Below are 1,153,433 nucleotides of genomic sequence, written 5' to 3' on the forward strand. Positions count from 1 at the left end.
AATAAACAAAAACGAGACCGATAACAATCAAAATGCAAGGGACGGTGGGAGGGATAGCCATGAAAATCTGGAAAGAGATAGCAGAGGGGCAGGCAGGCAAAACCCCCCGAACTGCATGCAGCCCTGTCCAATGAGGGCTATACACATGGATGACCATCCTCCTGCTACAACAGGACTCCTGTCCTACACTCTGAACCACGCAGTCAGCAGAAAACCACATGGGTGCTGCTTGTTACTCCCCTGGAGTGGTGTTGGGTAAGTCCTGGTCACAGCTTCTCTGGAACACCTGAATGCAACTTAAAAGTTTTAGAAGCAGCAAAATAATTTGAAGCACTTCTATTTTCCCACTGAGTAAGGATATCAGCTAGGAGAAAGGGAAGGGCTTCCATAATCAAAAAGAATCAAAGCCAGACCTGTGCCAGAGAACAACAGAACAGTCTTCTGAGTTTTTTTGAAATAAAAGCAAGGCTTCAATGTATGTGTATTCACTTCAACAATACCTTTACTGCAGAATAAAGGGAAAGCAGGCTTCTCTAGCAGGGCTCTGACTTCAGGGAGACATCAGAGAGCGCTGGCAACTCTCCTTGTAAAATTTTTGCATTGCGGAGGTCAGCAGGCTGTAGCAGCCATGGATTCAGCTTCTAACAGAGAAGGGGCCATTACTTACCCTTCTAACAGTAGAACCGATCCACATCCAGGGAACACAGGCAACAATACTAACACTAACTACTGTTAAAAACTAATCGTGGGAAGTTAAATAAAGGCTTGGACTGCCTCCCAAAAGCGATGCAATCATTATTGTCAACTCTGGCATGGAAAATTCCTGGAGTTTGGGGACTGGTGCCATGGGAGGGTGGGGATTGGAGAGAGGAGAGAGATTGGCAGGGACATCATGCCACGGAATCCATGTTTCAAAGCTGTCATTTCCTCCAGGGGAACGGATGCCTTTTGTCTGGAGATCAGCTGTCATTCCAAAAGAACCCCAGACCCCACCTGAAGGATAGCATATGCAGACAGAGAGGACAGAGTTCCAAAGGGCCAGAGCACCTACCCAGAAGGCTTTTGCATGGGTTTCCTTAGACAAACGTCATCTATCATGGATTCTACTCCTTAGCTGACTTCTGTGACTGACTGAGTGAGTAAATATGGGCAGAGGCATTTCTTCACATCCGTTTAGACTAAGAACTTGGAAGAAAAGATGAAGTTATTTTGCCAAGCAGATGTTCTGTCTAATGATCAAGAATGAGACAGAGATCACAGAATGAGGAAGATGGAACATTTCTTGGCATTTTGTGGTTTTGGTGGGTGAAGAGAACAGTTGTATCCGTTAGCATACTGGCAAGTGGGAAGGAAATTAAGAAACATTTTGGATTTTTCCATGGAAAAGTTTCTGTTTCTGTGTGTGTGTGGGGGGGACTTCCTTAATCTTTGAGGTTTTCTCTGCAGCTAGGGGAAAAGGTTGATTTTTAAAAAAATCCTATACAGGGATAGGGCACACTCTGGCCTCCCTAAGGAGTGTGGACGTTTCTACTTTCTGTGCATATTACATCAGATGATGCACAGCTAAGTCCTCCTTATCTGGCTTCTCTTTTGTCTTGAGAGTGCCATTCTTATTAGTCATCCTTGCAGTGGCAGTTCCTATCATTAGTAATAGGACTGTAACCCATCAGGATTTCTGATTTTAAGAGGTAGGACAAAATGTACTGAGTAAAGTACTACATTCATTTAAAAAGAATTAGTTAGACACAACAGTAAACTAGCAGATAGTAAAAACGAAAATCTGAAAGCTTTTCTGTAACTGCCAGTTTCCCTAGGATTATCAGAAAGTAAATGTTTTTCCTGTTTAATTTGTGACAGCTAGAGAGTAAAGAGCACCTTCAAGAAATGAACTATTTTGAGGTGGATGGGGAGTAAGGAACAGCTAGCACTTAACAGAATATTTGAGAAATTTAAACTCTGTTTCTTTCATCAGCCACGAAAACAAGTCTCAGGAGTAGAATGAACTAAAACATAAACTTATAGAGTATGGAATGTTGTCTCAAATTTCAAAAGACTCATGATTCTTAATATACATGATTATTATTAGACAGTAGCCCCGTAGAGAAGTTACAGGGAACACACATATAATCCAGGTACACTTAATTTTCCTCATGCCATATTCAACACATGTATAGTTCCACATGTTACTTAAACCCCATGTTTATCCTGGCCCTCGGTTTCTTTTGTGAAGTGAACGTGTGTTGGCTTCAAACAGGTGTATGCGTGTACATGCAAGTTGGACATGTGTTCACTGTAACGTGTAAACCGGGTAGAATACCCAAATGTTTGGAAAATTCTGACTGCTGTAGTGGGTAGACGATGGCTGGTGCCAGATGGGTGGTTTAAGCTGCCTCAGGGGCGGCAGTTGAATAGACAAAAAGGTGTGTCCACTTTTTTGGACATCTGCCTGCCGTCCCACCCCTGCCCTCAACCCATCCCTACCTGAAATGCAGCCGACTCAAAAAGGTATCACTTCCAAAGTGGTACGTAATTGCTGAGGCGCCTCTGAGGTGCCTCTCCAGCCATCTGGGCAGTCGGGATGCATCTGGGGCGCAGCAGATGGGTGCATGAGTGCTTGAAAGCTCCTCCAGGGTCCAGGCAAGTAGGCGTGAAAAACCTCAGTTTGAGACCTTGGAGAGCCGCTGCCAAACTAAGTAAACAATACTGACTTTGAGGACCCAGGGTCTGATTCAGTATAAGGCAGCTTCATATGTTTATATATGTTCATGAGGGACGGTGGCTCAGTGGTAGAGCATCTGCTTGGTAAGCAGAAGGTCCCAGGTTTAATCTCCAGCATCTCCAACTAAAAAGGGGTCCAGGCAAGTAGGCATGAAAAACCTCAGTTTGCGACCCTGGAGAGCCGCTGCCAGTCTGAGTAGATGATACTGACTTTGATGGACCGAGGGTCTGATTCAGTATAAGGCAGCTTCATATGTTCATATGTTCAATAGTATTGAGATGGTGAGAGAACATTCTTGTTCCAAGGAAGATGTTATCTGCCTCTGAGAATTTTGAACTATTGCAAGATCTCCTTTCCTGCCCCTCCTCTCATCAAATGTCTCTTTGATCAAAACAGAATTGATGGCAGATAGACTCCACCATTCCAAAAAAAGAGAGAACAACTGGACTGGTGGATTTCAAGGAGAAACTGGATTTCAAAAGGAACTAATTCAGTTTTGTCTTAATGCTAGATTATAATCCCATTTTCTGCTGTACCGAGGGGAAGCTACATTGACTCAGTGCTTCTAATTTGGGGAAGGAAGAGTAGTTTAGTGGTGAGGCATATTTGCAGTCAAAATTCCAGCATCTGCTGTCTAAAAGAAGAAGCGGAAGAAGCAATCAGCGGGGTTGGGATTGGGAATCCTTCCGCCCGAGACTCTGGGGAGCCAGTGCTAGCCAGAATAGACTTCTACAGAGTACTTGGGCCCTCAGTCTGACTCATACTCATATTTATGTATGCTTTCTTATTTCACTAATACTATCACTTCAGGTTTTGGGTTTTTGTTTTGCTCTGTGATGCAACTAGAGGTGGAAACTATTATTAGCCAGTCAAACTTTTCAATTGATCCTAAAAAGCAAATGCCAGCAGTAGGGGAGGGATGGTGGCTCAGTGGTAGAGCATCTGCTTGGGAAGCAGAAGGTCCCAGGTTCAATCCCCGGCATCTCCAAAAAAGGGTCCAGGCAAATAGGTGTGAAAAACCTCAGCTTGAGACCCTGGAGAGCAGGGGAGGGACGGTGGCTCAGTGGTAGAGCATCTGCTTGGGAAGCAGAAGGTCCCAGGTTCAATCCCTGGCATCTCCAAAAAAGGATCCAGGCAAAGAGGTGTGAATAACCTCAGCTGGAGACCCTGGAGAGCCGCTGCCAGTCTGAGAAGACAATACTGACTTTGATGGACCCAGGGTCTGATTCAGTATAAGGCAGCTTCATATGTTCATATGTTCAGACTTAAAAGTGTTGTAAATGTTTCCTCTTAGAAACCCTGCTCAAGAATTTGAGTAAAATTGTAAAATAAAACGACAAAATATTTAGCACCCATCACTTTACTCATAAGTAAACTTTACATATACTTTTAAATGTATCTATCTTAATTACTTTTAGCACTCCACAATTAACAGAGATACATTTACACATCTGTCTCTAATTCTGACATATTTTTTGGGGGGGTTGTAGCAGGAACTCCTTTGCATATTAGGCCACACACCCCTGATGTAGCCAGTCCTCCAAGAGCTTGCAGGGCTCTATGTACAGGACCTACTGTAAGCTCCAGGAGGATTGGCTACATCAGGGGTGTGTGGCCTAATATACAAAGGAGTTCTTGCTACAATAACAGCCCTGGACATATTTATTTTCTTCACTGTTTCCCCCTCAGAATTAAAATGGTGATCATATAAATTAGCTTGTTATTCCTGTTTGCATTTGTGAAAACAACTTCATTATGTTGCATGCTAATTTGCTGTTTAACCTCTACCTATATGCATGGACTGGTAACTTCCATTTCAATGTATCATGCATGCACATGAAAGCTCATACTTTGAATAAAACCTTGGTGGTCTTAAAGGTGCCACTTGACTCCGGCCTTGTTCTACTGTTTCAGACCAAGAAGAAGAAGAAGAATTGCAGATTTATACCCCGCCCTTCTCTCTGAATCAGAGACTCAGAGCGGCTTACAATCTCCTATATCTTCTCCCCCCACAACAGACGCCCTGTGAGGTGGGTGGGGCTGAGAGGGCTCTCACAGTAGCTGCCCTTTCAAGGACAACCTCTGCCAGAGCTATGGCTGACCCAAGGCCATGCTAGCAGGTGCAAGTGGAGGAGCGGGGAATCTAACCCGGTTCTCCCAGATAAGAGTCCACACAAGAAGATATTGGATTTATATCCTGCCCTCTACTCCGAAGAGTCTCAGAGCGGCTCACAATCTCCTTTACCTTCCTCCCCCACAACAGACCCCCTGTGAGGGGGTGGGGCTCAGAGGGCTCTCACAGCAGCTGCTCTTTCAAGGACAACCTCTGCCAGAGCTATGGCTGACCCAAGGCCATGCTAGCAGGTGCAAGTGGAGGAGTGGGGAATCAAACCCGGTTCTCCCAGATAAGAGTCCGCACACTTAACCACTACACCAAACTGGCTCTCATGGCGGCCCTCCTGGATAGACCTCACAGGACTGTATGTAAATAAAGTGAAGGAGAAGAGAGTGTTGTAAGTCACTCTGGGTCTCCATTCAGGCGAAAGATAGGGTAGAATGAAAGTAAATAAATTGATAACCATCAGGCTGAGCGCGGAGAAAAATAAGTGCTGAAAACACCAAATTATCTAAACCCTAAACTCTGTAGTTATCCTAAATACGTTGTTGCTAGGATAGATTAGTAATTTCTAAAGCTGCGACAATTAAAAGTCCATGATTATCTTAGTTCTCAGAGTAGAGAATTCTCCCATTGCCCCCTGACTCATGGTCAAGTCCCTAGGAGAAATCATTGTCCTTCATGAATTGTGTGCAGAAGAACACAAGAGATAAGAGCAATAAAGTTCTCCCTCATGCCCTGAGATTTTATAACCCCCCCTCCTTTAGGAATCTGTTTCCATCTGGGCTCAGTTACGAGCTTCCTGCCCCAACACGGAGATAAAACATTCTAGCCTTTTTGCTTTCCCGGTGTCAGTTCTTTAGATGTAACATTCTAGCTAAGGCAGAAGTGTCAAACCTCATTTGTTATGAGGGCCGAATCTGACATAAGTGTCACTTTGATAGGCTGGTCCATGCATGCCATAAAATGTAACACGAAGAAGAAGAAGATATTGGATTTATATCCCGCCCTCCACTCCGAAGAGTTTCAGAGCGGCTCACAATCTCCTTTCCCTTCCTCCCCCACAACAGACACCCTGTGAGGTGGGTGGGGCTGGAGAGGGCTCTCACAGCAGCTGCCCTTTCAAGGACAACCTCTGCCAGAGCTATGGCTGATCCAAGGCCATTCCAGCAGGTGCAAGTGGAGGAGTGGAGAATCAAACCCGGTTCTCCCAGATAAGAGTCCGCACACTTAACCACTACACCAAACTGGCTCTCCAGTTTGGTGTACCGGAGGTACCAGAGATATAATTAAGGTGATTTTAGATGCTGAATAGCAGGCTTGATTGGATGAAGTGTGATATGCAGTGGAGTAGTAGGTTTGGGGATACGCCAGCTGGATAACTAGGAAGGGAACTGAAACAAATCAGCCAGTATCATAATGTCCCTGTATAAACCAATGGTGCAGCCTCATTTGGAGTACGGTGTACAATTCTGGTCACCACACCTCAAAAAAGATATAGCATTGGAAATAGTGCAGAAAGGGCAACTAGATTGATTAAAGGGCTGGAGCACTTTCCCTATGAAGAAAGGTTAAAGTGCTTGGGGCTCTTTAGCTTGGAAAAACAGTGACTGAGGGGGTGACATGATAGAGGTTTACAAGATTATGCATGGGATAGAGAAGGTAGAGAAAGAAGTACTTTTCTTCCTTTCTCACAATACAAGAACTCATGGGCACTCCATGAAATTGCTGAGCAGTCAGATTGGAGAATGGATAAAAAGAAGTAGTTTTTTACCCAAAGAGTGATTCACTCACGGAATTCCCTGCAACAGAAGGTGGTGGCAGGTACAAGCATAGACACCTTCAAGAGGGGATTGGATAAACAGATGGAGCAGAGGTCCATCAGTGGCTATTAGCCACAAGGCATAGATGGAACCCTCTGTCTGAGGCAACTGATGCTCTGTATTCTTGGTGCTTGGGGGGCAGCAGTGGGAGAGCTTCTAGTGTTGTATGTATTATATTTATTTTTACGGTTGCCAACAGGCCTCGAGAAAAATGCCCTCTCCCTTTCATAGAGGCTTATTATATAGAAATGGTCAGCTGATGGAAATAACATCACCTGGTGAATAACACCCTGAAGTCTCTATAAAAGGGACAGGACAGTTTTTCTCCAGGCCTGTTGGCAACCCCAGGGCAGACACTTTCTCCAAGATGGTCTGATTTGTTTTTCTAATTTATCTATAGTGGAATTTGTTTTGTTATATACACTGAACAGTTTGACTTTTTTTTGTTGTGATTTGAATAAAGTTATTGTGAAAACTATTTTTTTTTTTAAAGTCACTGTGTGTAATGGTCGAAGAAACTAGATTAAAAGCTACCAGAGAACAGGCGTTCTCTACAAAGGCCCCCCAATGGTGGAATCAATTGCCGGAAGAGGTGCAGGCCCTACAGGATCTTAACGAGTTCTGTAGGGCCTGCAAAACTGCCCTCTTCCAGCTAGCTTTTTAAGACAGAACTCCTGATAAGATCAGTAATACCGAGCCATCTTATACGCCATTCAATTGTATTTTAATGCCATACTGTTTTATTGGTTTTATTGTCTAAATTATTAATTATATTATCTGTTATTTATCTGTATCATGGTTTACCATGTCCTGTTAGCCGCCCTGAGCCTGCCTAGGCGGGGAGGGCGGGGTATAAATAAAAGTTTATTATTATTATTAAGTGTTAGACTAAGATCAGTTAGACCTAGGTTCAAATCCTCTTCTGCAATGGAACTCATAAGGTGACCTTGGGTCAGTCATTCTCTTTCAGCCTAACGTACCTCACAGGTTTACTGTGAAGACAGAATGCAGCAGGAGGAATAAAGTATGCTGTTATCTACTAAATAGATTTCCTATTCAATTAAATACTATTTTCTGAAGTCTGTCAGCTAGTGGTCAGTTTTTATAAACTCATTGATGCATCATCCATTAATTGCAACTGTTTAATTGAATAAAATATATATATGATTTGTATTGATTTAGCTACTAAGAAAACTGATTCCACCTCCAAAGAGGGGGGGGGAGGATATAATGTGGCAAATAAAGAACCCCTGACTAATTACTTTCTTTAACAGCATTTCGGGGGGGGGGGGGGGACGTAAAACCATATGGCTCTTACTCTAGTTCAAGGGTGGCCAAACTTGTTTAATGTAAGACGTACATAGAATAAACGTCAGATGTTTGAGAGCCACAAGACAAGAATTACACAGATGTATGCACTTTACAACACGGCCATGCTAGAAAGAGACTTAAAAAAAGCTGGGAATAACATCCCCATAAGGCCAGCACAGGGAAGGGTTAGGGAATTATTTTTTGGCACCAATGGGAGAAGGAAACACACATGCACCATATAAATAATTGGCCACCGTTTGCATCATTATGCATCTCTCTTTGCCTTGAAACCAAGGTTAGTAAATACAGCTCCTACAAGAGCTATGAATCTAAGGGGGAACCCTGTGCTATCCTCTTTAATTCCATTCCTCCTTCCAGTGGCTCCCTCAGCTCTTCCCAGTTCTTGCACTCTTTCCCTGCTCTAGGTCTCCAGGAGACCTCTGTAGTGGTGGAGAAGAGCTTGCAAGCCTGCCTATTTCCCCCTCCTCTCCCACTTCACTCATGGTAGAAATAGTTCCTACTTATGGGTCAGTGCTCAGAGGCTGACTGAGGTCCTGATGCTAATCATGCTTACTTGAGAGTAAGCCTGTATTAAGCTCCTCTTCAACCTCTGGGAGCCACCCAATATGTGTGAAAGAGCCACATGTGGCTCCCGAGCTGCAGTTCGGCCACTCCTGCTCTAGTCTGTCCAGCTATTTCTATTAATTGAAAGTGCAATAGCTGGTATCTGTCAACACAGACAAGTTCAGGTAATGCCAAGAATGTAGATGTACCATTGATTTCAGTGGAAGATGAAGCTGGTGCTGAAATCTGCTATTGAAAGCAATGTAACTTCCAAGTGAATCCTGGATTGTGCCATATGTTAGAATGAAAGATGCCTTTCTTGTGGAAGAAGAAGAAGATATTGGATTTATATCCCGCCCTCCACTCCAAAGAGTCTCAGAGTGGCTCACAATCTCCTTTCCCTTCCTCCCCCACAACAGACACCCTGTGAGGTAGATGAAGATATTGGATTTATATCCCACCCTCCACTCCGAAGAGTCTCAGAGTGGCTCACAATCTCCTTTCCCTTCCTCCCCCACGACAGACACCCTGTGAGGTAGATGAAGATACTGGATTTATATCCTGCCCTCCACTCCGAAGAGTCTCAGAGTGGCTCACAATCTCCTTTCCCTTCCTCCCCCACGACAGACACCCTGTGAGGTAGATGAAGATACTGGATTTATATCCCACCCTCCACTCCAAAGAGTCTCAAAGTGGCTCACAATCTCCTTTCCCTTCCTCCCCCACGACAGACACCCTGTGAGGTAGATGAAGATACTGGATTTATATCCCGCCCTCCACTCCGAAGAGTCTCAGAGCGGCTCACAATCTCCTTTACCTTCCTCCCCCACAACAGACACCCTGTGAGATGGGTGGGGCTGGAGAGGGCTCTCCCAGCAGCTGCCCTTTCAAGGACAACCTCTGCCAGAGCTATGGCTGACCCAAGGCCATGCTAGCAGGTGCAAGTGGAGGAGTGGGGAATCAAACCCGGTTCTCCCAGATAAGAGTCTGCACAGTTAACCACCACACTAAACCGGCTCTTGTTGTTGCAGTTTTGGAACTTCACCTTTCCGGCTTCAGAAATCTGTTTGACATAGGAAGTTGCCATCCTTTCCCCACGGTATTGGACTAATTCGTGTGGATCAATTCAAGACATATGAGCAACCTCCTTCCTGAGCTGGGGAAGAATCACATGCTTAGGTCTCAGTGTGGTGCGTTTGTACAGAGAACTTATTACCAGCTGCTGCCAAGTTAGAGGAAGTGCAATTCGTTGTGACTGTCGATCTAAGGCTCTAATTTTGCTAATGTCAAGGAAACTACAAAACAGAAAAACTCCATAATGATCTCATCAGGTGAATTACCTGTTGTAACTACATCTAGCTGAATTAAAGATGTCAAGGGACTTTGTCAGGGATTTTAGCAGTTAAATAGGAAGTTGGTTTTCAAAAAAATCCCCAGACCAGGAAACCACATACTTTCAAATTCTATTTCCAGTCTTTGGCGAATGAGTATGAAGATTGGTCTACTGAGCTAGTGTTTTCACTGTGGCTAGTGTGTGTGTGTGTGATAATTTATACACACACACACTGACCTGGGGGTTCTGTAGGTCAAAAAGGAGGATATAATGATTTTAAATAAACAGTAATTATGTTTAATGGCTCTCCTGTAATGTAAGATTCGAGGGCTTGGGGTTACAAACCATTTCATCACTTCTGTGCTTAATAACAATTTGATATGCAAAGGTCATAATGTTTAGCTCCATGCCAATAAAAGTTGCACCTGAGTTGATACCAAGCTCCATAGGCACAGAACTGTGCCAGAACATCCCCCCCACCCACCCAGTTGACAACCATAATTCCCTAGGAATCCTTTTTTAAAAAATGGAAACGTTTGAATCAGTTTCCTGAGGCATCGAGTTATTAAGGATATGTTAATTGAATGAAATTCAGGAACGACATTCAGGCAAAGTGTTACAGATCTAGGAAAATTATGCAGTCGTCCTGCTAACGACACCTTAGCACTACTGATGAAATCTTCATGAAAGCCAGAGTGGTGTAGTGGCGAAAACAGCAGACTCCAATCTGGTAAACAGGTTTGATTACCTACTCCTTCATGGGAAGGACATTCATGGGACATTGGGCCAGTCAGTTATCTCAGAACTCAGCTCCACCTACCTCACAAGTTGCCTGCTGTGGGAAGAGGAAGGGAAAGGTGATTGTAAGCCACTTGGAGACTGAGAGAAAAGTGGATTATAAAAACCAACTTTTCTTAACTCTACATGGGGCGTTTTCGCACTCACCTTCAAGTGGCGCAACCACCCTCTTCACAGCAGAGGATCTGTGCGGATTTCGCACAAGAAGCGCCGGAGCAGCCAAAAGAGCCGGAAAGTTCCGTCGCAAAAGCCGCTCAACCGTTTTCCTGCTTCTTGGCGGTTTCCGTTTGAGCGGCTTTCGCGACGGAACTTTCCGGCTCTTTTGGCTGCTCCGGCGCTTCTTGTGCGAAATCTGCGCAGATCCTCCGCTGTGAAGAGGGTGGTCGCGCCACTTGAAGGTGAGTGCGAAAACGCCCATGGTGATATGAAACAAAGAAAAGAAAAGGAGAACCAGTTTGGTGTAGTGGTTAAGTGTGCGGTCTCTTATCTGAGAGAACCGGGTTTGATTCCCCACTCCTCCACTTGCACCTGCTGGAATGGCCTTGGGTCAGCCATAGCTCTGGCAGAGGTCGTCCTTGAAAGGGCAGCTTCTGTGAGAGCCCTCTCCAGCCCCACCCACCTCACAGGGTGTCTGTTGTGGGGGAGGAAGGTAAAGGAGATTGTGAGCCACTCTAAGACTCTTCGGAGTGGAGAGTGGGATATAAATCCAATATCTTCTTCTACCTCACAGGGTGTCTGCTGTGGGGGAGGAAGGTAAAGGAGATTGTAAGCCGCTCTGAGACTCTTCGGAGTGGAGGGCGGGGTATAAATCCAATATCTTCTTGTGCGGACTCTTATCTGGGAGAACCGGGTTTGATTGCCCACTCCTCCACTTGCACCTGCTACCATGGCCTTGGGTCAGCCATAGCTCTGGCAGAGGTTGTCCTTGAAAGGGCAGCTGCTGGGAGAGCCCTGTCCAGCCCCACCCACCTCACAGGGTGTCTGTTGTGGGAGAGGAAGGTAAAGGAGATTTTGAGCCGCTCTGAGACTCTTCGGAGTGGAGGGCGGGATATAAATCCAATATCTTCTATCTTCTTCTTCTTCTATATTGATGTATTAAAATACTTTCAGGCCAAAACTAAATACTGGATTGGTGGCATTACTTTCAGTGGGGCAAAGAATTCCGTTTTAGCAGTATTTACTCAGAAATCAGTACTACTGATTTCAATGGGATTCAAAGGAAATACAATAGGAATCAGTCTATGTGGGTTGATTTACATGTTCCTCCCTCAAGGGTGGCTTTAAGATACATAGATAGTAGGAACATTACACACATTTTATGCATACCTTTTAAACAAAATAGGTCAGTGGCAGTGCATAGGAATGCTTCTCTAAGATACATGACGCCATTGTTGTTGTAAATATACATAATCCATGTGTTGGGACTTGCACTCAGATCTGTTTGGCCAAAACTGTGCAGGCAGATTAACAGAACAATTTACCCAGCTGAACTTTCTGTGGCCTCATCCCTTAGCAACCCTATACCAGGAAATAAAGAGAAGTTGTTGACAGACTGGTCGATATCTGTGGTTTTGTTTAGTTTGTGATGCTCTCTGTGGACAATTTTACTCAGATCCTTTGAATGGCTTGCTTTGACCATTAGTTGGACTAGATGGCAGCTCTAAAGGGATTCAGTCCAGGAAGAAGTGGTCTTAGTTTCCAATACTGTCATGTGGTTGGAATATGAAAAGTGCAAATCTGTGCATGTGAAGATAGCTGATTTCTAAATCTGTTGCATGACCTATTTCAGTCATCCCAAACATCCTCTCAAGAAATTTTATTAACATGGGAACATCCAAGGTGGTGAGACTTGTTTCCCCATTTTACTAATTTCTTTAACGAAGCACAGAGATAATCCTCCAGAAAAATGTGCAAAAAGTGTAGTTCAACCACAACAGTCAGAATTGGGATTTCCTATTTCAGAAAAAGTCCGATAGCCTCATCCTGGAGGGACAGCACTGCTGCACAGAAAAACTAGTTAATATTTCCAGAGTTCTGTAGTAAATTTCAGTGTAATGTCTATTTTACTACACAGTAATTAATAGTGTAGTGAAATGTATCAGCAACAGTATAAATTTTGGTATGTGAATGTGTTTCAGGGTGGGATGAATTCACAACCAAGTTCTCACAAGGTTGTTGTGCAGATAAATAAGGAGGAGAGGAGAATAATGTACACTGCTTTGGTCCCCACAGTGGAGAAAGGTTGGGTATAAATGAAGCAAACAAATAATTTAGCCCTTGTGTTAGGTACCATCGGGGGGGGGGGGGAGGCAAATTCTTTGGTAGGAATTGTTTTAAAAGTTATGAAGAATAAAAAAAGTAAGTATTGCAATGGCTTTGTATAAATATTTCAAATATTGCATATTGAACACATATAGAGTTCCGGAGACTTCATCTCAAGTAAGCTACCATAGATCTGGAAATGGTTCAAGAAACAAAAAAAAAAAAATCAAAGAACTGAAACACTTTTCTTACGAAAGATTAGAAGATAGTGTTTTGGGCTTAGAAAAAAAGACCCCCCCTCCCTCAAAAAAAGACACAAGATATAGTTTTCTAAATTTATAAATGGAGTTCAGAAAGACCTTTCTGGAAGTTCAGGACAGAGAAAACTTTTTTTGCAAGTGGGGAAGTTGCAGGGAGGGCAAATCCAATTTCCCCACCAGCCCCTGCTTCCATTGAGTCATAATTCTGCATGATCAGCCCACTTCTTTCCCGTTCCATCACTTATGCAAATATGGCAGTCAGAAATGCCACCTGAATTCCAAGGGTTTTGTCCAATGTCTTTGCAAGCACATATATTACTCTTAACATCTTTTTAAACTCCAATCATTTCTTTAAATCATATTTTCCTCTAGGCTTGTAGATTCTTATCTTGTAGCCTTGGCTGGCCTCATCGTGCAGATGTTTTTGTCCTCATGGAGATCTAACCTTTGCCTATTAGATATAAGCATGCGGTGCATAAACTTGGGGCTTTACCAGAGTATTATGAGACCCACGCATCTGAAAGGTCGTAATGTGCAGGATTTTGGCAATCGAGAAATAGTAGGTAGTGATACTAGAACTTCGGCATTGTCAGCTGATTAGGTTGGCAATGACCAACTGTCCCTAAAGGTTCCTATTAAGGAAGTCCTCCTCAGACAATTGTAGAGCCTATTGGATTCTGGAACACACTGGTGGGCTATAAAAGAGATGTTAGATATAAAGCTGCAGCTGACCTTGAGGACACATAGAAGGTGTCATGGGTGCTGGAGACCCTGCAGAGGAAGACGAGTCTGCCGAGGAAACTGTACCCCTGCCACCTGCACCAGTACCCCTGCCTCCTGCTGAAGAAGATCCCAGCCCCCCTGCCTCGCCCTCTCGGGTGGCTCGTGTGCATGACCGCCTCCGTCAGGACCTCAGGGATCGGAGGAGGGCGGCACGCTCACAAGCAAGACGCTCCCTGAGTCCTGAGTTTTGAGAGGATTCTGGCCCTCCTAAGAGCAAGGATGCTTGAGTTGTAACAGGATCCTGGCCGCCTCCCAGAGCCAGCAATTAGCCCAAATGGGCAACAGCCAGCAGAGGGCTATATAGCTGTGGGCTTTGGGAGGAGGCTTTGTGGAAGCAACCAGTCATCTCCCTGATGTTCTAGCATCCACTCTGGCTTGACTTTGGTTCCTGACTCCCTGACTTTGGCTTTTGACTTCTGGACTCCCTGACCTCGGCTTCTGGACCTTGGACCTGCGATACTTGCACAGCGATTTGGATTTGGCACCTTGGACACTCCTGCTTGCTGGCTACAGACCTTGGACTGCCTCTGGACTTTGCCTGACCCGGCCCCAGCCATGACAGAAGGGTAGTTGACTAGGAGAGCCATTCACTAAGCCACTTTCCCCCTTATCCCAAATCTCTTCCCATATGTTCACCAGAGAGTACTGCGATCTGGCTCCCAAAATCTGCTCTTAATTCCCGGGCCAAAGGAGGCACGGTTGAAGTCAACCAGGGACAGGGCCTTCTCAATAACAGCCCCTTGCTGGTGGAACCAGTTACCGGAAGAGGTCAGGGCCCTTTGGGATATTGGACAATTCCGCAGGGCCTGCAAGACAGTCCTCTTCCGGTTGGCCTATAACTGACCGGCATCAAACCACCAAACTACCAAAATATTGAAGGAAGTGTATAGATTGTACGTTGTTGACTGATGCACTGTTTTTAATGTTTTAATTTCTTAACTATGTAAATTGCTATTATATTTAAAATTTGAATTCTATGTTAGAATCCTTGTATTGTAAGCTGCCCTGAGCCCGCTTCGGTGGGGTAGGGCGAGATATAAATCAAATAAATAAATAAATAAACAAATAAATAAATAATAGCCCAAGCTCTTATGCATACAAACTGAGATCTGTATAAAACAGATAAAGATACAACCATGGAACTAGTGGCTTAGTTAAAAATATGAAATTTCCATTCACGAGTGAAACTACAATTCCCATGACAGCATGCTAGCTAGAACACATCTGCAAGAATTCATACACACAGCTTGCTGGACACTGATCTTGCTGGACCCTGGGACTGATTCTTCACTAGCAGTTGCTCAGGAGGAAAGTTATCTGCTTTCTGCAGCTTGAGCCATCGATTCCCCACCAGCTGCTGTGTGGGTGCATTTTGATCCGCAGCTCCCTCCAATTTTCTCTGAAGCTTCCTGATCTCCAAAAAATAAGATCAAAAAGCCTCAGGGAAAATTGGAGGGAGCTGTGGATCAAAATGCACCCATGCAGCAACTGGTAGGGAATCGATGGCTCAAGCTGCAGAAAGCAGATAACTTTCAATCAGAAAGCAGATAAATCAATCACACGAGCCATAGAAAGCAGAAGCCCAGGGGTGGAACAACTGCTACTGAGGAAACAATCTGAGTGATGCTGTCTTAAGTCACACAGAGTCATCTAAGTAGTAAGACTCATCTTGAAATATTAAACCTTTGAACCAATGTGCCTTTTAACAATTGGTAGTGGCAGATGTGTATTTGTGCAAGTACAGTGAAGCCCCCACCCCCCTGGACTTGGACAGGTCTTAACTGTTTGCATGCAACTGGACAGTGTATACAATTTTTGTCTGTGATTATTGCTATCTGTAAGCAGGAAATAAGCCAAACTGGCAGGTGATCAAGTATACTAGATCAACAGTAGCATTACCAGAAACAGACTGAACACACATGAAACGTCCTTATATTAAATCAGATCATCAGTCCATCAAATTCAGTATTGTCTACTCAGATGGGAGACGGTTCTCCAAGGTCTCCGGCAGAGGTCTTTCACAATACCTCCTGCTTGGTCCTTTTAACTGGAGTTGCTGGGACCTTCTGCATTCAAGACAAATGGGGAGGGATGGTGGCTCAGGGGAGGGACGGTGGCTCAGTGGTAGAGCATCTGCTTGGGAAGCAGAAGGTCCCAGGTTCAGTCCCCGGCATCTCCACTAAAAAAGGGTCCAGGCAAATAGGTGTGAAAAACCTCAGCTTGAGACCCTGGAGAGCCGCTGCCAGTCTTAGAAGACAATACTGACTTTGATGGACCAAAGGTCTGATTCAGTATAAGGCAGCTTCATATGTTCATATGTTCAAATGCTCTGCCACTGAGCCATGGCCCCTTGGAGTAGAGTAACTGCATAAGGATTAAACTGTTAGTTTAGTTTCAAATCTTTTTTTTACAAGGAAGGCAACTGAATATGTAGAGGTAGAACAACTGTAACAACATCTGGCTGACACATTTTTTATTGAATCATTGCAGTTAAATCTCAAGATGAGTTTTGAGACAGAGACAGCTTTCGTTTCTTGCTTCCGATGCTAGGGAGAAACAATAGGTGGAAACATTGCCTTTGTGCCCTGGTTGTAAATACTTAGACATATTTGACTAGCTGTTCCACGATACTAGACCTGATGGACCTATTGGCAGAGTTCAGAAGCTAATCCAAGCCACAATTTGGAGATGCTTTCAATGAATCTATTGTAGCAGGATTTTTCCAAAAAGATAATAACTGACTGAAGCCCACTAATACAACAGAGGGGTCTTCGAAGCACAACCACTAACACATACTAACCCACAGCATAGAGAAAAACAGCAGGCCGTCTGAACTGCAAGAAAAACTTCTGTGTTTTCGCCATCTGATATTTGCTTTCAGCTGTGAGATTTTAAGTTATGTTTATATTTCATCTCTAAAATTGAACGGTGTAACCTGCCCTGAGCCTGCTTACAGGGAGGACAGGATAAATCTAATAAATCAAATCAAATAAAACAAATTTTAAAAAATCAAATAAGCCCTAAACATTAGAGAATGTACCTATCACAGCGCCCGCCTCATGGTCCCACTGGATCGCTTCTATGTGCTGTTTATGGCTACCCCAGTCCCTCTTTCTCCTCAGTTCTTCCTTTTTAAAACTTTTCCCTCAAGTTTTTCACTCAAGGGGTGGGTATGATGGATTTCTCTGTTCTAGTCTCTTTGGGGTTTTTGCTTTCAGATGGATATATATATATTCACTTCGTAGGGGACCACAGCAGTTTTAACAGTTTTCCCAAATTATAGGCACCAGAGAACTTTAACGTAAACCACAGATATTTATTTCAACACAAAGACTTAAACTGGGGATGTGGGTGATATATACACGGGCTATAAAGTATCTCTCACGGTTAACAAGTTGCTCAGTTGTTTCAGGCTTTATAATATCTTTCTTTTTCTTAGGTCTCTCAGGTTCACAGTTCCTCTATATAATACACCCTCCACCACTAGTATAGGCTGGCCTCTTGGGTGTAATGTGCCAAGTCTCTCAAGTCGACTGGAGCCTCTACTCCCAGCCCTTCAAACTTTCAGACCCACATCTGTTCCCTCAACCACCTCTCTAGCTCTTAAGAGATGTATATGAGAGTCTAGCTCTTAAGAGATGTATATGAGTGTCTGTGACGGTTCAGGTCTTCACAGTGACTCTCCTTCTTAGTCACACACAGCCCCTTGCTGTTTTTATAGAGCTAGCAGTCAGCTAGGCTTCTCATGAAAACTCTCCACAGCTACTGTCTCAGCTCCCTCAAAGACCAACTCCCTCAGACTCTGCCAGGCACCAACTGACTCTGTTAGACATTAAGGGCGTTTTCGCACTGACCTTACGCCGGAGCAATGTCCCTCTTCACCGTGCAGCGTCTGTGCGGATTTCGCACTAATTGCTCCGCAGAACCCGGAAGAGCCGCAAAGTCTCGCGGCTTTTGCGTAGCAAATGTAAACCGCAAAAAAACAGTTTACATTTGCGACACAAAAGCCGCGGGACTTTGCGGCTCTTCCGGGTTCTGCGGAGCAATTAGTGCGAAATCCGCGCAGACGCTGCGCGGTGAAGAGGGACGTCGCTCCGGCGTAAGGTCAGTGCGAAAACGCCCTAACTCTCTCCAGCTCTGTCAGGCACTAACTCTCTCCGGCTCTGTCAGGCACCAACTGACTGCCTCAGCCGTTAGCTGTCAATCTCACTGAGAGTTCTGAGCACTCTGGCCCCCACCCTCAGGTCACCTGACGCAGGCTCTATGCGTTCTTGGTTTTTATGTTTAACCCATACCTTACCGTCACAGTACCACAGCTCCCCCTAGGGTACAAGCAGACCACACCACTCTTTCAGCAGTGTTTACAGTAACTAGACTCTTAGCAGGCTGTCACTTCTCCAACAGAACCACAGCTATTGTGCTTTTTGGTAAATAAAGATTGGTGCCTCTTTTTCAGGGTTTGGGATTTAAGTGGCATTGATATCCTGATTTTGATTATCATCCTTTTCTCTAGCTGTGGCATGAGGGGACAATGTTTAGTTAATGGTTGTAAATTAGGAAATGGATTAAATGTTCCAGCCTAGAATCAACAGTTTGGAAATGGTGAGTTCATCATCATCATAGTTTATTGCAGTCTCACGAGTGGTGAGTTCAAAAGAAGACAGTTTGCAATTTTGTCCTCCCCCCACCCCCCCAGATTAAATAATTGATTATGTAACACTGGATATTTTCTCTTTCTTGAGCCAGAAATGAAATGAAACTAGTGATAATTTCTGAACTCTTACATCAAGCTCAATTTGGAGATTAGTATTACATGTAAGCCCAAGGCAGTTCCATTGAGGAAGGCACAATACACTACCAATTAAATATCCTCAGGTGAGAGTCTATGAATTTCCTATAGTATTGGTGTGGCTCTACAGGAGGAGAGATACATATTTCCATTTCCTGTGGCAGGAAAGCAGAGGACAATTATAGTTGTGCCTGTTAGCTAGGGACTGGACCAAAAAATTCCCTCATTGATGATTATAACATCCTGCATAATGCAACAGGTGAAATCATAACATCCATTCAAACCTATTAGGTCATCAAGGCCCTGAAGGGTGTAAGTAAACTCCTTTCTAGAGGATCTATTTTTAATTCTGCAGATAACAATTCAGCAGTTGTTGAACTGGTGAATGGAAGCCAGTAAGAAACACTTCTGTTGGGGGAATGTCACGACAGCACAGTGTATGATTTTACTTCTGCTTTTCTACAAGGTTTGGGAAATTCTGCTTGTTGTTAAAGGGATAGTTTGCTCTAGAAGAGAGAAAGCCTTTGAGGCTTTTGTGTCTTCATAGTAATCTGTGAATTAAAAAGGATTAGGTGGAACAGGTATTACGGGGGCACAAAAGTATGCACATACAGTCAAGCAAGATTAATACAATATCTATTCCACTTCTAACTCCACTCTCATTCTTTAGGCATTTTGTCAGAGATATTGCAGTGTGTTCCAGGTACAGTGTCTTCATCCCCACTCTTAATAACAATGCAGGCAAACCAGTTCTACAAAAAAAGCAACTTGATTTCCCATCAGTGCTCATTATCAACGACTGAAACACACTCTGGCATGATGAAGAAAATGCAGTTTCCCCTCCAGGTGGCTGAGATATTGCAATGGTGAGTTCTGTCTAGAATGTGACCACAGAGGCCTACTAGAAAACTCACATTACCAATCTTGAGGTGGAACTGGAGTTCTCACTGAATTACATATTTTTCTTTTACAAAATTTGTATCCCGTCTTTCATTCCTGAAATGGGTCACCAAAGCAGCTAACAAATGTAACAGGCATAATAAAATATATTTTAAAAACATTAAAACCAACCAAAGCTAATTAATGCAATTAAGACCAGAGTTAAAATACATCTGAAGACATAAAAATAACAATTAAAATATTGGGTGGGAAGGAGGGATCGCTGAGAGAATCCAAAATGACCCCCCACCACCACCACCAATCTTCACCTGCTGGCAAAGGATGGCAACAGAAGGGACAGATGAACCTCCCTGGGGAAGAGGTTCAAGAGTTTTGGTGCTATAACCAAGAAGGCCCTCTCACAAGTTGCTATCCCCCCCCCCCGCCCATTTCTCCAAGACTGGATATTGGCTCTGAGGTTTTTGCAACATATTTCGCAGATAAAATCCTGACTCTCCTCCACGACCTACCCGCCATGATTGATACAGTACAGCGCCTTATGCGTTCTGTCAAGAAAACCTTCACCTTCCTTATGCACTGCACTGATTTGCACTGCATACTTTTTAGATGCTTCCCGAATCTGAAGAGGACATACTGAGCAGAGCTGTGCTTAAACTTCACCAACGGACATTTTGGGGACAAACATTATTTTTGTGACTCCCCACATTCCCTCAAAAACTGGTGGGACAAAAATCCCATGGTTTGAATACTTGCAAACTAACAACTTGGTGACTTCACTCTCAAAGAAATACAGTTTCAATCGACCTCTTACTTTCTTTGAATCCTTGCTACATTCTCCTTTTTTAAAGCGGAAGGGACTGATTTCATTTATCTATAAGGGTTTGCTAGACATTGATGCTATTGATTTGTTATCCTATCAAGAAATTTGGCAAAGGAATAGTTCAATTAATTTTCAGGAGGATGTTTGGCAACAAATCTGGTCATCTCCTTCGTTTGTTTCAAAATCATTGAATATACAATTACAAACTCAATTTTTTTTTGTTTTGGTGGTATTTAACACCTCAGAGATTAAGCCATATGGCGATAAATCAATCCTCCAAATGTTGGAAAAATTGTGGAGAGGTGGGCACATTTATACACTGCTGGTGGTCTTGCCCGAGGGTGCAGTCGTTTTGGGCAGTAATTGTGGCAAAAATCAAGGATATCACGGGCTATAGTTTACCCTTAAGATTGGAACTCATTTTGCTTGATTGTTGGAAAGGTATTTCTATTACTTCTCTCAATAAATTCCTTATATCCCTTTTACTAGCTGCTGCTAAAATGGTGTTAGCCCAATTTTGGAAATCTCCCAATATTCCTCCAGTTAAAGCCTGGTATGCTAAAATCTGGGAGGTCTATGCTATGGAGAAGATAGCAGATAGTTTATGCAATATAAACAATTCAGAAGGTAACGATTCTCTGATGTACAAGTGGCTTCCATTTCTTAAATTTTCTTTTGGTCCTGTAGATCAGATGCGTACATGTATACCTGGTAGATATTATGACATTATTAATTTGATGTAATTAATATATGGACAGAGTACTTATTTTTTTAATTCAGCTGCCAAGTATGTATGTGTGTGTGAATGTATGTATGTGTTGTTTTGTTTGTATTTTGTGTGTATATATATATATATATATATTGTTTTCTGCTGGTATGCTATGCTTATACACAAAGAATGATTGCAGATACAGTCATTGACTGCTTTATTTGTATGTTTATTAAATTCAATAAAAAAGTTTTTGGACCAAAAAAAAAAAAAAGCCCTTACCTTTTTATTGTATGCTCTGTTTCACAGCGGTTCATGCCCTAATCGGAAGTTGCTTTGCTCTAGTGCCAGCCTTTTCAGACTTTGGTCTTCTTCCAGGAAGCTGTTGGCATATGTTGGCATGATGAAATCACATTGCCACGTAGCCAATCTAGATTAGTACTTTTTTTTCCCCCTTGCAGGGAGGTGGTAGAAACTGGTTTTACCACATACCTTAGTATCATCAAAATTGGAACATGATGGGTCATAATACAGTCTATTGAGGCTGCCTTTGAAGCTTGTCTGGAACACTCATCAGTCCAAGTTATGCCTGCAGTGGTTTTAACTGCAACCTACCATCGTATTAGCACTCTTTATTTATTTCAGATATTTATATCTGATCTCTCCATAAATGTTTAAGGCAGCTTAAACAATCACACAAAACAATAAGACTGTAATAATAAAACAATACCGATATAAAAGCTATGAAAAACAGCTCGTGGTAGCAATATGATAAAACCAGCACCATGGATCAGAATAGAACTATTGAAAAGTTAATTATTAAAGAGGGTACCTCAAATGTCCGCTGGTAGAGAGTCACCTTTGTTTGCCCCCTACAGTCCAGGAGAGAAGGAGCAAGTGGAAACTTGGTGGAGATGATGTTCTATAACAGGGATGTCCAGCTTCAAACAGGTCGTAATCTATTTTTTTCCAGACAAAAGTGCTGGTGATCTACCACCATGAAAATTAAGTTTCAAATTAGTTTCGAATTAGATTTTAACCCACCAAAGTTGGGTTCCATTGCCCCCCCCACCCCACAATTACAATGCACCTTCTGTCATTTACTGGTAAGCAAAACAAGCAAAAACCAAACACAGAAAGTGCCTGGAGAGTGCCTGGAGAGCCATGGACAGGACATGTGAGCATTCCAGATGCTCCCTGGATGCCCCTGGCCCATCCCTTTCCCAAGTGCCTTCTGGGGACTTTGGGGTGCTCTCTTTCCGGTCGGCTCTTTTCAGGGCGGCTTCAATCCTCCCTGAACCTTCCGTTTGTGGTCAGCCTTATGAGTCCCTATTGGGGAGTAAGATGGGGTACAGATAAATTCCATACATCTTATGCCCCTTCTACTCAAAACAGCTGCCCCATGGGACAAAAGCTTTGATGTGTTATCTCTAATTATTAGCTGAAGGTTGCTGCCTCTATCACAATCCTGTAGCAAATATATGCTTAATAGCACTGCTCATCCCTATTATTGTCGATGGCCTACAGGTTCAATAACACTTAATTTCTGCTACTTTCCACATTGTTTGTTTTCTCCTTGCCTGAACATCTGTCTCTCCATGGCTTTCCCTCATTTCCACAATCAATTTCCACTTTCAAGGAGCAAAAAACATACTTTCTTCTCTGTTGCTGTGAGGCTTCCTACTCCCCAGTTTCCAGGGAGGTTTTTTTCACTCTGCAGAGATCCCATGTCAAGCTAGCGGGGAATTCTTTGCTCATCTGCTGTCTTTCAGCACTAGGTCTGCCAACAAGATATGCTTGGATGCCATAGAATTTTCTTGGGTGTGCAAGGCAGAGCCGGCATTAACTTGGGACAATGCAATGCAAACTGCAAGGGGATCAGCTCCCCAGTGTCATCCACTGTCAGAACAGGAAGCATGAGCCACGCCTCACAGGATAGGCATTTAAAATATAATTGGACAAACATGCAGTTGAAATCCATTTGACCAATCAGAACGGAAATCAAAAGGTGTATGTGGTGAGAAAGATCACTATGTGCCAGGAGAAAGAAGGAAGGTCAAGCATGAGGGTTCAATGACGAGTCGAAGTTGATACAAAGACTACATTTATTGATAGACAGATACTTTAGACGAAGCCATTTCTTGAAAGTTATGAAACTGATACATTGATACAATACTTTTAAGGCTTCCTTCAAAAGGATTCCAAGGGAGGGGGTTGCAGGGTAGCGTTCACACATAAACTATCAAACTGTCTACATTCCCAGAGCGTTATCAGAACTTCGTCCTTGCCTTGCCCAGATGTCTCATCCTCCCTTAGGAGAATATATGGGAAGGTGCTGATTACTTAGTTCCCTTCTCACTACTCTTAATTAACAGCCATAAAGCGGGATGGGAAAGAGGAAAGAATAACAAACTAACAGGAATGGATCCTCCATGACAATTCACAGACCAGGCTTATGCAGGACCCTAACACAATTAATTATCAATAGTATTCAACCATGCTTGACAGTTTTGACTGCAGAAATGATGCTGTGGATCAAAGGCTGAGAGTAAACAAGGGAAACGGCACATAGAAGGTACCTACTGCAGAAATAGTCTGTGGAGGAAAAAAAAGAAAAAAAGGGAGGGAAAAAAGAATTCCCTGCAGAGATTCAGAGGGGTGAGGACATAATGCGGAAAATGTCAGTGTGCTGTTAGCCTAGCTGGGAAGCAACATATCTCTGCAGCATTTTCTAAGTTGTGAATTAACAAGTCAATATGGTCCTTTTACTATCTTGTTTGAAGGGAACTTGACACAACGTGTCTCACAGCTTATGCTGGTGATGTAAATGACAAATCAGTTAATCTGGGTCAGTCTTTTTACACTGCCCTAGTTCATGATAGAAATTAGTGTTGAGGGGGAAAAGGCTCCACAGACAGGCTATGAATTCTTCAGTCCCGTTGGACAACACTTAGCGGGGAATAATGGGCTTGCTGTCAGATCCTTAAGAGTCACCTAGTGTTCCTCTTCTTCAAATAATGTGGTATCTTAAGTTTGTGCACACATTTTTTCCATGTGAAAGATGCCAGGTTCCATCCTTGGCATCTTCTACTGAAAAGGACTATTGTAAATGGACTTGTAAAAAAAAAATTAAATTCATTCATCTATCCTCTATGGTGATTACAGGATAAAGTAAAAATTCTCTGGAACACTGTCTTGTCCACCGTTTACAGGTTTCCTACAATTCTTTTCACTTTGCAGGCTTAAGATGTTCCCCACTTCTCCCTGAGGGGAGGTTGCCTGTCTTCACTAACTAGATTATTCAGTAAAGTACCACTCCTGGAACAGAATAATTCTTAAACATTAAGGAGGGCACCTGTAATGATCTATGTTCAGGTCTAGGTCATTTAATTATATGTATGTAGTATTGTCTTTAAACTTTTGCTTTGCTGTCTCTATTCTTCCTGCAGACAGACCCTCTGTCATTTTGGGTGGCAGCTGCCAGTGGCAGAATTCCAATATGCTCCTTCACTTGGGATTATGTCCTGACTGTTTTACAAAATGCACAGCAATTAGGGTGACGCATATGAGGTGCTATATTCCACCCCCACCCCCACTCCACCACCATCTTTCTGTCGATGTTTTGTTGTTAATGATAAGTCGTTGATTCTTTCCGAGACAACCTTTTAAATGGAATTCTCCTTGCCTTTTTCAGTCTTTAGCCGGTCCTTATTTTACTAAGATAGTTAGCTTTTTTGAGTTGCCACATTCCCTTCAGGGGATGCCCATATTTGTTTTTCTTTCTCTCCGAGACAAAGCTAACATGCCTCAATCTGGCAATCTCAGCATGGCATTTTTTTCCTCAGAGCACTTCTTTTGACTCTGAACCTTGGGAAGTTAGCATCCTGTCAGATATCTCCTCCCTACATTGTGGGGACTCAGCTGTGGGCATGTGTCTCCCAGTGACTCTTGGCCTTCTACAACGCTGGTTTGTATTACCATTACTTTCACCTAGAGAACTGGACGTTGGTCTTTTATTTTAGTGCAAACACTCCACATAGTCATGAAATGCATTGTAATTACGTTTCCTTGACTAACAGGGCCCAACTCCTAGATTCTTTAATCAAAGGTCTGAACTATTTGGCCTTGCCCACAATGGGGCATTCCAGGCCTTGTCCTTTTTTGCTCTTTTCCTTCAGGGAGCCGTCATTGGGGAATGTCCTTCTAATCCTTCAGCAAGGCAATCTGTTTTTATGCTTTTTTCTCTGACTATTTTGCTGTGCAGATTGCATTGTAAGTTGTACAAGGTTCATTTATGGTGCGTGCTGTCCATCTGTTCTTTGGCCACATCATGTCTGCTTCACTGCTTTCATTATTACAGGGTGGATCTGCTTATTCTCACTCCTGCTGATGTCTTTGGCAATTTCGATCTGCTCATTTTGTGCACTGTGGAAGTAGACTCAGGTTTTTTCTGAGCGACAAGCACCATTCCTTCACTACCAGTTCTTATACCTCTCAGTGAAAAAGCATTTCTACTGAGGCTTCGATAGGATTTGGACCTTGCTTCTTGTGATGTTGATTATGTTTTGGCCACTGGTTGGGAATCAGACTCTCTAAACTTCCCTCCCTTTATTGGATTTCTAAAGATACTACAAACAGACATGTAATGGTCTGCCAGGGATCCAGCACTACTTCATATTGGTCTTTCAGGCTTCAAGAAGGACTGGTCAGTTTCCTTGTGCAACCCAGCCTTGTGGGTTGGAAGAGGCTACCACACTCTGTCTTGAGTGCATGACTGGTCAATGCCACTTTACAGCTCTCTCCTGTAGAAGAAGAAGAAGAAGATATTGGATTTATATCCCGCCCTCCACTCCGAAGAGTCTCAGAGCAGCTCACAATCTCCTTTACCTTCCTCCCCCACAAAAGACACCCTGTGAGGTAGATGAAGATATTGGATTTATATCCCGCCTTCCACTCCAAAGAGTCTCAGAGTGGCTCACAATCTCCTTTACCTTCCTCCCCCACAACAGATACCCTGTGAGGTAGATGAAGATATTGGATTTATATCCCGCCCTCCACTCCGAAGAGTCTCAGAGCGGCTCACAATCTCCTTTACCTTCCTCCCCCACAACAGACACCCTGTGAGGTGGGTGGGGCTGGAGAGGGCTCTCACAGCAGCTGCCCTTTCAAGGACAACCTCTGCCAGAGCTATGGCTGACCCAAGGCCATTCCAGCAGGTGCAAGTGGAGGAGGGGGGAATCAAACCCGGCTCTCCCAGATAAGAGTCCGCACACTTAACCACTACACCAGATTGGCTCTCCAAACACCAAACTCTGTAGAGTTCTATCTTTCTTTGCTACATTCCTGCATGTACCTCATGCAGTTGTAGAGAGCTCTCTGCAGTTCTGGGAAAATGTCAATAAAGGATGGCTAAGCAACTGTTGGGAAGACCATCTTCCATGGTCTCTTCTTTGAGAATTTCTTCCACCTTCACTCAGTGAGTTTGCCAATTTCCCCATGTGGGACTGCGTCGAAACCCGAATTATGAAAACAGGGTTGCACTTACCTATGTTCATCACATGGTCTTCTGAGCAGGCACACATCTCCGCCTCCTGCCCCACTGTGTACTCTCTGGAACTGTAGTTTCTTGGGATCTCCGGCAGCAGCACAGACAGAACAGAGGGAGTAGTGCCCCTCCTCATGGCCATGTGATTGTTTTAATGGGAAAGTGCCAAAGGGAGGGGGAGTGCTTCTAGTCTACTAGAAAGCTTTAGAAATCTTTTCTGTGGCTGGCCTATGCATGTGCAATCACCATGTGTGCCTGCACAAAAGACCACTCAATGAACTGCAGTTACAGGTAAGTGCAACCCTGTTATGTTGTTTTAAACAGACTTGCCTCTGCTGTGTGAAGCTAAGAGCAGAAACCTGAGAGAGCACCCTATTCTTGGTTTTCAAGAAAAAGGAAACATCTCAACAGCCTCCTTCGAAACTGCAGGGACTGATCCCTCTTTAAAAAGGCAAAAAATGTCCCTTCTGGCAGATCAGATAATGCAGGATGTGTAGAAATCGAGAACACAAGTAGGAGAATGCCCCTCTGTAAGAATCTCATCATGTCTTCAAGTTTTACGAGCAAAACCCGGAAAAAAATGCAATGAGTGTGTACTCCAAAAACTTCATGATCACTCTTTGTACTTAATGCGGTATTCAAGCTGAGATGGATGCAAGCAGTTTTATCTACAAATTAGTTCACAGCAGGCTTTTGAGAGATCTTCTGGACTGGGATGTAAAAGTCCTTTATCACTTAGAACAGCTTTGCTGGATGGCGCTAAAGAAAAGCATATTCTTCCTTTGCTGTCTTTACTGCTTCAGAATGGGGTCTAAAATGTCGGATTTATTGGGCAGTTTTTTGTTAGGTGCCCAAGTTGTCTTTTGTAATGTTTCATTCTCCCTAATCCTTCATAAAACCAATGAACCAATGAGGTTCTAACTAGTGAGAAAAGGTGCCTAGGAGACGTTATTTCAACAGCCTTGGTGATTTTAGCTTTTCAGAGGCCATCCATGACTTTTTCAGTCATCTCAGCGAGGAAATTCCTCACAGTAGTCAGAAGCTCACCAGGATCCAGTTGCAAACTATCTTAAAGAATCCCTCATTTCTGTGCAGCTTTAGAATACATGTCCATTTAAACATTAAGCAGGCACCAGGGAGACAGCAGAACAGGCTGTATATCGACAGCGTAGTCAAAATTGGGATTTCAGCGTACTCAAAATTAAGAGACAGGATAAGCGGTAAATTAAACAAAAATTCTGTAAAATGATGCTGACTCCCCATTCCCCACTGAATTTAGGCTGATAGGGCACTGAGAATCAAGGGCTACATCTGAAACAGATTAACAATCCCTCTGTGCCCACCCCAGCAAGATCTTAGTAGTTTATGCCATGAGATATCAACTCAGCCAGAATTAAATCCAGGGCACACTTGGGTGTGTGATGATATCTCAAAGATTCCAGATAAGCCTATTCAGAGTGAGATGAATTTCCTGTACGGCATTGCCTTCGCTCTGAATTGTGCTTTTCTGTGCCACATGAAAATAATCACCCAAAGGAGAAGCCCTTTTCACAATGAATGAAAACAGCTCCATGTACGGAGTCTTTGAGTTGGGTTTTGTCAAACCTAAAAACACTTTGGATGTTATGAAAAGTTCCCCAAAGGACAACTCAGGGGCGTAGTTAGGGCTTTGGGGGCCCGGGGCCCAAGATTTATGTGGGCCCCCCTACGTGTGTGCACGCCACCGGAAACAGGAAGTGACGTCACTTCCAGCGATGTCACTTCCGGTGACATCATGCCACCGCTGGAAACAGGAAGTGACATCACTTCCTGTGACATCATTTCCTCCGTGCCACCTGCCGGAAACGGGAAGTGATTCCTGAAAACTTATACTCTGGAACTTTTGTTGATCTCTGAGGAGCCGGTGGACTTTGACCTAGGAGTAATCCAAGTAAAGTTAAGCCATTTTTCAAAAAAAACGGGGCCCAGAAGTATTTAACAGCACTGTGCCAACAGCAGCCATGCCAGCACATTACCTATCATTTCCCCAGGTGATCCAGGTTACTTTTTAAAATCTTCTTGGGGACTTCTCTGTGGCTGCAGAAGTTCTGTACCGATGTTACCTGGAACGCTTTGAAAGGAAGGCCAGGATCACGCACAATCGCTATTGCGGGGGTGGCCGAACTTGCTTAATGTAAGAGCCACACAGAATAAATGTCAGATGTTTGAAAGCCACAAGGAAGGAAGGAAGACAGACAGACAGATGATTTATATTCTGCCCTCCACTCTGAGTCTCAGAGTGGCTCACAATCTCCTTTATCTTCCTCCCCCACAACAAACACCCTGTGAGATAGGTGGCACTGAGAGAGCTCTCCCAGAAGCTGCCCTTTCAAGGACAATTGCTACGAGAGCTGTGGCTGACCCAAGGCCATTCCAGCAGATGCAAGTGGAGGCGTGAGGAATCAAACCTGGTTCTCCCAGATAAGAGTCTGCACACTTAACCACTACAATGGGAGGGAGGAAGGAAATGGATGGGGAGGGAGGGAGAAGTGGAAAGAAATATACTTTAACTTTAAATGCACTCTCCAAGTCACCAGCTAGCTTGGCAAAGTGATTTAAAGAGACAAATGCCTTCTCCAAGCCAGCTACAGGGCAGTGGGGATTTCAAGAAACCTGGACTGGCCACAAAAACAAAAGCTCTGTGTTAGAAACTGCGTTCTCATGGGGAATTTGCAACCTCGAGTGACAGACATGTCCATTCACAACCAATTTTAGATCCAAAACCTTCAGGAGTAACTCAAGAGAGTTTTGAGAGCCACACGATATGTGTGAAAGAGGCACATGTGGCTCCCGAGCAGCAGTTTGGCCACCCCTGTGCTACTGGTAACCCCCAGGTCCTTGAACTCAAACTGCACTCCCCAACAGGCTGTGGCACAGTGGAGCAGTCCCCTCTACTCCAAAGCAATTTGGGGCCAGTCTCCATCAGCCTGACCTACCTCAAAGGGTTGCTGTGAGGACACAACACAGCTCCTTAGCTGAGATCAAAGTGCACTGGACAGAGGAGCAGATCAACACAGCAGGCAGGGGACCCCTCCACCCCCAGCCCCCGGGGCTGTGGCGGCACGGAGGCCATTGGGCGTGGGGAGAGCCAAACTCACTTAATGAAAGAGCCACATAAAGTAAACATCCGATGTTTGAGAGTTGCAAGACATGCGCATCAGGGGAAGGAAGGAAGGAATCACAGAATCCTAGAGTTGGAAGGGACCTCTAGGGTCATCTAGTCCAACCCCCTGCACAATGCAGGAAACTCACAAACACCTCCCCCTAAATTCACAGGATCTTCATTGCTGTCAGATGGCCATCTAGACTCTGTTTAAAAACCTCCAAGGAAGGAGAGCCCACCACCTCCCGAGGAAGATGGGGAAGGAGAGGTGGGAAGAAAGCAACTTTAACTTTAAATGCATTCTCCAATCTGCCAGCTGACTTGGCTTGGAGAAGCGATTTAAAGAGAGAAATGCCTTCTCCAAACCACCCAGTGGGGACTTTGCGAGCCTCACCAGATGTGTAAAAAAGCCACATGTGGCCCCCGGGTCGCGGTTCGGCCCCCCAGCTCCCCGCCAAGTCCTCCCCTCGGCTGCGCCCTCCTCAGCTGACCTGCGGTGTCCCAGAGGGAGATGTGGTGCGACCCCCACTGCTTGAGGAAGAAGGCACCGCCGACCGTGCTGACCGTGCCCTGGAAGCGGCGCTCCATGTAGCGGTGCAGCAGCGACGTCTTGCCCACGTTCATGTCGCCCAGCAGCACCACCTTGCCGTCGGGCTTCATGCTGCCCCGAGAGGGACTCAGGCAGGCAGCCCGGGACGCTCGAGGGCCCCTTTCGCCCTCCTCCTCCTCCTTCCTGGCGGCCGGAAAGGGAAAGAGCCGGGCGGGCCCTCCGGAGACCTCCTCGCTGCCCCAGGACTCCAGCTGGGAAGTTGGGCGAGTGGAGACATCCGGAGGGCGCCTGGCGGACGAGGTGGGGCGGTGGGAGGGGAGAGGCGGCGGAGGTGCGCTGCCCTGGCCGCTCTGAAGTTGCGAAGCTGCCCCCATCGACGCCGCCCACCAGTCCCCAGGAGCCCGGACGGAACGAGCGGCCTCCAGCGACCAGCGCGTGGGCGGGGAAGGCGGCGAGTGCAGCCGGCTTCTGAGGGGCCCCCAAGGGGCCCCCCAGACCCCCCCAGACCTGGGGCGATCCGCTCCCCCCGCCCCTCCCTCCCTACGCCACTGGGACAACTCCCTTTTGTGAACTTCTAGAAAGAAATTGAGTGCATTATTTTAACCTATGTAAGGGCTACTGAAAATGATTATAAAGGCATATCTTTAAAACTACTTTTCACTTTTGCTTTGCAACTCATGGTCCACTAGAGGGCGATACAGACCAAGGAAGAATGATGCAGGGAAGGACGCTAGAAGTTCCTAAGGAAAGTAACAGCCTTACTTGCTTGTCTCCCCTTCCCATTTTATTTTGGCTCTTCAGCTAGCATTAATGAGCAGCTATGTTAAAAGCAACTGAATTCCTTACTTTATTTATATCCCACTTTTCACCCTAACGGAGATCCAAAGTGGCTTCCATCATTCTCTTCTCTTCACAACTCCCTGAAGTAGGTTAAGCTGAGAGTGTGGTCCAAGATCACCCAGCAAGCTTCCATGGAACAAGTTGTGGATTTGAACAGGGGTTTCCCAGATCTCTCTCTCTCTCTCTCTCTCTCTCTCTCTGTCTCTCTCTGTCTCTGTCTCTCTCTCTATCATCTCTCTCTCTCTCTCTCTTACTTCAGTCTTATATCCTGCCCTTTCTGCAAGCGGACTCAGGGCGGCTGACAGTCAATTAAAAAAAATTACAATCGTAATTTAAAATGATAAAATAACAATTTAAAATACATTTTTAGGTGCTGTTCAACCTCAGTATAGGCGGGGTATTCTCTCTTCTGGCAGTGATCCTATAATGATTGTAGTTCCTCAGCAGTGTAGGGTGGCAGTCTTCTCCTGGTTAGGTGTTAAGGGCCTGCTGAAATAATTCAGTTTTGCAGGCCCTGCGGAACTGAGAAAGATTCCACAGGGCCCTTATGGCCTCCAGGAGGGCATTCCACATTTCTGGTGCTGCCACTGAGAAGGCCCTAGCCCATGTGAAACACAGTCTGGCCTCCCTTGGTCCGGGGATTAACCACTACACCGTGCTTATATCTGTGTATAATCACCCACTGCAATGAGGACCTTTGAATGATCAATATATGCCAGACCCCTGATCCTTAATAGCTGCATAAACAGCAAAAAAGTCAAACTGTATGGAAATGTTTCGAATATGTGCTTTTCTATGCACTTGTATACGATTTGTTAATTTCACACCTGCTGATGGGGAAATAACATTTTGACAAAAAGTGCATAATCTGGGAAAGGACTTTTCAAAAGTTAATGACAATCTAATAACAATAATCTTTCCCTTCCCAAAATAACCTCAGAAATGTTGCAAGGGATTCTAAACCAAACCAAAAGTATCAACTCAACACAGCACAAAACATACATGCCCGGTAACTTACGTGTGAATAAAAAATCCTCACAAGATGTCAGTGGAGAAGACATAATAGATGTTCACAAGGTGTTAACAACCATTTTTCTTCTTGGATTATTTCATGGATTATCAATACTGATATTGCTGGCTTGCTTCACAGGTCTTATCAAGCAACAGGGCTTGGTCCATTTTGTCTAGCAGTTCAGGGATGAATTGTGCGATTAATTATTTCTGTGAGGTCTATCAGTGGTGACTAGAAAAACCAGCTCAGCAACCCTGAATTATTAGCAATAACATCTCCATCCTGCAGAATGGCAGGATGGCTCAAGGCAGAAATGTGGTTTGAAATCCTTGGCACGTAGCTTAATTTTGTAGCAACTGCACCCTCATCACACAATTATGACTGATCAAAAACAGCTTTCCCTCACCTTTGAAAATCATTTTGGCCATTGTACAAAGGAGGACTCAATTTCGGCAAGCTAGCAAATGAAATTGCTATTTTGTCTGGTGGAAGGATAACTCTGGCCGTTTTCCCACTGAGCTTACCTCGGAGCGACGTCCCTCTTCGCCGCGCAGCGTCTGCGCGGATTTCCCACCAACTGCTCCGAGTAACCAAGTAGAGTCGCGGCTTTTGCGTCGCTAACGTAAACTGGTTTTTAGCGGTTTCCATTTGCGACGCAAAAGGTCGGGAACTTCCTGGTTCCTCGGAGCAGCCTTGGAGCAGTTGGTGGGAAATCCGCGCAGACGCTGTGCGGTGAAGAAGGACGTCGCTCCGAGGTAAGCTCAATGGGAAAACGGCTACCGTGTGTGCTATTTTTCCTGAACCTGACAGTTCCACCCTCTTCTTCCCATCTTGTCCATTGAATAGTAGGTGCAGCTGCATAACAATCCCTGGATGAGCTTCACCACCTATTTTTCTACAAAATGACCCCTGTGTATGATCATACTTGATCATTGGCTTGCTGGATTGTCTCCCTGCCCCATATAGTCAAAAGGTCTAGTGTTGCTTTCTCACTCCAAGCTAGTGGGCTATCTGTTGGACGCCATATTAACAAAAAGATAGGTTTAGCCCTCCTGAGGGAACTGTGATGTGCAAAGAGAAAGCTGTATGTGATACCCCACTGTGACTGGAGGGAAACTACTTCATTTATCAGTGGTGACTCTCTGATTGGATACTGCCGTCCTCAGTATAGTGACATATCAGTAAACTGCAAAGGTTAAAAACTGTGGAAACTGGATGAAGAAAATAGGTAGGCAAAAGAAAAAGAGGCCTTTTTGGAAGTGCAGCAGACCTTTCAATTGGTACTCTGATACAATTCAGAAGCACAGCAGACATAAAATCCAGAAGAAATCAGGTTTTTAAAAACATAAAAACTGGGACAACATTGCTTTTCCTTTGCTTTTAAGGTGCCTGAAATAGGACAAGAACAATTCTGCCTCAGAAGCCAAATGGGTTAAAAGCCTGTAGGAAAATGCTGACTGATGCTAGCAATTTAATGGCTTGCATGTATCCCCCAGTCATCTATGAGGCAATGGCAAACCACCCTGTAAAAAGCCTGCCAAGAAAATGTTGTGATGTGATGTCCCCCCATGGGTCAGTAATGACTCAGTGCTTTCACAGGGGACTACCTTTACCTTTTTACGTTGTATTCCCCAGGGCTTCATGGACGTATTGTGTACCATTTAAAATCAACAACATTCATGTTATATGTGAACTTTTTGCCCCTATGCAGTGTTGGTGGCATTCGTATACTTAGAACGGATTGGACTAAGCTACAGCTTCAAAACAGCAGGGCGAAAATTTGCAATATATTTCAGTCCAATTTAGAACACTGGATTAACATGCTTGTCAAGCAGGCAACGCTAGAGAGACAAGCCATGGAGTTCCCTCTTGCTCCTAACATGAGGCTACCAAAGAAAGTACAGCCGTTTTCCCACTGCCCTTACTCCGGAGCCACGTCCCTCTTCACCGCGCGGCGTCTGCGCGGATTTCCCACCAACTGCTGCGCACAACCAGGAAGAGCTGCGGCTTTTGCGTCGCAGATGTAAACTGGTTTTTAGTGGTTTACATCTGCGACGCAAAAGCCGCGGCACTTTCTGGTTGTGCACAGCAGTTGGTGGGAAATCCGCGCAGACGCTGCGCGGTGAAGAGGGACGTCGCTCCGGAGTAAGGTCAGTGGGAAAACGGCCTACATCTTTGGTGATCTGCCCCCTCCCCCCCCACCACCTCCCATTCAGTTCATTAGGCAGACTGATGGGAATGCAGTGCAAGAACATGTTTGTGCAAGGTATTTGTGATGTGACCTGAATGCTCTCATGAGTGAGTAGCAAGTCTGCCAGTAAAAATGATCCAGGCTAGAACAGAGGGGAAAAAAATCACACAGTGTCTGCTCACATCACTGCAGGATCAAAACTTTTTATTAGTGTGTGTGTGTGTGTATAACAGGAATGTTAGAAGAAAGACAGGGATGGGGAAAGTGGTGTGAGAATAAAGCATTGGCAATCTGACTATGAGCAATCATTACAACACTATACAGCATTATGTCAATATTTCAGGGCTCTTAGAACATTGAAATCACTGGGGGGTGATTTAGTCAATCAGTAATTGGAAAGTGTGCTGGAGGTGAGTCAGAGCAGGTGGAAGAAAGAAAGCCGATATAAATATTATGCTCTAGGGAAAAAAGCTGACTCAGAATTGGCTTCCAGGGAAAAAAAAAAAACATTAGGGTGAAAGGGGTCTCTAAAGAGCCAGAAGAAAACACGGAAAAACAAACACACACCTACTGACAACTAAAAGTGCAAGGAATTGGGGGTTAAACCAAAGCAGAATGAGGCCAAAAGTCACAAAAGAAAAACAAAATGTGGAAAAGCCCTGTTTGAGCATTTGGTTAGAGATGTTCAACTAAAGGGAATGATCTCCTCCAAGCAATCAGGCACCCTATACCAGATCCTTAGGGAACTGTGATCAGACTGGGGGTTACCAATCCCCAGGTGGGGGCAGGGGATCCCCTGGTTTGGAGGCCCTCCCCCTGTTTCAGGGTCATCAGAAAATGGGGGGGGAGGGGAAATGTCTGCTAGGCACTCCATTATTCCCTATGGAGACTGATTCCCATAGGGTATTATGGAGAATTGATCTGCAGGTATCTGAGGCTCGAGGGGGGGGGGCTTTTCTTTTTAAGTACAGGCACTAAATTTTCAGCATAGCATCCAATGCCTCTCCCCAAAATACCCTCCAAATTTCAAAAAGATTGGACTGGGGGGTCCAATTTTATGAGCCCCCCCCCAAAAAGGTGCCCCTATCCATTATTTCCAATGAAAGGGAGGCATTTAAAAGGTGTATGGTCCCTTTGAATGTGATGGCCAGAACTCCTTTTGGAGTTCAATTATGCTTATCACACCCTTGCTCCTGGCTCCACCCCCAATGGCTCCTGGCTCCACCCCCAAAGTCCCCAGATATTTCCTAGATTGACTCCAGTTCCACCCTCCAGGTGTCCCAGCAAATCCCTGACTATGAGAAGAGTATACAGATACTAAACAGCATCAACCATTGAGAGGCTGTGGAGGGGAGAAGAGTTAAATGGAGGGAAAGTCTGTTATTGCCTCAGACAGGGCTTGGGGAAGTAACAGAGAAACAAGGGGAGAAACTAGGAGTTTAGTTAGGAAGTTAAGCTTTGCCCAGAGAAGGAAAAGAACTCAAACATTTATAGCATAGGTACGTATGGGGGGCGCAATATGGGGGAGGGAGCCAGTTTGGTGTAGTGGTTAAGTGTGCGGACTCTTATCTGGGAGAACTGGGTTTGATTCCCCACTCCTCCACTTGCACCTGCTGGCATGGCCTTGGGTCAGCCATAGCTCTGGCAGAGGTTGTCCTTGAAAGGGCAGCTGCTGTGAGAGCCCTCTCCAGCCCCACCCACCTCACAGGGTGTCTGTTGTGGGGGAGGAAGGTAAAGGTGATTGTGAGCCGCTCTGAGACTCTTCGGAGTGGAGAGCGGGATATAAATCCAATATTATTTTCTTCTTCTAAAGAAGCAGCAATAGAGTAGATATCCTGTGTTATCATAGGGAAATAGTAGGCTTGGGACTTGTGAGGGAGTGAGGAAGCTATCGTAAGAGAAGAGCTAATCCTATTCTAATAGTTTGAGATTTGCAGGTTTAAGGAGGAGTTCCAAATGAAATAATTATTTCTTGCTGTTTGACTGAAACACTCTGTCAGTTCAGTAAAGCTGTGGATGTGTGAAACTGTAACAGTTTTAAAGCAGAGTTCTGCTGTCCTTTGCTGTAAATAACCAGTAACGTTATATCCCTAAGCACTTATATCCCTAAGCAAGTTATATCCACTGGGCACTGAAAGTAGCTAAAGAAGATACAATAAACCTTTTTTGTGGAAAGAAGGTGGTGTGAATCACTCCAAAGGAAGGGGAGGAGGGAGTAGTACAAAATCGCCTCAGATTTCTATTCTGCCTCCACAGACTTTCTATTTATGCAATGCCAGGTCCATCAATAATAAGACTTCTACCCTTCGGGAGTTCCTGTCCGAACAGGATATGGATCTGGCATGCGTGACCGAGACCTGGGTGCACGAAGGGGAGACTGCAGCTCTCTCCCAGTTGGTTCCCCCAGGATTCTCGGTCTTTCACCAGTCCCGGACTAGCGGGCGGGGGGGGAGGGGTGGCTATACTCATACGAGAGGTTTACTCCTTTCGGGCTCTCCCGCCCCCGGAGATCAGGGGCATTGAATGTGCCAGTTTGGCGTGGGACGTTGGGGAGGGGTTGGTGGTTTGGCTGGTGCACCGACCGCCTAACACACCAGCCGACGCCTTACCATCCCTGATGGAGGCCGTGGCAGGCTGGGCATTGAAGTACCCAAGGCTCTTGATCCTGGGCGACTTCAATGTCCATGCCGATGACAGGCGATGGACCTAGTGTCATCCATGGCGACACTAGGACTCTCCCAGTTTGTTACAACGCCTACTCACCAGGCGGGGCACATGTTAGACCTGATCTTCGCGGCGGGAATTTTAGTGGACGATATTACTGCTCAGACAGTGCCATGGTCGGACCACTATGCCCTTAAGGCTCATATGAATATCCCATTCCAAGCCCGTTTAGGCGGCAAGCCTATTTTAGCTCGCCCGCGGAGCCCGATGGACCCTGAACGGCTCTACGGGATCCCTGGCCCTCTGGCAATTCCCTCGATGACCTGGTGGAGTCCTGGAATGATAGGCTCTCCAGGGCCATCGACGAGATTGCTCCTAGACATCCTCTGCGCCCCCGCCTAAAGCTGGCACCCTGGTATAACCAGGAGTTGCGGCAATTAAAGCGAGGACTCAGACAACTAGAGAGACAATGGCGGTGTACTCGAGACGAAGCGACTAGAGCATCTTATAGAGAGTGTATGAAGTCCTATGAGATGGCAGTCAAAGCCGCAAAGAAAACATACTTTGCGGCTAAGATTGCATCTGCAACTTCGCGCCAGGCACAATTGTTTAATACAATTCAGACTCTTACAATGCTGCCACAGGGCAGCCCAAACGTTAGTCAATTGGAAATCGGCTGTGAGGCTTTTGTAAAATTTTTTGCAGATAAAGTCACATCGCTCCGCCGTGACGCCCCCGCCATATTGGAGACAGGCTCCTTGCCTGTCTTCAGATTGTATTCTGGATGGTTTCGGCGCTCTCAGCCTGGAGGAAGTTGACAGGATCCTCTTATCTGCACGCCCCACAACTTGCAATTCGGACCCTTGCCCCTCCTGGCTTATTAAATCTTGCCAGAGGGAGCTTAGGTATCCTGTACGGGATATCATAAATAGATCCCTGATGGAAGGGCAATTTCCAACACCTCTTAAGGAGGCAGTGGTCCGCCCCCTCTTAAGAAAACCAACATTGGATCCGGCCGAATTGGCACACTATCAGCTGGTCTCGAATTTACCCTTTTTGGGTAAACTCATTGAGAGGGCAGTGGCATTGCAATTACAGAGTTTCCTGGAGGATGCTTCTGTCCTTGACTCCCATCAGTCGGGCTTCCGCCCGGGTCATGGGACGGAGACAGTGCTGGTTGCCCTGGTGGATGATCTCCAGCGGCATCTGGATCAAGGCGGCTCAGCAGTACTGATGTTGTTAGACCTGTCGGCAGCGTTCGATACGGTCGACCATTGGTTGCTGACTTGCCGTCTTGCCGACGTGGGGATTCAGGGGTTGGCTTTACAATGGCTTACCTCTTTCCTCAAGGGTCGGGGACAAAGAGTGGCGATTGGGGGTGAATTGTCCCGGAGGTACCCGCTGGATTGCGGGGTTCCTCAGGGAGCAGTTCTATCCCCGATGTTGTTTAACATCTATATGCGCCCTCTTACCCAGATTGCCTGGAGATATGGGCTGGGTTGCCACCAGTACGCTGATGACACCCAGCTCTATCTACTTATGGATGGCCGGCCTGCCTGTGTCCCAGAAAACCTGGACCTGGCATTGCAGGCCGTGTCTAGATGGCTCAGGCTGAGTGGGCTGAAGCTAAATCCAACGAAGACAGAGGTCCTTTGCCTGGGTTGCCGTGGTCCGGGGAGGGAGATTCCCTTACCGGCCCTCGACGGTGTGCCTCTGTCAGCGGCGCACAGGGTTAGGAGCCTGGGGGTGCTACTGGAGCCTACTCTAACTATGGAGGCCCAGATAGCAGCCACTGCCAAGTCTGCATTTTTTTCATCTCAGGCGGGCAAGGCAGTTGGCCCCTTTCCTGGAGGACGGCGACCTGGCAACAGTGATCCATGCAACGGTCACCTCGAGGCTGGACTACTGCAATGCCCTCTACATGGGGCTGCCCCTGTGCCGAACCCGGAAGTTGCAGCTAGTGCAGAATGCCGCTGCCCGGCTGTTGTTAGGGCTCCCTAGATGGGAGCACATTCAGCCGGGGCTTTGGGGACTGCACTGGCTGCTGATAACATACCGGGTTCGGTACAAGGTGCTGGTTATGACCTTTAAAGCCCTTTATGGTCTGGGACCTGCCTACCTTAGGGACCGTCTCTCCCCACATGTTCCCCAGAGAGTGCTGAGGTCGGGGTCTCAGAACCTCCTTACAATCCCTGGGCCAAAGGAGGCCCGTCTGAAAGCGACCAGGGACAGGGCCTTCTCAATTGCAGCTCCCTGTTGGTGGAATCAGCTCCCGGAGGAGGTGAGGGCCCTGCGGAACCTTGAACAGTTCCACAGGGCCTGTAAAACAACCCTCTTCCGGTTGGCATATAATTAATTGTGATCGGAATGCCTGAATATTAAATCTCGAACATCAGATTATTGAATACTGGAAAATTTGAAAGACTGATTTAAGGAAACGTAGCATAGTGTATATCGATGTGAGTTTTATGTATTTTTAAGGTTTTTATGTATTTTATTGTATAATTATTAATGTATTTAAATTGATCTTTGTTAGCTTTTTTTGTTGTTGTAAGCTGCCCTGAGCCCGCCTCGGTGGGGAGGGCGGGATATAAATCGAATAAAATAAAATAAATAAATAAAAAATAAAAAATATTTAATAGCAGCATGCAATCCAGCACAGTTTTTTGTTAACATTACTTTACTGGCAGGGTTTTCTGTAGACTGTACCAGCCTGCGTTGGCGCACAGATTTCTAGGTAGAAGCTGCAGAGAGGGGCGAGTAGATGGAAAGCAATCTACCCAATCTCTTTTGCCCCAAACCCTTCTTTCTCAATCTACCCCCTTCTCTGATAACCTACCCTACATTTCCTGATTTGCTCCATTTCCCTTCCCAACAGCTGCCCTCTCGACATACCTTGCCTTCCTCTAGCTTTCCCTTCCCTCCTCAGTCCCACCCCCAGGCAACAATACTCACGCATGTCAAGTCTCTGTAAAACCTTGGTCTAGTCTGTACTGTACTTTGGTTCAAGCAAAGAGCCTTCTGGGTAAAGCCTTTCTATATTCCAATGCTGCTAGCTAAACCTCTCCCTACCCCCTCCTTTTCCTTTGTTATGTAGCCTTGCTTTGAAATGGGAATATGGGAAGCTATAATCTGTGCCTTCTCAGGCTGGGCATCGGGGGAGGTTGGAGCCAAAGGACGCTCAAGGCCAAAGCCGGCCTGAGAAAGAAATTACAACATCAATGTGTGAATGTGCCCTGCATAGTGCCCCTCCCTTCAGAATCCCTTTGAAGTGTACCTTATATGATGGCATTGTACTGTATGATCTTTAGTCTTTCAATTTGAACCCAGCCAAGTATATCCTTATCAATAAACTAGCCACTTTGTTTCAACAACGACTCGTTATTGAATTTGGAGACTTGACAACGCACAGTAAATTTCTAACGCCCATTGTATTTCTCCCCACAACTATTACTAGTTCAGAGTATTAAGTTCATAAAGAGTATGAAGAATACTTATAAATAAAGTTCCTAAAGAGTATTCAGACTTCAAAGTAATCATTGCAGATAAGATAAAAGCTGGAGCTATGAAAACCTTCCAGGACATACTAACGTTTATTTACATGACAACAAGATCAATTCAGTGAACTAAATCTTCTGGATGTTTGTGGAACTTTTCAGTTTGCGAGAGACGTTTTAGCTTGATAAATGCCATCAAAACTAAGATAAGAAATCAGCTAGATACAGATGACTTGGAGAACTTAATGAGAATTAAACTGCATATGTCAACTGCAAATACTATTACTATTGACAGTGTTTTCAATTTCTGGAAAAGAGACAAAGGAAAAAGAGATAAATTAAAATTAAATTTAACAAAATTTGACTTGATACTGATTACAGTTAAACTGATCCCCCCCCAAAAAAAAAATGTCAGCCCCCTCACAGTGTTAAAGCTTGCACTATTTTTGGCTCACAGGGTAAAATTTTTGCTCACGAGACTGCACACCTTAGAGGGAACACTGCTTATTGGCCACTTGCAACTTATTTCATAACTACAATCAGCTCAGTAGCTGCTACTGGAAAGTGTGACAGGGTGGGTGGGGAGCTGAGAAAGCACCTGGCCATCACAGAAAAAATAAATATAGTAGGGTTGGCTAGAGAAAGCAAACATAAAATGGTACTAGCCAGTATTATCTTACATTGTGTTGAACAATCCCTCCCCATCCTCTTCATTTGCGGAATGAGTCAGTCTCTTCTCACTTCTGAACTGACATATTGATGCTATTTCCCTAAGGCTCCAGACAGGCCCATAGACATGGGAGGGGGGGCTGACAAAAGACAATGCCCCACCCTGAATTTGCCCTGCCCTCTCATCTAACAACCATGCTTTTTTGTTTTGTTTCCCTTCCCCTTCTTTGCTTATCAGTGAGTTGCAAGCCAAGCTAGAGTCTCATGAATGCAGGGGAGAAGCAGAGGAGGCAGACCTCTCTGGGCTGGAGCTGGGTGTTCCCAGGAACAAAGCTGAGCAGAGGGATAGAGGCATTTCCCAATGGCAGGGTCGCAACCCGGCACTGTGCCACGCAGCCCTCAATTCCAGATCATGGGGACTCCCATTGATGTTCCCCCTGGCTTGCGGAAGCCAGGGGACCCAGCCGCCCACCCCAGGTCAATTTCAGTGTCCCCCACCTCCCCTCTGTGGCATTGTGCCCCCCCTGCACCTCCTTCTTCCTTCCTTCCCCACCCCCAGTCAATTTCAATTTCAATTCAGTCAATTTGGAAAAAGTGCAGAAAAGGGCAACTAGAATGATTAAAAGTTTGGAACACTTTCCCTATGAAGAAAAGTTGAAACGCTTGGGGCTCTTTAGCTTGGAGAAACGTCGACTGCGGGGTGACATGATAGAGGTTTACAAGATAATGCATGGGATGGAGAAAGTAGAGAAAGAAGTACTTTTCTCCCTTTCTCACAATACAAGAACTCGTGGGCATTCAATGAAATTGCTGAGCAGTCAGGTTAAAACAGATAAAAGGAAGCACTTCTTCACCCAAAGGGTGATTAACATGTGGAATTCACTGCCACAGGAGGTGGTGGCAGCTACAAGTATAGCCAGCTTTAAGAGGGGATTTGATAAAAATATGGAGCAGAGGTCCATCAGTGGCTATTAGCCACAGTGTGTGTGTATATATATATGTGTGTGTATGTATGCATGTGTGTGTGTGTGTGTGTGTATATATATATATATATATATATATATATATATATATATATATACACACACACACACACACACACACAAACACATATATTGGCCACTGTGTGATACAGAGTGTTGGACTAGATGGGCCATTGGCCTGATCCAACATGGCTTCTCTTATGTTCTTATGTTCAAAGTCCCCTGTACCTCCTTCTGTGTTGAACTCCCCTACACCTCCTCCTTCTCGCTCCCTTCCCCACCCCAGGTCAATTTCAGTGTCCCCCATGCATCCCCCACACGGCTTCACACCCCGCACCTCCTCCTCCCTCCCTTCCCCACCTCAGGTCAATTTCAGTGTTCCCTGCACCTCCCCCCCCCCGGTGGCATTATGCGCCCCACGCCTCATCCTCCCTCCCTTCCCCACCCCAGGTCAATTTCAATGTCTCCCACTGGCCTGCTTGAGCGCTGAGTGAGTGAGCACTCAATGCAGTTTTCCCCGCCAGTCAGCTGATCGGCTGAGGGAGCGCCTTTACACAACCTGGAGCAGCCCTGATTGAACATTGAAATTGACCTGGGGTGGGGAAGGGAGGGAGGAGGAGGGGGCAAACTAGGAATTTGCCTAGGGGGGAGGGTGAGGCAATTCCCCATTTGCTTTATTTCCCACTCCCCCCTCTCTTTCTGTCAGTCAGTCTTTTCTCCTGTCTTCTTTCTGTCTTCCTTCCTTCCTTTCCATTGCTAATCTGAGTAGACGGGGGGTGAGGATGAGGAAGAAGCTTGAAATGCCCTGCCATTTCATGTTTTCCCAGGTTGAGAGCATTTTATATTTTTAGTTTTCTGCTGTGTGATCCTTGTGCTTTTTTCCCCAATGTTTTATTTTTAAAATTGCATTGCAAAATCCCACTATTCTCCTACCTTTCCTAAACCAAATATTGCAAGAGTTTTAAGCATATTTGGACATCATTTCCTATCTCCTGGTTCCACCCCCAAAGTCTCCTGGTTCTACCCCCAAATTTTAGTGGGCCACAAAGGAGAAGTGTAAAAATAACTGGGCCATGGGGTGGGAAGTTTGGGAAACCCTGGGTTGGAGCATCTGCCTGCTTGTACCCCAAGGCTATACTTTAGCACACTGGAAGTTTGAGTGGATGTGTCTGGCTTCCTCCCCTTCCCTCGCTCCTTTCTGGATGTGCAAAAGTGGGTGGGGAAGGCTTTTTTCCCATTGATTTGCAACGGAATTTGATTTGCAAACTGTGTGCTTTGTTCTTTAACCGTTTAACTTCTTAAGCAGGTTTCAGGTAGTAGCCATGTTAGTCCGAAGCAACATAACAAAGTCTGAGCTCAGTGGCAAGTTTTAAAACCGCCGCACTCAAATTTTGTTCTGCTTAAGCAGGATTTCACGTTTCCTGGGTAGTTGGGATCAATTTACTTGTTGGAATTTAGTTTAGTTAAATTAGTAGATTAGTTGTTCACATGGGTTAGTTATTCACATTAAATTATGATATCGGAATTCTTTAGTTGACTTTATAATATAATTAATCAGGTTTGTGGGAGGATCTTAACTGTGGATGTGTGAAGCTGTAACAGTTTTAAAGCAGAGTTCTGCTGCCCCTTGCTGTAAATAACCAGTAACGTTATATCCCTAATCATGTCATACTTTTACAGGTTTTGGCTCTTCATTTGTATACTGAGAAGGACTGGAGTGAATGGCGGGAATGTAGACACAGCTCTGAATAGCCAATCCTTTCCACAACTGCACAACCTTCTTGTTAACTTTTGTGCCAATTGTGCCTAATGAGCAGATTTCTGAAAACAGCTATCCGTGGTCTTCTCTAATTGTCCCATGGGACTTTTCCCAAGTGGAAATAGTTCTGGACTTCCATAAAAAAAAAAATACTCAAGGACATCACTTTATGTACATATTATATTTTTATTATTAAAACCAAAATCTTTGAAAATGTTCAACAAAATATTATACAAATTGCTGTTTGATCATAATATTTGTGAAAGTGAAGCTATGCATTGCTGCTCCAATAGAATGGCTTTACTTATCATGAGCATTTTTTTTCTGATGTCCTTAAAAGCTATGGTGATTGTTGCATGAGGAAGGAAAAAGCTGTAACACTATTGCAACCTTATGAATTGCATTTAAATTTGTATGTTAACACAGTGGGGTTGTTCTGTGGTAGCATGATACAATTTCAGAGATGCCAAAAATCTGTCATTCCAACTCAGCGTTGCAGTAGTATATCTCCAATGGAACCATCACAATTGGCATAATTCATGGTTACTCACGGCATTGCAAAGAGTAACAGGAAAACTAACATCAACAGTAGCAAACACATTAAGTTATTTTTTTTTTTTGCATCATCATTATTGGCAATTCTATTTTTTAACCAGATCTTGCCTTAAATGCATATAAACATTTGGAAAAAGATAACCGACATTTGAAAAAAGGTACTTCTGACGCACTTGTAATAACTTATAACTAATGAAGTCAGACAGTTCAGACACATATAAAACAATTACATCTATGAACAGATTTGTACAATGGAAAAAAAAAACAGACATTTTAGAACTGTAACTTAGAAACTCAGACCAACAACAACCTTCCACAAAATGCTGCTAAAATTTAGAACGATATAAACCCAGTTGATCACAGTATTTCTTTTATTATTATGAAATTCTTGTTATAAATATTGCAATAATGAACAATCGTCAGGTTTCTGAGCTCCAAAGGTTGGCAGAGAACGGATACCGGGCATGATCCAGCCAAAATTAAGCACTTATTGAACCCACTGATTTCCATTAAGAGATTTTAAACCTAAATTTAATTTTTCTCCTAGCTAAATTAATGGAAATTGATTGGAAGTGCGTCGCCTTGGCTGTATTGTGCTCATTGTCACAGTTGAGCTAGAGTCCTGATATTAAATGACACTACCACAAATGATGCATTTCTCTTTCTATGTCATTGTTACCTATTGGACAGGCTGCATGCAGTATTCATGGGTTCAGATTTGGGCGAGACCTTATTTAACAAAACATACCAAAAAAAGCTAGGCTATTAAGGTCCCTGACATCGGACATCATCACAGTTTGAGTTTTCTATTACAGACTGTAATAAAGAGGCAATGGCTTTAGTCTCTTTACAACATACGTTTTTTAAAAATCTAAAGGAAAAGGTAACATCAGGTATGATAGATCCTGCTACTATGGCTACTAGTAAACTTCGTTATAGGCAAGAGACTCTGAGAGCAATCACTGGCGGGTCTATTCAACGGGCTTACACCCAAGAAAGAGTTCTTATGACTGCACTGTCTGGCTCAGTTCAGACACTGTGGCCGTTTTCCCACTGACCTTACTCCGGAGCGACGTCCCTCTTCACCGCGCAGCGTCTGCGCGGATTTCCCACCAACTGCTGCGCACAACCAGGAAGTGCCGCGGCTTTTGCGTCGCAGATGTAAACCGCTAAAAACCAGTTTACGTTAGCGACGCAAAAGCCGCGGCTCTTCCTGGTTGTGCGCAGCAGTTGGTGGGAAATCCGCGCAGATGCTCGGCGGTGAAGAGGGACGTCGCTCCGGAGTAAGGTCAGTGGGAAAACGGCCTGTATGAAACAATGATTTAATTAAACAAACAAGGGTTACTTGCTTGAATGCAGACCACTCACCCACTACCTATCATTATGGTTCATGAAACCAGGATCTGAAGGATCTGTCAACGTAAGAGCTAAAGCCAGGATCCACAGTTTATTAATAATAGTTTTTATGGTTAGATGTTTGGCTTAATCCTGTACTGAAAGTAGCATGTATCAAGGCAAACCAGGATTTTAGTTGTCATCTGTGAGCCGATTCCTGGTTTCACAAACAAATCATATTTATAGTAAACCGTGGTTTTGTATGACATCTGAACTCTAAACTGAGCCATTTACTTTAACTGCATCACTGGTCTTGTCCTACAAGGACCTACTGAGGGTCTCTGAGTTTTAACATTAATTTCTACAGGAACAAGGGGGAGAAGTATTGTGCTATTTGGTGGCCGGGCGACATGTAGACCTTTGTCACTGACAAGAATATTTGAGTCTTGTATTATGAATCTGTTCCTGCTGTAAGCTAAACAATTTGAACTTTCTGTTGAGCACTCATGAACGAGTTAAGGAACTTAAGCACATGATCTTAATTGCCAATGTACTGGAAGTTTTAGGGCGTTTTTCCACAGAGCTTACCGCGAAGCGACATCCCTCCTCACCGCGCAGCGTCTGCTCGGATTTCCCACCAACTGCTCCGCGGAATCAGGAAGTGCCGGACCTTTTGCGTCTCAAATGGAAATCGCTAAAACCCTAGTTTACATTAGGGACGCACAAGGTCCAGCACTTCCTGATTCTGCAGTGCAGTTGGTGGGAAATCCGAGCAGACGCTACGCGGTGAGGAGGGACTTCGCTCCTCGGTAAACTGTGTGGGAAATCGCCCTTTGTTTTAGCATGGTGATGATGACAGAAGAATCCCAGGCTAGTGAATGCGTTCTTCTGCCATACAAGAAGTTATAAACAGAAAGGCTGCTCATTGTAAGGCAGGAAGAGGATGTAATTTACAGATTTGCTCTTCATGCCTGCTTCGTACATCTGCATATTCTTGCCTGATACACTCTGCTAGTTCAACACACATTTATCACATCAGTTCTAATGCCTGTAAAGTTAACACACACATAAAAATGCAGTACTGGAAAACTATACTATGAAAATACCAGTAGAAAAAATACCCTGCTGCATAAATTTAAACTACTAACCATGGAGACAGATTCCAAAAGAGAATCAATAACTTCTGTGGGTAAATATTAAACATTAGATACTAACAAATAATATGGCAGGAGCTTCCATAGGCATCGACATAACTCATCAGAATCATAAAGTAAATTTAGAAGGTAGGGTTGCCAACTACAAGTTGGAAAATTCCTGGGAGATTTGGAGGTGGAAGGTGGGGAAGGTGAAGTTAGGGGAAGGGAGGAAGCTCCCTAGGGATGTGATACCATACAGTCCACCCTCTGAAATAGCCATTTTCTAAAGTGAACCATTTTCTAATTTTTTAAAAAGGCATTTTCTAAAGTGAACTGAGAAGACAGGATTCCCTAGAGATTTGGAGGCAGAGCCTGGGAAGGAAAGGAACTCACTAGGGATGTTATGTCACACAGTCCACCCTCCAAAGCAGCCATTTTCTCTAGAGAAACTGGTCTCTGTCATCTGTGACTGGTACAATGACACCAGAAGCTACACTGCAGGTGGTTTACTGGTCATTTCATTTCTTCCACAATGTACTTCACAAGACACCTAATGGGTTGCATGAAGATGCAGTGTGAAAGAGGATCCTATGGTTGAGGGGATCATAGACACTTTCCTTCTAACAGCAGAGGTTTCAATTGCAGCTACCAGATCTGGTATCTTAATCGTTTGTTTGATATGGAAGTTATAATAGAGAGGCAGAAAACACATTGGAGCATTTGGACCTCATGTAAAGTTCTCCTGAAGTTGCTTGGTGTTAGGAGGCAATGAGATACCCTCTTCTAGTTTTCATCTAATGCCATTGTTGGATTAGTATCTCACTCTAGTTTCAAGTGTAGATGACTGGGGAAGGCAATGACAAACCACCCCGTAAAAAAGTCTGCTGTGAAAACGTCACAATGCAACGTCACCCCAGAGTCGAAAACGACTGGTCCTTGCACAGGGGACTACCTTTACCTTTTTTTACTAGTTTCTTATGCACACAATAGTGAGGATGCTGTGTGTTTTGCTGCTCAATAGATGACGTTGGAAAGGGGCACTTTGAGAAATAAAACTGTAAAGTGTCACAGGATCATTTTTGGTCTATTTGTTCTTTCACAACAGAGTGCTTGTCTTGAGAATATGCTGAAGTACTTCTGAATAAGTGATTGGTTCTCTAGGATGAACCACCCCAGAATCTGACTAGTAAGAATATCCAATATATTTTTAAAGAACTGATTATAACACTGCTGTCCATGCACTGACGTTTTACACATGGAATCCACTTGTGTATAAAATACCCCTCATCTCTTCACAGAAAGATGACCTGATAGTAAATATACAAAGGGAAGGGAGAATTAAACGACAGAAATATTTCATGTCATGTGAAAGTGTGTATCAAGGCTCTGCATGTTTGAAGCAGGCTCTCGGTGTTATGAAGAATATTAATTTCTGCCCTCAAAAAACATACTTTTGTTTTTTGAGGGAGGTGAATTTGACTACCCCAAGATTGAAATATGGCTTGGGACAGTAAATATACCCCAAATATAATTGTAGAAGTTACCCCCACAGAGTTGAAATAGTACAATATCCTGCCAATCAATTATTTGGCAATGAAGGGTAAGGGAAATTGAATCTAGGCCTCATCCTATCTCCTGAAGAAGTTATTTTGACAGAACTTTTATTCATTAACAAGGACTGAAGGCATAAAGCCCTAGTTGCTGTTTGCAAGAGGAGAACCATATGCACAATGCCCATGGTGTAAGGGCCTGGAACAACTCAGTGATTTTGGGGAGAAACTTAGCAGCGGGTAAAGATTAAGCTGGGAAACAGGAGGGACAAATAGGAACTGGAGGCAGGAACAATGTTCCCAAAGGATCTTAAGGGCAGTATCCTATGAGGAGAAACCCATCGTATCACATATCCAGGTATATTAGCATCTGCTACATAGATCTATTTATAAGGTTAGGCATAACAATTAATGTACTCTATAAAATATAGAACTATTACTGCCATATTTAAAATATATTTTCATTGCCAATAACAACATGTCACCTGTTTGTAAAAAATATATGTAGAACTTCCATGACAGCCATTAAGGTTGCCGCGTAATTCAAGTCACTCATTGCTGCCCTTCCATTTTTCTTCTGTTAGTTGCCTGTTTAGGAAATGATCTTCACTAGCATTCTCTGCAAACATGTGGCACTTCTAGGTGCAATCCAGATCTTTAAAATTCATTTTTATTTTATTTATTTTAAAAAAAACCCCTTACATTCTGCTTTTCTTCTAAAATAAGGACTTTCAATAAAGAGCCAGTTCTATGTTGATATTGGATTTATATTGGATTTATATTCCGCCCTCCACTCCGCAGAGTCTCAGAGCGGCTCACAATCTCCTTTCCCTTCCTCCCCCACAACAGACACCCTGTGAGGTGGGTGGGGCTGGAGAGGGCTCTCACAGCAGCTGCCCTTTCAAGGACAACCTCTGCCAGAGCTATGGCTGACCCAAGCCCATTCCAGCAGGTGCAAGTGGAGGAGTGGGGAATCAAACCCGGTTCTCCCAGATAAGAGTCTGCACACTTCACCACTACACCAAACTGGTTACTTTAGAAGTAACATCCGGTTACTAAGAATTCCATATCAGCAACTTAGCCAGGAACACACATAATAGCAGGTGGTCTTTATACCCTGCTAAAAATTCTCATGTTCTAGAGTACAGATCTCTTATACTGGATGTACTGATGTGAACTCATTTGGGCTAGTAAAAGGCACCGGTAGTAATTCATAATGGGCATGCAAGCTGTTAGGCTATGTGAACTCACCAAGCTGGTCTGGGTTCTGTAAGGGATAGACATTACTATATTTCATTGCAAAAAAGGGGATGCAACTTAGTTACAGTGGGGCATTTATAGCTTATCTTGAGGAAATAAACTTCCACAAGTTTTTTAGAATTGTGCCCTTAATATTGGCCAGCTTCAGCTGGATCAAGGCCATATGACAGGAAAGATTTGTGCTGTGTACTAATGGGATATTTACAAGAGGTGGATCTGACAATATAATCCCTTCCTTTGAAATATTAAGCATCCATCTTTATTTTGAAAGGACCACTGTTTGCTTTCAACAGAGATTTCAGAATGGGACAAGACTGCTGCCGCAATCAGCTGAAAATAACGCACAGGAGGTTTACATTTCTGTCTCGAAAATGTTGACTCTCAAAATGATCAAGGTGTCAACAACATTTCCTCCAAAATGTTAAAAATAAAACTGTTTAGGATCCGTTAAAAGGTCTGATTAAATAATTCAAATTGATTGAAGTCTGAAGATTAAAGCATTTCTTATATCTGGAACCCTTAACGCAGTACTTTCACACGTGCACTTTGCAATTGGATCTATCCTACTTGCAAATGATGGCTAAAGTACAATGAAAGTGGACTGAAAGTGCATTTTTCAGTGTGTGAGGGGTTTTCCACATGCTTGACTTACTCCTGATTTCTTGTCAGTCAATCCATAAGCACTGGAATTGGATTGGGCATGGTTTGTCCACACATTTGCCCTCCCTGCACATTTTTACAGTTGTAGAGTCATTTTATTTTCTTCTGCATGTGCCTTAGGATTTTCAAGAGAGGGCGCTTATATCATATATATCCCTTCTTTAAAAAACACTAAAAATTGATATATCAATGATAGGTTCTTTGAACTCTCAAAGTTAGCTGAAAAATAAGTGTCTAGCCCCTTCCCTGGATGAGGTATGCCTTTTTCCTTCTATCTCTTCAAGGGTGGTAGCTAGAGACATTTTTTTTTAAAGAAAGCTGGGAATCCAGAGAACCTGCTTGACCTATCTCTACAACATTATATCATTATATCAATACATTGATATTTTAGTGCCCTTTTAAAAAAAGAATGACTCATCTGGTTGAGGGAGGAGAGGGAATGATTTGACAATGATGACAGTCCAATCATTAAAAAGTGGTCTGGAAGTGGGCGGGACAAAGAAAACCAAAAGAAACATTATACACAAGGAAAATAGTATCTCAAGATCAGCTTCCAGAAATAGATAGGGGTAAAAGTGGTTCAAAAAGAACTGGGAGAAAAAGTGTCTGCCCATCATCACCCCTGCTTTTTGTTCTGTCACTAGAAATGTTGAATAAATCGATTAGAGACAAGAAAATAAAAGGAACAACAGTAAAAGGAGAGGAATATAAGCTGCAAGCATTTGCAGACGACCTCATATTCATTTTGGAAGACCCACTAGAATCAATTGAGAAGTTGAAGGAGAGACTGAAGAATTATGGAGAGGTTGCAGAAATGAAAGTAAATTATCAAGAAACAAAAATGTTGGTTACAAATATGATGAAAACTCAAAGAATAGAATTAGAACGGAATTCAGGCCTTCAAATTGCAAATAAAGTAAAATATTTGGAAATACAGTTGTCAAATAAAGCTCAGTCCCTGTGGGAAGGCAATTACATGAAATTATTTAAAGAAATAGAAAGGAACTTGAATAATTGGAGTAATATGCAACTCTCCCTAATGGGATGGATTGCAGCCATCAAAGTGAATGTCCTACCCAAAATTTTATTTTTATTCCAAATTATCCCGATTCGTATAAAACAGTCCACTGTTCAAGATCTCAACAGGAAACTTTCTAAGTGTATTTGGCTAAAGAAAAAAACCAAGGATCAAATTAAAAACCTTGCAAGATTCGAAACTAAGAGGTGGATTTGCACTACCTGCTTGGGACCTGTACTATAAAGCTTCGGTTATGGTATGGGTCAAGGATTGGATTGAACTACAGAATAAAAGGGTGTTGAAGATTGAAGGACACGGCTTAAAGTTGGGATGGCATGCCTTTGTATGGTACCAGAAAGTGGAGAATCATAAATATTTTAAAAATCATATAATCTGGAGATTGCTTCTGGAGACCTGGGAGAAAATTAAGTTACAATTTTATAAGAAAATTACGAGATGGGTGTCACCTATTGAATCCTTTACGCAACCAAACTTATTGAACTGGGAGAACACTGTAACTGTGAGATATAAAGACTTATTGAATGGGTATGTAACCCTTAAAACAAATGAGGAATTGAAAAGTCAAAACAAAAAACACTAAAAATTGATATATCAATGATAGGTTCTTTGAACTCTCAGAGTTAGCTTAAAAATAAGTGTCTAGACCCTTCCCTGGATGAGGTATGCCTTTTTCCTTCTATCTCTTCAAGGGTGGTAGCTAGAGACAATTTTTTTTTAAAAAGAAAGCTGGGAATCCAGAGAACCTGCTTGACCTATCTCTACAACATTATATCATTATATCAATACATTGATATTTTAGTGTCCTTTTAAAAAAGAATGACTCATCTGGTTGAGGGAGGAGAGGGAATGATATGACAATGATGACAGTCCAAGTGGTGGACTGGAGGACGAGGGCACAAGTACAAACAAGATTGGGGAAAGACAAAACTTGGGAATTTGAGAAAGATTTGTTGCCTTTTGATAAAATTATCTGTGGCCCTGATGAAAAGTCGATTAAGAAGATCTACGCCTTTCTATTGCAGCAAAAGATGGAGGAGGAGGTGGTTAAGGAAAGTATGATTAATTGGGCAAGAAACTTTGAGTACAATATTCAATTAGATCAGTGGGAGCAAATGTGGAGAACTAATTTGAAAATAACAAAATCCATCTCATTTAAGGAAAATATTTATAAGATGTTCCATAGATGGCACTTAACACCTGCCAAATTGGCTAAGATGTATCCAAATATGTCAAATAATTTTGGAAATTCCAGGATAAGGAGGGCTCCTTTTATCACATGTGGTGGTCCTATGTAAAGGCAAAAAAATATTGGGCAATGGTATTTAAGATAATTCAAAAGGTATGTGGTAGAATAATTCCATTTAAACCAGAGTGCTTTTTATTGAACATAATTCCAGAGGGTAAGGAAAGGAAAGTTAAGCATTTATGTATACACATCTTAACTGCAGCTAGAAATCAATATGCAAAACATTGGAAGAAGGCAGAACCAGAAAGAAGTTATTATGAAAATATTTCAAACGGCAGAAATGGACATCTTGTCAGACTTGTTGAGGGAAGAGAGTAAACAAGACTTACAAGAAATATGGCAACCGTTTTATAAATGGGTTGCAAATTATAAAATGAAAGTGTGATAGATGGAGAAAGCTGGATAGAGAAATTGTACCTCAAACCAGTGTATGAAAACTATGTTTATCTTAATGTATGACAGAGATTGTGAAAGGAATAATACTTTGATATTTGTGAAAGTCAATCTGTTAATGGAGAAACAAAGATTGGAATGTAATTTTTAACCTCATTATCCCCCCCCAACCACTTTCCCTTACCCAAACTTTCCTTTGATCAAAACATAATTGTTAAACCACAAGAACTGGGAAAAAAAGCAGAAAAACAGAACAACAAGAAGGAACAAAAACTAAAGCCACAAAAATGCATATGAAAATGAGAGAATAAACCGAAGCAGTATGGGACCAGAACTGAACAGGGTCGGGAGGGGGGGGGTTTGGGGGATTTAAAAAAGCCTTTAAAGTGCCCATAGTCATGGTTTTAAAACCTGGCATTTTAATTGAAATTAATGTATTTTTGAGGCAGGATTCTGATTACACTTACATACCTTGGAATTTTGTACACTGAGAAACATCTTACTTGGAAAGGTTAAAATGGTAACTTTTCCAATAACTTTTTTCCTTTTTAATGCAAAGAGATAAATGCTTGATTTTGTGTTGGAAGGCTAAACTCAAAAGAAGTAGAACAATATTAAATCTCAGTAGAGGGGTGTATATGGACAGCCTTGTTGTAGAGATAATATTCTTGGTGTTGTCCTTTGGTTGCTATCACCAGTATTTTGCTAGTTAAATTGTTGTTTGTTTAAATTAGTAACGTTTGTAAACTGCTTTGAGTCTTTATCAGGGGGAAAAAGTGGGATACTAAATGTCTGAAATAAATAAATGCATATTCCCTCACAGTTTCAGATAACAATGTTCCATTGTATGGGAAGTGGCGCATATGGCCTACAGAAGGAATACAAGTTGAGCTGCAACTGTTTAGTCTTGCAGCAAAATGTGGATCGTCCCACCTTTTCAATCTCATCCTCTCTCTCTTTTCACCTCAGGGGAGTCTAACCTCTATGCAAAATGTGAAGATTTAACGTAGGGGTGAGACTGGTGGTAGCAGTGACTGTGAAATTGACTGGAGGCATCTGAGTATTTTGTGAAAAGTCCATTTCAGCTCCATAATGAGACCCCTCTTTGAAGGCCAAGTGTTGGTATAAGAGCCACCACACAGAATGGGTAAGGGGGGAGGGGGAAGGAGAATGGCAATAAATGGCTTATCACTCGTGATTTCACACTAAACAGTGAGCTACCATGACAATCGTGCAACCAAATTCTGACAGTCCTCCAAAGCAAAGAGCTTTTCTGCATTCTCCTTTTCCTCTCTTGGAAGCTCCTATGTCTCTGGATTTTTCCTTGTTATGTACAAGTTTTGCTGCCCCTAGTGGTCGATTTGATATCAAATCGTTTATGTCCACCATATCTCCCTGCAGATTTAAAACACAGGCCATTTTAGGTCAGACATAAATCAATGAAATGTTGAATTTACCACTGGAGGGAGCAAAACACATACAGAATGCCCCCCCCCCCAAAAAAACCCAGGAACTTACAAGCAAGAAAAATGAGAATGTGGAAAAACCCAGAGTAGCTTTGCTAGTAGGGCAAATAAATGCATTACTTTTTTTGTGGGTTGAGAGCTAGGAAAATGCAGCATCATTGTCCACGAAGTTCTGCCTGGAAGGAGGAAATCTGATTCCAGTGCTACAAGCAGGGACGGCCCTAGACTGTCTAGCACCCTCGGCAAGGCTAATGTCTGGCATTCCCTCCACACTGATAACCTCGCTGAGGCACGGGTGTGTGTGTGTGTGTGTGTGTGCCCAATTCGGCACCCTTAGAAGGCCAGCACCCTAGGCAATTGCCTAGTTTGCCTAGCGTTAGGGACAGCCCTGGCTACAAGAGAGTTTCTACCAGGCACTTGTTGCATCGTAAGCTGATCATCCGAACAGGCCCTACATTAATCCAGCCCTCGATTTACCTAATTATAATGTCCTCAGTTTGCCAAAGTAGCAAGAGCTTTGCCAGTGTGCTGCTTGCTGTCAAAGAAAAATATTATCGTCACATTCCCCCCCCCCCCCTGTGATGATACAAACCGAGGGTTTTTTTTTTTTCCAGATCAAAAAGAGATGGGAAACCAAGCTACTGATGCTGTAGGGGTCTGTATGCAATCTAGCTTGCTATAGCAAAAGCAGTTGAAAGTTTTGTGATTAGCAAACAGAACACTGAATATTGTTTTAATCATTTAAACTTCAGTAACTGATTAAACTTTAAGCAGCAGGTCTCTCTGGCCAGCTTTTTATTAGCATGCTTCCGAATGAAATAAATTCTAGTCAGTGTCTCTTGAGGGAGGCGAGATGGAGTTTGTTGCATTCAGAGACACAGCTCAGTTTGCGATGGCATACAAAATCCTTGCACACTGAGCGTGTCCAAGTAGTAAAAAGCTTTCATCAAGAAAGGTAGCAGGGAGAAAAAAAAAATCTTGACTCATTTTCTTCAGGGTCTCATTACATACAAAGTCTCAGATTCCTATGTTGTTCTTCAGCTGCTGTTACATGACATTTTCAAAAAGCTGTAAGGATCTCATGATATTGTCGTCCTAGGAGAAAATAAACCATGCGTATTTATATTGCATACACAAACAGTTCTGTAAAGCCACACACACAAAGCCTGTTGTAGTAATGACGGACTTTTTTTGCAAGTTCTGTAAATAATGGTGAAGGCCTGCTCACAAGGTGCCCAATATGCAAACTGTAATATAGGAATGAATCAGAACTGCTGTGTATCTTTTCCCAATTTGCATAGAACCACCAGTCTCAGGAGCCTATACATGTGAGTTCCTGAGTAGGTTCCATTTGCATGACCAGTCGACTGCCTTTTAGACTGATAGGTCACATGAAATGTACATAGTAATATAGGCATTTACATACACAGGGTTTGTTATTCAAGTTCTTGCTCTCATGTCCCATTATGGGTATAATTTTATAAGTTTGCAAGGAATACTGTTAACCACACTGCTATTTTCATATCACGTAGAATGATTTATACGTGTTTATTCAGTTCAGTTTTATTACATAGGGCCAATGGCTATTACAAGCAATGCAAAATAATACACAGTAAAATGCAGTATGGTAAAACTAGATTTGATCTTCTAGCTAAGACCAAGCGTGTTTATTGTTCTTGCCAGCATGAATTCCTTCCGTTTCCTCCACTCAACAAATCCCGCTCTCATTTCACTGACCTTTCACAACATTTCACTGACCTTGTATGTCCAAATTTGAATGTCCTGCACTTCTTCTCAGTGTTGTCTTTAATTTTTGGTTGTGCTTGCAAAGGGGACTACCTTTACCCCCTCCACACATACTTTTCTCCCCTATTTTGATGCATTTGGCTCCTTTCACTACAGTGCGTGTAAAGTAAGGTGACTTGTGACACTGATCTAGAAAACACTGAATATTTTATAATCTTTGCCAGGAGTACTTACAATGTACTGAGATGTAATTTACAACACACAAGGAATAAAATAGTTGATTAGCTTAAGAACGGTTGTATTCATATTTAGTGTTTCAGATTTGAATCCTCAGGTGCGACTATGCAACAGAACATACGTATATGTGTGTTTGTTCTGGAATATTCATGTTGCATTGTGATTTGTGTGTTTTGTCCTCCCACGTAACTGAGATTGCGGTCTTGGTGGGTGGGCAAAAGCAGATTCACGTAAAAAATGACAACCAGTAAGATCAGAGCCAATTAAGCAGTGAAGCTTTTATCCCCCTGATGGGTTCTCTCATATATCATTAGGCAAACTGAATTATCTTCTGTCATATAATTCTAGAGATATCATAGGGAAGTAGGGTTGCCAATCCCCAGGTGGGGGCACAGGATCCCCCGGTTTGGAGGCCCTCCCCCCGCTTCAGGATCATCAGAAAGCGGGGGGGGGGAGGGGAGGGAAATGTCTGCTGGGTACTCATGATTCCCTATGGAGACTTATTCCCATAGAAAATAATGGAGAATTTATCCACGGGTATCTGGGGCTCTGGGGGGCCTGTTTTTTGAGGTAGATGCACCAGATTTTCAGTATAGTATCCAGTGGCTCTCCCCAAAATACTCCCCAAGTTTCAAAAAGATTGGACCAGGGGATCCAATTCTATGAGCCTCCAAAGAAGGTGCTCCTATCCTTCATTATTTCCTATAGAAGGAAGGCATTTAAAAGGTGTGCGGTCCCTTGAAATGTGATGGCCAGAACTTCCTTGGAGTTCAATTATGCTTGTCACACCCTTGCTCCTGGCTCCACCCCAATGTCTCCTGGCTCCACCCCCAAAGTCCCCAGATATTTCTTGAATTGGACTTGGTAACCCTATGGGGAAGGAATCTAAAACAAAATTAGGTTCTCATTCCAATTATATGTATTCATTACACATAATGATACACGATAGGATTGCCAGGCTCAGCCTGTTGGGAGGGTCGATGCCGATGGCATGTGACATCAGCAATGTATCTGTGTCGCTTCTGGGGCAACCCTGGAAGTGATGCCTAGTAGCTCTAGGAAATTGCTGGAAATTCTATGATAAATCAGGTGATTCCTAGAGCTACTCTACATCACTTCCAGGTTCCCTATGTCAGGTTGAATTGTTTTTTTTTTATTTTTCGCCTGCTGCCCCTCAGAGCAGTGGACGGCAAAGAGGGCTGCTGGTGGAAGACCTCCCATCATAATGGCAGCCCTGAATTAAAACGGTAAGTACAGAAATAGGAGCAGCTGCAAATACAGGTTTGTTTGTTTTTTTTGAGCAGGAACACAGTTCCAGCTGGCTTGGTATCAGGAGGTGTGGCCGAATATGCAAATGAGTTCCTGCTGGGCTTTTTCTACAAAAAGAAAGCCCTTGTGCCTAACTAAAAGTTACAAGCAGAAGCTCATAATAAAAGCCTGCAGGTTTGCTTCTGCTCTGTGGTGCAGCAAAGGAAGAGGGAATTAGTATGAAGAAGACGCCGTCTGAGAGATAGTTTTAAAAATCCCTTCAACGGCAGATCTTTAGTTCAAGTGAAACCTTCTGCGGGCTGCTTTGCAGCAGAAAAAAATAGATCACTGGGCATTTATTACATGTGATTTTGTGAATGTTTAAGAAAACAGAAATCCAGATCACATTAAAGTGAATTAACTTCAATAGATCTGGAATCTTTTATGCTTAATTTTCGCTCTCCCTTTAAAAGTCGTATCTTGATACTTTGAGAGCTCTCATTAGTACATAAATATGTGAAGAGAGAGCATACTTATATTTCAAAACTTTCAGAAGTGTAAGGATAAAAAGCCACTTTCCCTTCATTTCCACATATGAGGCTGGCTTTCATCATAGCTACATCTGAAGAATATTTTTGAGATATACAATAGTGTTTTGTTTGATTTGCTGCATTTTCAGGCTTAGACTTGTGTAGCTGTCTCCAGAGGATTGCGCTGTTAGTTTGTTGTTCAGTCACATAGTCGAATCCGACTCTTTGCGACCCCATGGACAAAGTCACGCCAGGTCCTCCTATCTTCCACCATTCTCCGAAGTCTGCTCAAATTCATGTTTGCTACATCAGTAATGCTGTCCAGCCATCTCATCTTTTGCCGTCCCTTTCTTCTTTTGCCTTCTGTCTTTCCCAGCATCAGGATCTTCTCCAGTGAGTCCTCCCTTCTCATTTGGTGGCATACCTGAGGTTGTTGATGTTTTTCCCGGCAATCTTAATTCCGGTTTTTGCTGCATCCAGCCCAGCATTCTGCATGATGTACTCTGCATATAAATTAAATAAGCAGGATGACAATATACATCCTTGTTGAACTCATTTTCCTATTCTAAACCAATCAGTTGTTCCATATCCCATTCTGACAGTTGCTTCTTGACCCTTATACAGGTTTCTCAGGAGACATGTAAGGTGGTCTGGTACTCCCATCTCTTTAAGGACTTGCCACAGTTTGTTGTGATCCACACAATCAAAGGCTTTAGCATAGTCAATGAAACAGAAATAGACGTTTTTCTGATACTCCTGTGCTTTCTCTATAATCCAGCAAATGTTGGCAGTTTGATGTCTAGTTCCTCTACCTCTCTGAAACCCAGCTTGAATTTCTGGTAGTTCTCGATCTACATACTGCTGAAGCCTAGCTTGTAGGATCTTTAACATGACCTTGCTGGCATGTGAAATGAGTGCAATAGTGTGATAGTTTGAACATTCCTTGGCATTACCCTTCTTGGGGATTGGAAAATAAACTGACCTTTTCCAATCCTGTAGCCACTGTTGCGTTTTCCAAATTTGTTGACATAATTTGTGCATCACTTTAACAGCATCATCTTTTAGGACTTTGAATAGCTCAACTGGAATACGGTAATCTCTGCTCTCTTTCTTGTTAGTAATGCTTTCTAAGGCCCATTTGACTTCACACTCCAGGATGTCTGGCTCAGGGTCAGCGATTGCACTGTCATGGTTGTCAAGGACATTGAGATCCTTCTTGTATAATTCTTCTGTGTATTCTTTAAATGATAAACAATTTTTTTATTAGTAACATATGGTAGCAAAACTATATCTACATCTTATAAAGACTTAAAAAAGAGAAATTCTTCTACCCCATATCTTACTTTTCCCCCACTCCTTCCCCTGTTACTTGACCCTCGCCAGTGTTATTTACTTAAAAAAAACAAATATTAAAGGTACCTTTAACTCTTAAAAAACCAAAAATTATACTTTTGTTTTAAAGAAAAAATGAAAAGCTTAATCATTATCAAAAATTGTCCAATGTCCTTTTATTTTCCAATCTTTTTCTACGTATCTTCTGAACTTCTTCCACTCCAACTTAAAAAGCTCCAAATCATAGTCTCTTAATTTTCTTGTTAATTTGTCCATTTCACTCCATGACATAACTTTTATAATCCAGTCCCATTTCTCTGGTATTTTTTTTTTTTTGCTTCCACAGCTGCACATACAATGTCCTAGCAGCTGAGAGCAAGTACCATATTAAAGTTCTATCTTGGAAATTTTTCCATTTGTAATCCCAGCAGAAAAGTCTCTGCAACTTTGTTAAATTCATATCCCAAAATCTTAGAAATCTCTTGCTGAATCATTTGCCAAAACATTTTAGCTCTTTTACAAGTCCACCACATATGGTAGAAAGAACCTTCATGCTTTTTACATTTCCGACACCTGTCTGGCATCTTGTTGTTCATCTTTGCTATTTTTTTTGGAGTCAAGTACCATCTATACATCATCTTAAAACAATTTTCTTTAATACTTTGACATGTTGCGGGTTTCATAGAGTTCTTCCACAAATATTCCCAAGATTCCATCTTTATTTCTTTATTTACACTAATTGCCCATTTTATCATTTGAGATTTCACTACTTCATCTTCTGTAGACCATTGTAAAAGTAATTTGTATACTTTTGAAATTAATTTCTCATTATCTCCTTCCGGGGAAGGAAAATGCTGAGCTGAGCTGTCTCTCATAACGGGAGCAGGCTGGAACTTCTGTTCGGGGTAGTAGAAGGCAAATTAATGCCTACTGCCTACTTTTCTCAGTGAGAGAAGAGTCCAAGACATGCACGGAAACTTTGAAAAGAGATTTACCTTGGCTTAAAGGGAGCCCTGGAGAGGGTCTTCTTTGAGGGGTCTCGGGAAGTTGCATAGTCATCGTCTGCAGAAGTGCCCAGAGTCATTTATTTGACATAAGCTCGTCAGGATCCTATCCTTCTTGGACATTTCTAAACACTTAAAGCTTTGAAAGACCAGTGGAAACTTGGATAATTGGAAGAAAAGGTACAGAAGTTTTTTTTTTTTTCATTCCGGAGCTATTTATAGCTTAAAGGGACAAAATTAAAAGGTGGGAAAAGGAAATATAGAAAGCTTGGAAGAAGAAGAAGGAAGGGGTGAAGTTTGGATTTTATAAATATAAAGGACAGTGCTAAAAACTGCTAAAAAGTGAGAAGGAATTTATTGTTTTGTCTACCTGCGGTTTGGAAATAAAAGCAACATTGTCACACTGGAACAGACCTGCAGCACATCTGAGCAAGACAGGAAGTACGTCAAGTATTGTGAGATCTTCACGTGAGTTGATGGTGACAAAGACAGGAAGCAGTAAGAAAAAAACCTACTCTAGCAAAATATAGAGAAACATTGGCGGCCATTGCTGGGAGGCTAAATTTAAAACACTGTTTTTAAAAGAATCTGGGACACTAAAAATTGTCAGAATCAACTGGAAAAAGGGTAAGAAGACAAATACTATTGGTCACATTATTTGTGGGCTCCTAGGGAAGCTTTAAAAGGAATTCTTCTGTGTATTCTTGCTACCTCTTCCTGATCTCATCTGCTTTTGTTAGGTCCCTACCGTTTTTGTCCTTTATCATAGCCACCTTTGCATGACACATACCTTTGATTTCTCCAATTTTCTTGAAAAGAATTCTTGTCCTTCCCATTCTATTATTTTCTTCTATTGCTTTGCATTGTTCCTTATCTCTCCTTGTTGTTCTCTGAAAATCTGCATTCAGTTGGGTGAATCTTTCCTTTTCACCTTTGCCTTTCGCTTTCCTTCTTTCCTCAGCTATTTGTAAAGCCTCATCAGACAGCCACTTTGCTTTCTTGCATTTCTTTTTCTTTGGGATGGTGCTGATTGCTGCCTTCTGTACAATGTCATGAATCTCCATCCATAGTACTTCTGGCACTCTATCAACTCTAGTTCCTTAAACCTATTCTTCACCTCCACTGTATATTCATAAGGGATGTGATCAAGGTCAAAGCTGAATGGCCTAATGACTTCCCCAGTTTTCTTCAGTTTAAGCCTGAATTTTGCAATGAGTAGCTCATGATCTGAGCCGCAGTCAGCTCCAGGTCTTGTTTTTGCTGACTGTAAGGAGCTTCTCCATCTTTGACTGCAGGGTATATAATCAATCTGATTTCTGTGTTGCCCATTAGGTGATATCCATGTGTAGAGTCACCTTTTAGGTTGTTGGAAGAGGGTGTTTGCAGTGACCAGTTTGTTCTCTTGAGAAAATTCTATTAGCCTTTGCCCAGCTTCATTTTGTTCTCCAAGGCCAAACTTGTCAGTTGTTCCGGTTATCTTTTGACTTCCTACTTTGGCATTCCAGTCCCCTATGATGAGGAGGACATCTTTTTTTGGTGTTAATTCTAGAAGGTGTTGTAGATCTTCATAGAAATGGTCGACTTCAGCCTCTTCTGCATCAGTGGTTGGGGCATAGACTTGGATTACTGTGATATTGAATGGTTTGCCTTGGATATGAACCGAGATCATTCTATCATTTTTGAGATTGTATCCCATTACTGCCGTCCTCACTCTCTTGTTAACTATAAAGGCCACACTATTTATTCTATGGGACTCTTGCCCACAATAATAGATGTAGTGATCCTCTGAGTTAAATGCACCCATTCCCGTCCATTTTAGTTCACTGATTCCCAAGATGTCAATGTTCAGTCTTGCCATCTCTTGCTTGACTACATCCAGCTTACCTTGATTCATAGATCTTACATTCCACGTCCAATGCAATATTGTTCATTGCAGTATAAGACTGTTCTTTCACCATCAGACACATCCACAGCTGAGCGTCCTTTCGGTTTCGGCCCAGCCACTTCACTCTTTCTGTGGTTACTTGGACTTGCCCTCCGCTCTTCCCATTGGGCACCTTCTGACCTGAGGGGCTCATCTACCAGCACCATATCTTTTAGCCTTTTGCTACTGCCCATGGAGTTTTCTTGGCAAGGATACTGGAGTGGTTTGCCATTTCCTTCTCCAGTGGATCACATTTTGTCTGGGTTCTCAGCTGTGGCCTGTCCATCTTGGGTGGCCCTGCATGGCATAGCCCACTGCCTCACCGAACCACCCAAGCCCTCTTGCCATGTCAAGGCAGCAATCCATGAGAAGGGCTGTTAGTAATTCAAACCAATTATGAACAAAACAAAATGATGCATATATATATATATGTGTGTGTGTATATATATATATATACACACACACACACACACACACATATATATATATATATGTGTGTGTGTGTGTGTGTGTGTATATGTGTGTGTGTGTGTATATATATATGTGTGTGTGTGTGTGTGTGTATATATGTGTGTATATATATATATATATATGTGTGTGTGTGTGTGTGTGTGTGTATATGTGTGTGTGTATATATATATATATATATTTCAGCTGAATGAAGAGATAGTGATTGCAACTGAAGCCATGAAGACTGCAAGATAATCTGCTAAGTGGTATAATATAGCGGGTTCTATGCATGGCAGAGTCTCAGAGTGAGTGATAAAAAGCTCTTTAATAGGAATCACATAGTAAAGGGTTACAATACAAGACTGAGGATGAGGCCTACCGGCCCAACTTATATGCATCTCTGGATTCCCGCGCTAGCACATCATTGGGTCATTCAAACCGGTGGAGACTTGTGATTGGTCTAGGGCCACAGGGATTTGAATCCTGCAGCCCTTGTTCCAAGTCCCCAAGCTCAGTCTGCCTGGCTCCAATGAGCCCGGCGGGAATATCCAGTCTTCTCTTGAGTCCACATACATAACAGTAGGGATTGGCATGAACTGAAAAACAGTTCAAGCATGAACCAGGCAGTTTGTGGTTCACTTTGAACCAGTTCGATTGATTGTGCCATGCCCAAACTGGAAAACAAACCATTTTTTTCCCCTTGGTGGTTCATTTGGTTCATTTTTTCCAGACAGCCTGGTGCTGATTCAACCAATTCCTAAGCAATGCTGGCTATGGACTTCTGGGAGCCCTAGGAACACTTGCAGCAGTTGTCCATAGTTTGATTGGCAGCTCTAGGAGTTAGTCATGGAGCTCCTCTTCTGCTCTATGGGAGCAGACACCCTGACTCTGCTGCTTTTACTTTGCAGCATGACAAAAGAAGAGTTCGTTGTCAGGAGAGCTGAAGCTGAGCTTTCCTAGGGGGTTCCAGCTTTGGGGGGCTGCAACTCAGACATTCCAAATCCAGTCTTCACCAAACTTAGAGGGTTGGTGGAGTAGAGACTCCGGTGAGTTTGAAATCTCTAACTCACAAGGGGGCTGTTGTACACCTCGTGAATCAAATGAACCATGAACCAGTTCAGGAAATCAAACAAACCACAAACCAACATGAACTTGTGGTTTGGGCAATCAAATGAAGCATGTTTGTAAATCTGGAGTGGTTTGCCCAACGCGTAGAAGACAGGAATTGCTGGGTTCTAATATTATAGCCGTTTGATCTGATCAAGGACATTGAAATGCAGGAAAGATAACCAGAAACGTGTCTCATTCATCTTTGGCTTAAAGGAATTTATCACATCCAGACCCACAAGTAATGAACTTAATATGAACTGATTTTGAAATGTGTGGGACCTAAGACTTAATAGAAATGCCGGAACTTTAATTGTGTATTGCTTTGATTTGTTGTATATGGCTTGGTATGTCTATATAAAAGTGATTATTTATTTATTTATTTATTTTATTTGATTTATATCCCGCCCTACCCCACCGAGGTGGGCTCAGGGCGGCTTACAACATAAAAGCCAACAGAATCCATTTAAATACATTCATGATAGATTAATAATTATAATTATACAATAAAATATATAAAATACATAAAAACACATAAAACTTACTACAATATGTACTATGCTAACCTTCCTTAAATCAATTCTTCAATATTCCAGTATTAAATAATCTGGTGTTATAGATTGGAGTGTTCAAGCGTTCTGATAGCTATTAATTATATGCCAGCCGGAAGAGGACTGTTTTGCAGGCCCTGCGGAACTGTTCAAAGGCTCCGCAGGGCCCTCATCTCTTCCGGGAGCTGATTCCACCAACAGGGAGCTGCAATCGAGAAGGCCCTGTTGTCCAAGGGCATATCCCAGTTGTTGGAGCTGTTACTGCTGGCTCCATGTAATGCTACTTTGTAAGAGATTTCTTTTACAGATAACATCATTTGTATAAATATAATTGTTTTAATGAGGAAAACGTTTGATGGTGTTCCTCAGTGATAACATTGTTTTGGCTACTTTACGTTGAGAGTTCCTTTAGTAATTGGCCATTTCTGCTGCTAAATAATCATCAGCTGCTTTGGAGGATAGGCAAATGACCTAGTGTACAGGCAGAACTGGCAAGAAGTGCATGGAACACATTTTGTACTATGTTTAAAAAGAGGGTTCAATTTATTCCCTCCTCAGAAAAGTATGGTTGCGTTATTGTTGCATTCAACCTCTCCCAACTTTAGTATGGTCATAGCCATAGTTTCTAGAAGCAGAACAACAGAGACATTTGCTTTCCAGGATTAACACCTGCAAGCTTTATCTTTGAAGAAATCCTATACTGGTAGATTTCTATATGCATTAAATTCTCTCACCATAGAGCATAGTTTGTTGAAAGTTCTCTCACCATAGAGCATAATTTGCTACTGTTAACTATACAGGACGATCGGAATATGCCTTGGAAAGTCCAGATGGTTTTGCTCAGGGGTGGAATCCTAGCAGGAGCTCCTTTGCATAGTAGGCCACATCCCCCTGATGTAGCCAATCCTTCAAGAGCTTACAAGGCTCTTTTTTTGTAAGCTCTTGGAGGATTGGCTACATCAGGGGTGTGTGGCCTAATATGCAAAGGAGGGTCCTGCTAGGATTCCACCCCTGAGCAAAACCATCTGGACTTTTCCAAGGCATATTCCGATCTTCCTGTATAGTTAACAGTAGCAAACTATGCTCTATGGTGAGAGAACTTTCATTTAACGCACACATTTCCTCAACGATATGCTCTTCTCTATGTACACGTGTATATCTCCATCTTCTCAACCTTCAGCTCTATCTACAGTGCCACTGAATCCTGTCAGCTGCTCTTGCATCCCATCATCTATATCCTTCACTACCACTGCTGAAGTGAAACAAAGAGTTTTGAACTTCAGGAGGAAGGTGGACGCAGGGACCTAATCGGAAAGCACTCGCAGCATTTGGATGAACTGAAATCTAAGCTGTATCACATGAGAAAGCCCTTTTTACTTTATTGCACGAATAAGTCAATCCTTACCTCTTGACATGACTCAATAAACTCATCAAAGTTACAACTCCATCTTTGTTTTTATCCATTTTCTGTAAAATACAAAAAAAAATTCATAACACGTATACCTTTGTAAAATGCAGTGCTATACAAAACTAACAATGTTTTAAAATAATTGTGCAGTTTTGCAGATTTGACAGAATTTACTACCCAAATAAAATACAAAATGAAAATATAGTCTCCATGAGTTTAAACAGCAAGGAGAAAAGTCCATTGGGGAACGTGAAATTACCTGAAGAATACTTCTACATGCTGCCTTGGGGCATCTTCTTTCAGCACTGGGTAAGTGTATTTGCCCATCATGTCATAAATTGCCTTTACTATATCCATCATTTCCTGGAATCATGACAATGAAAACACAAGATGGATGTTAGCAGCATCAAATAGTGCTGTAGAAATGACACAAGTGAGCCTTGGTTTTCTTCCCAGATATCAGTTGTTAACAAATAAAATGCATCTCCTTGTGTTGGATGCCATTGCCTCTCTGCCTAACATCACTTCTGGATATACAGGATTACTGTGCTTTATAAACAAACGTAACACAAAAAATAATCTAACACATACTGGTACTATTTTGTATTTACTTCTTAATCACTCTATGTGGATTTTCCAGTTGAGAGGCTTTGGATTCCACACATCTTTCTTCCCTGGAGCTAATTTTGTTCGGCAATTGACATCTTGCTTCTGAAAAGAATTGTCTAGGTAAGGCTGGTAAATATGCCAGACATTTTGGTTTGTCAGAATACAGGGAGAATATAAAAGGGATGCACCAGTCAGCAAGAGATAAAAGCAAGGACAAGGCTAAGACAGAAATGGATGCAAGCCCATTTCAGCAATCCCTCTTTCTCCCCCCCCCCCACTTCCATGGAGGGCCATGGAGGAGCAGATTTTTCTTCCTGAGTACTTTTAACATTTGAAACCACATTTGACTTTTCTCCCTCCCCTCCCCTCCCCTCCCCTCCCCTCTCCCTCTCCTCTCCTTTCCTTTCCTTTCCTTTCCTTTCCTTTCCTTTCCTTTCCTTTCCTTTCCTTTCCTTTCCTTTCCTTTCCTTTCCTTTCCTTTCCTTTCCTTTCCTTTCCTTTCCTTTCCTTTCCTTTCCTTTCCTTTCCTTTCCTTTCCTTTCCTTTCCTTTTTTTTTTGCTTTGAAGGCTAACAAAGTCTTTGGGATGTGTGTCCTTTTTTATCCACAAAACCCTTTCTGGAAAACAGGGGCAAAAGATTTCCACCCCTACCCAACAAGTCTGCGCTGCTCAAATCTCACAGAGTCTACTCAAGTGTCTTCTAGTGTCTTGTCCAGTTTGATCTAGGTTTATTAATACTCGTTAACTTTTTTGCCCCATCACAGAATTGAAAAGCAGAGCAGGGATGCCTTTAACTGTTAATGAATTGTTCTTGATTAGAAAAACTGGCCAGTTACCTGGGTAGTATACAATGTATAGTAATAATATACAAATAAGAAATGCAACATTTGCAATACCCTACCATCCATGTGTAAAAGGCACAGAGAGTTTTCCCATGTTTCCCACGGTTTCCTTTGCTGCACCTCCTTCCAACCTCTGGCAATACCACTTCCAGAATCACTGCATTTTTGCACAGAAACAGCTGTGAGGACTGACAGGCTGCAGTGAGGGAGGACAAGGGGATGGAATCCCCCCCCCCCCACACACACAATTTGAGCTGTGTGTGCCAAACAGGGAAGTTTCAACTCTTTGCTCTTCCTCACTCCAGCCGCTCCCCACAACCCGTGCAGGGTCTTCCCGTGCAGGGTCTTCCAGTATTGGAACTGATCCCTTCAGAGGATCAGTAAGATCTTTAGTAATGGAGAGAAAAGCAGAACTACATTTTGGGACAGGGAGTGGCAGGATAGGATACTGCCACCGTGTTTTCTACAACCTAACATGTTCAACTAAATCTGACCGTCACAATAAGATGGTTCACTCTTTTCATGTGAATTTTTGAACATTTTAAGAAGGATATTTAGTACATATGAACATGAACATATGAAGCTGCTTTATACTGAATCAGACCCTTGGTCCATCAAAGTCAGTATTGTCTCTTCACACTGGCAGCGGCTCTCCGGGGTCTCCAGCTGAGGTTTTTCACACCTACTTGCCTGGACCCTTTTTTGGAGATGCCAGGGATTGAACCTGGGACCTTCTGCTTGCCAAGCAGATGCTCTACCACTGAGCCACCGTCCCTCCTACATATGAAGCTGCCATATACTGACTCAGACCCTTGGTCCATCAAAGTCAGTATTGTCTACTCAGACTGGCAGCGGCTCTCCAGGGTCTCCAGCTGAGGTTTTTCACACCTATTTGCCTGGACCCTTTTTTGGAGATGCCGGGGATTGAACCTGGGACCTTCTGCTTGCCAAGCAGATGCTCTACCACTGAGCCACCGTCCCTCCTACATATGAAGCTGCCATATACTGACTCAGACCCTTGGTCCATCAAAGTCAGTATTGTCTACTCAGACTGGCAGCGGCTCTCCAGGGTCTCAAGCTGAGGTTTTTCACACCTATTTGCCTGGACCCTTTTTTGGAGATGCCAGGGATTGAACCTGGGACCTTCTGCTTCCCAAGCAGATGCTCTACCACTGAGCCACCGTCCCTCCCTTAATAACAGAACATATGAAGCTGCCTTATACTGAATCAGACCCTCGGTCCATCAAAGTCAGTATTGTCTCCTCAGACTGGCAGCGGCTCTCCGGGGTCTCCAGCTGAGGTTTTTCACACCTATTTGCCTGTAGTAGACACCAATGTCAGCCAGTTTGAACCAGCGAAGTGAATTACAATGCCTATCATTTATTTGTATGCTTCTGAATAAATGCTCCGTTTATTGTGCAAGAATCTGTCCCAAACAGACATATCAGTTTGGAATGGTCAAGCTCTGGATGATTCTATGTGGCCAAGATGGACATTTTTTTTCCACCACCAGATCAAAGGCTGTCCTGGCTTCTTTCAAGTATCCAGCAGGACTCATAAACTCCAGACTGTTCCATTTGTATGAAAAGCCCCCAAGTTCTTTGCAAACATTTTCTGGCACAGCTCGTGGCTCAAAAGAAATAATTAGTTCACATAATTTATTGAACATATTGAGGGAGGTTACTGCATGAAAATCAGCAACGTCGTCACAGACTCAAATGGCCAAGTTGGCATATGGTGTTCCATGCATTGTACATTTATCTGTGAGAGTCATTATTACTGCGGCCATAAATATGCTGTGAACTTTTCCCTTGTATTCAACTTCTTCCAAGGAAATTGGGTTGATGAGATCTGACACAGACATTTTGTTCTTTCAAAGGATTGTTTCAGGCAAAATATATCCCGTGACTGCATTGGTTCCTGTTTCCACAACATACCCGTTAGTCCATGCAACATATTTGTCTACAGCTCCTTTTTCGTGTTAGGGTGCGTAGATAGGTTTCTTACAGAGGGCATGGCTCATCAGGTATGGGGAGACTTAAGCAGTGAGGCACCTATTGCTTAATGCTAACTGAACTAGATGTGGAGTGGAGGGCGGGATATAAATCCAATATCTTCTTCTAGATGTGACAAAAGGGCATCCATGAAACAGATCTCAAGATTTTTAAATGGAAAGAGTGCCCACATGTGGGCTCCCATTTGGATCATAACTATAGTGTATGTGTGTGTGGGGAAAGGGACCTTAATTCTTCCCACACCACATGCTTTTAAAAATAAAAGCCTTATCCCTCACCAACAAATTTGAAGAAGAAGAAGAAGATGATATTGGATTTGTATCCCCCCCTCCACTCCGAAGAGTCTCACAAGCGGCTCACAATCTCCTTTACCTTCCTCCCCCACAACAGACACCCTGTGAGGTAGATGAAGATATTGGATTTATATCCCGCCCTCCACTCCGAAGAGTCTCAGAGCGGCTCACAATCTCCTTTCCCTTCCTCCCCCACAACAGACACCCTGTGAGGTAGAAGAAGATATTGGATTTATATCCCGCCCTCCACTCTGAAGAGTCTCAGAGCGGCTCACAATCTCCTTTTCTTTCCTCTCCCACAACAGACACCCTGTGAGGTAGAAGAAGATATTGGATTTATATCCCGCCCTCCACTCTGAAGAGTCTCAGAACGGCTCACAATCTCCTTTACCTTCCTCCCCCACAACAGACACCCTGTGAGGTAGAAGAAGATATTGGATTTATATCCCACCCTCCACTCTGAAGAGTCTCAGAGCGGCTCACAATCTCCTTTACCTTCCTCCCCCACAACAGACACCCTGTGAGGTAGATGAAGATATTGGATTTATATCCCACCCTCCACTCCAAAGAGTCTCAGAGTGGCTCACAATCTCCTTTACCTTCCTCCTCCACAACAGACACCCTGTGAGGTAGATGAAGATATTGGAGCGGCTCACAATCTCCTTTCCCTTCCTCCCCCACAACAGACACCCTGTGAGGTGGGTGGGGCTGGAGAGGGCTCTCACAGCAGCTTCCCTTTCAAGGACAACTCCTACCAGAGCTATGGCTGACCCAAGGCCATGCTAGCAGGTGCAAGTGGAGCAGTGGGGAATCAAACCCGGTTCTACCAGATAAGAGTCCGCATACTTAACCACTACACCAAACTGGCTCTCCTTTGGGGCCTGTGTTGCTCCTATTTCCATTTAAAATGGTTGGTAAGATTTGATAATGGAAGTTGTAGCATCTTGTCTGGTTGGACCCCAAGTGTCCATTACATTACAGATAATTGGTGGCACAGTTCATCACCTCTGCTTCATTACTATGACATTCAAAATGCTTTAAAATTGTTCTTTGGTGCTACAGGCTCCACTATGGAAGAGAAGAGTCTCTACTGTACTTGCTGAACACATGAAGCTGCCTTATATTCTATCAGATACTTAGTCTATCCAAGTCAATATTGTCTACTCAGATTGGCAATGGCTCTCTGGGGTATCAGACTGAGGTCTTACTGGAGAAACTAGGGATTAATCCTGGGATCTTCTGCATGTCAAGCAGATGATCTGCCACTGAGCCGTGGCCCCTCCTTGTTGCAGTTCCAGAGTGAACACTCTTCTAGCCGATTAAAAGAAACAAACAAAAAACCCCAACTCTTCATAAATACCAGAAAGGCTACTAGTTCTTTGCAGCAGCATTCTACCATTCTTCAGTTGTTTGATTACCCTTTCCTGTCCCGGCCTAAGCCGGGACAAAGCAAAAAACAAAAAATTAGGCAATCTCTAAACAAAACAGCCATTTCTCCCCTGCTCTCTCTTCTGCCCCACCTCTCAGCAAAGGTTACTGCACCCACATCCAGCAATAGGGATAGAGCAAACTGTGCCTCTAGAATGCTTAAGACCTGCACTTCTCTAGCACCACATCAGGCTGTTTTTAACACTAATGGATAACTGCTGTTTTCCTTCCTATGCCTTTCTAGAAAAGACCGTGGTAATATATATTCCTACTACTTAAAGTGTACCAAAATCTTTCTTGAGGCATGATTTATGGGTGGGAGTGTCATGCCTGCCCCTGCTGACTCGGAGCAGGTGCCTGCTTCAGACCCAGCCCCTGCTGTGCAGATGCCTTTACCAACATCGGACGTAAGTCCCGAAGGAGCAAGCCAGCAGCAGGGGCCACCTGGAACCCATCAGGCTACGCCAAGCACTAGCTCATCCCCTCCTGAATCACCACCACCTGGAGACCGGCTACGCGAGAGGAGACGGCTGGAGTTCAGGAACAGGCGTAGAGAGGCACGCAGGCGTGCTAGGAGGGATCTGAGCCCAGAATACTAACAAGCTAATTAGCCAGCACAGTATATCTGGAATCCTGGCCTCAGTACAAACTGTGCTGGCAACAAATGATCACCCTCGGACGTGACCGCGCCCTGCACCCTCTTGCCTGCTGAGCAAACCTGTCTGTTCCCGACCCGGCTTGACTTTTGGGACTGGACACTGGACCCTGCTTTGACTCTGCGACTTGGCTAAGTACTTTGGATATATTCGGCTTGCTTTCCCCGGTTGTTGACCCTTTGCATTCCTGACACCGTGCTTTGCTACTCCCTTCGGCTGGACTGATTTATGGTGAAGACCAATTAGGACTGTTAAGATAACGCTTGAACTCCCTTTGCTAGCACTACAGACGGCAGCCCGCGTCCTGGCCGATTGCCAGGACAACAGAAGCTGCCCGTCGCTGCCTGCAGGTCTGGGTCGTGACAGGGAGTTGGCTTTGGCTCAGACCCAGTAAGAGCTGAATAGAGATAACCTACTCATCTGTGATGTGCTTTCAGTCAGCTGCGCGAGGCATGGATTTCCTTTTGCAAGATATGCTAGATAGCCTTCTCTTTTCACTTTCCCTTAAACAACAGGATACATGTAAATGTCGTAAACAAACTCACCTCCTTGTTTATATAGCCATCTTTATTTATGTCATACAGATTAAAGGTCCATCGCAGTTTTTCATGAACTGTTCCTCTCAGCAGAGTGGAGAGTGCCGTCACAAAATCCTATTGGCAGGATAATACAAAACGTATTTTTGCTGAGAAAGAAAGCTTTCCTCTCCGAAGCAGAATGTTTTGACATTTGTGTGCAAAGATGACCCATTTAAATATTCACTTCTCTACTTGTACACATACAATAAGGCTCATTTGATATCATTAGCAAAGCCTCTTCATGGATACCAAGGCCTCCTCAATGCGGTTAGATGATTGTGTCTACCAGGAAGGCTTTACAACTTCCTTTCTATTAAGTAAATGTGGGAGGCAAGAGGCTAGGCCACTAACATACTTTCTCAGAAATCAAGGCCCTTTGGCTTTGTGCAAGATGGCTTCAGGTTACCACATTCTGACCCAGTCATTTTTGTTAATTTTGTTAATGATTTGGGGATGGTGATAAAGGTCAGTTGTAATAAATTGTAATAACAATGTGAGGTTTCCCTATTGTGTGATTTATGCTTCACTGGATATGGGTAAAAATATCAGATACCCCCAGAAGGTATGGCCATCCTAACTGTGAACTAAAGGTAGGCCTGGAAGGTAAGAAGTATGAACGACTCAAATTCCAATGTACAACATATATGTATTTTTATTTCCAGAATGTACGTGGAAAGTCAAGTTCAGAGGGGTAATCTAGAATATGAAAAACTTTACCATAAGAACATAAGAGAAGCCATGTTGGATCAGGCCAATGGCCCATCCAGTCCAACACTCTGTGTCACACAGTGGCCAAAAAAATTATACACACACACACACACACACTGTGGCTAATAGCCACTGATGGACCTCTGCTCCATATTTTTATCCAATCCCCTCTTGAAGCTGGCTATGCTTGTAGCCGCCACCACCTCCTGTGGCAGTGAATTCCACATGTTAATCACCCTTTGAGTGAAGAAGCACTTCCTTTTATCCATTTTAACCCGACTGCTCAGCAATTTCATCGAATGCCCACGAGTTCTTGTATTGTGAGAAAGGGAGAAAAGCACTTCTTTCTCTACTTTCTCCATCCTATACTGGATCAATTTTTGTGAGTTTAATTATGTGCACATTGCCAGTCCTATAACACTGTTTTTTTTCAAAGACAAATAAAAAGCACAAAATTCAGTATCTGAAATGTTCACCTCAGAAAGATGACTGAGGAAAGATCAGAACAAACTTACGAATCCTTTACCTCAAATTTCACAGATCCATTCTGCGCTGTGTCAAAAGCATTAAAGAGATAATGAGCATACATACTAGCATCTGAAAAAAACAAAAAGTAAGTGAAAGGATAAATTAACATATTTTAAAGAAGTACATATGTGGCTGAACAAAACATTCTTTAGGTTTACTTTCCGATTTCAGTGGACTGGTCCACCTCTCCCACTGAATCCCTCGCTCCTAGTTTTCCCATGACTGTTTGTTACTGATCCCAGCATGTGCACACACGCTACTTTCATGACAATGTTTTCCTCAAGTGATCACTGTCAAATAAAAATGATGCACTGGACAACAACAACAACAACAAATTTTATTTGTATCCTGCCCTCCCCGCCGGAGCAGGCTCAGGGCGGCTAACAACATAGTTCAGGGTTAAATTATACAAATGAATAAAATTACATTAAACATTATAAAGATTTAATTAAAATCTGGTTAAGTTTTAAAATTAAATTGATTAATTTTTAAAAGTGCTAATGCTATGTTTACTTTTTCTGATGGCGGTTTCCTTCGCAATTTCCATTTTCATCCGCGAAAGCCAGTCTGAAGAGGAAGGTCTTGGAGGCCCTGCGGAACTGTTCGAGGTCCCGCAGGGCCCGCATTTCCTCTGGAAGTTGGTTCCATAGGCTCGGGGCTATAGAGGAGAAGGCCCGGTTACGGGTGCTTTGCAACTTCACCTCTCTCGGTCCGGGGATAGTCAGCAAGTTTTTCCCGGCTGACCTCAGTGCTCTCTGGGGTTCATATGGGGAGAGACGGTCCCTAAGGTAGACAGGTCCTCGACCATATAGGGCTTTAAAGGTAATGACCAGCACTTTGTAACGAACCCGGTATGTAACTGGCAGCCAGTGCAGTTCGCGCAGCCCAGGCTGTATGTGCTCCCATTTAGGGAGTCCCAGCAAAAGTCTAGCCGCTGCGTTCTGCACCAGCTGCAGCTTCCGGGTTCGGTACAGAGGCAGCCCCATGTAGAGGGCATTACAGTAATCCAGTCTCGAGGTGACCGTTGCATGAAGCACCATTGCCAGATCTTGGCGCTCTAGGAAGGGAGCCAACTGCTTTGCCCGCCTTAGATGGAAAAAGGCTGACTTGGCAGTGGCTGCAATCTGGGCCTCCATTGATAATGCAGGCTCCAGTAAAACTCCCAGGCTCTTAACCCGGTGCGCTGCTTTCAACGGCGCCCCGTCGAAGACCGGGAGAGGTATTTCCCCTCTCTGAGCACCCCGACCCAGACAAAGGACTTCTGTCTTCGCTGGATTCAGTTACAATTCTGTGGCACAGCTGGCTGCTTCCTGAAGTCAATAATGGTGTTATCCTAAGCAGTTACACTCTCTATTGTACTGTGGAATTTAGAATGAGGGCAGTGCTTAGATGGACTATCCAATCAATTGACATGAGCACATTTTGTAGCCTTGTCATAGTGATACCCCCCCACCCCAGTCACCAGAACATATGAACATATGAAGCTGCCTTATACTGAATCAGACCCTTGGTCAGTATTGTCTCTTCAGACTGGCAGCGGCTCTCCAGGGTCTCAAGCTGAGGTTTTTCACACCTATTTGCCTGGACCCTTTTTAGTTTGATATGCCGGGGATTGAACCTGGGACCTTCTGCTTCCCTAGCAGATGCTCTACTACTGAGCCACCGTCCCTCCTGCATATGAAGCTGCCTTATACTGAATCAGACCCTCAGTCCATCAAAGTCAGTATTGTCTACTCAGACTGGCAGCGGTTCTCCAGGGTCTCAAGCTGAGGTTTTTCACACCTATTTGCCTCGACCCTTTTAGTTGGAGGTGCCGGGGATTGAACCTGGGACCTTCTACTTGCCAAGCAGATGCTCTATCACTGAGCCACCATCCCTCCCCCCCAAAAAATTAGTGGTCCAGAATGTTAGAGAATAGCCTGCAGTGCATCATGTTTAAGCTTCACAGCATACACATTCAGTCAAGATTGCAAAATGGTCAAGAATATGAAATACAAAAACAGAGGAACCTCTTTCCATTATGACCAAACTTGTCTCAAAACAGGTCTTCCTCTCAGTTCAAACATACACACAGCACAGTCAAATCTCCAGTGCTTGCAACCATTCTGATATTGCCTGCTGAAATGAATTATTGAAGATATACATAACTGCTAGCTGTATCATGGGGAGAATTTTGAAATTCACTTGAACTAAATGTCTATAGAAGTGATTTGGAATTAATGGATCATATAGTAATGTTGGAGATGATGCCTGTTAGCCCCACAATTCCAAACTCTATAGGGCGATCCGACTCCTTGAGCAGTTACACTCCATTCCGCAGTGGAAGCTTTCAGAGGCATATCACAGAACAATAACTGCCTGTGGTGTTTTAAGCCCCCTCCCTTTTAGTAAGTGTGCACTATATAAAAATCACCTAAAATTATTTCTGATTCTTGACCTCTGAAGTCTGAGCTATGCTTCATGGATGAAAAGTTAACAATGGAGGCTCAGATAGCAGCCACTGCCAAGTCCGCTTTTTTTCATCTTAGGCAGTTGGCCCCCTTCCTGGAGCGCGACGATCTAGCAACAGTGATCCATGCCACGGTCACCTCGAGGTTGGACTACTGCAATGCTCTCTACATGGGGCTGCCTCTGTGCCGAACCCGAAAGCTACAGCTAGTGCAGAATGCCGCGGCCTGGCTGTTGTTAGGACTCCCAAGAAGGGAGCACATCCGGCCAGGGATCCGGGATCTGCACTGGCTGCCAATAGCTTACTGAGTCCGGTACAAGGTGCTGGTTATTACCTTTAAAGCCCTATATGGCCTAGGACCTGCCTACCTGAAGGACCATCTCTCCCCACATGTGCCCCAGAGAGAACTGAGATCGGGAACTCGAAATCTCCTAGTTATCCCCGGGCCAAAAGAAGCCCACTTAAAATCCACCAGGGACCGGGCCTTTTCTGTGGCGGCCCCCTCCTGGTGGAACCAGTTGCTGGAGGAGGTGAGGGCCCTGCGGGACCTTGCCCAGTTCCGCAGAGCCTGTAAGACAACCCTCTTTCAGCTGGCCTATGACTAGCTGGTACAAGAAATCCAGGAGTAATTATATTAGAGGTTGCTGTCCCTAATGTTTTAAATGGTTTAAATGTCTTATAATTTTAAATATTTTATAATTTTAAATGTATTAATTAATTTTAACTGTTTTATGTTTAAATGTTACTATGTGGAATCTTATGCTGTGAGCCGCCCTGAGCCACTTGTTGGGAAGGGCGGGATATAAACAAACAAACAAACAAACAAACAAACAAATAAATAAAGTTCTCCACTTACCCCCATGTGGAAAAAATTGTGCATAGATCTGTTTGAATGTCTCTTCATTAACAGCTCCACTGGGACATTCCTATTGGAAAAGCACAAATACAAGCAGTCAACATTTCATTTGCAATACAGCTTGTTTCCAAAGACAAGCGCTTTGGCACACTAAATTCACTTTGTACATACTACATACTAGCAAATCTGCTCCAACAAACATGGGCTATGGATTGAACCATGCACTGAAAACTTCCACCTGATTTGCATCACATGGTAATTGCAAAAGTAATTACGTACTGATGGGGAAAGAACAGACTGAAACCTCTATATGATCTCAAGTAGTGGCTTCAATCTGTTCCATCCCCATCAATACGTAATTACTTTTGCAATTACCTGTGTGATGCAAATCAAGTGGAAATTCGGTTTAATCCATACCCCATGTTTTTGGACCAGTTGCCCCCCACCAAACCTTGGCCTACAGAGACCATTCTCAGTTGAAGTCCTACTGACAACCTGGCTTTATTTGATTATTCCACCACTGCAATAGTTAAGGCACACTGGTAAATAATTGACTGTTTGAATATACAGTATACTGTCCCAATTTTCCTGTGATCAAAACCTCCGATTTATGAAGCAGCATGCCTCAGTTAACAAGATATTTGGTGCAAGTGAAAGTGGACAGGTATCACCTTTAAGCCTTGACTGTAAGCTTCCAGAAGTATTCACTGATAGCTGTTGGAAACAGAATACTGGAAAGTAGATGAATTCTAGTCTAATTCAGCAAAGCAACTCCTGCATTGTACCCATAGCATTGTTATTCACATGGAGCTTGCAGGAGGGTGCCATGTGGCTTTGTCTTCAAGGTTACACTACAGTCACAGTCAGGCTGATTCTCCACTGTCTGCAAGCTGTCAAAGGAAATATAACAGAACTGGCAGGGGAACCTATTTACTTGCTTTTCTTTCTACTATTCCTATCCCATTAAAATTGCCTGGGAAAACAACAACAACCTCAGATATGCAGATGACACCACTCTAATGGCAGAAAGTGAAGAGGACCTAAAGGAGGGTGAAAGAGGAGAGCGCAAAAGTAGGCTTGAAACTCAACATAAAAAAAAAACTAAGATCATGGCATCCAGTCCCATCACTCCGTGGCAAATAGAAGGGGAAGACATGGAAGTAGTGACAGACTTCACATTCCTAGGATCCAAGATCACTGCAGATGGTGACTGCAGCCATGAAATTAAAAGACATTTGCTCCTTGGGAGGACAGCTATGGCAAACCTAGGCAGTATAATAAAAAGTAGAGACATCATCCTGCCAACAAAAGTCCATATAATCAAAGCAATGGTATTCCCAGTAGTAATGCATGGCTGTGAGAGTTGGACCATAAGGAAGGTCAAGCGCAGAAGAACAGATGGGTGGGTGACCTTTGCTCTGGAACTCTCTCCCTAGGGAGATTTGTCTGTCCCTTTCTGTTGCCATCTTCTACCAGCAGATGAAGATTTTAGTTTCATTTTGCATTCCTTCAGTGACCCCAGCTTCCTGACTACTGGTCTTTGAACTATTTCTCCTTCTCCTCCTCTGTGTGTGTGTGTGTGTGCATGTGCCTGGATGTCATGGCGACTTCTGGCAACCCCTACTGGGGCATGGAGGACGTTCAGAGAAGCGGCTTAATAGCCTGTCTCCACCTCCTGACTCCTGGTATTCTCAGGAGGTCTCCCTTCCAAATAATTGCCAGGGTTGGCCCTGTTTAGCTTCTGAGATCGCATGAGATCAGGCTTGCCAGGGCTATCCAGGTCTTTGTATTGTTTCATCTCTGTTGTTGTTGTTTTAATGATGTGTGTTGAGGAGGGGGGGTTGATTTTAATGGTTTTAAAATGTGATTTTACCACATGTTTTCATTTGTCAGCTACTTTGGCATGTACTTGCGAAGGCAGAAAGGTGAGATATATAGTCTGTAAAATAAATCTTTTAAACGTAGCAACTGGAATGGTGGCTGGAGAGAGGCCAGCAGGATTTGGACCACTTTAAAAGACCCCTTCATCTGAAGAAGCTGCTGAAGAGGTGTGGGGCCGCACAGTAGCTGTGCCTGCTACAATTCCTTCTTCATGATCTGTCACCTTGTTTGGCTCCTGGGCAATAGCGTGGCTACTTGCTGACCTTTGCTTCTTCATGATGCCCTGGCCCTTCAAAGTAACTTCTGGCAGTTCTTTGTTTTTCCAACCAGATCATAAGCAGCCAGTCACAGAGGCCCTTGCTCCTGAAGCTGTTGGTTGCCAAGAAAGTGTAAGGAAAGATTTTTTCAGGGCAGTCAGTCCTCAATGAACGTTGGGTCACGTGGCAGAACTTTCAACACAACTGGGGGACTTAAGTTCCTTGTCAGAAATGTTCTTTCTCCTTGTTTGGTTCCTCTCCTTGTGCAATGCTAAATTTTTAATAACAGCAAGCAACTTGAAAAAAAGAAAAGGGTGTGTGTGTAGGGGTGGTGGTGGTAAGCTACAGCTTCCATCAGGTATTGCAAAACCATGCATGCATGAAATGGTGTTGATTCAGAAAGTTTAACAGTAATTGGACAAACTCAGAACAGTTGTTTTTAAGACAGTGTTGTGCCATTGTGAGGGACGGTGGCTCAGTGGTAGAGCATCTGCTTGGGAAGCAGAAGGTCCCAGGTTCAATCCCTGGCATCTCCAAAAAAAGGGTCCAGGCAAATAGGTGTGAAAAAACTCAGCTTGAGACCCTGGAGAGCTGCTGCCAGTCTGAGAAGACAATACTGACTTTGATGGACCAAAGGTCTGATTCAGTATAAGGCAGCTTCATATGTTCATAGATGCTTTTGAGCTGTGGTGCTGGAGAAGACTCTTGAGAGTCCCTTGGACTGCAAGAAGGTCAAATCAGTCAGTCCTAAGGGAAATCAACCCTGCCTGTTCCCTGGAATGTCAGATGCTGAAGCTGAAGCTCAAATACTTTGGTCACCATAAGAGAAAGGAGCACTCACTGGAGAAGACCCTGATGCTGGGAAAGACAGAAGGCAAAAGAAGAAGGGGACGGCAAAAGATGAGATGGCTGGACAGTGTTACTGATGTAACTAACACAAATTTGAGCAGACTTCAGAGGATGGTGGAAGACATGAGGCCTGGTGTGACCTTGTCCACGAAGTCATAAAGAGTCGGATTCAACTGTGCGACTGAACTACAACAAATCCCAGTGCTGCTATCTCTAGGTAGGTGAGCTCTCAGCACAAGAAACTCTAATTGTTCAATGCAAAAATGTTGCCGCTTAGCAGTTGCAAAAATCCAGGGAACATATTCAATAGCAGCATTTTCACCTCCAAGTATTTAAGCATATTTAGGGCAAAAGCTACTTAGACAAATAAGAGAATGAGAAGAAGGAACGGGAATTAAAACAATCCCTCACTTGCGGATACCACCTCCTGAGAATAGCAATAGCAAAAAATGAAGGAAGAAGCTTGTGAAGCAGTCAATGAGTGCAATTCAGCCAAAGTTAAACACTGTTAAGTCCTATTGATTTACCAGGAACGGTGAGGCCTGCTTAAATCAGAGAACAAATCAACAAACATGCTTCAGAAAGGATTTTGACAAGAAAGTTTTTAATTGGAAAAAATATTGTGAACTGAATCAGTATTTTTGTCCAATTAACAAGAGTTTTTCTTAGCTGTAGGGAAAAGGAATCTGGCCATTAAATGAACCACCCATCTTTACATCTGCAGACCAAAACCACTGTACAAGAATAGGGGTGCATGCACGGGCACATGCACACACTCACAGATCACAGGGGAGGGACGGTGGCTCAGTGGTAGAGCATCTGCTTGGTAACCAGAAGGTCCCAGGTTCAATCCCTTGCATCTCCAACTAAAAAGGGTTCAGGCAAGTAGGTGTGAAAACTTCAGCTTGAGGCCCTGGAGTGCTACTGCCAGTCTGAGTAGACAATACTGACTTCGATGGACCGAGGTTCTGATTCAGTATAAGGCAGCTTCATATGTAGGAGGGATGGTGGCTCAGTGGTAGAACATCTGCTTGGTAAGCAGAAGGTTCCAGGTTCAATCCCCGGCATCTCCAACTAAAAAGGGTCCAGGTAATAGGTGTGAAAAACCTCAGCTTGAGACCCTGGAGTGCCGCTGCCAGTCTGAGTAGACAATACTTACTTCGATGGACCGAAGGTCTAATTCAGTATAAGGCAGCTTCATATATATATATATATATATATATATATATATATATATATATATATATACACGTTCTCAGTCCGGGATTTTTAAAATTCAGATAGATTGAATTTTTAAAAATGCAATATTCCCCCCAAAACTCAAATTTCAATACCAATATAGTATTTGGATTTGGGTCTATTAGGATATCCCAATATTTTCAGCTGCATTATACCCGGACCATTATATCCAATGGGGAATATATCTGAGGGTATCCAGGAATTCGGGGACCTGGTTTTTGAGGAAGAGGCACCCAATTTTCAGTAGAGAAAAACAGCTGCAACAACGACAATTACGTGTCAAGCCAGAGTCTCTGCAGTATAAACTGAAGGTGGGCGAGATTTTTCCAAGCCCCACACAACCACTGTATGTACAGAGTGCCCACCAGAATCAGTGCCACTGTAGCAATGCCAGTTCAACAGATCCAAGCCAGAGGAGTGCAAGTACAGTACAGTGTATGTACAGAGTGCCCATCAGAACCAGTGCATGCACACAGGGTCAAAAGAAGGTGCCCCCATTCTCCATTGTTTTCAGTGGGGAAAAAGAAGAAAACATTTAAGGGAAGGCACTGGGTTTTGCTGGGCACTAGTACATTGCACTGGTGCTGCTTGGCACACTGTACCTGCACTGATTATATATGGTCTTGGAAGCCCCCCCCCCTCAATGTTGAGCTGGTATTGCCACAGTGGCACTGGTTCTGCTGGGCACTCTGTACATGCACTGGCTGTGCTAGGCTTGCAAACCCACCCCCTTCCTTGGGTTTGTTAGACTGCTTTTTTTGCTGTTTTTCTGCTGTGTTGGAAATGGCGATACCTTCTTTGGGGGCCCATAGAATTGGACCCACAGGTCCAATCTTTTTGAAACTTGGGTAGTCTTTTGAGTAGAGGGACCAGAAGCTATGCTGAAAATTTGGTGTACCTACCTCAAAAAACAGCCTTCACAGACCTCCACATACCCCTGCATAAATTCCCCATTGTAACTAATGGTACCCATAGCCAGTTTGGTGTAGTGGTTAAGTGTGCGGACTCTTATCTGGGAGAACCGGGTTTGATTCCCCACTCCTCCACTTGCACCTGCTAGCATGGCCTTGGGTCAGCCATAGCTCTGGCAGAGGTTGTCCTTGAAAGGGCAGCTGCTGTGAGAGCCCTCTCCAGCCCCACCCACCTCACAGGGTGTCTGTTGTGGGGGAGGAAGGGAAAGGAGATTGTGAGCCGCTCTGAGACTCTTCAGAGTGGAGGGCGGGATATAAATCCAATATCTTCTTCTTCATAGGCTATAATGGAACTGAAAGCATTGAAAGTTGTTGCAGTCCTTTTAAATGAAGAAGAAGAATTGCAGATTTATACCCCGTCCTTCTCTCTGAATCAGAGACTCAGAGTGGCTTAACAATCTCCTATATCTTCTCCCCCCACAGCAGATACCCTGTGAGGTGGGTGGGGCTGAGAGGGCTCACAGCAGCTGCCCTTTTGTGGAATGCTTTTGTGAAGCTGCAGCTTTACCCGGAGTGGTGTTTAAAAGGAGTGCCTTCTCTTTAAATGCCATTTAACTGTGGCTATCCTGTTTTCCTGGATTATTCCAATTTTTTTTGGGGGGGGGCGGGGAAGGATTATCTGAAATTGAATATACGTTATTGGTGGAAATACACCTCCTCTATATCCGGTTGAAAGATTAGCAGGTAAATACTGATAAGGTATTTCCCCGCTATCTTTTTCTTTTCTCTTTTTGCTGGAATAGAGTTGTGGGTTCCCTCCCCGCACCCCTACCCTAACATTTTACTACAATCTCTGACAAGGGTTTGCATCAAACCTCCTAGAATACCACAGAAATGCAATAAGGCTATTGATCATCCAGTTTCATCTTTCAGTGCCTGGTCTGCTTTCAAAAGCATCAGCTAGTTCCAATTCATTTGCACCAAAACGATCACAGTTTTGTATCATAAGAGCCAAGGGTGCTCAAGAGACCTCATTAGTTGCAGGGATTAGCTTAATACAGCTAGCTTACAAGACGTTCTCATAAAGGCAAGTGGGTATGCCCCTTAGTTTAATTTTGAGCAGAGCTATGACAACTTAAAACTAGTTCATTAAGAACACAGATGAATATTCTGCTTGGTTAATTACATACAATACATCTATATAGATTGCCAGAAATATGTGTACACAGAAGATAATTAGGGTTCTCCACGACTCTTCTATCATTCCATAATTTAAGTGTTCACAGAGCTAGGATATGAAAGCTTACACAAGGAAGATGGCACCTTTATTTTGTTTCCTTCTACTCCTTTACAACCTGAAGCAATTCTCTCTTGCTGATCCCCTGCATCTAACAAGTGGGCAGTGGGACTGTAGTTTATAAGAACATAAGAGAAGCCATGGTATAGAGAAATGCAATACAAATGCTCTCTTAAAATCTCTCCATAGTATTTCCAAAATGTATACAGTGCCAGGAAATTTTTTAAAAAAAAGTAGCTGGGAATGAATTTACGTTTAAACAGCCCCATGATGTAAAAGATTTGCATTTTATTATGTTGCATATGAAATTATCTATACGGCATTTTTTTGTACAACAGCCAATAGCACATTATGTATGAAGGGACTTATTTTTTTCTTCTTCACGTAAGAGCTATCTTAATACAGTGTTTCAGGACAGCGGGGTAATATAAAGAAGGGGTAGCCAACATTTTTGTTGGCACAAGCTATTTCCTGAGGGGAGAACAAGCCCCAAAACTAATTGGGAGGGCCAACTGGAAATTTTTTTTTTACTCATTGCCGTATCATTTTTGGCCCTCAGTGTTGCTCTACATAAAAACAAACAAACAAAAAAAAACAAATTCCCTGCATCTAGCAAGTGGGTGGGGGGACTGTAGTTTATAAGAACATAAGAGAAGCCATGTTGGATCAGGCCATTGGCCCATCTAGTCTAACACTCTGTGTCACACAGTGGCCAAAAAACCCCAGGTGCCATCAGGAGGTCCATCAGTGAGGCCAGGACACTAGAATACATCCTACTGTTTCCCTGTTTCTGTCTCTTATATAAGCTCTCTCTGTGACAGAATTTTTTGATGTGCAGGAGTACTGAAATGTGCAATTCCCATCAAAGTAGTATCGCTCTCTGTATAGAAGAAGATATTGGATTTATATCCCACCCTCCACTCCGAGGAGTCTCAGAGCGGCTCACAATCTCCTTTCCCTTCCTCCCCCACAACAGACACCCTGTGAGGTAGATGAAGATATGGGGTTTATATCCCACCCTCCACTCCGAAGAGTCTCAGAGCGGCTCACAATCTCCTTTCCCTTCCTCCCCCACAACAGACACCCTGTAAGGTAGATGAAGATATTGTATTTATATCCCGCCCTCCACTCCGAAAGAGCGGCTCACAATCTCCTTTCCCTTCCTCCCCCACAACAGACACCCTGTGAGGTGGTTTCAAGGACAACCTCTGCCAGAGCTATGGCTGACGCAAGGCCATGCTAGCAGGCGCAAGTGGAGGAGTGGGGAATCCAACCCGGTTCTCCCAGATAAGAGTCCGCACACTTAACCACTACACCAAACTGGCTCTCCAATTTGTATACAATTTTATATAGTATAAAAAGATATATCCCGTATACCTTTTATGAATTATTTATATTGGCTTTAAATGAACAGAAGCCTGTAGTTTTTAATTGCACTTAGGTCCGGGTTGCATGACCTGTGAGGGACTGGGTATTTACTGTGGGGGTGGAGGTGACCTTTATTGCCATATGAGGATGTCATGACCTATCTGTGTTGGCATTGTACAAGTGAAATACTCCAAACCTCTGTGATGTCCAAATTTCCGTGGGGTTTCTGAGCAGGTGCTAGAGTGTTGCCATGGTGTGATGCCAGTGCTTTCATGTTGTGCTGGAAGTAACATCATCACTTAGCAACGAAGAATGCTACCCCACTTCCCACGGTGCCGGCCTGCTTCTGCCCACTGACCAGATTAATGTCGGTGTGCATCCCCAACAGTGATAGGGAATTTGCCCGCCGTTAAGTAAATTTTGGTGGCTTTTTCAAACATAATAAATATTTATATACGTATTCCCGACCTGCATAAACATACTTTCTATATAGAAAGTATTCAAAGGATGACCCTTGTTGAAAAATTATTTCACACAGCACCTTCGCATATGGTGAGCCTTACCAGATGATGGTAGCCTTAATAGACAGCAATAGAATTATGCAGAGGCAAAGGTCAAAAACATGAGATATTTTACTATTAGGTCAAATTTTAATTCCAGTTAAGGCTTCATTAGAGAACAATCAACATGAAAAATCATTTATTTATTTCTCGCATTTATATCCCGCCCTCCCCGCCGAAGCAGGCTCATGCAATCATGTAATCTCTCACGGTTTGAGCAGTAGCCCATGACATATTTATCTCCCTCCTCCCTAATTTAGATTCTTGGACTAATGGCTGGTCAATGGCCTCCTCAATCAGAGATTCCCTTGAATACTGTATAGCTATAGGGCCCTTGGATACTCCCACACAGACCACAAATTTGAAAAAAAGAACACTAGTGTGATAAATTTCCTGTACTTTCCTCCCCTGTCCTGGCTGCAGCTCTTCGTCACAGAACGCACTTTTAAAATATACAATTTTGTAACACAATAAAAGGCTAGAAACTCATGTACAGATACTTCTTACCCCAGATCCTTTGCTATATTATCCTCCCTCCTGCTAAGCTAGATTGTTATGAATTATCCCTACAAAAGTTGTTTAGTGTGCTGGCAATTGAGTCCCCAGCAGAATTACACCCTTCTAAATCAATGGAAGTCAATTGATTTAGAAAGACATAATTCTGCATAGGATTACACTGTGGCTTATTTTTCAGAAATCACTTGGAATAAGAATTGCACCTGAGTTTTTATATAGCACTATATACACCACCAGTAATACCTACCTACACAGCCAAGATTACACTAAATGTTTCCTCAGAAGAAAGTCACATTCGGCAAGATCACACTCCCTTATTTTTCATTCTGTGTGTTACAGCCTAATTATTCCCTGTTCTCTGTACAGCTGGCCTCAGTATCAAGGAATTAACAGTTCTCAAAGATTTCAGGTTTTCACGGCTGGTAACATCATTAGGGTTTGTAGAATCTTTCGGGCTCAAGTGCCGTGTTCTACTGGAGAAAGTTTTTCTTCCAGACGTTTCGTTCTTGGCTACGGAGAACATCCTCAGTGGCGTTGCAGTCGGAGCAGGCGCTCTTACCTTCTTGGCTGCTGTGCATTGAGTGAGGAATGCACTCAATGCACAGCAGCCAAGAAGGTCAGAGTGCCTGCTCCAACTGCAACGCCACTGAGGATGTTCTCCGCAGCTGAGAATGAAACATCTGGAAGGAAAACTTTCTTCAGTAGAACACGGCACTTGAGCCCGAAAGATTCTACAAACCCTAATTAACAGTTCTCTTTTTGGGGGGCAGGGGTGGCCAATGGTAGCTCTCCAGATGTTTTTTGCCTACAACTCCCATCAGCCCCAGACAGCATGGCCAATGGCTGGGGCTGATGGGAGTTGTAGGCAAAAAAAAAAACATTTGGAGAGCTACCGTTGGCCACCCCTGAAGTACTGCTTTCCACTTTGCAGACAAAGCCCTTGCCTATTAATATTTTTGCTTTATTTATTTCTTTTGATTTAAATTTTCACCCTTCCTACAAGCAAGCTCGGGGGGGGGGGGTCACAACAGTAAATTACAAAAGCTAAAATAGTTAGAAATAAATATCACCATTATTAAAACAGTTAAAAAGGTAGGCATTGCATAGATTACAGTTCGGCAATCTTAAAACTGGGAGATGTTGGACTGTCACTGAGCTATGAAGGTCTCTTCGGTGCCAGCATAGAGTTTAGAGCTGCAGCAGGGAGGCCAACTGGTAGACGCCTGTTACCGCAACAGCTCCATTTTGCAAGCCTGCAAAACTGTAATAGGTCTTGCAGGGCCCTGATCTCAGTTTGCAGCATGTTCTGCTGGGGCAGAAAAGGCCCTGATGGAGACTAAGCAAACATCCTTCAGGCTGGCCATGGAGACAACCAGCAAACGGTGGTCTGTGGAGTGCAAGACTCTTCAGGGAACATAAAGGGGGAGGTGATCCTTTAGATATGTTGGCCCCAAGTCATATATGGCTTTAAAGCTCATCTCCAGCACCTTGAAATGAATCCAATGATCAATTGATAGCCAGTGTAATTGGCAAAGCACTGGCTGGATGTGCACCCATGCAGATGTCACAGTCAACAGGTACACGACTGCATTTTGCACCAGCTGGAGTTTCTAGCCTCAAGGGTAAGCCCGTGTGAGGCAAGTTACAATAATTAAGCCTGAAAGTGATGGTTCCATGGGTCACTGTAGCCAAGTCCTGGGGGGAAAGATAGGGAACCATGATGATAAAAGACTGACCTGGCAGCTATGATGACCTGGGTTTCCATAGAAAGCTTCCTCATCTTCTGGGCTGGCACCAACAATGCCCTGTCCAGAGTAGGGAATCTGATTTCCGAATCTACCCCTCCATGGCTCAGGTAAAACTGGGTGTCATTGGCACATTGATGGGTGAGGGGGCACATATTAAACGACATTGGTGAAAAGATCACCCCCTGTGGCTCTCCACATTCTAGTGGGTATCATGGGGAGACCCTCTTGCATAGCACAACCCTCTGTTCCCAAACATGGAAATAGGAGGAAAGTCATTGTAGGACAATCCCCCAAACTCCTATGATGGCAAGGCGGTGGATCATAAGGTCATAAGTAACTGTGTCAAATGCTGCTGTTTGGCCTCAGAAGAACAGCAGCACTGACCCGCCTCAATTCAGATGCCTCCAGAGGTCATCCATTAGGGTGACCAGCACTGTCTCCACCCTGTGGCCAGGGTGGACACCAGACTGGAATAGTTCAAGGATGGAAGCATCATCCAAGAAGACCTGAAGCTGCTCAGCCACTCTCCTCTCAACTTCCTCAGAAACGGTAAATTTTAGACTGGGTGGTAGTTGGCTAAGACTGCAAGGTCCAATGAAGGTTTTTTAAAGAGCAGACTTATCACTGCCTCCTTCAGTTCCTCTGAAAATGTCCTAGAAGAAAGGGACAGGTTAATAATTTCTCCCAGGGGAACCTGAATATCATCCCCACAGGTTTAACCAGACAGGATGGGCATGGGTTGAGAAGGCAAGTGGTAGGCCTCACAGCTGCCAGAATCTTATCAACTTTCTCCTGGGAGATTCAGATGAAGTGGTCCAGCACTGGACCCAAAGACAGACAAAGACAATATTTATATTATTGTTATTTTGTAATAGCACTAAAATAGTCATACTTCTTTTTTGAAAAAATAATAATCTCAGAGTGGTTTTCACTGCAAAGTAAAATGCAGCACTTAATTCTCATCCCTCAAAAACCACACAGGAATAGATGATTGATACCCAATTCATTCAGACCCGGTCTAGCTACAGGAGAGAAAAAGAAGAAAAATAGCTGCAAGCAGAAGGAAAGGATGAAAAGCAATGGCCTTGAGAAACCACACTAGACCATGTACAGCCTATTCTTGACAACCTAACTGCTGCAACTATATTTTATGTTTTAAAATAATCACCTCAGATCAGGTCTAATAAAAGATGGGAGAATAGCAGCAAAACATGTGTGTAACATCTGGATTCTCTGTTAAAACAGTGCGAACCAATCATAGACATTTCAGATGAAATGGCTACTGTGGAAGCATCTTTTGCTCTTTGACCTAGCAAGGTTCAATTTTACTGCTTGGGATAAATTAATATTTAATACAGAGGTTCTGAGTAAATGTGCAGAATTTGGCTGCACATTGGTAGTCTGTCTGAAAGCATCCCAAACTGGGTAAAAAAAAACCAGTATAGAGGAATGTTGGGTGTTGAAAATCTGCATCTCAAAGATTATGTATCAGGCAAGACAAGGTGTTTCTGAATATAGTTGACAGTAAATCTTCCTAAATAATAAACAATCCCAGGGCAGACTGGGAAACAAAAGTGGAAAAAACTTCACTCGTCCCTTTGCATGCCTCTAGTGAGGTTCAAAGGCAACACCTAGCAGGTCAATGGGCACAGAACTACAGTGCCCAGTGGGAAGGGTGATGGGGAGGGGAAGAGGTGATGGAGACCAGGTTGCATCTTCCCCTATGCAGAATCCCAAAATAGGGTGTTTTTTTTTTAAAAAAAATCTCACATTGTCTCCAAGGAACTCAGGGCAGCATACATAGATTTCATCTCCATGATTTCATAGTCTTCAAATTCTCCACTTTTCATTGTTTCAACATAATTGTGTGCATGCGTGCTTTCCCTGTCTGGCTATGACTTAGTTTAGTTTAGTTTATTCGATTTGTATCCCACCCTCCCCGCCAAAGCAGGCTCAGGGCAGCTCACAACACGCAGTGAAGTCGCAATAAACGAAGAAGAAGAAGATATTGGATTTATATCCCGCCCTCCACTCCGAAGAGTCTCAGAGCGGCTCACAATCTCCTTTACCTTCCTCCCCCACAACAGACACCCTGTGAGGTAGATGAAGATATTGGATTTATATCCCGCCCTCCACTCCGAAGAGTCTCAGAGCGGCTCACAATCTCCTTTACCTTCCTCCCCCACAACAGACACCCTGTGAGGTAGATGAAAATATTGGATTTATATCCCGCCCTCCACTCCGAAGAGTCTCAGAGCGGCTCACAATCTCCTTTAACTTCCTCCCCCACAACAGACACCCTGTGAAGTGGGTGGGGCTGGAGAGGGCTCTCCCAGCAGCTGCCCTTTCAAGGACAACCTCTGCCAGAGCTATGGCTGACCCAAGGCCATGCTAGCAGGTGCAAGTGGAGGAGTGGGGAATCAAACCCAGTTCTCCCAGATAAGAGTCTGCACAAGAAGATATTGGATTTATATCCTGCCCTCCACTCCGAAGAGTCTCAGAGTGGCTCACAATCTCCTTTACCTTCCTCCCCCACAACAGACACCCTGTGAGGTGGGTGGGGCTGGAGAGGGCTCTCACAGCAGCTGCCCTTTCAAGGACAACCTCTGCCAGAGCTATGGCTGACTCAAGGCCATTCCAACAGGTGCAAGTGGAGGAGTGGGGAATCAAACCCGGTTCTCCCATATAAGAGTCCGCACTACGCCAAACTGGCTCTCCAGTTAAATAAAATATCAATTAAACAGTTTAAACAATATAAACAATTTAAAGAATTTGGTGTTAATTACCATTTAGTTACAGATGGCGTTCAGTATTCTTAGGCATCCTTTAGAGCTAGTATTTTGGCAATTTCACTTAGTAAGCAAGTAAGTAAGTAAGTAAATTTATTTTTGTATCCCGCCCTCCCCCGCCAAAGGCAGGCTCAGGGCGGCTCACAGACATGGAACAACCATGATTTCAATAAAATACAATCAATACAATAAGAAAAATTAAAATACAATTAAGTTGTAAATTAGGTTAAAATTAGATAAAACAGCTGTTATATGTTAATAATTAAGGTGCTACAATTCACAGTCAATATAAGATGGCTAGAGGTCAATTTAGCTGGGTTCTATCTTGAAAGCGAGCTGAAAGAGGGTGGTTTTGCAAGCCCTGCGGAACTGATTCAGGTTCCGCAGGGCTCGCACCACCTCTGGAAGTTGATTCCACCATCGGGGGGCCATTGCTGAGAAGGCTTGCTCCCTCATTGTTTTCAATATAGCCTCTCTTGGTCCAGGGATTTTTAAAAGGTTTTGAGAACTAGATCTCAGTGCTCTCTGGGGAACATATGGGGAGAGGCGGTCCCTAAGGTAGGCAAGTCCTTGGCCATATAGGGCTTTAAAGGTAATGACCAGCACCTTATAGCGAACGCGATACACAACCGGCAGCCAGTGCAGCTCCTGCAGCCCAGGCTGCACGTGTTCCAACCGAGGTAGTCCCACTAACAGCCTGGCCGCCGCGTTCTGCACTAACTGCAGTTTCCGTGTTCGGTATAAGGGCAGCCCCATGTAGAGGGCATTACAGTAGTCTAGCCTCGAGGTGACCATTGCGTGGATCACAGTTGCCAGGTCGCTACGCTCCAAGAAAGCTTGAAAGCTAACTGAAATAATATTGTCTTGCAGGCCTTGCAGAACTGGGCAAGATCCCACAAGGCTCTGACTTCCTCAGGCAGTTCTCAGACCTGCACCAATGGGGGGGGGGGCAGTGATTGACTTTTGACTTTTTTTTAACTTTTAATTTATATCCCACCCTCAGATTGAGAAGGTGGTTTCCCTAGTTGTTTTGCCTCCCTCGGTCCAGGGATCGATAGTAAATTTAGCGTTCCAGATCTAAGTACCCTCTGGGGAACATGTGGGGAGAGACGGTCCCTAAAGTAGGCAGGTCCTCAACCATACAAAGGTAATACCCTTGTAGCATATCTGGTATTCCACTGGCAGTCAGTGCAGCTCCCGCAGCCCCAGCTGTATGTGCTCTCACATGGAAAGCCCCAATAACAGCCTGGCTGCCGCATTCTGCACCAGCTGTAGTTTCCAGATACAGGACAAGGGCAGCCCCATGTAGATGGCATTACAGTAGTCCAATCTCGAGGTGACCGCAGCGTGGATCGCAGTTGCCAGGTTGCAGCGCTCAAGGAAAGGAACCATCTGTCTTACCTGCCTGAGATGGTAATAGGAAGATTTGGCAGTGGCTGCTATCTGGGCCTCCATTGTCAAAGAAGGCTCCAGTAGCACCCCCAAGCTTCTGACCCTGGGCACCGTTGTAAGTTGTGCACCATCAAAAACCGGTAGGAGGATTCCCCTGCCAGGACCACTGCGACTTAGGCAGATGACCTCTGTCTTCATCAGATTCAGATAACTCAGCCTGAGCCTTCCTGCCACGCCTTGCAGCGCCAGGTCCAGATTTTCTGGGACGCAGTCAGACTGGCTGTCCATCAGTAGATGGAGCTTGACAGCACCTTCCACCACCACATCACACCTTGAGTTCTAGTCATAGGACATAGCCATTGGAAAACATACAGTTTTGAGTGCTTTTTACAATAATCAGTTTGCTTTACAATAATCAGAACTGAGTTTATTTGTGGCTTAGGACCCCCCACCTCCCAACTTCTTAAGCCTTTTGGTACTTTCAGCAGGCTCAGGCAATTGATCCAACATATGAGACATGATATTCTCTAACTACTGCACAACTCTCTGTCAGACTCAAAAACCACTGACTTCAAGCTTAGAAGGAAAGCATGCTGCAAAAGGTCTAGTTAGGTTGTTAGTAGTTGGGGTATATATTTTAAAAAAAAACCAGTATTATTTGGGTTCAGGTATAATGAACCCCCCAAACATTGGTATTTCCCAATATCCCCAAATCCCAATATCAGTATGGTATTGGGATTTGGTAAATATCTGGGATTGCCAATTTTTTTTGCTCCATTGTACCCTTTGGCTCCATTATACCCTATTATAGAGTCTATAATGGGGAATTGATCTGAGGGTATTTGTGGCTTGGGGGGGCTGTTATTTCAGGTAGCAGCCCCAGATTTGTAGCAATGTTGCTGGTGCCTCTTCCAAAACACGCCCCCCTCCAAGTTTCCAAAAGATTGGACCAGAGGTCCAATTCTATGGGCCCCAGAAGAAGGTGCCCCCATCCTCCATTGTTTTCATTGAAGGGGGGAAAGATACTTTAAAGGACGGGGTCCCTTGAAATACCACAGCATGATTCTGTACCATGGTGGGTGAACTCCAAAGTTGAGAGTTCACTCCAAAGGCATTTGAAGGGACTGAGAACCCTGTACATACTCTGTTCCATCTAAGCTGAGTTAGTGTGAGTTAGCTCACAGCTTTTTTTTTAGCCTCCAGCTCACACATTTTTTTACTTAGCTCAGAAAAAATGGCCCCAGAGCAAACCAATTTATCCAGAAGCTCACAAAGTAGAATTTTTGCTCACAAGGCTTCACAGCTTAGAGGAAGTATTGCCTGTAACCGCAGCTATCTGGCAGGACTGAAAATGGGGTGGCCCTTTTCAGATAGCCACCTCAGTGATCAGCTGAGAAAATACCTGATAATTACTGATAAAGTATCAATCGGGTATTTTTTCAGCTCGGTTTATACTGAGTGCACACCCCTAGTTAGTAGAGTTGCCAGGAATAGCCAACAGGAGACGGGGGTGGGGTTGGGGGGGTTGGGGAGAGACATGGGGAGGCAGCAGTTAGCAGTGTCATGACATATCTTTCGGAAAACACTGACAATGTAGTCACACCTCTCTAGGAATCAGTTTCTAAAAAGGACTGATATCATGTTTTGGGCCCAAAATATATCCCACCACTGCTCCAAGCAAAAGCAGGAAAAGAAACAAGTGTAAAAGAATTTCCTACCCCTGATGGAGGCTGTTACCCCTGGCTGTTAGTAAGAAGAGAGGAGCAATGTGCCTGCTTACTTGCATTTCTGAATTTAGCCCCAGCATGAGAAATAACAAATATTCCTTCTCTCCCTCATCTTAGTTCTGGCAATTTATGTAAAATCCAATGACCTTTATGGACATTTCTTCCAAGCAGATGTATCAAATTCTGGCTGTAATTCTAAGTATAGCTTACTCACTAGAGAGGTAGCAGCTTTAAAACAATGGGGTTCTGTCCAAGAAACCTGGGCTGGGCTGTAGCTGCCAGCAGGATTTCTAGCCAGCTGTTGGCACCCAGCCGGAGTTGGGGAATTACACACACACCTGAACAACACCTGAACACCTTGTTGGGGGCAGTTGCAGATTTCCCTTTGTATTGCAGGCTTGGGTTCAGAGGTCTCTCACAGTCCTTGTTCCTCCACTTGCACCTGCTGGCATGGCCTTGGGTCAGCCATAGCTCTGGCAGAGGTTGTCCTTGAAAGGGCAGCTGCTGTGAGAGCCCTCTCCAGCCCCACCCACCTCACAGGGTGTCTGTTGTGGGGGAGGAAGGGAAAGGAGATTGTGAGCCGCTCTGAGACTCTTTGGAGTGGAGGGCGGGATATAAATCCGATATCTCCATCTACCTCACAGGGTGTCTGTTGTGGGAGAGGAAGGTAAAGGAGATTGTGAGCCGCTCTGAGACTCTTGAGTGGAGGGTGGAATATAAATCCAATGTCGTCGTCGTCGTCGTCGTCGTCTTCTTCTTCTTCTTCTTCTTCTTCTTCTTCTTCTTCTTCTTCTTCTTCTTCTTCTTCTTCTTCTTCTTCTTCTTCTTCTTCTTCTTCTTCTTCTTCTTCTTCTTCTTCTTCTTCTTCTTCTTCTTCTTCATGTTCTCAGCAGACTTTTTATCAATTGGTCTTTTTCCCATTCCTTGAGATATGAGTTGTAAATATATCCAGATTTTTATGGATTTCCTTCAGTGTTCTAGCAGATTGAGTCCTTCAAGAGGGTGGATTGGTACTTGTGACATCATTTTGTCATAAGTGGATTTGAAAATGACTGGTAACTGGAGATCCACAGTCAAGCACAGTCTTACATTCTTGGGCCTCAAACTTCATTTCTGCACAAGGTCCCACTCGTCCAGAAGGGAACTCTAGATAAATAATTGTACTGCCACCTTTCTTGCCTTGTTACAGGATGCAACCCAATAAACCCCACACATTTCAGAATAGCTGTATCATGTTTCCTTTCCTTTCCTTTCCTTTGTACCTTTAGAAGCACAAATCTTGAGCAGCAAAGGACACTCATTTCTTAATATCTTTGGTTCCTTGTCACTTAGCAAAAGAACCAGGGGTTTCAAAGTATAGGAGAACAAGTGGTTGAATAGAAATGCCACCACATTTTCTTATATTCTGGTTGGTATAGATAGACCATATGAGAAATTTCCACATTGAACTAAAATTCTTCTTCACAAAAGTCTGGCATATTGCTTTGTTGTTGCTCAGTCGCACAGTCGACTCCAACTCTTTGTGACCCCATGGACAAAGTCTCGCCAGGCCCTCCTGTCTTCCATCATCCTCCAAAGTCTGCTCAAATTCGTGTAATGCTGTCCAGTCATCTCAGTAATGCTGTCCAGCCATCTCATCTTTTGCCATCCCCTTCTTCTTTTGCCTTCTGTCTTTCCCAGCATCAGGGTCTTCTCCAGTGAGTGCTCCCTTCTCATTTGATGGCCAAAGTATCTGAGCGTCAGCTTCAGCATCTGACCTTCCAGGGAACAGTCAGGGTTGATTTCCTTTAGGACTGACTGATTGGGTGTTAAAGCTGCAGTACTGCAGTCCTAAGCTCTGCTCACGATCTGAGTTCGATCCCCGGCGGTAGCTGGGTTTTCATGTAGCTGGCTTGAGGTTGACTCAGCCTTCCATCCTTCTGAGATTGGTAAAATGAGTACTCTGCTTGCTTGGGGGAAAGTGTAGATGACTGGGAAAGGCAATGGCAAACCACCCCGTAAAAAGTCTGCTGTGAAAACGTTGTGAAAGCAATGTCACCCCAGAGTTGGAAATGACTGGTGCTTGCACAGGGGAACCTTTCTATCCATACTACTGCCAGAATATAAAAAAAATGAGGTTGTCCTCAATGAAGCAGCAAATCCAAGCAGCATTCTACAATACAACAACTTTTGACAGCCACTAGTTTTCAAGCCTTTTCCCTACTGAGGTGTATGTAAGGAAAGACACAGAAATGTAGGAAGAGAAGGTTTTCTTTCCTTTTATCTCCATGAAAAAGAAGTATTACCACACTAATTTCTATTTATTAGCCTACTACTAATGATACAGGAGCAGAGTTGATTTAAAAGGGCGGCTACTGAAAGAATCAATATCGGTACCTTCTGATCTGTGGCTGTTTATATCATTCAAGAACCAAAAGGCAGACAAAGTTTCAGATGAGGCAGAATGAACTCTGTTGTTGGATGTGTGGTGCATTTCTTCTACTCTTTATGAGGAACATTTTGCCACATATTCTACCTCATATTTTACTATATATCTTCACCGAATGCATAGTTAAACAATCCTCACTACTTCCCAGGATCATACAGATGGCCAGGCTGCCAAGATAAAAATGCTCTGTGGGGTTCTATTTCTAATAACAAATATTTATATTAATGCAGCCCTTAACAGCAACTGCCATTTTGAAATGTTGTGCCTATTCTGAGGATTCTAAACAGTTGATCTGTCTACCCAGTTTTGTCGTTCTCAGTATATAGCATTTAGTCTTCTGTTCTTACAGCTGTCCCAGTTAAATTTTACTATGTGCTCCTTTTATCCATTTATATCCTGTGTTTATTATTTCAGCTTTGCCATTCTCAGTTTTGATAGAGCTGAATGCAAGTTGCTTCCATCTTGATCTATCACCCATTCCAGCAGGGGATCAGGGTACCTAGTATGTCATTAATTGCTGAATTGTTGGCTAGGGAACCAGATTATTGTGTGGTTTTGCTTCATGTTTTTACTTATTTAATCTAATAGTCGTAATGACTTTTTAATGCTTTAAACTGCTGCTGTATTATGACACGATGTGAGCCACCCTGAGCCTGCTTGTGAGGTAGGATGGGATATAAGCCACAATATATAAATATACAAAAGAGTCAAGCATTGCCTCTGTAGAAACCTGTTGAGGCCCCCTTCGTGTTTTATATGTATATATATATACACACACATATATTGGCCACTGTGTGACACAGAGTGTTGGACTGGATGGGCCATTGGCTTGATCCAACATGGCTTCTCTTATGTCCTTAAGTCCAATAAATTCTCACTTAATGCAGCTTTCCAGTAAAGTGTGTGTTCCTATTGCTATCTATTCACATTGTTCTATTGTTCACATAGAACTCTTCTAGAGCAGTATAGCTTTGTTATCTATTGGTGCATTCACCCTACATTAAATAATGCATTTTACATCCGGATTTTTGCTACTCTTACACAGTAAAATCCGGATGTAAAATGCATTATATAGTGTAGTGTGAACATGCCATGTGTGTCACAGAAAGGGACCCAATTTATCAACAATTAATTTTAAAAGTTGGGAAGATATCTCAAAAATCTGGATATAATACACATTTTCTACTCCACAAGTCAGGAAATAGAAAACGCTCCCAAGTCACCAAGCCCCAAATATTCAAGACCAACAGAGTTTCTGATTACTCACAATGAAATAAGACAAAATCAAGGAATAAAAATAATGATATCAAAGATTTCAGGTTTTTACGGCTGGTAACATTATTAGGGTTTGTAGAATCTTTCGGGCTCAAGTGCTGTGTTCTACTGGAGAAAGTTTTTCTTCCAGACGTTTCGTTCTCGGCTGCGGAGAACATCCTCAGTGGCGTTGCAGCCGGAGCAGGCACTCTGACCTTCTTGGCTGCTGTGCATTGTGCATCTCAATGCACAGCAGCCAAAAAAGGTCAGAGCACCTGCTCCGGCTGCAACGCCACTGAGGATGTTCTCCGCAGCCAAGAACGAAACGTCTGGAAGAAAAACTTTCTCCAGTAGAACACGGCACCTGAGCCCGAAAGATTCTACAAACCCTAATAAAAATAATGATAGCTTGGCAATTTCAAACTGCGAATAGTTCTGAACGATTCATTCTGAACATGAGGTGAATGGAACAACATGCCATATTTGCTGAGTAATTTGTGAGCTGCGTATTTTATCAGGCAGCCAAAGTTTTAAACGTTATGATGATGCCACGAAAAACATTTATATATTTTCAGGCCAGCCTTATACCTTCTTGACACTGGAACAAGGATTAGAAAAATTATTCTTATGAACATATGAAGCTGCCTTATACTGAATCAGACCCTCGGTCCATCAAAGTCAGTATTGTCTACTCAGACTGGCAGCGGCTCTCCAGGGTCTCAAGCTGAGGTTTTGCACACCTATTTACCTGAACCCTTTTTGGTTGGAGATGCCAGGGATTGAACCTGGGACCTTCTGCTTGCCAAGTAGATGCTCTGCCACTGAGACGCCATCCCTCCCTGCTTTTAAAGCTTCTTAATGTATATTCATCATTCACATTAATGAAAAAATATTTCATTCTCAAATGCTAGCTGATTCACAATAACCACCATTGTTTTACTCTTACATTTTTGAATCCTCTGTAAAGCACTTGGAGTTCTCTCTTGGTGAAATTGGTTTGTGCCTCAAGCTGTTCGAGTCCTTCAGGCCGATGGCATACTGTGGTCATTTCTAACTCATCTTCAATTTTATCTAGAACAAAAGACACAAAGATTATTAGGGCTGCATTCTTTGTTAAAATGATGGAAGGAGTCAAATGTATATTGGTTAATCTTAAAAACAATTTAAGTACAAGTAACAGACTTGGGAATCTGAACCTGATCGGAAATACAATCAAATCCAAGAAAAAGAAGCACTCTTCACATTTCCTTTTCATGGTTCACATTTCTCTTCAGCATCACAGTTCTTTTTATGGATGCCAACTCACTACTGCCGTCAGGAGACCAACTCACTATTGCTCTCAAAAGAATGTTTCCATCCAGCCAACTGCAGTTGTTTCTAATGAATTTAAGATGCTCCCATCCATCGAATAAGTCTGAATTCATGCTCACTTACTTGAAAATATCCCAGCCCAGCAATATGTCACAGCAATTCTGATTTCACAGCGTGTGCTTCATGGGATTCAGTGTAACACGGACCAGACATGCTTAAACATAATAGACAAAAGCTAGGATCCCAAGCATATCCACATGGTAGTATGTACCACTGAAATCAATGGAACTTACTTCCAAGAAATATATTTAGGATCGGGGGGGGGGGGGGAACAATGCTGACACTGAGCAGGCATGGGAGTTACTTGTTTTCTTTTGTTGTGAAACAAAAGAGTTTGAAGGGTTAAAGACATTCCAGTGAAAATGTTATAGCAGAAGACCTAATGTGGGTAAAGTTCATACAGGTTCCAAAGAAGAGAAGCAATAGAAGGTTAACAGTGGGGTGGACAAGGATACAAAGTACAAAACGGTTTCATCTAAATGGAGAGGTACACAGAAACAAGCAGAACATCATTGGGTCAGGATGTCTGCTTTTCTTTATATTTTTGAGTGCTGCTGGTTATTAGTTTTAGCCACTTTTGAAGTCACAGTCACCAAAGAATAGGAAGGCACCCCATATCAATGCATTCCATATCATTCTCAGGACACAGGCAACTCATGGTATGGGTTTTTATGGATATTTGTGCTCGGGCCATCCTGCCCATTTGTGCGACTACTCCTTTAGAGGAACGGATAATCTTTACATTAGAATTGTGCAGATCAGCTTCCCAGTGGAAACTATTCACAACGTATGATTAAATAAACAAGAAACAGCATGATGTCCTCCTCCTGCCCTTTGCAGTTACTTCCTTGCTGCCTGTGGCCATTGGTGCCGAGGCAAATGGCTTCCATAATGCAAGTGCTATCAGGGAAGAATTTTAAGTGTACTCAAGTGGAAATACTGTTAAGGTAAAACTGAAGGAAAGATTAAAGGAAAGGTTGCCGCTTTACTGAGGTTTTCAATATAGCTTAATATGTGAGAAAGTGGCTGAACCACTTTTAGGCTAGGTCCAGACCAGCATTTTGAGCCAGCACATGGAAGGGACATGGGTAGACCCCAAAAGTTCCTCATCAAAGGCTCCGTAGAAAGCGCGAGAGTCATGGAGTAAAAGGACTGGTCCTCTTGTGGATCAAAAACTGGCTAATTAATAGGAAGCAGAGAGTGAGTATAAATGGGCAGTCTTTGCAGTGGAGGACGGTAAGCAGTGGGGTGCCGCAGGGCTCAGTACTAGATCCCATGCTCTTTAACTTGTTCATAAATGATTTGGAGTTGGGAGTAAGCAGTGAAGTGGCCAAGTTTGCAGATGACACTAAATTGTTCAGGGTGGTGAGAACCAGAGAGGATTGTGAGGCACTCCAAAGGGATCTTTTGAGGCTGGGTGAGTGGGCGTCAATGTGGCAGATGAGGTTCAATGTGGCCAAGTGCAAAGTAATGCACATTGGGGCCAAGAATCCCAGCTACAAATACAAGTTGATGGGGTGTGAACTGGCAGAGACTGACCAAGAGAGAGATCTTGGGGTCATGGTAGATAACTCACTGAAAATGTCAAAACAGTGTGCGATTGCAATAAAAAAGGCCAACGCCATGCTGGAAATTATTAGGAAAGGAATTGAAAACAAATCAGCCAGTATCATAATGCCCCTGTATAAATTGATGGTGTGGTCTCATTTGGAATACTGTGTGCAATTCTGGTCACCGCACCTCAAAAAGGATATTATAGCATTGGAAAAAGTTCAGAAAAGGACAACTAGAATGATTAAAGGGTTGGAACACTTTCCTTATGAAGAAAGGTTAAAACGCTTGGGACTCTTTAGCTTGGAGAAACGTCGACTGCAGGGTGACGTGATAGAGGTTTACAAGATAATGCATGGGATGGAGAAAGTAGAGAAATAAGTACTTTTCTCCCTTTCTCACAATACAAGAACTCGTGGGCATTCGATGAAATTGCTGAGCAGTCGGGTTAAAACGGATAAAAGGAGGTACTTCTTCACCCAAAGGGTGATTAACATGTGGAATTCACTGCCACAGGAGGTGATGGCGGCTACAAGCATAGCCAGCTTTAGGAGGAGGTTAGATAAAAATATGGAGCAGAGGTCCATCAGTGGCTATTAGCCACAGTGTGTATATATATATGTGTGTATGTGTGTGTATATATATATATATATATATAATTTATTTTTGGCCACTGTGTGACACAGAGTGTTGGACTGGATGGGCCATTGACCTGATCCAACATGGCTTCTCTTATGTTCTTATGTTCTTAAAGTGCGACCAGACATGCACATCTGTCGCTTGTCCTGCTCCCGTCCCCAACCCATTCAAGGGCTGTCCCACTTGCGCAGCAAAAAGCTACCACTACCAAAGTGGTATCTTTTTGCGATGTGAGTGGGACAGCCCAGGGGCAGGATCAGAATGAGAGGCAGATGTGCATGTTTGGTTGTGCTTTTTTGGCCCGCCCGTGTCCCGTCCACGTGCTGACTCAAAATGCCAGTCTGTACTCAGCAGAGTCTCTTTCCTGTAGGTACTAAAGATGGAGGGAGATAAGTGCAACAGGCAAGAGGTTAATTATTATTCAGAACTGACAAGCCATCACTCAAGCATGAGCAGTTATTACAACTACCAATGGCTTCAGATATGGTGATCATCAGGATTATTTTGGCCCAAGCCCCCAGTAATCGATGATGAACCCTAATTAGTACACTGCAAATAAAAATACTGACTGTTTTGACAGCAATTGCAAAGTTTCAGTATTTTAAATGCATTTTATTTACTGGGTTAACCTAATTCCCCTTTCCAATACATGCCTGTTTTTCAATAATTTGAGATGCTCAGGTGAAAGGTGGCCATATAAGTCTTTTAAATAAGTAGATAAACATTAAGATCCCATTGTAGGGTAGCTTTCAGACATGCTATGCACCATCTCTCCATCTTGTACAGTAGTAGCAGTTCATGGTATTTCTTATAGTTTTCCTACACAGACACCGAGTAACTATTTTGTAATGGCATGCCGTGCCACTAGAAACCCAGAGTTTTCAGCAAAAGCAATTTTTTGAATACCAGAGCATATCATTTTTACATTGTGTCCCATGTCATTATATTTGCTTTGCCTTGTGTGGCTTGATCACTCCTGCTTCTCTTGCCTCTCCTTTCCAATGTTACCCCTACACGCGTGTCATGTGCATAGGACCTGTGAGGGTGCTCTGAAATTTTATTTATTTGCTATTTCTTTGAATTATATCCTGCCCTTCCCACAAGCGGGCTTAGAGCAGGTCACAACAATAAATTACAAAACTAAAACGAGGATACTTTTGAACCTGTTGACAGCCCCTCAGATCAAATGCTGATAGGAAAAGGGTAACTTCCATAGATATGGAGAGTGGCTAAGCAGGCAGGTAAACCAAATACATTTAGTTTCATTCCTTGTCTCCAGCTGGTTTGTCCTACTGCTCTTTCCTTTGGTTCTTCCTCCTTCTTCTCTTAGGTTTCCTCCTTTTCATGTTCTGTTGAGTTTGCTGTCTAGCAAAATAGATGTTTTCTCAAATATGTTGTAGCACTGCTTTTACATCCCCATCGTAATGTTGGATATGCTGGAGAAGTGCTTTGGAACTGAGACTGTTTTCGCACACAGCTTACCACGCGGTCACGTTCCTGTTCTCTCCGCAGCGTCTGTTGGATTTCCCATTATCTGCGCCAGAGTTACAGGAAGTGCTGCGGCTTTTGCGTAGCAAACGTAAACTGGGTTTTGGCGGTTTACGTTTGTGATGCAAAAGCCGCGGCACTTCCTGTAACTTTGGCGCAGATAATGGGAAATCCGACAGACGCTGTGGAGAGAACAGGAACATGACCCCATGGTAAGCTGTGTGCGAAAACGGTCTGACTTTAGACCCCAGCAGATATAAGGTGGTCAACTAAAATTCAAGCCATTTGGTTGCTGGTGACCTGTTGATTCATCTCTCTTGTCAGTTAGAGCTGCATGTAATAGATTTATTGCCTGGTGAAGGGAAGCCAGAAGGTCATATATTCCACACAATGTTCCCTCTAAGTTGTAGAGTCTTGTGAGCCAAAATTCTCCTTTGTGAGCTACTGGCATTAAAGTTGTGAGCTACTGAATAAATTAGTTTGCTCTGGGGCCATTTTTCCTGAGCTAAGACAAAACTGTGTGAACAGGAGACTAAAAAACTGTGAGCTAGCTCACGCTAACTCAGCTTAGAGAGAACACTGATTCCACTATAAACCTTCTTCAGATTCACTGAGTACATGTCAAGGGGAGCAGGATTTAATGCTGACCCCACTTATGAGGCCCCTGCATTCCACTGCATGTCAGCAGTAACCTGCCCTAAAGAAGCACATATATTTCTATAGGTTCCTTCATGCAACTGGAAACATTGCAAAAAGCAAGGTCTTAACAGAGTGGATGTGGATACACATGTAAGGAGTCACTGCAGATTTTCAGCTAAATACAGAGACCGAATTGTGAAAGCTATCCCCCCCAAATATCCTGATTTTGATTTTGTTTTCTTCCTGGTGAAAATCAAAATCTTTTGACTCTTTCTTTTCATAACAGCGTTTTCCCTCCTCACATTAATTTCCCCCCCATTAAATATTAATATATTTCCAGTCAGCATATAAATGGTGTAGACCTTATAAATGGTGTCAAAATAGAAGAAGAAGAAGAAGATACTGGATTTATATCCCGCCCTCCACTCCGAAGAGTCTCAGAGCGGCTCACAATCTCCTTTACCTTCCTCCCCCACAACAGACACCCTGTGAGGTGGGTGGGGCTGAGAGGGCTCTCACAGCAGCTGCCCTTTCAAGGACAACCTCTACCAGAGCTATGGCTGACCCAAGGCCATGCTAGCAGGTGCAAATGGAGGAGTGGGGAATCAAACCCGGTTCTCCCAGATAAGAGTCCGCACACTTAACCACTACACCAAACTGGCTCTAGCATAAAAAAAATAAAAAAATCAAGAACTGCCGTAAAGATTAGGCAAACTAAATACAGTAATGATGGCAATATACAAAAAAGTCTGCATCCTACTTCCCTGCACACAATAAATACATGGATGAATATGTGAAGAAGGTTTATGATTTTCTCCTTTGTGTTCCCTTGATGTCACAAACATCTAGGGAACTTCTATGAGGTAGAAGATTACAGAAGGATTTGTCCTGACTTTCTCTTTACCTCTCCTGCTTGGGCTGGAATTGCAGTTCAGAAAATAATGCCCTTGCTGTCTTGCATATGGGACTCTATTAATTTTAATTAATAAAATTAATATTAATGAGACTCTATTTTAATTAATAGAGTCCTATATTAATATTAAGTAATTCATTTGGTGGTAATAGTGGGAGGTACAACAATGCCATTTCATAGTTTTTACCCTTCCGTAACGTTTATTTGGAAATGTCCACGCTGCTTTTCAGTTTAGAAAAATGTTCAAGGTGACATAACTTCATAAAATCCTTGGGAGGTAGGACAGGCTGAAAGTAACTGGCACCTGAACACACAGTGAGCTTCATGACTGGGGGAGGAACCAGTCCTGGATCTTTCAGTTCCTAGTGAGTCCTTTTAACTACAACATTACACTAGCTCTCAAAATGCATTGACTGAACGAACTCAGAACATCAGCTGCACTTAGGGATGTCTTGATTTGTCGAGCATTTTTGTTCATTCAGTATGCCAACGGATAAATCATAAAAGGTTTTGTCTCTACCTAATTTGACTTATACGTTTTACAGGTATGTGGTTTAGATTTTTCACAGACCTAGTGTCTCTCATTTAATACTGGCTTTGCAGTCCTCTCCTGTGTTAAAGCCTTTCTTGTTCCCTTTTGTGCCTTTCGTTAGTACCAATTTGGTCTGCTTTTCTCCCCATTAATCCCTATTTTTTTTTCCCTCTGGCAAGTCTTAATTGACTCTACATAATTTTATCCAGTTCCTTCCTTCTTTGCTAATTTGCAATATGGTATCTTAGCTAGACGTGTGCAGGTTTTCCCCTCAAGTAATTTGTTCTGAAACCAAAGCTGTCACTCAGGCAAAAAACACCACATTTCACACACACAAGCATCGTGGACATAAAGAGCAGTCAATGTCAGCTTGTGTAATATGTTTTCAAGACCATTAACCAAATGTTTTGTTGACAGAGCCCAAGCTTTTGGGGGGGGGGGCAATGGACCCCACGGCCCAGGGAGCAGCCACTTCAGGCATTATTCTGATTTGGTCATTTACGCCATTTTAAAAATTCAACAGACAGTTATCTTTCATTACTCATGAGACTACATTGCGGGGAAAGGGCTGGTATTAAACATTTGTAATGGGCAGAGTATAATGCTTGTTGTTAAATGTTCAAAAGCTTGTATAAGCAGCCTTCTGGTCTCATACTTCCAAGGTTTCACAAACAGAAGCGAATTTAACAACCAGTTTTATTGCTATTCAGGAATGATTCCCCCATATGAATTGGAGGGCTCATATTATATTGTTTATCCCACTTCTAGCCAGTTTATTTCTATGCTGCTCGTTCAATGTTTCTATAGATCCTCTCATGTTTGGGTAGTTGGAAATAATGTGCAGCATTGACTTCCCAACCTCCAGTTTCAAGCTTCTAGGCTTGTCAGAAACCTCCAGCTCCTCTTTCACTACAGATAAGATTTTAATAATTCCCTGTTTCTCTCTTGTGTTTTTGAAGGGGTTTTTTTTTTAATACTCCATATAAAATGCACTAGTATATGTGCCTTATCCATTATTATATCCTCCGAAGGATGTTCTGGCCGCTAGTTTTCTTCTATTTAAAAAGATCAGCTCAGTGAGGTCTTTTGTCAATAACCTTCTTGCATGATGCCTCCAAGTACAGGAAGGAGAATGAGCTGTCAACTTTTAGGCCTAGCCAGAGGCAAAGAAGCAAATCTTTTATTATTAATTTTTTTTTTTAAAAAAACCCCACACATCGTGGCACAAGGTCATAGGGTAAAAAAGACAATGATGATTGCATGATCATTACTGGCAATGGCGACTGGCTGTAGGCAGATGTAGGTAAGCTAAATCCCACTAAGTCTGAAGTAATGGTTATTGTGAAGCTCTTGATATGGAACATCTTTCATTGACAAGTTTCAGCATGCCCTGGTGAATCAGGCCTGGCTGTGGACTTGGACCTAGCATCGTATTAAGCATTATGATCTCGGGCAGCTGTTAGGGAAGGCTAACGCAATAGAAGTCCTGCTTGCAACTTGAAGCAGCGGTATGATGGCAGAGCAAGAGACATGGACCTCTTCATCAGTTCAGGTAGTATGCACTAGTTTTGATAAAGGCAATGGCTTGGATGGTGTCATGATAATGGAGAACAGTTCTCCAGGATTCTTTTTAATGAAGTCCTAACTGACTCTTAGTGTTTGAATTAGTTTTATCAAGGCAATGCTAGGTGAGAGCCGGTGATTGGAGGGTAAGAGTTGGTACATCACAAGAATGCTTATCTTATCAATAAATCCATCTCATTATGGTCTAGTGACTTGTTTATTCTTCAGATTGGTCTTTCTTCTAACCTTTGTTTTACATTTGGCAGTAGATGAACCTGGACAAAGGTGGAAATATCAAGAAGAGTGGTGATTGCCTGGACAACACAGAGGGCTCCCAAATGTGTGGAGAGAAAGGGGAAATTGGGCATCTGGAGAAGACTACGTCAGGTTAACAATCATTAGGCAATTAATGACAGTTCCCTGTTGCAGCCAACCAACAAGTAATCTTGTTCCAACCAACAGTATTTGTCTCTGGCCATACATGAAACTCTCGTGGGACAGACTTTATTAGAATGGATCAGTCAATCAAAGGAGAGGCCAAAGGAAGCATGTAACAGGGTCAGACACTTGTGAAGTTGACAATTTACCCCATAAGTTTTAGAACCTGACTGAAACCTTATACCCTTCATATGCACCATTTCTCAGGAGCTGAAATTTTTAAAGGATCAGTCTACTCTCCTGGAGTCCATTACTGTTCCATTGATTCCAAATAGGTTTGTGGTCATTGTTGGTAATACAGAGCAAGAAACAGAGAGGCTTGAGTGTAGAGTGGCCATTTTCTCAGAAGGTTCTGGCTTCTGGGAATTCATTCAAGTCTGCATGTGGGGTCCTGACTATTGGGTCCCAGATCAGTACCTTTACAGAGGTATTTACCTGCCTTATTTGCTACCTGTACCTGCCTTTTGATTCCACAATCACCTGAGCTGCTACACTACAGGTACCCCACTCTCTCTAGTACTTCTTCTAAGTCAGAGACCTAATCAATGTTGAAGCATCTATACCAAGATAAAGATCATCCAGAACTTAATATAAAATTTATAGCACTGTTTACAGTTATGCAATATTTAATCTTGGATGGGGGAAAACAGTACGGCATGTATCAAGGAAACAGATGAGGAAGTGTCTCAATTATGTCCATCCAATTTCTGGTTCAGCACATGATGGGGAATTTATAGGAACTTGGTGGAATCACTTGATTATACAGGAATTTTGCTTCTGTTCCCTATCCATTACCTTTATTTGTAGCGTGTATACCTTATGTTGGATTCTAGGGATACTTTGGGGATTTGACTTCTATACCCTCCTCTTTGCTGTTTGGTTGATTCTTAAATGAGTTTTTGGTGGTTCCAGATCTAGGAATGTCCCCCTGGCTAATACCCTTGTGGGGATTTAAACAAGGGTAAGGCCAGTCCTTTTGGTGAAACACATGATTGCATAGCTGCTACAAACCCTGCAATTAGACTCATAAGACCAGAATGTAGGACATGCTCCCAAATAGATGTTTTTTGGATAGAACTAGTAAAATAGCAGATTACTTGTTATGGCTAATGTTCATGCTGACCATTTCTTATCCATCACAAAATTAGTTTAATCCCATGCATCTTGAAAATCCGGAATAAACTATATAGCTACGACAATTTACATGATAATTAACTGAAGCCTTACTGTGTGGACATGAAGGGAATGACTTCAGCCATAGAGGTCCTCTGTATGAGGGATGTATGTTAAGTTCATCCATGCTATTAATAGTTTTTTTTAAGATACATTTTAATGTCAACTTGGCCACAGGGAAGTGGGTGAGTGACTTTCATATCAACTTATCATGTACCACGCAACAATTCAGTGTGGTTTTACAACACCACATCAGATGATTATGGCTCTTGCCAGAGACCAGCATGAACATACCTTGTTTCTCTATCACTGAGAGCACTGTTCTGTGTAATGCTACCATAAATCTTCCTTGCACACCAGTGACTACCAACTATATATCCTCCAGAGAACATTGCATCCTCTAGAGTTCATTACTCAGTTTTTGGCAGCCGTTTCATTCAAACAAGTTAGCAAGAATACCAGTCAGACAAAATCAAACATCTTTTTTTCAAGGGGGGCATTTAAATTCCCTTCTAATAGATTTTATAGTAATAATTTATGCTTACTGATTACAGGATTCGATAACTGCATTTTACATAGTCTGTGATTAATTTCTTCTCCTCATGTAAAAGTAATTATGTAAAAATGTACTTGAAATGTCCACCATTACTTATAAAACTGCCATGAACTATACAGATATGGCAGATTTATCACTGTAGGAGAAAGGTTTAATATAATAGGTGAAATTCACTGGAAAACATTTCACTTTTATTATCTGCAATTTAGGAAGAAACCTTGGGAATAATTATTTCCCATTTGTGTATGACTTAATTAAGAGGGTTTTTTTTTTTAAGTCACAGAGTTCAAGGCCATGATCCAACATAACCATATGAGCTTTTTTGTAGATATGTGAGTGACTAGAGCAGAAAATTCAAAGGAAGGTCTGACTGTATGTTTGGTTCTTTGTGGTATATAGAGTTGCTAAACTGCAGCCTTTCTTTTTATTACATCTAATGCTCTTAACTATTGGATCATGGCCAATATCTGCTTTTAAATTCTTCCAAGCTAACACAGCTTTATTAATTTCAGTCATGGAAATTACTCTTGGCTTAGCACATGTGCAATCTGATCTCATCAACCTTCCTCCATACAATCATATATTCCTATATTCATGATAGCATGGAGGAATTTAGCAGCATGAACCAATCTCAAACACAATCACAACTGGATCTGTTTGACCTAGACAGAAATAATGTAGTTTGGTAACAACCTGAGAGGTAACAACTTCTTACCACATAAACTACTTCAGTTTGTAATATATAGCCACAATTAATACATTTGAGAAACTGTAAGTTGGGTCCCATAACTCTGCTCAGTTAAGAGCATAACCTTCATCCAATACAAGAAGCCTTGTACCAGCACAAAAAGTTCTTCCTCTAGGGGAAGATTCTTTGTACCAGAGAAGGGCTTTGCAAGTAGCTGATTGCACAAGTGGATCCAACGTATTATTTCGTTTGTGGACTGTGACTATAACTTCAAGACTGGCTCAACATCTTATTTAATGTGTGCATTTCTGTGAATGTTTCTGAGGCCATGTTCCATAACAATGAGTTACAGAATATCCCAGCTATAAATCAGATTTGATGATAAGCTAGAGGAAGATGAAAGGGGAAAACTGGTTTACTTTGGCTGGATTCCTTGGTCCAGATTTAGAAGCAGTTTACCACACATTTAATTACACAGACTATTGTGTGGCAACTAATACAGCAAAATAATTGTTCCATATTAAATCATGGGCAGAGGACAGTGCTAGAGGAAAGTGTCACATCAAAGAATGGCCTATTTTTCCAGGGCTAGACAAAACCTTGGAGGTAGGAAAGCTGTAATCATCATGTATGTCGTTGTTGGAATAGTAAAGGGGGAAACTTCTTCTTTTGAAAGTCAGTCAAATTGATTTAAATTTTACCTCTCTGTGACAGGTAATACCACCGGGCGAAGTCTAGGAAAAAGTAAGAAAACAATTTAACAAAAAAAGAAAATTGAAACTACATACACTTTTATATTATTTCTGGATGGGATCTAATCTTCATGTGAAAAGGGCCCTGTTTTCTATATGAAAAGATGTTTTCCCCGCTGGTACATTGGATGTGACATTTCGCATTGCATGGCCCTGCCTTCTCCCCCAGATGGTGAGAACAGATGTTAGGCCTCCCTCTCCCCTGCATGAAGCCGTATGACAGTGAGTAACAAGACGGAGGGCGGGGGGGGGAGCATGCCACCAGTCATGCAGCCATGCGATCAGCAGGACAAGTTGACAAACGGAGATCAGAACGGGTTTGAAGAGCAGCGGTCCCAGAAATGGTGGTCACATGGAGCTTTCAAAGACAAATGTTTAACTGCTTGTTAAGGAAATTGGAAAAGTTCCTCTTTCCACCAACAGGAAGATCTAGTCTTCTTTCCTGCTCAGCATACTCGAGCAGCTGTAGGAAGGAAGATCAGTTATTTTTTAAAAAAAAACAAAGCCACCTTGGGTAAATACGGCGTTTCCTTACCAACGCAATCAGAATGGTTATATTTCTAACGGTAACTGAAAAGCAATTCATTGGCCCCTGTGGAGAAATAGAATTATTAGCAATCCAGAGGGGGAAAAAACACAAATAAGCAAGAACTGATGCATTATTTTCATTGGGGCTAATTCACATTCATGCTCCATGTCTCATTTCAAAATCTTGTAAATTTCATTACAGCTAACTCCCACAAGAAAAGTAGATTTAGTCACCACGTTTCAGTGTACTAATTATTAAACTTTTCCCAGACTTATGCATATGATTCAAGGGTTCTGAATAAATCCAGTATATAGCTCTGCTGTTATTTACTCCATGCCAAGCTAGCCATTTAATACATTAGTTGTGCCATCTTAAACTGATTTATACCCTTCTAAATCCATTCAAGTTTGAGTCCAGAGGCACCTTTAAATAATAGCAAAGTTTTATTCTGGGTATAAATTTTTGCATGACATCCACACTTCTTCAGATAGTTCTTCCTGTTTGGTGTAGTTGTCAAGTGCGCGGACTCTTATCTGAGAGAACCGGGTTTGATTCTCCACTCCTCCACTTGCACCTGCTAGCATGGCCTTGGGTCAGCCATAGCTCTGACAGAGGTTGTCCTTGAAAGGGCAGCTGCTGTGAGAGCCCTCTCCAGCCCCACCCACCCCACAGGGTGTCTGTTGTGGGGGAGGAAGGTAAAGGAGATTGTGAGCCGCTCTGAGACTCTTCGGAGTGGAGGGCGGGATATAAATCCAATATCTTCATCTACCTCACAGGGTGTCTGTTGTGGGGGAGGAAGGGAAAGGAGATTGTGAGCCGCTCTGAGACTCTTCGGAGTGGAGGGTGGGATATAAATCCAATATCTTCATCTACCTCACAGGGTGTCTGTTGTGGGGGAGGAAGGGAAAGGAGATTGTGAGCTGCTCTGAGACTCTTCGGAGTGGAGGGCGGGATATAAATCCAGTATCTTCTTCTTCTATCTTGAAGAAGTGTGCATGCACTCAAAAACAAATACCCAGGGGTTGTTTTGTAGAAAAATAGGAGGTGGAACTCATTAACATAACTCATTAGCATATCCCCCCCCCAGCCAAAAGCAACCCAACGCAAGAAAGGAGAGCCCTGGGCAAGCAAGGCCTGCTTTGGCTGGCTAGAAATCCAGCCAGCCCAAGCAGGCCTCGCTTGCCTGGGGCTCTCCTGGGCCACCCCCCCATCCATAGTCAAAAGGCCAGCAAGCCACCTGCTGCCCAAAATCACATAAGAAGTGGAGGAAGGGTGGTGCAGGCTTCTCCAGGGGTTAATGAGGGCTGCTGGGAGCATGGTAAAGTCTCTGGTGGCTGGCTGGCTGCTCTCCTGATCCAGGGATTGTTATGCAGCTGCGCCTACTATTCCATGGACAAGGTAGGTGGGGAGAAGAGGGGGAACCATCAGAAAGATTCAGGAGCTGCATTCTTGTGAGCTCCTGCTGAATTCGAGGCCTGCGTATACCAAGAATAAAACTTTGTTGGTCTTAAAGGTGCCACTGGACTCAAACTGCTTCAGACCAGCACAGCCACCCATGTGAATCCATTTAACGTGCTGAGATCTGAAGGATGTAACTCTGCTTAGGTTGCTATTGTACCTTCCCAATCTCTTCTCTCATCCCATTCTCCAGCCAGTAACAACCCATTTTCCTATGCGGTCTGAAAGTCCACAAATAGGTCTCCTGTGAATTTCTGAAATGCATTACTGATTCAAGGGCAACCTGTGGTGTTACATGAATGTGTTGCAACTTGCAACCGCGTTGGAACTGGACAAAAATCCGATTCACCCTTTCAGCAGGAACATAAACAATTTAATTAAACAAAGTTCAAACTTGGGTCTTACCTACACGCAAAGAAATTTCAGGTTCAGTTAAAGGATAGAAAATGTGTGTTATAAACTGTTCGTCCGGTGTCTGCTTTTTGTGTTATTCACAAGAGTTTGAATGGGTCACTTAGAACTGGTGCAACTAGCAGTAGATTGCAAAAATAAGTACAGACAATGTGAATTCCACGGAGTGCACAGCTTGCTTGTTTCGGATATTATGTGAATCTTCAACTTTGTTCAGGAATTAACCAGCTTACTTACTGAATGTGCAATCAAAGACAGAGTTACACCCTTCCGAGCCCACAAAAATCAACGTTATTAACTTCTAAGGATACATGCTAAGGATTGCATTGGATATAAATGAGTCCAAGTTCGCATGTGTTTGTGCAGCATTTGTTCTCTAGCATTTGCCATGGTTTTCCACTTCTCATTAGAGCAACGGCACAGGGATCACTTCACACTTGCTTTCTAGGAACTACCAATTGCCTGAAAGGAGACTTGAAATAAATGCAGCAAAAAACAAACAAGAAAAAGGCTATATGTGTAAATAGTCCCCATAGTCTTGCTTAAAGATGGATTTAGAAGCCAGGGAGGTTAGGTTAAGTGGTTACCGCTCCCCTCACATGCACCATTTTTCCTTTTGCTCTGTGCTGTATTTTGTGGCTTGATTTCCTGCGTATTTGGTGCTTGACTTTCTAAAGGTATTTCATACTGCAACCAGTTCTAGCATGATACATCTAGTGCATAAGAGACCATAGAATTGTGATGTGTACTCTTTTATTATATAAGATCATCTCTTTGGGTTGTTTTGGGCGCTGATGATTTTACAGCACAGGATTTTGGACTGAAGTGGTTTACTGCCCAGTCTTTTAAATGGTTTGCTCAGAAGTAAGCATCCCTGTGTTCAATGGGATTTAGCATGCATCAGATTACAGCACCAGAACAGCACCGCTGGATGCGCCTAAAGGATGTATGAAACAAAAGCAAAACATGTTTTGACCAAGAAGTTGTACTTTAACATATAATTTAAAAAAAAAAAATGCTCAGTGAGATCTTTCTACTGTGAGCAGGCAATGTGCAATATTAATAAATTGCTTCTTTTACTTGCAGGTAGCACATTTAGCTACTCATTCAAATAGTATGTGTTCGATCCAACCATTGGCAGTAGAGCGCTTGCTCGTCTGAAATATCTTTTTGTCCTCTCTCATGGAAGCGCATTGTGCTGCTTGTTTCCAGACTGTATTTTCCACTTGCATAAGATTTCAAAAGACGCCTACTACAATATATATAGAAATATACAATGGCAAAGCATTTTTCATCCACTTTGGAGAATCATTGTGTTGCACAGGATTTTTAAATGAAACTTGCACTCATAGAACCACGTTAAGCCACAATTTTGTTCCATCGGTGGATCATGAGACCCGGCTCTGTATATGGAAGGTAAAGTGTGCTTAGTATACGCAATAAAAACAGAAAGGGAATATGCCTCGAAAATAAAGCTATTAAGGTTTTAGTTGAGCTATAAGCACATTCATTCTGCAGCTCATTTCTTGTGTTCCTTGACAAACTGATAAATATTATTGTGCCCTCTTGTATTAAAATACTGCATAAAAAGGAGATTACTTTCTGAACCCCTGTGGATAATACACACTACGGCTGACTTTCTAAAATGCACATTCTTAGCACCATCCCAGCTGCTAGATTATAACAAACAGAGACAACTGTGAGATACTCCTACAGTAATTTCAAGCTACCAAACCCACATGGCATTTAGGGGATTTGGGATGCAGAATGGATGCAAACAAAAACCTGATGTTGTCATTGTAAAAGGAAAAGCTAGCTAAAAGCATGATTTTTTAAATAAAAAAAAATCTAACAAATGAAGGTTCCAGAGGGAAAACGCACAAACTTTATTAGTGTTGCAGAAATAGGTTTGCGACTATTAAAAATTCTTAGCAGATCTCTGCCTCCCTCATCTCATTTCTATTACAAGTAGGGTTTTTTTCTTTCCCTCCATTCCCCATAGGCTATAAAAGTTCAGGAAATATTTTGAAAAAGAAATGATAACGAGAGTCAGAGTTGACTGGCAGTGTTTGTAGGGACACACACTTTAATTTTATTCTTCTTTATTCACAATTTGTTGGTAGAAGAAGAAGATGAAGAAGATATTGGATTTATATCCCGCCCTCCACTCCGAAGAGTCTCAGAGCGGCTCACAATCTCCTTTACCTTCCTCCCCCACAACAGAAACCCTGTAAGGTAGATGAAGATATTGGATTTATATCCCGCCCTCCACTCCGAAGAGTCTCAGAGCGGCTCACAATCTCCTTTACCTTCCTCCCCCACAACAGACACCCTGTGAGGGAGATGAAGATATTGGATTTATATCCCGCTCTCCATTCCGAAGAGTCTCAGAGTGGCTCACAATCTCCTTTCCCTTCCTCCCCCACAACAGACACCCTGTGAGGGAGATGAAGATATTGGATTTATATCCCACCCTCCACTCCGAAGAGTCTCAGAGAGGCTCACAATCTCCTTCACCTCCCTCCCCCACAACAGACACCCTGTGAGGTGGGTGGGGCTGGAGAGGGCTCTCACAGCAGCTGCCCTTTCAAGGACAACCTCTGCCAGGGCTATGGCTGACCCAAGGCCATTCCAGCAGGTGCAAGTGGAGGAGTGGGGAATCAAACCCGGTTCTCCCAGATAAGAGTTCGCACACTTAACCACTACACCAAACTGGCTCTCCCTACCAAACTGGCTTTGGTAGAGAATGCACTGGCCATACAAGTGACTCAAGTGGTCCTACACCGAGGTGAGCAGTGTGGGTTAATCTTCAGAGTTTAATTTGCCTTGCAGCTGCTTCCGAGAAGTCATGGAAGTAGATCCCATGACTGTTATGTATTGAACATAAGCAGTTATGCAGCATGGCGATCGCTACTGAAGGCGACCCCTGGGTCCCCGGATGTAGCTCGCCAGATGCCCCGCCCATCAAGATCTGTGGCGGGAAGTTTGACTGACCAGGATTGGCCTGGTTAGTTGAAGATGCAGTTCTGGGCAATGTATATAAGTGGGGCCCAACCCGCATGCTCCCTCTCTTGTAATGTGCTACTGAATAAACCATGTTGCCTTCAAACCGTCTCGGTTCTCAGTACATTACAATGACAAAAGATCTGCTAAAGGGTTTCAGCTCAAAACAAACTTAACATGAGGGAGATGGCAGGCTCTGTCAATTAATTTTTTTATGTTTGTATCTTCTAGCATTTCACTGATGAAAATAGAAACATTCTTGTAACCTCCTCTGACATAGCTTTTTCAAGCTCCATTTTGGCTCATGTAAGAGTGAGCCCCCATGTATTCTCCAGTCAGCTTGGTTCCCCTTCTTTCTCTTCTCCCATTTTTCATTCTTTCTTGGGGGTTGCTGCCACCTCCTAGCCATGAAAGATCTAAAGCAGGGGTGTCAAGCACGCAGCCCGGGGGCTGAATTAGGCCCCTGTAGGCTCCTGTCAGGCCGCCGAGTAACTGACTGTCATCTGCTTCCTTCTCCCTCTCTCTTGTTTCCTTCTGTGTAACAGCATGCTTTGCCAGGCTAGCTCAATTGTACAGCAGAGCTACTGAGCCAAACCTCTCTTCCTTCTATTGGCTGAGGCTCCTCCCCCTCCTGGTCCCCTGGGGAAGGAAGGAAGGAGCCAGAGCTTCCTTTGCCCAGTTCTCGGGATTTAGGGTTGCCAAGTCCAATTCAAGAAATATCTGGGGACTTTGGGGGTGAAGCCATGAGACGTTGGGGTGAAGCCAGGAGCAAGGGTGTGACAAGCATAATTGAACTCCCAAGGGAGTTCTGGCCATCATATTTAAAGGGCTGTGACCTTTTAAATGCCTTCCCTCCATTGGAAATAATGAAGGTTGGGACAACTTCTTTGGGAGCTCATAGAATTGGACCCCCTGCTCCAATCCTTTTGAAACTTGGAGAGTATTTAGGGGAGAGGTACTGGATGCTATGTGGAAAATTTGGCGCTTCTATCTCAGAAAAAGCACCCCCCAGAGCCCCAGATACCCATGGATCAAATCTCCATTCTACCATATGGGAATCAGTTTCCATAGGGGATAACCGAGTGCCCACCAGACATTTCCCTCCCCCCCCACTTTCTGATGACCCTTAAGCGGGGGGAGGGCCTCCATACTGGGAGATCTCCTGTCCCCGCCTGAGGATTGGCAACCCTATCTGGATTCCATGGGAGAGATACAAAGAAAGCACCTTTAAGACCAATGAGTGCTAAAGTTTTAAGCATGTTTTAATTTAATATATATATATATATATATATATATATATATATATATATATATATATATATATATATATATATATATATATATATTTAATTGTGTTTGTCTGTGTCCTTTATAAAGTTTATATCTCTGCTACCTCATCTTAAAATAAGTACACACAAGGCCCGACCCGACCTGGCCCGGCCTGACAAGGTCTCATTTATGTCAGATCCAACCCTCATAACAAATGAGTTTGACATGCCTGATCTAAAGGGATAATTCCTTAACACTGCTTTACTGTGCTGCCATTCAAAAGCTCCACCTTATGATTGCATCCCCCATTTGTTTCTTCTGCTCCAGCCATCTCGGGGATTAACTGATGAAATATGCACACACGGAATGGTGGAATTCACCTCATCCCCCTTCCCCTGGTATCTTTGGTTAGAATGATCACAGAAGTCAGGCTAGCTGTGTACAGATTAATTAAGAGTTTAATAAAGTCACAGAAATGCACGCATGCCTATTTACATTCAAATAGAAAATATATAAATGTGAATCCTCAGACTCTGATGTCACTTATCCTTAAGCTATTAAAATAAGGATTGGTTCTTATTTCTTGGAGTTGCATGCATTCAGATATGGCACATCCCTCTGTTCATAGATGATCTCTCCCCCCCACTGTGTTCAACAGCCTATTAAAAAAAGCAGAAGAAAAAGGTCTGAGATACTCCCTGTCTGAAGGTGTTCATTGTGAAAGAAATGAAGAAAAAGCATTTGCTCTAGTATTTATATTCCTTTCTTCCTTCCTGCTCCCTAACAGTAAACCTCCTGCCTTTTCTGCTCTCCAGGGACAGCGTCCAGTAACATTTGGCATTTCGAACACTGGTACTGGAAGTATGACTTCTTTGTTCTCTCTGTCTGGGATATCTGTATATCTAAAGCAGCTGGAGAGCTCCTCTGCTGGAAGATGAGTCATTCTTCCTAGCTTTTCTTTTCAAGCCCTGTTAGCCAACAAAAAGGTACTTAGTAACCTCTGAGCATGTGTAGAGGACCCATATATATTAACATTGATGAAAATTCTAGACTGCAGGGTATTTTTTTCACACACACCAATTACACTAAGAACTACTGCTCATTCGCACCACAAATTTCATATTGCTGAAGGCTCTGATTAGTCTGTTTATGCTATATTTACTTCTTTGTTTTCATTGCAGTTATATCTCACATGGAACTCAAAAGGATTTTCAGGAACTCTCACCCTCAGACAGCAACTAAGCATCATTTGCTCTAGTATTTATATTCCTTTCTTTCTTCCTGCTCCCTAACAGTACATCTCCCGCCTTTCCTGTTCTCCAGAGACAGTGTTTAGTTTTTCAGCAAGGCAGACACAGTGGGCGTTTTCGCACTGACCTTACTCCAGAGCGACGTCCCTCTTCACCGCGCAGCGTCTGTGCGGATTTCGCACACATTGCTTCGCAGAACCCGGAAGAGCTGCAAAGTCCCGCGGCTTTTGCGTCGCAAATGTAAACTGCCAAAAACCAGTTTACATATGCGACGCAAAAGCCACGGGACTTTGCGGCTCTTTCGGGTTCTGCGAACTCGTGCGGACTCTTATCTGGGAGAACCGGGTTTGATTCCCCGCTCCTCCACTTGCACCTGCTGGCATGGCCTTGGGTCAGCCATAGCTCTGGCAGAGGTTGTCGTTGAAAGGGCAGCTGCTGTGAGAGCCCTCTCCAGCCCCACCCACCTCACAGGGTGTCTGTTGTGGGGGAGGAAGGGAAAGGAGATTGTGAGCCGCTCTGAGACTCTTCGGAGTGGAGGGTGGGATATGAATCCAATATCTTCTTCTTCTGTGACAGCTTTCATAGAAGCTGCCCTTTCAAGGACAACTCCTGCAAGAGCTATGGCTGACCCAAGGCCATTCCAGCAGCTGCAAGTGGAGGAGTGGGGAATCAAACCTGGTTCTCCCAGATAAGAGTTTGCACACTATGCCAACCCAGAAGGGCAATAAGACTCAGAGCAGCTGCCGGCCTTCCAGGAGAATTAAAGGCCCCACTGCTCAGGTGATCAGTGGGCCCTTTAAATCACAGGGAGTTTGAAGTTATGAAAATAACACCTGGATGAATGCTTAGATTAGCACTGAGTTTGCATAAAGTGTCGCAAAAACAAGGAGGACAGTCTAGTTACTATGGCAAAGCCTCTTATATATGGTTATCCATCTTATGGATAGATAACCATAATGACTTTCTTACTTCGCCTTGGCAAGTTGTGATGAAACTAGGCACACAATTGGCAAGAACTATATGGGCATACTCAATGAAACAGATGATGAGACATAAGAATGAAGCACTTTGAATTCGCTGCAGGCTTCCTTTGTTAAACTGTTGGCCCTTATACAAAAGAGACTTGAAAGCTCAAACTGCATTGCCAACAGATCACATCAGGCACATTATCAAGAGACATATCTGATATGGAGGCGGGTATTTACCAGCCGAACACATGCTAGAAATCACATTTTGCGTGAGAAGCCTTAAAACAGTACATTGCCCTTTTCTCAGCTTTGGTGAATAGTTTTGAAACCCTTTGTCCCAAGAACATGCAAGTTGGTGTTTGCCCAGCTACTAGAATTATCCATGTTCACTGGATAATTAGGAGAAGGACGGTGGTTCAGTGGTAGAGCATCTGCTTGGGAAGCAGAAGGTCCCAGGTACAATCCCCGGCATCTCCAACTAAAAGGGTCCAGGCAAATAGGTGAGAAAAACCTCAGCTTGAGACCCTGGAGAGCTGCTGCCAGTCTGAGTAGACAATACTGACTTTGATGGACCAAGGGTCTGATTCAGTATAAGGCAGCTTCATATGTTCATATGTTCACTGCTGAATCAGATGGTTAGAGAGCAATGAGCAAAAAGTTAAATCTGGATGCTGTGGGAAGCATGGTGTTCCCTGGCTACCAGAAATGAGGGTGCAAGGGACCTCAAGAAGAACAATTATGCTTGCTGTTTTGATCACATGACTGTGCTATGCTACTATATAGAGAACTCTTTGAAGCTCATGTAAAATATGATGAACGATGTAAAAGAATTCCTCATATTGTTAGTTTGAGTCAAACTCTGAAGTGGATTCTTTTGTGAGAAATAAAACTATGGTTGTCTATTGCATTCAGTTGACAGGCGAACTTCAGAAGAAAAAACAAACATCAATATTGATAATGGGGATTAAGGCGCTTTCTTTGTATCTGCATCTTGTTTGGCTGCTGGCCATTCTTCTGACATGCTATAGACCAGGGGTAGCCAAAATTGCTCAACGTAGGAAACAGATAGAATAAATGTCAGATGTCTGAGAGCTGCAAGACATGAACATCAGATGTTTGAGAGGAAGAGGAAGGAAGGAAGGAAGGAAGGAAGGAAGGAAGGAAGGAAGGAAGGAAGGGAGGGAGGGAGGGAGGGAGGAAGGGAGGAAGGAAGGAAGGAAGGAAGGAAGGAAGGAAGGAAGGAAGGAAGGAAGGAAGGAAGGAAGGAAGGAAGGAAGGAAGGAAGGAAGGAAGGAAGGAAGGAAGGAAGGAAGGAAAAAAAGCAAATAGATGGGGAGGGGGGAGGAAGGGAGAGTTTGAAAGAAAGGAACTCTAAGTTTGAATACATTCTCCAGGCTGCTGGCTGGCTTGGCTTGGAGAAGTGATTTAAAGAGACAATGCTTCCTCTATGCCGGCCAACAGGGCAGGGGGGGCTTCAAGAGCCACACAATATGTGTGAAAGATCCACATGTGTCTCCTGAGCCACAGGCTGGCCACCTCTGCTACAGATTCAGAATGCTTAGAACATGTTTTTAAGGAGGGGCTTATGGCTCAGTGCCAGAGCATCTGCTTGGTATGTAGAAGGGTTCCACCTTCAATCTTCAGCGCCTCCAGTTAAAAGGATTAGGTAATAGGTAATATGAAAGACCTCTTACCTAAGACCCTGTAGAGCTGCTGCCAATCTGAATAGTGATCTTGATGGAACAAATAGGGTTGTCAGTTCTCCCCTGGCCACTGGTGGGGTGGGGAGGGAAGGAGGGTGCCAGATTCAGGCTGGGAAACTCCTGGAGATCTAGAAGTGGAGCTTTTGGAGGTCAGGGACCTCAGTGGGGTCCAATGCCACAGAATCCATCCTCTAAAGCATCAATTTTCTCCAGGGTAACTGATCTCTGTAGTCTGGAGAGGTGCTGTAATTCCAGGGGATCCCCAGGTCCCACCTGGAGGGAGGCATCCCTAGGGGAACAAACATCTGATTCAGTATGAGACAACTTTAAGTGCTCATGTGTTCACAAGTCGGTTTGGACATGGCTGTCAAGGTCAAGAGGGTATTAATAACAAATTTCTCATAAGATATTATTTACTTAAATATATCAGGAGCCAGTGTATAGGCTCCTTCAATTTAATTTCCTACTTGACTATAAATCTGCAGGTGAAATTGGTTAACATTTGAAATAAATGGATGGTTGGTTATTCTTCTGACATGCTATAGAATGGCGGGGGCAGGGTGCAAAATTGCTTAACTTAAGAGCCAGGTAGAATAAATGTCAGATGTTTGAGAGCTGCAGGATATGAACATCAGATGTTTGGGAGGAGGGAAGGAAGGAAGGAAGGAAGGAAGGAAGGAAGGAAGGAAGGAAGGAAGGAAGGAGGGAAGGAAGGAAGGAAGGAGGGAAGGAGGGAAGGAAGGAAGGAAGGAAGGAAGGAAGGAGGGAAGGAAGGAAGGAAGGAAGGAAGGAGGGAAGGAGGGAAGGAGGGAAGGAAGGAAGGAAGGAAGGAGGGAAGGAGGGAAGGAGGGAAGGAAGGTAGGAAGGAAGGAAGGAAGGAAGGAAGGAGGGAAGGAGGGAGGGAAGGAAGGAAGGAAGGAAGGAAGGAGGGAAGGAGGGAAGGAAGGAAGGAAGGAAGGAAGGAAGGAAGGAAGGAAGGAAGGAAGGAAGGAAGGAAGGAAGGAAGGAAGGAGACAAGTAGAAGGTAACTGGTCTTTCCAGAGAAGGTCTTCTGCATTAGACAAAAACTCCTCAAAGATCTACAACAAATGCTATCCCAGAAAAAGTTCATGGTTATTCTGAACTCACACTCTCTAGGAACTTTTTTTTTGACTGAGCAAGTTTACAGAAGAATGACTTTGATTTACCTGGAGCCTTGCCCTGCTTTGAGACTGAGGCTCACTTTCAATTAATCTAGGATATCAATTTATACCTGAGAACAAAGTTAAGAGTCCAGTGGCACCTTTAAGACCGACAAAGTTTTATTCAAGGTACGAGCTTTCACGTGCAAGCACTCTTCCTCAGATATATCTTTTTTTGTGTATTGTGTACATGAAAGTTCATACTTTGAACAAAACTTTGTTGGTCTTAAAGGTGTCACTGGACTCTAACTTTGTTCTGTTGCTTCAGACCTCAACGACTGCCCACCTGAATCTACCTAAGGAAAGGTTTTTCACCGCAATCATGTCTTAGGTGCACAAGAATGAGTCAATGGGGGAAACCTGCTAGATAGCAATACGGATGACAAAGCCAAGACAAGGCTACCTTTCTTGGGGATACTGGTGATGCTTTATTATTTGTTGAATTTTAAAAATCATTTATTTAATTCCTAAACCCCCCTTCCCCAAATGGTTCAGAGCAGTATACAGCCTATTTAAGAACATCACAATACATAAATTACATTAAAACTAGACTATCAAATATAATTACAATAAACCTCATGGAAGAATAACCCGTTTTTAGATGGCATTCTGCATGAGGTCACTTCCTCTAGAGGCGGAGTCATGGGGTGGATGAGATCGAAAAATGTTACTGTACTCAATCATACATCTGGTGGAACATCGCTATATACCAAACCTTTAATGGCATAATAGATTCAGATAAAAATACACAGAATATAAAAATTTAAACATTGGAGATAAAATCAAAATAAAACCGAGCTTACGGATGCATTCAGACATGGTCAGAATTAAATTTAAGGATGTCAGCCAGAAATTTTGCCACAGCCTCACTAACCACCCCCTCAGTATCACTCAATAAATAATAACAGGGTGGCAGAATAGACAAATCTGGAGAAAAAGAAAGCTTGCCAAATAAATCTTTATGGAGGTTATGGTAAAAAGAACAATCAAGCAATATATGCTGGATTGAGTCAGGAGTATTCGCACCACAGGAGCAAAGTCTGTCAGCTAAAGGGACTCGCTGATATCTCCCTTGTAAAACTTTGGAGGGAAACGCGTTTAGTCTAGCCAACATAAATGCCCTGCGATGACTTGGAGTGGTTAGGTCTGATAGATAATTGGGCATTTTGCCACAAAAAGCATAAAGACCTAAGGAAGCTGGAGAGAAAATATAAGGGTCAGTTGGCCGTAATTTCGTTTCCTCCGATTCCCACAGTCTCAGTTTAATACATCTGAAGATATATGACTCATCAGCGGTAGAAAAATCATCTACCTCTAACCCCAATTGATTGAGTTTAGACAGAAGCACTGCTGTCCAGGATGAAATATATGGGTCTCTTTTCATACCATCAAGAAGGCTGTTGGGATCTGTTCTAAAATGAATTTTGAGCCAGAATTTAAACACTGCAATCCAGGCTTTTGTCTCCACCAAAGACTGACCCACTTCAGAGCAGAGGGAACATCACTATTTTACATGCCCTGTGGAACTGTCTAAGGTCCTGCAGGGTGTGGGTGTCTCCAGGTAGAGAGTTCCATCAGGTAGGAGCCAGGCTGAAAAGGCCCTAGCTCTGACCGAGGACAGCCAGACATTTATTTTATTTGGACAATTTATATTCTGCCCTTTCCCATGCGGGCTGAGGGCAGATCACGGTCATAGTAAAACAGTTAAAATACAACAATGACTTAGTAACAATGTTCCTTCTAAGCGCCAGGGTCTTGTGAGCAAAAATTCTACTTCGTGAGCTACTGGCATTAACGTTGTGAGCGATTGGCATTAACGTTGTGAGCTACAGCATAAAATATTGTGCTCTGGGGTCATCCTTCCTGAGCTCAGACAAAAATGTGTGACCTGGAGGCTAAAAATCTGCAAGTTAGCTCACGCTAACTCAGCTTAGAGGGAACACTGCTTAGTAATATACGAATAAAAACATAACTCAAAAAATATACACAGGCAGGCAGGCACATATTTCAGGGGAAAATGTAGTTTGGGCCCAGATCACCAGTAGATTTTGATCTTGTGAGAATTCTGCTTGTTGGAGGACATACCAGGTGAGGCGGTCTTGCAGGTACACTGGCCCCAGACCATTTAGGGCCTTAAAGGTTAGAACCAGAACCTTGAAGAGGATCCAGTGCTCAACTGCCAATGCAGCTGGCAAAGCTCAGGTTGAATGTGTGCTGTCATAGGGGTGCCTGTCTGCATCCACCCCGCTGCATTCTGGATCAGCTGTAGCTTTTGGGTCAGCCTCAAGGGTACCCCTATGTAGAGCAAGTTACAATAATCCAACTTTGAGGTGATTGTTGCATGGATCACCTTGGCTAGGGTGGAGCAGGAGAGGCAAGGGACCAGTTGTCTGACTTGGTGAAGTTAAAGAAACACCAGGCTGGCTACTTTTATTTTTTTTGTTTTGTTTTTATGTTATTGGATTTATATTCAACCCTCCCCGCAAGTGGGCTTTTGCAATCTGGGACTCCATAGATAGGGAGGTATCCAGAAGCATGCTTAGACTCTTGACCACTGATGCCAGTGTTGATTGTACCCCATCAAGAGCTGGGAGTTGAGATTCCAACTTCAGATAACTCCCAACCAGCCACAGGACGTGTTTCAGTCAGCTCTTCCAGAACCATCCAACCACAGCCTCCAGTCCCTTAGCCAGATTTGGTGGGACAGCAGCTGATTGGCCACCCACAAACAGATACAACTGGGTGTCATTAGCATACTGATGGCAACCTAGCCCCAAACTCCACACCGTGCATATAGATGTTTGACACCCTCTGTTCCCCTCTGTCTGGAGGAACGAGGTGAACTATTCCAAGGTAACCCTACGGACTCCTATACTGGTGAGGCAGTGGGCTAACAGGTCATAGTCGGCCATGTCAAAAGCTGCTGTTAGGTCAAGTAATACCAGCAGTGCTGACCTGCCTTGGTCCAGCTATCCGTAAAGATCATCTGTGAAAATGACCAACGCTGTTTCCATCCCATTGCCAGGTCGTAAACTGGATTGGAATGGATCTAATACCGATGCCTCTTCCAGGAAACCCTGGAGCTGCTCCACCACTGCTATCCCAATTACCTTATACAGGAATTACAAATTCGAAACTGGGTGATAATTGGCAGGATCTAATGGCTTTTTAAAGGGCACTGTTATCATCGCCTCTTTCAATCTGCCTGAATTTTAAAAATCTTTAGTCAATGGGTGCAAACGTTAACAATGATAAGTGTTTTTTTCTGGCTTGAAGATCTTACCATTTTTTTAAATTATAGTTTAAAAAAATATATATAGCTTTTGTGCCAATAAAGGCTAACTTGACTTGACTTCAAATGATAGTTGCCTCTTCCAAGCGGAAAAACAGCCACCGATTAGAATTCATTGTTCCAAGATGCATGACATTCCAATTTGTCATAGAGATGTTCATCTAGCTTTTCGTGCCATAGATACCCTTTTCTGTCACCTGTCTGACTCCCTAGCAAGCACTTCACCCGTCTAAAGGATGCTGCATTGTAAGTGTGGCTTGACCAAATCCTAACTGTAATCACCAAGATGCTATCAGTTTTTCAAGCCTCCAGTTATTTTTTAAGCATTGCATTAACTATGTAGAATTTACAGTGCAGTCCTAAGCAGAATTATACACTCCTAAATCCATTGAAGTCAATGAGTTTAGAATTGGGTAACTTTACTTAGGATAGAATGAGACATCACTTTACCAGTATTTTAAAAACAAAATAAAAGATCTATTTTATAAGACAAGGATTATGTTTAGTGGTCTATTGTTTATGGCTCTTTTTTTTTTCCTAGTGTATACATTTCCATTCAGTAGATTTTCAGTAGCTTTCATTCATTTCAGATTTTCTAAAGAGCTGCTCTAATCTAACGTAGCGCAGGTGAAAAATCTGACTTCTGCTACGTGCCAAATATGACTGGAAACGGTCTTCTCCAGATCTATTTATTTACTTTCAATTTGTCTTGGATGAATGAGAAATGCTTCATTTCTTCATACGTGTCATTTAATGCAACTGCGGATTCCTTGTGGAGTCACAGCAATGTAATTCATGGTACAAATAAATCCTCGTTTTTGTGTAGCCAGTGGTAATGTGAACAATATGTTCATTTGACTGTGCCTCTGCGTCTTAACTAGCAGCTTTGCACTTTTTTTATATACTGCAAAAGATGATAAAAGCGCCAGGTTTGCAATGCATCATTAACAACAAAAATAACATAAAAGAGCATTTAGGTAGAAAATGTCTATGCATTTTAATGCATTTTTGTATGCCTTATTAAATCAGCATGTTTGGTAATCTGATATTTCACAGCCTCTGGAACGACAGGTTCCATTTGCTTCAGTTTATTAGAATGCATCGCTAAATACATTTCATCTCTGAAAATAATTCTAAATGAATAATAGCTCAGAATAAGAAATAGTAACCTAAATGATAATACGGCCCTACCAGGCAGCAACACTTGCAATTGCTTCAGGATTGAGGGCCTTCTTTGCCTCCATAGAAGGAACAAGAGACTTGTCAGGCAACTCCTGCCCAGATGGGTACTTTTGAGGATGGAGCCCTGACTTAACTGCTGTGCCTGCCTCTCCAACAGGCAGTCTTTAAATTTCAACTGGACAGTGCAGAGGTGCCTTCCAGCTCTCTCATGTCTGGTCAAGGTCTGCAAAGCTAAACTCCAGGACCAAGGATCCTCTTCTTAAGAACGTAAGAGAAGCCATGTTGGATCAGGCCAGTGGCCCATCCAGTCCAACACTCTGTGTCACACAGTGGCCAAAAAACCCAGGTGCCATCAGGAGGTCCATCAGTGGGGCCAAGACACTAGAAACCCTTCTACTGCTGCCCCCCACCCCAAACAACAAGAATACAGAGCATCACTGCCCCAGACAGAGAGTTCCATCAATATCCTATGGCTAATAGCCACTGATGGATCTCTGATTCATATCTTTATCCAATCTCCTCTTGAAGCTCCCTATGCTTGTAGCCACTGCCACCTCCCATGGCAGTGAATTCCATGTGTTTATTACTCTTTGGGTGAAGAAGTACTTCCTTTTATCCATTCTAACCCATTCTAATTTCATGGAATGCCCACGAGTTCTTGTATTGTGAGAAAAGCACTTCTTTCTCTTCCTTCTCTATCCCATGCATAAACTTGTAAACCTCTATCAAGTCACCCCTCAGTTGATGTTTCTCCAAGCTAAAGAGCCCCAAGTGTTTTAACCTTTCTTCACAGGGGAAGTGTTCCAACCCTTTAATCATTCTAGTTGCCCTTTTCTGCCCTTTTTCCAATGCCATAGCATCTTTTTTGAGGTGCGGTGACCAGAATTGTACACAGTACTCTAAATGAGGCTGCACCATCGATTTATACAGGGGCATTATGATACTGGCTGATTTGTTTTCAATTCCTTTCCTAATAATTCCCAGCATAGCGTTGACCTTTTGTTATTGCAGTTGCACACTGTCTTGACATTTTCAGTGAGTTATTTACCACAACCCCAAGATCTCTCTCTTGGTCAGTCTCCGCCAGTTCACACCCCCATCAACTTGTATTTATAGTTTGGATTTTTGGCCCCGATGTGCATTATTTTGCACTTGGCCACATTGAGCCTCATTTGCCATGTTGAAGCCGACTCACCCAGCCTTGACAGATTCCTTTGGAGTGCCTCACAGTCCTCTCTGGTTCTTACCACTCTGAGCAATTTAGTGTCGTCCACAAACTTAGCCACTTCATTGCTTAATCCCAACTCCAAATCATTAATCTTCCGCAATATAAGAACATGGCTTGATACATTGGGTGGAGGGAGAGGGTCTTGAAGGTAGTTAAGGAGGGTGTGGCCACCCTTGGGCAAGTGCCTAGTGTCTCATGGGGATATTTGTTCAGCCTCCCTCCCCTACTCCACTTAGGTCAATAGCTACTCACTGAGCATTGCATGTGTTTTGGGCACTGGTGGCCATTTTGGCAGGTGGCCATCAAGGGAGCCATTAGTCATGACGTCAAGGAAGGGGAAGGGCCCTGCAAAAGAGAAGCAGACTGCCTCCAAGCTGCCCCCTAAGAGGGTCTTAGTTGCCCACTCTTCTTTTGATGAGGATGATGAGGTGCAGGAGAGGTGTTTAATACTTGAGAGGATTGCGGCCCTTGAAAACTCCTGGGGAGTAACAGTAGCTTGGGGCAGTTCCAAGATCAACCCAAAAGGCCCTCTCTTTGCAGTTTAAACAAGCTATGGCACATCTTCCCACCTTAGAGGGCAGTTCCAGTTTACCTCCTTGTGTGGGGAAAGTCAACACGATGCTAGAGCAAGCTGAGGCAATCAAGGCTGGGGCAAGAGGTCAAAGTTCTGAGGCAGATGTGAGCCAGGTGGGGGCAAACAGTCGAAGTTCTGCAGAGGTGTGTTAGCATCACTGTTGTGTATGAACTGGGACCGATTTCCCACATGCCTTACACCGCTCTCACATTCCTCTTCTCTGTGGGGCTTCCATCAGATTTCATACTGTCTCGTTTGCTGTGCGAAAAAGGCAGAGTGAGTTGCTGCCCCAGGGCAGATAGTGTGAAATCTGATGAAAGCCCCACAGAGAAGAGGAGCGTGAGAGGTGCGTAAGGATAGTGGGAAATGGTCTGGATCTTCCAGTCTATGCTAACATGGGACATTGTCAGCTTACTCCTACATGTACATCAGCAGCGTCGACGGGGTCCCTTGTGCTGTTCCTATGTTTCAGTTCCATGTAATAAGACCTTTTTTGTTTCTCTGCTGGATGAACATATCAGTATCCCAAAGTGGGGCACTGTTATAACAAAAAACGTAAGAACTGGGCCGAATAGCTACCAACTAAGCAAAGCATTTTGATCTGCTTGATCATCTGCTTTTCTAACAGTTATTTGATCACACTTAAATGAATTTGCGTGTGAACTCAAATAGCAAAAGAAAATGTGTCCTGGCTTGGAATTTAATTAATGAAAGCTACTATGTTTTTGCCTAACTGGTATTTACTGACTATTAAAGGGAAAGGTCATCGTTAATAGTTTCTTTTTTTTTTCTTTTTCTTTAACGTGGAAGAATGAAAACAGTCCAAATAAGTGTACCCTTAATTCTCAATACCTGTGATTAAAATTAATCAACTTAATCTAATGCTTTACATTTCCAGCCCGGCTGATTATGAAGCTTTCTTCTCTAAACTGAGCACTTACAGCACTGATGACAGTATCTGTACAATCTGGGCGTGATATGAGATTGCACTATTTACAGCACCAAATGATTGGCTGCATTGGATTGCCAATAAAGGTTTAAAAGAGATGCTTTCTATAAAACACTTTTAATAACATCATTCACAAGTTCTGAGGTTCGATTAAGCTTCGAAGAACCAAAGGTGCTGAGCAGGTGCAGAAGGGGTTTGGAACACTTTCCCTATGAAGAAAGGTTAAAACGCTTGGGGCTCTTTAGCTTGGAGAAACATCGACTGAGGGGTGACATGATAGAGGTTTACAAGATTATGCATGGGATGGAGAAGGCAGAGAAAGAAGTCCTTTTCTCCCTTTCTCACAATACAAGAACTCATGGGCATTCGATGAAATTGCTGAGCAGTCAGGTTAGAACGGATAAAAGGAGGTACTTCTTCACCCAAAGGGTGATTAACATGTGGAATTCACTGCCACAGGAGGTGGTAGCAGCTACAAGCATAGCCAGCTTCAAGAGGGGGTTAGATAAAAATATGGAGCAGAGGTCCATCAGTGGCTATTAGCCACAGTGTGTATGTGTGTGCGTGTATATATATATATATATATATATATATATATATATATATACACACACACACAAATTTTTTGGCCACTGTGTGACACAGAGTGTTGGACTGGATTGGCCATTGGCCTGATCCAACATGGCTTCTCTCATGTTCTTAAGAACTCTATTTTTATCCATGTTTCCATATATTCATCCCTCTGTACTCTTACCCCTTCATTTACCACTCTCAAAAAGTGCAGTTTCTCTCAACTATTGTTCTGCCTTACCCCAGTGTTTAGCCTCTCTGTGTGTGCTCCAACGTGACTCAAAAGCATACAATATCTTTTAATGAGAAGTCAACCTCAGTTTGGAATAATATAAATCTGCCTCCCCTTTTACATACGTTTATATTTTTATATGTTTAAAAGGTTTTCAAGTGTGTGCTCTTTGACTTAGGACTATAGGTCACCGAAGAAGGCACATCAAGCCGAAACACGTTTGACCTGTTTTTTTCATGTACAAAATCCTTTTGGTCGGCAGCTAAGTTTTGATGAGCTAATATTACCGTTGAACAATTCCATTTTAATTTGTATGTATTTTCTATATTTTCAATTGTCCTAGAGTGTAAAAAAAAAAAAATACCTGTAATACTTTTAAATCGCTAAACTCAACCTTTGAGTACCCACGTAATGACGGGAAGTAGTCAGCCAAAAAATGTGTGGCTGCAATCTTTGCAATAGCTGCTGATGAACATAATTCCAGCTCAAGACTCATCACTGTCATTGTTACACATTTAGAGAAACCCAGATTACCTCAGAGTAACTGAGCCTGTATCCTCTCTATGTTTGGATTACATCCATTGCCCCCCCCCCCAGCTGGAATAAAGAGGCAGACAACAAAAAGTTGGGTAAACTAAGGGACACTTTATTTAAAATTCTAATGGCAAAGGGCACCATCAAGGCCAGGGGTCATTCCTGAACCCCTCCCTTGTCATACAGTGGGACCCCGGAATACCTCAGAGTAACTGAGCCTCTATCCCAGGGGTCCTCAACCTTTTTAAATAGGGGGCCAGTTCACTGTCCCTCAGACTGTTGGAGGGCCGGACTGCCGTTACTGTACAAGGCCGCGGGCCGTCAGTTCTCCGTCTTCTGCATCTCTCTCCCTTCCCCACACCACACACCCTGGCCTGGGAACTCACCTCACCTCGGTATCACCTCACACTCTGTCTCCACCGCCTCAGCCCAGTGCCGGAAGTGTGCGTTGCTAACGCAAGTTTAGGTCGAACGTCACTTCCGGTCTGATTTTGCCATAACCTGGCGGGCCGCATTAACGTCCTCAGCGGGCCACATCTGGCCCGCGGGCCGCAGGTTGAGGACCCCTGCTCTATCCTCTCTATATTTGGATTGCATCCATTAGGCCAAGTATTGTAGTTAAGTAGCTGAGACTCCATCTTGGCCTTGTGTTTCTGAACCACAGCAGGGACAAAACATCTACTTTAACATAATAGAAGTGATCAATTGCTCAAGCAGATTTAGGGTTGCCAAGTCCAATTCAAGAACTGTCTGAGACTTTGGGGGTGGAGCCAGGAAACTTTGGGGGTGGAGCCAGGAGACATTGGGGCGGAGCCAGGAACAAGGGTGTGACAAGCATAATTGAACTCCAAGGGAGTTCTGGCCATCGCATTTAAAGGGACAGCACACCTTTTAAAATGTCTTCCTTCCATAGGAAATAATGAAGGATAGGGGCACCTTCTTTTGGGGCTCATAGAATTGGACCCCCTGGTCCAATCTTTTTGAAACTTGGGGGGTATTTTGGGGAGAGGCGCTAGATGCTATATTGAAAATTTGGTGCCTTTACCTCACAAAACAGCTCCCCCAGAGCCCCCGAAACCTCCAGATCAATTCCCCATTATACCCTATGAGAATCGATTTCCACAAAGGGAATAATGTAGTGCTCAGCACATGTTTCCCTCCCCCCCTCCCCTCCCCCCGGTTTCTGGCAACTCTGAAGGGGGATTGGCCTCTCTACTCACGAGTTGCTGCCAACTTCTTCAAAGTAACACAGACACCCCATCCCAAGAGGAAGCCTTTCAATTGGAGACTGAAGCCTCCAAAGCCACGTGGTCGTCTGGGGGCAGGGCTTCCCCCCGCCGGCCAGCTGACTGGGGGTGGGAAGGAGCCTGGGAAAGTGGAAGAACTCCCGCTGGGACCTGGGGATTGGGAAGTCTAAGCAGATTTTCCACCACTTGCTTGTATGTACTGCAGATGCACAGTCCATTTACTGGAATAGTGAAATACAGTGTGCAGCTACTTAAGGAACTGTATTTGCTCTAGAAGATGGCCATTCACCCATCCACCCGTATTTATAGGCTCTCCAACTGTCAGAACTTGTAACTTTCATATATGCTGTGAGCCACACTGACTCCATATTGCAAGCCCGCACTAACACATAAAGCCTTGCCTCTGTAACTAACACCAAATGCTTTGCATTTCAAACACCCTGTGATCCTTGGAGGGTGACAGATAACCTCTGGTCAACATCTGCAGATGGCCGTTTGAAGCCAGGCCGAACAGGCCTTCTCAGCGGGAATGCATCCTCCCTTCTGATAACGATCCCTGAGAATGAGACACTTGTCTGTACCCCGTGTGAAAGATGGTTTTATTGTTGCTGTCCTGACCACATAAAATGTAACTAGATGCCAGGCCTCAGCATCAGTGTTATCTTGTAGCTTCAGTACTGTAGTTCTCGAATAAACGCCTATACTTTGTAACAAGTTTGGACTCTGTTTGATGTTCTGCCAGTTCTGACACCAACCCCTGAAGATTCAAAGCGGTTATAACATTAGAAGCCCTTATCCATTGTTAACTTTTTTTTTCTTAATCTTAATTTAGTTTCTATTCACTCCTTGGCTGCTAAATGTGTTCTGGATTGGGAAATTCCTAGAGATTTAAGAAGGGAACCTGATGAAAGCAGGGTTCGGGGAGGGAGGACCTCAGTGGGATATAATGTCATTAAGTCCACCCTCCAAAGCAGCCATTTTCCCCAGAAGTTTGGAGATCACTTGTAATTCCAGGAGATCTTCAGACCCACCTGGAGTTTAATAACCCTACTGTGTTTGTTTCTGTCTGCTCTCTAACATCCTTAGGCTTACAAAACATCTAAACAATATGATATGCACAAGAAATAGGACCAGACTCTCTGGGTTTACTTTTTAACTGAAAAACAGCTTTTAATAGAGAACAGTAAGAGGTAGGGTTGCCAAGTCCAATTAAAGAAAAATCTGGGGACTTTGGGGGCAGAGCCAGGAGACTTTGGGGGTGGAGCCAGGAGACATTGGGGGTGGAGCCAGGAACAAGGATGTGACAAGCATAATTGAACTCCAAGGGAGTTCTGGCCATCACATTTAAAGGGACAGCACGCCTTTTTAAATGCCTTTCTTCCATAGGAAATAATTAAGGATAGGGGCACCATCTTTTGGGGCTCATAGAATTGGACCCTCTGGTCCAATCATTTTGAAACTTGGGGGGTGTTTTGGGGAGAGGCACTAGATGCTATACTAAAAATCTGGTGCCTCTACCTAAAAAAATAGCCCCCCAGAGCCCCCAATACCCATGGATCAATTCCCTATTATTCCCTATGGGAATCGTTCTCCATAGGGAATAATATAGTGCCTAGTAGACATTTCCCTCCTCCCCACACTTTCTAAAGGGGGGGAGGGCCTCCATACCAGGGAATCCCCCCTCCCTGTCCCCTCCCTCTCACACACACACAAATACTTACTTGGTCTTCTTCCAGCAGAACTTTGCTTGCTGTGAAAACGAAAGCAAGGCTGCACAGGAAAAGAAACGGAGGGGCCGTTCTCCATGGAAACTGTTACTGACCCTTTCCCATGAAGCCCTTCCTTTTTCCTGTGCAGCCTTAAAGGGGCACACATTTTAAAAACGGATCAGAAGCTCTACAACAACATGATGCCTACAGGTATGTTCTCTCTCCCCCCCGTCCCCCCTCCCGCTTCCAGATTTTTTGAGAGTGGGGGAGGAGGCTGCAAATTCAGGGGTCCCCCGCCAGGGCGGGGGGTTGGGAAGCCTAGTAAGAGGAGAAGAGAGGACACAACCTTTTCCCCTACTGAAGTTTCAACTCTTCTAAATTGTATTCCCATGCACAGTATATGGATCCACCGACTAAATGCTCCAGCGCACACACACACACACACACACACACAAACACACAAAGCAGCTGGGGAAGGGCAATTTTGGCCAGACAAACTGCATTTTGGAAAAGGATTAAATACTCCTGTCTTTTGCCACTTCCTCAATATTTTCCATTCTTTGAAAAAGCTCATCAAGATTCTGCACACACTGTTTCAGCATGTCTTCTGTTTTGGTGTACTGATAGCAAGCTAACTGCTAGGCACCTTGAAGAAACGACTTTGTCTATTCCGCATCTTTCATATCGAATGTGACAGATGTACATTCTCTGTTTAGGTGCCTGCAAATGAGATCAGCTTCAAACAGTGGCTCTTAAGGCCTCGCACTCAGAAGGGTAACAAAGCTGTTTTATTTTCTCTTATTCCTGAGACAGCCAAACAAAGACTGTATAAATCCAGTAATTCAGAGGCCATCCCAGCTAATATTTTTCTATTATAACCTACTTGTCTGATAAGACCTATTTTGAAAGGCAGGATTGCATTGCAGTGCCATACACAATGGCTAAAGCAAATGCAAGCAAACAGGTATTAATGGTGCAGGAGGGATTTGCTGATTTATTGAAAGTGCTTCTCTCACTTAACCTTGGAAGCAGAAGTCTCAGGCCTCTCTTGTCTCCCCACCATATCTACTACCCACCATATCTACTGCCCGCCTTCTTCCTTAATACAACTTTGTTTCCTTTGTGTGGGTAGCAGCAGATCACCCTCCTACCTTGACTAGTTTGTTAGTTCAGAATATTTGCTGCTATCTCATATCAACCCCATAATTCAACCCTACGGGAAAAGCCAGTAGTTATATTAGCATGCATTTATTCCCAGTGTGGATATGAACAGAACCTGTTCAATCTAATTAAAATGTATTCATCCTGCAAAAACCCAACCCTTTACAAATCCATTTCCCCAACCCCTAAATGTTTCAGATAGGCTTGCCAATCCCCAGGTCCCAGTGAGGGATCTTCTGGTTTGACAGGCTCTTTTCTGCTCTCAGTCAGTTGGCTGGTGGGGGAAGCCTTCCCCCAGCAGCCTCCAAGTGCCTTCAAACCTCAGAAGGCTTAAAGACGCTGGGAACAGCTTGATTCTAGAAAGGTGTGTGCGCCTTTAAATCTTTCAGCCAGGCTGAATGGGGGCAGGGCAAGACTGTAGGTCAATGGGCCTGTTGTAAGGGAAGGGAAGGTGTGCAAAACCTTCCTTTGTTTTACAGTCCCTTAAGAAGCTGTTTGCACGTTAAAAATAATAACCTCTGGTTTCCCTGTGTTAGTCTGACAAACTGTGTTGAGTATAGAGCAGTCAACAATTCCCATAGTGAGTAAATTGCCCCAGTGAGACCATAAAGTGTGTACTTACAAATTGTGCTTATTTTGGCTGGTGTGTGTGTGTGTGTGAGAGAGAGAGAGAGAGAGAGAGAGAGACAGAGAGAGAGAGAGAGAGAGAGAGAGAGTAGCTAGCTGCTGGGGGGAATGAGGAAATAACTGTATTCAGGGGAACTGCACTGCTGTATTTTTATTTATTTATTTTAGGGAATGGGAAAGTCTCCTGGCTCCACCCCCAAAGTCTTCCAGTCCCAGCCCCAAAGTCCCCAGGTATTTTCTGAGTTAGACTTGGCAACCCCAGTTTCAGACTAAATATGAAAGTCTTCAGTCTACCTCCTGTGAGTTATGATGTGCAAATCTGAGGCACCTTCAATAACTGAGGCTTGTTGCTCTCCCAGTGACCGGGATTCTTCATGAGGATTAAACCATGCATAAGAATCCCAGCCACTGGAAAATAAAAAGTTAGCAAAAGAACACCATTACAAAAGTACAAATTACTGAAGTTAGATTGAAGACTGTTTTTTTTTTTTTTTAAATTTTGCCATCCTGCAGGGGGAGGAGGGAGGAACTGTTAGAGCCTGGCATTTAGAGATACAGATTACATTTAATAAAGCAATGATTTAAATGGTCTTATTTAAATTCTTAGATATTAACAAGCTCACTATCTATCTAGCCCCCATATATGCTACTGATTTTTTTTTTAAAAAAAGGAAAATTAACATGTTAATGTGCTCTGGTGTCATTCTTGTGGGCCAATGATTAACAATAAGGCAAACACTGGAAAACGCATATGCCAAGAACCAAGATGACTCTAGAAGCCGTAGACAATCCTTTGTCAGTTTCCCTGTGTGTGGGGAGGACCTCAGTGGGATATAATGCCATTAAGTCCACCCTCCAAAGCAGCCATTTCTCCCAGTAGTTTCGAGATCACTTGTAATTCCAGGAGATCTTCAGACCCACCTGGAGTTTGATAACCCTACTGTGTTTGTTTGGTAAAAGCACTGGAAAACTTTTAAATAGTTATAGAAATATATAAATGGTAAACAAATCCTTCCATTCCTTACTGTGGTGCATACTTTAGGGCTCCACCCCCAGCACCATACAACCATCACCAGAGGATGCCAGTTTGGTGTAGTGGTTAAGCGTGCAGACTCTTAGCTGGGAGAACCGGGTTTGATTCCCCACTCCTCCACTTGCACCTGCTGGAATGGCCGTGGGATAGCCAGAGCCATCGCGGGAGTTGTCCTTGAAAGGGCAGCTGTTGTGAGAGTCCTCTCAGCCTCACCCACCTCATAGGGTGTCTGTTGTAGGGGGAGAAGATATAGGAGGTTGTAAGCCACTCTGCGGGTGCGTTCAGACGCTCCTTTAGTTCCGACATAGGCACGTTTCCCATTCGAATTTCCTGAGCACGTTCAGACTTCCACATCTGTTACTCGGCAGCAACTCGTAGTCATCCCAACTTCCCCCGGATTGATCACGCTGCAATTTGACCCCAGAGAAAGTCTGGTCCTTCCTGCTTGGTGCAGCATACAATCAGGTTATTTTTGTCTGAACAGCTCATCCCTGATGCAGCCGGTTTGCACTTCCCTCAAACTGCAACCATTTCTGGTGCCATTATTAACAGATGAATTCATGCGTGCGCATGACCACATAACCGTTTAGCAGAGTTTTGCGTTTTTCCTATCAATAAAGGCTACACGGGAGCAGACTCTTTCTTTTTTAGAGGAACTGGAATATAATATCCCCATTATATGGGATCTCCACGTGTCAATGTCAAGTCCACTTCTCCCTGAAAGTAGTTCTCTGCTGAGTGGCAGTTTGAATGCATCTGCCTAGGCTTCTCTCCCCACTCCCCTCGCAAGGATCCCTTCCCACAACAGCTGTTTTTCAACTGCACGAAATGCATTGCAACTACCTCGGGCTTTTTTTTCCAAACACACGCACTGAAATTGTCATTCTCCAGGACACGTTCCGGCTTCCCCACGCACTCTCTTCCAAAAGTTTAACTGCATCCTTCAGCTTGCCCTGTAATAAAAGAGCATCATTCAGATTCGACTCTCTCTCTCTTTTAAAAAAAGTTTTGGAAAGGGCTGCTTTTCTTTCTTGGAAAGTGATCCATCATCAATAATAGCACTAATAATGGGAGGGGTGAAAGGGTTGCAGGAGGCGTGGAAAGCAAGAAAGCCCTTCCCGCCGCCCGGGGTCCTAGCCCAAGTCCTTTTCCCTCGCCATTCATCTACAAATGTCTTCTGTTCTAGAGTAGGGGTGTGCATTTGGTTCGACCGAACCGAATAGACCTCCAAATACCCGATTCGGAAGTATATGGTGTTGTATACTTCCGAATCCAATTTACAGGCTTTATCAGAAGCCATAAATATTCGGAAGTATTCAGAAGTCCATAGAAAAGGCGGGAAAGGAGCTTTTGAAGCCTCAGGGGAGCTGCTTGCCTTCTTTCCTGCCTTTGGAAGCCTTTTCCCACCTCTCCCATAGCCTCCCTGGGATCAGGGAGGGAGGGAGAGGGGGAGAGGAGCTCCAGCAGCCAATCCAAAGCATGCATTTGCAAAATGCATTGCAAATACATGTTTTGCAGGGCTGTTGTGTAGCTGATGGCTGGGCTAATCCCCCAGTCATCAGCAACATTGCTGCTCTTTTGTTTACTTGGGTATCTCTGGCCAATCAAAGAGCAGTGGTATTTTTTGAAACTGCTCTGTGTAGGGCCAGAGAACCTTTTTAAGGAGTCTGCCTGGCTGGACTCCATTCCATTGCTGCTGTGTTGGTGTGTGAGAGAGATTGTGTTGTGCTGGCCCTTGGCCTCAGCTGCTGCTGCTCTCTCTCAGCCTTGCCTAACCTGCCTGGAGAAGAGAAGACATCTAAGGTAAGACAGTCTTGGGGTTCTTGTTTTTATTTTAGTTAGGATAAAAGTAAAAGGACTTTTTAAGGCTCAGAGTCCCTTTACTTATCCAGATTTGGGTGGGTGGGTACTGGGTAGCTTATTTGGGGTTAGGGTTAGGTGGTTCTGCTAGGGGTGGGAGCCTGTGGTGGGGTGGTTGCCAATTTCACTATATCTGACTTTAGTGAGAGGACTTTTAAAAGTGCAGTGTCCTTTTACTTTTCGTGATTTGGATGGCTTGGATTTCTTGGGGTTAGGGTGAAGGTTTTTTGGGGGGGGAGGGGTTGGTAACGTTCCTGTATTGTTAAAAGTCAAGTTTTTTACTGTTTTAAAAGGATTCTGTGTTTGATTTGTTGTTGCTGTGTTGTGCTGCTGTTGTTCCTTCTCTCTTCTGATTCTGGCTCTTTGGGGGGGGGCTGTTTGGCCTAATTTTCATTGTTAAAACATCAGTTTTTTTTTAACAGTTGAGTTTCTTGGCCTTTTCTCAGTGATTTGTTTGGATCTGTTGTTGTTGGTTTTGCATGATGAAGAAGTTCTGCCTTGGGCCCTTCATCGAGGCTGATGCTGGGGCGCCCCCAGCAGAGGTGCCATTAGGTGCTGGCACTGAGCAGGGGTCTGCTGCTTGGGCAGTCTCTCCTCCATCTGATGTCGCTCAGCCTCAGCAGCTGGAGGAGGGGCAACAAGACCAGCCCTCCTTGGAGATGAGCTTTGGGGACAGTTTTCTGTCCAAAATGATCACCCCAAGGAGGGTGCAGAGTGTCGTGCAGGAGCTGGAGGAGAAGCTGGTTGAGGAGGACCAGCCCTTCTTTAGTTCTTTCAGGCACCAGCAGTCCTTCAGAGGATGGCCAGGAAAGGAGGCCGCATGGGGTGGAGGGGGAAGAAATGGAGACACATGGGGTGCCTCCATCTCCGCCCACTTCCCCCCCGGCAGCCAGCCCCTCCAGCCACCCCAAGACATGATGTGTCTGCCCAGAGCACCTCACAGGAGGTGGCTCTGGATACCCAAGCTGCCAGTCAGCTTGGGCATCCATACACCTCCAAAGTCTGGAATCATCTCCGACTTATGGAGGATCCATGCTATGCGCAGTGCCAGCTGTGCAGGGCCTGGATCAGTCATGGACGGGATCCTGCACACCTGACTCCAGGGGGTGGGATGTGGAACCACCTGCAGAAGCACCACCAGGTGGTGCTTCTTAAGGGGGAGAAGCAGGCTGATGCTGGGGTGCCCAAGTGGCCAACACCACCCAGCCAGGAGGTCCGCCCCACCGCGACTACCTCCAGAGCTCTCCAGGAGAGTTCTGCGACAGGGCAGGGATGCCAGGCATCTCTGCCTGAGATGTTTGGTGGAGGGGGAATAAGGTATGGCAGGAGGGTGATATCCTGGAACCTTGCCAGGTCGGTCACCCATGGGCATCCATTTTCAGTGGTCGAGAATTCTGGGGTGCTAGGGTTGCTTGAGTACCTGGTGTCCTGGTACACAGTTCCTACTAGAACCACCATTAGTAGGACCATTGTGCCATCTGTTTTCAGGGTGACCAGATCTGTGGTGAAGGAGCATTTATCCCGTGCTGCCGGGGGGACTGTTTATTTCACCTCAGATATCTGGAGCTCCCAACATGCGTTCGAGGGGTATCTCTCCCTGACTCCCATTGGTGGCAACCCAGTGAGCTGCAGGGTGGGAGTAACAGTAGCGATAGGCATGGTCAGGGCTGCCAGGCTGGCTATCGCTGGGCCTTGCTGCACGCCAAAGCAATCGACATGCCACACATGGCGGACACTCTCGGAGCCATCTCTCATGGCAGTTAGAGGGTTGGATAGGCAGCAGGGACTTCACCATGGGCTTCGTGGTGACTGACGGTGGCTCCAACATCAAGATGGCTGTCCAGCATCAGGGCCTAAAACGCCTTCCTTGCATGGCCCACCTTCTCCACCTCGTGATTAAGGATGCATTGGGCCAGACAAAAAGTCAGGATCGTCGCAATCTAACTGCAACCCATGAGTACCGACTTCTGCTCCAGAAGTGTTGGCACATCATGGGTCACTTCTCATGCAGCAATACAGACTCGTATCTGCTGCTTGAGAAACAGACACTGACAGGTGTGCCAAGGCACTGCCTGATCAGTGATGTCAGCACACGCTGGAATTCCACCTGTTCCATGCTGGAGCGCATGGTGGAGCAGAGAGCAGCCCTGGATGCCTTTGTCTCTGAGACGAGGGTCCTTTGAGATGAGAACTGTCTCACCCAAGAGGGTTGGGTGGTCATTTCTCAGACTATGGAGGTTCTTGGGCCCTTCAAGACCCACACAGAAATGCTCTCGTCTGACACGGCGAGCATCGCACTGGTTGTCCCCATGGTCCATATGGCCAGAAGGTCAAACGCTGCAGAGTCAGGGCGGGCCCAGTGCCGGTAGCTGAGGAGGAGGGGGGGTGGAAGCAGCTCATCTGCCACTTCCACTGCTGTTCATCCCCAACCTCCCCGGCTAGGCAGTGTTTCCCACCAGACTCACGCCAAGAAGAGTGCCAAGATGACACTCATTGGGCAGCTCATTGGTCCCTCTGGGGGCAGTAGGCCCCTGAGAGCGGAGATGGGTGCTGCGATGGTGAGGGACTATCTTTCGGAGCCCAATGAGTCACAGGAAACATCTCCTTTGGACTACTGGGTTGCAAAAGAGGGGGTCTGGCCGGCCCTCTCTTCCATGGCCAAGGCATTCCCCTCATGCCCACTGACAAGCATGTAGAGCGAGCGCGTCTTTTCTCATATGGATGACATTGTCTGCCCACATTGCAATCGCCTGCAATCCTGGACAGTTGAGCAGTTGGTCTTCTTGAAGGTCAACTTGCCTCTGTTTGGCTGCCCAAACGTAGATTTTGAGAGTGAATGAAGTGAGCACCTACTTGTGCTTGCATCATCTCTTGGTCCGTGCTTGGAAGGTGGTTGTAAAACGCTCTTCCACTATACAAAGACTAGAGTCCAAAGACAGCCCAAAAACTCACTCACAAATTGATTGGCAGTGCACCCCCACCCCTCATCCATCCCCAAACCAAAGGTGAATGCTGATTTAAAATCTGCAAAGCAATCCAAATTTCCCCAGTCCCCATCCACACATGCCTAATAATACTGAAAGGGCCATTGCAACTGTAACCGACAGCACCCACAGGCCCAGCCAGGATAACCCAGGTTTTTTTTCAGGGGCAGGAGGAAGAAAGAGGGAGGTGCCAGTGATGATGACAGGCAGCCAGCAGCCATACCAATGCTGAGGTCCCTCTAATGGGACAGTGATAGCTGGTGTGTTGCTGCTGAGCTGAGAGAGAAGGAATGGTTCCTTTCCTCTCACACAATCTGTGGCCCTCCCAGTGATCTTCCTCATTTGGGGTGCAATTGTGGCTCACCTCCTCGTGGTGCGCACTGGGTAACGCAAAAAAGCCTGGACCAGCCAACCATCCATCACTCAAGGTAAGTCTAAATGCTTCTTGCTTTGTGTCAGATACAGAATGATGTGGAGCTAGGTATGGTCCACCACTTCTCTTGTTTGGGGCAGGGCTGGAGAGCTGGCATCTGTAGATCGCGTGTTCTGTGGCAGGGAAGCTGGCATCTGGTGTGCTTGGCTAGCTCTCCCCTCTATGTTTGGGGCAGGGCTGGAGAGCTGGCATCTAGAGATTGCACGTTCTGTGGCAGGAAAGCTGGCATCTGGGTGAGAGACCCAGAACCAGCATGCCTGTTGTGCTTGGCCAGCTCTCCTCGCGTTGTTTGGGGCAGGGCTGGAGAGCTGGCATCTGAGTTTGCTGCAGCCTTGAGCAGATTGTGTTTTGTGTGGCAGTGATGTTGGCAACTGGGTTTATATTGGTTCCAGGCCAGCAGGGTACATAGAGTAGATAGAGGGATGTAGTGCATTTGGGTCCTATAGAGATTCTCTGGTGTGAAGTTAGGTTAGGCTTTGGGTGCCCCAGGAATTGGACCCCCTGGTCCAATTTTTTGGGGGGGCCTTGCGGGTTTTGTGTGGGACAGTGCCCTGAAGCTGCACAGCAGTTTGGGGGGCTCTCCTCAAAACCCCTTGCTCCCCAGAGCCACTTTTCCCACGATAATCACAGTGGAGGAAGTGGCTCTAATTGTTTTTTTCTCACCATAGGGAACAGTGTTCTTTTTGAGGTGCCCGCAGATGGGTGCAGTCCTTTTGGGCCGGGGGGTTGCATGTGGGGGAGTCCCCTGAAGCTGCCCTGCAGTTTTGGGGTCTCTCCCTCAAACCCCCCTCTGTCCAGAGCCATTTTCCCCAGAGCAACTATAGTGGAGGAAGTGGCTAATTGGGTTTTCCCCAGCATTGATGGCAATGGCCTTTTGGGGGCCAGGGACCCCCTGGCCTAATCTTTTTGGGACTTAGAGGTTTTGTAGGGGAGAGTCCCCTGCGAGTTCACTGCAGTTTTGGGGGCTCTCCCTCAACCCCCCTGCCCCCCCAGTAGCCTCTGATTATGCCCTATGTTGCCATTGATTTCAATGGCCCATAGGGTATAATGGTGGGATAGGGGCACCCTCTTTGGGTGCCCCTGGAATGGGAACCCCTGGCCCAATCTTTTTGGGACTTCGGGGGTTCGTAGGGGAGAGTCCCCTGCAGGTCCCCTGAAAACGTGGGGGCTCTCCCTCAAACCCCCTCCCCTCCAGGTGGCTTCCAATATACCCTATTTTTCCATTGATTTCAATGGCCCATAGGGTATAATGATGCCGTATATTTGGAAATAGCCATATATTGTGATTACCAGTATTCGGAAATATATGGTATTCCGAATATTTTGGCCCCATATATTTTCAACTCTGTATATATCCAATTCTGAATTGTTTTATTCTAGAGTAACCGTATCAACAAAGAGATTTCAACACCCACCCACCCCGGTGGGAGGTGTGTGGTGTGTGTGTGTGTGTGCACGTGTTGGAAGGGGGGGAAGAAAAAGGGAATTTGGGGATGCTGCTTTTAGCTGAGGGTGCAATGTGCAATCCAACTAATGGTCCCTAGGGAAGGAGGCAATTGGGGGTCTCTTCATCCCCCTTCCCCTCCAAGTGCGTGCGTGTGTTTGCTTCTCTCTCCACTCCAGGTTTTGTCAGAACTTGTTATTTCAAGCACATGCCCACAGAAAGAAGCAACACAGGTCTGTGATGTCTGATCATTCAAATATGGGACCAGTGTCGGACTGCTCTCTTTCGGGAGTGGCCGTCTGATCAGAAATGTGCCAATACAAAATTGGGTGGTTCAAATTGGAGTGTGATGCATCCACTTTTAGTGTAACGTCTGACCCCACCCTAAGTCTTTGATTCAGAGAGAAGGGTGGGGTATAATTCTGAAGTCTTCTTCTTTTTAGGGTTTGTAGAATCTTTTGGGATCAAGTGCCATGTTCTACTGGAGAAAGTTTTCCTTCCAGACGTTTCATTCTCAGCTGCGGAGAACATCCTCAGTGGCATTGCAGCCGGAGCAGGCGCTCAGACCTTCTTGGCTGCTGTGCATTGAGCCAAGAAGGTCTGAGCGCCTGCTCCGGCTGCAATGCCACTGAGGATGTTCTCCGCAGCTGAGAACGAAACGTCTGGAAGGAAAACTTTCTCCAGTAGAACACGGCACTTGATCCCGAAAGATTCTACAAACCCTAATGATGTTACCAGCCGTGAAAACCTGAAATCTCCTTCTTTTTCTTCTTCTTTCCACTGAGCTCCATGCCCCTATCTGTTTAATCCTTCATTCTCAAGCTTCTCAGACTCTGCCTCCCAAGTCTCTGGGAATCCTAGAACTGGCCCTATAGGGATGCTTAACTTATCGGTTTACCAGTTGCCATTTTCATTTCATTGTATGAACATTTCATACAATACTCCAGCTTTTGATAAACCTACCCTAACCTTTAATCTGGTCACATTATCTCCCTTTGATGTCTCAAGAACTCACTTTCTGTAAGAATAACTGCTGTGCTCAGGTATACATTTATGAGATTAAGAGCGAGAAACACATAAAAAGCATGCTATATATTACATTTTTAAAAGTTCGTGGGAAAGTATCACTTAAAATGATCCTTTGCACCAGGGAGGCTATATAGGAGATGCAAAAGGGAAGATACTGGATGGTTCAAAAACAGACCACCTTGGCTCAGTGGTGACAGTAATAATGGTTGAATCCTGAGATTAATGGTCTGGTTATATATTTACAGTAATGAGTAAATTGTTTTGCACAACTGCAAAGCAGTAACTTGAACAGTACCAAACACAAGTTTTTACCATATCTACAGGGCGTGCATGCTATAGGTGATATCAAACCTATATCAACACAGCACTGGCCTGAAGTAGCTTTTCTGGGAAGACAAGATATACCTATATATTAAAACAAGATCTTTTTGTTGTTGTTCAGTCACATAGTCGAGTCCGACTCTTTGCGATGCCATAGACAAAGTCACGCCAGGCCCTCCTATCTTCCACCATCCTCCGAAGTCTGCTCAAATACGTATTAGTTACATCAGTGACACTGTCCAGTCATCTCATCTTTTGCCATCCCCTTCTTCTTTTGCCTTCTGTCTTTCCCAGCATCAGGGTCTTCTACAGTGAGTGCTCCCTTCTCATTTGGTGGCCAAAGTATTTGAGTTTCAGCTTCAGCATCTGACCTTCCAGGGAACAATCAGCATTGATTTCCCTTAGGACTGACTGATTTGATCTTCTTGCAGTCCAAGGGACTCTCAAGATTCTTCTTCAGCACCACAGCTCAAAAGCATCTATTCTTCTGCACTCGGCCTTCCTTATGGTCCAGCTCTCACAGCCATACAATACTACTGAGAATACCATCGCTTTGACTATACGGACTTTTGTTGGCAGGGTGATGTCTCTACTTTTGACATCATTTCGTGGCCAGGTGGGGCCTTTTCCTAGCAAGGCTTCAGATTGGCCACTGAAAATTTGATTGGCTGTGCAGATTTTTAAAAAGTGTTGTATGGCAGCAGCTGCCACCGCAGCACAAGGATCTTTGTGTTTTGATGCAAACAAAAAAGGGTGAATAAACATGTGGACAAAGGAGACCCAATAGATATAGTTTACCTTGACTTCCAGAAAGCTTTTGATAAAGTTCCTCATCAAAGGCTCCTTAGTAGCGTGAGAGTCATGGAGTAAAAGGACAGGTCTTCTTGTGGATCAAAAACTGGCTAATTAATAGGCAGCAGAGAGTGAGTATAAATGGGCAGTCTTCTCAGTGGAGGACAGTAAGCAGTGGGGTGCCGCAGGGCTCAGTACTGGGTCCCATGTTCTTTAACTTGTTCATAAATGATTTGGAGTTGGGAGTAAGCAGTGAAGTGGCCAAGTTTGCAGATGACACTAAATTGTGGTGAGAACCAGAGAGGATTGTGAGGCACTCCAAAGGGATCTGTTGAGGCTGGGTGAGTGGGCGTCAACGTGTCAGATGAGGTTCAATGTGGCCAAGTGCAAAGTAATGCACATTGGGGCCAAAAATCCCAGCTACAAATACAAGTTGATGGTGTGTGAACTGGCAGAGACTGACTAAGAGAGAAATCTTGGGGTCGTGGTAGATAACTCACTGAAAATGTCAAGACAGTGTGTGATTGCAATAAAAAAGGCCAACGCCATGCTGGGAATTATTAGGAAGGGAATTGAGAACAAATCAGCCAGTATCATAATGCCCCTGTATAAATCGATGCTGCGGTCTCATTTGGAATACTGTGTGCAATTCTGGTCACTGCACCTCAAAAAGGATATTATAGCATTGGAAAAAGTCCAGAAAAGGGCAACTAGAATGATTAAAGGGTTGGAACACTTTCCCTATGAAGAAAAGTTGAAACGCTTGGGGCTCTTTAGCTTGGAGAAACGTCAACTGCGGGGTGACATGATAGAGGTTTACAAGATTATGCATGGGATGGAGAAAGTAGAGAAAGAAGTCCTTTTCTCCCTTTCTCACAATACAAGAACTTGTGGGCATTCGATGAAATTGCTGAGCAGTCGGGTTAGAATGGATAAAAGGAAGTACTTCTTCACCCAAAGGGTGATTAACATGTGTAATTCACTGCCACAGAAGGTGGTGGCGGCTACAAGCATAGCCAGCTTTAAGAGGGGATTGGATAAAAATATGGAGCAGAGGTCCATCAGTGGGTATTAGCCACAGTGTGTGTGTGTGTGTGTATATATATACACACACACACGCACACACACACACACACACACACTGTGGCTAATACCCACTGATGGACCTCTGCTCCATATATATAATTTTTTTTTGGCCACTGTGTGACACAGAGTGTTGGACTGGATGGGCCATTGGCCTGATCCAACATGGCTTCTCTTATGTTCTTATGTCCTTTTTATTATACTGCCCAGGTTCACCATAGCTGTCCTCCCAAGGAGCAAACGTCTTTTAATTTCATGGCTACAGTCACCATCTGTAGTAATCTTGGATCCCAAAACAAGATCTACCCACATGTTAAAACTAATGACATTATAAATATTTCTGTCTTCACCAAGACATTTTAGCCTTATTCTAGATGAAATGGGTTTTGTTTCCAGTACTTGAAATTTTAGTTCCATCATTTTGTTGTAGAAAATAACCTGATTGCGAATGAGTGGCATGAGTGCTTGCTTGTCTGTCCAAGGCTGACTTCTCAGCTCAAGGAAACAATTATGCTAATTAGGCAAATAATAAATGATCACCAATGCAAGAAGTGGATGGAAGAGCCTGCTGCTCTCGCTTGTATTTGCCCAGCAGGACACAGTGGTCTCATCAGTAAAGGCAACGGGAGATTTTGATCACTAACATTTCAGAAATTTCATCATGAAAGGACAAGCAAGTAAATAAAAAGGTAGTCTGTGCTTGACAGCGTCAGAGTTACTTGTTTTCTTAGTAGCAGCAGCAGCCTTGCCTCGGCAGAAGCCCAAGAAATTTTCACGTTTTTCTTTTGCTAAAATTTATGAGGGGACTTAATGGAGATTTATTCATATCTTGCCAGATTTTGATTTATTCCTTGATGCCAGGTGGATGATCTCTCCTAATGTTCTTCTAAATAACACAAGTCCTTGAGTCCCTCTCTTCCTTTCCCTCCTCCCACTTTTTCACACAGGTCCACATTTAATTATTTAGGATTTATATAGTACTTCCAAAATTATGGCGGGCACAATTAAGGCAGGTCAGCACTGTTGCCTGCATATTGTGAAGGGGAATAGGGATACCAGCCTACAGGTTGGACCTGGGGATCTTCCAGAATTACAGCTCATCTCCAGGCTACAGAGATCAGTTCCCCTGGTGGGTGGATTCTGTGGCATTGTACCCCACGGAGTCCCTAGGCTCTATCCCCAAATCTCCAGGAGTTTCCGGACCCGGATCTCACAACCGTACCCCCCTTCCCCCACCAGCGGCGAAGAGGGACTTGCCAACCCTAAGTGGTAGGCTGAATATAGAGGATTGCTTAACAACACCCAGTGGACTTCTGACTGAAGTGAGATGGGGGTGGGTAGGAAGTTCCAGGCTCAGACCTCAAGATCTTAGGCAGGACATGGAATCAGTGAGAAGCTAACTTTCTTTTAAAGCAATGTTTGTACATTGATGATATAATTAACTTATTATTAAACACAAACCCCAGGCCTTTTCTTCACTGATGCTTACTAGAATACATTCCTCAAGTAGCAGTTGCTCTTTCCAAAGTGCAAAACTTTGCATTTGGACATATTACAAAATGCTAATTGTTTCTACCCAGTCAAACTGAGAAAATTTTGAAGTATGCCACATTTTCTAGTAAAGACATTGAGAGATGGAGAGGGCCGGGAAAAACAAACCCTAATAAAATTCCACTAGATTTATATGATGGGTTCTCTAGAATGAATAACATTCAGACAATATCTGTGGAGCCCTTTAATGGCCTAAAGAGCAACATTTATCCTGTGCATATGGCCCCTGATGTAATTATCCCCTAAATATCCCAATAAATATCCCAATGTATATTTAGAACTACTCTACCAGAATGCCTAATGGCAGAAAGTGAGGAGGACCTAAAGAACCTCTTGTTGAGGGTAAAAGAGGAGAGCACAAAAATAGGCTTGAAACTCAACATAAAAAAAAAAAACTAAGATCATAACATCTGGCCCCATCACACCTTGGAAAATAGAAGGGGAACATATGAAGCTGCCTTATACTGAATCAGACCTTTGGTCCATCAAAGTCAGTATTGTCTACTCAGACTGGCAGTGGCTCTCCAGGGTCTCAAGCGGAGGTTTTTCACGCCTATTTGCCTGGACCCTTTTTAGTTGGAGATGCCGGGGATTGAACCTGGGACCTTCCGTTTACCAAGCAGATGCTCTACCACTGAGCCACCATCCCTCCCCTAAAGACATGGAATTAGTGACAGACTTCACATTTCTAGGATCCAAGATCACTGCAGATGGTGACTGTAGCCATGAAATTAAAAGATGTTTGCTCCTTGGGAGGACAGCTATGGCGAACCTAGGCAGCATAATAAAAAGTAGAGACATCACCCTGCCAACAAAAGTCCGTATAGTCAAAGCAATGGTATTCTCTGAAGCAATGTATGGCTGAGAGAGTTCGACCATAAGGAAGGTTGAGCGCAGAAGAATAGATGGTTTTGAGCTGTGGTGCTGAAGAAGAATCTTGAGAGTCCCTTGGACTGCAAGAAGATCAAATCAGTCAGTCCTAAGGGAAATTAACACTGACTGTTCTCTGGAAGGTCAGATGCTGAAGCTCAAATACTTTGGCCACCAAATGAGAAGGGAGCACTCACTGGTGCTGGGAAAGACAGGAGGCAAAAGAAGAAGGGGACGGCAAAAGGTGAGATGGCTGGACAGCGTTACTGATGTAACAAACACAAATTTGAGCAGACTTCAGAGGATGGTGGAGGACAGGAGGGCCTGGCGTGACTTTGTCCATGGGGTTGCAAAGAGTCGGAGTTGACTGTGCGACTGAACAACAACAACAACCAGAATGCCTGAAGTAAACTACGAATGATTAATCTTTAAGTTTCTATTTATAGAAGCATGATAAAATGCATCTATGTTTTCAGTCAAATTCTGTTCACTGACATGTTTGTCTCATCACTTGGAACAGGCACCAGAAGGAGGTGGGGGAAAGGAACTGTTGATGTAAAAGATACAAAATTTGCCTCTCATCAGAGAAACGAACAGATATGACAACTGAAGCTAAAGAATCTTCAGAAACAAGGGACAGTGAATGAAAATGGTCACTTCTACTCAATCCTAGAGATGACAACTATTGAGGAAAAGAGTGATCAAGGCCTTACATTCCATATAGGAGGGACAGACTCTTAATAAGGCATCCATTCCAGAACTGCGACAAAGAAACCGAGTCTGCTAAATTCCTCCCTGTTCTTCTGCTTTTAGGGCACAGTATGCTGGCATTCTGGTATCAGAGTTTTAGTGTGGCAAGCACATTTACTATTAAAACATCTTAACTAATAATTGAAGCAATTAGCCACAAAATCATAGCATCAAAAATGGCTTGTCTCTGAAAGAAAGTTATCTAAATGGGCAGGCTAGGAGAAAAAGCAACAATTATTCTGTAAGACTGTGGTCACACTTTAATATAAGAATTGTTTTAATCAAACCAGATTCATCCAGTCTGTATCTAGTTGTGGCCAGATAGATCCTAGTGGAAAGCTCTTACTTCAGGGGTAATACCGGCAGCCATACCTCTTATCTGTCCCCAGCATCAAGCAATCAGAATAATATTATCTCTAAATATGGAGGTTCCATGGAGGTTCATACCATTTATTTTTAAGAGCCATGTATACAACTAATGTTCACATTCTTCTGATGTTTTTTATGAACATAACCCCTGGACACTGAAAGCAGAACTCCATGCCTCTAGAAGAGTTCTAGGTTAACATGAATCCTAAAGGTAGATCTAGGCTTGCCAGTCCCCAGGTTCCAGTGGGGGGATCTTCCACTTTTGCAGGCTCCTTCCCACCCCCAGTCAGCTGGCGGGTGGAGGGAAGCCCTGCCCCCACAGTCACCATGTGCCTTTCCACTAGAGTTGCCAATCCCCAGTTGGGGTCAGGAGTTCCCTATGGAAACTGATTCCCATAGGACAGTGGTGGCTAACCTATGGCACGCATGCCAGAGGGGGCACTCTGTGAGCACGCATGCTGCCTTGCCCTTCCCCCACACACAAGGCTCGGCTCCCCCCTGTGGCCCCCCTGCCTTCCCTCCCTCCCCAGAGCTGCAATGCAGCCTTGCTCCCTGACCCCCCCTCCTCCTCAGAGGCACACCGAGCCATGCTGTGCTGAAGCTGGACCTTACCGCCTTCGATGTGGCCAGCATGCCTTCTAACTAGGGTTGCCAAGTCCGATTCAAGAAATATCTGGGGACTTTGGGGGGTGGAGCCAGGAGACATTAGGGGTGGAGCCAAGATCAAGGCTGTGACAAGCATAACTGAACTCTGAAGGGAGTTTTGGCCATCACATTTAAAGGGACGGCATGCCTTTTCAATGCCTTCCATAGGAAATAATGGAGGATAGGGGCACCTTCTTTTGGGGCTCAGAGAATTGGACACCCTGGTCCAATCTTTTTGAAACTTGAAAGATATTTTGGGGAGAGGCACTAGATGCTATACTGAGAATCTGGTGCCTCTACCCCAAAAAACAGCCCCCCCCCAGAGCCCCGGATACCCACAGATAAATTCTCCATGATTTTCTATGGGAATAAATCTCCATAAAGAATAATAGAGTTCCCAGCAGACATTTCCCTCCCCTCCTGCCGCTTTCTGACGACCCTGAACCAGGGGGAGGGTCTCCAAACCAGGGGATCTCCTGCCCCCACCTGGGGATTGGCAACCCTACTTCTAACTCTTTGAAGCCCGCACAAGAGAAGGCTTTGCTCCTTCTCACTTCTTTTATCCTCACAATGAATCTATGAGGTGGGTTAACTCAGAGTATATTACTGGTCTAAGGTTTCCCAGCAAGCTGCCAGGGCAGAGTGGGCATATGAATCACGACCTCCCAGATCTGATTTGGACACCCTAACCACCAGCTCCTACTAAACACTATATTTTAATGTATTCTTTTATCCCTAATGGCAAACTAGAATGATGTTTATAATGTATAAGATTTATAATTTATAATGTATGTTACATGTTCAAAAGTAAATTAGGTGGACAGAAACACCTCTGGGAAAGGCATGTTCTCAGTTTAACCTAGACTTGCAAGCAACAGAGCAATGAACAGCCTCCATTTATTGCCTTATGACACACTCACCATCATTCTCCCATTCTGACAAGTTACTATTTTCTTGGTTTCCTAAGCAAATGCTATCCAGACCAAATGTTCTTTCAGTTTGTTCATTTCACTGTGAGTTGTTTTTTTTCTAAACTAAAACCTCAGTATTCAGGTTAAGTAGCCGTGTTGGCACTTTGAAACAAATAAGTGGGGTTTGGGTTGCAGTTTGGGCACTTGGTCTCTAAAAGGTTTGCCATCACTGCCATAGGGCATAATAGAGAATTGATCCACAGGTATCTGGGGCTCTGGGGGTACTGTCTTTTTAATGTAGAGGCACCAATTTTTCAGCATAGTATCTGGTACCTCTCCTTAAAAGTCCCTCCAAGTTTCAAAAAGATTGGGCCAGAAGGTCCAATTCTATGACCCCCAAAAGAAGGTGCCCCTATCCATTACTTCCAATAGAGGGGAAGCATTTAAAAGGTGTGAAATGTGATTGCCAGAACTCCCTTGGAGTTCAATTATGCTTGTCACACCCTTGTTTTGGATCCATCCCCAAAGTCCCCAAGATATTTCTTGAATTGGACCTGGCTACCCTACTTTCCACCTTGGAAGGCTTAGAAGACTTGGGAAGGGCTTGGTTTTCTGAAAAGTGTGTGTGCCTTTAAAACTTTGGAGCTAGGCTGAATGGGGGTGGCTGTTGTGAAGAAGGTAAATGAAAGAGCCCCCTCCCTCTATTTGTGTTAAAGCCCTCCAGAACCCATTTGCACAGTAAAATAGAGAGAACCTCTGTGTTAGTCTGAAGAACTTGGTTGAGTGTACAACATTCAACAACTCCCATGGTGAGTATATTGCCCCAGTGAGACCACAAAGTGTGTGCTTCCAAACTGTGTTTATTTTGGCTGCTGTGTGTGTGAGAGAGAGAGAAAGAGAGAGAAAGAGAGAGAAGAAGAAGAAGAAGAAGAAGAAGAAGAAGAAGAAGAAGAAGAAGAAGAAGTGCAGCTGCTGGGAGATGAGGGAATGAAGTCTGTATCCATGGGAACAGCATGTATTTTTATTTATTTTAGGGAATGGGAAAGTCTCCTGATTCCACCCCCAAAGTCTCCCAGCTCTATCCCCAAAGTCCCCAGATATTTTTTGAGTTAGACTTGGCAACCCTGGGTAAACCCTGGGTCTTGCTGGAATGGAGTATTTTGCTGTGTCTTATGTTCCTTATAAGTCACATAGGGGCCAGATTAAATTTACAATGGCAGAATGAAACTTTCCCACCCCCCTCTCCCACAGCAGATCACTGTTCTTCACAAATGTTTCTTCTTGGGAAATAGGGGACCCAGAGGAATGACACAAGGAGAGTCTGCAGTGGGTGATCATTGTAATTTCCCATTTGGTCTGGATTTAATTCACAGAAGTCTTCATGATAGCGTGACTTATTCTAAGATGTTTTAAAGCAGTTCTTCTGCAATGTGATTCAGCAACACACACACCGCTTGCAGACAGAATAAGTGGTTTTAATCTACACAACATCAAAGGAGCTAGGACCGAAAGAGAGAGTAGATTAAGAAAATTGTTTGTTTGCATCATGTATAACAGATAGCTTTTGCTATTCCCCACACCTTTACTGGCACCTTCCCTGAACCTTTACTGGACTTTTAGCTGGTTCGTTCAGCTGTTCAGGGCCAACCATTTAAACCTAACAGCTGAGCAGTGGAAGTGTCTGCTGCTCAAGTATGAATGGCTGGCTGGCCATAGCTGGGAGAAAGAGGAACTCAACTTGCTGGACTGGTTTGGCTTGGGCGGGGCCCACTTGGGTCCCTTCTCCATGCTTATATTAGACTTGGGGAAACAGTAAACAAGAAGCAAATTCTAGATTATTTCGCCTTCTGAGGCTAATAGCGTCATGCAGAGGGCAGTTTCAAGAACCCAACCATGTAGATGTGGAAGGACGAAACATCATCCCTGCAGGCACCTAATCAAAACTGAAGTAGCATACATCTGAAAGTTGCCTTTCAGGATGGTCGGAGACTGATGATCTTCATCTCTAGTCTGACTCTTAACAGCCCTTCCTCCTGCTTCTGGCTATGCTAGAACTTGGACAGGAAGAAGATGAAGATGCCGCATGAAAAGACCACCAAAAATCTCTAGACAAGAAGAAGAAGAAGATATTGGATTTATATCCTGCCCTCCACTCCGAAGAGTCTCAGAGTGGCTCACAATCTCCTTTCCCTTCCTCCCCCACAACAGACACCTTGTGAGGTAGATGAAGATATTAGATTTATATCCCGCCCTCCACTCCGAAGAGTCTCAGAGTGGCTCACAGTCTCCTTTACCTTCCCCCCCCCCACAACAGAAACCCTGTGAGGTGGGTGGGGCTGGAGAGGGCTCTCACAGCAGCTGCCCTTTCAAGGACAACCTCTGCCAGAGCTATGGCTAACCCAAGGCCATGCTAGCAGGTGCAAGTGGAGGAGTGGGGAATCAAACCGGTTCTCCTAGATAAGAGTCCGCACACTTAACCACTACACCAAACTGGCTCTCCTACACCAAACAAGGACAAGTCAAGGAATCCAACTGTGATCTCTTTTCATAAGTGGATCTGGTAGACTCTCAACCATGTCCTTAGTAAATACAGCCCACACCAAGTACTGTAAATACAGCCCATACCAAGTACTCTGAATTATATATGAAGTAATTCAGCTTTAATTGTTTTTTATCTTTCTTGGAAAGGTTATGGAAGAAACTACCGATGACAAACGCTGGTGATGCATTGCAATGAACTATTCCCTGCAGAACATTTGCGGTTAATAAGGGTGTGACCTCACTGAAAAGCCCACTGGATATAGAGAGTTGCTTGATTTATTAATGCTCCGATACCTATGTGCCAGCACATTCTTTGTGTCAGCATATGGCAGGAAAAAAAATGAATGAAGCATCCAGATGATGGTAAATGGTAAATATACCAGCAATTGAATCAAAGTATCAGAAGACATGATGGCCTAACTGATGGACAAGCAGGCCTCAGATTTATTAATACCTGAAGAACAAATCAATTGTTCTATTTAAAAAAGTGATGAGTATCTTTTCAGTTTTCAAAACTGAAGTCAGTTTCGTATTCTGTATCAGGCATTTGTATGTTATTTCACTATGTTGCAGACTGAAGAAAGATGGATAGAAAGACTACTCGCTAGTAGGGCCGGAGTGGCCAGCTGCCAGTTTCAATGCAGCTCATGAGGAATGATTCCCATTTCTGCCACAAAGTTATCAGGCAGGAGTTCTGCATTTTCTTTACACAGATGTAAATTGTCTCTACAAATTTAAAAGCAACGCAGCATCAAGCATTAAAATTCTAAAAGGAAAAAAAAAAGCTGTGAACTGGAACACTTTGTTCTATCTATTTCCAGCCAACACATAAAGAGTGCAGCACAAGAACAGCATTCTTGTACTGGGCTGCCATATCACTAGGGAGTATGCATGATTAATATTACCATGCTGACACAGTTGGCGTATTCGCTGGTATGCTCTGGGTTCAAGAGTCTTAAGAATATACAGCACACTGACTTGTGCTTAACTATATACATTTATTTACAGATCTACAAGTTACAGTTGTCCTGGTATACACTGGACCAAAGTGCTTCGCCAGACAATACGTACGATAGCAGAGGATATACTGTACAAGCTCTCCTCAGTTATATACACAAAGCTATATACAAGCACCAATCAGCACACAGTGCTGAGTCATTCTGCCTAAGCATGAGTCCTCTGGACAGAACCGGTTTGCACCTGCTAAGTGAAGCTGTCAGGAACTGTCATAGATCCAGGACCAGATCTACATGTTTTTTGAGGGGGGACAAAATTAAAAAATGATGCCCCCTTTTGGGCCATTTTGTCTTATGGTTCCATAGACTACAATGCACTCCATGTCCAATTTGTCGCTCCCCCCCCCTTCTGTCGGCACCTGGGACAAGCATCCCCCAGCCAGAAGTCTTATTAGCAAGCATATACTGACACTCCCCCTAAGACTCAGGCGGTGAGTCCCAGCCTTTGTTTCAGAAATGCAAAGTTGCCCACATTTATACACTTAGTGAACAGTACCTTTGAGATACCTAAATACACATTTTGCAGCCATTGATTCCATGCTCTGGCACTCTGCTTTAAGCCATACAAGGCTTTGTTTAGTTTCAACACAAGGTTCTTATTAGTACTTTCAAACCCTAGGATTTGCTCCATGTAGAGCTGTTCGTCAATTCGGGCATTTAGATACGCAGTTGTGAAGTCAAAATGATGAACCTGCATCTTATCAATCCCAGCCTTGCACAGTGCTGTTTTCAGCGTGTCAGAGTTGATCGTAGGGGCAAATGCTTCATCATAATCTGAGAAAAACCCCTTGCTACTAGCCTGGCTTTCCTTTGTAGCCCACTGTCCGGTAAGGCCTTCAGTTTGTATACCCAGCGGCAACTGATTACATTTTTGTTAGCAGGCAAATTAGTTAGCGTAAATACTTCATTTTCAGTAAGAGAATCACGTTCTGCCTGCATGGCAATCTGCCAAGCTTGCCTTTCTGACTCAGGCAAAGTTAACACTTCCTAGTAACTCTTTGGTTCTCTTACAAATACATGATTTACAGTAGTGGTATCATACCCAAATCTGACTGGAGGTATACCTTTAGTACTTCTGGTAGACACTCTAGGTACCTTTTGCACACTGTTCACTCTCAGAGGCCTGTTGCCTAGGAAACACTATCTCTTGTTTTACCCTTGGTGAAGTTTCCTCTGATAAGGGGAGTGCAACCTGTGAAGTCAATTAGTTAGTGCACTTTGTGCCGATTTTGGTCTTCACAAAAATTGGCAGACCTGCTAATAATAATAATAATAATATAATAATAAAATTGTATTTATATCCCGCCCTCCTCGCCTAGGCAGGCTCAGGGCGGCTAACAACATTTATAAGCATACAGAACAATAAATATAGGGCTTAAAAATTAACATTATTAAAAACCAGTCAATATACAATTAAAATTTAACTTAATCTGGCAGTGATGATGGTATTTCCGGCGCTAATTTCTGTCAGTTTACATAGTGTACATAATAACATAGGTCCTTAAACAGAACCATATTGGCGGCTCCCTTTATAAACAACCATAATTCAGCAGTCCGTATACGCTAACTTGAAGAGGGTGGTCTTGCAGGCCCTGCGGAACTGATCGAGGCTCCGCAGGGCCCGCACCTCCTCCGGGAGCTGATTCCATAGGGAAGGGGCCGCGATTGAAAAGGCCCGTGCACGGGTGTTCTGAAGTTTAACTTCTTTCAGCCCAGGGGTAGTCAGTTTATTTTTCCCAGCTGACCTCAGTGCTCTCTGGGGCCCATGTGGGGAAAGACGGTCCCTCAGGTAGGCCGGTCCTCGGCCATATAGGGCTTTAAAGGTAATGGCCAGCACTTTGTACTGGACCCGGTATGTAATCGGCAGCCAGTGCAGTTCATGCAGCCCCGGCTGTATATGCTCCCACCTCGGGAGTCCTAGCAACAGCCTGGCCACCGCGTTCTGCACTAGCTGTAGCCTCCGGGTCCGGCACAAAGGCAGCCCCAAGTAGAGGGCATTACAGTAGTCCAATCTTGAGGTGACCGTAGCATGGATCACTGTTGCAAGGTCCCGACGCTCTAGGAAAGGGGCCAACTGCCTCACCCGCCTCAGATGGAAGAATGCTGACTTGGCAGTGGCTGCTATCTGGGCCTCCATTGATAATGAAGGCTCCAGTAAAACACCCAAGCTCTTTACCTGGCACGCTGCTTTCAATGGCACGCCATCAAAGGCCGGGAGAGATATTTCCTTCCCCAGGGAGCCGCGACCCACACAAAGGACCTCTGTCTTCGTCGGGTTCAGCTTCAGCCCACTCAGTCTAAGCCACGTTGCAACAGCCTGCAAAGCCTGATCCAGATTCCCTGGGGCGAAGTCGGGCTGGCCATCCATTAGTAGATAGAGCTGGGTGTCATCTGCATATTGATGGCAACCCAGCCCAAACCTCCGGGCAATCTGGGCAAGGGGGTGCATATAGATGTTAAACAACATTGGGGAGAGAACTGCTCCCTGAGGCACCCCACAATCTAGTGTGCACCTCTGGGACCGCTCGCCCCCAATCGCCACCCTTTGTCCCCGACCCAAGAGGAAGGAGGAAAGCCATTGTAAGGCCAACCCCCGAACCCCTATGTCGGCGAGGCGGCGGGTCAGTAGCTGATGGTCAACTGTATCAAATGCCGCCGACAGGTCTAACAGCATCAGTACCGCGGCGCCGCCTCGATCCAGTTGCCGTTGGAGGTCATCCACCAAGGTGACCAGCACCGTCTCTGTCCCATGGCCCGGCCGGAAACCAGACTGGCACGCGTCCAGGATGGAAGCGTCATCCAGAAACCTCTGTAGCTGCAACGCCACTGCCCTCTCAATAATTTTACCTAAAAATGGTAAATTAGACACCGGGCGGTAATTTGCCAATTCTGCTGGGTCTGCTGTACATTTTTTCAAGAGGGGGTGGACCAAGGCCTCTTTCAGAGGTGTTGGAAAACGCCCCTCTACGAGGGATCTATTTATGATGTCCCGTAAAGGACATCTAAGCTCCCTCTGGCAGGATTTAATCAGCCAAGAGGGGCAAGGGGCGAGCAGCAGAGAGGATTCCGTCGACTTCCTCCAGGCTGAGTGGGTCGAAGTGATCCATTGTTTGAAGCTTAGTGTTTGATGCTCATTAGCAAACCTGTAAGCCTTCATTCCAGTCTGATATCCTAGAAATATCAGTTTCTTAGAGCGAGCTCCCCCTTTCCTTCTCTGGTTTAAAGGAACATTCACCCAGACTTTTGTGCCAAAAATTCTTAAATGTCCCAAACTGGGGGTTTTGTTGTATAACACCTTATAAGGAATGTTATCTATGGACTTGCCCAAAGTCTGTTGCATATATAGCATGCAGCTTCAATGCTTCAGCCCAGTAAGTGATTGATAAACCAGCATCAGCAAGCATAGACTGCATCATATCTTGCAAAACTCCCCCCCCCCTTTCTTTCAGCCACACCATTCTCCTGTGGTGTTGACACATTTGCCGCTCTATGAGTTATACCTTGAGTTTGCAACCATTTGTGAAATTCAAAAGACTTGAATTCACCTCCCATGTCAGTCTGCAAAGCACATAATTCACCCAATTGTTTCTGTACCTTGTGTGCCCAATATTTTATAGTTGTGAACACCTCAGACTTCTATTTGAGCACATACACCCATGAGAACCTGGAACAATCATCAACTAAAATTAGGGAAAACCTCTTATTAGAGTGGCTTTTGGGGAAAGGTCCTATCACATCTGCATGTACTAAAGCTAATGGTTTTGCAGACACTATCACTTTTCCTGGCAATCGGGGATGCTTTTGATTTTGTGCATTTGCACACATCACAGTCAAGGAATTCTTTACATTCTTTCACTCCCTTATGCCCCACAATAGCAAGTGTTTTGCTTATAGTGTTAAAACTGGCATGCCCCAGCCTTCAGTGGAGCAAGTGCACATAATTGTCATGAGGTTTGTTATTTGTTACCATCTGTGCCGCCACAGATGAATTTTCTACAACATAAACATTGTTTTGCAACCTTCCCACAGCAAACACCCAGCTACCTTTCATTATTTTGCATGAGTTGCTCGAAAAAGTCACAGTAAAACCAGCTTTGTCCAAAGCCAGCACACTCAGTAAGTTGTTTTCAAGAGCAGGAACACACAGCACTTCTTTAAAAGTGTGTTGCAGTGCTGGGAATGTAACACTTCCCTGACACTGTACAGCAGAGTTCCTGCCATCAGCCAGACTCACATGTTGTAATGGTGAAGAACGAATGTCCTGAAGCAAAAGTTCATCTCTGCAAAAGTTCTGAGATGCTCCTGAGTCCAAAATCCATGTTCCTTGTGCAGCAGCCACATCTGTGACCACCAATGTGGCCTTCTGGCTGTTTGAAGAGTTGTGAGTCATGCCTCTCTTTTTCCATTCCGGGCACGATTGTTTCAGATGCTTTGTAGATCCACAACAAAAGCATTTACATACTCTCAGAGCAACTTGAGATGCCTCTCCATGCTTGTTGCTCTCTGCTTTGCCGGTCTCACAGCTGGCCCCTTTCACCTCCTCCACGTTGGAACACTGCCACGTCTCTGAAGAACGCAACTCCCTCTGCCTGTCTTCCTCTTCTTGCAGTCATCCAGTAACGTAAGCAAAGATTAGTTTGTTAGCTTCTGTAGATTCCAGGGATGTTATAAACATATTATAATCCACAGACAGGGAACTTAGAATGATAAATACTTTATCCTCCTCTGGAACAGTTTTTTCCATGCTGCTCCCAGCTGTGCTTTGCACGTACACAGCCTTTAAACTGTCCCACGCCTGTTTAGCCTTCGGCTTACCAGATACATGCACAAGCTGGTTGTCTGCCACACTCAAAACGATGGTTGCAAGAGCTTTCTTGTCCTTGACGTCATCTCCATCAGCCGAAGGGTCTGTGGGAGCATCAACATAAATCCACAAACCAGATAATGCTCCATCCGAAGAACCCACATATTATAATTGGTAGAAGTGAGCTTCTCCACCAGTAGAGCAGTCGGTGCCTGAGCCATGCTGTCATTTCCGTCCGGCAGCTGGTCCTCAGAATCACTCCTGTCCTCCATGCTGTTATCAGGAGCCTGGCTGAACTCGTCTTCTTCCTTGGCTCCAGAAGTGGCAGCTGCAGACTTCCACTCAATCCCAGGTCACCTCAGCAGTTCAGCCTCCTTCAGAACCTCCAGAGCACGGCGCAGCAGAAGCGTGTTGGGTCCATAAACCTGTTGGCGTATTTGCTGGTACGCTCTGGGTTCAAGAGGCTTAAGAATATACAGCACACTGACTTGTGCTTAACTATATACATTTATTTACAGATTTACAAGTTATAGTTGTCCTGGTATACACTGGACCAAAGTGCTTCGCCAGACAATACATACGATAGCAGAAGATATACTGTACAAGCTCTCCTCAGTTATATACACATGGCTATATACAAGCACCAATCAGCACACAGTGCTGAGTCATTCTGCCTAAGCACAAGTCCTCTGGACAGAACCAGTTTGCACCTGCTAAGTGAAGCTGTCATAGATCAGGAACTGTCAGTTGCATTAGACTCCAGCCTGAAGTCTTACTAGCAAGCATATGCTGACAGGCACAGCCCATCAAATGGGTCTTTCTACCCAATTGGTACTTGTGCCTCTATCATTAAGGAATTAACAACAACAGCAGCAGCAATCCTATGCATAGTGACAATGGAATTTCTGGTTGGTTTCCTATCCAAATACTAACCAGTGCTGACCCTGCTTAGCTTCTGAGATCTGATGAGATCGGGCTAGCCTGGGCCATCAAGGTCAGGGGAGACAAAATCTTTATTTGGCAGTGCAGCCAGAAAATGGTGGGCACTTAGGAGTAGGGGAAAATAATGTAGAAGACATTAAAAACAGATCATAATTTCAGAAATTTGCTGACTCTGATATTGGCGATGTTGGTCATGATCTTCTGGACTTGTTCCTGAAAGCTGATATAGCATAATGACTAAAAGTAAGAGATATGGGCTGGGAAGCCCTTGGTTCATCTCAGACATACACACACTAGGCTTCACTAGGTTCTTTCAGCTTCAGTCCCATGCCCCAAATAGGGGATAGGTGGATGGGGATAATAGTGTCTGTGCAAAGCTGATGTAAGGATTATTGAGCATTTTGAAAAGTACATATAAATACTAAGGATCATCATTTAAACCTAAGAAGATTCTAGATAGCTCACACTAATGGATAATACATTGTAGCATCCTTTTTCTCACATTGGTCAACACAATGTGCAAAAAAAAAACATGCAAGGAGACCAAAGCCTCTTCTTGCGATTGCTCCTGGCATCTGGTATATACAGACTAATAACTGATGGACCTATTCTTCATGATTTTATCTAATTTTTTTATTTAATTTATAGCCCACCCTTCCCATCCTTGTGTGGCAGTGAATTCCATAAGGTGCAGTGCAATCCTAAGAACACTTGTGTAGGTATATGGCTTAATGGCAGAGCATCTGTTTGGCATGCATAAAGTTCCAGGTTAAATCCCCAGCACCTCCAGTTAAGAAGATAATGTAGCAGAGGATGTGGAAGACCTCTGTCTAAGACCCTGGAGAGCTGCTGTCAGCCTGAACAGATAGTGATCTTGATGGACCAATGATCTGATTCATTATAAGGCAGCTCCATGTTTTCAAAGGTTTCTTGGGAGTAAGCCCCAATGAATAGACCTGAGTAGGATTCAAGCAGACACACTTAGGACTGCTGTTTGAATTATGTGCTTTGTGAAAAACTACTTTCTCATCCAGAATCTATTGTCCATCTCTTCATTGATTGTACCCAAGTTCCAGTATTATGGGTAAGGGAGGGAAAAAGCAATTTCCTGCTTTCCAAAATGTCTGATTTTTGGTACACTATGCATAATTAATATAATCCTTGGAATATGTTGGAAAGACCTACTCATCCCCAGCTCATGCCAAACTGGGCCCAGGAGAGCTGTGGATAGCAACCAATGACACCCACCCTATCCAAGAGTGCTGGGATAGAGAGATGGCTGGATCTCCATTGGTAGGTCTTTTGCCTGCTGCTGTCAATCTAGAGATGAGTCCAGAAGGGGTGAGGAGGACAAACATCAGCTGTGAGGAACCTTGCAGATGAGATGAAACCTCAAAAAGGCCAGATGAGCCCAACAGGAGTGGCAATAGCTGCTCAGAAAGAGGACCTCATCTGCCTGCCATGAACTGCAGCCCAGGACATGAGGGGACCAGCCTGGTTAGCAACAACAGGAGGGGGGAGGGCTGGCAGCCAGAGTGAGCCAATATGGTGGGGGAAGTCAAGATGGAAAAGGGAAGGGGGTGATCTGGGGGAAGGTCTTGGACAGACTCTGGGGCCAGGAAAAAAGTTGGGAACCTTTACCTCTTATGATTACTGTGAAGAAACAGGAAATGCTGGGATTGGTGCCAGACTGGGGAGTTGGTGGGACTCAGAAGTCCTATATAATGATGTCTTCTCCAGAAGGCCTATATAAAGATGCCTTCCACCCAGGTGAACTGAAACCTGGGGTTGGGGAGAGAGTGTGGAGAACCAGTGTGGGGAAGGAACAGTACCTCAGTGCTGGAACACCCTCTCCTTCCCAATTTGGAGACCAGTAAGCCAGACACCCTCTTTGGTGCCTGGACGGCAGAAGACAGGGAGACCATTTAAGGGCTCGGGGAGCTTCATGGCATAGTGTGATCATAAGAAAAGGGTAGGAGAAAAGGTTTTTGCTAATGAAAGACAAATAAGTTTAAAGAACAGGTTAGCAGCTGTTCTTCAGGAACATCCAGGAATTTAAGCCGGAATCAGTGGAAGAAAAGGAAATAAGCAAATGCCAATAAAATACAGGAAGAATTAACAGAAGGAATCAGGAACCAAAGTATGTGGGAGAGACACTGGATGACAAAAGGATCTGCTTGTAGTCTAAAGAGCAGATGGGATGGAACCCAACATAAGCATCAAAAACAGGAAAACTGGCATTCATTAGAAATATTATGAGATATAGCTGATCTGTTTTCCGATCTGACTGTACCTTTAGATGCCCCTGTCTAGGCCAGTTCTCTATTATATTTGGAAATAATTTTGTACTTCTACTCAGGTAAAAGATGGGTGACTGGATAATACATAATACAGGAAGAGAATAAAGATAGTCCAAGCAAGAGTCAAGGAATCTTAGCAAGGGTCAAGGAATCTTAGGAGAAAAGCAGGGGTTCCTTGGTTCTGGAGACATTTTAACCCTAGCTGAGAAGGGTTAGTTGATTCAATAAAGTGTTCCAGAATGTAAAACTGAGCTGCAGTTTCTTGAAATGGATTGCGCAGAGAATCCACATAGCAAGCAAGCAAAATAATGTAATAGGACATTATGTATTTGATAATAATGTGAATACTGGAAAAGCAGCACGTTTTAAATAAACAACTGTTTTAAAAGATCGCAGGCACCTGGGTTAGTTTATGGTGTCTCAAGTCAACTGTATTATATCAGTCCATCCTTGGGCAATTACAGCAATTACACGCATTTCACGTTAGAAATGATCAGCACCAGCTGACATTGTCACAATACACGATGCTTGACTTCCAACACATTTGTTATTCTCCCCCTCTGTCTACACCTGCTGAGTTCCACAACAACACATTCTTAATACAAATGACCCAGGACTGTTGCTTTACTATTCACGCCAAAAAGTGAGCATGCCTAAATGCAGGCATCCTAGCAATTTCTTCCTGATGATCTTCATGATGATCATGAACCCGGTTTATGTTTCAGGCTCAGTCACACCCTGCCCTCGTGTATGGCACAGACGTCAAAAATTTCCTGATTCAAACTAATTCCAGTTTGCTCTGCCAGCTGGATGTAGCTGCTGCAGCGCTGGAGTTCATTTCTTGCCCAAACCAAGATGCTAAACCACAATTTAAACCTTGGTTGAGAAACCATGAAGCCATCAATCATGCTCAAGAAGGGAGTCCAATAATAAGCCAGGTTTATGCTCGGCATGAACCAACTCCAGTTTGTTTGTGACTCAGGAACACTCTGCAGATGTTATAGTAGGGTTCCATGCTAGTGTTGTTCCTGGGGTCCCGCTTTTGGGGCTGGTTTCCTCTGACTGCTCTGCATGCCAGTTTCCCAGAACTCCCACCACTTCTATGAAAAGGAGATCACCCCTCCCTTTCCTTCTGACCCTGAGATCATTGACATTCAGGCCTCCTGGGGTCCCCCTTTTCGCCCCAGTCTCTTCTTCCAGCCTCCCTCTTCCAGTCCCTTTGGGTGGCTGCTTTCCCAAAGTGCCTGTTGCATCTGTGTAAAGATCACCTTCTCCTTTCTCACATAAGCCTGAGATTCCCACCTCCTCTCTCTCTAGTGCTGCCACTGGTACACATCCCTCCTCTGCCTTTTCCTCATCTCCTTCCACCTATGACCCAGGCTCTTTTTGTCAAAGGCCTTTCCATGAATATTGTTGGTCACTGTACTTGCTGTAACTGTACTGGAATGTTTGGGGAGTTATGCTCTGCTCTGCTGTGCTTTGCTTGCTTTGCTTTTGCCTGTAACATACGAAGTAATCATTCTACCCTGGCGGAGATGCTCATGTCCGAACTTCCTAGACATGCTGTCTTCACCTCAGAGACTGTCTCGGCACCTGCTAACATGCAGTGAGAAACTGTTACGTTTGCTTTGTGAGGGCTTTTTGCTCTGAATTCTGGTGGACTCATAATAGCACAAGAGAGGGTATATCGATCTGGCCCCGATGGTAAAAGCCAGATCTGACACAGAGAGTCATACTGCTGTGATGTGTCTATCAATAAAAGTGAACCTTTTTCTGGACAAGAGAAAGAGGCCTGCTTATTGAGGACTGCTCAGGACAGAGCTGACACTTCCATGCTTTCCTCAATGCCCCACAAGGGCTACTTTTGTTTGGTGGTTGGAGAGCCACAATTGGTGTTCCCAGGGCTGCAGAAGTCCACCCCTATTGCTTTGCTGATTAATTGATCAGCACCATCATGTCTGCCGCATGAACTGCTGACCACGGAAGTTTGAAAAAGGTTCGCTGTAGGCACAGTCACACAACTCTTGGCTCGCACAAATCACAAATCGGGTGATTTTCATGATGAATTCAGGTTTGTGATGAAGTTCATGCCCTAGTCTGAAGATAAGTGCAATTCCAAGAGAAGAAGGAAAAGAAGAAGAAGAAGATATTGGATTTATATCCCACCCTATACTCTGAATCTCAGAGTCTCAGAGCAGTCACAATCTCCTTTACCTCCCCCCGCCCACAACAGACACACTGTGAGGTAGGTGAAGCTGAGAAAGCTCTTACAAGCAGCTGCCCTTTCAAGGACAACGAGAACTACGAGAACTATGGCTAACCCAAGGCAAACCCAGCAGGTGCAAGTGGAGGAGTGGGGAATCAAACCCGGTTCTCCCAGATAAGAGTGCGCACACTTTAACCACTACACCAAACTGGTCCCACCTGGAGAATTGACAACTCTATCAGATTGTGAGAAGAAATTACTCACATAAGAATGTAAAGGCAAAAAAGTGATGCAAAGTTGAACTACAGGTCTCTATCCAACTATATTAAGACAAATTAAATATCCTTTTAAAAAAGTTGGTGCAGTGATTTCTGCCAGTTCCCCCTCCCACTGCAGACCCCCCACTATGCTCTTTCTGAGAATCAGCTGAACATCAAGAACAAAAAAAGGGGGGGAGGGGGCTTGTGTAGAGCTGCAGTGAAATTTTTCTTAAATAACAACATTGGTTAAATGTCAGGATTCCAATTCAGCTTCTTCAATTGTGAACTTGACTGAATTTCACTTTGGAAACGTTAATGACATGAACAATGTGGGTCATATCACAACTCAAAATCATTCATACAATTGCAGAAAACAGGTTCTAATTATTTTATTTAGGTCTAATTGCCTGACTAAAATAATGGAGCTTACATGTGTATGTTCTATACCAGGCATAAACACATATAAGAGGGGAAAGGCCACAGCACTTGCTCCTAGGTAGTCTCTACATGCATTTGTCCCAGTATATGGTATGTGCAGGACTTGTATTGGGATATGGTGGCGTTCATGGCCACTTCACTATCCTTTTGATTGAGATAATTGTTTATTACACTGGAAAACTGAAACCAGCATTTTTTTTCTTGCACCCACTTCTGACAGTCTCCCTGTGCATTTTTTTCAGTTCTGATTAATCTCTGTCTGCATTATTTTATCATTTTCCCTCTCATTGATCAGAAGAAGAAGAAGATATTGGATTTATATCCCGCCCTCCACTCCGAAGAGTCTCAGAGCGGCTCACAATCTCCTTTACCTTCCTCCCCCACAACAGACACCCTGTGAGGTAGATGAAGATATTGGATTTATATCCCGCCCTCCACTCTGAAGAGTCTCAGAGCGGCTCACAATCTCCTTTCCCTTCCTCCCCCACAACAGACACCCTGTGAGGTAGATGAAGATATTGGATTTATATCCCACCCTCCACTCCGAAGAGTCTCAGAGCGGCTCACAATCTCCTTTCCCTTCCTCCCCCACAACAGACACCCTGTGAGGTAGATGAAGATATTGGATTTATATCCCGCTCTCCACTCCGAAGAGTCTCAGAGCGGCTCACAATCTCCTTTCCCTTCCTCCCCCACAACAAACACCCTGTGAGGTGGGTGGGGCTGGAGAGGGCTCTCACAGCAGCTGCCCTTTCAAGGACAACCTCTGCCGGAGCTATGGCTGACCCAAGGCCATGCCAGCAGGTGCAAGTGGAGGAGTGGGGAATCAAACCCGGTTCTCCCAGATAAGAGTCCGCACACTTAACCACTACACCAAACTGGCACTCAGGTATGCTTGTCCTTATTCCAAAGGTTGGTGGGTTTATTCATGTATTTTGTTCCCCTGGAGGATCAACAGCCTCTTCAGCTCACTGGCATTTTACAGAAGGAAGCAGACTTTTTTTATTTTTAGATGACTGTGTTAAATGAAGCAGACGTTATAGCTATCACATTATAGGAAACATAACATATGACAGCAGAGAAATTCCTGCTGTCCACCACAGCTGTGTGCTCTGTAACTCTCCTACTAGTAGATAAACCTATGTAGCAAGGATTGATTCTGAGCAACATGCTGAGGTGGCTTACTGTATCTCTTTTGACAGGTTCTAAATCCAGTAGGTATACCTTTATCTAAAGATACTTTTACTTTTTTTAAGTTTATTGAAAATTAATAAAGCTATACATAGCATAGCATAGATTGTATAGATTGCCAGAAGTGAGTAGAATTAAAAATGCAATAATAAGCAAATCCGTTACATAGTCTAAGAACCCAAAAAAATGAAAGTTATGCAAATTAAGGTATAAAACAAATAATTTAAAATAGATTTCTTCTCACTGAAATAACATGAATCAAACGGGCCATTTATAAGAAAAGGAGAGGTGAGAGGAGTGGAGTGGAGAAGAGAGAGAGCCTTTATGTATAAATATAGATAACTGTATATGATGGGATCCATTCCTGTGTCGTAAAACCAACATTCCAAAAAATTATTCAAATAAATAAACAGGAAACAAACAATAAAGTAGAGGAATCTGAGAAACATTAAAAATAAAGCATAGACAGTTGCAAGGAGCTGTAAGGAAGATTTCTTGACATTCCTGATCCACCGCTCTGAATTTTTTTCAAGAACTGCATCTTAAATTATCAAATTTGGAATATGCAGAATATTCTTTAATAGGAGACTTTAATGCAGTTTCAGATAGACAACTGGATAAAAAAAATGCACAAACAAATGAAAAATAAAGGTCTTCAGTTTCCAGCAAGTTTTTGGAAATTAGCAGAAGAAATGGATCTGGTAGATGTATGGAGAACAAGATATCCCAATTCTAAAGATTTTACTTATTATTCTTCCAGCCATCAAACCTGGTCAAGAATTGATATGTGTTGGCTTTCGGCAAGTTTGATTAAAGACCTAACTGATGTAGAAATTCAAACAAGGGTTATCTCAGATCACAGTCCTGTAATGATAAAGCTAAAAGATTTACAAAAGAGAAAATTTTGGAATTTAAATACTTCAATTTTGAAAGATAAAGACTTTCTTAAAGAATCCAAGGCGGAGATGGAATACTTTTTCAAACAGAAAATAACACAAGAAGTAAAAATGCAAGTAGTTTGGGACACGGCTAAAGCGTATTATAGGGGTCTCGCACTTAGATATAGTAGCAAGGAAAAGAAAGAGAACTGAAAATTTCCAAAATTTAATATCACAAGCCAGGGAAGCTGAAAAGAATCTTAAAAAACAACCAACAAATGTGAATTCCAAAAAAAGGTGAAAGAAATGCAACATAAACTGAATTTAAGTCTTATGGAAGAGATGGAAATTAAACTAAGGTATGCTAGACAAAACTTTTTTGAACATGCTAACAAACCTGGAAAGTAGTTGGCGTATAGGATGAGAAAAGAGAAGGCTAAAAGAACAATTACAATACTGAAAGATGAGAACAATAAAGAAAAAAGTCAAAAACAAGAAATACGGCAAATTGTGGAGCAGTTCTATAAAAAATTGTATGAAGAGAAGCAAGTCCAGAAAACAGAGTTAGAAGAATATATTAATCAAAATAATCTTAGCAAACTCACAGAGGAACAACAAAAAAATTTAAATGAGCCAATAACAATAATGGAATTTGGAGAGGCAATGACATCTCAAAAGAATGGCAAAACTCCTGGACCAGATAGTTTACCTGCAGAATTGTGTAAAGCTTATGAAGACTCTCTGCTTCTACCATTCAAACGTCTCTTTGAAAAGTTCCAAGATGAAGGTCAAATACCAGCCTCATGGCAAGAAGCAGCAATATCTTTGGTCCCAAAAGAAAATAACGATTTGAAAGATATTAAAAACTATCGACCAATTTCCCTTTTAAGTATGGATTATAAATTTTTTGCTGCAATATTGGCATAACACCTGAAGAAAGTTTTACAATTTATAATACACTATGATCAAGTGGGATTTCTTCCTAAAAGATATTTGAAAGATAATGTCAGAACAGTGTGTAATATTCTGGAATATTATGAGGGACATCCAGAGAAGCAATTGGCCTTAATTTGTCTAGATGCTGAGAAAGCATTTGATAACGTTCATTGGCACTTTATGTTACTACAAGAAGAAATTATATGTAATGTCTTATGTATATTGTCCGTTATCTCTCTGCAGGCATAACTCTGGCCTGGTCTGGGTGAATGTAATCTGTTTTCAATGAGTTAAGGCGTTTAGTGATTGATGTTGTAAAGATTTTGTAATCCATGTTTAGTAGGGAAATAGAACAGAATGATGTTGGATTGGTGAGATCTTTGCCACTTTTTGGTAGAACTATAATAGAAGCGATATCCCATGTGGGCGGTAAGGTCCCTGTCAGAAGGATTTCATTACAGGTGTCAGCAAGCAGTTGAACAAGAAGATCAGCAACTTTCTTGTACAATTCTGAAGTATAGCCATTGGTTCCCGGAAATTTATTGGGTTTAAGATGCTTTATAGAGTCCAGAATCTTTGAAGGGTTAAAGGGCTTCTCCAGGAATATTTGATGATCATCAGAAAGTTTATGAATCCCAGAATGTCATGAAAGGAATTCAGAGATAGAAGAAGATGAAGGCTTTCGAGAGGAATAAGCGTTTGTAGTATTCAGAGAATATATGAGCAATATCTGAGGACTTACTTGGAGATGACCAGTGGCATCTCTAGCAGCATGAATAAATCTTGAAGCAAATTTATCTTTAACTCTCCAGGAGAGCAGCTTTAGAGAACGAGGTGAGTTGGTCCAGTGTTTTTGTTTAATGAAGAGTAATTTTCTTTGAATTTGGGAACTCTCAAAGGATTCCAATATCTTTCTTACCCTGAGGAGTTTTTTGTAAGTCTTTTTGAAGTGTCTCCAAATGTTGAATATGATCTAAGACTTCCAGTCTAAGAGCATCTTTACTTTTTTTTCAGTGACAAAGACAGAGAAATCAAATTGCCTCTTAGAACAGCTTTCAAGGCTTCCCATTTCATAGAGGCCAAAGGATCTGTCACAGTATTTTCTTGCCAGAATTGGCAAATATGTGATTCAATTTGTTGAGAGCAGTCAGTATTGAATAGTAGAGAATGGTTCAGGATCCATCTCTTGGGAGATATAAGAGCAAATTCAAGATTCAATGAGCAGCAAACCCAGGTATGATCCAGCCATAAAATAAGACCGATTTCAGAGTGGACAACCTTGTTGATAAGAGAACTAGATAACAATATGTAGTCTGGTATATAAAATCTGAAGATACTTGATGTCTTGGACACTGAATATTTTGTGGGGAGTGCCAATGCCAAGTACCCTCACTTGTTTGAATGTGTAAGGATCCTACTTAAATATAAGTATATGTGAACAGGGGTCTCACTGCACAATGCAGGTGCCTCCTCACATCTACTCAGTGAAGAAAATGATGAAACCATGACTGAGCAGATATCCTGGGATTAACAGAAGAAATTTGGAAGGACCTATATGTGAAAGGCTCAGTTAGATTCTAGTATACGAGACAGGTTGTGTGAAGAGCAGGAAGGAAAGTAAGGATATTCTATGCTATCCATGTTCAGGCCCATATGTTGATTCTGAGATGGTAAAGTTCTCACATTATAACACAAAGTTCTTACATTTTCAGATCAAGAAACAGTTGTGGAAAACACTCTGTGTAATGGAAACATAGAAGATACTATATTATAGAAAATACTAGTTCTCTAATGTTTTCTTTAACATGCTAACTCTGCACTTTTTCATTTATGGGATTATTTAGACAAATCAATGTGATCAAGTTACTAAATACACACCAGACCCATAGTCAGAAAATTCTGGTTGGGGAGGCCCACGTAAAAAAAAATGTTGAATGGATGCCCCCCCCCTTGCAGCCCCCCACTTTCCACCACCATTTTTCTTCCCACAGCTCTGGTGGCCCCACCCCCCACCATGTGGCATCTCCCCCTCCCTCCCATCCAGCCACCCATTCACCCACTGGGCAAAACTGTAAAGGGCTCTTGCAAGGTGCCTATCCCTGCTCATCACATGATTGGCTGGAAAAGCCGCTCTGGGGCAGCCAGCGCTGAACTTGCTGATCGCATCTGAAAATGGGTGTAGGAACCACCAGCTTTGGAGCAGCTTTTCCAACTGATCACATGATTGGAGGAGGTGGGGTGGCACCTTGCAAGAGCTCCAGGAGTCTACTCTTTACAGTTTTTCCCGATGAGTGAGTGGGTGGAAGGGAGGGAGGAGGAGATGCCACACAGAGGGGGGGTCGCCAGAGCCGCGGGGAGAAAAGTGGCAGCAGAGAGAGCAGGGGCCGGGGAAAGGAAGGGCCATAAAGGTTTAAGGGGGGGTTGGGTGGAAGGGCTGGGTCTCCCTGGGCCCCACCGTGGCTATGGGCCTGATGGAAACCCAGCCATAGTCAGAGAAGGTTAACATGTTTAATGTCCGACATATATATTATGGTTTTGCTGGTTTGGACAATGATCCTGAACCCATCTTCTGTACTATTCTATCTGATTTTGGATATGTGTTTACATATCCAACTCACATTCACTGTTATTAAAAAAAGGCAAGAGATATTCCAGAGAGATTCCATGCATAGCTAAGACCATGAGTAGAAATCAAATGGAAAACTTCATAAAAGGGAGAAGTTTCAAACATCTGAAGTTGTTTACATGAAATAAATTACATCTTATGGATAAATCCAGAGTCCGCTCAGACCACAGTTTTATCTCTTGCTTTTGCATCACACACTTTAGTAAAATGTTCATTTTTGCTGAAATACATAAAAGGATAACTTAGCATCATGCAGTTACTATGTCAAAGAAAATTTGGTCTCAAAATGTCTTACAGATTACAACCAGGTCTTTAATGGTATCTTAGAAAAGCTTGTTAGCCTTTAGTTTGCATTTAGCATTTACTCTCATTTCTCATCTGTATACATTTTGAGCAAATTTATCAGTCCAGCAGGGCTGCAGCAAATACTAATATATATCCAAAGAGAACAAGAAGGTTAAAAAAAAAGAGAAGGAAAGTGCAGTCCTTTGCTTAGTATTAATGCCAGGAAATTGCACATGCTACAAACTATTTGAAGAACATCTTGATCCATTACAGGGTATTTATTTTTTTAATCATCTCAGGTTGTACATACACTTGCTTTTAGCCATGGGGAGCACTGTCTTTGCTTCCTTCTCTTTTTTTCCCTCAGACTGCTTCAACAAACTCTAGTCAAAGGAAATGTAATCAATAGGCAAAACAGCAGGATTTACTTAGGGTTCCATAGTATGCTTCCCCCAATATGGAGACAGATATAGCTGAAATAAAGAGTTGTTTGAATCAGGGTGGGAGTTTTAAGCACTAATTTGTCTCATGAATTATGTTGCTAGTACGCTTGAACAGGTATATTTTGACTAGTACTTTAAAATAGTGTTCTTCAACCTTTTCAGCCCTAAATGCCCTGTGGCTAGTATGGGATCTACTGAGCATGATAAAAATTCATGTGACCAGAGTCATATGACAATAAGAGGAGGACTCAAAGTTATGAACTCACTAGTGTCAAGGTCAGGCCATGGGCAGCAAACCAAGAGGGCTGGAGATAGAAAACACAAGCCAAACACTTGGCACTGTACCATAGTAAGGGATGGCAAAACTTGGAATCATCTCCATCACTCAGTAACTGAGCTGTCCTGCTGTTCCTTTCAACATGTGCACAAAGGCAGTAGACGTTGTGCCCTTGGTCTCTATCCATGTACAATAACAGCGGGTCATAAGACCATAAGAGAAGCCATGTTAGATCAGGCTAATGACCCATTCAGTCCAACACTGTCACACAGTGGCTAAAACTCAGGTGCCATCAGGAGGTCCACCAGTGAGGCTGGAACTCCAGAAGCCCTCCCATTTGTTGCCCCCCAAGCACCAAGAATACATAGCATCACTGCTCCAGTCAGTTATCCCCTCTTGTGTGGGGTTCCACAAGGGGCACTCCTCTCCTCAATATTCTATGCCCAGCTGGTACAGAGCTTTGGGCTGGGTTGTCATCAATATGCAGATGACATCCAGCTATATTTGCTGTTGGATGACCGGTTGGCTACAGTTCCATTATCTTTGGCTGAGAGTTTGGAGGCCATTGTGGGCTGACTAAGGAAGAGCAAGTTGAAGCTGAACCCATCAAAGAGGGAGGTTCTGTGGTTGGGGTTGGAGTTGGAGCGCAGACTGCCAACTCTTGACGGGGCACTACTAACACCAGCGCCTACCATCAAGAGCTTAGGAGTGACCCTGGATAACTTGCTCTATGCTGGCCTACCCTTGAGTCTGATCCGGAAGCTCATATTCTACCTGTGCTGGTTGAGTACTGGGTCAGATTCAATGTTTTGGTAATGACCTTTAAGGCTGCCAGTTGAGTACTGGGTCAGATTCAATGTTTTGGTAATGACCTTTAAGGCCTTAAGTGGTCTGGGACTGACTATCTAAAGGACTGCCTCCTCCATTATGTCCCTGGAAGGGTGTTATGCTCCACTAGTCAAAATCTGCTGGTGATCCCTGGCCTGAAAGAGGCCAGGCCATCCTCAAGAAATGCCAGGACTTTTTCAGTCCTGGCCCCAACTTGGTGGAACACTCTGCCAGAAGACATAAGGCCCCTGTGGGATCTTCTACAGTTTCGCAGGGCCTGTAAGGCAAAGATGTTCCACCAAGCCATTGCATAAGGACAGCAATGGTTGCCATGCTGGCACCTTCTTCTTCCCAACCCCCTCTTGGGGGGATCCCCCCACCCCAGATGTAATGACTGAATGATAGCACTTTAAAGATGCCATCGGGGTTTGTAATCTCTTTTAATGTAATTGATTTTATTGATATTAATATATGTATTTTATTTTAATGTTGTACATTGCCCAGAGGATGGGGCAATTTATCAACAATAATAATAATAGTTTTCCATCTATATCTTGTGTCTAATAGCCACTGATGGATCTCTGCTCCATTTGTTTATTTCATCTCCTCTTGAAACTGTCTGTGCCTGTAGCCACCATTACTTCTTGCAGCAGTGAATTCCACATTTTAATTACTCTTTGGGTGAAGAAGTTCTTCCTTTCATATGCCTAAGCTTACAGCTAATTAATTTCATTGCATGCCCACAAGTTCTTGTATTGTGAAAAGGGAGGAAAGTACTTTTTCCACTACCTTCTCTATTCCATACATAATTTTGTAAACTTCTATTATGTCACCCTTCAATCGTCGTTTCTCAAAACTAAAAAGCCCTAACTTTTTCGATCTTTCCTCAGAGGAAAGGTGTTCCATCCCCTCAATCATTTAAGTTGACCTTTTCTGCACTTTTCCCAATGTTATAATATCTTTTTTTAAGGTGCAGTGATCAGAACTGTATAAAATATTCCAAATGAGGCTGCACCATAGATTTATACAGGGGTGTTATGAAACTGACTGATTTGTTTTCAGTTCCATTCCTAATGATCCCCAGGACAGCATTTGCCTTTTTTTTACTGCAGTCACACACTGACTTGACATTTTCAGTGAGTTATCTACCACAACTCCAAGATCTCTCTCCTGGTCAGTTACCACAAGTTCAGACCCTTTCAACATATATTTATACTTGCACATGCTCTTATTGAATTTCATTTGCCACACTGACACCCACTCACCCAGCCTCAACAGATCCTTCTGAAGCCTCACAGTCCTCCCTGGTTCTCACCATCCTGAAAAACTTAGGGTCAACCACAAACTTAGTCACTTCACTGTTTATTCTCAACTCCAAACTATTAAGCACCAGACCAAGAACTGCTTACCGCCTTCTGCTGTGAAAGCTGCCCATTTATACTCTAGGGTTGCCAAGTCCAATTCAAGAAATATCTGGGGACTTTGGGGGTGGAGCCAGGAGACTTTGGGGGTGGAGCTGGGAGACATTAGGGGTGGAGCCAAGATCAAGGCTGTGACTAGGGTTGCCAAGTCCAATTCAAGAAATATCTGGGGACTTTGGGGGTGGAGCCAGGAGACTTTGGGGGTGGAGCTGGGAGATATTAGGGGTGGAGCCAAGATCAAGGCTGTGACTAGGGTTGCCAAGTCCAATTCAAGAAATATCTGGGGACTTTGGGGGTGGAGCCAGGAGACTTTGGGGGTGGAGCCGGGAGACATTAGGGGTGGAGCCAAGATCAAGGCTGTGACTAGGGTTGCCAAGTCCAATTCAAGAAATATTTGGGGACTTTGGGGCTGGAGCCAGGAGACATTAGGGGTGGAGCCAAGATCAAGGCTGTGACAAGCCTTCTTGAACTCCAAAGGGAGTTCTGGCCCTCACATTTAAAGGGACGGCACACATTTTAAATTCCTTCCTTCCATAGGAAATAATGAAGGATAGGGGCACCTTCTTTTTGGGGCTCATAGAATTGGACCCCCTGGTCCAATCTTTTTGAAACTTGGGGGGTATTTTGGGGAGAGGCACTAGATTCTATACTGAAAATTTGGTGCCTCTACCCCAAAAAACAGCCCCCCCAGAGCCCCAGATACCCATGGATCAATTCTCCATGATTTTCTATGGGAATAAATCTCCATAGGGAATAACAGAGTTCCCAGCAGACATTTCCCTCCCCTCCCCCCGCTTTCAGACGACCCTGAAGCGGGGGGAGGGCCTCCAAACCGGGGGATCCCCTGCCCCCACCTGGGGATTGGCAACCCTATTATACTCACTCTCTGTTTCCTGTTAATTATCTAATTTTTAATTCACCAAAAGACTTGTCTTCTTAATCTTTGATCTGGTGGGCAATGACAAACTCCCAAAGCTAAAGTTCCTTTTGGGCACACTATTTCCACCCATAGAGTTTCTGTAAGTGAATCTATTTATTGTACATTCTCAATTTTACTGGACTATACACCCTCGCTGACATACAGAGCCACTCCACCTTGAACTCTTCCCTCCCTATCCTTCTGATATAATTTATATCCAGGAATCACAGTATCCCTATGATTATCCTCATCCTATGATGTTTCTGAATGCCCACAATATCTATGTTCTCCTCTGACACTATTCCAGCTCCCCCATTTTATCTCAATTTTAGCACTTGTATATGAATATCTATAATTTCCCAGAAGGCCTGCAACCTCCTGAGGTCTCCAGACCTTGTCAGGCAGTCAATATTGTTTGTCAACCTCTCAATGGCTTATCCTAATCCATTTTCATCTAGAATACTAACAGCTACTCCCTCTTAGATATGAGCCATTCTGAACCAGAGACGGTAACTTTGGTAGTAATATATGCACAGGCCCAGACCAGATCCAGGGGGTAAACAAGGTCTCTCATTGCGCTGTGTGAGAATACACATCCATGAAATGAAGCTGATGGCACTGTGCTGTTCTGTGTCTATGTGAGGAAAGTAACCTACTGAATGGGTGACATCACTTCTGGTGTTGTCAGGGGGTGTGGCCTGATATGCAAATGAATTCCTGCTGGGCTTTTCCTACAACAAAAGCCCTGACAATAACTATCTACTCATACATTCCAGAGATCAGCAAAGGGGACTCCTGCTTTATCACAAAGGAGTTTCAGAACCAACCTTGAATCTGGTCTGGGAGGTGATGCCAGATGAAAGCCACATGCCTCATCACCTCCCACATGACACCTTCTTCCAGATTGGCACCGCAAGCGGTTGGCTGAGTGGTGAACTGGGCCTGTGCATATATTACTACCAAAGGGAGTATATTACTCCTGTCAACTTTCCCCCAAGATTTAGTTTAAAAATTGTTCTACCGCTTTTTTGAATTTAAGCACTAGCAGTCCGGTTCCTTCTCAGGACACATGGGGTTGTTGTACAGGTCCTCCTTGCTCCAAAAAGCATTCCAGTGCCAAACAAACCCTTTCTCCGTACACCATCATCTGATCCATGAAGAAGAGGAAGAGGAGGAGATTAGATTTACATCCACCCTTCACTACCCTGAAGGAGTCTCAGAGTGGCTCACAATCTCCTTTCTCTTCCCCTTCCCGCAACAGACACCCTGTGAGGTAGATGGAGCTGAGATAGCTCTGCATTACAGTAAAAATTTATTGCGTAAAACCATGGGCCATTGCAATTACAGCAATTTACAAGATTAACATATTAGATCATTCAAAATTTTAGTTACATACAGCAACCCCATGATTCCATAATCAGGCTCTAATAGTCCAGTTAACAGCATCATTTTACTGTCTACTGGATACTGCCTTTGCCCTGATTTTACTAGCAGCCAAAGCAAAAAGTGCTACCTTATAAGAAACCATAGAGTCAATATCTGATAATAGAAATATTAACTTATCCATATCAGAGGCCAAATACAATTGATTTGCTATTTCAGTCAGAAACTTGAGTCTAGGTTCTGAGTACAATGGACAAACCATAACATAATGGAAGAGGTCTTCCATAGAATTTTTGCATATACAATTACGCTGTTCCTGCGGTGTCTTAGAGTATCACCCCAAGAGGTATTCTGTTGATAGAGGGCGTTTTCGCACTGACCTTAATCGGCAGCGACGCCCCTCTTCACCGCGCAGGATCTGCGCGGATTTCGCACCAATTGCCGCGGAGCACCCGGAAGAGCCGCAAAGTCCCGCGGCTTTTGCGGCGCAAATGGAAACCGCCAAAAACCAGTTTCCATTTGTGCTGCAAAAGCCGTGGGACTTTGCGGCTCTTCCGGGTGCTCCGCGGCAATTGGTGCGAAATCCGCGCAGATCCTGCGCGGTGAAGAGGGGCGTCGCTGCCGATTAAGGTCAGTGCGAAAACGCCCTCTATCAACAGAATACCTCTTGGGGTGATACTCTAAGACACCGCAGGAACAGCGTAATTGTATATGCAAAAATTCTATGGAAGACCTCTTCCATTATGTTATGGTTTGTCCATTGTACTCAGAACCTAGACTCAAGTTTCTGACTGAAATAGCAAATCAATTGTATTTGGCCTCTGATATGGATAAGTTAATATTTCTATTATCAGATATTGACTCTATGGTTTCTTATAAGGTAGCACTTTTTGCTTTGGCTGCTAGTAAAATCAGGGCAAAGGCAGTATCCAGTAGACAGTAAAATGATGCTGTTAACTGGACTATTAGAGCCTGATTATGGAATCATGGGGTTGCTGTATGTAACTAAAATTTTGAATGATCTAATATGTTAATCTTGTAAATTGCTGTAATTGCAATGGCCCATGGTTTTACGCAATAAATTTTTACTGTAATGCAGAGCTATCTCAGCTCCATCTACCTCACAGGGTGTCTGTTGCGGGAAGGGGAAGAGAAAGGAGATTGTGAGCCACTCTGAGACTCCTTCAGGGTAGTGAAGGGTGGATGTAAATCTAATCTCCTCCTCTTCCTCTTCTTCATGGATCAGATGATGGTGTACGGAGAAAGGGTTTGTTTGGCACTGGAATGCTTTTTGGAGCAAGGAGGACCTGTACAACAACCCCATGTGTCCTGAGAAGGAACCGGACTGCTAGTGCTTAAATTCAAAAAAGCGGTAGAACAATTTTTAAACTAAACATAGTCTGAAACCGCAGAGCTATAAATGCTGCTCTAAGTTTATGCATAGTAATATTTGCCAGATATGCGGATCTTAGGTGGTCCTTCTTTATATTTTTATACCATGGGGCAGATCTTGTCTAACAATTAGTGAATAGTCTATTATAGCATCCCCATTAAACACCCACTGATGTAAATCCTTATTATTTCTTGAAGCTTGCAACGGATCGTCTGGAATTGTATAGCGAGAAATAATGTAGTTAACGAAATCAGAGCAGATTTTATCCTTTATTAATACTAGGTAACTAAGTCTGCCAAGTGATTTCATTCGTGTCAATTGATATTTCTTTTGAGATTTTAAAACAGCTAAACGTACGTGTGCCCTGATTGATGGAAGATGAGTTCTGCCCTTAATAGGGCAGATGGCACTCCTTTTGGAAGTGCCAAAATACACCTTAAAAAGGAGTTCTGTATCACCTTCAGACTAGATAATGTTTGATCTTTCCACCACCAAAGTTCAGCACCACATAATATACGTGAAATCACTTCTTTAACAAACAGTTTGAGGGCCAGATCTATAAGAAAACCTCCTTTGTTGTAATAGAAGCTCATAACAACTCCAACAAATTTGTTTGCTGAAGCTTTCAAAGAGTCTAAGTGGGCATTCCAGCTCAGGGTTTCACTGAATATTAAACAAAGGTATTTATAATTTTTGTACTGTTCTATAGGAGTGCCTTGTATGCTCCAAGAACACCTTTTGGGCTTTTTCCAAAATACCACTACTTTGGTTTTGGTGTAGTTAATGACAAGTTTTTCTTTAGAGCAATAATCCTCCAAATTGTCCAAGAGTTTCTCCATGTCATCTGCGTATAATAAGATGGATATTGACAGCCTATTGTTGGCGGGACAAATTCAGGGCCAGTTAGTCTCTCCACGATAGTATTTATATATAAATTGAAGAGTACAGGTGCTAATACACAGCCCTGTTTAACACCTTTACATATCGGTATTTCTCTAGTCATTGAACCTGTAGTGCCCACTGATCTTAGCATATGTGTCTGTGTGCAGCTCACGGATAAGAAGCAACAATCTATTATCAATATTTAATTTTTTCAGTTCATCCCAAAGTCCGTTCCTGTCTATGGAATCAAAGGCAGTGGCCAAGTCAACAAACACTGTATATAGGGCTTTGGTTGGACCTTTTATGGCTGAATATGCCAGCTGATAAAGGGTGTGGCAGTGATCCATTGTCCCTTGGCCTTTTCTAAATCCTGCTTGTTGGGGATAAATGATGTTATTTTCTATGATCCAGTTCTCTAACCTTTGCAGAGAGATAGCTCTAACAGAAACTGCTCTTGAGAGGAACAGTTCTGTGAGAACTTGTGACCAATTCAAGGTCACATCAGCAAGGGAATGTGGAGAAGTGGAGAATCAAATCTGTTCTCTCAGATAAGAGTCCGCACACTTAACCACTATACCTAACTAGTAATTAAGACTTTTAATTTGTGTCTGTCTCGTTGACCCTGTGTGTGGAACAGGCAGCACTTCTGAAAAGGAAACTTTGGAGGTCCTGGCCTTGAATTTCCTGCCTAGCAGTCTAAATTTTTCCTCCAGGACCACAAAAGTACATTTCCCTTTATCACTATGCCAGTTTGGTGTAGTGGTTAAGTGTGTGGACTCCTGTCTGGGAGAACTGGGTTTGATTCATTACTCCTCCACTTGCAGCTGCTGGAATGGCCTTGGGTCAGCCATAGCTCTCACAAGAGTTCTTGAAAGGACAGCTGCTTTAAGAGCTCTCTCAGTCCCACCCACCTCACAGGGTGTCTGTTGTGCGGGGGGGGGGGGTGAGGTAAAGGAGATTGTGACTACTCTGAGACTCAGAGGGTCAAAATATAGGCAGGATATGAATCCAATGTCTTCTTCATTGGTGCCTATATGTACCATGACCACTGGCTCTTCCCCAGCACTGTCTACCAACCTATCTAGACCATGTGTAATGTCTTCTACCTTCACACCAGGCAGGCAAGTCACTATGCGGTCAGTACACAGGTTCACAACCCATCTAACTACATGCCTACGACTCAAATCATCAACTACCTTCCATTCCCTCTCTGCCCAGGAATGGTTTCTTGATATGAAAGGATATCTGATCACCAACTGTTTCTCCTTCTACAGGTCAGCCACCATTGCCTTGAGGGTGCAAACGTTCATTAAGAGCCAGGAGCTCCTTGCGCCAAGCACATACTGGTAGATAGTCATACATGTTGCACTTACTGCAATGACCTGGATAGCCCCCATCCCACTGCTGGCATTCTACCTTAATAATTGGGTTTTTTTAATATTCCCTTTTAAATAAATTTCCTATTTATGTAGATTTGTTTGTGGAAAGTATGCTTACCCATTTTAGGGACACAAAGCGACTAGTGCCCTGGCTCTCTCACCCTGGTGCTGCACATAGCGACTAGCGAGCCAGTGCAGCTGGTGGAACACCAGGTCCAATCCCAGGTCTCCCTTTCCCAGACACAGGACCTCCACTTTCAATGGATTTAGCTTCAGCCTGCTCTGTTGCAGCCATCCAGACATGGGCTTCAGTCCCTTTGCCAGATTTTTTGGAGTAACACAGGGCTGACTATCCATCAACCAATATAGCTGGATGTCATCAGCATACCGGTAACAACTCAGCCTGAAGCTTCTCACCAGCTTGGTGAGGGCTGGGGGCATATATAGATGTTGAATAACATTGTGGAGAGAATAGCCCCTTCAGGGACACCACACTAGTGGGTGTCATGGTGAAACTCTCTTCCCTCACCCTCTCTCTGTCTCCAAACTCAGAAAAAAGAAACAAACCATTTCAAGGCAGTCCCCTTGTCAGCAAGGTGGTGAGTCAACAGGTCATAGTTGACCATGTCAAATGCTGCTGACAGATTGAGAAGAAGCAGCAGCACTAACCTGCCTTGATCTAGAGTAAATACATCTGAGTAGTTTCATCAGCTGCACCAAACTAAAATTAGAACTAAATCAGTAAACTGGAACAGAATTAAAATTAGAATTAAAATTATCTACAACTGGGTAGTTTGATCAGCTACAACACTGAGAAGTTTTAAAAATTGGTACCTAAACTATTCAACTATTTGCCCTCCTTACTATCTTAACCTCTTTCACTTAGCCTATCATGATATAATTTTATATTAAGAATTATATAGATAGATATACTTTAAAAATGCCACTTACCCTCTCCTTGCATGACTGCTAAACTCACCTGTTTATTCCCTTGTTCCAGACTCTTTGTCAATGGAGCAGGGCTGCTACTTTACAGAGCACCATCTCTTGTTGGTCTCACATGCCAGTATGAGGCTTTGGAACCCACCACAGGGTTCTGACTCACAGGTTAAAGATCACTGTTTTCAATAATTTCCCCAAAACGTTAACTGTAGCATTTGGGAAACTGGTGTAATTTGCAGCTTTTGATGGTTTTCTTCGCCCAGGGCCAAGGACTGCAAAAGTATGGGGAAATAATCCCCCACTCTTTCAGATTTGTGGGACAATGTCATGGGATGGGGGAGGCTTGACACTATGTTACACAGGATACCTGTGTATTCATTCTGTCACCCCACCCCCATTTTTCATACAGATCTGGGCAATTGTGTCAGAATGCAGTAATTCATGCACTTAATCCTTCCTGCATAGCTGGTCTTGAGGACAAAAGGAGATTGAGGAAGAATCGCACTGCTACAGGACCAACCCTAAATCAGACTTTTCCCTGCAGCCGCTGTGGCCGGACCTGCCTGTCCCACATTGGTCTTGTCAGCCACCAGCGAGCCTGCAGCAAACGTGGACTATTGCACCCTTCTTAAATCTTCGTTCGCGAAGCCAAGCCGAGAGAGAGAGAAAAGCTGCTTATGATGTAGGTGGCTTCTATTCAGATGGGAATCCTTCAGGTTTATGTTTCAAACTGGACAATCCTAGACACTGGCTGTCTAATAATAATAGTACTTATGCATCAGATTCAGGCCTCGGATTCAGCGGGAGCTCACAGTAGTGCAGCTCCTGAACCTTTCTGACAGTTCCACCTCCTCCTTCCCATCTTGTCCACTGAATAGTAGGTGCAGCTGCATAACAGCTCCACCACCATTTTTTCTACAAAACGACCCCGATCAGTTTTTATAAATATTGCTTACATACATGAAACCTGGAGGGTGGAAATAAACAAAACATTTCCTAAAAAGTCATTGGAAGAGAATAATTTCCAGCTTATTCAATGGACTCTTTCCCAGGAAGACAGTGCAGCATGTCAGTGGCACACATTGTATAACAGCAACTTTTCTTCGGTGTCGCTGCCAATGTTTCTCAGTAAACCTAACTAAAATTACTTCTGATATTTCCCAGTGTGTTGCTTGCCACACTCTGTACAGTGTGTTGCAGTTATTCATTAGGCTGGAATATGCAGCTGCAGGATTCTTTTGGTTGCCATGCTCTGTCCTTCTGAATCTATTACAAGCTCAGCTGCAAATGCCTCTGCCGACAGTATATGATAAAGTATTTCCTAGTATTATGAGCTGATCACCAACTTGAGGTTGCATGTTTTCCACAAAACATTTGGGGGTCGAATGCTTATGCAGTTCCAAATGTATTTCCTTCTATTAAATCATAAGTTTAAAAATTGGCTGTTCCATCTAGTAGAAGAGAGTAACACAGCTGTATTGCAGCAGTTGCACAGAATCCGTTTGAAATGGGTGGGATATAAATGGAAAGTAAGTAAGTAAGTAAGTAAGTAAATAAATAAATAAATAAATAACAGTTCATTAATGTTAGGGTTCAAAAACAGATGTAATAAGGATTTTCAAACTAATACCTGGAATGAATTTTTGGAATGTGGATCCACTGAAATTATTCATGTCAGCAGCTTGTAATTGAACAAGCATATACATACAGGTAGGCAATGGAGAAACAATTTTAGGTATTCCCAAACTGCACTGGAAATCAATGAGATTAGTGCACAGTTAGAGCATATATAACACTAATTTCTGAGGGACAGAATAAAATAAAAATAAATGCAAATCCCACCCCCCCCGCAACCATTTAATACATGGGGCTGCCCCTGTGCCGGACCCGGAAATTGCAGCTGGTGCAGAATGCCGCGGCCCGGCTGTTATTGGGCCTCCCAAGGTGGGGGCACATTCGGCCGGGTCTTCGGGCTCTGCACTGGCTTCCAATAATATACCGGGTCCGGTACAAGGTGCTGGTCATTACCTTTAAAGCCCTATATGGCCTGGGACCTGCCTACCTGAAGGACCGTCTCTCCCCACACGTTCCCCAGAGAGTACTGAGGTCTGGGACGCAAAACCTTCTCACCATCCCCGGGCCCAAAGAAGTCCGTCTCAAGACAACCAGAGACAGGGCCTTTTCTACAATGGCCCCCACATGGTGGAACCAGCTGCCGGAAGAGGTGAGGGCCCTGCGGGACCTTGCTCAGTTCCGCAGGGCCTGTAAGACAAGCCTCTTCCGGCTAGCCTACGCCTGACTAGATTAATGTAGCTTATCAGACTTTAGTGAAATATACGGTATAGTTTTAATGTTAAGATTTTAAGGTTTTTAAATGCTTTGACTTTTTAATTGTAATAATTTTGCACTTTGTTTATTGTTTTATCGTTTGTTGTGAGCCGCCCTGAGCCATTTTATGGGAAGGGCGGGATATAAGTCATAGAATAAAATAAATAAATAAATAAATAAATAAATAAATAATATAATTTAATTTGCTGACAAAACATAACCATACAGAGGAACCTGGGACATCCAAAAGGAGTCAGCACTTGGTTTCACCACCCCAATTCGAATGCACCCTCATTTTCCAGGGCTGCCAAGAGTTTGGGGACCTGGGGCTGGATCACTAAAGAGGTTCACGGAGCTGCACAAGTCATGTGATTTTCTCTCACATTATGTTTGCATTAGGCCTAGTGGCATCAAGTATTGTAAAACGGATTTTGAAGTGGATCCATTTTTTCCTTTATATGCCTACTCAGATTTTTTTTTTTTTTACAAAGCATATCCATTGAAGCTTTGCAAAACTACCTTCAATTGAAATGCAGCGCTACAGCCTGTTGAATTGGATGACCCACTGCCATTTCTTTGGCAGCTGGGAGATAAGGAGCTAGAGGAAATGTATGTTATTGATCACGACCCTGAGTCCAAAAGAAAATTCTTCAGTAGCAAAAGAGATTGCAATGCAGTTTCCCCCAGAAAGAAATTATTGGAAAACAGCTGTGAGGGGACTCAAGATTTCCACCCCATAAACATCCCTAAGGATGATGAACAGTTGGGCTTATTGTGGAAGTTTCCTCAAAGCCTTTCAGTAACATGAAGTCAGAGATTTATTCAAGGAATATATGTACTCATTTAGCTCTCACAAACATTGACATTTTGTTGCCTGAGGTGCTGTCCTCTGAACAATATGACTAGCAAGGATGCAATCTACTCTAAGTACAAAGCCATTGCCAGGCTCCATATTGGCCCACTGTACCTACTTTTTCTTAAGTGAACATTTTCTAGACTTTAATTTTGACCTCAAGCACCTAGCTGGGAACAAAAGAAGTTACTGTGCTGATCACAGTGTCCTTGGAGATATTTACTCTCATATTAGGACTGAAAATTGTATAGCCTCTGTTACCACATCATGGCATTCTGTTAGTTCTTGACCCCTTGGTGGCTTGGGAGGATGGCTGGCAGGCCACTTCCAAGAGAATGTTTTCATTCACATTCTCCAGAGTTCTTATCTAGAAAGCTGACTTGTTTTCCTCTGCCACTGAGAACCAAGTGTAAGGTCTTTCAGTGTCTAGGATCAGCACTCTTTTTCCTGAGGGGATGTGGTGGAACAGAGTTCTGGAATCTCTTTGTGGAAACAGAATTCTCAAAAAATGTTTAAAAGTTCATGAGGGGCACCCGTGTATTGAGAGTTCTGGCAACTTTTTTCCCTGGAAAAAAAAAAAGAAGCCCTGTCTAGGATGTAGCTTTGATGATACGGTAGCCATCAATTAGAGTATAAGATGTTTAGTTTTAGCTACATATCTTCTCTCAGGTTCTGGCTGGCTTTGCTGTGTGTATGCAACTGAATTTAACTTGCTATTTCTGTAAATTCGATGATTTATTAAAATCTCCTCATAAGTAAACTTGGATCTTGCATATCGTGGGGTTTTAGTGAACTTCGGAGCTTCTGGCCAGGAATCCAAACAACAGTTCAAGTTCTGAAATGGGTGGGCTTTGTCCTTTCAATAGTTTAATGATAAGTGTCTTTCTATTACAGCTTTTTTATGTCAGTGCCAAAGCAGTGGGAAATGCTCGAGCTCCTTCTCCCACACAAATAGCTATTGAGAGTACAAAATGGCCAGACAAGGAACTGGCAGTCATTCATTTTTCTTTTAATACAATCAACTGCCTTCATACTATCATGTATTAAAGTAATGGTTCCTTAGCAAATATAGAACAACTGTGGGTTGAATCACAACACATAAATATCACTAGAATTCTCACCACTTCATTACTGAACTCGGTGTGTGTATACACACACAAAAAAACAACACACGGACACACATTCTTTTTCACTGTCTATTTTTATAAGTATAATAAAGAAAACACAGAATGTTACTGAGCTGAATAAGAAAATATTGTAATTGTTCATTCGTACATGGAAGTTACCATGCTGCCATGTTACCATGCTGCCCTGAGCCTGTTGGGGGAGGGCGGGATATAAATCTGATAAATAAAAAATAAATATAAATTTGATAAATAAATTCATTTAATAAACTTGCATCATGAATTACCAAAAAGCAGATTTTAATTTGGACTTTGCAAATTGAGCTATCCCACCCCTCCAAAAAATGAAAACAGTTTATTCCAACCCAACATGAGCCAATCATCCATCTAGTTAAGAGTGCAACCAGGATTCAAAAACCTCCCCTGACCTACTTATGAGGCCCTAATCCTTGCCCACAACCCAGTCTGATATTCTTTCCTACTTCTTAGGGATGATTAAATATTCTCTATTTCATTTCTTTTTACATCTTCTATCTAGTTCTGAATATGGCCTGAAATGTGGATAAAGAAATAAGCAGAACAAGGCTGTGTAATGCAGAAATGGGATTTTTCTATAAACCTGTATGAAATCTCAAATTTGCAGAACAATCTGAAAAGTGAAAAGAAAGGTGACAGGGATTTCCAGATCTCCAATTTAAATTTTAAAAAAATGAAATATAACCACTGCCATCTTGGGAATTGCCTAGCAACTTCCAAGACACGTTGGTGGAGGGTAGGGCTTATGAGAGACAAAAAAGAAGTCAGCAGCCAGAGGAAACAGGCACTGATTGAGGTTGACGTCTGGGGTGTAAAGGGACCCCTGGCCAGTCTGGTAGTTGGCAGCTTCCAAAATCAATGGGCACCAATTGTGAGGGAGAAGCAGTAAGAAGTGGATGCTGAATACCAATTCTAACACAGTTGAGGTCATGACCTGCATCCTCTGGCCACCAACTGCTTTTCTTCTTGGTTGTAATGAGGAGGAAGTGGTGAGGGTGGGGGAAAGTGGACTGAGGAAATAGTGGGAGGGCAAGGGGAAGTACAGACGACAGTTGGAAATAAGAGGGGAAGAAGGAGAGTGTGGAAGGTAAGCAATGGGAGGAGGCAGTAGGGGCAGAGATAGGTGGTGGAGTGTGAACCCAAAAAGAGAAAGCAGGGACCATTGTGCGTATTTTCTCATGAGTTTCTTGTCAGGCAACAGGTTTTGCTTTCTACTTTTTGCTCAAGATTTAACACATTCATTAACATTGTGTAAGCATGTTATGTGGTTTTCATAATGCAATACAAATGGCTTTTTTTTGCGCACAACATATGTCATTTATGTTTATAGTATACACATACTGTTGTATAATGTTGACTTATTGAAGCACACGGGCAGAAAACGGTGCAAAAATAAAGACTTGTGGGTTCCATTCACGCAAGACAAACACAAATTGAAATGGCTACTTGAAGGGTTGAAACAACAGGGCTATTAAACTCAAAATCACTCCAACTACCATTATATATAGCTAGCAGCTGCAATAGTCAGGAGGCCTCCTTCATTCTCTAGCATCTACTGGAATACTATTACAGTATAGGGTTACATTGTATTCAAGGTAACTACTACACATAAAACAGTGTCAAGGAAAATGAGAAAATCACATTTCCCAGGTTCCTTGGATCCTGGGGTACTGATGTAGTGCCAGGCAGGGCTGATGGGCACTTGCCCATGGGGCCCACGAGCATAGGGGCCCCATACTAATCTGTGTATGATGCGGTACTAATAACCATTTACATTTTTATTCCTGTGAGTAGTTGTCGTAGGGGCTCAGTACACTGCTTTGCCCAGGGCCCATAATAGGGTTGTCAATCCCCAGGTGGGGGCAGGGGATCCCCCGGTTTGGAGGCCTTCCCCCCGCTTCAGGGTCTTCAGAAAGCGGGGGGAGGGGAGGGAAATGTCTGCTGGGAACTCTGTTATTCCCTATGGAGATTTATTCCCATAGAAAATCATGGAGAATTGATCTGCGGGTATCTGGGGCTCTGGGGGGGTGGGCTGTTTGTTGAGATAGAGGCACCAAATTTTCCGTACAGCATCTAGTGCCTCTCCCCAAAATACCCACCAAGTTTCAAAATGATTGGACCAGGGGGTCCAATTCTATGAGCCCCCAAAGAAGGTGCCCCTACCCTTCATTATTTCCTATAGAAGGAAGGCATTGAAAAGGTGTGCCGTCCCTTTAAATGTGATGGCCAGAACTCCCTTTGGAGTTCAATTATGCTTGTCACAGCCTTGATCTTGGCTCCACCCCTAATGTCTCCTGGCTCCACCCCCAAAGTCCCCAGCTATTTCTTGAATTGGACTTGGCAACCCTAGCCCATAATGCTGTTAGGATGGCCCTGGCGCCAGGAACAGAAAGAAGGACAGCAAGAGACCATTTCGCCTGCCGTTATCTTCTTTCCTGCTCAATCAATTGGTGGGCGATTACCTAAGAGGAAGAAGGCGTTGTTCCTTCTTCATGGTTTCCGAGTGAACAGATTTCATAATTTATCAAGAGAACTGAAAACACCTTATGATACAGGAAAGTGCTTTGATTGCTTCCCCACAGACGTTTAAATGTTGTTACTAAGAGGCCCTCAACAAACCACTAAGCCGTGGTAGCAACCACCAAGCTTCAGCCCGGCAACACAGGCTTTTCCAGCACTTTAAACTGGGCTTTGTGTACACTTGAGACATGTTTGTAGTCATCAGGACTGGAAATTTCCAGAAGATTGATTCAGGTTAACTGCATGGTAGGCTGAGCACACCAACACTGTGCACTTTGCCTGAATCTACATATTGTCAGATGTACCATTGTGCTATAATAATTATTCACAACAGGGTTTTCTGTATGAACAAAACAAACAAGTTATAAATGATAAGAACCCTGTTGGATCAGATGGGTGATCCATCTAGTCCAGCATACTGTTTTACACAGCGGCCAACTGCTTCCTCTGGAGGGCCAATTATGGGGTATAGAATCCAAAGCCTTCTTCTGATGTGGCCTCTTGGCACTGGCATTCAGAGGCTGACTGCATCTGAGTGTGAAGGTTCCCTTTAGTCACCATGGCTAGTCGCTATTGATAGCCACTGATGATGCCCATGACAGTGCAAAGAATGGTCCATAATTAGTTGTTGCAAGGCTGCTTTTAACATGTATGCAACCTGAATGCACAACTTCTTCTTACAACATAGTGGATACAGGAGGGGAATAACAGTAGATGGGAAAAGACCGCAAAATGCAATATATATATATATATATATATATATATATATATATATATATATAATTATAATTCTATATGAAAAGTTGTCAACGTTGACGTGATTTTGCTTAGGTAAGGACACCATTATGGGAAGAGACTTGCATTTCTCTCACGTTCGTGCTGAAGAACTGGGTTTAGGATTTGCAAAAGTGAGTAGATTAAAGCAGGAAACCACATGATCTAACCTCTTCGGCAGACTCTGATCACCATGACTTTTGCTCAGCTAATGCAGTGCTGTTCTTGGCACTTAGCTGGGCTGCAGCATTTAGAAAACAGTAGTACACACCTGATAGAGAACTAGGGATTCATTTCCCATTGTTCAAGGGATCCTGAAAATACTGACATGCAGGGAGCTGTAATTGGCGCATACTGTGGGCATAGATTTGTAAAATGTCTTTGCTTGCAGGTGGTAACACTAATTGTCCAAAACTGCATGTGAAAGGGAGCAGCTTTTAGGCTTCACAAACTACATTTCAATCTCAGGTGAACAAATAAAATCTACTTGCATTCACTACCCTCATTCAAATGGAGAAAAGGAGTTTGATGCACATTCTATATGAATAGGAAAATCCTAGTTCACACATTCATTAATGCCCATCACTGAAAACACAGTGGTAGAATGAGGTATTCCTTTCCACCCCGGCTTTTTTTGTAGCAGGAACGCCTTTGCATATTAGGCTACATCCCCCCCCAATGTAGCAAATCCTTCAAGAGCTTACAGGGCTCTTCTTACAGGGCCTTCCAAAGGAGTTCCTGCTACAAACTAAGCCCTGCTATCCACCATGCAGAGTATCTTCTGCATGAGATGAGATGACATGTGAAAGACAAATTACATGGAGACCCGAAAGAAGGGATTTGAACAGGCATGGTAGGTGCTCAGTGTGTTGAAAAGGGGGTGTTTGCATTTATTCATCAAGTTTCATGGAATGGACCTCTGATTCTGCCCACACTGGACGAAATTCAGAGAATCAGAGTGAGAGGAGTTGGGCTTAGAAACCAACTAAGAGGAAGCACCCTTCCATCCAAAGGATCCCAGAAGAGACTAGAAAGAGACCCCAGAGGTAGGAATATCATCACCATCCAATCCATCTGCTGCTGCCCTGTCCTTTCCCTCAGATTCCAAGACTGACACCCCATCTGTCAACACCATAAAGGCCCATAGCGATATGGGTAGGGTTTCCAGCTCTGGAGTTTTGAGGGGTGGAGCCTGATGAGGGCAGAATTTGGAAACATCTTGGAGGGGAGGATATCCCAGCCCACTTGCTTCCACCATCAATATGGCGATCTTGCCATCTTCCCACCCTCACATGCAAGATTTTCCCTCTGTCTTCTTTCTTGCTGAGCAATCCCTTTATTTATTTTCTTATTATTTGTTTGTCTACAGGTGTCCCACACAGTCACTTTAAAAGATAGATAGATAGATAGATAGATAGATAGATAGATAGATAGATAGATAGATAGATAGATAGATAGATAGATAGATGATGGATGGATGGATGGATGGATGGATGGATAGATGGATGGATAGATAGATAGATAGATAGATAGATAGATAGATAGATAGATAGATAGATAGATAGATAGATAGATGGATGATGGATGGATGGATGGATGGATGGATGGATGGATGGATGGATGGATAGATAGATAGATAGATAGATAGATAGATAGATAGATAGATAGATGATGGATGGATGGATGGATAGATAGATAGATAGATAGATAGATAGATAGATAGATAGATAGATGATGGATGGATGGATGGATGGATGGATGGATGGATGGATAGATAGATGATGGATGGATGGATGGATGGATGGATGGATGGATGGATAGATAGATAGATAGATAGATAGATGATGGATGGATGGATGGATGGATAGATAGATAGATAGATAGATAGATAGATAGATAGATAGATGATGGATGGATGGATGGATGGATAGATAGATAGATAGATAGATAGATAGATAGATAGATAGATAGATAGATAGATCTCTCTGCTCATGACCGGAGTTTGATCCTGGCAGAAACTGGGTTCAGGTAGCCGGCTCTAGGTTGACTCAGCCTTCCATCCTTCCGAGGTCGGTAAAATGAGTACCCAGCTTGCGGGGGGGGGGGGGGGGGAAGTGTAGATGACTGGGGAAGGCAATGGCAAACCACCTGATAAAAATTTTGCTGTGAAAACATCGTGATGCGACGTCACCCCAGAGTCAGAAACAACTGGTGCTTGCACAGGGGACTACCGATGATAGATAGATAGATAGATAGATAGATAGATAGATAGATAGATAGATAGATAGATAGATAGATAGATAGATAGGCCTAATATGCAAAGGAGTTCCTGTTACAAGAAAAGCCCTGTCTTCGGGTATTTCCTAACGCAGAGATGACAGCCCTACATAAAGTCCCTTTGAATGTGCTGAATTTCACAGCATCACGTATCACTGCAAGTAATTCCCATCTAATACACAGTAAGGAAATGGTTTACATCAGGACTTTTTTTCTGGAAAAAGAGATGCCAGAATTCTCAAGAGGGAAATGAAGGAGAAACACACAGGTGACCCTCATGAATTTTCAATTTTATTTTTTAGAATTCTGTTTCCACAAAGAGGTTTTGGAACCTCGTTCTTCCATGTTCCCCCAGAAAAAAAGCCCTGGTTTACATACATATCCACTTGGCACATTTAAATGGAAGAGACATGACATTATGAGAATAGTGGGACTGTTCTGGAAACATCTTCATTATAGCCAGCTTAAACATACCTATTCTTCCTTAATTTAAAACAATTCTGAAAATGTTTGGAAGGAGAAGACACTGTGCATGATACTGATTGGCTGGCCACATAAAGTTGACAAAAAATCTTCTTCCAAGTCTTGAAGCGGTTATATACTTTTAAAAAGTTTCTTTTGAAATAAATTAATAAGGCAATGAATGAATGGGTACACGCATAACATTGATATAGTTTTTTTCTTTTTAAAAAGAGGAAGCATGGTAATGGGGAAAGACTGATGGCCAAACCAGTATTCAATTTGCTATATATACAGCTGTTCACTTCAGTTGTGAATGCCATGCTTGCATCAAAGCTTGAGAATTTTTCATGAGCTCCATTTTTTATTGCCATCTTTGCCTTTAATGCCATTCTCAGAAACAAACATATGCATAAACTGAGAGCCAGTTTGGTGTAGTGGTTAAGTGTGCGGACCCTTATCTGGGAGAGCCGGGTTTGATTCCCCACTCCTCCACTTGCACCTGCTGGAATGGCCTTGAGTCAGCCAGAGCTCTGGCAGAGGTTGTCCTTGAAAGGGCAGCTGCTGAGAGAGCCCTCTCAGCCCCATCCACCTCACAGGGTGTCTGTTGTGGGAGAGAAGATATAGGAGATTGTAAGCTGCTCTGAGTCTCTGATTCAGATAGAAGTGTGGGGTATAAATCTGCAGTCTTCTTCTTTGTCATGTGGCATATTTAAACACAGTGGCAACACATGGGAACAACAATATTTGACAACAACTTTCCTACCAAATTAGGGTTGCCAATCCCCAGGTAGGGACACAGGATCCCCCGGTTTGGAGGCCCTCCCCCAGCTTCAGGATCATCAGAAAGCGGGGGGGGGGGAGGGAAATGTCTGCTGGGTACTCATGATTCCCTATGGAGACTTATTCCCATAGACAATAATGGAGAATTTATCCACGGGTATCTAGGGCTCTGGGGGGGCTGTTTTTTGAGGTAGATGCACCAGATTTTCAGTATAGTATCCAGTGGCTCTCCCCAAAATACTCCCTAAGTTTAAAAAAGATTGGACCAGGGGATCCAATTCTAAGAGCCCTCAAAGAAGGTGCCCCTATCCTTCATTATTTCCTATAGAAGGAAGGCATTTAAAAGGTGTGCGGTCCCTTGAAATGTGATGGCCAAAACTCCCTTTGGAGTTCAATTATGCTTGTCACACCCTTGCTCCTGGCTCCACCCCAATGTCTCCTGGCTCCACCCCCAAAGTCTCCTGGCTCCAGCCCCAAAGTCCCCAGATATTTCTTGAATTGGACTTGGTAACCCTAATAGAAGGCCAGGCCTCATGGCTTCTCCTTCGCACACTCCTGGAGGGGGAGGAGGAATTCACCTTTGCAGTGGTGAGTGTGTAGGGATGCCGGCCTCCAGGTGGGGCCTGGGGATCCTGTGGGATCACAGCTCATCTCCAGACTATCGTAGAAAGATGCCACACCCACATCGAAGAAGAACGTTGCAATCATATGAACTTTTCCGCCTGGTCACATTTGCAGCACCAGCACTTTGGTTTGGCCCATTGGAGCGAGTGAATTGTAAGTTTTAAAAGTCAGAATCAGAGGTCTGTACATGGACTGAAATTAATAAATCTGGAGTGCTATTTTGGACATTTATAAATTGTATGATTATAATATAGAGTTTATATGAATATTGTAATGCTTTAAGTGTTCATTAATTGATAATAAGCTTTTAAAATATTTTTTTCGTTATTTTTCACAGTTGTCTGTTTTGTTTATTTATCTCCAGACTATGGCAATGAATTCATCTGGAGTAAATGGCTGCTTTGGAGGGTGGACTCTGTTGGATTGCACCCACTGAGGTCTCTGGCCACCAAAGACCTCTCCAAAGGTTCCATCTCCAAATCTCCAGGAGTTTCCCAACCTAGATCTGACAACCTTATCCCCCACTCTGGTGTTCATGGCCAGGGGGACCTGGGAACCTTAGCTGTGTTTGTGTGTGTAGGGGTGGGGGGTGGAATAGCAATACTGCAATATGGCTTTATTTTTGCATCAAGTGTATTCTTATTCTGCCCTTCCATTGAGTGGTGAAGACAGTTCTCCCTTAATCCTGAGTATCCACCTCACAACCTTGCAGGGTAGGATAGGCTGATTAATTTAATTAAATTATAAATGTAAAAAGTTTCCAGTTTTGTGAATTTCATTTTTCCTACATTTCTTCTGTTTTTAAAAATTGGTTGGGAGGGGCACAAGTAGGTAGCCTCGTCTAGGGTGCCAAAAAAGCCTGACATTGAACCTGCCCCCCCCAAAGAAAATCCAGCATTACTTTGCTTGCTAATCAAAGACATTGATTCTTGATGAAGATTCTTGATGAATCTTTGGGCTCTTGCATGTCTTTTATAGTTTTATCTTCAGTCCAGTGAGCACCCTGGAAAACTACTACTATGTTCAGGAATGTGAACATTCTTTCTCTTCAGCCATTGTTTTAAGAGAAAGCATTTGAAGACATTCTTAGAGGAAAGATCTTTCATCTGCCTTTCACAACAACCTAGGATGAGAGATTGGCTCCTCCTTGATGTTTTGCATCTTTTGTTCACCTTGGACTCAGGACAGACATTGCTCCTCATATCAGTCTTCCCAGTGTTTGTCTCCCAGTTGGCTCACAAACTTGGGGTGCATGCCAGAAACCGTTCCCACATGTGGATGAAACCTGGAAGCCATCTTAGCTTGCTGCAGTGAGCAGTTGGATACACGTCTAGCCTTCTGTTGGCTTCTTTGCTGAAGGCTAGGTTTCTGTCAGCAACCCTGCTAATTGTGTCTGGGAACAGCAATGAGAAGGTGGTAAATTGTATGCCTGCCTCGGGCATAAGCAATGTGTTTGGTTTACAGTTATAAACCACTACAGATGTACCGCTCTCTCTCTTTCTCTCTCTCTCTGTCTCTCACAGAGAGAGAGAAAGACCTGAGAGAGAATAAACTCTATTCTAGGGGCACTCAGAGAGGGTGCTGCCATTCCCCATGCTTTCCTATGGTGGTGGTGGGGGGGAAGGTATCAATTTCCCCATGGTGGGAAAGTTGACACTGAAGAGGAGGAGGTTTGAGGGAGAGGTACCAAAGTCAAGGATTATCTAATGACACAAAATCAACCAACCAGGGAAAGGCACTTGGTCTAGAATGTGAGTGCAGGCAGAAAATGATGCTAGTTATATGATATACCATGTAGCAATGAAGCAAGTAATGTAAACTACCGATACCTTGAGTGTAATAGTAAGAATGTGCTAATCCCTCAGATATTAAAAGATCAAGAGTATGTCCTTCAGATATGTGCAGAGGAAATCAATAGACTATTTAAGCCTGTAGCTGTTGAAATGTGAAGTAGTAGAAGAAGAAAAGATTGGATTTATACCCTGCCCTTCACTACCCAAAGAAGTCTCAGAGAGGCTTATAATTTCCTTTCTCTTCCCCTCCCCACAACAGACACCTTGCAAGGTAAGTGGGGCTGTGAGAGCTCTCTTGGAACTGCTCTTGAGCAGAACAGCTTTGAGAGAACTTGTGGCAGACCCAAGGTCACATCAGTCACAAGTGGGGAATCAAACCAGGTTTTTCCAGATAAGAGTCCACACGCTTAACCACTACACCAAACTGGCCAGAGAAGCTTAAACAGTATGAGATATAATATTACTATTTCATAGCAGGGCTTTTTTTGTAGCAGGAATTCCTTTGCATATTAGGCCACACACCCCTGCTGTAGCCAAGCCTCCAAGAGCTTACACTAGGCCCTGTAATAAGAGCCCTGTAAGCTTTTGGAGGATTGGCTACAACAGGGGTATGTGGCCTAATATGAAAAGGAATTCCTGCTACAAAAAAAAGCCCTGCTTTATAGGATTTCATTTGCACCATTTTGACCAAGGGGAAGAAACCGGTATACTGAAGCCACAATCTTCCAACTATTTATTCCAAAGTAGTCGCATTGATTCCTGCTGGTGGTCTTCAAAGTGACTGGCTTGCAGACCACAGTGCTAGCAGGAAAGTCAGAACTGTGGTGGGAGAGGTACTTAAAAAAGAGAAAGGACTAGAAATTAGGGTTGCCGATCCCCAGGTAGGGGCAGGGGATCCCCCGGTTTGGAGACCCTCCCCCCGCAGTAGGGTCGTCAGAAAGCGGGGGGAGGGGAGGGAAATGTCTGCTGGGAACTCTGTTATTCCCTATGGAGATTTGTTCCCATAGAAAATCATGGAGAATTGCTCCGCAGATATCTGGGGCTCTGGGGGGAGGGCTATTTTTTGGGATAGAGGCACCAAATTTTCAGTATAGCATCTAGTGCCTCACCCCAAAATACCCCCCAAATTTCAAAAAGATTGGACGAGGGGGTCCAATTCTATGAGCCCCAAAGGAAGGTGCCCCGATCCTTCATTATTTCCTATGGAAGGAAGGAATTGAAAAGGTGTGCTGTCCCTTTAAATGTGATGGCCAGGACTCCCTTTGGAGTTCAATCATGCTTGTCACAGCCTTGATCTTGGCTCCACCCCTAATGTCTCCTGGCTCCACCCCCAAAGTCTCCTGGCTCCACCCCCAAAGTCCCATAGATATTTCTTGAATTGGACTTGGCAAGCCTACTGGAAATTTAGGAGATCTTTTCAGAATAGGGTTGACAGGTTTGCATTGGAAAGCACTTGGAGACTTTGGGGTGGATCTGGGGGAGGGCAGGGTTTGGGGAGACCTCAGCAGGGTAGAATGCCCTAGAGCCCACCCTTCAAAGCAGCCATCATCTCCAGGGGAGCTGATCTCTGCCAGCTGGAGAGCAGTTATAAAAGCAGGAGATCTCCAGGCCCAACCTGGAGGCTGGCAACTAGGGTTGCCAATCCCCAGGTGGGGGCAGGGGATCCCCTGGTTTTTAGACCCCCCCCCCCCTGCTTCAGGGTCATCAGAAAGTGGGTGGAGGGGAGAGCAATGTCTGCTGGCAACTCCATTATTCCCTATGGAGATTTATTCCCATAGAAAATAATGGAGAATTGATCCGCGGGTATCTGGGGCTCTGGGGGGGGGGGCTGTTTTTTGAGGTAGAGGCATCAAATTTTCAGTATAGCATCTAGTGCATCTCCCCAAAATACCCCCAAGTTTCAAAAAGATTGGACCATGGGGTCCAATTCTATGAGCCCCGAAAGAAGGTGCCCCTATCCTTCATTATTTCCTATGGAAGGAAGGCATTGAAAAGGTGTGCCATCCCTTTAAATGTGATGGCCAGAACTCCCTTTGGAGTTCAATTATGCTTGTCACACCCTTGATCTTGGCTCCACCCCCAATGTCTCCTGGCTCCACCCCAAAGTCCCCAGATATTTCTTAAATTGGACTTGGCAACCCTACGTAGTGAAATCTCACCTGATATGAATGCTCATTTGCACTCTCTTGAAAAAGAGAAGAAAAGAGCGGAGGACAGAGGATAGGAATTTCACATAAACATTGTCCATCACATTTCAACATGACCAAAGTAATCAATAACAACTGTAGCCCAGAAGCTTCCTGCTGTTTTTAAGCTATGGGATCTTGATATTATTGGAGGAAAGGAGGGAAGCATAAAAGCAGTTATGGATTTACAAGGCAGAATAAATTATCATTAGAAGTGGCTCTTTTCTACTTAGTGAGGAAGAAAACTACTTCAACTAATTGGCTGCAGAAAATATATTAAAGAATTACTAATGAAACACCGCATCAATAACCGAGTTTGACATATCATCACCTCCCCCCCAAAAAACCTACTACAAATATAAAAAAAAAAAATAAACAAAACATATCAGCTTAAGGCAGAGAGAATTCCCTAGTGCCTTCACAACATGCAGCCAATCAGACACACATTGTAGCCTGCTGGGTGCTTGCAAAGTCCCCTATTTTTGTACTCCCATGCTAGCTGCAAAAGCAGGATTATCAAATTCTCACTGGGCTGCAAAATACGCACTGGTGGGCCACAAAGTATGTAGTCTCAGCCTAGTCCTATGAACGTTTTACTGCATAGGGTCCAAAGTTCACAACTGGTGCCTTTACCTTGGTGTGAGAAAGACCGTGGCAAAAGTATTTTACTTAATTCCCTGCAGACTAGGGGTGTGCAAAAGAAAAAAAAATAGGAAAAAAATCAGATTCGGAGGTATTTGGAACTTGGGGAGCCATATATCACCGAATAGCAGATTCGGTAGCTGAATCTGATTCAGGATATATTCAGCTATTTCTGAATATACAGCCCCATTATACCTTATGGGCCTTTGAAGTCAATAGCAAAATGCGTTAAAATGAATTGTGGCTGGGGGGAAGGGGATTTGAGGTAAAGGCTCCAAATTTGCAGGGAAGTTACAGGAGGCTCTCCCCCATAGAACCCCCAAGTGTCAAAAAGATTGTACCAGAGGGTCCAATTCTAGGGGCACTCAAAGAGGGTGCCTCCATTCCCCAAGCTTTCCTATGGTGTGTGTGGGGAAAAGGTATCAATTTCCCCGTGGTGGGAAAATTGACACCGAGGAGAAGGAAGTTTGGGGGAGAGGTACCAAATTTGCAGTGTAGCTGCAGGACCCTCTCCCCCAAGGAACTGCCAAGTTCCAAAAAGATTGGACTACGGGTTCTCATTCTATGGGACCCCAAAGAGGTTGCCCCCCACTTTCCCATTGTCTCCTGTCATGGGAAAAACTTGCAGCAAGCAAATTCTCCTAGATAATGGCGCTATGTTTTATGCTTCCACACCATATGGCTAGAATATCACTCTGCCTGCAAAAGTGGCAGCCTTAATCTCGTGTTTCTTTTTATAATACAATAAAAGGTCCTAGATATCATGCTTTCAGATAAAATGTGTGATCCAAACCAATACTGAATGCCCTCTGGGCAAGGAAAACACTATCCCTATGATCTGTACTGTACCTCACATAGAACTAAATAAATATGAAGATGAATGGTGTGATACTAGAGTTGCCAGGTCCAACGCAGGGGATATCTGTGGACTTTGGGAGTGGAGCCAGGAGACTATGGGTTTGGATCCAGGAGCAAGGCTGTGACAAGCACAGTCGAACTTCAAAGGGAGTTCTGGCCATCACATTTAAAGGGACCACTCTCCTTTAAAATGCCTTCCCTTCATTGGAAATAATATAGGATGGTGGCACGTTCTTTTGAGGCTCATAGAATTGAACCTCTGGTCCAATCTTTTTGAAATTGGGGGGAAGGTTGAGGAGAGACACCAAATGCTATGCTGAAAAATTTGGTTATTCTATCTCAAAAAACAACTGACCTAGAGCCCCAGATACTCATGGATCAATTCCTCACTATACACTATGATGACCAGTCTCCTTAGGGTATAATGGAGTTCAACCCCCCCCCCCCCCAATTTCTGATACCCCTGAAGTGTGGGGAGGGCCTCCAAACCAGGGGATACTCTGCCTCCAACTGGGGACTGGAAATCCTATGTGACATCCTTCTCACTCTGTTAAAGGCATGGTAGCTAAAGGCATGGTAGTCACTAAATCAGACAGTGGAAGTTATACCTGGAAACTAACAACAGAGGAAACAAGTCACTAAAAAAGACACTACTTGAGGAGTAAATTTATTACATTTTAGCTGCAGTTAACATAGCTTACATTTCTGTTTTAATAGCCACATTAAAAGCACTGAGGTTCTGAACCACATTAAAGCATATCACAAGGCCAGCGTTTCGTATTTATCATTGTATTTATCATTTTGTATACCATATGAACATATGAAGCTGCCTTATACTGAATCAGACCCTGGGTCCATCAAAGTCAGTATTGTCTTCTCAGACTGGCAGCAGCTCTCCAGGGTCTCAAGCTGAGTTTTTTCACGCCTACTTGCCTGGACCCTTTTTGGAGATGCCAGGGATTGAACCTGGGACCTTCTGCTTCCCAAGCAGATGCTCTACCACTGAGCCACCGTTTGTTGGTAACCACATCTGAAATACTATCCTTTAGGTAAGGTAAGGTAAGGTAAAATTTTATTTATATCCCACCCTCCCTGCCTGGGCAGGCTCAGGGCAGCTAACAACATATTATATATATACAATAATAAATACAAAAACTTTAAATTTAACAATAAAACTTAAATTTAACATCATAAAAACCCGTTAATGCATTAAAATTCATAAATTAGTTTAATCTGGCAGCAATGGTGGCATTCTGACGCTAATTTCTGCCAGTGTAATTAATTCCATAATGACCTAGGTCCTTGGACAGGACCATATTGGCGGATCCTTAAATTAACAGCAACTCCGCAGTCGGTGTATGCTTGTTTAAAGAGGGCAGTCTTGCAGGCCCTGTGGAACTGATCAAGGTTCCGCAGGGCCTGCACCTCCTCAGGAAGCTGATTCCATAGAGTGGGGGCCGCTATTGAAAAGGCCCGTGCTCGGGTATTCTGTAACTTGATCTCTTTCGGCCCAGAGATAGTCATTTAGTATCCAACATTTATTTATGTTGCATATAAATCACATTTGTAAGCATCTGTTCTTCCCTCCAGATCCATACAGTGTCAGTCATCTGGACACTAAAGGATTGTATTTCAGATGTGGTTACCAACAAACTTCTTATATAGCGTAACAAGACTTTAAAATATCCTATTCAAAGAGTTCAAACAAGTTCTCCTAAGTTAGCTGAAAAATAAATTTGAGGAATAATTGAATTGCTTCTGAACATGACTTAAGCTTCTGCAATTAATTCACAACGTCACCCCCTATATCTCTTTATTATGGCTGATGCTGCAAGGAAAGTCTGCACATGCCTTCTGGAACTGCCAAAAGCTAATATGAATTGATCGTTTGAGCACCAGGAAAAGTGAACAGCCCGGGAAAATCAAGATGAGCATGTAAAATGTACAGTTTCACTGACTGACATGCACGGAGTGGCTATTTGGGTAGAACCAACCACTTACTACACCGGCACATTTCAGATATGTTATCATTCGTTAAGAGATCAGCCGGATCCATAAGCTAATGTGCTCCCTCCTCATTCACTTGCACAGGACATGAAGATTTTTGCCTTTGTGGCGAACCATGGTGCTTTGTGGTTTGGACCTAATGACAAACTATGGTTTGACGCATAAGTGGAAATCTTCAATTACTGAGCTATGTAAAAGAGGAGAAGGTATGGTGTACATAAGAACGTAAGACGAGCCCTGCTGGATCAGACCAGTTGTCTATTTAGTCCAGCATCTTGTTTCACATCGTAGTTAACCAGTTCCCCCGGAGGGACAACATTAGCATAGAGGCTGACATCTTCCCCCAGATGCTGCCTCGTGGCACTGGGATTCAGGGGTGAAGAAGAATGCAAGAATCCAGGATTCCCCAGGATTGTTTGCATGCTAGTTACTGTGTTTGAATAAGAACATAAGAGAAGCCATGTTGAATCAGGCCAATGGCCCATCCAGTCCAACACTCTGTGTCACATAAGAACATAAGAGAAGCCATGTTGGATCCGGCCAACGGCCCATCCAGTCCAACACTCTGTGTCACATAAGAACATAAGAGAAGCCATGTTGAATCAGGCCAATGGCCCATCCAGTCCAACACTCTGTGTCACATAAGAACATAAGAGAAGCCATGTTGGATCCGGCCAACGGCCCATCCAGTCCAACACTCTGTGTCACACAGTGGCAAAAAATTTCATATACACACACACACTGTATGGGAGACCACTAAAGAAGTCTAAGGTTGCTACACAGAGACAAGCAATGGCAAACCACCTCTGTTCATCTCTTGCCTTGAAAATCATGCTACTGTTTCTTAAAACTATTCTTCCTTATTTACTACATTGATATAATACTCTTCCTATGCATAATTGAGAAATACTTAATATATGGCTCACCAATCCCTGACCTCGATGGCCCAGACTATTCTGATCTTGGCAGATTTCAGAAGCTAAGGAGGGTCAGTTAGTATTGGTATGGGAGACCGCTAAAGAAGTCTAAGGTTGCTACACAGAGGCAAGCAATGGCAAACCACCTCTGTTCATCTCTTGCCTTGAAAATCCTACCAAGATGGCATATCAGCTGCGACTTGATGGCACATTCCAACCACCACTATGATTGGCATCTAGACAGTTTACAGAATTAAACCTGCTTAGCTTTAGCAACAGAACTGCGTGTTCCAGCTATTCTGTTAGCCAGACTATGGTAATTTGTTGAGTGCAGTAAGATGCTAGCATTTCAGTAAGAAAAGCCTTCTATCTAATTAGAAATAGAAAAGACATGTGGAAACAGAGAGAGCTGGAACAAGAACGAATGTAGGGATGAAATAAGACAGGGTGTTCTGACTGTTGATCAATACTTCCCCTACAAGTGGATAGGCAAACGTGCCTATTTTCAAAAGTTCAGCAATGCAATATTCAACACGCCCAAGGTTAATATAGTTAAAAATTATGTGCATTATAGTAGATGTTTAATTGTTTGAGGTACTTTGTCATGGATGCTGAAGAACTTTGCATTAGTTAAGGGGTATATAACTAAAACTTTTGCTGTCTATGATTCTGGCTACATCTGATTTGCCAAACCCTGAAGAGTGTTAACCAGACATTCCCATGAAACTGAAATCGTGCCAAAAATGACAAACTGCTAAACAAAATGAATTATTTTAGATGGAATTCAATAGGCTAAAACTGTGACAGGTGCGACAAATAGTCTGTCCATTTATAAAATTAATGCATTGCAAATACAATTGAATGGCTTATTTCATGCTTTGTTTTGACATAGCAAGGGGTTGGACAGAGACCTAATCTGAAATCACATTGAGAAACCCTTCGTCCATATATATTTAGGTAAGTTACCCACACACTCCATTTTGCATATTACTATATTCAGGCCATTTTTTGAGCAGGAATGCACAGGAACACAGTTCCGGCTGGCTTGGTGTCAGGGGGTGTGGCTTAATATGCAAATGATCCCCTGCTGGGCTTGTTCTACAAACAAAGCCCTGACTATATTCTACCAATAGACATGCATAGAAAAAAAAATATGGATTCAACAATGTGAAGTAAATCCAAAGACTGCTTTGAAAAATGGGAAAGGGTTGGAGCATCTTTCAAAGCCGCATTTTCCCACTGCATTGTGCATTCAGCAGGAGGTTCCCCATGTTTTTGGCAGTTGGAGTGTGCAAAGGGTAAGATCATGAAAGAGGTCCCAATAATACACAAAGTGTTTAACCCCGTCTCTGTCAGTACCTTATACCCTAATTCAAATCCCTGCCCCAATGCTTTTTAATGTTAAAAGAAATGTAAGTTTGGGTTATGTAATATTCAATCTTGTCCTGTATGGCAGGGGTCCTCGATATTTTTTTTAGCCTGCTGGCACCTTTAGAATTCTGACAGAACTTGGTGGTCACAGCTACAAAATGGTGGCTACAAAATAGCTGCCACAAGAGGTCACACTATGGCTTCCACAGTTTACCTTTATTCACACAGGGCGTTTTCGCACTTACCTTTTACTGGCGCGAACACCCTCCTCACGCCGGCGGATCTGCAGGGATTTCCCACCAGAAGCGCCGGCGCAGCCAAAAGAGCCGGCAACTTCCGTCGCGGAGCCAGCTCAAACGTTTTCCTGCTTCTTGGCGGTTTCCGTTTGAGCTGGCTCCGCGACAGAAGTTGCCGGCTCTTTTGGCTGCGCCGGCGCTTCTGGTGGGAAATCCCTGCAGATCCGCCGGCGTGAGGAGGGTGTTCGCGCCAGTAAAAGGTAAGTGCAAAAACGCCCACAGTGAAGGTCCTTGTACTGTGGTGGAAGCTGATACCAAAGCTATGTTTAAAAAAAAAAAAAAAAATCTGCAGAACCAATTATTTCTCCAGTGGCCAATCAGAATATTTGCTGGCTATGCCTATTTTCTTAACCCCCCCCCCCCAAAAAAAAACCAGTCCTCGGAAATGTGTCTGTGGCTGCCATGCTCTATGTGGAAAGGATTTTGTACCTGCTTAAAGGCACTCTCGTGCCTCATTTGCATTCATTTATGAACAATGCACTGAGAATTGTTCACAGAGAATGCCATGCTGAAAAGAGAAAATTTGAACATAAACAGGCTGCCTGTTCCCTAGGAAGGCATGGGAATTCTTCTTCCTCCACCACTTCAATGATACCAGAATTCTGTCCTTCAAGTGAGCCCTGACTTCATTTATTACATTAAGCTTATATCCCGCTGTGACTGTAATGAAAGGGTTAACAGCAAAACTAAGGAAGCATAGAGCCTGAGTCAGATAATCTGAGGGTGGGGGCCAGAGTGCTCGGAACTCTCAGAAGAGGTGATTGACAGTTAATGGCTGAGAGCAGTCAGTGACAAACAGTCTGAGGGAGACTGCTGAGGAGAGCAGTTGGTTTTTCAGAAGGAGCTGAGACAGGAGCTGAGGAGCGACTTCGAGTGAAGTAAAGCTCACTGCTAGTTCTGTAGAGACAGCCAAGGGGCTGTGTGTGACAGAAGGAGAGTCACAGTGAAAGACCTGAGAGGTCACAGAACCATATACACTTCTCTTAAGAACTAAAGATGTGGTTGAGGGAAAGATGTGGGTCTAGAAGAGTCTGAAGGGCTGGGAGTAGAGGCACCAGTCGGCTCAAGGGAGACCAGGCACATTACACCCAAGAGGCCAACCTAAAATAGTGTTGGAGAGCGAAGAATATATGAACTGTGTATCCTGTGAGAGACATAACAAAAATCTGTACTATAAGCCTGAACTATTTAGCAACTGTTATCTATCTGAGTTACAATATGGCCCATGTAAATATCTGCCATTCCCCAGTTGGAGACTGTGTGTGTAAATAAAGTTCTGTGGTTTACTTTTAAGTTCTCTGGTGCCTGTATATTGGAAATACCCATCAAAGCTGCCGTGGTCCCCTACAAATTGAGTTATCTATCCATCTGAAAACAAAACGAAACCCCCAAAGAGACTAGTGTTGAGAAATCCATATTATACCCACCCCTTGTGTTCAGTAGTCGTGAGATAAAATTTAAAAGGAAGAACTGAGGCTGAAGAGGGGTTGGGGTAGCCATAAGCCACTTATAGCAGCGAACAAGACAGACAGCGAGGTGAGCTGTCATACCCGCCATCTCTGCAAGCGGACTCAGGGCGGCTCACAACATTACATTACTACCATTAAAACCAATAAAACATAATTGCATATTAAATTGTTTAAATTATTTAAAACCATTTCATGGTGCTGTATTAATACAATACAATATAGGTGGTTCTGAAAATTCGGTGGTGGCCACCAGTACTCTACATGGTGCTCTATATGATGTCCAGTGGCAGCTCTCTCTCAGTTAGATATTGAAGGCCTGTCGGAACAATTTGGTCTTACAGGCCCTGCAAAACATAGGCAGATCCCACAGGGCCCTTATGGCCTCTGGGAGAGCATTCTAGAGTTCTGGCACTGCCACCGAGAAAGCCCTAGGTTCGTGTCCTACGCAACCTGGCTTTTTTTGGTCCAGGGATGGACAGTAGATTTTTTGTCCCTGATTCAATTAAACTTCAAAGCATTGTAAAGAAGCTAATTGTACACGTCATCTATACCAAATGCAAATAAAATCTCTGATGAGCAGGGGATTTAGAATCTCTTTTCCAGGAGGACAGACCCTCCGCAGAAGCAACACATTGGGAGAGGACAGAAGGGATGTGTTGCAATTCATTGCCTACGTCCTGTACTTTTGAAAAGTTCCTATCTTTGAGAATGTGAACCCCTATTTGAAATTGCATTATTTCATCAGTATTGACAACTACCTGAGAGTCGACATCATATTTGAGTTAGATCCCTCTATATTTAGGAGGAGTGAAATTTATCAGAACTGCAAGGTTATCCCAATGATTGATGGAGGCTCTGGAAAGGAAAGCAGAGCAACAGCCAAGCTCATAAAACAGAGCTGGCAAGGTAGAATATTTCCTCCATATATGCGGTAGGTTCCTGCTCTTCCCCAGGCTACAAATTACAGAAAGAATCCTTAAATATTTTCCTAAGCACCAGCTAAATTAGAAGTTGATAAGCACATGCCTGATCTCAATGAGAGAACTGTTAACTTCTCTTATTTGTTTTGGGATTAAGTGAGGAATCTCATGCAAAATTTTGAGGGCTAGACAAATGGCGAAAGCACCTGTAAGGAAGACAAAAATGAAAACCAACAAGGTCTAATTTGGGAAAACAATCCTCATTTATGGTAGAAGACTTACAACACCAAGTGTGAACCATTTTACCCTGTCTTAATCAAGTGAAAACAGACTAAAATGTATTCTGCTCAAGTGAAGGGAGAAGAATGATACTTGAGACATTCAGAGGTTCTTGGAAGTTGAAAGTGGGGATCATGCATGAGTCACACTGCATGCAGGATGATTCCCCAGTTCTACTTAGACTATCAGTTTTTGGGACATGACATTTTTAAGGGCAAAGAAAGTCATTTTTTTTAAGTGGCACACACTTTTGAGTGCTTTTTTAGCAATTACTGCTTAAAGGTGAGGGGGTGGATGCACTTTCTGACACTACTAAAACATTTCACAGACAAGTATCCTTGCATTGCAGCACTCATGGCCCTTCACAAAATTTTTCTAACAATTCAAAATATCTGCTAATTAGGGGAGAGTACTTATGAATAGGGTTGCCAAGTCCAATTCAAGAAATATCTGGGGACTTTGGGGGTGGAGCCAGGAGTCATTGGGACAGAGCCAGGAACAGGGGTGTGACAAGCATAATTGAACTCTAAGGGAGTTCTGGTCATCACATTTAAAGGAACAGCACACCTTTTTAAATGTCTTCCTTCCATAGGAAATAATGAAGGATAGGGGCACCTTCTTTTGGGGCTCATAAAATTGGACCCCCTGGTCAAATCATTTTAAAACTTGGGGGGGGGGGTACTTTGGGAAGAGGCACTAGATACTATACTGAAAATTTGGTGCCTCTATCTCAAAAAACAGCTCCCCCAGAGCCCCCGAAACCTCCAGATCAATTCCCCATTATACCCTATGAAAATGCTCAGCAGATGTTTCCCTCTCTCTCTCCCCCCCCCCCCACTCCCTGTTTCTGGTGACTCTGAAGTGAGGTACTGGCCTCTCTACTCACGAGTTGCTGCCAACTTCTTCAAAGTAACACAGACACACCATCCCAAGAGGAAGCCTTTCCAATCGGAGACTGAAGCCTCCGGAGGTAGAAAGGCACATGGTCCTCTGGGGGCGGGGCTTCCCCCCCTGCCAGCCAGCTGACTGGGGGTGGAAAGGAGCCAGGGAAAATGGAAGAACCCCCGCTGGGACCTGGGGATTGGCAAGCCTACATATGAATAGCAATCTTTTACATACTGCTTTCAAATCCATGGGCAGAAACAAGAGTATAGAAATCCTGAGAGTCTTATGTAGGGATGGGCACAAACTGGGAAAATGTGATTCATTTTGTTTGCACCTGGTTCATGAGCCACAAACCATTATGCACTTTTAGGCATGAAATGAACTGATTCAGTTTGTGAGGTTCATGATACAGTAGAATGACTCCCTAGTGTTAGAGACACCAAGCTCACAGAGGATCTTTGGATGACTCTCCTCTACCTGCTGTCCAAATTTGGTGAGTACTGGATTTACAGGGTCTGAGTTATGCCCCCCCAAAGAAGGTGTCCCTAGGAAAGTGCTTTCTGGGGAAATGACAGCACAGATTCAGGGGGTTCAGGAGTGCATGGAATGGACCCTGTGCAAGCTAGAGACATCAAAATCACAGGGGACCTCCCGCTGATGCTTCTCTACATACCCTCCAAGTTATGTGAAGATTGAACTTTGGGGCTTTGAGTTATGCCCCCTCCCCCTGAAGTAGATGCACACAAGAAAGTGCTTTTGAGGGAAATATCAGGCACAGGTTCACAGGCGGTATAGAATGGACTCCCTGCAAGCTACACACACCAGAGGCTGGATAATTCCACCCCCCCCCATTGCTTTGAAGTTTGGTAAACATTTTGATTGAGTGGAGAAGCTCTGTCTGGAGATGTATCCATTCAGGAACTGTCAGAAACCACTTGAAAGTTTATGGAAAGTTTATGCTGGTTGACCTGCCAAGAATGTCAGTTTATGAACCATGAACTGGCCAACATTTGTCAGGTTCAGTTTGTGAGCTGGCTTGTGCCCATCCCTACTCTTATGATTATGACATTATTCTATTTATTTTGGCTTTTTTCAAGTCCACCCTCCCTTTATTGCTGCATGGGCATAGGAAGAAATGCACAGATTCAAAACAGTCTCAGTCCTGCTGTTTGAACCTGGAACCATTGTTACTTACTAGAATCTCCCAGGTACCATAATTATTTAATGTTTTTTTCTTCCTATCGCTTTTGGGCATCTTCACATGGTTCTTATTTAGGATACCATTTCAACACATATAATCCCTAAAGTACAACTGTCACAGAAGTTTCAGTCAAATCTGATCCCCTGTGTTATGCCTTCACTTCAGTGGGTGGATAGGAAGACAGCAAGAGGGGCACTTGCCCAGAGCCTCTTTCTTAGAGCCCCTTGTATTTTCCCCCATAATGGGCCTTATTCCTAGTAAAATATAAACTAGTAGCATTAGGAAATTGAGTCAAGAAGTAGTGTAATAGAAATCAGATCCCCTGGCACATTCCAAATGGATATGCTCTTCATGAGGCAATACTTAATAATTTATATTAGACATGAATAGTTAAATGTCATATAGTGAAGTCTTAGGGTTGTTGTTTTCTTTTTCTTTTCTTTTTTAGTTATTTCATCAGTTATGTAGCTTAGCTCAGTCTATAAACCAATAACATGTATAATTCAATCTATTATTCCAATATTGCACCAAGTCAACCTATTGATTTAACCCAGTGCTTACTAATATGTTTGCTGACATCTTTTTCTTCCAAAGCACAGAGCTTAATTTCTGACCTTCTTCCACCTCATTGGAGTGGAAGGTGGCTCAGAAGAGCCCTGGAGACATTATCTTTATTTCTGCAAGGAGCACTTATTCAGAAACATCTGCTTTCATTGTAGAACACTTGGCTTGAAACATCATTTTGTGAATGGTCATTTTCTGGATGGCTGCTGCTTCCTGATGGCATTTTTGTGGTGACTCCCATTATTTCTTTCTCAAATGCTCAAGAAAGTTGGGGAATCCCTGGTTAAACCTAATGATATTTCCTTTTCAAAAAGAATGCTAATACTTATGTGTGAGATTGCTCCCCCTCAATGGTGAAACTGTGAGAAAAGGGACTATGGTCTCTGAAGGGAAGGCTGGAGGAAAATGCTGAGGAGAAAAAAGAGAGAGAGAGACAAGGAGAGAATTCTGAGGAGAACGGTAGAAACATATCAGAAGAGAAGGATGTATTTTTTTTTTTGAGCAGAGAACAACATAGCCGTATGAGTGGAATGGAAGCAATCTCTAGCCTTTGGAGATCTACAGACAGCACCACTACATAAAGCCAGCCTACCTGCAGGAAAGACAAAAAAAACTTTTGGCAAGAGTTTTAGCTTTAATTGTGTTGCATAAGTTTGAGCTTTGAGCTTTGATATTTTTCTATCCTGATTTATTGCCCCTCTTAACTGTATTTTAAGTATTATTTCTTAAATGTGAAAGATTATTAGAAGGTCTGGGAGGTGTTTTACAATTTTATTTTTCTACTTTTGCATAGCAAAGCCCCATAGAGTTTTGCCCAAAAAAGTAGAGCATCACCCCAGACATCACCAATGCAATGATATCACTTCTGACATCACGCAGGGACGTCTGTTTTGGGATGAGGTTTCCCCAGCTGGTGATGGGCAGTAGCTCACAAAATTGGGCTACTGCCCATCACCAGCCGAGGAAACCTCATCCCAAATGGTATATACCACCTATACCAGGCAAATGGTAATCGTATTATAGGAGGGTTATTGATAGGACTGCTAACTTCCAGGTGGGGCCTGGAGATTTCCCACTTCTACAACTGGTTAACAGACTACAGAGATCAGTTCCCTTGGGAAAACGGCTGCTTTGGAGGGTGGACTCCATGGCATTGTACCACACTGAGGTCCCTCCCCTTCCCAAATGTATCCAGGCTCCACCCCCCAAATCTCCGGGTATTTCCCAATCTAGAGATGGCTACCCTAGCTCTGAGCCTTTATAGAATACAATCCTGATATAGACTGTATTCATAATGAACATGTTATACACACGCAACCATATCTACAGCAACGAACTTTTCTATATTTAAAACCTCTCCAGGGGATCTACATACATACTGTTTTATAGTTCCAGCACAGAACCATTCACCTAGAGTAGCAACTGCAGGTGGGAAAAGTCACCTTATAAAAGCACAAGGTTTGCTTTTCAAGATCAGACCTTGATTACATCACCAGTTGATCACCATTGGATCACCAATCACCACTGGATCGCCAATCAGTGTAATTGGTGATATGAATGTCACTGGATGAGTGTAAGCTAAGCGAATAGCATTGATCTCCTGTTTATTCTTAACATCATATACACTGCCATGCATGTACCCATCATCATACATATTCTGCTTCTGAAAACAAAGATTCCATTCATAGTGAAAAGTCATAGATAGATGTACCCTCTACCCTCTGTCTTGTTAGCCACCCTGAGCCTGCCTCGGCGGGGAGGGCGGGATATAAATAAAATTTATTATTATTATTATTACAAATTTGTCTAATTAATTTCAAACCAGTGTTCCCTCTAAGCTGAGTTAGCATGAGTTAGCTCACAGGTTTTCAGCCTGTGGCTCACACATTTTTGTCTTAGCTCAGGAAGGATGACCCCAGAGCACACTAATTTATGCAGTAGCTCATAACTTTAATGCCAGTAGCTCAGAAAGTAGAATTTTTGCTCACAAGACTCTGCAGCTTAGAGGGAACGCTGTTTCAAACCCAGCTAAACTGACAGTGGCAAAAACTTCTGTGAGGCTAGTGAGATACAATTTCCCTTACATATATGAAGCTGCCTTATACTGAATCAATGTCAGTATTGTCTTCTCAGACTGGCAGCGGCTCTCCAGGGTCTCCAGCTGAGGTTTTTCACGCCTATTTGCCTGGACCCTTTTTTGGAGATGCCAGGGGTTGAACCTGGGACCTTCTGCTTCCCAAGCAGATGCTCTACCACTGAGCCAACATCCCTCCCTGAGCCAACGTCCCTCCCTTTTATTGAAACCCTCTGAGGGTAGTTGTTCTATGTATTTAACAGTTTACCAAGTTAGGTTAATTGCTTTGTAATTTTCTAAACAGATATTTTAAAAGAAAAAGAAAAGAAAGAAAAGCATGTCACACACACTGATTACCTTCCAGTTCTGCAGTCACAGAGACACAACTAATGTTACGCATTTCGGTTAAAAGGTTAAAAAAAAAATTAACCTTTCACATTCCTGCACGTTCTTGAACTCTCATTGCCTTGACCTGGATAGCCTAGGCAAACCCAATCTTGTCAGATCTCAGAAGCTAAGTAGGGTTGACCCTGGCAAGTACTTGGATGGGAGTAGGGATTTGCACCAATCAAAGTATGACTCATGACTCATGCCTAAAATAGCCAATTCATGGTTTGTTTCAAATGGGTCCGGGTACTCATGCTATGCATGACTCACAAAATGAAGCAGTTTGTTTTTGGGGTGGTTCGTCTGTGTCATTATCAGTGGGGGATCCTCCTCACTTGAAAGCGACGCTATCACACCAGGCACAGCACCCCATCAAACATGCCCAACGTTATAGCATCGCTTCTGGATGATGTCGTCATGCTGGGCACATCACAGCGCACCGGCACTTCCTAGCCCTCCTGAACCAAACGAATCAACGAACCACAATTCATTAGAAAATTGTCACCTTTCAACTTTATTGGATACCATAATTCCTGAAGACCCCACTGTGATACTTCTTAATCATTGGCCCGGTTCTAAATTGTCACCTTCGAAAAGATCTCTAATTGCCAAACTTTTAACAGCTGCAAAAACAACGGTAGCCCAATCTTGGAAAAACGCTAACAACTTGTCCCTTGATACCTGGCTCCTGAAAATTTGGGACCATATAGCAATGGACAAAATCCAGGCGACATTAGACACTATCGACCCCTACCAGGCTTATTCCAAGTACATAGCGACCTGGTTCCCTATCTTAGAAAAAACTGATAGTGATCCATTTTATATTAATTCTTACAACAAATCTAAATTATATAAAGATTTTTTGTGGCTATAATTTACTTTAATATATTTAACTATGTAAGCCTACTATTGGTTTTTCTCCTTTATTTTCTATGTTTAATGTGTGTTATTGTATTGGTTATTTTTATTAATGTATGTAACTTTTATACTTATCTATGATATGTTCATTTTCAGAATTTTCATTAATAAAATCATTTGAAATTTAAAAAAATAAAAATAAAAGAACTGAACCACCGAATCGGACAAACCAGAGAACCACAAAATGAAATGGACCACCACTGTCATGTTCCGTGCCCATCCCTAGATGGAAGACCTCCTTAGAATTCCAAGAGGGGGGGGGCAGAGGCAGGTTGTATCAAGCCACTTCTCTGAACATCCTCCATGCCTCAGTAGGTATAACCAGAAGTCACACAAAAAACAAGCAAACAAAAGAACTCCCATGTAGCTCATTTAACTTGTTGCTTCTTAATTCCGCAATCGGCAGTGATTCCAGTGGAGATCCAGAGATTGCAAAACATCTCGAATGGTTTCTGCTCAAGATCAATTAACATCTCGAAGCAAAATGGTTAGAGTAGCTTGGCTGATACGAATAAAACCAGCAAGAATTAAACACAACAGGACGGGTCAAATGTATTTTCTTTGTATACTGTATCCAGTCTGTCTCACCAGCATCCGCCTATGAGACAAAGAAACAGACAAAGCTAATAACCTGAGAACCCAAATGCCTCTAAGATGCGATCTCTTGCTCATGTGACATCAATGTAATCACCATTTGGGGGGTTCTTTTTTGTTTCATGAGATGCTTTTTTGTGTGTAGGTGCTATTTGGCATGACCGTGAGCTCCAGCTGGAAGTTTAGGAGGCCTGAGAGAAAATAAACTCGAAACTTATGCGAAGCTATTTAACTGCATGTTGTACAACACAGTGCCAAACCCTAAGAGGATGGTTTTACAGCCTAAAAGGCAGCAGCAATTAACAACCAAAGCTGAAGAAGAGATGCAACCCATTAGCCCAGAGAGGTGTTGGAGGAATGCTCTCTGCTTACTGCAAAGATTTATAATACACATAACGCTGCAGGGCTTAGACAGAGCTGCCTGATGCTGTTGCACGACTACCTAGAGTCAAACAAACAAAAAAAAAATAGTCCAAATTTTCTTTACCATCCTGGATTTTCACAAAGGCAGCAAGCCAGTAAATAGCTTTTAAGCACAACGATGTTCTGAATATACTTCATAAAAGGCCAATGTATTACTCTTTGTTAAGAGCTCTCTGTACCAATTGATCACAGCAATTCGCTCCCCCTCCCCACCGTATTGTTGATTCTAAACAGGTGATTTATCTTCTAGAAAAGAGCAGGAATTTCACTGTCGAAGTTATAGCAACGAACCAAATAGAAAAGAATTCTTGCATTGACACGGATGGCACTGCAAACGCAAGCTGCTGCAGAATTTGATGCTGCTTTTCTTCCTTTCCTTTCGTAATGCGTGGAGGTGAGTCCCTTTCTTGGTACCATCAAGACTGATGGTTTATTAATGGCATTTTTTTTTCGCAGACTTCTCATTGGATAATTGGATTTCATTTCCCATCGGGGTTGTATTGTGCTTTATGTGGGGGGAAGCTCATGTGATCAGAAATCAACATATGTCTAAGCAATAACTGTAAATTTTATATATGAACTAGCATGCATGCACATTGGGAAATGTTTGTACTATTGCCGTCCGTAACAACTTTTAACCCATAGAGAGTTGAACAAAACAGAGTGTGGAGAAGATGGAGCTTAGTCAGGGTTCCAATAACAAGAAAAATAAAATAATGAAACTTGAAGCCAATGTGTTTTCATCATTCATTTCTTACGCAGTTTTTTTCCCCTTAATATATATATTTTTTGTAACCTTTCTGCGTGGAGACTGTGTCTAGTTCAGTTCTAACAGGTTCTCAGTAAGGAAAACTTCCCACATTTCTGAAAAGGACTGTTTGAACTCAGGAAGGGATTGTCAGTGCGTCTTCATTTTAATACTAATGGATTATTTTGTTAAAGCATGCCTGTTTTGATAAATTTCCTGACAATTTACCAAGAAAAAACCTTTGGATGCTAAAAGGAATACTTTCCTTCAATATCATTTCCAGATAATTTTAAAGAAACGTTTAGCGGTTCCTACAAAACCTTTCCTGCAAAATTTTATCTTATTTCATGGGGTATAGCTACTAGCATTGCTTTAGTTTGCTCTTCAGTTTGAAAAATAAAAGTTTCCTTTGTGTCAAATGCACTTTTCAGGAGAACTTACCAGCAAACAAAACCCACTGAAATGTTTGGTATTTACTCATGAGTAAACATGCTTAGACTCCGGCTAAGTATCAACTATTTCTATCAAGAAAACATTTTTGCAGGCACCCACTCTCCTAAGTATTAGCTCATTTCTAGCTATCCCAAGAGAGGCATATCCCCCTCCCCCACAAAAGTAACTGAGCTATAGGGAAGCAGCAATCACAAAAGGAAATAAGCTTTATAAGTAAAGCATCAAATATATATATATATATATATATATATATATATATATATATATATATATATATATATAGCTCTGAAAAGCACAAAGCAACATCCGATACTACAGAATTAAAGAGATGTGAAACAGAAACAGGTATAGGAGAAAATGGAGACTTTTTATTTCCTTCTATTTGCTGCCAGTGATTAAAAAAAAAAAACCCTACATAAACCTGCATATAGGAGCTGGTAAAACTTGGAGATTCTCTTACCATCTGACAAGTCAATTAGCCCAAGGTAGTGCAAAAGTTTCAGAGAGGAGCACACCACCACCACAATTCCTAAAGTCTGCAGCCCTTCTGACTCTCCTTTGCTCCACATCCTTAAAGATAATGCACAGATAGTAGCCTCTGGCGCGCTAGCAAAACGACAGGCAGGGATTGAAAGCAATGAAAAAAATCAGCTGTTTGAAGCTTTTCTTCCTGCTGCTTGATAAGTGCATGGCTCATTTTCTCTCTTTCGCCTCTCTCTCTCTGGGTGTCTCCTTGTGCGTGAGTGTGATTCTCACTCTTTGCCTTTTTCTGTTTTTCCTGTTCTCCGCCTCCTTCCAGTCCTTCTCTCTTCCACATTTTAACAGTATCCTATGATTTATCTTCTCATTTCTCTCTCTAGGGTAATTGTCTCTGTGGTTTATGCCTCTCATTTACAACTTAACATTGTGTTGCTAACCTCAGCAACGTTGCCAGAGGCTCTAAGGGATAACTCGTACATGGGTTTGTTTGCTCAGCTTCACCAATTGACGCTTCTTCCCCCCCCCACCCCCCATCAATATTGATAATAAAAGAAAGATCCTAGTGGGAATGTTGAAGGAACTTAATCTCTCCCCCCACCACTACCAAACTCCCCATTGTGATAATGCCTTTCTCATTTTCAAGTCTTCCTTCAGGAAATGGATTCTTTATGTCCAAATATATGGATAAGTGGATCTGGATGTCTCCATTTCTCCATACCCTAAACAGTTACAAGCTATTGTTGTCTAGATAAAGCAGATGAAATGGTCAGAACTAGCTGGCATCCCACCTGATTTAAAAGTACATTAATCCCACATAGCAATAGGGCAAAAGCCGTAGTTTAGTTCTGTAGCTAAATCCCTTTCACCAAAATACACTTTAGCCCTATTCACAAGTTACAGTGAAAGCATGTACAATCCTTGCATAGTGTACATCATGTGGTTTTTCTTTGGATGCATGCTGAGTAATTCTCATGGTACATTGAATGCATGTATTGGTGAGCCTGCGACTGAAACCCCACCTGTCCCCAGGTACTGGTCTCTGGTTTCATTTGTAAATTTAGCTTTCTTACTAACAGGTGCATGCACATACGTGCAGATCATACGTGCCTTCACTGTAACATACAAACAGGGCTTTTGTGTCAGGGTTAGACTATCAGCCATTAACATATTATCTTAAGACAGATATATGAAGAGCTAGTTTCAAATTCCTTCTTAATACTAAACTGTGGCCCAAACAGGATGGGATCCACATTCGTGCATAGCTTTCAAACCCTGCTTTGAGGGACTGCGTCTAAGGAGAGAAATTTTACCTATCAGCCATTTCTCCATTTAAACTTGCATTTAAAGTTTTTTTTTGTGTGTGTGTTGCCTTTGTGAGATAAAAGATCCAGGTTCCTATATCTTTCCCTACAGGTAGAAAAGTAACAGAAGACGATTTTCAGCAGAAAAACAGGACGGGGGTTAAGCAGTCCCTCAATTCTCCTCCAATGCTCCTGCAAAGATTGCTTTTATTTAAAAAAAATAGTTTGGAGGAAGAAAAACAAAAAATTGCTCATTCAAGAGAAATCTTGGAGTAGTTTAACGGATTTTAATGAGATTCTGAGGTAAACTGTTTGTGGATTATGAGTTCAGTCACTCAAGTTCAAATAAGAAATAAAGTAGTATTGTCAACTTCAGCTCATGTGAATAAAAATATATCTGGCACTCTGCAGCATACAGATTTTTAGAAGCTTGGTTTCTTCCAGATAGAGGAAGGGAGTAAGAAATGAATCAGACTTGTCATCTGTGTAGTGGATTTTGCATTCTGTTTTTCACTGTTACTACTCCCACCCAGTAACTTGTGTGTAGTTGTACAGACAGACCCTCTCAATCTATATGGCTGGAGGTAATTATAGGTCCCCACCTGCAAAAAAAAAGCTGAAAGTGGCATGCTAGACTCATGGTGTCTTATGGTATTGCATAACCACTTCTAATGTCCCATTTGCCTGTGGTCAAACAGGTCTTTTTAGTATGAACACACATTACAGGAGATGATAGAGTGACAAAAGAAATGAGACTGTTCATTGAGGTCTTCTTACAGGATGTTTTGGATAAGAGGGGATACTTTTCCAGCCCCAGGGCTCTTTTTTGTAGCAGGAACTCTTTTGCATATTAGGCTGCACCCCCTGATGTAGCTAATCCTCCTGGAGCTTACAGTAGGCCCTATAAGAAGAGCCTTGTAAACTCTTGGAGTATTGGCTACATCAGGGGTGTGTGGCCTAATATACAAAGGAGTCCCTGCTACAACCCCCCCCCCCCGCCCCCAATGTTTTTAATGCCACTTGGCTGAGTTATGTTTGATGAAGAACTTTTCCCAGTTTCAAGGACAATTCTTTTGGCAAATCTCAGATACAGCCATGCGGTGTAAATTTGCCCCCAAATTAGCAAACTTGTTCATGGACGGGTTAGAAAACACCTTCATCCTCCAGAGGGATATCCCTAGGAACAGCATCACACCAAAGGTCTTTGGATGATATTTTCATCATCTGGAAAAAGTTCAGAGGAGCTTCTTATCTAGTTTGGACAGTATATTAACACTATACATCACAATATTAAATGTAAAATGGTACAAGGCAGGTCTAGGATAAACTTTTTAGATGTTTTGATTAAAAAGGAAAGTATTGAATTACATACTGATGTTTTAAGAAAACCATAGATGATAACTCATTTTTAGCAAGTGATAGTGTCCAACTTTATCACCTGAAGAGAAATTTACTTTTTAAGCAGGTGAAAGTTTCTATCCTTGTCACCTGAAGAGAAATTCACCTTCTTCTCAGATGTTAAAGATTAGAAGAAATTGCAGCCTATATATATATATATATATATATATATATATATATATATATATATATATATATATATATATATATATATATTCTTCCAGAATTGTCTAACAAGCCTTTTATAAAGCTAAGAACACACCAAGGGAATCCTTATTGACACATAAGATTCACTATAATAATACAGACAGGTAATCATTCCGTTAAGTTATGATGACACTTATACTGGTGTGTGGAATATAATGGAAAAAAAAAAACATTAGCTTTTGTCTGACATCTCTAGTGGCAGCTCAAAACCTTTATTTACTTACAAGAGGGCTAAAAAGCTTACAAATACGTTGGTCAGTAGTACACTTAAAGAACATACTTCAGACGATACCTTAGCAGGGGTTGAGCACAGTCCAAAAAGATTCCATATGTCAACTCTTCTGTTTGTAACCTTTACCTTAAAACCAATGTACTTCAACGTTCTTCAATGACCAAAAGTTACTGTATTAGATCTTTTGTTAATTATAACTCTAGAGGGGGTCATTTATTATATACAGTCCCTGTACAATTTGTTGTCTGTAGGAATGACGGGCAGTCAGTTGAAGTGCAAATATCTGAACACAGAAGCTGCCATCAAACAGCAATGATAGCTGGCTCCCTTTGTGAAGCGCTTCATGCACTTGCAACGTACAGAAAAGGACCTTGGGTTCTGTGTCACAGAAAAGCTGCACGTGTACTCTTCACAACAAATCTGACTTTTGAAGAAAAGGGAGTCTCTTTGGATCTTCATGTTGGATACTTTGGTGCAAAGAAGTTTGAATGAAGACATTGATAGGCTATGTGTCTGATGGACTTGGTTGCTTTTTGGATTGAGAAGTACAAGCAGGCTGATGCAATTTCCCTCTTCCAGGTGTTGCTGGTGACCTCTGGGTCACCATTCCCCCCCCCCCCCCCGCTTCTCTCTACCGTTGCATCACATTTTCCCTATATATTCAGGCGGGTGGATTCTTTTGTCTTTGTCCCTGAACATTCCATTGGAGCTTCAAGCACTGCAGATTAAGGGTGCTGCATTAAGCATAAACAACCTTACTGGTATGTTTTGGGTATTATTTAAGTCAAATACAGTTCAGAGAATCTGATCAGCTACCTACCGGTATAGCTGAGCCCAAATAAAGTTGATTTTTTTTTTTCTGGTTTAAACCGAGCTGCAAAAGGAGCCAGATCAGGATTGGCTAGGATGGTGAGAGCTGAGAGCTCCATGTCACCTCAGCAAAGGCTGGCTCCACTTGCAGCTGACTCCTCTCAGCTTCTACCACCCCAGCTGATACTCTCTTGCTCCTCCCACTGCATGCAGATCCTGAAGCCAGCTTACCAGAATTCATAAACATTTTAAACGACAGGAGGATGGAAGAGCAGATCCCCCCCCCCCCGCCATAATGTTAAGATAATGCTAAGTGGTATATGATCCCCATTTAAGCCCCTTCTCTTCCCCTCTCCTCCCCCATGGTTTACTTTAAACTGTGTTGCAGGAGAAGCCAAGCCAGCCAAAGGCATTGGGATCCGGGAATTTTTGGAAATACTGAAGGGGTGTGTGTCCAAAAATACTGGGTGGGGGGTGGTGTGGTTTGAGCACACATATTTCAGATTGGGCCTAAGTAGGCAAATATTGCATCATTTAGGGTTTCCCCCACAGTTAGCTACATTCCTCACCCCACCCTAAAATTTAGGAGACTTTTTAATTTGCCGTTGTTTAGTCATATGCTTTATGTGTATTTTAGATCCCTGGGCATATGAAATATTGTACATCTTGATGAGTTGCCCATGTTGCATCTCAAGAATATTTAGCAGCACTTACTCCATGGATGAACATTTCAGTGTAAGGTTGTTATCCCAATTCCATATATTTCCAAATATTTAAATGTTTAAACATGTCACAACAGACATATAGGTAATTATTTTTCTCCTCTCCCTTTTCATTTTAACTCCATTCTGTGTATGATGAATTTTATGTATACTTTTGTTAAATTTATGGAGTGCTCAGTTTGAATTTCACCACCAAGGAAGTCTTTTAGCTAAAACATATTCCTGTATATGGATATAATTTGTACATCTTAACCTGTATGTATATGACTGGACATTTGTCTCTGTATTAGGATTAGGTACTCATATGCAGAACAATAGGATTGTGGGTTTAAAATGATATGTTAACACTTTTAAATGTATAATTATATATGATATTTTGTACATTAGCACCATGTGCGTAGCTATATTTTAGTTTGCACATTGAAAATACCAGGAATTTTTGTGCAGCATTTGATTCTGCACAGAATCGTTTCCTTCAGTTAATTAAAATATTCAAACTTGCTCAAGATCATTCTTTTCAGTTAATGGAAAGGTTTGATGTCATGAATTCACAAGTTAGTGAGGCTCCTAGTGTCTACATAGTTTGCTATAGAGTTAGTGTTGTGTAGTGGTTAGAGTATTGAACGAGGATCTGGGTTCAGGTTCAGATTCCCATTCTACAATGGGAGCTTGCTGATGTACTATGAGCCAGTCACAGGGTGCTTTCACACATGCACACATACTAAATAATGTGTTTTGCAGCTGGACTTCTCCTATTCTTACACAATAAAAATCCAGTTGCAAAACAAATTGCACCTCAATGCCAAACACATTGCAACACATTACACCACACTGTAGTGCGGAAGCACCCACAGACTTTCAGTCACAGACTCTCAGCCTAACCTACTTCAAAGCATTATTGTTGTGAGGGTAAAATAGAGCAGAGAAGAGTGATGTAAGCTACTTTGGGTTCACATTGGGGGAAAAGGCAGGGTAGAAATGAAGAAAGTAAATAAACTTACAGAGGTCTTTAAAAAAAAAAAAAAATTAGGGGCACACATAATAAAAGACCCTTTTACTTTAAGTCAATAAACACTATGTGGAGAGTGGGGGAGGAAAGGGGAAGAGAAGGGGCTTAAATGGGGATCATATGCCACTTAGTATTATCTTAACATTATGGCCGGGGTGGGGCAGATCTGCTTTTCCATCCTCCTGTCATTTAAAATGTTTAAGAATTCTGGTAAGCTCAAAAACTTGCACAATGTCCTGAGTCAGTCTGGTTGGTGCTAATAAAAAGGTATTGCGTGGATTTCATTCTTGTGTTTGGATTTTGGGTGGGTTTACCTAACCCACGTTTAAAGCCCTCGCCCATGATTTAGTTTTATTGAACAGGGATGCCATGTTCAGAAACGATGCAGTTCTGCATTACACTGCTTTGTGTGGCATGCTTAACGTTTTCATATCTAGAGAGTTCTAGGGCTCAGCAACAGAACTTTTTGGGTTTTTTTTAATACGTAATTTTTAAATTGATTTTTCAAAAGTATACAACACAATTACAACAACTATCTTCTTCACAATTATTTGTCACAGTGGTAATGGGCATTTTATAATAAAATAAACAAAAGAAATATAAACTAACTCACAAAGCACTACCATCATATCTTAACGTTATCATTGTTTACCATACAGAGAAATAAAACAGATATCAATAACATTGAAGGCAATGTCAGTAGAATGAAAAATTGAGATATTTTTTAGGGATAGAAGATTTACATTCCGTACTGGTGTTAATATATTCAAAAAAGGGGAACCATTTTTCTACAAAATTATTCTCTTTAGTAGGGGTTCCTGTTACATAGATCTGTGTTGCTATTTTGTCCATGGCTGCAATTTCCCAAACGTTTGCCTGAGATTGCTATATTGTGGGATATGACATTGTCTTCCATTGTTTGGTTATTATAATTTTGGCTGCCATTAATAATAGGACTCCTAATTCCTTTTTTTTTGTGGTGTAAGCTTCAGCTTTGGCTAAAAATTCAAGAGAATTGCCTCTAGGGTACAAGGTATTTCACAATTTAACATATTATTTATTATTTTTACTATTATGTTCCAGAAGGCATTGATTCTGGAATCAATAATCAATGCCTTCTGAAATCAACAGAACTTTTTGTAATGTCAGGACTTAGCCTTGGGGACATATGGAATAAAATTAGGGAAGCATATATGCACAGATCCTTCCACCCATATAAAAGAACTCTCTGCTTTTTAAAAATGAAGCAATCCTAATGCTCAATTTCAGCCAAAATCTTCACAATTATGTGAAATTCATACTGCACATTTTCCATTATTAACTCAGAAGCCTGTAAATAACTTTAGCTGGTTCAGAAAATGGCAGACAGACTCCTGACTGACACTTTGGTCACATTATCTTGATCCTGGTGCAGCTACCTTGGCCCCCAAATTGTTTCTGAGCATAAATGTCAAGCACCAACTCTGATAATTAAAACTCTCATGAGTCGGGGACCAGAGCATCCAAAGGGCCACTTACCCCCATCTAAATTTGCCTGGCACTTAAGATCTACTGCCGTATTCCTCCTTATACCCAAGCTTTAAATGTAAGGTGCAAAGTTACTGAGAAAAAGTAATTTTTTCTGATGACACCCTCATAACAAAACAACCTTTTCCAATTTGTCTTGCGCCTTCATTATCTCAATTTTTAGGCATCAGGTAAAGTCTATTGTGTTCATCTTGTCTGATTCATCCTGCTTGTATGTTGTCTTGGATGCTGTTTTAATTGAAAGATAGACTAGAAATTTGCGGATAATTTTAATTAGGCTTATATAGCGAGTTCAGCCAGCTTGAGGTAAGCAAGAACATTTATTGAACAAGAGCAGAACTGAACTGAACACAAACAGGCAACTCCTTATATACATTTGGCCTGAGTTAATCACGCCCCCTTATGTGGGCAGCAATCCACCATATTGGTCTTTCCAGGATCTTTCATTTGCATTTCCTGAGAGAAATGCCTCATGTCTTGATTGGCTGGTTCTAAACATCAGCCAATCGGAACATCGGCATCAGGGTCCTTAAGGGCATGAACTACGCTTCAAGGTCAACTAATAGACATAACAAACCTGCAGCCAAAATAACTAATACACAACAGTTAGTTATTTAGAAATATCTAGGTTGCCTCCTGTTCAGGATCTCTTACAACATAAACAAGATACAATTTTTTTTAAAAATGCCTCACAAATCTTTTAAAACCATTCTTCCATGTTGTTGGTTGCTTAATTATTTCCCATTCAGACATAATACTCAGCTTGATTTAAAACATATTTTACATTATATCTGTATAGAGGCTATAATTCCTAATAATGCAAGCCTCAACAGAGCTATATCCTTCTAAGTCTATTGAAGTCAATGGGCTTAGAAGGGTGTAACTCTGTTTAGGATTGTGTTGATTCTGTTCCAAATTAAGAAGAAGAAGAAGATGAAGATGAAGAAGAAGATATTGGATTTATATCCCGCCCTCCACTCCGAAGAGTCTCAGAGCGGCTCACAATCTCCTTTACCTTCCTCCCCCACAACAGACACCCTGTGAGGTGGGTGGGGCTGGAGAGGGCTCTCACAGCAGCTGCCCTTTCAAGGACAACCTCTGCCAGAGCTATGGCTGACCCAAGGCCATTCCAGCAAGTGCAAGTGGAGGAGTGGGGAATCAAACCCGGTTCTCCCAGATAAGAGTCCACACACTTAACCACTACACCAAACTGGCTCTCCAGTTGGTGGAGAACTGCTAAATTTCACCGGTATCAGTGGAGAAGAGATCAAGTTTATAACTTACATTTCTCTTTGAACTCAGTGAGTTATCACAGTGAAATACAAAGAAATGAGATACTAAACAAGTATTATTTACAAATACCATAATGCTACGATTCATGGTATAATTTATCCTCTGTGGAAAACATTGTTTTAACATATTTTCTTGTGGTTTTTGAATTTCATTCCTTCATTTCCTTCTTGTTGTCCTGAACATTTCAAATCACAGTTGTATGTCTTATTCATGAACATACAGATTCAGGATACTGGAAAAAAGAAAAACAGACTAGGAAGTCCGCTAACAGTTGTCTCTAGAGACAAAGATACTACCAGTTTCTGGAATAATAAAATTGTAAAATGGGTTTATAAACAGAAAGACAAACATAAACAAAAATAAAAAGGATTCACATCTTCCCCTAAGCTAGAATAAAATCAATATATAAAAAGCTATGTTTTACTACCTTGCTTCTAAAGTTTGAGTTAGACTCACTCAGTTCTACTGGCTGCAGTCGATGGCACATGCACATACACAAATGCTACACCCTCCCATTTTTTGAATCAGGTATAAAATTCACGAAGGTTCACAAATCTTCAAAATTTGCAACAAAAACATCATACAGGAAATAGGGTTGCACTGTAACAATGTGATTCAGAAAGAAGATCGGGGTAAATGGCGATACAGGCTGTAGACTATGCTACTACGGATAATTTGCACTATATGTTGCTGTAAATGGATTCCACTATGTAATTTTTTTTACATTTGTTAATGTGTCATGTTAATACTTATGCTTTGCCTCATCTCTGGTTGCATCCAGATTTCCACAAGTCAAATCCTATTGTGTTGACTATTGGATGTTCCATCATGTTGATTGTACCGACTTTGTATAATCTGCCTTGAATCCCAGCAAGAAGGCTGTTAATGTGTCATGTTAATACTTATGCTTTGCTTCATCTCTGGTTGCATCCAGATTTCCACAAGTCAAATCCTATTGTGTTGACTATTGGATGTTCCATCATGTTGATTGTACTGACTTTGTATAATCTGCCTTGAATCCCAGCAAGAAGGCAAACTTTACAATGTAAATAAAGGAGACAGAATTCTTACTTCCCAAGGATCAGCAACAGATGATGGTCTGAGAATAAAAGCCATTATTTTTTTTTCTTAGCACTTAGTAAAGTTTTCAAAAGAACAATTTTCTGAGTTACTAGGGATGTGCCTTTGGAAGATCAGAATCAGTACATGGCATGAACATTACTGTGTTTTAACCTCAAAAGGAAAACTAATATAAATGAAATTATCTCCAACTTTAAATACAAATCGAGTACGTTATACTGAATTTTTTTTTAAAGTGGAACAATTATTGAATTGCTTACAAGTTGCTTTGTTGTTGACTGCCACAAAAAATTGGGGATGGACCCTTACCTAATTGTTTGCTCATCCAAAGGCCCTCTTCTGAGAAGACACCAGAGCTAGTTGAGAAATGGGCATGCCACAACATCCGAATGTTTTGATATACAATGTGTACTCTAGACAGGAGGCTACTGTTAGGACAGAATATGGAGAAAGAAAATCATGTCCAGTTGCAAAGATGCCAGGTAGGGTGTATTTTATTTCCCTGTCTCTTCAATCTATATGCAGAACATATCATAATGAAAGATGGATTAGATTTAGATGAAGGTGGAGTGAAAACCGGCAGAAGAAACATTAACAATATGAGATATTCAGATGATACCACATTACTGGAAGAAAAGTGAAGATTTAAAATAGCTACTGATGAAGGTTAATGCAGAAAGTGCCATAGCAGGATTAGAACTGAACATCAAGAAGGCAAAAGTAATGACCACTGGGGTTTTAAATTTGATGATGAAGAAACTGAAATTGTTCAAGATTTCCTATTCCTTAGCTCCATCATAAACCGAAAGGAAGACTGCAACCAAGAAATCAGAAGGAGATCGAGGCTGGGAAAGACAGCCATGAAAGGACTAGAAATGATTCTTAAGTGTAAGGTCATATTGCTGGCTACCAAGATAAAGATAATCAGTGCCGTGGTATTCCCCATGTATAGGTGTGGAAGTTGGGTAATGAAGAAAGCTGAAAGAAAGACAGTTGATTCGTTTGAAATGTGTTGGAGGAGATGCTTTACAAATATCGTGGACTACCAAAAAAGACGAATATGTGGGTTCTAGACGAGGTCAAGCCTGAACTCTCTCTAGAAGCTAAAACGACCAGACTGAGGCTATCGTACTTTGGTCATATTATGAGGACAAGATTCACTGGAAAAGACAATAACGTTAGGAAAAAGCAAGACTCAACATAAAATGGATTAACTCAGTCGAGGAAGCGATGGCCCTCAGATTCCAAGGCTTCAGGCAAAGCTGTTTACAATAGGACATTTGGGAGGTCATTAAATCATAGGGTTGCCACAAATTGGAAATGTCTTGACAGCACTTAAGAAACGCAGAGTCTGGAGGAGAGACAGATGGAGAAAGGCACTATGCCCTCCAGTCTCTCTTTCTGTTGCTCCAGCAGCATGTGGCTGCGCATCTGTTCAATTCTTGTGCAAGTAGAAGTTCTCCTGTAAGAAGTTTTTGTTTGGTTTCCCCCCAGATCTTGAATCCTTGACAGCTGAACTGCTAAACACACACAAACTCAGTTTGGCGTTTAGCATTTAGCCTTGTAGAAATGGGAATTCATAGTCAGTCGAAGTATGATTTAAGCTGCTATTCTGTATGCACGTACCTCCTGTCAGTGAAGCCCCATATATGGCACAGCATTAAATTCTCAACTTACTCAGAAGTAAATCCTATCCATTTAACTGTGGCAAAACTCCAATCCAAGTGCATAGTATTGCAGCATTAAATACCTTGAATATCTCTCAGCAATAATATTGAATGTAAGAGGGGTTTTTTTTTCCTTTGTAAAAAGAATTAAGAAGTGGTATAGCTGAACCAGGATCCTAGAGACCCAGGTTCCAATCCCCACTCTGCCATTGAAGCTTGCCAGCCAGGTGACCTTGGCCCAGTCTTTCTCTGAGCCTCACAGGGAGGCTGTTGTTAAGGTAACACAAAGAAGAGGAGAGTATAAATAAGTAGATGAATTCAAGATTAATACATGTCTATAAATTCAGCCAGTTAACAGAACCCTAAGTAATGCTGTTGGATTCCTTGCCAGAGTCATGATAAATTTGCTATTCCATTCCCACCACAAATCTTCACTCTGAATATGCCTTTAGGCTGCAAACACAACGAAAGCATATACCAAAGATACAAAACTTCAACAAGTAACAGGAACAATACTCTGTCTTCAGAATATTTTAACATGCAAATAGAAGGACAATTTTCAGAAAACCTTTGTAGATTAGCCCAGAGATGTTTTAGATAAATCAAATTATTTGCAATATTCACCAGTTTCAATGGCAAATATTGGACTTAGTCCAATGCTTGAATTAGTAATAGTCAGGGCTTTTTTGGTGGAAAAAGTCCAGCAGGAACTCATTTGCATATCAGGCCACATCCTTGGCAGCACCATTGTTTCACAAGGGCTTTTTGTAGAAAAAGCCCAGCGGGAGCTCATTTGTATATTAGGCCACACCCCTGATGCCAAGCCCGCCAGAACTGCGTTACTCTGCATTCCTGCTCAATAAAAGCCCTGGTAATAATGAAAATGGATTTTCAAGGATGTGTGTCCCTACAAATCTAGGATAAGGGATCAGGGCTTCCATTCCGCTCCAGCCCTGGCACCTTCTACAAAGAAAGTTCTGCTCTGGAAATACCAAACAACTATTAATTTTGATTTTAAAAAATAATGAATAGAATCAATCAACAATACAAAGGTGAAAATATCCACACAGGCACCCGGAAGACCTGAATAATTACATGCCCTGCTTCCAATGCCACCCTATTTCTTTTTAAATGCTAAAATCATTTTCCATTTGTGAAAACATAAATATTACTTAGCTGGTTCTACTGTTCTCAGTCATAGACATGCACAGGGCAGAAGGCCAAAACCATGTTGGAAAAGGGTCACACTCCCTCCAGCATACTGCCATAGTGCAAAGCCAGGAATCTGTTCCCGTACTGCTTTTTGTTGGTCTGGGTGCAGTGGAGCCAATAAAAAGGAAAATGAATACTACTTGCTTAGGGTGAATCCAGATGCCTTTGTGCCCGCTTTGTTGGCCTGGGCAGGGAGAAGCAGAGGCACAGTAGCTTCCTGCTTCATCCTATGCCAGTCGCACCCATACTGGCATTACCAGGTCCTTGGTCATTGGCATATGTGCAGCTCTCCAGTCTCCTGTTGGTTGTCAAGCCAGGCCAGAGCCTGGCAATCTTACATACCACCCCCCTCCCAGGCCTCACTGTGGGATAAGAGGGACTTAGAACTATGGCCCACCAGGATTTCCCTGGTAAAATAAATGGCCAATCCATCACTGCAGACAAAGCTGAAGAAGGGCAGGATTTGGGGCATCAGGTTGTCATCTCTCACCAGCAAGGGGTGAGAAAGAGCTTCCTAATAGTGGGATGTGGGGCAACATCACTGTGTGAGATGTCCCCAATGTGATGACATCACACAGAAGTGACATCATTATGTTGGGAACATGTGGTGACACTCTGGTATTTTGGGCAAAACTCATACAGTTTTGCCCAAAATACCAGAGCATTGTTGCATTACATCCCCAGTCTCATGCCTAGCCTGAAAGTCAGAAGGAAGGATTCTCAGGGTCAAAACAATTTCATCCAAGTTGTTTGGGAATTTTTTTTTTAAAAAATAACATGGACAGAAATGAGTTTACCATTGAAATCAATGGCAGTGTCGTGCAAATATAATTCCCAATTCATAGCATAACTACAAGAAATAACAATATGGGCCAAAAAAATAAGCAAACCTAAATAGATTTCTGTGTACATCTCCAATAGTTATGCATACTAATTGGTCAGGCAAGTATGACTTTCAGCTACAGGAATGGATGCTCTTCTGTCTGTCTGTGATAGAAAGAGGAAACCTTCCTTACTTTGTGGAAGGGATGAATAGGATCCATTGAATTATTTTCATAAAGGCTTTAATGTTTGTAGTGATAGCTATACCTGTTTTCCTCCTGCGGATCTGGAGAAATTGCACAAAAACAAACCCTTGTTATGGCATCTTGTAGAGGTGGGTTTTAATGACTAAACTTGGTTTCCCGATAAAGAAACAAACTACATTAATAGAGAATGTATGACTAATTCTTGTGTTTCCATATTCCTCTTGAAGCTTGGAGTTTTGAGTATTCCCAAAACAAAAATCTTCCAAGAAGCACTACAATGCATATGCTTTCAGCTATATACTAAAGCGTTAAGATCAATAGCACCAATGTACTTCTGTGCCAGAACTGGGAAGAAACATAACGCAGTTTTTTTTAAAAAATGTTTCAAATACTAACTCTTCATTTTTTTATAGTGGACAGGTACACCATGTACAATAACTTTAGTGGGCAGCAGGGTTTTTTTGGTAGAAACAGCCCAGCAGGAGCTCATTTGCATATTAGGCCACATCCCCTGATGTCACCATTGTTTCATATAGGGCTTTTTATAGAAAAAGCCCAGCAGAAGCTCATTTACATATTAGGCCACACCCCCTAACACCAAGCCAGCCGGAACTGCGTTCCTGTGCATTCCTGCTAAAAAAAAAGCCCTAGTGGGCAGTAATAATTTAGAGTAGCATGTATATGAGATTTTTTTCTTGGTATTATTTAAAGCAGTGGTCCCCAACCTTTGTGGTGCCAGGGACTGGCACCAGGGCAAACCCACCCACCACGGCCCCAGGGCTGGCAGGGTGTGGGGGCACCAAATTCAGCCCCGCCCCCCCTGTGGCACTGCACAGCTTCCCCCCCCCCGCAGCCGTGCAGCCTCCCTGCCACCCCACAGCCATGCAGCCTCCCCCCCACAGCCGTGCAATCTCCCCGCCACCCTTTCATGGCCATGCAGCCTCCCTGCCCCATCTCTCCTCATGGCGCCTCCTCCACCACCCTCCGTTTCTACCATTTTAAAGCAGAAGAAGGGACAGTGAAGTGCCACCTTCCCTGGTTCCTTAAGGGCTGACCCTTCCCCGTGCCGATCTTGGCGGGAAAAACCTCCGTAGCAGCGGCTGGCAACCCGCTGAAGAAGCGGTGGTGCCCTTGTCTCCACCCCACTTCCTTTCCATGCCCAGGAAGGAAGTGGAGAGGAGGTAAGGGCAGGCCTGCTTCTTTAGCGGGTTGCCGGCTGCTGCTACGGAGGTTTTTCCCACCAAGATCGGTGTGGGGGAGGTCAGCCCTTAAGGAGCTGAGGAAGGCGGTGCTTCACCACCCCTTCTTCTGCCTTAAAATGGTAGAAACAGAGGGTGCTGGAGGAGGCGCTGCAAGGAAGAGATGGAGCAGCGAGGCTGCACAGCATTGCGGGGTGGTGGGGTGGCCAGGCTTCACAGGCCACTTCCTGACAGGCCGCGGACCAGTATTGAAGGAAGGGAGGAAGGAAGGGAGGGAGGGGAAGGAAGGAAGGAAGGAAGGAAGGAAGGAAGGAAGGAAGGAAGGAAGGAAGGAAGGAAGGAAGGAAGGAAGGAAGGAAGGAAGGAAGGAAGGAAGGAAAATAGATGGGGAGGGAGAGGTGGAAAAAAGCAACTTTAACTTTAAATGCATTCGCTAAGCTGCCAGCTGACCTGGCTTGGAGAAATTATTTAAAGAGGCAAATTTAAATGATTTAAAGAGACAAATGCCTTCTCCAAGCCTTCTCTAAGCCAGTGGACAGGACAGTGGGGGCTTCAAGAGCCACACAATATCTGTGAAAGAGTCACATGTGGCTTCCAAGCCACAGTTTGGCCACTCCTGCGCTATACTTACAACTGATTTGCACCTAAAACTATGGTTGTGAGGAATCAGGGTTGCCAACCTCTAGCTAGTGGCTGGAGATCTCCTGGGATTACAACTGATCTTCAGGCAACAGAGATTAGTTCACCTGGTGAAAGTGTCCATGTGAAAGGAGGACTCTACAGTATTATACCCCACTGAAGTCCCTCACCTCCCCAACCCCAGCTGTCTTCAGGTTCTATCCCAAAACCCAAGAGGTGGCAACCCTAATAAGGAATAGAACAGTTTTCTTAGGGACTGGCCTCTCACTAGTGGAGTGACTGCCAGAGGCCTTTGCTGTTGGTCACTGGCTGCTTCTGTGCTGAGATTTTCCCCAAACGGGTAGCAGGAAGCTACCACAATTAAGGGAAGCATTCCGACATATCCAGTTTGAACCCAACGTATTTTACAATTTTTTCCCCTTTACTCCAGAGGAAATGTAAGTCTAATTTTCCTTGAAGTAAAGGGGAAACTGTGGGGTGGGCACAGGTAGAGCACTTCTTTCGAAGTTCCCCACCAGTAATTACAGAGAGAGGAGCAGAGTTAAGTTGTACCTAAAAAATGACACCCTACAGCCCTTTAAAGAGCCTTATTACCATATCTCTGTCAAGTTAGACATGATGGCTCAGTAAAGGTAAAGCATACTACCAAGCTAAGAAGAAGGAGGAGGAGGAAGTGGAGGAGGAGACTGGATTTATACCTCACCATTCACTCTGAGTCTCAGAGTGGCTTACAATCCCCTTCCCTTCCTCTCCCCACAACAGACACCCAGCTGTTCTTTAAAGAACTGTGACTGACTCAAGGTCACTCAGCAGCTACATGTGGAGGAGTTGGGAATCAAACCTGGATCTCCCAGATTAGAATCTGCGCACTTAACCACTACACCAAACTGGCTCTCATGGCACCCCAGGAAGATCTATGCCGTGGGGTTTTAAAGGCAAGAGATGAGCAGAAGCGATTTGTCACTATCTTCCTTTGCGTAGCAGGCCCAGTCTTCCTGGGAGATCTGCCATCCAAACACCAGTCCTGCTCAGCTTCTGAGCTCTGCCAAGATCCATCCAGCCTGGGCTATGAGAGTTGCTTTAAAGAGCTTTTTCATCCCGCCCCTGTCAAGTTGGACTCGTTGGCTCAAGAGGAAAGGACAAATTGACACTTGATATTTAAGCAGCACCATGAGTCAAGAACTGTTCAGACAGTAACCATTGAGAGTGATGTCCTGGACAGATCGAAAGAACAAGGAGCCACATGCGTATTTTTTGTAAGCAAAGAGAAAAACGGGCATATTTTCAAAATTCTGTATTGTTATGGAACTCATGTGAGGGCAGGGGACCGGAATGAAGGGAAGTGCGTGTATGTAATATACAGACTCAGTTTTGAAAGAATGCACCTGCATTGCATGGCGATAACATTTCTTATTAAAGGCCTCAAAACCCAAGTTGTGCCATTGCCCTGAAAGACGCACTATTTCCCCCACCTCGTTTTAATTCAAATGGGTAAAGAGTGTTGAGGGTGTCATTTGCTTGGTTTTCCACAGCAGTTGCCATACAAAACTGCCCAGCTGGATAATCCTGAGGTGTTAAATGGTTTTGTATAAATGAGACCCAGTTCGTTCTCAGATTTCCAAAACTGCTACTGTAATGAAGGAACAAAAGCTGAAAAATGGAAAGTCATTTTGCAACGTTAACAGTGGGCTCCACAGATTGTTTAATGCACGCTAATGCGCTTGATTTCAAAGACGTTGCTTTTATGTCTATTTGTCTTGCATAATAGCAAAGTGTTGGAATACAAGCTATGTGCATTCCAGCCATTATATAGTTAACTGTTTGTTTACCTGATAGAGGAAGTGATGTATTGTGGCCTAAACTCAATCGTGGGATGGTTCTTACTTTGCCCCAAAAGTTGTAAACACAACATTGGTCAGAGAGGATGTTAGGTGTGAAATGCTTTGATCTTGTATGCAAGTTTTATTGCTCTTCTTCCTGGCGAAATGCCTTTTGGGGAGAAGAATGTCGAGACAAAGAACGCAGCCATGTAGTAAGACATAGATAGACTGGTAAGCAAGATTGTTTTTTCTGTTTTATCCCAAGTACCCTATCCTGATGTTTTCTAGTAAACTTTATTTCTTTTGCTAAGCTTAAGCCTCGACTCCAATTACTGCCACTCCAAACCTCTGAATTTAACATGTATTTCCTAACATTTCCTAACATTTTGGTAGCAGATGGTAAATGGTTCCAACACAAAGAATTAACACTAGGGTATGTCCCTGGGGACTGTTGTGAAAAGAAATCCGCTGGAGGTCCCTGGCCCAAAGACTGCCAGCTATCCTCAACCAGGGCTTTCTCTGTCCTGGATCGAACCTGGTGGAACTCTCTGTCAACTGACATCTTGGCTCTTTGGGATCTACTACAGTTCTGCAGCACCTGCAAGGCAGAGATGTTCCACCAGGCATAACATTGAGGAAAGCAGTGGTCTAGTTAGTCCTCCTCCCTCCCCTGCTGATAGGGTTACAAGACTTGTGATTATGGTGTCTTAGGATTCAGGACCTTGTTGTTGTATAGCTCTCAGTTTTAACAGTTTAAATTATTACATATGTGCTTTTAACTTGTCGTATACCACACCAAGTGTGCCTTGCAGGGAGGGCAATAGAAATACATAAATAACAACAACAATCAGGGCCTTTTCTGGGGGAATGGAGGTCTGGAACCTCTTCATGGAAACAAAAATTAAAAAAAAATGTTTAAAAGTTCACGACAGGCACCCCTGTGTTTATTAGGGTTTGTAGAATCTTTCGGTCTCAAGTGCCGTGTTCTACCGGAGAAAGTTTTCCTTCCAGACGTTTTGTTCTCAGCTGCGGAGAACATCCTCAGTGGCGTTGCAGCTGAGAACGAAACGTCTGGAAGGAAAACGTTCTCCGCAGCTGAGAACGAAACGTCTGGAAGGAAAACTTTCTCCAGTAGAACACGGCACTTGAGCCCGAAAGATTCTACAAACCCTAATGATGATGCCACCGGTGAAAACCTGAAATCTTTGATACCCCTGTGTTTCTCCTTCATTTCCCCTGAGAGTTCTGGCACCTCTTTTTCCAGAAAAATCTTCATCCAATGCAAGAAGCATGATATATTCTCACTACTGCACAAGGGCCTGCCAGATTCAAAATCATCCACCTGGAACTAGCAGGTGAGCCAGCTGGGGGTCTGTTGCTGAGGCTGCTGGAAAATGTAGTTTTCTTTGAAGCAGAAGGCAGAGATCTGTTGAATCTATGCTATGTAGACTCTTCCCTATGATACAGAAATCCGGTGGCACCTTTCCCAGCCCCCTTCAGCAAACGCTTTCGTGAATCAGAACTCACTTCCTCAGATAAATTAGAGAGAAAAACATGAATTTTCCTCATTCTTACGCAAAGCATTATAGAAGGGGAGGGGGAAGGGGGGAACTGAGCTAAGAGAGGCTTGGTATCATAAGTCAGGCATCATGACTTTGGAAACTTGGACGGTTCTATGTGAAGGGATGACCGTGGTCAAGACTCTGTCTCATTCTGCCCTGGAGATAGACATAAGTGCAATAAAGTAAGGTAAACAAACTAATAAGAGTATAAGGATTATGGTAAAACATAGTCTAGGAGCCCCATGGCACAGTGTGGTAAGCTGCAGTACTGCAGTCCAAGCTCTGCCTATCACCTGAATTCAAAGTTGACTCTGGTAGCCAGCTCAAGGTTGACTTAGCCTTCCATCCTTCCAAGGACGGTAAAATGAGTACCCAGCTTGCTGGGGGTAAAGTGTAGATGACTGGGGAAGGTAATGGCAAACCACCCCGTAACAAAAAGTCTGCCAAGAAAACATTGTGATGCGATGTCACTAGATGGATCAGCAATGACTTGGTGCTTACACAGAGGACTACCTTTACTTTTAAGACACAGTTTGCTAAAGTTTCAAAATCATAAGTCCAGTTGGGTTGTTAGAAAGTGCAGTAGAGAAAGGTACCACCTTACTTGCACTTCTGAATTCAGCTCCAGCACCAGGAATAAAGAAGAAGAAGAAGATACTGGATTTATATCCCGCCCTCCACTCCGAAGAGTCTCAGAGCGGCTCACAATCTCCTTTACCTTCTTCCCCCACATCAGACATCCTGTGAGGTAGGTGGGGCTGGAGAGGGCTCTCCCAGCAGCTGCCCTTTCAAGGACAACCTCTGCCAGAGCTATGGCTGACCCAAGGCCATGCTAGCAGGTGCAAGTGGAGGAGTGGGGAATCAAACCCGGTTCTCCCAGATAAGAGTCCGCACACTTAACCACTACACCAAACTGGCTCTTCTCCCCCTACTGAGGCAGTTCTGGCAATTTTATGTGCTCTTACTTCAATGAGAATTACTTCCAAGTGAACATGTATCAGGTGCTGGCTGCAATCCTAAAGGCAGCATATTCACAATGGAAGTAGCAGATCTGAGATTGCCTTTTAAAAACTTGGGCTAGGCTGGAGCTGCAGAGAAGCCCAGAGAAACAGTGGAGGAATCTGACAAGGGAGGGTATCCTGAGCAGCCCTTCTCTTCCAGGGCTGTACTACTGTCCCCAGCCCATCTGACTGGCTGGCCTCTTTTTTTTTCTTTCTTGCACTCTGTTTCTTTGTAGCCGTCTCTGCAGACTGCTGTGACTGATGGCCCCTTTAGCCTTGCCACTGGCTGTCCAGAGCAGAGAGGCCCTCTGGGAATAGTCCCAATGAGATTAATGAACAGTCCCTTCCTGGATACAAACAACAATTGTAGTATTCCTTTGGGATTAGTCACACTTCTTCTCCATAATACATCAACAAATCAATTTGGGGTTTACAGCTCTACTTTTATAGATAGGGATTTGCCATATGGCAAGGAAAAGCACTGTTCAACACATCATTTTAATTTTTAAAATATTTTTTCCCCCTTTCCCCTTGATGTTATTGTTTCCTAATACTTTGGTATATGAAAAGTTCAATAAGGAAAGGTTTTCAGTATGCTACCTATGACAATATACAGAGCCTTAGCTGAGTTTATTTGTAACAGAGCACTGTGCAGGAATCTTTTGAATTATTCTATCCAAAGTACTTCATTTTATATTTGTCATCACTTGAATCTCATTAGCCACCAGGCTGCCAATTTATCAAGCATCGTTAGCTCTCTTTGGAACTTCTCCATTCTCTATATCCTTGGCAATTTTTAATAAATTTGTCTCATATGCACAATTAATGGATAAAAAACACCGCATGGGCAACGACTGACTCGTAAAAAATATAATATAAATAAGCTAGAAGAAACAGCATATGAACCTTTTAGAATATGATGTTCGAGCAGTTGTAATAAAATTTCACCTCTGGTAAAAAAAAAAAATGGTAGATCCATAGTCTTTCTAATATATTGTAGGCTTACTGTTGTTTCAGGATTTCGTCTTAGAGCCTGGGGGTGCTATTAGAGCCATCCCTAAAGATGGAGGCTCAGATAGCAACCACTGCCAAGTCCGCGTTTTTTCATCTCAGACGAGCAAGGCAGTTGGCTCCCTTCCTGGACCGCGACGACCTAGCAACAGTGATCCATGCTACGGTCACCTCGAGGTTGGATTACTGCAATGCCCTCTACATGGGGCTGCCCTTGTGCCAAACTCGGAAATTGCAGCTGGTGCAGAATGCCGCGGCCCGGTTGCTATTGGGCCTCCCAAGGTGGGGGCACATCCGGCCGGGTCTTCGGGCTCTGCACTGGCTCCCAATAACATACCGAGTCCGGTACAAGGTGCTGGTTATCACCTTTAAAGCCCTATATGTCCTGGGACCTGCCTACCTGAGGGACTGTCTCTCCCCACACGTTCCCCAGAGAGTACTGAGGTCTGGGACTCAAAATCTCCTCACCATCCCTGGGCCTAAGGAAGTCCGTCTCAAGGCGACTAGAGACAGGGCTTTCTCTACAATGGCTCCAACATGGTGGAACCAGCTACCGGAAGAGGTGAGGGCCCTGCGGGATCTTACTCAGTTCCGCAGGGCCTGTAAGACAACCCTCTTCCGGTTAGCCTACGCCTGACTGGATAAATGTAGCCTGCTAAACTGCTGTGTTTTATATTGTGTAGTTTTAATGTTATAATGTTATAGTTTTTAGGTTTTTGAATGCTTAACTTTTAAATGTAATAACTTTGCTTCTGTTTTATTGTTTTATCGTTTTGTCGTTGTTGTGAGCCGCCCTGAGCCATTCTGTGGGAAGGGCGGGATATAAATTACGGAATAAATAAATAAATAAATAAATAAATAAATAAATAAATAAATAAATAAATAAATAAATAAATAAATAAATCTCTGTGTATGCTACGTACTCTTTGAAATTTTTTATCAAATTTACAAAAATTTGCTTTGTTTGAGGACAAACTGCTTCAGTTGTGTGGGGACCAAAAGTTGTATTGCACAGAAACTGTGGTTTGGATCTAAACCTTCCTCCTAATTGTTATTCCTTTTGTCCGTTGTGGAAGCGCCCTCCACTGCAGAATGCAAGCCTCTTGTACTGCACACATTCTTCATCTCCTTGAATGTCACTGGTCTTGTGTAAGTGGATGTACCTAGCACCAGAAGATTTGTTGCCAACAGGAGTATACATCACCAGAATGATGCCAGAATGTTGCCTGAAGTGGGTCACAGGGACTATATCACTCCAATTTTGTTTAATCTACACTGGTTTCTAATTTGCTTGCAGGCTCAATTCAAAGTATTGACCTTTAAAGCTCTATATGGTTCAAGGCCAGCACATGTTAAGGAACATCTATAAAAAAAACACATTAAGGAATATCTACTAGAGCCAGTTTGGTGTAGTGGTGAAGTGTGCGGACACTTATCTGAGAGAACTGGGTTTGATTCCCCACTCCTCCACTTGCACCTGCTAGCATGGACTTGGGTCAGCCAGAGCTCTGGCAGAGGTTGTCCTTGAAAGGGCAGCTGCTGTGAGAGTCCTCTCCATCCCCACCCACCTCACAAGGTGTCTGTTGTGGGGGAGGAAGGGAAAGGAGATTGTGAGCCGCTCTGAGACTCTTTGGAGTGGCGGGTGGGATATAAATCCAATATCTTCTTCTTCTGCTGCTGATGGGCACGAACTGGGAAAATGGTGGTTCATTTGGTTAGTGCTTTGTTTGATTGCAGGAACTGAATGAATCAAAAACTAACCAAACCACCATGTCCCCTGAACTGGTTCATGGTTTGTTGTTTCATGGTTCACCATGACTGGGGGAGGAAGGGGGAGGCATTTAAATATCATCCCTCCCTCCCCTAGCCCACCTTCTGTAGCCCATGATTTCTCCATTGTACCCCATGAGTTCATAGAGAACAATGAAGAGATTGTGCCACTGCTGTGGCGTGACTCTAGAGAGAAGGGGGTTGAACTTTAAACCCCTTCTCTGGAGTCATGCTGCAGTCCTGGCACAATCTCTCCATTATACCCTAAGGGCCCATAGGGTAATACGGAGACATCTTTCCCTAGGGTTGCCAAGTCCAATTCAAGAAATATCTGGGGACTTCGGGGGTGGAGCCAGGAGACATTGCGGTGGAGCCAGGAGCATGGATGTGGCAAGCATATTTGAACTCCAAAGGGAGTTCTGGCCATAATATTTGAAGGTACTGCACATCTTTTAAATACCTTCCTTTCATTGCAAGTAACGGAGAATGGGGGCACCTTCTTTTGGGGCTCATAGAATTGGACCCCCTGGTCCAATCTTTTTGAAACTTGGAGGGTATTTTGGGGAGAGGCACCTAGACGGGAGCACATTCAGCCAGGCCTCCGGGGACTGCACTGGCTGCCAATAATATACCGAGTCCGGTACAAGGTGCTGGTTATTACCTTTAAAGCCCTATATGGCCTAGGACCTGCCTACCTTAGGGACCGTCTCTTCCCATATGTCCCCCAGAGAGTACTGCGATCTGGCTCTCAAAATCTGCTCGTAATCCCCGGGCCAAAGGAGGCCCGCTTGAAGTCAACCATGGACAGGGCCTTCTCAATCACAGCCCCTTGCTGGTGGAACCAGTTACCGGAAGAGGTCAGGGCCCTGCGGGATATTGGACAGTTCCACAGGGCCTGTAAGACAGTCCTCTTCCGGTTGGCTTATAACTGACCGGCACCAAAATACTGAAGGAAGTCTATAGATAGCACACTGTTGGATTGATGTATTGATATTAATGTTTTAATTATGTAAATTGCTATTGTATTTTTTGTATTTTAATGTTATTGTATGATAAATTTGAATTTTATTGTTAGAACTTTTATGCTGTGAGCCGCCCTGAGCCCGCTTCGGTGGGGTAGGGGGGGGATATAAATCAAATCAAATCAAATCAAATAAATAAATAAAAATAAATGCTATGCTGAAAATATGGTGCCTCTACCTAAAAAAAGAGCCCCTCCAAGCCCCAGATACCCATGGATCAATTCTTCCATAGACCCTTCCATAGACACAATCTCCATAGGAAATAATGTATCACCGTATGATACATATATACGTCCTTATGGAGTCAGGGAGCATGAAAGTGGCAGGTTGAATTTGCCAAGAGAAATAAGTCATTTCACTGACTGTATGATGAAAACAGTAAATATAATTTGTTTACACAATCTCATTAACTGCGTAATAAATAGTGCAGTGGTTACCTCTTCCCCATTAGTCACCCAATGATAAAAAATTATGGGCAGGTAAGAAGTAATGATTTAAACTGGCAGGGCAACTCCGAGCCTTGTTCAGAATATATCACATAGCTCAGCAGGCAGCTGAGTTCCAACAATGGAAAGTAGTTTACAGTAGACATGCCATAAACTTTGCAGCAAATGAGTTTGCCAGTTGACTTTACCATATTAGATGAGGAGCCAATCCTGGGATTAGTTCATCGGTATGGCAAAGAACTATGTTGGCAGTTGTGCAGTAGCCTTTTTTTTTTGTGACTCCTAGTTGATCTCTGCACGTAACTAAAAATATGGACCCTGCACCCTAGTGAACTAGGTCATCTGGGAAAGTGAGTGTGCAGAGTGGAGACCTGGAGGAGGGCAAGATGATGAGAGGCGTGTGTTCACTTCCTGACACAACATCACAACTTTTTAAGAAACTATCTGCATATACATATAGTGCAGTGGGAGGGGCAGGGCTTTTTCTGAGCAAGACTGCACAGGAACACAGTTCTGGCTGGCTTGGCATCAGGGGTTGTGGCCTAAGATGCAAACGAGTTCCTGCTGGGCTTTTCCTTCAAAAAAGCCCCGCGTGAAACAATAGAATGTCAGGGGTGTGGCCTAAGATGCAAACGAGTTCCTGCTGGGCTTTTCCTACAAAAAAGCCCTGCATGAAACAATAGAGTGTCAGGGGTGTGGCCTAATATGCAAATGAGTTCCTGCTGGGCTTTTTCCTTTAAAAAAAAAGCCTTGGCAAGGGGTAGTCAACACTTGTTTTCGTGGAAGAGGGAGATACTGAGGATTTGACCAATGTTGAAAATGTTTCTGATTAGTGTAAACAAAGAAAACTGTCCACACTTTAAAAGTGCCTATGTGGGAGGGGAGGAGTTTGGTTTTCCAGCATAGGAAAAGAGATCCAAAGTAAAAGACACCTGGGTGGAAGAAATTCCAATGCTGCAATAGAGCTAAAATGGAAATAAATTAATTATGGTGAGAGGCTTTTCATGAAGAAAAGGAGCCCAAAGCAGAAGTATTTCAGTATCCAGTCAGTGGAAAGGGGGAGGCTTTCCGCCATAGAAACAGAGCCCCAAGAGTGGGGGAGGGGGTGGAGAAACTATAGTATCGAGAGGAGTGCTATCATATGCTAAAAAGGAAACCAAAATCAGGAAGAAATTCATAAACCAGGCACAGGGTGTGCATGTCTTTTCTATGCAGAAATTGAGTGCCCAGATGGGAAGTCAAATGATGGGCAGTTTCCCAGAAACAGCAGAGCCTCCATATGTGAAGAAGATCCCCAGTAGTAAAATAGACAAGGAGAAACGATAACTCCCATGTTCCTTTGCTTTGTGACATGTGTGTGTAAGCCCATCATTCATATGTGTGTGCTGTGCAGCCACCCAGTGCACTGACATATGCATGCTGCCTTAATACAGCATAAAACAAATGATGCAATACGACTGAACAAAATAAGCATGTATGGAAACTGTACTGTTGCTCTAGTAACTCTTGGCCTTAGACAAGCAATCTACTTGCTGCAGATTGAACTGAAGACAATTATATCCAAGATTTCATTTTGTGGGTTTAATAAAGCAGTGAGGAAAGAAAAGGGAAAGAGGCAGGATATGTTGTTTCAGTAATCGAAGTTTCTCCCTTATACTTTCTATGTTTGAATATTTGTAAATGCTTAGATTGCTATTACTTGTCCTCACCACCAACCAATTTTAAGACATCGGCCGCCATACTTCCCATTCGATCTGTGCGTCTCTCTTGTGCACAGAACACATTTTTCCAATAACAGGTTGTCATTGCAAAAATAGCTTAAATACTGGATTATTTTGAAAATCATACCCAAAGTCATTAATCTGCTTTATTCTACATCAGAAATTAAAACTTCAAAATATTATACAACTCCTGTAAATAACTGATGTTTAATCTGATATTTGGTTTTCAAAAAAATACTTTCCCAGCTTTTCCAGACATAGCACAGATATGGCCAGGAGGGAGCATGTTCCGATGAATAAAAGAACAGTTGAGTTGGCAGTGTGTATGAAGTAGTAAAGGAAGAAGGAAACTAAATAATCCCATTTTGATGCTTGCCAAATTTTGCTTAAAGCTAGTGCAATTTCTCAGATCTAAACATCTTTATAAGAGCTTCCTTTATCCATTAAGCATCTCCCATTTACATTGAACAGCTAAGTAAGATTAAGGACAGTCACTTGTAAACCCATATCATAGCAGCACAATAATTTACTATATGGCCAAGTCTTCAAAATTTTCCCCAGGCCGGTCATCCCACCCCACTGGTCTCCACAGTCCCCTCATTTGTCTGCTTGTCTCTCTTGTGACTAGGGCTGCCAGTGTAGCAGAAAAATAACGAGGTCTGCACAGAATTTCTGGTATGAAGCGAGGTTTTACTCTGGTACCACAGTAGAGTTCAGTTGGATAACACAGCCCATTGGAGCTGAACTGAACCCCCCCTCCCCCGAATACACACAGGCTGTTTTCCCACAGAGCTTACCTTGGAGTGACGTCCCTCTTCACTGTGCAGCGTCTGTGCGGATTTCCCACCAACTGCTCCGCATAACCAGGAAGAGCCGTGGCTTTTGCATCGCTAACGTAAACTGGTTTTTAGCGGTTTACATCTGCGACCCAAAAGGTCCGGCACTTCCTGGTTATGCGGAGCAGTTGGTGGGAAATCCGCGCAGACGCTGCGCGGTGAAGAGGGACGTCGCTCCGAGGTAAGCTCTGTGGGAAAACGCCCACAGTTTTCTTAGCAGGCAAGCAAGCAGGCACACAGGCTTATCTGATTTCAACGTTCCTGCCTCCATATGGAGTTCTTTCTGGTAAAAATCCAATACATCGTCCTTTCACTTATTTATTACAGCAAGATGCCTCCAAGAGGCCACTTCCCTTATCTAGTCAGCCAGATTTAGGTACACACCCACTGTGCTGTGGCCAGCGCTTTTACGGAAAATTTTATCAGACGTTCTAATTTGGAGGAAAAGCATGCTCTTATTCAATGTTGTAATTATTTTAGTGGTATTAATTAATTATTCAGGGGCTCTCCTTCACCAGCTCTGAGGCCCCAGAAAGGTTTCCCCCACTTTGGGGGGCTTTGATCCACCACTGGCTATTTGGCCAGTGGGGGAAGCCCCACCCCCAAACAAGGATGTTGTGAAGTGACACTCTGGTTTTGAGGCAAACTATGGTTTTGTAGGCAAAAACCCAGGCCTCAGATTCAGTGGGAGCTCACAGGAGCACAGCTCCTGAATGTTTGCGAGAGTTCCACCTCCTTGTCCATATGTGCAGCTGCATAACAATCCCTGGATGAGCTCCACCACCTATTTTTCTACAAAATGACCCCTACAAAAAACCCATAGAATTTTGCCCCAAAACTAGAGTGTTGCTCATGATGTTGCCAACATGATATCACCAACACAATATCCCACCCACCCCCAGAACACTCTCCAAATCTCCCTGCCACAATGGTGAGGGGATCTGGCAGCTCTACTTGTGGCATGATATTGGGGTGGATCCCATTACTGTCCCACCATGTCACTGAGGAAAGTCTGAAGTCTTTCTTCAACTTGAGGGAACCCTCCGCCGAAAGAAGACCTACTTACAGTGCAAATTTAAGCCAGGTTATACCCTTCTAAACCTATTGGCTCAGTGGATTTAGAAGGGTGTAACTCAGTTTAGGATTGCACTGTTAAATAGGATCCACTCCAACATGTTTTGTACTAGGATCTAGGAAATGCAGGTTCATAACGCTTATGCTAGCGTGAAGAGCCAGCACGGTGCAGTGGTTCTGGAGACCTTTATCTGGAGAACTAGGTTTGATTTCCTTGCCTGCTGAATGACTTTGACCCAGTCACAGTTCTCCCAGAATTCTCTCAGCCCACCTTCCTCACAAGGTATCTGTTGTGGGAAGAGGAAGGAAATGTGATTGTAAGTTGTTTTGAGACTCCTTAAAATAGAGAAAAGTGGCATATAAAACTACTCTTCATATTCTGAGAAAACTTGCTGGGTGACCTTGGGTCAGTTACACATTCCCAGACTATCTCAATCTATCTCACAGGGTTGTTGGAGGATACAATGGAAAAGGGGAGAGTGATGTAAGCCTCTTTGGGGAGAAAGGCAAGGATAAACAATGTAAATAAATGAATAAATACGCATTCAATTTAAATTCAATTTATTTATTCAGCCAATGACGAGCAAAAGTCAGAAGCAAAAGCTATACAGTAAAATCAATTGGAAATAAAATTGGTAAGACCGATCGCTAACAGTTAGGAATCTCTAAAATTTGAATCAGTGCATAACATTTTGTGATGAATTCTACAAGCTGCTGAGAAATACTTAGAGCAGCTAATAGTGACCTGTTGGTTAGCACCCATTAAAAGCTTTTTTTTTTAAAAAAGATCAACATCAGAACGATCTGGATAATTATTAAACAAGGGGAAATTATACAAGCAACACTACAACAGTACCTGTTCAACTGATTCCACCTCTTAGGTGCCACATGGATAGGTTCTCTCTTTCATGACAGTCTTTTTATATCTCCCATTTAAAACTGTGGAAGGGAGGACTCGCCGTCTCACCCAAGTGGAAGCTCTCCTTTGACTGGGACAGAGAGATAGGAGGCTACAACATATTTAAACTTCTCTGAAGTCAAGAAGTTTGGGATGTTGTTAGTATTTCTTTGACACTCTATGGCTGCATTCAGACTGGCAGCTTGGGGTAGCAGTCTCCCAGCTCAGAAAAAAGGCTGACACAGTTTGAGGCATCCTGGGGCACTCAGATGGTACACACCCAGATGCCAGGAGAGGGATGGGCTGTGTGCACCCCAGAGGAGTGTTCACACCGCTTGTGTGCTTGGGAGGCCCTTCCCGGGTGCACCCCAGCTGTTCAGATGGCCAGGAAAGGAGACAGGGAAGAGTTTCAAAGATTTACCACCAGTTAGTACCTAGTGGCTTTTTAAAGCGGCAGAATGGTGGTGGATAAATAGGTAAGGGCAAGAGTGAGGTAGGGCCCAGTTGAGCATGCAGGAATGCACCACTGTGATCCAGTTGTGGGGATGCCTATGTTGCCCCAAATCATCCATCTGAATCCAGCCTACATTGAGCGACCTTCGCTTGAGCATTGATTTTGCTCAATCACAACCGATTTGCGGAACAAATTCAAAAGAATAAGGACGTGTGCTTACGTGGCAGTGAATTATAGAGTGCAATGTATCATACAGAAATAAGTTTGTTTAAGATCAACATCACAGTCAATAGAGCTGCATATTTTCTTGAATGTGTAGACTTTGTGCTATGGAACTGGCAACTATTTTTATCCTCTAACATTATGGACAAAATCACCTTTCCTGTTTACACTTGAAACTGCGAAACAAGGATCATAAAGGGCACCAAACTCACCTAAGGTATCTGTGTATCAAGTAATAAATATGTCTCACTCGAGTTTCTGAGGATTCATCATTATCTTATTCGCTATTTGTTCTAGTAACAAGGGTAGTTTTTAGATAGTTTTCAGTACTTGTACTCATTGAGATGCTTTAGAGAAGGATTCCAGGTTTCATTTACTTTACAAAAACAATTCCTGAATCTCAACCAGCTCTTTAACTGCAAAATAATTTGGAAAACATATTCTATGAAGTGCAAGCTACATCTCTACTTAGTTGCCAGTACTTATTTTAAATGACAAAAATCTGTGAAAAAAAAGCTATCTTTGTACATAAGCTCATCAATAAATTGGCACAGATACTACCAAGTAATTGTTCTAGACAGAAACCAAATTACTGTCTCCACACAATGCATAATTAATTTATGGAATACACTACTGCAAGACATAGTGGTCCCTAGTTTAGATTCAGATAGCTTTTTAAAAGGATTCAACACTTATCGAAGATGAGTCTACTGGCAGCTATTAGCCATAATAGCTAAATGGAACTTCCATGACAAGAGTCAACAGTGAACATCAGAAGCTATATGTGGCTCTGCTTACTGTACCGCATTCCTCGTCTGAAGAAGGGCGCATGCACACTTAAGCTTACGTTCTGAATAAAACTAAGTTGGTCTTAAAGGTGCAATCGACTCCTATTTTGTTCTACTACTTCAGACCAACACGGCCGCCTATTGGGATCTATTAGAAGCTTGCAGTTGAGCGAGTGTGGAATCTGACTGGAAACAAAATGCTGGTCAAGTGGACTGTTTGTAAGATCAAGTTGCGGTCTTATATTCTTAATGTGCTAGTAGATATGGCTGTTGGATATAAATGTATCATATCTGATAACACATGTTTGTAAACTTGATGGTGAGAAGCATCCCAAAAAAGGTCATGTCTAAAAGGAATGCTTTTGCTGTTATTGCAGATAAAGTGCTACTGATGTGTCATGAAGGTGTGTCTCCTGATGCATATGAACAAAGTGGCTCCAGTATGATGTGCAAATCCAAAGCTACTGTAATTCACAGGCCCCAGTGAAAAGCCAAGTTTGCAAAGATACACAGAAAAACAACTTTCCCTCTATATCTTGCATGAATAAAAACAGGAGATCTTCTAAAAGAAAATGAAAAAGCACATATCCAGCTCAGGCAACCATTAATATTTAAGTAGTTTCACACCTGGGTATAAACGACGTGAAATAAAATAGAGAGAAATCCCATTGCAGAATAATATGACCCTCCTGGGAGCAGTATTTATGAGTGAAACAGAATCGATTTATTCTACTGTCTTTGTTGGAGCTACGAAATATACCATCAAGTACTTCCAGATATGAATCTGAAGATTCTGTACAAAGCATATCATTTGTATACATTTTTTGATATTCCTTAACTCTTAGACTTACAAGTACAGCAGGAAGCTTACAGTTTGGATTCTTCTTTATTTAAGGAACCTGCAAATGGGTATATTTTTCACTTTTAGAAAATAAGAGATACTGACAAATCACAAAATGTTTTGAAGCTAACATTATAAAATCTCTCCTTATAATGTTTAATTTTATTTAACACTGCTGTCTGTCCAATCCAAACAATCAGGATAGGAAACGATATAAATTAAGAAAAAAATCCAAAAATATGATAATGCCTTAAGTCAGACTATTGGGCCATTTAGTAGGATACTCTTTCAGTGGCAACTCTCTAAAGACTTAGGGCGTTTTCCCACAGAGCTTACCTCGGAGCGGCGTCCCTCTTCACCGCACAGCGTCTGCGCGGATTTCCCACCAACTGCTCCGCATAACCAGGAAGTGCCGGACCTTTTGCGTCGCAGATGTAAACCGCTAAAAACCAGTTTACGTTAGCGATGCAAAAGCTATGGCTTTTCCTGGTTATGCGGAGCAGTTGGTGGGAAATCCGCGCAGACGCTGTGCGGTGAAGAGGGACGTCGCTCCGAGGTAAGCTCTGTGGGAAAACGCCCTTAGAAATCTTTCCTCACTTTTTCATCTGAGAACTTTTAATTGAAAATGCTAGAAACTGAACATCAAGCTTTATGAGCTAGACTACCGAGCTCTGTCTTCCTCCACTGTAGTCTACTAAAATTCAGTGCAAAAAGAACGTATTCCTCCTCAAAATGCTTAGTCTTGGGTTCTGGGATCTGTTAGCAGAAAGCCCATGGATATGAGGACAACAAAAGGTAGTTGGCTGTTCAAATAAGGATGGGAGGTACCTTTTGCATTGGAGGTAACTTTGGGGTTTGTTAACTCCAAGCTCCATGGAGGAGTCAATTTATAAATTAAATTCATAAATTAAATTCTCATCAAAGGAGACTCATAACTAGAGAAAGACAATGACTATTGTTTCCTACATTAATTAATTCTATAGAGCGACCAAATTGCGCTGCAACTGGGACTATATTTTTTTCTGATTTGAGAGAACGTGGATCAGATTTGATCTCCATATTTCAGAATACGACTGAAAAACACAGTACCCCTTCTTAGTTCAAACCACGGCAGTGTGCATTGATGATATAGTGCAGCTACTTCTGGGTATATTATGACCTCAGCATGAACTGGTTCTTACCATAAAGACCAACAACGTTTTATTCAGAACGTAAGCTTTCATGTGCTCCAAGCACACTTCATCAGACCAGGAGGTACAGTGAGCAGGGTTACATATAGCTGGTAGGCAGTGGTTTAGAATGCAAAATGGTACATTCTAAATCACTGCTTACCAGCTATATATAGTCCTGTTCACTGTACCCGATTCCTCATCTGATGAAGTGTGCTTGAAGCACAAGAAAGCTTACATTCTGAATAAAACTTTGTTGGTCTTAAAAGTAAACTTGAATCCTACTTTGTTCTACTGCTTCAGACCAACACGGCTGCCCACTTGGTTCTTACCAGAGCCAGTTTGGTGTAGTGGTTAAGTGTGCAGACTCTTATCTGGGAGAACCGGGTTTGATTCCCCACTCCTCCACTTGCATGGAGGATTATCTTCATAATCCAGCCTAAATTTTATGCTTAAATGTGAGATCCAACATCACACATTCCTTCTGCAGAGCTTCTGGAATAAATAAAAATAAAATCTATATTTTGCCAGCAGCTACTGCATTAGTGAAGCCCCCTCAGTCCTTTCCCAGGCAGTTCTCCCATCCTCTTAACTTCAGCTGAAAAGAAAGAAGGACCTTCAATGATTTAAATTTCATCCTTGATCTGGAATTCAGATGAGCCTGCCTTTGTGTCTGATGTCTGTATGCATTAAGAATAATCATTTAATTCCCCATGTATTATTGGTCCTGTACTTCAGGATCTGGTATAGAGCAGATAAATCATTTGCTGCCATTGCCAATTTTCTCTGCATATTTGCAAACTAAACCTTTGCCTGTTATAAATTGCTAACTATGTGGGAAATATGTTAATTCAGTAACATCTCTTTTCCAGTTCCCACACTGACTAAGAAGCATGCCCTTCTAGATACTGTAAATTGTGGAAATCAGCATACAACTACACCACAACACTAGACAACATTTTGATGAGAGCAATCTTAAACGGAATTAGACCTTTCTAAATCCATTAAAATGAATAGGTTTAGAAGGGTGTACCTTCGTTTAGGATTACACAGTCAATTACGTGGTCTCAGATTACGGACTGAAGGCACACGATATCAGAACTATACTGAAGTTAAGCATGAGTTACTTGGAAGAAATATGGGATATAAATTAGATGAATGGATGAAATAATGTCTGGAGCCATTGGGGGTACAGTGGTTAGGCTGTTGAACTAAGACTTGGAAGGCTGAAATCTCAATCCAGCCACAAAATTCATTCAGTGGCTTTGGAGCCAGTCATTCTCTTTAGACCTAAACTAGTTGACAGGATTGCTCTGAGAGTAAAATGGAAGTCAGGAGAACTATGTACTCCACACTGAATTCATTGGAGGAAGGGCAGAATAAAAATATGAAAGCTCAATTGATACAGGTACATTTAGAAAAAAACAGATATATACCTACAACTGAAGTGATCTAGGCAAGAACTCCCAGAGGCAGACTGACCAGTCAGGTAACCAGGATTGCCTTGGAGCCAAACTGTCACCAAGGCCATCCTGGTTCCAGGCAAGTCTTGCCTTATGCAGTGTGACCCCCTGTAAAGGAGCAACTCCACACAAAATGAGCCTCACTTCGATGGGTGGGTGGGGGGATGGGTCTATATGAGCTTTGCTGAGAGGGGGCAGTTTAACCCAAAACAAGATGCATTGCTCCATACAGGGCAGTCTTGCACATCCTTGTGTGGGCAGCCCAACATGAAATGAGCCTTTCCTTGCGGAGGGCAACAGAGAGTTTCATCTCATACACAGTTTCATCTTATACATATTTCATACTCAGCGGTTGCCTGCAGCCACCACCAACAGTCTGGTCCTTTTCTGGGCCATTTTAGCCTTCCTTTTCGCCTCTGAGCATGCCCTTAATCTAAGATTAGCTGCCAGCAAACCACCCTGTAAAAAGTCTGCCGTGAAAACGTGAAAGCAACCTCACCCCAGAGTCGAAAACAACTGGTGCTTGCACAGGGGACTACCTTTACCTTTTTTTTTTTTTTTTTTTGCTTTTCCTTGCTTCTCCTCATTAACGGAAGATAAGACGACACTGGGATTTTCTGAATTAGATTTGTTTTGCATTCTGTAGATCTATAGAAACTATTCAATTACGGACAACATGGGATTATTTCATTCCCTAAAACTATGCTGATCTGTTTTTTTTTTTTTTTACTCTTGCTATTTTAAAATTGAGAGTTTACTTCTTTTGAGTTGGGGGGGGCATATTTTCTTTTAATTGTTTATATAGGAGAATGCCTTAATAATATCATATTTATGGACATATATATATATATATGGACATATGAAGCTGCCTTATACTGAATCAGACCCTGGGTCCATCCAAGTCAGTCTTGTCTACTCAGACTGGCAGCAGCTCTCCAGGGTCTCAAGCTGAGGTTTTTCACACCTATTTTGCCTGGACCCTTTTTTGGAGATGCCGGGGATTGAACCTAGGACCTTCTGCTTCCCAAGCAGATGCTCTACCACTGAGCCACTGTCCCTCCTACATATGAAGCTGCCTTATACTGAATCAGACCCTTGGTCCATCAAAGTCAGTATTGTCTTCTCAGACTGGCAGCGGCTCTCCAGGGTCTCAAGCTGAGGTTTTTCACACCTATTTTGCCTGGACTCTTTTTTGGTGATGCCGGGGATTGAACCTGGGACCTTCTGCTTACCAAGCAGATGCCCTACCACTGAGCCACCGTCCCTCCTAAATTTTTCATTTTCATTTTAATGTACTTTATTCCACTTCTCATACACTTTGAAGTCAAAGTGGCATATAAAATGAAATACAAATAAAAATGCCAATCTCAACAAAAACTATATAACCCCAGACTCCCAGGATAGACTTCAAACAGATGATGGGACACATGAATGCCCCAAGCTGTTGCTGGTTCCAGAGGTAGGGCTCATGCAGGACCACAAACTGCAAGTCAAAGGCCAACAGCCATTCTGCTATTTATTTATTATCAAAGATTTCAGGTTTTCATGGCTGGTAACATCATTAGGGTTTGTAGAGACTTTCGGGATCAAGTGCCGTGTTCTACTGGAGAAAGTTTTCCTTCCAGGCGTTTCGTTCTCAGCTGCGGAGAACATCCTCAGTGGCGTTGCAGCCGGAGCAGGCGCTCAGACCTTCTTGGCTGCTGTGCATTGAGTGGGGCCAGGGCTGCTGGAGAGCTGCTATTTCTAGGCTGGAGGGGGTGTGGTGAAAGGGCAATTGGTTTGTGGATGTGCCCATTGTTTGGTGGGGCTTCCTGGAAGGGTAGTGATAAGGAAACTGGCTGTTGAATGCGACCATTGTTCTGTGTTAATTGCTGTGTTAATTTATTTATTTATTTATTTATTTATTTATTTATTTATTTATTTATTTATTATTTAATTTATTTATATCTCCCTTTTCTCCCCAGTGGGAACCCAGTGGAGCTTGCATCATTCTCCTCGCCTCCGTTTTATCCTCAAAACAACCCTGTGAAGTAGTTTAGGCTCAGAGTGTGTGACTGGCCCAAGGTCACTCAGCAAACTTCCAAGACAGAGTGGGGATGTCAACCTGAGTCTCAGAGATCCTAGTCCAACACTAGCAATAACACCAAACTGGTGTTCGCTATTGTGAATGGTTTGTGCCTTGGACTAAATCTAGCTTTCAGTTTACTGGCAAAACAAAGCAAAAGTTACCTGCAGATGTTCAGGGCTCATTCAGCTGGCTCAGATGCTCCAAGTTTGCTTCTGTGCTTGTCTTTCTCATTCCCTGCCAAACTCAAATTCCATATAACTGCAAAACCACTGGCTCAACGGATTGCCAGTGGTTTCCAGGCCCAGGCTGATCTGCCAAAGTTGGCAAGGGAAGCTTTTCTAACATAGAATCATAGAGTTGGAAATGACCTCTAGGGTCATCTAGTCCAACCCCCTGCACAATGCAGGAAACCCACAAATACCTACCCCAAATTCACAGGATCTTCATCGCTGTCAGATGGCCATCTAGCCTCTGTTTAAAAACCTCCAAGGAAGGAGAGCCCACCACCTCCCGAAGAAGCCTGTTCCACTGAGGAATCGCTCTAACAGTCAGGAAGTTCTTAATATTGAGCTGGAAACTCTTCTGATTTAATTCCAACCCATTGGTTCTGGTCCTACCTTCCAGAGCCACAGAAAATAATTCCACCCCATTCTCTATATGACAGCCCTTTAAGTACTTGAAGATGGTGATCCTATCACTTCTCAGCCGCCTCCTCTCCAGACTAAACATCCCTAGCTCCTTCAACCTTTCCTCATAGGACTTGGTCTCCAGACCCCTCACAATTTTCGTCGCCCGTTCCAGCTTGTCTATATCCTTTTTAAAATGCGGTGCTCAAAACTGAACACAATACTCCAAGGGAGGTCTTACCAGAGCAGAGTAAAGCGATACTATCACATCACGTGATCTGGACAAAATACTTCTGTTGATACAGCCCAAAACTGCATTTGCCTTTTTCGTCACTGCATCACACTATTGGCCATGCAGATCATCATCAGGGCTTTTTCTTTTTCTTTTTTTTTATAACAGGAACACACCAGAACACAGTTTTTGCTGGTGTGATGGTAAGGTATGGGTTAAACAGAAAATCAAGGACGCACAGAGCCTGCGTCAGGTGACCTGAGGGTGGGGGCCAGAGTGCTCGGAACTCTCAGTGTGAGTTTGTCAGCTAATGGCTGAGGGAGTCAGTTAGTGCCTGACAGAGCCGGAGAGAGTTGGTCTTTGAGAAGGAGCTGGGGCAGTAGCTGTGGAGAGTCTTCGTGAGAAGAAAAACTCACTGCTAGCTCTATAAAAGCAGCCAAGGGGCTGTGTGTGTGACAACGGAATAGTCATTGTGAAGACCTGAACGGTCACAGACACTTATATACATCTCTTAAGAGCTAGAGAGGTGATTGAGGGAACATATGTGGGTCGAAGTCTGAAGGGCTGGGAGTAGAGGCTCCAGTCGACTTGTGAGAGACTTGGTACATTACACCCAAGAGGCCAGCCTTTGCTAGTGTTGGAGAGTGTTTATATAGGAACTGTGAACCTGAGAGACCTAAGAGAAAGAAAACATATTCTAAAGCCTGAAACAACTGAGCAACTTGTTAACTGTATGAGATACTTTATAGCCCGTGTATATATCACCCATATCCCCAGTTTAAGACTTTGTGTTGAAATAAATATCTGTGGTTTAAGTTAAAGTTCTCTGGTGCCTTTAATTTGGGAAAACTATTCAAACTGCTGTGGTCCCCTACGAATTGAACTATACAACCATCTGAAAGCAAAACCCCCGAAGAAACTAAGATAGAGAAATCCATATCATACCCACCCCTTGAGTTTTATATAGTCCTGAGGAAAAAGTTTTAAAGGAAGGACTGAGAAAGAGGGGCTGGGGTAGCCATAAACAGAACATAGAAGCTACCCAGTGGGACCGTGAGGCGGGTGCTGTTATAGCTGGCTTGGTGTCAGAGGGTGTTGCCTAATATGCAAATAAGTTCCTGCTGGGCTTTTTTCTGCAAAAAAAGCCCTGATCATCATCATCTGATAAGTTAAGACACAAGTGCATGGGTCAATATTTACCACCTTTCATTAAAGGCTCTGAACGAAGCACATAGATCCAAGCTAGTATAAAGAAAACATATTTGCTAACCGATATAAAAAGCCTTGAATTTGGGTCCTTCGCATTTTATGGGAAATTTATGGGGGCTTGGTGATGCCCCTTTTGATGTCATGCTTTTGAGAACATTTCTTCCCATTCCAAATCTTTCTTTCTGCTACATTTGGCTCTACGTGCTCACTTGTAAATCAATCAAAGTGATATATCCATATTAGCCTCCATGTATTAATTAAGGAAAACTGTCAGTACAAGCATTCAAAATAACAACGAATTATGATTCTTTCCTCCAAGTTAAAATATTATTTTTCACCAGTAAAGCTGACGCTCGCCGCTGCTCTGCTATACCGAGTTGAAAAAGTCTACAAATCATATTGGCTGCTGTTGTGCGAAATCAGGAACACACTTTCTCTTGGATAGTACAATATGCTTTCAGCAAAACAGTAACAAAGAAAACAGAGGGAAGAAGAGGGCGCTCCAAATAATGAAGCTAAATTTTAAAAATGAGAAGGACCTTCACAATAAATTTCTGAGCAATTGCCATAATGCAAAAATAACAGTAAGCATATAGAACATAATATTGCACAAAGACCCCTGAGTAAATTTAGGATAAGAGAGCAGGTTCTCTTATGGATTAAAAACTGTTAAAAACCAAGCCTGACTGTGAAGAGCTCACAGAGGACCTTCACAAACTGGGTTAGTGGGCAGCAATGTGGCAAATGAAGTTCAATGTTGGTAAGTGTATAGTAATACATACTGGGGCAAAAAAACCCTTCAAGTATAGGGTTTGTTGATTCAGCTGTAAATACGGTTCGGCCGTATTTATTTGGCATTTTGGTAATTTCCTAGCCTTGCCTCAATTCTCACACACAGGTGTTGTTGATTGGGGTAATACTTCTTTAGGAACAGCTGTGGCTTGTGGATCCTCTTGCGGTGATACGCCTTGTAAAGACTGTTTGGCTTTGTTCGGTATGAGTTGTAGTTTACTTTGATTATAGTGAGTTCTTCTCTGTATTTTTGTATATTTATGTAATTATTCTTAATGTTTGGTAACAATGTGTTCTAATGACAGTTACTTGTCATGGAAAATCGTCAAATACCTCCTCTTTGATAAAGAGACATTGAAACAGTGCGGCAACCTTTCGGCTAGCACCAGACTCCTTCAGAGGCGGTGTTGTTTGAGTCTCCTTTTATAGAAACTTTTAAAGCACTTTTGCACTTTGCATTTTCGGAAGTAATATCCAGTTGTCACTATTCCATGTGCTCTGTTGTATGTGAAGTTTCTTGTACTAGTATTTTTACCTCATTATATTAGCAGGTGTTGATTTCACTTTCAATAAGAATTGTTTCCAATTTATTCATTATTTGTCACAGTATTTGTTTGTTTTCAACCTCTCTCTGTGACTCTACCTTATTTTGATTTCTGGAGCTACAGGGACAGCAATGGCAGCAGTGGCAGGGAGAGCGGGGCACTAAAAGGAGGGACCATATAGTTGGAAGGGGGGTTTGGATGGAGGGGCCTAGCCCTCCCCCTCCGTGGCTATGGGCCTGGCTTCAGATAAACCCCAAGCAAAAGATCTATTAGAAGCCTTCTTCTTCCTTGCACAGGGCTTTGCATATCTTAAGTACACTCTACAATTGTTTTAATAATTATTATTCTACAATTGTTTTAATAAACAGAAAATTACGTCTTTCAGTGAGTCAAATACATACAATTACACATCTGGTACTGTCATTTAAATAACTAAGTGTAAATGTCAGTAGAAAGGGTTCAGTAGTAGGGGAAATTGGCTACTTATACCTTTTTCAGAGAACAGCTCCAATATTAAAATATTATCTAAAGCTGGTTTAAACCCCCTATTTATGCAGAACCAAATTTTGATCTCATTTACCTTGGTTTAAATCCAGAGTAAGATGGAAATGCTAATTCAGCTCAGATAATGCACAGTTATACTGACACTGAAGTCTGATTCTGACTTCACAGGTATAAAATTAACAACCCTTTCACCTCTGTCAATCTCAGCTGCAATTCCCTTGAGCAGAGATTCCCTGGTGTGACCATAGTAAGAGCTGATTGAAGCTTCTAGACTGATCCAGGCATACAGTCTTCGTTTTCAGTCCAGCAGACTTTCAACAAAATGGTTAAGCAAAGCTAACAAAAGTAATGTTAAAAAAAAAAAAATCTCAAGCTAAGTATTGCAAAAGACTTTGATGGAAGAGACTGTTGTAAAATGGCATGCTAACTTTGTTTAGCTAACAAAAACAGTGAGAATATTTCTGAATATAATTAAAGTGAGTCTAATGGTGTTTGCAAACAGCCTGTTGGATATTAGCAAATTCTGTATTGTCCCAAAAGACCCTTTGGTTATTTCTGTTCAATAGAAGATAGCTCGTAGGTAATACACAGTTGTAAATACAATTCAGTCCCACATGGATACTGAAGGAATGCACCATCTCAAGAAGCAATGTATTTTGCATTAGGATTAAAATCGATATAATTTTCTCCCCCATCCCATAGGAATGATAAGGCAAAGGTCAGCCAGAGGCTTACTAGATAAATCCTGCATTGTACAGTTTAATTTTTGCTACTGTATATCATCACAGCAAAAATAAGGAACTAATCAGTGTGGCATTTTGTTAGGCTGATAAACATTTACTATCTCTGATCACCACCACAAGCTATCTTAGTATTGAAAATTTACTGGTACGTGTATGTGTTTTTTTCCCCTCACGCAGGGAAAAGTGACTTTTTGTGGTACACTGACTTATGCAAGATACGCGCGTGTGCATGCGGTCTACTCAGTTCTTTTACATGTAGACAAGAGCACTTCTGGGGTTCAGTGCAGGTACTAGATTAACAAATTACCAACCTACCAACCACACATTTAGAAGAAGAAGAAGATATTGGATTTATATCCCGCCCTCCACTCCGAAGAGTCTCAGAGCGGCTCACAATCTCCTTTACCTTCCTCCCCCACAACAGACACCCTGTGAGGTAGATGAAGATATTGGATTTATATCCCACCCTCCACTCCGAAGAGTCTCAGAGTGGCTCACAGTCTCCTTTACCTTCCTCCCCTCCACAACAGACACCCTGTGAGGTAGATGAAGATATTGGATTTATATCCCACCCTCCACTCCGAAGAGTCTCAGAGCGGCTCACAAACTCCTTTACCTTCCTCCCCCACAACAGACACCCTGTGAGGTGGGTGGGGCTGGAGAGGGCTCTCACAGCAGCTGCCCTTTCAAGGACAACCTCTGCCAGGGCTATGGCTGACCCAAGGCCATGCTAGCAGGTGCAAGTGGAGGAGTGGGGAATCAAACCTGGTTCTCCCAGATAAGAGTCCTCACACTTAACCACTACACCAAACTGGCTCTCCTGCACGTTTAGGGAATGTGCAGTCCCAACGGTGTGGCTGGATACACTCGATTACTTTATTGAGTGAACTGGGCAACATATGGATTTCCCAGGAGGCAATACTCACATGGAAAATCTATGCATTGCCCGGTTCATACAATATCAAAATTTTGCATACGAGCTGGATCGAGGGGACCACACGCTTCTGATATCTGTGGTCGGTGAGCCCATATATCATGTGAATGCAGGGGTCATTTTGTAGAAAAATAGGTGGTGGAGCTCATCCAGGGATTGTTATGCAGCTGCACCTACTATTCAATGGACAAGGTAGGTAGATGAGGAGGGGGAATCCTCAGAAAGGTTCAGGAGCTGTGATCCTGTGAGCACCTGCTGAATTCCAGGCCTGTGTGAATGTAACATTTACAGAGGATGGAAGCTGAAGGAACATGCAAGAGTAGGAAAGGGAAGTTGGATCCAGATGACAGGCATTGTCTTCCGACTAACAGGCAAATTTGCTGTTATGGTACTCCTGTCCACTCCCATCATATACATTCATTCTACTAAGAATGACCAAAAGGGGTTTGATAGAGTCTTAGCCCTGCATTCTCTGGCTGTGCAATGCCGTCATATTTCTAACTTACTCAAAAGAGGGATAGGTTTAAATCTGATGTCCCATGAAAAGGCAAAGATGGAAATGTATACTCAGTCTAAGATATTAATATTGTTCCAACTTAAAGTCCAAAATGTGGTTCAGGTGCCACTTTAAACAACACATCTGCAGAGGAAGAAACTATGTACGCAGCCACATGTTACATTCCTTATTCCATCCATGATTCTGTGAACACATACAAAGCTTCCTTATGCTGAAAAATAACAATGGTGTATCACAATCAGTATATTGTCTACTCAGACTTGCAGTAGCTCTCGAGGATCCCAGAGGTCTTTCACGTCACTTATTGCCAGATTCTTTAACTGGTGATGCTGGGAATTGAACCTAAGAAGAAGAAGAATTGCAGATTTATAACCCGCCTGCCTCTCTGAATTAGAGACTCAGAGCAGCTTACAATCGCCTATATCTTCTCCCCTCACAACAGACACCCTGTGAGGTGGGTGGGGCTGGAGAGGGTTCTCACAGCAGCTGCCCTTTCAAGGACAACCTCTGATAGAGCTATGGCTGCCCCAAGGCCGTTCCAGCAGCTGAGAGTGGAGGTGTGGGGAATCAAACCTGGTTCTTCCAGATAAGAGTCCACACACTTAACCACTACACCAGACTGGCTCTTGGAATACCTAGGATATTCTGCATGCCAAGCAGAGAAGGCTGTGAAGCAGAGAAGGCTGGTATGAGGGAATAATAAGCAAACACAAAGTAGCAGGAACTGCCTTTCGCTGTTCATCTCTGCTTATCTTAGCCCTTCTTTCTTGGCTAATTGTGTCTCAGAGTAAAATTAAGAGGAGCAGGGACAGTGAGCTGCTACAGGAGAGATATGCTTCTGCTGTTGTTGTTTTTAATTGCCTGCAGGTTTTATGAAATAATTCATTCAGGGATTTCTCAGGATCCCAAGGGAATGGTTTGCCTTATCTTGCAAAGTGTTAGTATGAAAATTCATTACTAGAGTGATTTTTAGCTTTCTATCAATTGCTCAAGGACCAGTTTTTTTTTTAAAGAGTATGAGCCATAAACACTTGTACTGCAAAGGGATATTATAATCACATTACAGACAGAAGGGACATGATTATTTTGTAGTATTGTGCAAGCGCAAAAGCACAGCCAGTTCAGGGATGCAAACGTGACAGAATGTCCTTAATTTTCTGAAGGAATGAGCATTTTAAATGTGAGAGCAGAGCTAGACACAACAGAAGGTTGCGGCCCCAAACCCAAACCTTTGCCAGGTTCTTGTTCCATCTTACCATAATGAGTAACTGTAGAAATGCAAGATATCACAATATGGTGTGCCTCTTCTCCTGACAGCGATTAATGTGGCCAGGCTAAAGTGTTATATTAGAGAACGATTAGTGTGGGAGGAAATAGGACTAATGTATCCAGAAAGTAACTCCCTTTAAGGTAATTTTTGGCAGGGTGGGACAGCCAACAGGCAAGACATGTTGTTTAAATGAAAAATTCAAGACTGGAAAAGAGTAGAAAAATATACGACATGGAATCCATATCTTTGAAAAGTAAAAATTGCCATCCCACCTGAAGATTATGTGTGAAGCTTAGAAAAAAATCATTACCTGCATCATCAGTTTTTGTATCACGGAGGAGGACTCAGCAAATGAACAGGAAGAAGCACGGCCTGACAGATAAAAAAGACTGACTCAGAGAACTAACATCTGTTGCGTCTGTCTCTCAGTAAGCAGAATGCCACCATCTCAAAGCACATCTGAGAATCCCTTTTAATAAACAAGCCCTGCACAATTGGGTTTAAAAATAATAAAGTCAATGGGAAAAAAAAATAGATCGTTTCAATCAGCGCATCTTCTTTATGACAGACAAAATGACATGTTCCATTTTTCTCAATTGTCATCATGTATTTGTGACAATCACTTTCAGATACAGTATTATATGTGAAGTTGCCCTATACCATCAAAATAATGGCCCTAGCTCAGCATTGACTAATGTGAGACACAGTGGCTCTCCAAGCCTTACATACAGATCTTTCTCAGTGTTACTACCTGATAGCCTTTAAAGGAAGATGCCAGGGATTAAACCAGAGACCTCCCGCTTGCAGAGCGTGTGTTCTACCACTGAGCAGCCTTTTAGAGTGTTCAAAGCTCCTCACAGAAGAATCTTTGCGACAAGACTGTAAGGTATGTCAATATTATTATCCTCCTATTGCAGAGGGGCGGTAATGGTGAGGTGAGATTAGAGGATTCAGTGCTGAGGTAAAATTTGAACTGGCAATCGGAATACATTTTCCCATTCTTCTCAGTTGATAGTTTAATCTTTCATTTTTGGTTGCTTTTTGTTCTTGTTTCTAAGCAGCATGGAAGGAAGAAGGATAAACATGGACATGTGGTTCTCCAAATGATCAAAAGCAATAATTAATGTGTGGAAAATCTTATGTTCCATTTACTAGTACGATGCAACATAGGTTCCAATCAGTCCTATAGGGAATCCTTGTCGGCTTAAACTAGAACCACAGAACTGTCTATCCTGCCTTTCTCTTTCTGGAATGGAGTGTCCTCTCAAAAAACACTGTTTTGCTTTGACTCGAAAAAAAATTAATAATTCTGCTTTTCATAAATTCCTCAATTTCCTTTCAGTTGCTTAACAAAATTGTAGCGTAAATAATATGAATGTTTATGTTGACATTGTGCATACTTTGCTGCAGTAACAGAATAATCAAAAGGAATAGGCAGACAAGCATAATTTGGAGCCAGAAAAATTACCAGGATTTTCTACCTTGTAAAATAATGGTGATATTTCCTCCCCTTTTCTTCACAGGGCAAAAAAAAAATTAGTTCTTCTGAGAATCCTGCCAGACAGCAGAATAATAAGTGACAAAAAATGTACTATGAGAATTGTGCAACATGTCTATTTTCTGTTAATTAGAACCAAAAGATCTTGTACTACTAATAAAGTTTGAGATTTTTCTTCTATGAAGAGGCAATTTTGCAATCAGCAGTAATCACTGAGGAAAATTGTTCTTTCCATTAAGAATCTTCAGATTTCCCCCTTTCCTCATATCTTAACTCTGACGGAGTATAAAAGAGTGGCAAAATGCCAGTGATTACCACCTGGATGAGGCATTTAAATAGTCTTATAATGTGTTTAAGGAGAAGTTACTAAATTTGCTTTATTGGTCTTTCACAGTCATTGTTCTCTCAGAAAAAGTAGGTTTTAAAAAACCTTGTGTGTCTGGAAAATAACTCGCTTACAAATGTATTGTTGATCAATTAATTGCCGGTTTATATTAATGCTGGATACCATTTATGAAACAATGTGACAAAGCTGTTAATCTTGAATACTTTAGATTTAATTCATGAATGGCTCATTTAGGGCAGGGGTAGCCAAACTTGCTTAAGAGCCACATAGAATAAATGTCAGATGTTCGAGAGCCGCGAGACATGAATAACTATTACACATTGGGAATAACAGTCCCCATAAAACCAGCATAGGGAAAGATTAGAGAATTATTTTTTGGCACCAGTGGGAGAAGGAAACACACATGTACCATATAAATCGCTGACCACCATTTCTATCATTATGCATTTCTCTTAACCTTGACACCAAGGTTAGTAAATATATCTCCTACAAGAGCTATAAAACTAAAGGAGAACCCTGTGCTGCCCTATTTAATTCTGTCCCTCCTTCCAGTGGCTCCCTCAGCTCTTGCACTCTCTTTCCCCACTCTAGGTCTTTGAGCAACCTCTGTGGTAGAGGAGAAGCGCTTGCAAACATGCCTATTTCCCCCTCCTTTCCTGCTTCACACATGGTGTGAAGATATAGATAGTTGCCTACCTACAGGTCAGCATTCAGAGGCCGAGGTTCCAATGCTAAGAATGCTTGAAAGCAAATGTCGCTTTTATTTATTTATTTATGATTTGTATCCCGCCCTTCCCACAAGTGGCTTTGTAGAATAATAGGTGGTGGAGCTAATTAGCATAACTCATTAGCATAAGGTGCCCCACCCCAGCCAAAATCAACCTGATGCAAGGAAGGAGAGCCCTGGGCGAGGGCCTTGCTCACCTGGGGCTCTCTTGGGCTGCCCCCCCCCATCAAAAGGCCAGCAAGCCACCCACCACCCAAAATCACATAAGAAGTGGAGAAAGGGTGGTGTGGGCTTCCCCGGGGGTTGATGAGGGCTGCTGAGGGTGTGGCAAAGTTCCTGGTGGCTGACTGGCTGCCTGGTCTCCTAATCCAGAGATTGTTATGCAGTTGCACCTATTACTCAATGGACAAGGTAGGTAGGTGGAGAGGAGGAGGGCGAACCCTCAGAAAGGTTCAGGAGCTGTGCTCCTGTGAGCTCCTGCTGAGTCTGAGGCCTGCTTGAAAGTAAGCCTGCATTAAGCTCCTCCTCAACCTCTGGGAGCTGCAGAATATGCATTAAGGTGCCATATGTGGCTCCTGAGCCACAGTTGGGTCATCCCTGATTTAGGACACTGTCATACAGCAGCTCACAGTGCGCTAGCCTAAAGAATTTTTTTTTTCCTAATGTAGAAGAGGAAAAGTGACAAAAGCTTCTGCCAGCATTATTTAACAACAGAAAAGGTGCCATTTTTGAAGTGTGAAAGAATGTATGCATGAGAACTAAATAATCCCTACTAGCCTAATCCAACAATCTTGAATTGTAAGCAATGAAGAGACCAGCATGAGATAAAGTTAGATCTGTGTATAATGTGGTTGTTTGATTGTTACTACATTTGACTCATCTTCCAATAGAACATCAAAACTTTATTCCACCAGGTTGGAGCCAGGACTGAAAAAGTCCTGGCTCTTGATGAAGACAACCAGACTTCTTTGGGGCTGGGGATCACTATCAAATTATAACCAGTAGAGAGGGTAAGGTTCTTCCAGGGACATAGCAGAGGAGGTAGCTCTGTAGATACATCAATCTCAGTCAGGGCCAGCCCCCATACTCCCACGTTGGCGAGGCAGTGGGTCAGCAGATTGTAGTCAAATGCTGCTGTAAGATCAACAGTAACAGCAGTGCTGGTCTCCCTTGATCCAGCTGCATTCGGAGATCGTCCATTAGGGTGACCAGGATGGTCTCAGTCCTGTGGCTAGGGCAGAAGCCAAACTGGAATGGATCTAGTGCTGATGTGTCCTCCAGGAAGCCCTGGATGAAGATGAGCAAGTTAATGAGCCTGAGATTGTGTAGTAACTACACTGTAGTTGATGTTGTTAGGTCTAGTGATTATGTTGTCTAAGTGTATATGGCAGCAAAGTTGGCATCTGGGTTTATTGCAAGCTCTGATACCAGTGCCCATGTTCAAATTAGATGTTGCATTATTGTGGGTGAGGAGTTCTTTGAGATTGGGAGGTTGTCTGTGTGCAAGAAAATGTTTGATTCCCAGTACTTGCGAAAGAGAACTGTTATTGTCCAGTAGAGGTTGTAAGTCACTGACGATGCGTTGAACTGTCTAGAGTTGCAAGTTGTTTGTGACCACTATTTGTTTGCTATTACTGTCTTTTTAAGGCCTGTCTTGTAACAGGTTTTCTCTGGGTACCATTCCAACTTTGTTAAACTGTTTTCTGACTTCATCAGGTGGATATTTCAGTTCCAGAAAGGTTATTTTAGATACCTCAGGTGGGAATATCTCTCTGTAGGATTGGGTCGGATGCAGCTGTAGCGTAGAGCCTGGCTGTATACAATGGATCATCTGGTGTGTTTAGGATGGTAGCTGGTTGCATGTAGGTATGTTTGTTGGTCAGTAAGTTTCCAGTATAAGGTAGTATTTATGCATTCATTGTGTATTCTTTCAGTAGTTTCCAGAAAATGTATTTCTTGCATAGATTGGTTCATTGTCAGGTTGATGGTGTGGTAAAAGCCTGGTGGAATATGTCCAGAGCTTCTTTACCATGTGTCCAGACAATAAAATTGTCATCAATGTATAGGGTTGCCAAGTCCAATTCAAGAAATATCTGGGGACTTTGGGAGTGGAACCAGGAGACTTTGGGGGTGGAGCTAGGAGATATTGAGGGCGGAGCCAGGAGCAAGGGTGTGACAAGCATAACTGAACTTCAAGGGAGTTCTGGCCATCACATTTAAAGGGACAACACATCTTTTAAATCCCTTCCCTCCATAGGAAATAATGAAGGATCGGGGCACCTTCTTTTGGGGTTCATAGAATTGGACACCCTTTTTGAAACTTGGGGGGTATTTTGGGGAGAGGCACGGGATGCTATGCTGAAAATTTGGTGCATCTACCTCCAAAAACAGGCCCCGCCAGAGCCCCAGATACCTACAGATCAATTCTCCATTATTTCCTATGGGAATTGGTCTCCATAGGGAATAACAGAGTTCCCTCCCCTCCCCCCACTTTCTCTCTCACACTCACACACACACTTAACTGTCTCTGGTGCCTCCACAATGAGGTCTGGAAAGTACAGGGGCTACACTGCTCTCTTCTACACACACACTCACTTGCTCTGAAACGAAAGTGAAACAAACGGAGGGGCTGCACTCTGATGAGGTCTGCTGTTGCTAACCCTTCCCCATGAAGTACTTCCTGCTCCAATTTAAAGGCACACACACATTTTAAAACCGGACCTGTTTGCAGGTCCTGCCCGAGATCTAGAGGTACATGGTGGCTGTGGGGGAGGGGCTTCCCCCACCAGCCAGCTGGCTGGGGGCGGGGGGAAGCCTGTACAACTGGGGGGTCCCCCGCTGGGACCTGGGGATTGGGAAGCCTATCAATGTAACACAGGTATAAGAGTGGTATGAGTGGGTTGGAATTTAGAAAGTGCTGCTCCAAGTCAACCATAAAGTTGTTAGCATACTGTGGGGCCTCTGTCTATAAGTTTGAATGGTTTTCTTTCATTTCATTATATCTGAAGAAGTGTGTGCACACATAAAAGCTCAAACCTTGAATAAAACAAGATATAAGTACAAATTAAAGGGAAGCAATTCCCTAGAGGAAAACTGCATTAACAATCTTCAGTTTAATCATTTATTTTATTACAGTGAAAACATTACCACAGGAGATCATTATTAAGCTTGTCTTTATCACCTAGCTTGCTATTTCAGTGCCTTTTTCTCCCATTATTATCTGTGAACTACTAAATGTACCTAGAGTGTAACCCATTTTCTTTTAATGATGTTTCCTAGCATGTTCTATTTAATTTCTTCATGGTCAATCAGAGTCCTGAAGAAAAAAAAATGCTTGTAGACAAGTATAATTAAAATTTAATGTAATAACAATATTCTGGCTATTGTATTCTTTAAGACTGAACTTTATTAAAATTAGATGATGAAAAAGCTACAACCTTTGCACCACAGAGTTTAGCTCTGCTGTACTAATTAATGTCAACACAGAGCATGTCCAGTCAATAATAATAATAATAATAATAATAATAATAATAATAATAATAATAATATATTGGATTTCTATCCCGCCCTCCACTCCAAAGAGTCTCAGAGCAGCTCACAATCTCCTTTACCTTCCTCCCCCACAACAGACACCCTGTGAGGTAGATGAAGATATTGGATTTATATCCCGCCCTCCACTCCGAAGAGTCTCAGAGCGGCTCACAATCTCCTTTCCCTTCCTCCCCCCCCCCACAACAGACACCCTGTGAGGGAGATGAAGATATTGGATTTATATCCCGCCCTCCACTCCGAAGAGTCTCAGAGCGGCTCACAATCTCCTTTACCTTCCTCCCCCACAACAGACACCCTGTGAGGTAGATGAAGATATTGGATTTATATCCCGCCCTCCACTCCGAAGAGTCTCAGAGCGGCTCACAATCTCCTTTCCCTTCCTCCCCCCCCCCCCACAACAGACACCCTGTGAGGGAGATGAAGATATTGGATTTATATCCTGCCCTCCACTCCGAAGAGTCTCAGAGCGGCTCACAATCTCCTTTACCTTCCTCCCCCACAACAGACACCCTGTGAGGTAGATGAAGATATTGGATTTATATCCCGCCCTCCACTCCGAAGAGTCTCAGAGCGGCTCACAATCTCCTTTCCCTTCCTCCCCCCCCCCACAACAGACACCCTGTGAGGGAGATGAAGATATTGGATTTATATCCCGCCCTCCACTCCGAAGAGTCTCAGAGCGGCTCACAATCTCCTTTACCTTCCTCCCCCACAACAGACACCCTGTGAGGTAGATGAAGATATTGGATTTATATCCCGCCCTCCACTCCGAAGAGTCTCAGAGCGGCTCACAATCTCCTTTCCCTTCCTCCCCCCCCCCACAACAGACACCCTGTGAGGGAGATGAAGATATTGGATTTATATCCCGCCCTCCACTCCGAAGAGTCTCAGAGCGGCTCACAATCTCCTTTCCCTTCCTCCCCCCCCCCACAACAGACACCCTGTGAGGGAGATGAAGATATTGGATTTATATCCCGCCCTCCACTCCGAAGAGTCTCAGAGCGGCTCACAATCTCCTTTCCCTTCCTCCCCCCCCCCCACAACAGACACCCTGTGAGGGAGATGAAGATATTGGATTTATATCCCGCCCTCCACTCCGAAGAGTCTCAGAGCGGCTCACAATCTCCTTTCCCTTCCTCCCCCACAACAGGCACCCTGTGAGGTGGGTGGGGCTGGAGAGGGCTCTCCCAGCAGCTGCCCTTTCAAGGACAACCTGTGCCAGAGCTACGGCTGACCCAAGGCCATGCTAGCAGGTGCAAGTGGAGGAGTGGGGAATCAAACCCGGTTCTCCCAGATAAGAGTCCGCACACTTAACCACTACACCAAACTGAATAAGAAGCCACAATGGATAATTTACAAGTAAATGGGATTCCCTGTAGCTTGTGCAGAAAAGCCATAATGTGCATTTCTGCAGGTAACTCTGGGATCTACATTTACTTGTGGCTTTCTGGATCAGACCTATTGTGTTGAACATGGGACACATGGGTTCCATCTTGATTATGCTTATCCATGGGACTCATTTTACACCTTGCCTGCCTAATAATAATAATAATAATTTTATTCTTATATCCCGCCCTCCCCCGCCAAAGAGGGCTCAGAGCGGCTTACATGACATGGTTTACACCATGGTTACGCTAAAATCCAGTCATTACAATAAAAGGCAATTAAAATAGTTAAATACATTCAATTAAATTAAATAACAATTAAGATTATTAACAGCTACAAAATAAAGTGCCACAGTTCAATATATGTATAAGATGGCTAGGTGTCATTTCCGGGTTCCATCTTAAACGCAAGTTGATAGAGGATGGTTTTGCCTAGCTCTTACACTTAACTCTTGACCCCGCCCCCCCCATAGGTGTTATAGAAATGATAAGTAATATTTTAGGGATAAAAATATGCACTCGTTTGAGTATATGACCTGGATAGCGCAGGTTAGCCTGATCTCATTAAACAGGGTGATCCCTGACTAGTATTTGGATGGGAGACCTCTAAGAAATACCAGTGTTGTGACATGAAGACAGTCAATGGCAAATTACTTCTGAATGTCTCTTGCCTTGAAAACCTTATGGGGTCACCATAAGTCGGTTGTGGTTTGACGGCAACAAAACAAAACAAAATCCTGCCTTTATCTTATTTCAAATATAGATGAAACAGGATTTTTTTTGCCAGTTGATTTCTAAGTGATTTCAGAACATCAGGTACTGATATGACCATAAGTACAGGAGTGTATCCAGTTCTCCATGGTCTTAACTTTCCCACAAAATCCTCCTGTTGTAGCCTACTGAGCCCTCTGAAACTTTATAATAATAATAATAAACTTTTATTTGTATCCCGCCCTCCCCGCCGAAGCAGGCTCAGGGCGGCTAACAAGACATGGTATACCATGATTTACATAAAACAATTTTAAAATACAGTTAGTACATACATTTAAAAAACAGTTACATAAAAGTTAAAAACTACAATAAATTAAGGTGCTATGTTCAATAGATGTATTTCGATGGCTAGATATCGCTTTCAGGGCTCCTTATATGCTTGCAGAAAGAGGGTGGTTTTGCAAGCCCTGTCGAACTGATTAAAGTCTCGCAGGGCTCGCACTTCCTCTGGTAATTGATTCCACCACTGGGGGGCCATTACGGAGAAGGCCTGCTCTCTTGTTACTCTCAGTTTGGCCTCCTTTGCTCCTGATTGGGTGTGTGTGTGCATGTGTGTGTGTCATTGGATGCTTAAGATCAGCATAGGAGGCAAAGTGGGGATCTGGAATTAGCAGAAATTACTGCCTCCACTTTAGCAGATGGAGATATCATTCTATCTGATGGAACTGCATGGTTGGAAGCATGCCCCATAAATAAATGTATTGATTATGCATACTATTAAATGCCCTGTACCAGGGGCTCACTGTCAATTAACACACTTTCCCCTTTGTCCTTCTCAGACCCTTCCACTCTTACTGCATTTTTTTCACTCCTTATAGCACGAGTACACACAGACAAACTAACTGTTATGCATCAAACTCTCTAGCACATCCTGTCTTGTTTGTACATTTGTCTAAAGAACATTGCACAGACAATATATTCAGAATTTAATATGAAGTCCCTCTCTGACCTTAACTGTTTTTTTTTTTTGGATGCTACTATAAATGATAAGAAGTCAGCTAGCAAGTTGAAGTTATTTTCACATTTCAACGGCAATAAATGAATGAAGTCCCTTTTCTGCAGTACACCTGCAAAACTGTTACTGTAAATGAATTCTTTCCTGACGGGGCAAATGTAGAAAAAAAAGCAAGTTACTCTTGTTGAAACGTCAACATTTTAAAGTCGTCTCAAACGCAGAAGCAGCATAGAAAACAATGAAGCTACCAGAATATTTTACTTAGATCTGTAGTTTTCGTTGGAGGCAGAAGAGCCATGGATTTATGCACCCAGGTGTTTCCTGAATATGCTACCTTCGTGAGAGAAAAAGCAATCTGCTTGATAAACTTCCCTTGCTTGATACCTCATCTATCTGTTTCGAAAGGGCTTCTCCTTAGGGTGCACTTTTTCATTAAACGTGGCAAAGGTTGGCGCTAAGGATGCAAAGGCTACCCACGGTTTCCTATTCTTGAAGCAAAAAAAGGAATATATGCAGATTTGCAGCTCCAAGTAAGGCTAATGCTGCAAATTGTGGAACAGTAATGTATATCTGCAGGGGTAGGATGCATGGTGGCCTGATCCACTGGATGTTGCAGTACTTAGCCAACTAATGGCACAGAATGGAGCCGATTCTTCTGTAGCAGTTGGATCCTTTTAGCAACAGCACAATGATGATCAACAGTAAGCTGGTCAGCACATTTCTGAGGGACAATGACGAACATATGAACATATGAAGCTGCCTTACACTGAATCAGACCCTTGGTCCATCAAAGTCAGTATTGTCTTCTCAGACTGGCAACGGCTCTCCAGGGTCTCAAGCTGAGGTTTTGCACACCTCTTTGCCTGGACCCTTTTAGTTGGAGATGCCAGGGATTGAACCTGGGACCTTCTGCTTCCCAAGCAGATCCTCTACCACTAAGCCACCGTCCCTCCTGCATATGAAGCTGCCTTATACTGAACCAGACTTTGGGTCCATCAAAGTCAGTATTGTCTCCTCAGACTGGCAGCGGCTCTCCAGGGTCTCAAGCTGAGGCTTTTCACACCTATTTGCCTGGGCCCTTTTTTGGAGATGCCGGGGATTGAACCTGGGACCTTCTGCTTCCCAAGCAGATGCTCTACCACTGAGCCACCATCCCTCCCCTCAGCAGTAGTAGCAAGCCAGTCAGCACCTTGAATGGGGCATGACACAATAGTTATGCTGTGGTGTGAATTTGACATGCAACTTAAATATTTAAACTATCTTTCAGTGCAATCTAGGGGTGCGCACCAACAAAGATCAATATAATTTCAGATCCAGGCTTGGGAGGAGGGGAATTACCCTTACTGCTTATTTTGGGTAAGGCATTAGTGGTTTGGAATTAAATGCATGCGATTCCAGAGTTTGAGGCCATTATTTTCAATGAAGAATGCATATGAGGGTTTGTGGCAGCAATTTATAAAGACAACCAGATTTGCACAGAACACAGTTCTCCCTGTGTTCTAAAGAGCCAGTTTGGTATACTGGTTAAGTGTGCGGACTCTTATCTGGGAGAACCAGGTTTGATTCCCTACTCCTCCACTTGCACCTGCTGGAATGGCCTTGGATTAGCCATAGCTCTAGCAGGAGTTGTCCTTGAAAGGGCAGTTTCTAGGAGAGCTCTCTCAGCCCCACCCACTTCACAAGGTGCCTGTTGTGGGGGAAGGAGATAAAGGAGATTGTAAGCCGCTCTTCGGAGACTCTTCGGAGTGGAGGGCGGGATATAAATCCAGTATCTTCATCTACCTCACAGGGTGTCTGTTGTGGGGGAGGAAGGGAAAGGAGATTGTGAGCCGCTCTGAGACTCTTCGGAGTGGAGGGCGGGATATAAATCCAATATCTCCATCTACCTCACAGGGTGTCTGTTGTGGGGGAGGAAGGGAAAGGAGATTGTGAGCTGCTCTGAGACTCTTCAGAGTGGAGGGCGGGATATAAATCCAATATCTTCTTCTTCTTCTTATTTTGGCAGATTCTTTCCATAACTGGCTAGATGAGATTTTAATTTGGCAGGGAAGCTTCCTCCGTTATTGCTGAGGAAGCGGGCAACTTTTCTCTCCTCAAAAAGTGTCCTGAAATGGACTATGAAAATTAATTGTTCTTGCTGAGCTGTCTAAAAATAATAACAAAAAAAAAATCCTTAACACTTTGTACAGATGAGAATGTCACAGTTGGTGCAGTGATATCATTAAACTGCCCAGAAAAAAAATACCCCCCTGTATTCTGTAATGTATCCTGTATTAAAACATTCACCTGCCTTTATATTCTGCACACACACACACACACACACGTTAGCTATCCAGTGCTGCTGTTTCTAGAACAACTGATTTCCTCACTTTGATCATTGTTTCTGAAGTCTTGGGAAGAATAGGGTAGCATGGCGTACACAGAAAAGAGTTTCCCGAAGTGGACATATGGCACAAGATAAATTACATAAGGTGACCTAGTGATAAATTAAAGAGAATAACCATTTTCATTGTGCGGAGAGGTATCTCTGTCTGACTCTGGACCTCAGTATAAATAAATCCATGAGGAATAGCCTTGAACGGTTAAATGGAAAACAACATTTCCCATAAAGGATAGTTAATGCAACCACTTTTGAAGATGGTCTGCTTCATTAAAATGCTGATAATGAATAAAATTTAGGAACTGTGCTTTGCGCTGAGATCTGGCTCGCAAAATTTGCTGACAATCCCTGGGCCGAAGGAGGCCAAGTTGAAAGTTACGAGAAAGAGGGCCTTCTCGATTACAGCTCCCCACTGGTGGAATCAATTACCAGAAGAGGTACGGGCCTTACGGAGCCTTAACCAGATCTGCCGGGCCTGCAAGACCATCCTCTTCCAGCTGGCTTTTTAATGTGGAATGTTACCGTCGTCATATAAAAACTGTGTTATACCAAGATAGTAGCACCAAACTAATCTGTGGTTTAAATTGTTAGTTTCAACTGTTGGTTTTAAATGTAATAGTATATTTAATTTAAGAAATATAATTATGATGTAATTGGAATATTTTATTATTATGTTATTGTAATATCTGTATTTTATGTTATGTAAGCCGCCCTGAGCCTGCTTCGGCGGGGAGGGCGGGATATAAATTAAAATTATTATTATTATCATTATAAAAAAAAGGCTTTTACAGAAAACACTTGTGGATATCTTTGAGTGAAATGCAGGGCGTTTGATGTAAATTGCCATTTTAAAACCTGCATTTTAAATCCATTTCATGGTTTGTTCTTGCTGAGAAACATGTCTTATCTTTTTAAAACCTCCAGATGGCCAACCGGTACAGAATGTGCATAGTTTACTTTTAACCTTTTCAGAGCATCATGAAAGAGTGCGCAACCAGCCGGGAAGGAAAAGAAGCACTAGCTTGGGGGAAGAAAGCCAAGGGTGGGGAGTGGGATACGAGCAAGAAAACTCATCCTTTGCTCATTACTGTAACTGTAACAATTGCTTTCAGATTTTGTTCACCACCAAGAGAGCTTGCTGCTTTCTCTAGAAGCACTATCTTACTGAGCAGTACATGCTGAAGTGTCACTGCCCAAATGGAGGTGCTGCTTGGAATGTGCAGATTGTAATGCACATCCACATTCTGAACTGAGTGCTTTCTTTTCCATTATTCAAGCCCGAGAAGGTGTCAAGCATGCATATTTCTGTAACATAAGGGTTCCTTCGATAGGGAAGAAGAAGATATTGGATTTATATCCCGCCCTCTACTCCAAAGAGTCTCAGAGCGGCTCACAATCTCCTTTACCTTCCTCCCCCACAACAGACACCCTGTGAGGTAGATGAAGATATTGGATTTATATCCTGCCCGCCACTCTGAAGAGTCTCAGAGTGGCTCACAATCTCCTTTCCCTTCCTCCCCCACAACAGACACCCTGTGAGGTGGGTGGGGCTGGAGAGGGCTCTCCCAGCAGCTGCCCTTTCAAGGACAACCTCTGCTAGAGCTATGGCTGACCCAAGGCCATGCTAGCAGGTGCAAGTGGAGGAGTGGGGAATCAAACCCGGTTCTCCCAGATAAGAGTCCGCACACTTAACCACTACACCAAACAGGTCAACCCTTGTTTACTGCTCCCCCTTCCTTTACAACCTTTGGGAAAGTAATACATTCATCTGGCCCAAGGATGTTTATGCTACAGCCTGGCTGTTACTACTCTCATGCTGCCTCTCCCCCAGGTTCACACAGACATTCTTATCTGAGCTGAAAGAAATGTGAGAAAGGGAGATGTTTTTAATAACCTAAATTCCTTAGTAATAAAAGAGATAGACCGGTTTCGCACACAGCTTACCACGGGGTCACGTTCCTGTCCTCTCTGCAGCGTCCGTCGGATTTCCCATGATCTGCGCCGAAGTTACAGGAAGTGCCGCGGCTTTTGTGTAGCAAACGTAAACCGCTAAAACCCAGTTTACGTTTGCTACGCAAAAGCCGCAGCACTTCCTGTAACTCCGGCGCAGATAATGGGAAATCCGACAGATGCTGAGGAGAGAACAGGAACGTGACCGCGTGGTAAGCTGTGTGCGAAAACGGTCTTAGTATGTAGTAACCTTTAAACCCGTGACTCAAGGTGCATCTGTATGGTACCCTTTGAAGTTATCCTATGTAGCAACTGCGTAACTCTATGTATGTCATTACTTCCAAGGCTTGTGTCCTTGGCAAAGCTTCTGAGTTTCTTAAATAAAGCAACTTTTGATTCAACAACAAAAGACTGATTATTGGGAAATATCGATGCTTGACAGACGGTATACCTGAACCCTCTCCTTCCACTCCCTCCACTATTCCACTTACACAGCCTATTCATAGCTGATGCAACAGTGGTAGTGGCAGATAGAAATATGGAAGCCTGAATGGTTTCGCTAATCCCTTCCTTCTCTCTGGTGTCTGGAAGTTAGTCACTCAGTCACCAGACCCTTTTAGTGCAATCTAAAGAACACTTCCTGGGAAGTAAGCCTCCTTCAGTAGAGTGCAGGATTCTGAATATATCTATTTAGGATTACACCAATAGTTTCCCAGATGACTTGCGTTTTAGACTGCAAGTATCCCCGCCCATAGTTCCAGGCACCAGGGAAGAGCATTCCTTTGTAATTGCATAAAACAGTATTCAGTTGATTTTACTATTCTGAGGTCTGATAGGACAAAAAAAAAGTACATAAAGAACTTCTAAATCATTGAATGATAAATACAATTACTTGCACTTATTTTTCAGAACCTCTAAACCCCGCTGATATTTTAGTTGTGTTTCCTGTTTATGAAATTTGGTCAAATGAATGGTAATGCAAGAAGGCATCTTTCAAAGCAATTCCAAGTTCCAAGTTACTAAAGCATTCCCAGCAGAAGCAGCACTCACTATTTACCCCGCAAGCAAGTTGCTGACCTGCATGATGAGTAGATTGATAATTAAATGCCAGCTCGTTCTTAAAATTGAATTGGTGAATTGAGGCTAAGTTTTCTCTGAGGTAACAGCTAGACTAGAATACCCTACAACATTATTAGAATGTCTAAACAGATGGTACTGGCAGTCTCTTGAAATGATTGTACCGCATATTTTTTAAAAATTTTGGATAACATACATGGATATAAACACAGTGGCTAATGCAAGGATCACAAACCTCCAGAACAGGAAACGAGATCTGAGTCATGGACAGAAAAAGCCTCACAGGGCCAGTCCAATAGATTAAAATGCAGCATAACTGAGACATATGAAGTAAGCATGAGAAACAATAGCACCTTGTTTGTAAGTGAAAGAACTGTGAAGTAGTGTGGTGCAATATGGGGGCGGGATGGCATTCTGGGAACTATTTTGGACTTCTTGCATTACTGGGCTGCCTAAGACCATCAAGTGTTGCCAGGACACAGAGGCTTTGGCCTTGTGGATTCCATATGCATCTGGTCCCCATGTAGGCTTCCCAATCCCCAAGTCCCAGAGGGGGATCCCCCGGTTTTACAGGCTTCCCCCCTCCCCCAGCCAGCTGGCCGGCGGGAGAAGCCCCGCCCCCACAGCCATCATGCACCTCCATGAACGATTCCCATAGGGAATGATGGGGAATTGATGTGCAGGTATCGGGGGCTCTGGGGGGGCTGTTTTTTGAGATAGAGGCACCAAATTTTCAGTATAGCATCTAGTACCTCTCCCTAAAATACCCCCCACGTTTCAAAAAGATTGGAACAAGGGGTCCAATTCTATGAGCCCCAAAACAAGGTGCCCCTATCCTTCATTATTTCCTATGGAAGGAAGGCATTTAAAAAGGTGTGCCGTCCCTTGAAATGTGATGGCCAGAACTCCCTTTGGAGTTCAATAATGCTTGTCACACCCTTGTTCCTGGCTCCACCCCCAAAGTCTCCTGGTTCCACCCCCAAAGTCCCCAGATATTTCTTGAATTGGACTTGGCAACCCTATCCCCATGAGTCCAGACTGGAGGAAGATTGCATATACTCTCCATCCTGAGTTGCCATAGGGTCCTCATTAAAATTTAAGGTGTTACCATGCCATGAAAAGAAGCAAGTTTTGGCAGTGCTTTTGGCAATTGTTGGATCAAAGGAACAAAATACAGTGACTGAAGAGAGAGTGGAGTAATGTGTGGTAGGCATCAAAACTCACCATGTGTTTCTTGAAATGCCAATCAGGGCTTTTTATGAACACAGTTCTGGCTGGCTTAGCATCAGGGGGTGTGGCCTGATATGCAAATATATTCCTTCTAGACCTTTTCTACAAAAAAGCCCTGCGTGAAACAATGATGACACCAGGGGGTGTGGTCTAATATGCAAATGAGTCCCAATGATAACCCACTAGACTACATCCCCTTCAATTTTTCTTTAATGTCTTTGAGCCAGTACTGAATTCTGCTTTCCTCGTTCTGCTTTTTCCAATCCATCGGGCAAGCACTTCCCCCCAAGCTATTCCCCCCTCTTTAAGAAAAACTGAACATTTCACAGGGGATAATTTAATGAGGCTCTAAACCCTGCCTAAATATTTTCAAAATATTATTTGCATAATTGGGTATGTTAATTGCATTGCAACTATTGCTGTCATTTGTAGTGACCTCTTTAGCATTTGAGTTAATTGTGCAATTAAGGCCTCTTCTATAATTATTAAATCCAATGAAACACTCATAAGCAATTTTGTGCTTAGAGGATAAAAACAATTATTTGTTTCAGATGAGTGATTGCTCTTTGTTGAGCTATGATTCAAAATTCTACAATGGCATTCAGTCCATTCCATTAATAGATCCTGATTCAGTGTACATTACATAGAGAACCCAGCTGCATTCATGCCACCGCACTGGATGGTCTCCTTTGGAAAATGTAGGATCAACACCACGGTGCTGGTAGGAAGAAAATGACAACACGAATTAATACAAAAGGACCAGCTGCAATGATTACTCTTAAATGGTTATATTGCTTTACTCTACTCTGGTTAGATCGCACCTCGAGTATTATGTTCAGTTTTGGGCACCACAATTTAAGAAAGAATATAGACAAGGTGCAAAGTGTCTGCAGGAGAGCGACGAAGATGGTGAGGAGTCTGGGGACCAAGTCCTATGAAGAAAGGTTGAAGGAGCTCAATATGTTTAGCCTGGAAAGGAGACAACTGAGAGGTGATATGACCACCATCTTCAAGTACTTGAAGGGCTGTCATATAGAGGATGGCGTGGAGTTGGTTTCTGTTGCATCAGATGGTCGAACCAGAACCAACAGGTTGAAATTAAATCAAAAGAGTTTTGGGCTAAACTTTAGGAAGAACTTCCTGACAGAACAGTTCCTCAGTGGAACAGGTTTCCTCGGGAGGTAGTGGGCTCTCCTTTTGAGATTTTCAAGCAGAGGCTAGATGGCCGTTTGACAGCAATGCTGATTTTGTGAGCTTAGGCAGATCTTGAGAGGGAAGCCAGGAAGGATTGCATCAGTACTTAGTTCTTGTGGCCCTTTCTTACATGCCCAGGGATTACTTTGAGGTTAATAAGCAATTTTCTCCAGGCCAGTTTGGCCAGGGATCCTATTGGTTTTTTGTTGTTGTCACCATTTTATGGGTTGCCAGATCCAACTCAGAAAATATCTGGGGGCTTTTGGGGTGGAATCTGGAGACTTTGGGGGTGGAGCCAAGAGACTTTCCCATTCCCTAAAATAAATAAAAATACCACTGTGCAGTTCCCCTGAATACAGTCTTCATTTCATCATCTCCCAGAAGCTGCACTTCCACCAAATGAAAGTGAACACACACACACACACACACATAGAGCAGCCAAAATAAACAGTTTGAAAGTACACACTTTTGTGATGTCACTGGGGCAATTTACTCATGGGAGTTGCTGACTGTAAGCATCTGCTGTATTTCAACCAACATCTTCAGACTAACAGAAAAACAAAAGGAGAGCAGCCTAAGGGATGGAGTTTTCCTCCATTCCATAATCAGGTTCTAGTTAACTCCATTTTACCACACACACCATTCTGAAACCAATGCAAAACAAATAGGGGGACTGTACTTGCTTCTCTTCCTTTCTCACATGGTTCACACACTCACCAGGAAGAGCCACATAACTCTGCTTGCTCGTCCCACCCATGCAGCTTTCCTCCAGCTGAGATTTAAAGGCACACACATAGTCCAAAACACAAGCAGTTTGCAAGGTTCTTTTAAGCCTGCTGAGGTTTAAAGGCACATGGTGCCTGTTGGGGTGAGACTTCCCCCACTAGCCAGATGGCTGCTGGTGGTGAGGAGCCTGCAAAACCAGGGGATCCCCTGTTGGGACCTGGGGGCTGGCAAGCCTATCTTCTGAGCATGAAGCAGGAGAACTCTCAGGATTCTAAATGGTTGGATTCCAGCAAACCTGAGCACCTTGCAGAGTCTCTTCGAAAATCAGCCCCTTGTCACCCTGAAAAAAACTGATGTTAGGAATTGGAAGACCTTCATTGTGGACAAAATGTCATTTAACACAGGGGGAGGGGGGGTTATATTGGGGCAACCCATCCCCTTCCCTCTTCTGCTTGGGGTAGAACCTGGGCAGGACAAGCTCATGCAATGGCAGGGTGATTTCACTCGATTCCCTCTCCTCCCTGCATGCTGCATGACATTTTGTCAAAGTGGCTCTCCTGATAGCACTGACTTTTGGGAGGAACTGCAGACGACTACTTTAGGAAGGAGAACACAGAAAAGACCCACCTCCAAGAGTCCCTTCTGTTTGAAATATGCAGATTACAACCCTAAAAGAACAACATGATGCATATGGTTAGTGAGAAATGCAGAGTTTCTTCTGCGATTAGAATTTTCCCATTACTATTAAAATCCTTAAGGGAAGAAATAATGTTGTTGTTTTTTTCCCACTCCCACACAGCACAATTTTGCACCCAAAGGATTGAGCCCTGAAAGATGGCCTTGTTTGTGTCTACCCCATATGCTTAGCTCATAAGCTCTTACTACTTAACAAAAAAAGATTTTTTAAAAACAAAACAGAATTAAAAGTAATTCTAAACAACGTGTGTGGCATGTATAATTCATTGCTTGTTTGTGTAATATTCAGAATCTAAACACCAAAAGTTTATTTTAAAGCTACTGTCAGACGACGGGATCTCAAATCAACCAGACCTTGAATTGTTGCAAAGTTAGGCTTTATTCGATAATCCATAAGTATCTGAACGAAGGAAGATTGAGACTGATACATTGTAGCATTAGGAGGCTGGCTATATTGGGATACATCAATGGGAACTATGCAAAGCCACAATTCTAAACATTGCCAGGTGAGGTGCAAAGATTCACACGGTCTCTCCCTCTTATCTTATTGTTACTGCTAGTCTTCCGGGGATAGCCAAGCGGGAGATAAGAGGGAGAGACCGTGTGAATCTTTGCACCTCACCTCCGCAATGTTTAGAATTGTGGCTTTGCATAGTTCCCTTTGATGTATCCCAATATAGCCAGCCTCCTAATGCTACAATGTATCAGTCTCAATCTTCCTTCGTTCAGATACTTATGGATCATCGAATAAAGCCTAACTTTGCAACAATTCAAGGTCTGGTTGATTTGAGATCCCATCGTTTGACAGCTACTTTAATATAATAATAATATAATAAATTTTATTTCTACCCCGCCCTCCCCGCAAAGCGGCTCAGGGCGGCTAACAGTGAATAGTATATTAACATAAATAGTAAAACATTAGATTAACATTTAAAATTAAAAATATAAAAACCCGTTAATTCAGTTAAAACACTTAATTTACATTACATTATATATATATATCTGGCAGTAATGGCTGTTCTGGCGCTGATGCTGCCAGTTTAAATGGTGTTAAAGATGGCGGTTCTTCATTCATTGCAACTCAGCAGTCCGTATCACTATAGGCGCATCTAAAAAGGGCAGTCTTGCAGGCCCTGCGGAACTGGTCGAGGTTCCGCAGGGCCCGCACCTCCTCCGGGAGCTGGTTCCACAGTGCAGGTGCCGCAACTGAAAAGGCTCGCACCCTGGTGCTTTGGAGCCTGGCCTCTCTCGGCCCAGGGATGGTCATTTTGTTTTTACTTGCTGACCTCAGTGCCCTCTGGGGTTCATACGGGGAGAGTAACAGATGCTCCATGTAGTTTTATTTGATTCCCCATAAACAGATACACAGAATATATACGTCCATAGCAGGGTCCTGGTCTGTGTTGCTTTGGTATCACAGGGTTGCACTACTCCAATGGAGACTCCAAATGGCAGACTACCAATTTCCCCTGCTCCTCACAGCCATGCAATGTCATGCAACTCAGGGTTTTCCTTTTCATCATTCAACCAATTTAATCGGATTGTTTGGCATAGCAATCAGAATACCAGAAACAATCCTGATGCTCCTCTCACTTCCTTTGTATCTCCCCTGTTGCCTCCATTCCAAAATCCAAAATGGGGAGGGACGGTGGCTCAGTGGTAGAGCATCTGCTTAGGAAGCAGAAGGTCCCAGGTTCAATCCCTGGCATCTCCAAAAAAGGGTGCAGGCAAATAGGTGCGAAAAACCTCCGCTTGAGACCCTGAAGCGCCGCTGCCAGTCTGAGTAGACAATACTGACTTTGATGGGCCAAGGGTCTGATTCAGTATAAGGCAGCTTCATATGTCCATATGCCCATCCATGGCCTAAAAAGCAAGCAAAGAAAAAGCTCCTCAAAATCCATGGTCCCCTGGAGCTGTGCATACTCCCCTCTTGCATTTACCATGCCTAGCATTTACAAAAACCAACAGGAAACAATTCCAAACCAACATAAACCACACTGCACTACCTCAGTAGACCAATGACATTTCTTTAAAAAGGAAAGTCACAGCTCAAACAGGTTGCAAGGGGTTGGAACAGATTCACTTCTCTGAGGAGAAAGAAATGAATCAATTCACATGCAGGCACAATAGGAAGCTGCTGTATGCTCAGAAGCGGCCCTGTCACTAGGCAAATTAGGCATTCGCCTGGGGCACCAGGACCAGGGGGGTGCCAAATTGGGCCCTCCCCCCTTCCTGGCCCTGCACCATAGGCAAATGCCACCCCACTCACTGCCTTCCTCTGTGGCGCCTGCACCGCTGCCCACACCCTTCCGCCTGCCCCCCCACAGCCCATAGGCAAAGCGGGAAAAGGGTGCAAAGGGTGTGTGGCTGGCATGCAGCCTCTGTGGTGCTCTCTGAGTGCCACAGAGAGGTTGTGCGCCGGCCAGCATAGCTCTGCCTCCTTCTGGAGCTTCTGGAGGAGACGCAGAGTGATGCCAACCAGTTGGCGCACGCCCTCCCTGCTCTCCTCTGGCTTTGCCCGTGGCCGGCAGGGGACATGGAAGGGTCTGGGCGGTGGGTGCCATGGAGGAGGACAGGTGGTGGGGAGTGGGGTGGGGCCTTGCCCAGGACCACCCCTGTGTATAGTGAATCATATCGTTGGTCTATCTGGCTTGGTATTGTCTGCTCTGATTGGCAGTGACTCTACAGGGCCTGAGAAACAGAAAGTTTTCTCAGTATCTACTTATGTAGATTTTTTTTTAAATGCCAAGGGATGCACTTGGGTTCTGGGCTGGCTGAATGATCTTGCTGCAAACTGCTGGAGGTGGGGGGATGCGGAATCAAACCAAGCAACCCTATGCATCTTATTTGGGACTAAACCTCATGGAGCTCAGCAAAACGTATGACTAATTTGCGCAGGATTCGTCTACATGTCTTCCAAGGGGTTCAACACATGTCCATCTTCTTGTCTGCTCATTCACTCAGTGTGTTTATAAGCCACTTATCTGCCTGAAAGAGCCCAAATAAATATGCAAGAGTTTTTTAAAACAAACAAACAAACAGTTAAACAACAAAATCATTGGAATTCAAATAAACCTAATATCCTAATGGGTTCAGAAAACTACTAACGGGTTTGTAAATGTCATGAATTAATTTTACTGAAATAATTGTTCTTATATAGCCAAATGCAAGATGCGCCCTTTTGACACAGAAAGAATGACATCCATTTCAGCATATAGCGAAAACAATTGTGAGGTTTGCATGCTAATTCAGTGAACCCTAGTCATTCGTGGATTCATGAGTTGCAGTGTCACTTATTTGCATTCTGCAGTTGGATCATACAACAGTTTCTGGCTTTTTTTTTTACTTCAATTGTGTCATCGTCATCATTGCATCATTACATTTTGCAGGACCCCCCCCCCCCCACACACACACACACACTATTGAACAGTTGCAGAATCTTGCCTTCTGCTCTCTGTGGATTTTGTCATTTCTGGTGATCTCCAGAATATCTTGTGGATGAGCAGGACTTATTGTTGACTGAAATAGTGATTTCACAGTGAACATACATGCTCCAGGCAGCTGACTCCAGACAGAAGACTTGCTGCTACCTTCTGCACCAACTGGAGCTTCCAAGATGTCTTCAAAGGCAGCTCTGCATAATACTGTGGAGTCCGTGAGCCTTTATACTGTGGGTTTTATTCCGTTGTGTATAAAGATATTCTAGATATGATAGATGTTGAGAGTGGGTTTTCTCTCTGAGACTTCAATAATGTAAATTCTCCAGCCTCTTCCTCCTCTCTTTCCTTGTGGCTCTTCTCATATTTATTTTCGCTTCTTGTCATAAAGGCCTCTCACCGTGCTTTCTGCTGGCGGTGGAACTGCTGTTACGGCAAAGAGGTTTCAAGCATACACAAGTCCCTAATGAAAACTAGCTCTGAGCTCAGGGGACTATTAATCTTTACACCGTGGCATCTGCCCAGACTTCTCAGGAGGTGGCTGGCACTTGGTTCACTCCTCCACCCATCAATCCTGTCACCATTATCAATACAATCTTCCTGGCTTCCCATTGCCTTTAGCATGACTCATAGTTGTCTGGCAAAGCAATGCAGGGTTGCAGACAGAGTCAAGAAAGAGGGTTCTATCATTTGCCTGACGGAGTGCCTGGTGCCAGAGAGAGTGCCTGGTGCTCTGTCTATTATGGTTCACTAAGCCCCCGCCCCCGACCATTCTTCCTTTGTTGACTTTGGACTTAGTAACTAACTAAAGGAACTGTGCCAGCATGGGGTCTGCTATCCAGTCCAGTCCATAAGTGCCAGATCTCAAAGTATGTTTTAATTAGACATAACTGGATATTAAAAATGTCTATATAGAAGCCATCCGTATATCAATTGTAATTACTTTAAAAAAAAAACAAACCTCTGTTTTTATGTAAAAAAACCATAGGGATGGTTTTCAAACTACTGTTTGGAAAAACTCATAAATAAAATAACAAAAAGTAAAGTAGCAGCTAGCATATGGTAATGCTAGGGTTGCCAAGTCCAATTCAAGAAATATCTGGGGACTTTGGGGGTGGAGCCAGGAGACTTTGAGGGTGGAGCCAGGAGACATTAGAGGTGGAGCCAAGATCAAGGCTGTGACAAGCATAATTGAACTCCAAAGGGAGTTGTGGCCATCACATTTCAAGGGACGGCACACCTTTTCAATTCCTTCCTTCCATAGGAAATAATGAAGGATAGGGGCACCTTCTTTTGGGGCTCATAGAATTGGACGTCCTGGTCCAAACTTTTTGAAACTTGGGGGGTATTTTGGGGAGAGGCACTGGATGCTATACTAAAAATGTGGTGCCTCTACCCAAAAAAACAGCCCACCCCACAGCCCCAGATACCCGCGGATCAATTCTCCATGATTTTCTATGGGAATAAATTTCCATAGGGAATAACAGAGTTCCCAGCAGACATTTCCCTCCCCTCCCCCCGCTTTCTGGTGACCCTGAAGCGGGGGGAGGGTCTTCAAACCAGGGGATCACCTGCCCCCACCTGGGGATTGGCAACCCTAGGTAATGCTCAATTTAATGTGCAATACTTGGGAAAAGGTTAGAAAAAAAGTCAAGGTTGTATTGTGTGATATCTTTCTTACAGGTCTTGGTTTGGAGTTCTTTATTCCTTGTGAGTGGCTAAATAGTAGCAAAATATGAATGGCTAATATTGCAAAATTCAAAATAGCATGTTCTGAACTGTTTTATAGCCCAGCATAGTTGTTTCAGCACAGTTGTTTCATCAGTAATGGAGCATCTATTACTGCTCCATTACTGTGGAACCAACTCCCTGAGGAGGTGAGGGCCCTACGATGTTTAGAGGGATTCCGTAGGGCCTGTAAGACCCACCTTTTCAAGATGGCCTTCAACTAGCGGAAAACTGTGACAAATCTAGATATGCTGCTAGAAATGCTTTTATTCTTGAAATGTTTTTACTTCTGAAATTTATTGAAACCTGTTTATAACGCCATACTGTTATGTTAATTTTAATACTCTGTAATTGTTTTAACCATTTTTATAAGTATAATTGATGTAATGTATGTTTTGTGTTGTGAGCCGCCCTGAGCCTGCCCCGGCGGGGAGGGCGGGATAGAAATAAAAAATTATTATTATTATTATTATTATATAAAGTGTTTCTTCCACATTGGAATGAAATTTTCCACTTAAAACATCCCATAAAGTTGTTGCTACTCTGCCACAAACAAGAAATAATACTGCCTCTTGATCATGGGTACTTCCTGCAAAAAAGAAAGGGATTTTGATTCTGATGAGTTAAAACAACTGTGAGAAACAAAAGGGAAACTAAAACAAAGGCTTTGACCATAAGCAAGGTTCGTAACAACAGATTGGGAATTCCTGGAGATTTGGGGGTGGATCCTGAAGAGAGTGGGGTTTGGGAAGGATCTCAGTAAGGTATAATGTCTCACAGTCCACCCTACAAAACATTTTCTCCAGGGGGAATGATCTGTGTTGCCTAGAGATCAGTTATCGTTTCAGTAGGGAAGTTGAACACCTGCTCAGGTTTAGCTCACATCCTGTTTGATGCTTGCAAACAAAGACCTCAGTTTTTGATGATCAGTCTGATAGCTCATCCATCTGTTCACCAGTGTTAGCAGGTTGTTTCATTGTATTCCTTACTAACCATGCAATACAGAGCAATTGGCCTTTTGTCAGGGCTGGCTCACCCACTAGGCAAACTAGGCGCCAGGGGGACACCAAATTGTGCTCTTCCCCCTCCCCATACCCAAGACAAATGCCTAGTTAACCTTCCCCCCACACCAACGACGTCATTGTGGTCGTCGCCTTGCTGACCTGCCTCCTCCCCCTTCCCTTCTGTGGCGCTGTGCACTGCTGCCCGCTCCCCTTTGTACTCAGAGGAGCACCACTAGAATAGGCCCTATCCGCTTAGACACGGCCTGGGCATCTCAGTGTTCTCTTTTAAGAGAGCACGGAACAAGGCTTCACTCCCCCCTCATTTCCGGTGCTGGAAAAGAGGGGGAGTGAAGCCTCCTCCAGTGCTTTCTTAAGAGAGAATGCTGGGATGCCTGGGCCATGTTTAAGTGGGTAGAGTCAATTCTAGCAGACAACTCAGGAGATTTATAAAGGAGGAAATGCGAAAGTAAGAGTAAATAATGAACGTTCACAAGCATTTCCCATACAAGGAGGAGTAAGACAAGGCTGCCCACTATCTCCACTCTTATTTATAATAGCAATAGAACAATTAGCGGATCGGATTAGAAATTCAGGAAGAATGGAGGGCTACAGGATAGGTAACGAAGAAATGAAGCTCAACCTATTTGCAGATGACATTATAGTAATCATGACAAACCCTAAAGAGGGAGTTAAAGAGGTTAAGATTATCCTAGGAGACTTTGAAAAGTGCTCAGGGCTAGGGGTCAACATGGCAAAATCAGAAATTATATATCTTAATGTAAATAGAGAAGAAAGGCAAGAGATAAATAAGAGTACCAACATAGGATTGGGGGTTAAGAAATTTAAATATTTAGGTATAGTTTTGCAAAAAAATATTGATAGAATGATAAAGGATAACTATGATGAAATATGGGAAAAAATAGAGAGTGACATGAAAAGATGGAAAAATAAAATGTTGGGGATATCATCTAGAATAAGGAGTGCTAAAATTATTTGGGTACCAAAGTTAACGTACCGATTTCAAACGTTGCCTTTGGGAACAATGAAAAATAAAATTGAACAATGGAACAGAGCATTAAAAGAGTGGCTATTTGACAGTAACAAATGCAGGTTCCATAAGAGAATAATATATAGTCATATATCAGAATTTGGAAGGGGAATCCCAGACCTAAACAATTATTATGAAGCTTTTCAACTAAAACCATTATTAGAAATAGGCGAGGAAAAGACACAGAAGTGGGTTAACTTTGAGAATGAAACTAATAATAATAAAGGTAGATTAGGCATTTTTTCTAAAGTTATGAATAAAGACTTAAAACTAACAGCAGGCCCTAGAAAAGCATCATTAGAAGTTTGGAAGAAATGGCAACCCTATTGGTTAGGAAAAGTTTCTAGATGGGCACCCCTCGAAACTGTTAACGAGGAAGTGCAAGAAATAAATTGGTGGGAAATGTTAAATCTTAAAGGTTATCACAGAATGGGGGATATGTTTAGAAGTGGAAATCTTAAACCCTTACAGGAAGTAACAGAAGAGATAGGTAAACAATATTGGTTAAAAATAGCTGGGCTATATAAGGCAGTAAAAACAATTAGTGAAAACGAAGAACTCTGGATAGATGCACCAATGGAAGCAATATACAAAGAAATGGCAAAGCAGAAAAAGGGTTTGGTAGGGAAAATATATAGAAAGATGACAATAAATAAGGATAAAATAGCAGAAAAAGGAGATGGAGCCATGAAGGTCAGATAGCAGAGAGGATGGCGGATAAAATTATGAAAGGAATAGAAGAAATCAAAGTAACCAAATTTAAAGAACTTGAATATAAATTCCTTACAAAATGGTATAAGACACCAGCACAGCTAGCTAACATGATTCCAGGATTAAGCCCATTATGCTAGCACTGTAAACACTCTAAAGGCTGGTATGCAAACATGTGGTGGGAATGTTCAGAAGTAAAGACCTTTTGGAAGGAAATTATCAAAATTATTAGAAAAGTATGCAATATAACACTAACTATAGATTTTAATCTAATGTTGTTAAGTACAATAGGAGGCCTGATAATGGACAGGAGTATTCAAAATTTAGTTAAGGCTATGATACTGGCGGGAAAGGCAGTTATAGTTTTGGGTTCTAAAGATAAAAGTAAATGGACAGTAGAAATCTGGCACAACTATTTTGAATTTATACAGTCAGACATCGTGTGACATCAATCAACAAAGAGACAACATGGGAAGGGCAGATGGAAGACCTACCTAGATTGGTTATTGAAAGAAAGAAGAAAAGACATTGGCTGATTTCGCACTGACCTTTTACTGGCGCGACCACCCTCCTCACGCCGGCGGATCTGCAGGGATTTCGCACCAGAAGCGCCGGCGCAGCCAAAAGAGCCGGCAACTTCCGTCCCGAAGCCAGCTCAAACGGAAACCGCCAAGAAGCAGGAAAACGTTTGAGCTGGCTTCGGGACGGAAGTAGCCGGCTCTTTTGGCTGCGCCGGCGCTTCTGGTGCGAAATCCCTGCAGATCCGCCGGCGTGAGGAGGGTGGTTGCGCCAGTAAAAGGTCAGTGCGAAAACGCCCATTCAGTGGAAGATTAAGACTTTGTGCCCATGGCTGGGGTGAAAAGACTAAGAGTAGAGGGAGGGAGAAATTGAAATGTATATAGCTACAAATATTTGTTGTAACAGACTAAATAGAACAATAACAAAAATAAAATAAAATAAAATAAAAAGAGAGAGAAAATGCTGGGATGCCTGGGCCATGTCTAAGTGGGTAGAGCCAATTCTAGTAGTGCTCCTTTGAGGGGGGCAGGCGGTGGAGCATGGCACCGCAGAAGGGAAGGGAGGGAGGGGGCAGCATTTTACTCACTGATCAGCTGATCATCGGGGGAGGGGCTTTAAATAGCCCAGGATGTGTGTCACTCTACCGTCCTTTCCTGGGCATTGAAATGGTGGGGAAGGAAGGGAAGAGAAGGTGCGGAGGGGGGGTGGTGGCAGGGTGCGGTGCAGCACTGGGGAGGGGGGGCTGGCCAGTCTGCCTGGAGTGCCATGTGCCCAAGGACCAGCCCTGCCTTTTGTACCTGCATGTTCTCACACAGCTCAATTGAATTCTACTACCCCCCCCCATCCTTGCTATGTAAGTGCTCTGCTGAGCAAGCAATTGTTTAAACAGACCATTAATTGACTTATTAAAAAAAAATCTGTCGTCAGTGACAGTGTTTCAATCAACTCCTGCCCTTTGGTCTTTATCTATATAGTCCTTAATGGAACGAATGGCCACTCATCAGTTTGAACTGGTAGCGTGTTTGTGCTTGCACTGTTTGGGGAAAACCCAGAGCAGGCATTCATGGATGCTCAGCACAAACCAAACAGACAGTGCTTGGAACGCATCAGATGATGACTTTTGAATGTAGTACATTTGGCACTTGAGCATCTTTGTGGCAAAATTCATATCATCCCTAAATTCCAGGAGGTCTCCAGGCCCCACCTGGAAGCTGGCAACCCTAGTGTCAGACATACATCAGAAGCTACTGTGAAATGGAGCCAGAATAGGCAGGCCTTTCACCAGTTCTCCTAGCAATTAATTATAAAAGGTAATTAGAGATATTGGGTTCAAATAAATTCCTAAACAATCAATTCATGAGCTTCTGAGTTTTAATGAAGTGACGGCACACACACACACACACACAAACAATCACCACAGATTTGGTTTTCTGACTGGCAGTTCATTTCTAAACATATTGCGTGGAAACTTCTCCTATCGATTTCAGTGGGACTTCTGCCTCAGTAATGTGTTTGCGTGAGCATCAGGGCGGAAAACAAGCGAAGAATAATCAAATAGATCCACAGCATTCTGGACTTAATAAAATTAAGGTTTCCCCCCCATACCCAACAGATATTAGTAAACGAGGACCTTTCCGAACAATCCGTTTTAGAGCAATAAAAATACAATTATTACTAATTTCTTGCAGAAGACCCAGATGTCTTTGCTCCAGGCAATGCTTTTTTTGTGGGCACATTACATTTCCCCTTGCTAGGAAGAGGCAATTTTCCTGTTGGCCAGTATTTCTGTTGTAATTGTGAGTACAGTGTGAAAGGTGGCTGCACAAGGGTCATGGTCACTCCTTGGCTAGTCTTTGACTAACAAGCAATACAGCTACTGCACCATGCCATTGAACATATGAACATATGAAGCTGCCTTATACTGAATCAGACCCTTGGTCCATCAAAGTCAGTATTGTCTTCTCAGACTGGCAGCGGCTCTCCAGGGTCTCAAGCTGAGGTTTTTCACACCTATTTGCCTGGACTCTTTTTTGGAGATGCCAGGGATTGAACCTGGGACCTTCTGCTTCCCAAGCAGATGCTCTACCACTGAGCCACCGTCCCTCCCTGCCATGGCCATTTTGCAATTTGTTAAATATATACTGAAGCATACAAGCATTTATGGAATGAGAGTACCTCTTCCAACACCAAAACCATCTCATTGAGCCTTTGGCTTTTATTTTCAGTTTCGTGAACAAAGGTCAACTGTGTCTATTTTACAGTGGCCGTTTTCGCACTAGCGTTTACTCCGGCGTAGCACCCCATTTACCTCCGGATCTTTTCCTGGTTTTCCCACCTGTTGCTCCGGCGCTGCGGTTTGCTCCGGCGCTGCAGGGGTTTCACGCCGGAGTATCTAGATCCACCTCCTTCTGGAGTTTTTGAAAACCTCCGGATCCACTCCGGATCCACTCCGCGGAGTTTTCTGTGGGAAATCCATCCACGCCGGATCGACTGCTGTGTGGGCGGCACCCTCTCCCTTTCCGTCCTCCCACCCCATCCACCCCCTTGGCCAATCATCAGCCTTTCGCGGCGCTTCCCCAAAGTGCCGGCACGGCCATTTTTTTAAAAACTTCACAGTTTTGCGTAATAGCGATATTTCGAAATTAACAAATAGAAAAAAAAAACCCTCCTGGAATAGCCTCAATTGCCACTTCAATTGGTTTCGTTAGAATTTTTTTTTATTATTATTGACTTTAGTTGCGTTATTTCGCTGTTGCGTTATCTCGATAATGCGAAAACGACCATTGTTGGGGGGGGGGGAATCTAGTGCCGGTGCGGGCCAAAGCGTTCATGTGTGTGTGTTTTAAAAAGGGAATGCCTCCCTCAGCTGTGCCACCAGGATTTCTGGACCTACACAAAATCGCCATGTATAAAAGGGGAAGTTGGAGTCCTGCATTCTTCTCCCTGGCTACATTCCGCTCGGTTAGAAAATAGACGCGAGCTCACTCTTCACACGCGCCACAGAAGGGGAAGGAGAGAATGGAGCGGGGGGGGGAGCTCTGGCAGCAGGAATCAGTCAGGTCCCCGTTGCAAGCGCCAGCCGGGGAGGGGAAAGAGAGCGGAGGAAATTTGGGGGGGGAATCTAGTGCTTCAGAATTTGGGGGGGGGGAATCTAGTGCTAGGATTCTCCACTGTGAATGCTTCCGTTAATACATAAAGGGCTGTGGAGGATTCTACAGCTGCAGCCAATCCATAAGCAGCAGCAGCACACGTGATGCGGTTTGTCCAAGAAAAGAAGGGGAGGGAACAGCTCGATGTTACGTTAGTACGTTAGTACGTCATTACGCAACCAGACTTGCGCTTAAAAAAAAAAAGATTGACAGGGCATCGAACTCAAGTCGATGCCAGTGGGAAAACGATTTGAGCCGGGGCTTCAGGGAAGGCGACTCCCCAAAGAGTCACTAGTGGGAAAACAAGAAAAATGATCCGGACATAATTGCGCCGCGGAATAAGGGGAGCAAACGCTAAGTGCGAAAACGACCAGTGTGTACCACCAACTTTGATAGTGCAAGGGCACTGCCAGACACAGTTGACCTTTGTTCTATTTTACAGTGTGTACCACCAACTTTGATTGACCCCACCAACCATGATGTGCCCCCCCCAGCCCTGGCTAGTTAAATTAATTACCCATATCAGACCAGAATCCAAGAGGTATATGTTACTATCAAATTCCTTTCTTTGTGCTTGGTCTCACAATCTGGTCTCAAATCCCACCTGAAATGCCAAAGTCTTTTCTCATTGGATGCAGCCAGGACAGTAGGTCAGGACACTGTGGCTGGATTCAGATGGCCAGTTTGAGCTGACATAGGCATGTCCCCCAGTGAATTAAAAAGTCAAGGTCAGACAGGCACACCTGCCACCAGTCACCCCGTCCTCCAATGCCTCTGAGACGGATCAAATAGCTACCAGTAGGGAAGTCTTCTGCAGCACGCCTCCCACATTTTCTGCTATCTGATCATGGGAGTGAGCAAGCAAGGCAGATTGGCAGTGTGAATCCACCAATCCACTCTAGGTGCTCACCAGTATTCTTTTTTTAAAAAGTCACTGGCTCCAGCACATGGTCACTAAAAAGGGAAAAAAGAAACCCAAACTGCACAAAGGATGATAGCATGCAACAGTAGGGTTGCCAATCCCCAGGTGGGGGCAGGGGATCCCCTGGTTTGGAGGCCCTCCCCCCGCTTCAGGGTCGTCAGAAAGCAGGGGGAGGGAAGGGAAATGTCTTCTGGGAAATCTGTTATTCCCTATGGAGATTTATTCCCATAGAAAATAATGGAGAATTGATCCGCGGGTATCTGGGGCTCTGGGGGGGCTGTTTTTTAAGGTAGAGACACCACATTTTCAGTATAGCACCTAATGCCTCTCCCCAAAATACCCCCCCAAGTTTCAAAAAGATTGGACCAGGGGGTCCAATTCTATGAGCCCCAAAAGAAGGTGCCCCTATCCTTCATTATTTCCTATGGAAGGAAGGCATTGAAAAGGTGTGCCATCCCTTTAAATGTGATGGCCAGAACCCTTTGGAGTTCAATGATGCTTGTCACAGCCTTGATCTTGGCTCCACCCCTAATGTCTCCTGGCTCCATCCCCAAAGTCTCCTGGCTCCACCCCCAAAGTCCCCAGTTATTTCTTAAATTGGACTTGGCAACCCTATGCAACAGCCATATGAATGCACCAAAGCGCTCCCCTGAATGATATACGGATGCCTTAGACAGGAGTATGTGAATGAGATTTGTCTGCTCCATTTTGGGGTGGCACGATATGAGACACCTCCCTCGAGCGCGGAGCTGTACCCAGCCTGTTACTTCATCCGAAGGAACTACATATCCCATTTTCTTGCTTGTCTTTGGTTTTGAGCCCACAATGCAGCAGACTGCTTTCTGATGCATCACCACTAAAAGCCTTCACCCTATACCTATGAACTGCAAAGGCTAGTTAGATGAATTACCCATATCAGACCCTGGTCTTCAGGACTGACATAATCTGAATGGAGCGCCAGAAACAAATTAAAATCCCTGCAAGCCTCACTGAACAGGACTGAAATTATTACTGAGTAGATACGTTTAGGATTACTTCCTTAATAGTTACTATGTCTCAGGTTTTGATTCTGAGGCTCAGAACTTGGGGATCAATTCTCTGGACAGCAGGTTGAAATTTCAGGGCCTTCAGCTTTCCCCATAAAACATCGTAAAATAATATGTCTGTTTATGGCAATTACTTAGGGCTGCATTTGCCTGGCAGCATGAAACCCCTACCAGAACTCCCCCATCCACAGCTGGCATTCAATGGGACACCAGGGAGCAAATAGAGGTGCATAATAGCTTAAGAACATAAGAGAAGCCATGTTGGATCAGGCCAATGGCCCATCCAGTCCAACACTCTGTGTCACACAGTGGCCAAAAAAAATTATATACACACACACACACACTTGGCTGATAGCCACTGATGGACCTCTGCTCCATATTTTTATCTAACACCCTCTTGAAGATGGCTATGCTTGTAGTCGCCACCACCTCCTGTGGCAGTGAATTCCACATGTTAATCACCCTTTGGGTGAAGAAGTACTTCCTTCTATCCGTTTTAACCCGACTGCTCAGCAATTTCATTGAATGCCCACAAGTTCTCGTGTTGTGAGAAAGGGAGAAAAGGACTTATTTTTCTGCCTTCTCTATCTCATGCATAATCTTGTAAACCTCTATCATGTCACCCTGCAGTCAATGTTTCTCCAAGCTAAAGAGTCCCAAGCGTTTTAACCTTTCTTCATAGGGAAAGTGTTCCAACTACTGTGCATATAAATTAGTGAAGGAAGAAAATAATCCAGTACTAATTAACAACCCTTACATTGGACACACAGTTAAATTCTATGTTGTTTTTCATTTTTTTTTTATTTTTGTGCACAAATAGTCCCTCATTTCAAAGTCAGATGACTTTGAATACACAATTTGTAGTGTCGTATTGGAAATATTATTGTTAGTACTACTATACACTATTATATCTCCAATCCTCACCATACAATTCTGGGATGCTATGGTCTTGGAAAAATAGGCCTCTCTCTCTCTCTCAGCCTAATTTAACCTCACAGGTTTGTCCAGAGTAACTGCAGTAGTTTAATGCATGCTGTAGTTTAATGCATGCTGCCTTGATCTCCATGGAGGAAAGCTGGGATGCAAAGATAATAAATAATTATTGCCTTAAAAACAGGCAAATAATAGGAATGAGAGGGTAAGTGCATCTTTTCTCTCTCTCAATAGATGCCTAAGTCATGCCAACTCACTTTGTACAATGAACAACACATTAAAAACATTGTGTAGGGATAGATAATGGTTTTGGAAATGGACCAGTATACTAGAAGTACACCAGAATGAGTAAAGCCTTATTGCTGAAAACCCCTAAAACCAAGCAGTGATTTTGGGCTCTTAGGGATGCCAGCCTCCAGGTGGGACCTGGGGATCCTCCAGAATTACACCTTATCTCTACAGAGATCAGTTGTCATGGAGAAATGAATGCTTCGGAGGGTGATCTCTATGACGTTGTATCCCACTGAGGTCCCAGTCCTTCCCTGGCTCCACTCCCAAATCTCCAAAAGTTTCCCAACCTGGATCTGGCAATCTTACCCCCCCCCCCCTTTGTTCCCCACCAGTGGTCAGGTGGGACCTGGTAACTCTATAACCTTAGATTAACATGGTGGAATTAGATTAACATGTGGAATTAGCTGCCACAGGAGGTGGTGGCGGCCACAAGCATGGCCACCTTCAAGAGGGGTTTAGATAAAAATATGGAGCAGAGGTCCATCAGTGGCTATTAGCCACAGTATGTGTGTGTGTGTGTGTGTGTGTGTGTATCTATATCTATATCTATCTATCTATCTATCTATCTATCTATCTATCTATCTATCTATCTATCTATCTATCTATCTATCTATAAATTTTTTGGCCACTGTGTGACACAGAGTGTTGGACTGGATGGGCCATTGGCCTGATCCAACATGGCTTCTCTTATGTTCTTAAGTATTTCTTTACAGAAAGATATGCCAAGTGTGGACCATTCTGTTCAAATAAAAGATTAAAAATACATCATCAAGAAGGTTTCCAGCTTTCATTTCTAACCCATTTTGGCCTCTGCTAAAGTTCTTAAACATTTTCAAGAAGGGGAATGAGAAGCACCATTATTAACATGAACGTCTTGGTTTCTGTCAGTGTCAAAACAGGAGTGTTTTTTAATCATCAAAGCCTTTCAGAAAGAGCAGCTGGAATGGCAAAACAAACCGTATGAAAATGCATTTGAAAAATGTCAGCCAGTCATCATTTTGCAAAGGATGTGATTTAGCTACAGTCAACGTAACGCAAGCACAGTGTATAAATTTTGACACACCTAAATGAGAGCCCAATTTATTGACTCAGCTCCTCTATTCAACATTAACTTGATTCTGCATGACGAAGATTTAGATTCCCCCCCATAATCCAAAAAGAATTTTGAAAGGCCATATGAAATGCAGGTAGGGGGAAGATCTGAGGGGAGGAAAAGGCATAGATTCAGAGGCAGCTGATGAGAATGTTAAGCAGGGCCAGTAAAGAAGAGACTGGCATACAGCTGTATTTCACAAAGAAAGCTGCAGTTTGTCTGGCTCATACTGCACTTCTATCTATGTTTCTCGACACAACAATGAAATAACAGAGGTCTGAGATGGAGGAATTGTCTTGAGAAGCACTCCTGTACAATCACCAAAAATATTACTAATGTCCCTTAATTCCTCCTCTGCTGTCGCTCACAGAGCTTTGGTGCACTCCCTGGCGAAGCATGAAACATTAAAGTGCCAGAAACAGCACACAGCATGACAACCACATTTCCTTAGGTGTCCAATCCAAATAATTCGTCGTTGTTATGAATCCTCAGAAAACTCATTTACAAATTAGGTTATTATTCAGGCTGTATCCAATAAGCAGCATCTGTGCTCTCAGAATTACAAATACTCATACTGTATTGCCTAAAACTATTTTCCTCTTTGGATGCCTCACTCATGTTAATGTATAATGAGGGTTTCAGTTTCTCAGAAGCAAAAAAGAAAGGAGAAGTAAAAGCCGTTTATACCGAGTGGCTCATTCTGCTTTAGTGGTTTCTAGCTCTAATACCTGGATTAGTGGACTAAACTGTGAAAACTTTCTTTTGCCTTTGCTTTGGCTTCTTCTCAGAAAGAAAAAAAAATGTTACGTGAGTCAAATACTCTTTAAAAAAAGACTTTCTGTATTGCCTCATTTTATTCAACTTTGGCAAAAGTGTCACACTGCAGTCAACAAGAATGTACCGTTTTTGTATTGCTTTCATTCTCAAAAAAATAATAATTAACATTTGTGTATTGGCTATTACGCTCATTAACTCATTTTTATAGTTATTTTGCATTCTCAATGAGACGGGTGCCTCATCGCCTGCTGCTTCCTAGACCTCTGCACTTATTGTGCTGTGGGCTGGGATTGTGGCTACTACCCATTCACACTTTCTGTGCTTCCATTTCGCAGGTCTAAGCCAAGCCTCAACAGCAGCATATGTTCTGAAGATGATGCCATTATCTCCCACATCTATGATGGTTAGAAATGGGCCAAGCCCTTAAGTAGGTGGGTCCTGGAGATTTCCCAGAATTACAGCTGATCTCCAGCATACAGAAATCAGTTTCTCTGGAGAAAATAGCTGCTTTGGAGGATGGAGGCCTAGGACCTGCCTACCTTAGGGACCGTCTCTTCCCATATGCTCCCCAGAGAGTGCTGCGATCCGGCTCTAGAAATCTGCTTGTAATCCCTGGGCCAAAGGAGGCCCGGTTGAAGTCAACTAGGGACAGGGCCTTCTCGATCACAGCCCCTTGCTGGTGGAACCAGTTACCGGAAGAGGCCAGGGTCCTGCGGGACATTGGACAGTTCCGCAGGGCCTGTAAGACAGCCCTCTTCCGGTTGGCTCATGACTGACCGGCATTGAAACGTTGAAATATTGAAATATTCTGACGGGAGACTATAAGATAGCACACTGAGACTGATTGATGTATTGATATATTAGTTGTTTTAATTATGTAAATTATTATTGTATTTTAATTCTTGGATTTTATTGTTAGAATCTTTATGTTGTGAGCCACCCCGAGCCTGCTTTGGTGGGGTAGGGCGGGATATAAATCAAATAAAATGAAAATGAAAAAAATGAAAGGAGTGTACAGTATTAGAAGAAGAAGAAGAAGAAGAAGATGATGATGAAGAAGAAGATATTGGATTTATATCCCGCCCTCCACTCCGAAGAGTCTCAGAGCGGCACACAATCTCCTTTACCTTCCTCCCCCACAACAGACACCCTGTGAGGTAGATGAAGATATTGGATTTATATCCCGCCCTCCACTCCAAAGAGTCTCAGAGCGGCTCACAATCTCCTTTACCTTCCTCCCCCACAACAGACACCCTGTGAGGTAGATGAAGATATTGGATTTATATCCCGCCCTCCACTCCGAAGAGTCTCAGAGCGGCTCACAATCTCCTTTACCTTCCTCCCCCACAACAGACACCCTGTGAGATGGGTGGGGCTGGAGAGAGCTCTCACAGCAGCTGCCCTTTCAAGGACAACCTCTGCCAGAGCTATGGCTGACCCAAGGCCATGCTAGCAGGTGCAAGTGGAGGAGCAGGGAATCAAACCCGGTTCTCCCAGATAAGAGTCCGCACACTTAACCACTACACCAAACTGGCTCTCCATATATTATATCATACTCCATATATTATGTCATACTGAGGTCCCTTTCCTCCCCAAACTCCACCATTCCTGGGATCCACCCCCAATTCACCTGGAATTTCTCAACCCCAAGCTTGCTTAAGGTGCATTGGCACCCTCCTCTTTGTGCCACCAACATCAAACAATTGCTTTGGCAACATGGCTGGAGAACTGATCTGTTTGGCTTGCATCCAAGCTACATTAATTACTAACAGGAAGTTCAGTGTGAAGGACTAAGCTCAGGCAGAGTCAGGCAGACAGAGGGCTACCTCACTGACCAGCCTGCTGATGTGCAGGTGTAAGAATCTCTCCCTCTCCCCACGGGTGCATCTGATACTGTGTACATCATATCCAAGGCGCCACACTTTGGCATTTACTGGAGAACTTAGTCCTGATGGTGTCTGGGACTCCGTCCAGGAGCTCCAAGGTTTGCAGAAATCCCAAGAAAATGATATGCAAGATCCAAGTTTGCTTATGAGGAGATTTTAATGAAGCATCAAACTTAGAGAAATAGCAAGCTTCAATCTGCTGGGCCTCAAGCATACAAAGAGAAGCCAGCCAGAACTCAAGACCAGATACATAGCTAAAACAAAACCTCTTATACCCTGATTGCTGACTGCAAGTCAAGACATCAGAGCTAAACACTGAAAAAGCCAAGCCATATCTTATACCTGATTTCTCAGTAGCAAAGGAAAACAAGTCACGCTTCTAGATAAGAACTTGGGAGCGTGTGAATGAAAATATTCTTTAGGGAGCAGCCAGCCAGACATCATCCCAAGCAACTTAGAAACTTAGCAAAAGTCAAATGGAGTTACAAAGGCCATGCAGATGGTGACTTCATTATTCTCACAGCCCAGCCTGCAGAATAGTAAGTGCAAGTGTGAGTTGGTAGGCCCGAGGAAAGAGAGAAGAACGAATAGAAATGAGGAGGCAGAAGAGAGATGCTAAGGCAAAGAGATCACAATGGTATTTGTACATTCATTTAGACAACAAAAATGCATGCACATCCCTAGTAGTTTGCCATTCACTGACTTCAAACATCTTCCCAACTTGATACGTATTTCGTCATCAACTTTGTCTGGAACATGGCATACCCGAAAGAGGACAGAATGAAATAAATTGATGTGATCAAACAGTCATGCTGCTTAGGCTTCTGTCCTGCACATGTCTGTCTGTCTGTCTTAGGCTTCTCAATCCCCCACTGGGGGTGGGAGATCCCTTGGTTTTCAAGCCCCTCCCCCTATGGTCAAAAATCTGGAAGCAAGGGACAAAATGGTGGCCATTTTTGTGCCACTCTAGGATTAGTCTCTATGGTGCCAGGGAGACCTCCAGGGAGTCACACGTTTACAGAGTTGGTTGGTTCCCTATAGGATGCACTGGCACGCAACTTTGATTTTCCCCAAAGGGTGCTGCCCCCAGTCAGTGCACTTCCTGACTCTGAGAAATGGGCTCCACCATGTGAGGGGGGGGGAGAAGCTCTTAAGCCCCTTGCCCTTTTTCAGTTGGAGATGCCGGGGATCAAACCTGGGACCTTCTGCTTACCAAGCAGATGCTCTGCCACTGAGCCACCATCCCTCCCCTGCTCTCCAGGGTCTCAAGCAGAGGTTTTACACGCCTATTTGCCTGGACCCTTTTTAGTTGGAGATGCCGGGGATCGAACCTGGGACCTTCTGCTTACCAAGCAGATACTCTACCACTGAGCCACCATCCCTCCCATGTTCATTTCCCAGCCCACCCTTCTCCAGTTGGGCCATTTGGAGCAGGCGGGGGGTGGGGGGAGAGAGAAACAGTAAATCAGTTTTGCTAACTATTTGGAAACCAAAGAAGGGAACTACCTGGGGATCCTATGCTTAAAAAGGTAATATCTAACCTAGAGTGCTGGACTAGAGTCTGGGAGATCTGGGTTTGAATGCCCACGCTGCCAAAGACACTTGCTGGGTAACGTTGGAATACTCTCAACCTCTGATGGAAGCAGCTTTGGGTTCCCATGAAAGGTAGGATATAAGATTGCCAACCTCAAGGTGGTGGCTGGAGATCTGCTACTCAACAAAGGTTTGAGTAGCAGAAAGCAATGTAAGGAGATAAATTTCAATTTGGAAGGAGGAAGTGACATCACAGGAAGGGAAGGCGTTTGGGTGCAGTGTGCTGAAAGTGACACCATCGGAAGAAGTGGAGCTCGGAAGTGACATCACTTGACCTTTGACCTGGAAGTGGCATCACAGGATATGACATCACAAAAGTGATGTCATATCTTGCTCCTGGCTCCACCCCCAAAGTCTCCTGGCTCCACCCCCAGTCCCCAGATATTTCCTCAGTTGGACTTGGCAACCCTAGTCTATCTGTCTCCTGCCTGCCTGTCTCTATCATCCATCCATCCATCCTGTTATTTATCATGTACCTTTCTCCCCAATGGGGACACAAAATGATTTACATTGTTCTGTTCTCTATTCCATTTTATTATCACAACAACTCTGTAAGGTGAGACTGAAAGCTCAAGGTCACCCAAGTGGGCCAAGAGTCACATCATCTGCTTGCTGGCTTGGCTCAGTGAGAGCCTGCTTGCTGGCTTGGCTCAGTGAGAGAGAACTCCAGGGGGGCCCTTTAAAGTTGGAGGAGTGTTCAGGGAAAGAGGGGCTGCTGCAGGGACCTCACAAAATGCCTCCATCATCCCCCTACTCAAGGGGCACTTCCCTCCTGTCTGGGCAGTCAGTGGCAGAGAAGCCCATTATGGCCCTGGAGAACAGCAGGTGGGCAGGGAGGACAGCAGGTTGGCAGGCATGCCTCCCCCTTGGCACAGTGCTGAAGGGTTTTTTGCTTCAGGGAGAGGGTTATTGGTGGTCCCCTAGCCTCCCAAACAAAAATCACATCTATGTGCTCCACCAAACTTGAAGTCCTGGCTATGGCCCTGTTGGAGCTGGTTCACTTCTCCTCTATCAATCATGTTGCACAGAAAAGGAAAATTAGGGACTGGGTAATAATTGGCCACATTTTTTCAGAAGGGATGGTCTTTAAAGTATTGGCCTCTTTGAGTGGTTGAGGGAAGATGCCCTAAGTTAATGACTGATTATAATAGCTGTTAAGGGTCTGATGATGTGATTCTTACATGATTTTATCAGTCAGGATGTGCAAGAAGTCAGAGTAAAAGTAGAGCCCTTCACAGATCCTAAGATCTTGTTCACACCCAGGCCCCAGATTCAGTGGGAGCTCACAGGAGCAGAGCTCCTGAACTTTTCAAAGAGTTCCACCTCCTTGTCAATTGAATAGTATGTGCAGCTGCATAACAATCCCTGGATGAGCTCCACCACCTATTTTTTTTCCTGCAAAACGACCCCTGTTCACATCCATCATGGAAACTGGGTCAAAATGATCCATAAGTACACCAAGTGGTGTATTAGGCCTTTTTCCTGGAGTACCTGAAGGCCCAAATCACACAGGGATGCAGCAGTGCAGCAGCCACATCGAATCCATCCACATAACCATCTCAGAACTGCTTTTCCAAAAAACCCCCAAAAAGCAACAAACCTGCGTTTCCTGCTTTGTTTTCTCCAAGCCGCCTCAAATAAATGGAGTTTGAGATGGACACAACCTCCCTTATTTGAATGGCTTATAGGAAGAGAGCTCTCCAAACAGTCATATTATAACAATACACTTTGCATGAGCAAACTGAGGAAAAATAAAGAATGAAGGAACAAGAGACTGACTCGCAAGCAATCACTCTATTGATAAAAGTCATACGGTTTTCACACACAGCTTACCTCGCAGTCACAATCCTGTTCCCTCCGCAGCGTCTGGTCGGATTTCCCACCATCTGCGCCGGAGTTACAGGAAGTGCCACGGCTTTTGCGTAGCAAACGTAAACTGGGTTTTAGCGGTTTACGTTTGCTACGCAAAAGCCGCGGCACTTCCTGTAACTTCGGCACAGATGGTGGGAAATCCGACCAGACGCTGCGGAGGGAACAGGATTGTGACTGCGAGGTGAGCTGTGTGTGAAAACGGTCTCAGTTGAAAGAAAACTATAACTTCCCTATTCATCTGTTTTCTTTTACAGTGCAAACCACATTCTCTTTGAAGTCACTTAAAAGTTCCAGCTGTTTTTAATGTGTCCATAGAGCAACTTCAGTGTACTTTCACAAGTCACAAAAAAAATAAAAAATGATCAGAGCAATCTCAACATAGAGGTTTTTTAGGGCCAGCTTTGTGACATATAAGAAACGTACCAGTTTGAGAGCACAGGACCGTGGCTGTAACGTGTTCCTGATGCTTCTGTTTCCATAGCTGCTGGATATTTAGCAGAGTAAATGAAGCACAGCAGAATAACGCAGCACAGACACACATTTGGTTAACTTCTAAGAAAAAAGTTTACTTCAGAATGAGGGACAGAGGCGTCACTAGGGTGGGTTGCACCCTGGGGTGTAACTGATTCAAGTCACCCCCCCCCCCCATTGGTCATCACCCCTTTTGGAGGGCTCCTCCCCTTGTCAGTCCAAGCCACCGATCTGCCTCTTTTCCCATGCCCCGGTCTCTCCGTGGCTTCTGCCCCGCCCACTCCCCCTTCCCCTCTTTCAGTAGTTTTCCTTCTGTCTCCTCGAGCCCCGCGCCTTCTGAGCGACCCGCAGTAGAGGACGGACGAGAAGGCTGGGCGAGAATTAGCCCTGTGATGCTTCTGGAGGTATTTCTCCCTGGCTTTTCCCTCGCGTGGTGGGATCCAGAGCGGCTTACAGCAGCCACTTTCTCCTTCTCCCTGAGACTGAGAACGAGAGAGCGGCTTTAGCTCTCCACCGCCTCGAGTTGTAGGGAGTCTCAAACGTTGAGCTTCCCGGAGGGAGGGCTGGGTGGGACTCCACCTGGGGCAGTTTCCAGCTTCGCTCCTGAGCCTGCTGCAACCCAGGTGGGAACGGACTTCTGCTTAAGCCTGCCTAGGACTAAGCATGCCCAGGGGAGGTCCTTCCCCCTCCGATCTCAGACTTGGACCGCCTCGATGATTCACTACTAACAGGGCTCAGCGGAGATCTCTAGGAACCACCGCCAGAGTTTTCTGCGCACCAAGTTCTCTTAGCCATCCTTCTCTCGCTGCAACTGACAATTTCCGAGATCGACCGAAATCCCACTCGGGGGAGAGCAGCTCTCTGGCTTCCCTGCTGCGGAATAGTTGCAAAGGGTTCCTCACCGGAGCATCCCCTCACCCCCGCACCTTCCAAGTCCGTCCAAGCCAAAGGGGTCAAGAAAGACCTAACCCTGTTTAGGATTTGCGCTGTTGTCAACGGGCCAGCCCCTTCCTGTTGGGGGGGGGGGCATGAGTCAGTGCCTGGGGCCAATGAGAATGCTCTGGGGGAGGGCCGATGGCTCCATTGGCCCCGCCCTAGTGACGCCGCTGATGAGGGAAATGATTACATGGAAAGAAAACAACAACAATCTAATTCATTTGTCTAGTTCTGATCTACTCCATCTAATTTCTTTGCTCCCCCTGACCCTAAGGAGGAAGGAATGGAGGTTTCCCTTCAAAGGTCCACTTCTTGCGTATGTGCAGAATAGCATGAACTATCTCCAATGTATTGATCAGCCAACAGTCAAACAGATGAAGCTGCCTTATACTGAATCAGACCCTCGGTCTATCAAAGTCAGTATTGTCTACTTAGACTGGCAGCGGCTCTCCAGGGTCTCAAGCTGAGGTTTTTCACACCTATTTGCCTGGACCCTTTTAGTTGGAGATGCCAGGGATTGAACCTGGGACCTGCTGCTTACCAAGCAGATGCTCTACCACTGAGCCACCATCCCTCCTACATACGAAGCTGCCTTTTACTGAATCAGACCCTGGGTCCATCAAAGTCAGTATTGTCTATTCAGACTGGCAGCGGCTCTCCAGGGTCTCAAGCTGAGGATTTTCACGCCTACTTGCCTGGACACTTTTTGGAGATGCCAGGGATTGAACCTGGGACCTGCTGCTTACCAAGCAGATGCTCTACCACTGAGCTGCCATCCCTCCCAATCAATCTTAAGATCACCTATGCTAAACTTGCTGCTTTTAGCGTACAGGTACTTTAGCTTAACCCCTTCATGACTGAAGAAATGATACTTGCAAAACCCAACAATAGCAAATGCAACCACCTGAACAACATCATTGATACCTCTCCATGTTTATTGTTAATACATAAAGCTGTCTGCTGAGCCTTGCATGTCTGGTCAATTTTCTGTTGATTTTGTAATGCGCGAAAGTCACCTTGTAAACTTCCATGAACTCAAATACAAATTGTAGCATCTGTAACATCATAAAGTGGTCGGGGGTTGTGGTGGTGGTACATGAAACCTCTACTGGAGGATCACAAGTCTGAGGGAGTGATAGGACCCTGAGGCCACTGGGGTTCTTCTACAAGCCAGGTGATGAATGTTCCTTGAAAGGGCCATTTGAATTTGTGGGGTTGGTTTATTTACTTATTTTATTCGATTTTTTAGCCCACCCTTCCTGTAGAACAGGCTCAGGGCGGGTTACATCATAAAAACAGTCAACAGTCAAAACAGTAAAAGACCAGTTTAAAATATAGATTAATAGGATAAACATCTCTCACGTGATCCCAAACTCTGAAGAAAAGAGCTTGCACTTTCATCTAGTGATATTTTTCCTATAGGTTAATTCAATAGAATTAGAAATGGTCAAGACTTCTAATATTGGTTCAGGTGCGTAACTGGTATTGGTTTGAAGCAACAGAATAAAGTCTGAATCCACTTGGCCAAGGTGCCACTGTACTCAGACTTCCAATATCAGTGGAGTATTGGATCTATACATCCTAACAAAAAATAGCAGGACGCATGTGCACTGGTATATAGAAAAATATGTGCACAGTCACTTCCATGGAACAGATGTTTGGTGATGACCTAGGGATCTGACTGAAAGAACTAATTTAGAATGGGGGAGGGGGACTAACTCACTCTCTTTGAGAATGCCGTCACATAATAACATTATCTGCTTTCATCATAACCTGCCATTTTCTCTCGGGAGCTGATCTCTGCCATCTGGAGAGCAGTTGTAATTCTGAGTGATCTCCAGCCCAAACAATGGCAACAATGGTCCCCCAGGAGGAAGTGGCTGATTTGAAGGGTGGAGTCAATGGCATTGAACCTGTCTGAGGTCCCACCCCGACTTAAAGCCCACCCTCTCCATATTCCACCCCTCATATCTCCAGGAATTTCCCAACCTGGAGCTTGCACAGTCCTTCCCAGCAGCAGTACCAGCAGAAACAATGTTATTACACAGATCCAGGGGTTTGGGCTGGGTGTTGATGAGCCAGTCAGGACACCTGTTCAACTGTCTGCAGTCAGTTTGGTGTAGTGGTTAAGTGTGCGGACTCTTATCTGGGAGAACCGGGTTTGATTCCCCACTCCTCCACTTGCACCTGCTGAGATGGCCTTGGGTCAACCATAGCTCTGGCAGAGGTTGTCCTTGAAAGGGCAGCTGCTGTGAGAGCCCTCTCCAGCCCCACCCACCTCACAGGGTGTCTGTTGTGGGGGAGGAAGGGAAAGGAGATTGTGAGCCACTCTGAGACTCTCCGGAGTGGAGGGCGGGATATAAATCCAATATCTTCATCTACCTCACAGGGTGTCTGTTGTGGGGGAGGAAGGTAAAGGAGATTGTGAGCCGCTCTGAGACTCTTCGGAGTGGGGGGCGGGATATAAATCCAATATCTTCATCTACCTCACAAGGTTTCTGTTGTGGGGGAGGAAGGTAAAGGAGATTGTGAGCCGCTCTGAGACTCTTCGGAGTGGGGGGCGGGATATAAATCCAACATCTTCTACTTCTTCTTCTTCAGTCTCTGTTAACTGATTTTTACCTAAGAACACAGAGCTGCACAGCTGGCCAATCAGAGAGAGGTGAGTGTAAGCAGGCATCAGCCCACCAGCCACACAGCACCGTTTTACCCCTATGCAAAAACACATTTTACTCCTTTTCACTCCCTTAGGGGTAGAATTTCTTTTTAAAAATCCCTTTTTATTGGGTATTTACATCATGAGAGGCATGCACTCCCCAAATGTTAGGTTTCCATGTCCACAAGTTTGGGCTAGGTATTGATAAATCAGTGGACACTTGCTTTTATATATATAGATGGAACAGGGAAGGAGGAAAATTTATGCTACCATGAACTTCTAAAAGGAAAGACAGGATACAAATGAATTAGTGGAGATTTTTGAGGAAATCAAGACTACTATTTTGATGGCATCAGATACAGCCGCCCCGCATTTTACAGGACAATTATGTGACATCACGAATTCCTATAAAGGTACACAAAGTTTGCAAGACAGACGTGATTTCTGAACACTTGAGGAAATGTGAAGAAGAGCCCTGATTGGCTGTGGCTTTGTATTTAAGAGTGTACATCTGTATTTCACAATTTGTAACCGTTTTCCCACACAGCTTACCTCGGAGTGACGTCCCTCTTCACCGCACAGCGTCTGCTCGGATTTCCCACCATCTGCTCTGCAGAAGCAGGAAGAGCTGCGGCTTTTGTGTCGCTAACGTAAACTGGGTTTTAGCGATTTACATTTCTGATGCAGTAGCCCCGGCACTTCCTGCTTCTGCGGAGCAGATGGTGGGAAATCCGAGCAGACGCTGCGCGGTGAAGAGGGACGTCACTCCAAGGTAAGCTGTGTGGGAAAACGGTTTGTGTCTTTAGTGCAGGCAGGTTTGGCCATGTTCTAAGGAACTGTTTCATGCTCACTGCGCTATTCCCCTGAGCTGAGAACTTTTAAAGGTCAACTTTTCACTGTGCCAGGCTTCTTGCTAGGCATACTACAATTTTATTCTGTTTTTTTTCCCCCTAATAATTACAAATATACAGACTGAGGGGCGGGTGGAAGGAGACCCCCTGACAGGATTATCTTTTCAAAATGATATCAATCGGTTCCCCTTAAACAATATCACATCTCTTACCCATACATTTCTTACTATCCGGTTCCCATTTTCAATCCATTTTCTTTACTGCCCAAAGTCAAGGGGTCTCTTTTCTGCTTTCCCTGCCATACTTTCACATGCGCAGACAGAACACTTGCCATTCTGCCATGAAGCTGGATGGATGATCTCCAATCCATTATTTCCTCTCAACCTAACCTTCCTCACAGGGCTATTGTGAGAATAAAATAGAAGAAAATTAACTAGGGTTGCCACTTGTCAGGTCCCTCTTGGCAACTGGCAGGGGAATGGGTGGATTTACCAGTAAAAGAGAAAAGCCCAGGCCATATTGCTGGCATTGTAGAGGAAGTGACATCATCATATCAGTGACTTCCAGGCAACACTCTGCTATTTGGGCAAAAAAAATTATTGTAAAACTGGCTGTCCAGCTTCTACCATAGAATTTTTGCCAAAATACCAGAGCATCAAAAGAAGCTATATGTGTTTTATATAAGCCTGTGGCCTTTCAAGATATGCAGTCAAATCCCAAGCAATGAAAAGCCTGAACCCAAATTAGCAATAGCTTGAGGCAGTACATTAACCTTTGGAAAAGCTGGCTTTTAAGGAGGTGGCTGTATGCACACACTTTTATAATTGGGGGGGGGGGGCGGGTGCAGGATGGGAGAATATGCCTGCCAACCAAATTAAACATTGTTTAAATAGTCAAAGTAGTTCACTGCTGCTTCCATGACCTGTGTGAAGGCTCCTCACCTTTTTGACGAAATAAGCAGAGGGAACTGAAAATGGGGCCTACTAGAACAATTGTGTTAATGCATAACTAAGAAGCCAAAATAGTATGGGTTCTGAAGACCAATTCTGGTCTGCAATTGGCAGATTTTTGACTCCTTCCCCCTCCCTTCAGCCTGCAAGTGGATTTAGGTATAACTATTCCGGGCTTTTTTTTTAAGAAAAAGCCCAGCATGAACTCATTTGCATATTAGGCCACACCCCTGACATCACCATTGTTTCACATAGGACTTTTTTGTAGAAAATGCCCAGCAGGAACTCATTTACATATTAGGCCACACCCCCTGATGTCAAGCTAGCTGGAACTGCATTCCTGTGTGTTCTACTCAAAAAAGCCCTGTAGCTATTCAGATGGATACCCAAATAGCTGTATAGCTGCTCAGCCATAAATCAACCAAAAGTTAAAGATGAGATTGGAGGTTCCTTTAGTACCTTCACTGCAGCTGTCTCATATACCTCTGGACTTTCTCACACAATCACAAATGGTTTCATTACTTGATATGATAGCAAGTTTTGCTACGTCTATCAGTGGTATTTTTATTGAGTGAATATTGCACCAAAGAAGAGGTACAAGGACTCCTTGAAGAAATCCCTTGGTACCTGTTGCATTAACCATCACCAGTGGTCTGACCTAGCCTCAGATCGCAAAGCATGGAGGCACACCATCCACCAGGCTGTCTCTTCCTTTGAGAACGCACGCATAGCTGGTCTTGAGGACAAAAGGAGATCGAGGAAGAATCGTAGTGCTACAGCACCAACCCCAAATCAAACTTTTCCCTGCAGCCACTGTGGCCGGACCTGCCTGTCCCGCATTGGTCTTGTCAGCCACCAGCGAGCCTGCAGCAGACGTGGACTACTGCACCTTTCTTAAATCTTCGTTCGCGAAGTCAAGCTGAGAGAGAGAGTGAGATTGCATGGTAGGAATGTGTATTTTGGAGCACGGTTTATCAAAATCTGAGCTGGACTCTCCCTGTTCATTAATCTCAGAAGGGTAACTAATAGAAACAAAAATTCCTCTGACTGCTGGATCTGGACCATCTATGTTGTTGTTTTCCCCTCCCTTATAATTATCACATTGTATACTGTAGAACAAGATGGGTGTTTTCTGCAGCAGTAGAAAAGGGTATGAAGAAATGACATGTGACTCACAAAAGTTCATACTGTGTCACACATTTGGTTAGTCTTTAAGGTGTAAGGTTATATTATTAATAGAAATTCCAGTTCAGATTCAGTTTGGTTCAGATTCAGTTTGGTTCAGAAGTAGTTTAGACCAAATTCATCAAATACATAGTATTCCCTAACAAGAATAAGCTAATCAGATGATTTGATCACATGGAGAGCACAGAAGTAGCCTGAAATGTTTTCCTGCTTTATTATTATGGATAGTGGTATAATGTGGATCTTTATCTCCCTCTGCTGATTAGTCTACATGTTCTGTTTGAATATGCTACTAATTGTACAATATAGCTGTTCAATGTGAATGTCAGCCTGTCTCTTGTTTGCGTGTGTTTCAACCTTCAGTACCGTTTAATCAAAACCAGGCAACTGTGGCTGCTCAGAGGAACAAAGAGTAGAATAACACAAAATGAAGATTACTACACAAGTATGGAAGGGAAGACAAATTACAGAGACAAACTCAAGACTCTGGGAATAATCTCCTTTTGTTGTGAAAAAGAAACATGCAATGAATCCGAACTGTGAGGCTTATATCCTAGGATCTGGTTAGCTTGGACAATCTTGAGGTAAACACCCTATCACTAAACACTGCTAAAGTGTCAGCATTGTGCAGAGTTGGACAACTCAACTACAAATTATTTTGGAGTGGATGGGATTTATATACGTGGGACAGCAGTAAGCACACGTGGTTCTCTCACATTGCCTTGTAAGGATGAAACTGTATTGGACTGCCACCCCCAGGTTAGGAGATTTGGGGCTGAGGTCCAGGAAAGTATATTTAAAAAAAAGAAGAAGGAAAAAGACAAATACATAAAAGAAGAAACAGACACAGAAAAAGAAGGTAGGAGATTGAAATGTAGGATGGTGGGAGTCAAAGTGAATGAAATTCAAGATGGGAGTCCATAGCTGTGTCCACACTGTTGGCTCAGGGTGGCAGCATGCTGACCCAGAAGTGAGCTGGCATAAACAGGAGCACCCTGGAGCATCTAGATGGTGGGTGGCCCACCGCTGGAACTCATGCGCCTGTCCACCACTCTCTGGCTGCTTCCTGGCCATCCAGACAGCCAGTGAGACACCTTGGAAGGGTCTCAGCATTTTGGTACCGCTTCGGTAGTGGTACCTTTTTGAGGCAGCCGGAATGCAGTTGGGATGGGGTGAGGGTGGGGGCGGGATGGGAGGCAGGTGTGTGCATTTGGATGTACTTTTTAAATCTGCTTGCCAGCTGTCTCTGGGGCAGCTTTTATTTTACATCTGGAATCAGCCAAAGGAAATCAAATTCACAAGTATTAAGCAACAGAAGTTAATTACTGTACAAAAGATGCTACTAGACTTGTGTTCTACTTTAGTATAACAAAAGGCATGGCTGAGAACTAGGACTTCCAGCCTTCAGCTGGGCCCTGCAGCTTTTCTGGAATCACATCTGATCTTCAGGCTACAGAGATCAATCTCCTTTCTAAATTCCTTCCTCCCCAAGCTTCACCCCTAAATCTGCAGGAACTTCCCAGCCCAGAATTGGCAGATGTACTGAGAAACCTACCTTTGAGTTGTTTTCTTTATAAACTCAAGTTTCCCTTTGCAAGGATGTTCGCTGTAGATGGTTCTTATGCCATGCAAAGGAACTGCTCTTCAATAAATATTCAGGACAAGCAAGCATCCATAAGCTTTCTTAGTGCCTCTGGGCATCCCAGTATTCAAAGAGTGAAATGACTGATTGGTTGTGGTGAGAACTCTGGCTAGAAAATAGTGTGTTCTTTTGTGATTAGAAAAAGAACAAGGTAATTACACTTTGATATAGCTAGGAAAACAAATTATCCCTAAGGCAGAATGCCTATTTTCGGGATGCAACGTAAACAGAATAACAACAGCTGAAGAGTGATGGCAACAAGCACAAAGATCTAAATCATATAAGGTGCGGTTTTTGCTTATATTAGTTTTTGCAGTCGCAAGATGAAAAAAAAAAAGATGTCTGTCTGTCCAATTGATACACAACTCTCGCACACCTCTCTCCCATGTTGTCGAATGCTTTAACATACTCTGCTAAAATAACACAGCTTGTCTCCTGACATTGCTATTGATACAGACTATCTTGGGGAGCTTAGCAATAAAAACTGAAATGCTAAGTTTTCACTTGCTCGACGACATGTCAGGCAGGGCATTTGTTAGGAGGGCCGGATCTGACATAAATGAGACCTGGTTGGGCCAGGCCATGTCGGGTCGGGCTATGTACCTATTTAAGATGAGGTAGCAGAGATATAAACGTTATAAAAGACGCAAACACAATTCAAGATTTTTTTTAAAACAACAAAACTTAAAACGTGCTTAAAACATTAGCACTCAGACTTTAAGGTGCTTTCTTTGTATTTCTCCCGTGGAATCCAGGGAACTGGGCAAAGGAGGCTCTGGCTCTTTCCTTCCTTCCCCAGGGGACCAAGGAGGGGGAAGAGAGGTTTGGCTCAGTAGCTCTTCTGTGCAATTAAGAGAGCCTGGCAAAGCATGCTCCCCCCCCCCACACACACACCTTCTCCCCAAGGGAGAAATCTCAGCCAATGGAGAAAATAGAGGCTTTGCTCTGTAGTTCCTATGCGATTGAGCAAGCCTGGCAAAGCAAGCTGTGATGCAGAAGGTAATAAGAGAGAGGAAGAAAGAAGTGGATGACAGTTCAGGGGCCTGATAGGAGTCCTCCAGGGGCCTGATTCAGCCCCTGGGCCGCATGTTTGACACCCCTGATTTACATGTTTATCCTTTTGCATGTTATTTTAAAAAAGAAATGCTCCGTAAAGTGAGGAAATTATGTTCTTGTTTTTTCAAGGAGCTGTGCATTCACTATCCCATCTCACCACCACTTAAGCAGAAGCCCTGCCTTCTGGTTAAGTTTGCCAACCTCCAGGTGCCGTCTGGAGGACCCCTGGAATTACAGATGATCTTCAGAATACTGAGATTAATTGCTCTGGAGAAAATGAAGGTTTTAGAGGGTGGGTTCTGTCATTACACCCTGCTGAAGTCCTTCTCCTTCCCAATCCCCACTCTCCCCAGGCTTCACTTCCAAATCTCCAGGAATTCCCCAACCTGGACCCTACTTCAGGTCAATTAGCAATGGGTTCTGAAGTAGGGATGTAACTGTGTTTATTCCTTTTTGATTTTGTGTCTTGCTATTATCTCATGTTTTCCGCTGTCATTGGTGACTCATTTTTATGCCATTTTTACCATGAAAGCCAGCATAGCGTAATGGTTAGTCACAATTCTCTCAGAGCTGTTCTCTCAAGAGCAGTTCTCTCAAAAGCTCTCTCAGTCACTTCCCCCACAGCCTGGGTGTCTGTTGTGGGGAGACTGTAAGCTGCTCTGAGACTTCAAGTGAAGGACAAGGTATAAATCCAATCCCTTCTTCTTAAAAATGTGCTGACTGTTTTCAAGGTTTATATAGCATTGAACATAGTGACTTGGATCCTGTGAAAAATCTCTGCTGAATGAAGGGATTTTTGTCAGTGGAGCTAGACATCTTCACCTCACCCCACAATCCAAATTATACCCAGAATATTGCTGCTGGGAAAGGGGCACCCCAAAACAGCATGAAGATGGAGTCAAAAGTCTGCAATGGGAGGGGAGAATCAGCAAATGCTCCCCATTTCTGCAAGTAGAAATTTACTGTAGAATTCAGCCCAATTAAAAAAAAAAACATTGCAAAAATTCAATAACGTTGAAAAATTTATTTCAGAAAAAGACAAACATGCACAAAGTCACAAATTTAGAGGTTTGTTTCTCCCAAGAGAGAACATAAGAACATAAGAGAAGCCATGTTGGATCAGGCCTATGGCCCATCCAGTCCAACACTCTGTCACACAGTGGCCAAAAATTTATACACACACACACACTGTGTCTAATAGCCACTGATGGACCTCTGCTCCATATTTTTATCCAACCCCCTCTTGAAGCTGGCTATGCTTGTAGCCGCCACTGCCTCCTGTGGCAGTGAATTCCACATGTTAATCACCCTTTGGGTGAAGAAGTACCTCCTTTTATCCGTTCTAACCCAACTGTTCAGCAATTTCATCGAATGCCCATGAGTTCTTGTATTGTGAGAAAGGGAGAAAAGTACTTCTTTCTCTACCTTCTCCATCCCATGCATAATCTTGAAAACCTCTATCATAACCCCGCAGTCGACGTTTCTCCAAGCTAAAGAGCCCCAAGCGTTTTAACCTTTCTTCATAGGGAAAGGAAATCAATGTGAAAATATTTGCGGGGGGAGGGGGGGACAGACAGAAAGCTGGGCCTTGACTGGTGGTTCTGGGGGACTTCAACATCCACGCCGATGCTGCCACTTCCCTGCAGGCATCGGACCTAGTGTCTTCCATGGCAGAATTGGGACTCTCCCAGACTGTATCAGGTCCCACACATTGCATTTGATCTTTGGGCATGGGGATGGATATGGATCTGACTGCTATAGAGGAAGTGCTATGGTCAGATCACTTTGCCCCAAAAGCCTGGTTGGGTGTCCCAGCCTCCTCCTGTCTAGGCAACAAGCTGATTTATGTACTCCTGAAGAGACCAATGGCCCCAATTGAGTTCCAGAATGCTGTGTGGGATCCGATGCCCTCCGGCATTCATTAGATGCACTGATAGGGGACTGGAATTCCCATCTCTCCCAAGCCGTTGATGAAATTGCTTCCCAGCATCCTCTATGGTCCTGATCTAAATTACCCTCCTGGTATACTACAGAACGCTGGAAGGATGAAGTGGCAACTTAGACAAATAGATCATCTTATAGGATGTTTATGAAATCCTATGATGTGGCAGTGAAGGCTGCAAAAAAAAAAAAGAGAGAGGAATTTTATTCAACCTCCATCACATCCACTAGCTGTTGCCTAGCACAGTTGTTTAGGGTAATCAGACCTTTAACCTCTCTCACAGAGAGAACTCAAAATGTTAGGCATTCAGCTATTAGCAGTAAGGGTTTTGCAAGCTTTTTTGTGGATAAAGTCTTGTCACTCTGCCACAACCTCCCATCCAATGTTGATATAGTGTCTGAAGGCCCTTTGGTTGTCTTTGGAGTCAGCATTTGTCAGCTTCTGCCAACTCTCCCAGGCCGATGTCAACAGGATTCTGAATACTGTTAGGCTGATCACTTGCCTCTTAGATCTGTGTCCCACATGGCTGGTGGAAGTCAGTGGTGAGGGAATACAGGGGCTCCTGGTAGATATTATTAATCTGTCACTGGATCTAGGGGTCTATCCAGAGGGATTAAAAGAGACTGTGGTAACACTACCCTTAAAGAAGCTATCTCTGGATTGTATGGATCCTTCGAATTACTGCCCATTCTTGAATCTTTCATATCTGGGTAAGGTAGAATCATAGAGTTGGAAGGGACCTCCAAGGTCATCTCGCGCAACCATTAAAATATCAATAGTTATAGACAAAAGTACATGTGTTTATTACAGAAACATATAAAAAACCTTGTAGGGGCCCAAATGAAACCTCATGATATCATCAAAGTGACAAATCCGACATGACACATTTTGGCCTGTAGAGGCCTTCTTCAGATGTCAAATCGTACAAATTACAACAAAGTCCCTGTTACACTTGTAAGGTAATAAACAATTAATATAGGACCCACAATGAGATGTCCCAATCTGGAAATGAATGACACAAATTTTTTTTTGCTGGGAAGCCGCAAATGTATCTGGCCTTATGTCAGCAGCAATTACATAAACTGGAAATAAGAATATTGCCAATGTATACCTTCCGCTTTAGGTCCTGAAAGTACAAGTAACATTCACTTATCAGAGCCAGTGTAACCAGTATGTTAACTTTTGGTCCCTTAATAGAACTCTAAACTTCTTTTGGAGGTTTTTGCTTGCTTCGTTTCGTTTCTTTCCCCCTCTCTTTTAGGTTGTCACCTAGTCCAACCTCCTGTACAATACAGGAAATTCATAAGTACCTCCCCACCCATACACACACACATACCCAGTGACCCTACTCCAAGCCCAGAAGATGGCAAAACAACAACTCCTCTCTGGGATCCCTGGCAAAACTGGCCTGGAGAAAAATTGCTGCCTAACCCAAAAGTGGCAAACAGAATTTCCCTGGGCATGTAAGAAGGGGCCACAAGAACTAAGCATCGATGCAGCCCTTCCTGCCCTCCTTCTCATGATCTGTCCAAGTTCAAAGAAACAGCTTTGCTGTCAGATGGTCACCAAGGCTCTGTTTAAAAACCTCTAAAGAAGGAGAGCCCACGGAATCCTGGGGAAGCCTGTTCCACTGAGGAACCACTATAACTGTCAGGAAGTTCTTCCTAATGTTTAGTCAAAAATTCTTTTGATTTAATTTCAACCCATTGGTTCTGGTCCAACTTTCTGGTGCAACAGAAAACAACTCTGCACCATCCTTTATATGATGGCCATTCAAGTTTTTGGAATGGTTATCATGTCACCTCTCAGTGGTTTCCTCTCCAGGCTAGATATACCCAGTGTCTTCAACATATCCTTGTAGGACTTGGTCTCCTGACCCCTCACTTTCTTTGCTGTCCTCCTTTGGACATATTCCAGCTTGTCTATATCCTTCTTAAATTGTGGTGCCCAAAACTGAACACAATATTCTAGGTGAGGACTAACCAGAGCAGAGTAAAGCAATACCATCACTTCACTTGATTTGGACACTATACTTCAGTTGATACAGCCTAGAATTGCATTTGCCTTTCAGCTACCAGAGGCAATTGAGACAGCAATGGCAGAACAATTCCAGAATTTCCTGGAAGACACATTGGTACTGGACCCATTCCAGAGTTCCACCAGGCTTTTAGTTGAGGATAGTGATGAGTTCCACTTCATCTGCCCCCCCCCCCCCCCCATGAGATAGTGGCACAATTTGAATTTCTTAGCACCACATGGAAGTGTCTTAACTGTGTATTATTTTCCTATTCTCAATTGTTCTATTAAGCTATGAATGTGTTTTATGGTTGTTCACCTTGTGTATACAGGGGAGAGCGGACAAATTGATCAATTTATAAATAAAAGATAGATAAATAAAGAAAAAACTCGGTCTGATACATACTGAACGGCAGTGTCTATAGCAATAGAATCTAGGGTTTGGAAACAGTGTGTTAAACTGGAAGCATCACCATGCCCATAGCAACTGGCTGCATAGTAGTGTTACATTTCCTAGACCTGCACAGACATTGTATGGGTATATGCTAGGTTAGGGATCTATTTTGGGGGGGGGGGGTTGTCAAGACACTCCTTCAAGGAGCTCATGGCAGTGTATTTGTTTCTCACACCTTCCTCCTACTTTTTGATGCCAGGAATCATCCCTGAGCTGAACATCCAGTGCTCGCCTGTCCCTTGTCCACTTTCAGCAGCTCTTAACACTTTGGTAGAAGCATAATGTGGTGGCTGAGGCACAGCAGTTGTGCTGGCTTGTACTACAGGTGTAATTGCATTTCCTTGCCTTACAGGAGTTTTGCATTTGCATACTAGGTGGGATGATTCTCCCCAGTGTCACGGATGGTTAGGTGAGGTAATTACATGATGTGGGGTGGAAAACAATGCCTTCCATAGGGCTGTGTGAAAAAAAAAAATGTAGATGTACAAAATAATCTTGGTGATATGGAATTAAAATAACACAAAGCAGTAAGATGTTTCTAAAAATACACTGTTTGCTTATAGTTCTATGCAGCCTCCATTGTATCTGAGAAGTTGCATCTGGCCCAGTTGTTCAGAATACTGCACTGGTACCAGCCCAGAAGGTGAAGAGCCTGGAGATGATCCTGGATGTCTCAGTTTCTATGTAGGCCCAAGTCACCACAGGTCTGCCTTTTATCATCTTCGGCAGATTAGGCAGCTAGCACACTATATCTTCCCCCAGGACTTGGCTATAGTGATCCATGCAATGGTCATGAACATATGAAGCTGCCTTATACTGAATCAGACCCTTGGTCCATCAAAGTCAGTATTGTCTTCTCAGACTGGCAGCAGCTCTCCAGGGTCTCAAGCTGAGGTTTTTCACACCTATTTGCCCGGACCCTTTTTTGGAGATGCCGGGGATTGAACCTGGGACCTTCTGCTTCCCAAGCAGATGCTCTACCACTGAGCCACCGTCCCTCCCCTTCCATGCTTGAATACTGTAACTTGCTCTACATGCTTGAATACTGTAACTTGCTCTACATGGGCTTGCCCTTGATCCAGAAACTCCAGCTATTGCAAAATGTGGTGGTGAGTCTGCTGCTCACGCTGCCTGTGTGGGCACACATTTGGCAGGCACTATGCCAATTGCACTGGCTACCTATAGAGTACCGGATCCACTTCAAGGTGTTGGTGCTGACCTTCACAGCCCTTCATGGCCTGGGACCGACATACCTGAGGACCACCTCTCCCTATATATGCCCCACAGAGCTTTATGCTCTGTGGACCAAGAATTGCTGGTTGTCCTTAGCCCAAAAGAACATCTCTCAGTGCCACTTAAGTGTTTTAAATTTATATGGAGCAAGCCAATCCTGAACTTAACCAGATGCAAAAGCCTTAAGTGGCACTGAGGTAAATTCTTAATCAATTGTTTTTAAAATTAAAAATATATATCTTTACTCCCATTCAGCTTTGTGTTGTATCTTGTTATAATTATCACGGTTTATTCCAGGATGCTAATTTTGAAGGAAATAAAGAGGTTGCAGAGAGCATTTTGCCAGCCAAATCCAGAAGGCCTTTGCATCTGTTTAGAGAAGAAGTTAAGGTCTGGCTTCCTCCCAATACACACACTGAATTGTACAAGAGACTGATAACTTTGAAGTATATAGGAATACTCCTGGGGAAGACTTTGACAAAATGAGTCTCTATCTGGGTGCTCACTGGGATGGACTTTTCTTTGTAATGTTGTAAGGCTGTACTTCTTTATAATGTGACAAAAGATTTTTAAAAGGCTTGATAAAAGTCTTACTAAATGTGTTAGCCAGCATATCACAATGTTTGTTTGCTTGCCAGGACATGCCCGGCAACCCCAACATGTAACTATCTTCAGTTCAATATGTGGAGGAACAGGTGCAGAGATATCACAGGTGCTGAAACCATGGTCTACATAAGGTTAGGGCGTTTTCCCACATAGCTTACCTCGGAGCGACGTCCCTCTTCACCGCGCAGCGTCTGCGTGGATTTCGCACCAACTGCTCCGCAGAACCAGGAAGAGCCGCGGCTTTTGCGTCGCAGATGTAAACTGGTTTTTAGCGGTTTACATCTGCGATGCAAAAGCCGTGGCTCTTCCTGGTTCTGCGGAGCAGTTGGTGCGAAATCCGCGCAGACGCTGCACGGTGAAGAGGGACGTCGTTCCGAGGTAAGCTATGTGGGAAAACGCTCTTAGTCTCCAATAATATTTGTAACTAAAGTGTAGACAGGAGCATTTTGCTTTCACCATGACTTTAGGCTCTGGGCCTAAGATAAAATATGAACTGGAGCTCCTTTGCTGACCCCCATTTGTAGGATCAATTTCTAGTATAAAGCATTTAAACTAGTGAATACGTTAATATTGAAAACGCCAAATACAGTTCAAATACGACATGTTGTCTTTTCCCCCTCCATGCATTTTCCCTGTCCCAGTTCAAAGGAATCAAAACATGGTCATATTTATTCATTTTTTCTCTGAGATCACAATGTGTGTGTATGAGCCGGTGTGCATTTGGGTAATGGCATACTGTGATGTTCAAAGAAAATGTACTTTCAAAAGAAGATAGTGTTGGCATGTAAATTGTCCTGCAGTAGATATGCACTAGGACTATGTGTTTGTTTTGTTTTTGACTTAGAAGTATGGTATTCCTTTTAGAACTTCAGCTATTTTTGGAGAACTGTATAATTTAATACTATCCATGGATTTCCTGTCAGGCATTCTTGTACTGTTTCCTTTATCTTTCACTAAGATGTTTGGTTTTCCTCAGTAATTGGCTTTGCTGTATTTGTGTTTATGTGTATGATCTCTACTAAATATAAAATTGTGCACAATGGACTTCAGACTTTGTGAACAAGAACAGGGGTCGTCAACATTACTTCTGCAAAACACTGAGATGAGACCAGAGATGCAAATTGACAAATTTGTATTTTGATGAGCCTGGACTTTAAAGCCTTCCAGGTCTACCATAGCTTCATGTTCCAGCAAGTAGCAGCTCAATAATGTACAATGCAACAATATGCTTCTTTGATAGAGTTGCCAAGTCTAATTCAGAAAATATTTGGGGACTTTGGGGGTGAAGCCAGGAGACTTGGGGGTGGAGCCAGGAGACTTGGGGGGCGGAGCCAGACTTTCCCATTTCCAAAATAAATACATAAAAATACAGCAGTGCAGTTCACCTGAATAGTCATCATTTCCTCATCCCCCAATAGCTGCAATTCTAGTAAAGGAAAGTGTAAACACACAAAAAGAAGCCAAAATGCAGTTTGTGATCTCACATCTTTGTGATCTCACTGGGGCTTTCCTCACAGGAACTGCTGTTCTTCAGGCTAACACCAGCAAATAAAAAGAGAGAGATGGAGTTTCCTGTACAAAGACTCTGAAAACAATGCAAAACAAGCACCAAGACAGACACACAATATTACTGCCTCCCCTACAAAGACTTCTGAAAAGTACACACACACACTCACTGTCTCTCACTGGGTCTGGTTCCTCCACAACGACATCTGAAAAGTACAGGGGCTATGCTGTTTGCTCTCTCTCTCTCACACACACACACAATCACACACACTCTTACTTGCTCTGAAATGAAAGCAAAACAAACAAAGGGACTATGTTCCCAGAGGCTGTGCTGCTGACCCTTCCCCATGAAGTACTTCCTGCTCAACTTTAAAGGCACACAGACACACATTTTAAAATGGGACTTGCTGGAGATCTAGAGGTACATGGTGGCTTTAGAGGCGGGGCTTCCTGCTGCTGGCCAGCTGGCTGGGGGCAGGGGGAAGCCTGTAAAACCGGGGGATTTCCCACTGGGACCTGGGGATTGGGAAGCCTATTCTTTGAACTGAGAATGACAAAATAATCTTATCATGATGTGTTTATCATGTGCCTTGGTGGCTAGACAGTGATTGTATTTTCCATACTTTTCAGTTTTGCATGTAGATTGAATAAAAAAGGGTCAGTCAGGGGCACTAATATCTGTTACATTATATTTGCAAGTCAGCCACTGGTGAGAATCTGGGGGTGGGGAGAGACATGGGGGCACCAGTGGTGTAATGGGATGTGGGGGTGGGAGAGCCACACTCCCAGTGAGCACCAAGCAACTCTATACAATACACATTCCTTGAACATGTCAAAGAGTAGACATATTGAAAATCAAATGTGGGCTTTCATAGCTGCCAAGGTCTATCTGCTTAGTTGATACAATCACTGCTGAGAGAAGTACAAGATACCTCAGAGTGGCTTTTCTTTTTTCCACCCACACCAAATGTGAAGGAAATGGGATAGATTTAAGCTCACACATTTTGAACAAGAATGGAGCACACTAGGGTTGCCAAGTCCAATTCAAGAAATATCTGGGGACTTTGGAGGTGGAGCCAGGAGAGTTTGGGGGTGGAGCCAAGATCAAGGCTGTGACAAGCATAATTGAACTCCAAAGGGAGTTCTGGCCATCACATTTAAAGGGACGGCACACCTTTTAAATTTCTTCCTTCCATAGGGAATAATGAAGGATAGAGGTACCTTCTTTTGGGGCTCATAGAATTGGACCCCCTGGTCCAATCTTTCTGAAACTTGGGAGGTATTTTGGGGAGAGGCACTAGATGCTATACTGAAATCTTGGTGCCTCTACCCCAAAAAACAGCATCCCCAGAGTCCCAGATACCCGCGGATCAATTCTCCATGATTTTCTATGGGAATAAATATCCATAGGGAATAACAGAGTTCCCAGCAGACATTTCCCACCCCCACCCCCCGCTTTCTGATGACCCTGAAGCAGGGGGAGAGTCTCCAAACCGGGGGATCCCCTGCCCCCACCTGGGGATTGGCAACCCTAGAGCACACAGATAATACAATAATAATACATTTACCTAATTCAGCTGCAGTACTACCAAAATCTGTTTTGTGTTAGGAAAGGGGGAATTAAAATCTAACCTGTATTTACCTAGCAGCAGTACTTCTGTAACTCAGCCAGCATTTTAACAGGCTGGCACTGTTTGTTTCTAGGAATTCTAGGGTTTCCCTGGAATACCCTTCTAGCCCAGTTACAACACAAATCAACACAAATCTGCAAGTTTTTTTAAAGAGAGAAATGCCTTCTCCAAGCAGGTCAACAGGGCAGTGGGGGTTTCATGAGCCACGACATATATGTCAAAGAGCCACCGTTTGGCCACCCCTGCCCTAGAGCCTCTCCTCCTTTCCTAGTTCTTCTCTTTTTACAACCTAACAGCTAATCTATTTTCATGTGACTCCTGTCTTCAGCTTTCCCTCCTTGCCTCTTCCTGGAAACCTGCAGGGACTTGTAGGAGTACCTCTTTTTCCCCTGTACCCTCTCCCTACATTATGTCCTTGTTTCCTTTTGACAGCTGTCAAGACCCCCGGAAGTTTAAGGATCAGAGACAGTCCGTTACAAGAATAGCTGTTTATTGATACATGACGGGTCAGAGTAAGACAGCCTTTGTGAAAACTGGCTTTGGCAGGCTTTTGCCTTTCTCTTATAGCCCTGGTCCAAGCCATTACACATTCAAAGGACAGTGGGAAGCAAGCAGTCCCTTCCCCCAAAACTCTTCCCAGGCCCCTCACAGGTGTGCACATAATCAGGCAAGGTAACTCTTGAGACTAGGCAGAAAGGAATGTTTCAACTGTTACACAGAGATAGTAGCAAAGCAAAGTGGAGACACTGGAAAGTGAAAGTGCCTCAAGACAATGGCAAGAGTTTCCTTGACAGCAGCCCCCATAAACTCATCCTTCCCTGCTTTCTTTTTTCCTTCTAACTGACCCACCAACTTTTTCTCTCTCCCCATCTTCAATTATATTATATTATTTATTTACTTCATATATACCCAATCTTTCTCCCCTATGGGGACCCAAACCAGTCCATATCATTCTCCTCATCTCCATTTTATCCTCACAACAGTATTGTGAGATAGGTTAGGCTGGTGTATGACTGGCCTAAGATCATCCAGTAAGCACAGTGGGTGAGTTGGGGTTTGAACATGGGACTCCTAGAAGTTACTCTGACTCTGTAACCACTACACCAGATTGGCTTTCAAATCCTGCAAATCTTGTGATAGCAAGTAGCCCAGTGCTAGATCTGCCTTCAATTAGTCCACCCTCAAAGGCCAAACTAGCCTTTGAAATTCCCCTGCCTCTTCCCTTACATTTTACTGATAAAAAACAGGGCTTGAAAGCTGGCAATACTGCTGGCTATGCAGAGAATATTCATATATATTTATGCAAATCTGGGTCTTTTCTTCGGTTTGTGAAAAGAGTTGTCTTTTCTGCTCAGAGCTCCATTCTCCAGATTTAAATATACACTGACTGGGTCGTGTTGAGAATTAGATGTATTGATTTGTTGCCTTGAAATGTCTCCACTTATTAAATATTTCCTATAGATGCAATAACTGGTACATATACCCAAACAAAATACTGTTTCCATTTTCTGATCTCCATAATACAGAGATTAGTTTGCCTGCAGGAAATGGCAGCTTTGGAGAGTAGACTATGGAATTACATCCATGCCGTGTTTCCTCTTCTTCCCAAGCTCTGCTTCTTTCCAAATTCTCAGGAATTTCTCAAGCCTAACTCCTTCTCTGTGAGGAGGGAGTTAGAAAAATGGTTCACAATTTTTTATTTCAGACATTCCACTGTGCATTATGGCCCTTCCTTCCTTCCTTCCTTCCTTCCTTCCTTCCTTCCTTCCTTCCTTCCTTCCTTCCTTCCTTCCTTCCTTCCTTCCTTCCTTCCTTCCTTCCTTCCTTCCTTCCTTCCTTCCTTCCTTCCTCCCTCCCTCCCTCCTTCCTTCCTTCCTTCCTTCCTTCCTTCCTTCCTTCCTTCCTTCCTTCCTTCCTTCCTTCCTTTCCACCCATTGTCCAAATATCTCACAGTAGTGTAGCTCTGGGGGAGGGATTGCACAAGAAAATCCACATAGTCACATTGCAGCCCTGAATAGATGCTTCCATGCTGCATGGAGGGGATGCAACCCCCTTCCCTAGCCCACTCCTGCTGCCAATGCCATGACTTTGGGCTGCAACGTAAAAGCATGAATCCGCTGTGTGTTGCAAGCTCTCCCCTGGCCTTGAGCCACTATAAAAGGGGCTGGGAAACCAAGTTAAACTAACTCCCCTCATCTGTGAAAGTGGGCGGGGGGGGGAGCAGCCACCAGGTCCAAGGCCATGTGCACCGTTGGACCCAGGCCAAGGAAAGTCTGATAAACTGAAGATGCCCATGCATGAGAACATGTAGGCTGGGAGAAGTTGTTCCCACTCTCATTCTGAATGCATATTCACATTCCCTTAGGATGTTTGGAAAAGTGTGACATCTAAGGTTATGGTTTTTGCACTAACAACAAAAAGGACTTGGATTGGATTCCGCCCCCCCTCCATCTGAACCCTCAAATACTGGCAGTTAGCCAAGAAGATAAAAGCCTTGTCAGGTCGGTATGGTTCCACCCCTGGTGGCAACCACAGGGTTCTAACAGCATTTGAAACTACACTGAGATCCTTTCAGCAAGTGACACACAGATAAGAAATGTCAGACAGGGCACAGGAGGGAGCTAAATCACCAGCTCTTGACTTCCCTCCAACTCTCTCATTATACAATCAAACACATTCACTCTCCAAGGCCATCTTGCCCAATGGCCTTCTCCACAGGAGTCTGCATCTGTGATTAAATATAGGCCTTCGCTGAGTTAGTGAATACAGAAGCTTCAGTTGATTGAATCTATAAAGGCAGCAGACTTTCCGCAGAAAGAAACTATTGAAATAATCGGGGTTATAACTCCACAAAATAATAGAAGCAATGCCTGTAGTTTTAAGAAAACAATGCTCTGTGCTCTCTCAGTTGCTATTTTGGAGGTGGTTAGGCAACCATAATGTTATATATCTGTCTTCTAAGCCCTGTATTTTATAAAACAAAGTGATGGGCATAGCAGGAGTGACCTTGGAGATCATATAGTCCTCTTCCCCTCTCCTATATGCTGATAGAGGAGGACTGACTGGTGACAGGTCTGCTTGCAGCCACTAGAGACTCACTACCCATACCACTCAGCCCAGCCCAGCCTCAGCATCAGCCACTGCACAAAGGGACCTGGTCCAGCTTCATAGACAGCCATCATTCAACTGGGCTGAGCCTAGCACCAGTGGTGACCAATATGTAACTGGGTTAAACCTGGTGCCAGTAGACATCACACAACTTGGCTGGTCCTGGCACTGGTAGCTAATGTGCAACTCAGCTTGAGGAGAGTCTGCTAGAGGAAGGACGGTGGAGGGACAGTGGCTCAGTGGTAGAGCATCTGCTTGGGAAGCAGAAGGTCCCAAGTTCAATCCCTGGCATCTCCAAAAAAGGGTCCAGGCAAATAGGTGTGAAAAACCTCAGCTTGAGACCCTGGAGAGCCGCTGCCAGTCTGAGAAGACAATACTGACTTTGATGGACCAAGGGTCTGATTCAGTATAAGGCAGCTTCATATGTTCAAGGGAAGGGAAGGAAAGAAAGAATGCTGAAGACAGGGGAGCAAATAAAGTTTGATTGGCTTGTAAGCTGGAAGGAGAGAAGGAAGCAGAAAAAGGGGAAAGGCTATGGGGTTTACTGAGAAGGGTGGAGGAAATAGTAAGGGAGGGGGATGCAGGGGAAAATGAGATGTACCCTGCAAGCCCCTCACTCGTACAAACTAGTTTGAATTGTGATACTTTCTAAAGCGCTTAGATGTCTTTTAATCTGTAAATTATAAATACTGTGGTTTTAAATGCTGTTGACCTGTGATGGAACCCGACCTGAGCCTGCTTGTGGGAAAGGTGAGATACAAATTCAGTAAAATAAAATAAGAACTGTACAGTGAATTTCACTGTTTTATTTGTTTAGAACAAGACCTAAAGCAGTATAGGCTGAGAGATAATTACTTTGTTGAGGCTCATCTGAGATCTTCCATGTCTATAGTTAACTGGATTGCCACTACACTGACTGAAAGTTTCATCCCCTGTTATGACTCCATACCTGTGTTTTAATCTGTGTGTCAGAAAGACACTGGAAAACTGTAGTCAAGAACACATATTGTAGCGATTTGGAGAGAGGACAAGTACAAGTGCAACCTGAATAATACACTATTACATTTGTATCAGCCATTCCATCAAGAAGCTCAAAACAATATCCTGTATGTTCTCACTTTACTCTCCCAACCATTCTGAAGTCTCTGCCACTGTCTCAAGCTTCCCACACACTTTCTGAATGTAGGGGAATATCAGTCTTGGTCTGCCATATATAAAGCCAGCACAGACCATGACTCTTCTTCTTATTCTGAAGGGACAGAGGAATATTTATTCTGAATAAGGACAGGGGAATATTTATTCTGAATATATGTACCTATCCATTATAACTGCTGAGGAGTGAGCATTTATTCTAGCCTGAATGAATGACAGACTTTGGAAAAACAATAGACAGGGATAGGAGGGAAGAAATTTTGGAGTGGGAATTCAAAATATTGTGATGAACAGGTACAGGGCAGAGCTTTGGTGATCAATTAATTTTTCTTCTTCAAAGATTTTTATTTTATAGGATACAGAAATTAAAAGGGAAAAGGGAGGAAACTAAAAGAAAGAACCACATAAGACATATATACATTAAAAAATCCACCTAATCCTGCATAACACTAACAATGCACTCAGTTAAGGTTTTTATATCAACACAATTCTTGCAGTTTTCATTCCATCATGTCTGGTGGAATTCCCAGTAACATTGTCTCTGGCTTCATTTCAAAATCTATTTTCTAACACATCAATTTCTTTTAAACACAGTTATTCTCTTAATTTTCTTCTACCTTTGCAATTTATCTGTTTAAAATTGAATAAAATTTAAAAAGAAACCACCAATAAACATACATACCAAAATTTCATCTCTTGAGTATGAATAATGTTATCTCAGAGATTAATCATGGAATAATTAAAATTCTGTTATTACTGTCCTTTTCTCATCTATTGGGTTAAGCCAATCAAAGGATATATCATTACATTCATATATCATTACATTCCTAAGTAGCTCTCATCCATCTTCTAAATGTCTTTAGGAGCTATACAGCAATGAAAAAACATATTGTACCAATTTTCTCTTAATGCCTGGCATGCATCCACAAATTTTCCCATTGTTGAAATGTTATTTCTAATCCTAAATTCTGGGATCAATTCACCATATATGTTTTAACTTGTTTCTGTATCATATTGGAGTAAAAGTTTGTAAATTCATCCCAGCAAATGATCCTTCCACTGAGTTTTTTTTTCTTTTTAAAGTCAGTTAAGTCTCTCATTCAACCTCTAGCTTCTTTGAGTCTTGAAGTTAGTTGACGAAGTATCAGCCGTTTAATTCTTCTTCTTCATCGGCATGATTTGTGATGGATTAATTTGTCATGATTTCTCATCAAAGCAAATACTGCTTGAAGCCCAGGTCCTGGATAGTGTCCAGGTTAACACCAAGAGACAATGGTTCCTCAAAAAACAGTCTTAAACCATACTAACCTATAGGAGTCTTCTGTCAGGAGTGCCAAATAGCCCTTGCTGTTCTTTGCAGTTTAATGACTTATCCTTACACTCCAACTTGTCTTAAACTACTAGATTATAAACTTACTCTCTTTTTCTCATCTATAAGGTTAAGCCAAATTGAAGGAAGCTATGAGGGGCTTAGCCATACTTGACAATATTGACCAACAGGCAAGCGATGGTAGATGGGGTGAAGGTGGTGGAGACCTTAGGGGCAAATGACCATGTCCTGCTAGAGTTCTTTTTGCTGTGAGGGACCAAGAAAGTTCCTAGCCAAACACATATGTTAGATTTCATTAGAGCAGACTTTAATAAATTCAGAGGCATTATGTGAATCATTCCATGGGCAAGACTGCTGAGAGAGGAAGGAACAAAGAGAGGTGGACTCTCCTAAAACATGAGCTCTTGCAAGCTCAAGCCATTACTATTCCAAGAAGGAAACATGGTAGAGCAGGGTTGTCAAACTCATTTGTTATGAGGGCCAGATCTGACATAAATGAGACCTTGTCAGGCCAGGCCATGTGTGTCATAAAATGTAATGCCAGGTAGCGGAGATATAAACTTTATAAAGGACGTAGACAAACACAACTGAAGATTAAAAAAAAAAAACTTCAACCAAAACATGCTTAAAACATTAGCACTCATTGATCTTAAAGGTGCTTTCTTTGTATCTCTTCTGTGCAATCCAGGGAACTGTGCAAAGGAAGCTCTGGCTCTTTCCTTCCATCCTCAAGGGACCAGGAGGGGGAGGAGCCTCAGCCAATAGAAGGAAAAGAGGTTTGGCTCAGTAGCTCTGCGGTGTGATTGAGCAAGTGTGGCAAAGCAAGCTGTGATGTAGAAGGAAGCAAGAGAGAGGGAGAAGGAAGCAACTAATTGCTCAGTGGCCTAGTAGGAGCCCTCTGGGAGCCTGATTCGACCCCTGGGCTGCGTGTTTGACACCTCCGTAGGAGGGGATCCAAAAAGCCAATGTGAGCGAATAGAAAACTACGTGATGTGCTAAGGGGGAAAAAGGAAATGTTCAAGAAATAGGGGCAAGGACATACCTCTGAAGAAGAATATCTGTGAGTTGCTAGGCACTGTAGGTCAGCCATCAAAGAGTCCAAAGCTCACAAAGAGCTAAAGCTGGCCTAGGAGGCTTGCTACAACAAGAAAATCTTCTTCAGGTATGTGAGGAGCAACCATAAGATAAAAGAGGCATTGGGCTCACTGTTGGGTGAAAATGTAGAAATTCTGCCAGAGGACAGAATGAAAGCATAAAGGCTTAATGCCTATTTTGTCTCAGTTTTTTTTTGCCTGAAGAAAAGTACAGGATTATCTAGAGATGGTAGTAGGCAAGTTGTTACATACGGGCTGCTGGTTGACATGGACAGAGAGGTAGTTTAGAGGCACTTGGCAGCATTGAATGAGCACAAATCCCCTGGGCCAGATGGTATGTATCCAAGAGTGCTCAAAGAACTTTCTAGAGAGCTTGTGAAGCTTTTGTCCATCATCTTTGAGACCTCTTGGAGGATGGGAGACATGCCTCAAGACTGGAGGAGGGCAGATGTTACCCCAGTTTTCAAAAGAGGGAGGAGGGATGACCCAGGAAACTGCAGGCCAGTCAGTCTGACCTCTATCCCAGGAGAAGATACTGGAGCAGATTTTAAAGGGATCAATCTGTAAGTATCAGAGGGTAAATCAGGGAAGTCAGCATGGATTTATTCCCAACAGGTCCTGCCAAGCCAACCACATTTCCAACTTTGACTGAGTGATGACCTTGTTGGATCAATGAAATTCTGTTGATGTTGTTTACCTGGATTTCAGTAAAGCTTTTTTTTTTTTTAAATTAAGAAACAAGTTTTTTGAAAATTTGGTACATACAACATCAAATGTTTGTAAAATGCTTCAAAGTTATACACTGTAATATTAATTAATTTGATTGACATTAGATTATATAGCTGTCATTTCCTTAAATAATCGTCATATTAGCAAACATTTAATTGAGATGAGTGTCCAAATATTGAATTAATTAATTCCAAAGTGATCAAACCATGGACACCCACATTAGCATTGGAGCATAAAAAATGCTGGGAAAGGAAGTGAGCATTGAAGTGATAAATAAAGGAAAAGACAATCAATATCTTGTTGAAGAAGATGAATGCAGCATGAATTATGAATGCTACTTACTGCATAAGTATCTATTTGAGGGAGGTAGAGTAAGATAAATGAAAAAATAAAATTGTTATATAGTGATGATGGTAATAACAGTAACAATATTGATAATAAAATCCAACAACTGATTTTACCAGTGGACCTGTGCCGTAGCGCAACTGCAGTTACGCTGCACTAATTATGAAATGTGATGTGATGAGTAATGAAAGACAGTTATTATGAGTAAAGTAGTTTTAGATGAAGAGGATTGTGTAAGGAGCTGTCTTTTGTTGAACTGAAGCTAATGAAAGGGAGCCATTTAGCAGTGAAATTAGCTTCTTTTGGAAAAATATCAGCTTGTAGTAATTTGTCATTTATTTTTTTCCATAAGGCAATGGCCCCATACATGTTTTAGCCAATTCGTTCTCGGAGGAACTTGTGACGATTTCCTGTAGAATACAATAGAAGACTTTGCTGCTGTTAATAAGCTAATGATTAGTTCTTGTCTGATTTTGGGTATGTCCATGCCTTCCCAAGAGTTTAGAAAAATTAAAGCAGGTGAAAGAGGTATAGTGTAGGAGGTTATGGTTCTAATTTGATTCAGAGTACCGGTCTTCAGTAATGCTTTTGACAGGGAGCTCCATGATGTTCTGATGGATAAACTAGAAGACTGTGGACTGAACTCTAAGGTAGTTAGGTGGATAGAGAACCGGTTGGAGAACTGTGCTCAAAGAGTGGTTGGCATTTCATCTGAATGGAGGGAAGTGTCCAGTGGGGTGCCACAGGGTTCAGTTCTGGGCCTGGTACTTTTCAATATGTTTATCAATGATTTGGATGACGGTGTGGAGGGGCTACTCAATGAATTTGTGGAGGACACCAAACTGGGGAGAACAGCAAACACAACAGAAGTTAAAGACAGAATTCAATGAGATCTGAACAGGCTGGAAACGTAGGCAGAAGTGGACAAGATGCAATTTAACAAGGATAAGTGTCGAGTTCTGCATCTGGGTAACAAAAATGAGGAACACGCATACTGGATACACTTATGGGTTCCAGTGTGTGTGGACAAGATCTTGGGGTACAGGTGGTCTATAAGTTAAATATTAGCAGCCAGTGTGATGCAGCCACAAAAAACGCTAATGCAATCTTGGGGTATATCAACAGAGGCGTAACATCCAAATAAGATTGCATAGTCCTCCTCCAGACCACACCTGGAGTATTGTGTGCAGTTTTGCAGGCCTTATTTCAAAAAGGATGTGGACAGAATGCAGCTAGTTTGGTGTAGTGGTTAAGTGTGCGGACTCTTATCTGGGAGAACCGGGTTTGATTCCCCACTCCTCCACTTGCACCTGCTAGCATGGCCTTGGGTCAGCCATTGCTCTGGCAGAGGTTGTCCTTGAAAGGGCAGCTGCTGTGAGAGCCCTCTCCAGCCCCACCCACCTCACAGGGTGACTGTTGTGGGGGAGGAAGGTAAAGGAGATTGTGAGCCGCTCTGAGACTCTTCGGAGTGGAGGGCGGGATATAAATCCAATATCTTCATCTACCTCACAGGGTGTCTGTTGTGGGGGAGGAAGGGAAAGGAGATTGTGAGCCGCTCTGAGACTCTTCGGAGTGGAGGGCGGGATATAAATCCAATATCTTCATCTACCTCACAGGGTGACTGTTGTGGGGGAGGAAGGTAAAGGAGATTGTGAGCCGCTCTGAGACTCTTCGGAGTGGAGGGCGGGATATAAATCCAATATCTTCATCTACCTCACAGGGTGTCTGTTGTGGGGGAGGAAGGGAAAGGAGATTGTGAGCCGCTCTGAGACTCTTCGGAGTGGAGGGCGGGATATAAATCCAATATCATCATCATCATCATCATCATCATCATCATCATCTTCTTCTTCTTCTTCTTCTTCTTCTTCTTCTTCTTCTTCTTCTTCTTCTTCTTCTTCTTCTTCTTCTTCTTCTTCTTCTTCTTCTTCTTCTTCTTCTTCTTCTTCTTCTTCTTCTTCTTCTTCTTCTTCTTCTTCTTGTGATGAGGATGACCAGGGGCTTGGAGACCAAGCCTTATGAGGAAAGGCTGGGAGACTTCAGAATGTTCAGTCTGGAGATGCGGAGTTTGAAGGGGGACACGATTGCTCCCTTAAAGTATTTGAAGGTTTGTCACAGAGGATGGCAGGGAGCTCTTCCTGTTGGCAGCAGAAGAGAGAACTCACAATAATGGGTTTAAATTAAGGGCGGGAAGGTACTGGATGGATATGAGGAAAAGAACTTTTTTTACAGCAAAGAGTCGTTCAAGAGTGGAATCAGCTACCAAGGGAGGTGGTGAATTCCCCCTCAATGGCAGTATTTAAGCAGCGGCTGGACAAACGCTTGTTGGGGATGCTCTAGGTTGATCCTGCATTGAGCAGGGGGTTGGACTAGATGGACTCTATGACCTCCTCTAACTCTGATTCTAAAATTGTTCTGATTGCCAATTAATAGAAGTTGGATTCTGGAGGTATAGGATTCTGACCAGGTAAAGGATTCTGATCATCAGGAATGCACAGGAATGCAGTTCCAGCTGGCGTGGCATCAGGGGGTGTGGCCTAATATGCATATGAGTTGCTGCTGGGCTTTTTCTACAAAAAAAAGGCCCTGCCAGGCCAAATTTATAAGTGATCTAAAACCGGTTTCTAATCCAAGAGCCATAGAAAGCATGCACCTAAGCACTTTAGGGATTGATATCAAAAATTTTAAATTGTATTAATTCAGTAGGAGTAACTGCTTATGCCCAAGCCAATGCTGTGTATAGAAGCTGATTTGTAATCTTAGTGGTAAATAATAGGAATGCTAAAGGGACATACTGTGCTTCTATTATGAAAAAAAGAATGTTACAATTATTCCATTGACCAGTCTCCCTTTTGGCCTTAACTAAAACAGATTCAATATGCAATTATCAACATATATGGACACTGGACATATGAAGCTGCCTTATACTGAATCAGACCCTTGGTCCATCAAAGTCAGTATTGACTACTCAGACTGGCAGCAGCTCTCCAGGGTCTCAAGCTGAGGTTTTGCACACCTATTTGCCTGGACCCTTTTTTGGAGATGCCAGGGATTGAACCTGGGACCTTCTGCTTCCCAAGCAGATGCTCTACCACTGAGCCTCCCGTCCCTCAACATAATTTGTTGTCCAAAATTACCTTTATATATTTATGTCTGAACTTTTTCCATTTTATATTCTCATATCACCAGTCTATTTATTGGGTGAAAAGTGGTTTCAAAGGAAATTATTTTGGTTTTATCAATATTTATAGACATTCTTTTGTTTGCCTCCTGCTCTCCAAATCCAAGTAAATCTACCTCAAGGTTCTTCTGTTGCCTGACCACCCAGTTGCCATCCCCTCCAACAATTATGAAACAAATCCTATGAAATAGGCCAAGTCCCTTTTGGAATTAATAACACAAAAGAAACAAAACAACCCCCTTGCAAAGTCTAGAGAGCATTCACCTTTGTCTGAAAGTAGAGAAAGTAGAGAAAGAAGTACTTTTCTCCCTTTCTCACAATACAAGAACTCGATGAAATTGATGAAATTTCATCGATGAAATTGCTGAGCAGACAGGTTAAAACGGATAAAAGGAAGTACTTCTTCACCCAAAGGGTGATTAACATGTGGAATTCACTGCCACAGGAGGTGGTGGCGGCCACAAGTATAGCCACCTTCAAGAGGGGTTTAGATAAAAATATGGAGCACAGGTCCATCAGTGGCTATTAGCCACAGTGTGTGTGTATATATAAAATTTTTTGCCACTGTGTGACACAGATTGTTGGACTGGATGGGCCGTTGGCCTGATCCAACATGGCTTCTCTTATGTTCTCTTATGTCTGCTATATGAAGAGAAAGTACAGTCAAGTTCTTGCTGAACTTCTACAGTACTTGGTTACTTGACAGAATATCAAACTGCCTTTGTAAATATATTTGCAGACTAAAACGCCCAACCCCCCACAGTGAAAACCATAAGGAAACAGGCTTTTAAAAAAGCAAAATGGTTTATCTTTCTAGGATTAGCAGATAGACTTTGCTATCTTCACAATACCATTCTAACCTCCTGTGACTTCGTGTGTGTGGAAGCCTTCTTTCTGAGCCAAATGAAAAATTAATAGCATTTCTTTCCAAGTGGAAGAGCTTGTTTTTAGACTTCTGTCATTTGAACATAAATTGTAACACCCAAGTAGATAGCAGAACAGTTTAGTAATTTGTGTTGCTATACTGCTTCAACACCTCATTTTGTTTTCCCTTTTAAACTTGCATAGCATCTGTCAGTAGGATTTCATCATGACAATGATCAGTCTTTATGGGTATCATGTAATTAAAACATACAACAACACTGTCAAACTTTGGAAAAGTTTCAAAATTTTGGAATTAAATTTATGCTGGTATAAAAGCACCTGGTAATTAAAATATTATCTACCACATTTTGTAATACCATAAAGCTAAACATCAAATAGCATTAATATATGCACTTCCTAGTTGATCAAGGAACAGGGAACCTATATTCCCGTAAGAAATATCTACTTGAAACAAACATGTTTTATTTCTTGTAATGTATTTTGTAGTATTTTGCATAGCCTTGCTTTTTAATTTAAATCAATTTTCTATCGTATTCCGTTTTATGCCCTACAATTCCGTTTTCCTGACTGTGAAAATCGTTTCCCCTGCAAAGGTAGCAAAGGCAACAACAAGCAGTGAATTGTTCTTAGTAAAACCTCAAGCAATCTTTCCGAAGGCTAAGGAAAGATTGCTGCTGATAAATAAATTTCAAAAGTGCAAAGATATAGAAACACCATGATTATGAGAGGAGGGGAGGTCATGCAAATAATCTTCAGTATAAAGCTATACACACACACGGAGAAAGAGAGAACTTCTGTAAACATTGTTTCTAGTAATTCTATTTGAATCAGGTTGTGATAATAAAGTTGCTAGAATGAATGCTATGTTTGAAAATGAAGTATATGCAAAAATGTACTTCTGCATAGAAGTTATGCAAAACATGTAACTAATTAAAGGCCCCTTGTAAAGCCCCCCAATTAAAAAAAAAAAAAGACTGATTCCAGTCTCTAGAAAGAGCAAAATTAAATACATATTTCAAGATTTAGACATCTCTGAAGAAAATGAAATTATGACACATGCAGTTCAGTTCTTATGCTCTATCCATACTGCATATACAAATATTAAAATAAAACTTGGGGTAACACAAAAGCTTTCCTAAAATATAAACTTCTGTTTTAAAATCCTACCTTCAAAACTGTCTTCGAGGAGCCCCATGTTTTCAAGGGCTTTCACAAATGCCACAATTATCACCAGAACAACAATCATTTCAAGTCCCTCCAAGTTCATCGTGAAAAATTATTTGTGTGATAGCATCTTTTCAGAGGGGAACATCCTGACTTTGAAGTTAGACCTGAATTAAAAAGCTCACCCAGACCATGATATGCCACACAACCAAATAGAGTACAATGCCAGAGAAGTCCAGCATAATACCATCATAAAACATTACTATTGACAGCAAGATGAAGAGAAGAATGTAAGGAAGTCATATCCTACCATGTCTGCATCACTTGCCTGCACCGATACAGATGTTTCAGTCGCTTAGGCAACAGAATATACAGGAGCGACTTTGTGTAGCATTCTCTCTCCCCCACCTCAGTTTCAGACAAAGTTTAGAAAACAATTGCTTAGCTGAATCTGATGGCAATTTCCAAAACACAGATTCAGTCTCCATAGTTGCATATAAAAATGCAGAAATCCTACTTTGATCTCAACATAAGCTAAGTCAATTTAAAGCAGTGGCTTGGATATACATTATAGAGATACAAACAGACAAGCATATTGCAATCGCTTTGCAACATAAAATGGACACCACATTTTAAAATATAGGAGGTTACAGAGCAGAATAATTGTACGACTAAGTTCCCAACTGGTGGAATATTTTGGGGAATCATTTTTAAAACAATGGTACTAATCAGATTTCCCTCTTCTTTGCAACTACGGGGACTTTTTTGTGTATGGAGATCCCCCCCCCCCCCAAGCAATGCTTTTTCAGGGCTCACATGAGGTTGTGGAGGGTATGAGAAGCCACAAAAAATGCCCTTCTGCCCACAGAACTGAGGCAGGATACAACCTAGCATTTTAAGTGAACAAATCAGACAACAGCACCAAAAATGGCTGCATGTTGGAGCCTGGATAGAGGCAGGGTAGAATAAAAAACGTTTTGTTTAGGTTTTATTTGGTGGTACTTTCATAATGCATTTTCAGGGGTTTGATCAAGCTGCCTAATGAACTGAGATCTGTTGTTTAAATTTGCAGGGATGGGTAATAGCTGGGGCAGTAAGAACAAAACATTCACCACAGTGATTTTCAATTACTAGTGAGCCAAACATTCACCTTCCGTATGACATTTGACAAATAGTTCACATCTTTAAAAGTCAAATGCAAACCTCTCGTACCGCGAAAGGATCTGATGTTCACAAAAGGGCTAGCAAATGGAACAAACACACACACACACACATGAAATGGAGCAAAATGCTGCAAGAAATCCAACAGTGGGAAAGGGTGTGCTGATTCAAACACTGAAAGAATATTTGCATAAAGTAAAATAGAGGAAGACCTAAAATAATTGAAGAGAGCAACAACAACAACAAAAAGCTACAAAAAAGGATGCACTGACACTAATTGGTTTAAGATTAGAACGCAGAGAGATAAATGATTTGTTGCTGCTAGCAATTGCCCTTGTTGGACTTCAGATTCCGGATGCTTGTATGGCTATTTTTAATGTACCTTTCAAAACAATATGCAGCTCCTCTCAATTTAGTGTCGTATGTGAATCCGATGTGTACTACATTTTTCCTCTTCAATTATAATTGACAAAAATATTTACTCGTTGGTGTTGCCAGGTCCAACTCAAGAAATATCTTTGGGAGTGAAGCCAGTGTCGGTGCGGGCTCTAGCAGAGAGAGCGGTGTGATGAGACCGACACTGGGCTCCAGGAAAGAAATCAGCCAGACACCTGCAGCTAGTGCCAAAGTAGTGTATTTACAGTATATACAACTTGTGCTCACTAGTGCAGTCCAATATATTACTCACAGGAACAAAATGCTTCGCCAGCATGTCCACTCTCAAAGAGACCTGTGCATTACAGACACAGTCCACTTATAGTTCAGTCAGCCAATCCTGGCAGTCCACTCTCATGCTGACTCAGCAGGTTCCTTCACTTGTCTTCAGCCGGCTCAAACCAGCCTGTTGATAAGGTCACTGTGACCTAGCATGCCGGCTAGATCACCAACTGTCATTACAGAGCTGTCAACCTGGGTTAAGATAGATTCCTTAACCAACACACCTCCTAATCTATCGAACCCAGAACACCCAACCACAGTGAATTTTAACATTGGATACAGTTTACATTCATACTTGAGAACTGTACATCACTCACAATGTTCTGCATTGTTATGCACACATGCCTTCACATTGGTTCACAGACAGCAGGGTTACATACATATCATATTTACAGGTTTACAGTTTCCAATCCAGGAACTCATCATCACTGTCCTGGTCAGCCAGTTCCCTCTGGCATTTGGCTTCAGCCTCCCTGTTCCGTGCCTCACACTCTGCCACCCAGACCTTCCACGCCTCAGCCTTTTTTCTGAGCGTTTCTTGGAACCCTGGTGGGTCTGGTTTAACTGCCAGTGTAACATACGGCACCTTGTATCTGGCAGGAGGGATGCCCTTTGTGGCTCTAGTAGATACTCGTGGCCCTGTGCTCGGACCGGGCTCGTCTCCTCCGAGCTCATCGGTTGCCACCTCCTGGGCTGGTTCTGTCTCTTGATTCAGAGGTTGCACCTCCTGACTTTGTGCCTGAGGCTCTGTGCCAACATTGGGCTCACCTTCTCCTGGCCTACTGCTTGCCAGCTCCTGTGCTGGAGATCTGGGCTGTGTTCCAGCACTGTTATCAGTACTTGGCAGCAGTACAAGTTCTTTCTTAGTAGAATGTAATTGAGGCCACCTGGCGCTCTCATTAAACTGGGCAGTTTTACTGAGAGTTATCTTAGTCCTCTTATCGCAAAAGCGATAACACCTAGCTTCTGGCTTGTAGCCCAGAAAAGTTAGGCTCACTGCCCGGCCCCCTCCTTCCCTCCTGTTCTCGGAGGGGATGCCAACCCAGGCTTTTGTCCCAAAGACTCTCAGAAACCTTAAGTCTGGAACCTTATTGTATAGCCTTCTGTAAGGCAAGTCATTCACAGCTTTGCACCAAATTCGATTATGCAGGTACATTGCTGAATGCATGGCCTCGGCCCAATAAGATATTGGCAACTTGGCATCTTCTAGCATACAGTACATCAAAGTTTGCACTGTAGCTCCGTGCTGTTCCGCTAACCCATTTTCTTGGGGCGTGGCTGGGTTCGTTAATCGGTGGGCAATGCCCTTATCTTCCAGCCAACGTTTTAACTCATTTGAAAGAAATTCACCCCTGCGGTGGGTCTGAATAGCTTTGACATGCGTATCCAACTCCCTTTCCACCGCTTTAGCCCATTTAGTAAACACCTTGTATACCTCGGATTTGTGCACCATGGCAAACACCCAAGAATACCCTGTATAGTCGTCGGTAGCCACTAGGCACTACTGCCTCCCCGACAGACTCTTTGGCAATGGGCCAATAACATCAAGATGAATGAGTTCTAAGGCACGTTTACTCTCTCTGTTGCTCTGCTTAGCAACTGCACAAGCCCTGCTCTTAGTCTTTTTACAGACTTGGCAGTCCAAGTAACACCTGCAGGGCTTTACCTTCAGACTTGGCACCAACTGTAGGGTCTTTTTTAACGCACTAAACCCACAGTGCCCGAGTCTCCTGTGGAGCAGATGTATACATTGATTGTGCACTGGCACATTTGACACCTGTGCCACCTGGGCACAATGACTCTGAACCACATATATATTTCCCTCTCTTTTCCCAGTTGCAAGCAGCTTCCCCCCACCTCCTAAGATTTTACAACAGGCTTTTTCAAACTTCACCTGATATCCTTGTTCAATTAGCATGCTCACACTTAGCAAGTTCGACCTTAGGGAGGGTACACACAAAACATGCTGCAAAGTGCAATCTAACACAGGAAATTCAATACAGCCAGAACAAGTAACAGCTGAGGAGGTACCGTCAGCTAATCTGACATGACTTTGCTCAGGAATGTCAACATTTCTCAGCAGCTCCTTGTTGCAGCAGAGATGGCTCGTTGCACCAGAGTCTAATATCCAGGCAGACCCTGTGCTCTCTCCTGCAGAAGTGACCAGCCGGGCCCCTTCCTCACATTGGCTGGTGGTCCTCTGCCCTCGCTGCCTCCGTCCACGCCGCTTCCCTTTCTCTGGGCAAACGCGTAGCAGGTGCAAGGATGATCCACAGCCATAGCAACGTCGGACAGACAGTGCAGTCGGCTCCACTTCAGCTTTTGGTGGCCTGCCAGCAGCAGAAGCCGGCTCGCTCTTGGACGCCTTCCTAGACGAGCCGATAGCCACACGCTCCTCAGCCGACACCCCCGGACAGCTCACTGCTGCAATCCTCTCTTGGAAATCAAGCAGGTGGGCACACACGTACTCCATTGTCAGGGTCGCCACATCAACCGTCTCCAGGGATGTAATTAAGGGAGTAAACTCAGGCGGCAACGAGGACAGTAAAACATAAACTCTGTCATCAGGAGCTACAGTTTTGCCCCTGGCTTCAAGCTCAACGAAGCAGTCCGTTAGCTTCTTAATGTGCTGCCTTACACACCCTCCAGCTGGCATTAAAGTGCGGAACATCTTCCTGGTCAAGGTCATAAGGGAGCCAGCAGTGGTACTAACATAAACCCCACTGAGCGGGTCCCAGGCAGCCTTGGGAGTGTCCTTCCCTCGCACATATACTAGTTGGTCATCTCCTACTGCTAGCACGATGTTTGCCAGCGCCTTATCGGCTAACACAGTCTCGGCAGGAGTTAACACAGCAAGGGGATTACTTACAAACAGCCATTGCCCCTCACGCTTAAGGTAGTGTTCCATTCTCAGGCTCCACACCGTGTAGTTGGCTGAGTTAAGCTTCTCGACGGCCACTGCAAGCTGCTGCTGAGCCATGACGCCGACTCCTCCACACAGCTGGCTGCCGTCCTCCCTCTGGCTCTCGAAATGAGATAGCTGGTGCTTCTTTGTCCTTCAACTGGCGTTCCTCGCCTCCGGCTCCTTCACAACTCCCGGTCAGCTCAACTCTCACGGTGCTCCTCCGCGCAGCGGAACCGCTCTGGGCCCATAACCTTGTCGGTGCGGACGCTAGCAGAGAGAGCGGTGTGATGAGACCAACACTGGGCTCCAAAAAAGAAATCAGCCAGACACCTGCAGCTAGTGCCAAAGTAGTGTATTTACAGTATATACAACTTGTGCTCACTAGTGCAGTCCAATATATTACTCACAGGAACAAAATGCTTCGCCAGCACGTCCACTCTCAAAGAGACCTGTGCATTACAGACACAGTCCACTTATAGTTCAGTCAGCCAATCCTGGCAGTCCACTCTCATGCTGACTCAGCAGGTTCCTTCACTTGTCTTCAGCCGGCTCAAACCAGCCTGTTGATAAGGTCACTGTGACCTAGCATGCCGGCTAGATCACCAGCTGTCATTACAGAGCTGTCAACCTGGGTTAAGATAGATTCCTTAACCAACAGAGACTTTGGGAGTGGAGCCAGGAGCAAGGCTGTGAAAAGCATGATTGAACTCTGAAGGGAGTTCTGGCCATCACTTTTAAAGGGACCACGCTCCTTTTAAATGCCTTTCCTCCATTGGAAATAATGGGGCTCTTTTGAGGCTCATAGAACTGGACCCCCTGGTCCAATCTTTTTGAAACGTGGGGGGTCTTTTGAGGAGAGGCATCAGATGCTATACTGAAAATTTGGTGCATCTACCTCAAAACACAGCTGCCCCAGAACCCCAGATACCCATGGATCAATTCTCCATTATACCTATGGGAATCGGTCCACATAGGTTTTCACGGCTGGTAACATCATTAGGGTTTGTAGAATCTTTCGGGCTCAATTGCCGTGTTCTACTGGAGAAAGTTTTCCTTCCAGACGTTTCGTTCTCAGCTGCAGCGAACATCCTCAGTGGCGTTGCAGCCGGAGCAGGTGCTCTGACCTTCAATGCACAGCAGCCAAGAAGGTCAGAGCACCTGCTCCGGCTGCAACACCACTGAGGATGTTCTCCGCTGCTGAGAACGAAACAACTGGAAGGAAACTTTCTCCAGTAGAACACGGCACTTGAGCCCAAAAGATTCTACAAACCCTAATGGTCCACATAGGGTTTAATGGAGTGCCCAGTAGACATTTTCCTCCCCTCCCCCCACTATCTGATAACCCTGAAGTGGAGGAGGGCCTCCAAACTGGGGGATCCTCTGCCCCCACCTGGGGATGACAACACACAGGAAACCACAGTGTAGAGATTTAAGAAAAACAAACACTGTGTGACAATAATCCACTTCTGCAATATTCTATTCACTCACTAACATCTGTTCATAGCGACACAGTCACATTAATATAGCTATACATAAGTTCAAACACCTACACAAAGAAGTATAGTAATAAAGCACAATATTAATGTAAGCCACCCATGACCAAATTAACAATTAAACAGACCCTTGTATGCCACTTTTAGAATGAATGACGCCGTTCTCCAACACGTGATTCTTAATGGCTCATGTCAGGAGATGATGGTTGAGTCCCGGAGTCAGGCTTACTCAAAAGAAGTAGACATTCAAATCAAGCAGTAATTACATCAATAAATAGGTGGCAACACACCCCTAGTTGTACTGTGTTTCTTATGCCATCTTCTTCTACCCGCTATTCAAACTGGAACCCATGCTCAATACAATGGTCGTTTTCGCACTTACCTTATTCCGGAGCGACATCCCTCTTCACCGCGCAGTGTCTGCGCGGATTTCGCACTACTTGCTCCGCAGAACCCGGAAGTCCCGCGGCTTTTGCGTCGCAAATGTAAACTGGGTTTTGGCAGTTTACATTTGTGACGCAAAAGCCGCGGGACTTCCGGGTTCTGCGGAGCAAGTAGTGCGAAATCTGCGCAGACGCTGCACGGTGAAGAGGGACGTCGCTCTGGAATAAAGTAAGTGCGAAAATGACCAATGAATTCATCTAGTGTTAATTTAATTGCTTCCATTGGCATGTTGGGTACACACTTGGAGTTTTAAAGGTATTTATAGGTATTAGAAGCTGTTGCATGTGCATTAAATTCCAATGTTACATTTCATTTTATTGCAATTCACTGAAGACAGCATGACTATGGAAAAATCTATGCATGAAAAAGCACATCTGCATTTATTGCATTGCATTTTTTTCTGGTGATTACTTCAACAGTGTTCATTCTACTGAGGCTTCTACAAGCCAACAATGTTTGAAGCTGTCATTGATAAGAACATAAGAGAAGCCATGTTAGATCAGGCCAATGGCCCATCCAGTCCAACACTCTGTGTCACACAGTGGCAAAAATTTTATAGATTTATACACACATACACACACACACACTGTGGCTGATAGCCACTAATGGACCTCTGTTCCATTTTTTTATCTAAACCCCTCTTGAAGGTGGCCATGCTTGTGGCCGCCACCACCTCCTGTGGCAGTGAATTCCACATGTTAATCACCCTTTGGGTGAAGAAGTACTTCCTTTTATCCGTTTTAACCTGTCTGCTCAGCAATTTCATCGAATGCCCACGAGTTCTTGTATTGTGAGAAAGGGAGAAAAGTACTTCTTTCTCTACTTTCTCCATCCCATGCATTATCTTGTAAACCTCTATCATGTCACCCCACAGTCAACGTTTCTCAAAGCTAAAGAGTCCCAAGCGTTTCAACCTTTCTTCATAGGGAAAGTGTTCCAGCCCTTTAATCATTTTAGTTGCCCTTTTCTGGACTTTCTCCAATGCTATCATATCCTGTTTGAGGTGCGGTGACCAGAACTGCACACAGTACTCCAAATGAGACCACACCATCGATTTATACAGGGGCATTATGATACTGGCTGATTTGTTTTCAATTCCCTTAGTGACAGGGACAGCACTTTGCAAGATAAACATTCTACCTCCTGACAAGGTTTTCCTAGTGTCTCAGTGTTTAGGAAAGGCCTTCTTCATGCTAATTATGGTAAGGATGCCCAAGGTTTCATACCCTTTCTGAGAGCAATCAGTATATCATCACTGACAGAAGGGAACACTGCAATGAAAGGCAAAAACATTCAACAGCTGCTCTTGATATGATTTTGCTCACAGTGTGACGGAGAAGAAATGAAAATTGGGTCTTTCATTATTCAGTTTTAATGGAATTTGCGTTCTCTTATGGTTACCACAATGTTCTAACAGCAAATTATGACATGAAAGCATTGGTTTGTGCCATCTATCTACTCTAGGCTTTGTAGAAGAGCAGCTTTCCATATGACGTATTACAGTACTCTCCTCTTCATTTAAGCATCAAACTCCAGCTGAGTTGCTAAGTGTTTGTAGCAAGGGTTTATCATTACACCTGGCAACACTCTGATGGAGCGGGAGATAGATATACATCAGAAGGACCATGTATCAGAGGTGGAGAACAGCTCTGCAGAAATCTCAAACACCATCAGTTATAGGCGCTTAGATAATACGATCTGACATTAGATAGCAGTTGCCAGTTGGATAGACAGAACGAGCAAGGGCAGATGGAGAGTCTAATTCGTTACAGGGCAGCTTTGTTTCATTTATTTACATTCATTCTTTAGGGATGCCAGGCTCCAGGTAGTATCTAGGGATCTCCTGGAATTACAAGTAGTCTCCAGACTACAGAGATCAGTTGCCATGGAGCAAATGGATGCTTTGGAGAGTGGACTCTAGAGCACTGTACCCCACTGAGGTCCATGTCTTCCCCATTCCCCATCCCTAAATCTCCAGGAGTTTCCCAACCTGTAGATGGTAACCCTACCCCTCACCCCCCCACACACACCAGTGGCCAGGGGGAAACCTGGCAACCCAATCATACTGTCAACTCTGAAGACCTGATTTCAGAGGAATTTCCAGACCCCCATCCAAATTCTGCTCCAGTTTCCTAGTATGTGCATCTTCACAAGGCTCAGCCTTTGCAGAGATCTCTAAATACTGCACTCACCTGTGATTAAATGGCTCCGCAACAGCTTCCGCCTGTATGGTGTAGAATAAGTTATTTGTTGTCTTTACACCATTGTCCATTGTCCCATTTTGATTTGGCCCTAATTGTAACACATTTGCCTTTCTTGGTTTCTAACAACAGCAGCAATAATACTGTATCTTCCCAACATGTCAGCTAAGGAAGAAAATGAACAGAGAGTGATGCTGTGCTTATAATCTACATCTAATCTTGACATATTCACAAAACATCTATAGAAAACGGCTGGTAGTTCTCAGCCTTCCAAACAATATTCTTCTCAGCTAAGTGGTTTCCTTTTGTAAGCTATGTAACATCCCAAGAAATTCCTCCATATAATCCTTCACAAATGTCTCTACTGTACTTCTAATTTTTCTTCTCTGTGTCTGTTCTTTCCTCTCTTCTCTGGGGCACAGGAGTGGTTGTATGTTTGCATTTAACTGTCATGATAGTTATGTATTTTCTTTATATACTTTTGAGGATATATTCTATAAATGTTCATTTGTAATTCAGCTTTGTCTCTATATTTATTTTATTATTTACTTTTAAAAATTATTTTTATTTATTGATTGATTTTTATGTCTGTCTGCTTCATTCGGTTTCTGGAATCCCAGTTTTAAATAGTATCCCTAGTGCTACGGTATTTGCTTTAGGTCCAATACACATTATGCAGTAATGATGGAGTACTCTCAGACTCTTAAGCCATTTTATGCTTATATTGAAACTGTATTTTATCTAGCATTTCGTCGCTGTATCAGTTTATTTGGTGACTCTTTTTTTTTATTCTGTATCTTTTGAAATTTCTTAATAAAATTACTTATTGGGAACCCACCCCCCCCCCCCCCCAATATTCTATTTCCAATTCTATGTAGGAGATCCTTTGCTCTCGCTACTTGCAATAAAAAGCTTAAGCATTGACATTACATCATCGATATTTCATTCTGCATTTGTGACAAATGACTAGGTATATTTTTAAGGGGGAGGGAACAGCCTTGTTGAAGTTAGTTGAAGCAGAATGTGTCAGTTTCAGCATTCCAAAATTTTCGCTAACACTATTCATATTTACTGAAATGCTAATAAGTGTTACATTCAAGGGCAATTTATTTTGTGTACCGAATCTACACCCAATGATTATCTTCTTTTTATGCCTTACAGTAGCACAATCTGATGCACTGAGAATTTAATGCAAATGCAAATGGAGCCATGGAAAACATGAATTGCTGCCTTTCCCAATTGTTATGCAGTGCCAAATGAAAGTTCAGAAGACTAATGCCTAACAGTCCAGGGCCATTATCGCTTTGCTGTGCTTTATAATAAATAGGAGGAATCAACATTCCATTCCTCTGTGGGCTTCAAATTCCTATTTCCTCATCACTATTCATCAGTAGAGATCAGAACAGCCATGCTTGATGTCATTTTCAAAATTTCTAACTCAAGAACAAAGGGCTATATGAACAGGTGGTACACAACTATGTGGTGTAACTGAGCACCTGTCACATTAAAGAAAACTTTTTTTTTTTAATCTCCACTGCTGTTTATGTAAATGAAGATTACTCCTAGGAAATGAAGAATACTCCTAGGAAGAAAAATACTGGCAACTTCATATTAGGAACCTGAAGAACTCGTCGGGTTACAAGATTAGGTATTAGCATGTGTTACATCTACAAATCTAAAAGAGTCATGGTGGTTTTATTTATTGTTCTTATATGAGACTATTCAGACCTGTTCTTATCACTGAGTCACGGACTATATCAAATCACATGATTAAAAAAAACAGAAAGGCAATTCCACCAGAAGAGGCTGTGGCCATTTCCCCTCTCTGATTGTCTACCCTCATCTTGCTCTCCTGTGCTATTCTTGAGGATCTGCTGGGCCACAGGAACAGATGTTTACGGAACTAAAGTGGAAAAGGGTGGAAAAGAAAAGTTCAGCTCTGAGGGTCTGCTCCACAAGGGAATCTAATTGGATATAAGCTCCCGGAACTAGAACCTTGAAAATTGATTCAGAGAACTGAAATAGATTATATAAAATATGATCAGACGTCCAAGCTTTAGTTAGCAAATGACCATCTGCATTCTAAATCAACTGAAGCTTCTGAATTATTTTCAAAGGCATCCCTATATAGATGGACAATACAGTAGTCCATTCATAAAGTTATGGAGGCATGGATCACAGTGGCCAACTTAGCAGAATCTAGCTAAGGAGCCAATTTCTGCACTGGGTACACCTGAAAATCTGTACTCCTTGCAACTACATCAAACTGATCTTCCTGCAACACCACATAAATCTCACAAACTCTTTAAAATTCAGCAACTTGAGCTCCATCCCACCTGGTGGGGAAGCAAGTCAATACTCTTCAGCTCCTATGCTTTACCAACAAGCATCTCTCCCATCTTCTGTATGTTGTTTTAGCCTGTTAACCCTCAGCCACTTGACCAGCTCATCCAGACACTAGCCCAGAACAGAGGCAACAGAGCTGGGTGTAATTGATGTACTGATGACATCCAATCTGAGAGCTCTGGATAATCTCATTCAACATAAAGAATAGATCCAATGCCACTGACTCAGAGTTATCCACAAGACCTCTCTAGATTTGCCCAGAAAAGAAGGCTGAAACTACTTTAGTGTGGTACCTTCAAGACCCACTCTTGTTTCAAGGAACTCAACAAAATTAAGTTGTCTACCACATCATGCCTACCGTTTCAAGCAAAGATGGCCTTGATAAAGGACAAAAATGGTAGGTAACAGAAGCCGAAGAGATTAGGAAGAGGTGGCAAGAATACACAGAAGAATTGTACAAGAAGGATCTCAAATGTCCTTGACAACCATGACGGTGAAATCACTGACCTCGAGCCAGACATTCTGGAGTGTGAAGTCAAATGGGCCTTAGAAAGCATTACTAACAACAAAGCGAGCTGAGATGATGGTCTCCCAGTTGAGCTATTCAAAGTCCTAAAAGATGATGCTGTTAAAGTGATGCACACATGATGTCAGCAAATTTGGAAAACGCAACAGTGGCCACAGGAATGGAAAAGGTCAGTTTATATTCCACTCCCAAAGAAGGGTAATGCCAAGGAATGTTCAAACTTTCGAACCATTGCACTCATTTCACATGCCAGCAAGGTCATGTTGAAGCTCCTACAAGCTAGGCTTCAGCAGTATGTCAATCGGGAACTACCAGAAGTTCAAGCTGGGTTTCGGAAAGGTAGAGGAACTAGAGATCAAATTGCCAACATTCTCTGGATTATGGAGAAAACAGAGGGGTATCAGAAAAACATCTATTTCTGCTTCATTGACTATGCTAAAGCCTTTGATTGTGTGGATCACAACAAACTGTAGCAAAGAGATGGGAGTAATAGTCTGCCTCACATGTCTCCTGAGAAACCCGTATAAGGGTCAAGAAGCAAGTGTCAGAACAGGATATGGAACAACTGATTGGTTTAGAATAGGAAAAGAAGTTCGACAAGAATGTATATTGTCACCCTGCTTATTTAATTTATATGGCCAAGGACCTGCCTACCTCAGGGACCGCCTCTCTCCATATGTTCCCCAGAGGGCACTGCGTTCCAGTTCACAAAATCTTTTGGAAATCCCTGGGCCTAAGGAGGCCAAACTTAAAACAATTAGGGAGCTGGCCTTCTCCATAAAAGCGCCCCAATGGTGGAATCAGCTACCAGAGGAGGTGTGGGCCCTGCGGGACCCCAACCAGTTCCACAGGGCCTGCAAAACCGTCCTCTTCCAAGAAGCCTTCAAGATGTGACCAGACTGAATATTACGCTGCCTGTATAAATAGAGACTGCAGCACCACCATATAGTTTTTAGCTTTTTAACATTAATTTATATTTGTATCTGTATTTGTATTTATATTGTGAATTGATTTTACCTGTATTGTCATATCATGATACTATATCATGACAGATTGTAAGCCGCCCTGAGCCTGCCCCGGTGGGGAGGGTGGGGTATAAATAAAACTTATTATTATTATTATTATTATTTGCGGAGTACATCATGCGGAATGCTGGCCTGAATGAAGAACAAGCCGGAATTAAGATTGCCGGGAAAAATATCAACAACCTCAGATATGCAGATGACACCACTCTAATAGCAGAAAGTGAGGAGGACCTAAAGAACCTCTTGTTGAGGGTGAAAGAGGAGAGCACAAAAGTAGGCTTGAAACTCAACATCAAAAAAACTAAGAACAGGGCATCTGGTTCCATCACACCTTGGCAAATAGAAGGGGAAGACATGGAAGTAGTGACAGACTTCACATTTCTGAGATCCAAGATCACTGCAGGTGGTGACTGTAGGCATGAAATTAAAAGACATTTGCTCCTTGGGAGGACAGCTATGGTGAACCTGGGCAGTATAATAAACAATAGACACATCACCCTGCCAATAAAAGTCTGTATAGTCAAAGCTATGGTATTCCCAGTAGTAATGTATGGCTGTGAGAGTTGGACCACAAGGAAGGCCGTGCGCAGAGGAACAGATGCTTTTGAGATGTGGTGCTGGAGAAGAGAGTTCCTTGGATTGCAAAAAGATCAAATCAGTCAGTCCTAAGGGAAATCAACCCTGACTGTTCCCTGGAATGTCAGATGCTGAAGCTGAAGCTCAAATACTTTGGCCACCAAATGGGAAGGGAGGACTCACTGGAGAAGACCCTGATGCTGGGAAAGACAGAAGGCAAAAGAAGAAGGGAATGGCAACAAATGAGATGGCTGGATGTAACTAACACGATTTTGAGCGGAGTTCAGAGGATGGTAGAAGACAGGAGGGCCTGGCGTGATTTTGTCTATGGGGGTCACAAAGAGTCAGACTCAACTGTGCGACTGAACAACAAAACCATGTCAAAGGCAACAGAAACATCAATATCAAGATGAGCAGAGATGCATCACTCTGATCTTTCTGTAAATACCAGGATTACTAAAGCAGTCTGCTTATCAAAACCAGGCCTAAATGGATCCAAGGGGAATGTGTTATCCAGCTAACCTGAAGTTGTACTGCCACTATCCTTCAATTACTTTACCTATAAAGGGAAAATTTGACATGGAGTTTGAATTGGACATTTTACTATCAAAGAGGGTTTTATTCAGTACAGGTTGAAAAATAGCCTGTTTCAGAGGCATGGGCTGGGGGGAGAATCCCTCACAAAATTATTAATGATTATAGCAGCGCCCGCCTCACGGCCTCACTGGATCTCTATATTTTAGTCTCTTCGGGGTATTTTTACTTGTTTCTTTGATGGGACCACAGCAGCTTTGTTTGCTCTTCCCACAAAATATAGGCTCACAAGAACTTTAACTTAAACCACAGATTTATTGTAACAAAAAGTCTTAAACTGGGGATATGGGAGATATTTACATAGGCTAGTACGTTTGTTCTGTTGTTTCAGGCTTTACAATCACTTTTACTTTCTTGAGTCTTTCACAGTTACACGGTTCACAGTTTCCCTTCAACTCACTCTCCACCTCTAGCCAAGGTCTGGCCTCTTGGGATTGATGTGTCTAGTCTCACCCCTCGACTGAAGTCTCTCCTCTCAGCCCTTCTTGGTGTCTCAGACCCACATCCACTCCCTCAACCTCCTCACTAGATCTTCAGAGTCGTCTCTAGGTGTCTGTGACCATTCCGGTCTTAACTGACTCACACACACAGCCCTCTTGGCCGGTTTTGTCGAGCTTGTAGTCTCTGGAAGACTTCCCCGTCTCCGCCTCAAGCTCCTTCACAGGATCAGCTGCCCTCTCAGCCCTTCTGGCAGGCTCGAACTGACCCTCTCAGTCTCTGTCAGGTCCCCACTGACAGACCCCTCTGACAGGCCACAACTCTGTCAAAGATCGACTGACTGTCTCAAAGCCTCAGCAGCTTCTCTCCTTCAACTAACTTTTCCCTCCCTGAGAGCTCTCAGCACTTTGCCCCCACCCTCACCTGACGCAGCCCTGTGCGTCTTCAGATTATGGTTAACCCATTGCTTTCCGTCACAATGATATTAGCTAGTTAACTCCTAAGGTTCCCCTTCAAGGAATTTCACCTGGTGGTTCTTATCTTTTGCAAATTAAGCACAACTTTGGGGAAAAGCTTACACGTGTGCAACTTCTGCACATACAAGGCTTTATATGTGTAGTAAGGGACCATTCATCCCAATTCTTCATACAGATCCTACACATATGCAAACTGTTGTGCTTTGCTATACTCACATAGTGAGGAAATAGGCACCAGTGGGCATTATCCCACTCCTCCATAGGCATGTTTACTGTATACATGTGTAAACTTCCAAGCTACCTTGCTGGACCTCTGGTTGATTCCTGTGGAGATGTATGCTCTTCAAGCACCTCTGCTTTGTACTGAGGTATGGAACTGTGGTTTGGAATGTATCAAATAGATTTGTCCTGCACGAAGTAAAAAGTATGAAAGGAAAAGGCTGGTGGTCCTTTGTGGTAACACACTGAAGAACCTAGTACATCACACAAGGCCCGTATTGGAGTTCCACTCAGCTATCATCTCAAAATTGCCAGTGCAAATGTTTCACACTGAAAGGGAATTATGTTTGTAGATGCCTAGCTATAACTCTGCAATAACAGCCAGAGATAAACTGAACGTTTTGAAAAGCGGGGGCGGGAATGGCTATATAGTCATGATTTCACATTCCGTATTTAACAATGCAATTCTGTGAAGCATTGTTCCAGCCTAAGCATATTGGAATCAATGGGCTTAGACTGAAGAAACTCTGCATAGGACTGCAGCATAAGCACCCAGACAGAGACAAAAAAGATAGACAATTCTCTAGTCCTAGGATTTTCGAGATTCATCAAGAAATCACTAGGTTTATTTATAACAGTAAGCGCAGCAATGTGTTGACTAGAAAAGAGTTATTAACTCTTTTTCTGCCTTCATGAGCTCTGCATAGGGTTACCATACCAACCTTTAGGTGGGCCCTGTTGTTCTCCTGGAATTATATTTAATCTCCAGACTACAGAGTTCAGCTTCCCCGAAGGAAATGCAAGTGATGGAGGGAAGGCTCCAGGCAGGCTTGCCAATCCCCAGGTCCCAGCGGGGGTTCTTCCACTTTCCCAGTCTCCTTCCAACTCCCAGTCAGCTGGCTGGCAGGGGGAAGCCCCGCCCCCACAGCCACCATGTGCTTTTCCACTTCCAGAGGCTTCAGACTCCACTTGGAAAGGCTTCCTCTTGGGATGGTGTGTCTGTGTCTTTAAGGCTGAATGGGGGCGGGGGGAGCAGGCAGAACAACATGGCTGCTCCCAGTGGCTGTGAAAACATTGGTTGCACAATCCATTGGTTGCACAATCTTTTCAGAGGTTGTTTGCATAGGAAAGGTAAACGTGAACCTTTGGTTGCTCTGTGTTACTTTGAAGAAGTTGGAAGTTCAGCAACTCGTGAGTAGGGATGCCAATCCCCCGCTTCAGAGTCATCAGAAACGCGGGGGGGGGGGAGGGAAATGTCTGCCGGGCACTTCATTATTCCCTAAGGAGATCGATTCCCACAGGGTATAATGGAAAATTGATCTGGGGGTATCTGGGGCTCTAGAGGGGCCGTTTGACAGGAGTTCGAGGTCGAGGCACCATATTTTCAGCATAGCATCTGATGACTCCCAGGGCTAATTCTGTCAATCTTACTGTGATTAAAGTCATAGGGCGTTTTCGCACAGAGCTTACCCCGGAGCGACGTGCCTCTTCACCGCGCAGCGTCTGCGCGGATTTCGCACCAACTGCTCCGCAGAACCAGGAAGAGCCGCGAAGAGCCGCGGTTTTTGCATCGCTAACGTAAACTGGGTTTTAGCGGTTTACATTTGCGACGCAAAAGGCTCGGCACTTCGCGGCTCTTCCTGGTTCTGCGGCGCAGTTGGTGCGAAATCCGCGCAGACGCTGCATGGTGAAGAGGGACGTCGCTCCGGGGGGTAAGCTCTGTGCAAAAACACCCATAATTTGCAACTGAAGCAACCTTTTTAACTTAAGAAGGAAATATTCTTTCATGCTTACATAAGTCTTAGATCTCTGGTAAGATCTGAGCCAACATGATTTAAGATTAAAGTCCAGTAGCAACTAGCCTAGTTGCTCTTCTACCGCACACCTCTGTGGCTATCCACCTGACATAATCTGAATTTCGTTTCTTCAGGACATTTCTCTAAAAACTTTGAAGTGGCTCAGAATCAAGACATAGTTGCATAACATGGTCAGCCAGAGTAAGTTCCCTAGCACAGAGAAAGATTTTTTAACCTACTTTTTTATTTGACATTGAAAGTAGAGATGAGTAATGCTGCACACTATGAGACTCCTGGTTTTCTAACCAAAACCAACAAGTTAACCTGATTTCTATGTATTCTTGTGATGCTCATTTTTAATCCTGTATTTTCTGAGTGATGAAAATGGCCTGCATGCTTTCACAGAACTCCTTTTTAATTAAGGTGGTACCTGGAGCTCTTCATATATTACAACTGATCTCCAGATTATCAAGATCAGTTCCCCTGTAGAAAATGGCTGCCTTGGAGGGTGGACTCTATGGCTTTATACTCTGTTGAGGTCCCTCCCCTCCCCAAACCTCACTCTCTGCAGGCACCTGGGGAACATATTCCATTTGTCTTGTCAGAACCCTACTCCCCTACGCTCTCTTTTTTGGTTTGTTGCTGGACAGATGCCAGCAATAGTTAAACCCTTCCACTGCAAAATCTTCTTTTAAGAAGCAGCCAGCTGGTGATCCATAGTCTCTTAGCAGCTCAGTTGGCATGCATAAATGTATATATCTTCTCCTCAATCTAACACAAACAGAATTATGACTGAAGTGTAAAGCAGATGGGGGATATCACAAACCATTTCCCAGCACCATTGATAGTATCTACTGTTTGTGAGGTCTTTGCTATTATGTTGTCACCGAAGCGATATGTGCACGAAACAACTTGTCACTCAGCACTGTAAATATTTCCCCCCATTTTCAATGTCACTGATAATTTCATCCAGTCTTCAGAATGAAATTTAACAGTCACTGTTTGGAAAGAAATTTCAGAAGTCTGCATTAAGAAAACCGGGACTGGTTTCATTTTAAAGGCTTAAAATGCTTCTCTGGCAACTGAATTAGATTTAGGTGAATGTAATGCTTATCAGTAGGACATTTTCTAATGTCAGCATTACTTTCTGATACAAATTGTTTGTGTTCTTGTACAACATTTTTGTAGTGAATATTGTTCCAGCAATAGATTATTATCAGGGGCGAGGTGATATAACTCCCCCCCCCCCCATAGGATTTTAAGATTCTCTTTTCTGGCTGAGCACAGCAACTGGTTGTCAAATGCCTCTTTAGGAGAGAAAAGAACCGGATCTCACAATAAACTAAACCAACCTACCGTACTGCCTCACAGCTCTGCTCTCTGGGCCCCCACCTTCAGAGGTGGGACACATGGCAACCAGAGAGACGGGCTTTTCACTATTGGCACCTCACTTGTGGACTGTCCTTCCCCTTATGGACATATGAAGCTGCCTTATACTGAATCAGACCCTTGGTCCATTAAAGTCAGTATTGTCTTCTCAGACTGGCAGCGGCTCTCCAGGGTCTCAAGCTGAGGTTTTTCACACCTATTTGCCTGGACCCTTTTTTGGAGATCCCAGGGATTGAACCTGGGACCTTCTGCTTCCCAAGCAGATGCTCTACCACTGAGCCACCATCCCTCCCCTGCTCTCCAGGGTCTCAAGCTGAGGTTTTTCACACCTATTTGCCTGGACCCTTTTTTGGAGATCCCAGGGATTGAACCTGGGACCTTCTGCTTCCCAAGCAGATGCTCTACCACTGAGCCACCATCCCTCCCCTGCTCTCCAGGGTCTCAAGCTGAGGTTTTTCACACCTATTTGCCTGGACCCTTTTTTGGAGATCCCAGGGATTGAACCTGGGACCTTCTGCTTCCCAAGCAGATGCTCTACCACTGAGCCACCATCCCTCCCCTGCTCTCCAGGGTCTCAAGCTGAGGTTTTTCACACCTATTTGCCTGGACCCTTTTTTGGAGATCCCAGGGATTGAACCTGGGACCTTCTGCTTCCCAAGCAGATGCTCTACCACTGAGCCACCATCCCTCTCCCCTTGAGGCTTGCCTGGTGCCTGCATTGCTCTCTTTAGGCGCCGGAACAAAATGTTTCTGTTCACCAAGGCTTTTAATTAAGGGGATTTTTAAAAAGACGTTATTTTAGCTTGGAAGCTGTAGCTCTTATCTGGGAGAAACGGGTCCGATTCCTCACTCCTCCACTTGCCGCTGCTGGCATGGCCTTGGGTCAGCCATAGCTCTCATAGGAGTTGTCCTGGAAAGGGCACCTGCTGTAAGAGCTCTCTCAGCCCCACCTACTTCACAGGGTGTCTATTGTGGGGGTGGGGGGAGAGTAAAAGAGATTGTTACCACTCTGAAATTCAGAGTATATGGCAGAATATAAATCCAATATCTTCTTCACTTGTGCTCTTTCTCTTCCTCTATGAGAGAAGATCCAAAGATGCTCCCTCCGTGGCATTTCTCTAAAGATGTAAATCAATTTCATGCTTGTTGGTTTGACTCAAATCACAGTGTTTTGAATGGGTTTTGTGCCACTGAATGGAACAGAACCATAAAATACAATTGACCTCCAGTCAATGTTCGGGGGGGGGGATATTTCTACTCGTATTGTCTGCTTTTTGATCATCTGCTTTCCTCTTTTTTGTCAATTATTATTAATTATTATTATTCCTTTATTTCATTTGTTTCTTTCTTTTGAGGCTTGGGATGTCACTATCCCGCCCCCCCCCCCCAAAAAAAAGAATCAGACCCTTTTTTGGAGATGCCAGGGATTGAACCTGGGACCTTCTGCTTACCAAGCAGATGCTCTACCACTGAGCCACCGTCCCTCCTACATATGAAGCTGCCTTCTACTGAATCAGACCCTCGGTCCATCAAAGTCAGTATTGTCTACTCAGACTGGCAGCGGCTCTCCAGGGTCTCAAGCGGAGGTTTTTCACATGTTTTTGCCTGGACCCTTTTTAGTTGGAGATGCCAGGGATTGAACCTGGGACCTTCTGCTTACCAAGCAGATGCTCTACTACTGAGCCACTGTCCCTGTTGTATAATTGATGCAGTGTTTTATTATTTTAACCAGTTTTAACTGTGTTTTAATGATTGTGAGCTGAGCCCTGGGGAGGCCAGAATAAAAAATATAAACAAACAAACATTGATCTTGTAAACTGTGACCTGTTTAAAAAGATATTTCAGTTGAACTAAAACGCAACCAACCTAAAGCACAAAGGAAGCCCTCAGTTCTGCAATACACCTTCAGTCCAAAGACTGACCACAACAATTCAGATAAAAGGGGTAAAAATACCAACTTGTCCTTGTAGCCAATCATAGGCCCATACTGCAGTGCCTGGGAAGGAAGTGTGAATGCAGAGTTAACTAAAAATTGTACAGGGAGGCAGGTTTTCCAGTTTTAAATACCCAGCCAATAACCATCCACCTCTCATTGTTTGCCTGCACAAAGTGGCAAAGCCACAACCTGTGCCCTTTCAACTTCCATCTCACAGGCCACACAGAAAGGTCATCTTTCCATCCACCCACGATGACAGATGAGGAAGAGGAAGGGAGCTTTATGCTTAGAGTTGTCATGATACTTTAAGTTTGCTGTTTTTATTGATTGCTTTAATCGTTGCTAATTTTATTGAGTTCATGTTTTTTATGAAACAATTTATGCTGGGTTATGATTTTTATCATGTTTTGTTTCGTAAGCCACCTTGTGCAGGTTCTCCGGAGAGGCAGCATAAGAATTTTCCAAACATATAACTAGTACGAAAGTATCTATAGGTCCTGCGGAAAACAGGGGCTTTTTCACTTACCTCAATGAACTGGACACTAACAAAGTTCCATTAATTGTATATTGATAACTTGAGCATATAGAACATTAGAATTCTCCTACAACCACCCCCTCCAACTGAAATGCGAACAGGGGAGGTTTGTGTGCTGTCTCCAGAATGAGGGCCATGTGTGCAGTGTCCCAGAATGAGGGCCGTGTAATGGTCCACTAGGCTGTCCTGGCAAAGAGAAATCTAGGTAATATACAAATTTATAGCTCAGGGCTTGGAGCCAGGGTGCCCTTGCCTGGGATGCAAGATAGAGGAGGCCAAACCATTCGCCGTCCCATCCAATGCCAGCATTGCAAAAGAGATATGGAACTTGTTCAATGCCCTTGGCAGCTGCAGATTCTTCTCAGATGTAATAAAGTTGGTCCTTTAATTGTCCCAACTAATGGTGCCGGCTTCCTTTATTTCTGATCTGCCTGCAAATATGATCCATATATCTGCTGCTGTATTCCCAGGTTTAGCCATTTTCAGTCTTCCTGGATCAGGAGCACCTATAAAGAAGTCTGAGAGCATCTTTAGCTTGGAGAAACGTCGACTGCGGGGTGACATGATAGAGGTTTACAAGATAATGCATGGGATGGAGAAAGTAGAGAAAGAAGTCCTTTTCTCCCTTTCTCACAATACAAGAACTCGTGGGCATTCAATGAAATTGCTGAGCAGTCGGGTTAGAATTGATAAAAAGAGGTACTTCTTCACCCAAAGGGTGATTAACATGTGGAATTCACTGCCACAGGAGGTGGTGGCGGCCACAAGCATGGCCACCTTCAAGAGGGGTTTAGATAAAAATATGGAGCAGAGGTCCATCAGTGGCTATTGGCCACAGTGTGTGTGTGTGTGTGTGTATATATATATATATATATAAATTTTTTGGCCACTGTGTGACACAGAGTGTTGGACTGGATGGGCCATTGGCCTGATCCAACATGGCTTCTCTTATGTTCTTATGTTCTACCAACAATACTGCAGTCTAACTTGGACCTTCAGTTTTGCGATACAGCTCTTTTTGAATTCTACAGCATTAAGACAACCTTCAGCAGTTATTGCGCTCATTGTGAATCATTTCTCTTTAACTGCAACATCTTGTGGGGCTCATAAATTGATATTTAAGACTTAGGGAAAAAATCACTATTTGCTGAGACACTAGAGTATCATTTTTTTATTACCAATATATGGTTATAGAGATTATTTTATATATATTTTATTTCATTTTGCAGCCCAAGCTTTTTGTACAACACCAGAAAATAAGAGCCTTGCTGAGGGAACAGTAATCCTGAAGTGGATTAGAACAATACAAGCTGGCCTCTTTATAGGATGCTTGCATATGAATGAACAAAGAAACGAAATCAAGCAGTTATTCTCTTAGAATCCCAACTGAAACGTTGCAGTCGCTACGATAAGCCCAAAAGCAGAAGGACCAGGTCTGTAATTTTATAGGGCCAAAATGCAGAAGATGCTGAAAGATCTGCAACAGGAAGTTCCCAGCATTCTTTAAAGATAACATTAAAGAATGTTATCTTTAAAGAAGTAGGCCTGCAGGATAAGGCTATGGGTGTCCTACCCTCATGAGTTTTGCTAATCAAAATAGGGTTGCCAAGTTCAATTCAAGAAATATCTGGGGACATTGGGGTGGAACCAGGAGCAAGGGTGCGACAAGCATAATTGAACTCCAAAGGGAATTCTGGCCATCACATTTAAAGGGACCGCACACATTTTAAATGCCTTCCCTCCATTGGAAATAATGAAGGATACATTCTAAACACTCCTGAACCGGAGCTTGTCATTTCCTCAGAAAGCACTTTCCCAGGGGCACTTTTTTTGGACCCCATAAATCCAATCCTCACCAAACTTGGAGGGCAGCTACAGCACATGGAGGGTCATTTTACAACACCACAAACCTCATGAATCAAACAAGATTGTTCAGCTTCAAAAAGCTTGTGGCGGTTCATTGTTTGTGAACCAGGGATGCCATAAACGCAAACTGAACTGCGTTTTCCTGGTTTGTACCCATCTCAAATGAGGACAGCATCAAGATTTCTGACTGATTCTGCATTAGCCTTTGTCCCAGTCTTGTTCTCGGCTCTTGAGTTTGTGTAGGGCAGGGAGCAAGCAAAAAACACACAGTCCCGCTTCAGAGATGCCAGTGTAGAATCCAAGAAAAAGAGAAGATATTGGATTTATATCCCGCCCTCCACTCCGAAGAGAACGGCTCATAATCTCCTTTCCCTTCCTCCCCCACAACAGACACACTGTGAGGTAGATGAAGATATTGGATTTATATCCCGCCCTCCACTCCGAAGAGTCTCAGACCGACTCACAATCTCCTTTACCTTCCTTCGCCACAACAGACACCCTGTGAGGTAGATGAAAATATTGGATTTATATCCCGCCCTCCACTCCGAAGAGTCTCAGAGCGACTCACAATCTCCTTTATCTTCCTCCGCCACAAGAGACACCCTGTGAGGAAGATGAAGATATTGGATTTATATCCCGCCCTCCACTCCGAAGAGTCTCAGAGCGACTCAAAATCTCCTTTACCTTCCTCCACCATAACAGACACCCTGTGAGGTAGATGAAGATATTGGATTTATATCCTGCCCTCCACTCCGAAGAGTCTCAGAGCAGCTCACAATCTCCTTTCCCTTCCTCCCCCACAACAGACGCCCTGTGAGGTGGGTGGGGCTGGAGAGGGCTCTCACAGCAGCTGCCCTTTCAAGGACAACCTCTGCCAGAGCTATGGCTGACCCAAGGCCATGCTAGCAGGTGCAAGTGGGGGAGTGGAGAATCAAACCCGGTTCTCCCAGATAAGAGTCCGCGCACTTAACCACTACACCAAAGAGCCCAGCACAGAAAGGAGGCAAGTGCTAAATGTGGAATCAGATTATATATTATTTATTTAAAACATTTGTGTTTTGACCTTTGTGCCCAATTACTATCCTTAAGGCAGAGAATAGTTAAAATGACATTCAAATCCACTTTAAAACAATATGTGTGTTGAGAATCAACAAGGGAACATCAAATGAAACAGTAAAGTCCTCATCAGCTGGCAGACAACCGTGATAAAGGGTGAAATTTTGGTTTGTTTAGCATCCCCCTATTGACCCTCCTTCCTGCTTGCCTTAATTGACGTTGTGCATATGTGTTGTTTGTAAGTGGATATTCCCCCTCCCAATGATGTTGTCATGTAGCTGGATCTGACTGGCTACATGGTGCTGTGATATCACCATACTCACCATGGGCTCATACTCTAAAGAAGAAACACCCATTTTTGAAATATAAAATAGACACAGAAGGGGCCAAAGACAGAACACAAGTTGTAAACAGGCACAAAATCCACACAAACAGTGCTCAAGAGGCAATACATAACCATCTCAAAGTGCTCTTTTTGCAGAGAAAACTTTCACAGGTTGAAATCCAGTAAAGCCATATTTCTTTGTACACCAAAGAGAACAGGGATAATTAAAAATGCCATGCCATAGGTCAATTATGTCTTTTAATGACCCATTCTTGTGTTTTTAGCATATGATCTACCATAGAACACACCATAAACCAATAAACAATTTAATTTAAAAGTACTTACCAGCCCTGCTTTATCCTGTAACAGTGCATTCCAGGACATAATGGAGCTATCTTCTTGGAAGCGGATGGACAGCAACAATGGAAACTGTTTCTTTCTATGTCTGGAACTAAGATATATTCCCATACTGGAAAGGGTTCTTCTTTGAAACCTCAATTCGTTTTGTTCAAAAAGAAGGATTTTACTGACACCCTAGGAGGCTATTACCTTATACTGCTGATTCATGGGAAAGAAAAAAGGAAAGGTCCCCTGTGCAAACACCAGTCGTTTCCGACTGCAGATCTTTTTACGGGGTGGTTTGCCATGGCCTTCTCCGGTCATTACACTTTCCCCCCAGCAAGCTGGGTCCTCATTTTACCGACCTCAGAAGGATGGAAGGCTGAGTCAACCTCGAGCCGCCTACCTGAACCAACTTCCACTGGGATCAAACTCAGGTCGTGAGCAGAGGGCTCCGACTGCAATACTGCAGCTTTACCACTCTGCACCACAGGGCAGATTGTGCAGGAAGAGCATTTACACTGCTCAAAATATTGGGGTAAAAACCCAGTTTCGATTATTCAGAAGGCTGTGTTCAAAAACCAAGTGTTTTGTTGACTTTGCCAATGATGGGTATTGTGGAACTCAAACTGGCTGCCCTGTGGGTCAGGCAATGGTTCCCTTCCCTACATTCTATGCCACCAGGATTGCTAATTAAAACACTAATGTATCAACCCTGGTTTGGAGAATCAGGTAATCAGAAAGCCAATTCTCTGTTCACATCTGATGTAAACTTCCCAAGCTCCTTCTGTAAGGGTCAAAGTAGATGTGAGCTTGGGTCCAACTGGTGGATATTGCTGCCATTTTAAAGGGATTTAAAGAAGAAGAAGAAGATATTGGATTTATATCCCACCCTCCACTCCGAAGAGTCTCAGAGCAGCTCACAATCTCCTTCACCTTCCTCCCCCACAACAGACACCCTGTGAGGTAGATGAAGATATTGGATTTATATCCCACCCTCCACTCCGAAGAGTCTCAGAGCGGCTCACAATCTCATTTACCTTCCTCTCCCACAACAGACACCCTGTGAGGTAGATGAAGATATTGGATTTATATCCCGCCCTCCACTCCGAAGAGTCTCAGAGCGGCTCACAATCTCCTTTACCTTCCTCCCCCACAACAGACACCCTGTGAGGTGGGTGGGGCTGGAGAGGGCTCTCACAGCAGCTGCCCTTTCAAGGACAACCTCTGCCAGAGCTATGGCTGACCCAAGGCCATTCCAGCAGCTGCAAGTGGAGGAGTGGGGAATCAAACCCGGTTCTCCCAGATAAGAGTCCGCCCACTTAACCACTACACCAAACTGGCTCTCCATAAAAATGCTATGGGTGCCTGATCCCAATTGGGCCTGCAGCACACTATTTTTGGCCCCCCATACCCTTTCAAGTGCTGAAATGGCTCTGAGGAGGGGGTTTGCAGCCATTTTGGCATTTGAAATGGCATGAGGGACCAAGAGCAATGTGCTGCAGGCCCAATCAGAGAAGAAGAGCACCTCAGCCTGCCACACTGTGGGCCTCATGGTGTTTAAAAACCCCTTTAAAATGGCAGCAGCATCTAGAGGTCAGATATGCAGACACTATCATGACTAGCTTGGACCAAAGTCTAGGTATCTTATTGGTGATCACCCATTCTTCTATGCTACCTATCTTCTGTTTTCTTGTGCTCAATGACTTCTGATTGCCCAAGTACTGTCTTTCTGATGTAAATCATGTCTATCCTGCTGCCAATTATGCCCCAGCCAGCACTGACTTCAGTAAGGTTTGGATTAAACTCATAAGTCTCTTAGAGGCCAAAGAACTATAAGGATGTTTGAGCTATACCTCTTCCTTGTTTTGTATGCCTTTTCTCCTTTGTGAAGAATTGGTCAGTCTATGTGGAGTCAAAAGTACTTTATCTCTCTATATAATAAAAGCCTCAATGTACTAGGGATGACTGACCTCCTCACCCATTGGCCTGTCAACTGCCATTCAACTTTACTGATGTGCCACAGACTAAGTCTGCTCCTCTTCCTTGCCCACTGGCAGAATTTTGATGAAGAGCCGCCACCACAACTGGGTCCTTCCCGTGGCTTCCCCAGACCTCCTTGATGCCCCAGGAGCTGCCACCACCACTGGGGCCCTCCCGTGGCCTCCCCCACCTCTGCAAGGATCTGGGAGCCACTGCCACCACTGAACTCCTCCATGGCTAGGGTTGCCAATCCCCAGGTGGGGGCAGGGGATCCCCCGGTTTGGAGGCCCTTCCCCCGCTTCAGGGTCATCAGAAAGTGGGGGGGAGGGAAATGTCTGCTGGGAACTCTATTATTCCCTATGGAGATTTATCCCCATAGAAAATCATGGAGAATTGATCCGCGGGTCTCTGCGGCTCTGGGGGGGTTATTTTTTGAGGCAGAGGCACCAAATTTTCAGTGCAGCATCTAGTGCCCCTCCCCAAAATATCCCCCAAGTTTCAAAACGATTGGACCAGGGGGTCAAATTCTATGAGCCCCAAAAGAAGGTGCCCCATCCTTCATTATTTCCTATGGAAGGAAGGCATTGAAAATGTGTGCCGTCCCTTTAAATGTGATGGCCAGAACTCCCTTGGAGTTCAATTATGCTTGTCATAGCCTTGATCTTGGCTCCACCCCTAAAGTCTCCTGGCTCCACCCCCAAAGTCCCCAGATATTTCTTAAATTGGACTTGGCAACCCTATCCATGGCCTCCACAATGCCCTGGGAGCCACCACCACTGGGGCCCTCCCACAGCCTCCCAGGGCATTGTAGAGGCTGCAGGAGGGTCCCAGTGGCAGCGGTTTCCAGGGCATTGTGGAGGCCTCAGGATGCCATGTCAGGGGCCTGGTGGCAGCTCTAGGGTAAGCAAGGGTGGAGGAGGTGTGGGTGGGAGGAGAGCAAAGGGGGTTAATGTCAAGTGGGGGGGTGGGAGAACAGCAAGGTTGGGGGAGTGTGTGCCAAGGGGTGAGTGGGAAGCCAGCAAGGTGGGTGGTAGGGGGGCTGAATGCTAAGGGTAGGGGGATAGGAAGCCAGCAAGACTGAGAGGGTGACAGAATGCCAAGGCCTTGGAGGGGATGAATGCCAAAGGTTGGGGGTGGGAAGACAGCAAGGATGGGAGGTGGGACTGAATGCCAAGGTTTGGGAAGTGGGAAGACAGAAAGTGTGGGGTGGGTGGGAATGAAGATGAATTCTCCCCTTTCCTTTCCCTTTAACTTGATGGGGGAATTTTGTTGGGGAGATGGGGGCATCTGGAACTTTCCCAGAGCCTCTTTCTAGAGGCCATTGCATTTATTTGCACAACCTTTGCTTATTACTAGCAATGTTATAATTCATTACACTCTGGGCTTTTTTTTTGTAGCAGGAGCTCCTTTGCATATTAGGCCACACCCCTTGATGTAGCCAATCCTCCAAGAGCTTACTGGGCTGTTAGTACAGGGCCTACCATAAGCTCCTGGAGGACTGGCGACATCAGTGGTGCGTGGCCTAATATGCAAAGGAGTTCCTGCTACAAAAAAAAACCCTGGTTACACTACATGGCCCTGGGAATGTTGGAGATTTCGAAGAGTGGCTGTTTTCATCACTTCATTATGAGTGCAAGAAATCTAGAGCAGCTTGACGCATGAGTTTCTCTAAAGAAATCCTGCTAAGGAGACGAAACCTAACTTTTTGGCTAGAGATGATTAACAGTTAGCCTGCAACCAAACCAAATGACAAAAAGTTTACATACAGTAAGTGCTGTTAGCAGCCTGGGTGGAAAAAAAAATCTGATGATTGAAAATATCCACGTTTCACAATATTTCAAGTTCCTAATTTTTTTAGAACTGTTATTCTCATATCAGTGCTAATTTTCTATGTAAGGAAAGCATTGTATAGTCTTCTTTTCTATCCTGCAGCAAGCCCCTCTTTCTGACAATGAAGTATAAAAACAATCCCGTTTCAATCTCGAGCAAACGTAGTTAAAGGTTTTCTCAATATACAAAAAAGGCTTTTTTAAAAAACACGGAAAAAGATAAACAGTAAAATTTCCACGACACTTCCTGTAGAATCTATTGCCAGACACCATTGGCCCCACCTCCCCGCTTGCAGGTTTCCAACTACTGTTAAAAGTTAGTTATTCTGCTATTCTTAAGGAGGCAAATCCTGAAAGAAAGGAAGTTTTAGACCCACGGCGGCGAAAAAAAGTATGGCGCTTGGTTCAGTGAATCAAAGGAGCTGATATTAATGCCAAGATGCATGAGGAATTGCTTGTTGCTAGGAAGAGCTGTTCAGAGCACGAGGGCCATGTAGAAAGCAAGGCATGCCTGTCCCACAGCAGTTGTATAATGGTTGACAAGAGCAATGTTCTCGGCCTGATGATCAGTGGAAGGTAATTGCTTCAACTGGTTCGCAAAGTAAGCTTTTCAGTGTATGACCTGTTAACTTGTCACTGCCTAGGCAAAGGGCTGGAAAGCGCGGGAGCCCTTCAAAAGAGCTGGCATTAGAGAGAAGATTCTTACATAAAGGAGAAAGCGAAGCCACTCCCTTAATATAGCCGCATGGCATATATGTATTTATATCCACACTGGAGCCAAGTAACTTGACTCAGTGCCATGGATCTTCTTGATCTTCCAGATAAATTCCTACCAATGTGGGAAAAATTAAATCCATTAAGACAAATAGGACAGCCGCCGGTAAGTTTAGCGGGGCTAAGATTACATTGCTACAGCTATTGCACATTTGCTGGTAGCGTCATCTCCGTTTCGGATATTACATTTTAAATGGCCCGCGGCAGTGCAAACTTTAACTCAACAGTCTAACCTTGTTAACAGGCTGTGACAGCTTGAAGAAGGCTTACTTTGGCTCCTTATATCCCCCAAACTGCATATTTCACCAAATAGCCCAATTCTGACTTACCTGCAGAAAAAAACAGAAAAGAGATATACAGTTCATTTATTGGATTAGTGTTCAAGTTGCAACACAAAGAGGTCAGCAAAAGACTGGAAAATAAATAATGAACCCTTTTAAAAAGAAAAATTAAAACAACAGTGGAAATCAAAGCAACTTCCAATCATCTGATGATATATATTTCTTTTCTATACAAATAACTGAAATAGCCTTTTCATCCTGATAGTTTCATCTTTAAAAAGATGTGCTTCTAAAAGGAAATGTATAATACAAGCCAACTTTGCCCCCTCCAGATTTCTCCTGTGCCAATTTGTACTGTTGGCCTGATTGCAACAGTTTTTCTTTTCGATAATTTGTCTTTTCTCAGCCAAATGAGTGTGGTTCATATAATATTCACGGGGGGGGGGGGGTGACTCCATAGAGATAAACATCTTAAACAGCATATGACTGTTCTTTCCGTTCTTTTTTGAGGGACAAACAAGGAAATCTATCTACTACCCTGAAGCTGATATCCTTAAACAGGAAATGAATTCTTGATCCCGCTCTACAAACTTAACAAGAGTAGTCAGTTGGTCTTTAATATTATATTTCTATACAATCAATCTCATAGCAATTGATGTCAGACTTGGAGCAGGAGTGAGTGGGGAAATATCAATGAGAGCAATCCAATAAGATCAGGATGAAAAGGCTACTGTTACCACAGAATATATGCATTTTTGAAAAGCCTATGTTACTTCATTGTATATACTTGAAAAATTTTTCATGTTGCCACTTGTAACTGACAGCATTGGTGGGGGCAATAGTTTGCATGTTCAAAGCATTCTTGGGGAGCTGCCTAGTAGCATGCATGTTCAAATGGGGGAGTGAGGACAGCCTATTTGAGAAAGTTCTTGAGAGGAGCTGTTGAATTATTCACCTTTTGAAGAGGGGCTGCACTAGTCTTCTAATTGCCTCTGTATTGTTTTAGTGTTTGCCCCCCAAGTCGGAATAAAGAGGCGGACACAAATGAGTTGGTAAAACTATGGGCCACTTTATTAAATGAACACATAAACGGCAAGGGCAACCAGAACGGCGGCCAGGTCAGGGCCAGGGGTCTCAACAGACTGCTCCCCTGCCTATTAGTGGACGAGAGACCCGGCCTCCCAGCCGGAGCTGTGTGTCACAGCTCCCGTCAGGCAGGCACAGCAGGGAGGCCCGCACCGGAGGGCCCAGTCACCAGACCCGCGTCTCAGTAAATGGCACCCATCCAATCGAGTCTCCAGGACAGTCTGCATTCACACACCTCGGGTCACAAATACCCAAAGGTTGATCCTGCCAGACCCCTAACTCCCCAAAAGGGGGAGGCTTATCGGTCCTTCCCAGGCCGCATGGAACCATAAACCCAGTAAAACCTACCCTCAAAAATGACCAACCTAAAAAGGCACCTTTCCGTAGCCAATTCCACAATCCACTGAACTGCTATGCAGGGTAGGCAAAAAAAAACACCCCAGTCATAAGCCAAACAGCTGGGGAGTAAAAAATTCCTACCCGGCCCCTCACTAAATGAGGCGACCAGCACTTGCCTACATAACAAACAGGGTGGCCAGGAGGGCCGAGCGTCGTCGAGGGACTGAAGCGAGGGGGCGGAGGCTTGCCGAAGCACGTTCAAGCCCCGCTCCGACAAAGACACGCCCAAACAGGTGCACAACGTCCGCTCTCCCTCCAGGACGGCAAAAGTCCCCCAGCAGCCGAGCCGCGATGAGGCCGGCTGCCGGAGATTCCAATGTGCTGCCAAAGCGAGTATTGGGCTGCACTACTTTTCTACTGGCTCAACCCTCATTTGCAAATACGACTACTGTATTTAAATCCAATATTCAAAATCAGCTAATACTGAGGTCAATCCAAGTGAGAATCAATCCACAAGAATTGTCAGACGGCAACCTTCTTCTATTTGGAAAGCAGCATTCTAGGAGATGTAGGAGTGGGGGGAAACAGCAGAACTCACCCGCTATGTTTGAAGGAGGCTTCTGTTTATCCTGCGACTAACAAATGGAGCACAGGATGATGGATATGATCGCTTTCTTTGATGGTTTCTAATGAATTCTACTCAATTTAACTGACCTGTAAACTCCCTTTGATTACCTCTGAGCCAGCCTAGGTGTTAATCATAGCCATTCCAAGACACACACTATTTGCACTCAGAACATTGGTTGGTTCTCCTACAAACCTTTGTTCCTTTGGTGGGTTTGGAACTAGAAGATGCCACTCATAGGAAATTTTTGACCATTTGAATAGGTAGTGTTCAGAGAACTGTCCTTCAGACAAGCATTCATCTTTGGTGAGTGTTGTTAACAGAAGGTAGAACAAGAAGAAGAAAACTGCTTTAAAGCAAAATGGAAACTTTAAAACCAGAAAGAACCAACACCCATTTGTGCATCACTTTTGAAAGCTGCCTTGAAAAGTCTACACCTGCATTAGTTTTAAATGAAATTATGTCAGGAATTAAGACCTGGTTTCTGGTATGTTTTTTTTTTTAAAAAAAAATTATTTTAAAGGACATGCTTCATATTTAAGGTACTTTAGTGATTTTGCAGGTCCACAGAAAGGCAAGCCGCTGAAGCAACCTCTAAAGAGCTCATTGATTTTAAAATATTATGAAAGGAAAGGGTTTCTTTACACCCATTCTCTTTCTGACTCCATATTTAAGTACAATCACTTCCCTCTCACCATACTATGGAAGAAATCTGCTATGTAAGTTGTATACATCAGGAAACCAAGGCATCCTACTTCTGAAGGCACAAATGTATAGATGAACAGAACCAAGCTTTCTGGTCCAATGAAGTCTGCTTCTCATGACAGATATGTACCCATGATAAACTAACGCCAATATTCAGAGCGTAAGAAAAAACTGCTGCTAGTCAGGTTGGCCACATTTTAACAAATATGAGAAATGTAAAAAACTTAGCTCAGAAATATCAATAACTTAGTATTCTTAGCTTCTGTTTCTCCTCAAGTTACTTCAGTCTTCTACTCATCGTAGGACACTAAGCCCAAAGAGGAGCGATGTGTGTGAATAGTTTTTTCAGCATCAAAGACACCTCCTACAGGTAATTTTGGGAATTACTGTGAAGGAATAGAAGTTTCTACCGATTCAGAAAATAGTACCATGAATGGGTTTAGTTTGCCATTTGGATCCAAGGAAACCAGGTCATGGGAAGCATCACTGCATTTTAAATGAGTTCCGTTTGTATTCACAGAAAGCATGTAAACAAACCTGATTGATTCTATACTTCGTGACATCATCACATTCATCGTGGTGTCTCTGACTGGATGGCAGCATGAAACAAAGAATAACCCCTCACCAAGGAAAAAAAATGGCACCAAGACAGTTGCAGAAACAATGGGTGTGTTTAAAAAAAAAACAATGGGTGTGTTCACACACACTAAATAACATACGTTGCAACTCAGATTTTTACTATGTAAGAATGGCAAAATCCACTTGCAAACAGCTACTATGTGAAAGCAACCAATGGTTCATATAACCTGACATATGTTAAGAGAAGAACATCATTATTATTGGATTCTTCTTCATCTTCCAGTTATTCATAGAGCAGTTATTTTCTGTTTCTCATTAGAATAATAATAATAATAAAATTTTATTTATACCCCGCCCTTCCCACCGAGGTAGGCTCAGGGCGGCTTACAGAGTGTGGCAAAAGCCATGTTAAACAATAAAACAATTATACATTTCTGTACCATTTAAAATTTACCATTAAATTTACACAATATAAAAATCTAAAATCAATCTAAAATAATCTTATCTTATTAGAAGAAATTATTAAAAATTATGGTCGCACTAAATATTTGCCAATTTTAGTTTTTGTGGTGAAAGAAGTGCTTTTGGGGATCCTGATGTATTATAATCATTTCTTTGAATAAGAAGCAGAAATTAAGTGCTCTATGAATAACTGCATGATGGAGAAAAGTCAAATAATAATGATGCTCTTCTCTTAATATATGTCAGGTTATACGTTTTATGGTCATCATATGTTACAGCGGAGCAGATCTCACATATTAGATCAGTAAAGGTCCATTCACACTTAACAAGTGTGAAGGTCAACTATCTGCCCAGCATATGTCCACCAAATATCCCTAAGCATTTTTAGATTCAGTCTTATCACACTATGGGTGATTTCCCACACAGCTTACCGAGGAGCAAAGTCTCTCCTCACCGCGCAGCGTCTGCTCGGATTTCCCACCAACTGCTCCGCGGATTCCGGAAGTGCCGGACCTTTTGCGTCGCTAACGTAAACTAGGGTTTTAGCGATTTCCATTTGAGACGCAAAAGGTCCGGCACTTCCTGATTCCGCGGAGTAGTTGGTGGGAAATCTGAGCAGACGCTGCGCGGTGAGGAGGGACTTCGCTCCTCGGTAAGCTGTGTGGGAAATCGCCCTATGTGTGTTCTCTATGGCAATAATAAGTCACTTCAGACATTAGGGGAACTCATGATGAGGACTTACCCCCATGCTGCTTTTCTCAGGGCCAGATCAACATATATTTTGAGTGGAGACAAAACCAAAAAATGGCACCCTCACTCAAAAAATGGAAGAGACATTTGGTCTGAATAGCATTTGTGTGGGAAACCGATAAAACAGTAACGTCAGAATGGGAGAATGATGGTGACAGTGTCATAAGGCAATAAATGTAGTCTGTTAATTGCGCTATTGCTTGCAAGTCTGGGCTAAACTGAGATCGTCTCTTTCCCAAAGGCGTTCCTATCCACCCGATTTACTTTTTAACATGCACAAGCTGTTACGTGCCTCCTGCATCTCTGCACAACTGAGAAAGGGGATAGAAGCTGCTGCAGTAGTTTGAAGAGAAGGATAAGAAAGCAGCACAGTAGGAGACATGGAGAGCCATTTTTAATCACTTTGAGAGAGACCGGCCAGTCCTGAGTGAACTTTTGCCAGCCCTTCCTTCAGATAACTGTGGTCTGAGCAAGTGATTCCTCTGAAGGTAGCATTCTTTATCCACAAGCAACATTGTCACATTTACTACTTCATCCCAGAACAGACAATAGCTGCATACTTACGACACAGTTTATGAAGAGCACTTCTACAGATTTTTCTTAACTACATTTCTATAATCAAAGGATGGTCTAATTACGCCTCAGCTGGCAAATCTGAAGCATATAATGTTATTGGCAGAAAATAACTTAATAAAAAATAAATTAATGCATTTGATCTTTAGCCCTTGAAGCAATCTAAGCATCTCCTTCCCACCAATTTATTCTCATAATTGCACTGTGAGGAAGGATGGGTTGATAGATCTTTAAAATATATTCAAAAATGGAGTACATGAGTTTACAGATCTAAGACCAGGCTAAGGTCACTGCATATATCTCTCATTTAAGGGAAAGCCTCTGGTGCTGCTAGGTTAGTAATTTCCCAAACTTAGATTCTAAAAATTGTTTCCCTCACAATATATATTTCATTTTTTCATATATTTACAATATATATTTCATTTTTTCCTTTTATCCTCACTATCCTCTCCCTTACCTGTTATCCATTGGGTGGCTCATTCAGTTGAGCCATTTGGATACTTCTACATTTTAAAAAAAGGCAAAGGTAGTCTCCTGTGCAAGCACCAGTCATTTCCGACTCTGAGGTGACATCGCGTCACAATGTTTTCATGGCTGACCTTTTATGGGGTGGTTTGCCATTGCCTTCCCCAGTCATCTACACTTTCCCCCCAGCAAGCTGGGTACTCATTTTACAAACCCCAGAAGGATGGAAAGCTGGGTCAACCTTGAGCTGGCTACCTGAACCCAGCTTCCGCCAGGATCAAACTCAGGTCATGAGCAGAGTTTGGACTGCATTACTGCAACTTACCACTCTGCACCACAGGGCTCCTCCATTTCTAAAGTAGGTTTCTAGAAACACTTAATACAGCTTGATACTTTACAGTGGATTCATTTGCCCTAGGTTTGCCTGATGTTTGGGGTGGGGAGGTCCTTTTACTAAACTTAGTAGGATACAATCAAGCCATCTTATGCCTAGCCATCTTATGCCATGAAAAACGTCACCTGCTTAACACTCATTAAACCTGTTTTACAGGGACAGGATATATATATTTTTTTTCTCTCCAGGTTGCTGGCAACCCCAGTTATGACTGTATCTTTAATCTGCTGCATAACAAGTAGAATTCAGACAGGTAAAACATTCCACTTGTCCATGCTGGAAAATCCTGTTGAGCTTTGGTCATGCATGTATTAAAAGCAAATATTTCCACTAACTTAAGAAAACCGACTTCTGCAAGATACATCAACTTGATTTCTGTTTAACATGAAAATGTGGGTGGTTTTATTGCTGGTGCATTGATTCTATTGGGTTTATTAGTTTTCTTAATTATTTGAGCAACACAGCTTACCACTCTGTGCCACAGGACTTCTAGATTCATACTAGAGGGATGGATATCGCAATAAATGTATAGAAGGTACTCAGAAATAAAAAGATTTATATTTGTACCAGCATCTAGAAAGCAGACTTAAAGTTATTTCAATGAAAAAAAATAGAATATAAGGGATGCTGAAACCCTAACAGACTTACTAGGGCATACAACTTATTGAAATCAGAGTTATCTACCTCTGGGCAAATATGTTTAGGACCGGAGCTATAATATGAAATGATTTCATTTGTAAGACAAAGGATACACTATTCGTTAGGACCCATTGGTGAGTGAAAGCCAAGTGATGCTGACAAAAGCAGCCCTTCTGACCTTCCTCCTCTAACTGCAGCCAACTGCGCCCCAAATTTACTTGCCTGGGAATGAATGAATCCCCATGAACAACATGCAAGACAAAGATTAACAAAAATACCCCTCTGCTTTTCTACAGATGAAAGGACCTTCTGCCAGTAGAAAACAGGATCCAGAACAGGAACCATAGGTTGCGAATTAATTTCTCCCTTCTTTGTTACCTGATAATACTGCTTTTTCTTTATCCTTTGCTTTTACTATCTCATGGTGCCTATCATCTTGTAACCACTTCTAAAAGAAGAAGAAGATATTGGATTTATATCCCGCCCTCCACTCCGAAGAGTGTCAGAGTGGCTGACAATCTCCTTTACCTTCCTCCCCCACAACAGACACTTTGTGAGGTAGATGAAGATATAGGATTTATATCCCGCCCTCCACTCCGAAGAGTCTCAAAGCAGCTGACAATCTCCTTTACCTTCCTCCCCCACAACAGACACCCTGTGAGGTAGATGAAGATATTGGATTTATATCCCGCCCTCCACTCCGAAGCAGCTGACAATCTCCTTTCCCTTCCTCCCCCACAACAGACACCCTGTGAGGTGGGTGGGGCTGGAGAGAACTCTCACAGGAGCTGCCCTTTCAAGGACAACCTCTGCCAGAGCTATGGCTGACCCAAAGCCATTCCAGCAGCTGCAAGTGGAGGAGTGGGGAATCAAATCTGGTTCTCCCAGATAAGAGTCCGCGCACAACCACTACACCAAACTGGCTCTTGAGTATGTCAGTCATCTCCACACAAAGGATGTCTTTGTGTTGGGGGGGGGGGATTAAGGTGGGGTAGGTGAGATTCTGATCACATCTGTTTCTTATTTACAACATAAAGGGTACAAAATTCCAGGCGGACCTGGCCCAGTTCTTGCATCTGTAATGCGATAGCCATTTGAAAATTCAGCCATCTCAGGTAGTGTTTGTATGAATGGGTAACCTGCATGGTTTTGGCTTAGCTCACCCAGCAATGCAACCCATGAAAAAGTTGTTGTATTGAAAGTGCCTGGATCTGCTGGGGGAGATCCTATACAGATGGAATTTCTTCTTTGCATTTTCAAGTGCCTCTAGCAGGTCATAGCATGCATGTGTGAATTGGCTGATTCCTCTCTGAAGCGTTCAACACATAGTAACATAACAGTAACACTCCAGTTTAATAATATAAATATTTGATTCACAGCCAAATTTCACAAGGTGTGCTAACTTAACACGTACAGTGGATTTTTACCAGGCTTGCAGCCTACGTCATTGGCTATGAAAAGATAAGCATAATGCTGCCCTCTGCTGTCTATTCCAGCTCAATATATATAAAGAAATCATTTTCTCTGACTTCCCACCTTATAACTATAAATCTGGGGGAGGGGGGAGGACCTCATACATTCATCTCAGTACTATACCTGGGCTAGTACAAATCCAGTGTCACTATCCTGCGTCCACCTAATGGAAAAGTATTAGATTGCTGCAAGTGAAATCACTTTACTGAGTATCTGGAGCTGGATAACTGACTGTTAGACCCTTTTCAAACTGCCTTTGTATTCCATTTTAGTAAGCATTGGTAATGGAGCTTTCTGTCAGTAGTAGGAGCAGTGGAGAGATTAGGGTTGCCAAACCCCAGGTGTGGGCAGGGGATCACCCGGTTTGGAGGCCCTCCCCCCGCTTCAGGGTCATCAGAAAGTGAGGGGGAGGAGAGGCAAATGTCTGCTGGGAACTCTATTATTCCCTATGGAGATTTATTCCCATAGAAAATCATGGAGAATTGATCCGTGGGTATCTGGGGCTATGGTGGGGGCTGTTTTTTGGAGTAGAGGAACAAAATTTTCAGTATAGCATCTAGTGCCTCTCCCCCAAATACCTCCCAAGTTTCAAAAAGATTGGACCAGGGGGTCCAATTCTATGAGCCCCCAAAGAAAGTGCCCCTATCCTTCATTATTTCCTATGGAAGGAAGGCATTGAAAAGGTGTGCCGTCCCTTTAAATGTGATGGCCAGAACTCCCTTGGAGTTCAATGATGCTTGTCACAGCCTTGATCTTGGCTCCAGCCCTAATGTCTCCTGGCTCCACCCCCAAAGTCCCCAGATATTTCTTGAATTGGACTTGGCAGCCCTAGGAGAGATCCTCCTACCTACTAGCAATTTACTGCCGCCCAGCAAGGCACTGAGCCACAAACAGGCCGAGCAGCAGTGGGGAGTTTAGGAGCCGTGAAGCTCACCTTTTGCTGGCCACTGGGAGCCTCTTGAAGCTGCCACCGTCAAATGCCTGATGATTCTTTGCCAGATGGATGCTGCTCCCGCAGACGCAATAGTGGAAGCCACATCTTCCTTCACCTTTGCCATCATCCATGTTCCCTGACCCGCTGAAGCTCCCAGCCGCCCTTACACAAACTAAAAGCAATGCAGCTGGGCATTGTGACTCCAAGCTTCCCCCCACTGAGACTGACACAGATGGGCTGCTGCAGCTCCCAGCTACCCCTCCCCCCATACATGAAGAGTGACAGAGCTGGGCACCACGGCTCCTGACCCCCCCCCTTCCCAACTGACACCAATGCAGTTGGGCCACTGTGGGCCCTAGCCACATCCCACACTGGCTACCTGTTGTGTTCCGAGTTCGCTTCAAGGTGTTGGTATTGACCTTTAAAGCCCTTTATGGTCAGGGACCTGCTTATCTACAGGACCGCCTTTCTCCATATATCCCCCAGAGAGCACTGCGTTCAGGGGCAAAAAACTTACTGTCCGCCCCCGGAACAAAAGAAGCCAGGTTATGTGTGACAAGATCTAGGGCTTTTTCGGTGGCAGCACCAGAGCTTTGGAATACACTTCCGGAAGCCATAAGGGCCCTGCGGGATCTGTCTGCGTTCCGCAGGGCCTGTAAGACCGAATTGTTCAAGCAGGCCTTCGATGCTTGACGGAAAGACGGCTGCCACCGGACATCGCATAGAACGTTGGCGATCACTGTTCGGAAAGTCAATGCCGCCTATATTGTATGGATGCAGCACTATAGAATGGTCTTAAGAAATTGTAATATGTTTTTTTTAAAAAAAAAAAAACTGAAATATGTAAATTATGGTTTTATACATTTTATTGGTTTAACTGTATTGACAGGATGTTGTGAGCCGCCCTGAGTCCGCTTGCGGAGAGGGCGGGATATAAGTTGAACGTAATAAATAAATAAATAACAAATCAAGACAGAAGCAGCCAGGTTCCGTGGCTTCTGGTCAAACCCCCCACACACACACACACATTGAAAGTGATGCTGCCAGGCACTGCAGCTCCCAGTCTCCCTTCACTGCAACTGATACAGCTGGGCCACCACAACTCCTGGCCACCGCAGCACACACACAAGGAAAGAGGTGCATTGTCTGCCCATGCTTTTGTTTTTAGGGGGATTTACATGCCTCTCCCCCCCCCCCCGTAATTCTTTTTAGCAATTTCAAATCTGGAGGAAAAAACCCTTTTTTTAAATCTCTACGTGGACCCAATCTGCAGATTTAGATATCTGCAGTTGAATATATATATATATATATATATATATATATATATATATATGTAAATAAATTCAAGATGGCAGAAATGACTAACCCTAACGACCTCACAGGCATCATCCATTCATGCAGCCTGCACAGAACTCACAACTGCATTTGCTTTGCAAACTGAATGGGGATTATATGGCTGCAGTCAGATGAGCAGTTCACAGTGATATAGTAGCATTACCTTAGTGGATTTTAATGAGATGGATCAGATGACAACATCTGCATTCCATATCCTAGTTGTCAGCTCCCCACCTTGCTATGGAAGCAGAGTAATTAAGCACTAGGGAAAGTCCAGTATTTATGGATGCCAGCGCTTCCACTCCACATTTACAGACATCTGGACTCCTCTGTTGTGAGCTGAAGACACATGGGAAGTCTGAACCAGCAGATCTGTTTCTGCCGTGTTTTTTACTTTGAATTGCTGCTGATATGTGCATAGGCTCATGAGTACATATGTGCATTAAAAAAAAAAAAACTAACCAAGCAGCACGCTCCGTGGTTGAGGCGCTGCAGTAATATGGATGCTTCACCACTCAGCGAACATATGAACATATATGAACATATGAAGCTGCCTTATACGGAATCAGACCTTTGGTCCATCAAAGTCAGTATTGTCTACTCAGACTGGCAGTGGCTCTCCAGGGTCTCAAGCTGAGGTTTTTCACACCTATTTGCCTGGACCATTTTTGGAGATGCCAGGGATTGAACCTGGGACCTTCTGCTTCCCAAGCAGATGCTCTACCACTGAGCCACCGTCCCGCCCCCCGAGCATGCAGGGAAACTGCCATAAGGTCTGCTGTCTGGTTGGTCCTTCCTGCAACATTTTAAACCAGCACGATTAGAGGCACACTCAAACTGCACGAAGCTTCTAGCGTGACCACAGCCTATTTGTCCAGGAATAAAATATAGCTATTGAGTCCTCCTATGACCCTGACATGATGTCAACACTGTCCAGACTTGCCTGGAGACTTGCTTTTTTAAAACACACACGGAAACGTAAACTGGGAATCCAGGCAAGCTAAATGGCATGCCTAGATTCCAGATAAAACCTGGGCAATGGCATAAGATAACTAGTTTCTTCTCCATGACAAATTTTCAGTACTTGCTGAACCTTCCTAGCAATGGTTGTTCTTAAACCTATCCTGAATACCCAAGTGGCTTTAAGATTATATCTAATCTCATGTTAGGCAGTATTGGCAACAGTCACGTTTACCAGCTGAATGTGCAAAGGAGAAAACAGTCTCAAGAAGTCTAGTCCTGAACCGTATACTCTGGTTTCAGTTATAACCGAACCAAGCCTGAAATAAATCACTTTTTCACTCAGTGTTTCAGTTTAATGACATCATGTGTTCAGATATATAACCAGATCTACACATGCAATTGTTCAACGATTCAGTAGGCAAAATACATTGTATTTTTCAAATTCTTGAAAGCCTCCAACTCGTGTAGCTCTTTGCAAGTTTCAGTTGTTCAGGAAGGAACTAACAATAGAATGTTCATCAAGTTACTATCACCCCAGCCATCACACCATGCTGGCTGCTTTCCATATTTCTCCTGTTCTGTGTGTCAATTTATAGCTCAGCTTACTCATGTTGCACATTTTTCATTTGGGAAGTTCTATCTTGCCCAATCTACTGTATGAAGAACGCAGGCTTTCCTTCATTTATTTTGATGTTTAATATGCTTTTACTCCGCATTTCTCTTGCAGGAAAGACTCAAATAATACTGAACAAACATTACGATAAATAACACTAAAAACTTCACATGGGCTGCAAGCACACACACTAAATAATGCACTTTTAATTCCCTTTCCAACTGGATTTTACTGTGTGAACTGCTAAAATCCAGTTGGAAAGTGGACTGAAAGTGCATTATTTAGTGTGTGTGTGTGTGTGTGTGTGTGTGTGTGTGTGCGCTTGCAATCACGGTATGGATCAACAGGAACCTGAGAGGGTACAAGTCGTGCAACTTCAGCAAGAAACAAGAACACCAAGCTTTCCTCAATTTCATATGTTAACTATCAGATCTGGATGTCAGAAAAGCAAGCTGGGACATTCTCGTTTCAAATTCTGCTTGATAGTCTATGTTATTAAGCATTGATTATTATGCGTGCCATCAAACAAAGTCCACGGGTCTCTACAGAAGATTTAAAAGTGCAGATATCTGAAATTGTGAAGGTGATTTGTGAAATGTGAGAATCAAATTCTATGCCTTATTGCAAATTCTCTGTAAACACTGATCACCAGTGTGGGAGAGGGGATGAGATTGAGGTAGAGCAACTAGGCTATAGCCACCTAGGGAATTCATGGATGGAATGAGATTTGAACTGAGAATGTCCCAGCTTGCTTTCCTGACATCCAGATCTTATGTGTCTTTGCCTGGAAGGAAGGCATTTTATGTTTCATGCATAGTCTCATATAAATATGCATAACATTGCAGCCTTACTTACTAAAGTAAGGTTTAAATGCTTTTCTGAACGCTTGCAGCTGCTGAGTATACTGCTGAGTAGGGTTGCCAATCCCCAGGTGGGGGCAGGGGATCCCCCGCTTTGGAGGCCCTCCCCCCGCTTCAGGGTCATCAGAAAGCAGGGGGAGGGGAGGGAAATGTCTGCTGGGAACTCTATTATTCCCTATGGAGATTTATTCCCGTAGAAAATCATGGAGAATTGATCCCTGGGTATCTGGGGCTCTGTGGGGGCTGTTTTTTGGGGGTAGAGGCACCAAATTTTCAGTATAGCATCTAGTGCCTCTCCCCAAAATACCCCCCAAGTTTCAAAAAGATTGGACCAGGGGGTCCAATTCTATGAGCCCCAAAAGAAGGTGCCCCTATCCATTATTTCCTATGGAAGGAAGGAATTGAAAAGGTGTGCCGTCCCTTAAACTGAGATGGCCAGAACTCCCTTTGGAGTTCAATTATGCTTGTCACAGCCTTGATCTTGGCTCCACCCCTACTGTCTCCTGGCTCCACCCCCAAAGTCCCCAGATATTTCTTGAATTGGACTTGGCAACCCTACTTCTGAGTTGGCATTTCCCATTACCCCTTCATGAGTGTTCCTAATGTTAGTAAGCAGAATACTGTTTTCTTTCTCATTTTCATACTCTTTAAAATGCACATAAGAGTGAAATGTTGACGGCTTTTGAGATTGTACAGTCCTAAAATGTAATTACTTCATTTGAAAAAAAATTGCAAATTAGGAGTCTCCTTACCCTCAAAAGAAATTTCTTGGCCCTTATGCCAAGTATTATAATAATAATAATAATAATAATAATAAATTTTATTTCTATCCCGCCCTCCCCACCTTAGCGGGCTCAGGGCGGCTAACAGCATATTACAAAACATACAGTGATATTATAAAAACATTTAAATCCAACAATATAAAACATCAACAATGAAACTACTAACATTAAAAACCAGTTCAATGATATAATTATTCTGCGGTGTGAATCTTCAGACCGCATTGGCGGCTCCTTAATTCTTGATCTTCCTAACAGTCCGGGTGTGCCAGTTTAAAAAGGACGGTCTTGCAGGCCCTGCGGAACTGCTCAAGGTTCCGCAGGGCCCGCACCTCCTCGGGGAGTCGGTTCCACAGAGTAGGAGCCGCACTCGAGAATGCCCGTACTCTGGTGCTCTGATGTTTAATCTCCTTCGGCCCGGGGATGGTCATCAGATTTTTCCCGACTGACCTCAGTGCTCTCTGGGGTTCGTATGGGGAAAGACGGTCCCTCAGGTAGGTGGGTCCTCAGCCATATAAGGCTTTAAAGGTAACGACCAACACTTTGTACTGGACTCGGTATATAATCGGCAGCCAGTGCAGTTCACGTAGCCCCGGCTGTATATGCTCCCGTTTTGGAAGTCCCAACAACAGCCTGGCCGCCGCGTTCTGCACTAGCTGCAGCTTCCGAGTCCGGCACAGAGGTAGCCCCAAGTAGAGGGCATTACAGTAGTCTAGTCTTGAGGTGACCGTTGCGTGGATCACCGTTGCGAGGTCCCGGCGCTCGAGGAAAGGGGCCAACTGCCTTGCCCGCTTCAGATGGAAGAATGCTGACTTGGCAGTGGCTGCTATCTGGGCCTCCATTGATAGTGAAGGCTCCAGTAAAACACCTAGGCTCTTTACCTGGCGCGCTGCTTTCAATAGCGCACCGTCGAAGGCCGGGAGAGCTATTTCCCTTCCCAGGGCGCCGCGGCCCACGCACAGGACCTCTGTCTTCGCTGGGTTCAGTTTCAGCCCGCTCAGCCTGAGCCATGTCGCGACAGCCTGTAAAGCCCGGTCGAGATTCCCTGGTGCGGAGTTGGGCCAGCCGTCCATTAGCAGATAGAGCTGGGTGTCGTCTGCATATTGATGGCAACCCAGCCCAAACCGCCGGGCAATCTGGGCGAGGGGGCGCATATAGATGTTGAACAACATCGGGGAGAGAACTGCTCCCTGAGGCACCCCACAATCCAGTGTGCGCCTCCGGGATCGTTCTCCCCCAATAGCCACCCTCTGTCCCCGACCTAGGAGAAAGGAGGAAAGCCATTGCAGGGCCGACCCCTCAACCCCAATGTCGGCGAGGTAACGACCAACACTTTGTACTGGTATTCATAGTTAACATATGAAACTGGGGAAAGCCTGGTGTTCTTGTCCTGCCATGTCCTATTGAAACCCTCAGAAATAGCGACAAATTGAAATACAAGTGAAACTGTGTTCTGTTTTTAATCGTGATTTTAAAAATCTGACTAGTTTTAACAGTATTTTGTTCCTGCATAAAGAGTATACTAATCTGTAAAGTGTGTAGTGATGACTGAATATAAAACAAGAAAGAGGTTTTCTTCCAAACTGTAATGGAAAGGAGTTACTCGATCTTACTGGCTGGCTTCTTTCTTAATAGAAGGCTGGATTTCCCCTATCACTGTATTTCTCCCACCTCCAAAGATGCATGGCTTGTACCCTCTCAGGTTCCTGTCGATCCATATCGTGATCGCAAGCGCACACACTAGTGTCATCTAATAAAACAGACGTCTGTATTATGGTACCCCTAAAATCAACAAATACAGACATTTTCATTTACAGAGATATACACATTAAAAAGACACAGGGGTGGAATTCTAGCAGGAGCTCCTTTGCGTATTGGGCCACACACCCCTGATGCAGCCAATCCTCCAAGAGCTCACAAGACTCTTTTTTGTAAGCTCTTGGAAGATTGGCTACATCAGGGATGTGTGGCCCAATATGCAAAGGAGCTCCTGCTAGAATTCCACCCCTGGATACATTGAACCTTTTTTTTTGTGTGTGTATAGAAATTTTATTAGTTTTATACAGGGAAAATTGGGGGATTAGGGGAAAGAGCAAGGGATAGGGTACAGAAAATAAAAGAAGTATATTACAATTGTTTGTACTTTAAAAGAAAAAGAAAAATATATATATAGTTCGTTATACCTGCAAGTATTCAGAATTATTACATAAATGTTACCTTTAGATTCTACAAACATTTTATGACCTATTAATATTATTATAAAATCCTACTGTTTTACAAAGTATTTAATAGCCTCTATTGGCATAAAAATAACAGTACAAAATTAATATAGTGTAAAACAGGATAGAAACACAACTTTCATGTACACTTGTATGAACAGAAATTATTTCTGTGATATCCTTTGGTGCAACTTTAGAGCAGAGTATAGAAATTCGACTGACCTCTCAGTAACATTGACAGAAAAATCATTCAAGAGTCTATGGACCTTAAGTGCATCAGAGCAGTCGATCATACTGGAGAGCCAGTATGGTGTAGTGGTTAAGTGTGCGGACTCTTATCTGGGAGAACCGGGTTTGATTCCCCACTCCTCCACTTGCACCTGCTAGCATGGCCTTGGGTCAGCCATAGCTCTGGCAGAGGTTGTCCTTGAAAGGGCAGCTGCTGGGAAAGCCCTCTCCAGCCCCACCCACCTCACAGGGTGTCTGTTGTGGGGGAGGAAGGGAAAGGAGATTGTGAGCCGCTCTGAGACTCTTTGGAGTGGAGGGCGGGATATAAATCCAATATCTTCTTCTAAAACAGGGTATAAATACATATAACATAGATCCGTATACAGATGGCAGTGCAGGAGAACATGAGTAATTGACTCAATACATTTTTTGTTTACAAGGGCAGTACCTAGCTGAATGGACTATTTTATTGAATTTGCCATCAAGAATGGCAGAGGGTATAGCATTGCACGTAGCTAGAGAAAATACTCTGCATTGTTGTGGCACCTGCAAAGATGATTTCTGTTCATACAAGTGTATATGAAAGTTGTGTTTCTATCCTGCTTTACACTCTATTAATTTTGTACTGTTATTTCTATGCCAATAAAGGCTGACTTGACTTGTATTTAATAACGAATTTCAAATTCTTATCTATCATATCTATCATTTTATAAAGCCAAATCCATATATCCTTAATCTATTAGAGAAGGACAAAAAAACAAACAAAAAAGGAAGGGGAAAAAGCAAATTCTGGTCTTCAAAACGAGCTTATTAACTACCAAAAAAAGTTTCAATATAGATATATTGAAACTTTTTAAACTGGAGATGCCCGGGATTGAACCTGGGGTCAAGCAGATGCCCTACCACTGAGCTACACATTAAGCACCTCAACTTTCTTGCACCTTGAAAACATTCTGTAGGCAACAGAATTTTATCTTACCCTAAAATAAATTTGGTATGGTCACCAGTAAGGCAGATAGAACTCCTCTAGACCCTTGTGGACGGCCAGATAACCATATGTGATATAGTGGGTTCCTTCCTAGCTCAGTGTTTATGAAATAGTGGTTATGAAATTAAAAGAAAGTAAATAACTACTAGGTGTCCTTCAATGTGCATCCATGATCACATCCAATGTTATCAACAGATACACAGAATTTGAGCCATCAGTTTAATTCCTTCATCTCCCCATCTGAATATTAAACAATGTTCAGTGTTAAATTTTGCAATTAAGGTTTCTGATTTTTGTGACATGTCAAACAATCACAGAAGATGAACACAGCAAGCTGTGCCTTTCTTCCACTTCTAACCTCATGGGTTTGCATGCATTCTCTCTGAACACTAGATGGCAACCCAAGCTTACAAACTATCCTTTGCAAACACCCTTGCAAAATGGTCTCTTACATTTACCCATTAAGAGGGAAAGGCTGTTTATCCCCACCACCACCACCCATGGACAAGCAAAGAAAGCTGAATTTTAGACAAAAGCAGGTCAGAGCTGAAATGGCTCCTGAAGACAAGGTAAAAAGTATGGATTCACACTGCATGACATTATGATCTTGCTTGGCATATAAAAGAGTGTCCCAGTGATAAGTAAGGACCTCACTCAATGAGGACAGGATCTCACTTGGTGACCTCGCAGCAGATAAATGAGATGGCCTACAGAAATCAAGGAATAATCTTGCAATGAATGAAGTACCTATTAAGGGCAGAGATACTTAGAAACAACCCTAAAAATCTACATGCAAATCTTGTAGATGGTTGTGAAACATGTAGGTGGGTTATAATTAGCTAGTCTGATCTCAAGACACATTATTTCAAATACAGTCAAGAGCAAAATCAATGTTACCTTGGGGGGAAAAAAAAACTTTTGAAAAGCCAAAGGACAACTGTATTTCTGCCGAAAGGACAATTTGCTCAGATGAGGAACCAGGCACAAAACTTTTTTGCCCCCTTGGGCTAAGGGCACATGATCCTCCTTGAATACAAACAGCTGTAATACTTAGCAGTACCAGTTCTGTAGTGTTGCAGAGAGCAGGCTAGCAAACTTGTCATAATGGCAGGGCTTGGGTCTGCTGCTAGATTTCCCAGTCTAAAACCCTTGATGCCTTATAAGAGCGTTATCACACAAGGTTAGGCAAAAACCTATCGCGTAACTTCTTAAACAAAGTTATTTTGCAGAAACTGATGATTGCATTGTCTACTAAACCTGTGCAAGTCTACTCTAGCGAAAAGAACCGATCAAAACTGAATTCCTACTTGCACTTGCACAACCAAAGCTGAAGTTGATGAATAGGTCTCTGTACTTGGCGGTATGCTGAATTGGAGCCTAATTCAAAATTACAAACTGTGCGCATTCTCCGTGGGGTCTTGCAGGTACAACAATGAGGATTTTCAGCAGCTGCCAGTGCCACCAGAAAGCAGCAGCTGCTGAAAAAAAATGTGCAACAGGACCTGATTTGGATATGGACTGCTGTGCAAGAGAAGGAGGAATTCCTGCCTTCTCCCCCACGCTGATTTCAGTGACTGAAACGACTCAGGAGCTGCGGTTGGAGCTAATCACTCACCCTGGCAGCCCCTAGGGCTATTTCAGCTCCTGTAAACAACACAGGAGAGAACAGAGGAATTCATCCTTCTCCTGTGCAGAAGTAGGATTCACATCAGCACATTTACTCACGTCACCACCAGGAACTAGCAGCTATGGTATAGCTGCAAATCCCTACAGTGTACATGTGCAGTTTGTAATGTCCCGTTAGACTCTCTGTGCCTAGACCCCTTGTTTTCTGGCACTTTCCTCACAGTGCAATTCTAAGAATAATTTCACATTCCTTGATGTGTCTCATGATACCTATGGCTTAGCTGCTCCTGGCGTGTTGTTAGTATGAGCATTTCTTGAAATTCTTGATCAAACAGTCAGGATTGACTTTTGGGTTTGTTCACATGTGGTCGCACAGACATATCTTTGCTCAGACTTTCTCCACAACTTAGCAGGAGCTATACGAATGGAACTTCATTGCTGACTTTTGCATCTTGTTAGGTTACCATCTCCCATCTCTTTTCCCTTCTCCTATTAATCCATGAGGCTGTTGGTTTGGAGGAAATAGCTCTTCTCCAGCTCTTCCTTTTGCTCACTTCTAAGCTTCAGGACTGAGCGTGGGGACATCTCAATGGTCCCTCTTAGCCTGAAAGATGTACAAACTGAGAATGTTATCACTCCGACTCTTGTTGCCCACATGTGTGCTAGGCAATACAACCGTCACAGAAGCAAACTTTTGGGCAAAATACTGGTCAGTAGCAACAAAGCAAAAGGAGCTACCAGATATACAGACAGGCACATTCACTACTGCATTTATCAAGCGCCAAGTATAACTGCACAATTTGTTCAGCTAATAGGTGGGAAATTTTGAGTCAGTGCATGAATTTCTCTCTTCAGCAGACAGATGGACAGACAAACAGATGGATTCTACATGCTAAGAGGGATGTTATAGGTAGAGGAATGATACTGAAAGACTAATAGGGTGAGTATTTCCATCTCTCCACGTCATTATTCATGCAACTCCTATTGAATTCTAATATGTAGTTGTACGCGTTTGGGAACAACTGAACATTTGGAACTTCGGTGTTGCAATCTAACAAGCAACACACACGTGTACAGTCTGTATTCCTAAGGCAAATATAGGGAATCTTGAATAGGACCCAGATCTTGATAGCGACCCAGGACCAACAGATACTGAAAGCTGAGAACCACAGAGATATTGGGAGCTCTCCTGCCTCTAAGACAGATTTGTCCTCCAATATCTTTAAGCCTCTTCCATCACCACAGACTATACCACTCACAAAGCCCATACTTATTGAAGCAGGGGATGGGGTGGGCAATGATATCTTATGTTCTGAAGCCGAATTTTAATTGCTATTTTATATAACTTCTCACTGTTATCTTATGCGACGTTCGAATATTTTGTAAGTATTTTAGCTTTGTTTTTTTTAGCTTTTGTAAATTTTTTTCTGATTTGTGCTGGTGGTTGACTGTATTAAAATGGAACGAACGACTCTCGTTGCCCTGGTTGGTAAAGTTGTAGTGATGAGAATGATATGGGGGAAGGTTGGGATGTGGAGAATGTAGCAAATGAAAGACAGCAGAAATGGAATAAGGGCTGAATCCAGGGAGGTGGGATGGGGTAACAGGGGAAGAGCAGTAGTCCTGGGAAGCAAAGGTATATGGTTCAAAAATCCAGTACATTTTTTTCTTGCAGTATACCTATATCTGAGAAAGCGATGTTCTTCTTTCTGTGCAATTGACGGATTTTACCAAAATCTTACAGATCTCACAAATCTACTTCCCCTTCCCTAAAAAGAAAAGCAGCATAACTTTATTAGAGAGAGGGGATGGAGGTTCCAAATCAGCAGATTGAAAAATGTTATGGAATTTTGACCTATTATAATAGTAATGATCAGTAGGTAGGCCTGAAAATTGTATAACTGCCCATCCTGCCCATGTCCTACACAGAACAAGTAGTAAACATAGCATGCCTTATTTGCTCCAGTGTCATTTGAATCACTATAATTCAATATAATAATTTTCGCACTTACCTTTTACTGGCGCGACCATCCTCCTGACGCCGGCGAATCTGCAGGGATTTCGCACCAGAAGCGCCGGCGCACCCAGAAGCGCCGGCAACTTCCGTCGCTAAGCCAGCGCAAACGGAAATCGCAAAGATGCAGGAAAACGTTTGCGCTGGCTTAGCGACGGAAGTTGCCGGCGCTTCTGGGTGCGCCGGCGCTTCTGGTGCGAAATCCTTGCAGATTCGCCGGCGTCAGGAGGGTACTCGCGCCAGTAAAAGGTAAGTGCGAAAACACCCATAGCATGCCTTATTTGCTCCAGTGTCATTTGAATCACTATAATTCAATTCAAGCACATAGAGCTTTTCAAACTGCCCCACCTACAGTCTGCAGTGGTACTGGTGGGACACAGGTTGTGTCTGCTACTTAGAAAAAAGACGGGTCAACCCTACTGTGCACACAGATCTTCGTACATATGGTGTCTCTAGGTCACAGCCATGATGAATAGAGATGGAAGCTAACCCATGAGTTCTCCTATAATAGTTCTGGAAAATGCAAAATTCTTTTCAAATACATTTCTTTTCTCTTTCTTACTGCAAGATTTATGCTGAATACAAAGGAGACTCTCCAGCCTCCTAATGTGTATGTAATTTATGCTCATAACTACTGTAAAAGAGGAAAGAAATGCATCTGTTAAATTCCAGAAAGCACACAGTAACGATGTTAGAAAGAAAAGATAAATGTCTCCTGTGAAACTTAACAATAGTGAATATAATATCCCTCTTTCTATCACTGTGGGCTGAACCTGCCCTCTATTTAATGGCAATTTAAACTGAATACTGTGAAGCATGTTCTACCTGTGCAGCAGGCCTGAATAGGGACTGTATTTTTTTAATTTCAGTTTTTTAAGTACCAAGATAACTCAATTAATACAACCTTCCATGTTTAAAGCTTGTAGCTAACAGCAAGGCTTTCTCATAATCTCTCACAAGTATTTGTTAATGTGGATTTTATCACTTTGAAAGGAACATATATGTCCAACAGTAAATACACATGTAAGTTTTCTGCCTTCCCCAGTGTGCCCTTTGAATGTCTGCCTATGGGGATCAAGGGACCCTCACTAACAGCTAGGGATGGGTGCAAACCAAACCACAAAACAAAATTCATTACAAATTTTGCCCTATTCATGGTTCGCAAACCAAACTTCGCGATGGGTTTTCCATCACAAACTTTCATGAACTTTTAGTTTCAACAGATTTGGTTTCAATAGATTTACTGCATTTTCACTGTTACTCCACCTCCGATGGATTATTTTTGCCAAGTTAAAGAAGGGAAAAATCTCGGTTAATGATAGCAAGCTTTCATGAACTTTTAAAAGTCGTTTGTAAATAGAGCAGAAAACAGGTGTTTAAAGGAATCCTGAGTCTCTTTAACCCCCCTGCTTCCTGTTTCCTGTGAAAGACACAAAAACAGCTGAGTGGCCAGTTTGGTGTAGTGGTTAAGTGTGCGGACTCTTATCTGGGAGAACCGGGTTTGATTCCCCACTCCTCCACTTGCACCTGCTAGCATGGCCTTGGGTCAGCCATAGCCCTGGCAGAGGTTGTCCTTGAAAGGGCAGCTGCTGTGAGAGCCCTCTCCAGCCCCACCCAGGGTGTCTGTTGTGGGGGAGGAAGGTAAAGGAGATTGTGAGCCGCTCTGGGACTCTTCAGAGTGGAGGGCGGGATATAAATCCAGTATCTTCTTCTACCTCACAGGGTGTCTGTTGTGGGGGAGGAAGGTGAAGGAGATTGTGAGCTGCTCTGAGACTCTTCGGAGTGGAGGGCGGGATATAAATCCAATATCTTCTTCTTTTTCTTCTGGGAGCAGCCTGCTCCCTGCCACTCAGCTATTTCTGACTGTCTTGTGGGCCAGTGCCAGATGGGCAGTTCAAGCCATCCCAGAGATAGCAAGTGAGCAGACTAAAAAAGTGTCCAAACATGCACATCTGCCTGCTGTCCCACTCCTGCCTGCAACCCGTTCCCATCTTACCTGGAGTCAGCTCAAAAAAGTACCATATTGAAAGTGGTACCTAATCACTGGGGTGCCTCCAAGTCTCCTCCCCAGCCCTCTGGATGGCCGGGAAGCGCCCAGGGAACGGTAGATGGGGTGCATGAGTGCTCTGGATGCTCCCCTGGGGTGCCCATGGCCTGTCCCTGTTCCACAGACTGTTTGGATGCTCTGGGGTGCTCCAGTTTCTGCTGGTTCACTTCCGGGTTGGCATGCTGCCACCCTGAGCCAGAGATCTTGAAGCAGCTGTGCAGTCCCTTTAAAGTTTTGTAGGGTATGTAGGGCCACAAAACAGTTTGGTCCATGAATGAACCCCCTGATTTGGTTCCTGCTTCACCTTGGGCACAAACTATATACTGACATGAACTGCATTTTTCTGGTTCGTGCTCATCCCTACTGACAGCATGGGCACTACTGTGGTAATCTTCAGTTGAGGAGGGAAACTGGCAAACAAGGCCCCCAACCTGTTAGGCTGATGGAAATGTTATTTTAATGGCAGAAAACAACAATTGGATACAGTCCCATCATTAGAGGAAAGGCAATTCTTAAAATGTTTCTAGTGTTGAGCCTTACTGACCTTTACTTAAATGTTCCTACAAGAGGAACTTTAAGTTGAAACATACGTGGAAAATAGGATTGCCAGCAGAAGCTTGGGAAATTTCTGGATATTTGGGGATGGAGCCTGAGAAGGTGGCATTTGGGGAGGGGAGGGATAGAAGTCAACATGGATGTAATGCCATAGTGTCCACCCGCCAATGCCACCCTTTTCTCCAGTGGAAATTATCTCTGTAGTTTACAGATGTTAAGCTGGGAATTATTAGGAAAGGGATTGTAAACAAATCAGGCAGTATCATAGTGCCCCTGTACAAATCTATAGTGCTGCCTCATTTGGAATATTTTGAACAGTTGTGGTCACTGCACACCAAAAAAGACATTATAACATTGGAAAAAAGTGCACAGAAGGGCAACTAAAATGATTAAAGTGATGGAATACCTTCCCTACTGATGAAGAAGTTAGGGCTTTTTAGCTTGGAGAAATGACGACTGAAGGGTGACATGATAGAGGATTACAAAAACATGCATGGGATAGAGAATGTAGAGAAATAAATATTTTTCTCCCTTTCTCACAATATAAGAACTCGAGTATTCAGTGAAATTAATGAGCAGTAGATTAGAACAGATAAAATGAAGTACTTCTTCACCCATAGAGTAATTAACATGCAGAATTCACTGCCACAGGAAATGGTGGTGGCTACATGCATAGACAGCTTCAAGACAGGATTAGATAAACATATGGAGCAGGGCTCCATCTGTGGCTATTAACTACAAGGTATAGAGGGAACACTAATTTCTGGGACAGTGATGGCCTGTATTCTTGGTGCTTGGTTTTCAAGAAGTGAACAAGTGCCAAACTGATTCAAGTTCTGATATTAAACTAATTCAGGTTCATGATCTATTTAAAAGAAATCAGTTTAAAAAGTAATTGCAGGGCATGGAAGAGTGACCAAAAGTAATTGTGATGCCCAGATGTTTTAAAATACCCTTGAAATGTCAGTGAAGGATTGTAAACCATGTTGTTTCTCTTTCAGCTTGGTGCTAAATATTATGAATTGTGGCATTAAGTTTATGAGGATTAGAGGACTTCTACAATTTTAAAATTCCCTCTCAAGGACAAACCACAGCATTAACGGAAAGAACAAACTGACTGAGAGAAGCTTGCTATTTCTGTGCCCCATCACATTTTAAAAATGCAAACCTCTTTTGAATACAGGACACTTGCATTTTGAAAATGTGTGTCGCTGCTGAGAAATTATAGTTTATTTTCCACTTTGTAAACACATACCCCCAAGGAGCAAAGCTCATGTGGTGCTGTCATTAATCTTCCCTCACCAACTTTACAAGAAGCCTGCGCTGTTCTAGCTAAGAAAGCAATTCCTTGATTGGGTGTAATGTTGAATTTCACACTCTATAATGGATGAAATCGATAAGCTCTTTCACACAATGCTATGTCAAGATATTAAAATATTTAGTGATATCATTTCCATCTAGCAGTTCATTAACACATACAGACATTACGTTTGAGGCAGTGATAAGACACTGAGAATGAGCTCCTTTGCCTCAACGCTCGAGTAGATTTAGGGTTTTGGTTTATCGTTTGATGATCCGTGTTGAAAGCATGAACTGCTTCCACTGAATTGGTGACAGGTTATAGGAATGTCCTGTGATGCTTCATTTGTGATGACTTTCACTCATGCAAATCGCCACTGAAATAGATAATTAAAGTTTCCATTCCTTTTAAAACCAACAGTTTTATTCAAGGTATTTTTTTCCCATGCACGTGAAAGCTAATACCTTGAATAAACTTTGTTGGTCCTAAAGACGCCACTGGTCTCAAACTTCTTCCTGCCATGTCAGACCAAGGCAGCTATGCACCTGAATCTAAAATTTCCATTGTCACTGAAACCTACCATGTCTATCAGCTTTTGTCTTTTTTATATTTATGAACATATGAAGCTGCCTTATACTGAATCAGACTCTGGGTCCATCAAAGTCAGTATTGTCTACTCAGACTGGCAGCGGCTCTCCAGGGTCTCAAGCTGAGGTTTTTCACGCCTATTTGCCTGGACCCTTTTAGTTGGAGATGCCGGGGATTGAACCTGGGACCTGCTGCTTCCCAAGCAGATGCTCTACCACTGAGCCACCGTCCCTCCCCTTTCCCAGCCATTAAACATAAGAAACACTGATAATAAGCCAAGAGAAAGCAGTTTAAATGCCATTTATTTCAACAGGAACATTAGGAAGAAGAACATGCCATCAAGTCACAATTGTTTCATTACAAGACCATTCACAGGGCATTCCAGGCAAGGGATGTAGTATTTATTGAATTATGTAGTATTTATTGAATTATATGATTTTAGTATTATGTAGTATTTATTGAATTATATGATTTTATTGCATTATGTTGAATTAATATGTTGTGAGCTGCCCTGAGCCTGCTTCAGCGGGGAGGGCGGGATATAAATAAAAATTATTATTATTATTATTATTATTATTATTATTATTATTATTATTATTATTATTATTATTATTATTATTATTATTATTATTATGTTCAGAAGTGGTTTGCCATTGCTTCCTCTGCATAGTGACCCCAGGCTTTCTTGTATTTAAACAATTTTTATTGATTACATATGGTAACAATTTCCATTAATAACTTCTTGTCATCTATCCCATATGCTTCTTTCTAATCACCCCTCCCCCCGTTACTTGACCCCCGCCAGTGTTATTTACTCAAAATACTAACATTAAGAGGTACCCTTAATTCCTAAGAACTAAAATTAATATTCTTCTTTCTTCTAAAATTTAATCATTATTAAAAATTGTCCAATATCCTTTTACTTTCCACTCGTCTTCTACATAACTTCTAAATTTTTTCCACTCCCTTTTAAAAATCTTCTAAATCATAGTCTCTTAAAGTTCTTGTTAATTTGTCCATCTCACTCTGTGTCATAACTTTTACAATCCAATCCCATTTTTCTGGTATTTTTTCTTGCTTCCATAACTGCGCATATAGTGTGCTAGCAGCTGAAAGCAAGTACCAAATTATAGTTCTTTTTGGAAATTTTTCCATTTGTAATCCCAACAGAAAAGTCTGTGGGGGGGGGGGACCCCAGGCTTTCTTGATGGTCTTCCATCCATCTACTAACCAGGGCTGATCCTGCTAAGCATTCAAGTTCTGACTGCTATTCATGCTGCTGGGTGAAATTAAGCACACTGTGATACTCAATATACTAGAACAGAATGCCATGAGGTTATAAATACTGCTTTGCTTTTGCTTTTAAGGATCAGGATTATGAAGGTAACATCACATATCCTGCATCTTGCTTTTTTGTGTACCCCTGCACCCCCCAAAAAAACATATTCTAATCAACTATCAGCTGCCTCCCTTTTTTCCATAGTAGGAACATTTTAATAACTTAATTTGATAGTCTACTTGCTGAGACAAAATGTACTATCCTCCACATTTTGCTGAAACTCTATAATATTTTCTTACCTTTTATGCAATAATTTAATAGTTTTAAGAGCGTTATTCTTGTAAGTGATTTTTCTCTCTCTGTCTTACTTCCTGCTGCCAGAGCCTTATGGCTTAGCAGGAAAATTTTACTAGTAGAATTAATATGCTTTTCCTCAGCAATGACTGAGTCTTTATTAAAGCAAACACAGAATATATTCTCTGATTTCAGATTTTGTCCATATTCTCAGGTATTGGGTACCGTTACTTCTGTGTGGTGGTTGGCACAGTTTAACAATATATTTAACTGTAATATATTTAAGCACTAAGCATCTTTAACTCTTTAAAGAGCCAGTTTGGTGTAGTGGTTAAGTGTGCGGACTCTTATCTGGGAGAACCGGGTTTGATTCCCCACTCCTCCACTTGCACCTGCTGGAATGGCCTTGGGTCAGCCATAGCTCTGGCAGAAGTTGTCTTTGAAAGGGCAGCTGCTGTGAGAGCCCTCTCCAGCCCCACCCACCTCACAGGGTGTCTGTTGTGGGGGGGGGAAGGTAAAGGAGATTGTGAGCCGCTCTGAGACTCTTCGGAGTTGAGGGTGGGATATAAATCCAATATCTTCTTCTTCTTCTTTATAACAGCTGAGGACATCACAGATGTCAAATAACAGAAAGGGGCACGAAGTTCATTCGGACTTCGCCATTAGGATATAGCTTGTATTTCTGGAGTATAAACAGATCTCTACCAAATTCAAGAAATAGCTAAGTGACACCAACAGTAACTGCCAACAAGAATTCAAGCTTAAATTTCAAAGGATGGAAGCCACACGTGATCATAAGAGTCTGAAGTCCTGATGGCAAAACCTGAGCAGAATCAATGAAACAGTTAAAATTGCGGTAGGGTGGGGAAATATCCAGAATAGAATCAGTGAGCATTTTAGGCAAATCTATGGCAAAGATGCATAAGTAAAAAGGAGAACCAATATCAGTATATCAATGTGCCAGACACGACATTACTAACCATCCAACCATCATAGATTACCTGATGTGAACTTAGTCCTTTTTTTTAAAAAAAATATCTTATTAATATTCTCAGATTACAAATTCAGTGGCAAGATAACTTTCCGCTGTTATGGAAATCGGAGCAAATGGCAAGTTCTCCCATTTGATGTCTATTGACAGATCTTATACCTGTATTTCTCTTCTGAAAATATGTTCAGTTTTCTACCTTTTTTATGCCAATAAAGAAGAAGAAGAAGATATTGGATTTATATCCCGCCCTCCACTCCGAAGAGTCTCAGAGCGGCTCACAATCTCCTTTACCTTCCTCCCCCACAACAGACACCCTGTGAGGTGGGTGGGGCTGGAGAGGGCTCTCACAGCAGCTGCCCTTTCAAGGACAACCTCTGCCAGAGCTATGGCTGACCCAAGGCCATGCCAGCAGGTGCAAGTGGAGGAGTGGGGAATCAAACCCGGTTCTCCCAGATAAGAGTCCGCACACTTAACCACTACACCAAACTGGCTCTCCAGTAAAGGTATTTGGATTGGATTGGACAAAATGTCCAATACCACATTTCAGCCTTGTACAATCTCACAGCAATATATACAACCCTGACTGTAATATATTTAAGCACTAAGCATCTTTAACTCTTTATAACAGCTGAGGACATCAAGATTATTGCTCATAAAGCTCAATGTGATCTCTAATTCTTTAAATGCTGTAGTGTGAGTTCACATGATGATTACTGGTCTCTTCTTCTGCGACACCAACTACCAGTAGATATTTGAATGCATGAAGAAATATGTGGTGAACTTAAAGTACGGGAAACACCATCTTTGCAAGGATGATGGATTTGAAAGGGATGGTTGAGATCGTGTAGTATAACCATTCATCACCAGTTCACAGCAAATTCTCAATTAAAATTTCATTTAAAACTACAGGGCTAGAGACACCTCACACTGTGGTTTTCCATGGGAAAGAAAAAACAGTATTTCCAAGATGATGCTATCGTAGGGCGTTTTCGCACTGACCTTACTCGGGAGCGATGTCCCTCTTCACCACGCAGCGTCTGCGTGGATTTCACACTAATTGCTCCGCAGACCCCGGAAGAGCTGCAAAGTCCCGCGGCTTTTGCATCGCAAATGTAAACTGACCAAAAAACAGTTTACATTTGTGACGCAAAAGCCGCAGGACTTTGCAGCTCTTCCGGGTTCTGCGGAGCAATTAGTGCGAAATCCGCGCAGGCGCTGCGCAGTGAAGAGGGACGTCGATCCCGAGTAAGGTCAGTGTGAAAATGCCCATAGTTTATTAGACTTTACAACAGTTGTGCCCTTGTGTTACAGCACTGAGGAGCATTTCCACAGCCCAGCTCTGCCTTGTCTCATCTTCTGCCTTTCACAGCTAAGAGGCCCTTCATAGTTCTGCTCTGGCATCTGGGGTGGTGGTTCCCAAAGCTCCTTCTTTGAAGTCTTTCTTCTCCATCACCCCCTTGCTGGTGAACTCCTTAAGACTTTCTACTGTTTGTTGCCCCTATGACCAACTTCATGGTTGCACCTATGTGCTCATAGCTGAGCCCATGCCCTTAAAGGGACAACCAGCGGTGGTGAGAGATTTCCCTGTGAGAATTATTATAATTAACCATTGCCACACCAGTACACAGGATCTTGACAGCGCACTGTCTCCACATCCTCTACAACAGGGCTAGCACCAAGTTGGCTGGGGGTTTCCCAAGTGGTCTTCTTATCCAATGGGCCAGTAATCACACTCCCTCCCTGGGACCATTATGGAGGACTGTGATATTTAATAATATTTGGATCTGTTGGGGATAGTTGCAGTGTTCCCATAATAGCCCCAATAACTGTTCAATTTTACCCGCACCAGCATAAACTATCAATTATAGCAACCCATGCGTTATTCAGACCATGAGTTTTGCTTTCCCAGTGGACTCTTTCTATAATGTGAAATTATTGACATTTTTTTCTAGTGGACAGGAAATCATAAGTCCTTTAATAGCTAAGTGGCCTGCAGTTTCTGAATTATAGTCCCTGCTCTTTCTTTAATAAGAGAACTATTGATTCCCTCTCTTGGTGTGGGAAAGCGTGCCATCGAACACAGCCCAAATCTCTGCCTGATATGCAGCACCAATTACATGCATATGAAAGGCAAAGCAGTGTTTGAATTCGTGTTACTTTCTAAGAGCCTCTGGATATAATTTATTAGATGTGGCCAAATTAGACCATGTGCATTTCTCCATATTTCCTCTGGTTGTTGAAAAGTAGCAATAGTTAAAAGAAACCCTGGCATACTCTCAGGTAGTCCAGAATTTCAAGGCCTCTGTCAAGAAGAAAGTTATGCCTGTGGATACCTCTTACCCAAGAAAGTGTGTGTGGGGGGTGTATGTATGTGTGCTAAACTGTTTTCATGTGGATTTTGTTTGATTTTTGGAGGTATGGTTCCCTGACCGGAAAAGGGGGGATGTAGGTGAGCTGGTTTTTCTTTGTCTGGGACTCTCTGGGACCTGGGAGAAAGAAAGTACATCTTCTTTCTGTGTTCTGAGAGATTGTCTTGTTATTCAACAGTTTGCAGTAGGGACCGGGTGCAGAGGGAGAGACGGATAGACAGAGAGAACAGTAAAACTGTGGGAAATGAAGGCTTAAGGCCAGGCTTGGGGTCCGGCAGCAGGAGAAGGTAAGCCCAGGAGATTCCCTGGCACTAGAGCTGTTCAAGCATATTGGTGGAGTAAATCCAGAAGTTCTCCAATATTAGGGATCCCGTGGACTCTGAGGGTACTGGTTGCTCTCAGTCACCGCGGAAGAAGCTGTGGGCAGATGGCTTGAGACTGGTGTTAAGTTGGCATAAGCCCACCTGGCAGCTGTAGTGTAAACCCCCGTTTGGGGTTGTGTTGTGCACAGTGATTATGTGTACTTGGGATCCCAGGTGGTTCTGTAGTATCTGCAGATAATCACTGGAAGATGGAAGTTTTTGGTAGAAATTGCATTCTATGGTGAGGTGTGTTTGGATGCTGAATGTATACATCTATTTTGTTCACATTTGTTCACTGTTAGAAACTTTGGTTCTCTCTCATGACTCTGCGCAGCACAGACGTGGTACATTGTCTCTAAGCAAGTGACCAGTGTCCTAGAAAATAGTTTATATTTTCTGTGTCAATGGTACTAGCTCCAAAGTCTAAAGATTAGGTTGCCAGGGTTTACAGAAACTTATGAAGTGGTACTTGTCTAAGACCTTCCTGTTTTGATGCGCCAGTGCTTAGTGAGGGTGGTCTTTAGTGACGCAAAGAATGAAGGCTTGCACACAGCAGTGGTAAAACTACTATATACAATTTATTTACACCTCCACTCTCCAAACTGACAGAATGCTCCGCTGCAACACCACCATACATAACCCACACACAGTAAAGTGCCTCTGTACATTTATACAATTCATCTCCCCAGGTGACCAATCAGCTTGCTGCTGAGTCATGCTGACATTGTTCAGGCTGATGCAATCTGGCAAGCAGCCACCTCCTGTCACTTAGATGATCTACCTGGCAGATCAGTTACTTTCACTTTCCCAGCTTGTGCTTATAAACTGTCATTGTCTTCCACAATATTAACATCCTGACCCACTGGTACAGATAATATGCACTTGAAAAAATGCCAGAATAGTTGAAGGGCTGCCAAACCCCCAGTCCGGGTGGGGAATCCCCCACCTGGGAGGTTCCCAACTCAGGGGGGAACCTTCCCCTACATCACTGGTGCGATGATGTCACCCGGAAGTGATGTCATCAAAATGGCAGCACCCATACGGGGCTGCTCTAGGCATTTCTAGGAAAACTCTATGGTTTTCCCAGATGCTGTAGCCATTTGGGAGGGAAAACTCTAGGGTACAATAGGTACCATAGAGTTTTTACCTCCCAAAGGGAAAACCATAGAGTTTTTGCAGAAACGCCTAGAGCAGCCCCACACGGGCACCGCCATTTTGATGACATCACTTATGGGTGATGTCATCACATTGTGCGCTATGGGAAGCTGGGGACTTGACAACCCTAATAGTCTGGCCCTCATAGTATTGTTTTAACTAAGACATAGTTCATGTCTTACTGTATGATAGGGGTTGGGTTTTGTCAGATACATCAGATGCTCATCACAGACCTGACTGACAGTTACCGTACATTAGCTCCTATGGATGGAAACAGGTACTTGATGTGTGATTTTGTTCTTGTTCCTTGTCATTTTCAACCAACTCCCTTGCTGTGGGTGTTGAGTCAGAGCCACCAAGGATATCAGTTATAAATAAAAGCCCAACTATGGTGGCAATTCTGAGGATTTTCATTCGTTGGATGTAGCCTGCACAGGATTGGCTCACACTGTCTCTGCCATGCAATTAGCTAATTCTGCTCTCCCCTGCCCACCGCTGGCCTCATCAGACAAGATTTACAACTGCTCTCTAGATAGTAGAAATAAGCTCCCCTTGAAGTAAGGGGGAGGAGTCAATGCCTGCACTTGGGTGGGTGGGAAGACAGCAAGGGTGCTAGGCACTTGGCCAGAGCCTCCTTCTAGAGCCTATTGTATTTTTTCTTCACAGTGGGCCTTACTCCTAGTCTTTTATAAAATACTGTGCATGAGGTTTTAAGTATTGAATTTTGAATTAATGTTGTATGCTGCATACTAGATTCTTATACGTTTGGAAGGGTTTTGTGTTATGGTTCTAATTGTAATAAATTGTTTAAACTTTGAAACAGCTTTCTCTCTCTCTCTCAAATTATGGGGTTCTAGCCAGTCATTCCCCACTCCCCTTACTGAACCCTGCGGGAATGAGAGTCCTAAGAAAGGTTTCTATAGTGCCAAGTGCAGGAGTTCCCTGTCCTAGACAGCGACTGAAATGTGTGTCTGGGAGTGGGCAGACCAAGTCCAAAAGACACCACCACCCCCACCCAGAGCTTCCCCCCGGTGTTGCCCTGCTGCCGCCCTCTGCTATGTGCAAGGAACACCTCCCCTGGGGGGGCGCAGAATTGGCGTGCGAGCTGCTAGGCATGCATCCACTTCAGCAACCCCCCCCCCCAACTGCCCAGCACACAGCAGCCCTGTGCGGTCAGGTAGGCCTTCAGCCTAGGCAGGCTGAGGGGTAGCACCCTCCGTCCCCTGTCCAGTCATGCGGGGGGCAGTGTGGTGGCTCATAGCCCATTCCCCACCCTCAAGAACCAAGTCTACCCACCCTCCCAGGCACTCCCTTGGAGAGGCCACTGACGGGGGGGGGGTTGCCCTGGGCACACACGGAAGCCTCATTGTTGGAGTCCCACCTGCAAAACGGAGACAGAGTTCAAGAGCACCTGCAGGGGCCATGGCTGGAAGAGCAGGCTGCGTTTCAGCCAGGCACTCTCTTAAAGGGACAGTCTCTGACCCACCTTCCCGCAATGAGGCAGTTGCCACACACACATGCCCTATGCCCCGCTAGGGGTTGGGAACATGGCAGAGGGCAGACCAAAGGAAGGGAGCAGGCAGCAGCACAGGGGAGTGAGGTCAGCAGATGCCCCCTGCCGGAGCCCACTGCCTGGTTCAAGTGCCAGAGACGCTTGCACACCAAGCGGTTGAGAGCGAGGGGAGCGAGAGGCGGGGGAGGCACAGTGGAACTTACCCAGCCATGGGCTACAGTCCTCACATGCAGAGCCTCCGGGAGCCCAGAACCTGTGGAGACCTGGAAACGAGCAGTTAGCCCTAGGGGAGAGACCTCGCTTTCCCCCTCACAAGTCACAGATACTGTCAAAGCAACCGTGAGGTGCAAAACCCATCACCAATGTGCCTGCCTGTCCCTCACTCTAAGTCCGTATGGCCGGGAGCTCACCGGCAGAACTTTCCACCACATGCTCCTCTCCCTAACAACTGAGTTGTGTGAGGCCAGAGCGGAAGTATTTCTAGGAGGGGGCTCGTCAGCCTGAGGCGCAAGGGGATTGGCGAGGCAATCACACTGCTCCCTAAGGGGTTTCCGAGCTTCCACAGCTCACATAGCGGCTCGTCTGCTCCCAAAAGACTTTCTGCCCCCCCCCCCCCCCTATGAATTGTGCTGCTAATCTATCTTGGAGAAAAGGGTATCACTTAGAGCTGTAAGAGAGGGGCCTTTAAAAAAAAACCTAGGCAGTTCACCATCTGCAGTTCACCACCTGCATATTCAAGTGTTATATTTATAAAACTTCTCTCCTTGACAGGAAGAAACTGTTCACCACAGGCCAACACATTTTGTATTAACAGTTTCTGCAGCATTCAGAACGCTAATCAAGTCAGCTCTCAAATCGCCAATCATTTTTGAGAATATGCAACAACATTCACAAAGGCTTTCACAATCCACTCCATGACCTTTATACGTAAAATTTATAGAACTATTGAAATGCCACCTTGGAGACACAATTGTCCTTCCAAGCAGCAGCCACATCAATACATGATTTTAACAGCAAAAGGGGGAGATCTGCTCTCCAGTCGATAACAGGGCTGCCTCAGCTCAGTGCTAAAACTTTTGACTAGCTCTGGCAATGCCTGATAAATGATGAGCGCCTAGGGATGAGGTGGTTCTGACTACTAATGTTGTAATCTAACAAAGGTATCAAAGAGCTGGCTCAAGGTTTTAAGACTTGCACATAAATTGGAGAGCCATCCTTGCCAGTAATTGGATAATCAAAAGAAGGCAGAAACAGACCCCCTTTCCCTCAAAATCCAGAACACTTCAGGCTTGGGTTCATGGCCCAAAACCATTAGTAAACTGGACCAGATGCTTTTATCCATTCCAATAATATTTTAAAATGAATATTACAATAAAAAAAGCTGCCTCAAGCAAGATTCTGGAGAGATAGTATTAACTATTCCTAAATTTAAAAGATGATAAATTTAAGATTAGGAACATAATTTTTGAAAAGTAGGTTGGATGTACTAGAAGGATTTATGGAAGTTATTGGCACATAACTTCCTCTTTCCTTCCTCTTCCGCAAGCAGCCTGCCAATTGTCCTAATACCCACCTGTAATAGTGAAAGAGTGCTTATTTACCTTAGGAGAGCCAGTTTGGTGTAGTGGTTAAGTGTACGGACTCTTATCTGGGAGAGCCGGGTTTGATTCCCCACTCCTCCACTTGCACCTGCTGGAATGGCCTTGGGTCAGCCAGAGCTCTGGCAGAGGTTGTCCTTGAAAGGGCAGCTGCTGTGAGAGCCCTCTCTAGCCCCACCCACCTCACAGAGTGTCTGTTGTGGGGGAGGAAGGGAAAGGAGATTGTGAGCCGCTCTGAGACTCTTCAGAGTGGAGGGCGGGATATAAATCCAATATCTTCATCTACCTCACAGGGTGTCTGTTGTGGGGGAGGAAGGTAAAGGAGATTGTGAGCCGCTCTGAGACTCTTCGGAGTGGAGGGCGGGATATAAATCCAATATCTTCTTCTTCTTCTCCCCTCTGATAAAATATAGCCACAGGGCGGGGCCAATCAAGGGATGCGGCATCTTTCTCTATTGTCATTTCCAGCTTGCATCAACACATGAGGGTGGGAAAGCAGCAATTTCACTTGACTTGCCCTAATCATTGAAGGTGAAACATTCATATGTATGGATGTATTTATTTATTTATTTTATTTATATCTCCACCTCCTCAAGCAGGCTCAGGGCGAGTCACAACATTTTGTTAAACACAGTAACATTAAAACATTAAAGTTGAACAGAACAAACCATTTAAGCAAAGCTAACGTGGTACATTTTCCTAACAGGGTAAACGGACGTTCCAGAGCCCACCTCCGAACAGGAATTGGTTGGGGAGTCTCAACACTGTGTGCTATGGTTGTTATTTGATTTAGCTTCTCGATGTGTCTGAGAACTGAGTTCTCAGCACTGAACTCCAGGCATGTGAACTGGCCCTTATTTGACTAAGAAAGGGATTGTCTTGGGGTTGTGCAGGTTGGAAAATCTGCTTCTTACAGGAAAGGCAGGCACACTGCTTCACTGGGAATAATTTGCACTTTGCTTATATTATCGAGGTATGACTTGTGGCATATGGGGTTGGCCCTTAAAATGTGGTACTATGCAGACACAAACTTGCTCAAATTGTAGAATAGCTTTTGAGTCCAGTGGTGCCTTTAAGACCAATGCAAGTTTATTCAAGGCATGAGCTTTCGTGTGCATGCACAAAAGTGTGTGTGCACATGAAAGCTCATACCTTGTTGGTCTTAAAGGTGTCACTGGACTCAAAATCTGTTCTACTGCTTCAGACCGACAAAGCTGCCCACCTGGATCTGCTCAAATTGTGTTTGATTCAAATTTCAAATGAAAACCTTTGGGGAGGGACTGTGGCTCAGTGGTAGAGCATCTGCTTGGTAAGCAGAAGGTCCCAGGTTCAATCCCTGGCATCTCCAACTAAAAAAGGGTCCAGCCAAATAGGTTTCCAGCCAATAGGGTCCAGCCAAAAAGGGTCCAGCCAATAGGCCGGATTGAAGACTACTCGGGACCGGGCCTTCTCTATTGCAGCTCCACTACTGTGGAACCAACTCCCGGAGGAGGTGCGGGCCCTGCGGTGTTTAGACCAATTCCACAGGGCCTGCAAGACCTTCCTCTTTAAAATAGCCTTCACTTAATGCTGAGCCAAGATAGATTCGCTGGAAATGTTTTAGCCACTGATTTTTATAGAAGATCTGAGTCATAGCACCATAATGTTAATTTTAATATAAGTTGATTTAATGATGGTTTTATCTAATTGTAATTATGGCGTATTATGGTTTTACTGTACATTGTATTTCTATTGTGTGAGCCGCCCTGAGCCTGGCGGGGAGGGCGGGATATAAATAAAAAGTATTATTATTATTATTATTATTAAAAACCTCAGCTGGAGACCCTGGAGAGCCACTGCCAGTCTGAGTAGACAATACTGACTTTGATGGACCCAGGGTCTGATTCAGTATAAGGCAGCTTCATATGTAGGAGAGATGGTGGCTCAGTGGTAGAGCATCTGCTTGGGAAGCAGAAGGTCCCAGGTTCAATCCCCGACATCTCCAAAAAAGGGTCCAGGCAAAGAGGTATGAAAAACCTCAGCTTGAGACCCTGGAGAGCCACTGCCAGTCTGAGTAGACAATACTGACTTTGATGGACCCAGGGTCTGATTCAGTATAAGGCAGCTTCATATGGTCAAGATCTGAAGAGCTAAATTTGTGTGTAAAAAAGCAAACATTGATATTCCAGTTGGCCTTTTCTTTTCATTTGTAAATGTTCACATGGTTGGTGGCACCTGCAGCAGTTTGTGAACCCAACTCCAAATCTGGTTTATGAAAAGCAGACCAGGGCTAGTGTGGGCAGCTGCTTAGAGCTGTTAAAAACTGATAAGAACCCTGTCCTGTTGCCAGCAAATCTAACCTAATGCAAATCCTTAAGGAGAATATGGAGGCTTTTACTCTGCTCAAACATCACACATATTTTGAGAGGGGAATAGAAAGTTTCTAAGAGGTTGGTAACATTTATCAGAGGAGCGGCACAACTGTAGTTTACATTCATTTGGATTACAGTCACAACCTTTTCATCATTCTGGAATAGAGGTAGACTTGCCAAGTCCAATTCAAGAAATATCGGGGGACTTTGGGGGTGGAGCCAGGAGACATTGGGGGTGGAGCCAGGAACAAGGGTGTGACAAGCATCATTGAACTCCAAGAGAGTTCTGGCCATCACATTTTTAAATGTCTTCCTTCCATAGGAAATAATGTTTTTGCCAGTTCAGGTGTTACATCGAATTATGGCTTGCTAACAGTCAAGAAGTAGACTGTTGCTGTTCTACAGGAAGGGCGGGCTATAAATTGAGTTAAATAAACAAATAGAAAATAGAAGGAATTATAGTACATGAGGTAAGGAGGCAGACAAAGGAGTATGTGAGCCTAAGACTTGTTCTTGTGAACATCAGATCATGGTTTGGCATCGTCTCCGAACCAACTCATAACAGATACAACTTTAAAAACTGTAAGGAAGTAGATCAATGCTCGTTCCACAGAGTTGTTGATCAAAACCCTCGGGGTGGCACATCTGCTTTATTCAAATCTTTGCTGACCTCCAAGAAAATACACGGCTGGGTAAAAATGATCATCTAAACACTCACTTGCCTACGGCATGAAATAAATATACATAAAAACCATGTCAGTTTAATCACAGTCTGACTGTGGAACTTATTTACCTCTATCAAAGTGTTTCATTTCCTTGTCTCCTCAAGTGGGAAGAAAGATTTGAGGTTGTTAACAAAATATGCTTGAGAAGGAACTCCCTGGTGTACAAAGCTCCAGGGTTCTCTGATAGACACATCCAAGGCCCAAATAATTTGATTCCTCCCCCCATTGATAGTTTCTGAATGATTATAGGTATAGACAGCTACAGAAACATTTTTTAAAAAAATAAGGGAGTATTATGATTCATTATAACCATGGACTGCTGCATGCATTCATAATTCTTTGATGCGTTATGAAAAAATGTTTACTACTGAATTTATATGACATCTGGATACCGGCACCTGGAGAAAATGTCAGTCGAAAAGTAACTGAACAGCTGCCTTGAAATAAAATCCCATTATACTGTACTTCATCCCGCCAGATTTAACTCACAGTGCACCAGACCCCAAGAAATTATTTTTGTTCAAACAATAAACAGATTGGCACTGTGTTGGGTTACTGCAGAGCTGCCGTTTGCTCCAAAATCTCTTTTTCTTACTTCAATCAAAACAGCAGGCGTTTGGAACAGAACGCTGCAATGATTTGAAAGGCCACACAGCATGCGGATGTTTGAAGATCCATTTTGTATGGCTTATCTGTTGTGATACTGGTGAGTGAAGTGTTGCAACTATGTTCATGGCGGGTGGCATGCGACGGTATATCGATCGTATGTGCTGTTCAAGGCGACACAAGATATTCACCTCCACTGTCTTTTTTTGCTGGGCAATGTACAAAGCGTACAATATGTGAGGGAGAACTCAACATAAATAAGGAAGCCAAGTGTGCAGCACAAAAAGCCAATATTTGCCTAGGGAATCTGAATTCTGCAATCATAAATAGACAGATTGCATATCTCTTACAGAACTGTTGTACTTCAAGAGTTCAGTGGAATTTTTAGTTTATCCCAGCCTTTTTAGTGTATCACAAACACCACAGTGTGGTGAAAGAATCCAATGTTTCCAATGCAATATTTGAACAGACTGCTGTGGGAGAGAAAAGCTTGAAGCTATGTGTGCAGCTTTACGCCTACCAAAGATTTCCAAGGCAAAGGTGTGAGGTTCAATGTACCTTGCATAATTTTCTTCCTCCCTGATGCCTACTATTTCTTTTTCCTTGCCCCACCAGTTTACATTTTTCCCCTCTCTTCATGCAAGTATTCTGCACATATAGTAGATTTTTGAGGAATTAGAAACTGGCTCAGAATTCAGCAGCAACAACAAAATTACCGTGCCCTGTGGTTTTAAAAATCATGGTACGAGCAGAAACTGATTTGGCAATAGTACTGCCAAACAAAAATTCCAAAATAAAACTGAAACAACAGAGTTGAGTTGTTCTGATAAGGGGTCCCCATTGTGTTCTGTGTTGGGGATTAATATTCTGTTCTTTGCTCCTCAATTAGCAGCCCCTGGAGGAAGTTAGCAAGCCTTATGTCTACTTGTTAGTTCCTGTAAATTATAAGCTAAATGCTTCTATGAATTGATAGTTGTAGAATTTTTTATTGGCTTACCTTAATAGTCTTCCTGTGTCCCTTCCAAAATCTGCTACTGAATTTCAAAGGATCCTTCAGTATTCACAAGATTTACTCTTGCATGAATGGAGTTTGAACAGCCAGCCTCTACCTAATTTTTTAAACAGATTCTGCCTAATTTTTCCTCACTGTACCACCCCACTCTTTTCACAGAAGAATTGGATTGAGCCCAGAGATAATAAGAAGAAGATATTGGATTTATATCCTGCCCTCCACTCCGAAGAGTCTCAGAGCGGCTCACAATCTCCTTTACCTTCCTCCCCCACAACAGACACCCTGTGAGGTGGGTGGGGCTGGAGAGGGCTCTCACAGCAGCTGCCCTTTCAAGGACAACCTCTGCCAGAGCTATGGCTGATCCAAGGCCATGCTAGCAGGTGAAAGTGGAGGAGTGGGGAATCAAACCCGGTTCTCCCAGATAAGAGTCCGCACACTTAACCACTACACCAAACTGGCTCTCCAGGGAATGCGGTTTGTGCTAAACTTCCTACTAGCCCTAACCAGGATGTGAATACAATGAGATGTGCAGATGACATAGGAAACAGTAATGCACAATAGCTATTTAGTTATTTATTTAATTCAATTTGTATCCTGCCCTCTATGTTTTAAAAGCAATTTAAAACATAGAAAAATAACATTGCAGGTACTATGATCTTAAGTTATGTTGCCTTGCTATTCCAACTGGAAAAGAGGGGAGGCTCCCGAAGGCTTTGTGCTTTATGCCACAGAAGGATTATGGAGAGATGTAAAATCAACTGATCATCCAAAACCGTAATGAACTACTTAAATACAAACACAATATACTTAAATATAAAACAGATTGCAAGGAGTATGCTCTCAGAAGTATCTGGGCAGATGAAATTCCCTGTGAACAAAGTCACCACAGCCTTTAAATGCAATAAGTGTCTAGTCTACCAATCCAACACCAGGCTACATCCATAGGGTTGCCAAGTCCAATTCAAGAAATATCTGGGGATTTTGGGGGTGGAGCCAGGAGACTTTGGGGGTGCAGCCAGGAGACATTAGGGGTGGAGCCAAGAGCAAGGCTGTGACAAGCATAATTGAACTCCAAAGGGAGTTCTGGCCCTCACATTTGAAGGGACGGCACACCTTTTCAATTCCTTCAGTAGGAAATAATGAAGGATAGGAGCACCTTCTTTTGGGGCTCATAGAATTGGACCCCCTGGCCCAATCTTCTTGAAACTTGGGGGGTATTTTGGGGAGAGGCACTAGATGCTAAACTGAAATTTTGGTGCCTCTATCCCAAAAAAACGCCCTCCCAGAGCCCCAGATATCCGCAGATCAATTCTCCATGATTTTCTATGGGGATAAATCTCCATAGGGAATAATAGAGTTCCCAGCAGACATTTCCCTCCCCTCCCCCCACTTTCTGACAACCCTGAAGCAGGGGGAGGGCTTCCAAACCCCTGCCCCCACCTGGGGATTGGCAACCCTATCCATGACTGACTTATTTAAAACATTTATTAGCTGCCTTTCTCCCTTACAAAGCTTAAGGTGGCTTATAAATGCAGGGAGAAAAATAGAGACGATAAAATTCAGTAAAAACATAAAACCAAAATTTAAAAATCACTACTCAGGACTGCTACTAACTTAACCAAACCCAGTCCTAAATAAAACTGTCTTCAACTGCCTCCAAAAGATCGAAAGTGAGGGGGGCAGGCACACCCCTAGAGATGTTTCACAACCGTCGGTTTGCTGAGTTTGTCTCCAAGGGAAGTTTTCTGAGGAAAAGCTTCTAGTACAGCTGGCACACATTAAATTTGATCTCATTGCCTGTGATAAACATTATATCTCTGGCGGATGCAGTTTCTGGGGATTTTTTTTTTTCCTTATAGAAGAAAACAGAAGCAATACAGTTTGATGATGCAGAAGATGGTACGGAGGACCAGGTTTATCTGTCTGTCCTTGAAATTCTCCAAAGATTCTTAAGTACTTTTAAGTAGAGACAAAGGAAAAGCTGGCCAAAATCTAGGATGGGAGATAGTGAAACTTATTACACCGCTGCATTAATCACCTACAGTTTTTAATTTTCCAAACAGGACCCAAAGGCATCTCTGTTCTTTCCCTCTGGAGACAATTAACTGCTGTAAATTTGCATATTTAACGATTGCGAGTATGAATAATCTATAAAACAGGGGGTTGCTATAAAACGCAGAAGGACTGCTAAAGAGGGAAATGGTTTCCTATTAGCATTCATTACAGACTCTATAATCACTGCTTGGAGATGAATTAATGGGTAATAGTTCCAGAGGCTGTTGTCAAATAATAATGGCTAATAGTATTGGAGGCTGTTGATAGCCAAACGTTTAGCAAGATGAGCCACACTCCAGGACTAATGTCTAGAAAGATACACTGCATTTTATAGAAACCTCCTTTATCCAGTCAACATGCTGTCTCCAAAGAGTCTTCTGGAAAATGAGTAAGTCCCCTGCCCCACCAGAAATCAGTGAGCTAATTAGTAGGCATGATGGAATGATCTTCGTAGACGAATGGTCTCTGTGTGTGGGGTGGGTGGGTTTCCAGCACTTTTTGTTAGGTGAGCAGAACAGAGCAAAAATAAACTGGTGTTCATGGGGATAATGTTGCAGTGAGGGAAAGGTCACATATTCTCCCTGATGCTTGATAGTGGAATCTCTACTGATAGCACCTGTGACCCATGAATGTGTCCCCATTCAAAGGTCTATGCATATACACATCTATCTCCACATATTTCCCATAGACCACAACGACTGCCATATTATTAGCAATAAAAAAGGTAAAAGTAGTCCCCTGTGCAAGCATCAGTCGTTTCCGACTCTGGGGTGACGTTGCTTTCACAACGTTTTCATGGCAGACTTTTTACGGGGTGGTTTGCCATTGCCTTCCCCAGTCATCTACACTTTCCCCCCAGCAAGCTGGGTACTCACTTTACCGACCTCAGAAGGATGAAAGGCTGAGTCAACCTGAGCCGGCTACCTGAACCCAGCTTCCGCTGGGATCGAACTCAGGTCGTGGGCAGAGTGTAGGACTGCAGTACTGCAGCTTTACCAGTCTGCGCCACAGGTCTCTTATTACTAGTAATAGTTCCTTCTTTTTATCACACACACCAAATCATATAGCTAACAAACAGAACCCAGAGTAAGGCTATGAAGATATTATGAAATCAGTTCTCTATGGCTTCTATTAACTTACATGGAATAAAGTTAAAGGGCCTCAGCATGCACAAATATGTACCGACAAGCTCTCCTTCTCTTAGCCAGCATCAGGTGAGCATGTCAGGTAACCGTTGGAGACCCAAGAGGCCCACTGCCATCTCCATACAGACATAGCCCTGAACCCCCTCTCCCATCGCTATGCACTGGGTATACTCCGGCCCAGTGCCAGATCTATGGGACTCTTAGTTATACTAACTTGTAGTATGGACTTTTATTCGTGGAAGCCCCAGCAACACTGCCTCAAACACCGTCTAGTATCAAGAACAAAGTATTAGGACTTATGAACTGACCCCAGAATGGACATTTTACTTGGTGTGACCTAGAGCAAGCTCTTTAGCTAGACTAGGGTTGCCAAGTCCAATTCAAGAAATATCTGGGGACTTTGGGGGTGGAGCCAGGAGACTTTGGGGGTGGAGCCAGGAGACTTTGGGGGTGGAGCCAAGATCAAGGCTGTGACAAGCATAATTGAACTCCAAAGGGCGTTCTGGCCCTCACATTTAAAGGGACGGCACACCTTTTCAATGCCTTCCTTCCATAGGAAATAATGGATAGGAGCACCTTCTTTTGGGGCTCATAGAATTGGACCCCCTGGTCCAATCTTTTTGAAACTTGGGGGGTATTTTGGGGAGAGGCACTAGATGCTATACTGAAAATTTGGTCCCTCTACCCCAAAAAACAGCCCCCCCCCAGAGCCCCAGATACCTGCAGATCAATTCTCCATGATTTTCTATGGGAATAAATCCCCATAGGGAATAACAGAGTTCCCAGCAGACATTTCCCTCTCCTCCCCCCGCTTTCTGACGACCCTGAAGCGGGGGGAGGGCCTTCAAACCAGGGGATCCCCTGCCCCCACCTGGGGATTGGCAACCCTAAGCTAGACTATTATTATTATTATTATTATTATTATTATTATTATTATTATTATTATTATTATTATTATTATTATTATTATTATTATTATTATTTAATGAATCGCCCTATCCTGGCCAGTGCCAAGCTCAGGGCAATGTACAACAGTAAAAAAAAATTACAAACCCTGATGGTGTCTTTAAAGTGCTCTTAGTCAGTACATCACGTCAGGGGTGGGAGGATCCCCCCAAGAGGGGGTGGAGAGGAAAAGCTGCCAGCACGGCAACTGTCACTGTCTTTATGCAAAGGCCTAGTGGAACATCTTTGCCTTACAGGCCCTGCAAAACTGTAGAAGATCCTACAGGGGCCTGGTGTCTTCTGGCAGAGCACTCTAACAAGTTGGGGCCAGGATTGAAAAACCCTTGTTGAGGACAGCTGGGCCAGGGCTTTTTTGGGCCAGGGATCACTAATAGATTTTGACTCCTGGAGTGCAACACTCTTCCAGGGACAGAGTGGAGGAGGAGGTCCCATAGATACATTGGTCCCAGACCGCTCCAGGCCTTAAAGGTCATAACCAAAACCGTGAATCTAACCCAGCTAAACTGCCAAGGCAGTTGCTTACACAATACCCCACCGATCAGAAGAACTGTTGTGCAGAGATCAGTTCCAGACATGGACATTGTCCCCATATTATCCCATCGTGTTGCTTTGTTTAAGGAAGGTTTACAATAGGTAAACCCATCAGTGCCCACTAATACCTTTTTTCAAATATCCTGGAAGCCACCCCCTCGGTGATGTCAAGGGTCACATGCACCTATGTCACCAGTCACATGTAGTAGTGTCATGGGTCACCTGGCATCATATCCTGGGGACATGAAGTTGGTTATATTAAGGTGGATTTTTGGCCAGCCAGGTGTGTCTCTTGTGGTACCCCCTACTTAGCTGCTTGAGCCACCCCCAAGTACCTGATCAGTATTGGGCCCTTATATTGGTAAGATAAGCTGGTAGTTTCTTGCTTCCCCTTTCCCTTCATCATCATCACTTTTGGATTGCTACTCCTGGGTTCTTTGAGACCAGTAATGTATCTACCCTGTCCGTGTTTTTATCCTGTGTTATTCCCTATCCAATTTCCGTGCTATTTTTCATAGGACTGTTTTGCTAGTGTGATTGTGATTTATTTTCTTGTATGTCTGAACTATTTTCTAATAAAAATAATTTTAGTTTATAAATCTCCTCAATCCTTGTGTGTGTGTGTGTGTGGGGGGGGGTATTCCTGAGTGATCTATCTTTTGTATACACAGGTTATTGACCCCTCTCATTTTTGCCATCTTTGCCCACCTAAAATTAATTCCCCATACCTCATCTGAGAGCAATTTGGCTAACACAGGTTAAAGGAGCATAAAAGATCCATTCTTTGTTTCTTCTACGTACACTACTGGTGGTGGTGGAAATGTGTGGTCAAGTTGCAGCTGAGTTATGGTGACCCCAGAGGAATTTCAAGACTCCTGGTAATGTTTTATCTGCCAGAAACCTGGTGGGGGAAAAGTATTTCAAGGTTCATGGAGTGTCACTTTAACTGTTTCTTTACTATTTTTAATAAATACTCCCTCAATTTCCTGTTACAGACTAGTTGCTTTACCAAGGCCAAACAACAACCTTTTTGAGTCAACAGTTAACATGCCTTTGTATAAAATATTCCATGCTACGGATGTATTTTAATTAATTTATAATCTACCCATGAATCCACTGGTAGTTTTCATTTGGGAGCTGGGCAAGTAACAGACTTTTGCATAAAACAACTCTATGATCTAACAAAGAATGACAGTAATGAGGTTCTTCATAAATGAATTTATAGAAACTGCCCAAACATCTACAGGATTAAATGGAAAAATCATCCCCTAATTCAGACTCTTAAACTTGTCTATGCAATTGAAAACAGAATTATATCCAACTGTCAAACACAGAAGATTGCTTAAAAATCTCATAGAAAGGTTATTGCTTCCTGTTAAGTTCTATAGGCTTTTAAAGGTTAAGATTTGAATATCTAAGGTCAGCATTTTCAATCTTCAGCGTGCAGTTTGAAGCAGCATTAATCAGACTAAAATAACGAGACTTTTGCAGGGACAATGATTTCTTTATTTCACTTTAATTATAACTTTAAGTTTAATACTGTGAATTTGATAAATGGGCAAGCAAGAAGAATCACTGCCTTAAGTGCAATTATGGTCATATCTGGCAATATATTATGCATCAATACAATACAGTTCCTTCTCTATCAGCATAAAGGTGCTACATGTAATATCATTAAGCCATCCTTCATGTTGATAAAGATCAAACCTCTGTCACTGAAAAAGACAGCAAAGGTATAGAAGTGACACTTTCCCATGTGCTAGAAACTCAGTTTGCTTTGTGAACCTTAGAAGAAGAAGAGATTGGATTTATACCCCATCTTTCACTCAGAATCTCAGAGTGGCTTACAATCTGCTTTCCTTTCCCTTCCTCTTCCCACAACAGACACCCTGTGAGGTGTCTGGGAGCTGCCTTCCGACCCCTCCTCTCTGTTTTATTGCAAAGGAACTTCAAGAACAGGTTGGAAAGATATATTGAATCACAAATTATTACAACACTTGGAACAAACACCTCCCCAGGACTCAACAGGGATATCGGGTTTTTGTTTTTTTTTCAAAATCTCATTATATATGCTAAGCCCATTCTCACCAAATAGAGCTATACATTCACCCGTATTGTCATGTATTTCTTTTTTTTTTATATTAGTGTTTTGGAATCATTGTAATACGATGCAACACATTAGAGTATATTTCTCTGAGAGAACAGAACACCTCTAGGGAAAAGATGCTATTTGTTTAACCCATGCTTGAGAGGAGACCCATGGAGCATGACAACAGGCTCCAAATTTATTCCTCGTTACAATTAAGAAACCTAATGACAGGGCGTTTTCACACTTACCTTACGCCGGAGCGGCGTCCCTCTTCACCACGCAGCGTCTGCACAGATTTTGCACTAATTGCTCCGCAGAACCCGGAAGAGCCGCAAAGTCCCACGGCTTTTGCGTCGCAAATGTAAACTGGTTTTTGGCGGTTTACATTTGCAACACAAAAGCCGCGGGACTTTGTGGCTCTTCCGGGTTCTGCGGAGCAATTAGTGCGAAATCCGCGCAGACGTTGCGCGGTGAAGAGGGACGTCGCTCCGGCGTAAGGTAAGTGCGAAAACGCCCACAGTCTCTCACCATCAACAACACGTTAGTCTTCCATTCTGACATATTTAGGTCCTTGTGATGTTGTTCCCCTCCAGTTGAACCCTAACAGGTGATAGCCATATAACTAAGCTTATTGTTCTTTTAACCTGTTAAACATATCTTCATTATTCTGTGTACTAATTTACTACTCACCTTCTATATGTAAGATGATTATTTTTGTTTCCATTCCATTCTGTCTGAGGAAGTGTGCATGCATATGAAAGATCACACCCTGAATAAAACTTTATTGGTCTTAAAGGTGCCCCTGGACCATAACTTTGTTCCCTCCTTTCTTTGTGCGTCCTTTATTATTCCCATTATTCACATAGCTTTACAGGAGAGACCTCTACATGAGATACCTGTAGAACCAATGCTTTAAATCTTCCATGCACATTATGCTGGATCAGCTGGCCACTTCTGACACGGAATGCAGTCTTTAAAGCAGGCTTCTCTCTCTCCTTTTGACTGCAACCTGAATGTGAACTAAATCTACTTGAATAAATGTATGTTTTACTTTTTGCAATATACTTCTCGGGAGATTTACAGTACAATCCTAAAGAGACTTACTCCATTCTAAGCCCATTCAAATGAATAGGCTTTAGGCTTCCCAACCCTCCCGCCCTGGCGGGGGACCCCAGGATTTCCAGCCTCTTCCCCCGCTCCCCAAAAAAACGGAAGCGGGGGAGGGGAGGAAACGCTGCTGCCGCCTCTTCTCCATAGCTGCTCCTCCAAGATAGGCTCAGCCTGAGCCCATCTCAGAGGAGCAGCTACGGAGAAGTGTGGCGAGCCCCGAATCTGGGTCCTTCTAGGACCTCGAGCAGCAACGCTGGAGGAGCGAGAGCAGGCCAGACTTGCGCCCTGCTCCTCCACTCCCTGCAGGGGCAAAGGCAGCCTGCGTGGGCAAGGGGGGCGCGCTTCACTTCTCTGCCTGGCCCCTCTGCTGGGCCTATGGCTGCGAGGGCAGCAAGGGGCATGCTGGACCGGCCTCGGAGGAGAAGGAGGCGGCGGCGGCGCTGAGCTGAGCGTGGCAGAAGGAGGAGGAGGAGGTGGCATGGCTGCGGCAGAGGCGCGCTGGCCTTCTGAGCCAAGGACTGGGTAAGGCCGGGGGCAATGCGGAAGGCTGGCAGAAGGTGGGAGGGGAGTTGTGCTGGTAGCCGGAGGGAGAGGCCCTCCTCGCTTTCCCTGCTGGCCGGTAGGGTTGCCAATCCCCAGGTGGGGGCAGGGGATCCCCCGGAAAGGCCCTCCCCCCCTTCAGGGTCATCACAGCCTTGATCTTGGCTCCACCCCTAATGTTTCCTGGCTCCACCCACAAAGTCTCCTGGCTCCACCCCCAAAGTCCCCAGATATTTCTTGAATTGGACTTGGCAACCCTAATAGGCTTAGACTGCTGTAACTCTCTTTAGGATTACAGTGTTATTTACTACACCCAACATCATGCTTCTGTGACTTGGCAAACTGCTATATTAACCAGACATCCCAAAATTTAGAAAGTTTTTTTTTTTGGGGGGGGGGGGTTGTATCCTTGAACCCTTCACTGGAACTATATTGTTTTAAAAATCTTTTTCTTTTCTTTCTTTCTTATAAAACTTATTTTGCTTTGCATGTGTTGTGAGCCTTCTGAATGTGTCTGCCTGTGTTCTCTATCAATTATTAGCTGAAAGATGAAACATTCTTTCAAGAGATTTTCTCAGATGTGCTTGGTGGCTGGTTGTAAAACATAAGGGAACACCTACAGATAAATGGGTTAGACAATATGATTGATTATAATGACCCCAGTTGCCATTCTCTGAAAATGCAGAGAAGGCGAGCACTGACGAGGGATGAATTCTCTGCCAGTCAGATCTCCTGGTACAAATCAGGATCATTTTAATTTCTGAATTCATTTCAGAAAATGGATGAGCCTGTTTCCAGTTTGTATTCTTTTGCTACCTGAGGCTCCAATAAAGTGTGGGCAAAAAGGAAAAAAAAAAGTTTGAAGCAGGTGAAATGCTCAAGAGCTAGGAAAGCACAGCCATTCCAGACCATACTACTTCTGGGAAGTTCTCTAGTGGCACAGATCCTAACCCAAGGATTTATGCACCTAAAATTAATTTGAGAATGGAATTACTGCGATACTGAACCCTGTTTTATATTATGCACTCTGCTTTCCTTCCTTCCTTTAGACTATGAAGAAACTCCAGCAAGACCATTAAACACAAAAATACCTTATCAAATGATCTGCAAGTATCCCTGAAGGTTTTTGAATAAAATATACTAAAAGGGTTCTTTTGTGACCTTGCATGGTGCCTGCTACACATACAGCTTTAGTATAATAATAGTGTAATTGTAAGTATACCAATGGAAAAAGCATTAACGTGACCTCTCCTAAATGTAGCACCTACTTAAATCTTCATTCCTTAGACCTCTGTGACTGCTACTGTGAATTTTCCAAATGCCCCACAGAAATCTGTCATGGTTTTTTTTTTTTTAATTGAGATAGAGTGAAACATGACACACACCAGTTTGCCTATAAGTTTGTGTTATCATAAATGCAACTGCAGTGGTGGACTTCAAAACGATGGTAGATATAACTCACCTTGGAACCTGCCAGCCAGTGATTGAAAAAAATACATTTCCAGGAAAACTGCAAACATTGCATGTATGTTAGATGTAGCTAAGCTGTACCATCCTTAGTGCAGATCCACATATGACATCTGTATTTTGTGTTTCAGAAACAGAGACGGGGAACATTCTAAACTTAAAGAAATAACGTACATCAGAAATAAATCCCATGATGTTTCTCATAAATATTGCTCATAAAGAAGATTTTATCGGTGGTTGGTTAAGGGGCCGTGAAGATAGCCCCTGTAGTGTATGGAGTCAGCATAATAGATTAGGATTCTTTCATGAAACTTATCTGGTGACCTTGGACCAGTTATTCCCTCTTAGCCTAACCAACCATTCAGCATTACTGCATAGATAACATAGTGCAGCCATGTATACCATTCAGAGTTTCTTGGCGGGGAAGTTGGATGAAAATGTACTAGAAAGGCTGCAGTCATATGAGCTGTCTGAACCGATGTCATTGTTTCTCCCCTCCAGATTAAAAATGCTTGTTTAGACAGTGACATTTGTATCCCATTCCTCCTCCTCTTCTGCTGAGCATAATGATCTTTGGGGGGTATACCAGAATAGGCAGTCCCAAAAATACATCCTAAAAATACATTAGGGAAGAAGAAGAAGAAGACTGTAGATTTATACCCCGCCCTTGTCTTTGAATCAGAGACTCAGAGTGGCTTCCAATCTCCTATAACTTCTCCCCCACAACAGACACCCTGTGAGGTGGGTGGGGCTGAGAGGGATGAAAATGTACTAGAAAGGCTGCAGTCATATGAGCTGTTTGAACCGATGTCATTGTTTCTCCCCTCCAGATTAAAAATGCTTGTTTAGACAGTGACATCTGCATCCCATTCCTCCTCCTCTTCTGCTGAGCATAATGATCTTTGGGGGGTATACCAGAATAGGCAGTCCCAAAAATATGCCCTAAATGTATGTATAAGAATAAGGGGGCATTTTTTTTTCAGTATTATTTTTTAAAAATGCTTTCCCCACTCCTCCACTTACAGCTGTTGGAATGGCCTTGGGTTAGCCATAGCTTTCACAGGAGTTGTCCTTGAAAGGGCAGCTGCTGTGAGAGCCCTCTCAGCCCCACCCACCTCACAGGGTGTCTGTTGTGGGGGAGAAGTTATAGGAGATTGGAAGCTGTTCTGAGTCTCTGATTCAAAGACAAGGGCGGGGTATAAATCTACAGTCTTCTTCTTCTTCTTCTTCTTCTTCTTCTTCTTCTTCTTCTTCTTCTTCTTCTTCCCTAATGTATTTTTAAATATTCCTTTTGTCCCCTGCACTTGGACTTTCTATGTATATGTGTATCTGTCTCTACCTCCCATGGTGGCAATTTATGGTTGCACCCAACACCCTTTGACAGAATTCCAAAGGTGCCCACAAACAAAGGTTCCCTGCATCAGAGAACTGTTTAGGGTCTCAGTGGATGACGTGAGAACAATGTTAGCCACCCTAAGCTCCTTGTAGGAAGGACAGGCTAAAAATGTTATCAATCTGCACTTGTTTCATCCAGTGTTCAGCTACAGCTGTGGTACACCAGTACCACTGATAAGCCAAGTTTCCTCCATCTTATACTTATGCATTTAATTGTTTCAGCTTAAATGCATAAGATTTTTTTGGGATAACATGACTCTGTAGTCACCATTAACAACTTAATACAACCCTCTAGGAGCCTTCCAGGAGACATCTGGCGTGAGAGGTGATCCCCTGACCTCATTAGCTGCTGAAATGAAATATCAAAGTGCCTTCACCTGGATAGCCCAGGCAAGACTGATCCCATCAGATCTTGGAAGCTAAACAGGATTGACTTTGGCAAGTACCTAGATGGGAGATCTCCTTGAAATACCAGAGGTGGGAGGCAGGAGCAGACTTTATTCTACCACCTCTCTAAATATCCTCTAGGTCCCCAGTAGGGGTCAGTTAGCAGAGGTCACCATGACTTCCAGGTGCAGACAGAGACAGAGACACACAGAGACAGACACAAAAAATATATAAAAACAGAGACACAGAGACAGAGAGAAAAATATAAAAAATATAAAAGTATGGTCCTGTTTCATGTAAAGAGTTCACAGAAACATGAGGTGGAGAAGTTTCAGTTGGCAAGATGGTGAATTGAAGGATTAAGCCCTCTCCCCACTCCCAATGGATCCCCAATCCTAACTGATGATAGATGCTGCAGTTTTAAAAATAAGAATGAGTCCAGGCCGAAGATTCTTTCAAGAAGTAAAACCAGGGGTGGAATTCTAGCAGGAGCTCCTTTGCATATTGGAACACCCACCCCTGATGTAGCTAGGGTTGCCAATCCCCAGGTGGGGGCAGGGGATCCCCCGGTTTGGAGGCCCTCCCCCCACTTCAGGGTCATCAGAAAGCAGGGGGGGGAGGGGAGGGAAATGTCTGCTGGGAACTCTGTTATTCCCTATGGAGACTTATTGCCATAGAAAATAATAAGAGAATTGATCTGCTGGATTCTGGGGGGGCTGTTTTTTAAGGTAGAGGCACCAAATTTTCAGCACGGCATCTAGTGCCTCTCCCCAAAATATCCCCCAAGTTTCAAAACGATTGGACCAGGGGGTCCAATTCTATGAGCCCCAAAAGAAGGTGCCCCTATCCTTCATCATTTTCTATGGAAGGAAGGCATTGAAAAGGTGTGCCGTCCCTTTAAATGTGATGGCCAGAACTCCCTTTGCAGCTCAATGATGCTTGTCACAGCCTTGATCTTGGCTCCACCCCTAATGTCTCCTGGCTCCACCCCCAAAGTCTCCTGGCTCCGCCCCCAAAGTCCCCAGATATTTCTTAAATTGGACTTGGCAACCCTAAATGTAGCCAATCCTCCAGGAGTTTGCAAGGCTCTTTTTGTAAGCTCCTGGAGGATTGGCTACATCAGGGGTATGTGGCCTAATATGCAAAGGAGTTTCTGCTAGAATTCCACCCCTGAGTAAAACCTTAACATTCAAACATAGAGAACAGATAACTATATAGGTACCATGCAGATCTTTCTCTTGTCTGCAGCAGATCCAGAAAGCAATATGAGAAGGAACAAGCAAAACAGAAACTAGAAAAAGAAACTTCTAGGCCCCAATTAGTTATTAGGTGTGACAGGCCCACCTAGGGCTGCCACTCTGAGCAGTCGGGTTAGAATGGATAAAAGGAGGTACTCCTTCACCCAAAGGGTGATTAACATGTGGAATTCACTGCCACAGGAGGTGGTGGCGGCTACAAGCATAGCCAGCTTCAAGAGGGGGTTAGATAAAAATATGGAGCAGAGGTCCATCAGTGGCTATTAGCCAGTTTGGTGTGGAGAGCCAGTTTTGTGTAGTGGTTAAGTGTGTCGACTCTTATCTGGGAGAACCAGGTTTGATTCCCCACTCCTCCACTTGCACCTGCTGAGATGGCCTTGGGTCAGCCATAGCTCTGGCAGAGGTTGTCCTTGAAAGGGCAGCTGCTGTGAGAGCCCTCTCCAGCCCCACCCACCTTATGGGGTGTCTGTTGTGGGGGAGGAAGGTAAAGGAGATTGTGAGCCACTCTGAGACTCTTCCGAGTGGAGGGCGGGATATAAATCCAATATCTTTATCTACCTCACAGGGTGTCTGTTGTGGGGGAGGAAGGGAAAGAAGATTGTGAGCCGCTCTGAGACTCTTCGGAGTGGAGGGCGGGATATAAATCCAATATCTTCTTTTACCTCACAGGGTGTCTGTTGTGGGGGAGGAAGGTAAAGGAGATTGTGAGCCGCTCTGATATAAATCCAATATCTTCTTCTTCTTCAGTGTGTGTGTATGTATATATATATATCTGTATATACATACAGAGAGCCAGTGCAGCTTCAGAGCTAACAGGAGCACCACCGACATGGTATTTGTTCTCAGGCAGCTCCAAGAGAAATGCAGGGAACAGAACAAGGGTCTATATGTGACTTTTGTCGACCTTACCAAAGCTTTCGATACCGTTAGCAGGAAAGGCCTGTGGCAAATCTTGGAACGTTTAGGATGTCCCCCAAGGTTCCTCAGCATGATCATCCAGCTACATGAAGACCAGCGAGGCCAAGTCAGACACTGCAACGACCTCTCGGAGCCTTCCCAATAGGCACAGGTGTAAAGCAAGGCTGCGTTCTCGCGCCAACTCTCTTTACGATCTTCTTTAGCATGATGCTTCAAAGAGCCACAGTAGATCTAGATGATGACGATGGTGTCTACATCCGCTATCGCACCGATGGCAGCCTGTTCAATCTGAGGCAACTAAAGGCTCACTCCAAGACAATGGAAAAACTCATCCGAGAGCTACTATTTGCTGATGATGCTGCACTCGTCTCCCACTCGGTATCAGCTCTGCAGCATATGACGTCCTGCTTTGCAGAGGCTGCCAAGCTATTTGGCCTAGAAGTTAGTCTGAAGAAGACAGAAGTTCTCCACCAGCCTGCACCCCAGGAAGATTATCACCCTCCCTGCATCACTGTGGTGAATCAGTTCTGAAGACAGTCCAGCAGTTCAGCTACCTGGGGTGCATCATCTCCTCAGATGCCAAGATTGACAAGGAGATTGACAACAGGCTGGCAAAGGCAAACTGTGCATTTGGCCGACTGCACAAAAGAGTGTGGAGCAACAAGCATCTGAAAAAAGGCACAAAGATCAATGTTTACAAAGCGGTTTGTGATGACAACCCTCATCTACGGCTCCGAATCGTGGGTTTTATACCGTCATCACCTGCGACTCCTTGAGCGCTTTCATCAGTGCTGCCTTCGCACCATCCTCAACATCCACTGGAGTGACTTTGTGACCAACACTGAAGTCCTCAAGAGGGTGGAGGTTACAAGCATCGAAGCACTGCTGTTGAAGACGCAGCTGCGCTGGGCAGGGCATATTTCTAGGATGGAAAACCACCGCCTTCCCAAGATTGCTCTGTATGGCGAACTTTCCACCGGCCATCGAAATAGAGGGGCACCAAAGAAGAGGTACAAGGACTCCTGAAGAAATCCCTTGGCACCTGTCGCATCAACCATCACCAGTGTTCTGACCTAGCCTCAGATCGCAAAGCATGGAGGCACACCATCCACCAGGCTGTCTCTTCTTTGAGAACGCACGCATAGCTGGTCTTGAGGACAAAGGAGATTGAGGAAGAATCGCACTGCTACAGCACCAACCCCAAATCAGACTTTTCCCTGAAGCCACTGTGGCCGGATCTGCCTGTCCCGCATTGGTCTTGTCAGCCACCAGCGAGCCTGCAGCAGACGTGGACTACTGCACCCTTCTTAAATCTTCATTCGCGACGTCAAGCCGAGATATATATATATATATATATATATATATAATATATATATATATATATATATATAAATTTTTGGCTGATCCAACAGGGCTTCTCTTATGTTCTTATGTGACTCAGAGTGTTGGACTGGATGGGCCATTGGCCTGATCCAACATGGCTTCTCTTATGTTCTTATGTGACTCAGAGTGTTGGACTGGATGGGCCATTGGCCTGATCTAACATGGCTTCTCTTATGTTCTTATGTGACTCAGAGTGTTGGACTGGATGGGCCATTGGCCTGATCTAACATGGCTTCTCTTATGTTCTTATGTTATTAAATACAAGCAGGGCTTTTTTTTTTAACTGGAACGCACTGGAACAGCGTTCCAGCTACCTTCCAGAGCATTTTGGCTGGCTACCCGAGCGTTCTGGCTGCAATTATTCCCATAGAATAAGTGTAAAGTTTTGTATGTTCCTTATTCCCTCCCACTTCCTCTTGTGTTAGGTACTCCCAATGGAGAACAAGCCGGGTGTTTTACACAGGTGGGGCTTCAGGATGATCATGTAACTGTTGTGCGGGAAGTTCAGGGAAGAGCCGCCTTTGTTGTTTCAGCTGCCTATAGCTGTGCACATGGTGGGGATTGCTGTGGTTCCTCTCTCAGTAGAGTGCGGTGTTTACTTCCTTGAGGGGTCTTTGGCTGCAGTTGCTGCAAAGGTAAGAGTTGAGGAAACTTTTTATGCTTTGGGGTGGTGTGGCTGTGGGGCTTGGCTTGCTTGCCTGTGGAGGGAGGGTGACTGGTGCCACGAGCTGAGTTCCATGGAGAAACAAGGCCCCTGGGGTTGTTTGCGCTGCGGGTGCCTTCCCTGCTCCCCCGCCACATTCTGTCGGGGTGTCGTGGCTGTGGGGCCGAGATCCGCGGAGGATCAGGCCCCTGGGGTGGTTGTGTTGCTGGGCGCCTTTCCTGCACCCCCCCCCCATCGCTTACTGTTTGGGTGTTGTGGCTGTGGGGCCAAGATCCGTAGAGGATTAGGCCCTTGGGGTGTTGTGGCTGTGGTTGCACTGCTGGGTGCCTTTCCTGCACCCCCCACGCTGCTTTCCATTGGGGTGTTTTGGCTGTGGGGCTGAGATCCACCTGCGGAGGATTAAGGCCTCTGGGTTCACCATAAAGATGCAAAATTATGCATGGTTACCTGGAAGTAAGTCTCTCTGAACATAGCAGGGCTTACTTCTGAGTAGATGAGTTAGGCATGCGTTTTAAATTTATCTCAGCAGGAGAACTTGTAAGGTTTACTGGCGAGCAAGCCTCCCTGAATGACTAATCCTCCGAGTAACATCAATTGGGAGGGGGAGCTGTTAATTGCTGGCTTAGCCCTAAGTGCCAAGATCTTCCCCAAGCTTACTGCACTCAGTTCAATCAAAACCCTCTTTAGCTCCTTTGAAGTTCCTTCTGAATCAGTAATACCAGAGATCGGGCTGGAGTTTGCACATGGGAAGGGAGGGGGCGCTCCTGTTTGCAGATTTACTCAGAAGTAAAGCCCCCAGAATTGCAAGAACATGTTTCCATATCATTCCAGAGTCCTCCCCTGTTGGAGTGAACCACACAACACGCATTATGTGTGGTTCCTTCCAACAAGTGGCGCCTGAGACAGGGACAACAGGGACTTCAGCTCCGGCAGCAACTCAGCTTCGGCAGCAGCTCAGCTCCGGCTCATCAAATCGCCTGGCGTAGGCCCCTTTTGAGTGCACTCCGTAATTTACGACCCCTTCATTGGTGAGTTATGGGTGGACATTTATCACAGGCTGAGCAGAAACATTTAGAGGAACTAATATTCCTGATACATAAAGCCGGCGGGTCTGTGACTTCTGGCCAACTTAAGACTCTGTTACAAGAGATCAGTAAGCAATGCCGCTGGTATCCGAAGGGAGGTGCCTTTAAACTTCAGGACTAAGAGAAGATAGGGAAGACCTTTCACACAGACCCCCAAGCTTCTATTGAACTTCTGCAAGTCTGGCATAAATGCAGGTATGCAGTAGAGAAATATATGCCCATCTCTAACCCAAGCCAGCTCTCCAAAAATTGTTCCCTCAAATGCACTGGTGTTCAACTTGTGCCCCCTGCCCCTCCTCCTCCTCCTCTTCTTCCTCCTCCTTTCCTCCCTCCTCCACCAACAGATCCACCCGTGGGCCCACCATCTAACACCCCGGGATGCATGGTCTGTGAAGTTTTGGAGAAGGAACTTGATCAGGCTAAATTGGAAGATGTCCCAGAATTGGCAGAAATGTTGTCTATTTGCCCTGTACATTTGACAGGGAAGAGTTGCCTGACCTTTTATCAGTAAAGACTATGGGCATTTTCGCACTGACCTTAATCGGCAGCGACGCCCCTCTTCAGCGCGCAGGATCTGCCCAGATTTCGCACCAATTGCCACGGAGCACCCGGAAGAGCCGGAAAGTCCCGCGGCTTTTGCGGCGCAAATGGAAACCGCCAAAAACCAGTTTCCATTTGCGCCGCAAAAGCCGCGGGACTTTCCGGCTCTTCTGGGTGCTCCGCGGCAATTGGTGCGAAATCCGGGCAGATCCTGCGCGCTGAAGAGGGGCGTCGCTGCCGATTAAGGTAAGTGCGAAAACGCCCTATCAGAGATATGGGCATAGGGAAACACACACACACACACACTGTGGCTAATAGCAACTGATGGACCTCTGCTCTATATCTGCCCTCTTGGGACTGGTTATGCTTGTAGCTGCCACCACCTCCTGTAGCAGTGAATTCCACATGTTAATTACCCTTCGTGTGAAGAAGTACTTCCTTTTATCTATTTTAACCTGACTGCTTAACAATTTCATTGAATGCTTAGTAGGAACCAAAAGCAATTGGCACATTTACCCATTTTTTTTCCCTCATTGCTAACAACTCTGCTCTGAACTTGCACACCAGCCCTGCAAGGCGGGCCAAGTACAAATAACAGGCTTGTGCAATGAAGACAGAAAAACAGCCCACAAAACCTTACTGCCAATAGAGGACAGACAGACAGACAGATAGCATTACTTTAAAAAGCCAGATTTTTTTTTATTTTGTTTGTTTGTTTCTCCAAGTATGTTTTCCAGGCTCTACCCAAGGGCCCTGAAATTGCCTGGACATGCCTCATTGATGTCGGAAGGAAGGCCTCCCCCCAAACCCCATCCAAACTGAGTTATGGAGACCACTTATTTCCAGGGAAATTCCTCTGCCTAGCAAAAGGCTAGAGGCCCCAGCGAGATCACAGTAAGCAGCCCCACTGCCACTTCCAAGTTGTACTTCCAAATAAAAATAATTCCTTTTGGCTGCAATAGAAACACATTTCCCTGTGAAAAGATTGCCATGCATAAAGCACGCAACTTTCCATGAACTCAAGAAAAAAACCCCTTTTGTTAGACTAAGAGAAGAGGGGAGAAAGAAATGAACAGTGAAATGGTTTTTATATTGTAATAATCAGCCAGTACGGACTGCCCATTTCTGGCACTGCTTTCACCTATGTTAATATGGCCAGTATGGACTGCCCATTTCTGGCACTGCTTTCACCTATGTTAATATGGCCAGTATGGACTGCCCATTTCTGGTCATGCTCTCACCTATGTCTGAATGTGTGTATCTTGATCACCTAGGCTACAGAATGTGGCTTGCCATAAAGGCACATGAATTGATTCAGTTTATAGCATGTCACTTGCATATGTCCCTCAGTGTTACTTATGTGCCTAGAAGTTAAGATATTCATCTTATATTTTTGCAACATAGCTAGTAATGTTTATTGATAAAGAATTTTCAATATCGACACATAGCTTTTCCTAATGCATGAAGAGCTCACTTTTTGGTAATTGACATTCCCATCCCCCTCTTGTCTCATAAGAACATAAGAGAAGCCATGTTAGATCAGGCCAATGGCCCATCCAGTCCAACACTCTGAGTCACATAAGAACATAAGAGAAGCCATGATGGATCAGGCCAACGGCCCATCCAGTCCAACACTCTGAGTCACATAAGAACATAAGAGAAGCCATGATGGATCAGGCCAACGGCCCATCCAGTCCAACACTCTGAGTCACATAAGAACATAAGAGAAGCCATGATGGATCAGGCCAATGGCCCATCCAGTCCAACACTCTGAGTCACATAAGAACATAAGAGAAGCCATGATGGATCAGGCCAACGGCCCATCCAGTCCAACACTCTGAGTCACATAAGAACATAAGAGAAGCCATGATGGATCAGGCCAACGGCCCATCCAGTCCAACACTCTGAGTCACATAAGAACATAAGAGAAGCCATGATGGATCAGGCCAATGGCCCATCCAGTCCAACACTCTGAGTCACATAAGAACATAAGAGAAGCCATGATGGATCAGGCCAACGGCCCATCCAGTCCAACACTCTGAGTCACATAAGAACATAAGAGAAGCCATGATGGATCAGGCCAACGGCCCATCCAGTCCAACACTCTGAGTCACATAAGAACATAAGAGAAGCCATGATGGATCAGGCCAACGGCCCATCCAGTCCAACACTCTGTGTCACATAAGAACATAAGAGAAGCCATGTTGGATCAGGCCAATGGCCCATCCAGTCCAACACTCTGTGTCACACAGTGGCAAATATATATATATATATATATATATATATATATATATATATATATATATATATATATATATATATATATATATATATATATATATACACACACACACACACACACACACACACACACACACATATGCACACTGTGGCTAATAGCCACTGACGGACCTCTGCTCCATATTTTTATCTAACCCCCTCTTGAAGGTGGCTATGCTTGTGGCCGCCACCACCTCCTGTGGCAGTGAATTCCACATGTTAATCACCCTTTGGGTGAAGAAGTACTTCCTTTTATCCATTTTAACCTGTCTGCTCAGCAATTTCATCGAATGCCCACAAGTTCTTGTATTGTGAGAAAGGGAGAAAAGTACTTCTCAACTGTGTTTTAACCCTCAACTGTGTTTTAACCCTGAAACCTAAATGAGAGCACATCATGCAATTTAGCCTACACTCTGCAGGAATTGTACAGTGCAGGAAGGGGGAGAACTGATACCAGGGTGCTATTGTATAAAGAGGGTAGCCTAGTTTCAAAAGAGACCTGGTGGGCCCTCTCACGCTAGAGGGGGTAGCCTAGCCTCAAAAGACATGGTGGGCCCTCTCACACTAGCCTGCATACCCAGCCCCATGATGGAGACTTAAACAGCTCTGTAGTGGAAGGCTGGCCTGCCTAGCCAAAAGTATGCCTCTGAACCCTTCTCCCCCTACACATGCATCTTGAATACAAGAGTTAACAAACAGATGTGAGAACTGAATTTGAGTTCAGTGGCACCTCTACAGTACTTGGCAGAGGGATCACAGAGCTGTCAAAAAGGAGCCAGTGCTATAGACTTATGTGCATGCATGAAAGACAAAAGAAATGCTGTCCACCCAGCCTTTCCATGGTTTACACGCAGCAATAATCTGAGTGATCAACCATGGAGCAAGTGCATGGTGAAGTGGGTTAAGGGTGGGATGTCTGATAAAAATAGGCTTCCCAACCCTCCCGCCCTGGCGGGGGACCCCAGGGTTTCCACCCTCTTCCCCCGCTCCCCAAAAAAATGGAAGCGGGGGGAGAGGAGGGAAACAGCGCCGGGGAGCATGGCGAGTCACCCGGAGGCCGCCCCGCTGCCGCCCCCTCCCCGCCCACCACAGTTGCTCCTCCGAGATGGGCCCAGGCTGAGCCCATCTCGGGGGAGCAGCCAAGAGACGGCAGCAGCGCAGGGGAGGGCGAGGCAGGCCAGGAGCATGGCGAGCCGCGAATCTGGGCCCTTCTAGGACCCGGACTTGTGGCTCGCCATGCTCCTGGCCCGCCTCCACCCCCCCTCCACTTTCACCCCAGAGGTGGAGCGGGTGAGGTGGCTGCGGCGCGGCGGCCTCTTCTCTGCTCGCCGTGGCTGCTCCTCCGAGATGGGCTCAGGCTGAGCCCATCTTGGAGGAGCAGCCACGGCGAGCGGAGAAGAGTCCACTGCGCCGCAGCTGCCTCTTCTCCGCTCGCTGTGGCTCCTCCTCCGAGATAGGCTCAGGCTGAGCCCATCTCGGAGCAGCAGCACAGCGAGCGGAGAAGAGGCGGCAGCTGCGGGGCACCATGCTCCCCGGCGCTGTTTCCCCCCTCCCCTAGCTCCACCCCAGTGTCTCCTGGCTCCACCCCTAAAGTCTCCTGGCTCCACCCCCAAAGTCTCCAGATATTTCTGGGGTTCGACTTGGCAACCCTAGATAAAAACTCTCCATTAAAAAATCAACAACCCTGGATTAATTAGAAGCAGAGCCAGACCGTGCTACTCCTGTTGCCTGGCCACAGTCAAATAATCATGTAGCAGATTATCTGACAAGGTAGCTCTCATTCAGCAGGATTTGCAGCTGTTCCTGCCAAAGAGTATTGTCCCATATCTATTGAAAATGATGGGCACAGAATTTTCCACAAACTATTACACTAGGGTTTTCTTGATTCTATAATATAGAAGCAACAACATGTCCTGTTTAGTTTTACTGATTTTTTTCCTCTGATGCTGCATCGGCTTTTCCGCCAGGGCATATGCTTTGCCTCTGCTAGCAGACACTTTAGACTGGAAGCGGGATTGATACAAAGGCTCCTTCCTACATATTAGGCAGCTGTCTTGCAAAGGAGAGTGACAAATGTTTTGCCTGAGTTTTCGAAATGCCTCCCCAGTAAAAGGCAATATGTCCATAGTACTGAGAGGCAAAGATCATACACATACTTTTTGGAAGGCAGGCAAGCAGGCTGCTGCAGTATAAAGAGGAATGACAGATGCGAGTGCTTCTTCTCCCAGTGAAAGGAAGGGCCCAGTCAGTTCAGATTGGTGATAAAGAAGGATCTGAGACCTCACTTTGTGAGAAACCAATGCAGACTGTATTTCTAAGATGTGTTCAGAGTTTAACTTCACGAAGGAGCAACGGCTACATATTGTACCCACCCAATCCCATTAGCCCTGCTAAGGAAAAAGAGATAACTATCCACTTTACTTGAAAAAAAGTAATGTTGGTGCGGGGTCAATTTTAAAAGAAATATGAGCACATAATTAGGGTAGAAAAATCCAGGCCCTCTCCAGCTCCTTCTTGTGATGCTAGATGTCCCCCCCACACACACCTCCGGTTTGGCTTTGATATAGGGTTGCCAAGTCCAATTCAAGAAATATCTGGGGACTTTGGGGGTGGAGCCAGGAGACTTTGGAGATGGAACCAGGAGACATAAGCAAAGTTGTGACAAGCACAATTGAACTTCAAAGGCAGTTCTGGCCATCACATTTAAAGGAATCGTACACCTTTTAAATGCCTTCCCTACATTAGAAATAATGAAGGATATGGGCACCTTCTTTTGGGGCTCATAGAATTGGACTCCCTGGTCCAATCTTTTTGAAACTTGGAGAGCATTTTAAGGAGAATCATCAGATGCTATGCTAAACATTTGGTGCATCTATCTAAAAAGACAGCCCCTCCAGAGCCCCAGATACCCCCAGATCAATTCTCCATTATACCCTGTGAGAATCTATCTCCATAGGGAATAATGAAGTGCCCAGCGGTCATTTCCCCCCCCCCCCGCCTTCATTTCTGACAACTCTGAAGTGGGGGAGAGCCTGCTCCCACTTGAGGATTGGCATATTTACTCACAAGTTGCTGAACTTCCAACTTCTTCAAAATAACACAGAGCAACCAAAGGTTCAAATCTACCTTTTCTATGCAAAGGACCTCTGAAAAGATTGTGCAACCAACAGAGGGTCTGGGCTGCTTTCACAGCCACTGGGAACAGCCATGTTGTTCTGCCTGCTCCCTCCCCTACCCCCCAGTCAGCCTTAAAGACACAGGCACACCACCCCGAGAGGAAGCCTTTCCAAGTGGAATCTGAAGCTTCCAGAGGTGGAAAGGCACATGGTGGCTGTGGTGGCGCAGCTTCCCCCTGTTGGCCAGCTGACTGGGAGTGGGAAGGAGCCTGTGAAAGCAGGAGTACCCCCGCTGGGACCTGGGGATTGGCAAGCCTACTTTGATATCAGAAGTTAGCATGGTTAGGAGAGAAATTCTGAACTCCAGTGAATAAAGCCAGGTAAGGCAATGGATGGGGTTTAAGTATTCCTGCTGGTCAAAAAAGTCCCACACCTCATTTGAGGATCCTGGGAAAGGAGGAAACACATGCCAGTATTTCACACCTCCTTATGATGGTTCTACAAGTGAGAATTTTAATGATGACTTGTTACCCAATCTGTCTGAAATTTGACAGAGAGGATCTGTTGATTGAGAAGTACAGTCCCTGGGAATACATTTTCTCCCAGCTGTTGGGGAGAAAAATAGATTCAGACCAAAGATATTACCTCTTGGAACCAATAAATTGCTGCATTGCTCACATGGTGCAGTCTGCTTTTGCATTTGCCTTTCATTTTGGATTCCTGGTCCTCTCTCTGTGTTTGTATTAAGTATCATCAAGCTGCTTCTGACCTATGGTGATCCTATGAAGTAATGGTTTCAAGAACCATCCCATCATTAATAGCCTTGCTCGGATCTTGCAAACTGAGAGCCATGACTTCCTCGATGGAGTCAATCCATCTCATGTTGGGTCTTCCTCTTTTCCTATTGTCTTCAATTTTTCTTAGCCTTATTGTCTTTTCCAGTGACTCTTGTCTTCTTACTATGTGACCAAAGTGTAATAGCCTCAATTTAGTCATTTTAACGTCTTGGGCAAGGGTGGTCAAACTTGCTTAATGTAAGAGCCACAAAGAATAAATGTCGAATGTTTGAGAGCCACAATACATGAACAACTACTACACACCTTTTTTATTAAAACTCTTAATACCGAACTTGGGGGCTCAGCAAGCAGTTTCCCTCCCCTACGTGCTCACTTTTCTCTCTCGGCTCTTGCGCTCTCTTTCCCTGCTCTAGGTGTCCAGGTGACCTCATTGGTGGAGGAGAAGAGCTTGCAAGCCTGCCTATTTTTCCCTCCTTCCCCATTTCACAAATGGTAGAAATAATTGCCTACCTATGGGTCAGCACTCAGAGGCTGACAGAGGTCTCGACACTATGCACACTTACCCAAAAGTAAACCTCAACCTCCAGGAGCCACACGATATGTGTGAAAGAGCCATGTGTGGCTCCCAAGCAATGGTTTGGCCATCCCTGTTCTAGGGAGACTTCAGGCTTGCTTTGATCTAAAATCCACTCATTGTCCTGGCAATCCACAGTATCCATAAAACTCCTCCTCCACATTTCAAATGAATCAACTTTTTTTCCTGGCCGTCTTCTTCAGCTTTCATGCCCATGCATCATAATTGGGAATACTACAGCCAGAATTCTAGTCTTAGTGCGTTGCTGTCGGCATTCAAATCGTATTCCTAGTTCTTGCATTTTTGGCATTCTTGCATTTTCTGGCATTCAAATTGTATTTCTAGTTCTATCGCATTGTTCATTGTATAATTTATGTTCACACAAGGAATGGGCATGAACAGAGAAAACGGCGGCACATGTCGGTTCATGGTTTGTTTGATTGCAAGAACCAAACAAACCGCAAACCAAACGAACCACCATTTTCCCAATCCAGTTCATGGTTCATTGGTTTGGCATGGCTGGGGGAGGGAGGGAGAAGCATTTAAATGCCACTTTCTCCCTTCTCCAGCCAGCCTTCAGCAGCAACATGACTGGGGAAGGCATTCAAATGCCACCCCTTCCTTCTCCAGTCCCATAGGGTACAATGGGCTCATAGGGTACAATGGAGAGATCGTGCCACAGCTGTGGCACAACTCAAGAGAGAAGGGGGTTAAAGTTTAAACCCCTTCTCTGGAGTTGTACCTTATGAGCCCATAGGGTGCAATGGAGAGATCTCTTCCCCTTCTCTCTTCCCTTCCCCAACCAGCCAGTCCTGGAAGGCTGGCTGGGGAAGTGAAGACAGATCCAGAAGAAGTCTCCCAGTGGGTTCAGCTGGGGCTTCGCTGGGCTGCCTCACTGAAGTCAGACAGCCCAGCAGGACCTGCAAAACAGCTGAACTGCAGGGAGAGGTCTCTGAGGGAAGACAACTTGAACAGTTTTGGCCAAAATACCCAGAGTATCATGCACAAAATCTCTGGCATGATGATGTCACTTCAGCATCCCCCCCCCCCCCGCCCCGTTGGTGAGAACCAAGGACCTGCAAACCGTATCCTGTACTGCAGGAATCCATTTGTTTTCTCTTTCTGTACTCTGCAACCCACCTTGAATCTCAGTGAGAAAGTAAGCTAAATAAATGCAATAAATACAGTAAAGAAGCAGCACAGAAGTAACCGAGATAGTAAAAACAAAGAATATATACCGTATATATATATATATATATATATATATATATATATATATATATATATATATATAATAGATGAACTGAAAACCAATGAACCAAAATGCCTGTGCGCACACCGTGGTGGTTTATGACTCATGAAGTCAAGGCCTCTCAGACAGTCAAATATGAATACCACGTAGTTCCCATTAATGTCATTGGAAAAGTCATGGATTTCAGGAGTGCAGTAAAAGCAATTTAGTACTATTTCAGGTACAAGCTAGAAACAAGCCTTGACAGCTTAATTCTCTTAAAACCTTGCTCAAGTTTATGAATTTTCAGCATGTTTGATTTTTTTTTTAAAGCTTCCTGAATACTTTTAGAAGGCTTCAGGTCTACCACCTGCTATTGGTACCTTTAACAAATCTTTGCATAATGTCATTTTGTTAGAAAGCGACTGGGGACACATTTCGGCATGATTTGTTTTAGAAACTGTAACCTTAGCTGTCAGTGAAGAGGGTAATGAAAAAGTACATCCTTCCTTTGAGAAACATTAAAGTTCAACTTACCTACCCTGTCAATATTCTCTCCCACAACATTAATGCACCAATCATCATTTAACACCTTCTGAATTACAATGAACACAATTTCCTAATTGTTCATGCCATATAAAGGGGGGGGGGGGGAGGCAACTCTTCAATATCAGTTGACAATATTAGTCAACTACTAAATTAAAAATACACAATAGAATTTTCCATCTGGGGACTTTACCGCAAACACCTATGGGTAACAGGTTGGCTCAAATGACTCCCCCTGTGTTCATGAGGTCTTCCTTCAATGGGAAGGTGTTTCCCCCTTTGGAGGAAGGCTTCTAACACAGTAGAAGAGAGCCTTTGGGTCCAATGTAAAATCTGGGGCATTTGGTCAGCCATGAGGGGAAACACTGTACTATCTTATAAGTTAATCACCAAGTGTGTTGTCTGTACAACTGTAATACATGCAAATGTGTCTGTTCTTAGTTAAAAAATCAGAACCCCGAAACCCAAATTAATGTTCATGTTTTTGCTCACAATACTCAAGTTAGCCTCGTTAAGGTATTTTGCCATTTTGGAGGCGATTTCTCCCCGCCCCCCCTTCCTAACAGGGAAAGCTTAATATCCGTGCAATGTGATGAAAGGAAATATCAACAAGCGTATGCCTGAAGGAATATGGCTCAAATATGGATTGCCAAATAGCTGCTAACACTGAGAGCGGAACACCATTGTTTTTGTACATTAGCTGAATAAACAAATATTCTGTGGGTTGCGTTAATACTATCTGACTGGAAAGCTAACACTACTAATATCCATAAACTGGATAAGCATCTGGTGATAATCAGATATAACTGTTGTAGACGTTATTGGGCTGCCATTTGGAAGACACTTGATGACGCTTAACACACACGCACATTTTTACAGAGAATCACACGCTCAGCTTTTCAGAAATCCAGCTGGAAATGAAATCTTAATTACTGAAGTAAGAAACCAAAAGAAGATAGTGGTTTGGTTTGAACATAACAGGGAAACACAACTTATTTTAAACACCATGTATTAAACCAAAATTCAGTTTGCAACTCTCATTCAAATCCTGCTTTGACTTGACAAATGCTCATTTCATTGCCTTCACTTCTTCGTTTGCCACCCATATGAAGACACCTATCTGCTATCCAAGTCCGCATTGCAATGAGAGAAACATCCAGGAGAAAGCCAGGATTGAGCTGAGATGACTATGCTCGCAGGACACACAAAATGAAACAAAACAACTAGTTGAGATGGCTTTAAAAAAGATTAGACATGTATATAAGGGTCATGTTCTGATGCCAAGAAAAGAGAGAGAGAGAAAAAGTAGTCTCCTGTGCAAGCACCAGTTGTTTCCGACTCTGGGGTAACGTTACTTTCACAACGTTTCCACGGCAGACTTTTTGCAGGGTGGTTTGCCATTTCCTTCCCCAGTCATCTACACTTTCCCCCCTAGCAAGCTGGGTACTCAATTTACCGACCTCAGAAAGATGGAAGGCTGAGTCAACCTGAGCCGGCTACCTGAACCCAACTTCCACTGGGATCAAACTAGGGTTGCCAAGTCCAATTCCAGAAATATCTGGGGACTTTGGGGGTGGAGCCAGGAGACACTGGGGTGGAGCTAGGAGCAAAGGTGAAGCGGAGAAAAGGCGGCAGCGCAGCGGCGGCGCCCGCTCCGCCTCTGAGGTGAAATCAGAGAAGGGGAGGGTGGAAGCAGGCCAGGAGTGTGGCGAACCGTGAGTCCGGGTCCTAGAAGGACCCAGATTCGCGGCTCGCCATGCTCCTGGCCTGCCTCCACCCTCCCCTTCTCTGATTTCACCTCAGAGGCGGGGCGGGCGATGCCGCTGCGCTGCTGCCGCCTCTTCTCTGCTTCATCTTAGCTGCTCCTCCGAGATGGGCTCAGCCTGAGCCCATCTCAGAGGAGCAGCTACGGTGAAGCGGAGAAGAGGCGGCAGCAGCGCAGTGGCGTCGCCCACTCTGAGATGGGGTGGCTCGCCACACTCCTTGGTGCCGTTTCCCCCCTCCCCCCACTTCCATTTTTGGGGGGAGCGGGGGAAGAGGCTGGAAATCCTGGGGTCCCCCGCCAGGGTGGGAGGGTTGGGAAGCCTAGATCAAACTCAGGTCGTGAGCAGAAAAAGAGAGAACTCAACAACAAACAACCTCTGAATACCAGGTGCTAGGTCCCCCTCCCCAAAGCAACACCTTCATAATCCTCTTGCAAGTCCTTAGAAGAACTGAGCTGGCCACTGTTTTCTGTATCCTGCAGAGATTTTCTTATGTTCATATGCGAGAAACTCAGTTACATTTTTCACACTCTTCTCTTACATGATGCATACTGATACAATTTTTTTGCATTTCCTTCCCAGAAACACCCCAAATAATTTCACATATAAAACCAATCTCTCCAGATAATCTCCCACCAGATTTTTCCCTTTGAAATATCACTTTCCTCAAATTAAAATCACCTTCCCCCAAAATTCATTCTCTGGTTAGATTTTCCCCAGATCAATCTGCATTGCTCTCCTCGGTTGATTTACAACTTTCTAAACCTGCTGAACCCAACAGCAGGTTCTAGGAGGTGAAGTTTGGAGGCTCAGGATAGCTGCATATCAGGTTTAGAGTTACCAGCTTTAGGGTGGAGGGTGAAGTTCTCCCAGATTTACAGTTTATTTCTAGATGACACAGGTCAATCCCCCTGGAATAAACAGCAGTTTTGGAGGGCAGACTCTGTTATACAGCTGCCAACTTCCTGGTGGAGACTGGGGATCTCCTGCTGATCTCCAGACAATAGAAATATGTTCCCTTGGAGAAAACGGCTGCTTTGGTGGGTGGACTCCATGGCATTGTACCATGCTGAGGTCCTTCCCTTCCCCTCCCCAAACCCCCCTCCCCCATCTCCAAATATTCCCCAACCCAAAGGGATCAACAAAGAGCTAGCAACACTAAGCATCACATCCCCACTGAGCCCTCTTCTCTCCCCAAACTCTGATATCCTAATAGGCTTCCCAACCCTCCCGCCCTGGCGGGGTACCCCAGGATTTCCACCCTCTTCCCCCACTCCCCAAAAAAAACGGAAGTGGGGAGAGGGGGGAAATGGCGCCGGGGAGCATGGCGAGCCGCCCGATCCTAGAGCGGGCGAGGCCGCCGTGCCACTGCCGCCCCCTCCCTGCCCACCGCAGCTGCTTCTCCGAGATGGGCCCAGGCTGAGCCCATCTCGGAGGAGCAGCCAAGAGGCAGCAGCAGTGCAGGGGAGGGCGAGGCAGGCCAGGAGCATGGCAAGCCGCGAATCCGGGCCCTTCTAGGACCCGGACTTGCGGCTCGCCACACCCCCGGCCCGCCTCTACCCCCCCCCTCCGCTTCCACCCCAGAGGCAGAGTGGGCGAGGCAGCCGCGCCGCTGCTGCCTCTTTTATCCTCGCTGTGGCTGCTTCTCCGAGATGGGCTCAGGCTGAGCCCATCTCGGAGGAGCAGCCACGGTGAGCGGAGAAGAGGCGGCAGCTGCGGGGCGGCTCGCCACGCTCCCCGGCGCCGTTTCCCCCCTCCCCCTAGCTCCACCCCAGTGTCTCCTGGCTCCACCCCCAAAGTCTCCTGGCTCCACCCCCAAAGTCCCCAGATATTTCTGGGGTTGGACTTGGTAACCCTACATCCCAAATTGCACCCCCCCCCCCCAGGAATTCCCCAAGCCAGAGCTGAAAAGCCTAATCAGGTTAGAATGGAAATATCTTGGCAATGCTTGGTGAGACAAGAGGTAGAAGGGACAGCAGACAGAGCTTGACAATGTTTGTTGAGTCAGGAGTGGTCCCTGCAGACAAAAGGCAAATAAAATTAGCAAAGATGGTTAGCTTAGCAATGTCACCTATATATTTAATATCGCACCCCTGGATTCGGACGCTGCAAAGAAACATGTAAAAAGAAGCACAGAACAAAGGGATGGATTAAAGATCAGAATCGGGCATACATTTGTGAGTCAGCTTTGTAGAGAACAGTGTATTCCCTTGTTTCTGATTCTTTTCTCAGAAATTTTACTCCTTCCTCTGGGTACACTGAAAAGGATGGTAAACTTTCTGGTCAAACCCAAAATGTAGCAACCTTACTGTCTGGGTTATAAAGCTTCTAGCACCAGCAGTCTATTGATGTGAAGAGGCCTTGCAACAAAGCACATATTCCTTCCTAGCCCAAAATTTAATTTTCAAAGAGCCAACCAGATGGTGCAAGATCACCAGTCATCGTGAAGGCGACAGAAACGCAGTGTTTGGCAGCGAGGATCATGAGGAGCTTTCCTGAGGGAGGAATTAGGAGAAGGCTGTGGAGGTCTGATTGGCAACTTTACACAGCAGGGAGCTCTTTTCAGGAACAATTTTAAACACCTCAACAGAGTGGGCAGCAGAATGTGTCAAGCAGATACCATTTACGCAACAGCCATGAGTGATGGAGAAGCTGAATTGTAATGGGAGCTTCTCAAAGGAATTCTGATGAGGCCTCCATCGTTACCAGTTCTGTTCCGAGGAGAGAAAGACTGGGGGATGTTTTTACCCCTCAGTTCTGAAATATTAGCACTCCATAACTATACTGTGTATTGTTCGTTTACACATTTATGTATTCACAATACCGATATGTAGAGTTGCGAGGTTCTAACCCTGAGGCTGAATTTAAATGGCCAATTTGAGCTGACATAGGCACGCCCCCCCAGGCAGATTTAAAAAGCAAGATCAGACAAGCACAGCTGCTCCACAAATGTAAGGGGGGGAAAGAAACTCAAACTGTGCTAAGGAGATGTGCACGACAACCATGTGAATGTGCCAAAGCACCCCTGCGTAAAATACAGGCGCATCATGTGGGAGGGTCTGAACAGGATTTGGCTGCTCCGTTTTGGGGTAGTACAGTTTGGGGCACCTCCAGTGCACACAAAGCTGCCTGTCTGTACCCAGCCTGAGACTCAAGGGGTGGGGTGTGATGATGGAACTTTGCACAACAGTACTAATGGTGCTACTGTCACACATCATCATTAGGAAGTGTGCCACATGCGAATGTATGCAGCTACAAGCTCTCTCGGCTTGACTTCGCGAACGAAGATTTAAGAAAGGTGCAGTAGTCCACTTCTGCTGCAGACTCGCTGGTGGCTGACAAGACCAATGCGGGACAGGCAGGTCCAGCCACAGTGGCTGCAGGGAAAAGTCTGATTTGGGGTTGGTGGTGTAGCAGTGCGATTCTTCCTCAATCTCCTTTTGTCCTCAAGACCAGCTATGCGTGCGTTCTCAAAGGAAGAGACAGCCTGGTGGATGGTGTGCCTCCATGCTTTGCGATCTGAGGCTAGGTCAGACCACTGGTGATGGTTGATGCAACAAGTACCAAGGGATTTCTTCAAGGAGTCCTTGTACCTCTTCTTTGGTGCCCCTCTATTTCGATGGCCGGTTACAAGCACTGCTACAATAAAAGCACGTGCCTCATGCAATTATGAACATGCATGTTTATGTTGCAAATGAAGCAGGGGAACAGCAAATATGGGGTTTAATGAGGCATTGAGTGTATTGAATGTAACATGAAAATTACTCAATATGCATATAAAGAAAAAAACCAAAACCGTTTTCCCACACAGCTTACCTCGGAGCGACGTCCCTCTTCACCGCGCAGCGTCTGCTCGGATTTCCCACCATCTTCTCCGCAGAAGCAGGAAGTGCCGAGACTTCTGTGTCACAAATGTGAATCGCTAAAACCCAGTTTACATTAGCGACGCAAAAGCCGCTGCTCTTCCTGCTTCTGCGGAGCAGATGGTGGGAAATCCGAGCAGACGCTGCGCGGTGAAGAGGGGCGTCGCTCCAAGGTAAGCTGTGTGGGAAAACAGTTCAAGTGTACACTGTACCTAGATTTTAAATGTATGCATTATCCATAACATGAACACAGCCATGTGGAAGAGACAGAATATTTACCAGATGAAAATATTTTTACGAAAAATGGGAATTGTGCTAAGGTGGAAAACGTATTACAGGTATTAGTCCCAAGTTATTGCCTCCTATTTCAAGTCTAAATGTGCAGTAGGTAGATACTACAAGCAAGCACACAGAGAAATTTTTAAGAAGCCATTAATGATGTGCGCTAGCTGATGGCTGTAAGATTCTGGCAGGTCACCCAGAGGCTCTCTGAATGAGCCCTGAAACCTAAGGTCAAAGTCAGAGACTTGGCAGCTGTATGTACATATGTTACCCTCTCCTTTTAGAATGCTGAAGCAGCTCCCAACCATCAATTACAAGAAGAAATGGTAGCTACAATAATAACAAAAAGAGCTGTCTAGCAGCAGTGAAAGCGGACACTAAATATAGCAAATAAAAAGCCTAGCAAAATTCCTCTTAGGATAAGAGCGTAAAAAAGTCAACCTATAAAAGATATTTCTGGAAAGGTCACCAAAGTCAACAAAATGCTTGGGTAAATAAGGCTTTTCATAGTTGGGGCTCCACTGCTGAAAAGGTTCTGTCTCTAGCGAAGGTGGGGATAGAGAGAACAGCTTTAGTTCACAAAGGACTGTACCAAACGCTGAACTCACTAGAGAGTAACTTGATTTATTTATTTAAGACATTTCTATGCCATCTCTTCAGCATCCTACGTGAGGTGGCTTAGAATTAAAATCAATACAACATTAAAAACAACCCATTAGACATAAGCAGCAAAAGAACTATCCATAAATAGATCATTTTTAAAAACTGATAAAAAACCCCTAACTAAATGCCTGGGTAAATTGATGTGTTTTCAACTAGCACTTAAAAGAAAGTAAAGTAGGCATCAGGTGAGCCAGGGAAGAGCATTCCAAAGGCAAGTCACCACAGAAAATGTCCTGTGTTTTGTCGCCACCTGCCTCACTTCTGAAGGTGAGCAGAATGTGAAAGGCAGATCTTAATTGGTGGGTTGGATAGTATGAGAATAGATGGTCCTCAAGACACCCTGACTAAGGGCTTTAAAAGTAAGAAATGTGCTGAGAAACAGATGAGTTTCTGGGTAAAAACTGATGGGAACCATTTCCATGCCATTATCCTCAGAGAAATCCAAATTAAATGTATACATTCTGGGACCACCCCATAGTTGTCATAGTAGTCATGAAGTTCTGAGCTACTCCTGGCGTGAGCCCTGAAACCTAAGGCCAAAGCCAGAGACTTGGCAGCTCTATGTACATATGTTACACTCTCCTTTTAGAATGCTGAAGCATTTTGGCATGAACAAAAAAACGACAACAAAAATCAGGGACATCAGTGCCATGTCCGAAGTTGCTTCTGCCAGCTCAGGAAGAGAGATTGCTGGGCAGCAGAGTGGGCAGTAAACCAACAGAAACTCTACTCTGGCCTGAGACCTCAGCATCAAGTACAAACACTCAAAATTGGTGCTCTGGCTAAAAAGGCACATGGTGAATGCCACAGAGACCCTATTGAGCATGGTCACCCATTCCCCACGCCTACGTTGAAGCTATGAAAGGAGGCCTGGGGGGGGGCAGAGCTGGGTGAGAGCCACCCCTTCCTCTTCACCCACTCAGGTCTCTGTGATACCATACCAGGTCAGTCTCCTTTCCCAGTATTAAGCCTGGAATCAGTGATGTTTTGCTTTGAACTGACATTTAATAGCAACACTTTCAGGCTCGATGGCTAATCAGCAAGATTGCCAGGGTTCCTTTGATTGATAAAAGGACTGGAAGAGTGGCCACAACCAGCTGGTCTCTTCTTAGAAAACATAGAGTTAGAATGGACCTCCAAGGTCATCTAGTCTAATCTCCTGCACAATGCAGGAAATTTACTACTACCTCCCCCCCCCTACACCCCCAGCGATCCCTGCCCAGAAGATGGCAAACAAAACAAGAACCTCCAGAATCCCTGGCCAAACTGGCCTGGAGAATATTGCTTCTAAAGCAGTGACTGGCATTTCCCCAGGCATGTAAAAGTGGACCACAAGAACTAGGCACTCATACAACCATTGCTGCCTATCCCTTGCTGATGCAACCCTTGCTTTCATGATCTACCTTATCAAGAGAGGATTGGATAAAAATATGGAGTAGAGGTCCATCAGTGGCTATTAGCCACAGTGTGTGTGTGTGTGTTGGCCACTGTGTGATACAGAGTGTTGGATTGGATGGGCCATTGGCCTGATCCAACATGACTTCTCTTATGTTCTTATATACCTAAGTTAACAGAATCAGCATTGCTGTCAGATGGCCATCTATCCTCTGTTTAAAAACTTCAAAAGAAGGAGAGCCCACCACCTCCTGAGGAAGCCTGTTTCATTGAGGAACCGTGCTAACTGTCAGGAAGTTCTTCATAAGGTTTAGCTAAAAACTTGTTTGATTAAATTTCAATGTGAACTGGAGGCCCCGTGACCATCTTTGGATTGGTTTGGATCCTATGCATCCATCCAGTCAATTACCGCTAATTATCTGTATCAAAAGAGTGATGGTAGAGCAGCTCTAGAGATTCCTGGATGACACATTGACCTTGGGTCCGTTCCAATCCAGCTTCTGCCCGGCCATAGTATGGAGATGGTGCTGGTCACCCTCACAGATGATCTTCGCAGGCAGTTCGATCAAGGTGGGTTGGCGCTGCTGATCTTATTAGACCTGACAGTGCCATTAGACACGGTTGACCACAATCTGTCAACTTACTGCTTTGCCAATGCTGGGCCCATGGGGTAGCCCTACAATGGCTTTCCTCATTTCTCCATGGTCAGAAACAGAGGGTGGTGCTGAGGAGAAAGTATCACAGAGATATCCACTTTAGTGTAGGGTCCCCAAGGGGGTACTTCTCTCCCCTATATTATTCAGCATCTACATGCACACACCCCCAGCTGGTGTGAAGCTTCGGGCTGGAATGTCACCTGTATGCTGATGACACCCAGCTGTTTGTATCGATGGGTGGCCAACTGGATGCTGCCTCCATGAATGTAGCTGAGGGTCTGGAGACCATGGTGGGATTATTAACAAAGAGCCAGTTGAAACTGAATCCTAGTAAGATGGAAGTTCTGTGGCTGTGCTGAGGGAGACCTGGTATGGAATACCAACTCCCAGCCCTTGATGGGGTGCCTCTAATAGTTGCAAAAAAGTTGGGTGTGGCACTGGATGCCTTGTTGACAATGAAGACCGAGGTTACCAAAGTTGCTAGCATTCCTTCAGCTACACCAACTTGGGCAACTTGCCCCTTTCCTCTCCTGCTCTGACCTAGTCACAGTAATCCATGCAACAGTCACCTCCATGACGGACCATTGTAACTTGCTCTACATGGGTCTGTCCTTGGGACTGACCCAGAAGTGCCAAAGGACCCAGAATGCAGCTGCATAGGCCCTTACTTGTACCCCTCGGATGGCACACGTTCATCCTGTGCTGTGCAAATTTCACTGGTTCGGCTGGAGTACTGGATAAGAGTCAAGGTGCTGGTTTTGGCTTTTAAGTCCCTGAGTGGTCAGGGACCCACATACCTTTGGCACTGTCTCTTCTGGTATGTCCTAAGAAGAGCTCTTTGCTCTGAAAATAAGAACTTACTGGTGGTCCCATGCCTGAGAGATCTCCAGCTGTCCTCAACCAGAACCAAGGCCTTTTAGACCTTGGCCCCTACCTGGTGGAACTCTCTGCTGGGTGAAATGCATGCCCTGCAGGATTTATTTCACTCACCTTACTCTGCCCTCATGTCCGTCTTCTCCGCGCAGCGTCCTCCCGATTTCCCACTATTTGCGACGGGGCTGCAGCAAACATCTCGGTTTTCGTACTGCAAATGGAAACTGGTTTTTAGCGGTTTTCATTTGCTGTGCGAAAACCACAATGTTTGCTGCAGCCCCAGCACAAATAGTGGGAAATTGGGAGGATGCCACATGGAGAAGACTGACGTGAGAGTGGCGTAAGGTTGAGTGTGAAATCGGTCTTCCTTTCCACAGGGCATGTAAGGCAGAGATGTTCCACAAGATGTTTGGTTGAAGCAGTGATGGTAAATCGAGCAATCTGGCACTCTCATATCCCACCATCCTCTATAAGCCTCCCCTCTGAAGAAATTATGTTCACCATCTGTAATATAAGGAATATTTTTACTATTTTGTTTTTAATTTAAGATATTGTATTTGTATTATGTTGTTAGCTGCCCTGAGCAGGAAAGAGTGACCTTTAAATACAATAAATAAATAAATAAATCCTGTTGGTTCTGGTCCAACCTTTTGGGGCAACAGAAAACAACTCTGCACTATCCTCTATATGGAAAGGAAAGGTCCCCTGTGCAAGCACCAGTCATTTCCGACTCTGGGGTGACGTTGCTTTCCCAACGTTTTCACGGCAGACTTTTTTTTTTTATGGGGTGGTTTGCTATTGCCTTCCCCAGTCTTTTACACTTCCCCCCCAGCAAGCTGGGTACTCATTTGACCAACCTCCGAAGGATGGAAGGCTGAGTCAAACGTGGGTCGGCTACCTGAATCCAGCTTCCGCCAGAATCAAACTCAGATCGTGTGCAGAGAGTTCAGACCACACTACTGCAGTACTGCTGCTTTACCACTCTGTGCCACGGGGCCACATCCTCTATATGACAGACCTTTAAGTACTTGAAAATGGTGATTGTATCACCTCTCAGTCATTTCCTCTCCAGGCTAAACATACCCAACTCTTTCAACCTTTCCTCATAAGACTTGGTCTCCAGACCCCTCACCATCTTTGTCACCCTCCTTTGGAAACATTCCAGCTTGTTCAGATTCTTTTTAAATTGTGGTGCCCAAAACTGAACACAATACTCCAGATGAGGTTTAGTCAGAGCAGACTAAAATGATACTATCACTTCGCATGATCTGGACATTGTATTTCTGTTGATACAGCCCAAAATTCCATTTGCCTTTTTTAGCTACCGCGTCACACTGTTCATTATATGGTCTACTAAAACCCCTAGATCTGGAGACGTAATGGCATCTCAAAAGAATGGTAAAGCCCTGAGTCCAGATGGACGGCCTGTGGAATTCTACAAAGCTTTTGAGCTTTACTGTTACCATTTAAACGTCTCCTTGAAAAGATTCAAGATGAAGGCCAAATACCAGCTTCTTGGCAAGAAGCTACAATATCCTTAATTCCAAAAGAAAGTGTGGATTTGAAAGATATAAAAAACTATCGTCCAATCTCTCTTTTAAATGTGGATTATAAAATCTTTGCTGCAATATTGGCACAACGTTTGAAGAAAGTTCTTCAGTCTACAATACATCAAGACCAGGCTGGATTCCTTCCTAGAAGATACTTGAAAGATAATATTAGAACACTTCGTAATATCTTGGAATATTATGAGACTCACCCAGAAAAACAACTGGCACTAATTTGCTTGGATGCTGAGAAGGCCTTCGATAATGTTCGTTGGCAATTTATGTTACAGCAACTGAAAGGTATGAAATATGGTGAAATTTTTTTGAGAGCAGTAGAATCAATATACTGTCTCCAAAGAGCAAGGGTGATGGTGAATGGCGAACTAACAGAAGCAATTAATATTCAAAAGAGTACAAAACAAGGCTGTCCATTGTCACCACTCCTTTTTATTTTATCTTTAGAGATATTGAATAACCAGATAAGAGAAGACACAAGTATCAAGGGAGCAGTGGTAAAAAGTGAACAATACAAATTGAGAGCTTTTGCAGATGATCTAGTTTTTATATTAGAGCAACCAACAGATTCAATAGACTGTCTTATAAACAAGATCACTCAATTTGGTTACTGGACAGGACTGAAGATCAACTACCAGAAAAAAAATTTTTGACAAAGAATATGACGATGGAACAAATTCAATCTCTTCAACAAAAATCAGGGGTTTTGTAAGAGAAAAGAATCAAATATTTAGGTGTACTTATTTCAAAAAAGTGCAGCAGTTTAAAAATGGACAATTATGATAAACTACTTAAAGAAATTAAAAAAGACCTCGAAAAATGGCATGATTTGAATTTATCCTTAATGGGAAGAATAGCCTCAATAAAGATGAATATCCTCCCAAGGTTATTATTTTTATTTCAAACTATTCCAGTATTTTTAAATAGTGGGTTTTTTCAAGAATTGAACAAGATGGTTTCTAAGTATATTTGGCAAGGCAAAAAACCAAGAATCAAACTAAAGATACTGCAAGACTCTAAATTGAGAGCAGGCATGGGCCTTCCAGACTGGCAATTGTATTACAAAGCTTCTGTGCTCTTGTGGGTAAGAGACTGGATACTATGGAATGATAAGAGGCAATTGCTGTTAGAGGGACATGATCTCACTCTGGGCTGGCATGCATATCTATGGTATCAAAGACTTGAAGGACATTCCTATTTTAAGAACCATTGGTTTCGGAAATCTTTGTATCATACATGGTCATGGTTAAAAACGAGAATTTATCAAAAAAATCCAAGATGGGTATCTCCCGTGGAAGCATTTGCTCATCCAATTCTCTTAAAACCTAATCAGAGTTATAGATATGATGACCTGTTGAGAAAAGACAATCAAATGAAAACCAGAGAGGAGTTGGAAAACATGGACATTAAAATGAATTGGTGGTTGAGAATGCAAGTTGAATCTAGGTACGTCAAAGACAAGATGATAGGCTTTAACACAGAACAATACCCATTTGATAAAATTTTCCTAAGCTTTCAAGAAAAGCTAATCTCTAAACTATATGCATACCTACTACAGATGAAGATGCAAGATGGAGTTGTAAAAGATTGTATGGTCCAATGGGCAAAAAAATTGGGTCATAATATTACATTAGAAGAATGGGAGAGATTGTGGAAGTTCAATATTAACCAGGTCAGTAACTTTTAAAGAAAACCTGTATAAGATGTTTTATAGATGGGTACATGACTCCACAGAAATTGTGTAAGATGTATATTAATATGTCTAACAAATGTGCTAAACAGGTGGGTTCTTTTTATTATATGTGGTGGACATGTGAGATGGTGAAGGACTACTGGAAAATGGCTCATGAATTACTACAGAAGATTATGAAGACACAGATTCAATTCAAACCAGAGCTATTTTTATTGAATATATTTCCTGAGGACTATTCCAAAGAAATGAGACATTTGTTGGCGCATTTCAATACAGCAGCCAGGATTCTCTTGGCACAGAGATGGAAATCTCAGGAAATCCCCACGAGAATGGATTTGGTGGGAAAAATTCTGGAAACAGCAGAGCTGGACTTTTTATCCCAGCTGTTGGCTGGGAAATCTAAGGAAGAAGCAAGAAAATATTGGTTGAAATTCTATGCCTGGCTAGATACTCAAGACTCTTAAGACTCTTAAGATTCTCTCAGTATGCTGATGACACCCAGCTCTATCTGCTTATGGATGGCCCAGCTGGCCTGCGCCCCAGAAAATCAGGCCGTGGCTGGGTGGCTCAGACTGAGCGGGCTGAGGCTAAATCCGGCGAAGACAGAGGTCCTTTGCTTGGGCTGTCGGGGTCCAGGGAGGAGAATCCCCCTGCCAGTTTTTGACAGTGCGCCGTTGATAGCGGCGAACAGGGTCAAAAGCCTGGGGGTACTATTGGAGCCTTCCTTAAAGATGGAGGCTCAAATAGCAGCTATTGCCAAGTCCGCATTTTTTCATCTTAGGCGGGCAAGACAGTTGGCTCCCTTCCTGGAGCATGGCGATCTAGCAACAGTGATCCATGCTACGGTCATCTCGAGGTTGGACTACTGCAATGCCCTCTACATGGGGCTGCCCTTGTGCGGAACCTGGAAGTTGCAGTTAGTGCAGAATGCCGCTGCCCGGCTGTTATTGGGGCTTCCAAGATGGGAGCATATTCGGCCGGGGCTCCAGGCTCTGCACTGGCTGCCAATAATATACCGAGTCCGGTACAAGGTGCTGGTTATTACCTTTAAAGCCCTATATGGCCTAGGACCTGCCTGCCTGAGGGACCATCTCTCCCCACATGTTCCCCAGAGATCAGGAACCCAAAACCTTCTCGTTGTCCCCAGGCCAAAGGAAGACCGCCTGAAATCTACTAGGGATAGGGCTTTCTCTGTAATGGCCCCTTCCTGGTGGAACCAGCTGCCGGAAGAGGTGAGGGCCCTGCGGGACCTTGCTCAGTTCCACAGGGCCTTGCTCAGTTCCGGCTGGCCTATAACTAACCGGCATAGGAAATTGAGTGTCGTTCTATTAGATTTCTGCTATGTTTTAATGTTTTTAACTGTGTAAAATGTTTAATTTTAACTGTCTAAAATGCTTAATTTAATATTTTAATGTTAGAATTTGTGTGTTGTGAGCCGCCCTGAGCCACCTTCATGGGAAGGGCGGGATATAAATCATAAATAAACTAAATTAAACTTATATCTCCTTTTTCCTGTACTCTGTATTACAAGATTGTTTTTACTGGAAATGTCAAATTCAATGGATATTTTAACAAAAAGAGTCTTAATACAAAATATCAAAACGTTGATGATGCACAGTTTAGAGACAACAATATGTGACAATCTATGTATTTTAAGAAAGTATTGCAGATGTAGACTTGTATTCTTTGAAAGAACTCTCTATGCAGACGAAGACTGATTTGTAATCTTTATTTCTTATCCCTTCTTATTCCCTATTCCCAATTGTTTGAAACCAATAAAACTTTTAAAAAGAGTAAACCCCTAGATCCTTCTTGCACATACTACTACCGAGACAAGCCTTCCCGTCCTATAGTCAGGGCTTTTTTGAGCAAGAATGCACAGAAATGCAGTTCCAGCTGGCTTGGTGTCAGGGGGTATGGCTTAATATGCAAAATAGTTCCTGCTAGATATTTTCTACAAAAAAAACCCCTGTGTGAAACAATGGTGACTTCAGGGGGTGTAGCCTAATATGCAGATCGTCCTGCTGAGCTTTTTCTACCAAAAAAAACCCCAAACACAACCCCGTCCGGACCCAACTCTTCTCAGTCAGGGCTAGCTAGACTCAGATTGAATTCACCTCAACATTAATTTCTGAAGTCTCTGTTCAACTCATGATAACCAATCCAATTCCTTTGAGCAGCCTGTCACTCAAGGCTCCCTGGCTCTGTGAGGCATTAACCCTTCACACTACCTGCTTACACAGCACTATGATCTTTTAAAAGATAGTCCATCACAAGGAGGGAGCCCACATCTATACTGGCTCCATCGGTTGAAACCTAATATTGATCAGCATGGGAAATGTTGATGTAGCTGAACTCCTGGTGCATTTTTGTTGTGGTTGTTGTTGAAAGCAAGGAAAATTATGGTTTTATATGTTTTATTAGATTAACGGTATTTTATGATGTTGTAAACCGCCCTGAGTCTGCTTGCGGAGAGGGCGGGGATATAAATGGAAAGTAATAAATAAATAAATAACAAGGCATGATAGCATTGTTGGATTGAACAATCAGTTATGGTAGGGTCTCCTGAAAGTACAACCATTCTAGCCTTTAGATAAAGTAATCTATATTAAAGAAATGGAAATAATTGTAATAATTCTTGCAGATCAGCAGTAAACAATAAATCCTGATTTAATAAATGTTATGAACCTTGAGTTTTCATGCTGAGACTGAAGGGCAATCATTCAACTATGCACCCCAAATGATACAGAGGGGAAATGACATATATTCACAAGCAAAAAAGAATGTGGGGACCATAAGAGTGTTGTTTATTCTTACCTCTCCACAGTACTATACAGCAATTTAAAATTGGCCCTGAAGAGGGCTCCATTTATAATATAAGGTAATCTTGTACTGTAGCAGAACTTCCTAGAAAGTAAGACTTATGCTTGTTAAAAGATATGTGCAAAGGAACAGAAAAAAAAATCAAAATTGTTGGAGAGCTAGCAAAATGCTAGATGAGGCGGCTGTGACAATCTGCACGAGGGCGCAACTGCTTATTGAAAGAGAGAATAGAGACTTTTTTATTTGCTTTTTTTATAATCCACCCTTTCTCGTTGTGATGCAAGGTGGACTTGATTGTTAAAAATCCTCTTCCTTGGAAAAGCGAGAAATGCAAATTATCATAAAACCCTTCATGTTTGGTTGGGAGTTTCATTTTGAAGGAAGTATTACTGAAGCTGAAAAACAGGTGGCTGATCAAATTCTACCTCTGCTGTTTAAGACTATAAAGATACTGTTTTTTGCATACTGTCAAGCTGCTTCAGGCAAAACCGATACAATGTTAGGAACAAAAGGTTCTCCAGGAAATTTTCAATGGCGTAAAAGAGGTAGGGCTGAAAAAGAAATGCACCGCTTGAGATCTTCTTTGACACTAATATCTTCGAATTTGCATCTCAGTTATCAGCTTTTCTACCAGTCATCATGTCAGATTTCCAGAAAATCAATGACACACAAAGTGGTCTCTCAGTGCTGACTCCTTAATGTGACTAATAGCAAGATCCTGTGCACATGTACTTATAAGTAAGCCCCACTGAATTCATTGGGGCTTTCATCAATATTAAAAAAGAATTGACACCTAAGACCTAGAAGGAGCCAACAGGTCTGTGTGAGCATGAACACATGAACACATGAAGCTGCCTTACACTGAATCAGACCTTTTGGTCCATCAAAGTCAGTATTGTCTTCTCAGACCAGCAGCGGCTCCCCAGGGTCTCAAGCTGAGGTTTTTCACACCTATTTGCCTGGACCCTTTTTTGGAGATGCCGGGGATTGAACCTGGGACCTTCTGCTTCCCAAGCTGATGCTCTACCACTGAGCCACCGTCCCTCCCCTGCTCTCCAGGGTCTCAAGCTGAGGTTTTTCACACCTATTTGCCTGGACCCTTTTTTGGAGATGCCAGGGATTGAACCTGGGACCTTCTGCTTCCCAAGCAGATGCTCTACCACTGAGCCACCGTCCCTCCCTATGATTGCCACTGTGGATTGATTCCATGGACCATACTCTAAACTAGAAGAATTGGGTGTCACATTAGACTTACTTCTGGCTGCTTTCTACAGTACTTCAATGATGTACAGAGACCACAGGAATCCTAATAAACTTGGACCACAGACTAATGTCGCTTGTCGTCACCGATGACAACACCACTGACATCTTCCCAGGGCAGGTACTAGACTGTCTGGCACCCTAGGCGAGATTAACTGCTGGTGTCCCCCCCCCCCCGCCCCCCCTCCCCACCGATAACCATCTCCTAGCTATGCACATCAACATTACACGCCGGCTTTACACTCTTCCTTACCTTCACCGCTTTGGGACAACTGGGAAAAGAAGAAACGAAAGAAGAGGGGATGGGAAGGAAGGCAAGGCAGGAAGCAGTATGCTTGAGAGCCTGTCACCGCCAGAGTGGAAGAAAGGGGGAGAGAGAGGAAGGAAGGAAAGGAGGCAGGAAAGGAGGGAGGCTATGAAAATAGGCGGAGGGACAACAACATGTAGGCAGACTACCACACAACATGATTTTTATACCGCTTTCTCCTCCTCCTTTAACACCCTCAGTGCGGCCCTTCCAACGTGTTACGGAACTGCCAGGCACCCCTATCAAAGCAAGAATCTGGCTCAAGCATCCTTGTCTCCTCTTCTTCAATCTACTACTGGTGTTCCTGTCCCCACATTCAACCACCGCCTCACCCTCTCAGGGCCAGAGCTACCTATTTTTTTTTTTTGAGTGGGGGGGGGGAACTAAAAAAATGGCACTTCCACTCAAAAAATGGTGTGGGGGCATGTCTGCCTCCTCAGGCAAGGCACCCCCCACCCCCATATGGGCATCACCCCCCCCCCACCTCGCAGACACCTGCTGCTTTTCTCCTTGCTGGGTCTGTGCACAGACCCAGGAAAGAGAAAAGGGTGGGAGGTGGTGCCGTGGCATTTGCATCGTTTTCAGCTGAGGATGGAGTACATGTCATTGCTACTTGGTGCTCAAATATGCTCTAAGGGATTCCAGTAAAAAAAGCTCACAGAAAGAAACCTACATACAAAAATGCTCACAGGAAAAAAGCCCACATGGAAAAATGCTCACACGGAAAAAGCCCACATGGGAAAAGCCCACACGGGAAAAGCCTATAGAGAAAAAAATTCCACACAGAAAAAAAGCCCACATGGAAAGAAGCCCACATGGAAAAATGCTCACACGGAAAAATGCCCATACGGAAAAGCCCACACAGTAAAAGCCCAAACAGTAAAAGCCTATGGAGAAAAAAGTCCACACAGAAAAAAGTTCACATGAAAAAAAAGCCCACATGGAAAAATGCTCACACGGAAAAGTGCTCACATGGAAAAGGCCCACATGGAAAAAGCCCACATGGAAAAAGCCTATAGAGAAAAAAGCCCACATGGAAAAATGATCACACGGAAAAATGCCCATATGGAAAAGGCCCACATGGAAAAAGCAGGAAGCTGAGAGTGGCCGGATGGTGTGTTGGTGAGGCTCTTCTCTGAGCTTGGCTTTCCTTGCAAGAGAGAAGAGCCTCACCAAAATGCCATCCAGCCACTCAGCTTCTGTGACCTGGGAAGCCAAGAGCTGAGGAATGGGGGGTGGGGTGGGTGAGGTGGCACCCCAGGCTGCCTTTTACCTTTCCTACTCCCACACGTCAGCCGTTTGGCAAGCCAGGTCTCTCTGCAGTCCATCAAATATACAAATCTTAGCAAAAATATTATTTAGTTATAGTTGATAAAATCACAATACAAATGGTTGCATGTGTACATAACATATTTAATTCTAAAGTAACAACATAAAATATAGGTAATACCTGTTCAGCCTCATAAATGGAGGTGCATGGTTATCTACAATTATCAGTATCTATGGTGTGTCGACTGTGGGGTGACATGATAGAGGCTTACAGGATTATGCATGGGATGGAGAAAGTAGAGAAAGAAGTACTTTTCTCCCTTTCTCACAATACAAGAACTCATGGGCATTCGATGAAATTGCTGAGCAGTCAGGTTAAAACGGATAAAAGGAAGTACTTCTTCACCCAAAGGGTGATTAACATGTGGAATTCACTGCCACAGGAGGTGGCAGCGGCTATAAGCATAGCCAACTTCAAGAGGGGGTTAGATAAAAATATGGAGCAGAGGTCCATCAGTGGCTATTAGCCACAGTTGTGTGTGTGTGTGTGTGTATATATATATATATTTGCCACTGTGTGGCACAGAGTGTTGGACTGAATGGGCCATTGGCCTGATCCAACATGGCTTCTCTTATGTTCTTATGGTATTTTTCCATGTGGGATTTTTTCCTGTGAGCTTTGCGCTTTTTTCCGGTTACCACTCTAGGGAATGTACTATAAGGTTGCAAGGGAATTATCAGCTGCTTGTTTGGGGCCTTCTGATTAGCCATGACAGTTCATTCAGTGCATGCACAGATTGCTGGAATCACTTCTAAAAAGGAATAAGTGCCCACCCTTCCCAAATGGTAAGGTGGACAGAGAATTCTAAAAAGTCAAAATCAATTTCAGGGCAGAAAATTATCTGGGATAAATATTTTTCAGAAACAGTAGAGGGGAGGTAGAAAACTGGGACAACCACAGCTTGCTAATGAAGCTGTGTGAATACAAGGGGAGGAAACTGGTAAGAAAGGGATATGAAACTAGAACATTAAGACTGTCTGGAAGATGTCAATAACATCTTGAATTATATTATGTTCTTAATAATGAATGACACTGAAATGATACAAGGCAAGGGTTTTTGAACATATCAGCTGAATATACTATACGCAGAGGCTAATTCCAAGTTAATGTTCACTGCACAATTATTATTGAAAGCCACCATGGTGACCAGATTAATTGTAGTAAAAGCCAGAGGATATAACATGAGTCATTGCTAGTGCTCAGAAAAAAAAAAAATCATCTTTGTTGATGGAGTAGAAAAGCCTTTAGCCAAATGCAAACGACCTTCTTCATACAGGTCGCTGTAAAAATCATGTCAGCACAAACTATGCATTTTCCCTTTTTTATATCTAATATGATTCGGGCTCTCGCTCCAAGTGATGAGAACTATCTAAAACTTCAAGGGACAGCAGAACACGTCGCAAATTGTAGCTGAAATTATATTTTAGAGTAAATCACATTCCTGTAAAATGAATTTGTTTTCTTTCTTTTTTTTTAATACTTCAAGGGAAATTGCTTACAGGCCAGGATCTGTGACACCAATAATAATGTACATAATGACATATTAAGATACTGTACAGAAAATGAAAAAAAAAAGAGTCACGTTTTAAAAGCTTGGCTTATACATGGAGCGATACCAAAGATCTGTAAACTCTATGCCACTCATTGGAAGGGATATTTTTAAGCTTCTTTGTTCACTTCAGCCCCCCAGGACCATCCAAAAAGCTGCAAGAGATACACCTCAAGAGCCTCACCTCGAGCAGATAAATCACAACAATTGTGCATCCTCAACCCTGAATTTACGGAGGGAAAGAAAGAGCTTCACAAATGACACAATGGTAGCTTATTCTCTGGCATCACCACAATGGACGCCGCACTACCATTGAAATAGTTGTTACTGATATAATCCCAATCTTGTGGTATTAAATCAGATTCTCCTGTTTGTTGACTGGGAGTTAGCAATGCAACTCATACATTCTAATCCTATGTTTTTGATCTCCACATTTAGTTTCATTCCAGCGGGTATGACTCGTGGTCAGTAATGTTGAATGCAGGCCTCAGATTCAGTGGGAGCTCACAGGAGCACAGCTCCTGAACCTTTCTGAGAGTTCCACCTCCTTGTCCATTGAATAGTATGTGCAGCTGCATAACAATCCCTGGATGAGCTCCACCACCTGTTTTTCTACAAAACGACCCCTGGTTGCATGTGCTTTCATATTTTCACACATTTCTAAACTTCAAGAGATTCTAAAATTCAATGCTGAAGTCTCCAGAGCTATATTTTCCAATAATATTATCTAATACATTTTCTGACTGCTGCTTAAAGGTAAAGGTAGTCCCCTGTGCAAGCTCCAGTCATATCTGACTCTGGGGTGACGTCGCATCACAACGTATTCACGGCAGACTTTTTACGGGGTGGTTTGCCATTGCCTTCCCCAATCATCTACACTTCCCCCCCAGCAAGCTGGGTACTCATTTTACCGACCTCGGAAGGATGGAAGGCTGAGTCAACCTTGAGCTGGCTACCTGAACCCAGCTTCCACCGGGATAGAGCTCAGGTCGTAACATTTCTGGTTCCAATATAGAGACCAGAAGAATAACGAGCAGTTCAAACAGTTTTAATCTAAGGAGCTACTATAACAGGTTTTTGCAAGCACTCACAGCTAGCTGAATTGGCTACATGAACATGTGACCTTAGGGAAGACCTTCAAATTAACACACAAGACTAATATAAGGGAATATCTTGAAATTATAAATTACATCACAACAATTTGGACAATAGTCATACTTCATCACATTTATTTATTTATTTACATGATTCTGCCAGTATCTGCCTTAAACCATTTGTATACTTCCATTATGTGCCATCTATATGTTTTGTTTGTTTTTAATTACACTGGCTATTTTACATCTGTAGTTGATTCTAGATCAGTAGACCTAGAATAAAAACAGTTGGAGTCTACAGCTGTTCTCAAGGCACAGTATTTGCAAGTTAGTGAACAATTTTGAAAAGGTTACCTATGAATCATTACTTTAATTTTTAATTAGGAAGCCTCCTGCAAAATGTTAGGATCTTTCATTTCTACTCATACAATTGCTTAAATATTAAAGCTCTGACACATTGACCTATAGAAAACTGTATATAGAATGATCTTCTAGTTTTAATTATCAGTTCAGATTATCAAATGTTCTAGCTAGTTACAGAATTTCCTAAGCAACAGTTTGAATGGGAAGTGGAGATGCATTTCAAAAATTATCACTTTTATGACCTGTTCAAAATATATTGCTGCTGGCACTCATGCCTTGCCTTTGTGACTTAACATCAGTTCAAATTCAGAAGGGTAATTTCTCCCTGCGGGTTAAATGATCTTTGGTTCATCATTCATGACCCTCAAGGAAGTCCAAGCGTAAGGATAATCTTATTTCAAGAGTTTTTGCAAGTATGGACTTCATGAATTTCTACTTCATTCAAGGACAGACTATATAGAATTTGTGGTTGGTTGGAATGGACTGTTCTGATCTTATGTGAAGCATTTTGTATGTTAGCAATTGGGACAGTGTATAAACATTGTAGTTATATAATAACACATCATGTTGGGGGGTTTTAAATGTAACACTTTATTACTTTAATATTTCTTTATAGCATTGTTATATATAATTTATACATCACACACATTCAGACCATGATACTTAATCAAGAAAGCCAATGTTCCATCCGCCCTGAGCCCGCCTCGGTGGGGAGGGCGGGATAGAAATCGAATAAATAAATAAAATTAATTAATTAATTCAGCCACAAATGCTACTGAACTGATACAAATACAGAGACCATGCATAAAGTTGCCAAATTTTGTCCCCATGCAATCAAACTGCATTCTATGGTTCTTACAAGCCAATGCCGAGGTAACAGATTGTAATTTTAACCAGTGTATTCTAGTTAATATTTTTCTGGAGCTGTATAATCTTTAAATTTTTTTATCATATGTACTATATCTATTAAGTTAGAAGATGTTTGACCAGTACTGTATTATTTGTCATATCTCATTATTCATACTAATGTCCTATATTTTATTTTCACATTTATTTTTAAAATATCTTATGTTTTACCTATTTAGATCCAACTTGATTTTTACAATTTTTCTGCGGTTGTTGTTGGCCTGCATTGTGCTGTGTATTTGGTCATGGACCGTAATACTGAACTGAAATAAATTCAGCCAATGTTCCATATCCAGCCAATGTTCCATATTCATAACTCTCTAGTACCACCATCAACATGCAACAGGAAAGGCAGGGGGCAATTCTCCCCCTAACCCTCCCCCCCTCACTTTTATTATAACTTTCTTTCATATTAAAAGAGTGATACATTTGGTTACACATTCTTGCAATTGAGCCCCTGTCTTTTGTAGCCAACAATAGCGTCAATCTTCCTAGTGGAATGGAGCATAATGTATACTTTAAATTGAGAACATAAACTTTTTTTTAAAAAAAATGTATTGGTATTTTTCAGGTGTATCAGGGTATATGGAGCAGTATTTGGGGTTTCAGGAATACCAGTATATAGGACCCCAATATATCCATGAATATGAGGGAATATTAATTGTGACAGGCCATTTCTATCAGCTGAGGGGACCCACAATGTCAAGTCTGGCTTTAACTCTGGCTCAAACAAAGAGCATGCTGGGTAGAACCAAAGTATAACCAAATGCTGCTAGCAAACCTCTTCCTATTCCCCCCTCCCTTCCCTAGAGAATCTCCCTGCTTTGAAATGGTGATGTGTGAAAAGTCTTATCTGAACCTTCTCAGCTTAGGTCCGGGGGAGAGGAAAGAGCCTGAAAACCATCAAGGCCAGAGGGCCTAATCAACATGAGAATGTATTGGTAACATCTATGTGTGAATGTTCCCTACCCATAGGAATGCCTTTGAAGTACTCCTTAAATGTAATGTATCTACTATATGTCTTCAGTCTTTTCAAACCTTGGCTTAGGCCACAAGTATCCAGTATCAATAAACTAGTTTCTTTGTATCTACATCAACTCGTTATTGAATCTGCAGACCTGACACACAAAGCCTCCTATGGTTTTAGGGGAACCAGGTTTATTTTAAACAAAAAACCTTCCCCTCAGATACCAGGTGTTCAAAAGGTAGCAAATGTTCATTTCTGTGAGGTAAATTTTGTGTTGCACAAATAGAAGAGAAGAAGAAGAGATTGGATCTATACCCCGGCATTCATTACCCAAAGGACACTCAGAGCAGCTAACAAATCTCCTTTCCCTTCCCCTCCCCACAACAGATACCTTGTGAGGTAGGTGGGGCTGAGAGAGCTCTCCCAGAACTGCTTTTGAGCAGAACAGCCCTGAGAGAACTTGTGGCTGACCCAAGGACACATCAGCAGGTGCAGGTGGAGGAGTGGGGAATCAAACCCAGTTCTCCCAGGTAAGAGTATGCACACTTAACCACCACACCAAACTGCATATGGAAGTCACTGAGGCAGGAGTTATTTATTAACAACAAAGAAGATTTATTAATTTACAAGTACATTTAGAACAGATCAGGTCTCTAAGCAGACAAAAGAGAAACCTGGCTGAGGAACATCGATTTAGAGAGTAGTTTCAAATTTAATACCTTCAAGAATAAACCTGCTTTTACCAATCAGCCACTAGACTGGATCCTAACACACAGGATTCCACCCACACCAGCCTGCCACACGACCAAGCAGTGCTTCCCTTCAGTCTGTCTGCTCTTAAGCCAGACCTGAGCTCTCACTGCTATGTCTTCCTTAGGCAGAACTGAATTGAACTTCCCTGCAATACTCCATCTCCCCAACTCAAAAGGTGATCGGATGCTGGAGCAGCACTCCCATAGGCTCAAGTGAGTGGCTGTTTTCCCCATCAGGGGCAGGACAACCTTCTGTCCATCTTATCCATTTTACGGTTGTCCAGGCAACAGGAGAGATGGGTCACTCTCCCAGGCAAATGGGATCACATGGTAGGGAAATAGGGTTGCCAGGTCTGTGTTGGAAAATACCTGGAGACTTTGGGGTTTGGGGAGGGGAGGGGCCTCTACATGGTACAATGCCATCGAGTCTACCCTTCAAAGCAGCCATTTTTTTCTAGGGGGATCTGATCTCTGCCAGCTAGAGATCAGTTGTAAAAGCGGGAGATCTGAAGGCCCCACCTGGAGGCTGGCAGCCCTATAAGAGGGAGAACTAAAACTGTCTGCCCAATTGTGAGAATTTTCTCATAATCTTCTGCTTTGAACATGGCAAAGAGGATAAAAAAGTAGGCCTGGCTGAAGCTTGACTCCATTTCAGCTCTGTCTGTGCCTTGGATTAATTCTGCTGTTTATTGCCTGCCTGGGAAAACCATCTGGAGATTTTCAGGACTGATTCGCCCACAGTGGATTTTGTTTCAAAATATCATTTCAAATATATATTTTTACGTTATTTTCTGTGTTGTTGTTTCTGCCTGGAGGGTTGTAGTTAAGACGGAAGGGAGCCTTTGTTTTCTTTCTGTTTCTCTTAAGAAATGGTTTCCCTTGGTTTAATTTTGCGGCATTTTCAAAAGGTGTTTAAAGGCTTGTGTTGTTTTGTTGTGTTCTTGTAATGTACTGAGTGACGATGCGCCAGGACTGGCCAATGGGGGGGGGGGTGAGCTGATCCTCCCCTCCGGCTGCCTCTGTCTCCCTTGTGTACCTATGCCAGTGGTGTTGCCATGGCGACCGTCTCCCTCAAGCTACGCCTCTCTCCTCCCCACGCGACCGTCTCCCTCAAGCTACGCCTCTCTCCTTCCCACGCCCCAGCGTGCCAAAGCCCTCAGGAGGTCTACTAGCAGCGCGGCAGTTACACCACGGCCAGCCGCCACTTATGTCTGGATTGGGCTGTAGGTATCCTATCTCACTGTACCTGACTTTGAGGTTTCTCCCCCCTCCCCTGTCACTCAGCTGCTTCCATAGTTAGTGAAACATTTACAACAGGACTATTTAAAGAATGACTTCTCTCATTTTTGCGAACACTGAATATTCCATTCCAGAGTAAGCGTATTTGCTTTGTATTCCATATGAACCTGCTCGTTCACCTGTAGAGGGCACCCATCCTTACGAATTGTAGGTTGCTTCAAGATATGCTATGATCCCATCAAGAGTAGTTTGCTTGTGGAGTTGCCTCGCTCCTTTTTTGGTTTTTATTATATATTCTGTTTATGGGATTTTATGTTGGCGTCCCTTTTAATAATACAAAGCAGCCCAGTGGAAACCGACAAAATTTATTCTATCATATGCTGTGCACTGACTCATGAAAACTGTTTCCAAGGTTACACTGGACTCTAATTCTATTCTGCATCTACAGTCTGCTATTACTTCTACATGAAGCCCTTGAGAGCCAACCATCTACCCTGTACAAGCAGACTTCTGTATGTATTGTTTATATTACTTTTAAAGTCTGGCAGTGGTGCAAAGTTCTGTGCAACATGGACTGGGAATAACAAATGTGGTTACTAGTTCAGTGTTCCCCCTCACATTGGACCTCTTGTTCCATTCACTTGAAATTTGGGTTATTTAAAGGACAAGCACTAGCAGCTCTGCTGCAATTTGGGTGCAACTTGATTTTAAAAAAAGAAAAGAAGAAGAAGCCCCTCCAGCCCTCTTCCCCATACAGAATAATGGAGCCAAACAATACTGGAATGCCAACAATAACAAAACACCATGGCCATGAATACCAAATGGGGAGGGACGGTGGCTCAGTGGTAGAGCATCTGCTTGGTAAGCAGAAGGTCCCAGGTTCAATCCCCGGCATCTCCAACTAAAAAGGGTCCAGGCAAATAGGTGTGAAAAACCTCAGCTTGAGACCCTGGAGAGCCGCTGCCAGTCTGAGAAGACAATACTGACTTCAATGTACCCAAGGGCTGATTCAGTATAAGGCAGCTTCATATGTTCATATATGTTCGTAAACCAGTATTTGGAACTTGGTAAACTAGGAATCCCCATGGTGCAGAGTGGTAAAAGCTGCACTACTGCAGTCCAAGCTCTCTGCTCACGACCTGAGTTCGATCCTGGTGGAAGCTGGGTTCAGATAGCCGGCTCAAGGTTGACTCAGCCTTCCATCCTTCTGAGGTTGGTAAAATGAGTACCCAGCTTGCTGGGGGTAAAAGTGTAGATGACTGGGGAAGGCAATGGCAAACTCCCCGTGAAAAAGTCTGCCATGAAAGTGTCATGATGCAACGTCACCCCAGAGTCGGAAATGACTGGTGCTTGCACAGGGGACTACCTTTACCTTTTTAAACTAGGAATACTGATCTTTTTCAGCTTCCTGATATTTGGATTTGAAAAAATACTATTTTTTTCCTAGCTGCATATCCCAAGTGCTCTCCCCAAGAACAATCATTATGTATAGTCAGGTGGTACTTTGGATTGTGTTGCTGGTATGAACGTTCAAAACCTGCCCTGTCCTTTTACTTGTCCCTCCTCTATCTTGAAGCCTGAGGAATTCAGAGCCAGTAAAGAACAGTTTAATAATTCAAGCTTGGATGCCGTGGCATAATGGTTATAATGTCAGATTAGTACTACGAACGCCCATGTTCAAAACTGCACACAGCTATGAAACTTGCTTTGTGAGGAGTGAAGAGAACCCATATATGATGCTCTGAGCTCTGTGGAGGAAAGGAGATGATAAAAATGTAATAGATCCTATGATGCCAGCTTGTTTCAATTAATTAAGAAGGATGTAACTCTGTTTAGCCTTGCACTGGCCATATTGAAAGCAGTGCTTTCCTGTACATAGTATAATTCATGTAAAATCTATTAAATATGTAACTGACAATCCTGAGTGAAGAAAGGTTAGTCACAAAATATAATTATATGATCAGAAAGAAAGTCAACTTGAAGAGAATGACTCTTATAAGAATAGATTCACTTTTTTCACTGAGGAGGGTTTTTTTTCCCTCCTAAGGAGCAATTGTGAAAAGTGACTAGACCAAATAAGGTTCCTCGTGCTTAATTTCACAGGACTTCTGATGAGCAATTCAACTACGGGTTGTTGGGGTTTTTTTTGGGGGGGGGGGAGTTAACCTCCTCCTTTTTTTCTAGCTCTTTTTGTGTATATAGAATCCATGGATACTAGGATTTTTCTCCTAAATACTTGTGCAAACTCAATTGAGTAAATTTGGCAAGCGCACTCCCTTGGCTTCCCTAAAGTTTCCCAAAACTACAGAGAGCATAAATAGCTTCACAAAGTGGAATTTTACTCTCTCAAAAGTGATACTAGAACTTAAACAGTTTTCAAAAGTGCCAGATAAGCTTTCAAAAGAGCAATTCTAAGCTCTAAGAAGCCGCTCAGGTATGTACAAAACTTTCGGTAAGTGCTACAATTTACATTGCCACAGTGCACTCATAGGGACTCAATTAGCACTTTGAAAATTATTTCTAAATAATATAGTACACTTGTGTGATCTCGCAACTTTAGAGACCTTGGTAAGTGTGTCAAAGGAACCTCGGGGAAATCAGGGAAGCAAATTTACCCAGGTCACTGAATTGCAAGAATTCACAACTATGGCCCTGAGGTATTTAGAATCCCATCCCATAGTGTTTGCAATATCTGCAGATGCAGGGTAGAAAGGAATGAAAATGGGTCAGAGAGAGAACTATTCTCTCTTGATCCCTGGGGTTCAGCTCCTTTCAACTTTGTTAAAGTCAATGGAAGAGAATCACATCTAAACCCCAGGACTGGAGAGGACTGATCCATCCCACTCACCCCCATCACTCTGAGGTGAGATCCAGGTGGTGCTGGGTTGTGGAAAGGTCAAATGTGTATTCTGTCTGAAAGATAACATTTATTGCATTTCCATTCCATGTTTTTTATCCATTTGAGAACTTGACAGAATGCAAAACATTAAATGTCTGTACAAATTCAAAGTCATCCCCATTTGAACATATGAACATATGAAGCTGCCTTATCCTGAATCAGACCTTTGGTCCATCAAAGTCAGTATTGTCTTCTCAGACTGGCAGCGGCTCTCCAGGGTCTCAAGCTGAGGTTTTTTCACACCTATTTGCCTGGACCCTTTTTTGGAGATGCCAGGGATTGAACTTGGGACCTTCTGCTTCCCAAGCAGATGCTCCACCACTGAGCCACCGTCCCTCCACCATTTAAAACATTAAAACACAAAGTTGCCATAATAAGCTACAGAACACACACTAAACCCAGCACAAAAATCAGCAAATAAAACCCCAGTCTTAAAAGGAGGCACAATGGGCTGAATGCAATTTCTGGAATATTAACAAAACGGAGGCCTTCCTAATTATCTCTGCCAGGCCACTCCACTCCAGGGGCTTCTACAAAGGGTGTTTTTACACTGACAGTCTGTTGCTCTCTATCTCCGCATTGGAAACTCACCTTTTACACTACAGAACGTGCTCACAACTGCCTTGCATCGTTGCTTCCTGAAACATTTACATCTGTTTAAGTAAAATGGGTGCCGACTTCGCTGTTGCCTCGTTTTTCTTGAAACTAGTTTTGATCTGGACATTTCTCAAGAGGCATATCAAATAAATGGTTGTAGACATTTTCCTTTGTATTTTCAGACCCACTTCCTGTCCCTTTGAAAGCTACAAAGTGCCACCAATTTGCATGAGAATTGACAGCACTCATTGCTTGCCTCAATTTACATTTGATTTCTAAGCAATTGTGATGATTTCTAAGCAATTGTATACATCCCTGTACTAAGCAATGAAATTCTGGATGCCCTGATCATAGATCATCTCTCAAAGTTTAATTTTTGCTCACAATAATCCACATCATAGAGTAATAAGGAAACTGTGAACATTGGAAAGATCTGCAGAATGTAGCAATCGGGCTTCAGGATAAAATGTAATGTCTCCGAACCATATACCTGCAGTTCCTGTAACTGACATCAGCAGTCTGTGCATGAGCTGCAATACAGAAGCTTAGCTCTGCAAAATGTGCAGCAGATCCACAAATGTAAAAAGGAAATAATTAAAGCAGAACAGTGGCAGGCGATTTGAATACTCAATAACTCTGGATCAAAACTGAATGTAAAAACACAAAGGCCATTTTCCCACTGACCTTACTCCGGAGCGACATCCCTCTTCACCGCGCAGTGTCTGCGTGGATTTCCCACCAACTGCTGCGCACAACCAGGAAGAGCCGCGGCTTTTGCATCACAGATGTAAACTGGTTTTTAGCGGTTTACATCTGCGACGCAAAAGCCGCGGCACTTCCTGGTTGTGCGCAGCAGTTGGCGGGAAATCCGCGCAGACGCTGCGCGGTGAAGAGGGACGTCGCTCCGGAGTAAGGTCAGTGGGAAAACGGCCAAAGATTGCTCCAGTCAGGAAAGGCACTGGCTTCATGGAACCAACATCACTTCCTGGTCTGCAGAATGAAGCTGCCACCAGGGGAATTAATAGGGACAGGCAGTCCTCCTAGCTCATAAAAGTACGGCAAACCTGATTTTTGCACTTTGTCAAAATTGGAAGCCAAGTAAGCACCGGGATCTTCTGCAGTGTACTGGATCTCAGTCTCAGCGACTGAAAGAATACAGGTTTGATGCTTCAGTCAGAATTAGCTAACGCTCCCTGCCTTATATGCAAAGAAACATTGCCTAGTCATAAGCAGGGCTCTTGGCCAAAGAGGAAAAAAAGTATGAAATGTAAGTAGTACAGCAATAAGTATCTGTTGAATGTGTAGAGCTGTACTGAATTTCCCCCCAGCTCTTAGTATGTATAAGCAAGTGCTACCTCTCAAGAGATGCCAAATGCTTGTTAATTACACTTAGAGATACTCCAGCATTTCAGCTCGAATACAGAAGTTCAGCTAGTTTGGTAATTACATGGGCTCTATGCCAATTCAGTGCCTACGGAGTGAATACTGTAAGAAGAAAGTAATGACAATCCAGCTAAGCTTTGTTCATTGTACACTTTTAAAGTGCAGCAAGTAATATTAGAATATGGTTCTAGAGAACCAAACGACGACGACAACAAAACTCCCAAACACCATGGTTTCATTCATGGGAATAATCCTGGCCCTTCCTTAGTGATAGCATAGAAGATAGCCAGGGAATTTTGTTTTCCAAACAGCTATAGAGAGTCAAAAGGCAGATCACTATTGAAGTTTTGCAGTTGGGTCATTCCCATGTCGGCACAAATAATGGTGCGTTTTGTTGTGAATTGACATATCTAATTCCCCAAGACCGATTTCTCACTAGGCTTGTTCTGGGTGGAGAGCCCTTTTGCTCCCAGTGCTTCTCTTGGTTTTTGCACAAGCTGCCCCGGAGCTGTGCGTTGGCACACCACTTTTCCACAGCAAGCGAGATCTCTTACAAGCGGTTTCTGCTTGCTGTGGAAAATCGGCACACCAACTCGCAGCTCCAGGGCAGCTTGTGTGAAAACCAAGAGAAGCACTGGGGGCAGAAAGGATCTCCACCCAGAACAAGCTGCTGGTGCTGCCCCCAGAGCCCAAGTTCCTTGGTTTCTATCTCTGTATGAGAGGGAGGAACATGCCAGTAACCAATTGAGGGGCCCTACAGAGGGAAGGGAAGTTAATAGAGCAGCCTGCCCCCCGCCCCCATAGCTATGGGCCTGCCCCAGGCAGAGAACTCCATTTATACTCTGTGTGTTAATCACCATTTGGGTGAAGAAGTATTTCCTTTTATCCATTCTAACCTGACTGCTCAGCAATTTCATTGAGTGTCCACGAGTTCTCGTATTGTGAGAAAGGGAGAAAAGTACTTATTTCTCTAGCTTCTCTATCCCATGCATTATCTTGTAAACCTCTAACGTGTCATCCCTCAGTCAATGTTTCTTCAAGCTAAAGAGCCCCAGGCTTAATACGGAAAGTGTTCCAACCATTTAATCATTCTGGTTGCCCTTTTGGGGACTTTCCCCAATGCTATAATATACATTTTGAGATGTGGTGATCTGAATCGTACACAGTACTCCAAATGAAGCCACACCATTGATTTATACAGGGGCATTATGATACTGGTTGATTTGTTTTCAACTTCCTTCCTAATAATCCCCAGCATAGCGTTGGCCTTTTTTATTGCAGTCACACACTTTCTCGACATTTTCAGTGAGTTATCCACTAAAACTCCAAGATCTCTCTCTTGGTCAGTCTCTGCCAATTCACACCCCATCAACTTGTATTTATAGTTAGGATTTTTGGCCCCAATGTGCATTACTTTGCATTTGATCATGTAGTACCTCATTTGCCATGTTGATGCCCACTCACCCAGCCTCGACAGATCCCTTTGAAGTTAGGGCCGGCCCTGCCACTAGGCAAACTAGGCAATTGCCCAGGGCACCAGCCTTCTTGGGGTGCCAAAATAGGTGCCCCCCAAGCGACTTGGTGACATCACGCTGCCCAGCCTGCTGCCTCTCTGAGTTCCCCCTGTGTGAGCCTCTCAGAATCTTTGAGAGGCGCAGGTGGTGGGGCTTTCTCCCTGCTTTCGTACCCCTGCAGTGCAAAAGCAGAGAAAGGATCTCCCCCCATGCCTCTCGGAGACCCCAACAGTTATAGGCAGCAGGACTTTCTCCTTTTATTTTGCTATGGACCCACAGGATAGAATGGAGGGATGGGGCACTGCTGTTAGGGGATGCTAGTATCAGAAATTAGCCTTGCCTAGGGTGCCTGATAGTCTAGGGCCAGTCCTGTTTGGAGAGCCTCACAATCCTCCCTGGTTCTCACCACCTTGAACAATTTAGTGTCATCTGCAAACTTTTTGCTGTTTACTCCCAACTCCAAATCAGTAGTGAACAAGTCAAAAAGCATCTAATCCAGTACTGAGTTCTGCAATACCCTGCTGCTTACCACCTGCCACTGTGAAAATTGCCCATTTATACTCACTCTCTGTTTCCTATTAATTGGCCAGTTTTCGATCCATAAGAGGACTTGTCCTTTTACCTCATGACTTACTTAGGAGCCTTTGATGAGGAACCTTATCAAAAGCTTTCTGGAAGTCAAGGTAAACAACGTCTATTTCTTTCCCCCACTTCCACATGTTTGTTCACACTCTCAAATAGCTCTTAACAGTTTAGTGAGAAAAGATCTTCCCTTACAGAACCCATGCTGAGTCTTCCTCAATAACTTGTGTTCATCAGTGTGCCTACTCATTCTGTCCTTGATAATGGTTTCTACCAACTTTCCCGGTATTGAAGTCAGACTGACTGGCTTGTAATTTTCCGGATCTCCTCTGGAACCCTTTTTAAAGATGGGGTGACATTTGCTACCTTCCAGTCCTCAGGAACGGAGGCAGATTTCAATGAAAGATTACATATTTTTGTCAGAAGATCCACAAGTTCAACTTTGAGTTCTTTCAGAACTCTTGGATGTATGCCATCCGGTCCTTGTGACTTATTAGTTTTTAATTTGTCTATCAGGTGTAGGACCTCTTCTCTTGTCACCTCAATCTGACTCAGGTCTTTCAACACCCCTTCCAAAATAAGTGGTTCTGGAGCAGGCAAACACTTCTCATCTTCCACAGTGAAGAGGGAGGCAAAAAATGCATTCAGCTTCTCAGCCATTTCCCTGTTGTCCTTCAGTAATCCTTTTACCCCTTGATCATCCAAGAGCCACACTGCCTTCCTGGCTGGTTTCCTACTAATGTAATTGAATAAATTTTTATTGCTGGGCTTTATGTTTTTTGTAATATGCTCCTCATAGTCCCTTTTTTACCTGCCTGATCACAGACTTGCACATTATTTGCCACAGTCTGTGTTCCCTTTTATTATCCTCACTTGGACTAACTTTCCACCACTTAAAGGAATCTTTCTTATCTTTTACAGCTTCCATTACTTTGTTTGTTAAACATGCAGGCCTTTTTCTATACCTATTTGTGCCTTTCCTAACCTGCAGTATATTTTATCTGAACTTCAAGGATTGTAGTTTTAAATAGTCTCCAAGCTTCCCCAAGGATTTTGACCCTTTTTACCTTTCCTTTCAGTTTTCTCTTCACATGCCTTCTTATTGCAAAGAAGACACACCTTTTAAAGTTAAAAGTGGTTGTGTTGGTGTTTTGGGGCAACTCCCTATTTATACAAATTGTGAAATTGACAGCATTATGGTCACTGTTCCCAAGTGGTGCAATCACTTTTACATCTCACACCAGGTCTTGGGCATAATTTAGGACCAAGTCCAGAATCGCCTCTTCCCTGGTAGGTTCTGTGACCATCCGCTCTATAGCGCAGTTAATATTTCTATGTTATTTCCTATGTAATAAATTTTCTTTTCAAGTTACCAATGAATTACCTGGGGGGTTTTTAAAAAAGAAAGCTTTTCCACATTACATATTTTTTAAACACAATTTTATTTGGTAATATATGGTAATTATATCCAATTCTAATACAATATTAACACTTACTACCTTCCCCATACATTACACTTTCCCCTCCCCCCCTCCCAAATCTTGACTTCCGCTGGTGTCAGTTACCTAAACTTCTAATATCAAACTTCTAATATCTTTAACTTTAAAAGAATCTTAATAAGAAGAAATAAAAAGAAAATGTATATATATCATTTTGCAAAAAAAGTTAAAAAACACCATTTCTTATTCTTTATAAAGTCCCACCCAGTTGCTATTATTCATCTTCTTTCTTCTTCTGAAAACCTAAGTGGTATTCTCAAAAATCCCCCAGTGTCCTTTTATTTTCCATTCTTTTTCTATGTACTTTCTAAATTTATCCCAATCCCTTTTAAATCCCTCTAACTCATAGTCTCTCAATATTCTTGTCAGTTTGTCCATTTCACTCCATGACATAACTTTTACAATCCAGTCCCATTTTTTCTGGTATTTTATCTTGCTTCCATAACTGCGCATATAATGTTCTAGCAGCTGAAAGCAAGTACCAAATAACAGTTCTATCTTCTTTTGGAAATTTCTCCATTTGTAATCCCAATAAGAAAGTCTCTGGAGTTCTCTTAAATTCATATCTCAAGATTCTAGAAATTTCTTGTTGAATCATTTGCCAAAACTGTTTCGCTCTTTCACAAGTCCACCATATATGGTAGAAAGAACCATCATGCTTTTTACATTTCCAACATCTATCTAGCATCTTGTTGTTCATTTTTGCTAGTTTTTTAGGAGTCATATACCACCTGTACATCATTTTATAACAGTTTTCTTTGATACTATAACATGTCAAAATTTTCATAGAGTTCTTCCACAAATATTCCCATGTTTCCATCTGTATTTCTTTATTAACATTAATTGTCCATTTTATCATTTGAGATTTTACTACTTCATCTTCAGTAGACCATTTCAATAATAGTTTATATAGTTTTGAAATCAACTTTTCATTGTCTCCAAGCAGAACTTTTTCCAATTCGATTTGCTCATTTCTTATTCCTTCACTTTTAATGTCACTTTCCACCAAGTTCTTAATTTGTTGAATTTGAAACCAATCATATTTGTTTCTTAATTCTTCCATCTTTAATTCGATTTTCCACCTTGGATTTTCAATATTTGACCATATGATAGCCACTTTCCTTCACTTTCAGCATATATTTTTATTACTTCCATTGGCACTATCCATAACGGCTTTCTCTCATCTCCATATTTTTTATATTTTATCCACGTATTTAACAGATTTCTCCTTATATAATGGTGTGAGAAGAAGCCGTCCATTTTACTTTTACCATAATACATATATGCGTGCCACCCAAATTTGTTTCCATGTCCTTCTAATGCTAATAGTTTTTTATTTAACAACATTATCCATTCTTTTATCCACACCAAGCACACCGCCTCATGATGTAGTTTTAAATCTGGTAGTTGAAATCCACCTCTTTCTTTACAGTTTCATTTTTAAAGTCTTCAAATTTTTTCTCTAGAGCTACTGTACTAGCTTCAATATCCTTTTTAAATTCTTTCTTGTGCTCCTTCATTCCTTTCATCAGCCTTGCTTCCACAGCCTCTAAGTGCTCCTGCATCTTTTCCATTGAGATGGCCCTTGTACGTATTGGCTTGTGATTTGACATTTAAATAAAGGCTCAAAAATTTGATCTCAACAAATTGAAAACTATGTCTCAGATTTAAAAGAGCAGGACTTGCTCTTTCCAATGAGACCAAAATCGCTGCTCTAGGGCCCCCCCAAGCTGAGATATTAATATTTCAATTTTTAAAAAAATTCAAAATGGCGGTCGTGACTTTTCTTACCCCCTTTTTCAAAAATTTGTCTTCCTTTTTAGGCCTCTATAGTTGCTTTCAACAGTACTGTCCAGTAGGATTAACTTTATAATGTCCAAATATACCAATTCCACCAATTTTCAAAGTCCCAAGCACTTTTAAAAATATATATTTTATTTTGCCCTTCTTTTAATGGCCGCCGATGTTTTTCTCTGTTTTTTCAGTCCTAGAGTAGGCTGGCTGACTTGCAATTTGACCTTCTTCCAATGGTTATTTCCAGCTTTTCTTGCCTCCAAGTCCCGTTCTCACTGGTAGTCAAATCACGCGATGGTACAAAACATCACTTCCTGTGGAATTCTACTGACCAGCAATGTAATCATCTCTCAGTTTAACCTCTTCCTTAAGGTGGACAGCCATGTTGGCCTGAAGCAATAGAACAAAGAGTCCAGTGGCACCTGGAGTCCTTGTTGATCTTAAAGATGCCACTGGACTCTAACTTTGTTCACAGGTTTATTATGTAGGTATAATTGATTAAGACTAATTTACAAGAACATCCACAGTTATAATTTGATCTATTAATTATAATTGTATGGGAATGCCACAACTTCTTTCTGAATCCATCTAACAATTATCATCACCAATATAATGAAGACAATGACAATAATAATGAGGTAGATTCTACACATATGCGAGGGAAAGGAAGAAGAAGAAGAAGATATTGGATTTATATCCCGCCCTCCACTCCAAAGAGTCTCAGAGCGGCTCACAATCTCCTTTACCTTCTTCCCCCACAACAGACACCCTGTGAAGTAGAAGAAGATATTGGATTTATATCCCACCTTCTACTCCAAAGAGTCTCAGAGCGGCTCACAATCTCCTTTACCTTCTTCCCCCACAACAGACACCCTGTGAAGTATAAGAAGATATGGGATTTATATCCCGCCTTCTACTCCGAAGAGTCTCAGAGCGGCTCACAATCTCCTTTACCTTCCTCCCCCACAACAGACACCCTGTGAGGTGGGTGGGGCTGAAAAGGGCTCTCACAGCAGCTGCCCTTTCAAGGACAACCTCTGCCAGAGCTATGGCTGACCCAAGGCCATGCCAGCAGGTGTAAGTGGAGGAGTGGGGAATCAAACCCGGTTCTCCCAGATAAGAGTCCGCACACTTAACAACTACACCAAACTGGCTCTCCAGAGCATGTCGACAGGACCCTGCCCTGGTACAGAGATGTAATCAAGCATTCTGCCTTGGCATGTTTGTGCAAAAAGATCTTCCCTGCTTTCCCCCAGTAACTACCTGAGTGCAGCAAAAACCTTCTGCAGGATCCTCATAAATGAAGTGAAAGAAGAGTTAGAGGTGTTGATTTTGACAGTTTTTCCCTATTCATTGAAGCACCAAATGCCATATAATATATTGCCTAACCTTGTAATAATAATAATAATGTTAAACACTTCAGTATGAATGTAGGCTCAACAAAAATAATTAAGTACATAAGACTTTGCCCTTAATTAAATCGACATGTGCACAAAAGAACAGAAAAAGACATGGAGATGGATTCAGGCACTGCGATTACAAATCAGTACTGATATTTTCTAGAGTCCCTTATTGAGACATAAAAGTCCACTAGCACGGCTGAAATTTTTTTCCACTACAATTCACAAGTAGGTCACCTTAAAAAAAATAGATATGAAATTCAGAAATGCATAAGAAAAACCAGGGGTGCAGCATATGCGGTAGAACAACAAAAAAGAATCCTGCAACTAATTTGTAACAGCAACTTTTGGACAGATAACTATAACTCTCAGTAATGAGGATTTCACTTGTTCTCTGTCAATAAAACAGCATCTGCCAGATAGCAAGAAAAAATTATACCAATGAAGAGGAGAATGCCTACAGAAATGTTTTTAGGCTTGACTACACAAGGCAAGACCTGTGAGTTTACAAGAGTCAGAATCTGTTTAGGCTGTAAACAACCTAGGCTCAGAATCCTACTCAGGCAGCCTTATTCCGACGAAAGTGTCTTTAGGATTGCACTGGGATGTGTGTGTGTGTGGGGGGGGGGGGGATTCTTTGTTAACATTTCCTCATGGCTAGTGTTAAACATTGTTTCCTTCACCATTACACTGGCTTCTTTTAAAATGGAGTCTGTGTGTGAGGAATACAAATTCTTCGTTTTGTGAGTTTGCAAAGTGCCCTAACAGACATTTGCAAGTATAAATGAATTGTATTGCTGCCTCAATCTAAAATGAGATTAAATTTATGTTTATGAATATTCCAGTCATGTTTTTTAATTATTATTATTATGGCCAGACTTCCCTCCTCAATCAGTATATCTCATTTTATCACGGACCACCAAATGTCTGGGGACAACTGGTAGCCAATAGCTGTTCTGATCTGTTGGGTCAGTAATTAGCTCTAAATGGTATGTTCATGAAGCCATATTGTTTTTTTATAGACCCTGAGCTCCACAAATATTTTCTACACTTGGCCTGTTATCTAAATGTCAGGATTTTTAATATTTAAATGACAGGAAAACTGGCACAAACTGCCCTCTGAAATACTTTAGTAAATCCTTTCAACCAAAATGAATTACAGATTTTCCTAGCTTCCTTCACCCGGACTTTCTCAAAGATCCTTCCACATGGCCAGAATTGTGTACATTGACGCATACACACACCAATGGAGATTTGTTTCTCATTTGTTGTGCAGAGTCCTTAGCATTTCCCCAGCACGAAAACTATAGCGTTTGATATTGTGAATATGCGATTCTTCAAATTAAGGGTGGATTTAGTATTGTTCTGATTACTTTGTAATCTGTACTTCTGCATGTATTGTGGGCTTCTGTAAACCAGTGCCTCAGTAAAGAGCTGCACAAAATCTGAATTAAAAAACAACAACAAAAAACTGAATTTGTATGTTTCACCACTGAAGAATCCAGTTGTGTGAAGCTTACCAAGCCATTTTTTAAAAAAAAGTTGTGTCTGCTAGTCAGTAATGGCTACCATTTCCCCTTCACACTCCAACATGTTACCTGTTTTTAAACTTTAACCCCTCTCCCATTCATGATCACACATAACTACATTTTCTTTTAAAAGAAAACAACATGAGCAACATCAGGATGTGCTAGCTATTTGCCCAGAGCAAAATGATGACTCTTACCACTACTACACGAGTACCAAACTAAGCAATACTGAAAAAATGACTCCTTTATTATTTTTTTTCTTTCTATCCAGAACACTTTATCCCACATATCTTCCAACAAGTTGTCCCCAAAAAGATCTTTGGATGTGTTCAAAACATCATCTGCCACTTCCACTGCTGTTCATTCCCAAACTCCCCAGCTAGGCAGTGTTTCCCACCAGACTCACGCCAAGAAGAGTGCTGAGATGACACTCATCGGGCGGCTCGTTGGCCCCTCTGGGAGCAGTAGGCCTCTGAGAGTGGAGACGGGTGCTGCAATGGTGAGGGACTATCTTTTGGAGCCCTATGAGTTGCAGGACACATGTCCTTTGAATTACTAGACTGCGAAGGAGGTGGTCTGGCCGGCCCTCTCCTCCATGGTCCAGGTGCACCTCTCATGCCCACCGACGAGCATGCAGAGCGAATGCATCTTTTCTCACATGGGCAACATTGTCTGCCCACATTGCAATCACCTGCAACCCTGGACAGTTGAGCAGTTGGTCTTCTTGTAGGTCAACTTGCCTCTGTTTGGCTCCCCAAGCATTGAATTTGAGTGGCTGAAGTGAGCACCTACTTGTGCCCGCATCCTCTCTTGGTCCATGCTTGGAAGGTGGTTGTAAAACGCTCTTCCACTAAACATAGAGTCCAAAGACAGTCCAAAAACTCACAAATTGATTGGCACCCCCCCCACCGTCATCCCATCCCCAAACCAAAAGTGAATGCTGATTTAAAATCTGCAAAGAAATCCAGATTTCCCCAGTCCCCATCCACACATGCCTAACAATACTGAAAGGGTCATTGCAGCCCCCACTGTAACAGCATCCACAGGCCCAGCCAGGATAACCTAATTTTTTTTCAGGGGCAGGAGGAAGGAAGAGGGAGGTGCCAGTGATGATGACAGGCAGTCAGCAGCCATACCTAGGCTGAGGTCCCTCTAATTGGGACAGTGATAGCTGGTGTGTTGCTGCTGAGCTGAGAGAGAAGGAATGGTTCCTTGCCTCTCACAATCTGAGGCCCTCCCAGTGATCTTCCTCTCTGGCTCGCCTCCTCGTGGTGCACTCTGGGTAATGCCAAAGAGCCTAGACCAGCCAACCATCCATTGCTCAAGGTTAGTCTGAATGCTTCTTGCTTTGTGTCAGATACAGATGTGGAGTTAGGTGTGGTCCACTGCTTTTGTTATTTGAAAGTTGTATTGTTTGGGGCAGGGCTGGAGAGCTGGCATGTGTAGATTGTGTGTTCTGTGGCAGGGAAGCTGGCATCTGGGTGAGAGACCCAGAACCAGCATGGTTGGTGTGCTTGGCCAGCTCTCCCTGTGTTGTTTGGGGCAGGGCTGGTGAGCTAGCATCTGGGTTTGCTGCAGCCAGGTCTGCAGAGCAGACCTTGAGCAGACTGTGTTTTGTGTGGCACTGAAGTTGGCAGCTGGGCTTATTGGTGCCAGGGTGCATATGGAGTAGATAGATGGATTTAGTGCATTGGGGTCCTATAGAGATTCTCTGATTTGAAGTTAGGTTTGGCTTTGGGTGCCCCAGGAATTGGACCTCCTGGTCCAATTTTTTTTTTTTTTTTTTTGCCTTATGGGTTTTGTGTGGGACAGTCCCCTGAAGCTCCACAGCAGTTTTCAGGGCTCTCTCCAAAACCCCCTGCTCCCCAGAGCCACTTTTCCCACGATAATTACAGTGGGGAAGTGGCTAATTGTTTTTTTTCTCACCATTGGGAACAGTGTTCCTTTTGGGGTGCCCACAGATAGATGCAATCTTTTTGTGCCATGGGGATTGCATGTGGGGGAGTCCCCTGAAGCTGCCCTGCAGTTTTGGGGGCTCTCCCTCAAACCCCCTTCTGGCCAGAGCCACTTTTCCCATAGCAATTATAATGGAGGAAGTGGCTAATTGGGCTTTCCCCAGCATTTGGTAGCAATGGGCCTTTTGGGGAGTCCACAGACAGAGACCCCCTGGCCCAATCTTTTTGGAACTTGGGGGTTTTGTAGGGGAGAGTCCCCTGCAGGTTTCATGCAGTTTGGGCGGCTCTTCCTCAAACCCCCATGTCCCCCAGCAGCCTTTGATTATGCCTTATGTTGCAATTGAGTTCAATGGTCCATAGGGTATAATGGTGGGATAGGGGCACTCTCTTTGGGTGCCCCTGGAATGGGACCCCCTGGCCCAATCTTTTTGGGACTTGGAGGTATTGTAGGGGAGAGTCCCTTGCAGATTCCCGGCAAATTTGGGGGCTCTCCCTCAAACCCCAGCCCTCTAGGAAGCTTCCAATATACCCTATGTTGCCATTGAGTTCAAAGGCCCATAGGATATAATGGGACCATATATTTGGGAATAGCTGTATATCTCCCATATATTCAGCTAGTTCTGAATACTGGTATTCAGAAATATATGATATTCCAAATATTTTTGCCCCCGTATATTTCCAAATCCGAATATTTCTGGATTATTATTTTTTTTGCATATCCCTGTACTGGATCTGGTTCAAGGTGTTGGTTTCGATCTTTAAAGACCTGAACAGTCTAGGACCAGAATATCTGAGGGACCTCCTCTTCCCATACAGCCCCGCCTCCGAGAGCTTTATGTTCCATGGACCTACATCTACTGAACCTACATCTACTTTTTGCCTACCCCTCCGGAAGTTTCCTACCTCCCCCACCTCCGTATGCTCCAGCGGTCTGGTGAGAATGAATATAAATTAATAGGACACAATTGGGGTTGGAATTTTTACTGTTTTAGGATTAACTAATGTTTTATTGATATACATAGAGCCAGTTTGGTGTAGTGTTTAAGTGTGTGGACTCTTATCTGGGAGAACCGGGTTTGATTTCCCACTCCTCCACTTGCACCTGCTAGCATGGCCTTGGGTCAGCCATAGCCCTGGCAGAGGTTGTCCTTGAAAGGGCAGCTGCTGTGAGAGCCCTCTCCAGCCCCACCCACCTCACAGGGTGTCTGTTGTGGGGGAGGGAGATAAAGGAGATTGTGAGCCGCTCTGAGACTCTTCGGAGTGGAGGGTGGGATATAAATCCAATATCTTCTTCTTCTTCTTCTACAATGCTCAGAATCCAGCCTTGGCTGTGATGGGGTTGTCGTCATCGTCATCGTCATCATCCCTGGCCCAAATGAAGTCCACTTAGCCACAATCTGGGTCAGGGCATTTTCTTTCCTGGCCCCTACGTGGAGGAACAAGCTTCCACCTGAGATCAGAGTGCAGTGGGGTCTGCTGCAGTTCTGAAGGGCTGGTGAGATGGAGGTGTTCTAACAGGCATTCAGTTGAGGCAGTGGATAGTTCACCATCATTGGCCTCCCTATTGAAAAGACCCCTTCCTGCCCACAGGAGTATTAGTCACCTATTCACTCCAGCTGTGGGGACACTTGAGGATAAGGAAATCTGCCATCTGGACGTATTTTAAATATCAATCTGTAAACTTGTTTTAATTTTATAAATTGCTTTAATAATGGCTTGTTGTTTATTTTGATTGTTGTAACCTGCCCTCAGCCCACTTGTGGGGAGGGTGGGTTAGAAATCTAATATAATCCATCCATCAATCAATCATAGAAGATAATAAAAGCCCTACTGTGGTGGCAAATCTGAGGATTTTCATTGGCTGAATGTGGGCTACGCAGGATTGGCTGGTACTCTGTCTCTGGCATGCCATTGGCTGATTCTGCTCTCTCCCACCCACCACCGGCCCTGTCAGGCGAGAACCCCACTAGACAGCCACTGAGCTCTGAGGGAGACAGTTCTCTGCTGACGGTTTCTCCTGGTGGCTTACTAATCACTACTGCCTCTCCTCAGAGCCCACTGTAGGAAGTCTGGAACAGTCCATCTCAACTGCAAAGAGACAATGCTTCTGGGAAGCAAACCGTGAAGCAAACAGTAAACTGCGAGAGACATATTCATGAGACAAACAGTAGCAGTTATTTGTCTTCAACTGACGCAAAAGGAATGTTCATTCACAGCAGGGAGGGCCCAGTTCAACAACAGCAGATAAACAGACTGACACTGTAAAATGTATCAACCTTCCTTTCCACCTGCAAATACTCTTCACTCATTCTATTCAAATTAGGCTGCAATGGGCTCATGTGATAGAATGGACTCTATTCTGTCCTATGGGTCAAAGGGATGGAATGGACTCCATTTTGTCCCATGAGTCAATGGGATGGAATGGACTCCATTCTGTCCTATGGACTCATTGGATACAAAGCAGTCCATTCTGCCCTGTGGGCTGATAGCATAGAATGGAGTCCATCCTGTCCTATGGGTGCACAAGTTACAATGGAATCCATTTTGTTTTATGGCCCCATGAGATGGAATGGACTCCCTTTCACTCCCCCACATCTGCAAGTGGGAGGGGTGAAAGGGAGGCTTCTAATGGCTGCCTGCCTTCCTGCCTTCCTGTCATTTTTCTGTCTCCTTGTCTTCCTTCCTTCCTTTCATTTTCCTTTCTTTCACTTCTTTCTCCCCAACTTTTCAATAACTCTCCCTTCTTTCCTTCTTCTCATTCTTTCTGTTGTTTTTCCTTCTTTCGTTCTATCTGCCTTCTCATTTTTCTTTCTCTCACTCCTTTCTCTACCTCTTTTTTACCTCTCCCTTCTGTTCTTTCTCTCATTCTTTCTCTGTATCTCTTTCTGTCGTTTTATTTCATTGTCTGTCTACCTTCTTTCTTTTCACTTTTCTTTCTCACACTCCTTTCTCTCCATTTTTCCTTAGAATTCTTTCTCTCATTCTTACTCTGTCTCTTTCTTTTTCTTTCATTTTGCTTGTCTATTTTTCTTCCTTCCTGCCACCTGTACATTCATCACTCACCCCCCCCCCCCGATATTTTTCTAGGGCCCGTTGTATTTCTTCCTACAACAGGCTTTAGTGCTAGTAAATAAATAATATACAGATACTGAAAGTGTGGATTAAAAATTTTGTGAGGGAAATGCCACTCTAAGAATAGGAAAGCTGATTAAACTAACTGCAAAAAAAAAAAAGTTATTTGCTTCTGAAGTATTTTTATCTTGTGACTGTTTGCTCAGCAGTAGACCCTTTGCTCCTGTTTTTTTTAATAAGAAGATATTGGATTTATATCCCGCCCTCCACTCCGAAGAGTCTCAGAGCGGCTCACAATCTCCTTTCCCTTCCTCCCCCACAACAGACACCCTGTGAGGTAGATGAAGATATTGGATTTATATCCCACCCTCCACTCCGAAGAGTCTCAGAGCGGCTCTCAATCTCCTTTCCCTTCCTTCCCCACAACAGACACCCTGTGAGGTAGATGAAGATATTGGATTTATATCCCACCCTCCACTCCGAAGAGTCTCAGAGCGGCTCACAATCTCCTTTCCCTTCCTCCCCCACAACAGACACCCTGTGAGGTAGATGAAGATATTGGATTTATATCCCACCCTCCACTCCGAAGAGTCTCAGAGCAGCTCACAATCTCCTTTCCCTTCCTCCCCCACAACAGACACCCTGTGAAGTAGATGAAGATATTGGATTTATATCCCGCCCTCCACTCCAAAGAGTCTCAGAGCGGCTCACAATCTCCTTTCCCTTCCTTCCCCACAACAGACACCCTGTGAGGTAGATGAAGATATTGGATTTATATCCCGCCCTCCACTCCGAAGAGTCTCAGAGCGGCTCACAATCTCCTTTACCTTCCTCCCCCACAACAGACACCCTGTGAGGTGGGTGGGGCTGGAGAGGGCTCTCACAGCAGCTGCCCTTTCAAGGACAACCTCTGCCAGAGCTATGGCTGACCCAAGGCCATTCCAGCAGGTGCAAGTGGAGGAGTGGGGAATCAAACCCGGTTCTCCCAGATAAGAGTCCGCGCACTTAACCACTACACCAAACTGGCTCTCTCTTTTTTTGCATAGAAGTTTAACCTTGCCTTTTGAAGCAATTGATTTTTGGCTTCTGCTGCATGCATCATCAAACGTACTTATGTGTGCTTCTCCACAGTGTCTCACAAACCATTTCAACTCAAGTAACTGAAAATCTGAAATTCAGCAAAGCATCAACAAAATGCTGCACCTCATAAGCGTGGGGTGGTCCTCAGAAATGATTCTCTACAAACTTATTCAAAAAGGGACTTTGACTGAGAATTATAACCACACACAACTGCACACTGCTTGGTTTCACTGCAGAACTGGCAAACGTGAAAGTGCTGCTACTGTCATGACAGCTGTGTGCCTGTGTGAATCAAACTATGCATTAAGAATTAATGTAAAACAACACCTTACATTCCCAGAACACAGCCCTGTGGATGGAGTATAACAGCAACGGTATAACAGCAATAGATGTTTGAGCCTACCGGCTACTAAAAAAATCAATGGATACAGATTTACACGAGGGAGGGGAGCTTTAACTCTTCGAAGCCTAGCACTGTAGTGAAACGGCATGGGAAATAGCACCCCATTAACATGCCATACAGTCCACTTTCCAAAGCATCCATTTTCTCCAGGGGAACTGATCTCTGTAGTCTGGAGATGAGTTGTAACTCCAGGGGATTCCCAGGTCCCACTTGAAAGCTGACGTACCTAGATCCTTTAAAATGAACTGCAAGCAGCATTCAGAAGAAGTTGATCCTTAGTTGGGTAAGAATATTAAATCAATCTGTCTGTCTGTCTGTCTGTCTGTCTGTCTGTCTGTCTGTCTGTCTGTCTGTCTGTCTGTCTGTCTATCTATCTATCTATCTATCTATCTATCTATCTATCTATCTATCTGGAAAAAGAGGTGCCAGAACTCTCAAGAGTGAAATGAAAAAGAACTTACATGGCAAGAATATTAATTTTGGGAGCTGAATACGATGCAAAACTGTTCTGTTTGACACCTGGTTAACTTTAGAGAAAGTCTGCTGAATTGGCTTGGATCCCAGGAACACATGTCCTCCCTCCTAACCCCAGCAGACCACTGTCCACAGGTCCAGGGGGCTGAAGTGAGGAACTGGAATCGGGTGAAATGATCCTTCTCTTTTCTCAGCAGACATTCTGTTGGTACAGGAGAGCTGCCAGACTAGCTCCCTTCACCATTGTCCCACACCTGGGATGCAGACTCCCCCTCCCCCCTGAGACCCACAACCTCCAGCATCAGAATTTTGGAGGTGTCTGTGAACAAAGGAAAGAAAAACATCCATGTGGTCTATAAGGATTCAACACATGATTTTTCCACATGTTCAGTTAATTTCTTAATACTAAAAACTAAAAGAAAGGGGAAAAAAGAAAGGATATTATGGATTCACTGCACACTATTTGTGTTTCCATGTATGCTACTGGAAATTTGTGTTTCCCTAACACACTGATTCTGCAGTTATGCCTGCTAGGAAATAACTGAATGCATTTAAAAATCTATCTATCTATCTATCTATCTATCTATCTATCTATCTATCTATCTATCTATCTATCTATCTATCTATCTATCTGTCTGTCTGTCTGTCTGTCTGTCTGTCTGTCTGTCTGTCATCTATCTATCTATCTATCTATCTATCTATCTATCTATCTATCTATCTATCTATCTACCTACCTACCTACCTATCTATCTACCTAGCTACCTAGCTACCAACTTAGCTACCTACCTACCTACAACTCTGACCTATCACAAAAAATCCTGCAGATTGTTGGCAATGTGCTGATGTCACTTCAGCAATGTTGGGGTGACACTCCACTTTTTGGGCCAAATGCTATGGTTTGTAGCTGTTTTTACCACATTATTTTGCCCAAAAAGTAAGAGTGTCTCCCCAATGTCACTAAATGCCTCCCAAATGTCCAAAATGCCCCCCAAATACATTGATCAATGGTACTGAAAGCCACTGAGCGGTCCAGAAGTCTCAATAGAGTCCATCTCTCAGTGCATAGCATCCACCATGGATACCAAGGCTGTTTCAGTCTCATAAATAGACTTAAAACCAGTATAAAAAGGATCCAAACTAATAGGAAAGCTTGAAGTTGTCCAGTCACCACTTGTTCAATCACTTTGTTCAATAATGAAACAGCTGAGACTAGTCAATAGATAATGAGATCTTCTGGGTTCAGGGAAGACTTCTTTAGAAGTTGAAGCACCACATTCTGTTTCAAGGCTGGGACAACCACATCCTCAACCAAGGAAGCATCAACCACCTTTTGGACCCAGTCAGCTACACACACATGGTGGATTTAAGTAACCAGGAAGGGCAAGGGTCACTAGGGTTGCCAGGTATTACCTAGCTTTGAGTAAGGGATCACAGCATTTTTGGCAAATGCTAAAGCATCTCCCTGCAACATGTCCAGCATGCTTAGGTCACTTCTGAACAGTGTAATTGCACCAGGCATGTTGTGGTGCACTGGCACTCTTCGGGGGTGGGGCTCCCTCGCTGGCCAGTTCCATGGAAGTGGGTTGGAGTCCCCAAAATCAGCGGAACTCCTACCCTTGGTGGGAGGCTGGGAACTCTAAGGGTCAAGCAGGCAAGTAGTAGGCCTCCAACCTCCAAGTAGCTTGTCTTCATGTTCAAGCTGAAAAAATAGAAAAGTATCCCAAACTATGAGGTAGGCATATACTATTTTAGTGGGTTGCAAGGATGGGGACAGAATCCAAAATGACCCCTGACCTAATTTTATTTTAACCTCAATTTTGTTGGTGTCAGCAATGACACCAAGGTATTTCAATGTGAAAATGCTGGGGAATTGGGGTGGGGTGGATGGGTGGGTTGTTTCCTTTTAATCAAACACAATGAATACCTTGTATTCTGAACACACACAAAAAAGATTGTCCCAATAATACTAGACCAGGAAAGATTTTCTTATTTTTGTTTTTTTTTTGTTAAACACCATCTTTGGTGTAAAAAAAAACCAAAAATGGGCAATTCACAATTTGTGCAGGAATAAGGATGACATTGTGTGTGTGTGTGTGTGTGTGTGTGTGTGTGTGTGTGGAGGGAAGGTGCATGACTAGAGTTCCCAAAATGGAGAAAAAATCCAGTGTGTGATTTGGCCCTGGTTTTGTCATATTGTTTTTGAGCTAAGTAGTACACTTGAAAGGTGACTTATAAATTCCTCATATTACTTTATTCATGCTGCTAGGAACAAGTTTCAAATGTCCCAGGGTGGCATTTCACTTTTTCTTTTTTTTTCTTTTCTTTTTTTTGACACTGCATTGGTTTGGGAAAATTAATTAAACATGTGCTGTACTTTTTGGAGACTGCATTCTTCTTTCTTTGTTTCAGTTAATACCTTTGGGTCTTTCTCCAATAGAAACCTGGTGAAATTTTTATGCCAGGCAATCTATTTGTCCTGCATTATCCTCAATAATATCAGCCGCTGTGCTGACATATTTCACTTAATAAAAAGATTTCTATCAAACACCTTTTAAAATCTTCTTGAGAATTGAGCAGACAGGTTAAAACAGATAAAAGGAAGTACTTCTTCACCCAAAGGGTGATTAACATGTGGAATTCACTGCCACAGGAGGTGGTTGCAGCCACAAGTATAGCCACCTTCAAGAGTGGTTTAGATAAAAATATGGAGCACAGGTCCATCAGTGGCTATTAGCCACAGTGTGTGTGTATATATAATTTTTTTTTGCCACTGTGTGACACAGTGTTGGACTGGATGGGCCATTGGCCTGATCCAACATGGCTTCTCTTATGTTCTTATTGCTGTAGTTCAACTCATAAAATAAGCCATGACAGTAGTGGAAGTAATAAATTAGGAAGCTTAATTGAGTTATGGATACAGTGGCATAATGACTAGCCTGCAACTTGTGTGATGAGTCCATGTGGCACAATGGAAAATGTCACCTGGCAAAGTGAAAAACTCAGGAAAAAACCTGACCCAATCATTCACTGAAGGCTATGTTTAGAGTATTTCAATTTAATCAAGGTATTGTTATGCACCTCTATCTTTGCCCATGATCCTTTAACAACAAAAGCCCACTTGCATCAACCTTTGATGAATCAAAGTTTTCTTTAGGGATGGCACAAAATAATAATAATAATAATATAATAATTTTTATTTATATCCCGCCCTCCCCGCCGAGGCAGGCTCAGGGCGGCTCACAGACATGGAAAGTGCCATGATTACAGTTAATACATTATACGATAAAATACAATAAAATACATTAAATAAATTAATAAATTAATTAAAACCACTACAGTTAAGGTGCTATAATGCAAGACAGTGTATATCAGATGGCTAGGTGTCATTTCAGGATTCAATCTTGTAGGCCATTTGAAAAAGGATAGTTTTGCACGCCCTGCGGAACTGATTATAGTCCCGCAGGGCTCGAACCTCCGCTGGTAATTGGTTCCACCAATGAGGAGCCATTACTGAGAAGGCCTGCTCTCGGGTTGTTTTCAATTTGGCCTCCCTTGGTCCAGGGATTTTTTAAAAGATTTTGGGAGCTAGATCTCAGTGCTCTCTGGGCAAGCTGTCTGGGCACCGCACCTCAAAAACCATGCTGGGCAAGTTCAACAGGCAAGGATGATGTTCTCAGCTGCTGTGACTGCCTCAGGACTGCCTTCCTTGCAGTGGTCAGGCAGTGGTGAGTAGTGGTGGCAGCAGGGTCTGTGGGAAGGATTTGCAAGCAAGTAGTGGCAAGGTGGATCTGGGGGAGGCACAGGGGGACTGCTGATGAATGGCCGGATTGTGGGCCTGTGGAAAGTACAGCAGGGCTTGTGGTGAGTCTGTGGGGAAGACAGAAAAGGCACAGTGGTCTAATCTGTTCACCAGTTTATTCCTCACATATAACCTGAGGCTGCCCTTGAAGACAATTCAGAATCTAAGCTGGAGCAAAATGTGACATCCCACTAGTAATAGAGGCTGGTCACTGGAACCATATTACTGAAGTCCTTCCACTGGTTGCGAAGTAGTTTTTAAGTTCCCTTCAAGGTATCAGGGCTTTCCTTTAAAGCTCTTCAAGACTTGCAACCTACATATCTGAAGGACCACTTCTCCCTGCATATTCTCATGCGACAGCTTTGTTTATCTGAGCCAGGTCTATTGTTGCTACCTCTAACATCCAAGGGACATTGCACAAGACCTTTTTTTTTTTTTTGTCCTGTGTCTGTTGAATGCACCCCAGAAGAGGTCAGGGGGGCTTTCTATCTTCCTGGATTTCCAAGGCAGAATTATTTGGGAAAGTTTTGGGAGCAGCCTGATCCCGGACAAAGGGGAAAACATCCTCCTAGTGCGTGATGTTTCTCGACTGGGTTTTAATATGGCTTTAATGCATTGTGTGTCTGTTTTAATGTTCATTTTTATCCAGCTGTTTTTTTATATTTTTGTTACCCGCCTTGGGTCCTGAGGTGCTCGAGAGAAAGGCAAGTATATAAATGTTTTAAATAAAGTAAAGTTGCTTGTATCCCTTGTAGGTAGCTCAGCAACGTATCAAGGCATCTGCTCCCAGAAAGCAAGAAGTTAGTTGAGCCAACTGGTGTTCAGGCGTCCCTATTTTTTCCTTCTATACAAATACCTCAAATTCCAATCAGTCCTCTTCTGATACAACCTCATTCTCTTCCAGTGCTTCCTTCTTTCCTGCGGTCCTTATTTCAGAAGTGGCCAAAGCCCAGAAGAAACTTATCTGCTAGTCTTCCAGGAGGAAAGGAAGGGTAACACAGATCATATAGGTAGAGAGACAGACAGACAGATGGATGGACAATTAAACTGTCTTCCGTCAAGGCAAGGATAACAAAGTCAAGAAGGGAATGAAGTTAAGGACAAAAGACAATCAATTAATGTATCTGAGCTACCGGGCACAACATGGCTCTGTCAAATTGTAAAAATTACTTAAAAGTTCATCATTTTGTATAATGGCTTATTCATATCTTTAGAATCTGATTTGGAGTTGAGAGTAAGCAGTGAAGTGGCCAAGTTTGCGGATGACACTAAATGGATCAGGGTGGTGAGAACCAGAGAGGATTGTGAGGAACTCCAAAGGGATCTGTTGAGGCTGGGTGAGTGGGCGTCAACGTGGCAGATGAGGTTCAATATGGCCAAGTGCAAAGTAATGCACATTGGGGCCAAAATCCCAGTTACAAATACAAGTTGATGGGGTGTGAACTGGCAGAGACTGACCAAGAGAGAGATCTTGGGGTCGTGGTAGATAACTCACTGAAAATGTCAAGACAGTGTGCGATTGCAATAAAAAAGGCCAACGCCATGCTGGGTATTATTAGGAAGGGAATTGAAAACAAATCAGTCAGTATCATAATGCCCCTGTATAAATCGATGGTGCGGTCTCATTTGGAATACTGTGTGCAATTCTGGTCACCGCACCTCAAAAAGGATATTATAGCATTGGAAAAAGTGCAGAAAAGGGCAACTAGAATGATTACAGGTTTGGAACACTTTCCCTATGAAGGAAGGTTAAAATGCTTGGGGCTCTTTAGCTTGGAGAAACATCAACTGCGGGGTGACATGATAGAGGTTTACAAGATTATGCATGGGATGGAGAAAGTAGAGAAAGAAGTACTTTTCTCCCTTTCTCACAATACAAGAACTCGTGGGCATTCAATGAAATTGCTGAGCAGTCGGGTTAGAACGGATAAAAGGAAGTCCTTCTTCACCCAAAGGGTGATTAACATGTGGAATTCACTGCCACAGGAGGTGGTGGCGGCTACAAGCATAGCCAGCTTCAAGTGGGGGTTAGATAAAAATATGGAGCAGAGGTCCATCAGTGGCTATTAGCCACAGTGTGTATATATATGTGTGTGTGTGTATGTGTGTATAAAAATTTTGGCCACTGTGTGATACAGAGTGTTGGACTGGATGGGCCATTGGCCTGATCCAACATGGCTTCTCTTATGTTCTTATGTTCTTAATCCTTAGAGAGTAATAAAGGTTGTGACATCGTGAAAGTGTGACTTGTTAATTTCCCTCCCTTGGGATTTATAAAGAACAAACTGCATTTATCAGGACCTTGCAATTACTTCTCTGTTTCTCAAACATGGCTTACACAGTAGGGATTCTATGGGCCAGGCTGCGCGATGGTAAAGGCAATAATTTAGAGCTTCTTTTTGACATCAAGAACATAGATTGTGCCAGAACACTCTCAGCCCACAAGCCATGGACTTTATGCTATCATCATGACACAGTGGCTCAATTGTACACATTAAGCCTGCACTAATTATGGATTTTATATATAAACATATCTTCGGTTCAGAAAATGTATGTCCCCAAGAGCATAACAGTTTTGTTTTTTTTCTGAAAGCCATCAGGGTCATTTCCCCCCAGTACAGTAAGCCACATCTACAGCTGGAATGAACAATGCATTGGGAAGAGAGAGACTGTTCAACTAATATTCAAAACTTGTGCCCTGCCCCTAGCAATCCCTCACACTTCATTTATAATGTTAGCAAAGAAAGTAAAAAGACAGACTGTTTCCTGCTTATTTATTTATCTCAGGCACATTCCAAAACGTAGAAAGAGAAAAGGTGATAAAAACAAACACCCACGAAAGCAAAAACATTTATGATGCTTTCCCTCACCATGCTTTGCCAATGAACAGTGAATTCTGCACTGTAAAACCTAACTGTTCATTCTTGTTAAGCTTGATGACACAAAACCTCATTAAGAGGCTATCTAGGAGTTAATTAAGAAATCCGAGCAAGTAAATGAGGTCAAATCTAAAGTCTTGCAAGGTCGGCTTGTTTTGAGCTGTTTGACTCAGAGATGAGCTATTCAGTAGCTTAGATTTAATAAATTAGCTGTAAAGTTTGCAGCTGGGGGTGGAGGGAATAGATTGAGCCAAGTGCTTTAACTTTGATCTAACATTTTCAGTTTATGAGCGGACTATTTTCATGTACAACAACACCGTCTAGGAAACTGCCCACAGTAAGCTTCTCTCCTAGAAGATGGGGAAAGAAAGGGAAGCCACCTTGCAGCTTCTGCTTGGTTTCACCCCCAGGAAGCTTGGAAACTGACTAGACGCCACATCTCCGCTCTCCCAGCCCTTGCATTTCTTCAGTTTCCTGTGAAACTGACTAGAAGCCGCAAGAAGTGAGGGAGAGTGCAGCTGTGGCATTAAGTCAGTTTCACTGGAAACTGACTAGAAGTGCAGGGGGCAGGGAAGAGCAGAGCGGCCGCTTCTAGTCAGTTTCACTGGAAACTGACCAGAAGTGCACATGCCGGTGCTAGGCTGTCTGGAAAAATGAAGCAAAGATGAACAGGGAGAGACGGTGGCTCAGTGGTAGAGCATCTGCTTGGTAAGCAGAAGGTCCCAGGTTCAATCCCTGGCATCTCCAAAAAAGGGTCCAGGCAAAGAGGTGTGAAAAACCTAAGCTTGAGACCCTGCAGAGACACAGGGAGGGGCTGCGGCTCAGTGGTAGAGCATCTGCTTGGTAAGCAGAAGGTCCCAGGTTCAATCCCCGGCATCTCCAACTAAAAAAGGGTCCAGGCAAGTAGGTGTGAAAAACCTCAGCTTGAGACCCTGGAGAGCCGCTGCCAGTCTGAGTAGACAAGACTGACTTTGATGGACCCAGGGTCTGATTCAGTATAAGGCAGCTTCATATGCAGGAGGGATGGTGGCTCAGTGGTAGAGCATCTGCTTGGGAAGCAGAAGGTCCCAGGTTCAATCCCCGGCATCTCCAACTAAAAAGGGTCCAGGCAAATAGGTGTGAAAAGCCTCAGCTTGAGACCCTGGAGAGCCGCTGCCAGTCTGAGTAGACAATACTGACTTCGATGGACCGAGGGTCTGATTCAGTAGAAGGCAGCTTCATATGTCCATGAACCAAATGACATGTCAAGAAAGAAGCTGATTCATTTCGTGTTCGGGTGCAGCAGGGTCAGACAAACCAGTTTGGAACAAACCATGAATCTGCAATTTTTAGTATGAATCATGATTCGTGGTTAGGTTAACGTCCATCCTTAATCTAATGTTCTAATGGTAAGGAACTGGAGGTAAAATTCTCCAAATTGTCTCCAGTGCCCTTTTGAAATCCTAAAGTGGAGAAAACAGCATTTCTTAAGTGAAGCTGCATGAGCAGGAAATTGAAAGTTATTGATTAAATCATAGTGAGAGTTGTAGAAGGCCAGAGCAGCCAAGAAGTGATCAAAGGTAACGTAAGTGGAAAAGAGGAGAATCTGCAACCAAATCCCTGGTATCACAGCAATTCTGATAAAATCTAATACAGTTAAGGTAGGAAAAAACTACACTGTGAAGAAAGGAATGCGTGTAGTCAAGGGTGGAATTCTAGCAGGAGCTCCTTTGCATATTAGGCCACACACCCCTGATGTAGCCAATTCTCCAAGAGCTCTTTTTTGTAAGAGCAATTCTGGTCACCGCACCTCAAAAAGGATATTATAGCCTTGGAAAAAGTGCAGAAAAGGGCAACTAGAATGATTAGGGGTTTGGAACACTTTCCCTATGAAGAAAGGTTAAAACACTTGGGGCTCTTTAGCTTGGAGAAATGTCGACTGCGGGGTGACATGATAGAGGTTTAAAAGATTATGCATGGGATGGAGAAGGGAGAGAAAGAAGTACTTTTCTCTCTTTCTCACAATACAAGAACTCATGGGCATTCGATGAAATTGCTGAGCAGTCGGGTTAGAACAGATAAAAGGGGGTACTTCTTCACCCAAAGGGTGATTAACATGTGGAATTCACTGCCACAGGAGGTGGTAGCAGCTACAAGCATAGCCAGCTTCAAGAGGGGGTTAGATAAAAATATGGAGCAGAGGTCCATCAGTGGCTATTAGCCACAGTGTGTGTATATATATATATGTGTGTGTGTGTGTGTGTGTGTATACACACACACACACATATATAATTTTTTTGGCCACTGTGTGACTGGATGGGCCATTGGCCTGATCCAACATGGCTTCTCTTATGTTCTTATGTAAGCTCTTGGAGAATTGGCTATATCAGGTGTGTGTGGCCTAATATGCAAAGGAGCTCCTGCTAGAATTCCATTCCTGCATGTAGTGGGAACAGAGAATAGCAACAAACAAAAAAAAATAGAAAGACAAGTAGACAGATTGTGCTCTACACTGATTTCATACAGTTTGTGTGCTTTTATAATTTTATTTGAACTTTTCTTTGTATGCACAGCTTCACACTATTTTATTTAAACTTTAAATTTTAAAGTGAACTTATAAAACTTCCTTATATGAAGTAAGAGCACTAGTCCAAGATCAATATTGTGTATCCTTTCAGTAGCTCCGCAGGGGTCTCAGGGTAAGGTATTTCCCATCACCTGTTAACTGGAAATATTAAAGACTGAACCTGCTTCTGAAGCAAAGTAGAAGCTCTACTAATTCATTGCCACTTCTCACCATACTACTGCTATTCAGAGCTCAGTTAAACGTTATTATTCAATTGACACGAAGGACCACAAGACAACATAGTGTTAGCATTAAATTCTCTCTTCTCAGATAATTTCCCAGATGATCAGCTATAAAAGTTTTGACACAATATCCTTACTTTCCCACCCGCTTTGATATGAAGTACAGTAATACCGAAGCCATCAAGCAATCTAATTCACCAGGGTTTTGATATATTGTTCGTTTTCAACAGATTCCCAAGAAAGCAGAAGGATTGCATGGAGATATTTATTAAAGAGAAACTTGCATGTTCCCCACAGAGCAGGGTCTGTGCAGTTTTTCAGTGGCAGTGAAATTCAGCATAAGAGCATGCTAGGCACAAATATGCCTGAGTGTTTCATTAGCCATCCCTGTGACTACCACTCACCTGGACGACTTGTCCAGAGGTTGACATGGAAGGGATCATTTCCCATGATGCCAAGCTATTGCTATTTCTATCTCAGCATCTTCCTTCAGAAATGACATAAAGGAATTAACAAAATGACTGCAATTGCAAAATGACATTCGCTGCACTTATGCAAAGCCTGAGTAGAATGCGTTATGTTTGCCATCGTTCTGTGTCACATACACCAAGAGAAGACTCCTAATGATCACACCTGCAGTGCTGGAGTTTCAACCCTGCATGTATTAAGCACCTCCGTTTATTAAGCGCAGTAAATAATGCGGGGATCAGCTGCTCCAGGTGCAGGCGCTCTAAATGAGTTTGCTTTCTGATTCATGTCACTGCAGAAAGGCGGTTCTAGGACTAGTAGCAAGCGTCTCACAGTCTGCAGATGAGAAGTAGACAGCAAAATGATAGCTCACTATACATTTTATGTAGTGGCCAGCATCTGACAACACCCACATCACAGATGATCCAGGAAATGATACGCTATGTGTTGTGGGGGAGGAAGGGAAAGGAGATTGTGAGCCACTGTGAGACTCTTCGAAGTGGAGGGCGGGATATAAATCCAATATCTTCATCTACCTCACAGGGTGTCTGTTGCGGGGGAGGAAGGGAAAGGAGATTGTGAGCCGCTCTGAGACTCTTCGGAGTGGAGGGCGGGATATAAATCCAATATCTTCATCTACCTCACAGGGTGTCTGTTGCGGGGGAGGAAGGGAAAGGAGATTGTGAGCCACTCTGAGACTCTTCGGAGTGGAGGGCGGGATATAAATCCAATATCTTCTTCTACCTCACAGGGTGTCTGTTGTGAGGGGGGGGGAGGTAAAGGAGATTGTGAGCCACTCTGAGACTCTTCAGAGTGGAGGGTGGGATATAAATCCAATATCTTCATCTACCTCACAGGGTGTCTGTTGTGGGGGAGGAAGATAAAGGAGATTGTGAGCTGCTCTGAGACTCTTCGGAGTGGAGGGCGGGATATAAATCCAATATCTTCTTCTACCTCACAGGGTGTTTGTTGTGGGGGAGGAAGGTAAAGGAGATTGTGAGCCACTCTGAGACTCTTTGGAGTGGAGGGCGGGATATAAATCCAATATCTTCATCTACCTCACAGGGTGTCTGTTGTGGGGGAGGAAGGTAAAGGAGATTGTGAGCCGCTCTGAGACTCTTTGGAGTAGAGGGCAGGATATAAATCCAATGTCTTCTTCTACCTCACAGGGTGTTTGTTGTGTGGGAGGAAGGTAAAGGAGATTGTGAGCCGCTCTGAGACTCTTCGGAGTGGAGGGCGGGATATAAATCCAATATCTTCTTCTACCTCACAGGGTGTCTGTTGTGGGGGAGGAAGGGAAAGGAGATTGTGAGCCGCTCTGAGACTCTTCGGAGTGGAGGGCGGGATATAAATCCAATATCTTCTTCTTCTTCTTCTATGGACCAAGACTCTATTTGCATGTCAATTTGCGACCCAATCCCAAATAAGCGATCACCACAAAGCCACATATAACAAGACAGATTCAAGTACCTACAAATAGGCGTTCACAGAAAAGCATACTGCCCACCCCCCTTTCCTTCTCCTCCTGTGTCATCCCACAGGAATTCTCCTGAGCAAAATGTCAAGCAAAACTTTGGATCCAAAACTGCACAGTATTACAAGAAAGTATACTCTAGGAATGCATCATGTCCTTTAGTTTTGTAAAGTGAGAGTTAACCCATCTATTAAAGAACAACCCTAAATTAAAAGGAAATTTGTGATAAGCTGCTTCCCTCAGCCTGATTTGGAACCGGGTCAGCAAACCCTTCCCCTTCTTTCTTCCCAAAGAGTTCTAAGTTGAGCCATCATTTAAAAAGACATCCTGCATATGCACAGAATGTCATAATTAAGAGAGAGAGAGATCTGTTAAGGGATCCAGGAACTTCAAGCCACTTAACCTAATGCTTATTCAAGAAAGCTTGCTGTTTAGGTATGGCAAATGACCAGTGACATCATGACTCCTAGAAGCAAATAGCAGTATCCTCAGTAGCACATCAGGAAAACTTGGTTTAAAAAAACATTATTTCCATATACATACATATATACATGCCTGCTCATGGGAAGGGTGGGATATAAATTCAATAAATAAAATAACACACACACATTGATCAATGATCTGTCTTAATCACTAAATATTGATCACATGTTGTGGAACGTGTTTATAACCTACTTCAGTAGTATGCCAGTTTCAGTGCCAAAAGAGCACCTATATGGATATCAGCATCTAGGCGAAAATTAGTTATGTTTTTAAATAGATCTTCAAGACAGTATTAGATAACGGACTAGAGAAGATGATATCCTTATCTTTACCAGACAATAAATATATTAGATGGTAGTCATGAGAACATATGGGGAACTGTGATATTAACGGGGAAATAAAGATTGATCTGATTGAAGAATATAAATGGCAACTAAATAGAAAAAAAAACGAGTGAGTGATTCTGTCTCCAAGTTTCCTCGTGGGCAGGCCCTCTGTTCAAGTGGGCTACCTGAGAATTTACCAAATAATTTGTTAAGAAGTAGAGTATTGTGTCAAGCCAGGAAGAAAAGTCTTCAGTAATTATTAAAAATTGTTAAAAATTTCAGATCATTTGGGCACTGGAAAAGAGGATTTTCAAAAATAGGATGCCCATTTCCCTTTTGAATTGCTGCATAACTCAAAGTGGTCCCTTTCTTCTCAGCTAGTCATTATCTTGTTATAACTAAAGGAAGATCTGAAGGAAAAACTAGGGTAAGAGATATGCACAGGCCTCGGATTCAGCGGGAGCTCACAGGAGCACAGCTCCTGAACCTTTCTGAGAGTTCCACCTCCTCCTTCCCACCTTGTCCATTGAATAGTAGGTGCAGCTATATAACAATCCCTGGATGAGCTCCACTACCTATTTTTATACAAAACGACCCTTGGATATGCAGATATGAGAGTCTTTCTACTATTAACTTAGTCCAGGAGGATGCAAAAGGATCAAGTTTGGTCCATTTTACAAGGTCAGCACTATACCACCTTCATACAAGTTTTAGAAAATTCCATCAAATCTGCCTACAGGCCAGAAGTGTTCCTGGAGTAGGGTTGCCAAGTCCAATTAAAGAAAAATCTGGGGACTTTGGGGGCGGAGCCAGGAGACTTTGGGGGTGGAGCCAGGAGACACTGGGGGTGGAGCCAGGAGACACTGGGGGTGGAGCCAGGAACAAGGGTGTGACAAGCATAATTGAACTCCAAGGGAGTTCTGGCCATCACATTTAAAGGGGCAGCACACCTTTTCAAATGCCTTTCTTCCATAGGAAATAATTAAGGATAGGGGCACCATCTTTTGGGGCTCACAGAATTGGACCCTCTGGTCCAATCATTTTGAAAAACTTGGGGGGTATTTTGGGGAGAGGCACTAGATGCTATACTAAAAATCTGGTGCCTCTACCTCAAAAAATAGCCCCCCCAGGGCCCCCAATACCCATGGATCAATTCCCTATTATTCCCTATGGGAATCATTCTCCATAGGGAATAATAGAGTGCCCAGTAGACATTTCCCTCCCCCCCACACACTTTCTAAAGGGAGGGAGGGCCTCCATACCAGGGAATCCAGGGAATCCCCCTCCCTCTCTCACACACACACAAATACTTACTTGGTCTTCTTCCGGAGAACTGTGCCTGCTGAGAAAACGAAAGCAAAGAAGGGAGGGGCCGTTCGCCGAAGCCCTTCCTGTTTCCTCCTTCCTGCCCAGCCTTAAAGGGACAGGGATTTTACAAACTGCTCAGGAGCTCTACAACAGGAGCTCTATAGGTATGTTCTCCCCCCCTCCACCCCCCCACCGCTTCTCAATTTTTGAAGACCGGGAGATTAAGCTGGGAACCCAGAAGTCTCCCGCTAAAGCGGGGGGATTGGGAACCCTATCCTGGAGCCAGCTGATGGCTGAGAGTGGTCTCCTTGGATGGGAGTGGGGGAGTGCTTAGCTGGCCTCTGGTGGGCTTCTTCCTCAGAGTGGGGTGGCTTCATGCCCCCCGGGCCCAGACAGCACTCCGGAGCCAGCTAGTGGATGCAGGGCGGTGACAGAGGATGGAGAATCAGGGCGGTGACAGAGTGCTTAGCCAAGCTTGAACAGGCAGGCTCCTTCCTCATGGTGGAGTGGCTTCATGCCCCCCAGGCCCAGGCCACACTCCAGAGCTGACTGGTGGCTGCAGGGATGGAGGTTTTGGGCAGTGAGGGAGCACTTAGCTGGGCTCAGTTGGGCAGGCTCCTTCCTCGTAGTGGGGTGGCTTCATGCCTCGTGGGTCCAGGCCATGCTCCAGAATCAGCTGGTGGCTGCGGGGATGGAGGATAGGGTCAGTGAGAGAGTGCTTAGCTGGGCTCGGGCAGGTGGGCTCCTTCCTCATGGTGGTGTGGCTTCATGCCCCCTGGGCCCAGATGCAGGTTTTCCACTATGCAGTTGGGCCCAACCCAGTAGCCAGCACCCTGATGGGATAGGTGCGTCCCAGAGCCAGGAAGGCAGAAAACCCCTCAAGGAAATTACTTGCAGGTGGAGGATGTGGTGGAGGAGCCAGCCTCAGCAACATGCAGGAGGTGAGTGGGTGACTGTTGTGCTGTTGCAGCTTGGCTAGGTGTGCTGCAGAGCCAGCAGGGTAGAAGGACCCTCAAGAAGGTTACATGGAGAGGATGGGGGGGGGGAGGGGGATGTAAGGGGAAGCTGGGAGGATGGAGGTTCTGGGGGGGGAGCCTTTTAGTAGCAGTTTAAGGACTTAAGATAGGCCACTTGCCCAACCATTCCAATAGTCTGTGTCACATTTGTGACTTCTGTAAACTTATACACTGCAAATCTTGTCCAGGCGTTAATGGACTTGAATCCTACTGCAGACCAGCATGGCTAATCTCTGAATTTTTTTTTTTTAAAGTCAATCAGGCAATCCACACTGTGGAACAAAAATAATACTTGACCTTCCTCACGGGGTTAGGGGTAGGGGTCACCGTGAAAATGTAAGTGAAGGAGCTGTATAAAATGAGCTGTATAAAAGCTAAATTTTCATTTACAATATCAGTATAAAGAAAAGAACATAGTTTGAGTCACACCTTTGCTCCTGACTCTACCCCCAAAGTCTCCTGGCTCCACCCCCAAAGTCCCCAGATATTTCTTGAATTGGACTTGGCAACCCTATGCTTCTGATGGGAGAGGGTGTGTGCTCTCCCCGTTGCAAGTGGTATCTAGTGCGGGAGCTAGATAATATTGCTTGCCAAAATATTTCAAGAAAATTTCCAGGAAATAAAAAAAAAGGTTGTGCTAGCAGCTCAAGGCTGCTTTTATTCTTGCCTGATGCTCATTCTGAGATTCATACAAGGTTATATTTATATTTTATGTTGTATGCTTTGTATGTTCATAAAATGACAATTTTTTTTAAAAAAAAATAAATGTTGGCTTGCGTACAACTTTTATGGATTAGCTCGTGAAGAAAAAAATTTTGCACAAAGAGCTTCAGAGTTTAGAGGGAACACTGTTCAGAGCATCATGGAATTCTGAATTTGTTAATTACAAATTTCAGCACCATCAGAAGAAGGTTCAACTCATTTCAACGAGATGTGAAGTCTGCAGCCATAGCATGTTTCTGTGTTATAAGAAAATTTCACAACTTATTCAGAAGTAGAGTTTGCACGCAGTGCTCTGTTTCTTAGAATACCAGTGTGGTGTTTAGCCTGACAAAACATTGATTGTACAAATCCTTGAATGAAATAATGTAAAAATAAATACTGCTTTCTTAAAAATGAGAATTCAGGTGAAATTATGCACAAAATACTCTACTACTGCAGGCAAAGCACTCTCCATCCAAAGCCCAGGATGAACTCAAAGTTCTGAAGTGAACTAATACAGACCTGAGGTGTCTTGCAGCAAATAGCCTTCTCTAATTTGTAAGCTATCTCAACATCCAAAATGTTTATTCGATCCAGATAACCCACTGTAAGACATCTCTAATTCAGATAGAATGGATAACAGCCTCTCATGCTACAGATCAGAAGCACTTTTGTCCACACTGGTGTTCTAAGAAACAGAACACTGCAGGCAAACTTTGCTTCAAAGACAGGCTGAAACATAGATTAGGATGTGAAAAAGAAACCCACACTTGGGTGACAGAGGCCTTTTTCAAGCTGTGCAATGGAAGTCTTCTTTCCTCGTGATCTTCATATGGACATTCTTAGCTTACTAACACCACCACCCTTCAAAATAAAAAAAAAATCAAAATTCTGTCACCCAGACAGCAAAGTTTAGGAAGTTTGCCATGAGTTCCGCAGGGCCCTGCCCAGTTCCACAGGGCCTGTAAGACAACCCTCTTCCGGCTAGCCTACACCTAGCTGAGATGAGAAACTAAATGTAGCTCTGCCAGACTCCTGTTATACATATTTTTGTAATGTTTAATGGTTTTAAGGTTTTAACAATTTTAAATGTTTTAATTGTTTATATATTTAAATACTTGTTTAATTTTATGTTTGACTATTTGTTGGGAGCTGCCCTGAGCCACTTGTGGGAAGGGTGGGATAAAAATCATAAATAAATAAATAAATAAATAAATAAATAAAATGAGCTGGATGCATCTGTTGGAGCAAGAATCTACATAAACCCAGTCTGACAGCTACAGTATGACAGCTGGTGATCTAGCTGCCAGGCTAGGTCACAGTGACCTGATCAGCAGACCGGCTTGAGCCGGCAGAAGCCAAGTGATGCAATCTGCTGAGTCAGCACGGCCAGGATTGGCTGCTTGGACTATATATGATCTGTGTGTGCATCACACAGGTCTCTCCCTGTGAGATGGTGGTTAGGCGAAGCACTTTGTCCGTGGAGGTGATATTGTATAGACTGCACAAGAGAGCACTTGTCGTGTATATATGTTAATACACCTTTTGGCACTAGTTGCACGCGTCTGCCTGATTTTCTTTCCTGAAGCCCTGTGTCGGGCAAGTCATCTCCCTCACTCTGCTACTCCCGCTCCGACAGGGTTATGGGCCCAGGACGCTTCCGCTGCGCGGAGGAGAGAGTTGAGAGTTGAGCTGACTGTGAGTTTGGAAAGAGCCGGAGGCGAGGAACGCCGGCGAAGGACACAGAAGCACCACCGTTCTCTGTTTGAGAGCCAGAGGGACGTCGGCAGCCAGCTGTGAGGAGGAGTCGGCACGATGGCTCAGCAACAGCTTGGAGTAGCCGTTGAGAAGCTCACCTCAGCCAACTACGCGGTGTGGAGCCTGAGAATGCAACACTACCTCAAGCGTGAAGGGCAATGGCTGTTCGTGAGTAACCCCCCTGCTGACTTATCTCCTGCCGAGACTGTGTTATCGGATAAGGCACTGGCCAACATAGTGCTGTCTATAGGAGATGACCAGCTGGTTTATGTGCGAGGGAAGGACACTCCCAAGGCTGCCTGGGACGCGTTGAGTGCGGTGCATGTTAGCACCACTGCTGGTTCCCTCATGGCCTTGACAAGGAGGATGTTCCGCACCGTTATGCCGGCTGGAGGGTGTGTGAAAGATCACATCAAACGGCTAACGGACTGTTTCGTTGAGCTGGAGGCAAGAGGCAAGACTGTAGCTCCAGACGACAGAGTGTACATTTTGCTGTCGTCGTTGCCACCTGAGTACACTCCCCTGATAACTTCTCTGGAGACGGTGGACGTAGCGACCCTGACCATGGAATACGTCTGTGCCCACCTGCTTGACTTCCAAGAGAGAATTGCGGCCGTGAGCTGTCCGGGGGTGTCGGCCGGGCAGCGTGCTGTTATCGGTGTGTCCGGGAAGACAGCCAAGAATGAGCCAGCTTTTGCTGCTGGCAGGCGTCCGAAGGTGGAGGAAGTGGAGCCGACTGCGTTTGCAGTCCGTCGCTGCTATGGATGCGGGTCGTCGCAGCACCTGCTCCGAGCTTGCCCTGAGAGGGAGAAGAGGCGGGGGCGTGTGCGGCGAGAGCGGAGGACCGCCAGCCCGTGTGAGGAAGCAACCCGGCTGGTCACGTCTGCAGTAGAGAGCACAGGGTCTGCTTGGATTTTAGACTCCGGGGCAACGAGCCATCTCTGCTGCGAGAAGGAGTTGTTGAAAAACATTGACAGTCCTGAGCATAAGTATGTGAGATTGGCTGATGGGACCACTGCCAATTCTGTTTGCTCAGGCAATGTGGAATTTCCTGCACTGAAATGTATGTTGCAAAATGTGTTGTATGTACCCTCACTGCAGTCTAACCTGTTGAGTGTTAGCACACTGTTTGACCAGGGATACCAGGTGAGATTTGAGAAAACCTGCTGCAAAATCCTGGGAGGTGGGGGAAAGTTGCTTGTGACAGGAAAGAGGGAAGGTAAACTGTATGTGGTCCAGAGTGATTGTGCCCAGGTGGCTCAGGTGTCGAATGAGCCTGTGCACAATAATTGTATACATTTGCTCCATAGGAGACTTGGGCACTGCGGATTTAGGGCGTTAAAGAAAACCCTGGAGCTTGTGCCTAGTTTGAAAGTAAATCCTTGCAAATGTTACTTGGATTGCCAGGTCTGCAAGAAGACCAAAAGCAAGGCGTGTGCTGTTGCTAAAGAAAGCTCAAGGGAAAGCACACGAGCCCTGGAACTAGTCCATTTAGACGTTATTGGCCCATTGCCAAAGAGTCTGTCGGGGAGGAGATACTGCTTGGTGGCCACCGACGACCACACGAGGTACGCGTGGGTTTTCACCATGGTGCATAAGTCTGAGGTGTATAAGACATTCACCAAGTGGGTCAAAGCAGTGGAGAGACAATTAGGGGTAAATCTCCTGGCTGTACAAACCGACAGAGGGGGGGAATTCTTATCTAACCAGATGAAACGTTGGCTGGAGAACAAGGGCATCGCCCACCGTCTGACGAACCCGGCAACGCCCCGAGAAAATGGGCATGGGGCTGTATTGCAGAATGTGATGTATTGCATGTTAGAGGATGCACAACTGCCAATGACCTATTGGGCAGAAACCATACATGCAGCTGTTTTTTTGCAAAATAGGGTTTGGTGTAATACTGTGAAAAATGTGCCTTACAGGTTACTGTTGAACAAGACCCCAGATTTGAGTTCTTTAAAAGTCTTTGGGTCACGGGCTCGGGTTGGCATCCACTCCACGAGTAGCGGGGAGGGGGGTGTCCGGGCAGAGAGCCTAATTTTTCTGGGCTACAAGCCAAGGGCCAGGTGTTATCGTTTCTGCAATAGCAAAAGCAAGATAACACTTAGTAAGAGTGCCCAGTTCAATGAAAAAAGCAGCTGGCCAAGGTTGCACTCCTTGCAGAAACAATTTGTCCTGCTGCCAAGTAGCGATAACGATGTTGGAGCGCAGCCCAGAACTCCAGCCCAGGAGGTGGCACCCTGCGGGGCTGGAGAAGGTGAGCCGAATGCTGGCACAGAGCCTGACGAGCAGAGTCAGGCGGCAGAGCCTCAAATGCAGGAACTGGAGGTAAAGTGTGAGAGTCAGGAGGTTCAACACCCAATTACAGGGGCAGAGCAACCAGCCCAGGAGGTGGGAACAGAGCAACCCGAAGAAGACAAAGCTGGTCCAAGCACAGGGCCACGGGTGTCTGCCAGGTCCACCAAAGGCCAACGTCCCGCTAGGTACAAGTGTCCCTATGTCACTCTGACTGTCAATCCAGACCCACCCGGATTTGAGGAAATGTTAAAAGAAAAGGCTAAGAAATGGAAAGCCTGGGTGGCAGAGTGCGAGGCAAGGGAGAAGGAGGCTGAAGCCAAGCGTCTGAAAGAGCTGGCTGAACAGGAACACGATGATGTGTTTTACAATCATGATGAGTTCCTGAACGAATTCCGGAAAGGGTTCCGAGCTACGTAAATATGAACTGTAATGTTGCAGGTGGACATGTATGTAAACTGTGTAAAGTGTTTTGGTGCACTGGGTTTAAATAGATTAGGAGGTGTGTTGGAGCAAGAATCTACATAAACCCAGTCTGACAGCTACAGTATGACAGCTGGTGATCTAGCTGCCAGGCTAGGTCACAGTGACCTGATCAGCAGACCGGCTTGAGCCGGCAGAAGCCAAGTGATGCAATCTGCTGAGTCAGCACGGCCAGGATTGGCTGCTTGGACTATATATGATCTGTGTGTGCATCACACAGGTCTCTCCCTGTGAGATGGTGGTTAGGCGAAGCACTTTGTCCGTGGAGGTGATATTGTATAGACTGCACAAGAGAGCACTTGTCGTGTATATATGTTAATACACCTTTTGGCACTAGTTGCACGCGTCTGCCTGATTTTCTTTCCTGAAGCCCTGTGTCGGGCAAGTCATCTCCCTCACTCTGCTACTCCCGCTCCGACAGCATCAGCCAAATGATACATACAATTCATTATTTATTTTTATCTTATTCTCTCTCTGTGTGTGTTTTTTTTAAACAAGCAGTGCAGGTTACAGCTAATAATTAACTACACGTCATAAAAGTGGAAAGTATTTAAAAGGGGGGGGGGATTTAAGCATCACCAAAGAATAAAACACAGTCTTGTATCCTCCAAACCAAAGCATAACAACTGACACATAATGGCTTTCGCCACTGCCCAAAAACAGTTCTAAAGCCCATGCACCGCCAATAAGAAAAGCCCTGCCTTTGGTTTTCCATACCTTATCTCCGAAGGGCCTCTGTAGACTGCAGGGAACAATCACGTGGGAATAAGCAGACCTCCATAATTTGGCTGATTAAATAAATTTAAATTATTAGGCATAAACTATATCACTGGGGTGGTCCAACCATCCTCCAAGTAGTCTGCCTCCAGCCTAAGGAGACTTCCTCAAACTTAAGTGTCTCTTCCTCCAGTACACAGCATAGAAGAGCCTAGAAAATCCAGTGTGGTTTCCAGTGCAGCTAATATCACAGTTCTCTGTCCATGGCCAAATTCAAACTCCAAAACCAGCTTCAAACTCCAAAAAATATTGCCTGACCAACTATCAAAGAAAATTAAGGTGTTTCCTGTTCAGTTCCTAACAATTCATTAATTTGTCAGGCAAAAGTATAGTGTGTATATGCAGGGGGTGGTATTTGTGAATTTCTTGCATTGTGCAGGGGTTAGGCTAGATGACCCCGGGGGTACTTTCCAATTCTGTGATTCTATGATTCTATAGTAATAGACCTTCCATATAACTGAAGCAGCCAAATCATGTTTTTTTAATGGCAAAGATGGTATCAAAGGGGAGAAACCTTGCTGCAAATGGGCATAGCATCAGATCAGTCATATTCACTCTCAACCTTCACAAGATTGCTCATTTCTTCAGGGCACTATTGCCTTCACAACAGAGAAGCCCACTGTCCACTGTGCAGACAGCCACATCTGATTTCCTTAAGCAAAACCAAATACCTTAACTGGTATTAACTACCCTCTACAAGATGACTGGAGTTTCAACTTATTATACCTTTGGGGGATGTAGAATTTCTCACCTTTCACCAAAGTGTGAGATTTTAATAAAAAGTTTTAATTCCAAACAGTGTTTGCTTGAAAAAAGAGAAAATAATTCTTCTCCAAAAAAGCTGTGAATTATATCAGAAAAATGCAAGAGTGCTCAGAACAGAATCCTGTTTAGCCTGGGTAGAATTGAATGGTTCTTGTGGAAGGCTTCCATTGATTTAGCCTGGTCCCTCAAAATGAGATATCTGAAAAAAAACCTTGTCATCTTGAGCATCAGTTGAGATTTTGTCCTTAAAGGACAGAGCCAGAATGAAGAAAAACAAGCGAAGAAGAGCTCTGACATTTGCCGTTAGCGTACAAGTAAATGGATTTCTCTCATCCAATCCAACATTTGACTCAATGTATCCAGGCAACAGAAATCTTTCAATTCAATAACAGATGTTCAGGCCATCGCATGCCCACAGAAGCTAGAACAGCATTCCATCAGCCACGACAAGCTTTGTTGCCGTTTCTTTCTTTTTTTTTAATTTTTTTGTTGTTCTTTTGTACATTTACCAAAAGATTCATTGATTCACTTGGCATTCTGCTGAGTTTGGTATGTTTAGGTTCATTTAGCATGAGAAATCTGTTCTATGTTTACAGCTTTTGGCACAGCATATGATCTTAGACTGGGGTAATAGACTGAGACACGTCAAAATAACAGAGAACGGTGCTTAAGCCTGGCCTGTGAGCTTCCTGGGAGGCAGATTCTGAAAGTTCAAGGTACACACAACTGCTATTGATTACAGCTGCTTCTGGCACTCGCTGAGGTGGTTTTGGCTTCAGAGGATTCTGTACATACAGTGGTTTGCCCGAGCAGCTTTAAAGCACAAACAGATTGCCCTAAGCAGCCCCATATGGCCTGGGTTATATCCAATACGCTTGACTAACCAAAGTGATGGTGACCATTAATCATACGCAGGCATATGCATGTGTAATTGCATACAGAAACGAGGTCTTCAATAAATCCCCGACTGACTGGCTCGTTCACTGGGATATCAGAAATGTCAGAGTGCCTGAAGTGATGATCTAGAGTTCGGATACGTGGTATACACACAGTCCCAAGCTGTCCCAATTATACAAATTAATCTTTAACTGGGAACGTTGCCCACCTGTACATCAAAGCGCATCTCAGAATGATAAAAGTGCTTGCAGGCCATTCAGAAAAAAAAAAAAATAAACTTGGCACATACATAGCATATGATTACTATAAACATCTTAATATATATTTTTCAAAAAAGTAACAGCCAAGACTAGGACTGAGAGAAAACAACCTGGTTTAAAACCTTGATCACGAGCTGTGAAAGGTTCCTCTTCCAGTGATGCCTTTGATGGGGTGTGTGTGTGTGTGTGTTAAGGTCTGTGAACAGAAGAAATATGTTCCTCCATTTTGTGGAGCAGAAAGGACCACATCCTTGCATGCCTTGCCAGTGCTCCTTCGGTTCCACTGCAGTTCATTAGCTTGCCTACACAATTCCTTTCACTGTGGTGGTTTCATTAGCCATTGCTCACAAACACAGAGCTGAAAAAGAGGGAACACATACCCAGGTTGCCTAGGCTCCCTATTTTCATGTTGCTACCCAGACAACCATAATTTCTTTCTCACGTCACTACTCAGTCGATCATAATTTATCTCTCACGCTGCTACCCAGCCAATCATAATTTATCTCAATCACTGAATGATACCTGATGATTTACGATGTGGAGAAGGCTGTACATATTTTTTAAAAAAAAAATCCCACACATAGCACTCATCTTCCTATTTGCTCTGAAAAAAAATCAAAACATTTTTAGATAGAGATGGATCCCAACGATGAATTTAAGAGACTACAAATCGGTTTAGAAAGACAAGGGTTTCTGAAGGAGTCAAGTATGTATAAACCTAAAAAGGTTTTGCATGTGTTAAGGTATAGAGATGTTTGTTCCATAAATGAAGAACAAACCAGATTTATTATTTATTTAGGAAATGTATGGGCTGACTGTCCAGAGTCCTGCTCAAGCTGGCTCACAAACAATGAATCATAAGAACAATTATAGGTATTAAAAATGAGTCATAAAATAGCTTCTGGTGAAAAGCAGACCATAGAAACAGATTTAAAATGCTCAGTTAACAGAGAAATACATTTTGACTTTGTACCTAAGAATAACAAAGTCAATATCAGGTGAGTTATTATGGGGGAGGTTTTTGGGGTCTACATACCCAGGGGCCCAAAACAGAAGCCTCCTCAAAACAGCCTGAAATACTAGTATTTAAGAGAGCCCCACTGATCAGGATTTTGGGACTGAACACCTAGGAAGATGGAGCTGCAGGACATCACTCTGAAAGACAGAAGATCTCAATGTCCACATTTGAAATCAATCAACATCTCTTTCAAGTAGAGATCCCAATCCCCCGGTCCAAGCAGAGTATCCCCTGATTTGGGGAGGGCTTCCCCACTGCCAGCCAGCTGGCCAGCGGGGGAAATACCATCCCAAAATGAGGCTTTTCAGGCGACTTCTGATAAAACTGAAAATGGCCCGAAAACCTGGAAGTGTTGCCCCATAGTAGCCATTTGAGTGGGGAAGCAAAAAGGACCATTCAAATGGCCGCTAGCAATTTGAGTGGTCCATTTTGCTTCCTTTCGAGGAAACAAAAAGGACCACTCAAATGGCTGCAAGGCTTCAGTGATCCTGACCACTGAGAAGGCTTGCAGCTAGTTTAGGCTAACAGCCTAAATTGGCTGCAAGCCTATTCAGCGATCAGCTTGCTCCTCTCCCCCTGATTAGAAGTTGGGGCGGGAGAGGAGCAAAACTGGCCAGGAAACGGCTGGTAGCCATTTGAGTGGTCCATTTTTCATTCCCCCTAGATACTACACAAATGGCTGCTAGCCATTTCCTGTTTTGTGGCTGCTTTTGGTTTTACTGGAAATGGTCCAAAACATCATTTGCATCCCCATCCACCTTCCAGAATGTCCCCCAAAGGCCCCTTCAGAAAGGTATGGGGATTTGGCAACCCTACTTTCAGGTTAGCTTTTTCTACAGTTTATATTATAGATCAGCTCCTCGTTCTTCACAGTGGCATCAAAAGCTCATTTTACTTTCACATCCCAGACTAGGGTTGCCAATCCCCAGGTGGGGGCAGGGGATCCCCTGGTTTGGAGGCCCTCCCCCCGCTTCAGGGTCGTCAGAAAGCGGGGGGAGGGGAGGGAAATGTCTGCTGGGAACTCTATTATTCCCTAGGAAGATTTATTCCCATAGAAAATAATGGAGAATTGATCTGCGGGTATCTGGGGCTTTGGGGGGGGCTGTTTTTTGAAGTAGATGCACCAAATTTTCAGTATAGCATCTAGTGCCTCTCCTCAAAATACTCCCCAATTTTCAAAAAGATTGGGCCAGGGGGTCCAATTCTATGAGCCCCAAAAGAAGGTGCCCCTATCCTTAGTTATTTCCTAAGGAAGGAAGGCATTGAAAAGGTGTGCCGTCCCTTTAAATGTGATGGCCAGAACTCCCTTTGGAGTTCAATTATGCTTGTCATAGCCTTGATCTTGGCGCCATCCCTAATGTCTCCTGGCTCCACCCCCAAAGTCCCCAGATATTTCTTAAATTGGACTTGGCAACCCTATCCCAGACACACGTTTTAGAGTAAGAGGCCATGGAGCAAGTTCAGATGTTCTAATAAGGGTGATTGCAAAAAAGCAGCTCAAGTGGCTTCATCGGAATTCTTGAGTCCTTATTATAGAATTATAGAGTTGGAAAGGGCCATACAGACCATCTAGTCCAACCCCCTGCTCCATGGAGGATCAGCCTAAAGCATCTCTGACAAATAATCATCCAGCCGCGTTTTGAAGACTGCCAATGAAGGGGAGCTCACCCACCTTCCTATTAGAGAAAGGCAGTCTTAAAGTGTGTGGCAACTGTCCATTTTTCAGCTGATGATGCATGGACTGGGCTTCAGATTTTCTAAACCAATATAGACATAAGAAAACACAACGCATCCCCCTTCTCCTAAATTGTCAGTTTCAGGAGTTTAATTTCAGGCCTAAAACAGCGGCAGGCTGGCAGGAGACAGATCGGCTAGATGAGGACAGGCTTAAAGCTGGAAGTCTGGAAGAACAGAGAGAGGACCTTTTGGTAGTCCCTGAGCTGAATGACCTATGCAGAGCAGCTCCCTGAGTCTTCAAACCCTCAGCCATGCCAGCTGGCCTTCCAGGATCACTTCGAAGAGTGCAAGTATTATAGAAGCTGTTATGGGACAACCTGTAGTTCTCCTGTGGTTAGCAGTCCTGAAAACTCAAGAAACCAGTATTTAACTCACAGTTTGTTATCTAACACTTTAGCATGTCTAAAGGTACTTCTAGAATGCATTAATTGTGTCATTAGATCAAAAAAAAATGAAAATTATGAAAATAATTGATGTTTCAGAGCAGAATATTTTCTGTTAGAGATATGCAACACAGACCCCAGTTTATTTGAGGTGTTTACCAAAATTCTAGATTAAATACTTTAGAACATGGTCTACTTTATGGGTCCCCAAACTTTTTGGGCCTGCAGACACCTTTGGAATCCTGACACCAGATGATAGGCCCAACCACAAAATGGCTACTATAGGAGATAGAGCCAACCACAAAGTAGCTGCTGAGGGGATGCTGTATGCCTGCTGAGGATGGGAGATCTCTTATCTGGAGAACTGCGTTTGATTTCCCCACTCCTCCATATGCAGCCACCTGGATGACCTTGGGTCAGTCTCAGTTCTCTCAGAGCTCTCTCAGCCCCGCCTATGTCACAGGGTGTCTGTTGTGGGGAGAAGTAGGGAAGGTTATAGGAAGCTGCTCTGAGACTACAAGTGAAGGGCAGTGCATAAAACCAATCTCCTCCTCCTCCTCCCACTGGCACTCCACATCACATTACCAGAACTGACGTCAGTCATCTCTAGAAACCAGTGAAAAGGTGGCCTCTCCCCTCCCGCAGTTGCCTTAATCTAATTAACGATGCTAATTAAATCAGCTTTAATAATTACATTAGTGCACCCACACAGAACCCCCACTCCCCAAAATTACTAGCTACAAGCCTGGTGAGAACTCTATGGTTTTATTGAAGAGTTTCCAGTGATTCATAGAGAGAAGAAGATATTGGATTTCTATCCCACCCTCCACTCCAAAGAGTCTCAGAGCGGCTCACAATCTCCTTTCCCTTCCTCCCCCACAACAGACACCCTGTGAGGTAGATGAAGATATTGGATTTATATCCCGCCCTCCACTCTGAAGAGTCTCAGAGCGGCTCACAATCTCCTTTACCTTCCTCCCCCACAACAGACACCCTGTGAGGTAGATGAAGATATTGGATTTATATACCGCCCTCCACTCCGAAGAGTCTCCGAGCAGCTCACAATCTCTTTTCCCTTCCTCCCCCACAACAGACACCCTGTGAGGTGGGCGGGGCTGGAGAGGGCTCTCACAGCAGCTGCCCTTTCAAGGACAACCTCTGCCAGAGCTATGGCTGACCCAAGGCCATGCCAGCAGGTGCAAGTGGAGGAGTGGGGAATCAAACCCGGTTCTCCCAGATAAGAGTCTGCACACTTAACCACTACACCAAACTGGGTGTAACCACTACACCAAAGGGACGTGATGCAACTTCCATTTTTTACAGGTTTTTCTCTGATGGCCAGCCCAAGGTGTCCATCCCTGCCCCCCTCCCCCTCCCCAAGTCTCCTGTCTGGCAATCCTAATTCTGCAGGTGGTGAAGCCAACTACAAAATACCTGGTGGATGAAGCAAAACCAGCTACAGAATGTCAGAGACTGAGGTTATGCATTATTATAATAGTAACTCATCAACATTTCAGGCCTTTTCGATTACAGCCCCCTGCTGGTGGAACCAGCTACCTGAAGAGGTGAGGGCCCTGCGGAACCCGTAAGACAGTCCTCTTCCGGTGGGCATATAACTGACCGGTACCTAAAAACTGCAAAGGAAGCTTGTAGGATAGCACACTGTCAGATCGTTTTCTTGTTTTAACTGCTGTAGATCATTTAACGCATTTTAATATTCATTAACCTTATTGTTAGAATTTCATGTTGTAAGCCGCCCTGAGCCCGCCTCGGTGGGGAGGGCGGGATATAAATCGAATAAATAAATAAATAAGCCCTGTTTAACAGCATGCCTGTTTAACTGAACATTGTTTTAAAAACAATGTATCGTATTTTTTTTTTGTATGCATGCAGTTTACCTTAAGTCATGCAATACCGTGGTGGCAGCCTGCTGCCGAAGCTATGCTTTGTTTTGTTTCTGCAAATATGCAATGATCAATCAGAAGCCCTGCTGAGCAAAAAATCCACCCAGCCTTGCCCACTTTTTTTTTTTTTTTTAAAGAAAAGCCATTGGCAGGTGTTACGGCACTCAAGGGCATCTTGTTGGGGAGCCCTGGTCTAGTTAGTGCTACAAATGCTTGTTGTCAGCTTAAACCAAAGGACAAAAGTCACCGCACCTCAAAAAGGATATTATAGCGTTGGAAAAAGTGCAGAAAAGGGCAACTAGAATGGTTACAGCTTCGGAACACTTTCCCTATGAAGAAAGGCTGAAACGCTTGGGGCTCTTTAGCTTGGAGAATGTTGACTGCGGGGTGACATGATAAAGGTTTACAAGATAATGCATGGGATGGAGAAGGTAGAGAAAGAAGTACTTTTCTCCCTTTCTCACAATACAAGAACTCATGGGCATTCGATGAAATTGCTGAGCAGTCGAGTTAGAACGGATAAAAGGAGGTATTTCTTCACCCAAAGGGTGATTAACATGTGGAATTCACTGCCACAGGAGGTGGTGGCGGCTACAAGCATAACCACCTTCAAGAGGGGGTTAGATAAAAATATGGAGCAGAGGTCCATCAGTGGCTATTAGCCACAGTGTGTGTGTGTGTGTGTGTGTGTGTATAAATTTTTTGCCACTGTGTGACACAGAGTGTTGGACTGGATGGGCCATTGGCCTGATCCAACATGGCTTCTCTTATATTCTTAAAAGAGATTTCCTTCTATTTTTTTCTATTTGTAAATGAGGTAGAAAGATAACAGCAGTGGTCGATAAAGCCCAGTCGTCAGACGTTTGTCTGATGCTTGCGTACCTTTGACAGTTGATCCTGGATTATTGATTGCAAATCAGATTGAAGCTGTAGAACTCTTTCCCTCCCCCCCCCCTGGAAATGACTGATCCATATAGACTGCACCGAGGGAGTCATCCAAACATATAGTTAATAATATTTAATAGTATCAAAGCAGGCCTTCTTTTTCACATTTAGTCTCATCATTAGAAAGAAAGAGAAATGCAGGTAGCACTGGTGCAAATCAATGGCAGGGCTTTGATAGATAAATTCCAGAGACACCGAAATGTCAGCGTGAAAGAGAGAAGCACCATGAAGAAGAACTTAAGATTTAATATAAAGAACACCTTTGAAGTTGAAACTCAATGGCCGTTTTCCCACTGACCTTTCTCCGGAGCGACGTCCCTCTTCACCGCGCAGCGTCTGTGCAGATTTCCCACCAACTGCTGCACACAGCCAGGAAGTGCCGCGGCTTTTGCGTCGCAGATGTAAACCGCTAAAAACCAGTTTACATCTGCGACGCAAAAGCCGCGGCTCTTCCTGGTTGTGCGCAGCAGTTGGTAGGAAATCCGCGCAGACGCTGCGCGGTGAAGAGGGACGTCGCTCCGGAGTAAGGTCAGTGAGAAAACGGCCAATATTTTTACAAGCTGAAATGAATAATGCTGGTTTTCCCAAGAGTTCATCAATAGCTCTCTCTTCAATTATTTTTTACCATACTTCCACCAAAAAAAGATTTCTTTTTCATGAAGCCTACAGTCTGGTGAAATTATTCTGCTACTGACTTTGAAGAAACAAAGGAGCTTTAGGATCAATTAAACCTCCCCCCAACTTCCTAAGCGATATTTAGCTTACAGCAAAAACAAGGTGAGGCTTATAAAAATCACTGAGGGAGACCTTAGTGCGGCTTCAGAAGTTATGAATGCCCTATGAAGTGTTGGGAAAAGAATCTATAAATTTATTTCTCAAGTGCGGGCCAATTTTTGGAGATCTAAATCTGAGGATCAGGTCCACAATGAAAGAAAGGGGATTTTTCCTCCAAACTTGGGGAACGGCCTAGGTTTTCAGAAAAATCTCAAAAGTCACAAAAACCCCACCCATTTTTTTAAAAAACCCTTCATGGAGTCCACCAAGTGTTTTTTAAAAAGTGGGTAAAGCCAGGTGGGGCTTTCTGAGTTTTTATTATTTTTATAGTATAATGCTATCTAGGGTTGCCAAGTCCCTCATGGCCTATGGTACCTATTGTACCACAGAGTTCTCCCTCCCAAATTGCTAGAGCGTCCGGGGAAACCATAGAGTTTTCCTGGAAACACCTAGAGCAGTCGGCATGCAACATCATTGGCATGATGATGTTACTTGTGGGTGACGTCACTTGCGGGTGACATCATTGTGCTGGTGACATTGGGGAAGGTTCCCCCCACCGGCCCAATGTAGGCCAGTGGTTTGGGAACCTCCAGGGCAGGAGAACCCCCGCCTGGTCCGGGGATTTGGCAGCCGTAATTGTCAGTGGCTTTATTTAAAGTACTTTACATACACAAATAGTGGAGTAATATTAAAAACACAATGGGACTTGATTCTGAATGAACACAATTGGGCTGCATGGCTGTGATGTTTAATGAACCTAACCAAAACTTCTATTGAAATCATCGGATCTTCCCAACATCTTCAAGTTAACAATAACACAACTGCATCACCTTTCGTTCAGTTTCCTAATCACACACTGGGCAGAATCTCTCTCACAACACACATGCACAAAATGTTCTCATCGACCCTTCAGCACCAATCGTCATTGTCACAAGTAACAGTACAAGTTAAAAATGGCCAGCCTTGTGAAAGACAGGCTCATGTAAAGGGTATAACCAAGAGAAGAAGCATGTTTCCCTTTTTCTTTAGTACAAGTGTATGTAGATGACTGGGGAAGGCAATGGCAAACCACCCCGTAAAAAGTCTGCCGCGCGTGAAAATGTCGTGAAAGCAACATCACCCCAGAGTCGGAAATGACTGGTGCTTGCACAGGGGGACTATCTTTACCTTTATTAGATGTCTGCAAATGAAAACAGATACAGCCAGATGGGGTTTCTTAGCTAGCTCAATATATACATTTATTCTGTGTATGTGCAAGAACATAGTTTTAAATAATAAGCTTAGTTTAAAAGGCATTTCACCAAAGAGCTTCTGCCTGAAATGTGTAAGAGCTGCTATCAGAGTTATACACAACTTCACTCTATGACATTCTGTGATTGGCTGCACCTCCTGTAGCAGCCGTTTTGTGGTTAGCTTTGTTTCCCACAGCAACCCTTTCGTGCTTGTGCCCAACCATCCAATGTCAGAATTCCAGAAGTGCCCACAGGTCAAAAAGGCTGGAGAACTCTGTTCTATTTAGGGTTGCCAAGTCCAATTCAAGAAATATCTGGGGACTTTGGGGGTGGAGCCAGGAGACATTAGGGGTGGAGCCAAGATCAAGGCTGTGACAGGCATAATTGAACTCCAAAGGGAGTTCTGGCCCTCACATTTAAAGGGACGGCACACCTTTTCAATGCCTTCCTTCCATAAGAAATAATGAAGGATAGGGGCACCTTCTTTTGGGGCTCATAGAATTGGACCCCCTGGTCCAATCTGTTTGAAACTTGGCGGGTATTTTGGGGAGAAGCACTAGATGCTATACTGAAAATCTGGTGCCTCTACCCCAACCCCCCCCCCTCCCAAGCCCCAGATACCCACAGATCAATTCTCCATGATTTTCTATGGGAATAAATCTCCATAGGGAATAATAGAGTTCCTAGCAGACATTTCCCTCCCCTCCTCCCACTTTCTGACGACTCTGAAGCGGGGGGAGGGCCTCCAAACCAGGGGATCCCCTGCCCCCACCTGGGGATTGGCAACCCTAGTTCTATTGAATCTTTCAAATGTTGTGACAATACATACCTTGTGATCATCTGAATAGTGATATTCACCAAACGTGTATATTTCATGCTGAAGGAAGGGCAACGGCCGGGCCTGGCCAACCTTGTCCTGACTTCATCTATAAAATTAGAAGGCAGGTTTAAGCCTTCATGTACTTTGCCCTATGCAAGAATGCTGAGGGCCTTGGAATGTTCTGCCCTTTCACCTCCTTCCTGGAATACACACTTGGGGTAGGCAGCTAAGGTTTCCTTGCTTGGTATACTTCTAGTAAATGATTATGTAGAGCAGAATGTATAAAATAAAATGACAACCACTGTCTCAGAAGGATGGGCAGCAGCAGAGACAGTCTGGTGTGATGAACCTCAACCCTGAGCCGTGTGGCATTCCTACATAATGCAGCAGACATGTACGCACTTGTCACCTGTGAAGAAGATCCAGGCACCATTTCAGGCTTGCCAGACCCCTACTGGGGCAGGTGATTCCCCCATCTGTAGCCCTTCCCTCCACCAATCAGTTGACCAGCAGGGGATTTACCACCGCAGCAAAAGAAAGCCTTTGCCTGCCTTGCCAGCAATGCTGCAATCATTTCCAGCACAAACAGGAAGTGACATCATCATTTGAGCAGTAAAATAGGGATGCTCTGGTATTTGGATAAAAATTCTATGGTAAAAATGACCTCTACTATAGAGTTAGTGCCTAAGTATTAAAGCATCCCCATGTTGCTGGCAACATGATTATGTCATTTCTGTAGGGTTGCCAAGTCCAATTCAAGAAATATCTGGGGACTTTGGGGGTGGAGCCAGGAGACATTGGGGCAGAGCCAGGAGCAAGGGTGTGACAAGCATAATTGAACTCCAAGGGAGTTCTGGCCATCACATTTAAAGGAACTGCACACCTTTTTAAATGTCTTCCTTCCATAGGAAATAATGAAGGATAGGGGCACCTTCTTTTGGGGCTCATAGAATGGGACCCCCTGGTCCAATCGTTTTGAAACTTGGGAGATACTTTGGGGAGAGTCACTAGATACTATACTGAAAATTTGGTGCCTCTACCTCAAACAACAGCTCCCCCAGAGCCCCCGAAACCTCCAGATCAAGTCCCCATTATACCCTATGAGAATCAATCTCCACATAGGGAATAATGCTCAGCAGACGTGTCCCCCACCCCATTTCTGGCAATTCTGAAGGGATGGGCCTTTCTACTCATGAGTTGCTGCCAACTACTTCAAAGTAACACAGACACACCATCCCAAGAGGAAGCCTTTCAATCAGCGACTGAAGCCTCCGGAGGTAGAAACGCACATGGTCCAGACTCCCCGAGGAGACGCCACCCGGCAGCTGGAGAGGATGCAAGGACTACAAGTCCCAGCATGCACCTCGCGAAGGGAGGCCGGACTGGAGCGAATAGCAGGCCGGCGGTGGGCGGGTCTTTGTGACTCGGAGGAAGGGAGAAGCCTGAAGCCAGGCAGTGAAAGAGACACTGTGCCATTCCACCCCCCCACCCCCACCCCCGCTATCAGATTTTTAGAGAGCGGGGGATTAGGCTGCTAATCCAGGGGTCCCCCGGTAGGGCGGGGGGTGGGTGGGAAGCCTACATTTCTGGTCTGTACTGGAAGTTACTGACTTGGGCCTCTCTTTGATCTGATAAGTACCCCCCCCACCTCCTACTGGTTGTCAGAGGATACCTTGCAAACTTACACTATCCCCCTCCCAAAGGAGTGCTTTTCTTGCTAAAAGTTCAGAAATGTTGCCCTTAATCACTGCTTTCATGTAATGTGTAAAGCTATGAAAATTGGTAGTGTTGGAAAGTGCCATAAAAATTACCCTGGTAGATTTGGAAAGACCATGAGCTCATGCTGCACTTTGAATCTCCTGGAATTTGTTATTTATTTATTTATTTATTTTTATTTTATTTTATTTATATCCCGCCTTCCCAACCGAAGGCAGGCTCAGGGCAGCTCACAGGTTGGGGTCAAACAATGACCGAACAAGATAAAACAGCGATAAAACATAAAAACAATTATTAAAACATGAATATCAATAGGTAATAGCACAATAGTTCATATAAACAGTTAAGATTTCGATGGTAGCAATATAACTGGATGGTTGGTATTAGGTGCTCCAAAGGGACCCCAGATTACCATAGCGTGGTAAGAAATCCAGAGTGATGTTTAAGTTTCTGGTTTATGGGTCTAATCCATTGCTGTAGAAGTTACCATTATGGGAAAGCATGGTGGAAGAGTGCCGTTTTACAGGCCCTGCGGAACTGTGGAAGCTCTCGCAGGGCCCTAACCTTCTCCGGCAACTCATTCCACCAGCTAGGGGCAGCAACGGAAAAGGTCCCGGCTCTAGTTGACTGGAGCCTAACTTCCCTAACGCTGGGAACTGTCAACAGATTTTGAGACCCGGACCGAAGTGCTCGCTGGGGCATATACGGGGAAAGGTGGTCCCTAAGGTATGTAGGACTTTAAATTCACTGATGCAGATATAAACTGAAAAATTCAAAGCTAGCGTCACCATTGTAGTATAGAACTGCAAGCTTCCTGGCTTCTCTCTTAACTTCCCACTCACAGTTGACTCAGAAAAGAATTCAGCTGTAATTTCAGGTTTGTAAATAAATAAATATGTTTCACAGCTATTCTTATTCTATAGCATATTAGCATGTCACTTAAGTAATTTCTTTTCCTGTACAAAGCAGATCAAAGAATTTGATACATTTGAACAGATGGTGAATTTTTAGACATTGTAGCAAAACAGCCCCCTCTCTGGCCTGCAGGCCCTGTTCCACACTGCCCTCCAAGGTTTCCCCAACCTCCTGAGAGGCTTTTCTTTCTCACTCTGGTAACCACTGCAACCACCTGACCTTTGTAAGGAATTGCCTATTGGGAGGGTCAGGATGTCCAGCTTCTCTTCTGAGTTCTAAGACCTTGTCTCTGTGTCTTCCACTGTCCAGTACCTTGTCACCATGGGGACCATTTACTGCCGTGTGTGCCACTGGAAGAATAGCCACACACCAATGGCCTGCCTTCCCCCGGTGTTCCTTTTAAAGAAGTGTGTCCAAGACAGTGGAGGTCTATCTGATACAGAGAACAACTACCAGCATCAAAAGTTATAAATTATTTACCAAAAAGAAAATGTTCACGAGCATACTTTCAACACAGCACCAGACTGAGCAAGGGATTCAAAAGAAATCATGCAATTCCTCTGTCCCGCTCTCTACACATGCCCTATTAGATGTTAAAATATAGGGCAGGCACCTTAGCTTAGAACATTATAGATCTCTATGGAGTTCCTATTACTTTACAGCTTCCTCCAGCTCTTCAGGCCAGCATGCGGTTAATGGCCACCTCCTCCAGACCTCAGTTAAGAGTTCTGTCTCCTCTGATGGACTCAGTACAAAAGCTTCTTGCTTTCCTGAGTTTTATTACCTCTCTTTCCCCCACCCACTGACTAGGTCAGGATGGGCCAGAGAAGATTCTTCTTGGAGATCCTTCCCGGAGCCTTTCTAGTCTAAAGTCTTCCAAATCTCTGCTCCGTGCTTGGACAAGGGAGAGAGCTTGACCCACCCATTATCTTGCCTGCTAGATCTATTAGCACTTGTATGAAAGTGGACTGAGCTACACTTGGAAAACAACTAAACTGACTCGCCCTCTCCTGCCTTTTGTCTTTCCAGAGAGAAAAACTTGTATATTTGTGTGTGTGTGTGCGCGCACCTGGAAGTCATGACAACCTCAGAGCAAAGAAGGGAGCTATGACATGGACATTCGTGCACAAATATTTGTAGATTTTGTAACAGGGCACATATTAACCCAAAGACTGGTGTTCCAAATCATTTAAGGGGGAAAATATAGATCCTTGCCCAGAAGAAGGGTTGGCCAAAGCCTTTTGCCCAGCTGCTAGTTTGACACACATCCTGCCAGCCTACTGCCTGCCCTCCCAACATTAGTTGGACATCCTCTAAGCCTCCACAAAGGCAAGGGGAGAGAGTGGAGTTGGCAGCAGCTAAGCTGACAGTTTCCTGCTCTTGCTTCCTCATTCTTTAGATGAGGGAAGAGAAGGCAGGCTGGGCCTAGGCTTCCCAACCCTCCCGCCCTGGCGGGGGACCCCAGGATTTCCAGCCTCTTCCCCCGCTCCCCAAAAAAATGGAATCGGGGGGAGGGGGGAAACGGCACCAAGGAGCATGGCAAGCCGCCCCATCCCGGAGCGGGCGATGCCGCCGCGCCGCTGCCGCCCCCTCCCCGCCCACTGCAGCTGCTTCTCCGAGATGGGCCCAGGCTGAGCCCATCTCGGAGGAGCAGCCATGGCGAGCAGAGAAGAGGCAGCAGCTGCGCAGTGGCATCGCCTGCCCCGCCTCCGAGGCAAAACCAGAGAAGGGGAGGGCGGAGGCAGGCCAGGAGCATGGCGAGCCGCGAATCCGGGCCCTTCTAGGACCTGGACTCGCGGCTCGCCATGCCCCCGGCCCGCCTCCACCCCCCCTCCTGGCTCCACCCCCAAAGTCCCCAGATATTTCTGGAGTTGGACTTGGCAACCCTAGCTGGGCCAGCTGCTGCATTCTGTGCCCTGAGCTGCCATGAAGAAGAGAGAGGGTGCATCCCAATGGCATTGGAGCTGGCAGCCTCCTGAAGTTCCGCCTTCCTTCTTGGATTTGGGGCAGCACAAGGTAGGCTAGGCCTACCACAAAGCTGGAGGAAGGGAGTGGAGTCTGGAATGGTAGAGATGGTGGCTACCTGCTCTTCCTCTCTCCCTGCTTTGTGGGTAGCAGGGTGGCTCATATTATAATCGTTGTCTGTTTTTTTATTTGGTGGGCGATAACAAACTCCCATAGTTACATTTTCTTTTGGGCCCTCTATTTCGACCCAAAGCATTTCTAGAAGGGAATCTAATTCTTTGACCTCAGTCTTACTGGACTGTATACCCTCTCTGACATACAGAGCCACCCCACCTCCAACCCTTCCCTCCTTATCCTTCCAATATAACTTATATCCAGGAATCACCGTGTCCCACTGATTCTCCTCATTCCACCAAGTTTCTGAAATTCCCACAATGTCTATGTTTTCCCCCAACACTAAACATTCCAACTCACCAATTTTACTTCAAACACTTCTAGCATTTGTATACAAACATCTATAATTTCCCAGACAAGTTAGCCCACAACCTTCCTCCTGCCGCCTCGAGACTTTGGCAGACACTTCATACTGTTTGTCACCATCTCAGTGGACAACTCTGATCCATTACCCGGTAGAAAAATAACAGCTAACCCTTCATCTCTTTGAGATGAGTCCTCCCAAACCAGAGACATTTCATCTCCTGTTGGCTTTCCCCCAAGATTTAGTTTAAAAACTGCTCTGCCACCTTTTTGATTTTAAGCGCCAGCAGCCTGGTTCCATCTGGGGACAAGTGGAGACCATCTCTTTTGTACAGCTCCCGCTTGTTCCAGAAAGCATCCCAGTGCCTAACAAACTTAAACCCTTCCTCCTTACACCATCGTCTCATCCACACATTGAGACTTCTAATTTGTGCCTGTCTCTCCGGCCCTGCACGTGGAACAGGTAGCACTTCTGAGAAGGCTACCTTGGCGGTCCTGGCCTTAAGTCTCCCATCTAGCAGCCTAAATTTTTCCTCCGGGACCTCATGACTGCATTTCCCCACATCGTTGGTGCCAACATGCACCACGACCACTGGCTCCTCCCCAGCACTGTCTATCAGCCTATCTACTACACGCGTAATGTCCGCTACCTTCGCACCAGGCAGGCAAGTCACCATACAGTCAGTACGCGGTTTTGCCACCCACCTGTTGTAAAGAAGGAACTCAGGATGCAGAGGTACAATACAGGCTGTAATCAGCTTGATTAGAATATTTGATGAAGGGAGCTTCAACTCTCAAAAGCTTATACTCCGGAAATCTTGTTGACTTCTAAGGTGCTTCTGGACTTGAATCTAGTTATTCCATTATAGACCAACATAACTACCCTCTGAAACAATCTTAATCTGAACAATATCTTTCAAGGAGAATGGAAAACCTTGGCCTTAAAAGTGAATTGAAGTATAAGCTTTTGTGACTCGCTCTCCACTTTTTCTGACACACTTCCTTCAGATTCAAAGTTCTTTGGTGGAGAAAAGGTTATATGAGGAGTCAAAAATTATTGTTATTTAAGACCTTAAATAGGGACCATCGTAAAAGGGGGCATAGACATAAGGTATGACATTTGCATATGAATGTAGCAGACTCCATAATCCCTATCTAGAATTTAAGAATCAGTTCTACTAATTCATTTTATGGCTTCCTGTCAGCATAACATAATAAAGCAGAATAGTAGAATACAGCTATTATGCACACATTACATGCACACATAACTTTGCAAGAGCATTGACACAGAAAATCTGAATATATGGTCTCCTGGGGTATTATAAGACTGGGGAATCAAACTTGTAGTGAATATATTCCTGATACCATGTCAGATACTATTTGTTTAATGAGAAATGAACACGATCCAAATGCCTTCATCTTAAATAAATTGAACTTGTGAGTTGTGTAGACCCTCAAGGGTCTTGTTGATTCTTCCACTGGAGAAAATCCTTTGCCAAAACTGTTTCCCATATAGTCTTGATGATGATGAAAAGAATTTGAAGGCTTCATGCAGATGCTGCACAATACATTAAAAATCCAAAGAGCTATTATTTGAAGCTCTTAAAGGAGATAGAAGCAACCCTAAAAAAAGTGGGGAAACCTGCAGTTGTCATTTATGGGATGCATTGCGGGAATAAAAATGGCTATCCTCCCAAAAATAATGTTCCTATTTCAGACCATAAATATTATGTTAAGAAAATATTTTTTTACAAGGTTGAATAAAGTAATTATGCCCTTCATATGGCAGGGCAGGAAATCTAGGATAAAACGTAAAAATTTGTGGGATAAAAAAGAAAATGGTGGACTGGCCCTGCTGGACTGGGAGACATATTACGTCGCAAATGCTTTGGTTTGGTTATGTGATTGGGTGAGATTGGAGAACAAAAGAATTTTAACAATAGAGGGATACGATCTCAAAGCAGGATGGCATGCAAACATGTGGTATAATATAAAAGGGCACAAATATTTTAGTAATCATTTGATACGTAAATCATTACTGGTTTGTTGGGAAAAAGTAAAAAAGAAAATATATAGTAAGACCCCAAGATGGCTCTCTCCTATCGAAGCTTCTGTTCAATCACAACTGTTTTTAACGTCAAAGATTTTAAGATACCAAGAGTTATTAAATGAAGATGACACCCTAAAAACGGTTGAAGAGCTAGGGAACCAAGGCATAAAAATGAATTACTTTGCTAACAATGCAGATCAAATCAAAATTTAACAAAGACAAAGTAATCGGTTTCAACAAAGAGAATTTTGATTTTGATAAATTGTTAATGAGTACAGAGGATAAACTAATAAAAAAAATTATAACTATCTTATGCAACTGAAATTGGAGGATGAGACTGTTAATGATAAAATGGACACAAAATCTGGGACAAAACATAGATTTAGAGCAATGGGCACAATTATGGCAGCTTAACTGTAAGATAACTAAGACAGTAAATTTTAGAGAAAATCTATTTAAGATGTTTCACAGATGGCATATCACACCAGTTCGGTTAGCTAAGATATTCCCAGGAGTATTGCCAAAGTGTTGGAAACGTGGTGAGAATATAGGCACGTTCTGCCATTTGTGGTGGACATGCAGAAGGGTGAAAAAATATTGGGTTAAAGTTCATGAACTCCTTCAAGGAGTGCTGAAAACGGTAATTCAGTTTAAGCCCAAAATTGTCTTATTAAGTCTGGTTAAGAAAGACGTGGCAAAAGAAAATGTTCACTTAGTAATACATGTCCTCTCTGCCGTGAGAATGTTATACGCAAAATACTGGAGACTGGAGAAAACTCCAAACATGGGAGAATTAATGGAAAAGATTTTTCAAGCTGCAGAAGCAGATATACTTACGGCAATAGTCAATGGGAAACCAAAAAAATTGGCCACTCAAAAGATGGAAGAAATTATAGGATTGGTTACAAAATAGAGTTAAAGATGAGGAATACAATGCAAGTAATAGGTTAAAATCTGAAAGAAATGATCTATAGGGGATAAATAAATTAAAATGAATGGACGGATGGTATAAGGATATTAAGTAATGTAGGAATTTATGAAATAACTACCTTTGTTCTCTGTTTTTAATAATTTTGTGGGGGGTTATTCTTTTTAATTGGATTATGAATTAGGATATAATTATCAGGATGTAATGTATGAAGAATTTCTAACCAATAAACTCAAAAGATGTTAATAATAAAAAAAAAAATCTACAAAACCATGCCTTCATTTCCAACATTTATAATAGGGTTGCCAAGTCCAATTAAAAAAATATCTGGGGACATTGGAGGTGAAGCCAGGAGACTTTGGGGGTGGAGCCAGGAGACATTGGGGGTGGAGCCATATGCAAAATTGTGACAAGCACAACTGAACTCCAAAGGGAGTTCTGGCCATCACATTTAAAGGAACCGCACACCTTTTAAATGCCTTCCCTACATTAGAAATAAGGATAGGGGCACCTTCTTTTGGGGCTCATAGAATTGGACCCTCTGGTCCAATCTATTTGAAACTTGGAGCGTATTTTGAGGAGAGTCATTAGATGCTATGGTGAAAATTCAGTGCCTCTACTTCAAAAAACAGCCCCATTCAGAGCCCCAGATACCCCCAGATCAATTCTCCATTATTCCATATGGGAATCGATCTCCATAGAGAATAATGAAGTGCCCAGCAGACATTTCCCTTCCCCCACCCCCATTTCTAATGACTCTGAAGTGGGGAGGGCCTGCTCCCACCTGGGGATTGGCATCTCTACTCACGAGTTGCTGAACTTCCAACTTCTTCAAAGTAACACAGAGCAACCGACCTCTGAAAAGATTATGCGATCAGCGAAGGGTCTGGGCTGCAAATGACCTCTGCAAAGATTGTGTAACCAACGGAGGGTCTGGGCTGCTTTCCCAGCCATGTTATTCTGCCTGCTCCCCCACCCCCCTTCAGCCTTAAAGATGCAGATGCACCATCCCCACTCCACTTTCCAGTGGAGTCTGAAGCCTCCAGAGGTGGAAAGGTACATGGGGGCTGTGAGGGCGGGGCTTCCCCTGCCAGTCAGCTGACTGGGAGTGGGAAGGGGCCTGGGAAAGCGGGAGAACCCCCGCTGGGACCTGGGGATTGGCAAGCCTAATTTATAACCAGTTCAACCAAACATTTTGTTTAATGCATAGGGAGTTTAGTGCCAAAATACAATATTTTATAAACATTTTAGCTAGTCCAGTTGTAAAAAAAAAAAAACATTGGCCATACTACTCTGAAATAATCCCCCCCCCCCCCAGTTTCTGAACAAAGATTACACCTTTTGTTGGTATTTTTCTAACAGTCATTTACATAACTGAGAAATAATGCCTTTTGTCTCTCACTTTTTATATACTGAAATTTCAAACTCTGTTCAACTGAAATGCATTCTGGGTCAGCTTCCTAAATGCTCAATTGAAAATATTGAAACTAATTAATGTCTGTGTTTTTTCTCTATTGTAGACATGCATTGTTCCAGAGGAACTACATCTATAATTCTACAACAGCTGCTGGCAATGTCGCCCGTTCATGGTATAGCCATTTGAAAGTCAGAATTGTATATAAAAGGCCTAAGTGAGGAGGTCGACAGACTTGGATATTTACTTAAATTGCCCCAAATTATCAAAATACTTTCATGAAATTCATAGGAATATTTTTTAAAATGTCTTTATAGGAACAGCTATAGCACTTCCTGATGCCCTTTGTTAATAGTACCGGATCCCCTTCCTCATTAAGCATTGTGCAGTAGTAGCTGAAAGCAGTTTCAGTGAAGTGCATGGCCTGTCTTTATGCCTGATCTGAGATATGAATTTTGCCATTTGCACAATGCTTTTCTACTTACTCTAAAAAGGGAACAGAATTCAAGACGGTCATACTCATCTATAATGAAATACGAGAAGGGACGGGTAAGGAAAAGTTCCCCCTTGCTCTCTACATATCGAACAATTTAAGAGTTATTAAAGAGGGGAGAGAGCTATTCAGAAGGCTAACAACAAGAGTTAAGATAAAACAGCTTACTGCACGGTAGGGTTTCAGACCAAGAAACAGTAGAGTTTCAGACCAAGAAATCTCTTATTGGAAAGCAGTGGCATACCTAGCCCGTCTGGTGCCTGGGGCTGATCATTTTTAACACCATTCTCCTCTTTTTTTTGGGGGGGGGGGGCTTCAAGTCACAGCTACCTTACAGCAACCTCAAAGGGTTTTCAAGGCAAGAGACATAGGGAGGTGGTTTCCCATTACCTGCCTCCACATCGACCCTACTGAACTTCTGAGATTTGATGAGATCAGGCTATCCTGGGGCTATTTAGGTCAGAGCCCCTCCTCTGTATGACAAAATTATTTTCAGTAATAATCATGAAATAGAACAAATAATAATAATGGCCAGAAAATAGATTCAGGTGGATAGCCGTGTTGGTCTGAAGCTGCAAAACGAAGCTGGTCTTAAAGGTGCCACTGGACCTAAACTTTGGGCGTTTTCGCACAGGGCTTACCCCGGAGCAACGTCCCTCTTCACCGCACAGCGTCTGCGCGGATTTCGCACCAACTGCTCCGCAGAACCCGGAAGAGCCGTGAAGAGCCGCGGCTTTTGCGTCGCAAATGTAAAGTTGGTTTTTGGTGGTTTACATTTGCAAGGCAAAAGCCGCGGCACTACGTGGCTCTTCCGGGTTCTGCAGAGCATTTGGTGTGAAATCCGTGCAGACGCTGCGCGGTGAAGAGGGACGTTGCTCCGGGGTAAGCCCTGTGCGAAAACGCCCTTTGTTTCAGTGGTCAGAAAAGAATCAGAAACACTGAAAGAATTATTTTAACTTTGTACACATAATCACGCCAGTCAAAAAGATTAAAATCCCAACATGCTATTCCATCAGAAGAGCCAGCATAGTATAGTGGTTAACGCGTCAGACTAGGATCCAGGAAATCCAGGTTCACCTCCCCATTTGTGCCATGGAAGCTTGCCGGGTGACCTTCAGCCAGTCACAGTACTCTCAGCCTAGCCCTGACTTGGATAGCCCCGGGATGGCCTGATCTCCTCAGATCTCAGAAGCTAAGCAAGGCTAACATGGAACAGGCAATGGCAAACCACCTCCAAACATCTGTTACCTTGGAAACCCTACTACGGATGGGCACAAACTGAGGAAATGGAGGTTTATATCAGTTTGTGGTTCATGTCACATGAACCGGTTCTGACCTTCCATATCCATGAACCAGTTTGGGTTCGTGAGGTGCATAAAACCCATTTGGTTTTGCAAGTGGGCACCACATGGGAGTGGAGTCCAAGTGGCGAATTCACCCCATCAGTTGTGAATTCGCCGCTTGGATTTCACTCCCATGCGGCACTTGCTGTCAAAACCCACATAAAGTTCAAGCAGTGATTTCACTGTGGGGGTGGGGAGTGAATGGCATGGCTGAACTCGCCTGCATCTAATAGATTCAAGTCGGCTCAACCATACCTTTCACTCTTCCCCACTTCTGCTTCTAATAGATGGAAGCCAGTTCAGTGAAGCTCAGAGAAGCTGCTGCGGTGCTTTCAAGTGAACTCAGAAGGCCTTTAAATGTTGAGTCATGCTGCCCCGGTGGCCATGAAGAAAATGAACTACTGCAAAAAACATGGCAGTTCATAGGTGGATCACGAAACAGGCAGGTTCGTGAAGTGGGAGTTCACAAACTATGAACCAGTCTGGTTTATAATTTGGTTCATGCCCATCCCTAAACCCTGCAGGGTCACCATAAATCAGATGCAACTTGACAGCGAAAACAAAATCCCATCAAACCTCTCGTGATCTGAGCAGGCACTTGGGAAGGCTCCTGTTCTCCATTGGAAGCCCAAGAGTTGACCATCCCAAGCATCTCCAAGGCCTTTTTGAGAGGCAGGAGTCTGCCTTTGTGCTTTTACTAATACTAGCCAAAGCATCACAAAATAGTGATCATAAATTTCACCAGACTGGATGTCTAAGAAACACACTACCACCACGGAAGGTGCCCCCATCCGTCATTGTTTCCAAAGGACTAATGTCAAAACAGATAATCTCTGCAGTAAAAATAGGGTTGCCAAGTCCAATTCAAAAAATATCTGGGGACTTTGGGGGTGGAGCCAGGATACTTTGGGGGTGCAGCTAGGAGACATTGGGGGAAGAGCCAGGAGCAAGGTTGTGACAAGCATAATTGAACTTCAAGGGAGTTCTGGCCATCACATTTAAAGGGACCGTGCATCTTTTAAATCCCTTCCCTCCATAGGAAATAATGAAGGATAGGGGCACCTTCTTTTGGGGCTCATAGAATTGGACCCCCTGGTCCAATCTTTTGGAAACTTGGGGGATATTTTGAGGAGAGGTGCTGGATGCTATACTGCAAATTTGGTGCCTCTACCTTAAACAACAGCCCCCCCCAGAGCCCCAGATACCCGCGGATCAATTCTCCATTATTTCCTATAATTATATTCCTATGAGAATAAGTCTCCATCGGGAATAATAGTGTTCCCTCCCCTTCCCCCCGCTTTCTCTCTCTCACTCACACACACGCTTACCTGTCTCTGGTGCCTCCACAATGAGGTCTGGAAAGTACAGGGGCTACGCAGCTCTCTTTTACACACACACTCACTTGTCTGAAACAAAAGCAAAACAAACGGAGGGGCTGCACTCTGACGGGGTCTGCTTTTGCTAACCCTTCCCCATGAAGTACTTCCTGCTCCAATTTAAAGGCACCCACGCATTTTAAAACCGGACGTGTTTGCAGGTGCTGCCAGAGCTCTAGAGGTACATGGTGGCTCTGGGGGAGGAGCTTCCCCTTCGGCCAGCTGGCTGGGGGCAGGGAGAAGCCTGTATAACTGGGGAATCCTCCTCTGGGACCTGGGGATTGGGAAGCCTACGTAAAAACTGAAGGGGGGCATTTTTGCAAGCCCAGAAGAATCAGTGAAATGCACTGAGTACCCAGCAGCAGTAGTGCAATCACAAAGGCAATGCCAACTGGTTGTCAAGCACAGAATCGCAGTCCAAGCAAGGGAAAGGGGAATGTAATCCCAGCAGAACTAATGCAATGTACAGTGCCTAGGAAACCTTCTGTTCACAATATTAACAAAAGTTTGCTACTATACTGTGCTTAAATACATTCTGTCACCAAGCAGGATAGGGCTAAGAAGGTCTTGAGATCAAGAAGTGAAAATAAAGTGTGTGTGTGTGGGGGGGGGGGGGGTAGGTGTACAGAAAAAAAAATAGGGAAACAGAAATGAATGAGAAACAGGTGGAAAAGAGGGAGAGTAATGAAGAGAGGAAAAGGTTGTCTTATCTTGTTGCAGCACCCTAATTATTACTTGCAAGATTTGGCTGAGCTAGGTGCAAGAGAGAAGAAAGAGAGAAAGGCTTGACAATTGGATAACATGACCTGCAGACTGGCAATTACTGTAGCAGCGATCAGCTAGCTGGTTTGCTTGTAGAATCTGTTAAGCAAGTTTGCTTCAGTCTTGGAGAAAGCGAAGTCTAGCTGATCCTAGAGTGCTTTTGGCGATGAGCCCCTAAGCTGCAGGCCAATGCTGACCTGCAGCCAAAATCCTAAGATGTTCAGCTGGATGTGGCATGACATTGGCTTCAAGGGCCTTCCTCAAGCTGCACCCAGGCCAGAGCACACATCCCACCCCACCCCTGGTACACCACTGTTGGGAAGGGAAATATATAGGTTAAAAAAAACCTGTCAATTTTATAGAAAGAGAGCCGGTTCAGTATAGTGCTTAGAGTGTCAGAGTAGGATATGCCATAGCAACCTGCTTGATCTTGGGCAAGCCATTCTTGGCCTAACCTACTTCACAGGGTGGTTTTGAGGTAGGGTTGCCAATCCCCAGGTGGGGGCAGGGGATCCCCAGGTTTGGAGACCCTCCCCCCACTTCAGGGTCGTCAGAAAGCGGGGGGAGGGGAAGGAAATGTCTGCTGGGAACTCTGTTATTCCCTATGGAGATTTATTCCCATAGAAAATAATGGAGAATTGATCTGCGGGTCTCTGGGGCTCTGGGGGAGCTTTTGAGGTAGAGGCACCAAATTTGCAGTATAGCATCTAGTGCCTCTTCCCAAAATATCCCCCAAGTTTCAAAACGATTGGACCAAGCGGTCCAATTCTATGAGCCCCAAAAGAAAGTGCCCCTATCCTTCATTATTTCCTATGGAAGGAAGGTATTGAAAAGGTGTGCCGTCCCTTTAAATGTGATGGCCAGAACTCCCTTTGGAGTTCAATTATGCTTGTCACAGCCTTGATCTTGGCTCCACCCCTAATGTCTCCTGGCTCCACCCCCAAAGTCTCCTGGCTCCACCCCCAAAGTCCCCAGATATTTCTTAAATTGGACTTGGCAACCCTATTTTGAGGATAAAATGGAGAAGGGGAGAATGCTGTAAGCTGCTTTGAGTCCTCATCATGGGAGAAGGCAAGGTATGAATGAAAATCATTTTAAATTATCAAGGCAAAGAGATGGTTCCCAAAATTTTCCACAGCAGGAAGGGAAATTGGTATAATTGTCCATAAGGGCAAATCGATTTCTCTAAACTGAATATGGTAACAGATCCTCAAAGTGAAGCTTTACAACTACATTCTTTCCTTCCTTAATTTTGTAATTAAAAAAAATACATTTCCAGTGCATATTCCTAAATTGCAAGGGGTCAAAGGCCATCATGTATTACTCCTGTCCCATCAGCCACAATAAGGAAAGAGCATCCGTTCCCCACAGAGTATCCTCCACAATTCCAACCACAGTCAGCAAAGGGCAAGTGCACTATCAACAACAAAGGGAGGGACGGTGGCTCAGTGGTAGAGCATCTGCTTGGGAAGCAGAAGGTCCCAGGTTCAATCCCTGGCATCTCCAACCTGGGACCTTCTGCTTGGGAAGCAGAAGGTCCCAGGTTCAATCCCTGGCATCTCCAAAAAAGGGTCCAGGCAAATAGGTGTGAAAAACCTCAGCTCGAGACCCTGGAGAGCAGGGGAGGGACGGTGGCTCAGTGGTAGAGCATCTGCTTGGGAAGCAGAAGGTCCCAGGTTCAATCCCTGGCATCTCCAAAAAAGGGTCCAGGCAAATAGGTGTGAAAAAGCTCAGCTCGAGACCCTGGAGAGCAGGGGAGGGACGGTGGCTCAGTGGTAGAGCATCTGCTTGGGAAGCAGAAGGTCCCAGGTTCAATCCCTGGCATCTCCAAAAAAGGGTCCAGGCAAAAAGGTGTGAAAACCCTCAGCTTGAGACCCTGGAGAGCCGCTGCCAGTCTGAGTAGACAATACTAACTTTGATGGACCGAGGATCTGATTCAGTATAAGGCAGCTTCATATGTTCATATGTGAGGATCTGCAGTACAAATAGTTCCGTAAGACTGAAACAAGCAAGGCAAACCATATGCTTCATGGGAAGGCAAAACAGACACATGATCAGAAATCTGTTTTGCCACAGCTGTTTCTTCCCTTCTTCTTAATAAAAATTAGTCATTAATGATTTTTTTTTGAAGATGGCATTTTCAAAACATTTAAACTGGAGAAAGAATTTCCCCATATAATTTTAGAGATGACCCTCTCAGGAAATTAAGGCTTCCATGACAACAACGACAGTCACAACATTTACTCCTCCTGAATTCCAGCTTGTGACTAATTTGCCATTTAACCTTTGATAGTTGAAAAATATAAAGCAAAATCGCAATTAAGAATATGTCAGCCTGCAAGAGCTCAAAAAGCATGAACTTGAAAGCAACCGCGCATTTCTATAAAGCTGGTAATACAGTTTGAATTATAAATCAAGATGAATCACTGTGGGTTTGGTTTACTATTTTTCTTCATACCTCCAGAGAACGAATGTGAATTTCCCAGTTCTGATTACAATGTGAAACAGGGGCTGATTTCGCATGAGGGGACTTTTCCATGGTGGCCGTCCTGCTTGTGTGACTGTTGGTCAAATCACACTTGCAACAGAGATGCAAGATAGCACGGGCTCCTCTTCTTGTTCACCTTTGCACTAAACACACCCTAGAGGCACATGGCATTGCCTCTTCCCCCTACAGTTGTCACGCTGCTGTCACGATTCTCAGCCCAGCCATTTTTAAAATCTGGAGGTGCATACATAGAATAGAAAAAGACCACCACCACCACCACCACCACCACCATGATCACACTTTATAATTATTATTTTTTCCTTTCTATATATTTGGCCTCTGTTGCAGCACTAAACAAAACACTTAATACCAATTCTCCCATGGTACCGATCCCCCCCCCCCCGCAATCTCTATATTTGGGTTCCATTTCAGCATTGGGCCAACCAAGACATTAGTGCTGATTCCCTACCTCCCAGTCTCCCTGATTTTATATTGCCGTACTCTTATTACCTACACTACCATGTTAACTTGACCTTCCTCAAAGTTAAAATAAAAACAAAAAACTGTAAAAATGCAGAAAAATTGAAGCTTTACAAAGGTCTCCCAGATACTAGGACGGTCAAAATACAGAGAAAGGGGCCAAAGGGGGTTTACCTTCCCGCTTGGACACAAAAAAGATAACCCAACATGCCAGGTTTTTAAAAAGCAAATATTTTGTGGAAAGAATGGGCTGTTCATGATTTGAGCAGGAATAGGGGATAACATGATGTGGGAAGTACATAGGTCACGTGGCTGAAAAGGGGGAAATCCTCAGTGCAGAATCAGCCTCTATCAATGGTTATTTTTTTCCAAAATGTGTGCATCAGAATCCTAGAAAATATCCTGAAAGCGGTTCACAAAATGAGTTTGAAAACTATGAAAAATAACAATTATTAAGAAGAAGAAGAAGATATTGGATATATATATCCCGCCCTTCACTCCAAAGAGTCTCAGAGCGGCTCACAATCTCCCTTACCTTCCTCCTCCACAACAGACACCCTGTGAGGTAGATGAAGATATTGGATTTATATCCCGCCCTCCACTCCAAAGAGTTTCAGAGCGGCTCACAATCTCCTTTCCCTTCCTCCCCCACAACAGACACCCTGTGAGGTAGATGAAGATATTGGATTTATATCCCGCCCTCCACTCCGAAGAGTCTCAGAGCGGCTCACAATCTCCTTTCCCTTCCTCCCCCACAACAGACACCCTGTGAGGTAGAAGAAGATATTGGATTTATATTCCACCCTCCACTCCGAAGAGTCTCAGAGCGGCTCACAATCTCCTTTCCCTTCCTCCCCCACAACAGACACCCTGTGAGGTGGGTGGGGCTGGAGAGGGCTCTCACAGCAGCTGCCCTTTCAAGGACAACCTTTGCCAGAGCTATGGCTGACCCAAGGCCTTGCTAGCAGGTGCAAGTGGAGGAGTGGGGAATCAAACCCGGTTCTCCCAGATAAGAGTCTGCACACTTAACCACTACATCCTCCAGGAAAAATCTAGGAAATATAGCCAAGGTATTTGCTATACAGAGCTATAGGCTGCACCAAGCAGCTGTGTCTAATACAGCCCTGCAGAACAGATGGTCAGGGCTGTCAGTTTTGATAGCACCAATTATCTGCTGGGAGAGGAACTGACTCCTGATGCCATTAACAGTTGAGTTTCTTTGTGTTCTCCATCATTTGGGATTCATGTAGGGAAGTCACATATCTTTAAAAAAATAGCTAGAATGTAATAAGAAGCTCCATATCCTATAATGATCAATATCTCTTTGTACCAATAAAGCTGAAATAGCAAAATGTGAATCTTTTGAGGGAGGGAGGTAAAGAAGTGTTGTTCAGCATTTGAGATAACAGAGACTGTCGCATTTAGATTTCAGTAATTTTTTATTTTAAGAGCCCCGTGGCGCAGCGTGGTAAAGCTGCAGTACTGCAGTCTGAGCTCCCTGTTCACGACCTGAGTTCCATCCCAGCGGATGCTGGATTCAGGTAGCTGGCTCCAGGTTGACTCAGCCTTCCATCCTTCCGAGGTCGGTCAAATGAATACCCAGCTTGCTGGGGGAAAAGTGTAGATGACTGGGGAAGGCAATGGCAAACCACCCCGTAAAAAGTCTGCCGTGAAAACGTGAAATAACGTCACCCCAGAGTCAGAAACGACTGGTGCTTGCACAGGGAACTACCTTTACCTTTTAAATATTTATGTTACTAGATACTAGCATATGTCACAAAGGCTGCTATTAACCGTAAGCAGGATGTCAGCCCATTTTCTAAAATGGAGGCAGTGAGTCTTAGCACTGTTAACTCTAAACATGATTTGTGTTACATAACATAATAACTAAATCATGACATGAGAAATTGAAATGCGTATGCATTGGCTTGGCCTTGATGATCTAGAAACAGGATCTTCACTGTGTCTTTGTACATCTACCAAATGGTTTTTAAATTATAAATTAACCTCTAAATTTGAGCATATGCAGTCTGCAAATCAATTCCTTTTGTATATTTGCATCTCTTTCTCCCTGTTACCAGTATGCATATATTTGCATTGATAAAACTGCAAAAAATGCAATCAGGATATGTTTGTACAGATGTTGGGAGTAAGTGTCTTTGTGCTCAGTGTTCTACCAGTGTGCATATCTACTACACTGCATTAACATAAGAACATAAGAGAAGCCATGTTGGATCAGGCCAACAGCCCATCCAGTCCAACACTCTGTGTCAAACAGTGGCCAATTATATATATATATATATATATATATATATATATATATATATATATATATATATATATATATACACACACACACACACACACGCTGTGGCTAATAGCTACTGAGGGACCTCTGCTCCATATTTTTATCTAACCCCCTCTTGAAGCTGGCTATGCTTGTAGCCGCCACCACCTCCTGTGGCAGTGAATTCCGCGTGTTAATCATGCTTTGGGTGAAGAAGTACCTCCTTTTATCCGTTCTAACCCGACTGCTCAGCAATTTCATCGAATGCCCACGAGTTCTTGTATTGTGAGAAAGGGAGAAAAGTACTTCTTTCTCTACCTTCTCCTTCCCACCCATGCATAAGGTAAATTCAACCATTCTTGATTCAACCATAAATCTATATAGTTGTATTGCAATATTTTTATAAAGTATGCCCACACACACATCTGTATTGTGGGGAAAGTGTGAAGGCGACAAATAAATGGAAGAAAGAAAGTTATGGCAAAGAGCACATGCACACAATGACAGCTTAATAAGCTAGTTCCCCACCTGCTTTCCTGCCTATCCACACCCACTACTTCACTTGAGGCAGCCAAGTCCCTTGTTGGGGTGGGGAATCCCCAATTCCCATTGTTTGCCACTGTTATATCTGTGATTGGTAATGTGTCTATTATACGGAGTTCTTGCCTGGCTCATTGGAGCCTGGAGGACCGAGTTTGGGGACTCGGGAACAACGGGCAGTAGGATCCAAATCCCTGCTGCCCTGCTCCAATCACGAACCCCCTGCTGCTTTGAATGGTCCCGTAAGACACTAGTGCGAGAACCTGGAATGTATAAATAGTTGGCTCTGTTGGCCCAGTAGCTAGTGTTTGAGTGCAGCCCTATATGATGCTGTATTGAATAAAGAGCTATGCTCACTACCACCTCACCTCATCATTGCGTGGACCCCACTATATGATAGCCACCACTTTGAGCAGCAGGAGGAGACAATTCAACCCTCCGTTGCCAGCTGTGGCATCACATTAGTTCTAGAAAAAAAAAAAACCTGTAAGTGACAAAGGGTAGCTCTAGGAATTAGTGGAAACTCTATGGTTTAATGAAATGCAAATTAGGTAGGGGGATTCACAAAACAATTCACATTTCATGTATTATGTCGTGAGACATCATTCACCACATGAATAGCACTGATGAGCTGTTTGTGAGGCATTTTGAAACAGTGCCGCCAGCTACATAAGCCCGGCAAGTCTCCCAACTACCATTTGTAGCTTGTAAACAGAGAACCCAGAAACAAGGAATGAAAACATATTGGCTGTTCTGGCTCTTGGAGAGAGAGAATGAGGGATATACAGATGTTGTGGGATGAGGTACCTGGAAATGGAGAAAGTAAATTACAGGTGGTGTAGGCAGAGGCTGCAGCTCCCCAAATCCACTACCCCAACCACCACCTCAACTTGCTCATTATAGAGTCAGCCCAGCACGTACTGTACCCTGTACAAAATGCGGGAGGGGGGAGTTATGGAACGATGAAGGATTTTTTAAAGTACTGGTTCTATTACACAAACAGAACTTCAAAGTTCAAGAGTGTTTACTGTATTCGATGGAGGAGATAAAACATACAAGTAAAATCTGAACAAAGAATAGCAAACAACAAAGCTGTAATGTTGAAAACATATAAAAGTTTATCAAAACAGATTAGCATTTTCTTGTGTACTGATGAGGGAGTCTAAACCATTAAGCGCGGCAAATACAACTTGTTCTCCGGCCTTTCAAAAAACCATAGGAACATTAGGATAAAGAGACATTTGGGAACATTTGTATTATGTTGATTGTCCCAAGAGATACACAACCACACCAAAGATGTTTTCTTCTCATTAACCTTCTACATTATTAACTGTAGGTGACGACAGGCAAATTAAGTGAATGACACCATTACAAAATAGGCAGGCAAAGCGCCCCACCCACTTTTTTTTTTTTAAACCATGAGCTTCACTATCCAATGCTTAGAAGATGCATGCCTTTGTTTACAAAGGTTTACTGACTTTCCTTCAGCCAAAAGTGGAACTAAGATCGTTTTCGCACACAGCTTACCATGCGGTCACGTTCCTGTTCTCTCCGCAGCATCCATCGGATTTCCCATTATCTGCGTAAACTGGGTTTTAGTGGTTTACGTTTGCTACACAAAAGCCGTGGCACTTCCTGTAACTTTGGCGCAGATAATGGGAAATCCGATGGACGCTGCGGAGAGAACAGGAACGTGACCCCGTGGCAAGCTGTGTGCGAAAACGGTCTAAAAGTTATCCTGACAAGATTAGGCAGAATTCATGAAGAAAATAGAATTATCAAGAATGCACAGCAGCATCATAATTTGTTGTGACAGCTTGCTGGGGTCTTTGTCATGACGTTATGTTTGTGCTGATGTTTCAACCAAATTTGTAAGAATAATTTTCTAATTTTATTATATATAGAAAAATACAAGATTAGTAAAACAAAAACCCCTCCCAACCAAAAAAGGGATGCTCTTGTGTACTAAATTTAAAGCTTCGCGACAGCTTTGGATGCATCTGAATAGCAGCGGGGAATCATGGGTTACCTTGATTGATTTGGACTCTAAACAAGAACCAATGAGCAGTCATGGTGCAAAACTTGACTACAGTGATTTGGTATGGGACTCGGGGGGGGGGGTCATTTGCATGTTTTTTAAGCGGTGTCACGGCCCCGTCACGTTGTCTTTTAGTATGTAGTTGCAATAAAGTATGTTTGTGGTTGAACTCTGTTGCATCGAACTCACTATTAAACAGATACTAGCCTCCTGGTGGGACCTGGGGATCCCCCAGAATTATAGCTCATCACCAGACTAGAAGAAGAAGAAGAAGAAGATATTGGATTTATATCCCACCCTCCACTCCGAAGAGTCTCAGAGCGGCTCACAATCTCCTTTCCCTTCCTCCCCCACAACGGACACCCTGTGAGGTGGGTGGGGCTGGAGAGGGCTCTCACAGCAGCTGCCCTTTCAAGGACAAACTCTGCCAGAGCTATGGCTGACCCAAGGCCATTCCAGCAGGTGCAAGTGGAGGAGTGGGGAATCAAACCCGGTTCTCCCAGATAAGAGTCCGCACACTTAACCACTACACCAAACTGGCTAGAGAGATCAGTTCCCCTGGAGAAAGTGGATGCTTTGGAGGGTGGATTTTATGACATTGGACCCCACTGAGGTTCCTGTCCTTCACTGGTTCCATCCCCAAATCTCAAGGAGTTTCCCAACCTGGATCTAGCAAATTTATGCTCCCATCTCCCACTGGTAGCTAAGCAACCCAAGAACCAACTGATCCATACTTTCTTATTGCCTTCTCTAAGCTGAGAGACCAAGCACCACACTATTCCAAAACATGAAATACCCTGAATTCATACTTGAGAGAAAGCTTATGCCATTATTTATTTTCCTAAGATCACTGAACCATGTAAAAATAACAATGTGCTTCTATCCACTTCACTTTCTATCCACTTCCACTTCACTTCTATCCACTCCATTTTCCACATGGAGCTTGACCTGCCTATCTATTAGCTAGCTGACTATATAAGGATAGAAAGATGCAACTGCATCCCCTTGACTTGTGTAGTGGTGTGGTTCACTGGTAGCTGAACTCCTTCTCTAGAATCATAGCTTCATCACCAACTGAAAGGCGTATTATTGAACTGCATTAAGTGACTGAAGCATCATGAGAAATGAGTTGAGACAGTTTGTTTTCCACATGGAGCTTGACCTGCCTATCTATTAGCTAGCTAACTATATAAGGATAGAAAGATGCAACTGCATCCCCTTGACTTGTGTAGTGGTGTGGTTCACTGGTAGCTGAACTCCTTCTCTAGAATCATAGCTTCATCACCAACTGAAAGGCGTATTATTGAACTGCATTAAGTGACTGAAGCATCATGAGAAATGAGTTGAGACATTTTGTTTTCCACATGGAGCTTGACCTGCCTATCTATTAGCTAGCTAACTATATAAGGATAGAAAGATGCAACTGCATCCCCTTGACTTGTGTAGTAGTGTGGCTCACTGGTAGCTGAACTCCTTCTCTAGAATCATAGCTTCATCACCAACTGAAAGGAGTATTATTGAACACTCAAAAAACGTTTACATTTTAATTGCTCATTGGAAATTGTCCTAACTTTATTGCAAATGTTCCATACACACACTTTTTTGTGGCTGCCCTTATCTCTCTCTCCCATCTCCCCAACAGGAGGAAAATCACTTCTTATAAAGGGTGCTTTTCTTGATTGTCTGTTGAGCATTCTAGCATGGTTGTGATAGACTTTGGACATTCATATGCTGTCGCCTGCTCATCACAGTTCAATACAATAAATTCTGAGCATAAGCTAACATAGTGAATACTAGATCCCAGTAGGCAGCCATGTTGATCTGAAGCAATAGAACAAAGCAGTAGACAAGTGCACCTTTAAGACCAACTAAGGGTGCGGTCACACTCACCATTAAATCCATCTGCAAAGCGCCTGTATTATAATCCGCACAACCAATTTTCCGATCAGACAACAGCCAGGCTCCCGTTCTATCCCATGTGGGTCCCGTCGCTGGTCGATCGGATTGCTCTACCGGACCTCGTTTCATGAGACATCAATCTGCATTAGCGCAGGTGCAGTGATGCCTGCTATCTGCAGCGCGTCGCTTTTAAATGGGTCAGATCACTAAAGTTTTGCTAGGCCGTTGGCACTACTTTTCCAGCCCGAGCACTACGCATGCAGAAAAGAACCCAGGAATTCAAATCAGTTCACATCTAGTTCACATCTACTTTCAAAAGTGATTTTTGTTTCCGGACATAAGGGCGGGTAAACGATTTATCGAGCCAACATTCGCTCGCTCATTCACTGGCGCAGTGATATCACTTGCAGGGGCTTTGGGAGGGAAGCGGTGGTGCGCTTCCGACGAGTCGCCAACGATGGAGCGTTCAAACAGAGAAACTCCACTCAGGAACCGTCAGAAGGATATTGTTCCTGATTTAAAGTAGTATCAAATTAGCCTGCGCCCCAGTCGTCTCAACGCGGGACTCGAACGAGCTAACCACCATTCGCAGATGCTGACGTTTGGACAACCGCTTAAAATCCGACATGCTTCCGGACTCCACTCATGCTCGTAGCGGGATTTTATGAATGTCTAACCTCACCCTAAGTTTTATTCAGAATGCAAGCTTTCGTTTCATTTAAGACTTAAGTTAGTTGGTCTTAAAGGTGCTTTGTTATAGTGAATACTATGCATGTACTGCCAACTGCACAGGTGAAAAAGTGGCACATACACTTAAAACTTAACTGATTTTAAATAAGGCATGACCTGCACACATAATCCATGCAAACAAATCACTTGTGAACATAAACTCCACCATACTGATATCACCTGGTACACAAAATCCCTTGAAATGTTGCTGGTTGTTAATTGTGTTAATTGTTAAAAGGCAATCATATGGGGTGCTCAAAAATGGGCATCGCAGCCAAGGTGTTTGGTTTTTAAATGTGCTTTTTGCAAAAACTGAATCTTCACCCATGGTGTTCCATATTCAGAGTAACTCGAAGGGAATGCTTAGTACCCTGAAAAATGATGCACTCAGCTTGGGTTGATCATACAAACGCACACAAGCTAAGCCTGAAAAATCAGTCTGTGCAGGAATGATTTTGCTGTTTAAAGGGAGTGAACTATTATTGACATGCTTGATTTATAATTCATGAACTAGTCACCACAAGGTGTGAGGATACCATTCTACTTTAAATTGGTTTCTCATACAATCCGTGGAAACATCTAGGCATTCATTACATTGCAAATCAATAGTGTGTTTTATTTGCCCAGGCTAAATTCTTCCAGAGACAACAATAACTCCTTTTGCATTTGACGATGCACTTATTTAAGAATATCCCACTTTTCTCCACAGTCGGGACTCAAAGCAGCCTTTTGGTTTCAGTTGTAATCTTCAGACTGTCTTAATCATAATCTCCATACAACCAGGGCTTTTTTTGTAGAAAAAGCCCAGCAGGAACTCATATGCATATTAGGCTACACCACCATTGTTTCACACAGAACTTTTTTTCTGTAGAAAAAGTCCGGCAATAACTCATTTGCATATTAGGTCACAGCCCTTGATGCCAAGCCAGTCGGAACTGCGTTCCTGTGCGTTCCTGCTCAAAAAAAAAAAAAAAAAAAAAGCCCTGCATACAACCATAACCTCTAGACAACCACAATCTTTCTGTTTCTAACTTTAAAATGTCAGTGGCTCTTTAGTTCTGAAGAGCAAATTAAATTGATGCTTCTCTGTTGGTTGAAGTTACACGCACACACACATCTCTTCATTTGATGAAACATGGATTCCAACATGGATTCTTCTTTTAGGGTTCTCCTTGCACAATTTGTGAAATATGAGTTATGCTGACTTGCATTTCATGTCTGACCCAAGACTCACTTTAAAAACAGTGGGGTGGAGGCAGGGCTGCTTTTCTAGCAGGAGCTCCTCTGCATATTAGGCCATGCTAGGCTTGCCAATCCCCAGGTCCCAGCGGGAGTTCTTCCGCTTTCCCAGGCTCCTTCCCGCCCCCAGTCAGCTGGCCGGTGGGGGGAAGCCCCACCCCCAGAGGACCATGTGCCTTTACACCTCCGGAGGCTTCAGTCTCCGATTGAAAGGCTTCCTCTTGGGATGGTGTGTCTGTGTTGCTGTGAAGAAGTTGGCAGCAACTCCTGAGTAGAGAGGCTAATCCCTCGCTTCAGACTCGCCAGAAGGGGGGGGGAGGGAAACGTCTGCTGAGCACTTCATTATTCCCTATGTGGAGATTGATTCTCATAGGGTATAATGGGGAATTGATCTGGAGGTTTCAGGGGCTCTGGGGGAGCTGTTCTTTGAGGTGGAGGCACCACATTTTCAATATAGTATCTAGTGCCTCTCCCCAAAGTACCCCCCAAGTTTCAAAACGATTGGACCAGGGGGTCCAATTCTATGAGCCCCAAAAGAAGGTGCCCCTATCCTTCATGATTTCCTATAGAAGGAAGACATTTAAAAAGGTGTGCTATCCCTTTAAATGTGATGGCCAGAACTCTCTTGGAGTTCAAATATGCTTGTCACACCCTTGTTCCTGGCTCCGCCCCCAATGTCTCCTGGCTTCACCCCCAAAGTCCTCAGATATTTCTTGAATTGGACTTAGCAACCCTAGGCCATGCCCCCTGATGTAGCCAATCCTCCAAGAGCTTAGAGGGCTTTTAGTACAGGGCCTGCTGTAAGCTCCAGAATGATGCAGAGGAGCTCCTGCTAGAAAAAGAGCCCTGGGTGGAGGAATCAATTCTGGAGCATGGAGCATCAGGAGCTTCAGTCTTCCCTTCCATGTTGTGCCATTTTCAACAGGGGAAAAAGGTGCCTGAGGGCAGTATTTGTATTGCTGCTTATTCCACATGTCTGTCCAGAACATCTGAAACTGGCAGTAGGACAACCCCACACACATTTTTCTTGAAAGTGGCCCCAACAACAACAAAAATGGCACTCCAGCAGGAGATACAACACAGTCAGTGTGGTATAGTAGTTAAGATCTGCAGACTAGTATCTGGGAGACCCCTGTCTGAATCTCCACTTGTGCCATGGAAGGTCACTGGGTGACTTTGGGCCGGTCACACTCTGTCAACCTAATGTACCTCACAGGGTTGTTGTGAGGATAAAATGGAGGGATGATGTAAGCCACTTTGGATCCCCACTCGGGAGAAATATGGGCTACAAATGAATTAAGTACATAAATATACTTCAGGGATGCACTCATGGAACTTTTACAAAGCAGTTTTCAATTAATAGGAAAGCCAGTGAAACTTATAACAATCGCATGTTTTAAACATAACACTCATTTCTATCAAACTGGAAAAATCAGTCCACTAAAGGATCAGGGGTGTCAAATGTCCAGCCTGTGGGCCTTATCCATCCCCCAGAGGGTTTCTATGCAGCTTGCTATAGTCTGCTTCCTTCTCCCTCTCTCTTGCTTCTGCAATTGCCATTATTGTTTTTCTCCATGGGATTGAGGGAGCTGAGCAAAGCAGGCTCTCCTCATTCTTTCCCTCTTTCCCCTCCCTCTTCCCCAAGGGAGGGGGAGGGAGGAGGAGTCTCAGCCAATGGAGGAACTTGGTTCTATAGTTCTACTGAGTGATTGACAGACTCACAACCCTCAGGGCTACAGCAGATGAAAAGCTAAACAACTGTAGTGATTGAGAGAGCTAGAGCTCTCTCAATCAAAGCTATGGCGGTGCCGGAGTCTCTCAATCACACAGTAGAGTTACAAAGCCAAGTTCCTCCATTGGCTGAGGTTCCTTCTTCCTCCCCTTCCATTGGGGAAGAGAGAGTCACTGCTTTGCTGGGCTGCCTCAATCCCATTAGAGAAATACAAAAAGCACCTTTAAAATCAACGCAGTTTTATTCAAGTCAAGTAAGAGACCAATTTCCCACTAGCTCTCACTCTCCTCTTCTCCGTGGGGCTCCTGTCGGATTTCACACTATCTGCCCCAGGTCTGCAACTAGCTCCACCTCTTTCACGCAGCAAACAAGATCCTCTAAAAACCGGTTTCTGTTTGCCATGCGAAAAAGGCAAAACTAGTTGCAGCCCCGGGGCAAATAGCATGAAATCCAACAGAAGCCCCATGGGGAAGAGGAGCATGAGAGTGGCATAAGGCCAGTGGGAAATCGGTCAGAGCTTTTTGCCTTGCTTGTCTCTCTCTCTGTGTTGTTAAGCTGGTTTTGCCAGGGTTTTCCTGGGTGCAACTGGGTTCCCCCCTTCTTTTCATTGTATTCATGTCTTCATGATCAAATCTTTCCCAGTAGGAAAGCAATATCAACTGTTTAGATGAGGAATAACAAGAAGTCAGTGGGGGTGGAGACTGGAGATTTTGAACTTTAGCTTTCCCTGGTAGTAGGCTGATACTGATCACTATACATTGCTGTCTATCTATTCTTGCACTGCCCCATAGGAGTTGCAGTTATTTTTCAGGGAAAGACTATATATTTGTATGTAAACACATAGTCCTCACTCTGCATCACGGTGCCTTCACACGTTCTTGACCAGCACAACAAAGCAACGTATGTTAGGGGAGGGATGGTGGCTCAGTGGTAGAGCATCTGCTTGGTAAGCAGAAGGTCCCAGGTTCAACCCCCGGCATCTTCAAAAAAGGGTCCAGGCAAATAGGTGTGAAAAACCTCAGCTTGAGACCCTGGAGAGCCGCTGCCAGTCTGAGAAGACAATACTGACTTTGAAGGACCAGGGGTCTGATTCAGTATAAGGCAGCTTCATATGTTCATATGTACACAAGCTCACAATGTCCAGCCATTTCATGTCTTCCCCTGGGTCCTAGGGCACAGATCATTGATCATGAGATTTCTGTAATGAATGGCAATAAATCAGAAGTAGGCTTGCAACTTCCTGATACACAACTGAACAACACTTTGACAGCATACTAAAGACTGCTACAGCATGGACACTGTCTCCAGGTTCTGATGCAATAATTCAGAGCAAGTGATGTCAGTTATCAGAGATAGTTAAATAAACAAAAAAAAATGCAAGAGTGCTAATGTTTTGTGCATGTTTTAAGGTTTTTTTTTAAAAAAAAATCTTTAATTGTGTTTGTTTGTGCTCTTTATAAAGTTTACATCTCCTCTGCCTGACATTACATTTTTATGATACGCATGGCCCAGCCCAACAAGGTCTCATTTACGTCATAACAAATGAGTTCAAAACCCTGGATTACATTATTAGTTGTGGGTGCAATTTTTAATCTCTGGACCTAAAATTGAAGGGCCCAGTTTAAAGAACAAAAATGGGATTCGTCTGCGTTATTAAAACAGGAGAGGAAATTATTAATAAGGATGTCGCATCCTTCTATCTTTGAGTTGTAGTTTTTAAATAATTCCATTGTCAAGCTGCTCAGTATAGCATTTATGCTAATTTACTAAATATACAAAACTATATACATTTAATCAATTACACTCCTAGTGATAATCAGTTTAAATCAACCTATACAGTATGAATTGAGGAACAAGATTTAAACTTAGGCTGAATTCAGACAGCTAATTCAGGCTGGCACAGGCACCCCCACAGCTGCATTAAAATACACACATCTGGGCCCAGCTGGCACTCACCCTTACCACATTCTCCGGTGCCTCTATGCCACTCCAAAAAGCCACCAGTTACGCACCGTCAGAGGTCACGAAAAGGGGCGGAGGGAGGAGAAAAATGTAATGTATGGGTATTAAGTTTTTAATAATAGATAAGTATTATTACAATATATTGCAGAATAATAAAAATTGTTTTCACACACAAAAAACAAAAAGCCACCAGTTACTAACTAGTGGCAAATCTCTGAGGCACTTCCCTGTCATCTTTCCGGGCCGTCTGAATGACCCAGGAGTGGCAGGGAAGTGCTTCCAAAGTGCACAAGCAGTGTGACCACTCCTCCAGGGTGCACACAGCCCATCCCTCTTCCAGCAATGGGGTGTGCGCTCTCTGACCACCCTGGGGTGCTTCTAACTATGCTGGCTTTTTCCTGAGCTGGGAGGCTGCCAACCCAAGCTGCCCATGTGTACCCAGCCTTATTTGTTATAAGCAGGTTTAAAATTACTCAAAATATTTGGAAAGTGTAAGCAATACTTTTACATCTCAAGAGTACAGCGAGCGATAGCTCATAAGCACGCTATCTATTTCTAGATTTCTATCAATCCCATTTACATTTCTAAGGCATTTCACAGCTGATAACTAATGTATGCAGCTGATGCATACATACTTATGAGCCTATGTCAAAGTAAACACTAATCATTTCCACCGGCTCAGTTAATCCCTACTAGAAATATAGGGTTTTGCTCAGACGGAATTGTCACGAAATTAAGTCGGTGTTAAAGCAGGAAGAAAAAATATAGGGGAAAGCATTTGCATTGGAAATGCAAAACATACCCCCATCAGAATGCCAGCAACGTTACAACTCTCATAGAAAAGTGATGGCATTTAATATTCCCTCTTTCTCTGAATATAAATGAGCACAAGATAATCCTGTATTCTCAAAGATGGATCCAGGGGTTTCCTTCCATTAAATGAGAACATTTTCATTGGGAAACAACTCATTCTCCACAAATGGAATTATGCCGATGGTCACCCCTTTGACCATCAGCATAAAAGTATCACTGACAGTTACTAAGCTGACAGGTTCAATCCCTGGCATCTCCAAAAAAGGGTCCAAGCAAATTGGTGTGAAAAACCTCAGCTTGAGACCCTGGAGAGCCGCTGCCAGTCTGAGTAGACAATACTGACTTTCATGGACCGAGGGTCTGATTCAGTATAAGGCAGCTTCATATGTTCCCAACTTTTCTCTTCCTGCAGCAGCCCTGAAAATTATATTCCTAGGTCAGAGGACCCACGAGGAGTAATAACTACATATGCTGGATGCCATAATGAGGAAGGAGGAGGAGGTGAAATTGCTTCTTTTTTCCCCCTTTTCATTCAGCAGAGGAACTACGGAGACCAGTTCCCCTGGGGGGGGAAAGAAGGATGCTTTGGACGTGAACTCTATGGCATTGTACCCCACTGAAGTCCTGTCCTCTCCAGGCTCCATCCCCTCCATCTTTAGGAGCTTCCCAACCTGACTCTGGTAACCCAACACTCTCAGGTAGCCAGAGACACACATCCTCTAATATTACCATCCCCCCCCCCCCGCCAAAAAAAAGGAGAGCTCTCATGTCTTTAACTGCCCAATGAAAGGCAGAAATTCAGCTCGTGGTCACAGAATGAAACGAAAAAACAGAAGAAGGAACTGCTGCATGTATATGAATACATCTGTTTCTAATAGCACTGAATCTAAGAAAAGTGATATATTGTCTATATGGGTTAGAAGGATAGCATGCAGTACAGTGAATCTTCGTTTCAGAAACCCAAGAGCCTGTTAGGGATAGGATACTTGTGAACATTGTCTCATCTCTATTAAACTTCCATCCTTCTGTCCCAAAATAAGTGTGTACTGGTTCTGCTGTTTACCTTTAAAGCCCTTAAGGTAAACTTAGCTTGGGATCCACATACCTTTGGGGCCACCTTTCCTGGTATACCCCCAGAAGACCTTTATGTTCAGGTGATAAGAACTTCATGGTGGTCCCTTCAGCCTGAGAGACACCCAGCTGTCCTCAACTAGGGCCGGAGCCTTTTCTGCCCTGGGCCCTACTTGGTGGAGCTCTGCTAAATAACATCTGTGGAACTTGTTGTCATTCTACAGGCCATGTAAGGCTGAGATGTTCTGCCAGGCATTTGGTTGAGGACAGCGACAGTCGTCCATCTAGTCTGACATTCCTCTTCCTTTCCCTACCTCCCTCCTTTACCAGGCAATGATATTTCCAGGAACTATCACCATCAGACCAGCTTTGGCTACGGTTGCCCGGTCTGGAAAATACCTGGAGACTTTGGGGATAGATCTGGGAGAGGGTGTGGTTGAGGGAGGGGAGCGGCTTCAGCATGGTACATGGTCATAGAGCCCACCCTTTAAAGCATCCATCTTCTCCAGAGGAGCTGATCTCTGAAAGCTGGAGATCAGTTATAAAAGCAGGAGATATCCGGGTCCCACTTGGAGACTGGCAGCTGTAAATTGTATTTGTATGTATTATTTAACTTTGAAAAAAAAATCATTCCTTTTGTAAGGTGTGTAAATTTATCACTGTCGTATACCACTCTGAGCCCTGTTTTCAAGGGAGGGTGTCTCAAAAGTCTAATTTGATAAATAAATAATAAACCTTACTCGGAATTCATTTACTATGGCATGCATTTAATCACTTACCCAAATTTGTTTATTTTAATTATTTTCCTAACTTCGAGAGAACATAGCAATTAATCACAGTTAAACACGCCGCATTTACTCAGAAACAGAGAGAACCCTGAATGTATGCTTTTATTCTTATTTCTTGCCATCGAGACTGATGATTAATGGCAATCCCATAGGGTTTTTAAGGCAAGAGATATTTAGAGGTGGTTTGCTACTGCCCTGGCCCCAACCTAGTGGAATCAGCTCCCTGGGGAGGTTCGGGCCCTCCGGGATCTGTTGCTGTTCCGGAGTGCCTATAAGACGGAGCTGTTTTACCGGGCCTATGGCTGAGGCAGACGGAAGTCCTATCATTTAAATGGGCCCCCCTGCACTGATTGCAACTGATTCCTTAAAACCGATATAGCCGAGATTTGAACATCTAGGTTGGGACAAGTATGCCTAATCGATCTGTCCATCCCATCTATGCTGCCTTAACTAATATGAGCTGTGGCGTAATTGTTTTATCTTTAAACTCTTTTAACAGTTTTAATAGTTCTTAAACTGTTTTAATTGTTTTATTATGTTGGAAGCTGCCCTGAGCCCATTATGGGAAAGGACGGCCTATAAATCTATGGAAATAAATAAATACAAATGCCTCCGCGTCATAACCCTGGTATTCTTTGGTGGTCACCCATCCAAATACTAGCCACAGTTGACCTTGTTTAGTTTCTTAGATCTGACAAGATCAAGCTAACCTGAGCTATCCAGGTCAGGTTGAGTATATCTCAATACCCCCTTTTAAAAAGGCTATATATGTATTTAAGCTGGGAGGGGGGGGGGTTGCTGTAAAGTTGCAGCTGACATGTCAATCTTTTAGGGTTGTGAAGAAATGAACTTTTTCTTTGGAGTTTTGAAATGAGCAAAACCTTCACTGAGTTTTACAAGAGAACAGACAGGGAGGGGAGCTTTCTGGATTTACCTCAGCCCACTTTCATGCAAATACTAATAGGTCTAGACCATGGAATGGTCAAGCTCTCTCCCCCTTCAAGCAGGGAACAGAGATTTGGAGGTTTTAAATACTAGGGAGACTTAAGAAAGGAAGGAACTGAAGATCTTCAGGAAAAGCCTCTTTGACCTGGCCTGACCTGGTCAATGGGTAGGGAAAAGAGAGGCAATAAAACTAATGGAAGCAAGGAGGTTCTTATTTGGGCTGAGTCCATCAGAGAAGACAGAACTCCTAACTAAGGTCTGGAGGAGGCAGCCATTAAACATATTTGGCCCATTGAGCAGGAGGAAGCTGCAAGGTAACAGAAATTCTGTAGAGATCTATAACATTCTAAGCTAAAGAGCCTGTTCTATATTTTACCATCTGATGGAACATATATAGATAGAGGGATAGAGGAATTGTGTTTTACCCATTTCTTTTGAATCTCTTGCTCAGTCTGGTGCTGTGCTAAAGTATACTTGTGAACATTTTCTCTTTGATAAACACTTTATAACTTTTGATGCTGGTAGTGGTTCTCTGTACCACATAGACCTCCACTGTCTTAGACTTGATATTTTAAAAGGAAAGGGGGGGGGAAGGCAGGCAGTTGGCACTTGCTCTAGTGGGGCACAAGGCAGTGGATTGTCCCTGGGACAACCAGGTGCTGGGCAGCAGGAGACACTAAGGCAAGGCTTTCAGAACTTGGAAGGGAAGCTGGGAATCCTGACCTTCCCAGTGGGCAATTCCTTACAAAGGTCAAGTGCTGGCAGTGGCTACGTGAAAGAAAAGGAAAAGCCTCTCCAGGTTCTGGGAAAACCTTGGAGGGCAGGGTGGAACAGGGCCTGCAGTGTAACCCCGCCTATAGGCCCTGGTCTCCCGCATAGCCAGGTTGCACCACAGCACAGGCAACCCTCAGTAACACTTGGTACCTGGAACACTGTGACACTCTGTACATTCTAAACCAGGCTTGACACACAAAATGGATTCCGGCAGCATTTTGGTCAAGCTGACCCAGCTCCCAAACACGCTGTGATCCCGAGGCACAGCACATACCAGCATTAACCAAGACGAGATATGCTTAAAATCTCTTTATCTCTGACAGCTGTGTTTCCGAGCACAGGAGCTGACACACCTGGCTAATCTTATGATTCCTTTCAGCTTCCCTGAAATATGAATATTAAGAAAACTCTCTCTACATGAGTTTCTGTCCTCTCATCAACTCTTTCGTCTCTGTCAATATCACCTCCAGTAGCGTCAATAACCTACCAATACTTCTTGTCAATTTCTCAAGCTCCAATTCCTGATTCCCCTTGCTTCCATACCAGAAACTTCCTTCTTCCACCCAACTAATCTATCCATCCTTCGTTTCAATTCTTCTTGCCCTACCTTTTCAGCAATGGGCTATTAACATCTATTAGATGCACCCAGCACTCATCATCTTGGCTTTCTGAGATCATGTGTCTGTCTCAGCAAAACCCATCAACTCGCTCCTGCACACATCATTGCAACACTTCATAATTCCATTTTGCATTGTTCAAAGGAACATCTTGACCATCTGCACCTCAGGATACATTTTTTGCCTATTTAAGGAGGCATTCTGGACATGTTCAATGTGTTCAGTCTTGACGCCTTCAGATTTGTACCCCCAAACTCTATTTGGGTACCTCAGCAGTAGAATGCTGGCTGTTCTGCTGTTCTTTCCTGTGGACTTCTACACTCTGAACAGGTAGCTATCAACCTCTTCCCCTCCCCCCCAATTCTGACCCCCATCTGTTCCACTAACTACTTATCCAGGGGCACAAGGCAGTGGATTGTCCCTGGGACGACCAGGGGCTGGGCAGCAGGAGACACTAAGGCAAGGCCAATGGCCCATCTTCAAAACGCTGTGTAGATAATTATTTGTTGGAGATGCTTTAGGCTCATCCTACATGGAGCAGGGGGTTGGACAAGATGGTCTGTATGGCCCCTTCCAACTCTATGATTCTATGAAATCCCTTGTCTATCTTCAGGTTGATAGATCTTAATTTAAATTCTGATTGTGCGTGTATTTTTAAAACACTGTTTTATTTTTCAATAAAATTCCTTTCTTTATTCAATTGGTTTGGCCATTTCAAAATATACCCCTCTGAATTAGTACTGGTATACACTTGATGAGAATCCTGCTCCTAAAGAGCTCTACCTGTCAAGCATGCGGGTTCAATGACGAGTCGAAGTTGATACAAAGACTACGTTTATTGATAGACCGATACTTTGGCCGGAGCCCTTCCTTGAGAAGAATGAAATCGACACATTGATACAAAACTCTTAAAGCTTACTTCAAAGGGATTCCAAAGGAGGGGGGGACGCGGGAGAGCGTTCACACATAAAATATCAAAACTACATACATTCCCAGGGTGTTATCACACATTCGTCCTTGCTATGCCCAGATGGCTCATCCTCCCGGAGGAGAATTCATGGGAAGGTGCTGATTACTTCGTTCCAGCCATAAAGTGGGATGAAAGCCAGGAAAGAATAATAAACTTACAACATTTGGTTCTCGGGGACATTTTCCAGACCTGCCTCTGGTAAGGCCCTAAAACCATTAGTTATTGATCAGAATTAGCCATGCTTGACACTACCTAGGTTTGCCTCTGCTAATTCCCCATAAAAAGAGGAGACCTCCGGCATTTCTGGTAACAACAGGCTAGAGCAAGCCTATTACGCCACAGGGGTTTTCAAGAAAAGAGATGTTTGCATCTTGTGTGAAGTCACACCCAGCACAATTACTTAGAATCATTCAATCATTAACATCTTTGCTGCAGGGCAAACAAAACGATAGGAAATTGGATATTGGCTGCAAGCCATTTGCAATTTATTTCATGGATGAAATCTTACCACTCCACCAAGGTCTTACAATCACAGTTGATACAGTAAGGGAACTGGATTTTTTTTTTTTTTACAGTCAGAGTAGTTCAGAGGTGAAACCAGCTGCCTAGGAAGGTGGTGAGCTCCCCTTCATTGGTAGTCTTCAAAACGCTGCTAGATAATTATTTGTTGGAGATGCTTTAGGCTGATCCTACATGGAGCAGGAGGTTGGACAAGATGGTCTGTATGGCCCCTTCCAACTCTATGATTCAATGAAATCCCTTGTCTATGTTCAGGTCCAATTTTGGACCATTTCAGCCAGCTCTCAAGAGGAGGTCAACAAGGTCCTGGCAGCTGCGAGGCCAACTACCTGCCACCTTGACCCATGCTCTTCCTGTCTGATGAAAGCAGGCAAGGATGGCATCTGGGCCCCCCTGGGAGAAATTATCACCTTGTCCCTCTCTTCTGGGACATTCCCAGTAGGGTTGAAGGAAGCAGTGGTCCAGCCATTCTTGAAGAAATCAACATTGGATCTTCTGGTCCTCGCCAACTACTGCCCAATTTCGAATCTTCCATTTCTGGGAAAGGTAATTGAGAAGGTAGTGGTCAACCAGCTCCAGATTTTCCTGGTTGACACTCCATTCTTGATCCATTCCACCACCTCACCGACATAGGATGCAATTCCAATCTAACACTGCAGTTGTCCCCTGGAGGCAAGTTCAGAACTGTAATTCTGTGATACCTTCACAGAGGCAGTAGTAGTAGTAATTTAATACAGTCTTTAGACCAGCTTACAATTCAATCAGGCATGAAATACAATGGTAAAAATTCAAATGTAAGAACTTTCAAGGTGAAGTTCCCATAATTTGATCCTTCACAGAAGCAGGTTTTGGCTGAATGGTTTCCACCCTGGCCACAGTAGTAGTAGTACTTTATTCACTGTCATCCGACCAGCTTAATACAAACAGAAACAAAATCATAAAAACAAACCCATCACCTCTTACACAAAGTTCCTTACGCCAACTATTACACATATTGTTAAAAATCATAGCCAAGATTTACATTCTCAATTTCCCTCCTTTCCAACTGAGCAACATAACAGAAACGGGCAATCTTAGTTGAAACATCAGAGTGAGTGTCAGACAGGAGGAAGGCAATCTGCTCATCCTCCGGCCTGCCCGCCAAGGACCCGAGAATTGGAGAGATTAATCTTGCCCTCAAGTCATTGTAATTTGGACACCGCAAAACGATGTGGAGAGTTGTTTCGACCTCATTGCAATTACAGGGGCACAATCTTTCCAGATATGGGGACCCAGCGTAACGTCCCAAAAGCACCGAAGAGGATGGAGACAGGTCTAGTTGCCCTCACAGATGACCTCCAGAGACATCTGGATCAGGGCAGATTGGTGCTGCAGCTAATCATAGATTTGTCAACAGCATTCGACATGATCGACTACAATATCATGACCCACCACCTCATCAAAATAGGAGTTCAGGGGACTGCCCTACATTAGTTCCCCTTTTTTCATGGTTGGGAAGAGAGGGTGGTGCTTGCTGAGGAGATCTCTCAGCAATACCCACTTGAATGTGGAGTACTGCAGGGGGCAATTGTCTCACTAATGTTGTTTAACATCTATATGTGCCCCCTCATCCAGCTGGTCCAGGGGTTTTGACTGGGTTGTTGCCAATATGCAGATGATACTCAGCTCTATATGCTTGATGACCACCCGGACTCCACCCCAGAGGATCGAACCAGAGGATTGAAGCAGAGCCAGTTGAAACTTAATCCAACAAAGATGAAAGTCCTTTACCTAAGCTTGGGGGAGGGGGGTGCTGAATCAGAAATCAGGCTGCCCACCTTGAATGGTGTACCGCTTGTGCCAGTCCAGAAGGTGAGGAGCCTGGGGGTAATCCTGGATGCCTCGCTTATTATGGAGGCCCAGGTCACCACAGTTGCCAAGTCTGTCTCATCTTTGGCAGATCAGGCAGCTAGCACCCTATCTCTCCCCCCCCCCCCCAGGACTTGGCTACAATGACCCATGAAATGGTCATTTCCAGACTTGATTACTGTAACTCACTCTGTGGGCTTGCCCTTGTGGATGATCAGGAAATTCCAGCGGGTGCAAAATGTGGCAGCGTGTGTGCAGGCTGTGTTGTCTGTGCAGGCACACATCCAGCCAGTGTTACACCAAAGATTCACTTCAAGATACCGGTTCTGATCTTTAAAGCCGTGCGTGGCCAGGGACCGACATACCTGCAGGACTGCCTCTCCCCATTAGTGCCTCGAAGAGCCTTGCACTTGATTGATCAGCATCCATGGGTTGTCCACGCCCTGAGGGACATCCGTCTAGCCTCGACCAGGGCTTGAGATCAGGGCCCCGCAGGACCAATTACTGTTTTGTAGGGCTTGAAAAATGGAGCTGTTCTGCCAGGCCTTTGGCAGAGGCTGAGAGCATCCAGTGAACCCTTGCTGAAGATTTTCCATCATTATTCAGCACAGACTAAGAAAATCTCTGGATCCTATCACTGCAGCTGAAATTGTGTCTGTGATTATATGATGTTCACTATTTTATACTGTATCATTTGGCTGTTTTAAATACTGTTATATACTTATTAGTATATGTATTTTATCCATTTCAATGTTATCTGCCCTGAGCTCATCCACAGAGAGAGTGGAATAAAAGTCTAAATAAATAAATACATGCAGCTTGCCATTGCCTGCCTCTGCATAGCAACTCTTGGCATCATCGGTGGTCTCCCATCCAAGTACCAACCAGGGCTGTTCCTGCTTAGTTTCTGCGATCTGATGAGAGCAGTCTAGCAGGAGATATCTAGGTCAGGGCACATTTAGGAGTACTCCCTCTTTTTCTTCATGGTACACTTAGTAAAAAAGGAATGTGACACAGAGTGTTGGACTGGATGGGCCATTGGCCTGATCCAACATGGCTTCTCTTATGTTCTTCTGTGACACAGAGTGTTGGACTGGATGAGCCATTGGCCTGATCCAACATGGCTTCTCTTATGTTCTTATGTGACACAGAGTGTTGGACTGGATGGGCCATTGGCCTGATCCAACATGGCTTCTCTTATGTTCTTCTGTGACACAGAGTGTTGGACTGGATGGGCCATTGGCCTGATCCAACATGGCTTCTCTTATGTTCTTATGTGACACAGAGTGTTGGACTGGATGGGCCATTGGCCTGATCCAGCATGGCTTCTCTTATGTGACACAGAGTGTTGGACTGGATGGGCCATTGGCCTGATCCAACATGGCTTCTCTTATGTTCTTACCTAAGGGGGGGGGGGCACCATCAGATAACAGCAAATGAAAACCAAAATACAAACACAATTAAAATAAGAGTCGCAAAATACAACCAGATACATAAAAACAACTGCAGATAAAATACAGGAAGTAAAATTAAAAACAGGAAGTAAAATGACTGGGGAGGGGGGCTAATCTAGAAGTTGTCTGTATTATTTTGCCAATGTTGAGCAGAATCTTGCCACTTTTCTTTGTTGCATACAGATGATCAGGCAAGGGACAACATAGGTTTAAGCAGATGCAGAACTTAATGAGATTCCTTTTCTGTGCAGAGTTACAGCAACAACTCAATTGGCTTCTAGAACTATTTTTTTTTAATCCTTCTAATTCACTATCAGTCCTGGAGTTTATTAGGATGTAGTTACCCAGGGCAGCCTAAAATTCTAGGCTGCAATGGAGTTGCCCAAACATCTCACACTGTTTCTCCAAAGTTCAAATGAGGCACCAAATGTGTCAAGGTTTTCTTTGTTATCTACCAGGACAAGATAGATGGCCGACTTATCAAGTCATTACAAGCATACTATCGCAGGAGATGCTTGGAAATGGTTGCTTGTATAGATTTTCTGCAGACAGATCCTCATGAAGTAGAGCGAAAAAGGCCACACATGATGAGCTTTGGAACTCGTGTTCATTTAGCTAAATTCATGAGTTTGTCGAAACTGAATGTCAAGACAGGCAGCTTCAGGGATTCCTGGCAGCGTTCAGGCATTCCAAGAACGGGTGGCAGTGTCCTATTCTCTTATTGAACAGTTGCCTCTATCTGCTCCCACAGTAACCTGAGTCATAAATTCCGCCAATGTAATTCCAGTCTTGGGGAAGGCAGTGGCAAACCACCCTGTAAAAAGTCTGCCGGGAAACATTGTGAAAGCAACGTCACCCCAGAGTCAGAAACGACCAGTGTTTGCACAGGGGGACTACCTTTGCCTTTTTAATTCCAATCTAACACTGCAGTTGTCCCCTGGGGGTAAGTTCATTATTGTAATTCTGTGATACCTCCACAGAGACAGTTTTTGGCTGAAAGGGCCTGAAATGTCAGTGGGAGATGTCCGCTTGATAAATCCTCTCTCATGTTAAAGGTTCACTAAGGATTAACACTTTCTGCACCGGAGTCAACATGTGTGCGATTTGACAGGGAACACTCAAAGTTATTCATCCACACACATGAATCCATGCTGCATACATGAAACAGATGTTCCCAAAACAGACGCAAATAAAGAATGACTTCTGGATGCACACTCCTTGCTGCACAGCTCATCAAAAAGAATCAGAGTGAAGAATAAATCCCTTGACTCATTTATTGGGCCAATATGACTAAAGAAGAGGAAAGAGTGGGGGAGTCTTGGTAGATTTTCTTTGAGGACATACTGATATTTTTATTTGATGGAGCTTGTGGCTGCCGATCCATCCCTTGTGTGTACCACATAAAGCGATGGCACCATAATAAGCCACAACAATACTGCTAATAAGCTCTTCAGCCCAAGCCACCCACTTGTGTGACACAGCTCACTCTGGCAAAATCTGTGATGAATTTTTATTCCTCCTCCATTGTGACTCCTACTAACTCCTCAGGCAATAGCTTTTGAATGTTATACTTCAAACAGTTTGAACAACAGTGGGGGAAACTGAGGGCTCTCTGACTATGTCTGTAAAAGGATCTGAACCCTCGACAACAGGGCGGCATAAAGATAACAAAGCAGCAGAGGCACAAAGACCCAGCTTAAGAACTGAGTTTTTTCCCCCTTGCTAATTATTTAGAACTTACCACAGTTTGTTTGTTCTATTTATACCCCACCCTCTCTGCCAAGGCTCAGAGCTCAGTTCTGGCCTTCTAACAGATGCATTGAGTCTTCGTTTCCCTACTTTGACTGTTGTACAAGTCCTGACATTCATCGTCCACAAAACTATGAGTGATTGGCAAGGCAGACAACTGAGGAAGTGGATCTCTGCAATGTCTATATCTTCTTCTTTCATGCAACTCCTTTGAAGCTATTTCTGAAATCTGTTATTACTTCCTCCAACTGGCATTTACTCTTCTCTTAGGGTTGCCAATCCCCAGGTGAGGGCAGGGGATCCCCCGGTTTGGAGACCCTCCCCCCGCTTCAGGGTAATCAGAAAGCGGGGGGGGGGGAGGGAAATGTCTGCTGGGAACTCATGATTCCCTAAGGAGGCTAATTCCCATAGAAAATAATGGAGAATTGATCTGCGGGTATCTGGGGCTCTGGGGGCCCTGTTTTTTGAGGTAGAGGCACCAGATTTTCAGTATAGCATCCAGTCACTCTCTCCAATATACTCCCTAAGTTTCAAAAAGATTGGACCAGGGGGTCCAATTCTATGAACCCCCAAAGAAGGTGTCCCTATCCTTCATTATTTCCTACGGAAGGAAGGCATTTAAAAAGGTGTGCAGTCCCTTGAAATGTGAGGGCCAGAACTCCCTTTGGAGTTCAATGATGCTTGTCACAGCCTTGCTCCTGGCTCCACCCCAATGTCTCCTGGCTCCACCCCCAAAGTCCCCAGATATTTCATGAATTAGACTTGGCAACCCTATCTTCTCTACTCCAGTACAAGTCTTAAGGATGAATAAAGATATTTCCTTCATCCACGACAGTGGTTTGTTTTTTTTTGTTTTCTTTAATAATCCCTATCCCAAAAGAAAGCAACAGAAATTACAATCACGACAATTTTCCACAGAAAAGATCTTTGAAAATAATACTGTTGGCTGGATACAAAGAATTAGAAGGGCCTCGTGGACTTGTGTGACACTCGGAATTCTCCAAGAGATCTGGGAAATTCCTAGAGCATTGCGCGATGACGTGATGTCTCTTCAAATCCAGAAGTGACAGTGATGCATCAAATGATGCCATCCTTCCAGCAGAAGCCCAGAAGCCAGGTGTGGGAGGTAGCTCTCACACATGCTCATTTCATTTATTGTTCAACTATAAATGCAAAAATGGAAATTTTTTTGGTAGTTACCGTAGGCTAAGAGGACCCATCAACCAGACGGTACAGGAAAAACCAGCAGTTTGTAAGCATGTGCAACAGAAGCATTTGTTAATCGTGCTACTGTAGGGTAGCCTGGTCTTACCTCCTTGCTGGTGGGGGTGGCAGGAGGGAGCTTTCTAGGAGTGAAGGGGGGGGCATATAGCTGCTCGCAATATCCCTGATGTGATGACATCATACAGAAGTGATGTCATTCCTCCAGAGACATCACATAGCAACACTCTGGTTTTTGGGCAAACTCTGTGGTTAAACTGGGGTGAAAGCACAGAAACCAAAATATTCTGATATAGTGTATTTCTCTTTTAGAACAGTGTATCAGAATATTTTTTGGGTTTTTGTATTGACATACTCAAATAGGGATATTGGCTATTTATCTTATTACATATACTAACCCATCTTTCACTATATTCTAATGTATTCTTTTCTTCTAATGGCAAACTATAATGTTGCTATAACTTCTTGAGACACTAATGCCCTCCATTTAAACCCACAACTAAGAAGCCAGAATGACACCCAGATTTATGGCACTTCAGACCTATGACATGTCTGCTTTTTATCACCCTCCACTGCTGTTACGGTCCAGTTAACTATAAGAAGAAGAAGATGAAGAAGATATTGGATTTATATCCCGCTCTTCACTCCAAAGAGTCTCAGACCAGCTCACAATCTCCTTTTCCTTCCTCCCCCACAACAGACACCCTGTGAGGTAGATGAAGATATTGGATTTATATCCCGCCCTCCACTCCGAAGAGTATCAGAGAGGCTCACAATCTCCTCTACCTTCCTCCCCCACAACAAACACCCTGTGAGGTGGGTGGGGCTGGAGAGGGCTCTCACAGCAGCTGCCCTTTCAAGGACAACCTCTGCCAGAGCTATGGCTGACCCAAGGCCATTCCAGCAGGTGCAAGTGGAGGAGTGGGGAATCAAACCTGGTTCTCCCAGATAAGAGTCCGCACACTTAACCACTACACCAAACTGGCTCTCTCTATACTAAACAAACAAACAAACACAGACCCCAATTTGGGATTCTTTTGATCTGCTAAAAACATTCCCGTGACTCTACATACCAACTCACTGCCCACTTTCTCTATATTTAAAGATAGCTTGCCATTCCCATTTTGTCTGATGAAGTCTGCTTAAGAGCATACGAGAGCTTCCGTTCCAAATAAAACTTAGTTGGTCTTAAAGGTGCGCTTGTCTACTGCTCTGTTCTATTGCTTCAGACCAACACGGCTGCCCACTTGAATAAAAAATAATAATAATGATAATTGGGAGGCCACAAATGTGTCCGGCCTCATGTCAGCAGCTATTATATATACTGAAAATAGTAATGTTGCCAATATGTATCTTCCAGTTTACATCTTGAGAGTATAAGTAAAATCCCCTTATCAGTGTAACATCAGCATGGTTCATGCAATAGAATTGTGGCCAACTTTAATCTAAAGCTGAGTTGCAAGTGTGAATTATTGATGGAAGGAGGGATCCCTCATTTTCCTTGGCCGTCTCCCACCTGCTTGGCACTGGGACAACAAAGAGTTATTTTTAAATGTAATTTCAGAATACCATAGGGCTGGGATATGCATATCTGTTCCTCTAATGGTGTTGCTTTCTCCCAATGTAAAGGAATTTCGTTTGATGCAAAAGTTCATTTGCTATCCAGTTTTGTTCTACAAGCTTTTCAAGCTCTGTGATATCCTTTTCAAGATATAGTGACTAGAACTGCACACACCAATTCAAATGAGACCAATCCATCCACAAGGGCATTACAATATTCAATCCCTTTTCTAAGTCATTCTTAGCACTGAGTTTGCCGTCTTCACTGCTGCCACACACGGGCTCAATATTGTCATCAAGCTTTCCACTACAACTCCAAAATCACTTTCAGTCTCAGTCTCAGCCAGTTTGGACCCTGCTGCTTTAGAGACATAAGACTGGATAATATTCATAGAGCCCTTTCTCCAGCACTGAGTAATGACAGATGAGAGCCAGTTTGGTGTAGTGGTTAAGTGAGCAAACTCTTATCTGGGAGAACCGGGTTTGATTCTCCACTCCTCCACTTGCACCTGCTGGAATGGCCTTGGGTCAGCCATAGCTCTGGCAGAGGTTGTCCTTGAAAGGGCCGCTGCTGTGAGAGCCCTCTCCAGCCCCACCTACCTCACAGGGTGTTGGTTGTGGGGGAGGAAGGTAATAAAGATTGTGAGCCGCTCTGAGACGCTTCGGAGTGGAGGGCGGGATATAAATCCAATATCTTCATCTACCTCACAGGGTGTCTGTTGTGCGGGAGGAAGGTAAAGGAGATTGTGAGCCGCTCTGAGACTCTTCGGAGTCGAGGGCGGGATATAAATCCAACATCTTCATCTACCTCACAGGGTGTCTGTTGTGGGGGAGGAAGGGAAAGGAGATTGTGAGCCGCTCTGAGACTCTTCCAAGTGAAGGGCGGGATATAAATCCAAAATCTTCATCTACCTCACAGGGTGTCTGTTGTGGGGGAGGAAGGGAAAGGAGATTGTGAGCCGTTCTGATACTCTTCGGAGTGGAGGGCGGGATATAAATCCAATATCTTCATCTACCTCACAGGGTGTCTGTTGTGGGGGAGGAAGGGAAAGGAGATTGTGAGCCGTTCTGAGCCTCTTCGGAGTGGAGGGCGGGATATAAATCCAATATCTTCTTCTTCTTAGGAATAAAACTAACAATGCAAATAGAAAGTAAACAATACCACACTGCTGAGAAATCTGTTCTTCTCCACAAAAGCTTTTGCCAGTACTATTGGCTCAAATCCCACAACAGGTTTAGCTAAAAAGGAAATCTGGTTTCTCAAAGGGGAAAAAACATATCTCTAATTCAAAACCTGCCTCCCAGCATGCAAATAAAATTTTAAAACCCACATAATGGCCAAGTACAGATTGGGGAGCTTTCTCCTGAAAAACTCAGGTTTACAGATATTAGGGGATTTCTCTTGTACCCCCTACAATATAAAACCAAAATCAGGACCTGCAGTTATCAAAACGACCCGAGTTATTAGAAGGCTAATACATACTCACTAACAAGTTGTAAGACCTCATAGATAAACTTTCTTAGACTCCATGTTTGGAAAAAGCAAACAGTTTATTAGACTCCAAGTTTCTTCTCTAGACAGAAGGCTTCAAATATACCATATTTTTCGCACCATAAGATGCACTTCCCCCCCCCCCCCAAAAAAAAAAGTGGGGGGGAAAGTGTGTGCGTCTTATGGAGCGAAGGACGTATCTTCCTCCGGGGAGGGGGATCTGCTGCCTCCGCCTCTGATTCCGGCGCTTCCCCCGCACCTGCCTGCCTGGCTCCAGCTCTGACACTTACAGCAAGTGCCAGGATCGCTCCCTCCGCCCTCCGATCCCAGCGCTGAAGCCAGGCAAACAGGCACGGAGGAAGCACGCCGCCCCCTCCACAGCCGGCGCTCGCGAAGCACTGGGTTTGCAGAGGGGGCGGGTGCTTCCTCCGTGCCTGTCTGCCTGGCTTCAGCTGATGCTTAAAGCAAGCGCTGGGATCGGAGGGCGGAGGGAGCGATCCTGGCACTTGCTGTAAGCATCAGCTGAAGCCAGGCAGACAGGCATGGAGGAAGCATCCGGCTCCTCCGCTAACCTAGCGTTTCGCAAGCGCCGGCTGTGGAGGGGGTGGCGTGCTTCCCCCACGCCTGCGTGCCTGGCTGGGAGACAAGCAGTGAGAACGCTCCCTCCGCCCCCATCGCAAACCCAGCACTTCGCAGGGAGCGATCTCGCGGCTTGTCTCCCAGCCAGGCACCTGCGTCTAATGGTCTGGAGCGTCTAATGGACCAAAAGATATGGTAGTTAGAAAGGCAAAACAAGAGATTACATTAGTACAGTTGCTAGACTCCCAAGTTTCTCTTTAGACAGAAGGCTCCAAATGGATAGAAAACAAACCCGTTAGATAAACTTAGTGCAGTTCAGTTCCTCCTTTAGATAGAAGGCTTAAAAATATATGGGTAGAGAACAAAACAGAAAACAGTTACACATTTAGAATTCAGTCACGCATAACGCATAAAATACAGTAAAGCAATAATGAAAAATATAAGTCCCAACAGGCACTTCCCCTATGAGTTACATTTTTCCATTCAAAATCAAAGTCCTAAGTCTCATTCTATATTAGAGATCTCCAATATTCAATGTTTGGGGCCTCAAACAAAAATTAACAAGGATTGCTAATTGCTGGGCTAGACTGACAAAGAGGTCTCCGCCTCTCATCCAGTCCTTGCCTTGTGCTCAGAAGTGCAGGGTTTATAAAGGCTTCAGCACATCTCTTTATCAGACCTACTGGGTCATACTGCACCCCAGCTGTAAACAATTGCACAGCCAACTATAAACAATGAGAGCTAACTCAAAACAATCATGGCTGAGATTGTCCCCAGTTCACTTCTACCTTTCACCCACTTTCTGGGTCTTTGCAAAGGGCTGCTCCCTCCATCTTGTTTCTTCCTTCCCACATAAGGATATTTACCATATATGGTACTTCCTTCCCAAAGAGGCAGCTTGAACCTTCACCCAGTTATCACATCTAGCCCTAACAGAGATGCCCCGTGGTGCTGAAAGACTGAGACCTCTAGTGGCCACATTCATAACTGCAACCAAAAAATCATAGAGAAATATAGAGGCTTCTAATATAATAATAATGTTTTATTTATATCCCGCCCTCCCCGCCGAAGCAGGCTCAGGGCGGCTAACAACATATCAATACAATAAATTATACAATAGGTTTGACGAGCTTAGTGCTCATTTCATAAGAGCATGGCTACTTTCAGGAAGAGTTCTTGTAGTCAATTTCATAAAGAGTCTGTTTAAGATCATAAAGAGGGCCAAATCCAAAATAAATTCCGCCACAACAGAAAGTTTTGTAATAGTGCCAGAAACTGGAGAAGTGATGTCACCACAAGAGCTTGCCCTCTATTCCCTGCTTTGAGCCACTAACAATGCCGTGAAGAGAGGCATACAGCCCATATGTCATTTGGGTGCCCATCTCCATTGTAAAACCATACTCTGAGCTTCCCATAAGCTGGCTGGAAGAATGGAAACTTTGAGCAGCAAGTGTACCATATGTGGCTTTCCATCCCTATCCCCCAGCAGGATGGAGCATGACCTAGCAGGGGAATGGATGAAATGGGATTTCCCTTCCCCACAAGTCTTTGCAGTTCCCTCCCTTGCACCTGGCTAAATGTGATCCACCTGAAGACGTTGAATTAGCACTGTTGCACAGAAGATGGCCTAGGAGCTCCATGGCCAATATGGTTTGCAGACCTCAGAATCAGGTCTACATTTAGTGCAATGTCTTAGCAAGGAATGGCGTAGGACTGCACATCTCGCAGTTGCTCCATTTTTCACCTGAAGGAAGCCTTTGAGGTGATTTCAGTAAGTTTGCCTGGAAACAGCATTTGAAAATGTTCCAGTGAGGCAAAAAGAGCAAGCAACAATGACAAAGGATTCCACAAAGCCCCGGCTTTAGTCATATCTAATCTGGTTATTACGTCTGATCACATCCAAGTCACCGTGCACTTTGCATCCTATCAGTCTCTGAAAATCAGTGGCCATGCTATCCTTTGTTCCTTCTTTTAACCTCAGGGGGCAGACATGCAGAGTCCATTACTCACAAGGAAGTGTTTTCTGGATTTCAGCCCCGGTACAAACTACGGTATACTAGCTCAAAATGTTTAGGCATTTGGAGAAGCAAGAAGAATGAACAGAAAAAAGCATATATGTTTTATACATAATTTCATCTTTCCTTATGAATTATACATGGAAAATAACTCAGTCATGAGGGTATTAGGATCACTGTATGAACAGTACATCTTAAGGAACTCTGTCTGATTTACAATTAGACAACACTGCTCTCCCGCTCTCTCTCTCACTCACTCCCTCTCTCTGTGTTAATCAATTATTTATTGCACTTGCCTTTTGCATCTGCAAAAATGGTCTTTTTGAAACAGGAACAATAATATATTTTTTTTTTATTTTCCCTGCAGTCAAAAGTCTTTGTATCAAAGAAGAACATTATAGTAGGCCTTTCTGAAGATTCTCTTTACTCTAAATGAATTCCTGCCTGCCTGTCCACATACATACAGCATAGGCAAATAGCTAGAATTGTCCTAAATGAGCAAGGAGATCTTCCCATTTCAATTGCACTGTAAAAATGGACACTGTTGTACGCAGATTCAATCTCATTGAGAGAGAATTGTCAGCTACAGACATTTCCCCTGCTCTCCCTCCCATCAGCAACCTTTTTTTTTATCCCAGGAAACTCAGTCAGGTAACTCGCATATATGTGTGTTGGGTGTGTGTGTGTTACAGCATGGAGGTGAAAAGAGACAGCATCACTCTTCCCACTTCTTTTGTCAATGGAGCTGGACTGATCGTGGAAGTTGAACCCCTTTTCTTTTTCTCAGCGCAGTTACCCTGAAATCCACACAGCTACTAATGCACACAGGTCTCACAACCTGGAAATTAACTTTCCTGGGCTGAAAAAGTACTGCTTAGTGAAGGAAACATAGGAAAGATTGTTGATCGACCAGCACACAGACTGCCGGATGCAACTCATTGTGGAAATTCCCTCCCTAAATTACCGATAGAAAGAAACACCTCGGGGCTATGTATTCATACATTGCCTACAGAATACATCTCTGAATGGTTTTGTGCAAAGATTGTAGGAGACAGATATGAATCCATGAATCTAGGATGTAGCTTGGAGCCATGAATTCTAGCAGGTCACCATGGAAGACCAGATAAATCCTTTCCATATTGCTACAGATTATGTAAGTGGAAGATGAGTGCAATCCAGACCAGTAGACATCTTAAAGCATAGCTAGCTAAGCTTTACCTTATTTGCTCTGAAGCCTCTATCATGCTAAACAAGTAGCAATGTTACTCTCCAGTACACAGGAGGTCTTGTGGTGGTAGGTATAGCATGGGCTGTGAACACCCTGGACTGCCTTGATGTCCCTTCCCTTTTGTTTCCAGATGGGATTGCTAGCCTCCAGGTGGATTACAACTGATCTCCAGGTGACAGCGAAAACAGCCACTTTGGAAGGCAGTTTCATTGGCATTGAAATCCATCCTGTCCCCAAACTCATCCCTCCTCAGGATCCACCCCCACAATATTCATGTATTCCCAAGCCCGGAACTGGCAAACAGAAGACAAAGACAATCTACTGAAAACCAGCAGACCTTGGAAAATGTCCCCACTGCAAATTGAAATTGGTTTTAGTTGAATTCATTTGCAAGTGCCATTTCACTCTAACCAGCCCCTTTACTAACACGTCTTCATTTTTGCTTCCTTCTGGTGGTGGGGGAACTTGCCTCTTTCGTGCACAGAGTCTCATAGGTTGCAAACCCCTCATCTCCCCCTCCTTCTCAGACAACATTAAACATACTGAACACAGCGGAGGTATACAAGCCTCTCTTCAATCAAATTAATATTAAAGCTAATTCTGCAGCAGACAGTGAGCACAGGAAGCTCCTACCTTATCTAATTTGCTGTCACCCAAGTAATCTTTGCTATTAATATTAGTGTGCCGAACATGCCCCCGAAATAAATTCATAGCATCATACTGGCCATTCAGAAAGTGCATGCTTGTGGGAATTATTACGGTTCTTCTCCTTCAAGTGTCTGTGCTGAATACTGAAGCCTCAGCTGCAGTGCAGCAAGCTGGAGGGGGTGAAAGCCACTCCAAGTGACAGAGTTTGGAGCTTGGCTGGGAAGGCATGTGAAGACTCTGACATGGACATTTGAAGAGAATCACAAGTAAACTGTGAAGATCAAACAATGGTACTAAGAGTCACTAAAATGTAGGGTTGCCAATCCCCAGTTGGGGGCAGGGGATCCCCCGATTTGGAAACCCTCCCCCCGCTTCAGGGTCATCAGAAAGCAGGGGGAGGGGAGAGAAATGTCTGCTGGGAACTCTGTTATTCCCTATGGAGATTTATTCCCATAGAAAATCATGGAGAATTGATCTGCGGGTATCTGGGGCTCTGGGGGGCCCCTGTTTTGGGGGGTAGAGGCACCAAATTTTCAGTATAGCATCTAGTGCCTCTCCCCAAAATACCCCCCCATGTTTCAAAAAGATTGGACCAGGGGGTCCAATTCTATGAGCCCCAAAAGAAGGTGCCCCTATCCTTCATTATTCCTATGGAAGGAAGGAATTGAAAAGGTGTGCCGTCCCTTTAAATGTAATGGCCAGAACTCCCTTTGGAGTTCAATTATGCTTGTCACAGGCTTGATCTTGGCTCCACCCCTAATGTCTCCCAGCTCCACCCCCAAAGTCTCCTGGCTCCACCCCCAAAGTCCCCAGATACTTCTTGAATTGGACTTGGCAACCCTAGACTCAATGGATATTTAAATAACAAGACACCCTGTATATGTGTTCACTGTAACTTGGGAACAGGATTTGTGTGTGTGCATGTGTGTTTGAGGGGAGGGGGAAGGCTGGCAATATGCTTTCAATACAGTTATATCCTGTATTTGGGTAGCAGAACTGCGATATATGGGCTTTAATTCATAGAGCAGGGGTGGCCAACGGCAGCTCTCCAGATGTTTTTTGCCTACAACTCCCATCAGCCCCAGCCAGCATGGCTGATGCCTGGGGCTGATGGGAGTTGTAGGGGAAAAAACATCTGGAGAGCTACCATTGGCCACCCCTGTCATAGAGTTAACACCTCTGGCTGGTAAATTCCTGGATATTTTTGGTGGATCGTGAGGAGGGCAGGGAGCTCAGTAAAATCCACATCCACCCCGCCCCCCCAAAAGAAGCCATTCTGTACAGGGGAAATTATCTCTGTAGTCCAGAGAACAGTTGTATTTCTGGGAGATTTCCAGGACTCACCAGGAGGTTGGTAGCCCAATATCTTGGGAGTAAACCCGCTGAATAAGAGGACTAAAGGTAGTTCTGCTTCCCATTGCTTCAGGTGACTTTCCTGGAGTTTGCTTTAATTTTCACACACACACACACACCCGCCCTCCCAACTTTGTTATTCCAAGGAAGTCTCCCATCCAAATACTTGCCAGAGCAATTTCAAGTTTTTGAAAAATGGTTATCGGTGTGGTGGGGGGGCAGTAGGGAGTTGGAGTGTTCTGGGAACAGAAACAAATTTGGGTGGGTAGCAGCGTTTGGTCTGAAGTAATAGAACAAAATTTGAGTCCAGTGGCTCCTTTAAGGACAACAAAGTTTAATCCCGGCTGTGTGGGGCACCAGACAGTGAGATGGTAGGTCAGGGTGGCCATGAGAGCAGCTATGAGTTGGGGCCCTTGAGTGGCCCCCCCCCAGAAAAAAAAACCTCAAAGGCCCCCTGACCTTCCAAACCCTGGCTACGGGGCTGCTGACATGACGTGTAGAATTTCTTCTGACAAACATTCCATAATAAATAAAGCTATATCTGCTACACTCTCGGCAAAAAGAACTATGTTGGTCTTCAGTAGCACCTTAGAGACCCACAAGATTCTCAAGGTATCAGCTTTCAAGATTCAAAGGCGACAGAGTATCCAATGAAGGGAGCTGTGACTCTCAAAAGCTCATACCCCCTCCCCCAATCTTGTTGGTCTCTAAGGTACTACTGGTCTTGAATCTAGCTTGCTAAATGTTGGATCTCCATAATGGAGGACAGGTCTACCAGTGGCTACTAGCCACGGTGACTGGGCAGAACCTCCACATTTAGGGGCACCGGGGCTTTTTGGGGTTTTTGCTGGCTTGATGTTAGAGGGTGTGGCCTAATATGCAAATGAGTTCCTCCTGGGCTTTTTCTACCAAAAAAAAGCCCCGAGAGACACTAAACCTCTGAATCCCGCATTTACCATTTCAAGGTCCATTGTCTTGCCCGTTGATGTGTAATATTTAAAGCTGATGTTCTATATGGCATTAATTGCTAATAGCATAGCTGTGAGGAACTCCAAGAAGCATTATTCATTCGTTGCTGGGTTTTTGTCAGGCATGGTTAGCTTATCCTTTATTCGGACAGAAAAACAAATTGCTCCGTGTTTAACTCTACTGCTGTCAGCCATCTTGCGCTCTTGCATGCCTAGATAAGCGAAGGAAGAAAAAAGATTACTTGGCACAGCTAACTGCTGAGCCAGCATTTAATGGCATTCCTTTACTGCATCTGAATCTCACTATTAATTCTTTGCAGGCAGTCATCGGTTGTGTTGCATCTAATAGCAGCTGCAGGTCTTAGCTAATTAAATGTAGTTACACTTAAGTCTCCTGAAGTCAGTGGCAAAAAGGGAGGCATGATCAGAATTTAAATAGCATTGGGGCTATTGTAGTTTTCTAATATTGCTTCAGTTTTGCTCTCGTTTGAGTTGGGGCCCTCTCTCAGGTCCAAGTTGTTGCTGAATCCTCCATCCAAAATGTTGTAAAGAGTTTTGTTTCTGCTTCTGCCATGGTATGGTTCTAGAATACCAAGTGGATAATTATTTTGTAACGAGGAATAAGGCTTGTGGAGAAAAAAATGCAATGGGCTCTAGAAAGAGGCTCTGGGTGAGTGCCTCCCTTGCTGTCTTCCCACTCACCCAAGTGGAAGCATTAACTCCCTGCCCCCTACCTCGAGGGGAGCTGATCTCTGCAATCTGGAAAGCAGATGTAATTCTGAGTGATCTCTAGCCCTCATCTGGAGATTGGCAACAATGGTTCCCCAGGAGGAAATGGCATGGTACCAGACTGCGGTCCCACCCCTCTTCAAACCGCACCCTCTCCAGATCCCATCCCTTAAATCTCCAGGATTTTCCTAACCTGAAGTTGGTAACCTTATCTCCTCTCTTTTGTCTGCGCCTCTGACTTCAGCTTTCCATCGCCTTCCTCCTCCCTGCCATCTCTATATAGGAAAAGGACAGTCTTTCTCCACAGTAGGGGGGACCAAAGGAGCTTACATCATTCTCCTCTCCCCCCTTTGATCTGAACAACAGCCCTGTAAAGCAGGTTAGGCCGGAAGTCTGTGACTGGTCCAAAATCACCCAGTCAGCTTCCACATCAAGAACCTGGGTCTGGCAGACTCTGCTCTGAAGCCCTAACTCAAATTCCAAATCTTCTCTAGGAATTTCCCACAAGACTGGAACTGGCAGCTGTAGTCAGGACTGGTCCCACTGAGTTCTTTCTCAGAGGCCTTTAGTGATACCTTTCAGACCAACAGTCTTTCTCTGATAATGTTGTTGGTCTTAAACAAAGGACTTCAGTCTCTCTCTGTGTCTCGCTTTCCCTCCGTATATCTCTCTCCATATCTGGTCTGTTGTCACAAGATGCCATTTTTCCCCCTTTCCAGAGAAGATAGGGAGGAGTCCTCAGCCAATAAAGGAAAGTGGATGTCTGGCTGTTTCCCTCCTCCTCCCTCCTTCAGCCAATTGAAGGAAGGGTTTCTTTCTCTCCTCTGTGAATCAGTGCAATAGGTGGCTCAGCCAACAGGAAAGTAGGGAGAGCCAGTAACTGCCAGAACTAAGGAGGTTGCCTTTTACCGACAGAATCAGCTTTGCTGGCTAGCAACAGCCACTCGGGCAGGAGAGACGAGTGGACTCAACCAATGGCACACAAGTACTCTTGATTGATAGTTTGATGGTGCAATGGTTGATACACCAGAGTCCCAACCATTCAGGTTGCTTGGTTTTGCAAAGATGAAAGGCTGTTAAATATATCATTGATTATCTGACCAGGGTATTTGAGACTGCCTTGATAGTATTCTGAGAATCCTTCCTGAATATTGCTCCAGATACCTGGATATATAAAAATAATACCATATATATTCAGACCAGAAATATCTGAATGATCAATTCTTATCCATAATAATCAAGACTTGGTCAGCAGTCTGAAATACAACCTGCAAGATACTCCTGGAGTTCTTTGTCCAGCTGCCAAGATTTCCCTTGCTAATTATTATGGAATCCCATTTCAATGGTTTTCTGTCTGCTTTCTCTTTCTAATAGAATATACAGCTAAATTAATTGAGCTCATATCCTGGTTTTCATGTCAATGAAAGCTGATCTCACCAATATAATGTACCAGCAGTGACTGAGATAGATGAGTCAGTGAATGCTGCTTAGTGACAGCCAATACAGAATATAAAAGGATACAAATATATCACACATCCGGTTCACTGCATTGATGTACACCCCGATAAATCATCTGAAAAGCACAAGAAAACTGTTCTGCGCTTCTTGAAAGAAATAACTAGATCACAGACATATCAGAGGTGGCCAAACTTGCTTAACATAAGAGATACATCGAATAAAGATTTGAGAGCTGCGAGGGATGGAGGGAGGAGGAAGGAAGGGAGGAATTGAAAGAAAGGCGGAAAGAAAGCAAATAGATTGGGAGAGAGAGAGGTGGTAAGGAAGCAACTTTAACTTTTAATACATTCTCCAAAGTACCAGCTGGCTTGGCTTGGAGAAGTGATTTAAAGAGACAAATGCCTTCTCCAAGGTGGGGGCTACAAAAGCCACACAATATGTCTGATAGAGCCACATGTGGCTCCTGAGCTACAGTGTAGCCACTCCTGATATTGAGATATGGATAAAGATATTCAGGATAAACAGAGGTGTGGAAAGAGTACAGTACACTAGGAATAAAATCCTTCAAAATACAGGTGAGGGAAATGTTGTCCCTTGAGGAGATCTGAAGTAAATTGTACCATGTGGGAATTGTACCATCGTTTTTGTGATGGGAGTTATGCGGCAGTAAAAATATAACTATACATTATGCTCATTTGTTCCTGGTGATTGCATAGTTTCCTGTTCATAAAGAGTCATGGACACACCTGTTTATGTTCAGCCTTATGGAACCCATTCATCATGGTTCAGCATTCAAGAAGTTAATACCATATTTCAAACCATCACACAGAGAAATCCTACTCTGGCCTGTGCTCAATTACCTGGCATGCAATGTATTTTCCCACCAATTACAATACTAATTCATACCTTTTATTGGATTTGTTTACTGTAATTAATGAATTTTGTCTTCCCCAAAGGTACAGCTTCTTTCTCATACATATATTAACAAATGATTTATTCATTTTACTAAGCACTAACACTGTGATCAAAAACACCTATTTGGCATGCCATATCTGTGCAAGCAGTGAGGATCTTTGAAGCGATCTTTGTTCAACTAGAGCTAAGCTCAAGAAGAATATTTTTAAAGCTAGCTTGTTACTGAGAGGCGGTGCCTGATAAAAACGGAGTACCCCAGTGCAAATAAAAAGAGAGAGTCTCCTACTTCTGTTAAAAAAAATGGAGTCCGACCAAAGACAGGCCAAGAAAACACTCCATCTAAACAGGTGGAGTGGACCCAGTAGAGAGCTTGTTTTGGTTGGCGCCTGAAGTCTGTTTCTCAGCGTAGTTTCAACCATTCCCCCCCTCCAGCGCCTCCACCCAAATGGAATGTATAATAACATGGGGACTGCGGGTAAGTACTACTTTCACTCTGATCTTCTGCTACTTGCCAATTGTCTCTTCCTCCAGCCTATCACCTCTACCTTGCTAATTCCAATCAAATGCAAAATCTGATTGATTCTACCCTTAAAGGTCTTTGATCCCTTTCCGAGTGTCAGCCAAAAACCAGTAACTAATTATTCAATTGCCCCGAGCTTATCATCCTAGCAAAATGTGCAAAGTTTCCCAACATAGCGATTCAAGATAGCCATCAATAGAACATCAAAGCCCCTAGGTAATGAACAACCCCTATATAGTGTGGGTCAAAAACCCACCTCGGGGTGCATTCTGTAGGGTGCCATTTGCAGTCTGTACCACCCGTTACTCCTGTAATTGGATTTATAGGGTCCGTTATGCTGGTCGTTTGCATTCCTCTCCATGTACTTCCCATTGAACGGACGTCTCCTCTTCTGGATCAGATGACTATTACCTGCTTCAACAACCCTTGAATTCCTCTATCGATAACCTCTATTTTCTTAGTCTCTTGATTGCTTATACATAGATCTATGTGTGTGTAAATCCTTTTGCTACATATTGTATGTTAACACTATAAAGGATACAATTGCTTGGACTATTCTTGGCTGAAAACCCGAACTCCGAATCATTGAAAGAAAAGATCTTCACTCCTAATTCGCTCTACCAAATCTCTTAACTAATTTCCCCATTAAAAATAAGAGACTTAAAAGCATTGCCTGTAACAAGCTGATAAAAACTTGACTTTATTTCAGCACAGCATAGCTGCACTCAAATAATTTTTTTGCTCTCTGGCTAAATTCCAGTTTATACTAAATGTGTATTTATGTATATTAAAGAGATTTTTTTTAACCCAGCAAGAAATCAATCATTTTACAGATATGTGGTGGGACGGTGGCTCAGTGGTAGAGCATCTGCTTGGGAAGCAGAAGGTCCCAGGTTCAATCCCTGGCATCTCCAAAAAAGGGTCCAGGCAAATAGATGTGAAAAACCTCAGCTTGAGACCCTGGAGAGCCACTGCCAGTCTGAGAAGACAATACTGACTTTGATGGACCAAGGGTCTGATTCAGTATAAGGCAGCTTCATATGTTCATATGACAACTGAGGAAATCTTGAGTTTGTGTTTCTTCCCTTCCCTTGTGTAGAATTTGAGAGCCACAAGGTACAGTGGATAAACTGTTGGACTGGATCTAGAGAGAGCCAGGTGCCATGAAACTCATTAGGTGGCTTGGGCCAACCATTCACTCAGCATAAACTACCCTGCAAGGTTGTTGTGAGGATAAAATGTAGGATAAGAAAAACATGTGCCACCCTGATCTCCTTGGATAAAGGAGAGAATTTAAGATATCCACATGAAATAATAAATAATAAAGTTTGGCATGAACAAGGCCAGTATTGGTGCATTCTGATACAAGTTGCACTACAATAAATTCCAAACCAGAATTCCAATATCATGTTACGTATTATATAACAAGGGAGAGATGAAAAAGAAAGGCATTTGAATTACATAAGAAACATATGTATAGACTGACTAGAGCTAGTCTTCAGTGCCAGCTTTTTAGAATAAGGTGCCAGTGTAAAAGTCAGCTGATTTCATGGGGGGGGGGGGTTGAACAGTAAAAAACAGCTACTGATAGTGTTGCCAACTCCAGCTTGGGAAATTCCTGGAGATTTGATGATGGAGCCTAGGGGGCGGGAGGGAACTCAGCAGGGACGAGATGCCGTAGAGTCAAGGTTGCCAACTGTGGTTTGGGAAATTCTTGGATATTTGAGGGCAGACCTTGAGTTTGGGAGGGTGTATAATGCTACAGAAGGAGGAAAGGCAGCTCAGTATAGCCTGATCTTGTCAGATCTCGGAAACTAAGCAGGGGTCAGTATTTGGAAGGATGACTACCAAGTTGGGTTGCCAGGTCTGACTCAGAGAATATCTGGGGACTTTGGGGGTGAAGTCAGAAGCAAGGGTGTGACCGTGTTCCTTTTAAATGCTTTCCTTTCATTGAAAATAATGGAGGATGAGGCTCATAGAATTGGTCCGCCTGGTCCTATGAGCTCCTTTTGAGGCTCATAGATTTGGACCCCTTGGTCCAAACTTTTTGAAAGGGGGAGGGCTTTTTTGAGGAGAATATGTTCCAAGAATATGCTGAAAATGTGGTGCCTTTACCTTTTTTAAAAAAAACAAGCCCTCCTAGAGCCGCAGATACCCATGGTTCTATTCTCCGTTATACCCTACGGGGACCAGTCTTCATAGGCTATAATAGAGTGCCCAGCAGACGCTCAACCCCCTCCCCCCCACACACTTTCTGATAACCCTGAAGCAGGGGGAGGGCCTTCAAACCAGGAGTTTCCCTGCCAGTTGGGATTGGCAGTTGGGATTGGCAACCCTATTACCAAGGAAGGCTCTGCAGAGGAAGGCAATGGCGAACCACCTCTGCTTCTCATTTGCCTTGAAAGTCCCTTGCTGGCTCAGCACAAGTTGGCTGTAACTCGATGGCACACACATAATGCCATGGAGTGCAACCTCCCAAAGCAGCCGTTTTCTCCAGGAGTACTGATCTCTCTATTCTGGAGATCAGTTCAAATTGTGGGAGATCTCCAGACTCCACTGGAGATTGCCCTGCCCCCCACTGAACCAATCGATTGAGGACCAAATGTATTTACCTCAGATAAATATTTTGCTTCATTAAAAGATGCATTTTTGTATATTTGTATCCCAGTTCCCGAAATAAAATATTTTGCTTCATTAAAAGATGCATATGTATATGTATAGGGATTTCAGGAATCTAGCTCAGCTGTTTTCTGGGTCCTGCCAACGTATTTGGATGCCTACTCATCCATTTTTGCACAAAGCCATACTATTTGACTGGACAATTTTTAAATGATGATTAGAAGTCTCTCATAATTGAAAGGTATAATGCTTATGCCGTTATCTACTTATCTTGTATATGACTTATGTGGTGACACGTATCACCTGAAAATACTGTTACCTTCCAGACACAAAGCAATTAAAACGCACTAGGCTGACAACCTCTTATTTATTATTTATTTTAAAAGCCAACTTAAAATGAGTTCTACTAAATGGGATAGAGAAAGTAGAGAAAGAAGTACTTTTCTCCCTTTCTCACAATACAAGAACTCATGGGCATTCGATGAAATTGCTGAGCAGTTGGGTTAAAACGGATAAAAGGAAGTAATTCTTCACCCAAAGGGTGATTAACATGTGGAATTCACTGCCACAGGAGGAGGTGGCAGCTGCAAGCATAGACAGCTTCAAGAGGGGATTGGATAAAAATATGGAGCTGAGGTCCATCAGTGGCTCTTAGCCACAGTATATTACTGGAACTGTGCATCTGCGGCAGTGATGCTCTGTATTCTTTGTGCTTGGGGGGGGGGGGCAAAGTGGAAGGACTTCTAGACCCACTTGTGAACCTCCTGATGGCACTTGGGTTTGGGGTTTTTTTTTGCCACTGTGTGACTAAGGCTGTTTTCCCACTGAGCTTACCTCGGAGCGACGTCCCTCTTCACCGCGCAGCGTCTGCGCGGATTTCCCACCAACTGCTCTGAGTAACCAAGTAGAGTCGCGGCTTTTGCATCGCTAATGTAAACTGGTTTTTAGCGGTTTCCATTTGCGACGCAAAAGGTCGGGAACTTCCTGGTTCTTCAGAGCAGCCTCAGAGCAGTTGGTGGGAAATCCGCGCAGGCGCTGCACGGTGAAGAAGGACGTCGCTCCGAGGTAAACTCAGTGGGAAAACGGCCAGAGTGTTGGACTGGATGGGCCATTGGCCTGATCCTACATGGCTTCTCTTATGTTCTTATGTGACACAGAATGTTGGACTGGATGGGCCATTGGCCTGATCCAACAGGGCTTCTCTTATGTTCTTATGTGTGACACAGAGTGTTGGACTGGATGGGCCATTGGCCTGATCCTACATGGCTTCTCTTATGTTCTTATTATGTTCTTAAATCTGACATCATTGTGTAACAAAGCTGTTTAAAAACTTTTAACATCATAATTATTTCTTCAATGCTGATTGCAGGTTGGAAAATAGTAGCTTGTGTCTAGCTGCAGTTTTCAAATGTGATTAGCTTAACAAAATGCTGGGTAAATCAGAGGTATAAAAGAAAATAATTGTGTTTCATACAAGAGTGATGCAACACTTCTAGAGTTTTCTTAAATATTTATGCATTGTATAGTTTTATTCTGTTTCAGAAACTAACATTTTGGGGTTTAAGAGAACCACAATTGTAAGTTGGTTGTAATGTACAACCATTCAATAAACATCACATGAATAACATTTGAGCTTTGTATACATAAGTGAACATTAAAGCCAATGAAAACATATATAATGTGCATCCTCATACAAGTTCATGGTAGAAAGTGCCATCAATTCGCAGCTGACTTATGGCAACCCCATAAGGTTTTCAAGGCAAGAGACATCCAAAGGATATTTGCCACTGTCCGACTCTGCAGAGTATTCACATCCTAAGGAGTATTCCTTGGTCGTCTCCCATCCCGATACTGACTAAGGCAGAGCCTGCTTAGCTTCTGAGATCTGATGAAATTGAGCTAGTCGGAGGCATCCAGTTCTTAGCATTTGCCAAATGGTAACTTACTATGGTTTGCATCTAATGCTAAACTATTTGCTTCATTCCCCCCCCCCCCCACATGAAGTATCCCTTTTCTTATTACAGTTTCCCTTTCCTAGTGTACTGGTCATTTGCAACCGCATCGCAGGTCAATAGAGCTAAACCAGATATGATAGCATATCTAGTCAACCACAGGGGTGCCTCCACCATTTTAGAGGTAAAACTCCCTCTGTTTTTGGAACCATGATTCGAAGAGGAGCTTCTGTTCCCCCACCTGCGCAGTGTTTTCAAAAGCCTAAAAACTGGATGTTTGGCTCATGAAAAGAGTGCGAAGGGGACAGAAGCTCCTCCTCCCCTCATGCCATGATCTCAGTCAGGATCACCACACCACCCCTTGCCTGCAGCTTTTATAAACAGAAGGAATTCCATTCATAAAATGGCAGAGATATCCTCATGGTTGACTCCGAGATGCTGTCGTGTCTAGTTTGGCTCATAGACAACCCTGTAAAGGGGCACAAATGTGTTTTGTGCATCCCCAAGTGTCTGGCTGCCTAACCCTCATCTAAGATCTTTGAGACTACAAAGGTGTTTGGCCATGATATTGTGGAAAGAAAAGAAGACAGTCTTAAGTACAGAAACTGTCAAAGCCAAGGGTGGGATCAGAATAACATTTCAGACAAGAGCAGTGAGTCAGTGGGAAAGTGAGAAAGGCGTTAGAAGGGATTCTCTCAAGCTAAAGCTTTGAACATAGAAGGATTTAGAGTGGAGATAGGAACGGACTCAATAGAGCCAGGGGGAGAGTGAGAGGGCAAGAGGAGGTGTGCTCAAGTAGTGAATCTTCTCTTAAACAAAAAGAGAGAGGGCATTATTCATGTTTTCTGAACATGCAGGTATCTTTAATGGGTTTAATGACACACAGGCACCAGTTATCACTGTCAAAACTTCTGGTAGAGAAGTTTTATAGCTCTTTTGTCCTCATAAAATGAGTCAGTATTGGATTATTTTTTTAGTTTACCTTGATGATTCTCTTGGCTTTACTGAGATGGACTCAGTTGTGCTACACCAGTCTAGGACGCGACAGTGTTATTTTGGAGTAACATTTACCACTTGGCAAATGGTCATCTGTATTCATCATGTTAACATGATTCAACAGTGTCTGGATTTTAAGCAACAGTGTTTCCTCAGGGCAACCTTAATTCTAGCAAGATTACTCATATACTTGCAGAGCAAACATTTCTTGAAAACATGGCTGTGCCTAGACCTTGCCGTTTTGGCTTCTATTCATAGTTCTTTAAAGATTCCCTAGAGAAAAATGGCGAATCAGTTCTCAATGAGATTCATTAATGTAACAAATGAAGGAGTATTTTCAAAGCCCTCAGCAGAAAATGATGCCTCACTGATTTAAGATTAAAAGCAGCCTTGTGTCCATGTTTCTTTAGGGTGCTTCAATAGCTCTATTTCAGTGCCCAATAATCACTTTGTTAAAATTCTTTTATGGCTGTCAAATGTCACATGCAGTTGCCTGCTGCATCCCACAGCAGTCTCTCAGAAGGACTGGCATGCCTGTTCAAAGAGGCTGTTTACCTTCCGCACTGTAATGAATCTTTTTATTCCACATAGTACACTGAGGCAGATGTGGGTGTCGTCATCCCTTCAATAAAAAATGGGTGGCATGTTTACATGAATAGAAATGGGATGTTACTGCAAAGTGCCTTCTGTATCGGTGACATGAAAGATTCACCAGGTGCTGGTTATTAGTAAATTTCACACAGTGCCATGTTTTGGCTCTAATGCTCTGGAACCTGTTCAGCAATGATTTGAAGTGCCTTTATGTGAAATATCTAATGAACTGGCCCAATAAATGTTCCTATCTAACTCATTCCTTCAGTGAGAGCTACGCTAAAAACTGTGCATGCATCCCGCTTGTCACCAAGAGGATTTTAATCATACTTGGAAGTCCAGTGTTCTTTTCAAGGAAATACCTAATAACAGGATTTTTTTTGTAGCAGGAACTCCTTTGCATATTAGGCCACACACCCCTGATGTAGCCAATCCCCCAAGAGCTTACAGTAGGCCCTTTAATATGCAAAGGAGTTCCTGCTACAAAAAAGCCCTGCCTAATAATCTGATTATTCTCTTATCAAGGAAATACATAATAACCTGATAGTTTCTCTTCTCTCCTCTGTTATGCAATAGTTAGCCAAAATGCCCTCAGAAGAGGTATGGGGGGATTATTTAGGTGGGCAAAGATGGCAAAATATATGGGGTCGATAACCTGTATATACATGAGTCAGTCCTCCAAGGAGCCCTTTTAAATAACAAGGAGATTGTATACTAAAAATAGGTTTTTATTGGAAAAATTGTTCAATCGCACAAGAAACACAAGTATCAGCAATCACAGGAATCGCACCACTCAGCGTAATCTCACCCATTCCCCCTCTAGTGCCTCCGCCCAAACGGGATGCATAATAACATGGGAACTGAGGGTAAGTATTACTCTCACTCTGATCTTCTGCTACTTGCCAATTGTCTCTTCCTCCAGTCTATCACCTCTACCTTGCTAAATCCAATCTAATGCATAACTTGATTGACCCTACCCTTAAAGGTCTTTTGATCCCTTTTCCGAGTGTCAGACAAAACCCAGTAACAAATTATGCAGTCCCTCCAAGCTTATCATCCTAGCGAAATGTGCAAAGTTTCCCAACATAGCGATTCAAGAAAGCCATCAATGGAACATCAAAGTCCCTTTGGTAACTACCGACCCCCATCCATCGAACCCCTATATAGAGTGGGTCAAAAACCCACCTTGGGGTGCATTCTGTAGGGCGCCATTTGCAGTCTGTACCACCTGTTACTCCTGTAATTGGGTCTATAGTGTTACGCTGGTCGTTTGCATTCCTCTCCGTGTATTTTTCCATTGGACGGATGTCTCCTCTTCTGGATCAGGTGAATATTACCTGCTTCAACAACCCTCGAACTCCTCTATCGATAACCTCTATTTTCTTAGGCTCTTGTTTGTTTGTACAAAGATACGTGTGTGTATAAATCCTCTTGCTACATATCATAAGTCAACACTATAAAAGATACAATTGCTTGGACTATTCTTGGCTGAAAACCCAAACTCTGTATCAATGAAAGAAAAGATCTTCGCTCCTAATTCGTTCTACCAAGTCTCTTAGCTAATTTCCCCATCAAAATAAGAGACTTAAAAGCATTGCCTGTAACAATAGGGACATATGGCAAGGAAAGGTCCAGTTATACATTTCCTCTTGACAACAGAAGAAGGACGGTCCTCCAGTGAAGATGGGAAATGGAGCAAAATACGACCAGCATTACTCACAATAATGGGCCCAAAACTGATCAGGAATTTGGAGTGGCTTTGGGTAGGGGTAGGGGTACTGTCAGAGACACACCTGAGAGACCAAAAATCTGGCCTTCTTACAGCCAATTCCATATCCCAAGGCAGTATCATGTGATGAGGAACACCTACCTAGAAATGTCTCCCAGGAGATGAGACAAAATAATTTGATGGACAATTATGGTAGTACTATACACAAAAGAACTAGAGTGGTCAATTTAGTGTTAGATCTTTCCCTATTGTAACACCTTGGAGGGGTACATTAATAAAACAAAAACAAAAAGAAAATGTGGCTGCAGGCCCATAGCCAGAAAATTTTAGGTGAGGGGGCCCACAGAATAAAATTTCCAATGGAGATCTGGCGGCCCCCGATCTCTCCTCTGCTGCTCTGCTGCCCTGCTCTCCGCACTGCTCTGGCAGACCCCTCCCCCTCGCGGTGCCTCCATGCCTCCCTCCCTCTCACCCACCTGGTGAAGCGTTGGCTCCTGGGGCTCTTTCAAAGGCCCCCCCTGCTGATCAGCTGATTGGAGGGAAAAGCCACGCTGAGGCCGGCGCTCCTATGCCAGCCTTCAAGCGCTTTCTGGACCAGCAAGCCGCTGCAAAAGCACCCACCGCTTCCTCCCACTTCCCTCCCCAGGAGACAGCAGAGGTGGCGGGCACTTTTGCAGGACCAAAAAAACACCTGGATGAACTGACTTGAGAGACCTGTGTGTGCTTGGGGGAGTGGGACTAATGGATTCTAGACCTTTATCCAGCTGTCTAAAAGCTTCAGTACTAAAGGTCACCTGGGAGATGTTCAGTACTGCCACAGTATGGAATCCATGGGGGAAAATATAATATCTAATAAAAGAAAATTATATAATTGAAATTATATAAAATCTCTGGGCTACAGAGACATACAAAAGAGTTGGATTCCTTTTTTTTAAAAAAAAAAATTCGTAGTGAGGTTTTAGCAACCCAGGCTTAGGCAAACATCTGCATACATGCATTTTAGACAATACAGATGAAAATCGATTTTTCTCGTCATGGATCAGTGCAGAGTGCAGGAAATCAGCTCATTTGGCTTGATTAAATTCTTGGGATGTGTGAGCCCAGACACCATTTGTACTTCAGTACATTTTGTGATGGCTGTATTGTTAGGTCACTTTGTCTGAGTTTCCCCCCTCCCATATTCTTTAAATGTTCACAGCTTGAAAAATCAATAAATAACTGACCCAGAGTTCAAGTCCAATTCTCTATTTTCTCTGTGAGAAACAAGGACAATAAATGTAGATAAATATAGAACTGCAGCTATTTTACAGTAAATTATATAGGGCTGGATCCTGCTAACTAAGGATGAAAGAGTAACTCTTCATACCTTATTGCTTTACACCTTATTGCAGTCTCTTGTGCCTCAGCAAAAGCTTCTCTAGAAAGCTGGAACACTGTGGCATCTCTGACATGGTCAGGGGGAAATCAGCAGGAATCTCCTGCTTTCCCTCTTGCTCTGGAGAGCCAGTTTGGTGTAGTGGCTAAGTGTGTGGACTCTTATCTGGGAGAACCGGGTTTGATTCCCCACTCCTCCACTTGCACCTGCTGGCATGGCCTTGGGTCAGCCATAGCTCTGGCAGAGGTTGTCCTTGAAAGGGCAGCTGCTGTGAGAGCCCTCTCCAGCCCCACCCACCTCACAGGGTGTCTGTTGTGGGGGAGGAAGGTAAAGGAGATTGTGAGCCGCTCTGAGACTCTTCGGAGTCGAGGGCGGGATGTAAATCCAATATCTTCATCTACCTCACAGGGCGTCTGTTGTGGGGGAGGAAGGGAAAGGAGATTGTGAGCCGCTCTGAGACTCTTCGGAGTGGAGGGCGGGATATAAATCCAATATCTTCATCTACCTCACAGGGTGTCTGTTGTGGAGGAGGAAGGGAAAGGAGATTGTGAGCCGCTCTGAGACTCTTCGGAGTGGAGGGCGGGATATAAATCCAATATCTTCATCTACCTCACAGGGTGTCTGTTGTGGGGGAGAAAGGGAAAGGAGATTGTGAGCCGCTCTGAGACTCTTCAGAGTGGAGGGCGGGATATAAATCCAATATCTTCATCTACCTCACAGGGTGTCTGTTGTGGGGGAGAAAGGGAAAGGAGATTGTGAGCCGCTCTGAGACTCTTTGGAGTGGAGGGCGGGATATAAATCCAATATCATCATCATCTTCTTCTTCTCTTCCATGAATGAAACAAGATTTTGCACAAGGGGGGCAACTTCTGACAAGTTTTTTCTTATTGCTGCAGATCCCTCCCCATGTCACATTTCTGGGGGTCCTCTGGCTTTCAACTTTTGGGGATGGACAACTCTCACTAGCAGTTGCATGTTATCACAGTGCTGAATGCACAATGCAAATATTGCCATCAAATATTCTTGGATGACAAATATAGGGACCAAATGTTCAGGGAAGATCTAGCAGACGATTCAAGTATTCAGGGAATGTTTGATATAAATAAGAGAGAAAACACTGAGGAAATGTCTTTGGAACAAACGTTACAGTTATACCGCTATCCTACTTTGAGCACATTATGAGAATACAAGACTCACTGGAAAAGACAATAATGTGAGGAAAAGCTGAAGACAGCAGGAAAAGAGGATCCTCCCACATGAGATGGATTGGCCTGAGCAAGAACTGAGCGAGGCTGTTAACAATAGGACATTTTGGAGGATATTAATTCGCAGTCACCGTAAATTGGAAGTGACTTGATGGTACTTCACACACACACACGCACACCAGATTTGGGTCTGTATTCTTTGTTTGGAACAAGTCCACCACTCTTAACCACTACACTGAACTGATTTTATGTAATGGTCATTCTTTGGAAAGTTTTCTGTTATGTATAGTATTACGATTTCTTATTTAAGTATCTGTGTGTATATGTTAATATGTTACTTATTAGTTTCCAACGGAACAGCCATTTTAAATAAAATCACGTAAACATCACCACAAACTCCTTTTAAAAGCAAGGTTCCGAATTTTTATGGCATATATACCTGAATAGAATATATCCTGGTTATTAAACCTCTGTTGGATCATGTTTCATTATATGATATCGGCTCATGTATAGCTTCAAACCATTTTTGGGTCACCAGGACTATTGAATCATACAGTGATGACAAGAAAATATAATATATATAATATAATATAAAATGACATCATATGTACAAACATACAAAATAGTATAGAGAATAATTTTAAATTTAAGGCAAATGGAAAGGAAGCACAGGGCATTATATAGGAGGCCTGTAAGGCACTCTAAAATGGAAAATTAATTTCTGTGGCATCCTCCTATTAAGTAGAAGGACAAACAAATACTTGCAAATACTGAGAATCTAAAAACTTATCACATGAAACATGGAGGAAAGACTACTAGATCTAATAGAAATCTCAAAAATATAAAAGAACTAAATGGTGCTAAAACAAAATCTTTACAAATGCCCCAAAATCTGCAAAAACACTTAATATTGTAACACAGGTGTTAACAGTTATGCTTTCTGTTTTCTTAATAATGGTATGTAATATTGCATTACTAGGAATAAGGCTTATTGTAGAGAGTGCCCCCCCTTGCTGTCTTCCCACTCACCCAAGTGAAGGCATTCAATTCCCTCCCCACCTCAAGGAAAGCTGATCTCTGCCATCTGGACAGCAGTTGTAATTTTGAGTAATCTCCAGCCCTCACCTGGAGATTGGCAACAGTGTTTTCCCAAGAGGAAATGGCATTGTACCTGTATGAAGTCCCACCCCTCCTCAAATCCCAACCTCTCCAGGGTCCACTCCTTAAATTTCCAGGAATTCCTAATCTGGTGTTGGCAACCTTATCGCCTTCCCTTTATCTGCCCCTCTCACTTCAGCTTTCCATTGCATTCCCCTTCCCTGCAGCCTCTACATAGGAAAAAGACAGTCTTTCTCCATAGCAGCTTACATCATTCTCCTCTCCCCCCCCCCCACCTCTGATCTGAACAACAACTCTGTGATGCATGTTAGGCTGGAAGTCTGTGACTGGTCCAAAATCACCCAGTCAGCTTCCACAGCAAGAATCTGGGTCTGGCAGACCCCACTCTGAAGCCCTAACTCCTATGCCCTCCTCACACTCCACCACAATCTCCAGGAATTCCCCACCAACCGGGAACTGGCAGCCATAGTCAGGACTGGCCGCAAAAAGTTCTGCCTCAGAGACCTTTAGTGATACCTTTCAGACTAACAGTCTGTCTCTGATAATATCGTTGGTCTTAAGCACAGGATTTCAATCTCTCTCTGCATCTCACTTTCCCTCTGTATCACTCTCTCTGTATCTGTCCACCCTGCAAAGCAGCCATTTTCTTCAGGGGAAGTGATCTCTCCCATCTGGAGATTAGTTATAATTCTGAGTTATCTCCAGCCCTCACCTGGAGATTGGCAACAGTGGTCCCCCAGGAGAAAATTGTTTGATTTGAGTCTATGGCATTGTACCTGTCTGAGGTCCCACTCCTCCTCAAACCACACCCTCTCCAGGCTCCACTTCTCAAATCTCCAGGAATTTCCCAACTTGGAGTTGGCAACATCATCTCCTTCTCAACCAATCATCCTGGGATGAGACTGAGGGGAGGAGGGAGAGAGGGAGTGAAAGGAAAGAGGCAGAAATGCAGTAAAGGTGAGACAGCCTCTGAGAAAACTCTCCTGGCAGTGCCAGGCCTTGCTAGTCTCATTACAGTGGTGGTGGTGGCTCCCTGGCTATTTTGGCAGCTTTCAGAGGCTGTGTGTGCTGGGAGGCTGTCTGTTTGGGTCACTGATGGGGCAGCAGAGGTCTGTTGCCGGTGGTGGCTATGATGCCTTTTGTGAGGCTGCAGTAGAGCAGTAGGCCTTTCTAAGGCTTGGTTGACAGAGAAGACACAGAGAAGCCTCAGAGATGTGTCTGTCTCTGAGGTAAGACTGTTTTGGTAGTTTGTTCAACATTCCTGGGCCTGCAGTAGGCGGAGGCAGGGGAGTCAGCCAATGGGAGGCCAGAGACAGTGACAGACGGTTCAGGAGCCAATAGTTCATGCAGAAAAGTTCCAACCAATAAGGATGCTCGATTTTGCCACCAGCACAAGGGAATTATGTATAAAGGATTGTTTTGGTTATTTGTATTTTTTATTGTTATATTGAAACTTTAATAAAAACTTTTTTAAAAGCAAGGTTCTGTCATTAAGCAAGGTTTACCTGAATATAAAGAACACACACGCTAATTGGTCTCCATCAGGGTTATGATAATTTACAGAGTGCGAACAAAAAATATAAATGTATAACTAACCACATTTTCCATCTTGATATTCTGTTTATTCTGAAACAGAAAACTTCTCATTAGTGCGTGACCTCCTCCTCATCTCAGCACACAAATGATAAAAAATACATACTTTGCTTATTAATGACAAATCAAGCAGAGCTGAATTTGCAAGAAACACTTCAATCAATAAATGCTCTAGACATGGAATCCAATATGAGATCAAGCATGGCAATATGAGACACAAGGCCAAAAGGCAGGACAAAGCTGATTCACAGAAATTTCCTATTAAACCACTGAAGTTAAAACCTGCCCTTTGAATATAAAATCTGGATGGTTCATAAGTCACCAACATCAGATTCTTAAATAATGCTGCGAGCAATTAAAGATTGTTGACAAAGCAAGTGATGAGTTTGGTGGATGTTAAAAGAGTCTCTGTAATGATATTGAACTTTTAACTCTGTCCAGTCTAGGCCAGATGCACGTGTGTTCACAATAGGGTTGCCAAGTCCAACTCAAGAAATATCTGGGGGCTTTGGGGGTGGAGCCAGAAGACTTGGGGGTGGAGCCAGGAGACATTAGGGGCGGAGCCAAGATCAAGGCTGTGACAAGCATCATTGAACTCCAAAGGGAGTTCTGGCCATCACATATAAAGGTACAGCACACCTTTTTAATGCCTTCCTTCCATAGGCAATAATGAAGGATAGGGGCACCTTCTTTTGGGGTTCATAGAATTGGACCCCCTGGTCCAAACTTTTTAAAACCTGGAGGGTATTTTGGGGAGAGGAACTAGATGCTATACGGAAAATTTGGTGCCTCTACCCCAAAAAACAGCCCCCACAGAGCCCCAGATACCCGCGGATCAATTCTCCATGATTTTCTATGGGAATAAATCTCTATAGAGAATAACAGAGTTCCCAGCAGACATTTCCCTCCCCTCCCCCTGCCTTCTGATGACCCTGAAGCAGGGGGAGGGCCTCCAAACCGGGGGATCCCCTGCCCCCACCTGGGGATTGGCAACCCTAGTTCACAATTAGCCTGTCTTTGCCTCTGTTCCCTACCTTAGCTGTCCATACAAGTGTACCCTTGCCAGTTTCTGTCTTTTTTTCACATAGCAAGTATTCTTTCTTGCTAAGGTGCATGAAAGTTGTACATTCCAGCGTCTTCCAGCTCAATGCATTGACCCCAGAGAAAATGGAAACAAGTTCTACGCAACTTTCAAGAAAGGGAACTCTCAGCATGTTCTTCATGCAACAGAAGAAGAAGAAGAAGAAGAAGAAGATGATGATGATGATGATGATGATGATGATGATGATGATGATGGTAATATTGGATTTATATCCCACCCTCCACTCCGAATCTCAGAGTCTCAGAGCGGCTCACAATCTCCTTTTTCTTCCTCCCCCACAACAGACACCCTGTGAGGTAGATGAAGATATTGGATTTATATCCCGCCCTCCACTCTGAAGAGTTTCAGAGCGGCTCACAATCTCCTTTACCTTCCTCCCCCACAACAGACAACCTGTGAGGTAGATGAAGATATTGGATTTATATCCCACCCTCCACTCCGAAGAGTCTCAGAGCGGCTCACAATCTCCTTTACCTTCCTCCCCCACAACAGACACCCTGTGAGGTAGATGAAGATATTGGATTTGTATCCCGCCCTCCACTCCGAAGAGTCTCAGAGCGGCTCACAATCTCCTTTACCTTCCTACCCCACAATAGACACCCTGTGAGGTAGATGAAGATATTGGATTTGTATCTTGCCCTCCACTCCGAAGAGTTTCAGAGCGGCTCACAATCTTCTTTACCTTCCTCCCCCACAACAGACACCCTGTGAGGTGGGTGGGGCTGGAGAGGGCTCTCACAGCAGCTGCCCTTTCAAGAACAACCTCTGCCAGAGCTATGGCTGACCCAAGGTCATTCCAGCAGGTGCAAGTGGAGGAGTGGGGAATCAAACCCAGTTATGGGGGGGGGGGGTACAAATTGCTCTTAGAGGTAAATTGACATTACTAGAGACACGAAACGTTTACAGTCAAAGTGTACTGCATATTTACTCAATGGTAAAATATGTGTTTTTTTGCATGCACACGTCCACAGTATCTAGAATAAAAAGGATCAGGTAGTAGGTGATGTGAATACCTGAAGCCCAGGAGAGCTGCTACCAGTCAGAGTAGACAATACTGACCTTGAGTGTGACTCAGTATAAGGCAGTTTCATGTATGTGCAGCGGCAGAATGGGAGATTACAAGTACACTGCCATGCTTCCAGCAATGACATTGGAACCTGGAAGAAGCAGAAACTCCAAAGCTGGGTGCAGATGGGCAATTCCACACACGTGGGAGGCATCTCAAATCCCACCACCCCAAAATCCTGTTCACACACTCCCACATGAGGTGTCCGTATATCGTGCAGGGGCGCTTCGGTGCATTCACGTAGTTGTTGGGTGCCATCCCCTTAGCGCAGTTTGGGTTTCTTTTTCTCCCCTTACATTTTTCATGGCCATGTGCTCATGCGGCAGTGATTTTTTTAAAAAGAATACTAGTGAGCGCCTAGAGCGGACTGGCCGATTCACCCCGCCAATCCGCCTTGCTTGTGCGCTCCCTCCGTGAGACACCAGGATATGCGTGAGGATGAGGCAAAATGCTACCACTTCCCTGCTGGTAGCTGTTTGCTCCATCTCAGAGACATCAGAGGATGGGGTGCGTGGGAGAGCAGAAAGGGCGGCAGCTGTGCCTGTCTGACCTTGACTTTTTAATACGCATAGGCCAGGGGAAGTGCATATGTCAGCTCAAATTGGGCTGACTGAGTCCAGCCTAAGGCTGCCAAATATGTCCTAAACAAATTCAAAGTCCTTTTGGCAAGAGTCTTAGTAAAAAGGAAAATACAGTAACTTAGTTTATGAAACTAAGTTCTTAGTTATAAAGTTCTTCGTTTATGAATAATGAATTATTCTCGTCTTCTTTTTAAATTGTCCTCCACATTCTTCGGATCAATGCTAGATTATAGCACTAAATTGTATAATTAGTTGATGATGGACCATTTAAAGTATTTAGCAAACGCAGGCAATACTGGGACTCCCAATTCTCAAAGGCCTGAGCACAAGGATGCCGTTCCCCTGGATGGCCTCTTAAGGACAGCACACATAAATCTACAGCTCATTCATCTTAACTGTGTTACTTGTTTTGCCACAGGGCCTATTGAACTACTTCTAAATAATGTATTACTTGTCCCTTGGAATTCCCAGTTCTTTGGTTCTGTGCTAATTTGTCCCCAAGCATGTTGTGCCTGTATTACCAGAATATAACATGAGGCTTGCAAATATTAACCCTTCCTCCCACATGACCCGAAAAGTGTCTATTATAGAAGGGGAGATGGCATGTAAGAAGAACCTGCCTTGGAGCGAAATGAAGCCCTCACAACTGACATATTCCTGCTATGAGCTCTGAGGGTACTTGGATGAAAGAGAAAAGGTCCAGTCAAATTTGAAATGCAAGCATCATAGCCCAAATTGGGGAAAGAGCTTCAGATTCTCCCTCCTTGGTCCTTTACAAGTTTTGTAGCAAGGGACCAATGGACAGCACAAAATACGTATCAAATTTGGTTTGTGCCTAGGAAAACCAAGCATTTATAGATTTAAAAAAGTGCAAAGAAACCTGAAACTTATTCTTACGATAGTAGATTATACACCATTCTTAATATTTTCTCCAACTGGTTTCTCTTTATGCTACTTTACAATGTAGACTTATTATTGTTTATGTGAGACTCACTGTATTACCTTTTCCTTGTGTTTTCCTTCACTCGGGAAAAAATATGTAATAACCCAACTGTTCATATTACAGAGTTTTTAACCTGATCAGTTTAAATCAATAAAAATCAAGAAAGCTAAAAAAGTGCAAAGAAATATATTTATCAAGTATAATTCACCCTAAAACAGTCTATTAAATATAACCTTTCATTTAACAAATAGACACAAAAACTCTTTGCTCAGTTAGAAAATAGAAAATAATGAAATACAGATCATGGCAAGCCTCACAAAGTGTTACGCATCTTCAACAGAACTGCAGAAACAGATGAAGAACCTTGCCTGTCACCTTCAGGCTCAGAACACCTTCCTTGAAACTCTAATTGAAGTTTTTCAACATGAACCACTGTCTTGGCTTCTTCCTTGAGTGACATTTCATTATCACAAAATAGTTCCCAGAAAGGTGGAAACACGGCTCTTCCACCTGCAGAGCCAACTAGTACCTGCAGGAAGGGGCTGCCTTTGCTCCTCTGGATGGAGGAGGCTGTGATGTGGGATGCCAGAAAGCTACCTGTGCCAGATACCAAGGGGAGGGAGGAGCCAGCAAGCTAAATATACCTGGCTCCTCCTCCTGCTCGCCCTCTTCTCACCTTCTGCTTGGCTCCTGCCCTGTAAGATGCGTAGGCTATGCTGGTTGCCAATATTGGGACTGGGTAGGAATTTTTCATGCCCCACTGTGATTGGCTTGGCACAGTGGGGTGTTTTTTTTACCTACCTTACGCTGCATGCGGTGGAATGCTGTTATGGAGCCTGGTAATTAGGCTGGTCACTGATTAGTGGGGGCAGATTGGTAAAAAGAGGTAAAGCGGAGATGGTGAACAACAGAGAAAGTCTACCTGGTTTAAGGGGAAGAAGGGACCCTCAGGACCTTCTTGTGGGCTTCACGGCCTGGGGCAGGGAATGGAGGCTGCCTTTGGAGCTGCTCTGGTGGGGTTTAGCCTTGTGCAGGCTTAATGACCTGGGAAGGCTGGGGCTTTACAGAGCGGCTGCCTGTAGAGTTGCTGGCTGGGTGAGAGCCAGCTTATGTAAGTGGGAAAATGAGTTATACACAACAGACTGTGGGTGATGTGTGATGTTCAGAAGAAAGAAGTCAAAAGGGTGAAGGAAGAAAACATTCTAAACACAGAAGTAAAAACGATGTGCACAAATTTCCATGTGCCCATCCAAATGGATCACTTAATCCTCAGAAGCCTCAGATGGCCAATACCAACAAACGTGACTTCCTTCTAGGGTTGCCAAGTCCAATTCAGGAAATATCTGGGGACTTTGGGGGTGGAGCCAAGAGACTTTGGGGGTGGAGCAAGGAGACATTAGAGGTTGAGCCAAGATCAAGGCTGTGACAAGCATAATTGAACTCCAAAGGGAGTTTTGGCCATCACATTTCAAGGGACCGCACATCTTTTAAATGCCTTCCTTCCCTAGGAAATAATGAAGGATAGGGGCACCTTCTTTTGGGGCTCATAGAATTGGACCCCCTGGTCTAATCTTTTTGAAATTTGGGGGGGGGGTATTTTGGGGAGAGGCACTAGATGCTATACTGAAAATTTGGTGCCTCTACCCCAAAAAACAGCCCCCCCAGAGCCCCAGATACCCGCGGATCAATTCTCCATGATTTTCTATGGGAATAAATCTCCGTAGGGAATAATAGAGTTCCCAGCAGACATTCCCCTCCCCTCCCCCCGCTTTCTGACGACCCTGAAGTGGGGGGAGGATCTCCAAACCGGGGGATCCCCTGCTCCCACCTGGGGATTGGCAACCCTCCTTCCTTCTACTTCCCGCCCATCTCTGAGACATACACCTAGCAGTCTTAACTAAAAACCTCTAACAAAGTCTGCCTTCTTTTGACATCCCATTCCACTCTGCTGGCATCATAATCAGTCACCGCTGTCATCCCCAGACAGGCTTGTTATAAATCAAGCCACTGACAATATACCCATTGCACTCATTTTCAGTGAATGCTACTGTGAATTTATGGAGCAATCCTAAACTAGTTTACTCAAAAGTAAGTCCCATGTAATATAGTGGGTCTTAGTCCAAGAAAAGTGCCTTTAGGATTACAACCTTAGATAACTACTTTTTACTGTCTCAGCTTTAGAGGCGTTTTTACTGTTTCAGCTTTAGAGGTTTCTGACATGTCGCATCAGAAACACTCTAGGCTTTGTGGTAAAACTATGGTACCATAGAGTTTTTTTCGTGTGAGTCCCAGAGCATCCCCAGCGCGACATCCCCAGTGCAATGACGTCACTTCCAGGTGATGTTATCACATTGGGGACAGCACACGGCTACAGGGCTCTTTGGGGGCGGAGATCCCCCTCGGTGGCCGGCAGGTTGGGGCCCTCCAGGGTGGGGCATCCCCCGCCCCCGGTGGGAGCTTGGCAACCCTACCTGAAGAGGGTTTGCAGTGAAGCCAGTTTTGGGGTGGGGACTGTCTCCTTGGCTGGGGCATACAACCCTCATGACTCTCTTCCCCCCTCCCCCACTCTTTGCTTTCCCACTTGCACTACCATAGCCATCAGTCCCTCACACGCTAGCCAAAAAAGCAATCAGAGTAGCTTGCTGCATGGCTGTTGGGACCACCCAGTCCATGGCCCAGGAAGCTGCCCTGGTTACACCATAGCTAAGACTGCCCTCGCCTTAGGGTTGTCATCCTCCAGTTGGTCTCTGGCATTCTCCTGACACTTCAAGTCTTCTCCGCTTGGAGAAAGTGGCAGCTTGATAGCTAAACGAAATCCTCCCCCAAACTCCTGCCTCCACACATACCATGCCCAAGAATTTCCCAGGCTCCAGCTAGCAACACTACCCTGGCCACAAGCTTCCCCTCCCTCTTTTCATTATACTGTATGTTGTTTTCTTTGTCGTTGTTAATTTTTTACACACATATTATACAGCAGTGGTGAAAAGTGCTATCAAGTTGCAGTTGATTTATGGGCACTCACCCCAAGCCTCCATAGGGTTTTCAAGGCAAGAGATGTTCAGAGGTGTTTTATCATTGTCTACCTCTGTATAGTGACCCTTGACCTCCATGGTGGTCTCCCATCCAAATACTAACCAAGGCTAACCCTATTTAGCTGCCAAAGACTGACAAGATCATGTTAGCCTGGACCATAAAATATACCCCTCAGAAATCTCAGTGAAATAAACATGCTACACATGCAATATTTTAACTCACAATTCAGTGAGACAAGCAGAATATAAATAACTGCGTTAACCTCTGTCTCCAAATAATCCATGTAAGCCAAATTGAATTGTCTATCTTGTTCAGTACTTGTCTCCAGGTATCAATATTTTAGAGGCTTTCTTTTTTAAATAAGCCACCAACTTGATTATACAAAACATATTTAATATCTCTAACCACTCTTTTTAAAATGGAAGGGAATTTTTCCTCTGATGTTTGTCAGTAGTTGTTACTGCATTTAGAACCAGTTATTGAAGAGATGACGGAACACATGCAACATAATTTAACAACAGTTCTGGTGCATTAGCAATCTTAAAGCCTATGCCAGCTGAGTTGCTTTCTACAATTGTCTCCCTATATTTTACAACTTGTGATCATTCGTACCACTTGTGAAAAACATAGCATTATCATTGACCTCAAACCCAACTGTGCTTCATGGCATTACAAATTTTAGAGAATCTGTTTGGTGACAGGTACCGTTAGTTTGCTATTTTAACTATGTTCTATCATAAAGGGAGATTCACCATTTTATCTTTTAGTAATAAAACCCACGACATGGTGGCAAATTCCAGCTCCCTCATTGGTTGGTTGTGGGGCAAACTATTGGCTAATGAAATGTCTGTCACTGCCACTGCCCTCCCATTGGCTGACTCCCCTGCCTACTGCAGGCTCAGGAATGTTGAACAAACTGCCAAAATAGACTTACCTCAGAGAGACACATCTCTGATGCTTCTCTTTGTCTTTTCTGTCAATCAGCCTCAGAAAGGCCTGCCACTCTATTGTGGCCTCACAAAAGGCATCACAGCCACTGCAGGCAACAGACCTCTGCTGCCCTATCAGCAGTCCATATAGACAGCCTCCCAGCACACACAACCTCTGAAGGTTGCTGAAATAGCCAGGGAGCCTGGCACCGCTGGGAGCATTTCCTCAGAGGGCATGGCTGTTCTACCTTTACTGTCTTTCCTGCCTCTTTTCTGTCCCTCCCTCTCTCTCTCACAGCCTTATCCTAGGATGGTTCCTAGTGGGGTGGGGGGGGAGAGGAAAGAGGAGAATGATGTAAGCTGCTTTGGTTTCCCCCACCACCAATGTGAAGAAACACTGTCCTTTTCCTATGTAGAGGCTGTAAGGTTGCAAACTCCAAGTTAGGAAATTCCTGCAGACTTAAGGGCTGGAGCCTGGAGAGGGTGGGATCTGAGGACAGGTGGGACCTCAGACAGGTATAATGCCAGTTGCTCCTGGGGAACCACTTTTTTCAATTTCCAGGTGAGGGCTGGAGATCACTCAGAATTACAATTGCTCTCCAGATGGCAGAGATCAGCTCCACTTGAGGTGTGTGTGGTGGGGGGAGGAGATTGAATGCCTTCACTTGGGTGGGTGGGAAGACAGCAAGGGTGGGGCACTCACCCAGAGGACTTTGGGGATACCTTTCCAGGTTGGTGGGAAATCCCTGAGTTATCACTACATACCTCTGAGGGAGAGGTCTTTCCTCCTGAGGAACCACTGTTGTCAATATCCAGGTGAGAGTTGGAGATCACTCAGAATTAGAACTGCTCTCCAGATGGCAGAGATCAGCTCCCCTTGAGATGTGGGGAGTGAATGCCTTCACTTAGATGGGTGGAAAGAGAGCAAGGGTGGCAGGCACTCACCCACAGCCTCCTTCCAGAGCCTGTTGTATTTCTCTTCACAGCAAGCTTTACTCCTAGTCCGATATAAAATCCTTCACTTGGGAGTGTACATTCTTAAAGAACATTCTTAATTTGGGAGTGTATTCTTAATATAATCTAATTTGGTAGCGTACATTCTTGATTTATGCTTAAGAGAAGCTGTATATACTGTGCCTAATTGGTTGCATTGAAACAAATGACTGTGAGAGGTCTTTGCATGCATTTCCTGTAATAATACAATAGCTAAGTTTTTGTTCTTTAAATTATGAAAGATTACAGGGCTCCTTCAATCTATTAATGTTCCAAGACATTATTTTCAGGAAAGACATCTTATTACTTAATCATCCTACCTTTTTAAAAGAAACCTTGTGTTTTCTTTTCACAGAGAACCAGTGCCACAATGTCTTCCACCTCCTCAGAAATTCTAATGATACAAAAATTTCCTTTATATTTAAAAAGGAGGTGAAAACAGGCACCCCATAAATAATCTGTTTTATTTCTCAATTGCTCTGCAAAAAAAATGCAAATTAATTGCTTTTGTGGGGATAGATCTGGAAATATTTATAATAAACCTCTATTAATATTCAAAGGGTTATTTGGAATACTGGGCAGCAGTAAATCGCTGGCATGTGGTATCCAAATGTTGCAATTGTGTGCCTACATAGTTTTTTGTGGGGTTTTTTAGTACATACAAATTCAAAATGGATACAGAAAGCTATTGCCACAGATTCATTAAAATCACTGTCAAGGGTACTAATATATCTTCCACAAAGCTTCAAAAGTTATTGTTTCTTTCCATTTCTTCAGTAGGTTAATCTTCAAAAATCCTAAAATTCAGGGATCATTTCATAGAAAAAGAGGTCCCAGAGCTCATTAGCACAACTCATTTGCATATGCTACACACCCCTGACATCACCAGGAGGTGTATTAAATTATATCAGCTTAGCATCTACCTTAAAATTTTTTCTTGAATTATACTTTCTGTTTCCCCGAAAATAAGACCTACCCAAAAAATAAGCCCTAGCAGGATTTCTATGCATTTGTTAAATATAAGCCCTACCCCGATAATAAGACCTAGTGATGGGCGTGGCTATGCAGCGTATCTGCATAGCCACTCCATGCATTTCAGCGCGGAGTGGTAAGGAAAACTGAAATACCTTTTATCTGCACTACTCCTTCCTCCGAGCCGTTCGCACTTGCGTGGGTGCGTGAGTGGCGACCACATCACTCCTTTCTCCTAGCCGTTTGCGCATGCACGGGTACAAGTGTGGTAACCGCGGTCGCAGGTATCCTATTGCGCACGCGCGAACGGCTAGGGGAAAGGAGTTCACGCATCACGAGCACCAGCCCCACTGTATTTGAATAAATGTAGACTGTTGTATTATACTTAATAAAAATAAGACATCCCCTGAAAATAAGACCTCGTGTGTCTTCTTGAGAAAAAAATAAATATAAGACAGTGTCTTATTTTCGGGGAAACACAGTAATTGTCATAATACCTTACTCCCATCATACTTTTTAAATTGCTTTATCCTATCTGGCCACAGTGGCATGATGTAGATTTCCATTTGTCTGCTTTATATGTTTTGGTTATTTCCTCATTTTTGGTGGAGCAAAATATTAGAAAGTTGGTCAAATTTTAGAGTTCATAAAAATTCTCACAGGGGGTTTGAACAATGGAGCCCAGAAACAAGTTTTTTTTTTGGGGGGGGGGTATTTAAGAAAAAAAGAGCACAATAAAATTTAGAGGTTCTGGAGCTCTGCTCCTGTGAGCTCCTGCCCCAAATAAAATCACTTTCAAGTAACTGGCAAACGCTCTCCAGGGTTACTCAAAAGGAATTCATTACTATTTGTTCAGCATATTGGGAACTTTTTTCTTTGGCACTACTCACCAGTTTGGTGTAGTGGTTAAGTGTGTGGACTCTTATCTGGGAGAACCAGGTTTTATTCCCCACTCATCCACCTGCACCTGCTGGCATGGCCTTGGGTCAGCCATAGCTCTCGTAGTTGTCCTTGAAAGGGCAGTTGCTGTAAGAGCTCTTTCAGCCCCACCTATCTCACAGGGTGTCTGTTGTGGGGGAAGAAGATAAAGGAGATTGTAAGCCACTCTGAGACTCTGATTCAGAGAGAAGGGCGGGGTATAAATCTGCAGTCGTCGTCATCGTTGTCTTCTTTTTTCTGTTCATGCTCTTCCATTCTCTTTTCTCTAAAGTTTAATTTAATAGGCATTATACTTAGCTCCCAATAGGTTATGTAGCTTCTATAAGGACTCAACTTTGTCCTGGATGTAAGTTTAATTAGCAATACACAGGGGTGTCAAACATACAGCCCGTGGGCCAGACCCGTCCCCCAGAGGGCTCCAAACAGGCCCTCCAGCAACTGGCTGCTGTCTACTTCATTCTCCCTTGCCTGCTTCTTTCAGTTGCCATTTTCTATTTCTCTCCTGATAAGCCAGCCAGCAAAGCAGCCTCTCCCTGCTTTTTCCCTCTTCCCTCTCCCTTTTTGCAAAGGGAGGAGGAGGGAGGAAAAGCCTCAGCCAATGCAGGAGCTTGGCTCTATACCTCTTGCTGTGTTGATTAAGTCTGCCAGGCTCAATCAATCACACTGCAGAGCTACTGAGCCAAGACTCTCTTCTTCAGTGACTGAGGCTCCTCCCTCCCCTCATTCCTTGGGGAATGAACCAGAGCTTCCTGTGCCCAGTCCCCACCATCGGGAGAGATACAAAGAGTACTTTTAAAACTAATGATGTTTCATTGAAGGTATGAGCTTTTTGCCGTGCTAGAGAGAGAGAGTTTTGTTGGGCTTGTTAGGTGCAGCTGGGTTCCCCTCCTATTTTTCACTGTATTCATACCCTCCAGTCTTTCTCAATAGGAAAGCATTTGAACTATTTAGAAGAGAAATAACAAGCCAGCATTAGGCTGAGATTGTGTGTCCAGCACAGATTTACCAAGCAAATTCCCCTTCATTTTTATTTCACATTTTCTTTGATTGGAGATCTCGGATTTAGACTTCCCAGACAGTAGGCTGATACTGACCATTGTACATGGCTGTCTCTCTGTTCTTGCACTGCTACATAGAAGTTGTAGTTATTTTTCTGGGGAAGAGGAAGAAGAGGAAGATATTGGGTTTATATCCTGCCCTATACTCTGAATCTCAAAGTGGTCACAATCTCCTTTACCTTCCCCTCCCCACAACAGACACCCTGTGAGGTAGATGAGGCTGAGAGAGCTCTTACAGCAGCTTCCTTTTCAAGGACAACTCCTACGAGAGCTATGGCTGACCCAAGGCCATCCCAGCAGCTGCAAGTGGAGGAGTGGGGAATCAAACCTGGTTCTCCCAGATAAGAGTCTGTGCACTTCACCACTACACCAAACTGGTCCTCATAACAAATTATTTCAATACCCCTGCCATAGATACTAACATTTAGCTCTCAGTTTGTGCCATGGTGCCTTCACATGTTCTTGACTAGCACATGAAGCAACTTCTGTACAAAAGCTCACAATGCCCAGCTGCTTCATGTTTTCCTCTGGGTCTTAGGCTCAAAGCACTGACCATGAGATCTCTGTAATGAATGCCAACAAATCAAAAGTAGCTTTGCAACATACAGATGTGCACACCTGAACAGCATATCCCCCCTGCGCAGGCTGGGGAAGGGGTTGCCATATAGAAGCTAAATGGATTTGACTTCCGTATGGCAATGTCTTTTTAGGAAGTCAAATCAGATGAAAGAATCTGACTTGGCTTCTTGAGAGGCAGAATAATGCTATAGGCATTATATAGTCGTTGGGGTTTTTTTTGCTCAGCTGAGCCAAATGCGCATCCCTACTCCTAATACCTTTTTAAATTGTTCAAATAACATTCAGAAGACACGACGCCTGGCAATCGCACATGTAAAAAATTATCCCAGTAAAGTCAGTTCAGCTGTCTTTCTCTGCCCCCCCCCCTCCTCCCCAACGTGGATGTTGTGTACCAGCAACTGCAGCGCAAATATCTGAGATACACCTTGGTATTAACCTAAACATTTGTAAGACTATGTTTTGGCTGATATATATGGTTAAAAAGAAGCCGCTGTTCCCCGGAACCAATGTGAAATGTGTTAAGTGTCCTGCTTTGCAGAGGCTGCCAAGCTATTCGGCCTAGAAGTTAGTCTGAAGAAGACAGAAGTTCTCCACCAGCCTGCACCCCAGGAAGATTATCACCCTCCCTGCATCACTGTGGGTGAATCAGTTCTGAAGACAGTCCAGCAGTTCAGCTACCTGGGGTGCATCATCTCCTCAGATGCCAAGATCGACAAGGAGTTTGACAACAGGCTGGCAAAGGCAAACCGCGCATTTGGCCGACTGCACAAAAGAGTGTGGAGCAACAAGCATCTGAAAAAAGGCACAAAGATCAATGTTTACAAAGCGGTTGTGATGACAACCCTCATCTATGGCTCCGAATCGTGGGTTTTATACCGTCATCACCTGCGACTCCTCGAGCGCTTTCATCAGCGCTGCCTTCGCACCATCCTCAACATCCACTGGAGTGACTTTGTGACCAACACTGAAGTCCTCAAGCGGGCGGAGGTTACCAGCATCGAGGCACTGCTGCTGAAGACGCAGCTGCGCTGGGCAGGGCATATTTCTAGGATGGAAAACCACCGCCTTCCCAAGATTGCCCTGTATGGCGAACTCTCCACCGGCCATCGAAATAGAGGGGCACCAAAGAAGAGGTACAAGGACTCCTTGAAGAAATCCCTTGGCACCTGTCGCATCAGCCATCACCAGTGGTCTGACCTAGCCTCAGATCGCAAAGCATGGAGGCACACCATCCACCAGGCTGTCTCTTCCTTTGAGAATGCACGCATAGCTGGTCTTGAGGACAAAAGGAGATTGAGGAAGAATCGCACTGCTACAGCACCAACCCTAAATCAGACTTTTCCCTGCAGCCACTGTGGCCGGACCTGCCTGTTCCACATTGGTCTTGTCAGCCACCAGCGAGCCTGCAGCAGACGTGGACTATTGCACCCTTCTTAAATCTTCGTTCGCGAAGCCAAGCCGAGAGAGAGAGAGAGAGAGAATTGATCTGGATTTAGATAGCTAAGCAGGTGTTAAAAATGTTGAATGCCGCTGTCTTAAGGGACAAAGAAAGAGCACCTAACTAGCATTTAAATATCAACTCCTAATGTCACTTTTTTTTTTTGCTTTTAGTGATATACATTAACTTGGAGGCAGTGTCAGGGCAGTACAGCTGTTGCAGCAAAGCAGTCTGCAGGTATTATTATGATAGTATTATTATCATATGGCATTGTGTATAATACAGCCAGGAGATCCTATGATTGTCTAGCAGCCAGAAGTTCTAGCTCTTTTAGTTGTTTGCACCACTAGGTGGTAAGTAGACTTGCTTTTAAGGCAAGAGATGCTTCAGAGGTGGTTTGTCATTGCCTGCCTCTGGTATTCCTTGGAAGTCGCCCTTCCAAATTAGGGTTGCCAATCTCCAGGTGGGGGCAGGGGATCCCCCGGTTTGGAGGCCCTCCCCCCGCTTCAGGGTTGTCATAAAGCGGGGGGAGGGGAGGGATATGTCTGCTGGGAACTCTGTTATTCCTTATGGAGATTTATTCCCATAGAAAATCATGGAGAATTGATCCACGGGTATCTAGGACTCTGGGGGGGGGGGTGGGCGCTGTTTTTTGGGTAGAAGCATCAAATTTTCAGTATAGCATCTAATGCCTCTCCCCAAAATATCCCCCAAGTTTAAAAAAGATTGGACCGAGGGTCCAATTCTATGAGCCCCAAAAGAAGGTGCCCCTATCCTTATTTCCTATGGAAAGAAGGAATTGAAAAGGTGTGCCGTCCCTTTAAATGTGATGGCCAGAACTCCCTTGGAGTTCATTTATGCTTGCCACACCCTTGCTCCTTGCTCCGCCCCTAATGTCTCCTGGCTCCACCCCCAAAGTCTCCTGGCTCCACCCCCAAAGTCTCCAGATATTTATCAAAGATTTCAGGTTTTCACGGCTGGCATTATCATTAGGGTTTGTAGAATCTTTCGGAATCAAGTGCCGTGTTCTACTGGAGAAAGTTTTCTTCCAGATGTTTCGTTCTCAGCTGCGGAGAACATCCTCAGTGGCGTTGCAGCCGGAGCAGGCGCTCTGACCTTCTTGGCTGCTGTGCATTGAGTGAGGCCAGGGCTGCTGGAGAGCTGCTATATCTAGGCTGGAGGGGGTGTGGTGAGAGGGAAATTGGTTTGTGAATGTACCCATTGTTTGGTGGGGCTTCCTGGAAGGGTGGTGATAAGGAAACTGGCTGTGGAATGTGACCATTGTTCTGTGTTGATTGCTGGGAGGGTTGGAAGGGGTGTGAAGATAAGCAAGATTGTTGTTGATTGTGCTGATTCTTCTCTGGAATGTGCTGGTTGTTCTGCGACCTTCTGCAATTTATAGTCTGTAGGGTGTTTTGCAGAGCTGGATACCAAGAATGGTGGATGGAAATGCCTTCTTCCTTTCTGTTAAAGTTGTGCTGGTGTTTGTAAATCTCAATAGCTTCTCTGTTCAGGCGGGTGTGATAATGTGAGACCGTAGAAAGGACTTCTGCTTTCTTTTTCTGACAACAACCAACTGGAAATGTCAGGGATCAAATCTGGAATGTAGCGCAGCTCTAATTTCATAGTAATGCTCAAAAATAAAATGTGGTCAGTAGAAGAGAAATGTAATTACTTGGAAGAGCTGCTAAGCAGTGGGAGTTCTATGTCTTTTACTGAATGTTACATATATTTAAAGAAATAGGAGAGCAAATCTGATACTGTGTGGCTTGTTTTGCCTGATGTTCAATTACAGCCAAGTTCCTATTAATTCCCTTCAACTTCATTTGAAAGGTTTTCTGTATTGTAATAAGATGGTAAGATACCCCAGGCTGAATGGAAGGTGGGATATTGTTTCACTGTCACTGTTGGAAAACAATTTGCTTTACTATCTTGTTGTTCTCTGTTATGCTGGCACACTGATTTCTATGCATGGAGCAACAAGCAACCATTTTGTATTCTGAGTTAGCAAAATATTTAAAAAATTCAAGCATAACATACTTCATCTGAAGTTTAGCAAAACAGAACTCATATAGGCTATTCAAATCATCCATCTGGCTTTGCCCAATTACAAAGCAAAGACAGGTGGGCAGAGTCTGAAAATATAAAAATAAAGAGTCAAATTTAAGTCTAGTAGCACCTTAGACAGCAACAAGGTTTCTGGGGTATAAATCACATTACTACAAGACTTGAATCTAGTTCTTGCATTATAGACAAACTATGGGTACCCTCAGAAAAACGTCTATTTTACAAAATGGCTGTCAAAAATGATTGCCAAAAATGATTGTATGAATTACTTTAGAAAAGTGACATTACAATATATAATACCATCGTATTTCCTCAAAAAGGCAACTTGCTAATTAAAAAAAATGACTGGCTTGAAAAGAAGGGAAGTTGTAAGCCGCCCCGAGCCCGCCTCGGTGGAGAGGGCGGGATATAAATCAAATAAATAAATAATAAACATCTGGATTTTTTTTTTTAAAGAGCCACAATGGTTTAAAACACCCTACAGACTATAAATTGCAGAAAGTCTCAGAACAACCAGCAAATTCCACAGAACAATCAGCACAGTCAACAACCATCTTCCTTATCTTTAAACCCCTTCCAACCCTCCCAGCAATTAACATGGAACAATGGTCACATTCAACAGCCAGTTTCCTTATCACTACCCTTCCAGGAAGCCCCACCAAACAATGGGCACATCTACAAACTAATTGCCCTTTCATCACACCCCCTCCAGCCTAGAAATAGCAGCTCTCCAGCAGCCCTGGCCCCACTCAATGCACAGCAGCCAAGAAGGTCTGAGCGCCTGCTCCGGCTGCAATGCCACTGAGGATGTTCTCCGCAGCTGAGAACGAAACGTCTGGAAGGAAAACTTTCTCCAGTAGAACACGGCACTTGATTCCGAAAGATTCTACAAACCCTAATGATGTTACCAGCTGTGAAAACCTGAAATCTTTGGTTTAAAATGTGTTGGGTAAAGGCAGGGTTTATGGAAGGCTTTTTATTTCACCTTTGGCATAGTCTATCTTTATTTTCTGGGGTTGACCACTTGGCCTTCCTGTAGTCAGAATGCTCTACCAGCCAAGAGGGAAGATTACTTTGTCAGATACAGTAGAGTCTGGTAGTTCTCAGAGCTGGTTGGAGGGCAGTTAGCTCTAGCAGGAACAGCTCAATCTGGCAGCGTGACTGGTCTCCTGGAACAGGCAATACTTCCTTGGAAAACACACATGTCTATAGGATGGGATGGTAGGATGAATAGTGATGGTGAAAATGATGGGCTTTTATTAAAAGAGTGGAGGAGGAGAAATAGCATGGTTCCTCCAGTGCTGAAATCTTATTGGATTTGGGGAGAATAATTGAACTTGGTCCTGTGAGTAAGCATTGATTACCAATATAGTAGAACAATTACTCTACCCTCCTTGGATTCTTGTTAACTTCAAAGAAGAATTAACTGAAGGAAAGGAAGAGCTGGCACATTTGTATTTGTTGCTTTCTTATGACACAAAGATCAAAAGCCTATTAACTTGCAAGGGCACATCTCATATTCAGCTAAAGATTTATCCCAACTCCTCTGTCTTTCCGTCTTATGATTTCTTACGTGATTAGGATATAATTAATAAAGTCCCAACTTAACATGGATATAAGGTGTCATAGAGTCATTAAAATACACAAAAGGATTTTTTTATGGGGCAGAGAAGCCACTAATTCTCGTTGAATTATCTATTTGTCATAGATCTAGTTTATAGGACAGATTAAATACACAAAGAGTCAGCACAGATCTTGCTAAATTGGAGACGGGGAAGTGAAAAGAAGGCCGAGGCTGCTAACATATGCCCCAACACTCCCTATACACAAGACATAACCTCTATGTTCTTGCTTGTGTTCCATCTCAAAAAGCCCTTTGAAATCAGAGGTTGGCATTCGATCAGTAAAAAATTACGAACGGACTCTGTCAAATATTGTTAAATATCACCAAACTGTCGATTATTTTTAAAACTTTAATTTTATTCGAAGAAAAAAGTACTTTTCTCATCAGTACGTCTGCTACTTGTTCTAAACAACAGATTAATTGCTGGCCTTCACAGCCTCAGAAGCAGTAGATATGCTTGCTCAGACAGAAGGCAGCATTGGTCAAGGCAGGAAATGTTCCAGTCAAGGGGAGGGGCAACAGTGTAGTTACTTAGACAAGCTATGCCGGTCCCAAGCAGACATGTGCTGTTTTCCACTGACTCACCCACCCTCCCATGAGATATCATGCCAGGCAGGATTTTTTTAAAGATTCCCCCAGAATGGCTGTGGGGCAGTTCTACCTTCTTCATGATATCATTGAAAGGTAGGTGCTAAAATTTAATTAGGCCTGGTCTTTGATCGATTAGGCCATAACTAGTTGACAGACTGGGCAAGTTGCTCACAATAAGTAGGGATGAGCAGTAACCATTCTGAGGAATCAGCCGTGATGGAGGATGTGTCCTAAAATGACCATCACCGGCATGACAGTGGGATGGGGCTTGGGAAGGATTAGTAACATGTCAATTATCAGTGTTGAGTTGTGCACTTGCAGTTGTGCAAATGAGCTTTCTTACATTGGCTTTTTGTTGATCTCTTGCTCTGAATTTTGATGTAGGTTTGATCTCTAATTTTAAAATGCCACCAACCCTTGTGGCTAGAATGCTGGAAAAGTTTGCTCCCATTTCAAAATCCCACTCAGCCATGAGGCTCTTTGTGCCAGTCTGAGCCAGTCATATTCTCTCTCTCGCTGAATTACCTCACGGGACAAAAGGTGGGAACGTGCTTGTACCTGAACTACTTTTTTTTGTGTTCATCAGTGCTTTTTTTGAGCAGGAATGCACAGGAATGCAGTTCCAGCTGGCCTTGTGTCAGGGGTGTGGCCTAATATGCAAATGAGCCTTGGTGTTCATTTTGCTTCTTAAAAAGAAAGCAAGCTAGTTTTTGGATCATCATTTAAGGTGGTCATTGGTGACTGAGAAGTGATGACTCCCCAGGAAACCACAATACTATTTGTTAATGCACCAGGCTACTTGCATAGAAAAGGATAATAAATTATTTCAGGGCTTTTTTGTAGAAAAAGCCCATCAGGAACTCATTTGCATATCAGGCCACACACCCCTGACACTAAGCCAGCCGGAACTGCATTCCTGTGCATTCCTGCTCCAAAAAAAGTGCCCTGAATTATTTAAGTATATTGAAGAATGAATCAGAACATTTGCAAATGCACAATTAATACACGTATGGATCTGTTTCCTTTCATTCAACACTGTTTAAATCCTGAAAGGCAGCATATGCTTAGGCATTCTTAAAAGCTGAAGGATCTCATCTACTTTTCTGTGAACTTTGTCACATCCAGCACTCCAGAAAAGAACAGACATTCCTCAGATTAGATCTTGGGATGTAATTATAAAAGATTCAGAACGAAATCGCAAGGATTTTCTGTTTCTCAGCCACTTAACAAGCTTTGGGTACATTGGTTTTGCTGAATAACTTGTTAATATGATGCTTGCAAAAGAATATCACTTTTTCAGATTAAATAGTGGCATTTAGGGCATGAACATTAGGTCTTATGAAGTTTAATTTTCTGGTCTGTTATGTAAAATAACCACAGTGTTCTTATCTGAATATGAATAAATACATCAGAATTAGCCTGAGAGTTTCTCATGCTGTTTTATTCATTATTTGCTCTGATTCTCCTGTCTTTGATTCTCCACACTCCTGTCTTTACAATGTTAGGTTTGGAAACACATATGGTGAAGGACATTTGGGAACCCTGTTGCTGAAAACATAAAGGAAGTCTGAGTCAAAGCAGACTGCATTGAAATGCCAGTATCAGCAAAGCCCAGCACCAAACTGAGATCTCAGATGTGTGCCTATGGCCTGTATACGGAACCTGCCTGTGCAATGACCATACAGGTATAGAAGGAAAGTGAGAGTTCTGGCATGGAGCCTGGGAAGGGCTGGGTTTGGAAGGCAAGGGGATATTATGCCATGGAGTCCATCCTCCAAAGCAGTCCTTGATCTCTTTCATCTGGAGATCCGTTGTAATTCTGGGATGGCTCTGAGCCCCTTCTGGAGATTGGCAACACTAGTTATCACTGTGCCAAGTGGACATGTCTAATATCAGCTGATTAAATCAAAGCTGTGCATCATCCAGCACCATTAGCTGTTAGTTGGGTTATACTTTTCTTTTCTCCATATCTGCCTGTTATCTTGGTTACACAGCATAACAGAAACCCAGGCTCCCTGGGGCAGTGGGAATCAACCATATCAGAGGTGTTGTATGTTTACTAGATCCATCCAAAATGATAGTATTGCATGATTGCTAGATAAGGACCAGTATGCTAGGCAAAAACCTGGAGCATTAAGACAGAAAACAGGATTTCAGCCAATTTCAAAGCCTGCTGATCTGTAAGAAGATTGGAATTCTGTCTGATTTGCTTTGAAGTCAGCATTTCTACATGTCCTGCAGTTAACAGGGCTATGATTTCTGCATTTAGCTGAAAAGGGTGCAATGGCACAAAGATGAACCTTGAAACCACTAAGAAATAGAATCTCTTATTTAATAGAATGAAGGATCCTTTAAAAAGTAATTTTTTACACAGAATACTTCCAGAGGCCTTATATTTTGAGTAATAGATCCCATCTGGCCAATTACAGTGCGCTTTTCGATCTGCTCTCAGCACCTTCTTCCATCTCTATTGTACCTCTCTTACAGCCCATATCTAGCAAAGAGATTATGGAGAAAGATCATCTCTCGCACACCGTTCATATATATTTTGGCATCTCCCAACTGAATCAGAGTGTGACTTTGCATATCTGTACACGCATAAAAGATGCAAGCCACACTTATGAACCATTATTTTCAGTAAGGTTGGATCACTCTCTCCTGTTAAGTATGAAGACTCTTCATACCAAAGGGGGAGTGGTAGGATCCAACCCTTTGCTTTCAGTTGTGCTGGATTGTGCCCATTGTGTCTAGAGCTCTGTGAAAATGTCCATTGTGAAGCTAATATGTTCAGCTATAACCGTTTTCCCACACAGCTTACCTCGGAGTGACATCCCTCTTCACCGCACAGCGTCTGCTCAGATTTCCCACCATCTGCTCCGCAGAAGCAGGAAGTGCCGGGGCTTTTGCATCGCAAATGTAAATCACTAAAACCCAGTTTATGTTAGCGACGCAAAAGCCGCGGCTCTTCCTGCTTCTGCGGAGCAGATGGTGAGAAATCCGAGCAGTGAAGAGGGACGTCACTCCGAGGTAAGCTGTTTGGGAAAATGGTTTCCGACTAAATATGTTATTAGAGTTATGCAGCATTTGTAAACAGAATGCCTTTTCAAATTAATTTTCCAAACTGGATGGTATTCGTTATTGGCCCATCTTCCAGCAAACCGGTACAGGTGCAGAGGCTTCACAAGGTAATTTATTTATTTATTTGGTTGATTTATATTCCACCCTTTCCCACAAATGGGCTCAGGGTGGAGAACAACATATTAAACACAGCAATTAAAACTTACAATTAAATTGACCTTTTAAAAAAATATTATAAAAGCATCATAGGTGTATCGATTTCAGTTGGGGTGTATTCAATATAACAAATGCAGCAGTAGGCCTAGTAGATGCAAAAATAACATAACAATAACAACAGCATAGCAATGACGTAGCAATTACATAGCAAGGGAGGCCAAAATAGGTGTAATACCATATGCCATATCTGCAGTGCTGTGTCATTTTAAACTGTTCCACTTTCCCCCATGTGCGTGATCTTCTTCAGAGGTTCCTCTTTTTTTGAACAGTGTATTGGGAGCGTTATGGCGCTGAAACTGGACTGCAAATTGACACAATAAGGCCACCATCAGGATGCCTTGCCTCCATTTTTTTTTTTTAAAGAAAGATAGCATGCTGTGTGAGAAAGGGCACAAAACAATGTCATCGCAGGAAGCCTACAGGGCATTTTACACAGCACCTCATAGAGATTCCAAGGTGGAAGTGAGGATTTGAAATCAGAAGAAAGCAGTTTTCATCAGGAATCACACAGGCCCCCTTCGTGAAGGGGTTAGAAGCAAGATTGTATAAAAAGAGAAATAAATTCTACTAGCAGCTGGTTACTAAAACATGGCTGTTTGAAATGACAGAAAAAAAACCCTGTTAGTAGCAATTACTAGAACGAAATAGATAGGCTGTCTGAAAAGGGTCATAGTCTTGCTAGAGAAAGTATACAGGCTGCAACCTATGAAACTACAGCCAGATGTGGGTCAGTGCAGAACAAAATATGACTCTAAATTAGTGGATAGATGGGATGCTATGTGAAGGTAATACTAGGGGGGAAATTTATGAGGCTAAGAGTGCACAACTTTCCAGTTCTCTTGGGAATATATCTGAGAAGGAATCTAAGTAGATCCACTTAGAATTGTTCTATAAAGGGCTTCTTAGAGATATGCAAAGAAAGAAAAATGACAGATGTGAGCATATGCTAGTAATCCAAGTGTGAACCATGCACATAGTTATATTGGTGCATGAAACAATTGTGCAGGAACCCTTATCTTTGCTTGTGATGCTTTCTTTAGACTTCTCCTTTTCTCTACCTTTCTCTTCTCGTTTCCAACAAACCACTTTTCAAACCTTCTGCTGTGTGTTTTGCTGAAACTAGATGAAGACATTTTTTTCCAGCCATTACGCTTATGTAGAACTTCTCAGAGAGGACTAGCTTTTCTGATAGCGATGAGTTAAAAACACAGAAAGAAAAAGGAGAAAATAGAGACCACAAAGAAGTTTCACAGGAATGCAAATTAGAGCGTTCAAAAGATTAAACATTAGGAATTTGATGTAAGAGATCCATTTAAAGTCAACAGCAGATAGGAATGTGCATTCCCCACCCCATACTTAAGGATCCCATTAAAAAAAGAAAACTCAGATGCCAATTCACACCTTATGTCCTGTCTACTGTTCAGATATGAATTTTAATTGCCTATAAAACAGTGCAAGTATTTGTTGCTTTTGGGGCATAAAATTAACATAGGCTACTTTTAAAAATCGCTTGCTAAACATAACTGAAAATAATATATTAAATAATATCACACTCAATTTAGGGCGTCAGAAAATCCTACTCCCCCTCCCCCCCCAACCCCCCCCCCCCCCATTTTAATGTTTCATATTATTGTTTGGAGCAGCCCTGAGCTTAAGGAAAGGTGAGATGCAAAACTTTAAATAAATAAGCCTTCCAGTCCTAGCCAGACAGTGATGAAATTGAGCTTAAGAACGGTTTAACTAACTGACCAAAATGAGGCTAAATCTACTACATTCCTATCAGTGCCCTACAGAAGTAGAGAGCTCAAGAAGCACTGTTCCCAATGCTAGCATGGAAAGAACATCTGACCTTCTCCTAGACGAAGCTAGATTTGTGTGTGTGTGTGTACAGAAATTATTTTGATGAAAAATGTTTCTTTCCTGAGAACCCATCTTCTGATCCAATCTTTGAATTAGACAAAAATACTGATAAGCCCTGTTAGACACGGCAGTTCATAGGCCTCGTGAGGTTGTCAGGTTATGTTCAAGATACTTAAGCACATCTCAACCCAGAATATAACATTCCTAATTTCATTGAGATTATTTTTGATGCAAGTGTAAAGTTCAGAACCTCCCAAGAACCCAGGAGAATGACCTTCCAGTCATATTCCCGGAAGAGTCTTAGCAGGGAAAATGACAGTATAAGTTGAATTGAGAATAAATAACAAAGGCTTGACTATGACCCATTGCCATTACTCCGTTCTAGCGTATCCACTCATCAAAATGCCGAGGCTGCCATGGGATATTTTTAAGCAAGTTTGGCCAGTGCTATAGTGTGCAAAATGTCCAGAAATGATAATGGCTTAATTTTGAGGATAACAATTAATTTACAAATTGCTTTCCAAATGCTACATTACTTATTACTAGAAGGAAATTGTTACTTTGAAAAATGGAAAAAATCAAGGACTTTGAGTGGTGTTAGGAACTGCTCCTCAACTAACCCTGAATAAAGACCACTTGATTTTCTCAGCAGCCCCCAGCAGCCCTTGTAAAAGGAAGCTGGAAGTATTTGCTGGTTGGTGAAAAGCTCCAATATAGGATATATTCACTATTCCTCAACTTGAGAGTGTTCCTTGAATCTGCTTGCTTATGCATCTATTTCTTAGTCTAAGTCAGTTGTCTTTAACTCCCGCGGATGCTTGCTTGAAATAATTTGCCTGAACCAGCTGTGATGGATTGCATTTTTAAAAGTTTATAAGCACTGTGTATACAGACAAAGGACTGTGAAGGGTTAATTCATCACAGAGCCAGAGAGCCTTAAGTGACAGGCTGCTGCAAGTAATCTGATTGGGTAGCATCAGCTGAGCAAAGAAAGACTGAATGCTGAGGAGGATGGAGTCTGATTTCACCCCTGAGAAGGGTCAAGTACTGACAGTTTTGGAATTCAGCCCAGACTGAGTGCAGTTTAACACAGACAGGAGAACTAGGGAAAGTTGGGAAGGACAAGTGGGTAGTCAGACAGAGTATCAAGAAAGAATCAAAGCTGCTGTTACTACTAAATGCCCAGCTGCTGACATGTCATAACCGACATCCAGGCCCAGAGTGTTCACCACGCCCTAAAGGCCTGCTAAAGGGAAAAATTAAAATAAAATAATGAGGAAAACTTAAAAGAATATCATGTAGGTTCTTTTGGTCAGTGTGTTATCAGGTACCAGGTCTACCAAGTAAAAGGCAAAACTTATAGAAAAATATATAAACTTTATTTACAAGATAAGAGGGAAAGGGAAACACAAAATGGGATGATAAAAACCAAGTAAAACAAACATACTGTGCACAGAGGAACACCAAAGAAAACCCTGAGGCAATTTGCCTGCTTCCCTACACTGGACTGTGTAGTCAATTAGCTAATTACCTAAGCTATACTCACTGACGCTTATGCTGTCAGGCCCACAACATCAGAGAGACGTTTTCAAAGTTCCGTCCTCCTTCAACCTTGCTGTGTTGGTACATTCTTCTTGATGTCCTGAAGAAGACTTCTAGCTTCTGACTTGAACAAGTAGAAGTTCCTTCCTTTGTGGGCACCTAGCCTGATTTTATCTTGGCTAGTTGACTGGTTAGCCAATCACTGACGCAATCTAATCTAGAAGCTGTCATCTAGCCTTGGTTTAGATGTTAACCTGTCAAGGCTAGATCTGAACAATCTATGTCACTGTGGGCTAGCTTCACAGGTGTGACAAATTAGTTTCCACCTTAATTAGTTAAGTGCCTATTACCTTGACACAATGCACAATACAAACACATACAGACATTGAATATGCAAACACTTAGTTGTCTCTCAGTTTCTTGACAGAGACTCCCATTTGGGTCAAAGAATGGGGATAGATCTTCTAGTGACAGGAGAATTTCCCTACCTAGTCAAACAGGGAGTTAACTCTGAAGAGTGCAGAGGTCTCTGGTCTGGTGTGGTTAGAAAGTGTTGTTAGAGACCTTAAGAATTAGTCAAAAACTCAAGACAAGTACTGGTGTTTCAAGAGAAGGGGTTTGGGTAGGATTGTCAGCCTCCAGGTGGGGGCTGGAGATCTCCTGCTTTTACAACTGATCTCCAGCTGACAGAGCTCAGCTCCCCTGGCTGCATTGAAGGGTGGACTCTGTTGCATTGTACCACGCTAAGGCCCCTTCCCTCCCCAACCCCACAGTCTCCCAGATCCACCCCCAAAGTCTCTGGATATTTTCCAACATAGACCTGGCAACCGTAAGTTTGGGTACCGGAAAGAGTATACCAGTCCTCTGGAAACCAAAATACTCAAAGCAAGTGTACTGGAGTGTTTAGGGAAACACTGGAACAAAAGCCTCTTAACATAAAGATTTATGTCACTGTGAATAGCATAAGAAACTCACATTATCCTGAAACATAAGAACTCAAGTCTGTACATGTACTGATTTTACCTCAGAAATTTTCAGACCCTGATCTCACCTGACCTGTCCTCTCTATGTTGAATAAAATATTTTATTTTTGAATTTCAAAATGCCTTGAGTGCCATTTAAGTTGTTAAATGTTAAAGCAGGCTCTGAGCCAACAACCAAAATTTTGTATTGTGACAGGGTGCAGCAGCCAGAATTCTTCAGGAAAGAAGAAAACATATAACAAGAGTGGCTCAGTAAGTAAAGAAAAAGGGTGCATTCACACTAGACTAAATAACGCATTTCGCAACTGGATTTTTACAGTTGCAAAACACATTATTTAGTGTAATGTGAACACACCTAAACTAAGGGAAAAACCTTGCCTCTGAGGGGGCATCATACCAGCCATCCCATCCCTTGACAGAAGGCATTGAAGAAACAATCCAAGCCCTATCTTGAACAAGCTAACCTTGAAGAACATGACTAAATGCCCAAGCATTCAGAGCAGCTGGAAGCAAAAAGAGACCAGAGGGATACAGGGGAAGAGAGAGAAGGAAGGAGTAGGAAAATAAATTCAAAGGACATAATACAAAAAAAAAAAAAGCAATGCAAAATTTTTCAAAGTAAATGTGTTATAAATCAAATATTCAAAGCAAACACAAAGGCATCAAATATTCCATGTTCAAATGTTTAGATTATTGGCAACTCTCCTCAGAAACTCTCCTCAGAAACTAAATTTTCAAAGTACATATTTGCTAATTCTGTATTTAGCAGTTTATTTCTTATTTCAAGTTATTCATAAGATTCATTATTCATAGGTCTGTTTGAAATGATGGAATTCGGCGACGTGATTGGGAAAAGGGTTCCCCACCCCACTTGAATGATGGAGCACAACAGAAAAATTAAATACAGAAAATAGACATGCCACACATGTCCATGAATGTTTTACTTTTCATAAAAGAAAACATGTCTTTGCTATTATGGATAACTTTCCCAAGAGAGCAGGAAGTTTAATATCATTATGCCATTTCACCCCCTTCACACACACACAGCAACACAGAAAGCAACCGGGTATACAAAACGATGTGCAATTAAGCCAAACACAGATTATAATACACATGATGGGCAACTATGATTCCAGTTTGCATTATGTTGCTTAAAGAGGTCTTGGTGATTCTGATTGGGAAACATGATGCACAATTAAGCAAATTGTGGATAATGATATGCTTGTGACACATAGTTCTAACGACGGAGTACCTTCTTTTGCAAGTAAGTGTGCGAATTATCTGATGCAAACATGTCCACAGGCAAAAATAAAATAACAAGCTTTGCTTATTCCTAGAGGAAAAACAAAACGACAGGACACACAACCCCCAAACAAGCAAAAGTAGTACCAAGAAAAGAAGGAAACTGCTGAGGAGCACGTATTCTGAAGAAGAAGAAGCATGATTAGTAATGAATTCAGAACAAAGTTGACATGAACTCAAATGTAGGTTATTCATTGAAGCATAGAAAATAACAGTTTTCATTTTATGAATATCAAGTGGCCAATTCATTTCTGGCTCCAGCAAAAGTACAAAGCAAAAGAAATGTAACGATGGAGGAATAAGGAAGAGGGAGTGAGCCGAAATGAAAAGGCAATTAATGCAAGCAACTCTCCAGAGATGATCCTGAGAGCTTAATTCTAGGACAGCACACAAGATCAGGAATAACCCTTCCTAGGCATGTTGTTAATGGTCCACCGGAAGCCTTTGCAGATAGTCCCAAAGCACCCTCCTACCAACTAGAATTAATGCTTTGCCGTACCTCAAATGGATTCTTTCATTATACTAAACTGTCTCTGAACTGGAACCCCGGGCATTTTTAACAAGAAAAGGGTAACTTCTTCCAACCATGACTTTGGTACTTTGGCGACAATCCTGCTGGAGGAATCAAGGGTAGGAATCAAGCTCCCTCAGGCAGTAGCATGATTCTTCCCACCCCAGCAATCTACACAGGGAGGAAAAATATTCGTTTGTGTTATTTTAGTGTCACAAAGAAATATGTAGGTTTTTAATTATTCAAATATTGGCCAAGTCTGAAAATAACGGAGGTTTTCCTGAGCTGGTGCATGGAAAGAAAGAAGAAGAAAGAAAGAAAGAAAGAAGAAAGAAAGAAAGAAAGAAAGAAAGAAAGAAAGAAAGAAAGAAAGAAAGAAAGAAAGAAGAAAAGAAAGAAAGAAAGGAAGGAAGGAAGGAAGGAAGGAAGGAAGGAAGGAAGGAAGGAAGGAAGGAAGGAAGGAGGAAGGAAGGAAGGAAGGAAGAAGGAAGGAAGGAAGGAAGCTACAGCAAAGCAATGCAGCCTTTGCTATGGCATGTCCCACCGATTTGTACAAGCAGTCAGTTCTCCCAAAAGGGGACAAGACAGTGTGTGCAGGAGAGAAGGCTATCAGGTCAAACTGCTGAGGGGAGGACAACAGCAGTTAGAAATCACAGAAAAACTGAATCTAGCACCACATAACGTCTGTTGTCCATCTGCACAGGGTCCTTTTGGAAGAAGAGAATATGCACTAATACAGCAACCCTAAGAACACTTTCCTGGGAGTAACCCCCACAATTCCACAGATCTGCTTAAGTTGGTATGGTAAGCCAGATATAACATGGATGGGTGCTTTAATAATGGGGAAGAGTTTGAAATGACAAATATTAAAAGTAAGTGTCCAGTTAGAAAGGTTTTCAGCATAATGTCTTGCATTCATTTAAAAACCTACAGAATTCACTTAGCAGCATTCACTCATGGTTGTACCTTAAATTATCATTACATGAAGCTAGTACTGAATGTAGCTTCAACACATGCGGAAAAGAAAAGTAACTAACAGGGCTTATAACCAACGTTCCCTCTAAGCTGCAGAGTCTTGTGAGCATAAAATTCTACTTTGTGAGCTACCGACATTAAAGTTGTGAGCTACTGGCATTAAAGTCATGAGCTACTGCATAAAGTATTGTGCTCTGGATCATTTGTCCTGAGCTAGGACAAAAATGTGTGAGCTGGAGGCTAAACATTTGTGAGCTAGCTCACGCTAACTCAGCTTAGAGGGAACACTGCTTATAACTATATAGAGTATTTTCTGGCCTTCCTAACATGCACACCCGAACAAAAATAGTTCCCATAACATTTATTTTTGGGAATAACCAGGAAAATGGGAGCATCATTAGAGAACCTTTCCTTGGCCACCAATGTCCTCCTCCTGTTATTGGCTATCACAAGAACATAAGAGAAGCCATGTTGGATCAGGCCAATGGCCCATCCAGTCGAACACTCTGTGTCACATAAGAACATAAGAGAAGCCATGTTGGATCAAGCCAATGGCCCATCCAGTCCAACACTCTGTGTCACATAAGGACATAAGAGAAGCCGTGTTGGATCAGGCCAATGGCCCATCCAGTCCAACACTCTGTGTCACGTAAAAACATAAGAGAAGCCATGTTGGATCAGGCCAATGGCCCATCCAGTCCAACACTCTGTGTCACATAAGAACATAAGAGAAGCCGTGTTGGATCAGGCCAATGGCCCATCCAGTCCAACGCTCTGTGTCACGTAAGAACATAAGAGAAGCCATGTTGGATCAGGCCAATGGCCCATCCAGTCCAACACTCTGTGCCACACAGTGGCCAAAAAAATTATATATATACTTTTATATAATTATATATAATATATATAATCGGGTAGTTAAGATCATGGTGGTAATGACGCAAAAAACATGTTGAGGGTGGAATTGGGAGTCCAGGCTCCGAATTAGTGTTAGGCCCCAGTTCATTCAATTGGCCTTGATATTTCTGGCTGAATCCATACTAGCCAGCAAACAGGCAAGTGAGGTCCAATCCCACCTAGAGGATGAGGGATAGATTTCGTTTCTCCAAGTCCTCACTACTCTCCAACTCTCTTTAAGAGCTTTTTTGGGGGGGGGTGAGGGGGTGTTCTTCAGTAGCTGTCACCACCACCCATAACGCATCCCTCTCATCAGTTTGAAGAGAGCCATCAAACAGGGCTGTTTGGTAGCACGGGCATAGCAAGGCTCAAGGGTAGGAATCAAAGCAGTTTCTTTATCTCTTAAACAATACAAAGCTTTATTCCACTTTGAGATCTCTAGCATGGCTGGCCGGCTGACTGGCTGGGACTTACACAGTTGGAGATATTAGAGAACTGGTCTCCCTGGTCAACCCAATAGAGAACTTGTCCCTTTACTGTGGCAGTATTTCCCTGTCCTAACATCAGCACTTTAATTACCGCCAATCCACCTGCACTTTAAAGGCAGTCCATTTTGCTTATGTTCCAAGCTCCTGATACTGTTTTTATCATTAACTAATCGATTACTTAGAAAAGTAACGAATGATTTTAATATAGTAAGTGATCAGTTCTTGCCTAATTGGAAGGCATTGCATTTAATTTGGACCTCCTAATTGCTACTTGTAAACTGTATTTTTGGTTAGCTAATTAGTTGCGTGACTAAATTAGGGGTGGGTTAAGGAATTTGAGGGAGGAATATTATTGTTAATTGGCTTGTTAGTAGGAAACTAGTAGTTGGAATAAATTTAAATTTTGTTAAATATGGTCTCTACACTATTTTTAGTTGTATTTATGCAAGGAGATGTTTTGGTGAGCTGGTGAATAAGCAAATTCTGGTTAGTTGCCTTTATTTTTGTAGGTTTTTAGGTTTGTTAGTCTGGTTGGTCTAGGGCCTGTTGGCCAATAAATTGAATGGGGGAAGGAATATCAAGTCCAGGGATCCCTGTCCTGGTGGGGCATGGGTGATACAGCAGTGGGAGGAGGCATAGTGATGGAAGAGGGCGGAGATATGGATATGCTCGACCCCATTCCAGCCTTCGTTCCATCCCAAGAAATGCAGGCTGTGGGGATAGGAATAATTAACCCTCTCTGACACTGCTGCTGTGTGATGCCAGGTCTATCAATAATAAGATCTCAGTTCTCTGGGATTACCTGGTAGAACAGGAGATAGACCTGGCATGTGTGGCTGAGACCTGGGTACAGGATGGTGAAAGCACCCAGGCTTCTCAGTCCTCCACCAGTCTTGGACAGATGGGTAGGGGGGCATGGCTTTGCTGATCCGTGATTCCTATCCCTTCAGGGCACTCCCTGATGCAAAGACTGCTGGCATTGAATGTGTGGGCCTAGTGTGGGAAGCCAAGAAGAGCTTGGCCATTTGGCTGGTGTACCATCCGCCTAACGCCCCAGCCAATGTCCTGCCTGGTCTGATGGAGGCCGTGTCCACCTGGGCATTGAGGTATCCCAGGCTCTTAGTCCTGGGGGACTTCAATGTTCATGCGGAAGACGTGACCTCTTTGCATGCTAAGAAGAAGAAGAATTGCAGCTTTATACCCCGCCCTTCTCTTACAATCTCCTACATCTTCTCCCCCCACAACAGACACGATGTGAGGTGGGTGGGGCTGAGAGGGCTCTCACAGCAACTGCCCTTTCAAGGACAACCTCTGCCAGAGCTATGGCTAACCCAAGGCCATTCCAGCAGGTGCACGTGGAAAAGCGGGGAATCAAACTCAGTTCTCCCAGATAAGAGTCCATGTACTTAACCACTATACCAAACCGGCTCTCAAACTGGTTGAAGGACCTAATGTCATTCGTGGTGACATTAGGGCTCTCCCAATTTGTTTTGGCTCCTATACACCAAGCACGACACACGTTGGACCCCATCTTTGCCTCAGGGATTATGGTGAACCGTATCATCATGGATGTAGTGCCATAGGTGCCATGCTATACATGCTGGGCCCTCCCTGTTTAGGTGGCGAGCGCATTTATGCTCACCTGCGGAGCCTGATGGATCCTCAGGCATTTCAGAAGGCCCTGCGTGATCCAATTTCCCCTGGTGGCCCATTAGATGGCTTAGTGGAAGACTGGCATGTCTGTCTTTCTGAGGCCATTGATGTGGTTGCCCCCCGATGCCCTCTTCATCCCCTTGATCACTCAGCTCCTTGGTAGTCCATGGAACTGAGACAAATGAAGCGGAAACTAAGACGGCTAGAGAGAGCGTGGCGAAGAGCTCACAATGAGGCTACAAGAGCATCCTATAGGTTCTTTGTTCAGACCTATGAGATGGCCATGAAGGCCGCTAAGAAGGAGTTCTATGCAGCCTCTATTGCATCTGCAAAATCATGCCCCGCCCAATTATTTAGATTAATTTGATCTCTGACCTCTTTGCCTCAGGGCATTCCAAACGCTGGAGAATTGGCTATTTTCTGTGAGGCTTTTGCGAATTATTTTGCAGATAAAATCTCTTCACTTCACCGTGACCTCCCAGCCATGATTGATACAATGTGTGAGCTGGAGGCCCCTTGTCCATCTTTGGGTCTGACTTTGGACCACTTCAGTCTGCTCTCTCAGGAAGAGGTTAACAAGATTCTGGTGGCTGTGAAACTGACCACTTGCCTCCTTGATCCCTGCTCATCATGGCTGATTAAAGCCAGTGACGAGGAAGTTGGGACTCCCTTATGTGAGACTGTTAACACATCCCTGTCATTAGGGGTATTCCCAGGGGCATTGAAGGAGGCAGTGGTTCACCCTCTCCTAAAAAAAAATCTTTGGATGCCACGGTCCTTACTAACTACCGCCCAGTATTGAACTTACCATTCCTGGGCAAGGTAGTGGAGAAGGCGATGGCGACACAGCTCCAGACCTTCTTGGAGAAAACTGATATCCTGGACCCTTTCCAGTCCGGCTTTCGCTCCACCCATGGGACGGAGATGGTGTTGGTCACCTTGGTGGATGATCTCCGGTGACATCTGGATCGTGGCAGATTGGTGCTGCTGATACTTTTAGACCTTTCAACAGCATTTGATACAGTCGACCATGAGTTGTTGACCCACCACCTCACCAATACGGGGATCCAGGGACTAGCTTTACAGTGGCTAGTCTCTTTTCTCCATGTTCGGGGACAGAGGGTGGCTGTCAGGGGGGAGTTGTCCCAGCAACACCCATTTGAATGTGGCGTGCCACAGGGGGCAATCCTTTTCCCAATGTTATTTAATATCTGTATGTGCCTCCTTGTCCAGATGGCCTGGAGATATGGGCTGGGTTGTCACCGGTATGCTGACAACACTCAGCTCTATCTGCTTAAGGATGGCTGCCCGAACTCCGCCCCAGATCAACTGGGTGAGGTGTTGCAGGCTGTGGCTGGTTGGTTGCATCAGAACCGGCTGAAGTTAAATCAATCTAAGATTAAAATCCTGTGTCTGGATCAGGGAGGGGGCAGGGAGTGGGATCAGGCTTCCACCCTTCAATGGTACTCCATTAGCACCATCGATAGAGGTGAAGAGCTTGGGGGTAGTCCTGGAAGCCACCTTATCTATGGAGGCCCAGGTTGCCGCCACTGCAAGGAGCGCCTTTTTCCATCTGAGGTGAGCCCAGCAGCTGGCCCCCTATCTGGCACCCCATGATTTAGCCACAGTGATTCATGCAATGGTCACCTCCAGATTAGACTATTGTAACTCTCTCTACATGGGGCTACCCTTGACTCTGGAAACTCCAGTGGGTGCAGAATGCAGCAGCCCGGCTATTAGCATTGAGGCCTATAAGGGTGCGAATGCAGTCGGTGCTGCGCGAACTGCATTGGCTCCCTATCAAGTACCGGATCTGTTTCAAGGTGTTGGTCCTAACCTTTAAGGCCCTATACGGGCTGGGGCCTGCATATCTTCGGGACTGCCTCTCCCTATATGAGCCCCCCCCCCCCCCGCCCCCGAGCTTTGAGATCATCTACACAACATCTTGTGATCTGTGGTCCTAAGGATGCCCAGTGGACATCATCAAGGGCCAGGGCCTTTTCAATCCAGGCCCCTACCTGGTGGAATGAGCTCCCGTTGGAGATCCGAGCCCTGCGGGACTTACCTAAGTTCCACAGGGCCTGTAAGATGGAGCTCTTCCACCAGGCTTTTAATTTACCAGGCGTCTTCTGAAACCTTCCCCAACACTTTACTATCCTTGTGCGTGAGTTGGTCAGGATCTGAGTGGTATCAGTGACTTGAAGCTGTGCTAAGTAGTGTTAACCAGCTGAAGTCGTACCAACTGCTGAACTGTGGCATCTGGCTGTATTATTGCTGGCGTTACGATCCTCTGCTTTTATGTATCATGTTTATGAGATTTTAAATGTGTTGTGTTTAACTGGATATGTTTTATTTATTGTTATTATAATGTTCTAATGTTGTAAGCCGCCCTGAGCCGGCTTTGCGGGTTAGGGCGGGGTATAAGTCTCAAATTAAATTAAATTAACGGTATACTGTACATGCTATAGAAATGAAGGTTCTGAGAAAGAACATAAAAAACAGAGAACTTGCAAAACTACCGTTCCCTGGCATTTACTTCCCCCTCCCACCACCAGCTGGAGAAAACAGGTGGATGTGCAGAGGGACTTCTATGTCAGAAAGAGAGAGAGAGAGGGAGGGAGGAAGGGAGAGAGAGAGAAAGAGAGAGAGAGATGTTCTCTGTCCATGGTACTGTTGTTAAAATGATGACATAAACAAGTGATCCTGGATCTTTCTCCCCATGTCAATACCAATTACAACTGAAGATAACTCATCATCCGTATGTGTGGGTGAGTTTTTAATATATTATTTTATGAGGAGTTAGGAAAAAAAAAAGATTTACCAATAGAAAATAACATTGTGACAATAAAGTAAAGAATTAAGCCTCTAAGACACCCCCTCCCCCCAGAAGATTTAGAAAATGATTTTATATCTATATCCACCATGCTTTACCAAAATAAACTTATACAGTATCTATAAATGACTTTATTCTTCTTAGGTTTAGAGTAATTTTGTCCAGAGAACTCACAGAGCAGGGCATCCGTCTCAGTCATGGGGGGCTTTCCCCAAGACACGTATTATTCTCATGAAAGCCCTGACCCATAAGATCCACATAAAGTCCACTAGCTATTATTTATTTATCATGTGGCAAAGTTACACACAGGAAGTATATAATCATATAAAATATGTAACCGATACAACAGGTATGGAGGCCACTTGGCAATCCCTCTAAATATTAATATCTAGATTTTCAACCCACTCAATCGCAGCTGGGGAGAGTTTAAAGACCTCCATCGAATCTCCCTGGAAAGCACAACACTCACATTCCTGAGACAGATGGAAAATAGTTTGGTGGGCTGAACCACAATCACATTCAGGTCCTGGTATTTTGCCCATTTGAACAACAGATCTGCACAACTGCCAAAGCCTGTTCATATTCTATTAGTTGTTTCTTTATGTATGTGCATCAGCTGTTGCCTGACCACAAAAGCTCAACATTTACATATCTTCTGAGTAGCTGGAAGAGTCTGCATTTTTTTTTTTCCTAATGTAGGCTTCTCACAACATTACGCAGGAAAAAAAAAATCTACATTTCCCTAATCGACACAATGTACAAGATTAATTTTGGTCAGGGGGAAATATTATGGCCTGCATTTTTAATTGACTCTACTGCTTATTGTCAACATTAATGAATGCATTTACACATTCACCACATATGCTTCAAAGAGTTTTTCCCATTAAGTTTTCCAATGGGCCCTATTTTTTTTCTGTATTGATTTTTTTCTTTTAATGTATAGAACCTGCCCAGGTATTCTGTGCTATCTGTTCAGTTTCTTAAAGTTAACTTCCCTTGGACAAATGCTTAAAGTAATTGTCGTATTTCTTCTGCCTAATAGCTGCCCAGTCTGCCTCACTGAATTCCATTTACAATTCCTTCACCCAATTTAACAATTAGTCAATTTATGTTGCTTTTTTGCTTTTACAAGCATCAGTCTGGATTTTTCCTACAAATCAGCTCACCTCCGCTAAGCTGTGCCACCTTCTTCCCACCCACCTGGGATTAGTCCGTGTTGTCACTTCTGCCTCAGAGTCAGCTATCAGTTGCTCTCCAACTCTATTAATATCCAGACCCTTCTGTGTTTCTTTTCGCTTTTGTATATTGCCATTGCTGAAATTCCACCCATTTCCAGTGCTAGCATTTCCTGAATCCATTTTTACACAATTTTAATGGAATTTTAATGTCATTTTATATCACTTTAATGACATTTATACATTATGCATCAACATTACACAAAAACAGCATTTTGCAATGCATTAATTTTAATGGAGAAGTTTTGACATAGGGAAACTAAAAATGCCATTGATTATATTCACATAAGGAGGGGGGGGGGGGGGAAACAACAACTTTGAATCAATTCAGCAGGGGTGCAGAGTTCTAGAGATCCACAGGTATCTTCTGCTCAGGAAAGGAGTCCATAGAGGGCCAAACTACATGCTCAATTTTTTTAATGTTGGGTTTCATGTGACCACACAGCACCTGTGAGGAATGGCTTTGTAAAAATACTGAAGAGCCTAGACAGGCTTGGAATGGTGCTGTGGAAGAAGGGAGAGCTCCTGCCTTCCTCCCAAAACATTTAATGACATGAAAACAGCACCGGAAGGGAGTTATTTTCTTATTTTCACGGCTTTATGTGGAGTATTCAGTGCACATGAAGCAGCAAAATAATGGGACCCCACCTCTTAAAGTTGTTTCCACACACAAATATAGCTTGGGTGGAAGACCTGCCTCCCCGCACGAATGCATTCTGAACCCATTTGGGCTCTATTAATTTGTAAAAGCCTTTTCCTACGGTTGCTATATGACTATGAAGAATGTAGGTTGGGTTAAAACCCTGAAAATGTAGTTTGGCCTCAAGAGCTGCCTTCTTACATGAATATAAGACTGAATATAACACTGTATTATGTATGGTAAATCACTCCATGGAGAAGAGCACCTTTGTTTCCAACGTAAGTGTGTCCAACAATAAACACTTGTACAAACCATTAGAATCCAGCTGTACTATTTAACAGAGTATCCTCACTTGATTAATCCTCCAGGTTCTTTAGAGATTTGATTGATGAACTTTCTCTACCTTACCTTGAACTCCACATACTTTTTAAAAAAATATTTACATCCTATGTAAACTACTTCTATCAGAAACCTGAAAGCCAACAGGCAACTGGTGGGATGGCTGGTGGCAGGAGATCTCAATGTTGTTGTGTTGGTGACATCACTATATCCCTTCTGGATTGTTCCTGGAAGTGACATCAGCAATGTTGCTTTTGAATTTTTTTCCCTCCCACAACCCCTCAGTGGCAGTCAACAGTGCTTGCCACAAACCTCTATAGTCAATAAATATATATTTACCCCCATCACCCCAAAACAAAAACAAAAATACAAACTCATGAAATGAAGAATGAATTACCTATTATTATTGTGAAGAATTACTAACAGCAAATTAAAATTAGATTATTTTTGAATACTTGCTTTTTAAATATCTGCCATACCTCTGTCCACTTATTTCTTAATTCTCCAATACCTTTTCTGGTTACAAAGTAGAGGTTTACAAGATTATGCATGGGATGGAGAAGGCAGAGAGAGAAGTACTTTTCTCCCTTTCTCACAATACAAGAACTCGTGGGCATTCGATGAAATTGCTGAGCAGTCGGGTTAGAACGGATAAAAGGAGGTACTTCTTCACCCAAAGGGTGATTAACATGTGGAATTCACTGCCACAGGAGGTGGTGGTGGCTACAAGCATAGACAGCTTCAAGAGGGGGTTAGATAAAAATATGGAGCAGAGGTCCATCAGTGACTATTAGCCACAGTGTGTATATATGTGTGTGTGTATATATATATATATGTGTGTGTGTGTGTGTATATATATATATATAAATTTTGGCCACTGTGTGACATAGAGTGTTGGACTGGATGGGCCATTGGCCTGATCCAACATGGCTTCTCTTATGTTCTTATGTAAATTTAAACTACATGAAATGAGAACAAAACAAAAAAATTCAGTAAAAAACAACTTGTACTTAAATTTGTATTTGATTTTTCATATAATAGTCCTACAAAAAAAAGGTAAAGGTAGTCCCCTATGCAAACACCAGTTGTTTCTGACTCTGGGGTGACATCGCATCACAACATTTTCACAGTAGACTTTTTAATGAGGTGGTTTGCCATTGCTTTCCCCAGTCATCTACATATCCCCCCCAGCAAGCTGGGTACACATTTTACCAACCTCGGAAGGATTGAAGGCTGACTCAACCTCGAGCTGGCTACCTGAACCCAGCTTCCACTGGGATTGAACTCAGGTTGTGAACAGAGAGCTCGGACTGCAGAACTGCAATTTTACCACTCTGCACCATGGGGCTGCTTTTCTAATAATGTTATATATAATTTTAGAATTTTATCAGAAATAAATCTGATGCTTTATTACACCATCTATATGAGAAATGAATCCGATAGAATCTGATGCTTTATTTCATGATTTGTAGGACTATTATATGAAAAATGAAAAAAAAAATGGAAAATGTTTTATTCTGGGACACTTAGATTGGGGAAAAGGTTTACATGTTATTACAGTTAGGATCAATTTGCTTTACAGTTTTGCTGTCCTCACTTTCTTAAACAGTGCTCACGCAATATGTTTCCCAGCTGGGTTTCAGTTTTTCAAGGGATTCTGTCGCATGAAATATTTATCTCACAGCTACTGACCCAAACACATCAACACCTGTTCATGTGATACTGCTAGTACAGCTGAAATAATTTTCTGTAGGTCACACTGCTGACAATTTCCCAAAAGCTTGAGTAAACAGCATTTGCACTAAGTTTATGAAATGAAATGTTCTGAGCTAAGTTCTGCTTGGAAGCTGTACCAGTTGGTTTGTAAAGTGTTCTTTTGTTGTTGTTGTTCAGTCGCACAGTCGAGTCCGACTCTTTGCGACCCCACGGACAAAGTCACGGCAGGCCCTCCTGTCTTCCACCATCCTTTGAAGTCTACTCAAACCCGTGTTTGTTACATCAGTAACCAGGGCCGGATCTGGGGGGGGGGGCAGAGGGGGATGCTAGCCCCGGGTGCTGACGGGGGGGGGCGCCAAAGTGGGTATGGAGTCCTTTGTATTCTATGAGACCATAACATAGAATGGCCCATAAGGAGGCGCCATTTTTTAAATTTTACCCCCCCTCAAAAAAGAAGATAGAAGAAGAAGATATTGGATTTATATCCCGCTCTCCACTCCGAAGAGTCTCAGAGTGGCTCACAATCTCCTTTACCTTCCTCCCCCACAACAGACACCCTGTGAGGCGGGTGGGGCTGGAGAGGGCTCTCACAGCAGCTGCCCTTTCAAGGACAACCTCTGCCAGAGCTATGGCTGGCCCAAGGCCATGCTAGCAGGTGCAAGTGGAGGAGTGGGGAATCAAACCCGGTTCTCCCAGATAAGAGTCCATGCACTTAACCACTACACAAGACTGGCTCTCAGTAGACAAACATTCTGTGAGGTGGGTGGGGCTGGAGAGGGCTCTCACAGCAGCTGCCCTTTCAAGGACAACCTCTGCCAGAGCTATGGCTGACCCAAGGCCGTTCCAGCAGCTGCAAGTGGAGGAGTGGGGAATCAAACCCGGCTCTCCCAGGTAAGAGTCCACACACTTAACCACTACACCAAAATGGCTCTCTAAAAAACATGTAGATCCAGTCCTGTCAGTAACGCTGTCCAGCCATCTCATCTTTTGCTGTCCCCTTCTTTCCCAGCATCAGGATTTTCTCCAGTGAGTGCTCCCACCTTGTCTCAAATATATTGGACTTGATTTTGATTGTTCACGATAAGATGAAGATAAGTAGCACCTGTGCAGTGGAGAATGTGCTTATCATCCTTCAGATTAATTCTGGAGTCCATTGTGAGAGCAGATAAATCTTGAGCTCCATCAGGACAGCATCACAAGGACATCTTTGTATCGAATACTTTTATGTGAACACAGAAGGCTTTGCATCTGAATTTCATGTCCACTCATTGGGCTACCAGTACCTTCCTCTTTCTTTTCCGAATCTTTCCCTTAATTGCTTTAATCATAAATTCATTGTTCTACTCACCATCGGCCATCCTTTTCGGAAGATACCACAGAATCCCCCACAATCTTAGACGATGCCCTTGTAGCCAAGGAGTCATCGAAACAGTCCCTCATGTTCTTCTGGACTGCTCTTTCTATAGCAGCCCACGAGCAAGATACCTAGATGCACTGCTCTCCGACCATCAAGGCCTTTCTGACAATGCCAAGGTCCGCTTTTTACTCCACGGGAAACACAACTTTGTCACTACTCATGTTGCTTGCTTTTTACAGGTTGCGATCCAAATCAGAGAGGCTTTTACTTATGTGTAGCCCACAGCTATTTTATGTCATTTAACTTTTGTTGGACTTCAAGGTTTTATTGTATTCTATACTGTTACCGTTGGTTTTAAACTACACTGTATTCTTATATTAATGTCAATAAAGGTCTAATGAATGAAATGTTCTACTCCAAAACACTTCCCAAGAAATCGCTGTTCACTTATTTCCACAAATGCAAAAACAATACAAGAAAGTATACTTAATAGAAGGGCCATAATCAATGGCCTGTCCTTGGGTAAAACCATCATTTCCTTCACAGTTTAATGGAACAGGAGCACGAGCTGCAAAAGCTTATGCTGTAGGGCAAGCCAAATGAACTGGCATCTCAACACTGATGGGGTTTACTACAAACAGCTATGAATTAATCTGCAATTACTGAACTACAAATAATAAGCTTTCAGAAAATCCCACACAAGTTTGCACAGAATTCAGAGTTTTGCATTACCTAATTTTGAACCATTAGTTTTCAAGAAATGGCTTAGAAGGCAAACTACAGCAATTTTGGTCAACTTTGGTCAAAATGTGGATGGTGGACAGTGTTCCAGCCGATGCCTGCTCTGCTAATGGAAGAAAGGCAGAATTTAAGCATAATTAAATATTCAAAATGTTGTGTTTGATGACTGATGTGCAGTAATAGCATGTTTTTGAGAACATTCGTTAGGTAGAATTTCATTAGCAATATAAATATTATATATAGGCAACATCAGCTAGAAACCATGTTCTTCTACAGAGCTTCTGACATAGTCACTCAAAAAAGCTTCCTGAGTAATCTTAGTCATGGAATAGTTCTTCTCAAAGCAAATTTCTTAAGCGACAGGAAACAAGACAAATAAATGGGCAGATCTCACAATAGAGGGAAATAAGCAGCGGTGTTCTGCAGTGGACAATAGAAAACATGGTGCTGTTTAATTTTGTTCCTGAATAACCTAGAATTGGAGATGAATCATGAAGAGTCCAGGTTTGCAGATGACACATTAATCAGTACGGTGAGGTCAGAGCAGACTGTGAAGAGCTCCAAAAGGACCTCTCCAAAGTGGATATGCGACAACACTACAAATGAAGTTCAATATAACTGTAATGTGACGTACATGGGGAGGGGGATCATAACTTGTATATGAAGTTATGATACCCCCTATGTACATCATGTTACACTTACATTGGACTGCATTTGTAGTGTTGTCACATATGGGATCAGAACTGACAGTCATAGGGTGCAATCACATGAGAGATTTGGCCTGACCTAGCCACACCTCCCATTCAGATTTAATGTGCACAATCACACATTCACATCTGCCCCCTGGGCCCTGCCCCTACCTATCTTATTTTAAAATGTGCTGGGACCGGAAGAAGAAGAAGACTGCAGATTTATACCCCACCCTTCTCCCTGAATCAGAGACTCAGAATGGCCTACAATTTCCTATATTTTCTCCCCCCACAACAGACACCCTGTGAGGTGGGTGGGGCTGAGAGGGCTCTCACAGCAGCTGCCCTTTCAAGGACAACTCCTGTGATACCTATGGCTGACCCAAGGCCATTCCAGCAGCTGCAAGCAGAGGAGTGGGAAATCAAACCCAGTTCTCCCAGATAAGAGTCCACACACTTAACCATTACACCAAACTGGCTCTCGGATTAAATAGCTACCAGGAACTTCCCAGTAGCAAGCCTCTAAAACATATGTAGGGTGTGTTTTCTGGCCGCCTGAATGGCTGGGGTGTGCGATGTGCCTGCCCTGCATGCATATGAGCAGTCTGAATGTTCCTTTTGCATGTGTGCGGCATGTGCCTCTCCTGGCAGTAGGGCAGGGGCTGTGTGAATGCCGCATCATGGTTCAAAGAGAGCTGACTTTTTCAAAGCCCGGATACTGCCATGCCAAGTCTCTCATGTGATCCCATAGTGTCATCTTAAAGCCACAGTGAATAGTTCAATGGACATGTTGACTTACTAGCCCGGTTTATAAATCACAGTGAATGCACATACAATCCATGTGCAGCATACACTTAATTGTTCTCGGTGTGTGTTTTGAGTAAATCTCATGCGACATTCAACACATGTACAGCTGACCATGTGATACAAACGCATTGATCCAGGCACTGGTCCCCGTTTTCATTTGGAAAGTGAATACACGTTGGCTCGTTCTTATAGACAGGTGTACCGGAAGGATGTAATGCATTCGGTGTAACAGGCGAACAGGTCTACTGGGTGACAATAATTAAAAATTTCTATGGTAGGGAATATTAAGAAAGGAACTGAAAACAAGTATCAGAATGTCTTCATATAAAATAAATCTATGAATGGAATGCTGCATACACTTTTGGCGTCTCAAAAAGGATACCTGTGGAAAGTGCCGCCAAGTCACAACTGACTTACGACCAGCCTACAGGATTTTCAAGACAAGAGACATTCAGAGACATTCACTGTCTCTCTCAGGGGAGAGACAGTGGCTCAGTGGTAGAGCATCTGCTTGGGAAGCAGAAGGTCCCAGGTTCAATCCCTGGCATCTCCAAAAAAGGGTCCAGGCAAATAGGTGTGAAAAACCTCAGCTTGAGACCCTGGAGGGCCGTTGCCAGTCTGAGAAGACAATACTAACTTTGATGGACCAAGGGTCTGATTCAGTATAAGGCAGCTTTATATGCAGGAGGGATGGTGGCTCAGTGGTCGAGCATCTGCTTGGGAAGCAGAAGGTCCCAGGTTCAATCCCTGGCATCTCCAAAAAAGGGTCCAGGCAAATAGGTGTGAAAAACCTCAGCTTGAGACCCTGGAGAGCCGCTGCCAGTCCGAGAAGACAATACTGACTTTGATGGACCAAGGGTCTGATTCAGTATAAGGCAGCTTCATATGTTCATATGTTCAGAGGTGGTTTGCCATTGCCTGCCTCCATGCCACTCCCCTGGTATTCCTTGGAGGTCTCCCCTCTAAATACTAGCCAGAGCTGACCCTTCTTAGCTTCTGAGAGCTGATGAGATTCAGCTAGCCTGGGCGATTCAGGCAGGACTTAAAATGATATCATAGCACAAGAAAAGGTGCAGAAATAGGGTAAGCAAAATGGTCAAAAGGTCGGAGCATCTTCCCTTACGAGGAAAGGCTGTGAAATTTTTAGTTCAGAAAAAAAAAAAGACAACGTGTAACATGACAGATATTTATAACATTGTGCCGCGCTCTTCCTGCGTTTCCTGGAATCCGGCTGCAGGAGCGCGCAAGCAAGGCAGATTGGTGGTGTGAATCCGCCAATCTGTTCTAGGTATTCATTAGCATGCTTTTTTTTAAAAAAAAATCACTGCCATGTAGTGGATGAGCGCAAGCGTGTGTATGCACATGGCTACTAAAAATGTAAGGGACAAGAAAGAAACTGCACTAAGGGGATGGCATGCAACGACTCTGTGAATGTGCCAGTGTGCCCCCCCCACACACACACACAATATATGGGTGCCTTGTGCAGGTGTGTGTCATCATGATTTTTCTGCTCCGTTTTGAAGTGGCAGGATTTGTGATGCCTCCCCGTGTGCATGGAGCTGCCTGTCTGTATCCAGCTGCCTGTGCATGGAGCTGCCTGTCTGCATTTTGTAAGTGTGTTTTTCCACAGTTATTTTGCGCACCACATTTTACGGCTTTTCTGCACTGTTCTTTGAACTACTAAAGGAAATGGTACTAGAGGGTACAGAGTAGGCAGCAAAAAAAGAAACGTTCTTTGATTCACCTATCAATTTCATTTATACTGTGCTTTTCTCTCCAATGGCGACCCAATGTGCCTTACATGGTTCTCCTCTCCTCCATTTTATCTTCTCAAACAATGCTATGCGGTAGGTCAGGCTGAAACAGTGTGACCAGCCATAGGTCACCCAGCCCGTTTCCATGTCAGAGTGGGCATTTAACCCTGAGTCTCCCAGATCCTAGTCTGGGTCTCCCAGATCCGCTACACTACACACTGGCTCTTTCTGAGCCTCTAGATTGTGGCTATCTGGGTTGATGTAATAACGAAACAATCACACAAAAGTTAATGTTATTGCATTAATATTTTTAAATGATCCAGGTTTGTAAGTGAGTGGGCATTTTCTGTGACAGATACCTAGCCATATAGAGACAGTTTGATGTAATGGTTAAGTGTGCAGACTCTTATTTGGGAGAACCGGATTTGATTTCCCACTCTTCCACTTGCAACTGCTGGAATGGCCTTGAGTCAGCCATACCTCTCACAGAGCTGTCATTGAAAGGACAGCTTCTGGGAGAGTTCTTTCAGCCCCAACTACCTCACTGAGTGTCTATTGTGGGGAAGGAAGGTAAAGGAGATTGTAAGCCACTCTGAGATTCAGAGTGAAGGGCGGGATATAAACCAATATCATCATCATCTTCTAATTTGCTGCTCCACGTGGTTTGGATTTGGCTTTAGAAAATCTCTAAAGATTGAAACCCTGTGTCTATTTGTGTCAGTGACATTTGGCATAAGAGCGGCAATGCTAACAATATAATGCAGCTAGAGAAGAAAGCAGTCATCCATTTGGAAGTTCTTCCAACCATTTATAACCTTTTGAACTGTGGGTATGTTACATCCATCAGCAGCAAGACACAGTAAGACTGGAAGAGGCAGTTCTGGCTAACAAGAAGACGCAAATTAAGCAATGGAAAGTATTATTGCCTTAGGCATCTGCTGGCTCTGGTCTGTTCAGAAAAATGCCGGACGCTTGCTAGCATTTCAGCTTAGAGGGTCATGCAGAGCCATATGCAGTGCATTGGTCCATGTTGGAGGCGATTAGAAATGATAGTGCAGTAACTCAGATTAATTTATGTAGACATTTCACATGGAGGGCTCAAAACAGTTTAACCCCTTATTGAAAAATAGCTCCTCTAATGGACAAGCGGCACACGCTGAAGGAATTAAAGTCGGTTGCTAGTAATATTGTATTATTTGGCCTCGCGCTGAATTACAAAGCTAAGCGTATCAACTGAATTTCCCCCACAGTATATTCCATTTGATGAGCTTGTTTTCCATAGACGTACATTGTGTTGCTCTTTGTCAACGTATGAAATTCATTCTGTATGATCGCAAACCCCAATACATGTACGCAGTTAGTAAATTTGAGCTTGGATCTCTTCCCGCTTGCTGGAACCCAAAACAATCCCTAAAAGGTTGTTTCTGAGGGATGCGGGGAGGGGGTTTCCTCGGAAACAGAAAAAGGAGTGATTTGGCAAACTTCTGATAAAAAATGGTTGGTGAAACTGATTATACTTGATTTTACAAATCAGATGCTTTAATGCACAAAATTTAGGGCTGCCTGCTTTCGGTTGGGGAATACCTGGAGATTTTGTAAGTGGAGCCTGCTCAAGGTGGGGTTTAAGGAGGGGAGGGTCCTCAGCAGGCCATAGAGACAACCCTGCAAAAGAGTCATTTTCTCCAGGCAAACTGATCAATATTGTCTGGAGATCAGTTGTAATAGTGGGACATCTCTCCTCCCCACAGGGAATTTGGCAACCCAGCAAGATTATGACTGCAGTTCTTCACAGTTGCCCTGTAATGTAGGTCATCCATTATCTTCCATTTTTTAGGCTGGAAGAGCAATCTAAATATCAACCAATCAGCCAAAAATGTATGAATAATCAATAAGGACTAATTTGACTTTGAATGAGTTAAGGACAACTATGAAACTCCCATCTGCTTCATTCCCTCAGAGGCAAGATTTTCCCTCTGTTTTTCTTTCCCTTTCTTTGGTTTCAAACAATTTTTATTAGTAACATATGGCAATATATTCAATTTCTTATATCATTAATAACTACTTTTTTTCTCTATCCCATATATTACTTTCTACCTACCCCTCCCCCCATTATTTGACCCCCGCCGGTGTACTATATTCAAAACATCATTATAAAAGGTACCCCTAATTAATAAGAACCAAAATTCATATCCTCCTCCCACTTATACTTAATCATTATCAAAAAATTGTCCAATGTCCTTTTATTTTCCACTCTTTTTCTACATATCTTCTGAACTTCTTCCACTCCATCTTAAATACTTCTAAATCATAGTCTCTTAAAGTTCTTGTTAACTTATCCATTTCACTCCATGTCATAACTTTTACAATCCAATCCCATTTCTTTGGTATTTTTTCTTGCTTCCACAACTGCACATACAATGTCCTAGCAGCTGAAAGGAAGTACCAGATTAAAGTTCTATCTTCTTTTGGAAATTTTTCCACTTGTAATCCCAACAGAAAAGTCTCTGCAACTTTGTTAAATTCATATCCCAAGATCTTAGAAATTTCTTGCTGAATCATCCGCCAAAACATTTTAGCTCTTTCACAAATCCACCACATATGGAAGAAAGAACCTTCATGCTTTTTGCATTTCCAACACCTGTCCAGCATCTTATTATTCATCTTTGACAACTTTTTAGGAGTCATATACCATCTATACATCATCTTAAAACAGTTTTCTTTAATACTCTGACATGTTGAAAGTTTCATAGAGTTCTTCCACAAATATTCCCAACTTTCCATCTGTATTTCTTTATTTACATTAATTGCCCATTTAATCATTTGAGATTTCACTACTTCATCTTCTGTAGACCATTGTAGAAGTAATGTATATACTTTTGAAATTAATTTATCATTGTCTCCCAGAAAAACTTTTTCCATTTCTGTTTGCTCTTCTCTTATTCCTTCAGTTTTAATATCATTCTCCACCAAGCTCTTTATTTGTTGCATTTGAAACCAATCATATTTATTATTCAACTCTTCAGCAGTTTTCAGTTCTATTTTGCCACCTTGTATTTTTAATAGTTGTTTATATGACAATCTTTTTTTCCCTTTCTGACTGAACTAGGTATCTGTTTTCTTCTTTCCTGAAGAATTCTGGCTTTCCCACCCTTTCAAAGTATGATATTTTGGCTATGGGCTCAGTGAAGGTCAAGAGCCCCCATAAAATGCATTTGAGGCATTTTGAAATTCCAAATTAACAAAATATTTTATTCAACAGAGAGGGGAAAGATCAGGTGAAATCAGGAGTAAAATCTCTGAGATAACTCAATATAGAACTCTAAAGTAAATCAAATATGCACAGACTTTAGTTCATATACTTTTCAGGTTATTGAGAGTTTTATAAGCTTTTCCAAGTGATAGGATCTTCAAAGTGAGAGGCTTTCTTTCCGGTGTTTCCCAAATAATCCAGTACACTTTCTTCAAGCAATCATTGATTATTTTGGTTTCCAAAGGGCTGGGACACTATATCCTATACCTAAATCCCTTTTCTAAACACACCAGTACTCTTTCTTGAGTTTTAATTTAAGATTTCATAAGGCAGTCTCTAAGCACACCAAACCAGGGATCTCACCACTCTTCAGAGCTATCTCCCTGTTTTAACTGGGTAGGGAATTTTTTTCTCTCACTAGAAGAACTATCCACTTTCCTGACCTGAATGGGAATCTTCTTCTAACTACCCACTCCTCTTGCCAACCTCCCCCAGTTCTCTGTCTGTGTTAAACTGTCCTCAATGAAGGCTAAATTCTCCTCAGCATACAGTTCAAAAGTCTTTCTCTACTCAACTGATACTAACCAATCATATGTCTTGGAGCAGTCTGTCACTCAAGGCTCTCTGGCTCTGTGAGGAATTAACCCTTCACAGTCCCTTGCCTGTTTGTACAGAACTTCTAAGCTTTTAAAAGTGCAGTCTGTCAAAAAAAAAAAATTGAATCTCTTTGTCACATCTGTAAAGTGACTTCTTCAGCTACTACTATGTGGTATCTTTGTTGAAGTCTTTTGCCTGAAGATATTCTTCCTCCATAGCTGCCATCTCCCATCACATTTATTGTGTTTTATGTATTGGTTGCTGGGAACCTTCCATCATACGCAGGGCTTAAACTTATTCAATTATAACATCACTGCTTGATCACTTAAAGTTCATATTATTTTATGAATTGGCCCCTCAAGGCTGTATAAAACTGAAGAATTTACTGCCAGACTAAGGGAGCAATTTAGCCAATCAGCTTCCCCAACAGTGGAATCCTGTTCCTCTGTGTAGGGTCTTTTGCAGGTGTCAACTCACCAACTGCCCATAGACATGCCTTCTCTGTTGTGGCCCCTACCTTATTGAACTGCCTGCCTGAGAATGGCTTTCTGCAAACTATGAAAAACTGAATTATTCAAGTGGGCTTTTCTATGCAGGAAACTGGGTTGCACTGTACAAAATGATTCACATAACTACTTGGATAAATTATTAAGGACTGTGGTTGACACTGCTGCATAGAGCTTGCTGTAAATAGGATCCTGCTATGTAATTTTTGAATCACTTCTGTTTTTAGCTCTACAACCTAGTAAGTTTTATGAAAGATCCAAGATTACACACACACACCTCAAACTAGCAAATCGACATTTCAAGTGCTATTTTATGCAGATGATGACATAATTCTCTCTAGAACACCTATAGGGCTGAAACAGGCCCTGAAAAAGTTCCCCCTTTATTGTGAAATTGAACATCTTAAAATTAATTATCAAAAACTAAGGCCTTCAGGAGGCCTTATGGCCTTCAGGAAAAACACAAGGTCTAGGTACTGGGAGATTCAAGGACACCAGCTGGAACAAGTATCTAGTTTCAAATACCTGGGAATAGTGGTGCAGGCTTTGGGTTTTAACTCAATCCATAACAGCAGTGCTGCTGATGCAGGAGATAAATCAGCAAATAGTATCATGAAATCTTATAGGACACAGGGGGGTTACAATGTTCCAGCTGCTCTTTGCCTGTTTAAAGCTAAGGCACTGGCCCAGGTAATTTATGGAACATTTCTGGGGTTTTCAGCTTCCTCCCTGTCCTTACTTGAGAGAGTCCAATCCAAATTTCTTAGAACAGTAATCCAAGTACCCAAGTGTGTATCAAACTCCTGGGTCCACTTGGAAACGGGAATGACTCGAGTAGAGGCCAAAATTTGTGTTCTTTCTATATATAAATGGGTCACTGGTAACATGAATCCTAAGGGGCTGTTCTCTCTTATCTTGCATGACCAATTTCAATGAAATTGGCTCCAAGCAATCTAAACAGCCATCAGGAAGTTGGAGTTTTCCCCCCAAGTCCTCCAAAACCTTGGAATAGACCAGGCAAAATCACTCATTAAGCAGAGAGTGCTAGATGTAGAAAGACAAACAGATCTTAGTTCCTCAGACTATTTCTCTCCAGCAAACAATAGAAATATAGTTGCCCCCGCCGCCTACCTATACTTCCTTGAATCTCACAACACTAGAAGGGCCTTTACCTTAGCTAGGAGTATGTCCCTGCCATCTGCAGTTGTAGAGTGGAGACATAAAGGGACTCCTTATGCACTTAGGCTCTGTTCCTGGTCCCAACCTGAAATAGATTCTCTGGAACATATATTCTTTAATTGTTCTTTGCATATGGTGAGTCGAAGGGAAATTATCAGCCTGCTATTGGAAGGGTTTCCTGGCAGATCCAATAAACTCAAATTAGATTATCTTCTGTCAGATAGGAACCACCAGACAACAAGACAGGTGACTAGGTTCCGTTCCCAGGGTTATAAATAATGCAAAAAGTGAGACAAATAGGCCAAACTGTAAATCTTTTAACAAATTTTAAAGTGACTTTTTAAAAGGTTTAAAGGGTTAAATAATCATATTTCATATTCTTTTTTACTGTTATAACCCTTAAGTCATCAAATCTTAATATGTAGACTCTTTGTTGGACTTTTTATAAGGTAATTTTAAGGTTGCTCCAAATAGTTTACATGTTCTGGTCGGTAACCAGAAAAAAAAGCCCAAAGGAAAAAAATCCCAGAGGAAAAAACCCCATGGACAAAAATCTCTCTCTCTCTCTCGGCTTGGCTTCGCGAACGAAGATTTAAGAAGGGTGCAGTAGTCCACGTTTGCTGCAGGCTCGCTGGTGGCTGACAAGACCAACGTGGGACAGCCAGGTCCGGCCACAGCGGCTGCAGGGAAAAGTCAAAAATGCTCACAGGAAAAACCCCCATGGAAACATGCCCACATGGAAAGAAGCCCCCATGAGTAAAAAACGCCAATACTGAAAGAAGCCCACACAGAAAAAAGCCCTCATGGGGAAAAAAAAAACATGGAAAAATATGTAAAGTACCATAGATGTTTATAATTTTGGATAACCTTTAATGACATTTTGTTGTTATTTTAGAATTAAAATAAGTCATATTCACAAGCGACAAAAAGTGAACATTTTGTTATTTTTATATTGTTATTTTAGTATTAAAATATGTCATGCTCACATGCAACAAGAAGTGACCATTTTGCTATCAACGAACTTTATTAAGAAGGAAAAACAATAATAGCAGAAATGAAACTCTACATAGAAATATATATTTACATAAAATTAAATACTTTAACTTAATTAATTTACAATTTGTCAAACTTTTTAATGTTAATACATTGTGGTACACACAGTGACCACGACAAAAGACTATCTAACTCGAATAGTAAAAACAATTATTTAACAACAACAACAACTCTGATATAATTCTTCATTGCAAATTAGCCAATCTCTTTAAGCAACTAAGAGCACAATCCTATGGGGGGGGGGAAGTGCTTTGGGGGCAAACCTTCCCCCACGTTGGCGGATATCACATTTGCGCTGGCGTAAGTTCAGTCCCACAGTGCCGGAGGGCACTTACGTGGGCATGGGGCCGGCGAAGTGCAGTGAGTGCTGGCAGAAGTGCAGTGGAGCAAGGCGCTCCAGCACAGGAGGAGGAGGAGTTGGGGGCATGGTCTGGCTTAGGCGGCTCCCTAAGGAGTTCGGGCCATGACATGCCCCCCCGAGAGGCATAAAGTTACATCTGCGAAAACGGCGGCGTATCCCATAGGCACTCATTGAAACCGAAAACAAAGGTTGCCCCTGCCACCACGGGAGCTCGCAAACCCCATAGGAAGCGGTGTAATTGCCTCTCCAATCCCTTTACTCTCCGGGTCAATGAGCCCCCTCCCAACAGCCAATTGCCGTTCCCCCCCTCTCGAAATACTTCCGCTCAGGCCTCGCACAACTTAGTTGTTAGGGACAGCACGCACGGCGAGGGGCTCTGCCAGGGAGCTCCCTGCCATGCGGACTTGGAGCAAGGGACAGGCACATTGGTGACAGGCTCTTCACTGCACGATTGCTTTGACAGTATGTTTGACCTGTGAAGGAGAGAGCGAGATCTCTCCCCTGGGGCTAACTGCTCTTGTTTCCAGGTCTCCACAGGTTCCTGGCTCCTGGAGGCTCAGCATGCAAAGACTGCTGCCCATGGCTGGGTAAGTGCAACTGTGCACCCCCACTGTCCCCCCCTCCCCTCGCTCAAGACCGGGTGGTGTGCAAGCGTCTCCAGCATTTGAACTAGGCAGTAGGCTCAGGCAGGGGGCATTTGCTGGCCCCGCTCTCCTGTGCTGCTGCCTGCTCCCTTTCCTTGGTCTGTCCTCTGCTGTGTTCCCATCCCTGGCAGGGCGGCGGGGGGGGGGCAGTGTCTGGCAGCTGCCCTGATGCAGGGAGGTGGGTTGGAGACTGTCCCTTTAAGACAGCGCCTGGCTGAAATGTGGCCCGCTCCTCCAGCTGCTGCCCATGCAGGTGCTCTTGATCTCTGTTTCTGTTTTGCAGGTGGGAATCCAAGACAGAGGCTTCCGTGTGTGGTGCTCCCCCCTTCCCCCACTCCCTCAGCAGTTCCTGCCCGCCGCTCTGAATGGAGCCCCACCCCCCACCGAGACTGCCCAATGTGCACCGGGGAAACCATTGCACTCTGTTCCAGAAAAATAAAATCTGAGCTGTGCCCTCCGTTGTCTCTCCTGCTTGGCATCTGCTGCACGTTCCCTGGGCGCCTCCCCCCACTCTGTCAGTGGCCTCTTCGAGGGAATGTCTGGGAGGATGGGCACACTTGGTTCTTGGAAGTGGGTGGGGAGAGAGCTATGAGCTGCCACGCTGCCCCCGCTTGGCTGGACAGGGGAGGAGGGTTGCTGCCCATCAGCCTGGCCGGCTGACAGCCTACCCAACCCCACAGGACTGTCGTGCACAGGGCACAAAGGGGGGAGGGCTGATGAAGTGGACGCATACACAGCAGCTCGCACTCTGAGTTCTGCGGCCCCCAGGGGAGATGTTCCATGCACAGAGCAGGGGGCGTCAGGGCGACACAGGGGGTCTCTGGGTGAGGGGGAGTCTGTTGGACTTGGTGGTCTTCTCACTCCCAGAAACATATTCCAGCCCCTGTCTATGGCAGCAAACTCTTGCACTTCGAGCATCCTGTGTGGCTGCGCATGCTTCTGCCCGTCTGCCTGCCACTGACAGAGTCTCTGACAGCGGGAGGGTGTGAGAGGATTGACAGCCTCTCAGGTGCAGGCTTTCCACCCCCTCTCCCGGTCATATGCCACGGGCTGGCCAATCCTGTGGTCCCGCACGACCCTGTCCCTCCCCCACCCCTGCCTCAGCAGCGAGCCAATGGTGTGGCCATGGGTGGCATCAACATGGTGAAGGCTTCTCTCTCACTCGCCCACCAATGCTCCCCCTTTCCGCTTGGCATATCGTCTCCCTTTGAGAGCCAACTGCGACCACCTATGCTAGTTCTGCACTCAAGCGCAGCTACATAGTGGTTCTCAGGATTGGACTGCCCGTTTATCTTCCACCTGCTTATATTGTTACACAGAAGTGGCAACCATGTAATATAGTGTCTCATATTTCCTCTTTTCTACCTCTAGGCGACCCGCCTGTGCATTAGCCAATGTTAGTTTGTGACAAGCCAGGTCCCTCTGCAATCCATTGAATAGACACCACACACTGGGATGACTGAAATGGAACAAGGAATTAAGAGCATTGTGCCCCCACAACGGTTTATCTGGAATCAATAGCTTCATTATTTCAAACATTCAGAGAGTACTGAGGTCGGGAACCCAAAATCTTCTGGCTATCCCTGGGCCAAAAGAAGCCCGCCTTAAATCGACTAGGGACAGGGCCTTCTCTGTCATGGCCCCTACGTGGTGGAACCAGCTACCGGAGGAGGTGAGGGCCCTGCGGGACCTTAGTCAGTTCCGCAGGGCCTGTAAGACAACCCTCTTCCGGCTAGCTTACACCTAACTGATATGGGAACTAATGTAGCTTTATCAGATTCTTGCTACTCATACTGTTATAAGGTTTGATGTTTTAAGGTTTTAAATGTTTTGACTGTTTTAACTGCTTATATATTTAAATGTTAATTTAATTTTTGTCTTATTATCTGTTGTGAGCCACCCTGAGCCATCTTTGTGGGAAGGGTGGGATATAAATCATAAATAAATAAATAAATAAAAATTCTATTATAGGTGTCCATGTTCTTTTTTTGTAGTACAATGTAAATACATGGTGGATATGAATTACCCACCTTGGCATGCCATGTGCACAGTTGGTAAAACGTAGTTGGCACTTTATCAAAGGTGCCATCTCCATAGATGGTATCTTTGTTTAATTCAAGCATATGATCTCTATCACCTAAAACCTGAATCCTGTCTGGATTTTTCCACACCAGAATCGTGAAGTATCAGTTGGCTATACTTTTCTGGAATGTCAAAATGTATGGTTTTTGGGTTAGGCAAATTGTTGCCTGCTCTGTGAAAGCTTCTCTTTCTTAAATAGCAGAAGTCGTTAAGGCTTCATAGATCTAAGAAGCTAAGCAGGACTGACTCTGGCAAGTATCTGGAAGGAAGAAGTCAATAAACATAGTTGGAATTAATAAAAAATGGTATAATAGAGAATTAATCCACTGTTATCTCAGGCTCGGGGGGGGGCTGTTTTTTGAGGTAGATGCACCAAATTTGCAGTGTATCATCCAGTGCCTCTCCCCAAAATAGCCTCCAAGGTTCAAAAGAATTGGACCAGGGGGTCCAATTCTATGAGCCCCAAAAGAAGGTGCCCCTATTCTTCATTATTTCCCGTGGAGGGGAGGCATTTAAAAGGAGCGTGGTCACTTTAAATGTGATGGCCAGAACTCTCTCTGGAGTTCAGTGGTGTTTGTCACAACCTTGCTTCTGGCTCTACCCCCAAAGTTCCCAGATATTTCTTGGACTTGGCAACCCTGTTCCCTATTCCATGGCAATCCTATTCCACAATTATAAACATCTATGGTGCTTTACATATTTTTCTATGGGGGCTTTTTTCTATGTGGGCTTCTTTCCATGTGGGCATATTTCCATGGGGGCTTTTTTCCTGTGAGCATTTATGTCTGTGGGGTTTTTTCTTTGGGCTTTTTTTCCTTTGGGATTTTTTCCTTTGTGCTTTCCCCCCTAGAACCATTCTGGTCAATGACTGACTGTACTTGGAGTGCTAGGTATAGAAGGTACTGAATCTGCTCACAGAGAGGGTGTATTAGAAATTGAAATAAATAGGCAACACCTAATAAAAAATAGGCTCTACAAACCACCCCTATTTTGTTGCTTACTGAATGTTCCACTTTGTTGATTGTGTTAGAATCATAGGATCATAGAATCATAGAGTTGGAAGGGACCTCTAGGGTCATCTAGTCCAACACCCTGCACAATGCAGGAAACACTCAAACACCTCCCCCTAAATTCACAGGATCTTCATTGCTGTCAGATGGCCATCTAGCCTCTGTTTTAAAACCTCCAAGGAAGGAGAGCCCACTATCTCCTGAGGAAGCCTGTTCCACTGAGGAATCGCTCTAACGGTCAGGAAGTGCTTCCTAATGTTGAGCCAGAATCTCTTTTGATTTAATTTCAACCCATTGGTTCTGGTCCTACCTTCCGGGGCCACAGAAAACAATTCCACACCATCCTCTATATGACAGCCCTTCAAGTACTTGAAGATGGTGATCATATCACCTCTCAGCCGTCTCCTCTCCAGGCTAAACATCCCCAGCTCCTTCAACCTTTCCTCATAGGACTTGGTCTCCAGACCCCTCATCATCTTCGTCACCCTCCTCTGGACCAATTCCAGCTTGTCTATATCCTTCTTAAAATGTGGTCCCCAAAACTGAACACAATACTCCAGGTGAGGTCTTAACAGAGCAGAGTAAAGCGATACCATCACATCACGTGATCTGGACACTATACTTCTGTTGATACAGCCTAAAATTGCATTTGTCTTTTTAGCCACCACATCATATTGTTGACTCATGTTCAGCGTATGATCCACTAAGACCACTAGATCCTTTTTGCACATACTACTACTAAGACAAATCTCCCCCATCCTATACCTATGCATGGGATTTTTCCTACTGAAATGCAGAACTTTACATTTATCCCTGTTAAAATTCATTTTATTGATTTTAGCCCAGTTTTCCAGCCTGTCAAGGTCATCCTGTTTCTATCTTCTTCTGTGTTTGCAACCCCTCCCAATTTAGTATCGTATGCAAATTTAATAAGCATTCCCTCTATTCCTTCATCCAAATCATTTATAAAGATGTTGAACAATACAGGTCCCAGGACAGATCCTTGAGGCACTCCACTTGTCACTCCTCTCCAAGAGGATGAGGAACCATTCACACACACTCTTTGGGTGCAATCTGTCAACCAGTTACAGATTCACCTAACGGTAACAGGATCCAAACCACATTTTACCAACTTGTCAACAAGGACAGTATGTGAACTTTATCAAAAGCCTTACTGAAATCAAGGTAAACAATGTCTACAGCATTCCCCTGATCCAGCAAGGTAGTCACTTTCTCAAAAAAAAGAGATCAGGTTAGTCTGACATGACTTGTTCTTGAGAAACCCATGCTGGCTCTTAGTAATTACATCCATTCTTTCTAAATGTTCCAGGACCGACTGTTTGATGATTTGTTCTAAAACTTTTCCAGGTATAGACGTCAAGCTGACGGGTCGGTAGTTACCCGGATCCTCTTTTTTCCCCTTCTTGAAGATGGGGACAACATTTGCCTGCCTCCTATCTTCCGGCACCTCTCCTGTTCTCCAAGAATTCTCAAAATTAATAGCCAGAGGCTCAGAAATTACATCCACAAGCTCTTTTAGAACCCTTGGATGCAATTCATCTGGCCCTGAGGACTTTGTTTCATTTAAAGAAACTAGGTGTTTATGTACTACCCCTATGCTGATCCTTATATGTTCTGTTTTTGCCATGTTGAGCACTGTTTCCCTCAGAAGAGAAGACTGAAGAAAAGTAGGAATTGAGCAGTTCCACCCTCTCTTCATTACCTGTTACAATTTCACTTTCTTGCCCTCGCAATGGGCCTACCATATCCTTGTTCCTTTTCTTACTCTGAACATAAGAAAAGAACCCTTTTTTGTTGTTTTTAGCATCTTTGGCCAGCCTAAGCTTATACTGAGCTTTAGCTTTCCTAACTTTTTCTCTACAAGCACTGGTGATTTGTTTATATTCATCCTCTGTTATAAGACCCTCCTTCCAATTCCTAAAGGAGTCTTTTTTATTTATCAATAGCTTTAGAGAGCTATTTATGGAGCCACTTTGACTTCTTTAGGCTTTTTCCATTTTTTCTTCTCATAGGAATCGTCTGTGATTGCGCTTTCAGTATTTCGCTTTTAAGAAACTCCCACCCTCCTGAACCCCCTTCCTCCTAAGTATCTCTGACCATGGGATTTTATCCAGCATAGTTCTAAGTTTATCAAAGTTTGCCTTTCTGAAGTCCAACCTATAAGTCTGACTACATATAACTTTTCCCTTCCCTAAGACTGTACATTCCAAAATCATATGGTCACTACTGCCCAGGGTGCCCACTGTTTCCACTTCTTCAATCAATTCTTCCTTGTTGGTGAGAATCAAATCCAAGATAGCAGATCCCCTTGTTTCCTTCTTTACTTTCTGGAAAAGGAAGTTGTCAGCAAGACAAGTCAGGAATCTATTTGACTTTTCATTTTTAGCAGAGTTGAACTTCCAACAGATGTCTGGGTAACTGAAATCTCCCATGATCACTGTATCCCTTCTCTTGGAGAACTTTGCAATCTGCTGTAGAAGTATCTCATCCAAGTCCTCTGACTGACTTGGTGGTCTTTCATTACTTTACTTGCTAGATTTGTTCTAAAGATAAAGCTGATTTTTTCCACATGTAGTGGTCATGAGAAATGTGCACAGAAATAATGATATATAGTGGCTGATACAATTTTAAATAGTAGTACCAAGGCCTCTGAGTAGTAGTACCAGGGCCTCTGAGCTTTGTAAAGGAATTATTTGAAGGTGTTAGAATTATCAGAACAAGAAGTGATTAAGTACTTGTTAGCAGCTTAAAGCTGCAGTCCTGCAGTCCGAACTTTCTGCTCATGAACCTGAGTTCGAACCCAGCAGAGCTGGGTTTAGGTAGCCGGTTCGAGGTTGACTCAGCCTTCCATCCTTCTGAGGTTGGTAAAACGAGTACCCAGCTTGCTGGGGGAAAAGTGTAGATGACTGGAGAAGGCAATGGCAAACCACCCCATAAAAAGTCTGCCGTGAAAACGTCATGATGCGACATCGTCCCAGAGTCGGAAATGTCTGGTGCTTGCACTACCTTTACCTTTTTTTCTTTTTTTAGCAGCTGCAAAGCTGATCTTGGCTATTTTTTGAAGAATCTTCCCAGTAAAATGTATTGGTTAAGGAAAATATGGAAGATATTCAAGTTAGTTAGGCTTACTGGTTAATAATTATTTGGTTAATAATAAAGAAGTCAAACATTGGAAAATATACTGGATTACAGTATTACGTTATGTCAAAAGGATCATTTGCAAGTAGAAGAAGAAGAGAAAAAGAAGTTTAATTGTGTATTGGCCTATTTTGAATTATATTTGGTAATATGAGTAGCTCCTTATTTTTGTGGTATGGTATATAATTTGAAAAAAAAATCCCTCTGGTTGAGATAGCAACTATCCATGAAACAGACAGGAGAAATTGCTCCAATTGTGTAGGTGAAAAACTATTCATATGCTCATCATGCTGACTTTCAAATAAAAACAACACTGAAGATGCTCAGCTCAGGCAAAAACTTGGCATTGCAAGCAATTAAAGAACAATTTTTGAACTTGTTATTTGCTAACATTAAATTAAAGCGGGTTTTTCTGAGGCTTTCCACAGGTTACCAACTATCAATTTTTAAGCAACTGGATGTTTTATAACATGATCATAATAAAATGATTTTTTTATATATTTAGTTATTTCATTAGTTAATGTTTGAGAGTACATATCTAATATTTTCATGATTAGCCCATTCCAGAAAAATGAATCACAGTTCAGTTATTAGATACGTTGTAATCAGCAGAATGACACCGGCATATGGCTCATTTCCTAGTATTAAACAAGCAGCCACGTATTGGCCAAATTGTTTGGAGGCTACTCCATATGGTAACTCTTTCTTCTGCAGCTGGTTGCCATGTGTATCTTTTAATTTCACCCTACAGATAAAATAATAATTTTGGGTGTACTAAAACATGGTAAAATTCACATGGCAAGCTTACACAGCAGCAGTTTATTCCATGTTAAGAACATAAGAGAAGCCATGTTGGATCAGGCCAATGGCCCATCCAGTCCAACACTCTGTGTCACTTAAGAACGGAAGAGAAGCCGTGTTGGATCAGGCCAATGGCCCATCCAGTCCAACACTCTGTGTCACTTAAGAACGGAAGAGAAGCCGTGTTGGATCAGGCCAATGGCCCATCCAGTCCAACACTCTGTGTCACTTAAGAACAGAAGAGAAGCCGTGTTGGATCAGGCCAATGGCCCATCCAGTCCAACACTCTGTGTCACACATAAGAATATAAAAGAAACCATGTTGGATCAGGCCAATGGCCCATCCAGTTCAACACTCTGTGTCACATAAGAACAGAAGAGAAGCCATGTTGGATCAGGCCAATGGCCCATCCAGTTCAACACTCTGAGTCACATAAGAACATAAGAAAAGCCATGTTGGATTGGGCCAATGGCCCATCCAGTCCAACACTCTGTGTCACATAAGAACAGAAGAGAAGCCATGTTGGATTAGGCCAATGGCCCATCCAGTCCAACATAAGAACATAAGAGAAGCCATGTTGTCACATAAGAACATAAGAAAAGCCATGTTGGATTGGGCCAATGGCCCATCCAGTCCAACACTCTGCGTCACATAAGAACATAAGAGAAGCCATGTTGGATCAGACCAATGGCCAATCCAGTCCAACACTCTTCTTTCTTTTATCTGTTTTAACCTGACTGCTGAGCAATTTCATCGAATGAGTTCTTGCATTGTGAGAAAGGGAGAAAAGTACTTCTTACTCTACTTTCTCCATCCCATGCATTATCTTGTAAACCTCTATCATGTCACCCTGCAGTCGACTTTTCTTCAAGCTAAAGAGCCCCAAGCGTTTTAACCTTTCTTCGTAGGGAAAGTGTTCCAACCCTTTAATCATTCTAGTTGCCCTTTTCTGGACTTTTTCCAATGCTATAATGTCCTTTTTGAGGTGCGGTAACCAGAATTACACATGGATGTTACAGCATCCATGGGGTTTGGACTTCATGTGATACATGGCTTGTTTGATTATCAGAACTGGGTCTAAGTGGTCAAGGATTTATCTTACAGCAGGTGAGACACATGACAGAATATCTAACATTTAACTTATAGCAGTGCCAGTTACCCAGCATCATAGTTCCATATTTGACTCTTAAGATGCAAGTACAGAACTGGGTAAAAATTGCATGCAACAGATTTGTGTCATGTCATGATCTGATTCAGGTTTTTGGAGGATATTACCAAGTTCTGCATTTTTGGCTTTAAGATCCAAATACACTGAAATGATATCAGAAGTGGCTTGTTCAAGCTGAGGAAAAATGAAGAACATTAGTTACAAGGATTTGTCTAGAATACATGCTTTACTTCTATATGTTTTCACATAATTTGTGTACAAGAATAATTGATTTTTCCCCCACAAGGAGACTCATTACCAGGGGATTCATATGAAGATATAATGTAGTTATCCACCAATGTGTTTTATTTTTCCAGTTGTAGATAAAGGTTTGGTCCAGATGACCCAGGCTAGTCCAATTTTGTCAGATTTTTGTCCAATTTTGTCAGATCCCAGAAGCTAAGCAGGATCAGTCATGATTAGTACTTGGATGGGAGACCACCAAGTAAGTCCAGGGAAGCTATGCAGAAGCAGGCAATGGCAAACCACCTCTGTTCATCTCTTACCCTGAAAATCCTACAGCAGTGGTCCCCAACCTTTTTGACCCCAGGGACCAGCCTCAGGGCTGGCTGGCCTGCCCACCGCAGCCCCAGGGCTGGCAGGGTGGGGGCACCAAATTCAGCCTCCCCCCGCCCTGCCCCCTAAGCCCCAGGAAAGGGTGGTGAAGTGCCTCCCAGGCTCTTTAAAAGCTGACACCAGCACCCCCGGCGATCAGCTGATCGGTGGGAAAAACTGTGCTGAAGGCTGGGCTCCTATGCCCCTCTGGCATGATCACGATCAGCGCTGGGGGCAGCAGTAGCTAGTGACCAGCTGAAAAAGCGACAGCACCCTTGCCTCCTCCCCACTTCCTTTCTGGGCGCGGGAAGGAAGTGGGGGGGAGGCAAGGGCAGCACAGCTTTTTCAGCGAGTCACTTGCCGCTGCTGCCCCCAGCACTGATCATGAGTGCACCAGAAGGGCAAAGGAGCCCAGCCTTCGGCACGGTTTTTACTGCTGATCAACTGATCGGCGGGGGGGGGGGGAGTGGCCTTTAAAAGAGTCCAGGAAGACAGCACTCCACTGCCGCTTCCTAGGCCTTAAAATTGTAAATTACGGAGGGAGGAGGAGGCACCGGGGGGGGGGCTGCACTGTGTGGCACCCTGGGGGGCAGGGGGCGAGGCCATCTGTGGCCTGGTTGCTAACAGGCCACAGACCAGTACCAGTCCACAGCCCGGAGATTGGGGACCCCTACCTTACAGGGTCACTGTAAGTTGGCTATGACTTGATGGCACTTCCTACTACCACCAGAAGATAACACTAAAAATGGGTGAAGCAGGCCCTACCTGAGTAACATTCACATGACCAAATACTTCAAGCATATTAAGTGTCTGTGGAAGGGAAGCAGTGAATCTTCTTCCCCTGGTGACAGTAGTAAATGACGTGCCTCAGTACAGGGTTCCTCCTTCCCTACGTAGCACCTTCTACAACAGCATCCTCAGTTGCCCTAGACTTTAAGAAATATAGTTATACAGCACATGGTAGCATATATGTAAAGTACTTTTAGATTTACATGCCCGCAAATGCCTTGTGATGCTGTGTCCTGTGAGAAGAAGAAGAAGAAGATATTGGATTTATCTCAGAGCGGCTCACAACCTCCTTTACCTTCCTCCCCCACAACAGACACCCTGTGAGGTAGATGAAGATATTGGATTTATATTCCGCCCTCCATTCTGAAGAGTCTCAGAGCGGCTCACAATCTCCTTTCCCTTCCTCCCCCACAACAGACACCCTGTGAGGTAGATGAAGATATTGGATTTATATCCCGCCCTCCACTCCGAAGAGTCTCAGAGCGGCTCACAATCTCCTTTCCCTTCCTCCCCCACAACAGACACCCTGTGAGGTGGGTGGGGCTGGAGAGGGCTCTCATAGCAGCTGCCCTTTCAAGGACAACCTCTGCCAGAGCTATGGCTGACCCAAGGCCATTCCAGCAGGTGCAAGTGGAGGAGTGGGGAATCAAACCCAGTTCTCCCAGATAAGAGTCCGCACAAAAAGATATTGGATTTATATCCCGCCCTCCACTCCGAAGAGTCTCAGAGCGGCTCACAATCTCCTTTCCCTTCCTCCCCCACAACAGACACCCTGTGAGGTAGATGAAGATATTGGATTTATATTCCGCCCTCCATTCTGAAGAGTCTCAGAGCGGCTCACAATCTCCTTTCCCTTCCTCCCCCACAACAGACACCCTGTGAGGTAGATGAAGATATTGGATTTATTTTCCGCCCTCCACTCCGAAGAGTCTCAGAGCGGCTCACAATCTCCTTTCCCTTCCTCCCCCACAACAGACACCCTGTGAGGTGGGTGGGGCTGGAGAGGGCTCTCACAGCAGCTGCCCTTTCAAGGACAACCTCTGCCAGAGCTATGGCTGACCCAAGGCCATGCCAGCAGGTGCAAGTGGAGGAGTGGGGAATCAAACCCGGTTCTCCCAGAAAAGAGTCCGCACACTTAACCACTACACCAAACTGGCTCTCCAAGTCTAACAGACAGCATCATCAATATACCTGGATAATGAACATGCCCAGATTTTAAATGCTATGCCACAGTTCGCCAAGAATTTTTATACTTCAGATTTATACTAGTGACACTAGTGAGAAACAGCACATTTTAAATTTATTCACAATGCAGCTTCAGCTGCTTCACTAGTCCTTTTCTCTTTGAATAATTTAATTCGTATGCTAACTTGTAAAATTCAAAGACTCTAAGAATGTATTCCTAGCCATGTGTATCTAGAAGAAAGTATCATTAAAATAGGGTTGGACGGGGGATTCCCCAGTATCTAGTGCTCCCCCCAGTACTGGCCAGCGAGGGAGACATACTGTGACATGTCTAACGTGCTTCTTCCCTCCCCTCTCCCGGAGCATCCCAGTAAGTCCTCTGCTAGCTTGCCATTTGGACCCGACAACCCTGCATTAAAATGAGTGGATCTTGATTTGAGGAAACAAGTTTAGGACTGGATGTAAGCTACTCAGACACCACTGATATTTAAGAAAACACATTTTTTTTTTCAGACTCGTCTACATAATTTAATAAAATCAAGAGTGACTGAGCATCCAAAGCAATAGTGTGGGACGTATTCTATGATCAGTGAGGGCTCATGTATATAATAATTTCCATGTTGCTGTGTACATTACATGAAGCATTATTTAAAGTTATCATCTGTTTGATTCCTAAACTTAATTAGCAAACCTTTAAAGACATCCCATGGATCTAATACTCACTAAAAAAAAGTTGTGCCTACAGGAGCCCAAAGATTTCTATTTTTTTTTTCAGTTGGACAGCAGCTTAGTCATCTATATTCACAGATGGTTCAACACACTTTCCATATCCCACCTTTTAAACACAGAAAAGAATTCTATCAATTGTAGCACGAAAAAATACAAAATACATAATTATCAAACCGAACATAAAACCAATATAGCTATCATACACCGAATTTCACCCATTTACTAAAGGAGAAGAGGAAGATGGATTTCCCTGTAGGAGGAGTTTCCTCAGCAAAATCCCAATCCCTAGTAGCCATTAACCTAGTTTAGTCAATAGCTGTGATGCTCTATTCTGAACCAACAGAAATTTTCGAATGTTTTTAAAGGACAGCACCATACAGCGTGCATTACAATAATGTAGTATGTTGGTCACCCAGACACATTTGACAATTTGCAATGTCTCCTAGGATGATATTAATTTTCCTAGTGGTTACAGGTGAAAGTCTCAACATTTGTACTTGTCCAACGTGTATAGGGACAACCATGGAGGACAGTAGATGGCATTGCCTATGTGTACAGTTTACAGAAACATGCTCTGCTTACTGGATTATAATTGTTTATTGACTAAGTTTCCTTCGTGTATATGGAGGGACAGAAAAGTCTTGCCATCATTGTACTAGCACTACTAAAAAATTCTTCTTGGCATAAGAACATAAGAACATAAGAGAAGCCATGTTGGATCAGGCCAACGGCCCATCAAGTCCAACACTCTGTGTCACACAGTGGCAAAAAATGTTATATACACACATACACTGTGGCTAATAGCCACTGATGGACCTGTGCTCCATACACTGTGGCTAATAGCCACTGATGGACCTGTGCTCCATACACTGTGGCTAATAGCCACTGATGGACCTGTGCTCCATATTTTTATCTAAACCCCTCTTGAAGGTGGCTATACTTGTGGCCGCCACCACCTCCTGTGGCAGTGAATTCCACATGTTAATCACCCTTTGGGTGAAGAAGTACTTCCTTTTATCCGTCTTAACCTGTCTGCTCAGCAATTTCATCGAATGCCCACGAGTTCTTGTATTGTGAGAAAGGGAGAAAAGTACTTCTTTCTCTACTTTCTCCATTCCATGCATTATCTTGTAAACCTCTATCATGTCACCCCGCAGTCGACGTTTCTCCAAGCTAAAGAGTCCCAAGCGTTTCAACCTTTCTTCATAGGGAAAGTGCTCCAGCCCTTTAATCATTCTAGTTGCCCTTCTCTGCACCTTCTCTAAAGCTATAATATCCTTTTTGAGGTGCGGCGACCAGAACTGCACACAGTACTCCAAATGAGACCGCACCATCGATTTATACAGGGGCATTATGATACTGGCTGATTTGTTTTCAATTCCCTTCCTAATAATTCCCAGCATGGCATTGGCCTTTTTTATTGCAAACGCACACTGTCTTGACACTTTCAGTGAGTTATCTATCATGACCCCAAGATCTCTCTCTTGATCAGTCTCTGCCAGTTCACACCCCATCAACTTGTATTTGTAGCTGGGATTCTTAGCCCCAATGTGCATTACTTTGCACTTGGCCACATTGAACCGCATCTGCCACGTTGACGCCCACTCACCCAGCCTCAACAGATCCCTTTGGAGTTCCTCACAATCCTCTCTGGTTCTCACCACCCTGAACAATTTAGTGTCATCCGCAAACTTGGCCACTTCACTGCTCACTCCGAACTCTAAATCATTTATGAACAAGTTAAAAAGCATGGGACCCAGTACCGAGCCCTGCGGCACCCCACTGCTTACCGTCCTCCACTGCGAAGACTGCCCATTTATACTCACTCTCTGCTTCCTATTACTCAGCCAGTTTTTGATCCACAAGAGGACCTGTCCTTTTACTCCATGATTCTCAAGCTTTCTAAGGAGCCTTTGATGAGGAACTTTATCAAAAGCTTTCTGGAAGTCAAGGTAAACAACATCTATCGGGTCTCCTTTGTCCACATGTTTGTTCACCCCCTCAAAGAAATGCAACAGGTTAGTGAGGCAAGATCTTCCCTTGCAGAACCCATGCTGAGTCTTCCTCAATAACCCGTGTTCATCAATGTGCCTACTCATTCTGTCCTTGATAATGGTTTCTACCAACTTTCCCGGTATTGAAGTCAGACTGACTGGCCTGTAGTTTCCCGGATCTCCTCTGGAACCTTTTTTAAAGATGGGGGTGACATTTGCTACCTTCCAGTCCTCAGGAATGTAGGCAGATTTCAATGAAAGATTACAGATTTTTGTTAGAAGATCCACAAGTTCAACTTTGAGTTCCTTCAGAACTCTCGGATGTATGCCATCCGGACCCGGTGACTTATTAGTTTTTAATTTGTCTATCAGTTGTAGGACCTCCTCATTTGTCACCTCAATCTGACTCAGGTCTTTCAACACCCCTTCCAAAATTAGTGGTTCTGGGGCGGGCAAAAAGTTCTCGTCTTCTACAGTGAAGACGGAGGCAAAAAATTCATTTAGCTTTTCAGCCATTTCCCTATCCTCCTTCAGTAATCCTTTTACCCCATGGTCATCCAAGGGCCCCACTGCCTCCCTGGCTGGTTTCCTACTTCTAATATATTTGAAGAAAGTTTTATTGTTGGTCTTTATGTTTTTTGCAATATGCTCCTCATAGTCCCTTTTTGCCTGCCTGATCACAGTCTTGCATTTGATTTGCCACAGCCTGTGTTCCCTTTTACTAATCTCACTTGGACTGGTTTTCCACCGCTTAAAGGAGTCCTTCTTACCTTTTACAGCTTCCATTACTTTATTTGTTAACCACGCAGGCCTTTTCTTATGCCTGTTTGTGCCTTTCCTAACTTGTGGTATGTATTTTATCTGAGCTTCTAGGATTATAGTTTTAAATAGCGTCCAAGCTTTCTCAAGGGTTTTGACCGTATGTACCTTTCCTTTCAGTTTCTTCCTCACATGCCTCCTCATCTCAGTGTATTTACCCCTTTTAAAGTTAAACGTGGTTGTGGTGGTCTTTTTGGACAACTCCCTATTTATACAAACGGTGAAATCAATAACATTATGGTCACTGCTCCCAAGCGGCGCAATCACTTTTACATCTCTCACCAAGTCTTGGGCATTACTTAGGACCAAATCCAGGATCGCCCCACCCCTGGTAGGTTCTGAGACCATCTGCTCCATAGCACAGTCATTGAGAGCATCAAGAAACTCAATCTCTTTCTCTCGACCAGAACACATATTGACCCAATCAATCTGCGGGTAGTTAAAATCACCTATTACAACACAGTTTTTACGTTTAGCCGCTATCTTTAAGCCTTCCATCATATTATAATCGTCCTCTCTCTTTTGATTTGGTGGGCGATAACAAACTCCCATAGTTAAATTTCCTTTTGGGCCCTCTATTTCAACCCAAAGCATTTCTAAAAGTGAATCTAATTCTCTGATCTCAGCCTTACTGGACCGTATATCCTCTCTGACATACAGAGCCACCCCACCTCCAACCCTTCCCTCCCTATCCTTCCGATATAGCTTATATCCAGGAATCACCGTGTCCCACTGATTCTCCTCATTCCACCAAGTTTCTGAAATTCCCACAATGTCTATATTTTCTCCCAGCACTAAACATTCCAATTCACCAATTTTACTTTGAACACTTCTAGCATTTGCATACAAACATCTATAATTTCCCAGGCGAGCTAGGCCCGCCACCTTCCTCCTGCCGCCTCGAGACACTGGCAGACAGTCCATATTGTTTGTCACCTTCACAGTGGACAACTCCGGTCCGTTACCCGGTAGAAAAATAGCAGCTAACCCTTCATCTCTTTGAGACGAGTCCTCCTGAACCAGAGACATTTCATCTCCTGTCGGCTTTCCCCCAAGATTTAGTTTAAAAACTGCTCTGCCACCTTTTTGATTTTAAGCGCCAGCAGCCTGGTTCCATCCGGGGACAAGTGGAGACCGTCTCTTTTGTACAGCTCCCGCTTGTTCCAGAAAGCATCCCAGTGCCTAACAAACTTAAACCCTTCCTCCTTACACCATCGTCTCATCCACACATTGAGACTTCTAATTTGTGCCTGTCTCTCCTGCCCTGCACGTGGAACAGGTAGCACTTCCGAGAAGGCTACCTTGGAGGTCCTGGCCTTAAGTCTCCCGCCTAGCAGCCTAAATTTTTCCTCCAGGACCTCACGACTGCATTTCCCCACATCGTTGGTGCCAACATGCACCACGACCACAGGCTCCTCCCCAGCACTGTCTATCAGTCTATCTACTACACGCGTAATGTCCGCTACCTTCGCACCAGGCAGGCAAGTCACCATACGGTCAGTACGCGGTTTCGCCACCCGGCTGTCTACTTGCCTAATGATCGAATCACCAACTACCAATACCCCCCCTCTCCCCCTGCTCAGGGATGGTTCCTTGGCGCGAAAGGATTCCCGCTCACCGACCGAAGAAGAGGTCCCTTCTGAGGGCGCATTCCCCTTATCCTCAGCACGGTGCCCTGTTCCCTCTCGACCCTCACGCTCTCTGGCAGCAACGGGGCTGCTACGTTCAGAGCGGGGCTCATCTAATACGCCCCCGAGAGTCTTCCCCAAGTGCCTAACTGACCGTCTCTGCTTCTCCAGGGCAGTCACCTCGGCCTCAAGGGTACGAACTCGTTCCCTGAGGACCAGGAGCTCCTTGCATCGAGCACACACCCAAGACTTCTGTCCTTTGGGCAGATAGTCATACATGTGACACTCAGTGCAAAACACTGGAAAGCCCCCAACCCCCTGCTGGCATTCTATCTTCATTGTATATATATATATATATTAAAATATACAGTCCTCTTTAAATGCTGTTTAACTGGCTCCCCTTCTGGCGGGTCAACTTACCTAAACTTACCTTATTGGGAACTTACCTTATTTGGAGTACAAGGAAGCCAGGGATCTGGGTTCCTGCTCCTTAGAGAGCCCCTAGGCGAAGAGCCACAGGCCAAGAGCCCTTTAGCTCTCGCCCTTCGGCTCGCGCCAAAGGCTCGCACCTTTGGCAAGGCGCAGCTTAAAATGCAAAGAGGTGGAGCAGGGCACTCCTCAGCAATCACTCTCAATCAGCAGCAATCACTTTCAATCTCTTTCACCCTTAAGGCAGTCAACCAAACAAAGAGCAGTCAACCAAACAAAGAGCAGTTCCCCAGCTATCACACCTTAGAATTTTAGGCAGCCCCACAAACCTTAGAATGTAGTCCTTCAAAACTCAGAAATTCTCAGCAATTTCTCCAGCTGTCTCAGCTATCAGAGCTGCTCTGCTCTGCTCCTCCCAGACCTCTGTGAGATGTGCTCAGCCTTTGGCAAGGCGCAGCTTAAAATGCAAAGAGGTGGAGCAGGGCACTCCTCAGCAATCACTCTCAATCAGCAGCAATCACTCTCAATCTCTTTCACCCTTAAGGCAGTCAACCAAACAAAGAGCAGTCAACCAAACAAAGAGCAGTTCCCCAGCTATCACACCTTAGAATTTTAGGCAGCCCCACAAACCTTAGAATGTAGTCCTTCAAAACTCAGAAATTCTCAGCAATTTCTCCAGCTGTCTCAGCTATCAGAGCTGCTCTGCTCTGCTCCTCCCAGACCTCTGTGAGATGAAACCAATTCTGGCACTTGTAGCCGAAAGGCCACCACCAGCAGGTAGCCACAGCACAAAAGTCCAATTAAGTACATGAACAGATAGTGTGTGTGTTTAAATCAGTAAGGTAATCTGCCTACGTGGAATTTCAAGCTATAACTCTCCAACAACGATCCAACAGAGAAACAGAGACTAATCAGAAAGTATATTGCTGCAAATAATAGCTAACGCCTTGAATGCCCAACCAACACAAATACTTCAGAACTATATCAGATTAAATCGGAATGGTATCCTATGCACAAAATATAGCTATTATCTTAGTTGTTTGGTACCAAAGGATGACAAAGCTTCATGTCAGCTGCCAACGATAACTATTGCAATGAAACTTCAGAGTGTTTACCTATGCATGGGTTGTTCCAACTATTTACAAAGGTTTTGTGAGGTGTCTGATGCATGAATATTCTATGCCACAACCCTCAAAATAAATAAGAATATATATATATATAAGCAATAGGCTTATATATATATATATATATATAAGCAATAGGCTGCAATACTGCACACCATTGAAAACCCGTGGACTTCTACAGAGGTTCAGAAGCCTAACTTCATGCTACAACCCAAATCAAAGTATGTTGTGATATTTGATCACGTCCAATTTCACTGTACATCCCCTGCATCAGAATTGCACCAATTAATTTGTATCTATAATCTGGCTCTACCACTATTGTCATGTGAAGCTACATTGAGCTGGTTGATGATACCAAAGGAGGGGAAAACAAAGTGACAAGAACTCTCAGACAAGATCTAATTGAAAGGCTGTGATGTGCTTGCTACTTGTGGGATTCACATATGCTGTTTTGATGTGGTTCCTCAAAATTAAGAGACCCCTGTATGGATGAGTCCCCTGAGTATCTGGGTTGTAAAAAGAATTCCCACCTTGCACCGTCTACTATATTCCAGCCCCACCCCCTAGTGTGTCTCCAACTTTGTGCTTGCCTACCAGTGTCCTGTGATTTTGAGTTAGCTCCACTCAGAAAAGAAGACCAAGTAAACCACCCACTCTTATGGCTGGAGAATTAATGGAATACTAGCATGCAAGAGGCAAAGCTTCCCGATTTAAGGCTTATTTTAAAAAGCAAATCCTTGAAACGCTACTTCCTTTCTTCTTCCTTTTGAGCCTTTTTTGATTGTACTCCATGGGAACAATATCTCTGTGTGTTTTTCCTCCCTCTCCAGATGATGACTATTTGACATGCAGTGGCAGCATTTCCGTACGCGTTATTAAAGGCATTAATGCATTTATCTAATTTCTTGAGGCAATCCCAAAAGGCCAGCTGGGAAACGTTTCGCCGTATGTTCATCTCACTCCCCAAGGAATTAACAGCACAGCATGGGGCTGGGAGTAAACAGGTTTCTTCCGCAAGTGCACCGCACAGCAGGCTGCTGTGCTGAGTACTCTCCCTCACACATGCCTGTGAGGAGGATTACAACGTTTCGCAAAGCATCTCCCCCTTCACCAAAACAACCCCTTATTCTTCTACAACCCCTAATACACGCGGGCAGGCAGCCCCACACAAGAGACCTTCCTTGTCTGTTCATGCAAATTGCCCCCAACAATCCGTGGAGCTGTGCTAGTTGCAAGTGGCACATGCTTTTGCTTTTCTAAAGGACTAGTATAGAATCCAATGTTCACATATACACAGAAGGAGAAAAAAGAAGGATGTGGTTGTTCCTTACCTTTCGAGGGTCTTCTTTGTTTGGTTTGCAGAGAAGAGAAGGTGCCCATTACAGCACCCATTGCGACTGCTACTTGGGTGAGGGGCTATGATTTTTTTCGTTCTTCCCTCCCCCCCCAGTGAACAACAACAAAAAAATCAGTTTGAAATATCTACTAGGAGGAAGAGAAGGCGGCGAAAGCAAAGCACTGCAGCTCAGCGTTCAGCAAGCGTTAAGCATTGAGATTTTTTTTCCCTCCCCTTTCAGTCAACACACATGCACTGACTCACAGCCGGCTGCACTCTTATTATTCAAAACAGCTCCCTATCACAATTTAAATGCTAGGTAGATTCCCTCAGACCAGAGCTGGCAGCAGATGCATCAAAATATTTACTGGAGCACAGCCACACAAACACACAGGCTAATTCTTTCTCTCGTTCCCTTATGGCCCCAACTAGAAGCCAGTAGATCTACAGAGTGAGCATTAGAGCATCTCTTCCTGTTGTATACTACACTATGATTCTGTGCGTATGGTGAAGGTCTCAGGGGATGCCAGGGGACTTGGGCTGAGTACCAGTCCTGAATGAATGAATGAATGAATGAGTGAGTGAATGAATGAAAAGTTGCTGAATGGAAAAGAATAGTGAACCAGCTGTCAAAGTTGTGATTGTGCAGAAAGCTTGTTCCTGCTGATTAATCGTCTTACTAAAAAAAAAAAAAAAAAAGACAGGAAATAGCATTCATTTAAATTCTTATCAGGCAAAAGAACTCCGGAAAAGCAACTATGTTCTGCAGAAAACGCAGTTATTAAGTTACTACATGCATGTGGTCTTTCCTCACATGCCGGATACAATGGCTTTAATCTTTGATTGAATGGCAGTTAATTCCAGTTGTACAAAACACATGCATACTGTATGGCAAGCAAAATTGCCATGGCAGCAGTCACATGAAGTGCTGTTGTATGCTTGTTATATTATAATGTGTTGTCCCTTGGAAAATTCATATACAATAAAACATTCTATTTTGTAGACATTCATCGAAATCCTTAATGATGGTCCTCCTACCATATCCAATATCACCCTTTACCTGAACCACTTGTACAATTAAGGGTCTGCGGTAAATCCAATTATTGCATGTTGGTATTTAGGCATTGTCTGCCATTTTACAATCATAACATGATATAGATCATGTATCCTTCAACATTTTACAGATAAAACATACATATTCATGTGTAAAGCCCCACTATTTACACAGCAGGATGAATCTGTCTTTCTCTCATGCACACACACACATAAACCCTTAATTACATATTACTAAAGTGTCTTCTGTCTTTAATGGAATATTTAATCTCATGATGGATTTGTAGGTTCTTATAGAATAACTACAACTTTAAAAAAGCACAGTGACTTTTATGTAGCTAAGAAGTTAAGAAGTAACAATATTTCATAGCTTATAGCCATTTAAATGTTGTATGCAATTCTTCAAGGAAGTGTCACTGTACGTGATATATTAAGCCAGTTCCTCCAAAATTGCTATGAAACCTATGCATTTGATCCTGGACATGAGTAGAGGACACCCCTAGCAGAACAGAAGGGAATGGAACATGTTTATGGCAGGTGAATGGAATCTGGTCCAAGATTCTTATCCTCCTCTGTTTGCAGGTATTAAAGCCTGGCCAAGAACTAAAAGAGATTTTTTTTATCTGAACAAAAAAAAAGGGGGGGGAGTTTGGCAGCTGATGGGGGATTGAACACGGCTCTTGGCCTTTGGCTTGTAGTCAAAGATGAGCCAGTAGAAACAGCCCAAACCCAAGCTGTGGTGTACTGTATTGCTTGCTTTTGTTTCTTCTGTTTTCTAATTTTAACTGTATGTTGGTACATTGTATTTTGTGCCCATGGAGATTTAGGTCTCCACTGTGGAGAAAAATTAAAGGAAACACTGAAATGAGCTCAAGAGGGTGTTTCACCTGACCACTGTTCAAAGAATAAAGTGGTCTATCAGAAACACAGAAGGAGAGCACCCCTGCAGTAGACTTTACTATCCCCACTTGAGCCTACAAGCCCTTGGAATTGATTTAGTACAACACAGACTGTGTGGTGAGAACAGCAGATAGAGATGTGGACAATCCCACACGCAATGTCACCTTTTGACATCCAGATGTACCACCTGAAATTCAGTGGTAATCTGAGATGTAATTCAGTGGCAATCAGAGATTTGAAAACCCTTCCTGAAATTTGTCACATTCATTCATTCATTCATTCATTCATTCATTCATTCATTCATTCATTCATCAGATTTATATCCCGCCCTCCCCCGACAGGCTCAGGGCGGCTAACAACAGTTTAAAAACATTAGCAAACAGTAAAATTAGATCTATAAAAACATTTTCATATATATATTAAAAATCCGAGATGGCAAGCTTCTGTTTTCCATTATATTAATTCAGTGACTTTTTCTTCCCTCAAAACTTCTACAAAAGAAGCTTTCAAAATTTGACTAATACACAGGACTTTGGGGGTAGAAAAGGCCCAGAAGGAACTCATTTGCATAATAGGCCACACTCCCTGACATCACCATTGTTTCAAACAGGACTTTTTGTAGAAAAAAAAAACAGCAGGGACTTATTTGCATATTAGACCACACCCCCAACCCCAATCCAGCTGGAACTGTGTTCCTGTGCACTCCTGCTCAAAAAAAGCCCTTGTAATACGTATTTCACTTGAAATTGAAATTCAGGGGCAACTGTAATTATTACACGTGGATTTTACAACCTTCGTGCTTGACTGTAAGCCTTTGTGTTGTTATCAAAGATTTCAGGTTTTCACGGCTGGTAACATCACTAGGGTTTGTAGAATCTTTTGGGCTCAAGTGCCATGTTCTACTGGAGAAAGTTTTTCTTTCAGACGTTTCGTTCTCAGCTGCGGAGAACATCCTCAGTGGCATTGCAACCAGAGCAAGCGCTCTGACCTTCTTGGCTGCTGTGCATTGAGTGAGACCAGGGCTGCTGGAGAGCTGCTATTTCTAGGCTGGAGGGGGTGTGGTGAAAGGGCAATACCACAAACCATTATATTAATTCATGGGCACATTCACAAACCAATTGCCCTTTCACCACACCCCCTCCAGCCTAGAAATAGCAGCTCTCCAGAAGCCCTGGCCTCACTCAATGCAGAGCAGCCAAGAAGGTCAGAGTGCCTGCTCCGGCTGCAACGCCACTGAGGATGTTCTCCGCAGCTGAGAACGAAACGTCTGGAAGAAAAACTTTCTCCAGTAGAATACGGCACTTGAGCCCGAAAGATTCTACAAACCCTTTGTGTTGTGATTAAACATTCAAAGAAGAGAGCAGGGGGGATATAATGCGGAGTGGTAAAGGTAACCATTTTATAACAACAGGAAGCTAAAGGACTGAGCAAAACCATCCAACAAAGATAGCCCTGAATAGCAGAGAAGCTGGCACAAGGGAGTTATTTTGGAGCTGACGATAAGGATCAGGAAAGTACAGTTTGTGAGTTTAATTCTTAAGAGGCCACAGAATGTACCATAAAAGTTGGCTCAAAAAAAAAAAAAACCTTTCCCCACAGAAACACCTGCTACAGCTACATTACACAACTGTTTAAAGAAAACTGCACCAAGATTGGCCTGAAGTGTAAAAAGAAAAACAAATAAAAGCTGTGGTCCTAAAATCAATGAGAAATTGCTCTTGTCACAATAGACAAACACAAACAATCCCACACAGTGTTCCACATTGTGACTCATGCCTCCAGAGAAACAAGGCTATAAAACCAAACATAAATACTTTAAAATGAATTGCCATGCATGTTTAATTACAGACAGAAGTGCCATACCAAAAGCCAAGCGGAAATTAATTCCTTTGAGAATGCCTCCTGGCATTTATAGGACTTTGTCCCAAAAGAAATACTTGTGAGTGGCAGAGGCCAAACAAGCAGGCCACCTAAATGGATGTGTGGGAATTAAGCATGGGCACAAACCCCAAACCATGAACCTCTAATTAACTCCTTCATTGGATTAACTGGTTCATAGTTCATCAGGTTTGGAGTTTGGCCCAATTGGAAGTGAATTACAAAGGCATTTAAATGCCTTCAGAACCCACCTATAAGCTGACAGAAGTCTAAGAGTGAGCTCCAGAGGCCTATAAAGGCATTTGGAGCTCCCAGACTGAGTTCTGAAGGCTTTTATAGACTTTATACGCCTTTATAGGAGCAGGATCTACCTGGAGGTGGGCTCTGAAGGCCTATAAAGGCTTTCAGAGCTCACCCTGAGAGCTCAGCCAAGTCTAGCCACCCAACTCAACTGAGCTCCGAGAGTGATCTCCAAAGATCTTCTCAGAGCTCTGTCAAGTTGGCCTTCAGAGCTCACTTTTCGTTGGGCAGCTCAAAGCTCTGAAGGCATTTAAATGCTTCCAGAGCCACCTGAATGAATCCTCATTGAACTTCACAAACCTCCATGGAGGTGCAGGGAGGGTTCGTGGGAGGCACTTTCTCCCGAACTCCTGGTTCATGCCCATCCCTGATAGGAATTCTTGGAACTCAGACTCCATTCCTTGTGAGAAAATAATAAAGTAGGGATGTCAAATATCCATCCTATGGGCCTGATCTGTCCCCCAGATGGCTTCTATGCAGCCTGCTATGGTCTGCTTCCTTTCCCCTCTCTCCTGCTTCTATAATTGCCATTTTATTTTTTTTTCTGTGAGACTGAGGCAGCCAAGCAAAGCAGCCTCTCCTTGCTGTTTCTCAGCCAGTGAAGGAACTTGGCTCTGTAGCTCTGCTGTGTGATTGAGAGAGCCTGGCACAGCTAGAGCTCTCTCAATTAAAGCTAGAGCTATGCCAGATTCTCTCAATCGCACAGCAGAGCTACAGAGTCAAGCTCCTCAATGACTGAGGCTCCTTCTCCCTCAAGGAAGAGAGAGACATGCTTTGCTCAACTGCCTCAATCCCACAGGAGAAATACAAAAATTGCAACCTATATAGGTTTGCATCACTGAAGAGCTATAACATTTAACATGTGGTTTTAGATACAAAAAATTGAAATGTTTAGTGGAAATATTTCGATAATTTCATATCATATCAATAAACTGTAACATCATCTAACACATGGTATAGGTTTCACGGCACGGCATAAGTAATTAAGGGTTTCCCAAACTGTGAAAGGGAAGGAGGGCAATATGAGACTCAGAATTGCCATTTCTCATGATTTATTTATTTATTTGTTTGTTTGTTCGATTTATATCCCGCCCTACCCCACCAAAGCGGGCTCAGGGCGGCTTACAATACAGAATGCTAACAGTAAATCTGTTTAAAATACATTAAAGATTATACAATAAAATACATAAAATACATAAAACACATCAATATACTATGCTACCTTTTCCTTATTGTTAAACAGGGAACTGACATGTATAAGAATATTTTGGAAAGCTGAAGTTAGACTGTTTTTCAGTAGGGTTGCCATTCCCCAGGTCCTTGCGGGTGTTCCCCCAGTTTTGAAGGCTTCTTCCCATTGCCTGCCAGCTGGCCCGCGGGGCAAACCCCACCCCCAAACAACAATGTCACTGCGCAATGCCCCTGTAAAATCATCATGTTGGGGCATCACACTATGACGCTCTGATGTGAGGACAAAATTCTATGGTTTGTAGCAGGTTTCACCATAGTTTATTTTTATTTATTATTTTTTTATTTATTTTATAATAATATAATAAATATTTTATTTATTACTTTACATTTATATCCCGCCCTCTCCGGAAGCGGACTCAGGGCGGCTTACAGTATCATAAAAACGCCCAAAAAGTCAAAACGTCATTGCACAACATCCCCAGTGTTATAATGGCACTTCCAGGTGATGTCATCACATCAGGGACATCCTGAAGCATCCCCCCCCCTTTCCCCCACTGGCACAAAAAGGGGACCTGGCAACCCCATTTTCACAATTATTTCACTATTTTCAAAAGTGCATCTCTACAAACCATTCACTATTATTTTTTAAAAAGTCCATCTCTACGTAACATTTCTTTCACGGAGAGCTACATCATTTCCTCTTGTTAGAAACAAACCAGGCTTCAACAGCTTTCCTACTTCCTCCCTACAAATATTTCAAATTGCTATTAATACGACTCCATTGCCCAGCTAACTACACTGTAAAAAATAAGCTTCCTAAATAAGAGGCGACTAACATTATCAATAAACCGCTGCCTGGAACACAGCCCATTTATCAGTGAAACGTCAGGACACAAACACAAGTTTATCTGGCAGCACAAAATGTGCTGATTTAATGATATACTCGGCTGGTCTGTCCACAGAGAAGATATGAAGTATCGCTGGGCACATGTCAACAGTTAATGAGATTAATCTAGCCGGGATTTGAATAAAATGACAGTGAATGGTTCCATTTTCTCCTTCTTTTGGTGGACAGATGCTGAAAAGCAGCTGAAGGATGTGTAACTAGAATCTATAGTACTAATATCCACAGTGTTTATATAAACAGTAACGAACAGTGCAGGTAGGGTTGCCAAGTCCAACCCCAGAAATATCTGGGGACTTTGGGGGTGGAGCCAGGAGACACTGGGGTGGAGCTAGGGGGAGGGGGGAAACGGCGCCGGGGAGCGTGGCCAGCCGCCCCGTCTCGGAGCGGGCGATGCCGCTGCGCCGCTGCCACCTCTTCTCCGCTCGCCATGGCTGCTCCTCCGAAATGGGATCAGCCTGAGCCCATCTCGGAGGAGCAGCCACGGCGAGTGGAGAAGATGCGGCGGCGGCACGGCGCCCTTGCCCGCTCTGCCTCTGGGGTGGAATCAAAGGGGGGGTGGAGGCGGGCCGGGGGCGTGGCGAGCCACGAGTCCGGGTCCTAGAAGGGCTCGGATTCGCAGCTCGCCATGCTCCTGGCCTGCCTCCGCCCTCCCCTGGTTTTGCCTGCGCTGCCGCCGCCTCTTGGCTGCTCCTCTGAGATGCGCTCAGCCTGGGCCCATCTCGGAGGAGCAGCTGCGGTGGGCTGGGAGGGGGCGGCAGCGGCCTCGCCCGTTCCGGGATGGGGTGGCTCGCCATGCTCCCCGGCGCTGTTTCCCCCCTCCCCCCCGCTTCCGTTTTTTTGGGGAGCGGGGGAAGAGGGTGGAAATCCTGGGGTCCCCCGCCAGGGCGGGAAGGTTGGGAAGCCTAAGTGCAGGGCCCACCTCTGGCAAATAAGGCCTACTAAACCATTCTGCAGTACATTCTAGAAGATACTGAGTTCAAGAAGCTTGGCCTTCTGTTTTATTCGGGACCATTTTTTTTTAATTAACTAAAGAAAAATGAATATACTGTTGCATATCTGTAAATTAACCCAAATCTACACAAATACATATTACAGACAAGGGCTCAGAGGCATCTAGACCCTGTGGCACATCCAATAATTATATGTCGTTATGTTTTTATATAAAAATAAAACTCTACAACTTATCTTTGACAATCAAATTTGTTCAATGAAACAAAAGTGCTGGCTATCATGGAAGAATTTTCATCTGTACTCTGCACAAAATAATAATCCTGTAACAAGCTTTCAGTGTGGAGTTTTCCTCCTCATCCATATAACTGAGCTGTACATGTCCATCACGATGGACTAACAAATGATAACAAATTGCACCCCCCCCTCTCTCTCTCACTCACTCCCACATTCCAAGTAATACCTTTAATAAACAAAAGGTTAAAAAATCATCTTGTGAAGAAAAGAGTCATCCAAGGCCGCCTTATTTAACAGCAGGCATACTGTAATGGTTAGCAGAACGGGCACAGAAAGAATAAAGGGCTGAACCGCTAGCTGGTAACACAGTTCACTGAAAAGTTCTGTGGCACCAATTTGATGACAGAAGGGTCATTCAAAAGACTGTTTTTGCTTCTCAGCAGCATTCTACTTTTTGCAGTGGAACTCAGATCAGCAACATAGTGGTAAAGATATGTAACCTCTCCTCCTGTCAGGTCAAATCATATTACATAAAGAATTTTTAGTTTGCAAAGCTTAAGGGCATTGAGTGAGGAGACAGAAATGGCGGGTGCATAAATATTTACTTCAATAATGACTGCCTATGGATGGGCCCAGAAAAAAAATAAGCATGCTGTATATTCTGGGTTTTTAGTCTGAGCAGAGCCTCTGAAGCTTTGCCGTACACGTCCTCATTTTGCTTGCATAATGTTCAAGCTCAAAAACAGGAGTACTCATTGTTTGCCATTCCGATAACAGCAGTCCATTTGCTTACTAAAATATTCACAGCCTTTGTTCTTTAAAAGGTAATGAGGAAGAAACAAGATGAATAGCTGGAGGTAGCCACCAGTTTCACAGTGAAACACTCAGAGCACAACTCCAGCTGCAGTCTTATTTAAGGCATCATACCCATAGACACTCATCACATATCAGCCCACTTGAAAGCTGAAACTCACCTAACATGAATAAGGTAATGAGAGCTTGCCGCAGGCATCTGCAGGGTACATTTCTTACCTTTTGATCAGCAGCCCTTGGTAACCTTAATATACCCTTTCATAGGACTTTTTTTCTTTCCAGACTAATAATACCATCCTAAAAACTAATTGATTTCAATTGACTTATAGAGTTGTAACTCTGCTTAGGATGGCACAGTAAGTCAGTCTTGGGTTTGTCCCCCCCCCCCACACACACACACACACTAAGCACTATCAGAGCTAATACTATTCAGGGTTTGAAAGAAGTAACTCTTGGGCTTCTCAGCACCAGTAAGACCTGAAGTTCTACGCTTGGGATTTGGTACCAATGAAGTTCAATTAAGAGAACAGCAAGCTGTAGCTAAAACACACTGCTACGATATCAGAGTACTATACGACGCAAGCGAAAGTCAAAAGGGCTTGACTCCCCATTCTACTGAGAAGTGGTTAAGCAGCTCAGCCAAAAGTAGCTCTAAACATTACCAGCATATTGTTCAAATGCTCTACCAGTAGCATGTTAATTAGGGATGGGCATGAACCAGGAAAATGATGGTTTGTGTTGGTTTGTGGTTTGTTTGATTGCCTGAACTGGTGATTTGTGTTGATTGGTGGTTTATTTGATTTCCCAAACCTGTTTGTGGTTTGTTTGGTTCAGAACAGCCCCCTCACAAGTTAGAGATGCCAAACTCACAGGAGGTCTTCAGCAGACTCTCTTCCATCATCCCGACAAGTTTGGCAAATATTGGATTTGGGATGTTCAAGTTATAGCCCCCCAAAGCGGGTGCCCCTGGAAAGTTCAGTCCCTGAAACCACAGCAGGGAGTACCTTCCCAGCCACGAGACATGTTTAAAAAATTGTCCTACTGTGTGGGGGGGGAGAAAGGAGTCCCTCAAAGCCTCCCCTATATCAGCCATGCAGCAAACAACTGACCGAGCTCTTCTCTCTTTGTGCTGCAAAGTGAAGCAGCTGAATCAGGGTGTTATATACCTGTTTGTGGTATATACCTGTATTATATACCACAATAAAGCCGGTTTGGTGTAGTGGTTAAGTGTGCGGACTCTTATCTGGGAGAACCGGGTTTGATTCCCCACTCCTCCACTTGCACCTGCTAGCATAGCCTTGGGTCAGCCATAACTCTGGCAGAGGTTGTCCTTGAAAGGGAAGCTGCTGTGAGAGCCCTCTCCAGCCCCACCCACCTCACAGGGTGACTGTTGTGGGGGAGGAAGGTGAAGGAGATTGTGAGCTGCTCTGAGACTCTTCGGAGTGGAGGGCAGGATATAAATCCAGTATCTTCATCTACCTCACAGGGTGTCTGTTGTGGGGGAGGAAGGGAAAGGAGTTTGTGAGCCGCTCTGAGACTCTTCGGAGTGGAGGGCAGGATATAAATCCAATATCTTCATCTACCTCACAGGGTGTCTGTTGTGGGGGAGGAAGGTAAAGGAGATTGTGAGCCGCTCTGAGACTCTTCGGAGTGGAGGGCAGGATATAAATCCAATATCTTCTTCATCTTCATCTTCAATATCTTCTTCATCTGAGCAGAAAGGTTAAAACGGATAAAAGGAAGTACTTCTTCACCCAAAGGGTGATCAACATGTGGAATTCACTGCCACAGGAGGTGGTGGCGGCCACAAGTATAGCCACCTTCAAGAAGGATTTAGATAAATATATGGAGCACAGGTCCATCAGTGGCTATTAGCCACAGTGTATGTGTGTATATAAAATTTTTTGCCACTGTGTGACACAGAGTGTTGGACTTGATGGGCCGTTGGCCTGATCCAACATGGCTTCTTTTATGTTCTTATGTTCTTATCTTCTTATACTGGTATATGATCTACTCCCATAGAGCAGAATGAGACCCTGTGGTTGGCTCCCAGGTCTACCGATCAAGCATTGGACAACTGCTTTGGGTGTTTCTAGGGCTCTCCACATGCCCACCCCCAACATTGCCTAGAAATTGATTGAATCCATGCCAGGCTGTCTGGAGAACAAACCATAAAAATGAAGCAAAATGAACCACCATAGAAAAAAAAAATGTGGTTCATTGTTGTTGTTGTTCAGGAAGGATGCAATCACACTGGCCCACTTTGTGCTTCAACCATAGTTCATTTCTTGGATCTTGCCCATCCCTAATGCTAGTGATAATTCTGCTCCTGTTATAAGCCTCTCTCTTGGGAGCTGTTTTCAAACACACTCAGGAGTCATGATACCCAGCTCAGATTTAAGCACAAGTTCTTAAAAGACTTATGGTATAAATACTAGATGTTATTCCTTTCCAGCACTGGCCATTATTTAGTCGTACACTGCTTATGTGATTGCCAGAGCTTGGTGACATGTTGACAAATACTGTTAAATCCCCCCCCCCCCAAAAAAAACACCTTCTATTCAGATGAACAGCTTTTTTATTAATAAGTCTTGTTAAATGTAAAATCTGAATATAGTTTTCTTGTGAAGCTATAAAAATAATAAATTCAAGTACTGGTAATAGGGTTGCCAAGTCCAATTTAAGAAATATCTGGGGACTTTGGGGGTGGAGGCAGGAGACTTTGGGGGTGGAGCCAGGAGACATTAGGGGTGGAGCCAAGATCAAGGCTGTGACAAGCATAATTGAACTCCAAAGGGAGTTCTGGCCATCACATTTAAAGGGAGCACACCTTTTCAATGCCTTCCTTCCATAGGAAATAATGAAGGATAGGGGCACCATCTTTTGGGGCTCATAGAATTGGACCCCCTTGTCTAATCTTTTTGAAACTTGGGGGGTATTTTGGGGAGAGGCACTAGATGCTATACTGAAAATTTGGTGCCTTTACCTCAAAAACAGCCCCCCCCAGAGCCCCAGATATCCGTGGATCAATTCTCCATTATTTTCTTTTTTTTAAAATTTTAAAGTTTTATTAAGAAGAAATAATACAAATAAAAGAAAAGACAAAGAAATAAAATAAAAATAGACAGAGAATACATAAACAATCATCTCTCACAAACCACAAACAAGATAGATACAAACAATTAACTGCAAACTAACATCTAACATCTAACAACTCCATTATTTTCTGTGGGAATAAATCTCCCTAGGGAATGATAGGGTTTCCAGCAGACATTTCCCTCCCCTCCCCCCCGCTTTCTGACGACCCTGAAACGGGGGGAGGGTCTCCAAACTGGGGGATCCCCTGCTCCCACCTGGGGATTGGCAACCCTAACTGGTAATGAGTACTGGGCTAGGAGGCATGGTTAGAACACCATTTTCCAACCTCATTCACTCTAGTTAGATATAGATGTACAGGTGGATAGCAAGACATAAAGCAAAGCTGAAAACAAACTGAATCTTTACTTTGCTGGGAACAAAGCTTCAACAGATCACAGAGCAAATGAGAGATTTAAATTTCTGTAGTAGCAAAATAACAAACAAATAGCAAAAAAAAAAACCCAGAAGGCGGGGAAGAAGGGGACGGCAAAAGATGAGATGGCTGGATAGTGTTACTGAGGTAACAATCACGAATTTGAGGAGACTTCGGATGGTGGAAGACATCTCGTCACTCCGCCAGGACTTTCCTGCCACATTGAATGCAGTAGATGAACCCGAGGCTCCGTGCCTGTCTTCTGGTGTTATCTTGGATCACTTCGACGCGCTTAGTCTTGGGGAAGTCGACGAAGTCCTCTCAACTGTACGCCCTACAACTTGCGACCTTGACCCATGCCCCTCCTGGCTAATCAAATCCTGCCAGAGGGAGCTTAGATATCCTATACGGGATATCATAAATAGATCCCTCTTGGAAGGGCAATTTCCAACATCTTTGAAAGAGGCCATGGTCCGCCCTCTCCTGAAAAAGAGTACAGCAGACCCGGCCGAATTGGCAAATTACCGGCCGGTCTCGAACCTACCATTTTTAGGTAAGGTTATAGAGAGGGCAGTGGCGCTACAGTTGCAGAGTTTTTTGGATGACACTTCCGCCTTAGACCCTCACCAGTCCGGCTTCCGTCCGGGTTATGGGACGGAGACAGTGCTGGTCGCCTTGGTGGATGACCTCCAGCGGCATCTGGATTGAGGCGGCGTGGCGGTGCTGATATTGCTGGATCTGTCGGCCGCATTTGATACGGTCGATCATCAGCTACTGGCCCGCCGGCTCACCGACACGGGGATTAGGGGATTGGCCTTTCAGTGGCTTTCCTCCTTCCTCGAAGGACGGGGACAAAGGGTGGCCATTGGGGGGGAACGATCCCGGAGGCACCCACTAGTATGTGGGGTCCCACAAGGGGCAGTTCTCTCCCCGATGTTATTTAACATCTATATGCGCCCCCTTGCCCAGATTGCATGGAGGTTTGGACTTGGGTGCCATCAATATGCTGATGACACCCAACTCTATCTGCTAATGGATGGCCGGCCTGGCTCCGTCCCAGAAAGCCTGGACCTAGCATTGCAAGCCGTGGCAAGCTGGCTCAGACTGAGTGGGCTGAAGTTGAATCCAACGAAGACAGAGGTCCTGTGCTTGGGTCGCGGTGCCCTGGGAGAGGAAATCCCCTTGCCAGTCCTTGACGGTGTGCAGCTCAAAGCGGCACACAAGGTCAAGAGCCTGGGGGTTCTTCTGGAGCCTTCATTATCAATGGAGGCACAGATAGCGGCCGCTGCCAAGTCCGCGTTCTTTCATCTCCATCGGGCGAAGCAGTTGGCCCCCTTCCTAGAGCGCCGCGACCTAGCAACAGTGATCCATGCTACGGTCACCTCGAGACTGGATTACTGCAATGCCCTCTACATGGGGCTGCCCTTGTGCCGAATTCGGCGGCTGCAGCTGGTGCAGAACGCGGCGGCTAGGCTGTTGCTGGGGCTCCCAAGGTGGGAGCACATACAGCCGGGGCTGCGCGGACTGCACTGGTTGCCAGTGGCATACCGAGTTCGCTACAAGGTGCTGGTTATTACCTTTAAAGCCCTATATGGCCGAGGACCTACCTACCTAAGGGACCGTCTCTCCCCATATGAGCCCCAGAGGGCACTGAGGTCATCTGGGAAAAACCAGCTGAATATCCCTGGGCCAAGGGAGGCCAGACTGAAAGCCACCCGGGACCGGGCCTTCTCTATTACTGCTCCATTACTGTGGAACCAACTCCCTGAGGAGGTGAGGGCCCTACGATGTTTAGAGGGATTCCGTAGGGCCTGTAAGACCCACCTTTTCAAGATGGCCTTCAACTAGCGGAAAACTGTGACAAATCTAGATATGCTGCTAGAAATGCTTTTATTCTTGAAATGTTTTTACTTCTGAAATTTATTGAAACTTGTTTATAACGCCATACTGTTATGTTAATTTTAATACTCTGTAATTGTTTTAACCATGTTTTAACCAAATATAATTGATGTAATGTATGTTTTATGTTGTGAGCCGCCCTGAGCCTGCCCCGGCGGGGAGGGCGGGATAGAAATAAAAAATTATTATTATATTATTATTATTATGAAGGCCTGGTGTGACTTTGTCCATGGGGTCGCCAAGGATTGGACTCGACTGTGCGACTGAACAACAACAAAAAGTAGCATGCTAGCAACTGACTGCAGTGAGTCACATATTGTACTATTCACAATTGTTTCTTCTTAAAAATAAACAGAGAGTATGTCACAGGCAACAATCTTAGGCTCAGTTCGGATATAATGCAAAAATTAGAGAAGAAGGAAGGAAAATAGAACGGTTGTATCGATCCCTTAGCCTGCTTAGAGAGGAACCAATCAGATGGCCAGGAGAACATAGCAATCCTATTTGCCCTATTTTAGCAAACTTTGATAGGAGCCAATCAAAAGTTAGATTTTTTTCAATCTCCCCCTTCAACATATAAGTAGAACTAGCTTGCTCAGCAAGAGAGACAGTGGAAGAGCTCTGAAGGACTTCAGAAAACAAGGACAGAACTGAACTCTAGATTCCTGCAATAGAGAATTCTCTCAGGTTGTAGAAGACACCTGAGAGCTGAGAGAGCTGTAGACCAGGGAGGGGTGAATAGCTGTGGAGAGAGGTAGGCCCCAGCAGCCTTGCTACAGCCAATCTGAGGGCATAGTCCATGAAGAGAGCTGTTACATATAAGTTTGGGGAGAGGAGAGTCCCTCCATCGCCTTCAGAACTCTGGCAGAAGAGTCCTCAGAAGACTGGAAATTTGAATTAATACAGAATAACAACAGAAACAATTCTCCAGTTCTGCATTTTTCTACTGTTCTTGTCAAGTTGGTGTTAAATATTAAAGAATACCATTTGTTTGGATCTGAGGAAAAATAAGTTGTTATTTTACTTGAGAAGCAAGCACCTAAGACTAGCTATGCTAACCAACCCTGAGCAATCAGATCATGCCATTAAAAATGGTAAAGAAAACATATTGAAAACTCTAACAATGAAAATGGGTGACATAAAAAGGCTAACAACATGTGAAAGCAGAAAGAAATGATAAAGCCATATCTGTACATCCTAGTAACAACATCCCGGGCATCCCTTCCCTTTTCTCCTCTTTCTGCCCAGCCAGCTGAATCTCTGGAAAACCTTATTCCCCCCGTACATATAAGGACTTTCCACAAAGGTGTAAAACTGAGCTATAGCAGTCAGGTAGCTTAATAATGGCAAAACATAGCTGCAGTGAAAGTACTAGCAGAGAAAAGAGCAACTCCCACAAAGATGTACTCCTTAAAAGTTGTGTGATAGAAATAAAAAGGAAACATATATATTTCACATTGAGGGTAATGAAAGAGCAATGGCCCAAGAAACTGTATAATTCTTGCCACCAGATCAGATAACTTCGACCGTTTTCACACACAGCTTACCACGGGGTCACGTTCCTGTTCTCTCCGCAGCATCCGTTGGATTTCCCATTATCTGCGCCGAAGTTACAGGAAGTGCCACGGCTTTTGTGTAGCAAACGTAAACCGCTAAAACCCAGTTCACGTTTGCTATGCAAAAGCTGCGGCACTTCCTGTAACTCCGGCGCAGATAATGGGAAATCCGACAGATGCTGCGGAGAGAACAGGAACGTGACCGCGTGGTAAGCTGTGTGCAAAACCGGTCTTCCTTTCAAAAACTTTTGACGATATTCATTGGATCTATGTTATGATTGTCACATATATCTTCATTCTTTAAGCATTTCAAACATACCTCCCGGATCATCAAAGCTAAATATATGTTAGGGAAGCCGTTATGGCAGAATGCAAAAGAGGTGATCTGCTAGCCAGGCTTGTAATGAAGACAGTATTTTCATACATGTTCCACTCATAGCGGCAACTGGTAGAAACCAAATAATACAGTTATAATTGGAAGATTCACACCCAAAGTGTTATAATGGTAAGAGTGTCAGACTGGGACTACCGTGCAGGGGTGAAATCCTCCGTATTCCAGGGAACGGATTGGGTCACTTTGGGACAGTCAGTCTTGCTCAGCGTGACCTGCCGCATAGGGAATAAAGAGGAGCTGGGGAAGAGAGAGTAATGCAAGCCTATTGCAATTCTCTGGAAGAAGGACGGAATAAAAATGTATATCGGGTGGGATATGCAAACATGGACAAAGAGTTGGTAAAAAAATTCCTTTGGAAAACTCAGTAGACTTGAACATATGAACATATGAAGCTGCCTTATACTGAATCAGACCCTCCTGGGTCCATCAAGGTCAGTATTGTCTTCTCAGACTGGCAGCGGCTCTCCAGGGTCTCAAGCTGAGGTTTTTCACACCTATTTGCCTGGACCCTTTTTTGGAGATGCCGAGGATTGAACCTGGGACCTTCTGCTTCCCAAGCAGATGCTCTACCACTGAGCCACCGTCCCTCGCCTAACTCAAAGGAAGCTAGCATAGAGGCTAAGTAAGATTTTTTTTTTTAAACTGAACTGCAACTTCATGTTCTGCCAGTGCTACAGACCTGACCACTACCAAGGAACACTTTGCAGAAGAAGGCAATGGCAAGCCACCTCTGTTTTGCCTCGGAAACCCTATGGGGTCAGCGTAACTTGACAACACGTTACAGACATATAGGGACCTGATCAGCTTCTCAGCAACTTATTATTCCATTCATACATGCCATTGCAGAAAATGCATAAGGAAGCAAATATTCAAGTTTTCTTGGCACAAGTGTTTTAAACCCTAAAGAAGATGAAGAAGATATTGGATTTATATCCTGCTCTCCACTCCGAAGAGTCTCAGAGGGGCTCACAATCTCCTTTCCCTTCCTCCCCCACAACAGACACCCTGTGAGGTAGATGAAGATATTAGATTTATATCCCTCCCTCCACCCCGAGAGCCTCAGAGGGGCTCACAATCTCCTTTCCCTTCCTCCCCCACAACAGACACCCTGTGAGGTAGATGAAGATATTGGATTTATATCCCTCCCTCCACCCCGAGAGTCTCAGAGGGGCTCACAATCTCCTTTCCCTTCCTCCCCCACAACAGACACCCTGTGAGGTGGGTGGGGCTGGAGAGGGCTCTCACAGCAGCTGGCCTTTCAAGGACAACCTCTGCCAGAGCTATGGCTGACCCAAGGCCATTCCAGCAAGTGCAAGTGGAGGAGTGGGGAATCAAAGCCAGTTCTCTCAGATAAGAGTCCGCACACTTAACCACTACACCAAACTAGCTCTCCGCACACTTAACCACTACACCAAACCAGCTCTCCGCACACTTAATCACTACACCAAACTAAGCTAAACAGGGAGACTGCTTATGCCCCGTTATTGGCTTTCGTATGATCTAAATAGTCTGTATGCAGGATTGCTGCCTGGCTCTGCCCAGGGATATCCACCTGAGCAGCTCACAGAATTGGACCCCGTGGTCCAATCGTATTGAAACTTGGGGGGTATTTTGGGGAGAGGCACTAGATGCTATACTGAAAATGTGGTGCCTCTACCCCAAAAAACAGCCCACCCAGAGCCCCAGATACCCGTGGATCAATTCTCCATGATTTTCTATAGCCCCAAAAGAAGGTGCCCCTACCCATTATTTCCTATGGAAGGAAGGAATTGAAACGGTGTGCCATCCCTTTCAATGTGATGGCCAGAACTCCCTTTGGAGCTCAATTATGCTTGTCACAGCCTTGATCTTGGCTCCACCCCCAAAGTCTCCTGGCTCCACCCCCAAAGTCCCATAGATATTTCTTGAATTGGACTTGGCAACCCTACTATTTTTATAAAAATCATGCAAAATCCAGTGCTAGTTTAAGCCCATATGGAATGACAGTATTTAAGAAGAAGACTGCAGATTTATACCCTGCCCTTTTCTCCGAATTAGAGACTCAGAGCAGCTTACAATCTCCTTTCCCTTCCTCCCCTACAACAGACACCCTGTGAGGTGGGTGGGGCTGAGAGAGCTGTGACAGAAGCTGCCCTTTCAAGGACAACTTTTGCAAGAGCTATGGCTAACCCAAGGCCATTTCAGCAGCTGCAAGTGGAGGAGTGGGGGAGCAAACCCGGTTCTCCCCGATAGGAGACTGCACACGTAACCATTACACCAAACTGGCCCTAAATCGAATCTAAATCTAAATTCAATCTAAAAATCCATCTGGAATTTTCTTGTAATAAGTTTTATTTAAATATCATCAATGGAGCCCCTAAACTGATATTTGTACAACTTAAAATAGTTACAGGAATCATATATGTGTCAGTTCTCTTTTTGGGACACATGGGTCTTGATACACTTTTATATTAGTTAGGGAATGGGTTAGAACACAGAATTACATTTATTCTGTGCATTTAATATTTACTCCTGTATCTCTCTGCTGCCTGAAATCAAGTTATTTTTGCCAAGGTCTCCAAACCCCAACATGATTTCGCTGAGCAATGAGGTGGGGGCTGCAGAACAGAACGCATTGGCATTTCTTTGAGGTGCTCACTTGTTACATTATAGGGAAACATTTATGACAACTTATGGCTCTTTGCTGAATGTAAAAATCTGCTTTATTTCAACCAGTTACTTCAGGCAGGAACAGGAAAGGAGAGCAGCCTAGGGGGTGGAGTTTTCCTCCATCCCATAATCATGTTCTAACTAACTCTTTCCTATCCATTTTACAATAGAAATGACTTCTGGAGCAAATGCAAAACAGAGGGGCTCTACTCTCTGCCTTTCTCACAGCTTCACACACTCTTGGCTCTGCCTCACTTGGCCCCCTGCTTCCTGCTGCTGAAATTTAGAGGTGCACATATGTTCCAAAACACAAACAGTTGTGAGTGTCTTCTAAGCCAGCCAAGGTTTACAGGCATCTGGTGGCTGCTGGGGCAGGGCTTCCCCCTGCTGGCTGGCAGTGGGGAAGAATCTGCAAAACTGGGGGGGGGGGTCCCCTGCTCGGATCTGGGGACTGGCAAGCCTAGGGGTGATCCACTGAGTGGTAATGGCAGATACAATCAACTCCCTCCACTGTTGACTTTCGTGATCATCTTCAAAGTTTCTAGCTGCCATAGTGTCTCACAGAGGTGGCTGCAAGCTGCTGCCACATGTCCCTCTGGAAACAGAAACAGGAAGAAGAGGAGCCAGGAAGTAATAGGAACCAGTCCCATCTCAAGGCCGAAGAGGGTTGCCAATCCCCAGGGGGGGGGCAGGGAATCCCCCGGTTTGGAGGCCCTCCCCCCACTTCAGGGTAATCAGAAAGTGGGGGGAGGGGAGGGAAATGGCTGCTGGGTACTCATGATTCCCTATGGAGACTTATTCCCATAGACAATAATGGAGAATTTATCCCCGGGTATCTGGGGCTCTGTGGGCTTTGTTTTTTGAGGTAGAGGCACCAAATTTTCCGTATAGTATCCAGTGACTCTCCCCAAAATACTCCCTAAGTTTCAAAAAGATTGGACTAGGGGGTCCAATTCTATGAGCCCCCAAAGAAGGTGCCCCTATCCTTCATTATTTCCTATGGAAGGAAGGCATTTAAAAGATGTGCAGTCCCTTTAAATGTGATAGCCAAAACTCCCTTTGGAGTTCAATTATGCTTGTCACACCCTTGCTCCTGGCTCCACCCCAATGTCTCCTGGCTCCACCCCCAAAGTCCCCAGATATTTCTTGAATTGGACTTGTCAACCCTAAGGCCCAAAATACTGTGTGGGAGCAGCAGGCTGTCCGGCAACTTCTGTCCCACTAGCTGCCAAAAACTCCAGTTCCAAGACAGATATGAAGCACATGAGACCATACTCCGCAACAAATTAATAAAGTGAGAAGATGCAAAGAGTTCTTTTGCATTTGGATAGGATTTCAGCAAGGGCAATTTTTTAATTAATGCATGGCTAGTTTACAGCTGCTGAAATTTCTGCTTCTGCACTAGAGCCCCTTTTGTTAGATGAATTTGGTCACCCTGCTTACTCACCCAACTTCACTTAGCGCATGAATCAGCCTTGCAAGCCTCTGAGTTTGTGTCCCTCCAAATCCAAGATTATCTCCCCCTCACACGTTATCAAAGGTTAATTGCTAAGGTGTCATTTCTGCTAGTTGTCAAGGGTGAATTTCACCGGACCCTAATTGGTTTTCACTTAAATCAGCTCTATATTTTTCAGTATTACGTTTTTTTTGCACCAGCCTGGTTGCTTTCCCATCATGCCCTTATTCGTTTTAATTTTGCTGAGGTTTTTGCTTGCAGTTTACCTTTGCTGCCAAGAAGAAAGCGAAGCAGGCAATTCTGCGTGTCCCCTGCCTTCCTTCTGTTTGGTGGCTCATATTTCTCCGTTCGCTCTAGGGATTATTTTTAGCAGTAATTAAAATGGAGTATTTAAATCTCATTAAAGTTGCTAACAATGGCTTGTTTTGGAGTCTTAAGTAGTCTTAACCATTCATAGCAGAGAGAGAGCACGAGAGACACATAGTTTCCAGCAGTTGCTGAGAAACAAAAAACAATAGAGGCCTATTTGCATGACGCATCCAAATCGGAGAGCTGCTGAAGGACCCACTTTGCAAATCTCCCTTATTTGTGCAGATATACAGATGATGGGATATCTGTTGCTGCTTCCTGCATCCATCGGCAGAGAATAGGCTTCCCAATCCCCAAGTCCCAGCAGGGGATCCCCCGTTTTCACAGGCTTCTCCCTGCCCCCCACAATCGCCAGGTAGTTTTAGAGCTCCCACAGGTCCGTTTTTAAAATATGTGCCTTTAAGGCTAAGCAGGAAACAGGAAGGGCTTCGGAGACCGCCCCCTCCCTTTGTCTTGCTTTTGTTTTCAGGTCAAGTAAAGTTCTGCAGGAACAAGACCCAGTAAGTATTTGTGTATGTGAGAGAGGGAGGGGGCAGGGGATTCCCTGGTTTGGAGGCCCTCCCCCCGCTTTAGAAAGAGTGGGGAGGGGGAGGGAAATGTCTACTGGGCACTATTATTCCCTATGGAGAACGATTCCCATAGGGAATAATGGGGAATTGATCTGCGGGTATTGGGGGCTCTGGGGGGGTTATGTTTTGAGGTAGAGGCACCAAATTTTTAGTACAGCATCTAGTGCCTCTCCCCAAAATACCCCCCCAAGTTTCAGAAAGATTGGACCAGGGGGTCCAATTCTATGAGCCCCAAAAGATGGTGCCCCTATCCTTCATTATTTCCTATGGAAGAAAGGCATTTAAAAAAGGTGTGCTGTCCCTTTAAATGTGATGGCCAGAACTCCCTTGGGAGTTCAATGATGCTTGTCACACCCTTGTTCCTGGCTCCACCCCCCCCCCAACGTCTCCTGGCTCCGCCCCCAATGTCTCCTGGCTCCGCCCCAAAGTCCCCAGATATTTCTTGAATCGGACTTGGCAACCCTAGCAGAAAACTAATAATGCCAAAGGGAGAATGAATGGAAGAGCAGGAGAATGAATGACGGAAGACACAATTGTTGTCTATGCTTAGCGCTTATTTGTTTTTACGCAAAGACCTTCTTTGCCCAGTGAGAGGAGACTGCTCTCAATTGCATTTCTCATTTGCAGTCCTATATATTCTTACATTCATTAGGATAGGATGAATTTTCTTCCTGAGCTGGGTTCTTGCAAATATAAAGGTATGTCCACATGGATGTTCCCGATGTCAGAAAAGGCTGTTTAGCATTTCTAACTGTTAAAATTCAAAACAGGGTTGCTAGCAATTTTTTTTTTTTTACCATTGATTCTGTGCCTTGATAGCTGTGCACTTGATAGGTTTGTATCCCTGCACACATTACAAAGCTCACCGGGGTGCTTTGGCCATTATTTATTTTATTCATTTATTTCATTCGATTTATATCCCGCCCTACCCCACCGAAGCGGGCTCAGGGCGGCTTACAACATAAAACTCTAACAATAAATCAGCTTAAAATACATTAATAATTAATACAGTAAAATACATAAAAACACTTTTATCAATATACCATGCTACATCTTCCCTAAAAGTCGGTTCTTCAAGTATTCCAATGTTCAGATATGTTGATGTTCATGAATTTGGATATTCAGATATCGGTCAGTTGTATGCCAGCCGGAAGAGGGTTGTCTTACAGGCCCTGTGGAACTGTCCGAGATTCCGCAGGGCCCTCACCTCTTCCGGGAGCTGGTTCCACCAACAGGGGGCTGCAATCGAAAAGGCCCTGTCCCTAGTTGTTTTCAGACGGGCCTCCTTTGGCCCAGGGATTGTAAGGAGGTTCTGAGACCCCCAATCTCAGCACTCTCTGGGGAACATGTGGGGAGAGACGGTCCCTAAGGTAGGCAGGTCCTAGACCATAAAGGGCTTTAAAGGTCATAACCAGCACCTTGTACCGAACTCGGTATGCTATCGGCAGCCAATGAAGTCCCCGAAGCCCCGGCTGAATGTGCTCCCTTCTAGGGAGCCCTAACAACAGCCGGGCGGCGGCATTCTGCACTAGCTGTAGCTTCCGAGTTCAGCACAGGGGCAGCCCCATGTAGAGGGCATTGCAATAGTCCAGCTTCGAGGTGACCGTTGCATGGGTCACTGTTGCCAGATCGCCGTTCTCCAGGAAAGGAGCCAACTGCGTTGCCCGCCTAAGGTGAAAAAATGCGGACTTGGCGGTGGCTGCTATCTGAGCCTCCATAGTTAAAGTAGGCTCCAATAGCACCCCCAGGCTCCTGACCCTGTGCACTGCTGTCAGAGGCACACCGTCGAGGGCTAGTAGGGGAATCTCCCTCCCCGGACCACGGCGACCCAAGCAAAGGACCTCTGTCTTCGCTGGATTTAGTTTCAATCTGCTCAGCCTGAGCCATCCAGCCACAGCTTGCAATGCTAGGTCCAGGTTTTCTAGGACACAGGCAGGCCGTCCATCCATGAGTAGATAGAGCTGGGTGTCATCAGCGTACTGGTGGCAACCCAGCCCATATCTCCGGGCAATCTGGGCAAGGGGGCGCATGTAGATGTTTAACAACATCGGGGAGAGAACTGCCCCCTGAGGCACCCCGCAATCAAGCGGGCACCTCCGGGACAGTTCGTACCCGATCGCCACTCTTTGTCCCCGACCCTCGAGGAAAGAGGTCAGCCATTGTAAAGCCAACCCCTGAATCCCCACGTCGGTGCCATGTAGTCTTGACTCACAACTATGTTGGGATAAAAAAAAATGTGACCAGCACCAGTTTATGATCCTTGAATTGTGTGAAATGTAAGTGTGAAGAATGCATGGAGTTACGTAAGGAGCAGCAGAGTTATGAAACTTTCCACATGACTATACAATCCATGCTGATATAGGCTCCCGTGGCTGCATCTCCATTATGACTTTCCACTAGCATGCATCGTTAAAAGCAATATATACGAGGGAAAACTGGAAATTCTACACCGTAGAGATTTGCTACACTCTCAACTAGTCACCCTGCATCTACTCTGTATGTCAAATGACTGTCTTTAAGTGAGAACGCATATTAAGCTGTTCATGTCATATCTTTAAATGTTTGTGAGGTTTGATTTCACGCAAACTTAAATTCATTCATTCATTCATTCATTCATCATTTTATTTGTATCCCGCCCTCCCAGCAGAAGCAGGCTCAGGGCGGCTAACAGCATTAAATCAATACATTAAGTACAATAATATTCGAAACAATAACTAATTTAACAATTAATTAAAATTCTAAAAATAATAAAATTAATAAAATTGACATCCTGGTGCTATTAAAACAGATGGTAATTTTTTTTTTCCTTAGCAGTCTCTCTCTTTAATCGGTGTGGGCCATCCTAAAAAGGATGGTCTTGCAGGCCCTGCGGAACTGTTCAAAGTCCCGCAGGGCCCGCATTTCTTCCGGGAGCTGGTTCCATAGGTTTGGGGCCACTACAGAGGAAACCCGAGTGTGGGTACTCTGTAGTTTTACCTCTTTCGGCCCGGGGATAGTCAGCAGGTTCTTCCCTGCTGACCTCAGTGCTCTCTGGGGTTCATATGGGGAAAGACAGTCCCTCAGGTAGTCCACGGTAATTACCAGCAGTAGCATGTGGTACCTTATTCAGCAAAGACATCCACAAATCAGTAGCTGATCTGCAGTGTCAGGACACGTGTGCTTTAGGGTCCCGTTTCATTCTATTTTTGTGTCAGGAGAATGGCTCGTGAACAAAATTCATGATGCTACGGGGTGCGCTAGTGATGAAGGTTAATCAGGTAACCTTGCCTCCTCTCTTCTCTGCCAATGCAAGCTATTAGCAGAAGATGGAGAAAGAAGCAATTTTACTCAAGAGCCAGCATGAGAGACTGGTTGGACCAGGACCTGGGAGACCTGGGCTTGAATCCCTTCTCTGCCATGGAAGCCTGCTGGGTGACTCTGGCTGAGCCGTACACTTTCAGCCTATTTTACTTCATAGGGTTATTGTGAGGAAACCTTACATAAACCCTTTCCTGGAGCGTCGGGACCTAGCAACGGTGATCCATGCGACGGTCACCTCACGATTGGACTACTGTAACGCCCTCTACATGGGGCTGCCTCTGTGCCGGACCCGGAAGTTACAGCTAGTGCAGAACGCGGCGGCCAGGCTGTTGCTCGGTCTCCCAAGATGGGAACATGTATGGCCGGGGCTACGCGAACTGCACTGGTTACCGATTGTATACCGGGTCCAGTACAAAGTGCTGGTTATCACCTTTAAAGCCCTATATGGCCGAGGACCAGCCTACCTGAAGGACCGTCTCTCCCCGTATGAACCCCAGAGAGCACTGAGGTCAGTAGGAAAGAACAGACTGACTACCCCTGGGCCAAGACAAATCAAACTACAGAACACTCGCTCTCGGGCCTTTTCGGCCGCAGCCCCACATCTCTGGAACCAACTCCCAGAGGAGGTGCGGGCCCTGCGGAACCTTGATTAGTTCCGCAGGGCCTGCAAGACCACCCTTTTTAAATTAGCTTATGAATAACTGAATTATATCGACAACGAAGAAAATCCGCCATCAGCATCAACTAGAAGAGCGTCAAGGATAGCGTTATAATATGTTTTAGTTAATTGTTTTAATCAGGTTTTTAAGGTTAATTAATGTTTAATTTAATGTTTCTAATGTAACTGTTTTATTGTTGGTGCACCATTGGTCACCGTATTGTTAGCCGCCCTGAGCCTGCTTCGGCAGGGGAGGGCGGGGTACAAATAAAATTTATTATTATTATTATTATTAGTGTAAGAGCGATTGCATAAAGCCCAGCCAATAATCATAGTGATCTTTTGCTGATTAGGTTATACAGCTATGGTACCGCCATAAACCTACTCCCATGCAGTGCCAGCCCAAACTACAAAGTGTGTACCTTGCGGAACTGCAGTTCCCCAATTCTGAGTGCTGTGTCAAGTTCTGCTCAAATTCAGATGGCTTGCTTCTTATTAATGGTTAATATTCAGCCGGTTCATAGACTATGTTTGTGCTCATTTCGGCTCACTATGCTCGAGCCCTTCTGATGTCCTAGCAAGGTTATCTGACCAGATTAACAGGCCACTTTACAAAGAAAGATTAAGGCACGGTGTACAGAGCCTGCCCCATTGTCATTTTTTGCAAGATCAATTACTCAGTCTGCAACTCCTTAGCCACATGCATTCATGGCATTTGCAATCTTCATTGTCAAGTCCCCTGCAGTGCAATGAAACACAACTGTGCTGCCACCGTTTCAGTTTTGTAATTTTTTGCTGTCAAAAATTGATGGTGTTTGCAGAGAGAGAGAGAGAGAGAGAGAGATCACCATGTGGCACCTGCCAGTCTGGCAAACCTGTTTCAGAGGCTAGAACAGACTTCATCAAATGCAGACTTTTAAGTCTGGTTTTTGTAAGAACGAATTAATATGGCTACTCGTCTAGAATTCTTTCATTCATAAGTTCACTTAAATATTGTCTCCCCCCCCCCCTTGATGTTTTGCTTCTTTGAAATGACAAACATCTTTTGTGGCTTTGACCCAAACTAATCTCGTTGTGTTAGCAGCACAAGTTTGGAATAGCGGGCATACTCGGTAGCATTCCCAACGCTTTCTTTGCTTTGATGTTAGTAAATCGCAAATCTTTCTCTGCTAGAAATGTGAAATACATGCTGTCTTGAGAACCGACATCCTGCAAGCCTAAACAGCGGTATACAAACAGAACAAGTGAGCTAACTGCTGTTCAAAAACACTTTTCCTCCTGTGTTACACATCAATCACAATCAGCTGTCAAACTTCTTTTCCTTCTGGGGAAGGAGGGGAATTCTCCTGGAAGGAATTAAAACATTTCAAGAATGTGAAGGGTGAGCCTTGTTTACATTCATAAGCATTAACAAGGCTTCTATTTGGAAACATATAAGTATTCATACGTGCATGAATGAATGTGAAACAGAGCAACAACATCTAGCCCAGGCCTCTGACATAATCCTCACAGTTCGATATGTCCAAAACGAATGATTGGAAAATTGATCTGAGCAGCAGGAAATGGTGAAAGTCACAAATTCAGCACAGCTCCTGCGAATTTGTATCGACGTACAGGAAAACACTCTGCTTCATCTAGTGATTAAAGGTTTATGCGGTAATTCATATTGCATCTTAAGCGCGAGGCAAGAATATTCTATGCTTTGCTAAAGAAATCCGAATCAACAGAACTGGCACACACAGATCATGTCGACGGCTTCCCTCTCTCCGAGATGCCACTCCAGCGTTTCACTTCATTAGATTAGTGAATTTTAAGTTGTTTAAAATTGCAAAATGGTAGGAGTCCCCCCCCCCATCACAATTTATATTATTCCCATTTTTTGCTCTGTATTTAAGGATGCCCTCATTTTCAGATCTTATTCATATTTTATGCTTGCGTGGACAATGGTGACGAGAGAAGACTACAAGGAACCATATCCGCTAGGGGTGTGAAGCTAGATATTGTGGACCCTGAAAGTCACCAGACTTACCTTGCATCAGATCAGGTAAACAATATTAAGGCAGCAAAAGCCTTACCAGAATTACTCCCAGATCTCTTAACATCATAAATTGTTGGGGATTTAATGGAGCCTGTCTTCCCTTTCTCCATTCCCTGGAAAGCAGCATTTCTCCCAGCCAATCTTAGCCCTGCAACTCATCGGGCAAGTCGCCCGGGTCAATCACACAGTCTTTCTTGGAGGGGAGGACAATTTTAAACTACAGCCATCTGTTATGTTGCCTGTTTTGTGCCATGTGTTGTGTGCCGCATATGTACTACGCTTGCTGCTCCTTGCTTTTGGGGACAGAAGACTTGCTTGGACTATGGTAAACCCTAACTGGTCAGATCCTGCTTAGATGATGCTTATTAACAGACTGGTTATGATTAATATATAATGATTACTAGCTAGCCTTTTGACTATTCACCCCCCTCCCAAAGAGAGTAAAGGGGAGAATATTTGAGCTCTTGGGGGAGGGTTGTCAGGACAGGTATCATTTTAGTTGTTGTTTTGGGTTCTGTGTGGTTTCGTATTTGTTTTGTTTCGATCCATTGACTTTCGGAGGAGTTGGTGTCTTGATTTTAATTGTTTTGTTTCTTTTCTTGGCTTTTGGCATTTCCGGTTGCCTTCAGTTGGAAGGTCACCTGTTTCCCACCTTTTTGAAGATTAATTAGTTATTTGGGGTAGCATCACGTTTTTAATTATGAAAATAAGAACATATGAAGCTGCCTTATACTGAACCAGATCCTTGGTCCATCAAAGTCAGTATTGTCTTCTCAGACTGGCAGCGTATCCCCAGGGTCTCAAGCTGAGGTTTTTCACGCCTACTTGCCTGGACCCTTTTTGGAGATGCCAGGGATTGAACCTGGGACCTTCTGCTTCCCAAGCAGATGCTCTACCACTGAGCCACCATCCCTCCAAATTGCTTAGGTTTGGATAGGTAGGCTCCCAACAAACCAATGCAACATGAGCTTGTCTCAATGAGAAATGTCTTTATTTATCTGTGATCTGATTTTGAGGGGTGGATGGGCACCTCAGTAGACTGGAATAACTACTTTGACTTGAAGTGACTAATTTGGTTTTTAAAATAAGACTTCAGAAATAATCCCTTGTTCAAGACATTCAGCAGAGTGCAAGGCTCTCTGAGGTATATGGGGAGAGACAGTCCCTTAGATATGCTGGTCCCAGCTGCTCAAGGTTTTACAGGTTAATCATATCTGGTACTTGATTGGTAGCCTGTGCAACTGGCAGAGCATTGGCTGGATATGTGCCCACGTAGGCATCAATGTCAGCAGGTGTGCCACCACATTTTGCGCCAGCTGGAGTTTCCAGGTCAGGTTCAAGGAAAGCCCTCATACAGCAAGTTACAGCAATCTAATGTGGAAGTGACCATTGCATGGATCACTGTGGTGAGATCCTTGGCAGAGAAGTAAGGAAGCATTTGCCCGACCTGCTGTAGGTGATAAAAGGCAGACCTGGCAACCACTGTGACCTAGGCCTCCATGGAAAGCAAGGCATACAGGATCACCCTAAGGATTCTTAGAGAGCCAGTTTGGTGTAGTGGTTAAGTACGTGGACTCTTATCTGGGAGAACCCGGTTTGATTCCCCACTCCTCCACTTGCAGCTGCTGGAATGGCCTTGGGTTAGCCATAGCTATCGCAGAGGTTGTCCTTGAAAGGGCAGCTGCTGTGAGAGCCCTCTTAGCTCCACCCACCTCACAGGGTGTCTGTTATGGGGGGAGAAGATATAGGTGATTGTAAGCCACTCTGTCTCTGATTCAGAGAGAAGGGCGGGGTATAAATCTGCAATTCTTCTTCTTCTTCTTCTTCTAACCCTTGGTGCTATCACGAATAGCACCCCATCAAGTGTCAGGAATCTGATTCCCAAATAAGTACTGCTCTGGCTCAGACACAGGACCTCTATCTTCAATGGACTGAGTTTCAACCAGCTCTGTTTGAGCCACCAAGCCAAGTTTCAACTAGCTCTGTTTGAGCCACCCAGTCAAGATTTTCTGGGGCAGAGTCTGGGCAGCCATCCGTCAACAGATAGAGCTGGGTGTCATCAGCATACCTCTGTTATCACCAGCCCCATACCTCCATACCACAGCGTGAAGGGGTGCATATAGATGTTAACATTGATGAGAGGATGTTGTTTAACAACAACGATGAAGTAGTTTCAGAGAGTAACCATGCTGGTCTGCCATGGAACAGCTAGATTTGAGTCCAGAAACACCTCAGAGGCCAACATTTTTTTTTCAGGGTACAAACTTTCAAGAGCCAGCATCTGACAAAGGGAGCACTGACTCTTAAGAGCTTATTCCATGAAAATCCTGTCGGTCTTGAAGGTGCCACTGGACTCAGATCTAGCTGTCCCTTCTAGTAGACCATCTTCTTCCTGACAGAACAAAATTGAAGTCCAGTAACAATTTAAAGAGCAACTAAATTTCCTAAGGTATAAGCTTTTATGAGTCAAAGCTCACTGTCTCAGTTACCTAATATCTGAGAAAGATAGCTTTGATTCTCAAAAGTTTATACCCTGGAAAATTTTGCTGTCATTTAAGATGCTACTGGACACAAATTTTGATTTCCTACTACAGAGTAACATGGCTACCCACCTAAAACCTCTTCTTGATAAAATTCCTCTGAAATTTTATTTTTGTAAGTGATGAAGCATCCTCATGATTCCTATTCTTCTCTTTTTCCAAGTCAGGTTGAACACTATGAGCAACTAAGACTGGTTTCTGGACCAGAACAAACAATTAAAACACAATAGCATGAAGAACTAATTAAGTTTCTCAGGCATATCTGAGATACCTCCTGAATTTATCTACTGCTCCGTGGCTTTTCTCCAGAATAAAAAACTATAATGCACCGTTATAAAGCTACAACAGTTATAAGAGCCAGCCAGTTCTATAACAAGGCAACCAAAGGTACCCTGTCAATTGCATATCAGCCACCCAACTGGTTCTCATGCCATGCAGCCAGATCTCCTTACCACCTTACTCCCCCAGACCTCTTTTAAAATCAGTACTGCAAGCCAGTTTTAAATTCAGACCACCAGATGGTCTGTTGTCACTGGTAGGGTTGTCAGTTCTGGTCTAGGAACCACCAGGAAGCAGTAATTTGTGATGGTGTGATGTCACTTCCAGGAAAAAACTGGAAGTGACATCATTCCCCTCTAGGCAACGCCAAATACAGGAAACAAGAGGCCAGTGTGGGAGATTTCTCACCCCCAGTAAGCAACTAGCAACCTAGTCCAGTTTGATTGCCAGGGCATCCAAAATCATGGACAAATTTTCAAAAGGAGATTTAAAACACCAGGAACTCCAAGAAGTTCTATAGGGCATGTGTGGCTCATCATAATATTTTTAAAGAGTGCTAGATCTGTATTATGGAGGGTTGCTTTCCTGGCGGATGGCAGCAGGTAGCAAAATAAGCTTTGAGCTACAACTGAGAACAAATTCCTTTGTTCACATTATATTATATTAACATTTTGGTAGACACACAGTAGAAGCACAATGGTTTGGGCAAGCCAGGGCTAGTGCTAAGGTTTTTGGTGCCCTAGGCAAGCCGCCCACTAGCACCCCCCCTCCCGAAATTAAAAAAAAAAAAACAGAATTGTAGGCAAAATGAAGAAACTTGCACAAGGGGAAATGCAGGTGGGGAGACTCAGTGCAAGCAGCTACCATGGCCTTTTTCTGCAAGTGGAAGTTTTGCAGTACATCTTCCAACCAATATCAAATTCCTCTGCATGCACAGAAGTTCTACAAAACCAAATGGGGACATGCTGGAGCAGCCTACACACTAGTGATAGCCCAATTGCCACGGCATGAGAATGCAATGAGATTTGTTGGTGTTATAATATTACTAAGCTAAAGCAGCTGTCAAAATAACAAGACTCTAGATGCATGTTAGCAAATAGATGTCAGCCATTTGCAGATTAGGGTGACAGAACAAGAGAAGGCAAATAGCAATGTGTAAATGAAGCTGATTAAAACTTGTGGACAAAATGCTGAGAGACAGCCAGGAAGAAAGATGACAAGAGTCGGTGCTTGATGGTACATAAGGAACTACAAAGTAAAATGTAACTAAAATTAAATCAGGCAAGAACAAGAGTAAGAGCCCCCACAATAAAAGGTACTCAAAGTGGATGTATGTACTTTTGGAAACAAAGTTAGGCATAGATGTAAAATTTATGACATGAATACAGTATGTAACATCTATCAGGGGGGAAAAAAATCACCAGTTTGGTATAAATGAAAGTATGACTGACAGCAAAACAATAACTCTCATAACTGCCAAATAGGCTAGAATTAGGATTTCCAGCTCCACTTTGAGAAATGCCTGGACATTTGGGGGTGCAGACCAAGGATGATGGGATTTGAGGGATGATGAGGTGAGGGACCTCTGCCTAGTATAGGGTTGCCAAGTCCAATTCAAGAAATATCTGGGGACTTTGGGGGTGGAGCCAGGAGACTTTGGGGGTGGAGCCAGGAGACATTAGGGGTGGAGCCAAGAACAAGGCTGTGACAAGCATAATTGAACTCCAAAGGGAGTTCTGGCCATCACATTGAAAGGGACGAGACACCTTTTCAATTCCTTCCTTCCATAGGAAATAATGAAGGATAGGGGCACCTTATTTGGGGGCTCATAGAATTGGACCCCCTGGTCCAATCATTTTGAAACTTGTGGGGTATTTTGGGGAGAGGCACTAGATGCTATACTGAAAATTTGGTGCCTCCACCCCAAAAAAACAGCACCCCCAGATACCCGCGGATCAATTCTCCATGATTTTCTATAGGAATAAATCTCCATAGGGAATAATAGAGTTCCCAGAAGACATTTCCCTCCCCTCCTCCCGCTTTCTGATGACCCTGAAGCGGGGGGAGGGCCTCCAAACCGGGGAATCCCCTGCCCCCACCTGGGGATTGGCAACCCTAGCCTAGTATAAAGCCATACAGTCCACCTTCCAAGGCAGTCATTTTCTTTTTAGTGAACTGATCTCTGTGGCTTGGAGATCAACTGTAAAAACAGGAGGTCTCCAGCCACCACCTGGAGGGTGACAACTCTAGTTGTAATGTATACAAGAAACTGGGTTCACAGAGCCTACAAAGAGATGCTCTTTAATCCAGAAGCACTGATTCTTACAGAAAGTTAGGCAGAAAGTGCCAAAATGAAAAATGGCAGGGTTCCAAGGTAAAATTTCCTTGATTTGATTTTCACCAGCCTTCATTTGAAAACGTTCCAGCAAAGAAGATACCAAATTTCCCTAGGAAACTAGCCCAAATATTAGGTTAGGCCTCAAGTGGAAGGTAACATTATACCCATGCTGATTAGAATGACTTTCGAGAGAAACTCCCGCTGACATACTGCCATCAGGGAGCACAAGAACACAGCAATCTTTTCTACACAGAACCTCATCTGATCCTACTCATCACTACTGACAAAGAAAAGGGTCGACATGACACAGTAACCATAGGAAACTGGTATTGTTAATCCCCTTGCAGTTTATCTTTGTTATGTTAATATACCTCCATGATATGAAGACAACAACAAGTTTATGGTTCGTCTTCACCAGGCCATCAAGAAATTCTACCCATCATTACTTCCAGGGGTCTTTTTGAAGAAAATGATGTGCTAGAGTTCATAAGCACAACACATTTGCATATGCCACACACCGCTGACATCACCAGAAGGTATACCAAATTATATCAGCTCATACTCCCATCATACTTTTAAAATTACTTTCTCCTATGTGGCCACAGTGGCATGATGAAGATTTCCATCTGTCTGCTTTGTATGTTTTGGTTATTTTCCCATTTTTGTGGGGAGAAATATTATAAAGTTTGTCAGACATAAGAACATAAGAGAAGCCACGTTGTATCAGGCCAATTGCCCATCCAGTCCAACACTCTGTGTCACATAAGAACATAAGAGAAGCCATGTTGGATCAGGCCAATGGCCCATCCAGTCCAACACTCTGTGTCACACATAAGAACATAAGAGAAGCCATGTTTGATCAGGCCAATGGCCCATCCAATCCAACACTCTGTGTCACACATAAGAACATAAGAGAAGCCATGTTGGATCAGGCCAATGGCCCATCCAGTCCAACACTTTGTGTCACATAAGAACATAAGAGAAGCCATGTTGGATCAGGCCAATGGCCCAACCAGTCCAACACTCTGTGTCCACACAGTGGCCATAGGCTTCCCAATCCCCAGGTCCCAGAGGGGGATCCCCCGGTTTTACAGGCTTCCCCCCTCCCCCAGCCAGCTGGCCGGCGGGGGAAGCCCCGCCCCCAGAGCCATCATGCACCTCCATGAACGATTCCCATAGGAAATGATGGGGAATTGATCCGCGGGTATCGGGGGCTCTGGGGGAGCTGTTTTTTGAGATAGAGGCACCAAATTTTCAGTATAGCATCTAGTGCCTCTCCCCAAAATACCTCCCAAGTTTCAAAAAGATTGGACCAGGGGGTCCAATTCTATGAGCCCCAAAAGAAGGTGCCTTTATCCTTCATTATTTCCTATGGAAGGAAGGCATTTAAAAATTTGTGCAGTCCCCTTAAATGTGATGGCCAGAACTCCCTTGAAGTTCAATTATGCTTGTCACACCCTTCCTCTTGGCTCCACCCCCAAAGTCTCCTGGCTCCACCCCCAAAGTCCCCAGATATTTCTTAAATTGGACTTGGCAACCCTAAGTGGCCAATATATGAACCTTAGAGTTCATCAAAATTCCCACAGGGGATTGAAACAATGGAGCCCAGAAGTGATTGTGGGGCGGGGTAAAAAGTAAGGGCACAATAACATTTAGAGGTTCTGGAGCTCCACTCCTATGAACTCCTGCCCAAAATGAGGCCCTAGTCATGAACCAAGGCTAGTGAGGCCAACAGGCTCCAGAGAAGCCTGTGCGGGAGTAGTTACAGGGCCTACATCTTCAAGGATCCCTTCTGTCTGATTGGGTGAAAGCAGTTTTGGAGGGAAAACTTGCCCAAAGGAGTGGAACCTGGGAGGAAAACATAAATAGGCCAAGCTGCAGACAGGGATGTTCTGTCTGGAAAAGGCTGAGCTGGAGGCAGGTTGCAACTGGGAAAAGATCCCTCACCCAAAGTGGGTGGTGAATATTTGGCATTAGAAGAAGAGAACATTTAAGTAGTGTCAGAGTTTTTATTTCTTTGTACCAGGGCTTTTTTTTTTTAATAGCAGGACTCCTTTACATATTAGGCCACACACCCCTGATGTAGCCAATTCTCCTGGAGCTTACAGTAGGCCCTGTACTAAAAGCCCTTGGAGGACTGGCAACATCTTGGAGGACTGGCTACATCAGGGGTGTGTGGCCTAATATGCAAAGGAGTTCCTGCTAAAAAAAAAAAAAAAGGCTCAGCTTTGTACCAACCTTTACTGTTTCTTTATTCAGGGCTTTTTCGATCACAGCCCCCTGCTGGTGGAACCAGCTGCCGGAAGAGGTGAGGGCCCTGTGGAACCTTGGGCAGTTCCGCAGGGCCTGTAAGACAGTCCTCTTCTGGTTGGCATACAACTAACTGGCATCTGAATATCTGAATTTTAAGGAAGACTGTAGGATAGCACGCTGACAAATTGTGTTTATTTTATTGTGTAAATTATTAATGTATTTTAATTTTTTATTTTATTGTTAGCATTTTGTGTTGTGAGCCACCCTGAGCCTGCTTCGGTGGGGTAGGGTGGGATACAAATCGAATGAAATAAAAATAAAATAATAATAATAAAATAAACTGGTTTTTCACCCATGTGTTCTCACATAGCCCAATTGAACTCTATAATCCCCTATCCCAGAACCTTGCTGCATAACCTCTCTGCTCCCCAGACAATGTATTTATTGTCTGTTTAATCAGTCACAAATCATACAATGCATTCAAACATAAATATTGTTCTTTAGTAACATATCCAGTGTTTGTCTAGGTAGTCCCTAGTGATGTTAATGGCTTTGTGCATGTACTGTTTTGCAAAAAATAACCCCTCCCCCCTGATATATACCTATTCAGCAAGCGTTCAAGTATTCATGGACCAAACAGGCTAGGTGATGGTCTCACATTTGATCAATGCCTTTAAATACAGTAGGATTGACTATTGTAGCATGTTTGAGGTGAAATCTGCAGCATTCCTAGTAACAGACAGGAAAGCTAGCTATCTGGCACTGTGGTAGACTCAAGAATTTAGCCTGAGAAGCTGGGGAACAGGCTTGCAGCAATTGGCTGAAATGTTACTAAAATGTTACTAAAAAATAGCAAAGTGAGGTCCCAGCAGAGAACACCTCAGGAGATTTGAGTTCTGGTTTGGTAGTCTTTGAAATAAGTCTTCAGAGAGAGAGAGTCTGAAGTGAAGACTGTGGGCTTAGGCCGGTCAGTTGTGAGAACAACTGGACAAGGAGCTGAGAACACCCAGTGGACAGTTCCTTGTAGAGACAGAGCTGGGTTTAGCTTCTGTCTGAGAGAGAGAGTTTGAAGCCAGAAGGGGGCAAAACCAGGCACCTTCTGTGAAGGAAACTCTTTGAAGGAGATTTTGCCAGAACATCCAGGCAATCTCCTTGTACAAACTGAGATCACACCAAAAACACACAGAAGGGAGGACTGGATTCTGGTGGTCAGCAGGGTTACCCAGGATTCACACCAGAAAACTAGCTTGGGGCTCAGATGCACCAGTAGTGTGGGACTGGTATTAGACCTCAGAGGTGTGAGTCCTGGAAGTTAGCTAGTGGAGTGTATGTGAGGGAGAATTAACTGACACCAGTCAGGGGTTCTCTTTGTGTGTGTAGAAAGAGTGACTGTCAGTTTGTTATTTTTATTATTTGAGTAGCCAGAGAACAGGGCTATTTGATCTGAACTGAAGAGCTTTCTTAGTGCCCGGAAGGCACTGCCTGCCTGTCAAAGAATTCTGTTGAATTCTGAAGCCTGCCTATTTGGCAGTTTAAAGATCTTCTGCCAGTAATATAGATTTGATTTTACCTCAGCCTGATAAAAGTCTATGTTTAACGTTTGATTATTTGCCAACCATCTGCCTGCCAACTGATTCATTGTTATTGATTAGTTCTAATAAATATTATTTTTATCCCTCTCTCTTGCCTTTTGTTATCCAATAAAACTTTTTCGTGGGTTTTGGATTTTAAACCGTCTGGTGCCTATTTTTGAGAGGTCTGACAGGATTTCTGAGTGCGTGCGTGAGGGACTAAGGGAAGGTGACTGGGAAGAAATCTAAAGTGGTTGCCCTCCCTAGGAGATTCTGACGGCTCCCTCCCAGTAGCTCTTCTCAAGGACAAATAAGTGAGCAATGCCTGGGCTGTTTGCCACTGAAAGTAGCTTTTGGGGTATTCTTCTGCTGTCTAAGTTGTTGATGTGCCAGTAAGGTAGCCTTCCTGCCTGTTACTTCCTCACGTTTGTCGAACCAGAGGAAGAAGGAGCTAGATACCATGTAGCTCTGGATACCAGAGAGGGAGGAATTGCGCAAACGCCATTTGCCCAACACTGCTTGTGTTCACCATGACACTCCACTGTATATACCATGGCATAAAGTAGGTGAAGAGCAGAATTAAGCTGGAGAAGATGTTCATGTGATTTTTTTTTTCCCCTCCAAAAATCACTGCTACTGTAATTAATTGCTGACACACATATAATACAACTGTATGAAAGAGATGGGCATCGGGCACCTTATTAATGAGCTATCCTTGCATACGACCGTATAATTTATTGCTAGATTATATAGAAAAGGACAGAACTTGAAGGCAGCCCACTAGGGAAACGGCTAGAATAAAAAAGCCACCTGTCATGTAATAAAAGCCCTTCAGTACCAGAGCATGGATCAAAATATGTGAAATATGTAATGTGATTATATCCCTGGTATACAAGCATTAGCTAATTAAAAAAAAACAGCTTTTCATGCAGAAATTGATCATGTAGGAGCTGATTCAGGTGTCCAGATATATAAAACAGTATATGGAAAGTTCATGCATACAGAAAAATCGTGAATATGAACATATATGAACATATGAAGCTGCCTTATACTGAATCAGAGCCTTGGTCCATCAAAGTCAGTATTGTCTTCACAGACTGGCAGCGGCTCTCCAGGGTCTCAAGCTGAGGTTTTTCACACCTCTTTGCCTGGACCCTTTTTTGGAGATGCCAGGGATTGAACCTGGGACCTTCTGCTTCCCAAGCAGATGCTCTACTACTGAGCCACCGTCCCTCCCCTATTGAATATAACAATGCAGTCATAATATCTGTTTTCCAGTGAGGTATCAGAAATGGAATTCATCATGCTGCGTCAATATCCCCATTCCATGTTGTTATTAGGTGCAGGAATAAAGTGGAAAAAACAGATAGCTATAACATAAAGGCTGCATGAAGTATGAGTCGCTAAACATTTTAGTGTATGAATAGATGGAGGGAAAAGAGGCTCATTGCTGGGAAGCCATTTTTGGTTTTGATGGTATCTCTGTGGCAACCATCGTGCCTGTTCCTATTCTTAGCATTCATAAAGATGATTTACTTCAATCTCTCGGGACTGCAGAGCTATAGAAATTTACATGTTGATAAAGCATGTTCTACCATTTTTGATTTTTCCCTTCACAGTCTGAGGTCAGATCAACCTTGGACTTGTGATTTTTCATCCATTCAACTACTCACACATCTTATGTGCCTAGTAATTGGCATTGTTCAGTCGCATTGAATTTTTTTTTTTCTCTAAATGTAACTATTTGTTTTGCCATACGATGACAAAATGGAGAGCTGGAGGCAAGAGGGAAATCATTTCATTCCAAGAGGCTACAAGCATGTCCCTTTTTTCAGAATACATGTGGAATAAGATTGTTTGAACAAATAAGCACACCTCTGCATTTATTTAAAAAAAGAAAAATCAGCATGTCTGGAGTGCAGGAGGGTCACTTTTTAAAAACATTGAGACGGGTATACACATACTGCTCTGGCCTCCTTTGAAGAGGCCTTCCTGAGCTAGCTTCCTTGCAGCTTCCTTTTGGCCAGAGGTGGGGGAGTACATGCAGAATTCACAACCAGACAATATTATTGATCTCACATTTGGGAACTTCTGTGGGTTGCAGTCCTCACAGAACACATGGAGCTCTTCTATCAACGCGGTGTTATTAGAGTAGCACAAGAGTAGACTTGTCAGGTCCCCTCTCCCATCCAACAGGGGGATTTGGGGTGCATTCCAGGGGTAGGCAGAGATGTCGAATGACATCCTCGACATGATGATGCTCTGATATTTGAGAGAAACTCTGATTTTTTTTTCACCCTCAAAACCATAGCGCTTGCCCAAATATCAGAGTGTCTCTGCCCAATGCCCCCATTTAGGGGACTGGTTTCCCCCTCCAGCCAGCTGGTCTGCAGCAGAAAGGAGCCCCTGAAACTGGGGGATCCCCGACTAGGACATGGGGGCTGGCAACCTTATTCCAGGGCATGGTATGAAGGCATGCATTAGGAATGGACATGAACTGGGAAGATGGAGGTTTGTTAGATGCTCGTGGTTTTGGGTTTTCTTGAAGCCTGAGCCTCCAACAGTCTCTTCCATTCAACGAACTGGTTCATAGTTTGTTGGATTCAGGAGTCAGCCTAACCTGAGTGAACTCCAAAGGCATTTAACTGCCTTTGGAGCCCACCTCCAGCTCAGCTCAGCCCAACTGAACTCTGTGAGCTCCGAAGGCCTCTGAAGGCTTTTATAGACTGCTTAGAGAAACAGTCTATAAAAGCCTTAGAATCCACTTACAGGCCATGCCCACCATAAGTGGGCTCTGAAGCCCTATAAACACCTTCAGAGCTCATTCTTGGAGCTCAGTTGATTCGGGCAGCCCTTTGGAGCTCATTCTTGGAGCTTAGTTGAGTAGGCCTGACCCAGAGTTTGTTTCTGTTTCTTCTTTCTTCAAGTAGACTTGCAAATGATGCTAGACTAAAAGGTTTTTCAGATCCCATTATTGTGTTTTAGTTCCTCTTTCTTGTCTGCAATAAGACCACAGCTCACATTTTTATAACATGCCACTCTTCTGCAAGAAGGTTTAAACAATCTATATGTTTCAAAACATATCTTGTTCTCACAACCGTGGTCCTGGCAAATAAACAAAGATTAATATTTCAGCTGAAATGGAAGCAGATCTGGTGTTCAGGGCAATGCTAACACAAGTTAACATCAAGTGCATTTTTCATGGTTTTGGGGAAATCAAACAAACAAATTAACAAAAAAAAACTTATAGTCTGACCAAGCAAACAAACAGACCTTAGTACTAGAAGACTGGGGAGTCATTAAATCATTTCCCTTTCATCAACCACTTCATATACAGAGAGAGAGACAATCCAATATCCATCGTAGCTTCTTATCCATAACACAGCCTCAGCATTCTGCAAAGGGGAGGAGTTTCTTTCTTCAGACCTGCTGTGAATTAGTTATTTAAGCAAAGCTACCAAAGGTAAAACATAAAGAGGTATATTTCATAATGAGGGATCTAAATATTTAAATTAACCATATCAGCGTTTCACATATTCTGCTCCTGAGGAGTGAGGAGGAACTAGTCATTTGTATGCACTTTTCCACAGTGGAAATAATTTTAAAGCTCCTTTGGTGATTTCTCTCATTCCTCCACTTCCAAGGGCGAGAAAGGTGAAGAAATATTACAGTATTTTAGAATATTTCAGGAGTTTCCAAATAGCCAGTTTAAAACAATACTTTCTAGATCAATGTTCAGAAAGTGACTGCCAGGATGGCATCAATATAGGGTTGCCAATCCCCAGGTGGAGGCAGGGGATCCCCCGGTTTGGAGGCCCTCCCCTCTTCAGGGTCATCAGAAAGCGGGGGGAGGGGAGGGAAATGTCTGCTGGGAACTCTGTTATTCCCTATGGAGATTTATTCCCATAGAAAATCATGGAGAATTGATCCACGAGTATCTAGGACTCTGGAGGGGCTGTTTTTTGGGGCAGAGGCACCAAATTTTCAGTATAGCATCTAATGCCTCTCCCCAAAATACCCCCCCAAGTTTCAAAAAAGATTGGACCAGGGAGTCCAATTCTATGAGCCCCAAAAGAAGGTGCCTTTATCCTTCCTAATTTCCTATGGTAGGAAGGCATTGAAAAGGTGTGCCGTCCCTTTAAATGTGATGGCCAGAACTCCCTTGGAGTTCATTTATGCTTGTCACACCCTTGCTCCTGGCTCCGCCCCTAATGTCTCCTGACTCCACCCCCAAAGTATCCTGGCTCGACCCCCAAAGTCTCCAGATATTTCTTGAATTGGACTTGGCAACCCTACATCAATAGCTGCATCAGTGGACTGATGTAAGTCAAGGCTAAGAACACTATAGCTAGGCCTGAGTTAAAATTTCTTTATTTTGAAAACTGTTTGCATCTCCATCTCTGCGTGCTTGTTCTTTGCCCCCCCCCCCCCAGATAACCTTGGCTTTTCTAAGCAGTCTGTTTCTATCTGATCTCTTATCTAAATAAATCTCCCTCCAAGCCTTTGATTCCTCAGTGAATTCTCTGCTAGCAACTTAGGGGTTCTTTTTCTCTGCTAGCAACTTAGAGGTAGTGTGCATATACATTGTGAACAAGGGTAAGGTGTACTTGCTTGGCTCTACCAGTAAGTCTCCCCATGGGACAGGTGATGGTAACACTGCCCAGTATACAAATTGGGCGTTGTGTGTCCATGTGCATCCCGCCTCTGCTTTTTAGCTGCTGAGAGCAAAGAAGACTGGGGAGGTTGTGTGGCAAGTTGTAACTTCTTTGTTCTCCCCCACATCCGTATTGGACTCAATCATGACAACCTCCATCACCTCTGCTCAGTCGGCAAGGTTATTTTCCTAGTTTATTTTTTAAAGTACTAATCACATTTTATATAGATGCTCAAAGCAATCTGCAAAGCGAATTTGGTCACTGGCATCTAATAACATGTTTTAAATTAAAACCATCAATGTAGGGAAAGGTAAGATTAGGTAAGGCATGCTCATAACCATTTCACCTTTTGCTGTTTTCAGTGACCTTAGCAGGTTCTAAGCCTATTAACCACAATAAGAAGATAAGAAGATATTGGATTTATATCCCGCCCTCCACTCCGAAGAGTCTCAGAGCGGCTCACAATCTCCTTTCCCTTCCTCCCCACAACAGACACCCCTGCTTTCTGACGACCCTGAAGCAGGGGGAGGGTCTCCAAACCAGGGGATCCCCTGCCCCCACCTGGGGATTGGCAACCCTATTCCCCTCATGCCATTTTCTCAGCCTGAAAGCATCCTTGTGGCACTATTTGGCTCATTGAAGAAACCCATGTATACATATTTGGGTTTCCCCAGAAGAACCCACAACTCATGTCTGCTTGCATCAGGAGGAAAAGCATGGTGTCTCTCCTCCTGATCTGAATTAAGATGGCCTACTATCAATGCAAAGCCATCCATAGTTAGCTAGAATAGGTAGTCACTCTTTCTCTCCACTACACTTATGTCTTATGTTTCTTTAACTAAATCCACCAGTATTGGTTTCTTAACTTAAAAGCAATTTGTGAGATAGTGTGGGTTTTTTGCTAGCATTGCAGAATATTTAAAAGGCAGGATGACAGAGAAAAAAAAAATCCTTTGTAAACGCATAGCATATCTGAAGCCCACATTATAGCAATTTTTCAGCGGAAGGAAGGAAGCAGAGGTCAGCAATAGGGAAGGTGATCTGTACTGTTTTATGACCAGGTTTACGGAGTAGGTATTATAGCCCCAAAATAACAGGATGCATAACATTCCTAGCAATAAATTGTCTTTATGTGGTTATACTGGTCATGGCCACCTAACTCAACCAGAAATGTTTGACATGGTGCTGAATGATTGTATATACCTCTTTTCTTTACAAAATTGTGTATCATCTAAAATTAAAAGCTATAGTGGATCCATAGTCATACATAGTGAGATAATCTCAATCATACCTTCATGCACAGTAATTGAACCAATTTAGTCTGTGTATAAAAGCAGTGTGATGGATTCTGATTGTTTGAAAGAGGATGAAACACTTGGTTCATTGGTACGGAAAACCTATCAGTTGCAATTTGATTTGTCAAGGACAGCCAACTGGTGAACATCTTCTGACCTTGAAAGGGCTTAACAGTCTTACCGCAGATTCAGTAAGAGACATTATCCCCCAAATTCTGTCCGTGTGTTTCGTTAGCTCTTCTGAAATCATTGTTCAATGTTAGTATGGTGCCAGTGTGATGTTGGGAATATCTGGTGGAGATCAGAGATGCACACAAGAAAAAAAGGGAGAACTACTCCCTACATTAATTGGTTTAGTCAACACTGTTTCTAAGTGAAAGATGTGCCCCTGGCAACTCAGCAGTACAGAGCAAGCAGATGCGTTAAGGCAGAACTGCAGAAATTATAAACATCTATGCCTCTGTGCTGAAAGACAGGAGAGGGAAGGCTGACAGTCTTTCAGAGAACTATGTTATGGCAGCAGCATAGAAAATGATACGGGGAAGTGAAAAGGAGATGGATGAAGAATACACAAAGGGTTTTCAATCAAGAGCAGTCTTGGAGCATGCAGTGAATTTTCTTCATAGCTTAGGTAGAAGAGTGCTGTTAATGAAGTTCACAGCTATGCAGTTTCAGAGAGTGATACATGCTTTTCAAAAAGCAAAGTTAAATATCTTCGAACTATAGATGCACTATTTCCAATGCCTGAATAATAAAACAGTTTTATTTCTCTTCCATCACTTCCAGGACTTGTGAGAATGTCTTTAGCTCAGATATGTTCCAGCCTTGAACATAGCCCCACTATACAACTGAAACACAAATAAAAGCAAGTATAAAAGTTTCAGCGGAAGGTAAGAATCCTGTCTGGTCAATAGTTCTTACTGCAGGTCTTGGTTCTCCATTTATTCTTTGGCCCCTGCTGACCTTTGCTTCCTCTGTTATCTTTGTTTCTGGTTTATGATTCCGCATAATCTTGGCTTCTGCTCTTTCTTGCACTCTGGCCTGTGAACTTCCATCATGATGACCTCTGCTATGAGTGCATATTCAAAAATATTTCAATTTCTGGTCTTCTCAGCTCTGACCCCTGGACTTGTCAGTAACCTTGACTCTTGTCTTAGGACTTGGTATAGTAACATCGCATATAGAATGCATTTTATTTGAAGAATTTAGAGATACTAAGTTCTACCCTAAGCTTTTAGACTCCACCCATGTGTGCTTTGAATACATGCATATTTTGCCCCCAAACCGAATGCCAGCGATAATCTTCAGAAATTTATTGATAGTGGCCTGGTTCTGTACGATGATGAATGGCACCACCTACCCAGACACAAAAGAAGAACATAAACTTGAAATCTGCTTTCTTTAAAATGGCAGACGTGCATCAGTCGTCAAAGGACTTGAGATAGGCTTCAGAGAAATATGGTCGTTACAAACAAGTTGAAGTTCAACTTTCATGTGTGTTCTTTTCACAGGTTACAGAAATGCAATGAAACAATATTGGATGTGATCAGGTGGGGGGGTTGCCCTGTCATAGCCACCCCCACCTCTGGATTTTACAGACGTGATCACACGTACACATAGGGTTGCCAATCCCCAGGTGGGGGCAGGGGATCCCCCAGTTTGGAGGCCCTCCCCCCGCTTCAGGGTCATCAGAAAGCGGAGGGAGGGGAGGGAAATGTCTGCTGGGTACTCATGATTCCCTATGGAGACTTATTCCCATAGAAAATAATGGAGAATTTATCCACGGGTATCTGGGGCTCTGGGGGCCCTGTTTTTTGAGGTAGAGACACCAAATTTTCAGCATAGTATCCAGCGGCTCTCCCCAAAATACTCCCTAAGTTTCATAAAGATTGGACTAGGGGGTCCAATTCTATGAGCCCCCAAAGAAGGTGCCCCTATCCTTCATTATTTCCTATGGAAAGAAGGCATTCAAAAGATGTGCAGTCCCTTGAAATGTGATGGCCAGAACTCCCTTTGGAGTTCAATGATGCTTGCCACACCCTTGCTCCTGGCTCCACCCCCAATGTCTCCTGGCTCCACCCCCAAAGCCCCCAGATATTTCTTGAATTGGACTTGGCAACCCTACGCACACATCTGCCCCCGAAGCTCAGCCATTCTTAGCTCGTTGTGGAACAGGCTAGGATTGGAATAAATAGCCATCAGGAACTTCCCAGCAGCAAACACCTTGCAGTGCCTTTTCTGCCCATCTGAACAGCTGGGGTGCACCACGCACATGCCGTGCACATGCAGAGGCTGTATGAATGCTCTTCTGGTGTGTGTGCAGTGTGTGCCTGTCTTGGCAGCCGGGGATGCACCGTGTGATTGCTGTGACGTGCCTCAAACCGCAACAGTTTTTTTCAAAGCCGGGCGATCTCTGCAGCAACTTCCTAGTGCGATCCCACCCACTGTAGAAACACAGTAGATCAGCTGACAGAGAAACATTAATAGGGCAGTCCTAAGGACACTTCCTTGAGAGTAAACTCCACTAAATAGACCTGAGTAGGATTCTGAGTTCACCTGCTTAGGATTGTTCTCCATGCAGAGTCAAAAACCTCAAACCCGGTCTGCAACCACACAGACTAAATAACACTCTTTCAATCCACTTTCAGTGTACTTTCCAACTGGATTTTGCCAGTTCACAGAGTAAAATCCACGTTGAAAGTGCATCGGAAGTGCATTATTTAGAGTGTGATTGCAGCCTAAATCTCCAGTGCTGCAGATACAAGATGGCACCTGGTCAGTCACTTATAGGAGAATTTTGGTCAGATTCACACAATACTAGATGTTGTACTATTGCAATCACTGGCCTCGTGGAGATTTAATTATTACAATGGCACATCATTGAATGATATTTTCAGATGGGTAGTTGTGCTGGTCTGCAGTATTAGAGCTAGATTCAAGTCCACTGGCACTATAAGGTCCAGCAAGATTGCCAGGGTATAAGCTCTCAAGCGTCAAAGTTCCCTTTGTCAGTTGGTATCTGATGAAAGGAGCTCTGACTCTTAAAAATGTATGCCCTGGGAATCTTGTTGGTCTTTAAGATTCTGCTGGACTTGAATTTAGTCTATCCAATGACACTATCCCATGTCGTCAGAGAGAGCCAGTTTGGTGTAGTGGTTAAGTGTGCGGACTCTTATCTGGGAGAACCGGGTTTGATTCCCCACTCCTCCACTTGCACCTGCTGGCATGGCCTTGGGTCAGCCATAGCTCTGGCAGAGGTTGTCCTTGAAAGGGCGGCTGCTGGGAGAGCCCTCTCCAGCCCCACCCACCTCACAGGGTGTCTGTTGTGAGGGAGGGAGATAAAGGAGATTGTGAGCCGCTCTGAGACTCTTCGGAGTGGAGGGCGGGATATAAATCCAATATCTTCATCTACCTCACAGGGTGTCTGTTGTGGGGGGGGGGAAGGGAAAGGAGATTGTGAGCCGCTCTGAGACTCTTCGGAGTGGAGGGCGGGATATAAATCCAATATCTTCATCTACCTCACAGGGTGTCTGTTGTGAGGGAGGGAGATAAAGGAGATTGTGAGCCGCTCTGAGACTCTTCGGAGTGGAGGGCGGGATATAAATTCAATATCTTCTTCTTCTTCAATTCTTTGTGCTTGGTAACAGAAGTATTTTGCTAATTTCCACTTTTATTAAGAGCCAGTTCATTCCTCCCATGCACAAACCCCCCCCCCCTTTTCTCTCCACACACAAAAAATCTTTCATCCTTTGAAATATGCAATTGCACATTCACTCTCTCCTGTAGCTAAGCACCTGTTACACAGTGCACATTTTGAATGAACTCTAAAAATTCTTATTCCACTCAGATCTGAAAAAGCAGCTGACATAAATAATAAACTCCAAGAATCTCGCGTTAGGTGCGCTGACTGTGAATAGGCCAAATGTTCTATTCCTTATTAAAAATAGTGAGCTGGATTTTTACAAATGAGTTTGTTTCCAAGGTAGGCAAGCAGTATTTGTGCAGAAATGCAACAGATGCCATGCTAAAGAGACATTTACATATTGTTTCTCATGCTAAATAAGTTAAGAGATTAACATGCACTATGTAAGCTAGGGGAGGGACGGTGGCTCAGTGGTAGAGCATCTGCTTGGGAAGCAGAAGGTCCCAAGTTCAATCCCTGGCATCTCCAAAAAAGGGCCCAGGCAAATAGGTGTGAAAAACCTCAGCTTGAGACCCTGGAGAGCCGCTGCCAGTCTGAGAAGACAATACTGACTTTGATGGACCAAGTGTCTGATTCAATATAAGGCAGCTTCATAGGTTCATAAGCTACCTTTTCAAAATATACTGCTGATACGGGCTTACTTATTATCTGACTATTGCTCTCTCTCTACTCTAGAAAACATGGCTCCTTAAAATGGGATATTAAATCACTTTTGACTGGACCAGGCTGACCTAATAATTAGGAACTCAATTTCAATTAACACTAGCAAATTTTCCTGACACATCCCGCTGCCTTGAGGCTCTGGAACGAAAATGAAAAATTAACATGTAAAAAGAAAGCTTGCTTCTGTGCTCTGGTACAAATATGACACCGTGAGCCCATGAATCGTACCAATATCCAGCATCAGTTGGCAGCCAATATTCAATGAATCAGTCATATGGACAGCAACATTGCTAACCTAGCACCACACATCTTGACAAACATGGACTTTTTCTTCTTTCTAACATTTTTCATTGCTCCCCTCCATTTAGTCTACTGTGGACCAGCTCATGTGTTTCAAAGGACATCCACGTCCTGCAAAACGTTCGTGAAGATTGCCACAAAACAATACAATTGTATCTGAATTTGCAATTATAAAATATGTTCTCAGTGTAATTTAATCACCTAACACACTCAGGGCATAGAGTATTTTGGATTATATTTTTAGAGCCAGTTTGGTGTAGTGGTTAAGTGTGCGGACTCTTATCTGGGAGAACCGGGTTTGATTCCCCACTCCCCCACTTGCACCTGCTGGAATGGCCTTGGGTTAGCCATAGCTATTGCAAGAGTTGTCCTTGAAAGGGCAGCTGCTGTGAGAGCCCTCTCAGCCCTATCCACCTCACTGGGTGTCTGTTGTGGGGGGAGAAGACATAGGAGATTGTAAGCTGCTCTGAGTCTCTGATTCAGGGAGAAGGGCGGGGTATAAATCTGCAATTCTTCTTCTTCTTATTATTATTATTATGTAACCACAGACCTTGCCTGTACTACCATTAATGGAATCCTCTCCAACACTTCAAGAATCTTATTAATGGAGATTGCAGCTTGTTGCTACATGCTTGGTTTTGGTCCAGTCTTAATTTTTCAATGTGTCATTTTGTACCCATCACTGAAAATACAAGCCGTTTTCCCACTGAGCTTACCTCGGAGCGACGTCCCTCTTCACCGCGCAGCGTCTGCGCGGATTTCCCACCAACTGCTCCGAGGCTGCTCCGAGGAACCAGGAAGTTCCCGACCTTTTGCGTGGCAAATGGAAACCGCTAAAAACCAGTTTACATCTGCGACGCAAAAGCCGCGGCTCTTCCTGGTTGTGCGCAGCAGCTGGTGGGAAATCCGCGCAGACGCTGCGCGGTGAAGAGGGACGTCGCTCCGGAGTAAGGTCAGTGGGAAAACGGTCTAAGAGACTGATGAGCCAATGATTAGCACCTCGTGTCACCAGCAGGACCAGTAACGTGATTTTTTTTTGTATTAGCATATTTTCTCGCAGAATCTTTGTTTTTGAATTGGAGCGACCGCCCAATTATTTCTACTGTTACTGAGGTAACATCAATATAGCAGAATGTTGTCTGCGAGTCATTAGGGCCAGCCATAGTTGTGATAGACACTCCTAAAAGTATGCAAAGAAAACTTGACAGAGAAGACTGCCATTAAACACTGCATTAACATTAGAGTAAAACAATATTTTCAAAATATTCTCCTGTGCATTTTGGCAGGTGTGCAAACAGGAAAGAATGGATTAGCAACCTCGTTCAAGAGCTAATGCACTGCTATTTGCAATGTCTGATGGTGGTATGATTTCATAGGAGGCAAGCTAGGAGCGAAAGCCTATTTCTATGCAGGGCTATTTTTCCTGAGTTAGAAAACAAAAGGAATGGAATTGAGCACTGCTTTAAAATTTGTACCTCTCCACTCCATAACAGATGCTCTCAGACCATGCAAGAGAAACGGGTACACAGAAGCATTCTCGTAAATCATTTATACAAGCTTCTGAAAGTTTCCAGTTCAGAAGAGAAAACAACAGAGAGAAGCATCTGCAACATGAAAGAGCATGCTGAATAAGGGCCCACTTACAACACAACCCGATATCACATGTGTGATGGAAGTTCTCTGCCTCCAGATGCACAGCACCTGTGTTTGCAACCACAGCATTCAAGGAAAAATGGCTGTAGTCTCCCCCACTGTTTTCATATCTGCAGATTGCCCACAGAGCCCCTGCTGGCTCCATTGTGAAGCTTATGTATATAATACGATCTTTAAAATTCCTAGGAGCAGCTTGCAGGCATGAGAGCACTGTTTTCTGTGTATCCATTACCTGCATGGACAACAAGTGTCTTGAAGGCTGTCATGAGATGATTACAGGGTAACAGAAAACCTGGACCTAGCATTGCAGGCCGTGGCAGGTTGGCTCAGGCTAAGTGGGCTGAAGTTGAATCCAACGAAGACAGAGGTCCTTTGCTTGGGCCGCGGTGCCCTGGGAAGGGAAATCCCCCTTCTGGTTTTTGACGGTGTGCTGCTGAAAGCGGCCCACAGGGTCAAGAGCTTGGGGGTTCTTCTGGAGCCTTCATTATCAATGGAGGCACAGATAGCGGCCACTGCCAAGTCGGCGTTCTTTCACCTTCGACGGGCGAAGCAGTTGGCCCCCTTCTTGGAGTGCCGGGACCTAGCAACGGCGATCCATGCTACGGTCACCTCGAGACTGGACTACTGTAACGCCCTCTACATGGGGCTGCCCTTGTGCCGAACTCGGCAGCTGCAGCTGGTGCAGAACACGGCAGCTAGGCTGCTGTTGGGGCTCCCAAGATGGGAGCACATACAGCCGGGTCTACGCGGACTGCACTGGCTGCCAGTGGTGTACCGAGTCCGTTACAAAGTGCTGGTTATCACCTTTAAAGCCCTATATGGCTGAGGACCTGCCTACTTGAGGGACCATCTCTCCCCATATGCTGAGGTCAGCTGGAAAGAACCAGCTGAATATCCCTGGGCCAAGGGAGGCCAGATTGAAGACCACCCGGGATCGGGCCTTCTCCATTGCAGCCCCATTGCTGTGGAATCAACTCCCGGAGGAGGTACGGGCCCTGCGATGTTTAGACCAATTCCGCAGGGCCTGTAAGACCTACCTCTTCAAAATAGCCTTTACCTAATGCCGAGTCAGAAAGTCTCGCTGGACATGTTTTAGCCACTGAATTTTATTAAAGACCTAAGTTATAGCACCACAATGTTAATTTTAATGTAAGTTGTTAATGATTTAATGATGATTTTATAATTGCAACTGTAATTACTATGTATGGTTTTATTGTGTTTTATATTCGTATGCTGTGAGCCGCCCTGAGCCTGCCCTGGCGGGGAGGGCGGGATACAAATAAAAAGTATTATTATTATTATTATTATCATTATTATTAATTAATTAATTAATTAATTAATTAGGCTGCCTTTGTCTTACCTTAAAATCCACAAAAAAATCTGTTCCAGCATTCACAAAAATTAAGCAAGCAACACCCCAATACTTTCTAGTACTGGAGTTCTCTGTGCATTTAGTGAGGAGATACGGAAAAGGCGTCCCCATTGTTCATTCTTTCTCAGGCTTAATTCTTGAACTATTATCCACTGATGCATTGCCAGCCATATTGTTATGAAGCCAGTTCTTCTCTGCTGTAGGGTCACTGGGAATTTGGTTGCTCACTTTATTAATAGCATCAGTCTCTGCGTGGGGAGTCTGATGCATCATCGTTGCAAGCGCTCTTGGAGCACAGTCAAGTAAGAAATTGAAATTTGCCATGCTAAGTAAATGCTTTTGAGTTAGCAACTGTGTGGTCTACTGCTTACAGTGATAGATCAGGAACTGCGTATTATTGGCCCATGTGCTTTCCCATCACTGAGTCAGTCCATACAGGTTTTATACATACAAGCTTGTAATTAAACTTAAAATACAGTTGCGCAAACATGCTTCCAAAATCATTTCCCAGCATCTCAAAAGAACAGTATTTTGAGGAGAGAGTTCTGCTGCCAGTCAGCAGACCCAGCATCCGTTTTAATAACCATAGTAGCTATCTATTTAAGAAAACTGATAGACAAAAATTCAACACAAATAGCAGAAAATTCAACATGTACAAATTTATTACATTTTTTTTTTAAAAAAATTCACCCTTTGTCCAGAGATCTCAGGAAAGCATCCATGGTTCTCCACTCATTTTAGTCTTCTCAAATCATGGATAGATGGGAAAATTGAATTTATTGTAAAGAGCATATGAAAACATAAAATTTGTTTGTGTAGTAATGAAATTCCAATAGGTTACATGAATACTGAATAGTGTCAGAACTGGAAGAACTTCAAACGAGGCCCAAGACTCTGTTGCAAAAGTATAGGCGTTTATTGAGAACTACAGAGCTGAAGGTACAGGATAACACTGATACCGAAAGTTAGCATTGGTTACATTTTATGTGGTTATGGTGACAACAATAAAACAATCTTTCACACGGCCAGAGACAACAGTCTGTTTCTCAGGGTCTGTTATCAGTAAGGGAGGATGGAGTCCTGCTGAGAGAGCCTGACCGGCCTGGCTTCAAAGAGCCACCTGCAGATGTTGACCAGAGGCTATCTGTCACCCTTCAGTGATCACAGTTTGTTTGAAATGCACCGAAATATTTGTTAGTTGCTGAAGCAAGGATGCAGGGGTTAGTGTCTGGTTACAATATGGAGTCACATAGGCTAACAGCATATAGGAAAGTTACAAGTTCTGACAAATAGCTTATTTGTCAGACAGTCTTACTGGAATACAGGGCCGTCTTTTTAATATCTGCTTTGTTTTGTTTACTTCTACTATTAACTATTGTATGAAAGAAATGTACCCATACCTAAGTATGAGTAGCCTAAGAGTAGGACTGTGATCTTTCCGTTGCAAAAGGGCATTTGGCAACTGCTTATTAAACAGGGATGTTCAGTTCTGAGACAAAGATCAGCCTGAAATTATCTGTGACAAAGTGCTTGCTTTCCTCCTCGGTTTCCATTGCTGCCAAACCTCTTAGGCAGATGAATTATTTCATGAATGAAAGCCACTAAAAAGCTCAGATAATGAACAAAGAAAATGCTTACTGAAGTTCAGATAATCTGCTAGTACTACTAAATAGGTCTTAATTAGGGATGGACATGAACTGGGGAAATGTGGTTCATGGCATGCCTTGTTAATGAGCCACAAACCGTCATGAACTTTTAGAAGCCAAAAAGAAAAGTTCAGTTTGTGACATGGCAGAATGGCTCTAAGAGCCCTGTGGCGCAGAGTGGTGAAATCTGCAGTACTGCAGTCCTAAGCTCTGCTCACGACCTGAGTTCGATTCCGGCAGAAGCTGGGTTTAGGTAGCCAGCTCGAGGTTGACTCAGGCTTCCATCCTTCCGATGTCAGTAAAATGAGGACCCAGCTTGCTGGGGGAAAGTGGAGATGACTGGGGAAGGCAATGGCAAACCTCCCCATATAAACTCTGCCATGAAAACGTTGTGAAAGCAAGATCACCCCAGAGCCAGAAACGACTGGTGCTTGCACAGGGGACTACCTTTACCTTTTTAGAATGGCTCTGGCATACTAAAGACATCTAGCTCACAGGGGATTTTTGGCTGACTCTCCTCTACCTGCCCCCATGTTTAGTGAGGATTGGATTTACAAGGTCCAAGTTACGGCTCCCCAAAGAAGATGCCCACAGGAAAGTGCTCTCTGGGTTACTGCATGTTTTATTGATTTCTGATGAAATGACAGGCACAGGTTCAGGAGGTTCAAAAGTGCATAGAATGGATCCTGTGCAAGCTAGAGACACAGAAGTGTATGGATTGGACTCCCAGCAAGTTGCACACACTAAATGTACAGGGAACCTCACACTGTCCCTCCTGTTGTTTTCAAGTTTGGTAAACATTTTGATAGAACAGAGACAGTTTGTCTGGAAATGTATCCATTCATGAACTGCTACAAAATGCCTGAAAGTTCATGGAAAGTTTGTGCTGGTTGACCTGCCATGAACTTCAGTTTGTGAACCGTGAACCAGTCAAAATTCATCATGAACATTAGTTTGTGAGCCAATTTTTACCCATTCCTAGTCTTAATCCAAGTCAAGAAGCCAGATTGAAATTAGACAAGATCCTGGTCTACAGATGAAGCAGGAAGAGGTGGTAATATAGTTGCAGAGCACTGAGGTGGTAGAATAGCTGAACTGTTTCAGACTACGTATGACTCATTAAATTTTTCAAGTATTGCCTATATCTATAATTCTCTGTGAGTGGAAAACTCACACGGAACAGAAAGAGCTAGGCTATAACTTTTCTTCCATATATATTTCTTGTTAATTTTCAGTAAGTTTTTGCATGGAGGAACATTAAGAATACAACCACTTGACCCACAGTCTGAATTGGCTCATGACATTATATCATCTAAAAATAATATCACCTCATTTTTCTGCATGTGTAGTAGGGTTGCCTTTTCTGGTTTGGAAAATTCCTGAGGATTTGGTGGAATGCAGGGGAAGAACAGAGTTTGATGAGAGGAGGGAGCTCAGCTAAGATGTGATCTCACCTGGGAAGGGTGGGGTTTAGAGAGGGGAAGGAGGGTATAATATCATAGACTCCATCTTCCAAACCAGCAATTTTTCTCAGGGGAACTGATCTCTGTAGCCCAGAGATAACTTGTAATTCCAAGAGATTTCCAGCCAACATCTGGAAGTTGAATAAACACAACCACAAATGGTTATAGTGACGAACAATTACTAAGACTGTGTAACAATACAATAATGTGAGAATAGTGAGAATACATAGAGGGCGATTTCCCACACAACTTACCGAGGAGCGAAGTCCCTTCTCACCGCACAGCGTCTGCTCGGATTTCCCACCAACTGCTCCGCGGATTCAGGGAGTGCCGCACCTTTTGCGTTGCTAACGTAAACTAGGGTTTTAGCGATTTCCATTTGAGATGCAAAAGGTGCAGCACTTCCTGAATCCGTGGAGCAGTTGGTGGGAAATCCGAGCAGACGCTGCGCAGTGAGGAGGGACTTCGCTCCTCGGTAAGTTGTGTGGGAAATCGCCCAGAGTCACAAGACAAAGCTCTCAAAGAGTGCATTTATGGAAAACAGTAGAGCACCAAAGTACAGGGAGTCGAATTGTAGCTCCTGTTTCAACAAATCTTCAAGCAATGGAAAGCTCTACTCCATTTTCCTTCAAATTAAATAATCCACGAGCCACAATTCATACAGCTTCACATTTAATCAGTATCAACAACCTCTTCCATATAACACTAAAGTAATCTCACAATGTTTCATCACAGGACATATAGTCTCAACGAACTTCAAACAGGCACCAGCTCAGAAATGGCTCATTTCTTGAGCCTTGAGCCATTTCTGAGCTGGTGCCTGTTTGAAGTTAGTTGAGACTATTTGTCCTGTGATGAAACACTGTGAGATTACTTTAGTGTTATATGGAAGAGGTTGTTGATACTGATTAACTGTGAAGCTGTATCAATTGTGGCTCGTGGATTATTTGATTTGAAGGAAAATGGGGTAGAGCTTTCCATTGCTTGAAGATTTGTCAAAACAGGAGCTACAAGTCAATTCCCTGTACTTTGGTGCTCTATTATCTTCCATGAATGCACTCTTTGAGAGTTTTGTCTATGTCTCTATGTATTTGTGTATTCTCACCATTATCACGTTCAGGGGGGTTTTTTGAGCAGGAATGCACAGGAACGCAGTTCCGGCTGGCTTGGTGTCGGGGTATGTGGCTTAATATGCAAATAAGTTCCTGCTGAGCATTTTCTGCAAAAAAGTCCTGTGTGAAACAATGGTGATGTTAGGTGGCGTGGCCTAATATGCAAATGAGTTCCTGCTGGACTTTTTTCTACAAAAAAAGCCCTGATCACATTATTGTATTGCTATATAGTCTTAGTAATTGTTGGTCACTATAACCATTTGTGGTTGTGTGTTTATTTATTTACCAGTGACCTCTCTGTGTTTGTAAATAAATACCCCCTGGAAGTTGGCAACACTATGTGGTTTGGATATAGATCCCTTCTCCGTTACCTAGAAATTGCAAATGAAACAGTGACCTGTAGCTTCAGGGATTACCCTCTCAGAAGGTTATTTTTAAAGAGAAACTGGATAATTTCTGCTTTAAGTGGGGTAAGCACCTAGCCCAGCAAAAGGAATTGCTGTGATTCAAACTGACCATGAATTTAACTGTTCCCTGCTAGCTTTCTTCAGCTAGCTGGGCTGGAGGCAAGAACATTCACTCAGGAAATTGTTGGATGCACTAATCAAGAACTAGAATCATGGCATAAAGTAACCTCCCTCCTCCCCTGTGATTAGGGTTGCCAATCCCCAGGTGGGGCAGGGGATCCCCCAGTTTGGAAACCCTCCCTCCGCTTCAGGGTCGTCAGAGAGCAGGGTGAGGGGAGAGAAATGTCTGCTGGGAACTCTATTATTCCCTATGGAGATTTATTCCCATAGAAAAGCATGGAGAATTGATCTGCAGGTATCTGGGGCTCGGGGGGGGGCTGTTTTTTGGGGTAGAGGCACCAAATTTTCAGTATAGCATCTAGTGCCTCTCCCCAGAATACCCCCAATGTTTCAAAATGATTGGACCAGGGGGTCCAATTCTATGAGCCCCAAAAGAAGGTGCCCCATCCTTCATGATTTCCTATGGAAGGAAGGCATTGAAAAGGTGTGCCGTCCCTTTCAATGTGAGGGCCAGAACTCCCTTTGGAGTTCAATGATGCTTGTCACAGCCTTGATCTCAGCTCCACCCCCAATGTCTCCTGGCCCCACCCCCAAAGTCTCCTGGCTCCACCCCCCAAAGTCTCTTGGCTCCACCCCCAAAGTCTCCTGGCCCATCCCCAGAGTCTCCTGGCTCCACCGCCGAAGTCTCCTGGCCCCACCCCCAAAGTCTCATGGCTCCACCCCCAAAGTCCCCAGATATTTCTTGAATTGGACTTGGCAACCCTACCTGTGATTGACAAATTAATAATCTTAGAAACCAAACTGACAGAGCTCTTATGCAGGCTTAGGTGGAATTTGAAAGTTTACCTCCGGAAGTAGCAAGCATGAAGGCCAAGCAGTGGTGTCAGTTGCAAAGATCAACAATATGTATATCCCTGCCGGATTGTCAAGGCCTGACCTGGTAACTGTTGGGTTTCTATTGCAATTTCACTTCCTGTTGTCATGAGTTAATTAAATGAATGTATATGCATGCTGATGTTTAGCCAGTGAGAGATAGAGCCAATGAAAATGTTTGCACGTACTTCCCGCTCAGGCTGGGTATCAATATGTATAGTGACCATTGAAGGAAAGCCCTAATAGGCTAATCCATATATTTGGGAGGTGGTCTGGGGAAAACCATTTGGTCAGTTTTTATTGCCCTTTGTGTAAAGCCCTCAGATCTCCATGCAGTTAGAGTTTGGACTCCATAGAGTCGAGATGTAACTTAGAAGCTAGAAAGGATAATGAATCCTTCTTTTGTTTTCTAGAAATCCCAGTGACCCTTTTCCTCATAGTAAACGTAAACTACTTTATTCTTAAGCTAAAACGTCTGCCTGGCTTGTTTTTGTGGTTCTCTCCACACAACTCTGCTAAAGTATCTCTAAACCCTAACAGTAACTTATTCTTCCTTACTTGCCACTTTGCTAGGGATGCTGGTCTCCAGGTACTGGTGGGGTTCCCCCAGTTTTTAGGGCTCCCCCACCTGATGGCAGCCAGCTGGCCAATGGGGGGGGGGGGAGCCTGCCCACAACAGTAATCTGAGGCCCCGCTTAAAAAGAGCTGGTGCTGCCAGTTCCCACCTTGCAAGAGGCACTATTGCAAGTTGCAAGATGGTATCACCTGCTTGGAAAGAGGGGTTGCCACATGCCCCTGCCCTACAAGAGGCGAAATACCTCTTGCAAGCTGGGATCCAGCAGCACCCACTTGGAAAGAGTGGGTGCTGTGTGCTGCCCTGCAAGAAGCAGGGGTGGATGGAAGCTAAGTGGGGACATGATGATGTCTCTCCGCCCTGAGGCCCCATGGGGGAATGGGCGGAATATAAATAAACTGATGATGTCACTGTGTGATGTCATCATGTCAGGGATGGCCATGCCCCTCCCAGGATGCCCTCAAATCCCCCCACCGGGGACAAAATTAAGCCTGACAACCCTATTGCTAACTAATGTGATACAGATAGTGATAGCCTGTGCCAACTAGCTCCAAGAATAACTAGGCCATTTAAGCAGAGAGAAGGCACACAAGCTGCAGAAGGAGTAAAGGATTTATTACTACCATGATACTGCTCCCTCCTCCCACTTGAGGAGACCTCTAGTGTTGCTTGAACTGAGGCCTCTATTTCTTCTGCAGGTATTTATCACTGTGAAATGAAACTCAATTTAAGACCAAGGGAATTTTTTTTTTTAAAAAAAAGGAAAATACTAACTTGCAGACTCTTTTTTTTCTGATGGAAGGAATAAATTGGGTAGCAAACAGAACTAAGAGAGGAAGAGAGGAAATCAAGTTCAACACGGTCTGGCCCACTAATTGTATTTATGTTATCCTGGCAGTATTTCAAGTCACAAATCTGACAGCATATCATTATGTGACTGACTGCCTTTATACACATACTCACACACACACACATATGACTCATTAGGGGCAGGAGCTCACAGGGGTGGCGCTCCAGAACCTCTAAATTTTACTGTGCTTTTTCTTTTTTCCCCTCTCCCCAAATACTTGCATCTGGTCTCCGTCGTTCAAACCCCCTGTGAGAATTTTGCTGAACTCTTAAGATTCGACAAACTTTCTAATATTTTCCCCCACAAAATGGGAAAATAACCAAAACATACAAATCAGACAGATTGAAATCTTCATCATGCCACTGTGGTCACACAGGAGAAAGTAATGTTAAAAGTATGATAGTAAGATTTTATTACGACAGTTATAATTCAAGAATTATAATTCAAGAATATATATATATATATAAATAGGAACAGAGACAGCACAGTTTAAGACAAAATTGAGAACAGTTTAGAAGATTTCTCTGTGCTCAAGGAAGCCATGATTCAGTCTTCCAGTATGCAAAAGAAAGGAGATTGTTCTGTTTTATCAGTGAAGATGTGACAAAAAGCACCAATGTTCAAGAATGGTTTTATAAGAGAGGAAGTGACTCCCCCTCCTGAATTACGGGGTGGGGCAAATGTATCTATATGATTTTTTAAAAGCACTTGAGATTTTGGAAGAAACAGAGAGGCAGACAGATTCAGGCGGAGTGCCACGTTGGTCTGAAGCAGCAGAGTAAAGTTTGAGACCAGTGGAACCTTTAAGACCAAAGTTTTATTCAGAGTATAAGCTTTCATATGCGTGCAAATTATACCTTGAATAAAACTTTGTTCATCAAAGAGGTAGACAAACTGCTGTGAATTGGATGAAGCACTTTGGGCATAGGATATTTCTTCCTGGGAATCTGATGTGGGATAGCATATCTGCTTTCTGGTAGGAGTGCCTCTTTGTTTCCACCTGTGCTCTACCTGCCATTTATAAATAAATCCAATGCCAACAGCAGTTTCATAAGCAAACATCGTAAACAACAGCAATTTCAGCAGGTGTGGCGCTAAAAAAACCAAACACCAATATATAACCACAATTAAGGTGAAATATTATATTGAAAATTCATAACGTGGAAAAAAATAACAGATCCAATACAAATATATAACACACTGAGACAATGCCAAATACAGTGGAACCCAACTTGCCAAGAATAACATGAGTTTAATGGGCTACCGCTATGATTATAATTTCTTCTAGCTGCCCAACTCTATACAAATTGCAAGTCTCTTCCTTGATGCCAGAAAGTTCTGTATGAGCCGTCCAGTAAAATCCTGGTCCCTGGACACGACTCCCAGATCTGGTCAACATTTTAAATAGACAATCGTTGTCAGCTAATATTTCATAAACAATACATCAGACATATTTTACATTCAGAAACATACAACTCTATATATACTCCATTCGCACAAGCACAGCCTTCCCTTTTGCTGAAAGAGAAGTGAACCAGGCACCCACATAACTGAGCATCAACATGGAGAACTCGCTTTACCAACTAACTTCATCTTCGTGGGGGCTGAGAAGGGGAACACAAACTCAGTGCACCGTGCAAATTGGTGTATACTGCATTATAAATATATTGGAACGTAGAAGTGACAAAAAAGATTATGTGTTTGGAGAGAGGTTGCATCTCCTCTGCTGCCTGCAAGAAGAGTCTATATAAGCACCGGGTCGGTATGCTGAATGTTTCTTGAGAGCTGAACGCTTGTTTCCCTGCAGTAGGGATTCTAGCCGTTTCTATTATTCTAATGTACAACATGCACTTTAAAAATCAGGAATAAAACTGTGTGTGGGAGTAAATTGTGCTACCCTTTTAGTGCCAGATGTGATATCTGTGGGCAAGAGAGAAGTTCTACAGTGCGGAAAACTTTCCATTGCTGGTCTCTGCTATGTTGGGTGCTTGAGAAAATAAGGTAAAATAAATGAAGAAAGCATTTGAATCTTGACGTGAAAAGCAATGGCAGCAGGGCTCTCTCTATGTTTATTTTCATTTCTTTATAGTCTAAACTCAAGTCTTTTCTCTGCTTTCCTGGAGTAAGAACAGGAAGGCAGGTTTTCCCTGCAGAAGTTTCTGACTCTTTGCGGAGGCACTTACTAAGTTACGTTCAATATGCATTTTCTTTTGACAAGGTTGATAATTCTACGAACGATTAGCTCAGTAAGCTCTGCGATTGTTTCCTCCTGGCATGCCAGTTCACTTTGTTAACCCCTTCTCAGCAGAAAACATGCATTTAAATTTGGCACGAATACTGGATTGATGGAAAACAAGCACACTTGCACATTGCTTGAACCTTATTGGATATCTTCATAATATAACATGATACTGGATAGCCTCACAACATTCATGAAGTGTGGACAGATCTTAAAATAATTCTTGAAAGCCTTCTGAAAATATCAATTGGTATGATTTTAAAAAAGTTAACTATGGGTAATGAGAATATATCAGAAACAGCATATTGAAAATGTTACATGGCAAGACAGGAAGGGGTATCAAATACTTCAAAGGCGCTGTCGTCTTTTTTTTTTTAAGCATAACTTAACTAATTAAGTGCACACGAGGCATGAAAAACCCCTGCTTGTTTAGTAATACTGCCAGAGAAATAACCAGGATGGTCTAAGGTGCTGCACAAGTCTTGATTACTTTTGTCAGATCAAAGACTAACAAACATTTATTCCCACATCAGCTTCAATGGACTTGAGCCCAGTTCTACAGATGCAACAAATGAATTGTTTGGTAATAGGTCTCTTCCTGAATTCAAGAGCAAAACAAGAGAAAACCTTAACCCCCCCCCCCCACACACACACACACTATTTATTTGTTCCAGGATACATTTGTTCCTTACAGTTTCCTTCTCTTTCCCCCAGTTTATCTGTATCATAATTTATCTTACTCTTTTCTACATTTCTGTTCAACAGCACAGAAATTTTACTTTCCTGTTGCAATTCTGTCTCAATACCAATTTATGAGACTAACTACAGATATCGAACATCAGTTTAGTTACATTTGTCACTTTTTGAACTTGAAATATCCTATTTCCTTTCCCATATACCAAATGCCATTAGGTTGGTTTTTTTCCTTTCATTAGCACATGCAAATAACAAGAAATCTACCAAAACAAGGGGCTAGAATTCCCTGTACTATTATAGTAGCTGAATCCTGAGATCAACAAGGGGATTTTTTCCACATGGTTACAGGTTTGCAAAACTTTTCAGATAAGATTACTTCTAAAAATGAATCAAACCCAACGATTTTTAAAAGATGTACATTTGGTCATGTTGCAGAAAAGCTTCCACAAAGGTAGCCTTAGTTGCAGTGACATTACTCCTACTCCTGATTGCATTTAAAGTAGCAACTCACCTATGGACCGTGAACTTGTCTCTCCCATAGAGGATGCTGAAATTAACCAGTGTCTCTTCAGCTGGACAGCTGAACCATTAAAGGTAATAGCCACAGAATTCTTAGTCAAACAGCATGGGTGGCATTATAAAGCATGAATCCCTTTCTGAGGTTATATAGCTTTAGAGACTGGGGAAAGGCCCTTTTATGAAAGAATTCTGTCGGAAAGGGGATGGGTCCACTTTATCAAGATAAGTATCCTGAAACGGGGGATCTAAAAGGCAAGTATGCAGTTAATCACCAAGCTAAAAAGGCTAGAACTTTTTTTAAAAAAATACCCCTTTGAACTGATGGATGCTGCCCATTTAATGTAGTTCTGAACATACAGTTCATCAAGTCTGTGGTTGTATCTGACCTCAATTACCAAGTTCTCTTTACAAGTTATTTTTGAAACAGACTATTTCACCCTGCTGCTGAAGCCACGCACAAAAGACTAATAATCATGGCTGGGATTTATATAATCCAGAAAGCATCCAAAGTGACTTTACAAAGTCAATGAAATCTTTTCACAGCTCTAAATGCGTCCAGAAGATCCTATACACATTTGTGACAATAATTACTTCAGCATAAATTCCACTAGCAGTCAAGACTCCAGATAAGTTCAAGTAAAAATTACTAGTTCATAGATATGGGCCATATGAAACTCAGCAAGCATATTTTCATCCTCCTCTGCCCTGTCCTTCCGTAAACCAAGACTGGTTGTGCACTCAAGAGACCCAAGGAGCCACTTCACGTGCCTCATTTTGACAAAGGCAGTGGTGAAGGATGATTAGTTTCATCCCCTCTTGTGCTTCTCCAATGTTCTCCATTGGAGTTCAATGATGCTTGTCACAGCCTTGATCTTGGCTCCACCCCTAATGTCTCCTGGCTCCACCCCAAACATCTCCTGGCTCCACCCCCAAAGTCCCCAGATATTTTTTAAATTGGACTTGGCAACCCTATAAACAACACAGAAAAAAAATATTTATTTACAAGTTCTTTTTAAAGAATAGACCAGCAGCACAGGTCTCCAGATAGTCAGAGGAGAACCTGGGTAAGTCACATAAATGTAAGCTTGAATTTCTTTTAATGCTTTCAAACATGAACAGGTTTTTACTGACTAGCCACTAGGTTGGATCCTCTCACGCACACAGGATTCCACTCATACCAGCCTGCCCTTTCCCAAGAGTCAGACTAAATGCTTCAAAGTCTGCTCATTGCTGGGCACAGGCCTAACAAGAGGACACACTATTCTCTCTAAGAGGTAGAACGAAACCCTTCTGCCACACTACCAAGCAGAGCTACCCTTCACTCTGTGTGCTCTTTTTCTGAGCCAGACATGAGTTGTCACAACACTTTCCCTGAGGCAGAACCCAGGAAAACTACTGCTATGCTTCTCTGCAGCATTCCATCTCCCTTCTGCCAAGTGATGGAATGTTGGCAAGAGCACTGGCAGTTAGAGATGATAAGGCAGTTGACAGAGAACTAGAGTTGTGTAGAAATAGGGTTGCCAAGTCCAATTCAAGAAATATCTGGGGACTTTGGGGGTGGAGCCAGGAGACTTTGGGGGTGGAGCCAGGAAACATTGGGGGTGGAGCCAGGAACAAGGGTGTGACAAGCATCATTGAACTCCCAAGGGAGTTCTGGCCATCACATTTAAAGGGATGGCACACCTTTTTAAATGCCTTTCTTCCCTAGGAAATAATGAAGGATAGGAGCACCATCTTTTGGGGCTCATAGAATTGGACCCCCTGGTCCAATCGTTCTGAAACTTGGGGGGTATTTTGGGGAGAGGCACTAGATGCTATACTAAAAATTGGTGCCTCTACCTCAAAACATAGCCCCCCCAGAGCCCCCAATACCAGCAGATCAATTCCCCATTATTCCCTATGGGAATCATTCTCCATAGGGAATAATGGAGTGCCCAGTAGACATTTCCCTCCCCCCACACGCTTTCTATGGGAGGAGGGCCTCCAAACCAGGGAATCCCCTGCCCCCTCCCTCTCTTACACACACAAATACTTTCTGGGTCTTGTTCCTGCAGAACTTTACTTCCTCTGAAAATGAAAGCAAGACAAAGGGAGGGGCCGTTCTCCGAAGCCCTTCCTGTTTCCTGTTTCCTGTTCAGCCTACCGGCCGGTCTCGAACCTACCATTTTTAGGTAAGGTTATAGAGAGGGCAGTGGCGTTACAGTTGCAGAGTTTTTTTGGATGACACTTCCGCCTTAGACCCTCACCAGTCCGGCTTCCGTCCAGGTTATGGGACGGAGACAGTGCTGGTCGCCTTGGTGGATGACCTCCAGCGGCATCTGGATCGAGGCGGCGTGGCGGTGCTGATATTGCTGGATCTGTCGGCCGCATTTGATACGGTCGATCATCAGCTACTGGCCCGCCGGCTCGCCGACACGGGGATTAGGGGATTGGCCTTACAGTGGCTTTCCTCCTTCCTCGAAGGATGGGGACAAAGGGTGGCCATTGGGGGGGAACGGTCCCGGAGGCACCCACTAGTATGTGGGGTCCCACAAGGGGCAGTTCTCTCCCCGATGTTATTTAACATCTATATGCGCCCCCTTGCCCAGATTGCCCAGAGGTTTGGACTTGGATGCTATCAATATGCTGATGACACCCAACTCTATCTGCTAATGGATGGCCGGCCTGGCTCCGTCCCAGAAAGCCTGGACCTAGCATTGCAAGCCGTGGCAGGCTGGCTCAGACTGAGTGGGCTGAAGTTGAATCCAACGAAGACAGAGGTCCTGTGCTTGGGTCGCGGTGCCCTGGGAGGGGAAATCCCCTTGCCAGTCCTTGACGGTGTGCAGCTCAAAGCGGCACACAAGGTCAAGAGCCTGGGGGTTCTTCTGGAGCCTTCATTATCAATGGAGGCACAGATAGCGGCCGCTGCCAAGTCCGCGTTCTTTCATCTTCGTCGGGCGAAGCAGTTGGCCCCCTTCCTAGAGCGCCGCGACCTAGCAACAGTGATCCATGCTACGGTCACCTCGAGACTGGATTACTGCAACGCCCTCTACATGGGGCTGCCCTTGTGCCGAATTCGGCGGCTGCAGCTGGTGCAGAACGCGGCGGCTAGGCTGTTGCTGGGGCTCCCAAGGTGGGAGCACATACAGCCGGGGCTGCGCGGACTGCACTGGTTGCCAGTGGCATACCGAGTTCGCTACAAGGTGCTGGTTATTACCTTTAAAGCCCTATATGGCCGAGGACCTACCTACCTAAGGGACCGTCTCTCCCCATATGAGCCCCAGAGGGCACTGAGGTCATCTGGGAAAAACCAGCTGAATATCCCTGGGCCAAGGGAGGCCAGACTGAAAGCCACCCGGGACCGGGCCTTCTCTATTACTGCTCCATTACTGTGGAACCAACTCCCTGAGGAGGTGAGGGCCCTACGATGTTTAGAGGGATTCCGTAGGGCCTGTAAGACCCACCTTTTCAAGATGGCCTTCAACTAGCGGAAAACTGTGACAAATCTAGATATGCTGCTAGAAATGCTTTTATTCTTGAAATGTTTTTACTTCTGAAATTTATTGAAACCTGTTTATAACGCCATACTGTTATGTTAATTTTAATACTCTGTAATTATTTTAACCATGTTTTATAAGTATAATTGATGTAATGTATGTTTTATGTTGTGAGCCGCCCTGAGCCTGCCCCGGCGGGGAGGGCGGGATAGAAATAAAAAATTATTATTATTATTATTATTAAAGGCACATATTTTAAAAACGGACCTGCATGAGCTCTAAAACTACATGGTGACTGGCTGGGGGCGGGGGGAAGCATGTAAAAACAGGGGATCCCCCGCTGGGACCTGGGAATTGGGAAGCCTAGATTGGATGTTGGAGCAGCACTCCCTCAAGTGAGTTGCTATTTCCCCTTCAAAGGCAGGACAGCCTTCTGTCCATCATAGAGGCCCATTCCCTTCCAGACTTGTTCTGCTACCATCCTGCTTAGGACAGCTTCACTATACTACACTGCTTGAAGCTTGCTTTTTCCCAGTCTGTTAACAGGAAGTTAGCCGGGAGGGGGGCGGATAATGAAAAAGACAGAATTCACTGATCTCTGGGGTAGGAATGGATAGCAGTAAGTTCTCTTTGCAAGGTTTAGGTTCCTCTTGAGCACACAGTCTTTTTTGGAATATAACAGCCAACCTCTGCCCTCGTTTCAAGATTTAAAGGAAGGAGAGAAACTCAGTCACATCTTATTTCACGTCTCTGGAGGCTAGATCAGAGATCACTGACATCATATGTACTTTAATCTGAAGATTTTGAAGCCAAGTGATATTCTGGTCAACAGTTTCCAGGGTCTCTTGTCGAATGTGGATGGGACAAGACAGCAAACAGTTTTACATCAGTTGAGCTTATAATAAAATTGTGCCACCCTAAATACTTTTTATCTGAAAGATGTATTGTTCATTTCTACTTATAGGGATGCCAGCTTCCAGGTGGGATCTGGGAATCTCCCAGACTATAGAAATCAGTTCCTCAAGAGAAAATAGATGATTTGGAAGGTGACTCCATTCCCAAATCTCCAGGAGCTTCACAGCCTGGAATGGGCAACCCCACCCCTCAATCTCTGACCAGTGGCCTGAGGGACCTAGCAACCCTAAATTTACTTAAGTCTGGCAAGAACAATTAGAACACAGAAAGCTAGCTTGTTTAGCCTTTCACTGAAATTCACTTTCTTAGGATACAGTATTCTTGAGCCTGCCATTTATGTAGCAAAGGGGCCGGGATACATAAAGGGACAGCGCGTAAATAAAACACTATCTTAGGTAAGATCAAAGATTTTACTAGATAAATGCGTTCCAATAAAGTGAAAAATTTTTTGTCAGATATAATATATAGTGGCCCTGAAAACCCTTCTCTCCCCCTTGAGCAATAATCGGAGCTGGGAAAGAACTCTCTTATCTGGGAGAACCGGGTTCCTGTGCTGCTATCTCTTTTCCTTCTCTTAAACTTACCTGGCGGTAGAGTTCAGGTACTGTGACAAGCTTGTTCTCTTAAATACTCTGCCTCCCTCATCCCGTGACTGGAATGCTAAGTGACGGGGTTGCAGGAGCTAAAAAGTCTGGGAAACACAATGGTATAAATGTAGACCTTGTGCCTGGTATAAATGTTCTGGGTACTAAGAAAGACATCCAAAGAAAGACATTTGCTATTGCTTTTGCCTTGTCCTAGTGCCCTATAATTTTAGGGGAAGAAGAGGGCTGGCAGGACAGGGTTTCCAGTATCACACATCCTTGGGCTTCAAATTTATCAACAGACCTCTGGAAGAAAACTATGTCAGGGACCAAGTCTGGTTTCCAGTCTGGAAAAAAATATGTGCTTAATACATGTGACTTGTGGTGATGGTTTAAAAAAGAAAAAAAATGGAGCAGGAAAAAACACCTCTTTCTTTCCCTGAAGCCATCTCAGAAAAGGGGTTAGCAGCTAGCACCCACATGGTGCCTATAGCCACGAGGGAACACCTTGGCAGCAGAGGGCAACATGAAGGTGGTGGACCTAAGCAGAGACAGGCAAGATTAATTGTTTTGGCTACAGAAAGCGGACAGCTCCGTTACTTCATACAACTGTGAGCAACAAATCCTTCTTCAATAGAGGGAAAAGGGAGGTTGAGCCCCCTTCCCTTCTGAAGCAACTGAAGCAGGAAAGACAAAATGCAGCACAAGAAGATTGCAGCCTTCATTGCACATTCACTTAGCTCAATTCCTCCAGTGGTTACTTTGATCACCAGGGAAAGAAATTTTCTCTGTAAATTTCTCAGGCTGATTAAATGCAAAACAAAGTTTGAGTACAGTGGCGTCTTTAAGACCAACGAAGCTTGATTCAAGGTATAAGTTTTTGTATGCACTCACGCTTCTTCAGATACATTGAACCCACTCTTACACCGTTGGAAGAAAGGCACATAGGTATGCAAAATGGAGTGACCGAGAACTCAGCTGAATGCAGCTGACAGGTATTTTACTATTTTGACTAATTCCCTTTCCATTATCCCATGTTTCTTGACCTGCTCAAAATGTTTTCTTAAGGAACTTTTATTTCAAGCACACTCCCCGTTCTCATGAACAAATTGCTAGTTACTAATAGTAATGCATAAATATAATAAAGGACAGGAAGAAAGTATTGTTGTGCCTTTGTGGGGGGAGCAGAAGGCTGATATTTTCATTTGTTGAAAGGGACAGCCTTATTCATTGAAACATCGGCCTGCACTGCTTCAGTTCAGACACAGCCTGTTATCTTATAATGTCAGTGACCAGTAAGTTCACGTCTTAATTTGGTTGCTTGCTTTCAAGTTCTTCCTCACAGTGCTAGAAGACACCCTACCACCTGTCTGCTTACTAGCAGGGCAATTTCCAAGAGGCTCCAGAAAGACAATTCAAACCTCTCTTTATGCTAACCCTACAGAGGGTACCAATGCAGAAAAACTGCAGGTCTTTTTACAGCAATCCCGATGGCATTGTTATTTTACAAGAGGAAGCTGCTATTGATTCAAACCTGTGATTTTTCATTCCCTTCCTAGTGAAATATAACGATGTCTCAAGAGCGAAGCTGAGAAAATATCCCATCGCAGGAAGCTGCAGGAGAGAGTGCCCAGTTGGGCAGATGATGGGGGATCGTGATAATCCAGAGAGTCAAGCTAGTTACAACTAATGTTCTTTTTTTAAAAAAAAAAATGGTAACTACACGCCAAGGAAACTGATGAGAGATTAAATCAGGGAGGGGGCAGCTCAGTTGTATTGCGTTCAGACTGTTGTTAGTACAAATGAGATGAGAACAATAAAACTCTGGTTGCTAAAAAGCGGTGTCTAAACATGATGTTTTATTAAACTGACTGTTTAACTGGATTTTTTAAATATGTTCGATTGCATCACATTTGGAAACTTGATACATTGGCATGTGCAATGAAAAAGCACTATGAGCGCCATCTCCTCCCCCATACAGGCCTGTCTGAAAGTGACCAGAGACAGGGCCTTCTCGATTGCAGCTCCCTGTTGGTGGAATCAGCTCCTGGAGGAGGTAAGGGCCCTGTGAAACCTTGAACAGTTCCGCAGGGCCTGCAAAACAGCCCTCTTCCAGTTGGCATATAATTAATTGTTATCGAAATGCCTGAATATTCAAATCTCGAACATCAGATTTTTAATACTGGAATATTGAAGAATTGATTTAAAGAAGGTAACATAGTACATACTGAAGTGAGTTTACATGTTTTTATGTATTTTATGTATCTTACTGTATAATTATAATTATTAATGTATTATTAATGTATTTTAAATTGAGTTGTTAGTTTTTGTGTTGTAAGCCGCCCTGAGCCTGCCTCGGTGGGGTAGAGCGGGATATAAATCGAATAAAATAAATAAATAAATAAAAATACACACACACACACCGGCTACATGACATTGGAGTTGAAAACTAAGGTTTTGAGGCCTTCCATTTCCCCATCATACCCCTCCCCAAGACAGATGATCTATGAGAAAATCAAATTTAGATTGTGAACCTTTTGTTGTTGTTGTTCAGTCGCACAGTCGGGTCGTGACTCTTTGCAACCCCATGGACCAAGTCACACCAGGCCCTTCTGCCTCCGAAATTTGATCAAATTTGTGTTAGTTACATCAGTAATGCTGTCCAGCCACCTCATCTTTTGTCTGGAATCTCAGAATGTGGGCCTGCTGCTAAAGATAAGTAATATTTCCAGCTGGGAAACACATGCAAGCTGCTTGGGGAATATTTAGGCAGACCTGGAATAAACATTTGGACCTGATTATTGAAGCTACACTAAATGATATAATCCACTTCATTTATAACCCAGATGCATGTGAGTAGAGAAGAATTCAACAGATAGAACATAGCTTTAGAACAGGGGTCTGCAACCTTTTTGAGCTTGTGGGCACTGTGAGAATTCTGACACAGGATGGTGGGCACAATCATAAAATGGCTCACACATGAGATGGAGCCAATCACAAAATGGGTTCCAGAGGAGGTGGAGCCAACCACAAAATGTCAAAGCGCAAGGTCATATATAACTCTCGCAGTAGTTCTTTTAACATTTCAGGTAGAAGCTCTGTTTAACAGAATGCCCTTTTTTTTTTTCCTGCACAACCAATCATAAGTCCTGCTGGGCAAAAACCTTAACTAGCCCTGTCCACTTTAACAAAGCGCTTGGCATGCACCGGGAAGGTGTTAGCGGGCACTATACTGGGAACCCCTGCTTTAGACAGTAAAAATTGATCTCTTCTGCCTAACTCCATAAAGGTCAGAGCTGTGGAAGCCATAGCCATGTATTCCTTGCTGAACGGGACACGTGTGGCCAAAATTTACATGTACAGATAACAAGAATCGCTATGTATTTTTAAGTAGGGTTGGGGGGGTTTTTTTGCATTCTAAAAACAAACTATATAAGCTTAAATTATTTAAATGGAAGCTATCGAATCATGGCTATGACTCCGGCTGAAGGCAAAGACAGCAGCTGCTTTTGTCGCCCCCCCCCCAAAAAAAAAAAAGATGGGGCAAATCAAGGTCCTAGTAGAGTAGTGGACCCACATACGCCTTTGAGTGTTCATAGCCAAGGATATTAGTAACCAAACACTATGTGTTTGGGGGATTGGTGAAAGCACCCTGATTTCATTCTTTCCAGATGGAAATAATACAATTCCAGTATCATTCATAAGGGGTTTTTTTTTAAGCATGTAACCTTCCAGTGAATGTTACAACTTTATAGAAGCACAATTAAGTTTAATAAAATACTAGATATGAACATATGAAGAACATATGAAGCTGCCTTATACTGAATCAGACCCTTGGTCCATCAAAGGCAGTCTTGTCTACTCAGACTGGCAGCGGCTCTCCAGGGTCTCAAGCTGAGGTTTTTCACACCTATTTGCCTGGACCCTTTTTTTGGAGATGCCGGGGATTGAACCTGGGACCTTCTGCTTCCCAAGCAGATGCTCTACCACTGAGCCACCGTCCCTCCCTTAATAACAGAACATATGAAGCTGCCTTAAACTGACTCAGACCCTTGGTCCATCAAAGTCAGTATTGTCTACTCAGACTGGCAGTGGCTCTCCAGGGTCTCAAGCTGAGGATTTTCGCACCTACTTGCCTGGACCCTTTTTGGAGATGCCAGGGATTGAACCTGGGTGTCACGGCTGGGGCCGGGTCAGGCAAAGTCCAGAGGCAGTCCGAGGTCTGTAGCCAGTAAGCAGGAGGGTCCGAGGCGCCAAATCCGAATCACTGTAGAAGTATCGCAGGTCTGAGGTCCAGAAGCCGAGGTCAGGGAGTCCAGAAGTCCAAAGCCAAAGTCAGGGAGTCAGGAACCAAAGTCAAGCCGGAGTGGATGCTAGAATGTCAGGGAGATGACTAGTTGCTTCCACAAAGCTTCCTCCCAAAGCCCACAGCTATATAGCCCTCTGCTGGCTGTTGCCCGTTTGGGCTAATTGCTGGCTCAGGGAGGCAGCCAGGATCCTGTTACCACTCAAGCATCCTTGCTCTTAGAAGGGCCAGAATCCTCTCAGAACTCAGGGCTCAGGGAGCGTCTTGCTTGTGAGCGTGCCGCCCTCCTCCGATCCCTGAGGTCCTGCCGGAGGCGGTCACGCACACGAGCCACCCGAGAGGGCGAGGCAGGGGGGCTGGGATCTTCTCCAGCAGGAGGCAGGGGCACTGGTGCAGGTGGCAGGGGCACAGTTTCCTCATCAGACTCAACTTCCTCTGAAGGGTCCCCAGCACCCATGACACTATCCCCCCCCCCAGGGCCCCCCTCCGTCGAGGGACCTGGAAGGTCGGGGTGGTCGTTGTGGAACTGGTGCACCAAGTCCGGGGCATGAAGATTGTCCTCGGGCTCCCAAGACCGGTCTTCTGGGCCGTATCCCTCCCAGTCCACCAGGTACTGGAGGCCTCCACGATGGTACCGGGAGTCCAGGATCTGGCGCACCTCATATTCTTCCTCGTCATCCACCAACACTGGTGGTGGCGGCGGTGGGGAAGGAGTCCGAGCTGGGTCAGGGGGTGCAGCCGGAACAAGGAGGGAGCGATGAAACACGGGGTGAATGCGGAGGTGGGGTGGCAACTGGAGCCTGAAGGCGACGGGGTTTATTTGTTCAACGACGGGGTAGGGTCCAATGAACCGTGCATCCAGCTTGTGAGACCGACCAGGCCGGCGCAGGTAGCGAGTTGAGAGCCACACCTGATCCCCCGGCTGCACTGGAGGGCCTTCTTGCCTCTTTCGGTCCGCAGCCCGTTTATATGCCTCCTTGGCTTGCTGTAGCTGCTCTCGGAGCAAGTCTTGGCTGGCACGGAGTTCTTGCAGGTAGGCATCGACGGCGGGGACATTCGTGGGTGGTAGGATCGCTGGGAAGAACCGAGGGTGGTACCCGTAGGTTGCAGCAAACGGGGTCATTTGGGTGGATGAATGGACCGCGTTGTTGTATGCAAACTCCGCTAGGGGCAATAGAGTGGTCCAGTCATCCTGCTGGTAACAGGTGTAACAGCGGAGATATTGCTCTAGCGTGGCATTGGTGCGCTCTGTCTGGCCATCTGTCTGTGGGTGGTAGGCCGAGGACAGGTGCACTCGAGTACCCAGGCTGGAATGGAGGGCTTGCCAGAACCGAGAGGAGAACTGAGGGCCCCGATCGGAGATCAGATGGGCTGGGAGTCCATGCAGGCGAAAGATGTGTTGCAGGTAAAGCTGGGCCGTCTCCTGAGCTGTGGGGAGTTTCGGGCACGGAACAAAGTGGGCCATCTTGGTAAATAGGTCGACGACCACCCAGATACAAGTCTGACCCTTGGAGCGTGGAAGTTCCGTGATGAAGTCCATCGAGATGGTATCCCAGGGTCCTGAAGATGTGGGTAAGGGCTGCAGCAACCCTGAGGGTTTGGCTGGGATGTCTTTGGCCCGTCGGCAGACGTCACAGGAGCTGACATAGCGGGCAACATCAGCGCGAACTCGTGGCCACCAGAATTCCCTTGTCAGCAAGTGGGTGGTCTTATGCTGTCCAAAGTGCCCGGCGGGTAACGAGTCGTGGGTCAGGCGTAGCACTTCTGCCCGCAAGGGCCCGGGCGGCACATAGAGGCGTTCGCGGTGTAGCAAGAGGCCGCCTCGAGTCGTGAACTCCCCTGTTGGGTCATCTTGGAGAGCCTGGAGGTGTTGCTGGACCCAGGGATCATTGGCCTGGCTAGCCCGAATGTCCTCCACGAGTGCTGGTGAAGTGGAGGTGGCTGCAAATACTGAGGGCGGCAGGATTGGAGCAGCGGGCGCGGTCTCAGTTGAGGCAGGGGCGTATTCCGGTTTCCGGGAGAGCGCGTCTGCTTTCCGGTTCTGGGTATGGGGGATGTAGGAGATCCGGAAGTCGAAGCGAGAGAAGAAGAGGGACCACCGGATCTGGCGCTGGTTGAGACGGCGGGTGGTCTGGAGGTGTTCCAAGTTCCGGTGATCGGTGAGCACTTGAACAGGGTGGCGAGCCCCTTCGAGGTAATGTCGCCAAACCTCAAACGCCACCTTGATCGCGAGCAACTCCCTCTCCCAGATGGTATAGTTCCTCTCTGCAGCAGTGAGCTGCCGCGAGTAATAGGCGCAGGGCTGTAGTGGCTGGGACGGCTCCTCGCGCTGGGACAGCACTGCTCCCAGGGCCACGTTGGAGGCATCAGCTTCCACCGTAAAGGGAAGCTGGGGGTCGGGGTATCTCAGGAGTGGCCCGGTGGCAAAGCGAGTCTTCAGGGTGGAGAAGGCGTTATCGGCCTCTGGGGACCAGTGGAAGGGTTCTTTGGGGCGGAGTAGTTGAGTCAGGGGTGTGGTCAGGGATGCGTAGGCCGGGATGAATTGCCGATAGTAGTTGGCAAAACCGAGGAACCGCTGCAGGTCTTTGCGATTCTGAGGAGCCTGCCAGGTCAGGACCGCTTCTACTTTTTTCGGGTCCATGAGGATCCCCTGCGGTGACACGATGTGCCCAAGGAACTCGACGGAGCGCAGGTCGAAGTCGCACTTCTCCAGCTTGGCGTAGAGACCATGGGCTCGTAGGCGCTGCAGGACCTGGCGGACGTGCTCGGCGTGCTGGGCAGGATTGCGGGAGTAAATTAGGATGTCATCCAGGTATATGATCGCGAAGCGGTCGAGCAGGTCCCGGAATATGTCATTCATGAACCTCTGGAAGACAGCGGGGGCATTGGTCAGTCCGAAGGGCATTACCAGGTGCTCGTACTGCCCGTATCGGGTCCCAAACGCGGTCTTCCATTCGTCTCCGGGCCGTATGCGCACCAAATTGTACGCTCCACGGAGGTCCAGCTTGGTGTAGATTTGGGCCCCCTTTAGGCGATCCAAGAGTTCAGGGATCAGTGGTAGAGGGTACCGGTCGCGGATGGTGATCTTGTTCAGGGCCCGGTAGTCATTGCACAGCCGGAGCTCCCCACTTTTCTTCTTCACGAAGAGCACTGGAGCAGATAGGGGAGAGGTTGAGGGTCGGATGAATCCGCGTTTCAGGTTCTTGTCCAGGAAGTCTCGCAGAGCTGCCAACTCCGGCTCCGACATTGGGTACAGACGCCCCACCGGGAGTGGTGCCCCAGGTACCAAATCAATGGCACAGTCGTAGGGCCGGTGAGGGGGAAGCTGATCAGCTCCTGTCTCTTCGAAGACATCAGCAAAGTCCACATACTTCTGAGGGAGCTGAGGACCACCACTCGGGATGCCAGCTGCTAGAGTGGTGGGAGGAGTCAGATGGGGGCATGGGTCTCGGAAGCGTAGTTCCTGCTGGGCCCAGTCCACGATGGGGTTGTGCAGCTTCAGCCAGGAAAGGCCTAGAATCAGCGGGAAGCGAGGCATGCGGGCGACATCAAACCGCAGCTGTTCTTGATGCTGCTGGACGTGGAAGGTGATGGGACAGGTCTCCTGGGTGACGGGGCCAGAACGGAGGAGGCGCCCGTCAATAGCCTCCACCAGCGACGGAATCCCTTTTGTCTGCACAGGGATCTGGTGCTGCTTCACAAAGGCGGCATCTATAAAACAGTGGGCCGCTCCCGAGTCCAGCATGGCATACACGAACAGCCAGCGTTCGTCAGGCAGACGGAGTTTGACTGGTAGCAGGAATGGCCCTGGGGTATCAGCCCGCTGTTCGGAGGACCCAGCTAGTCGCCCCAGGCTGGGGGGTCCACTTACGCCTGGGGCTGCCCTTTTGGCGGCGGTGGCAGCGAAGGTCCAGGTATCCGATGCTTAGCAGGGCAGCCAGAGGCATAGTGGCCTGCCGTGCCGCAGTAGAGGCACAGATTCTGCGCGCGGCGTCTGGTCTTTTCCTCTGGGGTCAGGCGGGGTCGAGCAGCTCCAAGCTGCATAGGCTCATCCTTGGTGCTGGTACTAGCTGGGGACGGGCGAGGAGCCAGGTAGCACGGCGCAGGGAGCTGGCGCCCTCTGGTCTTGGCTTGGCGGCGACTTTCCAGGCGGCCATCGATGCGGAGGCAGAGGGTGACAAGTTCTTGGAGCGTGGGTGGCTGCTCCACCCTGGCCAGTTCATCCAGGACCTCCTCTGCCAACCCCTCAGTAAACTGGTCCATCTGGGCAGCCTCATTCCACGCCAAGTCCTGGGTCAGGAGCTTGAATTCAGTGGCATATTGAGCCACCGAGGAGTTGCCTTGCTTCAGTGCCCTGATCTTCCGGTTGGCTGTGGCTGCTTGGACTGGGTTTGAGAAAGCAGCAGACAGGTGGGCCTCAAACCCCTGGTAATCAGTCAGTAGGGGAGAGGACGCGACCAGTAAGGGTGTGGCCCATTTGGCCGCCTGCCCCTTTAACAGACTGATGACGAAACACACCTTGGTTTTGTCATTGAGGAAGTCCCGTGCTCTCAGTTCAAAGTACAGCCGACACTGTGCTAGGAAGGCAGGAAATTCTTCCACGGCACCCCCAAATCTGTCAGGTGGGGGAACTGGGCACTTGGCTGGAGCACTGGCCGCAGGTTGTTGCTGCAAGTGCACTACTGCCTGTGTTAGCTGCTGTACCTGGGCTTGGAGCGCAGCCAGTAGTTCTGTGGTTTCACTTGCTTCAGCATCCATCCTGTGGAGTGGGTGTTTGTCGGTGGAAGCAATCTGTCACGGCTGGGGCCGGGTCAGGCAAAGTCCAGAGGCAGTCCGAGGTCTGTAGCCAGTAAGCAGGAGGGTCCGAGGCGCCAAATCCGAATCACTGTAGAAGTATCGCAGGTCTGAGGTCCAGAAGCCGAGGTCAGGGAGTCCAGAAGTCCAAAGCCAAAGTCAGGGAGTCAGGAACCAAAGTCAAGCCGGAGTGGATGCTAGAATGTCAGGGAGATGACTAGTTGCTTCCACAAAGCTTCCTCCCAAAGCCCACAGCTATATAGCCCTCTGCTGGCTGTTGCCCGTTTGGGCTAATTGCTGGCTCAGGGAGGCAGCCAGGATCCTGTTACCACTCAAGCATCCTTGCTCTTAGAAGGGCCAGAATCCTCTCAGAACTCAGGGCTCAGGGAGCGTCTTGCTTGTGAGCGTGCCGCCCTCCTCCGATCCCTGAGGTCCTGCCGGAGGCGGTCACGCACACGAGCCACCCGAGAGGGCGAGGCAGGGGGGCTGGGATCTTCTCCAGCAGGAGGCAGGGGCACTGGTGCAGGTGGCAGGGGCACAGTTTCCTCATCAGACTCAACTTCCTCTGAAGGGTCCCCAGCACCCATGACACTGGGACCTTCTGCTTCCCAAGCAGATGCTCTACCACTGAGCTACTGTCCCTCCCACTGTCCCTCATATTCATTAAAAATATGAATGAGCAATCTTGTCATATTACTGAAATTGTGACATGAAACAGCAGAGTTATTCATTGGATAATTCTGCATTGTTTTAAGGCCCTGTGCCTGCTACTGTAACTAATCAACTGTGCTGAGATCTTGGTAGCATCACAAACTCAGGTGACAGTGGTGGTATAGCTAACAGTGTACATTGAGCTGGTAATGATAATAACAAAGTAGTCCCTCTTTGTGGCTTTGACTGCCATCTCATAAGACCTCATAAACGTTCTATAAGATGTTCTTGTTGCTTCGTCACGGGTATGCCGCCACTGCCTCTCTAGCCATCTGAGCCTTGCTTCAGGTGTCGTAGCTCCGGGGTGTACCACAGAGCCAGCTTAACACGAGGGTGCAGAGGACGTCAAGGTGCAATCCCATTGATGGCCCTGGATAATCGGCCATGCCAGGTCTCAACCAGGTCATCAAGGGAATCACCAGGGGGCCAGGGATCCCGCAAAGCCATTTGGAACCATTCAGGGTCCATCAGACTCTATGGGTGAGCCAAAATAGGCTCTCTGCCCATACAGGGTTGGGATGGCGCAGTCACACCAACCTTGAGGGCAAAATGGTCCGACCATGGCACTGCCTTAGCGGTAATATTGTCCACCAGAACCCTGGCCACGAAGACCAAATCTAACATGTGTCCCACCTGATGAGTGGGAGTTGTAACAAATTGGGAGAGTCCCAGTGTTGCCATGGAAGACACTAGGCCCATTGCCTGACTGGAGGCTGCGTCATCGGCATGGACATTGAAATCACCCAGGATCACAAGCCTTGGGTATTCCAACGCCCAGCCTGTCCTGGCCTCCATCAGGGATGGTAAGGTGCTGGCTGGAGCGTTAGGCGGACGGTACAACAGCCAGATCGCCAACCCCTCCCCCACATCCCACGCCAGACCGGTACATTCTACACCATTGATCGTTGGGGCCGGGAGAGCCCGGAAGGAGTAATCCTCCTGTATGAATAGTGCCACCCCTCCCCCCCCCACCCAGTAGTTTGTGATTGGTGAAAGTATCCTGGGGGAGTCATCTGGGAGAGAGCTACCGTCTCCCCATCTTGCACCCAGGTCTCGGTCACGCAAGCCAGGTTCATGTCCTGCTTAAGCAGGAACTCCCTAAGGATCGAGATCTTATTATTTATGGACCTGGCGTTACATAACACCAATGACGGAGGCGGACTAATCCTCTTGGCCCCACTACCTGTCACCATCGGGATGGGACACAGGCTGGAAAGGGGCCGAGCCCTATTTTTTCTCAGCCTCCTTCCCTTATAATTCCATCTGCTCCCACCGTCATACCTTCCCCTCCCCAGGAGTACTGGAATCCCCAGGTTGGGCATCCACACCTGCGTCCGGTATGGTCTTCATTAGCGCAGAGACAACCTCCCTCATATAATTAAATACCCAACATTTCTGCAACACAAAAGTAGTAAAAACAAATCAGAAAGTGACTCTCAAATAATGAAAACTATAGAAAGTTGGAGAAAATAATCAACAGGAGGTGAAAGAGCAAAAAGACAATGAAAAGTGGAACAGAGTTTTGGGAAGGAGTTTGGAAACGCAAAGAAAAAGTTCTACAGTTCATATTTCAATCCAGATCTGGGAAAAGGTCCACACCAAATGCGAGGAAATAGCTGGGTAAAGGCAATGTCAGTACACATTTGCACAAAACGGATGTAGAAGCTAGAAGAAGGTGCAAGACAAGACAGAACTGAATGCATAGGTAATTTAAAAGGTCACTTTGGAATGTGCACAAAGACGGCTCTTCAAATACTTAAAGACAACAATCATGTCCCCCCTCAAACTCCTCTTCTCCATGCTGAACATCCCCAAGTCCCTCATAGGTCTACAGGCACTTGATAATCCTTGTTTCTCTCCTTTGCACCTGCTCCATTCTGTCCACATCCTTTTTGAAGTGAGGCCTCCAGAACTGCACACAACGCTCCAGGTGTGGCCTGACCAATGCAGTGTACAGCGGGACTATGACATCTTGCAGCGTGGATGTTTTGCCTCTGTTGATACACCCCAAGATCATGTTAGCCTTTTTTGTTGCTGCACCACACTGTTGCTCATATTTTATGGTCCACCCGTACCCCAAGATCTTGTTTACACACTGCTACCCAGAAGCATATCCCCGCAAAGTGTATGTGTGTAGATCATTTTTGTTACCCAGATGTAGAACTTGGCACATATCCTGGTTAAATTGCATTTTCACATCTGCCCATTTTTCCAGTATGTTCAGATCTCGCTGAATTCTACCTCTGTCTTCTGGCATGTTTGCTGCTCCTCCCAATTTGGTGCCATCTTGCCTTACAGTAAACAGTAATAATGCCACAGAACCCTATCTCATGATCTTATTACTCATTATGAAGTAGAGGAAGGGAAGATTGTGTCCTAGGGTGATGGATCCAAAAGTGAGCCTCTTTCATTTCATACAGACTTTTATGTTAAAGACGCACTTGACCATAAGACACACCTAGTTTTTAGAGGCGTTTGTGTGAATTTAGAGGCATTTGTGTGAATTTTTTGCAGTATTCGCTCCTTAAGACGCACACACTTCCCCCCCACACTTTTTTTTTGGGGGGGGGGAGTGCGTCTTATGGTGCAAAAAATACAGTATGTGTTCATTCACTGATACCTTTCATTAATAGTTTCTTTTATCCCATGTTATTTTTGGAACTATAAACTGTCAAAAGCTTTCTGAACTCTTAATGGATATGAGAAACAGCTTCCGATATTACTGCTTACGTATGGAATGTGTAACACTCAGACAGAGACTACAGACAGTTGACTGTGCTACTATCATTTTCTCTTCGATTACTTCAGTTTGATGTTCCCGTTAGTAGATATAGTTTTTGTACAATGATAATGAGGCACGCCCAGTCCACCCGCCCAATAGCAAGATACTGTCAGAAACTGTTTTGTAAATCCTGGAAAATTAGGGAATCTGTATTTTCAGCTGCTTCCCTGTAATCAGCAATCCCATTTATGTCTTTACAATCCTTTCAGTGGATGTATTAAACAAACTGTAACAGCAACAAGCAAGAGATTATATTACATTTATATAAAACAGGCATTTCAAGAACGTTCTGTCAGCAATCCTTAACATCCGCAGTACTGCGCAATACAAAGTTCAACAACAAAGTTCACTCAGAGTTGAAGTGTAACTATGACAACGTCTGCCACCAGAGAAGCTTCAAATATTTCAGGTATCTAAGAAGGCCTTATTTTCAGAGACTTTATTCCCTGCAGGGGGAGGCTAAAAGTATTTGGAGAAGCCAGGCCTCAGATTCAGTGGGAGCTCACAGGAGCACAGCTCCTGAACCTTTCTGAGAGTTCCACCTTGTCCATTGAATAGTATTGCAGCTGCATAATAATCCTTGGATGAGCTCCGCCACCTATTTTTCTACAAAACGACTCCTGGAAGAAGCAATATGAATGCTTTAAATAGATGCCCAGATCATCCAGTGGCTTACGGACTTCAGCCTTTCAGAATATTCCGCTGTAATGCTCCAAAGCAACATAGCTTAGGCAGAATGCGACAATACCAGCATCTCTTAGCCTAAGCAAAGGCTCCCAGGAGGAAACTGAACTGACAGAAGGGATGGAAAAGAACATTAATAAAACCAGGACTGGATGAATGATCCAACCTTTTATTGCCATTTCTGGAACCCCCTAATCTCTTCTCATTTGTCTGCCACTGAAGTGCTTGTGTAAGCCAAAATGCCCTCAAAACGAGGTTGGGGAATCGTCAGGTGGGCACCTGGCTTAATCAGGATCTTTTACCTGTGTCTACAGGATTCCACATCCAGAAATTAATGCTTAAAAATATGAGGGACTCTAATTAAGTAAAACAATTAAAATGTATTCCAGAAAAAATATAGGCTTCCATACAAGATAAAATACTCATAAAATCATACATACAGTCCTAAGAAAAATAGAGAGAGAGAGAGACAGCATATGGGTAGACAAACAGGGTGATAATTACCGATTGTAGTCTTCAAGAAGGCTCCAATGGTGACGATAGAGGACGGGGGAAATGGACCAAAAACTGATCAGGAATCGGGGATGGATCTAGACAGCGGAACTGGGGTACTGCTAGATGCACACATGAGTGGAGCTGGGTCAGAGGTTAAATAGACTACCTTAGACCCTCAGGGGATGGGAGGTACGCGGGAGGAGAAAGGGGAGGCTCTACAATGACCATAAGGGCTGGACTTCTGCAGTAGCCAATAGCAAGTTAATTGGTAGAAGAAGAAGATATTGGATTTATATCCCGCCCTCCACTCCGAAGAGTCTCAGAGCGGCTCACAATCTCCTTTACCTTCCTCCCCCACAACAGACACCCTGTGAGGTGGGTGGGGCTGGAGAGGGCTCTCACAGCAGCTGCCCTTTCAAGGACAACCTCTGCTAGAGCTATGGCTGACCCAAGGCCATTCCAGCAGGTGCAAGTGGAGGAGTGGGGAATCAAACCCGGTTCTCCCAGATAAGAGTCCGCACACTTAACCACTACACCAAACTGGCTCACCTAATTGGGTGCCCATGACTGACCAATGAACAAGCTTGGTCCAGGGGTACCTGGTTGGACTTTCAGGTTGCAATGGACCAGGGTGAGGCTCCAAAATGACAGTTGGGGAAAAGAATGGGGGAGATTACTGGGTGGAGAGATGCTTAAGGCTATTAAATTTATCTAAAAGGGTGACAATAGAGAGCCAAATCATTGCCTAGGTAACACCCGGTTTACACAAAGGAACTTGGCTCTGGCTGAAGATGGTCTTCCTCTTCTTTAGTCTTCTCCTTGCTACCAGTCTTTATCCTGGGTTTCGTTGGACAAAGGCTTGGGTGGTCTGGCAGGATCCATGCCTGGATAAGCTTGATGGTTCCATGGGTGGCTCACATCTGTTGCGTACATGTGCCTCCCATTGTCCTGAAATGGAGTCTTGGTACTGCTGGAAAATAGCTGGTGTTAGCCTCCCAAAGTGGATTCTATGGTCAAGGCTGAAAACTGCTTGGTCTGGATAGCTCCTAACGGCGCGCTTTTATTCCGCTCCAAGATAGAGATGGCGTTCGCCCGAAGCGACTGGAAACCATCCGCTTTCCTTGCTGGCGCTATTCCAAGAACACTGAGCACTGCTTTAGCGCTGTGGCTGTTAGTAGTCATAAGTCCTTTCCATTCTGGTAGGCAAACCCACGTCCTTCTGTCAGATGTGTGAGAGCTCTGTCTCCAGGAACTCTGGCTCCCAGACGGGTGACTACGATGTTCTGGAAATTAGGGACATTTCCTTACACTTGTGGATCACTTGCCCTGTTCTGTGATGGACTGAACTTTTAAAGAGGTTTAAATGTGCTGTATATACAACTACAGGACTGTGAAAGGTTAATTCTTCCCAAAGCCAGAGCGCCTTGAGTGATAGGCTGCTCCAGACAATCTGATTGATCAGCATCAGCTGGGCAAAACAAAACAAAAAAGTCTTGTGAAAGCTGTTCGCTGAGGAGATTAAGTCAGAATCATGCCTTAACTGAGAATCTTGAGAATAAAAAAGGGTTAGTGCTGACAAATGGTGAGCTCACACAAGAGATTTGGCCTGACCTAGCCTTGTCTCCCCTCTGGATTCAATGTGCATGATCACATTTATACATCTGCCCCTGAGTCCCACCCATACTTACCTCATCTTAATACCCACCGAATAAACCTCTCTTTGTACCCACCAAATAAACATCTTTGGTTGATGGAATGGTCAGGAGGGCTTCTCCCTGTGATCTTAATTTCTGGGCAGGAAAATATGCAAGAAGACTGTTCTTCAGATACCATTGTAGCAAGCCATGTAGGGCTATAAAGGTCAACACCAACACCTTGAATTGGGCTCAGGAGCTGATCATTAGCCAGTGTAATTGCTGTCAAATTGGGGTTCTGTGCTCTTATAGCTTGCCCCAACCAGGAGTGGCCTGGGATCAGGGATCTCACTTCTGACCATCACGTGGATCACTGTTGCCAAGTTGCTGCACTAGAGGAAGGGCTGCTACCTGGGCCTCCATTGTTAAGGAGGCATCCAGAAGCATTCCCAAACTCCTCAGTAAACTGACTTAATCTCCTCAGCAAACAGCTTTCACAAGACTTTTTTGTTTTGTTTTTTTTACTTTTTTGCCTGTTTTTTTACCACCTTCAGTTGATTAGGCAGTTGGTTCCCTTCGTCTAGTGCAGCAACTTGGCAACAGTGATCCACGTGATGGTCAGAAGTGAGATCCCTGATCCCAGGCAACTGTAACATAGATAGAGTACCTCTGTCTTCATCAGATTCAATTTCAGTTGTCTCAACCTGAGCCATCCCCGACGACTTGTAGTGCCAGATCCAGATATTCTGGTTTAGAGACAGACATATGAACATATGAAGCTGCCTTATACCCTTGGTCCATCAAGGTCAGTATTGTCTACTCAGACTGGCAGCAGCTCACCAGAGTCTCAAGCTAAGGTTTTTCACACCTATTTTCCTGGACCCTTTTAGTTGGAGATGCCAGGGATTGAACCTGGGACCGTCTGCTTACCAAGCAGATGCTCTACCACTGAGCCACCGTCCCTCCCCATAGCAGAGCTGGGTGTCATCCACATACTAGTGACAATCTCCAGGCAATCTCGGCAAGGGGGCACATGCAGATGTTAAATAATACAGTGAGAATTTTCCATTTAGGCAAAATTAGTTTTTCAAATTAATCTGTGAGCTATCAGAAGGGTTTCCCTCCCCCTTTAAAGAAAGAATTACTAGAAAGTTGTGGGGGTTTTTTTTCTGGTCCTTGTAATTCTGCTACTAATGTCTGAATCATTTTAACCAACATTCTTTCAACAAGGAATAAGTTCTGTGTTTGAAAGCATGTCATTCACATGTGTAGGCAGAAAGATTCACCACACAACTTTTATTTTGCAGTTTTACAGATCAACTTTTTTTTTTTTATCAGAAGTACCTTTGGTCCAAATTTCAGAATCTTTTCAGGCTTTTCACATGTGTCTTATTTTTCAACTGAACCATGAATGTGTTGTAATAGGTGATTTTAACTACCCGCAGATTGATTGGGTCAATATGGCATCTCCAAAAAGGGTCCAGGCAAGTAGGCGTGAAAACCCTCAGCTTGAGACCCTGGAGAGCCGCTGCCAGTCTGAGAAGACAATACTGACTTTGAGGACCAAGGGTCTGATTCAGTATAAGGCAGCTTCGTATGTTCATGTGCTCAGGCCAAGAGAAAGAGATTGGGTTTCTAGATGCTCTCAATGACTGTATGATGGAGCAGATGGTAAGAGAACCTACCAGGGGTGGGGCGATCCTGGATTTGGTCCTAAGTAATGCCCAAGACTTGGTGAGAGATGTAAAAGTGATTGCACCGCTTGGGAGCAGTGGCCATAATGTTATTGATTTCACCATTTGTATAAATGGAGAGTTGCCCCAAAAGACCAGTACAACCACGTTTAACTTTAAAAGGGGTAAATTCTCTGAGATGAGGAGGCATGTGAAGAGGAAAATGAAAGGAACGGTAAATACAGTCCAAACCCTTGTGGAAGCTTGGAGGCCATTTAAAACTACAATCCTAGAAGCTCAGATAAAATATATACCACAAATTAGGAAAGGCACAAACAGGTATAAGAAAAGGCCTGCATGGTTAACAAACAAAGTAATAGAAGCTGTAAAAGGTAAGAAGGACTCCTTTAAGCGGTGGAAAGCTAGTCCAAGTGAGGTTAATAAAAGGGAACACAGGCTGTGGCAAATCAAATGCAAGACTGTGATCAGGAAGGCAAAAAGGGACTATGAGGAGCATATTGCAAATAACATGAAGACCAACAATAAAAATTTCTTCAAATATATTAGAAGCAGGAAACCAGCCAGGGAGGCAGTGGGGCCCTTGGTTGACCAAGGGGTAAAAGGATTACTGAAGGAGGATAGGGAACTGGCTGAGAAGCTGAATGCATTCTTTGCCTCCATCTTCACTGTGGAAGATGAGAAGTGTTTGCCTGCTCCAGAACCACTTATTTTGGAAGGGGTGTTGAAAGACCTGAGTCAGATTAAGGTGACAAGAGGAGGTCCTACAACTGATAGACAAATTAAAAACTAATAAGTCACCAGGTCCGGATGGCATACATCCAAGAGTTCTGAAAGAACTCAAAGTTGAACTTGTGGATCTTCTGACAAAAATATGTAATCTTTCATTGAAATCTGCCTCCGTTCCTGAGGACTGGAAGGTAGCAAATGTCACCCCCATCTTTAAAAAGGCTTCCAGAGGCGATCCAGGAAATTACAGGCCAGTCAGTCTGACCTCAATACCAGGAAAGTTGGTAGAAAGCATTATCAAGGACAGAATGAGTAGGCACACTGATGAACACGAGTTATTGAGGAAGACTCAGCATGCTTCTGTAAGGGAAGATCTTGCCTCACTAACCTGTTACATTTCTTTGAGGGGGTGAACAAACATGTGGACAAAGGAGACCCAATAGATGTTGTTTACCTTGACTTCCAGAAAGCTTTTGATAAAGTTCCTCATCAAAGGCTCCTTAGTAAGCTCGAGAGTCATGGAGTAAAAGGACAGGTCCTCTTGTGGATCAAAAAACTGGCTAATTAATAGGAAGCGGAGAGTGAGTATAAATGGGCAGTCTTCGCAGTGGAGGTCGGTAAGCAGTGGGGTGCCGCAGGGCTCAGTACTGCGTCCCATGCTCCTTAACTTGTTCATAAATGATTTGGAGTTGGGAGTAAGCAGTGAAATGGCCAAGTATGCAGATACTAAATTGTTCAGAGTGGTGAGAACCAGAGAGGATTGTGAAGTACTCCAAAGTGATCTGTTGAGGCTGGGTGAGTGGGCGTCAACATGGCAGATAAGGTTCAATGTGGCCAAGTGCAAAGTAATGCACATTGGGGCCAAGAATCCCAGCTACAAATACAAGTTGATGGGGTGTGAACTGGCAGAGACTGACCAAGAGAGAAATCTTGGGGTCGTGGTAGATAACTCACTGAAAATGTCAAGACAGTGTGCGACTGCAATAAAAAAGGCCAACGCCATGCTGGGAATTATTAGGAAGGGAATTGAAAACAAATCAGCCAGTATCATAATGCCCCTGTATAAATTGATGGTGTGGTCTCATTTGGAATACTGTATACAATTCTGGTCACCGCACCTCAAAAAGGATATTATAGCATAGGAAAAAGTCCAGAAAAGGGCAACAAGAATGATTAAAGGGTTGGAACACTTTTCCTATGAAGAAAGGTTGAAACGCTTGGGGCTCTTTAGCTTGGAGAAACGTTGACGGTAAGGTGACATGATAGAGGTTTACAAGATTGTGCATGGGATGGAGAAAGTAGAGAAAGAAGTACTTTTCTCCCTTTCTCACAATACAAGAACCAAAGGGTGATTAACATGTGGAATTCACTGCCCCAGGAGGTGGTGGTGGCTACAAGCATAGCCAGCTTCAAGAGGGGGTTAGATAAAAATATGGAGCAGAGGTCCATCAGTGGCTATTAGCCACAGTGTGTGTGTGTGTGTGTGTGTGTGTGTGTGTATATATATAAATATAATTTTTTGGCCACTGTGTGACACAGAGTGTTGGACTGGATGGGCCATTGGCCTGATCCAACATGGCTTCTCTTATGTTCTTATGCATAGATGGGCCAATCTGCCCAAAAGAACAGATGAATAGGAGAATGATGCCAAAGTTTTTGGGGAGGCTTTGTATTCTAAAACCCTTACATTCCAAAAATCAAAGGGTTGTATCCCGAAACGTAAATGGTCCCAGAAGTTGTGTCTTGCATCCTAGTCAACAGCGCCTACTGTTCACATCACAGGAGGGTGTTGAGGCAGCTTATCCAGGAGAAACAGAAATTGGGAGTGGCCATCCCCTCTCCATTCTGTCAACAGCCGAGCCTCAGTATTTCTGTTTGGCCATCCCAAGTAGTTCCTTAATTAGTTCTATACAGCGGAGGGAATGAATGCCTGTCAACTTCGAACTAAGTTGGCTTGTTCCTTGATAGAGCAGGGGGGAAATACTCACTTTTGCCTTAGGTACACAGTTTCCCCAGTCTTCGGAGGTGTGTGGAATGAAGACAGTAGTTTCTCAAAAGGCAGAAAGAGAAAGAAAGCCAGAGTTACAGGAAGTGCCGCGGCTTTTGCGTAGCAAACGTAAACTGGGTTTTAGTGGTTTACGTTTGCTACGCAAAAGCCGCGGCACTTCCTGTAACTTCGGGGCAGATAATGGGAAATCCAACAGACACTGCGGAGAGAACAGGAACGTGACCCTGTGGTAAGCTGTGTGAGAAAACGGTCTCAATTTAGAGTCATTTTCATCATGAGAATCCTGTGGTTTTGGTCAGCCTGCTGACTTTTCCCCAGGCTGCTAGGGGCACAAAAGGCATTATGAAGGTCAGACAGTACTAAGAATGTGCTGAGCTCCACCTAGATATGCTATTTTTACTCCATCACATGCAAAGCTTTTAAGAGAACCTATCACGTGCTCATCAAAACGTAGTTTGAGTGAACCTTGTAAGGGCTGAAAATGGCTTCTGCATTTCAGCCTGCATTAGTCAGTATTTCTGGGAGAAATGTTCAAATAATAAAGCCAGCTGTGCCGTGTCAAACCACTGCCACATCCTCAAGTCTGTTATAGTATTGGACAGTGGTCATTGCTGAATCAGGATGCTTTAAGAAGTTTTCCTTGGCATTTTATGGCACTTAATATGTTTCAAGAATCATTCTAAGTTGATTATCTGGAACACGCAAACTAATTTATTTGCCAGCATGAAAACCCACATTACAGTTTATCAGACAGTGAGGAGAAATCACAGGAAACCACAGGAATACGGCAGTGATAGATCACCTGAGGTGGAGCTCTTCCCAGGAATAATGCATCCTGATATTTTAAAAGTAAAGGTAGCAGCGGGGGTGGGGGTGGGGGATCTGTGTATACTCACTAACACACAGAGACATCTGCCATCAGTCTCTTTTTAGCGATACCAATAACTGTAATTTATATCTCTGGGTCTGAAAAAAATTCAAGATAAATAAAATCACACTAGGCTGGAAGATCTTGATTTTAATTTCAGAACCTGTTAATTCAGATTACTCCCGCACTTTATGGGGCGAACTCTGTTGTTTTATTAATTTACCAGTGGTGGTAGAAAGTGCCATCGAGTCACAGCTGACATGGTAACCTCGTAGGGTTTTCAAGGCAAGGCCTGTCCAGAGGTGGTTTGACATTACTTGCCTCCATGTCATGAGTCTGGTATTTTCTGGATGGACTCATCTATAACATTGTACTTCCTTCTTATGTGGTGAATAGCTTTATTAGATTTTTGATAAAAAAAAATTCTAATATGCTAGCCAGGTATATCACAGTGCTTGGTTGTTTGTTATTTTCTGAGGTAATTTTACTTCGAATATTATACACTGTATCTTTAACGGACTTCTCAAGACAGCTTACAAAGTCAAAACAACGATGATGATGATTAATTGATGATGATGATCCAGCAATACAATGCAATCTCAAATGATTACCACAGAAGATTACCTACTCATCTCTGCATAAAGGGGGACCAGATTTTTACTGCTAGACTGGACAATATTGAAGGAGATGGTCCTTTACGTGCAGTAGCGTTTCTGTTTAAATGTTTGTACCCTCACATAAGAATCATCAGTGCCAGTGCTGGGGGTTCTGCCACCGCAGGCAGAGCCCTGCCCACCTCCAACTTTCGTCTGCAGAAGATGCTTGAGGGTTTGGCTAGAGATGCTGGGCCTAATCCTGATGCCAGGAAGCCTATTTCCCCTTTGGTCCTTAAGGGCTTGAGGGTTGTTTGGAGCACAGTGTGTGCATCCTATTTTGAATCTACCCTTCTTTATGCTGCTTCTCTGGTTGCCTTCTTTGGGGCCCTTAGTATCAGTGAGCTAGTTGCATGCTCCAGAAACGACCTTTCTTGTAGTGCTTTGTTGGTTCATGACCTGAGGATAGTGGAAGGTAAAGCTGTCATCACAGTCCAACACTCTAAGCCTGACCAGCGTCAGAAAGGAACCGTGTTGGAGCTGGGCTCATGCTCAGATGAGGAGCTATGTCCTGTTTCCACTTTGGTTGCCTATTTGGCAGTGCGTGGTCCTAGGGATGGATTTTTATTTTGTCACATGGACAGCAGTCTGCTGACAAAGCATCAATTTTGGGCTGTGACTTCTCAGGCATTAACTAAGCTTGAGTTGTCTGGGGTGTGGTTTGGTACCCATTCCTTTAGAATTGGGGCTGCCTCTACGACTGCTGGCTTGGGTTATCCTTTGTCTGCCATTCAGCGCTTAGGCAGATGGTATTCAGGGGCCTTTACGTCTTAGTTTGGTGTAGTTTGGTGTAGTGGTTAAGTGAGCCAGTTTGGTGTAGTGGTTAAGTGTGTGGACTCTTATCTGGGAGAACCGGGTTTGATTCCCCACTCCTCCACTTGCACCTGCTGGAATGGCCTTGGGTCAGCCAGAGCTCTGGCAGAGGTTGTCCTTGAAAGGGCAGCTGCTGTGAGAGCCCTCTCCAGCCCCACCCACCTCACAGGGTGTCTGTTGTGGGGGAGGAAGGTAAAGGAGATTGTGAGCCACTCTGAGACTCTTCGGAGTGGAGGGCGGGATATAAATCCAATATCTTCTTCTTCTTCATCTTCTTCTTATGTTCGCCCTCTGCTGGGTCCCTAATTTGATGGGCTGCATTTTAAAGCTTTGTGGTTGTTGTTGCTAGTTTAACTGTTTTCTCTTTTTTAGGTGCTTTCGCTTCTGGTGAGAGGAGCCAAGTTCTCATATGTGGACATAGTTCTGTTTTGGGCTGGTCATCAGGCTCAGAGAACTTCAGTTGGCTCTCAGCTAGGACTCAGCCAATGGGTTACCGTTGAGTGGCGTGGGCACTGTGGTCTACATTGGTCAGGCCTTATGCCAATGTTATCTCATGAGAGTGCTGGCCCTCCTCCCCAGGTTCTGATTATCCATTTGGAAAGTAATGATTTGGGGCTGGTTAAGAGCAAAGCTATCAAAGACACGTGGCCTGGGATCATTATTATTTGGCCGGCCATGATTCCCTGCCTTGTTTGGTGTGGTGTTTGGGACCCCTCAGACATTGACAGGGCCCATCGCAAAGCTAACTTAGAAATTAGGGGAAAGCCTTAGAAAGGGGTTTGGGATCACTATCCTCCCCAGCCTGACATTTCTCTTAAGTGTCCCTACCTCTACAGGGGTGCATCTCTTGGAGAAGGGTAACATTCTCTTCTTGAGAGACCTCCAGCAAGGGCTGTGGGTGGCCTTGGGCCTCCCAATGGGTGCTAAGGCCTAAGCAGAGACTTGGCCTTAGTTGTGGCCGGTTTTCTGTGGTTGATAATCTTATGTAGCTAGGGGAGGACCAGAAAGTATCTCCTATTGTGGGTTAGGGGTCTGGCAGGATCAATTTTTGGGTTGGACGACCTGGGGAGGAAGAATGCAGACCTTCCTTTGGAGCTTACTTGGAAGGTTCCTTCCATTGAGGTGTACGTCTGGTGGACAGACCTTCTCGGCTTTGCCTGCTCACTGAGCAAGCCTGGTTGGAGCTGTGGTGTACATTGCTCACCAATTGAATGGCAGGGGAGGTGTCTGTTGAGACCGCTGGCCCTGACCAGGCTGCAATTCTGGTTAGCCCTTGCCATTTATTATCTGAACTTAAATAAAGTTGCCCTTAGTTGCCCTACTTCCTTATAATAATAATAATAATAATAATAAACTTTTATTTATATCCCGCCCTTCCCGCCGGAGCAGGCTCAGGGCGGCTAACATGACATGGTATACCATGATTTATAAAACAATTTTAAAATACAATTAATACATACAGTTAAAACAGTTACATTAAATTACAGCTAAAATTAAGTTAAGGTGCTATATTCAGTTGATGTATTTCGATGGCGAGATATCGCTTTCAGGGTTCCTCATATGCTTGCAGAAAGAGAGTGGTTTTGCAAGCCCTGCGGAATTGATTAAAGTCCCGCAGGGCTCGCACTTCCTTCGGCAATTGGTTCCACCAGTGGGGGGCCATTACAGAAAAGGCCTGCTCTCTTGTTACTCTTAGTTTGGCCTCTTTTGGTCCAGGGATCCTTAGAAGGCTTTGAGAACTAGATCTTAGTGCTCTCTGGGGAACGTGTGGGGAGAGGCGGTCCTAGGTAGGCAGGGCCTAGGCCATATAGGGCTTTAAAGGTGATAAACAGCACCTTATAGCGAACTCGGAATATAATTGGAAGCCAGTGCAGTTCCTTCAGCCCAGGCCGCACATGTTCCCACCGAGGTAGTCCCAGTAGCAGCCTGGCTGCAGCATTCTGCACTAGCTGCAACTTCCGAGTTTGGCACAAGGGCAGCCCCATGTAGAGGGCATTACAGTAGTCTAGTCTCGAGGTGACCGTTGCATCACTGTTTGGATCACTGTTGCTAGGTCGCTACGTTCCAGGAAGGGAGCCAACTGTCTCGCCCTTCTAAGGTGGAAGAAGGCGGATTTCGCAGTGGCAGCTATCTGTGCCTCCATTGTCAGGGAGGGCTCCAGTAGCACTCCCAGGCTTTTGACCTTGCGTACTGGTATTAGTGAGACACCGTCAAAAGTCGGTAGGGAGATCTCCCCTCCCAGTCCGCAGCGATCCACGCAAAGGACCTCTGTCTTCGCTGGATTCAGCTTCAGCCCACTCAGCCTGATCCAGTCTGCCACGGCTTGCAACGCCCGATCCAGATTTATAGGGGTGTCGGCGGCCCGGCCGCCCATCAGTAGATAGAGCTGGGTGTCATCAGCGTACTGATGGCAACCCAGCCCGTGTCTCCGGGCAATCTGGGCAAGGGGGCGCATAAAGATATTAAACAGCATTGGGGAGAGAACTGCCCCCTGCGGGACCCCACAATTAAGTAGGTGTCTCCGGGACATCTCTCCTCCAACCGCCACCCTTTGTCCCCGACCTTCAAGGAAGGAGGAGAGCCACTGTAAGGCCAACCCCCGAATTCCTGCGTCGGCGAGACGGCGGGTCAGCAGCTGATGATCGACCATATCGAACGCAGCCGATAGGTCTAACAACAGCAATACCGCCGAGCCGCCTCAATCCAGATGTCGCCGGAGATCATCCATGAGGGCGACCAACACCGTCTCCACCCCGTGGCCCGGACGGAAGCCGGACTGATATGGATCCAAGGCGGAAGTGTCATCCAGAAAGTCCTGCAACTGCAATGCCACAGCCCTCTCGATAATTTTGCCCAAAAAGGGCAAATTTGAGACCAGCCGGTAATGGGCCAATTCGGCCGGGTCTGATGTAGCTGATGTAGAGTTATGTCTGACTCTTTATTCCAACTTGGGGGGCAATTTGTCCCAACTGGCCTGCATCCTCGCTGTGAGGCTGGAGGGACCAATTTGCCACCTTGGGAGGAAGGAGGAAGACAAACAGCCTGTGCTTGTAAGGGGGCGAAGCTGGCTTTGTAACAGTGTACCTTCCCTGCTCTTGCCAGTCTCCATCTGACGATTGGCCCTCCCCACTGCCCTGATTGTTATGTAGGCAGGCCTCAGATTCAGCAGGAGCTCACAGGAGTGCAGCTCCTGAACCTAACAGTTCCACCTCTTCCTTCCCACCTTGTCCATTGAAAAGTAGGTGCAGCTGCATAACAATCTCTGGATGATCTCCATTACCTTTTTTTCTACAAATGACATGTGCATGTTGGCATTTGCTAGTTGCCTCATGGTTTGGGGGGGCCGGGTAGAAATGTTTTGCTCCCCAGCTGATTGGCAGGAATGTTGGGGTGTTTTTTCACCTACCCTACATAGCATGTCAGTGAACTGTGGATTTGGCTATAGGGACATGCTGTTAAAAAGGTTGGTCACTTGAGTTTGGCTGGTTTTCTGTGGTTGATGATTTTATGCAGCTAGGGGAGGACGAGAAAGCATCCCCTATATTGGGTTAAGGGTCTGGCAGGATCAGCCTTTAGGCTGGATGACCTGGGGTGGGAGAATGCAGACCATCCTTTGGAGCTTACCTGGAAGATTCCTTCCATTGAGGTGCATGTCTGGTGGACGGACCTTCTGGGCTTTGCCTGCTTGCTGAGCCAGCCTAGTTGGAGCTGTGGTGTACAGCTCCGGCCAGGGGCTGGGTCTCTCACCTGTTGAATGGCAGGGGAGATGTCTGTCGAGACCCCTGGCCCTGACCAGGCTGCAGTTCTGGTTAGCCCTGGCCCTTAATTAAAATGGCCCTTAGTTTAATCTAACTTCCTTTGTGTCTGACTCTTTATTCCAACTTGGGGAGCAAATAGTGCTTCACCAGACAGGGGCTGAATCAAGCCCTGGCCAGATGAAGCCCAAGAAGAGGCTGGGCCTCATGCTTTCCATGATATATAAGCAGTGAAGTGGCCAAGTTTGCGGATGACACTAAATTGTTCAGGGTGGTGAGATCCAGAGAGGATTGTGAGGCACTCCAAAGGGATCTGTTGAGGCTGGGTGAGTGGGTGTCAATATGGCAGATGCGGTTCAATGTGGCCAAGTGCAAAGCAATGCACATTGGGGCCAAGAATCCTAGCTACAAATACAAGTTGGTGGGGTGTGAACTGGCAGAGACTGACCAAGAAAGAGATCTTGGGGTCGTGGTAGATAACTCACTGAAAATGTCAAGACAGTGTGCGTTTGCAATAAAAAAGGCCAATGCCATGCTGGGAATTATTAGGAAGGGAATTGAAAACAAATCAGCCAGTATCATAATGCCCCTGTATAAATCGATGGTGCGGTCTCATTTGGAGTACTGTGTGCAGTTCTGGTCGCCACACCTCAAAAAGGATATTATAGCATTGGAGAAAGTCCAGAAAAGGGCAACTACAATGATTAAAGAGCTGGAACACTTTCCCTATGAAGAAAGGTTGAAACGCTTGGGGCTCTTTAGCATGGAGAAACGTCGACTGCGGGGTGACATGATAGAGGTTTACAAGATAATGCATGGTATGGAGAAAGTAGAGAAAGAAGTACTTTTCTCCCTTTCTCACAATACAAGAATTCATGGGCATTCGATGAAATTGCTGAGCAGACAGGTTAAAACAGATAAAAGGAAGTACTTCTTCACCCAAAGGGTGATTAACATGTGGAATTCACTGCCACAGGAGGTGGTGGCGGCCACAAGCATAGCCACCTTCAAGAGGGGTTTAGATAAAAATATGGAGCACAGGTCCATCAGTGGCTATTAGCCACAGTGTGTGTGTATATATAAAAATTTTTGCCACTGTGTGACACAGAGTGTTGGACTGGAGTGTTGGTGGAGCCAGGAGACATTGGGGGCGGAGCCAGGAGCATGGGTGTGACAAACAGAATTGAACTCCAAAGGAGTTCTGGCCATCACATTTAAAGGGACAGCACACCTTTTAAAATGCCTTTCTTCCATAGAAAATAATGAAGAATAGGGGCACCTTCTTTTGGGGCTCATAGAATTGGACCCTTTGGTCCAATACTTTTGAAACTTGGGGAGCATTTTGGGAAGAGGCACTAGATGCTATACTAAAAATTTGGCACCTCTACCTCAAAAAACAGCCCCCCAGAGCCCCTGATACCCGCGGATCAATTCCCCATCATTCCTTATGGGAATTGTTCATGGAGGTGCATAATGGCTGTAGGGGTGGGGCTTCCCCCGCCGGCCAGCTGGCTGGGGGAGGGGGGAAGCCTGTAAAACCGGGGGATCCCCCGCTGGGACCTGGGGATTGGGAAGCCTACGCATAGCCCATCAGATCTTCATTGATCAATCAGAAGCCATCTTGTGTAAAAGCCCCATCTTACCAGGGGGTAAGGTGCCAGCAGGTACTATGGCAGCCACAGTCAGCACAAAGAAAGTTTCCTGAACCAAAATTCCTGTTACCCATTTTCCATATTACTGTGCCTTTCAACTAAATGTCTATGTCCTGTAAAGATAGTGGGGGGTGGGGGGAGTGGGGAGATCAGGCTGTTTCAGATCTTATTCAGATACTAAAGCTACCGACGTTTGCTTGAGGCCGTAAGAATTCTTTTTCTTTTACGTTTAAGGATAAGGTTGATTATCAGAGAGCTGAAATATATGCAACAGGAGTTCAAGTGAAAGACAGTGACATAAACTTTCCTTCAAATGGCTATCTTTAAATAAGCAAACAGTTTCAAGTAGGTAGTTTTAATGCATGCTGTTCTAGCTGTCAGAGTCTCTTTGTACAGGTCTATATGTCCGTTTAACAATTCACTGAACCTTATTATAAGAGGCAATACCACAGTTTCTGGAACACAAGGTTTGGATAAGAGTTCTAGGTTCAAACCCATTCTCAGAGATAATTTTGGCGTTACATTTTGTACTTGGCTATGTTTATTTGAGTTCAAAATACATGAGCCTCTTACATAATGTACAGTTTTAGAGGTGGAGCAATCTTCACCTAGTTCTAGCTTCTAAATATTTTGAAAGGAAAGTGTGCTAAATAATACATATGGGGTGCGGTCACACGTCACATTAAAAGTGGGTGTGTAGCGCTCAAATTTGAACCGCTAAAAATTGATTCGATGCAGGGCTGTTCAGACGAGCATCCAAGAATGCGACTCATTCTGTTGTTGAGCGATCAGACATCCAATACTATCACGCTCTTTTCTTGGAGCATGCGTGATCAGATGGTGATTTCTGGGTGGGGGGGGGTCCATTGAGCATGCGCCCAACTGTTTGGAGGTGGGAAATCAAACGTTGCTTCAGAGGCGGTGGGGAGAAGGGGGGGAAGTTTCCGGAATTAACGTTGCAGATTCAAACCAGGGAACTGCCAGGAATTACTTTCCTAGAAATTGGAAGTGACAATGATATCTGGAAATCCTCCACATTGGAAAAAAAAGATTTTTTTTCCTGTTCTGAATAGTGGGATAACGTTTCCCACCCACCCCCCTCTCCGATCCTGTGTTGATTGGAGAAGCAGAAGCGTCACCTCAGATTCCCGGATGATCTGGCAATGTGCATGTCTGCTGGGTCTTTTTTTTAAAAAAAAGGTGGGAGAGGCGGTAAACATTCCAAGGGGCAGTATCGCGCGTGAGCTGTCCAAACTGGGAAAAAAAACGATCTTGTGCCGCTTTTTTGAAAAAGGGCCGGACTTTCTTCGCTGTCAAATTAATGCTGTCAAATTAACGCTGTCAAATTAATAATGTCGGGATAACCCTATATGACGCTCGATTGCCAGATGTGGATGTCTGGACGAACATATTTAATCTGTCAGCGAGACGGAGCTGTGTCGCCACTAATGGTACGTCTGAACGCGCCCATGGTCTACACAAACCTCTCGGGCCTTGGCCTGTCTATATACACACGTGTATAAATGAACGGTGGCAGCATGAGATAGAAGCAGTTTTTTGTCTCAACACCAATAGCTCCAAGAAGTGTATGAATGAGAAGTAGTTGGTAAGGGGACTGGGCTGCCCTGTCTGGCAGCATCTCTAGGAATGAGAGAGGGGATCTGGTCTGTGAAAGCATCAGGTCTCTGTATACTAACTGTAACTGCCTTTTTGTTTTGTACTCCTGTACCTGTCTGTACCTCTACCTCTGAACCTGTATAACAGGAGTTGGTAGTGTCTGTGATGTAGAATCACAGCAAGCTTTATTTTATTTTATTGTCATCAAGTCACAGCTAACTTATGGAGGCCCCAAATGGTTTTCGAGGCAGAGATATTCAGAAGTAGTTTGCCATCGCTTGCCTTTGCAATTGATCTTCCATCAAAATACTGACCAGGGATAACCCTGCTAGTTTCTGAGATCTGATGAGACTGGGCTAGCCTGGACTATCCAGGTCAGGACAAGTGTCATCTGTTTGTACAATACTGAAATCTATATATGTATGCAGGGCCTTTTTGGTAGCAAAAGATCCAACAGGAACTCATTTGCATATTAGACCACACCCCCTGACACCAAGCTAGCTGGAACTGTGTTCGTGCATTCTCGCTGAAAAAAAAAAAGCGCTATATGTATGTCTTTTTAAAAGATCTGACAAAACAGAAAGGAAAAGTAGAATTTATACAGATGAATTTTATACCCCATCTTTTTTGCTTTCAAAGCAGCACCCAAACAATTAAAAAAAATTGATATAGGTAAAATCAGCACCAATGAGTTTAGTGTAAAACAGTGTCAAATTAACAGTTTTCCAAAACAAATTAATCATTGCATCTTGATGGAAGAACAGTAAGGAGAAATCTTGAACCTCAATTGGTAAATCATTCAGCAATTTGGCTGCTGTTGTATGGATGAACCTAGCATTCTGGGCAAAAAGCAGCTCAAAAGATACTTACAAAGGGCCCCAGAATCCTCTACAATGATAAACAGAACTTGGGGGTAACCCTCCTGTTTCACTGGTTTGCATATAGGGAAAATATGTTGGATGGGAATGAATTATTGCTTGGGAAAAACAGGTGAAGGTTAATTCTCTACCTCACACTATTTACTAAATTTTTCCCCACTAACCCTCACTTAGGAAATCTCTGAACTGGTTCACATGTTCTAAAAGTTGTTTTTACACACTCACACACCCCCTCATTTCACTTGTACTGCTGATAGCCTCGAATCTGTTTACAATAGGAAACAGAAAGTATACATACATGGACACCAATGCATATATGTTATTCATTCTATAGTCAGTGCCGCTGAGTTGATTTTATCAAAGACTTTTTAGATTTCCTTCTTCTAGCCTTCTGGGAAATCAAGCTGATAGTCTAGGTTGTTGCCTCTGGCACAGCTTTTCAGTTAATAGAAATTCTCCACTCCCCAGAGCAATTCCCTCTGGCAAGTGATCAGAAGCCACAAGTGAGTGGTTGGTAATCTTTGAAGGAATCCTTGCTTGTTCTCCAAAATATCTGCACGACCTCCAGTTACTGTTATTGTGATGAATTTTTTCGAGCACCTTGAGAGTAAGTAATTAAGCCCCCCCCCCCAAGAATTCTGCTCTAATTTTATTTAATTTAAGGTGTTAAAGGTGGGTTCAGGGTCTTTTTTTTTTGCAATTGAATCTCATTTATTTTAAAGGTAAAAAGGACTGTCTAGTTAGTACCTCCAATAGCGACGGCCCCTTTCTCTAAAAAGTATTTGTTCCTCACAGGGTGTCTGTTGTGGCGGAGGAAGGGAAAGGAGATTGTGCACCAGTGTGTGGTCATTAGAGGTATTCTAATTCGGGATTACATTTCAATTGGAATCCCAAAGTCCAACTCTGATAGCACCATTGTAAGCGGTTACATTCTTCTGAGTACACTGAGGTCAATGAGTTTAGAATGGTGCAACTGTGTGTAAGACATATGGACATATGAAGCTGCCTTATACTGAATCAGACTGTCGGTCCATCAAAGTCAGTATTGTCTACTCAGACTGGCAGCGGCTCTCCAGAGTCTCAAGCTGAGGTTTTTCATGCCTATTGCCTGGACCCTTTTTAGTTGGAGATGCCGGGGATTGAACCTGGGACCTTCTGCTTACCAAGCAGATGCTCTACCACTGAGACACTGTCCCTCCCCTAAAGGGACAGTGCTGCTTACAGTAATGTGAACCAGGCAGCATTTTGTTGAATCTGTGCTTCGTATCATGCAACATCCCGGATCTTTATAAGTGAATATGCATTAACAATGGGCTGACAAAGTCTACATAGTTCCATCCCATTTGGAAATTGCCCACTCATCCAACACACGTTGATGTTTTCAAAATATGACAGATAAAGCTGAATCATTCCTGTCTGATTACATTTAAAAGTCAGGGTGTTCTAATGCACTTTTTAATGGAAATATTAAATCACTTACCTGTTCAGTTCTGTCTGCAAGGGAATTGCTATCCAAAATGTCATTATGAATTTATTTACCAAAGAGCAAGATTCTCCCAACACAGCTTTCACTTAAGTGGCGCTAGACTACGAAATTTTATTCTCACTGCTAGATTTCTTTGATACACTGGAGAAATCTCTGCCTGCTATTGCTCCCTCAGCCTAACTTATTATTATTTTGAAAAACTTTCATTGTAGCCTACTCTATTAGCGGGAAGTTCAATATTTTGTTTTAAAAATGTACACACTAATTTTCTATTGTGCTCAAAGTGGTCTTCATAAAAAAATCAATAAAGTATATTTACAGTTTTACAGTAATTCCAACATGTATTAATGTAATTAAAGCCCTTTTAAACTATGCTATCTTGAACTTTCTTCTGAACACCAGCAGAGATATTGGGTGTGATCACACAAGTAATTTGTTCCAACATAGCCACCTCTCCCCTCCAGATCAAATGGGCATGATCAAACATGCACATCTAGGAGAGCCAGTTTGGTGTAGTGGTTAAGTGTGCGGACTCTTATCTGGGAGAACCGGGTTTGATTCTCCACTCCTCCACTTGCACCTGCTAGCATGGCCTTGGGTCAGCCATAGCTCTGGCAGAGGTTGTCCTTGAAAGGGCAGCTGCTGTGAGAGCCCTCTCCAGCCCCACCCACCTCACAGGGTGTCTGTTGTGGGGGAGGAAGGGAAAGGAGATTGTGAGCCGCTCTGAGACTCTTCGGAGTGGAGGGCGGGATATAAATCCAATATCTTCATCTACCTCACAGGGTGTCTGTTGTGGGGGAGGAAGGGAAAGGAGATTGTGAGCCACTCTGAGACTCTTCGGAGTGGAGGGCGGGATATAAATCCAGTATCTTCATCTACCTCACAGGGTGTCTGTTGTGGGGGAGGAAGGGAAAGGAGATTGTGAGCCGCTCTGAGACTCTTTGGAGTGGAGGGCGGGATATAAATCCAATATCTTCTTCTTCTTCTCCCATGCCCCACTCATCCCTACCTCGTACTAAAATGACTCCTACATGGATTAAATAGCCACCCATAAATTTCATTGGCTACCTCAGCAAAGTGCATCCATGGCAGGTTTCCAGATGTCTGATCTTCCAGGTGCATCATGGGAACACATAAGCGGTGTGATCATTCCACTCCATTTCTGGCATGTCCTTTTTGTTTTCAACCCCACTCCATCCCCATAAAATGTGGCCAGGAGCTTGTGCGCGCTTGTCTGCTTCTGTACATGCCCCGTGGGGCATAGAAAAAACAACAACTCAGTCGTGAGTCCATGGTTGCAGCATGTGGATGATCATCCATAGGCCCACGATACTATGATGCTGGCTCAGGGAATGCTGTCTGATGGACAGAAATCACCCCAAACTCAAATGGCTTATTTAAAGCCAAGATATACTGCCATGGCAACCTGCCCGTCTGACTGCACTCATTATTTCCCTCATTTCCAAAGGTCCTTGCTCATTTCCTCAGGTCCACTCCTCCATGGCACTCCCATCATAAGGTGCCCTTCTTAGTGCATTTACTTCAACATTTTAATTGAGTATAAATGTTCAGGACTAAACAATGTATAAATAATTGAATCAGCAATATTATTTAAGATTTGAGCCATCATAAAATTCTTCAATAAAAATCAGTAGTACCATACAATTATAAGAGTACCATATATATATATATATATATATATATATATATATATATATATATATATATATATATATATATATATATATATATATATATATATATATATATATATATATATATATATTGAAGAAGAAGATATTGGATTTATATCCCATCGTATATGCTGAATCTCAGAGCAGTCACAATCTCCTTTACCTCTCCCCCACCACAACAGACACCCTGTGGGGTAGGTGGGGCTGAGAGAGCTCTTACAGCAGCCGTCCTTTCAAGGACAACTCCTACGAGAGCTATGGCTGACCCAAGACCATTCCAGCAGCTGCAAGTGGAGGAGTGGGGAATCAAACCTGGTTCTCCCAGATAAGAGTTTGCACACTTAACCACTACACCAAACTGGTTCTATATTAATACATTAATAGTACTGTTTCCCACTCTCTTTCTTTCTTATAGCCTGGGAATAAAGAACAACAGAAAAAAGTTGTCAGGATAGAAAAAATAATACAATCCTGAAAGTGCACTGATTAAGAGGCAACATCTCCCTAACTTACTCTCAGCAGCACTGAAAGTAGCACATGAACTGGAGAGTCAATTGTATGAATTAGTAGAAAGGGAATCAAAATTCTGGCACCTAAAGTTATTAATTTTTGAAGTCTGCCCTCATTTATTTTAAAATGGAAAAACCATAGGAACCCATTAGAATCACCACACCAAGATGATTTCCATCATCTTAATTTTTTTCAGTGGAATTATTGTCTAATATCTCATTGTGGTAAGTATAAGCATGTTAATTAGTAATTTATCCCTCTAAGTAAAATCATGGGAGATACTAAGCAGCTGAAGACTTACGGTGCTGTCACATTGTATGTTAATTACACCAGCAGTTCCTCCTAATCTTACTGCAGTCAAAGCCAAGAGGGCAAGAAAGCCACAGTCATTAGACTATCCAAGTAAAGAAAAATAACTTTTGTACAACACCTCATGTATAACAGACTGACCCCCACTTTTCATCCTGTAATCTTAAAACTCTTAAGATACATAGAAAATATTCACAGCGTTTTATTTTTTTAAAAAAATCTTTTCTACAATAAGAAAAAATACATAAAGACATAGAAAACCATCTCATTGTCATATATCATGGGCACTTACACTACTTACTATCAATTCCAAGGCAGAGATGAAAGGTTTATGGCATTTGGAATTAGAGTGATGCATAGTGTGTTGTGAGCACAGGACACGATGTCCCTTTTCAATGTATCTGAAGAAGTGTGCGTGCAAATTAAAGCTTATACTTTGAATAAAATTGTTGGTCTTAAATGCGCCACAAGACACAAGCTTTGTTCTGTGGCTTCAGACCAGCATGACTATTTACCTGAATCTAAGGTCAAAGTTAGTGATAGAATGACCTAAACAATGACCATCAGCATTTTGATTCAACTCTTGTATCTCCCATGGATGCCCTCTCCCTTTCAGCAAATGTGGCTTGATGTTTTATGGCTACCTTCAATAAAGAAAAGCCTGTTTTATAAATCATTATACAGAGAGAGAGAGAGAGAGCGACATTAGAATTGGATATAGTAGATGATGGTAGCTGATCATTGCAGATGACTGACCTACCTATTTATGTTTTATGTACTCGTTAGACTGTTGTAGTTTCTACGTTATGTTTTGTTTTTGTCTTGTAAATTGAAATATTTTTTAAAAAATTTAAAGAATTAAAAAATAAAAAATAGATAAAAATAAATTAGATAAAAATATGGAGCAGAGGTCCATCAGTGGCTATTAGCCACAGTGTGTGTGTGTGTGTGTGTGTGTATAAATTATTGGCCACTGTGTGATACAGAGTGTTGGACTGGAAGGGCCAATGGCCTGATCCAACATGGCTTCTCTTATGTTCTTATATGACACAGAGTGTTGGACTGGATGGACCGTTGGCCTGATCCAACATGGCTTCTCTTATGTTCTTATGTGACACAGAGTGTTGGACTGGATGGGCCATTGGCCTGATCCAACTTGGCTTCTCTTATGTTCTTATGTGACACAGAGTGTTGGACTGGATGGGCCATTGGCCTGATCCAACTTGGCTTCTCTTATGCTCTTATGTGACACAGAGTGTTGGACTGGATGGGCCATTGGCCTGATCCAACTTGGCTTCTCTTATGTTCTTATGTGACACAGAGTGTTGGACTGGATGGGCCGTTGGCCAGATTCAACTTGGCTTCTCTTATGTTCTTATGTGACACAGAGTGTTGGACTGGATGGGCCGTTGGCCTGATTCAACTTCGCTTCTCTTATGTTCTTATATGACACAGAGTGTGGGACTGGATGGACCGTTGGCCTGATCCAACTTGGCTTCTCTTATGTTCTTATATGACACAGAGTGTTGGACTGGATGGGCCATTGGCCTGATCCAACTTAGCTTCTCTTATGTTCTTATGTGACACAGAGTGTTGGACTGGATGGGCCGTTGGCCTGATCCAACATGGCTTCTCTTATGTTCTTATGTTCTAAAACCGCAATTTTTTCATAAAATCATATGAACCTACCCATAACAATGATAGTTCCCACGATGATGTTTAATTTCAAAATATATATATCATGTTGGGCAAATACTTCTAACAAAAGGTTTGAATACTGAATATTAAAAAGGATTTTTTGAAAATCTCAGTTATTACGAATTTAGAGAAAAGTTACTGAGCACAAACAAAATGTCTATCAACAGGTGGTAGGCTAATTTAATCATTACTCTAAACTGATTTATAAAATGTTCTCTTCTTTTTTATGGACAACTATTAGTAAAGTTTTGAGTGTTTGAATGTTAAAACAATTAATCCTATTTAAAAAGGAAAAGTAGTTCAATTTTTGAACTTTTTGAGAAAAAGAAAATGCTGATAAATATCTTCATGATGTAATGGGGGGAAATTACTGGTATCATTTGGCTAAAGGAGTCTGAGATAAAATCTTTTTCAAAAGGTCAAGTAGCTTCTCCTTGCAATCTTACAGGAAATCATTGAAATTATATGCCTATAAAAATGGGAACATCTAGCCCTCCTCTGGAATCTCTGAACAGCAACAAAATGTGAATTGCTTCTTCATGTTATATTCCAGTAATTTCTAACTCTAAATCTTGACTACATAATATGTCGAAATTACTAAAATGTTGCAGTGATGAAAATCAGTAGGCATTGCCCAATTTAAGGAAGGGCAAAGGAAAATCCCTCGCTTGGAACCTAAGCAGAACAAACAGAGTTGCACTAAAACAGAGGTGTCAAACTCCATTGCTATGAGAGCTGGATCTGACATAAAAAGTCACTTCGTCAGGCTGAGTCATGAGTGCCAGAGATATAAATTTTATAAAAGATACAGGCAAACCCAATTAATATTATTTTTTTTTTACTCAAAATACTAACAAAAGCAATTGATTCTGAGCAGTGAAAGCAACTGATTTCCTGGGGACCCCACAAAAGTCCAAATAAATGTATTTAATCACATACAATTCTAGGTTTTTTTCCCAAGGGATACCATAAAAGAGGAAGGAGTATCTTACATTTCCATACAAATTAGTTACTTTCTGTATATACAGCACCTTTAGGAGATGAGCCATTTTCCTTCCAGCACCCCACCAAAAAAGAGCCCCGCCTTAGCAGCCAAGCACAGCTATGGTCCATCTCTCACTTTTGTTTTCTCTATTCCACCATCCTACATTTGAAGACCTTGAGGAGCCACACTGGACTACCTCCTGCACCATCCTGCACCATCATAGATGATGACGATGATGATGATGATGATGATGATGATGATGATGATGATGATGAAGAAGAAGAAGAAGTGGAAGGAGAACAAGAACAAGTGGATATGTTGATGGATCTTTGCTGGAACCTGTTTTGTTTAACATCTTTATAAATGATTTGGATGAAGGAATACAGGGAATGCTTATTAAATTTGCAGATGATACTAAATTGGGAGGTGTCGCAAATACAGTAGAAGACAGAGTTAGGATACAGGATGATCTTGACAGGATGATCTTGACAGGCTGAAAAACTGAGCTACAACAAATGAAATTAATTTTAACTGGGATAAATATAAAGTTCTGCATTTAGGCAGGAAAAATCCAATGCATAATTATAGGATGGGGGAGACTTGTCTCAGCATTAGTATGTGTGAAAAGGATCAAGGGGTCTTAGTGGATCATACACTGAACATGAGACAGCAGTGTAATGTGGTAGCTAAAAAGGCAAATGCAATTTTGGGCTTTATCAACAGAAGTATAGTCTCCAGATCTCATGAAGTGATTGTATTGCTTTGCTTTGGTTAGACTTCACAGAGTATCGTATTCAGTTTGGGGCACCACAATTTAAGGAGGATATAGACAAGCTGGAATGTGTCCAGAGGAGGGCAATGAAGATGGTGAAGGGTCTGAAGACCAAGTCCTATCAAGAAAGGTTGAAGGGTGGAACTGAGAGACCTCTGAGAGAACTGCTCTTGAGAGAACAGCTCTGAGACCAACCATGACTGACCCAAGGTCACCCAGCTGTTGCATGTGGAGGAGTGAGGAATCAAATCCAGTTCTCCAGATCAAAGTCCACTGATCTTAACCACTACAGCAAACAATAATCCTGTGAAATGGGGCAGGATGAACAACCAGCCCCAAGTAACCCAGATGACAGGGTCCTGGATTAGGAGGAGGGAGGGTCTGAACCTGACTCTTCCAGATCACCCCACCCCCCAGGTGGGGGGGAAGGAAGGAGGTCACTGTACCCCTCCCTTGCTGATACTCTGTCTTCAGACTGCATAGCTGTTCAGATGGCAACAACACTCTTTCCTCCTTCACTATTCCATTCAGGATGCTTTTCCCCTCAGAGCAGCATGCACAAAACAGCCCCGTTGCCTCGCAGCCCATGCACCAGCCCTCCTCCTCCTCCTCCCCTGCTGGCCCCATCACTTATTCAGCAAACCACCACTCCACAGGCCTGCTCTTGCCGCCACCCTCATCGTGGCCACCACTCCCTGCCCTCCACCCCCTGCCCTTCGCAGCACTCTTTGCTTCGTCACATCCCTCCCCGCACAATGAGGCTCAGCTTCCCACCACTGCCAGGGCCCGTCCCCTCCCTTCCTTTCCCCAGCGCCGCGCTGTGATCTGCCCCCCTCCCACACCCATGTGATCAAAGGAGGCTTGGAGTCGGCTCTACCCACTTCGACAGGGCCCGGGCTGATTCTAAGTTGTTTGAAGAGCGGGCTGGAGGAGAAGTTTCGCCCCTCCCTCACTTCTGGAAGTCAGGGGGGGGGAGAGAAGCCTTCTTCAGCACGCTATTCAAATAACTTAGAATCAGCCTGGGCTGATTAGGTAACCACGTCCTTTCTCCCAAGTACGTTAATAAGTCAAACAATCTGAACAAACAGAATGAACAACTAACTATAGACATAGGTTAGACCAGGGGTGTCAAATACCCATGGCCAGAACTAGCCTGCCCAGGGCTTTTTTTCCCCCTCCTCCCCTTCCTGTCATCACCCTTTGAAGCTCTGAGCCTGCTGAAGTTTCCAGCTCCTTCTGCCTTCTCTTTGCCTACTTCAACAGGAAGCTCTTCTAACATCCGAGGTTATGTATAAATGCAGATCTTACAGAAGAAATGATAATCAGCAAAGGTACAAGGCAAGGTTGTCCACTTTCACCACTGTTGTTTATAATGACTCTTGAAATCTTATTGATGCAAAGACAAGACGATGAAGAAATTGAAGGAACGAGAATTAAAGGATTTTCCTATAAATATAGAGCATTTGCAGATGATATAATGTTTATAAAGGAAAATCCTATGCAAGTAACACCTTCGATGTTAGCCAAAATACAAGATTTTGGAGAATTGGCGGGACTTTATGTTAATAAAGAAAAGTCAAAAATTTTGTGTAAAAATATGCAAGTAAGTAAACAAAACGACTTGCAGAGATTAACGGGATGTGAAGTTACCCCTAAAGTAAAATATTTGGGCATGGAAATAACAATGAAGAATATTGATTTGTTTAAAAATAATTATGAAAAGTTATCACTTATATGTACTATGGAAAGAAAAAGTCGGAATTTTTTTTCTCACCATTATATAAGAAATAATCTACTAAATGTTTGGATGAAGTATAAGAAATATGGTGATGAGAGAAAACCGCCATGGATAGTGCCAGCAGAAGTAATAAGAATAACAGCTGAGACAGGAGAGGAAAAAGGGATGTCATATAATCAATTATTAAAAATACAAAGCGGTAAAATAGAATTGAAAACTGCTGAAGAGTTGAATATTAAGTATGATTGGTTTCAAATGCAACAAATAAAAAGTTTGGTGGAAAGCAATGTTAAAAATGAAGGAAAAAGACGAGAACAAACAGAAAAAGTTCTGCTTGGAGATAATGAAAAATTAATTTTGAAAATCTATAAGTTACTTTTAAAATGGTCTACGGAAGATGAAGTAGTGAAATCTCAAATGATTAAGTGGGCAATTAATGTAAACACATGGGAATATTTGTAGAAGAACTCTATGAAACTCTCAACATGTCAGAGTATTAAAGAAAACTGAAGATGATGTACAGATGGTATATGACTCCTAAAAAGTTGGCAAAGATGAACAATAAGATGCAGACAGATGTTGGAAATGTAAAAAACATGAAGGTTCTTTCTACCATATGTGGTGGACTTGTGAAAAGCGAAAAGTACTGGCAGATGATTCAACAAGAGATTTCTAAGATCTTGGGATACGAATTTAACAAAGTTGCAGAGACTTTTCTGTTGGGATTACAAATGGAAAAATTTCCAAAAGAAGATAGAACTTTAATTTGGTACTTGCTCTCAGCTGCTAGGACATTGTATGTGCAGTTGTGGAAGCAAGAAAAAATACCAGAGAAATGGGATTGGATTTTAAAAGTTATGACATGAAGTGAAATGGACAAGTTCACAAGGACCTTAAGAGACTATGATTTAGAAGCATTTAAGACAGAGTGGAAAAAGTTCAGAAGATACGTAGAAAAAGAGTGGAAAATAAAAGGACATTAGACAATTTTTGATAATGACTATGTACAAGAGGGAGGAGGATATTAATTTTGGTTCTTATTAATTAAGGGTACCTTTAATATTAAGATTTTAAGTATATAACACCAGCGGGGTCAAGTAACGGGGGGAGGGGTGGGTAGAAAATAATATATGGGATAATTTTTTTTAAAAAAGTAATTATTAATGAAGTAAGAAATTGAAATTTATTACCATATGTTACTAATAAAATTGTTTGAAATCGAACAGGAAGCTCTTCTGGGCTTTCAAAGCGTCAAAGAAAATACAGAATGGACATTTCATTAAGGTCTCTGTGCTCAGATAGACCGAGTAGTTTCTCTTAAATTTTCCTTGCAACTTTGTCTGAGCGCCAATGTATTTCGATGGAGTGGAGCTCAAGTAGTTTCACTTTCCAGTGTTTGAATGGCCAATTGAAGCTGTTGTTTGCTAGAGATGTATCCTTGCAAATAAAGGGTTGATGCTTTGAGCCATCTTGTCTTTGCTGAATGGACCTGAGACTGGTACCTAGTGAGTACTCTAACCAGGAACCCACAGCCAAAGTGGAATATTACACTGGAGAGTTATTGCCAATCCAAGCTTGCAATGCCCAGCCCTTTCATGTTTTCCTAGGCGCAGAGCATTTTATATTTTTCATTTATATTTTTAGTTTCTGCTGCGTGATCCTTTTGCTTTTTCTTGATGTTTTATTTTTAAAATTGCATTGCTGAATCCCACTATCCCTCCATCTTTCCATTTTAAACAAATTAAAGAAGAGTGTTAAGAGTTGTAAGCATGTTTGTATTTTGCATGGTCTGGCCCACACATGCATGGCCTGGCCCACACAGTTCCATTTATGTCAGATCTGGTCCTCGTAAGGTGTAACAAATGAGTTTGACACCCCGGGGTTAGACTGCCAGATATCAGCAGACAACAGGTGATTGGATTATTCTTCCCAGGCTACTACTGTCTCCAGGTATATTCTCATAGCATTTCTCCTGAGTCTCTTTGATCTGTGAGGTTAAGGCACCACTGCTTGGTTGCCATCAAGTCAGATAGTTCTGGAGCAATTGTTCTGGATAGTTCTGGAGCAGGGTCAGGAAATTCAAGACCCTTACATGAAGAATTCACAATCTTATCATAGGACTCTGATCAAGATTTTACTTAATTTATTTTTTATTTATGGGATTTCTATCCCACCCAACCTGCTGAAGCAGGCTCAAAAAGAGGATATAACAGCTGTACGAGAATTCACCATTACTACCTCATTTCCCCAACTGATCACCTCAGCATTCAGGAATCTGGGATGTCCTGGCAGTGTTACAGAAACATCTAAGGCTTCCTGATTCTCTAGGAAAGTCAGGAGACAGCCTACATGGTATCTCAAAATAATCTCATCCACCAGTATGTTGTAAGATTGTAGCCCACTTTGTGATAATAAATTGGGCACACAGTTTAGTGAATGCAGAGGCATTGTTTGTTAGAGAGTGTGTGGAAGTCCATGGATACTGAATAACTTATAGGGCTCTTCAGTGGCTGCAGATAAGTAGTCATTTTGACAGGGAAGACATCCAGCCATTTTGAGTGTAGACTCACCATCATCAATAGCATGATGCTCATAAATGGACCAGCGTAATCAATATGAGTAGGAGCCCCAGGGTGCAGAGTGGTAATGCTGCAGTACTGCAGTTCGAACTCTTTGCTCACGACCTGAGTTCGATTCTGGCGGAAGCTGGGTTCAGGTAGCCGACTCAAGGTTGACTCAAGTCTTTGATCCTTCCGAGGTCGGTAAAATGAGTACCCAGCTTGTTGGGGGGAAAGCGTAGATGACTGAGGAAGGCAATGGCAAACCACCCCATAAAAAGTCTGCCGTGAATATGTTGTGATGCAACATCACCCCGGAGTTGGAAACGACTGGTGCTTCCACAGGGGACTACTTTTACCTTTTTAATCAATATGAAGTGCATCCGAGAAAGACAAAGCCATTCCCACGGACATAAAAGAGCATCAGATGGTGCAGCCCTGACTTCTTGACATGTGGAACAGGAGTTCACTAAGTTCTCTACAGCAGCATTCACAGCGGGCTACCCATGTAACTCTGAGCATCTGACTTCCCTCCTTTTCAACAAGTAAACAAGTGATATTACTTCTTTCATACCGCACAGAACAACCCCACCTTCAATACTCGGCTCTCCCCTTCCAGTATAAAAAGATTTCCATTCCTCCAAAAAGGAGCCTTTCAGCTAGCCATTTAATACCAGTGGATGAACTCACGATAATACTGTGTCTCTAGCGGTCCAAGTTCTAATTTGTTGGGTTGTAACAGGTGCTGATTCCTGGGTCAGGAGTGAAGTCCCCATTGCAGCCATTGTTGGGAAGAGCAATCCCAGTCAGCAGTGGCATCCAATGATCTGCTGCTGCCCCCTGTCGCCTCTGGACATGGTGCACAAAAGGAGCCAAGGCCCAGGGGCAAGAGGAGGGTTGAGCAGAGGTGGCAGTTGGGTCTGAAACAGAGGAGGGCAGGTTGCTGTAAAGTGGAGGAGACAGGCAGGGCAGTGGGCAAACTTGGCTGGCCATGTCTGTCCCTATGGCAATTGGCCACCTCTGCCAGTGGTGCACAAAAGAAGCCTGGGGGCAAAAGGAGGGGGGCATGGAGGAGGTAGCTTGTTCTGAAGTGGAAGATGGAGGCAGGCAGACAGGGCTGGTTGTGTCTGTCCACATGGTGAATGGCCCACCCCAGTGCTTCTCTGTGCCTGCGCCAGCCAGTGCAGCCCACCATAGATTACGTGACCTCACTGCTGGCATCACGTGACCTATCATGTGACCTTGGTGAACTGGGCTGGCTAGCACAATTGCAGAGAGACATTGTGATGTCAGAAGTGTCATAGGCAGTTGAGGAGTCCCCTCTACCCCCCCCCCCCAAATTTCTGGCTAGTCAGGTAAATGTAGATGGCTCAGTCCATCTGCATTTGCTATATTTATTTTATTGAATTTCTATCTCACCCCCCCCCCGCCCCTACAATCAGACTCAGAGCAGTTTACAACAGAGTAAAAACAATTAAAATACTTCCAGGTAATCCAATTTAAAATCCTAACTCACAAGATGGCAAATAACCAGTTTACAGCAGGTCCCAGAGGAACCTACATGTATGTCCAGGTGGATCGAAATGTTGGGGAGTGGGCATAAAACACCATAGATAACATGCCTAGACAAGACCAGATGAAAAGATAGGGTGGAGAAGGAGAGACCAATGTAAATGTACACCTGCAACCTCCACCGCCTGGTGGAACAACTCTGTATTACAAGCCCTGTGGAACTGTCATAAGCCCCGCAAGGCCCTGCTCTCACTTAGCAGACAGTAGGGTTGCCAATCCCCAGGTGGGGGCAGGGGATCCCCCGGTTTGGAGACCCTCCCCCTGCTTCAGGGTCGTCAGAAAGCGGGGGGAGGGGAGGGAAATGTCTCCTGGGAACTCTGTTATTCCCTATGGAGATTTATTCCCATAGAAAATCATGGAGAATTGATCCGCGGGTATCTGGGGCTCTGGGGGGGCTGTTTTGGGGTGGTAGAGGCACCAAATTTTCAGTATAGCATCTAGTGCCTCTCCCCAAAATACCCCCCAAGTTTCAAAAAGATTGGACCAGGGGGTCCAATTCTATGAGCCCCAAAAGAAGGTGCCCCTATCCTTCATTATTTCCTATGGAAGGGAGGAATTGAAAAGGTGTGCCGTCCCTTTAAATGTGAGGGCCAGAACGCCCTTTGGAGTTCAATTATGCTTCTCACAGCCTTGATCTTGGCTCCACCCCTAACGTCTCCTGACTCCACCCCCAAAATCTCCTGGCTCCACTCCCAAAGTCTCCAGATATTTCTTGAATTGGTCTTGGCAACCCTAGCAGACAGTTCCACTATATCTATCCACAAAGTAGCCACGTCTACATCCTACAGAACTGGGAATAAAGGGACCGTCTTCTGCACTAAAAAAAAACACATTTACCCTGCAGCCCCAGTACCTCTCATTTTCAAAAGGAAGCACATGCTTGTGGAGGGAAACAGCTATAAAATTTTGTTTTGCTTTAAAAATTGTGCAATTTTTTTTTTTACTGTAATTCTGAACCCAGTTACCAGGCAGGCACGAGTTAATTCATCAGGCCAAAGCAACATTTAACTAGAAAGTCATTGCAGCATTTTCTGTATTTCCTTTTAGCAGATTTAGTATTTATATCTGGTGGGTGATTAAATGCTCTGTTGTAAAATCTAGGCTAGGACAGAGCAATTAAAATGCGATATATGTGTGGTCTTTGCTGCACTCTGCTGTGTGTCTGTGGTATCGGTCAGATACACTAGAAATGGCTAAACGAATAACACTAAAGTAGCAGATTAGGTCCTTGAAAAACGCAGCATAGAACAGCATGCTAACAATGCCTGCACAGGAAAAAGGAAATGCAGCAACACTGATGAGAATGAATCTGTACACTTGAATTTAAATTGTTTCTTTTCTGCAAATAGCACACATCAGAATTTATAGATGAGGTAGAGTTACCTTACTTTATGCCACTAGATCTGAAGCATTTGTTTCTTGCCAGGTATCAGATGGATAGCAAATCCAAAGCACTGGAGATAGGCACATGTAGTGAGAGTACTAGTTGTGTTCCATGACCAGTACTCCTTTTGTCTGATGCCTTGAGAAAGCTGAAGTTGAAAAAAATTATACTTCCAACAGAGAACTAAGGGATTCCTGTAAAGGAGATTGTGAGCCGCTCTGAGACTCTTCGGAGTGGAGGGCGGGATATAAATCCAATATCTTCATCTACCTCACAGGGTGTCTGTTGTGGGGGAGGAAGGGAAAGGAGATTGTGAGCCGCTCTGAGACTCTTTGGAGTGGAGGGCGGGATATAAATCCAATATCTTCATCTACCTCACAGGGTGCCTGTTGTGGGGGAGGAAGGGAAAGGAGATTGGGAGCCGCTCTGAGACTCTTCGGAGTGGAGGGCGGGATATAAATCCAATATCTGCATCTACCTCACAGGATGTCTGTTGTGGGGGAGGAAGGTAAAGGAGATTGTGAGCCGCTCTGAGACTCTTCGGAGTGGAGGGCGGGATATAAATCCAATATCTGCATCTACCTCACAGGATGTCTGTTGTGGGGGAGGAAGGTAAAGGAGATTGTGAGCCGCTCTGAGACTCTTTGGAGTGGAGGGCGGGATATAAATCCAATATCTTCATCTACCTCACAGGGTGTCTGTTGTGGGGGAGGAAGGGAAAGGAGATTGTGAGCCGCTCTGAGACTCTTCAGAGTGAAGGGCAGGATATAAATCCAATATCTTCTTCTTCTACAAACGTAATGGGATAAGTGGTCCCACAGATATGATGGTCCCTGACATCATAGGAACTTAAAGGTTAACACCATCACTTGAAACCTGATCCGGTAGTCAGCTGGAAGTTAGACTTCCTTGGTGCGGAGGAAGTGCAGAGCCTGCTCAGCTTCTGAGACTTGACAAGATCAAGCTATATCATATCATTCTATATCCCTAATTGCACTTTTAAAACCATATAAAGCAAAACAAGACATTTTTAAAATTGTACATTATATTATTTATTCCATAACTGGGTAACTTAAAGAATTTTGTTGTTTAAAATGCACTGGTTTCCTTTTATATCTGCTCATTAAATGCTGGCACTCTATTTCAGTGTGGTATGTGGACAGCAGAGAGCAGTATTATCTGACTTACTTGCGGGCTTTCCAAAGCAGCTACTTGAGTTTTCTAAAGGAAGGAGGAATGAATGTGCCTCAGATATCCTAGTCATCACTAAAAACCATTTCTATTTCCTGCTCTTTGTGCCTAGACCTTGCATAGTCCTGTAGAGTTCTAAGAAAAGAATAGAAAGAATAGACAACATCTCTTTCTGATGCCAATCAAGGCAAGTCACAGCCAAAGATGTGTAGCATGGAGAAAGACTGAATATAAATCCAACAGATTTAAGATCCACAGGTTGGGGGATGTGGAGAAGAGGGAGATAGCTAAATCTATTTGTGGACTGAGTTTAAGGGAAACATTTTGGAGCGTGTATGAATTATTTTTTAAGAATTTAAAATAACTCTCCACAAATCACAAGTTAAGGCAGGGTTTAAAATACTGTAATAAATAAATAAATAAATAAAATACATATTTTGGATGTTGCTGAGTTTTGGGGAGGTGCAGAGGATAGACTCTACAAGATCTGACCAACTAAAAGACTTAATGATTCATCTGCATTTTATTTATTTATTTATTTTAGTATATTTCTATTCCACCCATTCCCCATAATGATTCATTCTTCAACTGCATTTCCTCCATTTTAATTGAACGATTTGTTATATTTAAATTAGGGTATTACAATGCTCCCACTAGGAATGTATTTGGTAGAATTTCATTTCTATATTAATACCCCACTTTTCACTCTACTGAGGACCTCCTCTCTCTCTCTCTCTCTCTCGGCTTGACTTCGCAAATGAAGATTTAAGAAAGGTGCAGTAGTCCACATCTGTTGCAGGCTCGCTGGTGGCTGACAAGACCAATGTGGGACAGGCAGGTCCGGCCACAGTGGCTGCAGGGAAAAGTCTGATTCAGGGTTGGTGCTGTAGCAGTGTGATTCTCCCTCAATCTCCTTTTGTCCTCAAGACCAGCTATGCGTGCGTTCTCAAAGGAAGAGACAGCCTGGTGGATGGTGTGCCTTCATGCTTTGCGATCTGAGGCTGGATTGGACCACTGGTGATGGTTGATGCGATAGGTACCAAGGGATTTCTTCAGGGAGTCCTTGTACCTCTTCTTTGGTGCCCCTCTATTTCGATGGCCGGTGGAAAGTTCGCCATACAGCGCAATCTTGGGAATGGCGGTGGTTTTCCATCCTGGAAATATGCCCTGCTCAGAGCAACTGAGGACCCAGAGGGGCTTAAAACATCATCCTCCCCTCCTCTAACTGGATCCTCATAAGAGCAGCTGCAGAAAAAGAGTGACTGGTTCGAAGTCACCCAAACGGCTTCCTTGGCAGAATGGGGATTCCAGATTCCTTGTCTGGCACACAGGCTGGCTTTCAAGAAAGCAAGGCAATTTTCAGCATTAATTCAACACTGGTGAACTAATTACAAGAAGCTGATCCATTTGTGCATCTTTAGCTCTAGAAGCCAGCAACGTCTGTGTTTACCACTGGATAGTAATTTGCTCAGAAGTCTCCCACGCTGAATTAATGTTGACCTGCTCCCTAATAGCCAGGTCTATGAATGCTTCTTCTGCTACCTAAATAAGTAGCTCTTGGAGTACGCTGTAATTCAACATTGGTCAAGTGACAAAAAATGACTTTGAAAGTCACTGATCAGAGACAAGATGGCCTTCAAGGAAGTAATTAAATTGGACATCTCCCATCCATAGAGAGAAAATGCCAGCGAATAAAATCCGTGATATTCATTAACCCAATGCAGCTTGTGCTAAGAACTTTCCTACCATCCTGCAACATGCCAAGAGACCTGTTTGTACTGGTGACAAACAAGATGCCCCTACTTTATGCAGGGGTGGCAGGTACAAGGGGCAATGTCATAATACCCAGCGATCTTTAGCACTGCATTGCTAGCAGCTAAAATGAGGTATTTGCAACGCCAGCGGGTGAAGGCTTCTTTGTTCTGTGTTGGCTCAGTGACCCCTCCTCCCTGCCTAATGTTTTAATTGCTGTTTTTTATGACTTTGTGTTTATTGCAGCTGTGCTGTTGTTTTAATGATATGTGTGGGGGTTTGGGGTTGGTTATATCAATGCGATTTTATTATGCATGGCTTAATGTGTTAGCTGCCTTGGTGGCCCTTGTGGGACTAAAAAAGTAGGATATAAATTTTGTAAAATGAAGAAGAAGAAGATGATGATATTGAATTTATATCCCGCCCTCCACTCCAAAGAGTCTCAGAGCGGCTCACAATCTCCTTTACCTTCCTCAACAGACACCCTGTGAGGTAGATGAAGATATTGGATTTATATCCTGCCCTCCACTCTGAAGAGTCTCAGAGCGGCTCACAATCTCCTTTACCTTCCTCCACCACAACAGACACCCTGTGAGGTAGATGAAGATATTGGATTTATATCCCGCCCTCCACTCCGAAGAGTCTCAGAGCGGCTCACAATCTCCTTTCCCTTCCTCCCCCACAACAGACACCCTGTGAGGTGGGTGCGGCTGGAGAGGGCTCTCACAGCAGCTGCCCTTTCAAGGACAACCTCTGCCAGAGCTATGGCTGACCCAAGGCCATGCTAGCAGGTGCAAGTGGAGGAGTGGGGAATCAAACCTGGTTCTCCCAGATAAGAGTCCGCACGCTTAACCACTACACCAAACTGCCTCAATAAATAAAATAAATGTATGCTTTAGGTTTATGCACAAAGGAAGATATCCTACCTTAGCCTTCAATAAGTTCTTCTCCTGGAAGAAAAGCCACTTAAATTGGATAAAGGCTTTTTAGGATGGAGCAAGACTTCATACTTTACTTAGTGGAATGGTAGGATAGAAGCCAGAGTTCTGTGTGTGTGTGTGTGTGTGTGTGTGTGTGCGCGTATATATAGACACACCTATATATATATATAAGATCAAGTGTAGTAGCTGTGGTTATAACACATTAAGAATCAAGAGCTAGATCTGAGCCCAGTTGTACCTCAGAGTCCAACAAGATTTTTGAAGTATAAGTGTAGCAGACAAAGGGAGCTTTGACGCTTGAAAACGTATAGCCCCCCCCCTCCCAATCTTGTTCTCTAAACCCAGCTTTTCTACTGCAGACCATCACAACTACCCTCTGAAACTATCTTCAAATAGGAATCATGGATTACATCAAAGCAAACTGTTAAAGTCTAATGCAACGTAAGAAGGAAAATGAAGATGTGACTTTGGGCAGAGTTGCCAGTGTCATCAACAGAAATTTTGAGGTAAGACATTTTTAAGTTGCCCCTGAGGTTTGCCAACAGCAAAACTTTGCGGCACCTTTTGAAGTTTTTGACCAGAAAAAAACAAACAAACAAAAGCAATACATAAGTATAATATAGTGAGTTCACAGCATCGAGAAGAGGCAACAGTGATAACCGCTCGTTATTAGAGACAGCGTGGTAAGGGCTGCTCCCAGCAAGACTGGCTAAGGCCCTATGGGCCAAACCTATATACAACTCTAAGTTCCCACGCAAGCATGCCATTGGTTCATTCAAACAGGCAGGGGTCTGTGACTGGTGTCGGGCAGCAGGTATTTGAATCCTACTGTCCATTGTTCTCCAGCCCCAAGCTCTGCTGTCCTGGCTCCAATGAGCCGGGCAGGAATCGTATATTACAAGCCCTATACATAATAAGTAAATAAAATAAAACTTTCAGTGGCATGGTTCCAATGGCTGCATCGCTCACATGCTGCGTAGCCTGTGCTTTGTCTCCTGCTGGCATTGCTGCTTGGGTGAGGTTGCACTCAGAAACATTGATCGTACTTCAGCAGAAGTGCTAGCAGCAGTAGCAGCAGTGAACTTCGCAGGGCAAGCTGTCCAGCAGACACAGAATGCTGTCATGGGATCCCTGGGACAAAAAGGATCGCTTCCAAATATCAGGAAAAATAGCACCTAATTCTGGGACTGAGCTATAGGTGAGCTGCTTGAGATGGAATGCAGAACTGAGTACTCACAGTAATGTATTTTCTTTGTAATTATGTGATTTCTGTAGTTTGGAATTTATATTTCACACAAGCGGGGACCCACAAGGAACTTGCAAGAGCAGCTAACACATTCTTCCTTCACCTTTGCTTTCTCCCCTCTCCTCCTGCTTCTCTCTCATTCTTTCTTCCTTGCATCAACTGTTCTCTTCCTTTTTCTCCTCATTGCCTGTCTCTTCCTCTCCCTTTCTGCCCCTCCCAATCACTCTCTCTTTCTGCCTCCATAATTCTCCCAGTCACCTACTGCTCCCCCCCCCCACACACACCCTGCAGAAATGAATTACAGTGGATCTCTCAGCTGCAGAGATCTAGTCATCCATAGGGTTGCCAGCTCCAGATTGGGAAAGTCCTAGAAATTTGGGGATGGAGCCTTAGGAGAGTGAGGTTTGAGGAGGGAAACAACTCAGCAGGGTATAACACCATAGACTTTATCCTCTTAAGCAGCCGTTTTCCTCAGGGGAAATGGTCTCTGAGATCTGGAGAGCAGTTGTAATTTGGGGTGATTTCCAGCCCTCACTTGGATATTTGCAATGGTAGTTCCCCTGGAGGAAATCGTTGCTTTGGAGAGTGCAGTCCATGGCATTATAACTGTCTGAGGTCCCTCCCCTCCTCAAACTCCTCCAAGAATCTCCCAACTGGGAGCTGGCATCCCCACCCAACAACCAATCTACCTTTTTCTGCTCCTCTGTTTTCAGCTTTCTGTTGGCTCCTTCCCTGCAGCCTCTACCTAGTAAAATGATGGCCTTCCTCCACAGTGGGGACCAAAGCAACCTACATTTTTCTCCTCTCCTCCTTTTTTATCAAGTCAAGTCAATTTTTTTTATTGCATTAGCCATTGGCAATAGCAAAATTGCAAAACTTTCAAGTCCTACAAAAAAAAATCACAGTAAAAAAATTGCAGCTAAAACTACAATCGCATGAATAAAATGATAAAATTAGATGATAGGATAGGAATAAGATAAACTAGTCTACAGGTTAACCCTTATGAGACTGCCCTGGCTCTGATCTTCTTAGCAGCAAAAACAAAAAAAAAGCAGCTCTATAGGATAGAGATTCATCTGTATCTGATAACAAGTACATAATTTTCCCATTTTCAGAATACACATCTCTGGATGTGTTCTACAATGGGCAAGATAGAGTACAATGAGGAAGGTTCTCAATGGCAAGCCATGCATGATATCTGCTGTATGTGCATATGATACTGAGAAGCCGTAGGCAATTATATGCATTTGTGTATATTATATGCATTGTCAACTGTGGAGGTGACTGATAGTATCTTTTTCTTAGCTGTGATGTTGGTGTTATCTCCTCTGTTGCCAGACCAGAGGAGTGTATTCCAATATATAAAAATGTACATGCACTCAACAACGCTGCAAAACAGAAATGGCAACTATATCATGCTAAAGCATCAACATGTGACCCGAAGGAATGGGTGACAAAATATGCAAAGGGAAAGGTATGCTAATAATTCAGTGGGTACCACACACCACTTTCTGAGAGAGAACAGGTTTCAAAATATTCAAGAGGCTTAAAATTGTAACAATACAATCCACAGGATCATTCGGAATGTTTTGTGTGCTGACACTGTTTTCTAGTTGAGAAAGAAAATGAAAGATTGTTGTATTACTTATTCTCACAATTATTATTATTTTAAATAGAAATTTCAAGTTGGCTTTTTTGGTATTTTTTGTATATTTGTATGTGTGTGCACCTGGAAGTCACGGCAACCTCTGATGACTGAACCCCACTGGGGGCCTGGAAAATATTCTGGAAAGTGGCTGAATAAACCTACCCACCTCCCAACTGCTGGTATTCCAAGGAGGTCTCCCATCCAAGTACTAACCACAGTTTACCCTATTAACTTCTGAGATTTCACAAGATGAGGTCAGAGAGCAATTTCAAAATTTTTGTTCTTTTCATTTTCCCAAAGTTCATCTGTTTTTGAAAACTGGCTATCGGGGGGGGGGGGGGAGGGGGCAAATAGCCTTGCCTACGGTGCCTGCTTTGGTGGGGAGGGTGGGATATAAATCTAATAAAACAAAATAAAATAACAAGTCTAGGTCTGGCCCTGAATCAATGACGCAATACCACCATCATTAGTTACAAAGATGCGTTGGAAGAACTTTCTTATGCTTCAGAAGAACAGCGCGATCATTTTCCACCAGCGTTCTTTCAAATAATGGACACAGATTTGCCACAAAAGCACCTCGCTATAAATTCTGCAATGTTGTTCACAAAACAAACAGCATCCAGTGCTTGAGACTATCTGCTCACCTGAAGGCTAATGGCATCCTGGAACAATTGCCTTCCCTGACTGTAATAGCACCTCCTAATTATAACCTTTTTCTTTCAAGTCTTGTCACTCTTTTATTTGACGTAGCAGGAAAAATATTAAACAACTAAATCCATTCAATCTCTTGTTCTGGGTACTAGTGATGTAGAATTTTTATGTTCTGAGGGAAGCTTAAAATGTTTTCCATTAATATTTATTTTCATGCTTGTATCCTTTCTTCTGTATCACTGTGTGACCAAGAAACAATATTAATACCATGGTATCATATTTTCGTCATTGCCTATTGATATGTATTGAACATAAAGGAGCAGGCCGCGTGGCGATCACTACTGAAGGCAACCCCTGGGTCCCGGATGGAGCTCGCCTGTCGCCCCGCCCATCAAGATCTGTGGCGGGAAGTTTGACCGACCAGGATTGGCCTGGTCCGATGAGGGGGCTGTTCCGGGCAATGTATATAAGCGGGGCCCGGCCCGCGTGTTCCCCCTCTTGTAATGTGCTACTGAATAAACTATGTTGCCTTCAAACCATCTAGGTTCTCAGTACATTACACCTCTCTCTCTCTCTCTCTCTCGGCTTGGCTTCGCGAACGAAGATTTAAGAAGGGTGCAATAGTCCACGTTTGCTGCAGGCTCGCTGGTGGCTGACAAGACCAATGCTATGCTCAAGTAAAAGCTGTTGTTACCACATGGAGTGGAGAAATCCTTAGCCAAAGTGGGCTGGCCACAGACTTGAGGATCATTCATGCAGTATAAGCATTACTACTCTCGCAGCTCTGTCAACCAACCTGACATGGCTATGCATTTGCCAGACATCTAATTCTTAATTCCATCTCTCCCTGGACAGAATTAGAAATCTACTTTGTGTTGTGAAGCTAACCGTTCTGAACAATGTTCTCTCTTTGTGTTCCTTGAAGCAATTAATCAATGGCATTAAATGGAAAAAAAAAAGAAAAAGGGGTCAAGAAAAAGTTTGAAACGCAATTTGCATTTGAAAACGGCTTGGTGTTTGACAACATGGTGGAAAATATTCCTGCCCAGCCAAAGGCAATTATATGTTTTGTTATCTTGCTTAAGCAGCTTTACATAAACACTTGAAAAAATAATTCACTGGGTACTACACACCACTCTCTGAGGAAGAGCAGGTTTCAAAATATTAAAATAGCTTGCTAACAATTAAGAGGCTAGTACTACAAATGAGAGATCCAGTTATTATCCCAGAAATATGTGGCAATGTATAGTGATTGCCCCTATAAGGAGCACAATAAATCCAAGGTGAAGGTCCAGCCCCTTCCCAGCCAAGCCGGCATCGCCGGCATTCAGGCTGGGGGCCGTCTTTGCCCCCTCGGAAGGAGGGAGCAGCAGAACACTCAGCTCGGTATATCCGGGTCCTTTTTCTGGCCGTGGCGTCCGGGCTATATAAGCCCCGGCCCCGCCCAGAGCTTCACAGTTCCTTGGGCTCTCTGCCCACCCGCCCTCCCTTTGGCAGTACAGGTTTCAACCGGTCACCTTGTTAGGGGCCAGGTAGGAATTTTTTCACCTTCACATAATTGGCCCATGTGGAGTTGTTTTTTGCCTACCTTGCACTGCCTTGTAGCGTTAGGTGTCCGTAGTAGGAGTTTTGGTTCGGTCGCAGGCTGGAGGATGTTTTGGCCACAGTGTTTTCAGGGAGCACCTATGGCCTAGCACCATTGGTGCGGTGGTCTGTATGAACCGCAGATGGGCTACACGGCTCAGTGCGGGGAATGCAGATCATGGAGAGCCTCACCTGGGCGGATCTTTCCATGGGGGGTTGATGCTAGCCCAGGTGGAGAATGGCTGGGGGCCTGGCCGCTCAGCTACAACCCGAATACAGCGGACTTGTGCTGGGGGCAGGGTGGCTCGCCCTTTGGACAAGGCGGGGTCAGGGGGTGACCCCAGGGCTTGTCCCGTTCAGGTCCCATCCCTGCCAGTTATAGGTTGATAAGTATTTAATAAAGCGGCCCGGTTTTTATACCCAACACTTTGTGTCTGTCTCTTCATTCTGACTGGGGGGTGGGGGGGCAAATAGCAGTGCTCAAATTAATAGAATGTAATGGCCTCAGAAAATGAATATTTTCGACAGTTTCTTCTGCACATGTAACAGACATACAGCAGCCTAATGCACGTGGCCAAAGCAGATGCAGACTCCACCCCCATTCCTTTTGCAGATCCACCCACAGTGTCCATCATAGCAGCACAGCCACAATGCAAGGGTAAGAAGATCCAAGACATATTCTCAGGAACTTATTATGGGTCTCCTTGGGACAACGTAGAGGACAATGCAAAACAAAGAAGGTCTACCCAGATGCTATTTTTAATAATGTCAGTAACTTTAGACACATGATTTTGGATGGGAGGAAAACAATTTTCTTGAATATATTGCAATGACGCAGAGGAAGAAGTGTTTTGTACTGGTGACCTCAAATGCCATAAATTCTTTATAATCTGTGCCTTGGTTACATAACCAGCCGCTCCATTTTAAAAGCATCATGCAGTCAACATGAAACATTTATTTAAATGGCTGCACACCATGCAGAATATGAACTAATCAGCCTTTATATATTTCTACTCATTAGAATCAAGACTGGAAGTTGGGTAGGCAGACGGTTCTCCGTAGCCTCAGTAGAGAGCTGCAGAACCAAACTCCCCCCCCCCCACACACAAACACACAAACATTGAAAAATGTATACATCACGGAGCAGTATGTGATACTCTTTGGTTTATGTGTGCACAAGGAAGAATGCAAAAGCCAGACAGCCACTACACATACAAACAAGCAGATGAATGCCTAATGGATAAATGATGCAATATTTTCAGTATTTCCCCCCAGCCATTCAATTTAGCATTCATGTGCTTGTTTGGATGTGTTGTGGCTATGGACTAGACAGCCCTGTATGAGCAAAAGTTAAAAGGTGAGTGTCACAAAAAAAGACATCTCTAATTGACTTTTTAAAAATTGTTATAAAACAACACTTCTGGATAGCCTTTTTTGTGAAAAGCGAGCACGTTACAATACATTCTTCAAAAGATTGCCCATGTTATAATTCACACTGCAACTAGTATATTACTCCCTGGGCTAACCATCTTTAGAACTTTTCTGAACAACAGAAACTAAAGATTTTACTATCAGACAATGTTGTGTCCTAGGTTCAAATGGAGAACTGTTACTTTTGGAGGGAACTGTTACTTTTGGAGGGAAGCTGAACAAGCCAAGCTTGTACTCCACACCAGGGTTCCAGAGAAGGCCTAAGCATGCCCAATCAGGGGAAGGATTGAAACATAAGTAGCCAATCAACATCTAGGCTCATACTGTACCCTGATAGGCCCTTAGGCCTCTGTAAATAGCCAATCCATGTACATAGTTAAGGTCCAATCAGAAGGGGGCAAGAATTGTATAAAAAGGAGCAGGAGGTTTGAATAGAGCTCAGTTTGTGTTGGGGTTCCTGAAGTAAAGCTTGCTGAAATCACTCTCCGACTCTGGTCTCTTACTGCACCGACCCCAGTACTTTACAGACAAGATGAAAAGGTGTATGTGTGATTTAGCCATATTCATCTATGTAGCTGCAAATTACTCATAAAATATTCCGATGTGTGGTTTGTAGGCTAAGTCACAGCGAGAGGAAAATCATCCCTATACATTGCTGACAGACAGCCACACTTCACACATTCTGCCTCTATTTTTCTACTCTGCTGTTTTAGTTCACATAAGTCGCATGTAGACAAGAGAACAAAAGCCAAGGCATCGCTGAACTTGCAATCCTGACAGACATATGCATTGTCTTGATTTCTGAGAAATCTAGCTATCAAGTTAATTCTTCTCTACACAAGATGTCATATAAATATCCCTTTCTTAGACTCCAAGAAACTCTATAAAAATCCATAGTTCCGCTAATGATTTTCAAAGAGACTTTTGCAAGGAGCAAAAGAATAACCATGTCAGTATCACATGGTCATATTTTTCCAGCTAATTTTTCTCACATTAAACTGCTTTACTACTTATAAACTACAACAGTCTTCAGCTTGGAAGTGACAGTTGTGTGCAGTCAGTCAATACAAAGGAGGAAGTGTGGCTTCTTTGTTGTTTCTGTTAATTAGGTATTCTCTTCATTAATTAAAATGGAGAGCAGGCACGCTACAGCAACTTTGGATGTAGTTTTTGTACCACTAATTTTGTTTTCCCGAGTAATGTGCACTTGCTAATGCTGACTTAAGCTTTTTTTCTAAAAATACAATAATAAAGTTGCCAAATTCTGCCTACGGATGTTTAGAATACGGTGGTGACTGATTGAATCCCAATAATTTTGCCTGTCTATTGGAGGAGAGTAATATCTTCTCTGTCCCCTCTCTTAACCTGCAATCACGGTTTTGTGCTTGTCACACTGCCTGTGTTCTCTTTTTTTATTATTGCTGACTCTCCAGAACTGATTTTGTATCAAAATGAAATTGAACCTGATCTTTCCACAATTCAAGGTCAAGACTCGATGCCACTACAAATTGACCCAGCTCAGATGAAATCGCCAGGGTTGTGTCACTCTAGATCTATTGATGATCCAGCTCACAGAATCAAATTGTTGTATGGTTGGCTATGTAAGACACATGGGATGTCAGCAAAAAGACTGGATCATGTTGGAATCCTCAGGCCAATCTGTTTGGTAAAAACTTTCTTCACATGTAGGATGTATTGGAATGACTTATCATAAGATCCTAATTGTTTTATCCATAACTTGTACTGGAAATAATACCAGTGAACCCAGTGAGTTTCTAACTAGGTCAATGTATCATCTGGCCAAAATTTCAAATTTTTAAGGGGAGGGGCAAAAACAGTTGAGAAAGAGAGAGAGAGAGAGAGAGAGAGAGAGAGAGAAAGTAAATAATGAAGAACATTGACATGACAACAAATAGGATGCTGGTGGTGAACAGACTCTTCTTGACTTAATTCATATTTACTCTGAGTGATCTGAGGCTTTAAAAAAAATAAACATGGCTCTGTTTTATTTGACTGGCTCTCAGATTCAGACTCTGCTGTGCTACCTTTGATGCTGTTCCAAGCACTGTAGGATCCCAGGCATAACATACCCTGGGACATGTAGGTTTCAGAACACCTGACAGCTATACCAAAACGCAGGTGTCTTGCAAAAATTATGCTTCTAAGATCCTTGGGACACTGCACCCAGGGCATAGAGACTGAAATAAATGGTACCAATTACTCTCCATGTTACAGAACAACTTGGGTGTGGTGGGTAGGGAGGCAGACATATTGCAAATTGAAGGGAAAACATATTTCGAAATTGGTGCCGATGAACTTCAGAAACAAGAATGAATTCAAGGACAGAATTTCATCGAGTGGCTAAAGTGTCAAGCTAGTAGGGATAGACACAGACCCAAGTTTCAAGCCAAAGTTCAGCCTGGATTTGGCCTGGTTTGGGGCTTTTAAGCTGAGGTCTGGGGAAGGTGCCTTCACCCCAATAAGGCGACCGGTAAAACCTGTACTGCATAGGGCGGGTGGGTGGGCCGAGAGCTACGAGAGAACTGCGCAGCATGGGTGGGAGCCCACTCCTTGAACTCCCGGATGGCCAGGAAGCCAGCGTCAGCCTCCCTCCTTCTGGGAGGGCAAAGCACGGCCCCCAGCCTATGACTGGCGTTGCCAGTGCGGCTGGGAAGGGGCCGATTTCTCTATGGTCTGATACATTATTCACATTATTGTAGTCTTTAGAACAGGGGAAAGAAACAAAAGGTGGCCTCAAGGCTGTTCCCAAGATTAGAATCAGTCTATCATAACTGAATATTCTTACCAATTTCATTCAGCTTGCAAAAACACCAACTGAACCATGAATCATGGTCCATGCATAAACTAGGCTGTTTTGTGGTTTGTGAACCAATGATTTGGAATTGTGCCTCCCACAAACTGTTCCCAAACTTCCAGAACCTCCCATGGGAGGTTCAGGAAGTTCAGGGATGGTTTGTACCCACTTAGTTTTCTCTGCCACCAAGCAGTTGCAGGATGCCTGAGGAAGCCAGGGGAGCAGTTTCAACTGTCTCCCCTCCCGGAGATTGGTTTCCACAGGCACCATGCAGCCATAGGGTGCCTGTGGAAGCCAATCCACGGGAGGGGAGACAATTTAAACTGCCTTCCTTCTGAGCCCCAGCTGAGCCCAATAGGGAGCTTGTGGGCTGGATAAGGGAGGGGTGGTATTTAAATGCCTCCCCCTCCCTCCTCTAGCCATATATAACTGACGAACAACAAACCGCAAATCAGTTTGGGAAACTGGTGGTTTGGTTGGTTTGTGGTTCATTTGGTTTGTGAAATCAAATGAACTATGAACTAAAATGAACCACCAGTTTCCGGGTTCATGCCCATGCCTATTTCCAGCCTCCATATGGGTCCAGAAGATCCCCTAGTATTACAGTTCCTCTCCAGACCACAGATTTGAGTTCCTGAGGAGAGGGGAACGGAAGCTTTGAAAGGTGGACTATATGATATTATGTCTTATTGACATCCCCCCTCCACATTCCCCAGGCTCTATCCCCAAAATCTTCAGGTATTTCCCAGCCAAAAGCTGGCAGCTCTGTTTCTCCCTTGTTTTTCATAGTCACTTGGAATTTATTTCATAGTCATCTTGAGACATGCCTTGGGGCAGTTTGAAATCTCTATGGGGGTCATTTTCACCTTTTTACAGTTAGCTCTTAATGAAAACATACTACTTAGTTACTAGACCATGGTGGAGGCTCCTGGGGTTTGAAAAGTACCTAATTGCTGAGCAGTCAGGTTAAAACGGATAAAAGGAAGTACTTCTTCACCCAAAGGGTGATTAGCATGTGGAATTCACTGCCACAGGAGGTGGTGGCGGCTACAAGCATAGACAGCTTCAAGAGGGGGTTAAATAAAAATATGGAGCAGAGGTCCATCAGTGACTATTAGCCACAGTGTGTATATATGTGTGTGTGTGTATATAATTTTTTTTTGGCCACTGTGTGACACAGAGTGTTGGACTGGATGGGCCATTGGCCTGATCCAATATGGCTTCTCTTATGTTCTTATGTACTTCAAACTCTGAAAGGAACCATTTCCATACTCAAAGTACATGCTTTAAAGAATGGAAAACGTTGCCCCAATTACACAGGGGACTCCTCTATGGGCTTCATGATAGGGTTACCACTTCTGGATGGAACATTTCTGGAAATCTGAGGGTCAATCCTGTGGAGGGGATAGGGTTGCCAACCTTCAGGTGTCATCTGGTGATCTCCCATTATTACAATTGAGCTCCAAAAACCAAGACCAGTTCCCCTGGATAAGACGGTTGCTTTGGGGTGTGAGCTCTAAGGCATTATATCATGCTGAGGTCCCGCCCCAAATCCCACCCTCTCTAGGCCCCACCTCCACAATGCCCAAGTGTTTCCTAGTGCAGAACTAGCAACTCTAAAGGGATGGACCTCAGCAAGGTATAATGCCATAGAGTCTGCCCTCCAAATCAACCATCTTCTCCAAAGAAACTGATCTCTGTAAATTGGAGATACGTTGTAATTGCAGTTCTCTGAGCCCTACTTGGAGGTTGGCAACCCTACTTCATTAACAATTAGTATTGCTACAAAAATATTGGCCTGCCACTGTATCACAGGTCTACCACCAACACTAAGGCTTTCAACAGATAACTTTCAAGAGATAACTGGAATGGGGCCCCATGATTAGTGATGTTGTAAATTATCCAATTTTTAAAAATTAAATATACCCTACTTGCAATGTCTGTTTTCTTTCAAGTCGAGAACCCTATCGCTCAGATTCATACTTGTTCTATTTAAAATTAACAGTATTTTACTTGTTTTTATATTGGTACAGCTGGTACTCCCACTACAAAAAAGGTACTCCACTGCAAAAATGGGGGAAATACCCAACCCCAAAAGATGACAAAATAGGGGGAAATAGTGCGATATAATATACAAATAATGACCAATTCCATTGTGTACACATGGCACTACACAAACAATTTAATATAGTGCCAACTCAAAAGGCAGAATACAATTGTCCACATGCAATAAAGCAAAACACAATGCCCCATGCATTTTGGCAAGAAGCCCGCATCAGTGGCTCACACTACAAACATGATTAATGCAATTACATCTCACTAACAGAGCGGAAAGCCATAATCAACCACAAAGACCAGTTACGTAACCAAATTAAAATCCTGAAAAAATGAGAAGGAAGTTAAAAATATAAAGCAAAGAAAAACTATTATAACTAAAATATGTATACATACTTGGACTATGTTATGAACACAACACATCATATATTATGAAGACAGACCACAAGGCTTCAGCCATTTATATGTATGTATATGTTGCATCATGCATGCCCCCCCCCCAATTTTTTTTCTCAGCCTTTTTTGTTTACCCCCTATGGCAGCATTCCAGAAGGCAGTTGTTGAGGAAGCTGCTCTGGGTACATCCTAAGAACTAGGACTTTTTTTTTCTGGAAAAAGAAGTGCTGGAACTCTCAAGGAGGAAATGAAGGAGAAACACACAGGTGCCCCTCATGAACTTTTAAACTTTAATTTGAGAATTTTGTTTCCACAAAGAGGTTCCAGAACTCCATTCCCCCAGAAAAAAAGCCCTGCTAAGAAAACACAAGATTCAAATCACATATGCTCAAGAGTTATCATAGGCTTGTCAGGCATCAGCTACATTTTGAGTTCATGTACTGTATTTCCAGCTCTTATCGCATTAGCACGTGCTCTGAGCTCACTGGATAAAACTACAAATTCCCCAGCAGCAGTGCAAGAACACGTGTAGTATGTTAGAACTCTTGAATATACTCAACTTTGGAAGTCAAGCAGGCAGAATAAGCCAGGCTGGAACATGAGGTGCTTGAGTCACACAGACAACCAAGGAAACCACCTCTTTTATGAGCTTTTTTTTTTTTTTTAAGCCAGGTAAATTGGGTTGATAGTAGATGGATTAGGGATGGCTGTAGGAAAACAGCATGAGAATGTTCATATAACCCTTTTCTATACTGTGTAGGTCTACTCTTAGTGCTCGGTAGAAACTAAGTTGTTGTTGGGGGGGGTGTTGTTACAGGGTACCGCTCACAATTTGTGGTCAAGCTGCAATTTAGAAGAGGAGTGACGATCACTGTTCTGCCCGCATGAAGCAGCAGATAGTTAACACTGAAGGAAGAAAAATAGCATTGTGACTTTAAATGCCAAAGAAGAAGAAGAAGATATTGGATTTATATCCCGCCCTCCACTCTGAAGAGTCTCAGAGTGGCTCACAATCTCCTTTCCTTTCCTCCCCCACAACAGAAACCCTGTGAGGTAGATGAAGATATTGGATTTATATCCCGCCCTCCACTCCGAAGAGTCTCAGAGCGGCTCATAATCTCCTTTCCCTTCCTCCCCCACAACAGACACCCTGTGAGGTAGATGAAGATATTGGATTTATATCCCGCCCTCCACTCCGGAGAGTCTCAGAGCGGCTCACAATCTCCTTTCCCTTCCTCCCCCACAACAGACATCCTGTGAGGTAGATGAAGATATTGGATTTATATCCCGCCCTCCACTCCGAAGAGTCTCAGAGCGGCTCACAATCTCCTTTACCTTCCTCCCCAACAATAGACACCCTGTGAGGTAGATGAAGATATTGGATTTATATCCTGCCCTCCACTCCGAAGAGTCTCAGAGCGGCTCACAATCTCCTTTCCCTTCCTCCCCCACAACAGACACCCTGTGAGGGAGATGAAGATATTGGATTTATATCCCGCCCTCCACTCCGAAGAGTCTCAGAGCGGCTCACAATCTCCTTTACCTTCCTCCCCCACAACAGACACCCTGTGAGATGGGTGGGGCTGGAGAGGGCTCTCACAGCTGCAGTCCTTTCAAGGACAACCTCTGCCAGAGCTATGGCTGACCCAAGGCCATGCTAGCAGCTGCAAGTGGAGGAGTGGGGAATCAAACCCGGTTCTCCCAGATAAGAGTCCGCACACTTAACCACTACACCAAACTGGCTCTCATGGGACATGTAGATTTAGAATGCTGTAAGTCAGGTGGTCCTGAGAATAGCCTTTATTGGCTATTGTAGGAGTCTTTTCTGGTCTCAAACTGAGCCCGTGAAATATGCTGATTGCCCCTTTATTGCCCTCTTCCCCTTTCTTTGTTTAGTACTCTCAGTAGCAAACAGGGGTGGTGCTGTGGGTTTTGCCACCCCAGGCTGCCCGCACAGCTGCACCCCCCCATGGGGAGGGGGTCTGTGCGAGGCTATGGTTCCTTTTGTCCACCTGGCTGCCGGGCAGGGAAAAGGGCCACAGGACTGTTGTGCCTTGCTCTGAGGCTGTCTCCCTTTGCAGGGGAGGCAGCTTCAGAGCGACACCGCACCTCCTCCTTCTGCCCCAGGCCACCCACGCAGCTGCGCCTCCTGCAATGGGGAGTCTGAGTGAGGCTGTGATTCTTTTTGTCTGCCTGCCTGCCAGGTGGGGGAAAGGGGCTGCGGGATTGCCTGCCTCACTCTGAGGCTGTCTTGCCTTGCAGGGGAGGCAGCTTCAAAGCAATGCCATGCCTCCTCCTTCCTCCGCCCGGCTGCCAGCCAGGGGAAAGAGACTGCGGAATTGCCTGCCTTGCTCTGAGGCTGTCTCCCTGTAAAGTACTGGGGTCGGCGCAGTAAGAGACCAGAGTCGGAGAGTGATTTCAGCAAGCTTTACTTCAGGAACACCAACACAGACTGACTCTATTCAAACCTCCCGCTCCTTTTATACAATTCTTGCCCCCTTCTGATTGGACCTTAACTATGTACATGGATTGGCTATTTACAGAGGCCTAAGGGCCTATCAGGGTACAGTATGAGCCTAGATGTTGATTGGCTACTTATGTTTCAATCCTTCCCCTGATTGGGCACGCTTAGGCCTTCTCTGGAACCCTGGTGTGGAGTACAAGCTTGGCTTGTTCAGCTTCCCTCCAAAAGTAACAGTTCCCTCCAAAAGTAACAGTTCTCCATTTGAACCTAGGACACAACACCCCTCCCCCCATAGTTCCAGCTATCAGGTGACATAGTCCTGGAGATATGCCGGAGGGCGGCGGTCTCGTGTCGAGCGTCGGAGCTCCGAGGGGACTGGGCGTTCTGACTCGGTTGGTGGTTCCGCGGCTGCAGAGCTGGAGACATCTGGGACGGCGGCCCCGGAAGACCTGGGTTCAGCTGCGCGGTCGGGGGTCTCCTCCTGCTGGGCCGAAGCGGGCTCCACGGAACCCTGTTCTGTGTCAGGCTCACGGGGACTTACGTTGTCCGGATCTGGAGCCTCTGACCTTGGCTCCCCGGCAGGCAGGCGACCACGGAGTTGGTCGATGTGTCGCCTCAGGAGATGTCCACCCTCCAAGGTCACTGCATAGGAGACCAGTCCTGTGACGTGGTCCACCTTTCCAGGGAGCCAGGCGGGGCCAGTGGTGGCATAGTTCCGTGCCCACACTGTCTCACCTGGGTAGAACCCTCTGGGGGCTTTAAGGTGTTCCGGCGCCGGTCGCCTGTCTGGGGCTCGGTCAGGGTGCAGCTTGTCCAGCAGGGTGGTGATGCGGCGGCCCATGAGGAGTTCGGCTGGACTGCAACCTGTGGAGGCGGTGGGTGTGGTCCGGTAGGCCATTAGGAAACACGCCAAGTCTTTTGGCCAGTCTGAGGGGCCCAGACGGTTCAAGGCCTCCTTTGCTGTGCGCACCATCCGCTCTGCCTGGCCGTTGGTGGCTGGATGAAACGGGGCAGAGCGAATGTGCCTGATGAGGTTCCTGGCTAAGAAGTCCTGGAACACTGCGGACGTGAATGCTGTGCCGTTGTCGGTGACGATGGTCTCCGGCAACCCGTGGGTTGCAAAGATGGCCCTCAGAGCCGTGATGGTTGCCTGCGATGATGGCGAGGGCACCTGGACCACCTCCAACTACTTGGAGTATGAATCCACTAGTATGAGTAGAGTCCGCCCATGGAAGGGGCCAGCAAAGTCCATATGCAGTCTTGACCAGGGGGTTTTGGTGGATTCCCATGGTTGCACTGGGCCACGTGGGGGGTCAGGCCTTGACACCTGGCATGTCGGGCACCTTTTAACCCAAGCCTCAATTTCTGCATCGAGGCCGGGCCACCAGACATAGCTTCGTGTGAGAGCCTTCATGCGGACTATGCCCGGGTGTGCCTCGTGCAGGGCTCTAAGCACTTGGTCTTGCAAGGGTTTGGGGATGACGACTCTGTTGCCCCATAGTAGGCAGCCTTTGTGGGTGGATAGTTCGTCTTTCCGGGCTGCAAACGGAGTAAATTCCGGCCCAGTCGAGCCCTTGGGCCACCCCCTCCCCACCCAGTCCAAGACACGGGAGAGGACTGGATCACGAGCGGAGCGGGCAGCAACGTCGCGGGCGAGCAATGGCCTGTCCGGAAGCATGTCCATCAGTAGGATCTGATGAGCCGGGGCTGGATCGGGATCCACGTCAGGCAAGGGCAAGCGGCTCAGGGCGTCAGCATGGCCCATTGCCTTGCCCGGGCGATGCACTAGGGTGTAAGTGTAGCCGGCTAGAAAAATGGACCAACGGAGGACCCGTGGGGACAACACCTGAGGGGTCTGCCGGTCTGATGCAAAGAGGCCCAAGAGGGGTTTGTGGTCCGTATAGAGGGTAAAGGGCCGGCCGTAGATGTAATCATGAAATTTTTTGACGCCGGCCACAACTGCCAACCCTTCTTTGTCGATTTGGGCGTAGTTCTGCTCCGCCGACGAGAGGGTCCGCGAGTAGTACGCGATAGGGACTTCGGTCCCATCAGGGAGTCGGTGGCCCAGAACTGCCCCCACGCCATAAGGGGATGCGTCGCATGCAAGGACCAAGGGCAGGGTCTCGTCGAAATGGGCAAGGACGGAGTTGGACATCAGGAGGCCCTTGATATCCTGGAAGGCTTTAGCGTGCTGGCGGCCCCACGCCCAGGGTCGGTTCTTGTCTAGAAGCCGGTGCAGGGGTTCGGCCACCGCTGCCTTGTGGGGGAGAAAAGCATGATAAAAGTTTAGGAGGCCGAGGAAGGCCTGGAGTTCTTGCTTGTTGGTGGGCGCTGGAGCATCTCTGATGGCACGCAGCTTGGCATCGGAGGGGTGGACCCCCTGGGCATCGATGGAGAACCCCAGGAATTCCACCCAATCCACGCCCAGGAGGCACTTCTCCCGTTTGACCTTGAGGCCGGCTGTTTCAAAACGTTGTAGGACTCCTCTAAGGCGGGCGGCGAATTCTTCAGGCGAGGCTGCAGCGATCAGCACATCATCGAAGAATGGAGTGACTCCGGGAAGTCCTTTTAAAAGAGAGTCCATGAGTTCCTGGAACAACCCCGGAGCCACACTCACGCCAAATTGCAACCGCTTTACTCTAAAGGCCCCCCGGTGGGTCACAATTGTTTGGGCGTTGGCTGTGGCCTCATCCACCGGCAGCTGTTGGTAAGCTTGGGCCAAGTCCAACTTGCCAAAATTTTTTGCGCCGGCTAGGGTGGCTAAAACGTGGCTGACGATGGGCACAGGGTATGCGTGGGCCTGAAGAGCCTTGTTGAGGGTGCACTTATAGTCTGCACAAATCCGCACTTCCCCACTGGGCTTGACTGGAGTCACGATGGGCGTTTCCCAGGCTGCGTGGGTGACAGGCTCTAGTATTCCCTGTGCAATCAGTTTATCCAGTTCCTCCTCAATTTTAGGCTTGAGCGCGAATGGAACTCGCCGCGCTTTAAGCCTAATAGGCCGCACTGTGGGGTCGAGGTGTAGTGTAACCGGGGGACCCGTGTAGCAGCCCAAGGTGCCATCGAAAACGGCCGGGAACTCTTCGCAAACCTTGTTAAAGTCCACTCCGACAGTCTTATTGACCCCCCTGATCTCTATTCCCAGGGGCTTGAACCAGTCGAGACCCAAAAGGTTTGTAAGGTGGTTCTTGACCACTAGCACTTGTAGCTGGCCCTTAAACCCCTTGTATTCGACTGGGACCGGGCCCACTCCCAAGATAGGCACCTTATTCTTCTGGAAGTCCACTAAGGTAAACCCCGGGTCCCTGAGACGAGGCCTCAGCCTGGTGGGGATTTTAAAAAATGTCTCTGCCGCTATAATAGATGATGCTGACCCAGAGTCCACCTCCATTTGGCAGGGCACCCCCCCGATCTCTACAGTGACCCGGATTTTGGAGGGCCTGACTGGCGAGGGTAGGTACTGTACCGGGTATTGGTGGGCATGGAGAGCGTCGGTCTCGAAGTCTGGCTGGCCTTCGGAGTGCGCAGATCTTTGCGGGACGCGTGCTCGGGATGTGGATCTGCAGGCGCAGGCGATGTGGCCTTCCTTGCTGCAGAGTCGACAGGTGGCATTCCGGAATCGGCAGGTCTTTCGCTCGTGCTGGCCCCCGCAGCTTGCACATGCAGGTGGTGTCTTGTGTCTCATGCCCTGTGGGGCATGGGTGGTCTTCCTTCCTGCTGAACGATAGTTGGTTTGTAGAGCTTTGTCCTCGTCTGAGTCCTCTGTAGATGGTTCAGGGTTGATCTGGTGTGCCGCAGCCTGTCTTGTCAGCCGTGGCTCTGCTGATCTGCCCTTCTCCCAGCTGGTGGCCACATCGATTGCCTTTGTTAGGTCGCACTCGGAGAGGGACAGGAGTTTCTGTACTAGTTTTTCGTCCCTCAAGCCCCATACAAACTGGTCGAGAAGGGCTTCGTTGAGGTCTGCGAAACTGCATCGGCTTGCCACCCGGCGCAGGCTTGTCAAGAACGCCATCGTGGTTTCGCTTGCCTTCTGTGTCCTTTGTCGGAAGTCCCAGTGCCGGGTGAGCTTGGTTGGCTGGGGCTGGAAATACTTCTCCAGAGCGCTGATGATGTCGTCCACCGGCGTCTCTGAGAGCTTCCTGGGTTGGAGAAGAGCCCTGGCTAAGTCCACGGTCTCCGTGCCACACGTACTGATAAGCAGAGCTCTCTGCATGGTAGTCTCTGTAATCTTCCGGAAGGTCAGGTATGACTGGAAGCCTTCGACCCACGAGTCCCACAGCTCGGGGCGATCGATGCTAAAGGGCTGCAGGAGGTTGGCTGGAGCCTCCATTCTTGGCAGCGTGTCTGGGCGGCTTGCAAGATGGGGTGTGCGCAGAGTGGAGGTGGGGACCCAGATGGCTTGGATTTAGCCACCTTTCCGTGTTCCTGGTTCTGTTGCTGGTTCTTACTGGCATCCCATCCTCGTCGCCAGTGTAAAGTACTGGGGTCGGCGCAGTAAGAGACCAGAGTCGGAGAGTGATTTCAGCAAGCTTTACTTCAGGAACACCAACACAGACTGACTCTATTCAAACCTCCCGCTCCTTTTATACAATTCTTGCCCCCTTCTGATTGGACCTTAACTATGTACATGGATTGGCTATTTACAGAGGCCTAAGGGCCTATCAGGGTACAGTATGAGCCTAGATGTTGATTGGCTACTTATGTTTCAATCCTTCCCCTGATTGGGCACGCTTAGGCCTTCTCTGGAACCCTGGTGTGGAGTACAAGCTTGGCTTGTTCAGCTTCCCTCCAAAAGTAACAGTTCCCTCCAAAAGTAACAGTTCTCCATTTGAACCTAGGACACAACACTCCCCTTGCAGACAAGGCAGCTTCAGAGTGACGCCGGTCTCCTCCAAGCTTGGCTAGGAAACTGGGCTCGAAGGAGAGCACAAACTGGGGTGAAATTTCCTCACTCTCAGCTTCTGGGGTCTGTGACCAGGGAAGCTGAGAGCAGTGGGAGAAGGCACCTGAAGGTGCCCTGTAGGCGAGGTGGCACCCAAGGTGGTCGCCTATCTCACCGACTCCCACACGCTGGCCCTGGTAGCAAGCTCCTACAGCAATTTCCTCTTACTATTGGCCTTGAGGACGGACTTATCTCAATTTATTTGAGCTTTTAGCAAATTACGCTGAGGAGAGAACGGGCCAGCTGTCGGCTTTCTTCAGCGCATGAGTACAACTCCCCGCCCTCGTAGCAAGCATGGCAAGTATGAGAGACAGGAGGGATTCACGTATCTTATACCACTAAACATGAATAGAAGAATTCAGCATTATTTGCTGTACCTGATGTATCGGAACACCGTGAGTAAATAACCTGCTGATCATCTTGGGAGAGCAATAAAACTGATGTTCTAACATGTTTGGTGCGTTGATCTAGAGGGCGTCCCAAAGTCACCAGGATGCTAGATAGGACAATCATTGTACTGACTAGACGCAGCACTGGAGAATTCCCAGAGAAAAATTACTCCTCCTTACATTTTCAGAAGTCAGTCATAATTGCCTAGCAACCTAAGGGAAACCTCTCCCTCCTTTCTGCTCCCTGATATATGAGCTAGTGTCATAGGGATGTGGTATGATAAGTGAAATACGTCTCTCAGATGCAGACAATTGAAACAGTATTACAGGCTTTACTGACTATCCACTATATATTAAACGTCTTTAAAGAAAGGAAGTTTAAAGCAACGTTTGCTGAAGAACAAGAATTATCTGCCATTGCAACGCATCAGACACTGGCACTTCAATTGTCCCGCGGAGTCGGGTGAATAGTCTTCAAGTATTTCAAGCTGGATATGGACATGATTAACTGCAAGCACTTTTGAATATTTATTCCTTGTACTTTATACCTTGTATTTTTTGACAATATGCTATAATATGTAATGACATGTAATAATGTGTGAAGGTGAGGTGTTCAATTATCTATTACAATTTTGAAGTATTTTTCATTCATTTTTCGTTATTTTTCCACAGTTTTTTGTTGTTGTTGAACTGCAAGATGAGGCCTGGAGTTCTCCCAAAATTACAGCTAGTCAGAGCACAGGAATCGGTTTCCCTGGAGGAAATGGCAATTTCAGAGAGTGAATATTACCACACATCAAATGCAGAAGTATGGTATAACTTACAACAAATTGTTCTTTGCATCTGTCTACAGTAAAAACCACTAGTTTTCAGCTTGAAAGTAGGCAATATCATGGGAATAGGATATCCACATGGAGGTTTCAGAAACGATTAGCATCCTAGTCATAAATGTCTTCTCAAGAATTTACATATTCTAGAAGACATTTTAGTTGTATGCCTTTACAGTAATCATCCCAAACAATCCCCACATGAGCAAACATTAAGCTTAGAACTAGCGTTCAGAATTGAAATTCATTTCCTATACGCTAAGATTAAAACAGGAACATCTTGTTATGAACCGAGCAGAATCAATTACATTATGTTTGAGCAAACAAATTAACTTTTAAGTAGAGGTGAGGGGATTCTGTTAGCTAGTGCCATCCATGGCAAATAAGTCCCATCTCCCAAAAGGCATGTTACCTGACACATGTTTAGATTTAAATGCTCCTCATAACCCAAAGGGCTGCAGAAGGGAACAGAGAACCTAATGTTTCCAAGCACTTCAAGTCAGAATGATTAATTCCAAAATTCTAAGGCTCTGCCCTCTGACACCAGCACAGACTTCACAGAGTAATTGCTTTTCCAAGCGCACTGCACAATATTCCTCATTTACTAACAAAACCCAAATCAAAACCTAACGTTTTAGAGAACAGGCCAGCCATCTTTTTTTTTGAGATGGTTATTTTTGACAGGATATGCAACTGTGACATGAAATCTTTTTAAACAAGCAACCCCCATTTGCACCTAAATGAATGTAGATTTTGCCAGAAATAGGGGGAGGGACATCTCACTCTCTTTCACTCAGACTGAATTATCCAATTATAATTAAATGGCAATATATTTTTGCTTGCCACTTGCCCATGGCTACGGAGAATCTGGTTCCATGTCCCACTTTCTGCATTTGTCAATCACACTTGTACCTCAGCCTTTCACCAAGGAATTTAAGGGCAGTGTTCAATTCAGCACTGCACATAACAGTGCAAGCATCTGCTTCTCAGCCCCCTGTTGGGGTCTCCATAAATTGGCTGTGAGTTGACAACACTTGATACAGAGAGAGGGAAGTAGGGAGGGGGAAAGAGATAGATGGGGAGGAGAGAGAGAATGAACCAACCGCTAGGTTGGTGGAATAGGTTATCTATACTTTTGCAGAATTAGGGCTAGATTAAGCCTCAGTAATCTGCCTATGCTATTTCAATTTCTAATAATAATTACCGTATTTTTTGCTCCATAAGACGCACTTTCCCCCCCCCCAAAAAAAAAGTGTGGGGGGGTGTGTGCGTCTTAAGGAGCGAATACTGCAAAAAAATTCACACAAACGCCTCTAAATTCACACAAACGCCTCTAAAAACTAGGTGCGTCTTATGGTCAGGTGCATCTTATGGAGCGAAAAATACTTAATAGCTTGTAGTTGAAACTTTGGTTCTGTTTCCAAGGAGACATTAGAATACTTCGGGTGACGTGACCTTCCTGGTACAGATAATGCTGTACACGTCTTTTGCCTTGCATGACTTTTATGTTTATATACTATCAAATTCTAAATAGATAAGAGTATCAGAACCAACTTCCTGGGACTTTCCCAGGCTGCAATCAGATGGGCATTTTCGCCTGACATAGGCACTTTCTCAGAACAGATTTAAAGGGCTGGGTCAGACAGTCACATCTGTCAGTTGTTCTCCAGTCACACTCACCCCAGTCTCTGATGACTCCAAGATAGAGTAAATAGCCACCAGATGAAATCTGGTGCTAACAGCTCCCTGAGCAATCCTCCCACATTTCTGGAAGTCTGACCATCGGGAAGCAGAAACAAAATGGATTGACTGCCAATCTGTTCCGGGTGCTTTTTCCCTTCGCAGTCCTGTGGTGCACTTCTGTGCATGTGCCATGGATAGTTAAACAACAACAAAAACCCTTTCTAAATGTATGTTAAGTGGCAACAATGTGACCACAGCTGCCCCCATGTGATCTAACAAAAATACAAAATATTGTGCACAAACAAACACTCTTAACTGGTGTATATAAAGTTCTATTATAATGAAATGAACAGCCCACAACAGTGGGCATACATTCATACAGTATAAATAGAAAACAACAGTCTCAAAACAATACTCCAAGGAGGACCCCACACAGTCACAGAGTTTTCCAAAATGAGTACAAAGACTCAAAAATAATGTTCCACAGGAGTCCCTCCGTTGTTTGTTGACTTCTGAAGGACAAATTCTAACCTTCACGCAAACCCCGGATTTGATTGCGTTCCGCTGTTTCGGAACACATCTCAAGGGTTCGCCATCAAGTTCCTGGTGTTCCTCTCCTTCAACATTTTACTGAGACTGATCATAACTTAGAAGCCTTAAAATTCTTTGTGATTCAGAAAATTGGTGAAAGTAGAGGTGGTGATTTACAAAGGACCATGTTACAAAAAGAGGCACGGTGGATACATCATTTAAACACTATTGAACCCTCTGGCCTTAATCAACACAATGATTTCTCTAGTTATATATAATGTATTTTGTTTCTTGGGTATGTTGGTAGATTGTGGTGTGGTCTCCTTTAAATGGTTGAGTAACAACAGCTGTGTCCGTCCTTTTTTAAAAAAGCCGTGGGCTCTGGCAGCCCAAGCCGCAAATTAAGATACCTAAATGGGCGTTTGAGAAAGAACTTGGCTGGAGTTTTCAGGTTGTTTTACCAACTGTATTTGTATGTTTTTGTTAAGATCTCTTTGGTTTAGGGTGGTTTTTATCGGTCACTTTTGTTGTTTGCAGTTTGACTTACGAGGAAGCTGCAGGAGCAGCGGAACGCAATCAAATCCGGGGTTTGCATGAAGGTTAGAATTTGTCCTTCAGAAGTCAACAAACAACGGAGGGACTCCTGCGGAACATTATTTTTGAGTCTTTGTACTCATTTTGGAAAACTCTGTGACTGTGTGGGGTCCTCCTTGGAGTATTGTTTTGAGACTGTTGTTTTCTATTTATACTGTATGAATGTATGCCCACTGTTGTGGGCTGTTCATTTCATTATAATAGAACTTTATATACACCAGTTAAGAGTGTTTGTTTGTGCACAATATTTTGTATTTTTGTATTTCATATATTGTGCTGCCACTGTTCTTTTGCATTCCCATGTGATCTAACAGCACGTTGGGGTGCCATGTCTGATTGCAGTTCTCTGTTCCCAATTGTAACAGAGATATCTGTGGTGCTGCAAAGCACTTCAGGCTGCCAGTCTGATCACAGCCCTGGTCAGCCTTGACTCTCTGAGTCAATCCAGCTTAATCCAGCTTCCCTTGACCTTCTTGACCCCAAGTGATAGAAAGGTCTGAACTTGGTTGTATATATCAGAAATCTATGTCAGTTGCTAGTCACAGAGTTGATTGACAGTTACCTTAGCTCCTTCAGGTGGAAAAAGGTATTTAATGTGTGGATTTATTCTTGTTCCTGGTTGTTCTTGACAACCACCCGTTTTCTTTGGATCTTGAATCAGATGAGAGCATCCAAGGATATCCTTTACTGAGCAACTGTGCACAAACTTTTTGATTAATGATGTATGCTGCATATCAGATTCTTATATGTTTTTTTACGAATTTACATTTGGGATTGACGTTAAATAAATAAGGCTTTTTACAACACCTGTCTCTCTTTCTTGATGCAGTTGAGAAATCAGCTTTTCTCCTTCCCCGAATGAACACAATGGAAATAGGAGTGAATGAAAAGGTCCCTGTACCCCTCATTTCCCCTACACGTACATCTAGCAGTGAGGGTGCATCCACTGAAATGCACTGTCGGGTACAGACAGAGGCAAGTTTAGTCTTAGAGAATATGATTTGGAGGTCCAAGGCTTCAGCCTTGGTAGTTGTGCTAGAAAAAAATCTCTGTCTATTGAGTTGAGAGCTGCTGTTAATTTAGAACACACAATACTGAGCAAGATTCACTAGTGTTATATAGTGGTTCAAATATCAAACTGAGACTGGAGAGACTTGGGTTTAAATCCCCATTCTGTTGCTGACCTTGAGCCACAAGATTTACATGAGGAAAGGAGAATCATAGTGCTGAGCTGTGGGATTAAAATGCTTTAGAAAGACTGAACCAATCGCTCTTTAGTATACTGGTAGTTTACAGACAAAATACAAAAGTGGTACTATCTTTTTTGGTATTTTGAGGCTCTGTAGAACACCTGCTTACATATGATTTGACTGTAAGAATACAATTTAAGATTTAAATCTGCAGGTTGGAACCAATGAAGCAAGCTCATGAAATGGATTTCTTCCTCTTTGCCTGGCCACTTTCTGCACCCAACTCTTGAGGATCAGAGGACTCCCTAAGGAACAGAGTGAGACGCAGGATGTACCAAGTAAAGGAAATTGGCCATACACATGTGAGCTCTTGCTTTATTTACAAGAGAGATTGTATAAAGGAAGGTGGATGATTTCTGCCAACTCCTCCTTCTTGCTGCACCTCCCACTGTGTCCCAGTCTGGTCCAGAGTGTACCTCAGCCATCAAAAGCTGATGTTCAAGGGGTCTGTTCCAATTAAATAATGCTATTGATGTTTCACTGGATGCTGGCTAGCAATCACTTAACCAAAGACACTGATAGAATCCAACCCATAGTTTTTGAAAGGATAAACTTAATTCAGTATGATAAGTGATAGGAAGGTGCCTAGCCAAGCTGGTCTCCAAGGCAGTCCTCCTTCCCATCCCTGGACTGCAAAAGCTGAAGGCTGAGCCTAGAGGATCTCTTCACCCCAACCACAGAGGGTGTTATATGGTGCTCACTGTACCTGCTCTCCCTTTTTCCTGCCTTAACCTGCCAAATAACCAATCTTATTTAAAGGCACCAGCACCTCCAATCTTCCCACAGGCCACTGACAACAGTGCAGGGTAGGCAAAGATGGCCAATCGAAGCAATCCTGTGCCAATCGAAGGATGGACCAAAAATTCATATCCAGCCCTTAAATGGCAACCAGCCAAAGCCTGCACTACGTATTGGGTGGGAGAGTGGTCTGAGAATGCAGGGAAAAGAGGAGGGGTTGGGGCAGAGCAGCCTTAAGATCCCACCACTCCACTTCTCTGTCACGACACCATGGCCCCCGCATCATGCATCCTTCATGCCTTCTCCTTCCAGGGAGGCAAAGTGGCCCCCACCCACAATTTCCCTTCAGGGCTCCATGGCGGAGAGGAACTGAAACAAGGCAAGACCTAAAGTGGTAGAAGCTAAGATGATGCTGAAATGTGGTATGGAAAGCCCATGAAAACTTCTAAGAAAGAGCATTAGTGCATGAAATTGAGAAAAAATGCATTTGAAGCTGGTTCCACTTGAAATGCTTTGCATGTGAACTATTCCTTTTTATCAGTGTTGCTAATTTTAATATCCTAGTGTGACACAAATATTGGCCATGAGCAAACAAGGCTCCAATTATTTTATTGGTTTGCAGCATCAATTTCCATTAACTCCAATCAAATTCCATATGTATCTTCAGTCTTTAATTCTGATTTTTTTCAAGATTATAAGAAGGCAAATTAGAAAGTCACTTATACACAAACACTAATCAAATGAAAGCATTTTCACACTGAACGGGAACATGACTCCTACTTAAATTAAAAGATGCAGAATGGTTAAGAAGTCCTATAAAAACTTTTCCGATTTTCAAAAAGTTTTATTAGTTTGAGAAAAAAAAAGAAAAGAAGGGGATAGGGAATTGGGAAATATAGAACAAATTACATTCTGGTATTATTTTATCTAGAAAAATTTTATCTAGAAAAACTGTATTATTTTATCTAGAATGACTAGAATGATTAAAGGGTTGGAACACTTTCCCTATCAAGAAAGGTTAAAACGCTTGGGTCTCTTTAGCTTGGAGAAACGTCGACTGCGGGATGACATGATAGAGGTTTACAAGATAATGCATGGGATGGAGAAAGTAGAGAAAGAAGTACTTTTCTCCCTTTCTCACAATACAAGAACTTGTGGGCATTCGATGAAATTGCTGAGCAGTCGGGATAAAACGGATAAAAGGAAGTACTTCTTCACCCAAAGGTGATTAACATGTGGAATTCACTGCCAGAGGAAGTGGTGGCGGCTACAAGCATAGCCAGCTTCAAGAGGGGGTTAGATAAAAATATGGAGCAGAGGTCCATCAATGGCTATTAGCCACAATGTGTGTGTGTGTGTGTATAATTTTTTTGGCCACTGTGTGACACAGAGTGTTGGACTGGATGGGCCATTGGCCTGATCCAACATGGCTTCTCTTATGTTCTTATTAACTTTCAAAAATTATAATTCTACAATCATTTCTTATTATAAATTTATCCTCTGATATTATTGTCTAATTTACACTAAATTCATTACACATTTTATGGTATACTCCATTTGTTAAACTTATCCAATAAATTTGACAATCCCAATAGAGGGAAATTTTATAATATAAAATTCAGGAAAAGAGGAAAAAATAAGTTCACATCAGAGAATCTTAAAAGTCTTGGTTATCTAACCAGGCTTAAAGTTTAATCCAACATTTCCTTGCTTCTCATTTAGATTTCCCAGTTAACAACTGGGATAAGAAATCCATCTCTGCTGTTTCCAAAACTTTTCCCACTAAGTCCATATTCGTGGGAATTTCCTTCCATCTTTGCACCAGGAGAATCCTAGCAGCTGTATTGAAGTGTGCCAACAGATGGCTCTTCTCTTTAAAATAGCCCTCAGGGAATATATTCAATAAAAATAGTTCTGGTTTGAAATGAATCTGTGTCTTGGTGATCTTCTGTAACATTTCATGAACCATTTTCTAGTATCTTTTCACAGTTTCACATGACCACCACATATGAAAGAAGGAACCAATATGTTTAGTACATTTGCAGCATTTGTTGGAGATATTAGTATACATCTTACAAAGTTTCTGTGGTGTCAAATACCATCTATAAAACATCTTATATAAATTTTCTTTGGAAAGTTACCTAGTTAATTTGAGGTTAAGTTTCCACAGCCTCTCCCAATCTTCTAGTGCAATATTATATCCAAAGTTTTTTGCCCATTGAACCATACAGTCCTTTGCGATTTTGCCTTATGTCTTCATTTGAAGTAGATAAGCGTATAATTTCAAAATTAGCTTTTCTTGTGGTCCCAACAAAATTTTATCAAATACATATTGTTCTGTATTAAAGCCTGTCATCTTATCTTAAGCATATCTCGATTCAACTTGCATTGTCAACCACCAGCTCATTTTAATATCCACATTTTCCAATTCTTCTTTATTTTTCAATTGGTTATCTTTTCCCAGCAAATCATCATTCTTATAGTTCTGACCTGTTTTTAAAAGATTTGGATGAGTAAATGCTTCTACTGGTGAGACCCATCTTGGAATTTTTTGATAAATTCTCGGTTTCAACCATGTCCAAACGTGGTACTAAGATTTTCGAAACCAATGATTTTTGAAATAGGAATGACCTTCAAGTCTTTGGTACCACAAATATGCATGCCAGCCCATAGTCAGATCATGTCCTTCTAATCGTAGTTGTCTCTTGTCATTCAGAAGTATCCAGTCTCTCACCCAAAGCAGTGCAGATGCTTTATAGTATAACTGCCAATCTGGCAGGCCCAAGCCTGCTCTTAACTTAGAATCCTGCAATGTTTTGAGTTTAATTCTGGGGGTTTTGCCTTGCCAAACATATTTAGCAATCATCCTGTTCAGTTCCTGAAAAAATGCACTGTTTAAAAATATTGTTATAGTTTGAAATAAAAATAATAATCTTGGTAAAATATTCATCTTTATTGAAGCTATTCTTCCCATTAAAGATAGATTTAAGTCATGCCATTTTTCCAAATCTTTTCTGATTTCTTTAAGTAAATTGTCATAGTTATCTCCTTTTAAACTACTACATTTATTTGAAATCACAATGCCCAAATATTTAATTTTTTTTTCATGTAAAAATCTTGACTTCTGCTGGAAAGATTGAATTTGTTCTGTCATCATATTCTTTGTCAAAAATTTTGTTTTGTGGCAATTAATCTTTAATCCTGCGGGTTGACCAAATTGTTTAATCTTATTTATAAGCAATCAATTGAGTCCATCGTATCTAAAACGAAGACTAGATCATCTGCAAAAGCTCTAAGTTTATATTGTTCATTTTTAATAACAGCTCCCTTTATGCTTTGGTCTTCCCTTATTTGATTATTCAACATCTCTAGTGATAAAATGAAAAGTAGAGGTGACAAAGGACAGCCTTGTCTTGTACCTTTTTGAATTTTAATAACATCTGTTAGTTCGCCATTCACTGTCACCCTTGCATTTTGTAAAGAATATATTGCTTTTGCTACTTTCAAAAAATTCTCACCATACTCCATACTTTTCAACTGTTGTAACATGAAATGCCAAGAAACATTGTCAAACGCTTTCTCAGCATCCAAACAAATTAGTGCCAGTTGTTTCTCTGGGTGTCTCTCATAGTATTTCAAAACATTACAAACTTCCTTACATTGTCTTTTAAATATCTTTTAGGGAGAAATCCAGCTTGATCATAATGTATTATAGATTGTAAAACTTTCTTCAGACATGCCAATATTGTGACAAAAAATTTATAATCCACATTTAAAAGAGATTGGACGATAGTTTTTAATATCTTTCAAGTCATTATTTTCTTTTGGAATCAAAGATATTGTGGCTTCTTGCCATGAAGCTGGCATGTGACCTTCTTCTTGGATCTTTTCAATAAGACGCTTAAATGGTAAAAGTAAAGAGTCTTCATAAGCTTTATAAAATTCTGCTGGTAAACCATCTGGACCAGGTGATTTTCCATTCTTTTGAGATGCCATTGCCTCTCCAAGTTCCCTTACTGTTATTGGTTCATTTAAGATTTTTTGTTGTTGCTCTATACATTTGTTGAGATTGTTTTGCTTAATATATTCTTCTAGCTCTATTTTCTGGACTTGCTTCTCTTCATATAGTTTTCTATAGAACTGCTCTATAATTTGACTTTTTTTTGTTTTTGACTTCTTTCTTCATTATTCTCATCTTTCAATGATGTAATTATTCTTTTGGTCTTCTCTTTTCTCATCTTATACGCCAATCACCTTCCGGGTTTATTGGCATGTTCAAAAAAATTTTGTCTAGCGTATCTCAGTTTAATCTCCATCTCTTCCATAAGAATAAGATAAAATTTATGTTGTGTTTTTTCACCTTTTTTTTAATTCACTTTTTGTTGGTTGCTTTTTAAGGTTGTTTTCAGCCTCTTTGGCTTGCAACATTAAATTTTGAAAATTTTCAGCTCTCTCTTTTCTTTTCTTACTACTATATCTAATTGCAAGACCTCTATAGTAAGCTTTGGCACTGTCCCAAACTATTTGCATCTTAACATCTTGTGTTGTATTCTGTTTGAAAAAGTAGTCCATTTCAGCCTTAGATTCTTTAAGAAATTCTTCATCTTTCAGCACTGAAGTGTTTAAATTCCATGCTTTTCTCATCCACGGGCCTTTTAGCTTTATCATTACAGGACTATGGTCTGAAATAACTCTTGTTTGAATTTCTGTATCAACTAGATCTTTAATCAGACTTGCCAAAAGCCAACACATGTCGATTCTTGACCAAGTTTAGTGGCTGGAGGAGTAATAAGTAAAGTCTTTAGAATTAGAATATCTTGTTCTCCATGCATCTACCAATTCCATTTCTTCAGCTAATTTCCAAAAAGTTATTGGCAGCTGAGACCCTTTACATTTTGTCTGTTTAGACATTTTTTTTATCCAGTTGTCTATCCGAAACTGCATTAAAGTCTCCTATCAAACATTATTCTGCATATTTCAAATTTGCTAATTTAAAATGCAGATCCTGGAAGAATTTCTCTTGATGATCATTTGGAGCATAAATATTTGCCAATATTTTTTTTTTATTGTCTACAGTGATTTCTACAAGTAAAATTCTTCCATCTTCAGAAGCAAATTGCAATTGTGGGTTAAATTTATTTGTTAATATATGTTGCCACTCCCCTTTTCTTCTTATACCTATCTGTTGCTGTAAATAAATTACCTAGTTTTTTTTATTTTTCAAAAAATGTTGATCTTTCTTTGGGATATGGGTTTCTTATAAACAAATTATGTCCATTTCTAATTTTTGCCGAATATCTAAATGTCTTCCTCCTTTTTACAGGAGAGTTAAGACCGTTCACATTAATTGAAACTATTGAAGCCATTATGGATTCATATAGGCCAAATTCATATAGGCCAATTAGCCTGATGAATCAAGACTATAAAATATTTACAAAAATTCTAGCTAATAGATTAGAAAAATATTTACCAAACTTGATTAAGGAAGATCAATATGGTTTTGTTAGAGGTAGATTTATTGCAGATCCATTGAGAAATATATTGAATGTTTTGTTCTGTAAGGATAAGAAAACTTTAGCCTTGTTAAAATTAGACGTGTATAAGGCGTTTGATACGGTAAATCACAATTATTTAATGCAGGTATTGGAAAACTTTGGTTTTGATGGGCCCTTTTTAAATGTTGTAAGGGAAATCTATAGGGGGGGTAAAGCAGTAATTAGAATAAATGATGGGCACTCTAGAGAAATTTCGATACAGAGAGGAGTAAAGCAAGGTTGCCCATTGTCCCCTCTGTTATTTGCATTAGCAATTGAACCCCTAGCAGATAGGATACGAAATAGTGGTAGAATTCAGGGATTTCAAATAGGTAAGGAAGAATTGAAATTAAACCTTTTTGCGGACGATATTTTGTTGACAATAAGTAATCCACTGCAGGCAATACGAGAATTATTAGTTATTTTAGAAGATTTTAAGTTATGTTCGGGACTTGGAATAAACATTAAGAAATCAGAAATAATGTTTATTAATGTAGGTGGGGAAACCAAGAAGGCAATATTAGCCTTAACGGGGATGAAATCAGGAGTTAGCAAAATTAAATATTTAGGAGTTTATCTTAATAAAAATATAGAGAGGCTACAAAAAATGAATTATAATAAGGTGTGGTTAAAGATTTTAAAGAAATTGAAGGAATGGAAGAACAAAAATCTGAGTATCCTAGGGAAAATTAGAGCAATAAAAATGTTTATACTCCCAAAGCTGCTATATTTATTTCAAGTACTTCCTATAAGATTAGATCAGGAAACGATAAGGAAATGGGATGAACATATTAAAAATTGGGTCTTTGGTCGGAAAAAAGCAAGAATACAAAAAAAGTTGATATATATGCCCCAAGATGAACTAGGATGGGGAGTTCCATATTTACAAGCTTATTATGATGCAGTTCAGTTGAAAGCATTGATGGAGCTAGAATGGAGGAAAGGGGATAAATGGGTAAGACTTGAATCTGCAGTCAATAAGGGAGCAGGTAGTAGTGGAATTTACACGAGAGAGATAAAAAAGGTAATGATACAAACCGAAGGTCCAAGAAAAATAGCTTTAATGGTGTGGAAGAGGTGGAAAAAGATCTTAATGCCTTTAACCTCGAAATGGACCCCACTTAAGGATATCTGGGAAAAAGAGATGAACCCAAAATTCTATGAAGAGCTGCAAAGGGAAGACATAATAAGAGTCAAGGATTTGTACAATAGCCAAGGGGCCTTATTACCACTTCAGGAGTTGAACTGTAAGATAGGGAAACAATATTGGTTAAATCTAATGGGATTATATCAAACAATCCGACAAGAAAAGTATAAAGATGCTATTAAAAGAGATGACAATTTTATAGAAAAGGTACTATATGTGGATGAAAGGAAGAAAGGACTGTCAGGGATTATTTACCTTGAATTGGTAAAAGATAAGGAGTTCATGTATAGAACCTTAAAGAACAAATGGAATAAAGAAAAACAAATAACTGATGGGGAGGTGAATAAGTTAATGATGAATTTGAAGAAAATTAAGATAGAGAAATATAGAGAACTGGAAAGGAAGATAATCTTGAAATGGTATAGGACGCCGGCTCAATTGGCATATATGATTAAAGGGATGAAACCAAATTGTTGGCACTGCAATGCAAAAGAAGGGTGGTACTCCCACTTATGGTGGGAGTGCCCCAAGGTTATAGAGTTTTGGGGGAAAATTCGGGGAAAAATAGTGAGGGTATGCAAGTTTAATATTGATATAGATGGGGAGTTGTTATTTATGGGGGTACTGGAAAACAATAAAATTGAGAAACAAAACCAGAGCATTTTCAAAGCAATGATATTAGCAGCACATGCAGTGATAGCATATGGTTGGAAGGAGAGCTCAAAATGGACCCTGGAAAGATGGAACAATTATTTGTATGAATATATACAATCAGACATATTAGAATGTTTAAAACAAGATAAGATATGGGATAGAAAAATTGAAGAGATAAAAGAGAAATGGGATATATACTTCTCATGGGTAATTAAGGGGGAAGCCAACAAAGCTATATTTGAAAAATTGGGAAAAGTGTGCTCATGGTTAAAAATTTAATTGTAACTTTAGTATGGTCACTTGGTGGGGGGGAGGGATATAAATAGGGGTAAAAATGGTGTCACAAGAGAATTGGAAATGTATTCTATGTAATGTAATATTTGAGACACAATAAAATAAAAAAATGGAAAAAGAAAAAAAAAATGAAGCCATTATGGATTTGAGTTATCATTATCTTTTTTATCTTTTTGGAGTATTGTCTTGTATGATATCTCCATGGTTCATTTGGATTTTCTTCCCCAGAAACTTCTCCTTCCTTCTCCTCTTCATCCTTCTCTTTGCTTTCTTTTTCCTTCATTCTCTCCAAAAAATGTTGCACTTTGAAGATGGAATTTATCCTATACCTGTTCTCCTGGTATGTAAACAAAAGTCCCTGTGGTATTAACCACATATAAGGTATTTCTCTTCTTCTCAGAAAGTCTGTTAAGTCTTGGTATTCTCTCCTCTTCTGTCGCATGGGCCAAGGAACCTCCCTCAGGATTTTCACTGCATTTCCAGCTATCATCATTTGTCTATCTCTTACTTGTTTTAAAACATCATCTTTGATCCTCTTTCTTGTGAATTTCAAATGTACTTCACTAGGCAGTTTGTTTCGTCTTGTATAACTCGAGGGTACCCGTCTAACTTGGTCAAATTCTTCTTCCATCCTCTCAGGAGTCACCTGTAAAGTTTCAGCTAAGGTTTCACTTAAATTTTTTTGTAGATCTTCATTTTTTTCTTCTGGTATGTTTTGGAACCTCAACATATAAGCCGCTCTGTCTACTTCCAGTTGTAGGAGTCTAGAGTCTTGTATGCTCTGTTGTTTTTCCATATGTTCCATCTTTTGAGTATTCTCTGTCACTTGGCCTTCCAATGTTTTTAAAGTCTTGTTGGTTTCAGTTGTCTGTATAGTAATTTCTGCTAGGTCTTTTTTAATCTCTGCCATCTGCTCACCCATGTTATCCACTTTGCTAGTTAATTGCACTATAGCAGTCATTAAGGCAGCTTGCATCTCTTTCATGTCTCCTTGCATGGGTGTGAATTTAGCTGGTCCAGAAGGAGGATTAGGTGAAGGAAACATTTGTTTTCCTTCTTTGTTCTCTTTCTTTTTTACAGAGTCCTTAGGTCCACTCATTCTTACTGAAAATGAAAACACTCCCTGGCAAAAATCCAATAGCACTTCTTCCACATTTGTGTTGGAATGCTTTTTTCTTATTTATGTCAGATAAACTAAACTGCAGCGCAAAAATGAAAACGACCTTCTGACTTCTATCAACAATTTATAGCAGTCAAAACAAAACTGAGAATAATGATCAACATGCCCTCTCAGTTCACCACCGTAGATAGCCAATAAGGAAAAACAGCTCAGTTCATTTCCCAAAACTGGAGTCCTTGCCTGCTATGTAAAGCAAAGTTCGTTCAAATGTAATCCAAATCACCACCAGGTCTTTCTGCTAAATTCCAGGTCTCAAAATTTCAAGATAAACATCAGTAATCCAGGGCTGATTACCCTATTTATAATCCCAAAATGAGAGCTAAAAGAAAGCAAAAAAAAAAAAAAACCCACAGGGCAAAAAACAAAAGCAGAAGCCATACATAAAACAAAAAATCAATAATTCAGATGGAGGAGCTATCAAATATAAATCTGTAATCCAGGGCTGATTACCCTATTTGTAATCCAAGCATGAGCCCAAAAAAACAAACAAAAAAAATCAATAATCCAGAGGGGGAAAAGGGAAAAAACAGGAAATCCAAAAATAAAAACATATAAATGCACAAAGAGCAAAATCCCAAACCAAAAGTCTTTAAAACTAAATCCAAAAAATAATCCAACCACAGATATGCACAAAATAAAAATACAATACCAGATAAAATAATTATATCCACAAAAATAGATAAAAATCCACACAAGCAGTTAAAAATCCAATTAAAAAAAGCTATAAAATATTCTTACAATCAAAAGTCCTACTACATCTTGTAGTCAATATCAGACAGTCAGCAACATTTCATAAATTGTGAATTTATTTATATATTCAGTCCAAGCACTTGAAAGCACTTCAAAGTATTTTTAAATTCAGCTGATGCTTAGGCGAAGCTGACATTCCCGATCCACCACTCTGCAGCCTTTGCCTTCCGAGACCCTTCCTGGGTCTCAGAATTGGGTCAACCTTCTGGGGGGACCCCTCAACAAACCAATGTAAAAGCGGCTCAAGACGCAACGGTCCGAGCCACTTCCAACTTCAAGTCGCCGGAACCGGAACAATTGAGTTCCCATAAAAACTTTTCCATCAGTGATAGTTTAAGTTCTTGTTATGTCAGGATGCAAATCAGGTAACATAACTAATCTCTACAGATCCTACAGAAATCATCCAGCGCTTTCAAGCACTACCATTTCTTAGACTTGTCCTGCTATGCAACAAAAATAAATGTGGACAAAGTGTGTGCGCACACACACTGTGGGAATCACAGCTGTTGAGTGTGTATAAAGCTAAAAGTAGCTCCTGCCCTTCTGTTAGGGACCGTGAATTTATTATTGTGCACCTGAGAACAAGTAACTGTATCGGTTTAGAAGCGTAGGTCCATAGGAGACAAGCTAGTATGTCAAATTGTTTATTACGATCCGAGATTAAAATTCAGATTCAAAGTCTACAGCAAACATTTACATTAGCTAACTGCATAATTCACGTTATGCAGAACTGAGGGAGGGAGGCATGGGTATTAAATATAGTATCCAACTGTCTGTAAGAAAACAACTGGTAGCTAATGTAGCACCATACTAAAGTGAAGGAACTGTGATCTAGGAGGTCCCTGGTTTATATGCTGCCTCAAGAAGATATTGGATTTATATCCCGCCCTCCACTCCGAAGAGTCTCAGAGCGGCTCACAATCTCCTTTCCCTTCCTCCCCCACAACAGACACCCTGTGAGGTGGGTGGGGCTGGAGAGGGCTCTCACAGCAGCTGCCTTTTCAAGGACAACCTCTGCCAGAGCTATGGCTGACCTAAGGCCATTCCAGCAGCTGCAAGTGGAGGAGTGGGGAATCAAACTCGGTTCTCCCAGATAAGAGTCCACACACTTAACCACTACACCAAACTGGCTCTCCACTGGCTCAACCTGTTCTATCTCACCTTGTGAGGAATAATGATGTAATATGAGGAATAATAATACTGGTTTACTTTACAGAGTTTGTGAGAAGTGCTTTGAACACTGAAAACACTAAATCTATGTATTATTTTTATTGTGACACTAAGTACAGATTCAGCACCAGAGCGGATTCAGATATTTAACAAAAGCTTTACTCTATCAATGTTTGGTAAGGTCCCCTCTCATTATTCGCAGGTCCCACTTACAAGGACCGACACCAGTCTGGGAGCTATCCCCCGCTGTGTAATTCATGTAGAATTAAGTGTAATCCCATGTGAGTCATTCCCCACTTGCAATATGTTAAGCTGTGACGACATGGGTCTTTTCAGCTGACCACTGCCCAACCTCTTTAGTTCATAATTCATATCTAACTTGCCCTATAAATCTCTGTACTAATGTAACAACACCGATGTAACTTTCACATAAAACTCAACTATTGATAGTTCCCCAAATGATTATATGCCAGCCAATACACATGTGCAAGCAGATCCAACTTCACTGTACACAGAGTTCAGTGTAGCCATCCTCTAGCTTTTGTTTAATGTTTACTTTTTCACAATTTATTTATTTGTTTTTTGCATTTATATCCTGCCCTCCCCGCCAAAGCAGGCTCAGGGCGGCTAACAACATCATTAAATATCCACAATAAAACCATAAAGCAATAAAAACAATTACAGTAAGATCAATTAAAATTAACAATTACACTTTAAATATTGAACAGATTTTAAAAACAGTTTTGGTACTAAGTTCCATACCATGATGTTAAGCAGCTCTGTACTTTGTACTTTAGTTGAAGGCCATTCGAAAAAGTGTTGTTTTACAAGCCTTGCGGAATTGGGCAAGGTCCTGCAAGGCTTTAACATCATCAGGGAGTTGGTTTCACCAGTGGGGGGCAGCAATAGAGAAGGCTCGTTCTCTGGTAGCCTTTAATCTCGCCTGCCTCGGCCCGGGGATTTCGAAAAGATTTTGTGATCCAGATCTCAGTACCCTCTGGGGAATATGTGGGGGTCCCTAAGGTAGACAGGACCTCGGCCATATAGGACTTTAAAAGTAATAACCAGCACCTTGTAGCGAATCCGGAATATTATTGGCAGCCAGTGCAGTCTCCGCAGCCCCCGCTGCACATGATCCCGAATAGAGAGACCCAGTATCTCAAAATTGTCCTAATTTTTTTCTTCTTTTACTGCTGGGATTATGGTTGCCAGCCCCTAGGTGGGAGCAGAGGATCCTCTAATTTCTCAAGCTCCTGCTCACCGCTGGCCAGCTGGCTGATAGGGGAAGCCCCGCTCCAACAGCCACGACCTGGCATGAGATCCTCAACATGATGACATCACACAGAAGTGATGGAAATCACAACAGGGATGTCACACAGCACATTTCGAATTAATCAAGTTTCTTCGAGAGTCAATTTGGTATAGTGGTTAAGTGTGCGGACTCTTATCTGGGAGAACCGGGTTTGATTCCCCATTCCTCCACTTGCACCTGCTGGAATGGCCTTGGGTCAGCCATAGCTGTGGCAGAGGTTGTCCTTGAAAGGGCAGCTGCTGTGAGAGCCCTCTCCAGCCCCACCCACCTCGCAGGGTGTCTGTTGTGGGGGAGGAAGATAAAGGAGATTGTGAGTCGCTCTGAGATTCGGAGTGGAGGACGGGATATGAATACAATCTCTTCTTTCCTCTTCTTCCTGTCAGTTTTCTTCATTGTCCAACTTTCACACCCATGCATAGTAACAGGAATACTGTGGTGTGAATTATCTTGATCTTGGTTACCAGTGACACATCCTTACACTTGATCTAGCTCTATGGAGTTCCCAGCAATGTCTATAGTTACCATATAAGTAGATCCAAATAGGCAGCCATGTTGGTCTGAAGTAGTAGAACAAAATAGGAGTCAATTTCACCTTTAAGACCAGTGTAGTTTTATTGGTTTTTTATCTTATTACAGCTGCTAAACCCACTCTCAAAACTTCAAGAACAGAATGGAGAGGGGAATTGCTGAATTACAAACTATTATGAAACTTGGAACAAACACCTCCCCAGGACTGAACAGGGATATTGGTTTTTTATCTCATTACATATGCTAAACCCACTTTCACCAAGTATGGCGATACATCCACAGCATTCCAATGTATTTCTCTTTTAGGATAGTGTATCAGAATAATACTTTAGTATTGACATACTCAAGCAAGGGATAATGGCTGTTTATTTCATTACATACACTAAACCCATCTTCCACTATATTTTAATGTATTTTTTTTTCCTAACGGCAAACTAGAATGATGTGTATATTTATGTTACACGTTAAAAGGTAAATTAGTTGGACAGGAAAAACTTCTGGGAAAGAAATGCCTTCTTTTTGACCCAGGTTTATTAGCAATAGAATAATTGGCAGGCATTCTCACATTCTGACACGTTACTGTTTTATGGTTTCCCACGCTAATGCGACCCAGATCAAAGGTTTTCTGAATTTGTTAATTTTACTATTCTGCTCTTAGTTTTTAACTTTGTACCACTAGGCATTCCAAATCCCACCAGCTATATGTGTCTCTGCTTACTGTACCTCATTCCTCGTCTGAAGAAGTGTGCATGCACACGAAAGCTTACGTTCTGAATAAAACTACGTTGGTCTTAAATGTGCACTTGTCTCCTTTTTTTGTTCTATAGTTACCATACATCACCTCAGGGTTCCCTGAGAAGTGATATAGTGTCACTGATGATATCAGGTTCCGCCCCTCTCAATTTTTTTTCTCCGACCACTGTTTGGCTGCGGGCTAACTTGGAGGTAGGCAACCCTAAGTCTACATAAAATCAAAAAATGCAGAGATATACATTTTAACATACTAGAAGATTCACATCATTACTGCAAAAGTTCTCTCAAAAGGATAACTAGCATACTGTATTGATATGTAGTGTTCCACAGAGACAGATTATTCATTCCATTTATGGGCAGCAAAAATATTTTAGCCAAGAAGCATATTTCTTTTCAGTTTTCAGATTCAACATTTTTTCATTATGTCAAACAAATACTTACATCTTGCTTGCATCTTCTAATTAATTTCCCACATAAACATATTTCACCATAGGAATATGGACTCACTCCTGTTGCTGTACATAATTCACAGATGCACCTTTTTCTTCCCCTTATCTGCCTTCCGTGACTTATTTCACTGCAAAATCACATTGTATTGGCTCACCACTAAGATAAAAATGTATCAAAAGCTCTTCCGATAGCATGAAATGAACATGCCAGTCCTCAGAATAGAACAATCCCCCTTCCAGAAAGCTAGGTAGAAAAAAAAACTGATTGGAGGGAGGGGGTCTTTTAAAAATAACTGCTATGCAAATTATGTCATGATTTTTAAAGATTTCCTTCCTTCCCTAAAACAACCTGTAGAAACCTCCAAACTATCTGGATGTTTATGAGGGTATAGATAACCCTCCAACATCTTTTCCAGAAAGACAGTCAAACATTCCTCAGTCCTGGAACATTCTGCTGATGTTCTGTGGAAGGATGGAATATGCACCCACAAAGAGCAGAAGGTGGATGGTTATGCTGAAGGGTAGACAGACTTAACAACATAAGAAGAGTCCTGCTGGATCAGACTAGTGGTCCATCTAATCCAACATCCTGTCTCACACAGTGACCAGCCAGTTCTTCTGGACAGCCAACAACAGGGTATAGAGAGTGAGGCCTTCCCCTGATGTTGCCTCCTGCCTCTGGGATTCAGACGCTTACTGCAGAGACCTTCTGTTTTCAAGAGGTTGAAGGGGGCCTTCCTTTTGAAACAGAGCTCCCAGCTAGCAGACTTGCCAAAGTTTTAAAGAGAGGATGTAACTCTTCTAGCCCATATAATCAAGAAAGTCAGAGGGAAGGGAATACATGTTCTTTTTTTAAAATCTCTTTTAAAGAACTCAGATTGCAAAGCGGACCACTGATCAGTGACTAGATGGTCTTGCGAAATAAAGCACAGCTAATGTTCCATTTATTTACTTATCTTTTTTTAGAGCAGGTTTGTCCCACCTCTCCAAAATGTCTCTACTGAGATAGATGAACAACAAAAGTCATTTTCTCCACTGATCCCCACCCAAAGTACATGGCTCTACAAAGCATAACATAAATTTAATTCCCGTTAGCCTGACAATTTAAAAATTTATCTCATTCAATAATCCATTTACCATAAAGACAGGAAAACGTTGAGGGGAAAGTTTTGTTGCGTTCTTAAGAATTGGAGAGATAAAGAGATACATAAAGCCAAATGCAGACATAAGGAGCAGCTGCTTTATTTTAATTGTGGTTCATCTGTGAAATCAGGATTCAGTTCGAATTGAATTACTGAAATCCTGGTTTTAGCATATTTACCCTTTTCTCCACCCATCCCTGCAATACCCCAATTCTACAAGAAAGCAAGCACCAAGAAACAAGCCAAGATGTCTGCATTCATGTGTCTCGTGAAACTATAGATGAAGAACTGCTTCAGGCATCTTCAATTAACAATTAACTATAGCTAGGATGATCATCTAAGCATGGGTCACATCATTATATATGGCTAGTTAGGGTATGTCAAGCCAAGATCTGAAACCATGGTCTGAAGCTGATATATAGATGATAGTCTTCAACTATTATTTCACATGGAATACAACCGTCGACATCCTGGCTTAATGCCAGCTTGTTTACAGTGTTTCCTTCATTGCAACATAGACCAGGATACCAACCAGGTCCCTGCAGGGGAAGAAAGGAGAAAAGGCAATGAAAGCAGAATGCTGTAGCAAACCAAGATCCACAAGGTGAATCCTAGTTTCACAAAGAAACCACAATTCAAATGAATCATGGGTTCACTGTAGCGGCAAAGCAAGCCTTTCTAACATTATAAATCAACTCCAAACCAGGGTTTCAGATCCTGATTTTGATATACCTTAAGGCAGCCAACCATACTTAGCAGAGTGTCCTGTCTTTGGACAATCGCACTAACCAGGGTTTGTTTCGTCAAACCCTGTTTTTAAGTGACGGCTGAACTGAGACAGAGGTAGTAAGAAAGATGAGAATGAATGACAGGAGACATAAAAGAACCAAATCAAAAAATGTGTATCTAGATGTACAATTGAAAAACCACAAGTTACATCCGGACAAAATGTGCTACTCTCAAAACGACAGTTTCCACTGCTCAAGTACTTTGCAACTGTATGCACATCTAATTATAGAGGAAATAACAAATGCTGTCATACAAACAGAAAAGGCCGAATTTACTTGTTTACTACTGTAAATTTCCAAGAACTCCTTAACAAGAAAAACGATCTGTAAATTCAGACAGATTTGCATCTGTTTAAACTCTTTGCTGAGTCAGATCAGAGTCGCGCAGTCCAAGTGTGCATGTGAAATTGATGAAGAGGAAAGATGAAAAGCATCACACAGCTGGTTCGTCCCAGGGAGAGACTACAAAAGCCACCCCCCCCCCCCAAAAAAAAAAAATCTGAAAAACTTATACTACACCACGAGGTCTCAGCCTTTTCATATCTTATGTTTCACCAATCTATTAAAAACTGGGTTTTGTTCATTTTGATTTAAAACATTTATTGGCTGTCTTTCCGTCTCACATACACTCAAGGCTGCTTACAATACAAAGAACAATGAAGCATAATGAAATACATTCAAAACCCATTCATTAGGCAGTACTTACGTAGTCAGTAAAACGATGTCGCTAACTGGGCAATGAGAGCCTGACCATGGATTTATGGAGATGCTGTATGTAATTAAGATTCTAAATAATCCAAATCTGAATGTGTTAATTTTAGAGTTTTTAACTGCTTTTAACTTGTAAGTTGCTGTGATTGTAATGGGCAATGGCTTTATGCAATAAATTTCGCTACTGCCGCAACCTTTAATTTAAAAGTAATAATTTAAAACTGTCGGTAAGCAGAAGATCTGAAACTAACTGAATGCTGTCATGAATAAAACCATCTTCAGCTGCCTCCTAAAGATCAAGAGTGAGGGTGCCGGGCACACCTTCCTGAAAGGCTGTTTCATAATGGGGCTGCCCAGGGGTCGTTTTGCAGAAAAAACAGGTGGTGGAGCTCACTGGCATAACTCATTAGCATATGCTGCCCCCCCCCGCCCGCACACCAGCCAAAAGCAACCCGATGCAAGAAAAGAGAGCCCCAGACAAGTGAGGCCTGCTTGGGCTGGCTAGATATCCAGCCAGCCGAAGCAGGCCTCGCTCGCCTGGGCTGCCTCCTCCCCCCCCCCAGTCAAAAGGTCAGCAAGCCACCCGTCACCCAAAATCACTTAAGAAGTGGAGAAAGGGTGGAGCGGGATTTTCCAGGGGTTAATGAGGGCTGCTGGGGATGTGGCAAAGCTCCTGGTCCTGGTGATTGGCTGCCCGCTGTCCTAATTCAGGGATTGTTATGCAGCTGCACTTACTATTCAATGGACCGGGTAGATGGGGAGGAGGAAGGGGGCCTGTCAGAAAGGTTCAGGAGCTGTGCTCCTATGAGCTCCTGCTCTGAGGCCTGGGGCTGCCACTGAAAAGGCTATAATAAAAAGCCATTTTCCCCCACACAAGAAGGGTATTTATATGTTTACAGGTATTCTAATATTGGTGTGTCAAAAGGCCACAGATAGGGTTGCCAGCATCCAGGTGGGGCCTGGAGATTTCCTGTTTTTACAACAGATTTCCAGCTGGCATAAATCAGCTCCCCTAGATAAAATGGCTGCTTTGAAGGGTTTACTGTACCGCATTGTACCACGCTGAGGCTCCTCATAAGAACATAAGAGAAGCCATGTTGGATCAGGCCAACGGCCCATCAAGTCCAACACTCTGTGTCACACAGTGGCAAAAAAATTTATATACACACATACACTGTGGCTAATAGCCACTGATGGACCTGTGCTCCATATTTTTATCTAAACCCCTCTTGAAGGTGGCTATACTTGTGGCTGCCACCACCTCCTGTGGCAGTGAATTCCACATGTTAATCACCCTTTGGGTGAAGAAGTACTTCCTTTTATCCGTTTTAACCTGTCTGCTCAGCAATTTCATCGAATGCCCACGAGTTCTTGTATCCTCCCCTCCCCAAACCCCACCCTCTCTTAGATCCACCCCCAAAGTCTCCAGGTATTTCCCAACACTGTCCTAGGGTTGCCAATCTCCAGTTGGGGGCAGGGGACCCCCTGGATTGCAGGCTCTCCCCTCGCTTAAGGGTTATCAGAAAGCGGGGTGGGGGGCAGAATGTCTGCTAGGCATGCCATTATTCCTTGTGAAGACCAATTCCCATAGGGTATAATGGCGAATTGACCTGTGGGTATCTGGGGCTCGGGGGGGGGGTGCTGTGTTTTGAGAAAGATGCACCAAATTTTCAGCATAGCATCCGGTGCATCTCCTCAAAGTCCCCCAAGTTTAAAAATATTGTACCTGGGGGTCCAGTTCTATGGGCCCCGAAAGAAGGTGCCCCATCCTCCATTATTTCCAATGAAGGGAAGGCATTTAAAAGGAGCACAGTCCCTTTCAATGTGATTGTCAGAACTCCTTTTGAAGTTCAGTCATGTTTGCCACACCCTTGACCCTGGCTCCACCCCCAAGGTCTCCTGGCTCCACCTCAAAGTCCCCAGATATCTCTTGAGTCTGGCAACCCTACACAGACCTGACAACCCTGCAGACAGCCTGTGGCGAGCAGCGTCAGGACAAGTCAGTATGCCATACTTTCAGGTAGACATAGGCACTGAAGGAGAATAAATCCTTAGTAAACGTTATGGAAAACCCTGCATGCCAGCTAAATTACTTCTGCATCCCACAGGTGATATGAGCACCATCATTTGAGAATCACTGCACTGAAGGCAAAGAATTTAGGTTGACGACAGTAAATAAAGACTATTGTGTGCAGTATTCCACAGTGAAATGAACTGTACTATCAAGTTAATGGGTTTACGATTTAGGATTTGTCTAGATGACTACTTAATATTATCATGCAATTCTCCAAGTTTGACGAGTTCCAGGAGTAACTCTTCACTGGGCTTGGCTGCCTTTGGGTTAAAAAGCACAAGAGACTGATCGATCGTAATACTGGCTTTATTTACAAATCAGAGGTGAAGAGTCACTCCTACAGAGCAGCAGATCTGCCACCCCACATCAGGTCCCCAGAGAGACAGAAAGCCTACACCTTAAAATGCTTTACCTTTCAGCCAACTTCCAGACTTCATCTACACATTGGGGAACAACATGATGAATTTTATCATATGTGCTACGGGAATTTTTATTCTCACAGATCCATACCATCTCTTTTCTGTTTGTGACCAAAGCAGGCAAGGAAAAGCAACTCCCCACCCCCCACTTTCACATCCCCCGCTTTCACATCTGCTGTTGGCTCCATTGTAAAGACCTTGTAGGTATAACTTCAGAGTCCACAGTAACTTCACAGAATATGGTGGTGTTTCCCCACAAATATGAGAATTTTGTAATGTGTAGATAGATCCTCAGCAATTTTACTATTTCCTCTTTCTAGGAATCAGGGCTGCTGACAGCCACCATGGGCTCTCAGGCAAAAATTCCACTTGGGTCCCCCATATGATCCTGATCAATACCAAACATCATAATAGAACAAAGCTTTCTGTTACCATGAATCTATAGTAATAAAAGAAAGAGCCAGTTTGGTGCAGTGGTTAAGTGTGCCGACTCTTATCTGGGAGAACCGGGTTTGATTCCCCACTCCTCCACTTGCACCTGCTGGAATGGCCTTGAACATATGAAGCTGCCTTATACTGAATCAGACCTTTGGTCCATCAAAGTCATTATTGTCTTCTCAGACTGGCAGCGGCTCTCCAGGGTCTCAAGCTGAGGTTTTTCACACCTATTTGCCTGGACCCTTTTTTGGACATGCCGGGGATTGAACCTGGGACCTTCTGCTTCCCAAGCAGATACTCTACCACTGAGCTTGCCTTATATGTATATAGGATATTAAGTTGAGACCAAGACTTGAAAATAAATTGGGGAAGGCACAGAAAAATTAGGTGGATGAAGACAGTAATGAATGAGGAAAAGAGTGGAAAAGACAGAGAGAAGTTAAAGAAAAGAGAGGGAAAGGTTTCTGCTTGCTTGTTGGCTTAGTAGCATGATAAGTTAGGCAAACTCGCTTCAGTCTTGCACAAAGCCAAAATTAGCTGATACTCAGGCTGTGATCACAAACATGAAATAATGCACTCGTAATCCACTTTCAGTGCATTTTCCAACTGGATTTTGCTAGTTCACACAGTTGGAAAGTGCACTGAAAGTGGATTAAAAGTGCATCATTTAGTGTGTGTGGTTGCTGCCTCGGAGTGCCTTTTGCCATGATTAGACTTCCCTTTTATTTATTTATTTACTTAAAATTTGTATGCTGCCCACTCCACATACGGACTCTGGGTGGCTTACAATCATAATACAACAATAACAATACTTTATGATTATAAAATCAAACACATATAAACAATTTATAATTTAAAACTTAAAAATGGTGCTATAAAATTTCTTACATAGGTGGTCCAGCTTCGTTTTAGTTCTTAATTCTCTGTATTGCTCTATTAAATGTCATATAGATAGATGGTAGTATTCAGCGACATAATAGTGGCAGCTCCTCGCATGTTAGTTACTGTAGGCCTACCAGAAAAGGTCGGTTTACAGGCCCTGCGGAATTGGGAGAGATCCCACAGGGCTCTCGTGGCTTCCCTGCACCTCTAGTGGCCACAGCCAGCACTGCATTAAAAAAAAGAATCAGATACCTTGAACAAAACTTTGTAGCGCCTAAAGGTGCCACTGGACTCAAGCTTCATTCTGCAGTAATAATAATAATAATAATAATAATAATAATAATAATATTGACTTGATTCCCCTGAATTTTTGTCCCTCCATTGCCCCCCCATGGTGGCCCTGCCAGGAATTGATAAACTTATGTAGTTGTTTATTTGATTTATAGCCTTTCTTGCTGAGGTTTAATGTGGACTACCTAATATAAAAACAATGCAATTAGACATGCCAGACAACATAAAAAATATTAACATAAACAATTTAATAGCGTTAGGATTTTAAAAAGTAGATAAATCACCAAGCTAAGAGGCCTTGTGTTTTTTGCCTTATATAAATAGCAAGCCAAACCATTTGTAAAATAAAATATAGACAAGATTCTGTTACAGCAAGAATGTTATTGGATCTATGAGCTCCAGACCATAGCATCAGTTGGCATGAATTTGAGTACGGATCTTTCTGCGTTTTGGTAAAGTAATTGTTGCCTATGTGAAGTTTTTGTGAAGCATAGTTATTGTATTAGGCACTACGGTATGTATCCTACTATGTCTCAGGGTTGTTAAACATACCTCAGGGTTGTAAAGTATAAAAAAATGAATACACTGTATCTTTAAAAATACAGCATTTCCTGTTTTAAAATGAGACACGAATAGAAAAGTGGCAAGAGCCAGAAACAGAAGGTGTAATCGACGTGCATTGATCCATGTTTGCACTGTGTACACTGTGGGAAAGTGTGCATCTGTTTGCAGTTAATATTGAAGTTATGTGTTTAAGTTATTAATGCTATTTGTATATAACAATTAGCTCCGGAAGTAAAGTTTGTGAGAGAAAAGAACTGAAGGGCCAGAACCACGAAGTCATGAGGAACCCTGGGCAGATGGTCTTCTTATTTTCTCGTTAGATTATAATTTTTTTTCCTTCCTTCCTTCCTTCCTTCCTTCCTTCCTTCCTTCCTTCCTTCCTTCCTTCCTTCCTTCCTTCCTTCCTTCCTTCCTTCCTTCCTTCCTTCCTTCCTTCCGGCTCTCAAACATCTGACATTTATTCTATGTGGCTCTTACGTTAAGAAAGTTTGGCCATCCCTGGTCCAGAGTTTATGGAAAATTGTCTCTTGCAGTTTAGCCTACCTCTTGTTGTTTCTCTCTGCACTGTCTGTTAGTATGTGCTTGTATGTGCTGGTGCATTAGTAGCCTGCAGTCAGTTATTGTCTTTGGGCGGAAATCCTGTTGCAGTAAAGTAATAGCAAGCAAACTCCAAAGTATGGATTGGATTATTTCCTGAACTCTGACAACCAGGGCTTTCACTGTAGAAAAAGCCCAGCAGGAACTCATTTGCATATTAGGCCACACCCCCTGATGCCAAGCCAGCCGTAACTGCTTTCCTGTGCATTCCTGTTCAAAAAAAGCCCTGCTGCCAACACATTATAAAACAATTCTATTACCTTTTTCCTGTTCTGCAGAATGACAGCAGTGTGGGGAAACATCTGATCTTCTCAGGCAAGCCATTCCACAATGTGGGAGTCACATCAGAGAATACTCAAGTTGCCCCCACAGATGGAAGAAAGAGATGGACATGAGGGTTTGGGTAAACTAAGGGCCACTTCTTTATTTATTAATATCACAACAAGAGTTATAAACATGTCAAAGCTCTCTCCAGGCTCGGACTGGAGGGAATTAAATTTGGCACTCCTTTCGTATAGGTGCGGCTTCTACGGCTGCAGCTTTGAGAGCAATGAAAGCACGGCAGGCTCAGGGGACAAAACACCCCTCCCCTGCCACATGATGGGCGAGCCACCCCACCCCTAGGTATAGCCAAATGAATGGCTCATACCCGGCTGCCATAGCAAAGGTCATGCCCTGGAGTTCCAACTCCAGCAACATGGCTGAAGGGAAGATCAATCCAGGCAAACCCAAGGCAGTCCGCTTCATCACTGAACCAGTCCACATGGTCCAGGAATGATTAAGCTAGACCCTATGCCCCAAACTGGGGTGCTAATGGTGCTCACCGAGCTGCATAACGGAAGTTAGGCAAAAACCCAGCCACCACGAGGAGGCCAAGCCTCTGCTTAGGCCACTGCATCCATCTAAACACCCAGTACTTCCTTAAGCCCTTGTCTCAAATCATCCAAAAAGGCATTGTTCCCCTTATCGGAAGGATAGACGCCATCGATCCTGTACAAATCCATACCAGACCTTTAATGGCATGTTGTGAATAAAAAATACACAGAATATAAAATTTAAACATTGGAGATAAAATTAAAATGAAACCGAGATTACAGTTGCATTCATACATGGTCAGATTTAAATTTAAGGATGTCAGCCAAATTTTTTGCCACAGCCTCACTAACCTCCCACTCAGTATCGTTCAATAAATGATAACAGGGTGGCAGAACAGACAAATCTGGGGAGAAGAGAAAGCTTGCAAAATAAATCTTTACAGAGGTTATGATAAATGGAACAATCAAGCAATATATGCTGAATTGAGTCGGGAATATTCGCCTCCACAGGAACAGAGTCTGTCGCCTAAAGGGACTTGATGATATCTCCCTTGTAGAACTTTGGAGGGAAACGCATTTAGTCTAGCCCAACATAAATGCCCTGCGATGACTTGGAATGGTTAAGTCTGATAGATAATGGGGCATTTTGCCGCAGAAAGCATAAAGACCTAAGGATGCTGGAGAGCAAATATAAGGGTCTGTTGGGCGTAGTTTCGTTTCCTCCGACTCCAACAATCTCAATTTAATGCATCTGAAGATATATGACTCATCAGAAGTAAAAAATCATCAACCTCTATCCCCAACTGGTTAAGTTTGGACATAAGAACTGATAACCAAGATGAGATTTATGGGTCTTTTTCCAGACAATCAAGAAGGCTGTTAGGATCTGTTCTGAAGTGAATTTCGAGCCAGAATTTAAACACTGTGATCCAGGCTTTAGTCTCCACCAAAGACTAACCCACTTCAGAGCAGAGAGTAAAGTAGGACATACATTTTGGCATACCAAGAATTTGTCTAAAAAATGAGGCTTGAATGCCCTCCACTTTCCTGATAAATGCTGAGATCCATATAGGGATACCACAGAGAATTTGGGCTAGCGTTTTAGCTTTGAACACTTTAATTGCTGCTGGAAACTAACTGGTTTCCTTTTGCAAATTAAAATTCTTTCATGTGAGCAACCGAACATTTAGCCAAGTTGGCAGTGTTGTTACAATGTGGAATCCAGCTTAATTTATGATTAAAAGTGATCCCCAAGTATTTAAAAAAAATTGTTTGCTCAATTATTGAATTGCCCAATAAACCATCTCTGTGGGCGCCAGCAATTTGAAAAGACAACTACTTTAGATTTGGCATAATTGATAGAGAGTGAACTACAATTACAGTAGTCATAGAAGGCATTCAAATACCTTTGCAGGCCCACACTTGTGCAAGAGAGGATGGCAGTATAATCGGCATAAAGTAATAAGGGGACAGCTCGGCCAACTAGTTTAGGTGGATGGCCATTAATAGGGTTCAAAAATTGTTCCAGGCCAGTTAAAAATAAATTGAAAAGATGCGGGGCCAGCAAGCAGCCTTGTTTAACCCCCCTTTAACACTGGAATTTTACTAGTCAGGTCACCACTAGAAGAAAATTTGACTTGGAAAAAGGTATTGGAATGAAGTTTCCTCAACAGAAACAGCAAACGAGGGTCCATTCCCAGGTATCCTAGCTTAATCCATAGTAGGGCTCTATCTATTGAATAAAATGAGCCCTTCAGGTCAATGAAGGCGGCATATAAATTTTTTTGTCCTGGTATGCATATATTTTTCAGCAAGGAAGGTCAGAGTACAGCAATGGTCCATAGCAGATTTGCCTTTGGAGAAGCCAATCTGTTCAGGCCCTAATGTTATCTAGGTGCATCCAGTCAGTTAATCGGAGTTCTAAATGTTTGGCAAAAAATTTGCCCACTATAGATAATAAACTAATGGGGCAGAAATTTTCTGGTAACTCCAACCCCCCTTTTTGTAATTTGGGATAATTATAGAATCAAACCAAGAGTCTGGGATAGAACCATGCAGATCAATGAAAGAGAACAATTTTGCAAGAGGCAATAGTCACCAGTCGGCAAACTTTGTGAATACCTCAGCAGGAAGGCCATCAGGGTCAGGTGCTTTACACACTTTTAAATCCTTCAATAAATCACTGATTTCCTCTAGAGTTACTGGAGGCCAGACCGGCAAATCAGTAACTATGGGGTTTACTAAGATTGGAGGGGATACACATGGAGCAGCAAAAATGTTAGAGAAGTAATCTACCCATGTTTGCACAGAAATAGTTGGGTCAGTAACAGAATTGTTTTTTTGATTCTTCAGAAAGCCTTATTATCATTAGTCCCATTTATTCTGAAAGAAAACTTTCTTTTTTTTAATATAATAAGCTCCAGGTAGGCTGTTTTATAAACAATAAAGGCCTTAATTTTTGTTGGGTCTTTGGAGTGACAGGCCTCTTTAAATAGTGCTCTCAGTTCTTGTTTCTGAGCTAAACAGTCTGTATCGAACCACTTAGAGAAACTGGACCTAGACAAAATCACAGGTTTAGCTTTAGCACTACAGTAATCAATTAATAATGAGAATCCTGAAAGGATTGTATCATCTGAATTGGCATTTATGATTTAATCCCTTAATCTGCACAGTGCTTCAGAGCCAAAGAGGAAAGAAAACTCCCTTTCAAGGGCCAGGGACCACTTGATTTTTTTTAGAACGTTCTCAGAGGCCTTCACAGATTGGGAAGATGATACCATATTAATCTCCTGGTCCAATCTTAAAGACAGAATTAGGGGCAGGAGGTCACTTTCCATGCATGAATCAATGTAAATGTTATCAATAGATGACAAAAGGTTGGGTGAACCCAAACAAACATCTATCACATTGCAACCCTGTGTGGGAAAAAAAAGTAAATCAGTTGCAGCCAGAAATTTGGAGAGACCATTAAATATTATAGCATTGTGTGCTATGCATAATTCAATTAGTCTAAGACCCCGCCTTATTAGTTAAAATATCTTTAGAACAACGGGGCAAACATAATGGTAGTGGAAGGGATTCAGCCACTTCAAAGCCAAAATGAGAGATCCATTTCTGATTATTATTGCCTATCCGAGCGTTAAAATCACCAAAAATCATAAGCTGAGCAGTATGGAATGTCCTAGACAAAGACATCACATATTCAGAAAATTTCTCCCAGACAGCAACAAACTCCAACTCTCCATTAGAAGGGGCTAGATAAACATTAATCATGATTAGAGTCAGTGCTGGAGAGGACAGCAATAAAGCCTGGGCAAATGGCGGGCAAGGATCCAAGAGGACCACCTTAAATGGTAAGCTGGATTTCACCAAAGCAGCCAGGCCTGCTTTACTGCGACCTTTAGAGTGAGTTCTATAAGCAGGGAGATTAAAAACTTTAAAATCTGTCAGTCTAAAACTGTCTTCCACCCATGTTTCCTGAAGGAAGACACAGTCAAAGGATTTCAAAAAGTCCAAAAAATCTGAGTCATTCACTTTACTCTTCCACCCAGCTATGTTCCAGGAGACAATATAGATATTCCTTGTGGCTTCCCTAGCTGGTAGTCAATCAATATTGGATATCCTTTCTAGCACCCTGGTGTCATCATTAAAATACAGTCATTATGTTGGGGCGCCCTTGAGCCAGTTAGAGAGTCAGATCAATTAAGTCAGCTGATGGGGGACAAGGAGACAGGGTGTTGCCTGCAGGATCCAGGTTGGTTGAAGAAACTGATTTCCCCATCTCTGAAGATCTTTGCAGCTGCTGCTTAGTACATTCAAGTCTTACGAGCATCGCCTGTTGTTCTTCTGCGGGAAGGCTCCCAAATGACTGCAGAAGGTCATCTTCTATTGAAACACTGAGGGGACTATGCATCACATCCATAGAGGGCTGCACTGATGATTCAATATCCAGCTCGAGGTTTGATTGAGACTGACCAGGGCATGCTCTGGATTCCTTAAAACACATCGAAACCTGATGTTTTGCCCCTGAAACTGATGCCTTCTTCAAAAGATGAGGATTACTATGTGTACTGTCCCTTGAGGGCAGGTTAGGCAGCAGAGCATTAGTTTGAGAGTTAATTAAAAAAACGCACAGGGAAAACCCCCTTCGACCACAAGTAATTCTTTTGTCTCAAAATTAGAGAAGGAATGTTGGGGTATTGAAAGGTAAGCAGAATCCTCTGCATTTGAGACTGATCATTAAGTGATTCGATGGTAATCAAGTCAATTTTTTGATAGTTCAGATGAAGACGTTCACAGAGATGAGATTTAACTAAAAGTTTACTTCTCCAGGATGGGGTCTTCCCGCCATAGGAACAAACTGTGATGCATGCCTTATTGGGCTGTAGAACCAATTGTTGCATGTCCCTTTCATGGCCCACACTGAACTTAGACTCCATATAGGAGCCCCGGGGATCCACATCCTGTGTTGCAGATGGACACCGCTTTAAAGGGGCTAAAGCTCCAATAGAGGTATCATCCAGCTGCACTAAGTGAACTTTATCCATTGACACTGATAGTCTCTTTATTTCCAAAGAAAGGTCAAGAATTTGATCTTCTATTCCCTTTAACTTTCTAAAGATACATTCCACTGTGCTTGCAATCAGGGTAATTGGGGGGAGCTCATCAGAAGACATAGATCTTTCTTCATTATCACAGCATATTTGTGACTCATGCTGTCTCTGCTGCGCCTTTAAAGCCCCCACTCCAGCCTGGAGTTGAGAGTCTATGACATCTTCATAGTCAGACTCATTAGTAAGTTCCTCCTTTTCTGCTGGCTCTATCTCGCCTTCTAGAGGGGATAAGCGATTTGATGTTTTAATAGCAAATGACGGCAGAGCAGATTTGGACTTCTTGTTTAAGGTAAAAAAAAGTCCTCTATCCTAAACTGTTTGCAAACTGGCAAAGAAGCAGATTCCTCCTCCACTTCTCTTGGCCGCTTGCCCAAAGCCATTAGGAGGGTTCTGTTGGATGGAAATTGGCACTATTCTGATAAAAAAAATATTAATAAAATGAATACCAGACAACTAAGGTCTTAAAACTTACAGATAAAAGCCACAACGTCTGCTAAAAATATCTTAAAATGTCTTTAAAAGCCAAATTTGTCAGAGCCAATGCCATAGCCGACTGCACTCCGCCATGATGTTCCTAATGCCTCGAAACAAAACCTTCTGGCTGGGTCCTATCGATCCTGTATAAATCTGTGCAACCAGCACAGATCCCAGGGTGATGAAGAAAGTGGCCCAACCCCAACTCCCCCCCTCCAAGGCTTTTTTAATCTCCAAATTCGCTTTGCGGCGAGCTCTCTCCATTGCCCATGGGTCCCATACCCCACGCCATACCTGGCGCGGGATCATGGCAGACCACACGATTAAAGCCTGCAGCCAACGGTTCTTAATGACTCTATAGTCATCCTTGGCCTGCAGCAAAAGGCCTTTCCCCTTGAGCAATTCCAGATAATTCCCTCCTAAATGTATCACCACAACCTGTGGTGGCTGACTATAGTCATTTTCAAATAGTAAGGGCAACAGGTCCGACCAACGGAGACCACGCCATCCACACCATTCTATGGAAGCCCACTTGCTGAGCTTCAGCTGTGAACCAGCCGAAGTCCTCTTGGCCCGATGGGCAGCCCAGAACATGAAACTGTGTCCGCATATGAGGACGCGCCATCTCTCTCCACAGACCACAGCACCTAAAGGAAGAAGAAACAAAGAGTAACAAAACAGCCCCATAACCTTAATCCAGCTAATGCAGTGCAAGAGGGCGCACATAGCCCTTATAGGCCAAGGAACGCCACCTACCCAGCCTCTGGATAGCCAGTGGTGAGTACCCCAAAGCCGCAGCCGTAAAAGCCGTACCTATACAAAAGGAGTGCCAAATTTAACTCCCTCCAGTCCGAGCCTGGAGACAGCTTTGATAGTCACTGACCAAAATTGATGTTTTGTCAGGGGGCCACCGTCCCCATGGTGAAACAATAAATCGGTACCAGAACCCCTGGTGGCTAGATAGCAAGCTAAGGCAGCTATGGGACATAGCTCCATCTCAGGACAGGAACCTAATCTTATAGTGGTCCCCTGCTGTGATTGGTCAGTTTTTGAATGATGAACTGTAACATAAACAGATCTGCCAACCAAGCGAACGTCCTGAGCCATCAAGGCCCTTCCAGAAACGTCCCCTTTGGACTGAGCCACCAGCTCACTCACCCAGAGAGCCCCCCAAAAAATGCCACAAGGGAGGCAGCATGAAAAAGCAGCATTTCAAATTTGGACAAACACACTTGGCCCCAAACTGACCATAAACCCCTGAGAATCACAGGGGGAATTGGTTGCCTAGAATCTGACCAAGGGCCGGCCTCTTTAGCCCACCCCTCAAGCATCTTCCAAATGCGGAAGTCACTGGTATGCACCTGGTACCCCATAGCTTTGCTGGCAAAGGCCAAAGCAGACAGCTGGCCCCTAATAGAGCAAACAGCCAAGCCCCTGCCTTTTAATGATACGCTATAGTGGAGCAGATGCTTCACTGGAAGAGGGCATACACCATGGTAACCAATTATGCTCCTAAAATCTTCAAACCGGCATATTGGCCTTTTGTATGACTTTTTGGTGCTAGGAGCAATGGCGAGACTTATCGCTCCGCCGGCTTCGACCCGCCAATCAGCCATATCTCCGGGGGCATCCTTGCTGAAAGAAGATCTGCATCTGGGGCGAGCTGATGAAACCTCTGCATCTGTTTGCGAGAGAGAGCATCAGCCACCCCATTATCCACCCCGGGCACATGCCTGTTAAAAAAAATAAAATATTAAGCCTCAGGCAGCGAAGAGTGAAAGTCCATACCAGCCTCATGACCCTAGCGGATGACGTGCACCACAGCCAAGTTGTCGCACCAAAAGTGGACAGTGTGGTCAGCCAACTCCTCCCCCCACAACCAAACGGCGACAAGGATTGGGAAAAACTCCAGGAAAGTCAAGTCCCTGTTCCACCCAGCATCTATCCGTTCTGCAGGCCACGCCTCCACGCACCAATGTCCGTGAAAGTAGACACCAAAACCTAAGGACCCAGCTGATTCAGATGTAATTTGAAGCTCGGTTTCAAGCTTCAAATCCTCTCCCCAAAAAGAGACACCATTAAATGAGTTCAGAAACTTCCGCCATAGTAAGAGGTCCTCCCGCATACTTCTGGAAATCCTAACTCTGCGATGTGGCTGGCGTAGTACAGCCATCGCATCACACAGCCTCCTCAAAAAAAGGACAACCAGGAGCAACCGCCTTACAAGCGAAGTTTAGGTGTCCTGCTAACTCCTGCAGCTCTTTCAAAGTTGACTTTCGCCGCAGCAAAACCTTGCCAGCCATCTCCTGGAGACCCAATTTTTTTTCTCCTTGGGAGGTGAGAGGTTTGCTGAAGCGAATCCAGCTCAACACCTAAGAATGTCAATTGCTGGGTAGGCCCCTCTGTCTTCTCATGGACTAAGGGAACATCAAGCTCCCCAGACTGCTCTGTAAAGGCCACCAACAAGCAGGCACACTGGCTGGAGCCCAAGGGGCCAGCAAACAAAAAGTTGTCAAGGTAATGCACTGCATTGCTCAAACGGGCCCTGCAGTGCACCCCCCATTCCAAAAAGGAACTAAAGTGCTCAAAAGCAGCACAAGAAATGGGGCACCCCACGGGCAAAGCCCTGTCCATGTAAAACTGGCCTTCAAATTGAAAATCCAGCAATTCAAAATCCAAAGGGTGAACCAGGAGAAGGCGAAATGCTGACTTTATGTCATACTTCGCCATCTCAGCACCTACACCACAGCGTCACACCATGGACACTGCTTGATCAAAGGATGTGTACTGCACGGTGCACAAAATATCCGGAATGGCGTCATTTACAGATTCCCCACGAGGATAAGACAAGTGATGAATCAACCTAAATTCATCAGGAGTCCTTTGAGGCACAATGCCTAACGGAGAAATCCGTAAGGCCTGCACCGGTGGGGCAGGGAATGGACCTAGCACCCTTCCTTCCGCCAATTCTTTTCCAATCTTCTGCCTAACAATATGTTCCATACCTCTAACTGACTTGGCCATAAATGGCCTTCTGGGGTCCTGAAAAGGAATACGAAAGCCAAACGTAAATCCGTTTACCGAATAAACTCTATCCTCGACCTTCGGATAGTTACGGAGCCAAGCCTCAAGCACTGTCACCCTTATTGGGCTGGGGCTCTTTTCCAAAAGGTTTATTAGCCCCACCCAGGCCTGGTTTCTGCTGCCCCCTCCTTTGTTCTCCCCTTGAACAAGCTGTGAACGAATGGGACCCCCACAAAGAGGGCTCCCTGTGGTCCTGCTTATATGGGCCATTTTTCTTGCCACAAATACCCTGGGATCCAAATTCCCAGCAGAGGAAGCAGGGGTTGAACCGCCTGCCCCACATTGCTGCAGGACCCAGTCTCAGTCACGGAGCACTGAACCACATGGCCATTATCAGACCTGTCATCCAGAATAGGCCTCGCCGGGGACATCACCTGCAGCCATAGCTGCAGCTGTATCTGATCCCACTGAAGGGAAAGGTTGAATGCAGCCCTCATCCTGAACTCCTGGTCAAACAGTTCAGGATCTCTTCTTGAAAACGCTTCATAGCAGCAGTCTTGGCTGCCTTAGATGAATCACCAGTCTTACCTACCTTAGGAATACCAGGGGCCCTACCACTAGCACCTTCTAAAGCAGCCAGCCTGGCTAAAACTGACTGTTCTAAAGTGTCATCATCATCATCTGATGACCAGGGCTGTGGCACAGGGTGCTTGGGAGGTGTAGGTCGCCTAGGCTGAGGTTTAGGAGAAGGAGTCTTGCCCTTTGGCTTGCCTTGCCCCTTAGACATGGCTAACAATGCACAGATAAAAGCCTTTAAAGTGGCCGCCCACTAGAAAATTACAAAATGGCTGTCTATCTGCCCTAGCAACAGTGAGCAGAAGAGCTATCAAGGCACAGAAGAAGGCCTTCAAAATGGCTGCCTGCAAAAATGGCCACTGCTCAGCCCCAGCAACAGTGGGCAGAAAAACAGAGAGCCCAGAACTGTTAACCCCTGGGGGGCAAGGGGAGGGGTGGAAGCAGGGAGCCTAGAAAAAAATGGTGAAGCCTCAGTGAAACCTAAAATAGCCACCACCAACAAGTCCCTGAACCCAACCGGCAGATGATGCATGAAGGGAAGGGAGCCCCAGCTAACCCCTAAAAAGGGGGAGGGGATTCAATCCATGCAGCAAAGCGCAGCAAAGCCCACACCCAGCCCCACCACACAAAAGGGAAAAGGCTAGGATCATCACCGGCTGCGCTAAAAATTGCTGTGGCCAGTCGCAAACCACCACTCTACAGCAATGCTGCTGTCCCTTGACGTCCACGACGAGGTTCCCCCGACGCTCCTCCAAGCCATGGTTGCACAATCTGCTGACACCCCAAACCGCCACGGCTCGCTTTAACATGGCTGCAGCAAAAGCCAACGCCTAAGGAGCCAACAATCCTGGGCAGCGAAAGGCCCAAACAACGCTGCTACGGCCCCTTCAAAGGCCCCCGACTCATCCCGTGCTCCTCCTGCAGCTGCAGACAGCTTGAAAAGGGCCTCGGGCAGGAGAGAAGCAGCAAAACGCTCCCTCCAACCCAGATTCAGCCTCCACCCAAATGCCTCAGAAGGGAGAGGGGGCGAGGCTGAAATTGACGCCCTACGAGCCTCGTGAGGAAGAGAGCGACAACAAGCTCCTTCCTTCCTCTCCGAGCATGAGGCAAAGACTGGGGAGCGGGAGCAAGGCCAGCTGTTAGGATGTGTAGGCTCCGCCCCCATCTCCCATAATGCCCTGCCTGCTCTTCCTCCTCATGAGGATGCAAAAATGGCCTCCGGTGGCAAGGCTGCCGCATAGGGGCAGCTGCTCATTTTACCAGTTTGCATAATAGTACCTTTGGAAGGCTTTGCTTAGATAAACACAACTTTTGAGACACAGTGTAGCAGGAAAGGTAGTCATAAGAACATAAGAACATAAGAGAAGCCATGTTGGATCAGGCCAACGGCCCATCAAGTCCAACACTCTGTGTCACACAATGGCAAAAAAATTTATATACACACATACACTGTGGCTAATAGCCACTGATGGACCTGTGCTCCATATTTTTATCTAAACCCTTCTTGAAGGTGGCTATACTTGTGGCCGCCACCACCTCCTGTGGCAGTGAATTCCACATGTTAATCACCCTTTGGGTGAAGAAGTACTTCCTTTTATCCGTTTTAAGCTGTCTGCTCAGCAATTTCATCGAATGCCCACGAGTTCTTGTATTGTGAGAAAGGGAGAAAAGTACTTCTTTCTCTACTTTCTCCATCCCATGCATTATCTTGTAAACCTCTATCATGTCACCCCGCAGTCGACGTTTCTCCAAGCTAAAGAGTCCCAAGCGTTTCAACCTTTCTTCGTAGGGAAAGTGCTCCAGCCCTTTAATCATTCTAGTTGCCCTTCTCTGGACTTTCTCCAATGCTATAATATCCTTTTTGAGGTGCGGCGACCAGAACCGCACACAGTACTCCAAATGAGACCGCACCATCGATTTATACAGGGGCATTAGGATACTGGCTGATTTGTTTTCAATTCCCTTCCTAATAATTCCCAGCATGGCGTTGGCCTTTTTTATCGCAAACGTACACTGTCTTGACATTTTCAGTGAGTTATCTACCACGACCCCAAGATCTCTCTCTTGGTCAGTCTCTGCCAGTTCACACCCCATCAACTTGTATTTGTAGATGGGATTCTTGTCCCAGTCCTGTAGAGGCACGGGTTGAAGCCATGATGGGCTTTGGAAGTGAAGCCAATAACTGATGGGTAGCCAATGGAGTGACTGCAGAATAGGTATAATAGGCATATTCAACATAGGTCTCACTTACAATTGAGCGGTGGTGGTTTGAACCAAAAGGTAAATACATTCCAGTTTAGTTTGTAATTGACAGTGTCGGAGCAAACATCAGCTTAACAACACCTCAAAGAGATAGTAAATCAAATATTTTCATTTCAAATGGAATTTGGAAGTACAATTGCTCAAAATATACTTGGAAATTGTGCATTCGCTCAAAGATCCCTCACGTCACAACTGAATTACCTCCATTCATCAGGAATCCTTTTCCACCCTTCCCCGCTCCCCTCCAGCACATACTAATTTTAATGGCCAAGAAATGTAACTGGCTTCTATTTACAAAACAATTTGGGAGTCATATTAATAATAAGAAACAGATTCTATGCTCTGGTGGCAAGGGCCAGAGGTTCAAGCTTAACTGCCAGAGGAAGGAGCTACAACGCTATGGTAGCGACGCACTCAATTTATTTTTAGAAATTTATTAACTACCTGCTCACAGTACATGCTCAAGGCAATGTATAAATGCAACGCAATGCACCATTGTGATAAAGCAATGCAAAAGCATTCAGTTACAGAATATGAAAACACAGCAATCTGCAACCCCCATCAACAGCCTGCCTGAAGCACTTGCCTCCTAAAAAGCAGACAGAGACTCGTGGAAACCTTGGTAGGAATAATTTCCAGTTAGGTAAAACAGAGAAGGTTTTATTCCTGTTGTTTTAAATAAGGGGGAATTATTTCAGACCAAGGAAACAAAACCAGATAGTACTGAGCCACTTGCTGGTCACAAAGAAATGCTGTTTCTGGGAGACAGACGACCCCATGAACAATGTAAAGGAGAAAGGAGGGGGGAGTCTGCAGTAGGAAGGGAGAATCAGTGGAAATTGCCCTCTTCCCTTCTGCTCATGATGGAAGTCTTCCATAAGATCCAACCCCAAATTACAATTCAGCTGACTCAGTACAAACGAACCACTGTGAAACCCACAGAGTGACTTTATAACAATCAAACTGTCCAAGTACAGAAGGTAAGCGCGTATTGGGTCTTTCCAACAAATAAGCCAAAATCAGCATGTTTATGTGTCCTTAGATTGACAACATTTGGTTCAGCACACCACATTTCAAAATCAACGAAGACGTCTTCGTTGTCCTCGGCTGAGGCTTGCTGTTTTCGGTTAAGAACACACAATGCTGCTTGTGGCTATACAGTAACGTGGGAGATAAAACATCCTTTAATTGCCTATTGATCCCAAAGCTAGCTCAATAGACTCATGAAGGTCTAATACCTTAGCAAGATCGTTGTGAGTGTATTGAGTAAGATCAGGGAGACAAATTAACTTAGGAGGTGGTTGATAAATTTTGTTAGCAAACGAACTCCTGGTTTCCTGCTCAGTTATGCTCCCTTCCAGATACATGACAAAGGGAGATTTGACTCTCTAAAGCTCATGCCCCCCAAATTTTGTTAGTCTCTTAGCCACTACTAGACTATATGATTTATTGCACCATTTTTTTCCAATTGGGAATCCAAACATCTTACGTCTTCATTCCCTCTTCTTCCATATTCTCCTCAAACAACCAGCTCTCATATAGATCCTAGCAACTCCATCAGTGGACCTAGCAACATCAACCATACCATCTCAGGTTCCTACTCCTGCGCATCATCTAATGTAATTTATGCCATTATGTGTCAGCAATACCTGTCCACTCTCTACACTGGACAAACAGGCCAGTCCCTTCAAGAAAGAATCAATAGACATAAGTCTGACATCAAAGACCACAGCGTTAAAAAAAACTGGTGAGGAAACCTTTTAACCTTTCAAGAAGTAGCAGTTATCTTACAAAAGAATTTCAAAGGGAGATTAGAGAGACTACTGAATTGCAACTGATAATAAAGCTCAAGACAATGCTTCCACCTGGATTGAATCAAGACCTAGGTTTCCTGTCTCATTACCAGTGCTGATTGCTCCAACCCTACTATCTCAGTATATCACATCAAATCCAATCAAACCTTCTATTGTTATTTGCCTACTAATGTCATTTGGCATCTGAAATCACTCCGCTTTCCAGATGGACTCAGGTTCTAAATGTAGCTGAAGAAGTGAGAAGTAACTCATGAAAGCTCATACCCTGGCACCAGTTTTGATAGTCTTTAAGGTGCTACAGAAAGGAGCCCTGTGGCGCAGAGTGGTTAAGCTGCAGTACTGCAGTCCGAGGTCTCTGCTCATGACCTGAGTTCGATCCCGGCGGAAGCTGGGTTCAGGTAGCTAGCTCAAGGTTGACTCAGCCTTCCATCCTTCCGAGGATGGTAAAATGAGTACCTACCTTGCTGCGGGGAAAGTGTAGATGACCGGAGAAGGCAATGGCAAACCACCCCATAAAAAGTCTGCTGTGAAAACGTAATGCGGTGTCACCCCAGAGTCGGAAATGATTGGTGCTTGCACTTTTAATTTGTTTTAAGGTGCTACAGACCCTTGCTCTTTTCCACTGCAACCAGCCTGTGAGGTAGTTTAGTTGGTACAGAGGGATTAACCAGAGGTCACCCAGTGAGCTTTCATGACAGACTGGGGATTTGTATCTGATATCTAGAGTTGCCAGCCTCCAGGTGGGACCTGGAGATCTCCTGCTTTAACAAGTGATCTGTAGCAGGCAGAGGTCAGCTCCCCTGGAGAAAATGGCTGATTTGAAGGGTGGACTTTAAGGCACCTCCCTTCCTCAAACCCCAGCCTCTCCTGGATCCACCCCCAAAGTCTCCAGGTATTTTCCAATACAGACTTGACAGCCCTAGATATCCCAGATCTTAGTCCGGCGTTCTAATCACTACGTCAGAGAGGCTCTTGACCTAGAACAGCTTTCACAGAATCAGATTTGAATACTACAGGAGTTCCTCACCTCTGCCATCCTGCTGCAATCCAATATTTATTCCCAAAATGCTGCTCTCAGGAGACAGAGGACTCCAAGGAATTGGGGGTGGGGGGTGGGGGGGGTCTGAGCTCTGCAGCAAGAGGGAGGAAATCAGCAAAGTCAACCCCTCTTTTCCCACAGATGCAACTCTCTGTTTCTGGCATACTTGCGCACAATCGCTTTGTAAACGTGTACAAGTCTGTGGGCTTCATTTTATGATTTTGCACGGTCCAGAGCGGGGTGTCAAACTCATTTGCTAGGAGGGCTGAATCTGACATAAGTGGGACTTTGTAGGGCCGAGCCACGTGTGTCCTAAAATGTAAATGCCATATAGCAGAGATACAGACTTTATAGAAGACACGGGCCAACACAATTAAAGATTTCATTTTTTTAAACTTAAAATACAAACATGCTTAATACTCTTGCAGTATTTTGTTTAAAACAGAAGGAGGGATACTGGGGGAAAGCGGGATTTTGCAGTGCAATTTAAAAAAAAGAAAACATCAAGAAAAAGCACAAAGATCACAGCAGAAACGTAAAAAAAAATCAAATGCTCTCAACCTGGGAAAACATGGAATGGCAAGGCATTGCAAGCTTCTCCCTCCCCCCCCCCACTCCGTGTATTTAGATTAGCAATGGCCCTATGGCGTAATATTCCCCTTTGGCTGTGGGTTCCCAAGTTAGAGTACTCACTAGGCACTAGTTCTTACTCCACTGAGAAGAGACAAAGCTGGCTCAAAGTATCTATGCTTGGTTTGCAAGGACACAATTCCAGGAAGCTTCAGCTGGCCATAGGAAAGTGAGAAGTTTCTCTCCACTGAAACACTGACAAAGTTGCAAGGAAAACATGGAGTGGATTTTCTTTTCATGTCTGCTCTGCCCAGAAGCCTGAAAAGAAAATCCATTACACATTTTCTTTGCAGCTTTGCTTTCAGCTTTAGCCTCTGCAAAGAGAAAGCAGAAGGAGCTGGGAATGTTGTTGGCAGCCTCAGAACTTCACAGGGTGAGGACAGAAGGGGGGAGAAGAGAGCCCCGTGGGCCTGATTGAAGCCCTGAGCGGGCCAGTTTGGCCCGTGGGCCACACATTTGACACCCCTAGTCTAGAGAGGCTTTAGACGAGTTGATGTGTCTTTGGAGAGTGCTCCTGTATCGTCTAACTTATTCTGACGATGTTCCATTCCATTGAAATCCTGCGAATGGTCCAAATCGTAAGTGAAACCATGAATATGCACCACGTTTTATTCAAAACCCAATTAACAAAGCCGAAAGCAGACATCATGTGCATGAGATCTAAGGCAGGAGTGTTGAACTTATTCGTTATGGAAGCTGGATCTGACATAAATGAGACCTTGTCAGGCTGGGCCATGTGTGTCATAACGGCAGGTAGCAAAGATATAAACTTTACAAAGGACAGGCAAACACAATTTAATATTTTTTTTAAAAAAAAAAACTTAAAACATGCTTAAAAGATTAGCACTCTTGCAATATTTTGTTTATTTAACAGTCTCTGATAACTGAATTGCTCTGAATTATTGCGTCATAATCTGGAGAAAATGTCTGTTCTGTAGCAATACTGAGTGTGCTGTTGAGTTCAGGTGTGTATCTGTCAGTTGTATACCTACTTTTGCTTTATTGCCATTCATTACATTCATGCATTGAGCCTAAGGCCCAGGGGAAAACATGAAATAACTGGGCATTGTGAGCTTTTGTACATAAATTACTTCATGTAGTGGTCATGATCATGTGAAGGCACCATGACACAGATTGAGGGCTATGTGTTGTCTTCAAAACTATAGTCTTCCCCAGAGAAATAATTCCAACAGGGCAGTGCAAGAATACAGAGACAGCAATGTTTAGTGGTCAATATCAGCCGACTTATTTGGGAAGCCTAGGTTAAAATCTGCAGTATACAAAGGAAATATGCTGGGTGAACTTGGTCTGGACATAAACTCTCAGCCTAATCCACCTCACTGGTTGTTTGTTCTTATTCCTCATCTAAATACTTCACATTGCTTTCCTACTGAGAAAGAATGGATCATGAAGGCAAGAATACAGTGAAAAGGGAGAGGCAAACCCAGCTGCACCCAGGAGAGCCCTGGCATAATGAGCCAACACACACACACACACACATTCTTTCTCTCTCTCTCGGCAAAAAGCTCTTACTTTGAGTAAAACTTAAAAGTCTTCTTAAAGGAAGCTCTTGCTCTTCCATTCCCCCTTTGTCCCTAGGAAATAAGGAGGGGGAGGAGCCTCAGCCAATTGACAAAATAGAGGCTTTGCGCTGTAGTTTCTGTGCAATTGAGCAGGCCTGGCAAAGCAAGCTGTGATGCAGAAAGAAGCAAAAGCGAGGGAGAAAGAAGCAGACGACAGCCAGTCTCTCAGGTGCCTGATAGGAGCCCTCGGGAGCCCTGTTCAGCCCCCATGCTGCATGTTTGACACCCCTGATATAAGGCTCCAGAAACACTGGGTGGCTTCTCTAAATGAACCTTCCCCACCTATGAATGTACAGCCTCTGAGCAAACATCCATGGATCCCCTTCACAGGGACAGATTTCTGTGCACAGTATCTCAAATTGCTGCTGCCACCACCTTTATTTAGTCTTGCCAAATGCCTGTTTGGCATCGGGGGGGGGGGGACACAAAATGAGGATAAAGAGATTCATAACTGCAATAAATGCTCCAAATCCAAATAGAATTACTACCAACATTTAAGAGTGGTTAAACATCTTCCAAACATGAACTTGATCATAGTATCTTGTGGGGTTTTTAGAACATTTCAGGAAATGTTCTACCATTAGATGAGCCTTCAGTTTGAGAATATGACCAGACTTTCAGGTGCTCCACAGTTGGGTTTTCCTAGCACATTACAATCCATGAGGGCCAAAGAAGATATTCGGTCAAAGTTCAGGCCAAGGAACTTTCATGAATACACAGATGAGATCTGGAGGGTGAGAAGAAGGGAGCAATGTTTCATCACAGGCCACTTCTCTCTTTCATTCCTACTTCCCATCTATTTTTTTTCTTAGCTGTGGCCTGGGGTCGTTTTGTAGAAAAATAGGTGGCAGAGCTCATTAGCATAACTCATTAGCATATTCCGTCCCCCCCCCCCCCAGCCAGAAGCAACCCGATGCAAGCAAAAAGATCCCCAAGTGAGCGAGGCCTGCTTGGACTGGCTAGAGATCCAGCCAGCCCAAGCAGGCCTTGCTCACCTGGGGCTCTCCTGAACTGCCCTCCCCCAGTCAAAAGGCCAGTAAGCCACCTGCCATCCAAAATCACATAAGAAGTGGAGAAAGGGTGGCATGGGCTTCTCTAGAAGTTAATGAGGGCTGCGGGAGGCATGACAAAACACCGGTGGCTGGCTGGGTGTTTATCCAGGGATTGTTATGCAGCTGCACCTCCTATTCAATCGACAAGGTAGGTTTAACTGTTGTTAGCTGCCCGGAACCCGGTAGGGGAGGGCGGGATATAAATGCAATAAAAAAAGACATGATTCCTGAAGAAAACAGGTCCTGGGAGACAGACGATAGTAATAAGTTTTGCAAACAACTCCAGATAGATTACTAGAATCTGTTGATGGTTGTGAGAGTCATCATGGCTTTCATCTTGGGTACTTGTCAGAGAGATGCATGGTAGAAACGAAAACTGAGCAATCTGACCTTCACAAAGACCTCATAAAAAGCTAAACACAATGGCACAACTGAGCATAAATACAGAATGCTCTACTCATCAAACCTATATGCCAGTGCAATAATGAAATTTCAGTTAACGAGAATTTTTTCCCTGAAAGGCAAAACAAACAAACAAAAAACGCTTTACCTGTGGGGTAACACAAAACCTTGGTTTTCTCAGCTTTTGCAAAAAAAAAAAAAAGATTTTTCAGCAAGCAACACACTGAAGATACCACAGTAGTTTAATAAATTAACTTGTCAGCATTTACCTCTGTGGATATCAATTTATTTGTTTGGTGCTTGGCTTCTTTTCTCAGTACACCAACAAAAATGTAGCCTATATCCATGAATTATATATATACATACACACACATACAAAATATAAACTGCTATTCAAAATCAAGCAATGTATAACCTTTGTCATCCACTGAAAAATAGCTGATTTGCTCAATGTGAAATTGGGAACGTGAAATTCCTCTCTTCTGACTCCTGCAATTGAAGCAAGCTAGAGAACTTGAAAACTTACTGTACTGGGCAGTTTGGAGGGGGATAGAGTCAATACACCCAGCCTTCCCTAATCTAAGCCAACTGGTCTGTATGCACATTTTCTACCCACTAATGAGATCCTTTTGCAACAAGATTGGAAACAATATCCTTGCAAATTTCAAATGTGAAGGTTCACTGCACTTTTATATTGAAATGTGCACACACAATTTTCAGTTAACATGGATAGTTCTGCTTTTATTCTCTGCACAGGCAAATATAGCCTAGAAACCAGGCTGACACTGGGTTAGATAAACAGTCTTGTTTTGGAAAGGGTTACATTCTCTGAAGGAATAAGCACATGCATTGTGGGCACTCCTCTATGTTTCAGCTTCAAAGCTGCAGCCATTCCTGCAAAGAGCCTCTCTAATGAACATCACACGGGCCCTTGTAACTTCCAGATTACACTTCTGCAACATGCTATATGTAGGGCTACCTTGAAAAGGGAACTGCCACGATTCCCCCCACCAACAGTTGCCACCCCCACCACTAGTCACATGGCCAGCAGAGAGACTTACCAGCAGGGATGAAACTAGACCAGTTTGGCAGCAATGTTGCCAGTGATGCAGCAACAGCACTTTTGGCGGCACTGGGAGTGACATCATTGTTGCCAATGACAGCACCATGACACCAGGCTATGCCTCTCCCTGCTGTCAGTATGTCCCCCCCCCCCCTGCATGCCAGTTGCTGGGGGGACCTGGCAACCCTTCACTTGAAGACTGTTTGGAAGCTTCAGCTAGTTCAGAATACAACACAGTTCTAACTGGAAAAAGCTGTAAGGAACATATAATCATTTGTTCTGCTATAGTTACACTGGCTTCAAATTTACCTTTGGCTATAACTCTGTCAAGCATGAGATTTCAAAATAACCAGTCCTTGGGTTTTGAAACAAAGTTTGGTTTATTGATAATCCATGTGGCTCAGCCCAGCTAGGTATTGGAACTGATACTTAGTAACAACAAAATACATGCTTTAAAATGGCACATCAAAGGTTCTATAAACAATCCTACATTCACGTGTGAAATTCACACTCTAATTTCCTTATCTCTATTGCGGTTGGCGCATGCTGGGTCCAGGCCTCGCTGGGCCTGGGAATGAGTCCCAAGAGGTCTTATCTGGGACTTATCTTCAAAGAGGACATTCCTGCATTTGTTAGTAAAAGCGAAAGAAGCAAGGGAGGGGGTTTGCTACTTTGATGTGCCTGAACATAATTCATGGTTAGTAACAATTATATGATCTGACAATTATAGAAATATAGAAATTAGAAAATAGAAAATTTACAATGCTTGACAAACTCAGGGTGTTGGCTTTGACCTTGAAAGGTATAAGAGGCTTGGGTCACCTTCTCCCACATCAACCTGCACGGTCCCAGAGATCAATTCATGAGGCTATCTTGCAAGAAACTCCTTTGTTCTGATGTAAGCTTGGCAGGAACACATATGAGTACCACCACCTAGTACAGGGGTGGCCAAACTTGCTTAACTTAAGAGCCATACAGTATACATGTCAGATGTTTGAGAGCCACAAGGATAAATAGATGGAGGGAGAGAAGAAAAGCAAATAGATGGGGGGAAGGATGAGGGAGGAGGGAGATAGAAAGAAAGCAACTTTAACTTCAAATGCAATCTCCAAGCTGCTGGCCGGCTTGGCGAAGTGATCTAAAAGGGGGTTGTTTTATAGAAAAATAGGTGGTTAAGGTCATCCAGAGACTGTTATGCAGCTGCACCTATTATTCAATGGACAAGGTAGGTAGGAGGAGGGGGAACTGTCAGAAAGGTTCAGGAGCGCCTGCTGAATTCAAGGCCTGAAAGAGACAAATGCCTTTTCCAAGCCAGCCAATGGGGTGGTGGAGGCTTCAGGAGCCACACAATATGTGAGAAAGAGCCACATGTGGCTCCCGAGCCGCAGTTTAGCCACCCCAGCCTAGTAAGTGTGCTTGCAGACTGTAGCCTCATTCTGTTTTAATTCAGGGATAGACACCTGTCTACCTTAGGGACCGTCTCTCCCCATATATTCCCCAGAGGGTACTGAGATCTGGATCACAAAATCTATTAGAAATCCCCGGGCCGAGGGAGACGAGATTGAAGGCTACCAGGGAACGAGCCTTCTCTATTGCGGCCCCACACTGGTGGAACCAACTCCCTGATGTGGTTAGAGCCTTGCGGGACCTTGCCCAATTCCACGAGGCTTGTAAAACAACACTTTTTCGAATGGCCTTCAACTAAAGTACAGAGCTGCTTAACATCAGGGCATGGAACTTAGAGTACCAAAACTGTTTTAAAAACTTGTTCAATATTTAAAGTGCAATTGTTAATTTTAATTGATCTTACTGTAATTGTTTTTATTGCTTTATGGTTTTATTGTTTTATTGTGGATATTTAATGTTGTTGTTAGCCGCCCTGAGCCCGCTTCGGCGGGGAGGGCAGGATATAAATGTGAAAAATAAATAAATAAATAAAATACACGCAAGAAGTCTCAATGTGAAATTGTAAAGTTTACCCCCCCCCCATCAATAAAAATATTAATAGAAAAGACACCACAAAGGAGCTAAGATTTACAGTGCGCTGAATTTTGCCAGCCATGGAGCAATTTCACAGTATTGCCAATGACTGCTGATTGAGAATGGGGACTGGTGATTGAGAATGAGATAGAGGGACTGACGTTTCCTTGCATTTTTCCATTCAGTTTTTTTTTTTTTAATGGGAGAAATTGATTTCTTATGTGTTCATGGCAGATCACAATCACACTGCTCTGGGATTGTATAACTATGCAATTTGTTGTAGAAATTTGAGTCAAGAACCCCCAAAGATACATAACTACAAATACCTTTAAGGCACTCCCTGTACAAAAAACCACCAGCATTGAATGTGTTGGTTTAGCATGGGAGACCCAGGACAGTATGGCTATCTGTGACTGGTGTACCAAGTAGGGATGTGCATTCTGTTTGGCCGAACCGTATATACAGCCGAATCACCACTGATTCGGCTGTATACGGAATCAGCTGTAGCCGATTTCCATTGAGGCCAATTATGCGGCAGCCGAATACAGCTCGCCGTATACTGCCGAATAGCTATTCGGAAGTATACGGCTGTCAATGGAAAAGGTGGGAAAGTAGCTTTTGCAGCCTCAGGGGAGTTGCTTGCCTACTTTCCCGCCTTTAGTAGCCTCTTCCCGCCTCTCCCATAGCCTCCCTGGGATCAGGGAGGGGGGGGAGGGGGAAGAGGAGCCCCAGCAGCCAATCCAAAGCATGCATTTGCAAAATGCATTGCAAATGCATGCTTTGTAGGGCTGTTGTGTAGCTGATGGCCCAGCCATCAGCTACATTGTTGTTATTTTGATCTTTTGCTTACTTGGGTATCCAAGTAAGCACTGTTGTCTGGCCAATCAGAGAGCAGTGCTATTTTTTGAAATTGCTCTCTGTAGGGCCAGAGAACCTTTTTAAGGAGTCTTCCTGGCTGGATTCCTCAATTGCTGCTGTGTTGGTGTATGTGGGTTGGTGTGAGAGATTGTGCTGCTGCTGGCTGGCCCTTGGCTTCAGCTGCTGCCTGCTGCTCTCTCACTCAGCCTTACCAGACTTCCCTGGAGTACAGAAAACAAGGTAAGACAGTTTTGGGGTTCTTATTTTAGTTTTTGTTGGTAAAACGATTAGAGTCCCTTTACTTGCCCAGATTTGGGTGGGTGAGTACTGGGTGGGTAGCCTATTTGTGGTTGGGGTTAGGTTCTGCTGGGGGTGGGGGCCTGGGGTGGGGTGGGGTTGCTAATTTGCCCACATCTTAATTTAGTGAGAGGACTTTTAGAAGTGCAGGGTCCTTTTACTTCTCCTGATTTGGGTGGCTTGGATTTCTTGGGGTTAGGGTGAAGGGTTTTTTTTTTGGGGGGGGGGTTGGCAAAGTTCCTGTATTGTTAAAGTTGAGGGGTTTTTTACTGTTTTAAAAGTATTCAGTGTTTGATTTGTTGCTGCTGTGTTGTGCTGCTGCTGTTACTTTTCTCTTCAGGTTATTGTGGGGGGGGGGTGCTGTTTGGCCTAATTTTCATTGTTTAAAAGGCCACTTTTGTCCCCGTTTTCCTGGTTCTGGTTTTAGGGGTGGGGGTGTTGTTGTTGACTGATTTGGCCTGAGTTTTCTTATTGGTGAAAGCCACTTTTTAAACACTTGAGTTGCTTGGCCTTTTTTCCTGTTGTCCTTTTTCCTGGTTTGGGGGTGGGGTTGTTGTTGACTTATTTGGCCTGAGCTTTCTTGTTGGTGAAAAGGCCACTTTTTTAACACTTGGCCTTTTGTGATTCTGCTGGTTTTGTTTTGGTTTTTTTTAAATTACCTCTGGTTGGTGTGGGGGTTGGCGAGGGTGTGTGTGGGCTGTGTGGGCTGGGTCACTTTCTTGTTTTTATAGAGTAGATTGTGTGTTCTGTGGCAGGGAAGCTGGCACCTGGGTGAGAGACCCAAAACCAGCAGGCTTGTTGTGCTTGGCCAGCTCTCCCCGTGTTGTTTGGGGCAGGGCTGGAGAGCTGGCATCTGTAGATTGTGTGTTCTGTGGCAGGGAAGCTGGCACCTGGGTGAGAGACCCAGAACCAGCAGGCTTGTTGTGCTTGGCCAGCTCTCCCCATGTTGTTTGGGGCACGGCTGGAGAGCTGGCATCTGTAGATTGTGTGTTCTGTGGCAGGGAAGCTGGCACCTGGGTGAGAGACCCAGAACCAGCAGGCTTGTTGTGGTTGACCAGCTCTCCCCATGTTGTTTGGGGCAGGGCTGAAGAGCTGGCATCTGGGTTTACTGCAGCCAGGTCTGCAGAGCAGACCTTGAGTCGATTGTGTTTTCTGTGGCAGTGATGTTGGCAACTGAGTTTATATTGGTTCCAGGCCTGCAGGGTTCATAGAGTTGATAGAGGGATGTAGTGCATTTGGGTCCTATAGAGATTCTCTGGTGTGAAGTTAGGTTTGGCTTTGGGTGCCCAGGAATTGGACCCCCTGGTCCAATTTTTTTTTTGGCCTTGTGGGTTTTGTGTGGGACAGTGCCCTGAAGCTGCACAGCAGTTTGGGGGGCTCTCCTCAAAACCCCCTGCTCCCCAGAGCCACTTTTCCCATGACAATTACAGTGAGGAAGTGGCTAATTGGGCTTTCCCCATCATTGTTGGCAATGGGCCTTTTGGGGAGCCCAAAGACAGGGACCCCCTGGCCCAATCTTTTTGGGACTTGAGGGTTTTGTAGGGGAGAGTCCCCTGCGGGTTCCCCGCAGTTTTGGGGGCTCTCCCTCAAACCCCCTGCCCCCCAGTAGCCTCTAATTATGCCCTATGTTGCCATTGATGTCAATGGCCCATACGGTATAATGATGGAATAGGGGCACCCTCTTTGGGTGCCTCTGGAATGGGATCCCCTGGCCCAATCTTTTTGGGACTTGGGGGAGGGAGGGGAGAGTCCCCTTCAGGTTCCCTGCAAATTTGGGGGCTCTCCCTCAAACCCCCTCCCCTCCAGGCGGCTTCAAATATACCCTATTTGCCATTGATTTCAATGGCCCATAGGGTATAATAGGGCCATATATTCGGAAATAGCTGCGCATCTACCGTATATGCGGCTATTCCGAATGCGGTATTCAGGAGTATATGGGGATTCCAAATCCCCCCCCCCCCGTATACTTCTGAATCCGTGTAATACCGAATTTTTTTTTTGCACATCCCTAGTCGAAAGCTTCATAGAGTTCTTCCACAAATATTCCCAAGTTTCCATCTGTATTTCTTTATTTACATTAATTGCCCACTTAATCATTTGAGATTTCACTACTTCATCTTTTAAAAGCAATTTATATAATTTTGAAATTAATTTTTCGTTGTCTCCAAGCAGAACTTTTTTCCATTTCTGTTTGCTCTTTTCTTATTCCTTCAGTTTTAATATCATTCTCCACCAAGCTCTTTATTTGTTGCATTTGAAACCAATCATATTTGTTATTCAGCTCTTCAACAGTTTTCAATTCTATTTTGCCACTTTGTATTTTTAATAGTTGATTATATGACAACCACTTTTCTTCACCTGTCTCAGCTGTTATTTTTATCACTTCGGCTGGCACTATCCATAACGGTTTTCTCTCATCTCCATATTTCTTATATTTCATCCATGTATTTAGCAAGCTGTTTCTTATATAATGGTTAGAGAAAAAGCCGTCTATCTTTTCCCCCCGATAATACATATAAGCGTGCCAGCCAAATTTATTTCCATGACCTTCCAATGCTAAGAGTTTTTTGTTTAACAACATTATCCATTCTTTTATCCATACTAAGCAAACTGCTTCATGATATAATTTTAGTTTGGTAATTGAAATCCACCTCTCTCTTTTGCATCTGTTAAAATTTTCATTTTAATTCTTGGTTTCTTCCCCGCCCACACAAACTCTGAAATTTTTCTTCACCATCTATTAAATTGTTTACTGTCTTTCACAATTTGAATGGTTTGAAACAAATACATTATTCTTGGTAGAATATTCATTTTAATTGCGACTATTCTACCCAACAGTGACAAATTAAGTTTATTCCACTTTAACATATCTTCATCCATTTTACGCCATAGCTTCTCATAATTATTTTTGAACAAATCAATATTCTTCATTGTTATCGCCACACCCAAATATTTTACCTTGGAGGTAACTTCACAGCCCGTTAGTCTCTGCAATTCTTGTTGCTTATTTATTTGCATATTTTTACATAGAAGTTTTGATTTTTCTTTATTAATACAAAGTCCCGCCAACTCCCCATATTCTTGTATTTTGGCTAACAACAAAGGTGTGACTTGTATGGGGTTTTCATTTATAAACATTATATCATCTGCAAATGCTCTGTATTTATAAGTAAATCCTTTTACTTTTAATCCTTCTATTTCTTTATCTTCTTGAATTTGTATCAGTAATATTTCAAGAGTCATTATAAACAACAGTGGGGAAAGTGGACAACCTTGTCTTGTACCTTTACTAATTATCATGTCTTCTGTAAGATCAGCATTTATACATAGCCTTGCACATTGTTCAGTATATATTGCTTTTATCATTCTTATAAAGCTTTCTCCCAGCTCCATTTTCTCCATTACTGAAAACATAAAATCCCAATTTAAATTGTCAAATGCTTTCTCTGTGTCCGCAAAGAATAATGCTACTTCCTTTTCTGGATGTCTTTCATAATATTCTACAATATTTACAACAGTTCTGATATTGTCTCTTATTTGCCTTTTGGAAAGAAACCCCGCTTGAACTTCCTTTATAAAATTTATCAAATATTGTTTAAACCGTTCTGCCAAGATTCTTGTATATATTTTATAGTCATTATTTAATAATGAAATTGGTCTATAATTTTTTACATTCGTAACATCTCTATCTTCCTTTGGAATCAATGAAATAACAGCTTCCTTCCACGTATTTGGTATTTTCCCTTTTGTTCTTATCATATTCATCAATTTCTGAAGTTTCGGGATTAACTCCTCTTTGAGGGTTTTAAAAAAATGAGCTGTATATCCATCTGGCCCAGGTGTTTTTCCATTTTCCATTGCATTAATTGCTGCTTCAATTTCTATTTTTTCAATTGGATCGTTCAAAACTTTTCGCATATTTTCTGCTAAGGGTGCTATTTTTATCTTTTGTAAGTACTCATCCATCTTTCCTTTCCTTATTTTAACACCTTTAAATAACTTGGCATAATACTTAAAGAATTCTCTTTTTATTCCTTCTTGATCTACCACCTCTCTTTCATCCACCACAATTTTATTAATAATTTTACTTTCTCTCTTTTTCTTCAGTTGCCAGGCCAAATATTTTCCGAGTTTGTTTGCTCCCTCGAAAGATTTCTGCTGCAATCTTTTCAGATTCCATTCCAGTTCTTTATTTAACAAATGTCTCATTTGCGTTTGTAATATTGTAATTTTCCTCATAATTTTCTTTTTCCCTGTCCTTTTTCTCAGTTCCCCTTCTTTTTTCTTTATTTCATTTTGAATGTCCAACATCTGTTTTTCTTTTGCCCTCTTATCTTTGTTATTCAATGTAATCAATATTCCTCTCATTACTGCTTTATAAGCATCCCAGACTGTCTGAAATGCTATATCCACTTTATCGTTTATTTGGAAGAAAGCTTTAGTTTCATTTTCTAGAGATGTCACTATTTCTTTATTCTGTAGTAAATCTTCATTCAATATCCATCTTCTCAACTTCTTAGACAATTTTGTAATCCACATTATTGAGTTATGGTCAGCCCCAATTTTAGGTAAAATCTCTATTTTCTTTGTTATAAGGCCTAAGTCTTTAGTGCCCCACAACATGTCAATTCTGGAAAAAAAATTATGTCTTGCTGAAAAAAAGGTATAATCCTGCACTTCAGGATTACATTTCCTCTATATATCCTCCAAATTTTCTTGTTTGACCAATTCAAAAGAAGACTTTGGCAATTTTCCTTTCTTGTTATTTTTTTTTTTACCCCCAGACCTATCCAGTGTGTTCTTAATTGTTCCATTAAAGTCCTCCATTATCAAAACTTGGTCATAAGTCAGTTTATCGAAATGTTGTATAATGTCTTTTTAAAAAGCATCCTTTGCACTATTTGGTGCATACAGTCCCAATAACAACGTTTTTTTGGCATTCAAAGTAATTTCTACCGCTATATATCTTCCATCTTTATCTTTAAATACCAATTTCAGGTCTAATTTTTGTTTAATATAAAAAACTACTCCTCTCTTCTCCTGTTCAGCCAATGTAAAAAATTCTAGTCCCAATTGTTTATTCCATAGAAATTTATAATCCTTTTGTCTAATATGCACTTCTAAAATACTATATTACAATTTTGTATTATTTTATCCAATGAAACATTGCCTTTCTTTTTTGTGGTGAATTTAGTCCATTTACATTCCAAGATATCAATTTGTAATCCATCATGGTGCAAATTCTTTATTTTCTTCATAAAATCTACGCAGTTCCTGTGTATTTGTAATTATAATCCTTTTCCCTTAAAGTTCAAAGCTCAAACCTTCAGGTATTATCCATCTATACCTCATTCCATTGTCACGTAGTTTTTCTGTCAATTTTTATATGCCTTTCTGTCAGTTAGCACTTGTCATGGCAGTTCTTTCATAATTCTTACTCTACTGCCTCCCACTGTCAATGACTTTTCAAAGTTTTTATTCATGATCTTTCCCACCATTTCTTTTGTCATAAATCTTATGACCACATCTCTTGGCAGATTGTTCTTTTTTGCATAGAGTGAATTTACTCTATACATATATTCATACATATTTCTATTCCCGTCAGGATCTTCCTCCAAAAATTCTGCAATTATTTTTATTATATATTCTTTCAGGTCTGATTCTTCATCTTCAGGTACACCTCTCAGACGGATCTGAGTTTCCATCAGTTTGCAGTCATGAATTGTCACTTTTTCTTGTAATTTTAACAAGGTGGAGTCATGTGTTTTCACTCTCTCTACCACTTCTTGTACTTTCCTTGTTATTACCACAGTGTCATTTCTGAGATTCTCTATTTCTTTTTTTAATTCTTTCTTTGAGTACTCAATATCCTTTCTTATTTCTTTTTTAGAGGCAGTTAGCATTTCTTTCACCCGCTTCATTATCCTAGCTTCCATTGCATCTAATTGGGCTTGCATTTCCTCTATTGAAGCAGACCTAGCATGAGTTTGTTTCAGGTCTGACATATAAAAAAAAAATCAAAGACTTTGATCTTACCAAATTAAACTTGAACCATCATGTTTGAAAAAGTGAAGCTTGCCTTTTCCAATGCACCCAATTTCACTGTCCTCTGAGCCTAATGTTTAAAGTTTCCTTCACTTTAAAAAAATTCTTTTTACCCTTTTACCAGTTCAAATCTTCTTATCTACTATTCAACAGTAGTAATTTTTTAATTGCCAAATCTATTAACTCCACCAATTTTTAATGCCCCCCCCCTCTCTCTCTCTCTCGGCTTGACTTCGCGAACGAAGATTTAAGAAGGGTGCAGTAGTCCACGTCTGCTGCAGGCTCGCTGGTGGCTGACAAGACCAATGCGGGACAGGCAGATCCGGCCACAGTGGCTGCAGGGATAAGTCTGATTTGGGGTTGGTGCTGTAGCAGTGCGATTCTTCCTCAATCTCCTTTTGTCCTCAAGACCAGCTATGTGTGCGTTCTCAAAGGAAGAGACAGCCTGGTGGATGGTATGCCTCCATGCTTTGCGATCTGAGGCTAGGTCAGACCACTGGTGATGGTTGATGCGACAGGTGCCAAGGGATTTATTCAAGGAGTCCTTGTACCTCTTCTTTGGGGCCCCTCTATTTCAATGGCCGGTGGAAAGTTCGCCATACAGAGCAATCTTGGGAAGGCGGTGGTTTTCCATCCTAGAAATATGCCCTGCCCAGCGCAGCTGCGTCTTCAACAGCAGTGCATCGATGTTTGTAACCTCCGCCCTCTTGAGGACTTCAGTGTTGGTCACAAAGTCACTCCAGTGGATGTTGAGGATGGTGCGAAGGCAGCGCTGATGAAAGCGCTCAAGGAGTCGCAGGTGATGACGGTATAAAACCCACGATTCGGAGCCGTAGATGAGGGTTGTCATCACAACCGCTTTGTATACATTGATCTTTGTGCCTTTTTTCAGATGCTTGTTGCTCCACACTCTTTTGTGCAGTCGGCCAAATGCACGGTTTGCCTTTGCCAGCCTGTTGGCAATCTCCTTGTCGATCTTGGCATCTGAGGAGATGCTGCACCCCAGGTAGCTGAACTGCTGGACTGTCTTCAGAACTGATTCACCCACAGTGATGCAGGGAGGGTGATAATCTTCCTGGGGTGCAGGCTGGTGGAGAACTTCTGTCTTCTTCAGACTAACTTCTAGGCCGAATAGCTTGGCAGCCTCTGCAAAGCAGGACGTCATATGCTGCAGAGCTGATACCGAGTGGGAGACGAGTGCAGCATCATCAGCAAACAGTAGCTCTTGGATAAGTTTTTCCATTGTCTTTGGAGTGAGCCTTTAGTCGCCTCAGGTTGAACAGGCTGCCATCAGTGCGATAGCGGATGTAGACACCATCGTCATCATCTAGATCTACTGCGGCTCTTTGAAGCATCATGCTAAAGAAGATCGTAAAGAGAGTTGGCGCGAGAATGCAGCCTTGCTTTACACCTGTGCCTATTGGGAAGGGCTCCGAGAGGTCGTTGCAGTGTCTGACTTGGCCTCGCTGGTCTTCATGTAGCTGGATGATCATGCTGAGGAACCTTGGGGGACATCCTAAATGTTCCAAGATTTGTCACAGGCCTTTCCTGCTAACGGTATCAAAATGCCCCAATCACTTTAATGCCCCAATCACTTTAAAAATGATGTTAAAACTTAGTCCTCCCAACAACAATGGTTACCGATGTTTCTCTCTGGTATTATAATCCTAGAGTATGCTGTTTACTTCCTTGTTCTTCCTCCAATAATTCCTGCTTTTCTTGCCTTCAACTCTCGTTTTACTGGTAGAGAAATCTCACGATATTTGACGTATTTTCTGTGTTGACTATGAATGCAGCAGATCTGTGCCGATGGGGGCTGCCTCCTCAACCACAGATAGACTAAACAGTAAATTCCTTTCTTCTTTTAACACTGTCTTTTAAGTTTACAATTTAGCCCCTTATCTTCTCCTTTCAGGCTTTCAGTATTTCCAGCTCCCACCTTTTACTTTTGTTTTGTTTAACTTTAATTAGTCCCGGAATGAAGAGATAGCAAACAGTACCTTTTCCCCATAGTTTAGCCAGATAAACACCAGTCTTTTGTAGATTAGATGTTTAAAACTGTAAAAGAAGGTTTGGATCCTGATGAGCTTATGCCAAATTAATGACTCTGGGAACTTCTGCAGATAATGAATATGCCACTTCTCTTTGGAGATCCCTCAAAGCCTCAAAGGAGCCCCCCCCCCCGGGACTCCCTTTCAGCCAAGGTTAGTTTCCTCAAAGTATCTGTGCATATCTTGGACAATTCTCTAGCTGAGAAATGTAGGCAGAAGGCATTAATTTGCCTTTTACTACTCTGAACAGAAGTGCCAGCCTGCCCCCGTTAGGGAAAGCAACTCAGCTTGCCATTTTCCAACCCCGGAAGTCCTTCAGGTATTATCCATCTATACCTCATTTCATTGCCACATAGTTTTTCTGTCAATTTTTTGTATGCTTTTCTGTCATTTATCACTTGTCTTGGCAATTCTTTCATGATTCTTACTCTGCTGCCTCCCACTATCAATGTCTTTTCAACATTTTTATTCAAGATTTTTCCCACCATTTCTTTTGTCATATATCTTATAACCACATTTCTTGCATTTTTAGCAAGGTGGAATCATGTACTTTCACTCTCTCTTCCACCTCTTGCACTTTCTTTGATGTTACCACAGTCTCATTTCTGAGATCTTCTATATCTTTCCTTAGCTCTTCAATATCTTTTCTAATTTCCTTTTTAGAAGCAGTTATCATGTCTCTCACCCCTTTCATCATCCTGGCTTCCATTGCTTCTAATTGCTCTTGCATTTTCTCCATTGAGGCAGTCCTTGCATGGGTTAACTTATGCTCTGACATTTAAAAAAACACCAAAAAATTTTGACCTCTCCAAATTAAATTTAAACTATCAAGTTTGATAGAGTAAGGCTTTCCCTTTTCAATAAGCCTAATTTTGCCATCCTCAGAGCCTGCTGGGCTCAGATATTAATTTTTAAAGTTTTTATTTCTTCCAAAATTGCGGTCACAACTTTCTGCTTCCCTTTAAAAAAATTTTCCTTCAAAAGGCTTCTAAAATAATTATCAGCGATAATGTCCAATAGTATTTACCTTATAATTGTCACCTCTGTCAGCTTCACCAATTTTTAATGTCCCAAACACTTTAAAAACTTTGTTTAAATTTTGACCTCCTAGCAATGGCCGCCAATGTTTTTCTATGATGTTATAGTCCTAGAGTAGGCTAGCTGCTTCAATGATTTCCCTTTTCCATCCAACACATCCTGCTTTTCTTGCCACCAAATCCCGTTTTCACTGGTAAAAAGATCTTGTGATGTTTGACGTATTTCCTGTGTTGACTGTGAGAGCTGCAAATCTGTGATGATGGGGCTTTTTCACCAAAACCGCAAGTAGATAAAACAATAAAATCCTTTCCACTTTTTAGCACTGTCCTTTAAAATTACAAAATTCAAATTTTGCCCCTTCTTCCCTTCTTCTTCCAAACTTTCTGAATCTCTATTTCCCACCTTCTGATTTTATTTTGTTGAACTTTAAATAGTCCCAGAATGAAGATAGTCATCAGTACCTTTTTCTGCAATTATCCAGATCCAATACCGGTCTTGTATAGCTTTAGATGTTTAGCAGTCTCAAAGAAGGTTAGGATCTTGTCGATCTTATGTCAAATAAATGACACTGGAAACTTCTGCAGATGATGAATATGCAACTCGTCTCCGGAGACTCCTCAAAGGCACCCCCCCCCCCCGGGACTCCCTTTTAACCAAGGTAAATCTCCTCAGAGTTTCCTGTACATATCTTGGACTGATCTCTAACTGAGAAAAGTAGGCAGTAGGCATTAAATTGCCCTCCACTACCCTGAACAGAAGCCTCAGCCTGCTCCCCTTCTGAGAAGCAATTCAGCTCAGCATTTTCCAACCCCAGAAGTCATTGCATTTGTAGAACTTAAAGCTGCATTTCATTTGATCTCAAGGAACCACCTATGGACGAAACTGAGTAATATGAATATTGACCATAGGCTGCTTGAATGTATTAAAGGTCTTTATTCCGATACAAGTATGAAGATTCGACTTGGCCCTCATGGTCAAATGTCCAACCCAGTTAAAACAACAAAAGGAGTCCAACAGGGCTGCATTTTGGCCCCACTTCTTTTAAATTTATAACTGAAAGATATAGTAGACTAGCATGTCCATAGTTTTTCCCAGTTAAAGTAGGAGGAAAAATTATTTCTGCCCTACTATATGCAGATGACACCTTGTTAATTTCTCATACCCAAATCGGCCTTAGAAAATTATTGAGACATTTTAGCCAATATTGCAAAGACAATCTATTACATGGAAACTATGATAAAACCAAGATCCCATTACTATAAGTGGAAAATGGATGAGAAACCACTAGAACAGGTTCCCTTTTTTAAATATTTAGGTGTGCTGTTCCATCAATCAGCCTCTTGGGCCTCTCATATTGACTACACTAAGCATAATCTCAAAAAAGCTGCTGTGCTATTGCGATTTTATAGGAGAAGAGGTGGATGCTTGATACATCCAGCTGTAGAAATCTACAAAATGCAGTTATTACCCCAGCTTCTGTATGAAGCGCCAGTATGGGCGTCTGGAAATCTTTATACTTTAGAAATTTCCCAAAATAAATTTACACGCAGGCTTCTTGCTGTCCCATCGTCAACACCTTCCATAATGACTAGAATAGAATTATCTTTATCTCAGATAACAACCTTAGTTCCTAAAATAACTATCAATTTTTGGTTGAAGATTATTTTTCATATGGCTTCCGAATTACTTACTTTGGCATATGGGGAAATGAAGGATAGGTCTTGGCGCAGTTTTGTTTTGAGAATAGTGGCCAAGCTTGGCTTCTCATTTGATTATCTGAGATCCCTTGGTTTTTACAATGCCAAATCTCTTGTTAAGCAAAGATTGTTGGATCAGTGTATTCAAGCTGTCTATAAGGCAAATTGAGAATTTCTGTGATTTCTAGACAGTTATCACCCTCACCTCTGGTATCTTCTCCATATTTTGTTAATCTAATTAATTTCAAGTATCGAAAAGCTTTTACTAGGGCTCATTTTGATATCTTAACATTATTGGCCAATGAAGGTCGTTTTAAGCGGATACCTTATGAGAAAAGAGTTTGCCCTTGAGATCAAATGTCTATTGAAGACCTATCTCGTGTCGTATTTTATTGTGTAAAACATGAGGCAGAACGAAATAGGCTTTTGTGTACCATTTTATCTCACCTTCTTGGAAGGTTGGACCAAGAAAAATTAATATTCCTATTGTCAGATAGAAATAAATATATTAGTTTCCAAGTGGCAAAGTTTATGGCTGCTATTATAGATAAAAGAATGAGTAAAGAGATATATTAGCTACTCTCCTTTTTGCTACTGTGAATTGTTTTCTTAGGATGTCATTGGCTAAATTTTATTGATAATTCAGCCTAAATTTTATCATGATTTATATAATTCTATTGCTGTATTGAATGTTTTATTTTATTTTTTTTGCCTGGTTGTCGGTTGCTATGGCATTTTGTTGCTAATGCAATAGATTGATAATCATCTTTGAAAGATCAGGCAACCTTATCTCTCCACCTAGGACTTGGCCACAGAGACCCACACAATGGTCCCTTCCAGGTTAGATTACTGTAACTTGCTTTACATGGGCTTACCCTTGAATCTGAACTGGAACCTCCAACTGGTACAAAATATGGCGGCTTGCCTACTGACTGCAATGTCTATGTAGGTGTGCATTCAGACAGTGCTCCACCAGTTTCACTGGCTACCAATTGAGTACCAGATCCATTTCAAGGTGATGGTATTAACCTGTAAAGCCCTGTGCAGCCTGGAACCAACATATCTAAGGGACAGTCTCTCACATATACCTCTCAGGGAGCCTTGCACTCCATTGACCAGCATCTGCAGGGTGTACCTGGCCCAAAGGACATCTATTTAGCCTCAACCAGGGCCAGGGCCTTTTCTGTCCTGGTCCCTACCTGGTGGAACTTGCTTCTGTCTGAGATCAGGGCCCTGCAGTTTTGCAGGGCCTGTAAAATGGACCAGTTATGCCAGGCCTTTGGCTGAGGTGGTGGATGCCCAATCATTTGGCCTTCCTGCTAAAAGCTGCGCTATTACATTTGCCCATGTAGAGTAATGTTATTATTAATCTGTTATGACTCTTATTCTGCTGTGTTTTACCATCCATCCAGCTTTTGAGACCATAACGTAATGCATATTTCACCATCTTTTAACTTATTTTAAGTAATTTATTGCGATAACTGGTTTTTAACATTTTTGTAACTTTTACCTGCCCTGAGCCTGCTTGAGGGAAGGGCAGTATATAAATCTGATAAATAAATAAATAAAATACCACAAATAGAATTTTACTTATGAGTCCATCTATCGGCATTTGGGTGTGGTCTTCATTCTGACTGAGTGGACTGATTTATCTTTGGTTGTTGTTTTTAGCTTGCTTTCTTTGCAACATCTTCCCATCCCACCTTCTTTTTCACTCCTTATGACTTTTATTTTAAGAATATCTGCTATGGCAGTACCATGTACCTGATGATGTGAGGTCTGACATGCAAAAGTTTAGGCTGGAATAAATCTTTAAGGTGCCACTGGACTCCTGTTAAAGTTTGTTGAAACAGACTAAACATGGCTAACCCTTTGGAATATTTTTATTCCCAGTGTAACATGATTTTTGCCATTTCCATGCAGAGTACGATCATGAAGAGCCAGAGGTATAATGAATAAAGTGCTAGACTTGGATCGTGAAGACTAGGGTTCAAATCCTAACATCCTCAATATTCACAGTAGGACAATTCATTCTCTCTCAGCCTATCCTACAGTACAAGGCTGCTGCAAATATAAAATTAAATTACCACCTTCTATAACACAGTGCACCACTGACATGGGGACAGGGATATTCTCAAACTTGGGTCCCTAGTGGGGTAAAAAAACAACTTCCAGTTCTTCTCATGAGTGTAAGTAAAGCGTAGACGGGAAGCAGGATAACATCAACATCCCTTTCAAACATATTTATTTCATGCCCTGCCCTGCTGAATCACTGCCAAAGGTTTACTGTGATAGGATAGCCATGGTAAACACCTGGGACATTATCCAGTTGAGCTGTCTCCTTTATGAATGCCATATTAAAAAAAAAAATGAATGTCATCGCACAGGGTGGGAGGAGGGAGCGACGGGCCGCGCACAAGAGTGCTGCTGCGGCTCCACTTTCTCCGCAGTATGCTCGTCAGAGGCTTCCTTGGCAGCCTCCAGAGAGCATAGTGCGCTGTGTAGCACCACTCCTCCTTGAAGGCAGGCGGAGGAGCGCTCTGCAAAGGCAACAGGAGGGGTGGCGCTCTAGGCAGCCGTCTACCTCGCCTACTCCCACACGCCGGCCCTGACCCCACCTCAGGACCACTGGAGAAATTTCTCTACGTGCGATATTAATCTTGTTCATCAGAAAAGTCACAGAGAGAGGAGATTGTTACAATTTTTTAAAAAAAGAAAAAAGAAAAAACAGCTCTGATGCACAAGAGGTTATTGATCATTTCCCTTGAAATGGCCTCGTTGGATATAAACAGTTCCCCTAGCAAAGAGATTATTCTAATTCAGTTCAGAGAGAAATGTGCCTCTCTTGAGCACCCCTATAACTAAAGAATTAATTCGGAAATGGTATCCAATTAGATTGCTCCACTGCTGAAGTCAGAGCAGAGGCAGCTTCCATCAGTCCCCACATTGGCTTGACAAAGGACCAGCAGCAGCTCTCATGGAGATCACAGCATGCCTGTCCTCCCCAACTATTCCATTTCCGTCTGAGCAGCAGCCACTATTAGTCTTATTGAACAGAGAAAGAAAAGAACATTTTTACAAGCCCTATGGGATGGCAGCAATGAGAAGTGTGCTGCTTTTTACTCCCCAGGGAATCTTAAGAGCAGCCGTAGTTAACAGAGTCAGAGGTCACCAAGTGATGAAAAAAGACCAAAGCAGATTCAGAATTTCCCGGAGGGAATAGAGAACACAGTTGCCTCTTTAGCTGCATGTATAAAGCTTTAAGGAACTGACATTTGAGCTTTAAGTACTCAGGTTTGACTCTGTGCCATCCTCACCCATCACCATCATTCACTCTTGCTTCTGTCAGAAAGGATAATAGCAGATGGTTGTGAAGGAAGCAGCCTCGCTATGACTGATAAAACTGAAGGTTGGCTGGTAAAATAGCGTACAGCCATTCCATTGTCTTAAGAAATGTCATAGGAGCTGCCCATGGTCCTAATGGCATCTGTACACAATGGAGGGCTGCTTTTGACACTGCATTGAACCATGTGGAAGCTGGAGTGGAGGGCACCTTCTAGAAAGAGATCTCAAGATGTTTGAGATTCTTGGGAGGAACTTGCACCTTCAGATGCTAGGGCTGTACCAGTTTACGGGAGAGGGTCACCGGCATGTCAAGCAGGCATGTCACGGACATGGACTCCTCCTGCAGAACTGAGATCTTCCCACTTAATTAGAACTGTGTAGGAAGGAGCTGTGCTGCACTGTTATTTACACTAACAACATGGGGATGGGCTTCAAAGGATGGAGAAGAGAGATAAATATCTACCCAGAACCTGATTCAACATAGCAAGTCAGCCCTGCTGAAAGGCAAAGCCCTTACCTATCCCACTATTATCCTTGACATGTCCCGTGTGCCAGAATTCTCTACATGAACTGTAGGGTGGGGTCAGATAGTCTATGCCATAGTCATATCAGCACAATCCACTGATGCAGCGCAGGATTTGGCTCAGTTTCTTCTGTGAGCTTTTGCATATGGAAAACAGTATATGCTAAGCTTCTGCATGTGTAGTGGGAATATACTTGTAAACATGAAGAAACATGCTGAAAGTATTAGGCTGAAAATGTGGCTGTTAGGGCACATTTAAGTGGTGGGATTCTATTTACTTCTATGCCTTCTAAACCCATGAATAAACATCTGAAGGAAGCTGTTCTCAGCAATAAGTTACACCATTTAAAAATAATAATTTCAAAGTATTTCCCTTTTTTGTAGTGAGGACAGTAAATGTTGCACAAATCACCATTTAGTATCATGCACACACATATGCATGCTTGGGCTGCAAATAAAGCAGGCAATTTATAGTGTTGGATGCAATAAACAATAACCCTCAGCTAGCTAATTCACTTTTTTCAATTGAAATGAGACTGGAAACTGAATTTCCCTTGGGGGTTTTATACATGGCAAATACGACAAAGGATATTACTATAAGAGGATGGTCGACTTGCAAGATGGGTGGCAGAAGGAGGTTGAAAGAGACATTTGAACTAGCTTGAAATACACAATGAATCAATGTTGGAGGGATTAAACTCATGCACCAAACCAAGACAGTATTCTCATGGGACCAGAAGATCCCAGAGAACTGGAGCATTATGTAGAAAGAATCAAACTGAGAATTTGTTAGTGAGAATAGACATTGACTGACATTCTCCATGGGAAGGGTGGAGACTTTTGGAAGTAACTTCCTGTAGGAAGTGACATCAAGACCCTCTAGAAATGTCCAGTTTTGTATGGTAAAACCATATATTTTGATAGCCCTAGAGTATCATGACATCGCTTCCTGTTCTGAAACAGGAAGTGACTTCCATGAGCTGTTTTCTCCTAATTTCTCCCCACACTGCTCCACTGAGTGTGGGTGGGGAACAGACAGCATTATTGGGAGATCACCCGCCATTACTCAGTAAGAGGCAACTCTAACTTTCTAAAAAAAAAAAGTCTAAGAGCCAAGGAAAAATCCTCTGCAGATGTTTTATTGTATCATAGATAACTCCCTAATAGTTGTGGCCAAATGGAGTGCTCCCATTGGCTGATGGGTGCATTCGACAAACCATTACCCATCATATATTAGTCACCACCTTTAGGTTTCCATTGGCTAACACCACTACCTACTGCAGGCCCAGGTACATTGAACAAACTGCCAAAGGAGTCTTACCTTAGAGAGAGATGCATCTCCAACACTTCTCTGTGTTCTCTCCATCAACCAGCCACAGAAAGGGCTGTCACTCTACTGTGGTCTCACAAAGTGTTTCATCAGGGGCCATGGCAGCCGCCTGTTTCCTGTCACTCCCTCCCCCTCCTCCCCTCAGCCTCACCCCAGGACAGAGGAGGATTGGACCACTAGAGAAGCTGCTAGGCAGACCACTGGAGAAGCTGCTGTCACTAAGCAGTAAAGGGAGAGCCCTCAGCTGAATAGAATGCCATAAAGTCCACCCTCTAAAGCAGTTATTTTCTCCAGGGGGAGAGAGATCTGCTGTATGGAGTTCAGTTGTGATACCAGGAGATTTTCAGGCTCCACCTGGAAGTTGGCTATCCTAGGCCTGGCAGCACCCTTTGGATGACTTGATGTAACCTGACTGGCATGACTTAATTAGGTCTGGCTGCTTGCTCCTGTCCAGCAACAGTGCCCCTATGACAGCCAGTGAGACATAGCAGTTGCCAACTCCAGGTTGGGAAATTCCTGGAGATTTGAGGGGTGGAGCCTGGAGAAGGTGGGATTGAGAAGAGGTGAGGTCTCAGAGAGGTGCAATGCCATAGACTCCACCCTCAAACCAGCCATTTCCTCCTGGGGGACCATTGTTGCCAATCTCCATGTGACAGCTGGAGATCATTCAAAATTACAACTGCTCTCCAGGTGGCAGAGATCAGGTCCCCTTGAGGTGGGGGGAGTAAATGCCTTCACTTGGGTGGGTGGGAAGACAGCAAGGGTGGGGAGGCACTTGCACAGAGCTTCCTTCTAGAGCCCATTGCATTTTTCTTCACAACGGGCCTTATTCCTAGTCTTATAATCTCATTTGGTTCACAGCACAACTTTAAATGACAGTTTGCCAATTTTTTATTTCAAAGTGCTCATACATGAGCAGGACCAGGAGCAGATCAGGGGAAGCGCTGCACAGAGAATCAGATGCAAGAGCAATCCCTACAAATGCTGCAGCCATTAGCACTGCAACTTCGTATTCTGTGCTCCCTTTGGTTCAGTATATGCATGTAGCATACATCTTCTACCCTGGGGAGATTTGTCTGCTACCCTCTCTCAGCATCTTCCACCAGTGGGTGAAGACTTATTTCTTTTGTTTGGTAGACTTTTACAATTTGTTTGGTAGACTTTTACAACTGCAGAATGTGAAATCGCTACAAGTAATGAAGAAAGGGCAGAACTGCTCAATTCCTACATTCCTCCTCAGTCTTCTCTTGTGAGGAAAACGGTGCTCAACATGGCAAAAAGAGAGCCAGTTTGGTGTAGTGGTTAAGTGTGCAGACTCTTATCTGGGAGAACCAGGTTTGATTCCCCACTCCTCCACTTGCACCTGCTGGCATGGCCTTGGGTCAGCCATAGCTCTGGCAGAGGTTGTCCTTGAAAGGGCAGCTGCTGTGAGAGCCCTCTCCAGCCCCACCCACCTCACAGAATGTTTGTCTACTGAGAGCCAGTCTTGTGTAGTGGTTAAGTGCACAGACTCTTATCTGGGAGAACTGGGTTTGATTCCCAACTCCTCCACTTGCACCTGCTGGAATGGCCTTGGTTTAGCCTTGGCAGAGGTTGTCATAGAATCATAGAATTGGAAGGGACCTCCAGGGTCATCTAGTCTAACCCTCTGCACAATGCAGGAAACTCACAAATACCTCCCCCTAAATTCACAGGATCTTCATTGCTGTCAGATGGCCATCCAGCCTCTGTTTAAAAACCTCCAAGCAAGGAGAGCCCACCACCTTCCGAGGAAGCCTGTTCCACTGAGGAATCACTCTAATGGTCAGGAAGTTCTTCCTAATGTTGAGCTGGAAACTCTTTTGATTTAATTTCAACCCATTGGTTCTGGGGCCACAGAAAACAATTCCAAACCTGCTCTATATGACAGCTCTTCAAGTACTTGAAGATGGTGATCATGTCACCTCTCAGCCACCGCCCTCCAGGCTAAACATCCCCAGCTCCTTCAACCTTTCCTCATAGGACTTGGTCTCCAGGCCCCTTACCATCTTCATTGCCCTCCTCTGGTCCTGTTCCAGCCTATCCATGAAACTAGAGGCCGGTTAGTCTGACTTCTGTTGCTGGAAAGATATTTGAGCAGATTTTAAAGGGGTCAATCTGTGAGCATCTGAAGGATAACTTGGTGATTCGAGGAAGTCAGCATGGATTTGTCTCCAACAGGTCTTGTCAAACCAACCTGGTTTCCTTCTTTAATGAAGTAATAAGCTTACTGGATTGTGAGAACGCTGTGCCAAAAGAAATTGACCATTGACTTTTTTGCATTTGTACTGGTTGGAACACTGGTTCCAGGTTGTATTTATTGGTAAGGTGTGGCTTTTGCCACAATTAGAAGAACTGTATGTGCTCAGTGAATGAAATTGACTATTACCTTTGCATTTAGTATATGGAGCACTGGTTCCAGAGAAGTGATTAATTTGTCAGATGAAGGAACAACCGAAACACGCCCCGTTTTACCTAGGAAGCATGTCACTTTTAAATTCTGAAGTTTGTTCCTGTTTTGAAGGAAATTGTTTGCACCTGTTGGGTACTTGTGTACGGAAGAAAAAAGGAATTTTTCATCTATTGTGGACTCTATATCTTTAACAAACAGAGACTGAATTTACAACATTATTTGATACTTAATACATTATTGTGATTAATATCAATATTATAATTGTTAGCTAATTTAGAAGTAGTTCTTGTTATATGAAAGTGCACTGAATTGTTGTATTTAGTATTTGCAACACGGTTATCTCTAGGCTTCAACCTATTCCATGTTTTCCCCTTATTTACCCAATCCCTAGGTGGGGGCAGGGGATCCCCCTGGTTTGGAGGCCCTCCCCCTGCTTCAGGGTCATCAGAATGCTGGTGGGGGGAGAGAAATGTCTGCTGGGCACTCCGTTATACTCTATGGAGACCAATTCCCATAAGATATAATGGAGAATTGATCCCCAGGTATCTGGGGCTCTGAGGGACTGTTTTTTGAGGTAGAGGCACCAAATTTTCAGCATAGCATCTGGTGCCTCCCTTCAAAATAATCCAATGTTTCAAAAAGATTTAACCAGAGGGTCGAATTTTATGAGCCCAAAAAGAAGGTGCCCATATCCTTCATTATTTTCAAATGGAGGGAAGGCATTTTAAAAGTGTGCGGTCCTTTTAAATATGATTGCCAGAGCTCCCTTTGGAGTTCATTTGTGCTTGTGGCTCTTGGCTCCACCCCTAAAATCTCCTGGCTCCACCCCCAAAGTCCCCAGATACTTATTGAGAGGGGAGGTATTTGTGAAGTCCCTGCGTTGTGCAGATGATTGGACTAGATGGCCCTGGAGGCCCCTTCCAACTCTATAACTCTATTATTCTATGACTTCCAATAGCAGTTATTGGTCCTCCTCCTTGTGTTGTTTGTTTATGTGTTTTAACTGAATTGTTTTATAATTTATTTTAATTGTTCAACTATTTTTTAAGAATGCCACCTTGAGAACATTGATCAGATTGAAAGATGCCATAAACTGTTTTAAATAAATAAATAAAATATTCCAATAAAATTGGAGGCATTATCATGGGAAATGATGTGCTGAAAACTAACGCAACATCCTGGCAACCTAGTCCTTGTATAAGTGAAACTGATATGACCTCATTTTGCTTTTCTGCCAAACACACAAGTCTAGCATCTACCCTGGAAGTTTAAACTCATCTGTTCCCCTCAACCCCCCACAGCCTATCACTTTTCTGGCAATATAACTTTAAACCAAATGTGCGGGCTGGCAGATGTACAAAGGTTAAAATGGCACTGAGGGTCTGAGAAAGAGCCGCACCTGGATCACAGAGAAGCACGAATGACCAAGCAATGCATCATCTCGTTTGAATCTCAAGAAGTTAGGGCTATTCGGTTGTCAGTTCAACTGCATTATTATTAGACAGTGTTTTGGTACCTCATAATCCATTTGCTGTATTATTCCCAATTTGAACCAATTTGCAGGACTATTTAAGGTACAGCCATTTTCTTCAGAACACTGTATTCTTGGGTCAAACAAGTCTTCACCAGATCACAGTCAAGTGCGGTCACTACTGCCAACATTTTCAAGTGAGTTTCAAGGCTGACAGAACACACGGCAACCTGGGTTTCATGAGTCATTTATTGTGAGCAAAACCCAATGTAGGACAGAAGAAATCTTAGTCACTCAGTGGTTAGTTAAATTAGCTGTGTGTGTCCAATGCCTTAAGGTGGTGGTAGGGGCAGAAGTCATGATGAGCATAATCAGCATCTTGTTCAACAGCATCTGCAATCTTGCTACGTCTCCGTTAATAAGGCTGTGACCCCTTAGCAGTTTCTATTGCCAAAGCTTAAAATGTAATTATCTATAAACTGAGCAATGAGAGGGATTGCTATATTGCAAGGAGACGCATGTTGTGTTAGTGATCCCTGAGACTTCATCTGCTGTTCTAGATACTTTCACCCACGATGCAAAATCTCAAGTGACCTGACCTGCATCTCAGGAGAGAAGACTCATCCCAAGAAGAATGCATTGTAAGCCAAAATGCCCTCAAAACGAGGATGGGGAATTGTCAGGTGGGCACCTGGCTTAATCAGGATCTTTTACCTGTGTATACAGGATTCCACGTCCTGAAATTAATGCTTAAAAAATATTAGGGACTCTAATTAAGTAAAACAATTACAATTTATTCCAGAAAAATATAGGCTTGCATACAAGATAAATACTCATAAAATCATTCATACATTCCTAGGAAATATATAGAGAGAGATAAAGACAACACATGGGTAGACAAACAGGGTGATAATTACCGTTCGTAGTCTTCAAGAAGGCTCCAATGGCGACGATAGAGGATGGGGGAAATGGACCCAAAACTGATCAGGAATTGGGGATGGATCTAGACAGCGGAACTAGGGTACTGCTAGATGCACACCTGTGGGTGGCTAGTCCACAGGTTATAAGGACTACCTTAAGCCCTTAGGGAATGGGAGGTATGCGGGAGGAGAAAGGGGAGGCTCTGCAGTGACCATAAGGGCTGGACTTCTGCAATAGCCAATAGCAAGTTAATTGGTGGCACCTAATTGGGGGCCCATGACTGACCAATAAAGAAGCTTGGGCCAGGCGTACCTGGTTGGACTTTCAGGTTGCAATGGACCAGGGTGAGGCTCCAAAATGACAGTTGGGGAGAAGAATGGGGGAGATTACTGGGTGGGGAGATGCTTAAGACTATTAAACTTATCTAAAAGGGTGACAATAGAAAGCCAAATCATTGCCTAGGTTTGATCTTAGTCCTGTTAGGTTTTTGCTGCCACAGTGGAACTGGTTCTGCTGGGCTTTCAAAATGTCCCCCCCTCAGTTTCTACTTCAGAGATTTTCTGGGACTTTGATTCTGTTCTGCTGGGCTTCTATAGCCCTTGCTTTTTGTTGCTTTTTTTCCTCCAGTCCTCAAAGTTCTGGTATTTTGGGAGAGGGAGAAAAAGTTCTCTTTATCAACTCTGTCTACCTTCTGCATAATTTTAGAATCCTTTATCATACTCACCTTAAGTTGTCTCTTTTCTAAACTGAAAAGTCCCAGACACTTTAGTCTTTCCTCATAAGAAAGGCGTCCCAGCCCCCTAATCATTTTAACTGCCTTCTTCTGGACTTCTTCCAGTTATCCAATGGCCTTTTTGAGATGTAATGACCAGAACTTCACATAGTATTCCAAATGAGGCTGAATCATAGATCTGTACAGGGGCATTTTCTTCCAATGTGCATCACCTCACACTTACTAATATCGAACTCCATTTGCCACATTATTGTCTACTCATCCGCTTTGTGGGTTGCCAGCTCCAGGCTGGAAAACTCCTGGAAATTTGGGGATGGATTCTGGGGAAGAAAGGACCTCAGTGGGCACAATGCCATAGAGACCACACTCTGAAGCATCCATTTTCTCCAGGGGGAAAGATCTCTATTGTCTGGTGATGAGCTATAATTTCAGGGGATCTGCAGGTCCCACCTGGTTGCTGGCATCTCTATATGAAGTTTAAATGTCCTTTCTTTTAATCATACTTCTTGGGATTTCAATGTGGTTTCCAAAGTTTTTCTTGACCTTTTTGTTTTGAAAAGCACAGCAGAAGTGGCTATTTTAAATTCCTGTTAAACTGGGAAAGCTAAATTAAAATTCAGTTCAATCATAATGGTGCTGTTGGCTCTTTTCGATAGCTTGAGGGTGCCCAACTTTGTGTGTATGCCAGTTTGCTTCTAACATTTCATTACTGAAGAATTAGCAAGAGCAGGGGGAAGGGAGAAAAGTCCCTTTCCTACTGCAATGCAGGTGTTCACATTGGATCTATGCTGTACAGCTATGCAGCAGTACAGGTTTCTAGGAATTGTAAAATTAACCCTTCAGTGTCACTATGCCTTCTCCATATAATATAGAAAAATGTCATTTCTTCGAAGTTTCTTCAGCAAGGCATGCTTTTGGCTGTTCAGGACAGATGGTGACTCCCTGAACCCAGCTAATGCTTGAATTGGGAAAAAAAAAGATAAAAGTTGAACATTGCTCAAAGATAGAGTTTGTATGTTTTCTTTCAGGGTAAGTTCACACCACCAGTCTTGGTTCAGATCAGTTTAATATCAAACAGAAAGCTTGGGGATGGTATTATGCTCAATACATTCAGCAAAGGGTAGTATGAGAAAGGCATACCAATGAAGATTTTCAAAATGAACTATACAATGTACTGTATTAGGAAAGAGCTTCTTTTACTTTTACTTTTTACAATTGCATACACAAATAAACATCAGCTATTTTAATATTTTATCATTTTGCAAGAATTCTGCAGTGCATTTTAGAATTGCATGTAAGACCAATAAAGTGCAATTTTGAAGATGAGAATATACATGCAATATTCCAGCTTGGGGATCTGTATCCAAAAGTCCATTTTCTGGACTAATAATAATAAACAAATTAGGTAAAAAATGGTAAAGGCAGTCCCTTGTACAAGCACTTGGCTGTTACTGATTCATGGGGTGATTTCACATCAGGATGTTTTCTTGGCAGACTACTTAGGGGGGGGGAGGGTTGCCATTGCCTTCCCCAGTCATCTACACTTTATCCCCAGCAAGCTGGGTACTCATTTTACCAGCCTCAGAAGGATGGAAGGCTGTGTCAACCTTGAGCCGGCCACCTGAACCCAGCTTCTGCTGGGATCAAACTCAGATCAGGAGCAGAGCAGGAGCAAACTCATATCAGGAGCAGGAGCCTCAGAAGGATGGAAGGCTGAGTCAACCTTGAGCCGGCCACCTGAACCCAGCTTCTGCTGGGATCAAACTCAGATCAGGAGCAGAGCAGGAGCAAACTCAGATCAGGAGCAGGAGCCGCAGAAGGATGGAAGGCTGAGTCAACCTTGAGCCGGCCACCTGAACCCAGCTTCTGCTGGGATCAAACTCAGATCAGGAGCAGAGCAGGAGCAAACTCAGATCAGGAGCAAACTCATATCAGGAGCAGGAGCCTCAGAAGGATGGAAGGCTGAGTCAACCTTGAGCCGGCCACCTGAACCCAGCTTCTGCCGGGATCAAACTCAGATCAGGAGCAGAGCTTGGACTGCAGTAGTGCACCTTACCACTCTATGCCACAGGGCTATTTGCTAATAAACAAGTTAGAAAGTCGTTTTTGCCCAGAAGTAATGTTTATCCTTGCCTGGAGAGAATCTTGAGAATTTCCCACATTAAGGCTTGCAATCCCCTCAGTATCATTTTATCCTCATCCAATGCATGGATTTGGCCCTCCTATGCATAATTCTCTCAGTAACCACATGGCTTTCATTGACAGTAAGCCATGGCTTTGACTAATATATATGTTTATATGAGTCAATGGCATGCTCAAGATATTAAAACTCCTAGATTTGTATTTTTAAAAACTCTCAGAGTGGACATGTTACTTTACCCACTTTAGGATCACATGGATCTTTCCACAGGAGAGAGAGACAAGCTCCACTTGACATAGGAACTATATGTCATTTTTAATAACACGAGCACTGCCATTGTTTTTGTTTTGTTTTTTTAAAAAAAAACCCTTTAATTTCAGCATAGCTTCAAATTGAGTATTCATAAATTAAAATGGAAGCAAACACAGCTTTCCAAAACAAGTTAGGCATAAGGGAAGTACAGTACAAGACACAGCCCTCAGATCATTCACACACAAGACATTCAAAATGGAGTTTTCCTGAAGAATGAAGCTTTGGTTTGTAGAGCCAAAAGAGCACAACATTTCCAAAGTCCCAGCTGGAATTATCCCTTCATTAACTGCTGTAATCAGGGCAGAAAGGCAGCACAGAATATGAACACTCTCAACTTAAGAGTCAGGCAGGAAGGCAAAATGAGCAAGGCTGGAAACACCCAAGAGGTAAGCCATGTTCCATTCCAGTAGAATTCAGATTAGGGTTGCCAAGTCCAATTCAAGAAATATCTGTGGATTTTGGGGCTGGAGCCAGGAGACTTTGGGGGGGGGGGAGCCAGGAGACATTGGGGGTGGAGCCAGGAGAAAGGGTGTGGCAAGCATAATTGAACTCCAAAGGGAGTTTTGGCCATCACATTTCAAGGGACTGCATATCTTTTAAATGCCTTCCTTCCATAGGAAATAATGAAGGATAGGGGCACCTTCTTTGGGGGCTCATAGAATTGAACCCCCTAGTCCAATCTTTATGAAACTTAGGGAATATTTTGGAGAGAGCCACTGGATACTATGCTGAAAATTTGGTGCCTCTACCTCAAAAAACAGGGCCCCCAGAGCCCCAGATAACCGTGAATAAATTCTCCATTATTTTCTATGGGAATAAGTCTCCATAGGGAATCATGAGTACCCAGCAGACATTTCCCTCCCCTCCCCCCGCTTTCTGATGACCCTGAAGCGGGGGGAGGGCCTCCAAACCAGGGGATCCCCTGCCCCCACCTGGGGATTGGCAACCCTAATTCAGATAACCAAGGAAACAACATTCATTGCAAGTAGAGATGGTTTTCCTCTTGTGTACGTTGGGCAAATCAATGCAGGAAGTGGGAACAGTCATGGCAAAGCCTTGCAACCTGGACCCAGTGAATAGTTAGTTAGGCAGTGAAAATGGGGAAGGCTCGAACAGATGGACAAGCAACCTAACTCTCCCACGATAAACAGCATAATTACAAGACTTTTTTAGAATCTAGTTTTAACATGTAACAGAGGTTCTGGGTGAGGGTAAGAGAAGTGGCAGGACCAGGCATGTGAGGAATGCATTTAATCCAATTTTGGGGGAAAATTAAAAAAATACAATAAAGCATTTTTTTAAAAAAAAAATTCAGAGTCCAGTGGCATGGTTGTAATCTGGAAAACAGGAAACACCCATCAAAATAGATGAGCGATGAACAATTCTTGCTTAAAATAAAACTGTTACAGAGAGGGAACTTTCTTTTTTCTTTTGGGGGAATATAGCCATTAATTCCTCTTATCCCTTTTCCCTCTTTGAAAAGAGGCATTTCTCTTTGAAGAGAAAGCAAAGTACACTTTTGTAACTTGCTTAATGTTGTTTCTTGTTTCATGTTACACTCTTGTTTCATGTTGCACACACCCCCACAGGAAGGCAGCTGGGGAATGGGGATGTTTGGAGAGAGATTGCCTGCCTCTGCGCATCTATAGAGTGAAATTTTTAAATTCTGTAGGAATTTCTTCAAAATTCTAAAACAAAAAGATGGCGGGGGGATTCGAAAATGACACAAATTCTTGGATTTCATGCCAAAATTGGGTAAACGGGCAGTATGGGAATTTGGAGAGAGATTGCCTGCCTCTGCGCATCTATAGAGTGAAATTTTTAAATTCTGTAGGAATTTCTTCAAAATTCTCCTTTCTTCAAAATTCTAAAACAAAAAGATGGCGGGGGGATTCGAAAATGATACAAATTCTTGGATTTCATGCCAAAATTGGGTAAACGGGCAGTATGGGAATTTATCTTAACAATTCTAGCATAGAAGTCACTGAACAGCAGTCACTGAAATAATTAAATCCAAATTCTTGGAGCAGAATTGGCATAGATTTGATGTTTTTGGAAAGAAGACGGGAGTCACTGCAGTGCAGAGAACAACCTATTACCCAATGTGCATCAGAGCCCCAGTTTTGAGTATTCATGCCTGGTAACCAATCAGGACACATCAGGGATTATTTCAGTTCATCACCCAGTCTGCCTGAGCTGGATTTACACTTGGTTTTGTGGATTCCAGGATCATGGATACCAAGACCCTGAATGCCATGGCAAACATGGGGCTATCAGAAGACAACTACAAGGCACGAGGCATGTCATTTACTAGACTGTGTATCTTGAGCTGGGGAGGAAGTTGGTGAAATGAGGATGGTGTCAGCTGTGCCCTTCATCACAATAAATCTGGACTATTGGCAGCTATTAGTTTCTGCTACAGAGATAGGTGACCACTTGGTCTGTCCTAGAAAAGGACAACTCAATATGGTTTCATAGAATCATAGAGTTGGAAGGGACCTCCAGGGTCATCTAGTCCAACCCCCTGCACAATGAAAACTCACAAACACCTCCTCCCTAAATTCACAGGATCTTCATTGCTGTCAGATGGCCATCCAGCCTCTGTTTAAAAACCTCCAAGCAAGGAGAGCCCACCACCTCCCGAGGAAGCCTGTTCCACTGAGGAATCGCTCTAACAGCCAGGAAGTTCTTACTAATGTTGAGCCGGAAACTCTTTTGATTTAATTTCAACCCATTGGTTCTGGTCCTACCTTCCAGAGCCACAGAAAATAATTCCACACCATCCTCTATATGACAGCCCTTCAAGTACTTGAAGATGGTGATCATATCACCTCTCAGCTGTCTCCTCTCCAGGCTAAACATCCCCAGCTCCTTCAACCTTTCCTCATAGGACTTGGTCTCCAGACCCCTCACCATCTTCGTCGTCCTCCTCTGGACTCGTTCCAGCTTGTCTATATCCTTCTTAAAATGTGGTGCCCAAAACTGAACACAATACTCCAGGTATTCCCAACAGGTATTCTGTTGGGATTACAAATGGAAAAATTTCCAAAAGAAGATAGAACTTTAATCTGGTACTTGCTCTCAGCTGCTAGGACATTGTATGCGCAGTTGTGGAAACAAGAAAAAATACCAGAGAAATGGGATTGGATTGTAAAAGTTATGACATGGAGTGAAATGGACAAATTAACAATAACTTTAAGAGACTATGACTTAGAAGTCTTTGAGAGGAAGTGGAAAAAGTTCAGAAGATATGTAGAAAAAGAGTGGAAAATAAAAGGACATTGGATAATCTTTGATAATGATTAAGTCTTAGAAGGAAGAAGAACATACATTTTTGTTTTTATTAGTTAAGGGTACCTTTTAATATTAGTATTATAATAACACCGACGGGGGCCACGTAACGGGGGGAGGGGTGGTTAGGAAGTAATATATGGGATAGATAAGAAGATGTTATTAATAATGCAGAAATAAGATATTGTTACCATATGTTACTAAATAAAAATTTGTTTTGGCAAACAATACTCCAGGTATTACCAGAGCAGAGTAAAGTGATACCATCACATCATGTGGTCTGGACACTATACTTCTGTTGATACTTCCTGACCATCAGCCTTATTTAAGTCAGTGATCAGTCTATGGTTGATAAAAGCTGTTGAATAAGTTAGCATAGGAACAAACAAGCTTTGATCCAGCAGTACATTCTGCCGATGGCTGGGAAATTAAAGAAGACCATGACTTTCTCATTTCTCCCACCATTGCAACTCAAAATGCTGTTCCTAGGGGACAGTCAGAAACAGCCTGGGGGGAGACAAGGTCTGCAGTGGAAATGGGGACTGGCAAAATGCCACCCTTCATCTGATAAAATCCTCTGCTGGATTCAATCCACTGTCTATCTCAGGAAGACTATTTGGCTAAATATAACAAGATTTATTGATTCACAGCTCTGAAACCAGGATAAAATTAAAAATGAGGGGTTTTTTCTCCTTTTTATGTCTAAAAATGTTTTTAAATGTTTATATTGAATTATTAAAAATATATTTAGCCAAAAACACACACATACACGTGTTAAACAGTCTGATTATTTAAAATTACCAGGCTGTGTATTTAATGGGAAATTACTATGAAGGAACTAAACTGAAGGGATTTTTAATAAACTGAAGTAATCCTCGTTAATGAAAGTATTTTCAACCAATCAAACTGACAATATCGGCTGACACCACTGTACCAGCACTACGAGTGAAATGAGCACCAAAGATTTGTTAAAATCTGTAATTTTATTGATTTTTATTGTATATTACTCTTTTAATGTTTTACATTTTGTTGTTTTTATTGGTTGTTAGGTGCCCTTAGCCTGTAATGGGGAGGGTGGGATATAAATCTAATAAAATAAATACAAAATAAATAAAGCCAAGGCCTGGACAAGACTGAGCAATAGCCAAGAAATTAATGAGCAGATGTTCAGTATTAAATATGCCAGTCTTATCTCAGATACCTATAATGAATGAATTTTAACGAGAAATGAATCATAAGAGCCCAACAACTTCATTTAATTGGAAAAACAGAAATTGTATTTTTCTATACAGAGAGGGCCCTCAAGTGGCAAAGAGAAGAATGGGTTATTTACAAAAGAAAAAAAAATGAATTTTAATGATTTAAGAAAATAAATAAGAGCTTCCTTGTCAGTTAAATGAATGATATGAATAATGAAAAAGTATGTATTCAAGAAATAAAAAGTTCTATGACACAGGCTCCTTTGAAACTAGAAAATCCATGTGAGAAGTTTGATTTTTCTAAGAAATTGCTGAAATGGGATTATTACTATTTTTTTCACATATATTTTATACACAAGTATTTGTATGTCTTATTTATGCATGTGTTGATATAGAAAAACTATATCAATAGCAGAAAAAGTTATTTTAAAACATATTTATTTTTAAACAATACATAAAATAATACCAATGCCTCATACTGCATAGGGGGTTCATACAGATTCTACTAAAGTTAAGGACATAAGAATGGCAAAAGTTAATGCCATGGTAAATATAAATCAAAAGTATATCATTCAACTATACAGTATATATCAACATACGTTAAACATAACAATGTTATATAATTCCTTTGGGATTTCCTTCTGTTTAGACAGATAGGTTAGAGTTGGTAACAAAATTTTCTGAAATGCAATAAGAGCTCTGGTTGATATTGTCTGATTCAAATTAAAAGTAAGTCTAGCTAGAACATAGTGATTCTATAATCGTGTATACCACCATTAAGGAGGATGTACAACTGAGAGGAGAAACCAACAGTATAAAAATTGGAACATAACTTGTGCTCAGTGGACAACTAAGCTGAACTGGCTGCATATCGTTCCTTATTCAAATAAAACTGGGGGGTTTTTTTACCCTCTTGCTGTCTGGATTTTGTCTACTATGTGACTTTAATTGGCTAGCCACACAAGTCAAAAAACCTTAGTGCCTTGAGGGCATTGGTTTCACAGACCCCTAAAGAGAAGTTTGTATTTGGCATCACTGCCACAAACTCTTGAAGGCTAGAATGGAGTCGGCCTATGCATGTGGGACACTCTCTGCTTTGAACCATGTGCAGTCCTGCTTCATCTCTTTTATCATCACCCCTTGAAAGAACATACGAAACAGCCTATGGCATGGATGTGTACTTACAATTGGAGATCCCACTTGAACTAGACCCTTCTCAACATTCCAGGAAGGTTTAGCTATCCATACATTCAGGAGAGGATGGAAGCTATAGTGTATTGCCATTACGATACAACATAATAACGCAACAACACAATACCAAGCCACACGCGCCCTTGCGAAGAGGCGACTGGGTTGCCCCAGGCGCCTCTGCACAGGGCGCGAAACCCCCACCAATCACCAGCTGTGGCGGGAAGTTCAACAGGCCAGGATTGGGCTGGCCCGTACAGGAGGCTGTACCGGGAGTTGTATATAAGCGGGACCCGGCCCGCGTGTTCTAGTTCTCTTCTTCTTCTGTTGTAATGTGCACCCATTAAAGCATGTTGCCCTACCAACGTCTCCCGTCTCAGTACGTTATAGTGGCGACGAAGGTGGGATTCTAGCCACGTCGGCTACATCAGAGACAGGGCAACCTACAGGCCACGACCGCCGCCGCCAGCATGGCTCACCAGGGCGGCACCACCGGGCACATCGAGGCATTCAACCCTGCGAATCCCGAGGCTTGGGAATCGTACTCGGAGCGGGTTGATTGCTACCTGAGGGCCAACCGAATTACAGAGGACAGCATGAAGAGGAATGTTCTCCTGAGCGTCTGCGGGGTGGCCACATTCGAGATCGCTAAAGGTCTCTCAGCCCCCGCCCGACTCACGGAGAAGTCCTACGAGGAGGTCGTCAGGCTCCTCACGGGCCATTTCTTGCCCCAACCTTCACGGGTGCCCGCCGGTTCCTTTTCCACAGGAGGGACCAGGCCACAGGAGAGTCGGCCGCCGACTACCTGGCGGTCTTACGCCAGATCGCAGGTAGCTGCAACTTCCAGAATCTGGAAGAGACCCTGGCCGATCGCTTCACGTGGGGCCTCTGCGACGAGAGGCTCCAACAGAAGCTCTTCGCGAAGGAAGAGCTCACCCTCCAGAGCGCCTTCAGCGAAGCCGTGGCGTTCAAGAGGACCACCCAGACCTTCCCCAAGGCGAGGACCGAGGCAGTTCACCAAGAGGAGCTAGATCACGACCGCCAGGAAGAGGGAGAAGCGTTCCAGCTGTGCCATCCAGCAGGAGCAACCACCCGAGCACCACAGAGGCCCCGAACGGCGGAGAGACCGCCCGCAGCGAAGTGCGCCAGCTGCGGCAACCCCCACGACTGAAGGGACTGCCAGTACAAGACTTGGGACTGCAGGAGCTGTGGGAAGACCGGCCACATTGCCCGGGCTTGCCGAGCCAAGTCCAACCGCCGGAGACCAACGACCCACCACGAGGCCGCTGAGTCCCACTCCACAGCCTCCACCTCCTTACAGGTACTAAACTTGCCCCTGGCCACCCCCGACAAGATCAAAATGGCGGTCCTCATCAAAGGAGCCCCATGCCTCATGGAGGTGGACTCAGGCTCCTCCATTTCCATAATTGCGGAATAGACCCTGAGGAAACTGTGCCCCCGGCAGCGGCTTCACCTGAGGCCGGCGGACTTCATACTGCGGGACTTTCAAAGGAACCCGGTCCAAATTGTGGGGTGGGCCCGGGTACTGGTGGAGAGGGGGTCTTTTAGAGGCCCGCTGGACATCCTAGTGGTCAAGTGCCAGCTGACCACCCTGTTGGGGTTAGCGTGGTTTGGCCCCTTGGGGGTCTGCCTAGAGGGGGTGGGACAAATACTAACACCCAGAGGGTTCGAAGGGGTGTGCAGCGAGTTCCCCGACGTGTTCGACGGGTCCCTGGGGAGCTACAAGGGGCCGGCCATCTCCCTACCGCTCGACCCGACAGTCAGGCCGATCAGGCTCAAGGCACGGAGGGTCCCGTTCGCCTTAAAGCCCAAAATCAAGGCTGAACTGGACCGCCTCACGGCCCAAGGGGTCCTAGAGCAGGTAGACTATGCCACCTGGGAGTCTCCCATAGTGACCCCGGTCAAATCTAATGGGGAGGTGCGAATATGTGCCGACTACAAGTGCACCATAAACAAGGCACTACAGGACAACCCCTACCCTGTACCGGTGGTCAGCCACGTTTTAGCAGCTCTAGCGGGGTCAAAGATTTTTGGGAAGCTAGACTTGGCACAAGCCTACCAGAAGCTCCCCGTAGATGCTAAAACGGCAGAAGCCCAGACGATCGTGACACACAGGGGGGCCTTCAGGGTGCGGAGGCTACAATTCGGGGTCAGCGTAGCTCCGGGGATTTTTCAAAGTATAATGGACGTCCTTCTTAAAGGGATCCCCGGAGTCCAACCATTTTTCAACGACGTTTTAATCGCCGCCCCGGACCCCGAGGAGTTCAGCAACCGCCTAAGAGAAGTGCTCTGCCGGTTCCAAGCATCTGGGCTCAAGGTCAAGCGGGAGAAATGCTTACTGGGGGTACCGTGGGTGGAGTTCCTGGGGTTCGCCGTGGATGCAGAGGGAATCCACCCGACGGAAGATAAGACCCGAGCTATTGTTCAAGCCCCGGCCCCCACTTGCAAAGCGGAGCTCCAAAGTTTCTTGGGGTTGCTCAATTTTTATCACACGTTCCTCCCCCACAAGGCAGCCATTGCAGAACCGCTACACCGGCTGCTTGATAAACAAGCCCCTTGGATATGGGGCAAACGCCAAGCCGCCGCGTTCCAGGCGGTTAAAGACACACTAATTTCCAATGCGGTGCTCCACCACTTCGATGAGCGCCTCCCGATCATCTTGGCTTGCGACGCATCGCCATATGGGGTGGGCGCAGTCTTGGGGCACCAACTCCCGGACGGGAGGGAGGTATCGGTGGCCTATTACTCCCGCACGCTGACGCCGGCAGAGCGCAATTACGCTCAAATTGATAAAGAGGCTCTGGCCATCGTAGCGGGGGTGCATAAGTTTAACGATTACTTATACGGGCGTAAGTTCACAATAGCCACCGACCACAAGCCACTCTTGGGTCTGCTTGCCCCGGACCGTCAAACCCCCCAAATACTGTCGCAGCGCATACTGAGGTGGAACCAATTCCTCAATTCATACATGTACATGCTGGTCCACCGAGCTGGCAAGGCTATGGGCCACGCAGACGCGCTCAGCCGTCTGCCTCTTCCAGACACGGGCCCAGACCCTGCCCCTGCACACCACGTCATGTCAATCGAGGCACTCCCGGAGCAGCCCCTCCACGCTGCGGAGGTCGCCAAGGCCACCGGAAAAAACAAGACATTGGCAAGGGTTCTCGACTGGGTGGTGAGGGGGTGGCCAGAAGGGAACATGGGGGAAGAATTTAGACCCTATAAAACGAGGAGGGAGGAACTAGCAGCCCACAAAGGGTGCATCTTACGGGGTAGCAGGGTGGTGGTTCCGCCCCAGCTACAAAAGTGAGTTCTGGAGTCCCTCCACGAGACCCACCCCGGCATAGTCAGAATGAAGGCCTTAGCCAGGAGCTACGTCTGGTGGCCGGGGATGGACGAAGAGATAGAGAACTGGGTCCGGAGGTGCCAAGCGTGTCAGGAGTCGCGCCCCGAACCACCCAGCGCCCCCGCCATGCGGTGGGAATCCTCCAGGAAACCATGGTCAAGGCTCCACCTCGACTTCGCGGGGCCATTCCAGGGACAGACCTTCCTCATAATGGTGGACGCCTACACCAAATGGCTGGAGGTCTTTCCCGTAGCGTCCACGTCATCCGCAGCCGCAATCAGAGCACTGCGCAGGGCACTGTGCACCCACGGCATTCCGGACACTATTGTCTCGGACAACGGGGCAGCCTTCACCTCTGGGGAATTCCAGGCGTTCCTCCAGAGGTACCTGATCAAACACGTGAGGTCAGCCCCGTTCCATCCGGCCACCAACGGTCAGGCCGAGCGCATGGTACGCACAACTAAGGAAGCCCTGGGCCGAATCATACAAGGCGACTGGGAACACAGACTTGCCGCCTTTCTGTTCGACAACAGAGTAATCCCCAACCCCGTCACGGGGGTTAGCCCGGCGGAACTCCTCATGGGGCGAAAGCTAATAACCAGACTCGACAGGCTATACCCCAACCGGGCATCAGACATCTGCGGGTCCCCCGAGGTCAGGGACGCTGCCAGGGGGTTCTTTGCAGGGGACCCAGTATACGCCCGCAACTACGCCAGGGAACCAGAGTGGGTAGCGGGTCGGGTGCTGCGGGTGACAGGGTCCCGCCACTACGAGGTATCCACAAAGGGGGGCCAGGTCCTACGCCGGCACATCGACCAACTGCGCCGCCGCACTCTTCCGGAAGCGACGGCAGAAGCAGAGGAGGCAAGATCCGGAGGAGAACCAGCCAGGGGCCAGCCAGAGGACACCACACCAGCTCCGATCGTACCGACGTGCGAGTCCCCATGGCCAGCAGAGCCCAAGAGACCAGCAGAGCCAGACCAACGGCCTGCGGCCACACCGCTTCCCGTAGAAGCCCCCACCGCAGAAGCCGCGCCTACACCACAAGCCGCGCCGAGAAGGTCCACCAGGGAACGCCGGCCTCCTGCCTACCTAAGGGACTATGTACAATAATTTGGGGGGGAGGGGTATAGTGTATCGCCATTACAATACAATGTAATAACGCAACAACACAATACCAAGCCGCACACGCCCTTGCGAAGAGGCGACTGGGTTGCCCCAGGCGCCTCTGCACAGGGCGCGAAACCCCCACCAATCACCAGCTGTGGCGGGAAGTTCAACAGGCCAGGATTGGGCTGGCCCGTACAGGAGGCTGTACCGGGAGTTGTATATAAGCGGGACCCGGCCCGCGTGTTCTAGTTCTCTTCTTCTTCTGTTGTAACATGCACCCATTAAAGCATGTTGCCCTACCAACGTCTCTCGTCTCAGTACGTTACAGAAGCCTTCCAATCTGATAGCTGTTCTGGCTCCTCATGGTCTGTTTTCACTTTCCCAGGCAAGAGGAGATGCTGCGGCAGTGAGAGGAGTCATCCAAAGAATCAGTGACATGAATGACAGGGGCATCCAACCAACCGGAACAATTTCTGCTACTCAAAATTGTTGAGTGCCACTTTGCTGCTTAGCATTTCCACCTTCTGATGATCATTGCACCAGCTTATGGAAAGCTCTCTTATTCAATGCGATCGGAGATTTCCTTTGCCTGAAGTAGTCCATTATCAGTAGCATAAGGAGCAGGTGGCCCTTGCTCCCATTCTCAAGTAGTTTGTTGATGGCTGTTTGGGGTTTATAAATGTTGACTTCTTGTCGCAGCTAGGCAATGAAGCACACACCTATTTTTGTCCTCCACAGTCATCCAAGACACCTAGAAGCCTTACACAGTTTTGGACTTTTGCTTGAGACTTTTCAGCCTCTGGATTCCTTTCGGAGGGTATGCAAATGCACTCAGCAAGTCATTTTTTACACATGAGGGTAAAAAAATATTTTAGGTTTATTAAATTTTCCAAGTTATAAGCAGTGTATGCTAGGCAGGAACGATTCTTTAAGCACAAGCAATGGCAATTAAAAAAAATGACACTAAACTGGTACTGGCTAGAAGCTATCTCACTGAGATATCAAAAGCTTACCAACTTGCCTTTCGGATGCAGTTTCAAAGCATAGTGTCCTTACTCGTAGGCTTAAGAAAGAAAGTCCATTCCAAGTGAAACAGCCCTTGTCACTCACTACTTCTCTCACTTGCCAATAGTAGTGCACAGCCAGCTGAATCGTATTTTCAGGTGTGCTTGCATCAGCCCATGAGCTTGTTAGCCAATCAGGACCCACTTAGCTAATTAGCTAATTTCTAGCATGAGAAAATTAGGGAGGCCCCCAAGGACAGTTCTTTTGAGTACCAAAGGCCTGCAGGTGGATGTAATTAGGGAGCAAGCACATTCCCAAAACTAGGACCTGTCAGAACTTACAACCTAAGTAAACCAATAAAACTAGGCTTCCCAAACCCCCCACCCTGCCAGGGGACCCCTGAATTAGCAGCCTCCTCCCCCGCTCTCCAAAAATCTGGAAGCGGGGTGTGTGTGGAACGGTGCCTCCCGCGCAGGCTTCAGGCTTCTCCCTTTCTCCGGGTCACAAAGACCCGCCCACCGCCAGCCTGCTATTCGCTCCAGTTCGGTCTCCCTTTGCAAGGTGCATGCTGGGAATCGTAGTCCTTGCGTCCTCTCTGGCTGCCGGGTGGCGTCTCCTCGGGGAGTCTGGCCAGCGGGGGGGGGGAACTCCGCCCCCGGAGGACCATGTGCATTTCTACCTCCGGAGGCTTCAGTCGCTGATTGAAAGGCTTCCTCTTGGGATGGTGTGTCTGTGTTACTTTGAAGAAGTTGGCAGCAACTCATGAGTAAAGAGGCCAATCCCTGCTTCAGTGTGGCCAGAAATGGGGGGGGGGGGAGTCTGCTGAGCACTTAATTATTCCCTATGTGGAGATTGATTCTCATAGGGTATAATGGGGAATTGATCTGGAGATTTTGGGGGCTCTGGGGGAGCTGTTTTTTGAGGTAGATACACCACATTTTCAGTATAGTATCTAGTGACTCTCCCCAAAGTATCCTCCAAGTTTCAAAAGGATTGGGCCATGGGGTCCAATTCTATGAGCCCCAAAAGAAGGTGCCCCTATCCTTCATTATTTCCTATGGAAGGAAGATATTTAAAAAGGTGTGCGGTCTCTTTAAATGTGATGCCCAGAATTCCCTTGAAGTTCAATTATGCTTGTCACACCCTTGTTCCTGGCTCTGCCCCGATGTCTCCTGGCTCCACCCCCAAAGTCTCCTGGCTCCACCCCCAAAGTCCCCAGATATTTCTTGAATTGGACTTGGCAACCCTAAATAAAACTAAACAAAATACAGGCCTAAGTGGCAGTTGATCCTTACAACTAACCAGGCATGTTCAGGGTCAGGAAGGCACCAGACAGATTTTGCTTGTTGCTGCATTTTCACTATTACTTTTTTAATCTGCTCTGATTTACTATTTCATTCCGATAGCGTTTAAATGATTAAATAGTTCCTTATTAGTCACTTTTCGGTGTGAAAAGGGTGGATTAAATATTTTAACAAATGCATTATCGATATAAATTGCCTCGAGCCCAGCTCTAGCCGAGATGGGGTGATTAATCAAATTTATAACGACGGTGATGATGACGACGATGATGATGTTATTCAAGCTTCACGAGTGGGAATGTTATATAAATCAACTGGAGCAGGAGCAAGACAAAAATAGGTGTATGCTTCATTGCCTAGTTGTGACAAGAAGTCAACATTTATAAACCCCAAACAGTCATCGACAAACTGCCCCTCTGCGTCGCAATTTGCTGAAGAACTGAGATGCAACATACAGTATGTTTTCAGTATCTCTGCCACATCCACAGCAGAAGAGGCGTGTCAACAGAACAGCAGCTCTCTCAAGATAATATGTTCGAACAGCTGCAGAACACTTGTTCGTTACTGTGGCGCTTGATTTCATACTAGACTACCCAAGCCTTTTATAATATAATTAAAACCTAAAGATGACCTGTGTCAGGACAGAACCGTGCCCTGGTGCAGTAATGTAACCAAGCTGTACCTGGATTTGGTCTCAGAAACTCCCCAAGTAACTACACCATAAAGCAAAATAAAACTTTTATTGAAGGAATTTAAGGGGAAAAAAGATTTAAAAACAAGGTCTCTTGTTCAGTGGTGGTTAAAATGCACGAGACAACAAGAGAGTGACCTAACGACTGTTTACTGGAGTTCTAGAACAACACAATTGGTTCTGGAAGCAAAGAGTCCTTGAGTATAATACAGATGTCTTCTTGGCAGCAAGCAGAGGACAGAGTACAGACTTAAGGGTAAAATCTCTTCTCACTACTTTTTATAGAAAACTGCAGACCAGTATTCTCCTGACCTTCTCACCCAATCACTGGAGAGTGTGGAGACTTACCTGGCACCAGCAGTAAATCAGAGACGTGTGTAGAACAGTGAAGTAACTTGGGAAACAGTGTAGCTTTAGCTGGAACAATCTGAAAAATTCTCTTAAGATGCTCTCTGTCTTGATACCCTCTCTCATTATATGTGCTTATCCAGGTTGCATGTGCTTATCCAGGTACCAGAGAGGAACAGACAGACATAGTTGGGTCTGTTAACGTTCCCCTTAACTTCTAAGTAAAGACTAACAACGCACTTAAGCAATCAGGGTCTCTGGCCTCTCAGAGTCTTCCCCCAAACAGTAGCATGTGCATACTTTTCACTCCTTGCTCACCTTAAGCATCACCACTGAAGACAACCAGTTCAGCCCCTCAAGTTCAGCAGCATCAAGTGATTCAAGGGACCAATTGCATCGTTTGTTTGTTTTGCTGTGGCTTAGCTCTTAGCATCATAGAGGTATGGGAGTGAGCTTTTCTCAGAATGTCCATTACTATCTGCTCATGTGCCTACTTTTTTTTTTTTCCCCTTATATATTCATCATTTATTGAAATTAGTATATGTGACAGATCCATAGTAATAATAAATATTTAACAATTAAACAAACAAAAAATTACGTAGTTCACAATTATCCACTCATCCAGCACCCTGTGACCCGTCACCCTTGTTGCCCATACTTATCTATCTCTGCCTATTGTATGCCTAATACTTGATATAGCTCTCTGGACCACCTTGGCCCCCACAGCCTAGAGGGAACTATGTTCAAATTCATATCCCGGACCCTGTAAATTATTGACAGCCGCCAAAAACGGTGCCCAAATGTCCTCGAATTGTTGTTGTTGCATCATTCGTCGGTAGACCAGCCTTTCATCCACCGCCAATCGCAGCATGTCCTCTAACCATTGCGCTACGGTTCCTGAAAATTCCGTTCTCCACATCTGCATGATTATCCTCTTTGCCGTCATCAGTGCCCGAAATCCCCAATATCGCTGTGGGCGAGACAACACCCATGCTGACGGGAAGTAGTTTAAAAGAACTTGCATGGCTGTGAATCTGTGCTGACTTCCCATGTGCCTACTTACCATTTAATACACTCCTAGACTACGTTCCTCAGGGTTTTTTTTTTTTTTCTGAGACAGCTTAGAATCTCCCCCAACACATACAATGCCTTAGAGCACAACACCATAAAACACAAGGCGACATAACACAAAACTGAAGGCTGGCAAGAGGATTTTTTGTTAAAAAACAACAACAACCCAGCAGCACATCATTTCTTATTAATGCTGGGAGTGACATGATGGCACTGCGTGCTGCCGATCTGGAGTTTACCACGAAGCTTCACCCAAATCCCAGAGTGTTCCATTATCATGCCAGTGGCATGGCCTCGCATCCAGTATTTGCAAGAGGCATCAGGTCACCAGTGCAGTGCCATTTCCCTCATCCCGCCCCCACACACTCTGCTTGCCAGCCATCAGCTAGGGTTGCCAAGTCCAATTCAAGAAATATCTGGGGACTTTGGGGGTGGAGCCAGGAGACATTAGAGGTGGAGCCAAGATCAAGGCTGTGACAAGCATAATTGAACTCCAAGGGGAGTTCTGGCCATCACATTTAAAGGGACGGCACACCTTTTCAATTCCTTCCTTCCATAGGAAATAATGAAGGATAAGGGGAGGGACGGTGGCTCAGTGGTAGAGCATCTGCTTGATAAGCAGAAGGTCCCAGGTTCAATCCCTGGCATCTCCAAAAAAGGGTCCAGGCAAATAGGTGTGAAAAACCTCAGCTTGAGACCCTGGAGAGCCACTGCCAGTCTGAGTAGACAATACTGACTTTGATGGACCAAGGGTCTGATTCAGTATAAGGCAGCTTCATATGTCCATATGTCCAAGGGCACCTTCTTTTGGGGCTCACAGAATTGGACCCCCTGGTCCAATCTTTTTGAAACGTGGGGAGTATTTTGGGGAGAGATACTAGATGCTATACTGAAAATTCGGTGCCTCTACCCCAAAAAACAGCCCCCCCCCCGAGCCCCAAATACCCGCAGATCAATTCTCCATGATTTTCTATGGGAATAAATCTCCATAGGGAATAACAGAGTTCCCAGCAGACATTTCCCTCCCCCCACCCCGCTTTCTGATGACCCTGAAGTGGGGGGAGGGTCTCCAAACCGGGGGATCCCCTGCCCCCACTTGGGGATTGGCAACCCTACCATCAGCTGGAAACCCTACTCTGGCAAATGTTAACAGTTTGGTGCCAACTGAATAGTTGTGAGAGGGCATTCCAAAGGCAAAGTTCAACAATAGAAGACACTCTCTGTTTCAGGGCTACTGCCTCACCTATAAGGGTGGAGACAGAGCAAGAAGGAAAACCTATGAGGAAGATCTTATCTACTTAGTTTTCTACAGGTGCCATTCCCCCAAACACATCAAAATTCAGACAATAAATTTATTTAGAAATGGATGCCCGGTGTTGCTAAAAATAGATGCAAGCAGCTTATAACAGAATTAAAACTAAAAGAGTGGAAAATAAAAACCAAACAGCTTACTTAAAGACCACAACTAACCTAATCAACAATTTACAGCAGGGGTGGGGAACGTCTGGCCCAAGGGCCATTTACAGCCCTCGAGATCACTTGGTCTGGCCCTCGGGAATTGCTGGGCTGAGCCAAGCCATGTGGCAGCTTCCCTGGGGCCCGACTGGCTGGCAAGGATTGTGGGGCCCAGCCATGCTGTGCAGCAGTCTCCCTGGGGCCAACTGGCTGGCTGGCTGGCAGGGATCCCTGTGGGGCCTGGAAAAGTCACTGTCACAATTCAGGTAAGTTTTCCCCTCATTTATTGCCCTTTCTTTCTATTTCTTCCCTCCATTTCCTTGTTTCCCTTAATTCCCATTTCTTCCCCCATTTCTTCATTTTCCTTTATTACCCTTCCTTGCCCCATTTCTTTATTTCCATTTCTTTCCATTTCTTCCCCCTTTTCTTTATTTCCCTTTCTTTCCATTTCTTCCCCCATTTCTTTATTTCCCTTTCTTCCCCCTTTGTTCCTTCCAATTCTTTATTTTCCTTCATTACCCTTCCTTCCTTCCATTTCATTTCTCTTTCTTCCCCCATTTTCTTTATTATCCTTTCTTTCCCTTTCTCCTCCCTCCCTCCCTCTCTCTGTGGAGCCTGAGCAGTGGGCATTGTGAAGGACTGCTGCTGGGGTATGTGGGTGCCTTTAAAGGTCTTCTGGGAGCAGCTGCAGTTTCCAGATGAAAGGAGGGAGGGGTGGCAGGGGTGGGAGCCAGCTACCACCTGTTCAATTTCACTTGATTATCCCAGATGGTGTGACCTAATGTGCTAATGAGTGTGTGACCTAATATGCTAATATTATGGGAGGTGGTCTAATAAGAGTCCTTGCTGGGGGTTTTTCTACAAAAAAAGCCCTGGACCTAGGCATTTGCCTAGGGGGCAGGCCAGGATGTGTGTGCACCAAATTAGGCCCTCCCCACAGGATTTCAAATAGAAAAACAATTATTTGCATTAATTTTGCTGGTCTGAATCGTTCTCCCTCTGTGGAGCACTGTTTTTTAAGTAGATAATTTTGTATGGCCCATGAATTATGTTATAAATATCCAAATGGTCCTTGAGAGAAAAAAGGTTCCCCAGCCCTGCTTTATAGATTAATGGCTTCCAAATAAAGAACATATTTTCGTGCTTCACCTAATGACTGGAGAGGAAAACCAAACCATACTTTTTTGGTAAGGCTGTTCAACATTTAGGGGAGGGACGGTGGCTCAGTGGTAAAGCATCTGCTTCGGAAGCAGAAGGTCCCAGGCTCAATCCCCGCCATCTCCATCTAAAAGGGTCCAGGCAAATAGGTGTGAAAAACCTCAGCTTGAGACCCTGGAGAGCCGCTGCCAGTCTGAGTAGACAATACTGACTGTGATGGACTGAGGTTCTGATTCAGTATAAGGCAGCTTCATATGTTCATAGGAGCATCATGGTGAAGGGACAAACCCTGACTGGGCCACCCATACTTGGCAGACTGACAAGGCTTACCAAGAAGGAGGCAGTGGTCCACCCTCTCTTGAAAAAGACTATATCTGACCCGGCCGAATTGGCTCACTATCGGCCGGTCTCAAATTTGCCCTTTTTGGGCAAAGTCATTGAGAGGGCTGTGGCGTTGCAGTTACAGGGTTTTCTGGATGACACTTCCACTTTAGACCCATACCAGTCTGGCTTCCGCCCAGGCCATGGGACGGAGACAGTGCTGGTCATCCTCATGGATGACCTCCGGCGACATCTGGACTGAGGCGGCTCGGCAGTATTGCTGTTGTTAGACCTATCGGCTGCGTTCGATATGCTTGACCATTGGCTGCTGACCCGCCACCTCGCCGACACAGGAATTCAGGGGCTAGCCTTACAGTGGCTCTCCTCCTTCCTTGAGGGTCGGGGACAAAGGGTGGCGATTGGAGGAGAGCTGTCCCAGAGGCGCCTACTTAATTGTGGGGTGCCTCAGGGGGCAGTTCTCTCCCCGATGTTGTTTAACATCTACATGCGCCCCCTTGCTCAGATTGCCCGGAGGCATGGGCTGGGTTGCCACCAGTACGCTGATGACACCCAGCTCTATCTACTGATGGGCGGCCGGACTGGTGACGTCCCTGTAAATCTGGACCGGGCGTTGCAAGCCGTGGCAGGATGGATCAAGTGGAGTGGGCTGAAGTTGAATCCAGCAAAGACAGAGGTCCTTTGCATAGGTCGCGGTGGGTCAGGGGAGGAGATCTCCCTAACAGCCTTTGACAGTGCGTTGCTGATACCAGTGCACAGAGTCAGAAGCTTGGGAGTGCTACTGGAGCCTTCCTTGACAATGGAGGCACAGATAGCAGCCACTGCGAAATCTACCTTTTTCCACCTTAGGAGGGCGAGGCAGTTGGCCCCCTTCCTGGAATGTAGCGACCTCGCAACAGTGATCCATGCAACAGTCACCTTGAGGTTGAACTACTGTAATGCCCTCTACATGGGGCTGCCCCTGTACCGAATTCGGAAACTGCAGCTAGTCCAGAATGCGGCAGCCAGGCTGTTAGTGGGACTACCTCGGTGGGAACATGTACAGCCTAGGCTGCGGGAGCTGCACTGGCTGCCAATTGTGTTCTGAGTTCGTTACATGGTGCTGGTTATCACCTTTAAAGCCCTATATGGCCGAGGACCTGTCTACCTTGGGGACCACCTCTCTCCATATATCCCCAGAGAGCACTGAGATCTAGTTCTCAAAATCTTCTGAAGATCCCTGGACCAAGGGAGGCCAAACGGAGAACAACGAGAGAACAAACCTTCTCAATAATGGCCCCCCACTGGTGGAATCAATTGCCAGGGAAGGTGCGAGCCCTGCGGGACTTTAATCAGTTCCGCAGGGCTTGTAAAACTGCCCTTTTTCAACTGGCCTATAAGATGGAATCCTGAATGTGACATCTAACCATCTGGATATATATATCTGGATATATATATATATCTTGTGAGCCGCCCTGAGCTTGCCTTGGCGGGGAGGGTGGGATGTAAATAAAAGCTTATTATTATTATTAAGAAAGAGTTACTGATTCATGTAAATTTGGAGAGCAGTTCATCTTTCAGTTATGTGAGTCACAGATTGTGAAGGGCTTTGAAGTTAAGAACTGGCACATTACACTGAGCTCAGAAATGCTTTTAATAAATATAGGCAGTCAGCACAGCTGTTTTAAGAACATAAGAGAAGCCATGTAGGATCAGGCCAACGGCCCATCCAGTCCAACACTCTGTGTCACACAGTGGCAAAATTTTTTATATATACACACACACTGTGGCTAATAGCCACTGATGGACCTCTGCTCCATATTTTTATCTAAACCCCTCTTGAAGGTGGCTATACTTGTGGCCGCCACCACCTCCTGTGGCAGTGAATTCCACATGTTAATCACCCTTTGGGTGAAGAAGTACTTCCTTTTATCCGTTTTAACCTGTCTGCTCAGCAATTTCATCGCATGCCCACGAGTTCTTCTATTGTGAGAAAGGGAGAAAAGTACTTCTTTCTCTACTTTCTCCATCCCATGCATTATCTTGTAAACCTCGATCATGTCACCCTGCAGTCGACATTTCTCCAACCTAAAAAGTCCCAAGCGTTTCAACCTTTCTTCATAGGGAAAGTGCTCCAGCCCTTTAATCATTCTAGTTGCCCTTTTCTGGACTTTCTCCAATGCTATAATATCCTTTTTGAGGTGCGGCGACCTTTTGAGGTGCTGCACACAGTACTCCAAATGAGACCGCACCATCGATTTACACAGGGGCATTACGATACTGGCTGATTTGTTTTCAATTCCCTTCCTAATAATTCCCAGCATGGTGTTGGCCTTTTTTATTGCAAACGCACACTGTCTTGACATTTTCAGTGAGTTATCTACCACGACCCCAAGATCTCTCTCTTGGTCAGTTTTAATTTTGGCATAGTACTCACAATAAGTTTTCTCGATTCAAATGATAATTAACCGGTGACGTTCACTAGCAAAAGGGTACAGTGAGAGCTATTCGTTTGTGGTGACAGAAAAAGGCCGCCAAGTCACAACCAATGACCCTGAAGGAGGCTTGCCAGCCTCCAAGTAGCACCTGGAGATCTCCAGATGACCAAAATCAGTTCACTTGGAGAAAATGGCTGCTTTGGAAAGTGGACCTCGTGGCATTATACCCTGCTGAGGTCGCTCTCTCCCGCAAACCTCATCAAACCCCGAGCTGGCAAGCCTATCCTGAAGGGTTTTCAAGGCAAGAGACATTCAGTGGTGGTTCGCCAAACGCCTGCTTCTGCGCAGCAACCCTGGACATCCATGGTGATCTCCTATCCAAGCACGAACTAGAGGTGACCCTGCTTACCTTCTAAGATCTGACAAATTCTAGCTAGCCTGGGCCATCCAGGGCGCAGCAGCAATTAATCAACTAAAGTAGTAACTTTAGATGGGTTTAAAATGGGATTAGACCAATTCAGGGAAGATTGGTCCACCAATGATTCTGGGCACTGGAAATAAATACTGAGTAGGTTTTTCGGACTGCTTTCACTGTACTGCTGGTGCACAGGCAAGGAGGGAATGTTGTGCCTTACAGCATTTCAAAAGTTCCTTTAAGGCAACTTTTCAGCAATAATACTCAGATGGAGTTCACCACAGTCTTTGGTGGTACTCAGAGTTAAGTGAACCCCAAAGCAATCTGCCCATGTAAAAGTATTTGCTTGCTTCTAAATCTCACCCTGGTCTTGCAAATAGTTGCTTTGGTTAATGTAGCTTAGGGTTGCCAAGTCCATTTCAAGAAATATCTGGGGACTTCGGGGGGTGGAGCCAGGAGACATCGGGGGTGGAGCCAGGAGACATTGGGGCGGAGCCAGGAACAAGGGTGTGTCAAGCATAACTGAACTCCAAAGGGAGTTCTGGCCATCACATTTAAACGGACAGCACACCTTTTTAAATGTCTTCCTTCCATAGGAAATAATGAAGGATAGGGGCACCTTCTTTTGGGGCTCATAGAATTGGACCCCCTGGTCCAATCGTTTTGAAACTTGGGGGGGTACTTTGGGGAGAGGCACTAGATACTATACTGAAAATTTGGTGCCTCTACTTAAAAAAACAGCTCCCCCAAAGCCCCTGAAACCTCCAGATCAATTCCCCATTATACCCTAAGAGAATCTATCTCCACATAGGGAATAATGAAGTGCTCAGCAGACGTTCCTCCCCTCCCCCCCCACCCCGTTTTCTGGCAACTCTGAAGTGAGGGATTGGTCTCTCTACTCACAAGTTGCAGCCAATTTCTTCCAAGTAACACAGACACCCCATCCCAAGAGGAAGCCTTTCCAATCGGAGACTGCAGCTTCTGGAGGAGAAAAAAATCACATGGTGGCTTTGGGGGTGGGGCTTCCCCCCGTCGGCCAGCTGACTGGGGGCGGGAAGGAGACTGGGAAAACAGAAGAACCCCCACTGGGACCTGGGGATTGGCAAGCCTAATGTAGCTAGGCATGTCCATTGCTGTCCTCAAAAAAAAAAAATCCAAAATAATGTTGTTTGAACAGTATAGAATAGGTTGGTATACACCAATATTGTTAAATCATAATAACAACTTCTAGGTTCTCAGATAAATGACTTCCCCACAGTCTTGTTCAGTTTAATGTGGCCCTGCTCCTCAGATAGCAAAACTATGAGACTCCATTAGGGTTTGTAGAATCTTTCGGGATCAAGTGCCGTATTCTACTGGAGAAAGTTTTCCTTCCAGACGTTTCGTTCTCAGCTGCGGAGAACATCCTCAGTGGCGTTGCAGCCGGAGCAGGCGCTCAGACCTTCTTGGCTGCTGTGCATTGAGTGGGGCCAGGGCTGCTGGAGAGCTGCTATAGGCTGTAGGCTGGAGAGCTCCAGCCTACAAATAGCAGCTCTCCAGCAGCCCTGGCCCCACTCAATGCACAGCAGCCAAGAAGGTCTGAGCGCTTGCTCCGGCTGCAAAGCCACTGAGGATGTTCTCCGCAGCTGAGAACGAAACGTCTGGAAGGAAAACTTTCTCCAGTAGAACACGGCACTTGATTCCGAAAGATTCTACAAACCCTAATGATGTTACCAGCCGTGAAAACCTGAAATCTTTGATATGAGACTCCCTCAGGCTAAGAGCAGGCTCCAATGCCAGAATTTCAGCTGACCAGCTGACTATAAAAATCAGGTCCCTTGAAGAAAATGGCTGCTTGGAGGGTGGGCTCTATGGCAGTATACCCCACTGAGGTCCCTTTTCTCCTTAAGGGTTCGGTAAAAGGTGCTGGTTATCACCTTTAAAGCCATATATGGTCTAGGACCTACCTACCTTAGGGACCGTCTCTCCCCATATGTTCCCCAGAGAGTGCTTAGATCTGGTTCCCAAAATCTGCTAGTAATCCCCGGGCCGAAGGAGACCCGTCTGAAGTCAACCAGGGATAGGGCCTTTTCAATTACAGCCCCCTGCTGGTGGAACCAGCTACCGGAAGAGGTGAGGGCCTTGCGGAACCTTGGGCAGTTCCACAAGGCCTGTAAGACGGTCCTCTCCCGTTCGGCATATAACTGACTGGTACCTAAAAACTGCGAAGGAAGGTTGTAGAATAGCACCGCACTGTCAGATCGTTTCTTGTTTTCTTGTTTTAACTGTTGTAAATTATTCAATGTATTTTAATGTTTATTAACCTCATTGTTTTGAATTTTATGTTGCAAGCCGCCCTGAGCCCGCCTTGGTGGGGGAGGGCGGGATATAAATCGAATAAATAAATAAATAAAACTCACCCTCCCCTGCTCCACCCCCAAATTGCCAGAAATTTCCCAACCTGGAGTTGGCAATCCTGTCAAGAATTTCACAATTCCAATTACCCCTGAAATGCTTGAAAGTGGCTTGATACAGAGCTGTCATATAAAACAAACACACTAATTGAAAGTCATTAACACACCTTCCAGTCTTGCCAAGAGGACTAAAATAAACTGAGGAGAACAGAGCACTACAGATAGAACAATTTAACATTTTCCAACCTGTGGTTTATATGTCTTAAAATTATAATCCATGGAATGTCATCCAGAGATTTCCAAACTCATATAAATTGATTCAGAAGCACTGATGAAATCATGAAAAAAATGAAGCTTGTTAATCAATGAGTGTTTTAGAATGTGTTTAGGTTGAAGAAATCACTTCAAATACGTATTGTCTAACACTATGAACTATGCTGGAATTTCTTCTAATGTTTGCCACAGAGATTCTCACCAAGAGAGAGAGAGATGGCTAGAGCATCACCTCAAATGACTGCAAACATTATCTTCTTAAAAAGAGTTTAATATTTATTAAGTTTATTATCATATGTTGATTTAATCACTGAATTAATGTATCTTACAGAAGTCTGAGCTGTGTGCAGCAGGCATTTAACAATGAGATGGACAATTAAAAAAAAAAAAACAAGACTTGTCTTCCAGACAGCTACTTGTCTTTTAAATAAGTGGCAAAACAACTTTCTGAAAATAATGTTCTTACAGCTCTTACGGACAGTGCAAGAGCGTTCTGTACCTCTACGGGGGGTGGGGGGAGCGTTTCATAATATTAGAGCTACTACCGGAAAGAAGAGAGCATGTGTCCTTGGTGATCAGACAGCTTGCATGTTTTTGCAACCAAGAGGAGGACCTGGGAAGATCAGAGGTGGGAAGAAAGGCTCATAATGAGAGAGAAGATAATTTAAGTAGGTCAGGCCCAGACTTTGTCATATTTTAAAAGACAAAAATATAATTTTGAATTGGGCCGAAAAGCATTTTAGCTGATACAGGGTAGGAGTTATACTACTCCAATCTGCACATAAGAAATAAGTGATCCACCCTATGATACCTAGGGCTACCAAGCCCCTGGGCTGGGTGGGGGGGGGGGTTCTCCTGCCCTGGAGGTTCCCAACCAGCTGGCCCACATTGGGCCGGCTGGGGGAACCTCCTCAATGTCACCAGCATGATGAGGTCACCCACAAGTGACGTCATCACGCCGGTGACATCGCACGCCAGCTGCTCTAGGCGTTTCCATGAATACTCTATGGGTTCCCGGACACTCTAGCAATTTGGGAGCGAAAACTCTATGGTAAACCATAGAGTTTTCCCTCCCAACTTGCTAGAGAGTCGGGGAAACCATAGTTTCCGCAGAAATGCCTAAAGTAGCCGGTGTGCAATGTCACCAGCGCGATAATGTCACTTGCGGGTGATGTCATCATGCCCCGCGCATGGAAAAAAAGCCCCCACCAGAGGCCGGGGGGGGGGACTTGCCAACCCTAATGATACAACAATGATAGCTTCTGAACAGTGTTCAAAGGCAGTCCCACATTTATTACTATTTACTTATTTACAAAATTTATATCCTGCCATTTTGCCCTCACAAGGGCCATCAAGGCAGCTAACAAATTAAAACATACATAATACAATTATATTTTAAAGTCATTTAAAACCTCTCGCCCACAAAAAACAACAACACATATCTTTAAAGAATTAAAAACAGCTAAAATGCATACAAAGATATAAAAATAGCAATTATTGCCCAGGAAGGAGGGATCATTGAGAGAATGACAAACAGAACAAAAACTCTTCACTCACTGGCAGAAGATGGCAACAGAAGGGGACAGACAAAACTCACTGTGGAGATGCTTCCAGAATTTTGGTGCCACAACAAAGAAGGCCCTCTTCTGGGTTGCCTCCTGCCTGATCTCAGATGATTATAACGCATGCTCTCTAGCCTAAAATATCACAGATAAACATAATCACTTTAAAAACGAGACACATGATTGATTGATTGATTGATTGATTGATGGAGTTTGTTCTGAAGTGAAAATTAACTCAGTAATTCACAATTTTATCCTGGTTTAGGTTCATGAAGTGGCTCCCAAATTAAATGATCCAATCATGTGGGAGAGGACCACTTCTTTATGCCTATTGTATTAGCGTTGATTCATTATGTTAAATGTTAAAACCAGGCCTCGGATTCAGTGGGAGCTCACAGTAGCACAGCTCCTGAACCTTTCTGAGAGTTTCACCTCCACCTTCTGAGAGTCCCACCTCCTTGTCCATTGAATAGTATGTATAGCTGCATAACAATCCCTGGATGAGCTCCACCACCTATTTTTCTACAAAATGACCCCTAGTTAAAACTATGCAATAGGTTGCCTTTGATGTGATTTGGCAGATTAAATGTTCTTCTGGTTGCACAGAAGCTACTTATGAATGAATGGTTCTCCATTCACAAGACCTGGAAAGTGTTTTTGAGTTATTCCATCCTTTTTGAACCTCCACTTCAAAACAACAATTTTGGGGTACCTGACTTTTCTGTGATACAGTGATGTAGTAGAGAGTCTGTGCTTCAACAGTAAGTGTAAAGACAACCCATTCAGGACTTCCAAGATGGAACCAAGATTGCTATCCTATGTATTCATGACAGAAGCATTTACATGTATACTAAAATGAAATCAAAACTAAGGATGGGTATGAACCATAAAGGATGGGAGTGAACCACAAAGTGAACAAAAAACACCATGAACCTAGTCGGCTTGCATAAAAATTGAACCAGGTTCATGAGGTTTGTGTCCAAAACAGCTAAGTCACAGTTGTTTGGGGCTCTAGACAGTCAAGTCATGGGAGGAGGCTGCCCCAATGTGGTTCATTGCTCATTAAGCCAGTTTGTGCCCATCCCTAATCAAAATGTTATCAGACACTACTGCCAGTTAGTACCTCTGTTTCTCATATCCTGCATTTCAAAAGGTACAACCAATCAACTGAGAGTTAAGATAAAGAGCTTTTCTGTATATTTTACATAGAGATAGTGATCCTTTTAAAAAAAAAACTCTTTGTTTTTCAGGTTTTTGGAGTACAATTCTATCAGTGACAAGCAGCACTGGAAACCAATATATTACAGAGAAACATAGAGAATAATTGCTACTTTGAAATACAAACTGACTCAAGAGTACTGGCCTTATTTCCATGTGCAGCATTACAGGGTGTTTTTTGATTGAAACCTGCTGCTCCCAAAGCTTGCCATTCAGGATGCATCAAGTTTCCCCAGGTAAGAAATTTATGGTTATGGCTGACATTAAGAAGAAAGCTAGTAAAAATGTCAGTTTCTACAGCACTGAGAGAGGAAAAGTTGATCGGATTGAAGATATTTCCCTTCCCTCGTTCACCAATTCACGGTGATACATTTTTAATTGGATTTTGCCACAGGCAGTTGGAGGGAAATTTTTACAATAAACAGTTATTGATTTTATATGTGAAAACATAACCTCAATTCCCATGGAGCAGCAGACAACCTGTTATCCAAGAAAAGTAAGAGCTAAAGCTCCACAAGGATTTCTAGCAACAGGCCCTCCATCATCAATAAATTAATTACACTATAGGTTTTTAAAGAATTAAGAGAAATGGGCATTTATTTCTTTAGGATTATAATAGGAAAAAACCCCAAACACACATCTAAAATGAAGTTTCAGCCGTATTAGTCTGCAGTAGAACAGCTAGATTTGAGCCCAGTAGCCCCTGAGAGAACAACAAGATTTTTTCAAGGTATCAGCTTTTGAGAGTCAGTACTCCCTTCGTTAGAAGCTTTGACTCTCAAACCACCCTTTGAATACACAACCACCCTCAAACCACCCTTTGAATACCTTTGAAGGGTATTCAAATACCCTTTGAATACCCCCTTTTTTTGGTATGTGGTCCCAAGGGTTTCAGTAAAAACACCCATTGCCTATCCGAGCCAGCAGTGAATATGAAATGCAGACTTTCCTAGAGCTCGGCTGGATCCTTCCTTCCTTCCTTCCTTCCTTCCTTCCTTCCTTCCTTCCTTCCTTCCTTCCTTCCTTCCTTCCTTCCTTCCTTCCTTCCTTCCTTCCTTCCATCTCTTCAGACTTCGGAAAGCCAAAGTATCTTGGGTACTCTCAAATTCTCTAATGGGGACCCTTGTCTCAAAATTCTTGGATTTTTGTACTGACCTATGGGTCCAAAAATGATTTTTTTTTTGGAAGGGGGGGGGCGCTACCCCAACAGCACTATAAGCCACTGTCAAGTCAGCTGAATTCAATAACGAGTCCTTGATTAAAACAAAGTTTCTAGTTTATTGAAAGCAGAAACGAAGACCATGATAACAATTGAAGGACTGAGGTACAGGAACATTAACCAAGCATTTAAGGTATAGATCAAAGGATTCCTATGGGCGGGGTACTCTAGGCAGTATATTTTCACACTAGGATGTTACTCCCTCGTTCTCATGCCAAGGCCGTGGTGCTTCGCACTCCCACAGACACCCGGCTTGAGAAGGCTCCACAATCTTGTTCCCATATCAGCATTTCAAAGCAGACTACACAACAAAGGCATAGCTAAGAGGAGGTGGGGGGGGGGAGGAGAGTTAGCTAGCAGCATTCGGTGTTCAATATGGGACCAGAATCCCTTGCTTCTGAACCAGAGTTAGAAAACATATTCATAGAAATACAGCAGACTTGACAGCCACTTTACCTGATGATAGATCCTTGGCACTATGTGCAGTCCTCATCCACTGTTTCTCATCCTTAGGAAGTGGCAACTGCAGATATCCATTGACGTATACCTAACCTACTTTATATGGGGAAAGGAAGAAGGCAGCAATTCATCCAGGCAAACGAAGAAAGGGAGCTCTTTCTCCCATCCCCACTCCCCTGTTCTGGGTAATATACAGGATTCACATAACCAGGATACACATCATTGCATAGCAGATCACCTCTTGTAGAAACAACAGCAAGAAATTGGGAGGGGGGGGTGCTTTCCCAAGCCATCCTTTTATATGTTGTTTCTTGAGGCTCTATCCACATTGGGTGATCTTACTTTGCTGTCCAAGTTAGCGCTGCACTTAGTAACTCTGAGTTCTTGTGCATTTGTGTAAGAACAAGGTGTGCACTAACTAAAATCTAAGAAGATTCTCTATACGATTCTCTTATATGTATTGGAATTCTATGTCCAACAACCCTGCAAGATCATTGTCGTGTTCCAGTCCTCTGCACTCCAATAGATTACTGTCTCCACATAACCACCTCTCCTTTCAGCAGACATTGTACAGGCAAAAAGCCTCCATCTGCAGCTGACATCCTCAGTTCCACACACTGCCCTTCCCATTCCCACTACACTTCATTTCAGAAGCCTTTTCCTGTTGCTGCTATTTCTGCTTCCTGCACCTCTCTTTACAGCCAGTCAGACTAAAGGTTTTGCTTCTGCTTTCCTTTAGGTGGCTTATGACTCTTCCAGCATGTAACAAACAGACTTTGAAAATGAGCACGGACCACTAGGTTGAGCATTGTCTCAGATCTTGAGTCTTCATATATTAAAATACTTAAAAAAAAAAAACAGGACAGCAGTTCGTAAAGTCGTATCATCTCAGAGCTTTGCACATCTACCCTGATGTTTTAGAACATGTCAGAAAAGCAAAATTTTAAACATCTCAGTGAACATGCTTTAATACATTGTGAGAAAACTGAACTATGTTTAAGTTCATTGATTGCTGAACACTTTTCTGTTCCAACACAGTCAATGAATATTGGTTTGACCATTTTGCTCCACAGGATGCTCTGGACTACTGATTGCTTAAAAGTACCTCCTTTCAACAGAACTGCTTGATGTATATCACTTGGGCCAGGAGGTGGGGGACAGGAAAAGTCCATTTCATCATCTTTGTTTGTGATGTAGAGATTGAAAGTGACTTTACACAATTATGATTGGTATGCTTTCTGATGCTGACACAGGACCTCTGCTATTCAATTAAGTATTATTTCAAGTGGATACTTTGTAAATCTGTTTGGTCGTTTTCGCACTCACCTCCAGCCGGCGCGACCCCCCTCTTCACCGCGCAGGATCTGCGCGGATTTCGCACTAAATGCCGCGGAGCAGCCTTTTGCGCCGGAAACTCCCGTCGCAAACGCCGCGCAAACGCCAAACTGCTTTTTGGCGATTTACATTTGAGCGGCTTTTGCGACGGGGGTTTCCGGCGCAAAAGGCTGCTCCGCGGCATTTAGTGCGAAATCCGCGCAGATCCTGCGCGGTGAAGAGGGGGGTCGCGCCGGCTGGAGGTGAGTGCGAAAACGACCTTTTAGGGACTAAGCCATCAGAGTTTCCTGCTGCCTTCATTGACAATTTTGCAACATCTGTACTTCTCTATGTACTAACTAACCCAAGTTCCTTTCCAGATCAATACTTTTCTTTGCCATGTTGTGTCTGACTGACAGAAGAGTAGATGATATGGGTTAAAGACATAAGAAGAGCACTGCTGGATGTTAGCCAAATTGCCCTCAGACAAGGTATGGAGAATTTAATTAGGTGGGCCAAGATGGCTAACATATATGGGGTCGATAACCTATATATACTGGAGTTGATTCACCCGGAAACCCACTTAAATAATGACGAGATTTGTATACTAAAAATGGAGTTTAATTGGAAAATCACAAGGAAAACAAAATCAGCAATCACACAGGCCTAAGAAATTAAGCAAGAAGGATGGATAGGAAAATATATAAAGGGAAGACAAACAGGGTGATACTTTACCTCTCAATGATGGAAGGACGATGCTCAGTGAAATGGGCAAAAATGAGGAAGGGAGAAGCAAGAAGTGACCAGCATCACCCACAGTAATGGGCCCAAAACTGATCAGGATTTGGGGGTGGCTCCAACAGCAAGATAGGGGGTACTGTCAGAGGCATATCTGACTTGGCAAAAACCTGGTCTTCTTATAGCCAAATTTGTGTTGTTAGGCATGTCATGTAGTACATGACATCAGCCTGGAGATGGCTCCCGGGAAATTGAACAAAAGGATTAATAAGCTATGATGGGTCTACCTAGTGCAAACCATCTTTAAAACAAATATGAATGGTCACTCCAGAGTCAAATTATTCCCTTTTGTGACACCTTAACTAACACAATGGAGAAGGTGTACGTGACTGGATAAAGTAGTTGACAGACAATCTTCTTCACCAATGTTTTATTGCGTAAGACGCTTCCCTTGATGGTCGGCAGGAAGAATCTTTTGTTAGGTGTGAAGATGTTGCAGCAGTTCTATTGTTGACAGATGGCTGGTCTCTGGAATGCAGTATGTAGTATGGACATTTCCTCTGCATGGCGGTTTGCGGAAGCCGGTGTTGTCTGTTTGGGACTTCCGAGGAACATGGCTTCTATCAGGACTGCTTCAGGCACTGTCTTCTGGATGACAGGAGTGCAGCTGCTGTCTGTAGGTCTGGGCAGCTCATCTGGAGTCCTCCTTGCAGGCAGGCACAAACAGTCACAGAATAACAGGCACAGACAGGGAGCTGGCTGGAACTTAGCTGGAAACCCTGCTGCACATAGCCAATACAGGGTAAATGTCCATATTGGGGCTGGCACGGAGGCCAAATGCTTATAGTCTAGTGCAGGGGTCCTCAACCTTTTTAAATAGGGGGCCAGTTCACTGTCCCTCAGACTGTTGGAGGGCCGGACTGCCGTTACTGTACAAGGCCGCGGGCCGTCAGTTCTCCGTCTTCTGCATCTCTCTCCCTTCCCCACACCACACACCCTGGCCTGGGAACTCACCTCACCTCGATATCACCTCACACTCTGTCTCCGCCGCCTCAGCCCAGTGCCGGAAGTGTGCGTTGCTAACGCAAGTTTAGGTCGAACGTCACTTCCGGTCTGATTTTGCCATAACCCGGCGGGCCGCATAACCGTCCTCAGCGGGCCGCATCTGGCCCGCGGGCCGCAGGTTGAGGACCCCTGGTCTAGTGAGACTGAATGTCCACAGTGCAGTAGACATGTGAGTTTCAAGTTACTAATGTCCATTGTAACTGAAAATCCATGTGGGCCTGGCATCACTGCCAGAGAACTATAGTCCATAATGGTGGGAGAGGGAGTCCAGGGCTAACATGGATCAGGGCAGTTATCAATCTGTTCCATCATCCTGTCACACACAGTGGCCAACCAGTTCCTCTGGAGGTCCAACAACAGGTTACAGAGGCCAATGCCTTCTCTTGATGTTGCCTCTTGGCACTGGGATTCAGAGGGTGACTCTTTAGTTCCCTTTAGTCACTATGGCTGATAAGTCACTGACCAACCTATCCTCCATAAACACGTCTAATTCGCTCTTTAAAACTATTTATGGCTGTCACCATCACTACTGGAGAGCCAGTTTGGTGTAGTGGTTAAGCGTGCGGACTCTTATCTGGGAGAACCGGGTTTGATTCCCCACTCCTCCACTTGCACCTGCTGGCATGGCCTTGGGTCAGCCATAGCTCTGGCAGAGGTTGTCCTTGAAAGGGCAGCTGCTGTGAGAGCCCTCTCCAGCCCCACCCACCTCACAGGGTGTCTGTTGTGGGGGAGGAAGGTAAAGGAGATTGTGAGCCGCTCTGAGACTCTTTGGAGTGGAGGGTGGGATATAAATCCAACATCTTCTACATGCTCTGGCATTGAATTCCACATTTTCATAACTTGTATTAGGAAGCATTTCATTCTGTCCATCTAGGATCTATTGCCCATCAAATTCATTGGGTTCCCTCAATTTTCAGTGTTTGAGGGAACACTACTCTATCTGCCAACTGTATAATTTTTATAAACCCCTATAATGCCCCCTGTGAGGGAGCCAGTCAGAGGCTTTACTCGGGAGGGCAACAACTTTAAATTTCTCCTCGGTCACCTTCCCTCAGTCCCTCAGTAACATTCCCAGAAATCCTGTCAGAACTATTAATAATTGGCACCAGATGGTTTTAAAGTTAAAAACCACAAAATATTTATTAAGGAACAAAAGGCAAGGGAGAAGGATGAAATAATATTGATTATGACTGTTCAATATCCCAAAGGCAAATCAGATGGCAGCTGGTTGGCAGAATAAGTAACTTACAGAGAATAGAGTCTAATCAGGCTGAGGTAAAATATAACAAAACCTTGGCAGAAGATCTTAAAATAAACAATAAACCAGGCAAGTTTCAGAATCCCACTGAATTCTACTTCACACAGGCTGTGCCTTCTGGGCACTCAGAATGCTGTTTCTTCAGATGTTTCCCCTAACTTTGGCAGTGCCAAATCATATAAATAACAAACTTCAATCACTCTTCCACACACAGAGAACTCCTGACTGGTGTCAGTATTCTCCCTCACAGACCCTTTCATACTAGCTATCTTCCAGGACTCGCACCCCTCTATACCGATGCGTCTCAGCCCCCCACAGCTAGTCCTCTGGTCTGAGTCTTGGGCGATCCTGCTGACCACCAGAATCCAGTTCTCCCCTCAGTGTGTATTTGTGTGATCTAGTTTGTACCTGGAGATTGCCTGATGCACTGGCAAAATCTCCCTTAGAGAGTTTCAAACCGTCTGAAAACTCCCTCTTCCAGACCGAGTCCACTCAGCTCTGTCTCCCACAAGGAGCTCAGCCACTCTGGCCACTCTCAGCCCCTCGTCCAGTTGGTTTTACAACTGCCCGGCCTAAGCCCACTGTCTTCACTTCAGACTGGTATACTGAAGACTTCTCTCGAAGATCCCCTGGCTCCGTCTAAAAATCTTGAGGTGATTTTCTACTGAGCAGACCTCCAAAGGATACTTTTCTGTTGCTTTGGCAACGTTCCAGCCAATTGCTGCAGGCCTGTTTCTCAGCTACTCAGGCTAAGGGCCTGAGTCCATCACACACACACCCCTTTTAGTTGTCTCCAGGGCTTTTTTTTGTAGCAGGAACTCCTTTGCATATTAGGCTACACCCCCCTGATCTAGCCAATCCTCGAAGAGCTTACAGGGCTCTTCTTACAGGGCCTACTGTAAGCTCTTGGAGGATTGGCTACTTCAGGGGTGTGTGGCCTAATACACAAGGAGTTCTTGCTACAAAAAAAAGCCCTGGTTGTTTCTTTTCTAAACTGAAAAGTCCCAGGATGTTCAGCCTTCTTTCATAGGAAAGGTTGCCCCTCTTCTGTACTTGGGTCAGGAACTGGGATACTGATTCTTTATACTAACACTAACAGCAATGAAGAAAAGAAAACATGACTCAGGATTTCAGAAATCCAGAATAAAATATTTCCAGGCAGTCTCTTTCATCAGATTCAATTATTCCTGTTACTACAGTTACTATGGTTGCCAGGTGGGGTCTGAAGATCTTTGAGAATTACAGCAGATATTTAGACTACAGAGATCAACCCCCCTGGAGAAAATGGCTGCTTTGGAGGATGGATTATATAGCATTATGCCCTGCTGAACTCTATCTCCAGAACCCCAGGAATTTTGTAACATGGAGTTGACAGCCTTTCCTGTTACAGTGTCAGGATCTTCTTCACTTAAGCTATGAAGACGGCAGGAACAAAAGTCATCTGCAAGATTTTGATCTCCTTGGACCAGTCACATACTCTTAACCCAACTTACCTCATACAGTTGTGTGGATAAAATGGAGCAGGTAAGCTGTTTTATTTCCTCATTGGGAAGAAAGGTGAGCTGTATATGAATTAAATAAATATAGCTGAAGTTGAAAGATAGATAATAGGGTTGCGATCAGAGAAAAATATGTTGTAACTTCAGATCCAGAATTTGGGGGAGGGGCTTTGCCATGATTATCATGATGTTCAGCCAAAATTTAAAAAAAAAACAAAAAAAAACAATCAGCATTTGTGTGCGTGACTGCATGTACTGAATCAATCATACAATTGCAATGAGGCATATGTCTTCACAGTGGGGGTCCACTCTAGGGTCATCTTAATTAATACTACTATTTAAGAAGTTCCTGGAGGAGTAGGAGGAATCAGCTTCCATAGGGAGTTGGGGTGTGGGAGGCCAATGGTGAAGCTATATATGTCTGTGTTGTTCCCAAGTTCACAACTTTGATCAGAGTAACTCATCAGCTCCAAGAACATGTAAAAGCCATAGAAGATGCTTTTCCTGACCAGGGTGGAGAAGGGAGGGACTCTTGCTGCCCCGTCCAGCTGTTTCCCTGATCCTAAAGAAACCCCAATATGAAGTTATTCACATACATTTGGAGGTGCACATGGAGCAGTCTAATCAAACTCAGCTTGGCACAGACTCCTCCAAAAAAAAATTACTTCTCTGCCCCAATCTCCGTATATGATTGGTTGGGAGCATGCACCTCATGATCCCTTGCAAAAATCTGATTGAAAGGGGAAAATGTCACTGCCTGGAAAATCAGGAGTATCAAAGAAAAACAAGAAATCTGCTGCTGTTGCTGCTGCTTCTGACAAGTACAGGAACATTATTTGGGGGGACAACACATGGATTTTTCAGAAAGGTGTTTTTCATCATGCCTAAGATTCCCAGACCTGTGTTACTATTCAGGGGGGAAATGGTATTTCCTAAAACAGTGATTTTTTTGTGTATCTGTTTAGCTTGGTCATTTCAGAATGCATGCCTCTAGATGCTGGTACAACCTTTATTGGTGCAAAGACTTTTATCTCTACTCTACTCTACTCTACTCTGCCTCATGAGGATTTGTTTTTCACAAGCATTATAACTGTATAGTTAACATTCCTAAACATGTTATCTCTGTTGTGGATTAAGATTCCCAGTGATGAAGGCAAGGCTTGCAGTAATTTGGTTAACTTTCTGAGACGTGTGCAGTGAAGCAAACGAAAAGCCTACATTAATAGGGTTTTGTACTGAAGTCAAACTTATAGCTTGAGGAAAAGCAAAATCAATCTTATTATATATGGCTGACTATCATCAATTTTCATTAGCTTGCATGACAAAAACAACTTTAAAAAGAAAAAAAGGAATTTCCTCTTTCTTACACCACCAAGAGGCTCTACTGACAGATAAAAGATCACACTGTTCTCATTTGTCATCCTTTGAGCAAGTGGATGGAAAAGCACCCTTCATCCACTTCAGTCAAGTGTGTTGGATTTTTAAAATCTTGGCATGCAACTGAATGAAGAAAGCAAGGATCTCACATTATACATGGAGAACTACATGTCTGCTGTTATAAAAATGAATGACACAATGGTTGAGTTTTCAGCTGGAGAACCTCAGTAAGTCCTAACCAGGAGTCCTAATGATATCACACTGAATATAAAAGCCCTACTGGAACATATCAGTGATCCATCTAATTCAGTATCCTGTTTCACACACAGTGGTGAGCCAGTTACCTTGGAGGACCCACAAACAGGAGAAGACATTGGCCTCTATGTTGCCTCCTAAATCACTGGTATTCAGAGGTATGGTTCCCTCTAAACACTATGGCTACTAGCCTTTGATGGAACCATCCTCCATGAGTCTCTCTAAACCCAGCAGCCATCACTGCATCCATATTTGCAGTGAGTTTCATAACATAATTACTTATGGTGATGTGCCCTTTTGCTAGCAAATCAAGAACAAGGCACGCTCTCAGGCTTTCTCTCTTAGGCTCACACCATAGATTGATATGTTCCAAATAACATCCATTTACTAATAATTAGATATAGGGATCGGGACTGGTTTCAGGATAAGGGAGCTCATAGATTTACAGTTCTAGCTAACTAACAGAACTAAGCCGTAGAGACTCCACCCCTTGAGACTAAACCAACACACAAATATCAGAGTGGGGAAGCAGACCGTTCCATTGTAATACATACAACAAATACACCGAGTTGAGTAACTAAAGCAGCGCTTCCATTTGTGCATCTCTTCACAGAGGTCCCCTCAAGTTCTAGTATTATATGAAAGGGAGAAAACTCTCTATAAAATTATCTACCACGGTTAGAGAAAGATAAACGTCTGGCATGTTCCTCCTAAGGATGCCATGTTCCAAGTGGGACTTGAGGATCCCCTGGAATTACAGCTCATCTCCAGACTACAGAAATCAGTTTCAATGGAGAAAATTGATGCTTTAGAGGGTGGACTTTATGGCATTGTTCCCCACAGAGGTCCCTCCACTCCCCAGGTTTCATTCTCAAGTCTCCAAGAGTTTCCCAGTCTGCCGTAGGATCTGGCAACCCACAAATTTGCCCGTTGCAATGATCACCCCAAATTACAGATAACACATGAAACAAACAAATATCCTTCTGTCTCAGCCATCACAATTCTCTCTTGCCACCTTTATTTGTGATGCTCATTTGCACTAACTGTGTTTAACCTGCCTTCTATTGGACCGTAACCTGTGGATTCCACACAAGTTGCATTGCATACCATGAACATACAGAGGCAGCAGGAGCATGACCAGTCCATATGTGGCCAGTATCACATCTGAAAAAGCCTATATGCATACCAGCTATACATGCATAGACCCTGAATGGGCAAGTGAATACACTGTTTCCTCGTGAATGAACACCAAGGCAGCCAAGCGAAACAGGGGAAACTGAAACAGAGATAATCCACGCAGCTAAAACAGAGACAAGCACTCCTGAAAAACAGCACTGAAACATTCTTTTTAATTTATTGATATTTCAACATAGAGCAAGTATGGCACTTATGGAGGATACTTGTGATCCTATTCCAAAGGTTGCTTGTAAAAAAAAGAATGCCGAGGGCTCACGATTTATGAATCAATTGCAATCCCAACAGAAGGGTGATCAGGGGTCCCCTTACGTAGCATTTTTCTTGATTTTCAAAATTAGTCAACTAAAATCAATGAGAGCCAGTTTGGTGTAGTGGTTAAGTGTGCGGACTCTTATCTGGGAGAACCGGGTTCGATTCCCCACTCCTCCTTATTGCACCTGCTGGAATGGCCTTGGGTCAGCCATAGCTCTCTTATCTGGGAGAACCGGGTTTGATTCCCCACTCCTCCACTTGCACTTGCTGGAATGGCCTTGGGTCAGCCATAGCTCTGGCAGAGGTTGTCCTTGAAAGGGCAGCTGCTGTGAGAGCCCTCTCCAGCCCCACCCACCTCACAGGGTGTCTGTTGTGAGGGGAGAAGACATAGGAGATTGTAAACCGCTCTGAGTCTCTGATTCAGGGAGAAGGGCGGGATATAAATCTGCAATTCTTCTTCTTCTTCTTCGTAATAGGTAAACTAAGGGTGCGATTGGACAGGCAGGTTGCTGCAGCAGTATCTTGGTTTTAAATAATCCAGTTGGGGACAGATCTGTCAATCAGACAGCACCACTAACTTGGCATCATAGTGCTGCGGCCCCATGACGGGTCATTCACATCACTAACACACTGCAACCATGGACCCGTTTTTCCCCCTAAATCTCATAGTAGATGCGCAGAAGCAGATACATGCACCCATGCTCCTGGACCACGCTCTATGGGAACACTGAAGAGTGTGTGTGGGGGGAAGGATGCACCAGAAACAAAGTGGAATGATGACACCACTCGTGATGCGCCAGGTGATCAGATTTCCAAAAGTCTACTATGGAAGAACTTCACCAAGGTCGTCGCTGGACTTTGCCAGTTGCTATTTAATCCATGTGGGAGTCATTTTAGCACAAGGTATTGATGAGTGGGGCATGGGAGCCAGATGTGCATGTTTGATAATGCCCATTTGATCCGGAGGTGGAGGTCGGCTATCAAGTCAAACGCCTTGTGTGATCGCACCCTAAGTATCTGCATGTTATTTAGTTATTTCCAATTGATTTCTATTCTTATCTCAGGACTACTGGATGCATACCAAGAAGGAACCCAGCTGTTTCAGAATGAAGTCAGCAGGAAGCCAACAAGGAGCATCCTGGGAATTTGCCACCTGCTAGGGTGACTGTCAGGAATCTGCAAAGTTGTTTTATCTAAAGTAGCAGAACCTGCAACATCAGCACAGCAGCAACATACCTGAATGGTATTAACTCTGGATCTTTGGTAACAAGTGAATAGTCCAAGAGAATGGAGAATTTAAATCAAACAGTTATTCTGGAGTCTAATCTAATCAACGGAAGCCCACCACCCTAATGATCCCCTCCAGTGTTAGTGTTATATAATTTTATAATTTATAATTATAATTTATAAATGTTATAATTTAAAGATAGCCCCTCACATCATTAGTTAACACTAAGCCTGGTAAGGAGCTGGTAGTCTGCAGACTTACCTAAAAGCACATAACTCTGAATGGTTCAGAAAGACTTTCACAAGCTGATTTTGCTGCTCTTCATGTTAAATTGATCTAGAAACATCAATAAGCGAAAACAACATATACCCAGTCAGGATCATTTAACTACCTCTCAGGCAGAACAAGGTTAAGGATTAGAACATAAGAATATAAGAGAAGCCATGTTGGATCAGGCATTGGCCCATCCAGTCCAACATTACAAATTCGGCACCATTCAACACCATAAATTTATACTTGCACCCTTAAGTGAGTAGTGAGATAAAGCTTTTAAACTTTGAAATTTTGGCCTGCATTTGATCCACATGGGCCTATGCCCAAGACATTTTCACACACCACACAATGATGTGCAGATAGAATTCTGGCTACTTGGTCAACTCATTTTCTTTTGCTTGCCTTAAAATGACAATTTATTTTACTAGTAATATACCTCAATTAGAGAAGTAAGAAAGCTAATAGCTTGCCTGGTTTTACAAAGATTGGAAATATTTTCATTTCACAGATCAGTGGCTGTTTAGAGGCAACAGAGGAGTCCCCACAAATGAGGTTACAATACTTATTAAACTGACTTCATGTTCCAGAAACCACATTTTCTTGTATTTGCATACACCAGCAATTTTTCCTCCAAGAAATGTTCAGTTTATGAATCAGCCAGTAAACTCAGAAGTTTACCTTTGGTTGGAAACTTAAATAAAAGGCCTTTCCTTGGCCATTTTATTAGCATGCAGAAAACCCAGTTAATGAAGCTCAGGCCTCAGAAAAAAATATATATTCTACTAGGCTCCCTTGCCATATTCATATTTGGGTAAGCACTTACATCAACTACAGAAGCAGAACAAGTGAAGCTATAAGTGAAGCTATAAAATGCATTCTGTTCTCTCACTAGGGTTGCCAAGTCCAATTCAAGAAATATCTGGGGACTTTGGGGGTGGAATCAGGAGACTTTGGGGGTGGAGCCAGGAGACATTAGGGGTGGAGCCAAGATCAAGGCTGTGACAAGCATAATTGAACTCCAAAGGGAGTTCTGGCCATCACATTGAAAGGGAAGGCACACCTTTTCAATTCCTTCCTTCCATAGGAAATAATGGATAGGGGCACCTTCTCTTGGGGCTCATAGAATTGGACCCCCTGGCCCAATCTTTTTGAAACTTGGGGGGTATTTTGGGGAGAGGCACTAGATGCTATACTGAAAATTTGGTGCCTCTACCTCAAAACACAGCCTCCCCAGAGCCCCAGATACCCACGGATCAACTCTCCATGATGGGAATAAATCTCCATAGGGAATAATGGAGTTCCCAGCAGACATTCCCCTCCCCTTCCCCCGCTTTCTGATGACCCTGAAGTGGGGGGGAGGGTCTCCAAACTGGGGGATCCTCTGCCCCCACCTGGGGATTGGCAACCCTATCTCTCACTGATATTTCCCAACATGTTTAGTTTAGCTTATTCAATTTCTATCTTGCCCTCCCCGCAGAAGCAGGCTCGGGGCAGCTCACAATACACAGTAAAGTCATAATAAAAGAAATAAATTAAACATTAAATTAAAACCGTTAACACAATTCAAACAATTTGGTACTAATTTCCATTTAGTTACAGATGGCACACAGTGTTCTTAGACATCCACTTAGATCTAATATCTTGGCGGTTTCAGTTAAAACCTAGCTGAAATAATATCAGAACTGGGCTAGGCTCTGACCGCAGGCAGTTGGTTCTACCAATGCGGGGGCAGCGATTCACTTGGTTATCCCAGATGGCGTGGCCTAATGTGCTCATATTATGGGAGGTGGTCTAATATTCTAATGAGTTTCTGCTGGGCTTAATCTACAAAAAAAAAAAATCCCTGGACCTAGGCCTTTGGCTAGGGCGGTGGGCCGGGGTGTGTGTGCACCAAATTAGGCTCTCCCTACAGGATTTCAAATAGAAAAACAATTATTTGCATTAATTTTGGCAGGCTGAATCATTCTCTCTCTGCAAAGCGCTGTTTTTTAGGTTGATAATTTTGTTCGGCCCTTGAATGGTGTTATAAATATCCAAATGGCCCTTGGCAGAAAAAAAGGTTCCCCAGCCCTGTCCATGCATACAGACTTCTCTTGCTTACAAACAACCCTTTATTCTCAGTTACTCAATAGCAATATTGTACTATCAGTGATATTTACACGGGGATTAAACCCAACAATAATGCCAGATGCAACTCTGTCATCATATCTATTCTAGCAGCATTATTACAGGACCTAATAACGTTAGCTATGCCATGAGGCACTAATTCAAATGTCCCCGGTATATGTAGTTCTCTGTCAACAATATCTTTTGTGATTTACGTAGGACATACAGATGAGGCTCTATACCAGGGGTAGGGAATGTTGGCTCTTCAGATGTTTTTTTGCCTACAACTCCCATCAGCCCCAGCCATTGGCCATGCTGGCTGGGGCTTATGGGAGTTGTAGGCAAAAAAACATCTGGAGAGCCAACGTTCTGCCCCCCCCCCTAATTTAACAATGTAAAAAAAAATTAGGACACAATATTTGCAAGCAAACAAACAAGTATAGCTTAAAATTTATATTTGATTTGTTTAAAAGAAAACCTAACCAGCCTGCATTTTAGGAAGAGAACTAGCAGACGCTGCCTCTTATTAGTCCAGTATACAAAATAGGTTCCCTAGTGGATATCTTTACTGCCCCACTGTATTTCTTCAGTAAATGCCTTGCTTGTTTGAATTTATGACACTGTGCATTCCCACCTCCAGCAATTAATCTTTTAAAAAATAGCAGACGTCCATACCTTACCATTTATGGTCACAAATCTCATAACATGGGAGCTAAGCTGAAAAGTCCAGCTCTAACAACCCGTGCAAGTAAATTCTATGTAACATATTTGCACAGCTGTGGATTCGCTGCTTGGTTGCTAGCCTTCAATTCATTGGGAACTGTCACAAATCTAAACTATGTCATGATCTGCAAGCAAGTACCCTCCTAATTCCCCAGAGATTGTAAGTATTATTTCAGAAAGTGATGGGTCCCTTCCTTTTAGCAATCCACAATGGTGCTGTGTATATTTATGGGGGTGGAGGGGGAGAAGCAGATTTCTTGAACCATTTCTTCTTTACAGATATACAACATATTGCACAGAAGCATTACCAAATTATGCGGGGGGGGGGGGGAGGAACTGGAACAAATGGACTGAATGATTTAGTGCTCATGATGCTAAAACCTTATGAATGACACTTTCGGGTAGATGATACTGTAGAAGAAGATGTTCTTGTTTTGTTTAGTTAACATTCTTTGCTTCAACAACTAGTTTTTCAAAATGGTCTTGACGTATCTGACATCCACAGCCCTGTTTGTTTTCAGTGAAGTTTGTAGGTATTTGCATAACAGGTGGATTTGGGAAAATCTATCAAGTTCAATAGAGCAAATATGCCAAACCTTGTGATAGAGCATAACAGAAGAGAATAAAGAAATAAAAGAACCCCTGCCCCCTCAAAGAGCACAGCCTAATTTGTGACAGAGGGGGACAGACTAAAATTAAACAGCTCTGTTCTTAACAAAAAAGATCTTTTTTTGTGGTAGTGAAGTAATAGTCTCTTGTGTTTAAAGCTCCCAGTTCTGCTGCAGAATAAGAAAGGAAAGGTCCCCTGGGCAAGCACCAGTCGTTTCTGACTCTGGGGTGACGCTGCTTTCACAACGTTTTCACGGCAGACTTTTTACGGGGTGGTTTGCCATTACCTACATGCTTGGCAGTCTGGGGGGCCTGGTTGAAGGCCTCTTTGGGGTCAGGGGAACATATGACCAGCCTTAAGGCTTTGCAGTCCTGGCCAGGGGTATGCTCTCCCATCCCCTCTATGCACTGGCATGTGAGCAGTGACGGGTAGGGTCCGGAAGCTTCTGGACCCAGGGTGGGTTTGCCCTGTTAGGAAGCTTGCTTTGGAAGCTCAGTGCAACCTGTACTTTAAGATGTATGTAATGGTGCAGATCAGCTTATGTGTAAATAAAATTCCAAGTTTAACCCATAACTTGTATAGTGTTTCATTCGAGAGGTAGGCGGACAAAGCATTCTGTGTCCAGAATTGAGCTTTGGTTGAGATTTGTCACACAACATAGGCATTCTGCACCTCATCTGTTGTTGTAGTTTCTCAGGGAAGTAAAGAAGGCTCTGCAAATTCGAATGTCTAGACCCTTTCCCATGAATTGGAAGAGGGCTGAGGTACTGAAAAGGGATTATGAACATATGGAGCTATCTTTTACTGAGGCCAGGCATTGCCCTTATAACTCTGTCCTCCTTAATCTGACTAGCAAGGGCTCTTCCAAATCTTGGGTAGAAAAAAAAAAAAAAGGATGGGCACAAACCAGAAAAATGCAGTTCATGTCAGTGTGTGGTTCATGGCTAAACTTTAAAGGAACTGTACAAAACAGCCTGCAACAGCTGTTAACGATTTTGCCAGGCACTGTCAATCTATGCATGCTGATATGTACTGCACTTGTAGAAGATCAGCTGAAATATTGTTGACCCCCACCCCACCCCCAATCGCTGATATCTCAGGGTGCTCACCAGCTTGAAACCTCTTCAACCTATGCTTTTCCCGCCATTCCAGTTAGGGCCTAAACAGTGATACCAGGCCTCACCCCCTCTGACTATGTGGAGCAGGTGAAAAAAGGCCCCCCACAGCCAATTTGAGAGAGGCCCAAAAAATTCCTGCTAAGACCCATTAACTGGTGACTAGCTAATCCCACGTGGTCTTAACAAAAGAGCGGGGGGGAGCTTGTGTTGGACCAGAATGGTCAGGGATGGTGGTATCTGCCCAACCTGGCTGGCCAGCCTCTTCCTGATTGGTCAACTCTCCCACACTGAGCCTGAATAGGTTCTCTCACCCTTGTGACTCCATCCGAGGGAGTGGTAGTCAGGCAATTGCCAGTGGCTGCACGATAGCCTCCACCGTTTTTTTATTTAGATAGATATTTAGCAATTTGGGAATTAATTTCAGTAGTATATTAGTGTTGCACTTTTAAAATGCTTTTTTATTGTACTCCCTGTTCAACTTTTGTGATAGGACAGATTACGAAATCCAATAAAAATAAATATCCAATACAAAAATGAGTAAGGACAGAAAGACGAACCAAGCTAATAATCACACTGAAGTTTCCACACCCTCCCCAAATAATATTTAAAGAGAAGTGTAACTTGCTGAACACGCATGAAATTGTTTTATACTGAGTCAGACCACTGACCGACCAAGGTACTATCTACACTGGCAGGGCTCTCCAGGATTCAGGTAGAGGGCTTTCGTATCATTTACTACCCAATCCTTTTAACTGAATATGCTGATAATATAAACCTGGGAATTGCTATAAGCAAAGCTGATGATCTACTGCTGAACCACAATTTATCCCCTCTACAACAATAAACCTGAACTGCTGGTAATTATATAGGTTGCTGCCCTATATGCTTCTAAGCACTTAGAAGTCACATTGCCCTAACTACCTTTGCAGATATAAAGTATATTATAACAAATTTAAAAACAAGGGCAAAAAACAACCATCTAACAAAACTAGGAAACAGTTGAAAACAATTAAGAGTCATTTGAAACACAGAGCAAAACACAACCACATACCACTCAGCCAACCCAGAACCATCCAGGTAGTACTTTTTTTTATTCCCCCCCCAAAAAACAACAACAACAACAACAGTTTTCTCAAAGTAGCTAAAGGAAACTTACAAGGCTTCCCCCGCCCTCCATTTTATCTTCACAAGGAAAGGAAGAGAGAGACTGGTCCAGTATCACCCAGCGAGTGTCAGGGCTGAGCATCAATTTGAATCAAGGTCTCTCCAGTCCTAGTCCAACACCCTAACAACTAAACCACATCAGCCCCTCAATTAGTCAAGGAGGTCTGAGTATCTGATTTGTCGGTTATAACCCATGGGTATATCAGTTAACTAATCACAATTCGTATTGCCTATTTGCTGCAAGAAAAAAAATTGCTGCATGCAAAATATTGCCTATTTGCTGCATTTGGGGAGGGACGGTGGCTCAGTGGTAGAGCATCTGCTTAGGAAGCAGAAGGTCCCAGGTTCAATCCCTGGCATCTCCAATAAAGGGTCCAGGCAAATAGGTGTGAAAAACCTCAGCTTGAGACCTGGAGAGCCGCTGCCAGTCTGAGTAGACAATACTGACTTTGATGGACCGAGGGTCTCATTCAGTATAAGGCAGCTTTATATGTTCATATGCTGTTGAGCTTATTTTGAATCTTTAGTTCCAGGAAAGCAAATATTTGCAGGTTTTAAAAGAATGAAACCAATTAGGCAGGTTCCCCAAGGTGATAATATATGTCAAACTATCACAACAAATAGACCAGATTGTGTCATTTTTGTTTTGTTTTGTTGTGTGTGTGTGTTTTGTTCTAACAGGGATACAGACTACAAAACCCATCTCATCGCAATAAATCATGTTGGGGAAAAAGCTGGTGACAGCACTTAAGCGTGGGGACACCAGGGCACTCTTCCTGGGCTTGGGAATGGTGGCATGCTCAGTGCTGATGTATTTCTTTATTGGGATCACCATTGTGCCAAAATACAAGAGGAGGTAACAGATTATTTAATATGCATAAATGTGACTCCCTCAACATTCAGAACCTTCCCTGTTATTTACTAGTGTGCTGCACAGGACCGGATCTACATGTTTTTTTGAGGGGAGGGAAAATTAAAAAACATTGCCCCCTTATGGGATATTCTATCATATGGTACCATAGAATACAATGGACTCCATACTCAATTTGGCACACACCCCTCCATTGGCGCCCGGGACAAACACCCCCCTCTGTCCCCCTTAGGATTTGTTTGAGTCCAAAGACAATAACCAGCCAAATCACTTTGGGAACTTAAATTGTGTAACAGACCCAATTCAGCATAGCTAAGCAATAATTCATTTCAGGTGGGGAAGTGGGCTAGTACCTCTCCCCTCCAGCATGCATCTGAAGGAATGCCGTATGCAGGCTGTCCATGCAAAGGCTAGTATTTGCAATGACCCCATTTTCAGGATCCTGCCACTTGAAAAGGAGGACCAAAAATGGTCTCCCCTTGAACCATGTTGCATGATTCTTCAGCTCCAAGGGACAAAAAGTGTCCCACTAATCAAGTAAGGGAATGTGCAACCCATACTGTGATCATTAAAAGTCGTTTTGAAGGGGGGGGGGGGGGGAATCAGTTTCAATAGGAAGAAATGCTATTCAGACACTTCTTCATTGCCAAACGCTACCCGGTTTTTAAGTATAATTACATATTTCTTACAAGAACTAAACTTTGAATTAATGATTGAAACTTCTGCAAAATTACAGAAAGAAAATATATATATAAAAACAGGGGAAGATATATGGCAATTGAAAAATGTTTCTATATGTTACTCAGTATGAATTATAATACAGTGGAAGGTTACCACAGATATTTAGACAATCCAGAAATAACTGTACTTGGCAGATATAGAGATAGGATTTGTTTCAAGAGACTATGGGCGTTTTCCCACAGAGCTTACCGCGGAGCGACGTCCCTCTTCACCGTGCAGCGTCTGCGCGGATTTCCCACCAACTGCTCTGCAGAACCAGGAAGTATTGGGCCTTTTGCGTCGCAAATGTAAACCGCTAAAAACCAGTTTACGTTAGCGACGCAAAAGCCACGGCTCTTCCTGTTTCTGTGGAGCAGTTGGTGAGAAATCCGCGCAGATGCTGCGCGGTGAAGAGGGACGTTGCTCCGCGGTAAGCTCTGTGGGAAAATGCCCTGTATTAAAGGGTAGTATTTGGTAATGTCTAATCAAGTTTCTAACTATGGCATGTTACTTAACCATAAAGCTCCAATCCAGAAGCCAAGGCCCACACTGTTTGAGATCTGAATAGTCACAGTATTTCACATAGTGACAGCCATGACATTTCTAACTGGCTAGAGATAGCTAACAAAATATTGGTTATGTTTGGGAAGCTGTGCATACCTTGGGAAAGGAATCAGTCTATTTTATATTAAGGTTGCATGTATTCCCTCTATTTTTTAAAAACAAGAAGGTTATTTGCGTGAATACCATGCCATAAACTAGTCAGTTTATGCCTGTATTCAGTCAAGTAAGCAATTGGGCGGGGGAGGGGGGGGAACCAGTGGGAAAATGAGGCATGGATGCTGCGACATCACTTCTGGGTGATTATCCAGAACTGAAATCACAGCATCAGCGCCGTTTCCCCCTTTAAGGCTCTACCCACAAAAGTTCCCAGGATTCACATGGGTGGGCCTATTAACCCTATGGTTTTGACAGTTATTTTGGAGATCCAGACTGCAATCCTTAAACCACTGTCTTGGGAGCCATGGGGAGGGGCCATGGATCTGCGGTAGATCATTTGTTTGGCATGCAGAAGGTCCCAGGTTCAATTCCTGACATCTCCAGTTGTAAGTATCAAGTTGTAGGTGACGAAAAATACCTCTAGCCTGAGACTCTGGAAACAGGGCTGGCCCTAGACACTCCGGCACCCTAGGCAATGCTAACTTCTGGTGCCCCCCCCACACTGATAACATCACAGAGTCACATGGGGGCATCCAATTCAATGCCCCCAGAAGGCCAGTGCCCTACGCAATTGCCGAGTTTGCCTACTGACAGGGCTTGCCCTGTCTGGAAAGCTGCTGCCAGTCTGAGTAGAAAATACTAACCTTGACTGCGATCTTATTCAGGATAAGACAGCATGAGTAAGCCCCTTCTAAATAAAATGGAACTTAGTTCTGAGTAGACCTGCTTTTATTGCTCCCTCGTTTACTCTTAAATGGCTAAAGATGCAAGTAGGCAGTTTATGAGGTCACCATCAGAAAAGGATATCTTATATTTTGTTGGGAATGTGACTTTTTTTGTACTTGGAATTCATTCTGTTGTCTTTTTAAGAACTTGATTTGGTTTAATATTGGTATAAGCAAGCAAGCAATTACATATTTATTCATTGATTTCAATGGGAAACATGTTTTTGTAAATTTTCTTCTTCCATTCAATTAGTAAGTAAGTAAGTAAGTAAGTAAAATTTTTATTTGTATCCCGCCCTCCCCCGCCGAAGCAGGCTCAGGGCGGCTAACAACATCCATAAGCAAACAATACAATAGATAAAAACATTAAATTACATTATTTAAAAACCAGTCAATACTTAATTAAAACATTACTAAATCTAACATTAACATTGTTGTTTGACGCTATCCCTGTCAGTTGACATAATAATAACAGGGTCCCTGAACCAGATCGTTTTGGCGTTTTCCTTGTTACAGCTATAATTCAGCAATTCATGAATGCCAGCTTGAAGAGGGTGGTCTTGCAGGCCCTGCGGAACTGATCAAGGCTCCGCAGGGCCTGCACCTCCTCTGGGAGCTGATTCCAAAGGTATGGGGCCACAGTAGAAAAGGCCCGAGCGTGGGTATTCTGAAGTTTAACTTCTTTTGCCCCAGGGATGGTCAGTTTGTTTTTCCCTACTGACCTCAGTGCTCTCTGGGGCTCGTAGGTAGGTAGGTCCTCGGCCATATAGGGCTTTAAAGGTAATGACCAGCATGAAATTCTCAGAGATTGTACCCCTCACTCCAGAAACCTTTCTGTGAAATGATAGACAGGTAGGAGAAAACAATCCAACTGAAGAGGCAGTTAAAATTCACAGTTGCATAGCTGGCCCATGGAAGGTGTTTGAGAACATTGGAATGAGAGGTTATCTTCCTTAATCACCAGGATTTTCAAGATGTGGGTGGGGGAGGAGTCTGGGTTTTTTAAAATGTAGCACTACAGTGAGAGGATATATCTCACATGCAACCTTACCTCATTGCTTTCAGCTCAGTTCAGCATTTTGCTTCCATTTATGGCACTGATGATATTGATCAAGGTATTGATCATAATTTATGACTATGGTATTGAAACCACGCTAGGAGAAATATGCTTCAAAGTGCGGAACGCACTGATGAAATATGTAGAAGGGCACAGAATTTTCTTCCCTTCATACAGAGGTATTTTTAATAGTCCCATCTCATGTTTTAGACATGAAGGGGTATACTTGTGAATAAGAGGATCGCCCATTTAAACCCTGAGCTAAAATATATTGTCCATCTTTATCCCCATCTCAATTGGTTTAAAATAAAAATTAAATCCTGAACCCAAAACTAACAGTGCCCACTCTTCTTTTTTTCATTCGTTTTTCCGATTTTCTGCTCTGTACATTAATGTGGTTATTAGCTCCCCACAACTGTTAATCTTAATAGCATTCACAGTATGTTTGCCAGTGACCTAAGTCCTAAAAGAGGAGTTCCCGAGCAGCCAAATACTTCACTGGAGAAAGCAGAGAACCCATATTGTCTCCAGAATAATCACAATTATTTATGGAACTGTTGTTATAATTTGTAGGGAAATTTCCCCATAAATACAATTTGTTGCAAAAATGCTTATTCAGGGATATTCATTGGGGAGCAGTGCCCATGTTTCATGCCAAAAAGCCAAATGTTCCTGAGCCACTGTTATCACCACAATATTTACATTCAACATTAAGCAACTATAATAATAGATACCATAGAATTTACAGGCTATAGAGGAGCAGAAACGACCATTGGATACTCATTGTGAAGGGTCCTTCTCCTCTGAGGACAAGAGGACATCTTGTGAGTGATTTCGCATCCTACTTGTAGGGAGGCAGGATAAATTATTTATTTATTTAAGCTTCCTGTTTCCTGTGGGAGTCACCCTTGAGTCAGTTCAGTAACACCCTTGAGTCAGTACAGTAACTTGAGTCAGTTCAGTAACATAGTTGGACAGCAGTACAAATGAGAGAAAAACTGGAACAACTGTAAGATATAACAGCTTAAAAGCATGATAACAATCAAGACAAACCTCAGAATAATATGTATAACTTGACACTAGGTTGAAGAAAGGTGGGTAAAGAATAGTCTTGCCAGACACCTAGCCACTGGTATTTGATAGGCTGATAAACTCTTTTGGAGTGCAGAGATGGCGAGCTGGGAGGGCCAAGTTGTCCTCTTGTCCTCAGAGGAGAAGGACCCTTCATAATGAGTATCCAATGGTCGTTCTCCCTCTGAGGCAGAGGACATCTTGTGGGAAATCTTAAAGCAGTGTCTCTAAAGCTTGGGTGGGCCTCTGCCATCTCAGCCCTCCAAAACGTGTTGTAGGACCTTCCTTCCAAAGACTGCATCTGCTGATGCATACGAATTGATCTTATAATGGCATATGAATGTAGAGACAGACGACCATGTTGCTTTGCAAATCTCTTCCATCAAGACTCTGTTGGCTAGTGCTGTGTTCGTCGTGGTACTCCTTACTGAGAGGGTGGTGATACCTTGAGGTACTTGTAGGCTTTCTTATAAGCTTCCGCAATACAAAGTCTTATTACCTTACTGATGGCTGCTGGAAACATTTTTCTACCTGTGTGGGGAGGTACGATGTTGATGAAAAGTGAATCTGTGGACCTTATATCTCTTATTTGGGTTATATACTGTTTTAGAGCTCTTTGAACGTCTAGTGAGTGCCAGGTCTTTTCCTTTGGATGTACCGGATGCAGGCAAAAAGATGGTAGACAAATTTCCTGAGATCTGTGGAATGATGAGTCTATCTTAGGATGAAAAGATTGAACAGTGCGTAAGACAACCTTATCCCTGTGAGTTACACAATAATCGGAGTCTACTGACGATGCTCCCAGTTCTGAGACTCTTCTAGCTGATGTGACAGTCACCAGAAATAAGACTTTCATTCTAAGGTAGGCTAGAGAGATCTTCTTAATTGGCTCAAAAGGTGCTTTTGTCAGTGTCCGAAGGACGGTGTTGAGATTCCAAGTAGGGATTTTTGTGTTTGTGGTGGCTGAGAGAGGCGCCTCTCAGAAAACACAGAATGTGAGAGTGTTTAGATATAGGTGTTCTGCATATGTTTGGTAAGACTGAAGCTAGAGCCACCACCTGATGCAGTAGTGTAGTGGCATTGAGGCCTGACTCCAAGCTGTCTTTTAAAAAATTTAGTAATTATAAGTGGCGGGTGAAGTGGCTCAACCATCTTTCTATGACACCATCTGACAAACACCTTTCAGAGAGCTCTGAGAGAGAGCAGATAAGAAGTGCTATAAGGGTGAGCTTTGGCTTTCTAAACACCTGGGGGAGTTGCTGAGAATTTCTGAGTTTGTGTAGCTGTGTGATTGCTGAAAATTCTGAGATTGTGGTTGCTGGGAAACTGCTGTTTGTTTGGTTTGAATGGGCTGAAGGTGATTATTGCTGATTGATTAGGAGTGGCTGTGTTCCTGGGGCAGACTGAGGCCCCACCCTCTTTGCATTATTAAGCTGCGCCTTGCTCTTAGCTTGGGGGCTGTGTAAGGACCAGGAACCCAGATCCCTATTTTCCTTGTGTTTCCAATAAGGTAAGTAGACCCTCCAGAAGGAGAGCCACATAAACAAACAGGATTTAAAAGGGGACTGTATATTTTTTAAAAAAGCTATCATGAAGGTAGAATGCCAGCAGGGATGTGGGGGCTTTCCAGTGGTTTGCACTGAGTGTCACATGTATGACTATCTGCCCACAGGACAGAAGTCTTGGGTGTGTGTTCGATGCAAGGAGCTCCTGGTACTCAGGGAATGAGTCTGTACCCTTGAGGCCGAGGTGACTGACCTGGAGAAGCAGAGACAGCCAGTTAGGCACTCGGAGAAGACTCTTGGGGACATATTAGATGAGCCCCACTCTGAATGTGGCAGCCCCATTGCTGCCAGGGAGCATGAGGGTCGAAAGGGAACAGGGCACCATGTGAGGATAAGGGGAATGCGCCCTCAGAAGGGACCTCTTCTTCAGTTGGTGAGCGGGTATCCTTTCGTGCCAAGGAACCATCCCTGGGCAGGGAGAGAGGGGGGTCTTCGTAGTTGGTGATTTGATCCTTATGCAAGTAGACAGCTGGGTGGCAAAACCACATGCTGACCATATGGTGACTTGATTCCTTGGTGTGAAGGTAGTGGACATTACGCGTGTTGTAGATAGGCTGATAGACAGTGCTGGGGAGAAGCCAGTGCTCATGGTGCATGTTGGCACCAACGATGTGGGGAAATGCAGTCGTGAGGTCCTGGAGGAAAAATTTAGGCTGCTAGGCAGGAGACTTAAGGCCAGGACCTCCAAGGTAGCCTTCTCAGAAGTGCTACCTGTTCCACATGCAGGGCTGGAGAGACAGGCACAAATTAGAAGTCTCAATGTGTGGATGAGACGATGGTGTAGGGAGGAAGGGTTTAAGTTTTTTAGGCACTGGGATGCTTTCTGGAACAAGCAGGAGGTGTACAAAAGAGACTGTCTCCACTTGTCTCCAGATGGAACCAGGCTGCTGGCGCTTAAAATCAAAAAGGTGGCAGAGCAGTTTTTAAACTAAATCTTGGAGGAATGCCGACAGGAGATGAAATGTCTCTGGTTCGGGAGGACTCATCTCAAAGAGATGAAGGGTTAGCTGTTACTTTTCTACCGGGTAACGGATCAGAGTTGTCCACTGAGATGGTGACAAACAGTATGGACTGGTCTCGAGGGAGCAGGAGGAAGGTTGCAGGCCTAACTTATAGGGAGATTATAGATGTTTGTATACAAATGCTAAAAGTGTTCGAAGTAAAATTGCTGAGTTGGAAAGTTTAGTGTTGAAGAAAAACATAGACATTGTGGGAATTTCAGAAACTTGGTGGAATGAGGAGAATCAGTGGGACATGGTGATTCCTGGATATAAGTTATATCGGAAGGATAAGGAGGGAAGGGTTGGAGGTGGGGTGGCTCTGTATGTCAGAGAGGGTATACGGTGCAGTAAGACTGAGATCAAAGAATTAGATTCCCTTCTAGAAATGCTTTGGGTCGAAACAGAGGGCCCAAAAGAAAATTTAACTATGGGAGTTTGTTATCGCCCACCAAATCAAAAGATAGAGAACGATTATAATATGATGGAAGGATTAAAGATAGTGGCTAAACGTAAAATGTGTCGTAATACGTGATTTTAACTACCCGCAGATTGACTGGGTCAATATGTGTTCACGTCAAGAGAAAGAGATTGAGTTTCTAGATGCTCTCAATGACTGTGCTATGGAGCAGATGGTCACAGAACCTATCAGGGGTTGGGAGATCCTGGATTTGGTCCTAAGGCTTGGTGAGAGATGTAAAAGTGATCGCACCACTTGGGAGCAGTGACCATAATGTTATTGATTTCACTATTTGTATAAATAGAGAGTTGCTCCAAAAGACCGGCACAACCACGTTTAACTGTAAAAGGGGTAAATTATCTGAGATGAGGAGGCATGTGAAGAGGAAACTGAAAGGAAAGGTAAATACAGTCAAAACCCTTGGGGAAGCTCAATCCTAGAAGCTCAGATAAAATATATACCACAAGTTAGGAAAGAAGAAGAAGATATTGGATTTATATCTCGCCCTCCACTCTGAAGAGTCTCAGAGCGGCTCACAATCTCCTTTACCTTCCTCCCCCACAAGAGACACCCTGTGAGGTGGGTGGGGATGGAGAGGGCTCTCACAGCAGCTGCCCTTTCAAGGACAACCTCTGCCAGAGCTATGGCTGACCCAAGGCCATGCCAGCAGGTGCAAGTGGAAGAGTGGGGAATCAAACCAGGTTCTCCCAGATAAGAGTCCTCATACTTAACCACTACACCAAACTGGTATAAGAAAAGACCTGCATGGTTAACAAACAAAGTGATGGAAGCTGTAAAAGGTAAGGAGGACTCCTTTAAGCGGTGGAAAGCTACTCTAAGTGAGATTAATAAAAGGGAACACAGGCTGTGGCAAATCAAATGCAAGACTGTGATCAGGCAGGCAAAAAGGGACTATGAGGAGCATATTGCAAAAAACATAAACACAATAAAAATGTCTTCAAATATATTAGAAGCAGGAAACCAGCCAGGGAGGCAGAGGGGCCCTTGGATGACCAAGGGGTAAAAGGATTACTGAAGGAGGATAGGGAAATGGCTGAGAAGCTGAATGCATTTTTTGCCTCAGTCTTCACTGTGGAAAATGAGAAGTGTTTGCCCGCTCCAGAACCACTAATTTTGGAAGGGGTGTTGAAAGACCTGAGTCAAATTGAGGTGACAAGAGAGGAGGTCCTACAACTGATTGACGAATTAAAAGCTAATAAGTCACCAGGTCCGGATGGCATACATCCAAAAGTTCTGAAAGAACTCAAAGTTCAACTTGTGGATCTCCTGACAAAAATATGTAATCTTTCATTGAAATCTGCCTCCGTTCTGAGGACTGGAAGGTAGCAAATGTCACCCCCATCTTTAAAAAGGGTTCCAGAGGAGATCCGGGAAATTACAGGCCAGTCAGTCTGGCTTCAATACTGGGAAAGTTGGTAGAAAGCATTATCAAGGACAGAATGAGTAGGCACATTGATGGACACAAGTTATTGAGGAAGACTCAGCATGGGTTCTGTAAGGAAAGATCTTGTCTCACTAACCTGTTATAGTTCTTTGAGGGGGTGAACAAACATGTGGACAAAGGGGACCCAATAGATGTTGTTTATCGTGACTTCCGGAAAGCTTTTGATAAAGTTCTTCATCAAAGGCTCCTTAGAAAGCTCGAGAGTCATGGAGTAAAAGGACAGGTCCTCTTGTGGATCAAAAACTGGCTAATTAATAGGAAGCAGAGAGTGAGTATAAATGGGCAGTCTTCGCAGTAGAGGATGGTAAGCAGTGGAGTGCCACAGGGCTCAGTGCTGGGTCCCATGCTCTTTAACTTGTTCATTAATGATCTGGAGTTGGGAGTAAGCGGTGAAGTGGCCAATTTTGCAGATGACTCTAAATTGTTCAGGGTGGTGAGAACCAGAGAGGATTGTGAGGCACTCCAAAGGGATCTCTTGAGGCTGGGTGAGTGGGCGTCAACGTAGCAGATGAGGTTCAATGTGGCGAAATGCAAAGTAATGCACATTGGGGCCAAGAATCCCAGCTACAAATACAAGTTGATGGGTTGTGAACTGGCAGAGACTGCCCAAGACAGAGATCTTAGGGTCATGGTAGACAACTCACTGAAAATGTCAAAACAGTATGCGACTGCAATAAAAAAGGCCAACGCCATGCTGGGAATTATTAGGAAAGGAATTGAAAACAAATCAGCCAGTATCATAATGCCCCTGTATAAAACGATAGTGTGGTCTCAGTTGGAGTATTGTGTACAATTCTGGTCACCGCACCTCAAAAAAGATATTATAGCACTGGAAAAAGTCCAGAAAAGGGCAACTAGAATGATTAAAGGTTTGGAACACTTTCCCTATGGAGAAACGTCGACTGCGGGGTGACATGATAGAGGTTTATAAGATTATGCATGAGGTAGAGAAAGAAGTACTTGTCTCCCTTTCTCACAATACAAGAACTCGTGGGCATTCAATGAAATTGCTAAGCAGTCAGGTTAAAACGGATAAAAGGAAATACTTCTTCACCCAAAGGGTGATTAACATGTGGAATTAACTGCCACAGGAGGCGGTGGTGGCTACAAGCATAGCCAGCTTTAAGAGGGGATTGGATAAAAATATGAGCAGAGGTCCATCAGTGGTTATTAGCCACAGTATATGTGTGTATATGTATGTATATGTATATGTGTGTGTGCGCGCGCACACACACAGATATAGACAGACAGACAGACAGACAGACAGACAGACAGACAGACAGACAGACAGACAGACAGACAGACAGACAGACAGACAGACAGACAGACAGACAGACAGACAGACAGACAGATAGATAGATAGATAGATAGATAGATAGATAGATAGATAGATAGATAGATAGATAGATAGATAGATAGATAGATAGATAGATATAGGCCACTGTGTGACACAGAGTTTTGGACTGGATGGGCCATTGGCCTGATCCAACATGGCTTCTCTTATGTTCTTATAATTGCATATTTTCTGGGTGGAGGCTTTTCTGGCCACCAGAATGGTTGTAGTGACCTGTTCTGAGTATCCTAAGTGTGTCAGTCTTTGCCTTTCAATCTCCATGCGGTCAGCCGGTACCACTCTGGGTTGGGATGTAGAATTGGGCCCTGGTGTAGTAAATCTCCTGTCACCTGTAGAGTCATTGGTTCTTGAATTGCCAGCTCCTGCAGGTCTGCCAGCCATGACCTTCTCGGCCAATATGGAGCTACCACGATCATTTCTGCTTGGAATTGTCTTATCCGTCTGAGGAGTCTTGGTAACAGAAGCAGCGGTGGAAATGCATATAGCAGCTCCTTCAGCCAGGTGGCCATCAGTGCATCCGTGCCTTCTGCCAGATGGTGATGATATCAAGTTAAAAAGTGGGGGAGTTTGTGATTTGATGGAGCAGCAAATAGGTCCACTTTTGGTTCCCCCAGATACGTCACAATCTCTTGGAAGGAGCTCTGTTCGAGTTCCCACTCTCCTTGTCTGAGTTGCTGTCTGCTAGCCAGTCTGCTTGGGTGTTGAGTACTCCCTGCACATGTTCTGCCCTGATCGAGCAGACGTGTGACTGTGCCCATGCGAACAGACTGCAAGCTTCTTTGTGAAATAGTTGGGATCTGGATCCACCCTGCTTGTTGACATAAGCTTTGGCTGCAATATTGTCTGTGCTTATCAGGAGATGTTTGTGTAGAAGGAGAGGGGCAAAATGCAATAGTGGCAATCTGACGGACCAAAGCTCCAACACATTTATCAGGAGTTTTGATTCCTGACTGGTCCACGACCCCTGGACTGGAAGCTGTTGATGAGTTGCTCCCCAGACAGACAAGCTGGTGTCCGTAAAGATTTGTTGCCATTCTGCTATCCAAAAGCATTTTCCCTGTAATAGATTGGAGAGAATTGTCCACCACTTCAGGCCCGTCTTTACCTGCAGGGGAACTCTGAGTGTAATGTCGGATTTTTTTTTAGATGTGGCATTGGAAAGGTCTCAGGAAGCTCTGGAACTGTCTGGCATGGAATCTCCTCCATTGGACTGAATCTACTGATGTGATCATTGAACCTTTAAGTGACGCCAGAGACATCAGGGAGGATTGTTTGCTCTTGATTACTGCTGTCGCCATTTGTGCCTTCCACCGGGGCAACAGAAGTCATGTCCTCTTTGTGTCGATCACCACTCCCAGGTGTTCCAGGCGCTGAGATGGAGTTAGGGAGCTTTTCTGCCTGTTGATCATGAAGCCAAACTCCTCCAGGCATCTTATGGTATGATTGGCGGTCGAGTGGGCCATTGAGATTGAGGGCATCCGAATCAGAATGTCATCCAAATATAGATGAACACGTAAGCCCTTTTTTCGAAGAATTGTGATCGAGTTTACCAATACCTTGTTAAAGACTCTCAAAGCAGATGCCAGACCGAATGGCAAGGCCTTGAACTGATAGTGGTCTCCATTGTAATAGAACCCGAGGAACTTCCTGTGGCCAGCAAATATTGGTATGTGCAGATAAGCTTCCGTCAGGTCAATGAACGTTAGTAGTGCCCTGGGTCGGAGGGATTCCGCTATGGACCTTAGGGTCTCCATTCTGAAGTGCTTGGGCGTGATGAATCTGTTGACATACTTTAAGTCTAGGACTGCCCTCCAGTCCCCTGGTCTTTTGGGCACTGTGAAAAATATGGAGTAGACTCCTAATTGTTATTCTTCTACTGGCACTTTCTCTATTGCTTGAATTGCTAATAGGTGCTGGATGGCTTGTAGAGTACAAAGTCTTTTTTGAGTGTTTTGATGTTCTGGGGATCAGATGAATTGTTGGGGTGGAAAGCTGGTGAATTTGATCTTGTACCCGTCCGATACCACTTCTTTGCACCTACTGTCTATTTGTGCTTCCTGCCAAACATCTGCGAAGTGTAGAAGGCGGGTACCGACGGGTATGCTTTGGTAGTCATTGCTTGGCCTTCTGATCACGGTCAGCTCTATCTGATTGCTTGCCTGGTTTATTGAACCTGTTGTTGAAGGTGTGTCTGTGAAAAGGTTGCTTGGAAGAGGGCTGTGAGCTGCTCTTTGAGCACTGTCTGAACTTTTGTAGGGTGTGTTGCGAATGAAAGTAAGAGGAGAATGTAGAACGGCCTTCTTGGCATCTGATGAAACGTGGCATTGCCTTCTTTTTATCCTGTGTTTCTACCAAGATCTTATCTAGGTGCTCTCCAAAGACAGCCACCTTGAAAAGGCTATGCCATCACAATGTTCTTGGATCTGGTATCCACGGACCAAGCTCTTAGCCACAGAGCACACCATACTCCCATTGTGGAGGCAATTGCCCTGGAGGCGAATACTAGGGAGTCTAGTGTTGAGTTGGCGAGGAAAGAGGCCACTTTAAGCAGTCTGTTTGCTTCATCAATAACAAATGGGTTTTCGTCAGGAAGCATCTTTATTAATTTTCTTATCCAGACGATGGATGCTCTGGCTACCAAGGAGCTCACCGCTGAGGCTTTGAGTGATATTGCAGAAGCTGATGGGCTCTGTATAGAGCGAATTCCGCCTTCCTATCCAAAGGGTCCTTTAAGTTTCCGTGGCCATCTTCTGAGACTAAGCCATAGCTTTGTAGAACTGCTATTGGGGCATCTGTAGCTGGAACCTGTAAAAATTCTTTTGTAAAGGAATACAAATGGTACAGTTTTTTTTTTTAAATGAAGCCTGGATATTGTTTGTCAGCAAACAGTTTCCTCCATTCAGCTCTCATTTGTCTCTCAAAATAAGTTGGAAATGGAAAGACTTTTTCAGTAGCGCTATGCCTGGGGAAGAATTCCCTGTCACCCTCCTTGTATGTCATCTTATGCTTTACTTCTGAGTCCTCCTCAATATCTGGATCATCATGCAGATCTAGGGCTGCTAATGTCTTTGACAGAAAGTATTGGTAGTCCTCCATATTAAAGAAATGCCTGGTCGGCTCTGTAACCGGAATCTCTCCTTCCTCGTCATCAGTAGAGAACTCTCCCTCCTCCCTATCATCTGGCCTAGTTAATAATAATAATAATACTTTTTATTTATATCCCGCCCTCCCCGCAAAGCAGGCTCAGGGGGGCTCACAACACGTAAATACAATGTACAATAAAACCATATACAATAATTACAATTTCAATTATAAAATCATCCTTAAAATCATTTAAACTTACATTAAGATTAACATTATGGTGCTATAGTTAAGATCTTCCATAAAATCCAGTGACTAAAACGTAAGACATATCCAGCAGGACTTTCTTGGCTCGGTATTAAGTGAAGGCTATTTTAAAGAGGTGGGTCTTACAGGCCCTGCGGAATTGGTCTAAACATCGCAGGGCCCGTACCTCCTCCGGGAGTTGGTTCCACAGTAGGGGAGCTGCTATGGAGAAGGCCCGATCCCGGGTGGTCTTCAATCTGGCCTCCCTTGGCCCAGGGATATTCATCTGGTTCTTTCCAGTTGACCTCAGCGCTCTCTGGGTTCATACGGGGAAAGTTGGGGGGGTCTGATGCCCTATCAGGGGGTTGATCCCCAAGGGTAACATCTGTTGCAGTCTGTTTTTGAGCTGCCTTGGTGGGCCAAGTCTTACGTGGTTTTTGCTTTGGTCAGCTACAGGGAGATGGGGTAGGTGAGGGAGAGGAAGAAAAGGAGGATGGGGACCTGCAACGCCTCTTGGCTCTGCTTTTCCTAAGGCCCGCCATTACCTCCCTAAGCTGACCCTTCAATATCTCAAAGAAATCATTAGGCAACAGAACAGGAACCAGAGCAGCCGAATCGCTTCCCTGGAAGGCATCTCACAGGTCTACTCATGAGTAACTGGCAAAGCCTACTGCGCCTTGCACCTGGGTGTGAGACACCCCGGCGCTAAAAGTAGCGTTGCCCCATTACTTGCCACCAAAACAGCGTCCCTGTGGTCCGCTGCTTGCTGTGAGGCATCCATGCTCCACTTGAAGCCTCGGCAGCAGCATGGGAAGCTTTGGCACGCTTTGAAGTGGACCTGCGATTATGCAGCATCGATGGGGAGTCCCGAGCAAGCCGTGACTGGGTCTTGCCAGCTCCACTGCAGGGGCTCGTCTCCGGGGGCTCTCTGTCTTTGTCGGAGAGGAAATCGTCTCTGCTGCACTGCATTTTGAGGAATCAGCCTCTGTGCAGGCAAGCTCTGGCCCAGGGCTGAAAGCCTCGCAGGGGAGCATAAAATGTTCACCCGTTAAGGTGACCGGCCCGACGAGGCCTCTCCGTGTCCCTTCTTTTTTTTTATTTTCTTTTTCTTTTTTGGAAAGAGAAAGTGAGAAAAACAGGAAAGAGTAAGGGGGAAAGGAAAGCTGAGGAAGAAAAGACAAGTAGGAAAAACAACAATAGAATAGCAACTACAGAGACTATTCTGAGGTGCTCTCCCTACTGAGGCAGGAAACGAACGGACTCAAGGATGACTCCCACAGGAAACAGGAAGCTTAAATAAATAAATAATTTATCCTGCCTCCCTACAAGTAGGATGGGAAATCACCCACAAGATGTCCTCTGCCTCAGAGGGAGAAAGTGCAACAGCACTGACTTTAAGTTTCTAGCATAACACAACTGACGTAGAATTTACCAAACTAAATGTTAGTGCCTGTTTTCCTTTGAAGTACTCCCATGGTTGAATGTGCAAGAGACAACATCTGAAAATATTAACCAGATTTCAGTTCCGTTCATTCCATTTTTGCCATATGAAATACCAAAACAAATTGGCAGATAAGAGTATTCTAATACTGGCTAAGGGCACACACAAAAATGGGGATATTTATATAACACTTAAAAGCATTTTAAAAATTTTCATTTCTTTTTGTAGCGTCTGGACCAAAGAAAGTGTATGCAAACTGATGAAAGCCAGCATCAAAGAAAAAGTCCACTGCATATTCAACAAGAACTTTGGGGAGGAGAATATTTTTCGCTACCCTTGCCTAGAAGTCCGGGTCAATTTGACTGCCTTAGGACAGGTGGTTATGCTGTATTACACTGAAGACAGCTGGACAAGAAATCCCAAGGTTTGAGTGCCATTTGTTAAGAATAACTCCTTATACTAGATCTCTAACTCTAGGTATTTCATTGAAGGGGCAAACCTGAACCAAGAGTTATAGGTGTCATAACGTATAAGTGTGGTAACAGGTTGAGGGGGAGGGGCACTGGCAACATTCCAGCAGGATGTCTCCCCTCAGCCAAAGTTTTCTACTACTATAGTAGGTAATATACAATGAAAGACAGCATATACTAGCCAGACAACTATCCCTAGCTAGAGAGCCAGTTTGGTGTAGTGATTAAGTGTGCAAACTCTTATCTGGGAGAACCGGGTTTGATTCCCCACTCCTCCACTTGCACCTGCTGGAATGGCCTTGGGTCAGCCATAGCTCTGGCAGAAGTTGTCCTTGAAAGGGCAGCTGCTGTGAGAGCCCTCTCCAGCCCCACCCACCTCACAGGGTGTCTGTTGTGGGGGAGGAAGGTAAAGGAGATTGTGAGCCGCTCTGAGACTCTTCGGAGTGGAGGGCGGGATATAAATCCAATATCTTCTTATCTTCCATCTTCTAAGTTGTGCTACACCTGGGCCAGAAGGTACAGATGAAAAGTATACCATTTCTGGTAGAATGCACATCTACTTGATTATGCAGCAGTTGGAGCAAGTAGGGTTTCAGGTAGGGGCATGGGTGGCAAAATCTGGCCAAAGAGCAAATTGCAGCATTCATTGTGAGAAATATATAGCTCAGATGGCATCATCTGATGTGGGCTGCCACCCAAACGTATGGACCAGCCTACAGGTTTAGAGCCATTTTAAAGTCTGGAGGCTGCATAATAGAACAACTACATAATAGCATTTTAAAGTGTCTTCCACAATCCCAAAGTTGATGGACAATTTGGTTGGCGCCTCAGCTCTCGTGCTGAAATTGTGGTCAACTTTTGCCCTGACCATTAATAATAGCATATATTGGGGGGGGGGGGGGGAGGGAATTGACAACTGCTTTAGCATAGCAAATAGAAACACTAGCAGATAAAACAAGTGAAATGAAAAAGCTCACAATGATTATGTAGATTATGTATACTTTTTAAAAACACTGCATCTTTGTAAGGGATGCCAACCTCCAGGTGGAACCTCGGGATCCCCTGCAATTACAGCTCGTTTTCAAACTACAGAGATCAGTTCCCCTGAAGAAAATGGCTGCTTTGGATGACAGACCCTATGGTATTGTAGACCACTGTCCTCCCCAGGTGCCATCCCCAAATCTCCCAGAGTTTCCCAACATGCATCTGGCAGCCCTACCCCCTCTCCCCGACCCCTGCTAGTGGCCAGAGGGGACCTGAAAACCCTAATGTCGATACATTCCTGTTTATCCCATATCATCCCAGAAGCAGAGTGAAGCCTTCAGATTCGTTTCATTAAGCTGCTTTTCCCAAAGGCTGGCCTAACGCACCAAAGATAAACACTTTGCCGCAAAAGGGAAGAATTATTTTACGTTGAGCCATTTTATGCACCAATTCATTTGGTTTTGGATCTCTGCCATTATTACGCTAGATACTATACAGTAAGTCATGGGCTGGCAGAAAATCATTCTGTTTACATTGCAGATCTCAAATTCCCTAGACAAATGAGCAATAAAGCAAATTCTCCTAACAGAAACCTCAACAATTACTTCATGGATGGTATAAATAGTTGCTTACATATTATGCCTTGTCCTACCAGCACAATTAAGAAGAGAGATGTTTGCCCAAGAGTACATATTCACGATGGGTTTCTTCTAAAGCAGCATGCTGCAATTCTCTATCAGATAGTCAGTATTGCTACTTTGTTCTGACATTTAGAAGACAGTGTTTTTTCAAAGTGCACATAAATTACATAGAATACAGCAAGTAAAATGCTGCAGTGAGTTTTCTGAATCAAGCAGAAATATAACACTTTTTTTGGGGGGGGGGGGACGAGAGGTCAAGTGTTCTGCATCTATCTTCAAATTGTAATCCATTACAGGTGATTAATTGTAGACTATCTTACAACAGCAAGCTGGGCAGAAATAAACACAGGGCATACAATTTAGTTAGATGGCGTCATTTTTATAACTTTTCCCCTCTGGCACAGAGTACTCAGGGTCTGTTTTCTGGAAAAAGAGGTGCTGGGACTCTCAAGAGGGAAATGAAGGAGAAACACACAGGTGCCCCTCATGAACATTTAAATGTGTGTTTGTTTTTTTGAGAATTTTGTTTCCACGAAGGGGTTCCAGAACTCCATTCAACCATGTTTCCCCGGGAAAAAAGCCCTAAGAGAAGTAATATTTATGCAGCATTTTCCTTATGCCCTTTAAGCATTTTCTTCACCTCAGTAATTATTGTAAGTTAACAGCTCTAAAATAGGAGTACTTACCAGTTTGGTTCACATCCCATTCACTAATTGTGAACAAAGTTTCAATGATAAGTTTGATTGGTTACTTTACTGTATTCATTCCTATCAGAGCAGTACAGCACCAATTGGCTCTCTCTGCAGCCTTCATTTTTCCATCCCATGCCACTGGATGGGATTTTGGGGTGTTCTTTTTTTAAGTAAACACTACAGTGAACTAACATTCTAACAATCTATGGCCATGATTTCTGAAGTCTCTGTTTTCTTTCTTTTTTAAAAAAGTTTCTAGCCGGTTTTTTTGCCAAGATATAAAAGGAAAAGTGCAGGCAGTATGTTTTCCTTTATGGCTCAGCAAGAAAAAAAGCAGAGATTACAGAAATCATGGCAACAGCTTATTATTTAAATAAACACTATGGCTTAAAAAAATCCTACCCTTTGATTTTTAAGTAGTCATTACTTAATGCCTGCCAATCTGCTCAAAAAACAGGCCACCCCAGAGCCCCAAATAGAAAAGAGATTATAAAGGGGAACGTGATAGAGGTTCATAAAATTATGGATGGGGTGAAGAGAGTTACAAAGAGATTTTTTTTCTCCCTCTCTCAAAATGCTAGAACTCCAGAGCATCCAATGACACTAGTGAGCAGTAGGTTCAGGATGAACAAAAGGAAATACTACTTTACACAGAGAGTGACGAAATGTGCAATTCACCGTTAGAGTATGTAGTAGGGTTGCCAAGTCCAATTCAAGAAATATCTGGGGACTTTGGGGGTGAAGCCAGGAGACTTTGGGGGCGGAGCTGGGAGCAAGGTTGTGACAAGCAGAATTGAACTCCAAAGGGTGTTCTGGCCATCACATTTAAAGGGACTGCACACCTTTTGATGCTTTCCTCCATTGGAAATAATGAAGGGTAGGGGCATTTTCTTTGGAGGCTCATAGAATTGGGCCCCCTACTCCAATCCTTTTGAAACTTGGAGGGTATTTTGAGGGGAGGCATTGGGTGCTATGCTGAAAATCCAGTGCCTCTATCTCAAAAAAACAGGCCACCCCAAAGCCCCAGATACCTGTGAATCAATTCCCCGTTATACCTATGGGAACCGGTCTCTATAAGGAATAATGGAGTGCCCAGCAGACATTTCCCTCCACACCCCTTGCTTTCTGATGACCCTGAAGCAAGGGGAGGGCCTCCAAACTGGGGTATCTCCTGCCTCCACCTGGGGATTGGCACCCCTAGTATGTAGGGATGGCCACAGGAATAAGCAGCTTTAAACGGGGGGGGGGGGGGGTGAGCTGGAACGCACAGGAACACAGTTCCAGCTAGCTTGGCATCAGGGGGTGTAGCCTAATATGCAAATGAATTCCCGCTGGGCTTTTTCTACCAAAAAACCCTATATGAAACATTGGTGACATCAGGGGGTGTGGCCTACATTGCAAATAAGCTCTTGCTGAGCTTTTTCTACCAAAAAAGCCCTGGCTTTAAAAGAATAGAGAGATTCATGGAGTCTATCAATGGCTACTAGCCATTGTAACTGAGAGGAACCTCCGCATTCAGAGGCACTGATCTGAATCTCTGAGCCAAGAGGCAAAATCAGGGGAAAGCCTCAGCCTCCATATCCTATTGTTGGTCCTCCAGAGGAACTAGTTGGCCACCGTGTGAGACTGGATGCTAGACTAAGAGGGACCATTGGTCTGATCCAGTGGGCTCTTCTTATGTTCTCAGGGGAGGGACGGTGGCTCAGTGGTAGAGCATCTGCTTGGAAAGCAGAAGGTCCCAGGTTAAATCCCCGGCATCTCCAAAAAAGGCTCCAGGCAAATAGGCGTGAAAAACCTCAGCTTGAGACCCTGGAGAGCCGCTGCCAGTCTGAGGAGACAATACTGACTTTGATGGACCAAGGGTCTGATTCAGTATAAGGCAGCTTCATATGTTCATATGTTCTTAAAAAGATCCCAGATGCAACATGATATGAGAGTGGAGTCTCTGTTCTTAAGCTGATGTCTGACAGTGGACACATTAGTGGGCAACTAGGCAGCACCATACACCAGTTAGTAGAGTTTTCCAGATAACCTAGAGCTGGACAGACAACTTTATTCAGCAGGGTTAGAAAGGACCAGATGCTCCTTTCTAACCCTGATATCATTTAGTGACAGAATACTGAACTACAAATTTACAGAAGTTTAAAATTTATACTACTGCTTCCTCCAACTAATTAGGGTTGCCAACCTCCAGTTGATGGCTGGATTGTTCCAGCGATTACAACTGATCTCCAGACAACCAGTATCAGTTCACCTGGAGAAAGTGGCCACTTTGGACGGTGGACTCTATGGTGGACTCCACTGAAGGCCCCCCTCTCCACAAATCCTGCCCTCCTCAGCCTTCACCACTCCCCCCCCCCCAAAAAAAAATCCAGGTATTTTCCAACATGAAGCTGGCAAACTTACCAGTGACCCTGTTATTGGTTTCACAGCTTTAAAAATCAGACATGTGAAAATCAGAAGGTCCGGCCCCTACCCAGCCAAGCCGGCTTGCCGGCGTTTAGGCTGGGGGCCGTCTTTGCCCCTCCCGGAAGGAGGGAGGAGCAGCATCACCCGACATACGGGTGTTTGCTGGGGCGGGGAGTTGGGGCTTTATAAGCCCCGGCTCCCGCCCTCTGCCACGCAGTTCGTTTTTGGCTCTCTGCCCACCCACCCTCCCTTTGGCAGTACAGGCGTATGCCGGTCGCCTTATTAGGGGCCAGGTAGGAATTTTTTCGCTTCCACGCAATTGGCTCATGTGGGGGGCGTTTTTCGCCTACCTTGTACTGCCTTGTAGGTTAGGAATTGTTAGCGGTATTTGTCTTGGTCGCAGGCTGGAGGAGGTTGACCACAGGGTTTTCCAGGGGAGCACCTATGGCCTAGCACCGTTGGTGCGGTGGTCTGTATGAACCCTAGATGGGCTACACGGCTCAGTGCGGGGATTGCAGATCACAGGGAGCCTCACCTGGGCGGATCTTTCCACGGGGATTGATGCCGGCACGGATGGTGGTGGCTCGAGGCCTGGCCGCTCAGCTACACCCCGAATATGGCGGGCTTGTGCTGGGGGCAGGGTGGCTCGCCCTTTGGACAAGGCGGGGTCCGGGGTTGACCCCAGGGCTTGTCTGGCTCAGGTTTTCACCCCCCCTGCCAGTTACAGTTAATTAATGTTTTAATAAAGCGGCCCGGTTTGAAACCCAACACTTGTGTCTGCTTCTTCATTCCGACTGGGGGGGCAAAAAGCAATCCTTTCATGGAACCCCACTTACAGAACAATTGCATGGTTTTGACGTAAGTTTTAAGTTGCCACTGAAATAACTCTGTTTGCGTGTGCATTTACAATTAATTGATATCCCGCTCATGTGTTTGTTCTTACAGTGCTTCTACGTTCCTGTCAATCTGGAGAATTTTGATCAAGTGCAACAGGATGTGGAAAGCATAAAAACCAATTTCACAAAAACCAAGACATTCCCCTGTTTTTACGATCCATCAAGAGCAGAACCCAGTGTTATTTTAGAACGATTGTACTCTCCTGATAAATTTGTCTTTACTTTGATTTGGCCAACTTTAATGATGACTGGTGGGATCTTAATTATCGTCTTGGTTAAAATAAACCAGTATTTGTCAGTCCTTGTGGCCTCAAAATACGTAAGAGGTATATAGTATAACATCAGTCTTTACTTCTTGTTCACTTACCGACATCTCAAGGAGGCTAGACAATCTCTCACCTTTATACACTGTGGACTCACAAGATGTAAAGGAAACAGAGGAAGTTTGCGGCTGGGAGCCACTCAATATTTCTTGACACACCCATTATTTTGGATTTAACAAACTTACAGAGACATTACACATTCACATTTCTGCTTCAGTATTATGCAATGATCAGAAGCAACAGATCATACTTTCATACACACAGTTGCTGAACATGTGTATTTCCACAGAATACTTAACCAAAGGGCTTAAAGCAGCAGTTTGCAAAGGCCGGCTTGGCATAGAGACAAGCCTGAGTTCTTCCAGAAGCTGAAGGCTAGATTTTTGAAGTTTATCAATCACATGAAAAAAAATATCTGTTTCACAAAGCATAGGGGCAGGTTCAACAGAATTCTTGCAAAAAAAGAAGAAGAAGAAGAAGGTAAGGGCTTTTGTTGAACAGTTAGATGTCATGAGCTAGTTGTGTTAACAGTTAGATATCATCAGCTTGCCACAGGCAATTAAATATGTTGTATGGAACTGGCAGTCTACCAGTTTATTATCTGGATCATCAAGTCATCCAATACCAAAGGAAGGAGCTGGCAATACTACATTGATGTACATGAGCACACACATACCTGTGACCATTAAGGAGTGGGCCTGTCCAGACCATTAGCAGAACTGTTATGATAAGGACTAAACTGTGTCTTTTTAGCTGATGCTTAGCCTTCATTGGCTTCTTTTAAAAACAAGCATTTGGCCAATATTTAAGATTCTAGAACATTTAGATATTGTGAGTATCAGTCACATACATTTGCTTATCGTTAACTAATGATGATTGCTTACAGCATTTAAGGATTTCATAGTTCCTTAAAGTTTAAGTTTACATCTCCCTTTATTCTTCTAGTAAATCAACCGAATGCTTTTTGCTAATTTTACAACATCATGGATGCATGGACCTTCCAGAGGAGTTCTATAAGAAGGGATATATGTACGGTCAGCTCTTGAACATGGCTTTCTACCCCACATATGCTGGCCACACATGGCAAGGTAGTAACACTGGAAGACGTCCAAGTCGCTGTCTAAAAGTCTATTGTGTGAGCCTGCATATGAGGGATGTTATGTGGAGCAGCTTCGGTACAACTGCATTCTGTCATGTCTGCAGCAAACTGTTACTGAGAGAAGTCAGTTAAAAACACACTACCTCCTGCAGCAGTAGAGATGACAAGACTAAACTACATTAAGCCATTCTGCATAACGAACATTCCATATTGGGGGGAAAGCACCGCAGACATTTCAACAAAAGCTTAACATAAAAAGCACAGAATGCTACACTTCAGTTGGCAGAACACAAACAGACACTTGCACACACAACACAAATCCTTTGGGACTGCAAGACGTTTCCTTCACATTCATATTCAATGCCAGAAGGAGCTTTCTGCAGAAAGTTGCATAAACCTCTATTGCCCTACTCTCTCACACTTCCTCTGTGTGGTACTGCCACTCTTTGCCATCACACCTTTTCTTTTCTGCAGCTTCAGAATTACTTTGGATGGGCCCCTTCCTTGGGCAGTTATAGTACACGATGCCATCGGCAATCAAGTTTAGCTGGAAATGATTAAAGTTACCTACCCCTTTCACATCTTCTGAAAAGTTGAGGCTACAGTAAAGCTATTTTGTATCTGAAATAAACAAAATCACAAGTAGTCCTAAAGCAACATACCACCATAGGCAGGTATCCGACCCCAAGGCAAGCTTTTGTCCATTTGTTGTCCTATGGTATTTAACTTGAAGTGCAATTCTGTTTTTTAAAATGCCATCAGGAGTCATCAGGCACAAGACCATAAGCCTTACTGTTGTAACAAATCTGCAGCAAATAAAGTGGGCCCATTTTAATGAGATTATTTGAAGTGCAATGTCTTTGTGTGCATTTGTTATTTAACAGCAGCCTCGGAGCAAGTGCTACAAGGAGCTCAATGTACTGGCAAATTACCATGATGCACTGCTGTAGCTACTGTCATTACCTGTGCATTAAACTACCATTTATAGCATCATTGCTCAGTGAGCAACAGCTGTCTATGCGCTGCCTAAAGCCAATCAAGTAACTGGAGAGCCAGTTTGGTGCAGTGGTTAAGTGTGCGGACTCTTATCTGGGAGAACCGGGTTTGATTCCCCACTCCTCCACTTGCACCTGCTAGCATGGCCTTGGGTCAGCCATAGCGCTGGCAGAGGTTGTCCTTGAAAGGGCAGCTGCTGTGAGAGCCCTCTCCAGCCCCACCCACCTCACAGGGTGTCTGTTGTGGGGGAGAAAGGGAAAGGAGATTGCGAGCCGCTCTGAGACTCTTCGGAGTGGAGGGCGGGATATAAATCCAATATCTTCTTCTACCTCACAGGGTGTCTGTTGTGGGGGAGGAAGGGAAAGGAGATTGTGAGCCGCTCTGAGACTCTTTGGGGTGGAGGGCAGGATATAAATCCAATATCTTCATCTTCTTCTAACAGAGGGTTCTTTGATGTGGATTCTGACAGGTCAACAGCAACTGTGGCAAAGAAAGAAGAACTTTCTTTTTGCTGTATACTGGCTAGTGAAAATTCAGGGGTAGAATTCTAGCAGGAGCTCCTTTGTATATTAGGCTACACACCCCCGATGCAGCCAATCCTCCAAGAGCTTACAAGGCTCTTTTTTTGTAAGCTCTTGGAGGAATGGCTACATCAGAGGCATGTGACCTAATATGCAAAGGAGCTCCTGCTAGAATTCCACCCCTGTGAAAATGTATTAGTTTTACAAGGCACTTAATAGAATCATAGAGTTGGAAGGACGCTCCAGGATCATCTAGTCCAACTCCCTGCACACCGCAAGAAATTTACAACTACCTTCCCCCCCCCCCCAAAAAAAAAAACACACCCAGTGACCCCTGCTTCATGCCCAGAAGATGCAAAAAAAGCCTCCAGGAACCCTGGCCAAATTGGTCTAGAGAAAATTGCTGATCAGCATTTCCCTGGGTGTGTGAGAAAGGGCCATGAGAGGTAAGCACTGATGAAACGCTTCCCACTCTCTCCCTCAGGAACTGCCTAAATTTGCAGAATCAACATTATTGTCAGACAGCCATTTAGCCTTTGTTTATAAACCTCCAAAGGAGGGGAGCCCACCGCCTCACAAGGAAACTTGTTCCTCTGAGGAACTGCTCTGCCAGGAAGTTCTTCCTAATGTTTAGCTAAAAACTCTTTTGATTTAATTTCAACCTGTTGGTTCTGGTCTGACCTGGGGCTACTCTGCACCATCCTCTAGATGACAGCCCTTCAAGTACTTGAAGATGGTGATCATATCACCTCTCAGTCATTTCCTCTCCAGGCTATACATACCCAGCTCCTTCAACCTTTCCTTATAGGACTTGATCTCCAGACCCCTCACCATCTTTGTTGCCCTCCTCTGCACATCTTCCAGCTTGTCTATATCCTTCTTAAATTGTTGTGCCCAAAACTGAATATAATACTCTAGGTGTGATCTAGCTAGAGCAGAGTAAAACAATGCCATCATTTTGTGTGATCTGGACATTATGCTTCTGTTGATACAGCCCAAAATTGCGTTTGCTTTTTTAGCTACCACATCACACTGCTGACTCATGTCCAGTGTATGTTCTACTAAGACCCCTTGATCCGTTTTGTGCATATTACTGCTGAGACAAGTCTCCCCCATCCTATAATAATTTATTCTTAAATCATTCCTTGGCATTCACACAGGCGGTGTTGCCTGCTCAGGAGGATGAAAAGGAGAGAGACTTTTGCCTCCAAGCTGGTTTACAAATCTTTTGTTGCTCAAAAGATCAACTACTGTTTTATTAAAGATTTCAGGTTTTCATGGCTGGTAACATCATTAGGGCTTGTAGAATCTTCCAGGCTCAAGTGCTGTGTTCTACTGGAGATAGTTTTCCTTCCAGACGTTTCGTTCTCAGCTGCGGAGAACATCCTCAGTGGCGTTGCAGCCGGAGCAGGCGCTCTGACCTTCTTGGCTGCTGTGCATTGAGTGGGGCCAGGGCTGCTGGAGAGCTGCTATTTCTAGGCTGGAGGGGGTGTGATGAAAGGGCAATTGGAAGAAGAAGAATAAGGCATTTTCATCCTCCAATCTTGGTACCCAGCTCTGCAAAACACCCTACAGACTATAAATTGCAGAAAGTCTCAGAACAACCAGCAAATTCCACAGAACAATCAGCACAGTCAACAATCATCTTCCTTATCTTCACACCCCTTCCAGCCCTCCCAGCAATTAACACAGAACAATGCTCACATTCAACAGCCAGTTTCCTCATCACTACCCTTCCAGGAAGCCCCACCAAACAATGGGCACATCCACAAACCAATTGCCCTTTCATCACACCCCCTCCAGCCTAGAAATAGCAGCTCTCCAGCAGCCCTGGCCCCACTCAATGCACAGCAGCCAAGAAGGTCAGAGCGCCTGCTCCGGCTGCAACACCACTGAGGATGTTCTCCGCAGCTGAGAACGAAATGTCTGGAAGGAAAACTTTCTCCAGTAGAACATGGCACTTGAGCCCGAAAGATTCTGCAAACCCTGATACTGTTTTATTACTCCAGGGTATTACAAATTTACTCATACAAGTAGTCAGTGCACATGAAGCCCTCCCAAGAGAGCAACTATCCCCTGGCACAGTTCTGGGTTAAGAATATGGCGCAGGTTGGGGAAGCAGGATCCCTTTCTCACTCCTCACTATAGTCTCAACCCAAATTTGGTCCATGGTGACCAGATGGAAAACATAACGTGCAGTTTGGCCTTGAACGCACTACAGAAGTCCCTGCTCATTCTTCACCCAGGTACTGTCCTTGCTATTTATAAGCAGTGAAGCCTTTTTCCTTCCATAGTTCATTGGCCATGCTTTGATGCCTTTCCCTTCCATCACCACTTCTGGGGTGCTCCAAAATACAGCCACGATTTATTTCCGGGGTATTCATCTGTGAAATTGGCTCCACTCTTACAGATCATGTAATATAGTGGCTGGTCTTAAAGCTCAATTGATATGCTAAGTATATTTTTCAGATGATTAAGCAAATGCTATTCATGCCCCACCCCCCCACCCCCCCAGCAGTATAATATTCCTAATACTTCCACATAAAGGTATCCAGGACGACTGTCAGGGATGGCCTAGGGATATAACGTTCAAGAGAAGGTAACCCAGCCCTGTGTGCAAGTGCCTTTGGGAGTGATCAGAGGTGCTGGTGTTTTCGGAATAGGGACTTAAATGCCCTCAGGCTCCATTTTGGTGAGAATAATCACTTCATGAGTTTCAGGGAAGAATTCTGGCACTGAGTATTTTTTTAGATGCTAAACCTGCCATGCATTCAGACCTGCCTTTCAGCCTATGCCATGACAATCTATATGCAGAATCTTAAGAAATCATTAAATCGGAACGGTGAAATAAGATGCTGGGACACTGAGGTTAAAGAGATTTTTCTTCTCTCTCTTATAATCCTAAAGCTTGGAGGTTTTTTATGATGTTGATTAGCTAGAGGTTCAGATTAGTCACTGAAAAAAAGGAAAAACGTAAGGCCATAAGTAAAATGCAATAAGTAAAATATTGTGGTAAGTACCAGACAATGTGGTCAAACGAATAAATGCTGACTTTAAAGGGGGACTAGATTGCCTTAACACATATCCATAGCTCATAGCAGTGTTAGTCATTTATTACATAAAGATAAAATTAAAGACAAATCTGAGTTAGAAGCCAAATTGGAACAACAAATTCATTGGTATCTCTATCTACAATTAACATACTTTTTAAACTCAAATCCCCCCCCCCCCCATTGGAAACCAGGAAAAGACAACAAACGGCATTTAAATGTATCATACAAAATATAGAGGAACAAGAATCAGGATTTTTGTCAAAAGTGTACAAAGTTCTAAATTTACTGGAAGAAGAAAAAAAAAACTCTTTTTCAAAAGCAATGGCACAAAGACCTACAAAAACAATTAGCTGATAATGATTGGACTGAAATCTGGGAATTAGCAGACTCTCAATCAAAAATTTTCCCAGTGAAAATGCAAGCATTAAAATTAACCAGCAAATAGTATTTGCTGCCAATAACAGTGAACATTATTAACTCTTCGCACTCTAGAAAATGCTACAAAAAATGTGAGATGGAAGCAAACTACCTACACAGTCGGTGTTCTTGTCACATATACAAGTATTTTAGCAAAAAAAATTATAGGAAAGATACAAGCAATGCTTGCAATCAGGATCCCTGAATTTCCAGAGACCATATTATTACACTATTGGAACACAAATAATGTAGACAGACATAAAAAATAAATGCTAGTATTATTGTTATCAATCGCAAAAACACTACTTAGCTAAAAAATGGAAAGAGGCACAAATACCTTCACTGCAAAGTTGGTACAACAAAATCTGAGAGCATTTTATTTATTGTAAGTTAGCTTATAACTGTTATTATATCACATCACTGTTATCCTATGAGAAAAAGATAATTATCCCTTGGTTCCCAGTAATTACTTTTTTTTTTAACTCAACAGGAGATTCTACCATGTAAAATACTGTGTTTCACTTCTTGATTTATTTCTGAAAATAACGTTTTATTGAATAAGAATCAGTTATAGCCTATAAACACTTCCTATTGTAAGCAAAATAACCTTAGTAATATTTTTATGTAGATATTTTTGTTTTATTTTTATTGTAAATAATAACAATGACTATACTTTCTAACAATGTTTATTGCATAGGGGAGGGACGGTGGCTCAGTGATAGAGCATCTGCTTGGTAAGCAGAAGGTTCCAGGTTCAATCCCTGGTATCTCGAACTAAAAAGGGTCCAGGCAAGTAGGCATGAAAAACCTCAGCTTGAGACCCTGGAGAGCCACTGCCAGTCTGAGTAGACAGTACTGACTTTGATGGACCGAGGGTCTGATTCAGTATAAGGCAGCTTCATATGTTCATATGATGTATTATGATAAAATAGCAGTGTTAGCGAAATAAAATTTCATTGCACAGTATACTGCCTCTGAGTACAGAAGTTGCCTTTTACCAAGTCAGATCACTGGTCTACGAAAATCAATATTGGCAGGATCATATGTAGATTTCTTTCACATATGATGTTTTTCACGAGAGATGCCAGGAAACCAATATGCAAAGTGGATACTCTATCATGGAGCCACAGCCCTCCCCTTTGAACTGTGGTAACCACAGTGGCAGATTATATACTTTTGGTAGACAAGTGGGATCAAGCAGGCTTCTAACTGGGTTCACTTAGTGGCAGAATCAAACTGGGCGAAATCAGATCATTCTGCTGCTTAAAGGATTTTGTCAGGAAGTTTAGACCCACACAGTTTGGAACTGTGTAAACATTATACATTAATACTTGCATAATGTAAATATCCTGTATTAATGGGTACAGGATATATGCTGAACGAGATCCTTCTGTTTGAGTTTAAGAATTTCCTTTAGGGTCTCCCTGATTTTGAGGATATCTAGTTGTAAAAGTTGACTAAATGTGATGTACAGCTGTCCTTATGGTTACAAATTCCCCAAACAAGTCACCGTCAGTGTTCACCATCTGTAAAATGGAACAAATACAATTCTGTGTGCCTTAAGAGAAGAGATTCTGCTGGAAGACACAGCCTGCAGTTAAGGTCTCTCTGAAATGAATTTGCTGTGCTTACACTTGCTGTGTGTAATTTTAATCTTATTAAACTTCACATTTTCAGTGCGGCTGGTCTGATCTCCATGACCCATGTTAAAGCCTCTGTTCACACATACCAAGACCAGAAGCGGCAGTTAGGGTAACAGAAGCCTCACTGGAAAGGAGACTCAGAACAACTGCATAATTTTCTCTCTCATATGTGCAGAAATGAGTGCTTACATTTTGCCACAGTACTACTTCGTTCTAGCTATTTGTATGACCCCAATAAAACTGAAAATGGTGTTTAATAACCCTTTATTAACAAAAATAAATCTTACAGCCTGTTGAATATGTAAGAAAAAAAGCCCTTATAATTAAAAATGGTAAACAAACAACTATGTCATTGATACACTTGAATAGTAACTGAAGCGTTTTTAATTTGAAGGTATCATAGGTTCCTTCCCAGCTTCTCTGATCCATCAGTTAATATTACACACGTTTCTCTGTATTCCCACAACAATTGCATTTAGCACGGAGTGTTAATTCATGTATTTGAGATCAAACATAATTTCTTATATTTGCAAGATCTCTCAGCAAACTGGTGATTTTTAAGGGACAGATGTATATAGAAATTTTAAGGGACAGAAATATATAGAAATATAGAGATTTTTAAGGGACTGGGCTTGGATAAGAAGCAGTTCCATCAGCACCCTCATTAGGCGCCCACTGGATATTTTTCTTGTTCTAAGTGTTTTTCTTTCCACTGTCTGCAGGTTCACCATTGTCGTCTTCTTCAGCTCTTTGTGCCTCATTTTCAGGCTCCGTAGGATGCTAAAAAGATCAACATTTAATAAAGTTAACTTGGTTGGGTTAAAAGGCATGTCATCTTCAGTGTTTAAAGTGAAGGACAAAGCAGTGACTCCTTGCAGCAAGCACACCAACCTGAGGAGTGGAGCAGTAGAATTAGTAAGGCAAATGAATCAAATCCTTCTGCTTTCCTTTTGTCTGCTATTCACAGGGACTTCCTCCTGTCTATTCCTCCTCATGCTGTCCGTCTGACCTCCAAGAAAGCATCAGACAGACACTCTGTACCTTCTAATGATTATATATGCACAATGTGTAAGAAGTCTCATAATAAGTGAAGGGGCCAATAACATCAAAATGAAAGCTTTTGGTGCCTTCTGGAAGGTGTAGCATGGAAATAATATAATAGTCACAGTTTAATTGGGAGCACAAGATACCATTAATTTGTAGTTTGGTTTATTACCACCAAAGATCAGTTAAAAAAGAAATAAGATGTTGTGCCAGCAGCTCAAGGTTGCTTTTATTCTTGCATGATGCTTGCTCTCTTTCTAATAATATATATTTGCACAGTGAATCGGATGGGAGTGTGGTTGGCATCTAAGGAGCTGGCGGGCCACAGCAAGTCTGGTCGCATTCCTGTCTTGCGGCTCTCAAACATCTGACTTTATTCTAGGTGGCTCTTACATTAAGCCAGGGGTGGAATTCTAGCAGGAGCTCCTTGGCATATTAGGCCACACCTCCTGATGTAGCCAATCCTCCAAGAGCTTACAAAAAAGAACCTTGTAAGCTCTTGGAGGATTGGTTATATCAGGGGTGTGTGGCCTAATATGCAAAGGAGCTCCCGCTAGAATTCCACCCCTGCATTAAGCAAATTTGGCTACCCCTGCTACAGAATCACAGATCTATGAACTATCAGACTCTGTATCAGCACAGCAGTTTACGTTGATGGAAGTAAGAATTCCACAACACAAAGAAGAGGATTTTTTAGAAGTAAACAGTCAGATGACTTGCCCTGACACAGTTCGAAAGACAATGGCTGCACTCAGAGCCTTTTTTGTAGCAGGAACTCCTTTGCATATTAGGCCACTCACCCCTGATGTAGCCAATCCTCCAAGAGCTTACAGGGCTCTTAGTACAAGGCCTACTGTAAACTCCAGGAGGATTGGCTACATCAGGGGTGTGTGGCCTAATATGCAAAGGAGTTCTTTCTACAAAAAAAAGCTCTGTGTGCACTCAAGAACCCAAATACTGTCAACTCAGCATCTTCCCCAACCAGCAGAGGGCTGGAAGTAGAGGAAACCATTATTCCTAATTGTTACCATCCTCCTGGGGGCACAGTCAATTTGTCAGCTCAGCTCCAAGGCTGGCTGTACTGCATCACATCCACCAGAACCTATTAAGGAGACTCCTCTTTGGTCATACAGGTAGCCCACCCTGTACAACGTGCACTATGTTTCCCAGTGAATGCCTCAGTGTCACAGGAATCGGGCACCTATTTTGCTATTTTGGTCTTGTTCCTCACCAACAGGGAAGAACCAGTTGATGAGGTGGAAGTCGTGGGCACCCTGGGTAGTAGATATCATGTAATTTTGGAATTTACAGTATTGAGGATGCGAAAAGCTGTACATAGTCAGACATATAGGCTGGACTTCAGGAAAGCAAATGTTGACAAACTTAGAGTTGTGCTGGGTAAAATCCTATGGTCAGAAATATTTAAAAAGAAGGGGGGTCAAGAGAGGTGGGGGTTTCTTAAAAGTGAAATATTGTAGGCAAAATCATAAATTATTCTGATGAGAAGAGAAAAAGGGAGGAGCCTAAAGAAGCCAAGGTGGCGCCATAAACAGCTCTTTATGGAGAAATAAAGACTCATTTAGGAAATGGAAGGAGGGTCTTATAACCAAGGGTATATATAGACATAGGTATATATAGGGTATATATATATATAGGGTATATATATATAGGGTATATATATGGCCTTGGGTCAGCCATAGTTATCACAGAGGTTGTCCTTGAAAGGGCAGCTGCTGTGAGAGCCCTCTCCAGCCCCACCCACCTCACAGGGTGTCTGTTGTGGGGGAGGAAGGTAAAGGAGATTGTGAGCCGCTCTGAGACTCTTCGGAGTGGAGGGCGGGATATAAATCCAATATCTTCTATCTTCTTCTTATATACCAAGGGTATATAACCAAGGGTATATATAGACATATAGATATAGGGGGGGTGCGGGGGTGGGTGGGCTCCCTCTGGGTATCCTACCCCCCCCCCAGGGAAAGTGTATGCGCAATACATAGCCTCTCCTCTCCCGGTGTAGTGAACGCCGCGTGGTCACTGTCTGGCTATGCCTGGCAGATGGTCACTGCAATGGCCTCTCCTGCATTACTGCATCCGTAGCAACACCTTCTCGCTGGTCCCCCCCGTTTTTCACAGAGTTTGCTGCGTCATGGTGCGACCGAATTGTCCGGCGGTATAACCGGATGGGCAGGCTGGGCCCACCAACCTCGCCAGCCTAAGAGAAGGAAAACTCTAACATCAAACCCGGGCAGATAGAGCTCGTTAATGTAACACCTACCACCTGGAGGACTCGCTGCCGGCGTCCCGGCTTACTGGGCCATGGCAGATGACCCCCAGGTGAAAGGGTGGAGCCAGTACCGCGCACACTGCGCTTCACCTAAAAAATTCCTCTGCGCAGGCCTGAAGGGCATATCCACATACACAACCCACAACGCATCAAGTCCTGCAGTGATGGGCAAGGGGCGAAACGGCAGGTGGAAGGTGCCACTGGAAGCCGCAGTCCCGATCCTGCATGTAGGCGGTTCAGGGTATTGGTCGCCTGATGCTAACCCGGAGACGAAAGCATTTTTCGGCAGCACCCTGAACGACCAAGCAGCCTTATCTAGGGACAGCACTGCTTGCTCCACACGGAGAGGGGCCTAGAAAAGGTGGCCTAAACAAAGCTCGTCTCCTCCACCCCAGTTGGCTAGCCGCGGTCAACGGGCATCCTTACTTGCGGTCAAAAAATAACAACAAAGAAAAGGCATGCACCTGCCTCACAAAGTGTGCAAAGACTAAAGCTTGCGTGTTGGAACATCAGAACCATGCTTGACACAGTAGACAGTGGTCGCCCTGAACGACGCTCTGCTCTAGTTGCCCACGAACTTCTCAGGTTGAATATCGACATAGCAGCTCTCAGTGAGGTCCGTTTCCCTGAGGAAGGTAGTCTTCAAGAACACGGTGCTGGCTATACCCTCTACTGGTCGGGTAAGTCAAAGGCTGAGAGCCGCCTTTCTGGCGTTGGCTTCATAGTCAGGAACTCCATTGCCTCCAAACTCGAAAACCTGCCAACAGGTCACTCAGATCGCATCATGTCCATGCGCCTCCCACTTCAAAACAAGCAGCATGCAACACTCTTCAGTGTGTATGCCCCAACCCTTCAAGCAGATCCTGCAGAAAAGAACAAGTTCTATGCTGATCTACGCAACCTCATACGGAAGACCCCTACAGAGGACAAGGTGATCATCCTTGGCGACTTCAATGCCAGAGTAGGTAAAGACTCAGAAGCCTGGAAAGGAGTACTTGGCAAACACGGCATTGGCAACTGCAATGACAACGGGCGCCTCCTGCTAGAATTCTGCATGGAGCACCAGCTCACCATCACCAACACTATCTTCCAGCAGAAGAACAGTCTGAAGACAACCTGGATGCACCCACGGTCCAAGCACTGGCACCTTATCGACTACATTCTGGTGCGCCAGAGAGACCTTCGAGATGTCTTACACACCCGAGTAATGCCCAGTGCAGAATGTCATACGGATCATCGTCTTGTACGCTGCAATCTCCGTCTTCACTTTAAACCCACACCCAGGAGAGGGGGTATCCCTCGGAGGAAGTTTCAGGTTGGCAGTCTCCAGTCAGCCGAAGTTAAAGCTGCCTTCCAGGCAAAACTCCAGTCAAGAATTGAGGACCCCAGTTGCCCCACAGACCCTTCTCCAGAAGCACTCTGGGAACACCTAAAAACTACCGTCCTGCAGATCTCTGAAGAAGTCCTCGGGTTCTGCACAAGGAAGAACAAGGACTGGTTTGATGAGAACAATCAAGAGATCCAAGATTTACTGGCGAAAAAGAGATCTGCCTACCAAGCACATCTTGCTCAGCCCTCCTGTCCTGGGAAAAAAGCAACCTTTCGTGCTGCATGTAGCAACCTCCAGCGCAAGCTTCGAGACATTCAGAACGATTGGTGGACCAAGCTTGCAGAGAGAACCCAGCTGTGTGCAGACACTGGTGATTTAAGAGGGTTCTACGAAGCCCTGAAGGCAGTATATGGTCCATCATATCAGGCTCAGAGTCCCTTGCGTAGTGCAGATGGCCAAGTGCTCCTCACAGACAAGGCATCCATACTGAACCGGTGGTCAGAGTATTTTCAGGTTCTCTTCAGTGCCAACCGCGTAGTTCAAGATTCAGCAATCCACCTCACCCCACTTCAGCCAGTGAAAACAGAGTTGGATGAGATCCCCACCCTAGAAGAGACTGTTAAAGCCATCAAGCAACTGAAAAGTGGCAAGGCAGCAGGAGTTGATGGAATTCCACCAGAGATCTGGAAGCATGGGGGCACAGTACTACATAGCTCACTTCACAAAGTGCTTGTCACCTGCTGGGAACAAGGCAAATTACCACAGGACTTTCGCGATGCAATCATCATCACCCTATACAAGAACAAAGGGGAAAAGTCAGACTGCTCCAACTACCGGGGGATAACCCTGCTCTCCATCGCAGGCAAAATCCTTGCCAGAATACTCCTGAACAGACTGGTGCCCACCATTGCAGAAGAACTCCTCCCAGAGAGCCAGTGCGGCTTCAGAGCTAACAGGAGCACCACTGACATGGTATTTGTTCTCAGGCAGCTCCAAGAGAAATGCAGGGAACAGAACAAGGCTCTGTATGTGACTTTTGTCGACCTTACCAAAGCCTTCGATACCGTTAGCAGGAGAGGCCTGTGGCAAATCTTGGAACGTTTAGGATGTCCCCCAAAGTTCCTCAGCATGATCATCCAGCTACACGAAGACCAGCGAGGCCAAGTCAGACACTGCAACGACCTCTCGGAGACCTTCCCAATAGGCACAGGTGTAAAGCAAGGCTGCGTTCTCGCGCCAACTCTCTTTACGATCTTCTTTAGCATGATGCTTCAAAGAGCCGCAGTAGATCTAGATGATGACGATGGTGTCTACATCCGCTATCGCACCGATGGCAGCCTGTTCAATCTGAGGCGACTAAAGGCCCACTCCAAGACGATGGATAAACTCATCCGAGAGCTACTGTTTGCTGATGATGCTGCACTCGTCTCCCACTCGGTATCAGCTCTGCAGCATATGACGTCCTGCTTTGCAGAGGCTGCCAAGCTATTCGGCCTAGAAGTTAGTCTGAAGAAGACAGAAGTTCTCCACCAGCCTGCACCCCAGGAAGATTATCACCCTCCCTGCATCACTGTGGGTGAATCAGTTCTGAAGACAGTCCAGCAGTTTAGCTACCTGGGGTGCATCATCTCCTCAGATGCCAAGATCGACAAGGAGATTGACAACAGGCTGGCAAAGGCAAACCGTGCCTTTGGCCGACTGCACAAAAGAGTGTGGAGCAACAAGCATCTGAAAAAAGGCACAAAGATCAATGTTTACAAAGCGGTTGTGATGACAACCCTCATCTACGGCTCCGAATCATGGGTTTTATACCGTCATCACCTGCGACTCCTCGAGCGCTTTCATCAGCGCTGCCTTCGCACCATCCTCAACATCCACTGGAGTGACTTTGTGACCAACACTGAAGTCCTCAAGAGGGCGGAGGTTACAAGCATCGAGGCACTGCTGTTGAAGACGCAGCTGCGCTGGGCAGGGCATATTTCTAGGATGGAAAACCACCGCCTTCCCAAGATTGCCCTGTATGGTGAACTCTCCACTGGCCATCGAAATAGAGGGGCACCAAAGAAGAGGTACAAGGACTCCTTGAAGAAATCCCTTGGCACCTGTCGCATCAACCATCACCAGTGGTCTGACCTAGCCTCAGATCGCAAAGCATGGAGGCACACCATCCACCAGGCTGTCTCTTCCTTTGAGAACGCACGCATAGCTGGTCTTGAGGACAAAAGGAGATTGAGGAAGAATCGCACTGCTACAGCACCAACCCTAAATCAGACTTTTCCCTGCAGCCACTGTGGCCGGACCTGCCTGTCCCACATTGGTCTTGTCAGCCACCAGCGAGCCTGCAGCAGACGTGGACTATTGCACCCTTCTTAAATCTTCGTTCGCGAAGCCAAGCCGAGAGATATAGACAAATAACCAGAGATTGCAAAGAAAAAAGTTAGGAAAGCTAAAGCTCAGTATGAGCTTAGACTAGTGAGAGATGCTAAAAACAACAAAAAGGGTTGTTTTCTTATGTACAAAGTAAGGAAAAAAAGCAAGGACCGGAAAGTAGGCCCCTTGCAAGGACCGGAAAGTGAAATTGTAACAGGTGATGAAGAAAGGGCAGAACTGCTCAGTTCCTACTTTTGCTCAGACTTCTCTTGTGAGGGAAATGGTACTCAGCATGGCAAAAACAGAACAGAAGATGATGGTAGGGAGTTGCAACTTAGGATCAACATAGGGGTAGTACATAAACACCTAGTTTCCTTAAATGAAACTAAGTCCTTGGGGCCAGATGAACTGCATCCAAGGGTACTAAAAACTTGCAGGCATAACTTCTGAGCCTCTGTCCATTATTTTTGAGAATTCTTGGAGAACAGGTGAGGTGCCAAAAGATTGGAGGAGGTCAAATGTTGTCCCCGTCTTCGAGAACTACCGACTTGTCAGCTTGATGTCTGTATGTGGAAAAGTTTTAGAACAAATAGTAAGTCAATCCTGGAACATTTAGAAAAGATGGCTGTGATTACTAAGAGCCAGCAACAGTTTCTCAAGAATGAGTCATGTCAGACTAACCTGACCTCCCTTTTTGAGAAAGTTACTACTTTGCTGGATCAGGGGAATGCTGTAGACATAGTTTATCTTGATTTCAGTAAGGCTTTTGATAAGTTTCCACATACTATTCTTGTTGAGAAGTTGGTAAAATGAGAAACTGGCACCTTATCCATGGAAGCCAAAATTACTTTGGCTTCCCTTCACCATTGGCTAAAAATAAATTACCAACCAAAAGGATTAATAGACCTGTTGTTGTTGGATACTTTTAAATCTAGGTGGCTGAAATCAGTACACCATAAATTATACCTGCTTTATTCCTCCCTTGAAGCAATTTTGAATATGCTCAAGGACCAGGCAAAGTTAGTTCGTAAACAGAGAGTGATGGATGCAGATCTTAATAGATATCCAAATTTTAGAGTGTCTGATCAAAGCAGATACCATATGGCATATTTAACATATCTTGACATTTATAAGTTTAGGAAAACCTTTACACTGGCCAGATGTGAGGCACTCCCTTCTGCAGTGCTCGATGGTAAATATAGAAAGGTTCCTTTTGACCAGAGATTTTGTTTATGTGATTCTGGGGAGGCAGGAACCATGAAACATATGATGTTTAGATGCAAGTGGTACAATGAGGTCCAACATAAATGTATTACATCCCTTGTAAAGGAAATGCCGGGGCAGTCAGACTTGAGGTGTTTTTACACTGACAGTTTGTGACTCTCCATCACCGCATTGGAAACTCACCTTATGCTTGTGTCTGCATATTACCTTTATGCCTTCTTTGAAACCTATAAACATTTAATTTCTTGGAGTGGGGGGGAGAGATTTTGGCTTGTCACTCGGTTCATGCCAATCCCTAATATTAGCCTGCCTCTTTTGTTTGGGCTGCAGGAGCAATGTTTAACATTTGTGAGGCAGCAACCGAAGTGGGCTGCGAGTTTTCCAGTGATGATTAAATTGCATTCTTATCTTCAACTGCGTGCCGATTCAAAAACCGGCTATCCAAAAACAATTTAGTCAACCAAATAACATGATGGTTCTTATAAGGATTAAGGCACATAAGGGGTAGGCATCGTTGTGTCTTCATTGCCATCTGTGCACTTGAAATCTTTACAGGAAAATTCTAATGATTTTTTCAAATCATGTAGAGGTAATAACTCAGCTCTTGTGTTTCATTCATTAAAGAAAAGCAAGACGAATAAAAAACAAATACAATACAAAAATCACAAACAGGTCCCCCCCCCCCCCTTAATTATAAAAAAACATTCATTTGCTTCAGGTTCTCCAGCTCTGATTCCTGCAGAACCTGCAGCAAATGAATGGGTTCAAAAATAAGTGAACAAAATTAATGAGAACATTTAGGGCTGATGCATATAATCAACAAGGTATGTCAAATAGTTTTAGACTCCTAATTCGCTGAGTTAACTGCCTGCTTGTTAAATAACCTGTGTGTGCACAGAAGGGCAGTCACAACAATCCCAGGCTCAGCTGCAGTAAAGACACTGTCTTTTCCCCCCACTTTGCCCATGTAGTGCATAAAAACCGCCTGTTGTGACTGCAGCCGTTATAGGTGCAATTTTTGTCTCCACTTGTTTATTGTCTGTGAAAATCAGACACAGAACAATATTCTTGTTCACTTACGCAGGTAACATTCCACGTTGACTAAGAGATTACCATCCAGAAAAACCACATCCTCTTCAGGATACCCACACAAACATATAAGAGCTCATGATCAGATCAACTATTCCTGATCCCTCTCAACAGTTTAAAGCTCTACAGTGTTTATTTCTGCATTTTAGGGTTGACTGGAAAAGAAAACATTGCTTCACTGCTACCAAATGTAGCTGATGGAAGTGCAGCAAAATTCTTCCACGGAAAGTAGAAGATACACAATGCACACAAATTAAATGCAATTAACATGCTGCCTCTTCCTATATTTGCAATTTATTTTAAAATGTATGTGCCATCATTTTTGCCACGTGTCACATACCAATCTAAAGCTAAAACTTTTTCATTACCCCCTGGCCACATTAAGGATATATTGTTTGTTTATTTTTGATTTTGTACGTAGTAGTTGTGAGCCTTTTCACACCATTCATTTTCATTGCTGGCATTCCCAGTTGATTTGGTTCTTTTTGCACCATCAATTCCAATATAAGATTAAAAATGTATGAATTTAATGGGAAATCTGGCAAGAGGAAACAAAAAATGGAGCAAAACTGAGGAATAAGGGAAGAGTGAAGACAAAATGTGGGCTTTGAAGTTGAAACAAGGTTGCAGAAATTAGTACCATTTTTAACCAGAATGTCATTGGATGTTCTAGGTGACTCTTTCTAGCGGCTCTTTAGCTTGGAGAAACGTCAACTGAGGGGTGACATGATGGAGGTTTACAAGATTATGCATGGAATGGAGAAGGTAGAGAAAGAAGTACTTTTCTCCCTTTCTCACAATACAAGAACTCGTGGGCAGTCGAAATTGCTGAGCAATCGGGTTAGAATGGATAAAAGGAGGTACTTCTTCACCCAAAGCGTGATTAACATGTGGAATTCACTGCCACAGGAGGTGGTAGCAGCTACAAGGCTATTGGTCTTGGGCGACTTCAATGTTCATGCCGACGATGCGGCCTCCAGTCAGGCGATGGACCTGGTGTCATCCATGGCGACACTGGGACTCTCCCAAGTTGTCACAACGCCCACTCATCAGGCGGGGCACATGTTAGACCTGGTCTTCGCGGCGGGAGTTTTAGTGAACGATATTACTGCTAGAGCAGTGCCATGGTCGGATCACTATGCCCTTAAGGCTCGGGTGGATGTGCCACCCCAAACCTGTTTAGGCGGAGAGTGTATTTTAGCTCGCCCGCGGAGCCTGATGGACCCGGAACGGTTCCTGATGGCTCTGCGGGATCCCAGGCCCCCTGGCGATTCCTTGGATGATCTGGTGGAGTCCTGGAATGACAGGTTCTCCAGAGCCATCGAAAAGATCGCACCTAGGCGTCCTCTGCGCCCCCGTTCGAAGTTGACGCCCTGGTATAACCAGGGGTTGCAACAACTAAAACGGGGGCTCAGACGACTAGAGAGGCAATGGCGGCGTACTCGAGACAAAGCGACTCGAACATCTTATAGAGAGAGTATGAAGTCCTATGAAGTGGCAGTCAAAGCTGCAAAGAAAACATACTTCGCGGCTGAGATTGCGTCCGTAACATCGCGCCCGGCACAATTATTTAATATAATTCGGAATCTAACAACGCTGCCTCAGGGCAGACCAAATTTCAAAGAATTGGAGATTGGCTGTGAGGCCTTTGCGAATTTTTTTGCGAATAAGATCGCGTCGCTCCACCTCGACCTCCCCGCCATATTAGAGACAGTTAGTGAAATCGAGGCTCCATGCATGTCTTCGGATTGTGTTCTGGATGGTTTCAGCCCTCTCAGCCTGGAGGAAGTTGACAGGATTCTCTTATCTGCACGCCCAACAACTTGTAAATTGGACCCATGCCCCTCCTGGCTTACTAAATCTTGCCAGAGGGAGCTTAGATATCCTGTACGGGATATCATAAATAGATCCCTGATGGAAGGGCAATTTCCAACACCGCTTAAAGAGGCGGTGGTCCATCCCCTCTTGAAAAAAACATCATTAGACCTGGCCCAATTGGCACACTATCGGCCGGTCTCAAATTTGCCCTTTTTGGGCAAACTCATCGAGAGGGCAGTGGCGAGGCAGCTACAGACCTTCCTGGATGATGCTTCCATCCTTGACCCTCTTCGGTCCGGCTTTCGCCCGGGCCATGGGACGGAGACGGTGCTGGTTGCCCTAGTAGATGACCTGCAACGGCATCTGGATCGGGGCGGCTCGGCGGTACTGATGCTGTTGGACCTATTGGCAGCGTTCGATACAGTCGACCATTGGTTGCTGGCCCGCCGCCTCGCCGATGCGGGGATTCAGGGGTTGGCCTTACAGTGGCTTTCCTCTTTCCTTGAAGGTCGGAGACAGAGGGTCACTATTGGGGATGAACTGTCCCAGCGGCACACGCTTGATTGCGGAGTGCTTCAGGGTGCGGTTCTTTCCCCGATGCTATTTAACATCTATATGCGTCCTCTTCCCCAGATTGCCCGAAGGTACGGGCTGGGTTGTCACCAGTACGCTGATGACACCCAGCTCTATCTGCTCATGGATGACCGGCCGGTCTGCGCCCCACAAAATCTGGACCGGGAGTTACAGGCTGTGGCTGAGTGGCTCAGGCTGAGCGGGCTGAGGCTAAATCCGGCGAAGACAGAGGTCCTTTGCTTGGGCCACCGGGGTCCGGGAAGGGAAATCCCCCTACCGTTTTTTGACGGTATGCCGCTAATCGCGACGCAGAAGGTCAAGAGCCTGGGGGTGCTACTGGAACCTTCATTAACCATGGAGGCCCAGATAGCAGCCACTGCCAAGTCCGCATTCTTTCATCTTAGGCGGGCAAGGCATCTGGCCCCCTTCCTGGAGCGTGGCGACCTAGCAATGGTGATCCATGCAACGGTCACCTCGAGGCTCGACTACTGCAATGCCCTCTACATGGGGCTGCGCCTGTGCCGAACCCGGAAATTGCAGTTGGTGCAGAACGCCGCTGCCCGGTTGTTATTGGGGCTCCCAAGACGGGAGCACATTCAGCCGGGACTCCGGGCTCTGCACTGGCTGCCAATACATTACCGAGTTCGGTACAAGGTACTGGTTATTACCTTTAAAGCCCTATATGGCCTAGGACCTGCCTACTTGAAGGACCGTCTCTCCCCACACGTTCCCTGGAGAGTACTAAGATCGGGAACTCAAAATCTCCTGATTGTCCCCGGGCCAAAGGAAGCCTGTTTGAAAACTACAAGAGATAGGGCCTTCTCAGTAATGGCACCCTCCTGGTGGAACCAGCTGCCGGAAGAGGTAAGGGCCCTGTGGGACCTTGTTCAATTCCGCAGGGCCTGTAAGACAGTCCTCTTCCGGCTGGCTTACAACCAACTAGAACTAACCAGCACTGAAATACTGAAACGCTGAAACATGGAAATTTGAAACTGAGTGTAGCTGTAAGACTGCCGTATGTCCTGAATGTTTTAAGTACATAATTATGTGAATGTCTAGATTTTAATTATGTAAATTTGGAATGTTAATTTTTATGCATAATTTTATATTTTATGTTAGTTTTATATGTTGTAAGCCGCCCTGAGCCACCTGGTGGGAAGGGCGGGATAGAAATCTCAAATAAATAAATAAATAAATAAATAAAATAAACAAGCATAGCCAGCTTCAAGAGGGGGTTAGATTAAAATATGGAATAGAGGTCCATCAGTGGCTATTAGCCATAGTGTGTGAGTGTGTGTGTGTGTGTGTGTGTATATATATATAATTTTTTTGGCCACTGTGTGACACAGGGTGTTGGACTGGATGGGCCATTGGTCTGATCCAACATGGCTTCTCTTATGTTCTTATGTGACGCAGAGTGTTGGACTGGATGGGCCATTGGCCTGATCCAACATGGCTTCTCTTATGTTCTTATGTGATGCAGAGTGTTGGACTGGATGGGCCACTGGCCTGATCCAACATGGCTTCTCTTATGTTCTTATGTGACACAGAGTGTTGGACTGGATGGGCCATTGGCCTGATCCAACATGGCTTCTCTTATGTTCTTATGTGACACAGAGTGTTGGACTGGATGGGCCACTGGCCTGATCCAACATGGCTTCTCTTATGTTCTTATGTGACACAGAGTGTTGGACTGGATGGGCCATTGGCCTGATCCAACATGGCTTCTCTTATGTTCTTATGTGACACAGAGTGTTGGACTGGATGGGGCATTGGCCTGATCCAACATGGCTTCTCTTATGTGACACAGAGTGTTGGACTGAATGGGCCATTGGCCTGATCCAACATGGCTTCTCTTATGTTCTTATGTGACACAGAGTGTTGGACTGAATGGGCCATTGGCCTGATCCAATATGGCTTCTCTTTTGTTCTTATGTGACACAGAGTGTTGGACTGGATGGGCCATTGGCCTGATCCAACAGGGCTTCTCTTATGTTCTTATGTGACAAAGTGCTAAGCTAATCTATAGTTCTTTAATCGAAGTGTCTACTGCATATTGTGGCCTAACTACTATAAGATATGTGGAAGCAAATAATCATATTTGCCTAATATAATCAGGACATCTGGTGCTGCCTGCTCAGAAGGAATGCTTTAGCACAACAGTGATGCAATACAATTCTTCAGGAGTATACTTCATTCATTAACACGAGTATACATTTATTCATTAAGGAGAGGTTGGGGCTAAGTCAGGGTTCCCAAGAGTGTGTTGTACCTGCAGCCACTTACTTCCACGGGCGCCTGCCATGTACTTCAGGAATGCAGGTAGGCTCATTGTAATAGCAGAACCAGTGATTGGCTGCTTTTATACAAAATAAATGGGTTTTTCATGTGGATCCTCCCCACCACTCATTGGAGAAGGCTCCGGGATGCTGCTAACTGATCTGCTGTTGTGAAGCAGCAGGGGTTAAGGAACATCAGAACAGTGAAGCACCCCTTTCCCTCTGTGTGTGTTTGTGTTCTCCCCCCAGGGGAGTTTCTTTTCTGTGTATATGTGTGTTTACATTCCCCACACCCCTTCCCCATGTGTATGTGTGCTTGGCTTCACCTCCTGTTACAGCCATTTGTAAAGATGCTTACTATTCTGCTTCAAAATTTCAAAGGTGGCAGAAGGCTCAAAAAGACAGAGGGCTCCTGGTTTCTGATAAGCGAAGGAACATCTATCCCAGGGGTGGCCAACGGTAGCTCTCCAGACGTTTTTTGCCTACAACTCCCATCAGCCCCAGCCAGCATGGCCAATGGCTGGGGCTGATGAGAGTTGTAAGCAAAAAACATCTGGAGAGCTACCGTTGGCCACCCCTGATCTATCCCATTATCTCTACATGTGGCCCTTTAAGGACATGTATGATGTTTGAGGCTGTAAGAAACAATAAAGCCAGTTTGGTGTAGTGGTTAAGTGTGCGGACTCTTATCTGGGAGAACCGGGTTGGATTCCCCACTCCTCCACTTGCACCTGCTAGCATGGCCTTGGGTCAGCCATAGCTCTGGCAGAGGTTGTCCTTGAAAGGGCAGCTGCTGTGAGAGCCCTCTCAGCCCCACCACCTCACAGGGTGTCTGTTGTGGGGGAGGAAGGGAAAAGAGATTGTGAGCCGCTCTGAGACTCTTCGGAGTGGAGGGCGGGATATAAATCCAATATCTTCATCTACCTCACAGGGTGTCTGTTGTGGGGGAGGAAGGTAAAGGAGATTGTGAGCCGCTCTGAGACTCTTCGGAGTGGAGGGCGGGATATAAATCCAATAACTTCATCTACGTCACAGGGTGTCTGTTGTGGGGGAGGAAGGTAAAGGAGATTGTGAGCCGCTCTGAGACTCTTCGGAGTGGAGGGCGGGATATAAATCCAATATCTTCATCTACGTCACAGGGTGTCTGTTGTGGGGGAGGAAGGTAAGGGAGATTGTGAGCTGCTCTGAGACTCTTCGAAGTGAAGGGCGGGATATAAATCCAATATCGTCATCTACCTCACAGGGTGTCTGTTGTGGGGTAGGAAGGGAAAGGAGATTGTGAGCCGCTCTGAGACTCTTCGGAGTGGAGGGCGGGATATACATCCAATATCTTCATCTACCTCACAGGGTGTCTGTTGTGGGGGGGCGGGGTAAAGGAGATTGTGAGCCGCTCTGAGACTCTTCGGAGTGGAGGGCGGGATATAAATCCAATATCTTCTTCTTCTTCTAAATTGAATAATATAGGGAATACCTGGGCTGTTAGATAATCCTGAAGGAATTCAGACTTGTAAAATATTTACAGGTGCCAAAGAAGTCCTTGTGGGTTTGGCACTGCACAACTTGGTCATTTTTTTTTCCTGTGGAAAGGCTGCCAAGAGAAAGGAAGGAGGGACAGCCAAATGTGGCAGGGCAGATAAAGGTAGGTTGGCTAGTGAATTGGAAGGAGAGAAGAAAGCAGGAAAAGAGAGAGGCTATTGGAGGGGAGCTATGGGGGTTTTCAGTAAAGGGAAGTAGCAGGGGAGGGAAACTGAGATGACACCTGCAAGTCCTTGCAGGTTCCTGCTTCTAAATTTAAAATACACTCACAGAAATATCCCCCCCAACTGCTCAATCCTGAAAAGGGGAACAGATTCAGAGGATCCCTTCAGAATGAAATGAAACTGTTAGCGGCTGCTTGCCTGCACTGAATTTACATGCCACTGATTATCGCATTATAAAGATTACTTCCAACTCTTCCTGAGATATAGACTGCTAAAATGACAATCTTCACTCATTATAGGAATCTACTGTCCAGCACATTTTTCATTCTTTAATGTTTAAAGGCACCCCCTGCATTGTCCTTCCTGGACGAGGACAAGGATGATATGCCAGTACAGTGTTGGCTTTGTGTGGGGTTTAACCATCTCTCTTTGAAACCTATGGGCTTTGAAGTCAGGGTGCCTCAGCTGGCAGCCTCTTCAGGGTTGGGGGAGCATATTGCGAGCCTTAAGGCTTGGCAGTCATGGGCCAGAATGTGCACTCCCTCCCCTCTATGCATCGTTGTGTGGGCTGCGATGAGTAAGGTCCAGAGGGAACCCCGATTTGGCTCTGAGCTAGGGTGGGTTTGCCCTGTTAGGGCTTTTGCTCCGCAAGCACAATACAACCCATGCTTTAATGTGTTGCAAATCAGCTTATTTTAAAATAAAAATTCCCAGTTTAACCCATAGCTTGTGTCGTGTTTCATTTGAGGGTGGGCGGGCAATGGGGTTTCCCCATTTCTGCTTCCCCCGTGCATCCCAATTCCTACACTGATCCCCCCCCCTCCCCTTCAGCTCTGAATCCACTGTCAGTCTGTTCTCCTCCCCCGAATCTTCTCAGACTCCTTTTGTGATGATTTATCCCCCTTAGTTCACTTCCAAGCCAAAAACAATTTAGAAGATTTTGGATTTATATCCCGCCCTGTACTCTGAATCTCACAGGGCGGTCACAATCTCTCCTCTATCTCCCCCCCCCCCACAACAAACACCCTGTGAGGTAGGTGGGGCTGAGAGTGCCTAGAAACAGCAGCTCTCCAGCAGCCCTGGCCCCACTCAATGCACAGCAGGCAAGAAGGTCAGAGCGCCCGCTCCGGCTGCAACGCCACTGAGGATGTTCTCCGCAGCTGAGAACGAAACGTCTGGAAGAAAAACTTTCTCCAGTAGAACACGGCACTTGAGCCCGAAAGATTCTACAAACCCTAATGATGATGCCAGCCGTGAAAACCTGAAATCTTTGATAACATTACAAGGTAATCAGAAGTCAATTGCAAACAATAAATCATGCAGGCTGATTCCTCAGCAGCAGTTGCTCCACCCCTGGGCTTCTGCTTTAGCCGGCTCAAGCAATCAATTCTCCACCAATTGCTGCATGGGCACCTTTTGGTCCACAGCTACGTCCCGTTCCCCTCCCAGTGACCAGATCTCCAAACAACTAGATCAAGTTGTTGCAAGGGGATGGGGAATAGCCACAGATCAAAAGGCGTCCACACAGCAACTGATGGGGAATCAATCTCTTGAGCAAGGCTGAAGGAGAAGCTTTGGGGCAGAGCAACTGCTGGTGAGGAATCAGTCTTTTGTATTTCCTCAACTGTACTTACCACCACAATCACTTGGGATAGCTTCGGCTGGTCTAGGGTTGCCAAGTCCAATTAAAAAAATATCTGGGGACTTTGGGGGTGGAGCCAGGAGACTTTCAGGGTGGAGCCAGGAGACATTAGGGGTGGAGCCAAGATCAAGGCTGTGACAAGCATCATTGAACTCCAAAGGGAGTTCTGGCCATCACATTTAAAGGGACAGCACACCTTTTTAAATGTCTTTCTTCCATAGGAAATAATGAAGGCTAGGGGCACCTTCTTTTGGGGCTCATAGAATTGGACCCCCTGGTCCAATCTTTTTGAAACTTGGGGGGGGTATTTTGGGGAGAGGCACTAGATGCTATACTGTAAATTTGGTGTCTCTACCCCAAAAAACAGCCTCCCCAGAGCTCCAGATACCCGCGGATCAATTCTCCATGATTTTCTATGGGAATAAATCTCCATAGGGAATAACAGAGTTCCTAGCATACATTTCCCTCCCCTCCCCCCGCTTTCTGATGACCCTGAAGTGGGGGGAGGGTCTCCAAATCGGGGGATCGCCTGCCCCCACCTGGGGATTGGCAACCCTAGGCTGGTCTGATCTTGTTAGACCACAGAAGTGAAGCAGGCTCAGCCCTTGCCGCTAGCATTTGGATGGGAGACCTCCATGGAATACAAGGGTCATGACACAGATCCAATGGGCGAACCATCTCTCAATATCTTTTGCCTTGAAAATGCTACAGGGTTGCCATAAATCAGCTGCGACTTAACAGCACTTTCCTCCATCACTTAGCACCAACTCCAGAAGGTAGAATGCGAGGGGAAAAATGTGTATTACTGTGTTTTAGAGAAAAAGAATGACACGTCATTCTTTTTCTCCAAAACACAGTAATACACATTTTAAAAAAGATTTGCTGTGTCATTATAATCCCAAAAGCATAGTTTGACAAGGAGGAAAAGCACCAGTCCCCCCCCCCCTTATTATTACTGAACAGAACTTTGAAATATTCTCTGCAAGTACACGAGGGAGAACTTCCTTCCTTTCAACCTACTAGGTAATTAGCATAAGTGTGCAGAAATGGGTTACCATTTTCCTCCAGAAGGTTTTGAATTGGCAAGTATCCTATTACCATCTCAATTTGCAGATATTATCTCTGAACAGAAACCTCTTGAACGACAAGCGATCTGCAAAGAAATTAAAATGACAAAAGGCTACAAGTGTTTCATCTTCACACAGGCACGATGCCTCCATAAAGCAAATGTCATTTACAGGTCATCTGCAGACTCATATATAGATAACAGTGGTCTTGTAGTAGAAGGCAGGCCAACTGGTAAATATCTGACATAATGCAGAACCGTATCCTAGAAGTGGCAGGACAGCTTGCCCAACTTGTCCAGGGCTAGTTAAATGGAGATAAAAACTTTTTTTCCTACTCTCCCTATCCTCCTAATCACCCACTATAAGACAGACACACAAGACCAGTTTCCTCATCGGGTAGATGTTGGAAATGTAAAAAACACGAGGGTTCTTTTTTTCATATGTGGTGGACTTGTGAAAGAGCGAAAAAGTTTTGGCAGATGATACAACAAGAAATTTCTAAAATTTTGGGATACGACTTTAAGAAAGTTGCAGAGACTTTTCTGCTGGGATTACAAATGGAAAAATTTCCAAAAGAAGAGAGGACTTTAATTTGGTATTTGCTCTCAGCTGCTAGGACATTGTATGCGCAGTTGTGGAAGCAAGAAAAAAATACCAGAGAAATGGGACTGGATTGTGAAAGTCTAATCGTGGAGTGAGATGGACAAATTAACAAGAACTTTAAGAGACTATGACTTGGACGCATTTAAAAAGGAGTGGAAGAAATTTAGAGGATATATAGAGCAAGAGTGGAACGTAAAAAGATATTGGACAATTTTTTAATATGAATGTGAGAAAAGAAAGACATTGAATTTTGATTGGTTAAGGGTACCTTTATAATTGAACTTAAGTATATAACCTCAGCAGGAGTCTAGTAACGGAGGGAGGGGGGATTGAAAATATCATATGGGTTAGAGATAGTAAGGATATAATTAAACATTGTAACCATATGTTATTAATAAAAATTTTTAAACCAAGACCAGTTTCCTCACGCACTGGAGACTTGCATGTGCAAACGAGTTATACATAAAGACAGATGCTCTATATCAGGAGTCCCCAACCACCGGGCCACGGACTGGTACCAGACCACGGCCAGCTAGCAACTGGGCTGTGGAGCAAGGCAGAGGCACCGCACTGCCCCCCCCACACACACACCTGGGACCTGGGCGGACAAAAGTGGCAGTGCATCCTTGCTCTGAAACTGCCTCCCCTTGCAGGGCAGTTCTGCCTGGGTCAGCAGAAGTGGCTGCACTACTGCAACCCTGGCCTACCATTCATTTATAGACCCTGCCAATCAGCTGATTGGCAGGGGTCTTTAAATGGGAGGGGGAGGCAGATTGGCCTTCTGCCACCTGATTACCTAGCAGGGAGGCAGCAGAAACAGCCCTATACCGTTTTTGCACACAGCTTACCTTGCAGTCACAATCCTGTTCCCTCTGCAGCGTCTGGTCAGATTTCCCACCATCTGTGCAGGAGTTACAGGAAGTGCCGCAGCTTCTGCGTAGCAAATGTAAACTGGGTTTTAGCGGTTTACGTTTGCTATGCAAAAGCCATGGCACTTCCTGTAACTCTGGCACAGATGGTGGGAAATCTGACGGAACGCTGCGGAGGGAACAGGATTGTGACTGCGAGGTAAGCTGTGTGCGAAAACGGTACTAGTCTTCCCCCCATTTAAAGACCCCCATTGGAGCAGGGACGGGGTGTGGGGGGGGCAGTCTGGGGCAGCAAAAAAACCAGCACTGCCCTCCCCACTGGTTCGTAGAAAAAGTGTCTTCCATGCAACCTGTCCCTGGTGCCAAAAAGGTTGGGAGATGCTGTTCTATATCATGCAAAACCCTCAAACACAATGATTTACAGGGGAGTTGGTTCCCATACTGCCAGTCATTAAAGCTAAGGGTACTCATGGAGAAAATGCTGAACATGAATGTGCCAATGAAAAGTACTCGTGTGGATTACTGATCTGGGAATAATAAGGAACAAGGTCTGGATACAGGTGCAGTTAATTTCTTCACAGTAACATTATGATTTATACAGATTTATGCAGTTGTTTCCATCAAGGGTGTTCTCGCATCAAGGGTGTTTTCGCTTATCATTCAGCCACCATGCACCACAGTTGTACAATAGGGTTGCTCAGAGGCTGGATCGTTCTTAAGAGTCATGTCAACTATCGGAAGTTCCCTTGGAAGCGGTGCAGCACTCTGTCGGAGTCTATAAAAGAGCAAGTGGGCTGGTACTGAATGACTCTGCCCAACGGCCATCCTTTCAGATATAACAATGCAAACTTCTAGGGAATGCCAAAAGTGACATATTCAAGTCGCTTACCATTTTAAAAGCTTGAGTCAGGCTCTTCAGCGTAAGAACCAGCAGTACTATACACATCAGTAATTTCTACTTTTTTTCAGTCGTAATTGCACACCCCTCAATGTATTGATGAAATGCTTAGGGACTGTACCAAGCAACCGAGGAGATCTCCATCCTAAATTCAGGCAGATAAAGGGAAAGAAAGTGGCTTGCATTCTCCCCCACCCACCCACAACAAGTTATCTGATCTTTAACAGAATTATTTTTTTTTGGGGGGGGGGGGAGAAATACAATTCAGATTTTTAAAATAAAAATGAATTTAAAAACTGGCAGATTTCTAGGACTCCAGAAGTCTTCTGTGAACTGTATCACTAGGTAGTAATCTATGCAGTAACCTTCTGATCTAATATATACTGGAATGACCTCAAACACAATTTACAAATGCCAAAGTTGCTGAAGGACTGGCCAGATGCAAGTATTTTTCAGCCTCCATACATACAGAGAATGACCTGATTCTGGGTTGTGAATCAGAAATTGTGAAGAAGAATTTTCTCCACTTTCGCTAGACAGAGGTTTCTGTCTCTGGTACTGAATGAACACAGACTGCATGGCTCCAATATGAGTTCAGCATGTGGTCAGCATTTGCCATTAAGGATCAATTTTGCATTGTTCTGTTAGGTGAAATTCGAACCTAAATAGAAACAATGTATTTTTGTTTTTAAGTGTTTTACCTTTAAGTACTGCGGTGCTTCCTTGATCTTAGATATTCAGCATAAGTCTTGGTGAGCATAGGTCTTCATCTTGGCTTACATTGGCTTTTGATTTTCTATAAAGACTAGTACTCCTTTCACCCTAGAATTCTTCATGAGGATCTTGAGAAACTGTAGTATTTTTGACTAATCAGCATAACCAGTTTTACCAACAGCAAGCTTTCAAATGGCTCTATTTATCCTTGAAAAATTGACTTTTTGACTGTTTGACAATTCTGGTGATACATCCTTTCAGCCAATTAGTTATATGAAATGGTATATAACATTTTGCAATAGGTTCAGACTTTTACAGATATAGTAATTCAATGGATAATTTATTAGAGTGAATTGTTCATTTTTAAGGTATAGCAAACTGTGATTCCAAGAATATATTTTTATTTCTTTATGCTGCTCGAGGGTAATTGGCTTTATTAGCTTAGATATTATCGTCTTTATCCATTTATTGTTTAAAATTATTTTTTAAATTTATTTGGTCATTTTAAATGGATTTGTACATTGCAATTGGATTTGTTTTAATGAGGCAGCTGTTGCTTACAACCAATTAGGATTTTTTTTTTAATTTTATTTTGCAGGTACTGTTTTTAAGATGATTGTGTCTATAAAATATCTTTATGTGTAAACACTTTATGACTACTTCCAAATTTAGAAAAAAAACAATCCTGTTCTGCTATGAAGCTTTTTTTCCAACTGGACATATTTCAGGTCATATTTGATTATTGCAGTCAACTTTTCTTTATGTATATACCCGTATGCAAATATATACCCATATATATACCAAGTATACTATGGTAAGGATTTTAAGATCAGTTTTCCAGTAAGAATTGTGTATTGAAACTGGATATACAATAGAAGAAAATGCACATGACTTAAGCACAATCAGGCTGATGAGAGTTATGAAGCAATTCTGAGAATACTGTTTAGGCTTTAAATGCTTATGGCATATAGGCTTCTATAAAATCTTATAAGATTGCATAAGTCTCCAAAGGGATGTTTTTATACATCATTGGAGGGGGGGGGGGGGATGAGCAACTGATAGGAAGGACAACCACTATAGAGCATATATTCAAAAAAAACACCTACACCTTGTTTCTATAAAAAAATACAGAAGAGGCTTAAATGAACATAAGAACATAAGAGAAGCCATGTTAGATCAGGCCAATGGCCCATCCAGTCCAACATTCTGTGTCACACAGCGGCCAAATATATATATATATATATACACACACATACACACTGTGGCTAATAGCCACTGATGGACCTCTGCTCCATATTTTTATCTAACCCCCTCTTGAAGGTGGCCATGCTTGTGGCCGCCACCACCTCCTGTGGCAGTGAATTCCACATGTTAATCACCCTTTGGGTGAAGAAGTACTTCCTTTTATCGGTTTTAACCTGTCTGCTCAGCAATTTCATCGAATGCCCACGAGTTCTCGTATTGTGAGAAAGGGAGAAAAGTACTTCTTTACTTTCTCCATCCCATGCATTATCTTGTAAACCTCTATCATGTCACCCCTCAGTCGACGTTTCTCTAAGCTAAAGAGCCCTAAGCGTTTCAACCTTTCTTCATAAGGAAGGTGTTCCAGCCCTTTAATCATTCTAGTTGCCCTTTTCTGAACTTTCTCCAATGCTATAATATCCTTTTTGAGGTGCGGCGACCAGAACTGCACACAGTACTCCAAATGAGACCGCACCATCGATTTATACAGGGGCATTATGATACTGGCTAATTTGTTTTCAATTCCCTTCCTAATAATTCCCAGCATGGCGTTGGCCTTTTTTATTGCAGACACACACTGTCTTGACATTTTCAGTGAATTATCTACCATGACCCCAAGATCTCTCTCTTGGTCCGTCTCTGCCAGTTCACACCCCATCAACTTGTATTTGTAGCTGGGATTCTTGGCTCCAATGTGCATTACTTTGCACTTGGCCACATTGAATATTTGGGTGGGAGGGGCAAGGTTGAGAAGATTTTTTTTTTCAATTTTACAGTTAAGAAGACAGATAAGCCTATCTAGGTTTCATAAATCAACTACCTGCAAGTAATTCCTGGCGATCATCATCACTGAAAATAGCAAGTATTATTTTGACCAACAGCCATTGTTACCCCAAAACATCATTCCCCTTTACTCTCTCACACAGTATCTGATAGCAATGACTATTTTGAGTGTTGAAATGTGCCAAGGAGACAGGGCCGGCATGTGGGCTGAGGCAGAACCCCACCCCACTCCCACAGAGAAAATTTTCAGTCAGTCACTGAAGCACCGTTGTTTATTTATTTATTACTTTACTTTTATATCCCGCCCTCTCCGCAAGCGGACTCAGGGCGGCTCACAACATCATAAAAACAATCAATTCAATAAAACATATAAAACCATAATTTACTTATCAATTTAAAACTATTAGCGCTGTCACTGTTGCTGGTCACTGAGGAACAGGGGAATTCCTTTGACCCTTCAGGGCCCGAAACAGCAAGCGGCGCTTTTGGATTTCAGCGTTCTCCAAGGAGAACACCGAAGCCTGAAAGTGCCATTGTTTCTGGGTGCTGAGGGGCCAAGGGAGTTCCTCCGTCCCCTCAGTGTCCAGTCAGAGGCTCAGGGATGGCACGAACAGAGGGGGGGGCACCCCTGTTGGGAGCTGACGACCTAAGCAATTGCCTAGGTTGCCTACTCTCATGTGGCGGCCCTGCAAGGAGAGACTAAGAGCCCTACCCTAACCACACTTTTAAAGGCATCAGGAATTGTTCAGGTTAGTGGAACTTGTGTCTGAGTAAGCTTGTTTAGGACTTGTACTATAGAAAGCCAATAGCAACTGACAAATCCTTAAGCTTCATAAAGAACCAGTTCACGGGCAAAAATGGCTCCCAGCAAAGCCTCTTGATCTGTCCTTGGAATGTCATGAATGTGAAGAACATTGCATACAAAATTGTTTAGTGGTGTCATATATACAATCAATAATAGGAATGAAAACATTATCGACCAAAATGGATGACGACATGCAAAGTTATCAAAAATGAATATAGCTGTTCGTCCTTAAGGAATACTAATTCTTGCATCAAAACATATGCAAATCAGAAACAATCTCGGCCAAATCTTTACAGCCTTATTTGTGAAAAGGTCATGTCACACACTAGAACACTGGTATAAGAACATAAGAGAAGCCATGTTGGATCAGGCCAACGGCCCATCCAGTCCAACACTCTGTGTCACAGTGGCAAAAAATTTTATATATACACACACACTGTGGCTAATAGCCACTGATGGACCTCTGCTCCATATTTTTATCTAAACCCCTCTTGAAGGTGGCTATACTTGTGGTCGCCACCACCTTCTGTGGCAGTGAATTCCACATGTTAATCACCCTTTGGGTGAAGAAGTACTTCCTTTTATCCATTTTAACCTGTCTGCTCAGCAATTTCATCGAATGTCCACGAGTTCTTGTAGATAGATAGATAAATTTATTGTCATTGTTCTCAACAAAAAGAGAGCAACGAAATGAGGTGCTCTTCCACAAAACATACCAACACATCAAACACACATATTCATATTCATACCATTTAAATACATCTAAAACCATTTAAACCATTAAAACCATTTAAATATATCTAAAACAGATAATCCTTCATAACCCTGCATTTAGCCTAACCACAGCACTTGGATAGAAACTGTCCTTAAATCTGTTTGTCCTAGCCTTCAACACTCTATATCGTCTACCTGACGGTAAGATCTCAAATAGCAAATGGCCCAGATGTGAAGGGTCCCTTAGGATCATTTGTATCTTCCTTTTACATCCCATATTATACAGATCCACCAATGAGGGGAGAGAACATCCACAAATCTTTTGTGCTCTTCTCGTCACTCTTTGGAGCACCCTTCTCTCTGCTTCCGTGCAGCTCCCAAACCACGCGCAGAGGCAATAAGATAAAATGCTCTCAATGGAACTACTGTATTGTGAGAAAGGGAGAAAAGTACCTCTTTCTCTGCTTTCTGCATCCCATGCATGGTATCATTGCAACCATAATGTAACCATGGATAGCTTCAGCAAAAAGTGGGCTAGAACTCAGAATGAGATGTGAACTTCTGCAACCTTGAGATTTTTGGTGGTAGTTTGGGTTCTCTCTCTCTCAAAATACCCATGTTGGTAAATCATAGGTAACTCAAAGGGGGGAAAGAAGTAGCAAACTGTTGTGTATGTGCACTAATGTTGTGTATTATTAACTGTGTTCCTGCCTGGCTCATTGGAGCCTTTAGGACTGAGCTTGTGGATTCAGGAACAATGGGTAGTAGGATTCAATTCCTGCTGCCTTGCTCCAATCACGGGCCCCCTGCTGGTTTTGTGGCATCAGGCCAAAATCAATACCAATACCTAATCAATATGTATGGCTTAGCAGTGCTTGGGATAAAGGGGAAGGAGCGGTGCGTTCAGAAAATAGTTTTTAGTGGCAGTTTAAGTCAGCTTGCTGAGGCGTCAGGAAACTCGAGAGGTGACGAAAGGTTAGTGACCTTTTAGGAAAACCACAAGACAGCTGGAGCCCCAGCGGCGAGCTTAAGGAGGAACTTCCTCTTTCTGCAGAAGGTAGACAGTCCCATATGAGGAAACAGGGACCAACAGGAGCCCTAACAGGGGCTCAGGGAGCTGGTAAACAACCCGAATTGTGGTTGAAGTATGACGTGGACATCCTCCCAGGGAACTGGAGAACATGGGTGTTTTAAGGTAGTGAGTGGGTGGAGACCCCCTATAAGGGATGGCAGGTAACTGTAATCATTGCTCAGACCCTCGGGTCTGAAGCCCGTGTATAGAGCGCTTATGCACGTAAAATAAAGAAGCTGTTTTCCTGACCTTGCCTCAGACCTCGTTTGTAAGTATGATTTACTATTAATTGGACAACACAGGACTTTCCCTGCTACAGTTTGAATGCTCCAATGGCGTGCTAGCACGGGAACCTTGAAGTGTATATAGCTGGCCCAGTTCAGCCAACTATATGCTGTAAATAAAGAGAGCTATGATCACTACCACCTTGCCTCCTCTTTGTGTTGAACCCACTATATTATACAAACACAGGTACATTAATTGTCATCTGCTAAAACTGCCTTAGCAGGAACTTCTGGCAGTACCGTTGCTGTGGTTACAATGGGGCTGATTCCACACTCAACTTGCTCCAAGGCAGGCTTCCGTTTCTGTGCGGAGCAAGCTGGCAATTTCGCACCAGTTGCTCTGCGCCGCCATTTTACATGAGGCAAACCCATGATTTGCCATGCCGCATTGTAAACCTGAAAAAAAAACCAGGTTTACGCTGTGGCGTGGCAAATCGCGGGTTTCCCCCGCACAAAATGGCGGCGTGGAGCAACTGGTGCGAAATTGCCAGCTTGCTCCACACAGAAATGGAAGCCTGCCTCGGAGCAAGGTGAGTGTGGAATCAGTCTGGATTAGGACACATTTCTGGGCTGTTTCATGAATGAATTAAAGCAATTCCAGCTGACCAAAAAGCCAAATGACATAGCAAAGCAAAGTTCTCTATCTTCTCAAAGTACACATATAACAAACAGGGAAATAAGATTTCTGGCAAAATAAGAAAGTGAGGGGATTACTACAGGTAATGCGATCAGTTCTCTTAATGCAACAAGTTAAAGGAAGCTAAAAGTTCAAGTGGATTTAGGACACGTAGACACATGGGATTATTAAAAGCAGCACTAAAAGGGGAAGTTTATCAGCTCCATTGACCTGTTTTCATTACAGTCATTCGCACAGCTCATGTTTCACTCCCTCATTGAACAGATGACCAACATACCTAAAAGCTTCTGAAGATACAAAAATAATAACTCGCACCATTTGAAGTATCAAACATGAGGAAATCCTGCTTCTCTAGTATTACATACAGCAAAAAGAGAACTTCTAGATTAGGTAGGGGATTCATTAACAGAAAATGAGAGTTCTATAATTCGTGCTTCATCCACCAATGATGGCTGGTTGATGTTTACATAAACATTTTAACTCTGCTTTGAAAATGATTACTCACTGGTCACCACTATTAGCTCTGATGGATTTTTCCAAGTTCTGATCCATCATGCTATAATCACGCCAAACTTGGGAATCAGGGAAAATTTTGGCAAAAAAAAAGGCCTAAATTTGATGAGCTTATGAGATTTTAAAGAGCTGTTTTATATCTGATGGCTCCATAACCCATATGCACCAGTCCCAAGAGGCAGATGAGCATATATGATGTAGAGATAACTCTGCAAAGTATATTTTTCAAAGGAAATGCTTTTAAAAGGTAATGAACCAGGCTTGAATCTACAGAAGGGGCCTGTGGGGGCACTGCCCCCTGACTTCCAGGCAGATCCCCATGACTTCTAGGGGGCAGCCTGCTCACTTGCTCTCTCTCTCTCTTTCTTTTTTTGCCATGTCTAAGTCACTGAAGTATAATCAGTGGCAGCTGGACCTGGGAAAGCTGAGCACAGCACAGTGAACAGGGCAGCAGACAGAGAAGAGGGAGGCAGAGCAGCAGAACAAGGCTGGGGCCTGCACTGTCAAGCGGGCATTGGGAGCATGGGGGGGGTGTCTTCAGCCTACATCTGGTCTCTATTGCAGGCCTGGGCTCCCTCGCCTTGCACAGTTGGGTGCACATGCCCTCAAGGGAAGGACAGCAGTGGAGGGGGGGTGATCTCTGCCCTCCATTACAGGCCAGGCCTTCCTTGCCTTGCTCGACTGGGCACACTGGCCCTCGAGGGAAGGGCGAAGGCAGAAGGGGGGCTTGATCTATGACCTCCATTGCAGGCCTGGCCATCCTTGCCTTGCTTGGCTTGGCTGGGTGCACTTGCCCTTGGGGGAGGAGCACTCCTCTGCTGAAGGCAAGTGCATTGTGCCACCACAGCAGAACAAGGCCGGGGCCTGCGCCGTCAAGCGGGCATTGGGAGCATGGGGGGGGGGGGGTGCCTTCAGCCTACACCTTGCCAAGTGAGCAGACATCTCAGGGGGAGGTCTTTCACCTTTCAGGTGGGGGGGGCACAGGAGAGTTTCCCGGCCATGCAAGGCCTGCCCAGTCATCCTGGGCTACTGGGTGAGTGGGAGTCTTCTGTTGGAGGGGGCGGGGTGGGATTCTATATCTTCTTTCCCCACCCACCCCTCTCTCTCGCATAGGGTTGCCAAGTCCAATTCAAGAAATATCTGGGGACTTTGGGGGTGGAGCCAGGAGACGTTAGGGGTGGAGCCAAGATCAAGGCTGTGACAAGCATCATTGAACTCCAAAGGGAGTTCTGGCCCTCACATTTAAAGGGATGGCACACCTTTTCAATGCCTTCCTTCCATAGGAGATAATGAAGGATAGGGGCACCTTCTTTTGGGGCTCATAGAATTGGACCCCCTGGTCCAATCATTTTGAAACTTGGTGGGTATTTTGAGGAGAGGCTATACTGAAAATTTGGTGCCTTTACCCCCAAAAAACAGCCCCCACAGAGCCCCAGATACTCGTGGATCAATTCTCCATGATTTTCTATGGGAATAAATCTCCATAGGGAATATTAGAGTTCCCAACAGACATTTCCCTCCCCTCCCCCCGCTTTCTGACGACCCTGAAGCGGGGGGAGGGCTTCCAAACCAGGGGATCCCCTGCCCCCACCTGGGGATTGGCAACCCTACTCTCGCAGAAAGGAGCCAGCCTCCAGGTCTTTTTCAGATCCCCAGGGGAGAGGACTGAGGGCTTTCCCCTCACATACTTTTTGGAGGAAGTGGGCTGCCCTTTCTCTCCAGGAGATAGGTCTCTTTCCCCTGCACCGTAGGAGGCAGTCTCCAGGACTTTCATGGAGATTTTCTCACAAATCAAGTTCAGTCCCCCAGGAGAGAGGATGGAGGGCTTTTCTCCCCGTTATGTCTCTCCAAGAGATAGGATGGGAAGGGCATATACTACCCTTCAGCATAGGGTACCCAGAGTTTACAAGACAGATGTTGAAGCAATATGAAATGGTAAAGCAGAAACAATAAAGTAATGTTTACAAGTAAACATGCTCACAACTTTATTTATTTATTTATTTATTTGTTCGATTTATATCCCGCCCTACCCCACCAAGCAGGCTCAGGGCGGCTTACAACACAGAATGCTAACAGTAAATCAGTTTAAAATACATTAATGATTATACAGTAAAATACATAAAAATATATAAAACACACATCAATATACTATGCTACCTCTTCTTTAAGTCGGTTCTTCAAGTATTCCAGTGTTCAAATATTCTGATGTTCATAAGTTTAAATATTCAGGCATCCTGGTATCGGTCAGTTATATGCCAACCGGAAGAGGGCTGTTTTACAGGCCCTGCGGAACTGTTCAAGATTCCACAGGGCCCTCACCTCCTCCGAGAGCTGGTTCCACCAACAGGGGGCTGCAATCGAAAAGGCCCTGTCTCTGGTCGCTTTCAGACGGGCCTCCTTTGGCCCAGGGATTATAAGGAGGTTCTGAGACCCCGATCTCAGCACTCTCTGGGGAACATGTGGGGAGAGACGGTCCCTTTAATGGTTTGGCTCATGAAAAAAAAAATTGCACACAACCAAGGATGGAATTCTAGCAGGAGCTCCTTAGCATATTAGGTTCCTTTACATATTAGCCTTGTAAGTTCTTGGAGGATTGGCTACATCAATGGTGTGTGGCCTAATATGCAAAGGAGCTCCTGCTAGAATACCACCCCTGCACACAACACGTCACATTGGCTGGGGCACTGACGTCATGATGACCTCTGGTGATTGACCCCTACTGGGGCATGAAGGGTACGCAGGGAAGTGGCTGAAAAAATCCTGCCACTGCCTCCCAACTGCTGGAATTTCAAGGTCTCCCATCCAAATACTAGCCATAGTCAACCCTGCTTAGTTTCTGAGATCTCACAAGATCAGGTCGGGGAGCAATTTCAAGTTTTGTGCTTTTCACTTTCCCCACAATTCATCTGTTTTTGAAAACAGTGCGGGGAGAGGCGCAAGTAGTTAGGATTCAGTCTCAGGCACAGTGTGTTTGTGGAATTCCAGCAACACTGTGCTCAGACAAGTGTATACGGAGGTGGATTCTGCTTATGTAGCACTTTGTGCTTATCCTAGACCCACGCAACAGAGCAAGAAAGCAAAAAGCTTTCTGATCTTACTGGTACTGAGCCAAAGCTTCTGATCTTACTCGTGCTTCACACTATTAAAACCTGCACTTATCTTAAATTAGCTGCAGAAATAGAATTATTAATCCAGCAAGTAATAAGAGGAAACCTAGTGGGACCTTCATCACAATGCTCCTACTCACAGAGACAGTATTCACTCTTCCTAATTTAAAAGTATCCAAACAGAAATCAGCAATAACCATGCCTCAAATTAACCTCATTGGCTATGATAGTGCCACTGTGCAAAGCTAAAGACACATTCAATATATCCAATAATATATATCTATTCTAATTGGACCCGAAAGGCAAACAGTATGTACTCCAGCAATTACCAACTATAAATACAGATGTTGTTGTGTCTTGGTATCACTTCTTTTCTCACAGGAAGGCACTTTACCTGTGATGCCCTACATTGCTGAAACTCATTTTCAACCTTATCTATGTTGTAAATATATACAGTCAGTATGGCAGCATCAAGTAATATTTTTGTTAAAGATGCTCTAGAGTGTAATGTAATTGCTCTAGAGTGCTTTTTGTTAAAGATGCTCTAGAGTGTAATGTAAACAGCTCCAAAATGAGCAAAATGCTCTAGGTAGGGCCTTACCATGTATGTGCATGGTTCTCATGGATATGCATGGTTCTCATGGATATGCACTGTACATAGTGCTCATCTAGAAGAAGTATTGCAGATTTATATCCCGCCCTTCTCCCTGAATCAGAGACTCAGAGCGGCTTACAATCTCCTATGTCTTCTCCCCCCACAACAGACACCCTGTGAGGTGGGTGGGGCTGAAGATGCTCTCACAGCAGCTGCCCTTTCAAGGACAACCTCTGCCAGAGCTATGGCTGACCCAAGGCCATGCCAGCAGGTGCAAGTGGAGGAGTGGGGAATCAAACCTGGTTCTCCCAGATAAGAGTCCACACACTTAACCACTACACCAAACTGGCTCTCTGTTCCCTGCTTGGATTCTGAAATTCTATAGAACGAATGAAGCTTTAAAAATGGCATTAACAACAAGCCACACTAACAACAGGTTTAGAAGGCATCCCTCAAATCTTCCCCAAATACAGCACACTTTATTAGTCACTATCGCAGCGCCAGCTTCACGGCCTCACTAGATCTCTAATTTTCAGTCTCTTCGGGGTATTTTACTTGTTTCGATGGATGGGACCACTGCAGCTTTGTGTTTTTTCTCACACAATATAGGCTCACGAGAACTTGAACTTAAAACCACAGATTTATTGTTACAAACAGTCTTAAACTGGGGATATGGGAGATATTTACACAGGTTACTATTTTGTTTCAGGCTTCACGATTACTTTTTCTTTTGTTTTGAGTCTTTCACCGTTACACAGTTCACCTTCAACTCCCTCTCCACCTTTTGTCGAGGTCTGGCCTCTTGGGATAGATGTGTCTAGTCACACCCCTCGACTGAAGACTCTTCTCTCAGCCCTTCTTGGTGTCTCTGACCCACATCTACTCCCTCAACCTCCTCACTAGGTCTTTAGAGTAGTTTCCTGGTGTCTGCGACCGTTCAGGTCTTTAACTGACTCACACACACACACACAGCCCTCTCGGCTGGTTAGGTCAAGCTGGCAGTCTCTGGAAGACTTCCCCGTCTCCTCATCCAGCTTCTTCTCAGGATCAGCTTCTTCTCAGCCTCTCTCAGGCCCGAACTGACCCTCTCAGTCTTTCTGTCAGGCTCCAACTCTGACAGACTCCTGACCGAACTCCTGCCTCAGCAGTTTCCTGTCACCAACCAACTTTTTTCCCTCCCTGAGAGCTCTGAGCACTTAGCCCCCACCCTCAGGTCACCTGACGCAGCCCTGTGCGTCTTCAGTTTATTCTTAACCCATTGCTTTCCGTCACATGTCCCTCCCCCTTTTGAGACATTGCGCAAGGCGAAAGGTCTCAGCCTTTTGCTGAGCAATGGGACATGGGCACACTTGCTTGGGTTACACTACGTTATAACACTTTTGTCATAATACCAACTTCAAAATTATATACATTCTTACTCAGTTATACAGTCTAATACTCTTTAACATTACTATACAAACAGACTTTTAACACTTCACATTCTTCTTGATAGCGCATCTGCTATCACATTTTGCTTCCCAGGGATATGCTGGATGTCAAAGTTGTAATCTTGGAGCTGTAAACTCCATCTTATCAGTTTGCTGTTCGTATCTTTAACTTGGTTCAACCATTTCAGGGGAGAATGATCTGTACACAGTGTAAACTTCCTTCCCCATAGGTATGGTTTCAATTTACCTATTGCCCACACAATCGCTAAACACTCTTTTTCAATTACTGAGAGGTGTTGCTCTCGGTCCAATAACTTTCTGCTCAAATACAGAACTGGATGATACAGTCCTTCCTCTCCTTGCTGACTTAAAGTTGCACCAACCCCAACATTAGATGCATCAGTAAAGAGGGTAAACTCCTTTGAAAACTCTGGAGTTTTCAACACCGGTTCCGTGGTCAGAACCACTTTCAGATGTTCATACGCTTGTTCACACTCTGAATTCCAGATTACTGGATCAGGGTTCTTCTTCTTGGTGCACTCACATAGCGGTGCTGCTATCGTGCTAAACTCAGGTATAAACCTCCTGTAGTATCCTACTACACCTAAAAATGCTCGTATTTGTTTCTTGGTTTGGGGTCTAGGCCACTCATGTATGGCTTGCACCTTTCCCCAATCTGCTTTGATCTTACCTCCTCCTAGCACATGCCCTAAATACTTAACCTCGGCCATGGCTAGTTGACACTTAGATGCCTTGATGGTGAGACCCGCATCTTTCACTCGCTGTAATACAATGGCCACATGCTGCAAGTGTTCCTTCCATGTAGCACTGAAAATAGCAATATCATCAATATAGGCAAGTGCAAATTCTTTCAGTCCTACTAGCATTTTGTCAATTACTCTCTGGAATGTGGAGGGAGCATTCCTTAACCCGAATGGTAACACAGTAAACTCAAAGAGTCCCTCTTTGGTTATAAACGCCGTTTTCTGTTGATCTTTTGGATCCATAGCTACCTGCCAATACCCTTTTGTCAAATCTAAGGTGGTAATAAAATTGGCAGCTCCAATTGTCTCGACTAACTCGTCTATGCGAGGCATTGGATATACATCCGGTACTGTTATTTTATTCAATCTCCTGTAGTCTACACAAAACCTCATGGTTTTGTCCGGTTTGGGTACTAGGACTACAGGTGAGGCCCATGGACTTTCTGATGGTACAATTAAACCTAGTTGTAACATCTCTTCTACCTCCTGCTGTACATACTTGGCATTCGGGCCAGTCACTCTGTATGGTTGGAGTGCTACAGGCCTCGAATCCCCTGTGTCAATCTTATGACACGCTAAGTTCGTCTTCCCTGGTACATCTGAAAAGATTGTCTTGTACCCTCCCAATATCGTTTGTAATTGGGCTCTCTGTTCTCCATTAAGAGAAGGGGCGAACTGAACCTCCTTAATGGTTTCTTCCTGGGATATTTTCCCCCAACCCGACAATTCAGTTCCCGCACTCACTCCCTTCTTTGCAACTAAAACCAAATTACCCCTGTCAAAATAAGGTTTTAGCATATTTACATGGAACACCCTACATTGTTCCCCATCTTCACTTAAGTTCACTACATAGTTCACGTTGGAGACCTTATGGGCGATGGTATAAGGTCCCTCCCAGGCCACATCTAACTTGTTCTTCTTTCTGGGCTTCAAAACCAGTACTCTGTCTCCTGGCTTGAACTCTCTGTCTCTGGACTTGGAGTCGTACCACTGCTTCTGCCGTCGTTGTGATCTTCTCATGTTGTCTGCAGCAGCCGTCCTCACCTCCTGCAGATGCTGTTGTAGTTCTTGTAGGTAAGAGATGACATCTGTCTCCTGGATGTCCTCGTTCCCGGACCACGCCTCTTTCAGAACATCAAGGGGTCCTCTGGCTTGTCTTCCATACAACAGTTCAAATGGACTGAACCCGGAACTTTCTTGGGGTACCTCCCTGTACCCGAAGAGCAGGTGTTGCAACCTCTGGTCCCAATCGTTGGGATGCTTGTATGCGTAAGTCTTTAGCATATGGTTCAGGGTGCCATTAAACCTTTCATTGAGTCCATTTGCTTGTGGGTGGTATGCTGTTGTGGTCACATGCCGGATTCCACAAGCTCTTAACAATTCTTGCATCACATTTGACATAAATGTGGTGCCTAAATCAGTCACCATCTCTTTTGGGAAACCCAATCTTGAAAACACAGTCAATAAGGCTTCCGCCACTGTCTTTGCCTCAATGTCCTTAAGTGGAACCGCTTCTGGAAACTTGGTGGCATAATCTACGATGGTCAGGATGTACTTGTTTCCCCTTCTGGTCACTCTGGAGATAGGACCAACAATATCTACTCCTATCTTCCCAAAGGCTTCTGTGACTATAGGGACTGGTTGTAATAGACCCTTAGTTTTGTCTAGAGCTTTCCCCACCATTTGGCAGGCCTGACACGATTTGCAAAAAGCCCTTATGTCCTTGCCCATATTTGGCCAAAAGAACCGTTCTTGCACTCGGTCCCTTGTCTTATTGATGCCAAGGTGAGAGGCCATGGGTGATGCATGAGCCAAATCCAACACTTGCATCCTATACTTTCTTGGCAGGACTAATTGCTTCTTTCTTTCCCACACTATGTTATGTTTTCTTTTTAAAGCCACCCGGTATAGTTTCTGGTCTATCACTTTAAATTGGCATGGGTGTTCAATTGTGATCTCAGTATCACTCACCCCAGTTCTCTGCCATAGTTCCCTCAGGCTGTCATCTTGTTGCTGCTCTCTGAGGAATTCTGCAGCAGGGATGGTCTGCAACATTGTTTCCTCTTCTTCTGCTGGTTGCTGTACACACACCTCAGTCGTTGCTGCTTCTGGCCTGCTTCTTGTAACAATGTTGACAGGATTAGCTTGCTGTCTCTTTAACTCATCAGCTAAATCATTGCCCAATAGAAGCGATGTTCCTATGTCACTCAGGACTCCCACAATCCAATCACCTTGGAACTCTCTATACTTGATAGGAACTTCTGCTAGGGCCACTTCAAATGTAGGTCCTTTAATGCCTTTTATGGTGTAAGATTTTCCAGGCAAATACTGATGACTTTTTACTAATTCTGGCTGTACTAGGGAAACCTGCGCCCCTGTGTCCCTATAAGCCTTGACTTCCTCGTCATTTACCATCACAGTCTCAGTATATTCCTCACTCAAGCTTTCCTGCACTTTCCACACCTTCAGAACACTATTGGGTCTTTCCGGTGGTGTGTTCTCTGGAAGTGAGGGGTTTGTTTCTACTTCTTTCTGTTGACTTTGCACTATTTTAACTGTCTTAGCTGGTGGGGTCTTTTTCCCTTTTTCTGGGCAAAATTTGGCATAGTGCCCAATTCCTCCACATTGGAAGCAAGCAGCTTGGGTCTTCCTGTATGGAGGTGGACTGTACCGCTTTGCAGGGTTGTTGTTACCCGCCCCAGACTTCTCTGGAGAGTTCCAGACTCGGGGTTTTTTAGTTGGAGCAGTCCACATTGATCTCCCTAGATCTGATTCAATCTCATCTAGAATCATAGCTGCTTCTTCTACTGTCTTCAACTTCTTGTCTCTCAGAACCCACCTATACTGAGAGGGGACTTGGTTATAAAACTGTTCCAAGCCCACTAAGTTTTTCAGGTCCTCTAAAGTGGAAACTTTACTCCCTTCAACCCATCTGTTCAGGGCCCTGTCTAACCGACAACCTAGTTGAGAGTATGTTTCTCCAGGCTTTCTTCTGATTTCTCTAAATTTTTTCCTGCTTTGCTCTGCTGTTAAGCCAAAGCGGACTCTGACCCTTTCCTTATACAATTGATAATCAGAAGTCTCCTCATCCCTCAGTTCAGAGTAGATTTCACTCAACTCTCCACAGATCTGAGGTCTCAAATAAATCATTCTGTCCTCATCAGCAACTCTTAAATCTTTACATGTTCTTTCAAAATTAAACAAAAAAGCTTCTACATCATCCCCTTTTTGATACTTGGGGAATTTCTTTTGTTCTACTGTGAGGCGCCTCTCATTTCTAGTATCACGTTGAAACTCAGGCCTTCCCTGAATCTCCTGGAGTTTCAAACTGTACATTTTTTCCTCATGTTCTCTCTCTCTTTCCGCTTCCCTCTCTCTTTGTTCTCTCTCTGCTTCCCTTTCTCTGCGTTCTCTCTCCTCTCTTTCTGATTCCAGCCTAGCCATTTCCATTCCTTTTTCTCTTTCGGCTTCCCTTTCTCTGTGTTCTCTCTCCTCTCTTTCTGATTCCCTTTCTGCTTGAATCTTGGCCATCTGAATTTCTTTTTCTGCTTCTATTCTGGCCAATTCCAACTGTATTTTCATAGCCTCAATGCTCTGACCAGGATTCACCTCAGGAATCTCTTCTTGCGTCTGCCCATCCCCCGTGGCTGTGGTAGTTCTCTTAGGAGGAGCCATTTCTGACAGGAATTTTTCACAAAACTGTCTTAATTCCTTCACTGCAGTGTCCCTCTACTTTCTGTGTCTCTTAGTGACACTTATTTTGGGGTTTTTCTTCGAAATCCCGACGCTGGCAACCAATTATCGCAGCGCCAGCTTCACGGCCTCACTAGATCTCTAATTTTCAGTCTCTTCGGGGTATTTTACTTGTTTCGATGGATGGGACCACTGCAGCTTTGTGTTTTTTCTCACACAATATAGGCTCACGAGAACTTGAACTTAAAACCACAGATTTATTGTTACAAACAGTCTTAAACTGGGGATATGGGAGATATTTACACAGGTTACTATTTTGTTTCAGGCTTCACGATTACTTTTTCTTTTGTTTTGAGTCTTTCACCGTTACACAGTTCACCTTCAACTCCCTCTCCACCTTTTGTCGAGGTCTGGCCTCTTGGGATAGATGTGTCTAGTCACACCCCTCGACTGAAGACTCTTCTCTCAGCCCTTCTTGGTGTCTCTGACCCACATCTACTCCCTCAACCTCCTCACTAGGTCTTTAGAGTAGTTTCCTGGTGTCTGCGACCGTTCAGGTCTTTAACTGACTCACACACACACACACAGCCCTCTCGGCTGGTTAGGTCAAGCTGGCAGTCTCTGGAAGACTTCCCCGTCTCCTCATCCAGCTTCTTCTCAGGATCAGCTTCTTCTCAGCCTCTCTCAGGCCCGAACTGACCCTCTCAGTCTTTCTGTCAGGCTCCAACTCTGACAGACTCCTGACCGAACTCCTGCCTCAGCAGTTTCCTGTCACCAACCAACTTTTTTCCCTCCCTGAGAGCTCTGAGCACTTAGCCCCCACCCTCAGGTCACCTGACGCAGCCCTGTGCGTCTTCAGTTTATTCTTAACCCATTGCTTTCCGTCACATGTCCCTCCCCCTTTTGAGACATTGCGCAAGGCGAAAGGTCTCAGCCTTTTGCTGAGCAATGGGACATGGGCACACTTGCTTGGGTTACACTACGTTATAACACTTTTGTCATAATACCAACTTCAAAATTATATACATTCTTACTCAGTTATACAGTCTAATACTCTTTAACATTACTATACAAACAGACTTTTAACACTTCACATTCTTCTTGATAGCGCATCTGCTATCACATTTTGCTTCCCAGGGATATGCTGGATGTCAAAGTTGTAATCTTGGAGCTGTAAACTCCATCTTATCAGTTTGCTGTTCGTATCTTTAACTTGGTTCAACCATTTCAGGGGAGAATGATCTGTACACAGTGTAAACTTCCTTCCCCATAGGTATGGTTTCAATTTACCTATTGCCCACACAATCGCTAAACACTCTTTTTCAATTACTGAGAGGTGTTGCTCTCGGTCCAATAACTTTCTGCTCAAATACAGAACTGGATGATACAGTCCTTCCTCTCCTTGCTGACTTAAAGTTGCACCAACCCCAACATTAGATGCATCAGTAAAGAGGGTAAACTCCTTTGAAAACTCTGGAGTTTTCAACACCGGTTCCGTGGTCAGAACCACTTTCAGATGTTCATACGCTTGTTCACACTCTGAATTCCAGATTACTGGATCAGGGTTCTTCTTCTTGGTGCACTCACATAGCGGTGCTGCTATCGTGCTAAACTCAGGTATAAACCTCCTGTAGTATCCTACTACACCTAAAAATGCTCGTATTTGTTTCTTGGTTTGGGGTCTAGGCCACTCATGTATGGCTTGCACCTTTCCCCAATCTGCTTTGATCTTACCTCCTCCTAGCACATGCCCTAAATACTTAACCTCGGCCATGGCTAGTTGACACTTAGATGCCTTGATGGTGAGACCCGCATCTTTCACTCGCTGTAATACAATGGCCACATGCTGCAAGTGTTCCTTCCATGTAGCACTGAAAATAGCAATATCATCAATATAGGCAAGTGCAAATTCTTTCAGTCCTACTAGCATTTTGTCAATTACTCTCTGGAATGTGGAGGGAGCATTCCTTAACCCGAATGGTAACACAGTAAACTCAAAGAGTCCCTCTTTGGTTATAAACGCCGTTTTCTGTTGATCTTTTGGATCCATAGCTACCTGCCAATACCCTTTTGTCAAATCTAAGGTGGTAATAAAATTGGCAGCTCCAATTGTCTCGACTAACTCGTCTATGCGAGGCATTGGATATACATCCGGTACTGTTATTTTATTCAATCTCCTGTAGTCTACACAAAACCTCATGGTTTTGTCCGGTTTGGGTACTAGGACTACAGGTGAGGCCCATGGACTTTCTGATGGTACAATTAAACCTAGTTGTAACATCTCTTCTACCTCCTGCTGTACATACTTGGCATTCGGGCCAGTCACTCTGTATGGTTGGAGTGCTACAGGCCTCGAATCCCCTGTGTCAATCTTATGACACGCTAAGTTCGTCTTCCCTGGTACATCTGAAAAGATTGTCTTGTACCCTCCCAATATCGTTTGTAATTGGGCTCTCTGTTCTCCATTAAGAGAAGGGGCGAACTGAACCTCCTTAATGGTTTCTTCCTGGGATATTTTCCCCCAACCCGACAATTCAGTTCCCGCACTCACTCCCTTCTTTGCAACTAAAACCAAATTACCCCTGTCAAAATAAGGTTTTAGCATATTTACATGGAACACCCTACATTGTTCCCCATCTTCACTTAAGTTCACTACATAGTTCACGTTGGAGACCTTATGGGCGATGGTATAAGGTCCCTCCCAGGCCACATCTAACTTGTTCTTCTTTCTGGGCTTCAAAACCAGTACTCTGTCTCCTGGCTTGAACTCTCTGTCTCTGGACTTGGAGTCGTACCACTGCTTCTGCCGTCGTTGTGATCTTCTCATGTTGTCTGCAGCAGCCGTCCTCACCTCCTGCAGATGCTGTTGTAGTTCTTGTAGGTAAGAGATGACATCTGTCTCCTGGATGTCCTCGTTCCCGGACCACGCCTCTTTCAGAACATCAAGGGGTCCTCTGGCTTGTCTTCCATACAACAGTTCAAATGGACTGAACCCGGAACTTTCTTGGGGTACCTCCCTGTACCCGAAGAGCAGGTGTTGCAACCTCTGGTCCCAATCGTTGGGATGCTTGTATGCGTAAGTCTTTAGCATATGGTTCAGGGTGCCATTAAACCTTTCATTGAGTCCATTTGCTTGTGGGTGGTATGCTGTTGTGGTCACATGCCGGATTCCACAAGCTCTTAACAATTCTTGCATCACATTTGACATAAATGTGGTGCCTAAATCAGTCACCATCTCTTTTGGGAAACCCAATCTTGAAAACACAGTCAATAAGGCTTCCGCCACTGTCTTTGCCTCAATGTCCTTAAGTGGAACCGCTTCTGGAAACTTGGTGGCATAATCTACGATGGTCAGGATGTACTTGTTTCCCCTTCTGGTCACTCTGGAGATAGGACCAACAATATCTACTCCTATCTTCCCAAAGGCTTCTGTGACTATAGGGACTGGTTGTAATAGACCCTTAGTTTTGTCTAGAGCTTTCCCCACCATTTGGCAGGCCTGACACGATTTGCAAAAAGCCCTTATGTCCTTGCCCATATTTGGCCAAAAGAACCGTTCTTGCACTCGGTCCCTTGTCTTATTGATGCCAAGGTGAGAGGCCATGGGTGATGCATGAGCCAAATCCAACACTTGCATCCTATACTTTCTTGGCAGGACTAATTGCTTCTTTCTTTCCCACACTATGTTATGTTTTCTTTTTAAAGCCACCCGGTATAGTTTCTGGTCTATCACTTTAAATTGGCATGGGTGTTCAATTGTGATCTCAGTATCACTCACCCCAGTTCTCTGCCATAGTTCCCTCAGGCTGTCATCTTGTTGCTGCTCTCTGAGGAATTCTGCAGCAGGGATGGTCTGCAACATTGTTTCCTCTTCTTCTGCTGGTTGCTGTACACACACCTCAGTCGTTGCTGCTTCTGGCCTGCTTCTTGTAACAATGTTGACAGGATTAGCTTGCTGTCTCTTTAACTCATCAGCTAAATCATTGCCCAATAGAAGCGATGTTCCTATGTCACTCAGGACTCCCACAATCCAATCACCTTGGAACTCTCTATACTTGATAGGAACTTCTGCTAGGGCCACTTCAAATGTAGGTCCTTTAATGCCTTTTATGGTGTAAGATTTTCCAGGCAAATACTGATGACTTTTTACTAATTCTGGCTGTACTAGGGAAACCTGCGCCCCTGTGTCCCTATAAGCCTTGACTTCCTCGTCATTTACCATCACAGTCTCAGTATATTCCTCACTCAAGCTTTCCTGCACTTTCCACACCTTCAGAACACTATTGGGTCTTTCCGGTGGTGTGTTCTCTGGAAGTGAGGGGTTTGTTTCTACTTCTTTCTGTTGACTTTGCACTATTTTAACTGTCTTAGCTGGTGGGGTCTTTTTCCCTTTTTCTGGGCAAAATTTGGCATAGTGCCCAATTCCTCCACATTGGAAGCAAGCAGCTTGGGTCTTCCTGTATGGAGGTGGACTGTACCGCTTTGCAGGGTTGTTGTTACCCGCCCCAGACTTCTCTGGAGAGTTCCAGACTCGGGGTTTTTTAGTTGGAGCAGTCCACATTGATCTCCCTAGATCTGATTCAATCTCATCTAGAATCATAGCTGCTTCTTCTACTGTCTTCAACTTCTTGTCTCTCAGAACCCACCTATACTGAGAGGGGACTTGGTTATAAAACTGTTCCAAGCCCACTAAGTTTTTCAGGTCCTCTAAAGTGGAAACTTTACTCCCTTCAACCCATCTGTTCAGGGCCCTGTCTAACCGACAACCTAGTTGAGAGTATGTTTCTCCAGGCTTTCTTCTGATTTCTCTAAATTTTTTCCTGCTTTGCTCTGCTGTTAAGCCAAAGCGGACTCTGACCCTTTCCTTATACAATTGATAATCAGAAGTCTCCTCATCCCTCAGTTCAGAGTAGATTTCACTCAACTCTCCACAGATCTGAGGTCTCAAATAAATCATTCTGTCCTCATCAGCAACTCTTAAATCTTTACATGTTCTTTCAAAATTAAACAAAAAAGCTTCTACATCATCCCCTTTTTGATACTTGGGGAATTTCTTTTGTTCTACTGTGAGGCGCCTCTCATTTCTAGTATCACGTTGAAACTCAGGCCTTCCCTGAATCTCCTGGAGTTTCAAACTGTACATTTTTTCCTCATGTTCTCTCTCTCTTTCCGCTTCCCTCTCTCTTTGTTCTCTCTCTGCTTCCCTTTCTCTGCGTTCTCTCTCCTCTCTTTCTGATTCCAGCCTAGCCATTTCCATTCCTTTTTCTCTTTCGGCTTCCCTTTCTCTGTGTTCTCTCTCCTCTCTTTCTGATTCCCTTTCTGCTTGAATCTTGGCCATCTGAATTTCTTTTTCTGCTTCTATTCTGGCCAATTCCAACTGTATTTTCATAGCCTCAATGCTCTGACCAGGATTCACCTCAGGAATCTCTTCTTGCGTCTGCCCATCCCCCGTGGCTGTGGTAGTTCTCTTAGGAGGAGCCATTTCTGACAGGAATTTTTCACAAAACTGTCTTAATTCCTTCACTGCAGTGTCCCTCTACTTTCTGTGTCTCTTAGTGACACTTATTTTGGGGTTTTTCTTCGAAATCCCGACGCTGGCAACCAATTATCGCAGCGCCAGCTTCACGGCCTCACTAGATCTCTAATTTTCAGTCTCTTCGGGGTATTTTACTTGTTTCGATGGATGGGACCACTGCAGCTTTGTGTTTTTTCTCACACAATATAGGCTCACGAGAACTTGAACTTAAAACCACAGATTTATTGTTACAAACAGTCTTAAACTGGGGATATGGGAGATATTTACACAGGTTACTATTTTGTTTCAGGCTTCACGATTACTTTTTCTTTTGTTTTGAGTCTTTCACCGTTACACAGTTCACCTTCAACTCCCTCTCCACCTTTTGTCGAGGTCTGGCCTCTTGGGATAGATGTGTCTAGTCACACCCCTCGACTGAAGACTCTTCTCTCAGCCCTTCTTGGTGTCTCTGACCCACATCTACTCCCTCAACCTCCTCACTAGGTCTTTAGAGTAGTTTCCTGGTGTCTGCGACCGTTCAGGTCTTTAACTGACTCACACACACACACACAGCCCTCTCGGCTGGTTAGGTCAAGCTGGCAGTCTCTGGAAGACTTCCCCGTCTCCTCATCCAGCTTCTTCTCAGGATCAGCTTCTTCTCAGCCTCTCTCAGGCCCGAACTGACCCTCTCAGTCTTTCTGTCAGGCTCCAACTCTGACAGACTCCTGACAGAACTCCTGCCTCAGCAGTTTCCTGTCACCAACCAACTTTTTTCCCTCCCTGAGAGCTGAGAGCACTCTGCCCCCACCCTCAGGTCACCTGACACAGCCCTGTGCGCCTTCAGTTTATTCTTAACCCACTGCTTTCCGTCACAGTCACCAAAGAACAGGGACTGTGTAGTGGGGGGGAAGAGAATCAGATTCTGTTTCTCCATTAGCATTTTGCACAGTTAAAATTTATTTCTCCTGGAAATGTGAAATCACAAGTTACTATCCTGACTTTAACTCGCAGAAGGTTTTCCACATCACACATTCCTAAAATTCTATTAGACACCTGATCTAAGCCAAACTACCCTCATTAAAATAGCAACTTGTGAAACCCAGTATTCACAGTTGAAAATTGGGTTCATGGCAATGTTGTAGATGCACACTGTGATTAATATATCTTTATAACACTTTTTCCTTCCTTTGAAGAAAATCTAGATGGTGTCATGCACCTTGCATCCACAATGACACAGTGTAAGTACATCCAAATACTGTACAGTAAAGATTCCACATTATAGTTCAGTCTAGTGCTACACTTATGATTTCTAGCATTCAAGAAAGACTGGGCATAATATAAGATCCTTGTGCACATACCCATACTTCACCCTCCAAAAATATTAGGTCAGGTTTCCCTGATGTGCATACACATGTGTATTCAATCCAAACTTTGCACAGAATCCCTATGTTTATACTTGATCTGAGTCCCGTAGCACCTTGGCAACCAGCAAGATTTCGGGGTATAAACTTTCCAGGGAGCTTTGACTCTTGAAAGCTCATATACGCCCCCAAATCTTGCTGGTCTCCAAGGTCCTACGGGACTCAAATCTAGCTCTTCTACTGCAAACTAACATGGCTACTCTTCTGAAACTATGTTTACGCTTGTGTTTTCCAACCGAACAAATGTAATAGATACACCCTCACCTTGCAGATTGGGAATGTTAATTTAATAAACATGCTGGTAATATCAGTTTTCTCCTATACTGCCGAAGACATTTTTGGGCTGGTGCTATGGTCCTGAGACTCCAGGGGGATCCACGCTAACTTTCAATCCAATGCTTCATTGCCGCTTGTCCTATATGGCAGCTGCAACATCAGTGGTACTTGGATCACTGATGTGCTTCAGCCGTTACTAATCCATTCATGCCCTGAAGAAGATATTGGATTTATATCCCGCCCTCCACTCTGAAGAGTCTCAAAGCGGCTCACAATCTCCTTTCCCTTCCTCCCCCACAACAGACACCCTGTGAGGTAGATGAAGATATTGGGTTTATATCCCACCCTCCACTCCGAAGAGTCTCAGAGCGGCTCACAATCTCCTTTACCTTCCTCCCCCACAACAGACACCCTGTGAGGTAGAAGATATTGGATTTATATCCCACCCTCCACTCCGAAGAGTCTCGGAGTGGCTCACAATCTCCTTTCCCTTCCTCCCCCACAACAGACACCCTGTGAGGTAGATGAAGATATTGGATTTATATCCCGCCCTCCACTCCGAAGAGACTCAGAGCGGCTCACAATCTCCTTTACCTTCCTCCCCCACAACAGACACCCTGTGAGGTAGATGAAGATATTGGGTTTATATCCCACCCTCCACTCCGAAGAGTCTCAGAGCGGCTCACAATCTCCTTTACCTTCCTCCCCCACAACAGACACCCTGTGAGGTAGAAGATATTGGATTTATATCCCACCCTCCACTCCGAAGAGTCTCAGAGTGGCTCACAATCTCCTTTCCCTTCCTCCCCCACAACAGACACCCTGTGAGGTAGATGAAGATATTGGATTTATATCCCGCCCTCCACTCCGAAGAGTCTCAGAGCGGCTCACAATCTCCTTTCCCTTCCTCCCCCACAACAGACACCCTGTGAGGTAGATGAAGATATTGGGTTTATATCCCGCCCTGCACTCCGAAGAGTCTCAGAGCGGCTCACAATCTCCTTTACCTTCCTCCCCCACAACAGACACCCTGTGAGGTGGGTGGGGCTGAGAGGACTCTCACAGCAGCTGCCCTTTCAAGGACAACCTCTGCCAGAGCTCTGGCTGACCCAAGGCCATGCTAGCAGGTGCAAGTGGAGGAGTGGGGAATCAAACCCGGTTCTCCCAGAGAAGAGTCCGCACACTTAACCACTACACCAAACTGGCTCTCCCTGCTGCCTAGATATGTGTGTACTACCTTAGAGAGAACTTGGGGACATCACCACACTTAATGAAAGATACACATGCTACAAAGTAATACAAAAAGAGGAAAGGATCTATTATCACATCAACATGTAATATAGACTTAAGATAATATTGTTTTCCTAAACACATACTCACCAAGGCAGTAGATGCTATTGCTTTTTATAAGATGCCCTTATAAACCCAACAAAGGGCTCTCAAGTTGTGGTCTGACCAAAGACTTTACACATAAACAGACAATATATGAGCTATGCAACTACCATACTATCAGTCAGAAACTCTATGATATTCTTGAATATATACAAAGTCCCTTTTTGCAAAACAGTGCAAACTTCAAAGCCATTTTTCAAACTCATTTGATAAGGGAAGGCATTGGATTGGATTGGATTGGATTGGAAAGACAATGTGGGATGAAGAAATGATACTAGCTAACTTGAAGGGACCCAAATGTCTTTGAGAATTTTTTTCTTCCTTAAAAGAGTTCTGAAGTGCTACATCTTCAGTGTTTTAAAGCACTGCACTGTCCCCATAAAAGGTGCACACATATGAACATATGAAGCTGCCTTATACTGAATCAGACCCTCGGTCCATCAAAGTCAGTATTGTCTTCTCAGACTGGCAGCGGCTCTCCAGGGTCTCAAGTTGAGGTTTTTCACATCTATTTGCCTGGACCCTTTTTTGCAGATGCCAGGGATTGAACCTGGGACCTTCTGCTTACCAAGCAGATGCTCTACCACTGAGCCACCATCCCTCCACCACATGTGTATCGTCCTATTATATTTAAATAACATTAAACAGTTTAACCAAACAGAAAGCCGCTTCCTAATGTTGTTTTTAACTCCTCATCACTAGATATAACCCTCAGGAAACGTTATGCGGAGAGGCTACACAGAGAGTTCTAACATTATTTACCCAAATGCTGATATTTCTCTGCAGTACTGCAACGCAGTCAGAGTACCCTGGATATCAAGCTACAATTCATTCCCAGAGCAGTGTGCTCATTAATGCGCCCAAGGATTAATAAACAGACCACCTACAGATATGTTCCATCACTCTGCTTTTACAACAATACCGCTTCCACAAAAATGCAAGAAATATTGCAGGTATGGGAAAATTAAGAACACAACTCTCTAGCTAGATACTTCCAAGTAAGCCGTAGTGAAATCAGTGGAATTTATTTATGAGCGAAAACGCACAGCATTGGCCTGCCATCAGCAAGCCTTGAAAATCAGTCCTCATTTGAGCAGCAGTGAACCAGCAAGTAGAATCCACTTATGCTAACAACTGCACATTATAATAAACAATAAGCGCATCTGGTTTTGAATTACTTTGTAAAATCCTTTTCTGAAGCAGTGGCCTTACTGTAGGGGCTTCAGAAAATTAGCAAAAAATAAAACAGAGAACAGAAAGCAGAAAAACACACATAAAATTAGGAAAGAAACCATGCCGACAGGCTCACAGGACATTTCAGTTTAAGATGAGCAATGGGAAGCAATACCTCCACCAAAATTTCAGTTATCCAAAAGAGTACATGAAAACAAAGTTAAATGAAAAGAGTAAGAGTCCAGTAGCACTTTAAAGACTAACAATTTTTGGTACGGTATGAGCTCTTGTGAGTCACTGCCCACTTCTTCAGATAAAGTTAAATGACTTGGACTTCTCATTCCAGGGGAAAACTTCTCATTCCAGGGGAAATTGCTGAGCAGCCAGGTTAAAACGGATAAAAGGAAGTACTTCTTCACCCAAAGGGTGATTAGCATGTGGAATTCACTGCCACAGGAGGTGGTGGCGGCCACAAGCATAGCCACCTTCAAGAGGGGTTTAGATAAAAATATGGAGCAGAGGTCCATCAGTGGCTATTAGCCACAGTGTGTGTGTATGTATAAAATTTTTTGCCACTGTGTGACACAGAGTGTTGGACTGGATGGGCCATTGGCCTGATCCAACATGGCTTCTCTTATGTTCTTATGTTCTTAGCATCTCCTTTTCCTCTACCCCCCCCCCCCCCCCACTTCTCCCATTTTATTCCCTTAGAAGCTCATTGATTAACAAATCTGGATCAGCAGAAGATTCTCATTCCTCATTTTTTGGACACAAAGGCTGATTCCGCACTCACCTTAGTCAAGGGCAGGCTTCCATTTCTGTGCAGAGCAAGCTGGCGATTTCACAACAGTTGTTCCGTCCCGCCATTTTGTGTGGGGCAAATCCACAATTTGTAACAGGTTTACACTGCAGCAGGGCAAATTGCAGGTTTGCCTCGCCCAAAATGGCGGCGCGGAGCAACTGGTGCGAAATAGCTAGCTTGCTTCGTGCGGAAACAGAAGCCTGCCCCGGACCAAGGTGAGTGCGGAATCAGTCAAAGGCTAGAAGAACTGAAACACATTTAGCTATTACCAGAATGACTTTATAATCCTTATCACTATGCAAAGGGGTCAGAGTTTCCAGGGTGTAAGGGAATGGTTGATCAATTAAAGGCTTAATTATAATGATCCCTTATATTCTAAAAGAAAACCCACTCTGCTTTCAAGCAAAACATGAAAAGATATGTCAGTCCTATTAAGGCCACAAGGGCAAATTCTATTGAAATGAGGCCTATTCAGAAATCTCACCTGTGGAACCATTGAGGGTATAATATTCAATCTGCAGTATCATGGGATAATAAGATAGTACATATTGGGGAGGGGGATAAAGATTTAGGGGGGAAGAGACCAGAAAACAAAACAAAAAAAGACCAAACGAACTTGGCAGGCTGTTAAGATCCAACTGCTGTAATCAGTTTTTATGAGATGCTTTTTGATAAAAGAAAACTCTTTGGATTTGCCCAGATCAGAAATATTATTAGCCAACTTTCCAACAAACATCAGTTTCTAATCCAGGGCTTTCATCCAAAACCATTTGTGAGTATCCTGTTTCAGAGTGGCTAGCAAGCCATCTTCAGCACAGAACACTTTTAGTCTCAGTTTGAAGGATATTCTTCCAGAGCTATTTTCCTGAAAGAATATCCTTGCTTCCAGGGATATTTGCATCCAGATATATTTGTCCAAATTCTGCCCACAATGCAACATTTGATATACAACAGGGGATATTCAATATTTTTCTTACAAACTGGGCCAGAGGTTGATCAGTATTATCATAGCCAGCGATACTAAGCTGCTCTAACTTTTCAAGATAATCACAATCTTCTATACTAGGGGTGTCAAACGTGTGGCCTGGGAACCAAATCAGGCCCCTGGAGGGCTCCTATCAGGCCCCTAAGCAACTGGCTGTCATCTGCTCCCTTCTCCTCTCTTGCTTCCTTCTGCATCACAGCTTGCTTCGCCAGGCTTACTCAACCTCATAGCAAAGCCACTGAGCCAAGCCTCTCTTCCTTCTATAGGCTGAGGCTCCTCCCCCTCCTGGTCCCCTGGGAAAGGAAGGAAAGAGTCAGAGCTTCCTTTCCCCAGTTCCCTCGATCCCATGGGAGAAATACAAGGAAAGCACCTATAAGACCAAGAAGTGCTAATGTTTTAAGCATGTTTTATTTTAAGTTTTTTTTTAAAAAAAAATCTTTAGTCATGTTTGTCTGCGTCCTTTAAAAAGTGTATATATCTGCTACCTAATTTTAAATAGGTGCACACATGGTCCGGCCCGACACGGCCCAGCCTGGCCCGGCGAGCTCTCATTTATGTCATTTCTGGCCCCCATAACAAATGAGTTTGACACCCCTGTTCTATACCCTTGATGGCACATTGGCATATACACAAACTCACTGGCCACAACATTCAGCATCCATTCATTTTGAGAGCCAGCTATACACTACTGATACTTATGCCAGCCTGGCATCAGTCCATTACTTCCAAATGTTTATGGCTAGGACTGGCCTGAAAGAGATATAGAGGTATCAATACATATTGCATGTTTATTCAAATGGCCAGTTCAAATGAAACATATGACATTCAGAGAGCCCATCCGACAGAATCCACATAGGGGATTTAAAAAAAATAAATATTTATTGATACAAAACCCAAGGCCACTAACAAAGCAGTAAAAACTGCAAGGACACAACTCATCATAAGCAGACAGCAATATAATACAACGCTTTTGATTGAGGTAAGAATGCAATAATTCTAAGCATCTTGAGCATGTGCTTAGGAAAAAACGCGTGGCTAGCACACATAGATTCCCACTTGCAAACACCGAGTTAAGCGCACCGTAATAATTTTTTCCATGCAGCTGTCCTTAAAACCAGCCTGGAAAACAGCTGGTTTGAAATGTAGTGGTCACCAGAGGCTAGGGATTGGGATTGGATTATACCTGGGCTGAAAAATCTGTACTGGCTGTGCACTTGGGTCCAGGAACAAGTGAAAGATTCTAAAAGGACAAGCATACGTAGAGGACTGCCTCCTCCCATACTGTCCAGCAATTCGTCAAGATAATCTTCCCAAGCCCACTCCTTCTTGCCTTGTGACTATGACGCAGACAGCAACCAAACGCAAGTCTTTTTGATGCATGTACCTTGCCTATGGAATGCTCTTCCCCTTGAGGCTCACCTTACTTTACTGTCCTTGGGGTGCCAGGTCAAAATATTGCTCTTCACCCAGGCTTTTAATTGAATGGTTACATCATTTTTAGTTGTGTTTTTATGAACTGCTCCTACCCAGAGAGCTGTTTTTATGGAGAGTATTTTAGACTGCTGAATATTGTTTTTATGTCCCTAGGTGGCTCTGCTTCTAGTTTTACAGCTGGTTTTAATGTTGATCATTTTTTAATATATTTGTAGTTTTAATGATTTCATTGTTTCATTTCTTTTCCTTTGTGAGCTGCCTCAAACAAATCCCTTGAGAGGCAGCTCGCACATTTTCGAAATAAATAACACAAGCACATACTAAGGAGGGAAAGCCAACCATCTCTTTAGTTAAAACTGCAAGCCCATCCCATCTGAGCTACATATTTTCTACTACACTTGGAACTGCCAGTAAATTCCTTTAGGTTCCCTGTGGATCTGCCCTTTATTGCCACATTCATTTGAAAAATCTTCCAATAAGCAACTCAATGGGGGTTAGCATTTCTGAAAATACGGCTCTGCTAAATAGGACGAGAAGCCCACAAATTATTAAGCAACCCCATCCGAGCCAAACTTCCGTCCTTCCAAGGCAAACAGCAATCTGAGCTCTGAGGTGAGCTTACCTATCTGCTCTGAGGTGAGCTTACCTATCTGCTTCAGATCATAGTTCATTCCTGCCCTGTAGCTGGCACACTGGAGATTCTGCTGGTTTCAACAACAGTTCTTTCTACTGCTTCCAGCTGGGAAGAAATGCTCACAGATGGAGAATACCAACATTCACACACATAGTGGAAGGTTGCAAAACACAAGAACAGGAGTAGTCCCTCCCACTCAGGCCTTAGGGAAAACCAAACTAGTTCTTAAGGGCTCATTTTAAAAGATATGCACATACATCACAGTCTGCCCCCAGCCAGGCAAACATCCCCCCCCACAAGACATTCATATAGGGTTGCCAAGTCCAATTCATGAAATATCTGGGGACTTTGGGGGTGGAGCCAGGAAACATTGGGGGCGGAGCCAGGAGCAAGGGTGCGACAAGCATAATGGAACTCCAAAGGGAGTCCTGGCCGTCACATTTCAAGGGACCGCACACCTTCCATAGGAAATAATGAAGGATAGGGGCACCTTCTTTAGAGGCTCATAGAATTGGACCCCCTGGTCCAATCTTTTTGAAACTCAGGGAGTATATTGGGGAGACCCACTGGATGCTATATTGGAAATCTGCTGCCTCTACCTCAAAAAACAGGCCCCCCAGAGCCCCAGATACCCACGGATAAATTCTCCATTATTTTCTATGGGAATAAGCCTCCATAGGGAATCATGAGTTCCCAGCAGACATTTCCCTCCCCCCCCCCTCCGCTTTCTGATTACCCTGAAGCGGGGGGAGGGCCTCCAAACCGGGGGATCCTTTACCTCAAATAGTATATGAATAATTTTTTTGGGGGGGAGAGATCCATTAAAGACATAGTGGTATGTAAGTATGTGTTTAAGTGCTATCACATTGCAGCCAGTTTGTGGCAATCCCACTGGTTTTTCGAGGCAACTGTGCCTTCCTCTGCAAAGTCTTGTGAGGTGATCTCCCGTCCATGTACTAAGCCTGCTTAGCTTCTGAAATCTGGCAAGACTGGGCTGTGCTATACCATTCCACATTTCTAAATACATGGCTTTTTTGTGCAGGAACACAGTTCCAGCAGGCTTGGCATCAGGGGGTGTGGCCTAATAGTCAAATGAGTTCCTGCTGCCTAAATACATAGTAGTTTGCTTATAAGCCATTCCCCAAATCAGTTATCTCTGGCTATGAGTGCCCCTCGTGGTGCAGAGAAAAGTAGGGTTGCCAGCCCCACTCTTACTCTACCCTACTTTAGGAATTGCCCATTCTCTATGACCTAGTGTGGAAGGATGTGATGTCAGTTCTGCGCAATGCTCTAGTAATTCCCACAATTTCTGTGATCTTTACTATAGAGATTGGGGGAAATTCCTAGACCATCACAATCCATGTAATCTCCCCATCTTTTCTCCCTCCATGAAAATTATCATGGGTGGTGGGCTGAAGGTGGGAAATTGTCAGCTGCCACCGGGCTACTGGTGAAATGAGACCTTCAGGGGCCAGATGAAGGAGGATGCAGAAGACGGGAGGAATTTTCTAGGTTCCAGTGATAAATGTCCTGACATTAACAGTGTGTTTTGCCACAAGTATAACATATACTAGACTCAACACCAATGTTTGCCATCTTGCCCCCATCGGTCACTTAATTTTCATTAAATGCTTTGCATCTCAATCTGTTCTTCAAGAATGAAGACAGCAGACAAAACTGTGACCGTTTTCGCACACAGCTAACCTCGCAGTCGCAATCCTGTTCCCTCCACAGTGTCCCGGCGGGTTTCGCACCATCTGCGCCAGAGTTACAGGAAGTGCTGTGGCTTTTGCATAGCAAACGTAAACCGCTAAAACCCAGTTTACGTTTGCTACGCAGAAGCTGCGGCACTTCCTGTAACTCCGGCGCAGATGGTGGGAAATCCGACCGGACGCTGCGGAGGGAACAGGATTGTGACTGCGAGGTAAGCTGTGTGCGAAAACGGTACATATTGAAATGTATTGAATTCTCCAGTAATATTTATTCCCTCTTTAGGATTCAAAAGCATTGTATGGACATAATATGGTTTGTTGTACCTTATAAGTCCCACAAATGCTCAAGCAATTTTTCCCAGGTATCAGCAGTTAATGACAAATGCATCTAAAGGCAAAACACATAGGTGGAATGAAGTTCTAGTTTTGATAGCACTGCCATTTTTCATAGCCTTAACGGTGCATCTTATATTAATTTTATACTTAAAGTGATGCTTCCATCTTTTACTTTCAAGACAGTTTAATTAAATTTTCATCTGTTTGGATGCTGAGCCTAGGAAGCTATACAAGTGTGACATGCACCACACTTATACGACATTCCTCCCCTTGTATTTAGGCTATTAATAGAGTCGGAAATCTATAGCTGAATTAACACCAAGCCCAGAGGGACTGTTGGAGAAGGAAAACACAGAAGTAGCGGGCAGAAAAGATTATGGAACTTTCTACAAAGACTCAGTTCCTTATAAATAGGAAACACAATTTTCCATGCACTTGGGTGGAGCTACAAAGTGAGGCACGTAAGAATTCATTTAAAAACCAGGTATATTTTCTTAAGCTTTGAAGGAAGCTTTCTGTCTCCAAATCAGGGCTTCCCCCCTCACTTCTTGCCCCGCTGTCTGTGCTGCTTGTGCCCTTCCACCCTTCTTCCCCCCCCAACCCCTGGACAGACTTACTAGTCTCTGTGTTCACACTCATGGCTGCCGCCCCCACTCAGCTCCTCCCCCCCCCCTTACAGTGGAGAGACGGACAGCAGCAAGGGTGAGTCCACTAAGTTGGCTCACTGCGTGTTTGTTTGCGAGAGGAGAATGCAAAAGGGGGAGGGGCTGAATTGCCAGATGTGGCTTAAGGAGACCCCTTCAGGCCCCCAGCGAAGAAGGAGGGACCAGCTAAGGCAGGAGACAGTGAAGTGGCCACCACTGGGAGCAGTCAGCCAGCTTGGCCAGCAGAGTGGAGCATCAGGGGGCAAGGTGATGGAAGAGGAGGGCCTCATACAATAAAAGTCAGTTGTAAGAAGCAAAATCAAAGCTCACTACCATTAAAAAGCTACCATGAAAACCAAGTAACGTTTGGTAGTCTACATTTCTTCCACAGTGAACCTCAACTCAGTGTTGGCTTAATCTCTAATTAGATGGTCCTCCTGAAATAGTAGTCTCTTTCAGAAGACCAGGTGATATTATTGAAAGAAAAACACATGTATGGAACTTCTGAATCTCACTGGAACTGAGAGTTTAGAGATGGATTTTTTTAAAAAAAGGAGTATCATTTCTCCTAACCTGCTACAGGTGGGGAAGTGTCAAATCCCTCTTGCCCTTTCTTGGCAGTCTGCCTGAAAAGTGTTCCACCAAAATCTCAGGACAAGGTCCTGTCATCTTGTATTGCCATCTATACAAATAACAAACAAGTATTTATTTATTTTTTTAAAAAAAATACTACGTGCTTGAACTAGTTGCCTGCATTTCTTAAACCAACAAAATCAACCTGGTTGCAAATGCATTTCTCATAACTAACCTATAAATAACTCGGTGCTATCTGAGTAGGGAGAGGGTTTAGCTTCTAGAGCCAGTTTATTTTTATAGATAGATAGAATGATTTAACACTATTCTTCATTCTCAAAGAGGCAAGCAAATGGAGGCAAGCATTCCTCAAAAAAGCATCACAGTTGCTTGCCCTGGGGCCAAATGGGACAGTCTAAGAGAGAGGGAAGCACTAAAGTTAATAGAAACACCTCCGTTTAAGCACCAGGGAGGCATCATCTTCTGCCCAGCATGATACCTGCTGGAGCTGTGAGCTGGCATATTTTCACCTCCTTTTAATTTGAAACCTAAAACCAGATTCAAGCTAGGGTTGCCAATCCCCAGGTGGGGGCAGGGGATCCCCCGGTTTGGAGGCCCTCCCCCCGCTTCAGGGTCGTCAGAAAGCGGGGGGAGGGGAGGGAAATGTCTGCTGGGAACTCTGTTATTCCCTATGGAGATTTATTCCCATAGAAAATCATGGAGAATTGATCCGCGGGTATCTGGGGCTCTGGCGGGGCTGTTTTTTGGGGTAGAGGCACCAAATTTTCAGTATAGCATCTAGTGCCTCTCCCCAAAATACCCCCCAAGTTTCAAAAAGATTGGACCAGGGGGTCCAATTCTATGAGCCCCCCAAAAAGGTGCCCCTATCCTTCATTATTTCCTATGGAAGGAAGGCATTGAAAAGGTGTGCCGTCCCTTTAAATGTGATGGCCAGAACTCCCTTTGGAGTTCAATGATGCTTGTCACAGCTTTGATCTTGGCTCCACCCCTAATGTCTCCTGGCTCCACCCCCAAAGTCTCCTGGCTCCACCCCCAAAGTCCCCAGATATTTCTTGAATTGGACTTGGCAACCCTATTTCAAGCAGTCATGAACTTAACAGAAAGGTTGAATTGCTTTGTTTTCAACTACAGCCCCACAGTTCATTGTACAACAGGGAACAGAATGCTACGAATAGAAACCTACCCAAACAACTGCGTAGAAACTGTTCATTCACAGAACACAAGAAGTTGATTTGAATTAGTTTAGAGGCAGAAGCTGCTGAATAGGGCTGCCAGGTAAAATATAAAAATAAAAATACCGAACACGCTGAGGCTCAGAGTCAGAACCACCACTTCCCAGAGCAAACATCACAAAGCATACTGTCTGTGCTAAGAGGAGCAATCAGTCTAAGTGCAAAGCTACAGAAGGGCTCCTGTAGGGTTGACAGTTTGGGCAGGGGAGGGGCCTCAGCACAGTACAGTGCCATAAAGCTCACCCTTCAAAGCAGCCATTTTCTCCAGGGGAGCTGATCTCTGCCAGCTGGAGATCAGTTGTAAAAATGGGAGCTCTCCAGGCCCCATCTGGAAGCTGGCAACCCCAGCTCTCTTGTTTTGAGATTGGCACTGTTTCCTCCCAAGGAACACAGCAGAAAGCACGCCTTTTTTTTTTTAGCAGGCACACACAGGAACGCAGTTCCGGCTGGCTTGGTGGCAGGGGGTGTGGCCTAATATGCAAATGAGTTCCTGCTGGGCTTTTTCTACCCCCCCCAAAGCCCTGGCAGAAAGCATGCTGTTTGCACAGGGAGGCACACCCAGTCCCAGCACAAAGCAGCTGCTACTGCTGCTTCACGATTGGGCTGCCTTGGCACCATCTCCTCCAAGCTTGAACATCATGCTAAACCTTTTGGGCTTGGTAATTTCCCTCAGAGTGTCAAATATTTTCATTGACTGTTCAGCAAAAAAAGAAACACTGCAAATACAAGGCATTTAAACATCTGGTGTTTTTCTGGTTTTTCTTCTCAGGCGGTGAAAATACCATGCCCATGTCATTACTGGACATCTGGCAGTCTTACTGCTGAATCAGACTGCTTTCATTATCTCACTAAGAGGAACGTTTACAGAATCTACTAGGGCCTTTACTGAACCGTCTTTGCGATCTCTGGTTTGATCAGATCATGCTCATACATCAATGCCTTCAGAGCATCCCAGACATCGTCTACGGGCCTCTTGCAGGTGCCTGGTCCCAGGATGGCTTGGTTAGCTATCATCAGGGGAAGCGCCTTCTCAGTTGTGGCTCCTTCCCTAAGGAATGCACTCTCAGATTACATCCATGCCCTGCTGGATTTATTCAGTTTCTGCAGGGCATGCAAGGCCAAATGGTTTAGGTTATCGTTTGGAGGGTAAACCACATGTTTGAGATATTTTTATTAGTGGTATAGTCAGGACTTTTTTGTAGCAGGAACTCCTTTGCATATTAGACCACACACCCTCGATGTAGCCAATCCACCTGGAGCTTACAATGGGCTCTGTACTAAGAGCCCTGTAAGCTATTGAAGGATTGGCGACATCAGGGGTGTTGGCCTAATATGCAAATGAGTTCCTGCTACAAAAAAAGCCCTGGGTATAGTGTTAGTCACATATTTTAATTGTTTATTTATTTTAAGGTTAATGTTTTATATTTATCTTAATTATATGGTTTTAATGCTGCAAGTCCCCGAGAGAAACTTAGGGTGACTGACGATTTAAAAAGTCTAATAAATAAATTAGGAAACATACCAATGATCCTACTTACTTTTTTTGCACCCATTCTTGCCCAATTCTCCTCCCTAAGCAGTTGCTGACACACATGGCTTTTGTCCATGTAGGTCTCATGATACCCAGCAATCTTTTTCTTTGATCAAAAGGGGACCTTTCCTCTCTTTTCTATCAGCAGAAAAGCTAATTAGATCCATCCCAATGTGGTCCAGGGAAAAGATACCCTTGTTTGGACCTTGGAGAAATGGACTTTTCTTTATAAAAGTACAGTGAAAGTACAGTATTCCTTAGGAAGAGGGGAGAGAGAGATGCTCTGTGCTTTCTTGACTGCCTGAAAACTGTAAGGGCTGGGATCTCAGACATGTGCGAGCTACTCAAATACTGGAGGATATGGGGTAAGACTTTGCTTTCCTCAGTCCTTGCAATGACTGCACTGTTGTGCCAGATTTTCCTTCGCAGTCTTCAAGCTCCTGGTTGCCAGATACTCTCCAAACCTTCTTACTCCCTAACCATACAAATCTGTCTCAAAGTCCTCATGATACTGTTTATCTGCCATGTGTCACCAAATGCCCTTACCTCATAAGTCTGCCTGTTCCTTGTGCTATGTTCTTCACACCCAGTGGCTGCAGTGCTGCCTGAGTTTCTATCAGTTCCCCCATAGACTATCATTTTAATCATGGGTGCCTTTCATCATCTCAGAAAGGGACTCTTTAGTATACCTGTCTCAAATTTGCTAAGTGGGTGTCCTAGGAGAGGACTTCAGCCTTCCAGAGTTTTGTCCAATTTGGATTAAAAAAAAACATGAACGAACAGATATGAAGAAGGAGAGGGGGATCTCCCAGGGAAACCAATGGAAAATGACAAGCCAGAGTTATAAATGTTAAATAATGAAAGCAACACCACCACAAAATCACATAAAATACCCCAATAACAAAATAGTCCCCTTTTGGAATTAAAATCCAAAATGAAAGAAACAAAACTCCCATGCACAAGCCTAATTTCAACTCAGTTGTCGATGCTTCTTCCCCATTCCTCTTGTCTGGTATCACTCACTGTCTGACTGTTTTTTCCCTTATCCTGTGCAACCATACTTCCAAACACGTCACACGTGTCTAGGTTTTGTAGAAGGAATGACCACAGCTCACTAATTTGAGACTTCATTCCTTTTTGTGGTACGAGGGAAGATGCTGTATAATGCCACAGTGCTTTTGGACACTTTTCCAGAATTCCAAAGTGATATTTAACAGTCAATTCAGTATCATAAGCAGGGCTTGTACAGCTGCCATCTGAAAACATGGGTTTGCATCACTGATAAGTCTTGCCATCTTCTGTTTGTATAATCTCTGATAACAGCATCTGAAAGAGGACCTACTGCAGGTTAAACTTTACATTGCAGAAAACAATAATGTATTTACTGTAACATAGTAGAATCAAATCAGACTTAAAACAGTAGTCTCAAGTCCCACTGAAATCACCAGATAGTGTACAACTATTTGGGGAGGGATGGTGGCTCAGTGGTAGAATATCTGCTTGGGAAGCAGAAGGTCCCAAGTTCAATCCCTGGCATCTCCAAAAAAGGGTCCAGGCAAACAGGTGTGAAAAACCTCAGCTTGAGACCCTGGAGAGCTGCTGCCAGTCTGTGTAGACAGTACTGACTTTGATGGACCAAGGGTCTGATTCAGTATAAGGCAGCTTCATATGTAGGAGGGACGGTGGCTCAGTGGTAGAGCATCTGCTTGGTAAGCAGAAGGTCCAGGTTCAATCCCCAGCATCTCCAAAAAAGGGTCCAGGCAAATAGGTGTGAAAAACCTCAGCTTGAGACCCAGGAGAGCCGCTGCCAGTCTGAGTAGACAATACTGACTTTGATGGACCCAGGGTCTGATTCAGTATAAGGCAGCTTCCTATGGCCATATGTCCAGCTGCAACAATTCCAACTATGTAGCCGAACAGAACTCTCCGTTTTTATTTCTTAGTTTTCATACTAAATAAACCAACTGAAATCCCAAAGGAAATAAATCCATAGGTCAGGGGTGTTATATATAAAGCCCAGGGGCCAGAAGCAGCCCATCCAGTGCTCTTATGCAGCCCATGAGCAACTGGTGCAAGGGACGGGGTGCTGGTGGGGGAGACGCCAGAGCCACTCCATTGCGGCTTCAGCACAGCAGAGCAACCTCATCTGCAGCAGTCAAGCATCATGGGAGCACCTGCCCGGCACTGCACTGCTGCCTCTCCAGTTTGCCTATGTGGGTTTTCCTCTGTGCACCCCATGGGGCATGGAGTGAGGATACATCAACTCGGAGCTTACCAGCTGCTGGCCTTTATATGGCTTCTATCCCCTGTGCCTGGCATTACGTTTTATGGCACACATGGCCAGGTCTGTCAAAATGACATTTTACGTCAGCTCTGGCCCTTGAAACAAACGAGTATGACATGTCTGCCGTAGGTACTAGCTGATGCTTCTCTACTACATCTGTTGTGGAGCCAAGGAGAAAATTACAAGCATTAAATGCCAGTTCCCTGGCACTGACATTTACAATGTAATCCGACAATGCTGTTAGATTGTACTTTGCTAAAGCTGTGTTTTCATGAGCATTTAGGATCTAATCAGCGGTCAGAAAGAACCCTGCTGATGTTAGCTTTTCCTAGACATAGTGAACCAATGGGCAGAAAGCAGCTGTGCTATAAGTACCACCACTTCCTTTTATGTTTTATTACTACTCCCAAGGGATATTTGTACAGATTGACTAAATGCTGTTGACTTCCCAGATTCCCTCATTTGAAGCGGCGCTTTGCACTCTGCAAGGTTCTATAAGGATTCCGGCTCTGGGCCCAACTTAAAGGACAAATTCCTGTTGCTTGTTGACTTATTTTCATCTTCTTTACCTGGCATTTGAAGCGGCGCTTTGCACTCTGCAAGGTTCTATAAGGATTTCTTTAGTGTAGTTATTGAATTAAAACAATTGCTAAGATAGTAAGGTGTATGCAAGGACAACCTCCCAATGCAAGGACAACCTCCCAAATTGTGGAGAACTAACCTACCTGGTTGCTCTTCCCACTATTTGCCTGTCTGAGAGCTGCCAAGAGTTACCAAGAAGCTCCCAAATTGTGGAGAACTAACCTACCTGGTTGCTCTTCCCACTATTTGCCTGTCTGAGAGCTGCCAAGAGTTACCCAGAAGCCCCTAGAGACGGATTCCTTTTGCCCACTCATCTGGTAGGCTGAAACCAAACATCACATGACTTGGTGTCAGCATGAGCAGCTTAGTAACGGTTTATCAGCTAAGCTCTCTCGGCCAAGCACAAGGGGATTTTAACTGGGGTCTTCTAATTCAACATTCAAAACAACACACACTATCAAACTGGAAATTTGCCAAGATATCAAGGGTGGCCAGGTCTCTCCTGGCAACAGGAGGGTGGGGGGTGCTTACCAAGAGAAAGGCCCAAGACAAGTCGCCCTGAGCCCGCCTTGGTGGGATAGGGCGGGATATAAATCGAAATAATAATAATAATAATAATAATAATAATAATAATAATAATAATAATAATAATAATAATAATGTCTCTCCAGGAAGTGACATCATCAGGCCAGTGACTTCTGGGAGATGCTCTGGGTTGTGACAAAAACCACACAGTCACCATAGAGTTTCCACTGATTCCTATAGACAGTCATGATGCCACTTACAGGTTTTCCTGATGGCACATTCCCGTCTGTCCCAGGCCTCCACTAGTTGCCATACAAATGCCTGGCCATGGCTGTCGGTCGAAGGAAAACTCAGTTTGCTAAGCTGCCAATAGTCAACAATGAAAGTTAGCAGTGTCCTGAGCTATTCGTATTTATTTGGAAATCAGCGTAATTGAATTCTGTAGAATTTAAGTACATTTTGTCTGAGCTGAGCACATGTACCTGTGAACGCACTCATCATGCCTTGGACACTACTTACATTGGCCTGTTAAAAAGATGGGTTGCACTTCTTCAAAAGCTATATTGAAATCTTTTAGAATGTGATGGAGGCTGTAACTATATCCAACTATGTTACTAATATAATTACCTGTGTTATATTCCGGCTCTGGGCCCAACTTAAAGGACAAGTTCCTGTTGCTTGTTGACTTATTTTCATCTTCTTTACCTGGCATTTCGATATAATGCCAAAAGCAGGAGGCACCCTATCTTCCTATTGTCCCTCTTGGAGATTACTGCTGTTTAGCCAAGTACTCATTCACAGCTCCAGGTTGGGGAATATCAAGATGGGGATGGAGCCTGAAAAAGGCAGGGTTTGGGGCACTATTAGGGTTGCCAAGTCCAATTTAAGAAATATCTGGGGACTTTGGGGGTGGAGCCAGGAGACTTTGGGGGTGGAGCCAGGAGACATTAGGGGTGGAGCCAAGATCAAGGCTGTGACAAACATAATTGAACTCCAAAGAGAGTTCTGGCCATCACATTTAAAGGGACGGCACAGGGAACCTTTCCTTATTTATTACAGTGTTGCCTTGTGGCTCCAGGAAGTTTTGAGGCTAGACCATTACTGTTATATTACTGTGGCCACTTGAATGCATCTTATTCTATTCAAACTGTTTTTCTGCTTTGCACCCTGATCCTAATTTGTTTTCCAAGCTTGCTTTGGAGCTCCATGACTTTTTCACATGAACAGACTGCGGTGGACTGAGTTAAGATCTGACCATGGCTGTCTAGTCAGCTGTTAGAATTCATACCCATAGCTACTGCCTATGACAGGAGTGAACAACAGACTTCTTTCCTATGCTTGCCACGGTGTGAACTCTGAGTCTGTTTTGGAATGAAACGTATTTACAGAATACGTCTTGAATCCAGAAACCACAGCTGGTGCAGAACACAGCGGCCAGGCTGAACCTGGACCTTCCCAGGTGGGAACACATTCAGCCGAGACTGCGGGAACTGCACTGGCTGCCAAGAGTATACCGGCTCTGCTACAAGGTGCTGGATTTGACCTTGAAAGCCCTAGATGGCCAAGGACCTGTCTACCTTAGGGACCGTCTGGTACACAAAATCTATTAATGACCCCCAGGCTGAGGGAGGCTAGACTGAATCTACTAGAGAAAGAGCTTTTTCAGTTGCCGACCCCTACAGGTGGAACCAACTGCCAGAAGAGGCGAGAGCCTTGCAGGACCTTGCAGTTCCGCAGGGCCTCCAAGACTCTACTTTTCCGGCTCGCCTTCAATTGATCCTGACATGCCAACATAGTAGCAGGAAGAACATCCATTATCCAACTGAACTGAAAGGATATCCCAATATTAGCACCATATTGTTTTAAGTGTTTGAGGTTGTTTTAATTCATGGCTGACCTGAACCTGTTTAAATGTAATTGTTGGCTATATTGTTATGTGATTTCATAGGTTGTGAGCCGCCCTGAGCCTGCCTTGGCAGGGAGGGCAGGATATAAATCAAATAAATAATAATAATAAAACATGTGCTACCATGTGCTACAATGCATGGCAGCAAACTGGGAGAAAAGACAAACTCATTGGTGATGAATAAACACACAATCTAATTATATGTTAATTATACTCCAGGTATCTTGCAAAGCACTGCCATTGGCAAGGTGGAATCAGAGGCCATATATTTTTCCCTGCACTAGACAAATTCTCCTGTCATCTTTATTCAAATTTAGTAGGCAGAAAAGAAAGTGAGAACACAGAGCTTCTGTGCATGCATGGAATAATAGCCAAATGCTCCTTCTAGTTATGGCACCCACCCCAAAAGGAAAAACTACTCCAGAGGTATGGCTAGTTCCCCAGAAAGAGTTTTTCACAAGGTGCAAGAACTTACACAATTAAGAGAAACATCCAGTCATTCACAAAACTCTTTGTATTATCATATCTACTAGGAATAAGGCTCTGGGTGAGTGCCTCCACAGCCACCCATGTGAAGGCATTCACTCCCCCTCCACTCTTGGTGTCTGGCTTTTTTGGGGGGAGGGGGGCTAGCATGATTGTGTTATGATATACTATGGAGAATGTGCCTCAAGGCAGCCATTTTCTTTAGGGGAACTGATCTAACTTCAGCTTCCCGTTTCCTCCCCGCTCCCTGCAGCCTCTACTGAGAAAAAATACAGTCTTTCTACACAGTGTGGACCAAAGCATCAGAAGGGTATAATGACACAGAGTACATCCTGCAAAGCAGCCATTTTTTCCAAAGGAAGTGACCTCTGCCATCTGGAGAGCAGTTGCAATTCTGAGTGATCTCCAGCCCTCCATTAGAGACTGGCAAAAGTGGCTCCCAGGAGGAAATGGCTAGTTTGGAGGGTGGAGTCTATAGCATTGTACCTTCCTGAGGTCCCACCCTTCCTCAACACCATCCTCTCCAAGTTCCACCCCTCAAATCTCCCTACCTGGAATTTCCCAACCTGGAGTTAGCAACCCTATCTCCTTCTCAGCCAACCATCAATCTACCTTTATCTGCCCCTCTGACTTTTCATCTTCTCCCCATTCCTGCAGCATATGCCTAGGAAAAGTACAGTCTTTCTCTGCACTGAGGACCAAAGCAACTTACATCATTCTCCTCTCCCTCTTTTTCTCTGCAAAACAACCCTGTGAGATAAGTTAGGCTGAAAGTCTGTGACTGGTCCAAAATCACCAGTCAACTCCCATAGTGAGAACCAGGCTCTAGCAGACCCTGTTCTGAAGTGCTAACTGCTACATCACACTGGCTGTCATGGGGGGACTGCAGCTGAACAGGAGCAAGCAGCCAGGCCTAGTTACATCATGCCAGTCAGGTGGCATCAAGTCACCCAGAGGATGCTGCCAGGCCTAGGGTGGCCAACTTCCACGTGTAGCCTGAAGATCTCCTGGTATCACAACTGAACTCCAGTCAACAGATCTCTCTCCCCCTGGAGAAAATAACTGCTTTGGACTGAGGGAGGGAGGGAGGAGGAAAGGGTAGTCACAAGGAGGAGAAGAGAAGGACAGGACAGCCATCCAGTTGCTTACCAGAGAAGTCTGGCAGCAGGAGAAGATGCAACTGCATGACCATTGTCTGGTGCACAACCATTGTCTGCCAGCCAACTGCCTCAGCCTGGCAAACCAGCCATCATGTTGCCTGAGGAGACAGGTGCAAATTAAATGTGTGCAGCTCCACCCAGTGAGGCTGAGGGGAGGAGGGAGGGAGGAAGTGACAGGAAAGAGGCGGCCACCATGACCTCTGAGGAAGCATTCCACATGGAGCCAGGCCTTGCCACCTAGTCACCTTTCAAGAAGAGAAGGCCCACCCACTTTCCTGAGTAGCCATCTACTCTGGAGGCTAGCAGCAGAAGAAGCCACAGCAGCACCACCTACATTCCTCGTCTCTTTGCCATCTCGCCACTGCCTACTTTCTCTTCCAAATGCCATAGAGAGTAGGTAGGCAACAACAGATGGTAGAGAAAAGCGGACTCAACCAATGGAACACAATAGAACTTGAGTGGCAGTTGATGGGGGAATGGCTGATGAGCAGAGTCATGACCAGTACATTTGAACTTTTATATAAATATTTATAAAGGATACTGAAATATTCAAAGCATCTAACATTTTGAAACAGTGCAATTTTTTAAAAAAAACTCTCAAAAAGGGTAACTCATGCAAGATAACTAGCATTTCCAACAAACACTGCACACTAAAACAGTCACATAATTAAAACCAGGCAGCAGAATTCTATACTTGAATCCTAAAGAAGGCCAGAGAGTGAGCTAACAAAGTTTCTAAAGGAAATGAAGCCCAAAGAACAGGACCCATCACTAAAGAGGCCCATTTTCTACCATATGATATTTACCTGTGATGTTCCATTGGCAAATCTTAGAGAGCTGAAAGGTCTGTAAGGAAGAGGGACCACCTCTATCATGTCCATGAAGATGTAATCTAGATTCTCTAAACCATTTACTTAGACTTGATGTAACTGTACCTGGAAAATACCATCAGAACATCTTCTAAGAGAAGAGCTAGCCTGCTGCGATACAAGTATTTGCTCTTTTGTTTCATGTCAGTGAAGTCAGCAATGGAGGATAAAGAAAGTTAACTGAAACATGTAATAAATTTTCATAATTAATAAGTGGGGGGACTACTGTGTTACAGGTAATTTTGAATACATTGTATATACCAGTAAGTGCAAGTGATAGAATATTTAAATATGTGGCATACAATAACTATCGGTCACAAAAGAAAAATGTCTGCATAACTTTATCCTGCTGTTGATGCCTTTATAAACTTGAACCTTCCAGTAAAACAAACAAACAAACAGGTAGCAGAATTAAGGAAAATATATGATTCAAGTATTAAAAGTTTTTCAGTTCCTTAGAGACCACAAACACCTACTCTTTGCAGCTTTGAAGTGAGATGCTGCTGTAGAAAAGAAATGACAAGTCTAAAAAAACCCACACATTATTATTCTACACAAGAAAAGATCATTGTTGCTATAATACTGATGTCATGTAGACCACTGTGCATGCCATTTGTTGCATCTGGCTGACAGGAAGCACGAAACATAGTAATAAGGAAAGGAAAGGTAGCCCAACAGGTTTTGAGACACTGAAATGAGGAGAGCAAGCTGGTGTCTCTCATGCAAATTTGTACCTGTTTAATAGTCTTTCCCTCTTCCAAGAGAAACCTGCAGACTTTAATGCTGCGGCAGCTGTAAGTATTCAGAACTGTTGCCACCATCACTAAGCATTACCAAAATTCTTTGTGAAAATCCTTATGTTATTTGTCAATATTGACTTTTAAAGTAGTTTTATATTGGCTGAACTGGAATAAAACCAGTATAGTAAAAAAAAAAAATACCCGTCTGTTTTAGAAAGGTATGTATTTTAATTTCACGAAATTTGGAGTTTTCTGCACTCTGTCCTTTACTTGTTCAATTTACGATTGCAATCTTAAGCACATTTTTAGGAAGCAAAAGTCATTTGATTCAGTGAGACTTTCTTCTCACGAATCATGCTTGAGATTAGGTTGTACAAATTCCTGTATAAAATTCACCACTTAGGGAGGTTACTTTGTGGCATCACATATGAACATAAATGTTCCCCTGTTAACCTACTTTTGTGCACTGCTATTTAGATATGGGGCTTCCCATTTCTGCCATCATAGCCATTGTAGATTTACATACTTGCTAATATTAGGCAGATGTTCAAAGCAAACATGAAGCCATTGTTTTATACCTATCAACTATAATATATCAGCTATCTACTATGAAGTTAATGATCCAAGTATAGGAACACCTCTTGGGTAATCTTGCTATATTTCAGGGGTAGCCAATAGTAGCTCTCCAGATGTTTTTTGCCTACAACTCCCAACTGCCCCAGCCAAGTATATACCTGGCATGAAGAAAGTGAACAGCTTTTTTGAAGGACAAAATTACATGAATACTGGCTTTACTTTTCCAGTTCCTTTGGTATACAAAGATTATCTTTAAAAACAAGCAATTTGTTTTTCCACAGCATTTTCCACAGCACACCAGGATGCTAGGAATCCAGAGGGAGAAATGTCATCCCTTTCCTCAGCATTGACACACAACTGCTCAGCATGGTTTTTGTCCCACAGATTTTTGTTTAATAGTTCTATGAAAAGGCACCTCAGGAGCATAAGGAGCTGCTACTTCAGACAACTAGCTGTCGAGAACTTTTTTTTCATTGTTTGAGCATGTGTCCCACTGAGAATCAATAGCCTTCAAATGTACAGGAGAGAAAGGAGCAACAGAAAAACTATGAAAATAGGTGAAACTGAACAGACTGGGAGATTACCACTTTAGAACATGCCGCATGGAAACAATAGCATTCTTATGTCATAACATATGGATGTGTCGACTCAATTAACAGTTATTAGATTTTTGAGGCAGTTCATTATAAATATGAACATGATTGAATTCCCCACTCTCTAATACAAGGAGATGCACTAATACCTTACATCTGAGCATTTGGAATCAATTGTTAAAACACATCTCCAGGTACACATTTGGAAAACATAAAATCAATGCAAATGCAAATTTTCCAAACAACCAGCAGAACCAAAATTACACCTCTGAGGTTTTCGCTTTGCAAGAGAGGCATTCTTTAGTTTTCTGATAATATTCCTAATATGCTTTCTTGAAGTGCCTAATTTTTACTCATCTAAGGAAGCTTCAATGTGACTCAACAGATACATTAAGCACAAGTACTTCTGGGGGGGAGGGAAGCACTCCAAACCAATAGAACTGTAGCAATCAGACAGCGCTAGGAACTCCATGCTAACAGCTCTTAGCAGTTAATAATAAAACGGCACAAGTTATACTTTTTCTATTACTCAAGTTTAGGCAAAAAAGGTTTCTATGAACAATGAGAGTCATCAACAAAAGAAACTTTAAAAAGCGCCTTTCAGTACACTGAGAAACTATCACTATTACTTCAGCTGGGTGACAAATGGGAATAGAAAAGAAAGCTGAGCCCGCCTTGGCGGGATAAAAGTGGAATTAAATAAATAAACAAATGTCTAAAAATAACAATATACAGCCTGTTCACTCTCAGTCGTGAAAAGTTACAAGAGAAATAAAAGCCTCTGAAATAGCACACTATGCAGTACGGTGGCTCAGTGGTAGAGCGTCTGCTTGGGAAGCAGAAGGTCCCAGGTTCAATCCCTGGCATCTCCAAAAAAGGGTCCAGGCAAATAGGTGTGAAAAACCTCAGCTTGAGACCCTGGAGAGCCGCTGCCAGTCTGAGAAGACAATACTGACTTTGATGGACCGAGGGTCTGATTCAGTATAAGGCAGCTTCATATGTTCAATCAGAACAAAATTTCATATACAAATATAACCATCACCAAGACAGATTATAACTCTACTGCACCCAGAAAGACACTAAGCTAACCCAGTGTTTCACATTTCCCTAAACCTTAACGCCGAGAAGATGCCATCAAGCAATCATTTCCTCTAACTGCATGCACAAACTACTCTCAGAACAAACAAACTACGCTGGATCAACACTGCAAAGCTAAAACTACCTCCCAGAAGTTAGAATGAGTTACATAAGGCTAACCAGCCTCACTTGCATCCTTCAATGCACATGACTTCACTCCGAGCAGCACCAAGAGCCCCCCGTGGGCTAGGTAATGTCAACCATAATAAAACTTCCTTACTGGGAACAGCAATTCCCATCACCCACATTAAAAACAAACAAAAAAAAATCACTGGCATTACCTTTGTTGAGAGTGCCTGTGATGAGTTTGAAGATGGTCTGAGCACATTTAATAATCCCACGCTTGCATCTCTTCGAGCAGCCACTCATGGTTCACAAACCAAAGAAAGCTCTTCTTTCCCTCGTTCTGTCCAGATAGAAGGGTCCTTTATAACTTGGATACCACAAAACTCTGATCTGAGGCTCTGACAGCAGCGAGCAGCTCCTCTGTGCCAAAATAGATTCCTCTCAACCTTTCAGGAACAGTTGCAGAGGAGGCTTGCTTGTGTAGCCTCTGTTAAAGGTACAGCTCACGCCTCTCAGCTTTTTTTCAAAGCCTCCACTTGTGCTATGGAATACCCTGTGGCTTCTCCCAGCTTGGGTAATATTTGGTAAGTCAAGCACACAGCAAACCTCTTTACAAAGCAGCAGAGAGGAGGAGTTTGCTGTACTGGCTTTGCTGAATGTCTTACAGGGCAGTTGTAATGCAGCAATTAATACCGAAGTCAGAGGGGTGGTTGCTAGTACCGCACTGAAACAGTGCTGTTTTAACATCCATCTTTTTGCTGTATGTAGCATTCTCAGCCTAGCTGCTTTCATTCACACTGTATTACTTGCATGGCATCTGAGGCAGGGCAAGCGATTGCTCATGAATAGGGAAACGCACACCAAACAATTCTGTGTTCTGCAACTGCATTTTCCTGGCTGAGATTACAATATAATGCGACCAACAGCTTGCTTTCAAAAGTCAGCTGCAGCTTTGGCTGCCTGTGATACGACAGGAATTCACCAGCTAGCCGGTGGTTAAGAAGTCTGTCGTGGCTCCCCATAAAATCTCACCCATTTCTGGTTTTGTACTATATCTTCTTCAGGTTGTTGGCAGTTATAGTAATCTAAAGTAGCCATCCAGCAAATGAAAAGCTTTACCTTCTTAATTTCTGCACCCTGTTCTTAAAGGCACCAGGGGGGAAGTTGTTGCTTTTAGTGGTTTGCAGTAGTAAGAACCAGATAACCCAACTGACCTAATGGGTTTCCTTCTTTCACTACTTGTTCTTTTGGGGCAGATGAACTGAAAGCAAAGAATTCACAGAGGCATATTTGAAAAATTATCTGTGAATAGCCTAGTGACACTAGTTCAGTAATGCTGGGCAGCAAGGAAGGTTCTGTTGGCAGAGGTTATGTGTTTAAAACAGATTGTGTAAGGTATGAGCAAGTGAAGCCTTCTCATGTATCTGCTGGGAAAGCTACTTCTGTTGAATACCTGCCTGTAACCTATTCTTAAAGCTACAGGTGATCCCTCTGGAATACAAGCGATTGCATTTCTCGTGGAGCTTTCAGGGTTGGGATTTATGTAGGAGACACTACTGTGAGCAGATCAGTTCCCTTTTCAGAAAGCCCCACTGCTTAATTCTCCTTCCTTTAAAACAACATCCTGAGCTTTCCTCTTAGTGTAGCAGCCTCACTAATGTTTCATTAGCACTCCTAACAAGCCCCAGCTGTTTCCCTGCTGGAGGAAATTCCCTCAAAGACTTAAACTCTCCTATTGTGCCTCTTTGAAGAAGGTTAACCCATTCCTTGATTAGCTAGGTCAGAGAGGTGGTAGAGATTAAACAAGGATTTAAACAAACAAAAAAATCCTGGCCCTGTCACTTTGCCTTTAATACCAATTTCCCATGCAGAAATGAAATAAATTATCCCCCCCACACATGGACACCAACTGATAACAGCTCCATCACTTAATGTCAGCCTCTAAGACTGACATTAAAGGCAAAGGAATAGGGCTAATAAAATTATAAACCTTTTCTGCTTTCCTTATGAGAATATCTTCTCTAAGATTCTGAATGCCATGTTTCTGTACTTAAGACCCTTTTGGTACCTCACTGGTTGAGGTGTGAAATGTCATCAGCAAGGCACATCATCTTTACACTAAACCCAAATCCAGCTTCTATACTAAAAACAGATCAGTTCTGGAACCTGCACAGCGTATGACCATTGTAGGTTTGCGTATATATTTATATATTGTTCCTAATGTGTTCTTTAATGAGCAATGGAAGCTTTGGCTCTCTCTTTTCCTCCCAGCCACACTGGGAATTTTATTCAAACCTGATTTAAGGATATCCCTAGGAAGCTCTAGTACCAGTTCCAAATTATGTAGCTCTTCAACATGTGGAATATACAGAACCCTACCAATGATGGTAAAAGAAAATTTGTTTGTGCCCAACAAAGTACCAGGAAGCTGGCAGGTATATTCAAACCTCCCGTTCCGCCCTTGTTGATTGTATAATCTTGTAAACAGCTGGCCTTAAAAGATGCTCCCGTTCCTTTTAAAGCTTGTCATGAAAACATTTGGCAGGACTATCCAAGGGGGCATTTTAAAGTGCAGTCTTGTCTTTGCTTCAGGTTCCTGTTGAAGTAGGGAGTACAAAATGTAAGTCTGTAAAGGCTATTGTAAATAGAAAATCTGGGCTGATGATGCACTACAGGACGCATGCGTGTGCAGCTGTTTTCTTGCATGGAAAAAGTAAGGAAACTTTTTTGGGGGGTAATTTCAAGAAGTCATGTATAGAAGAAATGGGTCTTTTTTCCAATTCAGCTGTTCAAGGCACTCCATGATTTGTTAAAAAGCTGTTGCTTTAGATTATCCCCTGTGGAAAGCAAAGGCTGTGTGATTTATTTGAGAGACTGAGCTTAGTATTAGTTTTTAGCTTCAGTGTGAGGATTTGAAACTGTTCTGCTGACAAGCATAAAGTGACCACCTTGCCCTCTTGACAATACTAGAGGAATATTTTATTCCTAATTGTCTTGCAAATATTTCCCAGGCTATGTGAGATGAAATAAAGATAATTTATTTTTAAGATAATGGATATCACACAGCCCCTTCAGTACATTTATTTATTTATTTACATTAGACTTTTATCCCGCCCTCTCCGCAAGCGGACTCAGGGCGGCTTACAAACAGTCGTTTACACGATTTAAAACAATAAGTCAATAAAAATCTATAAAACTATTCCAAGGTGCTGTACTATTACTATGTTGGTGGTTCTAGAAGATATTGGATTTATATCCCGCCCTCCACTCTGAAGAGTATCAGAGCGGCTCACAATCTCCTTTCCCTTCCTCCCCCACAAGAGACACCCTGTGAGGTAGATGATGATATTGGATTTATATCCCGCCCTCCACTCCGAAGAGTCTCAGAGCGGCTCACAATCTCCTTTAACTTCCTCCCCCACAACAGACACCCTGTGAGGTAGATGAAGATATTGGATTTATATCCCGCCCTCCACTCTGAAGAGTCTCAGAGCGGCTCACAATCTCCTTTACCTTCCTCCCCCACAACAGACACCCTGTGAGGTAGATGAAGATATTGGATTTATATCCCGCCCCCCACTCCGAAGAGTCTCAGAGCGGCTCACAATCTCCTTTACCTTCCTCCCCCACAACAGACACCCTGTGAGGTGGGTGGGGCTGGAGAGGGCTCTCACAGCAGCTGCCCTTTCAAGGACAACCTCTGCCAGAGCTATGGCTGACCCAAGGCCATGCCAGCAGGTGCAAGTGGAGGAGTGGGGAATCAAACCTGGTTCTCCCAGATAAGAGTCCGCACACTTAACCACTACACCAAACTGGCTCTCCTTTTCAGACGGTTGGTCACCGAGAACTCTAGCTGATGTCAGGAGGCAGCTCTCTCTCAGTTTAAGCATCAAAGGCCTGTGGAAACAATTTGGTCTTACAGGCCCTGCGGAATGTAGGAAGGTCCCGCAGGGCCCTCATGGCCTCCAGGAGAGCATTCCATAACTCTGGTGCTGCCACCGAGAAGGCCCTGGCTCGTGTCAAACGCAACCTGGCCTCCTTTGGCCCAGGGGTGGACAGCAGATTTTTTGTCCCTGAACGCAGTGCTCTCTGGGGGATATATGGGGAAAGGCAGGACCACAGATAAACAGGTCCCTGACCATAAAGGGCTTTAAAGGTCAATACCAACACCTTGAAACGGATTCGGAACACAATAGGTAGCCAGTGCAGCTCTTTCAGCACTGGCTGAATGTGCTCCCATCGTTTGATTTCATATGTTTGATTTCTTCGATTGACTGCTCTCACTCTTCCTCCTTGGAGCCCAAGGCAGCATACATAGCCATCTCTTTCCCATTTTGTCCTTGCAACAGCCGTATAAAGTAATTTAAGGGTTATTCAAACCTTGCAAAATTCATATAGAAGGACCCAATGAGGTCAGGAGATTCTGGTAGGGACACTGCTACCCGTGAAAAGCATCTGATTTATCCAGCATCAGATTGGGTAGTCTGTATTCAAGGCAGTCAAGGCTTCCTGAAAAGCACACACAAATAAGCATTTTTTTTAAAAAAAAAAATATTCCTATCTCTTGGCAATGCAATTGGAGGGGTGGAAGGGTGCCTTACTAGAGAGACACAGTTACTTTGGTTAAAAAAAACAGCATCCCAGGAAACTGGTAGCTATTTTCATGCCTGTTTCCACTGTGCAGAGAGGTTGGCTGGGAGCACATTATTCAAGATTGGATACTTTTGTCTAATTATCTTGAAATCTGAGGAGTCTTTAGAACATAGGGTGTTATGTATATGAACTAAAGCTATGTAGTATAAATGATGTTCCTGCCTGGCTCATTGGAGCCTTTAGGACTGTGCTTGGAGACTCGGGAACAATGGGCAGTAGGATCCAAATCCCGGCTGCCCTGCTCCAATCACGGGACCCCTGCTGGTTTGAATGAGCCAATGGTGCCCTTGCACGGGAACCTTGGTATGTATATAGTTTATTTATTTCTTGCACTTGTATCCCGCCCTCCCCAAACGGCTCAGGCCCCATTGGCCCAGTTCTCCAGTCTTCTAGTTCAATCATTACCATGTTGTAACTAATAAAGAGAGCTAGGATCACTGCAACCTCGTCTCATCTATGCATTGAACCCACTATATTATATAGGGTGAACTCGGTTCGTTTTGATACTGTTTAGTGAAAAAAATCTGATCAAGAAAATTTGCCATTTTTTTTTTATATGGAAGCACTGAGCAGACATATGACTGGCTCTCGATAAAAAAAGAAAATGGAACCTAATGAGTTTTCGTGATATATCAACAACATTTCTGATAATTCTTAAAACCAGTACACCTTCCCAGGGGTCATTTTGTAGAAAAATAGGTGGTGGAGCTCATTATCATTAGCATATGCCCCCCCACCAGACAAAAGCGACCCAGTGCAAAAAAGGAGAGCCCCGGGGCAGTGAGGCCTGATTGGGCTGGCTAGAGATCCAGCCAGCCCAAGCAGGCCTCACTCACCTGAGGCTCTCCTAGGCCACCCCGCCCCCCAGTCAAAAGGCCAGCAAGCCACCAACACCCAAAATCACATAAGAAGTGAGGAAAGGGTGACACGGGCTTCTCCAGGGGTTAATGAGGGCTGCTGGGGGTGTGACAAAGCCCCTGGTGGCTGGCTGGCCGCCTGCTCTCCTAATCCAGGGATGGTTATGCAGCTATACCTACTATTCAACAGACAAGGTAGGTAGGGAGGAGGAGGGGAAACCCTCAGAAAGGTTCAGAAGCTGCACTCCTGTGAGCTCCTGCTGAATCTGAGATCTGCACCTTCCCTTTCTTAAAGTATGATATAGCGTTAAAACAGTAACTTTTTCCACTGAACACTTCAGAGTTCTGGGGTAGGCTAAGCACTCAGATTGGAGGATGAAAGGAACTTAATCCCTTTCCCCATACTATTTTCCTGAACATAAATGGTTATATGTAGTCCTGCAGTGAACTAGGTATGTGCCAGGGCTTTTTTCCCCTTTTTTTAGCAGGAATGCACATGAATACAGTTCTGGCTGGCTTGGCATCAGGGCTGTGACCTAATATGCAAATGAGTTCCTGTTTGGCTTTTTTTGTAGAAAAAAAACCAATGGTGTGGAACAATGGTGATTTTAGGGGGTGTAGCCTAATATGCAAATGAATTCCTGCTGGGCTTTTTCTACAAAATAAGCACTAGTGTGTACAGTTGGATACTAATAAAAAATTAACTGAAAATTTCATATTCTTTAATACTGTTGTAACGAATCCAAAATTTTAACCAATCGATAGTATATGGACATGGTGCCATATACTATCTGGCTGCCAATAATATTCCGAGTCCGGTACAAGGTGCTGGTCATTACCTTTAAAGCCCTATATGGCCTAGGACCTGCCTACCTTAGGGACCGTCTCTCCCCACACGTTCCCCAGAGAGTACTGAGATCGGGTTCGCAAAACCTGCTTGTAATCCCCGGGCCAAAGGAGGCCCGTTTGAAATCTACCAGGGATCAGGCCTTCTCGGTAACAGCGCCTTACTGGTGGAACCAGCTGCCGGAAGAGGTGAGGGCCCTGCGGGACCTAGGGCAGTTCCGCAGGGCCTGCAAGACAGCCCTCTTCTGGCTGGCCTATAACTAACCGACACTGAGAATTTTGGATGGAGCTAGAGTGCATTCTGACAGACCGCTGGTTTTTATGTTTCATTAACCTACTGTTTTAACTGCTGCTATGTAATTGTTTTTTAAGCCAAACCTATGTAAGTTTTATATGCTGTAAGCCGCCCTGAGCCACTCTGGTGGGAAGGGCGGGGTATACATCAAGAAAGAAAGAAAGAAAGAAAGAAAGAAAGAAAGAAAGAAAGAAAGAAAGAAAGAAAGAAAGAAAGAAAGAAAGAAAGAAAGAAAGAAAGAAAGAAAGAAAGAAAGAAAGAAAGAAAGAAAGAAAGAAAGAAAGAAAGAAAGAAAGAAAGGTGCTCTCTGTCACCTTGCTCTCAGGTATTTCAACAAGGGCAGGGGCAGGCAGAGTGGGAGAAAGTGAGCCAGCAGATAATTTAGTTTAATGTTTTCCATAGCAGAGTAGCATATCTTGCTGCTGAAAAGTACTGAACTGATGTGCCCGCTTCAGCAAGTCATTGCATCGTCTGGGGGAAGGCTTTCTGGATACTACATATGCAAGTAGCAAGGACTGCTATTTGCCTTTGCTGCGCACCAACTACGTTTGAAACTGAGCTATAGCTTCTTCTGCTTCTTGCTCTCTTATTAGGAAGTGCTGCTCAGTGAATACACAGTTTGCCTTTGCAGAATGCCAAATGTCTCCCTGTTCCCCTGGTGTCCTTCTACCTGCCTTCTAAGGTTGCTAAATGCCTCGTGTTTGCTGTGTAAGTAAGAATTTTAATTGCCTATAATAGTGGCATAATGCTGGGTGATTTTTTCCCCCCTTTTGCTTACTTGCTTCCTGAGTTTTGAACAGATAAAATTCACTCTACAAGCTAAACAATTAGAGTAGATGTGTCTCTGCAGGTTCACCAAGGCTGGGGATCTGTATCCTAGTCACTGTATCCTACCAGTTTGGTGTAATGGTTAAGTGTCCGGACTCTTATCTGGGAGAACCGGGTTTGATTCCCCACTCCTCCACTTGCACCTGCTGGCATGGCCTTGGGTCAGCCATAGCTCTGGCAGAGGTTGTCCTTGAAAGGGCAGCTGCTGTGAGAGCCCTCTCCAGCCCCACCCACCTCACAGGGTGTCTGTTGTGGGGGAGGAAGGGAAAGGAGATTGTGAGCCGCTCTGAGTGGAGGGCGGAATATAAATCCAATATCTTCATCTACCTCACAGGGTGTCTGTTGTGGGGGAGGAAGGTAAAGGAGATTGTGAGCCAATCTGAGACTCTTCGGAGTGGAGGGCGGGATATAAATCCAAGATCTTCATCTGCCTCACAGGATGTCTGTTGTGGGGGGGGGGAGGTAAAGGAGATTGTGAGCCGCTCTGAGACTCTTTGGAGTGGAGGGCGGGATATAAATTCAATATCTTCATCTACCTCACAGGGTGTCTGTTGTGGGGGAGGAAGGGAACGGAGATTGTGAGCCGCTCTGAGAGTCTTCGGAGTGGAGGGCGGGATAGAAATCCAATATCTTCATCTTCTTCTACTTGAAATGTGGCAATGATACCTTGGGCTAGGATAAAATTAATATGAGTCTCTTTCCCAACTGGTTGGGAGGTGAGAGCCAGATGTGTGCTTTGTATGTAAACATCTATAAATTTCACCCAAATTACATAGTAAGCAAGGAAAAAAAACATACTGTTATAAAGGATTTAACACTGGATTTCATGGGTGGGGGATATAACATTGAATGTATAACATAACTACAGGGCCAGTGTCTGGATTTTTGGCGCACTAGGAGAGGCTACCTACTTGACCCCCCCCCCTCCCAAACCCCCCCCCCCAATTTTTAAAACAGATCTGGGGCGTTCTGTATATCAAGAAGATGCTCAATCACTGAGCCACAGCCCCTCCATTTATTATTATGTAAAGGTGTACAGCTGTAGAAGAAGAGACTACTGGTTCTAATCCCACTCTAACTTAAGTTAAGCAAGTCACTCTCTCTTAGTCTGAAGAATCCTAAAATGGATGACTGTTAAATACCTGTAAAGGTATTTAATTTAACAGGTATTTAATACCTGTTAAATACCTTGCAGGACTGTTGCAAGGATGACTGTTAAATACCTGTAAAGTGCTACAAACACTGAACAAGCTAAACAAAGGCCAACGCCATGCTGGGAATTATTAGGAAGGGAATTGAAAACAAATCAGCCAGTATCATAATGCCCCTGTATAAATCGATGGAGCAGTCTCATTTGGAGTACTGTGTGCAGTTCTGGACGCCGCACTTCAAAAAGGATATTATAGCATTGGAGAAAGTGCAGAAAAGGGCAACTAGAATGGTTACAGGTTCGGAACACTTTCCCTATGAAGAGAGGTTGAAACGCTTGGGGCTCTTTAGCTTGGAGAAACATCGACTGCGGGGTGACATGATAGAGATTGACAAGATTATGCATGGGATGGAGAAGGTAGAGAAAGAAGTACTTTTCTTCCTTTCTCACAATACAAGAACTCGTGGGCATTCGATGAAATTGCTGAGCAGTCGGGTTAGAACGGATAAAAAGAGGTACTTCTTCACCCAAAAGGTGATTAACATGTGGAATTCACTGCCACAGGAGGTGGTGGCGGCTACAAGCATAGCCAGCTTCAAGAGAGGGTTAGATAAAAATATGGAGAAGAGGTCCATCAGTGGCTATTAGCCACAGTGTGTGTGTGTGTGTGTGTATAAAATTTTGGACACTGTGTGACACAGAGTGTTGCACTGGATGGGCCATTGCCCTGATCCAACATGGCTTCTCTTATGTTCTTAATCTTAAGTATTATTAAAAGAGAAGGGACCTTAGCAAAAAAAAAAAATCAGCACTGTTTCAGCTGCAAAAATGCATGGGTCTCAAAGATCTGAGGATCTTAAAGTTTGTTTTGATCCTCTGCATATAAATCTTCATGCAAACAGGGAAAAACATAGGTAAGCATGGGGGCTGGGGTCAAATTGCTCTCTCTGTGCAGGGCTTGTGTTCTTTAGGAGCAAGTGATTTGTCTTTGGGGGTGGGGTGGCCGAGAGTTCAACAACAGCCTGTTCCTCCACCAGCAAGCCTGAAGCAACACAGCCCGTTCGACTGTGGCAAAATCCTGCCTGTCCAAACCAGATGAAAGTGCATCATCCAAAATCCAGCCCTGACAAGGTGCTTCCCAACCTGGAGCTGGCAACCATTGAGATCTCCTCCCCACCTCCTGGCCTCTCTCTATGCCATTCCCCTCTCTCCTTGAGGTCTCCTCCCCGCCCAAGACACCACTCCATGCTGCCTCCATCCACCCTTGTTCTCCCCCACAACTGCATACACTTGAACTAGGCTTCCCAATCCCCAGGTCCCAGAGGGGGATCCCCCAGTTTTACAGGCTTCCCCCCTCCCTCAGCCAGCTGGCCGGCGGGGGAAGCCCCGCCCCCAGAGCCATCATGCACCTCTATGAAAGATTCCCATAGGGAATGATGAGGAATTGATCTGCGGGTATCGGGGGCTCTGGGGGGGCTGTTTTTTGAGATAGAGGCACCAAATTTTCAGTATAGCATCTAGTGCCTCTCCCCAAAATACCTCCCAAGTTTCAAAAAGATTGGACCAGGTGGTTCAATTCTATGAGCCCCAAAAGAAGGTGCCCCTATCCTTCATTATTTCCTATGGAAGGAAGGCATTTAAAAATTTGTGCAGTACCTTTAAATGTGATGGCCAGAACTCCCTTGAAGTTCAATTATGTTTGTCACACTCTTGCTCTCGGCTCTGCCCCCAATGTCTCCTGGCTCCACCCCCAAAGTCCCCAGATATTTCTTAAATTGGACTTGGCAACCCTAACTTGAACTCCTCTCCAGACAAGAACTGTGCCATCTTCTCTCCCTCTACACTGCTCCCAATTTGAATCCTGCAGGCTTCAACGCACAAGAGAAAAGGTGGGGAGCAGAGGAACAGCTGAAATGCTGGAAGGAGGTGGGGGGAAGATATCCTACCCTCCTTTGTCCAGGAGGTGAGTGCAGGGCCAGCTTGCCCACTAGGCAAACTAGGTGATTGCCTAGGGCACTGGGAGGTGGGGGCGTCAAATTGGGCTCCCCTCTTCTGATGCCCATGGCAAACGCCTAGTTTGCCTGCCTCCCTCCCTCCCTCTCTCCTTCCCCCGCTGCCACAGCCCTCCCTCCTTTCGCAGTGCTGCAAGGCAGTACCACGCTCCGTCGCCACCCGCATGCCACACACCCCATGCCACACCGCAGCTGGTCCTTACCAGCTTCGATGCGGCTGGTGCCGCTTCTAATCCTTTGAAAAGCCCGTGAGAGGAGACTTCACTTCCCCTCACTTCCAGTTCTGGGAAGGAGGGGGAGCGAACTTGCCACCCGCGGGCTCTTCAAAGGATAATATGCCACGCCAGCTATATCAAAGCCAGTAAGGACCAGCCTCGGCAGAGGGAGGGAGGGCTGTGGCGGCAGGGGGGTAAGGACCAGCCTTGTGGGGGCAACGGAGCACAGTGCTGCCTTGCAGCGCTGCAAAGGGAAGGCGGGGTGGAGGGTGGCAGGCAGGGAGCCTGCCTGGGGTGCCACGCACCTTCAGAACAGTGCTGGGTGGGCGGTGGCTTTAAGACTCAATCAAAGTGGGGAGAGGAAAGAGGGGCCCACATTCTCCCCTCCCCCCCATAAAAAGGAGAGACCGTTGGAGGGGTAAAAAGGGAAATCACAGGACCAGATAAGTCACATAGAGAGAGAGGTGCTTGCATTTTGGGGGGTGTTGTTTTGTAATAATAATAATAATAATAATTTTTTATTTATACCCCGCCCTCCCCGCCGAGGCAGGCTCAGGGCGGCTTACAGGACATGGTACATACCATGATACAACAACAATAAAATCAAAACAATAACAATAGAAAACTGTTCATACATTAATTAAATTACATAAATAATCTAAAATCCAGTAAAACTTAACGGTGCTACAAACTCAGTATATATAAAGATGGCTTGATGTTACTGCTCAGTTCAACTTAAAAGGCTAGTTGAAAGAGGGCGGTTTTACAAGCCCTACGGAACTGGTTAAAATCCCACAGGGCCCACACCTCCTCTGGCAGCTGGTTCCACCATTGGGGTGCCATTATCAAGAAGGCCTGCTCCCTAGTTGTTTTTAATTTAGCCTCCTTTGGCCCAGGGATTTTCAGAAGATTTTGTGAACTAGATCTCAGTGCTCTCTGGGGAATATATGGAGAGAGATGGTCCCTAAGGTAGACAGGTCCTCGGCCATATAGAGCTTTAAAGGTAGTAACCAGCATTTTGTAACGGACTTGGTACACAATTGGCAGCCAGTGCAGTTCCCACAGCCTAGGCCGTACATGTTCCCACCGAGGTAGTCCCATTAACAGTCTGGCTGCTGCATTCTGCACTAGCTGTAGTTTCCGAGTTCGGTACAGGGGCAAGAGGAACTCTTGAGCGGCTGCACTTTGCAGGAGCGGGAGAGGGGCACATGCAGCAGCAGCCTAGCCAGCAGGACTCAGTGTGCAGTACAGTGCCTCCAGCCTCCCTCGCCACCATGATGAGCCACCTGCGTCCAGCACCTAGAGCCAAGACAGCTGGGACTTGGGTGCACAGCCACCACTGGAAGTCAGCCTTCTGTTGAGTGGCGCTGCTGCCACCATCGGCAGGAGAGGGAGGAGGAGCTGCCAGCTGAGCAGCTACTGCTGCCACTGGCACGAGACTTACCGGACTCCTCCTCTAGTGCCGCTGCTGTTGTCTGCATTGGTGGGGTGGGCCAAGGAGGGGCTGCAGCCATGCCACCACTCTGGGAAGGAAGGCAGCAGGGCAAGGGAAGGAGGGACATGAGGCCAGCCTGGCCAAGGGGAGGAAAAGGGGAAGGAAGGAAGCTGGAGCCAGAGTCATGCATGTTTGCATACCTCCCCACTCTGTGTGCTTCCTTCTGCAGGGTCAGGTATCCCCAGGTGGCCACCTACCTAGGGTGACCATAATGTCTGAAGGCCAGCCAGGGACACCTGGGGGGGGGGGGGAGGTAGGGGTGCGCGCGCGCGCAGCGCGCGCGCCGCCGGAAACAGGAAGTGACGTCACTTCCGGTGACGTCACTTCCGGTGATGTCATGCCACCGCCGGAAGCAGGAAGTGACACCACTTCCTGTGACATCATTTCCCCCGCGTCACCTGCCGGAAACGGGAAGTGACATCACTTCCTCTGACATCACTTCCCCCAAATGACATCATTTCCCCCAAATGCCACTGCCGGAAACAGGAAGTGACTTCACAGCACTTCCTGTGACGTCCCCAAAAATCCCCCAAATATCACCGCCGGAAACAATTTTGTTCTCAAATCCTGTATATACTTCATCAGTATATGGGATAAGGCACTTTCTCAACTGTGCTGCATAATGCAGCCTATTTATTTTGTCCTGTTTGCTCTGTTGGCTCTATCTGCGCCACTTTCATCACTTTCGGGGTGTGGATCCCCCAGTGGGGTGCTCTCCCGACTCCCTCCGCCGGCTGTTTCTGATAGCCCTGCGCCCCCTCTTTCATTTGATATGTGTCCCGTGCGGGTGCCACCCTCCCGCCGGGAGATGCCGCAAAATGAGCCCCCTTGAGGCTTATGGCGGCAGGGCTCGGGGGAAGCGAGCTAGACTGCTGTTCTTTTGAGGGGTTATAGAGTGTTTCGAGCCCATCCCTGTGGCATCGGTCTCATCGTTGTGGGACCCAGGGGGCCGGCGCAGCGGCCCGCCGAAGCAGCCTGTCACTAATAACACAGGTCGAGATGCAGGACAGGAACCCGGAAGTGACCGACAGGCTGCTTCAGCAGGCCGCTGCGCCGGCCCCCTGGGCCCCACAATGATGGGACCGATGCCACAGGGACGGGCTCGAAACACTCTATAACCCCTCAAAAGAACAGCAGTCTAGCTCGCTTCCCCCGAGCCCTGCCGCCATAAGCCTCAAGGGGGCTCATTTTGCGGCATCTCCCGGCGGGAGGGTGGCACCCGCACGGGACACATATCAAATGAAAGAGGGAGCGCAGGGCTATCAGAAACAGCCGGCGGAGGGAGTCGGGAGACCACTCCACTGGGGGATCCACACCCCGAAAGTGATGAAGGTGGCGCAGATAGAGCCAACAGAGCCAACAGGACAAAATAAATAGGCTGCATTATGCAGCACAGTTGAGAAAGTGCCTTATCCCATATACTGATGAAGTAAATACAGGATCTGAGAACAAAATTGCACTAGAAGACACAAACACAAAGCTCCCTTACACTGAATCAGTGCTTGGGTCCACCAAAGTCAGTATTGTCACATAAGAGAAGCCCTGTTGGATCAGGCCAGTGGCCCATCCAGTCCAACACTCTGCGTCACATAAGAACATAAGAGAAGCCCTGTTGGATCAGGCCAGTGGCCCATCCAGTCCAACACTCTGTGTCACACTTAAGAACATAAGAGAAGCCCTGTTGGATCAGGCCAGTGGCCCATCCAGTCCAACACTCTGCGTCACATAAGAACATAAGAGAAGCCCTGTTGGATCAGGCCAGTGGCCCATCCAGTCCAACACTCTGCATCACATAAGAACATAAGAGAAGCCCTGTTGGATCAGGCCAGTGGCCCATCCAGTCCAACTCTCTGCGTCACATAAGAACATAAGAGAAGCCCTGTTGGATCAGGCCAGTGGCCCATCCAGTCCAACACTCTGTGTCACATAAGAACATAAGAGAAGCCCTGTTGGATGAGGCCAGTGGCCCATCCAGTCCAACACTCTGCGTCACATAAGAACATAAGAGAAGCCCTGTTGGATCAGGCCAGTGGCCCATCCAGTCCAACACTCTGTGTCACACTTAAGAACATAAGAGAAGCCCTGTTGGATCAGGCCAGTGGCCCATCCAGTCCAACACTCTGTGTCACACTTAAGAACATAAGAGAAGCCCTGTTGGATCAGGCCAGTGGCCCATCCAGTCCAACACTCTGCGTCACATAAGAACATAAGAGAAGCCCTGTTGGATCAGGCCAGTGGCCCATCCAGTCCAACACTCTGCGTCACATAAGAACATAAGAGAAGCCCTGTTGGATCAGGCCAGTGGCCCATCCAGTCCAACACTCTGTGTCACATAAGAACATAAGGAAGGAAGGAAGGAAGGAAGGAAGGAAGGAAGGAAGGAAGGAAGGAAGGAAGGAAGGAAGGAAGGAAGGGAGGAAGGGAGGGAGGGAGGGAGAAAGGGAGGGAGGGAAGAAGGGAAGAAAGAAAGGAAGGAGGGAAGGAAGGAAGGAAGGAAGGAAGGAAGGAAGGAAGGAAGGAAGGAAGGAAGGAAGGAAGGAAGGAAGGAAGGAAGGAAGGAAGGAAGGAAGGAAGGAGGAAGGAAGGAAGGAAGGAGGGAAGGAAGAAAGGAAGGAGGGAGGGAAGAAAGGAAGGCAAACCCCCAACCGCCAGCCCCCCCCCGCTTTCGGCCCCCTTACCTACGGCGGCGGCGAGTCCAGCGGCGGCGGCAGCGGCGGCGAGTCCGGCGGCGGCGGCGGAGAGGCCTTTCCGATGCCCTCCCGGGCCTCCGCCAGCACGGGGGGGGGGGTGGTAGAGGCCGGGGAAGCGTCGGAAAGGCCCGCGGGGGTCGCTGGAGGGCCTCAAGCGACCCCCGCGGGCCTTTCCGACGCCCTCCCGGGCGGAGGAGGACGGGGGGTGGGGGTTTCGAGCCCCGGGGAAGCGTCGGAAAGGCCCGCGGGGGTCGCTGGAGGGCCTCCAGCGACCCCCGCGGGCCTTTCCGACGCCCTCCCGGGGGAGGAGGACGGGGGGTGGGGGTTGAGAGCCCCGGGGAAGCCTCGGAAAGGCCCGCGGGGGTCGCTGGAGGGCCTCCAGCGACCCCCGCGGGCCTTTCCGAAGCCCTCCCGGGGGAGGAGGACGGGGGGTGGGGGTTGAGAGCCCCGGGGAAGCGTCGGAAAGGCCCGCGGGGGTCGCTGGAGGCCCTCCAGCGACCCCCGCGGGCCTTTCCGACGCCCTCCCGGGAGAGGAGGACGGGGGGTGGGGGTTGAGAGCCCCGGGGAAGCGTCGGAAAGGCCCGCGGGGGTCGCTGGAGGCCCTCCAGCGACCCCCGCGGGCCTTTCCGACGCCCTCCCGGGAGAGGAGGACGGGGGGTGGGGGTTGAGAGCCCCGGGGAAGCGTCGGAAAGGCCCGCGGGGGTCGCTGGAGGGCCTCCAGCGACCCCCGCGGGCCTTTCCGACGCCCTCCCGGGGGAGGAGGACGGGGGGTGGGGGTTGAGAGCCCCGGGGAAGCCTCGGAAAGGCCCGCGGGGGTCGCTGGAGGCCCTCCAGCGACCCCCGCGGGCCTTTCCGAAGCCCTCCCGGGCGGAGGAGGACGGGGGGTGGGGGTTGAGAGCCCCGGGGAAGCGTCGGAAAGGCCCGCGGGGGTCGCTGGAGGCCCTCCAGCGACCCCCGCGGGCCTTTCCGAAGCCCTCCCGCGGGAGGAGGACGGGGGGTGGGGGTTGAGAGCCCCGGGGAAGCGTCGGAAAGGCCCGCGGGGGTCGCTGGAGGCCCTCCAGCGACCCCCGCGGGCCTTTCCGAAGCCCTCCCGGGGGAGGAGGACGGGGGGTGGGGGTTGAGAGCCCCGGGGAAGCGTCGGAAAGGCCCGCGGGGGTCGCTGGAGGCCCTCCAGCGACCCCCGCGGGCCTTTCCGAAGCCCTCCCGGGGGAGGAGGACGGGGGGTGGGGGTTGAGAGCCCCGGGGAAGCCTCGGAAAGGCCCGCGGGGGTCGCTGGAGGCCCTCCAGCGACCCCCGCGGGCCTTTCCGAAGCCCTCCCGGGCGGAGGAGGACGGGGGGTGGGGGTTGAGAGCCCCGGGGAAGCGTCGGAAAGGCCCGCGGGGGTCGCTGGAGGGCCTCCAGCGACCCCCGCGGGCCTTTCCGACTCCCTCCCGGGGGAGGAGGACGGGGGGTGGGGGTTGAGAGCCCCGGGGAAGCCTCGGAAAGGCCCGCGGGGGTCGCTGGAGGGCCTCCAGCGACCCCCGCGGGCCTTTCCGACGCCCTCCCGGGAGAGGAGGACGGGGGGTGGGGGTTGAGAGCCCCGGGGAAGCGTCGGAAAGGCCCGCGGGGGTCGCTGGAGGGCCTCCAGCGACCCCCGCGGGCCTTTCCGACTCCCTCCCGGGGGAGGAGGACGGGGGGTGGGGGTTGAGAGCCCCGGGGAAGCCTCGGAAAGGCCCGCGGGGGTCGCTGGAGGCCCTCCAGCGACCCCCGCGGGCCTTTCCGACGCCCTCCCGGGCCTCCGCCGCCACCGCCGGGCCCCGTGCGCGGGCGGGAAAGGCGGCGAGTGAGGGAGGGAGCGTCCCTGCGCGTGCGCAGGGCGATCTGCGCACGCGCAGGGTCGCTCCCTCCCTCCCTCGCCGCCTTCCCCGCCCGGGCGCGCGGCCCCCGGCTCTCTGGCTGGCTAAACCGGGACCTCTTAATGGTCCCGGTATACCCAGCCCGGGAGCCGTGAATTGGGGGCCAGAACCGTGAAAGTCCCGGGAGACCGGGACGGTCTGGCCACCCTACACCTACCTGGCCTACTCAGTAGTGCCGGTCCTGCATAACAAATTTAAGAAAATGAATAATGTATGTTCAGTTTTTGTTTTAAAAACATCTGGAATGTTCCGGCGCACCCTTACCTTAGAATAAACCCAACTGGACATAGTAAAATTTTCTTCCAAGTAAATATGTATGCCTAAGATTAGCAGCCCCATGGCGCAGAGTGATAAAGCTGCAGTACTGCAGTCAAAGCTCTCTGCTCATGACCTGCGTTCGATCCTGGTCGAAGCTGGGTTCAGATAGCCAACTCAGCCTTCCATCCTTCTAAGGTCGGTAAAATGAGTACCCAGCTTGCTGGGGGGGGAGTGTAGATGACTGGGGAAGGCGGTGGCAAACCACCCCATAAAAAGTCTGCCGTGAAAATGTCATGATGTGACGTCACCCCAGAGTTGGAAACGACTGGTGCTTGCACAGGGGACTACCTTTACCTTTTTAAGATTAGAAAACATAGCACGCACAAAAATGCAAAATAAATCATGAAACAGCTTATCTTAACAAATAGCGGTTCACATAGTGTTTCTAATATACCATTGCCATTGATTGTTTTTATGATGTTTTAGATTCCACATCATTTATTTTGATGGCAACTGGACAGTCTTGCGCTTGATTATTGAACACACTTCATAATGCTCAGCTAAAGAAAGCCCTGCTAACTTAAGTCCTAGAATCTGTGCCAAAGGAACGTGCCATTTATTGAGCTGTTTGGGTATATTAAATATAATGGAGTTGAATTAACCTGTTTGTAACTGACTTCTTATAAGAATCTGCCAAGTATCTGGATCTTTCTGCTATTATGCTTTAATCAAATAATAGACAGAAGCACAGCCTTATGCAAAATGTCTTTTCCTCAGAAAGAATGGTGAAGATGAACTACTCAGGCCCTGCAGGTAATAATTCTGTTGGCATCTATACCCAAAACCCCAAAGGCAATTTACCAACCAAATAATCTTGCAAACAGTTATGCTAAAGCAATGTGATTGACATTTTATTATATGAAATTGATGGCCTTTTTTGCCTGGATTATATTGGCTATAATCCAGTCAGAATAATTAGTTTTGTCATTTTCAAATCTTCCTGAAAGCTCAGTTAGATCTCAGCTGTGTTAATATAATACTTTTCACATTCACTTGCTCCATGAGTATGTGTATAAGAGAATAAATGAACGAACACAAGCATTAGTTGTTGACATTGGTGGGTAATTTAAGCCTATTAATTTATGACAAAAATGATTTGAGTTGGCATTGAATTGGATCTAGAGCAGTTTGATAAATGCATTATCTTATACCCTAAAATCCTGATGACCATACTCAATTATTCTTTGCTTTATTCTGAAATACACAATCAAGGAAGACATTTATAAAATAATTATGCAGTCTCAACATGTCTTCATATGTACATCAAAAAGCACTGGCTTGGATCAAACCCTGGCTTTCTAGCAGCAGCAAGGTGCTTCTGCTGACAAAGGAGAGAGAGGATTTTAATCAATTATTTCTACCACTGTAGACCCCTGTGTTACATCCAGACCCATTCCTATGTGTTTCTAGCTCTCAGGGGCAAGTAGTATTTCAGGGGGGCTGTTGGGCTGCAGCGAGAGAGGAAAGTTAGGACCATTCTGTCCCTCTCACTAAGCTCTACTTGTACTATTTTGGATCCAAGCTTTAATGTCCTACCATAACATCTGAATTCTCCTGACAATAGCAACCAGTTTTTAACTAAATACCTTCAAGTGCATTATTGTGTTTCTTACTTTCTGTACTACTAGAAACACTGCAAGGCACATGATGTAGTGTGTCTCAGTACCCAAATCATGGGTGCACAGCTTTGCCTATCTGCCGTTCTAAGCAAAAAAAAAGAAAAAGAAAAAGTTGGAATCTTGGTGAACGCACTGTGCCTTGCATGGGGAAGACACTCTCTGCGTTGTTCTCTGTGACTAGATTACAGAGCATGTGAGATTACAGAGCGCATGAGATTATCAAGGTTTTTGCCCATTTGAACTGATACCGTTTCTAGTTTTTACCTTAAGACTGAGAATTTTACCTGAAGATGAACACTGAGTCTATTTTGCAAACTTGATTCATAGAGAAATAGAAGTCATCTTGTTTCAATATTTTCCACTGTAAACTGTAACATTACAAAGAGAAACTTTCACCAACTCTACAACTTTTTCCTTTCAAGTGTAGACTGATGATTCTGGAATTAATAACAGCTGCTAAAATGATCGTCACCAAAGGTTAGAAAGATAAAAGAACTGAATGTTAAATCTTTACTGATAAAACTTTGGCAGTTTGTCAAACTATTGATGGAAGTGTTTGCCTTAGAGACAGCAAATTAAGCAATCCTATTTTTTTATTGTTGGAAACTAATATATGGGAGTTAATATTTTTATTGATATATCTATGCCACATTGACATGAGCACCTATAGCTGTTATATTTCGATTTTAGTTGAATTATTCATTTGTTAATGGGATATTTCATTCTGATAAGGCATGCTTTATTTGTATGGTTTTCTTTTATTAGTGAAATAATAATCAACTATTTTTATTGAATTAAGTATTATGTCAAGTATTATAATAGTGATAGATCTGGACCTACAGTCTGATACTTCTTGTATATTTTAATATATTAACTGTGAATGATAAGAAATGTTTGTTCTTAATTATCAATGTAGGGATCACACTAATAATATTGTTTATGAATGTCATATGGTGGATTTTAAAATAGTATGTATATTTAATAGGTTTTTTTAAAAGGAGAGACCTATCAAAGGGAGATCAATGTGCACACAAGAAAATAGGCCTCCATGAGCTTCTCCAGAGCCTAGAATTGCCTTTCAGGTATAGGCCTGGTTTCATACTAAGAACATAAGAGAAGCCATGTTGGATCAGGCCAATGGCCCATCCAGTCCAACACTCTGTGTCACACAGTGGCCAAAAAAATTATACACACACACACACACACACACACACTGTGGCTAATAGCCACTGATGGACCTCTGCTCCACATTTTTATCTAACCCCCTCTTGAAGCCGGCTATGCTTGTAGCCGCCACCACCTCCTGTGGCAGTGAATTCCACACATTAATCACCCTTTGGGTGAAGAAGTGAAGTAGTACCTCCTTTTATCCATTCTAACCCGACTGCTCAGCAATTTCATTGAATGCCCACGAGTTCTTGTATTGTGAGAAAGGGAGAAAAGTACTTCTTTCTCTACCTTCTCCATCCCATGCATAATCTTGTAAACCTCTATCGTGTCACCCCGCAGTTGACGTTTCTCCAAGCTAAAGAGCCCCAAGCGTTTTAACCTTTCTTCATAGGGAAAGTGTTCCAAACCTTGCCCTTTTCTGCACTTTTTCCAATGCTATAATATCCTTTTTGAGGTGCGGTGACCAGAATTGCACACAGTATTCCAAATGACACCACACCATCGATTTATACAGTTGGTGCAGTCTTGCATAGCTAAATCACTGAAGGAGGCATTTGTGCATTTCCCCTCAGAGAAACACTGGGAGATGAGCCATTATTCTTATATTTGTTAAAGTGATAATAAGCTTTCTTGGGGTCCTAGCCTCATACTTGTATTCACAAAATAAATAACTTGTATTCAGAGAAAGACATTATAATGTCATCACTTAGGTCTTGCAACTTCCACCACAGTGGAGGAAATGTGTTTTCCCCCCTCCACCTGGTAGTTATTTCAGTCTTCCTATGTGATAACACCAGAATCCTGGTTCCATTCTTATTTCAATAAATTGACAGTTGTCCACCTATTTATTTTTAAAAAAAATCGATCCATTTATGCGCATGACCAAGCAAATCTGCCCATGAACAGTGTTCCTGAAAGATCATGTTTATTAATGCTGGAGGTTTTTTTTATAGTTTCAGAGAGTCGCTGTGTTGGTCTGCAGTAGAACAGTTATATTCAAGCCCAGTAACACTTCAGAGACCAACAAGAGTTTTGAGGGATAAACTTTCAAAATACAAAGTCTCCTTGGTCAGACTGTAGGAGTGGAGATCTCTGAGACTTTTCAGTCAGAAGGTAGGAGTGGTGTGGTACAGAATGCTTGTAAATAAGTTTGCGAGGTCCAACTCAGGAAATACCTGGGGACTTTGGGGATGGAGCCTGGGGACTTTGGGATAGTGCCTAGTAAGCGTGGGACATCAATTTTGTGATCCATATCCCATGATGTCATTTCCAGGTCATAGGTCAAGTCACTTTCCAAGCACCACCCCCTTCCAATGATGTCACTTCCAGCACACTGTACCAAAACCTCAACCCCTTCTTATGATGTCACTTTGAGGGCACCCCCCCAAACCCACCTCTTCCTCTGATGTTGCTTCCTTCTTTCAAAATTCAGATTTAAATACACTGTCATATGTCACTTTCTACCCTTACCTGTAGTGGTTTTCAGGTTAGGATGTGTGAAACACAGGTTTGAAGCTCCACTCAGCCATGGAAGTTCACTGGGTGATTCTTAGTCATGTGACTCTTCAGCGTAACCTACTACAGAGGGTTATAGTGGAATAAAATGGATGAATTGAAAATTGTCAGCCACTGGCAGAAAGATGGGGGTATTAATAAAGTAAATAAAATAAACACAGCTGGAGATGGGGGGAAAGAGAAAAAGCAGTTGGTGGGTGGAAAGATGAGAAGGAAATAGGGAAGGCTGAGGATATCAGGATTGCTGGAAGGAGATAAATAATGTGGGGAGGGGAATACAAGAAAAAGGAAGGTGCTCCCTGCAAATCCATGCAGGTTCTCCACTGTGCAATTTGGCCCAGCCTGACAACTGACACTGTACAACTGGACCACATTTTCCCAGGGGAGGCTGCCAGGGGGATGGAAGGAGGGAAAGCTGAAAATGGAGACAGATAAAGATAGGTTGGCTGGTGGTTGAGAAGGACAGAGGGAAGCAAGGAAAGGGGAGAGACTATGGGGACTTTCAGCGAAGGTAAAGAAGATATAGAGGGAGCAGGCCTGGGACTGGGGTTTCAAGTGCCCCAGGCCAAAACCTGACTCCCGCCCCCTTTTATTTCAGACTGTGGGGAGAAGCAGCCCAGGAGTTGTATCTTCCGTCCCATACCTCCAGCGCTACTTCTCCCTGAGGTCTTACAGATTAGAAGCTGGGAGGGAGAAAGTTTGAAAAGGGCAGCTGAGCCAAATTGGGATGAGAAGTAGCTTCCTCTTTCCCTCCCCCCCCCCCCCCGCTGCAGCAGTCTTGCTGAGGGGGAGAAAGAAGGACATGCATGGTCTGCCTTCCAACTCCATCCCCTGGCTCCCACACACACAGACACACCTGCCCACCCAACAGTGCTGTCCACAAGAGGCCAATGAGGGGCACCAGGCTGCATTGCTGGGAGATAAAGAAGGACACATGTGGCCTGGCCCCACAACTCCATCCTCTGGCTTACACACACACACACAACCAACCAACAGCACTGGGTGCTGGCATCAGTTTTAATCACAATATCAAGACCTGTCAACAATTAGGTTTTTGCCACAAACAAATATTAGCTAAGGAAATAAGTTTCTAGAATCCTGAAACTAGCAAATGATAACTCAGTTTGACTCCATTGTCACAGAATCCCACCCCCCCCCCCCAAAAAACCAGGGAATTAAGTATATAAGGTTTGAGTATTAGCCATACACTGGGTTAGTTTTTCCAGCTAAGTCTACTATGGCAATCATCCCCCAAAGTCCTGCCTCTCTTCTAAGGCTCTGATTCACTCCTTGTGATTTTGGCCTCATGTTAATCCAAGTGATTGTCAGCCAATCAGAGCCCATGTAACGCCACTGGATGGGAGGAGGTGAGCAAGTATCCATTTAAAAAGGGAGAGGGGAAAAAACTTCTCTTGAACCGGGATTTGCAGCTCTGGATAAGGGTGTCAGTTTTGTCAGGATTTTTATTTGTTTTTAGGTGGGTTTAAGGAGTAAAGCTTATTTTTAGGTGATAAATAAGCAAGCACCCTGGTAAAAGCCAAAAGCATTAAATCTTCCTGGGCAGTTTCTGAGAACCAGAGACTCTGAAGTGAAAGGGGAATCTCGTATTTCAGATGTTCTAGGGAAAGGGAGAAAATGTTGCCCTCAGTGTTTATCTATTGTAAATTGGCCCAGTGGTAAAGTATTAAATCACTTTGGGAACAGTTTCACTGCTTAGTAGCAGCTGAGAGTAATTTCTCCCACTTAAGCCAAAACTTTTAATACTTTCTGTTGAAAACATACTCTTTTTCTGATTAATAAAACGTGCAGTTTTGCCTTCACCTGTGTATTTTCTAACTGAATATTTAGTGAAGGAGGACTAAATTCACCTCATAAGTTCATCCAGTGTTATAGCTGTCTGAGGGAGATAACACAGTTTACAAGCTACCAATGCTTCCTCATAAACTCATGTCACCCATTCACATTAATGTGGGTGATTCAAAGACAGAGGCTAGCGTGATGGTCATTATAGAAAGGATCCAGGCAACTATAAGGACTTGAGGGGATTCAAAACAACATACACCTAAACAACGTCTTGTTGCCTCAGAGCTTCATCCTACTTGACCACCTCCCATAACCACCACATATATCTCTTCTACTAAAGAGATAGCAGGCACTCTTCAAGACTGGTAGACATGATCTAATTTCTAGGAATGTGCAATTTGGATTCAGGAAGACCTGGAAAAACAATACGATACTAGGAATATTTACAAATAATTCATTATCCAAATTTTATCATTCCAAAGATTCAGAGTACTTCTCAATATTTGCAGTTCTGTTAACTTATAGAAAGCGGGCTTCGCTGCTTGCAAGAGGAGGCAAGTGAAATACAGACAAAGGATTTCTTGAGAAAGAAAACTCAGTCAGTCAGTCAGTCAGTTTAATACGGCTCTAGGCCAATCAACCACAACAACACAACACATCGATAACAATACAACCACAACACAACACCAAGCTAAAATATCACAAAACAATATAATAACTATGTACAACCATCAAAGTAGTAATAAAATTTTCTGATATAGGCAATACTTAACTAAGGGCAACTTTCTTTCAAATACAAGCAGTGTTAAATTTCTTCCTCTCAAGGTCGGAAACATATAGGAACTTAGCAAGATCCAGGGAAAGTTGATCACACCCGTCCCCTAGGAGGAAGTGCAAGACTTGGGCCTGATTTAAAGATTCAGCTAACATTAAGTGGTTCCACAGAAGTTTGTACCTTACCTCTGTATGGAAAAGACAGTTCAGAATAAGATGGGGAACAGTATCAACCTCCTCCAGGCCGCACGGACAGATCCTGTCTTCTAGCGGAATCTTATGAAATCTTATGAAAACGGCCCCTCAGAACTGCTGTGTCCAGAATGTTCAAGCGTGCCAAGGACAGCATCCGCCTGATCTTAATTGGCTGTATCTTTCCTAGATACCTGGCACTTTTAAGATCACTTGTAAAGAGGGTTGGGATATACGTCCCCCCAACTTTGGCCAGAGATTGTTTCACCTCCAATTTCAGTAATCGGTCTCTGATAATTGCTTTTGCCCCGTTCTTAAACATGAGGGCTAGAGAATCAAAGAAAACTGCAACATTTCCCAGACAGCCTGGCACGATGGGAGAAAGGGTCAGAAACTCAGTGTCCCTTGATTGGTGTTGCCATGGTTGGGGGGGAGAGGGGAAGACAAAAGCCGGTGCAAGATGTCTACACTGAAGCAAACACAGGCCCTTTCCACATTTGGACCTCCACTTGGGTTTTCTCTGAGCTTGACTCGTGTTCATTTACCTTGCAGGAAAACCCTGGGAAAAACAGCATCCATATCTCCCAGGACAATTGTGGTGCAAAACTGGGGTGAACTCAGTGTAATGTAGAAATTGGGGGGGGGGGGGGAACCAAGATAAAAACAGGGGTGAACGCGAGTTTAGTGTGGAAACAGAAAAAAATAAACCAAGATAAAAACAGGGGTGAACTCAAGTGCAGCATGGAACATCAGTTTAGGAACGGGGATGAACCAGGATTAAAGTCTAGTGTGGAAAGGACCACAGACACCAGAGGATTCTTTCACATTGGCTCTTTCCAACTGAAGGATAGGCATAGCTGCTTATATAATCCCCCTGCAGTTCCCTAATTATTTGCTCTGCACTATGCAACAGTTTCTGTGTCTCTTTCTGCATTTGATTCCCTGTCTAGCCTTTAGCATATATTAGGATTAAAATAATTGACTAATGGTAGATGAATAGGGAAATTTTAAATTAAGTTTAGTTCCTTTTAGGGTATATCAGGCATAAGGATAAGGTTTGTTAGATATGGATGGGTAGATTTGGATAAGATTTGCATAATGCATACTTCTCTCTATGTGTGCATGTATGTGTATGGTTTTCTTTTTGGTTTTTTGTCTGTGACTGCTGTAGCAGAATCAAATACTGTTAAAGAAAGAAAACTGCAACAGGAGAGCCAGTTTGGTGTAGTGGTTAAGTGTGTGGACTCTTATCTGGGAGAACCAGGTTTGATTCCCCACTCCTCCACTTGCACCTGCTGGATTGGCCTTGGGTCAGCCATAGCTCTGGCAGAGGTTGTCCTTGAAAGGACAGCTGCTGTGAGAGCCCTCTCCAGCCCCACCCACCTCACAGGGTGTCTGTTGTGGGGGAGGAAGGTAAAGGAGATTGTGAGCCGCTCTGAGACTCTTCGGAGTGGAGGGCGGGATATAAATCCAATATCTTCTAAAAATATATCTTCTTAATATAGTTATTGGCCTCCTCTTTGGTGCTGGTTTGTTAATTATGTGAATAATTTTAAAAATTTTTAATGTTTTTAAATTTATGTGGATAGTGATGTTCTTTTCATCTATCTCCAACACACAAGAATATTTCCTTATTGGCATCAAGGTCTTGGTATACTTCTTTATTGGCATCAAGGTTTTCGAATTTGAGGCTGAATATAGAGATGTCCATTGGTTGTACGTTAAGCAGAGTTTTAGTTTTCTGAACTTCTGTTGCTTTAATTTAATAATTTTTGTAGCAATAGAGAAAATAAAATCATTAATACTATTTGTATTGATTTTTAACATGTCTAATAAAGAGAGATAGTAGTGCTACACAATCTGACTGGATGTAACTATTTATCACACCACCATTGCTACAGCTTGACTTTCTGAAAATAAAATCCAAGAGCCATGAGACTGCAAATACATGCGTCAACAAGACATGAATTAAAAAGAAAAGTTAAAATAATCTTTTGTCTGCGCAAGTGTGAAGCCCAAAGGATTTCAGCACAGAGAGGAGGAATAAAGTCATTGCTATGGAAAGGGCTTCTTCCTTTGTAAAGTGGGGGGGAGGACTCTAGCAACGTTTAACAGAGGACGCAGTAACCTGCTGATAAGAGATTCCCACTTCTCGTAAGGAAAAAAAAATATTCTCCTTAAATTCTAATATATATTTCCTGTACTTGAAATAGAAATTACTCTTACTGGTATCTCTTCTATTTGGCATTTCTATTATTATTCACTGGTTCCCACACACTCAGGATTATCAGTCAGCTCCCTCTACACATTGGAAGGATACCTATTGTTAAAAGAACATCTTGTGATGACAAAGAAATTTCGTTTGCTTTGAGAGAGTGTTGCTTGGTTCAGTAGAATGTCTAGATTGCTGTTTATCGGTATTGTCTGCAAGCAGCAGTGCAAAGTGATGTTCAGAGTGCTGTGGCCTGTGGGTTTGCAATAAGGCTATTGAGATTTTTTTATGATTACTGGTAAGGCATCCTAGGAAAATAAAGGGCAGAAGCCAATGAGCTTTCTAGGAAAAGAGTCATGCTAAAAGTAAAACTGAATTTAAATAAGACCTGAATATTCTTCGGGGGGGGGGGGGAGAACCAGCCCAACATTTTGAATTTTTTATTCACCACCCTGTAACTATCAAATCACCAATAGTTAACACCAACTTGGCAGAGGGAGAGAAGAGGAGGGAAGTAGCCAGAGAAAGCCTTTCCCTCAACTGGCTGAGAGATGAGGAGGGAAAGAGTCAGAGAAAGCCTTCACTTGCTTGGCTGAGAGCTCCTCTCGCTCCTCCTCTGGAAAGGAAACAGCCAGAGATATAGGGGACAATGGTGTCCCCTGGCAGCAGACCAGATACAGAGAGGGAGGGAGGGGAAGCAAGACACAGAGTTAGAGAGATTGAAGTCCTGTGCTTAAGACCAACAACATTATTAGAGAGACGGTTAGTCTGAAAAGTCTCTGAGGGAGAACTCATTGAGGCCAGTCCTAACTAGGGTTGCCAGTTCCAGGTTGGTGGGAAATGCTTGATGATTCTGTGGTGGCAGGCTTGGTGCTCGGGTTCTAGTGCCCTAGACCGAAACCTGCACCCCTACCCCCAAGTGTTTTTTTTTTCATGCGCGTAGAGCACATGTGGCCTGATGACATCACTGGAAGTGACGTCATCGGCCGCACACACTTGGCCCACCCCTGTGCTCGGCCCTGTCCCGCTTCAAAGGGAGCTGGAAAGACCTCTTCCCAGTAGGGGTGTGCATTCAATTCGGCCAAAAGGAATACACCCCCGAAAAACAGCTGATTCGGCTGTATTAAAGCAGTATAGAGCCGAATCAGATTCTCTGATCTGATTCGGGAGCTGTATACTGCGGCCGCGAATTGCCGCTGAAATTCAGCAGCCATTCTGCCCCATTATATCCTATGGGCCATTGAAATCAATGGCAAAATAGGGTATAATGAAGTGCAGCTGCGGGGCAGGGGGTTTGAGATAGAGACCCCATATTTGCAGGGCAGCTGCAAGGGTCTCTCCCCTACATAACCCAATGATGGGGAAAAAAAGCAATCATTCAGTTTTCCCACTGTGATAACAGTGGGAGATCTGATTCTGGGGAGCAGAGGGTTTGAGGGAGAGCCCCCAAATCTGCAGAGCAGCTGCAGGGGCCTCTCCCCCACAGGCAGTGCCATGCCCCTGAGCAGAATCAGTGCCACTATGCCACTGCCATTGGCACAAAGAGTACATTAGATCAAACTAGAGAATCCCTCTCATTCAAAAATTGGGGTGCAGGCTCTCTGCAAGGATTGCTGCACAGTACCCAGTTTGGTGTGGTGGTTAAGTGTGTGGACTCTTATCTGGGAGAACCGGGTTTGATTCCCCACTCCTCCACTTGCACCTGCTGGCATGGCCTTGGGTCAGCCATAGCTCTGGCAGAGGTTGTCCTTGAAAGGGCAGCTGCTGTGAGAGCCCTCTCCAGCCCCACCCACCTCACAGGGTATCTGTTGTGGGGGAGGAAGGGAAAGGAGATTGTGAGCCGCTCTGAGATTCTTCGGAGTGGAGGGCGGGATATAAATCCAATATCTTCATCTCCCTTACAGGGTGTCTGTTGTGGGGGAGGAAGGTAAAGGAGATTGTGAGCCACTCTGAGACTCTTCGGAGTAGAGGGCGGGATATAAATCCAATATCTTCATCTACCTCACAGGGTGTCTGTTGTGGGGGAGGGAGATAAAGGAGATTGTGAGCCACTCTGAGACTCTTCGGAGTGGAGGGCGGGATATAAATCCAATATCTTCTTCTTCTTCTTCTTCTTCTTCTTCTTCTTCTTCTTCTTCTTCTTCTTCCCATGCATTGAATGCACTACTGCCATGCAACAGAGATGGAGCATGAACTTTCTGCATGCAGATTTGGGGGCTCTCCCTCAAACCCTCTGCTCCCCAGAATCAGTTTTCCCATCTGTTATTACAGTGGGCAAACTGACTGATTGCTTTTCCCCCAGCATTGGGAGAAATGGGCATTTTGGGGTGCCCCTAGAATGGGAACCCTTGGTCCAATCTTTTTGAGACTTGGGGGTTCTGTAGGAGAGAGTCTCCTGAAGTTTGAGGGTTTACTCTGATGTTGATTCTGGATCCATATCAGGGGAGGATAAAGCCCCAGTAAAACCAAAGAGAATTCTTAGAAGCTACAATAGGAAGGATGGGGATAGGAGAACTGGTGATTTTTTAGGACAGAGCCAGGACCAAAGGAACTGCAAGAAGACTTAGTTGTAAATTTGTCTAACAGGTTACTGACAGTTGAGGAGCATAGGGGGCTTAATAGAGGGCTGGGTTTTGTGCCTATACCTGATTACAGCAGTTTTCAGACAAGAATTGATCTTTTTAAACTAATTTGAATGATCAAGCTTAAAAAATCGTTTGGCAATGATGAGGGCAACGTGGAAATGTTCTGCCCCAAATCCACATCTAGTATTCTTCTTATAATCCAAGAATTCATCAGTCATTGAGTATGCTCTCTGAATTTCACTCCTTTTGAGTCAAGCAGAATGCACAACCTGTTTTCTTTGTGGGCTTCTCACCTACGCAGCTTGGCTGCTATCCATCCATGAAACACCCTGAGAAAATACTTCTACGTAGCCCAAAATATAGATGACAGTTTTGTAATTCGGATCCATAAGGCCACCACTATGTTTGTGTAGCCTTCTGACCTCAATACATAATTGAATGTAACATAGGTCTTAAAGAAATAGACACACCTGCTTCCCTCCTTCAGTCCAAGAAGGAGAAACATTATGGATCAGAGAAAGAAAACCTCTGCACAGAGTACTCAACAGCCTGAATTTTACAGCACTTGTCTGTGGGAGTCTGAGTAATGCCCTAGTGGCATGCCTTGACTCCCATTATGTCAGTCTTAAACACACATGCTTTTGTCAGAGCAAGATTTAAAGCTGCAGGAGAAACTGAGCAGCATCCAGGCTCCCAAAAAAGAGTCAAGGGGGAAACAAAATATATTCAGGAGGTAGAACTCTGCAATCTGCGCATTACATTTAGCTTTAACTAATATACTTGCAGTGATGAATCACTGCCAGTATTCTAAAATCTTCTCAGAACAGCTTTCCCCTTGAGCTGCCTGATAAACTCAGTGTCCTGGGGCTATGCATGCTTCAGAGAGGATAGAAAACACATTCTCTAATTTCCAGGGCTTCTCTGCCATTGCAAACACCAGTGGTGAAAGAGAGAGGAGCAGCCAAAGGAGCTCCCCATTGCAGCTGTTCTCCTGGACACCCTGAGAGGTCATGAGAAATTCAGCTATTCTCCTCTCTCTCTCTCTCTCTCTCGGCTTGGCTTCGCGAACGAAGATTTAAGAAGGGTGCAATAGTCCACATCTGCTGCAGGCTCGCTGGTGGCTGACAAGACCAATGCGGGACAGGCAGGTCCGGCCACAGTGGCTGCAGGGAAAAGTCTGATTTAGGGTTGGTGCTGTAGCAGTGCGATTCTTCCTCAATCTCCTTTTGTCCTCAAGACCAGCTATGCGTGCGTTCTCAAAGGAAGAGACAGCCTGGTGGATGGTGTGCCTCCATGCTTTGCGATCTGAGGCTAGGTCAGACCACTGGTGATGGTTGATGCGACAGGTGCCAAGGGATTTCTTCAAGGAGTCCTTGTAGGGTCAGTGCCACTGGCCCCTTCTGGTACAGAAAAGCAAATAAGTAGAGAGTATCCAAGATCTGTAGCAGCAGAAGGGATCCCATCATCCAGTGTGGAAGGAGAGCAGGTGTTGGAAAACTGAAACCGAGGCTGTGTCCCCAGAGTTCAAGATGTCTCTTTGCTCTTTTCACAAAGCCTGCTAGTTATATAGAAGTCGCTTTAGGGCATACAATGCAGATAAGTTCTGTTTTCAGTACTTCTGTATTTTATTATGCTATGCGAGAAAAAGACCCCTAATTTCAGAACACTGTAGTCACCCGTTTGGTTGCCCTGGTACCTGGAGATTCAACTCACACACATCTGCCAGGAGGACGTGGGTTTTGTCTACTGGAATGTAGGGACATATGTGAGTACAAACAGCCACAACGTTGCAGCAACACTCCGTGTCTCTGGAGGAGTGCTAACCAGGAGAACAGATGGGTTTCCAGTCGCTCCGTGTGATCACCATCTCGGCCGTTGCAGCGGAAGAAGGTGCGCCGCCAGGAACTGTCCAGGCAAGCGGTTTCCAGCCTTGACCATAGAATCCATATGGGAAGGCTAACATCACCAGCAGCTATCTTCCTGCAGTGCCAGACTCCATTACAGCGAAGCGGGAGGCTCACGTACTCAACAGATGTCACCTATGCATAAGGCCATCAAGCTTATCTTAGGCGTGGATCCTGTCAGACTGCCTAAGCCTTTGTCCAACGGAACCCAAGACAAAGGCTGGTGCCAGTAGAGGAATGAAGAAGAGGAAGAACATCTTCACCCAGAGCCAAGTTTCTTTGTATAGGTGTTACCTTAGGTAGCAATTTGGCCATCTGTTGTCACCTTTTTAGATAAATTTGATAGTTTTAATCACCTTCACCCCAATAATTTCACCCATTCTTTCCCTTAATGGTTATCCTGGAGCCTCACCCTTTGGCCCATTGTTACCTGGAAGTCCAATCAGGTAACTAAGGCCAAGTCTGCTCATTGGCCAGGTACGGGCATCCAATCAGGTGCCCCCAATAAACTGGCTATTGGCTACCGCATAAGTCCAGCCCTTATGGTCATTGCGGAGCCTCCCCTTTTTCTGAGGTCATGTACCAGCTGACCACCTGTCATGTGCCAGCTGACGCCCCTGTACCTCCCATCCCCTAAGGGCTCAAGGTAGTCCTTATAACCTGTGACCCAGCTCCCCACAGGTGTGCATCTAGCAGTACCCCATTCCTGCTGCTTAGATACATCCCCGATTCTTGGCCAGTTGAGGGTCCCCTTCCCCATCGTCCTCGTTTGTCGCCATTGGAGCCTTCCTTGAAGACTACGATTGGTAATTATCACCCTGTTTGTCCATCCTTATGTTGCCTCTATGCATTTCTCTCTATTTTTATGAGGACTGTATGTGTGTTGTATGTATCCATTACCTTGTATGTGTGTTCTATATTTTTCTGTAATAAATTTTTAATTGTTTTACTTAATTAGTGTCCTTGGCAAATTTTAGCAATAATTTCTGGAAGTGGAATCCTGTATATATAGATTCTAGAGCCTTTTTAAGCCATAGGTGCCCACCTGTCAATTCCCCAACCTCTTTTGTGGGCATTTTGGCTTACAGCTATTAAGCAAGAAAACTTTTACTTTTTAAAATGTAAGTTGCTCAAGAAGTCAGGTCTCAGTTGAGGGGGGGGGGACTCTCCGGAACAGCACTCCAAAAGCTCTGCAGACTCTTGCCTCAGCCCCGCCCAGCCTCACCCTCTTTGCATGGGCTCCTGCTGTCAACTATATTTTGGGCTAGGTAGAAGTATTTTCTCAGGGTGTTTCATGGATGGAAGGGGTGGGGGCTGCCTTTAACCTTCCCCCCAACTTTCACTAGCCAAAAGCAGCAGCATCCCTGATTCTAGCTTGGAGCTGACCTTCTTCAGTTCTTGTCAGTTTTGCAGGTGGGCTGACTTTCCCCCCACCTGGCTTTTATCTGCTTCTCTGAAGCACATTTATTCCCCCTCCCATGCAAGTTTGGGAGGGTCATCCGTTTTCATCCCCTCCCCCCATCCCCAACTGGCAGGAGATTTCAAGTTAGGTAAGGGAACCCCTCCAGCTATGATTGTTTCCTTTGAGCTAACCCTAAAGCAAACTGATTTATTTAAGCATTTTTTAAATTATATTCTTTAAGCTAGCTAAATAAGACTCTTGGTATGTTTATTGGATGTCTCCTCCTCCTGCATTTTTACCCCAATCCTCTATAGAGGAAAGTGTAAAGGTGATTGTGTCCAGGCAGGTTGGATTAAAGGGCCAGCAGAGTGCAGCTTTGTGGGAACTGGAAACAAGGAGAGGCAAGGGAACTGTTTCCCCCACACACACTCTAAGCTGTTTCCATTGCAGCCTGACTTTGCTTTCTTTTCTCTGTCTTCCTTTCTTTCACTTTTCTCTCCACATTTATTTGCTTTCTTTACATCTCTCCTTTCTTTCCTTCTTTCTTTCCTTCTTTCCTTCTTTCTTTCCTTCCACCTCTCTCCTCCCTCCCTTCTTGCCTCCCTTTGTCCCATCTATCTCCTTCCTTCCTTCCCTCCCTCCCTCCCCTTGGAGTTGGAGAGTACTGGAGATGCCAGGCAAGCAAGCAGACTCCTTAAAAGGGCACCAACATTGCTAATCCTGCATCAGAGTCCCCAAAAGCAAAACGGCAGCTGCCCAGCAGAAGCCGGTTCAAATCCCCAGTTCTGTATTTCTGCCTAAATCCAAGCTAATATTTGTGTCTCTGCTCATCCCACACTAGCTGAGACACAGAGTGTGATTAAAACGATTAAAGAGGATATGACCACAGGAATAAATTGCTTTAAAAGGAGATAAGAGCGGTCCAGTGAGTGTGAAAGGGGATTTTGTTTTTTTAGGTTTTAAAGCTTTATTAACAATTCAAATAACAATACAATCAAATTAAATACCACTATATACATAAACAAAAACAAACAATACCATATGGTAAATAGACATAACAATACGGTATACTGGAGAATAATGCTTAAAGTAGCTTAGTCCCAATATTGTTACCATAAGACTAAATTAATTTATGATATAATACAATGTATTTACTACTAATCTATTCTTTCCAATACCCTAACATATTATGGACTTATGACCTGGCTGTTGAAGAATGGAATACAATTTAGAAGAAAATCCTGCTGGCAAACATTTATGCCCTAAATGAAAAACAAGCAGAGTTTTATAAAATGCTCAATGAAAGAATCATTAATTTGGAATACCAAGAATGCTGTATTATGGGGGACTTCAATTCAATTTTTGACACAGGCCTAGACAGGAAATCTGGAAAAAAGCCCAGAGAAAAATGACGTAATGAAACTCCTAAAACTTTTTTAAAGCTGACAGAAGAACTGAGCCTGATTGATACTTGGAGGAGAAGAAATTTGAAGACTAGGGATTTTACTTATTATTCTGAGGTGCATGAGTCTTGGTCCAGGATAGATATGTGTTGGGTGTTCTAATCCTTGTTCCACTTGGTGCAAGATGTAGAAACATTTCCTAGGACGTTTGCAGACCATAATCTGGTTCAAATTAAATTGACAAATTTTGTGAAAAGACCCAGATGGACTTTAAATTTACAAATCTTAAAGGAAGAAGCTTTTATAAAAGAGGCAAAAGAAGAAATGACAATGTTTTTTGAACAGAATTAGGAAAAAGATACGCCAGTTCAGGTTATTTGAGACGCCTTCAAGGCCTTCTTTAGAGGGATTGCGATTTGTTTCTCTTCAAAGAGTGAAAGGGGATTTTGGGGATGGAACCTGAGTGGTGGGTGTTGCCTTCTGATGCGCTTTTGGTGATGTCAGGGGGTGTGTCATATGCAAATGAGTTGTGCTAATAAGCTCTGGCCTCTTTCTACAAAATGACCCCTGCAGAAACACAGGAAGAAGAAGAGATTGTATTTATACCCTGTGCTTCACTGGGAGCCTCAGAGTGGCTTACTTCTCCTTCTCTTCCTCTCCCCACAACAGACACCCTGTGAGCTAGATAGGGATGAGAGACCTCTTAGAGACCTGCTCTTGAGAGAACAGCTCTGCAAGAACTGTGGCTGACTCAAGATCACTCCAGCAGCCGCTTGTAGAGGAGTGGGGACTCAAACCCACTTCTCCCAGATTAGAGTCTGTGCACTTAACCACTACACCAAACTGAAGCACGTTCAGTCACTCCATAGGTTGTATTGACATTTAATATATATTTCTGAATATTTATTTTATTTCTGTATAGAATAGGTATAATCATCACATAACCCAAGAAAGATAGCACAACATACCAAATATTTATCTTAGTAACAGCATGCCTTCTTCCAAAATCTTACCTACAGCTGGTTAAACTGTCTAAAGGAGTAAGGTGCTGATTATTATGCCTATAGGCTATTTATTCCCACAAGCCAGAAAAAAATATATATATTAATACAAAGGAATAGAAAAAAATGCTTCTGGTTGTTATTTTTGACCATATGTCTTTGAACTTCAGACACAAAAATGTATGCCACCCTACTCAACCCAAAATAAATTATTGGATCATTCTAACTATCAGTGTTTAATTCAGTTATCCTCCTGCTTAATCTTGCCCTTCGCTACATTTCTTTTAGTCTGGATCAGTTTAAAGTTAGATGTATTTAACTAGTAGCAATGAATACAGTGCTTTCTGTTTTATCTTAAAAGTCCAAAACTCCTGCAAGTCCCCTTTCTTTCCCTTACGGTTGATAATCCCTTTGTAATACAGAAGATCTGATGGAACACCAAGTCGTGAATAAAACTCACACACCATCATTTCATATGGTTTGTCACTATTTAAATTAACTAACAACAAACATGTATAACCCTCCTCTTCCTCTGATAAGGGCTATAGATTTCCTTGCTGCATTTGCAGATAATTTAGAGTTAACGAAAGATGCAGACAACAGGTGTAACTAACAGCACAAGAAAAGTATGAGGTAAAATAACTTAGATTTTGATCAATATCCATCAGAGCATGTCAGACTAGATTCTGGAAGACTCAGGTGCAAATCTCCACTACGCCATCCTGCTTACTTTAACCTTAAGCCAGTCACTCTCTACTTAACTCACAGGGTTGTTCAGAGAGGGACAACAGAAGAGGGAAGAAATATGATTGCCACTCTGTGCTGTTTGCAAGAAGTATGGGGAGAAATGTACTTGATAGACAAATACTTGTTGAGTTCTAGTAGCTAGATTTCTATGGATCATGCTCCATCCAGTTCTTCAATTATTTCCCTTGCATTTTAACATATTCCAAAGTTTAGGAACCAGTCTTTTATTGGAGTGGGATGAGATTGGGTGGGGGGGGGGTGGTTTACCAGCAGTCATACATAATCTCAATAGCCTTATTGCAAAAACCAAACATGAGGCCACAGCACTGTGAACATCAGCTTGCACTGCCACTTGCAGACAATACTAATAAACAGCAGTCTTAGATATCTGTTGGTATAGTGCTGTCATTCCAAAGTACTAGGAAGGCAATTAAGGAGTGAACAAACACAATAGAAATAAGGAGTAACCTATCTTTTTCCTGACGCTTTTCACTCAGTTTCCAGTCTTGTGACCAAATGGAGAGGCAGGAAGAGTCCTGTCCTTTTCAGCAGTCATGTGGACACAGGGATTTGGGCAGGCGCTGTGTATCATTCGGGAAGAATGAAAGCTGCAGGTGTAAAACTTTGCTCTGCCACATAACTGGTGCTCCATTTTCCTATTACAATCAGGGCTTTTTTTGAGCAGAAATGCACAGGAACACAGTTCCGACTAGCTTGATGTCAAGGGGTGTGGCCTGATATGCAAATGAGCTCCTGCTGGGCTTTTGTGTGAAACAATAGTGATGCCAGGGGTGTGGTCTAATATGCAGATGAGTTCCTGCTGGGCTTTTTCTAAAAAAAAAGCTCTGGTTACAATTGATCACTACCTGTATTAACTTTAGGACTATTAGAGACAAGACAGGAAAAATAAAAGTGAGCTTTGCTTTTATGTCAATATGATGTTGTTATAAACTCTACAGTCCCTCCAATGTAGGGTTGCCAAGTCCAATTCAAGAAATATCTGGGGACTTTGGGGGTGGAGCCAGGAGACTTTGGGGGTGGAGCCAGGAGACATTGGGGGTGGAGCCAAAAGCAAAGTTGTGACAAGCACAATTGAACTCCAAAGGGAGTTCTGGCCATCACATTTAAAGGAACCGCACCCCTTTCAAATGCCTTCCCTACATTAGAAATAATGGATAGGGGAACCTTCTTTTGGGGCTCATAGAATTGGATCCCCTGGTCCAATCATTTTGAAACTTGGAGAGCATTTTGAGGAGAGGCATCAGATGCTATGCTGAAAATTTGGTGCCTCTACCTCAAAAGGCAGACCCCCTAGAGCTCCAGATACCCGTGGATCAATTCTCCATCATTTCCTATGGGAATTGATCTCCATAGGGAATAATGAAGTGTCCAGCAGACATTTCCTTCCTCCCTCCCCTCCCCACCCTGTTTCTGATGACTCTGAAGCAGAGGAAGGCCTGCTCTCACCTGGGGATTGCATCTCTACTCACGAGTTGCTGAACTTCCAACTTCTTCAAAGTAACACAGAGCAACCAAAGGTTCAAGTTTACCTTTCCTATGCAAACAACCTCTGAAAATATTGTGCAACCAACATTGGGTCTGGGCTGCTTTCCCAGCCACTGGGAGCAGCCATGTTGTTCCCCCCAGCCCCCATTCAGTCTTAAAGACACAGACACACCATCCCAAGAGGAAGCCTTTCCAATCGGAGACTGAAGTATTCAGAGGTGGAAAGTCACATGGTGGCTTCGGGGGTGGGGCTTCCCCCCGCCGGCCAGCTGACTGGGAGCGGGAAGGAGCCTGGGAAAGCGAGGGACTCCCCGCTGGGACCTGGGGATTGGCAAGCCTACTCCAATGTTGGGTAGAAAAGTTAGCATATAAACTCACTGTATGTCCTTCTAACACTAACAAATAACTTCCAAGTGTTCTAAAATTAGGGATTAACTAGGCAGGGCACTGAGAGATCAATGATCGCATCTTGCTTATTTTCTTTCCACATAAATAGCAGCCACTTGGAGTCTTGATTTGGCTCGTGACCATGTCATGAGAAAGGAGTTTTAAACCCTTCCTCTTGCACTATTGTCCTGACCTAAAAAACTTCACCACACAAAGCTTCAATTTGTCCCCTTGGGAGATATATTCAGACAACAGTGAGTGTCATTATGTTTTCCCCAGTGGGATAAATAGCTGGTCTTGGGGGGTGTTTCAGGTCAGATCAATGGCATAAAGCAAGAAGTTAATCTCTGCCCTCAGTGCTATGGTCCCAAGGAGACTCTAGGCCCTGCATGACTCCTGTGGACAAAGAAAAATGCTTGAACATGAAACTTCCAGTATTAAATCTATTATGCAGGATTCCTGTCTCTTTCATCAACATGTAAAAGTCATAATTGTATCACCTGTAGTTTGTCTGTCATGAGGGTGACTAAAAACTGTACCTTCCCAAATTCTATATGATTATTATATTTCAGCCGCCCTGAGCCTGCCTCGGCGGGGAGGGCGGGATATAAATAAAATTTTATTATTATTATTATTAATGGTGCAAGATTTCTGTCCTCAGTAGCACCTAGCATCCCAAAGAAAAGGAAGAAAGTGCCAGCAAGAAACATTTTGCAGTGGCAGTAAAACCTACTTTTTTTTTAAACTACAGAGGGGGAATTATGCATCAAGACAACAGTGGGTTTCAGCCCATTGATATAGGCGTTTTAAGTCTCTCCAATGAGTCCTAAATATCTTCCTTGATATATTAGTTTACTGCAGCAAATATCCCTGTATCTAAGCTGTTGAGATGTTTCTTCTTCCCTGCCTTTTACAAAATTCTAAGTTAAAGAAAATGGTTGTGGTTTAGCTTAGGATATGTCTGCAGTGATCTGGCATTTGCATGAGTCTATGATGAACGGACCCCTGGAGTCCGACGCTTCTGTCATTGATATCGGCATCTGATCTCAGCATTGCTCTCTGTGTTTTATCCATTTTCAGTTGCTGCTATGTCACAGAGAAGGAAAATGGGATGTAAGAGTAGCTGATTACTCATCTTAATGGAGTATTATAACAAGTACTTCCCACTTTGGAGAGTAAAATTTTGATGACAGCAAAACAGCTAGCATGACTGTAAGCAAGCCTGAACACAGCTGTGTAAGAAATCTCTCTGGATTCAATGTGGTGTGCCTGTGTGTGTGTATGTGATCACTGGATCACATCTCCTGGTTATATACCAAGTAATCAGAGAAATAATTTCAAAGTCATTGTAGGAAGAAAGAGATGGATGTACTATCAACCTGCAGTTATCACTCCAAGTTGTAGGTTTTTCCCCCAAGAGCTGGCAGTTTTCTTCAGCTTTTTAAGCTCACAAAACCTCCTTTCAGACTAACAAAGATACTAATTCTCACTATACAGAATTCTAATATCTGGAACTGGCTACAGTTTCTTCAGTAGATGACTATTTTCATCTGAAATACTGAAATACTCTGAAGGAAGTCTATAGATAGCACACTGACATGGATTGATGTATCGATATATTAGTGTTTTAATTATGTAAATTACTATTGTATTTTAATTCTGAATTTTATTGTTAGAACTTTTATGCTGTGAGCCGCCCTGAGCCCACTTCGGTGGGGTAGGGCGGGATATAAATCAAATCAAATAAATAAAATAAAAATAAAAAATAAAATAAAATTTCAGATACATTGTTCAAGACCAAAAGTGAATCAGACATAGACCAGACTACAGTAGTCTGTGGGGGGGGGGGGGGGCTTGGAAACTGACGTTGCAAACTGACTGACCAAAAAGAACTATCCTGCAGACATTTGTTCCTTGTTTTAAGCATCCTATTGTATTATCTAAGGAAGTTTCCTGATAAATTATCACAGTATTGAATTCAGCCAGTCTTATTAAGAAATGCTGATCTTTTCTGCTGCAACACTAACAAACTAGGTATTAAAACATTTTTTTTTAATATTATTGGCTAAAAGACATGAACCCTCATTAAATGTTCTCCGCCTTCCAAGGTGCCTTTTCAGTCCATGCCAATCACATATTTGGCCGATGAATGGAATGGGCAAAAGAATCCTGAAGATTATTTTAGTAAGAATATTCATTCCAATTTTGCCTTGCAATTCTCAACTGATTCTCATTCCCTTATACATTCAATCCAATATTTGAGCTACAAAGAAAAATACTCTGTTGTGGGAAGTTGGTAGTTCTGGGCATTTTGCTTAAAAACAGAAATTGAAAAGTTGCATCCTTTAGAATGGTGAGGTCATGGCTTCTAACAGATATTTATCTCAAAAACACTCATTCATTTATTGCATATATACTGTGCCTTTCTTCTACCATAGAAATCACACCGGCAGCCTCCTATCCATGCAGTACCCAAATTCATATCTACTTTAGCTTTAGGATGTTTACATCGTCTCCCAGACATCAAAAGGCAATGGAAAAATTTACATTGCCTATTCTTAGAACATGCGCAGACTTGAGCTGTAGTGAGTCTGCATGGAAAAGGAAGTCCATTGAAATCTAGCGACTAAGAACACCTCTCTTGGAAGTCTTCATTAGAAAACAATTAATAGTTTGTGCACTTAAAAAAGGAGGGACTTTTTATCAAAGAAGAAGAAGAAGAAGATATTGGATTTATATCCCGCCCTCCACTCTGAAGAGTCTCAGAGCGGCTCACAATCTCCTTTCCCTTCCTCCCCCACAACAGACACCCTGTGAGGTGGGTGGGGCTGGAGAGGGCTCTTACAGCAGCTGCCCTTTCAAGGACAACCTCTGCCAGAGCTATGGCTGACCCAAGGCCATTCCAGCAGGTGCAAGTGGAGGAGTGGGGAATCAAACCCGGTTCTCCCAGATAAGAGTCCGCACACTTAACCACTACACCAAACTGGCTAAGGGTAGTACTTATGTCTGATGGATTGGAACAGATGTGGCTGTAGTGTAGAGCTCTGCTGCAGACAGTGGATTGCCAGGATGATGACAGGAGGTGTGTAGATACCTATTGATCACCAGACATATCTACAATGATACTCTCATCTTATAGTGTAAGGAATCCCGCCCCCATCCAGATGAGATCCCCTTGGTTTGTGGGGTTCCCATCTTATTTTGAACTTAGATGTTTTCATAGGCAGGCCCCTTTAGACTCTAAGTGCCAAGAGGTTGAGAAACTTGGGGAGTCTCATGAAGGCACCTAGGTACAGCCATGACATTGTGAATTCCCAGGAAAAGAGAGGAAGGGTGGGTTGGAATTGTGACTGCTGAGTTCATTCACAGATCGCTGAACTTGAGTTCATTCACAAATTCAGAACAATGGACCCCCAAGATTCTTATCTCTGCTCCCAAGCATTTCTCCTCTGCTGTAATCAAATTGAAGAGACTATGCATTGCACTTTGCACCCTAATTCCTTCTTTACAACACCTCCCATCTTCTGACTGGCATAGAAACACTCAAAGATCTCAATTCCTAATCATATCTGACAAAGGGAGCTTTGACTTTCAAAAGCTTTTACCCTCTAAGATACTAAAGGTAAAGGTAGTCCCCTGTGCAAGCACCAGTCATTTTCGACTCTGGGGTGACGTTTTCACGGCAGACTTTTTCTGGGATGGTTTGCTGTTGCCTTCCCCAGTCACCTACACTTCCCCCCCCAGCAAGCTGGGTACTCATTTTACCAACCTCAGAAGGATGGAAGGCTGAGTCAACCTGGAGCCAGCTACCTGAACCAGCTTCCGCTGGGATCGAACTCAGGTTGTGAGCAGAGGGCTCCGACTGCAGTACTGCAGCATTACCACTCTGCACCACGGGGCTCTTATTGTAAAATACTACTGGGCTCCAATCTAAAATGAAGAAGAAAGACAGGGAGAGAGAGCTGTTCTTGGTCCTGAACTGTGTCTATGTGTTATAGTCTGGTGCTTGGTAAAACACAAAATCCCGGTACAGCAGAAAAATTCAATAACTTTACTTATACTTCACAGACATACTATGATTTTGCACTACGGAGAATATTCAGAAGCTAGAGAAGGAGGCCACAGCCCATCATAAAAGTCACGCATGCCTAAGCTATACTCATTTGAATATTTATGCTTTGAGATATAGTCTGAAATAACGGAAACCTATGACCAAATGTCTGCAGAGTTTACAGATCCGCCCCCCCCCCAAAAAAAGAACTGAAAACTAAAGGAAATAATAGCCAAAATTATTTCAGTGCACAATAGTCACACTTAATCAAGATCTATTCGTATTTATTATTTGTATCATCACAGGACCACATTTGAAGACAAAATTTTGAAATATAATAAATGTTAATGGATATTTGTTTTGGTGAAGTGAAGAAGAGGATTGTTGGAATAGGGTGGATTGAAATAATTTGACACTTTACTTGATGCCAAAGTTCATCTCGATTTATTCCCTTCTTATAGGCAGGAATGTCTATTCCTCAACAGAGCATCTATAGATCAGCCTCAGGTAGTCAACTCTCAGAGCCTTCTGGGCAAAGCAAACAGAAAGTTGCTTCATACTATCACTCCAAATCATTCTAGTGAATGCAACAAGCCATGTGGCAGCATGGTCACATGACTCTGTGACCACCTGTCTTGCTAAGGTAATGGATCTCATTAAAGGGTTTCACTGCACTCTACCCTACCTTTACCTTCTTTCCATTGCCACCACTCATACCTTTTCTTTAAATTCCTATTACTCATGTGATTACACTAATCCCATTCAATATCACACTTCTTGCCAAACAATTAAAACAGAGATTAGAAAGTTTAACATTGTTTCTCCCTAAGGGGCAATGCAGAATGACAGTGAGAGAGGCTTAAATATCTATAAGCAGATGGGAAGACATGGGCTTGACCACTCATGATTCACATCCACATACTGCTTTCTTTTTTGGATTTATTCACATCATGTATTAAGTGCAAATGGTAATGATGGCTCTAATTAACAGGCATTTGAATGCAAGTGGTAGTCTGACGTTATATGCAAATGTACCCAAGGCAGCTGTTAGTGGAAGAATAAAATGCACCCTCTTATATCTCAAAGTTCTGTAAGCAGGCATTTTGATCTACCCATACAATTAAGGAGAGACAATTAATCAATGTCTTTTCTTTCTGATGAATCCTCTGAGCTAAACAAACTTCACAGCCGCAATGACTGGCTACCAATGCTCCCTCTAAGCTGTGGAGTCTTGCGAGCAAAAATTCTACTTTATGAGCTACTGGCATTAAAGTTGTGAGAGAGCAATTTGGCTACTGCATAAATTAGTTTGTCCTGGGGCCGTCTTTCCTGAGCTGAGACAAAAATGTGCGAGTTGGAAGCTAGAAAATGGTGCGCTAGCTCACACTAACTCAGTTTAGAGGGAACACGGCTGGCTACCCAACATTTCTGATTTTAATCTGTAGGTCTCTACTGAGTCCATACAAGGTCCTGTGCAAGATGTACTGCTCTTTCAGCACTTGTACAAACTCGATAAGACAAAATCAAAAACTGAGGGTTGGATCCAGTTTTAATTATTTCCACCCATTCCCCTTTTCTGCTGCAGACTTCACGGTCCTCTATCTCCCTATCTCTCAGGAACAGCTTTTTGGGAACATTGGTAGCCTGTGTTTGGAGGAGGCATTCCACCATTGGAAAATGTAATCTGCATCCAATCCTAGGATTACAAAAAAGAAAAAAAAATCATACAAGGATAATGGTCCAATCAGAAGTCTTCAGCCTGCTCCAAAACATCAGAAATAATTTGATTCAAATTTAGAGCAGTTGCTAGGTTTTCATAAGAAGCGTATTTAAGGTCAGGTAGTGACCAGCAAATATCTAACTCGATATCCCTGTAGAGATGACATTTATTTATTAAATCCAATTACGTGGGTCTCAGGGCAATTCACAACACTTTAATTCAGTGCAATATGCAATATAAAGCAAGTTAAAACCATAAAGACCATAAAAACAATATTTGAACAGTCAGAAACATTTTTTTTGAGCAGGAACGCTTAGGAATGCCATTTCAGCTGGCTTGGCATTGGGGTGTGTGGCCTAATATGCAAATAAGATCCTGCTGGGCTTTTTCTACGAAAAAAAGCCCTGGAAACAGTAAACATTTTAAGAAACAAGATAGCGATGTTAGCAGTCAGTCACTGGGGGAGGGTATCAAGCAGATGTAAAAACTATTGCTGCTTTCCTCCAAAAGCCTGGTAGAACATCTCTGCCTTACATGCCCTGTGAAACTTAATGCATCTGCTGATGGTTTATGAAGTCCAAAGCACAGTTATAAGCTGGAGTTTAATTCTGAGCACTGGAACTTTACAAACTTAAAAGTGGGACATTAAAAATTGCCCCTTTTCTTAAAACAGAGACATATTGGGAGGGTTGCCAAAGTAAATGTTAGAGTACAAGCCAGCCAAAGCTAAGTGCTGTTCCATCCATTGGTTTTAATGGGAAACAAACATATGCTTAACTTCAGGATTTAAGTTAATGGGATTTAAAAGAGCTTAATTTTGGCAGAATCCTGTTCTAGAATTTCATTCCAGATCAATAGCGTTCATCTGCTTTGCACTTCCCTTTCTAAACGCCATTATTTTCCTTAAAACCAATAGTAATCTTGGCAGAAAGATCACACAGTGCTGAGGCATACAATTTGTGCATGAAACTGGGATGTGCCTCAGGAGAAACAGTTCTCCGAGTAGAAGCGTATGCACACATATGACAGATGTGGGCGTAATCCCCACTGAACTCAGTAGTCTTGCTTCTGGGCAAAGATGCAGGGCGTCACGCATCACAGGATACGAACAAACAAGGCCACCTACTACACGATAAGGCAACCAGTTCACAATACAACTTCCAAAACTCAAATTCCATATCAGTTGCATTCCAAAGGCTCACTAGAAAAGAGCAGCTTTAACAAAGCTTCCTAACCCTTGCCAAAACAAGTTGTCCCATGCTCTCTCCTGGCAAAATATGCCACAAGAAGGTGGCAACTACTAAAAAGAGCCTAAATGTGAACAGAAAACGACCCATTGAGATATTCAAAAAGTGGGAGGGGGGAGGAATGAAGGGGCTTCTTCAGTACCGAAATGTGCTCTGATCAGGGGTCGTTTTGTAGAAAAATAGCTGGTGGAGCTCATTCAGGGATTGTTCTGCAGCTGCATCTACTATGCAATGGACAAGGAGGTGGAACTCTCAGAAAGGTTGAGGAACTGCGCTCCTGGGAGCTCCCACTAAATCTGAGGTAGGGTTGCCAATCCCCAGGTGGGGGCAGGGGATCCCCCGGTTTGGAGGCCCTCTCCCCGCTCCAGGGTTGTCAGAAAGCAGGGGGAGGGGAGGGAAATGTCTGCTGGGAACTCTGTTATTCCCTATGGAGATTTATTCCCATAGAAAATCATGGAGAATTGATCCACGGGTATCTGGGGCTCTGGGGGGGGCTGTTTTTTGGGGTAGAGGCACCAAATTTTCAGCATAGCATCTAGTGCCTCTCCCCAAAATACCCCCCGAGTTTCAAAAAGATTGGACCAGGGGGTCCAGTTCTATGAGCCCCAAAAGAAGGTGCCCCTATCCTTCATTATTTTCTATGGAAGGAAGGAATTGAAAAGGTGTGCCGTCCCTTTAAATGTGATGGCCAGAACTCCCTTTGGAGTTCAGTGATGCTTGTCACAGCCTTGATCTTGGCTCCACCCCAGTGTCTCCTGGCTCCACCCCCAAAGTCTCCTGGCTCCACCCCCAAAGTCCCCAGATATTTCTTGAATTGGACTTGGCAACCCTAATCTGAGGCCTGGTTCTGATGCTTCAGAAGTAGAAAAACCCTAAAACATACCATGACAATGGCATTTCTTCTCATTCCTTGTATAACTCTGCTTTAGCAAGTACCTCATGACCAATTTTTAAAAAGTGGGGTAAGATGGCCAACTCCTGTTGAAACCCGTAATAGCTGCTTGGCAGAATAATTTATTTCCTGGGTTTGGTTTTCTAATGACACCAAACAAGTACCAAATGAGTCTATTTTCTGTTCCAATTTCTGTTGTTTTTATCAGCTTCTAAAGATGTATCCACAGCTGGCCCCAAGGGTCTTTTTTTACCCTTCTGCTGCAAGTTACACTTGGGATATTATCAAGTTTGCTTTCTCAGCAGCACAGGAAACTAAAATTAACTCAAATTTCTCCCAGCTGCTTGCTTTTTCCACAAAAATGAAGGGCAGCAGTCAGTTGGACACGCTTCTCTGCTTCTGAGCCCGTGTACCTTAACCTTCTGGACCATCTGTTTAAAGCAGAGTTTCACAATTCAAATGGCAATATTGGCTTTTGAACTTACATTAATATTTTTAAAAAAAAACAACCCGGGATATTTATGCGCATTCTGCTAATCTTTCTATGATGTAATTATATTACTCAATAAATGTGGAACCGTTAGTTATTGCAGGGGATACAAATGTATTTTCCCTAACTAGCATGCTCTTTTAATAATTTAATGCCAATTTAATGCATGCAGAGGCTGAATTATCTCTTATGTATCACTCAAGTGGGAACATTTGTGTTTAGGCTTACCACCTGCTCCTTTTTTTCACTTAAGTGTTTCTTATTTAATATTAAAAAGAAATACTCATGGAAAAGAAGAGATGTGTCGTAACTACAAACAGCAACATTAATTCGATCTGTTGCCGGGATGGAATATTTTGATAAAGTGCCGTTATTGTTTCAATGTATGCGACACTTTGTTTTCTTCTGATTTCACAAAAATGTACCCCCTTTTTGGAGCTCTTCTGGTGGCAGGCCTACTCCTGTTGCTTAAACGTTTAAAAATATTAAAATATTTCCTGAAAGACTTTCTCATTATAATAATAATTTGATGGGGAGTGGGGGACCGATGAACACAAGCCAAGCTGACTCCTCACCCATGTAGTTTTTCCGCTTTCTGCCTCTCAGTGTATTAACTATTACTGACGCTAAGATCCAGAAACTCACTGCTGCCTTCACAGCTAAGGAGGAAGGAGCCCAGAACATGCACTTTTATTAATTATTCAACTATGTTCCATCTTGAATGTAAGTGTTGCAGTGGCTGGAATTTTTCATAACATAGCTACCACAAGTACAACGTCCTAATAAATCTTAGTGGCTGGTTTAATGACTCATGCAAATGAATGACCAGTTATGAAACACAACATCTGGTTAGCTTGCTTCTGTTCAGGTTGCCTCGGCGGGACTGATATCTTATACCTAAAATGGTAGCATTGTTTAAAATTATTTGGAAAAAAACCAACACATTTTATTCCATGATTTACAGATAAGGTCACGCTTGTTTCATGTGCAAATCATTATTAAGGAATCAATAGGTGTCAGCTAGTCAGAATGAGACCTGAATGCAATTCCAGTCAAGCATCTTTCTCCACCTACCCGCATTGTATATGAAGCTGAAATGGCTTTTCTTTCAATACTGCTGCCATTTGAATTGAATACCTGGAGTTCTCCCACAATTTCAGCTGATCTCTAGACTGCATGGATCAGTTCCCTGCAGAAAATGGCCGTTTCAGAAGGCAGGGGTGTCAAACTCATGAGGGCCACAGCCGATGTAAATGAGACCTTGTCAGGACGGGTCGCATAGGTCACAAAATGTAATGCCTGGTAGCAAAGATATAAACTTTATAAAGGACACAAACACAATTAAAGATTTTTTATTTTATTTTTAAACACCCTTAAAATAAATCATGCTTAAAAGATTGTTGTTGTTTTGTGGTTCAGTCGCACAGTCGAGTCCGACTCTTTGCGACCCCATGGACAAAGTCATGCCAGGCCCTCCTGTCTCCCACCATCCTCCGAAGTCTGTTCAAATTTGTGTTAGTTACATCAGTAACGCTGTACAGCCATCTCATCTTTTGCCATCCTCTTCTTCTTTTGCCTTCTGTCTTTCCCAGCATCAGAATCTTCTCCAGGGAGTGCTCCCTTCTCATTTGATGGCCAAAGTATTTGAGTTTCAGCCTCAGCATCTGACCTTCCAGGGAACAATCAGGGTTGATTTCCCTTAGGACGGACTGATTTGATCTTCTTGCAGTCCAAGGGGCTCTCAAGATTCTTCTCCAGCACCACAGCTCAAAAGCATCTATTCTTCTGTGCCTACCCCCCCCTTCCTCCCCAAGAGAGGAGCCTCAGCCAATGGAGAAAACAGAGGCTTTGCTCTGTAGCTCCTTTGTGATTGAACAAGTCTGGCAAAGTAAACTATGATGCAGAAGGAAGCAAGAGAGAGGGAGAAGGAAGCAGACTTGCTTGAAGGCCTGATAGGAGGCTTTGGGGAGTCTGATTCGGCCCCTGGGCCACATGTTTGATGCCCCTGACCTTAGTGTTAGGCCAGTGGAACTTTTATTCAGTTGCTATTGAATGGCTCTGGAGTCCCAACCCCTGCCCTTGTTGGCAGAATTTCTGGAAGATTTGCTTGGTACATTGACTTGAGTCTTGGCAAATGACCTTAATAATAAGCTTCATTAATCTAGCAAAATTAAATCCATGTGGGTTAATTACCACTTTCCTTTATCCTGCCTACCTCACTGATAATAATAGGCAGAAGTCCCTGTAATATACAATCCTTCCCTCCATGTTTGCCTCTTTGGTAATTATCACTATGGATGTTTTGCAAGGGCAGTATATGTTTTGCTAGGGTAATACAATATGTTTGCATCTAGATATTTAAAGCGTTCAATTCAATTCATTTTCTCCATTTATCCATCTCGGGCAAGGCTCACTTAAAGGGTATTGTAATTACGTTAAGATAATGCTTGCCACAAAATCGTGCGTTTTTAACGATTAACCATTTTGTACAGTTTTATCATGTCAGTTTAAGAGAAATACAGGATGGCAAAACTATCAACAGAGAACAGATGCCTCCTGTGTCTAATTTGTTACTCTCTTGCTGGGATTGTAATGGGAGTTTGCTAAATTTGAACAAGAAACTCATTTGTATTAGCACACATTTTTTTTTTGTACTGCTAACTTAGTTTTGTGGCCTGCAGTTGCTTAATCTCCGCCACTATTTTACTTCTCAAAAGGACGCCAGAGGGCTCCAGCAGATGCTGCTGCCTCACAGCTGATCAATTCTATCTTTATCCCCTGTTGTGATGAATCCTTGGCCTCATCACCCAAGCCCCATCCATTTGCATAAAATATTGGAAAAGATCCACTGCTACATATCTAGCAGCAAAAGTGGAGGTTTAAATACGTAATGGGCAGCAGCCTCAGCAATCGTGTAACCATAGAAAAGGGGTTTGAAAAAGTCAAGAATGTTAAAGGCGTTTGTGATAAGGGAAGAGGAAGCCCTAAAGGCAAACCCAAAGTTCCTAAAGTTCCTGATTTGACAGTGAAAGACAAGGGAAGCACTGCCTCATTCTGTGTATATCCTACACTACCATTGTTCCTTCTCAGTTCCTGTAATGTGCTTTTTGGCAGGGTCAGATACTGGAGTATAAAAATTGTGACACCACTCTGGAGTGCAAATGTTGCCCCTTTCCAGTAAGCTGCATGCCCCAAGGTATCTGTGTTACCCTGAAGAAAGCATTATATTAATAGAAAATGTAAGAACGTTTGCTTTGTTTAGATAGTTTGGGGAATAATTATGTTTACTGCTTACCTGGAGGAGCTGTAACTTTAATCGTGAACCTAATATTGATTTTCTTTCCAACTCCATACATGTTTTGAATGTTACGTGAAGGATATATAAGCTATTCATCTTCCTAGCTGTGATGCTGTAAAAGGGATAACCAAAGCTGAGTGTCAGAACATATGAACATATGAAGCTGCCTTATACTGAATCAGACCCTGGGTCCATCAAAGTCAGTATTGTCTTCTCAGACTAGCAGCGGCTCTCCAGGATCTCAAGCTGATCTCAAACTTGCCTGGACCCTTTTTGGAGATGCCAGGGATTGAACCTGGGACCTTCTGCTCACCAAGCAGATGCTCTACCACTGAGCCACCGTCCCTCCCCTGAGAATGAAACCATGACAGCATGCATGTTTGAGTATCAGAGACAGTAATAAAATACGGCTATCTGGATGAAGTATAGATCAGGGGTAGCCAAATTGTGGCTTGGGAGCCACATGTGGCTTTCACACATATTATGTGGTTCTTGAAGGCCCCACTGCCTCATCAGCCAACTTGGAAAAGGCACATCTCTTTAAATCACTTCTCCAAGCCAAGCCAGGATTGAAGAATGCATTGAAATTTAAACTTGCTTTTCCCCACCTTTCACTCCCTCCCCCCTCCCCATTTGATGTTCATTTCTTGTGGCTCTCAAACATCTGATGTTTATTGTATGTCGCTGATATGTTAAGCAAGTTTGGCCACCCCTGGGATAGATCTTTGCAAGTGCAGATTTAAGAGCAAGTGTTAAATTGGAGCCTTGAGTAAGCCAACTGTTACCAGTTAGAAGCTATGTGCCTTGTTCTTTAGCATACAAATGTTACATTTTTAACGTTATATTAACGTAACAGTTGAGGTCCTGGGTGGCTAGCTGACCTGGAGCTCCACACTGGGAACTGCTTCCATTGAAGGTCTTATGAACATCCTGTCTCCTGCCTCAACTGTGTGGATGGATATTAGCAGCATTGCACAATATTGATTAGGAATGACATATCCAGCAGACTGTTCTTGCAAGGACTGAGGATCTTCTCCACTTTTCCTTCACCCAGCAGCCATTTTTTTACCCCCGGTAAGTGAATTCCCAGAATCACAGGATCTGCATGGTGAATGCAGATCAGTGGGCTGCAATGAGGAGGGAGAAAGGGGTGAAATCGCTCCTTCTCCCATCATTGGAGGTCTGGAAATGACTGCTGGGCAAGGGCAGTGGGAAACTTCTGCGTGGCAGTACCTTCCATTGGATTTAGCCCATGAGATTGTACATGCATCCTCAGTGCCCCCAAATAAACACTGACATCACTTTATAAATGGCAATTTAAATGGTATAAGGTTAACAAGCCTCTTATACCATCAATCAATCAACAGTTTATTATGACATGTCAAAAATTCTTAGCTAAAATACATTAGAAATAAAATTGGAGCTAAACAGAATGCATATAATAAATATAAATAAAATATCATACATGCAGAATTCAGCTATGTCAGCTTTTGGTACTGTTCTATGGGCACAGCCTGCGAAAGAAGAGGAAGTCAATCGTTGAGGAATTCTCTGTGTGGAGCGTTGTATGTGGGAGAAAAAGAGAACATTATAGCAAGAGTTCTTCTCAGTGTTTTAACTGACATGTATCACAGCTATTTTAAGGCTGTAAACCTACACATGTATATTTATGAAAAAGTCCCATTAAGTGTAAAGTGACTTCCTTCTAAGTAAATATGCACTGGAATGATCTGCAAATGACTTGTTTTAGGCTGGGAATTCAATTACTTATGGGGGGAGCATGGTGACTGAGCTTCTGGCGGGTTGCATCCCTCCTACACTCCTGCTATTCCTGCAGAAGATTAACGACTACTCCCAGATAACACAGCCAAGTTTGGAAAGAACATCAAAGTCAAGTATGGGAAGGACCCGAGCAAAGAAAGGTACTAAAAACCCTCCCTATAGACCTCCTAAAAAGGGTAAAACTGACTTAGAAGAATCTGAAGATTCTGACTTGGAGACGTCTCTGTTAGAGGAAATGGCGGAGGGAGGGTGTATCCCTCCCCTAAGTGAACAGATTGAGATACTGCATGCCCTAACAGAGATAAAGAATGAAATTAGGAAAAATATAAGGCCTCTTAGTTGAGAGGTTGGACAATTAAAAAAAGAACTTGGACTTATCAAACAGTTGAACCAAATAACAAGAAATTGGATTAACTCACTGCAGCATTGAAAACAACTGATAAGAAAGCTGAAGCTGCATATCAGGCGGCAAAAAAGACAGCAGAGGATTTGAAAGACTTTAAAGATTTTAAGTCCTGGGCCAAAAATAAGATCATACTTCAGGATTTAAAACTGAGAGAAAGACAGACCAAGCTTCATGGAATATCTGTCAATTTTGGAGAGACAGAAAACCTTACAACAGCTTTAAATAGATGGCTGAGTCAGATTCTTATCACAGAAGGAGAAGCAGAGTCTTTTCAAAAGATTGTTACCTCTGCCTTCCAATTAAACAGTTGCAAAAAGGCTCCTGACAACGTTTCCCTGGACATTGTTGTTGAATTTAAACAACTACAGATGAAAAGAACAAACTTTTTTAAATCACCAGGGAAAAACAGGGACTGTGCCTTGAAGACACGATAGTTTTTAATTTCCTGATATCCCATCTGAAATAATGAATTCAAGGAGGAGACTGAGAGAAACAACAAAGATTCTACATGATAAAGGAATTCAGTATAGGTGGTTACCTGCTAGACTATCTAGTGGCCAATATGGAAAATCAAAGTTTTACTGCATATAAAAGTATATACTGCATCTGGCAAGGAACTAATTGACAGTGTAATTACGGTAAACAAAAGTCTGGAAGAGTTTGAATCGGGAAATGATGTTTTCTTAAGGAGAAGTTGAGAGTAATTAACAAGAGAATATGTATATAGTTAGAAGTTAGCTAAAGATATGATAGATAGGAATGGAAAATGGAGATTGAATTTTTAAATTCAATGGATTAGCAAAGAGGTGGTGGGTGTGCCCCCCCCCCAACCTCCAATTGTAGAGATTTTTTTGCAGCACTCAGCTGTGGAGTTAACCCTGTCCAGCTTTCTTTTGCAGGCATGAGAGAAGATAGTTTAAAGTTTTAAAAATTAAGTGTGTAAAGATGTAAGTACGTGACAGAAGTAGTTTTGGAAACAAAAAGAATATAATTAGGATTAGAACAAGAACAAGGAAAAGTGGTAGGGGGATCGGGTAAAATCGGGTAAAGAAAGGAAATAAGATAAAGAGGAAGGAGTTTATTTGTTGTTAGTATTCAATTTGATTTGTTGAAGATAATAAGCAAAAAATGAAATGTATTAATATGAGATGTATAAACATGTAGATAGATGTACACTTAATAAAATATTACTTTTAATTACTTATGAGTATACATTTGAATGTCTCCATTTATTTAGATACTAGGAATAAGACCTGTTGTGAGGAAAAATACAATGGGCTCTAGAAAGAGGCTCTGAGTGAATGCCCCACCCACTCAAGGTTGTCATTTTCTGTAGGGGAAGATCTGACTCCATCTTTCCATCTCTTCCCCACTCCCTGAAACCACTATCTGGGAAAAGTACAGCCGTAGTTCACAGTTTGGACCAAAGCAGCTAACATAATTCTCCTTTCTCCCTGTTGATCTGCACAACAACCCTGTGAGGTAGGTTAGGTTGAAATCACCCAATCAGTTTCCACAGCAAGAATTTGATTCTAGCAGACCCTGCTTGTAGCAGTAACTTGATTTGGCTTGGGATGGTGGTGCATCATCCTGAGCTGAATTCAGGTCCATGAATTCCTTTCACCACAGGTGCTGTGTGTCTGCATGGAAAAAGAGTAGGTTGAAAGTCTGTGAGTGGTCTGAAATCAGTGTGGACCAAAGCAGAAGGAAAGTGACCTTAGCAGGGTACAATGACACAGAGTCCACCCTGCAAGCAGCCATTTTCTCCATGGGACATTAGCTCTGCCATCTGAAAAGCAGTTATAATTCTGAGTGATCTTCAGCCTTCACCTGTTGATTAACCAACAACCTGGGATCACAGTTCATATTACAGGCAATACAAAAAAACAAACACTGTGTTATACTAACTAACAATGTTTAGTAAAACTTTTTAAAGAGTCTTAAAAATCTTTTATACAAATTATTAAAAAGCACAGCTTTACGATATAACAAGAGAGGTCCATCCAATGAGCACCCAGATATAGGCTCATTTTGTCAAAAAAACTTCCCCATGAGTATTCCTATTTCTTTCAAGGTTATCAGCCTCTTGTTACAATTCAGTGTTAATGCTCTGCAACATCTTTATTTACTTCAAAATCTCTCATCCTTTCAGTATCACTTAAGTGTTTATATTTATGTTAGGAGCAAGGCAGTTCTGAACTTCTTCTCTAACCAGATGCAAAAGCCTTCTGGATTTTGCTGGCAAAATGCTCTCTACATTATTTTTATTAGGAGCAAGCCATTTCTGATTGATGGCAAAATGCTCTCAATGCCACTTAAGTGTTTAGTTTAGGAGCAAGCCAGTTCTGAAGCTCTTCTCTAACCAGATGCCAAAGCCTTCTGAATTATACTGGCAAATGCTCTCTGCAGCCTCTACCTAGGAAAAGGACTGTCTTTCGCCACAATGGGTTTGGGGGGGGGGGTCCAAAGCAGATTACATCATTCTCCTGTCCCTCTTTTGATCTGCACAACAGCCCTGTGAAGTAGGTTAGGTTGAAAGTCTGTGACTGGTCCAAAAATCACCCAAACAGCTTCCACAGCAAGAACTTGATTCTAGCAGACCCTGCTTGTAGCTGTAACTTGATTTGGCTTGGGATGGTGGTACATCATCCTGAGCTGAATTCAGGTCCATGAATTCCTTTCACCACAGGTGCTGTGTGACTGCATTGAAAAAGAGTACTGTGCACCTGACTTGCCAAAATGTATAACATGGTAGTTAGATCCTCAGCTACAGATGCAATTCTTGTACAATTTGGCATTCTTCATTCATTCCAATGGAGAAGACATTTTCATATGTGCACAGGAATACTACACAGATGTGTTTTCTTCATTTAAATTAACAGAGTAATCACTGCTGGCAGGAGAAAAAATGAAGTGGGACAAATGCCTCAAAATGTGGTTGTTTACAAGCACTAATTAATTAATTAGTCAACTTAAGAGCCTATATTTTATTTTTGTCATATCATTAATGAATCAGATAATAATGTGAGTCAAATGGATAATGCTTTTGTCCTTCCAAATGTGAATATTGCCTACCACCGTGTACCAGAATTGGTTTATTGAGCTGGGCCACTTTCCAGACACTAGGAATAGCCGGCATATCACTGATTGGAAAGCACCTCAGCAGCTGAGAAGAGAATATATTATTTATGCCCTCTAAGGTTAAGCCACAGAGTTACAGCAGGCAGGCATTAGATAAATGAAGAGAACTATGAAAACAGCAATGAAGACTGGAGAGTAGTTACAAGCAATTGTTTAATAATGTGTCATGGGGAGAAAAGGGAGAAGAATGGCAAAAGAATGTCAGACTCAGATCAAAATAATTGATTTGCTTAGATTGAACAGTTATAGAAAGGCAGCTGGGACTCCAGGAGGGAAGGCACAGATTCCACTTTGAAGCTGCACAGTCAGGTTCCTCACGGCCATCAAAGAGAACGGAGGGAAAGATGAGGAGGTGGAACTGGTGGGAAGTGCCATGGGAAGAGGCAATTAAGTGCTGCACGTATGTAATAATATTCTTAGTTAAAACAGAGGCAGGCTGCAGGAGAAGCAAGAAAATATTTCTACAATGAATCTTCCAAATATTTTTTTTTCCCAAAGCAGCTTTGCCTTTGGGCAGAAGTTTGGCTTTAAGTAGATGGATCTCCCAGCCTGAGAAAATCATTCTTAGTCTATTCAGAAAACCTTACTACTTATTCTGCTTTGGCATCTTGAATACGCATAGAACATAAAAGTAAATGGTTTAGGTTTTCAAAGCATTTGAGGGGGTAAGAGCAGGCAACAAAATATTATTGATCTTTGCATCACCTGAGGTAGGCCCATAGCCAGGACTTGATAGGGGGCTTTAAAATTTCTCAGGGGGCACTCAATTTAGTCAAAGTTGATTTAATTAAATTAAGCAACCTGTCACTCCTAGGGGGTGGGGGAAGGAGGCAAGCTCAAATTCAAAGGGAGGAGTGGGATTGGAGTTGAGCATCTCTCCCTCTGGGGCAGCCCCCTCACTCACCTGCCCGTCGCCTGCAGTCCATGCCCACCTTCACTTTACCAGCTGCAGAAGCCAGCGCAGCTTGATCTTCTGCTCAGGGTTGCTAAATTATCTTCCTCTAAGATCTGCCCCATCACACACTGCCCAATGGAAGGAAGCCTCACAGTGAACACAACTGCTGAGGTGTTCGTGCAGCTTTCCCTTCCTTGCCTATGGAAAGCATGCATTGTCCCCCACCCCCTTCACCTAACATGGCAGCTTGCCCAATTCATTCCACCCCTGCCTCCCCGAACAACAGCAGGAAGGGGGAACTGCGCAGACTCAGAGGAAGGCAGACGCTTGTTTCTTCGTTCCTAAAAACGCTAAGTTGTTTTCAATCTTCTAACTTTTATCTTGCCTTGATAGAACGAATTGGTTTTAGATAGTCTTATCACCTCACTTTTAATTTTGGGTGCAGCTGTTTCATCTTTCTCAAGCTCTGGCTGTTTAATAAGTTAATAAGCTTCTGCTTTCGCTTTCTGACTCAGAAGCTGCTGCAGCTAATGAACTACAGCTGATGTTTTATAAAGTTTTACAAAGTCTTACGTTGTCCCTGAAAGACAGTTTTTTTTAGAGCCTCTTAATTTGAACTGTGAATCTAACTGAAGGTTGAAATTAAGTGAAGAAATAGATAAAATGCAGCCCCACAAACGGAGGAGGGAGGGCGATGAATCTGTACTTCCTGATTCTAAACAAACTAAGATTGAGGACTTTTTTTTCCACAGCTACCCTAGAATCAGCAGATGCCTTCCAAATACCTCTTTCCAACTGCTTTTCCTTGCTAGGAGAGGACACCGTTGACCTTTCTGAGAGTATATACTTTGATTTACCACCTGTAACACCCAGCAGTAGATTAATTAACAGCGATAATGAAGCTCCTGACTCCTCTGTTATCCACCCCGAGGCAGCTTCTCTGGTCAACAAAACCCCTGCAGACTTGCTCCTCTTGGTAGCTAAATCAATGGACTTTATCTGCGGAAGACTAAATTTCCTGCATTCAAAACTTGAGAATGTTGCTGAGTCACTATCAAGCTTAGCCAGAGACAAGGATGCCGGAAGTAAAAACAATTCAACTGTTAAGCCTTCACCTCCACAGACATCGAATTTGAATCATCTTAAGCATAACCTTGATAGTCAAGCTACTGCAGATTTGAGGTCATTTAGTTTTTATCATCAACAACCCAAGCAAACAACCCAAGACACATGGCAGCTAACTCGGCAACCTTATTCCGTTTGCTTGACTGTTTGTAAATTCAGAGGAGCGCTCCTGTCATGGAAGACCCCTATCCTGGTCAGAAGACACTTACATAATTTATTTGGCTCCCAAACTGAAATTGTGGACTTAAGGTTGGTAGAATTGCTACATAGCCTATTTCCAACTCAAAGGGCCCTTTTATCATTTAACAGTTCAACCTTACCTAACTTAATTTTTTAAGGGAAAAGCTTACCTAAAGTCAAAAGGGATTTTTTCTACACGGGTCTTTTGCAATGCAAATATTGTGCCACTCATTCCTGTGGGCACAACTGGGAATTTTCCAGCTAGTCCCAATGTCATCCATAAGAAGCTGCCACTGTTTCCTGAGACCCAACTCATGGATATTGATCCTTCGGATCAAGAAGCTTTTGATCAAGAGGTCCGGAACCTCTTTAGTGGGCTCCCTATATGAAAAGGCAGCAGTAGTTGATAGACTGGAAACAATGGCAGCCTGCCTGTGAAGGAACATTTTGGATGTTAAAAGCCACTCACCCGTTACACCATCATCCCCAGCAGACACCGCTAAGGACCCCCAACAAGCCCCTGAGAGAATCATTCATCTTTCAACTCAAGCTGAGATACATACTACTATCTTGGGGACTAATAATTCCGCGCCCCCCCTAGTGAGTTATTTTAAACTCAGCAAAATCTGCAAGAAACAATCGCTGACTTTCAAAATGGTTCAGCCAATGGCTGTGTATTCAATGATATGAACAACTCTCTTGACCAACTTTCTGCACCAAATTGACTTTCAATTACTCCTCCTCCAACTACATTAAAAATAATTTCCTGGAACATTGCAAGATAGAGGAATAAGGTTAATGACGTGCATTTTCTTAGTTATTTAAAAAGTTTTTATATCATACTTTTGCAGGAAACATGGTCTCACAATGTGATCCAATTAGAAGGATTCAGTTCCTTCTGTCTCCCAGCCTTTAGAGTCAAACCTAAAGGTCGTTTTCAAGTTGGGCTGTCTATTTTTATTTCCTTATCATTAAACTTTAGAACTACTATGTTACCATCAGATACTTATTCAGAACAAGCTGTCAAACTTGATTTTGAAAGCTCCATTTTGATTATTGTTAATCTATGTGTGTCCTCTGCCCTTGATAGCCATGCCCTTTCACAACATTGGGAACATTTGTCTATTTTTATGGGAACATTAGAACAGAAATTTCCCTCTGCTGAAATTATTCTGGCCAGGGATTTTAATGCAAGAGTAGGCAGGGACCACCTGATATTTTTCAGAGCTCTTGAAGTCAACCAGAATGACACCCTTCCCCCTCTTTTTTCCTCAGAGAGATTATCTAAAGACTGCTACATAAATTCGGCTGGCCTTCATCTTACTAAATTTTGCCTTCAGTTCAATAGAGTATGGCTGAATGGACTTACCTGTTTCCCTAAAGCCAGAGAATTCACTTTTGTTTCTATGCTAGAATGTAGCATAATTGATTACTTTCTAGTGTCTCCTCTCTTGGAATCTTGTGTTTTGAACTTTGAGATTGGGGGTTTTGTTATTAATGACCACATGCCTCTGATCCTAACACTCAGAACCAGCCTTTTTGCTGCCTCTTTCCATCCACCAGTTTCTCTGACCTCTGAACCAGAAATCTTACCTAAAATTGTATGGAATGACCATTCTATGCAAGTGGCATCTCAACTACTTCAACTCAGATCTTTTTCTGATCTTAGAGTCTCTATAATTGATAGCATGGATTCCACACCAAAGTTCTCAGCTTACAATACTCTGATTTCCCATTTTTCTCAGTCACTCAGTATAAAACTTAATCATTCCACAAAGAAGAGCAATAGGGGCATTAACTCTTGGTTCACTGTAGACTACAGAGTATTAAAAACTCAATTACATAATATCTATAGCCAATTCTGAATCTCTAACAACCCCTCTTTTCTTTTAGAGTACTTCCAGGTAAAAAAACAGCTAAGGGGGAGCATGACAAAGAAAAAAATAGAGTATTTGCACCATCAGTGGGATCAACTATACCAAGCCACTATTATAAACAATTCTAAGAAGTTCTGGGCTATAACCTCAGGGTCTGAATGTGTGGGGCCTCTCCCCATGTCTGTGATTCCATCATGTGCATGGTTTCAATATTTCTCTGACTTGTTTCAGCAAAACCAAGATTGTACCATTAAGCCATGTGATTTTTTATGATAAGGACTTACCAGCTTGGTCATCTGTGACACCAGATGAAGTAATAGAATTAATCAACCAACTGAAAACTGGGAAAGCTCCTGGCCCTGATTTGATTCCCCCAGAGCTCTTAAAGTTAGATCCAGAATGGTGGTCTGTCCCTCTTGTTTCCCTTTTTTATCATGATTAATCAAACAGGCCTTATTCCTGATGCTTGGTGAAATGCAATTGTGGTCCCGATCTACAAGAAAGGTGACTGTACAATTCCTTCTAATTACAGGCCAATAAGCCTTCTTTCCATTATAGACAAACTATATGCCAAGCATCTATTAGCTAAATTAACTTCTTGGATATCCCAGCAAAGAGTCTTAGGCCCTGAACAAAATGGGTTTAGTAAGGGTAAATCTACTGTAGATCATTGTATCACTCTAGCACACCTGGCTGACGAATATACTACCCCTAGGAATTCCAAACTTTATGCAGCTTTTTTAGACCTTAAAGGGGAATTCGACTGTGTAGATAGAGAGCAACTATGGATTAAACTCCATCAACTGGGCATTGATAAGAGACTTCTCAAACTAATCATAACTCTACAATCCTCCACCACTTGCCAAATCAAAACTTCAACTACTGGGGAACTGACACCTAAAATTCCCTTCAATAAAGGAGTTAAACAAGGATGCATACTTGCTCCTTTTTTATTCAATCTATTTCTCAATGATTTGGCTCCTGTACTAATAGAAGTAGACTGCCACCCCCCAAAATTGGGCTCTACGCGCATACCCATCTTGCTATACACGGATGACACAGTACTCCTTTCTTGTACGAGGGTTGGGGTTAGACGACTGTTGAATAGATGTCTCAGTTTTTTTTAAAGAAAACAAACTGCATCTGAATTATGAATCAGAATCTAAGAGTCTGGTTTTTGCTAAGTCTTGTAAAATCCACAAATGGGTAGTCGATGGGAAAGAAATAGAGCAGGTCAGATATTTTAAATACCTAGGTCTCCATTTTAGTTACAATATGTCCTGGTCATGTCACTGCAAATCTGCAGTTAACTTGGCAGCCATTACTGCATCAGCCATTTCCCGGTTTTTCTTTAATAGAGGCAACCAGTTTGTTCCAGCGGCTTTAAAAATCTATAAGGCCAAAGTAATCCCGCAGTTATTGTATGGTATTCCAACTTGGATTAGTGCCTTTGAGTCTGATATCGAAAGAGTTCAGTCCAAATTTGCTGGAAAATCATGGGCCTACCATGCTGTGTCTCACATGTCACTCTTTGTCTAGAAACAGGCCTCAATATGTTAGAAACTAGAGCTTATATCAATCGAATATTGGCTACATGTGCACTATTCCAACAACTGTGGGAGTTATTTATATCAAATGCTGTCTGAATCCTCCTTGTCCAAATGGATTTCCTGCAAAAAGAGGAAAATAATCACCTTTGGTTTGTCTGCGGATTCTCTTTACATGCTTCCTCTTACAAATGCATACTGTGTAATTAAACACAGAATTTTAGATAATGAATTACAAAAACTAATGAGTGCTGCAAACAAATCTTGCTCCCCTCTGAATTTTGGAATTTCCCCAATTATTGATCACCTACCTTCTTATTTATCAACTCTTCATGTTCCAAAATTGTGTAGAGCATTTACCCTTGCTAGATGCAATACAATCCCATCAGCAGTTACCTATGGTAGATATAAAAAAATCCCACTTTCATTAAGACTATGTATATGTAATTTAATACAAGTTGACTCGTCCCATATTCTTCTTTATTGTCCCCTATATGATACTATACGCCTTAGGTTTCTAGATTTAATTCTGTTCAATATGACAGGCTGCTCAGATGTTATAATTCATATTAAAGAAAATGTTGGACAAATGTGATGCCTAAGTATATGTTTAAGTTCATACTAAAGTGACTTTCAAAAAGAGGTTTCTTTTTGTGAGACTAGATCACACATGGCTTAAGCAAAGATGTCTGAAGGTGGAAAATTATATCCAGGCAAATTCTGGAAAGGTGATCAATCTGAAAATTTTGAAAGTTTGTAACTGTCAGTCACTTCAGACACTGATGGCTAATGAATATGGATACCGATATTTAATGTCATGCAGTACTTCCTGAAGTCTTTGAGTATTTCTATTCTAAAGTTTTAAGTGAGAAGGACTGAAAAGGTCATGCAATTTAAAGGTATTTACTTTATACATAATTAATACATGTTTTGACATTTAAAGATACTGTATATTAATTAAGAAGAATAAACCAAATTATTGTTAGTGGGAAGATAATTATAAATAATCACAATGTATTAATGACCTTTATTGATCTTGCATTCATTACTAAAACAAGTAAAAAAAAGTTGGTAGAAAGCATTATCAAGGACAGAATGAGTAGGCACATTGATGAACACAAGTTATTGAGGAATACTCAGCATGGGTTCTGTAAGGGAAGATCTTGCCTCACTAACCTGTTAGAGGTCTTTGAGGGGGTGAACAAACATGTGGACAAAAGGGACTCAACAGATGTTGTTTACCTTGACTTCCAGAAAGCTTTTGATAAAGTTCCTCATCAAAGGCTCCTTAGTAAGCTCAAGAGTCATGGGGTAAAAGGACAAGTCCTCTTGTGGATCAAAAACTGGCTAACTGATAGGAAGCAGAGAGTGAGTATAAATGGGCAATTTTTGCAGTGGAGGGTGGTAAGCAGTGGGGTACCATAGGGCTCAGTACTGTGTCCGATGCTTTTTAACTTGTTCATAAATGATTTGGAGTTGGGAGTAAGTAATGATTTGGTAGTGTGGATGACACTAAATTGTTCAGGGTGGTGAGAACCAGAGAGGATTGTGAGGCACTCCAAAGGGACCTGTTGAGGCTGGGCGAGCGGGTGTCAATGTGCCAAATGAGGTTCAATGTGACCAAGTGCAAAGTAATACACATTGGGACCAAAAATCCCAGCTACAAATACAAGTTGATGGGGTGTGAACTGGAGGAGACTGAGCAAGAGAGAGATCTTGGGGTTGTGGTAGATCACTCAGTGAAAATGTCAAGACAATGTGCAACTGTACTAAAAAAGGCCAACACCATGCTGAGAATTATTAGGAAGGGAAATGAAAACAAATCTGCCAGTATCATAATGCCCCTGTATAAATCGATGGTGCGGCCTCATTTGGAATACTGTGTATAATTCTGGTCACCACGCCTCAAAAAAGATATTATAGCATTGGAAAAAGTGCATGAAAAGGCAACTAGAATGATTAAAAGATTGAAACACTTTCCCTATGAAGAAAGGTTAAAATGCATGGGAGTCTTTAGCTTGGATAAATATAGATTTGAAGGGTGGCATGATAGAAGTTTACAAGATTATGCATGGGATAAAAAAGAAGTATTTTTCTCCCTTTCTCACAATACGAGAATTCATGGACATTCAATGAAATTGCTGAGCAGTCGGGTTAGAACTGATAAAAGGAAGTACTTCTTCACCCACAGGGTGATTAACACATGGAATTCACTGCCACAGGAGATGGTGGCAGCTGCAAGCATATACAGCTTCAAGAGGGGATTGGATAAACATATGGAGCAGAGGCCCATCAGTGGCTATTAGCCACAGCATATTGTTGGAACTCTCTTAATGGAGCAGTAATACTCTGTATTCTTGGTGCTTGGGGAGGCCAAAGTGGGAGGGCTTCTAGTGTCCTGGCCCCACTGATGGACCTCCTGATGGCACGGGGGTTTTTGGCCACTGTGTGACACAGAGTGTTGGACTGAATGGGCCATTGGCCAGATCCAACATTGCTTCTCTTATGTGCATATGTTCTTAAGTATATTCTTTTTGAATTATTTGTGGTTATCGTTTATGTACTCTAGCAGGTAGTAACTCCCAGCTTCCTTGGAAGAAGAAACATTTTTGTTCCTTTGAATTATCATTTTCTAATGTTGCTGAAAGCCCACAAAATCTAGATATTAAAAAAACAACAACAGAAAACCCACATATTCCTATATCAGTGCAATTCTAGGGGAAAAGTTCCAGAAATGCAAATTTTGGCACTCCTAGCAAGTGAGAACTCCATAAACATAATACAGCAGATTGCTAATACTGACACTTGATCAAGATACCCAAGGGCAGGTAGGAATATATATTTTACCTAGGGTATGGTGCAAGGCAAAAAGAAAGGTGAACAGTAGAAACCTGAGCCTTTGGTGTTACCTATATGAGCATCTTCCAGAAGCCATAGATAGATAGATAAATTTATTGTCATTGTTCTCAAAAAAGGAAAATGAGAGCAACGAAATGAGGTGCTCTTCCACAAACATACCAACACATCAACACTACAGAAAAGACATATACATAAACCATTTAAATACATCTAAAACAAATAACCATTCATAACCCTACATTTAGCCTACATCTAAAACAAATAACCATTCATAGCCCTGCATTTAGCCTAACCACAGCACTTGGATAGAAGCTGCCCTTAAATCTATTTGTCTTAGCCTTCAACACTCTATATCGTCTGCCCGATGGTAAGATCTCAAATAGCAAGTGGCCCGGATGTGAAGGGTCCTTTAAGATCATTTGTATCTTCCTTTTACATCCCATATTATACAGATCCACCAATGAGGGGAGAGAGCATCCACAAATCTTCTGTGCTCTTACCATCACTCTTTGGAGCACCCTTCTCTCTGCTTCCGTGCAGCTCCCAAACCACACGCAGAGGCAATAAGATATAATGCTCTCAATGGAACTACGATAAAAGGCAACCAGCAGACTCCCTGACAGTTTTTGTGATCTTAAGAGTCTTAAATAGTATAGTCGTTGCTGGGCCTTTTTCTCTAGAGCTGAAGTATTTGCCCCCCCAAGTTAGATCCTGTTTCATAGTAATTCCCAAAAACTTCCATTCTGTCACCTGTTCTACCATAACACCATCAATAAACAATGGCTGAAAATCCAGACTACTCTTCCTGTAATCCACTATGATTTCCTTCGTCTTATTTACATTAAAAATAAGATTATTTACTTTGCCCCCCCAGTCGGAATGAAGAGGCAGACACAATTGTTGGGCTTTAAACCGGGCCGCTTTATTAGAATTAACAAATATAACTGGCAGGGGGGGGGGGGAACAGACCAGACAAGCCCTGGGGTCAACACCTGGACCCCGCCTTGTCCAAAGGGCGAGCCACCCTGCCCCCAGCACAAACCCGCCGTAATCGGGTTGTAACTGAGCGGCCAGGCCTCCAGCCATCACCGACCGGGCTGGCATCAATCCCCATGGAAAGATCCACCCAGGTGAGGCTCCCTGTGATCTGCATCACCGTACTGAGCCGTTTAGCCCATCTACGGTTCCTGCAGACCACCGCACCAACGGTGCTAGGCCATAGGTGCTCCCCTGGAAAACCCAGTGGCCAAACCTCATCCAGGCACCGCCAATGCCAAGCCTCTGCTTAGGCATTAGCGCCCCAACGGGTGGCCCAGAGCCAACCGCACCCCCTGCCGAATTTCATCTAAAAAGGCCCGGTTGCCCAAATCGGATAAATGAACACCATCCGGCCAATACAGGTCAACTTGATTGACCCGTATGGCCGGATGAGGGAGGAAAATTCCTAGTCCCTCCTCCATGGCCTGCTGAATGGCCCTATTGGCCTTACGTCTGGCCCGTTCAATTCCACCCGGCGAAATGGCGTACCTCCACACCCTGCGTGGCAAAATTGCCGACCACACCAAAATAACCCCAGGCCACCTGCGACGAATTTCACGGAGGTCGGCCAATGCCTGCTGGGAAAGAGCCTTCCCACGCAGCAACCCCAAGTCGTTCCCTCCCAAGTGAACGACAAGAATGTGTGGAGGCAACGCCCCTCGCTCCCTGAACAACAGTGGCATGATCCCGGGCCAGCGCAGCCCCCGACGACCCAGCCATTCCACAGTAACCCATGCACTGAGCCCGAGCTGGGTGCCCACAGGAGACCGTCTGGCGAAATGGGCAGCCCAAAAAACCATGCTGTGCCCGCAGATGAGAACCCGCCTTCTCTCACCCCGAGCCACAGCACCTGAAAAAACAAACAACAGTCAGCAACATGCACAAAAATTAACCAACCCCCCACCTACCTGCTAGGTGACCAGGGGGCGCACATAAGACTTATAAGCCGCCGACCGCCATCGGCCGATATGCTGGATGGCAGAGGGCGCGTAGCCCATAGCAGCAGCTGTGGAGGGCGCCCCGATCCGGAAGGAATGCGTCCCAAATTTGACGCCAGTAAGACCCAATCGAACCAGGGCCTTGCTTGTGACCGACCAAAACTGATATTTGGTAAGAGGGGAGCCATCATCATGCCTAAGAAAAGGACCGTGGACCTCGCCTCTAAGCTGGGCGTAGCGACGAACAGCCCTGACCGGACATAATTCCTGCAAAGCACACATGCCGATCGTGATGGTGGTTCCCCTCCGCCTCTGATCGGTCTTGGACCGGCGAATCGTCAGAACCAGCTGACTATTGGTAATTTTGACATCTCCGGATTGGAGCGCCCTCCCAGAAGTGTCAGCCTTTGACTGCACTACCAGCTCGCTTACGCGCAGGGCCCCAAAGAAGGCCAACAGCGAGGCAGCGTGGAACAGTGCCGACTCAAATGGGGAAGAGCAGACATTAGGCCAACCCCCAAACAATCCACGGAGGACTGCCGGGGATATGGGCTGTCTGTCATCTACCTGCCGGACCCGCTCCCGTGCCCAGCCCTCTAGCATCTTCTTAACTCTAAAGTCTCCCATGGACTCCGAGAGGCCACGGGCCTTGCTTTCAAAGGCCAATGCTGCCAAATGTCCCCTTATGGTTTTTAAACCCAAGCCTCTCTGCTTTTGGTGCACGCAAAATTGCATGATGTGCGCCACAGGAATAGGCCAGCAATCCGGGAGTGCAACAGCCCTCCTGAACTCACCAAACTGAGCGGTCGCTCTGGCGTATGCCCTCCTTGTACTAGGGGCTAGCGCCAACTGAATGGCCCTACCGGCTTCCTTTTCCCAAGCCTCCAGAGCTCCGCGGGCATTTCCGCCGGACATGAATCTGCCTCTGGGGCCAACTGCCGGAAACGCTCCATCTGTTGGCGAGACAGAGCATCCGCCACACCATTGCATACACCCGGTACGTGCCTGGCCAGGAATAAAACATTCAACCGGAGGCAACGCAGGGTAAAAAACCTAACCAGATTCATGACCGCAGCCGATTTAGACGTCAAGGAATTGATAACATGTACTACAGCCATGTTATCGCACCAAAACAGGACTGAATGGTTGGCAAGCTGCTCCCCCCACAGGCAAACGGCCACCAAGATGGGGAAAAATTCCAGAAACGTGAGATCTCTACAAAGCCCGCTATCCAACCATTCAGCAGGCCATTGCTCAGCACACCAATGGCCCCTAAAGTATACCCCAAAACCGCTGGCGCCGGACGCGTCTGAAGAAATCTGAAGCTCAGCTTCAATCTTCAGGTCCTCCCTCCAGAAGGAAACACCATTGAAGGATTCCAGAAACTCCTCCCAAACCTCAAGGTCAGCTCTCATTCCAGCATTGACACGGACCCTATGGTGGGGGAGGCGCAGCCGGCCCATGGCGTCGCAAAAGCGTCGCAAAAAGGCCCTGCCAGGGGCCACCACTTTGCAAGCAAAGTTAAGGTGGCCCACCACCTGCTGCAGTTCTAACAGGGAAACCTTACGCTGCCCCTTCAAGGCTGCCAACCGGCTCTTAAGGTCGGAGACCTTATTTTCTGGTAAACATGATGTCTGCTGGAGAGTATCCAGCTCAATGCCCAAAAAAGTAAGGACCGTGCTGGGGCCCTCAGTTTTTTCGTGTGCCAGTGGCACCCCGAGTTCGAGGGCTAACTCCTGAAAGGAGTGTAACAACCAGGCGCACTGACCAGATCCTGCTGGACCGACGAAAAGGTAGTCGTCCCGGTAATGCGCCGTGTCGTTAACCCCTGTCCTAACCCTGAGCGCCCATTCCAAAAAGGAACTGAATCGCTCGAACGCTGCACAGGAAATGGAACATCCCATCGGCAATGCCCGGTCCATATAGAATTTCCCTTCAAAGGAAAAACCCAATAACTCAAAGTCATCGGGGTGGACAGGCAAGAGGCGAAATGCAGACTTAATGTCGCATTTTGCCAACTCCGCCCCAACCCCGCAGCCTCGAACTACTTTGACCGCTTGGTCAAAGGAAGTATAGCGCACTGAGCAAGTTCCTCAGGGATAGCATCGTTCACCGAAGCTCCCCTAGGATAAGACAGGTGGTGGATAATCCGATACTCACCCGCTGCCTTCTTGGGCACCACCCCCAACGGGGATACCCTCAATGTAGGCACCGGCGGTGTATCGAAGGGTCCAAGGACCCTACCTTCCTGACATTCTTTAGCTATTTTATCCCGGACCACCTGTTCAAGGCCCTCAACCGATCTTAGGTTGGGGGCTAAAAAGGGGGCCCTGAGCCCCCTGTACGGAATCCGAAACCCCAGAGTAAAACCATCCAGTAAATAGCTAGCATCAGCCCTGCACGGGTATGTAGCCAATAACCTACTGAGAGCCGGCAGGCGGATGGGGCTGGGCCCCTTTTCCAGGTGGCTGCGAACCGCCGCCACCGCCTCCGGGGCGCTTACCACCCGCTCCAGGCTTTGATCTACTGCAGGCCGACAGTGCGTGGGGCCCACTGCACAGCGGACATTCGTGATGGAATTTACAGGGCTTCCTGGGACAGACCCCCTTGGAAGCGAACTCCCAGCACAACCACCGGGTTTGAACCGGCTGGCCCGCGGAAACGCGGGCACCTGGGGTAGTCTGCTGTTGCTGTGATCTCTGCACCAAATGGCCGCTATCGGACCTATCCCCAGCATTTGGTTTTGCCGGGGCCATCAGCTGCAACCACAGCTGCTGATTTATTTGGTCCCACGGCATTCCCGGATTGACGGCGGCCCGCATCCGGAAGGCTTCGTCGTATTGCAGCCATGCTGCCCCGGCGAAGTCTTTATAGGCCCTATAGACTATGTCTATATATTGAAAGAGGGCAGCCGCCCTAGCCGGCTGTGCCCTTGCGATGACCCCGGCATAGATCAGGAAGCCGGGCAACCAATTTGCCCAGGCCCTGTCAACCTTCCTGCGCTTTAGCTTTTCCTTGTCCCTGTCATCGAGCTCATCCTTACTTTTCTTCTCGAGCTCTCTAAACAGGAGACCAAAAACATCGACGTACTCCCCACGGAGGATTTTCTCACGCGTGGCCGCCGTCAGATGATCCCCCAAAGGCAAAGAAGTGTCGCCATAAGGGAGAGCATGAAAAGGGATACTTGCATAGGGGTTCGGAGGGTAGAACCACCCACCCACTTGAGCTGCAGGCCATGCCCCTTGCAATTGTGCCCCCTGCTGAACACCCCAAGGCAAAATGCCCAGTGTGGGCAGTGAGGGAGGGGCTGCAGGGGGCGCCCCAGCGCCCACTTGCTGGCCAATAGGGGCAGGAACTGCACTGGACAGCAAACTGGGTGTATGCAAACCCCAAGTCCATGGCTGAGCGGGGCCCAACTGTTCACTGGCACCTAACCACCCGGGCCCCCATCCCACCCCGCTCGCCCCCAGCAGGTGGGGGGTTGGCTGGGCGGGACCCCAGGGCCAACCTTGAACAGGCAGAGTAAGGGGCTTACCACCATCACCCAGAAAGACGCCCGGACCTCCAGGGGGCTGCGTCCCCCCGCTTCCAGACCCCCCGTCACCCGACGGCATGCCCGATGGGCCTTCGCCTGGATCCTCCTCTTGGTCAGGTTCAAGCGGCGCTTCGGGCTCCGACTGCCCACCCTGTAAAGCAGACAGCCTTGCAAGCAATTCAGATTCAAAAGTCAGCCGCGCCGACCGACCGGTGGCACGGCGACGGCCCTCCCAAATGGGTGCACCCCTGGCAACACGATCCTGTTCGAGGGCATCCAATTGCCTCATAATGGCGAGGCGTACCCGCTCACTCTGGCCCTGATCCTCAGCTGGGGCTCCTTGCTGACCCCGCCCTCGGGGTGGGCGAGCGGGCTGCTTGCCCTTAGACTTGCCCTGCCCCTTTTTTGGAGCCATCCTCTACTGGTGACCAACAATAAACTGGGCTGGGGCTTACAGACAACCCAAAGGCCCCTTTCAGCCCCACCCACCTACCTCTGGGAGGAGATATACACGCCCTTGTCAATGGGGTTGCCCAAGCTGCCGGTCCCAAACCCAGGACAGGCACCGCCCTCGGAACTTCCAACCCCAAGGGTAAGGAAGGGATAATGAGAGGGGGGAAGTTTGCTAAAGGCACAAGCCCCAGCACCAGGACCAAAAACTCTCCCCTCAGGAAAAGAAAACCAGGGTGGGGGGGGGGAAGAGTGGCTCACCACACCTCCAGCAAAGGAAACCAGCTCACCCCCCAGGGAGAAAACGCCAGGAGAAGGGGCCGCCTAATAGTGGCCGGCCGCCCACGCTCCCGTTAACTAGGGGCCGCTGCGCACTGCCCTGCTAGGGCAAAGGCAATGAGGTGGAAATGGCCCAGCTAATGGCCCTTCCCGGCCTCCCCCCAAGCCCTCAGAAGCTACTGCCCTTTCGCTGCGCTCCTCAGCCGCCGCAAGCGCGCCTCGCCGCGCGAAAACTCCACGCTGCGCTGAGCAGCTGATCCTCGGGAAGCTCCGCCGCCCCGCCCGAAACAACCGCCGCAAGCGCGCCAAACAGCTGATCGCCCGAAGCTCGCCGCACCACTTCAAACAGCCGCCGCAAGCGCGCCTCGCCGCGCGAGGCACCGGCCGCCTGCGCTGATCAGCTGTTCCCACGAAGCTCCGACCCTAGCTGCCCAGGCCACAACCCTGCAGCAGACCGACGGACGTGGCTCTCCCCAGAGAGCCGAAACAAAACTGCGCAGTAAGGCGGGAGCTGGGGCTTATATAGCCCCAACTCCGCGCCTTGCAAAAACACCCGTATGTCGGGTGATATTGCCGCCCCTCCCTCCTTCCGGGGATGCAAAGACGGCCCCCAGCCTATAGCCTGCAAGCTGGCTCGGCTGGGAAGGGGCCGGACCTTACTCCAAAGGGACAGCTGATGAACTTCCCTCCTATACGCAGACTCATCATTCTCTGAAATGAGCCCCACTAACGTTGTATCATCTGCATACTTAATGATTTTGTTACTCAGACTACTAGAAACACAATCAGACGTATAAATAGTGAAAAGAAGAGGACTCAAGACACATCCCTGAGGAGTGCCAGTGTTTAAGATCTTCACAGAAGAAGTATATCCGTCCATTTTAACCCTTTGTGAGCGACCTGATAAAAAGTTCAAAATCCACTCACATATAGAGTCCGACAGCTTGAAATCCTTAAGCTTAAACAACAATCTATGGGGTGATATTGTATTAAAAGCGGGGCTAAAATCCACAAACAACATTCTAACATACGTCCCCTTTTTATCCAAATGAGATAAAGCAGTATAAAGGACAGTATTAACAGCATCCTCAGTAGATCTGTTTTTCCTGTAAGCAAACTGATGTTCATCAAAAGTAGCAGGCAGGCAGGAAATAATATATTTTCGAACTAATTGCTCAAAACACTTCATTATCACAGAAGTCAAGGCCACTGGCCTATAGTCATTTAAAACCTTTGCTGGCGTCCTCTTTGGTATTGGGACAATAAGAGAAGCCTTCAAACAAGTGGGAACAATAGATTGTGACAAAGAACGATTAAAGATCTCAGTCCACACCCCAGCTAACTGCCCTGCACATTCCTTTACTACACAACCAGGGATATTATCAGGACCTGCAGCCTTTCTAGAATTTACTGCTTGCATTATGCGCCTAACATCGTGCTCCCTCACAACGAAAGGAGCACCTTGCTCGGTCCCCAGCGGTGATGTTACTAATAATTCCGCTTCCTTTCGATCCACTTCGAACCAGGCATAGAAAGTGTTTAACTCCTCTGCCAGCTCCTGCTTTCCATTCATACGAGCCTTTAACACCTTGAAATTAGTTAACTGCTGAATCCCCTGCCAGGCTTGTCTCAAATTATTCTGAGAAAGCCATTCTTCTATCCTGCCCTTATATGCAGCTTTGGCCTGTTTGATACCCCGTTTCAGATTTGCTCTAGCCACACTATAAGTGGTTTTATGGGAGACAGTGCAAGCAGTGATGAGCTTCTTTACCTGTATCACTCATCATTACCCTATTAATGTGTGAATAAGCACCATGTCCCTCCCTCTCCCAGTTTCACAATCCAAATAGGCTAAACCTTCCCACAACCCAAACAAAAGCTTAATTACATTATTATCCATATGTCAGAACTGACTAGTGTTGTGTTAATAAGACAAGTATGCCTACTGCAGGAAACTCCCACCATGAGATTTTGCCATTAAAGCTTAATGTTTCCTCTGTGCTTTCTTTCAAATACCTATCATCTGCTCATATCACAAGTAGGTTCACGAAATTCACAAAATCGTATTTTTTTTCTCAGTAATGTCAAGGTATTGCAAACTTGGTACTTCATCCTCATTATTGGGACTTCCGGTACATGAAGCAACTGTTCACAAACTCCTGGCAATGGGAAAACATTAGTTAATTTGCTAACAGTTTTCTTTGTTTTTTGTTTTATTCCCCCCCATGAAAGTGAGAGTCATATGCTGACTAATGGTGTGACTTGAATGCTTTGAGAATAGTACTTCACAAGCAGCTTGCAAAGATATCCAGCATTTTCATTCACTCCGCCTGGAAACGGAAGACACAGCATAAGGTCTTCTTTACTTTTAATGGAGAAAAAACTCAAATATTGAACAATTTAGTATACCAATATGTTGTTGAAGGTTTTCGCGGCCAGAGTCCATTGGTTGTAGATTTTTCTGGCATGTGTGGCTATGGTCTTGGCATTGCCCCCCCATTCGGAATAACGAGACAGACAACAATATGGATAAAGGGCCACTTTATTTAAACTTAACGGCAATGGGGAAAAATGGGGCCAGGTCAAGCCAGGGGTCATAACCTAGACCACCTCCTTGACCTGAAAACTGGGCGAGCCCCAAGCCCCGGGTGTGAGCCGACACAATGGCTCAAACCCAGCTGGCCAAGCACTAGATCCCGTTCACAAAGCTCCACCCTCACCCGAGCCGTACAGCCCAGGTTGTGGACAACTCAAAAGTAACGGGATCCCGAGGCTCCCTGGAACCAACCTTGAGGGGAGGGACGGTGGCTCAGTGGCAGAGCATCTGCTTGGGAAGCAGAAGGTCCCAGGTTCAACCCCCGGCATCTCCAAAAAAGGGTCCAGGCAAATAGGTGTGAAAATCCTCAGCTTGAGACCCTGGAGAGCCACTGCCAGTCTGAGAAGACAATACTGACTTTGATGGACCAAGGGGGGGTCTGATTCAGTATAAGGCAGCTTCATATGTTCATATGTTGAGCCGTACAGCTTAGGTCACCCCAGGGACGCCTTACACCCCAATGGTGCATTGCCATGGGAGCTCACCAAATACCCCAAAAGAACATGTTCCCAACAGTAAAACTGCCAGTGACCAAATTATTAATAGCACCGCCTGAGCCAATTTGCCAACGCACCATCCACAGTGCAAGGTAGGCGAAAACACTCCCAAACCATGCCAATGTGTTTGAAAGCGAAAAATTCCTACCTGGCCCTTCATAATCAGGCAACCAGCCTATGCCTGCACTGCATAACGGGCGGGCGGGCCGAAGACCCTGAGCACCGAACTGCGACACAAGGGGCTGGGCTAGCCTATATAAGGTCGGCCCAGCCCCCAGCAGCTCAGGGCTAGACCATTGTCTCTCCTCCAGCAGGGAAGGCAATGGACAGCCCCCGGCCTAAGGCGGCCGATCAGCCGCTCGGCTGGGTGGGGCCGAATTGTGAGACCTGACGTTTCACCAGCAACTGTGACGGGCATACTCAGAGGTGTAACCCAGAAAACTGGACCAATTTGACCCAGTGAGAACTCCAATTTTCTGGGTTACTGTGACTGGAATCCTCATAGGTATAACCAATTTGACCCAGAGAGAACTCCAGTTTTCCGGGTTACGCCTTTGAGGATGCCAGTCACAGTTGCTGGCAAAACGTCAGGTCTCACAATGCCAAGACCACGGCCACACAGCCCGGAAAATCTCAACCAATTTAGTATACCCTTTTCATGGCAATAACTTTGCTAAATTATACCTCTAAGACATGCTATTGCTGCTAATAGGGATGGGCATGAACCAGAAAATTCTGGCACCCAAACCAAACCCCAAACTGAACCGAGCAAAAAAAAATGCTTAAATTGAACCGACCTGTTTGGGCTGCCTTTCTCCTGGCCATAGCAAGCTGCACCTAGGAGAAAGAGGGGGATTGCCCAGGAAGCATCTATTTAGCTTCCCCTGTCTTAAAGCTGGGGGAGTGAAATGGAGGAGTTTAATGGCTCACAACCATTTAAACCTGATGTACCCATCAGCTGTTAGGCTGAAAGAGATGCAAGTCATTTCAGCAATCTCTTTCACTCACCCCTGTTTCCAAGTGGGGAGAGCAAAATGGAGGGGTTTAATGGCTCACAGACATTTAAACCTAACAGCTGACAGACAGACCTTCAGGCTGAAATAGATGCGAGCCATTTCAGCAATCCCTCTCACTCTGCCATTCCTTACCACCACTAGCCACATGGACCTCCTGATAACCAAGTGGAGGGCAGTGGGAGGGTCATTGAAGCAAAATGGCACAAACCTTGGTCCATGAACCATGGCCTGGGCAATTTTCATGCTGAAGTTAGGGTCGTGGGCTGGTTCATGACCATCCCTAGTTGCTAAGCTCTCTTACTATATTGGGTTCAAAGGGGAGGAATTGTCTCTGACAGGGATTCATTCCTCACCGGCAGTTGCTTCACCCCTGAACTTCTGCATCGAGAGATCAGTTCCCCACCAATTGCTGCACAGGCACCTTTTGATCTGCAGCTACTTCCCATTCCCCTCACGATGACCGGATCTGGTTTTTTGGAAATCCGGTTGCCATGAGGAGAATGGGAGGTAACCACAGATCAAGAGGTACCTGCGCAGCAACTGGTGGGGAATCAGTCTCTTGAGCTGGCTAAAGTAGAATAACTGCCACTGAGGAATCAATCACAGACTCTTTCTGTGTGAGCCCTAGGCCTAGTTTCAGATGCTATAGCAAAGCAGTGATTGGGATGTTCTACTTTAGGCTGTAGGTAATGTTGCATGGCCTGCCACCTTCAATTTAATTTAATTTAATTTAATTTAATTTTTTTTTTAATTTATACCCCACCCTATCCCGCAAGTGGGCTCAGGGCAGCTTACACCAGTAAAACAATCAAAATTAAAACATTACAAAACAATTTCTATAAAATCAGAGCAGCATATTCAGGAGAAACAGACACTATTTCAGACATAAGCGGCAAACATACAACAGCATGTATGGCCAATGACTGTCAGCTCTATACAAGCACCATGAGTATAAAATGGTGGGGGGAGTTAAGGGCTCTTGGGGCTCTTCAGCTTGGAGAAACGTTGACTGCAGGGTGACATGATAGAGGTTTACAAGATAATGCAAGGGATGGAGAAAGTAGAGAAAGAAGTACTTTTTCCCTTTCTCACAATACAAGAACTCCTGGGCATTCAATGAAATTGCTGAGCAGTCGGGTTAGAATGGATATATATATATATATAATTTTTTTGGCCACTGTGTGACACAGAGTGTTGGACTGGATGGGCCATTGGTCTGATCCAGCATGGCTTCTCTTATGTTCTTATGTGACACAGAGTGTTGGACTGGATGATCCAACGTGACTTCTCTTATGTTCTTATGTGACACAGAGTGTTGGACTGGATGGGTCATTGGCCTGATCCAACATGGCTTCTCTTATGTTCTTAAGTGAAGACTTTCAAAATGATGCCCACTGGATCAGTTAAAAGCCTGGCGGAAGAGCTGCATCTTGCAAGGCCGGCAGAACTTTGACAAGTCCTGAACTTTGACAATGGAGACACCTCAAGGTAGTCTCCTGATGCGAGAGGTGCAGGAAGAATCCACCATGAGGTTTTTGTTTGTTTGTACAGTCTCTTTAGCTCAGCAGCGAGAACATAAAGAAACTCACTTTTCTATCTAATACGTCAAACACCTTGGTATTAGATGGCAGCCCGGTGGCGCAGAGTGTTAAAGCTGTAGTACTGCAGTCCTAAGCTCTGCTCACGACCTGAGTTTGATCCCCGGCGGAAGCTGGGTTTTCAGGTAGCCAGCTCGAGGTTGACTCAGCCTTCCATCCTTCCGAGGTCGGTACAATGAGTACCCAGCTTGCTGGGGGGAAAGCGTAGATGACTGGGGAAGGCGACGGCAAACCACTTCGTAAAAAGTCTGCTGTGAAAACATTGTGAAAGCAATGTCACCCCAGAGTCAGAAACAACTGGTGCTTGCACAGGGGACCTTTCCTTTCCTCTTGCAGTACAAAATCCAAGCGATAGCATAAAAAACATTTCCATACCATGCAGCCCATCATGATGAAACATAACATATCTAAGCATACTAGCATGGTGTTAGCATAACTATCTCTGGCCTTTACTGGAGAGCCAGTTTGGTGTAGTGGTTAAGTGTGCGGTCTCTTATCTGGGAGAACCGGGTTTGATTCCCCACTCCTCCACTTGCACCTGCTGGAATGGCCTTGGGTCAGCCATAGCTCTGGCAGAGGTTGTCCTTGAAAGGGCAGCTGCTGTGAGAGCCCTCTCCAGCCCCACCCACCTCACAGGGTGTCTGTTGTGGGGGAGGAAGGTAAAGGAGATTGTGAGCCGCTCTGAGACTCTTCGGAGTGGAGGGCGGGATATAAATCCAATATCTTCTTCTTCTTCTTTACGCTTATTATAGCTTTCTAGTCTATGGTATCAGCTGGTTCAATCCAGGATCTTCTTCTCAGGAAGTTTCCAGAAGATGTTGGCAATTGCTCCTAACCCCCCTCCCCCATCTGGTTGTACAGCTGGGCACAGGTTCTTACAATTTGCTCAATTACTACATTTTTGCTTCTGGCCTTGAAAGAGATACCAATGGTGATTGCAGGAACATTTAAATCATAAATTCCTATGGGCAGAACTAGACCTTCTGTTATGCATGTTAACCCTTGAGGGGGAATTAATTATCCTGGCTGTTGTCCAGAAGTCAGATCTTATGGATACCCAAACAAACAGCTGATTCCTTTAAGAAAGAATCGTCTAATTTAGGCTAGCAACAACCTATCCAGAAACACTTATCATAATACATAGTTGCAATTAGGGTTAACATCTGCTGATGGGTTTTGGAGTTCTCAGAAAATTACAACTGATTTCCAGCCTACAGAGACCAACATCCTTTGAGGAAACGGTTGCTTTGGAAGGTGAAGTCTACGGCATTATGCCCTGCCATCTCTAGGATCCGCCCCACAAATCTCTAGGAATTTCCCAGCTTGAAGTTGGAAATTATAGTTGCAATATGTGTCTATGTCTGTACTGCACACGGAGTTATTTGCCAAAATATTTATACAGCAACTTTCTCAGAAAGATCTAAAGCAGCACAGAATTTAAAAGTGGTGTAGAGAGCAATAAAACAATGGCAAGATAAAGCCGATAGAAACATTCAATAACAGCAATCTGAATAACAACAGAGCACTCAAGGGCACTCGAAAGCTTTCTTGAACAAGTCAATTCCACAGCCCTTTCTGAACACAGGGAAGGGATATCCTGTTCTTGCAACAGAGAGCTGTTCCACAGCAGCAATGGAATGAGCTGATAGTGTACACACCTCCTGATTGGCAGGATCTCCCAAAAGTTGTCAGGATGGATACGAATGGTGCACAGATGACTGGTTGAAGACACACTTCTTCAGATATGGAGGTTTATCGATCAAAACCAGCGTTTTAATCTGAGCCCTGAAAGACAGAGAAACTTTGTACATATTTCAAAATTGGTATGAATGAAGCAGTGTGGGTATGTCTGTACTCTGGTGCTTTGTAGAATTAGTAAGCCATGTGGATGAATACTGACCTAATTCAGCTTCCTTGCAGCAGCTCACCCTCAGAATAATGCATTTACCAACCCTAAAATTTGCCTGCATGGAACATTCATCCTGGAAAAGGGTTTCCTTCTCATCCTTAACTAACTACCATGCTTTTAAACTATATTGTTTTCTCTCTTAGAGAGCTGCAGAAATCAATGGGCATGCTTAAAAGAAGAGCTGATATTAAAGCTTTAGTATCTAAAAGGCCACAGGCAGTCGACTCTGCACTTTCATTTACAGTCATTACTGCCTAATGATGTGGTTAGGATCCGAGTGTTGGCAGCATATGGATAAATGCAAAGCTTTAGGGAACAGAAATATATTGAAGCCATCTACTGACAGAAAATGGCACTGTTGCCAAAGCGGGAAATAATGTTACTAAGACAAAGTTATTTGATTCGCATATTCTGGAAGATTTAAGTTATTTGCATCAAAACAGTTCCATGTAACTGATAAAGCTAAAATGTTATTTATGCTGTGACTGAGATGTATTACTGAGATACTATGGCACATACTTGTCCTGCCCACCCTGAGTTCATGGCAGAGGGACTGAGGATTTCTATCCTGAAAATGGAACAGCAGAAGAAGATATTGGATTTATATCCCGCCCTCCACTCCGAAGAGTCTCAGAGCGGCTCACAATCTCCTTTACCTTCCTCCCCCACAACAGACACCCTGTGAGGTAGATGAAGACATTGGATTTATATCCCGCCCTCCACTCCGAAGAGTCTCAGAGCGGCTCACAATCTCCTTTACCTTCCTCCCCCCACAACAGACACCCTGTGAGGTAGATGAAGACATTGGATTTATATCCCGCCCTCCACTCCAAAGAGTCTCAGAGCGGCTCACAATCTCCTTTACCTTCCCCCCCCCAGCCCCCACAACAGACACCCTGTGAAGTAGATGAAGATATTAGATTTATATCCGGCCCTCCACTCCGAAGAGTCTCAGAGCGGCTTACAATCTCCTTTCCCTTCCTCCCCCACAACAGACACCCTGTGAGGTGGGTGGAGCTGGAGAGGGCTCTCACAGCAGCTGCCCTTTCAAGGACAAGCTCTGCCAGAGCTATGGCTGACCCAAGGCCATTCCAGCAGGTGCAAGTGGAGGAGTGGGGAATCAAACCCGGTGCTCGCAGATAAGAGTCCGCACACTTAACCACTACACCAAACTGGCTCTGGAAGGGTTTTTTCTTTCTGGATATGAGTCCTTTGCCAGTCTAGGCAAGTCTTTGATTTGTCCAATATAAGTATATAACTATGGCTTTTTCCAGACCTCAGCCACCTTTTGGGTTTTCATCAGTGTCATGGTAGTTCCAATGATTGCAGTCAGTTCATACAGACGTATTTTCTTCATTCTTTCCATGTCTGTCTTCCATCCCTTCAGATTCACATTTGAGGATTGGCTCTCCACTTTTTTAAAATGTTTGTTTTGTGCATGTGTTGAAGCACTGCAGGCAGCCTCAAGGAGACGAAAATGAAGAAGCTCTGAATTCCTACTTCTTCTCAGAGTTTGTTACAGAAGCTCTAGATTCCCACTTCCCTTTCCCTCTTTGCATCCAAAGATATTCCACCCCACTCCCCAGATGAAAATCACTCTGCGGGTTTTTCGGCTATTGAATGTTGAGTATCTGTGAATATCAGGGGTTTAGTGAGAATGAACTGAGCTGCCTAACCAGGCATGCCTTTTCATTTGGCCCTACGCCTCCAGAACATTTGCACTATGTATCCTCCATCAGATTTACCTGATTTTGCTGAGAAAAACTGAAGAATGTTACTAAAATGTGTTTGAAAATAGTGTGAAGTAATTTGCTCTGGAGTTTGAATGGCTGTGATTGGCTGCTGGTGTCAGCATTCCTAATGGGAATGACTGCTTGTTTCAGCACCTTTTAGCACTGAAACATCTCACTGCTAGCAAGCAAATTTTAAAACTCACACACAGAGAGCTATTTTTGTAGCAGGAACTCCTTTGCATATTAGGCCTCGCACCCTTGATGTAGCCAGTCCTCCAAGAGCTTACAGGGCTCTTAGTACATGGCCTACTGTAAGCTCCAGGAGGATTAGCTAGATCAGGGGTGTGTGTGCCTAATATGCAAAGGAGTTCCTGCTACAAAAAAAACCCTCCACACACCTAAGCCCACTTTTTCTTGATGGGTTTGGGCAGCAATTCTCAAGGTGGTGGAAAATGTGCAGTTTCTGAGGAAGAGGCTTTCTTGTAAATTTATTTTGCAATGAAAATAAAAAGTACAGGAGAAACCAGTTTTGATAGGAAATTGGGGGGGGGGGGAGAATGGGGAAGAACTGAGACAGTACTGTAATGTTCACAAAGTCATTTGGACACAAGAAAAAAAAACTTGGTAAGTAACAAGTATTGGAGAGCCAGTTTGCAGCAATATTCTTCATAAAAAACACATTTGCACCTTTGACCTGCTCCCAAGACATTTTCCAAGATATATTACTCAATGCTTATTTCAGCCAGTTTTTAGTTCCTCTTTTCGGCAGTTGCGGCCGAGCCAGTGAGTGAAGGAGTAACTTCCTCTTTTCCTTACTTTCGCAATCTAGAAGGATTATTTCACAGAGGCACCTAGCAAGCACTTTTAAAATCTCTTTGACCTTTTGTTTCCTTGCCCTTGTGCCTAATTAATGGCTTTCAATTTGCCTTATTTAATATCTTTTTATTTCAGTCCTGCTTCAGTTGAACAGCAGGAAAAATTGGTTCCCTTTAGTTTAGAAAAATGGGAGATTGCGAGTTCACTGCTATTCACTGATACCATTTCCTTAATATGAGTGGCCCAATTAGCCTTGTAGTGGAAATGAATATCTAGATATCTAAAGCTCTTCACCTGTTCAATGGGGTTACCTCGTATAGTTCATTTGGAGGGCTTCCATCTCTGACTGAACACAATAATTTTGGACTTATCAAAATTCAGGGAAAGATTGTTCTTGTCACAATAAACTAAAAAAGTGCCTTAGTATCTTTTTCATCCGAACTTTTGAAAGTGAAAAGAGAGCAACATCATCAGCATATAGCAATAGTGGGATGTGTCTCTTCCCTAATTTGGGGTAAGGTGCATTAACACAGTTCATAAAAGGTGCCAAATCATTTTTTAAAAGGATGAACAATATAGGGCCAAAATACAGCCTCGCTTGACACCCCCTGTAATTGCAATCTTAGAAGTTAGGTCTCCATCTTTCGAGCATCTAACCTGGCAAGTGGTTTCAGAGTAAAGTTTTTTTTTATCAGGAGAAACAAATGCTTATCAATCCCCATATTGCTTAGTTTCTTCCACAGAATGTCCCTGGGCACTGAATCAAAGCTCCCTTAAGGGTCTAAGAAGGCTGTGTATAATTTAGGTCCTTTCCCTTTCCTATATTTATTTACTAGATGGCTAAGGACTGCACAATGATCCAGGGTTGACTTACCCTGACAAAAGCCCCAGGATTTGCTGGTCTAGCATCCAAGATTTAAGTTTACTGGCCAAGTGACTGGCATACAGCCTCCACATGATGGATAAGAGACTGATCAGTCGGGGTTTTGTACGCATGCGTTAACTAAGCCGGCTGTGTGCTCGTCCTCCCCTTCGAACTGGAATTTTAAATAGCTCAAAAGAATGTAAATAGCTCTTTGGCAAGTCTATTTGAAGAACGAGCTTACTTACGAAGGTCTGAAGATCATAAGAATTCCTTTCTGGGGTCCCAGAGGGTAAGACAACAACTTTTACTATCAAATTAACGAGGCAACGCCCTGGTTAATTACTCAGCGGTCGCGGGTAACTCCGGAAAATAATCATCATGGCTAAGACAATTAAAGAATTATCTGAGCAGATATCAGCTTTCCAGACTTTAATAATGTCGTCCCAGGACCAGATGAAATCTGAAATTAAATCACTCAGGGATGCTTTTACAGAGTTGAGTGCAGAGCTCAAGGACACACGGAACATTGCAATCTCTGCTAATGAGCTGGCCTTATCTAATAAACAAAAAATACTCCAGCTGAATTCGGAACTTACAGAGCTCTCTGATCGTAACAGAAGAGCGAATCTGATCCTGGGTGGAATTTCAGAGGAAATAAATAATAAGCTCCTGGAAGGAACCCTTATAGACTGGATGGGTGAGCAAGGAGTCACTCTGCAATCTCAGGATATTGAGAGAGCTCATAGATTGCAAAGGAGACAAGATGGGGGTGCCCCAAGGGAAGTCATAATTAAATTTTCAAGGGAAAAGACTCAGCAGACAGTTTTCAAGACTTTGAAAAAAAGGAAAGACCTTTCTTTTAGAGGAAGGAAAGTTTGGGTGAGAGAAGACTTCTGCCAGGAAACCATCAGAAAAAGAAGGCTAATGAGACCCTTTGGGCAAAAATTATATGACAACAAGATTAAATTCTCTTGAGGGTACCCCTCCTCAATAATTATTTTTAAAGACGAAAAAAGGCTGGTGGCCCGCAACCCTAAAGAAGCAAGAGATCTCCTCACTCGCCTGGGCATCGCCACAGACGACCTAGGAGACCCGAGAGAGGAAGAAGAAGAAGAAACAGTGGAGCTCGGTGTGGACCCGGGAGAAGGAAGCTCAAGTAGACAAGAGAAAAGGCCAAGAACGGACTACTAAAGGGAAGTATAAAATATTTTGAGCTAAATTTAGCTATAAGCTTGAAGGGGGGGGCGGGATGCGTGCCCCCTGGAAGGTGGAAGACAGGATGATGGTTTCATCCAGGAAGTTGTCTGTGCCACAGGGGAAGGGAATAGGGGGGGGGGGGGTCAGTAAGAAGTATAGAAAAATACCCTCAGCCATTAGGGCCCAAGTCTGTTACATATAAAGAGAATGGATAGATCTTTAAGAGTCCTTTCAGTGAATGCGAATGGTCTAACATCAAATCTTAAGAGATTCAGAGTAATTAAAATGGCTAAAGAACAAAGAATAGATTTGTTGTGCCTACAGGAAACTCACAAAAAAATAAATGATAGAAAACCATTGATAAAAGATCTGAGGTGGCAGGTTTTAGCAGAAGCAAGAGGGTCTTCCAAAGCTAGAGGCATGGCTACATTGATTCGTAAGGATATTAAGGTGGAGAACATGGGAAAATTAGTAGATAAGGAAGGTAGATACCTCTTAGTTAAGTTTAAGCTGGAAGCCATAAAAATCACTATAGTAAATGTTTATGCACCAAATAAAAGACAAAGGAAATTCTTAAACTTGGTTTTTAAGAAGATACAACAGTTTTCAGAGGGCGAACTAATTGTAGTGGGCGATCTAAATATGGACATAACCAAGAACAATAGTATTAACCTAAGAGATTGGGGCTTGAAGGACGCTCATGAGTTCATCAATACGAGACCCAGCCCGACATAAAACAGCATCCCGCTTAGATTATATAATTTTGGAAAAAAATAATAATATGGTGGTTAAAGAGATCAAGACCCATCCAATTTTGATTTCTGACCATGCCCCTCTAAGTATTGAATTAGAATTAAATCTTCCCTCGAAAAAAAGACCTTGGAGGTATAACAACTTGGTAATGACAAAAGAAGAGGATAGGGAATAGTTAATGACACAGTTAAAATTATATTTTAAGGAAAATAGAGGAACTGTGTCAACTAATATATTGTGGGACGCTGCTAAAGCGGTAATAAGGGGCCATTTGGTTAGGAAGGAAAAAGACATAAAAAGTGAATGGTATAAAAAAAGGCAAACCAAACTTAAGGAATTGGAGGAGTTACAAAAAGAAATAGTGGGAAAGTGTAATCCTAGTTTACAGATTAGAATTAAAGAGATTCAAAAACAGTTGGAGGCCCTAGATATGGCAACAATGTGGGAAAAGGAAATAATGGTTAAGAACGACTTCCAGAGGAATAGCACTAATACAGCAAAAAGATTAGCTAATTATTTGAAAGTTAAAAAGGCAAAATAATCAATTAGAACTATTAAAATTAATAATAGTACAACTCAAAACTCTAAGGAAATCACTAAGGCATTTGAAGACTTCTATAAAAATTTATATATGAAAAAGAATATAACGGAGGTGTGGGACGCACCTAAGCTAATTATAGAGGAGGAAGCAAAAGCTTCACTGGGTGCTGAGATTACACTCCAAGAGATAAAGGAAGTAATAAAAGCACTCAAAAAAGGTAAATCACCAGGGCTGGATGGCTTTACTTCTGACTTTTATAAAGAAATGGTAGAAATTATAGCACCTGAATTGCAGGTAGTTTTTAATGAAGTCTTGGAAGGAAAGAAAGCCCCGGACTCATGGAAGGAAACAGAAATAATTTTGATATTAAAGCCCCAGAAAGATCCGGAAGAAGTAGGTTCATATAGGCCCATTAGTTTACTAAATCAAGATTATAAGATTTTTGCTAAGGTTTTAGCAAATAGACTTAAGAGAGTTATCCCGTCAATCATAAAAGGGGACCAATACGGTTTTATTGAGGGTAGATCTATTGCCCATCCTATTAGAAATATCTTAAATGTATTGCACCATGGCCAAAAGAAAAAAATAGCTCTGTTAAAGTTGGATGTTTATAAAGCCTTTGATACTCTCTCACATGAATTCTTGTGGCAAATATTAAAGAAGATAGGTTTAGAGGAACGGTTCTTACACGCTATACAGGAAATATACAACGGAGGTAAGGCCAAAGTTAGAGTCAACACTGACCACTCACAAGCGTTCCCAATTCAAGGGGGGGTAAGACAAGGCTGTCCACTATCCCCGCTTATATTTATAATAGCTATAGAGCAACTAGCAGAGCGAATTAGGAATGCCGGGAGAATAGAGGGGTATAAGTCAGGTATTGAAGAAATGAAAATTAATTTATTTGCGGATGATATCATAGTAATTATGTCTAACCCAAAAGACGGAATTAAAGAGATTAAGATAATTTTAGATGATTTTGAAAAGTGTTCAGGGCTCGGAGTGAATATGGCAAAATCAGAAATTCTATACCTTAATGTTAATAGAGAGGAAAAACAGGAAATAAATAGGATTACGAATATAGGAATGGGAGCCAAGAGATTAAAATATTTAGGGATAGTCCTCCAAAAAATATGGACAAAATGATAAAGGAGAACTATGGTAAAATATGGAAGAAAATAGAGAGGGATATGAATAATTGGAATCATAAAATACTAGGGATATCATCTAGAATAAGATCTCTTAAAATGTTCATGATACCAAAGTTAATGTATTTATTCCAAACGTTACCCTTAGGTTTGAGGAAAAATCAAATTGAACAATGGAATAAAGCAATCAAAGTGTGGATTTTTAATAATAAAAACTGTAGGTTTCATAAGAGAATTCTATACAACCTAAAATCAGAATTAGGTTGGGGAATCCCAAATTTAAGTAAATATTATGAGGCCTTCCAACTAAGAGCGTTACTAGATTTGAGTGAGGATAAGGTACAGAAGTGGATTAATTTCGAGAATGCGGTCAACAGTGGCATTGGAAGATTTGGATTTTTTTCCACAGTGTCGACAAAAGATCTAAAATTAGCTATAGGGCCCAGAAGAGCAGCATTAGAAACCTGGATGAAATGGTACCCACAGTGGCTAGGGAAGGTTTCAAGGTGGAGCCCCCTAGAAGCTATTGTTAAGGAGGTGCATGCTATAAAATGGTGGGAAAGGCTTAAAAACAAAGTGTATTTTAGAGTGGACGATATGTTTAGGGGTGGTAAGCTAAAACCCTTACAGGAAATTATAGAAGATTTAGGTAATCAATACTGGTTAAACATAGCAGGCTTGCATAAGAGAGTTAAGATGATCAATGAAAAGGGAGAGCTTTGGTTAGACACTCCAATGGAAGAGATATATAAGGTAATGGCCAAACAAAGGAAGGGTCTAGTGGGGTTATTATACAGAAAAATGATTTCAAATAAAGATAAAATAATAGTACATTTACAAAAGATTTGGAGTCATGAAGGTCAGTTAACAGAGGGGTTGGCTGGGAAAATCTTGGATGGTCTAGAAAGGATTAAAGTAACCAAATTTAAAGAACTGGAATATAAATTTTTCACAAAATGGTACAAAACTCCCGCACAAATAGCCAATATATTCCCAGGAGTGAGCTCCAAGTGCTGGCATTGCAAACAATTTAAGGGTTGGTTTGCACATATGTGGTGGGAGTGTGAAGAGGTTAAACCCTTTTGGGGGAAAATTATTCAATTTATTAGAAAAGTCTGTAATGTACCATTAACCATTGGCTTTAATATGATGTTGTTAAGCACAATAGGAAGTCCGGCACTAAGTAGACCCATGCAAAACCTTGTCAAGGCAATGATACTAGCGGGGAAGGCGGTCATCGCTTTGGTGTGGAAAGATAAAAGTAAATGGTCAATAGAAAGCTGGCACAGCTATTTGTTTGATTACATACAGTCTGACATCGTGGCAACAATCAACAAGGATTCCACGTGGGAAGATAAAGTCAAGGAAATCGAGACCAGATGGAACCCTTATTTAGAGTGGATCTCAGGAGAAGCAAGGAAGGACATTCAGTGGAAGATCAGGACTCTGTGCCCTTGGCTGAGGGGAAAAGACTAAAAGAAGATGGGGAGGGTTGGGGGGGGGGGGCGAGGGTTATTTGTAATTTCAACATCCATATGCTGTAATGGCCACTTGTACTAAAGTCAATAAAACATAAAAATATTTATTTTAAAAAAAAAAGAGAGACTGATCAGTCTATAGTTATTTGGGAGCTGAGGGTCACCTTTTTTAAAGATGGATACTAAAATAGCATTCTTCCATTCTTCTGGTATTATGCCAGACCTATCTATGGCTGTAAAAAGGGCTGCTAGGAATGGGGCCCACCACTGTGGGAAAGCCTTGAGAGCCTCAGGGAGAATAACAACGAGCCCAGGGGCTTTTCTCAATTTAAGTGCTGCAGTTAGGGATTCAGTCTTCTCAATCTGCACTGGAGCTCAAATTGTACAGTCATCCAGGCAGAAGTCAAATTTCTCTTCAGGATTGCACCTGGTCTCCTGAAAAATCATTGTAAAATGCTTATACCAGCAATTGGCCATAATTAAACTATTTGCCGCACCGTTTCTTCCCATTGAACTGCCTATCAAGGACCAGAATTTCCTTGAGTCATTGTTGACTGTGGCCTTCAAGAGGGGTTCCTAGCTTTTAAGCAGAAACATTTTCTGCTTCTCCTTATAGGATTTGTGTAAGGCTTTTTTAAAATTCAAAGTATTCCAGTGGGAGATGCACTAAATTTGACTCCTTATAGTGAGGGTAAATATCACGTAAGTAACTCATAATCACCTGACACTCTTTATCAAACCAACCACTTGTAGAATCTTCTCTGGTGCCCTATTGTTGCTTTGGGAGGACTTCCAGCTCCCGACAGACACAGACTCCTAGTTGGGAGCTCCGAGGTTTTCATGGTTTTTGGTTTATTCTTGGATAAGCTTTTAATTTTGCTCTGGCACTCCTTGGTGTATCATGATTTAGCTTATCACTCACATGTTGATATGCTTGTCTAGCTGCTGAAAGGAGTTTTGAAAACTTTCATTGAGTTCAGAAGTTTCTCTGTGGGCTGTAGCCTTGAGAATTGTTTGGTGCAGCAAGCTAGTTAGGACGAAATACCTTGTTATCTCACACGTGAAGAATTTGCTTTTAAAACTCATATTTGGCTGCTGACTGAGAAAAGGGAGAAGAGGTGGAAGGAAATTAACTACGCCGGTACACTAAAGGAATTGTGGCTTTGAAGGCTTAGAAGGTGAAACAACATGAGTAAAGGGCAAAAAGGACTATCTTACTTTGATTTGGCTTGGCTTCTCTGAGTTCTTCTTGGTGCAGTTTCTGCTAGGCTTTCCTACTAACAACTGTTTACAAGCTACACCCACACCCAGCAAGTTCTATTCCCCAGCCAAGGAGTCCAGATAGAGAGTGCTGAGACTTTGGCATCTATAGCGCCATCTCTTGACTGAAGCATTTTATTGTGTGCTGTGGATGTGGATTTGAAAGATCACTGAAAATCACTGAACCTTGGAAGATCCTAAGTGAGTTCTGGATCTCTGATTTGATTCTTGAAAGCAGCTGAAGTAGCTGAAGTTTACTGCATCTGTTTGGTTGCCAAGTTGTTTTCACTGAATTGCCATGGGAGCCCACAAACCCCCAAGAGAATGGACAGAGTCTGCTCCTGCTAGGAGCTTCAAGCAAAGCAGAATTGATGACTTTTTAGCAACGTCTGATACTTCAGTATTCAATATTCTCACCACTAATAAGTTTTCAGCTCTTCCTGAATTACCTGATCTAGAGACTACCTGTGTTGATACTCCTCTTCATGTACATGATGCTCCTGTAGAAGAACAGCTGGGTAACTGGAACGTCTATTGGTATACAGGCAGGGGGAAGTGAAGGGACTGATATGAATTATGCAATTGTGGAACTTCCTTGTCTGATAGCAAAACCAGTGGATTTTGGTTTTGGACAGCTGAAATTAATTATTAATAAGTTAGATCAGCTTACTGAGATAGTAAAATCTAGTCACAATAAGCTTGTAACAGACAATCTACTAGCATCATCGCATTGTACCTTAAATGAGCAGCAGGTTCAACCTGCAAAGGTATTAAATAATAGTCAACTAGTGTTGCACTCCCATCAGATTTGCCTCACTGTTCTATTGAATGGTTGGGCCCCTCCATTAAAATCTAAATTTGCTATTGTCCAGTTCTTAAAAGCGCAGTTAAGGATTAAAGGGCCAGCTATTAATTTGAGATCATTTGAAATTTTAAATAGCTCATTTAAATCAAGAAGACTATTGTTATCATTTGATGAACCAACTATCCCAACTCTGATTATGCAAAGGAAAAACTTGCTGAATTCTTGGAGTTTTTCCCTTCTAGAGTTTTTAACAATACCTTACGCACCCCCCTTTTTGGAACAGTGTCTCGAGTTGAAAAGATTGAGCACTTACCCAAGGATAAATCTCAATGCTCTGATAGTTGTATGGAGTGTGATCTAATCAACTTGAATGATCCTTCTGATTATATGGAATCTAGACTAGGGGATTCACCAACAACACATGGCCTGGAGTCAGATTTAATTAATTCATACTGGGCGCTTTCAGCATTAGAGAAAAAGTCAATTACTGACAGGCTTGAGAACTTGAGGAATAGATTATTGGAATTAGATGATCATCCTCAGAGGCTTGTACCACTTTCTCCAACTGTCATTCCTGCCCATTTAGAAGTACCAGATCAGGTGCAATTAGCAGCAGAACCTGACAAATCAATTGATGTTCCCTTTCTTAGTGATCTGTTGACCCTGAATATAGATTATATTTCCCCCCAACACCAAATTAAGTCTGACCCTTTGATTGGAGAACATTTCAACTGTTATTTAGAGGAACATGAGATTGGCACAACTGGCCCTCTTCCTGTTAGCCCTGTAGAGGCTTCTAAATTAGTGTCAGCTCATATACATAGGAATGGGTCAATTTTAGTGGATTCAAAGGAATTGGATAAAATAGCAAAGTTAGATTGACAGTTTGAAACCCAGAGTGAACATTATTTAAAGTGTATTTCATGGAATGTGTCAGGCTGGTTCAACAAAATTCAGGACCCTATGTTTCTGCAATTTATAAGAGCATATGATATAATCTTTCTCCAAGAGTCCTGGTTAACATCAAAACTGCAATTAATTATCCATCCACTTTCTTATTGACTAGTTTGCCTGAGTGGCCTCTTGCAACTATGTGTGAAATAAAATCCCTCATTTCCTCAATGAAGAGTAATAAAGCTCCAGGTGAAAATGTTATACCACCAGATATGCTTAAGACTTTTCCAGACTGGTGGGCACCTGTTTAAGCCACTCTCTTCACTAACATTGACAGGACTGGCAGATTTCCTAAAGAATGGACCTCCTCTATTGTGGTCCCGATTTATAAGAAAGATGATCGTACCAACCCTGCAAACTATAAGCCAATAAGCTTGTTGGATGTAGTCGGGAAATGGTATGCTAGACATCTTCTATCTAAATTGGAAATATGGGTATCTGAGAATAATTTGATAGTACCACATCAAATAGGATTCAGACATGATCACTCCTGTCTTGACCACTGTCTATTACTGCAGCATCTTATTAGTAAATATACAACTCGTCCTTTCAAAAAATTGTATGTGGCATTTGTGGATCTTAAAGCCGCATTTGATTTGATCACAAGGAACCACCTATGGACGAAACTGAGTAATATGAATATTGACCATAGGCTGCTTGAACGTATTAAAGGTCTTTATTCTGAAAGAAGTATGAAGATTTGACTTGGCCCTCATGGTCAATTGTCCAACCCAGTTAAAACAACAAAAGAAGTCCGATAGGGCTGCATTTTGGCCCCACTTTTTTTAAATTTATAACTGAATTATATAGTAGACTAGCAGGTCCACAGTTTTTCCCGGTTAAAGTAGGAGGAAAATTTATTTCTGCCCTACTTTATGCAGACGACACCTTGTTAATTTCTCATACCCAAATTAGCTTTAGAAGATTATTGAGACATTTTAGCCAATATTGCAAAGACAATCTATTACATGTAAACTATGATAAAACCAAGATCCCATTACTATAAGTGGAAAATGGATGAGAAACCACTAGAACAGGTTCCCTTTTTTAAATATTTAGGTGTGCTGTTCCATCAATCAGCCTCTTGGGCTTCTCATATTGACTACACTAAACATAATCTCGAAAAAGCTGCTGTGGGGCTATTGCGATTTTAAAGGAGAAGAGGTGGATGCTTGATACATCCAGCTGTAGAAATCTACAAAATGCAGTTATTATCCCAGCTTCTGTATGGAGCGCCAGTATGGGCGTCTGAAAATCTTTATACTTTAGAAATTTCCCAAAATAAATTTACACGCAGGCTTCTTGCTGTCCCACCTTCAACACCTTCTGTAATTACTAGAATAGAATTATCTTTATCTCAGATAACAACCTTAGTTCATAAAATAACTATCAAATTTTGGTTGAAGATTATTTTTCATATGGCTTTCGAATTACTTACTTTGGCATATGGGGAAATGAAGGATAGATCTTGGTGCAGTTTTGTTTTGAGAATAGTGGCCAAGCTTGGCTTCTCATTTGATTATCTGAGATCCCTTGGTTTTTACAATGCCAAATCTCTTGTTAAGCAAAGATTGTTGGATCAGTGTATTCAAGCTGACATGGGACTATAAGGCAAATTGAGAATTGCTGTGATTTCTAGACAGTTATCACCCTCACCTCTGGTATCTTCTCCATATTTTGTTAATCTAATTAATTTCAAGTAGCGAGAAGCTTTTACTAGGGCTCGTTTTGATATCTTACCATTATTGGCCAATGAAGGTCGTTTTAAGCGGATACCTTATGAGAAAAGAGTTTGCCCTTGAGATCAAATGTCTGTTGAAGACCTATCTCGTGTCGTATTTCATTGTGTAAAACATGAGGCAGAATGAAATAGGCTTTTGTGTACCATTTTATCTCACCTTCTTGGAAGGTCGGACCAAGAAAAATTAGTATTCCTATTGTCAGATAGAGATAAATATATTAGTTTCCAAGTGGAAAAGTTTATGGCTGCCATTATAGATAAAAAATGAGTAAAGAGATATATTCACTACTCTCCTTTTTGCTACTGTGAATTGTTTTCTTAGGATGTCATTGGATAAATTTTATTGATAATTCAGCCTAAATTTTATCACGATTTATATAATTCTATTGTTGTATTGAATGTTTTATTTTATTTTATTTGCCTGGTTGTCGGTTGCTATGGCATTTTGTTGCTAATGCAATAAAGATTGACTTGACTTGTTGTTGCTTTGCATGCAACATCATGATCCGAGAAAGTTCATTTACAAACTTATCATATGACAAGATCCACTCTGATGGTGTGGTCTCCAGTAGAGCTACAAACTTATCTAGGGTGCTAGGCTTTAGGAGACTAGAAGTCATTTCTGCTGCCTTTTATGCCCAAATGACCCTGACAGACTACCGCTTTTCAGACTCAGGCAACCACTCTTAGGGGAGATAGCAGAAGTATCTAACTCCAGGGTCAATGGGAAATGATCACTTTCAGTGTATCCAGAGATAGCAAATGCCTTCATCTCATCCCTCAGGGCCGGTGAAATTAACATGTAATCAACCACACTATAACCGCAGGGTGAGGCAAACGTAAATTCACCAGGGGAATCATAAGGGTGCATTCCATTCAGCATAACAAGATTGAACCTCAGACAGAATTGGGCAAAGTAGACACCAGCCTCATTAAAAGTTTGGTCTTTAGAGAGCCTTGGTCCAGAGAAGCAAATAGGGGTATCAATATCGGAGTCAAGTCCCAGCTTCCAACCATCACTGCATTGTTCTGACCCACCCTAGCTTTAAAATCACCAGCAATCAGAATGTCTTCTATTCTCTGTGGTAAAGACCATAGAGACTATGAAGGCAGTCTAGAGCATCACCCTCCCCCAAATCTCCCAGCATTTGCCACGGTATTGTTGGGAACCCTATTTTTTCAGTAAACAGGCCTAATGTCAGGGATCTGAAGGGAAACCAAGGTTGGAGAAATGTGGTTCGGGAAGGCCATGTGCTCTGTTGACATTTCAGCATCACCCAGCGGACTTAAAGATATCGTACACTTTCTATAAACCTGTAACTGACAGAAAAGTAGACCGTTTTGAAATAGTTCTTATCCTCTTCCTTTCAGTTTTCTTGGGCTTTGCTTTCTCTAATATCCCTTGTGCTTTTGGGGTTGCAAAGATCTGCTTCTGATTATGGTGATGTAACTGGGTGTATATGAACAGTTTCACCTGTGGAGATGACCAAGTCTACCACTAATTATGCCGAGGGATCCTACAAACACACTTGTAATTAATCCCAGAGTGCCTTGGTATTAATTGTGTTTAGAATGACAGGTATTAATTATAATCATGTGTACCAGCAACTAAACCCCATCAATTTCAACTCCCCATTTCCTTTTAAATGTGCCTAGGGGTTGCAGGCCTAAAGTCCTAAATTGTATGGCTGCTATGCTGTGGTTCTTAGCCAGCACACCATTTACCACCAACGAATAAGATACTAATATTTAGTTAATTTGCTGGTATAAGCTTGATTACTGATCTCACTGAGTGGCTTGAGTTTAAGACTCCATGTGCTCCAGTCACACCTGTACCCTTTTATGCCTGTCATTCTCACTCCTATAGTATATTCTCTGAAATCCTTTGTGATTTTTGTGCTGTCCATTTGTTCTTGAATGTCAGTCTACTGCTTTCCTCAGATTTAATGATAACAATTTCCTCCTTCATGTAATGGAGCCGATTCGAAACACATTTGTCAAGAATAGACTTAATCTGCCACCTTGTGGTGAAACAAGTAATTTTTTACACTTCCTTCAGATGTTAGAAACACTAAAAGGTCACTTGTGATTTATTAATCTCATTTACGTCTACTTTTAAAAAAAACTTTATAAATTCATAGGAAAGCTCTGGCAAGGAACAGAACAATGCCTGCCATATAAAATAATGTTGGTGTTTTTCTTTTCCTTTCTATGGGTTTCCTCTGTACATTTGGATGGGATTTTTATTCCCTTAAAAATGAAGAGGGCAGTCTGGTGAACCTTACTGAAATCCATTTTTTTAAAACAAATGTTTTCCCCAGTTTGGCACCATCCATATTTATTTCAGGCTTTAGGTATTATTTGGTGTTGAACTCATTTGTTATGAGGGCCAGAATTGACATAAATTGACAGAATTGACATGGCTAGGCCTTGTGTGTCACAAAATGTAATGCTAGGTAGCTAGGGTTGCCAAGTCCAATTCAAGAAATATCTGGGGACTTTGGGAGTGGAGCCAGGACACTTTGGGGGTGGAGCCAGGAGACATTGGGGGCGAAGCCAGGAACAAGGGTGTGACAAGCGTAATTGAACTCCAAGGGAGTTCTGGCCATCACATTTAAAGGGACAGCACACCTTTTTAAATGTCTTCCTTCCATAGGAAATAATGAAGGATTGGGGCACTTTCTTTTGGGGCTCATAGAATTGGACCCCCTGGTCCAATCGTTTTGAAACTTGGGGGGGGGGTACTTTGGGGAGAGGCACTAGATACTATACTGAAACTTTGGTGCCTCTACCTCAAAAAACAGCTCCCCCAGAGCCCCCAAAACCTCCAGATCAATTCCCCATTATACCTTATGAGAATCGATCTTCACATAGGGAATAATGAAGTGCTCAGCAGAAGTTCCTCCCCCCCCCCCCATTTTCTGGTGACTTTAAAGTGAGGGCTTGGCCTCTCTACTCGTGAGTTGCAGTCAACTTCTTCCAAGTAACACAGACACCCCATCCCAAGAGGAAGCCTTTCCAATCGGAGACTGGAGCCTCCGGAGGGGAAAAAAATCACATGGTGGCTTTGTGGGTGGGGCTTCCCTCCTCCGGCCAGCTGACTGGGGGCGGGAAGGAGACTGGGAAAGCGGAAGAACCCCCGCTGGGACCTGGGGATTGGCAAGCCTATAGGTAGCAGAGATATAAACTTCATAAAGGACACAGACAAACACAATGAGAGGTATTGGGAGGGGGTTACTTATTTCTTCTGTTTGACTTTTATCCTGCCCTCACCCGCAAGCAGGCTCAGGGCAGGTCACAACATTCTTAAAACCATACCAAATTTAAGCAGAGTACAAGATTTAAACGGAATACAATAATAAACCATTTTAAAACGATTTGTATACATAAAACCTTGATAGGCACCAGCAAATAATGTACTCAACAGGAGGAGGTTCCATTTTCAATGCAGCTGCGGGTCTACGCAGAAACAGGAGAAGCGGTTGGATGAGTAGTGTGGTCGTGCTGCCGGGCATAGCTAAGCAGTGCAGAGCAGGTCAGGCCATTGTGGTGGAGCTGCCATCGCCTCAGCTATTGGCCTGGCAAAACATCTTCATTTTATAGGCTCTGCGGAGCTGCAGTTGATCTTTAAAAACACAAAATGCTTAAAAACGTTAAGACTCTTGCAATGTTTTGCTGCTGATGCCCCCATGCTGCCTGAAGTGGGGAGCAAACCCTTTCCCCAGCCCCCTCTCATGATCAGTGCTCTCAGCCTAGAAGCCAGGGGGAAACATTAAATGGCTGAACATTGAGAACTTTTGTACGTAAGTTGCTTCATGTGCTGGTCAAGAACATGTGAAGGTATCGTGACGTAGAGTGAGAGCTACAAAACCATAGCCTTCCCCATAAAAATAGCTACAACTCATATGAGGCAAGAATAGAGATACAATAATGTATAGTGCTCAGTATCAGTCTACTATCTGGGAGGCCTAGGTTCAAAATCCCCAGTCTACAAAAGAAATGTGCTGGATAATCTGGACATAGACTCTCACCCTAGTCCACATCACTAGCTTGTTCTTATTCCTCAGCTAAACAGTTCACACCGCTTTCCTATTGAGAAAGACTGGAAGAAGACCCAGTTGCACCTGGGAGAGCCACAGCATAATGAGCATGACAACACAGCATAATGAGCATGACACACTGTAGCTAGGCACACAAACGCTCATGCTTTGATTAAAACTTTGTTGGTCTTAAGGTGCCGCTAGTCTCAAACCTTGCTTCACACACAGACCCATGGGGGAGAACAGAGAGCCCCAAAGCATAAGCTCCCCTTGGCAGCTGAAAGAGTGGTTCCCTCTTTCTTTAGCCACCTGTTCACACAGCAGATTAAACCCCTGGGCAGGCCAGTTCTGGCCCACAGGCCATATGTTTGACACCCCTGGCCTAGAGACTTCACTGAGAAGGGTTATGGTTCGCTGATACCACATCTGCTTTGCATTTTAAAAATCTCGTGTTTGATTACTGGCAATATGAAAGTTCTCTACCTAAGACACCAGAGAGACAGTGCAGGATTCTTGAAGTGGGTAATACAGAAGCAGCTTGACTAACTGCTCGCATTCTGGGACCTGTTGCTCCCTATATCCATTTTCTATATCTTTTTTTTTTTTTGTAATAACAATTTTTATTGTAATCAAACACTTAAACAATAAAAAGGAATAATTTAACAATACATATAAAGTAGGTATTATCTCATACCAGATGGTTAATAAATTTACCATATGACCGTCGAACTACATCAACTAAAAATTATTTTGCCTTGTCACTTATACAAGCTGTTACATTAAATTAGCTAATACAAATGATATTTTTTTATTATATTAGAAATCTCACCTTGAGCCATTAAATATTCTAAAATAGGAAACCAAACGATTTCAAAGGTATTAACCTGAAGAGGATTCTGTATTGATTTTATGTTAGATGTTATTTTACTCATTAAATAAAGATTCCATAATTTTTTATGCCATAGGCTTAATGTCGGTTGTCGGTCACTTTTCCAAAGGTGAGCAATACTTGATTTTGCTGCATACATTTTCTATATCTTTTAACAGAAACAAAATAATGTGTTAGAATGAAAATGACATGGGTTACATACATACAGCCCCAATTGCTGATCAAACAAAAAGTGTAGAAGAAGAAGAAGATATTGGATTTATATCCCTCCCTCCACTCCAAAGAGTCTCAGAGGGGCTCACAATCTCCTTTACCTTCCTCCCCCACAACAGACACCCTGTGAGGTAGATGAAGATATTGGATTTATATCCTGCCCTCCACTCCGAAGAGTCTCAGAGCGGTCACAATCTCCTTTACCTTCCTCCCCCACAACAGACACCCTGTGAGGTAGATGAAGATATTGGATTTATATCCCGCCCTCCACTCTGAAGAGTCTCAGAGCGGCTCACAATCTCCCTTACCTTCCTCCCCCACAACAGACACCCTGTGAGGTAGATGAAGATATTGGATTTATATCCCGCCCTCCACTCCAAAGAGTCTCAGAGCGGCTCACAATCTCCTTTCCCTTCCCCCCCCCCCAACAGACACCCTGTGAGGTAGATGAAGATATTGGATTTATATCCTGCCCTCTACTCCGAAGAGTCTCAGAGCGGCTCACAATCTCCTTTACCTTCCTCCCCCACAACAGACACCCTGTGAGGTAGATGAAGATATTGGATTTATATCCTGCCCTCTATTCCAAAGAGTCTCAGAGCGGCTCACAATCTCCTTTCCCTTCCTCCCCCACAACAGACACCCTGTGAGGTAGATGAAGATATTGGATTTATATCCCGCCCTCCACTCCGAAGAGTCTCAGAGCGGCTCACAGTCTCCTTTACCTTCCTCCCCCACAACAGACACCCTGTGAGGTAGATGAAGATATTGGATTTATATCCCGCCCTCCAATCTGAAGAGTCTCAGAGCGGCTCACAATCTCCTTTATCTTCCTCCTCCATAACAGACACCCTGTGAGGTGGGTGGGGCTGGAGAGGGCTCTCACAGCAGCTTCCCTTTCAAGGACAACCTCTGCCAGAGCTATGGCTGACCCAAGGCCATGCTAGCAGGTACAAGTGGAGGAGTGGGGAATCAAACCTGGTTCTCCCAGATAAGAGTCCGCACACTTAACCACTACACCAAACTGGCTCTGACCCTGGTGGGTACGGTGCTGGCAGCAGGCAGAAGTTCCACAGCACAAGTGGGCAAAGAGCATCAGGTAGTCACTCAAAGCAAGGGTTCAGGCAGGAGAGCGGTCAAGAGCCAATCCAAGGTTCAGGGTGATTGTCCAGAAGCAGAGTTCAGAAGTCAGATTGTGGAGGGTCCAGTCTGGGTTCAGAGTAACAGAGGTTCCAGTCAGAGGGTCAGGATACAGGGTTGGTGGTTATGCAGCTGTGGGACAAGGTGCATCCACAATTAACAGCTTCCCCTTGCCTGGATTTATAGCTGGCTCTCCATGGGCTGTTTAGCCATTGCTAATTGTGGCATGCATCCTCGCAAGTACTCATCTCCTGCTTCATCTCATGGCAGGTGTCTGCAATGAATCAGACACTCAGCTCTCTTCTACTGAGGTGAAGGAGTGTTAGAGGAACACTGGGCCAGGCCTTCTGTTCCTCCTTCGTGTCTGGTCTGGATGCAGGGAAATCACTTGCAGTTGGTGGAGGGGGCATATCGGCTACAGCCCGTGCGTTGTTGAGAACTGGCATCTCCTGTCCTTGAAGACTGATGGGCTCCATCTCAGCTGGGTGTTCCTCCTCCTCTCTGGAGGAGGTTTCATTATCAGGCTGGTCGTTCATCTGGTCAGGCTGGCTATCAGGGTGACATATGACACAAAGCTGGATTGTGACAATAAGCTGAGGAGCTTCCATCTGCAGGCTGAATGATCAGCAGAATGATAAACAGAATTTCCTGAAATGAAAGAACAAAGCAGTTCAGTTTTGTTCATTTGCTTAGCCATTTGTCACCAAGGGTCATACTCAGCACAAATGACAGTAGACGTAAATAGTCCCTAAAAATAATTTTGCTCACAGAAGCTAGGACCAGTCCATTTCAACCATTGCACTAAAATGGTTGCATGAACATAACCTGTTTGGAAGCATTAGAAATATTATAAATAGTACAACTTTTGTTATCATTGCCATATATTAACTGTTTTCGCACACAGCTCACCTCGCAGTCACAATCCTGTTCCCTCTGCAGCGTCTGGTCGGATTTCCCACCATCTGCGCCAAAGTTACAGGAAGTGCCGCAGCTTTTGCGTAGCAAACGTAAACTACTAAAACCCAGTTTACATTTGCTACGCAAAAGCCGCGGCACTTCCTGTAACTCCAGCGCAGATGGTGGGAAATCCGACAGATGCTGCAGAGGGAACAGGATTGTGACTGCGAGGTAAGTTGTGTGTGAAAACGGTCATTAACTGTTATTCTCAAACAGATCAATGAGAACTGGGTGTATAAAGTTCTGTGTGAATCCTAAGAAGCCCACAAACAGGGCTGCCCTGAATGGCATTTCTAAGCACAGTGTTTCCATTTTCCATTCATCTTTGGACTAGCTATGGAAGTTTCCCCTGATTCAGTATCAGCCCTGATCTAGATAGCACAGGCTAGCCCAATTTAATCAGAAACTCGGCAAGGTTGGCTCTGGTTAGTGTTTGAATGGGAGACCACCAAGAAACTCCGGGGTCCCTATGCAGAGGCAGGCAATGGCAAGTCATCTCATGTCTTGCAAACCCTACAGGGGCACTGTAAGTCAGATGCAACTGGAAGCGAGTAAGTAAGGAAATAAGGACAAGTGCTATATCTACAGGAGCTGTTTCATTCTCATGGGCTGCTCCTGCTACAACAATAAAATGCTCAGCTTGTATACAGCTTTTTGTCAAGCAGGGCAATTTGGAGGGGATAGAGGCACAATTGCTGCCTCACATAAAAAAGAAGGCACAGACCAGCAGATTGAAAGAGCTGCAGAGACCAGGGGAAAGAGTGCAGGAGATTAGTAGTCCCCCCCCCCCCTTCCCTATTATAGGCAACTTGCCTGATCTAAAAACTGGATAAAAATAAAGACAGAGTGCTAAAAAAAAACCAAACTGAACACATAGCACTGTCAAGCATGAGATTTCAAAATGACCAGTCCTTGAGTTTTGAAACCAAGTTTGGTTTATTGATAATCCATGTGGCTCAGCTGAGCTAGGTATTGGAACCGATACATTGTAACATCAGAGTACATGAAGGTCAGAGCGCCTGCTCCGGCCGCAACGCCACTGAGGATGTTCTCCGCAGCTGAGAACGAAACGTCTGGAAGGAAAACTTTCTCCAGTAGAACACGGCACTTGAGCCCGAAAGATTCTACAAACCCTAAATTAGAGTACATGCTTTAAAATGGCACATCAAAGGTTCTATAAACAATTCCACATTCACGTGTGAAATTCACACTCTAAACTCCTTATCTATATTACGGCTAGCACATCCTGGGTCCAGGCCTGGCTGGGTCTGGGAACATGTCCCAGGAGGTCTTATCTTCAACGACCATACATACAGATATAGGCAGTTGGGGAGATACATAGATTAGTGATGACAAAAGGCCAAATTATCTTTCTATATGGGAGAAGACGGCAAATATAGAACATGAGAGATCTCGGATGCCTTTAATTATATTTACAAAGCACCGCAGCTGTGAAAGGTACAAGCGTCATAAATCCATATATCAAGAGGGGGAGATCTGCTCTTTAAAACAAAATAAAACATTTGGTGTGTGCGGAATTAACCCTGCTTCTGCTTCTTCATTTCTTGAAGCATATTTAGCTTCGCGCTAAACATGTTTTATGTGCTTATTTGAAAAAAAAAAAGTTTCTACTTTTCTCCAGTCAAGCAGAGCCCAAAGTAGCTTACAATTTGTGTCATACCCAATGGTGCAATGCAATAGAAACAACAGCCGCCGCCAAAAAAATCTTTCAGATATACCACATTTCAGGCAGGACGCATACAAGACAGCCTGTATCGGCACATATAAGAATATAAAATAGAAGGCTTGGCCAGGTTACATATTAAAAGAATACATAATTCCTACATATTAAAAGAATACATAACTCCTACAGGTCTGGATGGTCTGGGACCTGCCTACCTTAGGGACCGTCTCTCCCCACATGTCCCCCAGAGAGTGCTGAGGTCGGGGTCTCAGAACCTCCTTATAATCCCTGGGCCAAAGGAGGCCCGTCTGAAAGCGACCAGGGACAGGGCCTTCTCGATTGCAGCTCCCTGTTGGTGGAATCAGCTCCCGGAGGAGGTGAGGGCCCTGCGGAACCTTGAACAGTTCCGCAGGGCCTGTAAAACAACCCTCTTCCAGTTGGCATATAATTAACTGTGAGCAGAATGCCTGAATATTAAATCTTAAACATCAGATTACTGAATATTGGAAATTTGAAGGACTGATTTAAGGAATAGTAGCATAGTGTATATCGATGTGAGTTTTATGTATTTTTAGGCTTTTATGTATTTTATTGTATAATTTTAATTGTATTTAAATCGACCTTGTTAGCTTTTATTGTTGTAAGCCGCCCTGAGCCCACCTCGGTGGGGTAGGGCGGGATATAAATCGAATAAAGTAAAGTAAAGTAAAGTAAAGAATAAAATTAGGATTACGAGATAAAAACAAAGCAAGCAACATAGTAAAAACCTGATACATGGTACTACTTATCAGGATGAGTAACCATAGCTTTATATATAAAAAAAAACCTTTGCTACTAATTCAGTTATTTCCAGATCAGAATTATCAAGCAGGTTTTCAGGAGGGACAGGTTTTTGGTCATTCCCTAGGCAGAGATGCTTATAGTTTCACAGGTACCAGGGAAGACAGAGCTGAGCAGCTGGTCTTCCTCAACTCTGGCTGGAAACAATCTGTCACAACAGCAGCTTTCTCCTAATTAGATTCCATTAGAAGGAAGCAGTTAAACTGGATAGACGGAGAGACAGCTGGACCAGGGCTGTAGCCAGGATTTAAGGTTTGGAGGAGCCAAGGGGCCACCAATAGTTCCCTCCCCACAGTTCCGCAACATCCTGTGCCCGACAGTTGGAGTCCTCAGGTCAGGTCCATGGTGGGAGCAGCAGAGGCGCAAAAAGAGGGGCCGAAAGAGGGGCGCACAAGCCAGCAGTGCAAGTCAAGCCAATCTCCACGGGAGGAGAGAAAACCCCAGGTGCTGCCTGCCTGACCCCCCCTCCCCCGCAAGGCAGGCCACTCTGCATGGCCATGCCGGGATCTTCTTAGCGCCACTCCTGCGCTCCTCCTCCCTTGCCATGGTCACCAGGCGGGTTGCTCTAATCCTCACCTTCACACTGCAAGCCTTCCCTCCCCAGCAGAAGCTCCCCCTGAAGACAGCCCCTGTCAGCTTCTCTGCCTGCAGTTTGCAAGGAGGGCAAGCCCAAGCCAGGATTGATACTCTGCTGCTCAGCCATGGCCCCTCCTCCCCCTTGCCCTAGCATTTTTTTCTGGAACAGTCACTGAAGACAGTCAGCAGCATACTTGATCAAAGTAATGTCAGCCAGCGGTGGTGAGTGATGGGGAATTCAAAGGAAGGGGAGGTGTAGTGTATCGCTAGGATGCCATTACGATATAACGCAAGGACGATAGACCAAGCAAACGCGGCCATGTGCAGAGGCGACTGGGCTGCCCCCAGGCGACTCAGCACAGGGCGCGAATCACCCCGCCCATCACAGGCTGTGGCGGGAAGTTTAACTGGCCAGGATTGGGCTGGCCAGCCAGGGAGGTTGTTCCGGGATATTGTATATAAGCGGGGCCCGGCCCGCGTGTTCTCTCTCTTGCAACGTGCTCCTAATAAAGAATGTTGCCCTACTTGCGTCTCCCGTCTGAGTACATTACAGGAGGGACGGTAGCTCAGTGGCAGAGCATCTGTTTGGTAAGCAGAAGGTCCCAGGTTCAATCCCTGGCATCTCCAAAAAAGGGTCCAGGCAAATAGGTGTGAAAAACCTCAGCTGGAGACCCTGGAGAGCCGCTGCCAGTCTGAGCAGACAATACTGACTTTGATGGACCAAGGGTCTGATTCAGTATAAGGCAGCTTCATATGTTCACACAGATCTCTGCTCATGCAAGTTGAAATAAATAAGCCTAAAATTGATTATTAAATAGCCTTCAAAATTGTAATTTAAACGCTGCAATGCTGTGCATTTTGGGGAGGGAAAGTGGCTCAGTGGTAGAGCATCTGCTTGGTAAGCAGAAGGTCCCAGGTTCAATCCCCGGCATCTCCAAAAAAGGGTCCAGGCAAATTGATGTGAAAAATCTCAGCTTGAGACCCTGGAGAGCCGCTGCCAGTCTGAGAAGACAAGACTGACTTTGATGGACCGAGGGTCTGATTCAGTATAAGGCAGCTTCATATGTAGGAGGGATGGTGGCTCAGTGGTAGAGCATCTGCTTGGGAAGCAGAAGGTCCCAGGTTTAATCCCTGACATCTCCAAAAAAGGGTCCAGGCAAATAGGTGTGAAAAACCTCAGCTTGAGACCCTGGAGAGCCGCTGCCAGTCTGAGTAGACAATACTGACTTTGATGCACCAAGGGTTTGATTCAGTATAAGGCAGCTTCATATGTCCATATGTCCAAACCTATAACAGGGTTTTGATTGGAGGGGCCTGGACCTCCCCTGTAGGTATGGGCCTGAACTGGATTCGGCTCCCCTTGTCAGTGCATGCCATTTTTATAATGCAATAGACAGTGAGTTGGATCCGACACAGTGGCTTTTTTTCATATTTACTTTTTAAAATTAAACCTTTTAAAATGATGCACGGCAAATGCAGTCAAATATTCACAAAATAGCTTAACCCTTTAAATCCCCCCCTCCCCCCCAGACGAAACCCTACAATAATATATCTATATCATTATCCTAGGATCAGATTCAGATAGGCAAAGTTCAAGAGGTAGATACAACAAGATCATAGGAGTGTTTTCATGGCGGCAAGAGCTTCCACCTATGGAGTATGATTTTTGTGACTCTCCCTTTCAACAGGAGCCTGAAATGCCCCTCCCCTCCCCGAATGCTACTCCTAGGCATTACCTCCCCCACATAAACAGGATTTCATGGGGCATTTCAGGCAGATGCAGGATCTGCAAAAGGCCATGGCCAGGAATCTTTGCACCTGCAGAAATGGTGCATTGGATCCACATCAATGTTTCCCAGCCTTCCTCTTGAAGTTCCCAGGAATGAAAGCAAAAAGATAACTTGTGTGTAGGGTTGCCAATCCCCAGGCGGGGGCAGGGGATCCCCTGGTTTGGAGACCCTCCCCCCCCCGCTTCAGGGTTGTCAGAAAGCGGGGGGAGGGGACTCAGGGGAGGGAAATGTCTGCTGGGAACTCTATTATTCCCTGTGGAGATTTATTCCCATAGAAAATCATGGAGAATTGATCTGCGGGTATCTGGGGCTCTGGGGGGGCTGTTTTTGGGGGTAGAGGCACCAAATATTCAGTATAGCATCTAGTGCCTCTCCCCAAAATATCCCCCAAGTTTCAAAACGATTGGACTAGGGGATCCAATTCTGTGAGCCCCAAAAGAAGGTGCCCCTATCCTTCATTATTTCCTATGGAAGGAAGGCATTGAAAAGGTGTGCCGCCCCTTTAAATGTGATGGCCAGAACTCCCTTTGGAGTTCAATGATGCTTGTCACAGCCTTGATCTTGGCTCCACCCCTAATGTCTCCTGGCTCCACCCCCAAAGTCCCCAGATATTTCTTGAATTGGACTTGGCAACCCTACTTGTGTGATAGTTTGTGTCTTCTTCTGTATGCTCTTGAAGTGAGAAATCTGGGAGGCATTCAGTGAGTGTTCTCTAGAATTTCAGTTCACTCGAGGAGAAAGATTTGCAGCAGGCAATGTGTTTCCCATTGAAACTGGTGGAAATGACTATTGGATTCGTTTTCTAACATGTTAATTCCCCTGTTAAAGAAATCAATTCAATTTTTTTTTATAACAAAAGAACCAAATCTGACTTCTCTGTTTTTTAAATATGCAGATCGTTTTAGACTCAGCTCTAACCAAACTAATTTAAGTTTTTGTGTTTGCTTTTAATACAAAGCACTACATGCTGTTTGGGATTTATCAACAGATTAACGTATTATATGATGTAATGTGAATCCATATGAAACTATCCGCATGTTGAAATCATCCTCAGAAGGCACTCTTGCTTCTTGAAGGTCTCGTTGGCAATCATCAACAGAGACCTCAAGATTGAGGGTCTTCTTCCCCAGAAAGATTTGTCTTTTCTCTTCCTTGATGACATCTTATTGCTGGCTCCAAACTCATCTTTTGAGTGCCCTTTGGGGGGGTCTGTGGTTAGTGTTAAGGGTTGTGTATGTTTCTGCTACCTCTGTGTTATTTGGTTGATCGCATCTGGTTGCTTTAATTATTTCTGCGGCATTTTCTTAAATGCTTTTTTTTTTCTCCATTTGAGATTGTCAGATTTTAATTGTTCCTTTAATTGCTTTTTAATTATTCCTTAGCTGCCTTAGTTGAGTCAAAAGGCGAGTTTCAAAATAGTTACTGCAATTACTATCTACTGTATTAATATCACTATTGTAATAAACTTAGTGGGGTGATAAGGGGGTAGCATTGCAAGATACAGGTTGAGAAACTCCTGGAGATTTGGCAATGGACCCTGGGTAGGTCAGGGATACGGGTGGAATCCAATGGCACAGAGTCCACCTTCCAAATCATCCATTGCCTCCAGGGGAACTTATCTCTGTAGTCTGCAATTGAGCTGTAGTTATGACTGATCCCCAGGTCCCACCTGGAGGTTGGCATCCGTAGCCTAGCTAGCTTCTCTTCACATCAGGATGTGACCAGGATGCTTCTCTTCACATCAGGATGTGACCAGGATGTGACCTGCTCAGTGGTCATGCAGTTTCTGCCTGCTCATTTTCAAGCTTCATCATACAATCATAGCCTTAAGATGTGTTAGGCACATCTTTAGGCATAGGCAGCAAGATTTCCTTGTTTACCCATTTAGATTCAGAAAAGGGAAGTGGTGAAGCTGCCTAACTAGCTGACAAGCTTTCTGAGAAACAAGAGAGACCGTTTGGTTCACGGAGGAAGTCGTCGTCTTCTTAAACATATTCTGCAGTTCTGAAGAAAGCCAAAAGTCTGGGAGTTCAAGGATTTACTGGATCGCACCCAATCTTGGTAATCAACTGGGAGTCCTACAAAAAAAACAACTGGGAGTCTGACATCTAGCTTCCTAGCAATATTAGCACACATATGTCTGTAACTGGCTAGCCAAGAAGAACAGCAATGGACTCACGTCAGCTTCCCTACCGGTCAGAAGTGGGCAGCTGGACTCCAGATAACCTGGCAGACTACTTCAAGAGGGTAAGTGGCATTTCGTTTCAACTGCTGCGTCTTTACACTGCAAGTAATATTCGTGTTGTAACTTTAGGAAAGTCTCCGGGAAGCCATTTTGATTGTTGTAATACTTTCTCCTGAAAGAGGCACAGGACTTGCTAGAAATACTTCCAAATTCACCAGCCTGAAAGGCCAGGTTTTTTTGTTTAGTGGTTTGCACCTCAACCCATCCCTCTCATCTAGTCGGTCAGCTCCTCATCTGCTTTGCCTACCATCACATATAGGGTTGCCAATCCCCAGGTGGGGGCAGGGGATCCCCCGGTTTGGAGGCCCTTCCCCCACTTCAGGGTCATCAGAAAGCAGGGGGAGGGGAGGGAAATGTCTGCTGGGAACTCTATTATTCCCTATGGAGATTTATTCCCATAGAAAATCATGGAGAATTGATCCGAGGGTATCTGGGGCTCTGGGGGGGCTGTTTTTTGGGGTAGAGGCACCAAATATTCGGTATAGCATCTAGTGTCTTTCCACAAAACATCCCCCAAGTTTCAAAAAGATTGGACCAGGGGGCCCAATTCTATGAGCCCCAAAAGAGGGTGCCCCTATCCTTCATTATTTCCTATGGAAGGAAGGCATTGAAAAGGTGTGCCGTCCCTTTAAATGTGATGGCCAGAAGTCCTTTTGGAGTTCAGTTATGTTTGTTGCAGCCTTGATCTTGGCTCCACCCCTAATGTCTCCTGGCTCCACCCCCAAAGTCCCCAGATATTTCTTGAATTGGACTTGGCAACCCAAATCACATGGATTATAAACTTTCTGGAAATAACCTAGCATGCTGTTGGAGCTAAATAAGCATTCTGAGTAACAGAACCAGGCAACATGTATCTGATGAACACAACTTTGACTCTCAAAAGCATATAACTTGAAAAATCTTTGTTGGTCTCCAAGGTCCTATGGGATTAGAATCTCACACAGGCAACCTTTAGGGTTTTACGCATGATCTTCTAGAGGAAGGTGGGAAGACTGACTTAAAAAGCAGGGTCTCATCCACAACAATAGCTAAATACCGGGGATGATACGTACAATAGATCTCCAGCAATAGTCCAAGAAGAGGAGCTATTCAGAATGGGATAAAGTGCAAGCAAGATGCAGAAAATTGGAGAGCCAGTTTGGTATAGTGGTTAAGTGTGCGGACTCTTATCTGGGAGAACCGGGTTTGATTACCCACTCCTCCACTGGAACCTGCTGGAACGGCCTTGGTTCAGCCATAGCTCTGGCAGAGGTTGTCCTTGAAAGGGCAGCTGCTGTGAGAGCCCTCTCCAGCCCCACCCACCTCACAGGGTGTCTGTTGTGGGGGAGGAAGGGAAAGGAGATTGTGAGCTGCTCTGAGACTCTTCAGAGTGGAGGGCGGGATATAAATCCAATATCCTCATCTACCTCACAGGGTGTCTGTTGTGGGGGAGGAAGGGAAAGGAGATTGTGAGCCGCTCTGAGACTCTTCGGAGTGGAGGGCGGGATATAAATCCAATATCTTCATCTACCTCGCAGGGTATCTGTTGTGGGGGAGGAAGGTGAAGGAAATTGTGAGCCGCTCTGAGACTCTTCGGAGTGGAGGGCGGGATATAAATCCAATATATTCATCTCCCTCACAGGGTGTCTGTTGTGGGGGGGAGGAAGGGAAAGGAGATTGTGAGCCGCTCTGAGACTCTTCGGAGTGGAGGGCGGGATATAAATCCAATATCTTCATCTACCTCGCAGGGTGTCTGTTGTGGGGGAGGAAGGTGAAGGAGATTGTGAGCCGCTCTGAGACTCTTTGGAGTGGAGGGCGGGATATAAATCCAATATCTTCATCTCCCTCACAGGGTGTCTGTTGTGGTGGAGGAAGGGAAAGGAGAGTGTGAGCCGCTCTGAGACTCTTCGGAGTGGAGGGCGGGATATAAATCCAATATCTTCATCTACCTCACAGGGTGTCTGTTGTGGGGGGGAGGAAGGGAAAGGAGATTGTGAGCCGCTCTGAGACTCTTCGGAGTGGAGGGCGGGATATAAATCCAATATCTTCATCTCCCTCACAGGGTGTCTGTTGTGGGGGGGAGGAAGGGAAAGGAGATTGTGAGCCGCTCTGAGACTCTTCGGAGTGGAGGGCGGGATATAAATCCAATATCTTCATCTACCTCGCAGGGTGTCTGTTGTGGGGGAGGAAGGTGAAGGAGATTGTGAGCCGCTCTGAGACTCTTCGGAGTGGAGGGCGGGATATAAATCCAATATCTTCATCTCCCTCACAGGGTGTCTGTTGTGGGGGGGAGGAAGGGAAAGGAGATTGTGAGCCGCTCTGAGACTCTTCGGAGTGGAGGGCGGGATATAAATCCAATATCTTCATCTACCTCGCAGGGTGTCTGTTGTGGGGGAGGAATGGAAAGGAGATTGTGAGCCGCTCTGAGACTCTTCGGAGTGGAGGGCGGGATATAAATCCAATATCTTCTTCTTCTTCTTCTAAATTGCCTCCATGTGGCCTGGCCCATCTCACAGACTTTCTGCATCATGTATTTTTTTCCCTACCACACAGGGAACTGTTTGTACTCTTAAACATAATTAATTTATATATTTATTTGCATTCACATGTAATCCCAGAACGTTCAAAGTTTCATAGCTGTGTTCAAATATAGTATGTTACGTTCACTCTGGTGGGTAATAGTGCTGGTTGATAATAGCTATGAATAGCTATGCCCTAAACTGGATATCCCAGGCTAGCTAATTCTTGTCAGATCTTGGAAGCTCTAAGCTGGATCAGCCCTGGTTAGTATTTGGATGGGAGACCTCCAAGAACATCCAGAGTTGCAAAACAGAGGCAGGCGATGCCAGAAAAACCTCAGAATGTCTCATGTCTTGAAAACCCCACAGGGTCACCATAAGTCAGCAAAAAAAAGAGCTATAACAGCAAAAAAAAAAGCCATGAATAGTGTTCCTCCCCACTCGTCACAGACTTCTTAGTTTAGTCTGCTTATGCAACTTGTCTTTTAAAAGTGTTAAAAGAGCATTTTCTAGCTCCCGCTAACTTAATTTAGAGGGAACACTGCCCTCCGGTTAGTTCAGCCATTCCTAATCAAGAGATGGAAAAGAGTTCCCTTGGGTGAAGCAGAATCAAGATTGTGGGGATTTTCCTGTGAGGTCATGCAAGGTTTGTCATTATTAGCCATGCTCTTTAGTATAGGAAGCCACTGAGTGAGAAATTTGGAATTCTAGAGTCATCGATATGGTAATGCCATCCAGTCAGGCCTCAGATTCAGTGGGAGCTCACAGGAGCACAGCTCCTGAATCTTTCTGAGAGTTCCACCTCCTCCTCCTGAGAGTTGCACCTCCTTGTCCATTGAATATCATGTGCAGCTGCATAACAATTCCTGGATGAGCTCCACCACCTTTTTTCCCTACAAAACAACCCCAGCATCCAGTTATATATTTCCTTGTCTACTCATCCATTTGCAGTGGTCTCGATCCTGAGCCAGAGCCTGAAGACTATGATTAGGCAACCAGTGGCAGGGCTTTTTCTGTGGTGGCACCTTGCATTTGGAATGCCCTCTCCCATGAGGCTTGCCTGGTGTCTAGCTTACTTTCTTTTAGGCACCAAGCTAAAATGTTCCTTTTTAACCAGGCTTTTAGCTAAGGGATTTTGTCTTTTAAAAGTGTTATGATCTGCTTCTGGTCCTGGGATACTTTGATTACATAATTTTAGGCTGCTCAGTGAGTGTCTTAGGCCACTATTATGCCCTGGTTGTTTTAATGGAAGTGGCCTGTTTTTTTATTATTGTCTTTTAATGGCACTGTATTATGCTAGCTGTAAGCTGCCTTAAGCAGGTCTCTGGGAAAGTAGCATATACTTTAAAAAAAACTAAATAAATAAGGGTAAATACACTGAAACTGAAAGCAGAGGGGAGTTTTGTTGGTAAATGGACCAAGGCTGGTCTGCTTATGCAACAGACAAAGTTGTTAGAACTTTTGTGTTGTGAGCCGCCCTGAGCCCACTTCGGTGGGGTAGGGCGGGATATAAATCAAATCAAATCAATAAATAAAATAAACAGGTCACTAAGTTTAAATAGCTGGGAGTATTGTTCAGTGCTAATCTTTTGTGGAGACCTCACATGACATCAGTAATAAGTGCTGTGAAGAGCATTGGGAAAGCAATCACTAGATTCTTTTATACCAGGGGGACTGTGACCCTTTCTGCTTTTGTGTTTACTATGGCTCTCACCTCCCACCTCCGTTGCTTTAAAAACCTGCTTCCATATTCACATACACACTCACCTCACTCTCCCATCTGATTTTGAAATTCCTGCCACATCCTTTTCCCAGCATTCTGCTGTCACTCCTCTGTATCTCCGTAGTTTCCAAGAGCGGTTTTTCAGAGCAGTATTTCCCCTCCCCTCCTCTTAATTTGCTTTCATACCTTTAAAAGCAGAAACATTTCCTCGGACTTTCCCCCTCCTCTCCCCCAGCAGGCTAATTGGTCTGTTCTTATTGGTCAGTTTCACGCTATGCATGTCTTTTGAAATAGGAGATGAGGGACAGTGGCTTAGTGGTAGAGCATCTGCTGGGAAGCAGAAGGTCCCAGGTTCAATCCCCGGCATCTCCAACTGAAAAGGGCCCAGGCAAATAGGTGTGAAAAACCTCAGCTTGAGACCCTGGAGAGCCGCTGCCAGTCTGAGAAGACAATACTGACTTTGATGGACCCAGGGTCTGATTCAGTATAAGGCAGCTTCATATGCAGGAGGGATGGTGGCTCAGTGGTAGAGCATCTGCTTGGTAAGCAGAAGGTCCCAGGTTCAATCCCCGGCATCTCCAACTAAAAAAGGGTCCAGGCAAGTAGGTGTGAAAAACCTCAGCTTGAGAACCTGGAGAGCCGCTGCCAGTCTGAGTAGACAATACTGACTTTGATGGACCAAGGGTCTGATTCAGTATAAGGCAGCTTCATATGTTCAAAGTAATTGCTTAGTTTAGATGCTGGGCTATTTTGTATTTGAGGGGGGGAAAGTTTTCCTTTTAAATTGACTCTGACCACAAACATTTCAAACATGAGAATAATGCTGTAGAACTTTCTTTGTTTAATTTACCATCTCGACATCTCCTTTTGTTATTTCTAAATAACAATGGGGGGAACTCATGTCTCTGCCTCCTCTCCAACCAAGTGGTCATTTTCTCATTGGTATGTAGAATATATACACAACAGAAATTAGAGAGAGAGAGAAAGATGTAGAATGCAGGCACGGCATTAAAAGTAAACCAAATCAACTCGACTTCGGTGTAAATCAGAGGTAAGCTGTCTATGCAAAATGGACCAATATGTACCTTCAATGCTCAGAGCATTTAACTCTAAGGCAGCTGGTCATTTGTTATATGTGGCTAAATAGAGGCTGTTACTGAGGTTACTGGCTGACCACTTAATTAACTTTCTTTGTGGTATATTGGGGGGGGGGGCATGCATGTGGCCAGTGTTGTTCGAAGAACTGAAGTGGGTGAAATCTCTTACGAAGCTAAGACATGGAGGAGGGCATTAAATTTAAAGTTATACCGCAATCAGATCCAGAGCTAAATATGCTTAGTCTTATTAAATTAGACAATCATAAGAGCAAGTGGGATAAATTGCTGAATGATAAGCTAATGTGCCTGGGGATTTCAATAGAATTGATGGGGAGAGTGAATGTCGATGAATTAAGATATCTGATTGAAATGTTTTTTGAAACATCTGGTTCATAAAAATACAGCAATAAGGTCAAAAAGAGTTTGGCCGTTTTCACACTAGCATTTACTCCGGTGTAGCACCCCATTTACCTCCGGATCTTTTCCTGGTTTTCGCACCTGTTGCTCCGGCGCTGCGTCTTGCTCCGGTGCTGCAGGGGTTTCACGCCGGAGTTTCTAGATCCACCTCCTTCCGGAGTTTTTGAAAACCTCCGGATCCACACCGGATCCACTCCTCGGAGTTTGCTGTGGGAAATCCATCCACGCCGGATCGACTGCTTTGTGGGCATCACCCTCTCCCTTTCCGTCCTCCCACCCCATCCACCCCCTTGGCCAATCATCAGCCCTTCGCGGCGCTTCCCAAAAGTGCCCGCACGGCCATTTTTTTTTTAACTTCATATTTCTTGCGTAATAGCGATATTTTGAAATTAACAACAAAAAAAAACCCCTCCTGCATTATTTCGCTGTTGCGTTATCTCGCAATTGCATTATACATTGTTGGGGGGGGGAGAAATTTGGCGTGGGCCAAAGCGTTCATGTGTGTGTGTTTTAAAAAGGCAATGCCTCCCTCAGCTGTGCCACCAGGATTTCTGGACCTGCACAAAATCGCCATGTATAAAATGGGAAGTTGGAGTCCTGCATTCTTCTCCCTGGCTACATTCCGCTCGGTTAGAAAATAGACGCGAGCTCGCTCTTCACATGCGCCACAGAAGGGGAAGGAGAGAATGGGGGGGGGAGCTCTGGCGGCAGGAATCAGTCAGGTCCCCGTTGCAAGCGCCAGCCAGGGAGGGGAAAGAGCGCAGAGGAAATCCCAGCTTCGCCACCCGGGAGGGAGCGAGGCTGGGAAAGGAAGAAGCTGCCACACACACACACACACAAACCCCTCGATTTCTCTCTCTTCGTTATTGCGATATTTCGCAACTTCAGAATTTGGGGGGGGGGGGAATCTAGTGCTAGGATTCTCCACTGTGAATGCTTCTGTTAATACATAAAGGGCTGTGGAGGATTCTACAGCTGCAGCCAATCCATAAGCAGCAGCAGCACACGTGATGTGGTTTGTCCACGAAAAGAAGGGGAAGGAACAGCTGTGACTGCCGATGTTACGTTAGTACGTCCTTACGCAACCAGACTTGCGCTTAAAAAAAAAATGATTGACAGGGCATCGAACTCAAGTCGATGCCAGTGGGAAAACGATTTGAGCCGGGGCTTCATGGAAAGCGACTCCGCAAATGAGTCCATGTGCGAAAACGAGGAAAATGAGCCGGACATAATTGCGCCGTGGAATAAGGGGAGCAAACGCTAAGTGCGAAAACGACCTTTGTCAACCTTTATCGCTGGCATTCCCCTATCAGTTAGCATCCCAATGTTTTAAAAATTAAAAATTGTGATCTAACATATACTAAATATAGACATGCTCTTAATTTGACACATCTTAATGCTCTGCCAACTGTAGTCTTGACAGGTTATCCATATGCGGATAGAACATGCAATTGAGATCTTAATCACATTGTATCTATTGACCACATATTTTTAAGCTGCTTGGAATTTTTAATTTAATTTAATTTTTCCATTGATATTCTGCCCTATCCCGCAAGCAGGCTCAGGGCAGCTTACAACAATAAAAACAACATATTACCCTTATTACAACCTTTATTAATAAAGGGTACCTTTAATATTAAGATTTTAAGTATATAACACTGGTGGGGGTCAAGTAACGGGGGGAGGGGTGGGTAGAAAGTAATATATGGGATAGATAAAAAAGTAATTATTAATGATGTAAGAAATTGAAATTTATTACCATATGTTACTAATAAAATTGTTTGAAGATCAAGGAACAACAATAAAAACAACATATTAGAATTAAAAAACCACAAATCAAAATTAAAACAGCACCATAAAAACAGGTATTATCAAATCAGAGGCAGCAAACAGTAAACAATAGTTAAGCATCGGAAGCAAAACCATGCAACAGCATGTAGGCTGGTAGCTGTCAACACAACTTAAACACCATGATGATAAGGTGCTGATAAGGGGCTGGGGGAAGCAATGACTTTCAAAGGATGCCCGCTGGACCAGTTAAAAACCAGGCAGAAGAGCTCCATCTTGCAGGCCCTGCAAAACCTGGATAAGTGCCTCAGGGCCTGGATCTCCAGGCAGAGTTCATTCCACCAGATAGGGGTACAGACCAAAAAGGCCCTGGCCCTTGTTAAAGTTAGTCGGGCATCCTTAGGACCAGGGATCACAAGATGTTGAGTAGCAGACCTCAGAGCCCGGGGGGGGGTCAAATAGGCTGTCCTGGCCATAAAGGCCTGAAAGGTAAGGACCAAGGAGCTGATTTTCCTCCCTACTTAGTAAGGACTCTGCTTCTCCAACTGCTGAGACTCCTAAGCTACTGAGCAGTGTAGATGGATAGGTTACATACAGGGTGATTAGATTTTTGGCTGCCTTTGTAGAAATATAGAAACATTCAAAAGCAGCTGCACAAACCTCATCATATTTTGTTGGGGAGATCTCATTATGTGGGTAGCATCCCATTAGTTCCTTAAACATAAACTCTTAGTGGCTGTTCAAGACCAGTGGGTCAAATGAACAGTAATAGAAAAGGAAGTGTTTTTTTGGGGGGGTGGATTGATCTGCCTAGTCTGGATGGTACCCTTTTGTCCTTTTCTGAGCATGTGAAGAACCTAGGAAAGTTTCTTTTTAAGAAACAGATAAGTACTGTGGCCAGGAATGCCAAATCAAATCGAAAGCTCCATGCCCCTCTTTGATTGTACCAGTTTAGCCAAATTGATTCACACTTCTGCATTCTCCAGATTGGTCTATTGTAATATGTTCTGCATGAAGCAGCACTTGAATATAACTTAAAAACTGCAGTGATCCAGGATGCAGCAATCTTTCTTGTGGGAGAGCATTACATGTATGTGACATCACTTTTTAATCAACTGCACTGGCTTTCAGTGTGTTTCCATGTCCAGTTCAAGACATTGGGTTTTGACCTATAAAGACTCACACATCTAAAGGACTGCCTTTCCTAGTAAACACCCACAGGTCAGTTGAGGTCCATGCTGTGTCTTCTGCTGGTGATTACATCCTTTTGAAGAATACATCTGGTATCTGTAAGAGGCATAGTATTCTCTGTTGCCCCTCCCAATCTATGGAAATACTTGCCAATGGAAGTGCTGTGTGTACTTTCTTTGACAAGATTTCATAAGGTATGAAATTTCAGAGAGTTCTGAGAGAGAGCAGAGAAGCTCTGAGAGAAAGCAGAGAATAAATGATATAAGCTGGGGAAGTTGCTGAGAATTTCTGAGTTTGTGTGACTGCTGAAAATTCTGAGTTTGTGGTTGCTGGGGAACTGCTGTCTGTGTGGTTTGAGTGGGCTGAAGGTGAAGGTGATTGAAGGTGATTGTTGCTGATGGATTAGGAGTGGCTGTGTTCCCCACCCTCTTTGCATTATTAAGCTGAGCCTTGCCAGAGGTGCGAGCCAGTCTGAGTAGACAATACTGACTTTGATGGACTAGGTGTCTCTGATTCAGTATAAGGCAGCTTCATGCATTTATGTGTACAGATGGTTTAGTTGTGGAGAAAGAGTGATTTCTTAATAATCTTCCCCAAATCACTTTCTCCCAGCATAATTTCAATAGCCTGGATGGACAAAGAGCTAGTTTGCAAGAAGTAGACTTCGCAATCCAAAGCACTCTACTGATATCAGTCTGGGAGACCAACCAGAAAGCAACCATAGAACTCTGACAAGAGGCTGCCTCAATTTGCCCAGACAGGATCTACCCTCTGACTGACATCTAAATCAGACTGAATGAGAAAGTTTTTGTCAGGGGAAAAACGTTATCAATGTCCCCAACATGCCTCTGGAACCCAATACAAAGTAGATAAATTCAGAAGTGACAGCGTCTACACCAGGAACACGTGGAAGGACAGACAAAGCCACCCTCCTTCTTTATCCCATAGTTCAGGGTTGATGAAGAACAGAATATTCAGATGGAAATAACAAACGATTTGTATCCTCCGGTACACACATGCCATTTCGGTGTACTAAATAAGAGGCTCCAGTAAGTACACACATGCCGTTTCAGTATACTAAATAAACATGCCATTTCAGTATGATACTAAATAAGAGGCTAACGACATGACTATGAACAAGCCACTGCATCATTGAGATGATAAAATAAGTTGACTATGTCTAATTTCAATGCTAAGCTCCATAGCAGCAATTTGCATTGTTGACTCTGTTGCGGGTAGTTGTCCTCTACGGCTTAACAGCACACTAAGAATGCATTATGCCATTGTATACCACCAGAGGTAGCATATTGTATTGGACTCCATGGCCCTTCAACACTAACATCTTTGGGTCATCTCACTCGGATAAAAGGAGAACAGGAAGACTGTCCGCTGCTGCAGCATTTTAGACATTCTCTGAATGTAATCATTCATCAAATCATTTGCAAAGCCAAATTATTGCAATGGCGTTGAAACCGATTCTTTCTTAACCTTCCCTTTCCTTCTGCACAGTCCCTATGGTCTACCTGGTGTCCTTTCGTAAGGATCGTGCTCATGCCTACGCCTTTACTGAGGTTGTTTATTATACCATTACAATAAGTAATCAATGTAGAAACAGAAGCATTCCATTTAGCATAAATCATATACGTTAACTATATGACATCTCAACAAGTCCATAATATCATTCCGAATACTCACTTGTCTATCTGCATCTTGTTAGCCTTGAAAAGTAGTTATAATGATAACATTATGAGTTACACATTTTGTTGTTGGTCTGGGTTTGTTCGATGGCGTCTCTCTCTGCGGTGAGGCAAATGGTCTCTACTTTATCAGGACAAGTCACCTGTTACCCAGAGAAATTATATCTTTTCAGAACACTTAAAATACTTTCTTGCAGCTCTTGTTTTGCAGTCCAATTGTGTGTGTGTTTGTGTGTGTGTGTGTGTGTGACACACGCGTATGCACTTTGTGCATGTGCGCAAAAAGTGGAAAGTGGCTGTACTTTGGGAATATTGTTTATTAACATGTAAGCAACAATATTCTAAGAGGAGAAAGTTGTAGATCTACTTCTTTCTGTAATCAGACTCTAAACCCCGCAACTGAATTTATCCCAGATCGCTTGCAACTGGTTAGTATAATGCTAAAGCACATTTGGGAATAGCTCCTTGTCAAGACACATGTAGAGCGTAAGAATCCCTTCTAGCGTCTAGGGTTGCCAACCTCCAGTAAGGGCCTGAAATTCTTCTGGAAATACAACTGATTTCCAGACTACAGTTCCTCTGGAGGAAATGTCAGCTTCAGAAACTGAAGCTATAGCATCACATCCCTGTTAAAATAAGATAACTAAGATCCCCCATTCCCAAATCTTCAGGAATTTACCAAGCCAGAGAGAGCACTCTACTTCTAGATGACCAGACATCAAAGTCTTATAAAAGGTAGTTTATTAAAAATTCAGGTCACAAAAGACTAATGTAAGTATGGATGGACAGTGAGTGTGTCTTAGAAGTCTTGAGTATTTTCCCCCCAAGGCTGTTCTAAGTTGTACTTTGTTTAAGAATGCACTAGAGATCCCAGCCCCACCCCAGGTCTGGGCAGGGGATCTCCAATTTAGGGAGGGCTTCCGTGGGGCAAAGTGGTAAAGCTGTAGTTCTGCAGTCCAAGCTCTCTGCTCATGACCTGAGTTTGATCCCAGCAGAAGCTGGGTTCAGGTAGCTGGCTCAAGGTTGACAGCCTTTCAACCTTCCAAGGTCAGTAAAATGAGTACCCACCTTGCTGGGGGGAAAGTGTAGATGACGGGGGAAGGCAATGACAAACCACCCTGTAAAAGGTCTGCCGTGAAAACGTTGTGATGCGATATTACCCCAAAGTTGAAAACAACTGGTGCTTGCACAGGGGACTACATTTACCTCTACCTTTCCCCACCACCAGCCAGCTGGCCAGCAGGAAGGAATCCCACCCCAAAACGATATTTTTTTTTTTTGGAAGTGTCACCCACAAAGCAGCCATTTGAGTGGTCCCTAGGGGAAGTGAAAGGGACCAATCAAATGGCTGCAAGTCTTCAGTGACTCCGCAAGCCTTTTCAGCAACCAGTTTCATTCCCCTCCCCACAATTAGAAGCAGGGGGGGGGGAGTGCAAAACTGGCCATGAAATGGCTGACAGTCATTTGAGTGAAATGCCTGTGTCCCATTGTGTGGTTGTGACAGTCATTTGACTGAAATGCCTGTGTCCCATTTTCTGTTTTTTGGGCCATTTGTGGTTTTACCAGAAGTGGTCCAAAACATTATTTGGTAATGGGACATCCCTGTGCCCCCATGGAATGCCCCCCCATAAGCCCCCACTGGCAAGGTCAGGGGACCTGGCAACCCAAGATGGCACAACAGACAACTAACACAACCACAGCCTAGTTGCATATACTACTTTAGCCGTATTTGCACCAAGTTTTAAAATGGGATTGAGCTCCCTATTTGTCTCTCTATTATCTGTTACATTTTTGTTCCACCTTTTCTTCAAGGAATTCAGGGTGGTACACATTTTTCTCTTCTCCTTCTTTTTATCCTTACAATAACCCTGTGAGACCTAAGGGACCGTCTCTCCCCGTATGAACCCCAGAGGGCACTGAGGTCAGCAAGTAAAAACAAAATGACCATCCCTGGGCCGAGAGAGGCCAGGCTCCAAAGCACCAGGGTGCGAGCCTTTTCAGTTGCGGCACCTGCACTGTGGAACCAGCTCCCAGAGGAGGTGCGGGCCCTGCGGAACCTCGACCAGTTCCGCAGGGCCTGCAAGACTGCCCTTTTTAGATACGCCTATAATGATACGGACTGCTGAGTTGCAATGAACGAAGAACCGCCATCTTTAACACCATTTAAACTGGCAGAATCAGCGCTAGAACAGCTATTACTGCCAGATATATATATAATGTAATTGTAAATTAAGTATTTTAACTGAATTAACGGGTTTTTATATGTGTAATTTTAATTGCTAATCTAATGTTTTACTATTTATGTTAATATATTACTTACTGTTAGCCGCCCTGAGCCGCTTTGCGGGGAGGGCGGGGTAGAAATAAAATTTATTATTATTATTATTATTAGAATGACTAGTCCAAATTTACACACTGGATTCTATGAAAGGGTAAAAATTTACCACACAAGTTCCCTGTGAGCAGCCCTTGGTTTCCAATATTTGAAAGAAAGAAAAAATGGAGAAATATTCAAGGCAACTTTTGAAAAACTGGAAGTACTTTTGAAACCAAAACTAAAAAGCTTCAGCTTAGCTTTAGTTTGAGGGGCAGCTCATAAGAATGTAACTTATACCCCTGTGATAAGATCTTGAGTTCTAAGCATAAAAGTTTTATTACTCTCGTAATATAGGAAATAATCCTTTCCTCGGAGAAAGCTGATATTGGAAACCAGCATCTCTTATGCAGCACAGGTGCCTTTATATTCAAAACTGCTGTTAAAAAACTTAGAAAATAAGAATAGTCTATAAATTATTGCTGTTCTCTTATCCATACATGATCCATAGCATACAATGAAATTACATTCTTTGTGAGAAAGGAACATAATAGATTTTTCTCTGTCTATTATATCTCACAGCTTGACAAAATCGCTTTCTCGGGAGGGAAAACTCGGCAAATTGGCATTCCTTTTGTTGAGTCAGTACTGTGGCTGTATTGTAGAATACGTTTACTTTTTAAAGTGGCAAATGCTTTGAACAACGACAAAAATAATTTTATGGTGTGAACATGTACAGCCAAACGCATTATATTTGACCATCCTGAACACAGGAGAGCTGATTAACATAAGAACATAAGAGAAGCCATGTTGGATCAGGCCAATGGCTCATCCAGTCCAACACTCTGTGTCACATAAGAACATAAGAGAAGCCATGTTGGAATAGGCCAATGGCCCATCCAGTCCAACACTCTGCGTCACATAAGAACATAAGAGAAGCCATGTTGGAACAGGCCAATGGCCCATCCAGTCCAACACTCTGTGTCACATAAGAACATAAGAGAAGCCATGTTGGAACAGGCCAATGGCTCATCCAGTCCAACACTCTGTGTCACATAAGAACATAAGAGAAGCCATGTTGGAACAGGCCAATGGCTCATCCAGTCCAACACTCTGTGTCACATAAGAACATAAGAGAAGCCATGTTGGATCAGACCAATAGCCCATCCAGTCCAGCACTCTGTGTCACACAGTTGCCAATATATATATATATATATATATATATATATATATATATATATATATATATATATATATATATATATATATATATAGACACACACACACACATATATACACACTGTGGCTAATAGCCACTGATGGACCTCTGCTCCATATTTTTATCTAACCCCCTCTTGAAGCTGGCTGTGCTTGTAGCTGCTACCACCTCCTGTGGCAGTGAATTCCACATGTTAATCACCCTTTGGGTGAAGAAGTACCTCCTTTTATCCGTTCTAACCCAACTGCTCAGCAATTTCATCGAATGCCCACGAGTTCTTGTATTGTGAGAAAGGGAGAAAAGTACTTCTTTCTCTACCTTCTCCAACCCATGCACAATCTTGTAAATTTCTATCATGTCACCCCGCAGTCGAAGTTTCTCCAAGCTAAAGAGCCCCAAGCGTTTTAACCTTTCTTCATAGGGAAATTGTTCCAACCCTTTAATCGTTCTAGTTGCCCTTTTCTGCACTTTTTCCAATGCTATAATTTCTTTTTTGAGGTGCGGTGACCAGAATTGCACACAGCATTCCTTACTTAATCTGTTCAGTCACTAACAAACAACTTAAATGGCTACCAAACAGAAAATGCTTCCCAGTCTTCTTGCTGAGTCCATCCCTTGCAGGGACCTAGCAAGAAGTCTGGAGGTGGAGGCCACACCTGAGTCTCAGGTGATATTACTTGATCTTCTGGATCTTTTCTCCACCCTACTACCCAAGCTTCTCTGATTCCAGCAAAGGTGGGGATGAGAGAACACAAGCAATTGGCTTTTTTTTTTCCTTGTCACCTAAAACTGTCAGGGTGGATTACAGAGAAAAGGAATAGACTTCTCTTCTCTGCAGCCCAATCAGTTTCTGATAGGGGAAAGTAGACCATTCCTCCTCTGCAAGCTGTTATCTTGGGCTGCAAACAACAGGAGCAGATTAATCCCATTATCTGCAGCCTATTTTTTCAATTTTGGGTGGCCAGGAAAGAAGCAATCTTTTTTTTCCCCTTTCCACCTGAAATTAGCAAAATGGGTTGACAGTCTGAGCTGCATGAGAACAGGAGCAATCTCTTCCTGTTCTCTGCAGCCCATACTCTAATTTTGTAAGAGAGTAGGATCTGGTTGTATTTTCAGCCTAAACTATCTTTTGGTGGAAAAGAAGATAGCTTCTGCTCCTCTCCCCAAATCATCAATTTCATCTGCAGAGAACAGGAATAGAACATTGCTGTTTTCCAGAGCCCCAATTGTCCGTTTCAGGGGGAAAGAAAAAAAATACTTAAAAGATTGTTCTTTTTTCTCCACCTAAAAAACTCCTGATTCTTAAAGCTTCACCTGCAGCCCATGCTGAAAATTTAAAACAAGGAAAAGAAAAGGGCTGGAAGATCAGAAGAAAGCCTACTTTTCAGGCTGCCAGATCAGAGGAACCTGACTTCCAATGGATTTCTGCAATCAGCTGGGAGTTGGCTGCTGATTCCTTCTGCCCACCCCCACCCCACCCCCGGCATACTCTGCTAGGTATGCGAGAGATCAGAAGCTGACTCCCACCTGATCTCTCATCATCTGGAAGATTCTGCTAGTGGCCTGTTCCTGAGCAGATTTAGAACAACAACTGAACAGCCTGCCAATTAATCAACTGCCAAATTGCCACTGACAGATTGTGAACCTCACCAGGAGGTGTTCGAGCATCCCTAATGGCCGATTTCTTCTAATAGAAAAGGGGGGTGGGTGGATTTTCACCTACTTCCTCCTCCCATACAGATCTTCAACTTACCCCTTTTTCTGTTCCTTTGGTAATCCTGCTCCCCATTAGCAGTACTTTGGGGGACATTTCAGGTTGAAGAAAATGGGGAAGGTAAGACATCCTTTCTAGTTGAGCAAATCACTGCTGGATACAGCTAACTGTTTCAAAGGTATGGAAAACAGTGCCAAAGTAATAACAAGCTCGCTCATTCATTCATTTGATTTATATCCCACCCTTCCTGCAAAGCAGGCTCAGGGCAGGTTCCATCAAAAATTAGACAATTAAAACAAGATTAAAATTACAATATAAACAGCTAAAATGCAAGCTAAAAGCCTCTATAGTCATGACCATTCAGGTCCCAAGGTTTGCCAGATCCCAGGATCATCAGGGGGAAGGCCTAATGGAGGCGGTGTCTGCTGCCTCTACTGAAGGTCTCGCAGAAGAGCTCGGTTTTGCAGGCCCTGCGGAATCGCAACAAGGGAAGCTCATTCCACCAGACAGAAGCCAGGGCCGAAAAAGCCCTGGCCTTACTCAAGCCAAGTCAGATATCTCTGAGGCCAGGGACTGCCAGCAGATGTTGAGTTGCTGTTCTCAAAGACCTATGGGGCTCATCTAGGGAAAGGAGATCCTGAAGGTATGCTGGCCGTAGCCATATAGGACTTTGAAGGTAATTACCAGCACCTTGCAATGGATTTGGTACTCAATAGGCAGCCAGTACAGTTTGGACAGCACAGGATGGATCCATGCCTGCCTAGGCAACAAGGCCAACATCTGTGCAGCTGCATTCTGCACCAGCTGGAGTTTCCAGATCAGAGCCAAGGGCAGCTCCACGTAGAGAGATTCACACCATTCCCCTTAAATATAGATTAAGAGCAGAGGAAATCAATTCAGTTGCTTTGGGCGTTTTCGCACTCACCTTCAGCCGGCGCGACCCCCCTCTTCACCGCGCAGGATCTGCGCGGATTTTGCACTAAACGCCGCGGAGCAGCCGGAAGAGCCGGAAACTCCCGGCGCAAAAGCCGCTCAAACGGAAACTGCTTTTTGGAGGTTTCTGTTAGAGCGGCTTTTGCGCCAGGAGTTTCCGGCTCTTCCGGCTGCTCCGCGGCGTTTAGTGCGAAATCCGCGCAGATCCTGCGCGGTGAAGAGTGGGGTCGCGCCGGCTGAAGGTGACTGCGAAAACGCCCTTTGTAATTTGAGCTGATTCTGCACTGGCATAATACAAAAAAATATAAATGCTCTTTGTTGAGCTGTACCTAGCTAAATAAAGGACAATGCCACAGAAGAAAAACATTTAATTTGGCAATGTAGTTCTATTGTTGAGCCTTTGATCTCATTTTTAATTAACTGAGTTCTGCTGCAATTAAACAAAACTTTCTTTATGTTTGCTTCAGTGACTTCAGATCAGGATGTAACAGTTCTGACAAACTGCATCTTCATAGATCGTCTCAAACTAGCTTTATATTTTAAGACATGATATGCTGCAGGAACTTGCAGACAGATGGCAGCTGCAAGTTCTTCATGGGATCTTCCCCCTCCCGGCCCAAGTTCACAGAGTCGCTATTCAGCATGAGACCCTGGCACTGGTGGAAAGAGGGACTTCACTTATGTCATTGTCCTGACCCAAAATGGTGCTGGGGGCATTAGATTCACCATTTGGTTCCAATCTGAACTGGACCCCTAAAGCATTTTAGAGAAGTTCCCAAGGAGTACTGTAAGCTACCTTCCGACTACAAGTCTCTGTGGCTGCCATGTCTAGTTTGTTCCATGTCTAGTTTGTTTGTTTGGGGAGGGACAGTAGTTCAGTGGTAGAGCATCTGCTTGGGAAGCAGAAGGTCCCAGGTTCAATCCCCGGCATCTCCAAAAAAGGGTCCAGGCAAATAGGCGTGAAAAACCTCAGCTTGAGACCCGGGAGAGCCGCTGCCAGTCTGAGGAGACAATACTGACTTTGATGGACCAAGGGTCTGATTCAGTATAAGGCAGCTTCATATGTTCATATGTTCACACAGATCTCTGCTCATGCAAGTTGAAATAAATAAGCCTAAAACTGATTATTAAATAGTCTTCAAAATTGTAATTTAAATGCTGCAATGCTGTACATTTTTACTGGGGTGGCCTCATTAAAGTCAGACTTACTCTTGAGTAAACATGGATCATTATGTGTAAATTATGGGATTTATTTGAGTATGAGCACTGTTTATCCAGAATTGACCTAAGAACAATTGACTTTGCATTGCAGTTAAACTACAAGGACTGTGAGAAAGTTGTCCGGAAACATAGCATCACTGGGCAAAGGTTTCTGGTAAGTTTTTCAGTAAAGAATTTACAATATTAAAAGATGCCTATTTCTTAGGATTAGTGAAGGAAAAAGAAGAGGTGTGGGCAAATGTTGTGCGACAAGGGAAGGCGATTGAGGGTGAGGCACGAGGCAATCTTTAAAATCAACCCACACTTCTAAGAGGAAGTCTGAATGCCAGATGTCACATGTACCTCTGAACTTTCAGTTTTATTTTAGCAATGGAACCTGATAATCTTGAACGTAAAATGTTGCAGTGACTCCATTTTAACATGTCGGGTTATGTTTCTGTTTCAGAACATGTCTGAAAATGATATCCAGAAGTTTCCAAAGCTAAGAGTACCGTAAGTAAAATGGAGAATACAAGTCTATTTGAAGTTGGATTCAGGTTATTTTGTTCCTTGTAACCCTATACATATAGATTTTGCTTCTATTTTTCAGTTTTGTTTTCAGGGGAAAACATTTTCTGCAGCAATTATTTGTTGCCCGTATAATTAGGACAGGATTTTCAGGGATTCTAGATTTTTCCTCATAAAGCACCTGATTTTGCAAGCCATTCACATTCACACTTGCAAACTGGAGAAAATTAGGAGTTTGGCAACCTCAGAAAGCAGCCAGTGTAGCCAGTGGCGATGAATAGAACCAAGACAGATAGGCATCATTACAAGATGGAGGCAAAGGTTTTGCTACTACTTCTAGAAGAAACAGGCAGCTATCGCCAGTGCTACAATGAGGCAAGGTGAGGTGGTAGGCTCAGATGCAGGTTTTGTTGCCCGGCCATCTCCACCACTGCCTCACCCTTGCATACATTGTCTCCCATCCAGGATCCAGAGCAGCTAATACTCCTTCCCTCCTGATTCACCTGGCACGCTCAAAGACTGGAGGAAGCCACACATGACCACCTGGTGTATGGAAATCCTAAATCAGGAAAAGCAATAAATACAGAACAAATATATTTCTAATTTGTTAGAAGACGGGCACAGAGGGCGGTTGCTGGTTCTTAAAGTATTCTTATTTTCTTTTTCATGGTTTAGTGAAAAAAGGCTCCTCATCCACAACTGGTAAAAAGGATATGAGCAGAACCAATGAATGTTCAAGCCTCGCTAATACCATTTAGAATTGTGATGATGATGATGATGATGATGATGATGATGATGATATTGGATTTATATCCCGCCCTCCACTCCAAAGAGTCTCAGAGCGGCTCACAATCTCCTTTACCTTCCTCCCCCACAACAGACACCCTGTGAGGTGGGTGGGGCTGGAGAGGGCTCTCACAGCAGCTGCCCTTTCAAGGACAACCTCTGCCAGAGCTATGGCTGACCCAAGGCCATTCCAGCAGCTGCAAGTGGAGGAGTGGGGCATCAAACCCAGTTCTCCCAGATAAGAGTCCGCACAAGAAGATATTGGATTTATATCCCGCCCTCCACTCCGAAGAGTCTCAGAGCGGCTCACAATCTCCTTTACCTTCCTCCCCCACAACAGACACACTGTGAGGTAGATGAAGATATTGGATTTATATCCCGCCCTCCACTCCGAAGAGTCTCAGAGCGGCTCATAATCTCCTTTACCTTCCTCCCCCACAACAGACACACTGTGAGGTAGATGAAGATATTGGATTTATATCCCGCCCTCCACTCCGAAGAGTCTCAGAGCGGCTCACAATCTCCTTTACCTTCCTCCCCCACAACAGACACCCTGTGAGGTAGATGAAGATATTGGATTTATATCCTGCCCTCCACTCCGAAGAGTCTCAGAGCGGCTCACAATCTCCTTTCCCTTACTCCCCCACAACAGACACCCTGTGAGGTGGGTGGGGCTGAGAGGACTCTCCCAGCAGCTGCCCTTTCAAGGACAACCTCTGCCAGAGCTATGGCTGACCCAAGGCCATGCTAGCAGGTGCAAGTGGAGGAGTGGGGAATCAAACCCGGTTCTCCCAGATAAGAGTCCGCACACTTAACAACTACACCAAACTGGCTGTGAAAGCCCAGGGGGAGGACAGGGGGAAAAAAACAGGTGGGAAGATTGCTTCCATTTCTCCCCCCTGAGAACTTCTTTTCAACTTTTCCAACAGAAAACTGCAAAATCTGTGCTGAACACATCTTCTATGAAATATTTTCACTTTTAGAATGAGTGAAATACTGCTTAAGGCAAGGTCTCTGACTCTAAAAATATACAGCATAAATAAGTTTGAGGACTTTTCATTTTTTTTCCCAATTTTAAAAATGGGAAATTTGAGGAAACACTGGGGAAAATATTTTATTTTATATCTTTGATTTCTATTCCACCTGGCAACATCAGCTCTCGCCTGACAGAAATTGATACAGAGGACAGATTTCCCCTCCAACAAAAGCAGGATGGAGTGGGCGCATACTAGGTGTTTCACACTTGTATCTATTATCCACCTCCTTGTCTGCGGTTTTTAGTAGCCTCACCTTTAACATTTAATCAGCCTTTGCTTGCTATTTTGATGTTGTGTGTGTAAAGTACTGTCACGTTGCAGCTAATTTATGGCAATCCTGGAGGATTTTTCCAGTGGTATACTTAGCCTATTTGGTGCCTGGGGAGGACATTTTTTTAGAACTTCCTGTCAAGCCCCGGCTTCTTTGGGTTTGCAGGCAGAGGGCTGTGCTGTTCCAGGGCTTGATTTCTTTCAAGGATAAGCTGGCACAGCCTCAGACCTAGGGGAGAGGAGGGGTTGAAATCTCCCATTCCTGGACTCTACCCGTTGATATTAATCTCTCTGAAGCCTACAGGTGCTGATAGAGGCATGGCTCTTCCTCCCTGGCTGGTCAATCCAATCCCCTTTAAATCTTGTGCCTCCAGCCCACCTTCTGCCCCTGCAGCCAATTCCTTCCCCTTCTCATAGGAGGGAGGCCAATGGGCTGGAGTGGAGACCACTTCCATGACTTGCTCCCAATTCCTCCTCCTCCCACCTGTTACCTCAGCACTGGTCAGGGTGGGTATCCCATCTGCTCCTACCCCCCGCTTCCCCACCCCACTGCCATGGAAGTGAGGGCTGCTGCTCTTAATTCTATCTGCTCATCCCTCCCACCACCCTCTCTTCTCCCAAATAAGAGTCCACACACTTAACCACTGCACCAAACTGGCTTAGTAATAACAATAAATAATGTTTTATCCGGTAATGTAGTAGGTGGCTAAGAGTGCAATCTAGGGGTGTGTGCTGGGGGGAAAAAATCATCCCAAATTTCTAGGTATCTTGTTACCATTCTGGGACTCCTTTGAAGGGGGAGTCCAATTCTGCAATTTGGGGACTGTTGTTTTCTATGGGGGAATCAACCTGGGGAATCAACCAGCTATTTCTTAATCTAATAGCACCGAATTTGCACAGCTGATAGCTAATCCTCCCTCTAGGCTGAAGACTCCCCCAAGTTTTGAAAGGAATTGTCCAAAGTGCTCCAAATGTATGGACCTCTGAAGAAGGTGCCTCTGTCAACCTTGTTTCCATTGTTTCCTATGGGGGGGAAATGCCATGCTGTACTTCCTTTGTTAAGAAAAGACTCAACCAGTCCCATGACTTAACTGTCCAGCATTGGCCCCACTGGCAGCTCCAGAGTCATACTGCAGTCCTCCCAGTTAACACCCCTGCCTGCATCAGAGGTGGCAGAGCCCACACTGATAGTGAAAAACCTAGAAGGAAAGAGACTGCTATACCTTTTTCTAGCAGCAAACCACATTAACCGTTTTCCCACACAGCTTACCTTGGAGTGACAGCCCTCTTCACCGCGCAGCGTCTGCTCGGATTTCCCACCATCTGCTCCGCAGAAGCAGGAAGAGCCGCAGCTTTTGCGTCGCGAACATAAACTGGGTTTTAGCGATTTACATTTGCGACGCAAAAGCCCCGGCACTTCCTGCTTCTGCGGAGCAGATGGTGGGAAATCCGAGCAGGCGCTGCGCAGTGAAGAGGGACGTCACTCCGAGGTAAGCTGTGTGGGAAAACGGTTAATGACTAAAATGGGACTTACTTATGAGTAGACCTGGTTAGGATTGGTCCCTGAAATGAATGATATCCTCTGTGGGTCAACTGACAAGCCATTATCTTAAACCACAGTACATTCGGCACACGCAACCAACTCCTGCTCTGTTGCTTTGGGGCAAAAGATGGGAAGTCCATTTCCCTGAAATCTTATGCAGAATTATTTAAGTCTACAACCTCTTTTTGTTGTTACTTTTCTTAGACTGGAGTGCAGGTAAGCCAGGACAAGTGTGGGGAAGCCGGCAGGAGAGAGGAAAACCGGGGCAGGATGAGTGTGGGGAAATTAGGACCAGAGGGGGGAAGCCAGGACAATTGTGGAGAAGCTGGCAGGAGACCAGCAAGCTATGGTGGAGGGGCCAGAAAGGTGAAAGTGGGGATGGTTTGTGGGGTCTGCCCCCCCCCCCCACACTCACAGGTCTGCTGGAGTACCTCTGCATAAGATTGCACTACTAGAGGTATAGTACCAAATATATATTAGAGTTATATCTGTAAGGAGTAATTATGGGTTTAAATCCCATTACTTGTTGTTACAGAAAAAAATGAACAAGATGGGAAGCCATGTTAGTCTGTAGCAGTAAAAAAGAGCAAGAGTCCAGTAGTGCCTTAAAGCCTAACAAAATTTGTGGCAGGGTATGAACTTGCGTGAGTCACTGCTCACTTCTTCGGATACCAATCGCCCCAAGTTCAGTGCTGTTGGGAAACATTGTTTTCCTGCTTCCCCAAAGAAGCATGATATATCTGGTCACCTTCCAGGGTTTCCTCACCTTTTCTCAGATCCTTCTCAGATCTTTGCTGTATAGTTCTGGGAAAGATCACAGTAAAGTCTGAAAGGCTGCTTCCTGGAAGGTAGGCTTCCCAACCGCCCCCCCTGCCCCGGTGGGGGACCCCCGACTTTGCAGCCTCCTCCCCCACTCTCAAAAATTTTGGAAGCGGGAGGGGGGGTGGGGGGGGAGAGAGAACATACCTGTAGGCATCATGTTGTTGTAGAGCTTCTGATCCGTTTTTAAAATGTGTGCCCCTTTAAGGCTGCACAGGAAACAGGAAGGGTTTCATGGGAAAGGGTCAGTAACAGTTTCCATGGAGAACGGCCCCTCCCTTTCTTTTCCTGTGCAGCCTTGCTTTCGTTTTCACAGTAAGCAAAGTTCTGCTGGAAGAAGACCAAGTAAGTATTTGTGTGTGTGAGAGAGGGAGGGGGCAGGGAGAGGGGATTCCCTGGTATGGAGGCCCTCTCCCCCTTTAGAAAGCGTGGGGGGAGGGAAATGTCTAATAGGCACTCTATTATTCCCTATGGAGAACGATTCCCATAGGGAATAATAGGAAATTGATCCGTGGGTATTGGGGGCTCTGGGGGGGCTATTTTTTTTTAGGTAGAGGCACCAGATTTTTAGTATAGCATCTAGTGCCTCTCCCCAAAATACCCCCCAAGTTTCAAAACGATTGGACCAGAGGATCCAATTCTATGAGCCCCAAAAGATGGTGCCCCTATCCTTAATTATTTCCTATGGAAGGAAGGCATTTAAAAAGGCGTGCTGTCCCTTTAAATGTGATGGCCAGAACTCCCTTGGAGTTCAATTATGCTTGTCACATCCTTGTTCCTGGCTCCGCCCCCAATGTCTCCTGGCTCCGCCCCCAAAGACCCCAGATTTTTCTTTAATTGGACTTGGCAACCCTACTGGAAGGGGAAGTTTGGCTTTTCTGCCTGCATGGGAGTTCTCTTTCCCTGTGGTATCAGGGTGTGCATGAGTGTGTGCTTTTTGTTTGGTTTTGGTTTTTCACTGGCAAAATAAGTTCAAGGGAAAGGCATACATCCGCAATTAAAAGGGCTTAACGGCTGACTTTAGAATTAAAGCAGGGAATTCAAAGAAACTTTTTACATACATTGCCGATCTTTTAAAAAAAAATGGAAAAAGAGAAGTGGTCCAGGGATGGGGAAATAACAGCTGCTGGAAGACTGGGGCAGGGAAGTTGCAGGAAAACCTTAAATCTGTTGCTGCTGAACTGTACTGTCACCTACATCCAGAGCTGCCAGCCTCTAGGTGGGGACTAAAGATCTCTCGCTTTTACAACTAATCTCCAGCTGGCTGAGACCACCATGCTGAGGCCCCTCCCCTCCCCAAACCCTGTCCTCTCCCAGATCCACCCCCAAAGTCTCCTGTTATTTCCCAACCCAGACCTGGCAACCCTACATTAATCACACAAGCCTGTACCTTTGTTGAAAACACCACGCAAGCATTTGATTGGTCCATTCAAACCAGTAGGGGGGCCATGACTGGAGCAGGGCAGCAGGGTTTAAGATCCTGCTGCCCATTGTTCCCAAGTCCCCAAGCTCTGGCTGTCAGGCTGTAATGAAGAAGAAGATGATATTGGAATTATATCCCACCCTCCACTCCGAAGAGTCTCAGAGCGGCTCACAATCTCCTTTCCCTTCCTCCCCCACAACAGACACCCTGTGAGGTAGATGAAGATACTGGATTTATATCCCACCCTCCACTCCGAAGAGTCTCAGAGCAGCTCACAATCTCCTTTACCTTCCTCCCCCACAACAGACACCCTGTGAGGTGGGTGGGGCTGGAGAGGGCTCTCACAGCAGCTGCCCTTTCAAGGACAGAGGCTCAGAGCGGCTCACAATCTCCTTTATCTTCCTCCCCCACAACAGACACCCTGTGAGGTGGGTGGGGCTGGAGAGGGCTCTCACAGCAGCTGCCCTTTCAAGGACAACCTCTGCCAGAGCTATGGCTGACCCAAGGCCATGCCAGCAGGTGCAAGTGGAGGAGTGGGGAATCAAACCCGGCTCTCCCAGATAAGAGTCCGCACACTTAACCACTACACCAAACCGGCTCTCCACTGCCAGTAGTAATGAGCCAGGCAGGAATACCCAACTCAGTTCTCACTTGAGTCCGCATACATTACAGCCCTCTTTGGGCACGGTGGATGGAGGGGCCGGGGATGCTGGAGCTTCTGTCGGCTGTTGCAGGCTCCCGGATGCTTCCGGCTCTGGCAGAAAGTTGGGGGTTGGGATCGCAGCAGCTGCCAGGTCGAGGGCTGTCAGAGCCAGAACCGCCGGTGGGTCCTATGGCCCGCTGTCTTCCTCAATCTTATCTCTGGGTGCCTCCTGTGACCTCAATTGGTCTATGCGCCGCTGCATGGTGGAAAACCCCCCCCTTGGTTGTGACCTCGTACACGACTGACCCCAGCACCCTGGACACTCTGGCTGGAAGCCATCCTGGGCCACCCCCAAAGTTCTTGGCATACACCTGCTCATGGCACAGAGTAGTAAGCTGCAGTACTGCATTCCAAGCTCTGCTCATGACCTGAGCTCAATTCCGGCAGAAGCTGGGTTCAGGTAGGCGGCTCAAGGTTGACTTAGCCTTCTATCCTTCGAAGGTCAGTAAAATGAGTACCCAGCTTGCTGGGGATAGCGTGCAGATGACTGGCAAAGTCAATAGCAAACCACTCCATAAAAAGTCTGCCAAGAAAAGATCCTGATGTGACGTCATCCCATGGGTTGGTAATAACTCAGTGCTTCCACAGGGGACTACCTTTACCCTTGCCTTTTTGCCCTGAATTCTATACAAAAATAGCAATTAATTTTCAATAGGCTTGTGCTGCACAGCGCCATAGCTCAATTAAAATCAACTCCTTGACTCGATGAAGTCCTGCTAAAAGCGGAGATCAGAAAAGCAACAGTTCAATTTTCAATGAATTCCATCACAAAAAATTACAGTTTTAGAGTAGAAGCAGAGGCTGATTCTGCGCTAATCTTGTTCCGGCCCAGGCATCTGTTTCTCTCTGGAGCAAACCAGCAATTTCGCACCAGCTGCTCCACGCCGCCATTTTGCGTGGAGAAAACCCGTGATTTGCTGCGCCACAGTGTGCACCTGTTTGTTTCAGTTTTTTTCAGGTTTACAGTGCAGCGTGACAAATCGCAGGTTTCCCCCACGCAAAATGGCGGCATGGAGCAGCTGGTGCAAAATCACTAGCTTCTTCCAGAGATAAATGGAAGCCCCGACCCAGAGCAAGGTTAGTGTGGAATCAGCCAGACGCCTTTCTTCAAGTTTTCAGTGGAAGTAAAGGTTGTACCCCACAAATCTGACCTCAAGTTCAGTATTGTCTACTTGTATAACTGTTTTTCTCTTCCAGTGGGCTATCTGCCATTCTTACCATTTTGGACTTATGAATGAGAACACATTTAAAGTATAGCAAACGCTTTGATCCAGTCATGTGGGAGGGAGGAGACACGGCTATGAGTAATATTTTCCACAAATCTTGTTGCCAAGCCTGATTCTTTTGCAACTGTCTTGTAACTAAGCAATGTGGTTTTCAAGCTTCCTTCCTTACCTAGCTGCAGACTCATAAGCCGCATTCTTGAAATAGTCTATAAAAATAAATGCAGAGGAGAGGCTATATTTTCTGATTTGCTTCACATTGAATCCTTTAGAGTTGTTTACTGCAATTTAGCTACATATGAACAGCAGCCAGGTTGGTTAGATGTAGCACGGATCAGCTAATTGGGGAAAGGAGGGAGCAGGGGGATATTAATTCCAACACAGATTATCTTGATGATAAATGTGCGCTTAGTACTCTTTTGTACGTATGGTTTCTAATCCAACTAAGGCACCTGCCTTTAACTTTTAGGAGCACATATAGAGGTTACTGAAAAACACACTTTTTTTTTTTTTTCAAAATAAAGGATACTGTAAAGCTCTTCGTAGCAAAGAGGGAAAATAGGTAAAACTCACAATTCACAGTATCCCTAAGGTCAATGATATTTCACTATTGTATCTTAGTCGATAGTATAAATCCCATTTTTTTATTATTATTATTATTGATGGGAAAATGAGGTTTAGCAATTTGGCTGAGACCATTCAGGGAGTCAGTGGTGTATCCAGTGGTGTACCCAGCCATTGGAGAGCCAGTTTGGTGTAGTGGTTAAGTGTGCGGACTCCTCCACTTGCACCTGCTAGCATGGCCTTGGGTCAGCCATAGCTCTGGCAGAGGTTGTCCTTGAAAGGGCAGCTGCTGTGAGAGCCCTCTCCAGCCCCACCCACCTCACAGGGTGTCTGTTATGGGGGAGGAAGGTAAAGGAGACTGTGAGCCGCTCTGAGACTCTTCAGAGTGGAGGGCGGGATATAAATCCAATATCTTTTTGTGCGGACTCTTATCTGGGAGAACTGGGTTTGATTCCCCACTCCTCCACTTGCACCTGCTAGCATGGTCTTGGGTCAGCCATAGCTCTGGCAGAGGTTGTCCTTGAAAGGGCAACTGCTGTGAGAGCCCTCTCCAGCCCCACCCACCTCACAGGGTGTCTGTTATGGGGGAGGAAGGTAAAGGAGACTGTGAGCCGCTCTGAGACTCTTCGGAGTGGAGGGCGGGATATAAATCCAATATCTTCTTGTGCAGACTCTTATCTGGGAGAACTGGGTTTGATTCCCCACTCCTCCACTTGCACCTGCTAGCATGGCCTTGGGTCAGCCATAGCTCTGGCAGAGGTTGTCCTTGAAAGGGCAGCTGCTGTGAGAGCCTTCTCCAGCCCCACCCACCTCACAGGGTGTCTGTTATGGGGGAGGAAGGTAAAGGAGACTGTGACCCGCTCTGAGACTCTTCGGAGTGGAGGGCGGGATATAAATCCAATATCTTCTTCAATATCTTCATTGTAGGCCCGGTGCCTGAAGCCCCATACTTCAAAGCACTAGGCCAAATCTAAACACCTTCTGAAATGTCCTTTTCTTACAACTGTTGTGAACAACAAAGCACCGGTTGTCATATAGTCAGATATTACATGATTTTCTTAAATCAGTGTTAAGTAATGATAGGATTCTGGTATTGGAACAAAGAGTCTTAAGTGCAAATCGCTACCCGCCCTCTCAATGGGTGACTTAGGATCAGTGATTATTGTTCCCTTCCTCACAGAATTCTTGTGAAGAAAAGAGAGAGAACGATGCGTGCCGCACCAAGCTGTTTGAAATAAAGCGAGAACAAAATGAAACTAATACGTAAGATCAAGGCTGTGTTTAATAGAGAAGCACCAAAATGATTTTAGCTTATTGATGAGCTGTTATTCTTACAGGGAAACAAAGACAGGCCTTTCCCTTTACTGTGCCAATAAAAGTAGGTCATGTTCTTTGACATTATATGGAGCATCTGATAGCACAATCCTGGGTTGATCAGGGTTTTTCCCAGAAGAAACTCCCTCAGACTGGCTGATAAGAGATTGAGTAAGAACGTGACTCATGAAATGAGCAGCAAGTGTCTCTCTCTCTCTCTCTCTTTTTTTTTTTTAAATCCTTTTTATGCAAAATAAGAGCAAAAGTAGTTTCAAGTAAACAAGCTTTTAGATCCAATTAAAAGTGGCATAAGGCAGTGTCTCAACCTGAAATGTACCATTCCAAAACATATTAAACATTGAGCACTTTTCCAAAAATTGATTAGAAACATTATTTATTTAATCAATCAATTGACCTTACATCGTAGGTCAATGTTATTATTTGTATCGCTTTGCAAATCTTCTAATTTCGTTCCACAATAAGGCAATTTAAACGTTTTATTATTAGTTGCAATAATCAGTTTGGCTGCTTTAAGCAAGTTGAAGGCCTTTTCGGAGTCCCCTCTTCCAGTGGGACCATGAAACGTAGCAAAAAGAGAGTGGCTGGCATTGTAAAGTGGGTTCAGTCAGCTCTTAAATAAGCAGCAAGAGTTTATTCAGCCACAAACAGCAGGGCCACTTCCCGCAATTATACACTGTGGCTGAGTCAAACATGCCCCTTTTAGTGGGCAGCAATCCCTCCTATTAGTCTCTCTAGGATTGCATTTCCTGGAAGAAATGTCCCGATCGGCTGGTTCTGAGAGAATGGCTAATTGGAATGCAGGCATCAGGATCCTGGAGAATAATGAAAGCACGCTTCAATCTCAGGCCTCCTAACAGTGAACACAGCAAATACATAACAGCTGGGAAGGTTGATGCTGTACTTTTGAAGTTTCTTGGATGGCGTGATGGCCCACTGAAGAAGCTAGAAACTACCAACCAAGGGCCTTGTTTTCACTGTCATTCTCTTCAGATAGACCTTCTGACAGGCAGGTTAGAAGTGACATTGCTTCATGAAGAAGCAGACTGGGTCGAGTGTGGTGGCCTGGAGTTCTCAAGTTTAGTAATCCTGGTTAGAAGGGATTCTAAGGAGCAGGTTGAGGTCTACATGGTAAAAGTTCCAGAAATCTTGAACTAGGTTAGAAAACTTCAGAGAAAATTGGCTGTTTTTTCCTCATATGGTAGACTAGCAGTTTCTGGTTGACTCTTCCATTGCCTTTGTAAGACTTTATCAATTAGTGACACTGTTTCTTCAAGTTCTCCCTCACAGCTACAATTATATATACTTTATTCCTGGGCACAAAAGCCTTTATTTTCCCCTACAGAAAAATAAACAAAGTTCTGATTCTGTTTATCCTTGAGTTCTTCCTTGCTATGTACCAATTGATACGGTTATATATAACTGGTTAAATATCAGGGTAGGGGAGAGGGCTAAACAGCATACCACAGCTCACCAAAGGCAGGTCTAATCAGCAGCAATTACTTAGCTCTAGGCTTCCCAACCCTCCCGCCCTGGCGGGGGATCCCCGAATTTGCAGCCTGCTCCCCCGCTCTCAAAAAATCTGGGGGCGGGGGGGAGAGAGAACATGCCTGTAGGCATCATGTTATTATAGAGCTTCTGATAACTTCTGATAATATAACTTTCTTTAGAAAGCGTGGGGGGGGGGGAGGGAAATGTCTACTAGGCACTCTATTATTCCCTATGGAGAACGATTCCCAAAAGGAATAATAGGGAATTGATCCATGGGTATTGGGGGCTCTGGGGGGGGTATTCTTTTAGGTAGCGGCACCAGATTTTTAGTATAGCATCTAGTGCCTCTCCCCAAAATACCCCCCAAGTTTCAAAACGATTGGACCAGAGGGTCCAATTCTATGAGCCCCAAAAGATGGTGCCCCTATCCTTAATTATTTCCTATGGAAGAAAGGCATTTAAAAAGGTGTGCTGTCCCTTTAAATGTGATGGCCAGAACTCCCTTGGAGTTCAATTATGCCTGTCACATCCTTGTTCCTGGCTCCACCCCCAATGTCTCCTGGCTCCACCCCCAAAGTCTCCTGGCTCCGCCCCCAAAGTCCCCAGATTTTTCTTTAATTGGACTTGGCGACCCTACTTAGCTCACTGGTGATTAACATCTAGTAAATTACCAAACACTCAATGTCTGATTTACACCAGTGTATCTGTTTTTCTTTGACACAGAGGTGTAGTTGCCATCCTAAGTTTTAAGATTGCCCCCTCAATCATTAAACATTCTCCTTGGAGAGATAAATAACTTTGATGTGGTCAGAATTTTATATGGACTTCAAAGAACTTCTCACTTTAGGTTCCTGTCTAATACCTATGAAAGATGTGCATTCAATAATAAGGTGAATATAATCAGGCCTCAGATTCAGCAGGAGCTCACAGGAGCACAGCTCCTGAACCTTTTTGAGGGTTCCCCTTCTTCCTCCCCACCTCCTTTCCTTGTCCACTGAGTAGTAGGTGCAGCTGCATAACAATCCCTGGATTAGGAGAGTGGGCAGCCAGCCAGCCACCAGGATTTTTGCCACACCTCCAGAAGCCCTCATTAACCCCTGGAGAAGTCTGCATCCCACCCTTTCTCCACTTCTTATGTGATTTTGAGCAGCGGGTGGCTTGCTGGCCCTTTGATTTTATTTATGTATCTATTTATTACTTTAGATTTTTATCCCGCTCTCTCTGCAAGCGGATTCAGGGCAGCTGTTTTGACTAGGGGGCAGCCAAGGAAAGCCCCGGGTGAGCGAGGTCTGCTTGGGCTGGCTGGATCTTTAGCCAGCTCAAGCAGGCCTCGCTCACCCGGGGCTCTCTTTTCTTGCGTCAGATTGCTGTTGGCTGTTGGGGGGGCGGCATATGCTAATGAGTTATGCTAATGAGCTCCACCGCCTATTTTTTCTACAAAACGACCCCTGAGTATAATTAAATGAGTTATAGGGAAGAGAGAACAGATAACCTTTGGACAATATCTGTGAGAACTGGGTGTATAACTTAATTTGGTATTCAAGTGATAGATAAAGTTGAAAATGTGAGGACAATCTGGCTGAGCATCTGTCACCCCACTGATCGCCAGGGTTGATTCAGCTGATCTGACTGGCTAGGCGGGTGTCCCCTACCTCCCTCACAGCTCCATGTGCATCCCTCCAAAAGCTGCGTGCTCCGTGGATGAGGACGACCATCCCAGATAGAAGAAGTGTACCATTCTTTGCTCAAGGTTGCAAATGGAATTAATTTCAAATTAAGGCCCTTTCTGCATTCTGTTTTTACTTGCTCCCCAGCAGTTGAGTTGTTATGCTTTTGATTCGGTTCATTTGCTTTCATTCTGCATATGTTGAATTGCCTCCGTACTTTGTGCCTCGAACATCACTTTCTGCAGATTATGCTTTCTGTATTTTCATGGGGGGGTGGGGAGAGAGAGAATCTGCAACTGCTAGCCTGTAGAGCCGAAAAAAATTAAAAACCCTGGAGTTTTGTAACCCAACTGATTTCTTTCAACTGGTCCCCTTATGCCTGCATCCCACAAACCATCAATAAAACCATTTATGAGGGGGGAAGAGCTCAAGACGATGCTAGTTGAACGTTGCTGGCATTTTCATCTGACAGGGCATGAGAACAGGGAATAGGACACTATACCTTTAAGAGGAAAGGAAAGCAGGAAGTCACTCTGGTGACCACACAGTGCAGTAATTTTTTTTTCACCAGTGATCCCCGAGTTTAAAGAAATTAAAAGAGGCTTTTTTTTCCCGTTTGTTTGTAAAATGTACCTGTCCAACACAGGCCTTAAACAGATGAGTACAAAGCTCAACATTCTGAGGCAACTGGCTGCTTTTTGTTTAAGTTGAAGAAGAAAGGCAAACATCTTACAGGACTTTTGACTGCAGACCCGACCCCTCTGTGATTCTGCAAAAAGAAAGGGAAAGGCTCTTTTGTCTTTGGAGAAGGAGAGAAAGAAAACAGAAGGGGGAAGGGGGTCAACCCAAAGAGAGAGAGGCAGAAATGGGAGGGTGTAGACTGCGAGTGCATATCCACAGAAACAAGTGTACTTTAGAAAGGATTAGCAATTCAAAAGCAGATGAGAACAAAGAACCGCAGCAAAAGGAGTTCTGCTTATCGCAGGTAGAGTGCTGGAAGCAGCCTGAATGCTGAATGATGGTAAACAAATGCACAAGACGTAATAAGGAGGGCAGCGAGACAGATAGGAAAGTGGAATACAATGTAGAAGGGAAGACTTTGATGTGCTCAGAAACCGAAGCGAGATACAAATGCAAAAAGGGCCACTTAATTTTTTTTTTTCCTATTGCAGTACAGCACTGCTGGTATTCTAATCACTAAAACCATGTTTAGGTCATGTTGAGATAACGACCATCTGCCATTTGCCCTGGCAATAAAGTTGAAGAATCAAATTTGCTACTTATTCAAGAAATTCAAGGTAGACTTGTTCCTGATTTCAGTTACAAAACAAAGTGGATAAACGAAGTATAGATTTTTTATATGCAGATAAAACCTCTCAATTATGCATTAAGCTGTTCACATCAAAGTCTTCTTCATTTATCACATGGGTGGCAGGAGATGCTAACCAAAGATTATGCCTTTACTGCTCTTCCAACAGTAAGACATAATTCAACATCCTGGTATAGTCAGAGTTTGTGATAGCAAAGTATCAATTATCTCAGTTTAATCAACATAGGATGAGTAATGCTAGAACTTTCCTTCTTAATGACAGTTTCAAAAACAGTGGTATAAAATGCTGGTAAACGAGAAACAAGTAAACAAGTAAAATGCTGGTAAACAAGTAGAGACATTACCCTGCCAACAAAAGTCCGCATAGTCAAAGCGATGGTTTTCCCAGTAGTAATGTATGGCTGTGAGAGTTGGACCATAAGGAAGGCTGAGCGCAGAAGAACAGATGCTTTTGAGCTGTGGTGCTGGAGACGAATCTTGAGAGTCCCTTGGACTGCAAGAAGATCAAATCAGTCAGTCCTAAGGGAAATCAACCCTGACTGTTCCCTGGAAGGTCAGATGCTGAAGCTGAAGCTCAATCACTTTGGCCACCAAATGAGAAGGGAGCACTCACTGTGGAAGATCCTGATGCTGGGAAAAACAGAAGGCAAAAGAAGAAGCGGACGGCAAAAGATGAGATGGCTGGACAGCATTACTGATGTAACTAACACGAATTTGAGCAGACTTCGGAGGATGGTAGAAGACAGGAGGGCCTGGCATGACTTTGTCTATGGGGTCGCAAGGTGTCGGACTCGACTATGCAACTGAACAACAACAACAACAACAAAACAATTTTGGTATATTGTGTCAGGCAGATTGAAAACAGAAAACCCCAGGCTGTTCTGTGCCATGTTCTTTGGAGACATATTTTTGGGCACTTTATGCTGCAGAGATAAATCAATATGACCCTTTAGCTTTTGCCTTAAGAAATTTCCCACCCTGGTCACCAGTTACAATATAGCAGAAATAACTAGGCTAATCGCTCAAATGAACTTAGGGAAGACAAGGCGTGATTTGATTTGCTTAAAACTATCATCAAATGGTGAGTGTTAGTTCTGGCTACACTGATCACATTTATTGACCAGACAGAACAGAAACCTAGTGAATGAAACTTGGCCACAGGGTCAGACCTCCTCAGTGGTGGGTCAGAGTCTGGGGTCGCATCAGACTCCCGTGTTCCCTTTTCCTGCCCTGGCCCTGGTTTTGGGCTGCCAATCCTCAGTTGGGGGCAGGGGATTCCCCAGTTTGAAGGCCCTCCCCCTGCTTCAGGGTTATCAGAAAGTGGAGGGGGAGTCAAATGTCTGCTGGACCCTCCATTATTCCTTAGGGAGATCAGTTCCCATATGGTATAATGGAGAATCAATCTGTGGATATCTGGGGCTCTGGGGGGGGTGTTTTTTGAGCTAGAGGCACTGAATTTTTAGCATGGCATCTGAAGCCTCTCCTCAAAACACCCTCCAAGTTTCAAAAAGGTTGGACTAGGGAGTCCAGTTCTATGAGCCCCAAAAGAAGATGCCGCTATACTGCAGAGTTTCTTATTCAAATAATTTCGGCTTGGTTTGGTACATATGAAAATATGAAGCTGCCTTATACTGAATCAGACCCTTGGTCCATCAAAGTCAGTTCCGGCACTGACCAACTGTCCGGACTGCTACATATTGGGCCTACATCTATGACATCTATGACGCTTAGGATATCTACATCTTTATCTATGAAACATGCGGTATCATCCATGCTGCATATGTTGATGGTTCGTTGATTGTTTTATTGTTGGATTTTTACTGTTTTATCGTGCTTGTGATCCACCCTGAGCCCATTATGGCGAAGGGCGAACTATAAATCTACTAAAATAAATAAATATTGTCTACTCAGACTTAGGCTCTCCAGGGTCTCAAGCTGAGGTTTTTCACACCTACTTGCCTGGACCCTTTTTAGTTGGAGATGCTGGGGATTGAACCTGGGATCTTCTGCTTATCAAGCCGATGCTCTAACACTGAGGCGCTGTCCTTCTTAACATAATGTTCTTTATTTCTTTTTTTTTAATTTTAGAATTCTAAGTAAACTGAGTATGGATATAAACCGCAATGAAGAAAGAAGAAGTATTTTTCCAAAATGGTAGGAAAATACAGTATTTTGTTGTTGCTGCAAAAGAAAGTTAATTCTTTTCCAGATGACTGAGTACTATTGAGGGGGCACAATAGCATTTCATTACTAAATCATACTCAAGGAAAGAATATGAAATCTCACAATAGTTTAATCAAGCATTCAGTAATAGCTGTACATGGAAATAAAGTGCTCAGGTGCATATTTTCCCATACTTTGGCATTTAACATGGAAATTGTTGATATTTACATATGCAAAATCGGCACATGCCATCACGATAATTACAAATGTTAGTATGTAATTTCTACTTATAGTGCTGCATGATTCATTGGGATTTTGATTTCACAGTTTTAACTTAGAGAAACATTCAAGATTTTCAGTAAAATCCTTGCATTATATCAAACACTATTTTATCTGCCATGGAGTTTGGGGCAGCATACATAGGTTTCTTTGCCTTGTTAGACAGTGGGTTCAGGTTTAGCTTCAGCGGAGCACAAAGATGAGAGTCCAAGTTGCAGTGAGACAAATTGCCCATTTTCAGGCACCGGTCAACAGAGCACTCCCAGCCTAATCTCACACAGTCACCTCGCCCCCATCCCCTGGGGAAGGGCACCCATGTATCAGACAGAATGCATGGATCAAAGCCACAGTGACTGAAGACAGGTTAAAAGAAAGCCCTCCTGTACCTTTGGCAATGGTCCAATCAGAAGCAAAACATAAGACAGAGTCTGGGTTCAAACTCACAGCTCCTACACACAATACAAGTGCCATGACTACTGTACCAAAGAAGAAATGTCATTGGGTGTTAGGCATTTCACTGCAACTTTGACACCATCACCAACCACACAGATAGGTGTGACCTAATGGAAAGGATAGTATGGCCAAGGCCCCTGGTTTGATCCCCACAGCTGCTGATCAGATGCACTGTATTTATTTAGATTTTTATCCCACCCCGCTCCCAGAATGGGGCTCGGGATGGCTAACAACATAACAATACAGTAACAATAATAAAACCATAATTTTAATAAAATTCAATTAAAAACTCAGCACACAGCAAATTAACACTTTGGGCATAAAAAACCAACAGCGCTGATAGTAGAGTCCACCAATACATTAGAATGCCTGGTGAAATAACTTGGTCTAACATAGAATACTTCTGTTTTACAGTGTAATTGGCATCCTAAGCTATGTGGGAGGGACTTGTGGGAGGGAGCTGCAACTGTTGGGGGGCAATTGAGCTTCCACATTACATGAGTGTCGTGGTTTTGGGAACTTTAACTTTACGTCAGTCCTGGGGCGACTGCCAGCCTGAGGGAGCATAGGGAGATGACTACCTCCCATGACACTCTTGCCCCACCCTTGCCCCCACTAGTGAAGAGAACTGCAACTCCGTGATGGGGTCTGTGGTGTTGCCATGCCAGTGCCTGCTCATGGCACAGAGCTGGCAGGGCACTATGCTGGCATATCTCTGAAGTAAACACTGTGTGCAGTTCTGGCCACCGCACCTCAAAAAGGATTTACAGTATTTTTTGCACCAAAAGACTCACTTTTCCCCCCCCAAAAAGTGGAGGGAAAAGTGTGTGCGTCTTAAGGAGCGAATACTGCAAAAAATTCACACAAATGCCTCTAAATTCACACAAACGGCTCTAAAAACTAGGTGCGTCTTATGCTCAGGTGCGTCTTATGGAGCGATTTATTTATTTATTTATTTATTTATTTATTTATTTATTCGAGATTTATATCCCGCCCTTCCCACAAGTGGCTCAGGGCAGCTTCCAAAATTGATCAAACATGAAAATGAAACAATTTTAAGTATAAAAACAATTAAATATTTAAGCAATTAAAACCTTAAAAACCAATAACATTTCAATTACATATAAACAGATGGCTGGCCAAGTTACATCAAGGATATTATAGCATTGGAAAAAGTCCAGAAAAGGGCAACTAGAATGATTAAAGGGTTGGAACACTTTCCCTATGAAGAAAGGTTAAAACGCTTGGGGCTCTTTAGCTTGGAGAAACGTCGACTGTGGGGTGACATGATAGAGGTTTACAAGATAATGCATGGGATGGAGAAAGTAGAGAAAGAAGTACTTTTCTCTCTTTCTCACAATACAAGAACTCGTGAGCATTCGATGAAATTGCTGAGCAGTCGGGTTAAAACGTATAAAAGGAAGTACTTCTTCACCCAAAGGGTGATTAACATGTGGAATTCACTGCCACAGGAGTGGTGGCGGCTACAAGCATAGACAGCTTCAAGAGGGGGTTAGATAAAAATATGGAGCAGAGGTCCATCAGTGGCTATCAGCCACGGTGTGTGTGTGTGTGTGTGTGTGTGTGTGTGTGTATATTGGCCACTGTGTGACACAGAGCATTGGACTGGATGGGCCATTGGCCTGATCCAACATGACTTCTCTTATGTTCTTAAACAAGCATAATAGTGGTTGACTCTTTGTGTGCCCTCTCTCTTTCTCTCTCTCACACACACATACTGCACTGTGAGATACATGATTGCCTCCTGCTTTCTCCTCCAGTAACCCAAAGTAATATAAAACATATGATGTCACCATACTGCTAGGTTCCCTGTTTCCTGTGCAACAGAAACCACAATGGGGTTGTGGAATCAATTACCAATGCTATTTTGGAAAGATTATCCCTTGAGAATGGCAAACAATCAATTAGTAGAAAGGGAATTTAGATTTCTGGGCATTTGTGAATGTGTTATGTAGAATATGTGAGAGCCGGCATGGTATACTGATTAGAGCATCAGACTAGGTTCTGGAAGACCCATGTTCGAGTCCCCATTCTGCAGTAGAAGCTTGCAAGATGACCTTGGGTCAATCACACTCTCTCAGCCTCCCTTCTCAGAATTGTTGTGACTCAGATAAAATAAAGAAAGGGAGAATGATATAAGACACTTTGGGTCACCGTTGAAGGGGAAAGTGAAGTATAAATGAATTTAATTAATTAATTTCAGTCGTTCCAGATGTTTGCTTCAGTGGGAATAAATTGTTTTGCCTCCAATGGCTTGAGTTATGGATGAAACTTTGGATCTTTAAAAAGCAACCACATCCCTACTATATTTTTCCAAACTTTTGGCTATTTCATGTGGAACACAATATAGTCTGCACACAACTGTGAAAAGGGAACTGGCATCATATCCTTTTAACCTACAGTCACGGGACTGGTATATATGCAGCAAGCTGCTATGCGATAGTAGTAATTGGCAAGACTAATAGTATTGCCCTTTAGATATCCTACAGTACAATTCCGTGCATTTTTACTCAGAAACTAGACTGTGCATATTGAATGGGCCTTACAACCAAATAAGTGTGTAGAAGATTATAGTCCTCATTTTACTGTTTGAAGTAATGTAATTCATGGATCCTAGGTCTAGATACATACTATACCATTTTTGAAGCCCCTACATTGCATAGCTTGAAGCCCCTACATTGCATAGCTCTGCTTGGTAATCTGTCTTCATGGGCTGTCAAATGTATATTTCTTTTATTTGGAAACGTTATATCAGTTCTCCGAAACCACAAAGCAGAGTAAAACTGCCAGACATCAAAAAATAGGCAAAGATCAACTAACTCATTAGCAGGGTTCAGCAAACAATCCAATCACATTTCCAAGTCTTTTAATTCTTCATCAAAATTCAGTCAGATTTGTTGTTCTAGGTGTAAAGCACCCTGAAAGGATCATTTATATAATAAACACCTCGTTGTTTGCTTATTTTGATATAATGGGTTAGATAACAAATAAAATGCATATTTGTTTGGGTACATGATATATAATTTTAACTAGGTAAGATTGTGTCTTGGATATTTTTAGTTTATAACGAAGGAGTGGAAATGTTAAATGTTCTCATTTTCTCCCCAATATTACTACAGTACATATACACAGAAGGCTCCTCAAAATACAGGTAAAAGAACTTTCTATTTATTAATGTATTTGTGGCCAGCTATTCTGGCCAACTTCAGATTTTATTTAGAGAATCCTGGCCAAGTTCAGTTTTTATTCAGAGAAATTTTATCAGCAGGAAAGACTGTTTAAAAGCGTGTTAGCTGAAAAGGGAGGAAACGATTCATAGCCTGATGGTATTTATTCCTAACGTAGAATGTATGATATAGCAGAAGAAAAAAATGTGATCCATGGTGGAAAAAGTTAATCTTGTTTGCACTTTTGCTGACAAATTCTGGGAGAATATTTGCGTGCCAATAAAGCTGCTCAAAGAGGGGATACAGCCTTTGAAATATTTCTGCTTTGTTAAAGCTGTTTGCTTGAATTTTGCATGGCCAATATTTATGCAATGGATTAAAAAAATACTAGATAATATATGATTTTTCAGTAAATATATTATTATGGTTACAGCAAACATAGCATGTATACCAGAGCTACATCGATTAGTCTTTTAGATTTGAAAGTAGGGGAAACTTCACGGAGTCCAGTGTATTCAATTTAGCTAGAAGACACAAAACATGTTACAAAGAAAAAATAAAAATAACTACATAAAATAACCAGGTCACAAAATTTTTCATATCACTTCCCATCCCCTCGGACCCAAAGCTTTTCAGAGGAGCCCATTCAAACATTCAACTGTGAACTATTAATGATTAAATTATTATGAATTATCAAGTAATGTACATTTACATGTGAAAATTAAGCCCTAGCTGTCCATGTGTGCTCACCACGATTCTCTTTACAGGACATCAGCAGCTAATAGTGAGAAGTTGGCACACTTGAAAATGTATAGCTATTAAGAATCCTTTTTTGTTACTTTTTTACAGACTTCAGACAAGAAGAAAGCGATAGCTGGTCTTCTTTTGTAAGTATGTTTTAAAACCATAGTTATACAAGGAACAGACATTATGATAAAGTTTATACTACTTCTACAATACTCCTATGCATTTTTTAAATAAAAAATTCATTGTTGGTAATTTTGAACTGATGTAAAAAAGACAAAATAATTCTTATTCTTCAAGATTATCCTACCAGTTAAATTTAGAAGTCATTTTCCAGAAGTAGAGGAGGAAGGCAGTTTTCATCACTACAGACTCCCAGACTGCCCCCTATCTTCCAAGACCAGCATTTCAGGGAGCTCATAGGGCTACATTTTGGTGTAATGGTTAAGTGCGTGGACTCTTATCTGGGGGAACCGGGTTTAATTCCCACAACTCCATTTGCACCTGTTGGAATGGCCTTGGGTCAGCCCTAGCTCTGGCAGAGGTTGTCCTTGAAAGGGCAGTTGCTGTGAGAGTCCTCTCAGCCCCACCCCCTCACAGGGTGTCTGTTGTGGGGGAGGAAGATAAAGGAGATTGTGAGCCGCTCTGAGACTCTGAGAGTCAGAGTGGAGGGCGGGATATAAATCCATTATCATCATCTTCTTCTTCTACAGTAAGACGACACCTTTGGAGATATCACAAGAAGCTAAGCTTGAAGCGTCCTGGCACCCACTGGTATAGAGACTTTTAAGGACCTTATTTCATTGTCATTAGTTAGAAAAGAATAAAGGAGAAGCCTAAAAGCACTATGGCACAAAATGTATTCCAGTATAAGATTTTATGAGTAATCAGATCTTGAGTTCTGACTCACAAAAATTATATAAGGCTCCAAGGTGCCATGAGATTCCTGCTACAGACTAAAACTGCTAGAGGAGAGCCAGTTTGGTGTAGTGGTTAAGTGTGCGGACTCTTATCTGGGAGAACCGGGTTTGATTCCTCTGCTAGCATGGCTTTGGGTCAGCCATAGCTCTGGCAGAGGTTGTCCTTGAAAGAGCAGCTGCTGTGAGAGCCCTCTCCAGCCCCACCCACCTCACAGGGTGTCTGTTGTGGGGGAGGAAGGTAAAGGAGATTGTGAGCTGTTCTGAGACTCTTCGGATTGGAGGGCGGGATATAAATCCAATATCATCTTCTTCTTCTATATCTGCAATTAGACACAGGTATCATAGTGGAGGTCAAAATTATTCTCTTTTGATTTGTCTCATTACTTATTTACAGAATTTATATTCTGGCTTTATGCCCAGTTAGGGTCATGAAGGTGGCAAACAATTAAAAGTAGTTGTTTTAGATTTTCCGGGCTGTATGGACATGGTCTTGGCATTGTGAGACCTGATATTTTGCTAGCAACTGTGACTGGCATCCTCAGAGGTATAATCCAGAAAACTGGAGTTCTTTCTGGGTCAAAGTGAGAAGAAGATGGTAGGCAGGTAATTTATATCTACTCAGGAAGGTGGGGTAGGGCTGAGTCATTATCATGTAGGAGCTTCCCAGGCTATGACATACTGCTGGAGGAGCTTTTCTGAGGAGGTTCTTTTGTATATGGATTCTAATCTTATCTGTAGTACTGTTGTAAGCTGTAGAGCATTTTGTGTTTTTCAGGACTGGAAAACATGCTCTGTTCATTTTTAAACTCTCTTCCTTCCTATTGAAATTGTGTTTATTTTTATGGATTTCAATGGTTTTCCTTTGTAATCTTACATGGTAATTGGATGTGTTGTCCAGCATTAAAAAAATACTGTGTCCTGCGTCCGGCAAGATGGGAGGCTGCTATCCCCTGCAAAAGTATTCTCCTTGAAGTGATTGCTCCAGTTCACCTCTGTGCCCCGAGATCACTAGTTTTCCACCTGCCCGATTTCCACTGGCCTGTTTTTCAATGATATTCATCTGACCTTAATCCTGACTGCATGGAAGAAAGCCTGACAGATAACGAACTGCTATCTAGAAAGCCTTTTTTTGTTAGAAAAAGCCTAGCCAGAACTCATTTGCATATTAGGCCACACCCCCTGATACCAAGCCAGCCAAAATTGCATTCCTGTGCATTCCTGCTCAAAAAAAAAAAAAAAGCCCTGGCTATCTAGATTCAGTAGTTTGCATATAAATCAAGCACAACCTTCTTAATATCTGTAATTCTTATCTTATCTTTGTTCTGATTGCAATAGTATGCATAAAAAAAAACCCCTCTGTTCAAAAGGACTAGAAAAATTGGTGGTGAGCTGTAATCCCATATAACCACAATCCTAATTCCTATTTTTCAAACCTTTGAGGGTTGTTTATGTGAACAAAACAAATGTAGATACATGTAGAGTATAAAGACCTTTACAATTCTCAACAAAGAACAGGGGTGTAAGACTTGCTGTTACGCTATTGTAGTAAGCTGGCACTTCGGTTTTGACAGGACAGTGATGACTATGAATGTCCAGATGACCAGGAACCTGGAGTAGACTATGAAACACCAAATGATGAAGATAGTATAGAAGACGAAAACGATGGCGATTATGAACCTCCTCCTTCAAATGACGATGAGGCACACCGTAATGCTATATTTCCTTCCAAATCGATTCCGGCACCCTCTGAATACATAGGTAAAATCTTTCAAAATTTTCATTCTTTAGTCAAGTCAAGTTGAATAGGGTCAGAGAACCATAATAAGTAACGAGTGGCATTAAAAAAAAAATCCAAGGTGTACAATTCAGCTTGGGCACAGATATAAAATATTATACACTTCAATTTCATTTCTAATTATAAAATCAAGTAAATTGAAATATTTCATGGACATTTAAATAATTTTTTTTTTATCAATTAGTGATGGGGTGGGGTAGGAAGAGAGAAACTGAAGGGGAAGGTACTGATAAGGCAAGGGAAAGAAAAAGTAAGGTAGAGAAGGGAAGAGTGTATTGGAGAGGTGAATTTCATTCTTTAAATCAAAGAATGTGTTAGAACGGGGGTCCCCAACCACCGGTCCGTGGACTGGGACCGGTCCATGGCCTGTTAGCGACCAGGCCGCAGAGCAAGGCCACACCACCTCTTTCATCCGCCTGAGTCCTGGGCTGGCAGAAGGGGCAGCACTGCTGTGACTTTAGCCTACCCCCTATTGATAGGCCCTCACTGATCAGCTGATCGGAGGGGGGGTCTTTAAATGGGAGAGGGAGGCAGATTGGCCTTCTGCCACCAGGCCACCTAGCAGGGAGGTGGTAGAAACAGCCCCAGTCTTCCCCTTCCATTTAAAGATCCTCATGGGGAGCAGGGATGGAGGGCAGGCAAGGGGGCAGCCTGGGATGGCAAAAAAACCAGTGCTGCCCCTCCCCCCCCCCCCGGTCCGTGGGAAAATTGCCTTCCACAAAACTGGCCCCTGCTGCCAAAAAGGTTGGGGACCACTGTGTTAGAAGATTTATAGTGCAATCCTAAATAGGTCTGCTCAGTAGTAGTATGCTCAGGAAAGTGTTCTTGGGATTGCACTTAGCTTAGCTTTAGGGAAGCAGAACAGAGAGCTTTTTTCTAATCAGAAATCTTAATCAATAATTTTCTAGTACAGCTTAAAAAGATATTTTAATCGAAGTTTGAGATATATTGTTGAGATGTACCCTATTGTAAGTAAACATAACTGAGCAGCTAGAAAGCGTTCCATGTCACGTAAAGATTAATTTAATTGTAGTTCTCTGAAATTCTCCCATAAATATTAATGTCTAATGAGACCTTAGGAAAACCAAATACATAAGAACATAAGAGAAGCCCTGTTGGATCAGGCCAATGGCCCATCCAGTCCAACACTCTGTGTCACATAAGAACATAAGAGAAGCCCTGTTGGATCAGGCCAATGGCCCATCCAGTCCAACACTCTGTGTCACATAAGAACATAAGAGAAGCCATGTTGGATCAGGCCAATGACCCATCCAATCCAACACCCTGTGTCACATAAGAACATAAGAGAAGCCATGTTGGATCAGGCCAATGGCCCATCCAGTTCAACACTCTGAGTCACATAAGAACATAAGAGAAGCCATGTTGGATCAGGCCAATGGCCCATCCAGTCCAACACACTGTGTCACACAGTGGCCAAAAAAAATTATACACACACACATATATATACACACACACTGAAGAGTGTGTACATGGAAGGGGTATATTTGTTTCCTCTATACGTTTGATGTTCTTGCTTTCTTTAGATAGATCTGTAGCAGTTAAAACATCTCTTCAGCCTCCTGTTCCTCCTCAGAGGTCTGTTCCCTCTCCAACACCAGCAGCTCAGGGAGGCAGAGGTGCTGGGGTATGTATTTTTTTTTACTATCAAGGTACTATATCTGTACATGAGATGAGAAAAAAACTACCAAATACCAGTTTATGTTATCTATTCTTTCTATTACCTTCCAGGCATAATTCATTAGACCAGCTTTTGAAACTGTCCTTGATGGTCTGTACAGCTGCCTTGTAGTTGTCTGGATGTCCACAACAGAGCCAGGACTTTTTACTCTCTGCCAAATAACATCCATGCTCTGTGGGACCTGATGCAGTTCCACAGGGCTTGTAAGGCAGAGATGTTCTGCCAGGCTTTTGGTTGAGGACAGCAATGGGTACTACCTTACCTGGCACTTCCTCCTCCCCACCTTGTTGTCTCCCGCTTGCAGGACAGTAATGCATACTGTACTTAGTTGGCACCATCGTATGTTTTTCTAATGATTTTTAATGTTTTAAAATTTTAAGTTGATTGTTTGAATCTTGGTTTATATTGTATGTTTTGTGTTGTTAATCACCCTGAGCCCTGTGAATTCTGGGCAGTGTATACATTGAAATTATAAATAATAAAATAAAAATAGTTGCCTGCAGTCTCTCCAGGTGAGAGAGTGCAAGTCAGTCCAACACCCTGTGTCACATAAGAACATAAGAGAAGCCATGTTGGATCAGGCCAATGGCCCATCCAGTCCAACACTCTGTGTCACATAAGAACATAAGAGAAGCCATGTTGGTTCAGGCCAATGGCCCATCCAGTCCAACCCTCTGTGTCACATAAGAACATAAGAGAAGCCATGTTGGATCAGGCCAATGGCCCATCCAGTTCAACACTCTGTCACATAAGAACATAAGAGAAGCCATGTTGGATCAGGCCAATGGCCTATCCAGTCCAACACTCTGTGTCACAGAAGAGCATAAGAGAAGCCATGTTGGATCAGGCCAATGGCCCATCCAGCCCAACACTCTGTGTCACATAAGAACATAAGAGAAGCCATGTTGGATCAGGCCAATGGCCCATCCAGCCCAACACTCTGTGTCACATAAGAACATAAGAGAAGCCATGTTGGATCAGGCCAATGGCCCATCCAGCCCAACACTCTGTGTCACATAAGAACATAAGAGAAGCCATGTTGGATCAGGCCAATGGCCCATCCAGTCAAACACTCTGTGTCACATAAGAGCATAAGAGAAGCCATGTTGGATCAGGCCAATGGCCCATCCAGTCCAACACTCTGTGTCACATAAGAGAAGCCATGTTGGATCAAGCCAATGGCCCATCCAGTCCAACACTCTGTCACATAAGAAAAGGTGGGAGAGTGCAAGTCAGTCAAAAATGGGTTGGCAGCACGTTAAAAACTGTGCATTACTTTTTTAATATATACCCATAGACTATCCCCCCCTAAACAAAAAATATCTGGAAAACAACAGCTCAGTGACACATCATACCTCACAGATCTCTTGGTTGGCAGCTATTATCAAATAATCATAATGCAAAGACTGACTTAGACTATTGACTGAATCTGTTACTTTAGCAGCCACCGTTCACTTCACTTTCAAGCAATGACAGCAGTGGAGAAAAAAACATCAAGACTTTTAAACGTAAGCAGCTATTATTCTCTCATACTTTTAAATCACATCCTTTGGTACATTTCCATTGCTTGGTACAAAGGGCAGCCTTTTGTAGGGGGGTATCTTCTTTCGACTTTGCTTTAACCCTCTTAACAGATCAGGTACTTAATTAATTGATTATTGTACTTCTAAAGAGGAATTCTACTTTTTGTTATGTAAAAGTCATATGAAATTCTTTGTTGGTGTTTATATATTAGCATACTGTTTGAAACAATGTTTCTGTTTCACTCCAGCTTTTGTAGATCGAACCAAAAAGCCCCCACTGAATCGATCTGGGCCACCATTTGACAGAGACCTACTAAGAGGAGGTTAGCATTTGTTTATATTTATTTGTCTTAAGTTAACGGCTAAGTATTTTTTCCAAAGCAATATGACACACTGATAAAAGATGCCAATGAGCAAATATATTTTTCAAGCTGTTAGATTGTGACCTAAGAAGTAAAGACTCCAGAAGACTGCTATGGGCTGATAAGCAAGCAATTATTTGTGTAACTGAGGAATAAGTCTGCTAATATAGGAGATTCAAGTACAGTAACCTTGGAACATCATGGGCATTTCTGTAGAGTACCCTCTGGGAGAGCTGAGAAATCTACAAAGATCAAAAAGCTTCATTAAACCAAAAGCATACTGGAGGATACAGCATGAAATTAATTTATAATAGCAGCTTTTTGAATGGATCTTCATCATGATATATCACCACAGGAAAGTATGGTAGGGTGTTAAGAAGTAAATAAATAAATACTTTATATATTTCATAAAGGGACAATGTGATCAATTTTTTAAAAAATAAGATATGTGAAAATAGAAATTACATTTAAAACTCTATCTTCAACCTCCAGTGTTGTGCTACACATCTATATACACAGGGCTTTTTTTGTAGAAAAAGCCCAGCAGGAACTCACTTGCATATTAGGCCACACCCCCTGACATCACCATTGTTTCACACATGGCTTTTTTGTAGAAAAAGTCCAGCATGAGCTCATTTGCATATTAGGCCACACCTCCTGACACCAAGCGTTCCTCTGTGTTCCTGCTCAAAAAAAAGTCCTGTATATACAACATCATAATCTTGAATCTGTCACCTCTCTGAAGCATATGACATCATTTCACCATTCATAAATGTGTTCATATCACTGAGCTGTTTGTTCTTAAGCTCAGACCTGGCGATTTAAAGAGGTTTGCTACTCTGTTGAACTGTCATATACATGTTGTGCAATCTACATATGTGTTCAGGGATAATGGCTATGAGAAAGCAGAGGTCAGCGCAAATTTTTGTAGTCTTTAAAACAATACGTTAACAAATGCACTTCCCTTGAGCCAAAGTTATGATTTTCCATCAAAGTTACACCAATATCTCATTACGATTTTACCCTGCCTTTCATCCGAGGAGTCCAAGGCAGAGTATACAATTCTCCTCTCCTCCGCCATAGTCCCATGACAACCCTATGAGATACTGAGAGAGTGATAGCCCAGCCCCAAGATCACCTAGTGGACTTCACAGCTGAGTGGGAGACCTGAACCCTGATATCTCCAGTCCTAGTCCACTACTCTAACTATATCGTACTACAGCCATATGAAATCTAATCAGGGAAACCATAATAACCAAACGACTTTCACTTATGTTCTTTTTTTTTCCTTTTCATTTTGTTTCAGTCAAAAGAGTAATGCCTTCTGAAATGGTAAGCCATTATTTCCATATTATTTCACCACATTTTATTTCTTTTAAAATGGACCTACAATTCCTTTAAAAAAAAATCTTACTTTCTTGCAGTCTTTGACACCACAGCTCAGGTAAAACTTTAATTTTTCCCAGCTTAAACGGTCAAAATTACCCGCTTAACATGGCATATTAAAAGCAATCAACCCTTATACCTTTCCCCCCCTTCTGTTTAAGATCTCTGGGAGAAGAGCTGGCAAAGATTCAAAAGCCTCCTCTGCCATCAAATGAAAAACATGAGAGACATAATCCTGCCACTAGAAGGATGCCACCACCCATACAGTAAACATAGATTCACATTTATGTAAATAGCATGACCAAAAGAAAGATTTAAGATTAAGAATGTGGGCAACCCGGGCATTACAGTGGTCCAAAATGCCAGCATGAGAGGGCAATTTAGGGTCGAGGTATAGTACATTTAGCCACATTAAATATGATAATGTAGCAGAAAGTGCATAGCATTGTTCTGTTTCTGTGTTTATCGATTGCAATGTATTTTCTTTCCAAAAACTGGCTGCAAATTTTCATAATGTGGGTTGAATGGCATGCATAATTTCAGTTTCTGTAATCTATCCTTTTCCTCTGCCCTGATTCATAGTGGAGCCGGTGGAGAGAAATTTAATCCAGAAAATGGTACAAGGGTGGAGAAAATGTTCAATTATTAGCAATCATCTTATTAGCAATCATCTTAATAAGAATATCTTATTGACATTTATGCAGCTCCAGAACATTCTGGATTTATTTCTGATAGGCATAGTACTTCAAATGTGTGTAAAGTTTTGAATGTAAATGAGGTTGTTAGAAGCTACAATACCTGTAATGGTTCTTTTGCTAGATGCTGAAAAGGCTTTTGATAGTTTAGAAAGCTATTTCTTGAAAAGTTCTCTAAAACTTTATTTTGGAGAATGTTTCATTCAATGGCCTGTGTTAATTTATTCTAAATCTGTGTCAATATAGATGCTTCATTTGAAACTGAAAGAGTGGGTAGACAAGGTTATCCCTTTTCAGTGATGCATTTCTCATTCTATTGAAACCTTTTGAATTATTGGTCAGCCTGATCAAATTTAAATGCCAGATGCAACTTCCAAGTTAAGTGACAATGACCATGTGATTTCATTACACACACACAGAGAGAGAGAGAGAGAGAAAGAACTTGCCAATTACTCATTCCCACTATATACACAATTAATATTTTTATTATTCTTTCTCCTTTTAGGAACAGCCAAGCATCTGAAAGAAAGTCAGAAGTGAGTACTCTGATCACAAAAGTAGGTGGTATATTTGTTACATGCGAAACCCTATTTTAAAAAACAAACTTGGATACTACACATCCTTCAATTAGTACAAGAAGGTTTTCAGGCAGTCCTGACTCCAAAAACTAGCCAGGTTCAATCTTGTTTTGCTCCAACAGGAAGATATTTTCTAAAGAGACAATCTGCTTTCATTTTTAGTGAATTACTAAAGCCACATACCAGCAGAAGATTATTAACATAAAGCATAGTTATGGTCACAGCTTTAGTAATGGCAGCTGCTTCTGGGATGCTGTTATTTTATGTATACAGCACTAAGATTGTCCTAGATAATTCTTAAGCGATAATGAGCAATTCCTTTCTGAAACCCAGCTCCTTAAACAATGATTTTCAACTTGTGACAGCTCATCATTCCTATAATTATAAAGATATTTCATATCTGGAACCCCCAAATGGGGAAGGAAGTAGTCCTTGCAGAAAAGTAATGGCAGGACAGAATATCTCCAACTTCTCCTCCCAAAAATCTACCCTCAGCAACAGGTTACACAAATGCACTTCTCTCATGCCACTGGGTAATATACCTGATAGTGCAAGCCTGGGGAGGTCCCTAGCCACTTTCTGTCAAGCATGCGGGTTCAATGATGAGTCGAAGTTGATACAATGACTACGTTTATTGATAGACCGATACTTTGGTGTAACAGGTTCTTTAGAGTAATGCTGCCAATACATTGATACAATACTTCTAAGGCTTACTTCAAAAGGATTCCAAGGGATTGGGTTGCGGGGTAGCATTCACACATACTATCATAAATGTCTACGTTCCCATAGTGTTATCAGGACTGCGTCCTTGCCTTCTCCAAATGGCTCGTACCCCTTACAGGAATGTATGGGAAGGTGCTGATTACTTGGTTTCAGTTCTCACTACTTCTAATTATAAGCCATAAAGCAAGACCGGGGGGGGGAGGAGGGAAAGAATAACAAGCTAGCAAAGTTGGATCCTCCATGATACTTTACAGACCAGGTTAGGCAGGACTCTAAAACAATTAATTATCAATGGAATTTCACCATGCTTGACACTTTCCTGCAGGAAAACCATGCTAGGTGGGAGTTATTTTCCTGATTTTGCTTCTCCACAGAGCCGGCGCATGGGAGTAGGTGGGGTAGACAGCTGCCTTGGGCGCCACCCCCCTATCTCCCCTGAGCAGAGCCAGGGCTGGCGCTTGCATAGTGTGCTCCTTGCAAGGAGCATGATACGCAAGTGTCGTAGGTCTCTCCGACCCCGTCCAGACTTCCTACAACGGGGCCGGCGCTTGCGTATTGTGCTTGTGCAAGCGTGGCCCTGGGCCTCATCAGTGCAGTGGAAAGGTGCCGCTTGGCTGATTTCAAATCCAAAAGTGGCCGGGCGCTGCTAAAACAGTGCACTCTTCGGAGACTTCCAAGAAAGCCTCCCAAGAGCGTACTGCAGGGGAAAATGGCAGCACGGCAGCACTCAGGTGTGCCACCTGCTGCCCCCTCATCCCCCGCTCGCTGGCCTGGGTGATGACGTCACCTTTACTGACATTATTGGGTTGTGCATGTGCAAAATGTGCGCAATACGATTCCTTCCAAGGGAGTTTGGGGGGTCACGGTGCAGGGGGTCTGCCTCGAGCGGCAGAACCTCTAGCGTCCCATGCTTCTCCATGTGGAATATCTGAGCCCATGCAGTAGCAAAAACAGGGAATTAGCTCCCTTCAGTGTGGCTTTTGCACAGGAAAATGACTCGGGGAGAGGCAGGAGCCTTTTCCTTACCATGGCACCATTCCAAACCCATTCAAGCTTTCTGTTTTCCTTCAGCCACCTCTATTTTAAGAAGTTATTCCTGCAGCTGCTGTGTAGATTCAGGAAACATGAATTGGGTTCAGGGAACCCAGACCCGACTCTTTCAAAACCATAACATTTAATTTTGTTTTCAGAGGATGATGTTATTGTATAGTTAACTTAGCACTGTTCATTTCCCTCCCAACAGCAAAACATTTACAGTTGGGATTACATTGGGTCATCCCATCTCTAGGTTTGCATCCCCAAAACAACTCACTTAGCAGCATCATTGCACCCCAAAACAACTCATTTAGCAGAATTCTGCTCTATGTTGGCAGAAGGACAGCACCTCTGTACCACCAAAAGTATCATGAGGCTAAACACCCGTGAAATATTGTGAACAACAAGATGCCAGATAGGTGTTGGAAATGTAAAAAGCATGAAGGCTCTTTCTACCATATGTGGTGGACTTGTGGAAGAGCTAAAATGTTTTGGCAAATGATTCAGCAAGAGATTTCTAAGATTTTGGGATATGAATTCAATAAAGAGACTTTTCTGCTGGGATTACAAATGGAAAAATTTCCAAAAGAAGATAGAACTTTAATATGGTATTTGCTCTCAGCTGCGAGGACATTGTATACGCAGCTGTGGAAGCAAGAAAAAATACCAGAGAAATGGGACTGGATTATAAAAGTTATGTCATGGAGTGAAATGGACAAACTAACAAGAAAATTAAGAGACTATGATTTGGAACTCTTTAAGCTGGAGTGGAAGAAGTTCAGAAGATACGTAGAAAAAGAGTGGAAAATAAAAGGACATTGGACAATCTTTGATAATGATTACGTTTTTAAAATAAGAATATAAGAATATAAGTTTTTAAAATAAGAAAATAAGAATTTTGGGTTTTTAACAGTTAAGGGTATCTTTAATATTTGTTTCCTTTAAGTAAATAACACTGGCGGGGGTCAAGTAACGGGGGGAGGGGTGGGGGAAAAGTAAGATATGGGGTAGAAATTTTTTTTCTTTTTCTTTAAGTTTCTATAAGTTGTAGATATAGTTTTGCTACCATATGTTACTAATAAAAATTGTTTATTGAAAAAAAAAGAAACACCCGTGAAATATTCGGTCCCTTATTAAAGTAATTGCCTTTCAAATAGCTCTTTCTGCGATGCACTAACTTCCACCCATTAGCTTACTATGGGTCGCCATGATAGCTAAATGGTCTGGGTAGTAAACATTTGTATGGCCTAATCTTTTGTGGAACAGAAGGATATTGCATAAAAAAGAAATGTTTTTGTTCTTCAGGCCTGTTGCTTTTGTTAAAATGAAGAATTTTTATTAGTCAATTAAAATGCATACGATTAATCAACTTTAAAAAAAAAAAACTAGCAACAGCCCTAATTTGAACTTATTTTATGTTCTTTCAGGTGGAAGATGTCAGTATGTAATGTTTCATTATTATTTTTTTTATACTTTTATAATTAAATACATTTGGAGGAGGGAATTGGATTAATACTCAGGTATGTGCAAAGGCTTTTTCTTCCATACACGTCACATCTTTCTTTTCACTTACAAAGTTGGTCTGTGCTGGTCTATGACTGTATAATAAAGACTTTGACTATGAAGCCCTAAGTGCCGTGGATCCTGCATGTTCTTATGGCTTCACTCCTAATATTGAGCATAATGTCAGGTAAAACATTAAATCAGAAGCGTAGGAAGCTCCCATGGGGCCATTTTGCACATTTCAGCACTGAGGCAGATGATAAGGTAACAATGTTCTAAAATGCTAAGAAAGAAATATCCTTCCTGGACATCTCGTAAGAATTAAGGCCATTCATTCTCCGTTTAGGTGGCTACCCATTAGCATTCTGAATGCTAAAGTTGCTACCCAATTCTGTTCCTTATGGAATGGAGTAGAAAATATGCAGTTCAGCCAGTGGTGCTAATGTTCTAGAATGGACCAGTAAAATCTGTTTGCTATTTGTCATAGATTTAGAACTCTTTGTCAGTAATGTCAGTAATGTAGTTCTCCCTGTGTTTCTCGAGAGGCCTCCTCCTGGGCCAGCATCTATCTCACATATATGCACCCATATCATCACATCTCTCACACTCATATACTCCCTACATTAAACCTGTACAATAATAATTTCACTAAATCTGTCTTCTATCACTACGGCCTACCTGTGACTGAAGACTTTTTGGTTTTATCCGGCATTCCCTCAGTGACCTCTTTTTCCTGTCTTTTTGGTAGCTATTCCTGTGTCTAGTTTTAGTTTTAATTGGTTTTGTAACACTTTGTTTGAATGGTTAGTTGCCTTGTTTGTAAATAAGTAACTGTAGGTGCAGGACATCTTATACAGGCAAGCCAAAGTGATCAAGAAAATCTGAAGAAGAACTAATAGAAGCAACTATTACGCCTTTGTCTCTTGCCCCTCTCCAAGGCTATTCTACTTTGCATCTCTAAACTCCCTTTTGATGGGTTTAGCGGAGAGGCTAGACCAGCTCTGTTTCTAGCGTGTAGAAAGATCCTCCATGATTTTTTGTTGTCAAGTCCAGTAACTTTTCCCTTGTATTACTAGCCATATCTATAACAACACATACGAAAAATCTGGTGCCTTTTGGACTCAAAATTAATCCCAGAGGAGGGGGCAGAAACTTCCAACCCTAGGTTTGCCCAACCCTTTTCCAAGTACAACTAAGTGGTATCAATTATCTCTAATGCACAGCTGTTTAAATTGAGTTTTTGTTGTTCTCTTTGTAGATGTTCCCCAAAGACCAGTTCCTCAGCCACCTTCGCAATTCTTTAATACATTCCCTTCCAGGACTACTAAACCCGTATCTAAACAGAGTCCTTTGCCACCCAAGAATATACCTGATGCATACACAGAAAGGTTTGTTGGATTGAACCACTCCTGATTAAATATTACATTTATTTATGATGCAACATATTCATTACTATTCTCCTTTAGTTCTGTGTAAGGAGGGTAGTCTAATGCTCTGTTACAGCAAGGGCAATCCATGACCCAGTCATATTTTGTGATTCCCCATCTCACTTACTGAATTCAGACAATGCTTTCCACTCCTGATCCAGTTATGTCAATTTAAGCTCTCTATGGTCAAAGATTTGAAATTACTCTGTTCCTTGACTAATACGATTATAGTCCTGCGATTGTAGTCTTTTGATATGAATTTTGAGTCGTCACACGGGTCCTATAAGGAGTCTGAAATAGAGAAGACCCTTGCAACCTGCAATGGATTTAATGTGACTGCTGAATCTGCACAGCACCTGAAAGGTTCTGACTTTAAGCCTAACAAGTGTTTCAGAGCACTGTAGACATGTAGCCAGATGACCAAAAACGCATTGGGTCTCATTTGTATACGCTAAATGTTACTTATTTTTACAGCACCGTTTCATCAAGTGGATCGCTACCATCACGCCTTCAGCCAAGTATGTATCTCACGAATGCTCAGCTTACATTTGGAAACTATCTGGTTGCAATCACTACAGTTTATGTTATTCAGTAATGTTTTCTAACAATACAACTGTAAAAAGCTTTGGAAGCCCAAGCATGAATTGTAGGGTTTCAGAGCAAACAAGATTCTATCACATCTTTCCTAGGAGAGTCCATGATAACAGTAATCTAGTTAAAAGCTAAATCCATTTGGATCGGGCCAACATGTAGATGGCGAATAGTTCCCCTCCCCGCAAGAATCCTGAGCTCAGCAAAGGGCAGGCCATAAGTGCAATAAATTACATAAATCAAGTATGTTTGTTATGCACACTAGGAGTCTGGACTTCAGGACCACAATAAGGCCTGCAAAATCAGTTATATCAACTAATTTAGAGCCCCACTGAGTTCAGTAATCTATAGTAATTTTGGATATAATGTGATGGAATGAATGTGGACCTACGACCATAAAGATGAAATTCTTTTCTGCATTTCCAAATGTATTTTCCATACCTTTATATCTCTTTACCCTGTTTCTTCCAGTGCTTGGCTCTTAGGCCCTTACTTTCTCTTTGAACCCTGCTTTCATCTAGGGCAGGGAGGCAAAGCCGCATAGCAGGTGATTGAATGTACCACTCTTAAAGCATCCCCTCTCAACTGCAAGCCATAAAGAATAACATTAAAGAAATAATTTGCTAGGATTTTTTAATGAGGTATAGACTGTAGGCATCTTTTGATGGGACGGGGTCATTTGGGGTTATATTTTAGACTGTGATGTTTTAAAATTGCAATTTGTAAGCTGTCTTGAGCCGCAAGAAAATGTGGGGTATGCATACTTCCATAAATAATAAATTGGGCTCTCCAATGCTCAGGAGGGCCTCCTATTTATGCAGAATTTTGTAAGCCTCCATTTTTATCAGAATTGTATTAGTGTTTTAAACTCCTGCAAAATGTGATGCTTTCTTAAGCTCCATTTGGTCGGTCTCTAATCCAATGCTCTATCGAGTTCATGTGGCTCAAGGGTGAAGCTTTCGAGCCAGTCTGTATCAGTGAACTAGAATGAATACAGCTTTTAAACGGTGTTCAAAATCTCCAAAGGCGGCATCTCAAGAACCTTTTCCAAAGGCAAAGCAGACAGCAAACTACCACTTCCAATCCCGAACAGACAAACTACACAAACACCCAACACTGAATATGAAAAGGAGCAAGAATTCTACAAGGTACAAAAATACCATAAAGAGATACTGTAAATTGCTATGTTTTTGACAGATGTCAACACCAAATCCTACCAAGTCAGTGCATATGTGTTCCAGAGATCAAGTTATGGAACACTGGGCAAGACATGATGAAGGAAACCAAAGGCAAGAAACTGCAGCAAGTCTTTTTGTCCCTCAGACGATAGAGGAGTGCTATCAGCTGACCTTTTATAGAAATCAGATCCTGACACACGATCTGGTCTAGGCTATTGATATTCTTGTTCTTATTATGTAAACTGCAGACATTTTACCACAGAAGTTTCTTTTTCTCAGCAAGTACTCATCACTTTGATTGCTGTATATGGCTGTGAAATCACTTGTGACAAATGATGAAGACTTCCTTTTTTAACATACAGTATCTTATAACCTTTAAAATGTTTAAGAATCATTTATTTTTATAGTTTTTAAAATGCTGATCACTTTACTATTCAGAGGAAGATTTCATATAGACTTTCAAAAGGAGGAGGGAAAAGCCTAGCTATCCCTTCCCCACAATTTGGCCCGCCATTTTTTTTTAAATTTCCCTTCCTCTTCTCCTTTTAGTTGTGTCTGCACGTAATGAAAATGCAATGTTACACTTATCACTGGACATACATAAAAGTGGGGAAAATCTATAACAAATGAGGGAGGGAGAGTGGCTCAGTGGTAGAGCATCTGCTTGGTAAGCAGAAGGTCCCAGGTTCAATCCCTGGCATCTCCAAAAAGGGTCCAGGCAAGTAGGCATGAAAATCCTCAGTTTGAGACCCTGGAGAGCCGCTGCCAGTCTGAGAAGACAATACTGACTTTGATGGACCAAGGCTCTGATTCAGTATAAGGCAGCTTCATATGTTCATATGTTCATAATCCAGAGAGATTATAATCCCCAATAAAATAACAGATTGACCCAAAATAGGTACCTTCCACCATGCAGAAAATACATCACCCCCCCCCCAAAAAAGTTAAAGAATAACATCCCTTTCTTTGAACACTGTATTCTTATTCTCTAATTGGTAGTATCACATATTTTACTTGCTTGCAAAACTTTCTCTTTTCATTTAATTTAACCAGGCCTCTCTAAATCAGAAGTGGTATGCTGCCGATATCACCCGGACAGAAGCAGAAGTTGCCCTTAGGAACATAAACAAGGTATAGAGTTATATTATACATCTATGCATATGGTAATAAAACTATTACATATTCCAACATACACTTTGAAGCTTATCCTCAACACTGCTATCTAGAAATGCAATCAAGCCAGTTCATCGTTATGATTATGTTTATCTTAAAATATTTTAATGTGTTGTTTTTATAGGATGGCACTTTCTTAGTTAGGAACAGCTCAAGAAAAACTCTTGAACAACCCTATGTCTTGATGGTGTTGTACAATGACAAAGTATACAATCTTCAGATGCGATACCACCTGGAAGATCAAGTATACTTCTTAGGAACTGGTCTGAGGGGAAATGAGGTATGACATGTTGCCACAGCATTCCTTTAGCATTTATCATCTATAGCACTCCAGTCCTTTTTAATCTTCCTCCTTCAAACTTTCTCCTGATTCATGCACTGCATTTGAGCAGAATCAGATCTAGTAACTCAGAGTCAAGACATTTTCCATAGAAAACTGATATAAAATAGCAACAATTAAAACAAAAATACCAGTGCAAAGGTAGAATTATTCACTGATTGGTCTCAAAAGAACAATTTTATGGAACTAAACAGTTAAAAAAAGAGCCTATATATATATATATATATATATATATATATATATATATATATATATATATATATATATATATATATATATATATATATATATATATATATATTAGATTGCTGTATTATGAGAATAATTGACCGAAGAATATTCTTTACATTGCATAGGATTTTACTTCAGTGGGCGACATTATTGATTACTACAGAAAAGCACCTCTTCGACTTATAGATGGAAAGGACCGTGGTTCAAGACAACAGTGCATGTTAACGTATGCCGCTGGAACTCTTTAGAAGAAATTTTTTAAATTAAGAATCGGTTCAGAAGCCACCTTATTTGTCTCCCAAAGAAGTTAGCGGCATAATTGATGTATATTTGATCAACTGAAATAAAAACTAATTATCTCTGATTTTATGTAATATAATTAAATCACCTCAGTTTTCAAAGTTTACTCCCTTTATCATCACGTATTATTTCTCATTAAGCATACGCTTGTGGAACTGTTCATGAGTGTGATGTTGATTCTCCTAAATCTATATTGAGTATTGTTAGCTCTGTGATCTTTGTAATACTTTCTTCAAGTACAAGATTGTGCTGTTTTTATAGGATGGCACTGTAAAATTATCATCCAAATTATATGTATATAGTAATTAATACAAACAGCAGAATACAGTTCAATGTTTAATAGTTTTGACCTTGCGAGGATTACACATGCTAATGTTTAGGCTTTGTGGAAACATATGTTTGCTATATTTCACGCACGGTGATAAGAGTTATTTGCAGACCTTGTATTTACAAATGGAACAAGAATCAATAAATGTACCCGTTTTATAGCCTTTTTCCAATGCAGGCATTTTTTCCACAACTAGCTTTTTTCTCTTTTTCTTTAACAGTTTCAGATAATTCTTCTGGCACCCAGGCTTGGACTAGCACCCAAAATACATTACTAATGACAGTCACCATAAATATGCTTATTGTGGTTAGGTCATACAGTTATAGGTTATATCTTGCTCCAGTAATTCAAATTAGGGTTGCCAGGTTCGACTCAGGAAATATCTGGGGCCTTTGGGGGTAGAGCCAGCAGACTTTGGGGGTGGAGCCAGGAGACATTGGGGTGGAGCCAAGATCAAGGCCGTGACAAGCATCATTGAACTCTAAAGGGAGTTCTGGCCATCACATTTAAAGGGACGGCACACCTTTTCAATGCCTTCCTTCCATAGGAAATAATGAAGGATAGGGGCACCTTCTTTGGGGGCTCATAGAATTGGACCCCCTGGTCCAATCTTTTTGAAACTTGGGGGGTATTTTGGGGAGAGGCACTAGATGCGATGCTGAAAATTTGGTGCCTGTACTCCAAAAAACAGCCCCCCTCAGAGCCCCAGATACCCGCGGATCAATTCTCCATGATTTTCTATGGGAATAAATCTCCATAGGGAATAATAGAGTTCCAAGCAGACATTTCCCTCCCCTCCCCCCGCTTTCTGACGACCCTGAAGCGGGGGGAGGGTCTTCAAACCGGGGGATCCCCTGCCCCCACCTGGGGATTGGCAACCCTAAGTAGGGTTGTAACAAACATGATTGAACTCCGAAGGGAATTCTGGCCATCACATATAAAGGGACCCTGTCGACTTCCGGTTTGTCAGCAGATGGAGATGACTGCTTGCCTGCGTTCTCCATGAGGATTTATTTTTTCTTTCTGATAAAGGGAGCACACTCCTTTTAAATGCTTTCCATCCATTGGAAATAAGGAAGAATAGGGGCACCTGCTTTTGGGCCTCATAGAACTGGATCCCCTGGTCTAAGAACATAAGAACATAAGAGAAGCCATGTTGGATCAGGCCAATGGCCCATCAAGTCCAACACTCTGTGTCACACAGTGGCAAAAAATGTTATATACACACATACACTGTGGCTAATAGCCACTGATGGACCTCTGCTCCATATTTTTATCTAAACCCCTCTTGAAGCTGGCTATACTTGTGGCCGCCGCCACCTCCTGTGGCAGTGAATTCCACATGTTAATCACCCTTTGGGTGAAGAAGTACTTCCTTTTATCCGTTTTAATCTTTTTGAACTTTTTTGCGGGGGGGAGGGGCTGAGGAGAGGCACCAAATGCTATGCAGAAAATGTGGCGCCTCTACCTCAAAAAAAACCGCCCCACGGAGCCCCAGATACCCATGGATCAATTATCCAGTTATACCTTGTGGAAACTGGTCTCCATAGGGTATAATGGAGTGCCCAGCAGACATTTTCCCCCATCCCACTTTCCGATAGTCCTGAAGCTGAGGGAGGTCCTCCAGACCATGGGATCCCCTGTCTCCAATTGGGAATTACTAGTGACCAATTTACTAAGTATCTAGAAATCAGTCCAAATCAGTCCATTTTAGACTTAGGAACCATGTGATTGAAGCTTCTGTGGTCAGCCATTTTATGCAAAAGAATCATGACTGTGAAGATTTTTTTTTTTCACCTTATACAAATGTGAACAAACAGAAATGAAGACGTGCACAAGATCCTGCTGCAAAAAGGCATACTGGATACGCCAGTTGAATTGCATTTCTCCATATGGACTGAATATGACCAATGATTTGACATGTTTTTTCATGAATGGTCTTCTTTATAATATTATGAGTGCTGTGCATAATTTGCCTATGGGATAACATAATTTTGTATAAATTATGGGATTTGACATCCTTTGTATGGAATATTTTGTATGTTGAATCTGCTGTGATATAGTTTGTGGTGTTTGTGTCTTTTAGCATGTTGCATTAGAAATATGTTACTTTACCTTTAAGAGGTTTGTGTAATGTCAGCTGTGAATGCGATGTTTGCCTTTTTAAACATGTTAGTTGCACCATTAGGGTGCACAAGAAGCCACATACTGAGCTGTAGCCGAGGTGAAATTGCTGCTGGAAACGCTCTGCGTCCCTCTTTTTTTGAAAATTGTGTAAAAAATCCATATAATTGAATCAATATGTAAGTATGATATACTTTTTCACTGGAAGAGGGTTGGTGGTGTCTGAATGTCCTTCTGATATTTTTGTAGAAGATGAAGAAGAAGATATTGGATTTATATCCCGCCCTCCACTCCAAAGAGACTCAGAGCGGCTCACAATCTCCTTTACCTTCCTCCCCCCACAACAGACATCCTGTGAGGTAGATGAAGATATTGGATTTATATCCCACCCTCCACTCCGAAGAGTCTCAGAGCAGCTCATAATCTCCTTTACCTTCCTCCCCCACAACAGACACCCTGTGAGGTAGATGAAGATATTGGACTTATATCCCGCCCTCCACTCCGAAGAGTCTCAGAGCGGCTCACAATCTCCTTTCCCTTCCTCCCCCCCCCCACAACAGACACCCTGTGAGGGAGATGATGATATTGGATTTATATCCCGCCCTCCACTCCGAAGAGTCTCAGAGCGGCTCACAATCTCCTTTACCTTCCTCCCCCACAACAGACACCCTGTGAGGTAGATGAAGATATTGGATTTATATCCCACCCTCCACTCCGAAGAGTCTCAGAGCAGCTCACAATCTCCTTTCCCTTCCTCCCCCACAACAGACACCCTGTGAGGTAGATGAAGATATTGGACTTATATCCCACCCTCCACTCCGAAGAGTCTCAGAGCGGCTCACAATCTCCTTTCCCTTCCTCCCCCCCACCCACAACAGACACCCTGTGAGGGAGATGATGATATTGGATTTATATCCCGCCCTCCAATCTGAAGAGTCTCAGAGCGGCTCACAATCTCCTTTATCTTCCTCCTCCACAACAGACACCCTGTGAGGTGGGTGGGGCTGGAGAGGGCTCTCGCAGCAGCTGCCCTTTCAAGGACAGCCTCTGTCCGGGCTACGGCTGACCCAAGGCCATGCTAGCAGGTGCAAGTGGAGGAGTGGGAAATCAAACCCGGTTCTCCCAGATAAGAGTCCGCACACTTAACCACTACATCAAACTGGCTTTGTATAATATTTTCTTTTGTTAATGGTCCCAGGTCTGATGAAGACTGGAAAGAAACAAGTACTTAATCGATTGGCTTGTCACCACACTACTTTGGGACTTGAATATACATGTTTTGGACATTTGGACTGATTTCTATATACTTAGCTTGCATTTTTCGTTGCGTTTAGTGTTTAGTGACCTCTCTCCGATTGTACTCTATCCCAATTGGGAATTGGCAGCCCTAATTCAAATTCTTCCTGACACATGCCTGACTTTTACACTTACAAAATTCTACTGCTAGCTTTAAGCAGCTTACTAAACTAGACAGCAGGGCTTTTTCCACTTACGTCCCTTTACTGGTCAGGATTCAGCCTAGAATGGAACTTAAAGTCAAATCTGTTTGAATGTAATAGTGGCGAAAATTAATTCTGATTGGATTGTGTATCTTCTTGTTAGAATGTGTTTGCACTCTACTGGCCAAATTAATCTGAAGTGTTCTCTTTTTAGACTATTAATAAAACCCAAGAGAACATTGAAATGAAAAATCCTGCCATTAGTAAGAAAGTTTATATCATAAGCATACAAAATGCAATTATTGCTACATGTGTATTCCATATTTACTAAGTTCTTATGCAGGAACAAAATGTTTAAAATTATGAATTCTACTACAAGTTATTTTGCTTTGATTTTTCATGTCTCACTGAAAAGTCAAAAAGGGGAAAAATTACTATATCCAAATATAAAGATCCCTAGACATCAAGAGAATGTAGTATACATTAGATAGGTCTGAAATCAGTCTGTTCACCCTCTTC

At 43.8% G+C, this 1,153,433-nt stretch overlaps 3 protein-coding genes and 4 non-coding genes across 9 annotated transcripts; 5 read left to right on the top strand and 2 right to left on the bottom strand.

The window, feature by feature from the left end:
- Positions 1-55,438: 55,438 nt before the first annotated feature.
- Positions 55,439-640,019, bottom strand: KCNIP1 (potassium voltage-gated channel interacting protein 1). Of its 3 annotated transcripts, none has more exons than XM_060240617.1 (9): positions 639,580-640,018; positions 109,647-109,679; positions 98,341-98,465; positions 77,179-77,248; positions 73,872-73,942; positions 72,605-72,712; positions 66,478-66,579; positions 66,214-66,278; positions 55,439-55,774 (listed from the first exon to the last, which is right to left on the bottom strand). In XM_060240617.1, the coding sequence occupies exons 1-9, from the start codon at positions 639,638-639,640 to the stop codon at positions 55,759-55,761; spliced, it is 651 nt and encodes a 216-aa protein (XP_060096600.1). In that variant the 5' UTR covers positions 639,641-640,018; the 3' UTR covers positions 55,439-55,758. The 3 variants fall into 3 exon arrangements, with proteins under 3 accessions (XP_060096600.1, XP_060096599.1, XP_060096601.1); XM_060240616.1 differs by lacking the exon at positions 639,580-640,018 and adding an exon at positions 214,363-214,776; XM_060240618.1 differs by lacking the exon at positions 109,647-109,679 and having other exon boundaries at positions 639,580-640,019.
- Positions 68,371-68,437, bottom strand: TRNAA-GGC (transfer RNA alanine (anticodon GGC)). The gene has a single exon. It is a non-coding gene; the product is annotated as a tRNA-Ala (tRNA).
- On the top strand, positions 277,379-277,445 carry TRNAP-AGG (transfer RNA proline (anticodon AGG)). The gene has a single exon. It is a non-coding gene; the product is annotated as a tRNA-Pro (tRNA).
- Positions 640,020-861,563: 221,544 nt separating the features above from the next.
- Positions 861,564-861,630, top strand: TRNAI-GAU (transfer RNA isoleucine (anticodon GAU)). Its single transcript has one exon. It is a non-coding gene; the product is annotated as a tRNA-Ile (tRNA).
- Positions 861,631-890,360: 28,730 nt separating this feature from the next.
- Positions 890,361-890,427, top strand: TRNAP-AGG (transfer RNA proline (anticodon AGG)). The gene has a single exon. It is a non-coding gene; the product is annotated as a tRNA-Pro (tRNA).
- Positions 890,428-890,746: 319 nt separating this feature from the next.
- Positions 890,747-912,715, top strand: KCNMB1 (potassium calcium-activated channel subfamily M regulatory beta subunit 1). The gene is made up of 3 exons (XM_060238340.1): positions 890,747-890,918; positions 906,065-906,260; positions 911,978-912,715. The coding sequence occupies exons 1-3, from the start codon at positions 890,782-890,784 to the stop codon at positions 912,260-912,262; spliced, it is 618 nt and encodes a 205-aa protein (XP_060094323.1). The 5' UTR covers positions 890,747-890,781; the 3' UTR covers positions 912,263-912,715.
- Positions 912,716-1,091,923: 179,208 nt separating this feature from the next.
- On the top strand, positions 1,091,924-1,149,511 carry LCP2 (lymphocyte cytosolic protein 2). Its single transcript, XM_060238861.1, has 21 exons — positions 1,091,924-1,092,232; positions 1,110,134-1,110,196; positions 1,110,488-1,110,534; positions 1,126,826-1,126,891; positions 1,130,773-1,130,804; positions 1,131,670-1,131,707; positions 1,134,056-1,134,242; positions 1,135,824-1,135,924; positions 1,137,420-1,137,486; positions 1,137,750-1,137,824; positions 1,139,170-1,139,195; positions 1,139,288-1,139,307; positions 1,139,411-1,139,515; positions 1,140,450-1,140,501; positions 1,143,708-1,143,720; positions 1,145,021-1,145,171; positions 1,145,685-1,145,728; positions 1,146,828-1,146,949; positions 1,148,033-1,148,110; positions 1,148,277-1,148,432; positions 1,148,849-1,149,511. The coding sequence occupies exons 1-21, from the start codon at positions 1,092,155-1,092,157 to the stop codon at positions 1,148,969-1,148,971; spliced, it is 1,644 nt and encodes a 547-aa protein (XP_060094844.1). The 5' UTR covers positions 1,091,924-1,092,154; the 3' UTR covers positions 1,148,972-1,149,511.
- The last annotated feature ends 3,922 nt before the right edge of the window (positions 1,149,512-1,153,433 follow it).

Source organism: Heteronotia binoei, chromosome 5 (assembly GCF_032191835.1).
Source record: "Heteronotia binoei isolate CCM8104 ecotype False Entrance Well chromosome 5, APGP_CSIRO_Hbin_v1, whole genome shotgun sequence".
In the NCBI taxonomy this organism is placed as follows: Eukaryota; Metazoa; Chordata; class Lepidosauria; order Squamata; family Gekkonidae; genus Heteronotia; species Heteronotia binoei.

Coding starts and splice junctions, on each gene's coding strand:
- KCNIP1 (XM_060240616.1), bottom strand. CDS start 214,471: ATGTGGAGCAAAGGAGAGTCAGAAGGGCTGCAGACTTTAGGAATTGTG. Junction 109,680..214,362: donor GCTAATTGACTTGTCAGATG/GTAAGAGAATCT, acceptor ACTTTTTCCTAG/ACTTCGCCCGGTGGTATTAC. Junction 77,249..98,340: donor TTTACAGAGGATTCAAAAAT/GTAAGAGTAAAA, acceptor CTTTTCCAATAG/GAATGTCCCAGTGGAGCTGT.
- LCP2 (XM_060238861.1), top strand. CDS start 1,092,155: ATGGACTCACGTCAGCTTCCCTACCGGTCAGAAGTGGGCAGCTGGACT. Junction 1,092,233..1,110,133: donor TGGCAGACTACTTCAAGAGG/GTAAGTGGCATT, acceptor TTTGCATTGCAG/TTAAACTACAAGGACTGTGA. Junction 1,139,196..1,139,287: donor GAGTAATGCCTTCTGAAATG/GTAAGCCATTAT, acceptor ACTTTCTTGCAG/TCTTTGACACCACAGCTCAG.
- KCNMB1 (XM_060238340.1), top strand. CDS start 890,782: ATGTTGGGGAAAAAGCTGGTGACAGCACTTAAGCGTGGGGACACCAGG. Junction 890,919..906,064: donor GTGCCAAAATACAAGAGGAG/GTAACAGATTAT, acceptor TTCTTTTTGTAG/CGTCTGGACCAAAGAAAGTG. Junction 906,261..911,977: donor GCTGGACAAGAAATCCCAAG/GTTTGAGTGCCA, acceptor TTGTTCTTACAG/TGCTTCTACGTTCCTGTCAA.